The sequence below is a fragment of the Nematostella vectensis genome, chromosome 3 (assembly GCF_932526225.1).
Source record: "Nematostella vectensis chromosome 3, jaNemVect1.1, whole genome shotgun sequence".
In the NCBI taxonomy this organism is placed as follows: Eukaryota; Metazoa; Cnidaria; class Anthozoa; order Actiniaria; family Edwardsiidae; genus Nematostella; species Nematostella vectensis.
Window position 1 is genome coordinate 18,124,412 of NC_064036.1, and position 1,112,109 is coordinate 19,236,520.

Genomic DNA, 1,112,109 nt, shown 5'->3' on the forward strand with positions numbered 1-1,112,109 from the left:
TAAAATACATATGACCGTAGCTTGATTAATTATGCCGGATATTTAACTTCTGTTTCCGAAGAGAATATGGCGAAATTTGACATACTAGCAAAAGCAGTTCGAACGGTGAGATACCAATTAGGGTAAAAACTAATTTTACTCAGATGTTACTTCGGCAATGCCTCGGTGGTATAGTGGTTCTGTCGCTTGTCTAAGACGTCAGAGACCGGAGGCTCGATCCCTACTTATGACGTCTATTATTTTTTTCCTTTTTTACTTTTTATGATAATAATAAATAATCAAACTGTTCTTGGTGTTTCATCACATCGAGAAGAAAGGACATTGTTATATACTCCCAGCATCTTGGATGTGTTCATCCTTTGTTCAAAATCCATCCTGTATATGATTTTTTTGCACACATGAAAATAACTAGAAAAACAAATTTGCATTCACGGGTTGGCTCACAGAGCCCTTTGATTTACTTTCTACGTCGGTTGATATTCCAAGCCGGACGTTTTACGGCAATTACTACCTATCACTCCTGTGGCGGGATAGATCCGCAACAGATCTGCAATTATAGTACTACTAGTAGTAATAGTAATAGAGAATAGTAAATTAATCTTTATTTCATCAGGGTAGCACGCGTGATACACTCTCAGTTCCTGAAAAGCCTAGCAAGGGCCACGAACTCGAGGTGCTTAGCTACGTTCGATATCTGCCTCGTATCCAGGCGTCTCAAGTCAGTAAAAGCAAGTGAAAAATATACTAGTGAGCGCAATGAGTCATGGAAAGGTTTAGCGCTGGCGCAAAGGAACATGGGAGGGTACGAGAGTCTGGTACCAGGGTACTTACAAACCGGTGGTGAATTGATTTATTGACAATAATTCTTATCAACAATTATAAAAGTGATGATAGTAATACACCGGGAGCCTAGGTGGCGCAGTTGGCAGAGCGTCGCTCTGTACTGCCTGTGCCTCTCACCACAGGTTTCCCGGTCGCTCTGTAGTGCCTGTGCCTCTCACCACAGGTTTTCCCGTCGCTTTGTAGTGCCTGCGCCTCTCACCACTGGGTTCCGGGTTCGATTCCCGGTTCCGACGTGAGTAGAGTTAGTTGGTCTCGCCTTTTCTCCGAAGGTTTTTCTCCGGTTTTTATCCCTCCACAAAACCAACAATTTCGATCTTAGCTGTGATCCGTGGTCAGACATGAGTTGTATGTCGGCTGCTAGAGGCGCCTTCCTATATGCCTTCAACTCGACCACGTCTGAATCTGCGCTCTCGTAATTCAGCTTCCCAGCTGTAATGAAAGTGATTAGCTACTCCAATTTATTTATTTATTTCTTTATTTACTTATCATAATAATAAAAAAACCTCCCGCCAGATTATTACGAGTAGATGGTATTGAACTAAGAAAGACTTGTTATAGAAAGCTCTTCACTGCACGAGACATGGTATTGAACTAAGGAAGACTTGTGATAGAAAGCTCTTCAGTGTATGGTATTGAACTAAGGAAGACTTGTTATAGAAAGCTCTTCAGGGTATGGTATTGAACTAAGGAAGACTTGTTATAGAAATCAATGTACGAGTAGATGGTATTGAACTAAGGAAGACTTGTGATAGAAAGCCCTTCACTGTACGAGTAGATGGTAATGAACTAAGGAAGACTTGTTATAGAAAGCTATTTACTGTACGAGTAGATGGTTTTGAACTAAGGAAGACTTGTTATAGAAATCACTGTACGAGTAGATGATTTTGAACTAAGGAAGACTTGTTATAGAAAGCTCTTTACTGCACGAGTAGATGATGGTATTGGCCTAAGAATGGAAGGAGGTTTATCAATCGCAAATTACAGACCATTTTTTGCAATTTCACATTCAGACAGTCGCACACTCCTCTCTCAAAAGGTCGCACAACACTAGCTTGTTACAACTCTCTGTCCGCACCGTCACATGGAATTTTGCTGAGAAGGCGTCCCCCTGTGAATAGCAGGAATTTGCTTTTTCTCACGTGGAGTGGTAACTTGTGGAAGTTCGTTCACACCACACAGCGTTAACACGGCAAAGAATTAGGCTCATGTTGTTCTGTTTAACGACCTTCACAAAACTGTCTCTTTTGTGTTTCCATGCGGTTGATTGTAATCAATTAGTACTTGCTCCAATTTCGGCGCAATCTCCTCGTTCGTTTGTACCTTCTTGCGGAAGCAAAGAGGTATCGGGATAAGTGCTGCAAACAGAACTATTCCTCCAGACATGTAGAAAGCTGGTATGTACGAATTTGCTTTGTCTGCAACAAGACCTTGGGATGAAGAAAGATAGTTTCACCTTGGCGTTTATTTCTTTCAGCTCCCCTCCCCCTTCCAAAAAAATCCTTCCCCCACCCTCCTTGACTCGACTCTCCCATGCCTCTTTCTCATACACATATCATTCCTTCACTTTCCCACTATTAAATTTTCCCTTTATCCATTCTCTCGTGTCTTTTTGTCTATTTGTTTCCACTATCTGCCTTTCAATTTCTTCTATCTTATTGTCTTCCCTTCTCATTCGTTTTGCATTCCAAATGTCTTGACACTTTCTCTCTAATTCCCTTCTTTCTCGTCCATCCGCACCTCCTTATTGATTATGACAATATTTTTTTACTCACCCACGAAGCCTGGACCAAGCATGCAACCAATAGAGTGAAGAAATTCCCCGATACCGAACGCGAGCGCTCGATGACACGGCTTTACTGTATTGAGCAACAGCAGAAACATAGTTGTCAAGCCAACGCCATTCCCGAAACCATACAGAACGGCGAACACAGAGAACGTGACGTAATCATGCGCTAGCCATATAAGCAGCATACAACCGCTGATCAAAAGACTGGATAGCTGGTGAAGCATCATGGGAGTTTTGTGAAGCGCGTCATTAAGTGGACCGCTGACCGATCGACCGACCAAGGAGCTAATCCCTATGTGAATAAAAAGAGAAGTAGCCGACTTTGACGTGAGGCCGACTTCTTCGCAGTGCTTTACCTGAGAGAAACAAACAAAGAAATAAATATTCGGAACACTGTCCACAGCACTATGGCTAATTACAGCGTTTTGACCAACACGACCTTTTTCTCATAAAAGTGCCTTAGAGCAACAATTGCCTTCCTTATACCCGCATCAAACTGACCAAACCCATAAGCGGCAATACGACGGAAATAGTTTAGGTATTTGTCATAACTCGTGCAATTAGGCACAATAAAAAGATACCCAAGGTTCCTTACGAACGCAGAGCTTAGGCAAAACTTACCAAATGGAAATATGGCGTATAAGCCCCGAATCCTTCCAGCGTGATACACAATATGACGATAGTGTATGACGGAACCGCCCAGAACGAGCAATCAACACGAATGCAACGTGCACACCATGCACTATCAGACACGCCCACACTGCGGTCAGCGGTTGTTTGAGGGCAGTTCCCATGCGCAAGCGATATAGTTTCCGCGACTTCATTTGTTAGTTCAAATTCCTCACCAGTAACGCCCTCACTGCGGTCAGCAGATGTCAGACACTTTTTGGCGACTGTGACGTCACTTCCGGTTCCTTCGTGTTTGTTGTGTACACTCGCATTATTGTAACTGAATGCAACTAAAAATAGCAAGATCACTGACGAAGCAGATAAAATCCGATACATGACGCGCCACCCAAGCTCTGACGTCACATACTCTGTCATCGGACCAGTCCCTTGAATGAACAGCGACGGCCCCGCAGCAACGAACCCAGTAGCCATTGCGCGCCGACGCTTGAAGGACGCGGTGACGAACATCATGTTCGATGAATGGATCAAGCTGGTGCCTGCGCCATAGCAGATCCCGTATGTGAAGTACAGCAGATTGAGGGAGCGCGCGAAAGACGAGGCGATCAAGGCTAGTGCGCATGTCAGGACCCCCACGGTGGCGATAGTACGACACCCAAAACGCGCGCACAGCGGGGCAGAGACTGGTAAGCCCGCGAAACTTAAAGCCCAGGCCGCTGACCCCATCCAAGCTAAAGTGAGAAGAAAAGACAGCCAACAGGCGACCTGCATTCAGAAATCACGTGACATTTTTTTTGTATGTAACTCGAGCGCGTTCCGGCTTTTGCTGGTAAAACAACAACAACAAAAAGCAACTTATTCAGCGCTTATGAATCTGTCAGAAAGTTTCTTTGGTAGAAAGGTCTTATTTCCACTGAAATTGATAGATAGTTTATTAGGAAAAAATTGCGTAGCAGCCCTTAGGCTGAATTAGGCATAAAATATAAAAATTTAAAAACGTGATAAAGTTCATCCTATATAAAATTCATCATTATCCATAAAAACCATATATACTCTCCATTTAAGATTTGTTGGCCATCGAGAATGTAAAAGAATTCATGGCTTTGTTTGTTTTGTTTTTTTATTCGTCGTTGCCTTTCGTGACGACCGCAGTCATTTCTTCGGCGCGAGTTTGACACTCAAAACGACACGTGATTTTTTATGCAAGTCGCCTTTTGTAATGTACCGTGACAAGGAAAGGATAGAGTTTGTTAGGCTACATTCTGACAGTCTGATAATAAACCACGCGCCGGGGACTGTTCGCGCGCCACGGGTTAGAAGCTCGATTAAGCAACTAAAATTGACCGAATTGGCTAATTCAACACGGAGAGCGCGTCGCAAAACAAGGCACATTTCAGCCAAATTAGAGGTTATTCCGTGGTTGTCGGAATTTAGCCAACAAACTCTGTCCCTTTTGCCCTTGCCCTCAATATAAAATTCAGGGACGAAATTTAGTGACTGAATAAAATTTATAAAGCAGAAAGTAAATTTGGACATTTTTAAACTTCTAAAACTCTGTTTATGGGAAAACGTCGCGTGATCTCCTTTAATTCCCCTCGGTCTTCCATTTATATTCCCTATTTTCATACCACAGATCTGATTGTTTTTATGCACCATCGCTGTGTCCTTTTTGTGTGCATTTTTTTTTTCGTGCACTTGAAACTTTTCCGTTTGATATTTATAGTTTCGAAGTTTCGCGAATGGATGTTTTAAAATAATGTCCAAAAACTAATACAAGATACCCAGAAAAGTACAGTAATTGTTTTTTTAAAAACCTAAACGATACCAATGCATCTGACACTGATTTGATAAATACACCCTTCGGCTGTCAAGTGCAATCAACCAACTATCTTTGCTAACTGAAGGCAGCTTCTAGCTCTACTTAAAGGTTTTCCACCTGAAGGACGTTTACAAGTACGCTCTATAACAAGGCACTAAAGGAAGAAGAACCGAATAACCCCAGTGAAAGGAATATATCTGCACTCATGCGCGAGGAGAATAATGAGTTTGAACCTTTAAATGTACCGACTCTAAACGGGATGAACTATGACTGTGATAGTATGACCGAGTATAAAAATGAAGTTCTTTTCACTTCAGCCAAGGGAACAAACGAGTTGAAGCATGCAAAAAGCACTTTAGTTTATAAGGTAAATAGCGAATGAAATACAGTTGAGTACTTGATGTTCTTACCGACTCTCTGCCGTGTCTCGTTATATTCCTGCATGAAGACGGGCAGCACAACAGCAAAAGAGTTCGTAAAACTTAAGAAGAATCCTTCAGTTATCACTGCAGCGAAGCAGACGAGCCAAGACCAACGGCTATCGACCTGGTGTCTTCTTGCGTGTCCTGTGGGTAACATTATTTTTAGTTTGCTTCCAACAGCTAGGGTCATAACTAAAATTGGAGGTATCAGTTTACTCATTATTATGCAAAATGGCGGCCATAGCCGCGGCGAGAGAACCACGCAGAAAACGTTCTTCTGTCGGCCGAATAATACTCCTACCTATGATTTATTGCGTTTACTGCATGCTAGAGAAACCCGGACGCCATGTTGTAAAAGAGAATCAGTGCGATCGTGGCGAGAAAATATTTATTTCAAGATTTACTGCCAACGTCACTCAAAATTTCGCCCTCATGTGTGCCCGATCGATCTGAGAAAGTTGGGATTTTCGTTAGGTCCGGACGGTGTCAGCAAAAAAGGAAATACAATGACATACTTTTTTATCATCTCGATGCTTTGAACAAGCGAATACCTCGTGGGTACCCCATGGGTTTTTGTTTACATTTTCGCAAGTTACATGCTGCAATAGTAAGTACAAGGACAATACATAAACTTGAAAATAGAGAAGTGACCATAAAAGCTCAACTAGAAATCGGGTCTACTCATTACTGATCTGTAGTGACAAATATTACAACGACAGCACTCGTACCGGATCGGTAGCGCTTCAGTGGTTTTTACCCATGCTTACATGCGGGCTTGTCGCGTAGTCGCAAAGCCGGTTGATGACAACCTTTTGTCAAACGACTGTATTGTACTCCCCTTTGCGCCGCCCTTTTGTTTCAAGTGATAGCTTTGCATACAAATACCAAGGGGGAGGGGGTGGGTACTCTGCTGTGATTGGATAATTTCTTTATTTACAAAATGCCTCCAATTTTAGTTATGATCCTAACTGTCCAAATAGACTACCATCCCTGTCCAACGAATTATTACTGAAGACTAGTGTCAGTTGAAGCATGACCTAGAAAGGGTGAAACGCAGTAGAGCACATCTATGACAAATAAAAACTTTGAAACGCTCCTTCGAAAATAAAAAATTCTGGTATAATATAAGTTAAAGAACTCCAATCAGTATTTTCGTTCAACATAGGAAGACAAACCTCTAAATAGCCCCCTAAAAACAAAGTTTAACATGTTACAAATTTTTAGCGGAGCCAGCGCGGCCGTAGGCCGCGCGCGGAGCTCCATAGGTATAGAAATATGGTATAACTATGCGACTTGGTTTTGTGGCCATTGTGCGGGTACCCTGTGGTGTCACTCGCCAGCCAGCCAGCCAGTACAGGGAGCTCACCTTTACGGTTTGAATAAAGTTAGAGTTGTTTTTTACCTTTGCATTGTTGTTGAGTTAGTGCGTTTGTATCTCTTGTCTACTTTTTCGGCGCTCGGTGCTTTCCGGCGCTCTCTTATTGGTTAGCTGTCTAACGGCCGTCTCGTCCGTGAAATGGCTTCAATGTCACGACATACCTTCGCACGCACACACGCACTAAATCAACAACATCGCAAAGCTATAAAAAAAACTCTAACTTTATTCAAACCGTAGAGTTGAGCTCCCTGTGCAGCCAGCCAGTCAGTCAGCCGCGCAACTCCCAGGCCCCACTCGGCCCCGAAATGGCGGCTAAATACAAGCACGGGGCAAGGGAATCATCACTTTTTGTTTATATAAAACTAAAAATAAACTTTTGCTTTTTAAATAATAAATCTGTAAAGAAAACAGTTTTCTATCAACCTAAAGATAATGGGAAAGGGGATATTTTAGGAAAGTACTGAATATAATTATCACATTATTGTTATTATATTTTCTTTTCAAACATTTAAAGAAGAGTCATATTTCTTCCTTTCCTTCTCCCTGTTGACTATTTTTATGCAATTGATGTTCTTTGCTATTTCCCCTCTACACCAAAAATAAATTAATGAACATATTTGATTTTTAAATTAGAAATTGTCATTTAGTACTTTCATTTATATCTTCTTTTTAGGATTTCTTTTCCAAGTCTCTTTCCCCTTACATTTATTTTAGAGGTTTAGATTTATTTCATTGGAATGGTTGGATCCAGGGTTTCTAAAAACACCAAAATATAATGCATTACTAGATGTATATTTGTAGATATTAATTTCAATTGTGTCTGACACTATATTCTATCTTTGAAATCCTGTTTCATCCATTACTTTTTCTTCGCAAGGACAAAGCTTACCAGAATGTAGCTTTACAAATGTACATTAATAGAACTTTTATAAAGGGGAAGCGTTTTTTTAGGGCAAGATACTTTAAACTATAAACTATAAACTTTATAACACTAGCAAAAACCTTGTTCTTTTTCAATAATAGAATTCTGTTCATATAGCTTGAATAGCATAGACATGGCCTTTTGAAAGGCATGTGGTGGTGAAAGGGTTAAGATAATGGGGGGGTGGGTGGGTGAATAGGGGTATGTAAATTCGCCGATCCGCTACATTTTCGGGGCAAATCCGTGGATCCGCAGATATTTTAGATCCGCATTGTTTGACAGATAAACAATAGCATCGATTGAAATTCATTTAAAATTCAAAATCCGACCGTCAAAGCAGTGAAAATCCGAAATCTGCGCCCAAATCGTTAACAGATCCGTCATCCGCCAGATTTTCAAAATCTGCCAATCAGCTGAAATAATAATCAAAATCCGTAATCCGCGAGCATTTCGGTGCGGAATCCGCCGATCCGCGAACCTATTCACCCCCATAATGGGAAAGGGGAAATGTCAAGAAATGCTCCATCAAATTATTTTCATACTGTTATATTTTTTTTCACCAAACCTTTCAAGTTGAGTCAATTTCCTTTATATCTCCTCTCCCTTCGACTATTTTTTTAGTCAATTGATATTCTTTGCTTCCTCTCTACCCCAAACATAGATCAATGAAAGGGTTTGTTTGACATTAGAAGTTAGCATTTTAGCACTGTCAGTGATCCCTTAGATGTTTTTTTTAGGATTTGCTTCCAAAATCAATCTGTTTTTTCTTCATTGCATTTATTTTGATGTAGGCCACTAACAACAAGGCCACTATATGGTAAAAGGTGGGTACACCAATATGTAATGCATTGAAAGGAGATATATTTTTGGATTTTAATTTCCAGAAATTTTTCTGAATATTTGGTCCAATGAAGGAGAGAATCGCCACTAAATCAATACAAAAAATACAGTATGGAATCTAAACAGTCTAAATATATTATTTCAAATCTTTGGAATGCTGTTACATCCATGACATATTCTGCACAAGGGCAAAGCTTGTCGGAGTATTGTTTTGATTAAAAAAAAAATCATAATGGAACTTCTATGATTGGACATAAGAATTAACCATTAGACAGCTTTGACAGCCATATTCACACCAGGAATTGTGTTTGTTAACATTGGTGTATTGTATAATTTAAAGTATTGAATAAGGCCTGGATCCATTTGGTTGGTACACTAAATAAATCTCAGTAAAGGAGCAGGATCCTAGATCCCCCAAAATACCTCAATCAGTCAACACCGAAGGTTCCGCCAAACACTAAAGGCTCCGCTTTTAGGCAGTGCCTAAATCTATATATTATATATCCCAAATTCAATCGAGATCAGCAGATGGAAATTGATTCTTTCTTACACTTGCTATTTTTCGAAAATGGCAAAATGATACCTGGATGGCAGAAACTTTCTTAGGAGAATACACTCTTTTTTTTATAAGAACCCTTTTTATAAGAACGTCCAGCCTGAGATTTCATTAAATTTCAAGAACATGATAAGAACATACCGAGGCTCAGATAGCAGGAAAAAAAATTCTTTTTTAGTCCTGATGCGTTCTAAAATGCAGAATCAAATTGTGCTAATAGTAACAACCTTATTATTGCTATTGATCATTAGTGTAATTCTCTTCCTAATAATTTATTGGGTATTATATTCTTATATACACTAAAATTTAAGAACATTAAATTGCTCCAAAAATAAGAACTGCCCAGCCTCAACTGAAAATTAGACGTTCTTATAAAAAAGAGTGTACTGCAAATCTGCTAACGGGCCTAAAAACTAAGAATTCGGCTCTCGATTAATCTCAAAATGTGAGGGCTACCCTAGCTATATGCTACTCATCCCGGCATACCGAATGGATATTTGATACTAATTAATACCAGTTAGTAAATTGATTATCAACTAGTATCAGTAAATAATATCTGCGAGTAATCAATCCATAATATTATTTTAAAATATTCTAGTTGTTGATTAGTTATCAGTGGTTATCAATATATGCTCCTCAGTCGCATTGCCCACAAACTAGTATTAAGTAAATCTATTTATCAGATGCTAAAACGTCTGACGTCGTCAATTTACTGTATGATTAGATGTTTTCAGCGCAAAATTAAAAAAAAGAAAAAGAAACACGCCTTGAAGAAGACTTAATAAAGACGAAAATATGGCAGAGCCCACTACCAGTTTTTGGCCGACTAAAGAAACAAGCCATTTTATTAATATACCTACCGGTATCCGTGAAGCATTAACGTTTAGCGTAAAGTCTTTTATCCTCTCACTAGTCTTTTATGAATTGGCAGAAGGGGGAAAATAGGGAGGGACTCATCTAGCCTTAGTAGGCCCTAAAGTAGGGAGGGACTCATCTAACCTTAATAGGCCCTAAAGTAGGGAGGGACTCATCTAACCTTAATAGGCCCTAAAATATGGAGGGACTCATCTGGCCTTAATAGGCCCTCAAGTAGGGAGGGACTCATCTAACCTTAATAGGCCCTAAAATAGTGAGTAACTCATCTAGCCTTAGTAGGCCCTAAAATATGGGGGTGGGGATCATCTATCCGAAGTAGGCCCTAAAATAGGGAGGGACTCATCTGGCCTTAGTAGGCACTAAATTATGGAGGGACTCATCTAGCCTTAGTAGGCACTAAAATATTGAGGGACTCATCTAGCCTTAGTAGGCCCTTAAATAGGGAGGGACTCATCTAGCCTTAGTAGGCCCTAAAATATGGAGGGACTCATCTAGCCTTAGTAGGCCATTAAATAGGGAGGGACTCATCTAGCCTAAGTAGGCCCTAAAATAGGGAGGGACTCATCTAGCCTTAGGTGGGGGTCAGTACGCAGCTCTTACAAGCTGCAATATCCGCACCTCGACACAAAGAACGAGAAGAATAGAGACAAAAGAACTCCTTTGTAGAGCAAATATAATAGGAGACAAAGCAGCTGCGTACTTACTCTTAGGAGGCCTTTAAATAGGGAGGGATTCATCTAGCCTTAGAAGGCCCTTAAATCAGAAGGACTCATCTATCCTAAGTAGGCCCTAAAATAGGGAGGGCTAGAAGACTATCTAATAGAACTGGAGAGTTCACAAGTATGTGTTCCTGAAAAAAAAAACCCAGGTAAACCATGCTGGGATGTTCAAAAATCTGTTAACATCCCTCCCTTTATCTAAGTATTTTCTCTGTGGTTTACATCACTACTATTTGGCAAACTTTGCCACCATGATGATTTATTGACTAATTCATTATGATGAAATAAAAAACTTTAATAAAAAATAATCAGACAATACTCTTGTCCAAAGAGTAAACCTCTATATCGTCAAACAAGGCTTGTGATAGGTCCTTGTGAGACGGGTAGCTTGACTGGACACCACCTGACGTAACTGCTGTAGTTGCGATGTCCACTGCCCTAGCAACCATCTCAGGGAACGACAAGTGTGGGTAGTTAGCCAAGTAGAATGCAAGGCAGCCAACTAGACAGTCACCAGCACCTGTGGTGTCAACAGCTTGCACTTGGCGGGTCTTGACATGGAACATAGGACATCCTAAGATAAATAAAGAACAGAATGGGTTTCACCAAGTGTGAAAATAATTTTTCTAGTGAATGGCCGCATACTCTTTAATGTGAAACATCTTTGCTACCCAACCTTATTCAAAAATTGTTTTCCGGCTTATTCTGGGTTCCTTGGACCTGGAAATGTTTTGTTTGGCTTTAGGGAAATGAGACTTATAAAAAAACTGTTATGACTATAGGAGAGGAGTTTGCCTGGCTCTCTGTGAAGGTCTTTCCAAGACTCCCATGATGCATGCAATATAGCCTAAAGATGGCGACTTGCTTCTAATGGAGGTCTTAGTATTGATTATTGTAGCTGATGGCTGTAAAACGGGACTTGACCAAGCGCAATAAGGGTAACTATTTGTAACTTGATCTGTGTTTGCTTGTCCTTATTTGAAGTTGGGAATTTTGTATCTTTTTTGGTAAGAAATGTTTCTGAGTTTAAACACGAACGCGCGCTATAAAAGGGATAGCTCCGCCCTCTTTTTCGCAAACTCTCGCGCAAGTCGTCGTCATTCACATCTAGACTTTATTGAGTGCGGACTTCTGAAACAGCCAGAAGAAAATATAGCAAAAAGTAAAGCCTTACGATAAACAACGCCAACTTGTTGTTAAAGAACCACAAGACATATTCAGGAAAGTGTTTGGAGTCAATTCTCTACAAAAACAAGAACAAAAATTGTTATTGAGAAATCAAACACTGCGCATGCTTGTTTGAATTGAAAAATAAAATTAATAAACAGAGCGCGCATGCTCATTTGAAATGGCGCCATTCAGGTGCGTGGGCACGTAAAACATAAAATTTGAAATAGTCATCACTTCAAACCTATCTTATCCTCACTATTTTTCAATATTTTCCAAGAAAATGTTTTTGAGTAGACTGTGTTTACTTCAACAGTGCGTTTTTGGCCAATTTTGAACTCTATGACAGCTTTCTGGCTTTTTTCTACGCAGCTCTGCCCTCAGTGGAGTGAAATGACGAATGACAGCTTGCCTTAGGCAAGTCCCTCTTTATAGTGCGCATTCATGTTTAAGCATTTGTATATACGAATTGGTCAGAAATAAAGGTTGATATTTTGACAATTGAGTCAATTATATTACATTGCTTGGATGCGCTTTTGAAGGTCATCTATGCCTTGGATGAATCCATAAGTATCCGGGTCTCGTGATGTTTAGCTTGCATTCTGATGTTTTTGAGTTGGGCCTATGTTTTACAGACGTCTGGGGACGTTATAGTAATGGAAGTGCTAATACAGAGCTAAGGATTTTACAAACCTTCTTGGGAGCATACTGCGCCATGTTTCCCTAAGGTAAGTACCACAGCTGCAGTCCCTCTTTTATGGATCTCCATTATCACAGTTTTAGCACTTGTGATGTCATTGACAGGTATTCCTGTAAGCCCCTCCCCTTCGTCACCATTCAAGACCATCAGGGAAATGCTACGGTACATCTCAGGCTCCATCTGCTCAATCCTTGGGGATGGGTTGAAGATTGTCTTTGCTCCTAATTGCTTGCCATGTTTGAGAACTTGAGCGGAAGTGTTTAAAGGAATGCCTTTGTCACAGACGAGTACATGAAAGCCTTGGAGTTTATTGAGTGCTGGTTGTACTTGGTCTATTGTCAAAAGCCTATTGCTGCCTGCCATACTGATAAATCCTGGTTTGCCTTCACTATCAACATCTAAAAGAAAAACCATGCTTTTTAGCCTTTAATATTTGCTTACCGATGTCAAGGTCTTATGCATTTTGCCCATGGGGACACGGTAGGGCAAGAAAGACTTAGCCGAGGTTGTTTTGGCTAAACAGCTTTTACTAAGTTCCCTATTTTAGACTCATTTTCTGCTTGATTTTCGTGAATTTTTCAGATTTTATTAATACATCTGTGCTTTGTCAGATCCCGCAAGATTCACACTTGTTTAAAATCAAATTAATTTTTTTCATGCAAGGTAAATGGAAGAAATTTTTTTATATTAAAATAAAAATCTCGAAATCTGCGCGATGAATTTTATGTTATACACTAACACCTAACAATACTGCAACTTGAAGCACATAAATTTTTGGCTTAAAACTGACCTGTCAAACTTTGCGATTGATGAATCTTTATTTTACGCCAAAATTGTCCTCGCAATCTTTGAAAAAATAAATGCATTCTTGCCTACAAAGATCCATCCCCGAATTTACGCCCCCTGCTAAGTCCACACCCTAAGGCAACTTGTGTGAGAGGGGCAAGAGGACCAGTGTTGCACAAGAATAAATTCCAGATGGTCAATTCGAGAGAATTTTTATTAAGATAATTTGAAAACTAAAGAATTTATTCCTTTTCAACATTTGAGCCCGAGCCGCGCCTCTTCTAAACTATTACCCGACGCTATGGCTAAAATAGGCCTTACCGAAAGTACTTACTTAATGCAGTTGCATGTCGAACCTGCGTTTATGAGAAACTAGAATCGAAAGTTGAGGATATGAACGTGCTTCAAACGAAGCCCACGCCAGTGTCACACATGGTAATCGACGAGCTGTCTTGTTTGTTTCACATGTGACAAATTTGCACGAGTGAAACTGAGATCCCGTGCAGCCCGGGTTGTGCATTTCATACAGATATCTCCTATTCTATTCCATTTGGTTATGCAACCGCCTTTGAACTAACCGTTTCAATTCATTCAAATAAAAAATACGTAAAGTACAAAACAAAAAACTGTCATGTTCTAAGTCGCATTTTACTCAGAGAGAGAGAGAGAGAGAGATGCTGGATAGCGGGGGTGGGTGTGGGGCTTGAAAACCCCAAGTCCAGTCAAAAATTTAAAAAACGTAGACAAAAAAATACCATGCGAAATAACTGTCAAAAAAACTTCGAAATTGCAAACTTTTTGATAAGAATGTTTTTTTTTTCAGTGAGAGGGGGTTATGTGTGTTTTATATGATTCTTATCTATAGTTTTTCATAGATTGACAAATTTCCTCTTCAAAATATACACCCGTAGCATTTTTTATATTCTTCCGTACTTTAGACTGTATAGAGTGTTTCTTTCAGCGTTCACATCTTCACAGTAAGCGTTCTCACAGAATAGAGATATCTGTACGAAATGCACAACCCGGGATCTCAGTTCCGCTCTTGCAACTTTGTCACATGTGAAACAAACATGGCAGCTATCGTCGATTACCATGTGTGACCCTAGCGTGGGCTTCGTTTGAAGCACGTTCAGATACTCAACTTTTGATTCTAATTTCTCATAAACGCAGGTTCGACATACAACTACATCAAGCAAGTACTTTCGGTAAGGCCTATTTTAACAATAGCGTCGGGTAATAGTTTGGAAGATGAGCGGGTTGCGCTAAAACGTTGAAAAGGAAAAATTCTTTAGTTTTCAAATTATCTTAACAAAAATACTCTCGCATTGACTATCTGAAATTTATTCTTGGGTAACACTGGTCCTCTTGCCCCTCTCACACAAGTTGCCTTAGGGTTTGGACTTAGCAGGGGGCGCAAATTCGGGGATGGATCTTTGTAGGCAAGAGTGCATTTATTTTTTCAAATATTGCGAGGACAATTTTGGCGTGAAATAAAGATTCATCAATCGCGAAGTTTGACAGGTCAGTTTTAAGCCAAAAATTCGTGTGCTTCAAGTTGGAGAATTGTTAGCTGTTAGTGTAGACTTAGAATAAAATTCATCGCGCAGATTTCGAGATTTTTATTTTAATATAAAAATATTGCTTCCTTTTAACTTGGATGACAAAAAATAATTTGATTTCCAAGAAGAGTGAATCTAGCGGAATCTGATAAAGCATAGATGTATTAATAAAATCTGAAAAATTTTCGAAAATCGCGCCGAAAATGAGTCTTCTGTAGGGAACATAGTATATAAGCTGTTTAGCCAAAACAACCTCGGCGCGCCACCTTAACTACAAATTGCAAGATGCTTTCATCAGGTAATTCCCTTACTTATACTGGTGACTCCCGTGGCTGCGTCGTCTGTTTGGAGTATATGATCGGTATTCACGCCCAGATCTTTGAAGTTTTGTATCGTATCATCGCCAAACTTATCTTTGCCGACCATAGCTACCATAGCGACCTTTGCACCCAGCTTTGAGGCCATGCAGCACTGGTTAGCCGCCTTCCCCCCGAAATCCATCTGGAATTTGGTCGCATGAATTGTCTCGCCTCTTTTTGGAAGTCTAGGGATGTACCACAACATGTCCACAAAACACGATCCCACCACAACTATTTCAAATTTCCCTCTCTCGCTGCACACGATGGCCTCTTCAGTGACACTCTGGACATCTCCAGACATGTTTTGAATGATTCCTTCTTCAATCTACACTTCACCAAAACAGAATCTGCACATAGAGAACGATGGCCTTAATTAAGGGAAGGTTGGTAATCTGTTTATAGCTCGCCAGAGTCTTAATTTGCTGCTTTTAACAGAAAGGCCGGAAAACCACTTCTTCTTCCGCCATTTTTAATTCCAATTGAACTTCTTGCGGGGGAGGGGTACTATTGCGTAAATGTGTACCCCTATCTTTTGAATTCAGTTTGTTCAACCAAACTAGAATAGAAACACAAGTCATTTTGAGTTATGATCTACCCCTGATATGTTGTTTTCGAGTCGAAGAAAGCTCTTAATTAATTAGAATGAAATCTATAATAAATCTTTGATCTACCTACCCCTCCTTGTTAGAATTTACGTACACAAAGGCCACCGCTGACCACGTATACAGACAAAACACGTTTCGTGTCTTTTTCAAAATGGAGTGAACTTCTGCCGCAAATTCAATAACAATTTACATCGAAAAAGCCTATTTTTAGGGCAAATTAGCCCATTAAGCGTCTGCGATCCGTCCATTGAACTTCTATCATGTAATTGAGGCCAGAAGGGAATGGAAATGGTCGCCGACGTGAATGTATTTCAAGACCAGCTTGGTCGGGGTAAAAAACCGAGCGTAACACCGAATCGCATTCTTACTCATGTAGTAGAGGGATTTGTCATCCAAGAAAGCAACTTCCCATTCACGGTGAGTTATAACAATTGTGTTGATTGCAATAACAGCGTTTATAACAGAGTGCGTGGAATGTGTGTAGTAAGTTTTGATTTGAATGACACTAAGTTGCCTACTTGTATGCACTTTTTTTACCCGGATGCAACTGAAAATTCCGTTCAACGAAAACAGCTGTTTTAACCTTGTCATGTTATATCCATGTAAGCATTTAAGCAGCAAGCAATATTTGCCATTATCATAGGTCAAAGTTCTACAGTGTACCGTAGGATATACTGTAGCCTGTTTAGATTGTGTGATCTTTTTTGTGTATTTTTAACCTTCGCCTGCTAATGTAGCTTGCTCTTATTAGGGTTTATTCTGAAAGATCTTGTTTTCAAACAAGTGTAAGCAATGGCTCACTGGGGCCAGCCATACACAGAAACAAGAGTCAGTTGCAAAACCCCCTGGCTGGGCTTTGACCTCAACCAGAGGTGTCCTGTCAAAATCTACAATAGGCAATATTGATCCATTGTAACAAGAGTTAGAAAAGTATTTGTGCTCACGGGGCTCCATAGGTTAAAGTATGGTATAGCTATGTGACTTGGTTTTTGTGGTCATTGTGCAGGTACCATATGTGTCACAAAGCTAACATCATATCATAATAAATTGAACACATGCAAGATTTCAATAAAGCATTTGGTATAAACGTGTTATTTTATTAAGCAAAAAAGCTTTTCAAGAACTTTCGCATATATTCACCACATCTAGTAGTTGTGTATATGAACTAGTGTGGGAGGAAGCGACCAGAGCCATGTGGCATACTTGGCGTGATTTTGCAGTAGTTCAGCATTAAGCCCTGGCCAAACAAAATGCAAGTTGTCACAAGTTTTGACTTGCGCTAACTTGCGATGAGGTGGCCAAACGAAAAGTTTTGCTGGCAGTTGGCTGTTTTGGGCTTCAGCACATGCTGATGACACAACCACTAGGGCGCACTGCTCACAAAAACTAGCGCACACAAACAAACTAATAAAAAAAGTAGAAAATTGGCATAAAATTAAATGAATCCTCTCAATAATACAAGAGTTAGAGGCAAATGGTCTAAGATATTTTTTTACTTAAAATGAAAAATGTTCAATTTACTTGCGGGGACTCGCATTCACTTGCGTTGGGTGGCCAAACAAAAGGCAAGTTGGCAAACTTGCGTTCAAAATTTGAACATGTTCAAATTCGACGCAAGTCAACGCAAGTGGACGTAAGTCAATGTAATTTGGTGGCCAAATGAAATGCAAGCTATCTTAAAACTTGTGACAACTTGCAAAACTTGTTCAACTTGGTTGTTGAACGTGATGAGGCACATCAATTTAAGTTCTTGCTTAATGAAATTTGCTTTCTGTTTTTTCTCCTTTGTGATCTATTACCCTTTAAATGCAATCACAGTTCGAAATACCACACAAATTCAAGCGAATACTCACATGACAAGAACTTTTGTCAATATATTTGTAATTTAAAGTATAAATGTTACAGAAGTACAGTAATTTTTAATTACTGTACTTTTAGACGATAATGTAATGGCAACATGCCATTTATGATGTTGTTATTCTGTCGTTTTGTTGTTGGTGATAATATAAGGTGAAAAATGACAGTCACCAGTTTCCCCTTATCAGCTTGATATATTTATGCCTCCCAAAACTAAGATACTATATCAACTTCAATGATGGTTACTGATTTGTAAAGATTTCATTTTATTTACTTCTTTTTTGCATTTCATGCCCCCAGGCAGATGATGATGATGACGACTACGATCCATTACGAAACAGGAGTCATGACCAGAATGGGGACATTGAAATGGATATGGAGGGAGAAGGTATGTCATGAGTAGAATGGGGGCATTGATATGGATATGGAGGGAGAAGGTATGTCATGAGTAGAATGGGGACATTGAAATGGATATGGAGGGAGAAGGTATGTCATGAGTAGAATGGGGACATTGATATGGATATGAAGAGAGAAGGTATGTCATGAGTAGAATGGGGACATTTATATGGATATGGAGGGAGAAGGTATGTCATGAGTAAAATGGGGACATTGATGTGGATATGGAGGGAGATGGTATGTCATAAGTAGAATGGGGACATTGATATGGATATGGAGGGAGAAGGTATGTCATAAGTAGAATGGGGACATTGATATGGATATGGAGGGAGAAGGTATGTCATGAGTAGAATAGGGACATTGATATGGATATGGAGGGAGAAGGTATGTCATAAGTAGAATGGGGACATTGAAATGGATATGAAGGGAGAAGGTATGTTATGAGTAGAATGGGGACATTGAAATGGATACATTTCAATAAGTAGAATAGGGACATTGATATCGATGCAGAGGGAGAAGGTATGTCATGGATAGAATGGGGGCATTGATATGGATATGGAGGGAGAATGTATGTCATGAGTAGAATGGGGACATTGATATGGATATGGGGGGAGAAGGTATGTCATGAGTAGAATGGGGACATTGATATGGATATGGTGGGAAAAGGTATGTCATGAATAGAATGGGGACATTGAAATGGATATGGAGGAAGAAAGTATGTCATAACCAGAATGGGGACATTGATATGGATATTGAGGGAGAAGGTATGTCATAAGTAGAATGGGGACATTGGTATGGATATGGAAGGAGAAGGTATGTCATGGATAGAATGGGGGCATTGATATGGATATGGAGGGATAATGTATGTCATGAGTAGAATGGGGACATTGATATGGATATGGAGGGAGAAGGTATGTCACGAGTAGAATAGGGACATTGATATGGATATGGAGGGAGAAGGTATGTCATGAATAGAATGGGGACATTGAAATGGATATGGAGGAAGAAAGTATGTCATGACCAGAATGGGGACATTGATATGGATATTGAGGGAGAAGGTATGTCATAAGTAGAATGGGAACATTGGTATGGATATGGAAGGAGAAGGTATGTCATGGGTAGAATGGGGACATTGATATGGATGGAGGGAGATGGTATATCATGAGTAGAATAGGGACATTGATATCGATACGGAGGGAGAAGGTATGTCATAAGTAGAATGGGGACATTGGTATGGATATGGAAGGAGAAGGTATGTCATGGATAGAATGGGGGCATTGATATGGATATGGAGGGATAATGTATGTCATGAGTAGAATGGGGACATTGATATGGATATGGAGGGAGATGGTATACCATGAGTAGAATGGGGACATTGATATGGATATGGAGGGAGAAGGTATGTCATGAGTAGAATGGGGACATTGATATGGATATGGAAGGAGAAGGTATGTCATGAGTAGAATGGGGACATTGATATGGATATGGAGGGAGATGGTATACCATGAGTAGAATGGGGACATTGATATGGATATGGAGGGAGAAGGTATGTCATGAGTAGAATGGGGACATTGGTATGGATATGGAAGGAGAAGGTATGTCATGGGTAGAATGGGGGCATTGATATGGATATGGATGGAGAAGGTATGTCATGAGTAGAATGGGGACATTGAAATGGATATGGTGGAAGAAAGTATGTCATGACCAGAATGGGGACATTGATATGGATATTGAGGGAGAAGGTATGTAATAAGTAGAATAGGGACATTGATATCGATGCGGAGGGAGAAGGTATGTCATGGATAGAATGGGGGCATTGATATGGATATGGAGGGAGAATGTATGTCATGAGTAGAATGGGGACATTGATATGGATATGGGGGGAGAAGGTATGTCATGAGTAGAATGGGGACATTGATATGGATATGGTGGGAAAAGGTATGTCATGAATAGAATGGGGACATTGAAATGGATATGGAGGAAGAAAGTATGGGGACATTGATATGGATATGAAGGCAGAAGGTATGTCATGAGTAGAATGGGGACATTGATATGGATATGGAGGGAGAAGGTATGTCATGAGTAGAATGGGGACATTGATATGGATATGGAGGGAGATGGTATGTCATGAGTAGAATGAGGGCATTGATATGGATATGGATGGAGAAGGTATGTCATGAGTAGAATGGGGACATTGATATGGATATGGAGGAAGAAGGTATGTCATGAGTAGAATGGGGACATTGATATGGATATGAAGAAAGAAGGTATGTCATGAGTAGAATAGGGACATTGATATGGATATGGAGGGAGATGGTATGTCATGACCAGAATGAGGACATTGGTATGGATATGGAGGAAGAAGGTATGTCATGAGTAGAATGGGGACATTGATATGGATATGAAGAGAGAAGGTATGTCATGAGTAGAATAGGAACATTGATATGGATATTGAGGGAGAAGGTATGTCATGACCAGAATGGGGACATTGAAATGGATATGGAGGGAGAAGGTATGTCATGAGTAGAATGGGGACATTGATATGGATACGGAGGGAGATGGTATGTCATGAGTAGAATGGGGACATTGATATGGATATGGAGGGAGAAGGTATGTCATGAGTAGAATAGGGACATTGGTATGGATGGAGGGAGATGGTATATCATGAGAAGAATAGGGACATTGATATCGATATGGAGGGAGAAGGTATGTCATGGATAGAATGGGGGCATTGATATGGATATGGAGGGAGAATGTATGTCATGAGTAGAATGGGGACATTGATATGGATATGGATGGAGAAGGTATGTCATGAGTAGAATAGGGACATTGATATGGATATTGAGGAAGAAGGTATGTCATGACCAGAATTCGGACATTGATATGGTATGTCATGAGTAGAATGGGGACATTGATATGGATATGGAGGGAGAAGGTATGTCATGAGTAGATTGGGACATTGATATGGATATGGAGGGAGAAGGTATGTCATGAGTAGAATGGGGACATTGATATGGATATGGAGGGAGAAGGTATGTCATGAATAGAATGGGGACATTGATATGGATATGGAGGGGAAAGGTATGTCATGAGTAGAATAGGGACATTGATATGGATATGAAGGAAGAAGGTATGTCATGACCAGAATTCGGACATTGATATGGTATGTCATGAGTAGAATGGGGACATTGATATGGATATGGAGGGAGAAGGTATGTCATGAGTAGAATGGGGACATTGATATGGATATGGAGGGGAAAGGTATGTCATGAGTAGAATGGGGACATCGATATGGATGGGAGGGAGATGGAGGGAGATGGTATGTGTTCGTGTTGGTTTGAACACGGGCTAAACTGAAGGATAATTTGACTCTGAAATGAAGTCTTATGTCTTGTTAGTGTTGAATAAGCATGTATTCCTCTTTTGATTGTATGTTTTTGCCGTGGTTTTGCTCCTGCAGCGAGCTCTGCCCCTATGCGCTTGTTACCTTTCAAACAACAGGCTGTGTAACCACTGTCACCTTGTAAATGAGTACCTCGACCATCTCGCCAGCGCATTTTTTCTCTTCCCCATTATAAAATAACAGGGCAAAAGAAGCCCTTTCCATTGTTCTCTCATCTGCTTGTTTTCTTACCCCTTACTTGACATGTTACTAGGGACAGTGATGATGGATACAACCTTATCTAAACAAATCTAACCACCATCATCCTCAGCTGGGATTGCTTTGGAGTCACATTATCCTATAGCCTGTGGTTTAAGGATGAAAATATACCTATATGAAGATAAATGAAAATAGTTTTACTCACTGAAGAGATTATATTGGTTTTCTCTCCCCATTTCTTTTCTAAAAAAATGTTATAAAGTAGAAAAGTAGAATACCTGTTTATTAAAAAATATTTTAGGTTTCGGTGTTGAAAACTTTCTTTGAAAAGATGCAAGAGGTACATAATTTTTTTTTTTTAATTTTAAATACTTTTTTAATAGTTTTTTTTTGTACCCAGTTTAATTATTGAATAACCTCCATCTAAATACCAAGAATGCGTTAAATTTTAGAAAGCCCTCTGAGTAATGATGAAAGCTTTGATAATGTCTTCCTGGAAACCTCCTCTGTACCTGGACATTGTGAGCAGTGTGGTTGTGCCACAGAGGTGCACCATCAGCGAGGACCAAGGCGGTTCTGCTCCACATCTTGCGCTCGTCGATACAGTGTAAGCTGCTCCCGCAAAATGTTGGCCTACCGTGCAAGGATGAAAAATGCAAGAAACAGGCACCACATAAGCAACCGGTCCGCTACTGGGACCTCATCACATCGCAAGAATGTGCAAACATCTCCACAACCACCAACTCAGGTGAGAGGGTATTTCTTACCCTTTATTTGTACCATTAAATTGCACTTAAGTCAGAGAGATTGGTATTTTAAATACTGCACATCACTGCTTACTTAGTACTTGTTACCACCCACTCAGGTGAGAGGGCATTTCTGACCCTATTATGTGTACCATTTAATTGCACTTAAGTCATAGAGATTGGTAGTATAAATACTGCAACTGCTTACTTAGTATTTGTTAACCTTTCTGTGTGTAAAATGATAAGCTCAGGTGAGGGAGAGATTGGAAGCAGAACTACTAAGTATTTCTCACCCTAACTGTGTGCCAAATGTTAAACTCAAGGAGGGGGGAGAGCTTTGTGGCAAAAAAATGAACATACCTTATTCAGGAAAAAGAACATATCAGACCTTTTTCACTAAACAATGTTTATCAAATGTGTGTCCCCGAAGTGTGTATAATACTGTAGGGATTATGTCCTTAGTATGTTCTTAGTTTATTTCCATCTGTTTCTGAGCAATATAATTATATTTAGTATATAAAACTCGAGGCCCTACAAAGAACAAGGGATTTGGTTAGTTGAAAAACTCGGGATAAAATGCAATATACACCTCCTAGGAAGTGGATATTTTCCTGCGCCCCGAAAGGCAAAATGGCGGGTGTAACAGCCGATTTGCAAGTGTTTCCGAAAAGTTCAAACATTGTATTACCCATGAGCAGTATTTTAACAAACTACTTCCTTCTATCTAAATGACTTGTGAAACCATTCGAGCGGGCACTCGCCGCATTCCACCGTGCACTGGTGGCTAAGCGAATGGGAACGCTATATCCGCTATAACAATTTCACACAAATTCGAAAGTCGTGAAGCCGGACTAATACAAAAACGTGAAGGATTTCATAATTGTGAAGGATTTAATAATCGTGAAGGATTTCATAATCGTGAAGGATTTCCAAATCGTGAAGGACTTTCAAAAATCGTGAACGATTTCGAAATTGTGAAGGATTTTAAAAATCGTGAACGATTTCGAAATCGTGAAGGATTTTCAAAATCGTGAACGATTTCGAAATCGTGAAGGATTTTCAAAATCGTTCACGATGGCCCAGGACGGTGAAATGATCCGCTCGTTTTATATACTAAAACAATTATACCATTTCCATTTCGGCCGATCGTGGCTTTAAAAATATCTACCTCGAGCCTTTCGCTCTTGGGAGATATTTCGCCACCATCCACCTCAATGGAAATGGTATAATTGTTAAATATTCTATATTTAATAACAATTAGTATGTTTGGTTACGTTCACAGGTATATGAGCCTTCATATGGTATTCCATCTGTCGCTAACGCTTGTGTACAGGTCAACGAATTTGGTAAGTTGTTATTACACTCCAGGGTACGGCCTCTAAGTGATATCACTAGTTTGAATCACAATAAGCCTAAATAATAATAATAATAATAATAATAATAATAATAATAATAATAATAATAATAATAATAATAATAATAATAATAATAATAATAATAATTTAATATAGCATTATAAAAATCTCAATGCTTTACAAACATCCTTCTCTATTCTACTCAATAATTTAGCTAAAACTCTATCTTACACATAACTGATATATATATATATATATATATATATATATATATATATATATATCTTAATACTAATACTTATGATAATATTTCTAATGGTTAAAAACTAATCAATTGTTGTAGTGCTTACAAAATAAGTACGTCTTTAAAGACGATTTAAATTTGCTGAGACAGTCGGTGTTTCTAATGTGTAGGGGGAGGGAGTTCCATAATTTAGCTGCAAAGTTTGAAAAAGATCTGTCCCCATAAGTTTTTGTTCGTGATTTAGGAATGACGAGAAGGTTCTTGTTAGCAGATCTAAGGGATCGAGATGGCGTATACGGTGTTAAGAGTTCAGTGATATATTCAGGAGCCTGGTTGTGGAGAGCTTTATGTGTGATTGTAAGAATTTTAAAGTCTATTCTAGAAGCAACAGGTAGCCAGTGAAGTTCCTTAAGAATGGGTGTAATGGCGTCCCTCTTCTTAGCACCAACGATTAGTCTTGCGGCACAGTTCTGAACACGCTGTAGTTTGGCTATTTCTTTTTCTTGGAGTCCAGACAGAAGACTATTACAGGCATCTAGTTTTGAAGTTATGAAAGCAAGTCGCGTTTTGAAGTTATGAAAGCAAATATGACTGCATCATTAGTTATAGTTATTTAATACTTCACTTCATAGCCTTGAGTGATGTGATATTGTGTGATACTGTGATCAGAGTCCAGTAGAAACTCCAAATAGAGCCCTGTTAACTTTAATATATCCCACACTAAGTAGACAAGCACTGAAAACACCACATTCGTTCATGGAGGTAGAAATACTTTATTACACGTAATTTTCGCGACGTCGAAATTTAAAGGTTTTGAAATGCCAATATTTTGCGACGCTTGATTTCCGTGATTTCTGTATTTTAGTAAAAACAGGCCGCATTGCTTTCGTGATTTCAGTATTTTAGTAAAAACAAGTCGCGTTATTTTCGTGATCTTGGGACAGTATAATCACGAAAAAACAGTGGGATTGAATAGTGCTATGATCATCAAAACCGAAGCAAAAAGAGTAATGCACTACTTATTTAATTAATTGACTTATTTATAAAGCTTCAAGTGTAACCCTTGACAATAAAAAAAAGGACATAACGTCAACAACAAATGAAAGAAAAAATGGAAAAAAATGGATGTAATTATTAATAGTACTTACTCTAAATGCCTAATAGCAACAGGATGGTTGCGCAAGAATACTCCTAGCGCGGCACCACTTAGGAGAAACAGATTTCCACGTAATTGCATTTTCAGCATTGAAGGTAGTTGTTTTGAGGGCCCAGCTATATCTGACTGCTAGTTTGTCATTTAAAGAGAGTAAGGATGACGTGGTGCGTATATCTACAGGGAGTGTATTTCAATGGAAAACGAATTTTAAAATAACTTAGTTTTACAGGATGGCTATACAAGGGTTGCTCCTGTGACGGGACGATCTTGATAAAGGAATATTATAGAGTCCATTCAGGCATTTATATATAAAAACAAGGTCCTTTATTTGGTGCCAGTAATATGTAAAATCCAACAATAACTCCGACATAAGTTTTGGCAAGGTAATAATATTTCAAAGTCACTGTGTACTCTCTTAGTTTTCGCTCATACCAATTTTTGGGACACTTTTTTTTCGTGCATCTTTATTTTCGCGAATTTTTAAAAACTGTGAAATTTAAGTGACGCGAAAATAAGGTATCCAAAAGTCCATCCTCAGTAATATACAGTAGGAACATACTATTTTCTGGGGTCACACCTTGTAAGAATCAAAGGCGGTTTTCAAAAAGCTTTAATTTACAAATAAGACTTTAGTGTCAACTGGGAGACTGTTCAAAAGCAGAAGAATGCGGTTGAATTATGAATCCCGAAAAAGTGATATCCCTGAATTTTTGGAGATATATATAGAAAATATAAGTATTTTTGAATACTTTAAAGAAGTTCGCTTCTATAGAGATATATTTGATTCTCCTGCAAAACAGCAAAACTTCCTAAAAGCCTAAATACACTATTTTCTTATCACAAAGACTGGTAGTTGGGTAAACACATCTCCTCCTGACTTGAAACAATCCATGGTTTCAGATAGGAAAAAAACGTGCCAAAAACGTGCCTTCAAAACAGTGCTGTCTTTTACGATTCCTCTTGAAAATATTTAACGTATTTTAAATGCATTTGCCAGTTTATTGTGTATATCGTGACCAAATTTGTGCAATAAGATTGCTAATAGGTTTGGGTAAGACTTAAAGTCTGTAGTCCTAGGTAACAGTATGCCTATCACCGGCATTTGCCATCAATATTCAAATTCTCCGTTTAGAAATGATATCATTTAATGACTCTCAAATGCACAGCACATCTCTTCCAAGCTACATCGTCTGTTTATCGTATCGAAGCAGTCATTTGTGATAAGTGAAGCCAAATTGCACCAAAGATGGGAAACGAACACGGGAAAAACGCTGTCCCAAAACCAAACCCTAGCCCTAACTCTCCTGTTCAAAATGGGACGTTGAAGCAATCTCTAGAGGACGGTAAAGGTTGGTACGTTGTTTTTAGATGTTTACCCAGCATAATTTCCGTAGAGGAATAAGCAAATCAGGTTGTTTTATCTTAAGTATTTAATCGTGATTCTTTTACTTAACATACGCAGAAATTGTGTTTTAAAATTGTTGTTAAATGAAAGAGAGAGAGGGAGAGAGAGATATTTTGAGTGTGCCCGGTGCTACTTTGGTACTACTGGGTCTGTCAATAGTTTTAACTTAAAAGTAAATAGCATCGAAGAACCTGTCTTTGGAAATAAAGTAATAGTATTTTGCACAAAATGTGTCAATTGCTCTTAGAAACTGGCTTGCCATGCTTTTCTGAGATGATTATAGACAACAACAATAGTCAACAATAGAAAGTCGACTTTTTCGTTTCTGTAGTTTTCTTGGTGCACTATTACCTCAATTTCTTTACCTGGAAATTTGATAATCGAGAAAATTCACGAATCGTGAATAAAGTCTTAGCTGTGTTAGTTGCATCTTTTTTAGTTTTTTAGTCAAACGTGATAAACCACGAAACATCGTGCAAGCTCGACCGCGTGTTTTCCACGTGCTTAACTATACACCTACACAAACGAGGCTCAAAATTATGCACCCCCCCAGTGGGATTGATTTAAATCGCATAGATCTAAAAGACCATCGCCGTGAAATTTATTTAGGTTTTTAATGATAATTCATCCGTTACCTTAGTGAGAAGGAAATCTACGTTGGAAGTCACGCAGCGACGGGGGCAGTCTCGTTTTTAGGTAAAATTCGGTTTGGGGGAGTTTTCTAAAGAATCTAAAACGATCAGTTTTATCTGTTTGAACTTACACGTACGCGATTCTTTACACTTTTTTATGGCTAAACTCATGTGTCTTTTTTATTAACTGTTGGCATGGCTGCTTTTATTTTGCTTGCGTGTAACTCTCACGTGACTCGTTTAACCTTCACGTGTAACGCTTGCATATATTATACCTGGTAGATGAAATGCCAGCGTGCTATGTATTTCGCGTGAAATTCTCGCGTGTGGTGTTGCTCAGGATCATATGTCCAAGTGCTCTTTATTTCTTGTGTAACTCGAGTGTGTGTTTTCTAGATCTCAAGTGGTATGTATTCCCCGTGTAACTCTCGCGTGTAACTCTCGCGTGTAACTCTCGCGTGCCTTGTACCCTCTAGATCACATGTCCACGTGCTATGACTGGAGTCGTAACGAGGTTGAGCCGCTGTGGTTATACGAACACGTGGAGGCCGCCAAGTGGAGTATCGACCAAGTTGCCGATTTCATACGGTGGGTAGTATACCACGTGACTTGAATTGAATACAAATTGCAGATATCAGGATTGCTCGGTGTCTTGTCAATCTCTCCTATCGTGTCATCTATTGCTACTCAGCTCACTGAAGGGTTGCTTTGAGTCTTGTCAATCTCTCCTATCGTGTCATCTATTGCTACTCAGCCCACTGAAGGGTTGCTCCGAGTCTTGTCAATCTCTCCTATCGTGTCATCTATTGGTACTCAGCTCACTGAAGGGTTGCTTTGAGTCTTGTCAATCTCTCCTATCGTGTCATCTATTGCTACTCAGCTCAGTGAAGGGTTGCTCGGTGTCTTGTCAATCTCTCCTATCGTGTCATCTATTGCTACTCATCCCACTGAAGGGTTGCTCGGTGTCTTGTTAATCTCTCCTATCGTGTCATCTATTGCTACTCAGCTCACTGAAGGGTTGCTTTGAGTCTTGTCAATCTCTCCTATCGTGTCATCTATTGCTACTAAGCTCAGTGAAGGGTTGCTCGGAGTCTTGTCAATCTCTCCTATCGTGTCATCTATTGCTATTCAGCTCACTGAAGGGTTGCTCCGTGTCTTGTCAATCTCTCCTATCGTGTTATCTATTGCTACTCAGCCCACGGAAGGGTTGCTCGGAGTCTTGTCAATCTCTCCTATCGTGTCATCTATTGCTATTCAGCTCAGTGAAGGGTTGCTCGGTGTCTTGTCAATCTCTCCTATCGTGTTATCTATTGCTACTCAGCCCACGGAAGGGTTGCTCGGAGTCTTGTCAATCTCTCCCATCGTGTCATCTATTGCTATTCAGCTCAGTGAAGGGTTGCTCGAAGTCTTGTCAATCTCTCCTATCGTGTCATCTATTGCTACTCAGCCTACTGAAGGGTTGCTTTGAGTCTTGTCAATCTCTCCTATCGTGTCATCTATTGCTACTCAGCTCAGTGAAGGGTTGCTCGGTGTCTTGTCAATCTCTCCTATCGTGTCATCTATTGCTACTCAGCTCAGTGAAGGGTTGCTCGGTGTCTTGTCAATCTCTCCTATCGTGTCATCTATTGCTACTCAGCCTACTGAAGGGTTGCTTTGAGTCTTGTCAATCTCTCCTATCGTGTCATCTATTGCTACTCAGCTCAGTGAAGGGTTGCTCCGAGTCTTGTCAATCTCTCCTATCGTGTTATCTATTGGTACTCAGCCCACTGAAGGGTTGCTCCGAGTCTTGTCAATCTCTCCTATCGTGTTATCTATTGCTATTCAGCTAACTGAAGGGTTGCTCCGAGTCTTGTCAATCTCTTCTATCGTGTCATCTATTGCTACTCAGCCCACTGAAGGGTTGCTCGGTGTCTTGTCAATCTCTCCTATCGTGTCATCTATTGCTACTCAGCTCAGTGAAGGGTTGCTCGGTGTCTTGTCAATCTCTCCTATCGTGTTATCTATTGCTATTCAGCTCACTGAAGGGTTGTTCAGAGTCTTGTCAATCTCTCCTATCGTGTCATCTATTGCTACTCAGGTCGCTGCAAGGTTGCTCGGAGCACGCGGATAGCTTCATCGCGGAGGAGATAGACGGTCAGGCGTTGATGCTGCTGCGAGAGGAACACATGGTAGTCGCCATGAAGATGAAGCTGGGCCCCGCCCTCAAGATTGTCGCCAAAGTCGACACAATGAAACGCGAGGCAATGCTACGCGAACACGGGACCGACTGAACCGGGATCAAGGACTCGGGATCAACACACATTAAGCACACCATGAACACGGGACCGACTGAACCGGGATCAAGGACTCGGGATCAACACAGATTAGGCACACCATGAACACGGGACCGACTGAACCGGAATCAAGGACTCGGGATCAACACAGAATAGGCACACCATGAACACGGGACCGACTGAACCGGGATCAAGGACTCGGGATCAACACAGAATAGCACACCATGAACACGGGACCGACTGAACCGGGATCAAGGACTCGGGATCAACACAGAATAGGCACACCATGAACACGGGACCGACTGAACCGGGATCAAGGACTCGGGATCAACACAGATTAAACACACCATGAACACGGGACCGACTGAACCGGGATCAAGGACTCGGGATCAACACAGATTAGGTTCACAGATATTGTATATACGTACCTTATAGGCCTCGACATCGATAGTACCAATGCAATGTACACTTAACTCGTTCTTTGTTGTATAGGACAAGTTAGTTGATTTTGCAACATGCGACGACACACAAACTAAAAAATGATATAACCCCGATCCCCAGGCTTTAGAAATATTTAACGCTGAGTTCAGCCAAAGTGTTAGCTCGATATTTCTAGCATTTACCAAATGAAAAGCAATTAAATTTAATATCCCAAAGTTACGTATTCAAAATAATTTTCAAATGTGATGTTTTGGTAGTGCAAAAAAGAAAAAAAAAGTGTTGTACAGTGCGCCTTTGTGACGATGTGTATACGACATATTTATAAGAAAGCATACTTTTCCTGAAGTCTAGGTATGAATAATAGGTCTTACCAAAAGGAATGCCCTTCTGGTTATTATAAACATGTTCATATATTACTAACTCGTATGGTCATTATTAACTTAACAATTTCCCATAGTTTTCCGTGGTATGTACTCTTATACACCACTATATTCGTCACCGTCATGATCAAAATGTTGTGGAGTCACGAGGCGCGTGGTGCATTCTTACTGAGGTTTTTAATTTTCTGCGTACGCTCGCCGATGATTCCCCACACGTAAATCGCCTTTTGGCGACCGTCATTCAAAGTCTTTGAATTTGCCAGCTCTGAAATGGCTTCCGCCCATCTCCCCGCAAGGCAGGGACCAATCAAAAAGCATTACAGTAAATGATTTCTGCTTGTTGACGGTGGTGACTGACATGCGAGAATACAACGAAGGCAAATTCTAGGTTGTGACAAAAAAACAAGAAATACGGAACACAACAGCTGGATTCAGATAGATTTTATTTATTTTCCCCAATTCTCCATACGTTCACAAGTTCGAGACGATTCCGTTTTCGAATTCAATAATTACTAAACTAGCTTTCATATCTAAATCCCATCACAATTCAATCCCCATTTGTATAATTACGATAATTATATATTAGCGCTCTAGCAAGAGGAAATACTGCGTGGATAGTATAGTTTTTCAAAATGAAAAAAAATTTACTTATTTGGCTGAACCAATTGTTCACCCATTATTATTTTATTTTAGGGTATTTATTTTATTGTATGCTTTTCCTTCTGTCTACTACAGATAAACTATCTGAACAACCCAAGAAGTAACAGAAAAAAAATGATCGTCAACTTGAGAAATAATCAAGGAATGGAGTCATACAAACCTAAAGTTGAACAATTTCACATTCTTGACATAGTTTTTTCCCTTTATCATGTTCAACATATAAGGTACTGGTAGATGAATCTGGTGTGACAATGTACAAACAATTCGAAAGCACAAGGCACCGTATAAGAAAAGCAACTTTTTCAGCGAATGAAAATGTCGCGTGCGTTTTTCCCGCCGTAAAACTTCTGAGTTCCCGGATGATCGAACGCGCTTCTATTTTTCGTATTTCCAAATATAGTCGCTCGCGAATTATCCACGCTAGTACATGGTGCCTTATTTCTATTGGATATGAATCCCCTCTACTCTTTGTCGCTATTATAGGTGAAACCCTTATGATAATGCGGCAGACTGGTTTCGGAATAGCTCCGTCAGCATCCCATCTCCTCTCTTGAGTAATTCATCAGGACTATCGAACTCCATGGCCTGACCCTTCTCCATCACAAGCACCTTATCATAGTCCAGTATCGTATTGAGACGATGTGCGATTGTGATGACGGTGCAGCCGCTAAACTTGCTACGTATCGTCTCCTGAATGCTCCGGTCTGTGTTGAAGTCCACGTTAGCTGTAGCCTCATCCATCACAATGATCTTATTTTTGTTGAGCAGCGCGCGCGCAAGGCAAAGCAGCTGACGTTCCCCCACGCCGAAGTTGTTGCCGGACTCCGAAAGCTCGAAGTATAGCTCGCCTGGCAACTCCTTGACTTTGTCTTTCATCTCCACTTGTTCAAGCACGTTCCACAGGGCGGCGTCGTCGTACCGGGAGAATGGGTCGAGGTTGATGCGGAGTGATCCGCTGAAGAGTGTCGGGTTCTGCGTGATGACGGAGATCACTCGTCGCGTGTTCTGGATGTTGAGCTGCCCGATCTCCTGATCGTCGATGATGATCTTACCCTCCGGGTCAGGCATCCTGAACAGGGCCGCGACCAGCGACGACTTGCCTGCCCCCGTCCGCCCGGCCACGCCCACTCGCTCGCCCCCCTTGATGTCGATGTTAAGGTTCTGCAATAGAGCGCAAAATGTCAAGTACGTTTGATGTAATCAATACTGATCGTGATACAGTGACTGTGCTTTTAAAGTATCTGTTCTCTTCGTTCCTACATGACTGAAACTGCAAGGATTGTAAGTATTGCCCTGATTGACACCGCAAGGATTGTACGTATTGCCCTGATTGACACAGCAAGGATTGTACTATACAATGTCAATAAACTATTCTTTGTCTAGAAGAGAAAAAATAATAATGTCTTCGGAAACCCATTTTTTTATTGCGAGGCTCACATTCGAATTTAAGGCGAAGAGCCAGAAAATATGTTTTGTTAAGTGTCAAGCAAGTGCCTTTCAAGATCAGAAACCGCTTAGACACTGCTGGACTCAGTAACTGTTTATTTTAAAAGATGTTGTTCCTTTGTTTTGTTCCGAGAATTTTTATATGAAGACACTAGTCCGAAGAAGGCCTTTTTTTCCCCAACCTCACCATCAATTTCCGTTCATAGGGCCTAGCATGATTTAGCCTCTTAGACTTTGAGAAGCCTTATTAGGCTTTGAAAGCAGATCGAACGACACACCTGATTGCAAACATGACGCACGGAATTAAAACTTACATGGAGTACTTGGGGGCCTCCCTCGTAGTATCTGAGCGAGACATTCTCGAACTTGACATTGCCATGCGCAGGCCATGACTCCGGTGCTTTTTTCTCGATGTAGTACCCAGGCTCCTCGTCCAGATGGGTGTACGACATTACCCTCTCCACGGACGTCATCATGTTCTCGACGTCAGCGGTCTGCCTCATGGCGAACTGCAGCTGACCAACTGTACTGATAGCGTAGACAAGAGAAAGACCAAGCGTGCCTGAAAAACACATTTGCATCAAAACCAAGATCTGATTAACAGCAGGCCCAGCGTGCCTGGGTAACACATTCTTATATGGGGCAAATAAACTGTGCTCGTTGGCGGACGTATAGAGGTAGTGGGAGGCTGGGAAAGTCGTCGTACCTGCATCTGACGTGGACGAGACTCCGGTGAATGTCGCTATAGCAACGAAGGCAGTGCACACGAAGTCCAGTCTAATACCCATCCATCGCGCGGTGTGGGGAACTAGGAACCAGATTTGACTTCGGTGGTCTTGCACTCTGAGCAAAAATGATCAAAATGATCATGACTTCTACAAAGATTATCACCCTAACTGATCTGTTTATTATTATGATCAATCATGACTTCTACAAAGATTATCACCCTAATTGATCGGTTTATAATTATGATCAATCATTACTTCTACAAAGATTATCACCCTAATTGATCTGTTTATAATTATGATCAATCATTACTTCTACAAAGATTATCACCCTAATTGATCTGTTTATAATTATGATCAATCATTACTTCTACAAAGATTATATACATTCGCTTACACCATTCGTTTCTAACAAATCGCTGAGCGTAATGTATGGGGCACGTGTAGTTTTATAAAGTGACTTGTTCGCGATCATCGTTTTTGATTACTCGTTTTGTAAAGTTTGGTCGTCTGCAGTGAGTTGTTTAAAATGATAGTAACGCATCGTTAATAACAAAATCGTTTGGAATGAGTTTGTCTGAGTTTTTACCGATTCGTTTGCAATGAGTTGTTTACCATGAATCATGTGTGACGATAATTGTTTTTCTTTTACTGACGATTCACATACTTGTCAAAGCTTTGAATCGTGTATAACGACTCTATGACTCGTTGTTAGCGACGAGTTACTCACTCGTTAAACCTTTGAATGAATCGATTCTCCATGTGGTACGTGCGAATCAGCACGATGCCCTCCAGCGTGTCCGCGAGGTGCGCGAGGACTGGGCTCTGGCTGATTGCTTCCATGCGCTTGATCTCGCGGGACGTCTTCAAGTAATATCTATAAAGAAGCGCAGGTGATCTCAGTCATCACAGCCAACCAGTCATTTTATTCTTTTCTGTGACTGTCGCTATTGGTCATACTGATAGACCGTATTCAAATATGGTGTTAGTCATCACAGCAGACGAGGCTTTTCATTCACTTCTGTAAATGTCGATATTGGTCATACTGATAGACCGTATTCAATTATGGTGTCAGCTCTCGCTTATCAATCAACAGATTAACTAGCGACCCCAGGGCAAAGCAGCAGTAGCTACGAAACATGGACTTGGAATACACACGACAGTAGTTTTTTGTCGAACAAAGAAGTACCACCTAGTACCACATTCGTAGTATCACATCGCTGCTCTTAAAAAACAGCAGGCGAATTTGAACAAATGCTACGCAATGCTTGAATTTATTTCTGGCATAGACAGTCTATCTAACACAATTGTCACACTAAAGTCAGCGCAGTTTCTCGTATAAGGCAGGCGCATTTGATCTCAATGCCAAGTGTTCTCTTACCTGTTGATACCGATGAAGCCTAGCAACATAGGGACGACGCCGAATATCGCCCAATAGTTAGTGCTGCATGTGACGCACACGGATGCCAGCGTCTGGAGAATGTACTGAAGGGCAAGTAGCGATGTCGGCGGAAGGAACTCATCCACGATACCGATATCCTTCGAGAACCGATTCAGTATTCGACCCGATGGGTTGGTGTCATAGAAATGAACCGGCGTCTGAAATAACAGATGTAATTTATGATTATTTCTGTAAAAATATCGCTTATTTTGTGGAGTAGCTAAAAGACATGCGCAAGTATATATGAAAAAGAATCAACCTCGTAGCCGATGAAGACATTCTGTCTAGAAAGGAGTTGGATAAGGCAAGGCTCAACGGCTCTGAGTCGTCTGATTCACTAGCTTTCAAAATTCATCCAATTTGTACTTATGGACAAGGAAAACTTCTAGATCAAATATAATTATCAAACTCAATCCTATGCAATTGTGCATTGATCAGGCACTCAACAAGTCATACATGTCCCCCAAATCAGCCAACCACCTAATCAACCAATAGGACCGCGTGTCTTATCGCCCCACTCAACCAATGAGAGCGTGCATTGTATCACACCTTGAGTATAGAGACGACCATCTTGTCGTGGAGGTTCTCTGAGCACCTCAGGGTGGTTATGTAGTAAAGCAGGCCGCGTATTATGGCCAGGAAGAGAGCCCCCCCCACCAGACACCCGTAGATGATAAGGTTCAGTTTGTGCTTCTGTTCAACCCACTTCATCCGGGACATGTGAACCAGCCACAGGTTAGGCGATATGATGGACGCTACAAGACAAATGTGAACCAGTCACAGGTTATTAGGGATATGATGGACGCTACAAGACAAATGTGAACCAGCCACAGGTTATTTGGGATACGATGGACGCTACAAGAAAATTCCCAATTAGTTTAAGTCGTTTTGTTGCTCCTTTTCGCAGGTTATACAAAAAAAACATAAATATCCCAAGATCTGTACATTCAACACTACATATGTAGATTAGGACACGACCCATCTTACGTTAGAGGGGAAAATCCCTGTGTTTCCGAGGATGGACACCACCTAATACAAGAACCGTGGAAGCTAGATATTCCAAGACCCCAAGGTCGTCAAAATACTCACCTTGCGCAATCAGAAACAGTAGCACGAGGAGGATGAGCAAACACGCGTGGAGACCCGACCTGAAGTACCTCCAGTACAGCTTGGCCGAGATCGTGCCCACGTGGCGTTCCTCGGCTTTCCGAGCCATGCCCTGGATGGGCTCGCTGTCCGAAGTGTCCTTCTTAGTGGCTTTCTTGACAGCCTGTTTTTCCTTGGACAGCGGTTGCTCCTTGTCGTGCAGCTGGTGATACTTTTCCCAGCCTTGTCGGAACTCCTCTTCCAAAGATTCAAGATCCAGCCCAGAATCCTGCGCGAATAAAATACACAAAGGGTTACCATGACTTCTGAGTAGACGCATGGTGAGCTATTAGAATAGACGATAGGAAGGCTCTCTCCCTTGGGTAACCACGCGACACTAAAGCAACTCCTTTTCCAATACTTGTTTCCCCTCTTGGTGTTGAATAATGTAATGCCCGTCATAAAACATACATTCTAGTCAAAGCTAATTCTTGCCTCGTTTATCTACCCCACAACACACTGCGAGGGGAATGCCATTTGTTCTATTATGCTCTACGCACTTCTTTATCTGTCCCACGTTCTTCACGCACACACACACACACACCCATACATTACCCATACATGGTAAACATCCATCCCACAATCCATTGCGCTCCTATACATCCAGTAACACCCCGTACCTGCACTTGCTGGTAGTCGCCCTCGTGTGAGATCGCCCTCCTATACCCCCCGTAACACCCCGTACCTGCACTTGTTGGTAGTCGCCCTCGTGTGAGATCGCGCTCCTATACATCCCGTAACACCCCGTACCTGCACTTGCTGGTAGTCGCCCTCGTGTGAGATCGCCCTCCTATACCTCCCGTAACACCCCGTACCTGCACTTGCTGGTAGTCGCCCTAGTGTGAGATCGCGCTCCTATACATCCCGTAACACCCCGTACCTGCACTTGCTGGTAGTCGCCCTCGTGTGAGACCGCGCCCCTATACATCCCGTACCTGCACTTGCTGGTAGTCGCCCTCGTGTGAGTCCGCGCCCCTATACATCCCGTAACACCCCGTACCTGCACTTGCTGGTAGTCGCCCTCGTGTGAGACCGCGCCCCTATACATCCCGTAACACCCCGTACCTGCACTTGCTGGTAGTCGCCCTCGTGTGAGACCGCGCCCCTATACATCCCGTAACACCCCGTACCTGCACTTGCTGGTAGTCGCGCTCCTATACATCCCGTAACACCCCGTACCTGCACTTGCTGGTAGCCGCCCTCCTATACACCCCGTAACATCCCGTACCTGCACTTGCTGGTAGTCGCCCTCCTATACATCCCGTAACACCCCGTACCTGCACTTGCTGGTAGTCGCGCTCCTATACATCCCGTAACACCTCGTACCTGCACTTGTTGGTAGTCGCGCCCCTATACACCCCGTAACACCCCGTACCTGCACTTGCTGGTAGTCGCCCTCGTGTGAGATCGCGCTTCTATACATCCCGTAACACCCCGTACCTGCACTTGCTTGTAGTCGCCCTCCTATACATCCCGTAACACACCGTACCTGCACTTGTTGGTAGTCGCCCTCGTGTGAGATCGCGCTCCTATACATCCCGTAACACCCCGTACCTGCACTTGCTGGTAGTCGCCCTCGTGTGAGATCGCGCTTCTATACATCCCGTAACACCCCGTACCTGCACTTGCTTGTAGTCGCCCTCCTATACATCCCGTAACACCCCGTACCTGCACTTGCTGGTAGTCGCGCTCCTATACATCCCGTAACACCCCGTACCTGCACTTGCTGGTAGTCGCGCTCCTATACATCCCTTAACACCCCGTACCTGCACTTGCTGGTAGTCGCCCTCGTGTGAGATCGCGTTCCTATACATCCCGTAACACCCCGTACCTGCACTTGCTGGTAGTCGCCCTCCTATACATCCCGTAAAACCCCGTACCTGCACTTGCTGGTAGTCGCCCTCGTGTGAGATCGCGCTCTTATACATCCCATAACACCCCGTACCTGCACTTGCTGGTAGTCGCGCCCCTATACATCCCGTAACACCCCGTACCTGCACTTGCTGGTAGTCGCCCTCATGTGACATCCCGCTCCTATACATCCCGTAACACCCCGTACCTGCACTTGCTGGTAGTCGCCCTCGTGTGAGATCGCGCTCCTATACATCCCGTAACACCCCGTACCTGCACTTGCTGGTTGTCGCGCTCGTGTGACATCGCGCTCCTATACATCCCGTAACACCCCGTACCTGCACTTGCTGGTAGTCGCCCTCGTGTGACATCGCGCTCCTATACATCCCGTAACACCCCGTACCTGCACTTGCTGGTAGTCGCCCTCGTGTGAGATCGCGCTCCTATACATCCCGTAACACCCCGTACCTGCACTTGCTGGTAGTCGCCCTCGTGTGAGATCGCGCCCCTGTCCATGATCATGATGTAGTCCGCGTTCTTCAGGTGTTGCAGCTGGTGGGTGACGAGTATGCGGATCTTGTTCTCTAGTACCCCCGTGATACAATTCTCAAATATGTGTTTCCCGACCTTCGCGTCCACCGCGCTCAAGGGGTCATCCAGCAGGTAGATATCACCGTCTGCGTACACGGCACGCGCGAGGTTCACGCGCGCTTTCTGCCCGCCACTCAGACTAGCCCCACGTTCGCCAAGTATCGTGGCATCGCCTTGCGGTAAACTCACGATGTCCTTGGCCAAGTCGCATGCTTCAAGCGTCCTCTGGTATCTCTCCTCGTCATAAGGCTTACTGAATAGAATATTCTCTCGAACGGTACCACTGAATACCCACGCGGTCTGCGGGACATACACGACTTCCCCGCGCGTCTTCACGCTCCCCTCGCTCGGTAGCAGCTCCCCTAGAAGAGTTAGCAGCAGCGAGGACTTGCCACTCCCTACGGGCCCCGTCACCAACACGAGCTTATTCTCGTTAAAGTCCATGTTGATATCGGAGAGAACTGGAGACACGTCCGTGCCATTCCAATGACAGGCGACGTTGTTTACCCTGATGTATGGTTCCCCCTCCTTCTCCTCCTCATTTTCCTCCTCCCGCTCCTCTTGGCAGCTCGCCTTCCGACTCGACCCACCAGTCTCACTCAGCTCTTCAATCAGAAGGAAGTGCTCGATGCGGTCCAGCGAGGCGAAGCAGTCGGCAATGAGCTGCATGCCATCCGTCAGACCGTACACCAGGGAGCGCCTGTTCTCGCTCAGTAACCCCACCATGGTGAAGATGTTGTAGGGTGTCAGGCGGGTGCCGGTGAACACCAGGGTGATAAACGCGATGAGGCAGATGACGCTATCGTACGTGTGCTGTAGTGACGCGAAGCTGGAGAGGATGCCGTAGATCTTACGCATGATCAACACCTCCGTTCTGCAATCACAGGAATAAGTTGCCGGTACAATCAACTCCTTTATCAAGACATTTATTCAAGATTTGAAGACGTGTCCGTTAGAAGAGCTGAGATAATTTCACAGATTTTAGAACACTGAGATAACCCCTGAGGGGGGAGGGGTAGACAGATTTTATGCAAAAGACATCAAACCCGAGGAGAACGCGCCATCTCGGTGCGTGACGGTTACGAGACAGACACATTTCATTGTCGGTTTCTGTCTGTCTGTAAAAGTCACCCTCTTATCCTAACCAAAGAGAAGTCATAGTGTATACTAATATCACTCTTCTATCATGCTCATAGCAACGTGTTTGCGTTTAAAATTAATTTCTTTGCGTAGTTACACATTCTTAAGACCACGCTCAGTTTCCGAGATAACAAAGAAACGAGTGACAGGTCCATACCTTCTTATTTGCCTGACTACATCCCTGTAAGGCCATTCCCACGCATACATCTTGACGGCCCTGATACCGGAAATAACCTCATTCATAACCTCGAGCCTACGGTCCGTCACACGCGCAGCCTGCATGCGCAGCTTAGCGACCCAGCCTGTCATCTCGGCCTCGTAGGGAATGAGGATAAGCGCGAAAGCGAGGCCAGTGACGGCTTGCCAGCCAATCAGCACCCAGAGCAGCACACCCAGCACCACGAGGTCGAAAGGTGAGCGCAGCGACGCGAACAGGTTCTGAGTCGCAAGGTCAAGGCGCTGAATGTCATTGGACACCAGGTTGATCACGTGACCGGAACTGATCTTGGCTAGCTTACTCTGGCTCATGCGCAGTACCTTGAAGATAAAAATAATCCCAAATAAGGTTAGACGCGTAAGGGATACTAGTCTATTCAGGAGATAATGTTTGATATTTTAGGCTAAGTTCAAACTTCGTATTATCCATGAGCCGTATTTAATGCAAATTCATGCAAATGAATCAAGTCCATTGTTTTATCTTCATTTGCATGCATTTGCATTGAATACGGCTCATGGATAATACGACGTTTTAACTTAGCCAAATTAGCCTTATATACCTATTTTCAGAAACGTTGCCAGTGCTAATGGCGAATAGAAAATGAATTGAAAATGGCTGTTCAGCAAAGTACATTGGGTCCCGTCTTGTTTCTAAATGAAAATCAACACAACACTTGCGCGTCATCTCGCTTTCTGTTTGATTGGTAAATCAGAGGCCATACCACGAGATTCGTATCCACACACTCTTTGCAAGTTTACATTATAACACTCAAACTCGTCCCAAAGTTCGCGAACATCCCTCTCATAATAAAATTGTCTATCCTAACAAAAGCACACTCAAGAAAGGGGATTGTAGGGTATTTAATGTAAAGTTTTCAATTTTCGCTTATGCGCGTCACGCCGTGTCACGTTTCGGGAATGATTTGAGAAGATGTAGAAAAATCCATCCTACATTCCTATTCTACTAGAAATAAAAAGAAACGAGGAAGTCACAAACTGATTGAATGGTTTAATGTCAAAATTTGCGCGAATCACCGGCCCAGCACAGCTCCGCCGACGCAATAAATCTCACACTCACTCACTGAGTCATCATCAATAAAAGGACGGACATTTTGTCATATCTATAAGAGCCTAATAAACTACTGCGCCATCCCCTACTTGCCGAAATTAATTGTGACGGTTCAAAAATGTATAATGTTATATCTTATAAAATGAGATTATTTTCCATAAACCTTATCTAAATGAGTGATTTACTCTGTTAATTTTATTTTTTCGCCCAAGTAGTAAGTTTAAAGGGGTTCTCGCTTGGTGGCCGACTTTACATTAATTAAACAGTTTATAAGTTTGTTATTTTTCGTCTTAGGACTGCAATTAGAGTCTGTTATTAACAGATACTTGTTACCCTATGATATCAGTGCAAACCGGAATGTTTGCATTCATCTCATGTGTAAAACCCAATCTATTTCAAAGAGAAAGTCTTGAAAAACATGTTTTCAAAATTTGCATGTTTTTTTCCAGTTGGCTTAACCGCGTTACTGGCTAGCCCATGCATAATCTTACATTCTTTGCTTCAGAAACAGATTAGAGCTGGAACATTTTGCTGAATATAAAGACTTATAGCTATTTATTGTTTAAACGTGCCATATTAAAACAATAAAACACCGTAAGTAAGAGAATTTAATAGAAGTTAGCTGTTATCAAATAAAGTCATTGTTCCGTGTCATAAAATCTTGTACTAAACACGAATGATTTTTGTTTTTAACTTTTCTTCTTTTTAATATTCGGAATCTTTTCTGTGCTTTCTCTCGATTAAACCTGTTGCTCTTTTATCAACTTTTTATTTCGAGATCTAAAGTACTCCGCACTAGTTTAAACCAAGCCCCAGTTCCCCCCGGGGGCTGGCACAATAAAGTCAATGTCCACGTATCTTGTATTTCCTTAATGTCGGACTCACCTTGTTATAAAGTATCCCTGTCGCTGCCGCGCGGAATCGCATCCCTAAGAGAGCTGACCTGTTCTGATAGTGGTGCTGGGCTAAGTTCCTACCGAGGGACGTCAGGCAGATTCCAGTCGGCAACACGTACCTGAAACTCGCACCAAGATCTCTGATTCCCATTAGATATGAAATCAGAAATCCCAGTAACACGGGCAGAGTCATTCTATTCGCCATGTCCGTCAGTACCAGAGCAATGATATAGAAATATTCCGATACTGGACACACGCGCATCAGCGCCTTCCAAAACCGCGGTTTCTTGCCCATTGGTATTTTTTCTAACTCTTTGCTCCATGCTTTTTCCAGTCTCTCCGTTAGATATTCGGCTTTATCGTCTTCTATGAGAGGGTATAGGTCCGATTCCTCCAGAGGTCTCTTGTTTCCAATATAAAAAATGTGGTTCATCCACCAGAAAGTGATTTTAGAAAGTATATTTGCGCGCAGCTTTGGGTTTATGTTTTCCTTTTCCTCTTCATTTTCAAGCTTCTTGTACTGTGAATTTCCCATGTCTTGTCCCAAATTGTATTCTGCTATTTAGCAAAGTCTAAGCTGTTCAACTAAGGGGTCAGCAGTAGCAGAATTCTGTGAAGAAAAAGCGACAACATGGTCAGACTTTACACTGTATGTTTTTTTACTTCTGGGTTGTGTTAGTCTCCTGTGGAACTGAACTGTGACCATTAAAATGCAATAATGTGTTCCTCTCTATGTGTGTCCATCCATGCATAATACTAAACCACTCTAACTCAAAGTATTGACTCTATTCAAACTCTACACAGGTTTATTCCTGTCAAATACTTAAAGACGACAAGCGTTCCTTCGGAGATGACTTTTTGAATGTCCCGAGGTTTTAATCTAGAAACGATGTAAAACTCTCGCAAATACAAATTTTCCGGTTTGAATTCTAAGAGGGTTTGTGCAGTGACTAGAGGTGAAAAAGATAATGTAAAAATTGTTTCAATAAAAAAAGTTTTCACTACGCAAATATGGGATAGTCCGGTTTCGATGGATAATGTTGAATAAATCATTGTGCAGCATCATAACTAAATCGGATTACTTGATCGGGTGAGCATACTGTGTGCGGACGGATAGGTTGCTACTTCTCGGTTTAGGTGATATCTTCTAGCGATAAGGATCGAATAAGCCATAAAATAAATTATACTTGAAATAATGATGTTGACCGAATATTTGTCAAACTTGCTAATTCAGTTATAAGTGTTCGCTAAATTTCTACATATTAATTAAAAGAATTTATTACCCTAGCTAGCAGCAGCCAAAAGGATGCGAGAGGGAAACATTTTCGATTGTGATGAGGGTGTGAACATTATTAAGACTTTGAAGACTGCCTAAGAATATCTTTTTGATGTTCGGAAATAAAAGGTTATAGATAGGTTATATAACCTAGCGTTTATAGCGCGTGTATCGAAAATCTCAAAGAAAAGATTTCTGACACACCCGCACAAGGTCTGCCGAGCGTATATGAATTTTGCAAACATCTCACATTTGTCCGATGGTTTCTTCAAAACTTCAAACTTGCAAATGTACTAATACGACATCTGATATACGAATGTATAGGCTCCTAAACAAGTGGAGTCCTGGCCTCACTGAGATTATCCCCTTTAACTGGAGAGCGCTTGTTTATTTGTCATACAACAGCGGTCGCTATGGAATGAGGGTAAATGAGTAAGGGCAACCGAGCATGGTCCCAAAGAAGGCTTCTCAAAGGCCGATTGGTTAGGCAAAAAAAGCAATAAATAATGACTGGATATGGTGGAATGGGTTGTCCAGGGGTAGTTTCCCAAAGTGCAACCGATCAGGAGAGGTAATAACTTGATGTTAATTCAAAGATGAAACATTCATGATGGTTAATTTTCCAGTTTTCTTTGAGTCAATAGATAGTCGAGAACGAGAACGAGTATAGTATAAATCCACTCACATACTACCTTCAAATACATGATGATTTTAATAATTCTCAGTAATAGATAACCTCTTTCGCGCCGCCTTTTCGCTACTCACTATCTATGGCTTTAGAAGTTATGAAATGCTGATGGGTGTTTTTCTCTTTATTATATTAGAAATAGAGCACAAATAATGGCTTTGATTGGCATGATGTATAATAGTCCTTTGAACTTGCAGTCGAACAAGACCGTATCACCTCCATTTCCTCAAAGTGTGCCCTACTTATCCCTCCAAAAGATAGAACTGCTCATTGATAATAAACAAGGGGAAAAAGACGCGATTTTGCGTGCGTCCTAGCCTTTCTAATTTTCTTTTTCTTTTTTGTTGTATTTTTATTTGGAAGACTTGTCTGCCGCGTAACTTGTAATGGTATCATTTGAAACCACCAGTTATTCTACCTGCCCGCTTGTTTTCAAAACTTTTTCAAGTGAACATTTATCGCTCTCATTCACGCGCTAAACTTTTCAACTTATTTAGCAAATTCTCCCACCGAAAACCGAGATAAGAGCTTTATGTCGTGAGTGCTCACAAAAAAACAAAAAACAAGCAAATCTCCTACTTGTTTTAAATTGTTTTCTTTACAACAAAAAAAGTCAAGAAAATATTTTCATAACTTTCCATGGTACCTAGATAAACATGAAATTTCAAACGTTTTATAACAATACATTTTTCAATTGAATTATAAAAGCATTTCAAGCATCGCTTTTAAAATATAAGATTCCGTAAACTGAATATTGAATTCAATTCAGTTAACAAAATTAGGCAAAAGTGAGTGAACACCCATTTCCCGCTAATTAACTAAAATGCGGGCGACCCTTGTCCGTACCTGTTCTCTCATTCATTTAATCTTGGTTTCCCTTATAGTTCAATCTCATATTGCAGCTCTACCACTCCAAGAGATGCCCTTTTTATCGCCTTCCCTCTCTTTTCATGTTTGTGTTTCGGATTGGACATAAGCGCGCATCTTGAGGGGTTTACTTTACGGATCGCTTTCTCTGGGATGTTTTTCTTCCCTTCAGTGATTACGTCAGGGGAGTGAAGGGGAGTGGGGTCTGGGGAAAGGAGAAGGCACCACTAGCCTCGTTTTCGTTTTATATTGTTTAAAAACAAGAATGAGAAGGCATCTTTTGTGGACTAAAACGGCTAAGAGACGGTCAAAACATATGCTAAGTGTTAATCCAAACACTATTTGCCATGAAATCATGCGAGCTTGACTATAAAAAGAACGACAAGGACGAAAACAACAACAACAGACACAACTCAATCAAAATCTCTTTATTCTCTTTATATAAGAACCAACAGCACATTAATTCTGTATTTGGTGGAAAGCGCCACAGTTGTTGGTATTTCGTTTTAACCCGTTAACGCAAAATATCATATGCCGTGCGCAAAGAAACGTGTTACATAAAAATATATATCTGCTCCTTAAACAATACAATATACACTTACAAAATATCCTACCCATTTATTGTGACTCCAAATATAAAAGACAATAAACTTTAAAGCTACGCTGCTTGCTGTTGAAAATAGAAAAACACAAATTTGTTTGGCTATAGCTGACTACGCATGATATACCCTGTTCATTTCCCCTCCTGACTGAACCAACGATTGAACCAAAGATTGGACCAAAAGGCTTACCTTTTTCGCCGAAACTCTGACAAGCTTCGTCATCGGACCTCCCAAACAGAGGTACTACGGGATACAATTCTTAGATATTTAAGATTTCTCGTACACTCTAGTCTAGTGAATTTAGCAAAGTCATTCCTCCCTGCAATTACCGCACCATCTGTTTTCTTGTCACGTGTGGTTTCTAATGTTAGGTCTGAATTTGTCGGAGTAACCACTTTTTGCACGCATATCACCACAAAACAACCACAAACTTATAAAACTACAATGTGAATTCTGTATACGTACTATAGTCTTTGTAATATGGTTTGGTTAAGTGAACAAAACAGCATTTACGTGAAAAAAATAAAGCATGAAATAATCTATAGGGGTAACAAACTGCTTCAATCTCTCGAGGTATCCAGAAAAAGGAAGAAAAAGAAGCCGTACACGTTTTTTTCTCAAGATTTGTTTCACTTTAAATACCGTAATAATGCCATGCTTTTATAAAGGGCTCGCTCATCCCAGAGTAAAGTTGAATGCTGATAACTCGAGCCCGGATGCTGGGAGTCTTTCCGTCTCCTCAATGCTCTGAAGATGAGAATCACGAAATTTCTAGTCTCCTTCGAAGCCGTCGTGGTCTCTGCAAGCGCTCGTAGCCCACTCGCGTCTCTTTCGTGACACTTGTTTTTCTTATTTCGCTTTGTCACAGTCTGTGATAGCACAATTTTGTCATAAACCAAGGGTGTGCAGGCAGGTAGGATGCGCTTTCACCGCCAAGGAGCAGTCTTTCCCTTGGAAGAATCGCCCACGCCCACCTGCAGTCCCCCCTCCACGCACACATCAGCAAATCCTAGTGATGGATCCTGCAATATTACCGACAGAAAGTCCCATATTCAGCCAGAAACACTGATGGAAAAAAAATAAAGCCTTAAAAAAAATTCGCCAAGGATCGAACTGATCTAATATCAGTTGAAATGACTGAAATATAGACTAAACTTGCAATCATGCACTGAAACACCGTATGGCAGCATAAAGCTTCACGGCTAGGCTGGAGATTTCGGCCCTAGCACCGTCATCTAGCGAACTGTACAAAACAAAGGAACCTAAGGTACCCGCGCATTAATATGTAGACAATAATCGCCCCATGTAAGGTAATCCAAGAGGCTTCCGGATTCTGGATTCCAGGCTCTGGATTCCGGATTCCGACCCTTGGATTCCGGATTCCAGGCACAACTTATATACCGGATTCCAACAAAATATTAATGACATTCTATTAAAATCACGCAAAACTCTCGACATAGCAATGAACAGAAAACATTAGCGTATCGAATCGTAATGCTAAAAAGGGACAACTATAGTGAAAAGAAACCATTTGTTTACCATTACATCACTAAGATATGCATTATAAAACTAAGATATGCATTATACTACCAAAATATGTATTATACCACCAAAATGCATTACACCACTAAGATGTGCATTACAACACTAAAATATGCATTATATCACTAAAATATGCATTATATCACTAAGATATGCATTATATCACTAAGATATGTATCCCACTAAAATGCATTATACATGCATTTATAACACTAAAATATGATTTATACCACTAAAATATGCGTCACTGGCGTCACTGTTTTCTTTACGTCTTGCAACGTTTTTCAAAGAGCAAAGGCATTTGGTTGACGTCCAAATTCGAAACCAAGATTCCACGAAGTTACACCCTGCTCAGCCACACGCGGTCGCCAGGAAAAAAAACTTTGCAAAACGGATTCATGGCTTCCGTGACGCGACACATAATATTTGGGCCGCTTGCATGGTATATTTGGTAGGAATTCAAGTTGACACATTGAAAATCCTTACATTCGTAATGCATACGTTCGCGTTAATGTATCGATAATAATCAGACATATATCATAAAAGGGTTGCTCAAACTCGGGTCTCGGAAATAAAACAATTGACATGGATTAACGTCTGAGTGCAAACTCACTCGCTCTTTTGACGAAAAGTTTCACAGGCACTGAAGGATTATTTTCACTTTAGTAATAGCCGATTCCAGCTATAACTGCATATTTTCAATCAGAAATGCCGAGGACGCTACCACAGCTACCAGAACCAGAATGCAACGCGCACGTTTTTACAGTTTGCTCGACGAATCTACCACAACTACCGTCATGCCGCGCGCGTGCGTTTTAGCTGGAATGGTCTATTCAAAGACGAACGAAACCGAGTTTTTGGTGACGTGTGCACGTGAGAATGGCTATACTCTGTGCAATACACCCCTTCTATCTCATAGATCGGATTTCGGATGAGTGTAAAAAGTTAAAGTAAGTCAGGCTTGCGTTCTGTTAGCGTTTCTATTGGTTTAGGGTATAGTGTTTTGAATTTTAGCCAATGAAATTGCAAACTAAATCAAAACGCCAGTACTTACGTCAAGGCTAAACGCAAATTTGACTTTTTTCGCCTCCTGATTTGTTTGTTGGGGAATAGCTTCCATTCCCGATTGGCTAAATTTTCGACATTAATATGAAATTCGCTCATTCTAACAAGAACGGGAGATCAGGCTAAAATGCGTATATCTCCCGCAAAATGCATAATGTTAGAAGGGAGTCCTATTTTATAAGCTTATGGCTTTTCTGGATATCCTTGCCTAACTTATATAAACAAGGACCCATTAGCGGTAATATTACACCCTGTGAGATGTCAAGCGCATAAAGCCAGGCCAGGCCAGGCCGCCCAAAGGTGTTGCGGATTAAAACACCATCTTGAGTGTAAGGGTGGTTTGAACTCACCCTTACGTCACTTTTTTTCCCTATCAAAGCTCCTCATAAATGTAAGAATTCTGCCAATTGAAGCTAATTAGACCGGAAAAAGTTGTACAATGATTGACAATGAGTTTTCAATCAATTATGCTAAACACTAACCAGGCACACCTCCTCATTAGAAATGCAAATAAAGGCAAGGGCTTGAGGAACATCGTGGCACTTTACTCGGCTACTCAATCTTCATCTTCGCTTGTGTGGTCATTGTGGGATTTTTTTAAGTCATTAATTTGAATGAAAAGTATGGATTCCGGATTTCGAAACTATTTGGATTCTGGATTCCAGACTGTGGATTCCGGATTCCAATCTCTGGATTCCGGATTCCAAGGGCCCTAAAAACCTGGATTCCGGATTCTGGATTACCTTACATGGGGCGACAATAACCAGGATCCCAGACCTGTTTTAGTCGGTTACACCACGCACAGCTCGCTGAGATGCAGAGTAATAACTATAGGGTCTATTTTCCACTCGTGTCTCTTGGAAGTTGGTGTGTTGCTATAGTAGCCTGGTGATGCCGTCACGTGACTAAGGTCTATATATGGCCGCATTTAGCCTTTGTTCTCCAGTAAAAATAAAAGTAAACTTTTACAGTTAAACTTTTAAAGTTTTACAGCTCAATTTATTAGTAAAAATCGAAATTATTCACGATCTCAATATAGTTTATTTACTCAAATTATACCAAGATAAAAGTAAATTCTACATCGCGTTCAAAATAAACCCAAACTCCATAATGGCACCGAAAAATAGCTATTGCGATATCATTATTGAATTTGGTAAATCTAGTTGTTTTCATATGGTTACTTTGAGCTACGGCTCTTCATATCAAAATCTTTTTTGGTAAATAAAAAATAAAAATCTCATGAACACCATATCCGTCTCAAATGAAAGCCTGCTTGCAGGTGGAACCCGGTGTTATCATCGCGGAAAACCCTCTCCGTTCTGTGATCGGGCGCCATCTTGTATTTTAAGCCGCGCCTAAGCAGGCTACTCAAATTACCGTTCGTAGCTAGAATGGGTAGCCTGTGTATTTGGGAATGAGGACTAGGGCGAATTGGACCCAGTCCTCTCTCCCGGTTTAATTTTTCTGATGAAATGTTGTGAAGAGATTGTGTTTTAGTGAAGAATTTATTGATTTCTCCCTCCAGATCTCCTTGTATTTTACTCAGAGGGGTTTTCGCCGCCATGCCGACCGTCGATGTTGAAAAGGAGCGACTATTCCATGCGCTTGGGCAAAGATACAGTAAGTTATACCTCGCTCATTTATCCGACTTCAGAGAATTGAAATTAAGATCAGCACGTGCTGTAAGAAAGATACAAATGTTTTATGCCTTCAGATTAGTCACATCAACCTTTATGAAATAACATATTTGATGATGTGGCATTTTGATTGCATTTGATTTTCGTCTAATACTTGTGTTATGGACCCCTAACCCCTAACCCCTCCCCCCACACCCCACATTTCCTGTTCAATACTCCCTCCCATTCTCCCTGAAATAGGGTTCCGTTTTATGTTTTATTTTGGAGGAACTGTCTGTTTGGGGCAATTTTTTTTATCAACATATAAACATCAACAGAAGAATTAATGTTTAGTAGAAAAATAAAAACATTTTATTTTTATAGCCAAGACTGTATCCCCCTACTCTCCCTGGAAGAGGGTTACGTTTGTTTTTTCTGATAATGAGTTACAAAAGTTTTGTTTTGTTTGATGTCTTGGTCATTTCCCTTTTCCCTTCTAACTGATGATGAGTTCAAAGATTTCTGTTTTGATTGATGTCTTTGTCATTTGCTAACAAACACTTTTCCCTTCTAGCTGATGATGAGTTCCAAGAGCTCTGTTTTGACTTTGGACTTGAGCTGGATGAAGTGGTAAGATTGTCCAACTCTTACATAATTCCAGGATTAGTGCACTCCCTGTGCCCGCCCCTAGCTATCCCCTGAATATGTATCAAGCACCGAGAGACTTTGTGATGAGCACTATGTTAACTCGCCCTCAGTAGGTGGGAGTCTCAAGATTTTGAGTCAAATCTCCTAACTTTTAACTCTAAATATCTAAACGATTTAAAAAATAAAACATGGCAAGCAGGATTAAAGGCAAACAATCTTCAAATTTTAAGGAAAAGCAGTTTTAGACAACCCCCTCAAAAAGACCAACGATAAGCAAAACTCTTCTGCGTTCCAAGAAGAGCACTGTGCAAGACAGACATTTTTTATTTGTATTCATGCCAGCATTTATCCAATTTTTTTCAGGTGACTGAGCCTGTGAATGAAGCTGACAAGGATGGGGAGCAAGCGGTTATTTATAAAATTGACATCCCTGCTAACAGGTATTAATAATAATAGTTTTTGTTGATACTGTATATTTTACATTCACATCACATGTAGAATAGGTAAACATTAGACACAATTTTAAACAATTAAATTCGAACAGAATTTAAAGAAAAATGAGTATGCTATGCTAAATAGGTGTGTTTGTGTCCCTATGCTGTTTAGATTACTCAAATTGTTCTTGATCCCGAATATTCCAAATAATGTTCAAGTATATATTACCTGAAATACCTTGTTATTGTTTAGTGTTATTTGTTACAGAGTTTGATAACTTTAATAAAAAATAGAATTCATGACAACAGAAAATTTAAAAAAAAAGTATTTGACAAGGCTTGAATAAATTTTATTGAGAACAACCCTAGATAAATTTTTCTGCTTTTATTACAACCATTCTATAACAAAGCACACTTATTTGCTTTGTCCAGATATGACCTGCTGTGCTTGGAAGGTCTTTCTAGAGCAATCCTGGTCTTTTTACAAAAGTAAGTATAGAAATCTTTATTTTACTTTTTCTGATTTTGTTCGAATCAGTGTTCTTTTTTTCTTCACAGAAAAGAGGCCCCACGATACACATCAGTCAAACCAGAAGAACGCATGGAAAGATTGGTTATTCACAAAAATGTAAGGCAATGGTACATGATAAAGATAATGTGATAATTATTTGTCTCACTTTCAAGATCTCTTTATAGCTAAGTTAGCATGCTTGAGTAATATGACACCAGTAGGTCAATTATTTCTATTTATTTCTATAGCCAGTAATATCGTCTGGTTTGGTCATTTTTTTCAATCCTGCACTTTTTGCTAGATAAACTGATACTGTAGGCTATAACTAATAGCCTATGAGTAGGTCAACCAATCAGAGTGCAGTGTTAATGATAGCCCACTAATGTGATTTGACTTCTTAAAGATCTTTTCTATCATGCCAAATCCTTTGAGATTCCTTCCAGCATTTGTTTGGAGCCCAGTGCCACACCCTTCCAGAGATCCAGACTCTAGTGCGGCCTTTGTTGCCTCCAACAGAGAGCTGCCACACACTTGTACGAATTGGATAATTAATTCATTTTATGGTGTTTAACTAGAAATGTGTATAAACTGTCAACCTTACTTATTTATTAATGTATTTATTTTATGTTCAGACTACTGCTGTCAGACCCCATTGTGTGGCTGCAATTCTAAGGAACATCACTTTCACTAAAAATAGTTACGACAGCTTCATTGAACTCCAAGATAAACTTCACCATAACTTATGCCGGCGTAGAACCTTAGTTGCCATAGGAACACATGATTATGACAACATTAAGGGTCCGTTCCTATATGACGCCAGGCCACCCACGGAAATCAAGTTCAAGCCACTAAGTCAGGTAACTGACCGGTAAATAATTGTGATGAACAAGTTAGAATTATGAAAAACTGTTGATGTGAGATATGTAGCCTGGTCTGGGGGGGGGGGGGGGGGGAGGGGGCGCAAAGTACTCCTCCCCTAAGCATATCCTGTTATTACGCCTGGGTGTACTTTGTATATCTATCATCAATGCTAATGTTTGGTTATTATTAATTGGAGTTCGTATAGGCTTATGTAAGTTGTAACAAAAAAACTTGGTCTTACAGACATGACGGAACAACATGACTTGACGTTTCCAATAAACTCATTTCACATCAAATAAGGCGGAAAATTCCTCTAATTACTTAGTGAGAAATATCAGACAAAATATCAAATGCGACCTTTTTTAAATTGATGCGACTTTTTGTAAAGTATCATTGAAATTTGAGGTTTTCGTCCCTGAGCCCATACATAGCGGAAGGATGATCAAGAAAAAAATTTTTTCTTAAAAAGTCAAAATCAGGGTATTTGCATTTCGGCGACTTTTTGTGTGTGTTTTGAAAAGGGAAAATCAGTCCGGAATGCAAGGAACTGATGGCCATTGTAAGAAATAGTATCTTCTTTCTCCATCTCTTCAAAGTGCGTATGTTCAGGGGTTTTCCGTCATGTCAGTCTTACACAGTAAACCTTGAATGCTTGCTTAGTATCTTCATGACATTTAAATTGTCACAATTTTTTCTATCCCCAGACAAAAGAATTTACTGCAGTTGAGCTGATGGAGTTGTATAAGGTAGGTGTCATAGCAGATGTGCAGGACTTTAAGGGGGATCATCACCCATAAGGGTGCGGACAAGGTGCATTTGCCAAAATCTCTTGAAAAGCATCACTAAATTGCTTTACTTTGAAGAATATAAATCTTAGGGGTGTAGCAAGACAAAGTATGCATATGGTAGGTTTCTAGACAAATCGTTTCCTGATTGTGTATCCTCCCTGGTTGTCCAGACTCTGCCCAGAAGAAGTCTTGATAAAGACAAAAAGACAAAAATTTGACTACCAGATTTTGGTGGACTATAGTAATTACTCTGATTACAGAGTGCAACTAATTGGGTATTTTGATTGATTCTCTCTGGTTGTATAATTTGATCTGAATTTCTGATGGCAGACTTTTTTTGTGCAAGCGTGATTTTGTTTCTGGGTTTATGAAGTATGCACATTAGGATTGGTGATGCTACACCCTTGAAGCTTGAGAACTTGGTCTGTCAACCCTAATGAAGTAAGTAATCTTGTAGAGATCATCTTGAATAAGACTTTGCATGTTTGATGCAGGGAGAGAGCCATCTAAAGCAGTACCTCCCCATTATCAGAGATAAGCCTGTCTACCCTGTGATCTACGACAGCAACAATGTTGTACTATCTATGCCACCAATCATAAATGGTATGACAGACGTCATCTTTGTTATTAGCACATGTATACTGGTGACTATATTGAGATTGTCCTAAATCTGTTAATTGTATTGTTATGATTTGCACCAATAGGAGAACACTCCAAAATCACCTTGAACACAAAAAATGTGTTTATTGAAAGCACAGCTACAGATCTACACAAAGTAAGTGTACTATCACTTTGCTGTTATAACACCTTTTGGCTGCTCCATGTTATATTTGTGTGTGATATCTTTTTTACAATTTATTGTTTTCAGGCTAAAATCGTCCTTGATACTCTGGTCACAATGTTCAGCGTTTATTGCAAAGAGCCTTTTGTGTGAGTAAAACCAAGAACAAATGATTACAAAAATATAAATAATATACAAAAATTTATAGTATTTAATAATAGTTTGATTAGGTAAAACATGGCTAGACATATAACATATTGCACGACAAATCTGTTTCAAAGGGACCCCCCCAAAATTTTTTGGGCTCTACCAGAATTATGTTGCTGTGAATGAGATCTTGTGACAACCTTAAGGTTGAGGCCTTTGTCTCGAAATTTTACATCAGCTGGCAATGAATAGTTAAGTAGAGGGTCTCTGGCTTAATTTGACCTATTTTGAGAGGCCCCATGCACTTCACACTGGGCCACCTGTGGACAGTACTTATAAATCTGTTTTCCTTTCATCTGTTTCCTAGTGTTGAATCAGTAGAAGTTGAACAGCCAGACGGGTCCATTCTTGTCTACCCTGTAAGTTCTCTAGTATAATTTGTTTTTTTCTTTTTATTCTAGTTAGTTACTAGGATTCACTTTGTATTGTCAACAGGAGCTGAAGTATCGACACGAGGTTGTCTCTGTTGATGAAATAAATAAAAAGATAGGTATCAGGTGAGTATGTTTGTTTTTCTTTGCCAAATCTCAGTCTAGCATTGCTTTATTAGGGCTGTAGCAGGCCTGAAATACTGTACTTGGCTCGGGTATGATAGATAGATTGGATAGACAGTAAGAAATTAGGGGGCGGGTGGTACAGCAATGCCTGGGCGTTTTCTTTTAATTCTAGAAAAAAATTGGGGTGGTTGGTACGGCCTTCTATGAGGACTACTACATTTTCTCCTAATGATTCCTTGATTTTTGAACCTTAATTTGTGCCCCAGCGAGAGCCCAGAGAGCATCGCTAAGCTCCTGACCAAGATGTGTCTACGGAGTGAAGTGTTGGATGGTGGCAAGTCAGTCAAAGTAGAAATCCCACCAACAAGGGCAGATATCCTTTGAATCCAAACTGTGTCAGTACAGTACAACGATTTATTACTGACATCATAGGACCAGGCCTAGACCTTTTTTCTATAGGATGAGGGAAGTATGTGTAGTTTTTTTTCATGCATTCATGTATTTTAGTTGTTGTAGTTGTGCAAGTGCAGGGACCTTTACTCTAAGTATGAGTAAACTAATTAAACTTGATTAAGTGAAGAAGAAAGATATGATAAAAACATACAAATGTGACATTGGAATGAATCCTTAACGACTCACAAATGTTCTTCATGGCTGTGATATTATTGAAGATGTGGCCATTGCTTATGGCTTCAACAACATTGTGGAAACCATTCCCTCAACGAACACTATAGCTAACCAGGTGATTTATCAATATTTTGCTTGTTTCTAGCTTGTTCGCCTGAAATTATATAAAATTCTTGCCGAAACCATTTCTTAATGAGTTTTATTTCAAGTCTTTCTAGATTAAATATAGATATATATACTGTATAATACGTCGTCTGTAGATCGTGAAACACACAGTCCTCTCCAAACCATTCTCAGGCGTGTGAAATTGAAAGTTCCCTAGTATTTCTCTGAGCCGCTTTTTGATATTGTTGTTATGACTGCTTCGCTAACAGCACGTTTGCTTATGGCATCATTGCTTGCAGTTCCAGCTGAACAAAGTCTGTGATCTCCTGGGGCAAGAGATCGCACAAGCCGGGTTTACTGAAGTCCTGACCTTCGCCTTGGTGAGTACAAAATCAGTACATGGATGGACTAAACACTCGTGCAGACAGCGGCTATATTGTCAAAAAAAAAACATCAGCAATATTGCTATTTGTATTTTGTTTTGTTTCGTTGTTCGATGATGATGCTGGGGCAAATGTTGTTTACACATTTTAAGTTAAACACTGTTTTAGTAGGAGTTTTCCTGAAAACGCAGAAAAAATTGAGAGGGGTCTGCCAAGCTTACAACAGACACATTTCTTTTTAGACTTTACTTTCCTCCACAACATAAACACGTTTAAAAATGAACGTTTCTTTTCTAAGTTAACTCTTTCGATGCCACTAAAATGACACACTATTGTTGTATTTAACTCCGTCTAAGCCATGATGGTGGCAGTGCGGCTTCTGGACCTGACATGTTTTTTTTTTAGTGTTCGCGAGACGATGTGTCCGAAAAGTTGAAGAAGCCGCTGAGTGAATCAAGAGCTGTACACATCGGCAACCCCAAGACACTGGAGTTCCAGGTAACCAGGTTACCATTGGCAACGACCGACAGTTTTCATTAGTTGCTTTTGCTCACGGTGCACTCAAGCTCAACAACGCGATAATATTTCTTCAATTAGTGGCGCACCTTCGATACTTCGATACTTCGATTTATTACTCCTATAAGTAGCTTTCGCTAATACTAGGAGGCCCTCGGCTAGTAAGCACTGTCACTGGGGGTGGTCACTGCCAGAGGGTTTATTGCGTCCCCAGTGGTTCTTTTACGTCCCTTCGGTTCAGGTTAATGTAGTGCAGCTTAAAGAGACGGGACCTCCGGTTTAGTGTCCTTATCCGAGAAGACTGGAAACACGGGAGAATAACTTCAACTCACTTGTGACAAATTCGATTCAAGGCAGGAACCCGGAAAAATCCCCAGTTTGAGCCAGGATTCGAACCTGTGCCACAGCGGTGAGAGGCCGACGCGCTACCACACTAGGCCACCCGTGCTTCCACCATAACTTAATGCAAACCCTGCGTCTTCACAAACAGAAGCGGGATTTATAGACAGACTGCTTGTGGCTGTGGGTGAAGCTTTTTGTTGTAGTGATTCATGGGATTCATTGCGCAGGTTGCCAGGACGACCCTGTTGCCAGGGATACTGAAGACCCTGTGTTGCAACAAAAAGATGCCATTACCCATCAAGCTGTTCGAGATGTCTGACGTAGTGCGCAAAGATGACAACAAAGGTAAACTTCGCGCATCACGTGACCAACCTCGCGCATCATGTGATAAACCTCCCGTTGTATACCTCTGAATTAAAAGACAAATCCGCATCATGTGATAAACCTCACCTATCACGTATTCCGCAAGTGTAAACCCTTGTACATCGTTGTATACATTATGGATAAAATGAACAACTCCAATCCTTCCACTGCAGATGTCGGTGCACGGAATAATAGACGTTTTTGTGCCGTCAACTACAACAAGACCCCCGGATTTGAGGTGAGACTAACGCATCCGAGAATATGACCGCTGAATTTAAATTGGTCCTTGGTGACCCAGGGGGATGCGGAGACCGGAAGCGGGAGTACACTTCCCCCATTTCTTCCGTCCCCGCGTTACGTACTACGGACGCGAAAGGACCCACCGGCTCGCAGGCTGTCTTTGCGCGGACTCCCGCTTCCGGTCTCCCCCCTGGGTCCCCGAGAATGATGCAAGCTTTAACTTTCAACCAATTTTAACTTAATTGATCCGTGGTCAGTGAATTACATCTCTGAACCCCTCCATGCGTTTGACTCTAGACGCGCATCTGATCCAGTCAGTGAATTACATCTCTGAACCCCTCCCTGCGTTTGACTCTAGACGCGCATCTGATCCGGTCAGTGAATTACATCTCTGAACCCCTCCCTGCGTTTGACTCTAGACGCGCATCTGATCCAGTCAGTGAATTACATCTCTGAACCCCTCCATGCGTTTGACTCTAGACGCGCATCTGATCCAGTCAGTGAATTACATCTCTGAACCCCTCCATGCGTTTGACTCTAGACGCGCATCTGATCCAGTCAGTGAATTACATCTCTGAACCCCTCCCTGCGTTTGACTCTAGACGCGCATCTGATCCGGTCAGTGAATTACATCTCTGAACCCCTCCCTGCGTTTGACTCTAGACGCGCATCTGATCCGGTCAGTGAATTACATCTCTGAACCCCTCCATGCGTTTGACTCTAGACGCGCATCTGATCCGGTCAGTGAATTACATCTCTGAACCCCTCCCTGCGTTTGACTCTAGACGCGCATCTGATCCAGTCAGTGAATTACATCTCTGAACCCCTCCATGCGTTTGACTCTAGACGCGCATCTGATCCAGTCAGTGAATTACATCTCTGAACCCCTCCATGCGTTTGACTCTAGACGCGCATCTGATCCAGTCAGTGAATTACATCTCTGAACCCCTCCATGCGTTTGACTCTAGACGCGCATCTGATCCGGTCAGTGAATTACATCTCTGAACCCCTCCCTGCGTTTGACTCTAGACGCGCATCTGATCCAGTCAGTGAATTACATCTCTGAACCCCTCCCTGCGTTTGATTCTAGACGCGCATCTGATCCGGTCAGTGAATTACATCTCTGAACCCCTCCCTGCGTTTGACTCTAGACGCGCATCTGATCCGGTCAGTGAATTACATCTCTGAACCCCTCCCTACGTTTGACTCTAGACGCGCATCTGATCCGTGGTCAGTGAATTACATCTCTGAACCCCTCCATGCGTTTGACTCTAGACGCGCATCTGATCCGGTCAGTGAATTACATCTCTGAACCCCTCCCTGCGTTTGACTCTAGACGCGCATCTGATCCAGTCAGTGAATTACATCTCTGAACCCCTCCCTGCGTTTGATTCTAGACGCGCATCTGATCCAGTCAGTGAATTACATCTCTGAACCCCTCCATGCGTTTGACTCTAGACGCGCATCTGATCCGGTCAGTGAATTACATCTCTGAACCCCTCCCTGCGTTTGACTCTAGACGCGCATCTGATCCGGTCAGTGAATTACATCTCTGAACCCCTCCATGCGTTTGACTCTAGACGCGCATCTGATCCGGTCAGTGAATTACATCTCTGAACCCCTCCCTGCGTTTGACTCTAGACGTGCATCTGATCCAGTCAGTGAATTACATCTCTGAACCCCTCCCTGCGTTTGACTCTAGACGTGCTCCTGCTTGTGCTTGCGTCCTTGCAGCCCTCACTCGGGTCCTTTGTTAGTCTAGATCTCTGTGTTGCAGGTCATCCACGGGCTGTTGGACCGCACCATGCAACTACTAGAAATCAAACCCACAGAAGACAAACACACCAACCCAAACCAAGGCTATCATCTTCGCCAGCACGACGGTAAGTAGCAAATCAGCCAGCCAGCCAGACGGACGGACGGACTGTTTTTACCAGTAAATGGACGGACGGACGGACGGACAGACAGTTTTTATCAGTAAATGTATCGCTTGGCGAGCAGGTCAGCGGCTGCTAGTACTCATGTGCGCATGCCCCTTTTTCCAGACGCTACATTCTTCCCCGGTCGGTGTGGTGAGGTGGTCGTCAATGGTCGCCCGGTGGGAATCGTCGGCGTCCTACATCCAGATGTGGTCAGCAGATTTGACCTTAACTTGCCATGCGCGGCACTGGAAATTGATCTAGAGGCTATTCTGTGATACATGAAATAGTACAAATCATCCTTGTAATGGGCAGAAGAATCACAATAAAATAATTACTGTCGTTTGAATCGAGCTTTCATTCCATACACGTCAGTAAAGGTTTCATTGGCCATTTTTGCGTTGTGAGGGGGATTGGGTCGAGTTGATAAGCGAAGAGCCTGATGGGACGATGTTAGCATCCCACATGGCATCCAAAGATGCCATGAATGAATGATGCCATGTGAATCTAACAAACGAATATATTCCGTGAGCAGAATTGAAACATTAGTTTAATGCCCCCACGCGAGGGTTGCGTACCCACGCCAATGGATTATGAAAATATTTATATATATATACCAAGTTTAAATATTTTTAGAGGCTTTCTCATAGTAATAGGTCAACCATTTATATTCCAGCTCAACCATTTACATCAGCTTTGCTGAAGGGATTTAACTGGGAATATATTAGTAAATAGATAAATAAATAATGAGCTATAAATCAGCACAAGGTTGAAATTGTGGTATGTTGGTACACCTCTGAAAAACAGAACACAGGCTTCCCACCCGCGTCAGTGAAGGATTTTAATGACCTACGAACCATGCAAATAAACATCTATGAGTTTCATGCTATTATGAAATAAACTTAGTTGGTATGTAAATACATCCGTTTCTGATGTTTTTTTTTCTTCCCTAGATGCTCAATTCTATGAGTTTTGAGCAATATAAGTTCGTCTCTTATTTTTGTGTCTAACTAACGCGAGCCTTATACGCGAATTTATAATGTTGACCTCTTGACCTTTTTATACAAGCTGCCAAATTGTTTTCGCATGCTTCATTTCATATCTGATCTCCTGTCTAACCAAGCGCTCGGCCTCGACGTGAAACAGTCCCTTCTGTTTAAAAAATGGACTTGTTAACATACTCTGTGCTTTTGCTAAGCTTTACGGGTTTGGCTTTAGCGGATTTAAGTAAGCAATACGACAACATGGAATCGCTAAGCCCTGAGTACAAACTGTACTGGAAGGTTGATGTCGCGAGGAAGCGGATTTATCTTGGAGTTGAAGCACAGACGACTGGTTGGGTTGCGCTTGGCTTCGCCAACAAGATCGGCCAGATGGATGGCTACGATGTTGGAATGGGATATGTCCTGAATGATGCGACTGCAGAATTGCAGGTTTGATTTGATTTCTGCAATCAACATTTACTGTGGTTTTGTCAACAACCATGATCAGAAATCTTGTAAACAAAATTTATGAATAGGTTCTTATACGCGGCGCTGTTTACTGTACTTGTAGATGAGAAAAGATATGCAAAGCCGACAAGGAGTGCTCAAAGAAGTTGTGTTACCCGGCTGTGTGATAAATAGACAACTTTTTAGTTTATCTTTTTTAAGTTGTTTTGATAACTAGGCTCCATTTCCAGCCGTCACCAGGCCTCAAACGAGCTGGAAATCAAGCCTACGCTCTTAGCAGCCGCTTTAAGTGTCACGCAAGCCTACACTAGATGCTGCTATGCAGACAATGTTCTATTTTGGCCATGAAACAAAGGTGTAAAAGATTTAAAGGTGTACAGATGTGAAAGGTTTTCTCCGCTTGTTCTGGCATGATGCTCTTTGATCCTCAGGACTGTCATACCACGGGGTACCGCACGCCACCGGTCGACACCACACAGAGTCTAGTCTTGGGCAACTTCTCCGAGGTTAATGGTACTACTACCCTACAGTATTTCAGGCCTTTAGATACCAACGACCAACAGGACATCGCAATCAAGGTAAATAGTCAAGGTGTTATACTCTATTTGTTATAGATGAATACAAATCTTATACTCCTTAAAGCCGCATTGTCACCAGTTTACTTCCGGTCGATTACGTAACAATATCCGATGATTTTGACGGAAAACGCGAAAAATATTTCAAAATATTGAACAGTGTGTCTATTGGAAGTTTCTTTGAGGATGTGATTGATAATTTAGAGCGGATGGCCTGTTAAATATCTCGGATTTTAATAGATTCTTTTGTCTTTCAACGGTTGAGGTTTCCGTCGGACCTCCGGAAGTAAACTGGCGACAAAGCGGCTTTAATTTTTAGGCAAATATAAATGTTATACTCAGTTAGAAATAGGTTATTGGGCGCATCCTCGGGGACCCAGGGCGTCGCGGAGATCGGGCACACAGAGAGCACGCGATAAAGAAAAAGCACTAAAAGTGCTCTTTCTTTCTCTCGCGCTCCCTGTGTGCCCGATCTCCGTGACGCCCTGGGTTCCCGAGGATGTAGTGGGGGATGCGGAGGCTCACCGGAAGCAGGAGCTCGCGCGTACTTGGTACTTCCGCTTCCAGTCTCCTCGTCGCCTTGGGTCCCATATAGCATCAAAACAGAGTGCGAATCGTGCGAATCATGCGTGATCTTCGTGCTCACCAGGAGGGTCCCATGCACGTGGTGTGGGCGTACAGCGACGCGGACAACGTGAACCAGAAGCACACGCGCAAGGGGTACAAAACCATCACCCTCATGGGTGGGGTGGGGACGATTGGTGGCCTTGGTGGAACACTGCTGCTGTTTGCTTGTTTGAGTGTTTGGCTCTCACAGTGACCCACGCCAACAGAGTCTAGTGAATATGATTCCGAAAATAAGACGGAATATTTGAATTTCTTTTTTGGATGTTTGTTATTAGTATACTATCGACTCTTTTATAAGCAGACACCTGTGGTTTCCTTAAGGTTTTCGTTTCTAAAATTATCCGCTTATGTCAAGAAGAAGACCCGGCAGTAGTCTCGATATTTTGAAAAAGCATATCATTGTAACTGCATGTTTTTAAAACATCGATTCTGTTGTCTCTTTCATAAGAAATGTCTTAGAGGACTGTTGTATGAATTTAAATAATAATTAAATGGAAGACTGGTCACGTGTCAAATCGGTGGTCCAACGCAACATAATGCAGTTACAAATACTAATCCAACACAGGGACAAATACTTTGTGATTTCGTATATGTTAGACAGAAGGCGCATTATCGGTTCCGTATACAGCTATTTCAATAAACGTTGTCCAAAAGCGCTCTGCCGCACGCGCCCATACCGCGAGGTAGTATGGGTAATTTATGTTGTAACAGGTTTTCAGTAAATATGCCGCAGTCTTATAGTGAAGACCTTCTCTGGCGAGTTATCTGGATGGTACAGTATCTTGCATTATCTATCGAAGACACTGCGGATTTCTTTCCATGTGCCGCGTACAAGTGTAAAAGGTATCTGCAAAAATAGGGACACAAATAGAGACGACAACGGCTACGCTAAAGACGGCGGCAGAAAACAATTGAGAATTCAAAGAGCCAGACGTGAAATGTACTCTGAAATGGACTCTGTCTGATGCATTTCATCCGTTTTTCTTCAAACGACAACGTGAAAACTCCAAGTTTCATGGTGTAGCGAAAACTAGATTATCCTTGTTCGCTATGCTAGAAATTAGATTCTAGGTGTTACTATAGTTTTTTGGGGAATAAAAACTAGACTAGTTTTAAATTGAGCGCAAAGTATGCAAGCTTTTTGGGGTTCTCCCTGTAGTCGGTCGCCGTCGTCGTTGCTATTTCGGTCAGGCACTTTGCCAAAGGTTTTCTTTTAGTGTAACTACGGAGTCTCCGTTTGACACCTCTTACGGGATAGGTACCAAACCTGTTCTTGTTTCCTTGTTTAAAGACGCGCAGATATATATTTAGAAAATTATCAGACTGTACTGCCATTCGACACGAACTTCAACGAAGTTCGTGTCGGCGGTGAAGGATGGCAGATCTTGAAACAACATATATTACCCATACTACCTCGCGGTATGGGCGCGTGCGGCAAAGCGCTCTTTGACAACGTTTATTGAAATAGCTGTATGTTAGACAGAAGGCTTATTATCGGTTCCGTATATGTTAGACAGAAGGCGCATTATCGGTTCCGTGTATGTTAGACAGAAGGCGCATTATCGGTTCCGTGTATATGATAATATTTCTGCTTAAACACGTCTTTCACACAAAGTTGCCCTCCAGAATCTCTTTGTCGCATCCCGAGGGAGAGGGGATCAAATTACCAACCCATTTTTAAAATCTTGTAACATTATCGTTTATGTGGCTCTAAACACTTATTTCTATACCAGAAATTGTGCAATTTGTTAGTGATATTAGGGCTTTGATGTTAACAATAGAGAGCTTAAGGTAATTCCCTTAAAATAGTTCTACAACCCAGATTTTTTTTTAAACTTGGCATATACAATATTGAAGTTAAGGGCTTTCAAAAAATGTAATAAAAAAAATGGGGGTACCGACCTCGTTTTCACAACAGAGAGGCGTAGAGATGACGCGTTTTTACTGATCGCGCCAGGAAAAATCCCAACTCTTAGTTTTCAAAAAGATTGCCTATAGTCTTTGGAAAATCAAGTTCTGTTTGTCGAGCTGCCAAAATCAGATCTCCTAAACAATACCCCGTAGTAGCTAACGTTCAAAACAAATCACATTTCAAGAGATCGCACTAAAAGACACTGTTTTCGCCACTATTTTTACGGTAAAAAGCGCCATTTTAAAGTATTTTTTCGGCTTTTAAGACAAAAATAAACAAACTTCTACAACCCAACTTTTCCTCTTCTCTCAGTATATCATTTTTCCGTATAAATTTAACTATTTAAGTAAATAAAAGATGGCGGTAACCGACTTCGTTTTTCTGTCAAAGCAATTTTAAGTAAAAACGCGCGCCTTTTGCTTTGTTTTCCTGTACAACTGTGGCGCGCACGCGCACCTAATACCGGAAAATTCGAACAAACATCGCGCGCCACTATGCGCAGAAGGAGTGCGCAGTGAACGTAAAAATAGGGAAAATGCCGTTTTTAATGCCGTTCGTGTAGACTTGCTTAAGCTCTTTAATAATGCACCACGGGTTACGCGACATGAAATCAGGATGTAAACTTATGTTTAGATGGAATGCATACGGTACATGTGCACGACTGCTCACTCTCGGGCCAAATAAGGTAGGGTTTCGTAGGCGTCCACATAAAAAACAGCTTAACAAATCATTCTGGCGCCCCTTGCAGTTCTGTGACAGTGGTTTCAAAGGGTATTAGTCATTTTTGTCAGTGATTCTGGAGCGCAAGTTGTCTCCGCCTTAGCATGCGTGCGCAACTTTTCCCCGCCTTAGAATGCGTGCGCAACTTTTCCTCGCCTTAGCTTGCGCAATTGATCTATTATGACGTCACGATGTAAATATCTGACAAGCTGGGATGAGTTCGCCTCCCAAGCACAAGATCGTGTTCCTCGGGGACCAGGGCGTGGGCAAGTCGTCCTTGGCCGGACGGTTCATCTATGACATATTTGAAGAGAAATACCAACCGACTATTGGGATAGATTTCATGACCAAGACAGTGTTGCTAGGTATGTTATAAGCAGACGAGCGCGCGCGATTATCTGCACGTTGTTATTGCTGACAAAAGTCAGTAGGAAGAAGAAGGAGTAAGGAAGTGTAGAATCACCATTGAACGTTGAAGACGAATTCGTGTCAATTTTATGGTTGGGACAAAAGAGACGGTAAAACGATTATAAAAAAATTGGGCAAAAAAGCGGGCGCTTCCACAGGAGCATATCGCGTTATTGAGCAAAATTAGTTCTCTTTCGGGTACCCTGTGTCTTCATCAGAATACACCACTTTTTTTCCCGAATATCAGTGGGTGGTCGAGTTACGTATTTAGTTCAGTGGCACATTATCCGGACATACTCGGGACGAACACATGTGTGTTACCTAGAGGTGTTCGCTTCAGTCTTATTGATAAAGTTTGACTGGGGAATATCAGGGGCTCATAAGTAGGGGCAATAAACTTCCCCACATTCTGGTATTATATAGGTGTCACGGCGTTTCCTAGGATATCAGGTTTTTTAAGAGGCACGGATGAGCCAATCAGATTCGACCTTTGTGTTAATGTTTTGGCTTAGCTCAACTGCACGCGCACTCTCAGACAAAATTTATATGTTCTCTCTTCGGTACTTTGACTTTCGTTGCTGTCTTCTTTAATATGAATCCAACCCTACCTACACTTTGAATTCTAGTTTGCAATTCAAAACTAAAACCAACGTATGACGGATAAAAAATATTTTTCCTAACTGCAATTTGCGCCTGAATTCTCACGTCACTCGCGTCTAAAAATAGCCCGATCCTAGGAAACGCCTACTTATGAGCCCCTGAGAATATATAATATCGGGAATCTCGGGAAGTGTCTGCTAGGTTGAGGTTGTCCTCTTGATGGAGGTACGTTAAAAAGAAATTCCACTATATCTGCGTTCTTAGATGATTTTGAGGTGCGCCTGCAGATATGGGATACCGCTGGTCAAGAGCGGTTCCGCTGTCTCATCCACAGCTACATCCGGGACTCCGAGGCGGCGCTGATCGTGTTTGACATCACTAACTACACGTCATTCGAGAGCGTGGGGGACTGGGTCAAGATGGTGCGCGACGAGAGGGGTGAAAAAGCGGTCATTATCATAGTTGGGAATAAAATGGACGAGAGCGACAGGAGAAAAGTGAGTTACATGCAGGAGTCGGTACATCGAACCACAAGCCACAGTTGTCACACATGGGAAATACTATACTCCTAATGGACATTGAAATCTCCACCCTTTCTCTCCTTTTCAGGAGAGTTGCAGCAAGTCAATTTGAGACCTTGTGTGAGTGTGAGGTGTGTTGGATGGTATTTATAATGGTGTGTTGGGTGGTGTTTGTGGTGGTGTGTGAGGTGTGTTGGGCGGTATGGTGCTTGGGGTGTGGGTTGCTGTAAGGTGTGGTATTTGTGGTGGGGTGTGAGGTTGTGGCGTTTGATGCTGTAAGGTGTGGTGTTTGTGGTGGGGTGTGAGGTTGTGGCGTTTGATGCTGTAAGACGTGGTATTTGTGGTGGGGTGTGAGGTTGTGGCGTTTGATGCTGTAAGGTGTGGTGTTTGTGGTGGTGTGAGGTGGTGGCGTTTGATGCTGTAAGGTGGTGGTGTGTGTGAGGTGGTGTACAAGAGGTGGTTATGTGCAAGTTGTTGTGTAACGAAGAAGTAATGTGGTTGAGGTCGTGTGTATTGGCTGGTGTTTAGCCTGTGTTGTGTTGGTTTTTGGGGTGATATATATGGTGGTGTTTATTGAGATGTAGGGGGGGGGGGGGGGGCTTAGGGGATGTCAACGTACAACATAAATTCACTCGTTAATTTGCAAATATCGTTATAGGTAAATAAGTGATTTATTGTCAAACGAAAATACTCCCCAAGGAAGTGTCGCCAATCCTCATCATCTTTCTGCCTCGCCTCAGGTTAGCTATGACGTAGCGGAGAAGTCAGCGGAGCGCCTGGGTCTGAGTTACGTGGAGACGAGCGCTAAGTCAGGCTACAACGTCAAACTGCTGTTCACCAAACTCTCCAAGGACTTGTACTTATATCACTTCACGCGTTATCTCAAGATGAAAGAGGAGAGGCGACACGAGGGAGAGCAAATCATATTCTACCGCAAAGACCTCGGGAAAAGAACACCCGAACGCGCGAGATGCACTTGCTAGTCACGTGATAGACATGCAAGCCCAGCAGACCACAATAATAACAAATAATGAGCAAAAAAGCATAATTAATTATAAAATGAGAATCCATTTAAAATTTTGTTGTAGAACAGTTGCCTTATGGGTGTATCGCTGCGCGTTACATATAGCTTATGCGCGTTACGCATAGCCTATGTGCGTTACATATAGCCTATGTGCGTTACGCATAGCTCAAGTGCGTTACGCATAGCTTATGTGCGTTACATATAGCCATGTGCGTTACAAATAGCCTATGTGCGTTACGCATAGCTTATGTGCGTTACGTATAGCTTATAAACGTTACATATAGCTTACGTGCGTTACGCATAGCTTATGTGCGTAACATATAGCTTACATATGTGTTACGTATAGTCTATGTGCGTTACATAAAGCTTTTTTGCGTTACTTATGGCTGAAGCAAATCAGAACAATTTCAGTCAGAGATGAAAGAGGGTCGACTCAAAAATATCCAAAACCCATTTATAAAACAAAAATACATGAACACACCGCACAGCTCTCTTTAAATTTACCATTTCCCTCTACTTGCCTGCTTTAGAGATGTGTCCTCATAGCGGAGTGCTCCATGTGGGAGAAACAGTAATAAAGTAGATCGGCTATTGATACCCGCTATACTACTACTGATAAAAAAGACAAAATATCCCCCGGAATTCATCGCTTTTCTCGTATTTGGGCTATAAAACCCCGAGCCTGCGTCACATAACTTGCTCAACAAAAATACAATCAACCCTTAACAAATAAAAACCTCCGTATCCGCTAACGAACAAGAGTTAAATGATGATGTTTGAGTATCGAGTTCATAGAAATAATGTTGAAAACCGCTGACTTAGCTCTACTTGAAATACATTGACATATTTGCGTTCCCCGTGAAGCACTAGTAAGTTTTTATTTCCCGCATGGAGTTGGCCCCAGTCCCTAAACGGTCTGCTGCACATGCATCGTGCCTTTCTCCGCCGCCATTTGCTCTGCCTCTTGCCGCTTTGCACGCTGGTACAGAAACACGCCACACGTGACGATCATGGTCCCGAGAGCACTTAGGGCAGACACCTCATTCCCAAACATCAGCACGGAGATCCAGATGAGCACGGCACGCTTCACGGTGTTGGACACGCTACAAGAGAGTACAACAATCAGCACTTCACGCTACACGGTGTACAACAATCAGCACTACACGCTACACGGAGTACAACAATCAGCACTACACGCTACACGGTGTACAACAATCAGCACTACACGCTACACGGTGTACAACAATCAGCACTACACACTACACGGAGTACAACAATCAGCACTACACGCTACACGGTGTACAACAATCAGCACTACACGCTACACGGTGTACAACAATCAGCACTACAGGCTACACGGGGTACAACAATCAGCACTACACGCTACACGGGGTACAACAATCAGCACTACACGCTACACGGTGTACAACAATCAGCACTACACGCTACACGGTGTACAACAATCAGCACTACACGCTACACGGGGTACAACAATCAGCACTACACGCTACACGGTGTACAACAATCAGCACTACACGCTACACGGGGTACAACAATCAGCACTACACGCTACACGGTGTACAACAATCAGCACTACACGCTACAGGGTGTACAACAATCAGCACTACACGCTACACGGGGTACAACAATCAGCACTACACGCTACACGGAGTACAACAATCAGCACTACACGCTACACGGTGTACAACAATCAGCACTACACGCTACACGGTGTACAACAATCAGCACTACACGCTACACGGTGTACAACAATCAGCACTACACGCTACACGGAGTACAACAATCAGCACTACACGCTACACGGAGTACAACAATCAGCACTACACGCTACACGGAGTACAACAATCAGCACTACACGCTACACGGTACAACAATCAGCACTACACGCTACACGGTGTACAACAATCAGCACTACACGCTACACGGTGTACAACAATCAGCACTACACGCTACACGGGGTACAACAATCAGCACTACACGCTACACGGTGTACAACAATCAGCACTACACGCTACACGGGGTACAACAATCAGCACTACACGCTACACGGTGTACAACAATCAGCACTACACGCTACACGGGGTACAACAATCAGCACTACACGCTACACGGTGTACAACAATCAGCACTACACGGTGTACAACAATCAGCACTACACGCTACACGGTGTACAACAATCAGCACTACACGCTACACGGAGTACAACAATCAGCAATACACGCTACACGGAGTACAACAATCAGCACTACACGCTACACGGTACAACAATCAGCACTACACGCTACACGGTGTACAACAATCAGCACTACACGCTACAGGGTGTACAACAATCAGCACTACACGCTACACGGGGTACAACAATCAGCACTACACGCTACACGGTGTACAACAATCAGCACTACACGCTACACGGGGTACAACAATCAGCACTACACGCTACACGGTGTACAACAATCAGCACTACACGCTACACGGGGTACAACAATCAGCACTACACGCTACACGGTGTACAACAATCAGCACTACACGCTACACGGTGTACAACAATTAGCACTACACGCTACACGGGGTACAACAATCAGCACTACACGCTACACGGTGTACAACAATCAGCACTACACGCTACACGGGGTACAACAATCAGCACTACACGCTACACGGGGTACAACAATCAGCACTACACGCTACACGGTGTACAACAATCAGCACTACACGCTACACGGTGTACAACAATCAGCACTACACGCTACACGGTGTACAACAATCAGCACTACACGCTACACGGAGTACAACAATCAGCACTACACGCTACACGGTGTACAACAATCAGCACTACACGCTACACGGTGTACAACAATCAGCGCTACACGCTACACGGTGTACAACAATCAGCACTACACGCTACACGGTGTACAACAATCAGCACTACACGCTACACGGTGTACAACAATCAGCACTACACGCTACACGGTGTACAACAATCAGCACTACACGCTACACGGTGTACAACAATCAGCACTACACGCTACACGGAGTACAACAATCAGCACTACACGCTACACGGTGTACAACAATCAGCACTACACGCTACACGGAGTACAACAATCAGCACTACACGCTACACGGAGTACAACAATCAGCACTACACGCTACACGGTGTACAACAATCAGCACTACACGCTACACGGGGTACAACAATCAGCACTACACGCTACACGGTGTACAACAATCAGCGCTACACGCTACACGGGGTACAACAATCAGCACTACACGCTACACGGGGTACAACAATCAGCACTACACGCTACACGGGGTACAACAATCAGCACTACACGCTACACGGGGTACAACAATCAGCACTACACGCTACACGGGGTACAACAATCAGCACTACACGCTACACGGTGTACAACAATCAGCAATACACGCTACACGGTGTACAACAATCAGCAATACACGCTACACGGTTTACAACAATCAGCACTACACGCTACACGGTGTACAACAATCAGCGCTACACGGTGTACAACAATCAGCGCTACACGCTACACGGTGTACAACAATCAGCACTACACGCTACACGGTGTACAACAATCAGCGCTACACGGTGTACAACAATCAGCGCTACACGGTGTACAACAATCAGCACTACACGCTACACGTGGACAACAATCAGCGCTACACGGGATACAACAATCAGCACTACACGCTACACGGTGTACAACAATCAGCACTACACGCTACACGGAGTACAACAATCAGCACTACACGCTACACGGAGTACAACAATCAGCACTACACGCTACACGGTGTACAACAATCAGCACTACACGCTACACGGGGTACAACAATCAGCACTACACGCTACACGGAGTACAACAATCAGCACTACACGCTACAAGGATCACAACAATCAGCACTACACGCTACACGGTGTACAACAATCAGCACTACACGCTACACGGTGTACAACAATCAGCACTACACGCTACACGGAGTACAACAATCAGCACTACACGCTACACGGGGTACAACAATCAGCACTACACGCTACACGGATCACAACAATCAGCACTTCACGCTACACGGTGTAAAACAATCAGCACTACACGCTACACGGTGTACAACAATCAGCACTACACGCTACACGGTGTACAACAATCAGCACTACACGCTACACGGTGTACAACAATCAGCACTACAGGCTACACGGTGTACAACAATCAGCACTACACGCTACACGGTGTACAACAATCAGCACTACACGCTACACGAAGTACAACAATCAGTACTACACGCTACACGGGGTACAACAATCAGCACTACACGCTACACGGATCACAACAATCAGCACTTCACGCTACACGGTGTACAACAATCAGCACTACACGCTACACGGTGTACAACAATCAGCACTACACGCTACACGGTGTACAACAATCAGCACTACACGCTACACGGTGTACAACAATCAGCACTACACGCTTCACGGGGTACAACAATCAGCACTACACGCTACACGGGGTACAATCATCACTACACGCTACACGGTGTACAACAATCAGCACTACACGCTACATGGTGTACAACAATCAGCACTACACGCTACACGGTGTACAACAATCAGCACTACACGCTACACGGTGTACAACAATCAGTACTACACGCTACAGGGGGTACAATCATCACTACACGCTACACGGCGCTAGGGTTGAGGTAGGTGTTGATGAACGGTTGATAGACTGTTCTAGTGTAACGATGCTGATTCAGTTAGCGTACCTGTAAGAACTGAAAAACTGCAAAGTGCAAGGTGTTGTAGGTGTGCATGTGTGCCAGGGTGATGTAAGAAGGTAGGTGTGTTTTTATCTACCTGAATGTTACGGGAGATATAAGAGACATGAGTGCGTAGGCCGTCAGACTCTGCATGTAGAACAGGAAGCCATTGAAGACTAGCATAAACATCATCAGGTAATCCATGGACTGAAGCTTGACTTGGATGTCCTGCAAAGGGATAACACCCACATGGCTAAGACAGGGATAACACCCACATGGCTAAGACAGGGATAACACCCACATGGCTAAGACAGGGAAAACACCCACATGGATAAGACAGGGATAACACCCACATGGATAAGACAGGGAGAACACCCACATGGCTAAGACAGGGATAACACCCACATGGATAAGACTGGGAAAACAACCACATGGATAAGACAGGGATAACACCCATATGGCTAAGAAAGGGATAACACCCACATGGCTAAGAAAGGGATAACACACACATGGCTAAAACAGGGATAACACCCACATGGCTAAGACAGGGATAACACTCACATGGCTGAGAAAGGGATAACACCCACATGGCTAAAACAGGGATAACACCCACATGGCTAAGACAGGGATAACACCCACATGGCTAAGACAGGGATAACACCCACATGGCTAAGACAGGGATAACACCCACATGGCTAAGAAAGGGATAACACCCACATGGCTAAAACAGGGATAACACCCACATGGATAAGACGGGGATAACACCCACATGGCTAAGAAAGGGATAACACCCACATGGCTAAAACAGGGATAACACCCACATGGCTAAGACAGGGATAACACCCACATGGCTAAGAAAGGGATAACACCCACATGGCTAAGACGGGGATAACACCCACATGGCTAAGACAGGGATAACACCAACATGGCTAAGACAGGGATAACACCCATATGGCTAAGACGGGGATAACACCCACATGGCTAAGAAAGGGATAACACCCACATGGCTAAGACAGGGATAGCACCCACATGGCTAAAACAGGGATAACACCCACATGGATAAGGCAGGGATAACACCCACATGGCTAAGAAAGGGATAACACACACATGGCTAAAACAGGGATAACACCCACATGGCTAAGACAGGGATAACACCCACATGGATAAGACAGGGATAACACCCACATGGCTAGGACAGGGATAACACCCACATGGCTAAGACAGGGAAAACAACCACATGGATAAGACAGGGATAACACCCATATGGCTAAGAAAGGGATAAAGGGATAACACCCACATGGCTAAAACAGGGATAACACCCACATGGATAAGACGGGGATAACACCCACATGGCTAAGACAGGGATAACACCCACATGGCTAAGAAAGGGATAACTCCCATATGGCTAAGAAAGGGATAACACCCACATGGCTAAGACAGGGATAACACTCACATGGCTAAGACAGGAATAACACGCACACGGATAAGACAGGGATAACACCCACATGGATAAGACAGGGATAACACCCACATGGCTAAAACAGTGATAACACCAAAATGGCTAAAACAGTGATAACACCCACATGGCTAAGAAAGGGATAGCACCCACATGGCTAAGACAGGGATAACACCCACATGGCTAAGACAGGGATAACACCAATATGGCTAAGACGGGGATAACACCCACATGGCTAAGAAAGGGATAACACCCACATGGTTAAAACAGGGATAAGACCAACATGGCTAAGACGAGGATAACACCCACATGGATAAGACAGGGATAACACCCACATGGCTAAGACAGGGATAACACCCACATGGATAAAACAGGGATAACACCCACATGGCTAAGACAGGGATAACACCCACATGGCTAAGACAGGGATAACACCCACATGGCTAAAACAGGGATAACACCCACATGGCTAAGACAGGGATAACACCCACATGGCTAAGAAAGGGATAACACCCATATGGCTAAGAAAGGGATAACACCCACATGGCTAAGAAAGGGATAACACCCACATGGCTAAGACAGGGATAACACCCATATTGCTATGAAAGGGATAACACCCACATGGCTAAGACGGGGATAACAACCACATGGATAAGACAGGGATAACACCCACATGGCTAGGACAGGGATAACACCCACATCGATAAGACTGGGAAAACAACCACATGGATAAGACAGGGATAACACCCATATGTCTAAGAAAGGGATAACACCCACATGGCTAAAACAGGGATAACACCCACATGGCTAAGACGAGGATAACACCCACATGGATAAGACAGGGATAACACCCACATGGCTAAGACGAGGATAACACCCACATGGATAAGACAGGGATAACACCCACATGGCTAAGACAGTGATAACACCAACATGGCTAAAACAGGGATAACACCCACATGGATAAGACGGGGATAACACCCACATGGCTAAGACAGGGATAACACCCACATGGCTAAGAAAGGGATAACACCCATATGGCTAAGAAAGGGATAACACCCACATGGCTAAAACAGGGATAACAACCACATGGCTAAGACAGGGAAAACACCCACATGGATAAGACAGGGATAACACCCACATGGATAAGACAGGGAGAACACCCACATGGCTAAGACAGGGATAACACCCATATGGATAAGACTGGGAAAACAACCACATGGATAAGACAGGGATAACACCCATATGGCTAAGAAAGGGATAACACCCACATGGCTAAGACAGGGATAACACCCACATGGCTAAGACAGGGATAACACCCACATGGCTAAGACAGGGATAACACCCACATGGCTAAGACAGGGATAACACCCACATGGCTAAGAGAGGGATAATACCCACATGGCTAAGACAGGGATAACACCCACATGGATAAGACAGGGATAACACCCACATGGCTAAAACAGTGATAACACCCACATGGATAAGACAGGGATAAGACCAACATGGCTAAGACGAGGATAACACCCACATGGATAAGACAGGGATAACACCCACATGGCTAAGACAGGGATAACACCCACATGGCTAAGACAGGGATAACACCCATATGGCTAAGACAGGGATAACACCCACATGGCTAAGACAGGGATAACACCCACATGGCTAAGACAGGGATAACACCCACATGGCTAAGACGGGGATAACACCCACATGGCTAAGACAGGGATAACACCCACATGGCTAAGAGAGGGATAATACCCACATGGCTAAGACAGGGATAACACCCACATGGATAAGACAGGGATAACACCCACATGGCTAAAACAGTGATAACACCCACATGGATAAGACAGGGATAAGACCAACATGGCTAAGACGAGGATAACACCCACATGGATAAGACAGGGATAACACCCACATGGCTAAGACAGGGATAACACCCACATGGCTAAGACAGGGATAACACCCATATGGCTAAGACAGGGATAACACCCACATGGCTAAGACAGGGATAACACCCACATGGCTAAGACAGGGATAACACCCACATGGCTAAGACGGGGATAACACCCACATGGCTAAGACAGGGATAACACCCACATGGCTAAGAGAGGGATAATACCCACATGGCTAAGACAGGGATAACACCCACATGGATAAGACAGGGATAACACCCACATGGCTAAAACAGTGATAACACCCACATGGATAAGACAGGGATAAGACCAACATGGCTAAGACGAGGATAACACCCACATGGATAAGACAGGGATAACACCCACATGGCTAAGACAGGGATAACACCCACATGGCTAAGACAGGGATAACACCCATATGGCTAAGACAGGGATAACACCCACATGGCTAAGACAGGGATAACACCCACATGGCTAAGACAGGGATAACACCCACATGGCTAAGACGGGGATAACACCCACATGGCTAAGACAGGGATAACACACATAAAAACAGGCTAAAATCATAAACAAAAATGCAAGAATACTTTCAGGAAGACCTATCAAATAGTTCATATGTAAAAGGTCTTACCATGAAAAAGAACCAAAAGGGAAACTGAACGACTAGAGACGCAGCACTCGTGTAGAATTGGAGTTCCGGAGCACTGCGGAAAAGAGCAATTAATTGCAAAAATGGGAAAGAGCATGGAGAAACGATGTTTTCGTTCAGAATAACTTCTTTCGTGCAAACAATGCTACATAATCTAATATTGTTGGTGTAACAATACGAAAAGAACACAACGAGTCGAGATGGTTCTCGCTAGACATACCTGTAGGAAGACTGCTCATTGCTGAGGAGTTTCTTGGAAAACACGTTTTGAACGCTGCGAATATCAGAAACATAGTAAGTGTGGCATTTAAGTATTAACCTGAGAAAATAAGGAATTATGTTTTGATTACTTCGTGGAATTTTCCAAGACATCAGCAGGCGACAATTAGCAATATGATGCTTGAAACAGTCAAAACAGTGCCCTCTTACTACTTCGTAAAAGTAATCCCGTTAACATGAGCAACATGGCACATTCTTCAGGGATTGAAAAACTGATAAAGTGAAATTCTGTTTGGTACAACGAATTCAAAGATATATAAATCAGCAGGGCCGAGTGTGAGCTGGAGGCCGGCAAGAAAATTACCAGTAGGTACGTTGCTGTGCCCCCGCAAGATCTTCTTAATATTTCAATATCGTGCCACCTCCCAATATGCCCTATTTCTTTCTCTAAAGGTGCAGCTTTCTTCAATATCGAAGTACAGGTTGTAGGAAAAGTTAGTGCATTTTTAATTGGGTAAAAATAAACAAGTTTTATGTAACAGTATGATAAGTATTATATATGATAAAAATACTATCTTGTAGTTTTGGCACAGAGTGGAAGAAGGCAGGTGATGTGAAAATGCTCCAAACATTTTCTATCTGGTTCAGGTCAGGTGATATGGTCTTTCGTCATGTTGGCACAATTTTCAAAAAAGAGCGAGAGACAAAAGACAACCGCTGTAAACTACCAGGACGAATCCCTGAGTAAAAAAAACGTTAAAGGGAGAATATCCTTGAATATACAATTTGAATTTAAAGGAAAAGGAGGATAGAAAATTGCATATAAAATATTTGAGTCCATATTAAGTTAAGATTTTTATATAGGCACTTTTTTCATGATCGACTCTATCAGCAAGTGACTCTCTGATACTGTAACAGTGTCATATGAATTAATACGAGAAACGCTCTAAACGCACACAATATTACCTGTCATTAGAATAAATCAAATTTGAATAAATGCAGCAACTCGCAAGTCGTTATTGAGTGATTTCATGATGGATTTCCTCTCCAAATGAAAGGCGTTCTTGTCAACAACAGGTGCCGACTTCGGTACGTGATGGCTGCTCTTCCTACCAGACCCTCTTATGATGGATGGCTGGCCATGGGGACGAAAACACGAAAGCTCTACACGCTAAAAGACGTAATTAGCTTGCTCCTCTCCCTAATTTCTTAATAAGAAATATTTGAATATTTTTGTCTACATGGTAACAAGATTAATTAGCTATAAATTCCACAAAGCGTTGTCATGCATGGTTAATCGCGGTTTAGTCATTAGTATCAGACACAAAACATGGCGTGCATGCTTTCCAGTGTTAATAAAAAATTCAACGCTTTTTGTTGTCGTTGGCAATGTCTTCGTCCTCTTTGCTAAAGGCTCCTTTTTAACCCTAGAAGACCGCTTCCGTTTTCGGAAGAACTTCAGGGTAAAAGGGAGAAGTGTGAAGCTTTAATGCGATCACAAATCACAACAAATTCTAAGAGAAAAGAAATGACACTTTAATCCATTAGCCCCTAGTCTTATATTGTGAAATTTATTGGTTTAAAGGCTTCCAGCGTATAAAAACGATATTCTCTCTTAATGGGGAAAGGGGTTTCATGATGGCACGGGGAAACAGTGGTCAGATAGCGAGGCACCTAACGTGGGGTGGTCAAGCGTGCGACCCCATCTAGCTAGCGAAGCACGGATTGAAAGCTCGGCCATACAAGACTACCAAGAGAGAATTACACGTGCCTTTAGCAGTGCTTGTAGTAGCTAACAAGGGAGTCTAAAGGGGAGGCGTCACAGGTGGTCGAAATAGGAAAGCAGGGAAAAGGGATGACAAACTCCAGCGAGCTTTGCAATGGCTACATTCTAGCAGAATCCCAGGACTCTAGCTCATGGAACCGAACTAATGATATGCTACTGTGTGTCTTGAATGGAATCCTGATATCACCGACTTTAGCACTAAACGCCTCCATTCTCCTCGCTATTCTGAGGAGCCAAGCTCTTCGCAAGCCCTCGTACGTGTTAATGGCGTTTCTAGCATCCACCAATCTGGGCGTGGCGATCCTCGTGGAGCCGGTCTTTATAGCGCGGAAAGTGGCTGTGATGATAGGGACGCATCACGTTGTCTGCGGGCTAGTTCAGGCGGGAAATATCCTCTCCCACGTGATCTGTGCGCCCGGGTTCTTTATCATGTGCGCTACAAGCGTCGACCGCTGGCTTGCAGTGACTACGGGCGTGCACTATCGCAAACTAGTGACCACCTCACGTGTAGGGCTACTCGGTCTCGCATCGGTCTTGTTCGCCGCGACATCGTTATCCACACGAATTGTGACGAATGGCAAAAAGTATATGACTATTTCAGCCAGTCTCATGTGCGTGGTTCTAGCGCTCATCACTATTTCGTTCGTCCACTCACACTTTGTTTTGAAGAAGCGCCAAAAGGTGGTCCTCTGCCTCCGTATGCCGATGCAGCAGTTAAGTCACGCAACAGCTAGAGTCATGGAGCTCCTCAAATACCGCAAGGTTTTGGTCACGCTAGCGCTTGTCACGCTAGGGATGTTCGTTTGTTACACACCATTTGTAGTGGTAGTACTGAGCATTGGGATCCACGGGCAAAGCATCTCACGCAACGCAGCCCGTGACATAGCCGTGACATTGCTGTACTCGAATGCTTGCGTGACGCCGCTTTTGCTTATTTTTCGATCAATAGAGCTCAGGTTAGCCGTGAAATATTTGTATTTCTGCTAGAGATATCTAACTCCCAGCGAGACTTCCTAATTAAATGATAACTTAAATAGTTTTAAGTATATTTATTAAATACCTTGACGCCACCCCTCGCCTTAAGGGAATATCCATTTAAGAATTTAAGTAAATACACTGCCAATCTGCTTTTAGTTTATTAAGAAATACCGTGTTCCCAAAGCTTACTTTGGTCTTTTTTTACGTTTGTCTTTACGCTGTCTTTTTTTTTACCAAACGTAAACAACCTGCGGGAGTAAAGGGGAAATTCGCGTCTAACACGGTAAGGAAAAGAATCGCAAATTCATCTATGAAGCGCTCAAAAAGGTTTGATAAAGAAAACTAATAATTGTATAAGACCAAATAAAAGATGCAAGAGTCTTATTTCAATAATTTCATAAGACCAAATGAAAGATAATAGGGTCTTATTCTAATACTTGTATAAGACCTAATGAAAGATAAAAGGGTCTTATTCTTGGCGGATGTTTTAAACGCGCAAACGCAACGCCTAAAGCAATTTGTGTACAGTCTTTGGAACAATAGGGATGAAAAATAGGAAATCAGGCTTTTGAAGTGTGTGCTTAATTACAACCAAGAAATCAATTGAGCAATACTCCTTCAATTGCATCTAACAAGAGAATATGCATGAGAAAACAATTCAGCCCCACAGATCACAGATATTTGTTACCATCTCATGAGCAGTTCCTACAACGAAGTGATAAAAGCAAATATTGCTTACAATTTCGACTGTGTTTCCTTTGCTCGTCTATGCACCACTTGTCTTTTAAACATTACTAAAATATAGCCATTACTCGGCTATTTCGACTTTTTGCAAAGTTTCCTAATAAGAATAAATAAACGTGTGCGAATTTGCGTCATTGAAAAATAGGAATTTCATAAACATAAAAATATACGCATGATAATAAATGACAAACCGGTAATTTCAATTGAATGGGGAACCATGTCTAATCTCCACGATATTCCAAGGTGCTAATAAGCTAGCACGGATAAAACGGCCTTTGTGTCAAAGCGAGCCCGCTCAAAAACAACCAAAGGGACTGTGAGCCATCCTGAGTCTTATCTCGAAAAAAAAATGAACTTTACTCTAGCAATTTCTAATTTAGAAATACTAAAGACGCAGTTACACGAAAACCCAAATATAATATGGCATGCACCAATAAGAACGATTAGAAAGAGTTTAAATTTTAATTGTGTTTGCAGAGCTGCTTATCGAAGTTTTAATGAAAAAACAGGTTGCTTTTCCTACAGAGCTCATTAAAATTTCAGATCTTTTACCACGGGTAAGGGGTGCTAATTACATCAATGTATAAAAAAGCATTTAAAAAAATATAGAACGTCTTCTTAAAGTGAGATTCATTTAGCTAGCTAAGCAAAGTTATCAGATGAAAGTCGTTTATCGCAAAGGCTGCGCTCTCGGTAAAGGTAATTCCACTCTTTCACGACAACGGCTAACTCATTTTCTTCACTTGTATCTTGTTTGGGGCCTATGGTGCCGTGAACGTCTCTCTGACTCGTATACAGACCTTTTAGTACAATTAAGAGCCAGACCCGACAGAACCTCGTCTAAAGCAAGGTTCACAAGGTATTCCGACTATTCTTGGATGTAGTCCAAGATCTCAACGATAACGGCCGTAATCGTTACTGACTAGCCCTGGAAATGAACTAGAGGTTATTGTAGCTCCCTATAATAACTTCACTTTTCTTTATAGGTGCCAGTAGGGGAGTAGCGAGCTTAGCATTCGCGCTTAACTCATGCGTGACGACAGGTGGTGAGGCAGTCAGATTATCCCAGGACTAAGTACTTGCGCGCGCGGACTAAAAGGCCATTGCCACTTAAATTTTTTTTATATCCTTGTGCGTTGCGAGAACATAAAAACACACCTTACATTCTAATTATAAATAGCTTTTACGGCGTGCACCTTATGAATATCTTTCTTGAGACAATAATCTGAATAAATCTGATAAGAAGGCTCGTTGCTATCGCAGGTTTTTCCCATCAACGCTCCTTTACGATTTGGATAAAACGTTTGAATCTCCCGCAGGTCTTTGCAGTTTGTGGCGGCCGTCTTCACCGTCACCATATCGACGGGCGAGCCTTTCGGGGTATTCACTAACTTGCTCTAGAGGCAAAGCGGTAAGCCGGGCTTGAAAGATCTTCAAGCCTACAGTAAATAACAATCAGCAAACAGAAAATCATCTAACTTGATAACGTGTCAAGAGCTGCACTTATACAGCGAATGGAATCCGTCTGGAGAACAAGAGCTGCTAAATTGCTTGGCAGGTGAATGAGTGGTATATCTACTTGATGCTGACAGTTTCGCGATTGTGCTAACAGAGCGTTTAAGAGTTTTAGGTGACGGTGAAGCAAGTAGATGCCGATCGCCGCCGCGAAGACAACGCTAACACGGCTACAATAGGATTATCAAAGTGAGCGACTTCGCGCTAGACTCTCGGATAAGGAAGACAAGATAACATAGTACATGTACAGCCGTGCAGTGTATCGGCTGAATAAAGCGGTATTGAAAGGGTAGTCGCAGATCCGACGAGATCGAGCCGCGGGAACGAGTATCGCAATTTTCAGTTTTGCGGGATCTATCCATGAGGAATTCTTGGAGCCTTTGCTAAATTATAGCCCATATGTAGACGGAAGCTTTGTTTCATACGGAAGATAAGAGATAGACGTTAGGATCTAAAGACATGAAAAGTCTGAGTCTCATTTAAGAGCAGCGGTTGCGTCGGCAGGTCAGAGTATAAGTGCATTCTCCATTCAAGTTTGTAAAGGGGAAAAGATCAGGCTTTCAATCTGTCAACACGTTAATAGCGGGATATACAACAGCAGCAGACATCACGCGGCGAGTGTTCGTACCGATAGCCCTGCACACAGGAGCTGGACGAAAGGGCGGAAGACATTTTAGTGTTGTGTAATAAAGACATGGTTTGATCAGGCGCTAACTATTTAACCAAACAGATGAATTCGTCTTCTACACGTCTTTGTGTGCAGTATTTACTGTCGCAGTCGCAGAACACAGATCCGTCGCAATGGGACCGGACCAGCGATCTCCTCGTGTGCATCATCAACGCCGTGCTAATAATCCCAACTGTGGCACTCAACTTGTTCGTTATACTGTCCATCACGCGTACCCCCAGCCTCCGCAAGCCTTCGCATGCCCTTATCTGCCTCCTTGCATTCACGGATTTCGGCGTGGGGGTGCTGGTCCAGCCACTTTATATCGCGCGCAAGGTGCTCGCAATGCGCGGGGACTACGAGCAGTTCTGCGTGATTTTGCAGACGGGAGATGTGGTCTCCCACGTGGTTTGCGTACCGTCCTTCTTCATCATTACCGCCACAAGTGTGGATCGATACCTCGCCGTCACCTCAGGCCGACGCTATCGAAGCCTTGTCACGAACACCCGAGTGCTCCTCGTCGGGTTGGCGTCGTTGCTATTCGCCGGGATCGTTCTCGGAATCCGAGTGTTAGCGAACAGGGAGAAGTACATGGTGATCGCGGCTGTTCTGATGTTCTTCTGCTTAAGCATTATCATATTCTGTTACGTCAGGGCCGTGACAGCGCTCAAGACAGCTCAGTTCGGCCGGAAGTTCAACGTCACGCACTACAAGCGTGCGCTTGTCACACTAGCTATCGTGACAGGGGTGTTGTTTTTCTGCTATGTCCCGTTCGTGGGGTCAGTGCTTGCGATAGCCGTCCACGGGCGTACAAGGAGGCTGAACGCCGCGCGCGAGTTGACGACCACGCTGCTCTTCATGAACTCCTTCCTAACGCCCGCGTTGTATGGCTGGCGCAGCAGAGAGCTTAGAAGCGCATGCGCAGGAATCTTAGGTGTGAAAATGTCGCCATCACAAGCCAACTTACAGACGGAACTTTCCACGGTAGCGGAAAACAACGCGAAATGACACGACAAGTTATAGAGAGCTAGGACTAGAATCAAGGAAGACAGCTGAGCGAAAATTGATACACTGGGCTTCCGTTTGCAGGATCTACATTCTTCAAACGGAAGTGACACAATTATCAGATAGTTTGTGGTGCAGTGAAAACAAAATCTGTCCTAACAAAAAGTTAAAAAAGATCCCCCCGCATGGCCTATCCTACAGAGAGAGTCTTAGTTTACTATCTAACTTTTACCCGTTTGGACATTTGGGCCCTTAATTACACATATATAAATTAATAAATATTATATACACACATATAGATTAACGTTTACAGTTGGTCTTTAAAAACAAGAAAACATTTCAGTTTGTACAGCTGTAACAAGCCTTGTAATATTTGGTAGGGGCATAAAGCGGCCGTGCCCCTACTGGTAAGTTCGTTCGGGGGGCAAACGCCTGGGGCAGGGCAAAAGCGGCCATAGGGGCCGCAATACAGAGACATGACGCAGCGCATAGTCCAAACCTGCTAGTAATTCCCTTCTAATTTCAGGGAGTGGGAGGGGCGCTACGGGTGCTTGCAACTCACCAGTCCATCAGGTTATTCATCAGAGCAGAAGTGAATCCAATGACGTTAAAGCTGAGCTCATTTGCTGTGCAAAGTGCTAGCCCCCCCATCACAGGGATCAAAGATAGGTAGACAGGCAGGCTTGAGCGCTCACCTGAAAATTCAAACATCTCAGTTCTATCGAGGCAATCTGAAGTTTCCTTTATACCCCAACCCCAGTGACATCTAGTATAAAAGCATTTCAAAATGTCTTGTGGCAGTGTTTTCTAACACATTAGCGAGATTTTTGTTAATTCATGTTCTAAATCCCATGGAACACTCATGTCCTTTTTTTACCCCTTTCTTAGAAGTTACCAGGCTCTTCCTAAAAACATTATTTCATCAATTGTTAAAAAAATTGTTTGGATCTTCAATTTGCCTTTGTTTGACTTTACTCATAAGTTGATCAACATAACCTATTAGAATGTATGTGAGTTCAGGATCTTGGTCTATCATGGAATATACCATCTTGTTATTACCATGTCACATAACCTGACCTAATATCATCATGACCTAATGATGGTCTCTTGATGATACTAAAGCTAACCTATCATAATCCATGAGAACAGGGCCGTGAAGATGGGTGCTGATGACTTCACCGTCTCTGTGAATGATACCGCAACATACTTGAGGCTGATCAGAGAGCAAACTACGGTAGCAAACCTGTAAAGAACATGAAATATATGTGTGAAAGGTGTGTGCAAAGGACAAGGCATGTATATATTATGTGTAATAGGTGTGTTCAAGGGACATGAAATATAGGCGTAAAAGGTCTTTGCAAAGGATATGACATGTGTAATAGGTGTGTACAAAGGACATGTCATATATATGTGTAAAAGGTGTGTGCAAAGGACATGAAATATATGAGTAATAGGTGTGTGCAAAGGACATGACATATATATGTGTAATAGGTACATGTGTAAAGGACATGACATGTGTAATAGGTGTGTGCAAAGGACATGACATATGTGTAAAAGGTGTGTGCAAAGGACATGACATATGTGTAAAAGGTGTGTGCAAAGGACATGACATATATGAGTAATAGGTGTGTGCAAAGGACATGACATATATATGTGTAATAGGTACATGTGTAAAAGACATGACATATATATGTGTAATAGGTACATGTGTAAAAGACATGACATATATGTGTAAAAGATGTGTGCAAAGGACATTACATATATATGTGTAAAAGGTGTGTGCAAAGGACATAGAATATATATGTGTAAAAGGAGTGTGCAAAGCACATGACATATATGTAAAAAAGGTGTGTTCAAAGGACATGACATTTATATGTGTAATAGGTGTGTGCAAAGGACATGACATATGTGTAATAGGTATGCAAAGGACATAAAATATATGAGCAATAGGTGTGTGCAAAGGACATGACATATATGTGTAATAGGTGTATGCAAAGGACATGAAATATATGAGTAATAGGTGTGCGCAAAGGACATGATATATATATGTGAAATAGGCACATGTGTAAAGGACATGACATATATATGTGTAAAAGGTGTGTGCAAAAGACATTACATATATGTGTGTAAAAGGTGTGTGCAAAGGACATGACAGATACATGTGTAAAAGGTGTGTGCAAAGGAATGACAAATATATGTGTAATGGGTGTGTTGAAGGACATGACATATATGCGTAGAAGGTGTGTGCAAAGGACATGACATATATTATGTGTAAAAGGTGTGTGCAAAGGACATAACATATACATGTGTAAAAGGTGTGTGCAAAGGACATGACATATATAATGTGTAATAGGTGTGTACAAAGGACATGACATATATATGTGTAATAGGTGTGTACAAAGGACATGACATATATATGTGTAATAGGTGTGTGCAAAGGACATGACATATGTGTAATGGGTGTGTGCAAAGGACATGACATATGTGTAATGGGTGTGTTGAAGGACATGACATATGCGTAAAAGGTGTGTGCAAAGGACATGACATATATATGTGTAAAAGGTGTGTGCAAAGAACATGACATATACATGTGAAATAGGTATGAATCAAATGCCAAATTGACTTCCAATTGATTTGAAAAAATTATCTGACATTTATATTTTCCTTTGTATTATCACTTGTAAACCCAGTTGGGATTGGGTGGGAGGGTGCATGCAAACTACTGGTAGTCTGTTAATCTAAGATACAAAACTGGGGGCATAGGAGGACTTACAAAACTGGGGACATAGGAGGTCTTACAAAACTGGGGGCATAGGAGGTCTTACAAAACTGGGGGCATAGGAGGTCTTACAAAACTGGGGGCATAGGAGGTCTTACAAAACTGGTGACATAGGAGGACTTACAAGACTAGGGGCATAGGAGGTCTTACAAAACTGGGGGGCATAGGAGGTCTTACAAAACTGGGGACATAGGAGGTCTTACAAAACTGGGGGCATAGGAGGTCTTACAAAACTGGGGGCATAGGAGGTCTTACAAAACTGGGGGCATAGGAGGTCTCACAAAACTGGGGACATTAGAGGTCTTACAAAACTGGGGGCATAGGAGGTCTTACAAAACTGGGGACATAGGAGGTCTTACAAAACTGGGGACATTGGAGGTCTTACAAAACTGGGGACATAGGAGGTCTTACAAAACTGGGGACATAGGAGGTCTTACAAAACTGGGGACATAGGAGGTCTTACAAAACTGGGGGCATAGGAGGTCTTACAAAACTGGGGGGCATAGGAGGTCTTACAAAACTGGGGACATAGGAGGTCTTACAAAACTGGTGACATAGGAGGACTTACAAGACTAGGGGCATAGGAGGTCTTACAAAACTGGGGGGCATAGGAGGACTTACAAAACTGGGGACATAGGAGGTCTTACAAAACTGGGGGGCATAGGAGGTCTTACAAAACTGGGGACATAGGAGGTCTTACAAAACTGGGGGCATAGGAGGTCTTACAAAACTGGGGGCATAGGAGGTCTTACAAAACTGGGGGGCATAGGAGGTCTTACAAAACTGGGGACATAGGAGGTCTTACAAAACTGGGGACATAGGAGGTCTTACAAAACTGGGGGGCATAGGAGGTCTTACAAAACTGGGGGGCATAGGAGGTCTTACAAAACTGGGGACATTGGAGGTCTGACAAAACTGGGGGCATAGGAGGTCTTACAAAACTGGTGACATAGGAGGTCTTACAAAACTGGTGACATAGGAGGACTTACAAGACTAGGGGCATAGGAGGTCTTACAAAACTGGGGGGCATAGGAGGTCTTACAAAACTGGGGACATAGGAGGTCTTACAAAACTGGGGGCATAGGAGGTCTTACAAAACTGGGGGCATAGGAGCTCTTACAAGACTGGGGGCATAGGAGGTCTTACAAGACTAGGGGCATAGGAGGTCTTACAAAACTGGGGACATGGGAGGTCTTACAAAACTGGGGGCATAGGAGGTCTTACAAAACTGGGGGCATAGGAGGTCTTACAAAACTGGGGGCATAGGAGGTCTTACAAAACTGGGGGCATAGCACGTCTTACAAAACTGGGGACATTGGAGGTCTTACAAAACTGGTGACATAGGAGGTCTTACAAGACTGGGGGCATAGGAGGACTTACAAGACTGGGGGCATAGAAGGTCTTACAAAACTGGGGACATAGGAGGTCTTACAAAACTGGGGACATAGGAGGTCTTACAAAACTGGGGACATAGGAGGTCTTACAAGACTGGGGACATAGGAGGTCTTACAAAACTGGGGACATAGGAGGTCTTACAAGACTGGGGGCATAGGAGGTCTTACAAAACTGGGGACATAGGAGGTCTTACAAAACTGGGGACATAGGAGGTCTTACAAAACTGGGGACATAGGAGGTCTTACAAGACTGGGGACATAGGAGGTCTTACAAGACTGGGGACATAGGAGGTCTTACAAAACTGGGGACATAGGAGGTCTTACAAGACTGGGGACATAGGAGGTCTTACAAAACTGGGGACATAGGAGGTCTTACAAAACTGGGGACATAGGAGGTCTTACAAAACTGGGGACATAGGAGGTCTTACAAGACTGGGGACATAGGAGGTCTTACAAGACTGGGGACATAGGAGGTCTTACAAAACTGGGGACATAGGAGGTCTTACAAGACTGGGGACATAGGAGGTCTTACAAAACTGGGGACATAGGAGGTCTTACAAAACTGGGGACATTGGAGGTCTTACAAGACTGGGGACATAGGAGGTCTCACAAAACTGGGGACATAGGAGGTCTTACAAGACTGGGGGCATAGGAGGTCTTACAAAACTGGGGACATAGGAGGTCTTACAAGACTGGGGACATAGGAGGTCTTACAAAACTGGGGACATAGGAGGTCTTACAAAACTGGGGACATAGGAGGTCTTACAAGACTGGGGACATAGGAGGTCTCACAAAACTGGGGACATAGGAGGTCTTACAAGACTGGGGGCATAGGAGGTCTTACAAAACTGGGGACATAGGAGGTCTTACAAAACTGGGGACATAGGAGGTCTTACAAGACTGGGGGCATAGGAGGTCTTACAAAACTGGGGACATAGGAGGTCTTACAAGACTGGGGGCATAGGAGGTCTTACAAAACTGGGGACATAGGAGGTCTTACAAAACTGGGGACATAGGAGGTCTTACAAAACTGGGGACATAGGAGGTCTTACAAGACTGGGGACATAGGAGGTCTTACAAGACTGGGGACATAGGAGGTCTTACAAAACTGGGGACATAGGAGGTCTTACAAGACTGGGGACATAGGAGGTCTTACAAAACTGGGGACATAGGAGGTCTTACAAAACTGGGGACATAGGAGGTCTTACAAGACTGGGGACATAGGAGGTCTCACAAAACTGGGGACATAGGAGGTCTTACAAGACTGGGGGCATAGGAGGTCTTACAAAACTGGGGGCATAGGAGGTCTTACAAAACTGGGGGCATAGCACGTCTTACAAAACTGGGGACATTGGAGGTCTTACAAGACTGGGGGCATAGGAGGACTTACAAGACTGGGGGCATAGGAGGACTTACAAAACTGGAGGCATAGCACGTCTTACAAAACTGGGGGGCATAGGAGGTCTTACAAAACTGGGGACATAGGAGGTCTCACAAAACTGGGGACATAGGAGGTCTGACAAAACTGGGGGCATAGGAGGACTTACAAAACTGGGGGCATTGGAGGACTTACAAAACTGGGGGCATAGGAGGACTTACAAAACTGGGGGCATAGGAGGTCTCACAAAACTGGGGGCATAGGAGGACTTACAAAACTGGGGACATAGGAGGTCTCACAAAACTGGGGACATTGGAGGTCTCACAAAACTGGGGACATTGGAGGTCTTACAAGACTGGGGGCATAGGAGGTCTTACAAGACTAGGGGCATAGAAGGTCTTACAAAACTGGGGACATAGGAGGTCTGACAAAACTGGGGGCATAGGAGGACTTACAAAACTGGGGGCATAGGAGGTCTTACAAAACTGGGGGCATAGGAGGTCTTACAAAACTGGGGGCATAGGAGGTCTTACAAGACTGGGGGCACAGGAGGTCTCACAAAACTGGGGACATTGGAGGTCTTACAAGACTGGGGGCATAGGAGGTCTTACAAGACTAGGGGCATAGGAGGTCTTACAAAACTGGGGGCATAGGAGGTCTTACAAAACTGGGGGCATAGGAGGTCTTACAAGACTGGGGGCATAGGAGGTCTCACAAAACTGGGGACATTGGAGGTCTTACAAGACTGGGGGCATAGGAGGACTTACAAAACTGGGGGCATAGGAGGACTTACAAAACTGGGGGCATAGGAGGTCTCACAAAACTGGGGACATAGGAGGACTTACAAAACTGGGGGCATAGGAGGTCTTACAAAACTGGGGACATAGGAGGTCTCACAAAACTGGGGGCATAGGAGGTCTTACAAAACTGGGGGCATAGGAGCTCTTACAAGACTGGGGGCATAGGAGGACTTACAAAACTGGGGACATAGGAGGTCTCACAAAACTGGGGATATAGGAGGTCTTACAAAATTGGGGGCATAGGAGGTCTTACAAAACTGGGGGCATAGGAGGACTTACAAAACTGGGGACATAGGAGGACTTACAAAACTAGGGGCATAGGAGGTCTTACAAGACTGGGGGCATAGAAGGTCTCACAAAACTGGGGGCATAGGAGGTCTTACAAGACTGGGGGCATAGAAGGTCTCACAAAACTGGGGGCATACTGTGTAGCAGGTCTAACAAGACTTGGCAGGGAGTATAGCATATCTAACATAACTGGGGGAGCATGGAAGATCTGTAACCCATGCATTTACATAACTTACAGCTGACACATCCATCAGAACACCTACCTCATCCACCCTAGAATTGCCATATTCCTGAAGAAGTGCAACCTAGGTGCGTCAGGATGATGGTGATGTTTAAACAGGCAGCACGGCAAGTACAACTTGAAAGCACCAAACACAGCTGACGCCATCATCTGGGCTTCTCCAAGCACTCCCGCGTCACCATTCAGATTTGACAATATATACTTATTTGACATAAGCGTCCCAAAGCTGAATAAGTACCATAGTGCGATGACTGCAGTCTTGCGTATGTAAGTGTCTGTTTTCTCAATGTCAAAGTTCCGGTGATGATGCGGCACTTCAATGTCCACATTCTTGAGTGTCCCCGGAGGGTGTATGGGTGCCATCTTCATTGGATTATCGCACAATTATTTGGAAATTCTAAAAGAACTTGAATTCTAATGAGATCCTATTATAAAAAAAATTGTTTGTAAATTTTTATAACTGTAATAAATCGTAATCTTGCAGTCCAATTTCCCAATCATGTTTTTATGAAACCCAAAGAGAAGAGATAAGAACAGTGCAGACTTTTTTTCCTCAGTAAATTACCAAGATAATGATCTGCAAAATAAAAAGCATAAATGACCCCGATTAATAACATGCGCGCACGACATATCAGCACGTTGTTTACAAAAATCGTATTTACGTTTATAGCATCACATCAATAATATTTGAGATCAACTCTCTTTTCGCAAAATGCAGAAACAATCAAACTTACTGTACACGCCACGTAAACTCATTGAATGAAAAAACTCAATCTGTTCTCAGGTCGCGTAGAACAATTCCTGTACCGGTGCCACCGGCTAGACGTAAAGAACTCAAACGATTATTTAAAGTGTAACATTTCTGTAAAAGGATCTTACATCGGGGGTTAATAAATAGTCCCCTGACAGACCAAAGTCTTAAACCACTTATAACTGAATAAAAGCGTTGTAAACATGAATGATTGCCGTATGTAGCTTTGAAGTTTGGAATCAATGGTCGATAACTCTTCGTAATTGTTCGAAAGTCCTTCGAAGCGTCGAAGTTGGTAAGAGGTCTGTGTCGATACAACTTCGGAAACCCTTTGAAAAAGTACTAAAATGGTCGTTACGTCATTACTTCAAGTCTATTTATAAGCCTTGCTTCCCAGCCAATCAAAACCTTTGCTAGTTTCGGGAGAAGTTGCACCACAGAGGAAAACAACATGGCGGACAAGCCGTATAAAATAAAAGGTTTTTCAATCAAGGATAATGCAGTTGTGAAGTACCAGCTTTGGAGCAGAAGAAGACCAAGAGACGACGGATAAGACAAAGATGGTGCTCCGTGAAGGCAAGTACGGTCATTCTACGGGGAAAACTCTGCGCTCGAAATTTGCTAGAGGTAGCAAGTATCATGGTGGCATAGAACTACTTCGCGTAAAACCCCTTAGAAAAATCCAGAATTCCTCCAATAATGTTGTATTTTCACTGAACAAGAAGAAGAGATGGCTCATCCCCGAAGATATCAAGCAATCGGGAGCCCTTCGTGACGATTATGGGGTAGAATGCTTGCAAAACATGAGTAACGTTATCCTCGTGGAGAGACAAGCTCATGACTCTGTGTCAGAGACAAGTTCTAAGAAACTCAAGACCAAGCAAGGTTATTGCACCTTAGTGTTTGAAGGCGAAGTTATCCGAGAAAAAACGCCAAAGCTTAGATATGCACAAGCAAAAATACTCTTACAAGACATGGAAGTCATCATCGAAGTCGACGAAAATGCTAAATCCGTTGAGATTCTACGTCCCTTTAACAAAGGTTCTTGGCCTCATAATTTGAAATACAACGCAAAGGAAAAACCTATTCCAAAGAAAAGTTTGCACAGAGGCAAGAATAAAAGGATCTCATATTTAGACACAGCCGATTACTATGACTATGAGGATTACCAAGAAGAGGCCAATGAGGAAGAGAATGGCGATAAGGAATTCTCTAGTAGATATCCAAGCTTGCAGCTTAGTGATTTTCTTATCACATCAGAACCTATAAAAGGACACGTCAAGAGAGAAAGCCCCTTAAAATCCCATGGTCAGAATGAAATCTCTACAGATACTCATGACAGAAAACAGCATTGTGTCAATTTATGTCAAGAAAATGAGATAAAGAAACATAAGGAGCTAAGAAGAATGGGAAGTGAAATGATTGAGTTTCTTTCAAAATCTAACCCACGCAAAGCTTCAGTTTTATACAAACATGAACCTCACAGAATCCAAAGGTTTGCTGAGCATGGAGAAAGAGGAAAGAAAGTTCATCGCCAATTCACAGATGATAAAGTTCAAGAAGAGCATTTTAAAGTATGTGTCAGCTTTAAAGAAAGTGAGCTACATGCCAAACAGCTTTTAAAAAACTGGGGTAATATGTATCATGAGAGTGGTTCTCTTCCCAGAAAGTTTACCATTGATATCTCAAGCCTGGTGGCTGGCTGTTCATATGATGATGTTGCCCCTTTTGTTTGGTTGCTTTTTGAAGAAGCTGACACATGCGAAGGGAAGCAGACAGTGTTAATACGCTCTTTGGTGGTGTGTGATGGTCTAGAGAGGTTTTCCATAGCTCTCTGTCAGTCAATAAAAAAAGAACTCATTCTCAAGCTTCACAAGTTATCAAACTCTCAAGATAACATAACTGTGACAGACATCATCTTCACAGCTGTAAATTTCTGGCAGATTAGTTTTGAAAAATATGGTACTCAGATCACTACTTATTATAAAAATCCATCAAATCTGATGATTGAACAAGTGTTTGGATGGAAGTGCATTAGCTTTTCTCATCGCCTGGCAAAACTAGAAGTGAGAAAAGCAATGACAAAATGTGGATCTCAGCTGCCTTCAAGCAAACCAAATGGCATGCTGAGGGATGAGGTCAAATTTTGTGGGATTTGCTGTCTGAAATTTGAACATGAAGGTAAATAATCAGTTGTTTAATGCACCATGTTTTCCAGTATCATATCCTGTAAGTCACTATATACAATATAAAAGACCACCTAAGAATTTTTACCCATGGAGCATATTTTACTTCTAAGAGACATTTCGAGTTTGAAGGTGAAGGTATTTCATACTTTACTATATATTGAAAAAAATTGACTAGCACATACTAGAATGTCTGGTCACTTAAACTCTGCATTGATTTGCGAGAGAGGCCTTGTCCATTTTTTCTAGGGCAAGGGACAGGTCCTCTTGCTTTGTAGTGTGAGCTTTTCGCATATATACCATGTTACCTAGCTGCATAGTGCTATACAGCTTATTTTATTGGGTACAAAAAAACGCACCGAACAAGTTGTATTTTACCACACACACAAAAAAACATTTGTCAAAAAGTATATTATTGACACATCCATGAGAAGTTATGTAAAACTATCGACTGTTATTTTAATGATCCCTTAGCACCTCCTCTAAAGGCCTTAATAAAACAAGAATTTGACATTGAATGTATGTACATTCTATTCAGATTTCTCAACCGGTCTGCTCCTGTGCAGTCATAAGTTCTGTAACTCCTGCTGGCATCAGTACCTCACTGTCCAGATCAGAAGTGGCCACTCACCTTTAAAGTGCCCTGGACATATGTGCGACGCCATCATTGATGACACCACTGTGATGTCTCTGGTTCCTGAGCTTCTTGAGCAATTCATCAGGAACAAGGTCAACATGAAGCTTTGCTCAGGCCAACAGTGGCAGCAGTGTGAAAAATGTGCTTTTTATGTAAAGCTTGTTCTTCCTACTTGCATTGCCAATTCAACAGAAGTTCCTGTGCATGTTGTTTGCCGATGTGGAAACACCTGGTGTTCACGCTGTAAGGATGAGCCACACTGGCCCGCGTCTTGCAGTCAGGCTGAAAGGTTTTGGCTGAAATACGCTGACCAATTGTCTGAATATCAGAGGAAGGACTTGTTTTACTCTGTCTATATTAAGCGCTGCCCACACTGTCGCTATCCCATTGAGAAAAATGGGGGTTGTCCACACATGTATTGTATATTATGTAAGGCTACCTTCTGCTGGCACTGCCTCACATTGTTTAGTAAGCATAGTGCGAATGGGTGTAGTATAAAAAAGGAGGAAAAAATCCTACTACAAAGCACTGGGCTGTATAAATCAGCAAAGGACGTAGCCATTTCTAGTAGAACTGCTAGGGCTCCTGGATTTATGAAAAAGTTTCTAAGGAAAGGTGTGCACTTTTCCAAGGACCACTTTTCACCACTTTTGATGAGTTATTTGATTGGTCAAACTCCCAGTGCTGGTTTTAGGAAGGATCTTGACATACCTGAAGTCAAGCAAGCGATTTTCGCAACCCACCATTTTGTTTTCCAGGCTCATATTGTTTTGGAAGGTGCTGCTATAAAGCTTGCCAGTGAACCCTGTGGTAGGAGGATTCACAGTTACTTTTCTAGATTGCTAAGAGCTGTTGATGCGATTGAAAATACAGGGTTTGATCATTCCCAAACTCCAACCCAACTCCAAAATCAGGTCAGGAAGAATATATTTTTGATTAAAAAATGTCTTGGATGCATCTCTAGCTTTTTCTAAATATTTTATTTGTCAAATCAGTCCAATTATTGAGTAGTTTAACATGCATCGATTTCCTCAGCTTTCCAACAAACCTTCATTTGTTTTTACAAGTATTGCAAATTTTAGAATTTAAAAAAAGCTGCTACTGTTGTAATTATTGTATATGTTATTTTTTTGTGTCGAAATAAAACTGGTCTATTCATATTATACCTTTGAAATGTTGTCTATCTCCCCTTAATCTTGACTACATTAAAGTAAAAGTGCTCCCTTTTCCATTTAGTTAAGTTACCTTTGGTTTTTTTCGATTTTCTTTTCCTCAAATACTCACTTTCCACGGCCCTCCCCTGTCAATTTTTTCACTAGGATGCCCACAGGTAGCCCAGGCTCACAGCGAGTGTAGAAGTTCTATTACACTGAGGTTGTTGAAAAAATGTATATTATTATATTCTGATTTCAAAATAAATTTTCCAAAATTCCCCCACCCTACCCCTCCAAAGTAAATTCTTGATTGTCGTTATATAGCACAGGTTATATAACTGGAAAAATTCTTAAAATATAGACCATAAGCTTTAATTTAATACCAGTTTACGATGTATTTTCTTGATCTCAGCTCGTGCTCATGGACTAAAGTTTGACGAATGTAACCTCGTGCTGCTCAATCCCGCGGGCTTCCTGTGCGAGGCCTGGCTTTCTAACAAAAAATTCGCCGGTAAATTAAAGAGATTTTCCCTTCCCTTCCTTTTCCTACAAAATCATGGCCCTTTCAAGACCTGTGTACATCGTAGCAGCCAAGAGAACGGCGTTTGGAGCATTCGGAGGCCGCTTGAAGGATTTTACTGCTACTGTTTTGGGCGAGCACGCGTCAGTTGCCGCGATGGAGTCGGGTAAAGTCGACCCTGCTACCGTTGATTCAGTCATATTTGGCAATGTTTTACAGGTAACGATGGAGACCTTACTTGATCGATCAGATATGACTTATATTGGTTAATCAAACTGTTCTATACAGCTAAAAAAATCCTTGAGATAACGAAATGATTAATGTATGTAAAAGCCAACTAAACTCTTATTTTTTTAACGCCAAATAAACAAAATAAGTATGTACGATCACAGTATTGTACTTAAGTTTGAATATATATATTTTTTATTAGATATGGCACTATCGTATACTAGAGGCCGTTTGGCTTTAGTTGTTGAATTATCATTATAAAAACACATTAAAATTTATAGCCTTTGAACGGGTCATATTGATTGACATAAGTTGATCTGTAGTTCTTGTGCATAATTTAAAAGCATTTTACCTAAAAAGTCCATAATGATGTTTGTTTTTACTCTCCCCCAGTGTGCAAATGATGCAGCTTATGTTGCTCGTCATATTGGGATCAAGTCCAAAGTCCCTGTGACCACGCCCGCCCTCACAGTCAACAGGCTATGTGGGTCAGGTTTCCAATCTATAATCTCTGGAGCTCAGGTATGCAGTCAGCTTTAGTATTTATTGTTTAAGCCATGGCTAAATGAAATGTAAGGCAGCACAACTTTTGCTTCTTGTGGCCAATTAAGTACTCTTCCATGCAGCCATTCTTTGTGTAGGTCACTCAACCCTCACAAGCATTTCATACGGCCACCAAGCTGTGTGGACTAGACTCTTTTTTTTTTTACTTGTATTGACGTGCTGCAATTTGCAACTCATTTGTTAACTGGTTTTTTGGAGTTTGCAGCAAGATTTTATATGTGAGTTTGCTCAGGGGCGTAGCCAGGGGGGGTGGTGGCCTAGGGGGCCCGGCCCCCCCACTTTTAGCAGCCAAAAATACACTAAATGTATGAGACATTATCTAAAAAAAAAAACAGGAGAAAATGCCTTGAAAGTCGCTTTTGGGCCCCCTCCTGTTAAAAATTCTGGCTACGCCGCTGCCGCTTGAAAGTACTAGTGTCCACTTTGAAAACAAACATTCACCACCTTTTTACACTCCAGGTTCTGTTATCTCAGTACAAAAAAAAAAAACAGCAAACCCATCACAGCTAATGTTTTAAAACAGTCAATTTTCATCCAAACTTTCATTTGGGTTTTGGTAAGGTTAAAAGCAACAGCACCATTCCACTCTTGAACTTGCAACAACATGGATTTTGTTTCAGGGCTTCAGTTCCTCTGATTTTCCATCCTGTGCACAGGGTGAACTGTGAGAGGTAGATAGAAAAATTTGTAGAGGATAAGATAAGAAAAAAGAAAAACAGCCAGAACTTGAGAATTAGAAATGCTTTTCTCCAAACCAATAAGAACTATAGTTAGCTTATAATAACAGTTCCCCCTCCCACCCTATACTTTTGAATTTTCCCAGAAGTTGACAGGTATCTACAGTAGTAACAAACAATTACTGTTTCTAAATTGGAATTATTGCATATAAAGTTATAATTGTTCCATTGTAGGAAATTATTCTTGGTGAAAGTGATATATGCTTGGTTGGTGGCACAGAGAATATGAGCCAGGCCCCTTATGCAGTGAGAAATGCCAGGTTTGGGACAAAATTAGGTCTAGATTTAAAGGTGAGACAAAAAAAAATTAAAAGTGTGTACCACGGCCAGTTCACCCACTTCTGATGAGAATACCTACATCCGATTGTGAAAATAAAAGTCTCACTAAAAGCATTTGAAAAAAAAAAACAAATCACTTAATTTTCTATTCATTTTTTATTTACTTATTTTGTGTGTAGAGAATAAGGAAAAACAGGTTTACTTAACAAATTTCTCATAGTTTTCTGTGGTATGTACTCTTATACACCACAATATTCCTCACCTCATGATCAAAATGTTGTAGAGTCACGAGGCGCATAGCGCCACAGAAAACTACGGAAAATTTGTTTTCTACAACACAAACAACAGTAAAAAACAGTATTATACAAAATCAAAACAGCGCACGCTCGTTAAAAATGGCATGTTTTCTAGTGCATGCGCATGCAACTGGTGTTTGCAACGTGCACAGATAAACGAAAATTGAAAACTTCAGCTTCAAAACCCTGCAGTCTTCATTATTTTTAGTGTCCTTTTGTTAGGATGGAAAATACAGTTACTGCAAAAGATTGAGAACCAAATTTCTCTTGAATTTGAATCAAGGTTTTTCGTCTCTTTCACTTAGTGATAACCTGCAAGGATTGTGTGAAGGACGAATCCCGTGGAATGTCCTCTGATTTACCTTAGCTAACAACCAATCAGAAAGCGAGATTACGCGCAAGTGTTGTAGAAATAAAAGTATGTGCCTAACTTATTCTTGATTTAAAATGTTTCATCTTTAATTATATTGACCCACAGATGGAAGACACGCTATGGCAAGGGCTGACAGATATGCTGCCAGGTTTGCCTATGGGAATAACGGCAGAGAACCTTGCAGAGAAGTACAACATCACCAGGGAGGAGTGTGACCAGTTTGCTTTACTGTCACAGCAGCGCTGGGCCGCAGGTAATCAGCAGAATACCTATTACTCAAACTAAGCTAAAATTCCTTCTCAGATAGCTTGAGCCCCATCTTCTAAAGGGTTTCTGCCTAGGGCCAAAGGATTAAACATTAATTTTTATTATTCATAACTCATGCCTTATTAAATAGCAGTCAAGATAGCATTATGCTCCACAAACATTACAAGCTGTCTAGATTCTGGAAAAAGTTGGCCAACATTCCTTTCACTTTCATGAATAGTTGTTGGCCCTTCTAACTTTGGACTGGAGTTTTAGCAGGAATGTTTGGGAGCTAAAATTCACAAATTTACTTTCCTCCCCCCCCTTTTCTTTGTGTAGGTCCCAACCTTCTGGAAATACTGGATCTGCTCTGTTTATAAGGCTAATAAGGTAGCAAAAACATATTATGTGGAGTTATTTACCGCCATCCAAATAGTTCTCTTGACCCCTTTTTAGAACATTTCTATAAAACCATGGACAAAATCAGTAAGGAGGGAAAGCTCTGCCTTTTTTCAGGTGACATAAATTTGAATTTATTAAATTCAGACTCCCACCAACAAACAGGGGAATTTCTTAATACTTTATTTTCATATTCTTTTCAGCCACATATCTTGCAACCTACTAGAATAACTGATCATTCGGCCACGCTCATAGACAATATATTTTTTAACTCGCTCGAACATAAAACTTGTAGTGGCAATATTGTTTATCCCTTAACAGATCATCTTCCCAATTTTCTGACAATAGATTCAATTAATATCAATGTCTCAAAAAATGACTTCTACCAAAGTACATTAATGATTTTAATAACTGCTCCAACTTATTTGACTTTCATTTATTTGCTGATGATGCCAATTTATTTTGTGCCGATTCTTCATTGACATCCTTAGAGACCAAAGTAAACACAGATCTGTATAATATAAATCGTTGGCTTTGTGCAAATAAATTGGCTTTGAACATCAGTAAAACTAATTTTGTCATTTTTCGACCAGCACAAAAGAGGCTGGCTAGTTCTATTTCTTTATCAATCAATAATAATACCATTAAACAAAAAAATAATATCAAATATCTTGGTGTAGTTATTGACTCCTTTCTTAACTGGAAGGAGCACATTAACCAGTTAAGTAAGAAAATCTCCAGAGGTGTCGGAATAATAGCAAAGCTGCGTTACTATGTATCACCAACAATTCTCACTCAGCTATATTATTCTCTAATTTATCCATTTCTTACTTATGGTGCTATTATTTGGGGCAACACATATGAATCAACAATCAAGCCTCTTTTTATTTTACAGAAGAAAGCTGTTAGAATCATAACTTTCTCATCTTACATTGAACATACTTCTCCTATCTTTAGAAAACTAAATATCTTGAAAGCTCCTGATCTAATCTATTACTTAAATACAATATTTATGTACAAATTTAATTTGAATCTACTTCCAACTCCTTTTGATTCTTTTTTTACTACGGTTGCTTCAAGGCACAAATATAATACAAGACTGGCTTCTAAATCATCGTACTGCCTCCCTTTACCTCGAACTAATTATGGAAAGTTTAATATTCGTTTTAAAGGTGCCTCAATTTGGAATAACATCAAAGAACCTACCAAAACCATGCGTTTGCCTAGCTTCAAGGCTGCAATAAAGACCTCAATCCTTGAAAATTATTAGCCTCTATCTAGTTTTTTTGTTTTATTGCATTTTATTTTGCTGCTGCTTTCATGTATTTTGTATTCGTGCCTTGTACGTCCTTGCTATACGCTCCATTTAATTGAACTTTTTTGTGCTGCCTAGCCAGATTAGCTTTTTAGTTACTTCTAGGCAGCCAATACCCAAAATCTGTAATTATTATTTATTTTCTTACTGTAATTTCTGTGTGTGGTATAAATAAAGTTATATTATATTGTTGTTGCTCTCTTATGAATAGGATATTTTTGTGTATAGATCTATTTTTCCTTTTCCCTACAGCTCATGAAAGTGGAGCATTCACTGCAGAGATAGTCCCTGTTCCTGTCAAAGGCAAAAAAGGCCCTGAGCAGTTTGCTGTCGATGAACATCCTAGACCCGAAACAACTATTGAACAGCTTGCAAAGCTACCAGCCGTGTTCAAGAAGAATGGCACAGTTTCTGCTGGCAATGCCTCGGTGAGTAATTAGAAGAAATTGGAGAGGATATAAAGAAAAAGGGAATTTGGGAAAAGAAGAGAGAAAGGGGGGGGGGGGGGTACCTGGATGTAAGTAAGATTGGGAGAAGAGGGGGAATTCATCAATGAAGATTAGAGTGTATACACCATATTTTTAACCTTTTCACTACTGAAGCCCAATGTGTGTCACATCCTGCTGTTCCTGGAGCCTAATTAGCATTCCCCACTAATTTACACACCAAAACGAAACATGCATGCTCAGTAGGTTTTGGAGGCAGATTGTAAAGAATAAAGCACAGAAACAAGCAGTGCAGATAATGACGTTTTTAATGAACCGAAATATTGGCGTTTTTGCCACTATTGCTTAGAGCTATAATGATTTGAATTTACAATTTCATACAAAAATTCAAATTTCGCGCCATCTTCTCTACCAATGATCTCAAATTTTGCATCAAGATTATTGTTTATCTTAGACACAAAATATAAATAGAACATATAATAAAGGTAGTTGTAAGCATATAGTCATAAGAAATAGTGTAAAAATAAAGTCTGTACTATGATAGTTTATGCCATGCCATGGTCCATTTCATGGAATGCCTGGTGGCAACCTTTACGGCAGAGACCGACTTTGCAGACCGCGCACTCATAGTACGTCTCGATCTTGTAGCCTTTAGGGGTCGTTTTTCCCTTCTTGCTGCATAGAACACATGCCCTCTTCCTTCCTTCTACATGAGTGGCGACATGAGCTGAGGCTGGGATGTTCTGGGGAGTTGGGGGAGCAGGGACTCGTGGGCGCTTTCTCGAGTTGAACTTAGCAATAAGCGATTACGCTAGTTCTGTCTTGAAAACGATAACAGTCCTCTTCCCCTTTCCTTGTAATTGGCGCTTAAATCCTTCAATGACGAATGCGTTGGTCACTGCCAGATTGAACAAAAACCAAAACACGTATTTATACCATTTACGCGATTGCCAGCCCGAGGAATAAAACGATCGGAGCTGGTCCGCGCGGTCAACTCCTCCCATGTGCGCCGTGTAAACATCCGTCACCTTCGGCTTTTCGATGTCTATTTCTTCGCGGCCGCGATACTTTCTTCTCACTGTGCGACCCGGCTCAAGAGGAGAAACATTCGTCGAAAGAAGACTGACATCCCTCTTGTCGTGCCATTTTGTGAAGAGGAGCTGGCCTCGCTGACGCTGAAGCATTCCACCGGGATTCAACTTCTCTTTGGCACATGACGGCAATTCCCTGCGATTCACGCGCACGCGCACAGTCCCGCATGCATAGGTTTTTTGATCTAGCAAGTGGTCAAAAAGCCAAACAGTTGTAAAAAAGTTATCACAGAAGATGTGTCTGTAACTGTTAAGGAAAGGCTTAGCCAGCGTGTCCATGGTCACGCTGTCTGTTTTCTTGCCCAAGGTAAACTTTGTAGTTGCACACGTAGCCGTTGTTCGCGTCGGCCGCCATCCACACTTTTATGCCGTATTTCGTCGGCTTTGCAGGCATATATTGGCGAAAGCCATGTCTTCCCTTGAAGGCAATCATTCCCTCATCGACTGATATGAGCTAGGACAAGCTACCTACGAGAAAATGGTCAGCTAAAATGTGTAAATGAACCTCCCCCCCCCCCCCCCCCCCTGTTCATAATACTGGCTATGGGCCTGACAATGCATATTGAGCATAAAGCAGCAGTGAAAGGTCTGGTATTATATTTTATTATTATCTATGATTGAAGGGTATCTGCGATGGAGCTGCAGCCCTGGTTCTCGCCAGTGAGAAGGCAGTCAAAGACCATGGCCTTACACCACTAGCGCGGCTCGTGTCTTACTCCATTAATGGTGTTGATCCCGCCATCATGGGTATCGGCCCAGTGCCGTCCATCAAGTGTGCCCTGGAGAGGGCAGGAAAAACCCTAGATGATATGGACATTATAGAGGTATGTTAGGTTAAAAGTTATCTGCTGTTAGGAATATGGTTTCCAAAATGTGGTTTGGACTCTGCTTAATTTTTGTCTTTAATAAGACTTTCTCAGGGCAGACAGTTTATTAAAGACAAAAATTTGGCAGAGTTAAGAACCAGTTTTTGGTGAACCATTATTTATTGCTCTGGTTAATGGACACAGCAACTTGAGTATTTTAATTTGTTTGTGCTGATATATATATTGTTCAGAGTTTGAGTGGGTATAGGGGCAGGGAGTACAAATATCATTTTTCTACTACTGTTGTTCTGTCATTCATTAACGAATGTCATGTAGTTTTTTTTATTAGTATGAACCAGGGTTGTTTCTTTATCCCTTAATGCTTGGAATGTCTCCATAGTGTGTTGATTCTCATTTCAGGTTAATGAGGCATTTGCACCCCAGTTCTTAGCTGTACAAAAGGACCTAGGCTTGGACATGAGCAAGACTAATGTAAATGGCGGCGCCATTGCACTGGGTCACCCAGTTGGCACATCAGGAGCACGACTGACAGTTCACCTCACCCATGAGATGATGCGCAAAGGTCTCAAGTATTCCATTGGATCTGCATGTATTGGTGGTGGACAAGGTGTCGCTCTTGTCCTTGAGAATGTGGCTTGAAGAACTGGATTTGGGTCAATGGCAGATTACCACATGTACAGGGGGCTCTTTGGACCTATTCACAGCTAGCGTCTTAGTGGTGATTGTATATTTTTATTAATTAAACCGAAAAACAGAGTTCTGTGTGTTGGTTTATCATTATTTACACAATATATTTACATAGGTGTTGACAAAATACATTTTGTGTGGTGTTCAGTTCAGCATTGGTCTTCAACGCTCTGACTTTGACAAGTCTAGGCATGTGTGATAATTCTTCCCCCATCTAGTTCACCATCTAGACTTTCTTTAGCCTGAAATGATAATATAGGCATTGCAAGATTAAAAAACACAAAATATGTAAACTTCAGTTGGCAAGTTCTTATGGCCACATGGGAAGGATAATGGTCTAGCACTTTGACCAGTATGGCCTGCTTTGCAACAAGAGTCCTTGCCAAAATAATCAACCCAAGCTGACTGTTTGATGTAGGATTATATATAAAAATCCATTGCAACATTTTAAAAATCCCCTGCAACATAAGCCTAGCTAAATGCGATTATATCATTTAAAGATTAAATATTCTAGTAAAATAGTCATAATAATAATTTCATAGGGCATTGCTGTGCATTTTATGGGCTAAAATGAAGAAATCACCATCAGACTAACAAACAGTAATTTGCTGATATCTGAGCCTCGGCATGCTCTTAAAATCTAGTGAATTCTAAGGCTGGACGTTCTTATAACCCAGCATAATTAATCAATGAACATCGATTATCAGTTTGCCAATCGATATCAATCGATAAAATCAGCCGATTACTATTGATTGATATTGGTAATCGATGATTAGTCGATAGCCACACAAAGATATTTCTTAATTTCATCGGCTGTCATCGATTGACTACCCTGGCTTTGATATAATTTCATAACATTATCTGGGTGCAATAAATGTTCATAATGTGAGTTCGTGTATTGAAAAATACGCTTACTGAATGACTGTCGTTGCGATTGTTGATAGTCATTAGTTGAGCTATGATTTGTTGAAATGCTCCTAAATGTTTTGCTAGTTTTGTCGACAGAGATCATAGCAGGCCGCTTGCTTCACTCATCTTGCCATGCAAGCTCGGCTTGAATTACGTTTTTACTCCAACGCTTGTGTGCAGGGAGATACAATATAAATGGCATTCGTTCTTTTATTCAAGGGTCCGTCAAAAGGAAAGGGGGTGGGCCAGCAAAGCCTAGAAAAGGACCAGCGACATGTTTGAAATGTTATAGTAATTATGTGTTTTTAATGAGCTATTTTGAAAAGGATTATAACTCTGTTGCTGCCCGTTTCAAAAAGGTATCATTAAGGGCCTTTAACAATGATCGTATCTAATGATCATATCTAATGAAAATCGATATTAATCAATCATGGTACCATCATCGATTACTAATTGATGAAAGGTCACAAATTTGCACATCATCGATTAACCATCGATTTCCAATATTAATAGATTGATATTGATTTTTGTCGATTATCGGTTTCATTGATTAATTACGCCGGGTTATAAACAAGGATCTAATAAAAAGATTGTAAATGGAAAACCCGATATTATTGTTACTTAGAAGCACTGGGGGTTAGAATACATGGATTTTCTCGCGCAACCTAGCTTGAAATATAAGTAGGTCTACTTTATAAATTCCTAAGAGAGGTACTCCAGGGACTTCTCAGTGAGCGAGGCCGTTACCGTTCGTTGTGTCTTGCATTGCAGCTGCTTCCCGCCTCAATTCCTTTATTACGGACGCTAGGGACTCAGGGTTCACTCCAGCTTCGCATAACTTCACGCATATCGCCAATGTCTCGGTATCTAAACCTGTATTCAGCAGCTTGGAAATCTCTGTCAACGCTGGAGAAAGTCAACGAAAAAAAACAAATATAAGGGATCACTGTACAATAAAAAAGGCGATGTAATTGGTTTTATTTTATGTCTTATTTCAGAAGGGTAGCCAAATGATGATTAAACGCAGGGAAATAGCGTAAAAACCCTTACTTTCCATTGCTTCTCTTGCCGCTGAGACCTTCGTCTTGTCCGCCATCTTGAATTTGGTGTTAGGGTCAGCGGTTTAACTATTCTGGCTAGGTAGAGAGAGCTTTTGAATTTATATAAGAGGAAAAAAAAATTTCACTATTATACGCCAATAAACATAAGACAGACAATCAAAAATGAATGCTTCTCAGAGAACATGGAAGTTGCCAAGGCTAAACAATGCATGAAATAAAGAAAGCAGCATATTTCAATTATCTTTGGAACTAAATTCTCCCAACATTGTAAGCGATCATATTTCCCGACAACCCTCGATTGAGCGGCAAATTCAAAATTTTCAAATTGTGTCCAGTTCAAAAGTTATCATTTAGACTTAACACGAAAGTATTTATCTCTCTTTATCGCCTTTTTATGGGTTACTAATATAACCCATCTCCGTACTTATGCAGAGTCGTTCAGTATGACTGACAGCATGAGTTACTCTGTTTCCTCGCTCGAGGTGACACGAAATCCGTTCGAGAGCGACCATGAAGATAGACTCCACTTCCCTGGCTTCAGTCCGTCTATGTTTACAACGCCAAGGACCCCGATCAGTGAGAAGGTATTAATTTATAACATATTTTTTTGGGGTGGGGGGCACTTCTTTTACCTTTTGTGCGACGGTTGTGGTACATTTTATTTGCTTGGAGATCAAAATTTCGATTTTGCTCGCGCTAATCGCGAAGCCAAAAATGAGAGGAAATCATTTTTCTTGTACTTGGCACAGCGAGCAAGAAGTCCAAGGTTGACCTTTCTATCTAATTTCATTTAATTCCAGCGAAAACCTAAAGAGTTTCGTTGGTCTATCGATCAAATATCTGTTCTTGTAAGTATCAACGTCCCGATGTTTTGTTGTTGATTTGAAAGTTATTTTGTCTTTTCTTTGCTTTCCTTGACATGACCTTTCTCTACTTAGCGCCCGGCTGATATTGATGAATTCCCAAACCAAGAAACAAGCAGCACCCTGGAAAGGTTAAACATGTTTATCAAACACAACCCTTTCCAACATAGGGGTATCCATGGGTGGGTGGGGGGGGGGGGGGGGCTTTACACCATAAAGACAATGTTAGAACCACTCCTCGATTTTTTATTGCAATAGGAACTATATAAAGTGAGTATCAAGAATTCTATAGAAAGGAAGAATTAGGGACCTGCAATGAAAAGTATTGGATATGGTGGACCTGCCCTAGACTACATAAATGCCAGTGCATTTGGGTCAAGTTTTTGGCTGTAATACTAAACTCACCCATCTTTTTTGTGTGTGCAATGCAGAGAACATGAGGTCCAACTTGCAGTTGATGAGGTACTGTGTACAAATAACATGTTCAACATATTGCTATATAAAGGAATTTTGTGAGAAAATTTGAGTGTTTAGAGGATACAAATTATGAGAAGCTATAAGTCAACACAAGGTTGAAAAGGTATGTTGAATGCATCTGTGAAACAGAGAAGTTGTGCCAATGTTTCAAGCGTTAATCCTTCGTTGGAGCAAAAGACGAAGGCAAAGGGCTAACACTAGAAACGTTAGCGCAACAACAGAGGCGTTCAGCATACAGTCCCTTTCAACATTTTGCTGATTTATAGATTGTCTACACAACACCTACGCAGGCCATCTAGTTATTCTACAGCTTGTCTGTAGTCTTTCTAGTTACACCACATGGTCAGGGATGGTTATGTTGCTGATTGCAATGACAGTGTTTACATCCGCTGATTGATAATGGTAATAACAGTGCTTGAATATGCTGATTGCTATGGTAACAATGACTAAGGTTTTAATGATATTGTAGTAAGGGTAAAAATAAGGAGCCCTGGAGGGAAGTGTTCCATTGCAAGTGTTGACTGAAAGAGCAGGCTGTGTGTTTCATTGGAGTTTGTCTACTGGTTGGCTAAAGAATCAAGCTGGTTAGATATGGCACAAAGTTAAGCACAATACATTAAATAATGATATTGTATATCTTTTCACAGTATTTCTCTCAAGATGCAATTGTTCCATCACCTTGGACACCAAATAGATCAGTAAAGCATGTCACCTTTTCACCCCTACCACCCCATACAAAATGTAAGCTAGAAATGTTCCTATATTAAGAAATTAATATCTTAGTATGTAAAGTATGTTGTTAGACAAGTAAACTTTTTACACAAAAATTTGTAATTGACAAGACATTTTGTCTGCAGATATTCCAAATGATAGCTCAATGAATTCATCTAGCAACTCGCAGATTGATAGTCTGAGGACGGCACCACCTAAACTTTGTGCTGATGGTATGTTGAAATGCACTAATGCAATGTAAACCAAAACTGTGTACTGTATGTGCATTTAAACACATGCAGTTCAAACAAACAATAAAACTTAATTCAACTTGACTTGGTTGCAGTTCCAAAAAAAAAAGATTAACATTTTCAACTTGGCTTAGTTTCAGTTCAAACAGACCTTTGTTTGCCCATTGACTTTGACCTGGAAGAAGTGCTAGGTAAGCGAGTTTAAACTACTGTATTCAATCAAAAGAAAATAAGTAAGGGGCAATTATTCAATTACACCGCCCTACCTCTATAACCTACCCCCTAGCACCAGAGCCTAGGACATCTGTACAGTACATAGCTTGAAAACAGCATGCTGAGCCTCCAACCACAGGCTATCACTATTAGAAATTTAAACAAATTGACATGGTTAAGAATTACTAAGAATTGAATTGTCAAAATTGATCTTATATATTTTGGTAGTCCCTTCCCTAAATTTCTTTATACTTTCTAAAGTGTTATCCTCAGTATTTGTCTGATTTTAATTACATGTTTACAGGGCAAGTGTTTTACAATGGCAATGAGGCTGGGGAAAGGGAACTATCCATATCTTCCCTCCGTCGCAAATTGTTCCCCCAAGGGGATGGTATGACCAACCAAGACCACAACAATAATACCCCACACACAGATGAAGTGCAGAAAATCAGATCCATTCTGAAGCATCCGAAGAGCCCTCTGGTAAAAATGATATTTAGTGCTTCTACCATAGCACCCCAACACTCAGATTAACTAACGATTATGGTACTCTCTGTAAAACTTGCACAATTACATCTCAGCCAAATTTTGTATTTGTGTAATCAGCTCTTTACTAAATAGCTATTTTAGCAAAATGAGCACAAAAAATAAAATGCAAATGAGTGTAGGGTAAAAATGTCCACAGTATGTGAAATAACAGACAATTTTTGGTATTTCCAGCAAAGGAAAGTGTGGTATTGAAATAAAATTGAATTCATATGACTTTAAGTTGGAAATATAATATCTTTTTTGAAATATATTAATGGTATAAGAAAAGAAATCAACAAAATTACCCATTTTCCAGGTTACATCCAGTCCTATGGGATGCAAGGACCGCCAACAACCCCATGACTCCACCCACTGTAGATCATCAAGCCCCGATGTCTCCCCCATCAAGACCTCACGCTACTCCCTAGCACTCTATACCAGCCCCATGTGTCTGACCCAAGTGCTGGAGTCATCAGGGGTGGATATAGCCAATGAACTGGACATGTTTCCTGATATCTCCCCCATCAAGGATTATGATAATAACCCACACAATCAGTCAAAGACAGGGCAACACAGGAATGGTGAGTTTTGTCACAGAGTTTAATCTTGTGATGTGAAAAATAAGGCTTTCTTGAAAAATGAAATTTAATGGAATTAATTCAACAAAACTAGCAGACATCAGAGATTATGAATTATGTAAAAGGAGAGGGAAACTAGCAGGTGGAATCTCATTGAAAAGTGGCGGTCAAACTAGAAAATAAACATAGGAATTGGTGGATAATTGGTGTACCAGATGTTCATGGAAGGAGGAGAAGGAGGATTTTTATTCTAACCCTCTGTGGATGTGCTTTGGGGTGTACAGTGAGAAATGAGGGATACTGAATAGTTTTCATTGGCCAAAAGACCTTGAATTCTATATACGCAGGGCCCTAAAACTTGATGGCTCTGTAAACAGGGCTGTAACAGGCCTAGAAATATTAGGAGGGCACAATACAGAAACATTAAGAAAATATTGAGGGGGGGGGGCACATACCACAGTGGCCAACCCCCTGCTACGGCCCTGTTAAATTTATTTCAGTTTTTTTTTTACTTTTGGTAATTGCTTTTAGTAATAAGATGCTAATAGTGCAATGCAAGTGGACGGTGTCTCCATGTTATTTGCATGGAATTATCCATCTGCGTTTTCTAGAACAAAATTACAACACAATCAGGACTATAGATAAAGTTTATTGTACTGTGCATTATAAAATGTGCCGATTTTCATACTTTTACATGCCGCCTCTAACCCTCTTTAAATATTAACCATACCTTGGAGTAAAAAATAATTTTTTTTGTATTTCTAGCGGTAAAATTGATTGATATTTGAGGATTTTGATTCAGTAATAATCACCAATCAATCTTCTTTGCTTTGATTTAACTCACATTTGACATTTGACTTACGGAGCATTTTTGGAGTTTTGTTGTCACAAATAAACGTTATCCTTCAAACTTTAATTTGGGCGCCCTGTGGTCGTCTAACATTGCGGGAATTGGGAACTATAAACAAAGAGAGCAGTCGGGCGTCTCGACAAGTTTTGTTCGTTTGTTGTTCTTTTACTGTTCATGGAAACAGGCTGTTGTAACTAGATGCTCGTTAATTGGACATTTTCAACTGAACTACTTGAAGTGTTTTAGTTAAAAAAAATTGATAACATTGTTATTTTCTAGTCTCTATGGATGGGGGTCCATTAGAGCTGTCCGCTCTGACCGTGTCTGATGAAGAGAGCGAATCGGACCCGCCGGCCAAAGTGACCATGGAAGACCTAGCAAACACAGAGAGTGAAGACGAGATACCAGCGAAGGTAACGATGGAAGATCTTACAGTTGATGTTGAAGAAGACGACGACGGCGAGAAAAAACCTGCTCTCGTAACGATGGAGGATTTAGCGATGGATGATACATCGCAGATAGATAATTCAAGACAGGAAGATATCGAGGATATGGAAACATCATCGATACAGCAGTCTGTTAATCTTCCTCAGGAAGAGGGAGTGTTGAATGGGGGAAAGAAAGCGGAAAAAGAACAACAGCTTAAAATTGGAAAGAATGAAGCGATTAGTTTATTTAAACCACCATCGACATACATTGCAGGTTCACATATAACAGCATTTGCGACACAAAATCATGGAAATGCCAAACATAAGACTTTTGAAGCTGATGATGAAGTTTTGATAGTCAGAGCCAATGCAGCTTTGCGTCGTGCTAACCGTTTCTCTCCACTTAGCTCTCTAGATAGCGATTATGCTACATTTAATGCAGACATAAACAAATTAAAAACTCAGTCAGGATTGGACAATGACATCTCATGGCGTCCTGTCAGTATGTCAACCCCTCTTTGTCCACCCGTGAGAAGACCTAGAGTGTTTGGGAGCTCCACTTTGGAGTGTGACTATTGCCCTGAAGGGAGTACTGATCGGTTAATGTCATTCAAGCGGCTAGCTGAATTGCCACACACAAATGAACTAGGGTACACACCAAGCACTACTGATCACCATGGTAACCGGAGACAGCCTGCGATTGAGGACATTATAAGAAGAAACGAACTGCTCAAAGAGGGGCTCCGAGAAGGTACATTTGACATGGCCCATTTGAACCATTCGAAAAAAGTCAGCAAAGTCTGTTATTTGTTCTAGTTATGGTTAAAATATATAACTTATTAAAGAGCTCAAATGAAAGCTTGTGATATGTTCACCACCCTCATATCTATCAGATGGAGCTGGCTGGAATATTGAATTTGGAATGTCAATAGGTCAACAGCATATCAAATTTTGAAAATACATTGAAAGACTGAATGTTTGCCACTTTTGCTTATTGTAATTTTTTCGGCATCTTTAAGTTGTAAAACTGCTGACGCTATTAGATTCATATGTATCTTATTTTCTAGCCTCGACTCCAACCTATTCATCTGTGCAGTTTGGTAAATGGAGGGTTCCCCGTACTTACCCCTTGTCGTACATGGAGAGAAAGGCCTTGTATGGCAAACCAGTAAGCAAAGCTGTTGAGAGCATTGAGTCACTTGCACCCCGCCTTTATTCCGACTCTAAAAGGTAGGTACACTGAAGCATTTCAGTTATTATTATTGGGAGAATAGAAATCCTTGTAACAGCCTTCAGTCTATGGACTTAAATTTGTCTACTATAACATATGCTCTAGTTCAGGGCCATACTAGTAATAATTGTGAAAGCCACATGATTTCATTGACACCTGTGTATACAGGTATTAAGAACCTTCAGGCTGAATTTTGGCATTTTAAGCACTCTTTTTATGAGAAACTAATCAACCTGGAGAATAAGAATAGGTTCTTATTTGAAAGATCACTCAAATGTTGATTTCAAAATTGTGGATATAACTTATGACATGAAACGTATAAAATATAACAAGTGGGGATAACATGACTGGTTGATGGCAGGTAAGGAAAGATAATTTTCATTAATATTTGGTCCATTGCATACAACATGAGTTTCTGTGTTGTGTTCAGGGCATTTATTGTTATTATTAAAGTCAGCAAGCATTCTGACAAGTGACTGTTATTGTCCAGTGTATAAAAAATAAGTTCCAATTTCGAACCTAAACAGCCTGGTTTTTCAAAAGGTACCCAATTTAACCTTTTCATTCTCTGGAAAATTCTATGTTCTTATTGCAGGCGTAGATCATACGTGACACTGTAATCCAATATCACTTGTTTAATCAACAGAGTATCATGGCCCCCATCTAGACCCTTTTCAACCAGGACCAGCTACCACAACAACAGACCAGTGTCCCCGCCCTCTTCATGGCTGAGCCATGATCATGTTTACAAGGTGTACCCAGATGGCATTGTATCAAAAATGCCAATCCCAGCATTGTACAGGTCAAGGGAGATTGATAGTGGCTTTGAGGACTGGAAGAAAAGTATAAGTCGATGGGAACTATCTATAAAAACACAAACAAGTAGACTGAAATATTCATAGAGTTTAATGTGTTTCTTCATAAAATACACATGTAAATTGCTGTACTGTATGTACTCTTCTAATGAGAGTGGGAAATCTTACCATGATCTGTTGAACTTATATTCCATAGAAATTTGAGTGCAGGCTTGTTTTTGCCAGCTGTAATAAAGCAGTATTATTCAGCATGCCCTTGTAAACAGTAAGTATTATTCAGCATGCCCTTGTACACAGTAAGTATTATTCAGCATGCCCTTGTACACAGTAAGTATAATTCAGCATGCCCTTGTACACAGTAAGTTTTATTTAGTCTTCATTTCAGCCCTTGTAACATTTTATTGTGCTTGAGATCCAATAGTGCTGCATAAGCTATAGGTTTTATAACTTGTGAGAAGACTTTGTTTTAATCAAGATTTAAGAACCAGATGCCATATTGTAGGAATAAGAGGTATAAGCAGACTGCATGTTATCCATTTGTTGTTTGGATATATTCAGGTATCTTATCATTTGATCACATTAAAGTACCACCTGTTTGTCTATGTTTATCATGTTTACATCTTTGATTTTCGGGGGTCCTAATTTGGAGGATAAAACTAATAATCTTTATAATGTAATTTCGAAGTTCCAACTCAGAGAAGTGAGTTAAAGTGAGACATGCTAATGCAGATATCTGTATCTGGCCTTTTGTTTGTTTGTATTCACACACAATTTATTTCAAAGCTACTTATAACATCAAACTGAAAAAGTGCAGATAATTTGGGTTTTATCAACAGCTTTGTTTTTTGGGTTGAAATTTATGCAAATATCATGCTGAGGTCTGGAAGTGTTTCCTTTCCTTAGATATGTTATTTACCAGCTGGGAGGTCCGTTAGGTCTATAAAATACTGACCGAGGCCAAACAATACGGTAATAAACAAAAACAATAACATTATTTTTTTCTTTAATAGAATTTCCAACTTTGTTTAAAATAAGAACGGCCCAGCCTCAACTGAAAATTATTGTCCAGTCAATCTGTTTAACATACAAAAGTAAAAATATGTGCAACACAAATTATTTCGATCTTAAATGGAAGAGAGGCATGTCCTTAACCCATTGACTCCTGGCTTTTTTGGAGCTGAATTTACAAAAAAACAGACTGAAAACAGATACCTCCCCCCCTATTCTGAGTTTTATACAGCCCGTCAAAGTCAAACACAGCTGCACCTAGTCAGCGGTATCCAAGCTTTCCAACAGTGCTTTGCGGTCCTCACTTTTAATCCCTCGTCGATGTGCTGAAGGAAGCACAAGTTGATGGTTGCTTGTATTTTTCATCAAAAATACAGCTATGAGCATATTAGGAGAGTGTCTCAGGACATCATGAAGTCTTTTGGGGCACAATTGAGTGCTTTGCTTATGGATATTTGCAAGCAAAGGTGGATTCATGATGATTTTTTCTTGTTTGGCTTTGCCCGGATGAGAAAATAATTTTCTAATGAATCACCACAGCTCTCCTAAATGCTGTCTTTTCTGAAACCAAATTGATTCCAAAATTGTTTACACTGCTATTCTGGGTCTGTATGGCCTGGAATTGATTCGTTTGGCTTCGGGGTGAAAAGACTTATAAAAAACCATCTGACTTAGACTGATGCCTGAGTATCTTCATCTTGTTGTGTTTATTTTGAATTTATGAATTTTTTGGGTTGTGGGTACTTCCCAAAGCTGGTACAGGCCGGTTGAGGGGTCAATGTGTTAATAACTTCCCAGAAGTTATCTTATGGGAACATCTCGAAATTCAACAATAAACAATTTCTTCAGCAGTCTTGTATTCTATTATTATTCATGGCCACTAACCCTCCGCTAACACACTCTCAACATGATCGCTGTCTCATGAATAACAATAGAATCTAAAAAAAATTGTTTATTGACAAATTTCAAGGTGTTCCCGCAAGAGAACTTTGGTAAACTTTTGGGAAGTTGTTTGCATTGCATTTACCTTTAGGTTCGGCTATAAATTTTCCTAGATTGAAAGGACTATTAGCCTGAGTTCAAACAGTGTATTATCCATGGCCGTATTCAATGTAAATGAATCAAGTCGATTGTTTCATCTTCATTTCCATGCATTTGCATCGAATACGGCTCATGGATAATACGACGCTTGAATTTAGCCTTAGACGTTCTCTTTTGTTTGAAACGCTGATTTGTATATGTGTAGGTATTTCAAACAAACTCCTGACACGTGTGGACGTGGTTTGAGGCTAGTTTCAGAGACACCAGGCTGTTATCAGTGAGAGCAGGATGCTGCTTACTCAGATTTGCGCAGTGTTTATCATCATCAACTAGAAGTCATTTTCACGTCGCCTAAAAACACAAACAGAACAACAAACAGAAAACAGGACAAAAACAAAAGCACCTACACAGCACTTAAAGAACATGAAGCAGACAGAAAAAGAAACGTTAAATTAGCTAATTAGCCAGCAAAGAAAACGAACTTACATCATTGACAACACAAGGTGAGTTTGGCATCGTGAGCTCACGTCTTGAAATCATCTCGACATTGTCGATCATATAAGGAAAAATCGTCAGTCATTTGCCATTATGAAAGACATACAATCAGCTAGAACATATCATCACAGACCTGACAAGTCTCAGACTTAAACTAATGAGAAATAAGGCTAGGAGATGCTCCTAGTATCCATCATTATTATAGAATGGTGATTTAGGCGACGCTAGAATGAACAAAGAAACATGGTACAACAACCACAGGAACCCCACAAAAACGAAGACGAAAAAAAAAAACAACGTACTCCAAAAATGTCAAAAACGCAATAAATGTCAAGTCGCTTGACCAAAAATTTATTAGAATAAACGTAATTCGTTGTTTTTTCTGGGCATAGCAGAAAAATATCTCGTTGTTGGTCTACAGGTCTACCTTTTTTCCCGCTCGTCCTCGCGCTTGAGAAAACAATAGGGCGCGAAGAGATTACGTGACCTCTCTGGGTGGCAAATAAAACAAAATAATCAAACATAAAAAAATAAGAATTGACTGCGCCCGTCACACCAGAGAATAGGACGGCGAAAAATAAAATCTTTAAAAAAGAATTCTGGCCTTTTTCCTAAGCGCTGAATAAGTTACTTTTTGTTGCTGATATTTTGCATCGTGTATGGTACTCGTAGGGCACTCGTGCAGTGTGTATGGTACTCGTAGGGCACTCGTGCATCGTGTATTGTACTCGTGCATTGTGTATGGTACCCGTAGGGCACTCGTGCATCGTGTATGGTACTCGTAGCACACTCGTGCATCGTGTATGGTACTCGTAGCACACTCGAGCATCGTGTATGGTACTCGTAGCACACTCGTGCATCGTGTATGGTACTCGTAGCACACTCGTGCATCGTGTATGGTACTCGTAGCACACTCGTGCATCGTGTATGGTACTCGTAGCACACTCGTGCATCGTGTATGGTACTCGTAGCACACTCGTGCATCGTGTATGGTACTCATAGGGTACTCGTGCATCGTGTATTGTACTCGTAGAGCACTCGGGCATTGGTATGGTACTCGTAGAGCACTCGTGCATCGTGTATGGTACTCATAGGGTACTCGTGCATCGTGTATTGTACTTGTAGCACACTCGTGCATCGTGTATGGTACTCATAGGGTACTCGTGCATCGTGTATGGCACTCGTAGGCCACTCGTGCATCGTGTATGGTACTCATAGGGTACTCGTGCATCGTGTATGGTGCTCGTAGAGCACTCGGGCACTGGTATGGTACTCGTAGAGCACTCCTGCATCGTGTATGGTACTCGTAGGGCACTCGTGCATCGTGTATGGTAAATTTGTATGTGGACGCTTTCGAGTTGTAGCACAATAATATTGACCCAAAATCTATTTTTTTTAGAGATAAGGGTAAAACACAGGCAGGAGCCTGTCTATAGGAGCGTATCAATGTGTTGAATGTGCCTTCGTTACTCACGGCGAGTGGAGAGAATCTATGAACAGTTTGCATGAGCGAACACTGACGTTAATCTGAATATCACTCTAGGAAAAAACATATTTTGTTGCTGTCAGAGCCAGGGCATTTTCTTAACATGTTCTTACAAATTTGTAAAATCTCAGGCTGGACGTTTTTATTAAGGTTCTTATAAAACAATTGGTGTGGTGAGGTTTGGCTCTTCGTGTTTTGTCCTTAGGGAGTGGGTGTCTCTACTTTTTTCGAAGGGGGAGAGATGACATATTGGAGAAAGGGGGGCCTATTTCAAAACGTTTTTTATTTGTTAATTTTAGTGGGAGAGTGTTTAATATAGAGAGGGCTAATCTAGATAGTAGGGGGTAGGCTTATTAGAAAATTTTGGCTTGGGAGGGCTTATTGGATTAGGAGCTCCAAAAGACAGGGACCGAGCTTTTAGGGTATGCTTACAGGTATCTGGACCGAAGCTCTACTCATCCATTTAGCACATCTTTTTATTGAAGCGATTTTTTAACAGTTTCTGGAAGCCTCAAGATTTAACGTATGCGTGTGGTTTTGGTGTACTGGGCTCACTCAATCTACCGAGCAAGCCTTTACTCTACTAGTGGGAACCCTGAGTAAAAATAAAATTTCCCCATTCTGAACGCACATGTCGCTTAGGTATACCCTTGTCGTTATTTCACTTGGCGTTGTTGAATATTTAGAATACAAATTTCAGGTTTTAATGGATACTACATAATATCATTAATTCAATCGAAGTTCACGATGTTTGGATTCCCCCCACCGTGGAACCGTGTCCCTTAATCCCAACCCAGACAAGGCAGAGAAATGCGTATTGTAGTTATTTTGTTGATAGCAAGCCTCAAGCTAGAAAATACGAAATTAAATTCCAGCATGTTTAATCGTCATAGTTGGTATGTTGAGGATCGCCCTTGTTATTCAAATCCGCCGTGAATTTCTAAACACAAGAAACCACCTGGCCGAAGCGAACATTGCGACTCATTGCGCATGTGCGGACGAATCACTCGAGGTTGACAGTCAAGAAAAATGGCGGGTTTACGGATTTGATGGGAATAACCGGCGACGAAGCGGTATCGCCGGCTGAGCCACTTTCTACAACGGAAAAATAATGGCATACGAGAAGATGCCCGACGAAAGGTGAGCAAGAGGTCACGATTTGAGCCGCCATGACGCGATATTCTTTCGAACCATCATCATATTGATAGGTGTGCATAGTAATTTTCAGCTGAAATCCACGGAAGATATGTCGATATTTCCGGCGCATTTGCCACCGAACTCCGCACTACCTCCTTTAATATACATAAGAATAAAGACTTTTTTTTTCACGAAGGCCCTTCGCAGTTTTAATTGAAATTTTGTCGGTTAAGTACCAGGCTATGGCTTCGGAAAAAAAAATCTAATTGATTCTCTGTTGTGATTGTTTATTGGCCTAAAGTTGTGACGTCACAGACCAGCGGCATTCAAACTCGATATTTCAGTAATGGTGATTTCTATGGGCTAATTTTGTGGGAGTTCTGCTGGAGATTCTAATATTAATCACGCCATGGGGTCGCGAAATAACTTATTTTTTTTTCTCCTGAATGGGGAGTATAGTTTGATTTGTATTGATTTATCAATACAGATTAATTATCAATATATCTGTCAGGGATATAAATCCAGGATAACCACTGATATAAAAAATATAAATCACAAGTATTCCAGGCACACAAACAAGAATAAATATTGAAAGCTTTAGACACAGATCAGATATGTTGACAGAGAACCCAAATGTGAATCAAGTTAAAAACACATAAATAATTTACTGAACAATAACTTTAGTGTATGCGTTATGTTTATGTAGCTATAATTATACTAGTTGTGGCTTAAATTCTAGATTTGAAAATGAAGTTTGGATGTGCGATAAAAAATTTTCTTGGGCAACTGAAAGTAAGCTTTAATTACAAGTATTATTTTTAGAAACTACTGAAAGTGAGCTTTAACTAAAAGTTTTAATATTAGAAGAACCATGGAGGTGGAAGAAATATTATTATTATTATTATTATTATTATTATTATTATTGTTATTGTTATTGTTATTGTTATTGTTATTGTTATTATTATTATTATTATTATTATTATTATTATTATTATTATTATTAGTAGTAGTAGTAGTAGTAGGCAGTCTTCGGACAGTCAGTGTCCATGACATCAGCGCGATGAAAGTTGACATTTCTTTCCGTGACTAAAAAGCCCAATGCGCGAAGCACATGTGCGACCACATGAACGACAAACGAGGACAGACGTCGGAGATGGGTTTGACCCAGTTCGAGTTTCGGATGCCTTTCTCCTCTGCCTTCTTTCTTCGGTCTCTCTTTTCAGCTCTAACTCCCCTGAGTTGAGTGCCGCAGCACATTCAGACCTCCATCTGCTGCGATCCTCGGCAAGCTTCTCCCAGTTGTCCACGTCGAGGCCGATTGCGAGCATATCACGCTTGCATGAGTCCTTGAAGCGGAGCTTCGGGCGTCCTACAGGTCTTGATCCGTATTATATTATTATTAGTATTATTATTATTATTATTATTATTATTAGAGTTTCCGATGTCAAACATGTAAAATAAATCATAACTATTATTTCTATTCACTTATTTTTTTCTGCCTTACTTTATTTTGGAAGTGAATTGCCAGTTTTTCTTCCCTTGCACCGAAGAAATTGGTAAATAAGGCATAACTATTTTTTCATGTCTATCCTTTTTTCTACACCTCATATATAGTTTGTAACCATGATGTAGGTACTAGTCATATTAAAACGAAGGCAGTGAGAATTTTCTCCAGCAAACCCAAAAGGATGAAGTTACGGAAATTGAGACCCATAAACTTGTTGTTTAGATATCACGGGCTTTCCAAGTCCTATGGAGATATTAATACAATTCATAGGAAAGAGGATAAAAAAAATACATTTTAATGTGCATATTATGTGAAAAGCAGAATCGCTTATTTTACTTCCGTATCAGTCGTGTGTTTTCTAAGAATACCAGATTTTTCGAAGTAAAGGAATTCTTTTTCGCTCTCGCTTTTAATTTCCTACTGATTTTCTCCTACCCCCCCCCCCCCCCCCCCCCCCCCCCCCATGTGCCTTTGACGAGATACGGCCACAAAGTGACGTCACAGATAAGTCTGTGTGGAGAGAGTTCCATGCATAGAGGCTTTGATGGCGGAGAGAAGTTGGAGCTATTTTGTAAATGATTCCCTTTAGGAATGGCCCCTTACACCGACGGAGGGGGGAAGGAGAATGGAACACATCAACAACCTTCTGAAACGTGAGAAAGATTGCGATTAAGTTCGATATTTGCTTGCGAAGCTCTGGTGGACGAGGGAGGGATTCAGCTCTATTCGAATATTTTGGACATTCGGATATTTTGAGGGAAGTAGGTAGCTGTTTAGCGTCGAATAACCCACTGATTTTCGATTATGTATAAATGATACCATAGGAAAAGTTTATGTGCATAAATGTTGTGTTTTGACGTCGAAAATTCGTACCTCGACTCTCGTGTGCTTGTTTATCTGAGCGAGCTCCGTTATCTAGTCCAGAACAGCAGTCAAACTCCCGTCTCATTTATATGTAAACATTGCTTTTATGCATCGTTCAAATGATTTTGAGGTCGAAAGAATGCTCAGTATAGATGGGGTAATAGAATTGTCTGTAATTCTTTGAGATTTAGTGCGCCTTCGCCCTGATTTTCTAATCTTCGAGGTGTGACGAGTTGGATCGATGATTATGAATCACATTATAATTTTAGATTTGGAACTAGCAAAAATATCAGCCCGAAAACTAATTTTGAAAAGGTCCCGAATTAGCGTGGAATTAGACTATCTGGTTTGGAATCTTAATCTATTAGTGATCATTGTTTGATTGGATAAAAACTGTGATTTCATCTAGAGCTTTCCACCATTTTGGTGAAGTAATGGTCAAATCGATCTTGGTTTAGACTATGATGTTCTTGGGTTATTATTATTATGTCAAGCCTGATACAAAACAGATATAACAACACCTTGAACGGAACAAACCTCTGTGTTTTAGTTTGTGTTTATACCTAAGTTTAGTCCTATTCATGGTCAAAGTTTTGGTATACAAAGTCGTGTGTGACTCAAAACAAACTATAGCCGGAATCCAGTTTTTTAAAGGCTGACAACTAGGCTAGATTCTTACGGATTTTCTGGCTCTTATAGTCTATCTAGGATCGCCTGTAGAAGATTTCAAAGTTTTTTGTCTGTCTTTGTTTTCTTTGTGATGTTATTCCACAGCTGGTTGTTGTTGATTTCATAACATGTTTATTATTCTTAATTGTGTGAAACCTCGATTAGCTAACTTGTTTTCGCACCTTTAAAAACCCAAGTATCTAATATTAAAGTATCTTTTTGACAGACTATATTTCCATAGAGTATTTCAATTTGTTTTGTTTTTTTTTTTTACCATGGTAGACTTGATCTTTAGTTTATACTTACATTAGCAGTTAAATGATAATTGTAGCCTCAGGTGACATCAAGTGCTTTTGTATGCACCTCTCTGACTTATCAGATAAACGCTGGCATTTTAGAATCCACATAATCATTATGTTCAGATTGCAGTGTATCTATCCTGTTTATCAAGATTTATTTGTGCTTTTCCAATGTAGATCTGGATGTGTATTTTGATACACAAATGATATTTTGGCACTTCTTTCTTACAATCCAGTAAAAAGGATGTTTCCTGGTTTCATCAAATAACCTCTGTTGTATGTATTTAGGTCTGACTGTAATCTTAGTATTTATCGTTGCAGGCATGCTCTAACCAATGCCTAACCTAAGCTTGCTGTTTAGTCCATTTTTCACAAAATATGTACTTTGTACTTGTACACTTTTACACACAATTCTGGTAAATTTTGGACTTTTTTAAACATGGTGACAAAGTCAGTAGCTGTGCAATGAAACAAGACAGATTATTTAGAATCAAATTAGTGTAAATCATTTGATGTAGTTTTTTGTCCTTAGTGAGAGGGCCAGGAATGGACAGAGGGGGAGGGTGGGCCAGGAATGGTCAAAGGGGTAGGGAGGGCCAGGAATGGATGGAGGTTGAGGGAGAGGGAGGGCCTAGAATGGAGGATGAGGGAGGGCCAGGAATGGATGGAGGGTGAGGGAGGCCAGGAATGGAAGGAGGGTTAAGGAGGGCCAGGGATGGATGTAAGGTGAGGGAGGGCCAGAAATGAATGGAGGGTGAGGGAGGGCCAGGAATAGACAGAGGGGGAGGGATGGCCAGGAATGGACAGAGGGGGAGGGACGGCCAGGAATAGACAGAGGGGGAGGGATGGACAGAGGGGGAGGGATGGCCAGGAATAGACAGAGGGGGAGGGATGGCCAGGAATGGACAGAGGGGAAGAGAATGCCAGGAATGGAGTAGGAGGGAGGGCCAGGAATGGATGTAGGATGAGGGTGGGCCAGGAATGGTCAAAGGGTGAGGGAGGGCCAGGAATGGATGGAGGGTGAGGGAGGGCCAAGAATGGACAAAGGTGGAGGGAGGGCCAGGAATGGATGGAGGGGGAGGGAGGGCCAGGAATGAAGGGGGAGGGAGGGCTAGGGATGGAGGGTGAGGGGGGGAGGGGCTAGGAATGGATGGAGGGAGAGGGAGGGCCAGGGATGGAGGGTGAGGGAGGGCCAGGAATGGATGGAGGGTGAGGGAGGGCCAGGGATGGATGGAGGGTGAGGGAGGGCCAGGAATGGACAAAGGTGGAGGGAGGGCCAGGAATGGATGGAGGGGGAGGGAGGGCCAGGAATGAAGGGGGAGGGAGGGCTAGGGATGGAGGGTGAGGGGGGGGGGGGGCTAGGAATGGATGGAGGGAGAGGGAGGGCCAGGGATGGAGGGTGAGGGAGGGCCAGGAATGGATGTAGGGGGAGGGAGGGCCAGGGATGGATGTAGGGTGAGGGAGGGCCAGGAATGGATGGAGGGTGAGGAAGTGCTAGGAATAGACAGAGGGGGAGGGACGGCCAGGAATGAGCAGAGGGGGAGGGAAGGCCAGGAATGGACAGAGGGGGAGGGAGGTCCAGGAATGGACAGAGGGGGAGGGACGGCCAGGAATGGACAGAGGGGGAGGGATGGCCAGGAATGGACAGAGGTGGAAGGACGGCCAGGAATGGACAAAGAGCGGGGGTGTACATGGCACCCAATAGTTTGCTGAATAACAAAAGAAATCAGTGATATGTTGACCCATGTTTTAAATCAGTGATATATCAACCCTTATTTTGGATCAGCTATATATTGACCCATGTCTTGGGTCAGTGAGACCACTTAGATAGATCCCTTGTTGCATTAGATCACCAAAAATGATCTCTCGTTGTATTAGATCACTAAGAATGATTCCTTGTTGTCTGAGATCACTAAGGTGGGCTCATTGCATGAGATCACTGAAGGGCAGGGCCTTGTTATATGAGATCACTTAAATGAGTACTGTTTTGCAGGAAGGATGGGGCCTCGTTGTACGAAATTCTTGGAGTTGAGCATGATGCTACTCCAGAAGAGATTAAAAAGGCTTATAGGAAGGTAAGGCACATCTGACTTTGATATGAACAATATTTATCATACGCCAAGTGTCAAAGTTCTTTTTTTGTGTATGTTTCATGAAGGGCGCAAAATTTGACTTTTCATGGTGAATTGTCTGCAAGGGATATAGCATGTTGTTAACCCGAAAATAAAAAAAATGTGCATTTGTATGTTCCCAAGCAATTGTTTTCATTCATTGACAGTCCAGCAGCCCACAAATCAATGGCTCACTTTTCCAACTTTGTGGAGATGGAAATTAATCAATAGAAAATGACTCTGCATCGATAAGAAATAGCCAAATAGCCAATAATGATTATCATTAACAATTATTATTTGTGCCAGAATGAGCCCTGAGTGGGAATGCCAAAAATTGATAAATCTAGTGCTTCATAATTAAGGCAGGTGCTGTTTTTATTTCTTTTATTCAAACTTTCTATTTCTATGATTCCAGATGGCCTTGAAACACCATCCAGATAAGAATAGGGATAACCCTGAAGCTACTGAAAAAGTGAGTACCACTTTCTGCCTGGGAGCGGAAGAAAGACTTTTTTGAAAGAGGGGGGGGGTATTATTTGTGCACCAAACAGGCCCTAGTTATTTTGATGGATAAATGTTAAATTTAATATTGAATCTACAATCCAGTGTAAAATTTCTACCACATGAATTACTCAATGGAGTAATTGTGATTTGTGATTCTGTAAACAGTGGTTATGGAGACAGCACCAATGAGCAAGAGTTTCTTTTTATAGCATCTAGAGCCCAGTTCTCTTTTAGTCCAGACCCGGGACTCTCTTTGCGCTCGACATTCTGGCTCGTGTGAAAGAGATCCTGATAATGTTTTTGTCATAAGCTCTTAGACATGAGATATTTTCAAACTTGGTGTGTTTTTATAGTGACCAAACAAAAATATATCTATATATATAATTATATAAAGTTCCACCGACTGATGGCATGTCCATTTCTGACTGATGACCTGTCATGAATAGGAACATTGTCTTTCATTTCTTTTCCAATATTTTTTGTTGTATTCAAAGATTTTGCGTTTCATGTTTTTTTTTACAGAGCCCCCCATTTGATATAATGTTTACTGATAACATTATTTTTTTCCAGTTTAAAGAAATCAACCATGCGCATAGTATACTCTCCGATCCCAGCAAACGGGAAATATATGATAAATATGGCAATATGGGATTATATATCGCAGAACAGTTTGGAGAAGAGGTGAGTTTTACACCATTGTTTTCTCAAATCAAAATTTACTTGTTGTTATTGTTGCTATTGTTTGCTTTTTTTAGCACTAAAAACATGACACGAAAGCTGGCCATAAGAACATTAGTTGTGAAAGAAAACTATTTATATTTTTTTTAGTATAATCAACCTTAAAATGCGGTGAAACATTACTAAATGATTCAGCAACAAAAGAAAAGAATGATTTCTCTACAATCTTCATCAGTATCTCTCGGAATTATTGTCCCTGGAAAATTAATTTGAGAAACTATAGAGTTCAAATTTCTTGTTTGTCGAACATAAGTCGTAGGTGTAAAGTGTTAGTTTCCCAACCGGAATACCTTGTAAAATATCATTTTCGAAAAAGTCTTCCTTGAACTGATATCTATGCAGAAAACTTCTCAAAATCAGGAGCAATGTACACAAATCTTTACGAAGTGACAAGTATTATGAGTGCCATGTTAATCTAGGTTTAAATCTAGATAATATTTGTTTGTGGTTTTCCTCAGCTTTCCGTGCAAGCCTCCCTATTGGTGTCTTTTAAAAGAGTACCGCATTTCTCGAGCCAGTAGAAATGCTGCGGGGATCATGATTTATTCAATCTTTTGAAGAAAACTGTTTGAAAACAAGACCTACAAATCACGGAATTCAACATTTGCGTGATATGGCAGAGATCGCGTTTCTGCGAGTAGTAATTTAGAAAAAGTCCTATCCGTACGATAAGACAGTAACTGATCGGCACGCGATCCTCGTGATAAATGTTTTCAATTATTCATTATAATTAAGGTCTGGCATAAATACTTAAACGCATAAGGATGACCACAGCAATTGTAGTGTCGTGGTAAGCACAGTCGTAATGGAGGAAACTCTTGAGTATTTGTGCTGATTTATGGTTACTCTAGTGTTTAGAGCACCGGGGCCGCCGCTTCTAATTGTGAGCTGACCACCTGTATTCCCAAACAGTGTTTGTATTCCCAAAGAGTGTTTTTATTTTGGTCTCAAAGAGATGGTGCGCTCTAAAGCAGGCAATGTACCACAAGAGGCGACCTCGCCGACAAGTACTAGCAAATACGAGAGTACAGAAGAAACGCAAACGAACATGGATTCAAGGCTTCGTGCCAAACAGCTCACCGAGAACAACCCCAAAATCACCAACGCCTTTCGTCTAATGGCGGGCTCCAAGAAGAAAGTCCGCCAAGCCGAGGAGGAGGAAAAGGAGAAGTTAAAACAGTTGCGACTGCATCGCCCGCGAAGTAGAGAACTTCTCGATTCCGATGAAGAAGACTACGATTATGATTCCGATCAAGAACCAGCAATTCCATCTAAAGACCCAGTGACCTACTTCAAGCAAAACCGTAAATCCGAGGCCTTGGATCTAACGGGGTGCCCAGTCGGTCCTGTCAACATTTCAGCTATCGTTAGGAAGTTATTCCCCTCCATGTTTGTCACGCGGCTGGTGTTATCAAACACGTGTCTTGGAAACGAGGGAGCTCGGCTCGTTGCTAAGGGCCTTGTTAAAAACACCTGCGTAAAGGAGTTGGACTTATCGCGAAATAATCTCCAAAAAGCCTGCATGTCGGCTGTTGGCGAGCTAATAGAGTTGAACGATTCCTTGGAGATTCTAAATCTATCTGGAAATAGCCTGACAGATGAAGCTATAGAGCCCCTCATGTCTTCCATCCTTCTCAAGTGCAGGCTCGCCGAGCTGAACCTCTCGCATAATATTCTTTGTGACGAGTTCGCGTCGAGCATGGGACAAGTCCTTTTAACCAATCGAAACCTCACCAGACTTTTGTTGAACTCCAACCACCTGGAGGTATCAGGTCTCATCGCCATGGCGAACGGACTCCAGAAGACGAGAACCCTCAAGTTCCTAGACGTTTCTTGGAATTATATACACGATGTAGGTGCGAAGGCGTTGTCGGACATCGTCTCGGCCAATAAGGCGCTGGAAGAGCTGGTGATTTGTGGAAACTTCATTTCCAAGGAAGGCGCAGCACAAATCGGCCAGTCCCTGCGTAAAAATAAAACCCTCCGAGTCTTGCGCATTGGCAAGAACTTGCTGCGGAATGAAGGCGCGTACAGTATACTGCACGGGCTGATGCGGAGTAGCCATAGCGGCCTGGAGGTAGTAGACCTGGATGGCACGCTCGTGGATCCGCACTTTACTACCGAGTGGAATAAAGAATTGCATGATCGCTTCCCCGATCTGAAGCCTGTAAATTTCGTAGTTGAGTTCTGTGAGGAGAATGCGGGTAGCAATACCCAACATCTGGCCACTGCCATAAAGGCATAACTGAGGGACTGGCTATAGTTGGACATAGGGCTGAGCGAATCCTGTTTTCTAGGTTTCACCCAGGTTTCCTTGACTTGGCAAGCTCATGTGAAGATAACCAAGCGAAGGCAGCGAAATGGGAAAAAATAGTAGATGCATGCATTGGAGATCTCTGTTATCAACTACAACTTTTAACTTGGCTGAGGACATCTGCTTGAAGCGAAAGAACTGGGTACTGAGGACAGTTGCTTGAAGGGACTGCCACTTTGTTAGCCAGGAACATGTCCGCCATGAGCAAGAGTGCCTAGAACCACCGCCTCCTTATCGATTGCTCTCCTTATCGATTGCTCTCCTTATCTATCGCTTCTAAGGAAACTAAGGTTCCAACTTGTTGCTCGTTACACTACAGAGCTGTAGCCTCGAAATATTGGGAGGCACAATACTGAAACACTTAGAGAATATCGGGGGCACAGCCACGACCCTACTGGTCATTCTTTTTTTAATTTTTGAAAATATAGGAGGGGTGGCTGTCCCCAGTGCCCCACCCTCTGCTACGGCCCTGTACCATCGACTCTAAAGGATGGACTATAATTTGTTTTGACTGTTCTCTATGGGAAAACGCTCAGACACGTACAAATAACAATAATAAATAAAAATACCGTCGCGGTTCTTTTGGTCTGCCAATTTCTTGACGTCAATAACAGCGTTCTCTTCTTTGTATAGCAAACACATATTTATCTACAGACCCGCCGTTCCCCCATCAAAGTCTTGGACTATCGGACCTTGTACAAAGCAGTGCTTAATTATTGTTACACATATCATGGGTATTTAGAATGACAGTACGTTACATAGACACTTGGTGCCGAACGTGGGTAGGAACAAAATATTGTCTTTATATGAACCTTAGACTTTCATGTCTCGAGTTTTATTTTCCACTTATTTAGTGGTGCTAGTTTATGATCACCACTGAATGCATGATAGTTTAATTGTGTTTACACTTTTTCACCTTCATCCAAATCAATAAACATACTTTTATGTTCCTGATACAACTGTGCAAGGACGGAGCACTATACGACTGGTATCTCACGGTACCTTTGTCTTCATTACGATGTCGGTTCTTTCTTGCAGAATGTCAAGTTATATTTCCGACTCAACAGTGGTTGGTGTAAGGTGAGTAGGGCTGTTCCCTTTGATACTCAATGGTGCTTTATTTTCGGATACTCAATGGTGCTTTATTTTCGGATACTGAATGGTGCTTTCAAACCATGCATAGTGATGTGAGAGGTGTGATCATATAGCGCTCTCCCACCGGCGAAAACAAATTGATAAATTGAGCCCTCAATCGCATAGTCCATCCCAATTTTATGGTTATGTTGTATAAGCCCTCTCTATCTATAGGAAGGTTGGCGAATCCAATAACCGTGACACTCTACTGAAGCTTCAACCACCGCCCCCCCCCCCCCCCCACCCACCTCTTTAACTCTCCCACCCCTCCTCCCCTAGGTATTATAACCCATGCTGTCTTTTTCCGTATCACTAATCCCTCCCCCTCCCCCTCCAGGCATTATTTTTCTGCTGCGGTGTCATCACGGGTTGTTACTTCTGCTGTTGCTGTTGCTTCTTCTGCTTCAACTTCTGCTGCGGCAAGTGCAAGCCCAACCCAGAGGAGGACTGGCCCGAGGACATGGCTGCTTACGAAGATGCCATGCGCGAAGAGAGCGGGAATGACGATTCGTCCCCAGTCACCACGCAACCAGGCCTGTCCTCTGAGAAGCCTGAGGCGAGTGAACCCGAGCCTGCGCCAGAACCCAAGTCGCCTGCAGAGAATAGTACCGCAAGCAACGATACCTCCACGACAGCCATCCCTCTGCCGCCCCCGCCTTCCTAGATAAACCTTTAGAGATAAACACTATGATATAGCAGGAACACATATGGAAGCTAAAACACGTGACAGACAGCCTTGGGAACACTGAACACCATATTAGGTAAACAATACTCGTGTAAAAGGTTTTTTCCGCCAAAACCTACGAATGACCAAATAAGGTGTTTCGTGTGTTAGAGTTTGTTCAAGGTTGTCTTACCGGTTTTAACGGCCACGTTTCTGATTATTGTTAATACAATTATTGTAATTATTATTACTACAAGCGGGTCATGTTCGGCTTTGCTTGTCTTGCACCGAGGAAGGGTTGTGTCGTCATTGTTTCTAGGGTTGTTTTGAATATCATCTCGATTGACTTTATGGTTCGTGTTATTAATTTCTAATCTGACTTTGTAAGTTAGTACATACAGCTGTCATTGTGCTCTCACTTGTGTATTTACAACAAATCTAACGAAGTGAACTAGGTCAAATTTCCACATTTTTTTAACCCAGTTTTTTACTGGTTCTTGTGGTCTCAATTCGAAATGTTAGGGTATTAAAATAAATAAATGCATTATATAAACAATAAAGCATACTGGTTTGTGCCCTTGATAAATACGATAATGGTAATTGTTTTTATTATGTGATATTCTACAAAGGCTGGATTTTCTCAATTGTATCAATATCCGTTGTATTCCGTTAAAAATATCCATGTCAACTGACAAGGCTCAAAACGAAAATAAATTTTGACCCTACTCTAGGGGATTACAAACTATGACTGTATATCGTGGCACCCCCACCACTGCTAATGCCGCTACTCTAGGGGATTACAAACTATGACTGTATATCGTGGCACCCCCACCACTTCTAATGACCCTACTCTAGGGGATTACAAACTATGACTGTATACCGTGGCACCCCCACCATGCTAATGACCCTACTCTAGGGGATTACAAACTATGACTGTATATCGTGGCACCCCCACCACTTCTAATGACCCTACTCTAGGGGATTACAAACTATGACTGTATATCGTGGCACCCCCACCATGCTAATGACCCTACTCTAGGGGATTACAAACTATGACTGTATATCGTGGCACCCCCACCACTTCTAATGACCCTACTCTAGGGGATTACAAACTATGACTGTATATCGTGGCACCCCCACCACTTCTAATGACCCTACTCTAGGGGATTACAAACTATGACTGTATATCGTGGCACCCCCACCATGCTAATGACCCTACTCTAGGGGATTACAAACTATGACTGTATATCGTGGCACCCCCACCATGCTAATGACCCTACTCTAGGGGATTACAAACTATGACTGTATATCGTGGCACCCCCACCATTCTAATGACCCTACTCTAGGGGATTACAAACTATGACTGTATATCGTGGCACCCCCACCATGCTAATGACCCTACTCTAGGGGATTACAAACTATGACTGTATATCGTGGCACCCCCACCATGCTAATGACCCTACTCTAGGGGATTACAAACTATGACTGTACATCGTGGCACCCCCACCACTTCTAATGACCCTACTCTAGGGGATTACAAACTATGACTGTATATCGTGGCACCCCCACCACTGCTAATGACCCTACTCCAGGGGATTACAAACTATGACTGTATATCGTGGCACCCCCACCACTGCTAATGCCGCATTTCGCACATTTGATTGTTGCAACTTTGCCAAGTAACCACTCAAAAGTATGTACTAGTGCAGCCACAGGTAACCCAAGAAATTAGAAAGTTTATTTTCTTTAATTTTCAATTTTTTTCAATATATAAATTCTCTGGAGTACTAGAATACAAACCGAGTGCTTGGGTTACCTGTGGTGCAGCTCGGTCAGTATCAGATCGACTCAAAGTCAAAAACGAGCTAGTCATAAATGGCATCCTTTGAATAGAACCTGCACTGGATGGGATGATGCAAAACGCTGACTGCATCTTCCAGTCGCCGTGATCCCGCCACGAACAATGTATACTGTACTACTTATGAATCTTGTTAAGTTATAAAAAAATTCCGAGAAACGTATAGAGGTGATGCCACCCACCCACCCACCCCCCTATCCATTGTTTTCATGACCATAAATAGGACTCGACACCATACGACATTCGCAGCTTTGATTTTTATAATCTTGACACGCTAATGAAAACGCTTTAAGGGTTTTGAGTGACATAGGCCAGAAGAAGATTTAGGGATTTTGTTTTAAAAACTTCCAAAAGTACGAGAAAGCTTTCAAGGGGAGGGGGTTCAATGGCCAGCTCCGAAAAAAAAAAACTAACGATATATCATGTTTCGTGTATTACCTTTCTCGGGGGCGCTGGCCAAACTGCGCCAAATGCAATCCCGTTTTTAATTGACGTTAGCAGCTGGGGCTTGTTTCTCGAAACCCGAGAATTCTCGGGACCGAAAACGTTTTATTCCTTAAATTTGAAAAGCCGGCTAATTCCTATAAAATGTATGGTATCTAAATGTGTTGAAATATCGACAAACATCGTATTTTACGACAAAGATTCATGTGAAGGATGATTATCTTTATAGATTTTGATCTTTCCCGAACATCTCGGGGTCACATACCCTGAGCCTAGAGCCTCGAGCGTCTCTCTATTCAGTGGCCAGCGAGGTTAACCTCGCTGGCCACTAAATAGAAAGACGCACGAGGCTCCCTCGCTGGCCACTGAATAGAGGCGTTCGAGGCTCTGGAACCAGGGTAGGGGTCACATGGCTTAAATATTTTAAAGAAAGTTCTCTGGACCTCGCACTTTTCGGGTAACTTTTTGGCTTCAGCAAAACTTCGAAAATAGCCCTCTATTGAGCGTAATCATTTGGAATACGAACCAAGAGGAAGTTTAAACTGTTCTAAAACATGAAAGCGGTTCTCCATAAGGAAAACATGCGAAAGTTTTAGCAAAAATGCAAAATAAAGTTTTGAGAGAGAGAGAGAGAGAGAGAGAGAGAGAGAGAGAGAGAGAGAGAGAGAGAGAGAGAGAGAGAGAGAGAGAGAGAGAGAGAGAGAGAGAGAGAGAGAGAGAGAGAAGAGAGAGAGAGAGAGTTTCTTTATTCTAAATTCTCAGCGATAATGACTTGATTAACCAAATTATCTTTTTATTTCGTAAATTACGGAAAGCGAGAACGTGAAAACTACCAACTTGACAACGGCTTAGCGGTAATGATTTCTAAATGAGTATCTAATGCCCGTTTCTTTTGATGTTTGGTTAAAAAAATGTTTTTATTTAACTTCGAGGTTTTATGGACTTCTGGATGCCTCTCGCGTTGAATCGTCCCCTTAGAGATACAGTATGCTAATTCAAGCTGAAGTCTTAACAAATTCTTAAAAGCATCCATGGCGTTCATAATTGAAATTTCGAAATTAGTTATTTTTTCCCTGACATGAAAAAAATAACCTTTTAGAAGTATATTAACAGGCATTGCCTCTCGTTTTTGTGAAAAATTTGCGTAGATTTCTTGTGGGTGTTAAGAGTTTTGAACGGATTTAACAGCTAACAAAATAATTCGACAACATTTTAATATTCAAAAGCCCTCTTGTTAGCTCAGCGAGTACAAAGCCAATAAACCTGGGTAGATACGTCTTAACGAGGTGGCAGGCTGGATGGAATTTTAAAGTATTATTTAAAATTCAACGTTAGAAAGTGTAGGCAGATGGTGAATTAACCCATTTCACGGGCGTTCACTATACACTAGGAAAGGAAAAGTTCTTTAGTTTTAAGCTTTACATTATGACCTCAAAATAGCAAGAGAGTAATAAGAAATTTCCGTTGCCATCACACAGGAAATGATAATTTTCAAATAATGATTAGTATTGATTGGTAAGAAGTTAGAGGCAAAGATGCAATCTAAACCAGTTTCTGGGCTGAATGATTCCGCCATGGAACCGACAGGAAAACAAACTGCGGAGAAATCTGACGAGAAAAAAAGTGGAGCTGAAGTTACGGAGGAAGAGAAATCATCTCTGTTGAATAAGGTAAACAAGGAGTTGTTGGTTCCTAAGTTATCGTTTTTCTTCTTCTTTATGGCGACTGGTGCGTTTCTGCCGTATCTGGGTGTCTACTATAAACAGCTCTGGCTGAACGCTCGCGAGTCGGGCATTCTTCTTGGAATTCGACCGTTCATTAAGATGCTTTGCTCACCGCTTTGGGGAGTCATCACAGACGTTTGCCAAAAGCCCAAAGTTATTCTGCTCCTGTCAATATTCGGCTCTATAATCGCTCACTGGTCGCAAAGTATCGTTTCTCCGTTTAATTTGCCGTGTTACCCCGAGAACATGACGACACCTAACTATCCGCAAGGTTCAAACACTTCGAGCGTTGCTCTCTCTGCTTTTAAAATGAACAGTATAGAAAAAGGCGCTGAAACCACAATAGGCGTCATAGGTCCAGATCTGAAGAAAAGCCGGGATCGGACTTATGTTGTGTCTCCACCATCCAACGACGAATACTTTGAAACGAGTGAAAGAACAAGTGCACGAGCTAGAGAAGGCACAGCGGGACGATTGCAGAATACGAACCCATTTTCACGGCTTGAGATATTTCAGAGGGATTTTGCAGGCACCGCTGAGGAATACGGATCAGTTTTTCGCCGGGACACGCGGGGCTTGAGCAGAAATGAGGAAGAGGAGAGTCGAGCTGCACAAGAAATCTTAGCCCAACCAAGAGGACTCATCATCAAGAACAAACGTAAGAAGTCGCCGAAGCCGCCCGATGATTTCCGCGTGCGGGACAATGCCAAGATTTTCGTCACACTGCTAGTGATAGTCATTATGGGTGAAACAGTCGCTGCACCGGCACCGATGCTAACAGACAGCGGCACGTTATCGCTACTCACAGGCAAAGAACATGAGTACGGCAAGCAGAGGCTGTTCGGATCGCTAGGGTGGGGTGCGGGGGCTTTGGTCGCGGGGTTCGTGGTTACCGCGTTCCACTCATGCCAATACTCAGACAATATCAACTACGTCCCCGTCTTCTACGTGTTCGCATTGGCAATGTTCCTAAACTTTGTCGTGACCTTGTTCTTCCGGTTCAAATCAGGCGGGGAGAAGAGCGCATGGGATAAGTCGTACACAGAGGGCCTCAAAGTGTTCTGTAATGTGAAGAACGCGAGCTTCATCTTCGTACTGCTTTTCCTCGGCTTCTCACACAGTCTGCAGCTGTCGTTCTTGTTCTGGTTTCTGCAGGATATCGGTGGCACCCCGATGCTCTTTACCATGGTTATGCTGGTGAACTCGCTCTCGGAGGTCTTTATGTTCTTATGGTCCACGTATGCCGTGCAGCGCATAGGCAATGACGGCATGCTGTACGTAGGCCTGGGATGTTACGGAGTTAGATTCCTGTTCTACTCGTATATTGAGCAACCCTGGTATGTGCTACCGCTAGAGATTCTACAAGGAGCCACTTATGGCGGCGTGTGGACTGCGAGCGTGTCCTACGTACCGCCTAACCCAGGTAAAAACTAGCTATCGTGTCGTACGAATCACTTAAGACAGGTAAGGCCTAGCTGTCGTGTCGTGTCGTACAAACCGCCCAATCCAGGTAAGAACTAGCTGTCGTGTCGTACGAACCGCTTTACCAAGAAAACCAGCTGTCGTGTCGTGTCGTGTGGTGTTGTACATACCGCACAACCCAGCTAAGAACTAGCTGTCATATCGTGTCGTGTCGAACAAACCAATAACCCAGGTAAGAACTAGCTGTCGTGTCGTGTTGTATGAACCGCTTAACCCAGGTAAGAACTAGCTGTTGTGTCGTGTCGTGCCGTACGAACCGCTTAACCCAGGTAAGAACTAGCTGTCGTGTCGTGTCGTACGAACCGCTTAACCCAGGTAAGAACTTGCTGTCACACCCGGTAAAGTCTTACGTCTCAGCTCCTATCCCTAGTGAAAACCCGGCTTTAATGTTCTAAGAAAGCCTATTTCATCTATGCATTATTTAAAGAATTTAAAAAAAATGTCAACTACAAGGAAGAAAACAGGAGTATTCCACCGATAAGCGTTCTAACTTGGTGAGGGGTTATTCAACCGGTGAGCGTTCTAACTTGGTGAGGGGTTATTCAACCGGTGAGCGTTCTCTAACTTGATGGTGTTTGTTTGCAGCGTACAGTGCTACGGTGCAGGGTATTATTCACGGCGTGTACTGGGGCTTAGGCATGGCTATCGGAGGAGTCCTGGGCGGAGTACTTGTTCACACCTATGGCGCGCGCATAACCTTCAGGATGGAAGCCGCTTGCGCCTTTGCCATCCTTGTCTCGTTTTTCGTGTTGAATAGGGTCTACTATCGCCGGATGGACAATCGCTACCAACAGGTACCAACACGGGAGACAGAGGAGAACGGAGCGGCAACAAAGGCGACGAACTGAAGCTAGACAAAGGGCAGGGAGGAATACTTGACCAAGGGTGTAAGGCGTGGCAGATAGAAAAGGCTAGGTAAACGTAACTAGTGTAGCGGCAAATCCAGGCAAAAAGGTGGTCGAGGAAGACAATGTATCCCCTCGTTTCGGGATGGTAACCCCCCCCCTCCCACACACACACACCCTCGTAAACTCTTGGATCCGGCAAGTTAGCACAATGACAATTTGTGACACAGAGCAACAGAAACTTGATGTTAAGAAGGCTTGCTCTCGAACTCATCAAGGCTCTTTGTATTGTGTAGTTCCAGAGAATATCCATCCCCCCATGAAGGTGGTCGGAGGTATGACATGGGGGGGGGAGGATGTTTTCTGGAACTACACATTATAAATCATTCTCTATAAAGCTGCGAGATACTTCGGGGTACAGGTCCGTTCCCAGGATATTTTCTGACACTACTTGGACTTTCCTCTGTTGTGGGGGGAGGGGGGTGCGAACGCACCACTTGCACTCCCCTGGGTACGGGGGCCAGGGGTTATTGGAGATGTTTAAGTGCATCACTCTGACTACAAGACACGCATCCCTTGTGGAGTGTTTTCATTTGATTATAGGGGAAATATAGTTACAATCAATCTATTTCTAGCGGTTTTGTCATGTTTTACGGTTTGAATTGGTGAAATGTGCTGAATATGTTCTATTTTTCTCTCTATCATTTCGACTTACATAATTAAACAAGAATTGCATTATATCAGACACGAATCAGCATGAATGTTGATGAATTCCTAACAAACAACATTTTAAAAGTACCCTTCCTCGGCGAAACTAATCGCGCTCGCCACTAAATATTAAGCTAGTTTTATTTCAGTTTTTAGTATTCGGCGAACTCTCGTCGACGAGTTCCAACAGCTAAATCACTTCCGTCATTCAAATTCCTTGAAGAGTTGCCATTGGCCAACACCAAAATGGTTTCCAATCACACCACCTCTATGCATGGTGTGCTGACCAATGAAAACGCCGCAAATGTTATTCCGTATATTTAAATGACAGAAGCTAGAAGTCGATTTATCAGTTGGAAATTATTGGCAAGATTTTGCAGAAATATTGAAAATTGCGGTAAAAGTAATCTACAAAGTCGGGATAATGTTGGTGAGTAAATAAATAACACCCCTTCGTGGGCGTGACGCAGACTTATTTAAAAACATTGAGTTCCTCTATGAGCCACAAGGCGCGTGCTCGAGGTCTTATCATCGCGTATAAGCTCAGTTTTCTATGCAAAACTACCCAACACATAAATGATAAACTTGGTTTTAAAATGGGCCCCTCGTCTACAATTTGCTATTTTCTCAAGGACTGCTACACCATTTTTCTATTTGGTTTCCATGTGGGAGGCAGCCCTCCCTGGGGAACACCGCTGTTCCGTTAGATGGACCTTGGTATCGATCAGCAAAGCCTTGCTTGACCCAGGACGGGCGTGGCTCCCCCTTGTAGCCAATCAGGAACCAGGAGGCCCTATGACCATTGGGCCATACAGGCGGCACAGCACCAAGAGCTATGAGGGATTGTATAGCAGCAGGAGACTTGCGAACAAATGCTGAGTCCTGCACTGCTACGAGTACGAGCGTGTTTGATGGGAGGGAATCGATCAAGTAGCTCATATTATTTGGGGCGGCCTCATCCCGATGAGTATCAAACGCGGCGTTTGCGATCAGAGTTCCGTTCATGTAAAACGCGGCAATATTATGACCCCTCATCTAAAGAAAAATGGGAAAAATCCGTTACGTCGCAAGCAGAACTTATACACCTATTTTGAATAAGGTTGGACCTGGATAATCCAGCTTTGGAAGTGTCAAATAAAAAATCAAATAAGCATAAAAAAAAGAAAAAACTAGCTTTGGTAAAGCTGCACCTTTTATATGCAACTGTAAGCATTACAATTATTTAACCAGGATTCAGCCAGAATAATCAGTATAATGTGATGTTATGTAATGTTATGCTAATACATAACACTAGATACTTTGTCTATGCAAAAAGCTTCAGTTACAATTCACCAACAAGAGTTAGAAAAAAAATTTGGAGCTTCCGTTAGTTTCATATCAGGGCAAAAGGTGGGGCACTGGCATGCTCGAGGATCCAGCGTGCTTTGCGGGCGCTCCCAAAGGTCACTTACCCCCCAGAAGATCCACTGAAATAGTTTATAACAATAAAGTCATAAGTTATATAAATTGAGTTCCAAAACGTTGGGGGATGCTGTGCTGTGATTGGGCCTTTTTTTAAAGGTGTGAGTTGAGTTTAAGTAAAGTTACGAGTGAAAATTCGCCTGCTGTAGTTAAGTTTTTCACATTTTGTCTACGACAGCGTTTTTTCCCCCAAAAAGATCAAACTAATCGAAAATAAGACAACGATTTAGCTTGTACCGACCAAAAAGGACCATGTTTCTGACGTTCCATTTTGGTATCTCGAAGAAAGAAACTGTATTTAATTCCGTCAGACAAATTTTGATTTCATCCGCTGTCAGTTTAAAATTGGCTGCTGCCGCCGTGTCACGCCCCCAGAGCTTACTAGGAGCGGAGCGGCTCTTCTGCGGTAGTGATATTTAGGAGCGCCCGCAAAGTACGCTGGATCCTCGAGCATGGGCACTGGGAGCACGTGTAGGGGCGCGGCTGTGCGTGTGCCCCCCCCCCCCCCCCCCAAATGTCTTCTTAATGTTTCTGTATCGTGTCCCCCCCCCCCCTCCCAAATGATTCGGTCCTGCTACGGATATGCATATTCTTATTACACCAAGTAGTAAAATTAGAGGTGGTGTCTTCTTAAAAGTATTAACGTTGCTTTTGCAATGAAAATGCCGCGAGATTATGGTCTGGCTATGAAGAAAAAAACACATTTTGTTCCAAAGTCAAAGATAAGGTTGTTATCATAAATTTACAAATTTACGTAAAAACGAGCAAAACTTTGGTTTAAAACACACTTACTAACTCACATTTCCTCGTACCTTCAGGCAGTATTCAGTTCCATCGACCTTTAGATTACAATAATCCGATCCCACATCGTCATCTAACCCTGCAGATAACACATCAACCTTCACGTTCTTTGCTGTGAAACAAAGAAATACATTTTCAAATTAAAGAACTGAAAAAGGAAAGGACATTAAGTTTGTGTACTCACGAAGCTCGCAGCTCAGTCCAGTATAGTTCATTTGGCACGTGCATCTGAAAGGATCTTCATAACCAATACGACAAGCTCGGTGAGACGAACATGGAACACTTGTCAAACAGGCGTTCTGTGGATCGAAAGCCGGAATATCAAGCTCGCAATACTCACCACGAGTTTGGTCATTCGTCCACTTACCTCGTATCCTTGGTACGTAAAGCCCGGTCTGGGCACGAGGTCGTCTGGATGCTGGGCGGCGTCGCTGTCACTCAACTCGCACGTGAACTCCAGCTCATCAGGCCCAGGCCCCACGTTGTACGAGAAGCACTCGGGCGTGTCGAAGCAGAAGAAGCTACAGGAGCTAGCAGAGGGCACGGTGATGTTAGTCAGCAGATGCCCCCTTAGCGCATGTTCAGATGACGGCTCCAAAAGTAAAACCTTTCGGCAAAGTGATTTTGGTGTTGCACCTGAAAGATACGATACAATACGATGCGATACGATACGAACACAGGCTTCCCACCCGCGTCAGTAAAGGATTTCGAAGGACATACGAATCACAAGTCTCCTGCGCAGCCGTCCTTAGTGGGGAGGGATTCGAGACTGACTCTAAGGACGGCTGCTCAGGAGACTAACGATTCACGCAAATAAACATCTATGAGTTATACCTTCATGCTCTAATTCTTTAAAGAAACTTATGGGATGTAAATGTATGCGTCTGTGGTGTTTTTTTCCTTCCCAAAAAGCTCAAATTTTCGAGTTTAAAGCGATAAAAGTTTGTCTCGGATTTTGAGTAGATACTAAGTATGTTAATGAGACATGGCTGGCAACCTTATTCTGACTACCTCAGCTTAAGCGCGATTTTCTGACGGATTTTAATCAGTACAAAAACACTGACACTGGTACAGGATGGGAGAGGGATGGAAATATCCCCGAATCGCTTTTTAAAGCAAACCCCTTAAAACCTGCGATAAATGATTTTTTGAACGTCAATTTTAGCTTTTCGTCGATGATTGGGACATAAGCAGTTGGTCGAATGGCATCCTTGGAATGTAATTTGTATAGACAGCGTAGCCCCACACTACCATAGACCTCTTTTGTCCTTCTTTATTCCTCTTCCATATCGACAGTTCACAAACGTCGACAGTCCGCAAGTACTTACCTTAGTTCTGGAAGTTACGTTTCACACAACAGCTCACCATTTAGAAGGTAGTGCGGAAACTGTGAGAAAGACAAAGACTAGGGTGCTGCGGGGCTAAAATAACATTCCAAGGATGCCATTTGACCAGCTGCTATGTCCCTGGGAAGCCTGTGATACGATACCATACAATACGATACGATTTCATCACGAAATAGAGTGATGATTCGCACTTTTGAGTAGTAGTACAATAGTGTTCATTTCTCGGTTTCTGAGTTGCGCCCCCTCATAAATTACGCTTGTGATTCAGAAGTCTGCCTACTATTACCAAGTCTCATTCTCCCACGTTTATCATTAGATTATCATTAGACAATTCAAGATCAGAAACTTTTAAAGTTAAACTTATTCAAGTTTCTTAAACTTATTTTAAGATATAACACCTCATTTAATTCTAATAAACTGAATGGAATTGTGAAATATCAAACGAAATGGCCGATGTCTCATTACATTCACGTTTCTTAAAAATGGAGGAATTTTACTCAATAAAGAGAATAAGCCTCCAAGGTCCCCCCCCCCCACCTCCAATAAAATAATCAATTATCTAAGACCGAAAGTGGGCTAAAAACCCATCTGCGTTTAGTATGGTGTTCGGTGCCTACTAGATTACTGCCCAAACTTGAAACCCCCTAGAAAATAAAGTCAACTGTTCTAGGTAATGAAATCGTTTCTACCTTATCTATGATATATCAATGTGACAATTTTCATCAATACAAAATTCACAAATAATGAAAAATAACAACCGAACAAAACCCGCAACGACTTTTTACAACACTCTTTATTTCACCTTACCTCCAAGACGGCAGGTCAAGTAGAAGATCCCGACAAGCGAGGCGAGGAAGCGATGAACATCCCTCATGGCGTGCATACGTGGACGGGGTACATGGCGATTTTTCTTCCTTAACTCTCAGGGAGTTGTTTTGTGACTGCCAAAAGCCGGTGATTCTTAAGCTCCAGATAATCAATAATTAATTGCCTCATAATTAGGTTTGAAATTATAAGGCAATGAATTTTTTGAGTTTAGGTTCAACTTTGAAATTTGTTTTAGGGAGACTTGGAGGAAGCTTGTCGATGTCATTTATTAGGAAAAAGGGCCTGTGAATGCATAAGATTTTAGGGGTCTTTTAATATTATTGTGAGTTATTATTTTTATTATTATATTATAATAAAAATAATAACTAATATTTGTTTGATTTTATTAAATTTTCTTAGACTTTAAATATTTTGATGACATAACCTAAAGAAATAAAGATATAGCATTTATATAGCGCTTTTGTTATACAGACCATGTTCCAAGGGCTTCACATAAAATCCTTTTACATGGATAAAGGCATTGACTAAAAGCGGAACTCCAAACGACCAAATCTTTGCATATTTTCACTTAAGAATTTAAGAAATATGAAATATTATTTCTGCTTTTGACGACGTCAACGATTTCACAGACGAAGATATCTACATGACACACAACAAGTTTAGTTGTCATACGATGTTTTGGCGTCTGGATAGGTTTACGTCACCCACCACGTGACCATATTGTTGCATCATCCCCCTCGTCACCTTCATGACACATACCGGGTTTGGTTGCAATACGATGTTTCCTTCGGTTATTTAAAATATTTTCTTGTGATAAAGTCAGTATATTTTTGCTTCTAGTAACGTCATCGATGACTTCACAAATCACGTGACCACAGTTTTGCACCTCCATTGACACATACATGACACCTGCCAAGTTTGGTTGTCATACGATGCTTTTTGGAGACGGACGGACGGACTAGAGTCCAATATTTGCTACTATATTATACCACTTTTTCTTAGGTATGGGGTGCCGCGTGAAAGCTCCGCTATTACGTTTTAAGAATGTACCATCGTTGAATTAAGGAACACAAGCTACTAGTAAGCTTACGTACTTTCAACAAGTCAAATTCAGGGCCGTGAAACAGAAAGATACTATCCATGTCTCTACCGGGAATCGGACTCGTTTCGGCAGAGGTGAAGGGCCCAATGAACTGAAGCGCTATCACTGGTCTACCCGAGTGCATAGAAATGGACCATATTATAATATCATTACAATAAAATGATTAAACAGTGTGTTAAATTGGCAGTAAAAATTAAGGGGAATTTGACCTAAATTCACCGATGTCCCAAATATGATATCTGTTCCCCAGTACTGCTCCCATTTATTGTAGTCGACTGGGGAATGTACATATTGCTGGGGGATCGAGTCCCCCTTTTCTTGAGCATTCCAGCTTTGGTGATTTAGGGAGTGTTCATTATTTATGTTTTTTTTTTTTTTTTTTTTTTTTGGGGGGGGGGGGGGGGGTTGATAACTCCCCCTTTTTCAACATCAAAACTGTTGACCCCCCGGGAGAAACCCAAAAACTTGTTTGATGCCCCCCCCTTCATTCTCTTTAAAAATCCACAAAACTACATTTAAAATACGAAATATAGATACATATCAACAAATCATGCCATGAAAAGCAACCAAGAAATAATATTTCTTATAGAACACTTTGTTGTAAATAAGGCAAATGTGGCCATGTATATGAAATTTTTTTTACCCCAATTCAACCACATTGAATCTTTTATGACCCCCCCGTCGAAGTACCCAAAACCTTTTTAGCCCCCCCCCCCATGTGGGAACCGACCCCATCTTGGCCATAAATAATAAACACTCCCTTATTTCCAAGATTGACAGTAGTATTTTCTATACACTAGCTATTATGCCAATTTTAGTATTTTACACAACTCACTTCTAGTATTGCTGCAAACCAAGGTTCTATTTAACTAAAATACATGTTATTCTACAAAAAAAAATCAGTTTTGAAAGTTAACCACAGTACCAGTTTTATATGAGTGCTCACAGGCGGATGCAATCTTACATGCTAACATGACATTTTCTTTCTTCACTTCCATCTCTGCTTGACCTTTTACCACATCAATAAAATGGTTGAGCTGATTGAAATATGATTCTGCATAGCGCTGCGGAAAGGAGAACAAGTTACGCTCCTGGAGGGTGCCGTCACCTGAGGAAAGCTGTACTGCAGTTGGTCTCATGTTCTCACACCTCAGCATTCCCTTGTCACCGAAAACTTCTAGTCTCTGGTCATACCCATACACGGCTAAACGGTCCAAGTCTATCTGGGCCATCATGCCGCAGGGGAATTTCAAGGTAATTGCGACTGCATCAACGTCTCCCATTGCTTTGATACCAGGAACGAATGAGTGTGCTTGTGCATAGATGGTGGAGGGTGCCTCTCCAGCTATTGTGGATACAACATCAATGTCATGGACAGCACAATCATGGAAAATTCCATTGGATATTTTCAAGTATTCCATGGATGGAAGGGGTGAATCTCGGCTTGTTTGCTTGATCATGTGTATTTGACCGACTTTTCCTTTCTTTGCAGACTCTATGATGCTACGGAATCCTGGGTCAAAGCGACGATTTAAAGCACAGAAGAGGGGAAGCCCTTGTTTTTCTGCCTCATCATAACATGCCTCTGAAATAACAATGTAGACAAGGTGTAGAAAAGGCAGAAGTCTATTTCTAATAAAGTACATAGAGACAGGTCAAGAGTATTTATTAATGATATTTCTTAAAGATATTTCTAAGCATTCACTTCGAAAAGCTAGATACACCTAGTTATTCCAGAGGGCTTCTACCCAAAATACTGTGTATAAGAGAATATCAGAATATCTAAATCTGTCCCCTTAACAAGATTATAACAAAGCCCAGATATTCCATTATGATGGTACTCCAATAGTTGCTTGTTTTTCTCTCAGGTATTTGTCCTGCGCTTTTTAGCCAAGGTTTGCTTTTGCGTCTTGCTTGATTTGTTTTTGGTGTAAGGAGTAACTTCAGAATACCCTGCCACAATTCTACAATCAAAATTTCTTAAGAATGAGGCATTAATACAATAGAATAACATTATGTGGCAAGGTATTTCAAAGTTTTATGGGATGATGAATGTATGCATTTCTACCCCCCCCCCCCCCCCTCCATGGGATTACAGGTGAGTCTGCCCCATATAATGACCGCCCCAAGATACATCTGCCCCACCATATAATCGAATTTTATGTGGGGAGGAGTTACTGGGCTATTAGGGATATTGAGTGGGGTGGTTGTCATGTGGGTGGAGTCACTGGATGCCCTCCGAGGCCAGGCAGATCTTGACAGAGAGCATTGTGTTTTTGGGATCACATAAGCAAACATACCTTGCACACCAGCTATCAGTCATCAGTCTTTACAAATCAGCATGTATTATTTCAAACTACAAGGGCATTTTCCCTCCTTGTTTATAATATTTATGCAATTAGTTGATTTTATCGATTGGAATGGATTAATATCGATTATTGCAGAATACCAGTCCACTTGCATTTGCATTTTCCTTGTATTTACTGCCTCGTTCTATAGAAATCGAGGTGTGAAGTCTCATTGTTCACTCTTTGTGGATGGGCATTCTGCAGTTGCTCCGGTTATTGTTTCTATCGACTGAACCAGAGAAGGATTTGAATCTTAGTTCTACCGACTCACTTACCTGTAGAAGCAAGAGTATCAGCGATTGGTTTCTCACAAAACACTGCTTTTCCGGCTCTTAGCGCCATTAGAACACACTGCTCGTGTACAGGAGTTGGCGTACAAATTACCGCCGCCTTCACGGAGGGATCAGCAAGAGCGACTTGCACCGCCGATACAGCCAGAACCGTAGCATAGCAGCAAAGCTCTTGCCGTAGAAATTCCACTGCGTTTTCGACTGCCTCTTCGATGACATATTTCAGCTCGATTCTTGGGTTATTTAGGATATTTTTTACGTGAATCTTTCCAGCCCTTCCAAGACCAAATATTACGACACCAACACGATCAGCAGACATTTCGCTAGGGTTTTTCTACTGCGTATAACACACTTACGATTAACGTAGTAAAACATGGGACATAACTAACCTGTTTGGCTGAGCCGCCAGACAGGAAACTCAGCATAATACTTCAAGTATATCGAATAAGCTGTCACCACAGGATGCCCAAATAGCAGAGTCGGTGTGTTTTGTGACCTTGCCAAGCGTTTGTGGTAAGGTAGCAAAAATAGATAGCCAGTGGAGTTTATTTCACCAAAGCGCTTGCTGCGCAGGCTAGAGCGTGACATATGGCGGCCTGGGAATGAACCGAGTTGGGGTTCGAATCTTGAGGAAGGTGAAAAAACGCAGTACTACCTGCACTCTTCCATGCTGAATATCAAAACCCAACCATATGGCATTTAACCTTACAGTTCTCCAAAATCTATTGGACCATAAGCATGACAAACTTCAAATATCATTTTTTTTTTTACATCTGCAGGTCTTTTTAGGGGTTTATTGCCACTTTCGAAATCGCTTTTTATGACTTTATCAACATTACGAACATCATCTCTCAATCTTCATCAACCCTACAATCGAACACCTTTGATACTATTGAAACTTATGAAACTATCCGATCCTGCCACAGCTCTGGTTCTAATTCCTCTCTTCTGCCCACTCTTGCCTAGTACGAGCAGCCCACACCGTGTTCGTTTTCGTGTTCTCCGGAATCCTCTCGTCCTTTCACTACTAGGTGACCATCACCTAGTAGTTGCAGAAATAAAGATCAAGTTACTTTCTTTTAAGAAGGCACAATCTACAAGGACCAGGTATAACATCAAGAAACTTCGAGAGGGAGAGTCCAAAGAAAATTTGTGCTGAACCTATCCAACAAGTACGAAGCCCTGCAATGCGAGGAATTTCTGGATCAGAAAGAGATATGTACACAAGTACCTGTGAGAGCATTCTTGTTAAGGTGAACCACAGTACGAAGGAATGGATGAGTGAGAGATCTTGGAAACTGGTGGTGCAGAGACGGGAACTAAACAGCAAGTTAGACAACGCAAAAACGAGGAACCAGAAGCTAGCTGCAGGACAGGAGTACAACTTGAAAAATAAAGAACTTAAAAGGAGCTGTAGAAAAGACAAGAGAGGGCGGATCGACAACAAAGCTCAAGAGGCCGAGAGAGCAGCAGAGATGAATGACGTAAAAAAAGTATCCGATTTCGAAAAGGCTTTCGATTCCATTGACAGGGAAATGCTTTGGAAGATCTTAAAGCACTATGGTATTCCATCAAAGATTTTGAAAATGATCCAGGTCATCTATGACGGCTTTCAGGCAAGAGTACTGTTCGAAGGGAAGATGTCTGAAGCATTCGAAATGCAAACAGGAGTAAGAAAAGGATGCCTACTCAGTCCACTCTTATTTCTTATAGTACTAGACTGGATGACAACTCAGGCATATGAAGAGAACAAGACTGGAATCCAATTTTCTCTGATGACTAAGCCCGAAGACCTGGAATTTGCAGATGATATTGTATTACTTAGCCAGAAGATCGCCCATGCACGGAACAAGTTTGAGGCATTGCAAAAAGAAGCTGCTAAAGGTTTGAAAGTCAAAAACATCAAAACCAAGAAAATGAGAATATCAACAACGAAGAATGCCGGAGCCATCATGTGTAAAGATCAGCCATTAGAGCGAGTAGAAAGTTTCACTTATCTTGGTAGCATCGTCAACACTACTGGAGGCTCTGGTGAAGACGTAGAGGCAAGATGCAGAAAAGAACAGGTTTTTTCTACTTGTTAAGACCGATTTGAGAAGTATATATCCCTACTGACGAAACTAAGAATCTTCAACTCAAATGTAAAATCTGTCATTCTTTAAAACGGATCGGAAACGTGGCGGCTAACCTCTATTATCATAAAAAAGTTACAGTCCTTTGTTAATCGAAGACTCCGCTATATATCCTTGGAATATTCTGACCGAACAAAATCTCAAATGAAGTTCTGTGGCGTTGCACTGAGCAAGAAAGGAAGTTGTCATCCGGAAAAGAAGGTGGCGTTGGATTGGACACACCTTTGGAAACCGTCGTCTAACATTTTACGACAGTCCTTGGATGGGAACCCGCAAGGGAAAAGGAAAAGAGGTCGACCGAGGGAATGATGGAGATGAACTATAACAGAAGAACATCTTAGAATCGGGGCAACGTGGGAAGATCTCAAGAGAACTGCCAAGAACAGAGTTCGATGGAGGAAGTTAGTGGAGGCCCTATGCTCCGGTAGGAGTGAAGAGGATTAAGTAAGTAAGTACTTTGGTTTTGTCTAGGTTAACGAAAAGCTCAATCTTGTCGCAAAAGTCATCTAGGACATCAAGATAGCTTTGTAACCCTTTTGCTGATCTTGAGCACATTACCAGATCATCCGGCGTATAGCATGAATGTTAAGGTCTTATTGTGTATCTCACAGCGATCACGATTCCTAGCGTTGAATTTTTCTGGCAGGCTACTTAGGTAGAAGTTGAATAGAGTTGGTAAAATCATGCACCCCTGTTTCACTCCTGCGTAACATCTGAATACCTGATCTGAGATTTTCTTTTCCATTTCTGCATTCTCCGTCAAACCAGTTTATTTTTGTCCTTTCTGTCTGTTTTGTTTGCTTGGTACGGCAAGCCAGCGCGTTCGCATGTGTCTACCACTGCTTCTGTGAACAATTCCGTCATTTTATCCACGCACGGGTTCTCTAAAGCCGCACCTAACCTATTTTGCACTCCATCAGATTGAAGAGCTAATTTTAAATCTTCTTGAGTCTTTCCGTCCCAGCGCATTTTTCTAAATTCATTGAGTCCGTCATCACTCTCCTCTTTTCCTTTTCTGTACTCCGTATGTTTGAGTCTTAGTGCGTAGGACAAGGAACAATGGTCCGTTAAGTGAGGCTCGAGGGTATTGACAATGAAATAATTGAACGTGTTGACAATCTGATTGGAACAATGAAAAAAGCAACAATTAAAAAAGCAATTTTTACTGCCATGTAATTACGAATTGTATTGGCCCCTCCAAATGGATCAAGCAAGCACTCATTCGATAATATTAAATATGCAGTATGAAAGTACTAAACCTGGTGTAAAAAAGGCTGTCAAAGTTCAAGGTGCCTTAGTTGATGACAATGTTTTTCAAGAGTCTAATGGTCAATTCTTATTTGTTCCACTATGCATATTTTTTTTATCAAAACAGCATAATAACAATCTTTGACCTTGTAAAGAATATATTAAGGATGTAACAGCATTTCAAAGATTTAGATGCCATTCTGTAGTTTCCATGTACTGCAACTGATTATTCAGAAGAATGTGTTGAAATTAATACATATTATTGCACCCACCCTTTGGCCAGTTGTTTTTAGAAACCCTGGATCCACCCATACCAGCTCCTCAAAAATGAATGCAATGGAGGAAAATACTAAATTACTGAAAGTTCTTTAATTTCAAACCAAACCATGTTCATTGACTTATATTTGGGGTAGAGAGGAATAAATAAACAAATAAACAGAAGGTCAATGGGGAGTTGAAAGGGAGAAATGTGACTCTATTTGAAAAAATGTGAATCTACTTAAAAAAATATAAATGCAAAATGCAATAATAGCTTGACTGAGCACTTTCCTAACATTTTCCCCTTTCCCTATTACCTTTAGGTTTGATATAAAACTGTTTTCTTTATAGATTTATTATTGAAAAAGCACAAGTTTGTTATCTTTATTTAATTTATTAAGTAAGTACCTTGCCCTAATAAAAAACCCTTTTATAGAAGTTCCATTCATGTACACTACTACACTAGCACTAGGTAAATTCTGACCGGCTTTGCCCTTGCAAAGAAACAAATAATGGCTGAAACAGCATTCCAAAGATAAAATGATATAGTTAGATACACTTCAGGTGCCACTTACTAGTGATACTCCATCACAAAGGAAATTAAAATCCACAAATATACCTCAGTCATGCATTACATATTGGTGAACCACCCTTTAGCATGGTGGCCTGCTGTTTTTATTTTATTTTATAGAAACCCTGCAACTGGATCCACACATGCTAATGCTACAACAAAATTAAATGCAATCAAATGGAGGAGAACAAATTGACTTGGGAAGCAAATTAAAAACCAATCCTTGATATTCCTGATTAGTGCTAAATATAAATGTCTAATTTCAAACCTAACCTATTTTTATTTATTCAGGGTGCAGAGGGGAAAACAGCAAATAATTATCAATTGCATATAAAAATAGTCAATAGAGAGAGAAAAAAGAAACTGGGACTATATTTTTGATAAAAACTTTAACACTATTGCAACAACTTGATTGACCACTCTCCCATCATTTCCCCTTCCCTCATTATCTTCTGGTTGATAAAAAATGTTTGACAGATTTACAGTATCATTGACACAAAGTATCTTGCTCTAAAAACCCTATTACACTTATACTGCTGTATCAAAGTAAGAAAGCCCGGCTACATTTGCCTATTCTTATGTCTTCCAGCCTTTAGCATCAAGCATGACCGTCAGGTAGTCCTTGGCTGGTTTAACCTAAATAAAAGTGAAACCAATTAACTTGGGTATTTGTTTTTCTTTCAAATTAATATTTTTATCATCCCATATAACCTTACTAATTTTCCATAACTATTTGAATAAAAACAAATAAACACATTAGATAGTATGCAAGATGCAGACAATATAAGCTTGAGCAAAAAAAATATAGGTTGCATTTTTGGTTTTTATTTTCGATGAAAAAATTCACTTGTAACTGTAAAGTATTTATGATAATGTTGAAAAAGTTGCTGTATCTTCAAAAAGACTAAATACACAGGATATAAAGACAAGAAAGGTCTTCTTTAGCAATATGTGACAGGATTATATTTGTCAACGCTGTCAATAAAGTAAAGAGAGAACGAAGAATATCAAAGGATGTTGTTATGCTCAAATTGCTTGTTAGAACACGGATTCTTATTTTTAATGCTCGGTTACTGTAAGCTGAGTTGCATTATACCAAGGTAAATTAATATACATAAATAAATAAGACTAAAACAGTACATTATAATAATTTATACAGCTCTATTTCGAAACTAAGGTCTTAAATGAAAGTAATGAACTGGCACTAGCGGTGTGTGCTGGAAGGCTGTTCCAATCTGGAATAGTGTTGGGGAAAAATGAAAACTTGTAAACATCTGTACTCTAAAAACATATGTATAAATCGAACAAGCGAAGTGTCATTGATACAGTAGCTAGACTACTACGTATTTCTGTCGTTAATTTTTTTCTTACCGTGAGGAATATACGCCTGAATTTATAGAACTTGTAAGTAAGTATTTACGAAGTTAACATTTTCATGGCGATTGTCAGTTGAATAAAAGCCATTCAAGTGCCAAGATTAATATATAGATTTAGGCACTGCCTAAAAGCGGAGACAGCATAAACACCTTTTGTGTTGACTGATCAAAGGTATTATTGGGGGATCTAGGATCCTGCTCTCTACTGAGATTTATTTATTGTACCAACCAAATGGATCCAGGCCTTATTCAATAATTCAAATTATGCAGTACATCAAAGTTAACAAACACAATTCCTGGTGTGGATATGGCTGTCAAAATTGTCAAGAGTCTAATGGTAAATTCTTATGTCCCATCATAGAAGTTCCATTATGAATATCTTTTTTTTTTAATCAAAACAATACTCCCACAAGTTTTGCCCTTGTGCAGAAAATGTCATGGACGTAACAGCATTCCAAAGATTCAAAATAATATATTTAGACTTTTAGATGCCATACTGTGATTTTTATGTATTGATTTAGTGGCGTTTCTCTCCTTCATTGGACCGAATATTCAGAAAAATGTCTGGAAATTAAAATCCAAAAAATATATCTACTTTCATGCATTACATATTGGTGCAACCCACTTTACCATATAGTGGCCTTGTTGTTGGTGGCCTACTCCCAAATGAATGCAATGAAGAAAAAACAGATTGAAAATGCTAACTTCTAATTTCAAACCAAACCCTTTCATTGATCTATGTTTGGGGTAGAGAGGAATCAAAGAATATCAAATGACTAAAAAATAATCGATGGGAGAGGAGAGAAAAAGTGAATTGACTCAAATTGAAAGGTTTGGTGAAAAAAATATAACAGTAATGAAAATAAATTGATTGAGCATTTCTTGACATTTCACCTTTCCCATTATCTTAACCCTTTCACCACCACAGGCCTCTAAAGAGGCCATGTCTTTGCTATTCAAGCTATGTGAACAGAATTCTATTATTGAAAAAGAACAAGGTTGTTGCTAGTGTTATAAAGTTTAAGTATCTTGCCCTAAAAAACCCTTCCCCTTAATAAAAGTTCCATTAATGTACATTTGTAAAGCTACATTCTGACAAGCTTTGTTCTTGCGAAGAACAATGGATAAAACAGGATTTCAAAGATTTTAGATAAGATGCAATGCTGAAGATTTAATGTACCATTTTAAGTGATGATTTTCCATCCCCATGGGAATTAATATCTACAAATATACATCCAGTAATGCATTATATTTTGGTGTTTTGAGAAACCCTGGATCTAACTAAAATCAATGAAATAAATCTAAACATTTAAAATAAATGTAATGGGCAAGAGACTTGGAAAGAAAATCCTAAAAAGAACATATAAGTGAAATTAATAAATGAAAATTTCTAATTTAAAAATCAAATCTGTTCATTAATTTATTTTTGGTGTAGAGAAAAATAGCAAAGAGCATTAATTGCAATATCCCCTTTCACATTATCTTTATGTTGATAGAAAACTGTTTTCTTTACAGATTTATTATTTTAAAAAGCAAAATTTTGTTTTTAGTTTTATATTATATAAGTATCTTGTTCTAAAAAAACCCTATGAGTGTGTACTGCTGAAGCACATAGTAATGAACTAGTCATTTGCGCCCCCTCCCTTATGGTCCCGCAGAAGTCAGGGGTTAATGTGGGGTTTTAGACCACTTTTTAACCAGAATATGTCAAGAGGGGTGGTGGTATTGACTGTTTTTGACTCTTAACTTGGAAACAGGCTTTTATTAAAGTTTAATCCCCCACCCTTCCCTGGGACCATGGGTGTGGGGGTATCAAATGACTAGTGAATAAGAACATCCTACTGTTCTCCTCAAGACATGATTTTTAATTCTCATGTCTTCCAGTCTTTAGCATTCATCTTGGCCCTCAGGTAGTTCCTGGTTCATAAAAGAGTGAAAACAATTATTTATTATTTCTTTCAAAACATTCTTTTTATCAAGCCATTTATAATCTAACTAATTTTCCACAACTATTTGAAAAAAAATAAACACATGAGATGCAAGATGCAGACAATAACAACAATACATATTGAAAATAGGTTTTTTTTTAATCCTCGGTAAGGAAAATTTCTCTTGTAAGTTGAAAAAGCTGCTGTATCTTCTAAGGATATGTATCTTCTTAGCACAGGATATAAAGACAAGAACGGTCTTCTTTAGCAGTATTTGACAAATGCAACACGATATTGGTTAGCCTTTATGAAATATCTCAACACAATCAATCTGCCCTGAAGAAGTCTTATTAAAGACGAATTCCAGTTTTTGTTGTATTGTATTTTATTCAACACAATCAAGAATATAGATAAAACGAAGAATGTCAAAACAAAACCTGTTATGCTCAAATAATTTGATTATATACTCGCTAGTTATATACTCGCATTCTCAAAGCATACAAAAAGGACAACAAAAAGCCTAATAACTGTCATATTCTCAATAGACAATACAAATCGTCGTCCGAAACTCACCTTGCATTGTTTTTTTTTATCGTTTTCTTGTGGTTCTTTTCGCTTTTTAATCTCAACACAATCAATCTTCCCTGAAGAAGTCTTATTAAAGACGAAAATTTGGCAGAGTCGAATTCCAGTTTTTGTTGTATTGTATTTTATTCAACACAATCAAGAATATAGATAAAACGAAGAATGTCAAAACAAAAGCTGTTTTGCTCAAATAACTTGGTTACTAAGTTAAGTACTCGCATTCTCAAAGCATACAAAAAAGGACAACAAAAAGCCTAATAATGTCATATCCTCAACAGACAATACAAATCGTCGCCCGAAACTCACCTTGCATTGTTTTTTTTTGGTCGCTTTCTAGTGGTTGTGTTTGCTTTTTAATGTGAACTGTTACTTGCTTAAATTTACTAGCTAAAACCGGATAAATCTTGGCGTGAATGAATGTTAGTAGATCTCCTCTAGTTGACTTTATCCTTAAGTCACAAAATTTGAGGCAAAATAAATAATCATCGCATAATCGACAAGAACTTTTTCCCTTGCTCCGTGCTTGTATTTAGTCGCCATTTCGGGGCCGAGTGGGGCCTGGGAGTCGCGCGGCTGACTGACTGACTGGCTGGCTGACCGACTGGCTGGCTGGCTGGCTGACTGGCTGGCTGGCTGGCTGACTGGCTGGCTGGCTGGCAGGCTGGCGAGTGACACCACAGGGTACCCGCGCGATTACCACAAAAACCAAGTCGCATACCTATACCATATTTCTATGCCTATGGGGCTACGCGCGCGGCCTGCGGCCGCGCTTAGCTCCGCTATAAACCAATCGGAATTCAAGTAGATGGTATTTTAGCCAATCAAAACAAGGATAGATGACATTGATATGTCATCTTGACGTTATACTAAAGCTGGTACGGTGTTTTTGTTTGAGCGATTGGTTTTGGGAAAAAAGCGAACAAACGAGCATTATAAAAGCACAACAATAAATAAAAAAAAATGTCATATTCAAAATGCAAATCATCGTCAAAAACTCACCTTGGCAGTGTTTTTTTTGTCGCTTTATGTTTGTCGCCTGGTGGTTTGTTGTAAACCGTGATACCGTGATCTTTCTGCTAGCAAGGAACTCGTTAACACAAGTGAATTATTTTTATAGCTGAAAACAGATGATGGATGGATGGATTGTGACACACAGGGTACCCGCGCGATGACCACCAAAACCAAGTCGCATAGCTATACCATATTTCTATACCTCGCTGGCTCCGCTATTGACATTTTACTTAAAACTTTGTTTTTAAAAGCATCTTTAACAACCTCTCATCTCAAAGAAAAGATAAGAAGGCGAAACTCTTATCCTTGAATTCCCTCACAAGGAGCGTCACCTAATCCCTCAGATTTGTATTTCTGTTACTCACAATGAAGTGACAAGTCTTACAAGATATATCTCTGTAGTTCTGGAAATTCTGAAATTTCACCACTCGCAATGAAGTTACAAACAATATATTTTTAGTTCTCTCAGTTCTGGAATGTCATTACTCGCCCGGTGACAAGTGATTCCTGGCACGCCGTCGCCACTTCACTCGCTAGCAACACACTCTTCCTGGTCACCTCGCAAACCGCCTTGCCAAGTACGACATCGAGAAAGTGTTCCAACTCCCGTTCGTACGACTCTGCATATCGCTCAGCAAACGAGCCAAGAATGGGACTCTGGGTGTTACCAGCGCTAGTGAATACAGTTACCTCATTAGCGCGTTTGTTGCCGTTCTGTAGCATCCCACTTTCCCCAAGGACTTCCAAGCGCTGGTCGTAACCGCACGGGGAGCTGCGATCGAGATCAATCTGAGCTAGCGCTCCACTAGGAAACTTCAGAGTGATCACAACAGAGTCAACATCGCCTGCTTTCTTGATGTGTGGAACGAATGAGCTGCCAACTGCGTGGATTGTTAATGGCGCTTCTCCAGCGATGGTTAGAGTGACATCTAAGTCATGTACTGCACTATCGTGGAAAATTCCGCCAGACGACTTGACGTACTCGTATGAGGGTGGTGAAGCATCACGGCTTGTTTGCTTAATCATGTGAACCCTTCCTATCTTCCCGCCAAGGACAGATTTGATAATGCTCCTGATACCGGGATCGAAGCGTCGGTTGAAGGCGCAAAATAGCGGCAGGCCGGCCTTTTCCGCCTCATTGTAGCACAGTGCTGAGAGGAACAATACGTTGAATGTTAGCATCTCGAAAAAAGTATCAAAATAAGCATATCAAAAACTCCCGAAACCCTAGCTCACGGTGCGTGACGGGCAAGCAGTTTTGCATCACGGCTGTACTTGATGTCTGCTCTTGAGTGGTTTACCACGTAAAAGTACTTCCACATGTCACGCAACTAACCACGAATAAGAGTTTTCTTTTTTAAATTACAATTAATACACAAATAATAATGGATGATCTCTTGTTAAACATGTATTCCTAGAATCCTAGGGAGCAATACTGATAATTGGTTTCACTGTTATAACTGATGAAAGCTCAATTTGAGTAGCGCAATCTCTTATGTATACAAAAACAATGTGAGTGCACTTGAATAAAAGAAAAATGAGGCAATTTTGTAACAATCGTCGATTCTATCTTTATGCAACTCTCCAACACTAACTCAAAGAGTCGCCTGCCTAGCTATTGCATCGATTCTTACCGGTCCCATCGATACTTCTAGACAAAGGTTTCTCGCAAAACACTGCTTTTCCGGCTCTTAGCGCCATTAGAACACACTGCTCGTGAAGCGGAGTTGGCGTACAAACCAACACCGCCTTCACGGAGGGATCAGACAGAGCTACAGACGCCTCACAGAATTGAAGAACTTTTGCGTGTGTTTTTCTTTCTTGCAAATACTTTTCAGCTCTCAGAGTGTCTTCCTCAATGATGTATTTAAGTTCGGCACGGGAGTTTGCTATCAAATTCCCGGCATGTATCATCCCGGCCCGGCCGAGAGCGAACAGGGCAATTCCGACTCGCTCTGTGCTAGTCGCCATGATATTATAACGCTAGTCTATGCGTTATTTAGTAATATTTCATCCATGAATTAATCTGGAACACAAAGGAGCGCGTTTTAAGTATTCTTTCTTTCTAAACGTGAGCCCGCAATGTCAGCAGATGCAGATGCGTGGGAGATACTAAGAGCCAAACAGAATACGGCACGAAAGGTAATAAAACAGAAAGCTAAGGCGAATATTTGCAACGTGTCAAAGGCTATATGGACGGCGCATGCTAAAAGTCTAAATATTTAGAAAAGAATAGAACGCTCTCGTCTGGGGTTAAACTGTTAAAGACTCTGGAATCGCTGTGAAGTCCATCCTACAATAGACGATGATGACATAGTAGCTACTCGCACACTATTACCGTAGCTTCCGAAAAGAGACTTTTGTCTCGTGGTGTGAGAATTTGGTTCTGGTAAGCAGGAGCCCGGGCTTCTATTTGTAATATATTTTGTTGTTTTATTTTAGCACTAAGAGGCTTGCTAGAATGGTCTTGTGTGTTTATACGCGTTTGTGTTACTTTCACGATCGCCCTCGAGTGGAGGGTTATACACTGGTTTTTTTTTTTATAATAACGTCTAATTTTCAGTTGAGGCTGGGCCGTTCTTGTTTAATAAATACTTTGGAAATCTCTGGGACCTGTTATATTTACATTCTCTCCTGCTTGCTAAAATATTCTGGGGCAGTGACTCAGCATTTTCCGATGATATAATAATAAAATAAAAAAACCGTAGTGTTTTTATTTTAAGTAGTTACAACTATGATTTAATTAGATGTCTAAAAAGCTATGGATATGTAAAGAGATCCCTCCAGGCCCGTAGCCAGGATTTTGAGCGGGCTGGTTCGTTTTCTCATTTTAGCAGAAAAAATTTTCGGTATAGCCCTCTCCTCGCCTTATTACATTAGGCAATCAATACTTCAAATACATTCAATCCTATATTAACCCTATTCAGACCGGGCTTCCCCTGACCTGGGGGGGGGGGGGGGGGGCTCTTTCGGCCCCCCATCCGTAACTTTTGAACCATTGGAGCTATTATATTACCAAATTTTCAAAGAATCATTATCTGACAAAGAGGAACACAATGATATATTGTGTTGCCATAGCAACACAATACGACGTCATTATGACGTTATTTAAGGACATATGGTTATAAGTAGTCTATCTTTCGAAACCTTTGCATAGAACATCCAAAATCCGGGTATTCCTTGGTGTTACGGGAGCTTTGTTTTTGGTGCTCAAGGCCGTTGTACTCTATTTCATTGTCTCGTTCTAAGGTCTTTGTTTTTGGCTTTTGTTCTACTGTGTTTTTGGTGCTGGTGCTCCGTAACACCAAGAAACTACCCAAAATCCAAATAAGTTATCATAACCAGTTTGTATTTATAAAGCGACCGATATTCTTCAAATAAATTGTCTTTGTGACGTCAAGATAACGTCGCTTAAGTGAGCAGAATCATTCAATATTTCTGTGTATTCTGTTTATTTTTAGATGTGTATTTCTGTATGTCTTTTTTCGATACTCTTATTATCTGGCAGTAGACATATATTTTTAGTGACACTGTTTCTATGACAACAATATATGACACCTGTGACGTCATTGATTGCCATGGTACCTTTAATATAGCATAAGTTTGCAACTGGATTCTTAATTAAAGTAATAATTTAAGTATCTTTTCCAAAATTTTTTTTTTACTTTTTATTTAAAATAGAGGAATATAAAAAGCATTTTGCCAAATTTAGATGCTAGTTTAAAAAAAACAGCGATTTTTAGCTAATTATGTGACATCAGTATCCGCCATCTTGGATCCGCCATCTTGGATTTAATAAAAGTTATTTATTTTAATCAATAAAAACTGGGTGCCAAAATCTGAAGCTTTTTGACAATGTTTAATCTTCGTTTCAAGTTTTATTAATTTCTGGTGGATATAAATGTTGTTTTTATATTTCTACAAGCACTATTTCGAGGTCAAAAATTGACAAAAAAACACACCACCCTTCCCCCTGAAATAGAGTTGTAAATTTGTATTGTGTTTTCTTCAAAACTTGGTATAAAACGTTTAAATGACATGGATTTACGTTGAGCATGTCGTATTAATAGTTGATCTTAACGACTAAACGCGTTTCGCTTAATTTTCATTAAACCTATGTCTCAAAACTTGGTTGCTATGGTTACCAGGGTACACATATCAAACTTTTGTTGATACCAAACTGATCCCAGATAAATTTTAGGAAAATTCATCAAATTTCAATGCTCTAGCCCAACTAGTTAAAAAAATATTACAGATCAAAGGTGCTGGAGGCCTCAAAAGCCACCCCCCCCGGTCTGAATTTATAGTCATTTTAAAGACATATTGATGTGCATGATATATACAGCCAAACGTTATATATTTTTTTTAACTCTGAGCGGACCTTCAAGCCGGTTGGGGGGGGGGGGGGGTGCTCGTCCAAACCCCCAAACACCCCTGGCTACGGGCCTGCTCTTGCAAGTTAATTAACTAAGCACGATTAGACATCCAGCCACCGGTCAAGACTAGAACGAGTCCGCATGATGCTTTAGATCTGGACTCATTCTAGTCCCCAACAATTATGTTGTTATAGCATTAGATATGAAGGCGATAGTGTGAGGAGGGGGATCGTATACAGAAAAAACCCCTGTTGCCCCCCTCCCCTCCAGATATTTTCGGTAGACAGGGGAAAGGTTAGTCGCTTGCGCCGCCTAGCGTGACGAGTCCAGAACGGCTGCGAGGGAGACTAGGGAAAGGTGAGATGATAATAATAAGACATATTTTTACATTCTAAGATTACCATCACAAAATCAACAATGACCAAAAGCTTTGCTACACCTACAACACTTGATAGACGTAACTAAGACTTTACAAACTTCGCGATAAAGAAGCCTATTGTATCGACGTCACAACAGGGCTCAACACTAGATCGAGTCGGGTCAAACCTCTGTACCAGGCCACGATCATGGTCAGACAAACCGCAATCTGGGAACCCTGGACCGCCAAGGTGAGGAACCTAGACGAAGAGAGAAACCCTTGAACACCACAAGGTAAAAATCAAATACTAGACGAAGAGATCAACCCTTAAACACCACAAGGTAAAAATCAAATAACAAAGGTGTGTCGGTAGATCGTATTCATCTTCTTCATCAGGTACAGTACACTGTGAATGTAATGTAACCAGAGGGCGAAGGGCGGTTACGGAAGAAACAAAGGAAGGAGAAACACCTCAAGGTTCTGTAGCTAGGTTATTTCCATATTCAAGTGAACCAATAAGGTCTGTGTATGCTTTACAGTCTACCAAAAAACTTCTGGTGCTCTTTTTGCAAACAATCCAGAGACCCAAAAATCAGGAACGCATAGTATTGTATATGGTATACCTGTGGGACAAGCCTGAGGCCTGGGAATGAGCGTAGTGCCCAGGCTACCTGCTTCTCATTCTCCTCGGGTGTTATGGTACAAGTGGAGTACACTAGGGTGCCACCTGGCCTCAGTAATCCGACCGCCTGGGAAAACATGTAGATAGAAACATGGTCATGGCAACTGTATAATAATATGACCTCCCCTGGAAACACACATAAATAGAAAGATGGTCATGGCAACTGTATAATATGACCACCTGGGAAAACATGTAAATAGAAACATGGTCATGCCAACTGTATAATATGACCACCTGGGGACACATGTAAATAGAAACATGGTCATGCCAACTGTATAATCCGACACCTTGGAATACATGTAAATAGAAACATGGTCATGGCAACTGTATAATATGACCACCTGGGAACACACATAAATAGAAACATGGTCATGGCAACTGTATAATATGACCACCTGGGAACACACATAAATAGAAACATGGTCATGCCAACTGTATAAGATGATGCCTGGGAACACACATGAGTAGAACTATGGTCCTATTTTTTTTCCAAAGCCACAAATAACAGCAAGACAAACAAAGTTAATATACTCACAGATGAGAAAATCTTTCGTTGCAACTTTGGGAAAGATTGAAGTTCCTTTAGTTTCATATGCACTACTGACTGAGGTCGCTGACCAAGGGCACTGCAAGGGGCGTCCAGTAAAATTCGGTCAAATGCCTCAGGGGGGTATGGTGGGGAGGTAGTTGAGACATCTACATAAGTCAGGGATAGCTTACTTTTAGTCATCAAGTAGCTATAACCCCCAAGTGACCAAGAAGTATGATTATTATATTTATTTTATATATTGATTTAATATATTAATTATAGCATTATTGAATGCTCTCTTGATATTTTCAACATTCTTTGGCATTCTTGAATGTGAATTCAGGATACTAGTGTTAAATTAGCATTCCAGATTCCACAAGCATGGTGTCCAAGTCTTAATTCTTATGGATCACTTGTCACGAATTTTTGAATTATTACAGTAGTGCCTTCCGACTTCGGGAAGACGGTTTAGCCTTGAACCGACTGTTTTATTTGCATTCCAGATTCTACAAGTATGGTGTCCAAGTCTTAATTCTTATGGATTATGGATCACTTGTCATGAATTATTGAATTATCACAGTAGTGCCTACTGACCTCGGGAAGACGGTGCAGCCTTGGTGTCAAGTGCCTTCGATGCGTCAATCACATGAGTCTTTACAATGGACACTTTCTGCATTTCACAGTTCGCTATGATCTTCTGTATTTTAGGTTGACTCTTGTCAAATGCTACAATCAAACCCTACAGAAAGATGACTATGTATGTGCTGTTGGATGATGCACAGTTCCTTAAGTCATAAAGTACAGAGACATAACAAGGATACCATACATGTAAAGGGCGATTTAGACGCTACGACTCTCGCCTACAACCATTGCATTCGACACGCTCGCATCAGCATACAACTCAAGTCGCAAAGTCTAAATCAGCTCTACAACTCCGCTACCACATGAGCGTACAACACGAAAAAGTTGTAAGAGTCTTGCAACAAAAACTTCACAACTTTCTGTCCATATTTGGTAAAATTAAGAAAACATTGAGGCGAATTGTCCTTTTAGGGCGAGAGACGGGGGGCAATGACTGTTTTGGTTTGCAAATATGGTGAAAATCCATACTAAGATATTGTCTGCAATCACATGGATCTTTGGCCAAACGTACCTCCTCCAAGATTAAACAATACTACCCATTCTGTCAGCCATTCCTTCTCCCGCCCCTTCGTCTTTTTCCATTTGTTTAAGGCATAAAATTGCAGCAGCAAGTGCCGCAGATTTAACAGGGTGTCTGTCCGCCATGTTTTTTGTTGTTGGTCCCAGTTCTCGACGAGTAAAAAAGCGCAAAAGTCTTACGCGATTTTCTCGAGACGTAAGCGAAAAGTCCTTTTTCAAATGGTATCTATGATTCTGTACCCCCCTTAGCCAATCAGGGGATGTGCCTGTCTAAGGCAAGGTGTTAGAAAACAAAGCTAACATCACATTTTTGACCATTCATGATGTGAGCTGACCTTGTTCTTCATTAGGGCAGCAATATGGCATGTCTTTCCTCCTAAAAATTAAATATTGATATGTTTATTTATTGAGATTCATTTATAAAAAAAATAATTTATCTATTTTAAAATTTGTAAAAAAAATTAACAATAAATGTCAGTGGAAAAGAGTTGCATTTTTTGTAGTGTTTATGTTCTATAGATTAACCTTAAATAAGTTGAAGCCCTAAAAATAAGAACTTTGTGAGTCAAAAAAGCCTAAAAATAAGAACTTTGTGAGTCATAGTTTAAAACCGGGGAAAAAATAATCAGTGCTGTTCAACAGAAGTTGTGTTTTCATTGTAAATTGAGCCTTCCTCCCCCCCTTAAAGTCAAAGCTACACTTATTGTAGTTTTTTAAAAGCAATTTATGAAAAAATAATAGGCTAGATATATAGCAGCTCACAGCTGCCTGGGAACAAAAATACAAAGTTTTCTATAGCCATGTTCCTGACATGAACAAAGGGCTACCACCCTTACACTCCTTTTATTCCCAATAGCTCTTTCCTCCAGGCAATCGGCTCTTACCTGGCGCGGCACACATGTCAAGTACACTCTCCCCTGACTGAGGACCCAGAATGTGCCCAACTACAGCTGACGGCAGGTTTTGCAGGAAAAGAACATCAGTCAAGACACCACTCAGCGATGGACAGTCGTACAAGGGCTGGCACATCCTTACAGCAATGCCACTTAAAAAAAAAGTTTTTATCTACTCAGCCAAGTACCTTACAATAGCCTCAAACACCTGATATTAATAAACAACCAATATTAGCTATACCTGAGTTTGCCATTTGTACAGAATATGTCGCTTCTAGACATCACAGCCTTGCCATTCCCTACGAACAGTGTGCTGCCATTGTATGGCTTAGAGCAACCTCTTCTGCACTGCTTGTCTAAATCAGCAAAAACTGAAACATCATCCTCACTTTGAATGCCTAGGGATATGACAAAAAATTTCGTCTTGGGTTGCTTAATGACATAGCCGAACCCCCACAGCAATTTTAAAAATTAATTTTTTGTTCTGCTTATTTTCCCAAACCAAGGGTAGTCAGAGGGGGCAAGCAGTAGCAGGGGGGGGTAACTTTTGGCACATTTGCAATTATCCACATTATTATTTCTCCGTTCTTTAGTAGGTCCCCAGTATAACTGCATGAATACTTTTCAGAAGGTTCAGAATACCGGAGGGGATGTTAGGGATTGCGGTATTGGCTTTTTTGGTATGATATTGCGGGAAAGAGCCAAAAACATGCATGATGTGGTATGTCAAAACACTGCATGTTGTGAGATTTTGTTTTTAACAGCGGTATTGCGGTAAAACATTAAATATTGCAGTGTTATGGTGTTAATTAGTCCTGCGGTTTGGTATGATGGGAAATGTTGGGGTGTCGTGCATGATCTTCAAAATCTCGCCCTTCTGTGTGGTATGCAATATTTCAAAAATATTTTTGTTGTATTTTTGAAAATTTTTGTGTGGTATTGCGGTAATTAAACCCCCAACATCCCCCCCCTAATACCAACTAGCCAAATTTTTCTTTTATCAAAAAGTATGGCATTTTTATCTGGCCTATGACTCAACACAATACCTTGTTCTGTCAATGGCCATAAACAAAATAATATTCCTATTCTATTTGTAGATAACATTTTTTTCTAAATAACTATGTATTTCATGTTATTTCTTATAACAAAATATATATTTCTATTGTAAATCAAAAGTTCCTCACCAGGATGGGCCCCTATGACACCTGGTGCAAATACATCTGCACCCCGCAACACTGCAGTGCCGCAATGGGTGTCCACAATTATTTGCTTGGTGTGCTTGGGGAGGTCAAGGTGTGGTCCAGATCCCTTGATAACCAGGACATCAGGTAAGCTGTGATGGACGGTCACCTCTAAACATGGCCTTTCCCTCTCAGAGTATTGCTAAGAAAGCAATTCAACAAACAAAAACTGTAAGATCACAATTAACTAACATTTTGGTGTCTACAAGGTAATAAGTCACTACAAAAGATGAATAGCATTGATTGTACATGCTGTAAAATAAAAAAGAAATAAAACATAGCATTGTTTTGCTTTCCCATTTATGTGAGGGAATATTTAGGGTCAGACTGCAAGGAGTAGAGTATACAGAATTTTATAAAGGGGGGTGGATAAGAGGCATCTGTTTGGGCATACAGTGTGTGGCATTTGTCTGACAAGTTTACTATTTTTACAAAACAAAGAGACATTACTTTTACATTTTAAACTCAAAATGGGTGGGTGGATGGGGATGGGGAGTGGATCTAGCCTCCAAGCAGCTGGATTACAGGCCCAATCCACCAGTAGTAGCCACAGCTGTTAACCCAGCTTGGACAGAAATCGGGTGAAATCAGGTGAAATACAGTAGATATGTGAAAAAATAGAGCCAATGGGGTTGAATACAGAGAATGTATGAATATTCTCACAAAAATTAAGCTTGTTATGAGGTCCAAAATCTTGTGACACCTGTCTAATGCTGGTGAGTTGACAGCTATGAATACCCCACCATGGAATTCTCTGCCCTTACTATACTTTACACTCTTCCCAATATGTCTAAACACTTACTTTATACTGTAAGCTTCATTAAGTTGAATACAAACCTTAAGCAATGCTTGCTCGAGCTGTTCCTTGGCTTCAGATATGGTCACCAATAGCGTATTTACACGCACTGTTGTAAAAAGTGGTGGCTGACCAAGACATGATAGCAACCTATCAAATCCCTGGACTTCACTCTCACCAGGCGTCTATGGAAGAGAAAGAGGTTTACGCCAGTTCTGATAGGCCCATACGGTGATGTTACATGCGTCGTTTTTTCCACACAACGGCGTATTGTGGAAATAGAAAGCAAAAAGACGATGTGTGTAACATCACCCTCAGGCATGGGGGTGAGTGGAGTGTGCCAAGGAGTTTGAGAATATCATGTGGTGGATGCTAAAACTTGACGCAAGGATAGTGGGTATGTTGGACACAGTTACCTAAAAAAATTTTTTTTGCACAACTAGTGATCCTTAACAACTTTTAACAATTTTATATAACTGTTCAGCTGAATAAATGTAGATTATGAACTTTAGAACTGTAGATTTTTTCATACTTTTTGGTTATTGAGATTTCAGGCAAGCAATATAATACAGGGGCTTGTGGGTAAATTTGTCCTTAGCTTAAAAAAGTACAGTCTTTGATAAGTTGGTTTTGTTCTCTTAAAAAATGGCAATGCAGTTGTGGGCTTGTAGAGGAAAATAGTTAGAAACAAGTGTGTTTGAAACGAATGTGTACGTCACGTGTACAGCTTTTTAATTAACGTGAGCGTGTATCGGTGGAAAATGAATACGAATACAGACAATTGTAAAAATCTTACCTCTATCGAGCTGAGAGATTTTCTCAAATAGTCTTCTACTTCAGAAGGGAGGCGCAATTTAGGAAGACAATTCATAGAATAACCATTTTAAAACCACCGCGACAAAGACTACAAGATATGTTTTTATAACCCTCAAGGGACTGGTAACTACCACAGGTATCCCACAAACAGTTACAATCGACCGAAACGCGATCGCGATCGAACACAACCCCCATCACCTCCCACCACCACCCCCCTACCCCGTTTGAAAAGGTAAAAATCTCACTAAAAAAGCGTCAATCGCGCCTTAGTACTAGTGATATAGAGAGGAAGGACCAGAGAAAGGTTTCATTTCGTTCAATTTGTTTATTAGCAAAATATCTTATATACTACATATTTTCTAAGCCTATTGTTACATATTATTAAACGCGAACTTGATCATCTCCGTCATGTGATAGAAGATATTTCAAGGCCTCCTTGATTGCAAGATGACGGTTTTGTATCTGAAAACAAAGAGTACAAAAGCATGATTTCTAGGATTCCGCAATATTTCAGATAATAGTTATTTATTCCGCGCTGCTATTGTCCTTGGTCCTGATTGGCTTATGTAAGGACTTAACCGTTCTTCTGAGAAACTAAAAAATCATTACCAGTGCAAATGGCGAATGGTCAATAAAAAATGACATTTCTTTAAAATTTATGAAAACCATGCGGTTAGTTCATTTATTATCGTTCAGTCTTATAACTGTCATTTACCAACCGACTTTTTGGTTTGTTTAAATAGGTGTATGTAAAAAAATGCCAACAGCTAAGTTAGATTAGTACCTTAGAAACATCTTATGGTAGATTATTGGTAGAAGTACAGGTTTGAAGTACCTGGGGGGGGGGGGGGTGGGTGCAGGGGGTGAGAACGCACTCCTCCCCCCACACGACCGAAGGTCCACTTTCGGTTCTCAAATAGACGTGCTATTTGTAGACAAAACTATAAAGCATAAGCTAGATCACTCTGGTATGTAGCCAAATCCGACAATAAATGTCCCGTGGATATTCTCAAATAAAAGTCATAAAAAAATCCCTCTTTGTTCTTTAGGGAGTGGTCGGATTTTTATCAGAGAACTCCCCCCCGTAAAAAATAAAACTTTTTCGTATTCCGCGCCACCCCCCCCCCCCCCCCCCCCTAGAAAAATCCTGGGTATGGGCCTTAAGTAGAAGTTTAATGCAAACAAATAGATCATTTAGTCGAATTATTTTCCATCTTCAGTAAATGGAGATGGGATGAATCAATCCAGCACATTGTTACTGACCGTCTTGGCTCGTTTCTCGGCAAATTGCACCACACAGCCTTTTCTTCTGCTCCACCTGACACAACCTGAAGTAGCCATAAACCTATTGTGCAACATGTCACCCAGCCTGCTGTCACCTTCGCTTACACCTTGAGCGCGCGCTACCATGGCGAGAATCAACAGAGCGATGGTCACTTGAAACCTCATCCTGACTTTGAATGTCTATGCACAATGTGATCCGCTTATATCCTGCGATGCTAATGGGTCTATCTTTCAGCCTTTTGTCTTTTTGATATAAACGGTCGTCACTTAGATTGAAGTAAAACACTGCCCTTAATATACCAAGGACGCGAGATGGTGTTTTGTGGTTCTGGTCGTTTCCTGATGATGAAGTCGCGACGTTTATTATCATCACGTTAATGAGCTCTCATATCCAGAATTATTGGGGAAGTATAGACGCAAGCATAAAGGATAAGAAATGGGCTTTTGGCGACGCTTTGGAGACAGGCTTCTCGATCGAAATAGCTCATCGAACGGCCTGACACATTATGCTTGGATGCAACACCGTGCGTTTCAGGAGAAGACTCTTGTTGACAATTTTCGATAGTGTCAGCTACCTCGGGAAGTAGCTGCTATTATTTTAGAACAAGAGAGTATGGTGTCATCCGGGGGAGTCAAACGCCCAGGAATTTCCAGGGGGTGGGGGGAGGTAATCGTCCGGAGCGAAAAATCCGGAGGGTCTGGTTCGTGAGAAACGCGGGTCTTCAGAACCGAATACTCAAAAGTCCCCCCTTCTGTACATAATGAAGGCCGAATTATCCTTTGTAAGTCTATTAGACAATAAAATCTGCAAAAAACGGATAGATATTCGACGTCTTCTCGGAAAGGACGTTAAACCGTAGGTCCTGTCTCTCCAATACTACACTACACTAATCTGAACCAGTGAACCGGAGGGACGCTGAGGAATCAAATAGAAACCCTGGCAGTGACAAAACCTGACACCTGACAGTGACAAAACTTACATTACTAGAACGATTTCACGTAACCGCTTTTTACATGCTAATGAGTAAACTAACATGTTAATGAGGCACACGCGCGGCACATGCGAAACATCTTAAAACAAGCATTGGTAGCTCCACAGCCATCAACATCTACCTCAAAGCCCATTTATGTCGGCGCACAGTCGGAGATAGTAAGGCAACAAATGCGTTATGCGAACAAGCAGACGCCTGCACAAAAAAAGTCGAGTACAAATTAACGACCGCATTCGCAGGATTCTCCTCTGAGAACGAAAATAAATCGGAACCAAAATCCAAGAAAAAAAAGACGGGCAAGGGAAGCACAAGAAGCTCACACAGCTATGTGTTTAAAGGCCATGGAAACTGGTAAAGTTAACGATCTCGTAAATAAGGTTGAAAAGCAGTTTGACAAGTAGTTCACACAAGTTAGGAACTCTGACTCTCTCAATTGTTTTGTTTGCGTAAATTTCTATGGACGGGAAAATAAAATTGCCTAGAATGGACTACAACCACTTTTTTACGGTTGATCCAATTTGATGTATCACCGCTTCAACATTTTCACCGGGTTGTGAAATGTTTGAGAATAAAAGAGAACTGAAATGAAATATTTGTTTTTTGTCAATACTCTCCCAAGGGTGAACCTACCGCGCACGTGCCTCATTAACATGTTAGTTTTCTCATTAGCATGTTAAAAGCGGTTATGTGAAATCGTTCTACTAACACACAATTATGATTGTCTGTTAATAAGGATGAGATATCCTAGCATGTAAAGCGCTTAGAGCTGTACGGAATAAGCGCTTTTATATCAAATAAAATACTGACTTAAACTATCTTTTAGGGGCTTTTCACAGACGGGTTGATTATTCGTATAAGGCTTTTCTGATCAAGTCTGTCATGGATTTGCATATCATTTTTGTGAAATCAAAATTTCCAGAGGGTGTGGGGGTAACGAGTACTATATCCGGAGGGGTCGGGGGTCAAAATAGGCACCCAATGGAAACTCCAGGGCGGTGGGGGATCATACCTCCTACCCCCTCAATGGGGGGGGGGGGGGTATGGATTTTTTCCATTTTTTCTATTTGCAAACAGCCCCATTTCCATACACAATGTATCACAATAGATTATTATGGAACAAGTCCAAAGAAAGGAATTATTTCTTGCTCTGCATATACACAGTGCTCAAACACCAAGGGCGGATCCAGAATTTCTTCAAAATGGCTGGGAGGGGGGAGGGGAGGATAATGGCCGGATAGACGGTGGTCCTTCACATGGTAGGTCACAAGGATCTAACAATACTTCATGCTAAATTGGATTTGTCGCGTCAGCAAAGTCAAGCAGGCGAAGGAACATGGACAGTACCTCCTGTTCATCAGACATTTATTTTCTTCAAACAAAGTGATTTTTAATTTTTTTTTCTACTCAAAATAGGGGGGGGGGGGGGTGGATATCCACCCAATCCACCCCCCCTGTATCCGCCCCTGAACAGTGATTTACCTCCAGCTCCCCGCCCCTGAAAAAGCTAATGACGAGTTACAGTTCAAGAGCCACCCAAGTTCTAGCCTGCTTGCAGGCGGTACTTGGTGTTATTTTTGCGGAAAACCCTCTCCGTTCCGTGATCGGGTGCCATCTTGTTTTTTAAGTCGCGTGGTTCCTGGGGGCGAGCGCAAAAACGGACGCAGGGCAATACAAGATCGCGCCCGATCACCGAAGTGATCGTGTTTTCCGTGATAATAACACCGAGTACCGCCTGCAAGCAGGCTACTCAGGTTCTACCAGTGGTGGGGCGAAGGCCCCTTTAGTTTGAATACTGGAATTCACAAGTGTGTGCGTGTTGATGGGGGGAGGGGAGAGTCGGTCATTGTTCTAAATAAGGAGACAAACGGAGTGGTGACATCATAAAAAAAACTACTGAGAGAAGAAGACTAGGGACGAGAAGTATCGCGAATGCTGAGAGCTTTCCGCCATATTTGGTCGAGCTCTAAAATACATCTGTGCGTATGTCATCTTTCCAATAAAAGATGATCAGTATAAAATGAGGTTGTCCGGATTGTGTAGTTCCAGAAAATATCCATACCCTCCCCCCAACATTGAATGGATAATGGATGATAATCGATAATATGGATAAACACATTGTTTATTCCACAAAAATATAACATATATTGAGAACATCTACCCCCGTATACCCTTAGTTCTGTAAAAGCATAATCTAAAGTTATTTAACGGATGTCTGATTCTTGGAATCTTGGTCTTCGTTCTCGTAAGGGCTAGGGTATTTAAAGGCCTCGTCGATAGCAAGTTGACGATCTCGTATCTGAAAAAAAGAAATCATTATATGTATTTGCTTGATAAGGATGTTTTTTTTTTTTATAGTTATCGTCTATTTAGTATGGCGCTGCTTGTCCTTACAAAACCTGAGGGTTATGTCAGACGAAAAGAAGCAAAACATTGAAAGAGCGGTGTTTTCATTGAAATATAAGACACAGTGTTTGGTAATTTTCGGGGTATTTTCACCTATCAGTATTTGATAGAGTTATTTCTAATCTTTTTTGGAATTTCCGATGGGCATTCCTTTCTTAATGGGATGAGGATTCTATCTCTTTCGGGGATAACACAGACACCATAACATCGTATTGAATAATAAAGGATAATGCAACATAAGTACTGAGATCACACAGCTACGAGATCACAAGAGACAAGGAATACAATAGATAAAAACTTGTATAACTTCATGTGACAGATTATACAATGCAAGCGATAAGAACTCGTATAACTACACAAGTGACGAAAACTACCGACCTCCTGCGCATGCCGCTGTCGCCCACCAAGTTGTCTTTTGCACCATTCAGGTTTTCGTCTTTGCCATTGGATACATATATTTTTTGCCTCTTGAGCCTCTGCACTTGCATTCACATTCCTGGCGACAGAAGAACACACTAACAAGGAGAGCACCAGCACAGCTATTGAGGAGACTTTAAGCTTCATGCTGACTCAGTGTATTTGCTAGCGTGTTGTGCGCTGTTTTATATCTGCAGTGATAATGAGAGCACTCGCCCTGTTGCCATGACCCCACCCATAGAGATAAAAAAGAAATAAACGAGGAGACCCAACGCTCACTTGTGGTTACTTAACATTTCCCGGACGTTTCTCCGATTGAAGTGTAATTTGCCTGATGCACGCTGAGCAGGCAGACGGGCGTTAAGTCTTATCAGAGTTACTTGTTTATCGCCGTCTATGGCAGCCGTTATACAATAGAACATTTCCGTAATCTTGCATCTGAAAGTGAAAAGTAGCAACTAATAGGTATAAACAGTAAACGAGTAAATGCGACCGGATCTGACTTGTGTTGCTGGGCTGCTATTATGCCCTCACGAGACACTATTTTAATCAGTGGTAGATTCCGGTAATTCTATTTTACAACAAAACCAAACATGCTGAAAGGCCCATTTGCTAGTTCCTTGATTACTTCACCGTACTCAATGCTTTCTTGTGTTTTGAAAATGGAACATCTTTTTTAAATATGTTGAGATTATTTTGTTCAATCAAAAATTCCGGAAAACAGAAATCTCTTCCCTTTTTTAAACTAATATACGACTACAAAAGAAGGACGGAAATGTACCCTTTTTGCATTTTGCAATGAAAACGAGAACGCACGAAAATTAGTTATACTTTTTATACCTTAGGCATGATTCAGTGAAAGGACAAACGAGGTATAAACGTTTGTCTAGCGGACAAAGGGGCTCAACCCCATGCTGGTCACGGGATGCAGCCACCACAGGGATCCCGATATTTATGATGTCATATTTTGTTTATAGTGTCGACAGACTAGAGTATGTAGAGATGGTAACTGTGCTGTTGAAGTAAGGCTAGGAGAAGTGATCAATGGGGAAAGGCCCAAACCCCGGTAGGAAAAATATCGATCTGATTTGAAAGAGGAAATAAATAATTTCTGCCTATTCTACACAATTGCTTGGAGCAGTTTTCAATTTCTGAAGTTTTTGGAGCTCTAAATAAGATAAGAAAAAATTATAGATAAAACATGAACATCTGGGATCCTTATGGGGTTGCACCCCCCCCCCCCCCCCTGGCCACCATCTTGAACCCCATTTGTGTCATAGGCAACTTTGCCCAAGTTTGGCTGATCAGTGATGTAACGTTGTTACGTCAACGACAATTAATACCAACATCAACTCGGGCATCATGTGGTATAGCCCCCTTCGTCCCATAGAAAAAAGTTTATCTTTTTTTGTCCTCCCTAAATCACGCGTACGCTCGAAAAAGGTACGAAATTTCTGTTCTATTGATTTTTTGTTGAGATTAAGTAACAACTTTTTTTCCTCAGAACGGTTTATTTTCATCAAATGTAATAACTCCATGCTAGTAGAATCAATATCGCGAAATGTTTTATGACAATCCTGTATCTTAGACATCTTTTATTCCTGATGCTGCACCTTTAAAAGTCGTTAAAATAACCATCAGTTTTTTTGTGAATGCAAAGGTGATAATACAGGCGCGTAAGGGCGCGCATCCCCCCCCCCCCCCCCCTACCACTTGGTGGCGAAAAAGTGGGCAATTTTTTATTAAAGAATCTTTAAATACTATGCTTTTTCTCTAGAAGTCCTATGACTGCGCACCCCCCCCCCCCCCCTCCCCTCAGCCAATCCTGGGTATGCGCCTGATAATATCCACAACATTTAGAACAAAATATATTGATTTCGATCGGAGGACGACTTCTTCTTTGTACAAACTATCAAATAACAATATTCAAACACCGCTTTTGTCACTTCCAAGACCATAAGTGGCCGCCGTATATAGCTTGATCTAAGGTCAATATACGACGGTTATCACTACAGTATAGTATGAAAACAGTACACTGAAGTTCATTATGAATACAGACTTCATTCGCCGTTCGCCACAAGAGCACAATGGGAAGTTCTAGGGGACTACGGCGACAGCTTGGAGATTCGACCGTAAAAAAAGGTACCTTCACGCTAAGCGCTTTAGATAACAAGAGTTAATACCTTCATAGAGACAAATAAAGCTTTCGCGAACACAGATTGTAGCGCACACGTCCCCGCCCCCTGCCGTTGCCCTTGCTGATAAAACTCTCTAATAGGTTTAAGTAAACAGTAAAAAAATCCCATTTGTTATCGCTCATTAAGTCGTTACGTTAATGGTTTGATAAATGCTATGCTCCCTTCAGTAGGACTCATTCGTTGGCGCTGGCGCCAGCATGAGACGCCAGGACTGCGCCGCTGGTTCCCGGGTTTTTCTTAGCTACGTGTGTTTACTTTACACTGCCTTAGCTATCCCATCTCGCAACTTTCTTTTCTACTTTATCCCAACCTCTGGTTTTCCGTGTAATCGTTGTTCCTGTCTTTATGTTAAAAAGCTGTCAATGTAACTGTTATATGTCGTACCCACTTTTGTTGTTGTTGCTGTTGGCTGCAGAAGCAGCATTAGCGGCAGCAGTAGTAGTATTAGTAGTAGTAGTAGTAGTAGTAGTAGTAGTAGTAGTAGTAGTGGTGAGAGTAGTAGTAGTAGTAGTAGTAGTGGTAGCAGCAGTAGTAGTAGCAGTAGTAGTAAAATCATAATTTTACACTTTCAACTCCCCATGGCTTCGGCCTCTAAGTGAAATCCCACTAAATATTGTGAGAGCATGGTCTTAGAGGGCGTATAGGCACATTAATACACAAGCAGAAGTAACGATAGATGTGTGTTAGGAGAGCGGGACAATCGGGGATAAATACATACACATAACCTGGAGGGTAACATAAATCAAGCCATGTTGTGGGGAGTTGGACACCTTACAAACACGCGTCCTATGCATCAGGGACACGCGTCACGAACACGCTTCACGAACACGCGTCACGAACACGCGTCACAAACATACATAAGGAATACGCGTCACGAACACGGGTCACGCACACGAGTTCCGAACACGCGTTCCGAACACGCTTCACGAATTTGCATCAGGGACACGCGTCACAAACACACTTCACGAACAGGCATCTTGAGCATCATACGATAATTTCGTTATCTTTGAGAATCTTTCTAAAGCCACAGGGATGGATCCAGGCCTAACGTTGACTGATTCCAAATGGTCACGGACCAATCAAAGGGGGGGGGGGGGGGGGGGGGTATAGGGGCATGCCCAACAGAAAATTTATGAAATTATGTGTTTGAAGCATGCAATCTGCAGAATGCATTTGGCATTTTAGGGATTTATATAGTCAGATAATAAATTCAAGTTTCAGCGGTGCTTTATTAAACTTATGGTCATTTAAAACTGAGTGACTTCATTCATCGATTAGTCAGTTAATAAATACACTATTCTTACCTAATTCAACCAAATTCGTGTTCTTGAAAGTGTGGCGAGGCAAGTACCAGTTATTCTCTTCGAATACCCTTGGCAATATCCAAATGGTGTGATTGTAATATATAAAAAACAACCTCCCCTTGCATTATAACTTAGCTTGTGCCACACAGACAGCAACTCGTACCAATAATTGACTCCATGACCTCTCAATTCTAAGCAATTTTACGGTGCATTATCCCATCTAGTTGCTGATCTATTGGCACTTCTCCTCTTTGCATGTTTCTTCTAGATTCATCCATTCGAGGCACCGAAAATTCGTGTACTGGTCAATTTTGCTCGTGCGGTATCTTACGCTAATGTCGAAAGTACAAGAGGTGATTTAACTAGCCTATTTACCTTACTAAAATAACAGCCGAAAATCTTCCCAAATAAAACACAGGGCAAACAGAAATGCCATTAACATACTAAAAATACACTGTCCGGGGGTTTTGCTAAAAACATTATGTATTTCACTTACGAAGGCGACCACTTTCCATTGCCATTACTCATAGAGAATTCGGAAGAGCTATCGTCCGGTCGCCACACTTTCATCATTAATTCCAACTTCTAGGGATCTGAATTCGATGAAATTCTACACCATAATCAAAAGGATAACACTCCTTCTTTCGGCAGACAGGCTCTTTACGAGAAACGTCTGCATTTTGTGAAGCCATGCTTTGCTTTTTATTTCAAGATTTCGGTTCGAGAGATGTGTACAAGAGATCACACGCTAAAGCAAGCAAAGGCCTCGAATCAGTCTAAAGTCCAAAGAATCAGTTGAATCAGTCTAGATCCAGCCCTGAGCCATTTATTTAAACAATTTTAAATTATAACGTTTCTTTCGTGAATCAAATGTTGTGATTTGGGTGAAAAACATGCGCAACATACTCTAAATTCGTCTAAATTCGCTGTTGATTCTTTGGGTCTTGATAAAACTGCTCTAGAAGTTATTTCTCCTCGGGACATGCATTACTTGAAGACGTTTGGCACAATGGAATTAGCAACCACAAATAAATCTTTAGAGACTCACCGTTATCTTGATCCTGACACAACCCGCCCAGCACTTAGACGACAAAGAGATGGCGAACTTGCTGCGATTACTGCGTTTCTCCATGTTCTAGGAGCTCTCGCCAGCGAATTCCAACAGCTTATTTGTCTTCTGGCTTACGTCATTCAAAATGCTTTAAGCTTTTTTTATTGGAGAATACTTAAATAATTTCCAACTCCCCGTAAGTGCTGACCAATCAAAATTCCGCCTTTGAGTGACGGAAGCCAGAAATCAGTTTAGCAGCTGGAAATTATTATCAAGAGCTGGAAGAGTATTAAAATTCGCAGTAAAAAAATAAAATTTAGCAGATCTCACCCTTTTAGACATATCATGATAGCACACCTTTGTAAAAGCATGTTATGGTTTGAAGTAATTGTTTGCATTGAGTTGTATTACAGAAAACTAAAATAAAAAAAACACTCTCAATACTTTGCGTACATAAGAAATTCGCTGTCGGTTCACTAAGATAAAGGAAGAAGCAGTTTACATCTTATCAGGTCTTCCTATCTCCATACAACAGTGGGGATGATTTATTAAGATGCACTATACGACAAATTTAACTGGCATTTTACATTTTTTTTTCTTATTCACATTAGCAATGACTGAGAATCTATTTTACCAAAACACAATTATTGGACGCAGCGACCACTTTTTTGCGTCACGATAAATCTCTATTCATTTCACATGCCAAAAGGCGGTCGACTGTAGGCAAAATCACCCCCAATAAGTAAGGACTTTAGATGAGATAAATACCTTTACCACGCCATCCGAGAAAGCAAATGTAAGATAAGATTCTACGCAGCACGTTTAACCTTACAACATCTTAAGCTTAATGCGACTTAGAAACAGCTGATGTTAGTAACAACATGAACCGGTCGCTGGTTCTTTTTGCCTTTCTGAGCTCTTTTGTTTTGGTAGTTCATATGCAGAATGCAGAAAAAGCATTGCGCGCAAGGGGAGAGGCAATTTCTGAAGAAGAGAGCCGTTCTGTGTTTGCCAGGAACTACTGCATGATTTGGGCCCGACACAAGCGCTGCTTTAAACCCAGATCGAGACAGGTATTTCACGTACGCTAAACTTTATAAGAAAGTGTTTTCAATTCTACATTTTGCATTTTTGTAAGTTGTTATGACTGTAGTGGCTAGAACTTTTCCTACGAAGCTGTCAGCACTACGATCACACGCACTCTACAGACCTTTTTTTCGTTTCTGTAGCTCCTTGCTATAGTCTTAATTAAATTAGTATATAAAACTCGGGATCCTCGCAAAAACAAGCGATTTGATTGATTTGATTTGATTGGTTGAGAAACTCGGGATAAAATGCAATATATACCCCCTAGGGGGTGTATCTGCGCCCCGAAATCAAGCAAAATGGCAGGTGTAACAGCCGATTTGCAAGTGTTTCCGAAATGAAAAATGCTCTAAAGCTCGTTTTATATACTAAAACAATTATACCATTTCCATTTCGGCGAATAGATATTTCGCCACTATCCACCTCAATGGAAATGGGATAATTGTTAAATATCTATTAGACACGGTCCAGTGGTTTTCTTTTTGCCCAACGCTCATATCGTTATTACCACCACCGTCTTTTACACTAGTTTATTTAGGCGATTTCTCCTTTACCAATTTCAGAAACAAAGCGTTCGAGACTTTGACAAAAAGAAAGAAGATAAGATTCGCCAAGAACAGGAAGTATTGACTGACGAAAACGCTGTGATCGATGGCTTTCCCAAATATAGAAGAAAACGATCATAGTGACGAATGCTAGCATAATAGAAAAATTAGCAAACAAAGATATCCACATTAGCCTATAAATGGCAGGTGTTTTATGACGATAGAGATTGTGAGGGTTTAGTAAACTCCACCTGGTTGAGTAAAGTAAAATGAGCAAAGAACATGGCAGACTTTTTTGGGAAGTGGAGCATTTTATGATTTGCTATAAAAAACAGCGGCTTCTAATGGCGGCCTTCTTGGAGGACTCAGCGAAAAGCGAAACGCACCCATATCCAAACAAAACATCTCATTAGTGCTAGAAATAAAAAAAAAGATTAAATCCATTAAAGAATGCGTGGATTTTAATTTATAGAATCTTTATTTTAGTATGAATGATTACTCCAAGCCGAGCCTATTATCGTTATTATCTCGAGATAAATGATTACTTCAAGGTAAGCCTATTATCATTATTATCTCGAGATAACCGTCGAGCCAGCGTTTAAATGACAAGGTAGCAGGTTCTTCCCCTCGAAAAATTCAAAGTGGCGTCACTTTCAAGATAAGAAAGACCCTGAGGGAAACTGAACCACGTGACCAGCTAGCAAGGGATGAGATGTACAGCATTGTTGTTGACATTGCTATTTAGCTTGTCTACACCACGCATGCGTGGACCACCCAGCTGCCCAGTTCGTCTGTATTCTTTCTGGTAATACCACTGACAAAAAAGTGCCAGTTCGTCTGTAGTCTTTCTAGTTCAATACCACTGAGAAATAAAGTGCCAGTTCGTCTGTAGTCTTTCTAGTTCAATGCCACTGAGAAATAAAGTGCCAGTTCGTCTGTAGTCTTTCAAGTTCAATACCACTGAGAAATAAAGTGCCAGTTCGTCTGTAGTCTTTCTAGCTCAATACCACTGAGAAATAAAGTGCCAGTTCGTCTGTAGTCTTTCTGGTTCAATACCACTGAGAAATAAAGTGCCAGGTCGTCTGTAGTCTTTCTGGTAATACCACTGAGAAATAAAGTGCCAGTTCGTCTGTAGTCTTTCTGGTAATACCACTGAGAAATAAAGTGCCAGTTCGTCTGTAGTCTTTCTAGTTCAATACCACTGAGAAAAAAGGGCCGTTCGTCTGTAGTCTTTCTAGTTCAATACCACTAAAAAATAAAGTGCAAGTTCGTCTGTAGTCTTTCTAGTAATACCACTGAGAAATAAAGTGCCAGTTCGTCTGTAGTCTTTCTAGTTCCATACCACTGAGAAATATAGTGCCAGTTCGTCTGTAGTCTTTCTATCAATACCACTGAGAAATAAAGTGTCAGTTCGTCTGTAATCTTTCAAGTAATACCACTGAGAAATAAAGTGCCAGTTCGTCTGTAGTCTTTCTACGTCTGAAGTCTTTCTAGTTCAATACCACTGAGAAATAAAGTGCCAGTTCGTCTGTAGTCTTTCTAGTAATACCACTGAGAAATAAAGTGCCAGTTCTTCTGTAGTCTTTCTAGTTCAATACCACTAAGAAAAAAAGTGCCAGTTCGTCTGTAGTCTTTCTAGTTCAATACCACTGAGAAATAAAGTGCCAGTTCGTCTGTAGTCTTTCTAGTTCAATGCCACTGAGAAATAAAGTGCCAGTTCGTCTGTAGTCTTTCTAGTTCAATGCCACTGAGAAATAAAGTGCCAGTTCGTCTGTAGTCTTTCTAGTTCAATACCACTGAGAAATAAAGTGCCAGTTCGTCTGTAGTCTTTCTAGTAATACCACTGAGAAATAAAGTGCCAGTTCTTCTGTAGTCTTTCTAGTTCAATACCACTGAGAAATAAAGTGCCAGTTCGTCTGTAGTCTTTCTAGTTTAATACCACTGAGAAATAAAGTGCCAGTTCGTCTGTAGTCTTTCTACGTCTGTAGTCTTTCTATTAATACCACTGAAAAATAAAGTGCCAGTTCGTCTGTAGTCTTTCTAGTTAAATACCACTGAGAAATAAAGTGCCAGTTCGTCTGTAGTCTTTCTACGTCTGTAGTCTTTCTATTAATACCACTGAGAAATAAAGTGCCAGGTCGTCTGTAGTCTTTCTGGTAATACCACTGAGAAATAAAGTGCCAGTTCGTCTGTAGTCTTTCTAGTAATACCACTGAGAAATAAAGTGCCAGTTCGTCTGTAGTCTTTCTGTAATACCACTGAAAAATAAAGTGCCAGTTCGTCTGTAGTCTTTCTAGTAATACCACTGAGAAATAAAGTGCCAGTTCGTCTGTAGTCTTTCTAGTAATACCACTGAAAAATAAAGTGCCAGTTCGTCTGTAGTCGTTCTAGTAATACCACTGAGAAATAAAGTGCCAGTTCGTCTGTAGTCTTTCTAGTAATACCACTGAGAAATAAAGTGCCAGTTCGTCTGTAGTCTTTCTGTAATACCACTGAAAAATAAAGTGCCAGTTCGTCTGTAGTCTTTTTAGTAATACCACTGAGAAATATAGTGCTAGTTCGTCTGTAGTCTTTCTGGTAATACCACTGAAAAATAAAGTGCCAGTTCGTCTGTAGTCTTTCTAGTAATACCACTGAGAAATAAAGTGCCAGTTCGTCTGTAGTCTTTCTAGTAATACCACTGAGAAATAAAGTGCCAGTTCGTCTGTAGTCTTTCTAGTAATACCACTGAAAAATAAAGTGCCAGTTCGTCTGTAGTCGTTCTAGTAATACCACTGAGAAATAAAGTGCCAGTTCGTCTGTAGTCTTTCTAGTAATACCACTGAGAAATAAAGTGCCAGTTCGTCTGTAGTCTTTCTGTAATACCACTGAAAAATAAAGTGCCAGTTCGTCTGTAGTCTTTTTAGTAATACCACTGAGAAATATAGTGCTAGTTCGTCTGTAGTCTTTCTGGTAATACCACTGAAAAATAAAGTGCCAGTTCGTCTGTAGTCTTTCTAGTAATACAACTGAGAAATAAAGTGCCAGTTCTTCTGTAGTCTTTCTGGTAATACCACTGAAAAATAAAGTGCCAGTTCGTCTGTAGTCTTTCTAGTAATACCACTGAGAAACAAAGTGCCAGTTTGTCTGTATTCTTTCTGGTAATACCACTGGGAAATAAAGTGCCAGTTCGTCTGTAGTCTTTCTAGTAATACCACTGAAAAATAAAGTGCCAGTTCGTCTGTAGTCTTTCTAGTTCAATACCACTGAAAAATAAAGTGCTAGTTAGTTCTGTAGTCTTTCTAGTTCAATACCACTGAGAAAAAAGGGCCAGTTCGTCTGTAGTCTTTCTAGTTCAATACCACTGAGAAATAAAGTGCCAGTTCGTCTGTAGTCTTTCTAGCTCAATACCACTGAGAAATAAAGTGCCAGTTCGTCTGTAGTCTTTCTAGTTCCATACCACTGAGAAATATAGTGCCAGTTCGTCTGTAGTCTTTCTATTAATACCACTGAGAAATAAAGTGTCAGTTCGTCTTTAATCTTTCAAGTAATACCACTGAGAAATAAAGTGCCAGTTCGTCTGTAGTCTTTCTGGTTCAATACCACTGAGAAATAAAGTGCCAGTTCGTCTGTAGTCTTTCTGGTAATACCACTGAGAAATAAAGTGCCAGTTCGTCTGTAGTCTTTCTAGTTCAATACCACTGAGAAAAAAGGGCCAGTTCGTCTGTAGTCTTTCTAGTTCAATACCACTAAAAAATAAAGAGCCAGTTCGTCTGTAGTCTTTCTAGTAATACCACTGAGAAATAAAGTGCCAGTTCGTCTGTAGTCTTTCTAGTAATACCACTGAGAAATAAAGTGCCAGTTCGTCTGTAGTCTTTCTAGTTCCATACCACTGAGAAATATAGTGCCAGTTCGTCTGTAGTCTTTCTATTAATACCACTGAGAAATAAAGTGCCAGTTCGTCTGTAGTCTTTCAAGTAATACCACTGAGAAATAAAGTGCCAGTTCGTCTGTAGTCTTTCTACGTCTGTAGTCTTTCTAGTTCAATACCACTGAGAAATAAAGTGCCAGTTCTTCTGTAGTCTTTCTAGTTCAATACCACTGAGAAATAAAGTGCCAGTTCGTCTGTAGTCTTTCTAGTTCAATACCACTGAGAAATAAAGTGCCAGTTCGTCTGTAGTCTTTCTAGTAATACCACTGAGAAATAAAGTGCCAGTTCGTCTGTAGTCTTTCTACGTCTGTAGTCTTTCTATTAATACCACTGAAAAATAAAGTGCCAGTTCGTCTGTAGTCTTTCTAGTTAAATACCACTGAGAAATAAAGTGCCAGTTCGTCTGTAGTCTTTCTACGTCTGTAGTCTTTCTATTAATACCACTGAAAAATAAAGTGCCAGTTCGTCTGTAGTCTTTCTAGTTAAATACCACTGAGAAATAAAGTGCCAGTTCGTCTGTAGTCTTTCTAGTAATACCACTGAGAAATAAAGTGCCAGTTCGTCTGTAGTCTTTCTATTAATACCACTGAGAAATAAAGTGCCAGGTCGTCTGTAGTCTTTCTGGTAATACCACTGAGAAATAAAGTGCCAGTTCGTCTGTAGTCTTTCTGGTAATACCACTGAGAAATAAAGTGCCAGTTCGTCTGTAGTCTTTCTATTAATACCACTGAGAAATAAAGTGCCAGGTCGTCTGTAGTCTTTCTGGTAATACCACTGAGAAATAAAGTGCCAGTTCGTCTGTAGTCTTTCTGGTAATACCACTGAGAAATAAAGTGCCAGTTCGTCTGTAGTCTTTCTGGTAATACCACTGAGAAATAAAGTGCCAGTTCTTCTGTAGTCTTTCTAGCGGAGCCAGCGCGGCCGCAGGCCGCGCGCGGAGCTCCATAGGTATAGAAATATGGTATAGCTATGCGACTTGGTTTTGTGGTCATCGCGCGGGTATCCTGTGGTGTCACAATCCATCCATCCAGTCAATTCCGCAACTCCCAGGCCCCCTCGGTCTTACGTTTTTACGTATTTTATTTTTTTACCGCCATCAGAGTTCGTATGTTCATAGCAAAAAAGGCAGATTGAAAATAGTATTTAATGAGAAAATATGCGAACTCAAATGGGCTGAAATCTTTGAGGAACCGTTTGGTCTGAAGTACGAGCCGATAGTAAAATTTACCCGAGTGTTCGTGAATCCCGTCCGTTGCAGCAGCAAAAAGAGGACTACTTAGAGGCTCTACACTACCATTCTAATAATATTCCTTCACGTCTATATCTATGGAGATCTGTACAGGACCCGAAATGATCCCAGGACCCGAAACGATCCCAGGACCCGAAATGATCCCCAAAAGTACCCCAACTGATCCTCGGACCTGGAACGATACCGAGGAGTCCCCTAAATCAACCCCAAGGAATTGCGGTAATGGACAAAGGGATAGCAGAAGAAATACTTGCAATTCTTGAAGAATAATTAAGGGTTATCAGCGACTCGATTTCTAATAATAATAATAATAATAATAATAATAATAATAATCTTTATTGCCTTAGATAAATCAACATGTCTAAGTTTACAAAATGTAGGAGAAACCGATTATAAGTAAATGCGCTACATCAATTATATGTCACTATATTTAAAGACAAGCCTATTGACAAAAGTATTTTTGAATCGCTCTGAGTGAACCCTAGGATAAATCACATTTCTTTTTCTGAGGTTGTATTTTTGGTCTTTTTTCTTAGGCAGGATTTTGCTCAGTGGATATTCAGGTTGATCTAAGCGAGTACGATAAATCTTCTTATCTGCCTCCTCTAGAAGTTTACGGATGTTTACAAACAACGTGACTTAAAAATATTAAATTCCTATACAATACTTCTATTTATTACATTGCCCAGCGTTAAACCCATAAACAGAGTCTAAAACAAATACACAACTTTTAATTGCTACTGAAAGAAATACAGCATATATAAACATAGCACAGCTTTGCTCAGATCAACCAAACTTTTGACCCTCCATCACACTCTAAACAGTTTGCGGTTCCGACACATGACTCTGACACTATAAATCTCATTTCCGGTAAACATCACCCCTAAAAATTAATATTCATTCGACAACCAAACATGTATATCACCACGAAATACTTGTTCACACTAGCGAATATTTACCGACAAATTTTAGGCAGCCGGTTTGGCCGAGAAGATGGAATGACAAAAGCACACTGAGTAATACACTCGAACAACCCTTCTACTACCGATGCAAAATATTAAGAGGATGTGGCTTTTGTTGAAAGCAATATTAGTTTTGAATTTCCTCATGTAGTCGTGCGTACACCCCGGCATGATCTCATGATATGATAGGTCTTTCATTCACCGAAAACAAACATGCCAAAAAAAAAACTTTAAAACATTTCGCTTCCTATGAAAAGCAGCATGTCCTATCTGTAAAGACTTGCTTTTATGGCTTGTTATGTAAAAAATTATTTATCAACGCCGGGTTCTTCAAATTACTATCACAAAGAATTGTAAGTTGACCCCAATTTCTGACTCAAACACTTTATTCCCCCCCCCCCCCCCCCCCCGAAGTCGTATATTAAAATCTTAATACTATAGTTTTAGTTAATGTAAATTTCCTTTTAATAACACAAACAAAGCTAAATGTTTCATATGTTTTTAAAACTGAAAGCCAATCCTTACACATTCCTTTAGTTGTCCATTTGTAATTCCTTGGGTTTCATTTCGGGGACTCTTGGGGATCGTTTCGGGTCCCGGGATCAGTTGGGGAACTTTAGGGGATCATTTCGGGTCCTGCGATCGTTTCGGGTCCTGGGATCATTTCGGGTCCTGTACAGATCTATAAGGAGATCCTGAGAAAAGGGGCCTTGGATTGATGTATGTTTTCAGCTATAAAAGTAATTCACTTGTGTCGACGAGCAGAAAGTCGACAACTTCACAGTTTACAACAAAAAGCGGACACAACCACGCAAGCGACAAACAGAAAGCGACAAAAAACACTGCCAAGGTGAGTTTTGAACGACGGTTTGTATTGAGAATATCACAGTTATTTTTCTTTTATTGTTGTGCTTTTATAATGCTGAAGGCTGGGAGGCATGAGAATAGGCAAATGTCTTAAAGATAATAAAGTAGGGGATTTCTTACTTTGATACAGCAGTAAAACATTTTTTCTATCAACCTAAAGATAATGAGAAAAGGGGAAATGTTAGGAGGGCGCTCAACCAAGTTGTTGCATTACTGATGAGTTTTTTTTATCAAAGCTATAGTCCAATTTCTTCCTTTTCTCTCTCTCTCTCTCTCTCTCTCTCTCTCTCTCTCTCTCTCTCTCTCTCTCTCTCTCTCTCTCTCTTGACTATTGATATTATTTGCTGTTTCCTCTCTGCACCCTAAATAAATTAAAATAGGTAATAGGTTTGAAATTAATTTAATTTTGGAGTAGCATTAGCATATGTGGATCCATGGTTTCTATAAAAAAAGCAGGCCATCATATCCTACAGGGTTGGTTCACCAATGTCTAATGCATGACTAGAGGTATGTTTGTGAATTTTAATTTCCTTAGTGATGGAGTATCACCAGTAATAAGTGATATATTAATCTTCCATATGGCACCTGAAGTGTATCTAACTGTATCATTCTATCTTTGGAATGCTGTTGCATCCATCATTTGTTTCTTTGAAAGGGCAAAGCTGGTCAGAATGTAGCACATTAATGAAACTTCTATCAAGGGAAGGGTTTTTTATTAAAGCAAGGTCCGGGGGGGGGACTCTCCAGAAAGATAGACGGGGGTGCTTGACCTATCTTTTATGGTATAATATTCTTACCAACTTCTATCTCTTAGGGTGTGTTTTAGGATTTTTCCGATTCTGCTATCTTTTAGGGGTTTTCATGCCCGTGGAGGAGTATTTTTCCGATTCTGCTATCTTTTAGGGTGTCTCACGCTAAGTGGTGGCCCAATCGCTTGAAATGTATTTTACAATAAACCACAATAAACCAGTCAACTGATCAGTTAATACTTTCGACTTTATTGTCGGTAACATAACAATATAGGATCCGTCAGCAAATTAATGCTTCCTTTTTTATTGTTTTCAGTGTATCTTTTCACCCCAAAATCGTTACGAAGGTAAAATAATAACGAACATTTTTGGGCCGAATCCCCCCCTTGGCAAAAAGCTAGATCCGCCCCTGGACTACAGTATGGCATCTAAATCTTTGGAATGCTGTTTCATCCTTGATATATTCTTCACAAGGTCAAAGCTTGTTAGAATGGTGTTTTGATAAAACCAGCATTGTTTTTTATATGAATCTCTCAGGGTTAAAAATTCCTCGGACCACACCCAATGTGCTATCTCTTAAGCACTTTCAGTAATAATTTAGGATTTGCCTCCATTGTATTCATTTTTGAGTAGCCAGTATGGGTGGATCCAGGGTTTCTAAAACCAACAGGCCAAAGGGTGGGTGCACCAATATGTAATGCATGACAGGAGATGTATTTGTGGAGTTTAGTTTCATAACATTTTTCTGAATAATCAGTTGTGGTACATGAAAACTTTAGTAGTGGGTCTATGGGGGTGGGGGGTTCAAACCTCCCCTTAGGCTTTCTTTTTTTATTGTTTTCAGTGTATCTTTTCACCCCAAAATCGTTACGAAGGTAAAATAATGACGAACAGGAATATGCTCATTTAAGCTATTATTGCATTATTGTTATATATTTGTTAAAGTAGAGTCACATTTTTTTCAAATAGAGTCATTCATTTCTCCCCCTTGGCAAAAAGCTAGATCCGGCCCTGAACTACAGTATGGCATCTAAATCTTTGGAATGCTGTTAAATCCTTGATATATTCTTCACAAGGTCAATGCTTGTTAGAATTGTGTTTTGATAAAAATATACATAGTGGAACTTCTATAAAGGGAAATAAGAATTGACCATTAGACTCTTGAAAAAACATTCTCGTTAATGTGACACCTTGGAATTTGACAGCCTTTTTCACACCAAGTTTTAGTATTTTGTTAACTTTTATACTACATATTTAATATTATTGAATGAGTGGTTGCTAGATCCATTTTGAGGGGCCAATACAATTCATAATTACATGGCAGTAAAATTTGACATATTTTTAACCTCATTAAATAAAACATTCTAGAGACACCAAGATCCCCTCTAAAACTTCCCCTATCAGTCAACACATAAAGGTGTTAAATGCTGGCTCCGCTTTTAGGCAGTGCCAAAATCTATATATTAGTAATACCTGAAAAATAAAGTGCCAGTTCTTCTGTAGTCTTTCTAGTATACCAGTTCGTGTGTAGCCTTTCTTGTTATACCACTTTGAAATTAAGTGTCAGTTCGAGTTGTCTCGCGTGTTTTGTAAGGTATGTTCGTGAGATGTGCTCGTGAGGTATGTTCATGAGATGTGCTCGTGAGGTGCGTCCGTGAGATGTGCTCGTGACGTTTGTTCGTGAGGTGTGTCCGTGATGTATGTTCATAAGATGTGTTCGTAAGATGCGTTCGTGAGATGTTCCGTTTAGAAAATAAAAAAGTATTTTACAGGTTAAAAAACAAAACGAAAGTTAACAAAGGAAATATCACAAATCTAAAAGACATTTCCTTTGTTCATACACTCAAGAGTGGCGCCAGAATGAGGTGATTCCGGAACTTACGAGGGTGTATATAAATGCCGGTGTATAATATTAAATGCTTCTAGCTCTCTCCGATAGCCGCGCAAAACAAATCGCTCCTCGTTTGTATCGCAGTTCTTCCTTGATTCTTTTCACACGCTGTGATGGAAACCACGAGGCGCCTAGAAAATCAGAAATGTTTAGCAATTTTCCGCCAAATAGCAATCAATAAGTGGTTTCTACAGGACGCTTCACGCCTCCGCAGGCTCCTTCTTGGTGGCAAGCAGTTCAAATAGACTTTTTTGCGCTCTATAAGCAGGCAGAATGTTGCAAATATATATATATTTTTTGCAAAATAAATATACAATCAATGACATATATTTAACGTATTCTTCGAAATCTACTTTCTTTTTAATTTTCTGTATGTTTATCAAATTTTACTATGTGGGAAAGCTCATAAAAGTCTTAGCAGTCTGACAGAGGAACTTTGCGTTTTGTTTCTATTTCGATCCAGGATCTTGAATCGATATTTGATGACGACAGACAAATCGTCAAAACTAAAATCAATCTTGGATCAACATTTTTGTATCTTTTACCAACAAAATCTTGGATCAAAACAAATGTCGAATAATCAAAATTATGTTCTATGTCGTCGATAAAACGAACTTGAGTAGGTAGTAATAAACCCTGGTTTGACCAGTTTCATAACTCCAGCTGTTCGCCTTTTTCGCTGTTATGAAAACGTTACCGGAGAAAAGCAGCAATTATTCGTAAGCCATGGGTTGTCTAAGAATTGCTGATTTTTTCCGTTTTATTGGAAACCTTTTTTGGAGACTTTCAAGGAATTCATCTAACATTCAAGCTGGTTTCCGTCTTGCTTATAAATTCCACGCGACTTTGCTTAAAACTTTCTGTTATGTTCGGAGCAGCTATGAAACGTGTTCCGTAAAAGGGAAAATCAATTATACGCAGATGACAAAAAGTTATCAGTTTTTTCTAAATTGCGCTCTGTATTTAGAGCGTAATTGCTGTGCGTCACAAGATAGTTCAAACTAGAACTTTCCAAAGTGGCCAACGAAGTGTAGCTCGGATAGATTTAATCACTGTACGTCACGGATAATTGGACCATCTGGTCCTTTTGCGGGCATAAAGGAGGACAAGTTAGACCACTCTTTACTAGATCATCATGCTCAACTTGAAAGTAATAGGTTTGCTGTTAGCGATCTCCGTCGTTATAGCACAAGAAAACAAAGAAGAAATCGTCCTTCAAGAGTTTCCTGAGGGCAGGTTGGCTGAAGATGAGAAGAGCAAAGGAAAAGATGATTACGCCGGGACGGCCCAGCAGGCGTTCGACCCGACTTGCTTGATCTGGACCCGCAGACAAACTTGCAATAACCGAAAGAAAAAGCGACAATTAAAAAAAACAGAAAAGGTAAGATCTTTGAAAAAAAAGGAACACCAACATTAGAAACTAGGGGATCGCGTGTAAAAAGTTCCGTACCACTTCCATAACCGAACAAGGAAGTTTGTTTTTTTAAATTATCTGTCGAATTCATCGCCTTATTTCAACGCCGTCAGCGAGGATCTCCAAAATGCCTGAAAAAAGATAACGTTGTTTACGTGAAATAGATAAAGAATAAATAATTAATAATGATTAATATCTTAAAATTATTTCCAGGATTATCAACAGATCTTTCGCGATGATACAACATCGTCTAGTTACACACTCGAGAAACGACGAGCGCGACCCGACAAGCGCATGCGCACTATACAACACCAGAACGAGGTAAACAACACGCGATCTCAATTCTCTAGTAATAACCTCACCATATTACGGGCTTTGGTACCCTTGAGTGAAGGAAAGGTCTTATTTCAACTTATACCATTCGTCGAGTCATATTCTATTAAACCTTTTTTTAAAAATTTATTTTTTTCAGGTATTTTTATTCGCAAGTTGAATACATCTACCAAGTCGGTCAACTTGCGAAAAAAACCCTGAAAAAAAAAACTAAAAACGGTTAAGTATGTAGAAAACAATTTGAATATTGCAGCTAATACTTCACAATGAGTGAAAGTGTAAGCGTAAAAGAAAAAGAACAAGGAAAATAGTTTGGTTTTTGCGTGGGACTTAATATCTTCCTCCTTGGCCCAATTTCATTTCCAGTGCCCACGCGTACCGTTGTACCATAAGCCCACGAACCATTGTACCATAAGCGGCTTCCACCTGCTCCTCAACACTTGTGCGCATGCGTTATAACATTCATGATATTGTGTGCTTTGTTTCAGAGAATCGACAGAAGTCAGGAAGCACAAGTGCTCACGTAGATGTCCCACATGGAATACTCAAGCTGATGTTACAGACCTCGGACAGTATCACTCTTCATGGACTCTAGCTACCTACACTACAACAAATGCTGCAATATATCTAACGCGATTTTACGCAAAATCATCTCGCTTTACAATAACACTAATAGATTTATGGTATTATGAAATAATTTATATAAATTAAAGATTTTAGATTTGATGTTTAGTTAAGATAATATCATATGGGCTTGCACAATAAAGAAACCATAATGAGAAATAGTCAGTCCATTGTTATTTTACTTTTGTCAAGAGAGAAGAAAGTTTCGCTCTTGTCTGTCAGAACGTAACAATCCTCGGGGAAATATATGGTGAGCCCACAGTACCAAAGGCCCACAGTACCAAAGCGCATGCGTAGGCAGGGCATTTTTTAATTACCAAATGTGGGTGGGGCTAAAAGCTCAATTTTGTTGTAATTTCCTCTGACGCGTGACAGATGAGCGGCTGTTCAAATAATAGTTTATGCTATAAACCGTTTTGAATCTTCTTTCTAAAATACCGCACTAGCAACACAACTCAAGACATAAATAATTATGTCCTTAAATATTCGGGGGTGAGCCCATTTGAAGTTTTAAACATAAGTTAACATTTCAGACGCCACACTCGCTTATTAAATGACTCTATTCCCAGAGTAGCAAAAAGTTCCCCTGATGGGTGGTCCCATTTTACATCCATTATTATTCGGGCAGCTCTCGTCTGTAAAAGGATCATGGCGTCGGTTTGCTTTTTGAAACTGTCGCCCCAAATTACAGCCCCATAATCCATAATAGGCTGGATGAGAGCGTTATAGAACGATATTCTGGCACTTACAGTTAAGAACTTTTTTGTTTGCTTCAGCTGATTTTCTTTAATATGGATTCAACATGTAAATCCCAAGACAGAGTGCTGTCAAGTTGGAGACCCAAGCTTGGCTGATGATACTCTCTCCAGACTGTTGTTGACAATGAAGACATTTAGAGTTTCACCTGAAGATGTTATCTCACGTAGCTTAGGCTCACTACAAACAATCATTGACTTGGCCTTGTCACAGTTTAGTGCCATTCAATTTTCTATAGCCCAGGTATTGAAAGAGGACAACTCAGCACACAGAGATGTCGCTACTTCGTCTATCTCACCGGATGCTAGTTGTGTAATGTCGTCAGCATACATTTTGGTCATGGTGCGCGAGTTGAGAAGGGGTAGATTATTCTCGAATATAATAAATAGTAATGGACCCAGGATGGAGCCTGAGGTACATCTGATAATACTTGAAGATCATTGGAGAGTTTCTGTTGACGATGACAGGGGCAAAAAATGGCAAAATTAAAATTACAAGGTTGTGTTATTTTTGGTTGATATTTTGCCTAGAGGTTACTTGCATTATATAAAACAAAATAAGCATTAGTATTTTTTGGTGGATGACCCATTCTTGAGATGTGATTGGGCAAAGTTGCCATAAATGATAAGAAAGAAGCAATTTCGCCCAAATTGGGCAATTTCAGACAAATTAGTCTTACAATTTGCAATATCTCTAGAACGGATTATCTACCCAAAAATACTAAAGCTTATTTTGGTTAATATTACACAAGGAACATCTATGCAAAAAATAAAGCGAATATAAGTTAACACTTGCTTACAATTTAAACTTTGCCATTTTTTGCTCCTGTCGTTGACGATCCATTAGGTAGGAGTTCAACCATGATATTGTTGACACAGAGAGATTCATACCTGCCAACCCCCAGACTTGAAAAACCGGGAGATTATTTTAGGGGGGGGTGGGGTGAGGGGATTAGCAAATCACAAGAGTTTTGCTCAACGGTGTGTGTGTTCTTTTGTTCTCTTATTGTTGTTGGGTACCCTGTAGTTAGGCGAAAGAAAAAAAAAATGATGAGTAAAATAAGTCTGTTTTTACAGATATTCATTCAACTTTGTAACCAATATTCTGAATAATATATTCAATCGATATTATGCTTGTACAATCTCAGTTTATATCTATTTGATAAAATATGATAAAATGGCGAAAACTTTGACCGAAATTTACTTGTGTTGCAATTACTTTTTGGTAAAACACTATTGACTGGACTAATGGTTCGATGTCAAGACCATCAATTTCAACTACTTTTTGAGAGGCCAGCATTTTTATTCCATCGTATCCTGACCACAGAGCGCCTAAAAATTCTATTTGATGAGCCTTGAAGTTTGTATTGTGGCCGGCATGATTTACAACTACAAACTCGCGCGAAAAGGGCTCCAAAGTATGAGCCAATTTCTCAACAATTCGCACGAAAATGTTCAAACTTGATTGGTCGATATATGCAAGCATTTTGGTATTGCGGTAGTCCTGTGGTCTACAAGAAACGCCTAAGAAGGCTCTTTGATTATTTAGATCTTAAAGCTGCATTGTCACCAGTTTACTTCCGGAGGTCCGACGGAAACCTCAAAACAAAAGAATCTATTAAAATCCGAGATATTTAACAGGCCATCCGCTCTAAATTATCAATCACATCCTCGAAGAAACTTCCAATAGACACACTGCTTTCAATATTTTGAAATATTTTTCGCGTTTTTCGTTTAAAATCACCGGATATTGTTAGGAAATCGACCGGAAGTAAACTGGTGACAATGCGGCTTTAACATGCGTTGCATGTTGACGCGTAAACTCACTAATGTTCAACTGATTTATATCACCAGCTATGATGATCTTAGCATTAGGGTTCTCCAGTAAAATCTGGTCACACGTATCAGACATGAAGTCAAGTAATTCAGCTGCATCATAGACTGGGTTTGGAGGGTGGTATATACTAGCCGCATAAGATTCTGAGTTTGGTGTTGTTATTATGCACCAAACAGTCTCAGATTCGAAACTAGCAGCTACATTGAGCACTTTGATCTTCCAATCATTTCGGCAGATGATTGCAACCCCTCCACCAGCTCTGAGATCCGCTCGGTCCTTCCTTACCATCACATAACCATCAGGGCAGATCAAGTGCGATAGAATCTATTTATTCAACCATGACTCAGAGACGAAGCATATGTCGATCTTATTTGAGCTCAGCTCAGCATAAAGAGCCGGGGCTGCGTCGGGCTTGGCAAGAGATCTGGCATTAAGAACCATGCGCTTTGGGACTATTCTAGGAGCAGTGGGTCCTGAGAAAGGTTTACTCAACGAGAGAGTTTGCGTTCGTGTCGTTTTCCTTTCGTGACAGCCATTGCGTGACCAATTTGAAATAACAACAGGAATCTTGTAAACTTTGCTGTTTAGTCTTTCCTTGACCTTTTTCCCGGCCCTGCATCGTCTATATAGTTCCGGCGAACTGGACAGTGATCTAAGTTGTCTGGTCCCGGGTTCCATCCGACGTCCATTGAAGTTGTCAAATCTGGCGGGAACGGATGAAGAAGAGAAATATGTCCACGCTTGTGCCATATGCTAATCGGCCTGAACGAAAACTTGGCCAATCTTAGCCTCCAAGGCAGCAAATTCCTCACGGTTACTCTCGAATACGCTGAGTAGCCTCTTATATTATAGTAATGAGGGGCATTGAGGTTCCCCATCCAAGACCCAGCGATAAAAGCGATGAAAAACATCGCGAGTTTCAAATTGGCTGCCATGTCCGGCGCTAGTACATTCACCGATCATCAGGTGCACCGAGGTGCATCAGATGCACCGAGCATCAGGTGGACATGTCTCTCTCTCGAGACAATGGGCAGAAAGCTAATTGGTCTGTAGTTGTTCACACTGAGACGGTTACCAGCTTTGAAAACAGGAGTAACTTTCGCCAGAGTTTCCATGCGGTGGGAAGGTTGATTTAGACATGTAAGGCTGACTAGTACCTGGTTTTACCTCCTGATGGTAAACCTTGCAATAGATCACACGTAAGGCCGACTACTACCTGGTCTTACCCCCTGATGGTAAACCTTGTACTAGAACACACGTAAGGCTGACTAGTACCTGGTCTTTCCTCCTGATGGTAAACCTTGTAATAGATCACACGTAAGGCCGACTACTACCTGGTCTTACCCCCTGATGGTAAACCTTGTACTAGAACACACGTAAGGCCGACTCCTACCTGGTCTTACCTCCTTATGGTAAACCTTGTACTAGAACACACGTAAGACCGACTAGTACCTGGTCTTACCTCCTTATGGTAAACCTTGTACTAGAACACACGTAAGGATAACTAGTACCTGGTCTTACCTCCTGATGGTAAACCTTGTAATAGATCACACGTAAGGCCGACTAGTACCTGGTCTGACCCACTGATGGTAAACCTTGTACTAGAACACATGTAAGGCTGACTAGTACCTGGTCTTACCTCCTGATGGTAAACCTTGTAATAGATCACACGTAAGGCCGACTAGTACCTGGTCTGACCCACTGATGGTAAACCTTGTACTAGAACACACGTAAGACCGACTAGTACCTGGTCTTACCTCCTGATGGTAAACCTTGTACTAGAACACACGTAAGGATAACTAGTACCTGGTCTTACCTCCTGATGGTAAACCTTGTACTAGAACACACGTTAAGGCTGACTAGTACCTGGTCTTACCTCATAGAGATAAACCTAGTACTAGAACACACACACGACTGCATTTCAAAGGGGTCATATCCTATACATATTTTATGCATGAAATTTTACCAATTGGTTTACTTAAAACTTTTTTGTTTCTTCTGTCCCCCCCTCCCCTGTTGGTGCATTGCTACTCTACCTACCCAAACACCTACCGATTATAGGCCACTCTTGTCTTTTGCCACATTCACTCCTTACTTACAACCCCCCCCCCCCCCCCCCTCCAACCCCAGTTGACATGGTACGGATACATGCCTTTGACCAACAGCCTCAAGTTTGCGTGTATACGCCTATAAATACAACTCCTTGAGTCTGAATTCGACGTTTATTTTTCAATAGGATAATTGTATATATAATATTGTTTTCAAACTATGGTGTTTTAAATCATGTATATTTCTATAATTTTCTTTTGACATTTGGACATTTAAACATTCATCATAATGAAGAAAGAAGTATTTGATTGTATGGAATAAACATTCTTGTTTACTTTCCTTTTTTACAATATCAGCCTAAATCATGTTTAGTCAGTAATACAAGGTATAACTTCTTATAAGGAACACCAGCCCAATATAAGGTATTACACTTTCAAAAAGGTAAACACCATTCAATAAAAGCTGATGGGAGCTTAGTGGCCGTGTCTACACAGGAAATTCACCTTGACTTTGGTTTGGTTTTAGCACATTAAACGATAGAGACTGGGCTGAGACCATGATTAATCTTGTATGGGGTAGTACTCCATGTAAGACCCCATGAACTGGTACTCCCTACATCAAGTAGGTGTTGAATCGCATAGCCTCGTGCGTTCTCTTGCGTCGTATTTTAAACAAGGATGTTTGTGCATGACGTCATAACGTTCCTTGACGTACAAGAGTACAAATCGTGACGTCATATTCTTGTGCGACGATGCGGTGGCGCAATATCTTTGTTAAGGAGTGCGTGACGTCACGGGACTTTGAGTGACGTCATAGTCGTGTGTGTCGATATTTTGTTCCTGTGACGTCTTCGGGTCGTACGTTTTCGCTGGGCAGTAGTGACCGCAGGCGTGCAATCTCACAGCGCGCCTCGTACAAGTCAGCGGTGTATTGATGGTTGCGGTCATTTGAAGCCTTATTTTCACGCTGGAGAAGCTAAGACACAACAAAACCGGAAAAATCAGAGCTCTCACTTTTTCACACAAATGTAAAATAATAATAATAATAATAATAATAATAATAATAATAATAATAATAATAATAATAATAATAATAATAATAATAATAATAATAATAATAATAATAACAATAATAACAACAACAACAATAATAATAATAATAATAATAATAACAATAATAATAATAATAATAATTCTAATAATAGTAATAATAATAATAATAATAATAATAATAATAATAATAATAATAATAATAATAATAATAATAATAATAACTTTATTCCAATAAATACCAATACAGGTATATTAGGATAATATTCAAAGTAGGTTGGCTTATATGCCTTTCCTCTATTCATAATGTTTAATTACATCATCACAACATTTCAGGACTAGGCTCGTAATGGTGTCATCTGTTAAGCTCATAATATACAAAAAAAGGTCTTTTGGCCTTAACAGTTTGAAAGACGGGAGAGACACCTGCCCTGGCAAGTTCGCACAGATAGATTGCTCGGTGTTTAGGTGCAGATAAAGTTTAAAACTTTGTCTTTAGATGGTCGACATTGAAAAAAAATCGATTATATGCAAATTTGTGTATGGTTTAGGTAACTACAGGAGAAGCTAGATTGCTATATCAGAAAAGCCGAGAGAAATAGTGTCCGTGGTAAACTTTGTTCCCAGGGTTCTCTGGGGTAGTGTTGATGGCCGAAACACCATTTATTAGTACCCACAATACACTTTGAGCCTTACCACAATCTGCCGTTCCAGCTCCAGTTTCTCGCATTTGAGCTTGACGTTGTCACTCGTTAGTGTCTGGATCTGCTTAATTAAGGAATCTACCAACGACAGAAAAAACAATCGGTTATCACATTCGTGAGATTGAAAAAACTGTACCGAACATAAATAAATATCTTGGATTATATAAGTTGAGTTGCGGTTATACCTGTGGTTTCGGGATCATTGATGGACTGGGTACTACCGCTATGTTCAGAATTCTCGTTACAGACGGATGAAGAATTTCGTTCCAACACCTGGCACGAAGACATAACGTTATCAAGACTCAAAAATTAATATACGATATCAACGGTTACGAGGATAACACGTGATCAACCACGAGGGCATAAGAAGAACACGCGATAATGCAGGAGCAAAATGTAAGGAAGCACGGGGAGAACACGTGATCCAAACACTACCCGTAGTCAAGCTTAAGGACAACATGTTATCAAGCAGAAGGGCAACAAGTGATCACGCACTAGGACAACCCGTAGTCAAGCGGTGTCAAAGGTCACGCACCTGTGAGAGCCCCTCAGATTCGGGATCCGTCGGATCAAACAGAAGCATCCCAGGCGGGACAGAGCGGGGCCTGGGCCGATTGCCTTCAACCACTTCGAGCAGTGGCGACACGACAGCGGTCTTCTTCAATCTGCGCATGAGCACTGGCGAAGTGTCGGGTGATGGGCGCTGCGCCTCTGGGGATGTGCGGGTGCGATACATCGCCCCACTAGGGGTGGGGTGCGTCCTGTGAGCGGCGGTAGTGTTACCCTCGGAAGACGAGCGACTTGCGGTCGAGTCGGAACTTCTAAGTAGGTGTGACGCGCTGTATCCGTCACGCTCGTTGTCACGCTTGTGTCGTTGCGTGTAGAGTTGCTGTAGCTCCTGCTGCTGGTGTTGTACTTGCTGCGAGAGCTGGTGCATCTGTCGGGGCCCGTACATGTCCCCATTCGGGAAAAGGTTGATCAGCTGCGCGCGTTGGGGCTGTGGTCGGATGATCTCATGAGGTTCGGAACTCCGTCGGACCAGTCCCGGAGACTTGTCGTAGTTGACGATCCTCACCGGACTACCGATGTTGATCAGAGACGCTCGGTCACTCATCGGCTTTGAGTAACCACCGATATATGTGACGCCATACTCCGGTAATTCTTCCCGAGATTCGCGGGATTCCCGCGCCCTTGGCAACGAGTTTGGTAACCGCTGACCACCAGATGCGCCTCGCAACTCGTTCCTATTATCCGATGTGTTAAGAACCGATGTTGACTGGGAGCGTGCGAAGAGTGTCCGCTCTGAATGTTCTTCTTTAGTTAGGGTAGAAGTGTTTGTGAAGGGCCTTTGGCTTGGTAACCCTGTGGAGACCCTATCCCTTGGGGGGCTCCCAGAGATAAAGAATGTCGAGGAACGTTTATCTTCAGGTGTCGGGTCGAGTTTGGAGTTTAGTGCCTCCATGCTTTTGCTGAGACTTCTTTCCCTTTGAAAAACAATTACATCCCTTTGAAAAACAATTACATCCCTTTGAAAAACAATTACATCCCTTTGAAAAAAAACACACAATACACGAGAACTATACTCAAACGCAATACACAATACATATAACAGTCAGCAAAACATAAAACAATACAGAATACATATGTTACAATAATTATATCAATAGTCAAAACACACAGATAACAGTCATGTCTACACTACATACAGAACTCAATACACATATGTATGCATTATGCATATATATATATCGGGTTTTACCTCTTTGTAAGCTTTGGACTTTTCTTTTTAGAAAGGAATGACTGCGATGATTTTCTGCGTTCTTTGCCCTGGAGAAAAAAAAAAGGGATTCAACAGGGTGGTCTTGGAAACTTTTAAGGTTCTAAATACTGCAGTCAATACAAGCCGCGTTTCCACAAGTCGCGAAGCATATTCTGATGTTGCAACCATCTTGGCTTGAGAAATCAAGAACTTATCTTAACTATTCCTCTAAAAACACCACGGCACCCCCTTCCCCATATATTATAGTCTCCTTTTAACCACCAGATTGCTCTAAGCTAATTTTGTCTGCTCAGTTGGCATAACTCTTTTGAACCCACATCGTATCTATCTTTATGATAACACGGTGGCCGAGTGTATTTTAGTGAAACCCGAGCAAAACAAATCCGAATCTAGCCTGGTGAACCTCGATCGTCTCCGAATCTACCTTGGTGAAAACTACGATAGTCGAGCGTTTCCGAGTAGTACCTTTTTCCCGGTCTTGCTGTTGTTCTCGTCCGACGAGTTTCCATTCTCTTCCGATGTGCGTGATTCCCTCATGGACGAGGTCCGGTTGATAGGGCTGCGCCCGCGAATAGCCTTACGAAGAGAGGTCAGCAGCTTACCCTTTGGCACGGCCTCGTCGTTGTTTGTGGCGCCGCCGAAAATGAGCGAGTTTTTCTCGAGAAGCTCCTCGTAAAGATTCCTCAGTAGCGACGTCCGCGTGCGATCCTGTGGTATAAGAACAAGATCAGACCAAAGACGCAAACGACTGAGGGATCCACAGGAGTATTTCTCACTGACGCGAAAATACCGCTTAACGGTTGCAAATCAAACTGCGCCTTCTAAATCCGAAATCCCTATTGCGCGACCTTCAAGAATCCCAAATCAGCTAAATTTGCTTTCCATTTATTGTTTGGTTTGATTGACTTAGCGCTATTTCCAAACGAGTCAATGGTTTTGGATTCTTGGACGTTGCGCAACATTGGAGTGCAATATGACCCGGTTATGAGCCAGCGTTCTCTTTGCTATAAGTCATTTGACACTCATTTTTATTTTGGCGTAGTACGTAAGAGGTACTAATAGGTGTAGAGCTTGTTTCTTGTTTTTCTTTTTTAAACGAGAGGAAAGCTCCTTGGAGAATTATCTTGTGTATCACATGCAAGCTTAGACACGTTATGTCAGCGTAGGGAAATGGCCTGCAATAACCTAAGTAGTTAAGGCAAAGGATGGTGGCCCCCTTTAGCCTCTTACCCCAGTCCCGGTGGCTAACACCCATGGCTATGGCCTGCGGTCTGGCTCAGCGACCGTTGCCCCGGTTACTGGGCGCCCTGACAGGCTGAATAGTTTTTGTACATATCACTATCAGTAGTATTTATATATCTGTATATAGCTTTTGTACATATCGCTATCAGTAGTATTTATATACTATCTATTTTGTACATATCGCTATCAGTAGTATTTATATACTATCTATTTTGTACATATCGCTATCAGTAGTATTTATATATCTGTCTATTTTGTACATATCGCTATCAGTAGTATTTATATACTATCTATTTTGTACATATCGCTATCAGTAGTATTTATATACTATCTATTTTGTACATATCGCTATCAGTAGTATTTATATACTATTTATTTTGTACATATCGCTATCAGTAGTATTTATATACTATCTATTTTGTACATATCGCTATCAGTAGTATTTATATATCTGTCTATTTTGTACATATCGCTATTAGTAGTATTTATATACTATCTATTTTGTACATATCGCTATCAGTAGTATTTATATACTATCTATTTTGGACATATCGCTATCAGTAGTATTTATATGCTATCTATTTTGTACATATCGCTATCAGTAGTATTTATATACTATCTATTTTGTACATATCGCTATCAGTAGTATTTATATATCTGTCTATTTTGTACATATCGCTATAAGTAGTATTTATATATCTATCTATTTTGACTGTATGCCGACTGCCTTGTAATTCAGATCTAACCTGCGATGTGGGTTAATAAACGTAAAATTCATTCATTTATTTATTCATTCTTTCATTCATTCATTCATTCATTCATTCATTCATTCATTCACAGATTCATCGTGGTTCCCTTTCGTAACATTTTTTCAACTTCACCCCTTTTCAATCAGGAACATCATTAAATCATAGCGAATATATCTATAGGAAGATTTTTAAGCAGATATTGGATGGTGAAAACTAAATAAACCCAACTTAAAAATTGGCGATGATATTTAAAGTTAAAGAGCAAAATGTTACAAAAAGGAACACCCTTTAGGTTTCAGCCAACAAAAATACAGAAAAACCGAAATCACGCTGTATCATCGGGATATATCATCTATCTGGACTTTAGCATACCCCTCCTAGCTTCCTAACCTGCTTTGATTTGCGTAGAATTTTCGAGGCTTCAAGACCGTGCTCAGATCAATGGACTTTATGGGGACCCGTGCCAATCATAAGATTCAAATTTAACGCACTTAAAGTCACCTCACAAAAAAGCGTAAAATCGATCGAGTTCTTCCGCTTGAGGCCCCTCAACTCGTTGTACGCATAGAAGGATAGTTAAGGAAGATTCTCTCAAAACTTGGTTACATTTCACCTAAATATAAATGATTTATAAAGAAAACTCGAGCGAAATTGGCCTCAGAGGCGAATCCAAAAATACTCAAATTTTGGCACTTTCTATCCGGCCCGAGAGATTTGAAATAAATACCCAATGAAGCGGTGGATCTTTTTGCTTATGCATGTATAAAAGAGATCAAATATTGGTGGGGAACATATCCAAGAAGTAAAGCAAGAACGTAGAAGAAATTGCTTTTTTGATTTTTTTCCTTGACCCGCTGAAAATGCTTAAATGTTACAAAAAGGAACATTTTGGGGTGCTATAACTAGTGCAGGATAAAAAAGTATTTTATTTAAAAAGATTTTTATTTCTATGCAATTCTAGGTTTGATAATGTTTTATAGGTCTGTTTATAGCAAAGAAATATATATGTGAGATCACAATAATATTTTATTGAAATATATGTCAGGTTACGAAAAGGAACGACCGCGAAAATCATGTCTCTTTTAGTGTAACAATTATCAGAAAAATTAGGTTTATTTATGTTTAAAATCATGGTGAAACAACTAAAAACTGAAGCAGGGATAGACAACCATTCGATTCAGAGAGTACTTGTTAGTATTTTCATTTTCTGTGTTTCAGTTTTTTGGTCAAATCTCCAAGGATAATAGGCACATTTTGAATTCCCCGCTATATTGTTTCGATATTTGCAGCTTCTTTGCAGCCTCTTGAAAGACGTATAACACAAGCAAGCCTAACAAGAATCATCAGATGCTATTCGTATTTGCTTTTCCTGAGTTTAATAGCTCTTTGAATTAAAATGACTGAGATATGACGATTCTTGGAGACTGGGTAAAATGCATCATTCGTGTGCTGTATCAGAATAAGGTTTTCGCTATTTCCTTGACTTTTGCAATTTTTAGCAGCCTCTAGGAAAGCGGATAACTCAAACTGGCCTTAAATCATAATCTACTATTCGTCTTTCCTCAAACTACACATGGATTGAGAGTGCTCAGAGATGGGTGTACTCATAGAAACATACTACAGCTTTACAGGGCAGCTTTATTAATAATGTCGCTTGCTGTTGCTGCTCATAACGTCTCTGTGTATACATTTAAGTATAATAACGTCTCTGTGTATACATTTAAGTATAATAACGTCTCTGTGTATACATTTAAGTATAATAACGTCTCTGTGTATACATTCAAGTATAACAACGCCTCTTTATATACATTTAAGTATAATAATGTCTCTGTGTTCCGTATGAACAAACAAGTCATTAACAACAATTTTAGTGAATCCTTCGAATCCTCTTGCGCAAACATTTTTAACAACTGAACTTACTACAAACGCGAAAATGGCTGAAAACGGCTGAAAATGCCTGGAGTGGTCATTAGATTGTTTCTACTACTTTGACTTCTTAGCTTTGTTGCGCTCTGCACGCACCTTGTCAGCAAGTTGTTGTGGAGTAAACGCAGACAACTCTTTCTTGGCCTCGTCATCTCTCATGACTCGTTCCATCAAGGCTTTTCTCTCGATCCTGTCATTGTTGTGTAGGAGATCATGAAACAGTCGCAGACAGAGATTAGACTGCGAATCTGTAAATACTTGAGACCCCTTACTCTTGAGGCATGATTCTTCAGCATCTTCCCGACCCAACATTCTTTCCATCTTCTCTTGTTGGGTCATTTTCTCTGTGGGGAGGCAAGGGCTCGCTTGTGTATTTTCTTTCTTCATCAATCTCCTTACTTTATCGTAAACCTTCAAGGCGTCGATATGCGCCAGAAGGGGGGTGCTTGGGTATTTCTTGCTTCACGGCATCTAACCGAAGCTTGCATTCTTCAATGGCACCCTTAAATACCATTTGGATAGCCTCCTCTTCTTTCTCTGTCCAGTGGTGACGACCAGACTTTTCTGCTTCCCCATTCTTCACAGACAGGGCTTCACTTGCTTCTACATGTGATGCCCCTTCCGCATACATGATATTTCTGAGAAAAGAAGGGTTTTGCAGCCGACTTAGACTTTTGCTTAACGAGAATTTTTCGGCGGTCTTTTGATTGTGTCCCATGAGGTCGGCTAGGTCCTTCCTCAGATGTTGGTGCTCTTCGTGGACCACGGAAACAGCTGCTTTACGGAATGAAGCTGCATTTACTCTAATATTCTCGACAGCCTTTTGCCACAAGGAATTAAGTTGAGCAGATATCATAAATGATGTCATCTCACTCGCTGTGAAGCTGATGAAAACCTTCTCATCGGGATCTGTTCCTGCTCCGCTGACCTTGTTTCTCATGTATTTTACATACGCCTTTAGCCAGGTGAAGACTGTGGGACTTAGCACTACATGGGCTGGGCCTGCCGAGGCAGATGTCTTGCGCTTCAAAATGGTGACAATCATTTCATCGCCGTCTTTCGTGGCTCTATCTAGATCCCGCAAAGTCATATTTGCGATCGGGCCAGCTCTACATGCATTCTCGATGCATAGGCGAGTGATGAGATGGTCTCTGATAGTACAAAAGTCTGTCTGACCCGGGGACCCTTCCTTTTCCATGTATCTTCCCAGTGTCGAGATTGCCGCTCTTACTGAAGCCGACTTTGAAAACTTCTGGACGTCCTCCGGGGTTATGAGTTTCTCTAGGTCTTCTTGATGCTTCTCCCATCTTCTTTCTTTGAACGGCTTCTTAAAAGAAGCTGACCACTCTTGGACTTGCACTCTGACCTTCGTCACATGCTCTTCTGTTAGCTTTAGGTCTTCTAACTTTTCCACAACAAGGAAACGGATAAATCTTGATAATGAACCTAAATATGCCTTGCAGGTCCCTGGCTTCCTATTACGTTCCAATTTCTGTAACCATTTGTCTCGAAGATGCTTCTTATTCAGGATGCTGTCGATGAGCAGCTCATCTGGATCTACATCCTTGATGATTGCGTGAACCTGAGCAACATATTGCTTAGCGGTACGCAACTCTCTTCTACCTCCATCGATACCTTGAAGCCATTGTAAAAATGCGTCCAATATCTTATCTGTGTCATCGTTTCTGCCTTCATCATCTTTCATCAGCGTTTCTGCCTTCATCATCAATTCATCTTCTTCATCCGTAACATCGATATCATTATCCTCATCATCATTACCACAACCTTCATTATCTTCGTCTTCATCCTCATCTTCTCCATCTGGCTCGTAGTCTTTGTCTTCTATCTCCTCTGCTGGGCTCGACGTTGATAAGTCATCCTTTTCCTTGCTATTGTCTACTGCAGTTGCTTTCCATAGTGTCGGTGAAGATTATTCTCCTGCCAATCCCCCAGTTGTTCTCTTCTTGATAACCTTTGGAGTGTCGTTGTGAATATCGGCTAGCGCGCGCTTAGGAAAGATGCTCCTCTTCTTTCCAATCGGCGACGAAGGGATAACTTCATCACTATCGTCATCACTTGAGCTGTATTTGTGTTGATCTACTTGACCTCCTCTCATTATAGCTTTGGCTTTTTCGGATTTTCTATGGATTTCCTGGAGGCACATTTCTTCTTCATTAGATGACATTGTACTGGATTGACTGCTCTTGCTCTGGCTTTGGCTCTGGCTCTGGCTCTGGCTCTGGCTCTGGCTCTGGCTCTGGCTCTGGCTCTGGCTCTGGCTCTGGCTCTGGCTCTGGCTCTGGCTCTGGCTCTGGCCTTGGACCTTGCCCTTGCCCTTGCCCTTGCCCTTGCCCTTGCCCTTGCCCTTGCCCTTGCCCTTGCCCTTGCTTTGGCTCTGGCTCTGGGGATCGGGCTCTTGCTCGGGCTCGGACTCGGTGTCAGAGGAGATCTCTACTACACACTCTTCCTGGAAATCTTCGCCTATCTCTTCCCATCGCGATTCTTTCAATAGCTGTTTGTATCTCTCGTCGTGTCGACTTAACTTATGTTTTGCATTCAGGTGGTTGTGCAACCTTCGCACGATCAGGTTGAACCCTGGGAACGAACAAACCCGACGTTTGTAGGTCCGCTTGGCTCTTTGCTCTGGGACAGCCTCTGACTTCGTTTTTTTTTGCCCTAAGGTCGAACACAGACAGTGCCTCTAATGCCTTTTCGCGGCTCCATTTGTGCACTGTTATCAAATGGCGAGGGAGGTGAATCACCTCTTTCTGACAGGCAGGCACTGGACAGCGATGTTTCTGTCTTTTATATGATTTCTCCATTTTGACTGGGTCACAGCTAGCCATCTTATGATAGAAACAGAGCATAGTAATCATAACCTGCGCAACACGCGTCCCTTTTTAGGGCCTAAATCGCCCTATTGCCCCTCACAAGTGTTAATGGATATTCAAGGGAGCTAAGGGGGGCTCCCATACAAATATCCAGAGCATTTCATCCGCATGGTGTTGGGGCACCATAAAGAAAGCAAACGCGGAAATTACCTCTAAACGTCGTGTGGACTTCAAAATGAGGGGAAGACGTTATCGATTGAGCCTTGCATACTCCTCTCAATGTGGGATGTAAACCTTAATATTTTAGTGTTTAAAACGCTCATGAATCGACAAAAATGTGTATCGATGTATATCATTAAATAAAAACAAATTCAGGGAATGAAATAGAAGCAAGGATGTCACTGGCTGCGTATTATTGATGATATAAATGATGGAGCACCGACATTATCAATCTTATTCTACAACTTATTGTTACACTAAAATGTACTCATACAATGTAGGAGATAAGAATAAAACGTTTTATTTGTCGTTTAAATAGGGTTTGGATATTTACTGTAGAATTCAGTTTCTGAATTAAGCCCTATTTTCTAAGGTTACCAAAAGGAACACCCAAAGTTACGAAAGGGAACATGTGCTCCTTTTTGTAACTTGGCTTAGGTTACAAAAAGGATCACAAATGTTACAAAAGGGAGCACATGGTTACAAAAAGGAACATATGCTCCTTTTTGTAACTTGGCCTATGTTACAAAAAGGAGCACTGTTCCCTTTCGTAACCAAACCTTGGTTACAAAAAGGAACAAAGTTACAAAAAGGAACACGACTCGGTTACAAAAAGGCCCATGAATCTATTCATTCATTCATTCATTCATTCATTCATTCATTCATTCATTCATTCATTCATTCATTCACTCATTTAGTATCGGCTAGGTAGCACAAACTGTCTACAACAGCCTTCGATACTCATTATGTGTTCTTGTACTTACAGCAAGCTTGGCAAACTCGGCACTCTTTAGTGCCGCCATTTCCGCATTCATCAGCTTTGCTAAGAGAAACTCGCGGAACTCCGGACCCTAGACAAACAAACAAGTCATCTGTCAGATTGTATCAAAACCCGTCACCTAGCCTGCGTAACAAGCGCAAAGGGACAAAGGGGTCCACAAGAATAGCAGGAGGGGTAAGGGTTAGGGAAGGAACTCTTTCTTTTGTGCATCAATGTCCATCTTATTTACACCTCCCGCTCGCCCTTACTAGGGTTTAATGTGGATAAACTTTATGTAAACTTGGTTGACGTTGGAGGCGGGGGTGATGGTTAATGTCGAGAAGTCGTTTCGCTTGTTGTGAATGAGAAGGGGAGAGGTACATAGTCGAATGTACACGACAAGCCCACGTGTGGGTAAAAATCACTAAATCAAAATGTAAAAGGTGTCGTAGGAAAAATGAAAATTATTTCTTATTTACAAAGTCGTAAATAACTGCTAGATGAATGGGGGCTATTTAAAACCGTTTCTGACAAAACTTTGGGGATGGCAGGAACGAAACCGTTTGGATAGCTTCAAATTCAGCGAATAGATAATACTTGCCCTTGGACACTTGGACAGACAGAAACATAAAATTTGTCTGTTTCGTTAGTTTCCAAATCAACTGGAAACCAGTGATTTTTTCCTAAACTAGGCGACATGTCGAGCGCGACATGTATCGTGCGAAATGTCTCTTAAATGTTTTCTAGTTTTGCCACTACCAAAAAAATGTAATGAGCGTCAAATTTCGTAAAGTGCGACACAAAAATGTCTCTCAACCATCCGAGAAACATTCCTTTGTAGCTGCTACAACATTTGTCGCGCGCTACAATGTCTGCTTGGGTGGCTAAATTGGAGACATGTAGGCGACATGTAGCGCGCGACATGTCGCCTAGTTTATCCATGTCTTTAATCACATGCTAATGCGGGCTTTCCGCGTAGCCGGTTGACAATAAAATTTCGAAAGGGAGAGAGGTGTACCTTTCTAAAGATTGCAGGGTTCGGCATCTTCGGGCCGAATTTAGGAACATCTTCCTTTGCAGTTACTGAAACCTACAGAGTAAGCACATTGTCAATAGCACAACATCCCTTAGCTTGGAAAGAAAACTAAATAACTCGGATAGTGTTGTTTTTAGAGCGTGTTGCGTTACCTTGTATCTAGTGTCTGGGTGTTGCGTTACCTTGTATCTAGTGTCTGGGTGTTACGTTACCTTTAATCAAGTGTCTGGATGTTGCGTTACCGTGTATCAATTGTCTTGGTGTTGCGTTACCTTGTATCTAGTGTTTGGGTGTTGCGTTACCGTGTATCTAGTGTTTGCGTGTTGCGTTACCTTGTATCTAGTGTCTAGGTGTTGCGTTACCTTGTATCTAGTGTCTGGGTGTGGCGTTACCTTGTATCTAGTGTCTGGGTGTTGCGTTACCTTGTATCTAGTGTCTGGGTGTTGCGTTAGCTTGTACCTAGTGTCTGGGTGTGGCGTTAGCTTGTATCAAGTGTTTGGGTGTTGCGTTACCTTGTATCTAGTGTCTGGGTGTTGCGTTAACTTGTATCTAGTGTCTGGGTGTTGCGTTAACTTGTATCTAGTGTTTGGGTGTTGCAATACCTTGTATCTAGTGTCTGGGTGTTGCGTTACCTTGTATCTAGTGTTTGGGTGTTGCGTTAACTTGTATCTAGTGTTTGCGTGTGGCGTTAGCTTGTATCAAGTGTTTGGGTGTTGCGTTACCTTGTATCTAGTGTCTGGGTGTGGCGTTACCTTGCATCTAGTGTCTGGGTGTTAAATTACCTTGTATCTAGTGTCTGGATGTTGCGTTACCTTGTATCTAGTGTCTGGATGTTACGTTACCTTGTATCTAGTGTATGGGTGTTACGTTACCTTATATCTAGTGTTTGACGTGTTTGGTTCTTCCACTTGAACCACTATGAACACATGTAAAAAGTGCGAGCGGATGGAAGTCGGCGAGAAGGGGGTGTTATCGTCCTGTTAAGGAGAAACGAAAAGCACAGTTTAAACAAAACCATGGATTGATATGATGATTCATATGAACAGGGATGTTAACCATGGCCTCATAAATACAATCTGAAATCCCGCACCTGGAACACAATGCAAACAATGTCGTTGCCTATGTGGCGCTTTCTTTGAACCTGTATAATAAAGAAGAGCATAAATCAAGGAGAAGGAAGCATTCTTCGTATCAAAGAGGCCTTGGATTACTGGCTGAGATGGCACGCACCATGTCCCTTCAACTCACACATTTGTGGTGCGTGCCATCTCGGACCAGGCTGCAGTATGACGATGATGATGATAATGACGTCATGTCCGTAGCTAGCAAAGGCCTCCCACATGGAATTGATTGGTGGAGAACCTGGGTATGAGCATAGGGAGAATTCTTTTTGTTTAACCTCGCTCCTCTACCTTCCCATCCACTCTCACTTCTCAGTGGTTTGTTCATGTGTAGCAAATTTGTGAAATTCTGTACCTGACTTTGTGACAAAATTGTGATGAAATACTGCAAGAAATGAGAAATACAGGACACCCTGGAGATCCCTGCGGATACTTACCTGTTGTGTGTCACCATTGCTGAATGGTAGAAGTGTGGACACGTGGAACATCACCTCCCTGTACGCGAGAACCGACATGGATAAGCATATCACGTATGTCTGTTGGCTCAATTTGAGTGACAATGTTGTTATGATAGAGCCATTTTTATTTCAAGATGTTATGCATTTCACAGCGACTGTGAGCAGATTCATCTCAGAACAGAATTGAACACCTTATTTGTAAACATACGAGTCGGATCCACGGTTGAAAATCGTATCCATTTATTAATATTTTTCAGAAACGTGAGAATCCGCCCACACACAAAAAAAAAAACATTTTTAAATGCAATAGAGTTATGATTTTGAGCAAAAAGCGATTTGTGATATGTGCTTTTGGTAGGTAGTGTGCATAGAGCATGTCTTCTCGTACTTGTTGTTATGCTCAGTGTGGACTGAAGACTCCCCGGTTTGCCCATACTTCACGTCTAGACCGCCATTATACCTGCAATAAAGAGAGCAATGTCTATTTTCTACTCTTAGAAGAGAACATAGCAACTCCAACCGCAACTCTAACAATATTTTTATAATTAAGCGCTATAGAAACTATGATATTATTTTAACCGCAGGGAGGGGCACTGGCCCATCAGTCTTTGACATAGTATGAAAACCAAAGGGGGGATGGAGTGGGGACCCAAGGTGTAGAGTGTTGGGAAGGGGCACCAAGGGATGGTGGGGTGGGGGACCCAAGGAAGGGAGAGGAGGGAATTACCCGTTGAAGTCTTGGAGTCGCACCCTGTGCCCAAGCATTTGCAGAAACTCATCCATAGCGGGACTGTGGTGCTTGTTACAAAAATACTCCTCCTCTGAGATCTAAAAGATCATGCATATGTGAGATAAGCCATAAAAATACTCCTCCTCTGAGATCTAAAAGATTATGAATATGTAAGATAAGCCATAAAAATACTCCTCTGAGATCTAAAAGATCATGCATATGTGAGATAAGCCATAAAAATACTCCTCCTCTGAGATCTAAAAGATTATGAATATGTAAGATAAGCCATAAAAATACTCCTCTGAGATCTATAAGATCATGCATATGTGAGATAAACCATAAAAATACTCCTCTAAGATCTAAAAGATCATGCACATGTGAGATAAACCATAAAAATACTCCGCTAAGATTTAAAAGATCATGCATGTGTGAGATAAGCCACGAAAATACTCCTCCTCTGAGATCTAAAAGATCATGCATATGTGAGATAAACCATAAAAATACTCCTCCTCTAAGATCTAAAAGATCAGGCATATGTGAGATAAGCCACAAAAATACTCCTCTGAGATCTAAAAGATCATGCGTATGTGAGATAAACCATAAAAATACTCCTCCTCTAAGATCTAAAAGATCATGCATATGTGAGATAAGCCACAAAAATACTCCTCCTCTGAGATCTAAAAGATCATGCATATGTGAGATAAACCATAAAAATACTCCTCTGAGATCTAAAAGATCATGCATGTGTGAGATAAACCATATAAATACTCCTCCTCTCAGATCTAAAAGATCATAAATATGTGAGATAAACCATAAAAATACTCCTCTGAGATCTAAAAGATCATGCATATGTGAGATAAACCATATAAATACTCCTCCTCTAAGATCTAAAAGATCATGCATATATGAGATAAACCATAAAAAATACTCCTCTGAGATCTAAAAGATCATGCATATGTGAGATAAACCATATAAATACTCCTCCTCTGAGATCTAAAAGATCATGCATATGTGAGATAAACCACAAAAATACTCCTCTGAGATCTAAAAGATCATGCATATGTGAGATAAACCATATAAATACTCCTCTAAGATCTAAAAGATCATGCACATGTGAGATAAACCATAAAAATACTCCTCCTCTAAGATCTAAAAGATCATGCATATGTGAGATAAACCATAAAAATACTCCTCTGAGATCTAAAAGATCATGCATATGTGAGATAAACCATATAAATACTCCTCCTCTCAGATCTAAAAGATCATAAATATGTGAGATAAACCATAAAAATCCTCCTCTGAGATCTAAAAGATCATGCATATGTGAGATAAGCCATAAAAATACTCCTCCTCTGAGATCTGAGGGCAGTACTGGTAAGCCGGTGTTATCATAGTACTGTAATTTTTATATCATGAATAATCCATACCATAATCATCTAGTAAATGTTGTGTCACCCTTCGTTTTCATGCCCTGTTCGAGTTGGATGTTAGCAAACCACTAAAAACACTAAACTGCTAAACCATCTTCATTGACTTTACTAGAAGGCAAATCTAATTCAGATTCTAGTGAGACAGTCCATTTTGAATCAAAGTGAAGACGAATATCAAAGCAGTGTTTTACCTGGCCAAATTTCTGATAAATAATACCAAACTTGAAGGCCCGAGAAGCACTGTGTTCATCATATTTGACAATCATATCAGAAGCCTGCAAACAGCCAAAATAAGACACAATTGTGAACCAAAAGCAAGCAAAGAAGACTTTATTTTAGAGCTTATAGGAAAGCTTGCCATCCTCATTAATGGAGGTGATTGCCTTACAGCAGCTACCACACTGTTTGAAGAAGAAGAAAGAAAAGTGTCAACCTACTTGAGGATGGGCTATCACTTGAATTTGATCCAACGTTTCCACTTCATCTCCAAGGATGTACTAAGACAACAACAATGACAGCTTAATTAAATGGTTAAACAAATATGCTAAACACCACAGCCAAATAGTCAACAATCATGACATGACATTTTAAATGTAAAAAAAGCCAACTTTTGCAGGCTCACCTTGATAATATCCTTCGGACTGGGCTGTTCTGAGAGGTTTTCAATTGGGAGAAGATCCACTGTTGTTTTTTCACATGTTCTAAAAAGATTAAACACCTTGCTTGAAAATTCTGTAAACATGGTCATTCACCTGGTCATCACTTAAACATTAAAATCATGTTAAAATTAAAAAAAGTGTTTTCTAACTGCAAATGAAAGAAATATCACAGAGGCTTCTGAAGCAGAGTGTGAATACCAACAACTTTGGGGACATAACTCTGTGATATTATCTTAATATTTTGGAAGCAGAAATTCATGAATACTATTGATTAAAAAAAAACCCTTGTCAGCAACACCTTTGCTATTGTTTTCATTTAAAATTAATATTTTGGAAGGCACATAATGTGATAAAACCTTGAAATGACCATCTAAAAAAGTTTAATACTTTATTTACCCATTTCGATCAAAAATATCACTTTGGTTTCCCCAAATTTAGGCTCTATTTCCAGTGCTCAGAGAAACGAGCTGGAAATCAAGCCTACCCCATATCAGCCGATGAAAATGGATGCTTTATCACACGTATTTTTACTAGATGAAAAAATAGCTGCTGCAGAGACTTATTCAGTTTATTCAGTAATAAAATCTGCCAGCAGTTTAACAGGCCTGTGTTAACTGGTGGCTGTTTTTGATTTTGACTTTTTTTAACTGAGATCTAACCTGATGATAACACGGATAAACCCCTGAGTATCTGATTCACTTGTCCGCTCAACTTCTTGCTTGATAGAGATTATAATTGGTCCAAGTTTCTCATCGTCGCACAAGAAATTCAAGTGTTCCTATGGTTAAATAATAAAAAAAAATCAATAAACTTTCAACTTAAACGCTGCTGGTGTTTTATAGGCGTTTTGCTGCACACAAAATGGGGATCATATTGAGAGAATTACAATATTGTTAATATCACTAATATGAGTATGAAAATGTTGATGATTGGTGCTTGCAGTGATAATTTTGGATTATGATGATGATGATGATTGTGATGATGTTGATAAAGAAGATGACTATGATGATGACAGCAATGACAATGTTAACAGGTACTCACTTTGCCCTGAAAGTGTTTCCTGTAGCCTTCCACTGTCTCATCACTGTTAACACAGCTAAGGTGTGTATCATAGTAAGGTGTCAGTGTCCTTGGCATGCCATTCTCCTGCACGGCATACTGATGGTTACTACCCTCAAGCCAGTACTCCCCGCCCACTGGTAACACCACCAGAGGGTATGGCCCCCCACTAGCTAACACCTGCCATCGGAGACATAACACATTAGCACTGTAGTGCCACACCCATCATTAACACTAGAGTACGCCCCCCAAACTAGCTCACACCTGCCATCAATGATAAAATAGATTTGACCCCGCCTATCGTTAACATCAACACATGTGGTCAGCGACAGGATACTCTAGATTCAGCCAGTGGTTAACTCCAGAGAAAAGCTCCCTTAACACCAAAAGAGAGAACGCCCCCCACTTACTAACATCTGCCTTAAGAGACAAGAAACATTAGACCCAGCCCATTGCTAACACCAGCAGAGAGTAAGCCCCTCCCACCCACCCACACACACACACCACCACCACTATCTAATACCTCCTGTCAGAGCCATCACAATAAGCAATGTAGCCCATCTGTACTGTTATGAGTACTCAACCGGGTAACCATCAGAAGAAATAACATGCTTAGCCAGAAAAAGAAGCCTTGAAACACATTAAAAAAAGATATTTAAAAGTTCAAAGTGAAATTAATTTTTGAGCTTCATTCTCTCTTGTTGTTTCATGATCTCTGATAGGATCAAACATGAACAAACAATTGTTAGATCCAGTCTACATATAAATGTTATCACAGTAGTGTGTAGAGTTACAAATAAGTACTGCACCTCTCTGATAGGATCAAGCTCAATGCTGCCTCTTGACCTCCTTAAATTGTAGTTCTGAAATCAGAAAAAAAAAATTCACTTATAATAAGCTTATTTAATGATTTGATATATTATCTTTTATAACTTGACATTGTTGTTGTAGCTGAGAATGGACATTACCAGGCAATCAAGTCTTTTCAATTGTCCAAATGCCACAGGAAGCCATAGCTCTATCAAATGCCCAATATAATAAGTCTCTCCTTAGCTTCCCTTGTTAGACACTGAGGGTTATTGGAGCCATACAGATGTTACATATTACCAAGGTCATGGTTGTACATGGTGTACATGGTTGTATTTAAATAATTACCACTGGCATTGTCAAGTATCATAAAGTCATAGCACTGTAGCAGCTTACCAAATTTAAATACTTCTGATTTAGCAGATTTACTACTCCTGCACCCTACCTCCGGCATGTTGTAATTGTTGCCTTGTCTCTTTTCACTGTCTTCTTCCCACCTTGTTATCTTGAGCGCAGGGGCCTCACACCTCTGTTCATCCAAGCGGTCAGACTACAAAATGGCAACATAGCAATGTCCTCATCCAAGCGGTCAGACTACAAAATGGCAACATAGCAATGTCCTCATCCAAGTGTTCAGACTACAAAATGGCAACACAGCAATGTCCTCATCCAAGCGGTCAGACTACAAAATGGCAACACAGCAATGTCCTCGTCCAAGTGGTCAGACTACAAAATGGCAACATAGCAATGAACTCATCCAAGCGGTCAGACTACAAAATGGCAACACAGCAATGTCCTCATCCAAGCGGTCAGACTACAAAATGGCAACGCAGCAATATCCTCATCCAAGTGTTCAGACTACAGCATGGCAATGTATCAATATCTTCATCAAAGCGATCTGACTACAACTTGGCAACATATCAATATCCTCATTCAAGTGTTCAGACTACAATATGGCAAGATATCAATATCCTCATCCAGGCGATCAGACTACAACATGTCAAGATATCAAAATCCTCATCCAAGCAATCAGACTACAAAATGGCAACATATCAATATTTTCACCCAAGCGATTAGGCTACAAAATGGCAGCATATCAATATCTCCATCAAAGCGATCTGACTACAGCATGGCAACATGGCGTGTTGCGTTTTCTGCATGCCAATTTAGCATGAACAACATTTAAATAAACTAAGCTTGATAATTTCCCCATTGAGAGCACCCCTGTGGAGATACAGTATATCATTTTTCCATGAGTATTAACAATACCTGAAATTTTCCAAGTAAATCAAAGAGCTCATCTTCATACTAGAAAAAAAAATATAAAAAGTTCTTTTAAAATTTATTGAAAACATTTTGTAAACCAAGACATGGTGGTGTGGCTAAGTGGGGTACATGCACGGCCCTTGGTGGAGTCATTTCTTATTAAGGAATCTTCAAATACTGTGCTTTTTCCATATAATACCTATGACTGCTCGCTCCCCTCTGCCAACCCTAGGTACGGGCCAGAGCTGAATGGCACCAAATTGTTGTTTAAATGCTCAAATACTTGAGGCCAGCACTGTGGGCTTATCCAGAATAATGAAACACTCAAGCAGCTGACCAAGTTACAGGAAAAAGTGCTTTTCTCGATCAAGGTAATCTCATATAATAATCATATGTGTCAATTGAATGAAAATTCAAGCTTAGGGAGTGTTCAATAAATACCCTTAGGGCATGGGGAAGGAAGATTTTGACCCCTTCAGGGTACATTTTTTGGGGCACCCACCTTCCACAAACTCCAGGATTCCAGTTGGACTCATAAGATATCAGAACAACCCTTAGAGTGCCTATTTTGTTCATAGCCCCCCTTTGGATGGTTAAATTTTTTTGGAGCCTCTTTGACCTCTAAGGGTATTAAATGAACACTCCCTTATGCCTTGTTTTGGGGTTGAAAGCTATTGAAGAATTGAGTTGGTAACTAATAATAAGACTACAATAATTGAATCATAGAGTTGTGAATAATAAATAAGTTCCATGGTCAAAAAAAGTGGAACTCACATCTTGATCCATGGAGGCCATTGATATAGAGCCCCTGGCCAAGAGCTGGACACTGGGAAGGGACTAGCAGCGTGGGGAGCACCCCAAGGAACACCATCTTTGGTTCCTGAAATAAACAATCATAAAAATCAAGTACAAACAAAATAGTCAACATAAAAAGCAAAATGAATCAGAAATATTTTAAAATGTCGGTATCATTACACAACCAACATCAACAGAATAAGCATAGCAGCTACAATAATCATAGAAAAGTTATGAAGCTGAGAATTATTCTAGAGGTACTGTCTTCCAATAAAACAGATTTTATGGATATGTTTTGTAAACAACAACACTATGTCTCATACCCAATTTCATGCATATTTGCTTCCAAACAAAACCAGATAATGAAATGAATTCGAACAAGATTGTGGTGGCTACAGAATTGCTAGATTTTCCACTAAAATTCCATAGCCAGTCTCCAGCCTCTAACAATAAAAGACATGAGACGTGTTTGACATGACTTGTGGTATGGTTTGTTCGAAGTGTCTAGAATTTCACAGGTAGAACAATAAAAGTATCAGGAATGGTTAATGAGTGATCACCACCAACAACGGTCCTATACAATAGCCAACAAGTCCAGACTCTAATAAATAAAATGTTAATTATCATGTAATCAGATCATCGGAAATTTAGCAGAAAGACTCAGGATAATTTTCAAAAGAATGGAAGCGCAGGGATAATACAGGAACCCGAGGCAAAGATTAACAAGAGTGCCAAAAATGTTGAAATAAGGCCTCAAGGCCTTGTTGCCAAAGTGCTTTTGTACGCTTGCACGATAAGCTTTGAATAAATACCGTAGGTAAACTACTGTCATATCGGATTTAAAATCAGAGAAAGCAGGAAGAAGTAACTAAAGAAAAATTAAATCCACGTCATGTATTTTGGTTCTGAATAAAAAACACAAGGCTATCGGAAATTGGGCGGGCATTCCTTGGCTTCTATAGTGATAAAGAAGGTTTTCAATTATTCTGAACACCAAAGGTGACGTTTATGACCACAAGCAATGAATTCGAAGAGTCGATCAAAATTTTAGCTCGATGTTATAAAGGTCAAATAAAAACCCCTCAAGCGGTTGTGAATTGCTTTGTCCTGAATTAAAGAGAGTGCAAAATAGTTAATAAATACCGATGAATATCTGACAACAGGGCATGGAGTTTATAAATACGCGATAACAACAGGCTTCTGCAGCTAAAAGCACCGCACAACTCACCACGCGCGGGCGAACGACGATATGACCACCGGTATAGATGCCATGGAGAAATCGCTCGCACAAACCAGTGGGGAGGGATAAAGCGAGGCCCTTAATCTACCTTTCACGGCAGTTCTCAACTTGTTTCATTTCAAAACTTTTGCAGAATAAATATTGATTGATGCAAAATCTGCATAATAATAATTCCATCAGCCATTATCACACTAGATCGCTGGTTTCGGTCAACTGACAGCTATGAGTGACGTTCTCGTTGACTATGTGGTCAATTGTGAGCGATGTACACGAATAGATCGCTTGGCTCTGAGCTTCTGGGATATACCATGCTAAAGTGAAAATCGCTCGAGCATTCCATCGTTTCGTCCAACAGGAATATTATTGGGGGATTAAAGAACAATATCAATATACACACGCTAGAATCCTAGATCCAGTCAGGCCACTCACGTCACAAGCTAAACACCACACTAAGTACAGTAATCGCAAACAAACTCCACAAGGATTACTTACCTTTCGTATATCAAATGCAGGGAAATCGAAGTTAAATTCACAGAGGAAAATCAACGGTTTGCATTTAGTTTCCCGACTTGACTCAAGAAAAGAAGCCGCTGACCTAATACTAATAACAACGCGGGCTATATATGCATGGAATGCAGTTGATTTTTGGCCCGTGACAAACTGAAAGGGACACAGTCTTTCATGCTTTCGAAAGAAAAGAGCATTACTGTTGTTATAGATGCATCGCGCCTCCCAAAACTCGGCATTAAGAAAATGTGGTTTGTATCAAGAAATACTTGAGTTCAGAAGGACGCGTATCACTGCGGTGAATTTTTTTTTATTATTACTCATTGATTAAACAAGTGATTCACCGATATATAAAGAACATTACTTCTGCAAAGGATTTACTCAGTTATTTAAGTACCATGGGAATAAAAAGAGAATAAGATTAGTTATCAAAAAAAGATTCTATCAGTTTTCGCCAATCATCACCTCCTAATTCTTGTTACGTACGATAATCAGATACGTATCATTCATATTAAAATCGCTCTATCTTTTTTTGCGGATGACCCAAGACGACTACAAATTTGCTTATGCATATAATACCACAGAAAAGACAACACATTTAAAAATTTTATCGATTTATGTTTTTCTCTGTTTGCACTAGTAGCTCCGTAGCAGCGGTTATAGTTCCGTAAAAAATATGCTCAAAATTAATGTATAAAAATGGTTTTAACTTCGCAATGCAGCAGGTTAACAAACCAACAATCGTCAATGGGCTTTTTTTCGTGTGTCGCTAACAAATTCATATTGTAAGACAGGCCCGTAGCTGGATATGATTTGGGTATGTATAAAAATGTCACTCAAACAGTTTCAGGCTCTTGAAATATTGTGGATCACTTGGGGAAATGGACTCCTGGTGCTTGGACCCCTTATCAAATATCATAAGATTTCTTCTCAGACTGACGTGACCTTTTTTATTGTGTATATAGACATGGTATCTTTTATGAATTGTGATCCTTGGTTTCCTTTAGTTTGCTGTTAATGGTTCTTTATCATTGTGCTAATTGTGTGATGATTATGATGATTATTTCATCAGTCCATTCATTTCGTGTCAGTGGTAGCACTCCGGAGTCCATTTTTAGTGCACATGCCTGAAAATAATAGCTGTTCTAACATTCCATTTTGGTTTGAATGGGTCAAATAACATTTGACCAAGAGTTCTGCAAAGCCCTCCCATAACAACATTAGGTGAACATATTCACCCTATATAGCTACCAACTCCCTTGCCTTAGCTTCAAAATACCCAGTTTGTGGCTATTATTTCCTGGTTTGATAAGATGTTGAGAATCAAGGCAAATAAGTCAATAGCTTGGACATATTTCATACTATGACTTTGATAACCAGGATTTACAAGCTTTGATTTGTTGGTGCCCTGCTTCAGTCTGTGAAGAGAAAAATCTGGCCTTGCACCAAAAAATGTCAGATTCTTAATGAACGTAAACTAAATGGGCCAGCCCAGAAAGAAAACCACTTGAAAACTTCTATCCTGCTGGATCTTGTGGACTGTGTCAACAGTTAGAGACAAATACAGACTTTAAAAGAAATAGGTTGACACCCTTTAGAGGTCTTTTTTAATATACTATATTTTGGCAGGCCAATGCCTGCAGTTAATATTTAATAGTAAGAGTAGCATGTTTGCAGCTAATATAAACAACTTCAAAAAATAATTAACTAAAAAATGATAATTATAATAAGGAGTTGTGTCAACTAAGTTATTTTACAGTAAACAAAAGTCATCAATAAAGCTTTTTGAGTAGTAAAACACATTCATGAATGTAGCAGATATTATCATTTAAAGAAAAACTTAAGGATGTTTTCCTTTTCATTACATATAATTATCTATTACAGCGAAATGACAGACTGTTATTATTACAGGGAAATAGCAGACTGTTTGAGTGGCAGCATAATCTTCCCCACAAGAGCTTTTCTGAGAGATTTAACAAGGACTAAAAGTGCATTACTATAATGGTGGCAAGTCTTACATTATATGCATGCTTTTATACCTTCCTTGCCTTTTTTGTAATGATTATAAAAAGTATTATATTTTCTGGTCAGCCAAGAGGTCACATTAGAAACGACTTCAGTGGATAGTCACTAAAATACAAATCCTCTCTATTCTCTCTTTTTTTGGAAAGTCAAATTTGAACAAAATATTCATAACAGATCATAAATAACAAGTAATTTTTTTTAATTAAATGGAAATAGAATTTACAAAAAGACAAAAATATCCATATTGAGGTTGCCTTTTATGTTAGTATACTTTTACATGGATATTTCTTACAATTTCTTACCAGATCAGGACAGAGAGTACAGGACAGGTCATGGGTGTTGATACAAACACAGTTTTAGCTTTGAAGAGCTTGTTTAAACAAAAACAAGACATAAACTTTCGTATGTTACTTCTTACACTATTGCTAGTTAGTTAGTTAGTTAGCAGTATTTTAAACTTAATGAATGATAATATCGAATTTTTGAGAATTTTAAGATCGATACAAATGATCACTTATTTTTTGGAAGAGCAAGAAAAAATGTCCTCGTAACAAAGTTTGAGTCCACTTATGGAAAAATAAATAGTCCAAGGCTAGCAAGAAAAAGTTTCTTTCTCTGTGGCTAAAAGGTTTCAGAAATTAGTAGGCATATGACGATGTAGGAAGACTTTGAAAAGCAAGCGTCGTTTTCCCCATTCTCGCCCCCCATGTTGTGTGGATTCCTTGAGACAAAGTCGATTTTTCCGCCCTGTTATCTGATTGGCTTATCCGTGCGTCTAAAAATAGCCTGATCCTAGGAAACGCCGTGACACCAGGGGCTCATAATACTTATGAGCCCCTGGTGACACCTAGAATTGTGTGATTTATTTTGTTAATTTTCGTGCACGGGAGCTCAACTAAAAAGCCGTTTTTATTTACAAGAACAAAATGTGAATGCTACGGCCGCCAATGCGTTGTCGTGTCTTTTAGGAGTTCTGCAATAAAAATCCTAGCCTGCTTGCAGGCGGTACTCGGTGTTATAATCGCGGAAAACCCTCTCCGTTCGATGATCGGGCGCCATATTGTATTCTAAGCCGCACGGTTCCTGGGGGCGAGCGCAAAAACGGACGCAGGGCAGGGGGGAAAGGAGAGGGCCCTGCGTCTGTTTTTGTGCTCGACCCTTTGTAAGTTAGCCAGCTAATGATTTAACTATGGTTAATCTTGGCCGTTTTATTATCCTAGCATATTGATATATCAATCACAATTTCAGTAATTACTTTAATACAGAATTATATTTTATTGAGCGCTAAATAATATCCAGGAGGTTGTCTTTAAAATGAAGTTATTTATTCAGCCGGATGACTGAAATCAGCGGCCCACATAATAAAAATTAACCGTTACGATTTGACATTATTTGGAATGAAAGGATTAATTGAGAACAGGATAAACAAATCAATCCTTTTCGCGGCTTTTTTTTTTTGCAGTCAAACCAAAAACAAACTATCGACGCAGGTACATGCTCGAGGATCCAGCGTACTTTGCGGGCGCTCCCAAAGGTCCCGCAAAGCGCCCGCAAAGTACGCTGGATCCTCGAGCATGTACCTGCGCCGATAGTTTGTTTTTGTTGTTCAAATCTACAATATTCGAGGCAAAAAGATAAAAACAAATGCTGAGTGATACGGAACTAGGACTGCTACGGAACTGGTTATCGTACTGTACTGCCTTGATATAATGCCGCGATACGGACCGAGTTGTGTGAGAAAAGATAAGCCATCGGCGGTAGGAAGGCGTACATTTTCGTACCCGCAAAAGCGTTGACACATTTTTCCTGTTCTTGTCTTTTAGTGATGACATGACCTTATAAACATTTTACGATCCAAGTCTGACACGAAGCTCCACAAATCTCAGTCAGTAGGATAAGCGATAGAGCCTTTGCTTGGTGGAGGTCTCTTATCTTATCTCATCCACTCGTCTCGTTGGCTGGAATGTCATCAAGCTAGTACTGCATAGGAGACAGCCAGGTTAAGCGGTAAAAGAAACGCTTTCTTGTCCCACTCGGGTTCCCGCCACAAGACTTATCAATATATTCTTCAGCTTGAGTTCCGAAAAATAATAAATATGAAAAATAAACGGATACCATTCCTTCATTAATACTAAAAAGGTAACAAACTATCTTGACACATAGGAACTTCTCTTAAAATTACCCTCGGGATGTTTCTAAGAAGTTAAATTTGTGAACTGGATTTTGATGGGGACCGGGACTCGGCGAGGCAAACGAGAATGATGCTTCCTTTCAGGACCACGTTAACACTACGCCTTTTTCTGAAAAAAGCGGAGAGGATTATTGGTAATAGCCTACGTTCAACTGTCATTTCTGGGGGTAGTCCAGACCTGTAATATCCGGGCCCGTCAGGGTACCGGGAGAGTTTTCGGGATACTTTTCCGGGCGATAAGCAAATTATATAATTTTCAGAGTTAATGAATAAATTGGCTAAATAATAATAATAATAATAATAATAATAATAATAATAATAATAATAATAATAATAATAATAATAACAACAACAACAACAACAACAACAACAACAACAACAACAACAACAACAACAACAACAACAACAACAACAACAACAACAACAACAACAACAACAACAACAACAACAACAACGACAACAACAACAACAACAATAATAATAATAATAATAAATAACTTTATTCCAATAAATACCAATACAGGTATATTAGGATAATTTTCAAAGTAGGTTGGCTTATATGCCTATCCTCTATTCATAATATTTAATTACATCATCACAAAATTTCAGGACTAGGCTCGTAATGGAGTCATCTGTTAAGCTCATAATATACAAAAAAGGTCTTTTGGCCTTAACAGTTATAGAAAGAGTTATTGATCATTAAAAATACTTGACGTATATTATTGACATAGTCGCATTCCATTAAGGTATGGTACTCATCCCCAACCTTACTTTTTTCACATTTTTCACAAATCCTTAATTCATAAGCTAAATTTTTATAGCGGCCTGTTTCAATTGCTAGTTTGTGTGCCGAGACACGCAATCTAGTCATAGATTGTCGGCGTCTAACACTAGCTTCTGATAAATATTTTTCTAGTTTAAAATTTGTCTTGATCTTGCAATGAGCAGTGGGATCTGATTGTCTTAACTAGATTCCAGAATTCTTTCGGATTGCTGTCCGCCGCTAATTTAATTTTCTCTAATAGGTCTTTTACGCCTTTTAAGCTTCTTGGTTTATTGTTCGATGGTGTTAAAACGGCGAAATGGTGAACTTGTGGGTAGATTGTTTGCGAAACGAGAGTGTAATCTACTACACTCGCATAATTGTATATCAAAAAAATCGTACATTTGTCGATGTCTGTAGACGATTGGTACCCCAAACACTGCTATGGCATCGGCACTTTTCGAAAAAAAGACAAAAAACAAGTAGATACATTCTCATTTTGTAGCAAAACTTCCAATACCTTCGCAAATTTGTTAACATTTTTTAGGCGCACGATGACAGCTAACTGTCAAATCATTTGACAGAAAAGAAACCTGATTGGCTGGTAGGGAATCCCATAAAATGATGTTAGCCGTGATTGGCCCACTTCTTTCCGGGGAGTGGAATGGTTTCCTCAAGTGATGAAAACTCACTACAACTCGACACAACTTGAAAATGGCGAGATTTAATCGAAAAAAAAAAAGCACCAAATTGGATATTTCAACTTGGCCAATTCAAGATGAATAGTTGATCTATAAATTCAGCTGAAAATATTAAGGGAAAAAATACGTTTTGGGTATGTCATATTACAGCTCGGCTTTCCAAGTGAGTCGAAACCCTACTCCGCCAATGTTATTTTAATTATCGCCACCTTGAAAAAACTTCGCTCATGTCAACAAGCAGGGCAATGAGCAAATAACAACAATTAAGCATAATTTTATTTCATTTGTTAAGCTACTATATAATTATATTCACAGAGCGATGACTGGGTCACTCTTAAGATCGGGTCATATATTAAAACGGGACTTAATATTAGTCACATATATGATGTAAACATCATTTCCGGATTATCAATAGAAAACAAAAACTTTATTATTATCAACACCACCATCATCATCTTTGCCATGATATGGTTTCAAAAAAGTCAGGTTGTTATACATCGGGTCATATATTAAAACGGGACTTAATATAAGTCACATATATGATGTAAACATCATCAGCAGCACTTACACCATAGTCACCATAATCATCATCAACGCCACTTCCACCATTGTCATCCACACCATCTCCATAATCATCACTATCATTAAAATCAATGCCAAGAATTTATCGATGCATTGCCAACACCAAAATCCAGCGAGAGCTGAGCTCAACATCCATCAAACGGTGCTAAATACGAGCAATTCTTTATGCACAAACTATGCTAAATTTTATCAGTTCATCTTATCAACACCGACTATTAATACCGAGATAATACACCCAAGAACATTGTGAAGCAGACATATAATTAGAAACAGCCTGAACTCTACAAAGGGTGGTAGCAGCCTGGCTGTGCAAAGGGTGGTAACAGCTTGGACTCTACAAAGGGTAGTAACAGCCTGGACTCTACAAAGGGTGGTAACAGCCTGGACTACAAAGGGTGGTAACAGCCTGGACTCTACAGTGTTGTAACAGCCTGGACTGTACATAGGGTGGTAACAGCCTGGACTGTACAAATGGTGGTAACAGCCTGGACTGTACAAAGGGTGGTAACAGCCTGGACTACAAAGGGTGGTAACAGCCTGGACTGTACAAAGGGTGGTAACAGCCTGGACTCTACAAAGGGTGGTAACAGCCTGGACTCTACTAAGGGTGGTAACAGCCTGGACTGTACAAAGGGTGGTAACAGCCTGGACTCTACTAAGGGTGGTAACAGCCTGGACTGTACAAAGGGTGGTAACAGCCTGGACTGTACATAGGGTGGTAACAGCCTGGACTCTACTAAGGGTGGTAACAGCCTGGACTGTACAAAGGGTGGTAACAGCCTGGACTCTACAAAGGGTGGTAACAGCCTGGACGGTACGAAGGGTGGTAACAGCCTGGACTCTACAAAGGGTGGTAACAGCCTGGACTCTACTAAGGGTGGTAACAGCCTCGACTGTTCAAAGGGTGGTAACAGCCTGGACTCTACAAAGGGTGGTAACAGCCTGGACTGTACAAAGGGTGGTAACAGCCTGGACTCTACTATGGGTGGTAACAGCCTGGACTGTACAAAGGGTGGTAACAGCCTGGACTGTTCAAAGGGTGGTAACAGCCTGGGCCGGGTTCCTAGAAAGCAGGTTAACCCTAACCAGGGATAAAAGCCCTTTTTATCGAATCAAAAGTCAAGATTTATCACTGAGTTAGTGTTAACCTGCTTTATAGAAACCGGCCCCTGGACTCTACAAAGGTGGTGGTCACCTCATCTAAATGGCAAAGCTGTTGTTACCATCAGAAAACTAGAACAAAGTTCAGTCCCTGTTTTCCTTTTTTTGTTATCGTTCCTCTAGCTATTTTGCTGTCACCTATTTTTACATCATGCTATTTGCGTTTCCCGGGTGGTAAAGGCTGACTTGCTTTGGTTCATTGGATGGATCCCTTGTATGGATTCCTTGTAAGGATTCCTTGTACGGATTTCTTGTACGGATTCCTTGTACGCCGCATGGTTCTAAGCGAGTCCTGCTCGGAATTACACCATCGTCGTCTTTGTGGGGGGCAATTTTCCACAGGTAACCCACCAATCCCATTCTGTAAACACGGAGGAGATTAGAGGGCAGCCCAAATCGACTGGAAGCTTGAAGGACTTTTTGTCTTCTCGCACCTTGTAGAGCACTTCCAGCTCCCCCTTAAGCGTGTCCTGTGGGCGCAAGAGGGTGAGTAAGAACGTGTGATAATGGGCAGGATGTGTAAACTTGTGATGTTATGATGATTATAATGATCATAAAAAACCGACAGTGACGGCTGTTGTTGTGGTGTTGGTGAAAAAGAGGAAAATTCTTAATAGTGTCCCTCGCAGCCGTTCTAAGAATTTTACCAGATTATCTCCCACACAGAAAAATATATTTAGGAATGAAATTGAAAAATGAGTTCTCAAATTTGCGAGAGATGCCACGCTACCTGCAACTTCTGTAGATTCCAAACCCTGACGATCTGATGAAGTGTGTTTCTTGGAAAGACGTCAACTCCGGATAACGAGATTTCCTCAACTACTGCCGGCTACATTCAAAGAAAAAAGTCAGTTACTAACTAACAAAAAGGGTAAGGCGGCCTTACGGTTGACATGATGAGCTTAAGGTGGCGCGCCGAGGTTGTTTTGGCTAAACAGCTTTTACTAAGTTCCCTATATTAGACTCATTTTCGGCTTGGTTTTCGTGAATTTTTCAGATTTTATTAATACATCTATGCTTTGTCAGATCCCGCAAGATTCACACTTGTTTGAAATCAAATTATTTTTTTTCATGAGGTAAATGGAAGCAATATTTTTATATTAAAATAAAAATATCGAAATCTCCGCGATGAATTTTTTTCAGTAACACCTGACAATACTCCAGCTTGAAGCACACGAATTTTTGGCTTAAAACTGACCTGTCAAACTTCGCGATTGATGAATCTTGATTTTACGCCAAAATTGTCCTCGCTATCTTTGAAAAAATAAATGCACTCTTGCCTACAAAGATCCATCCCCGAATTTACGCCCCCTGCTAAGTCCACACCCTTAGACAACTTGTGTGAGAGGGGCAAGAGGACCAGTGTTGCACAAGAATAAATTGCAGATGGCCAATTCGAGAGTATTTTTATTAAGATCATTTGAAAACTAAAGAATTTATTTTTAGAGAGAGAGATGCTGGATAGCGGGGGTAGGTGTGGGGCTTGAAAACCCCAATCTTTAATCTTTAAATAACTTAATTGCCACTAGCGAGCTAATCCGGCAATTGGCGGTCAGCGGAGGCTGGCGCGTGAGAACGATAACGGACGACAACAAGTACAAAAACAATGATAATACAATGAAAATACTTGCGATGCGAATAACTTGCGATGCAAACAAACGAAAAACACGATGAAAGCCCATCATCGGATTAGCTCACTAGATAAGGCCTCTACAAAGTTGGCTGCAGATGGTAGACAGGGAAAAACTGCCTGCCTGTGGTAAAGAATTCCAGACGGGGATAGTGCGTGAGTAGAAGGAGAACTGGAAAGCGTTAATTTTAGCTGGGAGGAGTGAAAATTGGTAGCTATTACAGGCAATAGTTCTTGTGAAGTAGACGGCAGGCTTAGGTGAAACATCAGGCGGAAAATCAATTTTGACAAGGCCGGAGTTTATCTTATAAAAAAGTGCGAGGTCACTAACTGTTGGGGAAGAAGCCTGGTACCCTGGGGGATCCCCCCGTTAAGTAGTTGCGAGGAGGATTTTTTTTTTTTTGTTTTGTTTGGATTTGTTTTACCATCGAGGCAAACAGACTGCGAACGCCCTTGTAGAAAGGCTGCAACCCAGCGCAAAAGTGCCGTTTCAACATCAAGTGATCTTAACTTATCTAGTAAGATGTGATGGTCAATTAAATCGAATGCTTTTCTGAAATCCGCGAAAAAGAGTCTAACCGAGCAATTGCCGAGATCAAGGGCCTCAAGCATAAGGTGTAGAATATAGACAATAGCCTGTTCGGTAGACTTAGACGCAACTGCAAACTGCTTACTATCTATTTTATCTAAGACAGCGGGGAGCATTCTCGAAAGTGTTAGTCCTTCCATGATCTTGGCGACTTGTGGCGTTAGGTAGATAAGTCTCACATCGTTTTCCACGGTCTTGGCATGCTTGGACTTAGGGAGAGGACGTGCGATAGCAGACTTTAGAGGAGATGGGAAGAAGCCATCAGTTAGCGAGCTGTTGTAAAGTTCGCATATGACCGGAGCAAGTTCGAAGGAGAAGGTCTTCAGGATGGTATTGGGAATTCCATCGGGACCGGGTTCTTTTTTGATCTTGTTGGCAGATAGGGCTCGCTCAACCTCCGGGATGGTGGCAAGTAACCTAGCAGGGACTTCATCGACTTGAAAGGATGCCACATCGCGAGTAGTTAGAGGGGGGAGGTCATAGGTCAGCCCGACAAAGAAGGAATTCATCCTGTTACACAGAGACTCGAGAGGGTCGGAATCACTTGTGACAAGGAGCTGATCGTACCACTTTCCGTTACGACAGGAGCCACCAGATAAAGCTTTAACCTCCTTCCACCAACGACTGATGTTAGACTCTTTGAGGGCCTCAACCTTTCTCTCATAGAAGGTGCGCTTACAAGATTTAATTAGCCGCTGAACCTTATTACGCCACAAGTGGAAGGCTGGTGAGCCCTTGCCACCCCTGGAGAAGGCTCGTTGCCTTTTAGAAATAGCGTGTGTAATCCAGGGTTTATCCGAGGGAGATGCGTGGATAATATTGATAGGAAAGTACTTATTGAATGCTTCCGTCAGAGTACTGTGGAAGAGCTCGAATTTCTCCTTACACGAGGTCATGAGGAAGAATTCATCCCACGAGTGAGCAGTTAGCCATCTCCCAAACTCCCTTATTCGGCTATCACGCATATCGAGGCGCTCGATGGTTTTCTTAGGTGGCTTTCTGCGAGGTCCTTGTCGTATTAATATACAATAGTGGTCACTGTTCCCCAATTTCGGGAGAACTGTTCCCCAATTTCGGGAGACTGTTCTTGAGGTGGTACCTAGGAACTCAACATCCCTCCTAGGACACATTGTTAACGACATTCAAGCATATGCCCTAAAGAATAACATGCGCCTTAATCCATCAAAGTGCAAAGAAATGTCCGTTAGCTTCTTAAACTATGATAGTTGCAGTTGGCAGCCCATGGCCGTAGGCGGCAATACCATCGATCGGGTGCAGTCGTTCAAGCTGCTTGGCGTTCTCATATCATGTGACTTGACATGGGTTGCCCACTGCGACTTCATAATTAAGAAGGCTAACAAAAGGCTTTATGCTCTAAGAGTACTTAAGAAATGCGGCCTGGATGTCATAGAGCTGATAACAGTCTACCGGTCACTTATCAGATCGGTCATTGAATATGCGTCTGAAGCCTTTGCGAACCTTCCAAATTATTTGTCTGACGCCCTAGAGAAAGTTCAGAGGCGTGCGCTCAAGATCGCTTTCCCAGGTAGTAGTTATGAGGGCTCACTCACGCTTGCAAAGCTTCCAACGTTGCACGAGCGAAGAAATATCGCATGCCAGCGATTCGTTTCCAGAATCAAACCAGAGAATTCTCTTTTTGCTATCATTAAAGGGCGTCGCATTACGCATGATCCAGGTTATAATCTCAGATCTAAATCTAAATCTTATCAGAGGCCTACTAATACGAGTCGTTTCAACGAGTTCGTTACTGTTAAATATGCTAATTACATTTGATTAATTGTACTTTATTGTATTGCTTACTTGTATCTCTGACTAACCTGTAATCCAGTCTATACTGCGAAAGGTTGAATTAATCTCATTATTATTATTATTATTATTATTATTATAACTATTCTTCGATGTGACTGCCAGCCTAACACATTAATCATTTGGGTAACGCTACTTGTTCTTTGGTAATCCCCTGTGGTAAAGCGTGCGGCTCTACGCTGGACAGATAGAGATAGAGATATCTGTACGAAATGCACAACCCGGGATCTCAGTTCCGCTCGTGCAACTTTGTCACATGTGAAACAAACAAGGCAGCTATCGTAGATTACCATGTGTGACACTAGCGTGGGCTTCGTTTGAAGCGCGTTCAGACACTCAACTTTTGATTCTAATTTCTCATAAACGCAGGTTCGACATACAACTACATCAAGCAAGTACTTTCGGTAAGGCCTATTTCACCAATAGAGTCGGGTAATAGTTTGGAAGATGAGCGGGTTGCGCTAAAATGTTGAAAAGGAAAAATTCTTTAGTTTTTAAATTATCTTAACAAAAATACCCTCGAATTGACTATCTGAAATTTATTCTTGTGCAAAACTGGTCCTCTTACCCCTCTCACACAAGTTGCCTTAGGGTTTGGACTTAGCAGGGGGCGTAAATTCGGGGATTGATCCTTGTAGGCAAGAGTGCATTTATTTTTTCAAATATTGCGAGGACAATTTTGGCGTGAAATAAAGATTCATCAATCGCGAAGTTTGACAGGTCAGTTTTAAACCAAAAATTCGTGTGCTTCAAGTTGGTGTATTGTTAGGTGTTACTATAGATTTAGAAAATATATTAATATATTAATATATTAATATAAAAATATTGCTTTCATTTAACTTGCATGACAAAAAAATAATTTGATTTCCAAGAAGAGTGAATCTTGCGGAATCTGATAAAGCATAGATGCATTAATAAAATCTGAAAAATTTACGAAAATCGCGCCGAAAACGTGTCTTCTGTAGGGAACTTAGTATATAAGCTGTTTAGCCAAAACAACCTCGGCGCGCCACCTTAATGGGGTGACTCTAGCGAGGTCTCGTCAGGGGAAGGCCAATTGTACTTACGGTTGACATGATGAGCTTAATGGGGTGACTCTAGCGAGGTCTCGTCAGGGGAAGGCCTATTGTACTTACGGTTGACATGATGAGCTTAATGGGGTGACTCTAGCGAGGTCTCGTCAGGGGAAGGCCTATTGTACTTACGGTTGACATGATGAGCTTAATGGGGTGACTCTAGCGAGGTCTCGTCAGGGGAAGGCCAATTGTACTTACGGTTGACATGATGAGCTTAATGGGGTGACTCTAGTGAGGTTCTCGTCAGGGGAAGGCCAATTGTACTTACGGTTGACATGATGAGCTTAATGGGGTGACTCTAGCGAGGTCTCGTCAGGGGAAGGCCTATTGTACTTACGGTTGACATGATGAGCTTAATGGGGTGACTCTAGCGAGGTCTCGTCAGGGGAAGGCCTATTGTACTTACGGTTGACATGATGAGCTTAATGGGGTGACTCTAGCGAGGTCTCGTCAGGGGAAGGCCTATTGTACTTACGGTTGACATGATGAGCTTAATGGGGTGACTCTAGCGAGGTTCTCGTCAGGGGAAGGCCTATTGTACTTACGGTTGGCACGGTGAACTCCATAAAGAACTCTTGAAATGTTTCATCAGTCTGGTTGTGTGCGCACATCCTGATGTCCATGACATTTGCAAAGATCTCTTCGAGATGCAGGTCGATGACGAGGTCTGGTCTATAGAGTATTCGCAGGGGCTTGGGAAGGTCTGTAACCAACAAAAGGAATGACAGTCTTTTCCTTCCTAATCTCGTAATGGAGAACAGATTAACACCTTTTTCAATCACCATTTTGCCACCCAGTTGGACTCTAAGTTCACTCTTTCTCATCGTGTGTAGACGCGAACACCTTTAGAGCTCAAATGTTTGAAATAACTGTCAACCCGTTTACCGAGCGAAATCTCCAGTTTCTATTATTTTCACTTGTGGAAACTATTTATCCAGGGAAACAGTTCTATCAACGGAAACCTTTTATTTCCAAAATACGTTCATAACAATTCAGAACAAGTACTAGTTTCATCTGCTAATAGGCAACTTTAAGAAATCACATGACTTTTAGTAAGCAGAAAACGCGAAAATTATCAAACGCTTACCAAACAGCCAGAAAGTTTCTGTCGAAAATGGCTTGTTTTCATAGAAAGAAAGTTATTATTTTTTGGCAGCTAATTATTTGTTTATTTTGACACGTGTTTGCTACTGAAAAGGTCTTATGATTTCTAAGCGCAACTCGCCATCGCTAGGGTAGACTTACTGTGTGCCTTGACCCACAAGTCTACGCGCTCCCTGTACTCGTCAGGTTGTGTGTTTGGTTGGATGCGATCCGTCAGGCGACAGTCGATAACCGCGTCACTCTCGTGGCATGGCCGCTGAATTATGAAGCGATTATTTGCACGAAAGACAACATCTACAGCGGAAGATAAGTCACATGATTGGCACTACAATAAGTAGATCCACCCCTCCCCCCACCTCAACGGGGGGATTTTGTCAGGGTACCCCTAAACCTTCACCACTAGAATTTCTATCCGGATAAAGTAACCCATAACCCCTTATGCAATTTTTTAGTTAGCTTAAAGCCGCATTGTCACCAGTTTACTTCCGGTCGATTACCTAACAATCTCCGATGATCTTTAACGGAAAACGCGAAAAATATTTCAAAATATTTAAAGCAGTGTGTCTATACAATCCTTAATCTACGTATTCCAGGGATTAACTCGGTGCTAGTTACGTAGGGGTTTGTAATGGTTCGTTTTAATGCAATGTTTTATGTCGAATTGGTGTCCCGAATAAATGTGCATATGAAGTTAAAAAAAAAAAACTCTCTTTTTCACAGTTAGACGTTTTTATATGAAACACTTATGTTATGAGGCTTCATTTTTGTGAAAACTATGTGTGGACGAGTTGACTCTACTTGTGGACGAGTTGACTCTACTTGTGGACGAGTTGACTCAATTTGTGGACGAAATGGTTGTGGTATGACTGTAAACCGCTTTAAACACAATATTTTGTCTCGAAAAGGTATGAATAAGCTATTTCTATCTGATGCATTGTCAATGGCGCGGCGATGTCTCTGTAATAACGGAATGTTAAAGAAGGCCAGTCATACCACTATTTAATGCTCCCGTTCAATGCCGAGCCACACAAAGAATTAAATTCCATCGGCTTATTCAAGCAGGTTACCAAGATATTTTCAATGAAATATCAGACTTCATTTGTAGATTGTTATTTTGAAGTTTCTTTGCGAATAAACCGTTGTAGTTTCAGCGATAAACAATAACAAAGGGAGTGGGTGATCGACAATCTGTTTGTGATATCATCTAATTCTTTAATATAGAGGTCGGTTTAGGAAACATATAAAAATTTTTTGACAAGGATGATCTCTGCTACTATGCGCCTCTTTTTACGCCTCGCTCTCGTGCCTGTAGCGGGTCTAGGGAAGGGTTAAATGGGTTTAACCCCAACCCCCGTTTGGCCTTCCAAGAAGGAATATGTAACGAAAAATAATTACCCCCCTCCCCCCTTTGTCACTGAGCCAAACCCCCCTTCAGCGAAAAGATCCGCCTCTGCGTGCTACAAGCCTGGCACCGTGTTCACCATGGCGAGTGGGCTACCTTTGGCGACATCCATCAATAGATGTTCGATGCGCACGTCGCGTTTGATGTGTCGCAGGAGATGGTACGCGTATAGGCCGTTGCTCTGGTTCGGCTCCTCGTACGCTCCTTGCTGTGTGCAGCTATGGTTTGAAAACAATAGATAGATAGATAAGTTAATGTTTTATTTGAAAGCCCTATACTGTTAGTACATCGTTATTTTTTTAAAATGAATAAAAATTAATTAATACCGTTTTTGATCATATCAAAGAAGGCGAAGTTGAGAGAGCGAAAGGAGGTAAGTTAAAGGGGATGTCGACAGTAATTAAAGTCATCCAGTCTTACTAAATAGTATACTATTATACAAATATACTAATAATAATCCCATACTATATCATGATAATAGATTTTACTGTGATTTTGTGTAATCTGTCAATTCACGCTCAAGAATTCCAGAATACATTTATGGCTTCCGTCAATCAAAAGCCTTGAACTGTTTTAATTGGCCTAGACTTGATGGGCTCCAATCACGCCTTCTCACAACAATGGAGAGAGCAAAATATGTTCTAAAATTTTGAAAATCCTGGCGGGAGTACTCAGAATACTCAAAATCTCTGCAGTTACTCATTTGAATTTACCGAGGGAAAAAATGGTGGTGTGATTTGCCGTCCATAGATTGGGGTTCTCCACCTCTTTTCGGCCCTTCTGGGTTCGTGGTGTATACACATTCAATTATTTCTTCATCTGATTTCCAACTATTATTGGTCATATTGTAGAAGACTTAGGTGGATACCTCCAGGTAATAGATCTGGTGGCGGGTCTCACAACTAATTCACTTACCATGAATATGCGAAGATGTTATTACCAAGAGGCAACCTGTTAACGTACAATGGCCGGTTATCTGTTTCAGGCAACCTGCAAAAACACAATTTATTCATTATTAATATAGTAAATGAAACTTAGTTACTCCAACCATTTGCACTTAGATAGTCATTTCTGCTGTGTAATTACTACACCATAATTCTATAAACATCAAAGATATACTAGCTTGCTTTACTTGATATTGCAATATACTAGCTTAAGGTACTCAAAATACTAGCTTACGGTACTCAAAATACTAGCTTACGGTACTCAAAATACTAGCTTACGGTACTCAAAATACTAGCTTACGGTACTCAATATACCTGCTTACGGTACTCAATATACCTGCTTACGGTACTCAATATACCTGCTTACGGTACTCAATATACCTGCTTACGGTACTCAATATACCTGCTTGCGGTACTCAATATACCTGCTTGCGGTACTCAATATACCTGCTTACGGTACTCAATATACCTGCTTACGGTACTCAATATACCTGCTTACGGTACTCAATATACCTGCTTACGGTACTCAATATACCTGCTTACGGTTCTCAATATACTAGCTTACGGTTCTCAATATACTAGCTTACGGTTCTCAATATACTAGCTTACGGTACTCAATATACTAGCTTACGGTACTCAATATACTAGCTTAGGGTACTCAATATACTAGCTTAGGGTACTCAATATACTAGCTTACGGTACTCAATATACTAGCTTACGGTACTCAATATACTAGCTTACGGTACTCAATATACTAGCTTACGGTACTCAATATACTAGCTTAGGGTACTCAATATACTAGCTTAGGGTACTCAATATACTAGCTTAGGGTACTCAATATACCAGCTTAGGGTTCTCAATATACCAGCTTAGGGTTCTCAATATACCAGCTTAGGGTTCTCGATATACCAGCTTAGGGTACTCGATATACCAGCTTAGGGTACTCGATATACCAGCTTAGGGTTCTCAATATACCAGCTTAGGGTTCTCGATATACCAGCTTAGGGTACTCGATATACCAGCTTAGGGTACTCGATATACCAGCTTAGGGTACTCGATATACCAGCTTAGGGTTCTCAATATACCAGCTTAGGGTTCTCGATATACCAGCTTAGGGTACCCTAAGCTAGTATACCGAGCACCCTAAGCTAGTATACCGAGCACCCTAAGCTAGTATACCGAGCACCCTAAGCTAGTATACCGAGCACCCTAAGCTAGTATACCGAGCACCCTAAGCTAGTATACCGAGCACCCTAAGCTAGTATACCGAGCACCCTAAGCTAGTATACCGAGCACCCTAAGCTAGTATACCGAGCACCCTAAGCTAGTATACCGAGCACCCTAAGCTAGTATACCGAGCACCCTAAGCTAGTATACCGAGCACCCTAAGCTAGTATACCGAGCACCCTAAGCTAGTATACCGAGCACCCTAAGCTAGTATACCGAGCACCCTAAGCTAGTATACCGAGCACCCTAAGCTAGTATACCGAGCACCCTAAGCTAGTATACCGAGCACCCTAAGCTAGTATACCGAGCACCCTAAGCTAGTATACCGAGCACCCTAAGCTAGTATACCGAGCACCCTAAGCTAGTATACCGAGCACCCTAAGCTAGTATACCGAGCACCCTAAGCTAGTATACCGAGCACCCTAAGCTAGTATACCGAGCACCCTAAGCTAGTATATCGAGCACCCTAAGCTAGTATATCGAGCACCCTAAGCTAGTATATCGAGCACCCTAAGCTAGTATATCGAGCACCCTAAGCTAGTATATCGAGCACCCTAAGCTAGTATATCGAGCACCCTAAGCTAGTATATCGAGCACCCTAAGCTAGTATATCGAGCACCCTAAGCTAGTATATCGAGCACCCTAAGCTAGTATATCGAGCACCCTAAGCTAGTATATCGAGCACCCTAAGCTAGTATATCGAGTGCGGCATACTAGCTTAGGGTGCTCGGTATACTAGCTTAGGGTGCTCGGTATACTAGCTTAGGGTACCCTAAGCTGGTATATCGAGAACCCTAAGCTGGTATATCGAGTACCCTAAGCTGGTATATCGAGTACCCTAAGCTGGTATATCGAGTGCGGCATGCTAGTATATCGAGTGCGGCATGCTAGTATATCGAGTGCGGCATGCTAGTATATCGAGTGCGGCAAGCTAGTATATCGAGTGCGGCAAGCTAGTATATCGAGTGCGGCAAGCTAGTATATCGAGTGCGGCAAGCTAGTATATCGGGTGCGGCAAGCTAGTATATCGGGTGCGGCAAGCTAGTATATCGGGTGCGGCAAGCTAGTATATCGGGTGCGGCAAGCTAGTATATCGGGTGCGGCAAGCTAGTATATCGGGTGCGGCAAGCTAGTATATCGGGTGCGGCAAGCTAGTATATCGGGTGCGGCAAGCTAGTATATCGGGTGCGGCAAGCTAGTATATCGGGTGCGGCAAGCTAGTATATCGGGTGCGGCAAGCTAGTATATCGGGTGCGGCAAGCTAGTATATCGGGTGCGGCAAGCTAGTATATCGGGTGCGGCAAGCTAGTATATCGAGTGCGGCAAGCTAGTATATCGAGTGCGGCAAGCTAGTATATCGAGTGCGGCAAGCTAGTATATCGAGTGCGGCAAGCTAGTATATCGAGTGCGGCAAGCTAGTATATCGAGTGCGGCAAGCTAGTATATCGAGTGCGGTAAGCTAGTATACCGAGTGCGCTAAGCTAGTATATCGAGTACGGTAAGCAAGTATATCGAGTACCGTAAGCCAGTATATTGAGTACTGTAAGCTAGTATATTGAGGGTACTCAATATACTAGCTTACGGCACTCAATATACTAGTTAAAAGTACTCAATATGTAGCTATAATCTGTGACAAAAATGCTGAGACCCCCTATTAATATCCCCACCCCTTTTTAAAAAAGGAACTCTTAGATCAACAGACAATACCATCTCTTCAAAATATCCCCCCCCCCCCACCAAAGCACTTGCATCCCAGCCAACATTGATTAGGGGGGAGGGGGGGTTGCCTTTTTCAAAGGCAAATAGTCTCAGCTATTATTGTCATGGATTGTTGCTTGCATACCGTATTCGACAGGAGTCAATGATCAACAAGTTTAACAACGTCTTGCAGGTCTGCATTGTCTCGAGGATCTCCTGGGCACAGTAGCTGTCTTCTCTGTTATATTCAAGGTTAGCATCAACAGGGAGGAGGAAGTTTTCGCCTCCATCCTCATAACCATGTCCAGCATAGTACAGAACAGCATACACACCATTACCTTAGAAACAAAGAAGTTTATTTAAGTTTATACCCTAATACACGACACACCCTTACTATAGAGACACGGGACACTTCATTAAATACTAGTCAATTACGTGTGTTATTAAATGGCGCTGTGGGACAAGGGTAAGTTCATTTAATACTAGTGTATTAGGTGTGTAACTAAATGGTGCCCTAGTAGATTTACGGGAGGGAAGTATGGGTTGCAACTCATGAGCTTATGAAAAAAAAAAGAAATGCTCTGAAAAGAGAATAAGCTTTTTCTGTGAGTGTGTAACGTGCCTCCCCCCAATCCTTTTGTATGGATCTGCCCAGAGGTAGCCTTCTCTGCAGGCGACTGCTTTGCCCATAAAGCACCAGAAAAGGCTACTAGGGGCTCATGTAGCAATGTATTCCTTCCCCATTAACAAAGGACTTTGCTACCACAGTAAAATTAACCCCCAAAGCTATTCCAATCCATTCCCGTTTTCTAAAATTAAGAGAGGCCTACCAAAGATGCTACCCCTGAGGGTTGAAAGGGTGCTTATGTGTCCACTTACCCAGAAGTTTACAAAATGACAACACAGCAATTCTCATCTCACTCAGCGTCAGGTTTACTAATGAAACCACCTGTTAACATTGACATTATTACTATTTTGGCATTGAAGTTCCTCAAGTTCATATATTTAAAAAAATGTATGTAGGTAAATATTAATAGCAGTTATATAAAGACCACAAGTAAACACCAGCAATGATCCAGTTCTACAGTTATATAAAGACCATAAGAAAACTCAGCATTGATCCAGTTCTACAGTAATATAAAGACTATAAGAAAGCTCAGCATTGATCCATCTCTCCAGTTATATAAAGACCAAAAGGAAGCTCAGCAATGATCCATCTCTCCAGTTATATAAAGACCATAATAAAGCTCAGCAATGATCCATCTCTCCAGTTATATAAAGACCATAAAAAAACTCAGCATTGATCCAGTTCTACAGCAATATAAAGACCATAAGAAAGCTCAGCATTGATCCATCTCTCCAGTTATATAAAGACCATAAGAAAGCTCAGCATTGATCCATCTCTCCAGAAATATAAAGACCATAAGAAAGCTCAGCATTGATCCATCTCTCCAGAAATATAAAGACCATAAGAAAGCTCAGCATTGATCCATCTCTCCAGAAATATAAAGACCATAAGAAAGCTCAGCATTGATCCATCTCTCCAGTTATATAAAGACCATAAGAAAGCTCAGCATTGATCCATCTCTCCAGTTATATAAAGACCATAAGAAAGCTCAGCATTGATCCATCTCTCCAGTTATATAAAGACCATAAGAAAGCTCAGCATTGATCCATCTCTCCAGTTATATAAAGACCATAAGAAAGCTCAGCATTGATCCAGTTCTACAGCTTTGAATGCTCACACTTGGGTGGAATGCTTGCAGGTCAAAATAGCGCTCATGAAAACAAGAAATGGAATGCTTGTGCCCAGATAAACATTCATGACTGTTTCATGGGTTACCTCCCAAAACGGAAAAGTCTTCGCATTAGTCCTCACAGTTCATAGCTTTTTTTAATTAAGTGTATCATGTAAATAACTGGTGTAAAGGACACGTTACCTTGAAGCCTAGGTCCCATAAAGCCTTGGCGACTGCTGCAGCATCATCAAGTGGGTGGAGTAGACCTTGTAACTTTTTGCACTCATAATTCTGGTTGCCAATTACCAAAGCTACTTTATCTGAGACAGCTGGTGAACAAGTACACAGGGAAAAGTATTACACATTACTGTATACCAAGCTTCATTTAAACTAAGGTACTATAAGTCATGTTTTAAATGCTAACTGTACAGTGATCCTCTTCTCATCACTATTATTATCACTGCCATTGTCATTGTCATTTTTATAATATACATTGTTATTATTTTTTGTATTATGACTATTATCATTTTATTATATATTGTACAACATGCTACATGTACGACTGTTTACCTGGTTGATCTGATCTTGGACTATCTAAAATTAAAAAAAAATAAGCATTGCAATGAGACACTTTGTAAATCTAGCTTTAGTCCTCTATTTATTTGTTAATGGAAAAACAAATTGAAAAATAAAAATACATAATAGATAATGTAAAATTGACAGCCACCACACATGTCTATTGCAGGGCTTCTGGAATTGCGCGAAAAAAAAATTACACGGAATAACAACTGTTACGCCCAAACTACATTTTGTACCGAAGGAAAGCATGAAATAACTTGAAAAGGTTATTTTTTTTTTGCGTGAAAATATCTTGGGCAAGTTTTCATTGGCTCCTAGCCACCAGCCTATTAAAAAAAGGTATTTTATTATTAGTTCTAGGCCTTCGCGGTTTAGCAAAGAACGCCTAGTCATTTTATTTGTTTTCGAAATTCAGTTCGAAATATCGCACTCTTACGAAGAATATATCTCTTTTTTTACGAGAAATAGAGGTAAGAACCCTAAAAGAACAAATTAGCTATGCAATTAAATGTTTTTTCTTTCAAAATTTAGCCAAATTACGTGGGATTACGCGGAAAGTTGTGGATTACGCGGATTATGCGGAAAAAGCCAAATTAATTAATAGAATTATGCGCTTGTGCGGAAGCGCATAATTCCAGAAGCCCTGTCTAAGGTGTAGCCCTAAGTTGTAGCCCTAAGTTGTAGCACTAAGAAGTAGCCCTAAGTTGTAGCCCTAAGTTGTAGCACTTGGGCAAATGTTGCACCCTAGGGGATAGGACCAGCTTGTGTGACTATTTCTATGAATTTGAAAAGTTCAGATCTTAGCAAGCTACATGGCCACACCTGATATGCAATGTCACAGTATCCATCTAGGCTTTCTCCCTACCCTCCTTGAGGGGGCTGAATGGGTAGCTTACCCTCTTGAGAAGTCCGACTCCTTGTCATCCCACCACTCTGGCTGTATGAAGCAGGATGGCGGCCAACAGCTGTAATGTAAAATTATTTCACAAGTATAACAGGTTACATGGCTAAGGAAGGATGTTTATGTTTTAACCATTCATGCACTTCCCCTATAGTTCACACAACTTAGCTCAGTTGCTAAGACCATGATAACTTCCTCTGTGGGGCAGATAGGGGGATCCGGGTGGATAAGTTAGATAAAAAAGTGTGGGATTAAAACCTAAAACTTCTTGGAAGTATGTTGCTTCTTCTAGAAATCCTAAATACACCTCTTTACACACAGTACAGTACATACCCTGCCTTGTTTCAGTGGTGTAGCCATTTGGACTCATGGAGGACGCAATGGTGTTTTGGACATTTGACACTAAAGCAACTAAAGCAAAGAAATGTGTAAGGAAAGATGTCATAGAAATGCTTAGAAAAGATCTTAAACATTTTACCTTCAGGCGGGGCATCGTAGGGGATGTTGCTGTTGGTTTCAAAGTCCATTTCAACAGCTGCTTTAGTTTCCACTATTTCTATAAATAATGCAAAAAAATGTGTTACAAACAATTGGTAAAAGAGTTGAAATTATTCAGCCACGATAAACTGCACAACATTGAAAGCAAAGTCACTAAGATTTATGTAATACATGAGAAATATATATTTAAAGCTAAAAAAAATACCTTGCAATTGGTGCTAATTTGGTTACAATGCTCTTATTGAAATGAACTTCATAAACAGGAGGATTTTGCCATGCTCTGATGTGACCTAACAGGAGGATTTTGCCATGCTCTGATGTGACAATTAGTGAAGATTTCAATCAGTAGAATGTTTCTCACTTTATCATTGGTTTTAACTGGATTCAATCTTTAACTGTCAACGTACATTGTACATAATCATTATTTTGTTAGAATCAATGCCTTTGTTAGGAATAAACTTAGGAATAAACTTGTAAGTGTACAGCACTTCGGCACACCTTGCTTACAAGGTTGGTAGACACACCTTCACTGCTTGAGCTTGAAGTAATTTTTTTTGAAGTGGAAGGTGTCTCTGAGGACAAAAGGAAATCAGTGAGATACAGGTGCAAACCCAGGATTGGCTGAGGGGGGGGGGGGGTGCGCAGTCATATGATTATAGTATTTGCAAATTCTATTAAAAGAAATGACCCAATTTTTGGCCGCCAAGGGGGGTGCATCCACACCCTGCGCACTCCTCCCCTGTGTTCAGTAGAATACAGAAGGAAACATTTGGAATATATATGTGTTTATTTTGACAAAGAATATCGAGATACCTTACTATAGACAATTAAAGCTGGTTACATATTGTTATGCAGTTACATGCATAAAAAGATATATTGTTGTTTTGAACATGCCTTTTGATGATACAATAAGGCAATTATTACGGTTTATTGTATATAACAACAAATAACAAGTTTAGAAAGTTATTGAGTTGGTTTACTTGGAGTCACTCGATAATATAACGTCGTTTCGGAGCACAAATAGCTGTCTCAGGAGACGTTTTGTTCTTGAGGATAAATGCCACACTGCAGTTATTGAAAGTGTTCATCATAAGTTCTGTGCTTGGTTCATTGAAAATGCACCTGAATTGGCTGAAGAAGAAGGCAGCTGTAGTGGTATTTCACAATGGGGTGGACTTTGAAGGTGTAGCTGAAACTGCTTCTTTGTGACCAGCTGTAATCTCTCTTGGAAATAGCCATAGAAAGCTCACACTGTTCTTGCTCATTTGCTTCCTCGTAATCATCTAGCGACTGGATATTTCTATGACCTGTGACCTTCACAATTGCCGCCTGCTCGATGTTTACATTTTTCAGTTGACTCACGACAGTTTTGCGAGCACTGTGGTTTCTTGAACTTCTTACCTCCTGTCTCAAGGCTGGTTCCTTGAATAATCTTCCTCATCATGGAGTTTATTTAGTTCTCCCCCATTGACTGTGCCTTGAAACAAATTCTGTCATCTGGTGTAATGTTGTGTTTTACTGTAAAATGCCCCTTCTTGGTGGAGACCAACCCGTCTTCGCTCGACATATGCTTTGAGAATGGACATCTACTTCCTCCAACTGCATCCAATTGCATTCTTGGCTTGAAATCTCTGGTCTTCTGGTTAAGTCCCCCTTGTCTTGTTTTCGTCGGACCTTCTGCAAACTCTATACTCAATGCCATTGTCCGCTCTAGAAAAAGAGAAATCAACCATTTTCATGGCTAATGCTCTTGGAGACCCCTCAACCCTAAGTGCTGGGTAAGTAGCCACCAAACTGTACTAGTGATTCAGGGTCTTTTCTTCCTTGTTTTCCCTCCTCCCATAACTCTTCCTCTTCCTCCGTTGTTACAGGTTTTGCTTTGTTGGGGTGCTCGCCACAGCCGTCCTATCTTAGCCTTCAAGGAGGCAAACTCCCTGTCTTTAATGATGGAGTGGAGATACCTCTTGTCTTTAAGGTTTCTGTCCAAGGTCCCCAGCTAACTTTCAGGCTTTCCGGTTCGTAATCCTTGCCATTTTTTTTTGTCTACTTCCACGTAAAACCGCTAGAGAAGACTGTTCAATTCTTTCGGTGGGATAGTATCCATTCTTCTTTCAAAACAATTAACTGTGGTCCACTGTTGATAGACTGAGAGCCAAAACACAGTACTTTTCATTGAATTTTTGTTTTTGGACCCATCTTTTAGCTCTTGGATAGTGTTTTCTGACACTTTTTGAAATCTTGCAGCCATTTTGGTTTTGCTGTCAGAAAACATCAAAAAGCAACATCTACTTTCCTATGAATTGATTGGTTCATATTTTTTTCAATTGCTTGTAAGCAAATCAGCGTCCAGTAATACTGCAGAGAAATACCTTTTTTTTTTGCACTAAATTACCTTTTTTCTCCACCAAATTACCTGAAAAATGCACTGCTCTCATCCAATCAGAATCGAGTAATTTTGCCATGTATATTATATAATAAGTATGCATGATTTAACATTGAATAGTACTTTTTTTATTACTATCAGAAATTAGCACAATTAAAGATTAAGCTTTTGAAGTGAAAGGGCCCATGTAAACACACATTCATAAGAATAGTAAATCTCATTAACTTGTGACTATCGGATTTGATAACTTTCCTCTTGTCAAGTAATACGGCTACCATCTCGTACGTACGTTTTACACATTTCTTTCGATTTATCATGAAATGATTTGTCCCGTCTGAACAACGATCAAACGGTCACCCTCACACAAAATGCTCGCTATACGGTATACTACTGTAAGTTACTTGCTTAATTTATTAAGTTAAGCTTACTTTTATTTTGATTTTGATCATCTCTGTTGAAGGTCTGAGATCTTACCAGTATAAATATAAGGCTTTAACAGGGCTACTGCATCATCTCTCCTCATCTCGGCCAACATTTGTACCAAGATGGACACAGTTCGTGCCCTACCTTCCTTGTCACTTTCAGTCATCCAATCTTGAAGAAGCGCCCCGGTAGGGCATAGTCTTCTTTCAAAATTCAAGACTTTTGTGTATGAATAACCCATTTTTCCAGCTAACGTTCGGACATCCTTGCAGGGTAGATGGGGATTCAGTAACATGCCTAGTTCTGCAATTATTTCAGGCGGTAAGGCCTGGATTGGCGTCTCGAAAACAGACTTGTCGTCCAAGGACGCCATCTTGTTTTGGTTTGGAACAGGAGCGGACATGCACCCCTTACCCACAGGGTACCCAAAAGAACTGTCAATGCACAAACAGGTATCCCGAAAATGAGCCTGATTATAAGCAATTTATTGTTTCGTCTTGTAAAACTGGACAGGTATTAACTTCATGGTGAAAGAAAAACGGCTTGGGACTCAAGCTACCTGAGAAACAGATTCAGAAACTTTTATTTATTTATCGTTTTTTTTTATTTTTCGAATTTCCGTCAGGAGATTTGGGCATCCTGTGCCCCCCTCCCCCCCACGAACCTCACTTTACCGCTGTTACTGTATCGCGGCTCAGTTCAAAGATGGCGCCGGTTCGCAAAAGTGAGGAAGAAGTCGGCCAAATCTGGGACAGATGTTTCATTGACACGAGTATTAAGGCCGGTATGTGGTAACTATGTAGCGTTGCTATCGCTCTATAGTGAGGTGAAAAAAGGTGTGCTTGGAAATCAGGGGCTTCGTGAACGTGCCTCGCGTCATGAACCAACATGCGGACATAAGCTCAAATCAAACACCGACGAGTTTTCTGTGTTTCTTTTGCAGCGGGAGGGACGATCATTGGTTCCATTTTCTCGGTGATATTTTTGAAGCGTAAGTATCCTCCCATTCGCTTTTTCAAATTGCATAGTTGTTTTTTTCCCGTGTTTGTCACCCTCGCGTCATCTACCTACGTACTCCTACTGTATGGTGCACGATCCACCTATCCGCTGTCAAAAAAAGCTGCTCCTTTCTGAGGATGATTTGAATTGCAGGAGCTGCATGGCCAATCACTCTGGGTCTCGGTGCAGGCATAGGAGCTGGCTACACCAACTGCCGCCATCACTTATGGTGGAATAGGTTCCACCATCACAGCAACCATGGCCACTTTGGCCACAAACCTGGACACTCATTTGGACACGCCCATCCGCCGTTTTGGGGTCCCCCTGGGTTCAGGCGTGAAGGGGAGGTCAGTGTACATCAAAGATCTCTTTAAAAATTTGACGGCACTAGTGGTTCGCCTCTTTATAGTGAATAATTTTGTATTCCTGGAAAAATTATTTGTTAACAATGTCTGCCATTTGCTTGATCCCACATTAATGTCATGTTCAGGTCTGTAGGCTGGATTTGGTGTGATTGGAGTAGGCTTATGCATTTTTAAGGCTTCCCACTAAAAAGTCCAAATATACAGCTATTTCAAATGAGGTTGCACCTAGGGAATCCATGTGCCTTAGACCGCAATGCTTCATGGGTATCGTATTAATGTCTAAATCCTAGTCTACTATAGCCATAATCCTAGTCTACTATAGCCATAATCCTAGTTTACTATAGCCATAATCCTAGTCTACTATAGCCATAATCCTAGTCTACTATAGCCATGTGAATGTTTACAGGCATATAAACAAGAATGTTACATCTTCGTTAACCTGGTTTTGTGTTTATTTCTGCTTATTTATTTTATACCTGAAGCAATGTAGTTTCCGAAACATGAATTCTCTAAGTGCAACCTTGTTTGGGCCTGATGGTTGTTGTTATTACAGTTCAGTGTGCATTTTGAAGTTTCCAAATCTCTCTCATTGTTCACATTGTATTAAAAGACTTTGCCTTTTTTTTTGCAGGAGAAGAGATATGAGAAGAAAACATACAAGGAAATGTCTCCTGTGAATGATTTCAAAGATAAAGACCCTCCTACTCAACCCGACAAACCGGTTGATGCCGGAAATCACTGATGAATTATCTCACAATGCCCCTCCCACTACATACTGTGCTGTAGGTGGAAAAGCCTTTTTTTGTGAGGGAGAATCACAAAAGAATTGTAGCTAGGTATTAATAATTAATTTATAAAAGTGTATGCAAAGTCAAAAACGAAAAAAAGGCAAAAATTACATGGTTTTCTTCAAAGCAAATGTGATCATGTTCTTTTTTGACAATATAAGCTCAAAGTTCTAATAAAGTTGTGAAAAAAATTGTGGATCTTTGATCAATAGCTGGAAGAAAATACACAGACATTTTTTGTGTGATTATAACAGCTTTAGCATTCTTCTGGAGATACAGAAGAAATAGGGAGAAGTGAGAATGAGGGAATAGAGTGAGGAGTATAACCATTGCCAGATCCATCCTCAATTTACTGATACTCTCCAGAAAAGCTTGCATGCTAATAATAAGCTGATTCTTCACTCTTACTCTTGTCTGTACATGTAAATTTTCATACTAATTGAAATAATTCTATTCATAATATCTAATTTGTGTATGTTCAATACAGATACATCATAAGAGACATTAATAAAGATAAATATTGTTGTGAATTGAAAGAATCTTTTGGACTTTACACATTAGTAAAACTATATACTATATTGAGGCTTAGTACTTGTACTTTCCTCTAGACTATTTCAATAGTATAACAATTTGATAATAATTCCCAACCGCCTGATTCCCAAGAAAATTTGCAACCTTAGTCTAGATGATGATTTGCCAAACCATGTCATGGATTATCGAAAGCTTTTTTAGCTGATTTTGTGACAATTTTGTGACTTCCAGCTTTGACCAATGACTGTTTACAAATCAAGACATGGATCTTCGGCGCTTCAGTCCCGAAAAATGTGTAGTACAAAAAATTACATAATAAAATAATGATTCTGTGAAGAAAGTACAATAATTTAGCTTTAAAATTGTTTGCAATTTTTCACAATAGCCACATTGCACTTAACTACCTCAGCAAATTCTGTATTCCTTTTTTAAGACTGTTTTGACATTTAGAGAGCTAATTTTGTTTTCTTTTTAGATAAGGGTCTCCGTATAAAGAGGTGTGTAAGGGTTGGGCTGGACTTTTTTAGTTTTCTTCTTACCCCACTCACCAAGAGAGCCTCAAGCCCCAGGCAATTGATGGTTTAAAAAATCTTTACACCAAGGCCTGCTAAATGTTCTATTCCTTTGCACTAAATGTCTGTCTGTCTATCTGGATTTTCTGATGTTTGCTTGGCTCCTCCAAAATCTCTCTTTAGACGATCAGGGTTCATAGATGCCATGTTTGAGAAGTCTCTAAAAACATCTGTGAATGTTACATCACCTGAAATAATTGCCAAAAAAAACGTTACAAATGGGATCTGGAACCCTTCCCCTAGTTTAGCCAGCGCCTATGTATGACAGTTCCCCAATCCCATAGTTGAAGTTGACTGATACAGTAAGGTTAAATGTGCTTACAGTCAGGTTAAATGTGCATACAGTCAGTTTAAGTGTGCCATACAGTCAGGTTAAATGTGCATACAAAATGTTGCCTTCTTAAAATGTGGGCAAGTGTTCCTGTATGGATTTCATTGAAAAACTACTACTGACCAGAAGTATGTGACAAGAATAAATCCAGGAACCCTTCCTGGTTGACTTGGCATTCGTTCATACTATAACAACTATTGTCATGAAGTATAGGGACTTCTTCAATCTTCTGGTCAAAAGAACCCCTGGTGATGTGTATGTCCTCAGCCAAAAATCACAAGTAGTCACTAACTTGGGCTTCCATAGGAAAACTCCTCACTCTCCCTCATCTCATCATTGAGTCGTGCGATGCGTAACCTGGACAGAAAAAAATATAACCGTGGTGACTGTCTGGACAGAATTAAATATAACCATGGTGGCTGTCTGGACAAATAAATATAAACATAGTGACTGTCTGGACAGAAATAAATATAACCATGGTGACTGTCTGGACAGAATTAAACATAACCATGGTGACTGTCTGGACAGAAATAAATATAACCATGGTGACTGTCTGGACAGAAATAAATATAACCATTGTGGCTGTCTGGACAGTATTGAATATTACCATGGTGGCTGTCTGGAATGAATAACATATAACCATGGTGACTGTCTGGACAAATAAATAATATATAGATTTAGGCACTGCCTAAAAGTGGAGCCTGCGTGGATGCACTTTTTTAGCAATACTTGTAGCAAATTTAAGGATATAGGGGATGCAAACTAGCTTTGGAGTAGTTTTTATATTTTATATTTATTTCCAAGTAGATCCTGGTGTCTTGGGTACATTACTAATTTCTGACATGACCCCCACCCCCTGAGGTTTGACTCTCTAAAAAAGTAGATGGGGTGTAGATAATCATTTTATCTTTTAGTGTATAAACTTCACCCAACTACTATTCCTCAGGGGATGTTTAATGGTTATTCTGATACTGCTATCCTTTAGGGGTATCAAATTATTGAATTTTTGTATTCAATAACAACTGATATATTTACCTCCCTCCACTCCCCCAGGAAGACTACCCAGGATTATGATGGATGAATGAATTGAATTGAGCACCAGAATGACAATAAATACTTTTATTAACAAATGGATGCCTTTTATAGAATGCTTGTTTTTATTATGATTGTGCAAATGCACCATTATTTGACATGTCAAAGCTGAGATCCAGCAGTATGGGATTGCTTTTAGTAGGAAAATGGTGTATACACGTAAGTAGGAAAAATGCATGATGTTAAAAAAGGTGTTATTCTGAATTATTAAGAAATCATGGCTTTTAATTTAAAAGCATTTATTTAGGCTGGTGTCTTATCACATATAATTTTGGTTGTGAAAAATTGTGCAAGCCATAATAGAAATAATATTGTATTGACACAGGTCAAAATTATTCATTTTTAAAGTTAGGCTTGTGTCCTATCCTTTATAATTTGGCTATGAAAAATTGTGCACACCACAATATAAATATTGCATTGACATGAAAAAATAAAATGGTTCATTCAAAAAGTATTCATGTATAAAATTATGTTCGTGTTTTATCATTGATAATTTGGCTATGAAAAATCATGCACAACCTAATAAAATATTGTATTGTCATGAGAACCTATTGGTTATTTAGATCAAGAATAATAAAATATAACGGGTTAGGATATTTTTGAAATATATATTATACACCTATTTCAAACAAGGTATTGCATTGGAGGATCAATGTGTGGTAACACTGATTGGTTCATTCATAAGACACACAAAAAGAAACATGGGTAGGCTTTGATCTATGCTTATTTGTTGGCTCATTTGATATCTTTGAAGCACTGCAGTCTGTGACATTGGTATTGTAACCTCATTTGAAATATGTGTATTATATAAAATAATATATGTTAAAACATGTATTAATAAAGAGACAACAAGTTTGTCTACCATGTAACAGTTAATTTCCATATTTAGAGGAGGCATCAAAAGCACTCCCCTAAATATGGAAATCAATATATGTGGAAGACAAACTGCTTGGCCCCACCACTGCTGTCGCCTACAGCTGCATCACCTCTTTTTATCTTGTTGTTGTTCTTCTCTATAAAAAAGGATGAAAGAAGTATCAAATTATATATTTTTCCAAATGTAAGGGCTCACCTAAAATACACCAATAACACCATCTAGAATCTATGTATCATACCAGCATAGGTTCATGGGTAACGTATCAATTAATTAATGGGTCATGTAAATATGCATTTTTTTTTATTTTATGCTGTAACTGACACACAACAACCTTGAAAAACATCTTTGAGAGCTGAGGGAAAAAAAGCATAAATGTGTCAGATAAATAAGACCTGACTGAAATCATTTAGCCATATTTCTTTCATAGATCAAAGTAAATAGGGTTCATTTACACCAAAATATTGATATACAGCTTACTTTTTAAATAATTTATCAGTGTTTTTTTTACACTTACCTTCATTATTTTGAAATATTTGAGTTGACAAAAACAAACACGTCTATAATATTTCTCTTTCGGATAGGCCTTTTGATTACTGTACACGAAGTTTTCACACAATTACAATGCAGAAAGAGAATTTAACTCAACAGAATTGGGCTTAACAGTTTCAGCTTATTATGCATTTTACACAACCAAGCTAAGTATGCCACATCTGGCATACTTAGCTTGATAAATAAACTAAATGACAAATAAACTAATTCTGCATTACTGATTCTAGTTTGCTTTATTTGAGGTATTTGCTCTTACTCTCAATAGAAAATGATAGCCTTAGTCTAAGAAGAAGAAAGAAAACAAATAAGAATATCGATACAATTACAAAAGAATATTGATACAATATAGACATTATTTTACTCAAAGAAAACTCACCAACAAAAGCGGTAGTAGTGGAGGGCTGCCTCTGTTGTTTTCTCCTGAGTCTAGATGCCCTCTGTCGCTCACGAGCCCTTTCTCTTTGCCTTTGAACAAACAAGCTGTCTTCTGCCATCATTGCACGCTGGGCGTTGAGTGTTTCTAAGTTTCTCTGCCTCTTTACGCTGTCTTTGCCGAGCTTCTATCAACAATCGTGTCCTGCGTGACCTCTCCTTCTCATTATTTTGCTCCTCCCCTCTTCTTGGTTCTTCTTCAACTAAAATAGATCGAAACGATATGACATGATCTGAAAATTAGCCCAATGGTATAAAATATACCTAAAAAGTAAACACAAGCGCGTGTAAGACTACCGCCATCTTGTTTTTGGGCGCGAGTTTTAACAAAACAATTGAACACACATTATTTTCTGTACAATAGAAGTATTTTATTCTTAAAAATAAAATGCTAGTAAGTTTTATTTTAGCATTTTTCATAATCGTCTGATAATAAATCCGTGAAAAACCTTTCTAACATATACTTAACTTAAAAAGGCACTCAGTTCAAAACCGTTTGTTTTTTAACATAATACCTACTGGATGTAAACATAAAACCATAATAGATGTGCACGTACCTCTTTTATCACCACGTGAAAGGTCGTCCATGGTCACAGTGGCAATAATAAACTTCTCAATATTCAATTTTCTTGTTTCGCTTTGCAGGTTTGCGTTGTTCATAAAAGAACTTTGAAGCATAAGTGAGGAAGTTTGGGGGCGGTGGTAAAAAATGTGTAAAAACACGTAAGCTTTATTTCCAGTTAGACTGATTATAAACCGGTTATGTCCAGTTTGGTGATTGAGTTAACATCATCATGACGTCATTGTGATTGACGTGTCACTTGACGATGACTCCTTTCTAGTTGAGGCCGAGTGGGGCCTGGGAGTTGCACGATTTACTGGATTGTGACACACAGGGTACCCGAGCGATGACCACAAAAAACGAATCGCATAGTTATACCATATTTCTATACCTATGGAGCTCCGCGCACGGCCTGCGGCCGCGCTGGCTCCGCTATAAACATGGTGGCTGTCCCGACAAATAAATATAACCATGGTGACTGCCTGGACAGAATTAAATATATATAACAATGGTGACTGTCTGGACAGAAATAAATGTGACCATGATGACTGTCTGGACAGAATTAAATATAACAATGGTGACTGTATGGACAGAATTGAGTATAACCATAGTGACTGTATGGACAGAATTGAGTATAACCATGGTGACTGTATGGACAGAATTGAGTATAACCATGGTGACTGTCTGGACAGAATTAAATATAACCATGGTGACTGTCTGGACAGAATTAAATATAACCATGGTGACTGTATGGACAGAATTGAGTATAACCATGGTGACTGTATGGACAGAATTAAATATAAACATGGTGACTGTCTGAAAAGAAATAAATATAACCATGGTGAATGTCTGGACAGAAATAAATATTACCATGGTGACTGTATGGACAGAAATAAATATTACCATGGTGACTGTCTGGACAGAAATCCATGGGGATTAGAAGCATCAAATTAATAGACAGACCTAAGTTGCAAAAGTCAAGATGATTTGATTGAGTGTCCCAACAAACATACAGTAACAAAGTTCAACTGTTCTACTCACAGGGTCACAATGTCCGCATTTGTCTGCTTCAAGGCAATTGTGAGAGGATCCTGCAAGAAATTAATTGTTTACTTCTCTTGCTGACCAATAGCAACAAAGAAAGGGAAGGATGCAGCTCTCACCTCCCCATTTTCATCGACAGCATGCTGATTAGCCCCACGTTTAAGAAATAAACAGGTCTGCCTGAAGGGTTAAAAAAATACCAGTTGTGAGTTGGACAGAGTGCTATTGTACATGTTCATAAGAAACTGGGAAGACACTGTCATACCCTGTTTGTCCCAGTAGCGCAGCGTGATGCAGAGCGCTGCGGCCTCGGCAGTCGCGTAGGTTGATCTTGGCACCATTTTGCAGCAGGTACTCACTGGCGGTGAGAGATCCACCCAACACTGACTGGTGAAGGACTGTCTTGGAGTCATCATCTTCATTCACCCAGTTTGCCTTAGCACCTGCACAAAGAGATCAATTCTGAATGAGAGGGGGTGGAAACAAGCAACTTTGCTTTGTATGGGTCTTTAAATGATGCTTTTACAGACCCCAATGGGTCATACCTTCAGCAAACGCCGCAACCATAAGTGGGATACTGTTCCATTCTGCAGCCTTGTAAAGTAGCTACAGGGAAAAAATAAATGCAGTTATATTTATACATAAAGGGTCGATTTGAGGAACCGACAGGTTGTAATGTATTATCACCCATTGCAGATCATATTTCAGAACCCAAGGTGGCTGACACTTATCAACAATTTTTTTCAGTAATATAGGCTAATTAAGAATCTCATAAAGGAGGCCAAACAGCTGATCGTAAATTTCAGGTGTACAAGACTTATTTTTGGCACGATTACTATAAAACCCTTGCTTTATCAGTAAATAGAGTTTGATTGAATCCTTTTGAAATAGAAATATTGAAATTGGGATGAGTACATCCTGTAACTATCTTAAAAGGAAAATAAAAACTGAACTTGAACTTGAATTACACACACACAAAGTGTCAGTCAAAATTGACCTCAGAAACTTTTCAATTCATATTTATTACAATTCATATTTATTATATACAATCCTAACAAAGTTTAAAGAATATGATTATCTTTGAACGTAACTTCTAGACTTACTGACTTCATTTTTTGTTTGGTTTTGTCAATTGTTCCAAAAAAATGCATAATTTACTAAAAAGTATAATACGCTGGACAAGATAGATAGATAGTTTATTAGGAAAAAATTGCGTAGCAGCCCATAGGCTGAATTAGGCATTTACAAAACAAAAGATACTATATTACAACTATAATAAATTTAACTATATACAATAAAAAATATAAAATATAAAATTTTAAAAACGTGATAAAGTTCATCCTATATAAAATTAATCATAATCCATAAAAACCATATATACTCTCCATTTAAGATTTGTTGGCCATTGAGAAAGTAAAAGAATTCATGGCTCTGTTTGTTTTGAGGCGGGGCAAGGCAAAGGGCCGTTTTTTCTAAGGTTATGGCTTGAAACGTTAGACGGAGGCAGCAAGCTCTTTAGTTTATGATTCGGATCAGAAACTATTTCGTCAAAGAGCTTGCTGCAAATTAAGCCGTGGTGCACTTCTAATGGTGTTATGCCCAACAAATCACAAGCACCATCGTAGCTCGTACGGGGCAAAATTATAGATAGCGCCCTTTTCTCAATACGTACGAGCTCATTTTTTAGGTACTGCGGCAGGGCATTATGAAAAACCGGCACCGCATAGTCGACGGCCGAACGAATGCAAGCTTTGTAAAATAAAGTCTGAGGGAGGTAGCCGAGCCCTTTTTAGTTGGATTAAAAAGTATAGCTTTTTGCTCGATTTCTTGACTACCTCGTTCACATGAGCGTTCCACGACAAGTTACCGCTTATTGTGAGCCCTAATAATTTCGTGCTTTAAACGACCTCAAGTTCCTTTCCCTCGATGGTAATGGCATCGAAAGGTCGAGGCGAGCGCGCAAACGAAATTCTCATCTCTTTGCATTTATCGGGATTAAGGACTACTCTATTGTCATGGGACCACTCAATGATGTCGTTGACCAACCCCTGAGCGCTGCTTAATTCCCCTTTCAATACCACTTCGGAGACCGTGGTGTCGTCTACGTACTTCCATAAGTGTGGGGAATTACATTCTAGATCATTGATAAATAAAACAAATTACCACGGGCCTAGCTTGGTACCCTGTGGTACCCTGGAGGGGACTGGACCCCACTCTGAGTAGCAGCCGTTGGCTAGCTTAATTCGTTGGAATCTATTGGAAAGAAAATCAATGATCCAGTTAACAACGCTACGGGGGATGGCCACACCCCTGACACATAATAATAACAAGTAATCTATGACATATAGATGTCCACACACTAGGCTCTACCTAAAGCCAAAACTTACATAGCAGCAAAGGTCACAATAAACCTTATGTGTTGGATGTGCCAGCATTCTTACCCTATTTGGATGAAGGACTTTCAAGACGCACTTACCAGCATTCTTACCCTATTGGGATGGAGGACTTTCAAGACGCACTTACCAGCATTCTTACCCTATTTGGATGGAGGACTTTCAAGACGCACTTACCAGCATTCTTACCCTATTTGGATGGAGAACTTTCAAGACAGACTTACCAGCATTCTTACCCTATTTGGATGGAGAACTTTCAAGACGGACTTACCAGCATTCGTACCCTATTTGGATGGAGGACTTTCAAGACGGACTCACCAGCATTCTTACCCTATTTGGATGGAGAACTTTCAAGATGGACTTAAAAGCATTCTTACCCTATTTGGATGAAGGACTTTCAAGACGCACTTACCAGCATCCTTACCCTATTTGGATGAAGGACTTTCAAAACGGACTTACCAGCATTCTTACCCTATTTGGATGGAGGACTTTCAAGACGCACTTACCAGCATTCGTACCCTATTTGGATGGAGGACTTTCAAGACGCACTTACCAGCATTCTTACCCTATTTGGATGGAGGACTTTCAAGACGCACTTACCAGCATTCTTACCCTATTTGGATGGAGGACTTTCAAGACGGACTCACCAGCATTCTTACCCTATTTGGATGGAGAACTTTCAAGATGGACTTAAAAGCATTCTTACCCTATTTGGATGGAGGACTTTCAAGACAGACTTACCAGTATTCTTACCCTATTTGGATGAAAGTTTATCAGCATTCTTACCCTATTTGGATGGACGACTTTCAAGACGGACTTACCAGCATTCTTACCCTATTTGGATGAAGTACTTTCAAGACGGATTTACCAGCATTCTTACCCGATTTGGATGGAGGACTTTCAAGACAGACTTACCAGCATTCTTACCCTATTTGGATGGGAGACTTTCAAGACGGACTTACCAGCATTCTTACCCTATTTGGATGAAGGACTTTCAAGACGGACTTACCAGCATTCGTACCTATTTGGATGGAGGACTTTCAAGACGGGCTTACCAGCATTCTTACCCTATTTGGATGGAGGACTTTCAAGACGGGCTTACCAGCATTCTTACCCTATTTGGATGGAGGACTTTCAAGACAGACTTACCAGTATTCTTACCCTATTTGGATGAAAGTTTATCAGCATTCTTACCCTATTTGGATGGACGACTTTCAAGACGGACTTACCAGCATTCTTACCCTATTTGGATGAAGTACTTTCAAGACGGATTTACCAGCATTCTTACCCGATTTGGATGGAGGACTTTCAAGACAGACTTACCAGCATCCTTACACTATTTGGATGAAGGACTTACCAGCATTCTTACACTATTTGGATGGAGGACTTTTAAGACAGACTTACCAGCATTCTTACCCTATTTGAATGAAAGTTTATCAGCATTCTTACCCTATTTGGATGAAGGACTTTCAAGACAGACTTACCAGCATTCTTACCCTATTTGGATGGAGGACTTTCAAGACGGACTTACCAGCATTCTTACCCCATTTGGATGGAGGACTTTCAAGACGGACTTACCAGCATTCTTACCCTATTTGGATGGGAGACTTTCAAGACGGACTTACCAGCATTCTTACCCTATTTGGATGAAGGACTTTCAAGACGGACTTACCAGCATTCGTACCTATTTGGATGGAGGACTTTCAAGACGGGCTTACCAGCATTCTTACCCTATTTGGATGGAGGACTTTCAAGACGGGCTTACCAGCATTCTTACCCTATTTGGATGGAGGACTTTTAAGACAGACTTACCAGCATTCTTACCCTATTTGGATGAAGGACTTACCAGCATTCTTACCCTATTTGGATGAAGGACTTTCAAGACGGACTTGCCAGCATTCTTACCCTATTTGGATGGAGAACTTTCAAGACGGACTTACCAGCATTCTTACCCTATTTGGATGGAGGACTTTCAAGACGGACTTACCAGCATTCTTACCCTATTTGGATGGAGGACTTTCAAGACGGACTTACCAGCATCCTTCCCCTATTTGGATAAAAGACTTTTAAAGACGGTCTTACCAGCATTCTTACCCTATTTGGATGAAGGACTTACCAGCATTCTTACCCTATTTGGATGAAGGACTTTCAAGACGGTCTTACCAGCATTCTTACCCTATTTGGATGAAGGACTTACCAGCATTCTTACCCTATTTGGATGAAGGACTTTCAAGACGGACTTGCCAGCATTCTTACCCTATTTGGATGGAGAACTTTCAAGACGGACTTACCAGCATTCTTACCCTATTTGGATGGAGGACTTTCAAGACGGACTTACCAGCATTCTTACCCTATTTGGATGGAGGACTTTCAAGACGGACTTACCAGCATCCTTCCCCTATTTGGATAAAAGACTTTTAAAGACGGTCTTACCAGCATTCTTACCCTATTTGGATGAAGGACTTACCAGCATTCTTACCCTATTTGGATGAAGGACTTTCAAGACGGACTTACCAGCATTCTTACCCTATTTGGATGAAGGTCTTTCAAGACGGACTTGCCAGCATTCTCATCATATTTGGATGAAGGACTTTCAAGACGGACTTACCAGCATTCTTACCCTATTTGAATGAAGGACTTTCAAGACGGACTTTCCAGCATCCTTACCCTATTTGGATTAAAGACTTTCAAGACGGACTTACCAGCATCCTTACCCTATTTGGATGAAGGGCTTTCAAGACGGACTTACCAGCATTCTTACCCTATTTGGATGAAGGACTTTCAAGAAGGCCTTACCAGCATTCTTACCCTATTTGGATGGAGGACTTTCAAGACGGACTTACCAGCATCCTTCCCCTATTTGGATAAAAGACTTTTAAAGACGGTCTTACCAGCATTCTTACCCTATTTGGATGAAGGACTTACCAGCATTCTTACCCTATTTGGATGAAGGACTTTCAAGACGGACTTACCAGCATTTTTACACTATTTGGATGGAGAACTTTCAAGACGGACTTACCAGCATTCTTACCCTATTTGGATGGAGGACTTACCAGCATTCTTACCCTATTTGGATGGAGGACTTTCAAGACCGACTTACCAGCATCCTTACCCTATTTGGATTAAAGACTTTTAAGACGGACTTACCAGCATTCTTACCCTATTTGGATGAAGGACTTTCAAGACGGACCTACCAGCATTCTTACCCTATTTGGATGAAGGTCTTTAAAGACGGACTTACCAGCATTCTTACCCTATTTGGATGAAGGTCTTTCAAGACGGACTTGCCAGCATTCTCACCATATTTGGATGAAGGACTTTCAAGACGGACTTACCAGCATTCTTACCCTATTTGAATGAAGGACTTTCAAGACGGACTTTCCAGCATCCTTACCCTATTTGGATTAAAGACTTTTAAGACGGACTTACCAGCATTCTTACCCTATTTGGATGAAGGACTTTCAAGACGGACTTACCAGCATCCTTACCCTATTTGGATGAAGGGCTTTCAAGACGGACTTACCAGCATTCTTACCCTATTTGGATGAAGGACTTTCAAGAAGGCCTTACCAGCATTCTTACCCTATTTGGATGAAGGACTTTCAAGACGGAAATCGCCTTTTCCAGATCATCCTTGAAGGTCTGCTCATTGCCGCCATTACTAGGGAGGTACCCAGATGGCGCAACCTCTTCATCACTCAGCACAGAGTCTGTGGATTCTGACCTGCTTCTCACTGTAAGGCCTGCTTGTTCGTGGTCACTGTCAAGTGAATGCTGGGGTATGTCCTTAGTTGGCCATGTCCGTGATTCTTCCTCATCATCCGCCTCTTCAGACCCCTCATATGTTACCTTGTTCTCTGGGTCTGACTCCTGAGGACTTGGCTCCTCGCTACTGTGCGCCAAGTGTTCATCAGTGGGTCCCGCTGGGCCTTGCCCAGAGTCTTCTCTACCTCCCACATTCTCAGATGATGATCGCGAATCCTCGTACGACTCATGAGCATCAGCTCCTTCAGATACCTTATGGCCCTTTTTAAAGTGTCTTTTCGCTTTTAAAATATCATCTTTACGTCCTTTAGAGAATTTTCGTAGTCTGGACTTCTGCTTCTTGTCAAAAGTTGAGATATTAGATTTGGATTTCGGTTCATGCGAGTCACTACTTAGGCTGTTGTGTGGGCCCGAGGACATTTCTAGCGCAGAGGAATACCTCTTCTTGTCCCCTTTAAATGGCTTTTTTAGTCCATAAGTCATTTGAAGTATTCTCGATACTTTAGAGTCTGATCTTTCAAGGGACGCTTGAGCTGATTCATTCATTGATTGGCTATATTTCTGTTCGTGATAAACTGTCATACGAGCTAAGTTTCTAATGATCCCCGTATTCAGTCGGTCTGATGTGCGTAGAAATGAATCGAGCGAGACGAACCGATGATAGATGTACTTGGACTTTATCCAAGCCTCCCTGTCACTCCTGGACAAATAGAATATGCAATGTTATAGTGATATAGCACAGCACCTACAATACATAATGAACCAGCAATGGACAGCAATAGACCCTGGGGTTTGATTCCCTTTAAGGGAAAATTTCCCACTGCATGCGTAACTCACATCAGAACATAGAATAAATAGTTTTTATGCTGGAGACTCCATGTTGTGGTACAGTAGGTATGTAGTTTCAATACAAACAGATGTTACCTGTTGCTTAGATGATTTATCTTTTTATGGTCGCCTGCTATCTTTGCTTCATATATGGAGTTAATAAGGCTGTTCCCTAGCTCAGACATCAGCTATGTACAAACCCACATGCATTAGTGGCATTGTACTGTACAGTAAGCTATCTAATAGAAAAATAGTCACTGTTCATAGTAAAAAAAGGCCGAAATTGGCAAAAAGACACTCTAGAGGGGTTGTGTGGGGTGCAGTAGGTAAGGATAGTAAACAAGGGGCAGCAAGTAGGAATCACAAGTAACAGAAACAGAGAGTCTGCGTAAGAGAGCACTTACCTTAAGATGCTCGGGTTCCCAAGCATCTAGTGTCAAGGACCGCACTTTAGATACGTGTACACCTAGGCTCCTGTAAAACGTGAAGGAAGAATAAGTGGAGAAGAAACCTCCAATAGACAATTTCCTTACAGTTTTGAAATATTTTTCCCGTTTTTCGTAAAAAAATTATCGGAGATTGTTCCGTAATTGACCGGGAGCAAATTACCTCGACACCCTGGGCACCCAAGGATATTCGCTAGCCCTAATCAATACTTCAACTAACCCAAATACAGCGAACATACAGTATATGGAAGGTAAAAACGACAACGCAGAGTTGCACTTCAAGTGGGCAACCATACACCCAGTGCCTCACTTGGTTTATGGGCTAAATAACAGCATATGTACCTCATATACCTTACCTGTGAATCCCTGAGCACTCTATACACAGTACAACTCCAAGATTGATGCTTGCCCATTTGGGATCTGAAATTTATCATGTATACAACATCATGCTCTGATTGGTCAAGGTTATAATAAGAGGACACGTCCACGCTTGTAGAGTGCACATGCTCCCCCGAACAAGTTAGTAAGGTGAGAAAACATTTTCTTTGTTATATAAAACAAATAGATCATTTTTTGTGCATTTATCCTTTAACAGATATACGTGTCATGAACAACAGTCTGCGACTCGACTGTGTCTTGTTGAGTACTTTTTGAGTTCATGATGCACTGTGACATCATCTGTGCATCTATTAAAGGGAAAAATAGGATCTATTTATTAGATGTTGATCTCCTGCATGCTATCCACATACAGTAAGATCTAGTGAATGTGGCAATACCATTATGGTTACAATCTGCGCAGACTTCATTCCCAGGTACCGATCGCACTGCCTCAAGAATGCTGAAAACAACCAATAAGACAAGATTAAACAGAACAAGGCACCTCAAGAATGCTATAAACAACCAATAAGACAAGATTAGACAGAACAAGGCACCTTAAAAAGGCTAAAAACAACCAATTTGACAAGATTAAACAGAACAAGCCACCTCAAGAATGCTAAAATTAACCAATAAGACAAGATTAAACATAACAAGGCACCTCAAGAATGCTAAAAACAAGCAATAAGACAAGATTAAACAGATCAAGGCACATCAAGAATGCTGGAAACAACCAATAAGACAAGATTAAACAGAACAAGGCACCTCAAGAATACTAACAACAACCAATATGACACGATTAGAAGAATACTGATACAATCAATATGACAAATGTCTGATACATACAGCTTACAACAAAAACCACAAGGACAGAAAAACACAACTAGATGGAAACACAAGAGCACCGTTGTAGTCTGTGTTACATTATTTCATATTATTTTTACCTTTTAGGCGGTGGTATCTTCTCCACTGAATCCATGCTTTTGCTTCTTTTTGAAGAGCTCAACGATTCATCCTGTTTTGACAAAGCATTGTAAACTTATACTCCCGAGGAAGAAAAAAAATCAACCGAATTCAACTTAGAAGACAATCTTTACTTCACTCTCTTGCTCTTCCTTGTGCACAGAAAAGGCCTTGTTGATACTGGCCTAAAAAGAAAATACACATAATAATAATAATAATAATAATAATAATAATAATAATAATAATAATAATAATAATAATAATAATAATAATAATAATAATAATAATAATAATAATAATAATAATAATAATAATAATAATAATAATAATAATAATAAAATTTTAGTCACTGAATCAATTAATCAAGAACATTAAACTGAATTAAAGAAGGGATGATATTGTTGCTTATTTACTAAGCATTCCAATAATGTATAACAATGTTGTGTCCCACACTGCCAAGTGGGCTCAAGAAGGTTGCATCCTTCAGGGCTTCTGGAATTACGCGGAAAAAAACTCAAAATTATGCGGGATTCTTTGCTAAATTATGCGATAAATTACGCGGAAAACCAATCATTACGAGCTAAATTACGCGTGATTTTGAAATACATTTTCTTTAAAAATCAAAATTTTGCGTGATTCTTTACTAAATTACGTGCTAAATTACACGGAATATCAACTGTTACGCCCAAACTACATTTTGTACCGAAGGAAAGCACGAAATAACTTGAAAAGGTTAATTTTTTGCGTGAAAATATCTTAGGCAAGTTTTCATTGGCTCCTAGCCACCAGCCAATTAAAAAAGGTATTTTGTTATTAGTCCTAGGCCTTCGCGGTTTAGCAAAGAATGCCTAGTCATTTTATTTGTTTTTGAAATTCAGTTTGAAATATCGCACTCTTACGAAGAACATCTCTCTTTTTTTAAGAGAAATAGAGGTAAGAACCCTAAAAGAACACATCAGCTGTGCAATTAAATGTTTTGTCTTTCAGAATATAGCCAAATTACGCTGGATTACGCGGAAATTTGTGGATTACGCGGATTACGTGGAAAAAGCCAAATAACGCGCTTCTGCACAAGCGCGTAATTCCAGAAGCCCTGATCCTTTATCTGTTGAGGCTATGATGAATAAGATACCTGCATAGTCTGCATCCACTCATCACGTATAACATCTGAATCGGCCTGTAACGTCCACGACCTAATATGGGATAAATATATCATCATACAGAGTAGTAAGATCAGTGTTAAGGTGTACTTATAAAGTCAATAATGTGGTGGAAAGGATGCTAGAGAAGGGCTCATATGACATACTTGGTTGGTGAGACGACATCAAAGCAATTCCTCCGCTCAACCTCATCATTTGTTTTCACTATGCACAACCTGAGATCCTCAGCAAGTACAGTCTGCTCATCCTGAAAATATGAGTCACATTACTAGATTACAAAATTAACTAATAGAAATCTGCCAACAGTATTTTATATTTCAGGCCCATAGCTAGAATTTTTCTTGGGGGGGGGGGGGGGGGGCTGCGAAATCCGAAAAAGTGGACTTAATTTTTCTGGAGGAGGGGGGATAGAGAAGTGAGTTTTCTGATTAAAATCTGACCACCCCCGAAAAAACAAAAAGGGATTTTTATGCCTTTGCAGTATCTCAAGGGGCAATTATTGTTGGATTTGGCTACAAATAAAGTCTGACTTATGGATTGCCGGAGTGATCTAGCTTATGCTTTATAATTTGGTCTACAAATACCGTAGCAAGTCTTGAGAACCGAAAGTGGACCTTCGGTCGTTGTGGGTAAAGAAAATTGTAGAAAAGAAATTGGACAGTAGGAGACAACATTTCTGGTTACAGAATGGCTTTTATTAAAGTCCCAGGGTTAGGGCAAAACATGCAAGTACAGTAGAGTACAGGAACAGTGTATATATATATTTGACAGAATTAGCACCTTACTGAACATTTCTCACCTTCTGCCTTTTTTGATAGAAGAGCTGGTTGTTTTGAACAGTGAAATATCGTCTTTGCCAAGTTTTGAATGCATTGCTACTTCTTTTGTATAGGTATCCCTCAATGACAACTCCTGCAGGACTGTAAAGATATGAACAGTAATAATGACAATAGATTAAGACACAAAGACATAAGACATAAAGACAATACATTAAGACAAAGAGACATAAGACAGAGACAAAACATTAAGACATAAAGACAATACATTTAGACGAAGAGACATATAAGACGGAGACAATCGTTAAGACATAAAGACAATACATTTAGACGAAGAGACATATAAGACGGAGACAATACATTAAGACATAAAGACAATACATTTAGACGAAGAGACATATAAGACGGAGACAATACATTAAGACATAAAGACAATACATTTAGACGAAGAGACATATAGACGGAGACAATACATTAAGACATAAAGACAATACATTTAGACGAAGAGACATATAAGACGGAGACAATACATTAAGACATAAAGACAATACATTTAGACGAAGAGACATATAGACGGAGACAATACATTAAGACATAAAGACAATACATTTAGACGAAGAGACATATAGACGGAGACAATACATTAAGACATAAAGACAATACATTTAGACGAAGAGACATATAAGACGGAGACAATACATTAAGACATAAAGACAATACATTTAGACGAAGAGACATATAAGACGGAGACAATCGTTAAGACATAAAGACAATACATTTAGACGAAGAGACATATAAGACGGAGACAATACATTAAGACATAAAGACAATACATTTAGACGAAGAGACATATAAGAAGGAGACAATCGTTAAGACATAAAGACAATACATTTAGACGAAGAGACATATAAGACGGAGACAATCGTTAAGACATAATAATTAAGGAGTATGCAGTATGCAGCTGCTTTGTCTCCTATTATATTTGTTCCACAAAGGAGTTCTTTTGTCTCTATTCTTCTCATTCTTTGTGTTAAGGTGCGGATATTGTTCATTTGCCCAATCAAATTGCAGCTTGTAAGAGCTGCGTACTGACCCTAATTAAGTAGACAAAACGACGATTCATCAAGACATAAGGACAAGAAAGCAATACATTTGTTTGCCTAATTGTCTTGGGAAATTGTGATTCTAAATTAACCTTTCTTGATTTTCCAGATTACCACATCTCTTCTCAAAGGAATCCTGAAAAAAAATTAAAAAAAGAAGGTTTGAGATACTGACTGAATCTGGGGGATTACACCTAGATTCACCTGGCAGTCCACTCTCCAAAATTGTCGTCTTCTCTAAAAAAAGGGCAGGGTCTGCCGTGAAGAAGCAGGTCCGTAACAGAGGGTGGGGCACTGGGGGCATGTGTCCTCCATGTATCTTCAAAATTATAAGGAAATGACCAGTATGGGCACGGATATACCCCAATATTTTCTTAATGTTTCTATATCAAGCCCCCCCCCCCAGTATTATTTTACGTAACTGAGAAGTCTTATTAAGATGAAAAGTCAAATAGCCAACCATCAGTTTTTGGTGGAATATTATTTAGTATTTTGAATCCAGATCCCGACTACTTTGGGTGTTTGCATGATTGCATCATTACCTTACGTTGTACTAACGTGTGTCTTTCCTCCATCCCTTTTTTGTCACAGCTGAACTGAGTGGACAGGTCGTTTAGCTAAACAGAATTAAACGCCAAAGTTAAGAAGATTGGAAAAGAACCATTGTAAAACTGATCACTCATGGAAAAAAATCAATTCAAAGTTGAAATGGTATTTTTTATGCCTTTGTGAAAACAGAGTAGTTTGGTAACGTTTTGAGCAGCAGCCCTTTATCGGGGTGACACTTCTGTTTTGAGTGTTAGCCATTCGTTGGAGCTTAAAAACGCTTAAAGCTATGCTGTTTTAAACATTCTATTACAACCTTATCTTTTTCCCTTGATTTCACCAAGCCTACACAGACCACCTAGTTATTCTACGGCTTGTTTCTGGGTTTTATCTGTCATACCTGATGACTCATGTCCTTCATGTAACGCTCCAGGTCATTCATTAAGTCATAGCCTTGGTGGTAGTACGTAAAGTGGGAATGCATGAATTTTGACAGCTGTAAAAATCAATTTGTACAGTAATAAGAACAGATACATTGAAATACAATAAAGTATTGAAAACACCATCCACAACTACAGTAAATCCTTGCCGCTTGGGACAATGGGAGAGTACAGTACTGTACATCAAAACCACTAAAACCAATGGTTATAGAGTGACAACCAAACTCACTGCATCAAGCACTTCAATTCTTTTTCTTGATTGCAATAAATTGATCTGTAAAAAGGAAAGCAAATCTTTCATCAGACACAAACTATTATTGTACCCTCTCAGGCTTCTGCAAAACAATTTTTCAAAGAAAAACATTTTTTCACTGAATATTGAAAAAATCTTTTTTAGAACTGACCTGAAAGGCATAGTCTAATGAGATATGATCAAAACAGGACTGCATCGCAGTCAGAATGTTTCTGTCTTCTTCAAGTTCATGCTGCTTGCAGGTCTTGGGTAGTTGAGCATGCTTATTCAATGCACTACAAATTGTAAACAAAAAATGAGCAAAGGCAGTAAAAAAAAAAAAGTATGGGAATAATGGTGAGTAAAAACAGATGATACACTATTTGCTTCTTACTTATCTAGCTCATCACTAATCTTGTCAAAGAGCTTTTTTGTCTCCTTCACTCTTTTAACATCACTGCAAAAGAGATCATGGTTTTAATAGTGTTAATAACCATACATTCTACTTCAAACCCATGAATTACTCCTCTTATTTCTAAATTTTAAAGTTATTCATTCATGCTTTCTATATCTCTAGTAGAAAACCCATGTAATATACTGTAAGGGGCTTACTTTTTAACAAACTGTTGCAGGGTCGTGGAGATTGACATTTGTGTCTGGTCCAACAACGTCTAAACATCAACAAAGAACCAAATTTTGACCAAGAATGAATTTTGAGTTCAACTGTACAGAGAACAAGAAGCCACACATCCATGAGATCAGAATCTTGTGTAATTAATCAACAGCAGCTATTGTAGGGTTTAACCAAGGCAACTCAACCCAAAGTGTCTTGCATGAGTCATTGATAGATCTGTTCATTTTCCTTTGCAGCCATTGTACAGTCTTCAATTTACATTTGTATTGAGGTTTGGAGGTTCATTTCTACTAAGTGAAGTGAAACAGTTCAATATCATCATCGTAATGCATTATGCATCTACTGTATAACAAATAACAACAACTTGTCCCTTTATTGTCCTCCACACTTACAATACCACTGTGCACCCCTTATGACAACATTTATTTATCAAGTGATTTACGAACCTTGAAAAAATTGTTCAGTTCTTCAAAGGTCTGGCTGAACTTCTTGAGGGGTCCCTGGACAAGCTCATCTTCATTAAAGTACTTTGTAAGGACATGGATACTGCTGAGTAATAAGCTAAAAGAAAAATGCACTAAATGGTCAGACAACAGGGATACCCTATTCAATTGTACTTACAGCACTACTATTTCTTTAAAAGCATACTCTATACTGGGAAATCTTTCAGATAGGGAAACTCTTGGAGCTATGGTAGAGACTCTAGTGTTGCGTGATTACAGTAGAGAGTAGACACTGCTTGACTCCCATAAGGAAGGACTCCCATAAGAACAGCTTTTGCATGCTCAGAAATTGAATGCTGAATTGAGCATCAAGTCCTGTCAGAACTTGACAATATAAACCTCAGAAAATCATACTGTATGATCAAACTGGAAAGATTCTGAAAGCTTTTGTCACGTGAATGTGGCCTCCCATCTAATACAATATCACGACTCGACAAAAGACATGCTCTTTGGCTTAAAGCAATAATGTATGTACATGGAGTTTGAGTGAGTCAGAGTTGGAAAATTAATCTTTTCACACCTTGTGGATGAAATGAATGCTTTCCCTGAATCCACCATTGCATTGCACTGTTTGATGACCTGAAAACAGGACATGTTACTGGACTTTGACAACCAAAGAGGGCTGCAGCTTACTAGGTAGACCAAGGCTAAGAGCACAAGAAAAGCATGAATGCCAGCAAATAATATGGGAGGGGGGCACTGCCAAATGTTTAGCAAAAATTATATTGTTTTGATTGTGATATGTGTATCCACTTTGAAGGGCAAATCAGAGAACTGTATAATACTCTGAAACTAATAGTAAATCGTACCTTTTAAAATAAATAAATCTGATATATCTGTTCTTGACCACCAACCAGCCTTTTCACTGTCCAATCATGTTCGATGAATTTTTGCTTCTTCGTTTTTTTTTTTTTTTTGGGGGGGGGAAGGTGGAAATAACATAACTGGCCCTAGCCATCAGCTAATTGTGCGTTGATTGTATTGTGTATTCTCATTTATTACATCCCTTCACATTAAAATGTCTTGCATGGATTTGCATATAGGCTGCTAATAAAGTATAGTTTCACAGCATGATCTTGTCCACCTAAACAAGTTTCTACACTTAAATCTCTGAGTAAGCCTACAGTACAAACAGGAAAATAAATTTATCATTCGTAGACTGACCTTTTCCAAGCCAGCTTCTAAAGTCGTCACATCATGTTCACCACGCTCGATTTGCAATCTACAAATAGAAATTCACAGAAGGTTGCCATTCATTCATTCTTTAACAACATCAACAAAGTAATCATATTCCATTAATGCATTATGGGACTCACTCAAAATATAAGCATCATAGGTCGAAACTATATTCTTTTGAGGAGAACACAAAGTATAGGACAAAATCTCATCAGTCAAGCTTATACATCAGGCATGCCCCTCAGCATGAATAGTACTGCCTGGTGCACACTAGTGACATAACAACATGGGCGCGTGCACTCTTATCTTTGTATGTACAAGTGTGAATGGTTTTGACATTTTCAAGCCCGACATAACATACATAACGAAATAAGAGAAAAAAACATGTTTTTTTCTCTTACATGCACATGCTCATGTCATGCTGTCACTAATGTTTACCAGGCATAAGAACAAACTATATAGTCATTTATATCATAAGTCGCAGTAGAATAATAACGAGTGCTGTCAAGGAGACAGGCAGGGAAAACCCAAACAACAACATGAAGATAAGGCTCCCAAAGAGTTACTTGCTGTTTAAATTTACCATTTTTTAAATAAAAACAATGCTGGTGTTACTGCTAGGGAATAGGGTATAATACAAATAGGGTAAGAATGCTAGGGAAAATATCTACCTAAATAGCAGCACCCCTTTTTTTCCTTTTTATGGGGGTGGAGGGATGGGGGCTGATTCTGGAGCCAGTCATTTTAGGTACACTGTGTCAATTCCCTTGAGAGCTGAGTGAAATGGTGCTTCATGGATCCAGATTCACCTTCATGAATTTAATAAATTGTAGAATGAATTTGCAGGAGAATGGGCGAATGTTTATTTTTGTCACCTAGTACCAATCAAACCGACTTGGGTGACAAGGAACACCCCCCTGATAACTGTCACTGCTATCAAAGTGTTCTTGCAAAACAGGTATTCAATGAACCAAAAGCCCTTGTGGGCTGAACAGATTAAAAAAGACTTACAAGATATTTATCGACGAACGAAGTGTATCAACAACTGCTATCAGATGTTATTTTTATCACTGCGAGAGGTCAAAATACTACCCTTGCCGGCTAATGCTCGCAAATCTCTTTTCATAACGCTACGTAGCTGCCGATCTCAGGGATTTCGCGTTCTTCGCTTGTTATTTGAACAGAAATAAGCCAAAGCAACGCAGCTGCCATAAACACGATTATAAACACGGGACATCGCTCAGGAAGGTTGGGTATCACTCAAAGGGAGTATGGCATGAAAACCTAAAGCTTGCTGCATCAAAACAACTAACCTGAATTTCGGCGAGTCCTTCAAACACTCATCAAAATCAACAGCTTGCTTGATCTTTTTGCCCGTCATGTCCATGCTTAGCGAAGGAGTGTTGTCCTGGCTAGGTCTTCATGTTGTATCTGTCACGTTCCATTACACAGCCGTCATGGTGGGGGAAGGAAACCAACAATTCGTAGTGCTACAATGAGTCCACGAGCTCTCCGCGGTCACCCTCAAAGGGGGGTACCTTATGTAAGCTGCCTTGGTTCATATTATGAACCAAGGGTAAGAGGATCGTTTCTAGACTACCTGCATATGCGCCGGGAAAAAGAAAATGTATCGTAAATCGAGGTATCGTTAAAAGAAGGTCCTTGATTTGCAGATATAAAGGAAAATCCATTGAAAATATCGTTGTAGCGAGGTCGGGTTAACCATCATTTTTTTTTTTACAAGATAATAATATTGTAACTGTACTCTGTGTAAGACTGTACAGTTTCATTCGATAAAAATGTAACTGGTATCTGTATTTAACAACATCTGTCAAATGAAAAAATCGATTAACTGTACTATACATGAGTGGTGTCTAGAGTTTTGTCTCTTTGTTGATAGACAGAAACAGTAATATCGCATGCTTGAAGATCCAGCGTACTTTGCGGGCGCTCCCAAAGGTCACCACGGGCTGGTACGCTGGGTCTCCGAGCATGGTAATATCGTCGTATGATGATAAAATTACGCTTGGGAATGCAGATTTGCATCGTAAAATCGAGGATATCGTTTTATCCGATCGTAAGATCGAGGTAGCGAGAAAGAAACGCCATCGTAAAATCTAGGTTAACTAGACCAAATCCAGGTTTGGACGTCCTACCCTTATCTTCGGAATAAACACACATACACACAAATGTGACATGGATAACATTGTATTTCGGCCGTGCAAGCGACAAAAATACATCCTTATAACTTACATAATTAAGAAATAAATAATTATCTTCGTACACGCCAAAACAAGAGCCCTGAACGCAGGACTTAAAAGTAATTATTCAACTAAACGAATACAAAAAAAATCAGAGAAGTGCCAGGGAGGCCAGGAAAAAATACCCACATGGGAGGAAACCTGGACTGGGACCAAGACACAAACTCTACTTTTCCAGTGAAGACAAAATATTAAATTCCTAACGAATCCGTAACTCGTAACAATTCTGATTCTGAAGCGTCGTGATCTAAACTTAGCTGCCGCGCTTCGCCATCCGGCGTGTTTAACCATTAATTCCATTTTTAGAAGGATTCGAACTATGCAGCCGAAACACATTGACATCAAAAACGAGAGGGCTTAGGAATTTTAAAAATTCAACTGTAAAGGAGACAAATTTTCTTTCTGAGGCAGAGCACATAGAAGCCTCTCCGTGATGGCTACCGGACAAGTGATTTTGTTAGATCTACTTATCAATATAAAATGGCCCTTCTCAACATTGGTCTTTTTTTTTTCTTTTATAGACTTGGATTAACATATGACCATTCTTGATAGTGATATCTGATATTTTTATCTTAAGTAACTTGTCTACACGAAGGAAACACGCATAGCCGACAAGAAAAACAGAAAATAGGAAACGTAATACCGCTAGACTATCATAAGCTTGATAAAAAATAACATAATGTCTCCAACAATATTTTAAAAAAATAGGTTCCTTTGACTTAACCGGCCTAGCTAATTTACGCTTTGCAGCCTCCAGCGCAGTTTTAACAAGAGGGTGATCTGTCGTCAGCGTCCGTAATCCCGCCAACTTGTGCATCCATGTAATAACGTAGGCAACGCCCTCCATGTAATAACGTAGGCAACGCCCTCCACATTCGAGATGCCGACGCCTTTCTCTTCAGCAGACCTGGTCAACTCCGTAAGGAACAAAGCTACGTGAAGTGGTTTGGCTGGTATTGGTTTAACGTCAAACTTGGAGAGAGCCCATACCCGCAATCTCATCCAACCCGTGTGGTACTTGCGCACTGCTGACACAGCCTTGGCACCAAGAAGTAGATCAAAGAGGCCGGGCAGACTGCTGAAGACCAATGTCCTTTGGCATATTTATTAACGAGTACCTTTCCATAATATCTGAAAGAAACTGAAAGATCACAACATATGTAGCGACGCATTAATATAAAGCGTCCGTCCTTACACCAAAACGATGATACATCAGAACCCGAAATTGATACAGACACCCAAATGGTGATAAAGACACCCAAATGGTGATACGCGTAATCAGTGTCCCACGCAACAAATGACATACCAAACTAAAAAGGTCCCTTCGCATTCACTGCATTGTAAACGTAAGTGGTTATAATACATTTTCATATTGCACACCTAAATGGCTCATGCACATCCCCGCATTATGTACACCTAAATGGTTCTTTCGCATCCCCGCATTATGTACACCTAAATGGTGAAGAGATCTTCTATTCTAGGTAATACAAATACTTCCGTTACGTAAGACTTGAACCTTAAGGCTGATGAATGCAGAAGGCCAAAAAAAGGCTAGAGGGCCACTCAGGAATTATAAGCGTTCCCTGACCCTTACAACTCTGAAGCTTTCTGATAGTCGGGACAATGAGGCTGACAGAGGGGCAGAGCCAGTTATTATTGCAAGTACAATCTTGTGCGAATGCATCGACGCCAGCACTCCCGGGTGAAGCAAACCTGGAATTAAAACATGTTAGCTTGGTATTATAGGCCGATGCGAATCGATCAATTGTATGCGGACCCCCTTTCGCATCGAGAAGCCTGAAAACGGATTGATTTACGGACCAGTCATCTTTGTCAACGAATCGACTTAATACATCAGCAAGCTCGTTGTTCTTGCAAGGGATCCATTCAACCTCTAACGAAATACCAATCTAGAGAGAAATGTAAAAAATGTTCAATGCAATCTGTTGAAGCTCTGGAGAAGGTTCTGTCCGCGCCTTGATTGTCGGTGAATACTTTAGCTTTCTTATTGCGCAGTTGCTCAATGTAAGAAAGACACACGTAGTGGACCGCCTTAAGCTCTTTGTAGGCTGAGCTCCTGCCGACATCTTCTTCCGTAAATAGACCACTGACCGGTGAACCATCAAGAGTAACTACCTATCAACCATAACCTGTTTCGCTGGCCTGTAAACAAAAGCATGCAATGCAAGCCGTAGGAGGGAAAGTAATACGATAACCATTGAAAGAGTCTATGTTAGTATACCAAAACCTAAGCTCTCCCTTGAGGCTTGGCGTTAGACGAACAGTAGAATCCCACGATGATCTTGAATCAATAGTTATACATCTGACGAGTTAACAATAGCGAGATAGGACCGACAGCTAATGCGCATGCTGAGCTATCGAAGGTTGGATGTACAAGAAAAGGACATTACATGTAACCTTGCCCAACATCATACGCAGCGCACGTATAACAAATCCTTTGAGTCGGATTCGAACCAGCGACCTAGGGATCACAGTTATAAATCTAAATTCTCAAAGAAAGGACATTTCATGTAACCTTGCCCAAAATAAACAGCAGTGCACGTAAAAAAATCCTTGGAGCCGGATTCGAACCAGCGACCTAGGGATCACAGTTATAAATCTACAGTCCCCCGCTCTACCAATCTATCGCCCCATGTAAGGTAGGTAATCCAAGAGGCTTCCGGATTCTGGATTCCAGGCTCTGGTTTCCGGATTCCGACCCTTGGATTCCGGATTCCAGGCACAACTTATATTCCGGATTCCAACAAAATATTAATGACATTCTATTAAAATCACGCAAAACTCTCGACATAGCAATGAACAGAAAACATTAGCGTATCGGATCGTAATGCTAAAAAGGGACAACTATAGTGAAAAGAAACCATTTGTTTACCATTACATCACTAAGATATGCATTATACAACTAAGATATGCATTATACTACTAAAATATGTATTATACCACCAAAATGCATTACACCACTAAGATGTGCATTACAACACTAAAATATGCATTATTCACTAAGATATGCATTATATCACTAAGATATGTATCCCACTAAAATGCATTATACATGCATTTATAACACTAAAATATGATTTATACCACTAAAATATGCGTCACTGGCGTCACTGTTTTCTTTACGTCTTGCAACGTTTTTCAAAGAGCAAAGGCATTTGGTTGACGTCCAAATTCGAAACCAAGATTCCACGAGGTTACACCCTGCTCAGCCACACGCGGTCGTCAGGAAAAAAAACTTTGCAAAACGGATTCATGGCTTCCGTGACGCGAACGTTTTTACAGTTTGCTCGAAGAATCTACCACAACTACCTTCATGCCGCGCGCGTGCGTTTTAGCTGGAATGGTCTATTCAAAGACGAACAAAACCGAGTTTTTGGTGACGTGTGCACGTGAGAATGGCTATACTCTGTGCAATACACCCCTTCTATCTCATAGAGCGGATTTCGGATGAGTGTAAAAAGTTAAAGTAAGTCAGGCTCGCGTTCTGTTAGCGTTTGTATTGGTTTAGGGTATAGTGTTTTGAATTTTAGCCAATTAAGTTGCAAACTAAATCAAAACGCGCCAGTACTTACGTCAAGGCTAAACGCAAATTTGACTTTCTTCGCCTCCTGATTTGTTTGTTGGGGAATAGCTTCCATTCCCGATTGGCTAAATTTTCGACATTAATTTGAAATTCGCTCATTCTAACAAGAACGGGAGATCAGGCTAAAATGCGTATATCTCCCGCAAAATGCATAATGTTAGAAGGGAGTCCTATTTTATAAGCTTATGGCTTTTCTGGATATCCTTGCCTCCTCAATTTTATGAATTGTAACTCTAATAAGAAAAATACTGGCAAAATAAAACTGTGAACTGTGAGTCTTAACTGGAGAACTTGTTTTGTACTCTTACTAGTGTTCTTAAGAATGTAAGAATTCTGCCAATTGAAGCTAATTAGACCGGAAAAAGTTGTACAATGATTGACATTGAGTTTTTAATCAATTATGCTAAACACTAACCAGGCACACCTCCTCATTAGAAATGCAAATAAAGGCAAGGGCTTGAGGAACATCGTGGCACTTTACTCGGCTACTCAATCTTCATCTTCGCTTGTGTGGTAATTGTGGGATTTTTTTAAGTCATTAATTTGAATGAAAAGTATGGATTCCGGATTTCGAAACTATTTGGATTCTGGATTCCAGACTGTGGATTCCGGATTCCAATCTCTGGATTCCGGATTTCAAGGGCCCTAAAAACCTGGATTCCGGATTCTGGATTACCTTACATGGGGCGAAATCTACAGTCTCCAAGGAAAGGACATTCCATGTTACCTTGCCCAAAATAAATAGCAGTGCATGTAAAATAATCCTTCGAGCCGCATTCAAAACAGCGACCTAGGGATCTCAGATATAAATCTACAGTCCCCCGCTCTACCAACTCAGCTATCGAAGGATGGATGTTAGCACAATCAACATAACCTTGCCCAAAATAAAAAAGCAGTGCATTTAAAAAAAGCCCTTCGAGCCGGATTCGAACCAGCGACCAAGTGATCACAATTATAAATCTACAGTCCCCCGTTCTACCAACTGAGCTATCGAAGGATGGATGTACATGGAAAGGACAATCAACGTAACCTTGCCCAAAATAAACAGCAGTGAACGTAAAAAATGCCTTCGAGAAGGATTCGAACCAGCGACCTAGGGATCACAATTATAAAACTACAGTCTCCCGCTCTACCAACTGAGCTATGGAAGGATGGATGTACATTGAAAGGACAATCAACGTAACCTTGCCCAAAATAAAAAAGCAGTGCACTTAAAAAAATTCTTCGAGCCGGATTCGAACCAGCAAACTAGGGATCACAAAAATAAATCTACAGTCCCCCGCTCTACCAACGGAGCTATCGAAGGATGGATGTACATGGAAAGGACAATCAACGTAACCTTGCCCAAAATAAACAGCAGTGAACGTAAAAAAATCCTTCGAGCCGGATTCGAAACAGCGACCTAGGGATCACAATTATAAATCTACAGTCGGGGGGGGACTAGGGTGTTTCAGTGAAACTAGTAGGGGGCGCGAATCGCCCCTCCGGGCCTCCCAGCCCCGCTTTCAATGAAACGAGTGGGAGGCGCGAATCGCCCCTCCGGGCCTCCCAGCCCCACTCCAGGCTGGGGACTTTCGGTGTCGCGTAGATTAATAATTTAATCTACGTCGGGACCACTTCGAGTAGATGGGTAAATCACTCCGCGTAGATGGGTAATTAGCGATGGTGTCGGGGACGTGTGCTAGGGCCGTGAAAACGAGGAGGGCCGGCAACCTACGGAGCCGTTTTTCGGCCGCGCTGGAGTGGCGTTTAAACCTGAGTTTTACTCGAACACCTCGCTCCCGAACTCCTCGCGAATTTCTCGCAGCCTCTTTTCATTATTTCGCGTGTCTCCAGGGAGGGCCCTTTCCTGCTTTTTTTTATGCTGCGCATACGCGGTGCGAGGCCGTGTCGAGCTCTGATAGCGGCCTTGAGCGCGTAGTATCTCTCTTGTTCCTGAAGTATTAGCCGAAACTCTTCGTCTGAGATATGCCCGTCCTGCAGAGCCTTAGAGACCAGCTCGCTGATCGAGTTTTTCTTACTCTCCGCTGAAACCATCGTGTCCTCGTGTTTAGCCACCTTGCTCGTAAGACCCCTAGAGACTACCCCCGCGCCCGCGCCCACGACACCGACCAGCCCAGCGACCCCTGCCAGCGGACCGCCGATCAGAACCCCTATCCTACTCAGAGAGACCCCCACCCCGGCGCTGGAAAGCGCCCCTGCGGCGATGCCGGATGCCACAGACACAGCATGGGTAACGGCAAAGGCGCGCTTATACTTCTTCCGCACCTGTCGATGATGCGTCATCTCGTTGTCTAGGACCGCCTGAGTGTCACATATTTTCTGGAGTAGGAAGCTTTGCACGTCGACGCCGATGCTTGCCGGAGCAGTAGGCGTCATGTGCGTTTGCGGGGGGCAGACACTGGGAAGCGAGGGGTATATGGCACCGCTGCTAACGTCGCTGTTTGCCATGCTTGTTATGTCGGACCTAGGTTAGCTCTAATACGAGACGAACAGGCATGCCCTTAAAGTCCACCCATCTACCGCGGTCATCCCTGATCCATATTTGGATACTCGAGACAAACTCAGAGAAAGATTTTACGGCACAAACGGGGATGTCGGGTCCATAGACGGCTTTCTCGTGCGGCCTCCCGCGGGTTTCTAGGCAAGCGAGAACGTTTGAAGGCTCGCCTAAGGCGAGGCATTGCATGCGGTCTACGATATCGCAGAAGATGTAGAGGGCCTCTATTTTCGGCAAAGCCACCTTAAGTGCCCCCCCCCCCCCCCAAGGGCAGTGCGAGGCCCCGCCCACCCAACTGATCGTCTTTAGCCTCTAGGCCAAATAGTGCGCAAAGCTCGGCATTCAGGAACGCAACGCAATTGGACATGAGCGCGATCTTCCCGGTGAGGGGATCCAGCTTCGCGGTCAGAATTTTGCTTTCAGCGCGGTTGATCGTTTCCACGATGGACTCGGCCGTGTGGTGCCCGGCTGGCAGAGTAGCGATGGGCGGGAGGGAGGCTAGGGTCGTTATCTGATGCTCCAGCTCGAGATTATACCAGCTGTTAAACAGCGAGCACTGCCGGAGCGCCACGAAGCGTGGGCGCCTTATCGGCTGCTCGAAGAAGAGCGTCAGTTCGCCTTCGGTGAACACAGCATGTAGGACCACCATTGTGTTGAACATAGCCCGCCTTCGTGTTTAATAGGGCTGAGCATGGATTGGGAAGGCTGGCGGATGCTGAACGAGGAGGCGATTCCCCGAAGGGAGGAGGAGGAGACGAAGAAGGCGGCAATTGCGGCGGGAGCCTCTATAGCCGAACATATCAAACACGCTATAGCCGAACAAGTCAAACGCGCAAAAACCGGTTTCCCTAGGTCTCTGACCCTCGCGCAAAAGCTGCTCTACGCCGTGCCCGCGACTCCCGTGGAGAGCACGGCCTCAGACATCACCCCACTACTCACGCAGCTAGAGATACACGTGGCTGAGGACAAATCATTAACGACTAGGGTCCGAGACATATTCAAAGAGACAGTAGTCCGCCAAGGAGTCTCGCCGGTGGCTATCGGAGCCTTCCTATGGGTACTGGCCACAGCAACTTAACTTTGCGGTCTGGTGCGCAACCGCCGGATGCTGGGTGTCCCTAACCGATCCCGCTTTCGCCACGCTCCCCTCTGTCGTCAGGGGATTTCTAAGGTTTCACGTCTACTTTACCACCCGGAGGATACTCTACGAGCTCGGCGCCCCCCTGGCTGGCGACAGCCCGTTCACGCAAAAAGGTAACCCCTACAAGAAGGCCGCTTTCGAGCGTCTATGTATAGAGTTCGGTTTGCCGCGTAAGCCGGACTTCCGATGGAAAGGCGGGCGGAACCACGGGCTAGGCGATGTGTTTGTGTTCTACCCGTGGGCGGGGTATCGCAAAGGCACGTGATCCGTGGCTACGACACGGCGGCGGACGAGTACCCGAGCCACCTCAATCTGTTTAGCGACGAAGGTGGGACGTACAATAGTGGGAAGCAGGTGGGTTACATACGCAACGACGACCACGGGGGCGTGCAATATAGCTGGTTTGCGCCTCCCAAAGGTGAGGGGCTGACAAAAGTAGGGCTAAGAAGACTCGATCGCTCGGTCGAGGCGTTCGTGTACACAGTGCTTGGCGCGCAGGTAAACGTCCGTTCCCCTATCGCGGGGGCCGGTGGGCCGGCCATGGAGGCGCAGGCGGAGTTCACGAAGCTGCTTGAAGACGCGATCATAGAAAACGACATCGCTCAAAGCGTGCAAAGGTACCAGTTAGCCGTGCAGGAGGCCAAGGTGAGACTGAGTCTTGCGGTCGCACCAGGAGTGTGGCTGATGCCGAGCGATCTGGTGATAAACACACAAAGCGTCGTGGGCTACAACAATAAGCTGCAGAAAGCCACAGATACCATGACGCTCGGCGCAAACGCGATCAACACCGAGACGAAGCCAGTCGGTGCCCATAACATGGCCGGTGGGCATCCTAGGGTGCAACACGTGACCGATCCGGGGATCGACCGCGTGCCGTCCGGGCGGCAAAGCGAGGCTTCCGCCCCTGCGAAAGTGCACGCAGAGGGCGCGGCGCCTGCCCCCTCTCCACGTATGCATGCTGCGCATAGCATGCCTACCGCCGGAGAGGCAAGCGCACCCGGGCCGGGCGAAAAAGGTGACCACACCGCCCTCAAGGCGGGGTTGTCGGCACTCGCGGTGGCCGCGGCGTATTACTTGTTCCGATGATTGCTTAGCATTCGACGAACCAAGAACGCGGCTACGGCTAGAATGAGCAGCCACGCATTTTCGCCAAGGAATTTCACCGCTTCCCCTGCAGCCTTAAACACAAAGTTCGCGATGCTGCCTACTAGCCCAGGGAGAAGCTCGCCTAGCTTTTTCCCGATAGCCTTAAGCCCGTTACCGACCCCCCTGGCCACGGAGGGGAGCGACCTGCCGAGCGATCTCACAATGGCCGCGATCGTCGTCGCTACGGCCAACCCGATAGCGGTGACGGTAAAGCCGTGCTTTTTGAAGATGGCTTTGATGCGCTCCCTTAGCGGCTTTTGGTTCTCGAGCTCTCGATTTTCGCGTTCTAGTTCGTCAATCTCGGATAGCCTCTCCTCGTTGCGCTCACGGGCCTCTTGGCGGCGACTCTCTGACGTGTTAGGGTCGTCGATGGTCTCCCCGTCTGTGGCTACCACCCATTGCAGCTCTTGGACTCGTTCCGTGTTCTCCTGGATGACCGCGTCTATCTCTGCCACGGACCCCATCGCCAGCTTGAAGCCTTTCAGCCTTGCAACGTCCTGTCGAACGCTCTCGTCCTCATTGTACAGCTGTCTTCGTTTAGACCAACCTTCTTTGCCGAGGTTGCGAAGCTGTATTAGCGTCTTTCCCTTCTGGTCTGACTGGAACCGTATCAGATTCTCGTTAAGGTCTGGGTATTTCTCCCTGAGGGACTGGAGACCGAGTCTCGTCGCTGCACCCTCTGTGATGAACGAGGTTTCAGCGGTCGTTTGCGTTGCGCATCGCGTAGCCATGCTATGCGCAGCATGCATACGCGATGACGTGCTCGTCATTGGGATTGACTCCCCATCTTCGGGGCCAAACGGGATAAGGGGCGTCGTCTCGTCTTCCCCCGCTCCGCGATAGGCGGACGTACCCGGCAAGGTATCGTCAATGTCGACGTCAACATCACCCATGATGCGTGCGCACAACTCGTGCTATGCTATATTAGACATGTCTAACAGTCCGCACCATAGCCACGCGGCTTCGTACTTTATTTATACATACGTATACGATATATGATATACGTAATGTCAGTCAGCGATAAACTTGACCCCCAACGAACACCCAGAACTCCTCTGGGGTTGAAAGCCGAGAGAACTGTTCACCGGGTCACTCTCAACCCGCCGACGGCCTCCCCAGGCGAGACGCTATATGTGGCGGTCCCAAAGCTATCGGAAGGCGTCACGCTCGTGCCTGGCTCCTTGAGGGTCGGCCTCGATCTCTCCATCTCAGGCCATGCAAATAATACCGTCGTGAACAACGTCGGCCGAAATCTCGTGAGCCGCCTGAAAATCACGTTTGCCGGAGAAACGCTCCAGGACACCAACCGCTACGACGTCTTCAAGACGTATGAGGAGTTTTGCCTGTCCAAGGTCGAGAGAGAGGACCGCCTGGAACAGGGCATACAGTCAGAAAACATGCGCAAGCTTCGCTCCAAGGCTGGCGATAAAGCGACTAGTAACGCCAAGGAGAACGCTCTAAACGCCGCCCACGGGGCGAGGTACACCATCCCGCTAGACCATTCTCTGCTGACGGACCACGGCGTACTGTACCCAAGGGCGCTCTCAGAGGCGCTGCTCTCCGAGATCACGTTCGCAACGGTTGACCAGGTAGTAGTCGGAACTGATGCTACCAAATTATCCTATGGCATCAAAAATCTAGAGCTGGAATACGAAAGCCTGAGGGACGACAACCTCGCCCGGTCTGCAGCCGCCGCCTACCAAAACGGCACAACGTTCTTCTACGAGCAAGTGAACCTTCACAAGACCTTCGTGATTAGCAAAGGGACGGGCAGCATAATCAAGGAGAGTGTCAACCTGCCGCGAAGGTCTATGAGTGGTCTGTTGCTCCTCTTTGTGGAGCCATACACGGCAGGGGCTCGCGACTCTGAGAAGTTCGTGTACCCCGACATCAAGAGCGTTCGCGTTACAATCGACAGCATGCCAAACAAGGTCTTCAGCCAGGGGCTGCGCCCCACGGATTTCTGGAGGGAGGCGAAAAGGCGGTTCGTCCGCCCCTCCCCGGGGGGGCACAGCGGAGCGCCTGCCGCCCCGGCGGTCGGCCCCGAGTCGTTCTATGGCGATAACAAGTTTGCTCTGTGGATCGACCTTCGAACGACGGACGACAGTGCTATCCATGGGGGTGGTCTCCGATTGGTCAACACCCGCGACGGTGTGCACCTCGAGATAAAACGCACGGCAAGCGGCACGGGTACCGTAAACTGTCACGTGTTTGTGGTGGCCGACGCCCAAATGAACCTTATGAACGGACAGCTAGAGTCCATACAATACTGAGCACAGACACCGAAACGTGTTTCTGCGCGAAGCGCTGCGGCAGCGCGGTATGGACCCGAAAAACATCCCATTTAACGCTCTCATCGTTGGCCCGACGTCATGCGGGAAGACCCGATTCATAGGGGACCGGCTGCGAGGCCCTTTCCGGGGCAAGTTTGACTACATCGTACTCATGTTCCATACCTTTGTCTACAACAAAACATACGACGGCTTCGGCGAGGGCCACAATCGTCTGTTTGTCATCGCACCTGAGGCGGGTCAGATTGACATACTGCTGAGGTTTGTCTCCGCTCTCTTCGAAGGCACTAATACGCTAATCATACTCGACGACTGTGCGGCCTCGAAAGACGTAAAGAGGCGCTCTGACCAGCTCGTCAACTTGGCGTTCAGCGCGCGCCACGTGGGTATTAGCGTGTGGGTGATCACGCAGCAGCTCACCAGCATCACGAAGCCGTTCCGCGAGAACATCGCGGCCTTGGTGGTCTTCTATACCCCGAGCAAGGCGGGCATGAAAGCTATCCTGCATGACTACGGCGCGGAGCTCTCAGAAGAGAAGACGAAAGAGTACATGGAGGCCTTCAAGACGAAAAAGTTCTCGAAGTTAGAGTTTTGCTTGCGTCACCCTTATACCATCGCCCTAGTTGAATGGTAAGCGCAGTAAACCACCGCCCTAGGGCATAACGTATGTGTGCACACATATACATACGTACGTATATATACATATATAATCACACGTGTTGCACATTAGCCACGGCATGATGAGCGACGAATGCTTTGAGAGTCTTCTTGAGGGGGGCGCCGCCGGCCTCCCGGCCGTTGAGTCGTTGGGCTGCTCTGCGCAGCCTGCCGGAACGGCAACTGGAGTTGAGCAAACTGAGATAGCAGACGCGAGGGAGAAACTCGCGATTCTCGTTGCCTCGGGGAAGTCGAAGGAAATGGTAGGCAAGGCCCTGACTCACGACGACGTCAAACGCATGAGCGCCGAGGAGGTGAGGAAGTACGAGAGGCGATACGAGACCGCTCTAGCCAGCCGGACTACAGACCCCCTGGCAGACAGCTTTCTGAAGCTTACGACCAAGCTAGTAGGTATGGCGCTGCCGATAGACAGTGTGGTCGATCTTCACAATGACCTAGTGTCCGACTACATCATCAACAACGAGCTCCGCACATTGTGCGGAAGCCTGTCTCTACGCTGCGGTCGTTTGATGGCTTTAGCCGTCGGGGCGTTACACATAGCACGTCATGTGAACACCGCCGGAACGGCAAGCGCTGACACGCGGTGTCAACACGAAGTAGCAGCCGCGGACTCACCAGTGGTTTGCCTGCCGGAACGGCAAACGCACAGTGGCGAGTCTGCCATCCCAGAGCAGACGTTCATCTGAAAGTTTGCCACTTCTTTAGCAACCAAGTAGTTGACACCGCGTGTCAACACAAATGGAGGAACCTCAAGGAAGTACTAGTGCCCAGCCTGCCGGGACGTTAGCGGAACCTGACAAACAAGCTGCTCATGAACCTGCACGTACGCCTTCGGCGTTGGCGGAGAGAATCACGAGCCCCGAACCACCCGCGACCCGACCTAAACACCCTGGACGAGTCGAAGCCGGAAGGCGCTTGGCAAAGTGGAACCGACTTAACAGAGCGAAAAAAGAGACACTTCGTGTCGTGCAACACGTTGGGCCGCCGGTCGCTAGCGAGCCGCAGGGACGCGAGAGCTTGCGCGCCGAAGGCATACACACACCAGTCCCGGAAAGCAACTCTGCTTGGTCGGCTAACACGGTTATCGGAGTCGCTGGTCTTCTAGTGTCATTGATCGGCCTGTACACACGTAGGCGGGAGCTAGCTGCCGCGTTCACTCGTACACCAGCTGTTAACCAGCGAGCTACCGATCCACTTGCTACAGATCCGCATGTAGCGGCCGACGGCGTGACTCCGCCCGCAAGGCCGCCGCTGGCGGCCGCACAGCAGACCGAGGATCGACCGCTTGCCGTTCCGGCGACAGCGCTTCGCGCTCCCGGACAATGCAAATCTCGGCTGTTATCCATGGAGTAAGCAGACATTTAGACACGAGGGCCCCACCCATATCCGCACGTCCGTGCACCGCAATGTCGGCGACGCGGCAGAGCAAGATTACAAAGACCATCACCGACGCCGCAGTCATAACCGGCCTCGTCGCCGGTATCGGCTGGGTTAGGCGCAAGGTCTTACGCGAGGACTTCACCAAAGACCCCTCCGCGAACGCTATAAACTACGCAAAAATGACTGCCGCCGTTGCAGGTGCTATCGCTTTGAAGGGTTACCTTGAAGACCAGAAGATCCTGCCCATGTAGTAGTGTACTGCAGTGTGCTACACTACATGTGTATGCCATGTATTAGACTCGTGCACGTTTCATGCGCATGCGCATACATAAACACAGCACGTGAAGTGTGCGCACGCAAAGTGTGCGTACGTGAAACGTACTCGATGGCCTCTATCGCGATTTTGGTTGGCGGCGCCGTTCTGAACGCGACTGCATTCGTTGGTGGCAACTACCTCGAAAAGTTCCTGTCGAACGATGAGAGCCCTGCCTTAGGCAGACAAAAAATCCTCGATTGGCAAGCTCAAAGTCGCGAGAGAGGGTCCCTCGCAAAGCAAAACTTCACCGACACAGACTACGCGCTCAAACTTTACAACCAACCCGGCCAAAACAATCCCTGGAGTCGATGCGGGCTCCTGAGCTGTCCGACTACTACATCCCCAGCAAAACGCAGAAAAACGCCGAGTTGGCGTACATTGGCGCCGGCGCACGCGCCATCGGCTACGCAGCCAGCCGCTTGCTGTGATGTAGCTGCCGTTCCGGCGCTGCATCTAGGCGGCCTTTTTCCATGCTGCGCGTATACGTATACGTATGCGTATAACATGGTTGCAGACCGGCCTCAGAAAGACCGAGCGCTTCGCGCAGCACTGCCCGAGCAGGTGGCAACCGCCTGTAGGAGACTGATACACCTGTTGCGATACATTATTGCCGACACGTAATGGCGGCGAAGCGCATGTCCGACGAAGAACTCGATGCGTTCCTACGTACCATATACTACGCCAGAGGTGGCTTCCAGGGAGTGACCGCTCTGCATGCCAAATTTCCCAAGGGCTCAGCCTCCATAGATCGAGTGCGCAGGTGGGTAAGCTCGCAGCCCTACGGGGGCTACACACAGACACCCCCTCCTCCGACTACCTACGCCCACTTCTCGGAGCAGATACCACCATTATCCACCAGTATCCACCAGTCGGACCTGCTATTCTTGCCAACCGACCGCGGGTACAAGTATGCCCTGACTGTCGTTGACGTTGCTTCACGATATAAAGCCGCCCGCCCACTGAGGACTAAGAGCGCGGCCGTCGTCTCCCGCGAACTCGCTGACATCTATGCAGAGGGACCTCTCACATGGCCTAAATTCCTCATGGTTGATGACGGCACGGAGTTCAAGGGTGCTACCACAAAGCTCCTAGCAGACCACGGGGTGGAGGTCTGACGGGCTGAACCAGGGCACTACAGGAGCCAAGCTTTCGCCGAGTCTTTCCATCGCTGGCTGGCACAGCGCCTATTTTGTGCGCAGTACTCGAAGGAGCTTGCATCCGGCAAGACAAACCGCGAGTGGGTTACCGCTTTGCCAATCGTCATCTCGGACATAAACGCAACGAAGACGCGCATGACTGGCTTTGCGCCTAAGGACGCCATAAAGCTGAGGCGCGTGCCTCTCAAAGCCGAAAAGCCTCCCTGTACGAGGAAGACCTTCAGGACAAGGGCCGACGGCGAGCGACGGACCCGTGGTGGACAAGCAAGGCATACCCAATACTAAAGAGGGTCATGGAGCCCGGACAACCAGTGTTGTATTACACGGCGTACTCTAAGCACGGCTTTACGCGTTCGCAGTTGCGTAGCGCGACGCTAGCGTGACAAAACAGATAAAAAAATCTGCTGATCGCTCTAGCGTCACCCTAGCGTGGTCAGCGCTTGTGCCTCCTATTGCAGCTAAGGCACGTGAGTCTGAAGTTACCCTGACTGTCGTCCAGCCGGTCGATACTGAAGCATTGGGGATGAATCTTGGTGTACCCCTGAAGCAGAAGCTGAGTGCCACAGACCGTGTACTTTTTTTCCGCGTCGGCAATCATGCCGAGTACGTGGTCTACCGTCAGAACGTGGTGCGGCCCTGTGTACTTTGTGCGACCCTTTTGCCTGTCGTCTATAGCGTATCGCTTGATTCGCGCTACGAGCCAGATTCGAACCAGCGACCTAGGGATCACAATTATAAATCTACAGCCCCCCGCTCTACAAAACTGAGCTATCGAAGGATGGATGTACATGGAAAGGACATTAAACGTAACCTTGCCCAAAATAAACAGCAAGGCACCTAAAAACATTTTTCGAGCCGGATTCAAACCAGCAAACTTCGGATCACAATTATAAATCTACAGCCCCTCGCTCTACTAACTGGGCTATCGAAGGATGGATATGCATTGAAAGGACAATCAACGTAACCTTGCCAAAAATAAATCTAAAGTCTCCAAGGAAAGGACATTCCATGTAACCTTCCCTAAAATAAACAGCAGTGCACGTAACAAAATCCTTGGAGACGGATTCGAACCAGCGACCAAGGGATCACAATTATAAATCTACAGTCCCCCGTTCTACCAACTGAGCTATCGAAGGATGGATGTCCATGGAAAGGACAATCAACGTAACCTTGACCAAAATAAACAGCAGTGCACATAAAAAATCCTTCAAGCCGGATTTTAACCAGCGACCTAGAGATCACAGTCATAAATCTACAGTCTCCAAGGAAAGGACATTTCATGTAACCTTGCCCAAAATAAACAGCAGTGCACGTAAAACAATCCTTCGAGCCGGATTCGAACCAGCGACCTAGGGATCACAGTTATAAATCTACAGTCCCCCGCTCTACCAACTGAGCTATCGAAGGATGGATGTACATTGAAAGGACAATCAACGTAACCTTGCCCAAAATAAACAGCAGTGAACGTAAAAAAATCCTTCGAGCCGGATTCGAACCAGCGACCTAGGGATCACAATTATAAATCTACAGTCCCCCGATCTACCAACTGAGCTATCGAAGGATGGATGTACATTGAAAGGACAATCAACGTGACCTTGCCCAAAATAAAAAAGCAGTGCATTTAAAAAAAGTCTTCGAGCCGGATTCGAACCAGCGACCAAGGGATCACAATTATAAATCTACAGTCACCCGTTCTACCAACTGAGCTATCGAAGGATGGATGTCCATGGAAAGGACAATCAACGTAACCTTGACCAAAATAAACAGCAGTGCACATAAAAAATCCTTCAAGCCGGATTTTAACCAGCAACCTAGAGATCACAGTCATAAATCTAGAGTCTCCAAGGAAAGGACATTTCATGTAACCTTGCCCATAATAAACAGCAGTGCACGTAAAAAAATACTTCGAGCCGGATTCGAACCAGCGACCTAGGGATCACAATTATAAATCTACAATCCCCCGCTCTACCAATTGAGCTATCGAAGGATGGATGTATATTGAAAGGACAATCAACGTAAACTTGGCCAAAATAAAAAAGCAGTGCACCTAAAAAATAATTTCGAGCCGGATTCGAACCAGCGATTTAGGGATCACAATTATAAATCTACAGTCCCCCGCTCTACCAACTGATCGATCGCATGATGGATGTACACGGAAGGAACAATCAACGTAACCTTGCCCAAAATAAACAGCAGTGAACATAAAAATAAATCCTTCGAGCCGGATTCGAACCAGCGACCTGGGGATCACAATTATAAATCTACAGTCCCCCGCTCTACCAACTGAGCTATCGAAGGATGGATGAGCATTGAAAGGGCAATCAACGTAACCTTGACCAAAATAAACAGCAGTGAACGTAAAAAATTCTTCGAGCCGGATTCGAACCAGCAACCTAGGATCAGTCTCCAAAAAAATGAAATTCCATGTAACATTGCCCAACGTAAAGCGCATGTATAAAACATCCTTTGAGCCGGATTCGAACCAGCGAATGAGGGATCACAATTGTAAATCTACAGCCCCCCGTTCTACCAACTGTGCTATCGAAGGATGGATGTACATTGAAAGGACAATCAACGTAACCTTGCCCAAAATAAACAGCAGTGAACGTAAAAAAATTATTCGAGCCGGATTCGAACCAGCGACCTAGGGATCACAATTATAAATCTACAGTCCCCCGCTCTACCAACTGAGCTATCGAAGGATGGATGAGCATTGAAAGGGCAATCAACGTAACCTTGACCAAAATAAACAGCAGTGAACGTAAAAAATTCTTCGAGCCGGATTCGAACCAGCAACCTAGGATCAGTCTCCAAAAAAATGAAATTCCATGTAACATTGCCCAACGTAAAGCGCATGTATAAAACATCCTTTGAGCCGGATTCGAACCAGCGAATGAGGGATCACAATTGTAAATCTACAGCCCCCCGTTCTACCAACTGAGCTATCGAAGGATGGATGTACATTGAAAGGACAATCAACGTGACCTTGCCCAAAATAAAAAAGCAGTGCATTTAAAAAAAGTCTTCGAGCCGGATTCGAACCAGCGACCAAGGGATCATAATTATAAATCTACAGTCCCCCGTTCTACCAATTGAGCTATCGAAGGATGGATGTATATTGAAAGGACAATCAACGTAAACTTGGCCAAAATAAAAAAGCAGTGCACCTAAAAAAAAATTTCGAGCCGGATTCGAACCAGCGATTTAGGGATCACAATTATAAATCTACAGTCCCCCGCTCTACCAACTGAGCGATCGCATGATGGATGTACATGGAAGGAACAATCAACGTAACCTTGCCCAAAATAAACAGCAGTGAACATAAAAATAAATCCTTCGAGCCGGATTCGAACCAGCGACCTGGGGATCACAATTATAAATCTACAGTCCCCCGCTTTACCAACTGTGCTATCGAAGGATGGATGTACATTGAAAGGACAATCAACGTAACCTTGCCCAAAATAAACAGCAGTGAACGTAAAAAAAATTATTCGAGCCGGATTCGAACCAGCGACCTAGGGATCACAATTGTAAATCTACAGCCCCCCGCTCTACAACTGAGCTATCGAAGGATGGATGTACATTGAAAGGACAACCAACGTGACCTTGCCCAAAATAAAAAAGCAGTGCATTTAAAAAAAGTCTTCGAGCCGGATTCGAACCAGCGACCAAGGGATCACAATTATAAATCTACAGTCCCCCGTTCTACCAACTGAGCTATCGAAGGATGGATGTCCATGGAAAGGACAATTAACGTAACCTTGACCAAAATAAACAGCAGTGCACATAAAAAATCCTTCAAGCCGGATTTTAACCAGCGACCTAGGGATCACAGTCATAAATCTACAGTCTCCAAGGAAAGGACATTTCATGTAACCTTGCCCAAAATAAACAGCAGTGCACGTAAAACAATCCTTCGAGCCGGATTCGAACCAGCGACCTAGGGATCACAATTATAAATCTACAGTCCCCCGCTCTACCAACTGAGCTATCGAAGGATGGATGAGCATTGAAAGGGCAATCAACGTAACCTTGACCAAAATAAACAGCAGTGAACGTAAAACATTCTTCGAGCCGGATTCGAACCAGCAACCTAGGATCAGTCTCCAAGAAAATGAAATTCCATGTAACATTGCCCAACGTAAAGCGCATGTATAAAACATCCTTTGAGCCGGATTCGAACCAGCGAATGAGGGATCACAATTGTAAATCTACAGCCCCCCGCTCTACCAACTGAGCTATCGAAGGATGAATGTACATTGAAAGGACAATCAACGTGACCTTGCCCAAAATAAAAAAGCAGTGCATTTAAAAAAAGTCTTCGAGCCGGATTCGAACCAGCGACCAAGGGATCACAATTATAAATCTACAGTCCCCCGTTCTACCAACTGAGCTATCGAAGGATGGATGTCCATGGAAAGGACAATCAACGTAACCTTGACCAAAATAAACAGCAGTGCACATAAAAAATCCTTCAAGCCGGATTTTAACCAGCGACCTAGAGATCACAGTCATAAATCTACAGTCTCCAAGGAAAGGACATTTCATGTAACCTTGCCCAAAATAAACAGCAGTGCACGTAAAACAATCCTTCGAGCCGGATTCGAACCAGCGACCTGGGGATCACAGTTATAAATCTACAGTCCCCCGGTCTACCAACTGAGCTATCGAAGGATGGATGTACATTGAAAGGACAATCAACGTAACCTTGCCCAAAATAAACAGCGGTGAACGTAAAAAAATCCTTCGAGCAGAATCCGAACCAGCGACCTAGGGATCACAATTATAAATCTACAGTCCCCCGCTCTACCAACTGAGCTATCGAAGGATGGATGAGCATTGAAAGGGCAATCAACGTAACCTTGACCAAAATAAACAGCAGTGAACGTAAAAAATTCTTCGAGCCGGATTCGAACCAGCAACCTAGGATCAGTCTCCAAGAAAATGAAATTCCATGTAACATTGCCCAACGTAAAGCGCATGTATAAAACATCCTTTGAGCCGGATTCGAACCAGCGAATGAGGGATCACAATTGTAAATCTACAGCCCCCCGCTCTACCAACTGAGCTATCGAAGGATGGATGTACATTGAAAGGACAATCAACGTTACCTTGCCCAAAATAAAAAAGCAGTGCATTTAAAAAACGTCTTCGAGCCGGATTCGAACCAGCGACCAAGGGATCACAATTATAAATCTACAGTCCCCCGTTCTACCAATTGAGCTATCGAAGGATGGATGTATATTGAAAGGACAATCAACGTAAACTTGGCCAAAATAAAAAAGCAGTGCACCTAAAAAAAAATTTCGAGCCGGATTCGAACCAGCGATTTAGGGATCACAATTATAAATCTACAGTCCCCCGCTCTACCAACTGAGCGATCGCATGATGGATGTACATGGAAGGAACAATCAACGTAACCTTGCCCAAAATAAACAGCAGTGAACATAAAAATAAATCCTTCGAGCCGGATTCGAACCAGCGACCTGGGGATCACAATTATAAATCTACAGTCCCCCGCTTTACCAACTGTGCTATCGAAGGATGGATGTACATTGAAAGGACAATCAACGTAACCTTGCCCAAAATAAACAGCAGTGAACGTAAAAAAAATTATTCGAGCCGGATTCGAACCAGCGACCTAGGGATCACAATTATAAATCTACAGTCCCCCGCTCTACCAACTGAGCTATCGAAGGATGGATGAGCATTGAAAGGGCAATCAACGTAACCTTGACCAAAATAAACAGCAGTGAACGTAAAAAATTCTTCGAGCCGGATTCGAACCAGCAACCTAGGATCAGTCTCCAAAAAAATGAAATTCCATGTAACATTGCCCAACGTAAAGCGCATGTATAAAACATCCTTTGAGCCGGATTCGAACCAGCGAATGAGGGATCACAATTGTAAATCTACAGCCCCCCGCTCTACAACTGAGCTATCGAAGGATGGATGTACATTAAAGAACAATCAACGTGACCTTGCCCAAAATAAAAAAGCAGTGCATTTAAAAAAAGTCTTCGAGCCGGATTCGAACCAGCGACCAAGGGATCACAATTATAAATCTACAGTCCCCCGTTCTACCAACTGAGCTATCGAAGGATGGATGTCCATGGAAAGGACAATCAACGTAACCTTGACCAAAATAAACAGCAGTGCACATAAAAAATCCTTCAAGCCGGATTTTAACCAGCGACCTAGGGATCACAGTCATAAATCTACAGTCTCCAAGGAAAGGACATTTCATGTAACCTTGCCCAAAATAAACAGCAGTGCACGTAAAACAATCCTTCGAGCCGGATTCGAACCAGCGACCTAGGGATCACAGTTATAAACCTACAGTCCCCCGCTCTACCATCTGAGCTATCGAAGGATGGATGTACATTGAAAGGACAATCAACGTAACCTTGCCCAAAATAAACTACAGTGAACGTAAAAAAATCCTTCGAGCCGGATTCGAACCAGCGACCTAGGGATCACAATTATAAATCTACAGTCCCCCGCTCTACCAACTGAGCTATCGAAGGATGGATGAGCATTGAAAGGGCAATCAACGTAACCTTGACCAAAATAAACAGCAGTGAACGTAAAAAATTCTTCGAGCCGGATTCGAACCAGCAACCTAGGATCAGTCTCCAAGAAAATGAAATTCCATGTAACATTGCCCAACGTAAAGCGCATGTATAAAACATCCTTTGCGCCGGATTCGAACCAGCGAATGAGGGATCACAATTGTAAATCTACAGCCCCCCGCTCTACCAACTGAGCTATCGAAGGATGGATGTACATTGAAAGGACAATCAACGTGACCTTGCCCAAAATAAAAAAGCAGTGCATTTAAAAAAAGTCTTCGAGCCGGATTCGAACCAGCGACCAAGGGATCACAATTATAAATCTACAGCCCCCCGATCTACCAACTGAGCTATCGAAGGATGGATGTACATTGAAAGGACAATCAACGTGACCTTGCCCAAAATAAAAAAGCAGTGCATTTAAAAAAAGTCTTCGAGCCGGATTCGAACCAGCGACCAAGGGATCACAATTATAAATCTACAGTCACCCGTTCTACCAACTGAGCTATCGAAGGATGGATGTCCATGGAAAGGACAATCAACGTAACCTTGACCAAAATAAACAGCAGTGCACATAAAAAAACCCTTCAAGCCGGATTTTAACCAGCGACCTAGAGATCACAGTCATAAATCTAGAGTCTCCAAGGAAAGGACATTTCATGTAACCTTGCCCATAATAAACAGCAGTGCACGTAAAAAAATACTTCGAGCCGGATTCGAACCAGCGACCTAGGGATCACAATTATAAATCTACAATCCCCTGCTCTACCAATTGAGCTATCGAAGGATGGATGTATATTTAAAGGACAATCAACGTAAACTTGGCCAAAATAAAAAAGCAGTGCACCTAAAAAATAATTTCGAGCCGGATTCGAACCAGCGATTTAGGGATCACAATTATAAATCTACAGTCCCCCGCTCTACCAACTGATCGATCGCATGATGGATGTACACGGAAGGAACAATCAACGTAACCTTGCCCAAAATAAACAGCAGTGAACATAAAAATAAATCCTTCGAGCCGGATTCGAACCAGCGACCTGGGGATCACAATTATAAATCTACAGTCCTCCGCTCTACCAACTGAGCTATCGAAGGATGGATGAGCATTGAAAGGGCAATCAACGTAACCTTGACCAAAATAAACAGCAGTGAACGTAAAAAATTCTTCGAGCCGGATTCGAACCAGCAACTTAGGATCAGTCTCCAAAAAAATGAAATTCCATGTAACATTGCCCAACGTAAAGCGCATGTATAAAACATCCTTTGAGCCGGATTCGAACCAGCGAATGAGGGATCACAATTGTAAATCTACAGCCCCCCGTTCTACCAACTGTGCTATCGAAGGATGGATGTACATTGAAAGGACAATCAACGTAACCTTGCCCAAAATAAACAGCAGTGAACGTAAAAAAATTATTCGAGCCGGATTCGAACCAGCGACCTAGGGATCACAATTATAAATCTACAGTCCCCCGCTCTACCAACTGAGCTATCGAAGGATGGATGAGCATTGAAAGGGCAATCAACGTAACCTTGACCAAAATAAACAGCAGTGAACGTAAAAAATTCTTCGAGCCGGATTCGAACCAGCAACCTAGGATCAGTCTCCAAAAAAATGAAATTCCATGTAACATTGCCCAACGTAAAGCGCATGTATAAAACATCCTTTGAGCCGGATTCGAACCAGCGAATGAGGGATCACAATTGTAAATCTACAGCCCCCCGTTCTACCAACTGAGCTATCGAAGGATGGATGTACATTGAAAGGACAATCAACGTGACCTTGCCCAAAATAAAAAAGCAGTGCATTTAAAAAAAGTCTTCGAGCCGGATTCGAACCAGCGACCAAGGGATCACAATTATAAATCTACAGTCCCCCGTTCTACCAATTGAGCTATCGAAGGATGGATGTATATTGAAAGGACAATCAACGTAAACTTGGCCAAAATAAAAAAGCAGTGCACCTAAAAAAAAATTTCGAGCCGGATTCGAACCAGCGATTTAGGGATCACAATTATAAATCTACAGTCCCCCGCTCTACCAACTGAGCGATTGCATGATGGATGTACATGGAAGGAACAATCAACGTAACCTTGCCCAAAATAAACAGCAGTGAACATAAAAATAAATCCTTCGAGCCGGATTCGAACCAGCGACCTGGGGATCACAATTATAAATCTACAGTCCCCCGCTTTACCAACTGTGCTATCGAAGGATGGATGTACATTGAAAGGACAATCAACGTAACCTTGCCCAAAATAAACAGCAGTGAACGTAAAAAAAATTATTCGAGCCGGATTCGAACCAGCGACCTAGGGATCACAATTGTAAATCTACAGCCCCCCGCTCTACAACTGAGCTATCGAAGGATGGATGTACATTGAAAGGACAACCAACGTGACCTTGCCCAAAATAAAAAAGCAGTGCATTTAAAAAAAGTCTTCGAGCCGGATTCGAACCAGCGACCAAGGGATCACAATTATAAATCTACAGTCCCCCGTTCTACCAACTGAGCTATCGAAGGATGGATGTCCATGGAAAGGACAATTAACGTAACCTTGACCAAAATAAACAGCAGTGCACATAAAAAATCCTTCAAGCCGGATTTTAACCAGCTACCTAGGGATCACAGTCATAAATCTACAGTCTCCAAGGAAAGGACATTTCATGTAACCTTGCCCAAAATAAACAGCAGTGCACGTAAAACAATCCTTCGAGCCGGATTCGAACCAGCGACCTAGGGATCACAGTTATAAACCTACAGTCCCCCGCTCTACCATCTGAGCTATCGAAGGATGGATGTACATTGAAAGGACAATCAACGTAACCTTGCCCAAAATAAACTACAGTGAACGTAAAAAAATCCTTCGAGCCGGATTCGAACCAGCGACCTAGGGATCACAATTATAAATCTACAGTCCCCCGCTCTACCAACTGAGCTATCGAAGGATGGATGACCATTGAAAGGGCAATCAACGTAACCTTGACCAAAATAAACAGCAGTGAACGTAAAAAATTCTTCGAGCCGGATTCCAACCAGCAACCTAGGATCAGTCTCCAAGAAAATGAAATTCCATGTAACATTGCCCAACGTAAAGCGCATGTATAAAACATTCTTTGCGCCGGATTCGAACCAGCGAATGAGGGATCACAATTGTAAATCTACAGCCCCCCGCTCTACCAACTGAGCTATCGAAGGATGGATGTACATTGAAAGGACAATCAACGTGACCTTGCCCAAAATAAAAAAGCAGTGCATTTTAAAAAAGTCTTCGAGCCGGATTCGAACCAGCGGCCAAGGGATCACAATTATAAATCTACAGCCCCCCGCTCTACCAACTGAGCTATCGAAGGATGGATGTACATTGAAAGGACAATCAACGTGACCTTGCCTAAAATAAAAAAGCAGTGCATTTAAAAAAAGTCTTCGAGCCGGATTCGAACCAGCGACCAAGGGATTACAATTATAAATCTACAGTCACCCGTTCTACCAACTGAGCTATCGAAGGATGGATGTCCATGGAAAGGACAATCAACGTAACCTTGACCAAAATAAACAGCAGTGCACATAAAAAATCCTTCAAGCCGGATTTTAACCAGCGACCTAGAGATCACAGTCATAAATCTACAGTCTCCAAGGAAAGGACATTTCATGTAACCTTGCCCATAATAAACAGCAGTGCACGTAAAAAAATACTTCGAGCCGGATTCGAACCAGCGACCTAGGGATCACAATTATAAATCTACAATCCCCCGCTCTACCAATTGAGCTATCGAAGGATGGATGTATATTGAAAGGACAATCAACGTAAACTTGGCCAAAATAAAAAAGCAGTGCACCTAAAAAATAATTTCGAGCCGGATTCGAACCAGCGATTTAGGGATCACAATTATAAATCTACAGTCCCCCGCTCTACCAACTGATCGATCGCATGATGGATGTACACGGAAGGAACAATCAACGTAACCTTGCCCAAAATAAACAGCAGTGAACATAAAAATAAATCCTTCGAGCCGGATTCGAACCAGCGACCTGGGGATCACAATTATAAATCTACAGTCCCCCGCTCTACCAACTGAGCTATCGAAGGATGGATGAGCATTGAAAGGGCAATCAACGTAACCTTGACCAAAATAAACAGCAGTGAACGTAAAAAAAATTATTCGAGCCGGATTCGAACCAGCGACCTAGGGATCACAATTGTAAATCTACAGCCCCCCGCTCTACAACTGAGCTATCGAAGGATGGATGTACATTGAAAGGACAATCAACGTAACCTTGACCAAAATAAACAGCAGTGCACATAAAAAATCCTTCAAGCCGGATTTTAACCAGCGACCTAGAGATCACAGTCATAAATCTACAGTCTCCAAGGAAAGGACATTTCATGTAACCTTGCCCAAAATAAACAGCAGTGCACGTAAAACAATCCTTCGAGCCGGATTCGAACCAGCGACCTGGGGATCACAGTTATAAATCTACAGTCCCCCGGTCTACCAACTGAGCTATCGAAGGATGGATGTACATTGAAAGGACAATCAACGTAACCTTGCCCAAAATAAACAGCGGTGAACGTAAAAAAATCCTTCGAGCAGAACCCGAACCAGCGACCTAGGGATCACAATTATAAATCTACAGTCCCCCGCTCTACCAACTGAGCTATCGAAGGATGGATGAGCATTGAAAGGGCAATCAACGTAACCTTGACCAAAATAAACAGCAGTGAACGTAAAAAATTCTTCGAGCCGGATTCGAACCAGCAACCTAGGATCAGTCTCCAAGAAAATGAAATTCCATGTAACATTGCCCAACGTAAAGCGCATGTATAAAACATCCTTTGAGCCGGATTCGAACCAGCGAATGAGGGATCACAATTGTAAATCTACAGCCCCCCGCTCTACCAACTGAGCTATCGAAGGATGGATGTACATTGAAAGGACAATCAACGTTACCTTGCCCAAAATAAAAAAGCAGTGCATTTAAAAAACGTCTTCGAGCCGGATTCGAACCAGCGACCAAGGGATCACAATTATAAATCTACAGTCCCCCGTTCTACCAATTGAGCTATCGAAGGATGGATGTATATTGAAAGGACAATCAACGTAAACTTGGCCAAAATAAAAAAGCAGTGCACCTAAAAAAAAATTTCGAGCCGGATTCGAACCAGCGATTTAGGGATCACAATTATAAATCTACAGTCCCCCGCTCTACCAACTGAGCGATCGCATGATGGATGTACATGGAAGGAACAATCAACGTAACCTTGCCCAAAATAAACAGCAGTGAACATAAAAATAAATCCTTCGAGCCGGATTCGAACCAGCGACCTGGGGATCACAATTATAAATCTACAGTCCCCCGCTTTACCAACTGTGCTATCGAAGGATGGATGTACATTGAAAGGACAATCAACGTAACCTTGCCCAAAATAAACAGCAGTGAACGTAAAAAAAATTATTCGAGCCGGATTCGAACCAGCGACCTAGGGATCACAATTATAAATCTACAGTCCCCCGCTCTACCAACTGAGCTATCGAAGGATGGATGAGCATTGAAAGGGCAATCAACGTAACCTTGACCAAAATAAACAGCAGTGAACGTAAAAAATTCTTCGAGCCGGATTCGAACCAGCAACCTAGGATCAGTCTCCAAAAAAATGAAATTCCATGTAACATTGCCCAACGTAAAGCGCATGTATAAAACATCCTTTGAGCCGGATTCGAACCAGCGAATGAGGGATCACAATTGTAAATCTACAGCCCCCCGCTCTACAACTGAGCTATCGAAGGATGGATGTACATTAAAGAACAATCAACGTGACCTTGCCCAAAATAAAAAAGCAGTGCATTTAAAAAAAGTCTTCGAGCCGGATTCGAACCAGCGACCAAGGGATCACAATTATAAATCTACAGTCCCCCGTTCTACCAACTGAGCTATCGAAGGATGGATGTCCATGGAAAGGACAATCAACGTAACCTTGACCAAAATAAACAGCAGTGCACATAAAAAATCCTTCAAGCCGGATTTTAACCAGCGACCTAGGGATCACAGTCATAAATCTACAGTCTCCAAGGAAAGGACATTTCATGTAACCTTGCCCAAAATAAACAGCAGTGCACGTAAAACAATCCTTCGAGCCGGATTCGAACCAGCGACCTAGGGATCACAGTTATAAACCTACAGTCCCCCGCTCTACCATCTGAGCTATCGAAGGATGGATGTACATTGAAAGGACAATCAACGTAACCTTGCCCAAAATAAACTACAGTGAACGTAAAAAAATCCTTCGAGCCGGATTCGAACCAGCGACCTAGGGATCACAATTATAAATCTACAGTCCCCCGCTCTACCAACTGAGCTATCGAAGGATGGATGAGCATTGAAAGGGCAATCAACGTAACCTTGACCAAAATAAACAGCAGTGAACGTAAAAAATTCTTCGAGCCGGATTCGAACCAGCAACCTAGGATCAGTCTCCAAGAAAATGAAATTCCATGTAACATTGCCCAACGTAAAGCGCATGTATAAAACATCCTTTGCGCCGGATTCGAACCAGCGAATGAGGGATCACAATTGTAAATCTACAGCCCCCCGCTCTACCAACTGAGCTATCGAAGGATGGATGTACATTGAAAGGACAATCAACGTGACCTTGCCCAAAATAAAAAAGCAGTGCATTTAAAAAAAGTCTTCGAGCCGGATTCGAACCAGCGACCAAGGGATCACAATTATAAATCTACAGCCCCCCGATCTACCAACTGAGCTATCGAAGGATGGATGTACATTGAAAGGACAATCAACGTGACCTTGCCCAAAATAAAAAAGCAGTGCATTTAAAAAAAGTCTTCGAGCCGGATTCGAACCAGCGACCAAGGGATCACAATTATAAATCTACAGTCACCCGTTCTACCAACTGAGCTATCGAAGGATGGATGTCCATGGAAAGGACAATCAACGTAACCTTGACCAAAATAAACAGCAGTGCACATAAAAAAACCCTTCAAGCCGGATTTTAACCAGCGACCTAGAGATCACAGTCATAAATCTAGAGTCTCCAAGGAAAGGACATTTCATGTAACCTTGCCCATAATAAACAGCAGTGCACGTAAAAAAATACTTCGAGCCGGATTCGAACCAGCGACCTAGGGATCACAATTATAAATCTACAATCCCCTGCTCTACCAATTGAGCTATCGAAGGATGGATGTATATTGAAAGGACAATCAACGTAAACTTGGCCAAAATAAAAAAGCAGTGCACCTAAAAAATAATTTCGAGCCGGATTCGAACCAGCGATTTAGGGATCACAATTATAAATCTACAGTCCCCCGCTCTACCAACTGATCGATCGCATGATGGATGTACACGGAAGGAACAATCAACGTAACCTTGCCCAAAATAAACAGCAGTGAACATAAAAATAAATCCTTCGAGCCGGATTCGAACCAGCGACCTGGGGATCACAATTATAAATCTACAGTCCCCCGCTCTACCAACTGAGCTATCGAAGGATGGATGAGCATTGAAAGGGCAATCAACGTAACCTTGACCAAAATAAACAGCAGTGAACGTAAAAAATTCTTCGAGCCGGATTCGAACCAGCAACTTAGGATCAGTCTCCAAAAAAATGAAATTCCATGTAACATTGCCCAACGTAAAGCGCATGTATAAAACATCCTTTGAGCCGGATTCGAACCAGCGAATGAGGGATCACAATTGTAAATCTACAGCCCCCCGTTCTACCAACTGTGCTATCGAAGGATGGATGTACATTGAAAGGACAATCAACGTAACCTTGCCCAAAATAAACAGCAGTGAACGTAAAAAAATTATTCGAGCCGGATTCGAACCAGCGACCTAGGGATCACAATTATAAATCTACAGTCCCCCGCTCTACCAACTGAGCTATCGAAGGATGGATGAGCATTGAAAGGGCAATCAACGTAACCTTGACCAAAATAAACAGCAGTGAACGTAAAAAATTCTTCGAGCCGGATTCGAACCAGCAACCTAGGATCAGTCTCCAAAAAAATGAAATTCCATGTAACATTGCCCAACGTAAAGCGCATGTATAAAACATCCTTTGAGCCGGATTCGAACCAGCGAATGAGGGATCACAATTGTAAATCTACAGCCCCCCGTTCTACCAACTGAGCTATCGAAGGATGGATGTACATTGAAAGGACAATCAACGTGACCTTGCCCAAAATAAAAAAGCAGTGCATTTAAAAAAAGTCTTCGAGCCGGATTCGAACCAGCGACCAAGGGATCACAATTATAAATCTACAGTCCCCCGTTCTACCAATTGAGCTATCGAAGGATGGATGTATATTGAAAGGACAATCAACGTAAACTTGGCCAAAATAAAAAAGCAGTGCACCTAAAAAAAAATTTCGAGCCGGATTCGAACCAGCGATTTAGGGATCACAATTATAAATCTACAGTCCCCCGCTCTACCAACTGAGCGATTGCATGATGGATGTACATGGAAGGAACAATCAACGTAACCTTGCCCAAAATAAACAGCAGTGAACATAAAAATAAATCCTTCGAGCCGGATTCGAACCAGCGACCTGGGGATCACAATTATAAATCTACAGTCCCCCGCTTTACCAACTGTGCTATCGAAGGATGGATGTACATTGAAAGGACAATCAACGTAACCTTGCCCAAAATAAACAGCAGTGAACGTAAAAAAAATTATTCGAGCCGGATTCGAACCAGCGACCTAGGGATCACAATTGTAAATCTACAGCCCCCCGCTCTACAACTGAGCTATCGAAGGATGGATGTACATTGAAAGGACAACCAACGTGACCTTGCCCAAAATAAAAAAGCAGTGCATTTAAAAAAAGTCTTCGAGCCGGATTCGAACCAGCGACCAAGGGATCACAATTATAAATCTACAGTCCCCCGTTCTACCAACTGAGCTATCGAAGGATGGATGTCCATGGAAAGGACAATTAACGTAACCTTGACCAAAATAAACAGCAGTGCACATAAAAAATCCTTCAAGCCGGATTTTAACCAGCTACCTAGGGATCACAGTCATAAATCTACAGTCTCCAAGGAAAGGACATTTCATGTAACCTTGCCCAAAATAAACAGCAGTGCACGTAAAACAATCCTTCGAGCCGGATTCGAACCAGCGACCTAGGGATCACAGTTATAAACCTACAGTCCCCCGCTCTACCATCTGAGCTATCGAAGGATGGATGTACATTGAAAGGACAATCAACGTAACCTTGCCCAAAATAAACTACAGTGAACGTAAAAAAATCCTTCGAGCCGGATTCGAACCAGCGACCTAGGGATCACAATTATAAATCTACAGTCCCCCGCTCTACCAACTGAGCTATCGAAGGATGGATGACCATTGAAAGGGCAATCAACGTAACCTTGACCAAAATAAACAGCAGTGAACGTAAAAAATTCTTCGAGCCGGATTCGAACCAGCAACCTAGGATCAGTCTCCAAGAAAATGAAATTCCATGTAACATTGCCCAACGTAAAGCGCATGTATAAAACATTCTTTGCGCCGGATTCGAACCAGCGAATGAGGGATCACAATTGTAAATCTACAGCCCCCCGCTCTACCAACTGAGCTATCGAAGGATGGATGTACATTGAAAGGACAATCAACGTGACCTTGCCCAAAATAAAAAAGCAGTGCATTTTAAAAAAGTCTTCGAGCCGGATTCGAACCAGCGGCCAAGGGATCACAATTATAAATCTACAGCCCCCCGCTCTACCAACTGAGCTATCGAAGGATGGATGTACATTGAAAGGACAATCAACGTGACCTTGCCCAAAATAAAAAAGCAGTGCATTTAAAAAAAGTCTTCGAGCCGGATTCGAACCAGCGACCAAGGGATTACAATTATAAATCTACAGTCACCCGTTCTACCAACTGAGCTATCGAAGGATGGATGTCCATGGAAAGGACAATCAACGTAACCTTGACCAAAATAAACAGCAGTGCACATAAAAAATCCTTCAAGCCGGATTTTAACCAGCGACCTAGAGATCACAGTCATAAATCTACAGTCTCCAAGGAAAGGACATTTCATGTAACCTTGCCCATAATAAACAGCAGTGCACGTAAAAAAATACTTCGAGCCGGATTCGAACCAGCGACCTAGGGATCACAATTATAAATCTACAATCCCCCGCTCTACCAATTGAGCTATCGAAGGATGGATGTATATTGAAAGGACAATCAACGTAAACTTGGCCAAAATAAAAAAGCAGTGCACCTAAAAAATAATTTCGAGCCGGATTCGAACCAGCGATTTAGGGATCACAATTATAAATCTACAGTCCCCCGCTCTACCAACTGAGCGATCGCATGATGGATGTACACGGAAGGAACAATCAACGTAACCTTGCCCAAAATAAACAGCAGTGAACATAAAAATAAATCCTTCGAGCCGGATTCGAACCAGCGACCTGGGGATCACAATTATAAATCTACAGTCCCCCGCTTTACCAACTGTGCTATCGAAGGATGGATGTACATTGAAAGGACAATCAACGTAACCTTGCCCAAAATAAACAGCAGTGAACGTAAAAAAATTATTCGAGCCGGATTCGAACCAGCGACCTAGGGATCACAATTATAAATCTACAGTCCCCCGCTCTACCAACTGAGCTATCGAAGGATGGATGAGCATTGAAAGGGCAATCAACGTAACCTTGACCAAAATAAACAGCAGTGAACGTAAAAAATTCTTAGAGCCGGATTCGAACCAGCAACCTAGGATCAGTCTCAAAAAAAATGAAATTCCATGTAACATTGCCCAACGTAAAGCGCATGTATAAAACATCCTTTGAGCCGGATTCGAACCAGCGAATGAGGGATCACAATTGTAAATCTACAGCCCCCCGTTCTACCAACTGAGCTATCGAAGGATGGATGTACATTGAAAGGACAATCAACGTGACCTTGCCCAAAATAAAAAAGCAGTGCATTTAAAAAACGTCTTCGAGCCGTATTCGAACCAGCGACCAAGGGATCACAATTATAAATCTACAGTCCCCCGTTCTACCAATTGAGCTATCGAAGGATGGATGTATATTGAAAGGACAATCAACGTAAACTTGGCCAAAATAAAAAAGCAGTGCACCTAAAAAAAAATTTCGAGCCGGATTCGAACCAGCGATTTAGGGATCACAATTATAAATCTACAGTCCCCCGCTCTACCAACTGAGCGATCGCATGATGGATGTACATGGAAGGAACAATCAACGTAACCTTGCCCAAGATAAACAGCAGTGAACATAAAAATAAATCCTTCGAGCCGGATTCGAACCAGCGACCTGGGGATCACAATTATAAATCTACAGTCCCCCGCTTTACCAACTGTGCTATCGAAGGATGGATGTACATTGAAAGGACAATCAACGTAACCTTGCCCAAAATAAACAGCAGTGAACGTAAAAAAAATTATTCGAGCCGGATTCGAACCAGCGACCTAGGGATCACAATTATAAATCTACAGTCCCCCGCTCTACCAACTGAGCTATCGAAGGATGGATGAGCATTGAAAGGGCAATCAACGTAACCTTGACCAAAATAAACAGCAGTGAACGTAAAAAATTCTTCGAGCCGGATTCGAACCAGCAACCTAGGATCAGTCTCCAAAAAAATGAAATTCCATGTAACATTGCCCAACGTAAAGCGCATGTATAAAACATCCTTTGAGCCGGATTTGAACCAGCGAATGAGGGATCACAATTGTAAATCTACAGCCCCCCGCTCTACAACTGAGCTATCGAAGGATGGATGTACATTGAAAGGACAATCAACGTGACCTTGCCTAAAATAAAAAAGCAGTGCATTTAAAAAAAGTCTTCGAGCCGGATTCGAACCAGCGACCAAGGGATCACAATTATAAATCTACAGTCCCCCGTTCTACCAACTGAGCTATCGAAGGATGGATGTCCATGGAAAGGACAATCAACGTAACCTTGACCAAAATAAACAGCAGTGCACATAAAAAATCCTTCAAGCCGGATTTTAACCAGCGACCTAGGGATCACAGTCATAAATCTACAGTCTCCAAGGAAAGGACATTTCATGTAACCTTGCCCAAAATAAACAGCAGTGCACGTAAAACAATCCTTCGAGCCGGATTCGAACCAGCGACCTAGGGATCACAGTTATAAACCTACAGTCCCCCGCTCTACCATCTGAGCTATCGAAGGATGGATGTACATTGAAAGGACAATCAACGTAACCTTGCCCAAAATAAACTACAGTGAACGTAAAAAAATCCTTCGAGCCGGATTCGAACCAGCGACCTAGGGATCACAATTATAAATCTACAGTCCCCCGCTCTACCAACTGAGCTATCGAAGGATGGATGAGCATTGAAAGGGCAATCAACGTAACCTTGACCAAAATAAACAGCAGTGAACGTAAAAAATTCTTCGAGCCGGATTCGAACCAGCAACCTAGGATCAGTCTCCAAGAAAATGAAATTCCATGTAACATTGCCCAACGTAAAGCGCATGTATAAAACATCCTTTGCGCCGGATTCGAACCAGCGAATGAGGGATCACAATTGTAAATCTACAGCCCCCCGCTCTACCAACTGAGCTATCGAAGGATGGATGTACATTGAAAGGACAATCAACGTGACCTTGCCCAAAATAAAAAAGCAGTGCATTTAAAAAAAGTCTTCGAGCCGGATTCGAACCAGCGACCAAGGGATCACAATTATAAATCTACAGCCCCCCGATCTACCAACTGAGCTATCGAAGGATGGATGTACATTGAAAGGACAATCAACGTGACCTTGCCCAAAATAAAAAAGCAGTGCATTTAAAAAAAGTCTTCGAGCCGGATTCGAACCAGCGACCAAGGGATCACAATTATAAATCTACAGTCACCCGTTCTACCAACTGAGCTATCGAAGGATGGATGTCCATGGAAAGGACAATCAACGTAACCTTGACCAAAATAAACAGCAGTGCACATAAAAAAACCCTTCAAGCCGGATTTTAACCAGCGACCTAGAGATCACAGTCATAAATCTAGAGTCTCCAAGGAAAGGACATTTCATGTAACCTTGCCCATAATAAACAGCAGTGCACGTAAAAAAATACTTCGAGCCGGATTCGAACCAGCGACCTAGGGATCACAATTATAAATCTACAATCCCCTGCTCTACCAATTGAGCTATCGAAGGATGGATGTATATTGAAAGGACAATCAACGTAAACTTGGCCAAAATAAAAAAGCAGTGCACCTAAAAAATAATTTCGAGCCGGATTCGAACCAGCGATTTAGGGATCACAATTATAAATCTACAGTCCCCCGCTCTACCAACTGATCGATCGCATGATGGATGTACACGGAAGGAACAATCAACGTAACCTTGCCCAAAATAAACAGCAGTGAACATAAAAATAAATCCTTCGAGCCGGATTCGAACCAGCGACCTGGGGATCACAATTATAAATCTACAGTCCCCCGCTCTACCAACTGAGCTATCGAAGGATGGATGAGCATTGAAAGGGCAATCAACGTAACCTTGACCAAAATAAACAGCAGTGAACGTAAAAAATTCTTCGAGCCGGATTCGAACCAGCAACTTAGGATCAGTCTCCAAAAAAATGAAATTCCATGTAACATTGCCCAACGTAAAGCGCATGTATAAAACATCCTTTGAGCCGGATTCGAACCAGCGAATGAGGGATCACAATTGTAAATCTACAGCCCCCCGTTCTACCAACTGTGCTATCGAAGGATGGATGTACATTGAAAGGACAATCAACGTAACCTTGCCCAAAATAAACAGCAGTGAACGTAAAAAAATTATTCGAGCCGGATTCGAACCAGCGACCTAGGGATCACAATTATAAATCTACAGTCCCCCGCTCTACCAACTGAGCTATCGAAGGATGGATGAGCATTGAAAGGGCAATCAACGTAACCTTGACCAAAATAAACAGCAGTGAACGTAAAAAATTCTTCGAGCCGGATTCGAACCAGCAACCTAGGATCAGTCTCCAAAAAAATGAAATTCCATGTAACATTGCCCAACGTAAAGCGCATGTATAAAACATCCTTTGAGCCGGATTCGAACCAGCGAATGAGGGATCACAATTGTAAATCTACAGCCCCCCGTTCTACCAACTGAGCTATCGAAGGATGGATGTACATTGAAAGGACAATCAACGTGACCTTGCCCAAAATAAAAAAGCAGTGCATTTAAAAAAAGTCTTCGAGCCGGATTCGAACCAGCGACCAAGGGATCACAATTATAAATCTACAGTCCCCCGTTCTACCAATTGAGCTATCGAAGGATGGATGTATATTGAAAGGACAATCAACGTAAACTTGGCCAAAATAAAAAAGCAGTGCACCTAAAAAAAAATTTCGAGCCGGATTCGAACCAGCGATTTAGGGATCACAATTATAAATCTACAGTCCCCCGCTCTACCAACTGAGCGATTGCATGATGGATGTACATGGAAGGAACAATCAACGTAACCTTGCCCAAAATAAACAGCAGTGAACATAAAAATAAATCCTTCGAGCCGGATTCGAACCAGCGACCTGGGGATCACAATTATAAATCTACAGTCCCCCGCTTTACCAACTGTGCTATCGAAGGATGGATGTACATTGAAAGGACAATCAACGTAACCTTGCCCAAAATAAACAGCAGTGAACGTAAAAAAAATTATTCGAGCCGGATTCGAACCAGCGACCTAGGGATCACAATTGTAAATCTACAGCCCCCCGCTCTACAACTGAGCTATCGAAGGATGGATGTACATTGAAAGGACAACCAACGTGACCTTGCCCAAAATAAAAAAGCAGTGCATTTAAAAAAAGTCTTCGAGCCGGATTCGAACCAGCGACCAAGGGATCACAATTATAAATCTACAGTCCCCCGTTCTACCAACTGAGCTATCGAAGGATGGATGTCCATGGAAAGGACAATTAACGTAACCTTGACCAAAATAAACAGCAGTGCACATAAAAAATCCTTCAAGCCGGATTTTAACCAGCTACCTAGGGATCACAGTCATAAATCTACAGTCTCCAAGGAAAGGACATTTCATGTAACCTTGCCCAAAATAAACAGCAGTGCACGTAAAACAATCCTTCGAGCCGGATTCGAACCAGCGACCTAGGGATCACAGTTATAAACCTACAGTCCCCCGCTCTACCATCTGAGCTATCGAAGGATGGATGTACATTGAAAGGACAATCAACGTAACCTTGCCCAAAATAAACTACAGTGAACGTAAAAAAATCCTTCGAGCCGGATTCGAACCAGCGACCTAGGGATCACAATTATAAATCTACAGTCCCCCGCTCTACCAACTGAGCTATCGAAGGATGGATGACCATTGAAAGGGCAATCAACGTAACCTTGACCAAAATAAACAGCAGTGAACGTAAAAAATTCTTCGAGCCGGATTCGAACCAGCAACCTAGGATCAGTCTCCAAGAAAATGAAATTCCATGTAACATTGCCCAACGTAAAGCGCATGTATAAAACATTCTTTGCGCCGGATTCGAACCAGCGAATGAGGGATCACAATTGTAAATCTACAGCCCCCCGCTCTACCAACTGAGCTATCGAAGGATGGATGTACATTGAAAGGACAATCAACGTGACCTTGCCCAAAATAAAAAAGCAGTGCATTTTAAAAAAGTCTTCGAGCCGGATTCGAACCAGCGGCCAAGGGATCACAATTATAAATCTACAGCCCCCCGCTCTACCAACTGAGCTATCGAAGGATGGATGTACATTGAAAGGACAATCAACGTGACCTTGCCCAAAATAAAAAAGCAGTGCATTTAAAAAAAGTCTTCGAGCCGGATTCGAACCAGCGACCAAGGGATTACAATTATAAATCTACAGTCACCCGTTCTACCAACTGAGCTATCGAAGGATGGATGTCCATGGAAAGGACAATCAACGTAACCTTGACCAAAATAAACAGCAGTGCACATAAAAAATCCTTCAAGCCGGATTTTAACCAGCGACCTAGAGATCACAGTCATAAATCTACAGTCTCCAAGGAAAGGACATTTCATGTAACCTTGCCCATAATAAACAGCAGTGCACGTAAAAAAATACTTCGAGCCGGATTCGAACCAGCGACCTAGGGATCACAATTATAAATCTACAATCCCCCGCTCTACCAATTGAGCTATCGAAGGATGGATGTATATTGAAAGGACAATCAACGTAAACTTGGCCAAAATAAAAAAGCAGTGCACCTAAAAAATAATTTCGAGCCGGATTCGAACCAGCGATTTAGGGATCACAATTATAAATCTACAGTCCCCCGCTCTACCAACTGAGCGATCGCATGATGGATGTACACGGAAGGAACAATCAACGTAACCTTGCCCAAAATAAACAGCAGTGAACATAAAAATAAATCCTTCGAGCCGGATTCGAACCAGCGACCTGGGGATCACAATTATAAATCTACAGTCCCCCGCTTTACCAACTGTGCTATCGAAGGATGGATGTACATTGAAAGGACAATCAACGTAACCTTGCCCAAAATAAACAGCAGTGAACGTAAAAAAATTATTCGAGCCGGATTCGAACCAGCGACCTAGGGATCACAATTATAAATCTACAGTCCCCCGCTCTACCAACTGAGCTATCGAAGGATGGATGAGCATTGAAAGGGCAATCAACGTAACCTTGACCAAAATAAACAGCAGTGAACGTAAAAAATTCTTAGAGCCGGATTCGAACCAGCAACCTAGGATCAGTCTCAAAAAAAATGAAATTCCATGTAACATTGCCCAACGTAAAGCGCATGTATAAAACATCCTTTGAGCCGGATTCGAACCAGCGAATGAGGGATCACAATTGTAAATCTACAGCCCCCCGTTCTACCAACTGAGCTATCGAAGGATGGATGTACATTGAAAGGACAATCAACGTGACCTTGCCCAAAATAAAAAAGCAGTGCATTTAAAAAACGTCTTCGAGCCGTATTCGAACCAGCGACCAAGGGATCACAATTATAAATCTACAGTCCCCCGTTCTACCAATTGAGCTATCGAAGGATGGATGTATATTGAAAGGACAATCAACGTAAACTTGGCCAAAATAAAAAAGCAGTGCACCTAAAAAAAAATTTCGAGCCGGATTCGAACCAGCGATTTAGGGATCACAATTATAAATCTACAGTCCCCCGCTCTACCAACTGAGCGATCGCATGATGGATGTACATGGAAGGAACAATCAACGTAACCTTGCCCAAGATAAACAGCAGTGAACATAAAAATAAATCCTTCGAGCCGGATTCGAACCAGCGACCTGGGGATCACAATTATAAATCTACAGTCCCCCGCTTTACCAACTGTGCTATCGAAGGATGGATGTACATTGAAAGGACAATCAACGTAACCTTGCCCAAAATAAACAGCAGTGAACGTAAAAAAAATTATTCGAGCCGGATTCGAACCAGCGACCTAGGGATCACAATTATAAATCTACAGTCCCCCGCTCTACCAACTGAGCTATCGAAGGATGGATGAGCATTGAAAGGGCAATCAACGTAACCTTGACCAAAATAAACAGCAGTGAACGTAAAAAATTCTTCGAGCCGGATTCGAACCAGCAACCTAGGATCAGTCTCCAAAAAAATGAAATTCCATGTAACATTGCCCAACGTAAAGCGCATGTATAAAACATCCTTTGAGCCGGATTTGAACCAGCGAATGAGGGATCACAATTGTAAATCTACAGCCCCCCGCTCTACAACTGAGCTATCGAAGGATGGATGTACATTGAAAGGACAATCAACGTGACCTTGCCTAAAATAAAAAAGCAGTGCATTTAAAAAAAGTCTTCGAGCCGGATTCGAACCAGCGACCAAGGGATTACAATTATAAATCTACAGTCCCCCGTTCTACCAACTGAGCTATCGAAGGATGGATGTCCATGGAAAGGACAATCAACGTAACCTTGACCAAAATAAACAGCAGTGCACATAAAAAATCCTTCAAGCCGGATTTTAACCAGCGACCTAGAGATCACAGTCATAAATCTACAGTCTCCAAGGAAAGGACATTTCATGTAACCTTGCCCAAAATAAACAGCAGTGCACGTAAAACAATCCTTCGAGCCGGATTCGAACCAGCGACCTAGGGATCACAGTTATAAATCTACAGTCTCCCGCTCTACCAACTAAGCTATCGAAGGATGGATGTATATTGAAAGGACAATCAACGTAAACTTGGCCAAAATAAAAAAGCAGTGCACCTAAAAAACAATTTCGAGCCGGATTCGAACCAGCGATTTAGGGATCACAATTATAAATCTACAGTCCCCCGCTCTACCAACTGAGCTATCGCATGATGGATGTACATGGAAGGAACAATCAACGTAACCTTGCCCAAAATAAACAGCAGTGAACATAAAAAAAATCCTTCGAGCCGGATTCGAACCAGCGACCTGGGGATCACAATTATAAATCTACAGTCCCCCGCTTTACCAACTGTGCTATAGAAGGATTGATGTACGTGGAAAGGACAATTAATGTAAACTTGCCCAAAATAAACAGTATTGCACGTAAAAAAATCCTTCGAGCAGGATTCGAACCATCGACCTAGAGATCCCAATTATAAATCTACAGTCCTCCGCTCTACCAACTGAGCTATCGAAGGATGGATGTACATTAAAAGGACAATCAACGTGACCTTGCCCAAAATAAAAAAGCAGTGAATTTAAAAACATTCTTCGAGCCGCATTCGAACCAGCGACCTAGAGATCACAATTATAAATCTACAGTCCCCCGCTCTACCAATTGAGCTATCGAGGGATGGATGTACATGGAAAGGACAATCAACGTAACCTTGCCCAAAATAAACAGCAGTGAACGTAAAAAATCCTTCGAGCCGGATTCGAACCAGCGACCTAGGGATCACAATTATAAATCTACAGCCCCCCGCTCTACAAAACTGAGCTATCGAAGGATGGATGTACATGGAAAGGACAATCAACGTAACCTTGCCCAAAATAAACAGCAAGGCACCTAAAAACATTTTTCGAGCCGGATTCAAACCAGCAACCTTCGGATCACAAATATAAATCCACAGCACCCCGCTCTACCAACTGGGCTATCGAAGGATGGATATACATTGAAAGGACAATCAACGTAACCTTGCCCAAAATAAATCTAAAGTCTCCAAGGAAAGGACATTCCATGTAACCTTCCCTAAAATAAACAGCAGTGCACGTAACAAAATCCTTGGAGACGGATTCGAACCAGCGACCAAGGGATCACAATTATAAATCTACAGTCCCCCGTTCTACCAACTGAGCTATCGAAGGATGGATGTCTATGGAAAGGACAATCAACGTAACCTTGACCAAGATAAACAGCAGTGCACATAAAAAAATCCTTCAAGCCGGATTTTAACCAGCGACCTAGAGATCCCAGTCATAAATCTACAGTCTCCAAGGAAAGGACATTTCATGTAACCTTGCCCAAAATAAACAGCAGTGCACGTAAAACAATCCTTCGAGCCGGATTCGAACCAGCGACCTAGGGATCACAGTTATAAATCTACAGTCCCCCGCTCTACCAACTGAGCTATCGAAGGATGGATGTACATTAAAAGGACAATCAACGTAACCTTGCCCAAAATAAACTACAGTGAACGTAAAAAAATCCTTCGAGCCGGATTCGAACTAGCGACATAGGGATCACAATTATAAATCTGCAGTCCCCCGCTCTACCAACTGAGCTATCGAAGGATGGATGAGCAATGAAAGGGCAATCAACGTAACCTTGACCAAAATAAACAGCAGTGAACGTAAAAAATTCTTCGAGCCGGATTCGAACCAGCAACCTAGGATCAGTCTCCAAAAAAATGAAATTCCATGTAACATTGCCCAACGTAAAGCGCATGTATAAAACATCCTTTGAGCCGGATTTGAACCAGCGAATGAGGGATCACAATTGTAAATCTACAGCCCCCCGCTCTACAACTGAGCTATCGAAGGATGGATGTACATTGAAAGGACAATCAACGTGACCTTGCCCAAAATAAAAAAGCAGTGCATTTAAAAAAAGTCTTCGAGCCGGATTCGAACCAGCGACCAAGGGATCACAATTATAAATCTACAGTCCCCCGTTCTACCAACTGAGCTATCGAAGGATGGATGTCCATGGAAAGGACAATCAACGTAACCTTGACCAAAATAAACAGCAGTGCACATAAAAAATCCTTCAAGCCGGATTTTAACCAGCGACCTAGAGATCACAGTCATAAATCTACAGTCTCCAAGGAAAGGACATTTCATGTAACCTTGCCCAAAATAAACAGCAGTGCACGTAAAACAATCCTTCGAGCCGGATTCGAACCAGCGACCTAGGGATCACAGTTATAAATCTACAGTCTCCCGCTCTACCAACTAAGCTATCGAAGGATGGATGTATATTGAAAGGACAATCAACGTAAACTTGGCCAAAATAAAAAAGCAGTGCACCTAAAAAACAATTTCGAGCCGGATTCGAACCAGCGATTTAGGGATCACAATTATAAATCTACAGTCCCCCGCTCTACCAACTGAGCTATCGCATGATGGATGTACATGGAAGGAACAATCAACGTAACCTTGCCCAAAATAAACAGCAGTGAACATAAAAAAAATCCTTCGAGCCGGATTCGAACCAGCGACCTGGGGATCACAATTATAAATCTACAGTCCCCCGCTTTACCAACTGTGCTATAGAAGGATTGATGTACGTGGAAAGGACAATTAATGTAAACTTGCCCAAAATAAACAGTATTGCACGTAAAAAAATCCTTCGAGCAGGATTCGAACCATCGACCTAGAGATCCCAATTATAAATCTACAGTCCTCCGCTCTACCAACTGAGCTATCGAAGGATGGATGTACATTAAAAGGACAATCAACGTGACCTTGCCCAAAATAAAAAAGCAGTGAATTTAAAAACATTCTTCGAGCCGCATTCGAACCAGCGACCTAGAGATCACAATTATAAATCTACAGTCCCCCGCTCTACCAATTGAGCTATCGAGGGATGGATGTACATGGAAAGGACAATCAACGTAACCTTGCCCAAAATAAACAGCAGTGAACGTAAAAAATCCTTCGAGCCGGATTCGAACCAGCGACCTAGGGATCACAATTATAAATCTACAGCCCCCCGCTCTACAAAACTGAGCTATCGAAGGATGGATGTACATGGAAAGGACAATCAACGTAACCTTGCCCAAAATAAAAAGCAAGGCACCTAAAAACATTTTTCGAGCCGGATTCAAACCAGCAACCTTCGGATCACAAATATAAATCCACAGCACCCCGCTCTACCAACTGGGCTATCGAAGGATGGATATACATTGAAAGGACAATCAACGTAACCTTGCCCAAAATAAATCTAAAGTCTCCAAGGAAAGGACATTCCATGTAACCTTCCCTAAAATAAACAGCAGTGCACGTAACAAAATCCTTGGAGACGGATTCGAACCAGCGACCAAGGGATCACAATTATAAATCTACAGTCCCCCGTTCTACCAACTGAGCTATCGAAGGATGGATGTCTATGGAAAGGACAATCAACGTAACCTTGACCAAGATAAACAGCAGTGCACATAAAAAAATCCTTCAAGCCGGATTTTAACCAGCGACCTAGAGATCCCAGTCATAAATCTACAGTCTCCAAGGAAAGGACATTTCATGTAACCTTGCCCAAAATAAACAGCAGTGCACGTAAAACAATCCTTCGAGCCGGATTCGAACCAGCGACCTAGGGATCACAGTTATAAATCTACAGTCCCCCGCTCTACCAACTGAGCTATCGAAGGATGGATGTACATTAAAAGGACAATCAACGTAACCTTGCCCAAAATAAACAACAGTGAACGTAAAAAAATCCTTCGAGCCGGATTCGAACTAGCGACCTAGGGATCACAATTATAAATCTGCAGTCCCCCGCTCTACCAACTGAGCTATCGAAGGATGGATGAGCAATGAAAGGGCAATCAACGTAACCTTGACCAAAATAAACAGCAGTGAACGTAAAAAATTCTTCGAGCCGGATCCGAACCAGCAACCTAGGATCAGTCTCCAAGAAAATGAAATTCCATGTAACATTGAACAACGTAAAGCGCACGTATAAAACATCCATTGATCCGTATTCGAACCAGCGAATTAGGGATCACAATTGTAAATCTACAGCCCCCCGCTCTACCAACTGAGCTATCGAAAGATGGATGTACATTGAAAGGACAATCAACGTGACATTGACCAAAATAAAAAAGCAGTGCATTTAAAAAAATTCTTCGAGCCGGATTCGAAACAGCGACCTAGGGATCACAATTATAAATCTACAGTCCCCCGCTCTACCAACTGAGCTATCGAAGGATGGATGTCTATGGAAAGGACAATCAACGTAACCTTGACCAAGATAAACAGCAGTGCACATAAAAAATCCTTCAAGCCTGATTTTAACCAGCGACCTAGAGATCCCAGTCATAAATCTACAGTCTCCAAGGAAAGGACATTTCATGTAACCTTGCCCAAAATAAACAGCAGTGCACGTAAAACAATCCTTCGAGCCGGATTCGAACCAGCGACCTAGGGATCACAGTTATAAATCTACAGTCCCCCGCTCTACCAACTGAGCTATCGAAGGATGGATGTACATTAAAAGGACAATCAACGTAACCTTGCCCAAAATAAACAACAGTGAACGTAAAAAAATCCTTCGAGCCGGATTGGAACCAGCGACCTAGGGATCACAATTATAAATCTACAGTCCCCCGTTCTACCAACTGAGCTATCGAAGGATGGATGTCTATGGAAAGGACAATCAACGTAACCTTGACCAAGATAAACAGCAGTGCACATAAAAAAATCCTTCAAGCCGGATTTTAACCAGCGACCTAGAGATCCCAGTCATAAATCTACAGTCTCCAAGGAAAGGACATTTCATGTAACCTTGCCCAAAATAAACAGCAGTGCACGTAAAACAATCCTTCGAGCCGGATTCGAACCAGCGACCTAGGGATCACAGTTATAAATCTACAGTCCCCCGCTCTACCAACTGAGCTATCGAAGGATGGATGTACATTAAAAGGACAATCAACGTAACCTTGCCCAAAATAAACAACAGTGAACGTAAAAAAATCCTTCGAGCCGGATTCGAACCAGCGACCTAGGGATCACAATTATAAATCTACAGTCCCCCGCTCTACCAACTGAGCTATCGAAGGATGGATGAGCATTGAAAGGGCAATCAACGTAACCTTGACCAAAATAAACAGCAGTGAACGTAAAAAATTCTTCGAGCCGGATCCGAACCAGCAACCTAGGATCAGTCTCCAAGAAAATGAAATTCCATGTAACATTGAACAACGTAAAGCGCACGTATAAAACATCCATTGATCCGGATTCGAACCAGCGAATTAGGGATCACAATTGTAAATCTACAGCCCCCCGCTCTACCAACTGAGCTATCGAAAGATGGATGTACATTGAAAGGACAATCAACGTGACATTGACCAAAATAAAAAAGCAGTGCATTTAAAAAAATTCTTCGAGCCGGATTCGAAACAGCGACCTAGGGATCACAATTATAAATCTACAGTCCCCCGCTCTACCAACTGAGCTATCGAAGGATGGATGTCTATGGAAAGGACAATCAACGTAACCTTGACCAAGATAAACAGCAGTGCACATAAAAAATCCTTCAAGCCTGATTTTAACCAGCGACCTAGAGATCCCAGTCATAAATCTACAGTCTCCAAGGAAAGGACATTTCATGTAACCTTGCCCAAAATAAACAGCAGTGCACGTAAAACAATCCTTCGAGCCGGATTCGAACCAGCGACCTAGGGATCACAGTTATAAATCTACAGTCCCCCGCTCTACCAACTGAGCTATCGAAGGATGGATGTACATTAAAAGGACAATCAACGTAACCTTGCCCAAAATAAACAACAGTGAACGTAAAAAAATCCTTCGAGCCGGATTCGAACCAGCGACCTAGGGATCACAATTATAAATCTACAGTCCCCCGCTCTACCAACTGAGCTATCGAAGGATGGATGAGCATTGAAAGGGCAATCAACGTAACCTTGACCAAAATAAACAGCAGTGAACGTAAAAAATTCTTTGAGCCGGATCCGAACCAGCAACCTAGGATCAGTCTCCAAGAAAATGAAATTCCATGTAACATTGAACAACGTAAAGTGCACGTATAAAACATCCTTTGATCCGGATTCGAACCAGCGAATTAGGGATCACAATTGTAAATCTACAGCCCCCCGCTCTACCAACTGAGCTATCGAAGGATGGATGTACATTGAAAGGACAATCAACGTGACATTGACCAAAATAAAAAAGCAGTGCATTTAAAAAAATTCTTCGAGCCGGATTCGAAACAGCGACCTAGGGATCACAATTATAAATCTACAGTCCCCCGCTCTACCAATTGAGCTATCGAAGGATGGATGTACATGGAAAGGACAATCAACGTAACCTTGCCCAAAATAAACAGCAGTGAACGTAAAAAAATCCTTCGAGCCTGATTCGAACCAGCGACCTAGGGATCACAATTATAAATCTACAGCCCCCCGCCCTACAAAACTGAGCTATCGAAGGATGGATGTACATGGAAAGGACAATCAACGTAACCTTGCCCAAAATAAACAGCAAGGCACCTAAAAACATTTTGCGAGCCGGATTCAAACGAGCAACCTTCGGATCACAATTATAAATCTACAGCCCCCCGCACTACCAACTGGGCTATCGAAGGATGGATGTACATTGAAAAGACAATAAACGTAACCTTGCCCAAAATAAATCTACAATCTCCAAGGAAAGGACATTCCATGTAACCAACCCTAAAATAAACAGCAGTGCACGTAAAAAAATCCTTGGAGACGGATTCGAACCAGCGACCAAGGGATCACAATTATAAATCTACAGTCCCCCGTTCTACCAACTGAGCTATCGAAGGATGGATGTCCATGGAAATGACAATCAACGTAACCTTGACCAAAATAAACAGCAGTGCACATAAAAAATCCTTCAAGCCGGATTTTAACCAGCGACCTAGAGTTCACAGTCATAAATCTATAGTCTCCAAGGAAAGGACATTTCATGTAACCTTGCCCAAAATAAACAGCAGTGCACGTAAAACAATCCTTCGAGCCGGATTCGAACCAGCGACCTAGGGATCACAGTAATAAATCTACAGTCCCCCGATCTACCAACTGAGCTATCGAAGGATGGATGTACATTGAAAGGACAATCAACGTAACCTTGACCAAAATAAACAGCAGTGAAAGTAAAAAAATTCTTCGAGCCGGATTCGAACCAGCGACCTAGGGATCACAATTATAAATCTACAGTCCCCCGCTCTACCAACTGAGCTATCGAAGGTTGGATGTACATGGAAAGGACAATCAACGTAACCTTGCCCAAAATAAACAGCAAGGCACCTAAAAACATTTTTCGAGCCGGATTCAAACCAGCAACCTTCGGATCACAATTATATATCTACAGTCTCCAAGGAAAGGACATTCCATGTAACCTTGCCCATAATAAACAGCAGTGCACGTAAAAAAATACTTCGAGCCGGATTCGAACCAGCGACCTAGGGATCACAATTATAAATCTACAGTCCCCCGCTCTACCAATTGAGCTATCGAAGGATGGATGTACATGGAAAGGACAATCAACGTAACCTTGCTCAAAATAAACAGCAATGAACGTAAAACATCCTTCGAGCCGGATTCGAACCAGCGACCTAGGGATCACAATTATAAATCTACAGCCCCCCGCTCTACAAAACTGAGCTATCGAAGGATGGATGTACATGGAAAGGACATTAAACGTAACCTTGCCCAAAATAAACAGCAAGGCACCTAAAAACATTTTTCGAGCCGGATTCAAACCAGCAAACTTCGGATCACAATTATAAATCTACAGCCCCCCGCTCTACCAACTGGGCTATCGAAGGATGGATATGCATTGAAAGGACAATCAACGTAACCTTGCCCAAAATAAATCTAAAGTGTCCAAGGAAAGGACATTCCATGTAACCTTTCCTAAAATAAACTGCAGTGCACGTAACAAAATCCTTGGAGAAGGATTCGAACCAGCGACCAAGGGATCACAATTATAAATCTACAGTCCCCCGTTCTACCAACTGAGCTATCGAAGGATGGATGTCCATGGAAAGGACAATCAACGTAACCTTGACCAAAATAAACAGCAGTGCACATAAAAGATCCTTCAAGCCGGATTTTAACCAGCGACCTAGGGATCACAGTCATAAATCTACAGTCTCCAAGGAAAGGACATTTCATGTAACCTTGCCCAAAATAAACAGCAGTGCACGTAAAACAATCCTTCGAGCCGGATTCGAACCAGCGACCTAGGGATCACAGTTATAAATCTACAGTCCCCCGCTCTACCAACTGAGCTATCGAAGGATGGATGTATTGAAAGGACAATCAACGTAACCTTGCCCAAAATAAACAGCAGTGAACGTAAAAAAATCCTTCGAGCTGGATTCGAACCAGCGACCTAGGGATCACAATTATAAATCTTCAGTCCCCCGCTCTACCAACTGAGCCATCGAAGGATGGATGAGCATTGAAAGGGCAATCAACGTAACCTTGACCAAAATAAACAGCAGTGAACGTAAAAAATTCTTTGAGCCGGATTCGAACCAGCAACCTACGATCAGTCTCCAAGAAAATGAAATTCCATGTAACATTGCCCAACGTAAAGCGCATGTATAAAACATCCTTTGAGCCGGATTCGAACCAGCGAATGAGGGATCACAATTGTAAATCTACAGCCCCCCGCTCTACCAACTGAGCTATCGAAGGATGGATGTACATTAAAAGGACAATCAACGTGACCTTGCCCAAAATAAAAAAGCAGTGCATTTAAAAAAAGTCTTCGAGCCGGATTCGAACCAGCGACCAAGGGATCACAATTATAAATCTACAGTCCCCCGTTCTACCAACTGAGCTATCGAAGGATGGATGTACATGGAAAGGACAATCAACGTAACCTTGCCCAAAATAAACAGCAGTGCACATAAAAAATCCTTCAAGCCGGATTTTAACCAGCGACCTAGAAATCACAGTCATAAATCTACAGTCTCCATAGAAAGGACATTTCATGTAACCTTGCCCAAAATAAACAGCAGTGCACGTAAAACAATCCTTCGAGCCGGATTCGAACCAGCGACCTAGGGATCACAGTTATAAATCTACAGTCCCCCGCACTACCAACTGAGCTATCGAAGGATGGATGTACATTGAAAGGACAATCAACGTAACCTTGCCCAAAATAAACAGCAGTGAACGTAAAAAAATCCTTCGAGCCGGATTCGAACCAGCGACCTAGGGATCACAATTATAAATCTACAGTCCCCCGCTCTACCAACTGAGCTATCGAAGGATGGATGAGCATTGAAAGGGCAATCAACGTAACCTTGACCAAAATAAACAGCAGTGAACGTAAAAAATTCTTTGAGCCGGATCCGAACCAGCAACCTAGGATCAGTCTCCAAGAAAATGAAATTCCATGTAACATTGAACAACGTAAAGTGCACGTATAAAACATCCTTTGATCCGGATTCGAACCAGCGAATTAGGGATCACAATTGTAAATCTACAGCCCCCCGCTCTACCAACTGAGCTATCGAAGGATGGATGTACATTGAAAGGACAATCAACGTGACATTGACCAAAATAAAAAAGCAGTGCATTTAAAAAAATTCTTCGAGCCGGATTCGAAACAGCGACCTAGGGATCACAATTATAAATCTACAGTCCCTCGCTCTACCAATTGAGCTATCGAAGGATGGATGTACATGGAAAGGACAATCAACGTAACCTTGCCCAAAATAAACAGCAGTGAACGTAAAAAAATCCTTCGAGCCTGATTCGAACCAGCAACCTAGGGATCACAATTATAAATCTACAGCCCCCCGCCCTACAAAACTGAGCTATCGAAGGATGGATGTACATGGAAAGGACAATCAACGTAACCTTGCCCAAAATAAACAGCAAGGCACCTAAAAACATTTTGCGAGCCGGATTCAAACGAGCAACCTTCGGATCACAATTATAAATCTACAGCCCCCCGCACTACCAACTGGGCTATCGAAGGATGGATGTACATTGAAAAGACAATAAACGTAACCTTGCCCAAAATAAATCTACAATCTCCAAGGAAAGGACATTCCATGTAACCAACCCTAAAATAAACAGCAGTGCACGTAAAAAAATCCTTGGAGACGGATTCGAACCAGCGACCAAGGGATCACAATTATAAATCTACAGTCCCCCGTTCTACCAACTGAGCTATCGAAGGATGGATGTCCATGGAAATGACAATCAACGTAACCTTGACCAAAATAAACAGCAGTGCACATAAAAAATCCTTCAAGCCGGATTTTAACCAGCGACCTAGAGTTCACAGTCATAAATCTATAGTCTCCAAGGAAAGGACATTTCATGTAACCTTGCCCAAAATAAACAGCAGTGCACGTAAAACAATCCTTCGAGCCGGATTCGAACCAGCGACCTAGGGATCACAGTAATAAATCTACAGTCCCCCGATCTACCAACTGAGCTATCGAAGGATGGATGTACATTGAAAGGACAATCAACGTAACCTTGACCAAAATAAACAGCAGTGAAAGTAAAAAAATTCTTCGAGCCGGATTCGAACCAGCGACCTAGGGATCACAATTATAAATCTACAGTCCCCCGCTCTACCAACTGAGCTATCGAAGGTTGGATGTACATGGAAAGGACAATCAACGTAACCTTGCCCAAAATAAACAGCAAGGCACCTAAAAACATTTTTCGAGCCGGATTCAAACCAGCAACCTTCGGATCACAATTATATATCTACAGTCTCCAAGGAAAGGACATTCCATGTAACCTTGCCCATAATAAACAGCAGTGCACGTAAAAAAATACTTCGAGCCGGATTCGAACCAGCGACCTAGGGATCACAATTATAAATCTACAGTCCCCCGCTCTACCAATTGAGCTATCGAAGGATGGATGTACATGGAAAGGACAATCAACGTAACCTTGCCCAAAATAAACAGCAATGAACGTAAAACATCCTTCGAGCCGGATTCGAACCAGCGACCTAGGGATCACAATTATAAATCTACAGCCCCCCGCTCTACAAAACTGAGCTATCGAAGGATGGATGTACATGGAAAGGACATTAAACGTAACCTTGCCCAAAATAAACAGCAAGGCACCTAAAAACATTTTTCGAGCCGGATTCAAACCAGCAAACTTCGGATCACAATTATAAATCTACAGCCCCCCGCTCTACCAACTGGGCTATCGAAGGATGGATATGCATTGAAAGGACAATCAACGTAACCTTGCCCAAAATAAATCTAAAGTGTCCAAGGAAAGGACATTCCATGTAACCTTTCCTAAAATAAACTGCAGTGCACGTAACAAAATCCTTGGAGACGGATTCGAACCAGCGACCAAGGGATCACAATTATAAATCTACAGTCCCCCGTTCTACCAACTGAGCTATCGAAGGATGGATGTCCATGGAAAGGACAATCAACGTAACCTTGACCAAAATAAACAGCAGTGCACATAAAAGATCCTTCAAGCCGGATTTTAACCAGCGACCTAGGGATCACAGTCATAAATCTACAGTCTCCAAGGAAAGGACATTTCATGTAACCTTGCCCAAAATAAACAGCAGTGCACGTAAAACAATCCTTCGAGCCGGATTCGAACCAGCGACCTAGGGATCACAGTTATAAATCTACAGTCCCCCGCTCTACCAACTGAGCTATCGAAGGATGGATGTATTGAAAGGACAATCAACGTAACCTTGCCCAAAATAAACAGCAGTGAACGTAAAAAAATCCTTCGAGCCGGATTCGAACCAGCGACCTAGGGATCACAATTATAAATCTTCAGTCCCCCGCTCTACCAACTGAGCCATCGAAGGATGGATGAGCATTGAAAGGGCAATCAACGTAACCTTGACCAAAATAAACAGCAGTGAACGTAAAAAATTCTTTGAGCCGGATTCGAACCAGCAACCTAGGATCAGTCTCCAAGAAAATGAAATTCCATGTAACATTGCCCAACGTAAAGCGCATGTATAAAACATCCTTTGAGCCGGATTCGAACCAGCGAATGAGGGATCACAATTGTAAATCTACAGCCCCCCGCTCTACCAACTGAGCTATCGAAGGATGGATGTACATTAAAAGGACAATCAACGTGACCTTGCCCAAAATAAAAAAGCAGTGCATTTAAAAAAAGTCTTCGAGCCGGATTCGAACCAGCGACCAAGGGATCACAATTATAAATCTACAGTCCCCCGTTCTACCAACTGAGCTATCGAAGGATGGATGTACATGGAAAGGACAATCAACGTAACCTTGCCCAAAATAAACAGCAGTGCACATAAAAAATCCTTCAAGCCGGATTTTAACCAGCGACCTAGAGATCACAGTCATAAATCTACAGTCTCCATGGAAAGGACATTTCATGAAACCTTGCCCATAATAAACAGCAGTGCACCTAAAAAAATACTTCGAGCCGGATTCGAACCAGCGACCTAGGGATCACAATTATAAATCTACAGTCCCCCGCTCTACCAACTGAGCTATCGAAGGTTGGATGAGCATTGAAAGGACAATCAACGTAAACTTGGCCAAAATAAAAAAGCAGTGCACCTAAAAAAAAATTTCAAGCCGGATTCGAACCAGCGATTTAGGGATCACGATTATAAATCTACAGTCCCCCGCTCTACCAACTGAGCTATCGCATGATGGATGTACACGGAAGGAACAATCAACGTAACCTTGCCCAAAATAAACAGCAGTGAACATAAAAATAAATCCTTCGAGCCGGATTCGAACCAGCGACCTGGGGATCACAATTATAAATCTACAGTCCCCCGCTTTACCAACTGTGCTATCGAATGATGGATGTACGTGGAAAGGACAATTAATGTAAACTTGCCCAAAATAAACAGTATTGCACGTAAAAAAATCCTTCGAGCAGGATTCGAACCAGCGACCTAGAGATCCCAATTATAAATCTACAGTCCTCCGCTCTAGCAACTGAGCTATAGAAGGATGGATGTACATTAAAAGGACAATCAACGTAATCTTACCCAAAATAAAAAAAGCAGTGCACCTAAAAAAATTTCTTCGAGCAGGATTCGAAACAACGATTTAGTGATCACAGTTATACATCTACAGTCTCCAAGAAAAGGACATTCCATGTAATCTGTCCAAAATAAACAGCAACTCACGTAAAAAAATTCTTCGAGCCGGATTCGAACCAGCGACCTAGGGATCACAATTATAAATCTACAGTCCCCCGCTCTACAAAACTGAGCTATCGAAGGATGGATGTACATGGAAAGGACAATCAACGTAACCTTGCCCAAAATAAACAGCAAGGCACCTAAAAACATTGTTCGAGCCGGATTCAAACCAGCAACCTTCGGATCACAATTATATATCTACAGTCTCCAAGGAAAGGACATTCCATGTAACCTTGCCCAAAATAAACAGCAGTGCACGTAAAACAATCCTTCGAGCTGGATTCGAACCAGCGACCTAGGGATCACAGTTATAAATCTACAATCCCCCGCTCTACCAACTGAGCTATCGAAGGATGGATGTACATTGAAAGGACAATCAACGTAACCTTGCCCAAAATAAACAGCAGTGAACTTAAAAAAATCCTTCGAGCCGGATTCGAACCAGCGACCTAGGGATCACAATTATAAATCTACAGTCCCCCGCTCTACCAACTGAGCTATCGAAGGATGGATGAGCATTGAAAGGGCAATCAACGTAACCTTGACCAAAATAAACAGCAGTGAACGTAAAAAAATCTTCGAGCCGGATTCGAACCAGCAACCTAGGATCAATCTCCAAGAAAATGAAATTCCATGTAACATTGCCCAACGTAAAGCGCATGTATAAAACATCCTTTGAGCCGGATTCGAACCAGCGAATGAGGGATCACAATTGTAAATCTACAGCCCCCCGCTCTACCAACTGAGCTATCGAAGGATGGATGTCCATTGAAAGGACAATCAACGTGACCTTGCCCAAAATAAAAAAGCAGTGCATTTAAAAAAATTCTTCTAGCCGGATTCGAACCAGCGACCTAGGGATCACAATTATAAATCTACAGTCCCCCGCTCTACCAATTGAGCTATCGAAGGATGGATGTACATGGAAAGGACAATCAACGTAACCTTGCCCAAAATAAACAGAAGTGAACGTAAAAAATCCTTCGAGCCGGATTCGAAACAGCGACCTAGGGATCACAATTATAAATCTACAGTCCCCCGCTCTACAAAACTGAGCTATCGAAGGATGGATGTACATGGAAAGGACAATCAACGTAACCTTGCCCAAAATAAACAGCAAGGCACCTAAAAACATTGTTCGAGCCGGATTCAAACCAGCGACCTAGAGATCACAGTCATAAATCTACAGTCTCCAAGGAAAGGACATTTCATGTAACCTTGCCCAAAATAAACAGCAGTGCACGTAAAACAATCCTCCGAGCCGGATTCGAACCAGCGATTTAGGGATCACAATTATAAATCTACAGTCCCCCGCTCTACCAACTGAGCTATCGCATGATGGATGTGCACGGAAGGAACAATCAACGTAACCTTGCCCAAAATAAACAGCAGTGAACGTAAAAATAAATCCTTCGAGCCGGATTCGAACCAGCGACCTTGGGATCACAATTATAAATCTACAGTCCCCCGCTTTACCAACTGTGCTATCGAAGGATGGATGTACGTGGTAAGGACAATTAATGTAAACTTGCCCAAAATAAACAGTATTGCACGTAAAAAAATCCTTCGAGCAGGATTCGAACCAGCGACCTAGAGATCCCAATTATAAATCTACAGTCCTCCGCTCTACCAACTGAGCTATCGAAGGATGGATGTACATTAAAAGGACAATCAACGTAATCTTACCCAAAATAAAAAAAGCAGTGCACCTAAAAAAATTGCTTCGAGCAGGATTCGAAACAACGATTTAGGGATCACAGTTATACATCTACAGTCTCCAAGAAAAGGACATTCCATGTAATCTGTCCAAAATAAACAGCAACTCACGTAAAAACATTCTTCGAGCCGGATTCGAACCAGCGACCTAGGGATCACAATTATAAATCTACAGTCCCCCGCTCTACAAAACTGAGCTATCGAAGGATGGATGTACATGGAAAGGACAATCAACGTAACCTTGCCCAAAATAAACAGCAAGGCACCTAAAAACATTGTTCGAGCCGGATTCAAACCAGCAACCTTCGGATCACAATTATATATCTACTGTCTCCAAGGAAAGGACATTCCATGTAACCTTGCCTAAAATAAACAGCAGTGCACGTAAAACAATCCTTCGAGCCTTATTCGAACCAGCGACCTAGGGATCACAGTTATAAATCTACAGTCCCCCGCTCTACCAACTGAGCTATCGAAGGATGGATGTACATTGAAAGGACAATCAACGTAACCTTGCCCAAAATAAACAGCAGTGAACTTAAAAAAATCCTTCGAGCAGGATTCGAACCAGCGACCTAGGGATCACAATTATAAATCTACATTTCCCCGCTCTACCAACTGAGCTATCGAAGGATGGATGAGCATTGAAAGGGCAATCAACGTAACCTTGACCAAAATAAACAGCAGTGAACGTAAAAAAATCTTCGAGCCGGATTCGAACCAGCAACCTAGGATCAGTCTCCAAGAAAATGAAATTCCATGTAACATTGCCCAACGTAAAGCGCATGTATAAAACATCCTTTGAGCCGGATTCGAACCAGCGAATGAGGGATCACAATTGTAAATCTACAGCCCCCCGCTCTACCAACTGAGCTATCGAAGGATGGATGTCCATTGAAAGGACAATCAACGTGACCTTGCCCAAAATAAAAAAGCAGTGCATTTAAAAAAATTCTTCTAGCCGGATTCGAACCAGCGACCTAGGGATCACAATTATAAATCTACAGTCCCCCGCTCTACCAATTGAGCTATCGAAGGATGGATGTACATGGAAAGGACAATCAACGTAACCTTGCCCAAAAAAAAAAAACAGCAGTGAACGTAAAAAATCCTTCGAGCCGGATTCGAAACAGCGACCTAGGGATCACAATTTTAAATCTACAGTCCCCCGCTCTACAAAACTGAGCTATCGAAGGATGGATGTACATGGAAAGGACAATTAACGTAACCTTGCCCAAAATAAACAGCAAGGCACCTAAAAACATTGTTCGAGCCGGATTCAAACCAGCGACCTAGAGACCACAGTCATAAATCTACAGTCTCCAAGGAAAGGACATTTCATGTAACCTTGCCCAAAATAAACAGCAGTGCACGTAAAACAATCCTCCGAGCCGGATTCGAACCAGCGATTTAGGGATCACAATTATAAATCTACAGTCCCCCGCTCTACCAACTGAGCTATCGCATGATGGATGTGCACGGAAGGAACAATCAACGTAACCTTGCCCAAAATAAACAGCAGTGAACGTAAAAATAAATCCTTCGAGCCGGATTCGAACCAGCGACCTTGGGGTCACAATTATAAATCTACAGTCCCCCGCTTTACCAACTGTGCTATCGAAGGATGGATGTACGTGGAAAGGACAATTAATGTAAACTTGCCCAAAATAAACAGTATTGCACGTAAAAAAATCCTTCGAGCAGGATTCGAACCAGCGACCTAGAGATCCCAATTATAAATCTACAGTCCTCCGCTCTACCAACTGAGCTATCGAAGGATGGATGTACATTAAAAGGACAATCAACGTAATCTTACCCAAAATAAAAAAAGCAGTGCACCTAAAAAAATTGCTTCGAGCAGGATTCGAAACAACGATTTAGGGATCACAGTTATACATCTACAGTCTCCAAGAAAAGGACATTCCATGTAATCTGTCCAAAATAAACAGCAACTCACGTAAAAACATTCTTCGAGCCGGATTCGAACCAGCGACCTAGGGATCACAATTATAAATCTACAGTCCCCCGCTCTACAAAACTGAGCTATCGAAGGATGGATGTACATGGAAAGGACAATCAACGTAACCTTGCCCAAAATAAACAGCAAGGCACCTAAAAACATTGTTCGAGCCGGATTCAAACCAGCAACCTTCGGATCACAATTATATATCTACAGTCTCCAAGGAAAGGACATTCCATGTAACCTTGCCCAAAATAAACAGCAGTGCACGTAAAACAATCCTTCGAGCCTTATTCGAACCAGCGACCTAGGGATCACAGTTATAAATCTACAGTCCCCCGCTCTACCAACTGAGCTATCGAAGGATGGATGTACATTAAAAGGACAATCAGCGTAACCTTGCCCAAAATAAACAGCAGTGAACTTAAAAAAAACCTTCGAGCCGGATTCGAACCAGCGACCTAGGTATCACAATTATAAATCTACAGTCCCCCGCTCTACCAATTGAGCTATCGAAGGATGGATGTACATGGAAAGGACAATCAACGTAACCTTGCCCAAAATAAACAGCAGTGAACGTAAAAAATCCTTCGAGCCGGATTCGAACCAGCGACCTAGGGATCACAATTATAAATCTACAGTCCCCCGCTCTACAAAACTGAGCTATCGAAGGATGGATGTATATGGAAAGGACAATTAATGTAAACTTGCCCAAAATAAACAGTATTGCACGTAAAAAAATCCTTCGAGCAGGATTCGAACCAGCGACCTAGAGATCCCAATTATAAATCTACAGTCCTCCGCTCTACCAACTGAGCTATCGAAGGATGGATGTACATTAAAAGGACAATCAACGTAATCTTACCCAAAATAAAAAAAGCAGTGCACCTAAAAAAATTGCTTCGAGCAGGATTCGAAACAACGATTTAGGGATCACAGTTATACATCTACAGTCTCCAAGAAAAGGACATTCCATGTAATCTGTCCAAAATAAACAGCAACTCACGTAAAAACATTCTTCGAGCCGGATTCGAACCAGCGACCTAGGGATCACAATTATAAATCTACAGTCCCCCGCTCTACAAAACTGAGCTATCGAAGGATGGATGTACATGGAAAGGACAATCAACGTAACCTTGCCCAAAATAAACAGCAAGGCACCTAAAAACATTGTTCGAGCCGGATTCAAACCAGCAACCTTCGGATCACAATTATATATCTACAGTCTCCAAGGAAAGGACATTCCATGTAACCTTGCCCAAAATAAACAGCAGTGCACGTAAAACAATCCTTCGAGCCTTATTCGAACCAGCGACCTAGGGATCACAGTTATAAATCTACAGTCCCCCGCTCTACCAACTGAGCTATCGAAGGATGGATGTACATTAAAAGGACAATCAGCGTAACCTTGCCCAAAATAAACAGCAGTGAACTTAAAAAAAACCTTCGAGCCGGATTCGAACCAGCGACCTAGGTATCACAATTATAAATCTACAGTCCCCCGCTCTACCAATTGAGCTATCGAAGGATGGATGTACATGGAAAGGACAATCAACGTAACCTTGCCCAAAATAAACAGCAGTGAACGTAAAAAATCCTTCGAGCCGGATTCGAACCAGCGACCTAGGGATCACAATTATAAATCTACAGTCCCCCGCTCTACAAAACTGAGCTATCGAAGGATGGATGTACATGGAAAGGACAATCAACGTAACCTTGCCCAAAATAAACAGCAAGGCACCTAAAAACATTGTTCGAGCCGGATTCAAACCAGCGACCTAGAGATCACAGTCATAAATCTACAGTCTCCAAGGAAAGGACATTTCATGTAACCTTGCCCAAAATAAACAGCAGTGCACGTAATACAATCCTTCGAGCCGGATTCGAACCAGCGACCTAGGGATCACAGTTATAAATCTACAGTCCCCCGCTCTACCAACTGAGCTATCGAAGGATGGATGTACATTGAAAGGACAATCAACGTAACCTTGCCCAAAATAAACAGCAGTGAACGTAAAAAAATCCTTCGAGCCGGATTCGAACCAGCGACCTAGGGATCACAATTATAAATCTACAGTCCCGCGCTCTACCAACTGAGCTATCGAAGGATGGATGAGCATTGAAAGGGCAATCAACGTAACCTTGACCAAAATAAACAGCAGTGAACGTAAAAAATTCTTCGAGCCGGATTCGAACCAGCAACCTAGGATCAGTCTCAAATAAAATGAAATTCCATGTAACATTGCCCAACGTAAAGCGCATGTATAAAACATCCATTGAGCCGGATTCGAACCAGCGAATGAGGGAACACAATTGTAAATCCACAGCCCCCCGCTCTATCAACTGAGCTATCGAAGGATGGATGTACATTGAAAGGACAATCAACGTGACCTTGCCCAAAAAAAAAGCAGTGCATTTAAAAAAATTCTTCGAGCCGGATTCGAACCAGCGACCAAGGGATCACAATTATAAATCTACAGTCCCCCGTTCTACCAACTGAGCTATCGAAGGATGGATGTCCATGGAAAGGACAATCAACGTAACCTTGACCAAAATAAACAGCAGTGCACATAAAAAATCCTTCAAGCCGGATTTTAACCAGCGACCTAGAGATCACAGTCATAAATCTACAGTCTCCAAGGAAAGGACATTTCATGTAACCTTGCCCAAAATAAACAGCAGTGCACGTAAAACAATCCTTCGAGCCGGATTCGAACCAGCGACCTAGGGATCACAGTTATAAATCTACAGTCCCCCGCTCTACCAACTAAGCTATCGAAGGATGGATGTATATTGAAAGGACAATCAACGTAAACTTGGCCAAAATAAAAAAGCAGTGCACCTAAAAAACAATTTCGAGCCGGATTCGAACCAGCGATTTAGGGATCACAATTATAAATCTACAGTCCCCCGCTCTACCAACTGAGCTATCGCATGATGGATGTACATGGAAGGAACAATCAACGTAACCTTGCCCAAAATAAACAGCAGTGAACATAAAAAAATCCTTCGAGCCGGATTCGAACCAGCGACCTGGGGATCACAATTATAAATCTACAGTCCCCCGCTTTACCAACTGTGCTTTAGAAGGATTGATGTACGTGGAAAGGACAATTAATGTAAACTTGCCCAAAATAAACAGTATTGCACGTAAAAAAATCCTTCGAGCAGGATTCGAACCAGCGACCTAGAGATCCCAATTATAAATCTACAGTCCTCCGCTCTACCAACTGAGCTATCGAAGGATGGATGTACATTAAAAGGACAATCAACGTTATCTTACCCAAAATAAAAAAAGCAGTGCACTTAAAAAAATTCCTTCGAGCAGGATTCGAACCAACGATTTAGGGATCACAGTTATACATCTACAGTCTCCAAGAAAAGGACATTCCATGTAATCTGTCCAAAATAAACAGCAAATCACGTAAAAAAATTCTTCGAGCCGGATTCGACCCAGCATCTAGGGATCACAATTATAAATCTACAGTCCCCCGCTCTACCAACTGAGCTATCGCATGATGGAGGACAATCGACAAAACCTTGACTAAAATAAACAGCAGTGAACGTAAAAAAATGCTTCGAGCCGTATTCGAACCAGTGACCTAGGGATCACAGTTATAAATCTACAGTCTCCAAGGAAAGGACATTCCATGTAACCTTGCCCAAAATAAGCAGCAGTGCACGTAAAAGAATCCTTCGAGCCGTATTCGAACCAGCGACCTAGGGATCACAGTTATAAATCTACAGTCCCCCGCTCCACCAACTGAGCTATCGAAGGATGGATGTACATGGAAAGGACAATCAACGTAACCTTGCCCAAAATAAACAGCAGTGAACGTAAAAAAATACTTCGAGCCGGATTCGAACCAGCCACCTAGGGATAACAATTATAAATCTACAGTCCCCCGCTCTACAAAACTGAGCTATCGAAGGATGGATGTACATGGAAAGGACAATCAACGTAACCTTGCCCAAAATAAACAGCAAGGCACTTAAAAACATTATTCGAGCCGGATTCAAACCAGCAACCTTCGGATCACAAATATAAATCTACAGCCTCCCGCTCTACCAACTGGGCTATCGAAGGATGGATATACATTGAAAGGACAATCAACGTAACCTTGCCCAAAATAAATCTAAAGTCTCCAAGGAAAGGACATTCCATGTAACCTACCCTAAAATAAACAGCAGTGCACGTAACAAAATCCTTGGAGACGGATTCGAACCAGCGACCAAGGGATCACAATTATAAATCTACAGTCCCCCGTTCTACCAACTGAGCTATCGAAGGATGGATGTCCATGGAAAGGACAATCAACGTAACCTTGACCAAAATAAACAGCATTGAACATAAAAAATCCTTCAAGCCGGATTTTAACCAGCGACCTAGAGATCCCAGTCATAAATCTACAGTCTCCAAGGAAAGGACATTTCATGTAACCTTGCCCAAATTAAACAGCAGTGCACGTAAAACAATCCTTCGAGCCGGATTCGAACCAGCGACCTAGGGATCACAGTTATAAATCTACAGTCCCCCGCTCTACCAACTGAGCTATCAAAGGATGGATGTACATTAAAAGGACAATCAACGTAACCTTGCCCAAAATAAACAGCAGTGAACGTAAAAAATTCTTCGAGCCGGATTCGAACCAGCGACCTAGGGATCACAATTATAAATCTACAGACACCGCTCTACCAACTGAGCTATCAAAGGATGGATGTACATTAAAAGGACAATCAACGTAACCTTGGCCAAAATAAACAGCAGTGAACGTAAAAAAATACTTCGAGCCAGATTCGAACCAGCGACCTAGGGATCACAATCATAAATCTACAGTCCCCCGCTCTACAAAACTGAGCTATCGAAGGTTGGATGAGCATTGAAAGGGCAATCAAAGTAACCTTGACCAAAATAAACAGCAGTGAACGTAAAAAAATACTTCGAGCCAGATTCGAACCAGCGACCTAGGGATCACAATTATAAATCTACAGTACCCCGCTCTACAAAACTGAGCTATCGAAGGATGGATGTACATGGAAAAGACAATCAACGTAACCTTGCCAAAAATAAACAGCAAGGCACCTAAAAACATTGTTCGAGCCGGATTCAAACCAGCAACCTTCGGATCACAATTATATATCTACAGTCTCCAAGGAAAGGACATTCCATGTAACCTTGCCCATAATAAACAGCAGTGAACGTAAAAAAAATACTTCGAGCCGGATTCGAACCAGCGACCTAGGGATCACAATTATAAATCTACAGTCCCCCGCTCTACAAAACTGAGCTATCGAAGGATGGATGTACATGGAAAGGACAATCAACGTAACCTTGCCCAAAATAAACAGCAGTGAACTTAAAAAAATCCTTCGAGCCGGATTCGAACCAGCGACCTAGGGATCACAATTATAAATCTACAGTCCCCCGCTCTACCAACTGAGCTATCGAAGGATGGATGAGCATTGAAAGGGCAATCAACGTAACCTTGACCAAAATAAACAGCAGTGAACGTAAAAAAATCTTCGAGCCGGATTCGAACCAGCAACCTAGGATCAGTCTCCAAGAAAATGAAATTCCATGTAACATTGCCCAAAGTAAAGCGCATGTATAAAACATCCTTTGAGCCGGATTCGAACCAGCGAACGAGGGATCACAATTGTAAATCTACAGCCCCCCGCTCTACCAACTGAGCTATCGAAGGATGGATGTCCATTGAAAGGACAATCAACGTGACCTTGCCCAAAATAAAAAAGCAGTGCATTTAAAAAAATTCTTCTAGCCGGATTCGAACCAGCGACCTAGGGATCACAATTATAAATCTACAGTCCCCCGCTCTACCAATTGAGCTATCGAAGGATGGATGTACATGGAAAGGACAATCAACGTAACCTTGCCCAAAATAAACAGCAGTGAACGTAAAAAATCCTTCGAGCCGGATTCGAAACAGCGACCTAGGGATCACAATTATAAATCTACAGTCCCCCGCTCTACAAAACTGAGCTATCGAAGGATGGATGTACATGGAAAGGACAATCAACGTAACCTTGCCCAAAATAAACAGCAAGGCACCTAAAAACATTGTTCGAGCCGGATTCAAACCAGCGACCTAGAGATCACAGTCATAAATCTACAGTCTCCAAGGAGAGGACATTTCATGTAACCTTGCCCAAAATAAACAGCAGTGCACGTAAAACAATCCTTCGAGCCGGATTCGAACCAGCGATTTGGGGATCACAATTATAAATCTACAGTCCCCCGCTCTACCAACTGAGCTATCGCATGATGGATGTACACGGAAGGAACAATCAACGTAACCTTGCCCAAAATAAACAGCAGTGAACGTAAAAATAAATCCTTCGAGCCGGATTCGAACCAGCGACCTTGGGATCACAATTATAAATCTACAGTCCCCCGCTTTACCAACTGTGCTATCGAAGGATGGATGTACGTGGAAAGGACAATTAATGTAAACTTGCCCAAAATAAACAGTATTGCACGTAAAAAAATCCTTCGAGCAGGATTCGAACCAGCGACCTAGAGATCCCAATTATAAATCTACAGTCCTCCGCTCTACCAACTGAGCTATCGAAGGATGGATGTACATTAAAAGGACAATCAACTTAATCTTACCCAAAATAAAAAAAGCAGTGCACCTAAAAAAATTTCTTCGAGCAGGATTCGAAACAACGATTTAGGGATCACAGTTATACATCTACAGTCTCCAAGAAAAGGACATTCCATGTAATCTGTCCAAAATAAACAGCAACTCACGTAAAAACATTCTTCGAGCCGGATTCGAACCAGCGACCTAGGGATCACAATTATAAATCTACAGTCCCCCGCTCTACAAAACTGAGCTATCGAAGGATAAATGTACATGGAAAGGACAATCAACGTAACCTTGCCCAAAATAAACAGCAAGGCACCTAAAAACATTGTTCGAGCCGGATTCAAACCAGCAACCTTCGGATCACAATTATATATCTACAGTCTCCAAGGAAAGGACATTCCATGTAACCTTGCCCAAAATAAACAGCAGTGCACGTAAAACAATCCTTCGAGCCTTATTCGAACCAGCGACCTAGGGATCACAGTTATAAATCTACAGTCCCCCGCTCTACCAACTGAGCTATCGAAGGATGGATGTACATTAAAAGGACAATCAGCGTAACCTTGCCCAAAATAAACAGCAGTGAACTTAAAAAAAACCTTCGAGCCGGATTCGAACTAGCGACCTAGGTATCACAATTATAAATCTACAGTCCCCCGCTCTACCAATTGAGCTATCGAAGGATGGATGTACATGGAAAGGACAATCAACGTAACCTTGCCCAAAATAAACAGCAGTGAACGTAAAAAATCCTTCGAGCCGGATTCGAACCAGCGACCTAGGGATCACAATTATAAATCTACAGTCCCCCGCTCTACAAAACTGAGCTATCGAAGGATGGATGTACATGGAAAGGACAATCAACGTAACCTTGCCCAAAATAAACAGCAAGGCACCTAAAAACATTGTTCGAGCCGGATTCAAACCAGCGACCTAGAGATCACAGTCATAAATCTACAGTCTCCAAGGAAAGGACATTTCATGTAACCTTGCCCAAAATAAACAGCAGTGCACGTAAAACAATCCTTCGAGCCGGATTCGAACCAGCGACCAAGGGATCACAGTTATAAATCTACAGTCCCCAGCTCTACCAACTGAGCTATCGAAGGATGGATGTACATTGAAAGGACAATCAACGTAACCTTGCCCAAAATAAACAGCAGTGAACGTAAAAAAATCCTTCGAGCCGGATTCGAACCAGCGACCTAGGGATCACAATTATAAATCTACAGTCCCCCGCTCTACCAACTGAGCTATCGAAGGATGGATGTACATTAAAAGGACAATCAACGTAACCTTGGCCAAAATAAACAGCAGTGAACGTAAAAAAATACTTCGAGCCAGATTCGAACCAGCGACCTAGGGATCACAATTATAAATCTACAGTCCCCCGCTCTACAAAACTGAGCTATCGAAGGTTGGATGAGCATTGAAAGGGCAATCAACGTAACCTTGACCAAAATAAACAGCAGTGAACGTAAAAAAATACTTCGAGCCAGATTCGAACCAGCGACCTAGGGATCACAATTATAAATCTACAGTCCCCCGCTCTACAAAACTGAGCTATCGAAGGATGGATGTACATGGAAAGGACAATCAACGTAACCTTGCCAAAAATAAACAGCAAGGCACCTAAAAACATTGTTCGAGCCGGATTCAAACCAGCAACCTTCGGATCACAATTATATATCTACAGTCTCCAAGGAAAGGACATTCCATGTAACCTTGCCCATAATAAACAGCAGTGAACGTAAAAAAAATACTTCGAGCCGGATTCGAACCAGCGACCTAGGGATCACAATTATAAATCTACAGTCCCCCGCTCTACCAATTGAGCTATCGAAGGATGGATGTACATGGAAAGGACAATCAACGTAACCTTGCCCAAAATAAACAGCAGTGAACGTAAAACATCCTTCGAGCCGGATTCGAACCAGCGACCTAGGGATCACAATTATAAATCTACAGCCCCCCGCTTTACAAAACTGAGCTATCGAAGGATGGATGTACATGGAAAGGACATTAAACGTAACCTTGACAAAAATAAACAGCAAGGCACCTAAAAACATTTTTCGAGCCGGATTCAAACCAGCAAACTTCGGATCACAATTATAAATCTACAGCCCCCCGCTCTACCAACTGGGCTATCGAAGGATGGATATGCATTGAAAGGACAATCAACGTAACCTTGCCCAAAATAAATCTATAGTCTCCAAGGAAAGGACATTCCATGTAACCTTCCCTAAAATAAACAGCAGTGCACGTAACAAAATCCTTCGAGCCGGATTCGAACCAGCGACCAAGGGATCACAATTATAAATCTACAGTTCCCCGTTCTACCAACTGAGCTATCGAAGGATGGATGTCCATGGAAAGGACAATCAACGTAACCTTGACCAAAATAAACAGCAGTGCACATAAAAAATCCTTCAAGCCGGATTTTAAACAGCGACCTAGAGATCACAGTCATAAATCTACAGTCTCCAAGGAAAGGACATTTCATGTAACCTTGCCCAAAATAAACAGCAGTGCACGTAAAACAATCCTTCGAGCCGGATTCGAACCAGCGACCTAGGGATCACAGTTATAAATCTACAGTCCCCCGCTCTACCAACTGAGCTATCGAAGGATGGATGTACATTGAAAGGACAATCAACGTAACCTTGCCCAAAATAAACAACAGTGAACGTAAAAAAATCCTTCGAGCCGGATTCGAACCAGCGACCTAGGGATCACAATTATAAATCTACAGTCCCCCGCTCTACCAACTGAGCTATCGAAGGATGGATGAGCATTGAAAGGGCAATCAACGTAACCTTGACCAAAATAAACAGCAGTGAACGTAAAAAATTCTTCGAGCCGGATTCGAACCAGCAACCTAGGATCAGTCTCAAAGAAAATGAAATTCCATGTAACATTGCCCAACGTAAAGCGCATGTATAAAACATCCATTGAGCCGGATTCGAACCAGCGAATGAGGGAACACAATTGTAAATCCACAGCCCCCCGCTCTATCAACTGAGCTATCGAAGGATGGATGTACATTGAAAGGACAATCAACGTGACCTTGCCCAAAAAAAAAAGCAGTGCATTTAAAAAAATTCTTCGAGCCGGATTCGAACCAGCGACCAAGGGATCACAATTATAAATCTACAGTCCCCCGTTCTACCAACTGAGCTATCGAAGGATGGATGTCCATGGAAAGGACAATCAACGTAACCTTGACCAAAATAAACAGCAGTGCACATAAAAAATCCTTCAAGCCGGATTTTAACCAGCGACCTAGAGATCACAGTCATAAATCTACAGTCTCCAAGGAAAGGACATTTCATGTAACCTTGCCCAAAATAAACAGCAGTGCACGTAAAACAATCCTTCGAGCCGGATTCGAACCAGCGACCTAGGGATCACAGTTATAAATCTACAGTCCCCCGCTCTACCAACTGAGCTATCGAAGGATGGATGTACATTGAAAGGACAATCAACGTAACCTTGCCCAAAATAAAAAAAGCAGTGCACCTAAAAATATTTCTTCGAGCAGGATTCGAACCAACGATTTAGGGATCACAGTTATACATCTACAGTCTCCAAGAAAAGGACATTCCATGTAATCTGTCCAAAATAAACAGCAAATCACGTAAAAAAATTCTTCGAGCCGGATTCGACCCAGCATCTAGGGATCACAATTATAAATCTACAGTCCCCCGCTCTACCAACTGAGCTATCCGCCATAAGTTTAAAGTGACAAAAAGTCAGGTTTAATCACCACAGCAATAATCCCACTATGGCGGCCATGAGGCCCCAGGTCGGGAACGACCTAAACTCTTACACAAGCCCGCTGACCGAACATCGCGGGCCAACAGCCATACTGGCGCAACCTCTTTTCCTTTCTGTTTACATGCGTTACGAATCAGATGGAAGATACAGGTATGGCGCGTAACAATATCCTACGCTACAGTGAGTGCAGATTAACATAAAATGTAACACACTCTGCACAAGTCAAGACCAATGCGGACTGGTAACAAAAATATCAAATGCATGAATGTATAGCAAGGCACAATGAGGTGGGGCACACACACATGGCTATGGTAACGGGTGATACAAGTGTGCATATACATGGATACATACACACATGAGTGATGGCATACAGGGTCATATGGTGTGGCTACCAGTGTACATACACAGGGGTTACATACACACAGTGTGATGACATACATTGTTACTTAGTGTGACTACAGGTGTACATACACAGGGGGTTACATACGCACGGTGTGATGACATGCATGGCTACGCACTGTGGATACAGATGTATATACATGACTACATAGTAACACTAGTATACATGGCTACCGGCAGTACCATGTATGGGGTTGGGGGTGACCACTTTTTTTTTCTCCTCCTCTACCTTCCCCGCTAGTTACAAAAAAAAGGAGGCAAGTACATGCACAAATGAGTACACAAACAAAATGAGGCGCATGAGCGTGGCTATGATAATGTGATGTGAAATGCGTGGTATGTACTGGTTTACAATTATCTGGTATGCCAGTGGAACGAAATAACAATGTGGTACAGTGTAAAAACAGGGGCACAGAACCAAATATGGAGTGTAAGTATATGTGATAACAACACAGACTGTGTGCATAGGGATAGATGGGACATGATATGATGCACACATGTGTGGGGACATATATGCCACAGAGCACAAGGTGTGAATATAAACACAGCATGAGGCAGGACGTGTAAACAATTGTGTTACTACTAACTCTAGATATAATGAATACACATCTGGGCTGGATAAACACATGTGCTGACAAACAGAATGTTGTGAGACAAACTTACTGTAGTACAGATGTGAAGTGGAATGTAGGGACAAAAATATCCACAATGATATGAAACTAACCGAAACAGTGGGGTTGATGCTACAAAACATGACAAATACAGTGTGAGGGATACATAACAAATGTGAAAATAATATGGAGGGACACACAATGTCAGAGACACTATTACACAATAAAAGGGGGTGTGATCCACAAATAGGCAAAATAGGGTACAAAAACAGGCATAGAAACAGATGTGGGCTGATAATATGCGCACATGCACCAAGGATATGGAAATACATCAGGAGGTGAGCTGGGTGAAACAGGTGAACTACACATGATAACAAAATATGGAATGTGGATAGGCTTAAACTATAAATAAGAAATCCTGAAATAAAACGAATATTGAATTAAGGAGTAGTCAATTAAAGTCAGTGCTATAGAGTCAAAGTTCGCCCGCAGAGGGCAAATAAACCCAAATAAGATAAGTGTCCAAAATAAATAAAGTTCGAAGAGTACATAAGTAGTGGCTTAGACCCACTTCACCGCAGTTCTTGATGACTTGACTTCGTCCAATGTCAGGCGGTGTTCCTCCTCGCAAAGAAAACAGATAAAATCCTCAGTAATGTCTCGGTAATGTTGTCAGCACGTCGAAGACTTGCGGAGTTGGTTTGAGAGGCCTTGTTTTGCTCTCATGGTTCACAAGTCTTTGTCTTGTTTTCCCGAAGGGATATAGTCGCGCTCGCAACTAAACACAAACGAACGTAAATAAATGGGTCTTGTCGGCGCTTCAGACGACTTGCAGGGTTAGTTCGAGAAGCCTTGTTTTGCTCTCATGGTTCGCAAGTTTTGTCTTGCTATCCCGAAGGAATGTCAATGTCCAAGTCGCGTTCGCAAATAAACACTAATGTCGAACGTAAATGCATTGGTATTGTCAGTGCTTCAGACGTCCAAGATCAGTCTAACACGAGCCCTGACTCTTGACTTTTCTTCGCGGAATGACCAAACTGTCAAATCAAATAAATTAAGGAAATAAACTTGGAACACGGCACGTACCGTACCCCCCCCAACCCCATACATGGTACTGCCGGTAGCCATGTATACTTGTGTTACTATGTAGTCATGTATATACATCTGTATCCACAGTGCGTAGCCATGCATGTCATCACACCGTGCGTATGTAACCCCCTGTGTATGTACACCTGTAGTCACACTAAGTAACCATGTATGTCATCACACTGTGTGTATGTAACCCCTGTGTATGTACACTGGTAGCCACACCATATGACCCTGTATGCCATCACTATGTAGAGCCATACTCCTTCTCCGTTGGAAGGCATGATGGCATGATGGAGGACAATCGACAAAACCTTGACTAAAATAAACAGCAGTGAACGTAAAAAAATGCTTCGAGCCGTATTCGAACCAGTGACCTAGGGATCACAGTTATAAATCTACAGTCTCCAAGGAAAGGACATTCCATGTAACCTTGCCCAAAATAAGCAGCAGTGCACGTAAAAGAATCCTTCGAGCCGTATTCGAACCAGCGACCTAGGGATCACAGTTATAAATCTACAGTCCCCCGCTCCACCAACTGAGCTATCGAAGGATGGATGTACATGGAAAGGACAATCAACGTAACCTTGCCCAAAATAAACAGCAGTGAACGTAAAAAAATAATTCGAGCCGGATTCGAACCAGCCACCTAGGGATAACAATTATAAATCTACAGTCCCCCGCTCTACAAAACTGAGCTATCGAAGGATGGATGTACATGGAAAGGACAATCAACGTAACCTTGCCCAAAATAAACAGCAAGGCACTTAAAAACATTATTCGAGCCGGATTCAAACCAGCAACCTTCGGATCACAAATATAAATCTACAGCCTCCCGCTCTACCAACTGGGCTAACGAAGGATGGATATACATTGAAAGGACAATCAACGTAACCTTGCCCAAAATAAATCTAAAGTCTCCAAGGAAAGGACATTCCATGTAACCTACCCTAAAACAAACAGCAGTGCACGTAACAAAATCCTTGGAGACGGATTCGAACCAGCGACCAAGGGATCACAATTATAAATCTACAGTCCCCCGTTCTACCAACTGAGCTATCGAAGGATGGATGTCCATGGAAAGGACAATCAACGTAACCTTGACCAAAATAAACAGCATTGAACATAAAAAATCCTTCAAGCCGGATTTTAACCAGCGACCTAGAGATCCCAGTCATAAATCTACAGTCTCCAAGGAAAGGACATTTCATGTAACCTTGCCCAAAATAAACAGCAGTGCACGTAAAACAAACCTTCGAGCCGGATTCGAACCAGCGACCTAGGGATCACAGTTATAAATCTACAGTCCCCCGCTCTACCAACTGAGCTATCAAAGGATGGATGTACATTAAAAGGACAATCAACGTAACCTTGCCCAAAATAAACAGCAGTGAACGTAAAAAAATTCTTCGAGCCGGATTCGAACCAGCGACCTAGGGATCACAATTATAAATCTACAGACACCGCTCTACCAACTGAGCTATCAAAGGATGGATGTACATTAAAAGGACAATCAACGTAACCTTGGCCAAAATAAACAGCAGTGAACGTAAAAAAATACTTCGAGCCAGATTCGAACCAGCGACCTAGGGATCACAATTATAAATCTACAGTCCCCCGCTCTACAAAACTGAGCTATCGAAGGTTGGATGAGCATTGAAAGGGCAATCAACGTAACCTTGACCAAAATAAACAGCAGTGAACGTAAAAAAATACTTCGAGCCAGATTCGAACCAGCGACCTAGGGATCACAATTATAAATCTACAGTCCCCCGCTCTACAAAACTGAGCTATCGAAGGATGGATGTACATGGAAAGGACAATCAACGTAACCTTGCCCAAAATAAACAGCAAGGCACCTAAAAACATTGTTCGAGCCGGATTCAAACCAGCAACCTTCGGATCACAATTATATATCTACAGTCTCCAAGGAAAGGACATTCCATGTAACCTTGCCCAAAATAAACAGCAGTGAACGTAAAAAAATCCTTCGAGCCGGATTCGAACCAGCGACCTAGGGATCACAATTATAAATCTACAGTCCCCCGCTCTACCAACTGAGCTATCGAAGGATGGATGAGCATTGAAAGGACAATCAACGTAACCTTGACCAAAATAAACAGCAGTAAACGTAAAAAATTCTTCGAGCCGGATTCGAACCAGCAACCTAGGATCAGTCTCAAAGAAAATGAAATTCCATGTAACATTGCCCAACGTAAAGCGCATGTATAAAACATCCTTTGAGCCGGATTCGAACCAGCGAATGAGGGATCACAATTGTAAATCTACAGCCCCCCGCTCTACCAACGGAGCTATCGAAGGATGGATGTACATTGAAAGGACAATGAACGTGACCTTGCCCAAAATAAAACAAGCAGTGCATTTAAAAAAAGTCTTCGAGCCGTATTCGAACCAGCGACCAAGGGATCACAATTATAAATCTACAGTCCCCCGCTCTACCAATTGAGCTATCGAAGGATGGATGTACATGGAAAGGACAATCAACGTAACCTTGCCCAAAATAAACAGCAGTGAACGTAAAACATCCTTCGAGCCGGATTCGAACCAGCGACCTAGGGATCACAATTATAAATCTACAGCCCCCCCGCTCTACAAAACTGAGCTATCGAAGGATGGATGTACATGGAAAGGACATTAAACGTAACCTTGCCCAAAATAAAAAAGCAGTGCACCTAAAAAAAAATTTCGAGCCCGATTCGAACCAGCGATTTAGGGATCACAATTATAAATCTACAGTCCCCCGCTCTACCAACTGAGCTATCGCATGATGGATGTACATGGAAGGAACAATCAACGTAACTTTGCCCAAAATAAACAGCAGTGAACATAAAAAAATCCTTCGAGCCGGATTCGAACCAGCGACCTGGGGATCACAATTATAAATCTACAGTCCCCCGCTTTACCAACTGTGCTATAGAGGGATTGATGTACGTGGAAAGGACAATTAATGTAAACTTGCCCAAAATAAACAGTATTGCACGTAAAAAAATCCTTCGAGCAGGATTCGAACCAGCGACCTAGAGATCCCAATTATAAATCTACAGTCCTCCGCTCTACCAACTGAGCTATCGAAGGATGGATGTACATTAAAAGGACAATCAACGTAATCTTACCCAAAATAAAAAAAGCAGTGCACCTAAAAAAATTTCTTCGAGCAGGATTCGAACCAACGATTTAGGGATCACAGTTATACATCTACAGTCTCCAAGAAAAGGACATTCCATGTAATCTGTCCAAAATAAACAGCAAATCACGTAAAAAAATTCTTCGAGCCGGATTCGACCCAGCATCTAGGGATCACAATTATAAATCTACAGTCCCCCGCTCTACCAACTGAGCTATCGCATGATGGAGGACAATCGACAAAACCTTGACTAAAATAAACAGCAGTGAACGTAAAAAAATGCTTCGAGCCGTATTCGAACCAGTGACCTAGGGATCACAGTTATAAATCTACAGTCTCCAAGGAAAGGACATTCCATGTAACCTTGCCCAAAATAAGCAGCAGTGCACGTAAAAGAATCCTTCGAGCCGTATTCGAACCAGCGACCTAGGGATCACAGTTATAAATCTACAGTCCCCCGCTCCACCAACTAAGCTATCGAAGGATGGATGAACATGGAAAGGACAATCAACGTAACCTTGCCCAAAATAAACAGCAGTGAACGTAAAAAAATAATTCGAGCCGGATTCGAACCAGCCACCTAGGGATAACAATTATAAATCTACAGTCCCCCGCTCTACAAAACTGAGCTATCGAAGGATGGATGTACATGGAAAGGACAATCAACGTAACCTTGCCCAAAATAAACAGCAAGGCACTTAAAAACATTATTCGAGCCGGATTCAAACCAGCAACCTTCGGATCACAAATATAAATCTACAGCCTCCCGCTCTACCAACAGGGCTAACGAAGGATGGATATACATTGAAAGGACAATCAACGTAACCTTGCCCAAAATAAATCTAAAGTCTCCAAGGAAAGGACATTCCATGTAACCTACCCTAAAATAAACAGCAGTGCACGTAACAAAATCCTTGGAGACGGATTCGAACCAGCGACCAAGGGATCACAATTATAAATCTACAGTCCCCCGTTCTACCAACTGAGCTATCGAAGGATGGATGTCCATGGAAAGGACAATCAACGTAACCTTGACCAAAATAAACAGCATTGAACATAAAAAATCCTTCAAGCCGGATTTTAACCAGCGACCCAGAGATCCCAGTCATAAATCTACAGTCTCCAAGGAAAGGACATTTCATGTAACCTTGCCCAAAATAAACAGCAGTGCACGTAAAACAATCCTTCGAGCCGGATTCGAACCAGCGACCTAGGGATCACAGTTATAAATCTACAGTCCCCCGCTCTACCAACTGAGCTATCAAAGGATGGATGTACATTAAAAGGACAATCAACGTAACCTTGCCCAAAATAAACAGCAGTGAACGTAAAAAACATTCTTCGAGCCGGATTCGAACCAGCGACCTAGGGATCACAATTATAAATCTACAGACACCGCTCTACCAACTGAGCTATCAAAGGATGGATGTACATTAAAAGGACAATCAACGTAACCTTGGCCAAAATAAACAGCAGTGAACGTAAAAAAATTCTTCGAGCCAGATTCGAACCAGCGACCTAGGGATCACAATTATAAATCTACAGTCCCCCGCTCTACAAAACTGAGCTATCGAAGGTTGGATGAGCATTGAAAGGGCAATCAACGTAACCTTGACCAAAATAAACAGCAGTGAACGTAAAAAAATACTTCGAGCCAGATTCGAACCAGCGACCTAGGGATCACAATTATAAATCTACAGTCCCCCGCTCTACAAAACTGAGCTATCGAAGGATGGATGTACATGGAAAGGACAATCAACGTAACCTTGCCCAAAATAAACAGCAAGGCACCTAAAAACATTGTTCGAGCCGGATTCAAACCAGCAACCTTCGGATCACAATTATATATCTACAGTCTCCAAGGAAAGGACATTCCATGTAACCTTGCCCAAAATAAACAGCAGTGAACGTAAAAAAATCCTTCGAGCCGGATTCGAACCAGCGACCTAGGGATCACAATTATAAATCTACAGTCCCCCGCTCTACCAACGGAGCTATCGAAGGATGGATGAGCATTGAAAGGGCAATCAACGTAACCTTGACCAAAATAAACAGCAGTAAACGTAAAAAATTCTTCGAGCCGGATTCGAACCAGCAACCTAGGATCAGTCTCAAAGAAAATGAAATTCCATGTAACATTGCCCAACGTAAAGCGCATGTATAAAACATCCTTTGAGCCGGATTCGAACCAGCGAATGAGGGATCACAATTGTAAATCTACAGCCCCCCGCTCTACCAACGGAGCTATCGAAGGATGGATGTACATTGAAAGGACAATGAACGTGACCTTGCCCAAAATAAAACAAGCAGTGCATTTAAAAAAAGTCTTCGAGCCGTATTCGAACCAGCGACCAAGGGATCACAATTATAAATCTACAGTCCCCCGCTCTACCAATTGAGCTATCGACGGATGGATGTACATTGAAAGGACAATCAACGTAACCTTGCCCAAAATAAACAGCAGTGAACGTAAAACATCCTTCGAGCCGGATTCGAACCAGCGACCTAGGGATCACAATTATAAATCTACAGCCCCCCGCTCTACAAAACTGAGCTATCGAAGGATGGATGTACATGGAAAGGACATTAAACGTAACCTTGCCCAAAATAAACAGCAAGGCACCTAAAAACATTTTTCGAGCCGGATTCAAACCAGCAAACTTCGGATCACAATTATAAATCTACAGCCCCCCGCTCTACCAACTGGGCTATCGAAGGATGGATATGCATTGAAAGGACAATCAACGTAACCTTGCCCAAAATAAATCTATAGTCTCCAAGGAAAGGACATTCCATGTAACCTTCCCTAAAATAAACAGCAGTGCACGTAACAAAATCCTTCGAGCCGGATTCGAACCAGCGACCAAGGGATCACAATTATAAATCTACAGTCCCCCGTTCTACCAACTGAGCTATCGAAGGATGGATGTCCATGGAAAGGACAATCAACGTAACCTTGACCAAAATAAACAGCAGTGCACATAAAAAATCCTTCAAGCCGGATTTTAAACAGCGACCTAGAGATCACAGTCATAAATCTACAGTCTCCAAGGAAAGGACATTTCATGTAACCTTGCCCAAAATAAACAGCAGTGCACGTAAAACAATCCTTCGAGCCGGATTCGAACCAGCGACCTGGGGATCACAATTAAAAATCTACAGTCCCCAGCTTTACCAACTGTGCTATCGAAGGATGGATGTACATTGAAAGGACAATCAACGTAACCTTGCCCAAAATAAACAGCAGTGAACGTAAAAAAATCCTTCGAGCCGGATTCGAACCAGCGACCTAGGGATCACAATTATAAATCTACAGTCCCCCGCTCTACCAACTGAGCTATCGAAGGATGGATGAGCATTGAAAGGGCAATCAACGTAACCTTGACCAAAATAAACAGCAGTAAACGTAAAAAATTCTTCGAGCCGGATTCGAACCAGCAACCTAGGATCAGTCTCAAAGAAAATGAAATTCCATGTAACATTGCCCAACGTAAAGCGCATGTATAAAACATCCTTTGAGCCGCATTCGAACCAGCGAATGAGGGATCACAATTGTAAATCTACAGCCCCCCGCTCTACCAACGGAGCTATCGAAGGATGGATGTACATTGAAAGGACAATGAACGTGACCTTGCCCAAAATAAAAAAAGCAGTGCATTTAAAAAAAGTCTTCGAGCCGTATTCGAACCAGCGACCAAGGGATCACAATTATAAATCTACAGTCCCCCGTTCTACCAACTGAGCTATCGAAGGATGGATGTCCATGGAAAGGACAATCAACGTAACCTTGACCAAAATAAACAGCAGTGCACATAAAAAATCCTTCAAGCCGGATTTTAACCAGCGACCTAGAGATCACAGTCATAAATCTACAGTCTCCAAGGAAAGGACATTTCATGTAACCTTGCCCATAATAAACAGCAGTGCACGTAAAAAAATACTTCGAGCCGGATTCGAACCAGCGACCTAGGGATCACAATTATAACTCTGCAGTCCCCCGTTCTACCAACTGAGCTATCGAAGGATGGATGTCCATGGAAAGGACAATCAAAGTAACCTTGACCAAAATAAACAGCAGTGCACATAAAAAATCCTTTAAGCCGGATTTTAACCAGCGACCTAGAGATCACAGTCATAAATCTACAGTCTCCAAGGAAAGGACATTTCATGTAACCTTGCCCATAATAAACAGCAGTGCACGTAAAAAAATACTTCGAGCCGGATTCGAACCAGCGACCTAGGGATCACAATTATAAATCTACAGTCCCCCGCTCTACCAATTGAGCTATCGAAGGATGGATGTATATTGAAAGGACAATCAACGTAAACTTGGCCAAAATAAAAAAGCAGTGCACCTAAAAAAAAATTTCGAGCCGGATTCGAACCAGCGATTTAGGGATCACAATTATAAATCTACAGTCCCCCGCTCTACCAACTGAGCTATCGCATGATGGTTGTACATGGAAGGAACAATCAACGTAACCTTGCCCAAAATAAACAGCAGTGAACATAAAACAATCCTTCGAGCCGGATTAGAACCAGCGACCTGGGGATCACAGTTATAAATCTACAGTCCCCCGCTCTACCAACTGAGCTATCGAAGGATGGATGTACATTGAAAGGACAATCAACGTAACCTTGCCCAAAATAAACAGCAGTGAACGTAAAAAAATCCTTCGAGCCGGATTCGAACCAGCGACCTAGGGATCACAATTATAAATCTACAGTCCCCCGCTCTACCAACTGAGCTATCGAAGGATGGATGAGCATTGAAAGGGCAATCAACGTAACCTTGACCAAAATAAACAGCAGTGAACGTAAAAAAATCTTCGAGCCGGATTCGAACCAGCAACCTAGGATCAGTCTCCAAGAAAATGAAATTCCATGTAACATTGCCCAACGTAAAGCGCATGTATAAAACATCCTTTGAGCCGGATTCGAACCAGCGAATGAGGGATCACAATTGTAAATCTACAGCCCCCCGCTCTACCAACTGAGCTATCGAAGGATGGATGTCCATTGAAAGGACAATCAACGTGACCTTGCCCAAAATAAAAAAGCAGTGCATTTAAAACAATTCTTCTAGCCGGATTCGAACCAGCGACCTAGGGATCACAATTATAAATCTACAGTCCCCCGCTCTACCAATTGAGCTATCGAAGGATGGATGTACATGGAAAGGACAATCAACGTAACCTTGCCCAAAATAAACAGCAGTGAACGTAAAAAATCCTTCGAGCCGGATTCGAAACAGCGACCTAGGGATCACAATTATAAATCTACAGTCCCCCGCTCTACAAAACTGAGCTATCGAAGGATGGATGTACATGGAAAGGACAATCAACGTAACCTTGCCCAAAATAAACAGCAAGGCACCTAAAAACATTGTTCGAGCCGGATTCAAACCAGCGACCTAGAGATCACAGTCATAAATCTACAGTCTCCAAGGAAAGGACATTTCATGTAACCTTGCCCAAAATAAACAGCAGTGCACGTAAAACAATCCTTCGAGCCGGATTCGAACCAGCGATTTAGGGATCACAATTATAAATCTACAGTCCCCCGCTCTACCAACTGAGCTATCGCATGATGGATGTACACGGAAGGAACAATCAACGTAACCTTGCCCAAAATAAACAGCAGTGAACGTAAAAATAAATCCTTCGAGCCGGATTCGAACCAGCGACCTTGGAATCACAATTATAAATCTACAGTCCCCCGCTTTACCAACTGTGCTATCGAAGGATGGATGTACGTGGAAAGGACAATTAATGTAAACTTGCCCAAAATAAACAGTATTGCACGTAAAAAATCCTTCGAGCAGGATTCGAACCAGCGACCTAGAGATCCCAATTATAAATCTACAGTCCTCCGCTCTACCAACTGAGCTATCGAAGGATGGATGTACATTAAAAGGACAATCAACGTAATCTTACCCAAAATAAAAAAAGCAGTGCACCTAAAAAAATTTCTTCGAGCAGGATTCGAAACAACGATTTAGGGATCACAGTTATACATCTACAGTCTCCAAGAAAAGGACATTCCATGTAATCTGTCCAAAATAAACAGCAACTCACGTAAAAACATTCTTCGAGCCGGATTCGAACCAGCGACCTAGGGATCACAATTATAAATCTACAGTCCCCCGCTCTACAAAACTGAGCTATCGAAGGATAAATGTACATGGAAAGGACAATCAACGTAACCTTGCCCAAAATAAACAGCAAGGCACCTAAAAACATTGTTCGAGCCGGATTCAAACCAGCAACCTTCGGATCACAATTATATATCTACAGTCTCCAAGGAAAGGACATTCCATGTAACCTTGCCCAAAATAAACAGCAGTGCACGTAAAACAATCCTTCGAGCCTTATTCGAACCAGCGACCTAGGGATCACAATTATAAATCTACAGTCCCCCGCTCTACCAATTGAGCTATCGAAGGATGGATGTACCTGGAAAGGACAATCAACGTAACCTTGCCCAAAATAAACAGAAGTGAACGTAAAAAATCCTTCAAGCCGGATTCGAACCAGCGACCTAGGGATCACAATTATAAATCTACAGCCCCCCGCTCTACAAAACTGAGCTATCGAAGGATGGATGTACATGGAAAGGACAATCAACGTAACCTTGCCCAAAATAAACAGCAAGGCACCTAAAAACAATTTTCGAGCCGGATTCAAACCAGCAACCTTCGGATCACAATTATAAATCTACAGCCCCCCGCTCTACCAACTGAGCTATCGAAGGATGGATATACATTGAAAGGACAATCAACGTAACCTTGCCCAAAATAAATCTAAAATCTCCAAGGAAAGGACATTCCATGTAACCTTCCCTAAAATAAACAGCAGTGCACGTAACAAAATCCTTGGAGACGGATTCGAACCAGCGACCAAGGGATCACAATTATAAATCTACAGTCCCCCGTTCTACCAACTGAGCTATCGAAGGATGGATGTCCATGGAAAGGACAATCAACGTAACCTTGACCAAAATAAACAGCACTGCACATAAAAAATCCTTCAAGCCGGATTTTAACCAGCGACCTAGAGATCACAGTCATAAATCTACAGTCTCCAAGGAAAGGACATTTCATATAACCTTGCCCAAAACAAAAAGCAGTGCACGTAAAACAATCCTTCGAGCCGGATTCGAACCAGCGACCTAGGGATCACAGTTATAAATCTACAGTCCCCCGCTCTACCAACTGAGCTATCGAAGGATGGATGTACATTGAAAGGACAATCAACGTAACCTTGCCCAAAATAAACAGCAGTGAACGTAAAAAAATCCTTCGAGCCGGATTCGAACCAGCGACCTAGGGATCACAATTATAAATCTAAAGACCCCCGCTCTACCAACTGAGCTATCGAAGGATGGATGAGCATTGAAAGGGCAATCAACGTAACCTTGACCAAAATAAACAGCAGTGAACGTAAAAAATTCTTCGAGCCGGATTCGAACCAGCAACCTAGGATCAGTCTCCAAGAAAATGAAATTCCATGTAACATTGCCCAACGTAAAGCGCATGTATAAAACATCCATTGAGCCGGATTCGAACCAGCAAATGAGGGATCACAATTGTAAATCTACAGCCCCCCGCTCTATCAACTGAGCTGTCGAAGGATGGATGTACATTGAAAGGACAATCAACGTGACCTTGCCAAAAAAAAAGCAGTGCATTTAAAAAAATTCTTCGAGCCGGATTCGAACCAGCGACCAAGGGATCACAATTATAAATCTACAGTCCCTCGTTCTACCAACTGAGCTATCGAAGGATGGATGTCCATGGAAAGGACAATCAACGTAACCTTGACCAAAATAAACAGCAGTGCACATAAAAAATCCTTCAAGCCTGATTTTAACCAGCGACCTAGAGATCACAGTCATAAATCTACAGTCTCCAAGGAAAGGACATTTCATGTAACCTTGCCCAAAATAAACAGCAGTGCACGTAAAACAATCCTTCGAGCCGGATTCGAACCAGCGACCTAGGGATCACAGTTATAAATCTACAGTCCCCCGCTCTACCAACTAAGCTATCGAAGGATGGATGTATATTGAAAGGACAATCAACGTAAACTTGGCCAAAATAAAAAAGCAGTGCACCTAAAAAAAAATTTCGAGCCGGATTCGAACCAGCGACCTAGGGATCACAATTATAAATCTACAGTCCCCCGCTCTACCAACTGAGCTATCGAAGGATGGATGAGCATTGAAAGGGCAATCAACGTAACCTTGACCAAAATAAACAGCAGTGAACGTAAAAAAATCTTCGAGCCGGATTCGAACCAGCAACCTAGGATCAGTCTCCAAGAAAATGAAATTCCATGTAACATTGCCCAACGTAAAGCGCATGTATAAAACATCCTTTGAGCCGGATTCAAACCAGCGAATGAGGGATCACAATTGTAAATCTACAGCCCCCCGCTCTACCAACTGAGCTATCGAAGGATGGATGTCCATTGAAAGGACAATCAACGTGACCTTGCCCAAAATAAAAAAGCAGTGCATTTAAAACAATTCTTCTAGCCGGATTCGAACCAGCGACCTAGGGATCACAATTATAAATCTACAGTCCCCCGCTCTACCAATTGAGCTATCGAAGGATGGATGTACATGGAAAGGACAATCAACGTAACCTTGCCCAAAATAAACAGCAGTGAACGTAAAAAATCCTTCGAGCCGGATTCGAAACAGCGACCTAGGGATCACAATTATAAATCTACAGTCCCCCGCTCTACAAAACTGAGCTATCGAAGGATGGATGTACATGGAAAGGACAATCAACGTAACCTTGCCCAAAATAAACAGCAAGGCACCTAAAAACATTGTTCGAGCCGGATTCAAACCAGCGACCTAGAGATCACAGTCATAAATCTACAGTCTCCAAGGAAAGGACATTTCATGTAACCTTGCCCAAAATAAACAGCAGTGCACGTAAAACAATCCTTCGAGCCGGATTCGAACCAGCGATTTAGGGATCACAATTATAAATCTACAGTCCCCCGCTCTACCAACTGAGCTATCGCATGATGGATGTACACGGAAGGAACAATCAACGTAACCTTGCCCAAAATAAACAGCAGTGAACGTAAAAATAAATCCTTCGAGCCGGATTCGAACCAGCGACCTTGGGATCACAATTATAAATCTACAGTCCCCCGCTTTACCAACTGTGCTATCGAAGGATGGATGTACGTGGAAAGGACAATTAATGTAAACTTGCCCAAAATAAACAGTATTGCACGTAAAAAATCCTTCTAGCAGGATTCGAACCAGCGACCTAGAGATCCCAATTATAAATCTACAGTCCTCCGCTCTACCAACTGAGCTATCGAAGGATGGATGTACATTTAAAGGACAATCAACGTAATCTTACCCAAAATAAAAAAAGCAGTGCACCTAAAAAAATTTCTTCGAGCAGGATTCGAAACAACGATTTAGGGATCACAGTTATACATCTACAGTCTCCAAGAAAAGGACATTCCATGTAATCTGTCCAAAATAAACAGCAACTCACGTAAAAACATTCTTCGAGCCGGATTCGAACCAGCGACCTAGGGATCACAATTATAAATCTACAGTCCCCCGCTCTACAAAACTGAGCTATCGAAGGATAAATGTACATGGAAAGGACAATCAACGTAACCTTGCCCAAAATAAACAGCAAGGCACCTAAAAACATTGTTCGAGCCGGATTCAAACCAGCAACCTTCGGATCACAATTATATATCTACAGTCTCCAAGGAAAGGACATTCCATGTAACCTTGCCCAAAATAAACAGCAGTGCACGTAAAACAATCCTTCGAGCCTTATTCGAACCAGCGACCTAGGGATCACAGTTATAAATCTACAGTCCCCCGCTCTACCAACTGAGCTATCGAAGGATGGATGTACATTAAAAGGACAATCAGCGTAACCTTGCCCAAAATAAACAGCAGTGAACTTAAAAAAAACCTTCAAGCCGGATTCGAACCAGCGACCTAGGTATCACAATTATAAATCTACAGTCCCCCGCTCTACCAATTGAGCTATCGAAGGATGGATGTACATGGAAAGGACAATCAACGTAACCTTGCCCAAAATAAACAGCAGTGAACGTAAAAAATCCTTCGAGCCGGATTCGAACCAGCGACCTAGGGATCACAATTATAAATCTACAGTCCCCCGCTCTACAAAACTGAGCTATCGAAGGATGGATGTACATGGAAAGGACAATCAACGTAACCTTGCCCAAAATAAACAGCAAGGCACCTAAAAACATTGTTCGAGCCGGATTCAAACCAGCGACCTAGAGATCACAGTCATAAATCTACAGTCTCCAAGGAAAGGACATTTCATGTAACCTTGCCCAAAATAAACAGCAGTGCACGTAAAACAATCCTTCGAGCCGGATTCGAACCAGCGACCTAGGGATCACAATTATAAATCTACAGTCCCCCGCTCTACCAACTGAGCTATCGAGTGATGGATGAGCATTGAAAGGGCAATCAACGTAACCTTGACCAAAATAAACAGCAGTGAACGTAAAAAATTCTTCGAGCCGGATTCGAACCAGCAACCTAGGATCAGTCTCAAAGAAAATGAAATTCCATGTAACATTGCCCAACGTAAAGCGCATGTATAAAACATCCATTGAGCCGGATTCGAACCAGCGAATGAGGGAACACAATTGTAAATCCACAGCCCCCCGCTCTATCAACTGAGCTATCGAAGGATGGATGTACATTGAAAGGACAATCAACGTGACCTTGCCCAAAAAAAAAAGCAGTGCATTTAAAAAAATTCTTCGAGCCGGATTCGAACCAGCGACCAAGGGATCACAATTATAAATCTACAGTCCCCCGTTCTACCAACTGAGCTATCGAAGGATGGATGTCCATGGAAAGGACAATCAACGTAACCTTGACCAAAATAAACAGCAGTGCACATAAAAAATCCTTCAAGCCGGATTTTAACCAGCGACCTAGAGATCACAGTCATAAATCTACAGTCTCCAAGGAAAGGACATTTCATGTAACCTTGCCCAAAATAAACAGCAGTGCACGTAAAACAATCCTTCGAGCCGGATTCGAACCAGCGACCTAGGGATCACAGTTATAAATCTACAGTCCCCCGCTCTACCAACTAAGCTATCGAAGGATGGATGTATATTGAAAGGACAATCAACGTAAACTTGGCCAAAATAAAAAAGCAGTGCACCTAAAAAACAATTTCGAGCCGGATTCGAACCAGCGATTTAGGAATCACAATTATAAATCTACAGTCCCCCGCTCTACCAACTGAGCTATCGCATGATGGATGTACATGGAAGGAACAATCAACGTAACCTTGCCCAAAATAAACAGCAGTGAACACAAAAAAATCCTTCGAGCCGGATTCGAACCAGCGACCTGGGGATCACAATTATAAATCTACAGTCCCCCGCTTTACCAACTGTGCTATAGAAGGATTGATGTACGTGGAAAGGACTATTAATGTAAACTTGCCCAAAATAAACAGTATTGCACGTAAAAAAATCCTTCGAGCAGGATTCGAACCAGCGACCTAGAGATACCAATTATAAATCTACAGTCCTCCGCTCTACCAACTGAGCTATCGAAGGATGGATGTACATTAAAAGGACAATCAACGTTATCTTACCCAAAATAAAAAAAGCAGTGCACTTAAAAAAATTTCTTCGAGCAGGATTCGAACCAAGGATTTAGGGATCACAGTTATACATCTACAGTCTCCAAGAAAAGGACATTCCATGTAATCTGTCCAAAATAAACAGCAAATCACGTAAAAAAATTCTTCGAGCCGGATTCGACCCAGCATCTAGGGATCACAATTATAAATCTACAGTCCCCCGCTCTACCAACTGAGCTATCGCATGATGGAGGACAATCGACAAAACCTTGACTAAAATAAACAGCAGTGAACGTAAAAAAATGCTTCGAGCCGTATTCGAACCAGTGACCTAGGGATCACAGTTATAAATCTACAGTCTCCAAGGAAAGGACATTCCATGTAACCTTGCCCAAAATAAGCAGCAGTGCACGTAAAAGAATCCTTCGAGCCGTATTCGAACCAGCGACCTAGGGATCACAGTTATAAATCTACAGTCCCCCGCTCCACCAACTGAGCTATCGAAGGATGGATGTACATGGAAAGGACAATCAACGTAACCTTGCCCAAAATAAACAGCAGTGAACGTAAAAAAATACTTCGAGCCGGATTCGAACCAGCCACCTAGGGATAACAATTATAAATCTACAGTCCCCCGCTCTACAAAACTGAGCTATCGAAGGATGGATGTACATGGAAAGGACAATCAACGTAACCTTGCCCAAAATAAACAGCAAGGCACTTAAAAACATTATTCGAGCCGGATTCAAACCAGCAACCTTCGGATCACAAATATAAATCTACAGCCTCCCGCTCTACCAACTGGGCTATCGAAGGATGGATATACATTGAAAGGACAATCAACGTAACCTTGCCCAAAATAAATCTAAAGTATCCAAGGAAAGGACATTCCATGTAACCTACCCTAAAATAAACAGCAGTGCACGTAACAAAATCCTTGGAGACGGATTCGAACCAGCGACCAAGGGATCACAATTATAAATCTACAGTCCCCCGTTCTACCAACTGAGCTATCGAAGGATGGATGTCCATGGAAAGGACAATCAACGTAACCTTGACCAAAATAAACAGCATTGAACATAAAAAATCCTTCAAGCCGGATTTTAACCAGCGACTTAGAGATCCCAGTCATAAATCTACAGTCTCCAAGGAAAGGACATTTCATGTAACCTTGCCCAAAATAAACAGCAGTGCACGTAAAACAATCCTTCGAGCCGGATTCGAACCAGCGACCTAGGGATCACAGTTATAAATCTACAGTCCCCCGCTCTACCAACTGAGCTATAAAAGGATGGATGTACATTAAAAGGACAATCAACGTAACCTTGCCCAAAATAAACAGCAGTGAAGGTAAAAAAATTCTTCGAGCCGGATTCGAACCAGCGACCTAGGGATCACAATTATAAATCTAAAGACCCCCGCTCTACCAACTGAGCTATCGAAGGATGGATGAGCATTAAAAGGGCAATCAACGTAACCTTGACCAAAATAAACAGCAGTAAACGTAAAAAATTCTTCGAGCCGGATTCGAACCAGCAACCTAGGATCAGTCTCAAAGAAAATGAAATTCCATGTAACATTGCCCAACGTAAAGCGCATGTATAAAACATCCTTTGAGCCGCATTCGAACCAGCGAATGAGGGATCACAATTGTAAATCTACAGCCCCCCGCTCTACCAACGGAGCTATCGAAGGATGGATGTACATTGAAAGGACAATGAACGTGACCTTGCCCAAAATAAAAAAAGCAGTGCATTTAAAAAAAGTCTTCGAGCCGTATTCGAACCAGCGACCAAGGGATCACAATTATAAATCTACAGTCCCCCGTTCTACCAACTGAGCTATCGAAGGATGGATGTCCATGGAAAGGACAATCAACGTAACCTTGACCAAAATAAACAGCAGTGCACATAAAAAATCCTTCAAGCCGGATTTTAACCAGCGACCTAGAGATCACAGTCATAAATCTACAGTCTCCAAGGAAAGGACATTTCATGTAACCTTGCCCATAATAAACAGCAGTGCACGTAAAAAAATACTTCGAGCCGGATTCGAACCAGCGACCTAGGGATCACAATTATAAATCTGCAGTCCCCCGTTCTACCAACTGAGCTATCGAAGGATGGATGTCCATGGAAAGGACAATCAAAGTAACCTTGACCAAAATAAACAGCAGTGCACATAAAAAATCCTTTAAGCCGGATTTTAACCAGCGACCTAGAGATCACAGTCATAAATCTACAGTCTCCAAGGAAAGGACATTTCATGTAACCTTGCCCATAATAAACAGCAGTGCACGTAAAAAAATACTTCGAGCCGGATTCGAACCAGCGACCTAGGGATCACAATTATAAATCTACAGTCCCCCGCTCTACCAATTGAGCTATCGAAGGATGGATGTATATTGAAAGGACAATCAACGTAAACTTGGCCAAAATAAAAAAGCAGTGCACCTAAAAAAAAATTTCGAGCCGGATTCGAACCAGCGATTTAGGGATCACAATTATAAATCTACAGTCCCCCGCTCTACCAACTGAGCTATCGCATGATGGTTGTACATGGAAGGAACAATCAACGTAACCTTGCCCAAAATAAACAGCAGTGAACATAAAACAATCCTTCGAGCCGGATTAGAACCAGCGACCTGGGGATCACAGTTATAAATCTACAGTCCCCCGCTCTACCAACTGAGCTATCGAAGGATGGATGTACATTGAAAGGACAATCAACGTAACCTTGCCCAAAATAAACAGCAGTGAACGTAAAAAAATCCTTCGAGCCGGATTCGAACCAGCGACCTAGGGATCACAATTATAAATCTACAGTCCCCCGCTCTACCAACTGAGCTATCGAAGGATGGATGAGCATTGAAAGGGCAATCAACGTAACCTTGACCAAAATAGACAGCAGTGAACGTAAAAAATTCTTCGAGCCGGATTCGAACCAGCAACCTAGGATCAGTCTCCAAGAAAATGAAATTGTATGTAACATTGCCCAACGTAAAGCGCATGTATAAAACATCCTTTGAGCCGGATTCGAACCAGCGAATGAGGGATCACAATTGTAAATCTACAGCCCCCCGCTCTACCAACTGAGCTATCGAAGGATGGATGTACATTGAAAGGACAATCAACGTGACCTTGCCTAAAATAAAAAAGCAGTGCATTTAAAAAAAGTCTTCGAGCCGGATTCGAACCAGCGACCAAGGGATCACAATTATAAATCTACATTCCCCCGTTCTACCAACTGAGCTATCGAAGGATGGATGTCCATGGAAAGTACAATCAACGTAACCTTGACCAAAATAAACAGCAGTGCACATAAAAAATCCTTCAAGCCGGATTTTAACCAGCGACCTAGAGATCACAGTCATAAATCTACAGTCTCCAAGGAAAGGACATTTCATGTAACCTTGCCCATAATAAACAGCAGTGCACGTAAAAAAATACTTCGAGCCGGATTCGAACCAGCGTCCTAGGGATCACAATTATAAATCTACAGTCCCCCGCTCTACCAATTGAGCTATCGAAGGATGGATGTATATTGAAAGTACAATCAACGTAAACTTGGCCAAAATAAAAATGAAGTGCACCTAAAGAAAAATTTCGAGCCGGATTCGAACCAGCAATTTAGGGATCACAATTATAAATCTACAGTCCCCCGCTCTACCAACTGAGCTATCGCATGATGGATGTACATGGAAGGAACAATCAACGTAACCTTGCCCAAAATAAACAGCAGTGAACATAAAAATAAATCCTTCGAGCCGGATTCGAACCAGCGACCTAGAGATCCCAATTATAAATCTACAGTCCTCCGCTCTACCAACTGAGCTATCGAAGGATGGATGTACATTAAAAGGACAATCAACGTAATCTTACACAAAATAAAAAAAGGAGTGCAACTAAAAAAATTTCTTCGAGCAGGATTCGAAACAACGATTTAGGGATCACAGTTATACAACTACAGTCTCCAAGAAAAGGACATTCCATGTAATATGTCCAAAATAAACAGCATCTCACGTAAAAAAATTCTTCGAGCCGGATTCGAACCAGCGACCTAGGGATCACAATTATAAATCTACAGTCCCCCGCTCTACAAAACTGAGCTATCGAAGGATGGATGTACATGGAAAGTACAATCAACGTAACCTTGCCCAAAATAAACAGCAAGGCACCTAAAAACATTGTTCGAGCCGGATTCAAACCAGCAACCTTCGGATCACAATTATATATCTACAGTCTCCAAGGAAAGGACATTCCATGTAACCTTGCCCAAAATAAACAGCAGTGCACGTAAAACAATCCTTCGAGCCGGATTCGAACCAGCGACCTAGGGATCACAGTTATAAATCTACAGTCCCCCGCTCTACCAACTGAGCTATCGAAGGATGGATGTACATTGAAAGGACAATCAACGTGACCTTGCCTAAAATAAAAAAGCAGTGCATTTAAAAAAAGTCTTCGAGCCGGATTCGAACCAGCGACCAAGGGATCACAATTAAAAATCTACATTCCCCCGTTCTACCAACTGAGCTATCGAAGGATGGATGTCCATGGAAAGGACAATCAACGTAACCTTGACCAAAATAAACAGCAGTGCACATAAAAAATCCTTCAAGCCGGATTTTAACCAGCGACCTAGAGATCACAGTCATAAATCTACAGTCTCCAAGGAAAGGACATTTCATGTAACCTTGCCCATAATAAACAGCAGTGCACGTAAAAAAATACTTCGAGCCGGATTCGAACCAGCGTCCTAGGGATCACAATTATAAATCTACAGTCCCCCGCTCTACCAATTGAGCTATCGAAGGATGGATGTATATTGAAAGGACAATCAACGTAAACTTGGCCAAAATAAAAAAGAAGTGCACCTAAAAAAAAATTTCGAGCCGGATTCGAACCAGCAATTTAGGGATCACAATTATAAATCTACACTCCCCCGCTCTACCAACTGAGCTATCGCATGATGGATGTACATGGAAGGAACAATCAACGTAACCTTGCCCAAAATAAACAGCAGTGAACATAAAAATAAATCCTTCGAGCCCGATTCGAACCAGCGACCTAGAGATCCCAATTATAAATCTACAGTCCTCCGCTCTACCAACTGAGCTATCGAAGGATGGATGTACATTAAAAGGACAATCAACGTAATCTTACACAAAATAAAAAAAGGAGTGCACCTAAAAAAATTTCTTCGAGCAGGATTCGAAACAACGATTTAGGGATCACAGTTATACAACTACAGTCTCCAAGAAAAGGACATTCCATGTAATATGTCCAAAATAAACAGCATCTCACGTAAAAAAATTCTTCGAGCCGGATTCGAACCAGCGACCTAGGGATCACAATTATAAATCTACAGTCCCCCGCTCTACAAAACTGAGCTATCGAAGGATGGATGTACATGGAAAGTACAATCAACGTAACCTTGCCCAAAATAAACAGCAAGGCACCTAAAAACATTGTTCGAGCCGGATTCAAACCAGCAACCTTCGGATCACAATTATATATCTACAGTCTCCAAGGAAAGGACATTCCATGTAACCTTGCCCAAAATAAACAGCAGTGCACGTAAAACAATCCTTCGAGCCGGATTCGAACCAGCGACCTAGGGATCACAGTTATAAATCTACAGTCCCCCGCTCTACCAAGTGAGCTATCGAAGGATGGATGTACATTGAAAGGACAATCAACGTAACCTTGCCCCAAAAAAACAGCAGTGAACTTAAAAAAATCCTTCAAGCCGGATTCGAACCAGCGACCTAGGGATCACAATTATAAATCTACAGTCCCCCGCTCTACCAACTGAGCTATCGAAGGATAGATGAGCATTGAAAGGGCAATCAACGTAACCTTGACCAAAATAAACAGCATTGAACGTAAAAAATTATTCGAGCCGGATTCGAACCAGCAACCTAGGATCAGTCTCCAAGAAAATGAAATTGTATGTAACATTGCCCAACGTAAAGCGCATGTATAAAACATCCTTTGAGCCGGATTCGAACCAGCGAATGAGGGATCACAATTGTAAATCTACAGCCCCCCGCTCTACCAACTGAGCTATCGAAGGATGGATGTACATTGAAAGGACAATCAACGTGACCTTGCCTAAAATAAAAAAGCAGTGCATTTAAAAAAAGTCTTCGAGCCGGATTCGAACCAGCGACCAAGGGATCACAATTATAAATCTACATTCCCCCGTTCTACCAACTGAGCTATCGAAGGATGGATGTCCATGGAAAGTACAATCAACGTAACCTTGACCAAAATAAACAGCAGTGCACATAAAAAATCCTTCAAGCCGGATTTTAACCAGCGACCTAGAGATCACAGTCATAAATCTACAGTCTCCAAGGAAAGGACATTTCATGTAACCTTGCCCATAATAAACAGCAGTGCACGTAAAAAAATACTTCGAGCCGGATTCGAACCAGCGTCCTAGGGATCACAATTATAAATCTACAGTCCCCCGCTCTACCAATTGAGCTATCGAAGGATGGATGTATATTGAAAGGACAATCAACGTAAACTTGGCCAAAATAAAAAAGAAGTGCACCTAAAAAAAAATTTCGAGCCGGATTCGAACCAGCAATTTAGGGATCACAATTATAAATCTACAGTCCCCCGCTCTACCAACTGAGCTATCGCATGATGGATGTACATGGAAGGAACAATCAACGTAACCTTGCCCAAAATAAACAGCAGTGAACATAAAAATAAATCCTTCGAGCCGGATTCGAACCAGCGACCTAGAGATCCCAATTATAAATCTACAGTCCTCCGCTCTACCAACTGAGCTATCGAAGGATGGATGTACATTAAAAGGACAATCAACGTAATCTTACACAAAATAAAAAAAGGAGTGCAACTAAAAAAATTTCTTCGAGCAGGATTCGAAACAACGATTTAGGGATCACAGTTATACAACTACAGTCTCCAAGAAAAGGACATTCCATGTAATATGTCCAAAATAAACAGCATCTCACGTAAAAAAATTCTTCGAGCCGGATTCGAACCAGCGACCTAGGGATCACAATTATAAATCTACAGTCCCCCGCTCTACAAAACTGAGCTATCGAAGGATGGATGTACATGGAAAGTACAATCAACGTAACCTTGCCCAAAATAAACAGCAAGGCACCTAAAAACATTGTTCGAGCCGGATTCAAACCAGCAACCTTCGGATCACAATTATATATCTACAGTCTCCAAGAAAAGGACATTCCATGTAACCTTGCCCAAAATAAACAGCAGTGCACGTAAAACAATCCTTCGAGCCGGATTCGAACCAGCGACCTAGGGATCACAGTTATAAATCTACAGTCCCCCGCTCTACCAACTGAGCTATCGAAGGATGGATGTACATTGAAAGGACAATCAACGTGACCTTGCCTAAAATAAAAAAGCAGTGCATTTAAAAAAAGTCTTCGAGCCGGATTCGAACCAGCGACCAAGGGATCACAATTAAAAATCTACATTCCCCCGTTCTACCAACTGAGCTATCGAAGGATGGATGTCCATGGAAAGGACAATCAACGTAACCTTGACCAAAATAAACAGCAGTGCACATAAAAAATCCTTCAAGCCGGATTTTAACCAGCGACCTAGAGATCACAGTCATAAATCTACAGTCTCCAAGGAAAGGACATTTCATGTAACCTTGCCCATAATAAACAGCAGTGCACGTAAAAAAATACTTCGAGCCGGATTCGAACCAGCGTCCTAGGGATCACAATTATAAATCTACAGTCCCCCGCTCTACCAATTGAGCTATCGAAGGATGGATGTATATTGAAAGTACAATCAACGTAAACTTGGCCAAAATAAAAATGAAGTGCACCTAAAGAAAAATTTCGAGCCGGATTCGAACCAGCAATTTAGGGATCACAATTATAAATCTACAGTCCCCCGCTCTACCAACTGAGCTATCGCATGATGGATGTACATGGAAGGAACAATCAACGTAACCTTGCCCAAAATAAACAGCAGTGAACATAAAAATAAATCCTTCGAGCCGGATTCGAACCAGCGACCTAGAGATCCCAATTATAAATCTACAGTCCTCCGCTCTACCAACTGAGCTATCGAAGGATGGATGTACATTAAAAGGACAATCAACGTAAACTTGGCCAAAATAAAAAAGAAGTGCACCTAAAAAAAAATTTCGAGCCGGATTCGAACCAGCAATTTAGGGATCACAATTATAAATCTACACTCCCCCGCTCTACCAACTGAGCTATCGCATGATGGATGTACATGGAAGGAACAATCAACGTAACCTTGCCCAAAATAAACAGCAGTGAACATAAAAATAAATCCTTCGAGCCGGATTCGAACCAGCGACCTAGAGATCCCAATTATAAATCTACAGTCCTCCGCTCTACCAATTGAGCTATCGAAGGATGGATGTATATTGAAAGGACAATCAACGTAAACTTGGCCAAAATAAAAAAGAAGTGCACCTAAAAAAAAATTTCGAGCCGGATTCGAACCAGCAATTTAGGGATCACAATTATAAATCTACACTCCCCCGCTCTACCAACTGAGCTATCGCATGATGGATGTACATGGAAGGAACAATCAACGTAACCTTGCCCAAAATAAACAGCAGTGAACATAAAAATAAATCCTTCGAGCCCGATTCGAACCAGCGACCTAGAGATCCCAATTATAAATCTACAGTCCTCCGCTCTACCAACTGAGCTATCGAAGGATGGATGTACATTAAAAGGACAATCAACGTAATCTTACACAAAATAAAAAAAGGAGTGCACCTAAAAAAATTTCTTCGAGCAGGATTCGAAACAACGATTTAGGGATCACAGTTATACAACTACAGTCTCCAAGAAAAGGACATTCCATGTAATATGTCCAAAATAAACAGCATCTCACGTAAAAAAATTCTTCGAGCCGGATTCGAACCAGCGACCTAGGGATCACAATTATAAATCTACAGTCCCCCGCTCTACAAAACTGAGCTATCGAAGGATGGATGTACATGGAAAGTACAATCAACGTAACCTTGCCCAAAATAAACAGCAAGGCACCTAAAAACATTGTTCGAGCCGGATTCAAACCAGCAACCTTCGGATCACAATTATATATCTACAGTCTCCAAGGAAAGGACATTCCATGTAACCTTGCCCAAAATAAACAGCAGTGCACGTAAAACAATCCTTCGAGCCGGATTCGAACCAGCGACCTAGGGATCACAGTTATAAATCTACAGTCCCCCGCTCTACCAAGTGAGCTATCGAAGGATGGATGTACATTGAAAGGACAATCAACGTAACCTTGCCCCAAAAAAACAGCAGTGAACTTAAAAAAATCCTTCAAGCCGGATTCGAACCAGCGACCTAGGGATCACAATTATAAATCTACAGTCCCCCGCTCTACCAACTGAGCTATCGAAGGATAGATGAGCATTGAAAGGGCAATCAACGTAACCTTGACCAAAATAAACAGCATTGAACGTAAAAAATTATTCGAGCCGGATTCGAACCAGCAACCTAGGATCAGTCTCCAAGAAAATGAAATTCCATGTAACATTGCCCAACGTAAAGCGCATGTATAAAACATCCTTTGAGCCGGATTCGAACCAGCGAATGAGGGATCACAATTGTATATCTACAGCCCCCCGCTCTACCAACTGAGCTATCGAAGGATGGATGTACATTGAAAGGACAATCAACGTGACCTTGCCCAAAATAAAAAAGCAGTGCATTTAAAAAAATTCTTCGAGCCGGATTCGAACCAGCGACCTAGGGATCACAATTATAAATCTACAGTCCCCCGCTCTACCAATTGAGCTATCGAAGGATGGATGTACATGGAAAGGACAATCAACGTAACCTTGCCCAAAATAAACAGCAAGGCACCTAAAAACATTTTTCGAGCCGGATTCAAACCAGCAACCTTCGGATCACAATTATAAATCTACAGCCCCCCGCTCTACCAACTGAGCTATCGAAGGATGGATATACATTGAAAGGACAATCAACGTAACCTTGCCCAAAATAAATCTAAAATCTCCAAGGAAAGGACATTCCATGTAACCTTCCCTAAAATAAACAGCAGTGCACGTAACAAAATCCTTGGAGACGGATTCGAACCAGCGACCAAGGGATCACAATTATAAATCTACAGTCCCCCGTTCTACCAACTGAGCTATCGAAGGATGGATGTCCATGGAAAGGACAATCAACGTAACCTTGACCAAAATAAACAGCACTGCACATAAAAAATCCTTCAAGCCGGATTTTAACCAGCGACCTAGAGATCACAGTCATAAATCTACAGTCTCCAAGGAAAGGACATTTCATATAACCTTGCCCAAAACAAACAGCAGTGCACGTAAAACAATCCTTCGAGCCGGATTCGAACCAGCGACCTAGGGATCACAGTTATAAATCTACAGTCCCCCGCTCTACCAACTGAGCTATCGAAGGATGGATGTACATTGAAAGGACAATCAACGTGACCTTGCCAAAAAAAAAGCAGTGCAATTAAAAAAAATTCTTCGAGCCGGATTCGAACCAGCGACCAAGGGATCACAATTATAAATCTACAGTCCCTCGTTCTACCAACTGAGCTATCGAAGGATGGATGTCCATGGAAAGGACAATCAACGTAACCTTGACCAAAATAAACAGCAGTGCACATAAAAAATCCTTCAAGCCTGATTTTAACCAGCGACCTAGAGATCACAGTCATAAATCTACAGTCTCCAAGGAAAGGACATTTCATGTAACCTTGCCCAAAATAAACAGCAGTGCACGTAAAACAATCCTTCGAGCCGGATTCGAACCAGCGACCTAGGGATCACAGTTATAAATCTACAGTCCCCCGCTCTACCAACTAAGCTATCGAAGGATGGATGTATATTGAAAGGACAATCAACGTAAACTTGGCCAAAATAAAAAAGCAGTGCACCTAAAAAAAAATTTCGAGCCGGATTCGAACCAGCGACCTAGGGATCACAATTATAAATCTACAGTCCCCCGCTCTACCAACTGAGCTATCGAAGGATGGATGAGCATTGAAAGGGCAATCAACGTAACCTTGACCAAAATAAACAGCAGTGAACGTAAAAAAATCTTCGAGCCGGATTCGAACCAGCAACCTAGGATCAGTCTCCAAGAAAATGAAATTCCATGTAACATTGCCCAACGTAAAGCGCATGTATAAAACATCCTTTGAGCCGGATTCGAACCAGCGAATGAGGGATCACAATTGTAAATCTACAGCCCCCCGCTCTACCAACTGAGCTATCGAAGGATGGATGTCCATTGAAAGGACAATCAACGTGACCTTGCCCAAAATAAAAAAGCAGTGCATTTAAAACAATTCTTCTAGCCGGATTCGAACCAGCGACCTAGGGATCACAATTATAAATCTACAGTCCCCCGCTCTACCAATTGAGCTATCGAAGGATGGATGTACATGGAAAGGACAATCAACGTAACCTTGCCCAAAATAAACAGCAGTGAACGTAAAAAATCCTTCGAGCCGGATTCGAAACAGCGACCTAGGGATCACAATTATAAATCTACAGTCCCCCGCTCTACAAAACTGAGCTATCGAAGGATGGATGTACATGGAAAGGACAATCAACGTAACCTTGCCCAAAATAAACAGCAAGGCACCTAAAAACATTGTTCGAGCCGGATTCAAACCAGCGACCTAGAGATCACAGTCATAAATCTACAGTCTCCAAGGAAAGGACATTTCATGTAACCTTGCCCAAAATAAACAGCAGTGCACGTAAAACAATCCTTCGAGCCGGATTCGAACCAGCGATTTAGGGATCACAATTATAAATCTACAGTCCCCCGCTCTACCAACTGAGCTATCGCATGATGGATGTACACGGAAGGAACAATCAACGTAACCTTGCCCAAAATAAACAGCAGTGAACGTAAAAATAAATCCTTCGAGCCGGATTCGAACCAGCGACCTTGGGATCACAATTATAAATCTACAGTCCCCCGCTTTACCAACTGTGCTATCGAAGGATGGATGTACGTGGAAAGGACAATTAATGTAAACTTGCCCAAAATAAACAGTATTGCACGTAAAAAATCCTTCGAGCAGGATTCGAACCAGCGACCTAGAGATCCCAATTATAAATCTACAGTCCTCCGCTCTACCAACTGAGCTATCGAAGGATGGATGTACATTAAAAGGACAATCAACGTAATCTTACCCAAAATAAAAAAAGCAGTGCACCTAAAAAAATTTCTTCGAGCAGGATTCGAAACAACGATTTAGGGATCACAGTTATACATCTACAGTCTCCAAGAAAAGGACATTCCATGTAATCTGTCCAAAATAAACAGCAACTCACGTAAAAACATTCTTCGAGCCGGATTCGAACCAGCGACCTAGGGATCACAATTATAAATCTACAGTCCCCCGCTCTACAAAACTGAGCTATCGAAGGATAAATGTACATGGAAAGGACAATCAACGTAACCTTGCCCAAAATAAACAGCAAGGCACCTAAAAACATTGTTCGAGCCGGATTCAAACCAGCAACCTTCGGATCACAATTATATATCTACAGTCTCCAAGGAAAGGACATTCCATGTAACCTTGCCCAAAATAAACAGCAGTGCACGTAAAACAATCCTTCGAGCCTTATTCGAACCAGCGACCTAGGGATCACAATTATAAATCTACAGTCCCCCGCTCTACCAATTGAGCTATCGAAGGATGGATGTACATGGAAAGGACAATCAACGTAACCTTGCCCAAAATAAACAGAAGTGAACGTAAAAAATCCTTCAAGCCGGATTCGAACCAGCGACCTAGGGATCACAATTATAAATCTACAGCCCCCCGCTCTACAAAACTGAGCTATCGAAGGATGGATGTACATGGAAAGGACAATCAACGTAACCTTGCCCAAAATAAACAGCAAGGCACCTAAAAACAATTTTCGAGCCGGATTCAAACCAGCAACCTTCGGATCACAATTATAAATCTACAGCCCCCCGCTCTACCAACTGAGCTATCGAAGGATGGATATACATTGAAAGGACAATCAACGTAACCTTGCCCAAAATAAATCTAAAATCTCCAAGGAAAGGACATTCCATGTAACCTTCCCTAAAATAAACAGCAGTGCACGTAACAAAATCCTTGGAGACGGATTCGAACCAGCGACCAAGGGATCACAATTATAAATCTACAGTCCCCCGTTCTACCAACTGAGCTATCGAAGGATGGATGTCCATGGAAAGGACAATCAACGTAACCTTGACCAAAATAAACAGCACTGCACATAAAAAATCCTTCAAGCCGGATTTTAACCAGCGACCTAGAGACCACAGTCATAAATCTACAGTCTCCAAGGAAAGGACATTTCATATAACCTTGCCCAAAACAAAAAGCAGTGCACGTAAAACAATCCTTCGAGCCGGATTCGAACCAGCGACCTAGGGATCACAGTTATAAATCTACAGTCCCCCGCTCTACCAACTGAGCTATCGAAGGATGGATGTACATTGAAAGGACAATCAACGTAACCTTGCCCAAAATAAACAGCAGTGAACGTAAAAAAATCCTTCGAGCCGGATTCGAACCAGCGACCTAGGGATCACAATTATAAATCTAAAGACCCCCGCTCTACCAACTGAGCTATCGAAGGATGGATGAGCATTGAAAGGGCAATCAACGTAACCTTGACCAAAATAAACAGCAGTGAACGTAAAAAATTCTTCGAGCCGGATTCGAACCAGCAACCTAGGATCAGTCTCCAAGAAAATGAAATTCCATGTAACATTGCCCAACGTAAAGCGCATGTATAAAACATCCATTGAGCCGGATTCGAACCAGCAAATGAGGGATCACAATTGTAAATCTACAGCCCCCCGCTCTATCAACTGAGCTGTCGAAGGATGGATGTACATTGAAAGGACAATCAACGTGACCTTGCCAAAAAAAAAGCAGTGCATTTAAAAAAATTCTTCGAGCCGGATTCGAACCAGCGACCAAGGGATCACAATTATAAATCTACAGTCCCTCGTTCTACCAACTGAGCTATCGAAGGATGGATGTCCATGGAAAGGACAATCAACGTAACCTTGACCAAAATAAACAGCAGTGCACATAAAAAATCCTTCAAGCCTGATTTTAACCAGCGACCTAGAGATCACAGTCATAAATCTACAGTCTCCAAGGAAAGGACATTTCATGTAACCTTGCCCAAAATAAACAGCAGTGCACGTAAAACAATCCTTCGAGCCGGATTCGAACCAGCGACCTAGGGATCACAGTTATAAATCTACAGTCCCCCGCTCTACCAACTAAGCTATCGAAGGATGGATGTATATTGAAAGGACAATCAACGTAAACTTGGCCAAAATAAAAAAGCAGTGCACCTAAAAAAAAATTTCGAGCCGGATTCGAACCAGCGACCTAGGGATCACAATTATAAATCTACAGTCCCCCGCTCTACCAACTGAGCTATCGAAGGATGGATGAGCATTGAAAGGGCAATCAACGTAACCTTGACCAAAATAAACAGCAGTGAACGTAAAAAAATCTTCGAGCCGGATTCGAACCAGCAACCTAGGATCAGTCTCCAAGAAAATGAAATTCCATGTAACATTGCTCAACGTAAAGCGCATGTATAAAACATCCTTTGAGCCGGATTCAAACCAGCGAATGAGGGATCACAATTGTAAATCTACAGCCCCCCGCTCTACCAACTGAGCTATCGAAGGATGGATGTCCATTGAAAGGACAATCAACGTGACCTTGCCCAAAATAAAAAAGCAGTGCATTTAAAACAATTCTTCTAGCCGGATTCGAACCAGCGACCTAGGGATCACAATTATAAATCTACAGTCCCCCGCTCTACCAATTGAGCTATCGAAGGATGGATGTACATGGAAAGGACAATCAACGTAACCTTGCCCAAAATAAACAGCAGTGAACGTAAAAAATCCTTCGAGCCGGATTCGAAACAGCGACCTAGGGATCACAATTATAAATCTACAGTCCCCCGCTCTACAAAACTGAGCTATCGAAGGATGGATGTACATGGAAAGGACAATCAACGTAACCTTGCCCAAAATAAACAGCAAGGCACCTAAAAACATTGTTCGAGCCGGATTCAAACCAGCGACCTAGAGATCACAGTCATAAATCTACAGTCTCCAAGGAAAGGACATTTCATGTAACCTTGCCCAAAATAAACAGCAGTGCACGTAAAACAATCCTTCGAGCCGGATTCGAACCAGCGATTTAGGGATCACAATTATAAATCTACAGTCCCCCGCTCTACCAACTGAGCTATCGCATGATGGATGTACACGGAAGGAACAATCAACGTAACCTTGCCCAAAATAAACAGCAGTGAACGTAAAAATAAATCCTTCGAGCCGGATTCGAACCAGCGACCTTGGGATCACAATTATAAATCTACAGTCCCCCGCTTTACCAACTGTGCTATCGAAGGATGGATGTACGTGGAAAGGACAATTAATGTAAACTTGCCCAAAATAAACAGTATTGCACGTAAAAAATCCTTCGAGCAGGATTCGAACCAGCGACCTAGAGATCCCAATTATAAATCTACAGTCCTCCGCTCTACCAACTGAGCTATCGAAGGATGGATGTACATTTAAAGGACAATCAACGTAATCTTACCCAAAATAAAAAAAGCAGTGCACCTAAAAAAATTTCTTCGAGCAGGATTCGAAACAACGATTTAGGGATCACAGTTATACATCTACAGTCTCCAAGAAAAGGACATTCCATGTAATCTGTCCAAAATAAACAGCAACTCACGTAAAAACATTCTTCGAGCCGGATTCGAACCAGCGACCTAGGGATCACAATTATAAATCTACAGTCCCCCGCTCTACAAAACTGAGCTATCGAAGGATAAATGTACATGGAAAGGACAATCAACGTAACCTTGCCCAAAATAAACAGCAAGGCACCTAAAAACATTGTTCGAGCCGGATTCAAACCAGCAACCTTCGGATCACAATTATATATCTACAGTCTCCAAGGAAAGGACATTCCATGTAACCTTGCCCAAAATAAACAGCAGTGCACGTAAAACAATCCTTCGAGCCTTATTCGAACCAGCGACCTAGGGATCACAGTTATAAATCTACAGTCCCCCGCTCTACCAACTGAGCTATCGAAGGATGGATGTACATTAAAAGGACAATCAGCGTAACCTTGCCCAAAATAAACAGCAGTGAACTTAAAAAAAACCTTCAAGCCGGATTCGAACCAGCGACCTAGGTATCACAATTATAAATCTACAGTCCCCCGCTCTACCAATTGAGCTATCGAAGGATGGATGTACATGGAAAGGACAATCAACGTAACCTTGCCCAAAATAAACAGCAGTGAACGTAAAAAATCCTTCGAGCCGGATTCGAACCAGCGACCTAGGGATCACAATTATAAATCTACAGTCCCCCGCTCTACAAAACTGAGCTATCGAAGGATGGATGTACATGGAAAGGACAATCAACGTAACCTTGCCCAAAATAAACAGCAAGGCACCTAAAAACATTGTTCGAGCCGGATTCAAACCAGCGACCTAGAGATCACAGTCATAAATCTACAGTCTCCAAGGAAAGGACATTTCATGTAACCTTGCCCAAAATAAACAGCAGTGCACGTAAAACAATCCTTCGAGCCGGATTCGAACCAGCGACCTAGGGATCACAATTATAAATCTACAGTCCCCCGCTCTACCAACTGAGCTATCGAAGGATGGATGAGCATTGAAAGGGCAATCAACGTAACCTTGACCAAAATAAACAGCAGTGAACGTAAAAAATTCTTCGAGCCGGATTCGAACCAGCAACCTAGGATCAGTCTCAAAGAAAATGAAATTCCATGTAACATTGCCCAACGTAAAGCGCATGTATAAAACATCCATTGAGCCGGATTCGAACCAGCGAATGAGGGAACACAATTGTAAATCCACAGCCCCCCGCTCTATCAACTGAGCTATCGAAGGATGGATGTACATTGAAAGGACAATCAACGTGACCTTGCCCAAAAAAAAAAGCAGTGCATTTAAAAAAATTCTTCGAGCCGGATTCGAACCAGCGACCAAGGGATCACAATTATAAATCTACAGTCCCCCGTTCTACCAACTGAGCTATCGAAGGATGGATGTCCATGGAAAGGACAATCAACGTAACCTTGACCAAAATAAACAGCAGTGCACATAAAAAATCCTTCAAGCCGGATTTTAACCAGCGACCTAGAGATCACAGTCATAAATCTACAGTCTCCAAGGAAAGGACATTTCATGTAACCTTGCCCAAAATAAACAGCAGTGCACGTAAAACAATCCTTCGAGCCGGATTCGAACCAGCGACCTAGGGATCACAGTTATAAATCTACAGTCCCCCGCTCTACCAACTAAGCTATCGAAGGATGGATGTATATTGAAAGGACAATCAACGTAAACTTGGCCAAAATAAAAAAGCAGTGCACCTAAAAAACAATTTCGAGCCGGATTCGAACCAGCGATTTAGGAATCACAATTATAAATCTACAGTCCCCCGCTCTACCAACTGAGCTATCGCATGATGGATGTACATGGAAGGAACAATCAACGTAACCTTGCCCAAAATAAACAGCAGTGAACATAAAAAAATCCTTCGAGCCGGATTCGAACCAGCGACCTGGGGATCACAATTATAAATCTACAGTCCCCCGCTTTACCAACTGTGCTATAGAAGGATTGATGTACGTGGAAAGGACTATTAATGTAAACTTGCCCAAAATAAACAGTATTGCACGTAAAAAAATCCTTCGAGCAGGATTCGAACCAGCGACCTAGAGATACCAATTATAAATCTACAGTCCTCCGCTCTACCAACTGAGCTATCGAAGGATGGATGTACATTAAAAGGACAATCAACGTTATCTTACCCAAAATAAAAAAAGCAGTGCACTTAAAAAAATTTCTTCGAGCAGGATTCGAACCAAGGATTTAGGGATCACAGTTATACATCTACAGTCTCCAAGAAAAGGACATTCCATGTAATCTGTCCAAAATAAACAGCAAATCACGTAAAAAAATTCTTCGAGCCGGATTCGACCCAGCATCTAGGGATCACAATTATAAATCTACAGTCCCCCGCTCTACCAACTGAGCTATCGCATGATGGAGGACAATCGACAAAACCTTGACTAAAATAAACAGCAGTGAACGTAAAAAAATGCTTCGAGCCGTATTCGAACCAGTGACCTAGGGATCACAGTTATAAATCTACAGTCTCCAAGGAAAGGACATTCCATGTAACCTTGCCCAAAATAAGCAGCAGTGCACGTAAAAGAATCCTTCGAGCCGTATTCGAACCAGCGACCTAGGGATCACAGTTATAAATCTACAGTCCCCCGCTCCACCAACTGAGCTATCGAAGGATGGATGTACATGGAAAGGACAATCAACGTAACCTTGCCCAAAATAAACAGCAGTGAACGTAAAAAAATACTTCGAGCCGGATTCGAACCAGCCACCTAGGGATAACAATTATAAATCTACAGTCCCCCGCTCTACAAAACTGAGCTATCGAAGGATGGATGTACATGGAAAGGACAATCAACGTAACCTTGCCCAAAATAAACAGCAAGGCACTTAAAAACATTATTCGAGCCGGATTCAAACCAGCAACCTTCGGATCACAAATATAAATCTACAGCCTCCCGCTCTACCAACTGGGCTATCGAAGGATGGATATACATTGAAAGGACAATCAACGTAACCTTGCCCAAAATAAATCTAAAGTCTCCAAGGAAAGGACATTCCATGTAACCTACCCTAAAATAAACAGCAGTGCACGTAACAAAATCCTTGGAGACGGATTCGAACCAGCGACCAAGGGATCACAATTATAAATCTACAGTCCCCCGTTCTACCAACTGAGCTATCGAAGGATGGATGTCCATGGAAAGGACAATCAACGTAACCTTGACCAAAATAAACAGCATTGAACATAAAAAATCCTTCAAGCCGGATTTTAACCAGCGACTTAGAGATCCCAGTCATAAATCTACAGTCTCCAAGGAAAGGACATTTCATGTAACCTTGCCCAAAATAAACAGCAGTGCACGTAAAACAATCCTTCGAGCCGGATTCGAACCAGCGACCTAGGGATCACAGTTATAAATCTACAGTCCCCCGCTCTACCAACTGAGCTATAAAAGGATGGATGTACATTAAAAGGACAATCAACGTAACCTTGCCCAAAATAAACAGCAGTGAAGGTAAAAAAATTCTTCGAGCCGGATTCGAACCAGCGACCTAGGGATCACAATTATAAATCTACAGACACCGCTCTACCAACTGAGCTATCAAAGGATGGATGTACATTAAAAGGACAATCAACGTAACCTTGCCAAAAATAAACAGCAAGGCACCTAAAAACATTGTTCGAGCCGGATTCAAACCAGCAACCTTCGGATCACAATTATATATCTACAGTCTCCAAGGAAAGGACATTCCATGTAACCTTGCCCATAATAAACAGCAGTGAACGTAAAAAAAATACTTCGAGCCGGATTCGAACCAGCGACCTAGGGATCACAATTATAAATCTACAGTCCCCCGCTCTACCAATTGAGCTATCGAGGATGGATGTACATGGAAAGGACAATCAACGTAACCTTGCCCAAAATAAACAGCAGTGAACGTAAAACATCCTTCGAGCCGGATTCGAACCAGCGACCTAGGGATCACAATTATAAATCTACAGCCCCCCGCTCTACAAAACTGAGCTATCGAAGGATGGATGTACATGGAAAGGACATTAAACGTAACCTTGCCAAAAATAAACAGCAAGGCACCTAAAAACATTTTTCGAGCCGGATTCAAACCAGCAAACTTCGGATCACAATTATAAATCTACAGCCCCCCGCTCTACCAACTGGGCTATCGAAGGATGGATATGCATTGAAAGGACAATCAACGTAACCTTGCCCAAAATAAATCTATAGTCTCCAAGGAAAGGACATTCCATGTAACCTTCCCTAAAATAAACAGCAGTGCACGTAACAAAATCCTTCGAGCCGGATTCGAACCAGCGACCAAGGGATCACAATTATAAATCTACAGTCCCCCGTTCTACCAACTGAGCTATCGAAGGATGGATGTCCATGGAAAGGACAATCAACGTAACCTTGACCAAAATAAACAGCAGTTCACATAAAAAATCCTTCAAGCCGGATTTTAAACAGCGACCTAGAGATCACAGTCATAAATCTACAGTCTCCAAGGAAAGGACATTTCATGTAACCTTGCCCAAAATAAACAGCAGTGCACGTAAAACAATCCTTCGAGCCGGATTCGAACCAGCGACCTAGGGATCACAGTTATAAATCTACAGTCCCCCGCTCTACCAAGTGAGCTATCGAAGGATGGATGTACATTGAAAGGACAATCAACGTAACCTTGCCCAAAATAAACAGCAGTGAACGTAAAAAAATCCTTCGAGCCGGATTCGAACCAGCGACCTAGGGATCACAATTATAAATCTACAGTCCCCCGCTCTACCAACTGAGCTATCGAAGGATGGATGAGCATTGAAAGGGCAATCAACGTAACCTTGACCAAAATAAACAGCAGTGAACGTAAAAAATTCTTCGAGCCGGATTCGAACCAGCAACCTAGGATCAGTCTCAAAGAAAATGAAATTCCATGTAACATTGCCCAACGTAAAGCGCATGTATAAAACATCCATTGAGCCGGATTCGAACCAGCGAATGAGGGAACACAATTGTAAATCCACAGCCCCCCGCTCTATCAACTGAGCTATCGAAGGATGGATGTACATTGAAAGGACAATCAACGTGACCTTGCCCAAAAAAAAAAGCAGTGCATTTAAAAAAATTCTTCGAGCCGGATTCGAACCAGCGACCAAGGGATCACAATTGTAAATCTACAGTCCCCCGTTCTACCAACTGAGCTATCGAAGGATGGATGTCCATGGAAAGGACAATCAACGTAACCTTGACCAAAATAAACAGCAGTGCACATAAAAAATCCTTCAAGCCGGATTTTAACCAGCGACCTAGAGATCACAGTCATAAATCTACAGTCTCCAAGGAAAGGACATTTCATGTAACCTTGCCCAAAATAAACAGCAGTGCACGTAAAACAATCCTTCGAGCCGGATTCGAACCAGCGACCTAGGGATCACAGTTATAAATCTACAGTCCCCCGCTCTACCAACTAAGCTATCGAAGGATGGATGTACATGGAAAGGACAATCAACGTAACCTTGCCCAAAATAAACAGCAGTGAACGTAAAAAAATAATTCGAGCCGGATTCGAACCAGCCACCTAGGGATAACAATTATAAATCTACAGTTCCCCGCTCTACAAAACTGAGCTATCGAAGGATGGATGTACATGGAAAGGACAATCAACGTAACCTTGCCCAAAATAAACAGCAAGGCACTTAAAAACATTATTCGAGCCGGATTCAAACCAGCAACCTTCGGATCACAAATATAAATCTACAGCCTCCCGCTCTACCAACTGGGCTAACGAAGGATGGATATACATTGAAAGGACAATCAACGTAACCTTGCCCAAAATAAATCTAAAGTCTCCAAGGAAAGGACATTCCATGTAACCTACCCTAAAACAAACAGCAGTGCACGTAACAAAATCCTTGGAGACGGATTCGAACCAGCGACCAAGGGATCACAATTATAAATCTACAGTCCCCCGTTCTACCAACTGAGCTATCGAAGGATGGATGTCCATGGAAAGGACAATCAACGTAACCTTGACCAAAATAAACAGCATTGAACATAAAAAATCCTTCAAGCCGGATTTTAACCAGCGACCTAGAGATCCCAGTCATAAATCTACAGTCTCCAAGGAAAGGACATTTCATGTAACCTTGCCCAAAATAAACAGCAGTGCACGTAAAACAATCCTTCGAGCCGGATTCGAACCAGCGACCTAGGGATCACAGTTATAAATCTACAGTCCCCCGCTCTACCAACTGAGCTATCAAAGGATGGATGTACATTAAAAGGACAATCAACGTAACCTTGCCCAAAATAAACAGCAGTGAACGTAAAAAAATTCTTCGAGCCGGATTCGAACCAGCGACCTAGGGATCACAATTATAAATCTACAGACACCGCTCTACCAACTGAGCTATCAAAGGATGGATGTACATTAAAAGGACAATCAACGTAACCTTGGCCAAAATAAACAGCAGTGAACGTAAAAAAATACTTCGAGCCAGATTCGAACCAGCGACATAGGGATCACAATTATAAATCTACAGTCCCCCGCTCTAAAAAACTGAGCTATCGAAGGTTGGATGAGCATTGAAAGGGCAATCAACGTAACCTTGACCAAAATAAACAGCAGTGAACGTAAAAAAATACTTCGAGCCAGATTCGAACCAGCGACCTAGGGATCACAATTATAAATCTACAGTCCCCCGCTCTACAAAACTGAGCTATCGAAGGATGGATGTACATGGAAAGGACAATCAACGTAACCTTGCCCAAAATAAACAGCAAGGCACCTAAAAACATTGTTCGAGCCGGATTCAAACCAGCAACCTTCGGATCACAATTATATATCTACAGTCTCCAAGGAAAGGACATTCCATGTAACCTTGCCTAAAATAAACAGCAGTGAACGTAAAAAAATCCTTCGAGCCGGATTCGAACCAGCGACCTAGGGATCACAATTATAAATCTACAGTCCCCCGCTCTACCAACTGAGCTATCGAAGGATGGATGAGCATTGAAAGGGCAATCAACGTAACCTTGAACAAAATAAACAGCAGTAAACGTAAAAAATTCTTCGAGCCGGATTCGAACCAGCAACCTAGGATCAGTCTCAAAGAAAATGAAATTCCATGTAACATTGCCCAACGTAAAGCGCATGTATAAAACATCCTTTGAGCCGGATTCGAACCAGCGAATGAGGGATCACAATTGTAAATCTACAGCCCCCCGCTCTACCAACGGAGCTATCGAAGGATGGATGTACATTGAAAGGACAATGAACGTGACCTTGCCCAAAATAAAAAAAGCAGTGCATTTAAAAAAAGTCTTCGATCCGTATTCGAACCAGCGACCAAGGGATCACAATTATAAATCTACAGTCCCCCGCTCTACCAATTGAGCTATCGAAGGATGGATGTACATGGAAAGGACAATCAACGTAACCTTGACCAAAATAAACAGCAGTGAACGTAAAACATCCTTCGAGCCGGATTCGAACCAGCGACCTAGGGATCACAATTATAAATCTACAGCCCCCCGCTCTACAAAACTGAGCTATCGAAGGATGGATGTACATGGAAAGGACATTAAACGTAACCTTGCCCAAAATAAAAAAGCAGTGCACCTAAAAAAAAATTTCGAGCCCGATTCGAACCAGCGATTTAGGGATCACCATTATAAATCTACAGTCCCCCGCTCTACCAACTGAGCTATCGCATGATGGATGTACATGGAAGGAACAATCAACGTAACCTTGCCCAAAATAAACAGCAGTGAACATAACAAAATCCTTCGAGCCGGATTCGAACCAGCGACCTGGGGATCACAATTATAAATCTACAGTCCCCCGCTTTACCAACTGTGCTATAGAAGGATTGATGTACGTGGAAAGGACAATTAATGTAAACTTGCCCAAAATAAACAGTATTGCACGTAAAAAAATCCTTCGAGCAGGATTCGAACCAGCGACCTAGAGATCCCAATTATAAATCTACAGTCCTCCGCTCTACCAACTGAGCTATCGAAGGATGGATGTACATTAAAAGGACAATCAACGTAATCTTACCCAAAATAAAAAAAGCAGTGCACCTAAAAAAATTTCTTCGAGCAGGATTCGAACCAACGATTTAGGGATCACAGTTATACATCTACAGTCTCCAAGAAAAGGACATTCCATGTAATCTGTCCAAAATAAACAGCAAATCACGTAAAAAAATTCTTCGAGCCGGATTCGACCCAGCATCTAGGGATCACAGTTATAAATCTACAGTCCCCCGCTCTACCAACTGCGCTATCGAAGGATGGATGTACATTGAAAGGACAATCAACGTAACCTTGCCCAAAATAAACATCAGTGAACGTAAAAAAATCCTTCGAGCCGGATTCGAACCAGCGACCTAGGGATCACAATTATAAATCTACAGTCCCCCGCTCTACCAACTGAGCTATCGAAGGATGGATGAGCATTGAAAGGGCAATCAACGTAACCTTGACCAAAATAAACAGCAGTAAACGTAAAAAATTCTTCGAGCCGGATTCGAACCAGAAACCTAGGATCAGTCTCAAAGAAAATGAAATTCCATGTAACATTGCCCAACGTAAAGCGCATGTATAAAACATCCTTTGAGCCGGATTCGAACCAGCGAATGAGGGATCACAATTGTAAATCTACAGCCCCCCGCTCTACCAACGGAGCTATCGAAGGATGGATGTACATTGAAAGGACAATGAACGTGACCTTGCCCAAAATAAAAAAAGCAGTGCATTTAAAAAAAGTCTTCGAGCCGTATTCGAACCAGCGGCCAAGGGATCACAATTATAAATCTACAGTCCCCCGTTCTACCAACTGAGCTATCGAAGGATGGATGTCCATGGAAAGGACAATCAACGTAACCTTGACCAAAATAAACAGCAGTGCACATAAAAAATCCTTCAAGCCGGATTTTAACCAGCGACCTAGAGATCACAGTCATAAATCTACAGTCTCCAAGGAAAGGACATTTCATGTAACCTTGCCCATAATAAACAGCAGTGCACGTAAAAAAATACTTCGAGCCGGATTTGAACCAGCGACCTAGGGATCACAATTATAAATCTGCAGTCCCCCGTTCTACCAACTGAGCTATCGAAGGATGGATGTCCATGGAAAGGACAATCAACGTAACCTTGACCAAAATAAACAGCAGTGCACATAAAAAATCCTTCAAGCCGGATTTTAACCAGCGACCTAGAGATCACAGTCATAAATCTACAGTCTCCAAGGAAAGGACATTTCATGTAACTTTGCCCATAATAAACAGCAGTGCACGTAAAAAATACTTCGAGCCGGATTCGAACCAGCGACCTAGGGATCACAATTATAAATCTACAGTCCCCCGCTCTACCAATTGAGCTATCGAAGGATGGATGTATATTGAAAGGACAATCAACGTAAACTTGGCCAAAATAAAAAAGCAGTGCACCTAAAAAAAAATTTCAAGCCGGATTCGAACCAGCGATTTAGGGATCTCAATTATAAATCTACAGTCCACCGCTCTACCAACTGAGCTATCGCATGATGGTTGTACATGGAAGGAACAATCAACGTAACCTTGCCCAAAATAAACAGCAGTGAACATAAAACAATCCTTCGAGCCGGATTAGAACCAGCGACCTGGGGATCACAGTTATAAATCTACAGTCCCCCGCTCTACCAACTGAGCTATCGAAGGATGGATGTACATTGAAAGGACAATCAACGTAACCTTGCCCAAAATAAACAGCAGTGAACGTAAAAAAATCCTTCGAGCCGGATTCGAACCAGCGACCTAGGGATCACAATTATAAATCTACAGTCCCCCGCTCTACCAACTGAGCTATCGAAGGATGGATGAGCATTGAAAGGGCAATCAACGTAACCTTGACCAAAATAGACAGCAGTGAACGTAAAAAATTCTTCGAGCCGGATTCGAACCAGCAACCTAGGATCAGTCTACAAGAAAATGAAATTCCATGTAACATTGCCCAACGTAAAGCGCATGTATAAAACATCCTTTGAGCCGGATTCGAACCAGCGAATGAGGGATCACAATTGTAAATCTACAGCCCCCCGCTCTACCAACTGAGCTATCGAAGGATGGATGTACATTGAAAGGACAATCAACGTGACCTTGCCTAAAATAAAAAAGCAGTGCATTTAAAAAAAGTCTTCGAGCCGGATTCGAACCAGCGACCAAGGGATCACAATTATAAATCTACATTCCCCCGTTCTACCAACTGAGCTATCGAAGGATGGATGTCCATGGAAAGGACAATCAACGTAACCTTGACCAAAATAAACAGCAGTGCACATAAAAAATCCTTCAAGCCGGATTTTAACCAGCGACCTAGAGATCACAGTCATAAATCTACAGTCTCCAAGGAAAGGACATTTCATGTAACCTTGCCCATAATAAACAGCAGTGCACGTAAAAAAATACTTCGAGCCGGATTCGAACCAGCGACCTAGGGATCACAATTATAAATCTACAGTCCCCCGCTCTACCAATTGAGCTATCGAAGGATGGATGTATATTGAAAGGACAATCAACGTAAACTTGGCCAAAATAAAAAAGAAGTGCACCTAAAAAAAAATTTCGAGCCGGATTCGAACCAGCAATTTAGGGATCACAATTATAAATCTACAGTCCCCCGCTCTACCAACTGAGCTATCGCATGATGGATGTACATGGAAGGAACAATCAACGTAACCTTGCCCAAAATAAACAGCAGTGAACATAAAAATAAATCCTTCGAGCCGGATTCGAACCAGCGACCTAGAGATCCCAATTATAAATCTACAGTCCTCCGCTCTACCAACTGAAATATCGAAGGATGGATGTACATTAAAAGGACAATCAACGTAATCTTACACAAAATAAAAAAAGGAGTGCACCTAAAAAAATTTCTTCGAGCAGGATTCGAAACAACGATTTAGGGATCACAGTTATACAACTACAGTCTCCAAGAAAAGGACATTCCATGTAATCTGTCCAAAATAAACAGCATCTCACGTAAAAAAAATTCTTCGAGCCGGATTCGAACCAGCGACCTAGGGATCACTATTATAAATCTACAGTCCCCCGCTCTACAAAACTGAGCTATCGAAGGATGGATGTACATGGAAAGTACAATCAACGTAACCTTGCCCAAAATAAACAGCAAGGCACCTAAAAACATTGTTCGAGCCGGATTCAAACCAGCAACCTTCGGATCACAATTATATATCTACAGTCTCCAAGGAAAGGACATTCCATGTAACCTTGCCCAAAATAAACAGCAGTGCACGTAAAACAATCCTTCGAGCCGGATTCGAACCAGCGACCTAGGGATCACAAATATAAATCTACAGTCCCCCGCTCTACCAAGTGAGCTATCGAAGGATGGATGTACACTGAAAGGACAATCAACGTAACCTTGCCCAAAAAAAACAGCAGTGAACTTAAAAAAATCCTTCAAGCCGGATTCGAACCAGCGACCTAGGGATCACAATTATAAATCTACAGTCCCCCGCTCTACCAACTGAGCTATCGAAGGATAGATGAGCATTGAAAGGGCAATCAACGTAACCTTGACCAAAATAAACAGCATTGAACGTAAAAAATTATTCGAGCCGGATTCGAACCAGCAACCTAGGATCAGTCTCCAAGAAAATGAAATTCCATGTAACATTGCCCAACGTAAAGCGCATGTATAAAACATCCTTTGAGCCGGATTCGAACCAGCGAATGAGGGATCACAATTGTAAATCTACAGCCCCCCGCTCTACCAACTGAGCTATCGAAGGATGGATGTACATTGAAATGACAATCAACGTGACCTTGCCCAAAATAAACAGAAGTGAACGTAAAAAATCCTTCAAGCCGGATTCGAACCAGCGACCTAGGGATCACAATTATAAATCTACAGTCCCCCGCTCTACCAATTGAGCTATCGAAGGATGGATGTACATGGAAAGGACAATCAACGTAACCTTGCCCAAAATAAACAGAAGTGAACGTAAAAAATCCTTCAAGCCGGATTCGAACCAGCGACCTAGGGATCACAATTATAAATCTACAGCCCCCCGCTCTACAAAACTGAGCTATCGAAGGATGGATGTACATGGAAAGGACAATCAACGTAACCTTGCCCAAAATAAACAGCAAGGCACCTAAAAACATTTTTCGAGCCGGATTCAAACCAGCAACCTTCGGATCACAATTATAAATCTACAGCCCCCCGCTCTACCAACTGAGCTATCGAAGGATGGATATACATTGAAAGGACAATCAACGTAACCTTGCCCAAAATAAATCTAAAATCTCCAAGGAAAGGACATTCCATGTAACCTTCCCTAAAATAAACAGCAGTGCACGTAACAAAATCCTTGGAGACGGATTCGAACCAGCGACCAAGGGATCACAATTATAAATCTACAGTCCCCCGTTCTACCAACTGAGCTATCGAAGGATGGATGTCCATGGAAAGGACAATCAACGTAACCTTGACCAAAATAAACAGCACTGCACATAAAAAATCCTTCAAGCCGGATTTTAACCAGCGACCTAGAGATCACAGTCATAAATCTACAGTCTCCAAGGAAAGGACATTTCATATAACCTTGCCCAAAACAAACAGCAGTGCACGTAAAACAATCCTTCGAGCCGGATTCGAACCAGCGACCTAGGGATCACAGTTATAAATCTACAGTCCCCCGCTCTACCAACTGAGCTATCGAAGGATGGATGTACATTGAAAGGACAATCAACGTAACCTTGCCCAAAATAAACAGCAGTGAACGTAAAAAAATCCTTCGAGCCGGATTCGAACCAGCGACCTAGGGATCACAATTATAAATCTAAAGACCCCCGCTCTACCAACTGAGCTATCGAAGGATGGATGAGCATTGAAAGGGCAATCAACGTAACCTTGACCAAAATAAACAGCAGTGAACGTAAAAAATTCTTCGAGCCGGATTCGAACCAGCAACCTAGGATCAGTCTCCAAGAAAATGAAATTCCATGTAACATTGCCCAACGTAAAGCGCATGTATAAAACATCCATTGAGCCGGATTCGAACCAGCAAATGAGGGATCACAATTGTAAATCTACAGCCCCCCGCTCTATCAACTGAGCTATCGAAGGATGGATGTACATTGAAAGGACAATCAACGTGACCTTGCCAAAAAAAAAGCAGTGCATTTAAAAAAATTCTTCGAGCCGGATTCGAACCAGCGACCAAGGGATCACAATTATAAATCTACAGTCCCTCGATCTACCAACTGAGCTATCGAAGGATGGATGTCCATGGAAAGGACAATCAACGTAACCTTGACCAAAATAAACAGCAGTGCACATAAAAAATCCTTTAAGCCTGATTTTAACCAGCGACCTAGAGATCACAGTCATAAATCTACAGTCTCCAAGAAAAGGACATTTCATGTAACCTTGCCCAAAATAAACAGCAGTGCACGTAAAACAATCCTTCGAGCCGGATTCGAACCAGCGACCTAGGGATCACAGTTATAAATCTACAGTACCCCGCTCTACCAACTAAGCTATCGAAGGATGGATGTATATTGAAAGGACAATCAACGTAAACTTGGCCAAAATAAAAAAGCAGTGCACCTAAAAAAAAATTTCGAGCCGGATCCAAACCAGCGACCTAGGGATCACAATTATAAATCTACAGTCCCCCGCTCTACCAACTGAACTATCGCATAATGGATGTACATGGAAGGAACAATCAACGTAACCTTGCCCAAAATAAACATCAATTAACATAAAAAAATCCTTCGAGCCGGATTCGAACCAGCGACCTGGGGATCATAATTATAAATCTACAGTCCCCCGCTTTACCAACTGTGCTATCGAAAGATTGATGTACGTGGAAAGGACAATTAATGTAAACTTGCCCAAAATAAACAGTATTGCACGTAAAAAAATCCTTCGAGCAGGATTCGAACCAGCGACCTAGAGATCCCAATTATAAATCTACAGTCCTCCGCTCTACCAACTGAGCTATCGAAGGTTGGATGTACATTAAAAGGACAATCAACGTAATCTTACCCAAAATAAAAAAAGCAGTGCACCTAAAAACATTTCTTCGGGCAGGATTCGAACCAACGATTTAGGGATCACAGTTATACATCTACAGTCTCCAAGAAAAGGACATTCCATGTAATCTGTCCAATATAAACAGCAACTCACGTAAAAAATTCTTCGAGCCGGATTCGAACCAGCAACCTAGGATCAGTCTCAAAGAAAATGAAATTCCATGTAACATTGCCCAACGTAAAGCGCATGTATAAAACATCCTTTGAGCCGGATTCGAACCAGCGAATGAGGGATCACAATTGTAAATCTACAGCCCCCTGCTCTACCAACGGAGCTATCGAAGGATGGATGTACATTGAAAGGACAATGAACGTGACCTTGCCCAAAATAAAAAAAGCAGTGCATTTAAAAAAAGTCTTCGAGCCGTATTCGAACCAGCGACCAAGGGATCACAATTATAAATCTACAGTCCCCCGTTCTACCAACTGAGCTATCGAAGGATGGATGTCCATGGAAAGGACAATCAACGTAACCTTGACCAAAATAAACAGCAGTGCACATAAAAAATCCTTCAAGCCGGATTTTAACCAGCGACCTAGAGATCACAGTCATAAATCTACAGTCTCCAAGGAAAGGACATTTCATGTAACCTTGCCCATAATAAACAGCAGTGCACGTAAAAAAATACTTCGAGCCGGATTCGAACCAGCGACCTAGGGATCACAATTATAAATCTGCAGTCCCCCGTTCTACCAACTGAGCTATCGAAGGATGGATGTCCATGGAAAGGACAATCAACGTAACCTTGACCAAAATAAACAGCAGTGCACATAAAAAATCCTTCAAGCCGGATTTTAACCAGCGACCTAGAGATCACAGTCATAAATCTACAGTCTCCAAGGAAAGGACATTTCATGTAACTTTGCCCATAATAAACAGCAGTGCACGTAAAAAATACTTCGAGCCGGATTCGAACCAGCGACCTAGGGATCACAATTATAAATCTACAGTCCCCCGCTCTACCAATTGAGCTATCGAAGGATGGATGTATATTGAAAGGACAATCAACGTAAACTTGGCCAAAATAAAAAAGCAGTGCACCTAAAAAAAAATTTCGAGCCGGATTCGAACCAGCGATTTAGGGATCTCAATTATAAATCTACAGTCCACCGCTCTACCAACTGAGCTATCGCATGATGGTTGTACATGGAAGGAACAATCAACGTAACCTTGCCCAAAATAAACAGCAGTGAACATAAAACAATCCTTCGAGCCGGATTAGAACCAGCGACCTGGGGATCACAGTTATAAATCTACAGTCCCCCGCTCTACCAACTGAGCTATCGAAGGATGGATGTACATTGAAAGGACAATCAACGTAACCTTGCCCAAAATAAACAGCAGTGAACGTAAAAAAATCCTTCGAGCCGGATTCGAACCAGCGACCTAGGGATCACAATTATAAATCTACAGTCCCCCGCTCTACCAACTGAGCTATCGAAGGATGGATGAGCATTGAAAGGGCAATCAACGTAACCTTGACCAAAATAAACAGCATTGAACGTAAAAAATTATTCGAGCCGGATTCGAACCAGCAACCTAGGATCAGTCTCCAAGAAAATGAAATTCCATGTAACATTGCCCAACGTAAAGCGCATGTATAAAACATCCTTTGAGCCGGATTCGAACCAGCGAATGAGGGATCACAATTGTAAATCTACAGCCCCCCGCTCTACCAACTGAGCTATCGAAGGATGGATGTACATTGAAATGACAATCAACGTGACCTTGCCCAAAATAAAAAAGCAGTGCATTTAAAAAAATTCTTCGAGCCGGATTCGAACCAGCGACCTAGGGATCACAATTATAAATCTACAGTCCCCCGCTCTACCAATTGAGCTATCGAAGGATGGATGTACATGGAAAGGACAATCAACGTAACCTTGCCCAAAATAAACAGAAGTGAACGTAAAAAATCCTTCAAGCCGGATTCGAACCAGCGACCTAGGGATCACAATTATAAATCTACAGCCCCCCGCTCTACAAAACTGAGCTATCGAAGGATGGATGTACATGGAAAGGACAATCAACGTAACCTTGCCCAAAATAAACAGCAAGGCACCTAAAAACATTTTTCGAGCCGGATTCAAACCAGCAACCTTCGGATCACAATTATAAATCTACAGCCCCCCGCTCTACCAACTGAGCTATCGAAGGATGGATATACATTGAAAGGACAATCAACGTAACCTTGCCCAAAATAAATCTAAAATCTCCAAGGAAAGGACATTCCATGTAACCTTCCCTAAAATAAACAGCAGTGCACGTAACAAAATCCTTGGAGACGGATTCGAACCAGCGACCAAGGGATCACAATTATAAATCTACAGTCCCCCGTTCTACCAACTGAGCTATCGAAGGATGGATGTCCATGGAAAGGACAATCAACGTAACCTTGACCAAAATAAACAGCACTGCACATAAAAAATCCTTCAAGCCGGATTTTAACCAGCGACCTAGAGATCACAGTCATAAATCTACAGTCTCCAAGGAAAGGACATTTCATATAACCTTGCCCAAAACAAACAGCAGTGCACGTAAAACAATCCTTCGAGCCGGATTCGAACCAGCGACCTAGGGATCACAGTTATAAATCTACAGTCCCCCGTTCTACCAACTGAGCTATCGAAGGATGGATGTACATTGAAAGGACAATCAACGTAACCTTGCCCAAAATAAACAGCAGTGAACGTAAAAAAATCCTTCGAGCCGGATTCGAACCAGCGACCTAGGGATCACAATTATAAATCTAAAGACCCCCGCTCTACCAACTGAGCTATCGAAGGATGGATGAGCATTGAAAGGGCAATCAACGTAACCTTGACCAAAATAAACAGCAGTGAACGTAAAAAATTCTTCGAGCCGGATTCGAACCAGCAACCTAGGATCAGTCTCCAAGAAAATGAAATTCCATGTAACATTGCCCAACGTAAAGCGCATGTATAAAACATCCATTGAGCCGGATTCGAACCAGCAAATGAGGGATCACAATTGTAAATCTACAGCCCCCCGCTCTATCAACTGAGCTATCGAAGGATGGATGTACATTGAAAGGACAATCAACGTGACCTTGCCAAAAAAAAAGCAGTGCATTTAAAAAAATTCTTCGAGCCGGATTCGAACCAGCGACCAAGGGATCACAATTATAAATCTACAGTCCCTCGTTCTACCAACTGAGCTATCGAAGGATGGATGTCCATGGAAAGGACAATCAACGTAACCTTGACCAAAATAAACATCAGTGCACATAAAAAATCCTTCAAGCCTGATTTTAACCAGCGACCTAGAGATCACAGTCATAAATCTACAGTCTCCAAGGAAAGGACATTTCATGTAACCTTGCCCAAAATAAACAGCAGTGCACGTAAAACAATCCTTCGAGCCGGATTCGAACCAGCGACCTAGGGATCACAGTTATAAATCTACAGTACCCCGCTCTACCAACTAAGCTATCGAAGGATGGATGTATATTGAAAGGACAATCAACGTAAACTTGGCCAAAATAAAAAAGCAGTGCACCTAAAAAAAAATTTCGAGCCGGATCCAAACCAGCGACCTAGGGATCACAATTATAAATCTACAGTCCCCCGCTCTACCAACTGAACTATCGCATAATGGATGTACATGGAAGGAACAATCAACGTAACCTTGCCCAAAATAAACATCAATTAACATAAAAAAATCCTTCGAGCCGGATTCGAACCAGCGACCTGGGGATCATAATTATAAATCTACAGTCCCCCGCTTTACCAACTGTGCTATCGAAAGATTGATGTACGTGGAAAGGACAATTAATGTAAACTTGCCCAAAATAAACAGTATTGCACGTAAAAAAATCCTTCGAGCAGGATTCGAACCAGCGACCTAGAGATCCCAATTATAAATCTACAGTCCTCCGCTCTACCAACTGAGCTATCGAAGGTTGGATGTACATTAAAAGGACAATCAACGTAATCTTACCCAAAATAAAAAAAGCAGTGCACCTAAAAACATTTCTTCGGGCAGGATTCGAACCAACGATTTAGGGATCACAGTTATACATCTACAGTCTCCAAGAAAAGGACATTCCATGTAATCTGTCCAATATAAACAGCAACTCACGTAAAAAATTCTTCGAGCCGGATTCGAACCAGCAACCTAGGATCAGTCTCAAAGAAAATGAAATTCCATGTAACATTGCCCAACGTAAAGCGCATGTATAAAACATCCTTTGAGCCGGATTCGAACCAGCGAATGAGGGATCACAATTGTAAATCTACAGCCCCCTGCTCTACCAACGGAGCTATCGAAGGATGGATGTACATTGAAAGGACAATGAACGTGACCTTGCCCAAAATAAAAAAAGCAGTGCATTTAAAAAAAGTCTTCGAGCCGTATTCGAACCAGCGACCAAGGGATCACAATTATAAATCTACAGTCCCCCGTTCTACCAACTGAGCTATCGAAGGATGGATGTCCATGGAAAGGACAATCAACGTAACCTTGACCAAAATAAACAGCAGTGCACATACAAAATCCTTCAAGCCGGATTTTAACCAGCGACCTAGAGATCACAGTCATAAATCTACAGTCTCCAAGGAAAGGACATTTCATGTAACCTTGCCCATAATAAACAGCAGTGCACGTAAAAAAATACTTCGAGCCGGATTCGAACCAGCGACCTAGGGATCACAATTATAAATCTGCAGTCCCCCGTTCTACCAACTGAGCTATCGAAGGATGGATGTCCATGGAAAGGACAATCAACGTAACCTTGACCAAAATAAACAGCAGTGCACATAAAAAATCCTTCAAGCCGGATTTTAACCAGCGACCTAGAGATCACAGTCATAAATCTACAGTCTCCAAGGAAAGGACATTTCATGTAACTTTGCCCATAATAAACAGCAGTGCACGTAAAAAATACTTCGAGCCGGATTCGAACCAGCGACCTAGGGATCACAATTATAAATCTACAGTCCCCCGCTCTACCAATTGAGCTATCGAAGGATGGATGTATATTGAAAGGACAATCAACGTAAACTTGGCCAAAATAAAAAAGCAGTGCACCTAAAAAAAAATTTCGAGCCGGATTCGAACCAGCGATTTAGGGATCTCAATTATAAATCTACAGTCCACCGCTCTACCAACTGAGCTATCGCATGATGGTTGTACATGGAAGGAACAATCAACGTAACCTTGCCCAAAATAAACAGCAGTGAACATAAAACAATCCTTCGAGCCGGATTAGAACCAGCGACCTGTGGATCACAGTTATAAATCTACAGTCCCCCGCTCTACCAACTGAGCTATCGAAGGATGGATGTACATTGAAAGGACAATCAACGTAACCTTGCCCAAAATAAACAGCAGTGAACGTAAAAAAATCCTTCGAGCCGGATTCGAACCAGCGACCTAGGGATCACAATTATAAATCTACAGTCCCCCGCTCTACCAACTGAGCTATCGAAGGATGGATGAGCATTGAAAGGGCAATCAACGTAACCTTGACCAAAATAGACAGCAGTGAACGTAAAAAATTCTTCGAGCCGGATTCGAACCAGCAACCTAGGATCAGTCTCCAAGAAAATGAAATTCCATGTAACATTGCCCAACGTAAAGCGCATGTATAAAACATCCTTTGAGCCGGATTCGAACCAGCGAATGAGGGATCACAATTGTAAATCTACAGCCCCCCGCTCTACCAACTGAGCTATCGAAGGATGGATGTACATTGAAAGGACAATCAACGTGACCTTGCCTAAAATAAAAAAGCAGTGCATTTAAAAAAAGTCTTCGAGCCGGATTCGAACCAGCGACCAAGGGATCACAATTATAAATCTACATTCCCCCGTTCTACCAACTGAGCTATCGAAGGATGGATGTCCATGGAAAGGAAAATCAACGTAACCTTGACCAAAATAAACAGCAGTGCACATAAAAAATCCTTCAAGCCGGATTTTAACCAGCGACCTAGAGATCACAGTCATAAATCTACAGTCTCCAAGGAAAGGACATTTCATGTAACCTTGCCCATAATAAACAGCAGTGCACGTAAAAAAATACTTCGAGCCGGATTCGAACCAGCGACCTAGGGATCACAATTATAAATCTACAGTCCCCCGCTCTACCAATTGAGCTATCGAAGGATGGATGTATATTTAAAGGACAATCAACGTAAACTTGGCCAAAATAAAAAAGCAGTGCACCTAAAAAAAAATTTCGAGCCGGATTCGAACCAGCGATTTAGGGATCTCAATTATAAATCTACAGTCCACCGCTCTACCAACTGAGCTATCGCATGATGGTTGTACATGGAAGGAACAATCAACGTAACCTTGCCCAAAATAAACAGCAGTGAACATAAAACAATCCTTCGAGCCGGATTAGAACCAGCGACCTGGGGATCACAGTTATAAATCTACAGTCCCCCGCTCTACCAACTGAGCTATCGAAGGATGGATGTACATTGAAAGGACAATCAACGTAACCTTGCCCAAAATAAACAGCAGTGAACGTAAAAAAATCCTTCGAGCCGGATTCGAACCAGCGACCTAGGGATCACAATTATAAATCTACAGTCCCCCGCTCTACCAACTGAGCTATCGAAGGATGGATGAGCATTGAAAGGGCAATCAACGTAACCTTGACCAAAATAGACAGCAGTGAACGTAAAAAATTCTTCGAGCCGGATTCGAACCAGCAACCTAGGATCAGTCTCCAAGAAAATGAAATTCCATGTAACATTGCCCAACGTAAAGCGCATGTATAAAACATCCTTTGAGCCGGATTCGAACCAGCGAATGAGGGATCACAATTGTAAATCTACAGCCCCCCGCTCTACCAACTGAGCTATCGAAGGATGGATGTACATTGAAAGGACAATCAACGTGACCTTGCCTAAAATAAAAAAGCAGTGCATTTAAAAAAAGTCTTCGAGCCGGATTCGAACCAGCGACCAAGGGATCACAATTATAAATCTACATTCCCCCGTTCTACCAACTGAGCTATCGAAGGATGGATGTCCATGGAAAGGACAATCAACGTAACCTTGACCAAAATAAACAGCAGTGCACATAAAAAATCCTTCAAGCCGGATTTTAACCAGCGACCTAGAGATCACAGTCATAAATCTACAGTCTCCAAGGAAAGGACATTTCATGTAACCTTGCCCATAATAAACAGCAGTGCACGTAAAAAAATACTTCGAGCCGGATTCGAACCAGCGACCTAGGGATCACAATTATAAATCTACAGTCCCCCGCTCTACCAATTGAGCTATCGAAGGATGGATGTATATTGAAAGGACAATCAACGTAAACTTGGCCAAAATAAAAAAGAAGTGCACCTAAAAAAAAATTTCGAGCCGGATTCGAACCAGCAATTTAGGGATCACAATTATAAATCTACAGTCCCCCGCTCTACCAACTGAGCTATCGCATGATGGATGTACATGGAAGGAACAATCAACGTAACCTTGCCCAAAATAAACAGCAGTGAACATAAAAATAAATCCTTCGAGCCGGATTCGAACCAGCGACCTAGAGATCCCAATTATAAATCTACAGTCCTCCGCTCTACCAACTGAGCTATCGAAGGATGGATGTACATTAAAAGGACAATCAACGTAATCTTACACAAAATAAAAAAAGGAGTGCACCTAAAAAAATTTCTTCGAGCAGGATTCGAAACAACGATTTAGGGATCACAGTTATACAACTACAGTCTCCAAGAAAAGGACATTCCATGTAATCTGTCCAAAATAAACAGCATCTCACGTAAAAAAATTCTTCGAGCCGGATTCGAACCAGCGACCTAGGGATCACTATTATAAATCTACAGTCCCCCGCTCTACAAAACTGAGCTATCGAAGGATGGATGTACATGGAAAGTACAATCAACGTAACCTTGCCCAAAATAAACAGCAAGGCACCTAAAAACATTGTTCGAGCCGGATTCAAACCAGCAACCTTCGGATCACAATTATATATCTACAGTCTCCAAGGAAAGGACATTCCATGTAACCTTGCCCAAAATAAACAGCAGTGCACGTAAAACAATCCTTCGAGCCGGATTCGAACCAGCGACCTAGGGATCACAGTTATAAATCTACAGTCCCCCGCTCTACCAAGTGAGCTATCGAAGGATGGATGTACATTGAAAGGACAATCAACGTAACCTTGCCCAAAAAAAACAGCAGTGAACTTAAAAAAATCCTTCAAGCCGGATTCGAACCAGCGACCTAGGGATCACAATTATAAATCTACAGTCCCCCGCTCTACCAACTGAGCTATCGAAGGATAGATGAGCATTGAAAGGGCAATCAACGTAACCTTGACCAAAATAAACAGCATTGAACGTAAAAAATTATTCGAGCCGGATTCGAACCAGCAACCTAGGATCAGTCTCCAAGAAAATAAAATTCCATGTAACATTGCACAACGTAAAGCGCATGTATAAAACATCCTTTGAGCCGGATTCGAACCAGCGAATGAGGGATCACAATTGTAAATCTACAGCCCCCCGCTCTACCAACTGAGCTATCGAAGGATGGATGTACATTGAAATGACAATCAACGTGACCTTGCCCAAAATAAAAAAGCAGTGCATTTAAAAAAATTCTTCGAGCCGGATTCGAACCAGCGACCTAGGGATCACAATTATAAATCTACAGTCCCCCGCTCTACCAATTGAGCTATCGAAGGATGGATGTACATGGAAAGGACAATCAACGTAACCTTGCCCAAAATAAACAGAAGTGAACGTAAAAAATCCTTCAAGCCGGATTCGAACCAGCGACCTAGGGATCACAATTATAAATCTACAGCCCCCCGCTCTACAAAACTGAGCTATCGAAGGATGGATGTACATGGAAAGGACAATCAACGTAACCTTGCCCAAAATAAACAGCAAGGCACCTAAAAACATTTTTCGAGCCGGATTCAAACCAGCAACCTTCGGATCACAATTATAAATCTACAGCCCCCCGCTCTACCAACTGAGCTATCGAAGGATGGATATACATTGAAAGGACAATCAACGTAACCTTGCCCAAAATAAATCTAAAATCTCCAAGGAAAGGACATTCCATGTAACCTTCCCTAAAATAAACAGCAGTGCACGTAACAAAATCCTTGGAGACGGATTCGAACCAGCGACCAAGGGATCACAATTATAAATCTACAGTCCCCCGTTCTACCAACTGAGCTATCGAAGGATGGATGTCCATGGAAAGGACAATCAACGTAACCTTGACCAAAATAAACAGCACTGCACATAAAAAATCCTTCAAGCCGGATTTTAACCAGCGACCTAGAGATCACAGTCATAAATCTACAGTCTCCAAGGAAAGGACATTTCATATAACCTTGCCCAAAACAAACAGCAGTGCACGTAAAACAATCCTTCGAGCCGGATTCGAACCAGCGACCTAGGGATCACAGTTATAAATCTACAGTCCCCCGCTCTACCAACTGAGCTATCGAAGGATGGATGTACATTGAAAGGACAATCAACGTAACCTTGCCCAAAATAAACAGCAGTGAACGTAAAAAAATCCTTCGAGCCGGATTCGAACCAGCGACCTAGGGATCACAATTATAAATCTAAAGACCCCCGCTCTACCAACTGAGCTATCGAAGGATGGATGAGCATTGAAAGGGCAATCAACGTAACCTTGACCAAAATAAACAGCAGTGAACGTAAAAAATTCTTCGAGCCGGATTCGAACCAGCAACCTAGGATCAGTCTCCAAGAAAATGAAATTCCATGTAACATTGCCCAACGTAAAGCGCATGTATAAAACATCCATTGAGCCGGATTCGAACCAGCAAATGAGGGATCACAATTGTAAATCTACAGCCCCCCGCTCTATCAACTGAGCTATCGAAGGATGGATGCACATTGAAAGGACAATCAACGTGACCTTGCCAAAAAAAAAGCAGTGCATTTAAAAAAATTCTTCGAGCCGGATTCGAACCAGCGACCAAGGGATCACAATTATAAATCTACAGTCCCTCGTTCTACCAACTGAGCTATCGAAGGATGGATGTCCATGGAAAGGACAATCAACGTAACCTTGACCAAAATAAACAGCAGTGCACATAAAAAATCCTTCAAGCCTGATTTTAACCAGCGACCTAGAGATCACAGTCATAAATCTACAGTCTCCAAGGAAAGGACATTTCATGTAACCTTGCCCAAAATAAACAGCAGTGCACGTAAAACAATCCTTCGAGCCGGATTCGAACCAGCGACCTAGGGATCACAGTTATAAATCTACAGTACCCCGCTCTACCAACTAAGCTATCGAAGGATGGATGTATATTGAAAGGACAATCAACGTAAACTTGGCCAAAATAAAAAAGCAGTGCACCTAAAAAAAAATTTCGAGCCGGATTCGAACCAGCGACCTAGGGATCACAATTATAAATCTACAGTCCCCCGCTCTACCAACTGAGCTATCGCATAATGGATGTACATGGAAGGAACAATCAACGTAACCTTGCCCAAAATAAACATCAATTAACATAAAAAAATCCTTCGAGCCGGATTCGAACCAGCGACCTGGGGATCATAATTATAAATCTACAGTCCCCCGCTTTACCAACTGTGCTATCGAAAGATTGATGTACGTGGAAAGGACAATTAATGTAAACTTGCCCAAAATAAACAGTATTGCACGTAAAAAAATCCTTCGAGCAGGATTCGAACCAGCGACCTAGAGATCCCAATTATAAATCTACAGTCCTCCGCTCTACCAACTGAGCTATCGAAGGTTGGATGTACATTAAAAGGACAATCAACGTAATCTTACCCAAAATAAAAAAAGCAGTGCACCTAAAAACATTTCTTCGGGCAGGATTCGAACCAACGATTTAGGGATCACAGTTATACATCTACAGTCTCCAAGAAAAGGACATTCCATGTAATCTGTCCAATATAAACAGCAACTCACGTAAAAAAATTCTTCGAGCCGGATTCGACCCAGCATCTAGGGATCACAATTATAAATCTACAGTCCCCCGCTCTACCAACTGAGCTATCGCATGATGGATGTAAATGGAAAGGACAATCGACAAAACCTTGACTAAAATAAACAGCAGTGAACGTAATAAAAATGCTTCGAGCCGTATTCGAACCAGTGACCTAGGGATCACAGTTATAAATCTACAGTCTCCAAGGAAAGGACATTCCATGTAACCTTGCCCAAAATAAGCAGCAGTGCACGTAAAAAATACTTGGAGCCGGATTCGAACCAGCGACCTAGGGATCACAGTTATAAATCTACAGTCCCCCGCTCTACCAACTGCGCTACCGAAGGATGGATGTACATTGAAAGGACAATCAACGTAACCTTGCCCAAAATAAACAGCAGTGAACGTATAAAAATCCTTCGAGCCGGATTCGAACCAGAGACCTAGGGATCACAATTATAAATCTACAGTCCCCCGCTCTACCAACTGAGCTATCGAAGGATGGATGAGCATTGAAAGGGCAATCAACGTAACCTTGACCAAAATAAACAGCAGTGAACGTAAAAAAATTCTTCGAGCCGGATTCGAACCAGCAACCTAGGATCAGTCTCCAAGAAAATGAAATTCCATGTAACATTGCCCAACGTAAAGCGCATGTATAAAACATCCATTGAGCCGGATTCGAACCAGCGAATGAGGGATCACAATTGTAAATCTACAGCCCCCCGCTCTATCAACTGAGCTATCGAAGGATGGATGTACATTGAAAGGACAATCAACGTGACCTTGCCCAAAAAAAAAAAGCAGTGCATTTAAAAAAATTATTCGAGCCGGATTCGAACCAGCGACCAAGGGATCACAATTATAAATCTACAGTCCCTCGTTCTACCAACTGAGCTATCGAAGGATGGATGTCCATGGAAAGGACAATCAACGTAACCTTGACCAAAATAAACAGCAGTGAACGTAAATATATACTTCGAGCCGGATTCGAACCAGCCACCTAGGGATCACAATTATAAATCTACAGTCCCCCGCTCTACAAATCTGAGCTGTCGAAGGATGGATGTACATGGAAAGGACAATCACCGTAACCTTGCCCAAAATAAACAACAGTGCACATAAAAAATCCTTCAAGCCGGATTTTAACCAGCGACCTAGGGATCACAGTTATAAATCTACAGTCCCCCGCTCTACCAACTGAGCTATCGAAGGATGGATGAGCATTGAAAGGGCAATCAACGTAACCTTGACCAAAATAAACAGCATTGAACGTAAAAAATTATTCGAGCCGGATTCGAACCAGCAACCTAGGATCAGTCTCCAAGAAAATGAAATTCCATGTAACATTGCCCAACGTAAAGCGCATGTATAAAACATCATTTGAGCCGGATTCGAACCAGCGAATGAGGGATCACAATTGTAAATCTACAGCCACCCGCTCTACCAACTGAGCTATCGAAGGATAGAAGTACATTGAAAGGACAATCATCGTGACCTTGCCCAAAATAAAAAAGCAGTGCATTTAAAAAAATTCTTCGAACCGGATTCGAACCAGCGACCTAGGGATCACAATTATAAATCTACAGTCCCCCGCTCTACCAATTGAGCTATCGAAGGATGGACGTACATGGAAAGGACAATCAACGTAACCTTGCCCAAAATAAACAGCAGTGAACGTAAAAAATCCTTCGAGCCGGATTCGACCAAGCGACCTAGGGATCACAATTATTAATCTACAGCACCCCGCTCTACAAAACTGAGCTATCGAAGGATGGATGTACATTGAAAGGACAATCAACGTAACCTTGACCAAAATAAACAGCAGTGCACATAAAAAATCCTTCAAGCCGGATTTTAACCAGCGACCTAGAGATCACAGTCATAAATCTACAGTCTCCAAGGAAAGGACATTTCATGTAACTTTGCCCATAATAAACAGCAGTGCACGTAAAAAATACTTCGAGCCGGATTCGAACCAGCGACCTAGGGATCACAATTATAAATCTACAGTCCCCCGCTCTACCAATTGAGCTATCGAAGGATGGATGTATATTGAAAGGACAATCAACGTAAACTTGGCCAAAATAAAAAAGCAGTGCACCTAAAAAAAAATTTCGAGCCGGATTCGAACCAGCGATTTAGGGATCTCAATTATAAATCTACAGTCCACCGCTCTACCAACTGAGCTATCGCATGATGGTTGTACATGGAAGGAACAATCAACGTAACCTTGCCCAAAATAAACAGCAGTGAACATAAAACAATCCTTCGAGCCGGATTAGAACCAGCGACCTGGGGATCACAGTTATAAATCTACAGTCCCCCGCTCTACCAACTGAGCTATCGAAGGATGGATGTACATTGAAAGGACAATCAACGTAACCTTGCCCAAAATAAACAGCAGTGAACGTAAAAAAATCCTTCGAGCCGGATTCGAACCAGCGACCTAGGGATCACAATTATAAATCTACAGTCCCCCGCTCTACCAACTGAGCTATCGAAGGATGGATGAGCATTGAAAGGGCAATCAACGTAACCTTGACCAAAATAGACAGCAGTGAACGTAAAAAATTCTTCGAGCCGGATTCGAACCAGCAACCTAGGATCAGTCTCCAAGAAAATGAAATTCCATGTAACATTGCCCAACGTAAAGCGCATGTATAAAACATCCTTTGAGCCGGATTCGAACCAGCGAATGAGGGATCACAATTGTAAATCTACAGCCCCCCGCTCTACCAACTGAGCTATCGAAGGATGGATGTACATTGAAAGGACAATCAACGTGACCTTGCCTAAAATAAAAAAGCAGTGCATTTAAAAAAAGTCTTCGAGCCGGATTCGAACTAGCGACCAAGGGATCACAATTATAAATCTACATTCCCCCGTTCTACCAACTGAGCTATCGAAGGATGGATGTCCATGGAAAGGACAATCAACGTAACCTTGACCAAAATAAACAGCAGTGCACATAAAAAATCCTTCGAGCCGGATTCGAACCAGCGACCTGGGGATCACAATTATAAATCTACAGTCCCCCGCTTTACCAACTGTGCTATCGAAGGATTGATGTACGTGGAAAGGACAATTAATGTAAACTTGCCCAAAATAAACAGTATTGCACGTAAAAAAATCCTTCGAGCAGGATTCGAACCAGCAACCTAGAGATCCCAATTATAAATCTACAGTCCTCCGCTCTACCAACTGAGCTATCGAAGGATGGATGTACAATAAAAGGACAATCAACGTAATCTTACCCAAAATAAAAAAAGCAGTGCACCTAAAAAAATTTCTTCGGGCAGGATTCGAACCAACGATTTAGGGATCACAGTTATACATCTACAGTCTCCAAGAAAAGAACATTCCATGTAATCTGTCCAAAATAAACAGCAACTCACGTAAAAAAATTCTTCGAGCCGGATTCGACCCAGCATCTAGGGATCACAATTATAAATCTACAGTCCCCCGCTCTACCAACTGAGCTATCGCATGATGGATGTAAATGGAAAGGACAATCGACAAAACCTTGACTAAAATAAACAGCAGTGAACGTAATAAAAATGCTTCGAGCCGTATTCGAACCAGTGACCTAGGGATCACAGTTATAAATCTACAGTCTCCAAGGAAAGGACATTCCATGTAACCTTGCCCAATATAAGCAGCAGTGCACGTAAAAGAATCCTTCGAGCCGTATTCGAACCAGCGACCTAGGGATCACAGTTATAAATCTACAGTCCCCCGCTCCACCAACTGAGCTATCGAAGGATGGATGTACATGGAAAGGACAATCAACGTAACCTTGCCCAAAATAAACAGCAGTGAACGTAAAAAAATACTTCGAGCCGGATTCGAACCAGCCACCTAGGGATCACAATTATAAATCTACAGTCCCCCGCTCTACAAAACTGAGCTATCGAAGGATGGATGTACATGGAAAGGACAATCAACGTAACCTTGCCCAAAATAAACAGCAGTGCACATAAAAAAAATCCTTCAAGCCGGATTTTAACCAGCGACCTAGAGATCCCAGTCATAAATCTACAGTCTCCAAGGAAAGGACATTTCATGTAACCTTGCCCAAAATAAACAGCAGTGCACGTAAAACAATCCTTCGAGCCGGATTCAAACCAGCTAACTTCGGATCACAATTATAAATCTACAGCCCCCCGCTCTACCAACTGGGCTATCGAAGGATGGATATGCATTGAAAGGACAATCAACGTAACCTTGCCCAAAATAAACAGCAAGGCACCTAAAAACATTGTTCGAGCCGGATTCAAACCAGCAACCTTCGGATCACAATTATATATCTACAGTCTCCAAGGAAAGGACATTCCATGTAACCTTGCCCATAATAAACAGCAGTGCACGTAAAAAAATACTTCGAGCCGGATTCGAACCAGCGACCTAGGGATCACAATTATAAATCTACAGTCCCCCGCTCTACCAATTGAGCTATCGAAGGATGGATGTACATGGAAAGGACAATCAACGTAACCTTGCCCAAAATAAACATCAGTGAACGTAAAACATCCTTCGAGCCGGATTCGAACCAGCGACCTAGGGATCACAATTATAAATCTACAGCCCCCCGCTCTACAAAACTGAGCTATCGAAGGATGGATGTACATGGAAAGGACAGTAAACGTAACCTTGCCCAAAATAAACAGCAAGGCACTTAAAAACATTTTTCGAGCCGGATTCAAACCAGCAAACTTCGGATCACAATTATAAATCTACAGCCCCCCGCTCTACCAACTGGGCTATCGAAGGATGGATATGCATTGAAAGGACAATCAACGTAACCTTGCCCAAAATAAATCTATAGTCTCCAAGGAAAGGACATTCCATGTAACCTTCCCTACAATAAACAGCAGTGCACGTAACAAAATCCTTGGAGACGGATTCGAACCAGCGACAAAGGGATCACAATTATAAATCTACAGTCCCCCGTTCTACCAACTGAGCTATCGAAGGATGGATGTCCATGGAAAGGACAATCAACGTAACCTTGACCAAAATAAACAGCAGTGCACATAAAAAATCCTTCAAGCCGGATTTTAACCAGCGACCTAGAGATCACAATTATAAATCTACAGTCCCCCGCTCTACCAACTGAGCTATCGCATGATGGATGTAAATGGAAAGGACAATCGACAAAACCTTGACTAAAATAAACAGCAGTGAACGTAATAAAAATGCTTCGAGCCGTATTCGAACCAGTGACCTAGGGATCACAGTTATAAATCTACAGTCTCCAAGGAAAGGACATTCCATGTAACCTTGCCCAAAATAAGCAGAAGTGCACGTAAAAGAATCCTTCGAGCCGTATTCGAACCAGCGACCTAGGGATCACAGTTATAAATCTACAGTCCCCCGCTCCACCAACTGAGCTATCGAAGGATGGATGTACATGGAAAGGACAATCAACGTAACCTTGCCCAAAATAAACAGCAGTGAACGTAAAAAAATACTTCGAGCCGGATTTGAACCAGACACCTAGGGATCACAATTATAAATCTACAGTCCCCCGCTCTACAAAACTGAGCTATCGAAGGATGGATGTACATGGAAAGGACAATCAACGTAACCTTAAGAGCTGTTTTTAAAGACTGGAATTGCACTTACCACGAACTATTAATAAAGGCTAATTTATCTACTCTACGTAATCGTAGACTGCAAGACATTTGCATCTTAATGTACAAAGTTAAAAATGGCCTTTGTCCATCTGGGATTAGTGATTTGTTTTCTAAAAAAAACACGAACTATAATTTAAGATTGTCCGATTTTGTTATTCCAAGATTTAACACAGTCACTTACGGGAAACATTCCCTAAGATATATGGGGGCTAAACTATGGAATAGCCTACCTAGGGCAGAAAGATCAATTGACAGTTTAAAAAGTTTTAAAGTGACTATGAGAAAAAAGGATTTCGAATTTATAGAAAATTGCAAGGGCTGTGCCCTATGTTCCGCATGATAATTTTTAAATCTAGTCAATTTTTTTTTCATAATTTCATATAGATTACAATCAATTTACATGTATATATATATATATATATATTTATTTATTTAGCTTTATCAGTAAGAATCTACAATTTTAAATTTTTAATAATCAGTATAATTTTTATAATTTTATCTTTTTTTTGTGTCCCCCAATTAGTAGGGGTCTTATCCCCGGCTAGAGGTTGTTTATGACACTTTAATAAAGTTTCTATCTATCTATCTATCTATCTATCTATCTATCTATCTATCTATCTATCTATCTATCTATCTATCTATCTATCTATCTATCTATCTATCTATCTATCTATCTATCTATCTATCTATCTATCTATCTATCTATCTATCTATCTATCTATCTATCTATCTATCTATCTATCTATCTATCTATCTATCTATCTATCTATCTATCTATCTATCTATCTATCTATCTATCTATCTATCTATCTATCTATCTATCTATCTATCTATCTATCTATCTATCTATCTATCTATCTATCTATCTATCTATCTATCTATCTATCTATCTATCTATCTATCTATCTATCTATCTATCTATCTATCTATCTATCTATCTATCTATCTATCTATCTATCTATCTATCTATCTATCTATCTATCTATCTATCTATCTATCTATCTATCTATCTATCTATCTATCTATCTATCTATCTATCTATCTATCTATCTATCTATCTATCTATCTATCTATCTATCTATCTATCTATCTATCTATCTATCTATCTATCTATCTATCTATCTATCTATCTATCTATCTATCTATCTATCTATCTATCTATCTATCTATCTATCTATCTATCTATCTATCTATCTATCTATCTATCTATCTATCTATCTATCTATCTATCTATCTATCTATCTATCTATCTATCTATCTATCTATCTATCTATCTATCTATCTATCTATCTATCTATCTATCTATCTATCTATCTATCTATCTATCTATCTATCTATCTATCTATCTATCTATCTATCTATCTATCTATCTATCTATCTATCTATCTATCTATCTATCTATCTATCTATCTATCTATCTATCTATCTATCTATCTATCTATCTATCTATCTATCTATCTATCTATCTATCTATCTATCTATCTATCTATCTATCTATCTATCTATCTATCTATCTATCTATCTATCTATCTATCTATCTATCTATCTATCTATCTATCTATCTATCTATCTATCTATCTATCTATCTACCTTGCCCAAAATAAACAGCAAGGCACCTAAAAACATTGCTCGAGCCGGATTCAAACCAGCAACCTTCGGATCACAATTATATATCTACAGTCTCCAAGGAAAGGACATTCCATGTAACCTTGCCCATAATAAACAGCAGTGCACGTAAAAAAATACTTCGAGCCGGATTCGAACCAGCGACCTAGGGATCACAATTATAAATCTACAGTCCCCCGCTCTACCAATTGAGCTATCGAAGGATGGATGTACATGGAAAGGACAATCAACGTAACCTTGCCCAAAATAAACATCAGTGAACGCAAAAAAATCCTTCGAGCCGGATTCGAACCAGCGACCTAGGGATCACAATTATAAATCTACAGCCACCCGCTCTACCAACTGGTCTATCGAAGGATGGATATACATTGAAAGGACAATCAACGTAACTTTGCCCAAAATAAATCTAAAATCTCCAAGGAAAGGACATTCCATGTAACCTTCCCTAAAATAAACAGCAGTGCACGTAACAAAATCCTTGGAGACGGATTCGAACCAGCGACCAAGGGATCACAATTATAAATCTACAGTCCCCCGTTCTACCAACTGAGCTATCGAAGGATGGATGTCCATGGAAAGGACAATCAACGTAACCTTGACCAAAATAAACAGCAGTGCACATAAAAAATCCTTCAAGCCGGATTTTAACCAGCGACCTAGAGATCACAGTCATAAATCTACAGTCTCCACGGAAAGGAAATTTCATGTAACCTTGCCCAAAATAAACAGCAATGCACGTAAAACAATCCTTCGAGCCGGATTCGAACCAGCGACCTAGGGATCACAGTTATAAATCTACAGTCCCCCGCTCTACAAACTGAGCTATCGAAGGATGGATGTATATTGAAAGGACAATCAACGTAAACTTGGCCAAAATAAAAAAGCAGTGCACCTAAAAAAAAATTTCGAGCCGGATTCGAACCAGCGATTTAGGGATCACAATTATAAATCTACAGTCCCCCGCTCTACCAACTGAGCTATCGCATGATGGATGTACACGGAAGGAACAATCAATGTAACCTTGCCCAAAATAAACAGCAGTGAACATAAAAAAATCCTTCGAGCCGGATTCGAACCAGCGACCTGGGGATCACAATTATAAATCTACAGTCCCCCGCTTTACCAACTGTGCTATCGAAGGATTGATGTACGTGGAAAGGACAATTAACGTAAACTTGCCCAAAATAAACAGTATTGCACGTAAAAAAATCCTTCGAGCAGGATTCGAACCAGCAACCTAGAGATCCCAATTATAAATCTACAGTCCTCCGCTCTACCAACTGAGCTATCGAAGGATGGATGTACAATAAAAGGACAATCAACGTAATCTTACCCAAAATAAAAAAAGCAGTGCACCTAAAAAAATTTCTTCGGGCAGGATTCGAACCAACGATTTAGGGATCACAGTTATACATCTACAGTCTCCAAGAAAAGAACATTCCATGTAATCTGTCCAAAATAAACAGCAACTCACGTAAAAAAATTCTTCAAGCCGGATTCGACCCAGCATCTAGGGATCACAATTATAAATCTACAGTCCCCCGCTCTACCAACTGAGCTATCGAAGGATGGATGTACATGGAAAGGACATTAAACGTAACCTTGCCCAAAATAAACAGCAAGGCACTTAAAAACATTTTTCGAGCCGGATTCAAACCAGCAAACTTCGGATCACAATTATAAATCTACAGCCCCCCGCTCTACCAACTGGGCTATCGAAGGATGGATATGCATTGAAAGGACAATCAACGTAACCTTGCCCAAAATAAATCTATAGTCTCCAAGGAAAGGACATTCCATGTAACCTTCCCTACAATAAACAGCAGTGCACGTAACAAAATCCTTGGAGACGGATTCGAACCAGCGACAAAGGGATCACAATTATAAATCTACAGTCCCCCGTTCTACCAACTGAGCTATCGAAGGATGGATGTCCATGGAAAGGACAATCAACGTAACCTTGCCCAAAATAAATCTATAGTCTCCAAGGAAAGGACATTCCATGTAACCTTCCCTACAATAAACAGCAGTGCACGTAACAAAATCCTTGGAGACGGATTCGAACCAGCGACAAAGGGATCACAATTATAAATCTACAGTCCCCCGTTCTACCAACTGAGCTATCGAAGGATGGATGTCCATGGAAAGAACATTCAACGTAACCTTGACCAAAATAAACAGCAGTGCACAAACAAAAACCTTCAAGCCGGATTTTAACCAGCGACCTAGAGATCACAGTCATAAATCTACAGTCTCCAAGGAAAGGACATTTCATGTAACCTTGCCCAAAATAAACAGCAGTGCACGTAAAACAATACTTCGAGCCGGATTCGAACCAGCGACCTAGGGATCACAGTTATAAATCTACAGTCCCCCGCTCTACCAACTGAGCTATCGAAGGATGGATGTACATTGAAAGGACAATCAACGTAACCTTGCCCAAAATAAACAGCAAGGCACCTAAAAACATCGTTCGAGCCGGATTCAAACCAGCAACCTTCGGATCACAATTATATATCTACAGTCTCCAAGGAAAGGACATTCCATGTAACCTTGCTAATAATAAACAGCAGTGCACGTAAAAAATACTTCGAGCCGGATTCGAACCAGCGACCTAGGGATCACAATTATAAATCTACAGTCCCCCGCTCTACCAATTGAGCTATCGAAGGATGGATGTACATGGAAAGGACAATCAACGTAACCTTGCCCAAAATAAACATCAGTGAACGTAAAACATCCTTCGAGCCGGATTCGAACCAGCGACCTAGGGATCACAATTATAAATCTACAGCCCCCCGCTCTACAAAACTGAGCTATCGAAGGATGGATGTACATGGAAAGGACAGTAAACGTAACCTTGCCCAAAATAAACAGCAAGGCACTTAAAAACATTTTTCGAGCCGGATTCAAACCAGCAAACTTCGGATCACAATTATAAATCTACAGCCCCCCGCTCTACCAACTGGGCTATCGAAGGATGGATATGCATTGAAAGGACAATCAACGTAACCTTGCCCAAAATAAATCTATAGTCTCCAAGGAAAGGACATTCCATGTAACCTTCCCTACAATAAACAGCAGTGCACGTAACAAAATCCTTGGAGACGGATTCGAACCAGCGACAAAGGGATCACAATTATAAATCTACAGTCCCCCGTTCTACCAACTGAGCTATCGAAGGATGGATGTCCATGGAAAGGACAATCAACGTAACCTTGACCAAAATAAACAGCAGTGCACATAAAAAATCCTTCAAGCCGGATTTTAACCAGCGACCTAGAGATCACAATTATAAATCTACAGTCCCCCGCTCTACCAACTGAGCTATCGCATGATGGATGTAAATGGAAAGGACAATCGACAAAACCTTGACTAAAATAAACAGCAGTGAACGTAATAAAAATGCTTCGAGCCGTATTCGAACCAGTGACCTAGGGATCACAGTTATAAATCTACAGTCTCCAAGGAAAGGACATTCCATGTAACCTTGCCCAAAATAAGCAGAAGTGCACGTAAAAGAATCCTTCGAGCCGTATTCGAACCAGCGACCTAGGGATCACAGTTATAAATCTACAGTCCCCCGCTCCACCAACTGAGCTATCGAAGGATGGATGTACATGGAAAGGACAATCAACGTAACCTTGCCCAAAATAAACAGCAGTGAACGTAAAAAAATACTTCGAGCCGGATTCGAACCAGACACCTAGGGATCACAATTATAAATCTACAGTCCCCCGCTCTACAAAACTGAGCTATCGAAGGATGGATGTACATGGAAAGGACAATCAACGTAACCTTAAGAGCTGTTTTTAAAGACTGGAATTGCACTTACCACGAACTATTAATAAAGGCTAATTTATCTACTCTACGTAATCGTAGTTTGCAAGACATTTGCATCTTAATGTACAAAGTTAAAAATGGCCTTTGTCCATCTGGGATTAGTGATTTGTTTTCTAAAAAAAACACGAACTATAATTTAAGATTGTCCGATTTTGTTATTCCAAGATTTAACACAGTCACTTACGGGAAACATTCCCTAAGATATATGGGGGCTAAACTATGGAATAGCCTACCTAGGGCAGAAAGATCAATTGACAGTTTAAAAAGTTTTAAAGTGACTATGAGAAAAAAGGATTTCGAATTTATAGAAAATTGCAAGGGCTGTGCCCTATGTTCCGCATGATAATTTTTAAATCTAGTCAATTTTTTTTTCATAATTTCATATAGATTACAATCAATTTACATGTATATATATATATATATATATATATATATATATATATTTATTTAGCTTTATCAGTAAGAATCTACAATTTTAAATTTTTAATAATCAGTATAATTTTTATAATTTTATCTTTTTTTTGTGTCCCCCAATTAGTAGGGGTCTTATCCCCGGCTAGAGGTTGTTTTTGACACTTTAATAAAGTTTCTATCTATCTATCTATCTATCTATCTATCTATCTATCTATCTATCTATCTATCTATCTATCTATCTATCTATCTATCTATCTATCTATCTATCTATCTATCTATCTATCTATCTATCTATCTATCTATCTATCTATCTATCTATCTATCTATCTATCTATCTATCTATCTATCTATCTATCTATCTATCTATCTATCTATCTATCTATCTATCTATCTATCTATCTATCTATCTATCTATCTATCTATCTATCTATCTATCTATCTATCTATCTATCTATCTATCTATCTATCTATCTATCTATCTATCTATCTATCTATCTATCTATCTATCTATCTATCTATCTATCTATCTATCTATCTATCTATCTATCTATCTATCTATCTATCTATCTATCTATCTATCTATCTATCTATCTATCTATCTATCTATCTATCTATCTATCTATCTATCTATCTATCTATCTATCTATCTATCTATCTATCTATCTATCTATCTATCTATCTATCTATCTATCTATCTATCTATCTATCTATCTATCTATCTATCTATCTATCTATCTATCTATCTATCTATCTATCTATCTATCTATCTATCTATCTATCTATCTATCTATCTATCTATCTATCTATCTATCTATCTATCTATCTATCTATCTATCTATCTATCTATCTATCTATCTATCTATCTATCTATCTATCTATCTATCTATCTATCTATCTATCTATCTATCTATCTATCTATCTATCTATCTATCTATCTATCTATCTATCTATCTATCTATCTATCTATCTATCTATCTATCTATCTATCTATCTATCTATCTATCTATCTATCTATCTATCTATCTATCTATCTATCTATCTATCTATCTATCTATCTATCTATCTATCTATCTATCTATCTATCTATCTATCTATCTATCTATCTATCTATCTATCTATCTATCTATCTATCTATCTATCTATCTATCTATCTATCTATCTATCTATCTATCTATCTATCTATCTATCTATCTATCTATCTATCTATCTATCTATCTATCTATCTATCTATCTATCTATCTATCTATCTATCTATCTATCTATCTATCTATCTATCTATCTATCTATCTATCTATCTATCTATCTATCTATCTATCTATCTATCTATCTATCTATCTATCTATCTATCTATCTATCTATCTATCTATCTATCTATCTATCTATCTATCTATCTATCTATCTATCTATCTATCTATCTATCTATCTATCTATCTATCTATCTATCTATCTATCTATCTATCTATCTATCTATCTATCTATCTATCTATCTATCTATCTATCTATCTATCTATCTATCTATCTATCTATCTATCTATCTATCTATCTATCTATCTATCTATCTATCTATCTATCTATCTATCTATCTATCTATCTATCTATCTATCTACCTTGCCCAAAATAAACAGCAAGGCACCTCAAAACATTGCTCGAGCCGGATTCAAACCAGCGAATGAGGGAACACAATTGTAAATCTACAGCCCCCCGCTCTATCAACTGAGCTATCGAAGGATGGATGTACATTGAAAGGACAATCAACGTGACCTTGCCCAAAAAAAAAAGCAGTGCATTTAAAAAAATTATTCGAGCCGGATTCGAACCAGCGACCAAGGGATCACAATTATAAATCTACAGTCCCTCGTTCTACCAACTGAGCTATCGAAGGATGGATGTCCATGGAAAGGACAATCAACGTAACCTTGACCAAAATAAACAGCAGTGAACGTAAATATATACTTCGAGCCGGATTCGAACCAGCCACCTAGGGATCACAATTATAAATCTACAGTCCCCCGCTCTACAAATCTGAGCTGTCGAAGGATGGATGTACATGGAAAGGACAATCACCGTAACCTTGCCCAAAATAAACAACAGTGCACATAAAAAATCCTTCAAGCCGGATTTTAACCAGCGACCTAGGGATCACAGTTATAAATCTACAGTCCCCCGCTCTACCAACTGAGCTATCGAAGGATGGATGAGCATTGAAAGGGCAATCAACGTAACCTTGACCAAAATAAACAGCATTGAACGTAAAAAATTATTCGAGCCGGATTCGAACCAGCAACCTAGGATCAGTCTCCAAGAAAATGAAATTCCATGTAACATTGCCCAACGTAAAGCGCATGTATAAAACATCATTTGAGCCGGATTCGAACCAGCGAATGAGGGATCACAATTGTAAATCTACAGCCACCCGCTCTACCAACTGAGCTATCGAAGGATAGAAGTACATTGAAAGGACAATCATCGTGACCTTGCCCAAAATAAAAAAGCAGTGCATTTAAAAAAAATTCTTCGAACCGGATTCGAACCAGCGACCTAGGGATCACAATTATAAATCTACAGTCCCCCGCTCTACCAATTGAGCTATCGAAGGATGGACGTACATGGAAAGGACAATCAACGTAACCTTGCCCAAAATAAACAGCAGTGAACGTAAAAAATCCTTCGAGCCGGATTCGAACCAGCGACCTAGGGATCACAATTATAAATCTACAGCACCCCGCTCTACAAAACTGAGCTATCGAAGGATGGATGTACATGGAAAGGACAATCAACGTAACCTTGCCCAAAATAAACAGCAGTGAACGTAAAAAATCCTTCGAGCCGGATTCGAACCAGCGACCTAGGGATCACAATTATAAATCTACAGCCACCCGCTCTACCAACTGGTCTATCGAAGGATGGATATACATTGAAAGGACAATCAACGTAACTTTGCCCAAAATAAATCTAAAATCTCCAAGGAAAGGACATTCCATGTAACCTTCCCTAAAATAAACAGCAGTGCACGTAACAAAATCCTTGGAGACGGATTCGAACCAGCGACCAAGGGATCACAATTATAAATCTACAGTCCCCCGTTCTACCAACTGAGCTATCGAAGGATGGATGTCCATGGAAAGGACAATCAACGTAACCTTGACCAAAATAAACAGCAGTGCACATAAAAAATCCTTCAAGCCGGATTTTAACCAGCGACCTAGAGATCACAGTCATAAATCTACAGTCTCCACGGAAAGGAAATTTCATGTAACCTTGCCCAAAATAAACAGCAATGCACGTAAAACAATCCTTCGAGCCGGATTCGAACCAGCGACCTAGGGATCACAGTTATAAATCTACAGTCCCCCGCTCTACCAACTGAGCTATCGAAGGATGGATGTATATTGAAAGGACAATCAACGTAAACTTGGCCAAAATAAAAAAGCAGTGCACCTAAAAAAAAATTTCGAGCCGGATTCGAACCAGCGATTTAGGGATCACAATTATAAATCTACAGTCCCCCGCTCTACCAACTGAGCTATCGCATGATGGATGTACACGGAAGGAACAATCAATGTAACCTTGCCCAAAATAAACAGCAGTGAACATAAAAAAATCCTTCGAGCCGGATTCGAACCAGCGACCTGGGGATCACAATTATAAATCTACAGTCCCCCGCTTTACCAACTGTGCTATCGAAGGATTGATGTACGTGGAAAGGACAATTAATGTAAACTTGCCCAAAATAAACAGTATTGCACGTAAAAAAATCCTTCGAGCAGGATTCGAACCAGCAACCTAGAGATCCCAATTATAAATCTACAGTCCTCCGCTCTACCAACTGAGCTATCGAAGGATGGATGTACAATAAAAGGACAATCAACGTAATCTTACGCAAAATAAAAAAAGCAGTGCACCTAAAAAAATTTCTTCGGGCAGGATTCGAACCAACGATTTAGGGATCACAGTTATACATCTACAGTCTCCAAGAAAAGAACATTCCATGTAATCTGTCCAAAATAAACAGCAACTCACGTAAAAAAATTCTTCGAGCCGGATTCGACCCAGCATCTAGGGATCACAATTATAAATCTACAGTCCCCCGCTCTACCAACTGAGCTATCGCATGATGGATGTAAATGGAAAGGACAATCGACAAAACCTTGACTAAAATAAACAGCAGTGAACGTAATAAAAATGCTTCGAGCCGTATTCGAACCAGTGACCTAGGGATCACAGTTATAAATCTACAGTCTCCAAGGAAAGGACATTCCATGTAACCTTGCCCAATATAAGCAGCAGTGCACGTAAAAGAATCCTTCGAGCCGTATTCGAACCAGCGACCTAGGGATCACAGTTATAAATCTACAGTCCCCCGCTCCACCAACTGAGCTATCGAAGGATGGATGTACATGGAAAGGACAATCAACGTAACCTTGCCCAAAATAAACAGCAGTGAACGTAAAAAAATACTTCGAGCCGGATTCGAACCAGCCACCTAGGGATCACAATTATAAATCTACAGTCCCCCGCTCTACAAAACTGAGCTATCGAAGGATGGATGTACATGGAAAGGACAATCAACGTAACCTTGCCCAAAATAAACAGCAGTGCACATAAAAAAAATCCTTCAAGCCGGATTTTAACCAGCGACCTAGAGATCCCAGTCATAAATCTACAGTCTCCAAGGAAAGGACATTTCATGTAACCTTGCCCAAAATAAACAGCAGTGCACGTAAAACAATCCTTCGAGCCGGATTCAAACCAGCAAACTTCGGATCACAATTATAAATCTACAGCCCCCCGCTCTACCAACTGGGCTATCGAAGGATGGATATGCATTGAAAGGACAATCAACGTAACCTTGCCCAAAATAAACAGCAAGGCACCTAAAAACATTGTTCGAGCCGGATTCAAACCAGCAACCTTCGGATCACAATTATATATCTACAGTCTCCAAGGAAAGGACATTCCATGTAACCTTGCCCATAATAAACAGCAGTGCACGTAAAAAAATACTTCGAGCCGGATTCGAACCAGCGACCTAGGGATCACAATTATAAATCTACAGTCCCCCGCTCTACCAATTGAGCTATCGAAGGATGGATGTACATGGAAAGGACAATCAACGTAACCTTGCCCAAAATAAACATCAGTGAACGTAAAACATCCTTCGAGCCGGATTCGAACCAGCGACCTAGGGATCACAATTATAAATCTACAGCCCCCCGCTCTACAAAACTGAGCTATCGAAGGATGGATGTACATGGAAAGGACAGTAAACGTAACCTTGCCCAAAATAAACAGCAAGGCACTTAAAAACATTTTTCGAGCCGGATTCAAACCAGCAAACTTCGGATCACAATTATAAATCTACAGCCCCCCGCTCTACCAACTGGGCTATCGAAGGATGGATATGCATTGAAAGGACAATCAACGTAACCTTGCCCAAAATAAATCTATAGTCTCCAAGGAAAGGACATTCCATGTAACCTTCCCTACAATAAACAGCAGTGCACGTAACAAAATCCTTGGAGACGGATTCGAACCAGCGACAAAGGGATCACAATTATAAATCTACAGTCCCCCGTTCTACCAACTGAGCTATCGAAGGATGGATGTCCATGGAAAGGACAATCAACGTAACCTTGACCAAAATAAACAGCAGTGCACATAAAAAATCCTTCAAGCCGGATTTTAACCAGCGACCTAGAGATCACAATTATAAATCTACAGTCCCCCGCTCTACCAACTGAGCTATCGCATGATGGATGTAAATGGAAAGGACAATCGACAAAACCTTGACTAAAATAAACAGCAGTGAACGTAATAAAAATGCTTCGAGCCGTATTCGAACCAGTGACCTAGGGATCACAGTTATAAATCTACAGTCTCCAAGGAAAGGACATTCCATGTAACCTTGCCCAAAATAAGCAGAAGTGCACGTAAAAGAATCCTTCGAGCCGTATTCGAACCAGCGACCTAGGGATCACAGTTATAAATCTACAGTCCCCCGCTCCACCAACTGAGCTATCGAAGGATGGATGTACATGGAAAGGACAATCAACGTAACCTTGCCCAAAATAAACAGCAGTGAACGTAAAAAAATACTTCGAGCCGGATTCGAACCAGACACCTAGGGATCACAATTATAAATCTACAGTCCCCCGCTCTACAAAACTGAGCTATCGAAGGATGGATGTACATGGAAAGGACAATCAACGTAACCTTAAGAGCTGTTTTTAAAGACTGGAATTGCACTTACCACGAACTATTAATAAAGGCTAATTTATCTACTCTACGTAATCGTAGACTGCAAGACATTTGCATCTTAATGTACAAAGTTAAAAATGGCCTTTGTCCATCTGGGATTAGTGATTTGTTTTCTAAAAAAAACACGAACTATAATTTAAGATTGTCCGATTTTGTTATTCCAAGATTTAACACAGTCACTTACGGGAAACATTCCCTAAGATATATGGGGGCTAAACTATGGAATAGCCTACCTACGGCAGAAAGATCAATTGACAGTTTAAAAAGTTTTAAAGTGACTATGAGAAAAAAGGATTTCGAATTTATAGAAAATTGCAAGGGCTGTGCCCTATGTTCCGCATGATAATTTTTAAATCTAGTCAATTTTTTTTTCATAATTTCATATAGATTACAATCAATTTACATGTATATATATATATATATATATATATATATATTTATTTAGCTTTATCAGTGAGAATCTACAATTTTAAATTTTTAATAATCAGTATAATTTTTATAATTTTATCTTTTTTTTGTGTCCCCCAATTAGTAGGGGTCTTATCCCCGGCTAGAGGTTGTTTATGACACTTTAATAAAGTTTCTATCTATCTACCTTGCCCAAAATAAACAGCAAGGCACCTAAAAACATTGCTCGAGCCGGATTCAAACCAGCAACCTTCGGATCACAATTATATATCTACAGTCTCCAAGGAAAGGACATTCCATGTAACCTTGCCCATAATAAACAGCAGTGCACGTAAAAAAATATTTCGAGCCGGATTCGAACCAGCGACCTAGGGATCACAATTATAAATCTACAGTCCCCCGCTCTACCAATTGAGCTATCGAAGGATGGATGTACATGGAAAGGACAATCAACGTAACCTTGCCCAAAATAAACATCAGTGAACGTAAAACATCCTTCGAGCCGGATTCGAACCAGCGCCCTAGGGATCACAATTATAAATCTACAGCCCCCCGCTCTACAAAACTGAGCTATCGAAGGATGGATGTACATGGAAAGGACATTAAACGTAACCTTGCCCAAAATAAACAGCAAGGCACTTAAAAACATTTTTCGAGCCGGATTCAAACCAGCAAACTTCGGATCACAATTATAAATCTACAGCCCCCCGCTCTACCAACTGGGCTATCGAAGGATGGATATGCATTGAAAGGACAATCAACGTAACCTTGCCCAAAATAAATCTATAGTCTCCAAGGAAAGGACATTCCATGTAACCTTCCCTACAATAAACAGCAGTGCACGTAACAAAATCCTTGGAGACGGATTCGAACCAGCGACAAAGGGATCACAATTATAAATCTACAGTCCCCCGTTCTACCAACTGAGCTATCGAAGGATGGATGTCCATGGAAAGGACAATCAACGTAACCTTGACCAAAATAAACAGCAGTGCACAAACAAAAACCTTCAAGCCGGATTTTAACCAGCGACCTAGAGATCACAGTCATAAATCTACAGTCTCCAAGGAAAGGACATTTCATGTAACCTTGCCCAAAATAAACAGCAGTGCACGTAAAACAATACTTCGAGCCGGATTCGAACCAGCGACCTAGGGATCACAGTTATAAATCTACAGTCCCCCGCTCTACAAAACTGAGCTATCGAAGGATGGATGTACATGGAAAGGACATTAAACGTAACCTTGCCCAAAATAAACAGCAAGGCACTTAAAAACATTTTTCGAGCCGGATTCAAACCAGCAAACTTCGGATCACAATTATAAATCTACAGCCCCCCGCTCTACCAACTGGGCTATCGAAGGATGGATATGCATTGAAAGGACAATCAACGTAACCTTGCCCAAAATAAATCTATAGTCTCCAAGGAAAGGACATTCCATGTAACCTTCCCTACAATAAACAGCAGTGCACGTAACAAAATCCTTGGAGACGGATTCGAACCAGCGACAAAGGGATCACAATTATAAATCTACAGTCCCCCGTTCTACCAACTGAGCTATCGAAGGATGGATGTCCATGGAAAGGACAATCAACGTAACCTTGACCAAAATAAACAGCAGTGCACAAACAAAAACCTTCAAGCCGGATTTTAACCAGCGACCTAGAGATCACAGTCATAAATCTACAGTCTCCAAGGAAAGGACATTTCATGTAACCTTGCCCAAAATAAACAGCAGTGCACGTAAAACAATACTTCGAGCCGGATTCGAACCAGCGACCTAGGGATCACAGTTATAAATCTACAGTCCCCCGCTCTACCAACTGAGCTATCGAAGGATGGATGTACATTGAAAGGACAATCAACGTAACCTTGCCCAAAATAAACAGCAAGGCACCTAAAAACATTGTTCGAGCCGGATTCAAACCAGCAACCTTCGGATCACAATTATATATCTACAGTCTCCAAGGAAAGGACATTCCATGTAACCTTGCTAATAATAAACAGCAGTGCACGTAAAAAATACTTAGAGCCGGATTCGAACCAGTGACCTAGGGATCACAATTATAAATCTACAGTCCCCCGCTCTACCAATTGAGCTATCGAAGGATGGATGTACATGGAAAGGACAATCAACGTAACCTTGCCCAAAATAAACATCAGTGAACGTAAAACATCCTTCGAGCCGGATTCGAACCAGCGACCTAGGGATCACAATTATAAATCTACAGCCCCCCGCTCTACAAAACTGAGCTATCGAAGGATGGATGTACATGGAAAGGACAGTAAACGTAACCTTGCCCAAAATAAACAGCAAGGCACTTAAAAACATTTTTCGAGCCGGATTCAAACCAGCAAACTTCGGATCACAATTATAAATCTACAGCCCCCCGCTCTACCAACTGGGCTATCGAAGGATGGATATGCATTGAAAGGACAATCAACGTAACCTTGCCCAAAATAAATCTATAGTCTCCAAGGAAAGGACATTCCATGTAACCTTCCCTACAATAAACAGCAGTGCACGTAACAAAATCCTTGGAGACGGATTCGAACCAGCGACAAAGGGATCACAATTATAAATCTACAGTCCCCCGTTCTACCAACTGAGCTATCGAAGGATGGATGTCCATGGAAAGGACAATCAACGTAACCTTGACCAAAATAAACAGCAGTGCACATAAAAAATCCTTCAAGCCGGATTTTAACCAGCGACCTAGAGATCACAATTATAAATCTACAGTCCCCCGCTCTACCAACTGAGCTATCGCATGATGGATGTAAATGGAAAGGACAATCGACAAAACCTTGACTAAAATAAACAGCAGTGAACGTAATAAAAATGCTTCGAGCCGTATTCGAACCAGTGACCTAGGGATCACAGTTATAAATCTACAGTCTCCAAGGAAAGGACATTCCATGTAACCTTGCCCAAAATAAGCAGAAGTGCACGTAAAAGAATCCTTCGAGCCGTATTCGAACCAGCGACCTAGGGATCACAGTTATAAATCTACAGTCCCCCGCTCCACCAACTGAGCTATCGAAGGATGGATGTACATGGAAAGGACAATCAACGTAACCTTGCCCAAAATAAACAGCAGTGAACGTAAAAAAATACTTCGAGCCGGATTCGAACCAGACACCTAGGGATCACAATTATAAATCTACAGTCCCCCGCTCTACAAAACTGAGCTATCGAAGGATGGATGTACATGGAAAGGACAATCAACGTAACCTTAAGAGCTGTTTTTAAAGACTGGAATTGCACTTACCACGAACTATTAATAAAGGCTAATTTATCTACTCTACGTAATCGTAGACTGCAAGACATTTGCATCTTAATGTACAAAGTTAAAAATGGCCTTTGTCCATCTGGGATTAGTGATTTGTTTTCTAAAAAAAACACGAACTATAATTTAAGATTGTCCGATTTTGTTATTCCAAGATTTAACACAGTCACTTACGGGAAACATTCCCTAAGATATATGGGGGCTAAACTATGGAATAGCCTACCTAGGGCAGAAAGATCAATTGACAGTTTAAAAAGTTTTAAAGTGACTATGAGAAAAAAGGATTTCGAATTTATAGAAAATTGCAAGGGCTGTGCCCTATGTTCCGCATGATAATTTTTAAATCTAGTCAATTTTTTTTTCATAATTTCATATAGATTACAATCAATTTACATGTATATATATATATATATATATATATATATATATATATTTATTTATTTATTTATTTAGCTTTATCAGTAAGAATCTACAATTTTAAATTTTTAATAATCAGTATAATTTTTATAATTTTATCTTTTTTTTGTGTCCCCCAATTAGTAGGGGTCTTATCCCCGGCTAGAGGTTGTTTATGACACTTTAATAAAGTTTCTATCTATCTATCTATCTATCTATCTATCTATCTATCTATCTATCTATCTATCTATCTATCTATCTATCTATCTATCTATCTATCTATCTATCTATCTATCTATCTATCTATCTATCTATCTATCTATCTATCTATCTGTCTATCTGTCTATCTGTCTATCTGTCTATCTGTCTGTCTGTCTGTCTGTCTGTCTGTCTGTCTGTCTGTCTGTCTGTCTGTCTGTCTGTCTGTCTGTCTGTCTGTCTGTCTGTCTGTCTGTCTGTCTGTCTGTCTGTCTGTCTGTCTGTCTGTCTGTCTGTCTGTCTGTCTGTCTGTCTGTCTGTCTGTCTGTCTGTCTGTCTGTCTGTCTGTCTGTCTGTCTGTCTGTCTGTCTGTCTGTCTGTCTGTCTGTCTGTCTGTCTGTCTGTCTGTCTGTCTGTCTGTCTGTCTGTCTGTCTGTCTGTCTGTCTGTCTGTCTGTCTGTCTGTCTGTCTGTCTGTCTGTCTGTCTGTCTGTCTGTCTGTCTGTCTGTCTGTCTGTCTGTCTGTCTGTCTGTCTGTCTGTCTGTCTGTCTGTCTGTCTGTCTGTCTGTCTGTCTGTCTGTCTGTCTGTCTGTCTGTCTGTCTGTCTGTCTGTCTGTCTGTCTGTCTGTCTGTCTGTCTGTCTGTCTGTCTGTCTGTCTGTCTGTCTGTCTGTCTGTCTGTCTGTCTGTCTGTCTGTCTGTCTGTCTGTCTGTCTGTCTGTCTGTCTGTCTGTCTGTCTGTCTGTCTGTCTGTCTGTCTGTCTGTCTGTCTGTCTGTCTGTCTGTCTGTCTGTCTGTCTGTCTGTCTGTCTGTCTGTCTGTCTGTCTGTCTGTCTGTCTGTCTGTCTGTCTGTCTGTCTGTCTGTCTGTCTGTCTGTCTGTCTGTCTGTCTGTCTGTCTGTCTGTCTGTCTGTCTGTCTGTCTGTCTGTCTGTCTGTCTGTCTGTCTGTCTGTCTGTCTGTCTGTCTGTCTGTCTGTCTGTCTGTCTGTCTGTCTGTCTGTCTGTCTGTCTGTCTGTCTGTCTGTCTGTCTGTCTGTCTGTCTGTCTGTCTGTCTGTCTGTCTTTCTGTCTGTCTGTCTGTCTGTCTGTCTGTCTGTCTGTCTGTCTGTCTGTCTGTCTGTCTGTCTGTCTGTCTGTCTGTCTGTCTGTCTGTCTGTCTGTCTGTCTGTCTGTCTGTCTGTCTGTCTGTCTGTCTGTCTGTCTGTCTGTCTGTCTATCTATCTATCTACCTTGCCCAAAATAAACAGCAAGGCACCTAAAAACATTGCTCGAGCCGGATTCAAACCAGCAACCTTCGGATCACAATTATATATCTACAGTCTCCAAGGAAAGGACATTCCATGTAACCTTGCCCATAATAAACAGCAGTGCACGTAAAAAAATACTTCGAGCCGGATTCGAACCAGCGACCTAGGGATCACAATTATAAATCTACAGTCCCCCGCTCTACCAATTGAGCTATCGAAGGATGGATGTACATGGAAAGGACAATCAACGTAACCTTGCCCAAAATAAACATCAGTGAACGTAAAACATCCTTCGAGCCGGATTCGAACCAGCGACCTAGGGATCACAATTATAAATCTACAGCCCCCCGCTCTACAAAACTGAGCTATCGAAGGATGGATGTACATGGAAAGGACATTAAACGTAACCTTGCCCAAAATAAACAGCAAGGCACTTAAAAACATTTTTCGAGCCGGATTCAAACCAGCAAACTTCGGATCACAATTATAAATCTACAGCCCCCCGCTCTACCAACTGGGCTATCGAAGGATGGATATGCATTGAAAGGACAATCAACGTAACCTTGCCCAAAATAAATCTATAGTCTCCAAGGAAAGGACATTCCATGTAACCTTCCCTACAATAAACAGCAGTGCACGTAACAAAATCCTTGGAGACGGATTCGAACCAGCGACAAAGGGATCACAATTATAAATCTACAGTCCCCCGTTCTACCAACTGAGCTATCGAAGGATGGATGTCCATGGAAAGGACAATCAACGTAACCTTGACCAAAATAAACAGCAGTGCACAAACAAAAACCTTCAAGGCGGATTTTAACCAGCGACCTAGAGATCACAGTCATAAATCTACAGTCTCCAAGGAAAGGACATTTCATGTAACCTTGCCCAAAATAAACAGCAGTGCACGTAAAACAATACTTCGAGCCGGATTCGAACTAGCGACCTAGGGATCACAGTTATAAATCTACAGTCCCCCGCTCTACCAACTGAGCTATCGAAGGATGGATGTACATTGAAAGGACAATCAACGTAACCTTGCCCAAAATAAACAGCAAGGCACCTAAAAACATTGTTCGAGCCGGATTCAAACCAGCAACCTTCGGATCACAATTATATATCTACAGTCTCCAAGGAAAGGACATTCCATGTAACCTTGCCCATAATAAACAGCAGTGCACGTAAAAAATACTTCGAGCCGGATTCGAACCAGCGACCTAGGGATCACAATTATAAATCTACAGTCCCCCGCTCTACCAATTGAGCTATCGAAGGATGGATGTACATGGAAAGGACAATCAACGTAACCTTGCCCAAAATAAACATCAGTGAACGTAAAACATCCTTCGAGCCGGATTCGAACCAGCGACCTAGGGATCACAATTATAAATCTACAGCCCCCCGCTCTACAAAACTGAGCTATCGAAGGATGGATGTACATAGAAAGGACATTAAACGTAACCTTGCCCAAAATAAACAGCAAGGCACTTAAAAACATTTTTCGAGCCGGATTCAAACCAGCAAACTTCGGATCACAATTATAAATCTACAGCCCCCCGCTCTACCAACTGGGCTATCGAAGGATGGATATGCATTGAAAGGACAATCAACGTAACCTTGCCCAAAATAAATCTATAGTCTCCAAGGAAAGGACATTCCATGTAACCTTCCCTACTATAAACAGCAGTGCACGTAACAAAATCCTTGGAGACGGATTCGAACCAGCGACAAAGGGATCACAATTATAAATCTACAGTCCCCCGTTCTACCAACTGAGCTATCGAAGGATGGATGTCCATGGAAAGGACAATCAACGTAACCTTGACCAAAATAAACAGCAGTGCACATAAAAAATCCTTCAAGCCGGATTTTAACCAGCGACCTAGAGATCACAATTATAAATCTACAGTCCCCCGCTCTACCAACTGAGCTATCGCATGATGGATGTAAATGGAAAGGACAATCGACAAAACCTTGACTAAAATAAACAGCAGTGAACGTAATAAAAATGCTTCGAGCCGTATTCTAACCAGTGACCTAGGGATCACAGTTATAAATCTACAGTCTCCAAGGAAAGGACATTCCATGTAACCTTGCCCAAAATAAGCAGAAGTGCACGTAAAAGAATCCTTCGAGCCGTATTCGAACCAGCGACCTAGGGATCACAGTTATAAATCTACAGTCCCCCGCTCCACCAACTGAGCTATCGAAGGATGGATGTACATGGAAAGGACAATCAACGTAACCTTGCCCAAAATAAACAGCAGTGAACGTAAAAAAATACTTCGAGCCGGATTCGAACCAGCCACCTAGGGATCACAATTATAAATCTACAGTCCCCCGCTCTACAAAACTGAGCTATCGAAGGATGGATGTAAATGGAAAGGACAATCAACGTAACCTTGCCCCACCTAAAAACATTGTTCGAGCCGGATTCAAACCAGCAACCTTCGGATCACAATTATATATCTACAGTCTCCAAGGAAAGGACATTCCATGTAACCTTGCCCATAATAAACAGCAGTGCACGTAAAAAAATACTTCGAGCCGGATTCGAACCAGCGACCTAGGGATCACAATTATAAATCTACAGTCCCCCGCTCTACCAATTGAGCTATCGAAGGATGGATGTACATGGAAAGGACAATCAACGTAACCTTGCCCAAAATAAACATCAGTGAACGTAAAACATCCTTCGAGCCGGATTCGAACCAGCGACCTAGGGATCACAATTATAAATCTACAGCCCCCCGCTCTACAAAACTGAGCTATCGAAGGATGGATGTACATGGAAAGGACATTAAACGTAACCTTGCCCAAAATAAACAGCAAGGCACTTAAAAACATTTTTCGAGCCGGATTCAAACCAGCAAACTTCGGATCACAATTATAAATCTACAGCCCCCCGCTCTACCAACTGGGCTATCGAAGGATGGATATGCATTGAAAGGACAATCAACGTAACCTTTCCCAAAATAAATCTATAGTCTCCAAGGAAAGGACATTTCATGTAACCTTGCCCAAAATAAACAGCAGTGCACGTAAAACAATCCTTCGAGCAGGATCCGAACCAGCGACCTAGGGATCACAGTTATAAATCTACAGTCCCCCGCTCTACCAACTGAGCTATCGAAGGATGGATGTACATTGAAAGGACAATCAACGTAACCTTGCCCAAAATAAACAGCAGTGAACGTAAAAAATCCTTCGAGCCGGATTCGAACCAGCGACCTAGGGATCACAATTATAAATCTACAGTCCCCCGCTATACAAAACTGAGCTATCGAAGGATGGATGTACATGGAAAGGACAATCAACGTAACCTTGCCCAAAATAAACAGCAAGGCACCTAAAAACATTGTTCGAGCCGGATTCAAACCAGCAACCTTCGGATCACAATTATATATCTACAGTCTCCAAGGAAAGGACATTTCATGTAACCTTGCCCAAAATAAACAGCAGTGCACGTAAAACATTCCTTCGAGCCGGATTCGAACCAGCGACCTAGGGATCACAGTTATAAATCTACAGTCCCCCGCTCTACCAACTGAGCTATAGAAGGATGGATGAGCATTGAAAGGGCAATCAACGTAACCTTGACCAAAATAAACAGCAGTGAACGTAAAAAATTATTCGAGCCGGATTCGAACCAGCAACCTAGGATCAGTCTCCAAGAAAATGAAATTCCATGTAACATTGCCCAACGTAAAGCGCATGTATAAAACATCCTTTGAGCCGGATTCGAACCAGCGAATGAGGGATTACAATTGTAAATCTACAGCCCCCCGCTCTACCAACTGAGATATCGAAGGATGGATGTACATTGAAAGGACAATCAACGTGCCCTTGCCCAAAATAAAAAAGCAGTGCATTTAAAAAAATTCTTCGAGCCGGATTCGAACCAGCGACCTAGGGATCACAATTATAAATCTACAGTCCCCCGCTCTACCAATTGAGCTATCGAAGGATGGATGTACATAGAAAGGACAATCAACGTAACCTTGCCCAAAATAAACAGCAGTGAACGTAAAAAATCCTTCGAGCCGTATTCGAACCAGCGACCTAGGGATCACAATTATAAATCTACAGCCCACCGCTCTACAAAACTGAGCTATCGAAGGTTGGATGTACATGGAAAGGACAATCAACGTAACCTTGCCCAAAATAAACAGCAAGGCACGTAAAAACATTTTTCGAGCCGGATTCAAACCAGCAACCTTCGGATCACAAACATAAATCTACAGCCCCCCGCTCTACCAACTGGGCTATCGAAGGATGGATATACATTGAAAGGACAATCAACGTAACCTTGCCCAAAATAAATCTAAAGTCTCCAAGTAAAGGACATTCCATGTAACCTTCCCTAAAATAAACATCAGTGCACGTAACAAAATCCTTGGAGAGGGATTCGAACCAGCGACCAAGGGATCACAATTATAAATCTACAGTCCCCCGTTCTACCAACTGAGCTATCGAAGGATGTATGTCCATGGAAAGGACAATCAACGTAACCTTGACCAAAATAAACAGCAGTGCACATAAATATTCCTTCAAGCCGGATTTTAATCAGCGACCTAGAGATCCCAGTCATAAATCTACAGTCTCCAAGGAAAGGACATTTCATGTAACCTTGCCCAAAATAAACAGCAGTGCACGTAAAACAATCCTTCGAGCCGGATTCGAACCAGCGACCTAGGGATCACAGTTATAAATCTACAGTACCCCGCTCTACCAACTGAGCTATCGAAGGATGGATGTACATTAAAAGGACAATCAACGTAACCTTGCCCAAAATAAACAGCAGTGAACGTAAAATATTCTTCGAGCCGGATTCGAACCAGCGACCTAGGGATCACAATTATAAATCTACAGTCCCCCGCTCTACCAACTGAGCTATCGAAGGTTGGATGAGCATTGAAAGGGCAATCAACGTAACCTTGACCAAAAAAAAAAGCAGTGAACGTAAAAAAATACTTCGAGCCAGATCCGAACCAGCGACCTAGGGATCACAATTATAAATCTACAGTCCCCCGCTCTACAAAACTGAGCTATCGAAGGTTGGATGAGCATTGAAAGGGCAATCAACGTAACCTTGACCAAAATAAACAGCAGTGAACGTAAAAAATCCTTCGAGCCGGATTCGAACCAGCGACCTAGGGATCACAATTATAAATCTACAGTCCCCCGCTCTACCAACTGAGCTATCGAAGGTTGGATGAGCATTGAAAGGGCAATCAACGTAACCTTGACCAAAATAAACAGCAGTGAACGTAAAAAAATACTTCGAGCCAGATTCGAACCAGCGACCTAGGGATCACAATTATAAATCTACAGTCCCCCGCTCTACAAAACTGAGCTATCGAAGGTTGGATGAGCATTGAAAGGGCAATCAACGTAACCTTGACCAAAATAAACAGCAGTGCACGTAAAAAATCCTTCGAGCCGGATTCGAACCTGCGACCTAGGGATCACAATTATAAATCTACAGTCCCCCGCTATACAAAACTGAGCTATCGAAGGATGGATGTACATGGAAAGGACAATCAACGTAACAAAGCCCAAAATAAACAGCAAGGCACCTAAAAACATTGTTCGAGCCGGATTCAAACCAGCAACCTTCGGATCACAATTATATATCTACAGTCTCCAAGGAAAGGACATTCCATGTAACCTTGCCCATAATAAACAGCAGTGAACGTAAAACATCCTTCAAGCCGGATTTTAACCAGCGACCTAGAGATCCCAGTCATAAATCTACAGTCTCCAAGGAAAGGACATTTCATGTAACCTTGCCCAAAATAAACAGCAGTGCACGTAAAAAAATCCTTCGAGCCGGATTCGAACCAGCGACCTAGGGATCACAGTTAAAAATCTACAGTCCCCCGCTCTACCAACTGAGCTATCGAAGGATGGATGTACATTAAAAGGACAATCAACGTAACCTTGCCCAAAATAAACAGCAGTGAACGTAAAAAATTCTTCGAGCCGGATTCGAACCAGCGACCTAGGGATCACAATTATAAATCTACAGTCCCCCGCTCTATCAACTGAGCTATCGAAGGTTGGATGAGCATTGAAAGGGCAGTCAACGTAACCTTGACCAAAATAAACAGCAGTGAACGTAAAAAAATACTTCGAGCCAGATTCGAACCAGCGACCTAGGGATCACAATTATAAATCTACAGTCCCCCGCTCTACAAAACTGAGCTATCGAAGGTTGGATGAGCATTGAAAGGGCAATCAACGTAACCTTGACCAAAATAAACAGCAGTGAACGTAAAAAAATACTTCGAGCCAGATTCGAACCAGCGACCTAGGGATCACAATTATAAATCTACAGTCCCCCGTTCTACCAACTGAGCTATCGAAGGATGGATGTCCATGGAAAGGACAATCAACTTAACCTTGCCCAAAATAAACAGCAGTGCACATAAAAAATCCTTCAAGCCGGATTTTAACCAGCGACCTAGAGATCACAGTCATAAATCTACAGTCTCCAAGGAAAGGACATTTCATGTAACCTTGCCCAAAATAAACAGCAGTGCACGTAAAACAATCCTTCGAGCCGGATTCGAACCAGCGACCTAGGGATCACAGTTATAAATCTACAGTCCCCCGCTCTACCAACTGAGCTATCGAAGGATGGATGTACATTGAAAGGACAATCAACGTAACCTTGCCCAAAATAAACAGCAGTGAACGTAAAAAAATCCTTCGAGCCGGATTCGAACCAGCGACCTAGGGATCACAATTATAAATCTTCAGACCCCCGCTCTACCAACTGAGCTATCGAAGGATGGATGAGCATTGAAAGGGCAATCAACGTAACCTTGACCAAAATAAACAGCAGTAAACGTAAAAAATTCTTCGAGCCGGATTCGAACCAGCAACCTAGGATCAATCTCCAAGAAAATGAAATTCCATGTAACATTGCCCAACGTAAAGCGCATGTATAAAGCATCCTTTGAGCCGGATTCGAACCAGTGAATGACGGATCACAATTGTAAATCTACAGCCCCCCGCTCTACCAATTGAGCTATCGAAGGATGGATGTATATTGAAAGGACAATCAACGTAAACTTGGCCAAAATAAAAAAGCAGTGCACCTAAAAAAAAATTTCGAGCCGGATTCGAACCAGCGATTTAGGGATCACATTTATAAATCTACAGTCCCCCGCTCTACCAACTGAGCTATCGCATGATGGATGTCCATGGAAGGAACAATCAACGTAACCTTGCTTAAAATAAACAGCAGTGAACATAAAAAAATCCTTCGAGCCGGATTCGAACCAGCGACCTAGGGATCACAATTATAAATCTACAGTCCCCCGCTTTACCAACTGTGCTATCGAAGGATGGATGTACGTGGAAAGGACAATTAATGTAAACTTGCCCAAAATAAACAGTATTGCACGTAAAAAAATCCTTCGAGCAGGATTCGAACCAGCGACCTAGAGATCCCAATTATAAATCTACAGTCCTCCGCTCTACCAACTGAGCTATCGAAGGATGGATGTACATTAAAAGGACAATCAACGTAATCTTACCCAAAATAAAAAAAGCAGTGCACCTAAAAAAATTTCTTCGGGCAGGATTTGAACCAACGATTTAGGGATCACAGTTATACATCTACAGTCTCCAAGAAAAGGACATTCCATGTAATCTGTCCAAAATAAACAGCAACTCACGTAAATAAATTCTTCGAGCCGTATTCGACCCAGCATCTAGGGATCACAATTATAAATCTACAGTCCCCCGCTCTACCAACTGAGCTATCGCATGATGGATGTAAATGGAAAGGACAATCGACAAAACCTTGACTAAAATAAACAGCAGTGAACGTAATAAAAATGCTTCGAGCCGTATTCGAACCAGTGACCTTGGGATCACAGTTATAAATCTACAGTCTTCAAGGAAAGCACATTCCATGTAACCTTGCCCAAAATAAGCAGAAGTGCACGTAAAAGAATCCTTCGAGCCGTATTCGAACCAGCGACCTAGGGATCACAGTTATAAATCTACAGTCCCCCGCTCCACCAACTGAGCTATCGAAGGATGGATGTACATGGAAAGGACAATCAACGTAACCTTGCCCAAAAAAAACAGCAGTGAACGTAAAAAAATACTTCGAGCCGGATTCGAACCAGCCACCTAGGGATCACAATTATAAATCTACAGTCCCCCGCTCTACAAAACTGAGCTATCGAAGGATGGATGTACATGGAAAGGACAATCAACGTAACCTTGCCCAAAATAAACAGCAAGGCACCTAAAAACATTGTTCGAGCCGGATTCAAACCAGCAACCTTCGGATCACAATTATATATCTACAGTCTCCAAGGAAAGGACATTCCATGTAACCTTGCCCATCTTAAACAGCAGTGCACGTGAAAAAATACTTCGAGCCGGATTCGAACCAGCGACCTAGGGATCACAATTATAAATCTACAGTCCCCCGCTCTACCAATTGAGCTATCGAAGGATGGATGTACATGGAAAGGACAATCAACGTAACCTTGCCCAAAATAAACATCAGTGAACGTAAAACATCCTTCGAGCCGGATTCGAACCTGCGACCTAGGGATCACAATTATAAATCTACAGCCCCCCTCTCTACAAAACTGAGCTATCGAAGGATGGATGTACATGGAAAGGACATTAAACGTAACCTTGCCCAAAATAAACAGCAAGGCACTTAAAAACATTTTTCGAGCCGGATTCAAACCAGCAAACTTCGGATCACAATTATAAATCTACAGCCCCCCGCTCTACCAACTGGGCTATCTAAGGATGGATATGCATTGAAAGGACAATCAACGTAACCTTGCCCAAAATAAATCTATAGTCTGTAAGGAAAGGACATTCCATGTAACCTTCCCTACAATAAACAGCAGTGCACGTAACAAAATCCTTGGAGACGGATTCGAACCAGCGACAAAGGGATCACAATTATAAATCTACAGTCCCCCGTTCTACCAACTGAGCTATCGAAGGATGGATGTCCATGGAAAGGACAATCAACGTAACCTTGACCAAAATAAACAGCAGTGCACATAAAAAATCCTTCAAGCCGGATTTTAACCAGCGACCTAGAGATCACAATTATAAAGCTACAGTCCCCCGCTCTACCAACTGAGCTATCGCATGATGGATGTAAATGGAAAGGACAATCGACAAAACCTTGACTAAAATAAACAGCAGTGAACGTAATAAAAATGCTTCGAGCCGTATTCGAACCAGTGACCTAGGGATCACAGTTATAAATCTACAGTCTCCAAGGAAAGTACATTCCATGTAACCTTGCCCAAAATAAGCAGAAGTGCACGTAAAAGAATCCTTCGAGCCGTATTCGAACCAGCGACCTAGGGATCACAGTTATAAATCTACAGTCCCCCGCTCCACCAACTGAGCTATCGAAGGATGGATGTACATGGAAAGGACAATCAACGTAACCTTGCCCAAAATAAACAGCAGTGAACGTAAAAAAATACTTCGAGCCGGATTCGAACCAGCCACCTAGGGATCACAATTATAAATCTACAGTCCCCCGCTCTACAAAACTGAGCTATCGAAGGATGGATGTACATGGAAAGGACAATCAACGTAACCTTGCCCAAAATAAACAGCAAGGCACCTAAAAACATTGTTCGAGCCGGATTCAAACCAGCAACCTTCGGATCACAATTATATATCTACAGTCTCCAAGGAAAGGACATTCCATGTAACCTTGCCCATAATAAACAGCAGTGCACGTAAAAAAATACTTCGAGCCGCATTCGAACCAGCGACCTAGGGATCACAATTATAAATCTACAGTCCCCCGCTCTACCAATTGAGCTATCGAAGGATGGATGTACATGGAAAGGACAATCAACGTAACCTTGCCCAAAATAAACATCAGTAAACGTAAAACATCCTTCGAGCAGGATTCGAACCAGCGACCTAGGGATCACAATTATAAATCTACAGCCCCCCGCTCTACAAAACTGAGCTATCGAAGGATGGATGTACATGGAAAGGACATTAAACGTAACCTTGCCCAAAATAAACAGCAAGGCACTTAAAACATTTTTCGAGCCGGATTCAAACCAGCAAACTTCGGATCACAATTATAAATCTACAGCCCCCCGCTCTACCAACTGGGCTATCGAAGGATGTATATGCATTGAAAGGACAATCAACGTAACCTTGCCCAAAATAAATCTATAGTCTCCAAGGAAAGGACATTCCATGTAACCTTCCCTACAATAAACAGCAGTGCACGTAACAAAATCCTTGGAGACGGATTCGAACCAGCGACAAAGGGATCACAATTATAAATCTACAGTCCCCCGTTCTACCAACTGAGCTATCGAAGGATGGATGTCCATGGAAAGGACAATCAACGTAACCTTGACCAAAATAAACAGCAGTGCACAAAAAAAATCCTTCAAGCCGGATTTTAACCAGCGACCTAGAGATCACAGTCATAAATCTACAGTCTCCAAGGAAAGGACATTTCATGTAACCTTGCCCAAAATAAACAGCAGTGCACGTAAAACAATCCTTCGAGCCGGATTCGAACCAGCGACCTAGGGATCACAGTTATAAATCTACAGTCCCCCGCTCTACCAACTGAGCTATCGAAGGATGGATGTACATTGAAAGGACAATCAACGTAACCTTGCCCAAAATAAACAGCAAGGCACCTAAAAACATTGTTCGAGCCGGATTCAAACCAGCAACCTTCGGATCACAATTATATATCTACAGTCTCCAAGGAAAGGACATTCCATGTAACCTTGCCCATAATAAACAGCAGTGCACGTAAAAAAATACTTCGAGCCGCATTCGAACCAGCGACCTAGGGATCACAATTATAAATCTACAGTCCCCCGCTCTACCAATTGAGCTATCGAAGGATGGATGTACATGGAAAGGACAATCAACGTAACCTTGCCCAAAATAAACATCAGTGAACGTAAAACATCCTTCGAGCCGGATTCGAACCAGCGACCTAGGGATCACAATTATAAATCTACAGCCCCCCGCTCTACAAAACTGAGCTATCGAAGGATGGATGTACATGGAAAGGACATTAAACGTAACCTTGCCCAAAATAAACAGCAAGGCACTTAAAAACATTTTTCGAGCCGGATTCAAACCAGCAAACTTCGGATCACAATTATAAATCTACAGCCCCCCGCTCTACCAACTGGGCTATCGAAGGATGGATATGCATTGAAAGGACAATCAACGTAACCTTGCCCAAAATAAATCTATAGTCTCCAAGGAAAGGACATTCCATGTAACCTTCCCTTAAATAAACAGCAGTGCACGTAACAAAATCCTTGGAGACGGATTCGAACCAGCGACAAAGGGATCACAATTATAAATCTACAGTCCCCCGTTCTACCAACTGAGCTATCGAAGGATGGATGTCCATGGAAAGGACAATCAACGTAACCTTGACCAAAATAAACAGCAGTGCACATAAAAAATCCTTCAAGCCGGATTTTAACCAGCGAATTAGAGATCACAATTATAAATCTACTGTCCCCTGCTCTACCAACTGAGCTATCGCATGATGGATGTAAATGGAAAGGACAATCGACAAAACCTTGACTAAAATAAACAGCAGTGAACGTAATAAAAATGCTTCGAGCCGTATTCTAACAAGTGACCTAGGGATCACAGTTATAAATCTACAGTCTCCAAGGAAAGGACATTACATGTAACCTTGCCCAAAATAAGCAGAAGTGCACGTAAAAGAATCCTTCGAGCCGTATTCGAACCAGCGACCTAGGGATCACAGTTATAAATCTACAGTCCCCCGCTCCACCAACTGAGCTATCGAAGGATGGATGTACATGGAAAGGACAATCAACGTAACCTTGCCCAAAATAAACAGCAGTGAACGTAAAAAAATACTTCGAGCCGGATTCGAACCAGCCACCTAGGGATCACAATTATAAATCTACAGTCCCCCGCTCTACAAAACTGAGCTATTGAAGGATGGATATACATGGAAAGGACAATCAACGTAACCTTGCCCAAAATAAACAGCAAGGCACCTAAAAACATTGTTCGAGCCGGATTCAAACCAGCAACCTTCGGATCACAATTATATATCTACAGTCTCCAAGGAAAGGACATTCCATGTAACCTTGCCCATAATAAACAGCAGTGCACGTAAAAAAATTCTTCGAGCCGGATTCGAACCAGCGACCTAGGGATCACAATTATAAATCTACAGTCCCCCGCTCTACCAACTGAGCTATCGAAGGTTGGATGAGCATTGAAAGGGCAGTCAACGTAACCTTGACCAAAATAAACTGCAGTGAACGTAAAAAAATACTTCGAGCCAGATTCGAACCAGCGACCTAGGGATCACAATTATAAATCTACAGCCCCCCGCTCTACAAAACTGAGCTTTTGAAGGATGGATGTACATGGAAAGGACATTAAACGTAACCTTGCCCAAAATAAACAGCAAGGCACATAAAAACATTTTTCGAGCCGGATTCAAACCAGCAAACTTCGGATCACAATTATAAATCTACAGCCCCCCGCTCTACCAACTGGGCTATCGAAGGATGGATATGCTTTGAAAGGACAATCAACGTAACCTTGCCCAAAATAAATCTATAGTCTCCAAGGAAAGGACATTTCATGTAACCTTGCCCAAAATAAACAGCAGTGCACGTAAAACAATCCTTCGAGCCGGATTCGAACCAGCGACCTAGGGATCACAGTTATAAATCTACAGTCCCCCGCTCTACCAACTGAGCTATCGAAGGATGGATGTACATTGAAAGGACAATCAACGTAACCTTGCCCAAAATAAACAGCAGTGAACGTAAAAAAATCCTTCGAGCCGGATTCGAACCAGCGACCTAGGGATCACAATTATAAATCTACAGTCCCCCGCTCTACCAACTGAGCTATCGAAGGATGGATGAGCATTGAAAGGGCAATCAACGTAACCTTGACCAAAATAAACAGCAGTGAACGTAAAAAATTATTCGGGCCGGATTCGAACCAGCAACCTAGGATCAGTCTCCAAGAAAATGAAATTCCATGTAACATTGCCCAACGTAAAGCGCATGTATAAAACATCCTTTGAGCCGGATTCGAACCAGCGAATGAGGGATCACAATTGTAAATCTACAGCCCCCCGCTCTACCAACTGAGCTATCGAAGGATGGATGTACATTGAAAGGACAATCAACGTGACCTTGCCCAAAATAAAAAAGCAGTGCATTTAAAAAAATTCTTCGAGCCGGATTCGAACCAGCGACCTAGGGATCACAATTATAAATCTACAGTCCCCCGCTCTACCAATTGAGCTATCGAAGGATGGATGTACATGGAAAGGACAATCAACGTAACCTTGCCCAAAATAAACAGCAGTGAACGTAAAAAAATACTTCGAGCCGGATTCGAACCAGCCACCTAGGGATCACAATTATAAATCTACAGTCCCCCGCTCTACAAAACTGAGCTATCGAAGGATGGATGTACATGGAAAGGACAATCAACGTAACCTTGCCCAAAATAAACAGCAAGGCACCTAAAAACATTGTTCGAGCCGGATTCAAACCAGCAACCTTCGGATCACAATTATATATCTACAGTCTCCAAGGAAAGGACATTCCATGTAACCTTGCCCATAATAAACAGAAGTGCACGCAAAAAAATACTTCGAGCCGGATTCGAACCAGCGACCTAGGGATCACAATTATAAATCTACAATCCCCCGCTCTACCAATTGAGCTATCGAAGGATGGATGTACATGGAAAGGACAATCAACGTAACCTTGCCCAAAATAAACATCAGTGAACGTAAAACATCCTTCGAGCCGGATTCGAACCAGCGACCTAGGGATCACAATTATAAATCTACAGCCCCCCGCTCTACAAAACTGAGCTATCGAAGGATGGATGTACATGGAAAGGACATTAAACGTAACCTTGCCCAAAATAAACAGCAAGGCACTTAAAAACATTTTTCGAGCCGGATTCAAACCAGCAAACTTCGGATCACAATTATAAATCTACAGCCCCCCGCTCTACCAACTGGGCTATCGAAGGATGGATATGCATTGAAAGGACAATCAACGTAACCTTGCCCAAAATAAATCTATAGTCTCCAAGGAAAGGACATTTCATGTAACCTTGCCCAAAATAAACAGCAGTGCACGTAAAACAATCCTTCGAGCCGGATTCGAACCAGCGACCTAGGGATCACAGTTATAAATCTACAGTCCCCCGCTCTACCAACTGAGCTATCGAAGGATGGATGTACATTGAAAGGACAATCAACGTAACCTTGCCCAAAATAAACAGCAGTGAACGTAAAAAAATCCTTCGAGCCGGATTCGAACCAGCGACCTAGGGATCACAATTATAAATCTACAGACCCCCGCTCTACCAACTGAGCTATCGAAGGATGGATGAGCATTGAAAGGGCAATCAACGTAACCTTGACCAAAATAAACAGCAGTGAACGTAAAAAATTATTCGAGCCGGATTCGAACCAGCAACCTAGGATCAGTCTCCAAGAAAATGAAATTCCATGTAACATTGCCCAACGTAAAGCGCATGTATAAAACATCCTTTGAGCCGGATTCGAACCAGCGAATGAGGGATCACAATTGTAAATCTACAGCCCCCCGCTCTACCAACTGAGCTATCGAAGGATGGATGTACATTGAAAGGACAATCAACGTGACCTTGCCCAAAATAAAAAAGCAGTGCATTTAAAAAAATTCTTCGAGCCGGATTCGAACCAGCGACCTAGGGATCACAATTATAAATCTACAGTCCCCCGCTCTACCAATTGAGCTATCGAAGGATGGATGTACATGGAAAGGACAATCAACGTAACCTTGCCCAAAATAAACAGCAGTGAACGTAAAAAATCCTTCGAGCCGGATTCGAACCAGCGACCTAGGGATCACAATTATAAATCTACAGCACACAGCTCTACAAAACTGAGCTATCGAAGGATGGATGTACATGGAAAGGACAATCAACGTAACCTTGCCCAAAATAAACAGCAAGGCACCTAAAAACATTTTTCGAGCCGGATTCAAACCAGCAACCTTCGGATCACAAACATAAATCTACAGCCCCCCGCTCTACCAACTGCGCTATCGAAGGATGGATATACATTGAAAGGACAATCAACGTAACCTTGCCCAAAATAAATCTAAAGTCTCCAAGGAAAGGACATTCCATGTAACCTTCCCTAAAATAAACAGCAGTGCACGTAACAAAATCCTTGGAGAGGGATTCGAACCAGCGACCAAGGGATCACAATTATAAATCTACAGTCCCCCGTTCTACCAACTGAGCTTTCGAAGGATGGATGTCCATGGAAAGGACAATCAACGTAACCTTGACCAAAATAAACAGCAGTGCACATAAAAAATCCTTCAAGCCGGATTTTAATCAGCGACCTAGAGATCCCAGTCATAAATCTACAGTCTCCAAGGAAAGGACATTTCATGTAACCTTGCCCAAAATAAACAGCAGTGCACGTAAAACAATCCTACGAGCCGGATTCGAACCAGCGACCTAGGGATCACAGTTATAAATCTACAGTCCCCCGCTCTACCAACTGAGCTATCGAAGGATGGATGTACATTAAAAGGACAATCAACGTAACCTTGCCCAAAATAAACAGCAGTGAACGTAAAAAATTCTTCGAGCCGGATTCGAACCAGCGACCTAGGGATCACAATTATAAATCTACAGTCCCCCGCTCTACCAACTGAGCTATCGAAGGTTGGATGAGCATTGAAAGGGCAATCAACGTAACCTTGACCAAAATAAACAGCAGTGAACGTAAAAAAATACTTCGAGCCAGATTGGAACCAGCGACCTAGGGATCACAATTATAAATCTACAGTCCCCCGCTCTACAAAACTGAGCTATCGAAGGTTGGATGAGCATTGAAAGGGCAATCAACGTAACCTTGACCAAAATAAACAGCAGTGAACGTAAAAAATCCTTCGAGCCGGATTCGAACCAGCGACCTAGGGATCACAATTATAAATCTACAGTCCCCCGCTATACAAAACTGAGCTATCGAAGGATGGATGTACATGGAAAGGACAATCAACGTAACCTTGCCCAAAATAAACAGCAAGGCACCTAAAAACATTGTTCGAGCCGGATTCAAACCAGCAACCTTCGGATCACAATTATATATCTACAGTCTCCAAGGAAAGGACATTCCATGTAACCTTGCCAAAAATAAACAGCAGTGCACGTAAAACAATCCTTCTAGCCGGATTCGAACCAGCGACCTAGGGATCACAATTATAAATCTACAGTCCCCCGCTCTACCAATTGAGCTATCGAAGGATGGATGTACATTAAAAGGACAATCAACGTAACCTTGCCCAAAATAAACAGCAGTGAACGTAAAAAATTCTTCGAGCCGGATTCGAACCAGCGACCTAGGGATCACAATTATAAATCTACAGTCCCCCGCTCTACCAACTGAGCTATCGAAGGATGGATGTACATTAAAAGGACAATCAACGTAACCTTGCCCAAAATAAACAGCAGTCAACGTAAAAAATTCTTCGAGCCGGATTCGAACCAGCGACCTTGGGATCACCATTATAAATCTACAGTCCCCCGCTCTACCAACTGAGCTATCGAAGGTTGGATGAGCATTGAAAGGGCAATCAACGTAACCTTGACCAAAATAAACAGCAGTGAACGTAAAAAATCCTTCGAGCCGGATTCGAACCTGCGACCTAGGGATCACAATTATAAATCTACAGTCCCCCGCTATACAAAACTGAGCTATCGAAGGATGGATGTACATGGTAAGGACAATCAACGTAACCTTGCCCAAAATATACAGCAAGGCACCTAAAAACATTGTTCGAGCCGGATTCAAACAAGCAACCTTCGGATCACAATTATATATCTACAGTCTCCAAGGAAAGGACATTCCATGTAACCTTGCCCATAATAAACAGCAGTGAACGTAAAACATCCTTCAAGCCGGATTTTAACCAGCGACCTAGAGATCCCAGTCATAAATCTACAGTCTACAAGGAAAGGACATTTCATGTAACCTTGCCCAAAATAAACAGCAGTGGACGTAAAAAAATCCTTCGAGCCGGATTCGAACCAGCGACCTAGGGATCACAGTTATAAATCTACAGTCCCCCGCTCTACCAACTGAGCTATCGAAGGATGGATGTACATTAAAAGGACAATCAACGTAACCTTGCCCAAAATAAACAGCAGAGAACGTAAAAAATTCTTCGAGCCGGATTCGAACCAGCGACCTAGGGATCACAATTATAAATCTACAGTCCCCCGCTCTACCAACTGAGCTATCGAAGGTTGGATGAGCATTGAAAGGGCAGTCAACGTAACCTTGACCAAAATAAACAGCAGTGAACGTAAAAAAATACTTCGAGCCAGATTCGAACCAGCGACCTAGGGATCACAATTATAAATCTACAGTTCCCCGCTCTACAAAACTGAGCTATCGAAGGTTGGATGAGCATTGAAAGGGCAATCAACGTAACCTTGACCAAAATAAACAGCAGTGAACGTAAAAAAATACTTCGAGCCAGATTCGAACCAGCGACCTAGGGATCACAATTATAAATCTACAGTCCCCCGTTCTACCAACTGAGCTATCGAAGGATGGATGTCCATGGAAAGGACAATCAACGTAACCTTGCCCAAAATAAACAGCAGTGCACATAAAAAATCCTTCAAGCCGGATTTTAACCAGCGACCTAGAGATCACAGTCATAAATCTACAGTCTCCAAGGAAAGGACATTTCATGTAACCTTGCCCAAAATAAACAGCAGTGCACGTAAAACAATCCTTCGAGCCGGATTCGAACCAGCGACCTAGGGATCACAGTTATAAATCTACAGTCCCCCGCTCTACCAACTGAGCTATCGAAGGATTTATGTACATTGAAAGGACAATCAACGTAACCTTGCCCAAAATAAACAGCAGTGAACGTAAAAAAATCCTTCGAGCCGGATTCGAACCAGCGACCTAGGGATCACAATTATAAATCTACAGTCCCCCGCTCTACCAACTGAGCTATCGAAGGCTGGATGAGCATTGAAAGGGCAATCAACGTAACCTTGACCAAAAAAAACAGCAGTAAACGTAAAAAATTCTTCGAGCCGGATTCGAACCAGCAACCTAGGATCAATCTCCAAGAAAATGAAATTCCATGTAACATTGCCCAACGTAAAGCGCATGTATAAAGCATCCTTTGAGCCGGATTCTAACCAGCGAATGAGGGATCACAATTGTAAATCTACAGCCCCCCGCTCTACCAACTGAGCTATCGAAGGATGGATGTACATTGAAAGGACAATCAACGTGACCTTGCCCAAAATAAAAAAGCAGTGCATTTAAAAAAAGTCTTCGAGCCGGATTCGAACCTGCGACCAAGGGATCACAATTATAAATCTACAGTCCCCCGTTCTACCAACTGAGCTATCGAAGGATGGATGTCCATGGAAAGGACAATCAACGTAACCTTGAGCAAAATAAACAGCAGTGCACATAAAAAATCCTTCAAGCCTTATTTTAACCAGCGACCTAGAGATCACAGTCATAAATCTACAGTCTCCAAGGAAAGGACATTTCATGTAACCTTGCCCATAATAAACAGCAGTGCACGTAAAAAAATACTTCGAGCCGGATTCGAACCAGCGACCTAGGGATCACAATTATAAATCTACAGTCCCCCGTTCTACCAACTGAGCTATCGAAGGATGGATGTCCATGGAAAGGACAATCAACGTAACCTTGACCAAAATAAACAGCAGTGCACATAAAAAATCCTTCAAGCCGGATTTTAACCAGCGACCTAGAGATCACAGTCATAAATCTACAGTCTCCAAGGAAAGGACATTTCATGTAACCTTGCCCAAAATAAACAGCAGTGCACGTAAAACAATCCTTCGAGCCGGATTCGAACCAGCGACCTAGGGATCACAGTTATAAATCTACAGTCCCCCGCTCTACCAACTGAGCTATCGAAGGATGGATGTACATTGAAAGGACAATCAACGTAACCTTGCCCAAAATAAACAGCAGTGAACGTAAAAAAATCCTTCGAGCCGGATTCGAACCAGCGACCTAGGGATCACAATTATAAATCTACAGACCCCCGCTCTACCAACTGAGCTATCGAAGGATGGATGAGCATTGAAAGGGCAATCAACGTAACCTTGACCAAAATAAACAGCAGTGAACGTAAAAAATTATTCGAGCCGGATTCGAACCAGCAACCTAGGATCAGTCTCCAAGAAAATGAAATTCCATGTAACATTGCCCAACGTAAAGCGCATGTATAAAACATCCTTTGAGCCGGATTCGAACCAGCGAATGAGGGATCACAATTGTAAATCTACAGCCCCCCGCTCTACCAACTGAGCTATCGAAGGATGGATGTACATTGAAAGGACAATCAACGTGACCTTGCCCAAAATAAAAAAGCAGTGCATTTAAAAAAATTCTTCGAGCCGGATTCGAACCAGCGACCTAGGGATCACAATTATAAATCTACAGTCCCCCGCTCTACCAATTGAGCTATCGAAGGATGGATGTACATGGAAAGGACAATCAACGTAACCTTGCCCAAAATAAACAGCAGTGAACGTAAAAAATCCTTCGAGCCGGATTCGAACCAGCGACCTAGGGATCACAATTATAAATCTACAGCCCACCGCTCTACAAAACTGAGCTATCGAAGGATGGATGTACATGGAAAGGACAATCAACGTAACCTTGCCCAAAATAAACAGCAAGGCACCTAAAAACATTTTTCGAGCCGGATTCAAACCAGCAACCTTCGGATCACAAACATAAATCTACAGCCCCCCGCTCTACCAACTGGGCTATCGAAGGATGGATATACATTGAAAGGACAATCAACGTAACCTTGCCCAAAATAAATCTAAAGTCTCCAAGGAAAGGACATTCCATGTAACCTTCCCTAAAATAAACAGCAGTGCACGTAACAAAATCATTGGAGAGGGATTCGAACCAGCGACCAAGGGATCACAATTATAAATCTACAGTCCCCCGTTCTACCAACTGAGCTTTCGAAGGATGGATGTCCATGGAAAGGACAATCAACGTAACCTTGACCAAAATAAACAGCAGTGCACATAAAAAATCCTTCAAGCCGGATTTTAATCAGCGACCTAGAGATCCCAGTCATAAATCTACAGTCTCCAAGGAAAGGACATTTCATGTAACCTTGCCCAAAATAAACAGCAGTGCACGTAAAACAATCCTTCGAGCCGGATTCGAACCAGCGACCTTGGGATCACAGTTATAAATCTACAGTCCCCCGCTCTACCAACTGAGCTATCGAAGGATGGATGTACATTAAAAGGACAATCAACGTAACCTTGCCCAAAATAAACAGCAGTGAACGTAAAAAATTCTTCGAGCCGGATTCGAACCAGCGACCTATGGATCACAATTATAAATCTACAGTCCCCCGCTCTACCAACTGAGCTATCGAAGGTTGGATGAGCATTGAAAGGGCAATCAACGTAACCTTGACCAAAATAAACAGCAGTGAACGTAAAAAAATACTTCGAGCCAGATTCGAACCAGCGACCTAGGGATCACAATTATAAATCTACAGTCCCCCGCTCTACAAAACTGAGCTATCGAAGGTTGGATGAGCATTGAAAGGGCAATCAACGTAACCTTGACCAAAATAAACAGCAGTGAACGTAAAAAATCCTTCGAGCCGGATTCGAACCAGCGACCTAGGGATCACAATTATAAATCTACAGTCCCCCGCTATACAAAACTGAGCTATCGAAGGATGCATGTACATGGAAAGGACAATCAACGTAACCTTGCCCAAAATAAACAGCAAGGCACCTAAAAACATTGTTCGAGCCGGATTCAAACCAGCAACCTTCGGATCACAATTATATATCTACAGTCTCCAAGGAAAGGACATTCCATGTAACCTTGCCAAAAATAAACAGCAGTGCACGTAAAACAATCCTTCGAGCCGGATTCGAACCAGCGACCTAGGGATCACAATTATAAATCTACAGTCCCCCGCTCTACCAACTGAGCTATCGAAGGATGGATGTACATTAAAAGGACAATCAACGTAACCTTGCCCAAAATAAACAGCAGTGAACGTAAAAAATTCTTCGAGCCGGATTCGAACCAGCGACCAAGGGATCACAATTATAAATCTACAGTCCCCCGCTCTACCAACTGAGCTATCGAAGGTTGGATGAGCATTGAAAGGGCAATCAACGTAACCTTGCCCAAAATAAACAGCAGTGCACATAAAAAATCCTTCAAGCCGGATTTTAACAAGCGACCTAGAGATCACAGTCATAAATCTACAGTCTCCAAGGAAAGGACATTTCATGTAACCTTGCCCAAAATAAACAGCAGTGCACGTAAAACAATCCTTCGAGCCGGATTCGAACCAGCGACCTAGGGATCACAGTTATAAATCTACAGTCCCCCGCTCTACCAACTGAGCTATCGAAGGATTTATGTACATTGAAAGGACAATCAACGTAACCTTGCCCAAAATAAACAGCAGTGAACGTAAAAAAATCCTTCGAGCCGGATTCGAACCAGCGACCTAGGGATCACAATTATAAATCTACAGTCCCCCGCTCTACCAACTGAGCTATCGAAGGCTGGATGAGCATTGAAAGGGCAATCAACGTAACCTTGACCAAAAAAAACAGCAGTAAACGTAAAAAATTCTTCGAGCCGGATTCGAACCAGCAACCTAGGATCAATCTCCAAGAAAATGAAATTCCATGTAACATTGCCCAACGTAAAGCGCATGTATAAAGCATCCTTTGAGCCGGATTCTAACCAGCGAATGAGGGATCACAATTGTAAATCTACAGCCCCCCGCTCTACCAACTGAGCTATCGAAGGATGGATGTACATTGAAAGGACAATCAACGTGACCTTGCCCAAAATAAAAAAGCAGTGCATTTAAAAAAAGTCTTCGAGCCGGATTCGAACCAGCGACCAAGGGATCACAATTATAAATCTACAGTCCCCCGTTCTACCAACTGAGCTATCGAAGGATGGATGTCCATGGAAAGGACAATCAACGTAACCTTGAGCAAAATAAACAGCAGTGCACATAAAAAATCCTTCAAGCCTTATTTTAACCAGCGACCTAGAGATCACAGTCATAAATCTACAGTCTCCAAGGAAAGGACATTTCATGTAACCTTGCCCATAATAAACAGCAGTGCACGTAAAAAAATACTTCGAGCCGGATTCGAACCAGCGACCTAGGGATCACAATTATAAATCTACAGTCCCCCGTTCTACCAACTGAGCTATCGAAGGATGGATGTCCATGGAAAGGACAATCAACGTAACCTTGACCAAAATAAACAGCAGTGCACATAAAAAATCCTTCAAGCCGGATTTTAACCAGCGACCTAGAGATCACAGTCATAAATCTACAGTATCCAAGGAAAGGACATTTCATGTAACCTTGCCCAAAATAAACAGCAGTGCACGTAAAACAATCCTTCGAGCCGGATTCGAACCAGCGACCTAGGGATCACAGTTATAAATCTACAGTCCCCCGCTCTACCAACTGAGCTATCGAAGGATGGATGTACATTGAAAGGACAATCAACGTAACCTTGCCCAAAATAAACAGCAGTGAACGTAAAAAAATCCTTCGAGCCGGATTCGAACCAGCGACCTAGGGATCACAATTATAAATCTACAGACCCCCGCTCTACCAACTGAGCTATCGAAGGATGGATGAGCATTGAAAGGGCAATCAACGTAACCTTGACCAAAATAAACAGCAGTGAACGTAAAAAATTATTCGAGCCGGATTCGAACCAGCAACCTAGGATCAGTCTCCAAGAAAATGAAATTCCATGTAACATTGCCCAACGTAAAGCGCATGTATAAAACATCCTTTGAGCCGGATTCGAACCAGCGAATGAGGGATCACAATTGTAAATCTACAGCCCCCGGCTCTACCAACTGAGCTATCGAAGGATGGATGTACATTGAAAGGACAATCAACGTGACCTTGCCCAAAATAAAAAAGCAGTGCATTTAAAAAAATTCTTCGAGCCGGATTCGAACCAGCGACCTAGGGATCACAATTATAAATCTACAGTCCCCCGCTCTACCAATTGAGCTATCGAAGGATGGATGTACATGGAAAGGACAATCAACGTAACCTTGCCCAAAATAAACAGCAGTGAACGTAAAAAATCCTTCGAGCCGGATTCGAACCAGCGACCTAGGGATCACAATTATAAATCTACAGCCCACCGCTCTACAAAACTGAGCTATCGAAGGATGGATGTACATGGAAAGGACAATCAACGTAACCTTGCCCAAAATAAACAGCAAGGCACCTAAAAACATTTTTCGAGCCGGATTCAAACCAGCAACCTTCGGATCACAAACATAAATCTACAGCCCCCCGCTCTACCAACTGGGCTATCGAAGGATGGATATACATTGAAAGGACAATCAACGTAACCTTGCCCAAAATAAATCTAAAGTCTCCAAGGAAAGGACATTCCATGTAACCTTCCCTAAAATAAACAGCAGTGCACGTAACAAAATCATTGGAGAGGGATTCGAACCAGCGACCAAGGGATCACAATTATAAATCTACAGTCCCCCCGTTCTACCAACTGAGCTTTCGAAGGATGGATGTCCATGGAAAGGACAATCAACGTAACCTTGACCAAAATAAACAGCAGTGCACATAAAAAATCCTTCAAGCCGGATTTTAATCAGCGACCTAGAGATCCCAGTCATAAATCTACAGTCTCCAAGGAAAGGACATTTCATGTAACCTTGCCCAAAATAAACAGCAGTGCACGTAAAACAATCCTTCGAGCCGGATTCGAACCAGCGACCTAGGGATCACAGTTATAAATCTACAGTCCCCCGCTCTACCAACTGAGCTATCGAAGGATGGATGTACATTAAAAGGACAATCAACGTAACCTTGCCCAAAATAAACAGCAGTGAACGTAAAAAATTCTTCGAGCCGGATTCGAACCAGCGACCTATGGATCACAATTATAAATCTACAGTCCCCCGCTCTACCAACTGAGCTATCGAAGGTTGGATGAGCATTGAAAGGGCAATCAACGTAACCTTGACCAAAATAAACAGCAGTGAACGTAAAAAAATACTTCGAGCCAGATTCGAACCAGCGACCTAGGGATCACAATTATAAATCTACAGTCCCCCGCTCTACAAAACTGAGCTATCGAAGGTTGGATGAGCATTGAAAGGGCAATCAACGTAACCTTGACCAAAATAAACAGCAGTGAACGTAAAAAATCCTTCGAGCCGGATTCGAACCAGCGACCTAGGGATCACAATTATAAATCTACAGTCCCCCGCTATACAAAACTGAGCTATCGAAGGATGCATGTACATGGAAAGGACAATCAACGTAACCTTGCCCAAAATAAACAGCAAGGCACCTAAAAACATTGTTTGAGCCGGATTCAAACCAGCAACCTTCGGATCACAATTATATATCTACAGTCTCCAAGGAAAGGACATTCCATGTAACCTTGCCAAAAATAAACAGCAGTGCACGTAAAACAATCCTTCGAGCCGGATTCGAACCAGCGACCTAGGGATCACAATTATAAATCTACAGTCCCCCGCTCTACCAACTGAGCTATCGAAGGATGGATGTACATTAAAAGGACAATCAACGTAACCTTGCCCAAAATAAACAGCAGTGAACGTAAAAAATTCTTCGAGCCGGATTCGAACCAGCGACCAAGGGATCACAATTATAAATCTACAGTCCCCCGCTCTACCAACTGAGCTATCGAAGGTTGGATGAGCATTGAAAGGGCAATCAACGTAACCTTGACCAAAATAAACAGCAGTGAACGTAAAAAAATACTTCGAGCCAGATTCGAACCAGCGACCTAGGGATCACAATTATAAATCTACAGTCCCCCGCTCTACAAAACTGAGCTATCGAAGGTTGGATGAGCATTGAAAGGGCAATCAACGTAACCTTGACCAAAATAAACAGCAGTGAACGTAAAAAATCCTTCGAGCCGGATTCGAACCTGCAACCTAGGGATCTTAATTATAAATCTACAGTCTCCCGCTATACAAAACTGAGCTATCGAAGGATGGATGTACATGGAAAGGACAATCAACGTAACCTTGCCCAAAATAAACAGCAAGGCACCTAAAAACATTGTTCGAGCCGGATTCAAACCAGCAACCTTCGGATCACAATTATATATCTACAGTCTCCAAGGAAAGGACATTCCATGTAACCTTGCCCATAATAAACAGCAGTGAACGTAAAACATCCTTCAAGCCGGATTTTAACCAGCGACCTAGAGATCCCAGTCATAAATATACAGTCTCCAAGGAAAGGACATTTCATGTAACCTTGCCCAAAATAAACAGCAGTGCACGTAAAAATATCCTTCGAGCCGGATTCGAACCAGCGACCTAGGGATCACAGTTATAAATCTACAGTCCCCCGCTCTACCAACTGAGCTATCGAAGGATGGATGTACATTAAAAGGACAATCAACGTAACCTTGCCCAAAATAAACAGCAGTGAACGTAAAAAATTCTTCGAGCCGGATTCGAACCAGCGACCTAGGGATCACAATTATATATCTACAGTCCCCCGCTCTACCAACTGAGCTATCGAAGGTTGGATGAGCATTGAAAGGGCAGTCAACGTAACCTTGACCAAAATAAACTGCAGTGAACGTAAAAAAATACTTCGAGCCAGATTCGAACCAGCGACCTAGGGATCACAATTATAAATCTACAGTCCCCCGCTCTACAAAACTTAGCTATCGAAGGTTGGATGAGCATTGAAAGGGCAATCAACGTAACCTTGACCAAAATAAACAGCAGTGAACGTAAAAAATACTTCGAGCCAGATTCGAACCAGCGACCTAGGGATCACAATTATAAATCTACAGTCCCCCGTTCTACCAACTGAGCTATCGAAGGATGGATGTCCATGGAAAGGACAATCAACGTAACCTTGCCCAAAATAAACAACAGTGCACATAAAAAATACTTCAAGCCGGATTTTAACCAGCGACCTAGAGATCACAGTCATAAATCTACAGTCTCCAAGGAAAGGACATTTCATGTAACCTTGCCCAAAATAAACAGCAGTGCACGTAAAACAATCCTTCGAGCCGGATTCGAACCAGCGACCTAGGGATCACAGTTATAAATCTACAGTCCCCCGCTCTACCAACTGAGCTATCGAAGGATGGATGTACATTGAAAGGACAATCAACGTAACCTTGCCCAAAATAAACAGCAGTGAACGTAAAAAAATCCTTCGAGCCGGATTCGAACCAGCGACCTAGGGATCACAATTATAAATCTACAGTCCCCCGCTCTACCAACTGAGCTATCGAAGGATGGATGAGCATTGAAAGGGCAATCAACGTAACCTTGACCAAAATAAACAGCAGTAAACGTAAAAAATTCTTCGAGCCGGATTCGAACCAGCAACCTAGGATCAATCTCCAAGAAAATGAAATTCCATGTAACATTGCCCAACGTAAAGCGCATGTATAAAGCATCCTTTGAGCCGGATTCGAACCAGCGAATGAGGGATCACAATTGTAAATCTACAGCCCCCCGCTCTACCAACTGAGCTATCGAAGTATGGATGTACATTGAAAGGACAATCAACGTGACCTTGCCCAAAATAAAAAAGCAGTGCATTTAAAAAAAGTCTTCGAGCCGGATTCGAACCAGCGACCAAGGGATCACAATTATAAATCTACAGTCCCCCGTTCTACCAACTGAGCTATCGAAGGATGGATGTCCATGGAAAGGACAATCAACGTAACCTTGACCAAAATAAACAGCAGTGCACATAAAAAATCCTTCAAGCCGGATTTTAACCAGCGACCTAGAGATCACAGTCATAAATCTACAGTCTCCAAGGAAAGGACATTTCATGTAACCTTGCCCATAATAAACAGCAGTGCACGTAAAAAAATACTTCGAGCCGGATTCGAACCAGCGACCTAGGGATCACAATTATAAATCTACAGTCCCCCGCTCTACCAATTGAGCTATCGAAGGATGGATGTATATTGAAAGGACAATCAACGTAAACTTGGCCAAAATAAAAAAGCAGTGCACCTAAAAAAAAATTTCGAGCCGGATTCGAACCAGCGATTTAGGGATCACAATTATAAATCTACAGTCCCCCGCTCTACCAACTGAGCTATCGCATGATGGATGTACATGGAAGGAACAATCAACGTAACCTTGCCCAAAATAAACAGCAGTGAACATAAAAAAATCCTTCGAGCCGGATTCGAACCAGCGACCTAGGGATCACAATTATAAATCTACAGTCCCCCGCTATACAAAACTGAGCTATCGAAGGATGGATGTACATGGAAAGGACAATCAACGTAACCTTGCCCAAAATAAACAGCAAGGCACCTAAAAACATTGTTCGAGCCGGATTCAAACCAGCAACCTTCGGATCACAATTATATATCTACAGTCTCCAAGGAAAGGACATTCCATGTAACCTTGCCAAAAATAAACAGCAGTGCACGTAAAACAATCCTTCGAGCCGGATTCGAACCAGCGACCTAGGGATCACAATTTTAAATCTACAGTCCCCCGCTCTACCAACTGAGCTATCGAAGGATGGATGTACATTAAAAGGACAATCAACGTAACCTTGCCCAAAATAAACAGCAGTGAACGTAAAAAATTCTTCGAGCCGGATTCGAACCAGCGACCTAGGGATCACAATTATAAATCTACAGTCCCCCGCTCTACCAACTGAGCTATCGAAGGTTGGATGAGCATTGAAATGGCAATCAACGTAACCTTGACCAAAATAAACAGCAGTGAACGTAAAAAAATACTTCGAGCCAGATTCGAACCAGCGACCTAGGGATCACAATTATAAATCTACAGTCCCCCGCTCTACAAAACTGAGCTATCGAAGGTTGGATGAGCATTGAAAGGGCAATCAACGTAACCTTGACCAAAATAAACAGCAGTGAACGTAAAAAATCCTTCGAGCCGGATTCGAACCTGCGACCTAGGGATCTTAATTATAAATCTACAGTCCCCCGCTATACAAAACTGAGCTATCGAAGGATGGATGTACATGGAAAGGACAATCAACGTAACCTTGCCCAAAATAAACAGCAAGCCACCTAAAAACATTGTTCGAGCCGGATTCAAATCAGCAACCTTCGGATCACAATTATATATCTACAGTCTCCAAGGAAAGGACATTCCATGTAACCTTGCCCATAATAAACAGCAGTGAACGTAAAACATCCTTCAAGCCGGATTTTAACCAGCGACCTAGAGATCCCAGTCATAAATATACAGTCTCCAAGGAAAGGACATTTCATGTAACCTTGCCCAAAATAAACAGCAGTGCACGTAAAACAATCCTTCGAGCCGGATTCGAACCAGCGACCTAGGGATCACAGTTATAAATCTACAGTTCCCCGCTCTACCAAATGAGCTATCGAAGGATGGATGTACATTGAAAGGACAATAAACGTAACCTTGCCCAAAATAAACAGCAGTGAACGTAAAAAAATCCTTCGAGCCGGATTCGAACCAGCGACCTAGGGATCACAATTATAAATCTACAGTCCCCCGCTCTACCAACTGAGCTATCGAAGGATGGATGAGCATTGACAGGGCAATCAACGTAACCTTGACCAAAATAAACAGCAGTAAACGTAAAAAATTCTTCGAGCCGGATTCGAACCAGCAACCTAGGATCAATCTCCAAGAAAATGAAATTCCATGTAACATTGCCCAACGTAAAGCGTATGTATAAAGCATCCTTTGAGCCGGATTCGAACCAGCGAATGAGGGATCACAATTGTAAATCTACAGCCCCCCGCTCTACCAACTGAGCTATCGAAGGATGGATGTACATTGAAAGGACAATCAACGTGACCTTGCCCAAAATAAAAAAGCAGTGCATTTAAAAAATCCTTCAAGCCGGATTTTAACCAGCGACCTAGAGATCACAGTCATAAATCTACAGTCTCCAAGGAAAGGACATTTCATGTAACCTTGCCCATAATAAACAGCAGTGCACGTAAAAAAATACTTCGAGCCGGATTCGAACCAGCGACCTAGGGATCACATATATAAATCTACAGTCTCCCGCTCTATCAATTGAGCTATCGAAGGATGGATGTATATTGAAAGGACAATCAACGTAAACTTGGCCAAAATAAAAAAGCAGTGCACCTAAAAAAAAATTTCGAGCCGGATTCGAACCAGCGATTTAGGGATCACAATTATAAATCTACAGTCCCCCGCTCTACCAACTGAGCTATCGCATGATGGATGTACATGGAAGGAACAATCAACGTAACCTTGCCCAAAATAAACAGCAGTGAACATAAAAAAATCCTTCGAGCCGGATTCGAACCAGCGACCTAGGGATCACAATTATAAATCTACAGTCCCCCGCTTTACCAACTGTGCTATCGAAGGATGGATGTACATGGAAAGGACAATTAATGTAAACTTGCCCAAAATAAACAGTATTGCACTTAAAAAAATCCTTCGAGCAGGATTCGAACCAGCGACCTAGAGATCCCAATTATAAATCTACAGTCCTCCGCTCTACCAACTGAGCTATCGAAGGATGGATGTACATTAAAAGGACAATCAACGTAATCTTACCAAAAATAAAAAAAGCAGTGCACCTAAAAAAATTTCTTCAAGCAGGATTCGAACCAACGATTTAGGGATCACAGTTATACATCTACAGTCTCCAAGAAAAGGACATTCCATGTAATCTGTCCAAAATAAACAGCAACTCACGTAAATAAATTCTTCGAGCCGTATTCGACCCAGCATCTAGGGATCACAATTATAAATCTACAGTCCCCCGCTCTACCAACTGAGCTATCGCATGATGGATGTAAATGGAAAGGACAATCGACAAAACCTTGACTAAAATAAACAGCAGTGAACGTAATAAAAATGCTTCGAGCCGTATTCGAACAAGTGACCTAGGGATCACAGTTATAAATCTACAGTCTTCAAGGAAAGCATATTCCATGTAACCTTGCCCAAAATAAGCAGAAGTGCACGTAAAAGAATCCTTCGAGCCGTATTCGAACCAGCGACCTAGGGATCACAGTTATAAATCTACAGTCCCCCGCTCTACCAACTGAGCTATCGAAGGATGGATGTACATTAAAAGGACAATCAACGTAACCTTGCCCAAAATAAACAGCAGTGAACGTAATAAAAATGCTTCGAGCCGTATTCGAACAAGTGACCTAGGGATCACAGTTATAAATTTACAGTCTTCAAGGAAAGCATATTCCATGTAACCTTGCCCAAAATAAGCAGAAGTGCACGTAAAAGAATCCTTCGAGCCGTATTCGAACCAGCGACCTAGGGATCACAGTTATAAATCTACAGTCCCCCGCTCTACCAACTGAGCTATCGAAGGATGGATGTACATTAAAAGGGCAATCAACGTAACCTTGACCAAAATAAACAGCAGTGAACGTAAAAAAATACTTCGAGCCAGATTCGAACCAGCGACCTAGGGATCACAATTATAAATCTACAGTCCCCCGCTCTACAAAACTGAGCTATCGAAGGTTGGATGAGCATTGAAAGGGCAATCAACGTAACCTTGACCAAAATAAACAGCAGTGAACGTAAAAAATCCTTCGAGCCGGATTCGAACCTGCGACCTAGGGATCTTAATTATAAATCTACAGTCCCCCGCTATACAAAACTGAGCTATCGAAGGATGGATGTACATGGAAAGGACAATCAACGTAACCTTGCCCAAAATAAACAGCAAGCCACCTAAAAACATTGTTCGAGCCGGATTCAAACCAGCAACCTTCGGATCACAATTATATATCTACAGTCTCCAAGGAAAGGACATTCCATGTAACCTTGCCCATAATAAACAGCAGTGAACGTAAAACATCCTTCAAGCCGGATTTTAACCAGCGACCTAGAGATCCCAGTCATAAATATACAGTCTCCAAGGAAAGGACATTTCATGTAACCTTGCCCAAAATAAACAGCAGTGCACGTAAAACAATCCTTCGAGCCGGATTCGAACCAGCGACCTAGGGATCACAGTTATAAATCTACAGTCCCCCGCTCTACCAAATGAGCTATCGAAGGATGGATGTACATTGAAAGGACAATCAACGTAACCTTGCCCAAAATAAACAGCAGTGAACGTAAAAAAATCCTTCGAGCCGGATTCGAACCAGCGACCTAGGGATCACAATTATAAATCTACAGTCCCCCGCTCTACCAACTGAGCTATCGAAGGATGGATGAGCATTGACAGGGCAATCAACGTAACCTTGACCAAAATAAACAGCAGTAAACGTAAAAAATTCTTCGAGCCGGATTCGAACCAGCAACCTAGGATCAATCTCCAAGAAAATGAAATTCCATGTAACATTGCCCAACGTAAAGCGTATGTATAAAGCATCCTTTGAGCCGGATTCGAACCAGCGAATGAGGGATCACAATTGTAAATCTACAGCCCCCCGCTCTACCAACTGAGCTATCGAAGGATGGATGTACATTGAAAGGACAATCAACGTGACCTTGCCCAAAATAAAAAAGCAGTGCATTTAAAAAAATTCTTCGAGCCGGATTCGAACCAGCGACCAAGGGATCACAATTATAAATCTACAGTCCCCCGTTCTACCAACTGAGCTATCGAAGGATGGATGTCCATGGAAAGGACAATCAACGTAACCTTGACCAAAATAAACAGCAGTGCACATAAAAAATCCTTCAAGCCGGATTTTAACCAGCGACCTAGAGATCACAGTCATAAATCTACAGTCTCCAAGGAAAGGACATTTCATGTAACCTTGCCCATAATAAACAGCAGTGCACGTAAAAAAATACTTCGAGCCGGATTCGAACCAGCGACCTAGGGATCACATATATAAATCTACAGTCCCCCGCTCTATCAATTGAGCTATCGAAGGATGGATGTATATTGAAAGGACAATCAACGTAAACTTGGCCAAAATAAAAAAGCAGTGCACCTAAAAAAAAATTTCGAGCCGGATTCGAACCAGCGATTTAGGGATCACAATTATAAATCTACAGTCCCCCGCTCTACCAACTGAGCTATCGCATGATGGATGTACATGGAAGGAACAATCAACGTAACCTTGCCCAAAATAAACAGCAGTGAACATAAAAAAATCCTTCGAGCCGGATTCGAACCAGCGACCTAGGGATCACAATTATAAATCTACAGTCCCCCGCTTTACCAACTGTGCTATCGAAGGATGGATGTACATGGAAAGGACAATTAATGTAAACTTGCCCAAAATAAACAGTATTGCACGTAAAAAAATCCTTCGAGCAGGATTCGAACCAGGGACCTAGAGATCCCAATTTTAAATCTACAGTCCTCCGCTCTACCAACTGAGCTATCGAAGGATGGATGTACATTAAAAGGACAATCAACGTAATCTTACCAAAAATAAAAAAAGCAGTGCACCTAAAAAAATTTCTTCGAGCAGGATTCGAACCAACGATTTAGGGATCACAGTTATACATCTACAGTCTCCAAGAAAAGGACATTCCATGTAATCTGTCCAAAATAAACAGCAACTCACGTAAATAAATTCTTCGAGCCGTATTCGACCCAGCATCTAGGGATCACAATTATATATCTACAGTCCCCCGCTCTACCAACTGAGCTATCGCATGATGGATGTAAATGGAAAGGACAATCGACAAAACCTTGACTAAAATAAACAGCAGTGAACGTAATAAAAATGCTTCGAGCCGTATTCGAACAAGTGACCTAGGGATCACAGTTATAAATCTACAGTCTTCAAGGAAAGCATATTCCATGTAACCTTGCCCAAAATAAGCAGAAGTGCACGTAAAAGAATCCTTCGAGCCGTATTCGAACCAGCGACCTAGGGATCACAGTTATAAATCTACAGTCCCCCGCTCTACCAACTGAGCTATCGAAGGATGGATGTACATTAAAAGGACAATCAACGTAACCTTGCCCAAAATAAACAGCAGTGAACGTAATAAAAATGCTTCGAGCCGTATTCGAACAAGTGACCTAGGGATCACAGTTATAAATCTACAGTCTTCAAGGAAAGCATATTCCATGTAACCTTGCCCAAAATAAGCAGAAGTGCACGTAAAAGAATCCTTCGAGCCGTATTCGAACCAGCGACCTAGGGATCACAGTTATAAATCTACAGTCCCCCGCTCTACCAACTGAGCTATCGAAGGATGGATGTACATTAAAAGGGCAATCAACGTAACCTTGACCAAAATAAACAGCAGTGAACGTAAAAAAATACTTCGAGCCGTATTCGAACCAGCGACCTAGGGATCACAGTTATAAATCTACAGTCCCCCGCTCTACCAACTGAGCTATCGAAGGATGGATGTATATTGAAAGGACAATCAACGTAAACTTGGCCAAAATAAAAAAGCAGTGCACCTAAAAAAAAATTTCGAGCCGGATTCGAACCAGCGATTTAGGGATCACAATTATAAATCTACAGTCCCCCGTTCTACAAACTGAGCTATCGAAGGATGGATGTCCATGGAAAGGACAATCAACGTAACCTTGAGCAAAATAAACAGCAGTGCACATAAAAAATCCTTCAAGCCTTATTTTAACCAGCGACCTAGAGATCACAGTCATAAATCTACAGTCTCCAAGGAAAGGACATTTCATGTAACCTTGCCCATAATAAACAGCAGTGCACGTAAAAAAATACTTCGAGCCGGATTCGAACCAGCGACCTAGGGATCACAATTATAAATCTACAGTCCCCCGTTCTACCAACTGAGCTATCGAAGGATGGATGTCCATGGAAAGGACAATCAACGTAACCTTGACCAAAATAAACAGCAGTGCACATAAAAAATCCTTCAAGCCGGATTTTAACCAGCGACCTAGAGATCACAGTCATAAATCTACAGTCTCCAAGGAAAGGACATTTCATGTAACCTTGCCCAAAATAAACAGCAGTGCACGTAAAACAATCCTTCGAGCCGGATTCGAACCAGCGACCTAGGGATCACAGTTATAAATCTACAGTCCCCCGCTCTACCAACTGAGCTATCGAAGGATGGATGTACATTGAAAGGACAATCAACGTAACCTTGCCCAAAATAAACAGCAGTGAACGTAAAAAAATCCTTCGAGCCGGATTCGAACCAGCGACCTAGGGATCACAATTATAAATCTACAGACCCCCGCTCTACCAACTGAGCTATCGAAGGATGGATGAGCATTGAAAGGGCAATCAACGTAACCTTGACCAAAAAAAACAGCAGTGAACGTAAAAAATTTTTCGAGCCGGATTCGAACCAGCAACCTAGGATCAGTCTCCAAGAAAATGAAATTCCATGTAACATTGCCCAACGTAAAGCGCATGTATAAAACATCCTTTGAGCCGGATTCGAACCAGCGAATGAGGGATCACAATTGTAAATCTACAGCCCCCCGCTCTACCAACTGAGCTATCGAAGGATGGATGTACATTGAAAGGACAATCAACGTGACCTTGCCCAAAATAAAAAAGCAGTGCATTTAAAAAAATTCTTCGAGCCGGATTCGAACCAGCGACCTAGGGATCACAATTATAAATCTACAGTCCCCCGCTCTACCAATTGAGCTATCGAAGGATGGATGTACATGGAAAGGACAATCAACGTAACCTTGCCCAAAATAAACAGCAGTGAACGTAAAAAATCCTTCGAGCCGGATTCGAACCAGCGAGCTAGGGATCACAATTATAAATCTACAGCCCACCGCTCTACAAAACTGAGCTATCGAAGGATGGATGTACATGGAAAGGACAATCAACGTAACCTTGCCCAAAATAAACAGCAAGGCACCTAAAAACATTTTTCGAGCCGGATTCAAACCAGCAACCTTCGGATCACAATCATAAATCTACAGCCCCCCGCTCTACCAACTGGGCTATCGAAGGATGGATATACATTGAAAGGACAATCAACGTAACCTTGCCCAAAATAAATCTAAAGTCTCCAAGGAAAGGACATTCCATGTAACCTTCCCTAAAATAAACAGCAGTGCACGTAACAAAATCATTGGAGAGGGATTCGAACCAGCGACCAAGGGATCACAATTATAAATCTACAGTCCCCCGTTCTACCAACTGAGCTTTCGAAGGATGGATGTCCATGGAAAGGACAATCAACGTAACCTTGACCAAAATAAACAGCAGTGCACATAAAAAATCCTTCAAGCCGGATTTTAATCAGCGACCTAGAGATCCCAGTCATAAATCTACAGTCTCCAAGGAAAGGACATTTCATGTAACCTTGCCCAAAATAAACAGCAGTGCACGTAAAACAATCCTTCGAGCCGGATTCGAACCAGCGACCTAGGGATCACAGTTATAAATCTACAGTCCCCCGCTCTACCAACTGAGCTATCGAAGGATGGATGTACATTAAAAGGACAATCAACGTAACCTTGCCCAAAATAAACAGCAGTGAACGTAAAAAATTCTTCGAGCCGGATTCGAACCAGCGACCTATGGATCACAATTATAAATCTACAGTCCCCCGCTCTACCAACTGAGCTATCGAAGGTTGGATGAGCATTGAAAGGGCAATCAACGTAACCTTGACCAAAATAAACAGCAGTGAACGTAAAAAAATACTTCGAGCCAGATTCGAACCAGCGACCTAGGGATCACAATTATAAATCTACAGTCCCCCGCTCTACAAAACTGAGCTATCGAAGGTTGGATGAGCATTGAAAGGGCAATCAACGTAACCTTGACCAAAATAAACAGCAGTGAACGTAAAAAATCCTTCGAGCCGGATTCGAACCAGCGACCTAGGGATCACAATTATAAATCTACAGTCCCCCGCTATACAAAACTGAGCTATCGAAGGATGCATGTACATGGAAAGGACAATCAACGTAACCTTGCCCAAAATAAACAGCAAGGCACCTAAAAACATTGTTCGAGCCGGATTCAAACCAGCAACCTTCGGATCACAATTATATATCTACAGTCTCCAAGGAAAGGACATTCCATGTAACCTTGCCAAAAATAAACAGCAGTGCACGTAAAACAATCCTTCGAGCCGGATTCGAACCAGCGACCTAGGGATCACAATTATAAATCTACAGTCCCCCGCTCTACCAACTGAGCTATCGAAGGATGGATGTACATTAAAAGGACAATCAACGTAACCTTGCCCAAAATAAACAGCAGTGAACGTAAAAAATTCTTCGAGCCGGATTCGAACCAGCGACCAAGGGATCACAATTATAAATCTACAGTCCCCCGCTCTACCAACTGAGCTATCGAAGGTTGGATGAGCATTGAAAGGGCAATCAACGTAACCTTGACCAAAATAAACAGCAGTGAACGTAAAAAAATACTTCGAGCCAGATTCGAACCAGCGACCTAGGGATCACAATTATAAATCTACAGTCCCCCGCTCTACAAAACTGAGCTATCGAAGGTTGGATGAGCATTGAAAGGGCAATCAACGTAACCTTGACCAAAATAAACAGCAGTGAACGTAAAAAATCCTTCGAGCCGGATTCGAACCTGCAACCTAGGGATCTTAATTATAAATCTACAGTCTCCCGCTATACAAAACTGAGCTATCGAAGGATGGATGTACATGGAAAGGACAATCAACGTAACCTTGCCCAAAATAAACAGAAAGGCACCTAAAAACATTGTTCGAGCCGGATTCAAACCAGCAACCTTCGGATCACAATTATATATTTACAGTCTCCAAGGAAAGGACATTCCATGTAACCTTGCCCATAATAAACAGCAGTGAACGTAAAACATCCTTCAAGCCGGATTTTAACCAGCGACCTAGAGATCCCAGTCATAAATATACAGTCTCCAAGGAAAGGACATTTCATGTAACCTTGCCCAAAATAAACAGCAGTGCACGTAAAAATATCCTTCGAGACGGATTCGAACCAGCGACCTAGGGATCACAGTTATAAATCTACAGTCCCCCGCTCTACCAACTGAGCTATCGAAGGATGGATGTACATTGAAAGGACAATCAACGTAACCTTGCCCAAAATAAACAGCAGTGAACGTAAAAAATTCTTCGAGCCGGATTCGAACCAGCGACCTAGGGATCACAATTATAAATCTACAGTCCCCCGCTCTACCAACTGAGCTATCGAAGGTTGGATGAGCATTGAAAGGGCAGTCAACGTAACCTTGACCAAAATAAACTGCAGTGAACGTAAAAAAATACTTCGAGCCAGATTCGAACCAGCGACCTAGGGATCACAATTATAAATCTACAGTCCCCCGCTCTACAAAACTTAGCTATCGAAGGTTGGATGAGCATTGAAAGGGCAATCAACGTAACCTTGACCAAAATAAACAGCAGTGAACGTAAAAAATACTTCGAGCCAGATTCGAACCAGCGACCTAGGGATCACAATTATAAATCTACAGTCCCCCGTTCTACCAACTGAGCTATCGAAGGATGGATGTCCATGGAAAGGACAATCAACGTAACCTTGCCCAAAATAAACAACAGTGCACATAAAAAATACTTCAAGCCGGATTTTAACCAGCGACCTAGAGATCACAGTCATAAATCTACAGTCTCCAAGGAAAGGACATTTCATGTAACCTTGCCCAAAATAAACAGCAGTGCACGTAAAACAATCCTTCGAGCCGGATTCGAACCAGCGACCTAGGGATCACAGTTATAAATCTACAGTCCCCCGCTCTACCAACTGAGCTATCGAAGGATGGATGTACATTGAAAGGACAATCAACGTAACCTTGCCCAAAATAAACAGCAGTGAACGTAAAAAAATCCTTCGAGCCGGATTCGAACCAGCGACCTAGGGATCACAATTATAAATCTACAGTCCCCCGCTCTACCAACTGAGCTATCGAAGGATGGATGAGCATTGAAAGGGCAATCAACGTAACCTTGACCAAAATAAACAGCAGTAAACGTAAAAAATTCTTCGAGCCGGATTCGAACCAGCAACCTAGGATCAATCTCCAAGAAAATGAAATTCCATGTAACATTGCCCAACGTAAAGCGCATGTATAAAGCATCCTTTGAGCCGGATTCGAACCAGCGAATGAGGGATCACAATTGTAAATCTACAGCCCCCCGCTCTACCAACTGAGCTATCGAAGTATGGATGTACATTGAAAGGACAATCAACGTGACCTTGCCCAAAATAAAAAAGCAGTGCATTTAAAAAAAGTCTTCGAGCCGGATTCGAACCAGCGACCAAGGGATCACAATTATAAATCTACAGTCCCCCGTTCTACCAACTGAGCTATCGAAGGATGGATGTCCATGGAAAGGACAATCAACGTAACCTTGACCAAAATAAACAGCAGTGCACATAAAAAATCCTTCAAGCCGGATTTTAACCAGCGACCTAGAGATCACAGTCATAAATCTACAGTCTCCAAGGAAAGGACATTTCATGTAACCTTGCCCATAATAAACAGCAGTGCACGTAAAAAAATACTTCGAGCCGGATTCGAACCAGCGACCTAGGGATCACAATTATAAATCTACAGTCCCCCGCTCTACCAATTGAGCTATCGAAGGATGGATGTATATTGAAAGGACAATCAACGTAAACTTGGCCAAAATAAAAAAGCAGTGCACCTAAAAAAAAATTTCAAGCCGGATTCGAACCAGCGATTTAGGGATCACAATTATAAATCTACAGTCCCCCGCTCTACCAACTGAGCTATCGCATGATGGATGTACATGGAAGGAACAATCAACGTAACCTTGCCCAAAATAAACAGCAGTGAACATAAAAAAATCCTTCGAGCCGGATTCAAACCAGCGACCTAGGGATCACAATTATAAATCTACAGTCCCCCGCTATACAAAACTGAGCTATCGAAGGATGGATGTACATGGAAAGGACAATCAACGTAACCTTGCCCAAAATAAACAGCAAGGCACCTAAAAACATTGTTCGAGCCGGATTCAAACCAGCAACCTTCGGATCACAATTATATATCTACAGTCTCCAAGGAAAGGACATTCCATGTAACCTTGCCAAAAATAAACAGCAGTGCACGTAAAACAATCCTTCGAGCCGGATTCGAACCAGCGACCTAGGGATCACAATTATAAATCTACAGTCCCCCGCTCTACCAACTGAGCTATCGAAGGATGGATGTACATTAAAAGGACAATCAACGTAACCTTGCCCAAAAAAAAAAGCAGTGAACGTAAAAAATTCTTCGAGCCGGATTCGAACCAGCGACCTAGGGATCACAGTTATAAATCTACAGTCCCCCGCTCTACCAACTGAGCTATCGAAGGATGGATGTACATTAAAAGGACAATCAACGTAACCTTGCCCAAAATAAACAGCAGTGAACGTAATAAAAATGCTTCGAGCCGTATTCGAACAAGTGACCTAGGGATCACAGTTATAAATTTACAGTCTTCAAGGAAAGCATATTCCATGTAACCTTGCCCAAAATAAGCAGAAGTGCACGTAAAAGAATCCTTCGAGCCGTATTCGAACCAGCGACCTAGGGATCACAGTTATAAATCTACAGTCCCCCGCTCTACCAACTGAGCTATCGAAGGATGGATGTACATTAAAAGGGCAATCAACGTAACCTTGACCAAAATAAACAGCAGTGAACGTAAAAAAATACTTCGAGCCAGATTCGAACCAGCGACCTAGGGATCACAATTATAAATCTACAGTCCCCCGCTCTACAAAACTGAGCTATCGAAGGTTGGATGAGCATTGAAAGGGCAATCAACGTAACCTTGACCAAAATAAACAGCAGTGAACGTAAAAAATCCTTCGAGCCGGATTCGAACCTGCGACCTAGGGATCTTAATTATAAATCTACAGTCCCCCGCTATACAAAACTGAGCTATCGAAGGATGGATGTACATGGAAAGGACAATCAACGTAACCTTGCCCAAAATAAACAGCAAGCCACCTAAAAACATTGTTCGAGCCGGATTCAAACCAGCAACCTTCGGATCACAATTATATATCTACAGTCTCCAAGGAAAGGACATTCCATGTAACCTTGCCCATAATAAACAGCAGTGAACGTAAAACATCCTTCAAGCCGGATTTTAACCAGCGACCTAGAGATCCCAGTCATAAATATACAGTCTCCAAGGAAAGGACATTTCATGTAACCTTGCCCAAAATAAACAGCAGTGCACGTAAAACAATCCTTCGAGCCGGATTCGAACCAGCGACCTAGGGATCACAGTTATAAATCTACAGTCCCCCGCTCTACCAAATGAGCTATCGAAGGATGGATGTACATTGAAAGGACAATCAACGTAACCTTGCCCAAAATAAACAGCAGTGAACGTAAAAAAATCCTTCGAGCCGGATTCGAACCAGCGACCTAGGGATCACAATTATAAATCTACAGTCCCCCGCTCTACCAACTGAGCTATCGAAGGATGGATGAGCATTGACAGGGCAATCAACGTAACCTTGACCAAAATAAACAGCAGTAAACGTAAAAAATTCTTCGAGCCGGATTCGAACCAGCAACCTAGGATCAATCTCCAAGAAAATGAAATTCCATGTAACATTGCCCAACGTAAAGCGTATGTATAAAGCATCCTTTGAGCCGGATTCGAACCAGCGAATGAGGGATCACAATTGTAAATCTACAGCCCCCCGCTCTACCAACTGAGCTATCGAAGGATGGATGTACATTGAAAGGACAATCAACGTGACCTTGCCCAAAATAAAAAAGCAGTGCATTTAAAAAAAGTCTTCGAGCCGGATTCGAACCAGCGACCAAGGGATCACAATTATAAATCTACAGTCCCCCGTTCTACCAACTGAGCTATCGAAGGATGGATGTCCATGGAAAGGACAATCAACGTAACCTTGACCAAAATAAACAGCAGTGCACATAAAAAATCCTTCAAGCCGGATTTTAACCAGCGACCTAGAGATCACAGTCATAAATCTACAGTCTCCAAGGAAAGGACATTTCATGTAACCTTGCCCATAATAAACAGCAGTGCACGTAAAAAAATACTTCGAGCCGGATTCGAACCAGCGACCTAGGGATCACATATATAAATCTACAGTCCCCCGCTCTATCAATTGAGCTATCGAAGGATGGATGTATATTGAAAGGACAATCAACGTAAACTTGGCCAAAATAAAAAAGCAGTGCACCTAAAAAAAAATTTCGAGCCGGATTCGAACCAGCGATTTAGGGATCACAATTATAAATCTACAGTCCCCCGCTCTACCAACTGAGCTATCGCATGATGGATGTACATGGAAGGAACAATCAACGTAACCTTGCCCAAAATAAACAGCAGTGAACATAAAAAAATCCTTCGAGCCAGATTCGAACCAGCGACCTAGGGATCACAATTATAAATCTACAGTCCCCCGCTTTACCAACTGTGCTATCGAAGGATGGATGTACATGGAAAGGACAATTAATGTAAACTTGCCCAAAATAAACAGTATTGCACGTAAAAAAATCCTTCGAGCAGGATTCGAACCAGCGACCTAGAGATCCCAATTATAAATCTACAGTCCTCCGCTCTACCAACTGAGCTATCGAAGGATGGATGTACATTAAAAGGACAATCAACGTAATCTTACCAAAAATAAAAAAAGCAGTGCACCTAAAAAAATTTCTTCGAGCAGGATTCGAACCAACGATTTAGGGATCACAGTTATACATCTACAGTCTCCAAGAAAAGGACATTCCATGTAATCTGTCCAAAATAAACAGCAACTCACGTAAATAAATTCTTCGAGCCGTATTCGACCCAGCATCTAGGGATCACAATTATAAATTTACAGTCCCCCGCTCTACCAACTGAGCTATCGCATGATGGATGTAAATGGAAAGGACAATCGACAAAACCTTGACTAAAATAAACAGCAGTGAACGTAATAAAAATGCTTCGAGCCGTATTCGAACAAGTGACCTAGGGATCACAGTTATAAATCTACAGTCTTCAAGGAAAGCATATTCCATGTAACCTTGCCCAAAATAAGCAGAAGTGCACGTAAAAGAATCCTTCGAGCCGTATTCGAACCAGCGACCTAGGGATCACAGTTATAAATCTACAGTCCCCCGCTCTACCAACTGAGCTATCGAAGGATGGATGTACATTAAAAGGACAATCAACGTAACCTTGCCCAAAATAAACAGCAGTGAACGTAATAAAAATGCTTCGAGCCGTATTCGAACAAGTGACCTAGGGATCACAGTTATAAATCTACAGTCTTCAAGGAAAGCATATTTTATGTAACCTTGCCCAAAATAAGCAGAAGTGCACGTAAAAGAATCCTTCGAGCCGTATTCGAACCAGCGACCTAGGGATCACAGTTATAAATCTACAGTCCCCCGCTCTACCAACTGAGCTATCGAAGGATGGATGTACATTAAAAGGGCAATCAACGTAACCTTGACCAAAATAAACAGCAGTGAACGTAAAAAAATACTTCGAGCCAGATTCGAACCAGCGACCTAGGGATCACAATTATAAATCTACAGTCCCCCGCTCTACAAAACTGAGCTATCGAAGGTTGGATGAGCATTGAAAGGGCAATCAACGTAACCTTGACCAAAATAAACAGCAGTGAACGTAAAAAATCCTTCGAGCCGGATTCGAACCTGCGACCTAGGGATCTTAATTATAAATCTACAGTCCCCCGCTATACAAAACTGAGCTATCGAAGGATGGATGTACATGGAAAGGACAATCAACGTAACCTTGCCCAAAATAAACAGCAAGCCACCTAAAAACATTGTTCGAGCCGGATTCAAACCAGCAACCTTCGGATCACAATTATATATCTACAGTCTCCAAGGAAAGGACATTCCATGTAACCTTGCCCATAATAAACAGCAGTGAACGTAAAACATCCTTCAAGCCGGATTTTAACCAGCGACCTAGAGATCCCAGTCATAAATATACAGTCTCCAAGGAAAGGACATTTCATGTAACCTTGCCCAAAATAAACAGCAGTGCACGTAAAACAATCCTTCGAGCCGGATTCGAACCAGCGACCTAGGGATCACAGTTATAAATCTACAGTCCCCCGCTCTACCAAATGAGCTATCGAAGGATGGATGTACATTGAAAGGACAATCAACGTAACCTTGCCCAAAATAAACAGCAGTGAACGTAAAAAAATCCTTCGAGCCGGATTCGAACCAGCGACCTAGGGATCACAATTATAAATCTACAGTCCCCCGCTCTACCAACTGAGCTATCGAAGGATGGATGAGCATTGACAGGGCAATCAACGTAACCTTGACCAAAATAAACAGCAGTAAACGTAAAAAATTCTTCGAGCCGGATTCGAACCAGCAACCTAGGATCAATCTCCAAGAAAATGAAATTCCATGTAACATTGCCCAACGTAAAGCGTATGTATAAAGCATCCTTTGAGCCGGATTCGAACCAGCGAATGAGAGATCACAATTGTAAATCTACAGCCCCCCGCTCTACCAACTGAGCTATCGAAGGATGGATGTACATTGAAAGGACAATCAACGTGACCTTGCCCAAAATAAAAAAGCAGTGCATTTAAAAAAAGTCTTCGAGCCGGATTCGAACCAGCGACCAAGGGATCACAATTATAAATCTACAGTCCCCCGTTCTACCAACTGAGCTATCGAAGGATGGATGTCCATGGAAAGGACAATCAACGTAACCTTGACCAAAATAAACAGCAGTGCACATAAAAAATCCTTCAAGCCGGATTTTAACCAGCGACCTAGAGATCACAGTCATAAATCTACAGTCTCCAAGGAAAGGACATTTCATGTAACCTTGCCCATAATAAACAGCAGTGCACGTAAAAAAATACTTCGAGCCGGATTCGAACCAGCGACCTAGGGATCACAATTATAAATCTACAGTCCCCCGCTCTACCAATTGAGCTATCGAAGGATGGATGTATATTGAAAGGACAATCAACGTAAACTTGGCCAAAATAAAAAAGCAGTGCACCTAAAAAAAAATTTCGAGCCGGATTCGAACCAGCGATTTAGGGATCACAATTATAAATCTACAGTCCCCCGCTCTACCAACTGAGCTATCGCATGATGGATGTACATGGAAGGAACAATCAACGTAACCTTGCCCAAAATAAACAGCAGTGAACATAAAAAAATCCTTCGAGCCGGATTCGAACCAGCGACCTAGGGATCACAATTATAAATCTACAGTCCCCCGCTATACAAAACTGAGCTATCGAAGGATGGATGTACATGGAAAGGACAATCAACGTAACCTTGCCCAAAATAAACAGCAAGGCACCTAAAAACATTGTTCGAGCCGGATTCAAACCAGCAACCTTCGGATCACAATTATATATCTACAGTCTCCAAGGAAAGGACATTCCATGTAACCTTGCCAAAAATAAACAGCAGTGCACGTAAAACAATCCTTCGAGCCGGATTCGAACCAGCGACCTAGGGATCACAATTATAAATCTACAGTCCCCCGCTCTACCAAATGAGCTATCGAAGGATGGATGTACATTGAAAGGACAATCAACGTAACCTTGCCCAAAATAAACAGCAGTGAACGTAAAAAAATCCTTCGAGCCGGATTCGAACCAGCGACCTAGGGATCACAATTATAAATCTACAGTCCCCCGCTCTACCAACTGAGCTATCGAAGGATGGATGAGCATTGACAGGGCAATCAACGTAACCTTGACCAAAATAAACAGCAGTAAACGTAAAAAATTCTTCGAGCCGGATTCGAACCAGAAACCTAGGATCAATCTCCAAGAAAATGAAATTCCATGTAACATTGCCCAACGTAAAGCGTATGTATAAAGCATCCTTTGAGCCGGATTCGAACCAGCGAATGAGGGATCACAATTGTAAATCTACAGCCCCCCGCTCTACCAACTGAGCTATCGAAGGATGGATGTACATTGAAAGGACAATCAACGTGACCTTGCCCAAAATAAAAAAGCAGTGCATTTAAAAAAAGTCTTCGAGCCGGATTCGAACCAGCGACCAAGGGATCACAATTATAAATCTACAGTCCCCCGTTCTACCAACTGAGCTATCGAAGGATGGATGTCCATGGAAAGGACAATCAACGTAACCTTGACCAAAAAAAAAAACAGCAGTGCACATAAAAAATCCTTCAAGCCGGATTTTAACCAGCGACCTAGAGATCACAGTCATAAATCTACAGTCTCCAAGGAAAGGACATTTCATGTAACCTTGCCCATAATAAACAGCAGTGCACGTAAAAAAATACTTCGAGCCGGATTCGAACCAGCGACCTAGGGATCACAATTATAAATCTACAGTCCCCCGCTCTATCAATTGAGCTATCGAAGGATGGATGTATATTGAAAGGACAATCAACGTAAACTTGGCCAAAATAAAAAAGCAGTGCACCTAAAAAAAAATTTCGAGCCGGATTCGAACCAGCGATTTAGGGATCACAATTATAAATCTACAGTCCCCCGCTCTACCAACTGAGCTATCGCATGATGGATGTACATGGAAAGGACAATCAACGTAACCTTGACCAAAATAAACAGCAGTGCACATAAAAAATCCTTCAAGCCTTATTTTAACCAGCGACCTAGAGATCACAGTCATAAATCTACAGTCTCCAAGGAAAGGACATTTCATGTAACCTTGCCCATAATAAACAGCAGTGCACGTAAAAAAATACTTCGAGCCGGATTCGAACCAGCGACCTAGGGATCACAATTATAAATCTACAGTCCCCCGCTCTACCAATTGAGCTATCGAAGGATGGATGTATATTGAAAGGACAATCAACGTAAACTTGGCCAAAATAAAAAAGCAGTGCACCTAAAAAAAAATTTCGAGCCGGATTCGAACCAGCGATTTAGGGATCACAATTATAAATCTACAGTCCCCCGCTCTACCAACTGAGCTATCGCATGATGGATGTACATGGAAGGAACAATCAACGTAACCTTGCCCAAAATAAACAGCAGTGAACATAAAAAAATCCTTCGAGCCGGATTCGAACCAGCGACCTAGGGATCACAATTATAAATCTACAGTCCCCCGCTATACAAAACTGAGCTATCGAAGGATGGATGTACATGGAAAGGACAATCAACGTAACCTTGCCCAAAATAAACAGCAAGGCACCTAAAAACATTGTTCGAGCCGGATTCAAACCAGCAACCTTCGGATCACAATTATATATCTACAGTCTCCAAGGAAAGGACATTCCATGTAACCTTGCCAAAAATAAACAGCAGTGCACGTAAAACAATCCTTCGAGCCGGATTCGAACCAGCGACCTAGGGATCACAATTATAAATCTACAGTCCCCCGCTCTACCAAATGAGCTATCGAAGGATGGATGTACATTGAAAGGACAATCAACGTAACCTTGCCCAAAATAAACAGCAGTGAACGTAAAAAAATCCTTCGAGCCGGATTCGAACCAGCGACCTAGGGATCACAATTATAAATCTACAGTCCCCCGCTCTACCAACTGAGCTATCGAAGGATGGATGAGCATTGACAGGGCAATCAACGTAACCTTGACCAAAATAAACAGCAGTAAACGTAAAAAATTCTTCGAGCCGGATTCGAACCAGAAACCTAGGATCAATCTCCAAGAAAATGAAATTCCATGTAACATTGCCCAACGTAAAGCGTATGTATAAAGCATCCTTTGAGCCGGATTCGAACCAGCGAATGAGGGATCACAATTGTAAATCTACAGCCCCCCGCTCTACCAACTGAGCTATCGAAGGATGGATGTACATTGAAAGGACAATCAACGTGACCTTGCCCAAAATAAAAAAGCAGTGCATTTAAAAAAAGTCTTCGAGCCGGATTCGAACCAGCGACCAAGGGATCACAATTATAAATCTACAGTCCCCCGTTCTACCAACTGAGCTATCGAAGGATGGATGTCCATGGAAAGGACAATCAACGTAACCTTGACCAAAAAAAAAAACAGCAGTGCACATAAAAAATCCTTCAAGCCGGATTTTAACCAGCGACCTAGAGATCACAGTCATAAATCTACAGTCTCCAAGGAAAGGACATTTCATGTAACCTTGCCCATAATAAACAGCAGTGCACGTAAAAAAATACTTCGAGCCGGATTCGAACCAGCGACCTAGGGATCACAATTATAAATCTACAGTCCCCCGCTCTATCAATTGAGCTATCGAAGGATGGATGTATATTGAAAGGACAATCAACGTAAACTTGGCCAAAATAAAAAAGCAGTGCACCTAAAAAAAAATTTCGAGCCGGATTCGAACCAGCGATTTAGGGATCACAATTATAAATCTACAGTCCCCCGCTCTACCAACTGAGCTATCGCATGATGGATGTACATGGAAAGGACAATCAACGTAACCTTGACCAAAATAAACAGCAGTGCACATAAAAAATCCTTCAAGCCGGATTTTAACCAGCGACCTAGAGATCACAGTCATAAATCTACAGTCTCCAAGGAAAGGACATTTCATGTAACCTTGCCCATAATAAACAGCAGTGCACGTAAAAAAATACTTCGAGCCGGATTCGAACCAGCGACCTAGGGATCACAATTATAAATCTACAGTCCCCCGCTCTACCAATTGAGCTATCGAAGGATGGATGTATATTGAAAGGACAATCAACGTAAACTTGGCCAAAATAAAAAAGCAGTGCACCTAAAAAAAAATTTCGAGCCGGATTCGAACCAGCGATTTAGGGATCACAATTATAAATCTACAGTCCCCCGCTCTACCAACTGAGCTATCGCATGATGGATGTACATGGAAGGAACAATCAACGTAACCTTGCCCAAAATAAACAGCAGTGAACATAAAAAAATCCTTCGAGCCGGATTCGAACCAGCGACCTAGGGATCACAATTATAAATCTACAGTCCCCCGCTATACAAAACTGAGCTATCGAAGGATGGATGTACATGGAAAGGACAATCAACGTAACCTTGCCCAAAATAAACAGCAAGGCACCTAAAAACATTGTTCGAGCCGGATTCAAACCAGCAACCTTCGGATCACAATTATATATCTACAGTCTCCAAGGAAAGGACATTCCATGTAACCTTGCCAAAAATAAACAGCAGTGCACGTAAAACAATCCTTCGAGCCGGATTCGAACCAGCGACCTAGGGATCACAATTATAAATCTACAGTCCCCCGCTCTACCAAATGAGCTATCGAAGGATGGATGTACATTGAAAGGACAATCAACGTAACCTTGCCCAAAATAAACAGCAGTGAACGTAAAAAAATCCTTCGAGCCGGATTCGAACCAGCGACCTAGGGATCACAATTATAAATCTACAGTCCCCCGCTCTACCAACTGAGCTATCGAAGGATGGATGAGCATTGACAGGGCAATCAACGTAACCTTGACCAAAATAAACAGCAGTAAACGTAAAAAATTCTTCGAGCCGGATTCGAACCAGAAACCTAGGATCAATCTCCAAGAAAATGAAATTCCATGTAACATTGCCCAACGTAAAGCGTATGTATAAAGCATCCTTTGAGCCGGATTCGAACCAGCGAATGAGGGATCACAATTGTAAATCTACAGCCCCCCGCTCTACCAACTGAGCTATCGAAGGATGGATGTACATTGAAAGGACAATCAACGTGACCTTGCCCAAAATAAAAAAGCAGTGCATTTAAAAAAAGTCTTCGAGCCGGATTCGAACCAGCGACCAAGGGATCACAATTATAAATCTACAGTCCCCCGTTCTACCAACTGAGCTATCGAAGGATGGATGTCCATGGAAAGGACAATCAACGTAACCTTGACCAAAAAAAAAAACAGCAGTGCACATAAAAAATCCTTCAAGCCGGATTTTAACCAGCGACCTAGAGATCACAGTCATAAATCTACAGTCTCCAAGGAAAGGACATTTCATGTAACCTTGCCCATAATAAACAGCAGTGCACGTAAAAAAATACTTCGAGCCGGATTCGAACCAGCGACCTAGGGATCACAATTATAAATCTACAGTCCCCCGCTCTATCAATTGAGCTATCGAAGGATGGATGTATATTGAAAGGACAATCAACGTAAACTTGGCCAAAATAAAAAAGCAGTGCACCTAAAAAAAAATTTCGAGCCGGATTCGAACCAGCGATTTAGGGATCACAATTATAAATCTACAGTCCCCCGCTCTACCAACTGAGCTATCGCATGATGGATGTACATGGAAGGAACAATCAACGTAACCTTGCCCAAAATAAACAGCAGTGAACATAAAAAAATCCTTCGAGCCGGATTCGAACCAGCGACCTAGGGATCACAATTATAAATCTACAGTCCCCCGCTTTACCAACTGTGCTATCGAAGGATGGATGTACATGGAATGGACAATTAATGTAAACTTGCCCAAAATAAACAGTATTGCACGTAAAAAAATCCTTCGAGCAGGATTCGAACCAGCGACCTAGAGATCCCAATTATAAATCTACAGTCCTCCGCTCTACCAACTGAGCTATCGAAGGATGGATGTACATTAAAAGGACAATCAACGTAATCTTACCCAAAATAAAAAAAGCAGTGCACCTAAAAAAATTTCTTCGAGCAGGATTCGAACCAACGATTTAGGGATCACAGTTATACATCTACAGTCTCCAAGAAAAGGACATTCCATGTAATCTGTCCAAAATAAACAGCAACTCACGTAAATAAATTCTTCGAGCCGTATTCGACCCAGCATCTAGGGATCACAATTATAAATCTACAGTCCCCCGCTCTACCAACTGAGCTATCGCATGATGGATGTAAATGGAAAGGACAATCGACAAAACCTTGACTAAAATAAACAGCAGTGAACGTAATAAAAATGCTTCGAGCCGTATTCGAACAAGTGACCTAGGGATCACAGTTATAAATCTACAGTCTTCAAGGAAAGCATATTCCATGTAACCTTGCCCAAAATAAGCAGAAGTGCACGTAAAAGAATCCTTCGAGCCGTATTCGAACCAGCGACCTAGGGATCACAGTTATAAATCTACAGTCCCCCGCTCTACCAACTGAGCTATCGAAGGATGGATGTACATTAAAAGGACAATCAACGTAACCTTGCCCAAAATAAACAGCAGTGAACGTAATAAAAATGCTTCGAGCCGTATTCGAACAAGTGACCTAGGGATCACAGTTATAAATCTACAGTCTTCAAGGAAAGCATATTCCATGTAACCTTGCCCAAAATAAGCAGAAGTGCACGTAAAAGAATCCTTCGAGCCGTATTCGAACCAGCGACCTAGGGATCACAGTTATAAATCTACAGTCCCCCGCTCTACCAACTGAGCTATCGAAGGATGGATGTACATTAAAAGGGCAATCAACGTAACCTTGACCAAAATAAACAGCAGTGAACGTAAAAAAATACTTCGAGCCAGATTCGAACCAGCGACCTAGGGATCACAATTATAAATCTACAGTCCCCCGCTCTACAAAACTGAGCTATCGAAGGTTGGATGAGCATTGAAAGGGCAATCAACGTAACCTTGACCAAAATAAACAGCAGTGAACGTAAAAAATCCTTCGAGCCGGATTCGAACCTGCGACCTAGGGATCTTAATTATAAATCTACAGTCCCCCGCTATACAAAACTGAGCTATCGAAGGATGGATGTACATGGAAAGGACAATCAACGTAACCTTGCCCAAAATAAACAGCAAGCCACCTAAAAACATTGTTCGAGCCGGATTCAAACCAGCAACCTTCGGATCACAATTATATATCTACAGTCTCCAAGGAAAGGACATTCCATGTAACCTTGCCCATAATAAACAGCAGTGAACGTAAAACATCCTTCAAGCCGGATTTTAACCAGCGACCTAGAGATCCCAGTCATAAATATACAGTCTCCAAGGAAAGGACATTTCATGTAACCTTGCCCAAAATAAACAGCAGTGCACGTAAAACAATCCTTCGAGCCGGATTCGAACCAGCGACCTAGGGATCACAGTTATAAATCTACAGTCCTCCGCTCTACCAAATGAGCTATCGAAGGATGGATGTACATTGAAAGGACAATCAACGTAACCTTGCCCAAAATAAACAGCAGTGAACGTAAAAAAATCCTTCGAGCCGGATTCGAACCAGCGACCTAGGGATCACAATTATAAATCTACAGTCCCCCGCTCTACCAACTGAGCTATCGAAGGATGGATGAGCATTGACAGGGCAATCAACGTAACCTTGACCAAAATAAACAGCAGTAAACGTAAAAAATTCTTCGAGCCGGATTCGAACCAGCAACCTAGGATCAATCTCCAAGAAAATGAAATTCCATGTAACATTGCCCAACGTAAAGCGTATGTATAAAGCATCCTTTGAGCCGGATTCGAACCAGCGAATGAGGGATCACAATTGTAAATCTACAGCCCCCCGCTCTACCAACTGAGCTATCGAAGGATGGATGTACATTGAAAGGACAATCAACGTGACCTTGCCCAAAATAAAAAAGCAGTGCATTTAAAAAAAGTCTTCGAGCCGGATTCGAACCAGCGACCAAGGGATCACAATTATAAATCTACAGTCCCCCGTTCTACCAACTGAGCTATCGAAGGATGGATGTCCATGGAAAGGACAATCAACGTAACCTTGACCAAAATAAACAGCAGTGCACATAAAAAATCCTTCAAGCCGGATTTTAACCAGCGACCTAGAGATCACAGTCATAAATCTACAGTCTCCAAGGAAAGGACATTTCATGTAACCTTGCCCATAATAAACAGCAGTGCACGTAAAAAAATACTTCGAGCCGGATTCGAACCAGCGACCTAGGGATCACAATTATAAATCTACAGTCCCCCGCTCTACCAATTGAGCTATCGAAGGATGGATGTATATTGAAAGGACAATCAACGTAAACTTGGCCAAAATAAAAAAGCAGTGCACCTAAAAAAAAATTTCGAGCCGGATTCGAACCAGCGATTTAGGGATCACAATTATAAATCTACAGTCCCCCGCTCTACCAACTGAGCTATCGCATGATGGATGTACATGGAAGGAACAATCAACGTAACCTTGCCCAAAATAAACAGCAGTGAACATAAAAAAATCCTTCGAGCCGGATTCGAACCAGCGACCTAGGGATCACAATTATAAATCTACAGTCCCCCGCTATACAAAACTGAGCTATCGAAGGATGGATGTACATGGAAAGGACAATCAACGTAACCTTGCCCAAAATAAACAGCAAGGCACCTAAAAACATTGTTCGAGCCGGATTCAAACCAGCAACCTTCGGATCACAATTATATATCTACAGTCTCCAAGGAAAGGACATTCCATGTAACCTTGCCAAAAATAAACAGCAGTGCACGTAAAACAATCCTTCGAGCCGGATTCGAACCAGCGACCTAGGGATCACAATTATAAATCTACAGTCCCCCGCTCTACCAAATGAGCTATCGAAGGATGGATGTACATTGAAAGGACAATCAACGTAACCTTGCCCAAAATAAACAGCAGTGAACGTAAAAAAATCCTTCGAGCCGGATTCGAACCAGCGACCTAGGGATCACAATTATAAATCTACAGTCCCCCGCTCTACCAACTGAGCTATCGAAGGATGGATGAGCATTGACAGGGCAATCAACGTAACCTTGACCAAAATAAACAGCAGTAAACGTAAAAAATTCTTCGAGCCGGATTCGAACCAGCAACCTAGGATCAATCTCCAAGAAAATGAAATTCCATGTAACATTGCCCAACGTAAAGCGTATGTATAAAGCATCCTTTGAGCCGGATTTGAACCAGCGAATGAGGGATCACAATTGTAAATTTACAGCCCCCCGCTCTACCAACTGAGCTATCGAAGGATGGATGTACATTGAAAGGACAATCAACGTGACCTTGCCCAAAATAAAAAAGCAGTGCATTTAAAAAAAGTCTTCGAGCCGGATTCGAACCAGCGACCAAGGGATCACAATTATAAATCTACAGTCCCCCGTTCTACCAACTGAGCTATCGAAGGATGGATGTCCATGGAAAGGACAATCAACGTAACCTTGACCAAAATAAACAGCAGTGCACATAAAAAATCCTTCAAGCCGGATTTTAACCAGCGACCTAGAGATCACAGTCATAAATCTACAGTCTCCAAGGAAAGGACATTTCATGTAACCTTGCCCATAATAAACAGCAGTGCACGTAAAAAAATACTTCGAGCCGGATTCGAACCAGCGACCTAGGGATCACAATTATAAATCTACAGTCCCCCGCTCTATCAATTGAGCTATCGAAGGATGGATGTATATTGAAAGGACAATCAACGTAAACTTGGCCAAAATAAAAAAGCAGTGCACCTAAAAAAAAATTTCGAGCCGGATTCGAACCAGCGATTTAGGGATCACAATTATAAATCTACAGTTCCCCGCTCTACCAACTGAGCTATCGCATGATGGATGTACATGGAAGGAACAATCAACGTAACCTTGCCCAAAATAAACAGCAGTGAACATAAAAAAATCCTTCGAGCCGGATTCGAACCAGCGACCTAGGGATCACAATTATAAATCTACAGTCCCCCGCTTTACCAACTGTGCTATCGAAGGATGGATGTACATGGAAAGGACAATTAATGTAAACTTGCCCAAAATAAACAGTATTGCACGTAAAAAAATCCTTCGAGCAGGATTCGAACCAGCGACCTAGAGATCCCAATTATAAATCTACAGTCCTCCGCTCTACCAACTGAGCTATCGAAGGATGGATGTACATTAAAAGGACAATCAACGTAATCTTACCCAAAATAAAAAAAGCAGTGCACCTAAAAAAATTTCTTCGAGCAGGATTCGAACCAACGATTTAGGGATCACAGTTATACATCTACAGTCTCCAAGAAAAGGACATTCCATGTAATCTGTCCAAAATAAACAGCAACTCACGTAAATAAATTCTTCGAGCCGTATTCGACCCAGCATCTAGGGATCACAATTATAAATCTACAGTCCCCCGCTCTACCAACTGAGCTATCGCATGATGGATGTAAATGGAAAGGACAATCGACAAAACCTTGACTAAAATAAACAGCAGTGAACGTAATAAAAATGCTTCGAGCCGTATTCGAACAAGTGACCTAGGGATCACAGTTATAAATCTACAGTCTTCAAGGAAAGCATATTCCATGTAACCTTGCCCAAAATAAGCAGAAGTGCACGTAAAAGAATCCTTCGAGCCGTATTCGAACCAGCGACCTAGGGATCACAGTTATAAATCTACAGTCCCCCGCTCTACCAACTGAGCTATCGAAGGATGGATGTACATTAAAAGGACAATCAACGTAACCTTGCCCAAAATAAACAGCAGTGAACGTAATAAAAATGCTTCGAGCCGTATTCGAACAAGTGACCTAGGGATCACAGTTATAAATCTACAGTCTTCACGGAAAGCATATTCCATGTAACCTTGCCCAAAATAAGCAGAAGTGCACGTAAAAGAATCCTTCGAGCCGTATTCGAACCAGCGACCTAGGGATCACAGTTATAAATCTACAGTCCCCCGCTCTACCAACTGAGCTATCGAAGGATGGATGTACATTAAAAGGGCAATCAACGTAACCTTGACCAAAATAAACAGCAGTGAACGTAAAAAAATACTTCGAGCCAGATTCGAACCAGCGACCTAGGGATCACAATTATAAATCTACAGTCCCCCGCTCTACAAAACTGAGCTATCGAAGGTTGGATGAGCATTGAAAGGGCAATCAACGTAACCTTGCCCAAAATAAACAGCAGTGCACATAAAAAATCCTTCAAGCCGGATTTTAACCAGCGACCTAGAGATCACAGTCATAAATCTACAGTCTCCAAGGAAAGGACATTTCATGTAACCTTGCCCAAAATAAACAGCAGTGCACGTAAAACAATCCTTCGAGCCGGATTCGAACCAGCGACCTAGGGATCACAGTTATAAATCTACAGTCCCGCGCTCTACCAACTGAGCTATCGAAGGATGGATGTACATTGAAAGGACAATCAACGTAACCTTGCCCAAAATAAACAGCAGTGAACGTAAAAAATTCCTTCGAGCCGGATTCGAACCAGCGACCTAGGGATCACAATTATAAATCTACAGTCCCCCGCTCTACCAACTGAGCTATCGAAGGATGGATGAGCATTGAAAGGGCAATCAACGTAACCTTGACCAAAATAAGCAGCAGTGAACGTAATAAAAATGCTTCGAGCCGGATTCGAACCAGCCACCTAGGGATCACAATTATAAATCTACAGTCCCCCGCTCTACAAAACTGAGCTATCGAAGGATGGATGTACATTAAAAGGACAATCAACGTAACCTTGCCCAAAATAAAAAGCAAGGCACCTAAAAACATTGTTCGAGCCGGATTCAAACCAGCAACCTTCGGATCACAATTATATATCTACAGTCTCCAAGGAAAGGACATTCCATGTAACCTTGCCCATAATAAACAGCAGTGCACGTAAAAAAATACTTCGAGCCGGATTCGAACCAGCGACCTAGGGATCACAATTATAAATCTACAGTCCCCCGCTCTACCAATTGAGCTATCGAAGGATGGATGTATATGGAAAGGACAATCAACGTAACCTTGCCCAAAATAAACATCAGTGAACGTAAAACATCCTTCGAGCCGGATTCGAACCAGCGACCTAGGGATCACAATTATAAATCTACAGCCCCCCGCTCTACAAAACTGAGCTATCGAAGGATGGATGTACGTGGAAAGGACATTAAACGTAACCTTGCCCAAAATAAACAGCAAGGCACTTAAAAACATTTTTCGAGCCGGATTCAAACCAGCAAACTTCGGATCACAATTATAAATCTACAGCCCCCCGCTCTACCAACTGGGCTATCGAAGGATGGATATGCATTGAAAGGACAATCAACGTAACCTTGCCCAAAATAAATCTATAGTCTCCAAGGAAAGGACTTTCCATGTAACCTTCCCTACAATAAACAGCAGTGCACGTAACAAAATCCTTGGAGACGGATTCGAACCAGCGACAAAGGGATCACAATTATAAATCTACAGTCCCCCGTTCTACCAACTGAGCTATCGAAGGATGGATGTCCATGGAAAGGACAATCAACGTAACCTTGACCAAAATAAACAGCAGTGCACAAAAAAAATCCTTTAAGCCGGATTTTAACCAGCGACCTAGAGATCACAGTCATAAATCTACTGTCTCCAAGGAAAGGACATTTCATGTAACCTTGCCCAAATTAAACAGCAGTGCACGTAAAACAATCCTTCGAGCCGGATTCGAACCAGCGACCTAGGGATCACAGTTATAAATCTACAGTCCCCCGCTCTACCAACTGAGCTATCGAAGGATGGATGTCCATGGAAAGGACAATCAACGTAACCTTGACCAAAATAAACAGCAGTGTACAAAAAAAATCCTTCAAGCCGGATTTTAACCAGCGACCTAGAGATCACAGTCATAAATCTACTGTCTCCAAGGAAAGGACATTTCATGTAACCTTTTCCAAATTTAACAGCAGTGCACGTAAAACAATCCTTCGAGCCGGATTCGAACCAGCGACCTAGGGATCACAGTTATAAATCTACAGTCCCCCGCTCTACCAACTGAGCTATCGAAGGATGGATGTACATTGAAAGGACAATCAACGTAACCTTGCCCAAAATAAACAGCAAGGCACCTAAAAACATTGTTCGAGACGGATTAAAACCAGCAACCTTCGGATCACAATTATATATCTACAGTCTCCAAGGAACGGACATTCCATGTAACCTTGCCCATAATAAACAGCAGTGCACGTAAAAAAATACTTCGAGCCGGATTCGAACCAGCGACCTAGGGATCACAATTATAAATCTACAGTCCCCCGCTCTACCAATTGAGCTATCGAAGGATGGATGTACATGGAAAGGACAATCAACGTAACCTTGCCCAAAATAAACATCAGTGAACGTAAAACATCCTTCGAGCCGGATTCGAACCAGCGACCTAGGGATCACAATTATAAATCTACAGCCCCCCGCTCTACAAAACTGAGCTATCGAAGGATGGATGTACATGGAAAGGACATTAAACGTAACCTTGCCCAAAATAAACAGCAAGGCACTTAAAAACATTTTACGAGCCGGATTCAAACCAGCAAACTTCGGATCACAATTATAAATCTACAGCCCCCCGCTCTACCAACTGGGCTATCGAAGGATGGATATGCATTGAAAGGACAATCAACGTAACCTTGCCCAAAATAAATCTATAGTCTCCAAGGAAAGGACTTTCCATGTAACCTTCCCTACAATAAACAGCAGTGCACGTAACAAAATCCTTGGAGACGGATTCGAACCAGCGACAAAGGGATCACAATTATAAATCTACAGTCCCCCGTTCTACCAACTGAGCTATCGAAGGATGGATGTCCATGGAAAGGACAATCAACGTAACCTTGACCAAAATAAACAGCAGTGCACAAAAAAAATCCTTTAAGCCGGATTTTAACCAGCGACCTAGAGATCACAGTCATAAATCTACTGTCTCCAAGGAAAGGACATTTCATGTAACCTTGCCCAAATTAAACAGCAGTGCACGTAAAACAATCCTTCGAGCCGGATTCGAACCAGCGACCTAGGGATCACAGTTATAAATCTACAGTCCCCCGCTCTACCAACTGAGCTATCGAAGGATGGATGTCCATGGAAAGGACAATCAACGTAACCTTGACCAAAATAAACAGCAGTGTACAAAAAAAATCCTTCAAGCCGGATTTTAACCAGCGACCTAGAGATCACAGTCATAAATCTACTGTCTCCAAGGAAAGGACATTTCATGTAACCTTTTCCAAATTTAACAGCAGTGCACGTAAAACAATCCTTCGAGCCGGATTCGAACCAGCGACCTAGGGATCACAGTTATAAATCTACAGTCCCCCGCTCTACCAACTGAGCTATCGAAGGATGGATGTACATTGAAAGGACAATCAACGTAACCTTGCCCAAAATAAACAGCAAGGCACCTAAAAACATTGTTCGAGACGGATTAAAACCAGCAACCTTCGGATCACAATTATATATCTACAGTCTCCAAGGAACGGACATTCCATGTAACCTTGCCCATAATAAACAGCAGTGCACGTAAAAAAATACTTCGAGCCGGATTCGAACCAGCGACCTAGGGATCACAATTATAAATCTACAGTCCCCCGCTCTACCAATTGAGCTATCGAAGGATGGATGTACATGGAAAGGACAATCAACGTAACCTTGCCCAAAATAAACATCAGTGAACGTAAAACATCCTTCGAGCCGGATTCGAACCAGCGACCTAGGGATCACAATTATAAATCTACAGCCCCCCGCTCTACAAAACTGAGCTATCGAAGGATGGATGTACATGGAAAGGACATTAAACGTAACCTTGCCCAAAATAAACAGCAAGGCACTTAAAAACATTTTACGAGCCGGATTCAAACCAGCAAACTTCGGATCACAATTATAAATCTACAGCCCCCCGCTCTACCAACTGGGCTATCGAAGGATGGATATGCATTGAAAGGACAATCAACGTAACCTTGCCCAAAATAAATCTATAGTCTCCAAGGAAAGGACATTCCATGTAACCTTCCCTTCAATAAACAGCAGTGCACGTAACAAAATCCTTGGAGACGGATTCGAACCAGCGACAAAGGGATCACAATTATAAATCTACAGTCCCCCGTTCTACCAACTGAGCTATCGAAGGATGGATGTCCATGGAAAGGACAATCAACGTAACCTTGACCAAAATAAACAGCAGTGCACATAAAAAATCCTTCGAGCCGGATTCGAACCAGCGACCTAGGGATCACAATTATAAATCTACAGTCCCCCGCTCTACCAACTGAGCTATCGAAGGATGGATGAGCATTGAAAGGGCAATCAACGTAACCTTGACCAAAATAAACAGCAGTAAACGTAAAATATTCTTCGAGCCGGATTCGAACCAGCATCCTAGGATCAATCTCCAAGAAAATGAAATTCCATGTAACATTGCCCAACGTAAAGCGCATGTATAAAACATCCTTTGAGCCGGATTCGAACCAGCGAATGAGGGATCACAATTGTAAATCTACAGCCCCCCGCTCTACCAACTGAGCTATCGAAGGATGGATGTACATTGAAAGGACAATCAACGTGACCTTGCCCAAAATAAAAAAGCAGTGCATTTAAAAAAAGTCTTCGAGCCGGATTCGAACCAGCGACCAAGGGATCACAATTATAAATCTACAGTCCCCCGTTCTACCAACTGGGCTATCGAAGGATGGATGTCCATGGAAAGGACAATCAACGTAACCTTGACCAAAATAAACAGCAGTGCACATAAAAAAATCCTTCAAGCCGGATTTTAACCAGCGACCTAGACATCACAGTCATAAATCTACAGTCTCCAAGGAAAGGACATTTCATGTAACCTTGCCCATAATAAACAGCAGTGCACGTAAAAAAATACTTCGAGCCGGATTCGAACCAGCGACCTAGGGATCACAATTATAAATCTACAGTCCCCCGCTCTACCAATTGAGCTATCGAAGGATGGATGTATATTGAAAGGACAATCAACGTAAACTTGGCCAAAATAAAAAAGCAGTGCACCTAAAAAAAAATTTCGAGCCGGAGTCGAACCAGCAATTTAGGGATCACAATTATAAATCTACAGTCCCCCGCTCTACCAACTGAGCTATCGCATGATGGATGTACATGGAAGGAACAATCAACGTAACCTTGCCCAAAATAAACAGCAGTGAACATAAAAAAATCCTTCGAGCCGGATTCGAACCAGCGACCTGGGGATCACAATTATAAATCTACAGTCCCCCGCTTTACCAACTGTGCTATCGAGGGATGGATGTACGTGGAAAGGACAATTAATGTAAACTTGCCCAAAATAAACAGTATTGCACGTAAAAAAATCCTTCGAGCAGGATTCGAACCAGCGACCTAGAGATCCCAATTATAAATCTACAGTCCTCCGCTCTACCAACTGAGCTATCGAAGGATGGATGTACGTTAAAAGGACAATCAACGTAATCTTACCCAAAATAAAAAAAGCAGTGCACCTAAAAAAATTTCTTCGAGCAGGATTCGAACCAACGATTTAGGGATCACAGTTATACATCTACAGTCTCCAAGAAAAGGACATTCCATGTAATCTGTCCAAAATAAACAGCAACTCACGTAAATAAATTCTTCTAGCCGGATTCGACCCAGCATCTAGGGATCACAATTATAAATCTACAGTCCCCCGCTCTACCAACTGAGCTATCGCATGATGGATGTAAATGGAAAGGACAATCGACAAAACCTTGACTAAAATAAACAGCAGTGAACGTAATAAAAATGCTTCGAGCCGTATTCGAACCAGTGACCTAGGGATCACAGTTATAAATCTACAGTCTCCAAGGAAAGGACATTCCATGTAACCTTGCCCAAAATAAGCAGAAGTGCACGTAAAAGAATCCTTCGAGCCGTATTCGAACCAGCGACCTAGGGATCACAGTTATAAATCTACAGTCCCCCGCTTCACCAACTGAGCTATCGAAGGATGGATGTACATGGAAAGGACAATCAACGTAACCTTGCCCAAAATAAACAGCAGTGAACGTAAAAAAATACTTCGAGCCGGATTCGAACCAGCGACCTAGGGATCACAATTATAAATCTACAGTCCCCCGCTCTACAAAACTGAGCTATCGAAGGATGGATGTACATGGAAAGGACAATCAACGTAACCTTGACCAAAATAAACTGCAGTGAACGTAAAAAAATACTTCGAGCCAGATTCGAACCAGCGACCTAGGGATCACAGTTATAAATCTACAGTCCCCCGCTCTACCAACTGAGCTATCGAAGGATGGATGTACATTAAAAGGACAATCAACGTAACCTTGCCCAAAATAAACAGCAGTGAACGTAAAAAATTCTTCGAGCCGGATTCGAACCAGCGACCTAGGGATCACAGTTATAAATCTACAGTCCCCCGCTCCACCAACTGAGCTATCGAAGGATGGATGTACATGGAAAGGACAATCAACGTAACCTTGCCCAAAATAAACAGCAGTGAACGTAAAAAAATACTTCGAGCCGGATTCGAACCAGCCACCTAGGGATCACAATTATAAATCTACAGTCCCCCGCTCTACAAAACTGAGCTATCGAAGGATGGATGTACATGGAAAGGACAATCAACGTAACCTTGCCCAAAATAAACAGCAAGGCACCTAAAAACTTTGTTCGAGCCGGATTCAAACCAGCAACCTTCGGATCACAATTATATATCTACAGTCTCCAAGGAAAGGACATTCCATGTAACCTTGCCCATAATAAACAGCAGTGCACGTAAAAAAATACTTCGAGCCGGATTCGAACCAGCGACCTAGGGATCACAATTATAAATCTACAGTCCCCCGCTCTACCAATTGAGCTATCGAAGGATGGATGTACATGGAAAGGACAATCAACGTAACCTTGCCCAAAATAAACATCAGTGAACGTAAAACATCCTTCGAGCCGGATTCGAACCAGCGACCTAGGGATCACAATTATAAATCTACAGCCCCCCGCTCTACAAAACTGAGCTATCGAAGGATGGATGTACGTGGAAAGGACATTAAACGTAACCTTGCCCAAAATAAACAGCAAGGCACTTAAAAACATTTTTCGAGCCGGATTCAAACCAGCAAACTTCGGATCACAATTATAAATCTACAGCCCCCCGCTCTACCAACTGGGCTATCGAAGGATGGATATGCATTGAAAGGACAATCAACGTAACCTTGCCCAAAATAAATCTATAGTCTCCAAGGAAAGGACATTCCATGTAACCTTCCCTACAATAAACAGCAGTGCACGTAACAAAATCCTTGGAGACGGATTCGAACCAGCGACAAAGGGATCACAATTATAAATCTACAGTCCCCCGTTCTACCAACTGAGCTATCGAAGGATGGATGTCCATGGAAAGGACAATCAACGTAACCTTGACCAAAATAAACAGCAGTGCACAAAAAAAATCCTTCAAGCCGGATTTTAACCAGCGACCTAGAGATCACAGTCATAAATCTACAGTCTCCAAGGAAAGGACATTTCATGTAACCTTGCCCAAATTAAACAGCAGTGCACGTAAAACAATCCTTCGAGCCGGATTCGAACCAGCGACCTAGGGATCACAGTTATAAATCTACAGTCCCCCGCTCTACCAACTGAGCTATCGAAGGATGGATGTACATTGAAAGGACAATCAAAGTAACCTTGCCCAAAATAAACAGCAAGGCACCTAAAAACATTGTTCGAGCCGGATTAAAACCAGCAACCTTCGGATCACAATTATATATCTACAGTCTTCAAGGAAAGGACATTCCATGTAACCTTGCCCATAATAAACAGCAGTGCACGGAAAAAAATACTTCGAGCCGGATTCGAACCATCGACCTAGGGATCACAAATATAAATCTACAGTCCCCCGCTCTACCAATTGAGCTATCGAAGGATGGATGTACATGGAAAGGACAATCAACGTAACCTTGCCCAAAATAAATCTAAAGTCTCCAAGGAAAGGACATTCCATGTAACCTTCCCTAAAATAAACAGCAGTGCAAGTAACAAAATCCTTGGAGACGGATTCGAACCAGCGACCAAGGGATCACAATTATAAATCTACAGTCCCACGTTCTACCAACTGAGCTATCGAAGGATGGATGTCCATGGAAAGGACAATCAACGTAACCTTGCCCAAAAAAAACAGCAGTGAACGTAAAAAAATACTTCGAGCCGGATTCGAACCAGCCACCTAGGGATCACAATTATAAATCTACAGTCCCCCGCTCTACAAAACTGAGGTATCGAAGGATGGATGTACATGGAAAGGACAATCAACGTAACCTTGCGCAAAATAAACAGCAAGGCACCTAAGAACATTGTTCGAGCCGGATTCAAACCAGCAACCTTCGGATCACAATTATATATCTACAGTCTCCAAGGAAAGGACATTCCATGTAACCTTGCCCATAATAAACAGAAGTGCACGTAAAAAATACTTCGAGCCGGATTCGAACCAGCGACCTAGGGATCACAATTATAAATCTACAGTCCCCCGCTCTACCAATTGAGCTATCGAAGGATGGATGTACATGGAAAGGACAATCAACGTAACCTTGCCCAAAATAAACATCAGTGAACGTAAAACATCCTTCGAGCCGGATTCGAACCAGCGATCTAGGGATAACAATTATAAATCTACAGCCCCCCGCTCTACAAAACTGAGCTATCGAAGGATGGATGTACATGGAAAGGACATTAAACGTAACCTTGCCCAAAATAAACAGCAAGGCACTTAAAAACATTTTTCGAGCCGGATTCAAACCAGCAAACTTCGGATCACAATTATAAATCTACAGCCCCCCGCTCTACCAACTGGGCTATCGAAGGATGGATATGCATTGAAAGGACAATCAACGTAACCTTGCCCAAAATAAATCTATAGTCTCCAAGGAAAGGACATTCCATGTAACCTTCCCTACAATAAACAGCAGTGCACGTAACAAAATCCTTGGAGACGGATTCGAACCAGCGACAAAGGGATCACAATTATAAATCTACAGTCCCCCGTTCTACCAACTGAGCTATCGAAGGATGGATGTCCATGGAAAGGACAATCAACGTAACCTTGACCAAAATAAACAGCAGTGCACATAAAAAATCCTTCAAGCCGGATTTTAACCAGCGACCTAGAGATCACAATTATAAATCTACAGTCCCCCGCTCTACCAACTGAGCTATCGCATGATGGATGTAAATGGAAAGGACAATCGACAAAACCTTGACTAAAATAAACAGCAGTGAACGTAATAAAAATGCTTCGAGCCGTATTCGAACCAGTGACCTAGGGATCACAGTTATAAATCTACAGTCCCCCGCTCTACCAACTGAGCTATCGAAGGATGGATGTACATTAAAAGGACAATCAACGTAACCTTGCCCAAAATAAACAGCAGTGAACGTAAAAAATTCTTCGAGCCGGATTCGAACCAGCGACCTAGGGATCACAGTTATAAATCTACAGTCCCCCGCTCCACCAACTGAGCTATCGAAGAATGGATGTACATGGAAAGGACAATCAACGTAACCTTGCCCAAAATAAACAGCAGTGAACGTAAAAAAATACTTCGAGCCGGATTCGAACCAGCCACCTAGGGATCACAATTATAAATCTACAGTCCCCCGCTCTACAAAACTGAGCTATCAAAGGATGGATGTACATGGAAAGGACAATCAACGTAACCTTGCCCAAAATAAACAGCAAGGCACCTAAAAACTTTGTTCGAGCCGGATTCAAACCAGCAACCTTCGGATCACAATTATATATCTACAGTCTCCAAGGAAAGGACATTCCATGTAACCTTGCCCATAATAAACAGCAGTGCACGGAAAAAAATACTTCGAGCCGGATTCGAACCAGCGACCTAGGGATCACAATTATAAATCTACAGTCCCCCGCTCTACCAATTGAGCTATCGAAGGATGGATGTACATGGAAAGGACAATCAACGTAACCTTGCCCAAAATAAACATCAGTGAACGTAAAACATCCTTCGAGCCGGATTCGAACCAGCGACCTAGGGATCACAATTATAAATCTACAGCCCCCCGCTCTACAAAACTGAGCTATCGAAGGATGGATGTACGTGGAAAGGACATTAAACGTAACCTTGCCCAAAATAAACAGCAAGGCACTTAAAAACATTTTTCGAGCCGGATTCAAACCAGCAAACTTCGGATCACAATTATAAATCTACAGCCCCCCGCTCTACCAACTGGGCTATCGAAGGATGGATATGCATTGAAAGGACAATCAACGTAACCTTGCCCAAAATAAATCTATAGTCTCCAAGGAAAGGACATTCCATGTAACCTTCCCTACAATAAACAGCAGTGCACGTAACAAAATCCTTGGAGACGGATTCGAACCAGCGACAAAGGGATCACAATTATAAATCTACAGTCCCCCGTTCTACCAACTGAGCTATCGAAGGATGGATGTCCATGGAAAGGACAATCAACGTAACCTTGACCAAAATAAACAGCAGTGCACAAAAAAAATCCTTCAAGCCGGATTTTAACCAGCGACCTAGAGATCACAGTCATAAATCTACAGTCTCCAAGGAAAGGACATTTCATGTAACCTTGCCCAAATTAAACAGCAGTGCACGTAAAACAATCCTTCGAGCCGGATTCGAACCAGCGACCTAGGGATCACAGTTATAAATCTACAGTCCCCCGCTCTACCAACTGAGCTATCGAAGGATGGATGTACATTGAAAGGACAATCAACGTAACCTTGCCCAAAATAAACAGCAAGGCACCTAAAAACATTGTTCGAGCCGGATTAAAACCAGCAACCTTCGGATCACAATTTTATATCTACAGTCTCCAAGGAAAGGACATTCCATGTAACCTTGCCCATAATAAACAGCAGTGCACGTAAAAAAATACTTCGAGCCGGATTCGAACCAGCGACCCAGGGATCACAATTAAAAATCTACAGTCCCCCGCTCTACCAATTGAGCTATCGAAGGATGGATGTACATGGAAAGGACAATCAACGTAACCTTGCCCAAAAAAAACATCAGTGAACGTAAAACATCCTTCGAGCCGGATTCGAACCAGCGACCTAGGGATCACAATTATAAATCTACAGCCCCCCGCTCTACAAAACTGAGCTATCGAAGGATGGATGTACATGGAAAGGACATTAAACGTAACCTTGCCCAAAATAAACAGCAAGGCACTTAAAAACATTTTTCGAGCCGGATTCAAACCAGCAAACTTCGGATCACAATTATAAATCTACAGCCCCCCGCTCTACCAACTGGGCTATCGAAGGATGGATATGCATTGAAAGGACAATCAACGTAACCTTGCCCAAAATAAATCTATAGTCTCCAAGGAAAGGACATTCAATGTAACCTTCCCTTCAATAAACAGCAGTGCACGTAACAAAATCCTCGGAGACGGATTCGAACCAGCGACAAAGGGATCACAATTATAAATCTACAGTCCCCCGTTCTACCAACTGAGCTATCGAAGGATGGATGTCCATGGAAAGGACAATCAACGTAACCTTGACCAAAATAAACAGCAGTGCACATAAAAAATCCTTCAAGCCGGATTCGAACCAGCGACCTAGGGATCCCAATTATAAATCTACAGTCCCCCGCTTTACCAACTGTGCTATCGAGGGATGGATGAGCATTGAAAGGACAATTAATGTAAACTTGCCCAAAATAAACAGTATTGCACGTAAAAAATCCTTCGAGCAGGATTCGAACCAGCGACCTAGAGATCCCAATTATAAATCTACAGTCCTCCGCTCTACCAACTGAGCTATCGAAGGATGAATGTACGTTAAAAGGACAATCAACGTAATCTTACCCAAAATAAAAAAAGCAGTGCACCTAAAAAAATTTCTTCGAGCAGGATTCGAACCAACGATTTAGGGATCACAGTTATACATCTACAGTCTCCAAGAAAAGGACATTCCATGTAATCTGTCCAAAATAAACAGCAACTCACGTAAATAAATTCTTCTAGCCGGATTCGACCCAGCATCTAGGGATCACAATTATAAATCTACAGTCCCCCGCTCTACCAACTGAGCTATCGCATGATGGATGTAAATGGAAAGGACAATCGACAAAACCTTGACTAAAATAAACAGCAGTGAACGTAATAAAAATGCTTCGAGCCGTATTCGAACCAGTGACCTAGGGATCACAGTTATAAATCTACAGTCTCCAAGGAAAGGACATTCCATGTAACCTTGCCCAAAATAAGCAGAAGTGCACGTAAAAGAATCCTTCGAGCCGTATTCGAACCAGCGACCTAGGGATCACAGTTATAAATCTACAGTCCTTCGCTCCACCAACTGAGCTATCGAAGGATGGACGTACATGGAAAGGACAATCAACGTAACCTTGCCCAAAATAAACAGCAGTGAACGTAAAAAAATACTTCGAGCCGGATTCGAACCAGCGACCTAGGGATCACAATTATAAATCTACAGTCCCCCGCTCTACAAAACTGAGCTATCGAAGGATGGATGTACATGGAAAGGACAATCAACGTAACCTTGCCCAAAATAAACAGCAGTGCACATAAAAAATCCTTAAAGCCGGATTTTAACCAGCGACCTAGAGATCCCAGTTATAAATCTACAGTCTCCAAGGAAAGGACATTTCATGTAACCTTGCCCAAAATAAACAGCAGTGCACTTAAAACAATCCTTCGAGCCGGATTCGAACCAGCGACCTAGGGATCACAGTTATAAATCTACAGTCCCCCGCTCTACCAACTGAGCTATCGAAGGATGGATGTACATTAAAAGGACAATCAACGTAACCTTGCCCAAAATAAACAGCAGTGAACGTAAAAAAATCTTTCGAGCCGGATTCGAACCAGCCACCTAGTGGTCACAATTATAAATCTACAGTCCCCCGCTCTACAAAACTGAGCTATCGAAGGATGGATGTACATGGAAAGGACAATCAACGTAACCTTGCCGAAAATAAACAGCAAGGCACCTAAAAACACTGTTCGAGCCGGATTCAAACCAGCAACCTAGGGATCACAATTATAAATCTACAGTCCCCCGCTCTACCAATTGAGCTATCGAAGGATGGATGTATATTGAAAGGACAATCAACGTAAACTTGGCAAAAATAAAAAAGCAGTGCACCTAAAAAAAAATTTCGAGCCGGATTCGAACCAGCGATTTAGGGATCACAATTATAAATCTACAGTCCCCCGCTCTACCAACTGAGCTATCGCATGATGGATGTACATGGAAGGAACAATCAACGTAACCTTGCCCAAAATAAACAGCAGTGAACATAAAAAAATCCTTCGAGCCGGATTCGAACCAGCGACCTAGGGATCACAATTATAAATCTACAGTCCCCCGCTTTACCAACTGTGCTATCGAAGGATGGATGTACGTGGAAAGGACAATTAATGTAAACTTGCCCAAAATAAACAGTATTGCACGTAAAAAAATCCTTCGAGCAGGATTCGAACCAGCGACCTAGAGATCCCAATTATAAATCTACAGTCCTCCGCTCTACCAACTGAGCTATCGAAGGATGGATGTACATTAAAAGGACAATCAACGTAATCTTACCCAAAATAAAAAAAGCAGTGCACCTAAAAAAATTTCTTCGAGCAGTATTCGAACCAACGATTTAGGGATCACAGTTATACATCTACAGTCTCAAAGAAAAGGACATTAAATGTAATCTGTCCAAAATAAACAGCAACTCACGTAAATAAATTCTTCGAGCCGGATTCGACCCAGCATCTAGGGATCACAATTATAAATCTACAGTCCCCCGCTCTACCAACTGAGCTATCGCATGATGGATGTAAATGGAAAGGACAATCGACAAAACCTTGACTAAAATAAACAGCAGTGAACCTAATAAAAATGCTTCGAGCCGTATTCGAACCAGTGACCTAGGGATCACAGTTATAAATCTACAGTCTCCAAGGAAAGGACATTCCATGTAACCTTGCCCAAAATAAGCAGAAGTGCACGTAAAAGAATCCTTCGAGCCCAAAATAAACAGCAAATCACCTAAAAACATTGTTCGAGCCGGATTCAAACCAGCAACCTTCGGATCGCAATTATATATCTACAGTCTCCAAGGAAAGGACATTCCATGTAACCTTGCCCATAATAAACAGCAGTGCACGTAAAAAAATACTTCGAGCCGGATTCGAACCATCGACCTAGGGATCACAATTATAAATCTACAGTCCCCTGCTCTACCAATTGAGCTATCGAAGGATGGATGTACATGGAAAGGACAATCAACGTAACCTTGCCCAAAATAAATCTAAAGTCTCCAAGGAAAGAACATTCCATGTAACCTTCCCTAAAATAAACAGCAGTGCAAGTAACAAAATCCTTGGAGACGGATTCGAACCAGCGACCAAGGGATCACAATTATAAATCTACAGTCCCCCGTTCTACCAACTGAGCTATCGAAGGATGGATGTCCATGGAAAGGACAATCAACGTAACCTTGACCAAAATAAACAGCAGTGCACATAAAAAATCCTTCAAGCCGGATTTTAACTAGCGACCTAGAGATCCCAGTCATAAATCTACAGTCTCCAAGGAAAGGACATTTCATGTAACCTTGCCCAAAATAAACAGCAGTGCACGTAAAACAATCCGACGAGCCGGATTCGAACCAGCGACTTAGGGATCACAGTTATAAATCTACAGTCCCCCGCTCTACCAACTGAGCTATCGAAGGATGGATGTACATTAAAAGGACAATCAACGTAACCTTGCCCAAAATAAACAGAAGTGAACGTAAAAAAATTTTTCGAGCCGGATTCGAACCAGCGACCTAGGGATCACAATTATAAATCTACAGTCCCCCGCTCTACCAACTGAGCTATCGAAGGTTGGATGTACATGGAAAGGACAATCAACGGAACTATGCCCAAAATAAACAGCAAGGCACCTAAAAACATTGTTCGAGCCGGATTCAAACCAGCAACCTTCGGATCACAATTATATATCTACAGTCTCCAAGGAAAGGACATTCCATGTAACCTTGCCCATAATAAACAGCAGTGCACGTAAAAAAATACTTCGAGCCGGATTCGAACCAGCGACCTAGGGATCACAATTATAAATCTACAGTCCCCCGCTCTACCAATTGAGCTTTCGAAGGATGGATGAACATGGAAAGGACAATCAACGTAACCTTGCCCAAAATAAACAGCAGTGAACGTAAAACATCCTTCGAGCCGGATTCGAACCACCGACCTAGGGATCACAATTATAAATCTACAGCCCCCCGCTCTACAAAACTGAGCTATCGAAGGATGGATGTACATGGAAAGGACATTAAACGTAACCTTGCCCAAAATAAACAGCAAGGCACCTAAAAACATTTTTCGAGCCGGATTCAAACCAGCAAACTTCGGATCACAATTATAAATCTACAGCCCCCCGCTCTACCAACTCTTCTATCGAAGGATGGATATGCATTGAAAGGACAATCAACGTAACCTTGCCCAAAATAAATCTATAGTCTCCAAGGAAAGGACATTCCATGTAACCTTCCCTAAAATAAACAGCAGTGCACGTAACGAAATCCTTGGAGACGGATTCGAACCAGCGACCAAGGGATCACAATTATAAATCTACAGTCCCCCGTTCTACCAACTGAGCTATCGAAGGATGGATGTCCATGGAAAGGACAATCAACGTAAACTTGACCAAAATAAACAGCAGTGCACATAAAAAATCCTTCAAGCCGGATTTTAACCAGCGACCTAGAGATCACAGTCATAAATCTACAGTCTCCAAGGAAAGGACATTTCATGTAACCTTGCCCATAATAAACAGCAGTGCACGCAAAAAAATACTTCGAGCCGGATTCGAACGAGCGACCTAGGGATCACAATTATAAATCTACAGTCCCCCGCTCTACCAATTGAGCTATCGAAGGATGGATGTATATTGAAAGGACAATCAACGTAAACTTGGCCAAAATAAAAAAGCAGTGCACCTAAAAAAAAATTTCGAGCCGGATTCGAACCAGCGATTTAGGGATCACAATTATAAATCTACAGTCCCCCGCTCTACCAACTGAGCTATCGCATGATGGATGTACATGGAAGGAACAATCAACGTAACCTTGCCCAAAATAAACAGCAGTGAACATAAAAAAATCCTTCGAGCCGGATTCGAACCAGCGACCTGGGGATCACAATTATAAATCTACAGTCCTCCGCTCTACCAACTGTGCTATCGAAGGATGGATGTACGTGGAAAGGACAATCAACGTAACCTTGCCCAAAATAAATCTATAGTCTCCAAGGAAAGGACATTCCATGTAACCTTCCCTACAATAAACAGCAGTGCACGTAACAAAATCCTTGGAGACGGATTCGAACCAGCGACCAAGGGATCACAATTATAAATCTACAGTCCCCCGTTCTACCAACTGAGCTATCGAAGGATGGATGTCCATGGAAAGGACAATCAACGTAACCTTGACCAAAATAAACAGCAGTGCACATAAAAAATCCTTCAAGCCTTATTTTAACCAGCGACCTAGAGATCCCAGTCATAAATCTACAGTCTCCAAGGAAAGGATATTTCATGTAACCTTGCCCAAAATAAACAGCAGTGCACGTAAAACAATCCTTCGAGCCGGATTCGAACCAGCGACCTAGGGATCACAGTTATAAATCTACAGTCCCCCGCTCTACCAACTGAGCTATCGAAGGATGGATGAGCATTGAAAGGGCAATCAACGTAACCTTGACCAAAATAAACAGCAGTGAACGTAAAAAAATTATTCGAGCCGGATTCGAACCAGCAACCTAGGATCAGTCTCCAAGAAAATGAAATTCCATGTAACATTGCCCAACGTAAAGCGCATGTATAAAACATCCTTTGAGCCGGATTCGAACCAGCGAATGAGGGATCACAATTGTAAATCTACAGCACCCCGCTCTACCAACTGAGCTATCGCATGATGGATGTACATGGAAGGAACAATCAACGTAACCTTGCCCAAAATAAACAGCAGTGAATATAAAAAAATCCTTCGAGCCGGATTCGAACCAGCGACCTAGGGATCACAATTATAAATCTACAGTCACCCGCTCTACCAACTGTGCTATCGAAGGATGGATGTACGTGGAAAGGACAATTAATGTGAACTTGCCCAAAATAAACAGTATTGCACGTAAAAAAATCCTTCGAGCAGGATTCGAACCAGCGACCTAGAGATCCTAATTATAAATCTACAGTCCTCCGCTCTACCAACTGAGCTATCGAAGGATGGATGTACATTAAAAGGACAATCAACGTAACCTTGACCAAAATAAACAGCAGTGCACATAAAAAATCCTTCAAGCCGGATTTTAACCAGCGACCTAGAGATCCCAGTCATAAATCTACAGTCTCCAAGGAAAGGACATTTCATGTAACCTTGCCCAAAATAAACAGCAGTGCACGTAAAACAATCCTTCGAGCCGGATTCGAACCAGCGACCTAGGGATCACAGTTATAAATCTACAGTCCCCCGCTCTACCAACTGAGCTATCGCATGATGGATGTAAATGGAAAGGACAATCGACAAAACCTTGACTAAAATAAACAGCAGTGAACGTAATAAAAATGCTTCGAGCCGTATTCGAACCAGTGACCTAGAGATCACAGTTATAAGTCTACAGTCTCCAAGGTAAGGACATTCCATGTAACCTTGCCCAAAATAAGCAGAAGTGCACGTAAAAGAATCCTTCGAGCCGTATTCGAACCAGCGACCTAGGGATCACAGTTATAAATCTACAGTCCCCCGCTCCACCAACTGAGCTATCGAAGGATGGATGTACATGGAAAGGACAATCAACGTAACCTTGCCCAAAATAAACAGCAGTGAACGTAAAAAAATACTTCGAGCCGGATTCGAACCAGCGACCTAGGGATCACAATTATAAATCTACAGTCCCCCGCTCTACAAAACTGAGCTATCGAAGGATGGATGTACATGGAAAGGACAATCAACGTAACCTTGCCCAAAATAAACAGCAAGGAACCTAAAAACATTGTTCGAGCCGGATTCAAACCAGCAACCTTCGGATCACAATTATATATCTACAGTCTCCAAGGAAAGGACATTCCATGTAACCTTGCCCATAATAAACAGCAGTGCACGTAAAAAAATACTTCGAGCCGGATTCGAACCAGCGACCTAGGGATCACAATTATAAATCTACAGTCCCCCGCTCTACTAATTGAGCTATCGAAGGATGGATGTACATGGAAAGGACAATCAACGTAACCTTGACCAAAATAAACAGCAGTGAACGTAAAACATCCTTCAAGCCGGATTTTAACCAGCGACCTAGAGATCCCAGTCATAAATCTACAGTCTCCAAGGAAAGGACATTTCATGTAACCTTGCCCAAAATAAACAGCAGTGCACGTAAAACAATCCTTCGAGCCGGATTCGAACCAGCGACCTAGGGATCACAGTTATAAATCTACAGTCCCCCGCTCTACCAACTGAGCTATCGAAGGATGGATGTACATTAAAAGGACAATCAACGTAACCTTGCCCAAAATAAACAGCAGTGAACGTAAAAAAATTTTTCGAGCCGGTTTCGAACCAGCGACCTAGGGATCACAATTATAAATCTACAGTCCCCCGCTCTACCAACTGAGCTATCGAAGGTTGGATGAGCATTGAAAGGGCAATCAACGTAACCTTGACCAAAATAAACAGCAGTGAACGTAAAAAAATCCTTCGAGCCGGATTCGAACCAGCGACCTAGGGATCACAATTATAAATCTACAGTCCCCCGCTCTACCAACTGAGCTATCGAAGGATGGATGAGCATTGAAAGGGCAATCAACGTAACCTTGAGCAAAATAAACAGCAGTAAACGTAAAAAATTCTTCGAGCCGGATTCGAACCAGCAACCTAGAATCAGTCTCCAAGAAAATGAAATTCCATGTAACATTGCCCAACGTAAAGCGCATGTATAAAACATCCTTTGAGCCGGATTTGAACCAGCGAATAAGGGATCACAATTGTAAATCTACAGCCCCCCGCGCTACCAACTGAGCTATCGAAGGATGGATGTACATTGAAAGGACAATCAACGTGACCTTGCCCAAAATAAAAAAGCAGTGCATTTAAAAAAATTCTTCGAGCCGGATTCCAACCAGCGACCAAGGGATCACAATTATAAATCTACAGTCCCCCGTTCTACCAACTGAGCTATCGAAGGATGGATGACCATGGAAAGGACAATCAACGTAACCTTGACCAAAATAAACAGCAGTGCAAATAAAAAATCCTTCAAGCCGGATTTTAACCAGCGACCTAGAGATCACAGTCATAAATCTACAGTCTCCAAGGAAAGGACATTTCATGTAACCTTGCCCATAATAAACAGCAGTGCACGTAAAAAAATACTTCGAGCCGGATTCGAACCAGCGACCTAGGGATCACAATTATAAATCTACAGTCCCTTGCTCTACTAATTGAGCTATCGAAGGATGGATGTATATTGAAAGGACAATCAACGTAAACTTGGCCAAAATAAAAAAGCAGTGCACCTAAAAAAAAATTTCGAGCCGGATTCGAACCAGCGATTTAGGGATCACAATTATAAATCTACAGTCCCCCGCTCTACCAACTGAGCTATCGAAGGATGGATGTACATTAAAAGGACAATCAACGTAACCTTGCCCAAAATAAACAGCAGTGAACGTAAAAAAATTTTTCGAGCCGGTTTCGAACCAGCGACCTAGGGATCACAATTATAAATCTACAGTCCCCCGCTCTACCAACTGAGCTATCGAAGGTTGGATGAGCATTGAAAGGGCAATCAACGTAACCTTGACCAAAATAAACAGCAGTGAACGTAAAAAAATACTTCGAGCCAGATTCGAACCAGCGACCTAGGGATCACAATTATAAATCTACAGTCCCCCGCTCTACAAAACTGAACTATCGAAGGTTGGATGAGCATTGAAAGGGCAATCAACGTAACCTTGACCAAAATAAACAGCAGTGAACGTAAAAAAATACTTCGAGCCGGATTCGAACCAGCGACCTAGGGATCACAATTATAAATCTACAGTCCCCCGCTCTACAAAACTGAGCTATCGAAGGATGGATGTACATGGAAAGGACAATCAACGTAACCTTGCCCAAAATAAACAGCAAGGCACCTAAAAACATTGTTCGAGCAGGATTCAAACCAGCAACCTTCGGATCACAATTATATATCTACAGTATCCAAGGAAAGGACATTCCATGTAACCTTGCCCATAATAAACAGCAGTGCACGTAAAAAAATACTTCGAGCCGGATTCGAACCAGCGACCTAGGGATCACAATTATAAATCTACAGTCCCCCGCTCTACCAATTGAGCTATCGAAGGATGGATGTACATGGAAAGGACAATCAACGTAACCTTGCCCAAAATAAACAGCAGTGAACGTAAAACATCCTTCGAGCCGGATTCGAACCACCGACCTAGGGATCACAATTATAAATCTACAGCCCCCCGCTATACAAAACTGAGCTATCGAAGGATGGATGTACATGGAAAGGACATTAAACGTAACCTTGCCCAAAATAAACAGCAAGGCACTTAAAAACATTTTTCGAGCCGGATTCAAACCAGCAAACTTCGGATCACAATTATAAATCTACAGCCCCCCGCTCTACCAACTGGGCTATCGAAGGATGGATATGCATTAAAAGGACAATCAACGTAACCTTGCCCAAAATAAATCTATAGTCTCCAAGGAAAGGACATTCCATGTAACCTTCCCTAAAATAAACAGCAGTGCACGTAACAAAATCCTTGGAGACGGATTCGAACCAGCGACCAAGGGATCACAATTATAAATCTACAGTCCCCCGTTCTACCAACTGAGCTATCGAAGGATGGATGTCCATGGAAAGGACAATCAACGTAACCTTGACCAAAATAAACAGCAGTGCACATAAAAAATCCTTCAAGCCGGATTTTAACCAGCGAGATAGAGATCACAGTCATAAATCTACAGTCTCCAAGAAAAGGACATTTCATGTAACCTTGCCCAAAATAAACAGCAGTGCACGTAAAAAAATCCTTCGAGCCGGATTCGAACCAGCGACCTAGGGATCACAATTATAAATCTACAGTCCCCCGCTCTACCAACTGAGCTATCGAAGGATGGATGAGCATTGAAAGGGCAATCAACGTAACCTTGAGCAAAATAAACAGCAGTAAACGTAAAAAATTCTTCGAGCCGGATTCGAACCAGCAACCTAGAATCAGTCTCCAAGAAAATGAAATTCCATGTAACATTGCCCAACGTAAAGCGCATGTATAAAACATCCTTTGAGCCGGATTTGAACCAGCAAATGAGGGATCACAATTGTAAATCTACAGCCCCCCGCTCTACCAACTGAGCTATCGAAGGATGGATGTACATTGAAAGGACAATCAACGTGACCTTGCCCAAAATAAAAAAGCAGTGCATTTAAAAAAAGTCTTCGAGCCGGATTCCAACCAGCGACCAAGGGATCACAATTATAAATCTACAGTCCCCCGTTCTACCAACTGAGCTATCGAAGGATGGATGACCATGGAAAGGACAATCAACGTAACCTTGACCAAAATAAACAGCAGTGCAAATAAAAAATCCTTCAAGCCGGATTTTAACCAGCGACCTAGAGATCACAGTCATAAATCTACAGTCTCCAAGGAAAGGACATTTCATGTAACCTTGCCCATAATAAACAGCAGTGCACGTAAAAAAATACTTCGAGCCGGATTCGAACCAGCGACCTAGGGATCACAATTATAAATCTACAGTCCCTTGCTCTACTAATTGAGCTATCGAAGGATGGATGTATATTGAAAGGACAATCAACGTAAACTTGGCCAAAATAAAAAAGCAGTGCACCTAAAAAAAAATTTCGAGCCGGATTCGAACCAGCGATTTAGGGATCACAATTATAAATCTACAGTCCCCCGCTCTACCAACTGAGCTATAGCATGATGGATGTACATGGAAAGAACAATCAACGTAACCTTGCCCAAAATAAACAGCAGTGAGCATAAAAAAATCCTTCGAGCCGGATTCGAACCAGCGACCTTGAGATCACAATTATAAATCTACAGTCCCCCGCTTTACCAACTGTGCTATCTAAGGATGGATGTACGTGGAAAGGACAATTAATGTAAACTTGCCCAAAATAAACAGTATTGCACGTAAAAAAATCCTTCGAGCAGGATTCGAACAAGCGACCTAGAGATCCCAATTATAAATCTACAGTCCTCCGCTCTACCAACTGAGCTATCGCAGGATGGATGTACATTAAAAGGACAATCAACGTAATCTTACCCAAATTAAAAAAAGCAGTGCACCTAAAAAAATTTCTTCGAGCAGGATTCGAACCAACGATTTAGGGATCAGAGTTATACATCTACAGTCTCCAAGAAAAGGACATTCCATGTAATCTGTCCAAAATAAACAGCAACTCACGTAAAAAAATTCTTCGAGCCGGATTCGACCCAGCATCTAGGGATCACAATTATAAATCTACAGTCCCCCGCTCTACCAACTGAGCTATCGCATGATGGATGTAAATGGAAAGGACAATCGACAAAACCTTCACTAAAATAAACAGCAGTGAACGTAATAAAAATGCTTCGAGCCGTATTCGAACCAGTGACCTAGGGATCACAGTTATAAATCTACAGTCTCCAAGGAAAGGACATTCCATGTAACCTTGCCCAAAATAAGCAGCAGTGCACGTAAAAGAATCCTTCGAGCCGTATTCGAACAAGCGACATAGGGATCACAGTTATAAATCTACAGTCCTTCGCTCCACCAACTGAGCTATCGAAGGATGGATGTACATGAAAAGGACAATCAACGTAACCTTGCCCAAAATAAACAGCAGTGAACGTAAAAAAATACTTCGAGCCGGATTCGAACCAGCCACCTAGGGATCACAATTATAAATCTACAGTCCCCCGCTCTACAAAACTGAGCTATCGAAGGGTGGATGTACCTGGAAAGGACAATCAACGTAACCTTGCCCAAAATAAACAGCAGTGCACATAAAAAATCCTTCAAGCCGGATTTTAACCATCGACCTAGAGATCCCAGTCATAAATCTACAGTCTCCAAGGAAAGGACATTTCATGTAACCTTGCCCAAAATAAACAGCAGTGCACGTAAAAAAATCCTTCGAGCCGGATTCGAACCAGCGACCTAGGGATCACAATTATAAATCTACAGTCCCCCGCTCTACCAACTGAGCTATCGAAGGATGGATGAGCATTGAAAGGGCAATCAACGTAACCTTGAGCAAAATAAACAGCAGTAAACGTAAAAAATTCTTCGAGCCGGATTCGAACCAGCAACCTAGAATCAGTCTCCAAGAAAATGAAATTCCATGTAACATTGCCCAACGTAAAGCGCATGTATAAAACATCCTTTGAGCCGGATTTGAACCAGCGAATGAGGGATCACAATTGTAAATCTACAGCCCCCCGCTCTACCAACTGAGCTATCGAAGGATGGATGTACATTGAAAGGACAATCAACGTGACCTTGCCCAAAAAAAAAAAGCAGTGCATTTAAAAAAAGTCTTCGAGCCGGATTCCAACCAGCGACCAAGGGATCACAATTATAAATCTACAGTCCCCCGTTCTACCAACTGAGCTATCGAAGGATGGATGACCATGGAAAGGACAATCAACGTAACCTTGACCAAAATAAACAGCAGTGCAAATAAAAAATCCTTCAAGCCGGATTTTAACCAGCGACCTAGAGATCACAGTCATAAATCTACAGTCTCCAAGGAAAGGACATTTCATGTAACCTTGCCCATAATAAACAGCAGTGCACGTAAAAAAATACTTCGAGCCGGATTCGAACCAGCGACCTAGGGATCACAATTATAAATCTACAGTCCCTTGCTCTACTAATTGAGCTATCGAAGGATGGATGTATATTGAAAGGACAATCAACGTAAACTTGGCCAAAATAAAAAAGCAGTGCACCTAAAAAAAAATTTCGAGCCGGATTCGAACCAGCGATTTAGGGATCACAATTATAAATCTACAGTCCCCCGCTCTACCAACTGAGCTATAGCATGATGGATGTACATGGAAAGAACAATCAACGTAACCTTGCCCAAAATAAACAGCAGTGAGCATAAAAAAATCCTTCGAGCCGGATTCGAACCAGCGACCTTGAGATCACAATTATAAATCTACAGTCCCCCGCTTTACCAACTGTGCTATCTAAGGATGGATGTACGTGGAAAGGACAATTAATGTAAACTTGCCCAAAATAAACAGTATTGCACGTAAAAAAATCCTTCGAGCAGGATTCGAACCAGCGACCTAGAGATCCCAATGATAAATCTACAGTCCTCCGCTCTACCAACTGAGCTATCGCAGGATGGATGTACATTAAAAGGACAATCAACGTAATCTTACCCAAACTAAAAAAAGCAGTGCACCTAAAAAAATTTCTTCGAGCAGGATTCGAACCAACGATTTAGGGATCACAGTTATACATCTACAGTCTCCAAGAAAAGGACATTCCATGTAATCTGTCCAAAATAAACAGCAACTCACGTAAAAAAATTCTTCGAGCCGGATTCGACCCAGCCTCTAGGGATCACAATTATAAATCTACAGTCCCCCGCTCTACCAACTGAGCTATCGCATGATGGATGTAAATGGAAAGGACAATCGACAAAACCTTCACTAAAATAAACAGCAGTGAACGTAATAAAAATGCTTCGAGCCGTATTCGAACCAGTGACCTAGGGATCACAGTTATAAATCTACAGTCTCCAAGGAAAGGACATTCCATGTAACCTTGCCCAAAATAAGCAGCAGTGCACGTAAAAGAATCCTTCGAGCCGTATTCGAACCAGCGACATAGGGATCACAGTTATAAATCTACAGTCCTTCGGTCCACCAACTGAGCTATCGAAGGATGGATGTACATGAAAAGGACAATCAACGTAACCTTGCCCAAAATAAACAGCAGTGAACGTAAAAAAATACTTCGAGCCGGATTCGAACCAGCCACCTAGGGATCACAATTATAAATCTACAGTCCCCCGCTCTACAAAACTGAGCTATCGAAGGGTGGATGTACCTGGAAAGGACAATCAACGTAACCTTGCCCAAAATAAACAGCAGTGCACATAAAAAATCCTTCAAGCCGGATTTTAACCATCGACCTAGAGATCCCAGTCATAAATCTACAGTCTCCAAGGAAAGGACATTTCATGTAACCTTGCCCAAAATAAACAGCAGTGCACGTAAAACAATCCTTCGAGCCGGATTCGAACCAGCGACCTAGGGATCACAGTTATAAATCTACAGTCCCCCGCTCTACCAACTGAGCTATCGAAGGATGGATGAGCATTGAAAGGGCAATCAACGTAACCTTGACCAAAATAAACAGCAGTGAACGTAAAAAATTATTCGAGCCGGATTCGAACCAGCAACCTAGGATCAGTCTCCAAGAAAATGAAATTCCATGTAACATTGCCCGACGTAAAGCGCATGTATAAAACATCCTTCGAGCCGGATTCGAACCAGCGACCTAGGGATCACAGTTATAAATCTACAGTCCCCCGCTCTACCAACTGAGCTATCGAAGGATGGATGTACATTAAAAGGACAATCAACGTAACCTTGCCCAAAATAAACAGCAATGAACGTAAAAAAATTCTTCGAGCCGGATTCGAACCAGCGACCTAGGGATCACAATTATAAATCTACAGTCCCCCGCTCTACCAATTGAGCTATCGAAGGATGGATGTACATGGAAAGGACAATCAACGTAGCCTTGCCCAAAATAAACAGCAGTGAACGTAAAAAATCCTTCGAGCCGGATTCGAACCAGCGACCTAGGGATCACAATTATAAATCTACAGCCCCCCGCTCTACAAAACTGAGCTATCGAAGGATGGATGTACATGGAAAGGACAATCAACGTAACCTTGCCCAAAATATACAGCAAGACACCTAAAAACATTTTTCGAGCCGGATTCAAACCAGCAACCTTCGGATCACAAATATAAATCTACAGCCCCCCGCTCTACCAACTGGGCTATCGAAGGATGGATATACATTGAAAGGACAATCAACGTAACCTTGCCCGAAATAAATCTAAAGTCTCCAAGGAAAGGATATTCCATGTAACCTTCCCTAAAATAAACAGCAGTGCACGTAACAAAATCCTTGGAGACGGATTCGAACCAGCGACCAAGGGATCACAATTATAAATCTACAGTCCCCCGTTCTACCAACTGAGCTATCGAAGGATGGATGTCCATGGAAAGGACAATCAACGTAACCTTGACCAAAATAAACAGCAGTGCACATAAAAAATCCTTCAAGCCGGATTTTAACCAGCGACCTAGAGATCCCAGTCATAAATCTACAGTCTCCAAGGAAAGGACATTTCATGTAACGTTGCCCAAAATAAACAGCATTGCAAGTAAAACAATCCTTCGAGTCGGATTCGAACCAGCGACCTAGGGATCACAGTTATAAATCTACAGTCCCTTGCTCTACCAACTGAGCTATCGAAGGATGGATGTACATTAAAAGGACAATCAACGTAACCTTGCCCAAAATAAACAGCAGTGAACGTAAAAAAATTCTTCGAGCCGGATTCGAACCAGCGACCTAGGGATCACAATTATAAATCTACAGTCCCCCGCTCTACCAACTGAGCTATCGAAGGTTGGATGAGCATTGAAAGGGCAATCAACGTAACCTTGACCAAAATAAACAGCAGTGAACGTAAAAAAATACTTCGAGCCAGATTCGAACCAGCGACCTAGGGATCACAATTATAAATCTACAGTCCCCCGCTCTACAAAACTGAGCTATCGAAGGTTGGATGAGCATTGAAAGGGCAATCAACGTAACCTTGACCAAAATAAACAGCAGTGAACGTAAAAAAATACTTCGAGCCAGATTCGAACCAGCGACCTAGGGATCACAATTATAAATCTACAGTCCCCCGCTCTACAAAACTGAGCTATCGAAGGATGGATGTACATGGAAAGGACAATCAACGTAACCTTGCCCAAAATAAACAGCAAGGCACCTAAAAACGTTGTTCGAGCCGGATTCGAACTAGCGACCAAGGGATCACAATTATAAATCTACAGTCCCCCGTTCTACCAACTGAGCTATCGAAGGATGGATGTCCATGGAAAGGACAATCAACGTAACCTTGACCAAAATAAACAGCAGTGCAAATAAAAAATTCTTTAAGCCGGATTTTAACCAGCGACCTAGAGATCACAGTCATAAATCTACAGTCTCCAAGAAAAGGACATTTCATGTAACCTAGCCAATAATAAACAGCAGTGCACGTAAAAAAATACTTCGAGCCGGATTCGAACCAGCGACCTAGGGATCACAATTATAAATCTACAGTCCCCCGCTCTACCAATTGAGCTATCGAAGGATGGATGTATATTGAAAGGACAATCAACGTAAACTTGGCCAAAATAAAAAAGCAGTGCACCTAAAAAAAATTTCGAGCCGGATTCAAACCAGCGATTTAGGGATCACAATTATAAATCTACAGTCCCCCGCTCTACAAACTGAGCTATCGCATGATGGATGTACATGGAAGGAACAATCAACGTAACCTTGCCCAAAATAAACAGCAGTGAGCATAAAAAAATCCTTCGAGCCGGATTCGAACCAGCGACCTTGGGATCACAATTATAAATCTACAGTCCCCCGCTTTACCAACTGTGCTATCGAAGGATGGATGTACGTGGAAAGGACAATTAATGTAAACTTGCCCAAAATAAACAGTATTGCACGTAAAAAAATCCTTCGAGCAGGATTCGAACCAGCGACCTAGAGATCCCAATTATAAATCTACAGTCCTCCGCTCTACCAACTGAGCTATCGAAGGATGGATGTACATTAAAAGGACAATCAACGTAATCTTACCCAAAATAAAAAAAGCAGTGCACCTAAAAAAATTTCTTCGAGCAGGATTCGAACCAACGATTTAGGGATCACAGTTATACATCTACAGTCTCCAAGAAAAGGACATTCCATGTAATCTGTCCAAAATAAACAGCAACTCACGTAAAAAAATTCTTCGAGCCGGATTCGACCCAGCATCTAGGGATCACAATTATAAATCTACAGTCCCCCGCTCTACCAACTGAGCTATCGCATGATGGATGTAAATGGAAAGGACAATCGACAAAACCTTGACTAAAATAAACAGCAGTGAACCTAATAAAAATGCTTCGAGCCGTATTCGAACCAGTGACCTAGGGATCACAGTTATAAATCTACAGTCTCCAAGGAAAGGACATTCCATGTAACCTTGCCCAAAATAAGCAGCAGTGCACGTAAAAGAATCCTTCGAGCCGTATTCGAACCAGCGACATAGGGATCACAGTTATAAATCTACAGTCCCCCGCTCCACCAACTGAGCTATCGAAGGATGGATGTACATGGAAAGGACAATCAACGTAACCTTGCCCAAAATAAACAGCAGTGAACGTAAAAAAATACTTCGAGCCGGATTCGAACCAGCCACCTAGGGATCACAATTATAAATCTACAGTCCCCCGCTCTACAAAACTGAGCTATCGAAGGATGGATGTACATGGAAAGGACAATCAACGTAACCTTGCCCAAAATAAACAGCAGTGCACATAAAAAATCCTTCAAGCCGGATTTTAACCAGCGACCTAGAGATCCCAGTCATAAATCTACAGTCTCCAAGGAAAGGACATTTCATGTATCCTTGCCCAAAATAAACAGCAGTGCACGTAAAACAATACTTTGAGCCGGATTCGAACCAGCGACCTAGGGATCACAGTTATAAATCTACAGTCCCCCGCTCTACCAACTGAGCTATCGAAGGATGGATGAGCATTGAAAGGGCAATCAACGTAACCTTGACCAAAATAAACAGCAGTGCACATAAAAAATCATTCAAGCCGGATTTTAACCATCGACCTAGAGATCCCAGTCATAAATCTACAGTCTCCAAGGAAAGGACATTTCATGTAACCTTGCCCAAAATAAACAGAAGTGCACGTAAAACAATCCTTCGAGCCGGATTCGAACCAGCGACCTAGGGATCACAGTTATAAATCTACAGTCCCCCGCTCTACCAACTGAGCTATCGAAGGATGGATGAGCATTGAAAGGGCAATCAACGTAACCTTGACCAAAATAAACAGCAGTGAACGTAAAAAATTATTCGAGCCGGATTTGAACCAGCAACCTAGGATCAGTCTCCAAGAAAATGAAATTCCATGTAACATTGCCCGACGTAAAGCGCATGTATAAAACATCCTTTGAGCCGGATTCGAACCAGCGAATGAGGGATCACAATTGTAAATCTACAGCCCCCCGCTCTACCAACTGAGCTATCGAAGGATGGATGTACATTGAAAAGACAATCAACGTGACCTTGCCCAAAATAAAAAAGCAGTGCATTTAAAAAAATTCTTCGAGCCGGATTCGAACCAGCGACCTAGGGATCACAATTATAAATCTACAGTCCCCCGCTCTACCAATTGAGCTATCGAAGGATGGATGTACATGGAAAGGACAATCAACGTAACCTTGCCCAAAATAAACAGCAGTGCACATAAAAAATCCTTCAAGCCGGATTTTAACCAGCGACCTAGAGATCCCAGTCATAAATCTACAGTCTCCAAGGAAAGGACATTTCATGTAACCTTGCCCAAAATAAACAGCAGTGCACGTAAAACAATACTTTGAGCCGGATTCGAACCAGCGACCTAGGGATCACAGTTATAAATCTACAGTCCCCCGCTCTACCAACTGAGCTATCGAAGGATGGATGAGCATTGAAAGGGCAATCAACGTAACCTTGACCAAAGTAAACAGCAGTGAACGTAAAAAATTATTCGAGCCGGATTCGAACCAGCAACCTAGGATCAGTCTCCAAGAAAATGAAATTCCATGTAACATTGCCCGACGTAAAGCGCATGTATAAAACATCCTTTGAGCCGGATTCGAACCAGCGAATGAGGGATCACAATTGTAAATCTACAGCCCCCCGCTCTACCAACTGAGCTATCGAAGGATGGATGTACATTGAAAGGACAATCGACAAAACCTTGACTAAAATAAATAGCAGTGAACGTAATAAAAATGCTTCGAGCCGTATTCAAACCAGCAACCTTCGGATCACAATTATATATCTACAGTCTCCAATGAAAGGACATTCCATGTAACCTTGCCCATAATAAACAGAAGTGCACGTAAAAAAATACTTCGAGCCGGATTCGAACCAGCGACCTAGGGATCACAATTATAAATCTACAGTCCCCCGCTCTACCAATTGAGCTATCGAAGGATGGATGTACATGGAAAGGACAATCAACGTAACCTTGCCCAAAATAAACAGTAGTGAACGTAAAACATCCTTCGAGCCGGATTCGAACCAGCGACCTAGGGATCACAATTATAAATCTACAGCCCCCCGCTCTACAAAACTGAGCTATCGAAGGATGGATGTACATGGAAAGGACATTAAACGTAACCTTGCCCAAAATAAACAGCAAGGCACCTAAAAACATTTTTCGAGCCGGATTCAAACGAGCAAACTTCGGATCACAATTATAAATCTACAGCCCCCCGCTCTACCAACTGGGCTATCGAAGGATGGATATGCATTGAAAGGACAATCAACGTAACCTTGCCCAAAATAAATCTATAGTCTCCAAGGAAAAGACATTCCATGTTACCTTCCCTAAAATAAACAGCAGTGCACGTAACAAAATCCTTGGAGACGGATTCGAACCAGCGACCAAGGGATCACAACTATAAATCTACAGTCCCCCGTTCTACCAACTGAGCTATCGAAGGATGGATGTCCATGGAAAGGACAATCAACGTAACCTTGACCAAAATAAACAGCAGTGCACATAAAATCTCCTTCAAGCCGGATTTTAACCAGCGACCTAGAGATCACAGTCATAAATCTACAGTCTCCAAGGAAAGGACATTTCATGTAACCTTGCCCAAAATAAACAGCAGTGCACGTAAAACAATCCTTCGAGCCGGATTCGAACCAGCGACCTAGGGATCACAGTTATAAATCTACAGTCCCCCGCTCTACCAACTGAGCTATCGAAGGATGGATGTACATTGAAAGGACAATCAACGTAACCTTGCCCAAAATAAACAGCAGTGCACGTAAAACAATCCTTCGAGCCGGATTCGAACCAGCGACCTAGGGATCACAATTATAAATCTACAGTCCCCCGCTCTACCAACTGAGCTATCGAAGGATGGATGAGCATTGAAAGGGCAATCAACGTAACCTTGACCAAAATAAACAGCAGTAAACGTAAAAAATTCTTCGAGCCGGATTCGAACCAGCAACCTAGGATCAGTCTCCAAGAAAATGAAATTCCATGTAACATTGCCCAACGTAAAGCGCATGTATAAAACATCCTTTGAGCCGGATTCGAACCAGCGAATGAGGGATCACAATTGTAAATCTACAGCCCCCCGCTCTACCAACTGAGCTATCGAAGGATGGATGTACATTAAAAGGACAACCAACGTGACCTTGCCCAAAATAAAAAAGCAGTGCATTTAAAAAAAGTCTTCGAGCCGGATTCGAACCAGCGACCAAGGGATCACAATTATAAATCTACAGTCCCCCGTTCTACCAACTGAGCTATCGAAGGATGGATGTCCATGGAAAGGACAATCAACGTAACCTTGACCAAAATAAACAGAAGTGCACATAAAAAATCCTTCAAGCCGGATTTTAAATAGCGACCTAGAGATCACAATTATAAATCTACAGCCCCCCGCTCTACCAACTGGGCTATCAAAGGATGGATATGCATTGAAAGGACAATCAACGTAACCTTGCCCAAAATAAATCTATAGTCTCCAAGGAAAGGACATTCCATGTAACCTTCCCTAAAATAAACAGCAGTGCACGTAACAAAATCCTTGGAGACGGATTCGAACCAGCGACCAAGGGATCACAATTATAAATCTAGAGTCCCCCGTTCTACCAACTGAGCTATCGAAGGATGGATGTCCATGGAAAGGACAATCAACGTAACCTTGACCAAAATAAACAGCAGTGCACATAAAAACTCCTTCAAGCCGGATTTTAACCAGCGACCTAGAGATCACAGTCATAAATCTACAGTCTCCAAGGAAAGGACATTTCATGTAACCTTGCCCAAAATAAACAGCAGTGCACGTAAAACAATCCTTCGAGCCGGATTCAAACCAGCGACCTAGGGATCACAGTTATAAATCTACAGTCCCCCGCTCTACCAACTGAGCTATCGAAGGATGGATGTACATTGAAAGGACAATCAACGTAACCTTGCCCAAAATAAACAGCAGTGAACGTAAAAAAATCCTTCGAGCCGGATTCGAACCAGCGACCTAGGGATCACAATTATAAATCTACAGTCCCCCGCTCTACCAACTGAGCTATCGAAGGATGGATGAGCATTGAAAGGGCAATCAACGTAACCTTGACCAAAATAAACAGCAGTAAACGTAAAAAATTCTTCGAGCCGGATTCGAACCAGCAACCTAGGATCAGTCTCCAAGAAAATGAAATTCCATGTAACATTGTTCAACGTAAAGCGCATGTATAAAACATCCTTTGAGCCGGATTCGAACCAGCGAATGAGGGATCACAATTGTAAATCTACAGCCTCCCGCTCTACCAACTGAGCTTTCGAAGGATGGATGTACATTGAAAGGACAATCAACGTGACCTTGCCCAAAATAAAAAAGCAGTGCATTTAAAAAAAGTCTTCGAGCCGGATTCGAACCAGCGACCAAGGGATCACAATTATAAATCTACAGTCCCCCGTTCTACCAACTGAGCTATCGAAGGATGGATGTCCATGGAAAGGACAATCAACGTAACCTTGACCAAAATAAACATCAGTGCACATAAAAAATCCTTCAAGCCGGATTTTAACCAGCGACCTAGAGATCACAGTCATAAATCTACAGACTCCAAGGAAAGGACATTTCATGTAACCTTGCCCATAATAAACAGCAGTGCACGTAAAAAAATACTTCGAGCCGGATTCGAACCAGCGACCTAGGGAACACAATTATAAATCTACAGTCCCCCGCTCTACCAATTGAGCTATCGAAGGATGGATGTATATTGAAAGGACGATCAACGTAAACTTGGCCAAAATAAAAAAGCAGTGCACCTAAAAAAAAATTTCGAGCCGGATTCGGACCAGCGATTTAGGGATCACAATTATAAATCTACAGTCCCCCGCTATACCAACTGAGCTATCGCATGATGGATGTACATTGAAGGAACAATCAACGTAACCTTGCCCAAAATAAACAGCAGTGAACATAAAAAAATCCTTCGAGCCGTATTCGAACCAGCGGCCTGGGGATCACAATTATAAATCTACAGTCTCCAAGGAAAGGACATTTCATGTAACCTTGCCCAAAATAAACAGCAGTGCACGTAAAACAATCCTTCGAGCCGGATTCGAACCAGCGACCTAGGGATTACAGTTATAAATCTACAGTCCCCCGCTCTACCAACTGAGCTATCGAAGGATGGATGAGCATTGAAAGGGCAATCAACGTAACCTTGACCAAAATAAACAGCAGTGCACATAAAAACTCCTTCAAGCCGGATTTTAACCAGCGACCTAGAGATCACAGTCATAAATCTACAGTCTCCAAGGAAAGGACATTTCATGTAACCTTGCCCAAAATAAACAGCAGTGCACGTAAAACAATCCTTCGAGCCGGATTCAAACCAGCGACCTAGGGATCACAGTTATAAATCTACAGTCCCCCGCTCTACCAACTGAGCTATCGAAGGATGGATGTACATTGAAAGGACAATCAACGTAACCTTGCCCAAAATAAACAGCAGTGAACGTAAAAAAATCCTTCGAGCCGGATTCGAACCAGCGACCTAGGGATCACAATTATAAATCTACAGTCCCCCGCTCTACCAACTGAGCTATCGAAGGATGGATGAGCATTGAAAGGGCAATCAACGTAACCTTGACCAAAATAAACAGCAGTAAACGTAAAAAATTCTTCGAGCCGGATTCGAACCAGCAACCTAGGATCAGTCTCCAAGAAAATGAAATTCCATGTAACATTGTCCAACGTAAAGCGCATGTATAAAACATCCTTTGAGCCGGATTCGAACCAGCGAATGAGGGATCACAATTGTAAATCTACAGCCCCCCGCTCTACCAACTGAGCTTTCGAAGGATGGATGTACATTGAAAGGACAATCAACGTGACCTTGCCCAAAATAAAAAAGCAGTGCATTTAAAAAAAGTCCTCGAGCCGGATTCGAACCAGCGACCAAGGGATCACAATTATAAATCTACAGTCCCCCGTTCTACCAACTGAGCTATCGAAGGATGGATGTCCATGGAAAGGACAATCAACGTAACCTTGACCAAAATAAACATCAGTGCACATAAAAAATCCTTCAAGCCGGATTTTAACCAGCGACCTAGAGATCACAGTCATAAATCTACAGACTCCAAGGAAAGGACATTTCATGTAACCTTGCCCATAATAAACAGCAGTGCACGTAAAAAAATACTTCGAGCCGGATTCGAACCAGCGACCTAGGGAACACAATTATAAATCTACAGTCCCCCGCTCTACCAATTGAGCTATCGAAGGATGGATGTATATTGAAAGGACGATCAACGTAAACTTGGCCAAAATAAAAAAGCAGTGCACCTAAAAAAAAATTTCGAGCCGGATTCGGACCAGCGATTTAGGGATCACAATTATAAATCTACAGTCCCCCGCTATACCAACTGAGCTATCGCATGATGGATGTACATTGAAGGAACAATCAACGTAACCTTGCCCAAAATAAACAGCAGTGAACATAAAAAAATCCTTCGAGCCGTATTCGAACCAGCGGCCTGGGGATCACAATTATAAATCTACAGTCTCCAAGGAAAGGACATTTCATGTAACCTTGCCCAAAATAAACAGCAGTGCACGTAAAACAATCCTTCGAGCCGGATTCGAACCAGCGACCTAGGGATTACAGTTATAAATCTACAGTTCCCCGCTCTACCAACTGAGCTATCGAAGGATGGATGAGCATTGAAAGGGCAATCAACGTAACCTTGACCAAAGTAAACAGCAGTGAACGTAAAAAATTATTCGAGCCGGATTCGAACCAGCAACCTAGGATCAGTCTCCAAGAAAATGAAATTCCATGTAACATTGCCCAACGTAAAGCGCATGTATAAAACATCCTTTGAGCCGGATTCGAACCAGCGAACGAGGGATCACAATTGTAAATCTACAGCCCCCCGCTCTACCAACTGAGCTATCGAAGGTTGGATGAGCATTGAAAGGGCAATCAACGTAACCTTGACCAAAATAAACAGCAGTGAACGTAAAAAAATACTTCGAGCCAGATTCGAACCAGCGACCTAGGGATAACAATTATAAATCTACAGTCCCCCGCTCTACAAAACTGAGCTATCGAAGGTTGGATGAGCATTGAAAGGGCAATCAACGTAACCTTGACCAAAATAAACAGCAGTGAACGTAAAAAAATACTTCGAGCCGGATTCGAACCAGCGACCTAGGGATCACAATTATAAATCTACAGTCCCCCGCTCTACAAAACTGAGCTATCGAAGGATGGATGTACATGGAAAGGACAATCAACGTAACCTTGCCCAAAATAAACAGCAAGGCACCTAAAAACATTGTTCGAGCAGGATTCAAACCAGCAACCTTCGGATCACAATTATATATCTACAGTATCCAAGGAAAGGACATTCCATGTAACCTTGCCCATAATAAACAGCAGTGCACGTAAAAAAATACTTCGAGCCGGATTCGAACCAGCGACCTAGGGATCACAATTATAAATCTACAGTCCCCCGCTCTACCAATTGAGCTATCGAAGGATGGATGTACATGGAAAGGACAATCAACGTAACCTTGCCCAAAATAAACAGCAGTGAACGTAAAACATCCTTCGAGCCGGATTCAAACCAGCAAACTTCGGATCACAATTATAAATCTACAGCCCCCCGCTCTACCAACTGGGCTATCGAAGGATGGATATGCATTGAAAGGACAATCAACGTAACCTTGCCCAAAATAAATCTATAGTCTCCAAGGAAAGGACATTCCATGTAACCTTCCCTAAAATAAACAGCAGTGCACGTAACAAAATCCTTGGAGACGGATTCGAACCAGCGACCAAGAGATCACAATTATAAATCTACAGTCCCCCGTTCTACCAACTGAGCTATCGAAGGATGGATGTCCATGGAAAGGACAATCAACGTAACCTTGACCAAAATAAACAGCAGTGCACATAAAAAATCCTTCAAGCCGGATTTTAACCAGCGAGATAGAGATCACAGTCATAAATCTACAGTCTCCAAGTAAAGGACATTTCATGTAACCTTGCCCAAAATAAACAGCAGTGCACGTAAAACAATACTTTGAGCCGGATTCGAACCAGCGACCTAGGGATCACAATTATAAATCTACAGTCCCCCGCTCTACCAATTGAGCTATCGAAGGATGGATGTATATTGAAAGGACGATCAACGTAAACTTGGCCAAAATAAAAAAGCAGTGCACCTAAAAAAAAATTTCGAGCCGGATTCGGACCAGCGATTTAGGGATCACAATTATAAATCTACAGTCCCCCGCTATACCAACTGAGCTATCGCATGATGGATGTACATTGAAGGAACAATCAACGTAATCTTGCCCAAAATAAACAGCAGTGAACATAAAAAAATCCTTCGAGCCGTATTCGAACTAGCGGCCTGGGGATCAGAATTATAAATCTACAGTCTCCAAGGAAAGGACATTTCATGTAACCTTGCCCAAAATAAGCAGCAGTGCACGTAAAAGAATCCTTCGAGCCGTATTCGAACCAGCGACATAGGGATCACAGTTATAAATCTACAGTCCCCCGCTCCACCAACTGAGCTATCGAAGGATGGATGTACATGGAAAGGACAATCAACGTAACCTTGCCCAAAATAAACAGCAGTGAACGTAAAAAAATACTTCGAGCCGGATTCGAACCAGCCACCTAGGGATCACAATTATAAATCAACAGTCCCCCGCTCTACAAAACTGAGCTATCGAAGGATGGATGTACATGGAAAGGACAATCAACGTAACCTTGCCCAAAATAAACAGCAGTGCACATAAAAAATCCTTCAAGCCGGATTTTAACCAGCGACCTAGAGATCCCAGTCATAAATCTACAGTCTCCAAGGAAAGGACATTTCATGTAACCTTGCCCAAAATAAACAGCAGTGCACGTAAAACAATACTTTGAGCCGGATTCGAACCAGCGACCTAGGGATCACAGTTATAAATCTACAGTCCCCCGCTCTACCAACTGAGCTATCGAAGGATGGATGAGCATTGAAAGGGCAATCAACGTAACCTTGACCAAAGTAAACAGCAGTGAACGTAAAAAATTATTCGAGCCGGATTCGAACCAGCAACCTAGGATCAGTCTCCAAGAAAATGAAATTCCATGTAACATTGCCCGACGTAAAGCGCATGTATAAAACATCCTTTGAGCCGGATTCGAACCAGCGAATGAGGGATCACAATTGTAAATCTACAGCCCCCCGCTCTACCAACTGAGCTATCGAAGGATGGATGTACATTGAAAGGACAATCGACAAAACCTTGACTAAAATAAATAGCAGTGAACGTAATAAAAATGCTTCGAGCCGTATTCAAACCAGCAACCTTCGGATCACAATTATATATCTACAGTCTCCAATGAAAGGACATTCCATGTAACCTTGCCCATAATAAACAGAAGTGCACGTAAAAAAATACTTCGAGCCGGATTCGAACCAGCGACCTAGGGATCACAATTATAAATCTACAGTCCCCCTCTCTACCAATTGAGCTATCGAAGGATGGATGTACATGGAAAGGACAATCAACGTAACCTTGCCCAAAATAAACAGTAGTGAACGTAAAACATCCTTCGAGCCGGATTCGAACCAGCGACCTAGGGATCACAATTATAAATCTACAGCCCCCCGCTCTACAAAACTGAGCTATCGAAGGATGGATGTACATGGAAAGGACATTAAACGTAACCTTGCCCAAAATAAACAGCAAGGCACCTAAAAACATTTTTCGAGCCGGATTCAAACGAGCAAACTTCGGATCACAATTATAAATCTACAGCCCCCCGCTCTACCAACTGGGCTATCGAAGGATGGATATGCATTGAAAGGACAATCAACGTAACCTTGCCCAAAATAAATCTATAGTCTCCAAGGAAAAGACATTCCATGTTACCTTCCCTAAAATAAACAGCAGTGCACGTAACAAAATCCTTGGAGACGGATTCGAACCAGCGACCAAGGGATCACAACTATAAATCTACAGTCCCCCGTTCTACCAACTGAGCTATCGAAGGATGGATGTCCATGGAAAGGACAATCAACGTAACCTTGACCAAAATAAACAGCAGTGCACATAAAATCTCCTTCAAGCCGGATTTTAACCAGCGACCTAGAGATCACAGTCATAAATCTACAGTCTCCAAGGAAAGGACATTTCATGTAACCTTGCCCAAAATAAACAGCAGTGCACGTAAAACAATCCTTCGAGCCGGATTCGAACCAGCGACCTAGGGATCACAGTTATAAATCTACAGTCCCCCGCTCTACCAACTGAGCTATCGAAGGATGGATGTACATTGAAAGGACAATCAACGTAACCTTGCCCAAAATAAACAGCAGTGCACGTAAAACAATCCTTCGAGCCAAATTCGAACCAGCGACCTAGGGATCACAATTATAAATCTACAGTCCCCCGCTCTACCAACTGAGCTATCGAAGGATGGATGAGCATTGAAAGGGCAATCAACGTAACCTTGACCAAAATAAACAGCAGTAAACGTAAAAAATTCTTCGAGCCGGATTCGAACCAGCAACCTAGGATCAGTCTCCAAGAAAATGAAATTCCATGTAACATTGCCCAACGTAAAGCGCATGTATAAAACATCCTTTGAGCCGGATTCGAACCAGCGAATGAGGGATCACAATTGTAAATCTACAGCCCCCCGCTCTACCAACTGAGCTATCGAAGGATGGATGTACATTAAAAGGACAACCAACGTGACCTTGCCCAAAATAAAAAAGCAGTGCATTTAAAAAAAGTCTTCGAGCCGGATTCGAACCAGCGACCAAGGGATCACAATTATAAATCTACAGTCCCCCGTTCTACCAACTGAGCTATCGAAGGATGGATGTCCATGGAAAGGACAATCAACGTAACCTTGACCAAAATAAACAGAAGTGCACATAAAAAATCCTTCAAGCCGGATTTTAAATAGCGACCTAGAGATCACAATTATAAATCTACAGCCCCCCGCTCTACCAACTGGGCTATCGAAGGATGGATATGCATTGAAAGGACAATCAACGTAACCTTGCCCAAAATAAATCTATAGTCTCCAAGGAAAGGACATTCCATGTAACCTTCCCTAAAATAAACAGCAGTGCACGTAACAAAATCCTTGGAGACGGATTCGAACCAGCGACCAAGGGATCACAATTATAAATCTAGAGTCCCCCGTTCTACCAACTGAGCTATCGAAGGATGGATGTCCATGGAAAGGACAATCAACGTAACCTTGACCAAAATAAACAGCAGTGCACATAAAAACTCCTTCAAGCCGGATTTTAACCAGCGACCTAGAGATCACAGTCATAAATCTACAGTCTCCAAGGAAAGGACATTTCATGTAACCTTGCCCAAAATAAACAGCAGTGCACGTAAAACAATCCTTCGAGCCGGATTCAAACCAGCGACCTAGGGATCACAGTTATAAATCTACAGTCCCCCGCTCTACCAACTGAGCTATCGAAGGATGGATGTACATTGAAAGGACAATCAACGTAACCTTGCCCAAAATAAACAGCAGTGAACGTAAAAAAATCCTTCGAGCCGGATTCGAACCAGCGACCTAGGGATCACAATTATAAATCTACAGTCCCCCGCTCTACCAACTGAGCTATCGAAGGATGGATGAGCATTGAAAGGGCAATCAACGTAACCTTGACCAAAATAAACAGCAGTAAACGTAAAAAATTCTTCGAGCCGGATTCGAACCAGCAACCTAGGATCAGTCTCCAAGAAAATGAAATTCCATGTAACATTGTCCAACGTAAAGCGCATGTATAAAACATCCTTTGAGCCGGATTCGAACCAGCGAATGAGGGATCACAATTGTAAATCTACAGCCTCCCGCTCTACCAACTGAGCTTTCGAAGGATGGATGTACATTGAAAGGACAATCAACGTGACCTTGCCCAAAATAAAAAAGCAGTGCATTTAAAAAAAGTCTTCGAGCCGGATTCGAACCAGCGACCAAGGGATCACAATTATAAATCTACAGTCCCCCGTTCTACCAACTGAGCTATCGAAGGATGGATGTCCATGGAAAGGACAATCAACGTAACCTTGACCAAAATAAACATCAGTGCACATAAAAAATCCTTCAAGCCGGATTTTAACCAGCGACCTAGAGATCACAGTCATAAATCTACAGACTCCAAGGAAAGGACATTTCATGTAACCTTGCCCATAATAAACAGCAGTGCACGTAAAAAAATACTTCGAGCCGGATTCGAACCAGCGACCTAGGGAACACAATTATAAATCTACAGTCCCCCGCTCTACCAATTGAGCTATCGAAGGATGGATGTATATTGAAAGGACGATCAACGTAAACTTGGCCAAAATAAAAAAGCAGTGCACCTAAAAAAAAATTTCGAGCCGGATTCGGACCAGCGATTTAGGGATCACAATTATAAATCTACAGTCCCCCGCTATACCAACTGAGCTATCGCATGATGGATGTACATTGAAGGAACAATCAACGTAACCTTGCCCAAAATAAACAGCAGTGAACATAAAAAAATCCCTCGAGCCGTATTCGAACCAGCGGCCTGGGGATCACAATTATAAATCTACAGTCTCCAAGGAAAGGACATTTCATGTAACCTTGCCCAAAATAAACAGCAGTGCACGTAAAACAATCCTTCGAGCCGGATTCGAACCAGCGACCTAGGGATTACAGTTATAAATCTACAGTCCCCCGCTCTACCAACTGAGCTATCGAAGGATGGATGAGCATTGAAAGGGCAATCAACGTAACCTTGACCAAAATAAACAGCAGTGCACATAAAAACTCCTTCAAGCCGGATTTTAACCAGCGACCTAGAGATCACAGTCATAAATCTACAGTCTCCAAGGAAAGGACATTTCATGTAACCTTGCCCAAAATAAACAGCAGTGCACGTAAAACAATCCTTCGAGCCGGATTCAAACCAGCGACCTAGGGATCACAGTTATAAATCTACAGTCCCCCGCTCTACCAACTGAGCTATCGAAGGATGGATGTACATTGAAAGGACAATCAACGTAACCTTGCCCAAAATAAACAGCAGTGAACGTAAAAAAATCCTTCGAGCCGGATTCGAACCAGCGACCTAGGGATCACAATTATAAATCTACAGTCCCCCGCTCTACCAACTGAGCTATCGAAGGATGGATGAGCATTGAAAGGGCAATCAACGTAACCTTGACCAAAATAAACAGCAGTAAACGTAAAAAATTCTTCGAGCCGGATTCGAACCAGCAACCTAGGATCAGTCTCCAAGAAAATGAAATTCCATGTAACATTGTCCAACGTAAAGCGCATGTATAAAACATCCTTTGAGCCGGATTCGAACCAGCGAATGAGGGATCACAATTGTAAATCTACAGCCCCCGCTCTACCAACTGAGCTTTCGAAGGATGGATGTACATTGAAAGGACAATCAACGTGACCTTGCCCAAAATAAAAAAGCAGTGCATTTAAAAAAAGTCTTCGAGCCGGATTCGAACCAGCGACCAAGGGATCACAATTATAAATCTACAGTCAACCGCTCTATCAACTGAGCTATCGCATGATGGATGTAAATGGAAAGGACAATCGACAAAACCTTGACCAAAATAAACAGCAGTGCACGTAAAAAAATACTTCGAGCCGGATTCGAACCAGCGACCTAGGGATCACAATTATAAATCTACAGTCCCCCGCTCTACCAATTGAGCTATCGAAGGATGGATGTACATGGAAAGGACAATCAACGTAACCTTGCCCAAAAAAAACAGCAGTGAACGTAAAACATCCTTCGAGCCGGATTCAAACCAGCAAACTTCGGATCACAATTATAAATCTACAGCCCCCCGCTCTACCAACTGGGCTATCGAAGGATGGATATGCATTGAAAGGACAATCAACGTAACCTTGCCCAAAATAAATCTATAGTCTCCAAGGAAAGGACATTCCATGTAACCTTCCCTAAAATAAACAGCAGTGCACGTAACAAAATCCTTGGAGACGGATTCGAACCAGCGACCAAGAGATCACAATTATAAATCTACAGTCCCCCGTTCTACCAACTGAGCTATCGAAGGATGGATGTCCATGGAAAGGACAATCAACGTAACCTTGACCAAAATAAACAGCAGTGCACATAAAAAATCCTTCAAGCCGGATTTTAACCAGCGAGATAGAGATCACAGTCATAAATCTACAGTCTCCAAGTAAAGGACATTTCATGTAACCTTGCCCAAAATAAACAGCAGTGCACTTAAAAAAATCCTTCGAGCCGGATTCGAACCAGCGACCTAGGGATCACAATTATAAATCTACAGTCCCCCGCTCTACCAATTGAGCTATCGAAGGATGGATGTATTTTGAAAGGACGATCAACGTAAACTTGGCCAAAATAAAAAAGCAGTGCACCTAAAAAAAAATTTCGAGCCGGATTCGGACCAGCGATTTAGGGATCACAATTATAAATCTACAGTCCCCCGCTATACCAACTGAGCTATCGCATGATGGATGTACATTGAAGGAACAATCAACGTAATCTTGCCCAAAATAAACAGCAGTGAACATAAAAAAATCCTTCGAGCCGTATTCGAACTAGCGGCCTGGGGATCAGAATTATAAATCTACAGTCTCCAAGGAAAGGACATTTCATGTAACCTTGCCCAAAATAAACAGCAGTGCACGTAAAACAATCCTTCGAGCCGGATTCGAACCAGCGACCTAGAGATTACAGTTATAAATCTACAGTCCCCCGCTCTACCAACTGAGCTATCGAAGGATGGATGAGCATTGAAAGGGCAATCAACGTAACCTTGACCAAAGTAAACAGCAGTGAACGTAAAAAATTATTCGAGCCGGATTCGAACCAGCAACCTAGGATCAGTCTCCAAGAAAATGAAATTCCATGTAACATTGCCCAACGTAAAGCGCATGTATAAAACATCCTTTGAGCCGGATTCGAACCAGCGAACGAGGGATCACAATTGTAAATCTACAGCCCCCCGCTCTACCAACTGAGCTATCGAAGGTTGGATGAGCATTGAAAGGGCAATCAACGTAACCTTGACCAAAATAAACAGCAGTGAACGTAAAAAAATACTTCGAGCCAGATTCGAACCAGCGACCTAGGGATCACAATTATAAATCTACAGTCCCCCGCTCTACAAAACTGAGCTATCGAAGGTTGGATGAGCATTGAAAGGGCAATCTACGTAACCTTGACCAAAATAAACAGCAGTGAACGTAAAAAAATACTTCGAGCCGGATTCGAACCAGCGACCTAGGGATCACAATTATAAATCTACAGTCCCCCGCTCTACAAAACTGAGCTATCGAAGGATGGATGTACATGGAAAGGACAATCAACGTAACCTTGCCCAAAATAAACAGCAAGGCACCTAAAAACATTGTTCGAGCAGGATTCAAACCAGCAACCTTCGGATCACAATTATATATCTACAGTATCCAAGGAAAGGACATTCCATGTAACCTTGCCCATAATAAACAGCAGTGCACGTAAAAAAATACTTCGAGCCGGATTCGAACCAGCGACCTAGGGATCACAATTATAAATCTACAGTCCCCCGCTCTACCAATTGAGCTATCGAAGGATGGATGTACATGGAAAGGACAATCAACGTAACCTTGCCCAAAATAAACAGCAGTGAACGTAAAACATCCTTCGAGCCGGATTCAAACCAGCAAACTTCGGATCACAATTATAAATCTACAGCCCCCCGCTCTACCAACTGGGCTATCGAAGGATGGATATGCATTGAAAGGACAATCAACGTAACCTTGCCCAAAATAAATCTATAGTCTCCAAGGAAAGGACATTCCATGTAACCTTCCCTAAAATAAACAGCAGTGCATGTAACAAAATCCTTGGAGACGGATTCGAACCAGCGACCAAGGGATCACAATTATAAATCTACAGTCCCCCGTTCTACCAACTGAGCTATCGAAGGATGGATGTCCATGGAAAGGACAATCAACGTAACCTTGACCAAAATAAACAGCAGTGCACATAAAAAATCCTTCAAGCCGGATTTTAACCAGCGAGATAGAGATCCCAGTCATAAATCTACAGTCTCCAAGTAAAGGACATTTCATGTAACCTTGCCCAAAATAAACAGCAGTGCACGTAAAAAAATCCTTCGAGCCGGATTCGAACCAGCGACCTAGGGATCACAATTATAAATCTACAGTCCACCGCTCTACCAACTGAGCTATCGAAGGATGGATGAGCATTGAAAGGGCAATCAACGTAACCTTGAGCAAAATAAACAGCAGTAAACGTAAAAAATTCTTCGAGCCGGATTCGAACCAGCAACCTAGAATCAGTCTCCAAGAAAATGAAATTCCATGTAACATTGCCCAACGTAAAGCGCATGTATAAAACATCCTTTGAGCCTGATTTGAACCAGCGAATGAGGGATCACAATTGTAAATCTACAGCCCCCCGCTCTACCAACTGAGCTATCGAAGGATGGATGTACATTGAAAGGACAATCAACGTGACCTTGCCCAAAATAAAAAAGCAGTGCATTTAAAAAAAGTCTTCGAGCCGGATTCCAACCAGAGACCAAGGGATCACAATTATAAATCTACAGTCCCCCGTTCTACCAACTGAGCTATCGAAGGATGGATGTCCATGGAAAGGACAATCAACGTAACCTTGACCAAAATAAACAGCAGTGCACATAAAAAATCCTTCAAGCCGGATTTTAACCAGCGACCTAGAGATCCCAGTCATAAATCTACAGTCTCCAAGGAAAGGACATTTCATGTAACGTTGCCCAAAATAAACAGCAGTGCACGTAAAACAATCCTTCGAGTCGGATTCGAACCAGCGACCTAGGGATCACAGTTATAAATCTACAGTCCCCCGCTCTACCAACTGAGCTATCGAAGGATGGATGTACATTAAAAGGACAATCAACGTAACCTTGCCAAAAATAAACAGCAGTGAACGTAAAAAATTCTTCGAGGCGGATTCGAACCAGCGACCTAGGGATCACAATTATAAATCTACAGTCCTCCGCTCTACCAACTGAGCTATCGAAGGATGGATGTACATTAAAAGGACAATCAACGTAATCTTACCCAAATTAAAAAAAGCAGTGCACCTAAAAAAATTTCTTCGAGCAGGATTCGAACAAACGATTTAGGGATCACAGTTATACATCTACAGTCTCCAAGAAAAGGACATTCTATGTAATCTGTCCAAAATAAACAGCAACTCACGTAAAAAAATTCTTCGAGCCGGATTCGACCCAGCATCTAGGGATCACAATTATAAATCTACAGTCCCCAGCTCTACAAAACTGAGCTATCGAAGGTTGGATGAGCATTGAAAGGGCAATCAACGTAACCTTGACCAAAATAAACAGCAGTGAACGTAAAAAAATACTTCGAGCCAGATTCGAACCAGCGACCTAGGGATCACAATTATAAATCTACAGTCCCCCGCTCTACAAAACTGAGCTATCGAAGAATGGATGTACATGGAAAGGACAATCAACGTAACCTTGCCCAAAATAAACAGCAAGGCACCTAAAAACGTTTTTCGAGCCGGATTCGAACCAGCGACCAAGGGATCACAATTATAAATCTACAGTCCCCCGTTCTACCAACTGAGCTATCGAAGGATGGATGTCCATGGAAAGGACAATCAACGTAACCTTGACCAAAATAAACAGCAGTGCAAATAAAAAATTCTTCAAGCCGGATTTTAACCAGCGACCTAGAGATCACAGTCATAAATCTACAGTCTCCAAGGAAAGGACATTTCATGTAACCTTGCCCATAATAAACAGCAGTGCACGGAAAAAAATACTTCGAGCCGGATTCGAACCAGCGACCTAGGGATCACAATTATAAATCTACAGTCCCCCGCTCTACGGATTGAGCTATCGAAGGATGGATGTATATTGAAAGGACAATCAACGTAAACTTGGCCAAAATAAAAAAGCAGTGCACCTAAAAAAAAATTTCGAGCCGGATTCGAACCAGCGATTTAGGGATCACAATTATAAATCTACAGTCCCCCGCTCTACCAACTGAGCTATCGCATGATGGATGTACATGGAATGAACAATCAACGTAACCTTGCCCAAAATAAACAGCAGTGAGCATAAAAAAAATCCTTCGAGCCGGATTCGAACCAGCGACCTGGGGATCACAATTATAAATCTACAGTCCTCCGCTCTACCAACTGTGCTATCGAAGGATGGATGTACATGGAAAGGACAATCAACGTAACCTTGCCCAAAAAAAAACAGCAATGAACGTAAAAAAATACTTCGAGCCGGATTCGAACCAGCGACCTAGGGATCACAATTATAAATCTACAGTCCCCCGCTCTACAAAACTGAGATATCGAAGGATGGATGTACATGGAAAGGACAATCAACGTAACCTTGCCCAAAATAAACAGCAGTGCACATAAAAAATCCTTCAAGCCGGATTTTAACCAGCGACCTAGAGATCCCAGTTATAAATCTACAGTCTCCAAGGAAAGGACATATCATGTAAACTTGCCCAAAATAAACAGTATTGCACGTAAAAAAATCCTTCGAGCAGGATTCGAACCAGCGACCTAGAGATCCCAATTATAAATCTACAGTCCTCCGCTCTACCAACTGAGCTATCGAAGGATGTATGTACATTAAAAGGACAATCAACGTAATCTTACCCAAAATAAAAAAAGCAGTGCACCTAAAAAAATTTCTTCGAGCAGGATTCGAACCAGCCACCTAGTGGTCACAATTATAAATCTACAGTCCCCCGCTCTACAAAACTGAGCTATCGAAGGATGGATGTACATGGAAAGGACAATCAACGTAACCTTGCCCAAAATAAACAGCAAGGCACCTAAAAACATTGTTCGAGCCGGATTCAAACCAGCAACCTTCGGATCGCAATTATATATCTACAGTCTTCAAGGAAAGGACATTCCATGTAACCTTGCCCATAATAAACAGCAGTGCACGGAAAAAAATACTTCGAGCCGGATTCGAACCATCGACCTAGGGATCACAAATATAAATCTACAGTCCCCCGCTCTACCAATTGAGCTATCGAAGGATGGATGTACATGAAAAGGACAATCAACGTAACCTTGCCCAAAATAAATCTAAAGTCTCCAAGGAAAGGACATTCCATGTAACCTTCCCTAAAATAAACAGCAGTGCAAGTAACAAAATCCTTGGAGACGGATTCGAACCAGCGACCAAGGGATCACAATTATAAATCTACAGTCCCCCGTTCTACCAACTGAGCTATCGAAGGATGGATGTCCATGGAAAGGACAATCAACGTAACCTTGCCCAAAAAAAACAGCAGTGAACGTAAAAAAATACTTCGAGCCGGATTCGAACCAGCCACCTAGGGATCACAATTATAAATCTACAGTCCCCCGCTCTACAAAACTGAGCTATCGAAGGATGGATGTACATGGAAAGGACAATCAACGTAACCTTGCGCAAAAAAAAAAGCAAGGCACCTAAGAACATTGTTCGAGCCGGATTCAAACCAGCAACCTTCGGATCACAATTATATATCTACAGTCTCCAAGGAAAGGACATTCCATGTAACCTTGCCCATAATAAACAGAAGAGCACGTAAAAAATACTTCGAGCCGGATTCGAACCAGCGACCTAGGGATCACAATTATAAATCTACAGTCCCCCGCTCTACCAATTGAGCTATCGAAGGATGGATGTACATGGAAAGGACAATCAACGTAACCTTGCCCAAAATAAACATCAGTGAACGTAAAACATCCTTCGAGCCGGATTCGAACCAGCGATCTAGGGATCACAATTATAAATCTACAGCCCCCCGCTCTACAAAACTGATCTATCGAAGGATGGATGTACATGGAAAGGACATTAAACGTAATCTTGCCCAAAATAAACAGCAAGGCACTTAAAAACATTTTTCGAGCCGGATTCAAACCAGCAAACTTCGGATCACAATTATAAATCTACAGCCCCCCGCTCTACCAACTGGGCTATCGAAGGATGGATATGCATTGAAAGGACAATCAACGTAACCTTGCCCAAAATAAATCTATAGTCTCCAAGGAAAGGACATTCCATGTAACCTTCCCTACAATAAACAGCAGTGCACGTAACAAAATCCTTGGAGACGGATTCGAACCAGCGACAAAGGGATCACAATTATAAATCTACAGTCCCCCGTTCTACCAACTGAGCTATCGAAGGATGGATGTCCATGGAAAGGACAATCAACGTAACCTTGCCCAAAAAAAACAGCAGTGAACGTAAAAAAATACTTCGAGCCGGATTCGAACCAGCGACCTAGGGATCACAATTATAAATCTACAGTCCCCCGCTCTACCAATTGAGCTATCGAAGGATGGATGTATATTGAAAGGACGATCAACGTAAACTTGGCCAAAATAAAAAAGCAGTGCACCTAAAAAAAAATTTCGAGCCGGATTCGGACCAGCGATTTAGGGATCACAATTATAAATCTACAGTCCCCCGCTATACCAACTGAGCTATCGCATGATGGATGTACATTGAAGGAACAATCAACGTAATCTTGCCCAAAATAAACAGCAGTGAACATAAAAAAATCCTTCGAGCCGTATTCGAACTAGCGGCCTGGGGATCAGAATTATAAATCTACAGTCTCCAAGGAAAGGACATTTCATGTAACCTTGCCCAAAATAAACAGCAGTGCACGTAAAACAATCCTTCGAGCCGGATTCGAACCAGCGACCTAGGGATTACAGTTATAAATCTACAGTCCCCCGCTCTACCAACTGAGCTATCGAAGGATGGATGAGCATTGAAAGGGCAATCAACGTAACCTTGACCAAAGTAAACAGCAGTGAACGTAAAAAATTATTCGAGCCGGATTCGAACCAGCAACCTAGGATCAGTCTCCAAGAAAATGAAATTCCATGTAACATTGCCCAACGTAAAGCGCATGTATAAAACATCCTTTGAGCCGGATTCGAACCAGCGAACGAGGGATCACAATTGTAAATCTACAGCCCCCCGCTCTACCAACTGAGCTATCGAAGGTTGGATGAGCATTGAAAGGGCAATCAACGTAACCTTGACCAAAATAAACAGCAGTGAACGTAAAAAAATACTTCGAGCCAGATTCGAACCAGCGACCTAGGGATCACAATTATAAATCTACAGTCCCCCGCTCTACAAAACTGAGCTATCGAAGGTTGGATGAGCATTGAAAGGGCAATCAACGTAACCTTGACCAAAATAAACAGCAGTGAACGTAAAAAAATACTTCGAGCCGGATTCGAACCAGCGACCTAGGGATCACAATTATAAATCTACAGTCCCCCGCTCTACAAAACTGAGCTATCGAAGGATGGATGTACATGGAAAGGACAATCAACGTAACCTTGCCCAAAATAAACAGCAAGGCACCTAAAAACATTGTTCGAGCAGGATTCAAACCAGCAACCTTCGGATCACAATTATATATCTACAGTATCCAAGGAAAGGACATTCCATGTAACCTTGCCCATAATAAACAGCAGTGCACGTAAAAAAATACTTCGAGCCGGATTCGAACCAGCGACCTAGGGATCACAATTATAAATCTACAGTCCCCCGCTCTACCAATTGAGCTATCGAAGGATGGATGTACGTGGAAAGGACAATCAACGTAACCTTGCCCAAAATAAACAGCAGTGAACGTAAAACATCCTTCGAGCCGGATTCAAACCAGCAAACTTCGGATCACAATTATAAATCTACAGCCCCCCGCTCTACCAACTGGGCTATCGAAGGATGGATATGCATTGAAAGGACAATCAACGTAACCTTGCCCAAAATAAATCTATAGTCTCCAAGGAAAGGACATTCCATGTAACCTTCCCTAAAATAAACAGCAGTGCATGTAACAAAATCCTTGGAGACGGATTCGAACCAGCGACCAAGGGATCACAATTATAAATCTACAGTCCCCCGTTCTACCAACTGAGCTATCGAAGGATGGATGTCCATGGAAAGGACAATCAACGTAACCTTGACCAAAATAAACAGCAGTGCACATAAAAAATCCTTCAAGCCGGATTTTAACCAGCGAGATAGAGATCCCAGTCATAAATCTACAGTCTCCAAGTAAAGGACATTTCATGTAACCTTGCCCAAAATAAACAGCAGTGCACGTAAAAAAATCCTTCGAGCCGGATTCGAACCAGCGACCTAGGGATCACAATTATAAATCTACAGTCCACCGCTCTACCAACTGAGCTATCGAAGGATGGATGAGCATTGAAAGGGCAATCAACGTAACCTTGAGCAAAATAAACAGCAGTAAACGTAAAAAATTCTTCGAGCCGGATTCGAACCAGCAACCTAGAATCAGTCTCCAAGAAAATGAAATTCCATGTAACATTGCCCAACGTAAAGCGCATGTATAAAACATCCTTTGAGCCTGATTTGAACCAGCGAATGAGGGATCACAATTGTAAATCTACAGCCCCCCGCTCTACCAACTGAGCTATCGAAGGATGGATGTACATTGAAAGGACAATCAACGTGACCTTGCCCAAAATAAAAAAGCAGTGCATTTAAAAAAAGTCTTCGAGCCGGATTCCAACCAGAGACCAAGGGATCACAATTATAAATCTACAGTCCCCCGTTCTACCAACTGAGCTATCGAAGGATGGATGTCCATGGAAAGGACAATCAACGTAACCTTGACCAAAATAAACAGCAGTGCACATAAAAAATCCTTCAAGCCGGATTTTAACCAGCGACCTAGAGATCCCAGTCATAAATCTACAGTCTCCAAGGAAAGGACATTTCATGTAACGTTGCCCAAAATAAACAGCAGTGCACGTAAAACAATCCTTCGAGTCGGATTCGAACCAGCGACCTAGGGATCACAGTTATAAATCTACAGTCCCCCGCTCTACCAACTGAGCTATCGAAGGATGGATGTACATTAAAAGGACAATCAACGTAACCTTGCCCAAAATAAACAGCAGTGAACGTAAAAAATTCTTCGAGGCGGATTCGAACCAGCGACCTAGGGATCACAATTATAAATCTACAGTCCTCCGCTCTACCAACTGAGCTATCGAAGGATGGATGTACATTAAAAGGACAATCAACGTAATCTTACCCAAATTAAAAAAAGCAGTGCACCTAAAAAAATTTCTTCGAGCAGGATTCGAACAAACGATTTAGGGATCACAGTTATACATCTACAGTCTCCAAGAAAAGGACATTCTATGTAATCTGTCCAAAATAAACAGCAACTCACGTAAAAAAATTCTTCGAGCCGGATTCGACCCAGCATCTAGGGATCACAATTATAAATCTACAGTCCCCAGCTCTACAAAACTGAGCTATCGAAGGTTGGATGAGCATTGAAAGGGCAATCAACGTAACCTTGACCAAAATAAACAGCAGTGAACGTAAAAAAATACTTCGAGCCAGATTCGAACCAGCGACCTAGGGATCACAATTATAAATCTACAGTCCCCCGCTCTACAAAACTGAGCTATCGAAGAATGGATGTACATGGAAAGGACAATCAACGTAACCTTGCCCAAAATAAACAGCAAGGCACCTAAAAACGTTGTTCGAGCCGGATTCGAACCAGCGACCAAGGGATCACAATTATAAATCTACAGTCCCCCGTTCTACCAACTGAGCTATCTAAGGATGGATGTCCATGGAAAGGACAATCAACGTAACCTTGACCAAAATAAACAGCAGTGCAAATAAAAAATTCTTCAAGCCGGATTTTAACCAGCGACCTAGAGATCACAGTCATAAATCTACAGTCTCCAAGGAAAGGACATTTCATGTAACCTTGCCCATAATAAACAGCAGTGCACGGAAAAAAATACTTCGAGCCGGATTCGAACCAGCGACCTAGGGATCACAATTATAAATCTACAGTCCCCCGCTCTACGGATTGAGCTATCGAAGGATGGATGTATATTGAAAGGACAATCAACGTAAACTTGGCCAAAATAAAAAAGCAGTGCACCTAAAAAAAAATTTCGAGCCGGATTCGAACCAGCGATTTAGGGATCACAATTATAAATCTACAGTCCCCCGCTCTACCAACTGAGCTATCGCATGATGGATGTACATGGAATGAACAATCAACGTAACCTTGCCCAAAATAAACAGCAGTGAGCATAAAAAAAATCCTTCGAGCCGGATTCGAACCAGCGACCTGGGGATCACAATTATAAATCTACAGTCCTCCGCTCTACCAACTGTGCTATCGAAGGATGGATGTACATGGAAAGGACAATCAACGTAACCTTGCCCAAAAAAAAACAGCAATGAACGTAAAAAAATACTTCGAGCCGGATTCGAACCAGCGACCTAGGGATCACAATTATAAATCTACAGTCCCCCGCTCTACAAAACTGAGATATCGAAGGATGGATGTACATGGAAAGGACAATCAACGTAACCTTGCCCAAAATAAACAGCAGTGCACATAAAAAATCCTTCAAGCCGGATTTTAACCAGCGACCTAGAGATCCCAGTTATAAATCTACAGTCTCCAAGGAAAGGACATATCATGTAAACTTGCCCAAAATAAACAGTATTGCACGTAAAAAAATCCTTCGAGCAGGATTCGAACCAGCGACCTAGAGATCCCAATTATAAATCTACAGTCCTCCGCTCTATCAACTGAGCTATCGAAGGATGTATGTACATTAAAAGGACAATCAACGTAATCTTACCCAAAATAAAAAAAGCAGTGCACCTAAAAAAATTTCTTCGAGCAGGATTCGAACCAGCCACCTAGTGGTCACAATTATAAATCTACAGTCCCCCGCTCTACAAAACTGAGCTATCGAAGGATGGATGTACATGGAAAGGACAATCAACGTAACCTTGCCCAAAATAAACAGCAAGGCACCTAAAAACATTGTTCGAGCCGGATTCAAACCAGCAACCTTCGGATCGCAATTATATATCTACAGTCTTCAAGGAAAGGACATTCCATGTAACCTTGCCCATAATAAACAGCAGTGCACGGAAAAAAATACTTCGAGCCGGATTCGAACCATCGACCTAGGGATCACAAATATAAATCTACAGTCCCCCGCTCTACCAATTGAGCTATCGAAGGATGGATGTACATGGAAAGGACAATCAACGTAACCTTGCCCAAAATAAATCTAAAGTCTCCAAGGAAAGGACATTTTATGTAACCTTCCCTAAAATAAACAGCAGTGCAAGTAACAAAATCCTTGGAGACGGATTCGAACAAGCGACCAAGGGATCACAATTATAAATCTACAGTCCCCCGTTCTACCAACTGAGCTATCGAAGGATGGATGTACATGGAAAGGACAATCAACGTAACCTTGCCCAAAATAAACAGCAGTGCACATAAAAAATCCTTCAAGCCGGATTTTAACCAGCGACCTAGAGATCACAATTATAAATCTACAGTCCCCCGCTCTACCAACTGTGCTATCGCATGATGGATGTAAATGGAAAGGACAATCGACAAAACCTTGACTAAAATAAACAGCAGTGAACGTAATAAAAATGCTTCGAGCCGTATTCGAACCAGTGACCTAGGGATCACAGTTATAAATCTACAGTCCCCCGCTCTACCAACTGAGCTATCGAAGGATGGATGTACATTAAAAGGACAATCAACGTAACCTTGCCCAAAATAAACAGCAGTGAACGTAAAAAATTCTTCGAGCCGGATTCGAACCAGCGACCTAGGGATCACAGTTATAAATCTACAGTCCCCCGCTCCACCAACTGAGCTATCGAAGGATGGATGTACATGGAAAGGACAATCAACGTAACCTTGCCCAAAATAAACAGCAGTGAACGTAAAAAAATACTTCGAGCCGGATTCGAACCAGCCACCTAGGGATCACAATTATAAATCTACAGTCCCCCGCTCTACAAAACTGAGCTATCGAAGGATGGATGTACATGGAAAGGACAATCAACGTAACCTTGCCCAAAATAAACAGCAAGGCACCTAAAAACTTTGTTCGAGCCGGATTCAAACCAGCAACCTTCGGATCGCAATTATATATCTACAGTCTTCAAGGAAAGGACATTCCATGTAACCTTGCCCATAATAAACAGCAGTGCACGGAAAAAAATACTTCGAGCCGGATTCGAACCATCGACCTAGGGATCACAAATATAAATCTACAGTCCCCCGCTCTACCAATTGAGCTATCGAAGGATGGATGTACATGAAAAGGACAATCAACGTAACCTTGCCCAAAATAAATCTAAAGTCTCCAAGGAAAGGACATTCCATGTAACCTTCCCTAAAATAAACAGCAGTGCAAGTAACAAAATCCTTGGAGACGGATTCGAACCAGCGACCAAGGGATCACAATTATAAATCTACAGTCCCCCGTTCTACCAACTGAGCTATCGAAGGATGGATGTCCATGGAAAGGACAATCAACGTAACCTTGCCCAAAAAAAACAGCAGTGAACGTAAAAAAATACTTCGAGCCGGATTCGAACCAGCCACCTAGGGATCACAATTATAAATCTACAGTCCCCCGCTCTACAAAACTGAGCTATCGAAGGATGGATGTACATGGAAAGGACAATCAACGTAACCTTGCGCAAAATAAACAGCAAGGCACCTAAGAACATTGTTCGAGCCGGATTCAAACCAGCAACCTTCGGATCACAATTATATATCTACAGTCTCCAAGGAAAGGACATTCCATGTAACCTTGCCCATAATAAACAGAAGAGCACGTAAAAAATACTTCGAGCCGGATTCGAACCAGCGACCTAGGGATCACAATTATAAATCTACAGTCCCCCGCTCTACCAATTGAGCTATCGAAGGATGGATGTACATGGAAAGGACAATCAACGTAACCTTGCCCAAAATAAACATCAGTGAACGTAAAACATCCTTCGAGCCGGATTCGAACCAGCGATCTAGGGATCACAATTATAAATCTACAGCCCCCCGCTCTACAAAACTGATCTATCGAAGGATGGATGTACATGGAAAGGACATTAAACGTAATCTTGCCCAAAATAAACAGCAAGGCACTTAAAAACATTTTTCGAGCCGGATTCAAACCAGCAAACTTCGGATCACAATTATAAATCTACAGCCCCCCGCTCTACCAACTGGGCTATCGAAGGATGGATATGCATTGAAAGGACAATCAACGTAACCTTGCCCAAAATAAATCTATAGTCTCCAAGGAAAGGACATTCCATGTAACCTTCCCTACAATAAACAGCAGTGCACGTAACAAAATCCTTGGAGACGGATTCGAACCAGCGACAAAGGGATCACAATTATAAATCTACAGTCCCCCGTTCTACCAACTGAGCTATCGAAGGATGGATGTCCATGGAAAGGACAATCAACGTAACCTTGCCCAAAAAAAACAGCAGTGAACGTAAAAAAATACTTCGAGCCGGATTCGAACCAGCGACCTAGGGATCACAATTATAAATCTACAGTCCCCCGCTCTACCAATTGAGCTATCGAAGGATGGATGTATATTGAAAGGACGATCAACGTAAACTTGGCCAAAATAAAAAAGCAGTGCACCTAAAAAAAAATTTCGAGCCGGATTCGGACCAGCGATTTAGGGATCACAATTATAAATCTACAGTCCCCCGCTATACCAACTGAGCTATCGCATGATGGATGTACATTGAAGGAACAATCAACGTAATCTTGCCCAAAATAAACAGCAGTGAACATAAAAAAATCCTTCGAGCCGTATTCGAACTAGCGGCCTGGGGATCAGAATTATAAATCTACAGTCTCCAAGGAAAGGACATTTCATGTAACCTTGCCCAAAATAAACAGCAGTGCACGTAAAACAATCCTTCGAGCCGGATTCGAACCAGCGACCTAGGGATTACAGTTATAAATCTACAGTCCCCCGCTCTACCAACTGAGCTATCGAAGGATGGATGAGCATTGAAAGGGCAATCAACGTAACCTTGACCAAAGTAAACAGCAGTGAACGTAAAAAATTATTCGAGCCGGATTCGAACCAGCAACCTAGGATCAGTCTCCAAGAAAATGAAATTCCATGTAACATTGCCCAACGTAAAGCGCATGTATAAAACATCCTTTGAGCCGGATTCGAACCAGCGAACGAGGGATCACAATTGTAAATCTACAGCCCCCCGCTCTACCAACTGAGCTATCGAAGGTTGGATGAGCATTGAAAGGGCAATCAACGTAACCTTGACCAAAATAAACAGCAGTGAACGTAAAAAAATACTTCGAGCCAGATTCGAACCAGCGACCTAGGGATCACAATTATAAATCTACAGTCCCCCGCTCTACAAAACTGAGCTATCGAAGGTTGGATGAGCATTGAAAGGGCAATCAACGTAACCTTGACCAAAATAAACAGCAGTGAACGTAAAAAAATACTTCGAGCCGGATTCGAACCAGCGACCTAGGGATCACAATTATAAATCTACAGTCCCCCGCTCTACAAAACTGAGCTATCGAAGGATGGATGTACATGGAAAGGACAATCAACGTAACCTTGCCCAAAATAAACAGCAAGGCACCTAAAAACATTGTTCGAGCAGGATTCAAACCAGCAACCTTCGGATCACAATTATATATCTACAGTATCCAAGGAAAGGACATTCCATGTAACCTTGCCCATAATAAACAGCAGTGCACGTAAAAAAATACTTCGAGCCGGATTCGAACCAGCGACCTAGGGATCACAATTATAAATCTACAGTCCCCCGCTCTACCAATTGAGCTATCGAAGGATGGATGTACGTGGAAAGGACAATCAACGTAACCTTGCCCAAAATAAACAGCAGTGAACGTAAAACATCCTTCGAGCCGGATTCAAACCAGCAAACTTCGGATCACAATTATAAATCTACAGCCCCCCGCTCTACCAACTGGGCTATCGAAGGATGGATATGCATTGAAAGGACAATCAACGTAACCTTGCCCAAAATAAATCTATAGTCTCCAAGGAAAGGACATTCCATGTAACCTTCCCTAAAATAAACAGCAGTGCATGTAACAAAATCCTTGGAGACGGATTCGAACCAGCGACCAAGGGATCACAATTATAAATCTACAGTCCCCCGTTCTACCAACTGAGCTATCGAAGGATGGATGTCCATGGAAAGGACAATCAACGTAACCTTGACCAAAATAAACAGCAGTGCACATAAAAAATCCTTCAAGCCGGATTTTAACCAGCGAGATAGAGATCCCAGTCATAAATCTACAGTCTCCAAGTAAAGGACATTTCATGTAACCTTGCCCAAAATAAACAGCAGTGCACGTAAAAAAATCCTTCGAGCCGGATTCGAACCAGCGACCTAGGGATCACAATTATAAATCTACAGTCCACCGCTCTACCAACTGAGCTATCGAAGGATGGATGAGCATTGAAAGGGCAATCAACGTAACCTTGAGCAAAATAAACAGCAGTAAACGTAAAAAATTCTTCGAGCCGGATTCGAACCAGCAACCTAGAATCAGTCTCCAAGAAAATGAAATTCCATGTAACATTGCCCAACGTAAAGCGCATGTATAAAACATCCTTTGAGCCTGATTTGAACCAGCGAATGAGGGATCACAATTGTAAATCTACAGCCCCCCGCTCTACCAACTGAGCTATCGAAGGATGGATGTACATTGAAAGGACAATCAACGTGACCTTGCCCAAAATAAAAAAGCAGTGCATTTAAAAAAAGTCTTCGAGCCGGATTCCAACCAGAGACCAAGGGATCACAATTATAAATCTACAGTCCCCCGTTCTACCAACTGAGCTATCGAAGGATGGATGTCCATGGAAAGGACAATCAACGTAACCTTGACCAAAATAAACAGCAGTGCACATAAAAAATCCTTCAAGCCGGATTTTAACCAGCGACCTAGAGATCCCAGTCATAAATCTACAGTCTCCAAGGAAAGGACATTTCATGTAACGTTGCCCAAAATAAACAGCAGTGCACGTAAAACAATCCTTCGAGTCGGATTCGAACCAGCGACCTAGGGATCACAGTTATAAATCTACAGTCCCCCGCTCTACCAACTGAGCTATCGAAGGATGGATGTACATTAAAAGGACAATCAACGTAACCTTGCCCAAAATAAACAGCAGTGAACGTAAAAAATTCTTCGAGGCGGATTCGAACCAGCGACCTAGGGATCACAATTATAAATCTACAGTCCTCCGCTCTACCAACTGAGCTATCGAAGGATGGATGTACATTAAAAGGACAATCAACGTAATCTTACCCAAATTAAAAAAAGCAGTGCACCTAAAAAAATTTCTTCGAGCAGGATTCGAACAAACGATTTAGGGATCACAGTTATACATCTACAGTCTCCAAGAAAAGGACATTCTATGTAATCTGTCCAAAATAAACAGCAACTCACGTAAAAAAATTCTTCGAGCCGGATTCGACCCAGCATCTAGGGATCACAATTATAAATCTACAGTCCCCAGCTCTACAAAACTGAGCTATCGAAGGTTGGATGAGCATTGAAAGGGCAATCAACGTAACCTTGACCAAAATAAACAGCAGTGAACGTAAAAAAATACTTCGAGCCAGATTCGAACCAGCGACCTAGGGATCACAATTATAAATCTACAGTCCCCCGCTCTACAAAACTGAGCTATCGAAGAATGGATGTACATGGAAAGGACAATCAACGTAACCTTGCCCAAAATAAACAGCAAGGCACCTAAAAACGTTGTTCGAGCCGGATTCGAACCAGCGACCAAGGGATCACAATTATAAATCTACAGTCCCCCGTTCTACCAACTGAGCTATCTAAGGATGGATGTCCATGGAAAGGACAATCAACGTAACCTTGACCAAAATAAACAGCAGTGCAAATAAAAAATTCTTCAAGCCGGATTTTAACCAGCGACCTAGAGATCACAGTCATAAATCTACAGTCTCCAAGGAAAGGACATTTCATGTAACCTTGCCCATAATAAACAGCAGTGCACGGAAAAAAATACTTCGAGCCGGATTCGAACCAGCGACCTAGGGATCACAATTATAAATCTACAGTCCCCCGCTCTACGGATTGAGCTATCGAAGGATGGATGTATATTGAAAGGACAATCAACGTAAACTTGGCCAAAATAAAAAAGCAGTGCACCTAAAAAAAAATTTCGAGCCGGATTCGAACCAGCGATTTAGGGATCACAATTATAAATCTACAGTCCCCCGCTCTACCAACTGAGCTATCGCATGATGGATGTACATGGAATGAACAATCAACGTAACCTTGCCCAAAATAAACAGCAGTGAGCATAAAAAAAATCCTTCGAGCCGGATTCGAACCAGCGACCTGGGGATCACAATTATAAATCTACAGTCCTCCGCTCTACCAACTGTGCTATCGAAGGATGGATGTACATGGAAAGGACAATCAACGTAACCTTGCCCAAAAAAAAACAGCAATGAACGTAAAAAAATACTTCGAGCCGGATTCGAACCAGCGACCTAGGGATCACAATTATAAATCTACAGTCCCCCGCTCTACAAAACTGAGATATCGAAGGATGGATGTACATGGAAAGGACAATCAACGTAACCTTGCCCAAAATAAACAGCAGTGCACATAAAAAATCCTTCAAGCCGGATTTTAACCAGCGACCTAGAGATCCCAGTTATAAATCTACAGTCTCCAAGGAAAGGACATATCATGTAAACTTGCCCAAAATAAACAGTATTGCACGTAAAAAAATCCTTCGAGCAGGATTCGAACCAGCGACCTAGAGATCCCAATTATAAATCTACAGTCCTCCGCTCTACCAACTGAGCTATCGAAGGATGTATGTACATTAAAAGGACAATCAACGTAATCTTACCCAAAATAAAAAAAGCAGTGCACCTAAAAAAATTTCTTCGAGCAGGATTCGAACCAGCCACCTAGTGGTCACAATTATAAATCTACAGTCCCCCGCTCTACAAAACTGAGCTATCGAAGGATGGATGTACATGGAAAGGACAATCAACGTAACCTTGCCCAAAATAAACAGCAGGGCACCTAAAAACATTGTTCGAGCCGGATTCAAACCAGCAACCTTCGGATCGCAATTATATATCTACAGTCTTCAAGGAAAGGACATTCCATGTAACCTTGCCCATAATAAACAGCAGTGCACGGAAAAAAATACTTCGAGCCGGATTCGAACCATCGACCTAGGGATCACAAATATAAATCTACAGTCCCCCGCTCTACCAATTGAGCTATCGAAGGATGGATGTACATGGAAAGGACAATCAACGTAACCTTGCCCAAAATAAATCTAAAGTCTCCAAGGAAAGGACATTTTATGTAACCTTCCCTAAAATAAACAGCAGTGCAAGTAACAAAATCCTTGGAGACGGATTCGAACAAGCGACCAAGGGATCACAATTATAAATCTACAGTCCCCCGTTCTACCAACTGAGCTATCGAAGGATGGATGTACATGGAAAGGACAATCAACGTAACCTTGCCCAAAATAAACAGCAGTGCACATAAAAAATCCTTCAAGCCGGATTTTAACCAGCGACCTAGAGATCACAATTATAAATCTACAGTCCCCCGCTCTACCAACTGTGCTATCGCATGATGGATGTAAATGGAAAGGACAATCGACAAAACCTTGACTAAAATAAACAGCAGTGAACGTAATAAAAATGCTTCGAGCCGTATTCGAACCAGTGACCTAGGGATCACAGTTATAAATCTACAGTCCCCCGCTCTACCAACTGAGCTATCGAAGGATGGATGTACATTAAAAGGACAATCAACGTAACCTTGCCCAAAATAAACAGCAGTGAACGTAAAAAATTCTTCGAGCCGGTTTCGAACCAGCGACCTAGGGATCACAGTTATAAATCTACAGTCCCCCGCTCCACCAACTGAGCTATCGAAGGATGGATGTACATGGAAAGGACAATCAACGTAACCTTGCCCAAAATAAACAGCAGTGAACGTAAAAAAATACTTCGAGCCGGATTCGAACCAGCCACCTAGGGATCACAATTATAAATCTACAGTCCCCCGCTCTACAAAACTGAGCTATCGAAGGATGGATGTACATGGAAAGGACAATCAACGTAACCTTGCCCAAAATAAACAGCAAGGCACCTAAAAACTTTGTTCGAGCCGGATTCAAACCAGCAACCTTCGGATCACAATTATATATCTACAGTCTCCAAGGAAAGGACATTCCATGTAACCTTGCCCATAATAAACAGCAGTGCACGTAAAAAAATACTTCGAGCCGGATTCGAACCAGCGACCTAGGGATCACAATTATAAATCTACAGTCCCCCGCTCTACCAATTGAGCTATCGAAGGATGGATGTACATGGAAAGGACAATCAACGTAACCTTGCCCAAAATAAACATCAGTGAACGTAAAACATCTTTCGAGCCGGATTCGAACCAGCGACCTAGGGATCACAATTATAAATCTACAGCCCCCCGCTCTACAAAACTGAGCTATCGAAGGATGGATGTACGTGGAAAGGACATTAAACGTAACCTTGCCCAAAATAAACAGCAAGGCACTTAAAAACATTTTTCGAGCCGGATTCAAACCAGCAAACTTCGGATCACAATTATAAATCTACAGCCCCCCGCTCTACCAACTGGGCTATCGAAGGATGGATATGCATTGAAAGGACAATCAACGTAACCTTGCCCAAAATAAATCTATAGTCTCCAAGGAAAGGACATTCCATGTAACCTTCCCTACAATAAACAGCAGTGCACGTAACAAAATCCTTGGAGACGGATTCGAACCAGCGACAAAGGGATCACAATTATAAATCTACAGTCCCCCGTTCTACCAACTGAGCTATCGAAGGATGGATGTCCATGGAAAGGACAATCAACGTAACCTTGACCAAAATAAACAGCAGTGCACAAAAAAAATCCTTCAAGCCGGATTTTAACCAGCGACCTAGAGATCACAGTCATAAATCTACAGTCTCCAAGGAAAGGACATTTCATGTAACCTTGCCCAAATTAAACAGCAGTGCACGTAAAACAATCCTTCGAGCCGGATTCGAACCAGCGACCTAGGGATCACAGTTATAAATCTAAAGTCCCCCGCTCTACCAACTGAGCTATCGAAGGATGGATGTACATTGAAAGGACAATCAACGTAACCTTGCCCAAAATAAACAGCAAGGCACCTAAAAACATTGTTCGAGCCGGATTAAAACCAGCAACCTTCGGATCACAATTATATATCTACAGTCTTCAAGGAAAGGACATTCCATGTAACCTTGCCCATAATAAACAGCAGTGCACGGAAAAAAATACTTCGAGCCGGATTCGAACCATCGACCTAGGGATCACAAATATAAATCTACAGTCCCCCGCTCTACCAATTGAGCTATCGAAGGATGGATGTACATGGAAAGGACAATCAACGTAACCTTGCCCAAAATAAATCTAAAGTCTCCAAGGAAAGGACATTCCATGTAACCTTCCCTAAAATAAACAGCAGTGCAAGTAACAAAATCCTTGGAGACGGATTCGAACCAGCGACCAAGGGATCACAATTATAAATCTACAGTCCCCCGTTCTACCAACTGAGCTATCGAAGGATGGATGTCCATGGAAAGGACAATCAACGTAAACTTGCCCAAAAAAAACAGCAGTGAACGTAAAAAAATACTTCGAGCCGGATTCGAACCAGCCACCTAGGGATCACAATTATAAATCTACAGTCCCCCGCTCTACAAAACTGAGCTATCGAAGGATGGATGTACATGGAAAGGACAATCAACGTAACCTTGCGCAAAATAAACAGCAAGGCACCTAAGAACATTGTTCGAGCCGGATTCAAACCAGCAACCTTCGGATCACAATTATATATCTACAGTCTCCAAGGAAAGGACATTCCATGTAACCTTGCCCATAATAAACAGAAGTGCACGTAAAAAATACTTCGAGCCGGATTCGAACCAGCGACCTAGGGATCACAATTATAAATCTACAGTCCCCCGCTCTACCAATTGAGCTATCGAAGGATGGATGTACATGGAAAGGACAATCAACGTAACCTTGCCCAAAATAAACATCAGTGAACGTAAAACATCCTTCGAGCCGGATTCGAACCAGCGATCTAGGGATAACAATTATAAATCTACAGCCCCCCGCTCTACAAAACTGAGCTATCGAAGGATGGATGTACATGGAAAGGACATTAAACGTAACCTTGCCCAAAATAAACAGCAAGGCACTTAAAAACATTTTTCGAGCCGGATTCAAACCAGCAAACTTCGGATCACAATTATAAATCTACAGCCCCCCGCTCTACCAACTGGGCTATCGAAGGATGGATATGCATTGAAAGGACAATCAACGTAACCTTGCCCAAAATAAATCTATAGTCTCCAAGGAAAGGACATTCCATGTAACCTTCCCTACAATAAACAGCAGTGCACGTAACAAAATCCTTGGAGACGGATTCGAACCAGCGACAAAGGGATCACAATTATAAATCTACAGTCCCCCGTTCTACCAACTGAGCTATCGAAGGATGGATGTCCATGGAAAGGACAATCAACGTAACCTTGACCAAAATAAACAGCAGTGCACATAAAAAATCCTTCAAGCCGGATTTTAACCAGCGACCTAGAGATCACAATTATAAATCTACAGTCCCCCGCTCTACCAACTGAGCTATCGCATGATGGATGTAAATGGAAAGGACAATCGACAAAACCTTGACTAAAATAAACAGCAGTGAACGTAATAAAAATGCTTCGAGCCGTATTCGAACCAGTGACCTAGGGATCACAGTTATAAATCTACAGTCCCCCGCTCTACCAACTGAGCTATCGAAGGATGGATGTACATTAAAAGGACAATCAACGTAACCTTGCCCAAAATAAACAGCAGTGAACGTAAAAAATTCTTCGAGCCGGATTCGAACCAGCGACCTAGGGATCACAGTTATAAATCTACAGTCCCCCGCTCCACCAACTGAGCTATCGAAGGATGGATGTACATGGAAAGGACAATCAACGTAACCTTGCCCAATATAAACAGCAGTGAACGTAAAAAAATACTTCGAGCCGGATTCGAACCAGCCACCTAGGGATCACAATTATAAATCTACAGTCCCCCGCTCTACAAAACTGAGCTATCGAAGGATGGATGTACATGGAAAGGACAATCAACGTAACCTTGCCCAAAATAAACAGCAAGGCACCTAAAAACTTTGTTCGAGCCGGATTCAAACCAGCAACCTTCGGATCACAATTATATATCTACAGTCTCCAAGGAAAGGACATTCCATGTAACCTTGCCCATAATAAACAGCAGTGCACGTAAAAAAATACTTCGAGCCGGATTCGAACCAGCGACCTAGGGATCACAATTATAAATCTACAGTCCCCCGCTCTACCAATTGAGCTATCGAAGGATGGATGTACATGGAAAGGACAATCAACGTAACCTTGCCCAAAATAAACATCAGTGAACGTAAAACATCCTTCGAGCCGGATTCGAACCAGCGACCTAGGGATCACAATTATAAATCTACAGCCCCCGCTCTACAAAACTGAGCTATCGAAGGATGGATGTACGTGGAAAGGACATTAAACGTAACCTTGCCCAAAATAAACAGCAAGGCACTTAAAAACATTTTTCGAGCCGGATTCAAACCAGCAAACTTCGGATCACAATTATAAATCTACAGCCCCCCGCTCTACCAACTAGGCTATCGAAGGATGGATATGCATTGAAAGGACAATCAACGTAACCTTGCCCAAAATAAATCTATAGTCTCCAAGGAAAGGACATTCCATGTAACCTTCCCTACAATAAACAGCAGTGCACGTAACAAAATCCTTGGAGACGGATTCGAACCAGCGACAAAGGGATCACAATTATAAATCTACAGTCCCCCGTTCTACCAACTGAGCTATCGAAGGATGGATGTCCATGGAAAGGACAATCAACGTAACCTTGACCAAAATAAACAGCAGTGCACAAAAAAAATCCTTCAAGCCGGATTTTAACCAGCGACCTAGAGATCACAGTCATAAATCTACAGTCTCCAAGGAAAGGACATTTCATGTAACCTTGCCCAAATTAAACAGCAGTGCACGTAAAACAATCCTTCGAGCCGGATTCGAACCAGCGACCTAGGGATCACAGTTATAAATCTACAGTCCCCCGCTCTACCAACTGAGCTATCGAAGGATGGATGTACATTGAAAGGACAATCAACGTAACCTTGCCCAAAATAAACAGCAAGGCACCTAAAAACATTGTTCGAGCCGGATTAAAACCAGCAACCTTCGGATCACAATTATATATCTACAGTCTCCAAGGAAAGGACATTCCATGTAACCTTGCCCATAATAAACAGCAGTGCACGTAAAAAAATACTTCGAGCCGGATTCGAACCAGCGACCTAGGGATCACAATTATAAATCTACAGTCCCCCGCTTTACCAACTGTGCTATCGAGGGATGGATGAGCATTGAAAGGACAATTAATGTAAACTTGCCCAAAATAAACAGTATTGCACGTAAAAAATCCTTCGAGCAGGATTCGAACCAGCGACCTAGAGATCCCAATTATAAATCTACAGTCCTCCGCTCTACCAACTGAGCTATCGAAGGATGAATGTACGTTAAAAGGACAATCAACGTAATCTTACCCAAAATAAAAAAAGCAGTGCACCTAAAAAAATTTCTTCGAGCAGGATTCGAACCAACGATTTAGGGATCACAGTTATACATCTACAGTCTCCAAGAAAAGGACATTCCATGTAATCTGTCCAAAATAAACAGCAACTCACGTAAATAAATTCTTCTAGCCGGATTCGACCCAGCATCTAGGGATCACAATTATAAATCTACAGTCCCCCGCTCTACCAACTGAGCTATCGCATGATGGATGTAAATGGAAAGGACAATCGACAAAACCTTGACTAAAATAAACAGCAGTGAACGTAATAAAAATGCTTCGAGCCGTATTCGAACCAGTGACCTAGGGATCACAGTTATAAATCTACAGTCTCCAAGGAAAGGACATTCCATGTAACCTTGCCCAAAATAAGCAGAAGTGCACGTAAAAGAATCCTTCGTGCCGTATTCGAACCAGCGACCTAGGGATCACAGTTATAAATCTACAGTCCCCCGCTCCACCAACTGAGCTATCGAAGGATGGACGTACATGGAAAGGACAATCAACGTAACCTTGCCCAAAATAAACAGCAGTGAACGTAAAAAAATACTTCGAGCCGGATTCGAACCAGCGACCTAGGGATCACAATTATAAATCTACAGTCCCCCGCTCTACAAAACTGAGCTATCGAAGGATGGATGTACATGGAAAGGACAATCAACGTAACCTTGCCCAAAATAAACAGCAGTGCACATAAAAAATCCTTAAAGCCGGATTTTAACCAGCGACCTAGAGATCCCAGTTATAAATCTACAGTCTCCAAGGAAAGGACATTTCATGTAACCTTGCCCAAAATAAACAGCAGTGCACGTAAAACAATCCTTCGAGCCGGATTCGAACCAGCGACCTAGGGATCACAGTTATAAATCTACAGTCCCCCGCTCTACCAACTGAGCTATCGAAGGATGGATGTACATTAAAAGGACAATCAACGTAACCTTGCCCAAAATAAACAGCAGTGAACGTAAAAAAATCTTTCGAGCCGGATTCGAACCAGCCACCTAGTGGTCACAATTATAAATATACAGTCCCCCGCTCTACAAAACTGAGCTATCGAAGGTTGGATGTACATGGAAAGGACAATCAACGTAACCTTGCCCAAAATAAACAGCAATGCACCTAAAAACATTGTTCGAGCCGGATACAAACCAGCAACCTTCGGATCACAATTATATATCTACAGTCTCCAAGGAAAGGACATTCCATGTAACCTTGCCCATAATAAACAGCATTGCACGTAAAAAAATACTTCGAGCCGGATTCGAACCAGCGACCTAGGGATCACAATTATAAATCTACAGTCCCCCGCTCTACCAATTGAGCTATCGAAGGATGGATGAACATGGAAAGGACAATCAACGTAACCTTGCCCAAAATAAACAGCAGTGAACGTAAAACATCCTTCGAGCCGGATTCGAACCACCGACCTAGGGATCACAATTATAAATCTACAGCCCCCCGCTCTACAAAACTGAGCTATCGAAGGATGGATGTACATGGAAAGGACATTAAACGTAACCTTGCCCAAAATAAACAGCAAGGCACCTAAAAACATTGTTCGAGCCGGATTCAAACCAGCAAACTTCGGATCACAATTATAAATCTACAGCCCCCCGCTCTACCAACTCTTCTATCGAAGGATGGATATGCATTGAAAGGACAATCAACGTAACCTTGCCCAAAATAAATCTATAGTCTCCAAGGAAAGGACATTCCATGTAACCTTCCCTAAAATAAACAGCAGTGCACGTAACGAAATCCTTGGAGACGGATTCGAACCAGCGACCAAGGGATCACAATTATAAATCTACAGTCCCCCGTTCTACCAACTGAGCTATCGAAGGATGGATGTCCATGGAAAGGACAATCAACGTAAACTTGACCAAAATAAACAGCAGTGCACATAAAAAATCCTTCAAGCCGGATTTTAACCAGCGACCTAGAGATCACAGTCATAAATCTACAGTCTCCAAGGAAAGGACATTTCATGTAACCTTGCCCATAATAAACAGCAGTGCACGCAAAAAAATACTTCGAGCCGGATTCGAACGAGCGACCTAGGGATCACAATTATAAATCTACAGTCCCCCGCTCTACCAATTGAGCTATCGAAGGATGGATGTATATTGAAAGGACAATCAACGTAAACTTGGCCAAAATAAAAAAGCAGTGCACCTAAAAAAAAATTTCGAGCCGGATTCGAACCAGCGATTTAGGGATCACAATTATAAATCTACAGTCCCCCGCTCTACCAACTGAGCTATCGCATGATGGATGTACATGGAAGGAACAATCAACGTAACCTTGCCCAAAATAAACAGCAGTGAACATAAAAAAATCCTTCGAGCCGGATTCGAACCAGCGACCTGGGGATCACAATTATAAATCTACAGTCCTCCGCTCTACCAACTGTGCTATCGAAGGATGGATGTACGTGGAAAGGACAATCAACGTAACCTTGCCCAAAATAAATCTATAGTCTCCAAGGAAAGGACCTTCCATGTAACCTTCCCTAAAATAAACAGCAGTGCACGTAACAAAATCCTTGGAGACGGATTCGAACCAGCGACCAAGGGATCACAATTATAAATCTACAGTCCCCCGTTCTACCAACTGAGCTATCGAAGGATGGATGTCCATGGAAAGGACAATCAACGTAACCTTGACCAAAATAAACAGCAGTGCACATAAAAAATTCTTCAAGCCGGATTTTAACCAGCGACCTAGAGATCCCAGTCATAAATCTACAGTCTCCAAGGAAAAGACATTTCATGTAACCTTGCCCAAAATAAACAGCAGTGCACGTAAAACAATCCTTCGAGCCGGATTCGAACCAGCGACCTAGGGATCACAGTTATAAATCTACAGTCCCCCGCTCTACCAACTGAGCTATCGAAGGATGGATGAGCATTGAAAGGGCAATCAACGTAACCTTGACCAAAATAAACAGCAGTGAACGTAAAAAAATTATTCGAGCCGGATTCGAACCAGCAACCTAGGATCAGTCTCCAAGAAAATGAAATTCCATGTAACATTGCCCAACGTAAAGCGCATGTATAAAACATCCTTTGAGCCGGATTCGAACCAGCGAATGAGGGATCACAATTGTAAATCTACAGCACCCCGCTCTACCAACTGAGCTATCGCATGATGGATGTACATGGAAGGAACAATCAACGTAACCTTGCCCAAAATAAACAGCAGTGAATATAAAAAAATCCTTCGAGCCGGATTCGAACCAGCGACCTAGGGATCACAATTATAAATCTACAGTCACCCGCTCTACCAACTGTGCTATCGAAGGATGGATGTACGTGGAAAGGACAATTAATGTAAACTTGCCCAAAATAAACAGTATTGCACGTAAAAAAATCCTTCGAGCAGGATTCGAACCAGCGACCTAGAGATCCCAATTATAAATGTACAGTCCTCCGCTCTACCAACTGAGCTATCGAAGGATGGATGTACATTAAAAGGACAATCAACGTAACCTTGACCAAAATAAACAGCAGTGCACATAAAAAATCCTTCAAGCCGGATTTTAACCAGCGACCTAGAGATCCCAGTCATAAATCTACAGTCTCCAAGGAAAGGACATTTCATGTAACCTTGCCCAAAATAAACAGCAGTGCACGTAAAACAATCCTTCGAGCCGGATTCGAACCAGCGACCTAGGGATCACAGTTATAAATCTACAGTCCCCCGCTCTACCAACTGAGCTATCGAAGGATGGATGAGCATTGAAAGGGCAATCAACGTAACCTTGACCAAAATAAACAGCAGTGAACGTAAAAAAATTATTCGAGCCGGATTCGAACCAGCAACCTAGGATCAGTCTCCAAGAAAATGAAATTCCATGTAACATTGCCCAACGTAAAGCGCATGTATAAAACATCCTTTGAGCCGGATTCGAACCAGCGAATGAGGGATCACAATTGTAAATCTACAGCACCCCGCTCTACCAACTGAGCTATCGCATGATGGATGTACATGGAAGGAACAATCAACGTAACCTTGCCCAAAATAAACAGCAGTGAATATAAAAAAATCCTTCGAGCCGGATTCGAACCAGCGACCTAGGGATCACAATTATAAATCTACAGTCACCCGCTCTACCAACTGTGCTATCGAAGGATGGATGTACGTGGAAAGGACAATTAATGTAAACTTGCCCAAAATAAACAGTATTGCACGTAAAAAAATCCTTCGAGCAGGATTCGAACCAGCGACCTAGAGATCCCAATTATAAATCTACAGTCCTCCGCTCTACCAACTGAGCTATCGAAGGATGGATGTACATTAAAAGGACAATCAACGTAATCTTACCCAAAATAAAAAAAGCAGTGCACCTAAAAAAATTTCTTCGAGCAGGATTCGAACCAACGATTTAGGGATCACAGTTATACATCTACAGTCTCCAAGAAAAGGACATTCCATGTAATCTGTCCAAAATAAACAGCAACTCACGTAAATAAATTCTTCGAGCCGGATTCGACCCAGCATCTAGGGATCACAATTATAAATCTACAGTCAACCGCTCTATCAACTGAGCTATCGCATGATGGATGTAAATGGAAAGGACAATCGACAAAACCTTGACTAAAATAAACAGCAGTGAACGTAATAAAAATGCTTCGAGCCGTATTCGAACCAGTGACCTAGGGATCACAGTTATAAATCTACAGTCTCCATTCCATGTAACCTTGCCCAAAATAAGCAGAAGTGCACGTAAAAGAATCCTTCGAGCCGGATTCGAACCAGCGACCTAGGGATCACAGTTATAAATCTACAGTCCCCCGCTCTACCAACTGAGCTATCGAAGGATGGATGTACATTAAAAGGACAATCAACGTAACCTTGCCCAAAATAAACAGCAATGAACGTAAAAAAATTTTTCGAGCCGGATTCGAACCAGCCACCTAGGGATCACAATTATAAATCTACAGTCCCCCGCTCTACAAAACTGAGCTATCGAAGGATGGATGTACATGGAAAGGACAATCAACGTAACCTTGCCCAAAATAAACAGCAAGGCACCTAAAAACTTTGTTCGAGCCAGATTCAAACCAGCAACCTTCGGATCACAATTATATATTTACAGTCTCCAAGGAAAGGACATTCCGTGTAACCTTGCCCATAATAAACAGCAGTGCACGTAAAAAAATACTTCGAGCCGGATTCGAACCATCGACCTAGGGATCACAATTATAAATCTACAGTCCCCCGCTCTACCAATTGAGCTATCGAAGGATGGATGTACATGGAAAGGACAATCAACGTAACATTGCCCAAAATAAATCTAAAGTCTCCAAGCAAAGGACATTCCATGTAACCTTCCCTAAAATAAACAGCAGTGCACGTAACAAAATCCTTGGAGACGGATTCGAACCAGCGACCAAGGGATCACAATTATAAATCTACAGTCCCCCGTTCTACCAACTGAGCTATCGAAGGATGGATGTCCATGGAAAGGACAATCAACGTAACCTTGACCAAAATAAACAGCAGTGCAGATAAAAAATCCTTCAAGCCGGATTTTAACCAGCGACCTAGAGATCCCAGTCATAAATCTACAGTCTCCAAGGAAAGGACATTTCATGTAACCTTGCACAAAATAAACAGCAGTGCACGTAAAACAATCCTTCGAGCCGGATTCGAACCAGCGACCTAGGGATCACAGTTAAAAATCTACAGTCCCCCGCTCTACCAACTGAGCTATCGAAGGATGGATGTACATTAAAAGGACAATCAACGTAACCTTGCCCAAAATAAACAGCAGTGAACGTAAAAAATTCTTCGAGCCGGATTCGAACCAGCGACCTAGGGATCACAATTATAAATCTACAGTCCCCCGCTCTACCAACTGAGCTATCGAAGGTTGGATGAGCATTGAAAGGGCAATCAACGTAACCTTGACCAAAATAAACAGCAGTGAACGTAAAAAAATACTTCGAGCCAGATTCGAACCAGCAACCTAGGGATCACAATTATCAATCTACAGTCCCCCGCTCTACAAAACTGAGCTATCGAAGGTTGGATGAGCATTGAAAGGGCAATCAAAGTAACCTTGACCAAAATAAACAGCAGTGAACGTAAAAAAATACTTCGAGCCGGATTCGAACCAGCGACCTAGGGATCACAATTATAAATCTACAGTCCCCCGCTCTACAAAACTGAGCTATCGAAGGATGGATGTACATGGAAAGGACAATCAACGTAACCTTGCCCAAAATAAACAGCAAGGAACCTAAAAACATTGTTCGAGCCGGATTCAAACCAGCAACCTTCGGATCACAATTATATATCTACAGTCTCCAAGGAAAGGACATTCCATGTAACCTTGCCCATAATAAACAGCAGTGCACGTAAAAAAATACTTCGAGCCGGATTAGAACCAGCGACCTAGGGATCACAATTATAAATCTACAGTCCCCCGCTCTACCAATTGAGCTATCGAAGGATGGATGTACATGGAAAGGACAATCAACGTAACCTTGACCAAAATAAACAGCAGTGAACGTAAAACATCCTTCAAGCCGGATTTTAACCAGCCACCTAGAGATCCCAGTCATAAATCTACAGTCTCCAAGGAAAGGACATTTCATGTAACCTTGCCCAAAATAAACAGCAGTGAACGTAAAAAAATTTTTCGAGCCGGATTCGAACCAGCGACCTAGGGATCACAATTATAAATCTACAGTCCCCCGCTCTACCAACTGAGCTATCGAAGGTTGGATGAGCATTGAAAGGGCAATCAACGTAACCTTGACCAAAATAAACAGCAGTGAACGTAAAAAAATACTTCGAGCCAGATTCTAACCAGCGACCTAGGGATCACAGTTATAAATCTACAGTCCCCCGCTCTACAAAACTGAGCTATCGAAGGATGGATGTACATGGAAAGGACAATCAACGTAACCTTGCCCAAAATAAACAGCAAGGAACCTAAAAACATTGTTCGAGCCGGATTCAAACCAGCAACCTTCGGATCACAATTATATATCTACAGTCTCCAAGGAAAGGACATTCCATGTAACCTTGCCCATAATAAACAGCAGTGCACGTAAAAAAATACTTCGAGCCGGATTAGAACCAGCGACCTAGGGATCACAATTATAAATCTACAGTCCCCCGCTCTACAAAACTGAGCTATCGAAGGATGGATGTACATGGAAAGGACAATCAACGTAACCTTGCCCAAAATAAACAGCAAGGCACCTAAAAACATTGTTCGAGCCGGATTAAAACCAGCAACCTTCGGATCACAATTATATATCTACAGTCTCCAAGGAAAGGACATTCCATGTAACCTTGCCCATAATAAACAGCAGTGCACGTAAAAAAATACTTCGAGCCGGATTCGAACCAGCGACCTAGGGATCACAATTATAAATCTACAGTCCCCCGCTCTACCAATTGAGCTATCGAAGGCTGGATGTACATGGAAAGGACAATCAACGTAACCTTGCCCAAAATAAACATCAGTGAACGTAAAACATCCTTCGAGCCGGATTCGAACCAGCGACCTAGGGATCACAATTATAAATCTACAGCCCCCCGCTCTACAAAACTGAGCTATCGAAGGATGGATGTACATGGAAAGGACATTAAACGTAACCTTGCCCAAAATAAACAGCAAGGCACTTAAAAACATTTTTCGAGCCGGATTCAAACCAGCAAACTTCGGATCACAATTATAAATCTACAGCCCCCTGCTCTACCAACTGGGCTATCGAAGGATGGATATGCATTGAAAGGACAATCAACGTAACCTTGCCCAAAATAAATCTATAGTCTCCAAGGAAAGGACATTCCATTTAACCTTCCCTACAATAAACAGCAGTGCACGTAACAAAATCCTTGGAGACGGATTCGAACCAGCGACAAAGGGATCACAATTATAAATCTACAGTCCCCCGTTCTACCAACTGAGCTATCGAAGGATGGATGTCCATGGAAAGGACAATCAACGTAACCTTGACCAAAATAAACAGCAGTGCACATAAAAAATCCTTCAAGCCGGATTTTAACCAGCGACCTAGAGATCACAATTATAAATCTACAGTCCCCCGCTCTACCAACTGAGCTATCGCATGATGGATGTAAATGGAAAGGACAATCGACAAAACCTTGACTAAAATAAACAGCAGTGAACGTAATAAAAATGCTTCGAGCCGTATTCGAACCAGTGACCTAGAGATCACAGTTATAAATCTACAGTCTCCAAGGAAAGGACATTCCATGTAACCTTGCCCAAAATAAGCAGAAGTGCACGTAAAAGAATCCTTCGAGCCGTATTCGAACCAGCGACCTAGGGATCACAGTTATAAATCTACAGTCCCCCGCTCCACCAACTGAGCTATCGAAGGATGGATGTACATGGAAAGGACAATCAACGTAACCTTGCCCAAAATAAACAGCAGTGAACGTAAAAAAATACTTCGAGCCGGATTCGAACCAGCGACCTAGGGATCACAATTATAAATCTACAGTCCCCCGCTCTACAAAACTGAGCTATCGAAGGATGGATGTACATGGAAAGGACAATCAACGTAACCTTGCCCAAAATAAACAGCAAGGAACCTAAAAACATTGTTCGAGCCGGATTCAAACCAGCAACCTTCGGATCACAATTATATATCTACAGTCTCCAAGGAAAGGACATTCCATGTAACCTTGCCCATAATAAACAGCAGTGCACGTAAAAAAATACTTCGAGCCGGATTCGAACCAGCGACCTAGGGATCACAATTATAAATCTACAGTCCCCCGCTCTACTAATTGAGCTATCGAAGGATGGATGTACATGGAAAGGACAATCAACGTAACCTTGACCAAAATAAACAGCAGTGAACGTGAAACATCCTTCAAGCCGGATTTTAACCAGCGACCTAGAGATCCCAGTCATAAATCTACAGTCTCCAAGGAAAGGACATTTCATGTAACCTTGCCCAAAATAAACAGCAGTGCACGTAAAACAATCCTTCGAGCCGGATTCGAACCAGCGACCTAATGATCACAGTTATAAATCTACAGTCCCCCGCTCTACCAACTGAGCTATCGAAGGATGGATGTACATTAAAAGGACAATCAACGTAACCTTGCCCAAAATAAACAGCAGTGAACGTAAAAAAATTTTTCGAGCCGGTTTCGAACCAGCGACCTAGGGATCACAATTATAAATCTACAGTCCCCCGCTCTACCAACTGAGCTATCGAAGGTTGGATGAGCATTGAAAGGGCAATCAACGTAACCTTGACCAAAATAAACAGCAGTGAACGTAAAAAAATACTTCGAGCCAGATTCGAACCAGCGACCTAGGGATCACAATTATAAATCTACAGTCCCCCGCTCTACAAAACTGAGCTATCGAAGGTTGGATGAGCATTGAAAGGGCAATCAACGTAACCTTGACCAAAATAAACAGCAGTGAACGTAAAAAAATACTTCGAGCCGGATTCGAACCAGCGACCTAGGGATCACAATTATAAATCTACAGTCCCCCGCTCTACAAAACTGAGCTATCGAAGGATGGATGTACATGGAAAGGACAATCAACGTAACCTTGCCCAAAATAAACAGCAAGGCACCTAAAAACATTGTTCGAGCAGGATTCAAACCAGCAACCTTCGGATCACAATTATATATCTACAGTATCCAAGGAAAGGACATTCCATGTAACCTTGCCCATAATAAACAGCAGTGCACGTAAAAAAATACTTCGAGCCGGATTCGAACCAGCGACCTAGGGATCACAATTATAAATCTACAGTCCCCCGCTCTACCAATTGAGCTATCGAAGGATGGATGTACATGGAAAGGACAATCAACGTAACCTTGCCCAAAATAAACAGCAGTGAACGTAAAACATCCTTCGAGCCGGATTCGAACCACCGACCTAGGGATCACAATTATAAATCTACAGCCCCCCGCTATACAAAACTGAGCTATCGAAGGATGGATGTACATGGAAAGGACATTAAACGTAACCTTGCCCAAAATAAACAGCAAGGCACTTAAAAACATTTTTCGAGCCGGATTCAAACCAGCAAACTTCGGATCACAATTATAAATCTACAGCCCCCCGCTCTACCAACTGGGCTATCGAAGGATGGATATGCATTGAAAGGACAATCAACGTAACCTTGCCCAAAATAAATCTATAGTCTCCAAGGAAAGGACATTCCATGTAACCTTCCCTAAAATAAACAGCAGTGCACGTAACAAAATCCTTGGAGACGGATTCGAACCAGCGACCAAGGGATCACAATTATAAATCTACAGTCCCCCGTTCTACCAACTGAGCTATCGAAGGATGGATGTCCATGGAAAGGACAATCAACGTAACCTTGACCAAAATAAACAGCAGTGCACATAAAAAATCCTTCAAGCCGGATTTTAACCAGCGAGATAGAGATCACAGTCATAAATCTACAGTCTCCAAGGAAAGGACATTTCATGTAACCTTGCCCAAAATAAACAGCAGTGCACGTAAAAAAATCCTTCGAGCCGGATTCGAACCAGCGACCTAGGGATCACAATTATAAATCTACAGTCCCCCGCTCTACCAACTGAGCTATCGAAGGATGGATGAGCATTGAAAGGGCAATCAACGTAACCTTGAGCAAAATAAACATCAGTAAACGTAACAAATTCTTCGAGCCGGATTCGAACCAGCAACCTAGAATCAGTCTCCAAGAAAATGAAATTCCATGTAACATTGCCCAACGTAAAGCGCATGTATAAAACATCCTTTGAGCCGGATTTGAACCAGCGAATGAGGGATCACAATTGTAAATCTACAGCCCCCCGCTCTACCAACTGAGCTATCGAAGGATGGATGTACATTGAAAGGACAATCAACGTGACTTTGCCCAAAATAAAAAAGCAGTGCATTTAAAAAAAGTCTTCGAGCCGGATTCCAACCAGCGACCAAGGGATGACAATTATAAATCTACAGTCCCCCGTTCTACCAACTGAGCTATCGAAGGATGGATGACCATGGAAAGGACAATCAACGTAACCTTGACCAAAATAAACAGCAGTGCAAATAAAAAATCCTTCAAGCCGGATTTTAACCAGCGACCTAGAGATCACAGTCATAAATCTACAGTCTCCAAGGAAAGGACATTTCATGTAACCTTGCCCATAATAAACAGCAGTGCACGTAAAAAAATACTTCGAGCCGGATTCGAACCAGCGACCTAGGGATCACAATTATAAATCTACAGTCCCTTGCTCTACTAATTGAGCTATCGAAGGATGGATGTATATTGAAAGGACAATCAACGTAAACTTGGCCAAAATAAAAAAGCAGTGCACCTAAAAAAAAATTTCGAGCCGGATTCGAACCAGCGATTTAGGGATCACAATTATAAATCTACAGTCCCCCGCTCTACCAACTGAGCTATAGCATGATGGATGTACATGGAAAGAACAATCAACGTAACCTTGCCCAAAATAAACAGCAGTGAGCATAAAAAAATCCTTCGAGCCGGATTCGAACCAGCGACCTTGAGATCACAATTATAAATCTACAGTCCCCCGCTTTACCAACTGTGCTATCTAAGGATGGATGTACGTGGAAAGGACAATTAATGTAAACTTGCCCAAAATAAACAGTATTGCACGTAAAAAAATCCTTCGAGCAGGATTCGAACCAGCGACCTAGAGATCCCAATTATAAATCTACAGTCCTCCGCTCTACCAACTGAGCTATCGCAGGATGGATGTACATTAAAAGGACAATCAACGTAATCTTACCCAAATTAAAAAAAGCAGTGCACCTAAAAAAATTTCTTCGAGCAGGATTCGAACCAACGATTTAGGGATCACAGTTATACATCTACAGTCTCCAAGAAAAGGACATTCCATGTAATCTGTCCAAAATAAACAGCAACTCACGTAAAAAAATTCTTCGAGCCGGATTCGACCCAGCATCTAGGGATCACAATTATAAATCTACAGTCCCCCGCTCTACCAACTGAGCTATCGCATGATGGATGTAAATGGAAAGGACAATCGACAAAACCTTCACTAAAATAAACAGCAGTGAACGTAATAAAAATGCTTCGAGCCGTATTCGAACCAGTGACCTAGGGATCACAGTTATAAATCTACAGTCTCCAAGGAAAGGACATTCCATGTAACCTTGCCCAAAATAAGCAGCAGTGCACGTAAAAGAATCCTTCGAGCCGTATTCGAACCAGCGACATAGGGATCACAGTTATAAATCTACAGTCCTTCGCTCCACCAACTGAGCTATCGAAGGATGGATGTACATGAAAAGGACAATCAACGTAACCTTGCCCAAAATAAACAGCAGTGAACGTAAAAAAATACTTCGAGCCGGATTCGAACCAGCCACCTAGGGATCACAATTATAAATCTACAGTCCCCCGCTCTACAAAACTGAGCTATCGAAGGGTGGATGTACCTGGAAAGGACAATCAACGTAACCTTGCCCAAAATAAACAGCAGTGCACATAAAAAATCCTTCAAGCCGGATTTTAACCATCGACCTAGAGATCCCAGTCATAAATCTACAGTCTCCAAGGAAAGGACATTTCATGTAACCTTGCCCAAAATAAACAGCAGTGCACGTAAAACAATCCTTCGAGCCGGATTCGAACCAGCGACCTAGGGATCACAGTTATAAATCTACAGTCCCCCGCTCTACCAACTGAGCTATCGAAGGATGGATGAGCATTGAAAGGGCAATCAACGTAACCTTGACCAAAATAAACAGCAGTGAACGTAAAAAATTATTCGAGCCGGATTCGAACCAGCAACCTAGGATCAGTCTCCAAGAAAATGAAATTCCATGTAACATTGCCCGACGTAAAGCGCATGTATAAAACATCCTTTGAGCCGGATTCGAACCAGCGAATGAGGGATCACAATTGTAAATCTACAGCCCCCCGCTCTACCAACTGAGCTATCGAAGGATGGATGTACATTGAAAGGACAATCAACGTGACCTTGCCCAAAATAAAAAAGCAGTGCATTTAAAAAAATTCTTCGAGCCGGATTCGAACCAGCGACCTAGGGATCACAATTATAAATCTACAGTCCCCCGCTCTACCAATTGAGCTATCGAAGGATGGATGTACATGGAAAGGACAATTAACGTAACCTTGCCCAAAATAAACAGCAGTGAACGTAAAAAATCCTTCGAGCCGGATTCGAACCAGCGACCTAGGGATCACAATTATAAATCTACAGCCCCCCGCTCTACAAAACTGAGCTATCGAAGGATGGATGTAAATGGAAAGGACAATCAACGTAACCTTGACCAAAATATACAGCAAGACACCTAAAAACATTTTTCGAGCCGGATTCAAACCAGCAACCTTCGGATCACAAATATAAATCTACAGCCCCCCGCTCTACCAACTGGGCTATCGAAGGATGGATATACATTGAAAGGACAATCAACGTAACCTTGCCCGAAATAAATCTAAAGTCTCCAAGGAAAGGATATTCCATGTAACCTTCCCTAAAATAAACAGCAGTGCACGTAACAAAATCCTTGGAGACGGATTCGAACCAGCGACCAAGGGATCACAATTATAAATCTACAGTCCCCCGTTCTACCAACTGAGCTATCGAAGGATGGATGTCCATGGAAAGGACAATCAACGTAACCTTGACCAAAATAAACAGCAGTGCACATAAAAAATCCTTCAAGCCGGATTTTAACCAGCGACCTAGAGATCCCAGTCATAAATCTACAGTCTCCAAGGAAAGGACATTTCATGTAACGTTGCCCAAAATAAACAGCAGTGCAAGTAAAACAATCCTTCGAGTCGGATTCGAACCAGCGACCTAGGGATCACAGTTATAAATCTACAGTCCCCCGCTCTACCAACTGAGCTATCGAAGGATGGATGTACATTAAAAGGACAATCAACGTAACCTTGCCCAAAATAAACAGCAGTGAACGTAAAAAAATTCTTCGAGCCGGATTCGAACCAGCGACCTAGGGATCACAATTATAAATCTACAGTCCCCCGCTCTACCAACTGAGCTATCGAAGGTTGGATGAGCATTGAAAGGGCAATCAACGTAACCTTGACCAAAATAAACAGCAGTGAACGTAAAAAAATACTTCGAGCCAGATTCGAACCAGCGACCTAGGGATCACAATTATAAATCTACAGTCCCCCGCTCAACAAAACTGAGCTATCGAAGGTTGGATGAGCATTGAAAGGGCAATCAACGTAACCTTGACCAAAATAAACAGCAGTGAACGTAAAAAAATACTTCGAGCCAGATTCGAACCAGCGACCTAGGGATCACAATTATAAATCTACAGTCCCCCGCTCTACAAAACTGAGCTATCGAAGGATGGATGTACATGGAAAGGACAATCAACGTAACCTTGCCCAAAATAAACAGCAAGGCACCTAAAAACGTTGTTCGAGCCGGATTCGAACTAGCGACCAAGGGATCACAATTATAAATCTACAGTCCCCCGTTCTACCAACTGAGCTATCGAAGGATGGATGTCCATGGAAAGGACAGTCAACGTAACCTTGACCAAAATAAACAGCAGTGCAAATAAAAAATTCTTCAAGTAGGATTTTAACCAGCGACCTAGAGATCACAGTCATAAATCTACAGTCTCCAAGGAAAGGACATTTCATGTAACCTTGCCCATAATAAACAGCAGTGCACGTAAAAAAATACTTCGAGCCGGATTCGAACCAGCGACCTAGGGATCACAATTATAAATCTACAGTCCCCCGCTCTACCAATTGAGCTATCGAAGGATGGATGTATATTAAAAGGACAATCAACGTAAACTTGGCCAAAATAAAAAAGCAGTGCACCTAAAAAAAATTTCGAGCCGGATTCAAACCAGCGATTTAGGGATCACAATTATAAATCTACAGTCCCCCGCTCTACAAACTGAGCTATCGCATGATGGATGTACATAAAAGGAACAATCAACGTAACCTTGCCCAAAATAAACAGCAGTGAGCATAAAAAAATCCTTCGAGCCGGATTCGAACCAGCGACCTTGGGATCACAATTATAAATCTACAGTCCCCCGCTTTACCAACTGTGCTATCGAAGGATGGATGTACGTGGAAAGGACAATTAATGTAAACTTGCCCAAAATAAACAGTATTGCACGTAAAAAAATCCTTCGAGCAGGATTCGAACCAGCGACCTAGAGATCCCAATTATAAATCTACAGTCCTCCGCTCTACCAACTGAGCTATCGAAGGATGGATGTACATTAAAAGGACAATCAACGTAATCTTACCCAAAATAAAAAAAGCAGTGCACCTAAAAAAATTTCTTCGAGCAGGATTCGAACCAACGATTTAGGGATCACAGTTATACATCTACAGTCTCCAAGAAAAGGACATTCCATGTAATCTGTCCAAAATAAACAGCAACTCACGTAAAAAAATTCTTCGAGCCGGATTCGACCCAGCATCTAGGGATCACAATTATAAATCTACAGTCCCCCGCTCTACCAACTGAGCTATCGCATGATGGATGTAAATGGAAAGGACAATCGACAAAACCTTGACTAAAATAAACAGCAGTGAAACCTAATAAAAATGCTTCGAGCCGTATTCGAACCAGTGACCTAGGGATCACAGTTATAAATCTACAGTCTCCAAGGAAAGGACATTCCATGTAACCTTGCCCAAAATAAGCAGCAGTGCACGTAAAAGAATCCTTCGAGCCGTATTCGAACCAGCGACATAGGGATCACAGTTATAAATCTACAGTCTCCCGCTCCACCAACTGAGCTATCGAAGGATGGATGTACATGGAAAGGACAATCAACGTAACCTTGCCCAAAATAAACAGCAGTGAACGTAAAAAAATACTTCGAGCCGGATTCGAACCAGCCACCTAGGGATCACAATTATAAATCTACAGTCCCCCGCTCTACAAAACTGAGCTATCGAAGGATGGATGTACATGGAAAGGACAATCAACGTAACCTTGCCCAAAATAAACAGCAGTGCACATAAAAAATCCTTCAAGCCGGATTTTAACCAGCGACCTAGAGATCCCAGTCATAAATCTACAGTCTCAAAGGAAAGGACATTTCATGTAACCTTGCCCAAAATAAACAGCAGTGCACGTAAAACAATACTTTGAGCCGGATTCGAACCAGCGACCTAGGGATCACAGTTATAAATCTACAGTCCCCCGCTCTACCAACTGAGCTATCGAAGGATGGATGAGCATTGAAAGGGCAATCAACGTAACCTTGACCAAAATAAACAGCAGTGCACATAAAAAATCCTTCAAGCCGGATTTTAACCATCGACCTAGAGATCCCAGTCATAAATCTACAGTCTCCAAGGAAAGGACATTTCATGTAACCTTGCCCAAAATAAACAGAAGTGCACGTAAAACAATCCTTCGAGCCGGATTCGAACCAGCGACCTAGGGATCACAGTTATAAATCTACAGTCCCCCGCTCTACCAACTGAGCTATCGAAGGATGGATGAGCATTGAAAGGGCAATCAACGTAACCTTGACCAAAATAAACAGCAGTGAACGTAAAAAATTATTCGAGCCGGATTCGAACCAGCAACCTAGGATCAGTCTCCAAGAAAATAAAATTCCATGTAACATTGCCCGACGTAAAGCGCATGTATAAAACATCCTTTGAGCCGGATTCGAACCAGCGAATGAGGGATCACAATTGTAAATCTACAGCACCCCGCTCTACCAACTGAGCTATCGCATGATGGATGTACATGGAAGGAACAATCAACGTAACCTTGCCCAAAATAAACAGCAGTGAATATAAAAAAATCCTTCGAGCCGGATTCGAACCAGCGACCTAGGGATCACAATTATAAATCTACAGTCACCCGCTCTACCAACTGTGCTATCGAAGGATGGATGTACGTGGAAAGGACAATTAATGTAAACTTGCCCAAAATAAACAGTATTGCACGTAAAAAAATCCTTCGAGCAGGATTCGAACCAGCGACCTAGAGATCCCAATTATAAATCTACAGTCCTCCGCTCTACCAACTGAGCTATCGAAGGATGGATGTACATTAAAAGGACAATCAACGTAATCTTACCCAAAATAAAAAAAGCAGTGCACCTAAAAAAATTTCTTCGAGCAGGATTCGAACCAACGATTTAGGGATCACAGTTATACATCTACAGTCTCCAAGAAAAGGACATTCCATGTAATCTGTCCAAAATAAACAGCAACTCACGTAAATAAATTCTTCGAGCCGGATTCGACCCAGCATCTAGGGATCACAATTATAAATCTACAGTCAACCGCTCTATCAACTGAGCTATCGCATGATGGATGTAAATGGAAAGGACAATCGACAAAACCTTGACTAAAATAAACAGCAGTGAACGTAATAAAAATGCTTCGAGCCGTATTCGAACCAGTGACCTAGGGATCACAGTTATAAATCTACAGTCTCCATTCCATGTAACCTTGCCCAAAATAAGCAGAAGTGCACGTAAAAGAATCCTTCGAGCCGGATTCGAACCAGCGACCTAGGGATCACAGTTATAAATCTACAGTCCCCCGCTCTACCAACTGAGCTATCGAAGGATGGATGTACATTAAAAGGACAATCAACGTAACCTTGCCCAAAATAAACAGCAATGAACGTAAAAAAATTTTTCGAGCCGGATTCGAACCAGCCACCTAGGGATCACAATTATAAATCTACAGTCCCCCGCTCTACAAAACTGAGCTATCGAAGGATGGATGTACATGGAAAGGACAATCAACGTAACCTTGCCCAAAATAAACAGCAAGGCACCTAAAAACTTTGTTCGAGCCAGATTCAAACCAGCAACCTTCGGATCACAATTATATATTTACAGTCTCCAAGGAAAGGACATTCCGTGTAACCTTGCCCATAATAAACAGCAGTGCACGTAAAAAAATACTTCGAGCCGGATTCGAACCATCGACCTAGGGATCACAATTATAAATCTACAGTCCCCCGCTCTACCAACTGAGCTTTCGAAGGATGGATGTACATTGAAAGGACAATCAACGTGACCTTGCCCAAAATAAAAAAGCAGTGCATTTAAAAAAATTCTTCGAGCCGGATTCGAACCAGCGACCTAGGGATCACAATTATAAATCTACAGTCCCCCGCTCTACCAATTGAGCTATCAAAGGATAGATGTACATGGAAAGGACAATCAACGTAACCTTGCCCAAAATAAACAGCAGTGAACGTAAAAAATCCTTCGAGCCGGATTCGAACCAGCGACCTAGGGATCACAATTATAAATCTACAGCCCCCCGCTCTACAAAACTGAGCTATCGAAGGATGGATGTACATGGAAAGGACAATCAACGTAACCTTGCCCAAAATATACAGCAAGACACCTAAAAACATTTTTCGAGCCGGATTCAAACCAGCAACCTTCGGATCACAAATATAAATCTACAGCCCCCCGCTCTACCAACTGGGCTATCGAAGGATGGATATACATTGAAAGGACAATCAACGTAACCTTGCCCGAAATAAATCTAAAGTCTCCAAGGAAAGGACATTCCATGTAACCTTCCCTAAAATAAACAGCAGTGCACGTAACAAAATCCTTGGAGACGGATTCGAACCAGCGACCAAGGGATCACAATTATAAATCTACAGTCCCCCGTTCTACCAACTGAGCTATCGAAGGATGGATGTCCATGGAAAGGACAATCAACGTAACCTTGACCAAAATAAACAGCAGTGCACATAAAAAATCCTTCAAGCCGGATTTTAACCAGCGACCTAGAGATCCCAGTCATAAATCTACAGTCTCCAAGGAAAGGACATTTCATGTAACGTTGCCCAAAATAAACAGCAGTGCAAGTAAAACAATCCTTCGAGTCGGATTCGAACCAGCGACCTAGGGATCACAGTTATAAATCTACAGTCCCCCGCTCTACCAACTGAGCTATCGAAGGATGGATGTACATTAAAAGGACAATCAACATAACCTTGCCCAAAATAAACAGCAGTGAACGTAAAAAAATTCTTCGAGCCGGATTCGAACCAGCGACCTAGGGATCACAATTATAAATCTACAGTCCCCCGCTCTACCAACTGAGCTATCGAAGGTTGGATGAGCATTGAAAGGGCAATCAACGTAACCTTGACCAAAATAAACAGCAGTGAACGTAAAAAAATACTTCGAGCCAGATTCGAACCAGCGACCTAGGGATCACAATTATAAATCTACAGTCCCCCGCTCTACAAAACTGAGCTATCGAAGGTTGGATGAGCATTGAAAGGGCAATCAACGTAACCTTGACCAAAAAAAACAGCAGTGAACGTAAAAAAATACTTCGAGCCAGATTCGAACCAGCGACCTAGGGATCACAATTATAAATCTACAGTCCCCCGCTCTACAAAACTGAGCTATCGAAGGATGGATGTACATGGAAAGGACAATCAACGTAACCTTGCCCAAAATAAACAGCAAGGCACCTAAAAACGTTGTTCGAGCCGGATTCGAACTAGCGACCAAGGGATCACAATTATAAATCTACAGTCCCCCGTTCTACCAACTGAGCTATCGAAGGATGGATGTCCATGGAAAGGACAATCAACGTAACCTTGACCAAAATAAACAGCAGTGCAAATAAAAAATTCTTCAAGCCGGATTTTAACCAGCGACCTAGAGATCCCAGTCATAAATCTACAGTCTCCAAGGAAAGGACATTTCATGTAACCTTGCCCATAATAAACAGCAGTGCACGTAAAAAAATACTTCGAGCCGGATTCGAACCAGCGACCTAGGGATCACAATTATAAATCTACAGTCCCCCGCTCTACCAATTGAGCTATCGAAGGATGGATGTATATTGAAAGGACAATCAACGTAAACTTGGCCAAAATAAAAAAGCAGTGCACCTAAAACAAATTTCGAGCCGGATTCAAACCAGCGATTTAGGGATCACAATTATAAATCTACAGTCCCCCGCTCTACAAACTGAGCTATCGCATGATGGATGTACATGGAAGGAACAATCAACGTAACCTTGCCCAAAATAAACAGCAGTGAGCATAAAAAAATCCTTCGAGCCGGATTCGAACCAGCGACCTTGGGATCACAATTATAAATCTACAGTCCCCCGCTTTACCAACTGTGCTATCGAAGGATGGATGTACGTGGAAAGGACAATTAATGTAAACTTGCCCAAAATAAACAGTATTGCACGTAAAAAAATCCTTCGAGCAGGATTCGAACCAGCGACCTAGAGATCCCAATTATAAATCTACAGTCCTCCGCTCTACCAACTGAGCTATCGAAGGATGGATGTACATTAAAAGGACAATCAACGTAATCTTACCCAAAATAAAAAAAGCAGTTCACCTAAAAAAATTTCTTCGAGCAGGATTCGAACCAACGATTTAGGGATCACAGTTATACATCTACAGTCTCCAAGAAAAGGACATTCCATGTAATCTGTCCAAAATAAACAGCAACTCACGTAAAAAAATTCTTCGAGCCGGATTCGACCCAGCATCTAGGGATCACAATTATAAATCTACAGTCCCCCGCTCTACCAACTGAGCTATCGCATGATGGATGTAAATGGAAAGGACAATCGACAAAACCTTGACTAAAATAAACAGCAGTGAACCTAATAAAAATGCTTCGAGCCGTATTCGAACCAGTGACCTAGGGATCACAGTTATAAATCTACAGTCTCCAAGGAAAGGACATTCCATGTAACCTTGCCCAAAATAAGCAGCAGTGCACGTAAAAGAATCCTTCGAGCCGTATTCGAACCAGCGACATAGGGATCACAGTTATAAATCTACAGTCCCCCGCTCCACCAACTGAGCTATCGAAGGATGGATGTACATGGAAAGGACAATCAACGTAACCTTGCCCAAAATAAACAGCAGTGAACGTAAAAAAATACTTCGAGCCGGATTCGAACCAGCCACCTAGGGATCACAATTATAAATCTACAGTCCCCCGCTCTACAAAACTGAGCTATCGAAGGATGGATGTACATGGAAAGGACAATCAACGTAACCTTGCCCAAAATAAACAGCAGTGCACATAAAAAATCCTTCAAGCCGGATTTTAACCAGCGACCTAGAGATCCCAGTCATAAATCTACAGTCTCCAAGGAAAGGACATTTCATGTAACCTTGCCCAAAATAAACAGCAGTGCACGTAAAACAATACTTTGAGCCGGATTCGAACCAGCGACCTAGGGATCACAGTTATAAATCTACAGTCCCCCGCTCTACCAACTGAGCTATCGAAGGATGGATGAGCATTGAAAGGGCAATCAACGTAACCTTGACCAAAGTAAACAGCAGTGAACGTAAAAAATTATTCGAGCCGGATTCGAACCAGCAACCTAGGATCAGTCTCCAAGAAAATGAAATTCCATGTAACATTGCCCGACGTAAAGCGCATGTATAAAACATCCTTTGAGCCGGATTCGAACCAGCGAATGAGGGATCACAATTGTAAATCTACAGCCCCCCGCTCTACCAACTGAGCTATCGAAGGATGGATGTACATTGAAAGGACAATCGACAAAACCTTGACTAAAATAAATAGCAGTGAACGTAATAAAAATGCTTCGAGCCGTATTCAAACCAGCAACCTTCGGATCACAATTATATATCTACAGTCTCCAATGAAAGGACATTCCATGTAATCTTGCCCATAATAAACAGAAGTGCACGTAAAAAAATACTTCGAGCCGGATTCGAACCAGCGACCTAGGGATCACAATTATAAATCTACAGTCCCCCGCTCTACCAATTGAGCTATCGAAGGATGGATGAGCATTGATAGGGCAATAAACGTAACCTTGACCAAAATAAACAGCAGTGAACGTAAAAAAATACTTCGAGCCAGATTCGAACCAGCGACCTAGGGATCACAATTATAAATCTACAGCCCCCCGCTCTACAAAACTGAGCTATCGAAGGATGGATGTACATGGAAAGGACAATCAACGTAACCTTGCCCAAAATATACAGCAAGACACCTAAAAACATTTTTCGAGCCGGATTCAAACGAGCAAACTTCGGATCACAATTATAAATCTACAGCCCCCCGCTCTACCAACTGGGCTATCGAAGGATGGATATGCATTGAAAGGACAATCAACGTAACCTTGCCCAAAATAAATCTATAGTCTCCAAGGAAAAGACATTCCATGTAACCTTCCCTAAAATAAACAGCAGTGCACGTAACAAAATCCTTGGAGACGGATTCGAACCAGCGACCAAGGGATCACAACTATAAATCTACAGTCCCCCGTTCTACCAACTGAGCTATCGAAGGATGGATGTCCATGGAAAGGACAATCAACGTAACCTTGACCAAAATAAACAGCAGTGCACATAAAATCTCCTTCAAGCCGGATTTTAACCAGCGACCTAGAGATCACAGTCATAAATCTACAGTCTCCAAGGAAAGGACATTTCATGTAACCTTGCCCAAAATAAACAGCAGTGCACGTAAAACAATCCTTCGAGCCGGATTCGAACCAGCGACCTAGGGATCACAGTTATAAATCTACAGTCCCCCGCTCTACCAACTGAGCTATCGAAGGATGGATGTACATTGAAAGGACAATCAACGTAACCTTGCCCAAAATAAACAGCAGTGAACGTAAAAAAATCCTTCGAGCCGGATTCGAACCAGCGACCTAGGGATCACAATTATAAATCTACAGTCCCCCGCTCTACCAACTGAGCTATCGAAGGATGGATGAGCATTGAAAGGGCAATCAACGTAACCTTGACCAAAATAAACAGCAGTAAACGTAAAAAATTCTTCGAGCCGGATTCGAACCAGCAACCTAGGATCAGTCTCCAAGAAAATGAAATTCCATGTAACATTGCCCAACGTAAAGCGCATGTATAAAACATCCTTTGAGCCGGATTCGAACCAGCGAATGAGGGATCACAATTGTAAATCTACAGCCCCCCGCTCTACCAACTGAGCTATCGAAGGATGGATGTACATTAAAAGGACAACCAACGTGACCTTGCCCAAAATAAAAAAGCAGTGCATTTAAAAAAAGTCTTCGAGCCGGATTCGAACCAGCGACCTAGAGATCCCAATTATAAATCTACAGTCCTCCGCTCTACCAACTGAGCTATCGAAGGATGGATGTACATTAAAAGGACAATCAACGTAATCTTACCCAAAATAAAAAAAGCAGTGCACCTAAAAAAATTTCTTCGAGCAGGATTCGAACCAACGATTTAGGGATCACAGTTATACATCTACAGTCTCCAAGAAAAGGACATTCCATGTAATCTGTCCAAAATAAACAGCAACTCACGTAAAAAAATTCTTCGAGCCGGATTCGACCCAGCATCTAGGGATCACAATTATAAATCTACAGTCCCCCGCTCTACCAACTGAGCTATCGCATGATGGATGTAAATGGAAAGGACAATCGACAAAACCTTGACTAAAATAAACAGCAGTGAACCTAATAAAAATGCTTCGAGCCGTATTCGAACCAGTGACCTAGGGATCACAGTTATAAATCTACAGTCTCCAAGGAAAGGACATTCCATGTAACCTTGCCCAAAATAAGCAGCAGTGCACGTAAAAGAATCCTTCGAGCCGTATTCGAACCAGCGACATAGGGATCACAGTTATAAATCTACAGTCCCCCGCTCCACCAACTGAGCTATCGAAGGATGGATGTACATGGAAAGGACAATCAACGTAACCTTGCCCAAAATAAACAGCAGTGAACGTAAAAAAATACTTCGAGCCGGATTCGAACCAGCCACCTAGGGATCACAATTATAAATCTACAGTCCCCCGCTCTACAAAACTGAGCTATCGAAGGATGGATGTACATGGAAAGGACAATCAACGTAACCTTGACCAAAATAAACAGAAGTGCACATAAAAAATCCTTCAAGCCGGATTTTAAATAGCAACCTAGAGATCACAATTATAAATCTACAGCCCCCCGCTCTACCAACTGGGCTATCGAAGGATGGATATGCATTGAAAGGACAATCAACGTAACCTTGCCCAAAATAAATCTATAGTCTCCAAGGAAAGGACATTCCATGTAACCTTCCCTAAAATAAACAGCAGTGCACGTAACAAAATCCTTGGAGACGGATTCGAACCAGCGACCAAGGGATCACAATTATAAATCTAGAGTCCCCCGTTCTACCAACTGAGCTATCGAAGGATGGATGTCCATGGAAAGGACAATCAACGTAACCTTGACCAAAATAAACAGCAGTGCACATAAAAACTCCTTCAAGCCGGATTTTAACCAGCGACCTAGAGATCACAGTCATAAATCTACAGTCTCCAAGGAAAGGACATTTCATGTAACCTTGCCCAAAATAAACAGCAGTGCACGTAAAACAATCCTTCGAGCCGGATTCGAACCAGCGACCTAGGGATCACAGTTATAAATCTACAGTCCCCCGCTCTACCAACTGAGCTATCGAAGGATGGATGTACATTGAAAGGACAATCAACGTAACCTTGCCCAAAATAAACAGCAGTGAACGTAAAAAAATCCTTCGAGCCGGATTCGAACCAGCGACCTAGGGATCACAATTATAAATCTACAGTCCCCCGCTCTACCAACTGAGCTATCGAAAGATGGATGAGCATTGAAAAGGCAATCAACGTAACCTTGACCAAAATAAACAGCAGTAAACGTAAAAAATTCTTCGAGCCGGATTCGAACCAGCAACCTAGGATCAGTCTCCAAGAAAATGAAATTCCATGTAACATTGTCCAACGTAAAGCGCATGTATAAAACATCCTTTGAGCCGGATTCGAACCAGCGAATGAGGGATCACAATTGTAAATCTACAGCCCCCCGCTCTACCAACTGAGCTTTCGAAGGATGGATGTACATTGAAAGGACAATCAACGTGACCTTGCCCAAAATAAAAAAGCAGTGCATTTAAAAAAAGTCTTCGAGCCGGATTCGAACCAGCAAACTTCGGATCACAATTATAAATCTACAGCCCCCGCTCTACCAACTGGGCTATCGAAGGATGGATATGCATTGAAAGGACAATCAACGTAACCTTGCCCAAAATAAATCTATAGTCTCCAAGGAAAGGACATTCCATGTAACCTTCCCTAAAATAAACAGCAGTGCACGTAACAAAATCCTTGGAGACGGATTCGAACCAGCGACCAAGGGATCACAATTATAAATCTACAGTCCCCCGTTCTACCAACTGAGCTATCGAAGGATGGATGTCCATGGAAAGGACAATCAACGTAACCTTGACCAAAATAAACAGCAGTGCACATAAAAAATCCTTCAAGCCGGATTTTAACCAGCGAGATAGAGATCACAGTTATAAATCTACAGTCTCCAAGTAAAGGACATTTCATGTAACCTTGCCCAAAATAAACAGCAGTGCACGTAAAAAAATCCTTCGAGCCGGATTCGAACCAGCGACCTAGGGATCACAATTATAAATCTACAGTCCCCCGCTCTACCAATTGAGCTATCGAAGGATGGATGTATATTGAAAGGACGATCAACGTAAACTTGGCCAAAATAAAAAAGCAGTGCACCTAAAAAAAAATTTCGAGCCGGATTCGGACCAGCGATTTAGGGATCACAATTATAAATCTACAGTCCCCCGCTATACCAACTGAGCTATCGCATGATGGATGTACATTGAAGGAACAATCAACGTAATCTTGCCCAAAATAAACAGCAGTGAACATAAAAAAATCCTTCGAGCCGTATTCGAACTAGCGGCCTGGGGATCAGAATTATAAATCTACAGTCTCCAAGGAAAGGACATTTCATGTAACCTTGCCCAAAATAAACAGCAGTGCACGTAAAACAATCCTTCGAGCCGGATTCGAACCAGCGACCTAGGGATTACAGTTATAAATCTACAGTCCCCCGCTCTACCAACTGAGCTATCGAAGGATGGATGAGCATTGAAAGGGCAATCAACGTAACCTTGACCAAAGTAAACAGCAGTGAACGTAAAAAATTATTCGAGCCGGATTCGAACCAGCAACCTAGGATCAGTCTCCAAGAAAATGAAATTCCATGTAACATTGCCCAACGTAAAGCGCATGTATAAAACATCCTTTGAGCCGGATTCGAACCAGCGAACGAGGGATCACAATTGTAAATCTACAGCCCCCCGCTCTACCAACTGAGCTATCGAAGGTTGGATGAGCATTGAAAGGGCAATCAACGTAACCTTGACCAAAATAAACAGCAGTGAACGTAAAAAAATACTTCGAGCCAGATTCGAACCAGCGACCTAGGGATCACAATTATAAATCTACAGTCCCCCGCTCTACAAAACTGAGCTATCGAAGGTTGGATGAGCATTGAAAGGGCAATCAACGTAACCTTGACCAAAATAAACAGCAGTGAACGTAAAAAAATACTTCGAGCCGGATTCGAACCAGCGACCTAGGGATCACAATTATAAATCTACAGTCCCCCGCTCTACAAAACTGAGCTATCGAAGGATGGATGTACATGGAAAGGACAATCAACGTAACCTTGCCCAAAATAAACAGCAAGGCACCTAAAAACATTGTTCGAGCAGGATTCAAACCAGCAACCTTCGGATCACAATTATATATCTACAGTATCCAAGGAAAGGACATTCCATGTAACCTTGCCCATAATAAACAGCAGTGCACGTAAAAAAATACTTCGAGCCGGATTCGAACCAGCGACCTAGGGATCACAATTATAAATCTACAGTCCCCCGCTCTACCAATTGAGCTATCGAAGGATGGATGTACATGGAAAGGACAATCAACGTAACCTTGCCCAAAATAAACAGCAGTGAACGTAAAACATCCTTCGAGCCGGATTCAAACCAGCAAACTTCGGATCACAATTATAAATCTACAGCCCCCCGCTCTACCAACCGGGCTATCGAAGGATGGATATGCATTGAAAGGACAATCAACGTAACCTTGCCCAAAATAAATCTATAGTCTCCAAGGAAAGGACATTCCATGTAACCTTCCCTAAAATAAACAGCAGTGCACGTAACAAAATAATTGGAGACGGATTCGAACCAGCGACCAAGGGATCACAATTATAAATCTACAGTCCCCCGTTCTACCAACTGAGCTATCGAAGGATGGATGTACATTGAAAGGACAATCAACGTAACCTTGCCCAAAATAAACAGCAGTGAACGTAAAAAAATCCTTCGAGCCGGATTCGAACCAGCGACCTAGGGATCACAATTATAAATCTACAGTCCCCCGCTCTACCAACTGAGCTATCGAAGGATGGATGAGCATTGAAAGGGCAATCAACGTAACCTTGACCAAAATAAACAGCAGTAAACGTAAAAAATTCTTCGAGCCGGATTCGAACCAGCAACCTAGGATCAGTCTCCAAGAAAATGAAATTCCATGTAACATTGCCCAACGTAAAGCGCATGTATAAAACATCCTTTGAGCCGGATTCGAACCAGCGAATGAGGGATCACAATTGTAAATCTACAGCCCCCCGCTCTACCAACTGAGCTATCGAAGGATGGATGTACATTAAAAGGACAACCAACGTGACCTTGCCCAAAATAAAAAAGCAGTGCATTTAAAAAAAGTCTTCGAGCCGGATTGGAACCAGCGACCTAGAGATCCCAATTATAAATCTACAGTCCTCCGCTCTACCAACTGAGCTATCGAAGGATGGATGTACATTAAAAGGACAATCAACGTAATCTTACCCAAAATAAAAAAAGCAGTGCACCTAAAAAAATTTCTTCGAGCAGGATTCGAACCAACGATTTAGGGATCACAGTTATACATCTACAGTCTCCAAGAAAAGGACATTCCATGTAATCTGTCCAAAATAAACAGCAACTCACGTAAAAAAATTCTTCGAGCCGGATTCGACCCAGCATCTAGGGATCACAATTATAAATCTACAGTCCCCCGCTCTACCAACTGAGCTATCGCATGATGGATGTAAATGGAAAGGACAATCGACAAAACCTTGACTAAAATAAACAGCAGTGAACCTAATAAAAATGCTTCGAGCCGTATTCGAACCAGTGACCTAGGGATCACAGTTATAAATCTACAGTCTCCAAGGAAAGGACATTCCATGTAACCTTGCCCAAAATAAGCAGCAGTGCACGTAAAAGAATCCTTCGAGCCGTATTCGAACCAGCGACATAGGGATCACAGTTATAAATCTACAGTCCCCCGCTCCACCAACTGAGCTATCGAAGGATGGATGTACATGGAAAGGACAATCAACGTAACCTTGCCCAAAATAAACAGCAGTGAACGTAAAAAAATACTTCGAGCCGGATTCGAACCAGCCACCTAGGGATCACAATTATAAATCTACAGTCCCCCGCTCTACAAAACTGAGCTATCGAAGGATGGATGTACATGGAAAGGACAATCAACGTAACCTTGACCAAAATAAACAGAAGTGCACATAAAAAATCCTTCAAGCCGGATTTTAAATAGCAACCTAGAGATCACAATTATAAATCTACAGCCCCCCGCTCTACCAACTGGGCTATCGAAGGATGGATATGCATTGAAAGGACAATCAACGTAACCTTGCCCAAAATAAATCTATAGTCTCCAAGGAAAGGACATTCCATGTAACCTTCCCTAAAATAAACAGCAGTGCACGTAACAAAATCCTTGGAGACGGATTCGAACCAGCGACCAAGGGATCACAATTATAAATCTAGAGTCCCCCGTTCTACCAACTGAGCTATCGAAGGATGGATGTCCATGGAAAGGACAATCAACGTAACCTTGACCAAAATAAACAGCAGTGCACATAAAAACTCCTTCAAGCCGGATTTTAACCAGCGACCTAGAGATCACAGTCATAAATCTACAGTCTCCAAGGAAAGGACATTTCATGTAACCTTGCCCAAAATAAACAGCAGTGCACGTAAAACAATCCTTCGAGCCGGATTCGAACCAGCGACCTAGGGATCACAGTTATAAATCTACAGTCCCCCGCTCTACCAACTGAGCTATCGAAGGATGGATGTACATTGAAAGGACAATCAACGTAACCTTGCCCAAAATAAACAGCAGTGAACGTAAAAAAATCCTTCGAGCCGGATTCGAACCAGCGACCTAGGGATCACAATTATAAATCTACAGTCCCCCGCTCTACCAACTGAGCTATCGAAAGATGGATGAGCATTGAAAAGGCAATCAACGTAACCTTGACCAAAATAAACAGCAGTAAACGTAAAAAATTCTTCGAGCCGGATTCGAACCAGCAACCTAGGATCAGTCTCCAAGAAAATGAAATTCCATGTAACATTGTCCAACGTAAAGCGCATGTATAAAACATCCTTTGAGCCGGATTCGAACCAGCGAATGAGGGATCACAATTGTAAATCTACAGCCCCCCGCTCTACCAACTGAGCTTTCGAAGGATGGATGTACATTGAAAGGACAATCAACGTGACCTTGCCCAAAATAAAAAAGCAGTGCATTTAAAAAAAGTCTTCGAGCCGGATTCGAACCAGCAAACTTCGGATCACAATTATAAATCTACAGCCCCCGCTCTACCAACTGGGCTATCGAAGGATGGATATGCATTGAAAGGACAATCAACGTAACCTTGCCCAAAATAAATCTATAGTCTCCAAGGAAAGGACATTCCATGTAACCTTCCCTAAAATAAACAGCAGTGCACGTAACAAAATCCTTGGAGACGGATTCGAACCAGCGACCAAGGGATCACAATTATAAATCTACAGTCCCCCGTTCTACCAACTGAGCTATCGAAGGATGGATGTCCATGGAAAGGACAATCAACGTAACCTTGACCAAAATAAACAGCAGTGCACATAAAAAATCCTTCAAGCCGGATTTTAACCAGCGAGATAGAGATCACAGTTATAAATCTACAGTCTCCAAGTAAAGGACATTTCATGTAACCTTGCCCAAAATAAACAGCAGTGCACGTAAAAAAATCCTTCGAGCCGGATTCGAACCAGCGACCTAGGGATCACAATTATAAATCTACAGTCCCCCGCTCTACCAATTGAGCTATCGAAGGATGGATGTATATTGAAAGGACGATCAACGTAAACTTGGCCAAAATAAAAAAGCAGTGCACCTAAAAAAAAATTTCGAGCCGGATTCGGACCAGCGATTTAGGGATCACAATTATAAATCTACAGTCCCCCGCTATACCAACTGAGCTATCGCATGATGGATGTACATTGAAGGAACAATCAACGTAATCTTGCCCAAAATAAACAGCAGTGAACATAAAAAAATCCTTCGAGCCGTATTCGAACTAGCGGCCTGGGGATCAGAATTATAAATCTACAGTCTCCAAGGAAAGGACATTTCATGTAACCTTGCCCAAAATAAACAGCAGTGCACGTAAAACAATCCTTCGAGCCGGATTCGAACCAGCGACCTAGGGATTACAGTTATAAATCTACAGTCCCCCGCTCTACCAACTGAGCTATCGAAGGATGGATGAGCATTGAAAGGGCAATCAACGTAACCTTGACCAAAGTAAACAGCAGTGAACGTAAAAAATTATTCGAGCCGGATTCGAACCAGCAACCTAGGATCAGTCTCCAAGAAAATGAAATTCCATGTAACATTGCCCAACGTAAAGCGCATGTATAAAACATCCTTTGAGCCGGATTCGAACCAGCGAACGAGGGATCACAATTGTAAATCTACAGCCCCGCGCTCTACCAACTGAGCTATCGAAGGTTGGATGAGCATTGAAAGGGCAATCAACGTAACCTTGACCAAAATAAACAGCAGTGAACGTAAAAAAATACTTCGAGCCAGATTCGAACCAGCGACCTAGGGATCACAATTATAAATCTACAGTCCCCCGCTCTACAAAACTGAGCTATCGAAGGTTGGATGAGCATTGAAAGGGCAATCAACGTAACCTTGACCAAAATAAACAGCAGTGAACGTAAAAAAATACTTCGAGCCGGATTCGAACCAGCGACCTAGGGATCACAATTATAAATCTACAGTCCCCCGCTCTACAAAACTGAGCTATCGAAGGATGGATGTACATGGAAAGGACAATCAACGTAACCTTGCCCAAAATAAACAGCAAGGCACCTAAAAACATTGTTCGAGCAGGATTCAAACCAGCAACCTTCGGATCACAATTATATATCTACAGTATCCAAGGAAAGGACATTCCATGTAACCTTGCCCATAATAAACAGCAGTGCACGTAAAAAAATACTTCGAGCCGGATTCGAACCAGCGACCTAGGGATCACAATTATAAATCTACAGTCCCCCGCTCTACCAATTGAGCTATCGAAGGATGGATGTACATGGAAAGGACAATCAACGTAACCTTGCCCAAAATAAACAGCAGTGAACGTAAAACATCCTTCGAGCCGGATTCAAACCAGCAAACTTCGGATCACAATTATAAATCTACAGCCCCCCGCTCTACCAACCGGGCTATCGAAGGATGGATATGCATTGAAAGGACAATCAACGTAACCTTGCCCAAAATAAATCTATAGTCTCCAAGGAAAGGACATTCCATGTAACCTTCCCTAAAATAAACAGCAGTGCACGTAACAAAATAATTGGAGACGGATTCGAACCAGCGACCAAGGGATCACAATTATAAATCTACAGTCCCCCGTTCTACCAACTGAGCTATCGAAGGATGGATGTCCATGGAAAGGACAATCAACGTAACCTTGACCAAAATAAACAGCAGTGCACATAAAAAATCCTTCAAGCCGGATTTTAACCAGCGAGATAGAGATCCCAGTCATAAATCTACAGTCTCCAAGTAAAGGACATTTCATGTAACCTTGCCCAAAATAAACAGCAGTGCACGTAAAAAAATCCTTCGAGCCGGATTCGAACCAGCGACCTAGGGATCACAATTATAAATCTACAGTCCACCGCTCTACCAACTGAGCTATCGAAGGATGGATGAGCATTGAAAGGGCAATCAACGTAACCTTGAGCAAAATAAACAGCAGTAAACGTAAAAAATTCTTCGAGCCGGATTCGAACCAGCAACCTAGAATCAGTCTCCAAGAAAATGAAATTCCATGTAACATTGCCCAACGTAAAGCGCATGTATAAAACATCCTTTGAGCCTGATTTGAACCAGCGAATGAGGGATCACAATTGTAAATCTACAGCCCCCCGCTCTACCAACTGAGCTATCGAAGGATGGATGTACATTAAAAGGACAATCAAAGTAATCTTACCCAAATTAAAAAAAGCAGTGCACCTAAAAAAATTTCTTCGAGCAGGATTCGAACCAACGATTTAGGGATCACAGTTATACATCTACAGTCTCCAAGAAAAGGACATTCTATGTAATCTGTCCAAAATAAACAGCAACTCACGTAAAAAAATTCTTCGAGCCGGATTCGACCCAGCATCTAGGGATCACAATTATAAATCTACAGTCCCCAGCTCTACAAAACTGAGCTATCGAAGGTTGGATGAGCATTGAAAGGGCAATCAACGTAACCTTGACCAAAATAAACAGCAGTGAACGTAAAAAAATACTTCGAGCCAGATTCGAACCAGCGACCTAGGGATCACAATTATAAATATACAGTCCCCCGCTCTACAAAACTGAGCTATCGAAGAATGGATGTACATGGAAAGGACAATCAACGTAACCTTGCCCAAAATAAACAGCAAGGCACCTAAAAACGTTGTTCGAGCCGGATTCGAACCAGCGACCAAGGGATCACAATTATAAATCTACAGTCCCCCGTTCTACCAACTGAGCTATCGAAGGATGGATGTCCATGGAAAGGACAATCAACGTAACCTTGACCAAAATAAACAGCAGTGCAAATAAAAAATTCTTCAAGCCGGATTTTAACCAGCGACCTAGAGATCACAGTCATAAATCTACAGTCTCCAAGGAAAGGACATTTCATGTAACCTTGCCCATAATAAACAGCAGTGCACGTAAAAAAATACTTCGAGCCGGATTCGAACCAGCGACCTAGGGATCACAATTATAAATCTACAGTCCCCCGCTCTACCGATTGAGCTATCGAAGGATGGATGTATATTGAAAGGACAATCAACGTAAACTTGGCCAAAATAAAAAAGCAGTGCACCTAAAAAAAATTTGAGCCGGATTCAAACCAGCGATTTAGGGATCACAATTATAAATCTACAGTCCCCCGCTCTACCAACTGAGCTATCGCATGATGGATGTACATGGAATGAACAATCAACGTAACCTTGCCCAAAATAAACAGCAGTGAGCATAAAAAAAATCCTTCGAGCCGGATTCGAACCAGCGACCTGGGGATCACAATTATAAATCTAAAGTCCCCCGCTTTACCAACTGTGCTATCGAAGGATGGATGTACGTGGAAAGGACAATTAATGTAAACTTGCCCAAAATAAACAGCAGTGAACGTAAAAAAATACTTCGAGCCGGATTCGAACCAGCCACCTAGGGATCACAATTATAAATCTACATTCCCATGCTCTACAAAACTGAGCTATCGAAGGATGTATGTACATTAAAAGGACAATCAACGTAATCTTACCCAAAATAAAAAAAGCAGTGCACCTAAAAAAATTTCTTCGAGCAGGATTCGAACCAACGATTTAGGGATCACAGTTATACATATACAGTCTCCAAGAAAAGGACATTCCATGTAATCTGTCCAAAATAAACAGCAACTCACGTAAAAAAATTCTTCGAGCTAATAAAACCTAATAAAAATGCTTCGAGCCGTATTCGAACCAGTGACCTAGGGATCACAGTTATAAATCTACAGTCTCCAAGGAAAGGACATTCCATGTAACCTTGCCCAAAATAAGCAGCAGTGCACGTAAAAGAATCCTTCGAGCCGTATTCGAACCAACGACATAGGGATCACAGTTATAAATCTACAGTCCCCCGCTCCACCAACTGAGCTATCGAAGGATGGATGTACATGGAAAGGACAATCAACGTAACCTTGCCCAAAATAAACAGCAGTGAACGTAAAAAAATACTTCGAGCCGGATTCGAACCAGCCACCTAGGGATCACAATTATAAATCTACAGTCCCCCGCTCTACAAAACTGAGCTTTTGAAGGATGGATGTACATGGAAAGGACAATCAACGTAACCTTGCCCAAAATAAACAGCAGTGCACATAAAAAATCATTCAAGCCGGATTTTAACCAGCGACCTAGAGATCCCAGTCATAAATCTACAGTCTCCAAGGAAAGGACATTTCATGTAACCTTGCCCAAAATAAACAGCAGTGCACGTAAAACAATCCTTTGAGCCGGATTCGAACCAGCGACCTAGGGATCACAGTTATAAATCTACAGTCCCCCGTTCTACCAACTGAGCTATCGAAGGATGGATGAGCATTGAAAGGGCAATCAACGTAAACTTGACCAAAGTAAACAGCAGTGAACGTAAAAAATTATTCGAGCCGGATTCGAACCAGCAACCTTCGGATCACAATTATATATCTACAGTCTCCAAGGAAAGGACATTTCATGTAACCTTGCCCAAAATAAACAGCAGTGCACGTAAAACAATCCTTCGAGCCGGATTCGAACCAGCGACCTAGGGATTACAGTTATAAATCTACAGTCCCCCGCTCTACCAACTGAGCTATCGAAGGATGGATGTACATTGAAAGGACAGTCAACGTAACCTTGCCCAAAATAAACAGCAGTGAACGTAAAAAAATTCTTCGAGCCGGATTCGAACCAGCGACCTAGGGATCACAATTATAAATCTACAGTCCCCCGCTCTACCAACTGAGCTATCGAAGGATGGATGAGCATTGAAAGGGCAATCAACGTAACCTTGACCAAAATAAACAGCAGTAAACGTAAAAAATTCTTCGAGCCGGATTCGAACCAGCAACCTAGGATCAGTCTCCAAGAAAATGAAATTCCATGTAACATTGCCCAACGTAAAGCGCATGTATAAAACATCCTTTGAGCCGGATTCGAACCAGCGAATGAGGGATCACAATTGTAAATCTACAGCCCCCCGCTCTACCAACTGAGCTATCGAAGGATGGATGTACATTGAAAGGACAATCAACGTGACCTTGCCCAAAATAAAAAAGCAGTGCATTTAAAAAAAGTCTTCGAGCCGGATTCGAACCAGCGACCAAGGGATCACAATTATAAATCTACAGTCCCCCGCTTTACAAAACTGAGCTATCGAAGGATGGATGTACATGGAAAGGACAATCAACGTAACCTTGCCCAAAATAAACAGCAGTGCACATAAAAAATCCTTCAAGCCGGATTTTAACCAGCGACCTAGAGATCCCAGTCATAAATCTACAGTCTCCAAGGAAAGGACATTTCATGTAACTTTGCCCAAAATAAACAGCAGTGCACGTAAAACAATCCTTTGAGCCGGATTCGAACCAGCGACCTAGGGATCACAGTTATAAATCTACAGTCCCCCGCTCTACCAACTGAGCTATCGAAGGATGGATGAGCATTGAAAGGGCAATCAACGTAAACTTGACCAAAGTAAACAGCAGTGAACGTAAAAAATTATTCGAGCCGGATTCGAACCAGCAACCTTCGGATCACAATTATATATCTTCAGTCTCCAAGGAAAGGACATTCCATGTAACCTTGCCCATAATAAACAGAAGTGCACGTAAAAAAATACTTCGAGCCGGATTCGAACCAGCGACCTAGGGATCACAATTATAAATCTACAGTCCCCCGCTCTACCAATTGAGCTATCGAAGGATGGATGTACATGGAAAGGACAATCAACGTAACCTTGCCCAAAATAAACAGTAGTGAACGTAAAACATCCTTCGAGCCGGATTCGAACCAGCGACCTAGGGATCACAATTATAAATCTACAGCCCCCCGCTCTACAAAACTGAGCTATCGAAGGATGGATGTACATGGAAAGGACATTAAACGTAACCTTGCCCAAAATAAACAGCAAGGCACCTAAAAACATTTTTCGAGCCGGATTCAAACGAGCAAACTTCGGATCACAATTATAAATCTACAGCCCCCCGCTCTACCAACTGGGCTATCGAAGGATGGATATGCATTGAAAGGACAATCAACGTAACCTTGCCCAAAATAAATCTATAGTCTCCAAGGAAAGGACATTACATGTAACCTTCCCTAAAATAAACAGCAGTGCACGTAACAAAATCCTTGGAGACGGATTCGAACCAGCGACCAAGGGATCACAATTATAAATCTACAGTCCCCCGTTCTACCAACTGAGCTATCGAAGGATGGATGTCCATGGAAAGGACAATCAACGTAACCTTGACCAAAATAAACAGCAGTGCACATAAAAACTCCTTCAAGCCGGATTTTAACCAGCGACCTAGAGATCACAGTCATAAATCTACAGTCTCCAAGGAAAGGACATTTCATGTAACCTTGCCCAAAATAAACAGCAGTGCACGTAAAACAATCCTTCGAGCCGGATTCGAACCAGCGACCTAGGGATCACAGTTATAAATCTACAGTCCCCCGCTCTACCAACTGAGCTATCGAAGGATGGATGTACATTGAAAGAACAATCAACGTAACCTTGCCCAAAATAAACAGCAGTGAACGTAAAAAAATCCTTCAAGCCGGATTCGAACCAGCGACCTAGGGATCACAATTATAAATCTACAGTCCCCCGCTCTACCAACTGAGCTATCGAAGGATGGATGAGCATTGAAAGGGCAATCAACGTAACCTTGACCAAAATAAACAGCAGTAAACGTAAAAAATTCTTCGAGCCGGATTCGAACCAGCAACCTAGGATCAGTCTCCAAGAAAATGAAATTCTATGTATTATTGCCCAACGTAAAGCGCATGTATAAAACATCCTTTGAGCCGGATTCGAACCAGCGAATGAGGGATCACAATTGTAAATGTACAGCCCCCCGCTCTACCAACTGAGCTATCGAAGGATGGATGTACATTGAAAGGACAATCAACGTGACCTTGCCCAAAATAAAAAAGCAGTGCATTTAAAAAAAGTCTTCGAGCCGGATTCGAACCAGCGACCAAGGGATCACAATTATAAATCTACAGTCCCCCGTTCTACCAACTGAGCTATCGAAGGATGGATGTCCATGGAAAGGACAATCAACGTAACCTTGACCAAAATAAACAGCAGTGCACATAAAAAATCCTTCGAGCCGGATTTTAACCAGCGACCTAGAGATCACAATTATAAATCTACAGCCCCCCGCTCTACCAACTGGGCTATCGAAGGATGGATATGCATTGAAAGGACAATCAACGTAACCTTGCCCAAAATAAATCTATAGTCTCCAAGGAAAGGACATTCCATGTAACCTTCCCTAAAATAAACAGCAGTGCACGTAACAAAATCCTTGGAGACGGATTCGAACCAGCGACCAAGGGATCACAATTATAAATCTACAGTCCCCCGTTCTACCAACTGAGCTATCGAAGGATGGATGTCCATGGAAAGGACAATCAACGTAACCTTGACCAAAATAAACAGCAGTGCACATAAAAACTCCTTCAAGCCGGATTTTAACCAGCGACCTAGAGATCACAGTCATAAATCTACAGTCTCCAAGGAAAGGACATTTCATGTAACCTTGCCCAAAATAAACAGCAGTGCACGTAAAACAATCCTTCGAGCCGGATTCGAACCAGCGACCTAGGGATCACAGTTATAAATCTACAGTCCCCCGCTCTACCAACTGAGCTATCGAAGGATGGATGTACATTGAAAGGACAATCAACGTAACCTTGCCCAAAATAAACAGCAGTGAACGTAAAAAAATCCTTCGAGCCGGATTCGAACCAGCGACCTAGGGATCACAATTATAAATCTACAGTCCCCCGCTCTACCAACTGAGCTATCGAAGGATGGATGAGCATTGAAAGGGCAATCAACGTAACCTTGACCAAAATAAACAGCAGTAAACGTAAAAAATTCTTCGAGCCGGATTCGAACCAGCAACCTAGGATCAGTCTCCAAGAAAATGAAATTCCATGTAACATTGCCCAACGTAAAGCGCATGTATAAAACATCCTTTGAGCCGGATTCGAACCAGCGAATGAGGGATCACAATTGTAAATCTACAGCCCCCCGCTCTACCAACTGAGCTATCGAAGGATGGATGTACATTGAAAGGACAATCAACGTGACCTTGCCCAAAATAAAAAAGCAGTGCATTTAAAAAAAGTCTTCGAGCCGGATTCGAACCAGCGACCAAGGGATCACAATTATAAATCTACAGTCCCCCGTTCTACCAACTGAGCTATCGAAGGATGGATGTCCATGGAAAGGACAATCAACGTAACCTTGACCAAAATAAACAGAAGTGCACATAAAAAATCCTTCAAGCCGGATTTTAACCAGCGACCTAGAGATCACAATTATAAATCTACAGCCCCCCGCTCTACCAACTGGGCTATCGAAGGATGGATATGCATTGAAAGGACAATCAACGTAACCTTGCCCAAAATAAATCTATAGTCTCCAAGGAAAGGACATTCCATGTAACCTTCCCTAAAATAAACAGCAGTGCACGTAACAAAATCCTTGGAGACGGATTCGAACCAGCGACCAAGGGATCACAATTATAAATCTACAGTCCCCCGTTCTACCAACTGAGCTATCGAAGGATGGATGTCCATGGAAAGGACAATCAACGTAACCTTGACCAAAATAAACAGCAGTGCACATAAAAACTCCTTCAAGCCGGATTTTAACCAGCGACCTAGAGATCACAGTCATAAATCTACAGTCTCCAAGGAAAGGACATTTCATGTAACCTTGCCCAAAATAAACAGCAGTGCACGTAAAACAATCCTTCGAGCCGGATTCGAACCAGCGACCTAGGGATCACAGTTATATATCTACAGTCCCCCGCTCTACCAACTGAGCTATCGAAGGATGGATGTACATTGAAAGGACAATCAACGTAACCTTGCCCAAAATAAACAGCAGTGAACGTAAAAAAATCCTTCGAGCCGGATTCGAACCAGCGACCTAGGGATCACAATTATAAATCTACAGTCCCCCGCTCTACCAACTGAGCTATCGAAGGATGGATGAGCATTGAAAGGGCAATCAACGTAACCTTGACCAAAATAAACAGCAGTAAACGTAAAAAATTCTTCGAGCCGGATTCGAACCAGCAACCTAGGATCAGTCTCCAAGAAAATGAAATTCCATGTAACATTGCCCAACGTAAAGCGCATGTATAAAACATCCTTTGAGCCGGATTCGAACCTGCGAATGAGGGATCACAATTGTAAATCTACAGCCCCCCGCTCTACCAACTGAGCTATCGAAGGATGGATGTACATTGAAAGGACAATCAACGTGACCTTGCCCAAAATAAAAAAGCAGTGCATTTAAAAAAAGTCTTCGAGCCGGATTCGAACCAGCGACCAAGGGATCACAATTATAAATCTACAGTCCCCCGTTCTACCAACTGAGCTATCGAAGGATGGATGTCCATGGAAGGAACAATCAACGTAACCTTGCCCAAAATAAACAGCAGTGAACATAAAAAAATCCTTCGAGCCGTATTCGAACCAGCGGCCTGGGGATCACAATTATAAATCTACAGTCTCCAAGGAAAGGACATTCCATGTAACCTTGCCCAAAATAAGCAGCAGTGCACGTAAAAGAATCCTTCGAGCCGTATTCGAACCAGCGACCTAGGGATCACAGTTATAAATCTACAGTCCCCCGCTCCACCAACTAAGCTATCGAAGGATTGATGTACATGGAAAGGACAATCAACGTAACCTTGCCCAAAATAAACAGCAGTGAACGTAAAAAAATACTTCGAGCCGGATTCGAACCAGCCACCTAGGGATCACAATTATAAATCTACAGTCCCCCGCTCTACAAAACTGAGCTATCGAAGGATGGATGTACATGGAAAGGACAATCAACGTAACCTTGCCCAAAATAAACAGCAGTGCACATTAAAAATCCTTCAAGCCGGATTTTAACCAGCGACCTAGAGATCCCAGTCATAAATCTACAGTCTCCAAGGAAAGGACATTTCATGTAACCTTGCCCAAAATAAACAGCAGTGCACGTAAAACAATCCTTCGAGCCGGATTCGAACCAGCGACCTAGGGATCACAGTTATAAATCTACAGTCCCCCGCTCTACCAACTGAGCTATCGAAGGATGGATGAGCATTGAAAGGGCAATCAACGTAACCTTGACCAAAGTAAACAGCAGTGAACGTAAAAAATTATTCGAGCCGGATTCGAACCAGCAACCTAGGATCAGTCTCCAAGAAAATGAAATTCCATGTAACATTGCCCAACGTAAAGCGCATGTATAAAACATCCTTTGAGCCGGATTCGAACCTGCGAATGAGGGATCACAATTGTAAATCTACAGCCCCCCGCTCTACCAACTGAGCTATCGAAGGATGGATGTACATTGAAAGAACAATCAACGTGACCTTGCCCAAAATAAAAAAGCAGTGCATTTAAAAAAAGTCTTCGAGCCGGATTCGAACCAGCGACCAAGGGATCACAATTATAAATCTACAGTCTCCAAGGAAAGGACATTCCATGTAACCTTGCCCAAAATAAGCAGCAGTGCACGTAAAAGAATCCTTTGAGCCGTATTCGAACCAGCGACCTAGGGATCACAGTAATAAATCTACAGTCCCCCGCTCCACCAACTAAGCTATCGAAGGATGGATGTACATGGAAAGGACAATCAACGTAACCTTGCCCAAAATAAACAGCAGTGAACGTAAAAAAATACTTCGAGCCGGATTCGAACCAGCCACCTAGGGATCACAATTATAAATCTACAGTCCCCCGCTCTACAAAACTGAGCTATCAAAGGATGGATGTACATGGAAAGGAGAATAAACGTAACCTTGACCAAAATAAACAGCAGTGCACATAAAAACTCCTTCAAGCCGGATTTTAACCAGCGACCTAGAGATCACAGTCATAAATTTACAGTCTCCAAGGAAAGGACATTTCATGTAACCTTGCCCAAAATAAACAGCAGTGCACGTAAAACAATCCTTCGAGCCGTATTCGAACCAGCGACCTAGGGATCACAGTTATAAATCTACAGTCCCCCGCTCTACCAACTGAGCTATCGAAGGATGGATGTACATTGAAAGGACAATCAACGTAACCTTGCCCAAAATAAACAGCAGTGAACGTAAAAAAATCCTTCGAGCCGGATTCGAACCAGCGACCTAGGGATCACAATTATAAATCTACAGTCCCCCGCTCTACCAACTGAGCTATCGAAGGATGGATGAGCATTGAAAGGGCAATCAACGTAACCTTGACCAAAATAAACAGCAGTAAACGTAAAAAATTCTTCGAGCCGGATTCGAACCAGCAACCTAGGTTCAGTCTCCAAGAAAATGAAATTCCATGTAACATTGCCCAACGTAAAGCGCATGTATAAAACATCCTTTGAGCCGGATTCGAACCAGCGAATGAGGGATCACAATTGTAAATCTACAGCCCCCCGCTCTACCAACTGAGCTATCGAAGGATGGATGTACATTGAAAGGACAATTAACGTGACCTTGCCCAAAATAAAAAAGCAGTGCATTTAAAAAAAGTCTTCGAGCCGGATTCGAACCAGCGACCAAGGGATCACAATTATAAATCTACAGTCCCCCGTTCTACCAACTGAGCTATCGAAGGATGGATGTCCATGGAAAGGACAATCAACGTAACCTTGACCAAAATAAACAGCAGTGCACATAAAAAATCCTTCAAGCCGGATTTTAACCAGCGACCTAGAGATCACAGTCATAAATCTACAGACTCCAAGGGAAGGACATTTCATGTAACCTTGCCCATAATAAACAGCAGTGCACGTAAAAAAATACTTCGAGCCGGATTCGAACCAGCGACCTAGGGATCACCAATATAAATCTACAGTCCCCCGCTCTACCAATTGAGCTATCGAAGGATGGATGTATATTGAAAGGACAATCAACGTAAACTTGGCCAAAACAAAAAAGCAGTGCACCTAAAAAAAAAATTTCCAGCCGGATTCGAACCAGCGATTTAGGGATCACAATTATAAATCTACAGTCCCCCGCTATACCAACTGAGCTATCGCATGATGGATGTACATTGAAGGAACAATCAACGTAACCTTGCCCAAAATAAACAGCAGTGAACATAAAAAAATCCTTCGAGCCGTATTCGAACCAGCGGCCTGGGGATCACAATTATAAATCTACAGTCTCCAAGGAAAGGACATTCCATGTAACCTTGCCCAAAATAAGCAGCAGTGCACGTAAAAGAATCCTTCGAGCCGTATTCGAACCAGCGACCTAGGGATCACAGTTATAAATCTACAGTCCCCCGCTCCACCAACTAAGCTATCGAAGGATGGATGTACATGGAAAGGACATTCAACGTAACCTTGCCCAAAAGAAAAAGCAGTGAACGTAAAAAAATACTTCGAGCCGGATTCGAACCAGCCACCTAGGGATCACAATTATAAATCTACATTCCCATGCTCTACAAAACTGAGCTATCGAAGGATGGATGTACATGGAAAGGACAATCAACGTAACCTTGCCCAAAATAAACAGCAGTGCACATTAAGAATCCTTCAAGCCGGATTTTAACAAGCGACCTAGAGATCCCAGTCATAAATCTACAGTCTCCAAGGAAAGGACATTTCATGTAACCTTGCCCAAAATAAACAGCAGTGCACGTAAAACAATCCTTCGAGCCGGATTCGAACCAGCGACCTAGGGATCACAGTTATAAATCTACAGTCCCCCGCTCTACCAACTGAGCTATCGAAGGATGGATGAGCATTGAAAGGGCAATCAACGTAACCTTGACCAAAATAAACAGCAGTGAACGTAAAAAATTATTCGAGCCGGATTCGAACCAGCAACCTAGGATCAGTCTCCAAGAAAATGAAATTCCATGTAACATTGCCCAACGTAAAGCGCATGTATAAAACATCCTTTGAGCCGGATTCGAACCAGCGAATGAGGGATCACAATTGTAAATCTACAGCCCCCCGCTCTACCAACTGAGCTATCGAAGGATGGATGTACATTGAAAGGACAATCAACGTGACCTTGCCCAAAATAAAAAAGCAGTGCATTTAAAAATATTCTTCGAGCCGGATTCGGACCAGGGACCAAGGGATCACAATTATAAATCTACAGTCCCCCGTTCTACCAACTGAGCTATCGAAGGATGGATGTCCATGGAAAGGACAATCAACGTAACCTTGCCCAAAATAAACAGCAGTTAACGTAAAAAAATCCTTCGAGCCGGATTCGAACCAGCGACCTAGGGATCACAGTCATAAATCTACAGACTCCAAGGGAAGGACATTTCATGTAACCTTGCCCATAATAAACAGCAGTGCACGTAAAAAAATACTTCGAGCCGGATTCGAAAAAGCGACCTAGGGATCACAATTATAAATCTACAGTCCCCCGCTCTACCAATTGAGCTATCGAAGGATGGATGTATATTGAAAGGACAATCAACGTAAACTTGGCCAAAACAAAAAAGCAGTGCACCTAAAAAAAATTTCGAGCCGGATTCGAACCAGCGATTTAGGGATCACAATTATAAATCTACAGTCCCCCGCTATACCAACTGAGCTATCGCATGATGGATGTACATTGAAGGAACAATCAACGTAACCTTGCCCAAAATAAACAGCAGTGAACATAAAAAAATCCTTCGAGCCGTATTCGAACCAGCGGCCTGGGGATCACAATTATAAATCTACAGTCTCCAAGGAAAGGACATTCCATGTAACCTTGCCCAAAATAAGCAGCAGTGCACGTAAAAGAATCCTTCGAGCCGTATTCGAACCAGCGACCTAGGGATCACAGTTATAAATCTACAGTCCCCCGTCCCACCAACTAAGCTATCGAAGGATGGATGTACATGGAAAGGACATTCAACGTAACCTTTCCCAAAATAAACAGCAGTGAACGTAAAAAAATACTTCGAGCCGGATTCGAACCAGCCACCTAGGGATCACAATTATAAATCTACATTCCCATGCTCTACAAAACTGAGCTATCGAAGGATGGATGTACATGGAAAGGACAATCAACGTAACCTTGCCCAAAATAAACAGCAGTGCACATTAAAAATCCTTCAAGCCGGATTTTAACCAGCGACCTAGAGATCCCAGTCATAAATCTACAGTCTCCAAGGAAAGGACATTTCATGTAACCTTGCCCAAAATAAACAGCAGTGCACGTAAAACAATCCTTCGAGCCGGATTCGAACCAGCGACCTAGGGATCACAGTTATAAATCTACAGTCCCCCGCTCTACCAACTGAGCTATCGAAGGATGGATGAGCATTGAAAGGGCAATCAATGTAACCTTGACCAAAGTAAACAGCAGTGAACGTAAAAAATTATTCGAGCCGGATTCGAACCAGCAACCTAGGATCAGTCTCCAAGAAAATGAAATTCCATGTAACATTGCCCAACGTAAAGCGCATGTATAAAACATCCTTTGAGCCGGATTCGAACCAGCGAATGAGGGATCACAATTGTAAATCTACAGCCCCCCGCTCTACCAACTGAGCTATCGAAGGATGGATGTACATTGAAAGGACAATCAACGTGACCTTGCCCACAATAAAAAAGCAGTGCATTTAAAAATATTCTTCGAGCCAGATTCGAACCAGCGACCAAGGGATCACAATTATAAATCTACAGTCCCCCGCTCTACCAACTGAGCTATCGCATTATGGATGTACATGGAAGGAACAATCAACGTAACCTTGCCCAAAATAAACAGCAGTGAACATAAAAAAATCCTTCGAGCCGGATTCGAACCGGCGACCTAGGGATCACAGTCATAAATCTACAGACTCCATGGGAAGGACATTTCATGTAACCTTGCCCATAATAAACAGCAGTGCACGTAAAAAAATACTTCGAGCCGGATTCGAACCAGCGACCTAGGGATCACAATTATAAATCTACAGTCCCCCGCTCTACCAATTGAGCTATCGAAGGATGGATGTATATTGAAAGGACAATCAACGTAACCTTGCCCAAAATAAATCTAAAGTCTCCAAGGAAAGGACATTCCATGTAACCTTCCCTAAAATAAACTGCAGTGCACGTAACAAAATCCTTGGAGACGGATTCGAACCAGGGACCAAGGGATCACAATTATAAATCTACAGTCCCCCGCTCTACCAACTGAGCTATCGAAGGATGGATGTCCATGGAAAGGACAATCAACGTAACCTTGCCCAAAATAAACAGCAGTGAACGTAAAAAAATCCTTCGAGCCGGATTCGAACCAGCGACCTAGGGATCACAGTCATAAATCTACAGACTCCAAGGGAAGGACATTTCATGTAACCTTGCCCATAATAAACAGCAGTGCACGTAAAAAAATACTTCGAGCCGGATTCGAACCAGCGACCTAGGGATCACAATTATAAATCTACAGTCCCCCGCTCTACCAATTGAGCTATCAAAGGATGGATGTATATTGAAAGGACAATCAACGTAAACTTGGCCAAAACAAAAAAGCAGTGCACCTAAAAAAAAATTTCGAGCCGGATTCGAACCAGCGATTTAGGGATCACAATTATAAATCTACAGTCCCCCGCTATACCAACTGAGCTATCGCATGATTGATGTACATTGAAGGAACAATCAACGTAACCTTGCCCAAAATAAACAGCAGTGAACATAAAAAAAATCCTTCGAGCCGTATTCGAACCAGCGGCCTGGGGATCACAATTATAAATCTACATCCCCATGCTCTACAAAACTGAGCTATCGAAGGATGGATGTACATGGAAAGGACAATCAACGTAACCTTGCCCAAAATAAACAGGAAGGCACCTAAAAACATTTTTCGAGCCGGATTCAAACCAGCAACCTTCGGATCACAAATATAAATCTAAAGCCCCCCGCTCTACCAACTGGGCTATCGAAGGATGGATATACATTGAAAGGACAATCAACGTAACCTTGCCCAAAATAAATCTAAAGTCTCAAAGGAAAGGACATTCCATGTAACCTTTCCTAAAATAAACAGCAGTGCACGTATCAAAATCCTTGGAGACGGATTCGAACCAGCGACGAAGGGATCACAATTATAAATCTACAGTCCCCCGTTCTACCAACTGAGCTATCGAAGGATGGATGTCCATGGAAAGGACAATCAACGTAACCTTGACCAAAATAAACAGCAGTGCACATAAAAAATCCTTCAAGCCGGATTTTAACCAGCGACCTAGAGATCACAGTCATAAATCTACAGTCTCCAAAGAAAGGACATTTCATGTAACCTTGCCCAAAATAAACAGCAGTGCACGTAAAACAATCCTTCGAGCCGGATTCGAACCAGCGACCTAGGGATCACAATTATAAATCTACAGTCCCCCGCTCTACCAATTGAGCTATCGAAGGATGGATGTACATGGAAAGGACAATCAACGTAACCTTGCCCAAAATAAACAGCAGTGCACATTAAAAATCCTTCAAGCCGGATTTTAACCAGCGACCTAGAGATCCCAGTCATAAATCTACAGTCTCCAAGGAAAGGACATTTCATGTATCCTTGCCCAAAATAAACAGCAGTGCACGTAAAACAATCCTTCGAGCCAGATTCGAACCAGCGACCTATGGATCACAATTATAAATCTACAGTCCCCCGCTCTACCAACTGAGCTATCGAAGGATGGATGAGCATTGAAAGGGCAATCAACGTAACCTTGACCAAATTAAACAGCAGTGAACGTAAAAAATTATTCGAGCCGGATTCGAACCAGCAACCTAGTATCAGTCTCCAAGAAAATGAAATTCCATGTAACATTGCCCAACGTAAAGCGCATGTATAAAACATCCTTTGAGCCGGATTCGAACCAGCGAATGAGGGATCACAATTGTAAATCTACAGCCCCCCGCTCTACCAACTGAGCTATCGAAGGATGGATGTACATTGAAAGGACAATCAACGTGACCTTGCCCAAAATAAAAAAGCAGTGCATTTAAAAATATTCTTCGAGCCGGATTCGAACCAGCGACCTAGGGATCACAATTATAAATCTACAGTCCCCAGCTCTACCAATTGAGCTATCGAAGGATGGATGTACATGGAAAGGACAATCAACGTAACCTTGCCCAAAATAAACAGCAGTGAACGCAAAAAAATCCTTCGAGCCGGATTCGAACCAGCGACCTAGGGATCACAATTATAAATCTACATCCCCCCGCTCTACAAAACTGAGCTATCGAAGGATGGATGTACATGGAAAGGACAATCAACGTAACCTTGCCCAAAATAAACAGCAAGGCACCTAAAAACATTTTTCGAGCCGGATTCAAACCAGCAACCTTCGGATCACAAATATAAATCTAAAGCCCCCCGCTCTACCAACTGGGCTATCGAAGGATGGATATACATTGAAAGGACAATCAACGTAACCTTGCCCAAAATAAATCTAAAGTCTCAAAGGAAAGGACATTCCATGTAACCTTCCCTAAAATAAACAGCAGTGCACGTAACAAAATCCTTGGAGACGGATTCGAACCAGCGACGAAGGGATCACAATTATAAATCTACAGTCCCCCGTTCTACCAACTGAGCTATCGAAGGATGGATGTCCATGGAAAGGACAATCAACGTAACCTTGACCAAAATAAACAGCAGTGCACATAAAAAATCCTTCAAGCCGGATTTTAACCAGCGACCTAGAGATCACAGTCATAAATCTACAGTCTCCAAAGAAAGGACATTTCATGTAACCTTGCCCAAAATAAACAGCAGTGCACGTAAAACAATCCTTCGAGCCGGATTCGAACCAGCGACCTAGGGATCACAATTATAAATCTACAGTCCCCCGCTCTACCATATGAGCTATCGAAGGATGGATGAGCATTGAAAGGGCAATCAACGTAACCTTGACCAAAATAAACAGCAGTAAACGTAAAAAATTCTTCGAGCCGGATTCGAACCAGCAACCTAGGATCAGTCTCCAAGAAAATGAAATTCCATGTAACATCGCCCAACGTAAAGCGCATGTATAAAACATCCTTTGAGCCGGATTCGAACCAGCGAATGAGGGATCACAATTGTAAATCTACAGCCCCCCGCTCTACCAACTGAGCTATCGAAGGATGGATGTACATTGAAAGGACAATCAACGTGACCTTGCCCAAAATAAAAAAGCAGTGCATTTAAAAACAGTCTTCGAGCCGGATTCGAACCAGCGACCAAGGGATCACAATTATAAATCTACAGTCCCCCGTTCTACCAACTGAGCTATCGAAGGATGGATGTCTATGGAAAGGACAATCAACGTAACCTTGACCAAAATAAACAGCAGTGCACATAAAAAATCCTTCAAGCCGGATTTTAACCAGCGACCTAGAGATCACAGTCATAAATCTACAGACTCCAAGGAAAGGACATTTCATGTAACCTTGCCCATAATAAACAGCAGTGCACGTAAAAAAATACTTCGAGCCGGATTCGAACCAGCGACCTAGGGATCACAATTATAAATCTACAGTCCCCCGTTCTACCAATTGAGCTATCGAAGGATGGATGTATATTGAAAGGACGATCAACGTAAACTTGGCCAAAATAAAAAAGCAGTGCACCTAAAAAAAAATGTCGAGCCGGATTCGAACCAGCGATTTAGGGATCACAATTATAAATCTACAGTCCCCCGCTATACCAACTGAGCTATCGCATGATGGATGTACATTGAAGGAACAATCAACGTAACCTTGCCCAAAATAAACAGCAGTGAACATAAAAAAATCCTTCGAGCCGTATTCGAACCAGCGGCCTGGGGATCACAATTATAAATCTACAGTCTCCAAGGAAAGGACATTCCATGTAACCTTGCATAAAATAACCAGCAGTGCACGTAAAAGAATCCTTCGAGCCGTATTCGAACCAGCTACCTAGGGATCACAGTTATAAATCTACAGTCCCCCGCTCCACCAACTAAGCTATCGAAGGATGGATGTACATGGAAAGGACAATCAACGTAACCTTGCCCAAAATAAACAGCAGTGAACGTAAAAAAATACTTCGAGCCGGATTCGAACCAACCACCTAGGGATCACAATTATAAATCTACGGTCCCCCGCTCTACAAAACTGAGCTATCGAAGGATGGATGTACATGGAAAGGACAATCAACGTAACCTTGCCCAAAATAAACAGCAGTGCACATTAAAAATCCTTCAAGCCGGATTTTAACCAGCGACCTAGAGATCCCAGTCATAAATCTACAGTCTCCAAAGAAAGGACATTGCATGTAACCTTGCCCAAAATAAACAGCAGTGCACGTAAAACAATCCTTCGAGCCGGATTCGAACCAGCGACCTAGGGATCACAGTTATAAATCTACAGTCCCCCGCTCTACCAACTGAGCTATCGAAGTATGGATGAGCATTGAAAGGGCAATCAACGTAACCTTGACCAAAGTAAACAGCAGTGAACGTGAAAAATTATTCGAGCCGGATTCGAACCAGCAACCTAGGATCAGTCTCCAAGAAAATGAAATTCCATGTAACATTGCCCAACGTAAAGCGCATGTATAAAACATCCTTTGAGCCGGATTCGAACCAGCGAATGAGGGATCACAATTGTAAATCTACAGCCCCCCGTTCTACCAACTGAGCTATCGAAGGATGGATGTACATTGAAAGGACAATCAACGTGACCTTGCCCAAAATAAAAAAGCAGTGCATTTAAAAAATTTTTCGAGCCGGATTCGAACCAGCAACCTAGGATCAGTCTCCAAGAAAATGAAATTCCATGTAACATTGCCCAACGTAAAGCGCATGTATAAAACATCCTTTGAGCCGGATTCGAACCAGCGAATGAGGGATCACAATTGTAAATCTACAGTCCCCCGCTCTACAAAACTGAGCTATCGAACGATGGATGTACATGGAAAGGACAATCAACGTAACCTTGCCCAAAATAAACAGCAAGGCACCTAAAAACATTGTTCGAGCCGGATTCAAACCAGCAACCTTCGGATCACAATTATATATCTACAGTCTCCAAGGAAAGGACATTCCATGTAACCTTGCCCATAATAAACAGCAGTGCACGTAAAAAAATACTTCGAGCCGGATTCGAACCAGCAACCTAGGGATCACAATTATAAATCTACAGTCCCCCGCTCTACCAATTGAGCTATCGAAGGATGGATGTACATGGAAAGGACAATCAACGTAACCTTGCCCAAAATAAACAGTAGTGAACGTAAAACATCCTTCGAGCCGGATTCGAACCAGCGACCTAGGGATCACAATTATAAATCTACAGCCCCCCGCTCTACAAAACTGAGCTATCGAAGGATGGATGTACATGGAAAGGACATTAAACGTAACCTTGCCCAAAATAAACAGCAAGGCACCTAAAAACATTTTTCGAGCCGGATTCAAACGAGCAAACTTCGGATCACAATTATACATCTACAGCCCCCCGCTCTACCAACTGGGCTATCGAAGGATGGATATGCATTGAAAGGACAATCAACGTAACCTTGCCCAAAATAAATCTATAGTCTCCAAGGAAAGGACATTCCATGTAACCTTCCCTAAAATAAACAGCAGTGCACGTAACAAAATCCTTGGAGACGGATTCGAACCAGTGACCAAGGGATCACAATTATAAATCTACAGTCCCCCGTTCTACCAACTGAGCTATCGAAGGATGGATGTCAATGGAAAGGACAATCAACGTAACCTTGACCAAAATAAACAGCAGTGCACATAAAAACTCCTTCAAGCCGGATTTTAACCAGCGACCTAGAGATCACAGTCATAAATCTACAGTCTCCAAGGAAAGGACATTTCATGTAACCTTGCCCAAAATAAACAGCAGTGCACGTAAAACAATCCTTCGAGCCTGATTCGAACCAGCGACCTAGGGATCACAGTTATAAATCTACAGTCCCCCGCTCTACCAACTGAGCTATCGAGGGATGGATGTACATTGAAAGGACAATCAACGTAACCTTGCCCAAAATAAACAGCAGTGAACGTAAAAAAATCATTCGAGCCGGATTCGAACCAGCGACCTAGGGATCACAATTATAAATCTACAGTCCCCCGCTCTACCAACTGAGCTATCGAAGGATGGATGAGCATTGAAAGGGCAATCAACGTAACCTTGACCAAAATAAACAGCAGTAAACGTAAAAAATTCTTCGAGCAGTATTCGAACCAGCAACCTAGGATCAGTCTCCAAGAAAATGAAATTCCATGTAACATTGCCCAACGTAAAGCGCATGTATAAAACATCCTTTGAGCCGGATTCGAACCAGCGAATGAGGGATCACAATTGTAAATCTACAGCCCCCCGCTCTACCAACTGAGCTATCGAAGGATGGATGTCCATGGAAAGGACAATCAACGTGACCTTGCCCAAAATAAAAAAGCAGTGCATTTAAAAAAAGTCTTCGAGCCGGATTCGAACCAGCGACCAAGGGATTACAATTATAAATCTACAGTCACCCGTTCTACCAACTGAGCTATCGAAGGATGGATGTCCATGGAAAGGACAATCAACGTAACCTTGACCAAAATAAACAGCAGTGCACATAAAAAATCCTTCAAGCCGGATTTTAACCAGCGACCTAGAGATCACAGTCATAAATCTACAGTCTCCAAGGAAAGGACATTTCATGTAACCTTGCCCATAATAAACAGCAGTGCACGTAAAAAAATACTTCGAGCCGGATTCGAACCAGCGACCTAGGGATCACAATTATAAATCTACAATCCCCCGCTCTACCAATTGAGCTATCGAAGGATGGATGTACATTGAAAGGACAATCAACGTGACCTTGCCCAAAATAAAAAAGCAGTGCATTTAAAAAATTTTTCGAGCCGGATTCGAACCAGCAACCTAGGATCAGTCTCCAAGAAAATGAAATTCCATGTAACATTGCCCAACGTAAAGCGCATGTATAAAACATCCTTTGAGCCGGATTCGAACCAGCGAATGAGGGATCACAATTGTAAATCTACAGTCCCCCGCTCTACAAAACTGAGCTATCGAACGATGGATGTACATGGAAAGGACAATCAACGTAACCTTGCCCAAAATAAACAGCAAGGCACCTAAAAACATTGTTCGAGCCGGATTCAAACCAGCAACCTTCGGATCACAATTATATATCTACAGTCTCCAAGGAAAGGACATTCCATGTAACCTTGCCCATAATAAACAGCAGTGCACGTAAAAAAATACTTCGAGCCGGATTCGAACCAGCAACCTAGGGATCACAATTATAAATCTACAGTCCCCCGCTCTACCAATTGAGCTATCGAAGGATGGATGTACATGGAAAGGACAATCAACGTAACCTTGCCCAAAATAAACAGTAGTGAACGTAAAACATCCTTCGAGCCGGATTCGAACCAGCGACCTAGGGATCACAATTATAAATCTACAGCCCCCCGCTCTACAAAACTGAGCTATCGAAGGATGGATGTACATGGAAAGGACATTAAACGTAACCTTGCCCAAAATAAACAGCAAGGCACCTAAAAACATTTTTCGAGCCGGATTCAAACGAGCAAACTTCGGATCACAATTATACATCTACAGCCCCCCGCTCTACCAACTGGGCTATCGAAGGATGGATATGCATTGAAAGGACAATCAACGTAACCTTGCCCAAAATAAATCTATAGTCTCCAAGGAAAGGACATTCCATGTAACCTTCCCTAAAATAAACAGCAGTGCACGTAACAAAATCCTTGGAGACGGATTCGAACCAGTGACCAAGGGATCACAATTATAAATCTACAGTCCCCCGTTCTACCAACTGAGCTATCGAAGGATGGATGTCAATGGAAAGGACAATCAACGTAACCTTGACCAAAATAAACAGCAGTGCACATAAAAACTCCTTCAAGCCGGATTTTAACCAGCGACCTAGAGATCACAGTCATAAATCTACAGTCTCCAAGGAAAGGACATTTCATGTAACCTTGCCCAAAATAAACAGCAGTGCACGTAAAACAATCCTTCGAGCCTGATTCGAACCAGCGACCTAGGGATCACAGTTATAAATCTACAGTCCCCCGCTCTACCAACTGAGCTATCGAGGGATGGATGTACATTGAAAGGACAATCAACGTAACCTTGCCCAAAATAAACAGCAGTGAACGTAAAAAAATCATTCGAGCCGGATTCGAACCAGCGACCTAGGGATCACAATTATAAATCTACAGTCCCCCGCTCTACCAACTGAGCTATCGAAGGATGGATGAGCATTGAAAGGGCAATCAACGTAACCTTGACCAAAATAAACAGCAGTAAACGTAAAAAATTCTTCGAGCAGTATTCGAACCAGCAACCTAGGATCAGTCTCCAAGAAAATGAAATTCCATGTAACATTGCCCAACGTAAAGCGCATGTATAAAACATCCTTTGAGCCGGATTCGAACCAGCGAATGAGGGATCACAATTGTAAATCTACAGCCCCCCGCTCTACCAACTGAGCTATCGAAGGATGGATGTCCATGGAAAGGACAATCAACGTGACCTTGCCCAAAATAAAAAAGCAGTGCATTTAAAAAAAGTCTTCGAGCCGGATTCGAACCAGCGACCAAGGGATTACAATTATAAATCTACAGTCACCCGTTCTACCAACTGAGCTATCGAAGGATGGATGTCCATGGAAAGGACAATCAACGTAACCTTGACCAAAATAAACAGCAGTGCACATAAAAAATCCTTCAAGCCGGATTTTAACCAGCGACCTAGAGATCACAGTCATAAATCTACAGTCTCCAAGGAAAGGACATTTCATGTAACCTTGCCCATAATAAACAGCAGTGCACGTAAAAAAATACTTCGAGCCGGATTCGAACCAGCGACCTAGGGATCACAATTATAAATCTACAATCCCCCGCTCTACCAATTGAGCTATCGAAGGATGGATGTATATTGAAAGGACAATCAACGTAAACTTGGCCAAAATAAAAAAGCAGTGCACCTAAAAAATAATTTCGAGCCGGATTCGAACCAGCGATTTAGGGATCACAATTATAAATCTACAGTCCCCCGCTCTACCAACTGGGCGATCGCATGATGGATGTACACGGAAGGAACAATCAACGTAACCTTGCCCAAAATAAACAGCAGTGAACATAAAAATAAATCCTTCGAGCCGGATTCGAACCAGCGACCTGGGGATCACAATTATAAATCTACAGTCCCCCGCTTTACCAACTGTGCTATCGAAGGATGGATGTACATTGAAAGGACAATCAACGTAACCTTGCCCAAAATAAACAGCAGTGAACGTGAAAAAAATTATTCGAGCCGGATTCGAACCAGCGACCTAGGGATCACAATTATAAATCTACAGTCCCCCGCTCTACCAACTGAGCTATCGAAGGATGGATGAGCATTGAAAGGGCAATCAACGTAACCTTGACCAAAATAAACAGCAGTGAACGTAAAAAATCCTTCGAGCCGGATTCGAACCAGCAACCTAGGATCAGTCTCCAAAAAAATGAAATTCCATGTAACATTGCCCAACGTAAAGCGCATGTATAAAACATCCTTTGAGCCGGATTCGAACCAGCGAATGAGGGATCACAATTGTAAATCTACAGCCCCCCGTTCTACCAACTGAGCTATCGAAGGATGGATGTACATTGAAAGGACAATCAACGTGACCTTGCCCAAAATAAAAAAGCAGTGCATTTAAAAAACGTCTTCGAGCCGGATTCGAACCAGCGACCAAGGGATCACAATTATAAATCTACAGTCTCCCGTTCTACCAATTGAGCTATCGAAGGATGGATGTATATTGAAAGGACAATCAACGTAAACTTGGCCAAATTAAAAAAGCAGTGCACCTAAAAAAAAATTTCGAGCCGGATTCGAACCAGCGATTTAGGGATCACAATTATAAATCTACAGTCCCCCGCTCTACCAACTGAGCGATCGCATGATGGATGTACATGGAAGGAACAATCAACGTAACCTTGCCCAAAATAAACAGCAGTGAACATAAAAATAAATCCTTCGAGCCGGATTCGAACCAGCGACCTGGGGATCACAATTATAAATCTACAGTCCCCCGCTTTACCAACTGTGCTATCGAAGGATGGATGTACATTGAAAGGACAATCAACGTAACCTTGCCCAAAATAAACAGCAGTGAACGTAAAAAAAATTATTCGATCCGGATTCGAACCAGCGACCTAGGGATCACAATTATAAATCTACAGTCCCCCGCTCTACAAAACTGAGCTATCGAAGGATGGATGTACATGGAAAGTACAATCAACGTAACCTTGCCCAAAATAAACAGCAAGGCACCTAAAAACATTTTTCGAGCCGGATTCAAACCAGCAACCTTCGGATCACAAATATAAATCAACAGCCCCACGCTCTACCAACTGGGCTATCGAAGGATAGATATGCATTGAAAAGACAATCAACGTAACCTTGCCCAAAATAAATCTAAAGTCTCCAAGGAAAGGACATTCCATGTAACCTTCCCTAAAATAAACAGCAGTGCACGTAACAAAATCCTTGGAGACGGATTCGAACCAGCGACCAAGGGATCACAATTATAAATCTACAGTCCCCCGTTCTACCAACTGAGCTATCGAAGGATGGATGTACATGGAAAGTACAATCAACGTAACCTTGCCCAAAATAAACAGCAAGGCACCTAAAAACATTGTTCGAGCCGGATTCAAACCAGCAAACTTCGGATCACAATTATAAATCTACAGACCCCGCTCTACCAACTGGGCTATCGAAGGATGGATATGCATTGAAAGGACAATCAACGTAACCTTGCTCAAAATAAATCTATAGTCTCCAAGGAAAGGACATTCCATGTAACCTTCCCTAAAATAAACAGCAGTGCACGTAACAAAATCCTTGGAGACGGATTCGAACCAGCGACCAAGGGATCACAATTATAAATCTACAGTCCCCCGTTCTACCAACTGAGCTATCGAAGGATGGATGTCCATGGAAAGGACAATCAACGTAACCTTGACCAAAATAAACAGCAGTGCACATAAAAAATCCTTCAAGCCGGATTTTAACCAGCGACCTAGAGATCCCAGTCATAAATCTACAATCTCCAAGGAAAGGACATTTCATGTAACCTTGCCAAAAATAAACAGCAGTGCACGTAAAACAATCCTTCGAGCCGGATTCGAACCAGCGACCTAGGGATCACAGTTATAAATCTACAGTCCCCCGCTCTACCAACTGAGCTATCGAAGGATGGATGTACATTAAAAGGACAATCAACGTAACCTTGCCCAAAATAAACAGCAGTGAACGTAAAAAATTTTTCGAGCCGGATTCGAACCAGCGACCTAGGGATCACAATTATAAATCTACAGTCCCCCGCTCTACCAACTGAGCTATCGAAGGTTGGATGAGCATTGACAGGGCAATCAACGTAACCTTGACCAAAATAAACAGCAGTGAACGTAACAAAATACTTCGAGCCAGATTTGAACCAGCGACCTAGGGATCACAATTATAAATCTACAGTCCCCCGCTCTACCAACTGAGCTATCGAAGGATGGATGATCATTGAAAGGGCAATCAACGTAACCTTGACCAAAATAAACAGCAGTGAACGTAAAAAACTATTCGAGCCGGATTCGAACCAGCAACCTAGGATCAGTCTCCAAGAAAATGAAATTCCATGTAACATTGCTCAACGTAAAGCGCATGTATAAAACATCCTTTGAGCCGGATTCGAACCAGCGAATGAGGGATCACAATTGTAAATCTACAGCCCACCACTCTACCAACTGAGCTATCGAAGGATGGATGTACATTGAAAGGACAATCAACGTGACCTTGCCCAAAATAAAAAAGCAGTGCATTTAAAAAAATTCTTCGAGCCAGATTCGAACCAGCGACCTAGGGATCACAATTATAAATCTACAGTCCCCCGCTCTACCAACTGAGCTATCGCATTATGGATGTACATGGAAGGAACAATCAACGTAACCTTGCCCAAAATAAACAGCAGTGAACATAAAAAAATCCTTCGAGCCGGATTCGAACCGGCGACCTAGGGATCACAGTCATAAATCTACAGACTCCATGGGAAGGACATTTCATGTAACCTTGCCCATAATAAACAGCAGTGCACGTAAAAAAATACTTCGAGCCGGATTCGAACCAGCGACCTAGGGATCACAATTATAAATCTACAGTCCCCCGCTCTACCAATTGAGCTATCGAAGGATGGATGTATATTGAAAGGACAATCAACGTAACCTTGCCCAAAATAAATCTAAAGTCTCCAAGGAAAGGACATTCCATGTAACCTTCCCTAAAATAAACTGCAGTGCACGTAACAAAATCCTTGGAGACGGATTCGAACCAGGGACCAAGGGATCACAATTATAAATCTACAGTCCCCCGCTCTACCAACTGAGCTATCGAAGGATGGATGTCCATGGAAAGGACAATCAACGTAACCTTGCCCAAAATAAACAGCAGTGAACGTAAAAAAATCCTTCGAGCCGGATTCGAACCAGCGACCTAGGGATCACAGTCATAAATCTACAGACTCCAAGGGAAGGACATTTCATGTAACCTTGCCCATAATAAACAGCAGTGCACGTAAAAAAATACTTCGAGCCGGATTCGAACCAGCGACCTAGGGATCACAATTATAAATCTACAGTCCCCCGCTCTACCAATTGAGCTATCAAAGGATGGATGTATATTGAAAGGACAATCAACGTAAACTTGGCCAAAACAAAAAAGCAGTGCACCTAAAAAAAAATTTCGAGCCGGATTCGAACCAGCGATTTAGGGATCACAATTATAAATCTACAGTCCCCCGCTATACCAACTGAGCTATCGCATGATTGATGTACATTGAAGGAACAATCAACGTAACCTTGCCCAAAATAAACAGCAGTGAACATAAAAAAAATCCTTCGAGCCGTATTCGAACCAGCGGCCTGGGGATCACAATTATAAATCTACATCCCCATGCTCTACAAAACTGAGCTATCGAAGGATGGATGTACATGGAAAGGACAATCAACGTAACCTTGCCCAAAATAAACAGGAAGGCACCTAAAAACATTTTTCGAGCCGGATTCAAACCAGCAACCTTCGGATCACAAATATAAATCTAAAGCCCCCCGCTCTACCAACTGGGCTATCGAAGGATGGATATACATTGAAAGGACAATCAACGTAACCTTGCCCAAAATAAATCTAAAGTCTCAAAGGAAAGGACATTCCATGTAACCTTTCCTAAAATAAACAGCAGTGCACGTATCAAAATCCTTGGAGACGGATTCGAACCAGCGACGAAGGGATCACAATTATAAATCTACAGTCCCCCGTTCTACCAACTGAGCTATCGAAGGATGGATGTCCATGGAAAGGACAATCAACGTAACCTTGACCAAAATAAACAGCAGTGCACATAAAAAATCCTTCAAGCCGGATTTTAACCAGCGACCTAGAGATCACAGTCATAAATCTACAGTCTCCAAAGAAAGGACATTTCATGTAACCTTGCCCAAAATAAACAGCAGTGCACGTAAAACAATCCTTCGAGCCGGATTCGAACCAGCGACCTAGGGATCACAATTATAAATCTACAGTCCCCCGCTCTACCAATTGAGCTATCGAAGGATGGATGTACATGGAAAGGACAATCAACGTAACCTTGCCCAAAATAAACAGCAGTGCACATTAAAAATCCTTCAAGCCGGATTTTAACCAGCGACCTAGAGATCCCAGTCATAAATCTACAGTCTCCAAGGAAAGGACATTTCATGTATCCTTGCCCAAAATAAACAGCAGTGCACGTAAAACAATCCTTCGAGCCAGATTCGAACCAGCGACCTATGGATCACAATTATAAATCTACAGTCCCCCGCTCTACCAACTGAGCTATCGAAGGATGGATGAGCATTGAAAGGGCAATCAACGTAACCTTGACCAAATTAAACAGCAGTGAACGTAAAAAATTATTCGAGCCGGATTCGAACCAGCAACCTAGTATCAGTCTCCAAGAAAATGAAATTCCATGTAACATTGCCCAACGTAAAGCGCATGTATAAAACATCCTTTGAGCCGGATTCGAACCAGCGAATGAGGGATCACAATTGTAAATCTACAGCCCCCCGCTCTACCAACTGAGCTATCGAAGGATGGATGTACATTGAAAGGACAATCAACGTGACCTTGCCCAAAATAAAAAAGCAGTGCATTTAAAAATATTCTTCGAGCCGGATTCGAACCAGCGACCTAGGGATCACAATTATAAATCTACAGTCCCCAGCTCTACCAATTGAGCTATCGAAGGATGGATGTACATGGAAAGGACAATCAACGTAACCTTGCCCAAAATAAACAGCAGTGAACGCAAAAAAATCCTTCGAGCCGGATTCGAACCAGCGACCTAGGGATCACAATTATAAATCTACATCCCCCCGCTCTACAAAACTGAGCTATCGAAGGATGGATGTACATGGAAAGGACAATCAACGTAACCTTGCCCAAAATAAACAGCAAGGCACCTAAAAACATTTTTCGAGCCGGATTCAAACCAGCAACCTTCGGATCACAAATATAAATCTAAAGCCCCCCGCTCTACCAACTGGGCTATCGAAGGATGGATATACATTGAAAGGACAATCAACGTAACCTTGCCCAAAATAAATCTAAAGTCTCAAAGGAAAGGACATTCCATGTAACCTTCCCTAAAATAAACAGCAGTGCACGTAACAAAATCCTTGGAGACGGATTCGAACCAGCGACGAAGGGATCACAATTATAAATCTACAGTCCCCCGTTCTACCAACTGAGCTATCGAAGGATGGATGTCCATGGAAAGGACAATCAACGTAACCTTGACCAAAATAAACAGCAGTGCACATAAAAAATCCTTCAAGCCGGATTTTAACCAGCGACCTAGAGATCACAGTCATAAATCTACAGTCTCCAAAGAAAGGACATTTCATGTAACCTTGCCCAAAATAAACAGCAGTGCACGTAAAACAATCCTTCGAGCCGGATTCGAACCAGCGACCTAGGGATCACAATTATAAATCTACAGTCCCCCGCTCTACCATATGAGCTATCGAAGGATGGATGAGCATTGAAAGGGCAATCAACGTAACCTTGACCAAAATAAACAGCAGTAAACGTAAAAAATTCTTCGAGCCGGATTCGAACCAGCAACCTAGGATCAGTCTCCAAGAAAATGAAATTCCATGTAACATCGCCCAACGTAAAGCGCATGTATAAAACATCCTTTGAGCCGGATTCGAACCAGCGAATGAGGGATCACAATTGTAAATCTACAGCCCCCCGCTCTACCAACTGAGCTATCGAAGGATGGATGTACATTGAAAGGACAATCAACGTGACCTTGCCCAAAATAAAAAAGCAGTGCATTTAAAAACAGTCTTCGAGCCGGATTCGAACCAGCGACCAAGGGATCACAATTATAAATCTACAGTCCCCCGTTCTACCAACTGAGCTATCGAAGGATGGATGTCTATGGAAAGGACAATCAACGTAACCTTGACCAAAATAAACAGCAGTGCACATAAAAAATCCTTCAAGCCGGATTTTAACCAGCGACCTAGAGATCACAGTCATAAATCTACAGACTCCAAGGAAAGGACATTTCATGTAACCTTGCCCATAATAAACAGCAGTGCACGTAAAAAAATACTTCGAGCCGGATTCGAACCAGCGACCTAGGGATCACAATTATAAATCTACAGTCCCCCGTTCTACCAATTGAGCTATCGAAGGATGGATGTATATTGAAAGGACGATCAACGTAAACTTGGCCAAAATAAAAAAGCAGTGCACCTAAAAAAAAATGTCGAGCCGGATTCGAACCAGCGATTTAGGGATCACAATTATAAATCTACAGTCCCCCGCTATACCAACTGAGCTATCGCATGATGGATGTACATTGAAGGAACAATCAACGTAACCTTGCCCAAAATAAACAGCAGTGAACATAAAAAAATCCTTCGAGCCGTATTCGAACCAGCGGCCTGGGGATCACAATTATAAATCTACAGTCTCCAAGGAAAGGACATTCCATGTAACCTTGCATAAAATAACCAGCAGTGCACGTAAAAGAATCCTTCGAGCCGTATTCGAACCAGCTACCTAGGGATCACAGTTATAAATCTACAGTCCCCCGCTCCACCAACTAAGCTATCGAAGGATGGATGTACATGGAAAGGACAATCAACGTAACCTTGCCCAAAATAAACAGCAGTGAACGTAAAAAAATACTTCGAGCCGGATTCGAACCAACCACCTAGGGATCACAATTATAAATCTACGGTCCCCCGCTCTACAAAACTGAGCTATCGAAGGATGGATGTACATGGAAAGGACAATCAACGTAACCTTGCCCAAAATAAACAGCAGTGCACATTAAAAACCCTTCAAGCCGGATTTTAACCAGCGACCTAGAGATCCCAGTCATAAATCTACAGTCTCCAAAGAAAGGACATTGCATGTAACCTTGCCCAAAATAAACAGCAGTGCACGTAAAACAATCCTTCGAGCCGGATTCGAACCAGCGACCTAGGGATCACAGTTATAAATCTACAGTCCCCCGCTCTACCAACTGAGCTATCGAAGTATGGATGAGCATTGAAAGGGCAATCAACGTAACCTTGACCAAAGTAAACAGCAGTGAACGTGAAAAATTATTCGAGCCGGATTCGAACCAGCAACCTAGGATCAGTCTCCAAGAAAATGAAATTCCATGTAACATTGCCCAACGTAAAGCGCATGTATAAAACATCCTTTGAGCCGGATTCGAACCAGCGAATGAGGGATCACAATTGTAAATCTACAGCCCCCCGTTCTACCAACTGAGCTATCGAAGGATGGATGTACATTGAAAGGACAATCAACGTGACCTTGCCCAAAATAAAAAAGCAGTGCATTTAAAAAATTTTTCGAGCCGGATTCGAACCAGCAACCTAGGATCAGTCTCCAAGAAAATGAAATTCCATGTAACATTGCCCAACGTAAAGCGCATGTATAAAACATCCTTTGAGCCGGATTCGAACCAGCGAATGAGGGATCACAATTGTAAATCTACAGTCCCCCGCTCTACAAAACTGAGCTATCGAACGATGGATGTACATGGAAAGGACAATCAACGTAACCTTGCCCAAAATAAACAGCAAGGCACCTAAAAACATTGTTCGAGCCGGATTCAAACCAGCAACCTTCGGATCACAATTATATATCTACAGTCTCCAAGGAAAGGACATTCCATGTAACCTTGCCCATAATAAACAGCAGTGCACGTAAAAAAATACTTCGAGCCGGATTCGAACCAGCAACCTAGGGATCACAATTATAAATCTACAGTCCCCCGCTCTACCAATTGAGCTATCGAAGGATGGATGTACATGGAAAGGACAATCAACGTAACCTTGCCCAAAATAAACAGTAGTGAACGTAAAACATCCTTCGAGCCGGATTCGAACCAGCGACCTAGGGATCACAATTATAAATCTACAGCCCCCCGCTCTACAAAACTGAGCTATCGAAGGATGGATGTACATGGAAAGGACATTAAACGTAACCTTGCCCAAAATAAACAGCAAGGCACCTAAAAACATTTTTCGAGCCGGATTCAAACGAGCAAACTTCGGATCACAATTATACATCTACAGCCCCCCGCTCTACCAACTGGGCTATCGAAGGATGGATATGCATTGAAAGGACAATCAACGTAACCTTGCCCAAAATAAATCTATAGTCTCCAAGGAAAGGACATTCCATGTAACCTTCCCTAAAATAAACAGCAGTGCACGTAACAAAATCCTTGGAGACGGATTCGAACCAGTGACCAAGGGATCACAATTATAAATCTACAGTCCCCCGTTCTACCAACTGAGCTATCGAAGGATGGATGTCAATGGAAAGGACAATCAACGTAACCTTGACCAAAATAAACAGCAGTGCACATAAAAACTCCTTCAAGCCGGATTTTAACCAGCGACCTAGAGATCACAGTCATAAATCTACAGTCTCCAAGGAAAGGACATTTCATGTAACCTTGCCCAAAATAAACAGCAGTGCACGTAAAACAATCCTTCGAGCCTGATTCGAACCAGCGACCTAGGGATCACAGTTATAAATCTACAGTCCCCCGCTCTACCAACTGAGCTATCGAGGGATGGATGTACATTGAAAGGACAATCAACGTAACCTTGCCCAAAATAAACAGCAGTGAACGTAAAAAAATCATTCGAGCCGGATTCGAACCAGCGACCTAGGGATCACAATTATAAATCTACAGTCCCCCGCTCTACCAACTGAGCTATCGAAGGATGGATGAGCATTGAAAGGGCAATCAACGTAACCTTGACCAAAATAAACAGCAGTAAACGTAAAAAATTCTTCGAGCAGTATTCGAACCAGCAACCTAGGATCAGTCTCCAAGAAAATGAAATTCCATGTAACATTGCCCAACGTAAAGCGCATGTATAAAACATCCTTTGAGCCGGATTCGAACCAGCGAATGAGGGATCACAATTGTAAATCTACAGCCCCCCGCTCTACCAACTGAGCTATCGAAGGATGGATGTCCATGGAAAGGACAATCAACGTGACCTTGCCCAAAATAAAAAAGCAGTGCATTTAAAAAAAGTCTTCGAGCCGGATTCGAACCAGCGACCAAGGGATTACAATTATAAATCTACAGTCACCCGTTCTACCAACTGAGCTATCGAAGGATGGATGTCCATGGAAAGGACAATCAACGTAACCTTGACCAAAATAAACAGCAGTGCACATAAAAAATCCTTCAAGCCGGATTTTAACCAGCGACCTAGAGATCACAGTCATAAATCTACAGTCTCCAAGGAAAGGACATTTCATGTAACCTTGCCCATAATAAACAGCAGTGCACGTAAAAAAATACTTCGAGCCGGATTCGAACCAGCGACCTAGGGATCACAATTATAAATCTACAATCCCCCGCTCTACCAATTGAGCTATCGAAGGATGGATGTATATTGAAAGGACAATCAACGTAAACTTGGCCAAAATAAAAAAGCAGTGCACCTAAAAAATAATTTCGAGCCGGATTCGAACCAGCGATTTAGGGATCACAATTATAAATCTACAGTCCCCCGCTCTACCAACTGGGCGATCGCATGATGGATGTACACGGAAGGAACAATCAACGTAACCTTGCCCAAAATAAACAGCAGTGAACATAAAAATAAATCCTTCGAGCCGGATTCGAACCAGCGACCTGGGGATCACAATTATAAATCTACAGTCCCCCGCTTTACCAACTGTGCTATCGAAGGATGGATGTACATTGAAAGGACAATCAACGTAACCTTGCCCAAAATAAACAGCAGTGAACGTGAAAAAAATTATTCGAGCCGGATTCGAACCAGCGACCTAGGGATCACAATTATAAATCTACAGTCCCCCGCTCTACCAACTGAGCTATCGAAGGATGGATGAGCATTGAAAGGGCAATCAACGTAACCTTGACCAAAATAAACAGCAGTGAACGTAAAAAATCCTTCGAGCCGGATTCGAACCAGCAACCTAGGATCAGTCTCCAAAAAAATGAAATTCCATGTAACATTGCCCAACGTAAAGCGCATGTATAAAACATCCTTTGAGCCGGATTCGAACCAGCGAATGAGGGATCACAATTGTAAATCTACAGCCCCCCGTTCTACCAACTGAGCTATCGAAGGATGGATGTACATTGAAAGGACAATCAACGTGACCTTGCCCAAAATAAAAAAGCAGTGCATTTAAAAAACGTCTTCGAGCCGGATTCGAACCAGCGACCAAGGGATCACAATTATAAATCTACAGTCTCCCGTTCTACCAATTGAGCTATCGAAGGATGGATGTATATTGAAAGGACAATCAACGTAAACTTGGCCAAATTAAAAAAGCAGTGCACCTAAAAAAAAATTTCGAGCCGGATTCGAACCAGCGATTTAGGGATCACAATTATAAATCTACAGTCCCCCGCTCTACCAACTGAGCGATCGCATGATGGATGTACATGGAAGGAACAATCAACGTAACCTTGCCCAAAATAAACAGCAGTGAACATAAAAATAAATCCTTCGAGCCGGATTCGAACCAGCGACCTGGGGATCACAATTATAAATCTACAGTCCCCCGCTTTACCAACTGTGCTATCGAAGGATGGATGTACATTGAAAGGACAATCAACGTAACCTTGCCCAAAATAAACAGCAGTGAACGTAAAAAAAATTATTCGATCCGGATTCGAACCAGCGACCTAGGGATCACAATTATAAATCTACAGTCCCCCGCTCTACAAAACTGAGCTATCGAAGGATGGATGTACATGGAAAGTACAATCAACGTAACCTTGCCCAAAATAAACAGCAAGGCACCTAAAAACATTTTTCGAGCCGGATTCAAACCAGCAACCTTCGGATCACAAATATAAATCAACAGCCCCACGCTCTACCAACTGGGCTATCGAAGGATAGATATGCATTGAAAAGACAATCAACGTAACCTTGCCCAAAATAAATCTAAAGTCTCCAAGGAAAGGACATTCCATGTAACCTTCCCTAAAATAAACAGCAGTGCACGTAACAAAATCCTTGGAGACGGATTCGAACCAGCGACCAAGGGATCACAATTATAAATCTACAGTCCCCCGTTCTACCAACTGAGCTATCGAAGGATGGATGTACATGGAAAGTACAATCAACGTAACCTTGCCCAAAATAAACAGCAAGGCACCTAAAAACATTGTTCGAGCCGGATTCAAACCAGCAAACTTCGGATCACAATTATAAATCTACAGACCCCGCTCTACCAACTGGGCTATCGAAGGATGGATATGCATTGAAAGGACAATCAACGTAACCTTGCTCAAAATAAATCTATAGTCTCCAAGGAAAGGACATTCCATGTAACCTTCCCTAAAATAAACAGCAGTGCACGTAACAAAATCCTTGGAGACGGATTCGAACCAGCGACCAAGGGATCACAATTATAAATCTACAGTCCCCCGTTCTACCAACTGAGCTATCGAAGGATGGATGTCCATGGAAAGGACAATCAACGTAACCTTGACCAAAATAAACAGCAGTGCACATAAAAAATCCTTCAAGCCGGATTTTAACCAGCGACCTAGAGATCCCAGTCATAAATCTACAATCTCCAAGGAAAGGACATTTCATGTAACCTTGCCAAAAATAAACAGCAGTGCACGTAAAACAATCCTTCGAGCCGGATTCGAACCAGCGACCTAGGGATCACAGTTATAAATCTACAGTCCCCCGCTCTACCAACTGAGCTATCGAAGGATGGATGTACATTAAAAGGACAATCAACGTAACCTTGCCCAAAATAAACAGCAGTGAACGTAAAAAATTTTTCGAGCCGGATTCGAACCAGCGACCTAGGGATCACAATTATAAATCTACAGTCCCCCGCTCTACCAACTGAGCTATCGAAGGTTGGATGAGCATTGACAGGGCAATCAACGTAACCTTGACCAAAATAAACAGCAGTGAACGTAACAAAATACTTCGAGCCAGATTTGAACCAGCGACCTAGGGATCACAATTATAAATCTACAGTCCCCCGCTCTACCAACTGAGCTATCGAAGGATGGATGATCATTGAAAGGGCAATCAACGTAACCTTGACCAAAATAAACAGCAGTGAACGTAAAAAACTATTCGAGCCGGATTCGAACCAGCAACCTAGGATCAGTCTCCAAGAAAATGAAATTCCATGTAACATTGCTCAACGTAAAGCGCATGTATAAAACATCCTTTGAGCCGGATTCGAACCAGCGAATGAGGGATCACAATTGTAAATCTACAGCCCACCACTCTACCAACTGAGCTATCGAAGGATGGATGTACATTGAAAGGACAATCAACGTGACCTTGCCCAAAATAAAAAAGCAGTGCATTTAAAAAAATTCTTCGAGCCAGATTCGAACCAGCGACCTAGGGATCACAATTATAAATCTACAGTCCCCCGCTCTACAAAACTGAGCTATCGAAGGTTGGATGAGCATTGAAATGGCAATCAACGTAACCTTGACTAAAATAAACAGCAGTGAACGTAAAAAAATACTTCGAGCCAGATTCGGACCAGCGACCTAGGGATCACAATTATAAATCTACAGTCCCCCGCTCTACAAAACTGAGCTATCGAAGGATGGATGTACATGGAAAGGACATTAAACGTAACCTTGCCCAAAATAAACAGCAAGGCACCTAAAAACATTTTTCGAGCCGGATTCAAACAAGCAACCTTCGGATCACAATTATTTATCTACAGTCTCCAAGGAAAGGACATTCCATGTAACCTTGCCCATAATAAACAGCAGTGCACGTAAAAAAATACTTCGAGCCGGATTCGAACCAGCGACCTAGGGATCACAATTATAAATCTACAGTCCCCAGCTCTACCAATTGAGCTATCGAAGGATGGATGTACATGGAAAGGACAATCAACGTAACCTTGCCCAAAATAAACAGCAGTGCACATAAAAAATCCTTCAAGCCGGATTTTAACCAGCGACCTAGAGATCCCAGTCATAAATCTACAGTCTCCAAGGAAAGGACATTTCATGTAACCTTGCCCAAAATAAACAGCAGTGCACGTAAAACAATCCTTCGAGGCGGATTCGAACCAGCGACCTAGGGATCACAGTTATAAATCTACAGTCCCCCGCTCTACCAACTGAGCTATCGAAGGATGGATGAGCATTGAAAGGGCAATCAACGTAACCTTGACCAAAATAAACAGCAGTGAACGTAAAAAATTATTCGAGCCGGATTCGAACCAGCGACCTAGGGATCACAATTATAAATCTACAGTCCCCCGCTCTACCAATTGAGCTATCGAAGGATGGATGTACATGGAAAGGACAATCAACGTAACCTTGACCAAAATAAACAGCAGTGAACGTAAAAAATTATTCGAGCCGGATTCGTACCAGCAACCTTCGGATCACAATTATAAATCTACAGCCCCCCGCTCTACCAACTGGGCTATCGAAGGATGGATGTACATTGAAAGGACAATCAACGTAACCTTGCCCAAAATAAATCTACACTCTCCAAGGAAAGGACATTCCATGTAACCTTTTCCTAAAATAAACAGCAGTGCACGTACCAAAATCCTTGGAGAAGGATTCGAACCACCGACCAAGGGATCACAATTATAAATCTACAGTCCCCCGTTCTACCAACTGAGCTATCGAAGGATGGATTTCCATGGAAAGGACAATCAACGTAACCTTGACCAAAATAAACAGCAGTGCACATAAAAAATCCTTCAAGCCGGATTTTAACCAGCGACCTAGAGATCACAGTCATAAATCTACAGTCTCCAAGGAAAGGACATTTCATGTAACCTTGCCCAAAATAAACAGCAGTGCACGTAAAACAATCCTTCGAGCCGGATTCGAACCAGCGACCTAGGGATCACACTTATAAATCTAAAGTCCCCCGCTCTACCAACTGAGCTATCGAAGGATGGATGTACATTGAAAGGACAATCAACGTAACCTTGCCCAAAATAAACAGCAGTGAACGTAAAAAAATTCTTCGAGCTGGATTCGAACCAGCGACCTAGGGATCACAATTATAAAACTACAGTCCCCCGCTCTACCAACTGAGCTATCGAAGGTTGGATGTACATGGAAAGGACAATCAACGTAACCTTGCCCAAAATAAACAGCAAGGCACCTAAAAACATTGTTCGAGCCGGATTCAAACCAGCAACCTTCGGATCACAATTATATATCTACAGTCTCCAAGGAAAGAACATTCCATGTAACCTTGCCCATAATAAACAGCAGTGCACGTAAAAAAATACTTCGAGCCGGATTCGAACCAGCGACCTAGGGATCACAATTATAAATCTACAGTCCCCCGCTCTACCAATTGAGCTATCGAAGGATGGATGTACATGGAAAGGACAATCAACGTAACCTTGCCCAAAATAAACAGCTGTGAACGTAAAACATCCTTCGTGCCGGATTCGAACCAGCGACCTAGGGATCACAATTATAAATCTACAGCCCCCCGCCCTACAAAACTGAGCTATCGAAGGATGGATGTACATGGAAAGGACATTAAACGTAACCTTGCCCAAAATAAACAGCAAGGCACCTAAAAACATTTTTCGAGCCGGATTCAAACCAGCAAACTTCGGATCACAATTATAAATCTACAGCCCCCCGCTCTACCAACTGGGCTATCAAAGGATGGATATGCATTGAAAGGACAATCAACGTAACCTTGCCCAAAATAAATCTATAGTCTCCAAGGAAAGGACATTCCATGTAACCTTCCCTAAAATAAACAGCAGTGCACGTAACAAAATCCTTGGAGACGGATTCGAACCAGCGACCAAGGGATCACAATTATAAATCTACAGTCCCCCGCTCTACAAAACTAAGCTATCGAAGGATGGATGTACATGGAAAGGACAATCAACGTAACCTTGCCCAAAATAAACAGCAGTGCACATAAAAAATCCTTCAAGCCGGATTTTAACCAGCGACCTAGAGATCCCAGTCATAAATCTACAGTCTCCAAGGAAAGGACATTTCATGTAACCTTGCCCAAAATAAACAGCAGTGCACGTAAAACAATCCTTCGAGCCGGATTCGAACCAGCGACCTAGGGATCACAGTTATAAATCTACAGTCCCAAGCTCTACCAACTGAGCTATCGAAGGATGGATGAGCATTGAAAGGGCAATCAACATAACCTTGACCAAAATAAACAGCAGTGAACGTAAAAAATTATTCGAGCCGTATTCGAACCAGTGACCTAGGGATCACAGTTATAAATCTACAGTCTCCAAGGAAAGGACATTCCATGTAACCTTGCCCAAAATAAGCAGCAGTGCACGTAAAAGAATCCTTCGAGCCGTATTCGAACCAGCGACCTAGGGATCACAGTTATAAATCTACAGTCCCCCGCTCCACCAACTGAGCTATCGAAGGATGGATGTACATGGAAAGGACAATCAACGTAACCTTGCCCAAAATAAACAGCAGTGAACGTAAAAAAATACTTCGAGCCGGATTCGAACCAGCCACCTAGGGATCACAATTATAAATCTACAGTCCCCCGCTCTACAAAACTGAGCTATCGAAGGATGGATGTACATGGAAAGGACAATCAACGTAACCTTGCCCAAAATAAACAGCAGTGCACATAAAAAATCCTTCAAGCCGGATTTTAAACAGCGACCTAGAGATCCCAGTCATAAATCTACAGTCTCCAAGGAAAGGACATTTCATGTAACCTTGCCCAAAATAAACAGCAGTGCACGTAAAACAATCCTTCGAGCCGGATTCGAACCAGCAACCTAGGGATCACAGTTATAAATCTACAGTCCCCCGCTCTACCAACTGAGCTATCGAAGGATGGATGAGCATTGAAAGGGCAATCAACGTAACCTTGACCAAAATAAACAGCAGTGAACGTAAAAAAATATTCGAGCCGGATTCGAACCAGCAACCTAGGATCAGTCTCCAAGAAAATGAAATTCCATGTAACATTGCCCAACGTAAAGCGCATGTATAAAACATCCTTTATAAAACATCCTTTGGGCCTTATTCGAACCAACGAATGAGGGATCACAATTGTAAATCTACAGCCCCCCGCTCTACCAACTGAGCTATCGAAGGATGGATGTACATTGAAAGGACAATCAACGTGACCTTGCCCAAAATAAAAAAGCAGTGCATTTAAACAAATTCTTCGAGCCGGATTCGAACCAGCGACCTAGGGATCACAATTATAAATCTACAGTCCCCCGCTCTACCAATTGAGCTATCGAAGGATGGATGTACATGGAAAGGACAATCAACGTAACCTTGCCCAAAATAAACAGCAGTGAACGTAAAAAATCCTTCGAGCCCGATTCGAACCAGCGACCTAGGGATCACAATTATAAATCTACAGCCCCCCGCTCTACAAAACTGAGCTATCGAAGGATGGATGTACATGGAAAGTACAATCAACGTAACCTTGCCCAAAATAAACAGCAGTGCACGTAACAAAATCCTTGGAGACGGATTCGAACCAGCGACCTAGGGATCACAGTTATAAATCTACAGTCCCCCGCTCTACAAAACTGAGCTATCGAAGGATGGATGTACATGGAAAGGACAATTAACGTAACCTTGCCCAAAATAAACAGCAGTGCACATAAAAAATCCTTCAAGCCGGATTTTAACCAGCGACCTAGAGATCCCAGTCATAAATCTACTGTCTCCAAGGAAAGGACATTTCATGTAACCTTGCCCAAAATAAGCAGCAGTGCACGTAAAAGAATCCTTCGAGCCGTATTCGAACCAGCGACCTAGGGATCACAGTTATAAATCTACAGTCCCCCGCTCCACCAACTGAGCTATCGAAGGATGGATGTACATGGAAAGGACAATCAACGTAACCTTGTACAAAATAAACAGCAGTGAACGTAAAAAATTATTCGAGCCGGATTCGAACCAGCAACCTAGGATCAGTCTCCAAGAAAATGAAATTCCATGTAACATTGCCCAACGTAAAGCGCATGTATAAAACATCCTTTGAGCCGGATTCGAACCAGCGAATGAGGGATCACAATTGTAAATCTACAGCCCCCCGCTCTACCAACTGAGCTATCGAAGGATGGATGTACATTGAAAGGACAATCAACGTGACCTTGCCCAAAATAAAAAAGCAGTGCATTTAAAAAAATTCTTCGAGCCAGATTCGAACCAGCGACCTAGGGATCACAATTATAAATCTACAGTCCCCCGCTCTACCAATTGAGCTATCGAAGGATGGATGTACATGGAAAGGACAATCAACGTAACCTTGCCCAAAATAAACAGCAGTGAACGTAAAAGAATCCTTCGAGCCGTATTCGAACCAGCGACCTAGGGATCACAATTATAAATCTACAGCCCCCCGCTCTACAAAACTGAGCTATCGAAGGATGGATGTACATGGAAAGTACAATCAACGTAACCTTGCCCAAAATAAACAGCAAGGCACCTAAAAACATTTTTCGAGCCGGATTCAAACCAGCAACCTTCGGATCACAAATATAAATCAACAGCCCCACGCTCTACCAACTGGGCTATCGAAGGATAGATATACATTGAAAGGACAATCAACGTAACCTTGCCCAAAATAAATCTAAAGTCTCCAAGGAAAGGACATTCCATGTAACCTTCCCTAAAATAAACAGCAGTGCACGTAACAAAATCCTTGGAGACGGATTCGAACCAGCGACCAAGGGATCACAGTTATAAATCTACAGTCCCCCGTTCTACCAACTGAGCTATCGAAGGATGGATGTCCATGGAAAGGACAATCAACGTAACCTTGACCAAAATAAACAGCAGTGCACATAAAAAATCCTCCAAGCCGGATTTTAACCAGCGACCTAGAGATCACAGTCATAAATCTACAGTCTCCAAGGAAAGGACATTTCATGTAACCTTGCCCAAAATAAACAGCAGTGCACGTAAAACAATCCTTCGAGCCGGATTCGAACCAGCGACCTAGGGATCACAGTTATAAATCTACAGTCCCCCGCTCTACCAACTGAGCTATCGAAGGATGGATGTACATTGAAAGGACAATCAACGTAACCTTGCCCAAAATAAACAGCAGTGAACTTAAAAAAATCCTTCGAGCCGGATTCGAACCAGCGACCTAGGGATCACAATTACAAATCTACAGTCCCCCGCTCTACCAACTGAGCTATCGAAGGATGGATGAGCATTGAAAGGGCAATCAACGTAACCTTGACCAAAATAAACAGCAGTGAACGTAAAAAATTATTCGAGCCGGATTCGAACCAGCAACCTTGGATCAGTCTCCAAGAAAATGAAATTCCATGTAACATTGCCCAACGTAAAGCGCATGTATAAAACATCCTTTGAGCCGGATTCGAACCAGCGAATGAGGGATCACAATTGTAAATCTACAGCCCCCCGCTCTACCAACTGAGCTATCGAAGGATGGATGTACATTGAAAAGACAATCAACGTGACCTTGCCCAAAATAAAAAAAGCAGTGCATTTAAAAACATTCTTCGAGCCGGATTCGAACCAGCGACCTAGGGATCACAATTATAAATCTACAGTCCCCCGCTCCACCAACTGAGCTATCGAAGGATGGATGTACATGGAAAGGACAATCAACGTAACCTTGCCCAAAATAAACAGCAGTGAACGTAAAAAATCCTTCGAGCCGGATTCGAACCAGCGACCTAGGGATCACAATTATAAATCTACAGTCCCCCGCTCTACAAAACTGAGCTATCGAAAAATGGATGTACATGGAAAGGACAATCAACGTAACCTTGCCCAAACTAAACAGCAAAGCACCTAAAAATATTTTTCGAGCCGGATTCAAACCAGCAACCTTCGGATCACAAATATAAATCTACAGCCCCCCGCTCTACCAACTGGGCTATCGAAGGATGGATATACATTGAAAGGACAATCAACGTAACCTTGCCCAAAATAAATCTAAAGTCTCCAAGGAAAGGAGATTCCATGTAACCTTCCCTAAAATAAACAGCAGTGCACGTAACAAAATCCTTGGAGACGGATTCGAACCAGCGACCAAGGGATCACAATTATAAATCTACAGTCCCCCGTTCTACCAACTGAGCTATCGAAGGATGGATGTCCATGAAAGGACAATCAACGTAACCTTGACCAAAATAAACAGAAGTGCACATAAAAAATCCTTCAAGCCGGATTTTAACCAGCGACCTAGAGATCCCAGTCATAAATCTACAGTCTCCAAGGAAAGGACATTTCATGTAACCTTGCCCAAAATAAACAGCAGTGCACGTAAAACAATCCTTCGAGACGGATTCGAACCAGCGACCTAGGGATCACAGTTATAAATCTACAGTCCCCCGCTCTACCAACTGAGCTATCGAAGGATGGATGTACATTAAAAGGACAATCAACGTAACCTTGCCCAAAATAAACAGCAGTAAACGTAAAAAAATTTTTCGAGCCGGATTCGAACCAGCGACCTAGGGATCACAATTATAAATCTACAGTCCCCCGCTCTACCAACTGAGCTATCGAAGGTTGGATGAGCATTGAAAGGGCAATCAACGTAACCTTGACCAAAATAAACAGCAGTGAACGTAACAAAATACTTCGAGCCAGATTCGAACCAGCGACCTAGGGATCACAATTATAAATCTACAGTCCCCCGCTCTACAAAACTGAGCTATCGAAGGTTGGATGAGCATTGAAAGGGCAATCAACGTAACCTTGACCAAAATAAACAGCAGTGAACGTAAAAAAATACTTCGAGCCAGATTCGAACCAGCGACCTAGGGATCACAATTATAAATCTACAGTCCCCCGCTCTACAAAACTGAGCTATCGAATTATGGATGTACATGGAAAGTACAATCAACGTAACCTTGCCCAAAATAAACAGCAAGGCACCTAAAAACATTGTTCGAGCCGGATTCAAACCAGCAAACTTCGGATCACAATTATAAATCTACAGACCCCGCTCTACCAACTGGGCTATCGAAGGATGGATATGCATTGAAAGGACAATCAACGTAACCTTGCCCAAAATAAATCTAAAGTCTCCAAGGAAAGGACATTCCATGTAACCTTCCCTAAAATAAACAGCAGTGCACGTAACAAAATCCTTGGAGACGGATTCGAACCAGCGACCAAGGGATCACAATCATAAATCTACAGTCCCCCGTTCTACCAACTGAGCTATCGAAGGATGGATGTCCATGGAAAGGACAATCAACGTAACCTTGACCAAAATAAACAGCAGTGCACATAAAAAATCCTCCAAGCCGGATTTTAACCAGCGACCTAGAGATCACAGTCATAAATCTACAGTCTCCAAGGAAAGGACATTTCATGTAACCTTGCCCAAAATAAACAGCAGTGCACGTAAAACAATCCTTCGAGCCGGATTCGAACCAGCGACCTAGGGATCACAGTTATAAATCTACAGTCCCCCGCTCTACCAACTGAGCTATCGAAGGATGGATGTACATTGAAAGGACAATCAACGTAACCTTGCCCAAAATAAACAGCAGTGAACTTAAAAAAATCCTTCGAGCCGGATTCGCACCAGCGACCTAGGGATCACAATTACAAATCTACAGTCCCCCGTTCTACCAACTGAGCTATCGAAGGATGGATGTACATTGAAAGGACAATCAACGTAACCTTGACCAAAATAAACAGCAGTGAACGTAAAAAACTATTCGAGCCGGATTCGAACCAGCAACCTAGGATCAGTCTCCAAGAAAATGAATTTCCATGTAACATTGCTCAACGTAAAGCGCATGTATAAAACATCCTTTGAGCCGGATTCGAACCAGCGAATGAGGGATCACAATTGTAAATCTACCGCCCACCGCTCTACCAACTGAGCTATCGAAGGATGGATGTACATTGAAAGGACAATCAACGTGACCTTGCCCAAAATAAAAAAGCAGTGCATTTAAAAACATTCTTCGAGCCAGATTCGAACCAGCGACCTAGGGATCACAATTATAAATCTACAGTCCCCCGCTCTACAAAACTGAGCTATCGAAGGTTGGATGAGCATTGAAAGGGCAATCAACGTAACCTTGACTAAAATAAACAGCAGTGAACGTAAAAAAATACTTCGAGCCAGATTCGAACCAGCGACCTAGGGATCACAATTATAAATCTACAGTCCCCCGCTCTACAAAACTGAGCTATCGAAGGATGGATGTACATGGAAAGGACATTAAACGTAACCTTGCCCAAAATAAACAGCAAGGCACCTAAAAACATTTTTCGAGCCGGATTCAAACAAGCAACCTTCGGATCACAATTATTTATCTACAGTCTCCAAGGAAAGGACATTCCATGTAACCTTGCCCATAATAAACAGCCGTGCACGTAAAAAAATACTTAGAGCCGGATTCGAACCAGCGACCTAGGGATCACAATTATAAATCTACAGTCCCCCGCTCTACCAATTGAGCTATCGAAGGATGGATGTACATGGAAAGGACAATCAACGTAACCTTGCCCAAAATAAACAGCTGTGAAAGTAAAACATCCTTCGAGCCGGATTCGAACCAGCGACCTAGGGATCACAATTATAAATCTACAGCCCCCCGCTCTACAAAACTGAGCTATCGAAGGATGGATGTACATGGAAAGGACATTAAACGTAACCTTGCCCAAAATAAACAGCAAGGCACCTAAAAACATTGTTCGAGCCGGATTCAAACCAGCAAACTTCGGATCACAATTATAAATCTACAGCCCCCCGCTCTACCAACTGGGCTATCGAAGGATGGATATGCATTGAAAGGACAATCAACGTAACCTTGCCCAAAATAAATCTATAGTCTCCAAGGAAAGGACATTCCATGTAACCTTCCCTAAAATAAACAGCAGTGCACGTAACAAAATTCTTCGAGCCAGATTCGAACCAGCGACCTAGGGATCACAATTATAAATCTACAGTCCCCCGCTCTACAAAACTGAGCTATCAAAAGTTGGATGAGCATTGAAAGGGCAATCAACGTAACCTTGACCAAAATAAACAGCAGTGAACGTAAAAAAATACTTCGAGCCAGATTCGAACCAGCGACCTAGGGATCACAATTATAAATCTACAGTCCCCCGCTCTACAAAACTGAGCTATCGAAGGATGGATGTACATGGAAAGGACATTAAACGTAACCTTGCCCAAAATAAACAGCAAGGCACCTAAAAACATTTTTCGAGCCGGATTCAAACAAGCAACCTTCGGATCACAATTATATATCTACAGTCTACAAGGAAAGGACATTCCATGTAACCTTGCCCATAATAAACAGCAGTGCACGTAAAAAAATACTTCGAGCCGGATTCGAACCAGCGACCTAGGGATCACAATTATAAATCTACAGTCCCCCGCTCTACCAATTGAGCTATCGAAGGATGGATGTACATGGAAAGGACAATCAACGTAACCTTGCCCAAAATAAACAGCTGTGAACGTAAAACATCCTTCCAGCCGGATTCGAACCAGCGATATAGGGATCACAATTATAAATCTACAACCCCCCGCTCTACAAAACTGAGCTATCGAAGGATGGATGTACATGGAAAGGACATTAAACGTAACCTTGCCCAAAATAAGCAGCAAGGCACCTAAAAACATTTTTCGAGCCGGATTCAAACCAGCAAACTTCGGATCACAATTATAAATCTACAGCCCCCCGCTCTACCAACTGGGCTATCGAAGGATGGATATGCATTGAAAGGACAATCAACGTAACCTTGCCCAAAATAAATCTATAGTCTCCAAGGAAAGGACATTCCATGTAACCTTCACTAAAATAAACAGCAGTGCACGTAACAAAATCCTTGGAGACGGATTCGAACCAGCGACCAAGGGATCACAATTATAAATCTACAGTCCCCCGTTCTACCAACTGAGCTATCGAAGGATGGATGTCCATGGAAAGGACAATCAACGTAACCTTGACCAAAATAAATCTATAGTCTCCAAGGAAAGGACATTCCATGTAACCTTCCCTAAAATAAACAGCAGTGCACGTAACAAAATTCTTCGAGCCAGATTCGAACCAGCGACCTAGGGATCACAATTATAAATCTACAGTCCCCCGCTCTACAAAACTGAGCTATCAAAAGTTGGATGAGCATTGAAAGGGCAATCAACGTAACCTTGACCAAAATAAACAGCAGTGAACGTAAAAAAATACTTCGAGCCAGATTCGAACCAGCGACCTAGGGATCACAATTATAAATCTACAGTCCCCCGCTCTACAAAACTGAGCTATCGAAGGATGGATGTACATGGAAAGGACATTAAACGTAACCTTGCCCAAAATAAACAGCAAGGCACCTAAAAACATTTTTCGAGCCGGATTCAAACAAGCAACCTTCGGATCACAATTATATATCTACAGTCTACAAGGAAAGGACATTCCATGTAACCTTGCCCATAATAAACAGCAGTGCACGTAAAAAAATACTTCGAGCCGGATTCGAACCAGCGACCTAGGGATCACAATTATAAATCTACAGTCCCCCGCTCTACCAATTGAGCTATCGAAGGATGGATGTACATGGAAAGGACAATCAACGTAACCTTGCCCAAAATAAACAGCTGTGAACGTAAAACATACTTCCAGCCGGATTCGAACCAGCGATATAGGGATCACAATTATAAATCTACAACCCCCCGCTCTACAAAACTGAGCTATCGAAGGATGGATGTACATGGAAAGGACATTAAACGTAACCTTGCCCAAAATAAACAGCAAGGCACCTAAAAACATTTTTCGAGCCGGATTCAAACCAGCAAACTTCGGATCACAATTATAAATCTACAGCCCCCCGCTCTACCAACTGGGCTATCGAAGGATGGATATGCATTGAAAGGACAATCAACGTAACCTTGCCCAAAATAAATCTATAGTCTTCAAGGAAAGGACATTCCATGTAACCTTCCCTAAAATAAACAGCAGTGCACGTAACAAAATCCTTGGAGACGGATTCGAACCAGCGACCAAGGGATCACAATTATAAATCTACAGTCCCCCGTTCTACCAACTGAGCTATCGAAGGATGGATGTCCATGGAAAGGACAATCAACGTAACCTTGACCAAAATAAACAGCAGTGCACATAAAAAATCCTTCAAGCCGGATTTTAACCAGCGACCTAGAGAGCACAGTCATAAATCTACAGTTTCCAAGGAAAGGACATTTCATGTAACCTTGCCCAAAATAAACAGCAGTGCACGTAAAACAATCCTTCGAGCCGGATTCGAACCAGCGACCTAGGTATCACAGTTATAAATCTACAGTCCCCCGCTCTACCAACTGAGCTATCGAAGGATGGATGTACATTGAAAGGACAATCAACGTAACCTTGCCCAAAATAAACAGCAGTGAACGTAAAAAAATCTTTCGAGCTGGATTCGAACCAGCGACCTAGGGATCACAATTATAAATCTACAGTCCCCCGCTCTACCAACTGAGCTATCGAAGGATGGATGAGCATTGAAAGGGCAATCAACGTAACCTTGCCCAAAATAAACAGCAGTGAACGTAAAACATCCTTTGAGCCGGATTCGAACCAGCGACCTAGGGATCACAATTATAAATCTACAGCCCCCCGCTCTACCAACTGAGCTATCGAAGGATGGATGAGCATTGAAAGGACAATCAACGTAATCTTACCCAAAATAAAAAAAAGCAGTGCACCTAAAAAAATTTCTTCGAGCAGGATTCGAACCAACGATTTAGGGATCACAGTTATACATCTACAGTCTCCAAGAAAAGGACATTCCATTTAATCTGTCCAAAATAAACAGCAACTCACGTAAAAAAATTCTTCGAGCCGGATTCGACCCAGCATCTAGGGATCACAATTATAAATCTACAGTCCCCCGCTCTACCAACTGAGCTATCGCATGATGGATGTAAATGGAAAGGACAATCGACAAAACCTTGACTAAAATAAACAGCAGTGAACGTAATAAAAATGCTTCGAGCCGTATTCGAACCAGTGACCTAGGGATCACAGTTATAAATCTACAGTCTCCAAGGAAAGGACATTCCATGTAACCTTGCCCAAAATAAGCAGCAGTGCACGTAAAAAAATCCTTCGAGCCGTATTCGAACCAGCGACCTAGGGATCACAGTTATAAATCTACAGTCCCCCGCTCTACAAAACTGAGCTATCGAAGGATGGATGTACATGGAAAGGACAATCAACGTAACCTTGCCCAAAATAAACAGCAGTGAACGTAAAAAAATACTTTGAGCCGGATTCGAACCAGCCACCTAGGGATCACAATTATAAATCTACAGTCACCCGCTCTACAAAACTGAGCTATCGAATGATGGATGTACATGGAAAGGACAATCAACGTAACCTTGCCCAAAATAAACAGCAGTGCACATAAAAAATCCTTCAAGCCGGATTTTAACCAGCGACCTAGAGATCCCAGTCATAAATCTACAGTCTCCAAGGAAAGGACATTTCATGTAACCTTGCCCAAAATAAACAGCAGTGCACGTAAAACAATCCTTCGAGGCGGATTCGAACCAGCGACCTAGGGATCACAGTTATAAATCTACAGTCGCCCGCTCTACCAACTGAGCTATCGAAGGATGGATGAGCATTGAAAGGGCAATCAACGTAACCTTGACCAAAATAAACAGCAGTGAACGTAAAAAATTATTCGAGCCGGATTCGAACCAGCAACCTAGGATCAGTCTCCAAGAAAATGAAATTCCATGTAACTTTGCCCAACGTGAAGCGCATGTATAAAACATCCTTTGAGCCGGATTCGAACCAGCGAATGAGGGATCACAATTGTAAATCTACAGCCCCCCGCTCTACTAACTGAGCTATCGAAGGATGGATGTACATTGAAAGGACAATCAACGTGACCTTGCCCAAAATAAAAAAGCAGTGCATTTAAAAAAATTCTTCGAGCCGGATTCGAACCAGCGACCTAGGGATCACAATTATAAATCTACAGTCCCCCGCTCTACCAATTGAGCTATCGAAGGATGGATGTACATGGAAAGGACAATCAACGTAACCATGACCAAAATAAACAGCAGTGAACGTAAAAAATTATTCGAGCCGGATTCGAACCAGCAACCTTCGGATCACAATTATAAATCTATAGCCCCCCGCTCTACCAACTGGGCTATCGAAGGATGGATGTACATTGAAAGGACAATCAACGTAACCTTGCCCAAAATAAATCTACACTCTCCAAGGAAAGGACATTCCATGTAACCTTCCCTAAAATAAACAGCAGTGCACGTACCAAAATCCTTGGAGAAGGATTCGAACCACCGACCAAGGGGTCACAATTATAAATCTACAGTCCCCCGTTCTACCAACTGAGCTATCGAAGGATGGATGTCCATGGAAAGGACAATCAACGTAACCTTGACCAAAATAAACAGCAGTGCACATAAAAAATCCTTCAAGCCGGATTTTAACCAGCGACCTAGAGATCACAGTCATAAATCTACAGTCTCCAAGGAAAGGACATTTCATGTAACCTTGCCCAAAATAAACAGCAGTGCACGTAAAACAATCCTTCGAGCTGGATTAGAACCAGCGACCTAGGGATCACAGTTATAAATCTACAGTCCCCCGCTCTACCAACTGAGCTATCGAAGGATGGATGTACATTGAAAGGACAATCAACGTAACCTTGCCCAAAATAAACAGCAGTGAACGTAAAAAAATTCTTCGAGCTGGATTCGAACCAGCGACCTAGGGATCACAATTATAAATCTACAGTCCCCCGCTCTACCAACTGAGCTATCGAAGGTTGGATGTACATGGAAAGGACAATCAACGTAACCTTGCCCAAAATAAACAGCAAGGCACCTAAAAACATTGTTCGAGCCGGATTCAAACCAGCAACCTTCGGATCACAATTATATATCTACAGTCTCCAAGGAAAGAACATTCCATGTAACCTTGCCCATAATAAACAGCAGTGCACGTAAAAAATACTTCGAGCCGGATTCGAACCAGCGACCTAGGGATCACACTTATAAATCTACAGTCCCCCGCTCTACCAATTGAGCTATCGAAGGATGGATGTACATGGAAAGGACAATCAACGTAACCTTGCCCAAAATAAACAGCAAGGCACCTAAAAACATTTTTCGAGCCGGATTCAAACCAGCAAACTTCGGATCACAATTATAAATCTACAGCCCCCCGCTCTACCAACTGGGCTATCGAAGGATGGATGTACATGGAAAGGACAATCAACGTAACCTTGCCCAAAATAAATCTATAGTCTCCAAGGAAAGGACATTCCATGTAACCTTGCCCAAAATAAACAGCAGTGCACGTAAAAAATCCTTCAAGCCGGATTTTAAACAGCGACCTAGAGATCCCAGTCATAAATCTACAGTCTCCAAGGAAAGGACATTTCATGTAACCTTGCCCAAAATAAACAGCAGTGCACGTAAAACAATCCTTCGAGCCGGATTCGAAGCAGCGACCTAGGGATCACAGTTATAAATCTACAGTCCCCCGCTCAACCAACTGAGCTATCGAAGGATGGATGAGCATTGAAAGGGCAATCAACGTAACCTTGACCAAAATAAACAGCTGTGAACGTAAAAAAATATTCGAGCCGGATTCGAACCAGCAACCTAGGATCAGTCTCCAAGAAAATGAAATTCCATGTAACATTGCCCAACGTAAAGCGCATGTATAAAACATCCTTTGGGCCGGATTCGAACCAGCGAATGAGGGATCACAATTGTAAATCTACAGCCCCCCGCTCTACCAACTGAGCTATCGAAGGATGGATGTACATTGAAAGGACAATCAACGTGACCTTGCCCAAAATAAAAAAGCAGTGCATTTAAACAAATTCTTCGAACCGGATTCGAACCAGCGACCTAGGGATCACAATTATAAATCTACAGTCCCCCGCTCTACCAATTGAGCTATCGAAGGATGGATGTACATGGAAAGGACAATCAACGTAACCTTGCCCAAAATAAACAGCAGTGAACGTAAAAAATCCTTCGAGCCCGATTCGAACCAGCGACCTAGGGATCACAATTATAAATCTACAGCCCCCCGCTCTACAAAACTGAGCTATCGAAGGATGGATGTACATGGAAAGTACAATCAACGTAACCTTGCCCAAAATAAACAGCAGTGAACGTAAAAAAAATACTTCGAGCCGTATTCGAACCAGTGACCTAGGGATCACAGTTATAAATCTACAGTCCCCCGCTCTACAAAACTGAGCTATCGAAGGATGGATGTACATGGAAAGGACAATTAACGTAACCTTGCCCAAAATAAACAGCAGTGCACATAAAAAATCCTTCAAGCCGGATTTTAACCAGCGACCTAGAGATCCCAGTCATAAATCTACTGTCTCCAAGGAAAGGACATTTCATGTAACCTTGCCCAAAATAAACAGCAGTGCACGTAAAACAATCCTTCGAGCCGGATTCGAACCAGCGACCTAGGGATCACAGTTAAAAATCTTCAGTCCCCCGCTCTACCAACTGAGCTATCGAAGGATGGATGAGCATTGAAAGGGCAATCAACGTAACCTTGACCAAAATAAACAGCAGTGAACGTAAAAAATTATTCGAGCCGGATTTGAACCAGCAACCTAGGATCAGTCTCCAAGAAAATGAAATTCCATGTAACATTGCCCAACGTAAAGCGCATGTATAAAACATCCTTTGAGCCGGATTCGAACCAGCGAATGAGGGATCACAATTGTAAATCTACAGCCCCCCGCTCTACCAACTGAGCTATCGAAGGATGGATGTACATTGAAAGGACAATCAACGTGACCTTGCCCAAAATAAAAAAGCAGTGCATTTAAAAAAATTCTTCGAGCCGGATTCGAACCAGCGACCTAGGGATCACAGTTATAAATCTACAGTCCCTCGCTCTACCAATTGAGCTATCGAAGGATGGATGTACATGGAAAGGACAATCAACGTAACCTTGCCCAAAATAAACAGCAGTGAACGTAAAAAATCCTTCGAGCCCGATTCGAACCAGCGACCTAGGGATCACAATTATAAATCTACAGCCCCCCGCTCTACAAAACTGAGCTATCGAAGTATGGATGTACATGGAAAGTACAATCAACGTAACCTTGCCCAAAATAAACAGCAAAGCACCTAAAAATATTTTTCGAGCCGGATTCAAACCAGCAACCTTCGGATCACAAATATAAATCTACAGCCCCCCGCTCTACCAACAGGGCTATCGAAGGATGGATATACATTGAAAGGACAATCAACGGAACCTTGCCCAAAATAAATCTAAAGTCTCCAAGGAAAGGACATTCCATGTAACCTTCCCTAAAATAAACAGCAGTGCACGTAACAAAATCCTTGGAGACGGATTCGAACCAGCGACCAAGGGATCACAATTATAAATCTACAGTCCCCCGTTCTACCAACTGAGCTATCGAAGGATGGATGTCCATGGAAAGGACAATCAACGTAACCTTGACCAAAATAAACAGCAGTGCACATAAAAAATCCTTCAAGCCGGATTTTAACCAGCGACCTAGAGATCCCAGTCATAAATCTACAGTCTCCAAGGAAAGGACATTTCATGTAACCTTGCCCAAAATAAACAGCAGTGCACGTAAAACAATCCTTCGAGCCGGATTCGAACCAGCGACCTAGGGATCACAGTTATAAATCTACAGTCCCCCGCTCTACCAACTGAGCTATCGAAGGATGGATGTACATTAAAAGGACAATCAACGTAACCTTGCCCAAAATAAACAGCAGTGAACGTAAAAAAATTTTTCGAGCCGGATTCGAACCAGCGACCTAGGGATCACAATTATAAATCTACAGTCCCCCGCTCTACCAACTGAGCTATCGAAGGTTGGATGAGCATTGAAAGGGCAATCAACGTAACCTTGACCAAAATAAACAGCAGTGAACGTAACAAAATACTTCGAGCCAGATTCGAACCAGCGACCTAGGGATCACAATTATAAATCTACAGTCCCCCGCTCTACAAAACTGAGCTATCGAAGGTTGGATGAGCATTGAAAGGGCAATCAACGTAACCTTGACCAAAATAAACAGCAGTGAACGTAAAAAAATACTTCGAGCCAGATTCGAACCAGCGACCTAGGGATCACAATTATAAATCTACAGTCCCCCGCTCTACAAAACTGAGCTATCGAATTATGGATGTACATGGAAAGGACAATCAACGTAACCTTGCCCAAAATAAACAGCAAGGCACCTAAAAACATTGTTCGAACCGGATTCAAACCAGCAAACTTCGGATCACAATTATAAATCTACAGACCCCGCTCTACCAACTGGGCTATCGAAGGATGGATATGCATTGAAAGGACAATCAACGTAACCTTGCCCAAAATAAATCTATAGTCTCCAAGGAAAGGACATTCCATGTAACCTTCCCTAAAATAAACAGCAGTGCACGTAACAAAATCCTTGGAGACGGATTCGAACCAGCGACCAAGGGATCACAATTATAAATCTACAGTCCCCCGTTCTACCAACTGAGCTATCGAAGGATGGATGTCCATGGAAAGGACAATCAACGTAACCTTGACCAAAATAAACAGCAGTGCACATAAAAAATCCTCCAAGCCGGATTTTAACCAGCGACCTAGAGATCACAGTCATAAATCTACAGTCTCCAAGGAAAGGACATTTCATGTAACCTTGCCCAAAATAAACAGCAGTGCACGTAAAACAATCCTTCGAGCCGGATTCGAACCAGCGACCTAGGGATCACAGTTATAAATCTACAGTCCCCCGCTCTACCAACTGAGCTATCGAAGGATGGATGTACATTGAAAGGACAATCAACGTAACCTTGCCCAAAATAAACAGCAGTGAACTTAAAAAAATCCTTCGAGCCGGATTCGCACCAGCGACCTAGGGATCACAATTATAAATCCACAGTCCCCCGCTCTACCAACTGAGCTATCGAAGGATGGATGATCATTTAAAGGGCAATCAACGTAACCTTGACCAAAATAAACAGCAGTGAACGTAAAAAATTATTCGAGCCGGATTCGAACCAGCAACCTAGGATCAGTCTCCAAGAAAATGAAATTCCATGTAACATTGCTCAACGTAAAGCGCATGTATAAAACATCCTTTGAGCCGGATTCGAACCAGCGAATGAGGGATCACAATTGTAAATCTACAGCCCACCGCTCTACCAACTGAGCTATCGAAGGATGGATGTACATTGAAAGGACAATCAACGTGACCTTGCCCAAAATAAAAAAAGCAGTGCATTTAAAAAAATTCTTCGAGCCGGATTCGAACCAGCGACCTAGAGATCACAATTATAAATATACAGTCCCCCGCTCCACCAACTGAGCTATCGAAGGATGGATGTACATGGAAAGGACAATCAACGTAACCTTGCCCAAAATAAACAGCAGTGCACATAAAAAATCCTTCAAGCCGGATTTTAACCAGCGACCTAGAGATCCCAGTCATAAATCTACAGTCTCGAAGGAAAGGACATTTCATGTAACCTTGCCCAAAATAAACAGCAGTGCACGTAAAACAATTCTTCGAGCCGGATTCGAACCAGCGACCTAGGGATCACAGTTATAAATCTACAGTACCCCGCTCTACCAATTGAGCTATCGAAGGATGGATGTACATGGAAAGGACAATCAACGTAACCTTGCCCAAAATAAACAGCAGTGAACGTAAAAAATCCTTCGAGCCCGATTCGAACCAGCGACCTAGGGATCACAATTATAAATCTACAGCCCCCCGCTCTACAAAACTGAGCTATCGAAGTATGGATGTACATGGAAAGTACAATCAACGTAACCTTGCCCAAAATAAACAGCAAGGCACCTAAAAACATTTTTCGAGCCGGATTCAAACCAGCAACCTTCGGATCACAAATATAAATCTACAGCCCCCCGCTCTACCAACTGGGCTATCGAAGGATGGATATACATTGAAAGGACAATCAACGTAACCTTGCCCAAAATAAATCTAAAGTCTCCGAGGAAAGGACATTCCATGTAACCTTCCCTAAAATAAACAGCAGTGCACGTAACAAAATCCTTGGAGACGGATTCGAACCAGCGACCAAGGGATCACAATTATAAATCTACAGTCCCCCGTTCTACCAACTGAGCTATCGAAGGATGGATGTCCATGGAAAGGACAATCAACGTAACCTTGACCAAAATAAACAGCAGTGCACATAAAAAATCCTTCAAGCCGGATTTTAACCAGCGACCTAGAGATCCCAGTCATAAATCTACAGTCTCCAAGGAAATCTACTGAAGTCTCCAACGAATCTACTGAAGAAGCCGGCCATGTCGGTCACGTTTTAAATGTGCTCCGTCTACTTGACCTTTAAACCTCCCATTTCTACTCATGGCCATTCGAATCTCGCTCACCATCTTTGTGCTGTGTCTGGCCTTGTTCAGAGCCATCAATGGAACAAAGTTATGTTCAACAACGCCGAATTTTAAAGGATTTCCATCCAAGTTCAAGCATGGCTTTGAGGTCACTCAAGCAAACACGGTCGAGGTTGCATTTGCATCTATTAAGTCTATGTCACGCTACCGTCACACACCACCATCAAGATTAAATCTGAATAATTCGTCACGCGTCATGCAATTACTGTTGATAATTGCCTCCGACTGTTCGATGATGAACCCTGGCCCCGTCAAACACCCTTGCGGCGCTTGCGGAAAGCCTACGAAGTCAAACCAAAAGGCAATATGCTGCGATGAGTGCGGACATTGGATGCATGCTAAATGTATTTACATGTCTTGTGAATCGTACCAGAGATACGTTGATGAGTCGAAGCTAACATGGATCTGTAATATATGCGCTTTTCCAAATTTTTCCTAGGGACATTTCGCAGAAGACACAAGATTGATCGAAGAAAACAGCTTTGCTCCTCTTGCAGATTCATCTTTAGAGGGCACATCGATGAATGGAGCAAATGATTCTGACCTGCTCGAGCCGCCACGCTGTATATCTTCGAGTACACCCGTGCGGCCTACTCGCCGTGGACCTCGCAATCCTGCAAAGCTAACGTGCATGGAGATCAATTGCAATAGTATCCAAAGCAGTGAAAGAGCAGCTATCTTTGCTAGCCATGTCTCAACACACAAACCCGACATCATATTTGGTTGTGAGTCAAAGCTGTCACCCGAAGATCCTACAGCGGCGAGTTTCCCATCAGATTATAACGTTTTTAGAAAGGAACGTTCTGGTAGCGGAGGAGGTGGAATTTTCATCGCTGTGAAACATGATATTCCGTCGTACGAGCTACCAGACATAACCACAAACCCAGAGGATGAGTCTCTGTGGGCAGCAATCCGTTGCGCCAACAAGAAGACTGTCTATATATGCTCGTTTTACAAGCCCCCTGATGCTCCTGCTACCCGTCTGGATTTCCTACAAGAGTCTATTTTTAAGGTCTTTTCGCAAAACAAGAAATCCCACCCAAACATCGTAATAAGTGGCGATTTTAACTGTGGCGACATAGACTGGCGTAATGATCCACCATCTATTACAAATCACTCAACAGCATCTATGATGCAGAAACTGTTAGACCTGATTTCGAATAACGCCCTCATTCAGCATGTCACTAAACCGACACGCCCAGTTTCTCTAAAGACATTGGACCTTGTGATATCATCCACACCAGCTCTTGTATCTGATATTACAATCCATCCAGGGATGAGCGACCATGACATCGTAAAGTTTAACATCAACACTAAAACCAGGCGGATAAAGACCCCCCCACATAAAGTGTACCTCTATAACAAGATGGACCTTGCGGCCCTTAAGCGCGATGTGGCTAAATTGTCAGAAGATTTCACTCTTTGTTGCGAGGAAAGATCTTTGGAGGAAAATTGGTCCTTCTTTGAAGACCGGTTGAAATCTGCAGTGGAATCGCATATCCCATACAGGTTCACAAAATCTAAAACATCTCTGCCTTGGATAACACAGTCAGTCAAACGTCAAATACGAAAGCGTGACCGCCTTCTATCTAAAGCATTGAAAAGTAACAACAAAAACTCCCAAGCTTGGCGCAATTATCGTCACCAGAGAAACCATGTAGTGAAATTACTCAAGGCAGCCCATAACCACTACTTGAATACAGTGATTGGTGGAAGCCTGGGGTCAAATCCTAAAAAGTTTTGGAGCCATGTCAAGCACTCTAGGACAGAGAGTCGTGGTATTCCCACCTTGCGCCAAGGGAACTCAATGTTTATTTCAGATAAGGACAAGGCAGAGGCATTGAACAAGTATTTTGAGAGTGTTTTCACTATAGACGATGGTGTCGTTCCCGACCTTGACCCTCCAACATGTCCCAAAATTAGTGATATTACCATTACTCAGGCTGGCGTATTTAAACAGCTAGCTGGTTTGAATGTAAACAAAAGTAATGGTCCTGATGGCATCTCGCCTCGCGTGTTACGAGATCTGGCAAAGGAACTATCCGGTGTACTGTGCTTCATTTTTAATCAAAGCTATCAAGAGATAACTTTGCCAAAAATCTGGCTAAACGCAATGGTCGTACCGGTGCACAAGAAGTCAGCCAAAGACCAACCACAAAATTACCGCCCAATTTCTCTTACATGCATCTGCTGTAAGATTATGGAGCACATTGTTCTTAGCCACCTGAACAAGCATCTAGCAGCCAACAACATACTGTCTATCTTCCAGCATGGTTTTCGGCAAGCACTATCTTGTGAGACTCAGCTAGTCCTCACATTCCACGACTGGGCAACTACATTAAACCATCATGGCCAAGTGGATGCTTTACTATTAGATTACAGTAAAGCCTTCGATAAAGTGTCGCACTCAAAGCTCCTCAAGAAGCTTTCTCATTATGGCATCGAGGGGAAGACACTAGCATGGATATCTGGCTTTTTGAGAAACAGGTCCCAGTACGTGGTAGTCAATGGATCCCACTCTAGCAAAGTGCATGTAACATCAGGCGTTCCACAGGGCTCCGTTCTGGGACCAACTCTGTTCCTACTGTATATAAATGACATCTGTGAAGCATCGAAGTCCCAGGTCAGACTCTTCGCAGATGATACGATCATTTATCGCCCAATCTCTACAACGGATGACCATACAGCACTCCAAGAAGATCTGGACGGTGTTTATAAATGGTCATCGGCATGGCAAATGGAATTTAATGTGACAAAATGTTACTTACTATCAGTAACGAAGAAGAGAAAACCATCAACATACGTGTATACTGCAGACGCGAAGCCCTTTACTCAAGTGGCAGAACAAGACTATCTTGGAGTAAGATGCAATAAACAACTACGCTGGGGCCCCCACTGTTCCAAAATAGCGACGAAGGCTAACAAAACCCTCGGCGCGATTAGAAGAACTTTGAAACCCTGCGAGCCTGCAGTAAAAGAACGTGCTTATTTATCGCTCGTACGACCATCACTGGAATATGCCTCAGCGGCATGGAGCCCTTATACAGACACAGACGTAAATAGAATAGAACAAGTACAAAAGAACGCAGCCAGATTTGTAACAAACAACTATAGTTTCCAAGCTAGCTCCACAGAGCTTGTGAACCAACTAAAATGGGATACGCTTGAAACTAGAAGACTATTCCACCAGTCAGTTCTAATGTTTAAATTCTATAACAACCTTGTGGCCTGCCCTCTCCCTACTTCTGTTTCTCAACCGTCATATAGAGTCACTAGGAGGCATAACCATAGTTTTTTGCAACTACAGTCTAATATTCTATCCTATAATTATTCCTTTTTTCCAAGAGCTATAAGAATCTGGAACTTACTTCCAAGTAACGTTGTCAATCAAGTAACCCTAGAGGCATTTAAAACAGCCGCTCTGCCGGCCATCAGGCAGCTAAAGGTGCCTTCGCACCTACGCCGGCTTTAAAGCTGACCAACCCTCCCATTACTAGCGTAAGCTATATATATATACATGTGTATAGGGAGTATTTATTTATTTAAGTATTTAAGGACATTTCATGTAACCTTGCCCAAAATAAACAGCAGTGCACGTAAAACAATCCTTCGAGCCGGATTCGAACCAGCGACCTAGGGATCACAGTTATAAATCTACAGTCCCCCGCTCTACCAACTGAGCTATCGAAGGATGGATGTACATTAAAAGGACAATCAACGTAACCTTGACCAAAATAAACAGCAGTGAACGTAAAAAAATTTTTCGAGCCGGATTCGAACCAGCGACCTAGGGATCACAATTATAAATCTACAGTCCCCCGCTCTACCAACTGAGCTATCGAAGGTTGGATGAGCATTGAAAGGGCAATCAACGTAACCTTGACCAAAATAAACAGCAGTGAACGTAAAACATCCTTCGAGCCGGATTCGAACCAGCGACCTAGGGATCACAATTATAAATCTACAGCCCCCCGCTCTACAAAACTGAGCTATCGAAGGATGGATGTACATGGAAAGTACAATCAACGTAACCTTGCCCAAAATAAACAGCACGGCACCTAAAAACATTTTTCGAGCCGGATTCAAACCAGCAACCTTCGGATCACAAATATAAATCAACAGCCCCACGCTCTACCAACTGGGCTATCGAAGGATGGATATACATTGAAAGGACAATCAACGTAACCTTGCCCAAAATAAATCTAAAGTCTCCAAGGAAAGGACATTCCATGTAACCTTCCCTAAAATAAACAGCAGTGCACGTAACAAAATCCTTGGAGACGGATTCGAACCAGCGACCAAGGGATCACAATTATAAATCTACAGTCCCCCGTTCTACCAACTGAGCTATCGAAGGATGGATGTCCATGGAAAGGACAATCAACGTAACCTTGATCAAAAAAAACAGCAGTGCACATAAAAAATCCTTCAAGCCGGATTTTAACCAGCGACCTAGAGATCCCAGTCATAAATCTACAGTCTCCAAGGAAAGGACATCTCATGTAACCTTGCCCAAAATAAACAGCAGTGCACGTAAAACAATCCTTCGAGCCGGATTCGAACCAGCGACCTAGGGATCACAGTTATAAATCTACAGTCCCCCGCTCTACCAACTGAGCTATCGAAGGATGGATGTACATTAAAAGGACAATCAACGTAACCTTGCCCAAAATAAACAGCAGTGAACGTAAAAAAATTTTTCGAGCCGGATTCGAACCAGCGACCTAGGGATCACAATTATAAATCTACAGTCCCCCGCTCTACCAACTGAGCTATCGAAGGTTGGATGAGCATTGAAAGCGCAATCAACGTAACCTTGACCAAAATAAACAGCAGTGAACGTAAAAAAATACTTCGAGCCAGATTCGAACCAGCGACCTAGGGATCACAATTATAAATCTACAGTCCCCCGCTCTACAAAACTGAGCTATCGAAGGATGGATGTACATGGAAAGGACAATCAACGTAACCTTGCCCAAAATAAACAGCAAGGCACCTAAAAACATTGTTCGAGCCGGATTCAAACCAGCAACCTTCGGATCACAATTATATATCTACAGTCTCCAAGGAAAGGACATTCCATGTAACCTTGCCCATAATAAACAGCAGTGCACGTAAAAAAATACTTCGAGCCGGATTCGAACCAGGGACCTAGGGATCACAATTATAAATCTACAGTCCCCCGCTCTACCAATTGAGCTATCGAAGGATGGATGTACATGGAAAGGACAATCAACGTAACCTTGCCCAAAATAAACAGCAGTGAACGTAAAACATCCTTCGAGCCGGATTCGAACCAGCGACCTAGGGATCACAATTATAAATCTACAGCCCCCCGCTCTACAAACTGAGCTATCGAAGGATGGATGTACATGGAAAGTACAATCAACGTAACCTTGCCCAAAATAAACAGCAAGGCACCTAAAAACATTTTTCGAGCCGGATTCAAACCAGCAACCTTCGGATCACAAATATAAATCAACAGCCCCACGCTCTACCAACTGGGCTATCGAAGGATGGATATACATTGAAAGGACAATCAACGTAACCTTGCCCAAAATAAATCTAAAGTCTCCAAGGAAAGGACAATCAACGTAACCTTGCCCAAAATAAACAGCAGTGAACGTAAAACATCCTTCGAGCCGGATTCGAACCAGCGACCTAGGGATCACAATTATAAATCTACAGCCCCCCGCTCTACAAACTGAGCTATCGAAGGATGGATGTACATGGAAAGTACAATCAACGTAACCTTGCCCAAAATAAACAGCAAGGCACCTAAAAACATTTTTCGAGCCGGATTCAAACCAGCAACCTTCGGATCACAAATATAAATCAACAGCCCCACGCTCTACCAACTGGGCTATCGAAGGATGGATATACATTGAAAGGACAATCAACGTAACCTTGCCCAAAATAAATCTAAAGTCTCCAAGGAAAGGACATTCCATGTAACCTTCCCTAAAATAAACAGCAGTGCACGTAACAAAATCCTTGGAGACGGATTCGAACCAGCGACCAAGGGATCACAATTATAAATCTACAGTCCCCCGTTCTACCAACTGAGCTATCGAAGGATGGATGTCCATGGAAAGGACAATCAACGTAACCTTGATCAAAAAAAACAGCAGTGCACATAAAAAATCCTTCAAGCCGGATTTTAACCAGCGACCTAGAGATCCCAGTCATAAATCTACAGTCTCCAAGGAAAGGACATCTCATGTAACCTTGCCCAAAATAAACAGCAGTGCACGTAAAACAATCCTTTGAGCCGGATTCGAACCAGCGACCTAGGGATCACAGTTATAAATCTACAGTCCCCCGCTCTACCAACTGAGCTATCGAAGGATGGATGTACATTAAAAGGACAATCAACGTAACCTTGCCCAAAATAAACAGCAGTGAACGTAAATAAATTCTTCGAGCCGGATCCGAACCAGCGACATAGGGATCACAGTTATAAATCTACAGTCCCCCGCTCTACCAACTGAGCTATCGAAGGATGGATGTACATTAAAAGGACAATCAACGTAACCTTGCCCAAAATAAACAGCAGTGAACGTAAAAAAATTTTTCAAGCCGGATTCGAACCAGCGACCTAGGGATCACAATTATAAATCTACAGTCCCCCGCTCTACCAACTGAGCTATCGAAGGTTGGATGAGCATTGAAAGGGCAATCAACGTAACCTTGACCAAAATAAACAGCAGTGAACGTAACAAAATACTTCGAGCCAGATTCGAACCAGCGACCTAGGGATCACAATTATAAATCTACAGTCCCCCGCTCTACAAAACTGAGCTATCGAAGGTTGGATGAGCATTGAAAGGGCAATCAACGTAACCTTGACCAAAATAAACAGCAGTGAACGTAAAAAAATACTTCGAGCCAGATTCGAACGAGCGACCTAGGGATCACAATTATAAATCTACAGTCCCCCGCTCTACAAAACTGAGCTATCGAAGGATGGATGTACATGGAAAGGACAATCAACGTAGCCTTGCCCAAAATAAACAGCAAGGCACCTAAAAACATTGTTCGAGCCGGATTCAAACCAGCAACCTTAGGATCACAATTATATATCTACAGTCTCCAAGGAAAGGACATTCCATGTAACCTTGCCCATAATAAACAGCAGTGCACGTAAAAAAATACTTCGAGCCGGATTCGAACCAGCGACCTAGGGATCACAATTATAAATCTACAGTCCCCCGCTCTACCAATTGAGCTATCGAAGGATGGATGTACATGGAAAGGACAATCAACGTAACCTTGCCTAAAATAAACAGCAGTGAACGTAAAACATCCTTTGAGCCGGATTCGAACCAGCGACCTAGGGATCACAATTATAAATCTACAGCCCCCCGCTCTACAAAACTGAGCTATCGAAGGATGGATGTACATGGAAAGTACAATCAACGTAACCTTGCCCAAAATAAATCTATAGTCTCCAAGGAAAGGACATTCCATGTAACCTTCCCTAAAATAAACAGCAGTGCACGTAACAAAATCCTTGGAGACGGATTCGAACCAGCGACCTAGGGATCACAGTTATAAATCTACAGTCCCCCGTTCTAACAACTGAGCTATCGAAGGATGGATGTCCATGGAAAGGACAATCAACGTAACCTTGACCAAAATAAACAGCAGTGCACATAAAAAATCCTCCAAGCCGGATTTTAACCAGCGACCTAGAGATCACAGTCATAAATCTACAGTCTCCAAGGAAAGGACATTTCATGTAACCTTGCCCAAAATAAACAGCAGTGCACGTAAAACAATCCTTCGAGCCGGATTCGAACCAGCGACCTAGGGATCACAGTTATAAATCTACAGTCCCCCGCTCTACCAACTGAGCTATCGAAGGATGGATGTACATTGAAAGGACAATCAACGTAACCTTGCCCAAAATAAACAGCAGTGAACTTAAAAAAATCCTTCGAGCCGGATTCGAACCAGCGACCTAGGGATCACAATTACAAATCTACAGTCCCCCGCTCTACCAACTGAGCTATCGAAGGATGGATGAGCATTGAAAGGGCAATCAACGTAAACCTGACCAAAATAAACAGCAGTGAACGTAAAAAATTATTCGAGCCGGATTCGAACCAGCAACCTAGGATCAGTCTCCAAGAAAATGAAATTCCATGTAACATTGCCCAACGTAAAGCGCATGTATAAAACATCCTTTGAGCCGGATTCGAACCAGCGAATGAGGGATCACAATTGTAAATCTACAGCCCCCCGCTCTACCAACTGAGCTATCGAAGGATGGATGTACATTGAAAAGACAATCAACGTGACCTTGCCCAAAATAAAAAAAGCAGTGCATTTAAAAAAATTCTTCGAGCCGGATTCGAACCAGCGACCTAGGGATCACAATTATAAATCTACAGTCCCCCGCTCCACCAACTGAGCTATCGAAGGATGGATGTACATGGAAAGGACAATCAACGTAACCTTGCCCAAAATAAACAGCAGTGCACATAAAAAATCCTTCAAGCCGGATTTTAACCAGCGACCTAGAGTTCCCAGTCATAAATCTACAGTCTCGAAGGAAACGACATTTCATGTAACATTGCCCAAAATAAACAGCAGTGCACGTAAAACAATTCTTCGAGCCGGATTCGAACCAGCGACCTAGGGATCACAGTTATAAATCTACAGTCCCCCGCTCTACCAATTGAGCTATCGAAGGATGGATGTACATGGAAAGGACAATCAACGTAACCTTGCCCAAAATAAACAGCAGTGAACGTAAAAAATCCTTCGAGCCCGATTCGAACCAGCGACCTAGGGATCACAATTATAAATCTACAGCCCCCCGCTCTACAAAACTGAGCTATCGAAGTATGGATGTACATGGAAAGTACAATCAACGTAACCTTGCCCAAAATAAAAAGCAAAGCACCTAAAAAATATTTTTCGAGCCGGATTCAAACCAGCAACCTTCGGATCACAAATATAAATCTACAGGCCCCCGCTCTACCAACTGGGCTATCGAAGGATGGATATACATTGAAAGGACAATCAACGTAACCTTGCCCAAAATAAATCTAAAGTCTCCAAGGAAAGGACATTCCATGTAACCTTCCCTAAAATAAACAGCAGTGCACGTAACAAAATCCTTGGAGACGGATTCGAACCAGCGACCAAGGGATCACAATTATAAATCTACAGTCCCCCGTTCTACCAACTGAGCTATCGAAGGATGGATGTCCATGGAAAGGACAATCAAAGTAACCTTGACCAAAATAAACAGCAGTGCACATAAAAAATCCTTCAAGCCGGATTTTAACCAGCGACCTAGAGATCCCAGTCATAAATCTACAGTCTCCAAGGAAAGGACATTTCATGTAACCTTGCCCAAAATAAACAGCAGTGCACGTAAAACAATCATTCGAGCCGGATTCGAACCAGCGACCTAGGGATCACAGTTATAAATCTACAGTCCCCCGCTCTACCAACTGAGCTATCGAAGGATGGATGTACATTAAAAGGACAATCAACGTAACCTTGCCCAAAATAAACAGCAGTGAACGTAAAAAAAATTTTCGAGCCGGATTCGAACCAGCGACCTAGGGATCACAATTATAAATCTACAGTCCCCCGCTCTACCAACTGAGCTATCGAAGGTTGGATGAGCATTGAAAGGGCAATCAACGTAACCTTGACCAAAATAAACAGCAGTGAACGTAACAAAATACTTCGAGCCAGATTCGAACCAGCGACCTAGGGATCACAATTATAAATCTACAGTCCCCCGCTCTACAAAACTGAGCTATCGAAGGTTGGATGAGCATTGAAAGGGCAATCAACGTAACCTTGACCAAAATAAACAGCAGTGAACGTAAAAAAATACTTCGAGCCAGATTCGAACCAGCGACCTAGGGATCACAATTATAAATCTACAGTCCCCAGCTCTACAAAACTGAGCTATCGAATTATGGATGTACATGGAAAGGACAATCAACGTAACCTTGCCCAAAATAAACAGCAAGGCACCTAAAAACATTGTTCGAGCCGAATTCAAACCAGCAAACTTCGGATCACAATTATAAATCTACAGCCCCCGCTCTACCAACTGGGCTATCGAAGGATGGATATGCATTGAAAGGACAATCAACGTAACCTTGCCCAAAATAAATCTATAGTCTCCAAGGAAAGGACATTCCATGTAACCTTCCCTAAAATAAACAGCAGTGCACGTAACAAAATCCTTGGAGACGGATTCGAACCAGCGACCAAGGGATCACAATTATAAATCTACAGTCCCCCGTTCTACCAACTGATCTATCGAAGGATGGATGTCCATGGAAAGGACAATCAACGTAACCTTGACCAAAATAAACAGCAGTGCACATAAAAAATCCTCCAAGCCGGATTTTAACCAGCGACCTAGAGATCACAGTCATAAATGTACAGTCTCCAAGGAAAGGACATTTCATGTAACCTTGCCCAAAATAAACAGCAGTGCACGTAAAACAATCCTTCGAGCCGGATTCGAACCAGCGACCTAGGGATCACAGTTATAAATCTACAGTCCCCCGCTCTACCAACTGAGCTATCGAAGGATGGATGTACATTGAAAGGACAATCAACGTAACCTTGCCCAAAATAAACAGCAGTGAACTTAAAAAAATCCTTCGAGCCGGATTCGAACCAGCGACCTAGGGATCACAATTACAAATCTACAGTCCCTAGCTCTACCAACTGAGCTATCGAAGGATGGATGAGCATTGAAAGGGCAATCAACGTAACCTTGACCAAAATAAACAGCAGTGAACGTAAAAAATTATTCGAGCCGGATTCGAACCAGCAACCTAGGATCAGTCTCCAAGAAAATGAAATTCCATGTAACATTGCTCAACGTAAAGCGCATGTATAAAACATCCTTTGAGCCGGATTCGAACCAGCGAATGAGAGATCACAATTGTAAATCTACAGCCCACCGCTCTACCAACTGAGCTATCGAAGGATGGATGTACATTGAAAGGACAATCAACGTGACCTTGCCCAAAATAAAAAAAGCAGTGCATTTAAAAAAATTCTTCGAGCCGGATTCGAACCAGCGACCTAGGGATCACAATTATAAATATACAGTCACCCGCTCCACCAACTGAGCTATCGAAGGATGGATGTACATGGAAAGGACAATCAACGTAACCTTGCCCAAAATAAACAGCAGTGCACATAAAAAATCCTTCAAGCCGGATTTTAACCAGCGACCTAGAGATCCCAGTCATAAATCTACAGTCTCGAAGAAAAGGACATTTCATGTAACCTTGCCCAAAATAAACAGCAGTACACGTAAAACAATTCTTCGAGCCGGATTTGAACAAGCGACCTAGGGATCACAGTTATAAATCTACAGTCCCCCGCTCTACCAATTGAGCTATCGAAGGATGGATGTACATGGAAAGGACAATCAACGTAACCTTGCCCAAAATAAACAGCAGTGCACATAAAAAATCCTTCAAGCCGGATTTTAACCAGCGACCTAGAGATCCCAGTCATAAATCTACAGTCTCGAAGGAAAGGACATTTCATGTAACCTTGCCCAAAATAAACAGCAGTACACGTAAAACAATTCTTCGAGCTGGATTTGAACCAGCGACCTAGGGATCACAGTTATAAATCTACAGTCCCCCGCTCTACCAATTGAGCTATCGAAGGATGGATGTACATGGAAAGGACAATCAACGTAACCTTGCCCAAAATAAACAGCAGTGAACGTAAAAAATCCTTCGAGCCCGATTCGAACCAGCGACCTAGGGATCACAATTATAAATCTACAGCCCCCCGCTCTACAAAACTGAGCTATCGAAGTATGGATGAGCATTGAAAGGGCAATCAACGTAACCTTGACCAAAATAAACAGCAGTGAACGTAACAAAATACTTCGAGCCTTATTCAAACCAGCAACCTTCGGATCACAAATATAAATCTACAGCCCCCCGCTCTACCAACTGGGCTATCGAAGGATGGATATACATTGAAAGGACAATCAACGTAACCTTGCCCAAAATAAATCTAAAGTCTCCGAGGAAAGGACATTCCATGTAACCTTCCCTAAAATAAACAGCAGTGCACGTAACAAAATCCTTGGAGACGGATTCGAACCAGCGACCAAGGGATCACAATTATAAATCTACAGTCCCCCGTTCTACCAACTGAGCTATCGAAGGATGGATGTCCATGGAAAGGACAATCAACGTAACCTTGACCAAAATAAACAGCAGTGCACATAAAAAATCCTTCAAGCCGGATTTTAACCAGCGACCTAGAGATCCCAGTCATAAATCTACAGTGTCCAAGGAAAGGACATTTCATGTAACCTTGCCCAAAATAAACAGCAGTGCACGTAAAACAATCCTTCGAGCCGGATTCGAACCAGCGACCTAGGGATCACAGTTATAAATCTACAGTCCCCCGCTCTACCAACTGAGCTATCGAAGGATGGATGTACATTGAAAGGACAATCAACGTAACCTTGCCCAAAATAAACAGCAGTGAACGTAAAAAAATCATTCGAGCCGGATTCGAACCAGCGACCTAGGGATCACAATTATAAATCTACAGTCCCCCGCTCTACCAACTGAGCTATCGAAGGATGGATGAGCATTGAAAGGGCAATCAACGTAATCTTGACCAAAATAAACAGCAGTAAACGTAAAAAATTCTTCGAGCAGTATTCGAACCAGCAACCTAGGATCAGTCTCCAAGAAAATGAAATTCCATGTAACATTGCCCAACGTAAAGCGCATGTATAAAACATCCTTTGAGCCGGATTCGAACCTGCGAATGAGGGATCACAATTGTAAATCTACAGCCCCCCGCTCTACCAACTGAGCTATCGAAGGATGGATGTACATTGAAAGGACAATCAACGTGACCTTGCCCAAAATAAAAAACTAGTGCATTTAAAAAAAGTCTTCGAGCCGGATTCGAACCAGCGACCAAGGGATCACAATTATAAATCTACAGTCCCCCGTTCTACCAACTGAGCTATCGAAGGATGGATGTACATTGAAAGGACAATCAACGTAACTTTGCCCAAAATAAACAGCAGTGAACGTAAAAAAATCCTTCGAGCCGGATTCGAACCAGCGACCTAGGGATCACAGTTATAAATCTACAGTCCCCCGCTCTACCAACTGAGCTATCGAAGGATGGATGTACATTGAAAGGACAATCAACGTAACCTTGACCAAAATAAACAGCAGTGAACGTAAAAAAATACTTCGAGCCAGATTCGAACCAGCGACCTAGGGATCACAATTATAAATCTACAGTCCCCCGCTCTACCAACTGAGCTATCGAAGGTTGGATGAGCATTGAAAGGGCAATCAACGTAACCTTGACCAAAATAAACAGCAGTGAACGTAACAAAATACGTCGAGCCAGATTCGAACGAGCGATCTAGGGATCACAATTATAAATCTACAGTCCCCCCCTCTACAAAACTGAGCTATCGAAGGTTGGATGAGCATTGAAAGGGCAATCAACGTAACCTTGACCAAAATAAACAGCAGTGAACGTAAAAAAATACTTCGAGCCAGATTCGAACCAGCGACCTAGGGATCACAATTATAAATCTACAGTCCCCCGCTCTACAAAACTGAGCTATCGAAGGATGGATGTACATGGAAAGGACAATCAACGTAACCTTGCCCAAAATAAACAGCAAGGCACCTAAAAACATTGTTCGAGCCGGATTCAAACCAGCAACCTTCGGATCACAATTATATATCTACAGTCTCCAAGGAAAAGACATTCCATGTAACCTTGCCCATAATAAACAGCAGTGCACGTAAAAAAATACTTCGAGCCGGATTCGAACCAGCGACCTAGGGATCACAATTATAAATCTACAGTCCCCCGCTCTACCAATTGAGCTATCGAAGGATGGATGTACATGGAAATGACAATCAACGTAACCTTGCCCAAAATAAACAGCAGTGAACGTAAAACATCCTTCGAGCCGGATTCGAACCAGCGACCTAGGGATCACAATTATAAATCTACAGCCCCGCGCTCTACAAAACTGAGCTATCGAAGTATGGATGTACATGGAAAGTACAATCAACGTAACCTTGCCCAAAATAAACAGCAAGGCACTTAAAAACATTTTTCGAGCCGGATTCAAACCAGCAACCTTCGGATCACAAATATAAATCTACAGCCCCCCGCTCTACCAACTGGGCTATCGAAGGATGGATATACATTGAAAGGACAATCAACGTAACCTTGCCCAAAATAAATCTAAAGTCTCCGAGGAAAGGACATTCCATGTAACCTTCCCTAAAATAAACAGCAGTGCACGTAACAAAATCCTTGGAGACGGATTCGAACCAGCGACCAAGGGATCACAATTATAAATCTACAGTCCCCCGTTCTACCAACTGAGCTATCGAAGGATGGATGTCCATGGAAAGGACAATCAACGTAACCTTGACCAAAATAAACAGCAGTGCACATAAAAAATCCTTCAAGTCGGATTTTAACCAGCGACCTAGAGATCCCAGTCATAAATCTACAGTCTCCAAGGAAAGGACATTTCATGTAACCTTGCCCAAAATAAACAGCAGTGCACGTAAAACAATCCTTCGAGCCGGATTCGAACCAGCGACCTAGGGATCACAGTTATAAATCTACAGTCCCCCGCTCTACCAACTGAGCTATCGAAGGATGGATGTACATTGAAAGGACAATCAACGTAACCTTGCCCAAAATAAACAGCAGTGAACGTAAAAAAATCCTTCGAGCCGGATTCGAACCAGCGACCTAGGGATCACGATTATAAATCTACAGTCCCCCGCTCTACAAAACTGAGCTATCGAAGGTTGGATGAGCATTGAAAGGGCAATCAACGTAACCTTGACCAAAATTAACAGCAGTGAACGTAAAAAAATACTTCGAGCCAGATTCGAACCAGCGACCTAGGGATCACAATTATAAATCTACAGTCCCCCGCTCTACCAACTGAGCTATCGAAGGTTGGATGAGCATTGAAAGGGCAATCAACGTAACCTTGACCAAAATAAACAGCAGTGAACGTAACAAAATACGTCGAGCCAGATTCGAACGAGCGACCTAGGGATCACAATTATAAATCTACAGTCCCCCGCTCTACAAAACTGAGCTATCGAAGGTTGGATGAGCATTGAAAGGGCAATTAACGTAACCTTGACCAAAATAAACAGCAGTGAACGTAAAAAAATACTTCGAGCCAGATTCGAACCAGCGACCTAGGGATCACAATTATAAATCTACAGTCCCCCGCTCTACAAAACTGAGCTATCGACGGATGGATGTACATGGAAAGGACAATCAACGTAACCTTGCCCAAAATAAACAGCAAGGCACCTAAAAACATTGTTCGAGCCGGATTCAAACCAGCAACCTTCGGATCACAATTATATATCTACAGTCTCCAAGGAAAGGACATTCCATGTAACGTTGCCCATAATAAACAGCAGTGCACGTAAAAAAATACTTCGAGCCGGATTCGAACCAGCGACCTAGGGATCACAATTATAAATCTACAGTCCCCCGCTCTACCAATTGAGCTATCGAAGGATGGATGTACATGGAAATGACAATCAACGTAACCTTGCCCAAAATAAACAGCAGTGAACGTAAAACATCCTTCGAGCCGGATTCGAACCAGCGACCTAGGGATCACAATTATAAATCTACAGCCCCCCGCTCTACAAAACTGAGCTATCGAAGGATGGATGTACATGGAAAGGACATTAAACGTAACCTTGCCCAAAATAAACAGCAAGGCACCTAAAAACATTTTTCGAGCCGGATTCAAACCAACAAACTTCGGATCACAATTATAAATCTACAGCCCCCCGCTCTACCAACTGGGCTATCGAAGGATGGATATGCATTGAAAGGACAATCAACGTAACCTTGCCCAAAATAAATCTATAGTCTCCAAGGAAAGGACATTCCATGTAACCTTCCCTAAAATAAACAGCAGTGCACGTAACAAAATCCTTGGAGACGGATTCGAACCAGCGACCAAGGGATCACAATTATAAATCTACAGTCCCCCGTTCTACCAATTGAGCTATCGAAGGATGGATGTACATGGAAAGGACAATCAACGTAACCTTGCCCAAAATAAACAGCAGTGAACGTAAAAAAATCCTTCGAGCCGGATTCGAACCAGCGACCTAGGGATCACAATTATAAATCTACAGCCCCCCGCTCTACAAAACTGAGCTATCGAAGGATGGATGTACATGGAAAGGACAATCAACGTAACCTTGCCCAAAATAAACATCAAGGCACCTAAAAACATTTTTCGAGCCGGATTCAAACGAGCAACCTTCGGATCACAATTATAAATCTACAGCCCCCCGCTCTACCAACTGGGCTATCGAAGGATGGATGTACATTGAAAGGACAATCAACGTAACCTTGCCCAAAATAAATCTACACTCTCCAAGTAAAGGACATTTCATGTAACCTTGCCCAAAATAAACAGCAGTGCACGTAAAACAATCCTTCGAGCCGGATTCGAACCAGCGACCTAGGGATCACAGTTATAAATCTACAGTCCCCCGCTCTACCAACTGAGCTATCGAAGGATGGATGTACATTGAAAGGACAATCAACGTAACCTTGCCCAAAATAAACAGCAGTGAACGTAAAAAAATTCTTCGAGCCGGATTCGAACCAGCGACCTAGGTATCACAATTATAAATCTACAGTCCCCCGCTCTAGCAACTGAGCTATCGAAGGTTGGATGAGCATTGAAAGGGCAATCAACGTAACCTTGACCAAAATAAACAGCAGTGAACGTAAAAAAATACTTCGAGCCAGATTCGAACCAGCGACCTAGGGATCACAATTATAAATCTACAGTCCCCCGCTCTACAAAACTGAGCTATCGAAGGTTGGATGTACATGGAAAGGACAATCAACGTAACCTTGCCCAAAATAAACAGCAGTGAACGTAAAAAAATACTTCGAGCCAGATTCGAACCAGCGACCTAGGGATCACAATTATAAATCTACAGTCCCCCGCTCTACAAAACTGAGCTATCGAAGGATGGATGTACATGGAAAGGACAATGAACGTAACCTTGCCCAAAATAAACAGCAAGGCACCTAAAAACATTGTTCGAGCCGGATTCAAACCAGCAACCTTCGGATCACAATTATATATCTACAGTCTCCAAGGAAAGGACATTCCATGTAACCTTGCCCATAATAAACAGCAGTGCACGTAAAAAAATACTTCGAGCCGGATTCGAACCAGCGACCTAGGGATCACAATTAAAAAACTACAGTCCCCCGCTCTACCAATTGAGCTATCGAAGGATGGATGTACATGGAAAGGACAATCAACGTAACCTTGCCCAAAATAAACAGCAGTGAACGTAAAACATCCTTCGAGCCGGATTCGAACCAGCGACCTAGGGATCACAATTATAAATCTACAGCCCCCCGCTCTACAAAACTGAGCTATCGAAGGATGGATGTACATGGAAAGGACATTAAACGTAACCTTGCCCAAAATAAACAGCAAGGCACCTAAAAACATTTTTCGAGCCGGATTCAAACCAGCAAACTTCGGATCACAATTATAAATCTACAGCCCCCCGCTCTACCAACTGGGCTATCGAAGGATAGATATGCATTGAAAGGACAATCAACGTAACCTTGCCCAAAATAAATCTATAGTCTCCAAGGAAAGGACATTCCATGTAACCTTCCCTAAAATAAACAGCAGTGCACGTAACAAAATCCTTGGAGACGGATTCGAACCAGCGACCAAGGGATCACAACTATAAATCTACAGTCCCCCGTTCTACCAACTGAGCTATCGAAGGATGGATGTCCATGGAAAGGACAATCAACGTAACCTTGACCAAAATAAACAGCAGTGCACATAAAAAATCCTCCAAGCCGGATTTTAACCAGCGACCTAGAGATCACAGTCATAAATCTACAGTCTCCAAGGAAAGGACATTTCATGTAACCTTGCCCAAAATAAACAGCAGTGCACGTAAAACAATTCTTCGAGCCGGATTCGAACCAGCGACCTAGGGATCACAGTTATAAATCTACAGTCCCCCGCTCTACCAACTGAGCTATCGAAGGATGGATGTACATTGAAAGGACAATCAACGTAACCTTGCCCAAAATAAACAGCAGTGAACGTAAAAAAATCCTTCAAGCCGGATTCGAACCAGCGACCTAGGGATCACAATTATAAATCTACAGTCCCCCGCTCTACCAACTGAGCTATCGAAGGATGGATGAGCATTGAAAGGGCAATCAACGTAACCTTGCCCAAAATAAACAGCAGTGAACGTAAAACATCCTTCGAGCCGGATTCGAACCAGCGACCTAGGGATCACAATTAAAAATCTACAGCCCCCCGCTCTACAAAACTGAGCTATCGAAGGATGGATGTACATGGAAAGAACATTAAACGTAACCTTGCCCAAAATAAACAGCCAGGCACCTAAAAACATTTTTCGAGCCGGATTCAAACCATCAAACTTCGGATCACAATTATAAATCTACAGCCCCCCGCTCTACCAACTGGGCTATCGAAGGATGTATATGCATTGAAAGGACAATCAACGTAACCTTGCCCAAAATAAATCTATAGTCTCCAAGGAAAGGACATTCCATGTAACCTTCCCTAAAATAAACAGCAGTGCACGTAACAAAATCCTTGGAGACGGATTCGAACCAGCGACCTAGGGATCACAGTTATAAATCTACAGTCCCCCGTTCTACCAACTGAGCTATCGAAGGATGGATGTCCATGGAAAGGACAATCAACGTAACCTTGACCAAAATAAACAGCAGTGCACATAAAAAATCCTCCAAGCCGGATTTTAACCAGCGACCTAGAGATCACAGTCATAAATCTACAGTCTCCAAGGAAAGGACATTTCATGTAACCTTGCCCAAAATAAACAGCAGTGCACGTAAAACAATCCTTCGAGCCGGATTCGAACCAGCGACCTAGGGATCACAGTTATAAATCTACAGTCCCCCGCTCTACCAACTGAGCTATCGAAGGATGGATGTACATTGAAAGGACAATCAACGTAACCTTGCCCAAAATAAACAGCAGTGAACTTAAAAAAATCCTTCGAGCCGGATTCGAACCAGCGACCTAGGGATCACAATTACAAATCTACAGTCCCCCGCTCTACCAACTGAGCTATCGAAGGATGGATGAGCATTGAAAGGGCAATCAACGTAACCTTGACCAAAATAAACAGCAGTGAACGTAAAAAATTATTCGAGCCGGATTCGAACCAGCAACCTAGGATCAGTCTCCAAGAAAATGAAATTCCATGTAACATTGCCCAACGTAAAGCGCATGTATAAAACATCCTTTGAGCCGGATTCGAACCAGCGAATGAGGGATCACAATTGTAAATCTACAGCCCCCCGCTCTACCAACTGAGCTATCGAAGGATGGATGTACATTGAAAAGACAATCAACGTGACCTTGCCCAAAATAAAAAAAGCAGTGCATTTAAAAACATTCTTCTAGCCGGATTCGAACCAGCGACCTAGGGATCACAATTATAAATCTACAGTCCCCCGCTCCACCAACTGCGCTATCGAAGGATGGATGTACATGGAAAGGACAATCAACGTAACCTTGCCCAAAATAAACAGCAGTGCACATAAAAAATCCTTCAAGCCGGATTTTAACCAGCGACCTAGAGTTCCCAGTCATAAATCTACAGTCTCGAAGGAAAGGACATTTCATGTAACCTTGCCCAAAATAAACAGCAGTGCACGTAAAACAATTCTTCGAGCCGGATTCGAACCAGCGACCTAGGGATCACAGTTATAAATCTACAGTCCCCCGCTCTACCAATTGAGCTATCGAAGGATGGATGTACATGGAAAGGACAATCAACGTAACCTTGCCCAAAATAAACAGCAGTGAACGTAAAAAATCCTTCGAGCCCGATTCGAACCAGCAACCTAGGATCAGTCTCCAAGAAAATGAAATTCCATGTATTATTGCCCAACGTAAAGCGCATGTATAAAACATCCTTTGAGCCGGATTCGAACCAGCGAATGAGGGATCACAATTGTAAATCTACAGCCCCCCGCTCTACCAACTGAGCTATCGAAGGATGGATGTACATTGAAAAGACAATCAACGTGACCTTGCCCAAAATAAAAAAAGCAGTGCATTTAAAAAAATTCTTCGAGCCGGATTCGAACCAGCGACCTAGGGATCACAATTATAAATCTACAGTCCCCCGCTCCACCAACTGCGCTATCGAAGGATGGATGTACATGGAAAGGACAATCAACGTAACCTTGCCCAAAATAAACAGCAGTGCACATAAAAAATCCTTCAAGCCGGATTTTAACCAGCGACCTAGAGTTCCCAGTCATAAATCTACAGTCTCGAAGGAAAGGACATTTCATGTAACCTTGCCCAAAATAAACAGCAGTGCACGTAAAACAATTCTTCGAGCCGGATTCGAACCAGCGACCTAGGGATCACAGTTATAAATCTACAGTCACCCCGCTCTACCAATTGAGCTATCGAAGGATGGATGTACATGGAAAGGACAATCAACGTAACCTTGCCCAAAATAAACAGCAGTGAACGTAAAAAATCCTTCGAGCCCGATTCGAACTAGCGACCTAGGGATCACAATTATAAATCTACAGCCCCCCGCTCTACAAAACTGAGCTATCGAAGTATGGATGTACATGGAAAGTACAATCAACGTAACCTTGCCCAAAATAAACAGCAAAGCACCTAAAAATATTTTTCGAGCCGGATTCAAACCAGCAACCTTCGGATCACAAATATAAATCTACAGCCCCCCGCTCTACCAACTGGGCTATCGAAGGATGGATATACATTGAAAGGACAATCAACGTAACCTTGCCCAAAATAAATCTAAAGTCTCCGAGGAAAGGACATTCCATGTAACCTTCCCTAAAATAAACAGCAGTGCACGTAACAAAATCCTTGGAGACGGATTCGAACCAGCGACCAAGGGATCACAATTATAAATCTACAGTCCCCCGTTCTACCAACTGAGCTATCGAAGGATGAATGTCCATGGAAAGGACAATCAAAGTAACCTTGACCAAAATAAACAGCAGTGCACATAAAAAATCCTTCAAGCCGGATTTTAACCAGCGACCTAGAGATCCCAGTCATAAATCTACAGTCTCCAAGGAAAGGACATTTCATGTAACCTTGCCCAAAATAAACAGCAGTGCACGTAAAACAATCCTTCGAGCCGGATTCGAACCAGCGACCTAGGGATCACAGTTATAAATCTACAGTCCCCCGCTCTACCAACTGAGCTATCGAAGGATGGATGTACATTAAAAGGACAATCAACGTAACCTTGCCCAAAATAAACAGCAGTGAACGTAAAAAAATTTTTCGAGCCGGATTCGAACCAGCGACCTAGGGATCACAATTATAAATCTACAGTCCCCCGCTCTACCAACTGAGCTATCGAAGGTTGGATGAGCATTGAAAGGGCAATCAACGTAACCTTGACCAAAATAAACAGCAGTGAACGTAACAAAATACTTCGAGCCAGATTCGAACCAGCGACCTAGGGATCACAATTATAAATCTACAGTCCCCAGCTCTACAAAACTGAGCTATCGAATTATGGATGTACATGGAAAGGACAATCAACGTAACCTTGCCCAAAATAAACAGCAAGGCACCTAAAAACATTGTTCGAGCCGGATTCAAACCAGCAAACTTCGGATCTCAATTATAAATCTACAGCCCCCCGCTCTACCAACTGGGCTATCGAAGGATGGATATGCATTGAGAGGACAATCAACGTAACCTTGCCCAAAATAAATCTATAGTCTCCAAGGAAAGGACATTCCATGTAACCTTCCCTAAAATAAACAGCAGTGCACGTAACAAAATCCTTGGAGACGGATTCGAACCAGCGACCAAGGGATCACAATTATAAATCTACAGTCCCCCGTTCTACCAACTGAGCTATCGAAGGATGGATGTCCATGGAAAGGACAATCAACGTAACCTTGACCAAAATAAACAGCAGTGCACATAAAAAATCCTCAAAGACGGATTTTAACCAGCGACCTAGAGATCACAGTCATAAATCTACAGTCTCCAAGGAAAGGACATTTCATGTAACCTTGCCCAAAATAAACAGCAGTGCACGTAAAACAATCCTTCGAGCCGGATTCGAACCAGCGACCTAGGGATCACAGTTATAAATCTACAGTCCCCCGCTCTACCAACTGAGCTATCGAAGGATGGATGTACATTGAAAGGACAATCAACGTAACCTTGCCCAAAATAAACAGCAGTGAACTTAAAAAAATCCTTCGAGCCGGATTCGAACCAGCGACCTAGGGATCACAATTACAAATCTACAGTCCCCCGCTCTACCAACTGAGCTATCGAAGGATGGATGAGCATTGAAAGGGCAATCAACGTAACCTTGACCAAAATAAACAGCAGTGAACGTAAAAAATTATTCGAGCCGGATTCGAACCAGCAACCTAGGATCAGTCTCCAAGAAAATGAAATTCCATGTAACATTGCTCAACGTAAAGCGCATGTATAAAACATCCTTTGAGCCGGATTCGAACCAGCGAATGAGGGATCACAATTGTAAATCTACAGCCCACCGCTCTACCAACTGAGCTATCGAAGGATGGATGTACATTGAAAGGACAATCAACGTTACCTTGCCCAAAATAAAAAAAGCAGTGCATTTAAAAAAATTCTTCGAGCCGGATTCGAACCAGCGACCTAGGGATCACAATTATAAATATACAGTCCCCCGCTCCACCAACTGAGCTATCGAAGGATGGATGTACATGGAAAGGACAATCAACGTAACCTTGCCCAAAATAAACAGCAGTGCACATAAAAAATCCTTCAAGCCGGATTTTAACCAGCGACCTAGAGATCCCAGTCATAAATCTACAGTCTCCAAGGAAAGGACATTTCATGTAACCTTGCCCAAAATAAACAGCAGTGCACGTAAAACAATTCTTCGAGCCGGATTCGAACCAGCGACCTAGGGATCACAGTTATAAATCTACAGTCCCCCGCTCTACCAATTGAGCTATCGAAGGATGGATGTACATGGAAAGGACAATCAACGTAACCTTGCCCAAAATAAACACCAGTGAACGTAAAAAATCCTTCGAGCCCGATTCGAACCAGCGACCTAGGGATCACAATTATAAATCTACAGCCCCTCGCTCTACAAAACTGAGCTATCGAAGTATGGATGTACATGGAAAGTACAATCAACGTAACCTTGCCCAAAATAAACAGCAAGGCACCTAAAAACATTTTTCGAGCCGGATTCAAACCAGCAACCTTCGGATCACAAATATAAATCTACAGCCCCCCGCTCTACCAACTGGGCTATCGAAGGATGGATATACATTGAAAGGACAATCAACGTAACCTTGCCCAAAATAAATCTAAAGTCTCCGAGGAAAGGACATTCCATGTAACCTTCCCTAAAATAAACAGCGAGGATTCCCTCCTCAAACCCAATAACCTAACTCACCATGGCGAACAAGTAACAGAAGAAGAGGAACTTTCCCCAACACTAGAAAACCTCATAGTGTTGACTTGGCTGAGGCTTATTCACCCATCACTACCTCGCCTTGTTAAGCAACGGTACGGGACAGAGCTACGTTCTAGGACTCTCGCATCGATCAAACCAGAAATCTCTCAGGCATTGAGCTCCCTGCTAGAGGAAATTCGCACGTCCGATGATGCAAAGATCCTTCGCTCAGCCGTCAGCAACACTTATCAGTGGAAACCTGCCACAAGCCACAACAATCAGTGGAAACCGGCACCAAATAGCAAGACCACATCAAGAAAGCCCCGCTCCTCGAAGGTATGCCCACTCTGCAGTCAGGCTAATCGGTCGGATACTCATCACTTCCTAAGCGAATGCAAATTTCTCCCAGATAGCGATCGGCGCTATATGATTAAAGCAAGACAAATCGCTGACATCTTCGACGACAATGACTCTGAGTTAGAGACACACGCCCAAATGCCCTCGACTGAGTCCATCGACCCCCCTGCACACACTGCCCATGACGCGGTCGTCCTCAGAATACAGACCCGCCAGTCACCATATCTAGACGTCTTCTACAATCACCATACCGTACGAATGACCGTCGACAGCGGTGCCACAGGCAACATGATAAGACTCTCCACCGCGACACGCCTCGGTTGCAATATTACAACCAGCTCTCAGTCCGTAAGCCAGGCCGACGGCTCATCCCAGTTACGTGTTGTTGGTGAAACGCGCCTTTCTTTCACCCGGGCAGATAAGTCTTTCTCATTTGAAGGTCTCGTTGTGGAAAACCTAGACGTAGAAGTGTTAGCCGGCACGCCCTTTATGGAGAAAAATGACATTGCGGTCCGACCTGCAAAAGGGCAGATTATCCTTGGAGACAACACCATCTACACTTATGGAGCCCACCACTCCACCCTCACCTCGACCACGGCACGCCTTGTAACCGTCCTCCGTGCACCACCACGCAACGCAACAGTCTGGCCAGGCGAGTTTCTTGAAATCACACTACCGGACGACACACCCACTGATGCCGAGTATGCACTTGAACCTCGTACCGACGCGCCGAGCGCTCGTAGAGTAAAACCATCTGCTGTCTGGCCTCACCCTGGCATCGTTACCAGCATAGCCGGAAGAATACGTATTCCCAACCTTACATCGGAGCCACGCTCACTCAAACGTAACGAGCACTTCTGTCAAGTCCGCCAACTTTTCGAACCATCGAACGTCACAACGACCAGCCCAGCCCGTACGTTCCCTTCTACAGACACCCTTCATTCAGCAAACGTTTCTCTAGATCCTGACAGTTTGCTACCATCAGATATCAAAGCCAAGTTCAAAGCCCTCCACCATGAATACGACCAGGTGTTTGACGCTAATATCGAAGGCTACAACGGCCACGTAGGCCCCTTCGAAGCCAGAGTCAACATGGGGCCTGTTGAACCCCCCCAACGGAAAGGGCGCCTTCCCCAATATGCACGTGAAAAACTTCTCGAGTTACAAGATAAATTTGATGAACTGGAGAATCAGGGGGTCTTTAAACGCCCATAAGACGTAGGCATCTCCGTGGAATATCTAAATCCATCATTTCTAGTCCGCAAGCCGAATGGAGGTTCACGCCTTGTAACAGCCTTTGCTGATGTTGGAAGATACAGCAAACCTCAACCGTCGTTAATGCCAAACGTCGATTCAACATTACGCCAAATCGCCCAATGGAATCACCTCATTGCGACTGACCTAACCAGTGCATTTTATCAGATCCCTCTGTCAAGAGACTCTCTGAAATACTGCGGAGTCGCAACTCCCTTTCGCGGCGTCAGAGTTTACACCCGTTGTGCAATGGGTATGCCTGGTTCTGAAACTGCGTTAGAAGAACTAATGTGCCGCGTCCTTGGAGATCTTCTTGCTGAAGGCGTTGTTGTCAAGCTTGCCGATGATCTCTACTGTGGAGGAAACACCCCACATGAACTCTTCAGCAACTGGAAAAGAACCCTCCAGGCTCTTCACGAATGCAATCTTCGCTTGTCTGCCTCCAAAACAATCATCAACCCCAAGACCACTACTATTCTTGGATGGATCTGGAGTGCAGGCACCTTGAAGGCTAGCCCCCACCGAGTTGCTACGCTAGCCCAATGTCCAACCCCAACTACCGTTGGTCTCATGCGTTCTTTTATTGGCGCATACAAGGTACTTTCACGAGTTGTACCACAGTGCTCCACATTTCTATCACCCCTCGACGAAATTGTCGCTGGCCGGGAGTCACGAGATACTATTGAGTGGACTGACAATCTACATACGGCTTTCTATAATGCCCAGAAGGCCCTCTCTTCCACCCGCGTCATCACCCTGCCAAGACCTGAGGATTTCCTATGGATTGTCACGGATGGCGCCCTGCGTGACCCAGGAATCGGCGCCACACTTTACATCACACGTAACGGCAACCTACACCTCGCTGGGTTCTACAGCGCCAAGCTAAAAGGTTCACAGTCGTCTTGGTTGCCCTGCGAAGTTGAGGCACTGTCTATAGCCTCTGCTACCAGACATTTCAGCCCCTACTTAATACAATCTCATCACCGAGCGTCCATCTTGACTGACAGCAAACCCTGCGTACAGGCGTACGAGAAATTATGCCGCGGCGAGTTTTCCGCAAGCCCACGAATTTCGACCTTCCTCTCTGCAGTCAGTCAGTACCAAGCCACAGTCAGACACGTATCAGGGTCCTCCATTCTCCCCTCAGATTTCGTAAGTCGAAACGCTCCACCGTGCGAAGATGAAGCCTGTCAGATCTGTTCCTTTGTCAAACAGCTCGGGGACTCTGTTGTCAGGCGCTCATCAATTCAGGACGTCATTGATGGCAACGAGCGGCTCCCTTTCACTAGCCGATCAGCTTGGCTCGCGATTCAGTCCGAGTGTCCTGACTTACGTCGAACTCACTCCCACCTCAAACAGGGCACCCGACCTTCGAAAAAGGTAACAAACATCAAAGACGTCAAACGATATCTTGGTGTCGCCACCATCGCCAAGGATGGCTTACTCGTCGTAAAACGTGAAACACCCTTATCGCCCAGCCGTGAGTGCATCATTGTTCCACGTCGCGTTCTTGACGGCGTACTCACAGCTCTACATATTCAGCTATGTCACCCGTCAACTCACCAACTCAAGATGGCCACCAAGCGCTATCTGTTCGCCCTTGATCTTGAGAAGGCCATCGTTCGCGTGTCTCAAGCTTGCCACCATTGCGCTTCTCTCCGTACAAGCAGCAAAGCACGTATAGAACAGTCGTCTTGCGACCCGCCCGACGCCATTGGAGTTTCTTTCGCAGCAGACGTCATACGTCGGTCACGCCAGTTTATCCTGATTGTACGAGAGTGCGTGACTTCGTACACCACCAGCTTACTGTTAACCAATGAGCAACACTCTACCCTTCGCGATGCTCTCATTCGTCTTTGCGTGCAGATGCGTCCCCTCGACGGTCCCGTCGCCATCATTCGCACTGACCCAGCCCCAGGATTTCAAGCGCTAAAGGAAGACAAGCTCCTGCAACACCATCGATTAGTCCTCGAAATTGGACGCGCAAAGAACGTCAATAAGAACCCGGTAGCTGAAAAGGCAGTACAAGAGTTAGAACGTGAGATCCTACAGCTTGACCCACTAGGGGGCCCTGTCTCTGAAGTAGCACTTGCAGTCGCTACAGCTAATTTTAACGCCCGCATCCGATTACGTGGTCTGTCTGCGAGGGAAATGTGGACTCAGCGTGACCAGTTTTCCAACAGTCAACTCCCCTTCCAAGACCAAACCCTCATAGAGAAACAGCACGACCAGCGGAATTCTAACCACGCGTACAGCGAGAAATCTAAAGCGCCCACCGCAGACTTTCGCCCATCCACAGCAATCACTGTTGGCGACCTCATTTACCTGCATCCCGACAGGAACAAGACCCGAGGGCGAGATAGATATCTCGTCGTAGACACTGAAGGAGGCTTCTGTAATATCAGAAAGTTTATTGGCTCGCAGTTACGTTCTACGTCATACAGAGTAAAAAAAACAGATTGCTACAAGGTTCCATCTGAAGTACCGGACAAGACACCGACTGCAGCCTATGACTGTGACTCTTCCGCAGATGAAGATGACACTCCGGCCACCAACAGGCTTCCGCCCCCAGCCCCACCAGATATACCGACAGCGATAACTGATCCACCTTCCCGGGATGTACCACCCCAAAGTGATGCCGACGCCTCTGAGACGAGAGCTATGGACTCCAGTCACTGTCCCTCCAATCTTCAAGATGATGACACATCCCCACCTAGGAGGTCTACCCGCGAGCGTCACCTTCCCTTACGTTATAGAGATAACGACTTTATCACTGACTTTAAATAGGGCTTAATGTATAAACTATGCTAGCAATTAGGCTTACTGTTATAGTCCTATCCTTTAATCAGTCCATCGTATTTACATTGTACGCCGTGAAAGACATTAGTTGTGTGATTTCTCTACAGTAGATAGTATAAGAGAGAAAGAAAGGAAGTCACGCCAGTACCGGTCAGCGGTACTTAGTTATGTTACGTTCACCAAATCCTGCCACGTCTCCTCCATCTTGTTTTTGCTGTGTTACGATACTGGCTTTGGTTCTCTGTTAATTAAAGCGTTTCCAAGTTGTGTCCTAGTTTGTGGTCTTATTCAACTGGCGCAGCAGTGCACGTAACAAAATCCTTGGAGACGGATTCGAACCAGCGACCAAGGGATCACAATTATAAATCTACAGTCCCCCGTTCTACCAACTGAGCTATCGAAGGATGGATGTCCATGGAAAGGACAATCAACGTAACCTTGACCAAAATAAACAGCAGTGCACATAAAAAATCCTTCAAGCCGGATTTTAACCAGCGACCTAGAGATCCCAGTCATAAATCTACAGTCTCCAAGGAAAGGACATTTCATGTAACCTTGCCCAAAATAAACAGCAGTGCACGTAAAACAATCCTTCGAGCCGGATTCGAACCAGCGACCTAGGGATCACAGTTATAAATCTACAGTCCCCCGCTCTACCAACTGAGCTATCGAAGGATGGATGTACATTGAAAGGACAATCAACGTAACCTTGCCCAAAATAAACAGCAGTGAACGTAAAAAAATCCTTCGAGCCGGATTCGAACCAGCGACCTAGGGATCACAATTATAAATCTACAGTCCCCCGCTCTACAAAACTGAGCTATCGAAGGTTGGATGAGCATTGAAAGGGCAATCAACGTAACCTTGACCAAAATAAACAGCAGTGAACGTAAAAAAATACTTCGAGCCGGATTCGAACCAGCGACCTAGGGATCACAATTATAAATCTACAGTCCCCCGCTCTACCAACTGAGCTATCGAAGGTTGGATGAGCATTGAAAGGGCAATCAACGTAACCTTGACCAAAATAAACAGCAGTGAACGTAACAAAATACGTCGAGCCAGATTCGAACGAGCGACCTAGGGATCACAATTATAAATCTACAGTCCCCCGCTCTACAAAACTGAGCTATCGAAGGTTGGATGAGCATTGAAAGGGCAATCAACGTAACCTTGACCAAAATAAACAGCAGTGAACGTAAAAAAATACTTCGAGCCAGATTCGAACCAGCGACCTAGGGATCACAATTATAAATCTACAGTCCCCCGCTCTACACAACTGCGCTATCGAAGGATGGATGTACATGGAAAGGACAGTCAACGTAACCTTGCCCAAAATAAACAGCAAGGCACCTAAAAACATTGTTCGAGCCGGATTCAAACCAGCAACCTTCGGATCACAATTATATATATACAGTCTCCAAGGAAAAGACATTCCATGTAACCTTGCCCATAATAAACAGCAGTGCACGTAAAAAAATACTTCGAGCCGGATTCGAACCAGCGACCTAGGGATCACAATTATAAATCTACAGTCCCCCGCTCTACCAACTGAGCTATCGAAGGATGGATGTACATGGAAATGACAATCAACGTAACCTTGCCCAAAATAAACAGCAGTGAACGTAAAACATCCTTCGAGCCGGATTCGAACCAGCGACCTAGGGATCACAATTATAAATCTACAGCCCCCCGCTCTACAAAACTGAGCTATCGAATGATGGATGTACATGGAAAGGACATTAAACGTAACCTTGCCCAAAATAAACAGCAAGGCACCTAAAAACATTTTTCGAGCCGGATTCAAACCAACAAACTTCGGATCACAATTATAAATCTACAGCCCCCCGCTCTACCAACTGGGCTATCGAAGGATGGATATGCATTGAAAGGACAATCAACGTAACCTTGCCCAAAATAAATCTATAGTCTCCAAGCAAAGGACATTCCATGTAACCTTCCCTAAAATAAACAGCAGTGCACGTAACAAAATCCTTGGAGACGGATTCGAACCAGCGACCAAGGGATCACAATTATAAATCTACAGTCCCCCGTTCTACCAACTGAGCTATCGAAGGATGGATGTCCATGGAAAGGACAATCAACGTAACCTTGACCAAAATAAACAGCAGTGCACATAAAAAATCCTTCAAGCCGGATTTTAACCAGCGACCTAGAGATCACAGTCATAAATCTACTGTCTCCAAGGAAAGGACATTTCATGTAACCTTGCCCAAAATAAACAGCAGTGCACGTAAAACAATCCTTCGAGCCGGATTCGAACCAGCGACCTAGGGATCACAGTTATAAATCTACAGTCCCCCGCTCTACCAACTGAGCTATCGAAGGATGGATGTACATTGAAAGGACAATCAACGTAACCTTGCCCAAAATAAACAGCAGTGAACGTAAAAAAATCCTTCGAGCCGGATTCGAACCAGCGACCTAGGGATCACAATTATAAATCTACAGTCCCCCGCTCTACCAACTGAGCTATCGAAGGATGGATGAGAATTGAAAGGGCAATCAACGTAACCTTGCCCAAAATAAACAGCAGTGAACGTAAAACATCCTTCGAGCCGGATTCGAACCAGCGACCTAGGGATCACAATTATAAATCTACAGCCCCCCGCTCTACAAAACTGAGCTATCGAAGGATGGATGTACATGGAAAGAACATTAAACGTAACCTTGCATAAAATAAACAGCAAGGCACCTAAAAACATTGTTCGAGCCGGATTCAAACCAGCAAACTTCGGATCACAATTATAAATCTACAGCCCCCCGCTCTACCAACTGGGCTATCGAAGGATAGATATGCATTGAAAGGACAATCAACGTAACCTTGCCCAAAATAAATCTATAGTCTCCAAGGAAAGGAAATTCCATGTAACCTTCCCTAAAATAAACAGCAGTGCACGTAACAAAATCCTTGGAGACGGATTCGAACCAGCGACCAAGGGATCACAACTATAAATCTACAGTCCCCCGTTCTACCAACTGAGCTATCGAAGGATGGATGTCCATGGAAAGGACAATCAACGTAACCTTGACCAAAATAAACAGCAGTGCACATAAAAAAATCCTTCAAGCCGGATTTTAACCAGCGACCTAGAGATCACAGTTATAAATCTACTGTCTCCAAGGAAAGGACATTTCATGTAACCTTGCCCAAAATAAACAGCAGTGCACGTAAAAAAATCCTTCGAGCCGGATTCGAACCAGCGGCCTAGGGATCACAGTTATAAATCTACAGTCCCCCGCTCTACCAACTGAGCTATCGAAGGATGGATGTACATTGAAAGGACAATCAACGTAACCTTGCCCAAAATAAACAGCGGTGAACGTAAAAAAATCCTTCGAGCCGGATTCGAACCAGCGACCTAGGGATCACAATTATAAATCTACAGTCCCCCACTCTACCAACTGAGCTATCGAAGGATGGATGAGCATTGAAAGGGCAATCAACGTAACCTTGCCCAAAATAAACTGCAGTGAACGTAAAACATCCTTCGAGCCGGATTCGAACCAGTGACCTAGGGATCACAATTATAAATCTACAGCCCCCCGCTCTACAAAACTGAGCTATCGAAGGATGGATGTACATGGAAAGAACATTAAACGTAACCTTGCCCAAAATAAACAGCCAGGCACCTAAAAACATTTTTCGAGCCGGATTCAAACCATCAAACTTCGGATCACAATTATAAATCTACAGCCCCCCGCTCTACCAACTGGGCTATCGAAGGATGGATATGCATTAAAAGGACAATCAACGTAACCTTGCCCAAAATACATCTATAGTCTCCAAGAAAAGGACATTCCATGTAACCTTCCCTAAAATAAACAGCAGTGCACGTAACAAAATCCTTGGAGACGGATTCGAACCAGCGACCTAGGGATCACAGTTATAAATCTACAGTCCCCCGTTCTACCAACTGAGCTATCAAAGGATGGATGTCCATGGAAAGGACAATCAACGTAACCTTGACCAAAATAAACAGCAGTGCACATAAAAAATCCTCCAAGCCGGATTTTAACCAGCGACCTAGAGACCACAGTCATAAATCTACAGTCTCCAAGGAAAGGACATTTCATGTAACCTTGCCCAAAATAAACAGCAGTGCACGTAAAACAATCCTTCGAGCCGGATTCGAACCAGCGACCTAGGGATCACAGTTATAAATCTACAGTCCCCCGCTCTACCAACTGAGCTATCGAAGGATGGATGTACATTGAAAGGACAATCAACGTAACCTTGCCCAAAATAAACAGCAGTGAACTTAAAAAAATCCTTCGAGCCGGATTCGAACCAGCGACCTAGGGATCACAATTACAAATCTACAGTCCCCCGCTCTACCAACTGAGCTATCGAAGGATGGATGAGCATTGAAAGGGCAATCAACGTAACCTTGACCAAAATAAACAGCAGTGAACGTAAAAAATTATTCGAGCCGGATTCGAACCAGCAACCTAGGATCAGTCTCCAAGAAAATGAAATTCCATGTAACATTGCCCAACGTAAAGCGCATGTATAAAACATCCTTTGAGCCGTATTCGAACCAGCGAATGAGGGATCACAATTGTAAATCTACAGCCCACCGCTCTACCAACTGAGCTATCGAAGGATGGATGTACATTGAAAGGACAATCAACGTGACCTTGCCCAAAATAAAAAAAGCAGTGCATTTAAAAAAATTCTTCGAGCCGGATTCGAACCAGCGACCTAGGGATCACAATTATAAATATACAGTCCCCCGCTCCACCAACTGAGCTATCGAAGGATGGATGTACATGGAAAGGACAATCAACGTAACCTTGCCCAAAATAAACAGCAGTGCACATAAAAAATCCTCCAAGCCGGATTTTAACCAGCGACCTAGAGATCCCAGTCATAAATCTACAGTCTCGAAGGAAAGGACATTTCATGTAACCTTGCCCAAAATAAACAGCAGTGCACGTAAAACAATTCATCGAGCCGGATTCGAACCAGCGACCTAGGGATCACAGTTATAAATCTACAGTCCCCCGCTCTACCAATTGAGCTATCGAAGGATGGATGTACATGGAAAGGACAATCAACGTAACCTTGCCCAAAATAAACAGCAGTGAACGTAAAAAATCCTTTGAGCCCGATTCGAACCAGCGACCTAGGGATTACAATTATAAATCTACAGCCCCCCGCTCTACAAAACTGAGCTATCGAAGTATGGATGTACATGGAAAGTACAATCAACGTAACCTTACCCAAAATAAACAGCAAGGCACCTAAAAACATTTTTCAAGCCGGATTCAAACCAGCAACCTTCGGATCACAAATATAAATCTACAGCCCCCCGCTCTACCAACTGGGCTATCGAAGGATGGATATACATTGAAAGGACAATCAACGTAACCTTGCCCAAAATAAATCTAAAGTCTCCGAGGAAAGGACATTCCATGTAACCTTCCCTAAAATAAACAGCAGTGCACGTAACAAAATCCTTGGAGACGGATTCGAACCAGCGACCAAGGGATCCCAATTATAAATCTACAGTCCCCCGTTCTACCAACTGAGCTATCGAAGGATGGATGTCCATGGAAAGGACAATCAACGTAACCTTGACCAAAATAAACAGCAGTGCACATAAAAAATCCTTCAAGCCGGATTTTAACCAGCGACCTAGAGATCCCAGTCATAAATCTACAGTCTCCAAGGAAAGGACGTTTCATGTAACCTTGCCCAAAATAAACAGCAGTGCACGTAAAACAATCCTTCGAGCCGGATTCGAACCAGCGACCTAGGGATCACAGTTATAAATCTACAGTCCCCCGCTCTACCAACTGAGCTATCGAAGGATGGATGTACATTGAAAGGACAATCAACGTAACCTTGCCCAAAATAAACAGCAGTGAACGTAAAAAAATCCTTCGAGCCGGATTCGAACCAGCGACCTAGGGATCACAATTATAAATCTACAGTCCCCCGCTCTACAAAACTGAGCTATCGAAGGTTGGATGAGCATTGAAAGGGCAATCAACGTAACCTTGACCAAAATAAACAGCAGTGAACGTAAAAAAATACTTCGAGCCAGATTCGAACCAGCGACCTAGGGATCACAATTATAAATCTACAGTCCCCCGCTCTACCAACTGAGCTATCGAAGGTTGGATGAGCATTGAAAGGGCAATCAACGTAACCTTGACCAAAATAAACAGCAGTGAACGTAACAAAATACGTCGAGCAAGATTCGAACGAGCGACCTAGGGATCACAATTATAAATCTACAGTCCCCCGCTCTACAAAACTGAGCTATCGAAGGTTGGATGAGCATTGAAAGGGTAATCAACGTAACCTTGACCAAAATAAACAGCAGTGAACGTAAAAAAATACTTCGAGCCAGATTCGAACCAGCGACCTAGGGATCACAATTATAAATCTACAGTCCCCCGCTCTACAAAACTGAGCTATCGAAGGATGGATGTACATGGAAAGGACAATCAACGTAACCTTGACCAAAATAAACAGCAGTGCACATAAAAAATCCTTCAAGCCGGATTTTAACCAGCGACCTAGAGATCCCAGTCATAAATCTATAGTCTCCAAGGAAAGGACATTCCATGTAACCTTCCCTAAAATAAACAGCAGTGCACGTAACAAAATCCTTGGAGACGGATTCGAACCAGCGACCAAGGGATCACAATTATAAATCTACAGTCCCCCGTTCTACCAACTGAGCTATCGAAGGATGGATGTCCATGGAAAGGACAATCAACGTAACCTTGACCAAAATAAACAGCAGTGCACATAAAAAATCCTTCAAGCCGGATTTTAACCAGCGACCTAGAGATCACAGTCATAAATCTACTGTCTCCAAGGAAAGGACATTTCATGTAACCTTGCCCAAAATAAACAGCAGTGCACGTAAAACAATCCTTCGAGCCGGATTCGAACCAGCGACCTAGGGATCACAGTTATAAATCTACAGTCCCCCGCTCTACCAACTGAGCTATCGAAGGATGGATGTACATTGAAAGGACAATCAACGTAACCTTGCCCAAAATAAACAGCAGTGAACGTAAAAAAATCCTTCGAGCCGGATTCGAACCAGCGACCTAGGGATCACAATTATAAATCTACAGTCCCCCGCTCTACAAACTGAGCTATCGAAGGATGGATGAGCATTGAAAGGGCAATCAACGTAACCTTGCCCAAAATAAACAGCAGTGAACGTAAAACATCCTTCGAGCCGGATTCGAACCAGCGACCTAGGGATCACAATTATAAATCTACAGCCCCCCGCTCTACAAAACTGAGCTATCGAAGGATGGATGTACATGGAAAGAACATTAAACGTAACCTTGCCCAAAATAAACAGCAAGGCACCTAAAAACATTTTTCGAGCCGGATTCAAACCAGTAAACTTCGGATCACAATTATAAATCTACAGCCCCCCGCTCTACCAACTGGGCTATCGAAGGATGGATATGCATTGAAAGGACAATCAACGTAACCTTGCCCAAAATAAATCTATAGTCTCCAAGGAAAGGACTTTCCATGTAACCTTCCCTAAAATAAACAGCAGTGCACGTAACAAAATCCTTGGAGACGGATTCGAACCAGCGACTAAGGGATCACAATTATAAATCTACAGTCCCTCGTTCTACTAACTGAGCTATCGAAGGATGGATGTCCATGGAAAGGACAATCAACGTAACCTTGACCAAAATAAACAGCAGTGCACATAAAAAATCCTTCAAGCCGGATTTTAACCAGCGACCTAGAGATCACAGTCATAAATCTACAGTCTCCAAGGAAAGGACATTTCATGTAACCTTGCCCAAAATAAACAGCAGTGCACGTAAAACAATCCTTCGAGCCGGATTCGAACCAGCGACCTAGGGATCACAGTTATAAATCTACAGTCCCCCGCTCTACCAACTGAGCTATCGAAGGATGGATGTACATTAAAAGGACAATCAACGTAACCTTGCCAAAATAAACAACAGTGAACGTAAAAAAATCCTTCGAGCCGGATTCGAACCAGCGACCTAGGGATCACAATTATAAATCTACAGTCCCCCGCTCTACAAACTGAGCTATCGAAGGATGGATGAGCATTGAAAGGGTAATCAACGTAACCTTGACCAAAATAAACAGCAGTGAACGTAAAAAAAATCTTCGAGCCGGATCCGAACCAGCAACCTAGGATCAGTCTCCAAGAAAAAGGAAATTCCATGTAACATTGCCCAACGTAAAGCGCACGTATAAAACATCCTTTGATCCGGATTCGAACCAGCGAATTAGGGATCACAATTGTAAATCTACAGCCCCCCGCTCTACCAACTGAGCTATCGAAGGATGGATGTACATTGAAAGGACAATCAACGTGACCTTGACCAAAATAAAAAAGCAGTGCATTTAAAAAAATTCTTCGAGCCGGATTCGAAACAGCGACCTAGGGATCACAATTATAAATCTACAGTCCCCCGCTCTACCAAATGAGCTATCGAAGGATGGATGTACATGGAAAGGACAATCAACGTAACCTTGCCCAAAATAAACAGCAGTGAACGTAAAAAAATCCTTCGAGCCGGATTCGAACCAGCGACCTAGGGATCACAATTTTAAATCTACAGCCCTCCGCTCTACAAAACTGAGCTATCGAAGGATGGATGTACATGGAAAGGACAATCAACGTAACCTTGCCCAAAATAAACAGCAAGGCAGCTAAAAACATTTTTCGAGCCGGATTCAAACGAGCAACCTTCGGATCACAATTATAAATCTACAGCCCCCCGCTCTACCAACTGGGCTATCGAAGGATGGATGTACATTGAAAGGACAATCAACGTAACCTTGCCCAAAATAAATCTACACTCTCCAAGTAAAGGACATTTCATGTAACCTTGCCCAAAATAAACAGCAGTGCACGTAAAACAATCCTTCGAGCCGGATTCGAACCAGCGACCTAGGGATCACAGTTATAAATCTACAGTCCCCCGCTCTACCAACTGAGCTATCGAAGGATGGATGTACATTGAAAGGACAATCAACGTAACCTTGCCCAAAATAAACAGCAGTGAACGTAAAAAAATTCTTCGAGCCGGATTCGAACCAGCGACCTAGGTATCACAATTATAAATCTACAGTCCCCCGCTCTAGCAACTGAGCTATCGAAGGTTGGATGAGCATTGAAAGGGCAATCAACGTAACCTTGACCAAAATAAACAGCAGTGAACGTAAAACATCCTTCGAGCCGGATTCGAACCAGCGACCTAGGGATCACAATTATAAATCTACAGCCCCCCGCTCTACAAAACTGAGCTATCGAAGGATGGATGTACATGGAAAGAACATTAAACGTAACCTTGCCCAAAATAAACAGCAAGGCACCTAAAAACATTTTTCGAGCCGGATTCAAACCAGTAAACTTCGGATCACAATTATAAATCTACAGCCCCCCGCTCTACCAACTGGGCTATCGAAGGATGGATATGCATTGAAAGGACAATCAACGTAACCTTGCCCAAAATAAATCTATAGTCTCCAAGGAAAGGACTTTCCATGTAACCTTCCCTAAAATAAACAGCAGTGCACGTAACAAAATCCTTGGAGACGGATTCGAACCAGCGACTAAGGGATCACAATTATAAATCTACAGTCCCTCGTTCTACTAACTGAGCTATCGAAGGATGGATGTCCATGGAAAGGACAATCAACGTAACCTTGACCAAAATAAACAGCAGTGCACATAAAAAATCCTTCAAGCCGGATTTTAACCAGCGACCTAGAGATCACAGTCATAAATCTACAGTCTCCAAGGAAAGGACATTTCATGTAACCTTGCCCAAAATAAACAGCAGTGCACGTAAAACAATCCTTCGAGCCGGATTCGAACCAGCGACCTAGGGATCACAGTTATAAATCTACAGTCCCCCGCTCTACCAACTGAGCTATCGAAGGATGGATGTACATTAAAAGGACAATCAACGTAACCTTGCCAAAATAAACAACAGTGAACGTAAAAAAATCCTTCGAGCCGGATTCGAACCAGCGACCTAGGGATCACAATTATAAATCTACAGTCCCCCGCTCTACAAACTGAGCTATCGAAGGATGGATGAGCATTGAAAGGGTAATCAACGTAACCTTGACCAAAATAAACAGCAGTGAACGTAAAAAAAATCTTCGAGCCGGATCCGAACCAGCAACCTAGGATCAGTCTCCAAGAAAAAGGAAATTCCATGTAACATTGCCCAACGTAAAGCGCACGTATAAAACATCCTTTGATCCGGATTCGAACCAGCGAATTAGGGATCACAATTGTAAATCTACAGCCCCCCGCTCTACCAACTGAGCTATCGAAGGATGGATGTACATTGAAAGGACAATCAACGTGACCTTGACCAAAATAAAAAAGCAGTGCATTTAAAAAAATTCTTCGAGCCGGATTCGAAACAGCGACCTAGGGATCACAATTATAAATCTACAGTCCCCCGCTCTACCAAATGAGCTATCGAAGGATGGATGTACATGGAAAGGACAATCAACGTAACCTTGCCCAAAATAAACAGCAGTGAACGTAAAAAAATCCTTCGAGCCGGATTCGAACCAGCGACCTAGGGATCACAATTTTAAATCTACAGCCCTCCGCTCTACAAAACTGAGCTATCGAAGGATGGATGTACATGGAAAGGACAATCAACGTAACCTTGCCCAAAATAAACAGCAAGGCAGCTAAAAACATTTTTCGAGCCGGATTCAAACGAGCAACCTTCGGATCACAATTATAAATCTACAGCCCCCCGCTCTACCAACTGGGCTATCGAAGGATGGATGTACATTGAAAGGACAATCAACGTAACCTTGCCCAAAATAAATCTACACTCTCCAAGTAAAGGACATTTCATGTAACCTTGCCCAAAATAAACAGCAGTGCACGTAAAACAATCCTTCGAGCCGGATTCGAACCAGCGACCTAGGGATCACAGTTATAAATCTACAGTCCCCCGCTCTACCAACTGAGCTATCGAAGGATGGATGTACATTGAAAGGACAATCAACGTAACCTTGCCCAAAATAAACAGCAGTGAACGTAAAAAAATTCTTCGAGCCGGATTCGAACCAGCGACCTAGGTATCACAATTATAAATCTACAGTCCCCCGCTCTAGCAACTGAGCTATCGAAGGTTGGATGAGCATTGAAAGGGCAATCAACGTAACCTTGACCAAAATAAACATCAGTGAACGTAAAAAAATACTTCGAGCCAGATTCGAACCAGCGACCTAGGGATCACAATTATAAATCTACAGTCCCCCGCTCTACAAAACTGAGCTAACGAAGGATGGATGTACATGGAAAGGACAATCAACGTAACCTTGCCCAAAAAAAAAGCAAGTCACCTAAAAACATTATTCGAGCCGGATTCAAACCAGCAACCTTCGGATCACAATTATATATCTACAGTCTCAAAGGAAAGGACATTCCATGTAACCTTGCCCATAATTACCAGCAGTGCACGTAAAAAAATACTTCGAGAAGGATTCGAACCAGCGACCTAGGGATCACAATTATAAATCTAGTCCCCCGCTCTACCAATTGAGCTATCGAAGGATGGATGTACATGGAAAGGACAATCAACGTAACCTTGCCCAAAATAAACAGCAATGAACGTAAAACATCCTTCGAGCCGGATTCGAACCAGCGACCTAGGGATCACAATTATAAATCTACAGCCCCCCGCTCTACAAAACTGAGCTATCGAAGGATGGATGTACATGGAAAGGACATTAAACGTAACCTTGACCAAAATAAACAGCAAGGCACCTAAAAACATTTTTCGAGCCGGATTCAAACCAGCAAACTTCGGATCACAATTATAAATCTACAGCCCCCCGCTCTACCAACTGGGCTATCGAAGGATGGATATGCATTGAAAGGACAATCAACGTAACCTTGCCCAAAATAAATCTAAAGTCTCCAAGAAAGGACATTCCATGTAACCTTCCCTAAAATAAACAGCAGTGCACGTAACAAAATCCTTGGAGACGTATTTGAACCAGCGACCAAGGGATCACAATTATAAATCTACAGTCCCCCGTTCTACCAACTGAGCTATCGAAGGATGGATGTCCATGGAAAGGACAATCAACGTAACCTTGACCAAAATAAACAGCAGTGCACATAAAACATCCTTCAAGCCGGATTTTAACCAGCGACCTAGAGATCACAGTCATAAATCTACAGTCTCCAAGGAAAGGACATTTCATGTAACCTTGCCCAAAATAAACAGCAGTGCACGTAAAACAATCCTTCGAGCCGGATTCGAACCAGCGACCTAGGGATCACAGTTATAAATCTACAGTCCCCCGCTCTACCAACTGAGCTATCGAAGGATGCATGTATTGAAAGGACAATCAACGTAACCTTGCCCAAAATAAACAGCAGTGAACGTAAAAAAATCCTTCGAGCCGGATTCGAACCAGCGACCTAGGGATCACAATTATAAATCTACAGTCCCCCGCTCTACCAACTGAGCCATCGAAGGATGGATGAGCATTGAAAGGGCAATCAACGTAACCTTGACCAAAATAAACAGCAGTGAACGTAAAAAATTCTTCGAGCCGGATTCGAACCAGCAACCTAGGATCAGTCTCCAAGAAAATGAAATTCCATGTAACATTGCCCAACGTAAAACGCATGTATAAAACATCCTTTGAGCCGGATTCGAACCAGCGAATGAGGGATCACAATTGTAAATCTACAGCCCCCCGCTCTACCAACTGAGCTATCGAAGGATGGATGTAAATTGAAAGGACAATCAACGTGACCTTGCACAAAATAAAAAAGCAGTGCATTTAAAAATAGTCTTCGAGCTGGATTCGAACCAGCGACCAAGGGATCACAATTATAAATCTACAGTCCCCCGTTCTACCAACTGAGCTATCGAAGGATGGATGTCCATGGAAAGGACAATCAACGTAACCTTGACCAAAATAAACAGCAGTGCACATAAAAAATCCTTCACGCCGGATTTTAACCAGCGACCTAGAGATCACAGTCATAAATCTACAGTCTCCAAGGAAAGGACATTTCATGTAACCTTGCCCAAAATAAACAGCAGTGCACGTAAAACAATCCTTCGAGCCGGATTCGAACCAGCGACCTAGGGATCACAGTTATAAATCTACAGTCCCCCGCTCTACCAACTGAGCTATCGAAGGAAGGATGTACATTGAAAGGACAATCAACGTATCCTTGCCCAAAATAAACAGCAGTGAACGTAAAAAAATCCTTCGAGCCGGATTCGAACCAGTGACCTAGGGATCACAATTATAAATCTACAGTCCCCCGCTCTACCAACTGAGCTATCGAAGGATGGATGAGCATTGAAAGGGCAATCAACGTAACCTTGACCAAAATAAACAGCAGTGAACGTAAAAAATTCTTCGAGCCGGATTCGAACCAGGAATCTATAATCAGTCTCCAAGAAAATGAAATTCCATGTAACATTGCCCAACGTAAAGCGCATGTATAAAACATCCTTTGAGCCGGATTCGAACCAGCGAATGAGGGATCACAATTGTAAATCTACAGCCCCCCGCTCTACCAACTGAGCCATCGAAGGATGGATGTACATTGAAAGGACAATCAACGTGACCTTGCCCAAAAAAAAAAGAAGTGCATTTAAAAAAAGTCTTCGAGCCGAATTCGAACCAGCGACCAAGGGATCACAATTATAAATCTACAGTCCCCCGTTCTACCAACTGAGCTATGGAAGGATGGATGTCCATGGAAAGGACAATCAACGTAACCTTGATCAAAATAAACAGCAGTGCACATAAAAAATCCTTCAAGCCGGATTTTAACCAGCGACCTAGAGATCACAGTCATAAATCTACAGTCTCCAAGGAAAGGACATTTCATGTAACCTTGTCCATAATAAACAGCAGTGCACGTAAAAAAATACCTCGAGCCTGATTCGAACCAGCGACATAGGGATCAAAATTATAAATCTACAGTCCCCCGCTCTACCAATTGAGCTATCGAAGGATGGATGTATATTGAAAGGACAATCAACGTAAACTTGGCCAAAATAAAAAAGCAGTGCACCTAAAAAAAATTTCGAGCCGGATTAGAACCAGCGATTTAGGGATCACAATTATAAATCTACAGTCCCCCGCTCTACCAACTGAGCTATCGCATGATGGATGTACACGGAAGGAACAATCAACGTAACCTTGCCCAAAATAAACAGCAGTGAACATAAAATAAATCCTTCGAGCCGGATTAGAACCAGCGACCTTCGGATCACAATTATAAATCTACAGTCCCCCGCTTTACCAACTGTGCTATCGAAGGATGGATGTACGTGGAAAGGACAATTAATGTAAACTTGCCCAAAATAAACAGTATTGCACGTAAAAAAATCCTTCGAGCAGGATTCGAACCAGCGACCTAGAGATCCCAATTATAAATCTACAGTCCTCCGCTCTACCAACTGAGCTATCGAAGGATAGATGTACATTAAAAGGACAATCAACGTAATCTTACCCAAAATAAAAAAAGCAGTGCACCTAAAAAAATTTCTTCGAGCAGGATTCGAAACAACAATTTAGGGATCACAGTTATACATCTACAGTCTCCAAGAAAATGACATTCCATGTAATCTGTCCAAAATAAACAGCAACTCACGTAAAAAAATTCTTCGAGCCGGATTCGAACCAGCGACCTAGGGATCACAATTATAAATCTACAGTCCCCCGCTCTACAAAACTGTGCTTTCGAAGGATGGATGTCCATGGAAAGGACAATCAACGTAACCTTGACCAAAATAAACAGCAAGGCACCTAAAAACATTGTTCGAGCCGGATTCAAACCAGCAACCTTCGGATCACAATTATATATCTACAGTCTCCAAGGAAAGGACATTCCATGTAACCTTGCCCATAATAAACAGCAGTGAACGTAAAAAATTCTTAGAGCCGGATTCGAACCAGCAACCTAGGATCAGTCTCCAAGAAAATGAAATTCCATGTAACATTGCCCAACGTAAAGCGCATGTATAAAACATCCTTTGAGCCGGATTCGAACCAGCGAATGAGGGATCACAATTGTAAATCTACAGCCCCCCGCTCTACCAACTGAGCTATCGAAGGATGGATGTACATTGAAAGGACAATCAACGTGACCTTGCCCAAAATAAAAAAGCAGTGCATTTAAAAAAAGTCTTCGAGCCGGATTCGAACCAGCGACCAAGGGATCACAATTATAAATCTACAGTCCCCCGTTCTACCAACTGAGCTATCGAAGGATGGATGTCAATGGAAAGGACAATCAACGTAACCTTGATCAAAAAAAACAGCAGTGCACATAAAAAAATCCTTCAAGCCGGATTTTAACCAGCGACCTAGAGATCACAGTCATAAATCTACAGTCTCCAAGGAAAGGACATTTCATGTAACCTTGCCCATAATAAACAGCAGTGCACGTAAAAAAATACCTCCAGCCGGATTCGAACCAGCGACCTAGGGATCACAGTTATAAATCTACAGTCCCCCGCTTTACCAACTGAGCTATCGAAGGATGGATGTACATTGAAAGGACAATCAACGTAACTTTGCCCAAAATAAATCTACACTCTCCAAGTAAAGGACATTTCATGTAACCTTGCCCAAAATAAACAGCAGTGCACGTAAAACAATCCTTCGAGCCGGATTCGAACCAGCGACCTAGGGATCACAGTTATAAATCTACAGTCCCCCGCTCTACCAACTGAGCTATCGAAGGATGGATGTACATTGAAAGGACAATCAACGTAACCTTGCCCAAAATAAACAGCAGTGAACGTAAAAAAATTCTTCGAGCCGGACTCGAACCAGCGACCTAGGTATCACAATTATAAATCTACAGTCCCCCGCTCTAGCAACTGAGCTATCGAAGGTTGGATGAGCATTGAAAGGGCAATCAACGTAACCTTGACCAAAATAAACAGCAGTGAACGTAAAAAAATACTTCGAGCCAGATTCGAACCAGCGACCTAGGGATCACAATTATAAATCTACAGTCCCCCGCTCTACAAAACTGAGCTAACGAAGGATGGATGTACATGGAAAGGACAATCAACGTAACCTTGCCCAAAAAAAAAGCAAGTCACCTAAAAACATTATTCGAGCCGGATTCAAACCAGCAACATTCGGATCACAATTATATATCTACAGTCTCCAAGGAAAGGACATTCCATGTAACCTTGCCCATAATAAACAGCAGTGCACGTAAAAAAATACTTCGAGAAGGATTCGAACCAGCGACCTAGGGATCACAATTATAAATCTAGTCCCCCGCTCTACCAATTGAGCTATCAAAGGATGGATGTACATGGAAAGGACAATCAACGTAACCTTGCCCAAAATAAACAGCAATGAACGTAAAACATCCTTCGAGCCGGATTCGAACCAGCGACCTAGGGATCACAATTATAAATCTACAGCCCCCCGCTCTACAAAACTGAGCTATCGAAGGATGGATGTACATGGAAAGGACATTAAACGTAACCTTGCCCAAAATAAACAGCAAGGCACCTAAAAACATTTTTCGAGCCGGATTCAAACCAGCAAACTTCGGATCACAATTATAAATCTACAGCCCCCCGCTCTACCAACTGGGCTATCGAAGGATGGATATGCATTGAAAGGACAATCAACGTAACCTTGCCCAAAATAAATCTAAAGTCTCCAAGGAAAGGACATTCCATGTAACCTTCCCTAAAATAAACAGCAGTGCACGTAACAAAATCCTTGGAGACGTATTTGAACCAGCGACCAAGGGATCACAATTATAAATCTACAGTCCCCCGTTCTACCAACTGAGCTATCGAAGGATGGATGTCCATGGAAAGGACAATCAACGTAACCTTGACCAAAATAAACAGCAGTGCACATAAAACATCCTTCAAGCCGGATTTTAACCAGCGACCTAGAGATCACAGTCATAAATCTACAGTCTCCAAGGAAAGGACATTTCATGTAACCTTGCCCAAAATAAACAGCAGTGCACGTAAAACAATCCTTCGAGCCGGATTCGAACCAGCGACCTAGGGATCACAGTTATAAATCTACAGTCCCCCGCTCTACCAACTGAGCTATCGAAGGATGCATGTATTGAAAGGACAATCAACGTAACCTTGCCCAAAATAAACATCAGTGAACGTAAAAAAATCCTTCGAGCCGGATTCGAACCAGCGACCTAGGGATCACAATTATAAATCTACAGTCCCCCGCTCTACCAACTGAGCCATCGAAGGATGGATGAGCATTGAAAGGGCAATCAACGTAACCTTGACCAAAATAAACAGCAGTGAACGTAAAAAATTCTTCGAGCCGGATTCGAACCAGCAACCTAGGATCAGTCTCCAAGAAAATGAAATTCCATGTAACATTGCCCAACGTAAAACGCATGTATAAAACATCCTTTGAGCCGGATTCGAACCAGCGAATGAGGGATCACAATTGTAAATCTACAGCCCCCCGCTCTACCAACTGAGCTATCGAAGGATGGATGTAAATTGAAAGGACAATCAACGTGACCTTGCACAAATTAAAAAAGCAGTGCATTTAAAAATAGTCTTCGAGCTGGATTCGAACCAGCGACCAAGGGATCACAATTATAAATCTACAGTCCCCCGTTCTACCAACTGAGCTATCGAAGGATGGATGTCCATGGAAAGGACAATCAACGTAACCTTGACCAAAATAAACAGCAGTGCACATAAAAAATCCTTCACGCCGGATTTTAACCAGCGACCTAGAGATCACAGTCATAAATCTACAGTCTCCAAGGAAAGGACATTTCATGTAACCTTGCCCAAAATAAACAGCAGTGCACGTAAAACAATCCTTCGAGCCGGATTCGAACCAGCGACCTAGGGATCACAGTTATAAATCTACAGTCCCCCGCTCTACCAACTGAGCTATCGAAGGATGGATGTACATTGAAAGGACAATCAACGTAACCTTGCCCAAAATAAACAGCAGTGAACGTAAAAAAATCCTTCGAGCCGGATTCGAACCAGTGACCTAGGGATCACAATTATAAATCTACAGTCCCCCGCTCTACCAACTGAGCTATCGAAGGATGGATGAGCATTGAAAGGGCAATCAACGTAACCTTGACCAAAATAAACAGCAGTGAACGTAAAAAATTCTTCGAGCCGGATTCGAACCAGGAACCTATTATCAGTCTCCAAGAAAATGAAATTCCATGTAACATTGCCCAACGTAAAGCGCATGTATAAAACATCCTTTGAGCCGGATTCGAACCAGCGAATGAGGGATCACAATTGTAAATCTACAGCCCCCCGCTCTACCAACTGAGCTATCGAAGGATGGATGTACATTGAAAGGACAATCAACGTGACCTTGCCCAAAAAAAAAAAGCAGTGCATTTAAAAAAAGTCTTCGAGCCGAATTCGAACCAGCGACCAAGGGATCACAATTATAAATCTACAGTCCCCCGTTCTACCAACTGAGCTATCGAAGGATGGATGTCCATGGAAAGGACAATCAACGTAACCTTGATCAAAATAAACAGCAGTGCACATAAAAAATCCTTCAAGCCGGATTTTAACCAGCGACCTAGAGATCACAGTCATAAATCTACAGTCTCCAAGGAAAGGACATTTCATGTAACCTTGCCCATAATAAACAGCAGTGCACGTAAAAAAATACCTCGAGCCTGATTCGAACCAGCGACATAGGGATCAAAATTATAAATCTACAGTCCCCCGCTCTACCAATTGAGCTATCGAAGGATGGATGTATATTGAAAGGACAATCAACGTAAACTTGGCCAAAATAAAAAAGCAGTGCACCTAAAAAAAATTTCGAGCCGGATTAGAACCAGCGATTTAGGGATCACAATTATAAATCTACAGTCCCCCGCTCTACCAACTGAGCTATCGCATGATGGATGTACACGGAAGGAACAATCAGCGTAACCTTGCCCAAAATAAACAGCAGTGAACATAAAATAAATCCTTCGAGACGGATTCGAACCAGCGACCTTCGGATCACAATTATAAATCTACAGTCCCCCGCTTTACCAACTGTGCTATCGAAGGATGGATGTACGTGGAAAGGACAATTAATGTAAACTTGCCCAAAATAAACAGTATTGCACGTAAAAAAATCCTTCGAGCAGGATTCGAACCAGCGACCTAGAGATCCCAATTATAAATCTACAGTCCTCCGCTCTACCAACTGAGCTATCGAAGGATAGATGTACATTAAAAGGACAATCAACGTAATCTTACCCAAAATAAAAAAAGCAGTGCACCTAAAAAAATTTCTTCGAGCAGGATTCGAAACAACGATTTAGGGATCACAGTTATACATATACAGTCTCCAAGAAAAGGACATTCCATGTAATCTGTCCAAAATAAACAGCAACTCACGTAAAAAAATTCTTCGAGCCGGATTCAAACCAGCGACCTAGGGATCACAATTATAAATCTACAGTCCCCCGCTCTACAAAACTGAGCTTTCGAAGGATGGATGTCCATGGAAAGGACAATCAACGTAACCTTGACCAAAATAAACAGCAAGGCACCTAAAAACATTGTTCGAGCCGGATTCAAACAAGCAACCTTCGGATCACAATTATATATCTACAGTCTCCAAGGAAAGGACATTCCATGTAACCTTGCCCATAATAAACAGCAGTGAACGTAAAAAATTCTTCGAGCCGGATTCGAACCAGGAACCTATTATCAGTCTCCAAGAAAATGAAATTCCATGTAACATTGCCCAACGTAAAGCGCATGTATAAAACATCCTTTGAGCCGGATTCGAACCAGCGAATGAGGGATCACAATTGTAAATCTACAGCCCCCCGCTCTACCAACTGAGCTATCGAAGGATGGATGTACATTGAAAGGACAATCAACGTGACCTTGCCCAAAAAAAAAAAGCAGTGCATTTAAAAAAAGTCTTCGAGCCGAATTCGAACCAGCGACCAAGGGATCACAATTATAAATCTACAGTCCCCCGTTCTACCAACTGAGCTATCGAAGGATAGATGTCCATGGAAAGGACAATCAACGTAACCTTGACCAAAATAAACAGCAGTGCACATAAAAAATCCTTCATGCCGGATTTTAACCAGCGACCTAGAGATCACAGTCATAAATCTACAGTCTCCAAGGAAAGGACATTTCATGTAACCTTGCCCAAAATAAACAGCAGTGCACGTAAAACAATCCTTCGAGCCGGATTCGAACCAGCGAATGAGGGATCACAATTGTAAATCTACAGCCCCCCGCTCTACCAACTGAGCTATCGAAGGATGGATGTACATTGAAAGGACAATCAACGTGACCTTGCCCAAAATAAAAAAGCAGTGCATTTAAAAAAAGTCTTCGAGCCGGATTCGAACCAGCGACCAAGGGATCACAATTATAAATCTACAGTCCCCCGCTCTACCAACTGAGCTATCGCATGATGGATGTACACGGAAGGAACAATCAACGTAACCTTGCCCAAAATAAACAGCAGTGAACATAAAAATAAATCCTTCGAGCCGGATTCGAACCAGCGGCCTGGGGATCACAATTATAAATCTACAGTCCCCCGCTTTACCAACTGTGCTATCGAAGGATGGATGTACGTGGAAAGGACAATTAATGTAAACTTGCCCAAAATAAACAGTATTGCACGTAAAAAAATCCTTCGAGCAGGATTCGAAAAAGCGACCTGAAGATCCCAAATATAAATCTACAGTTTTCCGCTCTACCAACTGAGCTATCGAAGGATGGATGTACATTAAAAGGACAATCAACGTAATCTTACCCAAAATAAAAAAAGCAGTGCACCTAAAAAAATTTCTTCGAGCAGGATTCGAAACAACGATTTAGGGATCACAGTTATACATCTACAGTCTCCAAGAAAAGGACATTCCATGTAATCTGTCCAAAATAAACAGCAACTCACGTAAAAAAATTCTTCGAGCCGGATTCGAACCAGCGACCTAGGGATCACAATTATAAATCTACAGTCCCCCGCTCTACAAAACTGAGCTATCGAAGGATGGATGTACATGAAAAGGACAATCAACGTAACCTTGCCCAAAATAAACAGCAAGGCACCTAAAAACATTGTTCGAGCCGGATTCAAACCAGCAACCTTCGGATCACAATTATATATCTACAGTCTCCAAGGAAAGGACATTCTATGTAACCTTGCCCAAAATAAACAGCAGTGCACGTAAAACAATCCTTCGAGCCGGATTCGAACCAGCGAATGAGGGATCACAATTGTAAATCTACAGTCCCCCGCTTTACCAACTGTGCTATCGAAGGATGGATGTACGGGGAAAGGACAATTAATGTAAACTTGCCCAAAATAAACAGTATTGCACGTAAAAAAATCCTTCGAGCAGGATTCGAAAAAGCGACCTAGAGATCCCAAATATAAATCTACAGTCCTCCGCTCTACCAACTGAGCTATCGAAGGATGGATGTACATTAAAAGGACAATCAACGTAATCTTACCCAAAATAAAAAAAGCAGTGCACCTAAAAAAATTTCTTAGAGCAGGATTCGAAACAACGATTTAGGGATCACAGTTATACATCTATAGTCTCCAAGAAAAGGACATTCCATGTAATCTGTCCAAAATAAACAGCAACTCACGTAAAAAAATTATTCGAGCCGGATTCGAACCAGCGACCTAGGGATCACAATTATAAATCTACAGTCCCCCGCTCTACAAAACTGAGCTATCGAAGGATGGATGTACATGAAAAGGACAATCAACGTAACCTTGCCCAAAATAAACAGCAAGGCACCTAAAAACATTGTTCGAGCCGGATTCAAACCAGCAACCTTCGGATCACAATTATATATCTACAGTCTCCAAGGAAAGGACATTCTATGTAACCTTGCCCAAAATAAACAGCAGTGCACGTAAAACAATCCTTCGAGCCGGATTCGAACCAGCGACCTAGGGATCACAGTTATAAATCTACCGTCCCCCGCTCTACCAACTGAGCTATCGAAGGATGGATGTACATTGAAAGGACAATCAACGTAACCTTGCCCAAAATAAACAGCAGTGAACTTAAAAAAATCCTTCGAGCCGGATTCGAACCAGCGACCTAGGGATCACAGTTATTAATCTACAGTCCCCCGCTTTACCAACTAAGCTATCGAAGGATGGATGTATATTGAAAGGACTATCAACGTAAACTTGGCCAAAATAAAAAAGCAGTGCACCTAAAAAAAAATTTCGAGCCGGATTCGAACCAGCGATTTAGGGATCACAATTATAAATCTACAGTCCCCCGCTCTACCAACTGAGCTATCGCATTATGGATGTACATGGAAGGAACAATCAACGTAACTTTGCCCAAAATAAACAGGAGTGAACGTAAAAAAATACTTCGAGCCGGATTCGAACCAGCCACCTAGGGATCACAATTATAAATCTACAGTCCCCCGCTCTACAAAACTGAGCTATCGAAGGATGGATGTACATGGAAAGGACAATCAACGTAACCTTCCCAAAATAAACAGCAGTGCACATAAAACATTCTTCGAGCCGGATTCGAACCAGCAACCTAGGATCAGTCTCCAAGAAAATGAAATTCCATGTAACATTGCCCAACGTAAAGCGCATGTATAAAACATCCTTTGAGTCTACAGTCTCCAAGAAAAGGACATTCCATGTAATCTGTCCAAAATAAACAGCAACTCACGTAAAAAAATTCTTCGAGCCGGATTTGAACCAGCGATTTAGGGATCACAATTATAAATCTACAGTCCCCCGCTCTACCAACTGAGCTATCGCATGATGGATGTACACGGAAGGAACAATCAACGTAACCTTGCCCAAAATAAACAGCAGTGAACATAAAAATAAATCCTTCGAGCCGGATTCGAACCAGCGAATGAGGGATCACAATTGTAAATCTACAGTCCCCCGCTTTACCAACTGTGCTATCGAAGGATGGATGTACGTGGAAAGGACAATTAATGTAAACTTGCCCAAAATAAACAGTATTGCACGTAAAAAAATCCTTCGAGCAGGATTCGAAAAAGCGACCTAGAGATCCCAAATATAAATCTACAGTCCTCCGCTCTACCAACTGAGCTATCGAAGGATGGATGTACATTAAAAGGACAATCAACGTAATCTTACCCAAAATAAAAAAAGCAGTGCACCTAAAAAAATTTCTTCGAGCAGGATTCGAAACAACGATTTAGGGATCACAGTTATACATCTACAGTCTCCAAGAAAAGGACATTCCATGTAATCTGTCCAAAATAAACAGCAACTCACGTAAAAAAATTCTTCGAGCCGGATTCGAACCAGCGACCTAGGGATCACAATTATAAATCTACAGTCCCCCGCTCTACAAAACTGAGCTATCGAAGGATGGATGTACATGAAAAGGACAATCAACGTAACCTTGCCCAAAATAAACAGCAAGGCACCTAAAAACATTGTTCGAGCCGGATTCAAACCAGCAACCTTCGGATCACAATTATATATCTACAGTCTCCAAGGAAAGGACATTCTATGTAACCTTGCCCAAAATAAACAGCAGTGCACGTAAAACAATCCTTCGAGCCGGATTCGAACCAGCGAATGAGGGATCACAATTGTAAATCTACAGTCCCCCGCTTTACCAACTGTGCTATCGAAGGATGGATGTACGTGGAAAGGACAATTAATGTAAACTTGCCCAAAATAAACAGTATTGCACGTAAAAAAATCCTTCGAGCAGGATTCGAAAAAGCGACCTAGAGATCCCAAATATAAATCTACAGTCCTCCGCTCTACCAACTGAGCTATCGAAGGATGGATGTACATTAAAAGGACAATCAACGTAATCTTAACCAAAATAAAAAAAGCAGTGCACCTAAAAAAATTTCTTCGAGCAGGATTCGAAACAACGATTTAGGGATCACAGTTATTTATCTACAGTCCCCCGCTTTACCAACTAAGCTATCGAAGGATGGATGTATATTGAAAGGACTATCAACGTAAACTTGGTTAAAATAAAAAAGCAGTGCACCTAAAAAAAAATTTCGAGCCGGATTCGAACCAGCGATTTAGGGATCACAATTATAAATCTACAGTCCCCCGCTCTACCAACTGAGCTATCGCATTATGGATGTACATGGAAAGAACAATCAACGTAACCTTGCCCAAAATAAACAGCAGTGAACATAAAAAAATCCTTCGAGCCGGATTCGAACCAGCGACCTGGGGATCACAATTATAAATCTACAGTCCCCCGCTTTACCAACTGTGCTATCGAAGGATTGATGTAAGTGGAAAGGACAATTAATGTAAACTTGCCCAAAATAAACAGTATTGCACGTAAAAAATCCTTCGAGCAGGATTCGAACCAGCGACCTAGAGATCCCAATTATAAATCTACAGTCCTCCGCTCTACCAACTGAGCTATCGAAGGATGGATGTACATCAAAAGGACAATCAACGTAATCTTACCGAAAATAAAAAAAGCAGTGCACCTAAAAAAATTTCTTCGGGCAGGATTCGAACCAACCATTTAGGGATCACAGTTGTACATCTACAGTCTCCAAGAAAAGGACATTCCATGTAATCTGTCCAAAATAAACAGCAACTCACGTAAAAAAATTCTTCGAGCCGGATTCGACCCAGCATCTAGGGATCACAATTATAAATCTACAGTCCCCCGCTCTACCAACTGAGCTATCGCATGATGGATGTAAATGGAAAGGACAATCGACAAAACCTTGACTAAAATAAACAGCAGTGAACGTAATAAAAATGCTTCGAGCCGTATTCGAACCAGTGACCTAGGGATCACAGTTATAAATCTACAGTCTCCAAGGAAAGGACATTCCATGTAACCTTGCCCAAAATAAGCAGAAGTGCACGTAAAAGAATCCTTCGAGCCGTGTTCGAACCAGCGACCTAGTGATCACAATTATAAATCTACAGTCCCCCGCTCTATCAACTGAGCTATCGAAGGATGGATGTACATTGAAAGGACAATCAACGTGACCTTGCCCCCAAAAAAAGCAGTGCATTTAAAAAATTCTTTGAGCCGGATTCGAACCAGCGACCAAGGGATCACAATTATAAATCTACAGTCCCCCGTTCTACCAACTGAGCTATCGAAGGATGGATGTCCATGGAAAGGACAATCAACGCAACCTTGACCAAAATAAACAGCAGTGCACATAAAAAATCCTTCAAGCCGGATTTTAACCAGCGACCTAGAGATCACAGTCATAAATCTACAGTCTCCCAGGAAAGGACATTTCATGTAACCTTGCCCAAAATAAACAGCAGTGCACGTAAAACAATCCTCCTAGCCGGATTCGAACCAGCGACCTAGGGATCACAGTTATAAATCTACAGTCCCCCGCTCTACCAACTGAGCTATCGAAGGATGGATGTACATTGAAATGACAATCAACGTAACCTTGCCCAAAATAAACAGCAGTGCACCTAAAAAAAAATTTCGAGCTGGATTCGAACCAGCGATTTAGGGATCACAATTATAAATCTACAGTCCCCCGCTCTACCAACTGAGCTATCGCATGATGGATGTACATGGAAGGAACAATCAACGTAACCTTGCCCAAAATAAACAGCAGTGAACATAAAACAATCCTTCGAGCCGGATTCGAACCAGCGACCTGGGGATCACAGTTATAAATCTACAGTCCCCCGCTCTACAAACTGAGCTATCGAAGGATGGATAAGCATTGAAAGGGTAATCAACGTAACCTTGACCAAAATAAACAGCAGTGAACGTAAAAAAAATCTTCGAGCCGGATCCGAACCAGCAACCTAGGATCAGTCTCCAAGAAAATGAAATTCCATGTAACATCGCCCAACGTAAAGCGCATGTATAAAACATCCTTTGAGCCGGATTCGAACCAGCGAATGAGGGATCACAATTGTAAATCTACAGCCCCCCGCTCTACCAACTGAGCTATCAAAGGATGGATGTACATTGAAAGGACAATCAACGTAACCTTGCCCAAAATAAATCTAAAGTCTCCAAGGAAAGGACATTCCATGTAACCTTCCCTAAAATAAACAGCAGTGCACGTAACAAAATCCTTGGAGACGGATTCGACCCAGCGACCAAGGGATCACAATTATAAATCTACAGTCCCCCGTTCTACCAACTGAGCTATCGAAGGATGGATGTCCATGGAAAGGACAATCAACGTAACCTTGACCAAAATAAACAGCAGTGCACATAAAAAATCCTTCATGCCGGATTTTAACCAGCGACCTAGAGATCACAGTCATAAATCTACAGTCTCCAAGGAAAGGACATTTCATGTAACCTTGCCCAAAATAAACAGCAGTGCACGTAAAACAATCCTTCGAGCCGGATTCGAACCAGCGACCTAGGGATCACAGTTATAAATCTACAGTCCCCGCTCTACCAACTGAGCTATCGAAGGATGGATGTACATTCAAATGACAATCAACGTAACCTTGCCCAAAATAAACAGCAGTGAACGTAAAAAAATCCTTCGAGCCGGATTCGAACCAGCGACCTAGGGATCACAATTATAAATCTACAGTCCCCCGCTCTACCAACTGAGCTATCGAAGGATGGATGAGCATTGAAAGGGCAATCAACGTAACCTTGACCAAAATAAACTGCAGTTAACGTAAAAAATTCTTCGAGCCGGATTCGAACCAGCAACCTAGGATCAGTCTCCAAGAAAATGAAATTCCATGTAACATTGCCCAACGTAAAGCGCATGTATAAAACATCCATTGAGCCGGATTCGAACCAGCGAATGAGGGATCACAATTGTAAATCTACAGCCCCCCGCTCTATCAACTGAGCTATCGAAGGATGGATGTACATTGAAAGGACAATCAACGTAACCTTGCCCAAAATAAATCTAAAGTCTCCAAGGAAAGGACATTCCATGTAACCTTCCCTAAAATAAACAGCAGTGCACGTAACAAAATCCTTGGAGACGGATTCGAACCAGCGACCAAGGGATCACAATTATAAATCTACAGTCCCCCGTTCTACCAACTGAGCTATCGAAGGATAGATGTCCATGGAAAGGACAATCAACGTAACCTTGACCAAAATAAACAGCAGTGCACATAAAAAATCCTTCATGCCGGATTTTAACCAGCGACCTAGAGATCACAGTCATAAATCTACAGTCTCCAAGGAAAGGACATTTCATGTAACCTTGCCCAAAATAAACAGCAGTGCACGTAAAACAATCCTTCGAGCCGGATTCGAACCAGCGACCTAGGGATCACAGTTATAAATCTACAGTCCCCGCTCTACCAACTGAGCTATCGAAGGATGGATGTACATTGAAATGACAATCAACGTAACCTTGCCCAAAATAAACAGCAGTGAACGTAAAAAAATCCTTCGAGCCGGATTCGAACCAGCGACCTAGGGATCACAATTATAAATCTACAGTCCCCCGCTCTACCAATTGAGCTATCGAAGGATTGATGTATATTGAAAGGACAATCAACGTAAACTTGGCCAAAATAAAAAAGCAGTGCACCTAAAAAAAAATTTCGAGCCGGATTCGAACCTGCGATTTAGGGATCACAATTATAAATCTACAGTCCCCCGCTCTACCAACTGAGCTATCGCATGATGGATGTACACGGAAGGAACAATCAACGTAACCTTGCCCAAAATAAACAGCAGTGAACATAAAAATAAATCCTTCGAGCCGGATTCGAACCAGCGACCTGGGGATCACAATTATAAATCTACAGTCCCCCGCTTTACCAACTGTGCTATCGAAGGATGGATGTACGTGGAAAGGACAATTAATGTAAACTTGCCCAAAATAAACAGTATTGCACGTAAAAAAATCCTTCGAGCAGGATTCGAACCAGCGACCTAGGGATCACAATTATAAATCTACAGTCCCCCGCTCTACAAAACTGAGCTATCGCATGATGGATGTAAATGGAAAGGACAATCGACAAAACCTTGACTAAAATAAACAGCAGTGAACGTAATAAAAATGCTTCAAGCAGTATTCGAACCAGTGACCTAGGGATCACAGTTATAAATCTACAGTCTCCAAGGAAATGACATTCCATGTAACCTTGCCCAAAATAAGCAGCAGTGCACGTAAAAGAATCCTTCGAGCCGTATTCGAACCAGCGACCTAGGGATCACAATTATAAATCTGCAGTCCCCCGCTCTACAAACCTGAGCTATCGAAGGATGGATGTACATGGAAAGGACAATCAACGTAACCTTGCCCAAAATAAACAGCAAGGCACCTAAAAACATTGTTCGAGCCGGATTCAAACCAGCAACTTTCGGATCACAATTATATATCTACAGTCTCCAAGGAAAGGACATTCCATGTAACCTTGCCCAAAATAAACAGCAGTGCACGTGAAACAATCCTTCGAGCCGGATTCGAACCAGCGACCTAGGGATCACAGTTATAAATCTACAGTCCCCCGCTCTACCAACTGAGCTATCGAAGGATGGATGTACATTGAAAGGACAATCAACGTAACCTTGCCCAAAATAAACAGCAGTGAACTTAAAAAAATCCTTCGAGCCGGATTCGAACCAGCGACCTTGGGATCACAATTATAAATCTACATTCCCCCGATCTACCAACTGAGCTATCGAAGGATGGATGAGCATTGAAAGGGCAATCAACGTAACCTTGACCAAAATAAACAGCAGTGAACGTAAAAAATTATTCGAGCCGGATTCGAACCAGCAACCTAGGATCAGTCTCCAAGAAAATGAAATTCCATGTAACATCGCCCAACGTAAAGCGCATGTATAAAACATCCTTTGAGCCGGATTCGAACCAGCGAATGAGGGATCACAATTGTAAATCTACAGCCCCCCGCTCTACCAACTGAGCTATCGAAGGATGGATGTACATTGAAAGGACAATCAACGTAACCTTGCCCAAAATAAATCTAAAGTCTCCAAGGAAAGGACATTCCATGTAACCTTCCCTAAAATAAACAGCAGTGCACGTAACAAAATCCTTGGAGACGGATTCGAACCAGCGACCAAGGGATCACAATTATAAATCTACAGTCCCCCGTTCTACCAACTGAGCTATCGAAGGATGGATGTCCATGGAAAGGACAATCAACGTAACCTTGACCAAAATAAACAGCAGTGCACATAAAAAATCCTTCATGCCGGATTTTAACCAGCGACCTAGAGATCACAGTCATAAATCTACAGTCTCCAAGGAAAGGACATTTCATGTAACCTTGCCCAAAATAAACAGCAGTGCACGTAAAACAATCCTTCGAGCCGGATTCGAACCAGCGACCTAGGGATCACAGTTATAAATCTACAGTCCCCGCTCTACCAACTGAGCTATCGAAGGATGGATGTACATTCAAATGACAATCAACGTAACCTTGCCCAAAATAAACAGCAGTGAACGTAAAAAAATCCTTCGAGCCGGATTCGAACCAGCGACCTAGGGATCACAATTATAAATCTACAGTCCCCCGCTCTACCAACTGAGCTATCGAAGGATGGATGAGCATTGAAAGGGCAATCAACGTAACCTTGACCAAAATAAACAGCAGTGAACGTAAAAAATTCTTCGAGCCGGATTCGAACCAGCAACCTAGGATCAGTCTCCAAGAAAATGAAATTCCATGTAACATTGCCCAACGTAAAGCGCATGTATAAAACATCCATTGAGCCGGATTCGAACCAGCGAATGAGGGATCACAATTGTAAATCTACAGCCCCCCGCTCTACCAACTGAGCTATCGAAGGATGGATGTACATTGAAAGGACAATCAACGTAACCTTGCCCAAAATAAATCTAAAGTCTCCAAGGAAAGGACATTCCATGTAACCTTCCCTAAAATAAACAGCAGTGCACGTAACAAAATCCTTGGAGACGGATTCGAACCAGCGACCAAGGGATCACAATTATAAATCTACAGTCCCCCGTTCTACCAACTGAGCTATCGAAGGATGGATGTCCATGGAAAGGACAATCAACGTAACCTTGACCAAAATAAACAGCAGTGCACATAAAAAATCCTTCATGCCGGATTTTAACCAGCGACCTAGAGATCACAGTCATAAATCTACAGTCTCCAAGGAAAGGACATTTCATGTAACCTTGCCCAAAATAAACAGCAGTGCACGTAAAACAATCCTTCGAGCCGGATTCGAACCAGCGACCTAGGGATCACAGTTATAAATCTACAGTCCCCGCTCTACCAACTGAGCTATCGAAGGATGGATGTACATTCAAATGACAATCAACGTAACCTTGCCCAAAATAAACAGCAGTGAACGTAAAAAAATCCTTCGAGCCGGATTCGAACCAGCGACCTAGGGATCACAATAATAGATCTACAGTCCCCCGCTCTACCAACTGAGCTATCGAAGGATGGATGAGCATTGAAAGGGCAATCAACGTAACCTTGACCAAAATAAACAGCAGTGAACGTAAAAAATTCTTCGAGCCGGATTCGAACCAGCAACCTAGGATCAGTCTCCAAGAAAATGAAATTCCATGTAACATTGCCCAACGTAAAGCGCATGTATAAAACATCCATTGAGCCGGATTCGAACCAGCGAATGAGGGATCACAATTGTAAATCTACAGCCCCCCGCTCTATCAACTGAGCTATCGAAGGATGGATGTACATTGAAAGGACAATCAACGTAACCTTGCCCAAAATAAATCTAAAGTCTCCAAGGAAAGGACATTCCATGTAACCTTCCCTAAAATAAACAGCAGTGCACGTAACAAAATCCTTGGAGACGGATTCGAACCAGCGACCAAGGGATCACAATTATAAATCTACAGTCCCCCGTTCTACCAACTGAGCTATCGAAGGATAGATGTCCATGGAAAGGACAATCAACGTAACCTTGACCAAAATAAACAGCAGTGCACATAAAAAATCCTTCATGCCGGATTTTAACCAGCGACCTAGAGATCACAGTCATAAATCTACAGTCTCCAAGGAAAGGACATTTCATGTAACCTTGCCCAAAATAAACAGCAGTGCACGTAAAACAATCCTTCGAGCCGGATTCGAACCAGCGACCAAGGGATCACAGTTATAAATCTACAGTCCCCCGTTCTACCAACTGAGCTATCGAAGGATGGATGTACATTCAAATGACAATCAACGTAACCTTGCCCAAAATAAACAGCAGTGAACGTAAAAAAATCCTTCGAGCCGGATTCGAACCAGCGACCTAGGGATCACAATTATAAATCTACAGTCCCCCGCTCTACCAACTGAGCTATCGAAGGATGGATGAGCATTGAAAGGGCAATCAACGTAACCTTGACCAAAATAAACAGCAGTGAACGTAAAAAATTCTTCGAGCCGGATTCGAACCAGCAACCTAGGATCAGTCTCCAAGAAAATGAAATTCCATGTAACATTGCCCAACGTAAAGCGCATGTATAAAACATCCATTGAGCCGGATTCGAACCAGCGAATGAGGGATCACAATTGTAAATCTACAGCCCCCCGCTCTATCAACTAAGCTATCGAAGGATGGATGTACATTGAAAGGACAATCAACGTAACCTTGCCCAAAATAAATCTAAAGTCTCCAAGGAAAGGACATTCCATGTAACCTTCCCTAAAATAAACAGCAGTGCACGTAACAAAATCCTTGGAGACGGATTCGAACCAGCGACCAAGGGATCACAATTATAAATCTACAGTCCCCCGTTCTACCAACTGAGCTATCGAAGGATAGATGTCCATGGAAAGGACAATCAACGTAACCTTGACCAAAATAAACAGCAGTGCACATAAAAAATCCTTCATGCCGGATTTTAACCAGCGACCTAGAGATCACAGTCATAAATCTACAGTCTCCAAGGAAAGGACATTTCATGTAACCTTGCCCAAAATAAACAGCAGTGCACGTAAAACAATCCTTCGAGCCGGATTCGAACCAGCGACCAAGGGATCACAGTTATAAATCTACAGTCCCCCGTTCTACCAACTGAGCTATCGAAGGATGGATGTACATTCAAATGACAATCAACGTAACCTTGCCCAAAATAAACAGCAGTGAACGTAAAAAAATCCTTCGAGCCGGATTCGAACCAGCGACCTAGGGATCACAATTATAAATCTACAGTCCCCCGCTCTACCAACTGAGCTATCGAAGGATGGATGAGCATTGAAAGGGCAATCAACGTAACCTTGACCAAAATAAACAGCAGTGAACGTAAAAAATTCTTCGAGCCGGATTCGAACCAGCAACCTAGGATCAGTCTCCAAGAAAATGAAATTCCATGTAACATTGCCCAACGTAAAGCGCATGTATAAAACATCCATTGAGCCGGATTCGAACCAGCGAATGAGGGATCACAATTGTAAATCTACAGCCCCCCGCTCTATCAACTGAGCTATCGAAGGATGGATGTACATTGAAAGGACAATCAACGTGACCTTGCCCAAAAAAAAAGCAGTGCATTTAAACAAATTCTTCGAGCCGGATTCGAACCAGCGACCAAGGGATCACAATTATAAATCTACAGTCCCTCGTTCTACTAACTGAGCTATCGAAGGATGGATGTCCATGGAAAGGACAATCAACGTAACCTTGACCAAAATAAACAGCAGTGCACATAAAAAATCCTTCAAGCCGGATTTTAACCAGCGACCTAGAGATCACAGTCATAAATCTACAGTCTCCAAGGAAAGGACATTTCATGTAACCTTGCCCAAAATAAACAGCAGTGCACGTAAAACAATCCTTCGAGCCGGATTCGAACCAGCGACCTAGGGATCACAGTTATAAATCTACAGTCCCCCGCTCTACCAACTAAGCTATCGAAGAATGGATGTATATTGAAAGGACTATCAACGTAACCTTGCCCAAAATAAACAGCAGTGAACGTAAAAAAATCCTTCGAGCCGGATTCGAACCAGCGACCTAGGGATCACAATTATAAATCTACAGTCCCCCGCTCTACCAACTGAGCTATCGAAGGATGGATGAGCATTGAAAGGGCAATCAACGTAACCTTGACCAAAATAAACAGCAGTGAACGTAAAAAATTCTTCGAGCCGGATTCGAACCAGCAACCTAGGATCAGTCTCCAAGAAAATGAATATCCATGTAACATTGCCCAACGTAAAGCGCATGTATAAAACATCCATTGAGCCGGATTCGAACCAGCGAATGAGGGATCACAATTGTGAATCTACAGCCCCCCGCTCTATCAACTGAGCTATCGAAGGATGGATGTACATTGAAAGGACAATCAACGTGACCTTGCCCAAAAAAAAAGCAGTGCATTTAAACAAATTCTTCGAGCCGGATTCGAACCAGCGACCAAGGGATCACAATTATAAATCTACAGTCCCTCGTTCTACCAACTGAGCTATCGAAGGATGGATGTCCATGGAAAGGACAATCAACGTAACCTTGACCAAAATAAACAGCAGTGCACATAAAAAATCCTTCAAGCCGGATTTTAACCAGCGACCTAGAGATCACAGTCATAAATCTACAGTCTCCAAGGAAAGGACATTTCATGTAACCTTGCCCAAAATAAACAGCAGTGCACGTAAAACAATCCTTCGAGCCGGATTCGAACCAGCGACCTAGGGATCACAGTTATAAATCTACAGTCCCCCGCTCTACCAACTAAGCTATCGAAGAATGAATGTATATTGAAAGGACTATCAACGTAACCTTGCCCAAAATAAACAGCAGTGAACGTAAAAAAATCCTTCGAGCCGGATTCGAACCAGCGACCTAGGGATCACAATTATAAATCTACAGTCCCCCGCTCTACCAACTGAGCTATCGAAGGATGGATGTATATTGAAAGGACAATCAACGTAAACTTGGCCAAAATAAAAAAGCAGTGCACCTAAAAAAAAATTTCGAGCCGGATTCGAACCAGCGATTTAGGGATCACAATTATAAATCTACAGTCCCCCGCTCTACCAACTGAGCTATCGCATGATGGATGTACATGGAAGGAACAATCAACGTAACCTTGCCCAAAATAAACAGCAGTGAACATAAAACAATCCTTCGAGCCGGATTCGAACCAGCGACCTGGGGATCACAGTTATAAATCTACAGTCCCCCGCTCTACCAACTGAGCTATCGAAGGATGGATGTACATTGAAAGGACAATCAACGTAACCTTGCCCAAAATAAACAGCAGTGAACGTAAAAAAAATCCTTCGAGCCGGATTCGAACCAGCGACCTAGGGATCACAATTATAAATCTACAGTCCCCCGCTCTACCAACTGAGCTATCGAAGGATGGATGAGCATTGAAAGAGCAATCAACGTAACCTTGACCAAAATAAACAGCAGTCAACGTAAAAAATTCTTCGAGCCGGATTCGAACCAGCAACCTAGGATCAGTCTCCAAGAAAATAAAATTCCATGTAACATTGCCCAACGTAAAGCTCATGTATAAAACATCCTTTGAGCTGGATTCGAACCAGCGAATGAGGGATCACAATTGTAAATCTACAGCCCCCCGCTCTACCAACTGAGCTATCGAAGGATGGATGTACATTGAAAGGACAATCAACGTGACCTTGCCCAAAATAAAAAAGCAGTGCATTTAAAAAAAAGTCTTCGAGCCGGATTCGAACCAGCGACCAAGGGATCACAATTATAAATCTACAGTCCCCCGTTCTACCAACTGAGCTATCGAAGGATGGATGTCCATGGAAAGGACAATCAACGTAACCTTGACCAAAATAAACAGCAGTGCACATAAAAAATCCTTCAAGCCGGATTTTAACCAGCGACCTAGAGATCACAGTCATAAATCTACAGTCTCCAAGGAAAGGACATTTCATGTAACCTTGCCCATAATAAACAGCAGTGCACGTAAAACAATCCTTCGAGCCGGATTCGAACCAGCGACCTAGGGATCACAATTATAAATCTACAGTCCCCCGCTCTACCAACTGAGCTATCGAAGAATGGATGAGCATTGAAAGGGCAATCAACGTAACCTTGACCAAAATAAACAGCAGTGAACGTAAAAAATTCTTCGAGCCGGATTCGAACCAGCAACCTAGGATCAGTCTCCAAGAAAATGAAATTCCATGTAACATTGCCCAACGTAAAGCGCATGTATAAAACATCCATTGAGCCGGATTCGAACCAGCGAATGAGGGATCACAATTGTAAATCTACAGCCCCCCGCTCTATCAACTGAGCTATCGAAGGATGGATGTACATTGAAAGGACAATCAACGTAACCTTGCCCAAAATAAATCTAAAGTCTCCAAGGAAAGGACATTCCATGTAACCTTCCCTAAAATAAACAGCAGTGCACGTAACAAAATCCTTGGAGACGGATTCGAACCAGCGACCAAGGGATCACAATTATAAATCTACAGTCCCCCGTTCTACCAACTGAGCTATCGAAGGATAGATGTCCATGGAAAGGACAATCAACGTAACCTTGACCAAAATAAACAGCAGTGCACATAAAAAATCCTTCATGCCGGATTTTAACCAGCGACCTAGAGATCACAGTCATAAATCTACAGTCTCCAAGGAAAGGACATTTCATGTAACCTTGCCCAAAATAAACAGCAGTGCACGTAAAACAATCCTTCGAGCCGGATTCGAACCAGCGAATGAGGGATCACAATTGTAAATCTACAGCCCCCCGCTCTACCAACTGAGCTATCGAAGGATGGATGTACATTGAAAGGACAATCAACGTGACCTTGCCCAAAATAAAAAAGCAGTGCATTTAAAAAAAGTCTTCGAGCCGGATTCGAACCAGCGACCAAGGGATCACAATTATAAATCTACAGTCCCCCGCTCTACCAACTGAGCTATCGCATGATGGATGTACACGGAAGGAACAATCAACGTAACCTTGCCCAAAATAAACAGCAGTGAACATAAAAATAAATCCTTCGAGCCGGATTCGAACCAGCGGCCTGGGGATCACAATTATAAATCTACAGTCCCCCGCTTTACCAACTGTGCTATCGAAGGATGGATGTACGTGGAAAGGACAATTAATGTAAACTTGCCCAAAATAAACAGTATTGCACGTAAAAAAATCCTTCGAGCAGGATTCGAACCAGCGACCTAGGGATCACAATTATAAATCTACAGTCCCCCGCTCTACAAAACTGAGCTATCGCATGATGGATGTAAATGGAAAGGACAATCGACAAAACCTTGACTAAAATAAACAGCAGTGAACGTAATAAAAATGCTTCAAGCAGTATTCGAACCAGTGACCTAGGGATCACAGTTATAAATCTACAGTCTCCAAGGAAATGACATTCCATGTAACCTTGCCCAAAATAAGCAGCAGTGCACGTAAAAGAATCCTTCGAGCCGTATTCGAACCAGCGACCTAGGGATCACAATTATAAATCTGCAGTCCCCCGCTCTACAAACCTGAGCTATCGAAGGATGGATGTACATGGAAAGGACAATCAACGTAACCTTGCCCAAAATAAACAGCAAGGCACCTAAAAACATTGTTCGAGCCGGATTCAAACCAGCAACTTTCGGATCACAATTATATATCTACAGTCTCCAAGGAAAGGACATTCCATGTAACCTTGCCCAAAATAAACAGCAGTGCACGTAAAACAATCCTTCGAGCCGGATTCGAACCAGCGACCTAGGGATCACAGTTATAAATCTACAGTCCCCCGCTCTACCAACTGAGCTATCGAAGGATGGATGTACATTGAAAGGACAATCAACGTAACCTTGCCCAAAATAAACAGCAGTGAACTTAAAAAAATCCTTCGAGCCGGATTCGAACCAGCGACCTTGGGATCACAATTATAAATCTACATTCCCCCGATCTACCAACTGAGCTATCGAAGGATGGATGATCATTGAAAGGGCAATCAACGTAACCTTGACCAAAATAAACAGCAGTGAACGTAAAAAATTATTCGAGCCGGATTCGAACCAGCAACCTAGGATCAGTCTCCAAGAAAATGAAATTCCATGTAACATCGCCCAACGTAAAGCGCATGTATAAAACATCCTTTGAGCCGGATTCGAACCAGCGAATGAGGGATCACAATTGTAAATCTACAGCCCCCCGCTCTACCAACTGAGCTATCGAAGGATGGATGTACATTGAAAGGACAATCAACGTAACCTTGCCCAAAATAAATCTAAAGTCTCCAAGGAAAGGACATTCCATGTAACCTTCCCTAAAATAAACAGCAGTGCACGTAACAAAATCCTTGGAGACGGATTCGAACCAGCGACCAAGGGATCACAATTATAAATCTACAGTCCCCCGTTCTACCAACTGAGCTATCGAAGGATGGATGTCCATGGAAAGGACAATCAACGTAACCTTGACCAAAATAAACAGCAGTGCACATAAAAAATCCTTCATGCCGGATTTTAACCAGCGACCTAGAGATCACAGTCATAAATCTACAGTCTCCAAGGAAAGGACATTTCATGTAACCTTGCCCAAAATAAACAGCAGTGCACGTAAAACAATCCTTCGAGCCGGATTCGAACCAGCGACCTAGGGATCACAGTTATAAATCTACAGTCCCAAAAATGCCCAAAATAAACAGCAAGGCACCTAAAAACATTGTTCGAGCCGGATTCAAACCAGCAACTTTCGGATCACAATTATATATCTACAGTCTCAAAGGAAAGGACATTCCATGTAACCTTGCCCAAAATAAACAGCAGTGCACGTAAAACAATCCTTCGAGCCGGATTCGAACCAGCGACCTAGGGATCACAGTTATAAATCTACAGTCCCCCGCTCTACCAACTGAGCTATCGAAGGATGGATGTACATTGAAAGGACAATCAACGTAACCTTGCCCAAAATAAACAGCAGTGAACTTAAAAAAATCCTTCGAGCCGGATTCGAACCAGCGACCTTGGGATCACAATTATAAATCTACATTCCCCCGATCTACCAACTAAGCTATCGAAGGATGGATGAGCATTGAAAGGGCAATCAACGTAACCTTGACCAAAATAAACAGCAGTGAACGTAAAAAATTATTCGAGCCGGATTCGAACCAGCAACCTAGGATCAGTCTCCAAGAAAATGAAATTCCATGTAACATCGCCCAACGTAAAGCGCATGTATAAAACATCCTTTGAGCCGGATTCGAACCAGCGAATGAGGGATCACAATTGTAAATCTACAGCCCCCCGCTCTACCAACTGAGCTATCGAAGGATGGATGTACATTGAAAGGACAATCAACGTAACCTTGCCCAAAATAAATCTAAAGTCTCCAAGGAAAGGACATTCCATGTAACCTTCCCTAAAATAAACAGCAGTGCACGTAACAAAATCCTTGGAGACGGATTCGAACCAGCGACCAAGGGATCACAATTATAAATCTACAGTCCCCCGTTCTACCAACTGAGCTATCGAAGGATGGATGTCCATGGAAAGGACAATCAACGTAACCTTGACCAAAATAAACAGCAGTGCACATAAAAAATCCTTCATGCCGGATTTTAACCAGCGACCTAGAGATCACAGTCATAAATCTACAGTCTCCAAGGAAAGGACATTTCATGTAACCTTGCCCAAAATAAACAGCTGTGCACGTAAAACAATCCTTCGAGCCGGATTCGAACCAGCGACCTAGGGATCACAATTATAAATCTACAGTCCCCCGCTCTACCAACTGAGCTATCGAAGGATGGATGAGCATTGAAAGGGCAATCAACGTAACCTTGACCAAAATAAACAGCAGTGCACATAAAAAATCCTTCATGCCGGATTTTAACCAGCGACCTAGAGATCACAGTCATAAATCTACAGTCTCCAAGGAAAGGACATTTCATGTAACCTTGCCCAAAATAAACAGCAGTGAACGTAAAAAAATCCTTCGAGCCGGATTCGAACCAGCGACCTAGGGATCACAATTATAAATCTACAGTCCCCCGCTCTACCAACTGAGCTATCGAAGGATGGATGAGCATTGAAAGGGCAATCAACGTAACCTTGACCAAAATAAACAGCAGTGAACGTAAAAAATTCTTCGAGCCGGATTCGAACCAGCAACCTAGGATCAGTCTCCAAGAAAATGAAATTCCATGTAACATTGCCCAACGTAAAGCGCATGTATAAAACATCCATTGAGCCGGATTCGAACCAGCGAATGAGGGATCACAATTGTAAATCTACAGCCCCCCGCTCTATCAACTGAGCTATCGAAGGATGGATGTACATTGAAAGGACAATCAACGTAACCTTGCCCAAAATAAATCTAAAGTCTCCAAGGAAAGGACATTCCATGTAACCTTCCCTAAAATAAACAGCAGTGCACGTAACAAAATCCTTGGAGACGGATTCGAACCAGCGACCAAGGGATCACAATTATAAATCTACAGTCCCCCGTTCTACCAACTGAGCTATCGAAGGATAGATGTCCATGGAAAGGACAATCAACGTAACCTTGACCAAAATAAACAGCAGTGCACATAAAAAATCCTTCATGCCGGATTTTAACCAGCGACCTAGAGATCACAGTCATAAATCTACAGTCTCCAAGGAAAGGACATTTCATGTAACCTTGCCCAAAATAAACAGCAGTGCACGTAAAACAATCCTTCGAGCCGGATTCGAACCAGCGACCAAGGGATCACAGTTATAAATCTACAGTCCCCGCTCTACCAACTGAGCTATCGAAGGATGGATGTACATTCAAATGACAATCAACGTAACCTTGCCCAAAATAAACAGCAGTGAACGTAAAAAAATCCTTCGAGCCGGATTCGAAACAGCGACCTAGGGATCACAATTATAAATCTACAGTCCCCCGCTCTACCAACTGAGCTATCGAAGGATGGATGAGCATTGAAAGGGCAATCAACGTAACCTTTACCAAAATAAACAGCAGTGAACGTAAAAAATTCTTCGAGCCGGATTCGAACCAGCAACCTAGGATCAGTCTCCAAGAAAATGAAATTCCATGTAACATTGCCCAACGTAAAGCGCATGTATAAAACATCCATTGAGCCGGATTCGAACCAGCGAATGAGGGATCACAATTGTAAATCTACAGCCCCACGCTCTATCAACTGAGCTATCGAAGGATGGATGTACATTGAAAGGACAATCAACGTGACCTTGCCCAAAAAAAAAGCAGTGCATTTAAACAAATTCTTCGAGCCGGATTCGAACCAGCGACCAAGGGATCACAATTATAAATCTACAGTCCCTCGTTCTACCAACTGAGCTATCGAAGAATGGATGTCCATGGAAAGGACAATCAACGTAACCTTGACCAAAATAAACAGCAGTGCACATAAAAAATCCTTCAAGCCGGATTTTAACCAGCGACCTAGAGATCACAGTCATAAATCTACAGTCTCCAAGGAAAGGACATTTCATGTAACCTTGCCCAAAATAAACAGCAGTGCACGTAAAACAATCCTTCGAGCCGGATTCGAACCAGCGACCTAGGGATCACAGTTATAAATCTACAGTCCCCCGCTCTACCAACTAAGCTATCGAAGAATGGATGTATATTGAAAGGACTATCAACGTAACCTTGCCCAAAATAAACAGCAGTGAACGTAAAAAAATACTTCGAGACGGATTCGAACCAGCGACCTAGGGATCACAATTATAAATCTAGTCCCCCGCTCTACCTATTGAGCTATCGAAGGATGGATGTACATGGAAAGGACAATCAACGTAACCTTGCCCAAAATAAACAGCAATGAACGTAAAACATCCTTCGAGCCGGATTCGAACCAGCGACCTAGGGATCACAATTATAACTCTACAGCCCCCCGCTCTACAAAACTGAGCTATCGAAGGATGGATGTACATGGAAAGGACATTAAACGTAACCTTGCCCAAAATAAACAGCAAGGCACCTAAAAACATTTTTCGAGCCGGATTCAAACCAGCAAACTTCGGATCACAATTATAAATCTACAGCCCCCCGCTCTACCAACTGGGCTATCGAAGGATGGATATGCATTGAAAGGACAATCAACGTAACCTTGCCCAAAATAAATCTAAAGTCTCCAAGGAAAGGACATTCCATGTAACCTTCCCTAAAATAAACAGCAGTGCACGTAACAAAATCCTTGGAGACGGATTCGAACCAGCGACCAAGGGATCACAATTATAAATCTACAGTCCCCCGTTCTACCAACTGAGCTATCGAAGGATGGATGTCCATGAAAAGGACAATCAACGTAACCTTGACCAAAATAAACAGCAGTGCACATAAAACATCCTTCACGCCGGATTTTAACCAGCGACCTAGAGATCACAGTCATAAATCTACAGTCTCCAAGGAAAGGACATTTCATGTAACCTTGCCCAAAATAAACAGCAGTGCACGTAAAACAATCCTTCAAGCCGGATTCGAACCAGCGACCTAGGGATCACAGTTATAAATCTACAGTCCCCCGCTCTACCAACTGAGCTATCGAAGGATGGGTGTATTGAAAGGACAATCAACGTAACCTTGCCCAAAATAAACAGCAGTGAACGTAAAAAAATCCTTCGAGCCGGATTCGAACCAGCGACCTAGGGATCACAATTATAAATCTACAGTCCCCCGCTCTACCAACTGAGCCATCGAAGGATGGATGAGCATTGAAAGGGCAATCAACGTAACCTTGACCAAAATAAACAGCAGTGAACGTAAAAAATTCTTCGAGCCGGATTCGAACCAGCAACCTAGGATCAGTCTCCAAGAAAAAGAAATTCCATGTAACACTGCCCAACGTAAAGCGCATGTATAAAACATCCTTTGAGCCGGATTCGAACCAGCGAATGAGAGATCACAATTGTAAATCTACAGCCCCCCGCTCTACCAACTGAGCTATCGAAGGATGGATGTAAATTGAAAGGACAATCAACGTGACCTTGCACAAAATAAAAAAGCAGTGCATTTAAAAAAAGTCTTCGAGCCGGATTCGAACCAGCGACCAAGGGATCACAATTATAAATCTACAGTCCCCCGTTCTACCAACTGAGCTATCGAAGGATGGATGTCCATGGAAAGGACAATCAACGTAACCTTGACCAAAATAAACAGCAGTGCACATAAAAAATCCTTCAAGCCGGATTTTAACCAGCGACCTAGAGATCACAGTCATAAATCTACAGTCTCCAAGGAAAGGACATTTCATGTAACCTTGCCCAAAATAAACAGCAGTGCACGTAAAACAATCCTTCGAGCCGGATTCGAACCAGCGACCTAGGGATCACAGTTATAAATCTACAGTCCCCCGCTCTACCAACTGAGCTATCGAAGGATGGATGTACATTGAAAGGACAATCAACGTAACCTTGCCCAAAATAAACAGCAGTGAACGTAAAACATCCTTCAAGCCGGATTTTAACCAGCGACCTAGAGATCACAGTCATAAATCTACAGTCTCCAAGGAAAGGACATTTCATGTAACCTTGCCCAAAATAAACAGCAGTGCACGTAAAACAATCCTTCGAGCCGGATTCGAACCAGCGACCTAGGGATCACAGTTATAAATCTACAGTCCCCCGCTCTACCAACTGAGCTATCGAAGGATGGATGTATTGAAAGGACAATCAACGTAACCTTGCCCAAAATAAACAGCAGTGCACGTAAAACAATCCTTCGAGCCGGATTCGAACCAGCGACCTAGGGATCACAGTTATAAATCTACAGTCCCCCGCTCTACCAACTGAGCTATCGAAGGATGGATGTACATTGAAAGGACAATCAACGTAACCTTGCCCCAAATAAACAGCAGTGAACGTAAAACATCCTTCAAGCCGGATTTTAACCAGCGACCTAGAGATCACAGTCATAAATCTACAGTCTCCAAGGAAAGGACATTTCATGTAACCTTGCCCAAAATAAACAGCAGTGAACGTAAAAAAATCCTTCGAGCCGGATTCGAACCAGCGACCTAGGGATCACAATTATAAATCTACAGTCCCCCGCTCTACCAACTGAGCCATCGAAGGATGGATGAGCATTGAAAGGGCAATCAACGTAACCTTGACCAAAATAAACAGCAGTGAACGTAAAAAATTCTTCGAGCCGGATTCGAACCAGCAACCTAGGATCAGTCTCCAAGAAAATAAAATTCCATGTAACATTGCCCAACGTAAAGCGCATGTATAAAACATCCTTTGAGCCGGATTCGAACCAGCGAATGAGGGATCACAATTGTAAATCTACAGCCCCCCGCTCTACCAACTGAGCTATCGAAGGATGGATGTAAATTGAAAGGACAATCAACGTGACCTTGCACAAAATAAAAAAGCATTGCATTTAAAAAAAGTCTTCGAGCCGGATTCGAACCAGCGACCAAGGGATCACAATTATAAATCTACAGTCCCCCGCTCTACCAACTGAGCTATCGAAGGATGGATGTACATTGAAAGGACAATCAACGTAACCTTGCCCAAAATAAACAGCAGTGAACGTAAAAAAATCCTTCGAGCCGGATTCGAACCAGTGACCTAGGGATCACAATATTAAATCTACAGTCCCCCGCTCTAGCAACTGAGCTATCAAAGGATGGATGAGCATTGAAAGGGCAATCAACGTAACCTTGACCAAAATAAACAGCAGAGAACGTAAAAAATTCTTCGAGCCGGATTCGAACCAGGAACCTAGGATCAGTCTCCAAGAAAATGAAATTCCATGTAACATTGCCCAACGTAAAGCGCATGTATAAAACATCCTTTGAGCAGGATTCGAACCAGCGAATGAGGGATCACAATTGTAAATCTACAGCCCCCTGCTCTACCAACTGAGCTATCGAAGGATAGATGTACATTGAAAGGACAATCAACGTGACCTTGCCCAAAATAAAAAAGCAGTGCATTTAAAAAAAGTCTTCGAGCCGGATTCGGACCAGCGACCAAAGGATCACAATTATAAATCTACAGTCCCCCGTTCTACCAACTAAGCTATCGAAGGATGGATGTCCATGGAAAGGACAATCAACGTAACCTTGATCAAAATAAACATCAGTACACATAAAAAATCCTTCAAGCCGGATTTTAACCAGGGACCTAGAGATCACAGTCATAAATCTACAGTCTCCAAGGAAAGGACATTTCATGTAACCTTGCCCATAATAAACAGCAGGGCACGTAAAAAAATACCTCCAGCCGGATTCGAACCAGCGACCTAGGGATCACAATTATAAATCTACAGTCCCCCGCTTTACCAACTGTGCTATCGAAGGATTGATGTACGTGGAAAGGACAATAAATGTAAACTTGCCCAAAATAAACAGTATTGCACGTAAAAAAAATCCTTCGAGCAGGATTCGAACCAGCGACCTAGATATCCCAATTATAAATCTACAGTCCTCCGCTCTACCAACTGAGCTATCGAAGGATGGATGTACATTAAAAGGACAATCAACGTAATTTTACCCAAAATAAGAAAAGCAGTGCACCTAAAAACATTTCTTCGGGCAGGATTCGAACCAACGATTTAGGGATCACAGTTATACATCTACAGTCTACAAGAAAAGGACATTCCATGTAATCTGTCCAAAATAAACAGCAACTCACGTAAAAAAATTCTTCGAGCCGGATTCGACCCAGCATCAAGGGATCACAATTATAAATCTACAGTCCCCCGCTCTACCAACTAAGCTATCGCATGATGGATGTAAATGGAAAGGACAATCGACAAAACCTTGACTAAAATAATCAGCAGTGAACGTAATAAAAATGTTTCGAGCCGTATTCGAACCAGTGACCTAGGGATCACAGTTATAAATCTACAGTCTTCAAGGAAAGGACATTCCATGTAACCTTGCCCAAAATAAGCAGCAGTGCACGTAAAAGAATCCTTCGAGCCGTATTCGAACCAGCGACCTAGGGATCACAATTATAAATCTACAGTCCCCCGCTCTACAAAACTGAGCTATCGAAGGATGGATGTACATGGAAAGGACAATCAACGTAACCTTGCCCAAAACAAACAGCAAGGCACCTAAAAACATTGTTCGAGCCGGATTCAAACCAGCAACCTTCGGATCACAATTATATATCTACAGCCTCCAAGGAAAGGACATTCCATGTAACCTTGCCCAAAATAAACAACAGTGAACGTAAAAAAAATCCTTCGAGCCGGATTCGAACCAGCGACCTAGGGATCACAATTATAAATCTACAGTCCCCCGCTCTACCAACTGAGCTATCGAAGGATGGATGTATATTGAAAGGACAATCAACGTAAACTTGCCCAAAATAAACAGCAAGGCACCTAAAAACATTGTTAGAGCCGGATTTAAACCAGCAACCTTCGGATCACAATTATATATCTACAGTCTCCAAGGAAAGGACATTCCATGTAACCTTGCCCAAAATAAACAGCAGTGAACGTAAAAAAAATCCTTCGAGCCGGATTCGAACCAGCGACCTAGGGATCACAATTATAAATCTACAGTCCCCCGCTCTACCAACTGAGCTATCGAAGGATGGATGAGCATTGAAAGGGCAATCAACGTTACCTTGACCAAAATAAACAGCAGTGAACGTAAAAAATTCTTCGAGCCGGATTCGAACCAGCAACCTAGGATCAGTCTCCAAGAAAATGAAATTCCATGTAACATTGCCCAACGTAAAGCGCATGTATAAAACATCCTTTCAGCCGGATTCGAACCAGCGAATGAGGGATCACAATTGTAAATCTACAGCCCCCCGCTCTACCAACTGAGCTATCGAAGGATGGATGTACATTGAAAGGACAATCAACGTGACCTTGCCCAAAATAAAAAAGCAGTGCATTTAAAAAAAAGTCTTCGAGCCGGATTTGAACCAGCGACCAAAGGATCACAATTATAAATCTACAGTCCCCCGTTCTACCAACTGAGCTATCGAAGGATGGATGTCCATGGAAAGGACAATCAACGTAACCTTGACCAAAATAAACAGCAGTGTACATAAAAAATCCTTCAAGCCGGATTTTAACCAGCGACCTAGAGATCACAGTCATAAATCTACAGTCTCCAAGGAAAGGACATTTCATGTAACCTTGCCCATAATAAACAGCAGTGCACGTAAAAAAATACTTCGAGTCGGATTCGAACCAGCGACCTAGGGATCACAATTATAAATCTACAGTCCCCCGCTCTACCAATTGAGCTATCGAAGGATGGATGTATATTGAAAGGACAATCAACGTAAACTTGCCCAAAATAAAAAAGCAGTGCACCTAAAAAAAAATTTCGAGCCGGATTCGAACCTGCGATTTAGGGATCACAATTATAAATCTACAGTCCCCCGCTCTACCAACTGAGCTATCGCATGATGGATGTACACGGAAGGAACAATCAACGTAACCTTGCCCAAAATAAACAGCAGTGAACACAAAAATAAATCCTTCGAGCCGGATTCGAACCAGCGACATGGGGATCACAATTATAAATCTACAGTCCCCCGTTTTACCAACTGTGCTATCGAAGGATGGATGTACGTGGAAAGGACAATTAATGTAAACTTGCCCAAAATAAACAGTATTGCACGTAAAAAAATCCTTCGAGCAGGATTCGAACCAGCGACCTAGAGATCCCAATTATAAATCTACAGTCCTCCGCTCTACCAACTGAGCTATGGAAGGATGGATGTACATTAAAAGGACAATCAACGTAATCTTACCCAAAATAAAAAAAGCAGTGCACCTAAAAAAATTTCTTCGAGCAGGATTCGAAACAACGATTTAGGGATCACAGTTATACATCTACAGTCTCCAAGAAAAGGACATTCCATGTAATCTGTCCAAAATAAACAGCAACTCACGTAAAAAAATTCTTCGAGCCGGATTCGAACCAGCGACCTAGGGATCACAATTATAAATCTACAGTCCCCCGCTCTACAAAACTGAGCTATCGAAGGATGGATGTACAATGAAAGGACAATCAACGTGACCTTGCCCAAAATAAAAAAGCAGTGCATTGAAAAAAATTCTTCTAGCTGGATTCGAACCAGCAACCTAGGGATCACAATCATAAATCTACAGTCCCCCGCTCTACCAACTGAGCTATCGCATGATGGATGTACACGGAAGGAACAATCAACGTAACCTTGACGAAAATAAACAGCAGTGAACATAAAAATAAATCCTTCGAGCCGGATTCGAACCAGCGACCTGGGGATCACAATTATAAATCTACAGTCCCCCGTTTTACCAACTGTGCTATCGAAGGATGGATGTACGTGGAAAGGACAATTAATGTAAACTTGCCCAAAATAAACAGTATTGCACGTAAAAAAATCCTTCGAGCAGGATTCGAACCAGCGACCTAGAGATCCCAATTATAAATCTACAGTCCTCCGCTCTACCAACTGAGCTATGGAAGGATGGATGTACATTAAAAGGACAATCAACGTAATCTTACCCAAAATAAAAAAAGCAGTGCACCTAAAAAAATTTCTTCGAGCAGGATTCGAAACAACGATTTAGGGATCACAGTTATACATCTACAGTCTCCAAGAAAAGGACATTCCATGTAATCTGTCCAAAATAAACAGCAACTCACGTAAAAAAATTCTTCGAGCCGGATTCGACCCAGCATCAAGGGATCACAATTATAAATCTACAGTCCCCCGCTCTACCAACTAAGCTATCGCATGATGGATGTAAATGGAAAGGACAATCGACAAAACCTTGACTAAAATAATCAGCAGTGAACGTAATAAAAATGCTTCGAGCCGTATTCGAACCAGTGACCTAGGGATCACAGTTATAAATCTACAGTCTTCAAGGAAAGGACATTCCATGTAACCTTGCCCAAAATAAGCAGCAGTGCACGTAAAAGAATCCTTCGAGCCGTATTCGAACCAGCGACCTAGGGATCACAATTATAAATCTACAGTCCCCCGCTCTACAAAACTGAGCTATCGAAGGATGGATGTACATGGAAAGGACAATCAACGTAACCTTGCCCAAAATAAACAGCAAGGCACCTAAAAACATTGTTCGAGCCGGATTCAAACCAGCAACCTTCGGATCACAATTATATATCTACAGTCTCCAAGGAAAGGACATTCCATGTAACCTTGCCCAAAATAAACAACAGTGAACGTAAAAAAAATCCTTCGAGCCGGATTCGAACCAGCGACCTAGGGATCACAATTATAAATCTACAGTCCCCCGCTCTACCAACTGAGCTATCGAAGGATGGATGTATATTGAAAGGACAATCAACGTAAACTTGCCCAAAATAAACAGCAAGGCACCTAAAAACATTGTTCGAGCCGGATTTAAACCAGCAACCTTCGGATCACAATTATATATCTACAGTCTCCAAGGAAAGGACATTCCATGTAACCTTGCCCAAAATAAACAGCAGTGAACGTAAAAAAAATCCTTCGAGCCGGATTCGAACCAGCGACCTAGGGATCACAATTATAAATCTACAGTCCCCCGCTCTACCAACTGAGCTATCGAAGGATGGATGAGCATTGAAAGGGCAATCAACGTAACCTTGACCAAAATAAACAGCAGTGAACGTAAAAAATTCTTCGAGCCGGATTCGAACCAGCAACCTAGGATCAGTCTCCAAGAAAATGAAATTCCATGTAACATTGCCCAACGTAAAGCGCATGTATAAAACATCCTTTCAGCCGGATTCGAACCAGCGAATGAGGGATCACAATTGTAAATCTACAGCCCCCCGCTCTACCAACTGAGCTATCGAAGGATGGATGTACATTGAAAGGACAATCAACGTGACCTTGCCCAAAATAAAAAAGCAGTGCATTTAAAAAAACGTCTTCGAGCCGGATTTGAACCAGCGACCAAGGGATCACAATTATAAATCTACAGTCCCCCGTTCTACCAACTGAGCTATCGAAGGATGGATGTCCATGGAAAGGACAATCAACGTAACCTTGACCAAAATAAACAGCAGTGTACATAAAAAATCCTTCAAGCCGGATTTTAACCAGCGACCTAGAGATCACAGTCATAAATCTACAGTCTCCAAGGAAAGGACATTTCATGTAACCTTGCCCATAATAAACAGCAGTGCACGTAAAAAAATACTTCGAGTCGGATTCGAACCAGCGACCTAGGGATCACAATTATAAATCTACAGTCCCCCGCTCTACCAATTGAGCTATCGAAGGATGGATGTATATTGAAAGGACAATCAACGTAAACTTGCCCAAAATAAAAAAGCAGTGCACCTAAAAAAAAATTTCGAGCCGGATTCGAACCTGCGATTTAGGGATCACAATTATAAATCTACAGTCCCCCGCTCTACCAACTGAGCTATCGCATGATGGATGTACACGGAAGGAACAATCAACGTAACCTTGCCCAAAATAAACAGCAGTGAACATAAAAATAAATCCTTCGAGCCGGATTCGAACCAGCGACATGGGGATCACAATTATAAATCTACAGTCCCCCGTTTTACCAACTGTGCTATCGAAGGATGGATGTACGTGGAAAGGACAATTAATGTAAACTTGCCCAAAATAAACAGTATTGCACGTAAAAAAATCCTTCGAGCAGGATTCGAACCAGCGACCTAGAGATCCCAATTATAAATCTACAGTCCTCCGCTCTACCAACTGAGCTATGGAAGGATGGATGTACATTAAAAGGACAATCAACGTAACCTTGACCAAAATAAACAGCAGTGCACATAAAAAATCCTTCAAGCCGGATTTTAACCAGCGACCTAGAGATCACAGTCATAAATCTACAGTCTCCAAGGAAAGGACATTTCATGTAACCTTGCCCAAAATAAACAGCAGTGCACGTAAAACAATCCTTCGAGCCGGATTCGAACCAGCGACCTAGGGATCACAGTTATAAATCTACAGTCCCCCGCTCTACCAACTAAGCTATCGAAGAATGGATGTATATTGAAAGGACTATCAACGTAACCTTGCCCAAAATAAACAGCAGTGAACGTAAAAAAATCCTTCGAGCCGGATTCGAACCAGCGACCTAGGGATCACAATTATAAATCTACAGTCCCCCGCTCTACCAACTGAGCTATCGAAGGATGGATGAGCATTGAAAGGGCAATCAACGTAACCTTGACCAAAATAAACAGCAGTGAACGTAAAAAATTCTTCGAGCCGGATTCGAACCAGCAACCTAGGATCAGTCTCCAAGAAAATGAAATTCCATGTAACATTGCCCAACGTAAAGCGCATGTATAAAACATCCATTGAGCCGGATTCGAACCAGCGAATGAGGGATCACAATTGTAAATCTACAGCCCCCCGCTCTATCAACTGAGCTATCAAAGGATGGATGTACATTGAAAGGACAATCAACGTGACCTTGCCCAAAAAAAAAGCAGTGCATTTAAACAAATTCTTCGAGCCGGATTCGAACCAGCGACCAAGGGATCACAATTATAAATCTACAGTCCCTCGTTCTACCAACTGAGCTATCGAAGGATGGATGTCCATGGAAAGGACAATCAACGTAACCTTGACCAAAATAAACAGCAGTGCACATAAAAAATCCTTCAAGCCGGATTTTAACCAGCGACCTAGAGATCACAGTCATAAATCTACAGTCTCCAAGGAAAGGACATTTCATGTAACCTTGCCCAAAATAAACAGCAGTGCACGTAAAACAATCCTTCGAGCCGGATTCGAACCAGCGACCTAGGGATCACAGTTATAAATCTACAGTCCCCCGCTCTACCAACTAAGCTATCGAAGAATGGATGTATATTGAAAGGACTATCAACGTAACCTTGCCCAAAATAAACAGCAGTGAACGTAAAAAAATCCTTCTAGCCGGATTCGAACCAGCGACCTAGGGATCACAATTATAAATCTACAGTCCCCCGCTCTACCAACTGAGCTATCGAAGGATGGATGTATATTGAAAGGACAATCAACGTAAACTTGGCCAAAATAAAAAAGCAGTGCACCTAAAAAAAAATTTCGAGCCGGATTCGAACCAGCGATTTAGGGATCACAATTACAAATCTACAGTCCCCCGCTCTACCAACTGAGCTATCGCATGATGGATGTACATGGAAGGAACAATCAACGTAACCTTGCCCAAAATAAACAGCAGTGAACATAAAACAATCCTTCGAGCCGGATTCGAACCAGCGACCTGGGGATCACAGTTATAAATCTACAGTCCCCCGCTCTACCAACTGAGCTATCGAAGGATGGATGTACATTGAAAGGACAATCAACGTAACCTTGCCCAAAATAAACAGCAGTGAACGTAAAAAAAATCCTTCGAGCCGGATTCGAACCAGCGACCTAGGGATCACAATTATAAATCTACAGTCCCCCGCTCTACCAACTGAGCTATCGAAGGATGGATGAGCATTGAAAGGGCAATCAACGTAACCTTGACCAAAATAAACAGCAGTGAACGTAAAAAATTCTTCGAGCCGGATTCGAACCAGCAACCTAGGATCAGTCTCCAAGAAAATGAAATTCCATGTAACATTGCCCAACGTAAAGCGCATGTATAAAACATCCTTTGAGCTGGATTCGAACCAGCGAATGAGGGATCACAATTGTAAATCTACAGCCCCCCGCTCTACCAACTGAGCTATCGAAGGATGGATGTACATTGAAAGGACAATCAACGTGACCTTGCCCAAAATAAAAAAGCAGTGCATTTAAAAAAAAGTCTTCGAGCCGGATTCGAACCAGCGACCAAGGGATCACAATTATAAATCTACAGTCCCCCGTTCTACCAACTGAGCTATCGAAGGATGGATGTCCATGGAAAGGACAATCAACGTAACCTTGACCAAAATAAACAGCAGTGCACATAAAAAATCCTTCAAGCCGGATTTTAACCAGCGACCTAGAGATCACAGTCATAAATCTACAGTCTCCAAGGAAAGGACATTTCATGTAACCTTGCCCATAATAAACAGCAGTGAACGTAAAAAAATCCTTCGAGCCGGATTCGAACCAGCGACCTAGGGATCACAATTATAAATCTACAGTCCCCCGCTCTACCAACTGAGCTATCGAAGGATGGATGAGCATTGAAAGGGCAATCAACGTAACCTTGACCAAAATAAACAGCAGTGAACGTAAAAAATTCTTCGAGCCGGATTCGAACCAGCAACCTAGGATCAGTCTCCAAGAAAATGAAATTCCATGTAACATTGCCCAACGTAAAGCGCATGTATAAAACATCCATTGAGCCGGATTCGAACCAGCGAATGAGGGATCACAATTGTAAATCTACAGCCCCCCGCTCTATCAACTGAGCTATCGAAGGATGGATGTACATTGAAAGGACAATCAACGTAACCTTGCCCAAAATAAATCTAAAGTCTCCAAGGAAAGGACATTCCATGTAACCTTCCCTAAAATAAACAGCAGTGCACGTAACAAAATCCTTGGAGACGGATTCGAACCAGCGACCAAGGGATCACAATTATAAATCTACAGTCCCCCGTTCTACCAACTGAGCTATCGAAGGATAGATGTCCATGGAAAGGACAATCAACGTAACCTTGACCAAAATAAACAGCAGTGCACATAAAAAATCCTTCATGCCGGATTTTAACCAGCGACCTAGAGATCACAGTCATAAATCTACAGTCTCAAAGGAAAGGACATTTCATGTAACCTTGCCCAAAATAAACAGCAGTGCACGTAAAACAATCCTTCGAGCCGGATTCGAACCAGCGACCTAGGGATCACAGTTATAAATCTACAGTCCCCGCTCTACCAACTGAGCTATCGAAGGATGGATGTACATTGAAATGACAATCAACGTAACCTTGCCCAAAATAAACAGCAGTGAACGTAAAAAAATCCTTCGAGCCGGATTCGAACCAGCGACCTAGGGATCACAATTATAAATCTACAGTCCCCCGCTCTACCAATTGAGCTATCGAAGGATTGATGTATATTGAAAGAACAATCAACGTAAACTTGGCCAAAAAAAAAAGCAGTGCACCTAAAAAAAAATTTCGAGCCGGATTCGAACCTGCGATTTAGGGATCACAATTATAAATCTACAGTCCCCCGCTCTACCAACTGAGCTATCGCATGATGGATGTACACGGAAGGAACAATCAACGTAACCTTGCCCAAAATAAACAGCAGTGAACATAAAAATAAATCCTTCGAGCCGGATTCGAACCAGCGACCTGGGGATCACAATTATAAATCTACAGTCCCCCGCTTTACCAACTGTGCTATCGAAGGATGGATGTACGTGGAAAGGACAATTAATGTAAACTTGCCCAAAATAAACAGTATTGCACGTAAAAAAATCCTTCGAGCAGGATTCGAACCAGCGACCTAGGGATCACAATTAAAAATCTACAGTCCCCCGCTCTACAAAACTGAGCTATCGCATGATGGATGTAAATGGAAAGGACAATCGACAAAACCTTGACTAAAATAAACAGCAGTGAACGTAATAAAAATGCTTCAAGCAGTATTCGAACCAGTGACCTAGGGATCACAGTTATAAATCTACAGTCTCCAAGGAAATGACATTCCATGTAACCTTGCCCAAAATAAGCAGCAGTGCACGTAAAAGAATCCTTCGAGCCGTATTCGAACCAGCGACCTAGGGATCACAATTATAAATCTGCAGTCCCCCGCTCTACAAACCTGAGCTATCGAAGGATGGATGTACATGGAAAGGACAATCAACGTAACCTTGCCCAAAATAAACAGCAAGGCACCTAAAAACATTGTTCGAGCCGGATTCAAACCAGCAACTTTCGGATCACAATTATATATCTACAGTCTCCAAGGAAAGGACATTCCATGTAACCTTGCCCAAAATAAACAGCAGTGCACGTAAAACAATCCTTCGAGCCGGATTCGAACCAGCGACCTAGGGATCACAGTTATAAATCTACAGTCCCCCGCTCTACCAACTGAGCTATCGAAGGATGGATGTACATTGAAAGGACAATCAACGTCACCTTGCCCAAAATAAACAGCAGTGAACTTAAAAAAATCCTTCGAGCCGGATTCGAACCAGCGACCTTAAGATCACAATTATAAATCTACATTCCCCCGATCTACCAACTGAGCTATCGAAGGATGGATGAGCATTGAAAGGGCAATCAACGTAACCTTGACCAAAATAAACAGCAGTGAACGTAAAAAATTATTCGAGCCGGATTCGAACCAGCAACCTAGGATCAGTCTCCAAGAAAATGAAATTCCATGTAACATCGCCCAACGTAAAGCGCATGTATAAAACATCCTTTGAGCCGGATTCGAACCAGCGAATGAGGGATCACAATTGTAAATCTACAGCCCCCCGCTCTACCAACTGAGCTATCGAAGGATGGATGTACATTGAAAGGACAATCAACGTAACCTTGCCCAAAATAAATCTAAAGTCTCCAAGGAAAGGACATTCCATGTAACCTTCCCTAAAATAAACAGCAGTGCACGTAACAAAATCCTTGGAGACGGATTCGAACCAGCGACCATGGGATCACAATTATAAATCTACATTCCCCCGTTCTACCAACTGAGCTATCGAAGGATGGATGTCCATGGAAAGGACAATCAACGTAACCTTGACCAAAATAAACAGCAGTGCACATAAAAAATCCTTCATGCCGGATTTTAACCAGCGACCTAGAGATCACAGTCATAAATCTACAGTCTCCAAGGAAAGGACATTTCATGTAACCTTGCCCAAAATAAACAGCAGTGCACGTAAAACAATCCTTCGAGCCGGATTCGAACCAGCGACCTAGGGATCACAGTTATAAATCTACAGTCCCCGCTCTACCAACTGAGCTATCGAAGGATGGATGTACATTCAAATGACAATCAACGTAACCTTGCCCAAAATAAACAGCAGTGAACGTAAAAAAATCCTTCGAGCCGGATTCGAACCAGCGACCTAGGGATCACAATTATAAATCTCCAGTCCCCCGCTCTACCAACTGAGCTATCGAAGGATGGATGAGCATTGAAAGGGCAATCAACGTAACCTTGACCAAAATAAACAGCAGTGAACGTAAAAAATTCTTCGAGCCGGATTCGAACCAGCAACCTAGGATCAGTCTCCAAGAAAATGAAATTCCATGTAACATTGCCCAACGTAAAGCGCATGTATAAAACATCCATTGAGCCGGATTCGAACCAGCGAATGAGGGATCACAATTGTAAATCTACAGCCCCCCGCTCTATCAACTGAGCTATCGAAGGATGGATGTACAATGAAAGGACAATCAACGTAACCTTGCCCAAAATAAATCTAAAGTCTCCAAGGAAAGGACATTCCATGTAACCTTCCCTAAAATAAACAGCAGTGCACGTAACAAAATCCTTGGAGACGGATTCGAACCAGCGACCAAGGGATCACAATTATAAATCTACAGTCCCCCGTTCTACCAACTGAGCTATCGAAGGATAGATGTCCATGGAAAGGACAATCAACGTAACCTTGACCAAAATAAACAGCAGTGCACATAAAAAATCCTTCATGCCGGATTTTAACCAGCGACCTAGAGATCACAGTCATAAATCTACAGTCTCCAAGGAAAGGACATTTCATGTAACCTTGCCCAAAATAAACAGCAGTGCACGTAAAACAATCCTTCGAGCCGGATTCGAACCAGCGACCAAGGGATCACAGTTATAAATCTACAGTCCCCACTCTACCAACTGAGCTATCGAAGGATGGATGTACATTCAATTGACAATCAACGTAACCTTGCCCAAAATAAACAGCAGTGAACGTAAAAAAATCCTTCGAGCCGGATTCGAACCAGCGACCTAGGGATCACAATTATAAATCTACAGTCCCCCGCTCTACCAACTGAGCTATCGAAGGATGGATGAGCATTGAAAGGGCAATCAACGTAACCTTGACCAAAATAAAAAGCAGTGAACGTAAAAAATTCTTCGAGCCGGATTCGAACCAGCAACCTAGGATCAGTCTCCAAGAAAATGAAATTCCATGTAACATTGCCCAACGTAAAGCGCATGTATAAAACATCCATTGAGCCGGATTCGAACCAGCGAATGAGGGATCACAATTGTAAATCTACAGCCCCCCGCTCTATCAACTGAGCTATCGAAGGATGGATGTACATTGAAAGGACAATCAACGTGACCTTGCCCAAAAAAAAAGCAGTGCATTTAAACAAATTCTTCGAGCCGGATTCGAACCAGCGACCAAGGGATCACAATTATAAATCTACAGTCCCTCGTTCTACCAACTGAGCTATCGAAGGATGGATGTCCATGGAAAGGACAATCAACGTAACCTTGACCAAAATAAACAGCAGTGCACATAAAAAATCCTTCAAGCCGGATTTTAACCAGCGACCTAGAGATCACAGTCATAAATCTACAGTCTCCAAGGAAAGGACATTTCATGTAACCTTGCCCAAAATAAACAGCAGTGCACGTAAAACAATCCTTCGAGCCGGATTCGAACCAGCGACCTAGGGATCACAGTTATAAATCTACAGTCCCCCGCTCTACCAACTAAGCTATCGAAGAATGGATGTATATTGAAAGGACTATCAACGTAACCTTGCCCAAAATAAACAGCAGTGAACGTAAAAAAATAATACGAGACGGATTCGAACCAGCGACCTAGGGATCACAATTATAAATCTAGTCCCCCGCTCTACCTATTGAGCTATCGAAGGATGGATGTACATGGAAAGGACAATCAACGTAACCTTGCCCAAAATAAACAGCAATGAACGTAAAACATCCTTCGAGCCGGATTCGAACCAGCGACCTAGGGATCACAATTATAACTCTACAGCCCCCCGCTCTACAAAACTGAGCTATCGAAGGATGGATGTACATGGAAAGGACATTAAACGTAACCTTGCCCAAAATAAACAGCAAGGCACCTAAAAACATTTTTCGAGCCGGATTCAAACCAGCAAACTTCGGATCACAATTATAAATCTACAGCCCCCCGCTCTACCAACTGGGCTATCGAAGGATGGATATGCATTGAAAGGACAATCAACGTAACCTTGCCCAAAATAAATCTAAAGTCTCCAAGGAAAGGACATTCCATGTAACCTTCCCTAAAATAAACAGCAGTGCACGTAACAAAATCCTTGGAGACGGATTCGAACCAGCGACCAAGGGATCACAATTATAAATCTACAGTCCCCCGTTCTACCAACTGAGCTATCGAAGGATGGATGTCCATGGAAAGGACAATCAACGTAACCTTGACCAAAATAAACAGCAGTGCACATAAAACATCCTTCACGCCGGATTTTAACCAGCGACCTAGAGATCACAGTCATAAATCTACAGTCTCCAAGGAAAGGACATTTCATGTAACCTTGCCCAAAATAAACAGCAGTGCACGTAAAACAATCCTTCGAGCCGGATTCGAACCAGCGACCTAGGGATCACAGTTATAAATCTACAGTCCCCCGCTCTACCAACTGAGCTATCGAAGGATGGGTGTATTGAAAGGACAATCAACGTAACCTTGCCCAAAATAAACAGCAGTGAACGTAAAAAAATCCTTCGAGCCGGATTCGAACCAGCGACCTAGGGATCACAATTATAAATCTAAAGTCCCCCGCTCTACCAACTGAGCCATCCAAGGATGGATGAGCATTGAAAGGGCAATCAACGTAACCTTGACCAAAATAAACAGCAGTAAACGTAAAAAATTCTTCGAGCCGGATTCGAACCAGCAACCTAGGATCAGTCTCCAAGAAAATGAAATTCCATGTAACACTGCCCAACGTAAAGCGCATGTATAAAACATTCTTTGAGCCGGATTCGAACCAGCGAATGAGGGATCACAATTGTAAATCTACAGCCCCCCGCTCTACCAACTGAGCTATCGAAGGATGGATGTCCATGGAAAGGACAATCAACGTAACCTTGACCAAAATAAACAGCAGTGCACATAAAAAATCCTTCAAGCCGGATTTTAACCAGCGACCTAGAGATCACAGTCATAAATCTACAGTCTCCAAGGAAAGGACATTTCATGTAACCTTGCCCAAAATAAACAGCAGTGCATGTAAAACAATCCTTCGAGCCGGATTCGAACCAGCGACCTAGGGATCACAGTTATAAATCTACAGTCCCCCGCTCTACCAACTGAGCTATCGAAGGATGGATGTACATTGAAAGGACAATCAACGTAACCTTGCCCAAAATAAACAGCAGTGAACGTAAAACATTCTTCAAGCCGGATTTTAACCAGCGACCTAGAGATCACAGTCATAAATCTACAGTCTCCAAGGAAAGGACATTTCATGTAACCTTGCCCAAAATAAACAGCAGTGCACGTAAAACAATCCTTCGAGCCGGATTCGAACCAGCGACCTAGGGATCACAGTTATAAATCTACAGTCCCCCGCTCTACCAACTGAGCTATCGAAGGATGGATGTATTGAAAGGACAATCAACGTAACCTTGCCCAAAATAAACAGCAGTGCACGTAAAACAATCCTTCGAGCCGGATTTGAACCAGCGACTTAGGGATCACAGTTATAAATCTACAGTCCCCCGCTCTACCAACTGAGCTATCGAAGGATGGATGTACATTGAAAGGACAATCAACGTAACCTTGCCCAAAATAAACAGCAGTGAACGTAAAACATCCTTCAAGCCGGATTTTAACCAGCGACCTAGAGATCACAGTCATAAATCTACAGTCTCCAAGGAAAGGACATTTCATGTAACCTTGCCCAAAATAAACAGCAGTGAACGTAAAAAAATCCTTCGAGCCGGATTCGAACAAGCGACCTAGGGATCACAATTATAAATCTACAGTCCCCCGCTCTACCAACTGAGCCATCGAAGGATGGATGAGCATTGAAAGGGCAATCAACGTAACCTTGACCAAAATAAACAGCAGTGAACGTAAAAAATTCTTCGAGCCGGATTCGAACCAGCAACCTAGGATCAGTCTCCAAGAAAATGAAATTCCATGTAACATTGCCCAACGTAAAGCGCATGTATAAAACATCCTTTGAGCCGGATTCGAACCAGCGAATTAGGGATCACAATTGTAAATCTACAGCCCCCCGCTCTACCAACTGAGCTATCGAAGGATGGATGTAAATTGAAAGGACAATCAACGTGACCTTGCACAAAATAAAAAAGCATTGCATTTAAAAAAAGTCTTCGAGCCGGATTCGAACCAGCGACCAAGGGATCACAATTATAAATCTACAGTCCCCCGTTCTACCAACTGAGCTATCGAAGGATGGATGTCCATGGAAAGGACAATCAACGTAACCTTGACCAAAATAAACAGCAGTGAACGTAATAAAAATGCTTCGAGCCGTATTCGAACCAGTGACCTAGGGATCACAGTTATAAATCTACAGTCTTCAAGGAAAGGACATTCCATGTAACCTTGCCCAAAATAAGCAGCAGTGCACGTAAAAGAATCCTTCGAGCCGTATTCGAACCAGCGACCTAGGGATCACAATTATAAATCTACAGTCCCCCGCTCTACAAAACTGAGCTATCGAAGGATGGATGTACATGGAAAGGACAATCAACGTAACCTTGCCCAAAATAAACAGCAAGGCACCTAAAAACATTGTTCGAGCCAGATTCAAACCAGCAACCTTCGGATCACAATTATATATCTACAGTCTCCAAGGAAAGGACATTCCATGTAACCTTGCCCAAAATAAACAACAGTGAACGTAAAAAAAATCCTTGGAGCCGGATTCGAACCAGCGACCTAGGGATCACAATTATAAATCTACAGTCCCCCGCTCTACCAACTGAGCTATCGAAGGATGGATGTATATTGAAAGGACAATCAACGTAAACTTGCCCAAAATAAACAGCAAGGCACCTAAAAACATTGTTCGAGCCGGATTCAAACCAGCAACCTTCGGATCACAATTATATATCTACAGTCTCCAAGGAAAGGACATTCCATGTAACCTTGCCCAAAATAAACAGCAGTGAACGTAAAAAAAATCCTTCGAGCCGGATTCGAACCAGCGACCTAGGGATCACAATTATAAATCTACAGTCCCCCGCTCTACAAAACTGAGCTATCGAAGGATGGATGTACAATGAAAGGACAATCAACGTGACCTTGCCCAAAATAAAAAAGCAGTGCATTGAAAAAAATTCTTCTAGCTGGATTCGAACCAGCAACCTAGGGATCACAATCATAAATCTACAGTCCCCCGCTCTACCAACTGAGCTATCGCATGATGGATGTACACGGAAGGAACAATCAACGTAACCTTGCCGAAAATAAACAGCAGTGAACATAAAAATAAATCCTTCGAGCCGGATTCGAACCAGCGACCTGGGGATCACAATTATAAATCTACAGTCCCCCGTTTTACTAACTGTGCTATCAAAGGATGGATGTACGTGGAAAGGACAATTAATGTAAACTTGCCCAAAATAAACAGTATTGCACGTAAAAAAATCCTTCGAGCAGGATTCGAACCAGCGACCTAGAGATCCCAATTATAAATCTACAGTCCTCCGCTCTACCAACTGAGCTATGGAAGGATGGATGTACATTAAAAGGACAATCAACGTAATCTTACCCAAAATAAAAAAAGCAGTGCACCTAAAAAAATTTCTTCGAGCAGGATTCGAAACAACGATTTAGGGATCACAGTTATACATCTACAGTCTCCAAGAAAAGGACATTCCATGTAATCTGTCCAAAATAAACAGCAACTCACGTAAAAAAATTCTTCGAGACGGATTCGAACCAGCGACCTAGGGATCACAATTATAAATCTACAGTCCCCCGCTCTACAAAACTGAGCTATCGAAGGATGGATGTACATGGAAAGGACACTCAACGTAACCCTGCCCAAAATAAACAGCAAGGCACCTAAAAACATTGTTCGAGCCGGATTCAAACCAGCAACCTTCGGATCACAATTATATATCTACAGTATCCAAGGAAAGGACATTCCATGTAACCTTGCCCAAAATAAACAGCAGTGCACGTGAAACAATCCTTCGAGCCGGATTCGAACCAGCGACCTAGGGATCACAGTTATAAATCTACCGTCCCCCGCTCTACCAACTGAGCTATCGAAGGATGGATGTACATTGAAAGGACAATCAACGTAACCTTGCCCAAAATAAACAGCAGTGAACTTAAAAAATTCCTTCGAGCCGGATTCGAACCAGCGACCTTGGGATCACAATTATAAATCTACAGTCCCCCGCTCTACCAACTGAGCTATCGAAGGATGGATGAGCATTGAAAGGGCAATCAACGTAACCTTGACCAAAATAAACAGCAGTGAACGTAAAAAATTATTCGAGCCGGATTCGAACCAGCGACCTAGGGATCACAGTTATAAATCTACAGTCCCCCGCTCTACCAACTAAGCTATCGAAGGATGGATGTATATTGAAAGGACTATCAACGTAAACTTGGCCAAAATAAAAAATCAGTGCACCTAAAAAAAAATTTCGAGCCGGATTCGAACCAGCGATTTAGGGATCACAATTATAAATCTACAGTCCCCCGCTCTACCAACTGAGCTATCGCATGATGGATGTACATGGAAGGAACAATCAACGTAACCTTGCCCAAAATAAACAGCAGTGAACATAAAAAAATCCTTCGAGCCGGATTCGAACCAGCGACCTGGGGATCACAATTATAAATCTACAGTCCCCCGCTTTACCAACTGTGCTATCGAAGGATTGATGTACGTGGAAAGGACAATTAATGTAAACTTGCCCAAAATAAACAGTATTGCACGTAAATAAATCCTTAGAGCAGGATTCGAACCAGCGACCTAGAGATCCCAATTATAATTCTACAGTCCTCCGCTCTACCAACTGAGCTATCGAAGGATGGATGTACATTAAAAGGACAATCAACGTAATCTTACCCAAAATAAAAAAGCAGTGCACCTAAAAAAATTTCTTCGGGCAGGATTCGAACCAACGATTTAGGGATCACAGTTATACATCTACAGTCTCCAAGAAAAGGACGTAAAGCGCATGTATAAAACATCCTTTGAGCCGGATTCGAACCAGCGAATGAGGGATCACAATTGTAAATCTACAGCCCCCCGCTCTACCAACTGAGCTATCGAAGGATGGATGTACATTGAAAGGACAATCAACGTGACCTTGCCCAAAATAAAAAAGCAGTGCATTTAAAAAAAGTCTTCGAGCCGGATTCGAACCAGCGACCAAGGGATCACAATTATAAATCTACAGTCCCCCGCTCTACCAACTGAGCTATCGAAGGATGGATGAGCATTGAAAGGGCAATCAACGTAACCTTGATCAAAATAAACAGCAGTGCACATAAAAAATCATTCAAGCCGGATTTTAACCAGCGACCTAGAGATCACAGTCATAAATCTACAGTCTCCAAGGAAAGGACATTTCATGTAACCTTGCCCATAATAAACAGCAGTGCACGTAAAAAAATACTTCGAGTCGGATTCGAACCAGAGACCTAGGGATCACAATTATAAATCTACAGTCCCCCGCTCTACCAATTGAGCTATCGAAGGATGGATGTATATTGAAAGGACAATCAACGTAAACATGGCCAAAATAAAAAAGCAGTTCACCTAAAAAAAAATTTCGAGCCGGATTCGAACCTGCGATTTAGGGATCACAATTATAAATCTACAGTCCCCCGCTCTACCAACTGAGCTATCGCATGATGGATGTACACGGAAGGAACAATCAACGTAACCTTGCCCAAAATAAACAGCAGTGAACATAAAAATAAATCCTTCGAGCCGGATTCGAACCAGCGACCTGGGGATCACAATTATAAATCTACAGTCCCCCGCTTTACCAACTGTGCTATCGAAGGATGGATGAACGTGGAAAGGACAATTAATGTAAACTTGCCCAAAATAAACAGTATTGCACGTAAAAAAATCCTTCGAGCAGGATTCGAACCAGCGACCTAGAGTTCCCAATTATAAATCTACAGTCCTCCGCTCTACCAACTGAGCTATCGAAGGATGGATGTACATTAAAAGGACAATCAACGTAATCTTACCCAAAATAAAAAAATCAGTGCACCTAAAAAAATTTCTTCGAGCAGGATTCGAAACAACGATTTAGGGATCACAGTTATACATCTACAGCCTCCAAGAAAGGGACATTCCATGTAATCTGTCCAAAATAAAAAGCAACTCACGTAAAAAAATTCTTCGAGCCGGATTCGAACCAGCGACCTAGGGATCACAATTATAAATCTACAGTCCCCCGCTCTACAAAACTGAGCTATCGAAGGATGGATGTACATGGAAAGGACAATCAACGTAACCTTTCCCAAAATAAACAGCAAGGCACCTAAAAACATTGTTTGAGCCGGATTCAAACCAGCAACCTTCGGATCACAATTATATATCTACAGTCTCCAAGGAAAGGACATTCCATGTAACCTTGCCCAAAATAAACAGCAGTGCACTTAAAACAATCCTTCGAGCCGGATTCGAACCAGCTACCTAGGGATCACAGTTATAAATCTACAGTCCCCCGCTCTACCAACTGAGCTATCGAAGGATGGATGTACATTGAAAGGACAATCAACGTAACCTTACCCAAAATAAACAGCAGTGAACTTAAAAAAATCCTTCGAGCCGGATTCGAACCAGCGACCTTGGGATCACAATTATAAATCTACAGTCCCCCGCTCTACCAACTGAGCTATTGAAGGATGGATGAGCATTGAAAGGGCAATCAACGTAACCTTTACCAAAATAAACAGCAGTGAACGTAAAAAATTATTCGACCAAGATTCGAACCAGCAACCTAGGATCAGTCTCCAAGAAAATGAAATTCCATGTAACATTGCCCAACGTAAAGCGCATGTATAAAACATCCTTTGAGCCGGATTCGAACCAGCGAATGAGGGATCACAATTGTAAATCTACAGCCCCCCGCTCTATCAACTGAGCTATCGAAGGATGGATGTACATTGAAAGGACAATCAACGTGACCTTGCCCAAAATAAAAAAGCAGTGCATTTAAAAAATTTCTTCGAGCCGGATTCGAACCAGCGACCTGGGGATCACAATTATAAATCTACAGTCCCCCGCTCTACCAATTGAGCTATCGAAGGATGGATGTACATGGAAAGGACAATCAACGTAACCTTGCCCAAAATAAACAGCAGTGAACGTAAAAAATCCTTCGAGCCGGATTCGAACCAGCGACCTAGGGATCACAATTATAAATCTACAGCCCCCCGCTCTACCAACTGGGCTATCGAAGGATGGATATACATTGAAAGGACAATCAACGTAACCTTGCCCAAAATAAATCTAAAGTCTAAAAGGAAAGGACATTCCATGTAACCTTCCCTAAAATAAACAGGACTGCACGTAACAAAATCCTTGTAGACTGATTCGAACCAGCGACCAAGGGATCACAATTATAAATCTACAGTCCCCCGTTCTACCAACTGAGCTATCGAAGGATGGATTTCCATGGAAAGGACAATCAACGTAACCTTGACCAAAATAAACAGCAGTGCACATAAAAAATCTTTCAAGCCGGGTTTTAACCAGCGACCTAGAGATCACAGTCATAAATCTACAGTCTCCAAGGAAAGGACATTTCATGTAACCTTGCCCAAAATAAACAGCAGTGCACGTAAAACAATCCTTCGAGCCGGATTCGAACCAGCGACATAGGGATGACAGTTATAAATCTACAGTCCTCCGCTCTTCCAACTGAGCTATCGAAGGATGGATGTACATTGAAATGACAATCAAGGTAACCTTGCCCAAAATAAACAGCAGTGAACGTAAAAAAATCCTTCGAGCCGGATTCGAACCAGCGACCTACGGATCACAATTATAAATCTACAGTCCCCCGCATTACCAATTGAGCTATCGAAGGATGTATGTACATGGAAAGGACAATCAACGTAACCTTGCCCAAAATAAACAGCAGTGAACGTAAAAAAATCCTTCGAGCCGGATTCGAACCAGCGACCTAGGGATCACAATTATAAATCTAAAGTCCCCCGCATTACCAATTGAGCTATCGAAGGATGGATGTACATGGAAAGGACAATCAACGTAATCTTGCCCAAAATAAACAGCAGTGAACGTAAAAAAATCCTTCGAGCCGGATTCGAACCAGCGACCTAGGGATCACAATTATAAATCTAAAGTCCCCCGCTTCACCAACTGAGCTATCGAAGAATGGATGTATATTGAAAGGACAATCAACGTAAACTTGGCCAAAATAAAAAAGCAGTGCACATAAAAAAAATCCTTGGAGCCGGATTCGAACCAGCGATTTAGGGATCACAGTTATTCATCTACAGTCTCCAAGAAAAGGACATTCCATGTAATCTGTCCAAAATAAACAGCAACGCACGTAAAAACATTTTTCGAGCCGGGTTCGACCCAGCATCTAGGGATCACATTTATAAATCTACAGTCCCCCGCTCTACCAACTGAGCTATCGCATGATGGATGTACATGGAAAGGACAATCGACGAAACCTTGACTAAAATAAACAGCAGTGAACGTAATAAAAATGCTTCGGGCCGTATTCGAACCAGTGACCTAGGGATCACAGTTATAAATCTACAGTCTCCAAGGAAAGGACATTCCATGTAACCTTGCCCAAAATAAACAGCAGTGCACGTAAAAAAATCCTTCGAGCCGGATTCGAACCAACGACCTAGGGATCACATTTATAAATCTACAGTCCCCGCTCTACCAACTGAGCTATCGAAGGATGGATGTCCATGGAAAGGACAATCAACGAAACTTTGACCAAAATAAACAGCAGTGCACATAACAATCCTTCAAGCGGATTTTAACCAGCGACCTAGAGATCACAGTCATAAATCTACAGTTCCCCGCTCTACCAACAGAGCTATCGAAGGATGGATGTATAATGTAAGGACAATCAACGTAAACTTGGCCAAAATAAAAAAGCAGTGCACCTATAAAACATTTTCGAGCCGGATTCGAACCAGCGATTTAGGGATCACAATTATAAATCTACAGTCCAACGCTCTACCAACTAAGCTATCTCATGATGGATGTACATGGAAAGGACAATCAACGTAACCTTGCCCAAAATCAACAGCAATGAACGTAAAAAATCCTTAGAGCCGGATTCGAACCAGCGACCTAGGGATCACAGTTATAAATCTACAGCCCCCCGCTCTACAAAACTGAGCTATCGAAGGATGGATGTACATGGAAAGGACAATCAACGTAACCTTGCCCAAAATAAACAGCAAGGCACCTAAAAACATTTTTCGAGCCGGATTCAAACCCACAACCTTCGGATCACAATTATAAATCTACAGCCCCCCGCTCTACCAACTGGGCTATCGAAGGATGGATGTACATTGAAAGGACAATCAACGTAACCTTGCCCAAAATAAATCTACAGTCTCCAAGGAAAGGACATTCCATGTAACCTTCCCTAAAATAAACAGTAGTGCACGTAACAAAATCCTTCGAGACGGATTCGAAAACCAGCGACCAAGGGATCACAATTATAAATCTACAGCCCCCCGCTCTACCAACTGGGCTATCGAAGGATGGATGTACATTGAAAGGACAATCAACGTAACCTTGCCCAAAATAAATCTACAGTCTCCAAGTAAAGGACATTCCATGTAACCTTCCCTAAAATAAACAGCAGTGCACGTAACAAAATCCTTCGAGACGGATTCGAAAACCAGCGACCAAGGGATCACAATTATAAATCTGCAGTCCCCCGTTCTACCAACTGAGCTATCGAAGGATGGATGTCCATGGAAAGGACAATCGACGAAACCTTGACCAAAATAAACAGCAGTGCACATAAAAAATCATTCAAGCCGGATTTTAACCACCGACCTAGAGATCACAGTCATAAATCTACAGTCTCCAAGGAAAGGACATTTCATGTAACCTTGCCCAAAATAAACAGCAGTGCACGTAAAACAATCCTTCGAGCCGGATTGGAACCAGCGACCTAGGGATCACAGTTATAAATCTACATTCCCCCGCTCTACCAACTGAGCTATCGAAGGATGGATGTACATTGAAAGGACAATCAACGTAACCTTGCCCAAAATAAACAGCAGTTCACGTAAAAAAATCCTTCGAGCCGGATTCGAACCAGCGACCTAGGGATCACAGTTATAAATCTACAGTCCCCCGCTCTACCAACTGAGCTATCGAAGGATGGATGAGCATTGAAAGGGCAATCAACGTAACCTTGACCAAAATAAACAGCAGTGAACGTAAAAAATTCTTATAGCCGGATTCGAACCATCAACCTAGGATCAGTCTCCAAGGAAAGGAATTTCCATGTAACATTGCCCAACATAAAGCGCACGTATAAAACATCCTTTGAGCCGGATTCGAACCAGCGAATTAGGGATCACAATTGTAAATCTACAGCCCCCCGCTCTACCAACGGAGCTATCGAAGGATGGATGTACATTGAAAGGACAATCAACGTGACCTTGCCCAAAATAAAAAAGCAGTGCATTAAAAAAAATTCTTCTAGCCGGATTCGAACCAGAAACCTAGGGATCACAATCATAAATCTACAGTCCCCCGCACTACCAACTGAGCTATCGAAGGATAGATGTACATGGAAAGGACAATCAACGTAACCTTGCCCAAAATAAACAGCAGTGAACGTAAAAAAATCCTTCGAGCCGGATTCGAACCAGCGATCTAGGGATCACAATTATAAATCTACAGTCCCCCGCTCTACCAACTGAGCTATCGAAGGATGGATATATATTGAAAGGACAATAAACGTAAACTTGGCCAAAATAAAAAAGCAGTGCACCTAAAAAAAATTCTTCGAGCCGGATTTGAACCAGCGATTTATTGATCACAATTATAAATCTACAGTCCCCCGCTTTACCAACTCCGCTATCGAAGGATGGATGTACGTGGAAAGGACAATCAACGTAATCTTGCACAAAATAAAAAAATGCAGTACACCTAAAAAATGTTCTTCGAGCAGGATTCGAACCAGAGATTTAGCGATCACAGTTATACATCTACAGTCTCCAAGGAAAGGACATTCCATGTTACCTTGCCCAAAATAAACAGCAGTGAACGTAAAAAATCCTTCGAGCCGGATTCGAACTAGCGACCAAGGGATCACAATTATAAATCTACAGTCCCCCGCTCTACAAAACTGAGCTATCGAAGGATGGATGTACATGGAAAGGACAATCAACGTAACCTTGCCCAAAATAAACAGCAAGGAACCTAAAAACATTTTTCGAGCCCGATTCAAACCAGCAACCTTCGGATCACAATTATAAATCTACAGCCCCCCGCTCTACCAACTGGGCTATCGAATGATGGATGTACATTGAAAGGACAATCAACGTAACCTTGCCCAAAATAAATCTACAGTCTCCAAGGAAAGGACATTCCATGTAACCTTCCTTAAAACAAACCGCAGTGCCACGTAACAAAATCCTTCGAGCCGGATTCGAACCAGCGACCAAGGGATGACAATTATAAATCTACAGTACCCCGTTCTACAAACTGAGCTATCGAAGGATGGATGTCAATGAAAAGGACAATCAACGAAACCTTGACCAAAATAAACGGCAGTGCACATAAAAAAATCCTTCAAGCCGGATTTTAACCAGTAACATAGAGATCACAGTCATAAATATACAGTCTCCAAGGAAAGGACATTTCATGTAACCTTCCCTAAAATAAACAGCAGTGCACGTAACAAAATCCTTCGAGCCGGATTCGAACCAGCGAATTAGGGATCACAATTATAAATCTACAGCCCCCCGCTCTACCAAATGAGCTATTGAAGGATGGATGTACAATGAAAGGACAATCAACGTGACCTTGCCCAAAATAAAAAAGCAGTGCATTGAAAACAATTCTTCGAGCTGGATTCGAACCAGCAAACTAGGGATCACAATCATAAATCTACAGTCCCCTGCACTACCAACTGAGCTATCGAAGGATAGATGTACATGGAAAGGACAATCAACGAAACCTTGACCAAAATAAACGGCAGTGCACATAAAAAATCCTTCAAGCCGGATTTTAACCAGTAACATAGAGATCAAAGTCATAAATATACAGTCTCCAAGGAAAGGACATTTCATGTAACCAAAACTGTAAACAGCAGTGCACGTAACAAAATCCTTCGAGCCGGATTCGAACCAGCGAATTAGGGATCACAATTACAAATCTACAGCCCCCCGCTCTACCAAATGAGCTATTGAAGGATGGATGTACATTGAAAGGACAATCAACGTAACCTTGCCCAAAATAAACAGCAGTGAACGTAAAAAAATCCTTCGAGCCGGATTCGAACCAGCAACCTAGGGATCACAATTATAAATCTACAGTCCCCCGCTCTACCAACTGAGCTATCGAAGGATGGATGTCAATGGAAAGGACAATCAACGAAACCTTGACCAAAATAAACGGCAGTGCACATAAAAAATCCTTCAAGCCGGATTTTAACCAGTAACATAGAGATCACAGTCATAAATATACAGTCTCCAAGGAAAGGACATTTCATGTAACCTTCCCTAAAATAAACATCAGTGCACGTAACAAAATCCTTCGAGCCGGATTCGAACCAGCGAATTAGGGATCACAATTACAAATCTACAGCCCCCCGCTCTACCAAATGAGCTATTGAAGGATGGATGTACATTGAAAGGACAATCAACGTGACCTTGCCCAAAATAAAAAAGCAGTGCATTGAAAACAATTCTTCGAGCTGGATTCGAACCAGCAACCTAGGGATCACAATCATAAATCTACAGTCCCCTGCACTACCAACTGACTTATCGAAGGATAGATGTACATGGAAAGGACAATCGACGTAACCGTGCCCAAAATAAACAGTATTGCACGTAAAAAAATACTTCGAGCCGGATTCGAACCAGCGACCTAGAAATCCCAATTATAAATCTACAGTCCTCCGCTCTAACAACTGAGCTATCGAAGGATGGATGTACATTGAAAGGACAATCAACGTAATCTTACCCAAAATATAAAAAAGCAGTACACCTAAATAAATTTCTTCGAGCATGATTCGAACCAGCGACTTAGGGATCACAGTAATACATCTACAATCTCCAAGAAAAGGACATTCCATGTAATCTGTCCAAAATCAACAGCAACGCACGTAAACAAATTCTTCGAACCGGATTCGACCAAGCATCTAGGGATCACAATTATAAATCTACACTCCCCCGTTCTACCAACTGAGCTATCGCATGATGGATGTACATGGAAAGGACAATCAACGTAACCTTGCCCAAAATCAACAGCAATGAACGTAAAAAATCCTTAGAGCCGGATTCGAACCAGCGACCTAGGGATCACAGTTATAAATCTACAGCCCCCCGCTCTACAAAACTGAGCTATCGAAGGATTGATGTACATGGAAAGGACAATCAACGTAACCTTGCCCAAAATAAACAGCAAGGCACCTAAAAACATTTTTCGAGCCGGATTCAAACCCACAACCTTCGGATCACAATTATAAATCTACAGCCCCCCGCTCTACCAACTGGGCTATCGAAGGATGGATGTACATTGAAAGGACAATCAACGTAACCTTGCCCAAAATAAATCTACAGTCTCCAAGGAAAGGACATTCCATGTAACCTTCCCTAAAATAAACAGTAGTGCACGTAACAAAATCCTTCGAGACGGATTCGAAAACCAGCGACCAAGGGATCACAATTATAAATCTACAGCCCCCCGCTCTACCAACTGGGCTATCGAAGGATGGATGTACATTGAAAGGACAATCAACGTAACCTTGCCCAAAATAAATCTACAGTCTCCAAGTAAAGGACATTCCATGTAACCTTCCCTAAAATAAACAGCAGTGCACGTAACAAAATCCTTCGAGACGGATTCGAAAACCAGCGACCAAGGGATCACAATTATAAATCTGCAGTCCCCCGTTCTACCAACTGAGCTATCGAAGGATGGATGTCCATGGAAAGGACAATCGACGAAACCTTGACCAAAATAAACAGCAGTGCACATAAAAAATCATTCAAGCCGGATTTTAACCACCGACCTAGAGATCACAGTCATAAATCTACAGTCTCCAAGGAAAGGACATTTCATGTAACCTTGCCCAAAATAAACAGCAGTGCACGTAAAACAATCCTTCGAGCCGGATTCGAACCAGCGACCTAGGGATCACAGTTATAAATATACATTCCCCCGCTCTACCAACTGAGCTATCGAAGGATGGATGTACATTGAAAGGACAATCAACGTAACCTTGCCCAAAATAAACAGCAGTTCACGTAAAAAAATCCTTCGAGCCGGATTCGAACCAGCGACCTAGGGATCACAGTTATAAATCTACAGTCCCCCGCTCTACCAACTGAGCTATCGAAGGATGGATGAGCATTGAAAGGGCAATCAACGTAACCTTGACCAAAATAAACAGCAGTGAACGTAAAAAATTCTTATAGCCGGATTCGAACCATCAACCTAGGATCAGTCTCCAAGAAAAGGAATTTCCATGTAACATTGCCCAACATAAAGCGCACGTATAAAACATCCTTTGAGCCGGATTCGAACCAGCGAATTAGGGATCACAATTGTAAATCTACAGCCCCCCGCTCTACCAACGGAGCTATCGAAGGATGGATGTACATTGAAAGGACAATCAACGTGACCTTGCCCAAAATAAAAAAGCAGTGCATTAAAAAAAATTCTTCTAGCCGGATTCGAACCAGAAACCTAGGGATCACAATCATAAATCTACAGTCCCCCGCACTACCAACTGAGCTATCGAAGGATAGATGTACATGGAAAGGACAATCAACGTAACCTTGCCCAAAATAAACAGCAGTGAACGTAAAAAAATCCTTCGAGCCGGATTCGAACCAGCGATCTAGGGATCACAATTATAAATCTACAGTCCCCCGCTCTACCAACTGAGCTATCGAAGGATGGATATATATTGAAAGGACAATAAACGTAAACTTGGCCAAAATAAAAAAGCAGTGCACCTAAAAAAAATTCTTCGAGCCGGATTTGAACCAGCGATTTAGGGATCACAATTATAAATCTACAGTCCCCCGCTTTACCAACTCCGCTATCGAAGGATGGATGTACGTGGAAAGGACAATCAACGTAATCTTGCCCAAAATAAAAAAATGCAGTACACCTAAAAAATGTTCTTCGAGCAGGATTCGAACCAGAGATTTAGCGATCACAGTTATACATCTACAGTCTCCAAGGAAAGGACATTCCATGTTACCTTGCCCAAAATAAACAGCAGTGAACGTAAAAAATCCTTCGAGCTTGATTCGAACTAGCTACCAAGGGATCACAATTATAAATCTACAGTCCCCCGCTCTACAAAACTGAGCTATCGAAGGATGGATGTACATGGAAAGGACAATCAACGTAACCTTGCCCAAAATAAACAGCAAGGAACCTAAAAACATTTTTCGAGCCCGATTCAAACCAGCAACCTTCGGATCACAATTATAAATCTACAGCCCCCCGCTCTACCAACTGGGCTATCGAATGATGGATGTACATTGAAAGGACAATCAACGTAACCTTGCCCAAAATAAATCTACAGTCTCCAAGGAAAGGACATTCCATGTAACCTTCCTTAAAACAAACCGCAGTGCCACGTAACAAAATCCTTCGAGCCGGATTCGAACCAGCTACCTAGGGATCACAGTTATAAATCTACAGTCCCCCGCTCTACCAACTGAGCTATCGAAGGATGGATGTACATTGAAAGGACAATCAACGTAACCTTACCCAAAATAAACAGCAGTGAACTTAAAAAAATCCTTCGAGCCGGATTCGAACCAGCGACCTTGGGATCACAATTATAAATCTACAGTCCCCCGCTCTACCAACTGAGCTATTGAAGGATGGATGAGCATTGAAAGGGCAATCAACGTAACCTTTACCAAAATAAACAGCAGTGAACGTAAAAAATTATTCGACCCGTATTCGAACAAGCAACCTAGGATCAGTCTCCAAGAAAATGAAATTCCATGTAACATTGCCCAACGTAAAGCGCATGTATAAAACATCCTTTGAGCCGGATTCGAACCAGCGAATGAGGGATCACAATTGTAAATCTACAGCCCCCCGCTCTATCAACTGAGCTATCGAAGGATGGATGTACATTGAAAGGACAATCAACGTGACCTTGCCCAAAATAAAAAAGCAGTGCAATTAAAAAAATTTCTTCGAGCCGGATTCGAACCAGCGACCTGGGGATCACAATTATAAATCTACAGTCCCCCGCTCTACCAATTGAGCTATCGAAGGATGGATGTACATGGAAAGGACAATCAACGTAACCTTGCCCAAAATAAACAGCAGTGAACGTAAAAAATCCTTCGAGCCGGATTCGAACCAGCCACCTAGGGATCACAATTATAAATCTACAGCCCCCCGCTCTACCAACTGGGCTATCGAAGGATGGATATACATTGAAAGGACAATCAACGTAACCTTGCCCAAAATAAATCTAAAGTCTAAAAGGAAAGGACATTCCATGTAACCTTCCCTAAAATAAACAGGACTGCACGTAACAAAATCCTTGTAGACTGATTCGAACCAGCGACCAAGGGATCACAATTATAAATCTACAGTCCCCCGTTCTACCAACTGAGCTATCGAAGGATGGATTTCCATGGAAAGGACAATCAACGTAACCTTGACCAAAATAAACAGCAGTGCACATAAAAAATCCTTCAAGCCGGGTTTTAACCAGCGACCTAGAGATCACAGTCATAAATCTACAGTCTCCAAGGAAAGGACATTTCATGTAACCTTGCCCAAAATAAACAGCAGTGCACGTAAAACAATCCTTCGAGCCGGATTCGAACCAGCGACATAGGGATGACAGTTATAAATCTACAGTCCCCCGCTCTTCCAACTGAGCTATCGAAGGATGGATGTACATTGAAATGACAATCAACGTAACCTTGCCCAAAATAAACAGCAGTGAACGTAAAAAAATCCTTCGAGCCGGATTCGAACCAGCGACCTACGGATCACAATTATAAATCTACAGTCCCCCGCATTACCAATTGAGCTATCGAAGGATGTATGTACATGGAAAGGACAATCAACGTAACCTTGCCCAAAATAGACAGCAGTGAACGTAAAAAAATCCTTCGAGCCGGATTCGAACCAGCGACCTAGGGATCACAATTATAAATCTAAAGTCCCCCGCATTACCAATTGAGCTATCGAAGGATGGATGTACATGGAAAGGACAATCAACGTAATCTTGCCCAAAATAAACAGCAGTGAACGTAAAAAAATCCTTCGAGCCGGATTCGAACCAGCGACCTAGGGATCACAATTATAAATCTAAAGTCCCCCGCTTCACCAACTGAGCTATCGAAGAATGGATGTATATTGAAAGGACAATCAACGTAAACTTGGCCAAAATAAAAAAGCAGTGCACATAAAAAAAATCCTTGGAGCCGGATTCGAACCAGCGATTTAGGGATCACAGTTATTCATCTACAGTCTCCAAGAAAAGGACATTCCATGTAATCTGTCCAAAATAAACAGCAACGCACGTAAAAAAATTTTTCGAGCCGGGTTCGACCCAGCATCTAGGGATCACATTTATAAATCTACAGTCCCCCGCTCTACCAACTGAGCTATCGCATGATGGATGTACATGGAAAGGACAATCGACGAAACCTTGACTAAAATAAACAGCAGTGAACGTAATAAAAATGCTTCGGGCCGTATTCGAACCAGTGACCTAGGGATCACAGTTATAAATCTACAGTCTCCAAGGAAAGGACATTCCATGTAACCTTGCCCAAAATAAACAGCAGTGCACGTAAAAAAATCCTTCGAGCCGGATTCGAACCAACGACCTAGGGATCACATTTATAAATCTACAGTCCCCGCTCTACCAACTGAGCTATCGAAGGATGGATGTCCATGGAAAGGACAATCAACGAAACTTTGACCAAAATAAACAGCAGTGCACATAACAATCCTTCAAGCGGATTTTAACCAGCGACCTAGAGATCACAGTCATAAATCTACAGTTCCCCGCTCTACCAACAGAGCTATCGAAGGATGGATGTATAATGTAAGGACAATCAACGTAAACTTGGCCAAAATAAAAAAGCAGTGCACCTAAAAAACATTTTCGAGCCGGATTCGAACCAGCGATTTAGGGATCACAATTATAAATCTACAGTCCAACGCTCTACCAACTAAGCTATCTCATGATGGATGTACATGGAAAGGACAATCAACGTAACCTTGCCCAAAATCAACAGCAATGAACGTAAAAAATCCTTAGAGCCGGATTCGAACCAGCGACCTAGGGATCACAGTTATAAATCTACAGCCCCCCGCTCTACAAAACTGAGCTATCGAAGGATGGATGTACATGGAAAGGACAATCAACGTAACCTTGCCCAAAATAAACAGCAAGGCACCTAAAAACATTTTTCGAGCCGGATTCAAACCCACAACCTTCGGATCACAATTATAAATCTACAGCCCCCCGCTCTACCAACTGGGCTATCGAAGGATGGATGTACATTGAAAGGACAATCAACGTAACCTTGCCCAAAATAAATCTACAGTCTCCAAGGAAAGGACATTCCATGTAACCTTCCCTAAAATAAACAGTAGTGCACGTAACAAAATCCTTCGAGACGGATTCGAAAACCAGCGACCAAGGGATCACAATTATAAATCTACAGCCCCCCGCTCTACCAACTGGGCTATCGAAGGATGGATGTACATTGAAAGGACAATCAACGTAACCTTGCCCAAAATAAATCTACAGTCTCCAAGTAAAGGACATTCCATGTAACCTTCCCTAAAATAAACAGCAGTGCACGTAACAAAATCCTTCGAGACGGATTCGAAAACCAGCGACCAAGGGATCACAATTATAAATCTGCAGTCCCCCGTTCTACCAACTGAGCTATCGAAGGATGGATGTCCATGGAAAGGACAATCGACGAAACCTTGACCAAAATAAACAGCAGTGCACATAAAAAATCATTCAAGCCGGATTTTAACCACCGACCTAGAGATCACAGTCATAAATCTACAGTCTCCAAGGAAAGGACATTTCATGTAACCTTGCCCAAAATAAACAGCAGTGCACGTAAAACAATCCTTCGAGCCGGATTCGAACCAGCGACCTAGGGATCACAGTTATAAATCTACATTCCCCCGCTCTACCAACTGAGCTATCGAAGGATGGATGTACATTGAAAGGACAATCAACGTAACCTTGCCCAAAATAAACAGCAGTTCACGTAAAAAAATCGTTCGAGCCGGATTCGAACCAGCGACCTAGGGATCACAGTTATAAATCTACAGTCCCCCGCTCTACCAACTGAGCTATCGAAGGATGGATGAGCATTGAAAGGGCAATCAACGTAACCTTGACCAAAATAAACAGCAGTGAACGTAAAAAATTCTTATAGCCGGATTCGAACCATCAACCTAGGATCAGTCTCCAAGGAAAGGAATTTCCATGTAACATTGCCCAACATAAAGCGCACGTATAAAACATCCTTTGAGCCGGATTCGAACCAGCGAATTAGGGATCACAATTGTAAATCTACAGCCCCCCGCTCTACCAACGGAGCTATCGAAGGATGGATGTACATTGAAAGGACAATCAACGTGACCTTGCCCAAAATAAAAAAGCAGTGCATTAAAAAAAATTCTTCTAGCCGGATTCGAACCAGAAACCTAGGGATCACAATCATAAATCTACAGTCCCCCGCACTACCAACTGAGCTATCGAAGGATAGATGTACATGGAAAGGACAATCAACGTAACCTTGCCCAAAATAAACAGCAGTGAACGTAAAAAAATCCTTCGAGCCGGATTCGAACCAGCGATCTAGGGATCACAATTATAAATCTACAGTCCCCCGCTCTACCAACTGAGCTATCGAAGGATGGATATATATTGAAAGGACAATAAACGTAAACTTGGCCAAAATAAAAAAGCAGTGCACCTAAAAAAAATTCTTCGAGCCGGATTTGAACCAGCGATTTAGGGATCACAATTATAAATCTACAGTCCCCCGCTTTACCAACTCCGCTATCGAAGGATGGATGTACGTGGAAAGGACAATCAACGTAATCTTGCCCAAAATAAAAAAATGCAGTACACCTAAAAAATGTTCTTCGAGCAGGATTCGAACCAGAGATTTAGCGATCACAGTTATACATCTACAGTCTCCAAGGAAAGGACATTCCATGTTACCTTGCCCAAAATAAACAGCAGTGAACGTAAAAAATCCTTCGAGCCGGATTCGAACTAGCGACCAAGGGATCACAATTATAAATCTACAGTCCCCCGCTCTACAAAACTGAGCTATCGAAGGATGGATGTACATGGAAAGGACAATCAACGTAACCTTGCCCAAAATAAACAGCAAGGAACCTAAAAATATTTTTCGAGCCCGATTCAAACCAGCAACCTTCGGATCACAATTATAAATCTACAGCCCCCCGCTCTACCAACTGGGCTATCGAATGATGGATGTACATTGAAAGGACAATCAACGTAACCTTGCCCAAAATAAATCTACAGTCTCCAAGGAAAGGACATTCCATGTAACCTTCCTTAAAACAAACCGCAGTGCCACGTAACAAAATCCTTCGAGCCGGATTCGAACCAGCGACCAAGGGATGACAATTATAAATCTACAGTACCCCGTTCTACAAACTGAGCTATCGAAGGATGGATGTCAATGAAAAGGACAATCAACGAAACCTTGACCAAAATAAACGGCAGTGCACATAAAAAAATCCTTCAAGCCGGATTTTAACCAGTAACATAGAGATCACAGTCATAAATATACAGTCTCCAAGGAAAGGACATTTCATGTAACCTTCCCTAAAATAAACAGCAGTGCACGTAACAAAATCCTTCGAGCCGGATTCGAACCAGCGAATTAGGGATCACAATTATAAATCTACAGCCCCCCGCTCTACCAAATGAGCTATTGAAGGATGGATGTACAATGAAAGGACAATCAACGTGACCTTGCCCAAAATAAAAAAGCAGTGCATTGAAAACAATTCTTCGAGCTGGATTCGAACCAGCAAACTAGGGATCACAATCATAAATCTACAGTCCCCTGCACTACCAACTGAGCTATCGAAGGATAGATGTACATGGAAAGGACAATCAACGAAACCTTGACCAAAATAAACGGCAGTGCACATAAAAAATCCTTCAAGCCGGATTTTAACCAGTAACATAGAGATCAAAGTCATAAATATACAGTCTCCAAGGAAAGGACATTTCATGTAACCAAAACTGTAAACAGCAGTGCACGTAACAAAATCCTTCGAGCCGGATTCGAACCAGCGAATTAGGGATCACAATTACAAATCTACAGCCCCCCGCTCTACCAAATGAGCTATTGAAGGATGGATGTACATTGAAAGGACAATCAACGTAACCTTGCCCAAAATAAACAGCAGTGAACGTAAAAAAATCCTTCGAGCCGGATTCGAACCAGCAACCTAGGGATCACAATTATAAATCTACAGTCCCCCGCTCTACCAACTGAGCTATCGAAGGATGGATGTCAATGGAAAGGACAATCAACGAAACCTTGACCAAAATAAACGGCAGTGCACATAAAAAATCCTTCAAGCCGGATTTTAACCAGTAACATAGAGATCACAGTCATAAATATACAGTCTCCAAGGAAAGGACATTTCATGTAACCTTCCCTAAAATAAACATCAGTGCACGTAACAAAATCCTTCGAGCCGGATTCGAACCAGCGAATTAGGGATCACAATTACAAATCTACAGCCCCCCGCTCTACCAAATGAGCTATTGAAGGATGGATGTACATTGAAAGGACAATCAACGTGACCTTGCCCAAAATAAAAAAGCAGTGCATTGAAAACAATTCTTCGAGCTGGATTCGAACCAGCAACCTAGGGATCACAATCATAAATCTACAGTCCCCTGCACTACCAACTGACCTATCGAAGGATAGATGTACATGGAAAGGACAATCGACGTAACCGTGCCCAAAATAAACAGTATTGCACGTAAAAAAATACTTCGAGCCGGATTCGAACCAGCGACCTAGAAATCCCAATTATAAATCTACAGTCCTCCGCTCTAACAACTGAGCTATCGAAGGATGGATGTACATTGAAAGGACAATCAACGTAATCTTACCCAAAATATAAAAAAGCAGTACACCTAAATAAATTTCTTCGAGCATGATTCGAACCAGCGACTTAGGGATCACAGTAATACATCTACAATCTCCAAGAAAAGGACATTCCATGTAACCTTCCTTAAAACAAACCGCAGTGCCACGTAACAAAATCCTTCGAGCCGGATTCGAACCAGCGACCAAGGGATGACAATTATAAATCTACAGTACCCCGTTCTACAAACTGAGCTATCGAAGGATGGATGTCAATGAAAAGGACAATCAACGAAACCTTGACCAAAATAAACGGCAGTGCACATAAAAAAATCCTTCAAGCCGGATTTTAACCAGTAACATAGAGATCACAGTCATAAATATACAGTCTCCAAGGAAAGGACATTTCATGTAACCTTCCCTAAAATAAACAGCAGTGCACGTAACAAAATCCTTCGAGCCGGATTCGAACCAGCGAATTAGGGATCACAATTATAAATCTACAGCCCCCCGCTCTACCAAATGAGCTATTGAAGGATGGATGTACAATGAAAGGACAATCAACGTGACCTTGCCCAAAATAAAAAAGCAGTGCATTGAAAACAATTCTTCGAGCTGGATTCGAACCAGCAAACTAGGGATCACAATCATAAATCTACAGTCCCCTGCACTACCAACTGAGCTATCGAAGGATAGATGTACATGGAAAGGACAATCAACGAAACCTTGACCAAAATAAACGGCAGTGCACATAAAAAATCCTTCAAGCCGGATTTTAACCAGTAACATAGAGATCAAAGTCATAAATATACAGTCTCCAAGGAAAGGACATTTCATGTAACCAAAACTGTAAACAGCAGTGCACGTAACAAAATCCTTCGAGCCGGATTCGAACCAGCGAATTAGGGATCACAATTACAAATCTACAGCCCCCCGCTCTACCAAATGAGCTATTGAAGGATGGATGTACATTGAAAGGACAATCAACGTAACCTTGCCCAAAATAAACAGCAGTGAACGTAAAAAAATCCTTCGAGCCGGATTCGAACCAGCAACCTAGGGATCACAATTATAAATCTACAGTCCCCCGCTCTACCAACTGAGCTATCGAAGGATGGATGTCAATGGAAAGGACAATCAACGAAACCTTGACCAAAATAAACGGCAGTGCACATAAAAAATCCTTCAAGCCGGATTTTAACCAGTAACATAGAGATCACAGTCATAAATATACAGTCTCCAAGGAAAGGACATTTCATGTAACCTTCCCTAAAATAAACATCAGTGCACGTAACAAAATCCTTCGAGCCGGATTCGAACCAGCGAATTAGGGATCACAATTACAAATCTACAGCCCCCCGCTCTACCAAATGAGCTATTGAAGGATGGATGTACATTGAAAGGACAATCAACGTGACCTTGCCCAAAATAAAAAAGCAGTGCATTGAAAACAATTCTTCGAGCTGGATTCGAACCAGCAACCTAGGGATCACAATCATAAATCTACAGTCCCCTGCACTACCAACTGACCTATCGAAGGATAGATGTACATGGAAAGGACAATCGACGTAACCGTGCCCAAAATAAACAGTATTGCACGTAAAAAAATACTTCGAGCCGGATTCGAACCAGCGACCTAGAAATCCCAATTATAAATCTACAGTCCTCCGCTCTAACAACTGAGCTATCGAAGGATGGATGTACATTGAAAGGACAATCAACGTAATCTTACCCAAAATATAAAAAAGCAGTACACCTAAATAAATTTCTTCGAGCATGATTCGAACCAGCGACTTAGGGATCACAGTAATACATCTACAATCTCCAAGAAAAGGACATTCCATGTAATCTGTCCAAAATCAACAGCAACGCACGTAAACAAATTCTTCGAACCGGATTCGACCAAGCATCTAGGGATCACAATTATAAATCTACACTCCCCCGTTCTACCAACTGAGCTATCGCATGATGGATGTACATGAAAAGGACAATCAACGTAACCTTGCCCAAAATCAACAGCAATGAACGTAAAAAATCCTTAGAGCCGGATTCGAACCAGCGACCTAGGGATCACAGTTATAAATCTACAGCCCCCCGCTCTACAAAACTGAGCTATCGAAGGATGGATGTACATGGAAAGGACAATCAACGTAACCTTGCCCAAAATAAACAGCAAGGCACCTAAAAACATTTTTCGAGCCGGATTCAAACCCACAACCTTCGGATCACAATTATAAATCTACAGCCCCCCGCTCTACCAACTGGGCTATCGAAGGATGGATGTACATTGAAAGGACAATCAACGTAACCTTGCCCAAAATAAATCTACAGTCTCCAAGGAAAGGACATTCCATGTAACCTTCCCTAAAATAAACAGTAGTGCACGTAACAAAATCCTTCGAGACGGATTCGAAAACCAGCGACCAAGGGATCACAATTATAAATCTACAGCCCCCCGCTCTACCAACTGGGCTATCGAAGGATGGATGTACATTGAAAGGACAATCAACGTAACCTTGCCCAAAATAAATCTACAGTCTCCAAGTAAAGGACATTCCATGTAACCTTCCCTAAAATAAACAGCAGTGCACGTAACAAAATCCTTCGAGACGGATTCGAAAACCAGCGACCAAGGGATCACAATTATAAATCTGCAGTCCCCCGTTCTACCAACTGAGCTATCGAAGGATGGATGTCCATGGAAAGGACAATCGACGAAACCTTGACCAAAATAAACAGCAGTGCACATAAAAAATCATTCAAGCCGGATTTTAACCACCGACCTAGAGATCACAGTCATAAATCTACAGTCTCCAAGGAAAGGACATTTCATGTAACCTTGCCCAAAATAAACAGCAGTGCACGTAAAACAATCCTTCGAGCCGGATTCGAACCAGCGACCTAGGGATCACAGTTATAAATCTACATTCCCCCGCTCTACCAACTGAGCTATCGAAGGATGGATGTACATTGAAATGACAATCAACGTAACCTTGCCCAAAATAAACAGCAGTTCACGTAAAAAAATCCTTCGAGCCGGATTCGAACCAGCAACCTAGGGATCACAGTTATAAATCTACAGTCCCCCGCTCTACCAACTGAGCTATCGAAGAATGGATGAGCATTGAAAGGGCAATCAACGTAACCTTGACCAAAATAAACAGCAGTGAACGTAAAAAATTCTTATAGCCGGATTCGAACCATCAACCTAGGATCAGTCTCCAAGGAAAGGAATTTCCATGTAACATTGCCCAACATAAAGCGCACGTATAAAACATCCTTTGAGCCGGATTCGAACCAGCGAATTAGGGATCACAATTGTAAATCTACAGCCCCCCGCTCTACCAACGGAGCTATCGAAGGATGGATGTACATTGAAAGGACAATCAACGTGACCTTGCCCAAAATAAAAAAGCAGTGCATTAAAAAAAATTCTTCTAGCCGGATTCGAACCAGAAACCTAGGGATCACAATCATAAATCTACAGTCCCCCGCACTACCAACTGAGCTATCGAAGGATAGATGTACATGGAAAGGACAATCAACGTAACCTTGCCCAAAATAAACAGCAGTGAACGTAAAAAAATCCTTCGAGCCGGATTCGAACCAGCGATCTAGGGATCACAATTATAAATCTACAGTCCCCCGCTCTACCAACTGAGCTATCGAAGGATGGATATATATTGAAAGGACAATAAACGTAAACTTGGCCAAAATAAAAAAGCAGTGCACCTAAAAAAAATTCTTCGAGCCGGATTTGAACCAGCGATTTAGGGATCACAATTATAAATCTACAGTCCCCCGCTTTACCAACTCCGCTATCGAAGGATGGATGTACGTGGAAAGGACAATCAACGTAATCTTGCCCAAAATAAAAAAATGCAGTACACCTAAAAAATGTTCTTCGAGCAGGATTCGAACCAGAGATTTAGCGATCACAGTTATACATCTACAGTCTCCAAGGAAAGGACATTCCATGTTACCTTGCCCAAAATAAACAGCAGTGAACGTAAAAAATCCTTCGAGCCGGATTCGAACTAGCGACCAAGGGATCACAATTATAAATCTACAGTCCCCCGCTCTACAAAACTGAGCTATCGAAGGATGGATGTACATGGAAAGGACAATCAACGTAACCTTGCCCAAAATAAACAGCAAGGAACCTAAAAACATTTTTCGAGCCCGATTCAAACCAGCAACCTTCGGATCACAATTATAAATCTACAGCCCCCCGCTCTACCAACTGGGCTATCGAATGATGGATGTACATTGAAAGGACAATCAACGTAACCTTGCCCAAAATAAATCTACAGTCTCCAAGGAAAGGACATTCCATGTAACCTTCCTTAAAACAAACCGCAGTGCCACGTAACAAAATCCTTCGAGCCGGATTCGAACCAGCGACCAAGGGATGACAATTATAAATCTACAGTACCCCGTTCTACAAACTGAGCTATCGAAGGATGGATGTCAATGAAAAGGACAATCAACGAAACCTTGACCAAAATAAACGGCAGTGCACATAAAAAATCCTTCAAGCCGGATTTTAACCAGTAACATAGAGATCACAGTCATAAATATACAGTCTCCAAGGAAAGGACATTTCATGTAACCTTCCCTAAAATAAACAGCAGTGCACGTAACAAAATCATTCGAGCCGGATTCGAACCAGCGAATTAGGGATCACAATTATAAATCTACAGCCCCCCGCTCTACCAAATGAGCTATTGAAGGATGGATGTACAATGAAAGGACAATCAACGTGACCTTGCCCAAAATAAAAAAGCAGTGCATTGAAAACAATTCTTCGAGCTGGATTCGAACCAGCAAACTAGGGATCACAATCATAAATCTACAGTCCCCTGCACTACCAACTGAGCTATCGAAGGATAGATGTACATGGAAAGGACAATCAACGAAACCTTGACCAAAATAAACGGCAGTGCACATAAAAAATCCTTCAAGCCGGATTTTAACCAGTAACATAGAGATCAAAGTCATAAATATACAGTCTCCAAGGAAAGGACATTTCATGTAACCTTCCCTAAAATAAACATCAGTGCACGTAACAAAATCCTTCGAGCCGGATTCGAACCAGCGAATTAGGGATCACAATTACAAATCTACAGCCCCCCGCTCTACCAAATGAGCTATTGAAGGATGGATGTACATTGAAAGGACAATCAACGTAACCTTGCCCAAAATAAACAGCAGTGAACGTAAAAAAATCCTTCGAGCCGGATTCGAACCAGCAACCTAGGGATCACAATTATAAATCTACAGTCCCCCGCTCTACCAACTGAGCTATCGAAGGATGGATGTCAATGGAAAGGACAATCAACGAAACCTTGACCAAAATAAACGGCAGTGCACATAAAAAATCCTTCAAGCCGGATTTTAACCAGTAACATAGAGATCACAGTCATAAATATACAGTCTCCAAGGAAAGGACATTTCATGTAACCTTCCCTAAAATAAACATCAGTGCACGTAACAAAATCCTTCGAGCCGGATTCGAACCAGCGAATTAGGGATCACAATTACAAATCTACAGCCCCCCGCTCTACCAAATGAGCTATTGAAGGATGGATGTACATTGAAAGGACAATCAACGTGACCTTGCCCAAAATAAAAAAGCAGTGCATTGAAAACAATTCTTCGAGCTGGATTCGAACCAGCAACCTAGGGATCACAATCATAAATCTACAGTCCCCTGCACTACCAACTGACCTATCGAAGGATAGATGTACATGGAAAGGACAATCGACGTAACCGTGCCCAAATTAAACAGTATTGCACGTAAAAAAATACTTCGAGCCGGATTCGAACCAGCGACCTAGAAATCCCAATTATAAATCTACAGTCCTACGCTCTAACAACTGAGCTATCGAAGGATGGATGTACATTGAAAGGACAATCAACGTAATCTTACCCAAAATATAAAAAAGCAGTACACCTAAATAAATTTCTTCGAGCATGATTCGAACCAGCGACTTAGGGATCACAGTAATACATCTACAATCTCCAAGAAAAGGACATTCCATGTAATCTGTCCAAAATCAACAGCAACGCACGTAAACAAATTCTTCGAACCGGATTCGACCAAGCATCTAGGGATCACAATTATAAATCTACACTCCCCCGTTCTACCAACTGAGCTATCGCATGATGGATGTACATGGGAAGGACAATCAACGTAACCTTGCCCAAAATCAACAGCAATGAACGTAAAAAAATCCTTAGAGCCGGATTCGAACCAGCGACCTAGGGATCACAGTTATAAATCTACAGCCCCCCGCTCTACAAAACTGAGCTATCGAAGGATGGATGTACATGGAAAGGACAATCAACGTACCCTTGCCCAAAATAAACAGCAAGGCACCTAAAAACATTTTTCGAGCCGGATTCAAACCCACAACCTTCGGATCACAATTATAAATCTACAGCCCCCCGCTCTACCAACTGGGCTATCGAAGGATGGATGTACATTGAAAGGACAATCAACGTAACCTTGCCCAAAATAAATCTACAGTCTCCAAGGAAAGGACATTCCATGTAACCTTCCCTAAAATAAACAGTAGTGCACGTAACAAAATCCTTCGAGACGGATTCGAAAACCAGCGACCAAGGGATCACAATTATAAATCTACAGCCCCCCGCTCTACCAACTGGGCTATCGAAGGATGGATGTACATTGAAAGGACAATCAACGTAACCTTGCCCAAAATAAATCTACAGTCTCCAAGTAAAGGACATTCCATGTAACCTTCCCTAAAATAAACAGCAGTGCACGTAACAAAATCCTTCGAGACGGATTCGAAAACCAGCGACCAAGGGATCCCAATTATAAATCTACAGTCCTCCGCTCTAACAACTGAGCTATCGAAGGATGGATGTACATTGAAAGGACAATCAACGTAATCTTACCCAAAATATAAAAAAGCAGTACACCTAAATAAATTTCTTCGAGCATGATTCGAACCAGCGACTTAGGGATCACAGTAATACATCTACAATCTCCAAGAAAAGGACATTCCATGTAATCTGTCCAAAATCAACAGCAACGCACGTAAACAAATTCTTCGAACCGGATTCGACCAAGCATCTAGGGATCACAATTATAAATCTAAACTCCCCCGTTCTACCAACTGAGCTATCGCATGATGGATGTACATGGAAAGGACAATCGACGAAACCTTGACTAAAATAAACAGCAGTGAACGTAAAAAAATTCTTTGAACCGTATTCGAACCAGTGACCTAGGGATCACAGTTATAAATCTACAGTCTCCAAGAAAAGGACATTCCATTTTACCTTGCCCAAAATAAACAGCAGTGCACGTAAAATAATCCTCCGAGCCGGATTCGAACCAGCGACCTAGGGATCACAGTTATAAATCTACAGTCCCCCGCACTACCAACTGAGCTATCGAAGGATGGATGTACATGGAAAGGACAATCAACGTAACCTTGCCCAAAATAAACAGAAGTGAACGTAAAAAATCCTTTGAGCCGGATTAGAACCAGCGACCTAGGGATCACAATTATAAATCTACAGTCCCCCGCTCTACAAAACTGAGCTATCGAAGGATGGATGTACATGGAAAGGACAATCAACGTAACCTTGCCCAAAATAAACAGCAAGGCACCTAAAAAGAGTTTTCGAGCCGGATTCAAACCAACAACCTTCGGATCACAATTTAAAATCTACAGTCTCCCGCTCTACCAACTGAGCTATCGAAGGATGGATGAGCATTGAAAGGGCAATTCAACGTAATCTTGACCAAACTTAACAGCAGTGAACTTAAAAAAATTCTTCGAGCCGGATTCGAACCAGCAACTTAGGATCAGTCTCCAAGAATATGAAATTCCATGTAACATTGCCCAACGTAAAGCGCACGTATAAAAAATCCTGTAAGCCGAATTCGAACCAGCGAATTAGAGATCACAATTATAAATCTACATTCCCCCGCTCTACCAACTGAGCTATCGAAGGATGGATGTACATTGAAAGGACAATCAACGTAACCTTGCCCAAAATAAACAGCAGTGAACGTAAAAAATTCTTATAGCCGGATTCGAACCAGCAACCTAGGATCAGTCTCCAAGGAAAGGAATTTCCATGTAACATTGCCCAACGTAAAGCGCACGTATAAAACATCCTTTGAGCCGGATTCGAACCAGCGAATTAGGGATCACAATTGTAAATCTACAGCCCCCCGCTCTACCAACTGAGCTATCGAAGGATGGATGTACATTGAAAGGACAATCAACGTGACCTTGCCCAAAATAAAAAAAGCAGTGCATTAAAAAACATTCTTCGAGCCGTATTCGAACCAGCAACCTAGGGATCACAGTTATAAATCTACAGTCTCCAAGGAAAGGACATTCCATGTAACCTTGCCCAAAATAAACAGCAGTGCAAGTAAAAAAATCCTTCGAGCCGGATTCGCACCAGCGACCTAGGGATCACAGTTATAAATCTACAGTCTCCAATGAAAGGACATTCCATTTAACCTTGCCCAAAATAAACAGCAGTGCAAGTAAAAAAATCCTTCGACCCGGATTCGAACCAGAGACCTGGGGATCACAATTATAAATCTACAGTCCCCCGGTTTACCAACTGAGCTATCGAAGGATGGATGTACATTGAAAGGACAATCAACGTAACCTTGCCCAAAATAAACAGCAATGAACGTAAAACATCCTTCGAGCCGGATTCGAACCAGCAAACTTCGGATCACAATTACAAATCTACAGCCCCCCGCTCTACCAAATGAGCTATTGAAGGATGGATGTACAATGAAAGGACAATCAACGCAACCTTGACCAAAATAAACAGCAGTGAACGTAAAAAATTATTCGAGCCGGATTTGAACCAGCAACCTAGGATCAGTCTCCAAGAAAATGAAATTCCATGTAACATTGCCCAACGTAAAGCGCATGTATAAAACATCCTTTGAGCCGGATTCGAACCAGCGAATGAGGGATCACAATTGTAAATCTACAGCCCACCTCTCTACCAACTGAGCTATCGAAGGATGGATGTACATTGAAAGGACAATCAACGTAACCTTGCCCAAAATAAACAGCAATGAACGTAAAACATCCTTCGAGCCGGATTCGAACCAGCAAACTTCGGATCACAATTACAAATCTACAGCCCCCCACTCTACCAAATGAGCTATTGAAGGATGGATGTACAATGAAAGGACAATCAACGTGACCTTGCCCAAAATAAAAAAGCAGTGAACGTAAAAAATTCTTCTAGCTGGATTCGAACCAGCAACCTAGGGATCACAATCATAAATCTACAGTCCCCCGCTCTACCAACTGAGCTATCGCATGATGGATGTACATGGAAAGGACAATCGACGAAACCTTGACTAAAATAAACAGCAGTGAACGTAAAAAAATGCTTCCAGCCGTATTCGAACCAGTGACCTAGGGATCACAGTTATAAATCTACAGTCTCCAAGAAAAGGACATTCCATGTAACCTTGCCCAAAATAAACAGCAGTGCACGTAAAAAAATCCTTTGAGTTGGAGTCGAACCAACGACCTAGGGATCACATTTATAAATCTACAGTCCCCGCTCTACCAACTTAGCTATCGAAGGATGGATGTCCATGGAAAGGACAATCAACGAAACCTTGACCAAAATAAACGGCAGTGCACATAAAAAATCCTTCAAGCCGGATTTTAACCAGTAACATAGAGATCACAGTCATAAATATACAGTCTCCAAGGAAAGGACATTTCATGTAACCTTCCCTAAAATAAACAGCAGTGCACGTAACAAAATCCTTCGAGCCGGATTCGAACCAGCGAATCAGGGATCACAATTATAAATCTACAGCCCCCCGCTCTACCAAATGAGCTATTGAAGGATGGATGTACATTGAAAGGACAATCAACGTGACCTTGCCCAAAATAAAAAAGCAGTGCATTGAAAACAATTCTTCGAGCTGGATTCGAACCAGCAACCTAGGGATCACAATCATAAATCTACAGTCCCCTGCACTACCAACTGACCTATCTAAGGATAGATGTACATGGAAAGGACAATCGACGTAACCTTGCCCAAAATAAACAGTAGTGAACGTAAAAAAATCTTTCGAGCCGGATTCGAACCAGCAACCTAGGGATCACAATCATAAATCTACAGTCCCCCGCTCTACCAACTGAGCTATCGAAGGATGGATGTATATTGAAAGGACAATCAACGTAAACTTGGCCAAAATAAAAAAGCAGTGCACCTAAAAAAATGTTTCGAGCCGGATTCGAACCAGCGAATTAGGGATCACAATTATAAATCTACAGTCCCCCGCTTTACCAACTGTGCTATCGAAGGATGGATGTACGTGAAAAGGACAGTTAATGTAACGTTGCCCAAAATAAACAGTATTGCACGTAAAAAAATCCTTCGAGCCGGATTCGAAACAACGACCTAGGGATCACATTTATAAATCTACAGTCCCCGCTCTACCAACTGAGCTATCGAAGGATGGATGTCCATGGAAAGGACAATCAACGAAACCTTGACCAAAATAAACAGCAGTGCACATAACAATCCTTCAAGCGCATTTTAACCAGCGACCTAGAGATCACAGTCATAAATCTACAGTTCCCCGCTCTACCAACAGAGCTATCGAAGGATGGATGTATAATGTAAGGACAATCAACGTAAACTTGGCCAAAATAAAAAAGCAGTGCACCTAAAAAACATTTTCGAGCCGGATTCGAACCAGCGATTTAGGGATCACAATTATAAATCTACAGTCCCCCGCTCTACCAACTAAGCTATCTCATGATGGATGTACATGGAAAGGACAATCAACGTAACCTTGCACAAAATCAACAGCAATGAACGTAAAAAATCCTTAGAGCCGGATTCGAACCAGCGACCTAGGGATCACAATTATAAATCTACAGCCCCCCGCTCTACAAAACTGAGCTATAAAAGGATGGATGTACATGGAAAGGACAATCAACGTAACCTTGCCCAAAATAAACAGAAAGGCACCTAAAAACATTTTTCGAGCCGGATTCAAACCCGCAACCTACGGATCACAATTATAAATCTAAAGCCCCCCGCTCTACCAACTGGGATATCGAAGGATGGATGTACATTGAAAGGACAATCAACGTAACCTTGCCCAAAATAAATCTACAGTCTCCAAGGAAAGGACATTCCATGTAACCTTCTCTAAAATAAACAGCAATGCACGTAACAAAATCCTTCGAGACGGATTCGAATACCAGCGACCAAGGGATCACAATTATAAATCTACAGCCCCCCGCTCTACCAACTGGGCTATCGAAGGATGGATGTACATTGAAAGGACAATCAACGTAACCTTGCCCAAAATAAATCTACAGTCTCCAAGGAAAGGACATTCCATGTAACCTTCCCTAAAATAAACAGCAGTGCACGTAAGAAAATCCTTCGAGACGGATTCGAAAACCAGCGACCAAGGGATCACAATTATAAATCTGCAGTCCCCCGTTCTACCAACTGAGCTATCGAATGATGGATGTCCATGGAAAGGACAATCAACGAAACCTAGACCAAAATAAACAGCAGTGCACATAAAAAATCATTCAAGCCGGATTTTAACCACCGACCTAGAGATCACAGTCATAAATCTACAGTCTCCAAGGAAAGGACATTTCATGTAACCTTGCCCAAAATAAACAGCAGTGCACGTAAAACAATCCTTCGAGCCGGATTCGAACCAGCAACCTAGGGATCACAGTTATAATTCTACATTCCCCCGCTCTACCAACTGAGCTATCGAAGGATGGATGTACATTGAAAGGACAATCAACGTAACCTTGCCCAAAATAAACAGCAGTTCACGTAAAAAAATCCTTCGAGCCGGATTCGAACCAGCGACCTAGGGATCACAGTTATAAATCTACAGTCCCCCGCTCTACCAACTGAGCTATCGAAGGATGGATGAGCATTGAAAGGGCAATCAACGTAACTTTGACCAAAATAAACAGCAGTGAACGTAAAAAATTCTTATAGCCGGATTCGAACCAGCAACCTAGGATCAGTCTCCAAGGAAAGGAATTTCCATGTAACATTGCCCAACGTAAAGCACACGTATAAAACATCCTTTGAGCCGGATTCGAACCAGCGAATTAGGGATCACAATTGTAAATCTACAGCCCCCCGCTCTACCAACGGAGCTATCGAAGGATGGATGTACATTGAAAGGACAATCAACGTGACCTTGCCCAAAATAAAAAAGCAGTGCATTAAAAAAAATTCTTCGAGCCGGATTCGAACCAGCAACCTAGGGATCACAATCATGAATCTACAGTCCCCCGCACTACCAACTGAGCTATCGAAGGATAGATGTACATTGAAAGGACAATCAACGTGACCTTGCCCAAAATAAAAAAGCAGTGCATTAAAAAAAATTCTTCGAGCCGGATTCGAACCAGCGATCTAGGGATCACAATTATAAATCTACAGTCCCCCGCTCTACCAACTGAGCTATCGAAGGATGGATGTATATTGAAAGGACAATAAACGTAAACTTGGCCAAAATAAAAAGGCAGTGCACCTAAAAAAAATTCTTCGAGCCGGATTTGAACCTGCGATTTAGGGATCACAATTATAAATCTACAGTCCCCCGCTTTACCAACTCCGCTATCGAAGGATGGGTGTACGTGGAAAGGACAATCAACGTAATCTTGCCCAAAATAAAAAAAAGCTGTACACCTAAAAAATGTTCTTCGAGCAGGATTCGAACCAGCGATTTAGCGATCACAGTTATACATCTACAGTCTCCAAGGAAAGGACATTCCATGTTACCTTGCCCAAAATAAACAGCAGTGAACGTAAAAAATCCTTCGAGCCGGATTCGAACCAGCGACCTAGGGATCACAATTATAAATCTACAGTCCCCCGCTCAACAAAACTGAGCTATCGAAGGATGGATGTACATGGAAAGGACAATCAACGTAACCTTGCCCAAAATAAACAGCAAGGCACCTAAAAACATTTTTCGAGCCGGATTCAAACCAGCAACCTTCGGATCACAATTATAAATCTACAGCCCCCCGCTCTACCAACTGGGCTATCGTATGATGGATGTACATTGAAAGGACAATCAACGTAACCTTGCCCAAAATAAATCTACAGTCTCCAAGGAAAGGACATTCCATGTAACCTTCCTTAAAAAAAAACAGCAGTGCCACGTAACAAAATCCTTCGAGCCGGATTCGAACCAGCGACCAAGGGATGACAATTATAAATCTACAGTACCCCGTTCTACCAACTGAGCTATCGAAGGATGGATGTCAATGGAAAGGACAATCAACGAAACCTTGACCAAAATAAACGGCAGTGCACATAAAAAATCCTTCAAGCCGGATTTTAACCAATAACAGAGAGATCACAGTCATAAATATACATTCTCCAAGGAAAGGACATTTCATGTAACCTTCCCTAAAATAAACAGCAGTGCACGTAACAAAATCCTTCGAGCCGGATTCGAACCAGCGAATTAGGGATCACAATTATAAATCTACAGCCCCCCGCTCTACCAAATGAGCTATTGAAGGATGGATGTACAATGAAAGGACAATCAACGTGACCTTGCCCAAAATAAAAAAGCAGTGCATTGAAAACAATTCTTCGAGCTGGATTCGAACCAGCAACCTAGGGATCACAATCATAAATCTACAGTCCCCTGCACTACCAACTGACCTATCGAAGGATAGATGTACATGGAAAGGACAATCGACGTAACCTTGCCCAAAATAAACAGCAGTGAACGTAAACAAATCTTTCGAGCCGGATTCGAACCAGCAACCTAGGGATCACAATTATAAATCTACAGTCCCCTGCACTACCAACTGACCTATCGAGAGATAGATGTACATTGAAAGGACAATCAACGTAACCTTGCCCAAAACAAACAGCCGTTCACGTAAAAAAATCCTTCGAGCCGGATTCGAACCAGCGACCTAGGGATCACAGTTATAAATCTACAGTCCCCCGCTCTACCAACTGAGCTATCGAAGGATGGATGAGCATTGAAAGGGCAATCAACGTAACCTTGACCAAAATAAACAGCAGTGAACGTAAAAAATTCTTATAGCCGGATTCGAACCAGCAACCTAGGATCAGTCTCCAAGGAAAGGAATTTCCATGTAACATTGCCCAACGTAAAGCACACGTATAAAACATCCTTTGAGCCGGATTCGAACCAGCGAATTAGGGATCACAATTGTAAATCTACAGCCCCCCGCTCTACCAACGGAGCTATCGAAGGATGGATGTACATTGAAAGGACAATCAACGTGACCTTGCCCAAAATAAAAAAGCAGTGCATTAAAAAAAATTCTTCGAGCCGGATTCGAACCAGCAACCTAGGGATCACAATCATAAATCTACAGTCCCCCGCACTACCAACTGAGCTATCGAAGGATAGATGTACATTGAAAGGACAATCAACGTGACCTTGCCCAAAATAAAAAAGCAGTGCATTAAAAAAAATTCTTCGAGCCGGATTCGAACCAGCGATCTAGGGATCACAATTATAAATCTACAGTCCCCCGCTCTACCAACTGAGCTATCGAAGGATGGATGTATATTGAAAGGACAATAAACGTAAACTTGGCCAAAATAAAAAGGCAGTGCACCTAAAAAAAATTCTTCGAGCCGGATTTGAACCAGCGATTTAGGGATCACAATTATAAATCTACAGTCCCCCGCTTTACCAACTCCGCTATCGAAGGATGGGTGTACGTGGAAAGGACAATCAACGTAATCTTGCCCAAAATAAAAAAAAGCAGTACACCTAAAAAATGTTCTTCGAGCAGGATTCGAACCAGCGATTTAGCGATCACAGTTATACATCTACAGTCTCCAAGGAAAGGACATTCCATGTTACCTTGCCCAAAATAAACAGCAGTGAACGTAAAAAATCCTTCGAGCCGGATTCGAACCAGCGACCTAGGGATCACAATTATAAATCTACAGTCCCCCGCTCTACAAAACTGAGCTATCGAAGGATGGATGTACATGGAAAGGACAATCAACGTAACCTTGCCCAAAATAAACAGCAAGGCACCTAAAAACATTTTTCGAGCCGGATTCAAACCAGCAACCTTCGGATCACAATTATAAATCTACAGCCCCCCGCTCTACCAACTGGGCTATCGTATGATGGATGTACATTGAAAGGACAATCAACGTAACCTTGCCCAAAATAAATCTACAGTCTCCAAGGAAAGGACATTCCATGTAACCTTCCTTAAAATAAACAGCAGTGCCACGTAACAAAATCCTTCGAGCCGGATTCGAACCAGCGACCAAGGGATGACAATTATAAATCTACAGTACCCCGTTCTACCAACTGAGCTATCTAAGGATGGATGTCAATGGAAAGGACAATCAACGAAACCTTGACCAAAATAAACGGCAGTGCACATAAAAAATCCTTCAAGCCGGATTTTAACCAGTAACAGAGAGATCACAGTCATAAATATACATTCTCCAAGGAAAGGACATTTCATGTAACCTTCCCTAAAATAAACAGCAGTGCACGTAACAAAATCCTTCGAGCCGGATTCGAACCAGCGAATTAGGGATCACAATTATAAATCTACAGCCCCCCGCTCTACCAAATGAGCTATTGAAGGATGGATGTACAATGAAAGGACAATCAACGTGACCTTGCCCAAAATAAAAAAGCAGTGCATTGAAAACAATTCTTCGAGCTGGATTCGAACCAGCAACCTAGGGATCACAATCATAAATCTACAGTCCCCTGCACTACCAACTGACCTATCGAAGGATAGATGTACATGGAAAGGACAATCGACGTAACCTTGCCCAAAATAAACAGCAGTGAACGTAAAAAAATCTTTCGAGCCGGATTCGAACCAGCAACCTAGGGATCACAATTATAAATCTACAGTCCCCCGCTCTACCAACTGAGCTATCGAAGGATGGATGTATATTGAAAGGACAATCAACGTAAACTTGGCCAAAATAAAAAAGCAGTGCACCTAAAAAAATGTTTCGAGCCGGATTCGAACCAGCGAATTAGGGATCACAATTATAAATCTACAGTCCCCCGCTTTACCAACTGTGCTATCGAAGGATGGATGTACGTGAAAAGGACAGTTAATGTAACGTTGCTCAAAATAAACAGTATTGCACGTAAAAAAATCCTTCGAGCCGGATTCGAACCAACGACCTAGGGATCACATTTATAAATCTACAGTCCCCGCTCTACCAACTGAGCTATCGAAGGATGGATGTCCATGGAAAGGACAATCAACGAAACCTTGACCAAAATAAACAGCAGTGCACATAACAATCCTTCAAGCGCATTTTAACCAGCGACCTAGAGATCACAGTCATAAATCTACAGTTCCCCGCTCTACCAACAGAGCTATCGAAGGATGGATGTATAATGTAAGGACAATCAACGTAAACTTGGCCAAAATAAAAAAGCAGTGCACCTAAAAAACATTTTCGAGCCGGATTCGAACCAGCGATTTAGGGATCACAATTATAAATCTACAGTCCCCCGCTCTACCAACTAAGCTATCTCATTATGGATGTACATGGAAAGGACAATCAACGTAACCTTGCACAAAATCAACAGCAATGAACGTAAAAAATCCTTAGAGCCGGATTCGAACCAGCGACCTAGGGATCACAATTATAAATCTACAGCCCCCCGCTCTACAAAACTGAGCTATCGAAGGATGGATGTACATGGAAAGGACAATCAACGTAACCTTGCCCAAAATAAACAGAAAGGCACCTAAAAACATTTTTCGAGCCGGATTCAAACCCGCAACCTACGGATCACAATTATAAATCTACAGCCCCCCGCTCTACCAACTGGGCTATCGAAGGATGGATGTACATTGAAAGGACAATCAACGTAACCTTGCCCAAAATAAATCTACAGTCTCCAAGGAAAGGACATTCCATGTAACCTTCTCTAAAATAAACAGCAGTGCACGTAACAAAATCCTTCGAGACGGATTCGAAAACCAGCGACCAAGGGATCACAATTATAAATCTACAGCCCCCCGCTCTACCAACTGGGCTATCGAAGGATGGATGTACATTGAAAGGACAATCAACGTAACCTTGCCCAAAATAAATCTACAGTCTCCAAGGAAAGGACATTCCATGTAACCTTCCCTAAAATAAACAGCAGTGCACGTAAGAAAATCCTTCGAGACGGATTCGAAAACCAGCGACCAAGGGATCACAATTATAAATCTGCAGTCCCCCGTTCTACCAACTGAGCTATCGAATGATGGATGTCCATGGAAAGGACAATCAACGAAACCTAGACCAAAATAAACAGCAGTGCACATAAAAAATCATTCAAGCCGGATTTTAACCACCGACCTAGAGATCACAGTCATAAATCTACAGTCTCCAAGGAAAGGACATTTCATGTAACCTTGCCCAAAATAAACAGCAGTGCACGTAAAACAATCCTTCGAGCCGGATTCGAACCAGCAACCTAGGGATCACAGTTATAAATCTACATTCCCCCGCTCTACCAACTGAGCTATCGAAGGATGGATGTACATTGAAAGGACAATCAACGTAACCTTGCCCAAAATAAACAGCAGTTCACGTAAAAAAATCCTTCGAGCCGGATTCGAACCAGCGACCTAGGGATCACAGTTATAAATCTACAGTCCCCCGCTCTACCAACTGAGCTATCGAAGGATGGATGAGCATTGAAAGGGCAATCAACGTAACCTTGACCAAAATAAACAGCAGTGAACGTAAAAAATTCTTATAGCCGGATTCGAACCAGCAACCTAGGATCAGTCTCCAAGGAAAGGAATTTCCATGTAACATTGCCCAACGTAAAGCACACGTATAAAACATCCTTTGAGCCGGATTCGAACCAGCGAATTAGGGATCACAATTGTAAATCTACAGCCCCCCGCTCTACCAACGGAGCTATCGAAGGATGGATGTACATTGAAAGGACAATCAACGTGACCTTGCCCAAAATAAAAAAGCAGTGCATTAAAAAAAATTCTTCGAGGCGGATTCGAACCAGCAACCTAGGGATCACAATCATAAATCTACAGTCCCCCGCACTACCAACTGAGCTATCGAAGGATAGATGTACATTGAAAGGACAATCAACGTGACCTTGCCCAAAATAAAAAAGCAGTGCATTAAAAAAAATTCTTCGAGCCGGATTCGAACCAGCAACCTAGGGATCACAATCATAAATCTACAGTCCCCCGCACTACCAACTGAGCTATCGAAGGATAGATGTACATGGAAAGGACAATCAACGTAACCTTGCCCAAAATAAACAGCAGTGAACGTAAAAAAATCCTTCGAGCCGGATTCGAACCAGCGATCTAGGGATCACAATTATAAATCTACAGTCCCCCGCTCTACCAACTGAGCTATCGAAGGATGGATGTATATTGAAAGGACAATAAACGTAAACTTGGCCAAAATAAAAAGGCAGTGCACCTAAAAAAAACTCTTCGAGCCGGATTTGAACCAGCGATTTAGGGATCACAATTATAAATCTACAGTCCCCCGCTTTACCAACTCCGCTATCGAAGGATGGGTGTACGTGGGAAGGACAATCAACGTAATCTTGCCCAAAATAAAAAAAAGCAGTACACCTAAAAAATGTTCTTCGAGCAGGATTCGAACCAGCGATTTAGCGATCACAGTTATACATCTACAGTCTCCAAGGAAAGGACATTCCATGTTACCTTGCCCAAAATAAACAGCAGTGAACGTAAAAAATCCTTCGAGCCGGATTCGAACCAGCGACCTAGGAATCACAATTATAAATCTACAGTCCCCCGCTCTACAAAACTGAGCTATCGAAGGATGGATGTACATGGAAAGGACAATCAACGTAACCTTGCCCAAAATAAACAGCAAGGCACCTAAAAACATTTTTCGAGCCGGATTCAAACCAGCAACCTTCGGATCACAATTATAAATCTACAGCCCCCCGCTCTACCAACTGGGCTATCGTATGATGGATGTACATTGAAAGGACAATCAACGTAACCTTGCCCAAAATAAGTCTACAGTCTCCAAGGAAAGGACATTCCATGTAACCTTCCTTAAAATAAACAGCAGTGCCACGTAACAAAATCCTTCGAGCCGGATTCGAACCAGCGACCAAGGGATGACAATTATAAATCTACAGTACCCCGTTCTACCAACTGAGCTATCGAAGGATGGATGTCAATGGAAAGGACAATCAACGAAACCTTGACCAAAATAAACGGCAGTGCACATAAAAAATCCTTCAAGCCGGATTTTAACCAGTAACAGAGAGATCACAGTCATAAATATACAGTCTCCAAGGAAAGGACATTTCATGTAACCTTCCCTAAAATAAACAGCAGTGCACGTAACAAAATCCTTCGAGCCGGATTCGAACCAGCGAATTAGGGATCACAATTATAAATCTACAGCCCCCCGCTCTACCAAATGAGCTATTGAAGGATGGATGTACAATGAAAGGACAATCAACGTGACCTTGCCCAAAATAAAAAAGCAGTGCATTGAAAACAATTCTTCGAGCTGGATTCGAACCAGCAACCTAGGGATCACAGTTATAAATCTACAGTCCCCCGCTCTACCAACTGAGCTATCGAAGGATGGATGTACATGGAAAGGACAATCAACGTAACCTTGCCCAAAATAAACAGAAGTGAACGTAAAAAATCCTTCGAGCCGGATTCGAACCAGCGACCTAGGGATCACAATTATAATTCTACAGTCCCCCGCTCTACAAAACTGAGCTATCGAAAGATGGATATACATGGAAAGGACAATCAACGTAACCTTGCCCAAAATAAACAGCAAGGCACCTAAAAATATTTTTCGAGCCGGATTCAAACCAGCAACCTTCGGATCACAATTATAAATCTACAGCCCCCCGCTCTACCAACTGGGCTATCGTATGATGGATGTACATTGAAAGGACAATCAACGTAACCTTGCCCAAAATAAATCTACAGTCTCCAAGGAAAGGACATTCCATGTAACCTTCTTCAACATAAACAGCAGTGCCACGTAACAAAATCCTTCGAGCCGGATTCGAACCAGCGACCAAGGGATGACAATTATAAATCTACAGTACCCCGTTCTACCAACTGAGCTATCGAAGGATGGATGTCAATGGAAAGGACAATCAACAAAACCTTGACCAAAATAAACGGCAGTGCACATAAAAAATCCTTCAAGCCGGATTTTAACCAGTAACATAGAGATCACAGTCATAAATATACAGTCTCCAAGGAAAGGACATTTCATGTAACCTTTCCTAAAATAAACAGCAGTGCACGTAACAAAATCCTTCGAGCCGGATTCGAACCAGCGAATTAGGGATCACAATTATAAATCTACAGACCCCGCTCTACCAAATGAGCTATTAAAGGATGGATGTACAATGAAAGGACAATCAACGTGACCTTGCCCAAAATAAAAAAGCAGTGCATTGAAAATAATTCTTCGAGCTGGATTCGAACCAGCAACCTAGGGATCACAATCATAAATCTACAGTCCCATGCACTACCAACTGAGCTATCGAAGGATAGATGTACATGGAAAGGACAATTGACGTAACCTTGCCCAAAATAAACAGCAGTGAACGTAAAAAATCCTTCGAGCCGGATTCGAACCAGCGACCTAGGGATCACAATTATAAATCTACAGTCCCCCGCTCTACAAAACTGAGCTATCAAAGGATGGATGTACATGGAAAGGACAATCAACGTAACCTTGCCCAAAATAAACAGCAAGGCACCTAAAAACATTTTTCGAGCCGGATTCAAACCAGCAACCTTCGGATCACAATTATAAATCTACAGCCCCCCGCTCTACCAACTGGGCTATCGTATGATGGATGTACATTGAAAGGACAATCAACGTAACCTTGCCCAAAATAAATCTACAGTCTCCAAGGAAAGGACATTCTATGTAACCTTCCTTAAAATAAACAGCAGTGCCACGTAACAAAATCCTTCGAGCCGGATTCGAACCAGCGACCAAGGGATGACAATTATAAATCTACAGTACCCCGTTCTACCAACTGAGCTATCGAAGGATAGATGTCAATGGAAAGGACAATCAACGAAACCTTGACCAAAATAAACGGCAGTGCACATAAAAAATCCTTCAAGCCGGATTTTAACCAGTAACATAGAGATCACATTCATAAATATACAGTCTCCAAGGAAAGGACATTTCATGTAACCTTCCCTAAAATAAACAGCAGTGCACGTAACAAAATCCTTCGAGCCGGATTCGAACCAGCGAATTAGGGATCACAATTATAAATCTACAGCCCCCCGCTCTACCAAATGAGCTATTGAAGGATGGATGTACAATGAAAGGACAATCAACGTGACCTTGCCCAAAATAAAAAAGCAGTGCATTGAAAACAATTCTTCGAGCTGGATTCGAACCAGCAGCCTAGGGATCACAGTTATAAATCTACAGTCCCCCGTTTCTCCAACTGAGCTATCGAAGGATGGATGTACATGGAAAGGACAATCAACGTAACATTGCCCAAAATAAACAGAAGTGAACGTAAAAAATCCTTCGAGCCGGATTCGAACCAGCGACCTAGGGATCACAATTATAAATCTACAGTCCCCCGCTCTACAAAACTGAGCTATCGAAGGATGGATGTACATGAAAAGGACAATCAACGTAACCTTGCCCAAAATAAACAGCAAGGCACCTAAAAACATTTTTCGAGCCGGATTCAAACCAGCAACCTTCGGATCACAATTATAAATCTACAGCCCCCCGCTCTACCAACTGGGCTATCGTATGATGGATGTACATTGAAAGGACAATCAACGTAACCTTGCCCAAAATAAATCTACAGTCTCCAAGGAAAGGACATTCTATGTAACCTTCCTTAAAATAAACAGCAGTGCCACGTAACAAAATCCTTCGAGCAGGATTCGAACCAGCGACCAAGGGATGACAATTATAAATCTACAGTACCCCGTTCTACCAACTGAGCTATCGAAGGATGGATGTCAATGGAAAGGACAATCAACGAAACCTTGACCAAAATAAACTTCAGTGCACATAAAAAATCCTTCAAGCCGGATTTTAACCAGTAACATAGAGATCACAGTCATAAATATACAGTCTCCAAGGAAAGGACATTTCATGTAACCTTCCCTAAAATAAACAGCAGTGCACGTAACAAAATCCTTCGAGCCGGATTCGAACCAGCGAATTAGGGATCACAATTATAAATCTACAGCCCCCCGCTCTACCAAATGAGCTATTGAAGGATGGATGTACATTGAAAGGACAATCAACGTGACCTTGCCCAAAATAAAAAAGCAGTGCATTGAAAACAATTCTTCGAGCTGGATTCGAACCAGCAACCTAGGGATCACAATCATAAATCTACAGTCCCCTGCACTACCAACTGAGCTATCGAAGGATAGATGTACATGGAAAGGACAATCGACGTAACCTTGCCCAAAATAAACAGCAGTGAACGTAAAAAAATCCTTCGAGCCGGATTCGAACCAGCAACCTAGGGATCACAATTATAAATCTACAGTCCCCCGCTCTACCAACTGAGCTATCGAAGGATGGATGTCAATGGAAAGGACAATCAACGTAACCTTGCCCAAAATAAACAGAAGTGAACGTAAAAAATCCTTCGAGCCGGATTAGAACCAGCGACCTAGCGATCACAATTATAAATCTACAGTCCCCCGCTCTACAAAACTGAGCTATCGAAGGATGGATGTACATGGAAAGGACAATCAACGTAACCTTGCCCAAAATAAACAGCAAGGCACCTAAAAAGAGTTTTCGAGCCGGATTCAAACCAGCAACCTTCGGATCACAATTATAAATCTACAGTCTCCCGCTCTACCAACTGAGCTATCGAAGGATGGATGAGCATTGAAAGGGCAATCAACGTAACCTTGACCAAAATTAACAGCAGTGAACTTAAAAAAATTCTTCGAGCCGGATTCGAACCAGCAACCTAGGATCAGTCTCCAAGAAAATGAAATTCCATGTAACATTGCCCAACGTAAAGCGCACGTATAAAAAATCCTGTGAGCCGAATTCGAACCAGCGAATTAGCGATCACAATTATAAATCTACAGCCCCCGCTCTACCAACTGAGCTATCAAAGGATGGATGTACATTGAAAGGACAATCAACGTAACCTTGCCCAAAATAAACAGCAGTTCACGTAAAAAAATCCTTCGAGCCGGATTCGAACCAGCGACCTAGGGATCACAGTTATAAATCTACAGTCCCCCGCTCTACCAACTGAGCTATCGAAGGATGGATAAGCATTGAAAGGGCAATCAACGTAACCTTGACCAAAATAAACAGCAGTGAACGTAAAAAATTCTTCGAGCCGGATTCGAACCAGCAACCTAGGATCAGTCTCCAAGGAAAGGAATTTCCATGTAACATTGCCCAACGTAAAGCGCACGTATAAAACATCCTTTGAGCCGGATTCGAACCAGCGAATTAGGGATCACAATTGTAAATCTACAGCCCCCCGCTCTACCAACTGAGCTATCGAAGGATGGATATACATTGAAAGGACAATCAACGTGACCTTGCCCAAAATAAAAAAAGCAGTGCATTAAAAAACATTCTTCGAGCCGTATTCGAACCAGCAACCTAGGGATCACAGGTATAAATCTACAGTCTCCAAGGAAAGGACATTCCATGTAACCTTGCCCAAAATAAACAGCAGTGCAAGTAAAAAAATCCTTCGAGCCGGATTCGAACCAGCGACCTAGGGATCACAGTTATAAATCTACAGTCTCCAAGGAAAGGACATTCCATGTAACCTTGCCCAAAATAAACAGCAGTGCAAGTAAAAAAATCCTTCGACCCGGATTCGAACCAGAGACCTGGGGATCACAATTATAAATCTACAGCCCCCCGCTCTACCAACTGAGCTATCGAAGGATGGATGTACATTGAAAGGACAATCAACGTGACCTTGCCCAAAATAAAAAAGCAGTGCATTGAAAAAAATTCTTCGAGCTGGATTCGAACCAGCAACCTAGGGATCACAATCATAAATCTACAGTCCCCCGCACTACAAACTGAGCTATCGAAGGATAGATGTACATGGAAAGGACAATCGACGTAACCTTGCCCAAAATAAACAGCAGTGAACGTAAAAAAAAATCCTTCGAGCCGGATTCAAACCAGCAACCTTCGGATCACAATTATAAATCTACAGTCTCCCGCTCTACCAACTGAGCTATCGAAGGATGGATGAGCATTGAAAGGGCAATCAACGTAACCTTGACCAAAATTAACAGCAGTGAACTTAAAAAAATTCTTCGAGCCGGATTCGAACCAGCAACCTAGGATCAGTCTCCAAGAAAATGAAATTCCATGTAACATTGCCCAACGTAAAGCGCACGTATAAAAAATCGTGTGAGCCGAATTCGAACCAGCGAATTAGCGATCACAATTATAAATCTACAGCCCCCGCTCTACCAACTGAGCTATCAAAGGATGGATGTACATTGAAAGGACAATCAACGTAACCTTGCCCAAAATAAACAGCAGTTCACGTAAAAAAATCCTTCGAGCCGGATTCGAACCAGCGACCTAGGGATCACAGTTATAAATCTACAGTCCCCCGCTCTACCAACTGAGCTATCGAAGGATGGATAAGCATTGAAAGGGCAATCAACGTAACCTTGACCAAAATAAACAGCAGTGAACGTAAAAAATTCTTCGAGCCGGATTCGAACCAGCAACCTAGGATCAGTCTCCAAGGAAAGGAATTTCCATGTAACATTGCCCAACGTAAAGCGCACGTATAAAACATCCTTTGAGCCGGATTCGAACCAGCGAATTAGGGATCACAATTGTAAATCTACAGCCCCCCGCTCTACCAACTGAGCTATCGAAGGATGGATATACATTGAAAGGACAATCAACGTGACCTTGCCCAAAATAAAAAAAGCAGTGCATTAAAAAACATTCTTCGAGCCGTATTCGAACCAGCAACCTAGGGATCACAGGTATAAATCTACAGTCTCCAAGGAAAGGACATTCCATGTAACCTTGCCCAAAATAAACAGCAGTGCAAGTAAAAAAATCCTTCGAGCCGGATTCGAACCAGCGACCTAGGGATCACAGTTATAAATCTACAGTCTCCAAGGAAAGGACATTCCATGTAACCTTGCCCAAAATAAACAGCAGTGCAAGTAAAAAAATCCTTCGACCCGGATTCGAACCAGAGACCTGGGGATCACAATTATAAATCTACAGCCCCCCGCTCTACCAACTGAGCTATCGAAGGATGGATGTACATTGAAAGGACAATCAACGTGACCTTGCCCAAAATAAAAAAGCAGTGCATTGAAAAAAATTCTTCGAGCTGGATTCGAACCAGCAACCTAGGGATCACAATCATAAATCTACAGTCCCCCGCACTACAAACTGAGCTATCGAAGGATAGATGTACATGGAAAGGACAATCGACGTAACCTTGCCCAAAATAAACAGCAGTGAACGTAAAAAAAAATCCTTCGAGCCGGATTCGAACCAGCAACCTAGGGATCACAATTATAAATCTACAGTCCCCCGCTCTACCAACTGAGCTATCGAAGGATGGATGTATATTGAAAGGACAATCAACGTAAACTTGGCCAAAATTAACAGTATTGCACGTAAAAAAATCTTTCGAGCCGGATTCGAACCAGCGACCTAGAAATCCCAATTATAAATCTACAGTCCTCCGCTCTACCAACTGAGCTATCGAAGGATGGATGTACATTGAAAGGACAATCAACGTAATCTTACCCAAAATATAAAAAAGCAGTGCACCTAAATAAATTTCTTCGAGCATGATTCGAACCAGCGACTCAGGGATCTCAGTTATACATCTACAGTCTCCAAGAAAAGGACATTTCATGTAATCTGTCCAAAATCAACAGCAACGCACGTAAAAAAATTCTTCGAACCGGATTCGAACCAGCAACCTAGGGATCACAATCATAAATCTACAGTCCCCCGCTCTACCAACTGAGCTATCGCATGATGGATGTACATGGAAAGGACAATCGACGAAACCTTGACTAAAATAAACAGCAGTGAACGTAAAAAAATGCTTCGAGCCGTATTCGAACCAGTGACCTAGGGATCACAGTTATAAATCTACAGTCTTCAAGAAAAGGACATTCCTTTTTACCTTACCCAAAATAAACAGCAGGGCACGTAAAATAATCCTTCAAGCCGGATTCGAACCAGCGACCTAGGGATCACAGTTATAAATCTACAGTCCCCCGCTCTACCAACTGAGCTATCGAAGGATGGATGTACATGGAAAGGACAATCAACGTAACCTTGCCCAAAATAAACAGCAGTGAACGTAAAAAATCCTTCGAGCCGGATTCGAACCAGCGACCTAGGGGTCACAACTATAAATCTACAGTCCCCCGCTCTACAAAACTGAGCTATCGAAGGATGGATGTACATGGTAAGGACAATCAACGTAACCGTGCCCAAAATAAACAGCAAGGCACCTAAAAAGAGTTTCCGATCCGGATTCAAACCAGCAACCTTCGGATCACAATTAAAAATCTACAGTCTCCCGCTCTACCAACGGAGCTATCGAAGGATGGATGAGCATTGAAAGGACAATCAACGTAACCTTGACCAAAATAAACAGCAGTGAACGTAAAAAAATTCTTCGAGCCGGATTCGAACCAGCAACCTAGGATCAGTCTCCAAGAAAATGAAATTCCATGTAACATTGCCCAACGGAAAGCGCACGTATAAAAAATCCTGTGAGCCGAATTCGAACCAGCGAATGAGGGATCACAATTGTAAATCTACAGCCCCCCGCTCTACCAACTGAGCTATCGAACCATGGATGTCCATGGAAAGGACAATCAACGTGACCTTGCCCAAAATAAAAAAGCAGTGCATTAAAAAACATTCTTCGAGCCGTATTCGAACCAGCAACCTAGGGATCACAGTTATACATCTACAGTCTCCAAGGAAAGGACATTCCATGTAACCTTGCCCAAAATAAACAGCAGTGAACGTAAAAAATCCTTCGAGCCGGATTCGAACAAGAGACCTGGGGATCACAATTATAAATCTACATTCCCCCGCCTTACCAAATGAGCTATCGAAGGATGGATGTACATGGAATGGACAATCAACGTAACCTTGCCCAAAATAAACAGAAGTGAACGTAAAAAATCCTTCGAGCCGGATTCGAACCAGCGACCTAGGGATCACAATTATAATTCTACAGTCCCCCGCTCTACAAAACTGAGCTATCGAAGGATGGATGTACATGGAAAGGACAATCAACGTAACCTTGCCCAAAATAAACAGCAAGGCACCTAAAAATATTTTTCGAGCCGGATTCAAACCAGCAACCTTCGGATCACAATTATAAATCTACAGCCCCCCGCTCTACCAACTGGGCTATCGTATGATGGATGTACATTGAAAGGACAATCAACGTAACCTTGCCCAAAATAAATCTACAGTCTCCAAGGAAAGGACATTCCATGTAACCTTCCTTAAAATAAACAGCAGTGCCACGTAACAAAATCCTTCGAGCCGGATTCGAACCAGCGACCAAGGGATGACAATTATAAATCTACAGTACCCCGTTCTACCAACTGAGCTATCGAAGGATGGATGTCAATGGAAAGGACAATCAATGAAACCTTGACCAAAATAAACGGCAGTGCACATAAAAAATCCTTCAAGCCGGATTTTAACCAGTAACATAGAGATCACAGTCATAAATATACAGTCTCCAAGGAAAGGACATTTCATGTAACCTTCCCTAAAATAAACAGCAGTGCACGTAACAAAATCCTTCGAGCCGGATTCGAACCAGCGAATTAGGGATCACAATTATAAATCTACAGCCCCCCGCTCTACCAAATGAGCTATTGAAGGATGGATGTACATTGAAAGGACAATCAACGTGACCTTGCCCAAAATAAAAAAGCAGTGCATTGAAAACAATTCTTCGAGCTGGATTCGAACCAGCAACCTAGGGATCACAATCATAAATCTACAGTCCCCTGCACTACCAACTGACCTATCGAAGGATAGATGTACATGGAAAGGACAATCGACGTAACCTTGCCCAAAATAAACAGCAGTGAACGTAAAAAAATCTTTCGAGCCGGATTCGAACCAGCAACCTAGGGATCACATTTATAAATCTACAGTCCCCCGCTCTACCAACTGAGCTATCGAAAGATGGATGTATATTGAAAGGACAATCAACGTAAACTTGGCCAAAATAAAAAAGCAGTGCACCTAAAAAAATGTTTCGAGCCGGATTCGAACCAGCGAATTAGGGATCACAATTATAAATCTACAGTCCCCCGCTTTACCAACTGTGCTATCGAAGGATGGATGTACGTGAAAAGGACAGTTAATGTAACGTTGCTCAAAATAAACAGTATTGCACGTAAAAAAATCCTTCGAGCCGGATTCGAACCAACGACCTAGGGATCACATTTATAAATCTACAGTCCCCGCTCTACCAACTGAGCTATCGAAGGATGGATGTCCATGGAAAGGACAATCAACGAAACCTTGACCAAAATAAACAGCAGTGCACATAACAATCCTTCAAGCGCATTTTAACCAGCGACCTAGAGATCACAGTCATAAATCTACAGTTCCCCGCTCTACCAACAGAGCTATCGAAGGATGGATGTATAATGTAAGGACAATCAACGTAAACTTGGCCAAAATAAAAAAGCAGTGCACCTAAAAAACATTTTCGAGCCGGATTCGAACCAGCGATTTAGGGATCACAATTATAAATCTACAGTCCCCCGCTCTACCAACTAAGCTATCTCATGATGGATGTACATGGAAAGGACAATCAACGTAACCTTGCACAAAATCAACAGCAATGAACGTAAAAAATCCTTAGAGCCGGATTCGAACCAGCGACCTAGGGATCACAATTATAAATCTACAGCCCCCCGCTCTACAAAACTGAGCTATCGAAGGATGGATGTACATGGAAAGGACAATCAACGTAACCTTGCCCAAAATAAACAGAAAGGCACCTAAAAACATTTTTCGAGCCGGATTCAAACCCGCAACCTACGGATCACAATTATAAATCTACAGCCCCCCGCTCTACCAACTGGGCTATCGAAGGATGGATGTACATTGAAAGGACAATCAACGTAACCTTGCCCAAAATAAATCTACAGTCTCCAAGGAAAGGACATTCCATGTAACCTTCTCTAAAATAAACAGCAGTGCACGTAACAAAATCCTTCGAGACGGATTCGAAAACCAGCGACCAAGGGATCACAATTATAAATCTACAGCCCCCCGCTCTACCAACTGGGCTATCGAAGGATGGATGTACATTGAAAGGACAATCAACGTAACCTTGCCCAAAATAAATCTACAGTCTCCAAGGAAAGGACATTCCATGTAACCTTCCCTAAAATAAACAGCAGTGCACGTAAGAAAATCCTTCGAGACGGATTCGAAAACCAGCGACCAAGGGATCACAATTATAAATCTGCAGTCCCCCGTTCTACCAACTGAGCTATCGAATGATGGATGTGCATGGAAAGGACAATCAACGAAACCTAGACCAAAATAAACAGCAGTGCACATAAAAAATCATTCAAGCCGGATTTTAACCACCGACCTAGAGATCACAGTCATAAATCTACAGTCTCCAAGGAAAGGACATTTCATGTAACCTTGCCCAAAATAAACAGCAGTGCACGTAAAACAATCCTTCGAGCCGGATTCGAACCAGCAACCTAGGGATCACAGTTATAAATCTACATTCCCCCGCTCTACCAACTGAGCTATCGAAGGATGGATGTACATTGAAAGGACAATCAACGTAACCTTGCCCAAAATAAACAGCAGTTCACGTAAAAAAATCCTTCGAGCCGGATTCGAACCAGCGACCTAGGGATCACAGTTATAAATCTACAGTCCCCCGCTCTACCAACTGAGCTATCGAAGGATGGATGAGCATTGAAAGGGCAATCAACGTAACCTTGACCAAAATAAACAGCAGTGAACGTAAAAAATTCTTATAGCCGGATTCGAACCAGCAACCTAGGATCAGTCTCCAAGGAAAGGAATTTCCATGTAACATTGCCCAACGTAAAGCACACGTATAAAACATCCTTTGAGCCGGATTCGAACCAGCGAATTAGGGATCACAATTGTAAATCTACAGCCCCCCGCTCTACCAACGGAGCTATCGAAGGATGGATGTACATTGAAAGGACAATCAACGTGACCTTGCCCAAAATAAAAAAGCAGTGCATTAAAAAAAATTCTTCGAGCCGGATTCGAACCAGCAACCTAGGGATCACAATCATAAATCTACAGTCCCCCGCACTACCAACTGAGCTATCGAAGGATAGATGTACATTGAAAGGACAATCAACGTGACCTTGCCCAAAATAAAAAAGCAGTGCATTAAAAAAAATTCTTCGAGCCGGATTCGAACCAGCGATTTAGGGATCACAATTATAAATCTACAGTCCCCCGCTTTACCAACTGAGCTATCGAAGGATGGATGTATATTGAAAGGACAATAAACGTAAACTTGGCCAAAATAAAAAGGCAGTGCACCTAAAAAAAACTCTTCGAGCCGGATTTGAACCAGCGATTTAGGGATCACAATTATAAATCTACAGTCCCCCGCTTTACCAACTCCGCTATCGAAGGATGGGTGTACGTGGGAAGGACAATCAACGTAATCTTGCCCAAAATAAAAAAAAGCAGTACACCTAAAAAATGTTCTTCGAGCAGGATTCGAACCAGCGATTTAGCGATCACAGTTATACATCTACAGTCTCCAAGGAAAGGACATTCCATGTTACCTTGCCCAAAATAAACAGCAGTGAACGTAAAAAATCCTTCGAGCCGGATTCGAACCAGCGACCTAGGGATCACAATTATAAATCTACAGTCCCCCGCTCTACAAAACTGAGCTATCGAAGGATGGATGTACATGGAAAGGACAATCAACGTAACCTTGCCCAAAATAAACAGCAAGGCACCTAAAAACATTTTTCGAGCCGGATTCAAACCAGCAACCTTCGGATCACAATTATAAATCTACAGCCCCCCGCTCTACCAACTGGGCTATCGTATGATGGATGTACATTGAAAGGACAATCAACGTAACCTTGCCCAAAATAAATCTACAGTCTCCAAGGAAAGGACATTCCATGTAACCTTCCTTAAAATAAACAGCAGTGCCACGTAACAAAATCCTTCGAGCCGGATTCGAACCAGCGACCAAGGGATGACAATTATAAATCTACAGTACCCCGTTCTACCAACTGAGCTATCGAAGGATGGATGTCAATGGAAAGGACAATCAACGAAACCTTGACCAAAATAAACGGCAGTGCACATAAAAAATCCTTCAAGCCGGATTTTAACCAGTAACAGAGAGATCACAGTCATAAATATACAGTCTCCAAGGAAAGGACATTTCATGTAACCTTCCCTAAAATAAACAGCAGTGCACGTAACAAAATCCTTCGAGCCGGATTCGAACCAGCGAATTAGGGATCACAATTATAAATCTACAGCCCCCCGCTCTACCAAATGAGCTATTGAAGGATGGATGTACAATGAAAGGACAATCAACGTGACCTTGCCCAAAATAAAAAAGCAGTGCATTGAAAACAATTCTTCGAGCTGGATTCGAACCAGCAACCTAGGGATCACAGTTATAAATCTACAGTCCCCCGCTCTACCAACTGAGCTATCGAAGGATGGATGTACATGGAAAGGACAATCAACGTAACCTTGCCCAAAATAAACAGAAGTGAACGTAAAAAATCCTTCGAGCCGGATTCGAACCAGCGACCTAGGGATCACAATTATAATTCTACAGTCCCCCGCTCTACAAAACTAAGCTATCGAAAGATGGATATACATGGAAAGGACAATCAACGTAACCTTGCCCAAAATAAACAGCAAGGCACCTAAAAATATTTTTCGAGCCGGATTCAAACCAGCAACCTTCGGATCACAATTATAAATCTACAGCCCCCCGCTCTACCAACTGGGCTATCGTATGATGGATGTACATTGAAAGGACAATCAACGTAACCTTGCCTAAAATAAATCTACAGTCTCCAAGGAAAGGACATTCCATGTAACCTTCCTTAACATAAACAGCAGTGCCACGTAACAAAATCCTTCGAGCCGGATTCGAACCAGCGACCAAGGGATGACAATTATAAATCTACAGTACCCCGTTCTACCAACTGAGCTATCGAAGGATGGATGTCAATGGAAAGGACAATCAACAAAACCTTGACCAAAATAAACGGCAGTGCACATAAAAAATCCTTCAAGCCGGATTTTAACCAGTAACATAGAGATCACAGTCATAAATATACAGTCTCCAAGGAAAGGACATTTCATGTAACCTTTCCTAAAATAAACAGCAGTGCACGTAACAAAATCCTTCGAGCCGGATTCGAACCAGCGAATTAGGGATCACAATTATAAATCTACAGACCCCGCTCTACCAAATGAGCTATTGAAGGATGGATGTACAATGAAAGGACAATCAACGTGACCTTGCCCAAAATAAAAAAGCAGTGCATTGAAAATAATTCTTCGAGCTGGATTCGAACCAGCAACCTAGGGATCACAATCATAAATCTACAGTCCCATGCACTACCAACTGAGCTATCGAAGGATAGATGTACATGGAAAGGACAATTGACGTAACCTTGCCCAAAATAAACAGCAGTGAACGTAAAAAATCCTTCGAGCCGGATTCGAACCAGCGACCTAGGGATCACAATTATAAATCTACAGTCCCCCGCTCTACAAAACTGAGCTATCAAAGGATGGATGTACATGGAAAGGACAATCAACGTAACCTTGCCCAAAATAAACAGCAAGGCACCTAAAAACATTTTTCGAGCCGGATTCAAACCAGCAACCTTCGGATCACAATTATAAATCTACAGCCCCCCGCTCTACCAACTGGGCTATCGTATGATGGATGTACATTGAAAGGACAATCAACGTAACCTTGCCCAAAATAAATCTACAGTCTCCAAGGAAAGGACATTCTATGTAACCTTCCTTAAAATAAACAGCAGTGCCACGTAACAAAATCCTTCGAGCCGGATTCGAACCAGCGACCAAGGGATGACAATTATAAATCTACAGTACCCCGTTCTACCAACTGAGCTATCGAAGGATAGATGTCAATGGAAAGGACAATCAACGAAACCTTGACCAAAATAAACGGCAGTGCACATAAAAAATCCTTCAAGCCGGATTTTAACCAGTAACATAGAGATCACATTCATAAATATACAGTCTCCAAGGAAAGGACATTTCATGTAACCTTCCCTAAAATAAACAGCAGTGCACGTAACAAAATCCTTCGAGCCGGATTCGAACCAGCGAATTAGGGATCACAATTATAAATCTACAGCCCCCCGCTCTACCAAATGAGCTATTGAAGGATGGATGTACAATGAAAGGACAATCAACGTGACCTTGCCCAAAATAAAAAAGCAGTGCATTGAAAACAATTCTTCGAGCTGGATTCGAACCAGCAGCCTAGGGATCACAGTTATAAATCTACAGTCCCCCGTTTCTCCAACTGAGCTATCGAAGGATGGATGTACATGGAAAGGACAATCAACGTAACATTGCCCAAAATAAACAGAAGTGAACGTAAAAAATCCTTCGAGCCGGATTCGAACCAGCGACCTAGGGATCACAATTATAAATCTACAGTCCCCCGCTCTACAAAACTGAGCTATCGAAGGATGGATGTACATGAAAAGGACAATCAACGTAACCTTGCCCAAAATAAACAGCAAGGCACCTAAAAACATTTTTCGAGCCGGATTCAAACCAGCAACCTTCGGATCACAATTATAAATCTACAGCCCCCCGCTCTACCAACTGGGCTATCGTATGATGGATGTACATTGAAAGGACAATCAACGTAACCTTGCCCAAAATAAATCTACAGTCTCCAAGGAAAGGACATTCTATGTAACCTTCCTTAAAATAAACAGCAGTGCCACGTAACAAAATCCTTCAAGCCGGATTCGAACCAGCGACCAAGGGATGACAATTATAAATCTACAGTACCCCGTTCTACCAACTGAGCTATCGAAGGATGGATGTCAATGGAAAGGACAATCAACGAAACCTTGACCAAAATAAACTTCAGTGCACATAAAAAATCCTTCAAGCCGGATTTTAACCAGTAACATAGAGATCACAGTCATAAATATACAGTCTCCAAGGAAAGGACATTTCATGTAACCTTCCCTAAAATAAACAGCAGTGCACGTAACAAAATCCTTCGAGCCGGATTCGAACCAGCGAATTAGGGATCACAATTATAAATCTACAGCCCCCCGCTCTACCAAATGAGCTATTGAAGGATGGATGTACATTGAAAGGACAATCAACGTGACCTTGCCCAAAATAAAAAAGCAGTGCATTGAAAACAATTCTTCGAGCTGGATTCGAACCAGCAACCTAGGGATCACAATCATAAATCTACAGTCCCCTGCACTACCAACTGAGCTATCGAAGGATAGATGTACATGGAAAGGACAATCGACGTAACCTTGCCCAAAATAAACAGCAGTGAACGTAAAAAAATCCTTCGAGCCGGATTCGAACCAGCAACCTAGGGATCACAATTATAAATCTACAGTCCCCCGCTCTACCAACTGAGCTATCGAAGGATGGATGTCAATGGAAAGGACAATCAACGTAACCTTGCCCAAAATAAACAGAAGTGAACGTAAAAAATCCTTCGAGCCGGATTAGAACCAGCGACCTAGCGATCACAATTATAAATCTACAGTCCCCCGCTCTACAAAACTGAGCTATCGAAGGATGGATGTACATGGAAAGGACAATCAACGTAACCTTGCCCAAAATAAACAGCAAGGCACCTAAAAAGAGTTTTCGAGCCGGATTCAAACCAGCAACCTTCGGATCACAATTATAAATCTACAGTCTCCCGCTCTACCAACTGAGCTATCGAAGGATGGATGAGCATTGAAAGGGCAATCAACGTAACCTTGACCAAAATTAACAGCAGTGAACTTAAAAAAATTCTTCGAGCCGGATTCGAACCAGCAACCTAGGATCAGTCTCCAAGAAAATGAAATTCCATGTAACATTGCCCAACGTAAAGCGCACGTATAAAAAATCCTGTGAGCCGAATTCGAACCAGCGAATTAGCGATCACAATTATAAATCTACAGCCCCCGCTCTACCAACTGAGCTATCGAAGGATGGATGTACATGGAAAGGACAATCAACGTAACCTTGCCCAAAATAAACAGCAGTTCACGTAAAAAAATCCTTCGAGCCGGATTCGAACCAGCGACCTAGGGATCACAGTTATAAATCTACAGTCCCCCGCTCTACCAACTGAGCTATCGAAGGATGGATAAGCATTGAAAGGGCAATCAACGTAACCTTGACCAAAATAAACAGCAGTGAACGTAAACAATTCTTCGAGCCGGATTCGAACCAGCAACCTAGGATCAGTCTCCAAGGAAAGGAATTTCCATGTAACATTGCCCAACGTAAAGCGCACGTATAAAACATCCTTTGAGCCGGATTCGAACCAGCGAATTAGGGATCACAATTGTAAATCTACAGCCCCCCGCTCTACCAACTGAGCTATCGAAGGATGGATATACATTGAAAGGACAATCAACGTGACCTTGCCCAAAATAAAAAAAGCAGTGCATTAAAAAACATTCTTCGAGCCGTATTCGAACCAGCAACCTAGGGATCACAGGTATAAATCTACAGTCTCCAAGGAAAGGACATTCCATGTAACCTTGCCCAAAATAAACAGCAGTGCAAGTAAAAAAATCCTTCGAGCCGGATTCGAACCAGCGACCTAGGGATCACAGTTATAAATCTACAGTCTCCAAGGAAAGGACATTCCATGTAACCTTGCCTAAAATAAACAGCAGTGCAAGTAAAAAAATCCTTCGACCCGGATTCGAACCAGAGACCTGGGGATCACAATTATAAATCTACAGCCCCCTGCTCTACCAACTGAGCTATCGAAGGATGGATGTACATTGAAAGGACAATCAACGTGACCTTGCCCAAAATAAAAAAGCAGTGCATTGAAAAAAATTCTTCGAGCTGGATTCGAACCAGCAACCTAGGGATCACAATCATAAATCTACAGTCCCCCGCACTACAAACTGAGCTATCGAAGGATAGATGTACATGGAAAGGACAATCGACGTAACCTTGCCCAAAATAAACAGCAGTGAACGTAAAAAAAAATCCTTCGAGCCGGATTCGAACCAGCAACCTAGGGATCACAATTATAAATCTACAGTCCCCCGCTCTACCAACTGAGCTATCGAAGGATGGATGTATATTGAAAGGACAATCAACGTAAACTTGGCCAAAATAAAAAAGCAGTGCACCTAAAAAACTTTTTCGAGCCGGATTCGAACCAGCGAATTAGGGATCACAATCATAAATCTACAGTCCCCCGCTTTACCAACTGTGCTATCGAAGGATGGATGTATGTGGAAAGGACAATTAATGTAACGTTGCCCAAAATAAACAGTATTGCACGTAAAAAAATCTTTCGAGCCGGATTCGAACCAGCGACCTAGAAATCCCAATTATAAATCTACAGTCCTCCGCTCTACCAACTGAGCTATCGAAGGATGGATGTACATTGAAAGGACAATCAACGTAATCTTACCCAAAATATAAAAAAGCAGTGCACCTAAATAAATTTCTTCGAGCATGATTCGAACCAGCGACTTAGGGATCTCAGTTATACATCTACAGTCTCCAAGAAAAGGACATTTCATGTAATCTGTCCAAAATCAACAGCAACGCACGTAAAAAAATTCTTCGAACCGGATTCGAACCAGCAACCTAGGGATCACAATCATAAATCTACAGTCCCCCGCTCTACCAACTGAGCTATCGCATGATGGATGTACATGGAAAGGACAATCGACGAAACCTTGACTAAAATAAACAGCAGTGAACGTAAAAAAATGCTTCGAGCCGTATTCGAACCAGTGACCTAGGGATCACAGTTATAAATCTACAGTCTTCAAGAAAAGGACATTCCTTTTTACCTTACCCAAAATAAACAGCAGGGCACGTAAAATAATCCTTCAAGCCGGATTCGAACCAGCGACCTAGGGATCACAGTTATAAATCTACAGTCCCCCGCTCTACCAACTGAGCTATCGAAGGATGGATGTACATGGAAAGGACAATCAACGTAACCTTGCCCAAAATAAACAGCAGTGAACGTAAAAAATCCTTCGAGCCGGATTCGAACCAGCGACCTAGGGGTCACAACTATAAATCTACAGTCCCCCGCTCTACAAAACTGAGCTATCGAAGGATGGATGTACATGGTAAGGACAATCAACGTAACCGTGCCCAAAATAAACAGCAAGGCACCTAAAAAGAGTTTCCGATCCGGATTCAAACCAGCAACCTTCGGATCACAATTAAAAATCTACAGTCTCCCGCTCTACCAACGGAGCTATCGAAGGATGGATGAGCATTGAAAGGACAATCAACGTAACCTTGACCAAAATAAACAGCAGTGAACGTAAAAAAATTCTTCGAGCCGGATTCGAACCAGCAACCTAGGATCAGTCTCCAAGAAAATGAAATTCCATGTAACATTGCCCAACGGAAAGCGCACGTATAAAAAATCCTGTGAGCCGAATTCGAACCAGCGAATGAGGGATCACAATTGTAAATCTACAGCCCCCCGCTCTACCAACTGAGCTATCGAACCATGGATGTCCATGGAAAGGACAATCAACGTGACCTTGCCCAAAATAAAAAAGCAGTGCATTAAAAAACATTCTTCGAGCCGTATTCGAACCAGCAACCTAGGGATCACAGTTATACATCTACAGTCTCCAAGGAAAGGACATTCCATGTAACCTTGCCCAAAATAAACAGCAGTGAACGTAAAAAATCCTTCGAGCCGGATTCGAACAAGAGACCTGGGGATCACAATTATAAATCTACATTCCCCCGCCTTACCAAATGAGCTATCGCATGATGGATGTACATGGAAAGGACAATCAACGTCACCTTGCCCAAAATAAAAAAAAGCAGTACACCTAAAAAATTTTCTTCGAGCAGGATTCGAACCAGCGATTTAGGGATCACAGTTATACATCTACAGTCTCCAAGAAAAGGACATTCCATGTAATCTGTCCAAAATAAACAGCAGTGCACGTAAAAAAATCCTTCGAGCCGGATTCGAACCAGCAACCTAGGGATCACAGTTATAAATCTACAGTCTCCAAGGAAATGACATTCCTTGTAATCTTGCCCAAAATAAACAGCAGTGCACGTAAAAAAAATCCTTCAAGCCGGATTCAAACGAGCGACCTAGGGATCACAGTTATAAATCTAAAGTCTCCAAGGATAGGACATTCAATGTAAACTTGCCCAAAATAAACAGCAGTGCACGTAAAAAAATCCTTCGAGCAGGATTAGAACGAGCGACCTAGTGATCACAGTTATAAATCTACAGTTCCGCCGCTCTACCAACTGAGCTATCGACGGATGGATGTCCATGGAAAGGACAATCAAAGAAACCTTGACCAAAATAAACAACAGCGCACATAAAAAATCCTTCGGGCCGTATTCGAACCAGCGACCTATTGATCACAGTTATAAATCTAAAGTCTCCAAGGAAAGGACATTCCATGTAACCTTGCCCAAAATAAACAGCAGTGCACATAAAAAATCCTTCGAGCTTGATTCGAACCAGCGACCTAGGGATCACAGTTATAAATCTACAGTCCCTCGCTCTACCAACTGAGCTATCGAAGGTTGGATATACAAGGAAAGGACATTACATTTAACCTTGCCCAACATCAAGCACAATGCACGGATAAAAAATTCTTCGACCTGGATTCGAACCAGCGACCTAGGAATCAGAGTTATAAATCCCAAGTCCCCTGCTCCACCAACTGAGCTTTCGAAGGATGGATGTACACGGAAAGGACAATCAACGTTACCTTGCCCAAAATATTCAGCAGTGCACGTAAAAAAACATTCGAGCCCGATTCGGACCAGCGACCTACGGATCACAGTTATAAATAGGGGAAGGACAATTTACGTAACCTTGCCCAAAATAAGCGGCAGTGCAAATATAGAAAAATCATTCGATCCAGATACGAACCAGCGACCTAAGGATTACAATTATAAATCCCCAGTCACCCGCTATACCAACTGAGCTATCGAAGGATGGATGTACAGGGAAAGGACAATCAAAGTAACCTTCCCCAAAATATTTAGCAGTGCACCTAAAAAATCCTTCGAGCAGGATTCGAACAAGCGACCTAGGGATCACAGTTACAAATCTACAGTCCCCTGCTCTACCAACTGAGCTATCAAAGGATGGATGTACGACAGAAGGACATTGCATATAACATTGCCCAACATGAAGCGCAGTGCACGTATAAAAAAAATCATTCTAGCCGGAATCGAACAAGCGACCTAGGGATTACAGTTATAAATCTACAGTTCCCCGCTCTACCAACTGAGCTATGGAAGGATGGATGCACAGGAAAAGGACAATCAACGTAACCTTGCCTAAAACAAACAGCAGTCCACGTAATAAAAAACCTTCGAGCCGGATTCGAACCAGCGATCTAGGGATCACAGTTGTATATCCCAAGTCCCCCGCTCTACCAACAGAGCTATCGAAGGATGGATGTACAAGAAAAGGAAATTACATGTAACGTTGCCCAACATCAAGCTCAGTGCACGTATAAAAACTCTATCTAACTGGACTCGACCCAGCGACCTAGAGCTCACAGTTATTATTCTACAGTGCAGTGCAAATATAGAAAAATCATTCGATCCAGATACGAACCAGCGACCTAAGTATCAGAGATATACTTATATATAACTGAGATATACGAAGGTAGGATATTCAAGGAAATGACATTCCATGTAACATTGCCCAACATAAAGCGCAGTGCACGTATGGAAAATTCCTTCGAGCTGGGTCTAAACTGTCACAGTTATAAATCTACAGTCCCCCGCTGTACCAACTGAGCTATCGAGGGATGGGTGTACAAGGGAAGGATATTCCAGGTAAACACTTAAAGGGCAGTTCACGTATAAAAATCACAGTTATAAATCTATACAGGCTGAGCCATCGAAGGGTGTATGCAGTGTTGTGAGTAGTCTGGGGATGATCAACAATTTGTCAAAGTACGAATCCAGTATGGCTGGACTAGCCGCCCAGTAAGAACCCTGCTTAAAAAAGAAGCATGTTGTGTTTGGGAACCCTGAACATAATGCAGCATTAACCAAGTTAAAGTGAGTACTCACTAGCAAACCGGTGCTGCGGTTCTATGACATCAACTTACCCAACACCCTACAGAAGGACGCCTCGAAGAGTGGGCTAGGTGCCTGTCTCTTACAGAATGGTCAGCCTGTGTCTTATGCCTCAAGGACAATGACAAGTGCTGAACAAAATTATGCACAAATAAAGAAAGAGATGCTAACTATTGTTTTTGGGTGTGAACGGTTCAACATTTACACGTATGGGGCACACATTGACGTAATGTCATACCACAAGCCGCCTCTAGAATCAATTTTTAGAAAGTGTGCGCCACGCTTTACACTTTTTAGACGGTCTAGTGACCGGCCACAGACTGGTAATTCCAGTCTCTTGGAGATCTAAAATCCTAGATTAAGTTCAAAATGGCCATTTTGAAATTGAAAAGATTAAGGCTAGGGCGTGGGCAGTAGTTTACTGGCCTGGTCTGGTTACTGACATTTCGAATATGATCTCCAAGTGTGACAAGTTCTTGAGCTTGCAGACGAAACAGCAATAATAGCCCATGCAACCGAGAGAAATTCCACTGTTGCCATGGCAACATATTGCAGCTGACATTACTGAGTATGAAGGAAAGCCCTATCTAGTGGTAATTGATTACTACTCAAAATACATTAAGGTACTCAGAATGAGTGGCAAAAAAAGAATGGGATGTTACCAAGGGCCTAAAACACATCTTTTCCAGACATGTGTACCCTGAGACTATCACAGCAGATAATAATCGTAGTCGGCATAGATGCATCTCAAAGCTCTTTTTTGGATGCATTCTAGCGCGTCCTGCAGATAGATGGGAAGAGACGCCCAAGCAGGGGCCGCATATTCTAGGACCGATCATATCAGCGACGTATAAATCTGAGGTCATTTGAGTCGACCCCAGCTTTCCTCAATAACCTAAGCGCGTACAGGCGTTTATTCGCCTTTATTTATATTTCCAACATGGATATTCCATGTCAAACCGCTACTAATATGAACGCCTAGAATTTTATAATTCACGGACTGTCCAACTTGAGAACCGTTCAGAAACAGAGGGGCTAGCTCTGTTGTTTTGAATTGAAGAAATTCAATAGTTATCTCGCGACACTTTTTGGGGTTGAGGCGCATCCCCCTAGAAGAAGCAAATTCACTCAGCTCATCGTCAATAAACGGTAAATAACTAGGGCTACATCTAGGAATGATTTCAAAAATGGTGGTATTAACCCGACAGGGCCAATTTGCAACCAGCCGATTAACCAGGACCATGAAAAGCAAGTGTGCGAGCTTTGTTCCTTGCGGAATTCCGCCGCGAGGGAAAATAGGGGGAGATAAATGGTTGTCAATGCGCACTCGCTGGGATCTATGCGAAAGGAAATTGCCTTTTTATCTGACTAGGCAACTATGCGTATTTAGTATGCGCAGCTCATTCAGCAATGAGTCATGGTCAACCAGGTCAAACCCCTTACGGATATCAGCGAAAAAAATCGACATTATTCCCGCCTCTAGGATTGAATGCAACATATATATCATGACATGGGTAGTACATTTGCCACACACCGGTGACGTTATCGCGATCGGCCTCAGATCTTCTTCAATCTGCTTAGGCGGGGTTACCTTGGGAGCTGGCGAGACCAGAGACTGCTTTAGAAAATCCGGGATGTACCCCTAACTCGAAAGCAAAGTCTATTTCAGATTAGTCGACATGAACCGGATCAAAATGTGCTGTCAAATTCGCAAGAAACAGGTTGATCTTCTCGCACAAAACATCAGTTGTTTGAAAGTCCTCATTTAGGAGCTGATGCCAGCGCTCAGACCTGACACTCTTACCTTCCAGGAAACCCTGTAGTCCGGACATGCAGAACGAAATTGTCCACAAAAGGTATCCCAAAAAAATCGCAGCTGTCGGGTAAAACCAAAACTTTATTGGTTGTCTACATGCATCACTAAGATCAATAAATAATTTACTATAAATAGCATTAATCTACTCGTGTGTATTTACATAAGAATATTTCTATGGATAGATGATAGTCCATCACTGTAATATACATATCATACAAAAAAAGAGCACTTTATCCATGTAAGCGCATCTTTAATTCAACTGGAGGGAGAGTAACTTGGAACAAATATCTTCCATGAGGATGCCAGAAAAAAAGATTATGCCCGCAATAGAGGAACCCCCCCGCACTCCTAGTACCGCCTTCCTTATAAATATTGCCGCAGAAACTAGGCATCTGGCTTATTTCTATTTCAAATGGCGCCCATTAAGGCTAAACGCGCTTTCAAATGTATATCCTTATCTTTTCTAGGACTGTGTGGTGTTGCTTTAGCCATTGTTCTAGGGCACGTTAAACTGGTGTATACACGAGGATGAACATGTACGTAATGTATAATAACTATGCCCCATTTCAATCCTCTATAGATAGCCGAATACGAGGTAGAAAGTGTAAAAGGGAACCGGCCTTTGCAAACGAGATTATTAAGGTTTTGATGTTATTTTCAATTCACTTTTCTTTTCAATTTTCCTTAGTGCAATCTTACTTTGATTGGCAATGGACAAACAAAGTTTAGTTTGCGTTTGATTGCACTAGTGGCTACTAAGAATAAGTTCTTTAGATAATGCAATTACATAGAAGCTGTCAAAAATTAGTCTACATGACTCGCTCACTAAACAGATGTAAGGGAGACTACTGTACTATAATATTAAAATTAGCCGCATAACTGGGGCGAGGTGAATGCGTCGGCTGTACCATAGCGTCAATACGTCTGAAAAGGAGCAGTGCTTTTAGGAGGTCGACGTTAGCTGTTGTTGGACCTGCAAATAAGGATATCATGGCTAAAGAGCTTTACATACTTTGATATTATCCTTTAAATACTATGGTACTATCCTATACTTTCATACTCTCCTTCAATACAACCCTATACTTCGATACAATAATACACTTCGATCTATCCTATACTTGGATACTAATACTACTTCGCTACAATCAGATAATTTGATCTATCCTATACTTCGATAGAATCATATACTTTGATACTATTCAATACTTTTATACTATGCTTATCCATTATACATTGTACCCTTGTCAGGCCAGTCGTACCTGTTTGAAGCCTGTCTCATGAATCGTGCCTCCTGTTGTTTGCTCTTGTACTCGTCCCGGCGTTTCTGTGACTGCCGACGTTTTCGATAGATGCGGAAATGGTTCTGGATGATAGCAGCTGCACGTCTGCTCTTCTTAAACTGCTCGTGTTCGCGGTACGCGCGGTACTGGTTCTGAATGATCAGCGCGGCTTGTGTCATCTTTTTTAACACGGCATACTAGACGAGAGACAAACCAAGGAATAAGATAGTTAAAAGAACACTGAATCTGTCTGACAAACGCCCAGAAAATGATAGTTAAATGAACAAGATCTGTCTGACAAAGGCAAAGAATACGATAGTGAAAAGAACAATACCACTCTGTCAAACGCCAAGAATACGACAGTAAGAAGAACAAGATCTGTCTGTCAAACGCCAAGAATACGACAGTAAAAAGAACAAGATCACTCTGTCAAACGTCAAGAATACGAAAGTTAAAAGAACGCGGTCTGTCTGACAAACGTCAAGAATATGACAGTTAAAAGAACACGATCTGTCTGAAAAACGCAAAAAATACGATAGTTAAAAGAACACGGTCTGTCTGACAAACGCATTACATATGTACGTCAGTTTATTAGTAAGACAAACGTGTGAAAAATATAATTCAAGCGTAAAAAAATAGGTGGGTAAATGAAAACTGTTTCCCTTATGGACGTTATATGGGCGGTAGTGATTTTGGATAAGAATAGCGGCTTGCAAATGAGCTCCCTCACCTGTTTATATCGGCGGTAGTGATTCTGGATAAGAATAGCGGCTTGCAAATGAGCTCCCTCACCTGTTTATATCGGCGGTAGTGATTCTGGATAAGAATGGCGGCTTGCAACTCCTCCTCACGCTGCTGGCGACGAGTCTGTACAAAAACAGATCCATTTTTACTTGGTATATAGCCCTTACAAGAAAGGGCAATGCTCTTATATGAGCGGCATTATCTTTATCGTTACCTTAACTAAGCAGTATGCAATTATCTTATATGAGCGGTACGCTTTTATCTATATCGCTAAATTATATGAGCGGTACGCTTTTATCTATATCGCTACCTTATATGAGCGGTACGCTTTTATCTATATCGCTACCTTATATGAGCGGTCCGCTTTTATCTATATCGCTACCTTATATGAGCGGTCCGCTTTTATCTATATCGCTACCTTATATGAGCGGTATTATATATATCGTTACCTTATATGTGCAGTATTAGCTATGTCGTTACCTTATATGAGCGGTACGCTTCCTGGATAATGAGTGCTGCCTGATAGAGCTCACGCTGCTCCGTATCTATGAGAAAATAAGCAAAACATCAATCTTTTATTCAACAACAGCATCACGAGGAGTGATAACAGATGATTAAGAGTATCTCAGTTTACTGCTTTGGAAAGCCGATGGAAATGCTTTGCTTAGGACCGTAAAAATCAGGTTAGGTTAAACCTGACTGACCTTTAGAAATATTAAGTGAGCTTGAGAAATATTTGTCACTATAAAAAATACACCTATAAACAACACCTGTTAATGTCAGCTCAGAGAAGTTCTTCTCTAGAAGTTTCTTGGACGTGCAAAGGAATTCATGGAACTCCTTTGTATCAGGGGCGACAGTAGGAGATGGATGAGGTGAGTTGAGGAAGGTCCCGGGCGAGCCTGGCGATAGTGATGACTTGGAGGAGGGCGTGTGAGGGGAGCTCTGCGAGGATGCAGTACTGAAGGACCTGAACCTCCCACCGGGTGATACCCAGGAGCCTGCTGAGTAAAGAAGGTCCGCCTCCTCGTGAACTGGGTTCAGCTGTCCCTGTCCTGTGACGGTCTGAAGATATGAGGTCTCGAGGTCAGCCTCTAACTCTGCCTCATTGATCATGGCTTGTACCTTGACCAGGGCCTGGCTCAGCGGTACTCCTACCAGGGGTACACATGCGGACTGGGATTCCTCTTCGACAGCCATTGGAGAGCAGGCTCGGTCAGTAAAGGATGTCAGGCTACTATGATGGCTTCCGGCTGATACATTAGAACTACTTTGGTAACTGGTTATGGGCGTGGTAGTAGGGTTAACCAGGCTGGAGTGGTAGCTATTCAGAGGCGTAGCGGTCGCAGATTGACAACTTGGCACGTTATTATGGAATGTTTCGGGAGGAGTAGCTGTACTGCTATGGTAGTCTGGTTGTTCTTCAGCAATATCGTCCTCATCGTCACTCCTGAGGCCGTTAAATAGTGCAGTTTGACTAGATAAATGACAAAAAAGATTATTAAATAAGAGTAATTTTCAAATAAGGAAAATATTTTTTTTCAATACACATTGGAGCTGAGACGGAATGCGTACATTTAACCGTTATACATAACGTCAAAATGACAACGTTTTTGAAGTGAGAAAAAAACACAAACACAATATTTACCGGCTTGGAGACGAAGCGTAGTACTCTTCAATACAATCCACCACTTCATAGTAGCCTCGATCTCGTGCGATCTGTAGCGGCATTCGCCCACGTGCATCAGGAGTCGTCAGTGTGCAGATGTCCCCAGTCAGGAGCAGTTCCCACACGGCATCCTTGTGTCCGAGTCCACAGGCCCACATAAGTGCAGTACATGAGAACTCGTCCCTGCGTAAATGGTCGAGCTCTTGTCGCAGTGGGCACAACCCATCTGTAGGTACAAGTGATTTCAATTGTCGGATGAGCCTTGCAAAGCCCAGCGCTGCTGCGAGATGGAGCAGCGTCATTCCACGGTAAGGCTTCTGCACCTCTCCCACGCTACCCTGTGTGATTGAGGTGAATAACATTTGGCACGCACGGATGATGCGATCCTCAAAAGTCGCACAGTTAGTGTAATCAGTTCCCTGTATGGAGCCCTGATGCGGGAGTAGTCCAAGGCTGGACTCAAGGCGCTCCAAACGCTCAAGCATCGCTAGCTTGAACCGTGACTCATCCATCGTGAGCCACTCGTGACATGATGCGTTACTTCTTGGTGTGTCGCGTGCGCGGTACTCAAACACGCAGGCATTACTTACAATAAAACCATTACAGGCTACTTGAAGGGTGACCAGGCCAGGCTCATGAGGCGGACAGAAGCAACGCAGAACTCCAGTCTGGACGAGGGTGGCCTCCACACTACAACCATCAAATAGACACGTGTAAGACCTGTCAGTCAAACTCCATTCTCCTGTGACGAGAATCTTGACTCCGCCTTCAGGGTATGCCCATTCCGGGGAGTAGTCAGTTATGCGTGCTGACCCAGGCACTGTACTAAGGGTCGATGGCCCGGTTAGTGTGGTGGAAGAACTTGATCCAGGACAAGGTGCTTCACCATTCATTTCTACCCTTTCCCTAGGGCCTCTGTTACTTGGAATTGTGTCAGAAGCTGGTGACGTCCTAACTGTGCCGCAAGTACTCCCTGGATGCCTTGGAGAGATCTTTGATGAAGTGTTTTGTGCTGTGACCGAATCTGATGTCGCACTGACTATCTTGGCTTCATCAGATGAGATGGTCATGACAACATCAGCCTGACCCTGGCATGTGACAGATGTGCATGTGGAATTTGTTGACACATCCTTTGAGGAAGCACATGTATCCTGGCTGTTGAGTGTATCACTCTGCCCAGGGCTGGTGTTGATAGCCTGTTGCTGCGCCAAGGATGACACAGACGAAGGCATAATAGGATTGGAATGATCCGAACGGCTTAAAGTCTGCTCATGAGAGTCCTCTCCCGTCAGAGAGTCCAAAAAGTCCGGAAACACCGAATTCAAATCATAATTAGAAAGCATGCCATCTCCAAATGACTCAAACGGTGAGAGTTCACTGACATCAAAACCTAGGTCGGCAAGGTTATGAGGGCCTAGCGGGTCATCTTCTAGAGAGCCATTTGGGGCTTGAGAAAAAGGCCGTTTCTGTCCACTAGGATCTCGTGACGTCGTCGTAAGTACCTGTGTATTTTCCAGAGGCGAAGGGGGTATGCGGAAAGGGCCATCAAATATCCCTTCTCTACTTCCTCCCTGGTCTGACAGTGACTCAGACCTGGTGAGCCTGGGTCCAGCATCTGAGATGAAGCTGCCATAGTCACTTGACGGGCTTGTACTCGGTTCGACAGGGACTCCATGACTGGATATACTTCCTGTCGAAGGAGAGCGCAGGGTATGCTGACCATCTAGGCTTCCTTCTGTAGTTCCATTCCCAATTCTGGACACAACACTTTGAGCTGAGCAAATACCATTGTTCAAAATATAAACACCTTCATTCGTTAAACCAGAACTGGCAAAGCTTGAAGTTTGTGATGAAACTGTCGCGGTCGTGGAATTACATGAAAAAGCACCCTCCCTGTTCATCGAAGCTGAAGAGCCGTTGCCTCTGGAAAACCTCATGTTAGCATTCACCTGGCCCTGCATACTGCATTGCTGGGGCTCTGAGGGTTTGGGGGCGATATTCTTGGTGGCTTTCAGCCTGATGTGGCTGTCTTCTCTCACTGTCCTCTTTTGTGCATTGTGTGCAAGCGACGCAGACACCAAGAAGGTAGGGTTGTTGTTTGGTGACATCTGGTTCAACGGCTGGACATTGAAGTTTCTAAAATCTGTCTGTAAGTTTGTGGCGTCATTTGGCAAATGCTGATCGTGCGTTGCTATTGGTTGCTTAGGGATGAGTATACCTGCGCCAGGGGGGTACCCTATTGGCACATTAATGCTACTGGTTGTAGCGTAGATATTTGGTTGTGTTCCGGGTATTATCCAGGTATTAATAGCATTAGGAAAGGTCCCTATACATGGCATAGATCCTTTGTGAGGAATCAGAACCCATTGGGTAGCATTCCCTTGTGGCAAGGTGCTTTGATTGGTGGGTTTGACCTTGGATAGGCTTGCGGTGGGAGGAATCTTGGGGGTGATGCAAACTTTGAAGGTTTTCTCGTTGGATTTTAGTTGCCGTGCAATAGAGGGAGAAGGCGGAGCTGCCACTGGAGATGGTGGATCTGACACATCTTCTATAACCTGAATCATAAGATGACAAACAAATGACCATCATATTCATAATTGATAATTAAACGACAGAATAATTAAATGACAGAATAAACACCACATGCACTATTAGCAAAAACAAGAGTAAAAATAGTCCCCCCAAACCAAGAGTAAAAAGTGTAAGTTATTCAATACCTGAACTTCTGGAATACTTTGCTCATCTATGCCAGAGTCTGTGATGAGAATAGGAACAAAAGTAAGATTATTGTTGAAAATTGTTTCTGTGCCCTCAGCATCATCATTTTTTTTTTTGTATGATACATATACAATTACATGTGTCATAGAAGATATAATTAATACTGAAGAATTGATTTTTTTTACAAGGACAAAAGGTTAATGAGAGAGGGAAAGCATTCTATATTTTAGGACCCTGGAGAGAAAAACAAATTGTTTGATGTTGGTTTGACATTTAGACATTTCTTTGAGGACGAAAATTGGAGACAGACCAATTATCTAGTTATGAATTTCACTGCTACTCAATCAAGAAATGGTTAGAAGCAAACGGTTTTTATTTGTAAGCTGTACTTACAGATGGATGTGACTTCTGATAAGACATCCTCTTTCCTTGTGGATGTGACATAGTTGTACAAGGTGTCTGAGCCAGTGAGGTCATCCATGACGTTCACATAGTGAATCAAGATAATAGAAGGGTTCTGATAACATAAATAAAATATGTTACCAAACTGATAATTAATTAAATCAAAGGCTCTGTGAGCCAACTCGTGAATGCAAATGTATTTTCCTTGTTATTTTCTTGTGTGAAAGCATGAACACATCCAAGATGCTGAGTACATAAAAATGTCCTTATACCTTTTTTTATGTGATGAAACATCAAGAACAGTATAATTAATTCTAATATAAAGTAAAATAAAAAGTAAAAAAATAGCGCCCTGAGTGGGAATCGAACCCAGGACGCTGCGGAGCTGCGGTCATTGACAAGTGTTCGCACCGCTAGGCTAAGGTGGCATTACTGAGTTGACCTGTAACTAAAATTAGTTTTATTACTATTGTTATCGTAGCTTTATGCTAGCATTATGCTAGCATGTCAAATTTCAGCATATTCTTTCCGGAAACAAAATAAAATACCCGCAATAATTGATCACTCTAATGTCATACAATGTGTTTTATGCATGTTAAAATTCTAGAAAGGCGCAAAATCGTTATTCAATAAAGAAGCGGGGGCCATGTGTTTGTATGAGTTTTGTTGGGAAGAATTGTGAAAATCTTAATATCCTCTTCTATTTTGTCCTTCGAAGAGAGACTTTTTTTTATATTACTCTGAACCTTTACCTTATGTTTCTCGGACTTAAAAGTCGCAATTTTACTAGTCACTCTTTCAGCACAAATTAAAAAACAACAACGTGAAAAACCAGAGACGCGAATGGGCTACGTTTACGTTTAATAAATATACTTCACAAAGGCATATATGGCCATATCGTAAAGGTATAAAAAAAATAAAATAAAAAAAATAACTATAGACATAACTATTACAGACTCAATAAATAAACTAAATAGATGCCAGGAAAGTATCGATAGTGGGCTGAGTGATAGTACTAACTGGAAGGCCATTCCACATTCTTATTGCGTGTGGAAAAAAGCTTTATTTGAAAACGTTAGTTTTGCATCTGACTAGTGCAAATCTTTGTGGATGGTATTGTCTAGTTGTTGTGTACATTTGGGGAGTTGCATAAGGTGGCATGGAAATTTCACTCAGCCCCTTATTTATTCTATAAAATAAGGCCAATCGTGCCTTTTCCCTCCTTTGAGTTTTGGCCACCCAAGTTCTTCCATTAGACGTGTCATTGTTCCCGGTTCCCGATCCCAGCATTGCTTGCAAAAGCGTGCTGCTTTCTTCTGCACTGCTTCTATGGCCTCAATGAGGTATTCCTGGTGAGGGGACCAGACAGTACTAGCGTATTCAAGCTGAGGTCGAACAAGTGTCTTGTATCCCTGGGTCTTGACACTTTCTGGACATTTGCGAAGATTTCTTTTGATGAACCCTAATGATCTATTAGCTTTCCCTGTGATGTTTTGGATGTGTTTGCTCCAGTTCAGGTCTTTGCTCATTTCAACACCAAGATATGGGTGACTGACGACAGAATCAATTAGTTTTCCACCCATATGATAAGTAGAGATGATGGGATTTTCCTTCTTCGTGACAGTCAGGAGCTTACATTTGTCTGTGTTTAGCTCCATCTGCCATTTGTTCGACCACTAGTACTAAAACAAAGAGAATCAAAAGCTTTGCTAGCATTTTACTTGTTTTGTTTGCAAAAAAACAACTTGAATTGGACTGAACCGTAGAAGACCGCTTGATTTCGATGACGAAGGCGCATGTGCAGGCTCAACCCACATGGAAGACTTTTCTAAAAATACTAGCTTATATATATTTACGACTATACTAACAAATGACTGAGCGGTCGCAGGTCGATGCCAAATAAAATAAAAGCCTTTTTATAGTACTAAGCTTAACCGTAAGTTGAACACCGGAAGTTTACCGGATGACTGTGTTGTAAAAGCACAGAAAGACCCAGGGTTCAAAATAGCGGCTGTTTTGTCGTCTTTGCTGGCTCTTTTTTTCTGTATCCTCTTCTCATATTTTTAGTATGGAGGCTTTTTTCCACCAAAATCCACAAAGCCGGCAAAATCTAGCAAATTAAAATTGTTTTAACCCTGAAGACCATAAAAAGTTTCCGGATTAGTGATCCAATGATCCAATGATTGAGTGACATTTGGAGAGAAAGCTTCGCATTCCTGAGACCCTGTCCCCACGTAGCCGTTTTCGTTTGAAAACGCAACTTTTTTGTTCCGTTTTCAAAAAGAATCTGCGTCCACACGAAGCGTTTTCATTTTGATACGACCCGTCCCCACGAAAACGCAGAAACGATATGAAAATGACAACAAGCTAGCGTACTCGCGCGCCAAGTGGACTGGACCCGAGTTATCACACCATCGTTTTCGAAAGGTTCCGTTTTCGTCGGTCCTCACGGCACCGAAGGGGTATCGTTTTCAAATTGTTCCACTCTGGAGATCGTTTTTAAATCGTTCCGTTTTTGATCATCGTTTTCGCGTTCCCGTGTGGACGATTCCCGCATCCTCAACAAAGAGGTTGCGTTTCAAACGAAAACGGATACGTGGGGACGGGGTCTGAGTTAAAAAAGGAGAGCCGCAAATTGACTTTCATCATTTGAAAATAATGTTTCACATGCACAAGGCAATAACGGCGAGGTTCTTGGAATCTGCTTTTTATGCCAACAACAAAAACTGTGATTGAAAAACTGCGAAAAACAGTGCTTGCTTGCTTGAAATGACTCTATTCTAGAGCGAAACCTGAAATAACAAAACATAACGAAATATTAACGAAACCTGAAAATTTTTTGCTTCAAAAGCTTTCCAATCTCTATTAAGACTAAACATTTTGCACATTTTTTTATGTTTTCAGACAATACTTTTAAGTATTGCTTAAAAGCAATGAAACGCATACCCTGTGTCTGTCTAGGTTTTAACAGACACGCGGGGGTGTTGGGAGAATTGATAAGAAAATTGAAAGTCACGAGCAATAGGCGAGTCATATTGCTTTTATAAAATACCTAAGAAATAACAATCACAATCAAGAGATCAGTAAAATTCTTATCAAAATCTAATTCTCCTTAAAAAGTTAGACTCGTGACCTGAGCATTGAGTTTGTCACGTTTTATCAAAAACTTTTGGAAACCTAAAAACCAGATTAAACGGCAGCAGTCACTTCATCCTCGAAAGCAATGACAGGGACTGCGGCTCAGAGCTTTCTAGATTTGAAAAGAAAAGCAAGTGAAGCGACTTTAAATTGAAAACTTTTATTTAATGGATATCGTGGTCGCCTCGCTATGAAAACTTTGTAGTGCTTTGTTTTATTCTCCCTCCGACATTAAAGGTAAAATTTTCTGGAACCCTCTTTCAATTCTCCATTGTATAAATAATGCAATTAAAAGTGTAAAGTTATGATTTTGCGGCAACTTGCATGCGTGTGTTTTGAATAAACTGTTCGAGATTCTTTGTAAACGTTTGCGTGTTTTTATCTAATAACATACTCTTCGCTTTGTTTATGAGAGAAATGATTATTAAGAAATATATTTCGAATCATGTTTCTAAAAAAGGGGAACCATCCATTACATTGAGTATTTGGCGTGTTTACATTTTCGTATCATAACACCATCGATCTTACTTCTCAGCCGCAGCAAAACGCACATTGATTTGGATCTTTCGTCTTCTATTCTCCGTTCAAAATGTCCAAACGAAAATTAGGCAAAAAGTCCCTAGCAACAATAGCCTGTTTAAATTCTCGAGAGAAACAGTTTTGCGCGAAATAAAAGTATATTAAAGTGGGCCGAGTGAGTGTTGCGTTACTTACTGTCAAAAGCGTGTCTTTCCTTTTTTTTTTGCGGACACGCTCATTTAAACATAGGTAGCCCAAGCTCTTGATCTGTCCCTATTGATTTTACGGTAAATAAAAAAAAAACTGGTTGAAAAGACGTGTGTAGTCTGTGTGTGTATGTTAACTTTTTGCGTGCTCTTTGGTCGTATTAAAGCGCCTTTTTCAAGATTCAAGATTCAACTTCGTTTGAAATTTCAAATCGTGAATCTTGAAAAAGGCGCTTTAATACGGCCAAAGAACACGCAAAAAGTAAACATAAACACACCACTAGACTACACAAGTCTTTTCAACCAGTTGTTTTTTTATTTTTAACTAATTTTGTTTTTTGCTCTATGTTTACCGTAAAATCAATAGGGACAAATAAAGAGCTTGGGCTACCTGTGATTCGAAACTCTTGACCAATCAGCGCGCGAGATACACTGGTGTTATTTTATAAAGTTCTTTGAACTTGGTCCTATCTTTTTTGCTTATTGTGATGGAGCTCTGCACAAGATAAAGTCTAGCAGGCAAGGACCATGCACGTGCCTTTTATACTACAGGTCCTTGTTTAAGACTTGAAAAAGAGGATGCTGCGGCCAAGCACTAATGAAAATAAGAAATTGCCAACTGGCAGATGCATGACTGATTGTTATACAGTAGCAATCAATTACTTGTGACAATAAATGTAATAACTAAAACGAACAAAGATACTCAAGGGACCGGAAAGGCAGCATATGTGGCTTGTACCAGTTTTGAACGAAAAAAAGCATATTAAAAAGGGGGAACCAAATTTCGCAAACAAAATAGAAAAACAAAACAGGCTAACCTGAATCAGCCAGTAAAAGCGTTTGTGGAATGTAGGAATGACGTCCGAGTGGGTGTAAAGAACACTGATACACTGAAACGGAAACAAAGCACTACTGTGAATGCTACATCAATAGAAAGCCAATTGATCCCCTATCTGAGAGGGTAGAGCCTAAGAAAGGTACTGTACAAGGTTATCAATATGCACAAAAATACAGTTTGAGGCTACAAGCTTGCTTTAAGACCAGGCAAACTAGCAAAACTGACAGAGAACTCACATCAATGCCTTGCACTTTGAGTTTAAAATGGTCCTCCCTGGTTGTTGTTGATTTAGTCCTCTTTTTCCAGGTGTACCCATCCCGACGGTAATCCTGTAAACAGAAAAAAAAATATCACAAAGACCCATTCCTATAGTAATCCTGTTAACAGAAAAACGTTATCACAAAGATCAGGCATGAGCCAATCTTAAGGTGTTGGGACCTTGTTGCTAAGAAACGCTATAAATTTGCAAAATATTTGTGGATGGAATAGCCATACAAGACATACAGTATGTAATAAGAATGGAATTTCAGAGTACAGTTAAAGCTAAAGACAGCAGACAGCGGGGTTGACATCAGCTAGCAAATTACAAGCAAAACTTTTGCTGTTGTCAACAGTCATAAAGTCTTTTCTGAAAGCCAGAAAGCTATTTAGCAGCTTTTAATTATTGATGAGAATTAACAAAATATACAGATTACACCTCAATAAGAATATCTGCATTATCAGGTGCCGGTGGGGTGGGGGTGGGGGTGGAGGGGCAACCCATTTGAGCAACACTTACCCGGAATTCATGCCGATTGATAAGGAACATGGAGCCATTTGGAGGCCTGGGAATAAAAAAAAAAGTTTGAATCACATACTGCATATTGTATAGGAATTGGATAGATGGATATGTAAAAAAGAGAAAAATACCACAAGTACAGTATTGCGCGAGCGTAATAGATATAATATATTGAAGAGGAGTCTTATTTTAAGCCTTTGGCTTTTCTGGACTCCTTTGCAAAGTTATTTTGTAATGTTTATCTTAAGTGGTTGCAACATAAAAGTAAATATTTTTAGTTCACTCAATAAATACAGCTTTTTTGTCACATCTATCAATCTGTAGCAAAATTCAGAAAAGATATTACATGTGCTTTTATTTTTGCTACAGGTGCAGGGGAGGGAACAGTTCCACATGTTCCTTAAGATGCAGGGGAGGGGGGAGTTCCACATGTTCCTCAAGATGCAGGGGAGGGGGAGTTCCACATGTTCCCTAAGATGCAGGGGAGGGGGCAGTTCCACATGTTCCTTAAGATGCAGGGGAGGGGGAGTTCCACATGTTCCTTAAGATGCAGGGGAGGGGGCAGTTCCACGTGTTCCATAGATGCAGGGGAGGGGGCAATTCCACATGTTCCTTAAGATGCAGGGGAGGGGGCAGTTCCACGTGTTCCTTAAGATGCAGGGGAGGGGGCAGTTCCACATGTTCCTTAAGATGCAGGGGAGGGGGCAGTTCCACATGTTCCTTAAGATGCAGGGGAGGGGGCAGGTCCACATGTTCCTTAAGATGCAGGGGAGGGGGCAGTTCCACATGTTCCTTAAGATGCAGGGGAGGGGGCAGGTCCACATGTTCCTTAAGATGCAGGGGAGGGGGCAGTTCCACATGTTCCTTAAGATGCAGGGGAGGGGGCAGTTCCACATGTTCCTTAAGATGCAGGGGAGGGGGCAGGTCAACATGTTCCTTAAGATGCAGGGGAGGGGGGAGTTCCATATGTTCCTTAAGATGCAGGGGAGGGGGCAGTTCCACGTGTTCCTTAAGATGCAGGGGAGGGGGGAGTTCCATGTGTTCCTTAAGGCGCAGGGGAGGGGGCAGTTCCACATGTTCCTTAAGATGCAGGGGAGGGGGGAGTTCCACATGTTCCTCAAGATGCAGGGGAGGGGGCAGTTCCACATGTTCCTTAAGATGCAGGGGAGGGGGCAGTTCCACGTGTTCCATAGATGCAGGGGAGGGGGCAATTCCACATGTTCCTTAAGATGCAGGGGAGGGGGCAGTTCCACATGTTCCTTAAGATGCAGGGGAGGGGGCAGTTCCACATGTTCCTTAAGATGCAGGGGAGGGGGCAGTTCCACATGTTCCCTAAGATGCAGGGGAGGGGGCAGTTCCACATGTTCCTTAAGGTGCAGGGAAGGGGGCAGTTCCACATGTTCCTTAAGGTGCAGGGAAGGGGGCAGTTCCACATGTTCCTTAAGGTGCAGGGAAGGGGGCAGTTCCACATGTTCCTTAAGGTGCAGGGAAGGGGGCAGTTCCACATGTTCTTTAAGATGCAGGGGAGGGGGCAGTTCCACATGTTCCTTAAGGTGCAGGGAAGGGGGCAGTTCCACATGTTCCTTAAGGTGCAGGGAAGGGGGCAGTTCCACATGTTCCCTAAGATGCAGGGGAGGGGGCAGTTCCACATGTTCCTTAAGATGCAGGGAAGGGGGCAGTTCCATGTGTTCCTTAGATGCAGGGGAGGGGGCAGTTCCACATGTTCCTTAAGATGCAGGGGAGGGGCAGTTCCACATGTTCCTTAAGATGCAGGGGAGGGGGGAGTTCCACGTGTTCCTTAAGATGCAGGGGAGGGGGCAGTTCCACATGTTCCTTAAGATGCAGGGGAGGGGGCAGTTCCACATGTTCCTTAAGATGCAGAGGAAGGGGCAATTCCACATGTTCCTTATGATGCATGGGAGGGGAACCTACCTTGATGGGATCTTGTCAGTGAACCATTCTTTGTGTTTATCAAAGCTGATAAGGATTGACAACAACACCTGAGGACATATAAAATTGACATATCACTTGATGAGACTAAAAAAAAGAGATCTGAAATTTACCCTTTTAAAGCTGTCAGATTAATCCATATCAATTTCACATTTCTTTTATGTATAGGATACAGAAGTAGGAAGGCTACATCAAAAATAGAAGATAAATTATATAAACCTTTTTATGCCAGCCATTTTACTATTCTTCAAAACTTAAAAGTAATGTGAGTTTTTCACAATCGGATCAGTCCAGAGAGGGGAATTGTAAGTCATGTAGAAAATCAGTAAATTCTTCTTTTTTTACAGCAAATTACAGTAAATAAATGAAACACAATGAAATATGCATGGAAATTAAATATTGGTCAATACTGCCAGAAAGTATGAGGATAAGTCAACAGCAAGTTCAAGTATTGTTTTAAAGTTAATTTCTTAAGCACCTCAGTAACTTCATTATAGCTTCAGTTCTTTTATTATTCAGCTATTTTTAAGCACTCTTCTGAAACATGTTGTTTTAAAGAATGTTTTTTTATGGGTTTTAGTTTTTAGGCAAATAATGCAAATAAAGTATGCAGCATAAAAGTATTTAATAATTAATTTCATGGTAAAGCTTGCTCTGAAGATCGAACATTTGAAGAGAATTTAATTCTGAATGAGTAAATTTGAGTAAATTCAAAAGTCTCATTAGTTTAGCATCAATTTGAGGTACTGTAGGTATTCAAATTACATCAAAAAAGAAAATAAATTACAACAATAAAAAACATTGACTCCTAGCCGGCCAACTGTCAAAATCAGATACTTTCGAGACGGAGCTTGTATCACCGAGCTATTGCGCCACCAAGCCTTTTAGAACATCATTTTACAATTCCATTTTAAATCATTGGAAGTTAGAATGCTTACTAGTAGAGGGCCTATTCACACTAGGAAGCAGAGATGGAGAATGAAGCAGAGATGCCAGTTGTTTCTTGCATGAGTAAATACAGTAAATGTAAGTAGATGCAAGTGCTTAAAAAGCCAACGAGAAGAAAACAGAATGGTTTATCTTCTTCCTTCTCTTATTGTGCATCCTTCTCACAGATTTACACACATGCATAACCTCTTGCATCTCTGCTTCCTTTAACACTTCTGTTTCCTTTGCTAGGCAAAAGCTGAATTACTAGGGAACAGTGAAATTTATATGCCACACTATTAAGGGATTCAAGGATTGAAATGATGTTCTTTACTAACTTATCTCATTTCTGGAAATGTAGAGTTGTATGTACAAGTAATAGCACTATGTTGCTCAAGTAAAAATGAATTTTGCCTTTCATTTAGCTCCAGATGCAAAAAATTTTCTATGTAATTAAGAACTAACTCTCTAGTGGCTAAGTCATTTTTTGGCTGGCACATTTTCTGTTTTAGCAATTATAGTTGGGCTTTTACATAATTGATCATATTTAAAATTCCCCTGGCACTTTCTTTTCTACTTCCCATATTTGAAACAATCTTCGCTACATCTAATCAGAAGAAATATTTGACACACGGCAACATTTTAATATATACTTAGTATATACAGACAGTGAAAGGAAACGGGGGGAAAGCACAAACAAAAAAAACTTAGAGCCCTGTGAATTTTTTTCTATTTTGTTTAATAGATTGTTAAAAGTAAACAGAGGATTATTTTAATGTCAAAGCAGTTGATGGATGAGTGTTTTGTGGTTCGATGCCCTCAGAGACAGGTGGGACTGCTTATCGACATTAAAAGCCTCTCACTCACCACACACAACTAAACAGAATCGTAGCTAAACATGTCTATTTTTAGTGTAAGTAAATAACAGATACAGAGAAATACTCTTAGGCAAGGGTTACACACGCAAACGGCATCGTTTGTATTGGGATTATTGAGCGAACCCTGCATGTGTAAAAAGCGAACCACAATCACAACTACATCATTGAACGATATCAATAGAGACACTTCTCCCTCCCCAGAGCCACATTCAGATTACTGTTTGGTCCTATGAAAACATCGAAGTAAAAGACTGGAGGCTGTACGGAGATTACAAACGATGAACGACACGAATTGGCAATACAAATGCAATGATTGTCAGTCATGCCGAAAGGCTAAAGCAATGAATAACCGGCGTGCCGAAAGTTCCCGAATTTCTCTTGCTTACCTCGTTGGAGTTCCATCCTAGCTTCACCGAAGGTAGACAGCTCGCTTTCTTAATTCGGGACAACTTTTCCGGTAGCACAACGTGTGTAGATGTCTCGTTTGTAGACTGGAATTGTTCATCTACGGTGGCTGTCATGCCAGAATATCCAGGGTTACGGCGCAAACCGGACTACAATGTCGAGCATGAAGCACAACTGCTACAAAATCAAGAGCAACACAGGCGCTTGCCAGCCTCATTATACAACGTGGTTCATAAGTTGTTCTCGTTAGAGTTTGCTCGGGCCAGATAGTCCGCTACTTCAGCTTCGACTCAACTTTCGCGGTCTTCACCTGCCGCCATTTTGGAAGCAAATACAAGATGACGTCACGCCCGCGGTACTCCTACCCTGCGGCGACGCCCCTTGCAAAAATTTGGATTGGTGTAATGGTGGACTCTTTGGCCCAATGGAGGCGCCGGATTTTCTAAGAAGGCGACGTTGACGGAACCCCGTGGGCGCGAAAGCTGGACGGAAATAATGTTCACACGGAACCATACGAAATTTACACAGAAGAAGTTTTTGCGCGGTCGAACTGAATTGACTCAAAAGCGCGTTTTTTTTTCATGCCTCGAATGTAGCGTGTGCATGCATCAATTTCCACCATTTTTTTATATATAAAAGATCTTTAGTTGGTTTTGGCCAACCAAACATCGTAATTCGGTTCGACCCTGCGGTCTTGTGCCAGTTTTACCATATTATTAATGCATGAAAGTTGTACTTTCATCTTTGTTTTGTTTGTGTGTGTGTGTTTTTTTTTTTTTTTTTTTTTTTTTGCTCTTTGAGAATCCGTAGGCGATCTAGTTCAGACGTTGCCAGCTTTTCCTGCGGAACAAATCATGCTTTCTACGCGAAAGAACCTCTGTAAGCGACACTGAGTGAAATGATAGAAACAAGAGGAAAGCTATTTAGCAGGGAAAACATGCATGATGCAGAGAAACATTAACCATTAGATGACAGTAAGGGAGCAGTCATTGTTTATCGGGAGGGGGGGGATGGCTACTAAGTTAAATTTTCTTTAATGGTTCAAAAATTGTGACCCTCCCCTGATTTGAAGCACAAAAATTGTGATCCTTCCCCAAAAGGCGACCACAAATTGGGACCCTCCCAAAATTAGCCAAATCCACCAACTAAAGCGTAGAGCCATTGATTTTTGGGTCCCGGCTTAGTCGATAGAAATCGACGAATTGATAAATTAAAGTCAGTAGACTGGCATCGAGTATTGGTTAATCAATAATAGGTATCGAAAATGTTTGTCTAATCAATTTACCATGTTATCAGTAATTATCAATTGAATTATTGTTTTTGATTGTTCTGTTAACCTTGCTTTGCCACCCACGGCAAAAAAACGAGGTTCGAGATCTTAGTGAAAGATAGATAAACAGCTCTCAAGGGAAAAAAAACAAAGGTTATAGAGAGGTATAAAAAATATTAAAAATCCTAAACTCTTGAAATTAAGCTGCTGAACAAAAAAGAAAAGAAAAAAAGAGAATTGAATAACCTGGAAATAGTTTCAATCCAAAGCACCCTTCCACAACCTTAAACCCACTGAAGGAAACTCGTATCTTTACTCCCGGTGGATCTTGACATACTAAGATTTTGCCAACCTTCCACTCAACCTCCCAAGGCTCAATAAATTGGGATCATAGTAAAGGGATTGTTGAGGTGGCCAGGGGAGGAATCTATCTTTTCGCCCAGTTTGACTTGCTCGCACTTGAGTACCCTAAGTACCCTAAGCACCTAAGCCTCCAGACTTCTCTCGCCCAGTGACGCTCAGCCAAAATGCCGTGACGAGCGAAGCGGCTGAGCGTCACTGGACGAGAGAAGTCTGGAGGCTCTGGTACCCAGGTTACGCTTGAGGGTACGACCACGGTGCACAACAGTGAAAGCTTCTTACTCAATTAGTTTATTGTTCTTTACACAAAGTACATTCAAACGAATGTAACATGGAACAAATTAGTTTGACACATAAAACATCCAAGCTAGTGGAACTGCATTTCTCTTAGAAGGCTTCCCACAAAGCTCAACAAATAACAAAAATATTTATCTGTGTCCTTGACATAACACCGAGGGGTCTATTCTTCGATTTCATAATTAATGATTATGTCTTTTTAAAATTAGAGATAAGAAATTCCCCTATTTTCGCTCTGAAATTAACTTCAGTTATGTTAAAAAGTCGTCTGTTCCAGAATAATAGAAGTTGTTCCATCAAAAGTTGTCCAGATGTCAAACCATCGTGTTTTTGTTATCTAGTCCAAGGCACGGTCTCGGCATGGCACAGTAGGCGCGTTTAGGCGCGGGAGAGGGTCAACTGGCCTCCATCCTATGCGCTGTGAAACAAAGTCATAAATCAAAACAGATAACTCAGGAAGGATGGTTTAAAGAATAACAATTTATATGGAAACATTGGCATATCTGTCGAGGGCGAGGCAATACCTCGAAACGAATAGAAGCACACCACGACAAATATATGTGGAGGGGGGGGGGGGTATCTATAGCTGTGATGAATGTTCGGGGGCGTTCCAGATACAATCAACGCGTAACAATCGGCCATCTGAAATGTTACGAAATATAGAAGAAACGTGTCTTCTTGTGTAGACGCAGGTGGTTGTACATGATTGGATTGTTTCCATACACTTGGGTATTCTTATGGTCTCCAGTGAAACCACGCATTTTATTACCACAGCACAAAGCTTAGACTTCTTGGGTATTCTTATGGTCTCCAGTGAAACCACGCATTTTATTACCACAGCACAAAGCTTAGACTGCTTGGGTATTCTTATGGTCTCCAGTGAAACCACGCATTTTATTACCACAGCACAAAGCTTAGACTTCTTGGGTATTCTTATGGTCTCCAGTGAAACCACGCATTTTATTACCACAGCACAAAGCTTAGACTTCTTGGGTATTCTTATGGTCTCCAGTGAAACCACGCATTTTATTACCACAGCACAAAGCTTAGACTTCTTGGGTATTCTTATGGTCTCCAGTGAAACCACGCATTTTATTACCACAGCACAAAGCTTAGACTGCTTGGGTATTCTTATGGTCTCCAGTGAAACCACGCATTTTATTACCACAGCACAAAGCTTAGACTGCTTGGGTATTCTTATGGTCTCCAGTGAAACCACGCATTTTATTACCACAGCACAAAGATTAGACTGCTTGGGTATTCTTATGGTCTCCAGTGAAACCACGCATTTCATTACCACAGCACAAAGCTTAGACTGCTTGGGTATTCTTATGGTCTCCAGTGAAACCACGCATTCTATTACCACAATACAAAACTTACACTGCTTGGGTATTCTTATGGTCTCAAGTGAAACTACGCATTCTATTACCACAATACAAAACTTACACTGCTTGGGTATTCTTATGGTCTCCAGTGAAACAACGCATTCTATTACCACAATACAAAACTTACACTGCTTGGGTATTCTTATGGTCTCCAGTGAAACCACGCATTCTATTACCACAATACAAAACTTACAATGCTTGGGTATTCTTATGGTCTCCAGTGAAACCACGCATTCTATTACCACAATACAAAACTTACACTGCTTGGGTATTCTTATGGTCTCCAGTGAAACCACGCATTCTATTACCACAATACAAAACTTACACTGCTTGGGTATTCTTATGGTCTCCAGTGAAACTACGCATTCTATTACCACAATACAAAACTTACACTGCTTGGGTATTCTTATGGTCTCCAGTGAAACTACGCATTCTATTACCACAATACAAAACTTACACTGCTTGGGTATTCTTATGGTCTCCAGTGAAACAACGCATTCTATTACCACAATACAAAACTTACACTGCTTGGGTATTCTTATGGTCTCCAGTGAAACCACGCATTCTATTACCACAATACAAAACTTACACTGCTTGGGTATTCTTATGGTCTCCAGTTCCCCAATAGTCACCTCGTGAAGCGCGTCCCTAAACTCGTATCGTATTCGCAGAAGTTTGTCTTGGTTTGGGCACGGATCATAGAACCCACTTAGATTGTGCTAAAGTCAAATAGGGAAAAATGTGGTAAATGACTGATACATAAGTCATCATGCCATGGAAAAACGCATCTGAGCCCATTAAAAACGGTGTCAGCAGTTTTGCAGGCCCATAACTGCCTGATTTGAGGATGAGTATCAATAGCCAACGTCGCTATGTTTATTTCCGTCTCTGATCCCAGCTCGCACAATACTGACAACTCGCGGGCTGTTTTTAAAGAAAACTTGAAAGGGCGATTTCTTTATTTTGAGAAACTTTAAGGCAGTGCCTAAATCCAGAAATTTAATATAGGAAAGCAGCTTGCGTAATTAAAGGAGACATTCCGTACCTTGGGCCCCTCGGCCAGGAAAAGACGAGATTCTCGCACTTGGCACTGGACCGGAACAGTGACGTCAATCACTTGAGCATGCGTAGAGTGGACAGTACGCTGGCCATCATGACTAAAATATTAGGGGAAAAGAAGAAGATTTAGCCTTCTTTTTACCAAAGATACTACCAAAACACTTTCTCAGATGCAACCATTCGATTTTTAAAGAAAGTACAAAGTGTAATAATAGCATAAATACATGTAAAATAAACCAAACAGGAAGACAGAGCCATTTAATCAATCCATAGCTCGGCTACTGCACATGCTGCAAATGTGTGTCAATCAACTGAATACCGACAAACATGGGTGACGTGTCCATACAGGGAATAGCATTTCACCTTTCATCCATAGAGACGAGGTTTCCGTACCAGGCATGCACAATCACAAGACCTGTTGACGTATTATAGCAGCACTTTTTAAGAATTCTGGAAAACTTAGAGAAAAAGATACCAAAGGACTATAAACACAGTATAAGAAATACAAGAAAAAAACACAAAAGAATCGTGAAATCAAATATATTATGCCGACACCAGTAAAACTGTAAACACCAAACAGTATGAACTATCTTAAGAGCCTTCTCGTCAATCAAAAGCCTGCATTTAGACACTGAAGCTTGATGAAAAGACTTGCTCTGTTTGAATATATCTTGTGGTAGGAAAAAAGAGTTATAGGGGTAGGGGTAAGAATTTCTGTTGACCACACACAAAGTGCTATCCCTTAGGGTTAAAATTGATTTGGTCGATGATCACTCCCTTCTGTTTTTATCGGATCCCCCCTCCCTCCCCCCCCCCCCCCCCCCCCCCCCCCCGGACTCTCAGCCCTTAGAATATACCAACTAAAAACATAAATACATGAACATGTAAATACCATGACGCTGACTCTCAAACTCCAGGTTGCGCTCATAGGATTCCCTCATTAGGTTAATCTTTAGGACAAAGAATCGAAAACATCACGAATTCTGCACCAAACAGACCTTGTCAACCACACGTTTGACACTGTTTTCAATATTGGAAGATAGATTGTGAGAGGAAATTTCGAAATAACAACCTAGAAACAACATCTGATGATTCAACTACCTAAATATAATATTGCAGCAGCTGATGGTAATGGGTGCTTTCTTACATTTGGTAACTGAGCTAGAGGCTTTTCAAAGAATTCCCTTGTTATTGTTTATCATTAAAGATACAGCGGTTAATTCGCAAGAAAACTTCAAAATAACTATCCACAAATAAATATTGGTTACTAGCTTGAATTAGCCGATGGAAATCGATTCTTTGTGTGACTAGACATTGAGCGGAAGCATAAAATGGCGGCGTGATTTGCCTTCTTTAAAGAACATGACAAGAACTCACTGTGTCTTCAGCTTCCTGTTTCTTCTTTGCCAGCTGTTGTGCATGCTTCTCTCTGTTCAATTCCTCTTCCCTGATTGAAAAAAGACAAGTTGTCATGCCCGTTAAGTTAAGCAGGGCTGGACACCTCAATCAAAACGACAAAACACGTTATAATAAAACAAATTATTTTTTCGACAAAATTCAATCTGTTGGGCTTACTTTTCTTGCTCTTGCTTCTTGAACGGACTAACCACCAGCACTTTGGCCACCAAGAAGACTACAACTGGAGCTATTGTTCCATAGAATATGGCGGCAGGGCTAATTTGCTCAGAGAGAGATACTGGGAAACTGTACACTTGAGTTGCTCTGGTGAGTCTACGGATGACATCAGAAAAAAAAACCCATATAGTATGTGACACAGACAGTACAGTTCTTATTTACCGACGTCAAACATGCAGCTTCTACACTGGTGGTCATTACTGACCACCTTGATTCAGCAAACAAGCTAAGCCAAACACCTTCTACTGTAATTATCCAAGGACAACTATAAGAAAAGTTTAAGTTCTGAGCTCTCAGCTAACCATCAGCAACAAAACACCATCACCATTCATCATCTTTGAAAACTGCTTACTTGATTTTTAAGGTGACTCCAGTAGGCACTCCAATACTGATGGACGCGCCCAGCTGACTGTGTTGCGATATTTTCTTCTCAATGCCATATTCAAATATCATTCCAAAGATGCCACCTCTACAACAGAAGAGTTGATGAGAGCAAATCAAATGCTGCTTAAAGATACAACAGAATAATGAGACCTTCTCACTTACTTGATAGCTAGCTTTAGTCTTGTTTCTTCTAATTTTTTTGTAACTGATGCTACACCAAATGTGTTAGGTACACCAAGCTTTAAAATGCAAAAGAGAATGGTTAGAATCATCATGTTCTTCCATCAGTACTAAAATTTGAAATAAAGAAATAAATCAGCACAACAAAAAAGCACAACAATGTTAAGTCTAAATAAGTAGATGAGTAAGGTTTTGTTAACAGAAGCCTTAGTTTTCTTAGCCAAAAACTTAAAAAAGCTAGCTAAAAACACTCTGTAAAATTAGCAGTTACATTTTAATTTTAAACAATTACTACCCATTTAGCTTTATCCCAATTCACCATTAAAAAAAATATTTTTTCTCCTAATGTGTGATCTAACTGATTGCATTATTTGTCTGACAATATTATATGGTATTAATAATATAAGAATAAATGGTATCTTATATAGCCCTATACAGTATCAACCATGTTCTGACTACTACCCATGTCTCTACTAGGACCCATTTCAGCAGAGATGAGAGGTGAAGGCAGACCTCAGTACCTGTAGGGTTAAAACAGCTCTGTAGTCTTCTGTTTCTCGGATGACTGTTGTATTCATGGATGACTGAGCACCAGCTTTCCACGTCAAATACCCAACCGTGTGCTTGTCAAGTTGCCTGGCAACCACTGATTAAAAAGAGAAAGTCACAATACTCAAGAATCCAGTAACATATATGTTTTTTAAAGTGTGACTAATGTAATTGGAATAAGTATGTAATATGTATGGTCTAAAACTACTTATTATGTATACATGCAAGAATAAATGGAAACATACTGTACATCTGGGAAGCCATTGGTTGACATGGATATATAAAAAGCTATTTGGAATTACTTTACATAAATAATTGTTGTTTGAATTATGTTAACCACTAACTTGTCTGCAGCCCTGCAGAGAGAGCAGTTCCATTGATGACTTGCATTGTTACCCCAGATGTAGCATAGCTTAAAAAGATAACAACAAAGCAAATTGAAATGGACAAAAATGGCAAACAGACTTTTACACTGTCTGAAGACAGACCTTCTTTTTGTCAAGTTTCTGAACCCCCTGAAGGTTAGGGTTGGACCATCCCCAGCACCTACTTCTACCTGAAAAATAAACACTATAATGAACAACAAATGACAATATCATATGATTCTGATGACTCAACTAATATGTGTCTAATTGTAGAACATATAATATACTCACCTCTCCCCAGGCCTTATAGGACAAGACTCGCCGCATAGATAAGGCAACACTACCACTACCATTTCCATTACGCACTCCAAGAGAGCCTGACAGTGTGGCGGTATCCATTCGAGTTAGGGGTGCCTAGAGAACAACCACAACAACTCTGAAGTGAGCCAGTGATGCTGTAGTACACTTGGTACTACAAAAAAATCTTTTATACGTTTTGTTTCTTAGACTTTATAAAACTAAAGAGTTTGCATTGTTGTTTGTACTGTACCTCTTTAACCACATGTTCAGTAAAGTGAAAACAAGTAGGGACTAAGAGATCATGCTTTAGGTGAGGGTTTGCTTATTAGACTTTATCAAACTAAAGACTTGTTGTTTATTCCTCTTTTACCACATGCTCAGTTCAGTGTAGGTAAGAGTAGGTAATAAAAGATCATGTTTTAGGTGGCTATTTACAACTCTTCTCTCACCTCTATGGACTGCATTATTGCCATGTTGCTAACTTCTATATTTGGCAACCCTCTGTAATTCAAAACACAGGTTTTCATTCCACACTGTTTAATAATTCATCTGACTTAACATTAAACGTCCGTTGACCGTCTATCCATTAATCATGAGATATGATTGGCCTGCCCTACTGTAAATAAAAAAAAAATGGCTCATCACTAGCCTTTTGGCACTAGCCCTCGGATTAATCAGCTTTCCACTGTTTAAAGCACCTTCCTTTTGCTTCCACTACAATATTCAAGTTCAAAACATCTTGCAATGAAGAAGAAGATGTGACAAACTGTATGGTGAGCAATACAGGACTTGCGCTAAGAGATCATGTGACTGTTTGTGTGGCAAATTAGTCATTATTTTTTTTATTTACATTAGACTGAATTTCCAAAGGACACTCATGCATATGTTCGTCAGGTATTCACTAGGCTACACTAGTTTGCATAAAGTACCACCATGGACTATTTCTGTCTTTTTAAGTATCCTTTTGTAATAAACCTACTATATGGGACTTGATTCTGGAACATACAGTATTCTACAACTAATTCTGTTGCCTCTGAACTGTGTCATCTTTTAAACCGGTACTGGTGTTTATTACAGGGCTTCTGGAATTACGCGCTTGTGCGGAAGCGCATAATTTGGCTTTCTACGCGTAATCCACAAATTTCTGTGTAATCCCGCGTAATTTGGCTAAATTTTGAAATAAAAAACATTTAAGTGCACAGCTGATGTGTTCTTTTAGGGTTCTTGCCTCTATTTCTCGTAATTCTTAAGAATGCGATATTTCAAACTGAAATTCTAAAACAAATAAAATGACTAGGCATTCTTTGCTAAACCGCGAAGGCCTAGGACTAATAATAAAATACTTTTTTAATTGGCTGGTGGCTAGGAGCCAATAAAAACTCGCCTAAGATATTTTCGCGCAAAAAATTAACCTTTTCAAGTTATTTTGTGCTTTCCTTCGGTACAAAATGTAGTTTGGGCATAACAGTTGATATTCTGTGTAATTTAGCGCGTAATTCAGTAAAGAATCCCTCAAAATTTTGATTTTTAAAGAAAAATGTATTGCAGAATCCCGCAAAATTTAGCGTGTAATGATTGATTTTTCACGTAATTAAGCAAAGAATCCCAAGTAATTTTGAGTTTTTTTCTGCGTAATTCCAGAAGCCCTGTTATTAGCAAATTTACACATCACAAACGTTTACTGCTTTTAGTAAATTTGTAACACAAGTACATAGCTGTGCTATAGCAGCCTGTGTAACCAAATGATGATATGGCAATTGTACTTTACCTTTCTTCTAGTCCTTCGTAATGGTCAAACAAGTCAGTTGCATCAACACCAACTATCACACTACCCTGTAAGACAATGGACAGGACTAGATAATAAAATTCAGAGAGCCCACTTCATCTCATTTTTTCTTGCTGGAGTTTAGGCTTGGTTTCTAGCTTGTTTCTCTGGGTCAACACTTTTTTTGTTGTGTGAACCTTCACAATTTTTATTTTAGTGTATTGTACAAACCTTAGGATTTGTTCTCTGTTGGAGGCGTCTTTCCTCTTTTTCTCTCTGCAGACGCTCATACTCTGCTTGAATCTGTACCAAGATTAATATGTACAAGAGTACAGCAAAAGAGTGACATAAATTCATTCTTTGTAATATCTAAATGTACAACATATGAAACAATCTTACAACAACCACATACTGTACTTAAACGAGACAAAAATACCTCAGCTGGAGTTCTTCTTCTTTCAATGACCTAAAAATAGGCATGAAGAGAGTAAACAACAACATATCTTTAATAGACTTGACTAAATCTTAGTAAGACACCCACCTCCAAGCCACGTATCATCAATACAGTAACTGAAGATGACTAAATCGTAGTAAGACACCCACCTCCAAGCCACGCATCATCAATACAGTAACTAAAGATGACTAAATCGTAGTAAGACACCCACCTCCAAGCCACACATCATCAATACAGTAACTAAAGATGACTAAATCGTAGTAAGACACCCACCTCCAAGCCACACATCATCAATACAGTAACTAAAGATGACTGAATCCAGTGAGACACCCACCTCCAATCCACACATCATCAATACAGTAACTAAATATGATTAAATCTTAGTAAGACACCCACCTCCAAGCCACGCATCATCAATACAGTAACTAAAGATGACTGAATCTTAGTGAGACACCCACCTCCAAGCCACACATCATCAATACAGTAACTAAAGATGACTGACTCCAGTGAGACACCCACCTCCAAGCCACACATCATCAATACAGTAACTAAAGATGACTGAATCTTAGTGAGACACCCACCTCCAAGCCACGCATCATCAATACAGTAACTAAAGATGACTGAATCTTAGTGAGACACCCACCTCCAAGCCACGCATCATCAATACAGTAACTAAAGACACCCACCTCCAAGCCACACATCATCAATACAGTAACTAAAGATGACTGAATCTTGGTGAGACACCCACCTCCAAGCCAACATCATCAATACAGTAACTAAAGATGACTGAATCTTAGTGAGACACCCACCTCCAAGCCACACATCATCAATACAGTAACTAAAGATGACTGAATCTTAGTGAGACACCCACCTCCAAGCCACACATCATCAATACAGTAACTAAAGATGACTGAATCTTAGTGAGACACCCACCTCCAAGCCACGCATCATCAATACAGTAACTAAAGATGACTAACTCCAGTGACACACCCACCTCCAAGCCACACATCATCAGTACAGTAATTAAAGATGACTGAATCTTAGTGAGACACCCACCTCCAAGCCACACATCATCAATACAGTAACTAAAGATGACTGAATCTTGGTGAGACACCCACCTCCAAGCCAACATCATCAATACAGTAACTAAAGATGACTGAATCTTAGTGAGACACCCACCTCCAAGCCACGCATCATCAATAGAGTAACTAAAGATGACTGAATCTTAGTGAGACAGCCACCTCCAAGTCACAAATCATCAATACAGTAACTAAAGATGACTGAATCCAGTGAGACACCCACCTCCAAGCCACACATCATCAATACAGTAATTAAAGATGACTGAATCTTAGTGAGACACCCACCTCCAAGCCACACATCATCAATAGAGTAACTAAAGATGACTGAATCTTAGTGAGACAGCCACCTCCAAGCCACACATCATCAATACAGTAACTAAAGATGACTGAATCTTAGTGAGACACCCACCTCCAACCCAGCATCATATCATCAATATATGTGCTAAGGTTGACTGACTACACCCACCTCCCAACCAGCATCCAAGCCTTTCTGGCCATAAACATCATAGATAGCTTTTGTCTCTGGGTCACTTAACACTGTAGAGATAGATAAAAAGTCAAACAATAAGAGACAGAGAGATAACTGTGGATGATAGATAGATTGATACTTCATTCAATAATAAATTGTTGAGAAATAATTATTCAATGCTATATTACAGAATAACTAAAACTTTGATACAACCTATATTATGTTAAGTTTTTTTCTAAACATTTTAAGGAAATGACCAGTAGAGCATTATTTGAAATTGGTACAAGGTGACATAGGGAATACAGCCAGTTTAGCTAGGAATATGTGCTTTATTCAACACTAAAAAGACATTAGACATCTTTTCAGAGTAAGATTAGGGAAACAATTTCCCACGGGCGTAGAGGGAAGTAGGCCTACAAAATATTTTTTTTTTCCACCAGGTCCTTTTAAAGACTAGCCGCCTATCATATTATGGGGATGTCCGGCGGAGAATATTTAAAAAAAAAAACATTATATTTCTCGCATTACTTTTATTTGGTTGTTGCATTAAATGTTGGGAGGCCTGTGGAGCCATCCCTAGCTACAAACCTTGCCATTAGTGGGCAAGTCTAATGTCAAGTCTAATGGTGCGGCCCTCTTATTGAGATATTGATGTTGCATCATTTCTACAGACAGAAACAACACTGACCTTCGTAAGCTTTCTGAACCTTGCTGAACAACTGCACAGCCACCTGCAAAATGCACTCACAAATATCAAACAATATAAATTCTTCTAACTCAGGCAAACACCACACCAATTTAGCACATACCCTCTTTTTCTCCGGGTCAGTGTGCTTGTCTGGGTGATACAGGACGCATAGTCGTCGGTACGCGGCCTTCAGCTCGTCTTCGTTGGCCTGAAAAATATAAGAAAAAGCGTTTGAACTCTTGCAGTATGCTATCATTCAATCATTAATGACTGACTTATATGAATACCTCCTTTCGGACGGCCAAAACAGCGTAGTAATCAACCTCATCTTCAGATTCGTCATGCGGGGCGTCCGCCATCTTGAAATATTGTACAGTTAGCTGCCCAGGAACACTCGGCCGGTCGGGGCGAGCGCGCGGGATACCTGTGAGGTTCTGAGACGTTAGGGTCTAGGCCGTTGTTTTCTTTTCCCTTCCTCGTCTGGACTTTACGTACAAGCACATCTTCTCTAGATTATCCTACGACGAGCTTTATAACCTTAAATGTCGAAGACAGGCCCGTCCCCAGGGGGGGGGGGGGGGGCTGCAGGGAGAACGCTGCCACTTTTAAGTACTCAATAGACGTGATAGCCAAATATGATGTCCAATAAACGTCCCGTGGAGATACTGCAAAGGTTTAAAAAAAACCCTCTTTGTTTGTTCTTTCGGGGGTGGTCAGAGAACAACCCCCCCCCCCCCCCCCCCGGAAAAATTAGGTCCACTTTCTCGGATTCCGCATCCCCCCCCCCCTCCCCCGAAAAAATAAAAAATTCCTGGGTATGGACCTGCGAAGAGTTAGCAAAAACATTCAAAATTTGGCTACATACCAGAGTGTTCTAGCTTATGCTTTATAGTTTTTCCTACGAATAGCACGTCCCTGGGTTACGGATCTGGACGTCCACTCAGATGACTTATTACACACCAACATTGATGATGATGGCCTTATCCATCTAGCTGTTAACTGTAATTAAACTTTTTGAGACTTAATCTTGCTGGATGTAGGTCATTTTCATCAAAAGGTCCGTTTGAGTTTTTCAAAATTGTTCAACATTAGTAAGATTTATAGCGAAGCGCCGCGTGAGCGGAGCCCCATACCTAAGAAAAAGTGGTATACAAAACAAATGTGGTAACAAATATTGGTAACCCATTGACTCGATTTGTGACGCGATGTCCGTCCGTCCGTCCCTTAAAAGCATCGTAATATAGATTTAGGAATTGCCTAAAAGCGGAGCTCCAAACCACCAAATCTTTGCTTACTTTCGCTTAATAATTTAAAAAATATTAAATATCATTATTATTTCTGTTTTTGACGACGTCAACAATTTCACAGATCACGCGACCAACTTGTTATATGAAGAAAACATTGTCGTTTTGAGGGACTGGTTTACAAAAAGTTTACAAAGCACCTGCGGTACGGTAACCTTAAAAATGTAAAGAATATCTCTTGAAAGACATTGTTTAACAACCAAACTCGGTAGGTGTCATGTTGGTGTCAAGGGGGTGCTCCAATATGGTCACGTAATTGTGACGTCATCAATGACGTCACTTTAAGCAAAATATGTTGACGTCATCAAAATGAAAAACAGTTTGGTTGCAATACGATGTTTCCTTCTTGAAATATAAATATTTGTTTTATTTTAATGACGTCAGCATATTTTTTGCTTTTAGTGACGTCATCAATGACGTCATACAACATGTGACCATATTGCTGCATCCCACTTGACACATACATGACAACTACCGAGTTTCGTTGCTATACGATGTTTTCTTTGTGAAACATAAATATTTTTTTTTATTTTGATGACGTCAGCATACTTTTTCCTTCTAGTGACGTCATCGATGACGTCACAAATCACGTGACCACAGTTTTGCACCTCTTTTGACACATATGACACCTGCCAAGTTTGGTTGTCATACGATGCTTTTAAGGGACGGACGGCGGACGGACATCGCGTCACGAAAACTCTAGTCGAGGGTTACTAATATTTGTTACCATATTTGTTTTATACACCTGTTTCAAATAACGTAGTCAGTGCAAACGGCGTTTGTCAAAAGGCAGTCCTCCTGTCAAAAAATACCAAGAAACTTGTCAAATTTCTACTGAAAGTAGGAAAATGTTGATAATTTCTATGATTATAATACCTATTATTTTTATTCTTACAAATAATTATACCCAAAAGCAGTGATTGGTCTTAGAACTGCCATTTGCTAATTGTCATTCGCCATTTGCACTGACAACGTTTATTGAAATAGGTGTATACCATTTTTCTTAGGAATAGAATCAAAAAGCCCAAACTGTCGCGATCCCGTACCAGAACAATGAATACAATACACCAAAAACTGGAAATCGACTCTGCCAAATTTTTGTCTTTAATAAGACTTCTTCAGGGCAGACTGAAAAAGGTGAATCGTTATAAGCTTATTTACATCAGAATAGTGGCGCGAGACGCAAAAACATTACAACTGACAAAAACGCGCGGTTTCTAGAATAGCGTGCTATGGATAAAAAGAATTTACACATCTCTACGTGGGTTCCTACTACAACAAAAGTCATCACTATTAAGACCCCGCGGGTAGAGAGACTTAAGCCGATAAGCCCACTGGCCTTCCCTTTCCCTAAGCTGAGCCTCAGAGTTACACTTATCTATAAGTTGTACCATAACATTATTAAGACCTAAATGATTCTCGCAATGAAAATGTTGATAGATAAGGTCATCCTTAACTCTTTCACTAACCGGTAAACTAGGGTGCTTATTTAACCTACTTTTATGATTATTAAAACACTTCCTAAAACTATTGATAGTAGACCCTACGTATTGCTTGCTACACAGAGCAAGTAATTAGATAAACAACAAAATCTGAGTTACAGACCAAGTCAAAATTAATGACACATTTCTTATTAGTAACTGTACTACGAAAATCCCGCCCTGTCTTAAAAAAGTTACACACCTAACACCTTTTACCGCCACATTTACCACAACCTCTAACCTGAGTACTATCCTCTTTAAGAGGAGTGCACCAACATATCCTTTAAACTCCTAGTTTTCCTATAAGCCACCATAGGTACCCTACCAATAGCACCCCTACATCTACTAGAAGATTCTAGAACTGGCTGTAAATTACGAAGAATACCAGGTAAATTAGGTAAAGCTGGATGAAAAGTGACTACAAAAGGTACACGATCATTCTTACCTTTACGCCTGTCTTTCAATGTGTCGTCCCTAGGAATACGTCTAACCCGGTTAACTTCCCTCCCCACAAACCTGCTGTCATAACCCCTATCAACTAAACAACCTTGTAACTCTAATACCCTCTTTTAGAAAGAAGAGTCTTCCGAACATATCCTACGAATACGTAGTGCCTGTCCAAAAGGAATGCCTTTCTTACAAGCAGACGGATGACAGGACGTATGAAAAAGATATTGATGCTTATCAGTAGGCTTACTATACAGATCTGTAGATATAAACCCATCCCTAAGAGTAAGTGAAACATCCAAAAAATTTACCTGACTAGTAGACCACTCAAACGTAAATTTTATAGTTCTATGTATAGAGTTCATGTGAGCCATAAACTGTCTCAGAGCGTCCTCACCTTCAGTCCAGATCATGAAAATGTCATCGATATACCTACGCCATAAATAAGGCTTAACTGGAGAAGAGTCTATGATTTCCTTTTCCACTTTAGCCATAAAAAGATTAGCATATGATGGTGCCATTCTAGTACCTATAGCCGTACCTAATACCTGTAAATAATGCTTCTTATTAAATACTAAGTTATTATTCTCCAGGACAATGCGAGCTAAGTCCACAAGGTCCTCAGTAGGAATAATTACCATTTTTCTTAGGTATGGGGCTCCGCTCACGTGTGGCGCTTCGCGCCGCGTGGGAGCTCCGCTAAAAAGAGCAGTCCGCTGGACCCCCTTCTGAAAGTAAGCTTCAGGAAAAAACAGACTATCCCTGTATCAAAGATCTAAGTATGAATGGTAATATTGTGGAAAAAGAATATCTTAGTATCCTTTTATAGATTTTTTTAAAAACAAGGCTTACGGATGAAAAACGCATTGTTTGATTATCTAAATTGTTCTTAACGTCCGAGTACTGGAAACAGCAAAGACGCGCTGATCACTTCGGAAGCGTTGAAGGTGATTATATAGCTCTCTGTTGACGTCTTTAGAGACGCACCGGCAGCGCGCACACGTACGGCTCAATGCTATTAGACACTTAGATCTATCTAGTAGGCGTGAGCGCTCTTTCTTGACCATCTTGAGTGCTTTTCGCCTTGTTTGATGCTTGAGAGAGATTCCTTGTCTTGTTTGACAGATACAAGAGTATGATTAAAGAAGTATGACAGAAGTTCATTTCTACCTTGACACGAAGAATTTGATTGCGCAAAAGCGAGATATATGCAGTCTTATTTGTTTAACTTTTCAAGAATCTTATGATATTCAGACATTGATAATGGCGTTTCGGGCTCCGAACGTCAGTGAAATATTAAAACATCTGTTTCAACTATGTCAATTTTCATGTATTTCACTGATCTCTTCAGTTCTCATAAGCCTTTCTCATTGACATGGTGGATATACTGATTTTTTTAATTAGTAAGGAATAAATCATTATAGAAATTGATTTAAAAGTTCACTGTTGTAAACGAAACCATCAAGTGGAAATGACGAAATTATCCCTCCCTCTTCCTCCTGTCACAAAACTTACCTTATTTACCGTTACTACCATCCTTCCTCCGAAACCGCCTCACCCCATCCCCCTCAAGTGTTGTGTTTCAATGTTGGAATGCGTACACAACTCTTTAGGGGTGGGGGAGGGAGGGGGACCATGATGAATTGCGTTACCTCTATTAGCTGTGCTTTGGTTTGTCATGGACGGTACGGGGGAAGGGGGGGATTGGCGATTGGAATTACGCCTCCTTCGGAATAAGGGAGCAGGAAACATGGACCGACTTATGCATTCCACAAGTACTTGTGCAACACATCAGAAACTGTAAGCTCGCTCCTCTCTCAATAGTTATAGTTTTATGTTATTATAAGTTTTATCAAGATACCAATTTCACAATAGTAATATGGTTGCTGCTTCTAGCAATCACCGTCACCTCTTTTCCCATCTGAAAATTTATCCGATTTTTTATCGCCGCCATTTTTCACTATGATATTTCTTCAAATAGTTGATAAAACTCATATTTTGTTTAATTCATATATAAGGGAGGCAACAAAGAAAGAAACGTATGTTTTCCTCAGTCAAGTTTTATTAGACCGATTTATCGGGTAGACTACGTATGAGTTTATTTATAGAGCCACTCTACTATACACAGGTTCTATCGTTGGGTTAGCCATATTATTTATCGATACTCTAAAAACTGTGAGCTTTAAAACAAATAAAACTAGCAGGTGTACTATTAATTGGATCCTTCTGACAAGAACTGACTGCAGTAAACATAGAACATGTCCGAAGTGTCTGCTGTCCGGGGTGGTCCGTGTCGTGATATATGCACTTATCAGTTATAGATCAACCTGCCAAGATAAAAATAAATAAAAATCAGAAACGAAGACTTGCCTTACAACATAAACAAACAAACAAAATGAAACAAACGACAGCAAAAAAGCAGCACTGATGTCAAAAGCGGGAGTCGCTGCATTCCTGGAAAGGTCAGCCGTGTCTACTCACATAATCCACAGGATAGCGCACACTCTTCGGCCTGTGCCGTGCTGCAGATATCCTCGTAGTTGCTCTGGAAGAAACAGCTCCAGTGTGAGTCCCTGCAGTCCCGTTTGCTACTAGCGCGATCCAGCCCTGGAAATAAATACAGAAGAGGTCACGTTTAACTACATTTTAAGGACATTTGATAAAATGAAAATGGCTTAGAATGCATAGAACCCGAACAACACCTGTAAGAAATTAATCAAGGTCTGTACGAACGTCCTTAAAAAAATTCATATGGAGGTTTCCGCTTAAAGAAAGGTTAAAAATTATAGAGCGCATCTAAAGTCATCTCAGGAGAGGTCTAACTTGATGAGGACCCCGTTAATCGAGGTGCACTGGTTATGCGGAGACTTCGCGGACTGTGGGATGAAAAAGTGATCTGTTTAGAAATAACTTTACGCAGCAATGTTCATAACAATAATTTTTTTGAAAGTCTTTAAAACCCTGCATGCATAATACCATCGGGATGGACCTTTGATTGTGGTCAATTTACCTTTAAGAGCCTATGGTATAATATATATTGTGTGTGGTCAACAGCAAATTTTCTCCTAAGAGATTACTATGCTCTTCCCCATGGTATAATATATTGTGTGTGGTCAACAGCAAATTTTCTCCTAAGAGATTACTATGCCCTCCCCCCATGGTATAATATATTGTGTGTGGTCAATAGCAAATGTACTCCTAAGAGATTACTATGCCCTCCCCCCATGGTATAATATATTGTGTGTGGTCAACAGCAAATTTTCTCCTAAGAGATTACTATGCCCTCCCCCATGGTATAATATATTGTGTGTGGTCAACAGCAAATTTTCTCCTAAGAGATTACTTTGCCTCCCCCCCCCCCCACCCCCCACCCCCCCGTGGTATAATATATTGTGTGTGATCAATAGCAAATTTACTCCTAAGAGATTACTATGCCCTCCCCCCATGGTATAATCTATTGTGTGTGGTCAATAGCAAATTTACTCCTAAGAGATTACTATGCCCTCCCCCCATGGTATAATATATTGTGTGTGGTCAATAGCAAATGTACTCCTAAGAGATTACTATGCCCTCCCCCCATGGTATAATATATTGTGTGTGGTCAATAGCAAATGTACTCCTAAGAGATTACTATGCCCTCCCCCCATGGTATAATATATTGTGTGTGGTCAATAGCAAATGTACTCCTAAGAGATTACTATGCCCTCCCCCCCATGGTATAATATATTGTGTGTGGTCAATAGCAAATGTACTCCTAAGAGATTACTATGCCCTCCCCCCATGGTATAATATATTGTGTGTGGTCAATAGCAAATGTACTCCTAAGAGATTACTATGCCCTCCCCCCCATGGTATAATATATATTATGTGTGGTCAATAGCAAATTTACTCCTAAGAGATTACTATGCCCTCCCCCCATGGTATAATATATTGTGTGTGGTCAACAGCAAATGTACTCCTAAGAGATTACTATGCCGCAGGATATAATTTGTGAGCATATACGCATGCTTGACTGGGTTCCCACGCGATTGCAAGCATGTTCACACCGTAGCTCACGCGATTGTGAGCGTGTTCACCCCGTGGCTCACGCGATTGCGAGCGTGTTAACTAAGCCCGATTGTTTACCCTTCAAGAAATCCGCATGGTTCATGTTCTTGTAGCTTCCCTTCTGTTTGGGTAGAGCATTTGTCGAGGACAGAACCATTATAGCCACGAACAATACAGCAATCACTCTTGTGTCCATCTTTTGAGCTTTGCGAAAACCTGCAAGAAAAAGATGGCTGGTAGTGAGGTACACTCATTTATTTAACACTGTATTTAATAAATGCTGAACCGACAAAGCGAATACTAAGCATGTGTCAGATGCACCTTAAACCCGGGTTACCAGCCGTGACAGTGGCCAGATAATTAATTGTTTTTGTTTTGTTTTTCAATTGTTTCTGAGATCTTCAATTCTAAATAATTGCTGGTTTGACTTAAACTTGCCTCAGGTATGAGGCGAGATTAGCCCATGCTTAAAATTTGTTAACATGTTAAGGTATCCTATTATTAATCGAGCGAATTATTGGCCTTTGCAAAGTTGAATGGAATCGGTTTCTTTCGTATATTATTTTTATGCCAAACGACGCCAAACATCGTCATTTTATTACCGCGAAATAATGCACTGCGAACGTGTAGGCAGTTAAAATAGTCGAATTATAATACGTAGGCAGTTAAAATAGTCCAATAATGGCTAAATCATGATTCTTTCAGCCGGTTTCTCATTCTATCGAGAGAAAGAACAAATTTTTGGACGGCTTTGATAGCCATTTCATTTTTTTATATGCTATAGATTTTTTTATAAAATCAATGCTCGATTAGGGCTATCATCTGCGAAAATATACAGTTTGAAAATTTTCGTCAGGTTTTTTTTGCACATTTTGGTCAAAATTTGAATGCTGTTTCTGAATCAGATCAAGTCGCGAATGTTATAACATAACATTAAAAAAATGAAATGAATAAGCAGAAAAGGCTCAATCACTTTCCAACATATATTACTGAGAAAATATAAAAAAATCGCATGACCGACAAAGTGTACCGACTGCAAAGTACACGCTTATCATTCAAGTGCTACTACTACGATAAAACTGATGACGCCGGCAAATCTACCCCTCGCCTTGAGGCTTGAAGACCGAACCACAGAAACAAGGCGTTGCAATCGAAGCACTCTAGAAAATCCGAATAAACACTTTCTTCTATTATTTTTCTTCTTAAAGTCATCTTGATTTGCTAAGCACGCGTATACTTTAAAGCGAGTTGACCGCAACCCAAGAAATAGTTGTCTCGTCTCGAAACACACAGCTGTCAACGGCGATAAAAGGCGTGGCGTGTGGTTAATACATCAAGGCACCCTAGAGAGACCGAATAACGATTGAACTTTTGAAATATTGATAACACCAATTATCATATCTAGAAAATGCTATAAGTGTAGAAGAATTCTTTTTTTTAACTTTCGTTGAGTAAAATATATAATATTGTTTTACAAGGTGTTTCATGAGTAAATACAGAGATTTCTTTAGGCCCTATTGCTATGGCATCTGATCTACCACCTGCTCATTAAAAATTTTCGATGGCCATTTTTCAAGTACATTTATTAAGGGTTTTTTTTAAGGCGTGAGCGGAAAGAAGTGTTAAACAGCCCGAGTAGCGGTCAGGACTCTAAATCACATAGAAAGAAAGGCAATGATGGCAAGAAATCTATACATAATTTAATGCTACACACATATCCCCCATACAAAGTTTATGGTGAGCTTAATATGACGCTATCTTTCTTTGAGCAATTTTGGCATCCAGCGACCCTGCTACTTTAAGCTGCCTTTTTAGTCAATTATTTGGTCAGTTTAATATAAAATTTGTAACATGTACACTGTTAAGTGTGATTTTGGCGCAGCTTACATATCTCAGCCATTCGCTGTCTATCTGTTAAGGATTTAACTCAGCCTCCGCGGTCTATCTGTTGGCGATTTGCCTCAGCCATTCGTGGTCTATCTGTTATCGACTAGGCTTTCAGACGAATTGAACAAAACGATGTTCTTGATAAGACTGGAGTTTAACCTAATAAGTCTGTTCTTCATAATCTCCATGATCACGAATACTCCAAATCTGACGAAATAGGAGGCTAATGGTATGAGGAAAATACTAACCTTTATGAGTTGCTAATAAATAAGTGATCACTGATGATCTCTTTTTAAAAATCCTCTGCAGAACTGTAGCAACACATTTTCGTGTGATGACTTTTTGGGGCGTTAAACACGAAAACGCATAAACGGTAAACCCGAGAAAAATTAGAAAAAAAAAACTGATCAAGCAAGATAGAGTACATAGATAACATACATTACCTACGTGAAAAAGTTCATTTTGCACTTACCTTCAGCAGTTTAACGGTTTCGTTCTCTTCGGGTGTAATTGAAGTTTGGCAAGGTGACTTGTTCCCGGTTTTTATATAGGAGCGCCCTCTGACTCTACAATGAATATTTCATGTCAGATCGGCTTATTGCTTTCATATATTGATAAGTATTTTAGGAGTACATCACAAGCAGGCGCCCCGGAGTAACACTCACTTGATTCAATAATTTCTAATAAAACAACTTGTCATTAAATATAAACGACACTGTGTTTTACATATGTATTCTTAAGTAAATTTCCCTTTCATATCTATAAACCTGCTTTTGGATTCAAGGGACGTCTTTTTACGTGCTATAATTATGTCAAAAGAGCTATTATATCAGAGATGAAAAGAGTGAATTACGCGTTGGGTTTCGTGATGAAAAAGGAAGAAATGAGTTGGTGAATAAGATTGTACGAGGGTGCGGCTCGCAAAAAATAACCAATATCTATAAAAAAGTGCGACTTAATGATTCTTTAATCAGGCTCCTTTAATCCTGTTGTTTCTTGACGCGATGGATGCCGATAAAGCAGCAAGAAAAGCTGGACTTGAGTGTGAAGATATTGAAAGTATTCATGTATATTAAGGGAATTGGGATAGCCGAGCAAATTACATTAACCAGTGAGCAGACCGCGTCCACCCAATATTTGGAACCATGGTCATTATTAATAATACTTAATAAAACTGTCTTATCTTTTTTTAGGAGGGCATCATTTAGTAAGTTATATCAGGTAAACAATAACATGTTCCCCTTTTTCAGTTATACAACTAGAAGTAAAAAAATCGGAAAAAGGCAGAAACAGACATGACTTTGAAATATTAATGTTGATCTTACTAATTGGCTTAATCTATAGTCTTTTTACGCGGGTAACTATAAGATAATTTTACAAATAACAAGTAATGATCAGCAATCAATAAATAAAATCTTGAAAAACCTAAAAAAGATAGATAATTTCTTAAAATAAAATCTTGAAAAACTTAAAAAAAGATAGAGATAAAGATGAGAGCTCCGACCATCATGAGTAACGCTTGAGTTTCTGTGTTGTGTTATTGAATACTTGATCGAAGTTAAGTGGAGGCCGTTCAAGATTTCAAATATTGTGTTCATCCTTACGACAATTTATGGCCAAAGAGAAAATGAGCGAATTTTTATGATCATTAATGCCTTTGAAGAATACGCCAGCGGAGCTGCTTGCGACAAATTTGTCTGTAATTAACTTCTGCATCGCTGTTCAAATTCCTTTCTCAAAACATATTCAATTTAGAAATTAATAAAAAGAAATGTATATCTAATACAATTAAGGAGTTTAAGCTTCACTAAATGTACTTCAAAACAGGCGTCGTAAAATGTCTTGCGTCCTGTCACTCAAATCTAGGCCACACCGATAATAAAACTAATAAAAAAAACGAGTCTTAGCGGAGGCTAAGCTTTTTTTTAGCTCGCTGAGCACATTTAGGCGTGAAGGCGTATCAAGAAAAAGGGGTAGGGGTGAATAGAAAAGTGTGTATTAACCTTTTCACGCTGGGAAGGCCTCTTAAACTCCCCTATCAATGAAAGAGGTAAATGCGTTCACCCCTACGAAAGGAGTAAAAACCTTAAAACAAATTGCAGCCACATTCCGACTTACTTTGGGAAACGGGAAACCAACTTTTTGATGCAGGAATCTTCTAGCGATTTACTCTAAATAAATAATCACCTTCAGGAATTGGTTTAGACGCTCATATGTGAAGTATCACAATAAATAATTTGCTCCATTGAATTTTGATTAGTTATACTGGTCTCAAGCGAATTCAGTCTGGTGTCCTGGCAATCTGTTACGCTCGACAGACGACAACTTATGTTAGGCTCGACAGACGACAACTTATGTTAGGCTCGACAAACGACAATTCATGTTAAACTCGACAGACAACACGTTATGTTAGGCTCGACAGACGACACGTTATGGTACGCTTGACAGACGACACGTTATGGTAGGCTCGACAGACGACACGTTATGGTAGGCTCGACAAACGACACTTTGTTAGGCTCGACATGACATGCTGGGCCCGACAGACGACACGTTATGGTAGGCTCGACAGACGACACGTTATGGTAGGCTCGACAAACGACACTTTGTTAGGCTCGACATGCCATGTTGGGCCCGACAGACGACACGTTATGGCTCGAAATGACATGCCATGTTGGGCTCGACAGACGACTTGCCGTGTTAGGGTCGACAGACGTTATGATATGTTAGGCTCGGAAGATGTTATGCCATGTTGGGCTCGACAGTGGACATGCCATGTTAGGCTCGACAGACGACATGCCATGTTGGGCTCGACAGACGACATGCCATGTTGGGCTCGACAGACGACACGTTATGGCTCGACATGACGTGCCATGTTGGGCTCGACAGACGACATGCCATGTTAGGCTAGACAGACGACATGCCATGTTAGGCTCGACAGACGACATGCCATGTTGGGCTCGACAGACGACACGTTATGGCTCGACATGACGTGCCATTTTGGGCTCGACAGACGACATGCCATGTTAGGCTCGACAGACGACATGCCATGTTAGGCTCGACAGGCGACATGCCATGTTGGGCTCGACAGACGACACGTTATGGCTCGACATGACGTGCCATGTTGGGCTCGACAGACGACATGCCATGTTAGGCTAGACAGACGACATGCCATGTTAGGCTCGACAGACGACATGCCATGTTGGGCTCGACAGACGACACGTTATGGCTCGACATGACGTGCCATGTTGGGCTCGACAGTGGACATGCCATGTTAGGCTCGACAGACGACATGCCATGTTGGGCTCGACAGACGACATGCCATGTTGGGCTCGACAGACGACACGTTATGGCTCGACATGACGTGCCATGTTGGGCTCGACAGACGACATGCCATGTTAGGCTAGACAGACGACATGCCATGTTAGGCTCGACAGACGACATGCCATGTTGGGCTCGACAGACGACACGTTATGGCTCGACATGACGTGCCATTTTGGGCTCGACAGACGACATGGCATGTTAGGCTCGACAGACGACATGGCATGTTAGGCTCGACAGGCGACATGCCATGTTGGGCTCGACAGACGACACGTTATGGCTCGACATGACGTGCCATGTTGGGCTCGACAGACGACATGCCATGTTAGGCTAGACAGACGACATGCCATGTTAGGCTCGACAGACGACATGCCATGTTGGGCTCGACAGACGACACGTTATGGCTCGACATGACGTGCCATTTTGGGCTCGACAGACGACATGGCATGTTAGGCTCGACAGACGACATGGCATGTTAGGCTCGACAGGCGACATGCCATGTTGGGCTCGACAGACGACACGTTATGGCTTGACATGACGTGGCATGTTGGGCTCGACAGACGACATGGCATGTTAGGCTCGACAGACGACATGGCATGATAGGCTCGACAGACGACATGCCATGTTGGGCTCGACAGACGACACGTTATGGCTTGACATGACGTGGCATGCTGGGCTCGACAGACGACATGCCATGTTAGGCTCGACAGATGACTTGCCATGTTAGGCTCGACAGACGTCATGCCATGTTAGGCTCGACAGACGAATAATGAATAGAACGACCATCTTAATAATAAATACTGCATAAAATAACAAGTGTTGTTTCCAGAAACATTCACGGGGCAGGCTTCTAGCTCACGGCACTTATAAAGATAGAAACATTCACGGACAGGCTACCGGAGCGTCGCACTTAAAAAGAAAAAGATAGAAACATTCACGGACAGGCTACTAGCGCACCGCACTTATAAAGATAGAAACATTCACGGACAATCTGTCCTGGAAGGTGTCACAGGGCAGGCTATCAATAAACTCATCAAAAAGTAATTATTCATTAAATCTCACTTATTTAGGTTCCTACATTTCTAACACCAAAGACTCTACGGTTAAATAACAGAATGGAGGCAATGCCTTTTAAAACTCTAATGACTACGCATTTTCTTGAGAAATGGCATATAAAATCAGGATTTCAAGGTCTGAGTGGGCAAATAGGTGGATGTCGCGATGTTGGCTCTTTAGCCTTTTGGTGCCGTTTTGTTCAAGTAAAAAGGGGACAAAGACGCTGAAGCAAAGAATGTGTTTAAGTACATATAAACATAATTGAGCTATAGACGAACATTTGGCAGAGTCAAATTCCAGTTTTTGGTGTCTTGAAAACCATAAATGATATCTTCGTATGGACACGGCAACAATTGAGGTATTCTAACACGCAAGTTGATTGGTGGATAAACTAGTTCTAGTTTTAATCGGAGAGAAACACGCCATTTTCGTAAGAATAGCCGTAGGATTTTTTATGCTTTGCTCATAACCCTACTACATGTCATATGAGTCGCGTGTGTCAACTGTCGTAGGGCCGTTTGTACAGCGCGACTTGAAGCACTTTTGAGTAGTATAAGTCGTAGGTCAAAATCGTGCCGTGGGCCTTTTTAAAAGACGCTATTAAAGTGCCAAATGAGTTGCATCGAGGTGATCATGCGACATAACACAAACACAAAAATCTAAATACTGAAACATCGATACATAATTGCATATAAGGCAAACCACATAATTGGACATACGAGGGGCAGTTAACGCTCGAAACGTCAGCGAAATTACTTCGTTTTCATAAATGCGTTAAAGCACCATTTCAGCCTTGTATTAATCTATTCCCCTGATTGCCCCACGCCTACGCACACAGATCACATAGTTATTCTACTGCTTGTCTGTAGTTTTTTTAGTCATCAAGTTGTATTTGGACATGCTTTGAGGTGTCCCTAAATCTAGATAGTATCTTATAGAAATGATGCATTAAAATGTTTTATAAACTTATAAAGAAACAAGCTGAAAGCTTAATAAAAGCAGGAGATTGAAATGGAAATGACTCACAACAAACACAATGAAGAACAGGGGGTTATATTAGGAACCTTGACATTAGCAAGGTGGGAAAATAAAAAGAACCAATAGATTTTAACTTTCCCAATCTCATCTTTTTCGTAAACACAGCAGGCAATAAGAAATAATTGCTGATTGTACTTATATTGTGTAATATTTTCTCAAATATTACTTTTGGACGTCGCAGGATGTGTTGTTCGATATCGCCTGACACATAGAATTAGGAAGATTTCATTTTCATAATCTGAACAAACAGTTATGTATTTTTGATTTACGGTAGTAGTTCTCGTATGTTCTCTGTGAAATACTGATATGAGCTCAAAAATTCTCATTGTTTCTGACATTATATTCAAACCTTTTTAAAACTTTTCAAATCCTCTTCCGTCCATTTTACGCAGATATATTTTCCAAGAAAAGGTACAAAAGTCTGGAAAATTCTTTAGTCTTTAGTAGATTGTTATCTACTAGAGTTGCATTTTAATTTTTAATCTCTAACAAATAGTTGCAAGAAAATTGCGTGTTGCACAGAAAGGACAAAACTAAACTGAAAAGTAGTAGACTTTCAATACATCCGTTTTGATTGCTCGAATTCTTAAGTGAATACTCGATTACTATGGAAACACATAGTACAAATACGAGAGTGTCCTACCGTGGGGCCATAACAGGGTGATCCAAGAAGTGCGCACTTTTCACCTCTACTCGGCCCTAAAGTAAGTTTTCTCCCTTTTGGATAGGCATATTTCTGGGGGAACTGTTAAGGAGACGATCTCGAGGGGCGATTGTAATTGGCAATTAAATCGAAGTGGTGATCCACATTTTGTGATAATTACGTAAAAATTATACTCAGTTTTCTGTCCCACATTCGCCTTCTACTAAAATAACGAACCATTTTGTGAAGATCTCGGATTCACACATATGTGCAAGTGCTACGTTTTTGTCTATGTGTTAAGTAACAGATAGGAAGTAGCAAGCAAATATAGCTAAATAACACAGTTAAGAACAGTGCAAATCACACCAAAGGCAAATAACCAGAGCTTATTATACTGATCACAACATGGGCAATATTTATGCTCCATGTTATAATTGCTCCCGAAGGTTAAAAGTATTTTTTATTTATTTTCAAATTTATTCTCTTTCGTCAAAACCTGGAAATATCGTCTGCTGCTTGTATACAACCTGTCTCTACGAAAATACACCACACGATGATTCGCACAAAACTTGCACTTCTTGGGAAACAATGAATAATAATCCATCCGCCCTCGGGGTCCGTTAGAAGGGTAATGGTGATAGGAGTAGAGGGAAGCCAGACAAAACAGATGTCGAGGGATGCCAACGTTTGATATTTTACTCGTCTCAATCCTTCAGGGCGGCTAAAAGGAGAGAATGATGATTTAACAGATGGATGAAGGGAGTAGAAATCACATACCTTTTTTTCCCGCACAATTAACGGGTCACGAATTGTTTAGCGGAGAAATAGTCACGGAGAAATTTGGGTCTAATCACACCCCCTTCTCCCACACATAATAGGAATAACCCAGCTTTCATTTTATGGGTATAGAATGTTAACAGGATTCTACTGTAGTATTCAGGAATAACCCAGCTTTCATTTTATGGGTATAGAATGTTAACAGGATTCTACTGTAGTAATACTCGTAAAACGATTCTACAGCTTTCTTTTATGGGTATAGAATGTTAACAGGATTCTACTGTAGCATTTAGGAATAACCCAGCTTTCGTTTTACGAGTATAGAATGCTTCTGACTCGCGCAAGCCGTGCGGTGACCCTGATGATAGGTCTCTGCGCATGCGTGACAAAGGCGCACAAAGAAGACCTTGACTGCCAACTCACGCTACTGAAAGACTGCAATGAGAACTTCAAAGCCGTCTTCGTTGCTGCTAAAGACATCAGCCTTGCAGATGCCTACTGCAGAGCATTCGAGGTACACGAAAAGCTCTGATTCCTTACAACCCTCGGAACCTAGCGCACTGTAAAAATACTGGTAAATAATTAATGACCCGGCGTACTTTGCGTATCTTGTTAATAACAACGCGGTGTACGTTCCGTTGTACGTTTGGTGAAGGGGATGTGCCGGGATGGCAACTCTGATTGGCAACTCTGATTGGCTGAGAGCACAGCAGTTCTCTTGTAATTTAGTGCAGTATTGCTGGACATTGATTGGCTTGAACAAAGAAAAAACACGTGAAACTTACTCTGAAATGGACTCTGTCTGGTATATTCCAAGACCATTTATGAAACACAAATGTGTCTATGTTTCTATAATTTTTTGCCATATATTTTAAAAATGTTTCAATTTGAAAATAATTTCAAGGCGTTTTACTAATACTAATAAAACATTATGATTATTTCTGCAGGGCTACGCCAAAAAGCTCACGGAGGATGACTGTGGTGGAAAGATAATCGATCTTGACCGTAACATGATTTACCAGCACATGGCTATGGACGGAAAGGCAGGCGTCTGTAACTACGGGTCGGACTTTGAGCTTCTCAAAGAAAGAGTGCGCGGTAAGGTCATTCAGGCCCGTACCCAGGATTTTTCTTGGGTGGGGTGCGAAATCCGAAAAAGTGGACCAACATTTTCCGGGGGGGGGGGGGGGGGGGGGGAGGGATGGAATGAGTTCTCTTATAAAAATCTGACCATCCCCGAAAGAACAAAAAGGGATTTTTTTATGCGTTGCAGTATGTCTATGGGACGTTTATTGTCGGATTTGGCTACATACCAGAGTGATCTAGCTTATGCTTTTTTCTAATAGCACGTACGGGCGTGTCATTATCAATAGCAACTTGCCACCGGTGTAGTTGTATACCTCTGTGTCGATGTCCTTTAGGCATCTTATACAGCATACAATTAAAATATAGTAATAATTTTTTTGCCCAGTATTTTCTCTAATGTTGTATTTTTATTTTAGCGATAAAGAAATACAAGAAAGAGGTCAAGTTATTCGGTAAGGATTTGTATTATTATAAATCTAAAAGCTCCTTAATTCTCCCAAATACTTGTGTGTGTGTGTGTGTGTGGGGGGGGGGGGGGGGGGGGGGGGTTAACAGGCAACTCGCCACCAACCAACTCGCCACCACTATTGGTTAACTTGCCACCCGTATGGTTATCTGGATGACTCTACGAAAATTATCATTTTTTTGTAGAAAACACTGAAATCGACAGCTGTTCAGTAGAGGCTCATCTCACATGTTCAAAGGAATTCAAGACGAGTTTCCATCGATCGGACGTGATGTTTTGTGACAGTATCAACAGATTTGTTGAGTGTTACGAAATAGAGCTGAAAAACGCCTGTGATAAGGTGCCAAAGATGGCGAAAGAGTTCCTGAAGACTCTTGAAAAAGTGGGAAAGGAGCTTCTGAAGATTTTCAAGAAAACTGGAACCATGCCTGGCGGATGCTCAAGCGGAGCAGAGGAGGCTTGATATATCATCTGAGGAGATTTGATTTATCATAGTACAAAGCATAAGACATTTAAGGTAATTAGGTTGATGGATAAAAGAAATAATTCTTTCAGAAAGAAATATAAAGTAAATAAAACTATTTCCTCATGTCTCTTTTTTCCCTTCGATTCCGTCACGGAGACTGGTGATACTGTGTTTACGCCTGCTAATGCACTTCTAACGTTGCCAGCAATTAGTACACGCCTGCTAATGTTCTTTTAACGTTGCCAAGGTGGTAATTTCGTGTGTTTCTATTCGGCAATGGTTGATACTTTTAGGGCGGGGTTGAAATACGGTGGGGTGGGGGAAGTTGGGGAGGGGGGGAGGGGTGGAGATAGGGCGTGGTCTGGGCTCGTTGGTATCTATGACACCAGATCCAATTATTGACAGTAGTATTGCACTCTTATTCGAATGCGAGGCACAAGTGATAACAAAAACAATACACAAATAACATTCACCTATATTCTTTCTAATTAGGCGCCTGCAGGAGTATGTGAGAAAATACAAGAGGTCTTGGTGGAACCTTTTTATTTGTATGAATGTTTTGATAGTTTGCATTTGAAAATATGTTCTTTTTTACGTCAAATATACATCTATATAAAAACTAGTGCTAAAATTACCATAAAAAGATGTGAAATAGAAATCATCAAGATAAATAACATCGATAAAGTCCAGATTGCAATTCAAGCAATATATATATATATATATATATATATATATATATATATATAATTCCATCTCGGGAATTATAACTTTATATCAATTTTTTCCATTATTAATTTCTATTAATATTTGATTTTGCTTGATTTTGGGTCTGCCCTGTAATACCCAATAAAAATGAATGTTTTTTTTTTTTTTGTGACTCAAGACTTCTGTTCATGAAAACGAAAGAATGAATGATCAAACGAGAATGTACAAAAGTGTCCTCTATATGTACAGGGTACATGTACACCATTATAAATGGGCCCCTAAGGCGTGGGCCTTAGACAAGACCGTTCACAGCATGCATACAAACAGGGAAATCTACTTTACATATCCAACAGGCGCGAATCCAGGAAAAAATCTGACCTCAATCAACAGAATAAAGACTTACATTTTGCGAATACGTCTGAATCCGCGCCTGTCCTACCTACAATCAGCGACAAAACATGTTGAAAATGACATCTAAAAAGTAGTCTTACTCGAACAATTTACAATTTGGGAACTTTTAATATCTCACATCCCCCTCCCCCCGACTCAAAGTTGCTGTGTAGGGTTGTCAGTAAAAGAATCCAACATTGATTTGGGGGAGGGGGGGGGGGGAATGGGAGGGGGAGGGGAGGATATCAAAGTCACTATGCTACGTAATTTAGATTTCCATCTGAAGCTGTATTTGAGCCGTAAAAATTTTGAACAGTTTTGTTGCATCGCTGATTGTAGCTTTATCCATCGATCTACTATACATGTCAAAGCCTGATCGATCTACTTTGCATGTCCAAGTCCTATCTACTTTACATATCCAAGGTCTATCGATCTTGTTGACATACCCAAGATCGATCTAGTTTATAAATCCAAACTTGCACTTGCACATCATATCATAGCATACTAATGAGCTTGCTGACTGAATATGAACTTCCAAAATTAATGTACCAAGGAAGTGCGCGCGAATGCAATACTTCCATTTTGTGTCTTTCTTGACGTATAATCACCCAGAAAAACTTCACTGTTTTGTGCTTGCAAGAAAGTCTTCAAAGTCCTAGAACACACACATTAAAAAAATCAGCCTAAATATTTCTGCGCAATGACGGAATAGGCCAGAAGCTATCTAAAACCTGAAGCTGGGGTGGGGAGAAGGGTGGTGGTGAGGAGAATGCACAAAATGATAAAAGAAGAAGAGGAGGGTGTGAGAGTGAATGGTTATGGAAGAGATGAATGGGAGAGGAAGTGAAGAGGTTTATTGCGGGTCGGAGAAAAAGGCTTTGGTTGATACAGTTTGAGCACCTGCCAAATTACTGTAGATGTCTTACCTTGATTTGAGATAAGGCGGTGATAAGGCTTGGCCGGTGGTCCGATCCCTTATACGAAGACCCATCCGCAAGACTGCTTGACGATGTCCTCCGACACGGGATATCAACAGCAACATTAAACACTTCGGTTTTCTTTGGCGACGGCGACGTCAGCTTTCTCCTCCTGCCTTCAGCCGCCTCGGACGAAAATGAGTTAAATCTCTCGTACCCTTGAAGCGATCCATCAGACGAACTCGAGTCTCTCTTATCAAGACCCCGCCTCGCACTTGGCGGAGACGCATCATCGACAGAGCCTTCCGACGAAAAAGAAATTCTCTTCCTTCCCGGGACTTTGCGTCCTCCCATGGGAGAAATCTTTTTCAGTTCTTCCTCCAGTGCTACGAGAGACGCTTGCTTCTTCGACCCTTTACGCTTTAGACCCGTGTCTAAGGAGGCCGTAGAGGATTTGAGATGGTCAGTGCTGTCGTCAAAAGACTCGTGAGATGATATGGAACCCTGTGGTGAGTGTTTGAACATTGCGCGACGCTCTTCCGGTGTTGCGCGGTGACACACTGATTCGCGCTTGACAGGGAAATCTCTTGCAGATTTTGTTTTTAGTTCATTTATACTGCCCATGATTTCAGCCTCTTTAGTTTTACTCTGTTTAATATCGTGTTCAACGTCGGCAAGTTTAACTGTCACCTCTTTAAGTCTCTTTTGCGTGCGAATAATTTCATCTTTGTCGGCGACGACTTGCTCTTTGCCAAGTAACTTCTTTACGGTGCCTTTCTTCTCGTTGATCTTTTCGATCTTTTTTTCGAGAACTTCTTTTTCTAAGTTTAATGAATTACGTCGTTTACGCAAGAGAGTTTCCGCCTTGAGAGCTTTCACCTTTTCTTCTTCTGCTAATCTCTCGTATCTGTCCAGTGCATCTTTACCAGTAAACCTTTCCTCAGAGATATCAGACGATAAAGACACTATCGAGGTTGCTCTCTTCTTCGCATGTGAATCACTTCCCGCTTCACTCAGCCTCTCCTCCTCGACACTAGACTCTTTTTTCCTATCAGAGGTATCTGAATTCGGATGAGACCCTTGTTCCTTGAGAATGGCCGCAGCAGACTTTTTCCAGTTTGTTCTCGCTTTCTTTACCTTAACGTAGCGCGTCTGCCCAAGGCTCTGAAGCATTTGCTGCTCCTGTAACAAGTTCAATACTTCCTCTAAGGAGGTTGCTTTTTGTTGATTTAGATTAGGAGAGCTTTCGTGACCGGTTCGCTTCGTCAAATTGCCCTGGTCGGGGGACATCGCTTCTCGGATTCTACGCAGCTCTAGAAGGGATGCCGACCTCACGTTGTTGTTGTTCTTAGTGTCGGCCAGCTTGCTACTAAGTGCAACGTCTGGTTTAGACTCATTGCGGTAGCTTTGTTGTTTGAGTTGAGGTACAATGCCGTTAAGAAGATCAAGCCCGCTCTGCTCCGTGGAGTCATATCTGTGAATGGCGCAAAAATATTGACATAAGAACATAGAGGACATGAATACGTCAAAACAGAATCATAAAGAAAACATAAACATTGACATAGGGACATAAGCCTGGTGAGCCATATCTACAGAAGAAACAAAAAACATTGATTAAAAAAACCGAACTCAATATCAAGAGACTAGTGAAGAGATTACAAAAACGTTCAGTGATTTCCCTAAACTTTAAAAAATTTGAACATATAAAATAGATCTTAGTGATTTAAAAAAAGGTGGACTGAAGGCTTGGAGTAATTGCAAACGTTTATACGCCAATAGGAGATGCTAAACGTGTGTATTACCTATTTCTGATTGAATGGTATGACTAAAGAAACTACAGACAAGCTTCAAAATAACTAGTTAGTATTACTATATAGACTGTAGATGAGCTAAAGAATAACTAGGTGGTCTTCGTAGGCGGGGTGGAATCAGGGAAATAATTCAACACTCCGACAAAGGACTTAAGCTCAAAAAGTCAGCGAAAAGCGTAAAGCATATCATGTCAACCTTGTGTTCATTTATTTCCCCTCATCTGACATATTGGGCTGAGTTTCCTAGCATCGTTTACTAACGTACCCGCAAGACTCCAGTTGCAGCAGCTCTATCCACTTAGTCACGTCTAGGTCGTTGTCGGTGGCTAAGCAGCATTCCATATTCTCCGAAGGGATCTTTAACTCAAACGCGAACGGCTTCCCTATCAACTGCACGCGCGCAACCTTACACTCTTTCAGCGGGATGGTAAGAGTCGGTGACACGTCGTCCACATTGTCAAAGAAGTGCAATTTCCCTTGTTGTAGTACTCCCCAGCGCTTCTTCCACATGCCCGTGCTGTTACGGAAGTGCAGACATGAAGTGTGCTTGATCCCGAATAAAAGTGAGGCGGCAATTCCGAGACCTGCGAAAGTCTTACTGCGGCGCTTCTTGGGTGAGAGGTCAAGCGCCGCCAGCGCGTTGGAGATCGTGCGGCGTAGTGGACTGCCTCTCCTGCGATCTCGGCCCTGTAGGTCCAAAACATAATTAGTATCGCTAATTCCAAAATCCAGTTTGGGTGCTTTGGGGAGTTTAGCATGCGTGTAAGTGTTTATAGACCTAAATAATTTATACCTTTTAAAACCAATAATACTGTTGTGAAGCAAAGTTTACCGAGAATCAATTAAATAGGACCACCAAGAAAGATACCCATTCGAAATAAAAAAAAAGCACAATTGTATTAGGGAATTATTAGGGAGATATTCGGGCGCTGTTCGTGTTACCGAGTGAATCGCGGATTGGGGGCGAAGCCTGTCAATGCCACCAGCGGACCGTGATCGGTGAATTGGGAATGTAGCCTTCGGCTTGAAATCATCTTCGCTCTCTACGCTTTCAACATCACCTGCGGTCGACGGCTAATGACAATAAAACAGCGTACGATTGGTGATAGAGCAAACGACACATAATATACAATGGGTACTAAAGGATTACAAGGCAGCAAATTAAAGTTGCATAACATTTTAACAAACATGAAAATATGACGATTAAGGGTGATGACAATAGTGATGGCGGTTATGTTGATGGCGGTGATGAGCTGATGAATATGGTGAGTAATGTCAAAATGATTAGCTTGATGTTGACGATTATGATGAGATGATTGGTATTGGTGATGATGACAAAGACAATGATGATGACAAAGACGATGATGACAAAAGGCGATTTTGATAACTATGTACTTACCAATGTTATTCATAAAGGCTATAATTGTGTTGATGATAATGGTAAGTGATGATCAAAAGTGTATTTTCCTTACCCGTGGCGAAGGGCAGGAGTCCATGACTATCGGCGACACTGGGGTCGATGGCAGACTCGCGGCGTTACTCGACCTGTCCGCTTCTCTACTGAACACACTGTCAAAAGAGTCGCCACCTATCTGGGCGCGCCAAGAAACCTTTGATTGAGGATCTTCATCGAAGGAGTTTTCTTCAGTCAGCGGGCGCTTGGTCGTTGATGGCGGCGTCAGAACTGCTGCTGATATTGTTTCTTTCCATTCCATGAAATCTGAAAAGCATAGCCATACAATGTCAAAGAAGACATAACTTCCATTAGAGGCGACTCGGGTCTCACGTACGCAGCTCAGAATGCGTGTTTCAACTCGAACAAACTTGTGTAAAAAGTTGAGCTCGTTGTTGGTATTCCACATAATTTAAATAAGAAATAATGGTTCATCAGCAACTTAACTGACATTCTCCCTTAACAGTGTCCACGCCGGATAATCGACCCAACCCACTGAACAAAACAAGAATACGCACCTGTCTCCGTGTTGGCTTTGAGATAGACGGGTTCACCAGCACTTCTCCTAACAACCATCATTAAGGGTTCGGTGTCAGAACAGTCCAGTACAATGCAGTTGGCGAGGCTACACTTGAACACTGTTGCTGATTCATCTCTCATGTACAGCGCGTGACGACTGAGCCGTACCTTGAGATGGAAAACAGCACGGTGAGCAAACACAGGCTTGCATGGAAATATTATCAAACTGTGTAAAATCCGTATGCATTATTCGCCGTTTCGGTATACTGCCTTAATTGGGGCTCCTCGTGGTTATTCGTTATTAAAAAATAAAGGCTCGGTGATCTGAAACGATTTTACATATTTTATAATCAAAAGGCTTACTATCCAGGAGTAATTACAGAACGGTAGCTGAAAGCTACCTCGCTAGGCCTCTAATTTGAATTTTCTATTTCCCTACAGAATGAGATCTAAAAAAGTTTCTTAGATATACTAACCGAGCAAGAAAGCCAATTTTGTTCCACTTGACGATAGAGGGTACCCTCCATTATTGGCCCTTCGCTCAACATGTCTTCCTCGTCTTCTGCAGCTAAACGATACATCATATTAGTCACTACTGGACAAATAACGGGTATTCACAGACGGAAAATAAAAACAAATGAAAATAGATTTGGGAAGCTCATCGCCCTCCTTGCAGCTGGATGCTGAAGATGCTGAACGAGAGCGCAGATGCAACGTGGTTGAGTTGAAGGCATAGAGGGCGCCTCAGGCAGCCGCCATGCGACTCATGTCTGACCACGGAACACAGCTTAGAACGAAATTGCTGTATTTTGTGGTGTGAGGAAAACCGGAGAGGGGAAAAACTGACCTCACGTCGAGTGGTAAAAAGCAACCCAGTGGTAAGAGGCAAAGAATTCACAGAGCGACGCTCTGCCAACTGCGCCACAATGCCGACAATCAATAGATACTAACCATCGCCTTGAGCCCTGGCCACGGCCACAACTCCGTCTTCAACACCGTGATGTGCATCATGTAATGCCTTGGCATCGGACGAATGTTTAGTCTTCCCTTTACCGAACTTGTGCGCAAGTGCGCCAAGCATGGAATTGCGCTTGGGGAGACCGTGGTGTTTGGAGTCTTTTCGAGGAGAGGACTCGCCAGATCGCTTGGGGTGTGTCTCTGTGCCCTCGTTTTTGCGAGTTTCTTCCGGAGTGTCTTGAGAAGAGAGTCTAGTAAGATGAGAGTCGTCTTCTTGCTGAAGAGCTGCTAGGGGATAAAGTAAAGGTGAGGCAGCTAATAATGCTTTCTTTTCTAAGGCTATCTTTATTTGATGGAGAATCCAACTGACAACAGGCTAGACATTCGCATGTAACGGTAACTATCCCGGACCTGGTGTATTTATGATAATCCTTAAATTACTTGATTAATTGAGGTATCCGGTTTTTCAGGAAATGTCATCATGGTAACTTTCATAAAAAAAGCAGACGTTTTAGTCACACAGTAGAAAAGATCGTTTAGTTAGAAAAAGAGTAAAAGTGTTGGATCTTCTCTCTAATGATGGAATAGTACCGGCGTACTAGGTGAGTTGGCCCTGCAACTTTTGGAAAATCGTTGCGACTCTTTGGGTGCTTTGAACAATACACAATCTTCATTTAAAAGCAGTATGGACACTCGTGTGGGTGACAGTTGTATTATAACCTACCTTGCGTCTGCTCCTCGATCCACTTAGCCTCGCTATCGAGCACCATAATCCACTCCTCAAGCTCGGCGTCATTTTCAGCGGCAAACTGCAGATCCTCTTTATCGGCAGTGAGTATAAACACAAATGGCCTCTCCCCCTCCCCCTCAGGGACCATTGTCACCTTGCACCCTGCTAACGTCAGCTCGAGTTCTGCCAGGCCGACACCAAAATCCTTGTAGCACTGCAAACTGTGATCCTTCACTACACACCATCTGTTTTTCCAGGAATGCCCTTTTTTCCTGGACAGGTACCCAGAAAATGTGGTGGTGCTGCCACCGGCCTCACGCTGCGCTCTGTCGTCTTTTTTGCCTTGGGATTCAACAGGATTCCATTAGTGTCCATCTGTTATTAATTTACGTGATTGAAATACCTAGTATGACGCACTGTTTCCGATCGACTCATTCGAACGAATAACTGGACCAGATTTTATCAAATATTGTATTTTAGAACCAAACGGCAAAGAAATATCTGAGTTTTTTTTTTTCATTAAACGACATTCGACGGTGGTTACTGTGATGGCGTACAGAATCAGTCATTTTATTTTTGCAGTATTTGAAAGAACTATTACAGTTTTACATAATGGCTTGGCAGATAAGAAAAGATTTATAAAAGAAAACTATTAGGAGTACGCAGGGTAGGGGGAAGCATTTCAGATTTTTTTTGCGAAGGAACTAACAAGCAAAGGCCATACCACTTTCTAGAGCCCAAGCTAGGCATACCTTAGTTATGTTTTCTTTTAATATGAAAGACACATTTGGGGAATCGCGAAATAATAATCTAAAACAAAGTTTTATAATTAATTTACTCGGCTCAAATTGAAAATATCCCAATACCTTTCTCAAATCAGCCGATTCAAATGGATGCTTTTTCACACTTGGTACACTTTGATAGGATGACAAAATATGGCGATAATAGAGACCCTTCAACATCTAGAGAGCAGGCGAACACATTCTCTTTTGACTAGAAACTTCCTTATGATAGCCTTAGGAGCTAACAAACAACTCTATCAGCTTACCCTTCTTGAAGAAAGAGCTCGAAATCTTGGACTTAACCTTGGCAGCCTTGGAGGAGAGCGAGTTCGCCAGGGAGCCATGTCTTTTGATGCGCGGATGAGCGGACAGGTCCGAGGTCGATCGCATTCGGAGATCAAGCTCATTATTGAACGAAAGGCTTTTGCTCTTAGTTCCCGCGCTTTGTCGTCTGTTTGCGGATGAGGTGTTTGGCCGCTGAAGAATGTCCGGGAGACACTGAAACAATTGATAACATAAGACTTATCGATAGCATAATGCCCCAAAACGCCCCAGGGCAAGCTTTGCTTAGATTATTTAGAGAGATGCCGAACTTCTTCAGGAAGGTAGACAACTTTCTAGACAAAGATTAGCGGCTTAGCGTCAAAACAAGATTAAGGTCCTTCTCGCTTTTGTATCTTACACTTTTATCTTTTATCCTTTAATCGGCGGAGACCAAATCGATGTCTGCAATCGCTTGAAAGGATTTGACTGCGGGTTTTAAAAAGGGAGCCAGTACATAGGAAAGTAACTAGTTACTGATTTCTCACAAATGCTACCTCTATGTTGTTTGCTTATCTCTCCGGTTTGCCGAATGAATCGGCGAATTTAACACCCTTCACGTGCGAAAATGTGGATTGCTGTTTTATGGTAATAACATCGCAGTGCATTCTGGACAAGCAGAACATGCCCCCTTACGTGATTTTACCTCTTGCAGTTCCTTAAACGATTCCTCTTCCGCCAAGCCTGGCGACAACGAAGAGTCCATTTCCGGTGACTCGTCACCTGTCACTCTCACCCTTAGCGGTGGATAAGTCTCGCCCATCTCATTTACCCCATGCCACGTCCGGCGCTTGTGCACGTCGGACGGTGCGTCCAACCGGACGGCATTCATATCGTCACATAATTTAACGTCCGAAGATTTATTTTGCTTCGATGTAGTTTCCGAATGATCACCGCTAGACCGTACTAACGTACTGAAGGAGATTTTTCGCTGTGCTTCCAGGCACTCTAAGGAGAGATCTCCATCATTGAGGTTTCTAATAACGTGGTTTATAACATAAATCCATTCCTGACGCGATTGCTCCTCCGTAGTGGCAACCGTTATGGCGTCCTTAAGTCTCGGTATCGAGAGTGTTATGGGAAACATTCTACTGCGCTTGCGGTCTGTAGGGATTATCTTAGCGTTTTGTAGCGGTATCTCGAATAACATCTTCTCGTCAGTTCTGTATTTGAAGCACTTAAGGCAACGATCGGTGATAGTCATCCAGCGCTTGTGCCAGCCTGGTTGCTCTCTAACATACAACACACCCATGTAAAGCTCCCCATTCTCATTCAGTTGCAAGTGAATGTTCTCCAAGTAGTTCTCGATATTATCCCCCGTACTATAACCGTCTTCGCCGATGTTTATGTCGTTCTCCCATTCGATGAACTCGCTCTCGGAGTCTGTAACATAAGTGTCGCGTGATGAGTTATCTCGAGTGTCGACCTGAAGTGCTAAGACGTCCTCTGATTGGGAGGTTTGAGTGCTGAGATATACGCCACTTTCCTCGGTACTGTCTGTACCTTTGCGCCGAGGTCTGGGCCTCTTCGCGGCCTACAAGAAAACAGTAACTACGTTAGCTATCGTATTATTGCACCTGTGTACCATGAACCGCACAAGGGACCTCCCCGGGCCCTGCTCTGTTCTCAGTGACACTTCGATTATAAGATTTTAACTTAAGAGGGTCAAATGTTGACATCCCTCTAAGGTACTACTTGTCACAGGTAGGTGAAATGAAAGTTCAAGCTTGGAGCTCGGCAACATCTGAGTATAACGTGGAGAGCGCTGGCTCTTAGTCGCATCAATTTGAAAGAGCACAAAATACCTTGTGTGTTTATAACATATGTAATACAGACATGATTAGAGATTATATTTTAGGGATACTGCTCGTAACGCACAAATTATAAGATTGAAAACCTCGAAAAATAAATTAATGATGCTTACTGGCGCATTTTTTTATATTAGTAATGGAAGCCACGTTTGTGTCGAGCCTGTGCCGAAAGTACAATAATAGAGGATGTGATGGCATACTAGTTGGAATAGAGGTCGCCCTCGTATTGACTATGAGGCAAAACCGGCCATACCATGCTGATGAGTCATAATAAGGACGAAACAGCTGTCAATGGTTGCCGACTGTGCTAGCGTCCCGTCTTGGCCCGACTGATGCCAATGTGTGTGCTAGTGTGCTTTTAAAGTTCACAGAGTATCACATTATACTCATGTACCAAAGGTACTATAATACATGGTAATATAAAAAGGGTAATGAAAAAGGTACTGGCCTACCGAAATATTTTTCTTCAAAAAAAAGAATCTGCTTAGTTGTCGACTATTTTCTTTCAAATTTCGTATTCATATTTAACTGTCGTCGCAGACAAAAGGGTCCGACCCACACAAGCAGATAGAGGCTGTCCGGTGGTTTTGTTCTTATTGATGGTAAAGTTAAACACAATAGACGGGACACATCCATAACGGAGCAATATTATACAAACGTGACATGTGCGACACCTAGAATATGCCCTACACGCGTGGAATGTCCTCGCGGCTATGAAAAGACCCTCCAGTGTCGACTGTACACGATGGCAATTTGTCGGTAATTATTTTCAAGTTACGTGTTGCGCTGCATAGGAAGTTCAACTATCTGATTAAACAACACTAATATTTGCCAAACAACACTGTCGGTCAGTTTCAGCGGAGATTTCGTCAAATGATCATGAGAGATGGCCATACGGGAAGCACCTGGGATCCCTCGATGCCATCAAAATCACTAAAATAATGCAGGTATACACTCTTTTATAAGAACATCGCCCATAGTAAGACCGATAATTTTCTTGCCGTTCTTTTATATCACTGTATATAAAAATATAATACCCAATGCAGTATTAGAAGATAATAACAATACTATTTAAGGTTGTTATTATGAACACAATTTGATTTTAGAACCCATCACATTAACAAAACAATAATTCGCTGCTATCTGAGCCTCGGCATGTTCTTAGAATTAGGAGATTTCATGAAATCTCAGACTGGACGTTCTGATAGAAAGTTTATATAAAGACTTTAAATTTGTTTAATCTAACAAAACTACTGCATTTACCAGGCACTTGAATGCGTTTTAAAACATTTCTCAGAAGTTTTAAAGAAAAAGTCTACTTCCACACACCTGGGTGAAAAGAGCAGTCATATTGATCCAGAGAATCAATCATTGGTCGCGTCCTTATCGCGACCATTGATAATGTCAATTGCTGTGTAACCGCGATATAGCCGTGATATTATGTTCATATCGAGTAGATATAAAAGATTATTTCTGAGCATGCGCACGGGAGAGGCAAAGATGTTGAAATTCCTAAGGCACAAATTCAAACGGTCAAACTTGAGATAAGTGTCAAGATGGAATATCGTGTAAATTAGCAGATACTGCACAGTTTACGTGGGTTGGACAGAAATGCATTTTTTTAGCCTGTTGGGCGGATGTTTAGTGCACTTTTTGGTATAACCATAGATTTGAAACCGCGTGGCTATTCTTAGGTGGATTTTCCCTTTTTTATGTTTACCGACCATAAAATATCTGTAAGTTCTATGGCTTTAAGTATTAAATACACCACTATTCACAAGTAAATGTTATAAACATTCTGCAATAATAGGTCTATATTCATATTCAATGCTCATTATGTAAACAAACTAGGACACGTGTACCATAAATGTGAATTCTGATCAAAGGTTTTTACGGTAAAACATAAAAAGCAAAACAATTGGAAGATTCTCCATATTCGTGATAACTACGTTTAAATTCCGGATGTATACTGCTGTGAATTTGCCGTTAAGCCGGCAGTGAATGTGGATGATAACATGGAAATACTCAAACCAAGTCAATAAAAGACCTCTCCCGCCCAGCCATTATACAGCGATTAAGTATTTATAGTAATATACTCTACCGAAACGAAGAAAATCACCTACGATTGCCCATCGCCTACCTTGAAACACACCGCAGCGACGAGATACATCGTATGTACCATGACAATACTCGAACATCCCGACTGAAGGCCTTATATACGAGTTACAGACCTTTAGCTCAACGTCTGTTATCGAAAGGGCACTGTCGGTGTCGCGCGCTTTTTATTGGCTCGCGTGCGTCGCTTAGTGGCATGCGTGCAGTTCAACCATACCTCACTCTGATTTTTTTCATATAAAAACACTGAAATTATTAGTCTAAACAGATTTGACCTTTTTTGAAGTCAGTAAATTAGCCTTCAAAATAAATGATTTCCTCTAAAAAGTTGTCTCATATGTTGTCATTAGTAATGACCTAGTGTGTTTATGATAACAACACTAAATCTAACGATACTCTTTAAGTTTCAATAAAAAGTTTTGATCGACTCACAGGTCTATTTACTTGGAATTGCTCCTTAATCTTCTCGGAAACCATCAGGAAAGACAGACTTCTCTTTCAAAGAACTATTTGACAATGTTGTTTATCAAACAGCACCTTAGGTGACACGGACCAACATAGATAGAGTGCGATATCTTGGGTGCCCCGCCAGGGTACCTCGCACCAGAACTCGTACTGATAGACTCCAAAAGCTTAATTAAATACCATGGCCCTTTGAGTAAGGGATCTCCCGATCTTCCGAGTGCGTCCCATACGTGAATTCGTCTGATGCCCTCACCAAAACAAACAGAACAACAAAGGGCGCCGCCCGATGTCTGCTAAATCCATTGAGTTTTACAAATCCCTACCTAATCACCTCGTTGAGTCTTTTCGGGTAACCGATACCACAGGCGGGGATAGGATGCCTCCTAGGCGTATCAATTGCTACAAATTCAAACTCTTATTAATACGAATTTTGACAGAGGAAAAGGCTTGAAAGGACTGTTAGGGGGTCAGCACTGGTCAGCGTATCCGCCGGAAGAAAAATACCCCAGGAAAGGACCAAGAGTGGCTAGAGTTGAGTGAAAGCTGTAAGAGTAATCACCAGAGATGCTGTTGAATTATCATGCTGCTTCTCAGGACCTTAGATGCCCTCATGATAGCATCCATAGCCCTTCAGGAGAAAGAAGGCCTCTCAACGGTTTTCTAACAGAAAGATTTGTACACAAATGTACAAACACAGAAAATCCCTCCCCACTCTATATCAAAAAGAAATCTAAACACAGTAGGGGGATTTAAACTTAATAACTTAACTCAACATTGATAAAAATTGATTAAAAATTGCAACTATAATATTCGTTCACTAACTTATCGCGTTGGACTTCAAATGTTTGGGTTGATACGGTTATCTGAAAAGCGTTTCATTTCATTGTTTGAAAAGCTCTGCGTGCGAATCACCTACAACTTCCATCAGCTTTTCTAGCTGTTACATCCTACATAATAATTAGTACGACATGTTTAATTGCAATCAAGCATTTGATGTGCCAGCGGCGTAGCCAGGATTTGTAACAGGAGGGGGGCACAAGGCCCTTTCAAGGCATTCTCTTCCGTATTTTAGATAATGTCTCGTACATTTATTGTCTTTCTGGCTGCTAGAAGGGAGGGGGGGGGCGGGCCCGCTTGGCCACTCCCTGGCTACGCCCCTGATGTGAAGATGTAAGTGTGGTAGCAAGATAAACAAGTAGTTTCTAAGTTTCCCCACTATCTTGCTTGGTAACACTTCTTTGTATACGAAGGCAGGAGTCAAGCGAAATAAGCATTCTCTAGATGGGCACAAAACACGAAATAGATGCTCTTATCAGACGACAATAAGATCCATCTTACAAGATAAGCTCTTATACTCGTGAACGTCTGAATGTCTCACAATCTTAGTAAACATTCATAGAAAATACCTATTCAAGACAGAGGAAACCGGGCTCCTCTGAATGTAATGTCATCTTATCTTAAGAGTTCAACCCGGAGAAGTTAATTACTAACCTCATTTCAAAAAGAAGTAAAAGCTGACAGGGTCAGCAGTGGTCAGCGGTTATGATCCTCGTGTACGCATGGCTCAGCGCACGCACACGTGTCTTGTCAAAATAATAAACAGGAAAACACGCCGGTACGCGCAAAAACTTATAACATAGAAAGAATAATAAACTTTATGAGGAGAAGGAACTCCAGTTGCCACACACGAACTCAAACATGTTTAAGTGTTATAATGTCAGTTAGACGCCATAAGCATCCTCGCGGCAATATTTATTTGGTTAAAATTAGCTATTTCCGATAGCAGAGATTTCAATAAAAAACCTGAAACGGCAAAGTTCCTTATTCGCGCGCAAGTGTTCAGCTATCGGCTGTGGCTGTTATAGTTGGATTCGAGTGTTAACTGAATGGAAACATGGAATAATATCGTTTTAAACTACATAGGCGCAGGGCAAGCTAATGAGACAAAATGGCGACGAAAAAAAGATTTGAAAATTATAAATGCTTGGGAAACATAAGAAGATTACATTAAACTGTTAACGGAAACACCTGAAATCCTGCCCCACAGAAGTGAACTTTAAAAGAAAAATTTGAAACAACGCAAGGTTGCTTTATATATTATATAATTTGGCAGTTCAATACGGGGACATACTTGCCTTCGTCAGGTTTGAATTAATATTAGAGTGGCATGTTCGCAACTTAAATGTTAAAACTCTAAAGAATAATTAACTAACGAAGCTTTTCTGTGGCCAGATTCAAACAGACGAGTGGATCATTTCCCCCTCGCTATTTTACGATAAAGGAATGCAGAGTGCTATGCGCAGGCGTTGAGCAGTCTCCGGCCACTTACGAGACTTGTATAACCCTGTCAATAAATAATCCAACAACTTGACAATCAATTCAAAGGTCACGACTGTAATGTAACAACATACAAAAGATATTTTTCACATGGGAAAGCCCATTGATGTAACGAAAACTTAATTACAAGTAGTAGGGGAAGTGAGAGATGATGGATGGTGAACGGACAGGAGAAAAGGTCAAAGGAGAAAGAGCGACAAGAGGGTGAATAGGGCAAGGGATTACTCACGCTAATGCTCTTCTATGTAAGATACTTTGAGAAGATTTTCTTGAAGGAGATAAGAATAATCCACACACAAATAGAAAACGTGGAGTGTGTGGGCTGGGGAGATTTCGACATAGGTCATGAGATTTTGAAAATAACTACTTAAAAAGCTTTTCATCAAACATCAGCGTCAGTTCTTAATGAATAGTTTATAGTTTCATTTTTTTTGATTATTCAATAGCCCTCTACTTGGAGTCCAGTCATAAAGGATGATAAGAATTTGGGAAAGATTTCAGCTGCAGCCATCATAGGGGGGGGGGGGGTCACTAGATCAGGGTCACCAATATCTTGCCGACTCTGCGAGTTAAGAGGATATACAAAAAGGGGAGATTACAAAGAAAACAACACTGGATAACCCAATGGCCTAGAAGATGTTTAGATCGTTTGAGTTTTGTTAACGCCACTCGATAGTATTGGATTTTAGGTGGCTCAAAAAAGACGTGACTGTTTCGGGGTAAAGACTTGAGAATTGTTTTTCGCGCGTTAAGATGACACGCCGCCTTTTGGAAGAGAGATTCTTGAAGTGCGAGTCTGCACGGGCCTACGGATAGTTAGGAAGATTGACGTGACGATCATACGCACGACATCACGTGCCACACTGCCTACATCATCAGCCAGCGTTCGCTTACATTGGGTACCAGACCCTTTAGCTTTTTTCATTCGCTTGTTTTTTTGTTTGTTTTTTTCGCGAACAAGCGAATGTACAAGCTACATGTTGGAATACTAGTCCAATTATTTGCATTTTCCTCTAGTACCTCAGTGCGCTAATCCGCCACTCTAGACAAAACCCACGATAAACTCTCAAACGCAGAAAAGCGGTTATAAGAACTAGGGAAAAGCGATAGAACTAGGGGAAAGATATAAGCAGCAGGGAAAAGCGATTATAAGAACTCAGGTAAAAGCGATAGAACTAGGGAAAAGAGATATAAGAAGCAGTGAAAAGCGATTATAAGAACTAGGGAAAAGCGATAGAACTAGAGAAAAGATATAAGAAGCAGGGAAAGCGATTATAAGAACTCAGATAAAAGCGATAATAAGAACCAGAATTAGGGAAAAGTGTTATAAGAACTAGAAAAAAGAGATATAAGAATTAGGGAATAGAGGTATAAGAACTAGGGCAAAGCGATTATAAGAACTAGGGAAAAGAGATATAAGAACTAGGGAAAAGAGATATAAGAACTAGGGAAAAGAATTATAAGAACTAGGGAAAAGAGATATAAGAACTAGGGAAAAGTGATATAAGAACTAGGGAAAAGAGTTATAAGAACTAGGGAAAAGAATTACAAGAACTAGGGAAAAGTGATATAAGAACTAGGGAAAAGAGATATAAGAACTAGGGAAAAGAGATATAAGAACTAGGGAAAAAAGTAATTAGAACTAGGGAAAAAAGTTATAAGAACTAGGGAAAAGAGAAATAAGAACAAGGAAAAAAGAACTAGGAAAAAGAGATAAGAACTAAGGGGTGTGAGGGAAGGCATGAAAGAGAAGGCACACGAAACACCTACGTATTAGGCCTGATAAATCGTCATTTTTAGAGCAAGTTTTTACAGTGAATAAGAGCAATGGTTAATAAGAAAATACAAAGAAATTGATAAAGCAAGGGATTCAAATCTCAACTAAAGCAAACGTTCGCATGGCTCTGCGCAGACGTGATTACGGTGGATTATAAACTTTTGCTTTTATCAAATCACTTATTAAGATTTAACTCGGTACGTTTTCTAAACATATCTCATACATTAAGTATTTCAGGAAACATTTTCTGATATGTTAATGTCGACCTACATTTAACTGTCACTAAAATTAGCGTGTTGGACAGCTCTCCCGTAGAGAAGGGACAAAATAAACCACATTAGCGGCATTCTTACTATTTTTGCTGCCAAAGATAAAGCAAATTACAAAGTCTTTATCATTTTTACTAATGGATAGCAAATTTTCATCGCTACTAAAAATAAGGCAACGTTTGCATTATTAACCTCTCACCGCAACGAGAAGCTTTTTGCGAAAGTATTTAACATTTCCATTTGGGTCATATATCTTTGGCATAAAAACATTCCTGAAACATTTAAAAAAGCAAACTTTACGGCCCATTGGTCTAATCACGATCTGAGAAAAGAAGGTTTCAACCCAATACTTTCTTTTAAAAAAAAGACAAACCCTCTTTACTATCAGATTCATTATAATGTTAGGGGAAAGAGGGGCTTTCTTTCTAAAACGTGAAAGAATAGACTATTTTCTTGCTGATGAAACACATAGTCAAAGAGTGGTCAAAAGCAAAACAAAAGTGAAAACCATTATATACCTCATAACAAAGGAGTAGTCCTTTTCTATTGTCTTTTATAATTAACCACAAGATTTTTACGATATTCGTATCAGCTTTGCCTTGAATAAACGTCAAGACTAACAATCAGCGCTCACACAGCGAAATACAATAGGGACGCGCCTCATATAATTCAGCGAGAAAGGTAAACATTCCTTCAATCACGTTGTCATAAACAGAATCTCCTGCCATTGATTTAGTGAAATGGGTTAAATTTAGAATCACTTAGCACTACTAAACCAGGCGAGAACAATATAGATAGATTCAAAAATAAAATAAAAATTCTTTAATAAATTGCCATCTGCTATGGCATACTAAATGGGCTTCTTTTCTATTTGATTTGTTTTTGCTCAAGGGTGGGATAATAAAAAGAGGCGAATCGCAGTTTATCGGAGGGACAGGATAACGGCGAAGAGAGATCTGTATTATATCATGATATTAAACCACATCATACTCAGTAATGACAGATGGCGAAGCACGCAGGGTTGCGTTATTCAAGCATGATACGAGTCGCGCCCGATCGCGTATCTATCCCACTGAATACAGCAATAAAAAGTAAGGGATCAACAACTTCAGTTCCACCGGAATTAGATTATAGTTGTCAACAATAGTTAAATTGATGTTTCGCTTTTCGCGCGCATTTTGGTTTGTGCTATGCAAACTGATATTGCTCTTTGTGACATTTGCGTAGTGTTTTAGTCATTGGGAGATTACTTTGTAATCATGTTGAAAGTTTGCAGTAGAGAAAGCACATGAGCGAGCTCATAGACACTGGTTACGGTAATTATATTATTGCTGAAGGCGACGAGCGAATGAAAATAAACAAAGGCATATCGAGGTGCTAACAGTTCATACAACACATATGCTGCCATTTCGGCGGTAGAAAACATGATAAAGTACTCACCATAGTAGCTTATAGAAGCGGGGAATCCTTTACAATGGCTTAACCTTTCCTTTAACCGCCTAGTACCGGCGATTTAAACGAGTCTTTGATACAAACGTGCGAAAGTAATCTTTAAAAATCGAGCTAAATCTGTTATCTGTATTGAATAAGACCATATCGAGCATGCAATGTATGAATTTTTCCCACGGTATCAAAATATAGTCAGTGTGATTGCATCTTCAAGCGCTTCTAGCATGCAAACCTTAGGAAATTATTTATTTTGCACACATGATCGATCATACTCGATGCGCACATTCAGACCAAAACATTGAGCATGTATTACCAAGAAACGTTTAACTTGATAATAATCGCAGTTATTTCTCATTAACGTAAACACTGTCACTTGATAAAGTCTGAAATAATCCCTACCTTCTCCCGGAGGCTTCTCTTGGAGGATTCTTTATTTTTCTCAACTTCGGAGTTTGAGTCAAAATCAAACCGGGTCACTTGAAATTGCGGTGTTTCCAAAGACTCGTCCGATACTTTAATATCAAGGAACTCTTCATTTTCCTGGGGGTCGTTACCAGTTTCTGAATTTTCTAGCAAGCTAACGTAGTGTAATCTCAAGTTTTCACCATTATCAGAGAGTTGTTCGTCTGATAGGACGTCTTTGAGGAAGCGTTCTATTCCGGGCAACGCAAGATTTACAACTGCAACACAAAATACAATCAATAGAAAATCAGTTTATCACATTAAGTGAACAACGACACAGAGTCGAGAACTTTTAATAACCTTGTCCTTCAATTAGTAGTTCCTCTCTGTGTTTAGGTTCAAACAAAGGCTCAACGAGTCACTAAAGTTATTCTACTGTGACAAAGTTAACCAGTAAATTTACACATAATATTTCTGTCTGATAACTCAGAAATAAGATGCTGGGGTACCTTTGAGTCGCTGTTGCGGAGTTAAAGTGTTAAAGAAGTGTTCAACGTTCATAGTCCCTTTCTTTTGGTCGATTCCCGTTCATTCTTCATTTGCTCTTCACACTAAACAGCTTCGATGCTGTTATCGTTAAAGGTCATAACACGAAACACAATACGCTTGGGGGAGGGCAATCATTTCAGAGATTTGAGCCACTGAAGGAATGTACACAGCAAACCGCACACTCCGAACACCCGGCTTTCACAAAAGAAGGCAAAGAACAGAAGAGTGTCTGGTCCTTCGCATTTCTTGAGGGGGTCGAAAAGGTCTAATGTTGGGCCCTAGACACGTTTGAATTAACAATTCTTAATCTAAACAAGTTTAAACTTTTATACGGCACTTATTACTTAAATTGCGGTCATTGCGCATGATCAGTAGGTTGAAAACAATGAAAGTGTCAAGGTTTTGTCTCTGATTGGTAGGCCACATAAGGCGCTGTATTAGTAATGTTTAAGCCCCTGGATAAACTCTATTCTTCTTTCACACTAGAAAGTAAATATATCACACCAACATGAAGACAATAACACAATGTAAAGGTAACATGGATTTTGGGTTTAGAGTCTGTAGTGGAACTTGCGAATTAGCATTGTCCAGAGTATTACTGCATATCCATAACTCATAACTCATTGCGATTGTCTATTCTCCAAACGTTTTTACCGCGACGGTAAGAGGGTTTTTACCGATGGTTAGAGGGAAAATATCATAAGCGTAGAATCAGAAAGATTCATCCACAATGCGCTGTCATAATGTCCCGTCGAAAGCCTTATGAACCAGTTTTATCCCAAACATGGAAACTCTACTAAGACTCTGGTTTAGCATTTCATCGTCCTGCTAGCCGGTTCTCTGGAGATTCGGGATCCCGGCTAAAACATTAGTTTCTCCCTCCGCACAATTGCTCAAATACTGACTCCGGACATTGATACCATTTTTCATTACATATGGCTCAGGGTGAATTTATAGAACTTCGCTTCCATTTTTATTAAAAAAAAGGCATTCGAAAAAAAAGAGAGGGGGCGAGGGTGCTGGAACCAATGAGCCCGCGGTAAAAAACGAAAACATTTTGGCAATTTGTTGTCATTCTCCTTGTTGCATAAACATTCTCCTGTTTATTTAAAAGCTCAATGAGCATTTTTAGGGGAGGGCTTCTCGCGCTCGCGCCGCTTTTCCTCGCCTACACAATCGCGCATATCAAGTGACGCCAAAACGCTGAGGCTCTTGGAATAGCATGGATAGCACTCAATGGAGAAAACGTCTTGTGAGATTTAAGTAAAAAAAATGATGATAGCACCGCACGAAACACAACACGGGGATAAGCAGGGAGAGGAATTGCTACGAACTCCACAACAGACAAAACGCTGAGACGGCGTTCAACGCTGCTAAACGGGTGTAGAAGAGCCAAACGCTCACGTGTATTTGCCAGTGTGTTTTGCCAAGTATGACCTCGTGAATGCGGTGATCGACCCTCAAGCTGTGTTCTTATCGAATCTAGACCCTGTCCAAGAGGGGTGCTTATGAGCGCTTAGCAGCACTGGCGCCCTACTCACTGTCGGCATTTTGCGCTGTGTTACCAGCAGCGCTAAGAGCTATTTGGAATGCTTTTGAGAATTACATCATTTGGGAGACTAAACTGAAACTTAAAAGTTGAAAGTCTATACAGGCCAGCAGGTATCAAAACTTTACCAATCTTTTTTTTAAAGGAAGGTCTTGGAGTGTTTTGTAGCTTTAAAATGTTCTTAAATTTAGTGTATAAAAAATATATTATAAAAATGGTTCTTACTTGCGAACATTTCCAAGATTTCAATATGGTGGATTCCTCCTTTACTAAACCGTAGAATACTGCAAAGATCTCTATAAGTTCGAACTTGAATAACCATCTTTCTCAAGTTGCTTTATAGACTCCTGCCATCACCTCTGTCAGCTCTACCTTATTGATCGAGGCCCTCTGCAGAACGTGACTAGTTGTTTTATTGCTCGTGACTTCGACCTCTGTCTGGTCTATCAGCTCATTGTATTGAGGCCCTCAGAATAACGACCGAGTAGTTATTGCTCGTGTCTATCGAAATGATTGCACCCACCCGTACCTTTTTTTTTTAAATCTCAGCATTTAAAAAGAACCTGGCAATACTTAGAAGAGAGTGGCTTTTACAGACTATTTTTTTTATCATACAACAAATGAGATCCCCCGCTCCTTACCACGTGACGCGTTATGAACGATATGCACTAACGAATGCGTGTTTTGCCGCAATGACCGGCAAAAGGTGAAATTGCTGGTCGATAACTACTCTTTGTTTTACTGTTATTGGCATCGTGACATTATTTACTGGACATTGGTCTTGCTCTTGGATCTATTAGGAAACACCAAATGCTACGCAAAGGACATGCAGAGGCAAGAGAACTCAAATGGTATCACAAATAGAACTCATATGATATCATAAAGAAAACTTGCTTGCAGACAATGGAGATTTTGACCTTTTGCGCTAATACAGGCAGCATAATCAAATTATTATCATGAATTACAGATCGTAACGGCGTCACCCCTCACGGCATAGAGACTCTCACTGCCTGAGGCGTACCCCCTTCACTCGTGAAATTGCATTATTATGCTTCTGGTGGTTATTATCAGGAATCTTTTGGCTCAAAAGCTACAAAAGTATGTCGCCTTTTCTTTTTTTAGCCAGATCAACCTGTCAAACTGCTCAATTTCCATTCTAGATCATTTTGTCCATGTCTTAGCGTAGATTGTAGAAGGCTGCTAGGAATATTTCCTAAAAGTAGCCTTTATTTACTTTGAAGCAAAGTGCTTTTCGGGCTCTCGAGTCGAATCAGCACCCGCATCAAATCAATAAACAGCCACTTACTAACGACTTCTTACTAACCTTTCTTTGGAGAAGTGTCGCTAACGGTTTCCTCATCGCCGCGTAACCCATATGGACCCATCTTGGGTGAACAAAAACAATCGTGGTCACCGTAATAACAAACACAACTTTTCAATCAATCTTGCATAAAATTCGCAAACTTCTCGCACCAGTGCTAAGCCAAGTAAGCTAATTGCGTGAAGTTAGGAGCCCGCTCTTTCGTCTCCTCACAGATAATATCGCTAGCCCACATGATTTATTGCTCGAGTTTCTAAAAGCGAATACTTTTTCACCGGTCACGGAAACTATTATAATGACGAAACAATGCTGTGTGCCCGATGAGCGAATTGGCGTCACGTTCCATTACATGACCTGTCACGTATCTGATGATAACGTCATCTTTGTTCCTGCCGACTCCTACAGGCTTTGTTTGGCAAATAAATTATAAATCACTCCTATCACCCAAGCTGGTTTACTAGCTATATCTTCATAAACAAGGATACCTTTTTTTATGTTTCAACTCGGATTTCCGTGACCTGATTGTATTTATGCGTGGATGATTTCATGACAGAGCTTCAATATGCGGGGCAAGGTTCTGTCACGCAGCGAGCCAAGGGCGAGACTTGGACGGTGAGTCATGTGTGGACACGGTCAGAGGAAGGAAGCAGAGCTTATTATAAGAAAGTAAACAGCACATCTTCGTCTTATCTGAAAATAAGCTTCACGAGCTGTAAATAAACACATCAACTATCAATCATCAATGGTTAGCGACAGTAAATGTTTGAGGGAGAAAGACTTTTTACAGCCGCTATTTGGAGTGACACTGACAAAGGTCTAGCATATCTAAAAAAAAAACGTTGATTTTGATGGAAGCCATAGAAACAGTGGAAAAAAAACCAAGATGCACAGAACCAACGCTCATACTTACACAGAGACGAGAACGCCATGAGAATACCCTGTGAACACGAAATACCCGTGCATAACAAAACATCCTGCGCACACACTAGCTTATATTAACACGACACACAAGAACACTGCGCACACTCAAGAACACCCTGCGCACACACTAGCTTATATCAAAACGGCACACAAGAACACCCTGCGCACACGAGAACGCACATCAGAATGGGCTCAGTAGTACACGGATAACTCACTAAGAAGGTCTGAGAGTTCAATCTTACGGGAGAAAATTGCAAGGTATTTGCAAGCGTGTCTTGAAGATGTGTTAGCAGCTAACGAAATTTTCGTTGCGATCCTGCAATATCATCAGGCCACCCCGAGCGGTATTCACGGCCGACAACCAGAATGCACTGCGCGGGTTATGGCCTGGGTACTGTGCTGGTCTAAGTAAGAAATATATGCTGTGTCCACACACGGGAGAACAACCGAAAGTTGTTTGAAGAGACATGTTGTATTACGACAGGATCTGATTTAAAATTTATTTATTTAAAATAAAATAATATGTTCGAAAAGCACTATTATATAAGTGAATGCCACTGTGCGACCGCGCTACGCGGTGAGCCGAGCATATCGGTCCAGTGCGAAAGGCCTGGGCTCGTGGAGTACATATACGGGCCGACCACAGCCCTCCCAACATGTATTTTGTTGCCGCCTCGCTTGGGAGTCGCGATGACGGAGATGACGAAGCTGACATTTTCCAGATAGGAAGGCGGCATGGAAAACACAAATGCCTGGTTAAACACTGGGTTGCAGGTCTTCTTCACGACGGGAGTTTTCCGTTTTTTGACCGCTTTGCCTCCCATGATCATGGACACTTTGACGTACGTATCTGGAAGGGAAGACAATAATTACTTTACTTAACCATAGACAAGTGAGAGCGGTTCACCGTAAACCCTCGACATTTAACGGACACCTCACCTATTTCTGTCGTTTCTTCGCCTTCTACTCTAAGGTCTTTGCCCTTGAGTATAGCGACCGTAAGTCGACACGCTGTTGGGAGGTACTGCAGCGAAAACAGCAGCTGGCCTTTCTCTAATTGGACCTGGAAGGGGTAAAAGTGAATTTATGATAGAATGACCATTTGACACATGGACTCAATAGCCCTCTCAACTGTCCTCTCGATCGAACTATTCACTCCAATCGGTTGTCAAACCAACATGAGGCCTTTTCAAGCGCACCTTCGTTATTGCTGCGGGTATTATAATGCGACGCCACTTTGATGACGCTAAGGTAAGCACCGTAACAATGCGACGTGCGCTACCGTGGCCACATTACAATGTTTTGAAATGTGCTCCGTAGTACACTCAAAGATCGCTGGTTAGCTCAAGAAGTCATGTCATATCCTCATTAGTTTGAAACCAATTGGATTTATTCACTTAACTGTCTGGCCACGCTAGCTCGTGTCGCATTGTAACAGCGTCTACCTTAACGTCATCAAAGTGGCCACGCTAGCTCGCGTCGCATTGTTAAGGTGTGTACCTTAGCGTCATCTAAGTGGCCACGCTAGCTCGCGTCGCATTGTATCAGCGTGTACCTTAACGTCATCAAAGTGGCCACGCTAGCGCGCGTCGCATTGTTACGGCGTGTACCTTAGCGTCATCAAAGTTGCCACGCTAGCTCGCGTCGCATTGTTACGGTGTGTATCTTAGCGTCATCAAAGTGGCCACGCTAGCGCGCGTCGCAGTGTAACAGCGTGTACCTTAACGTCATCAAAGTGGCCACGCTAGCGCGCGTCGCATTGTTACGGTATGTACCTTAGCGTCATTAAAGTGGCCACCGTAGCGCGCGTCGCATTGTAACAGCGTGTACTTTAGCGTCTTTAAAGTGGCCACGCTAGCTCGCGTCGCATTGTTACGGTGTGTACCTTAGCGTCATCAAAGTGGCCACTCTAGCTCGCGTCGCATTGTTACGGTGTGTACCTTAGCGTCATCAAAGTGGCCACGCTAGCTCGCGTCGCATTGTTACGGTGTGTACCTTAGCGTCATCAAAGTGGCCACGCTAGCTCGCGCCGCATTTTTACGGTGTTTACCTTAGCGTCGTCCTCGTTGATGTCCACCCATATTTCGCCTGTTCCATCTGGGCTTATCAGATTATCAATACAATCCAGCTGGAAGTGCACGTGACCTATAACTTGCTGGCGCGAGAACCGGTCAAAGTCACACACTGTAAACTTCAACGTGCGCATTCGTAGCTCCTCTGCTGGAACCGAGAATACGAAATCCTCGTTGAAAGCTGGGTTTGAGTTCCGGTGACGCCTTGTCGATTGTAACTTCCGTTTCCGGTCAGGTAGTAGGCACATCTTGACGTAAGGCGTCGCTACGACGTTGTTGCCTTTCGGTGTGAGTCTTGTCGCCCTAATGAGCTTGACTTGGAGTTTTTCATTGTAATGAGAGTAGTTTAGCGAGAAGCAAAGACGACTAGGACCCATGAACGGGGAGCCACCAACATGGTTGTCATTATCGTCCCTACACGAATGGACAAGCAGAAGTCATCGTCATCATCATCATCATCATCGTCGTCGTCGTCATCATCATATTATCATTATCATCGTCATAATCATCAGCAGCACCAGGAGCAACAAAATAGCTTTTAGTTCATCCGATAGTGACGGAATACCCTTGTGCATTTCTTCTGACAAAAATAGTAATATATTATTTATTTAAATGAAAAGAATTATGTCGGCTATAGTGATGACGATATTAATAAAGTTGATGATGTTGACGATGATGATGATGATGATGATATATTAATATGGTCACCAATAACAGATCAGATCAATTGCACCGCCAGACACTCTTATATTAGCTTAAGTGTAGCACTCCGCGTGAACATCACATTTTAGGAAACTAAGGATATAGCTTCTGTGTGAGCTTCAGCTCACTTTTAAAGATGGCGGACCATAGCAGGTCCCTGATATACACAGGGTTCCCAGACAAAACACAGAGTTATCAGAAAAGATTAAGCATATTACTCATAATAATCAGTATTGGCGATCTGATACCTTGTCTCGTACAGTCTTGGCTCCAGTTGGTCCGTATTTGGCTGAAGCAGCTCAGGAAACGTAGAAAGCGAGCCGCTCAGAGAACCCAACGATTTGTACAGCGGTGATGGCGATGAAGCCATGCGCGGTATGGGCTCGAAAAAATCAGTAATCTCTCGATATTTGGTCATTCGGCGGCGTCGCCATCTGCACAGTGCGCATGCCCCAAACGCCATGAGGACGCCGCAAAAGATGCCCGTAGCTATGACGACCACAAATACTACAAACGAGATGGTAGAGTGGGGACAGACAGACGTTTTTATTGGGGTCTTATACAAAAGAGTACATTGACTGTGAATCTCAATAAATTGTAACAATATAAGACCTCTACACAACACAATAGTTATTTAAGTCATGTAGAGATAATACTGTTCCTAAGGGAGAAGCGTCCATAGATGTGTTTTGCGATCGCTTTTTGTATTGAAATATTTTTGCCTGGATAGTTTATAAAGTAATGGAACGCATCTTGCGTCGTCATTCTACTGAATTTGATCTTTTCGTTTGTCTCTCTATATTTTTTTAATGTTTTTCTTTTTTTCTTTGAAAGCGGGACAAATGGTTAGGAAATGTTCTTCGTTTCCTACTCCAGATTTGCATAATTCGCAAATTCACTCTTCAGGGGCTTTATAAGGCCTTTGATTGCGCCCTGTTTCTATTTCTAGCTTATGATTGCTTAATCTTAATTTTGTTAAAGCTATTCTATGATTAGAGTTAGTGACCTGGAAAAGATAGTCCTCCAGGGAATAACCAGTCTTAAATAATCTGTAAGTTCTTAATTTGTATTTTTGCCTGGAATCGTTTCTAACGTCAGAGTTAACCTCTGACGGTGAGACGGAGGTTATGGTTGGAGGGTAGGGGGGGGGGGGGGGGGGTAGGGCGATTATTGTTTTGCCCATGGGCGGAGGGTAAATACAAGGGAAACGTAAATACATACCCCACCCTGTCACTGGCTGCGGACTGGTAGGGATAGGGGTGGAAATGTCTACACTCAACATGAGACTGCCCTGAAAATTAAAATCATATAAATCAGATCCATATGAATATATTTTGGTAGCGATAGCGCCATGTTACCATAACATTCCTTCTGGCTTGGCGCTATAGTATTCATTCAAAAGATACGATATTGATATGGTTAAATTTAACACTCATTGCGGCCAATATCATAGTGGTTAATTAAGCCTCCCTGTGTGAGCTCACAAATTCAAATGCGGGTGAGTTCAATTCTAAAGTATATCTCCTTACAAAGTTCTTATTCTACAGATATTAGCATCTTCTGTCATCCTGACTGAAATGAAAAGTTCGTCGGAAGGATATCTTAATGCGCTACCGAACTAGCGGTATGTAGCTATGTACGAGTTCATGCCTGATAGCACGAAAGTGTTTTGCATTTAAAGTATTTTATTTTTATTCCGCATTTTACGGATTATACAAGACTTGATACATGACAGCCAAGTGGGAAGGCTAGAAAGTTTACTAATGAGTTTAAAACTGGTGTTTAAGATCGGCTAACATCCTACAAATTTAAAGTCATTCACGCTGATATTGAAAGCTTCATAAACTTTTCTCCGCACCAATTTCTAATCCCTATAGTACATTTTTTCCGCATTTTAGGGAATTTGTATCAACCATAGTTATATGCAATTTGTCACAGAAGATGTGTTTAAACGAATAAAAGCAGGGACTTGCCTAGGGGTATGGATAGGGAAGGCGCTACTAAAATTAAAGACGAACTTGCGTAAATATTACTTTTTAATATCACTTATTGGGCAAAAGCCAATGTAACTTTGATTTTTACACTGCTCCAATAAACTTATGTCTGTGTCTAGTGTGGGGCGTGGGGGGGGGGGGGGGGGGGGGAGTGTTCACCCAGACCTCTAAAGAATACAGTATTTTAAGAGATATGATACCAAATCGATATTAAAATAACAAAGCCTATCATTGAGAGACATTCAACCGATATATAATCTTGTATTATTTAAAAGAAGATTTCAGACGAAATAATCGATAACACACAAATATATATAGAAACAGAGAGACTTACCAGTTTTATACGAAAACTAGTCAAGCCCTTGGTATGGAGTTAAGAAAATATATAATAATCACAACACTTTTCTCACTACCGGGAAATGGATGATATAAGCACAATGTTTTGAAATGTTTTTGTCGACGGAATAAGGGGAATTTGGTTATACAAAATTAAATCGTAGGCGGTTCGAGAATTTCGATATCATTGCACTGTAACGAACACGTACTAAGCGCTTGGATCGAAAGCAACGGTGGCTAAGTTTGTTATAGACGTAGAAATAACCCCACAAAGAACAAGGCGCCAAAAAGTAAAAACTCAATGTGAATCATCTGACTCAAAATAAATAGATGTATCACTAGAGCCGCAGTCAGAAACAAAATATGACTGAAAGGCAAAATCGCTATGACTTATTGGGCCGAGAATGGAAGGGCTTTGCAAATAATTACCGATTTCTGGTTAATAAGAGTAACTACGTGATTATTATTACGACTATCTGCATCATGACGAGGGTGGGTTCCTCATATTTATTATCATTAGAGGGACTTTAAAGGGACCTCATCACGAGTTTCACTTGGGTCACGGTTAGCTCAACCAACCAAGAGACCGAAGCAAGCAAAGAGAACCGAACACGGGTGTTTACTAACGGATCTTTTAATAAACACTCAAACCTTAGTACGATGAGTAACTTAATGCGCAAACAAGAGGCGCAAAGGATGATACAGCCCCTGTTGAATTACCCCTATCCTATTTTTAATTTTTGGTTCCATCTATAGCCAAATTGCTTATTAGAAACGTGACGTAGTAGCGACCTTCAAGCTTCCGTTATTGAATGATTATGGATTTGTTTTGTGTTTCTTTGTAAAAATAGGAACTAATTTTTACGCATCGATATAAACCTTTATTTCCATTACGACAAGTGTAATTTCAAATTTATGAATAGAAAACAGAGCACAACCAACAGGACGGACAAAATTTCTTTAAACCTTTGCCTTAAAAATTACTGGCCATCCCCTGTAGTTTCATACCTGTATAATTATTGTTTGTTTATACCGCTTTTGTCCCTTGAATTTTCGCACCAAAATACTCTGACCAAACTTTCCCAAAATTAGAAATGAAACGACACCGTGGCCTATTCGTGCCAAACGTTCAGGCTATATCCGGCATTGATGAATGACAAGTGGCTAAATGGTCCGGAGGTATTTGAGTGACTTATAAGCATTTGACAAAATTAAAACGGCTGAAATTATGCATCTATAAATAACCCCTGCTAGAATGCTAGAATTCGAATCACACACAGAGGCAATATTCCTGAGAAGGCCAAGTGAAAATCCAGTCAATCGGGAAATAGACGATGCGGAACTCGACTACAAACGTGTTTTAAATGTGGGGATGGGGGCTCACAAAATATCATCCCTCCATAAATTCATCGGTTCCCCTATGCTTGCATCTTGTCTCCGAGACCCCTAAGGAATTAGTCCTTACCCCTATACGGAAGGAAGGATAAGGGTGTGGGGGATTGTTAACGGCAGTATTGTTTATAATTCCCTATTTTTCGCGTAGAAGTTGTGATCCCGCAGAAATCCCGCAAGTATCCCGCGAGTGGTTTTATCATATGATATTCTTCTATGTGTACAAGAGACCATGATGGTCTCTTCATGTGTATTATTCACATTCCCCCGTTTCACACTGTGATCCCGCGAGTGGTTTTATGGTATTATAACTACTCTTTGACCAAACATCAATAAACCAAGGATTAAGATCAACGTACTACTATGGCCGAGAACTGGAAACCACTAAATTGGACTCATAAACACTCAATTACATATCGGACTTACTGGGCCCTTACGTCGATCTCGGGGTCCTATTTTCCGTGTATAGATTGATTGACTATTTTTTTCTATTTTTTTTCGGGGATGTTTATCCATAAATAGAATTCTGGTAAAACATATCAGACGCTTTTGACCTAGTAACAACTATTATTTTCCAGCACAGCTATCGGATAAACTAAAGAGCCCAAAATGACTTCATTCGGGATCATTCTAGCACGTGCATAGAATCTTTTTTTAGAATTTAAAAATGTTGTTATTTGGATTATTTAAAATATATTTATATATATTTATGTGAAATCGTGGTGTAATACATGGCGTGAAATATCTAGACAAGACTCATGAAAACAGCACTCACCTCACGTCCGTCCGGTATGCCATTGGGTTCAGTACAGTATTTTCCATTCCCATCGAGTTTTGTTTGTGACAAAAAGGATGTCTCATGCACAGTTGAGTGTTGTATTCGGGGTTATTCTGCCATGTTTTCTTGCGTGCGGCTGGATCGAATCTCAAGGTGTTTCAAGGCACGTGAAGCATGCGCGGCGAACCGCTCCAATCATCTCGGAATGCATCCGTTCCTGCACGCTTGACGAACCCTTACGTTGGTCTGTAGCGAAACCAGCACGAGTGTATCAAGTGAATTGTCTCATCATCCGAGTAAGACGATATGCGCAATAACCTTTTCTGTCTATGATACCATATATGCTATTTCTTGTTCTCTAGTTGGACAATATATTTTTTAACACAACAGCAGGGATTTCAGTAGCAGTAACTACTAAACAAAAAAACTCGCATCATTGCACACACAACCGAAGACGCAGATTCCGTCAAGAAAACACACCCTTTGTATTGCGTGTTCCTCGGAAAATCGAGTACTTCCCGAAGTGTAAAATCAAAAGGCGGAATTTGGCTCGCCGTGCTAGGGCGTTCTGGTGATGCAACCGGAAATTCAAACCTACGCGTCATACTAGGATCGGTAAAGAGGGGATGTCTGTCATATGTACCTAGGCGTCATACTAGGATCGGTAAAGAGGGGACGATAATCATATGTACCTAGGCGTCATACTAGGATCGGTAAAGAGGGGACGATAATCATATGTACCTAGGCGTCATACTAGGATCGGTAAAGAGGGGACGATAATCATATGTACCTATACGCGTTATACTAGGATCATCGGTAAAGAGGGGACGATAATCATATGTACCTATACGCGTCATACTAGGATCGGTAAAGAGGGGACGATAATCATATGTACCTACGCGTCATACTAGGGTTGGTAAAGAGGGGACGTTTATCATATGTACCTACGCGTCATACTAGGATCGGTAAAGAGGGGACGTCTGTCATATGTACCTAGGCGTCATACTAGGATCGGTAAAGAGGGGACGATAATCATATGTACCTATACGCGTCATACTAGGATCGGTAAAGAGGGGACGTCTGTCATATGTACCTAGGCGTCATACTAGGATCGGTAAAGAGGGGACGATAATCATATGTACCTATACGCGTTATACTAGGATCATCGGTAAAGAGGGGACGATAATCATATGTACCTATACGCGTCATACTAGGATCGGTAAAGAGGGGACGATAATCATATGTACCTACGCGTCATACTAGGGTTGGTAAAGAGGGGACGTTTATCATATGTACCTACGCGTCATACTAGGATCGGTAAAGAGGGGACGTCTGTCATATGTACCTAGGCGTCATACTAGGATCGGTAAAGAGGGGACGATAATCATATGTACCTACGCGTCATACTAGGATCGGTAAAGAGGGGACGTCTGTCATATGTACCTAGGCGTCATACTAGGATCGGTAAAGAGGGGACGATAATCATAAAGAGGGGACGATAATCATATGTACCTATACGCGTCATACTAGGATCGGAAAAGAGGGGACGATAATCATATGTACCTACGCGTCGTACTAGGATCGGTAAAGAGGGGACGTTTATCATATGTACCTACGCGTCGTACTAGGATCGGTAAAGAGGGGACGTTTATCATATGTACCTACGCATCATACTAGGATCATCGGTAAAGAGGGGACGTTTATCATATGTACCTACGCGTCAAGTGTGGCAAGAGTTGCGCTGTGACGCTGAATCAAGCCTAACTTACACACGCCTGCGAAAAGACAATGCCTTGATACGAATTTTAAAAGAGCGCAGTCGCTTTCATGATTTTATACCCTTAATCCGTAAACGCAATCGAGTTTCCTGTGTGCGTTTTAAAACACAGGATAACCAATTACCCTTTAGCGTGTAAGGCCTGCGGCATAACGTCATTACTAGTTATAGGGTTGACCTTTTTGAGAGCGATTAGAGTGCCTATCAATTTCGCAGTTATTGGGAATGCTTAGCGAGCCTCTCATGTTTTGCATATAAACACAAGGGAACGCGAAACAGCCTCAGGTAAACCCGCATAGCGCATATCACCATCAAGTAAACCCGCATAGCGGTTAACAACGCGCATCAAGTAGCGGTAGCGGGTACTGGATAACCGGAGACTTGCTTTCATCAAAACAGGTGTGTGAGAAATGAATTTCTTGTCGTGCTCTGAACCTCATGGTTTTTAGAGCTTTTTGTAGATAAAAAATCCCTTACATTTTTAAATCCATGAAAAATAAGCAAAATATAAGTAAAATTCAAACTGCGCTTTAAGCGCCGGCTGACAATTCTTGTTGACGTTATAGTGCATGTTGTTCGTCAGCACCAGGTTTAAAAATGCCGGATTAGGGTAACAATATACGATATTATGTGAGATGGAAAAAAAATCGGTGTACTAAAGGGCAATAATTTCCTCATCAACTATATATAAAAGCAAACAAAATGGGATAGGAAATGATCAATACAAAAAAATATATTCATAACATGAGCCAGCGTGTAGTAAAATGAGCCAATCACAGGCCAGTTCGAACAGAAGGGTGACTAGCGAATAGTCCATGCAAATAAACACAAGATCGACGAGTGAGCAACGGAAAATATCAAGGGGCTAAATAGAAAATAATGCACAACACAAGGTAAACATAAAAGCGTAACCCGTCGATATTTAGAAGCATGGGAAAATGTGTTAATTATAATCAATTTCTTGAAAGCTTTAACTGTGTCAGTTCTTTCGATTTTGTACGTTTTGATTTGCAAATGTTTGAAGGAGCAAAACAAAGAAAAATAAAAAGCTGTGTTTATCCTGCGCTTTTTTCGTAGAACTTTGTTTTCCTTTATAGCATCGATGGAGTAAACCTTCTAACGCAATAATTTTTTTAAACGCTAATTGCTGGTTAGATTTTTGACGATTTTGATAATAGTAGCACCGCTGGCACCACGCTTTTTAAAAATAGGTGATCTGTATTTATCAGTATACTTAGGAATCGTAAAGAGAAGTAGAAATTAATCATATTTCCCAACTTGTAAATTTCAATTCGAGGATTTTTTGCTGTTGCGCATTTGAATTCGGTTAAATTCGCTATAGCCGTCTAGATGGAGCGGGAAAAAACATTACTTTCTATCTGTCAGGTCTTTAAATTTCGAGATATTTGATATGCTTTGACGGAAGATATTAATGGCATGGTGTTGCCTTATAAACACTCGTGTTTAACTCTAGTAGGGTAGTATAGAATTAGAACTTTTGTTGCACAAATGAATTCGTGAGTTTCGTCGGGAAAATATTGATTTATTTTTAAGGGTTAGGCAAGGAGACCCAATAAATATATCACATCTTTTATTGATTTATTTTGTTTATAATAAAGCCAGAAATGCAAGTAAAGGAAAGAGAAACAGGGCGAACCAAAAATGATAATATTATTGCATTTTTATAACCTTTGCTATAGTTAATTAACGCGCAACCTGTCACATTGATTATCGTTTCCATACTACTCAATCCTTGTACACTTCTAGAAGTGATAACCTTTAAAATAACGATAACGTTTAAAATAAGCTTTCCGTATAATCGCACTGCTTTGGCACATTTTTACTCGCGCGAGAGGAAAATATATATCGACATTATTTTACCAAATTCAGGTTGCCGGGAAACCGGCACTTTCTAACAAAGAAACTTTCAGGCTTGTTCATAAGCGCTGAATAAGTTGCTTTTTTATTGGTTATCCTGCATCTAAAAGCCGGTGCGCGCGCTAGTTTGCCAACCAGAAAGTCATTATATTTCTTAAATGTACTCATTTTGGATAATTTTAGATTTTCTTTTTTTTTTTTTCAAAAAAAATATCGGAAATGCTGCTTAAAAAGTCTGTCTTATAGTATGAATGGAAGATAGAGGAAGTAGAGTACAACCTTGATATAACGGGACAAAAGACCGAAAGTTTTGCATGGAGACCAGAGACCGAAAGTTTCGCATCGAGAAAATCGTCACATGTTCACTCATCATGAATTTTACAATTTTATGTGATGATTAGGCGCATAGAAAGTCAGGATAAATGAAACAATAAAAACACAGTGTCATCTTTTTACAGAAGTTTATGAGAATTATCAGCCCTTCCTCACGAAGGGGGGTGACGTCACCAAGAAAAGTAGTGACGTCACGAAAGAAAGAGTGACGTCACGGTGAAGAGTGGATGAGTCACGGAGAGGAGAAACATCATAAGGGAAGAAAATGGGCGGAGCATTGGCAGGCGAGACCCAGGTGACGGAGGATGAGAAGGCGCAAGCAAAAGGTGCCACAATAACGAACAAAACAACAAACAAACAAAACAATAAACAAAACGTCGACGCCATGTTGAATTGCGCCCCCTAAAATCGTCCCAGTATGCAGTTCGCTTGTTAACTCGACCCAATACCCTTGCAACGTACAAATGGCGAATAGATATCATCGAAAAGATTGAGCCACTTTTCCCAATCTAGAGAGGGAGAAAGAGAGGGGGAGGGTGTGATCTTGTCCCATTCGGTCGCAAATCACTACCATACTAGGGTGTTCTGGACGGAGACGGGGGGTGGGGGGGTGGGAGGGAGGGAGGGAGGGAGAAAGGGTGAGAGGGACGGGGTGCTCTTGTCCTATTCGCAGATCACTACCATTCTACTAAATTTCCTCAGAATCACGCGAGTTCTCCATTCCCAAGAAATACGAGCCATCCGAGCAGAGGCGGTCCTCGTCAGTCGTCTCGTCAAACATCGGAGCCATCGACACAACCGCCTACACTCAGTGTAACGAGCTCGCCATCGCACTAGCACAGCCGCCCGAGCCTCCCCCTCTAGGGACGCTACTCTTCGAGGCGCGCTACCAAAAGTACGAAGAGCAACTGACAATTCACCTGATTGGTGCAAAGCGACTTCCGGTCAGACATCACGTGATCGATGTCGGCGACTGCCCGCATTATGACGTCATGCCATGTGACCCTAAAGTGCTGGTTTGTCTCTTGCCGGATGAGAAACCTGTGCTAGAGTCGTACGTAAAGCAATCCACGTGGGACCCCAACTTCGATGAGACGTTCGTTTTTAAACTGAATACGAATGAGGTGAAGGAGAAGACGCTGCGCTTTTCGGTGTACGACTGTACAAGGCTACATAAGCTATGCCCCATCGGCCACACCCTTTTCTCTCTCAAGGGGCAAGACCTGGACGGGACGATGGCCGTAGAGAGAGCGATCAAGCCCCAATGTCAGGTAAAGTAGAGAGATCAAGCCCCAATGTCAGGTAAAGTAGAGAGAGATCAAGCCCCAATGTCAGGTAAAGTAGAGAGATCAAGCCCCAATGTCAGGTAAAGTAGAGAGATCAAGCCCCAATGCCAGGTAAAGTAGAGAGATCAAGCCCCAATGCCAGGTAAAGTGGAGAGAGATCAAGCCCCAATGTCAGGTAAAGTAGAGAGAGATAAAGCCCCAATGTCAGGTAAAGTAGAGAGAGATGAAGCCCCAATGCCAGGTAAAGTAGAGAGAGATCAAGCCCCAATGTCAAGTAAAGTAGAGAGATAAAGCCCCAATGTCAGGTAAAGTAGAAAGAGATCAAGCCCCAATGTCAGGTAAAGTAGAGAGAGATAAAGCCCCAATGCCAGTTAAAGTAAAGAGATGAAGCCCCAATGCCAGGTAAAGTAGAGAGAGATCAAGCCCCAATGTCAGGTAAAGTAGAGAGATCAAGCACCAATGTCAGGTAAAGTAGAGAGATCAAGCCCCAATGCCAGGTAAAGTAGAGAGATCAAGCCCCAATGTCAGGTAAAGTTAAGAGATCAAGCCCCAATGTCAGGTAAAGTAAAGAGATGAAGCCCCAATGCCAGGTAAAGTAGAGAGTGATCAAGCCCCAATGTCAGGTAAAGTAGAGAGATCAAGCCCCAATGTCAGGTAAAGTAGAGAGATCAAGCCCCAATGCCAGGTAAAGTAGAGAGAGATCAAGCCCCAATGTCAGGTAAAGTAGAGAGATCAAGCCACAATGTCAGGTAAAGTAGAGAGATCAAGCCCCAATGCCAGGTAAAGTAGAGAGATCAAGCCCCAATGTCAGGTAAAGTAGAGAGATCAAGCCCCAATGTCAGGTAAAGTAGAGAGATCAAGCCCCAATGCCAGGTAAAGTAGAGAGATCAAGCCCCAATGCCAGGTAAAGTTGAGAGATCAAGCCCCAATGTCAGGTAAAGTAGAGAGATCAAGCCCCAATGTCAGGTAAAGTAGAGAGAGATCAAGCCCCAATGTCAGGTAAAGTAGATAGATCAAGCCCCAATGCCAGGTAAAGTAGAGAGATCAAGCGCCAATGCCAGGTAAAGTAAAGAGATCAAGCCCCAATGCAAGGTAAAGTAGAGAGATCAAGCGCCAATGCCATGTAAAGTAGAGCGATCAAGCCCCAATGTCAGGTAAAGTAGAGAGATCAAACCCCAATGTCAGGTAAAGTAGAGAGAGATCAAGCCCCAATGTCAGGTAAAGTAGAGAGAGATCAAGCCCCAATGCCAGGTAAAGTAGAGAGATCAAGCCCCAATGCCAGGTAAAGTAGAGAGATCAAGCCCCAATGTCAGGTAAAGTGGAGAGAGATCAAGCCCCAATACAGGTAAAGTAGAGAGATAAAGCCCCAATGCCAGGTAAAGTAGAGAGATCAAGCCCCAATGTCAGGTAAAGTAGAGAGATCAAGCCCCAATGTCAGGTAAAGTAGAGAGATCAAGCCCCAATGCCAGGTAAACTAGAGAGATCAAGCCCCAATGCCAGGTAAAGTAAAGAGATCAAGCCCCAATGTCAGGTAAAGTAGAAAGAGATCAAGCCCCAATGTCAGGTAAAGTGGAGAGATCAAGCCCCAATGCCAGGTAAAGTGGAGAGAGATCAAGCCCCAATGTCAGGTAAAGTAGAGAGAGATCAAGCCCCAATGCCAGGTAAAGTAGAGAGATCAAGCCCCAATGCCAGGTAAAGTAGAGAGAGATCAAGCCCCAATGTCAGTTAAAGTAAAGAGATCAAGCCCCAATGAACGGTCGTCAGCACGCGTCGTTGACTGGCAGTCTAAGGTCACACCAGGCTAGTACCTTAGTTTGTATGGCTCAAGACTTTGAACCGACATGTGTTAGTTATCCCTTACAAAGGCCAAACTAATGCGACAACTAGTACGAGGGCCAAAACCATCATCTCAGAGGCGAGTTTGCCGCAGTGCCACCCTTGGGCAGACTTGACTTTAGTCGATGGACGATAATGACCACACCCGTTTTACATCTTCAGACCTTGTATATGACCAGAACAGTTAAGCTACAATATATTAAGTATGGCCTTGGCCAAGTGAGTAAAGGAGTTTGGGATCTAGTATTATGTACAGAACCTAATATAATAAACAGCATCTGGTATGGCATATACGACAGGCCCGTACACAGGATTTTTCTTGGGGGTGGGGGTGCGAAATCCTTAAAAGTGGACCTAATTTTTCCTGGGGGAGGGGGAGGGCTTCAGTTAACTGATAAAAATCTGACCACCCTCAAAAGAACAAAACGGGATTTTTTATGGCTTTGCAGTATCTCCAAGGGACGTTTATTGTCGGATTTGGCTACAAATAAAGTCTTAATTACGGATTAATGACTTACCAAAGTGATCTAGCTTATGTTTTATAGTTTTGTCTACAAATAGCACGTCTATTGAGAGCCGAAAATGGACTTTCGCACCCCTCCCCCCCTGGGCACGGGCCTGTACACAATCTGATATAATATACGGGACCTGTATGGCATATACAAGATCTGATATAATATACGGGACCTGTATGGCATGTACTAGATCTGATATAATATACGGGACCTGTATGGCATATACGAGATCTGATATAATATACAGGACCTGTATGGCATATACGATATCTTATATAATATACGGCACCTGTATGGCATATATGAGATCTGATTTTCGCTTGTTTTGGCAGACGTACGGGCACAGTCGTGGTGAGATTTCCTTGTCTCTTACGTACAACCCCGGTACCTCAAGGCTGGTGGTGGGTGTGCGACAAGCACGCAACATACTACAATTTGAAGGCCACGCCCATAAAGGTACCAACCTATAGCCAAGATAGATAAGGTACCAGCCTATAGCCACACCTACCTTAAGATAAGGTACCAACCTATAGCCACACCTACCTTAAGATAAGGTACCAACCTATAGCTACACCTACCTTAAGATAAGGTACCGACCTACAGCCACATCTACCTCCCGATAAGGCACCAACCTATAGCCACATCTACCTCCCAATAAAGTACCAACGTATAGCCACATCTACCTCCCGATAAAGTACCAACATATAGCCACACCTACCTCCCGATAAGGTACCAACCTATAGCCACACCTACCTTAAGACAAGGTATCAACCTATAGCCACACCTACCTTAAGACAGGGTACCAACCTATAGCCACACCTACCTGAAGATAAGGTACCAGCCAAGAGCCACACCTACCTTAAGATAAGGTATCAACCTATAGCCACATCTACCTTAAGACAGGGTACCAGCCAAGAGCCACACCTACCTTAAGATAAGGTACCAACCTATAGCCACACCTACCTTAAGATAAGGTACCAACCTATAGCCACATCTACCTTAAGACAAGGTACCAAAATATAGCCACACCTACCTTAAGACAAGGTACCAACCTATAGCCACATCTACCTTAAGATAAGGTACCAACCTATAGCCACACCTACCTCCCGATAAGGTACCAACCTATAGCCACACCTACCTCCCGATAAGGTACCAACCTATAGCCACACCTACCTTAAGACAAGGTATCAACCTATAGCCACACCTACCTTAAGACAGGGTACCAACCTATAGCCACACCTACCTTAAGACAGGGTACCAGCCAAGAGCCACACCTACCTTAAGATAAGGTACCAACCTATAGCCACATCTACCTTAAGACAAGGTACCAAAATATAGCCACACCTACCTTAAGACAGGGTACCAACCTATAGCCACATCTACCTTAAGATAAGGTACCAACCTATAGCCACACCTACCTTAAGATAAGGTACCAACCTATAGCCACACCTACCTCCCGATAAGGTACCAACCTACAGCCACATCTACCTCCCGATAAGGTACCAACCTATAGCCACATCTACCTCCCGATAAGGTACCAACCTATAGCTACACCTACCTAAAGACAAGGTACCAACCTATAGCCACACCTACCTCCCGATAAGGTACCAACCTATAGCCAAGATAGATAAGGTACTAACCTATAGCCACACCTACCTTAAGATAAGGTACCAACCTATAGCCACATCTACCTTAAGATAAGGTACCAACCTAGAGCCACACCTACCTCAAGATAAGGTACCAACCTATAGCTACACCTACCTAAAGACAAGGTACCAACCTATAGCCACACCTACCTCCCGATAAGGTACCAACTTATAGCCAAGATAGATAAGGTACTAACCTATAGCCACACCTACCTTAAGATAAGGTACCAACCTATAGCCACAACTCCCTAAAGATAAGGCACCAACCTATAGCCACACCTACCTCCTGATAAGGTACCAACCTATAGCCACACCTACCTTAAGACAAGGTACCAACCTATAGCCACACCTACCTTAAGACAAGGTACCAACCTATAGCCACACCTACCTTAAGACAAGGTACCAACCTATAGCCACACCTACCTTAAGACAAGGCACCAACCTATAGCCACACCTACCTTAAGACAAGGTATCAACCTATAGCCACACCTACCTTAAGACAGGGTACCAACCTATAGCCACATCTACCTCAAGATAAGGTACCAACCTATAGCCACACCTACCTTAAGATAAGGTACCAACCTATAGCCACACCTACCTTATCATCATCATCATCATCATGCACACTTGCCCATCATGCATTACGTGGTCTATAGAGTTTGAGTAAAACATATTCTTTGTCTAGAGTACTTTGTCAAGATCAGTCGCATCCATCTAAACCGCAAAGTGAAGACCAAACGAACGCCATCAACCGACGGCGATGCAAGCCCCATCTTTAAACACGACATGTCATTCAACATTCCCACAGAACAGCTGAGTGACTCGTGCCTAGTCCTCTCGCTGATGAACCATGGGGTTGTGCGAGGCTCAACCACTATTGGCCGTGTGGTCCTGGGGCCATATGTGTTTGGCAGTGGGAATGAGAGGAGTCACTGGGGAAGAATGATCCGCTCGCCCTTAAACACTATTGAACAATGGCATTCATTGTATTTATAAAGCTGTGGACATGGCCAAAAAATGCTGGAAACCGATTTGCTGAGGACTATTGGGGTTTTGGCGGTAGCAGGGTTTTTTTTAGGGAGAAATGGAATTATTTTCTATTCTATATATAACTTTTCTTCATTGAGCCTGAGGCTAAATTATGAATCTATATTTTCAAGGATGTCAACAGTGCAGTTTTAATATGACACCTTTTTAGTACCAAACTGATACATACATCACGGGGAATAGACGAAAGAATATTATTAAACTCAGTTATCAAATGACTGTGCAATCACATCCCTCACCATTATTCTTACAGCCACCAAATACCTAATTCAAGAAAGGTTGTCAGTACAAATGGCGAATAGCAGTTCCAAGACCGCAGGTGCTTATGGGTTCTAATTATTTGCAAAAATAAATGTTTTAAATGGACTCCAGAGATGCCGGAGCCAGACATTGATGACATTCAATGGACTACCATATGATTGATCCATATTTTCCTGCATTTGGTTAATATAATAATACCCATGGTATTTTACGGTTGTTGAACTTACCAATCGACATCTGCCGTTACACTGACAACATTTTATTATATACTAACATTTGTCAGCATATGTTAAGGCCAGTAACAAGGGGGGGGGAGTAGTTCGGTAGGAGGTCCACTGTGATGAAGGAAAATTGGGCACCACTGCGAGCTAGCTACCTAAGTAAAAATGGCTAGATAAGTAATGAGCCCTTCGCTCAAAATCCTGGATTGCTTCTAGTCTGTCAGATGTCTTTGTTTCTTTTGCTCATTTGAAAGATAAAGAGATGAGTATGCGTTTACCAGGTGTTTCTATAGCGAAAAACCGGCCTCAAGCAATTATTAGCCACCATCTTGGATTTTGAGGAAAAATAAAAAAAGGGGGAGGGAGCGTTTTTCATTTTGCTCAAAATCCAAGATGGCGGTTATGAAAACACTGCATTGCAGGCTATACTTACAATATTATGTACAGTACTAGCAACACCATGCCCATCATACTTACAGTATATTTGTATCAACACTATTGGTGAAGTAGAGGGATGATACATGGAGATGAAGAGAATTTTACAAAACAATCAACGGCTTTCAGGGGTTGCATTAGGCCCCGGCGGCCGGCGGAAGCGCCGGCTATTTTCCACCGAGCGCCGGCTACTTTTTATTTGAACTTAAAAGATAAAATAACTTTCAGCCCCTACTTACAGTACAGCCTTCAGGGAATTTAACATTTTGTGCGCGAATTCTGCGCGAATTTTGCGCGTTTTTTGCGTGTAGTCTGAGTGTAATTAGATTCATACACTCGAACTACACCCACCCAGAGTGGACTACACGCACAAAACTACACGCACCTGTTTGCCTCATTAACTTCTATGGAATCCCTTGAGAGTATTTGTGGCTACAACTCAAAGTCATGCATTTGTATGCGGAAAGAAAACTTCGGCGTTTGGCGTTGGATGTGATAGGATTCCGCTATTCAAAAGCCTGATACAGCTTTAGCTCCTTTACTTTATATCGGCAATAAAACTGATCTCTACAAACTTCATGCCTAGTAGTTTTACCAATCGAAGTAGAAATATTTTTTTTTGTATTGATAAGAAGGAATAAATGCTAAGGTTGTGTGTTGGATTGGTGCTTTCTTGCTCAAACTACGAGAAGTTACCAAAGCCGTGTCGAACTAATATATTTCGCCGCGCTCCGTGCTACTAAAATCGCTACGAAATCTTTAGTCTTGATATTTTTCGGATGGTGTTAGTTTGTACTTTACCATGTATTGAAGGGAAAAAACGAATGTTATGTGTTGAACTCCGTTTCAAATATCACTGTTCTTAGCCGTTTTATGAAATCGCACCGAAATAAAGACGAAAGCCTTAGTCTATATACAGAGATCAATTTCTCAGGTTTCTCAGGATCAGGTTCTTGATGCACGAAAGGAATAAAAGTTGTGCGGCATCATTCTTGTCGAACAGTGAAATAGAATCCAAGGCGTGTGTCAAACAATCACTGCCGCCCTACCGAATCGTCCTACTGAAATATCCTTTGTATTTTTACATCCAGGAAATGATTGGTTTTACTCAAATTTTTTTTAGCTTCTGAGTCAAATAAAGTATGTTAGTCTAATTCGAGAGAAATGCGAATTATAAGATCACGACAATCAGACAATGTGTGAGTTTTAACAACAACAAACGAACGTACAAGTCTCACCGTTTCGTCACTGTATACAAAGTCTTGTCGGCTAGAAGATCCGTCTAGTCTAGTCATTGTATACAAAGTCTCGCCGGCTAGTCAAACACTACATGTAGTTGTTTGTCACTTGCATGACATGATGTTGTGTTTAGGAAGTGTCGTAAATTTCACTTGTGGAAAACGCTGTTGTAAAACATTGACGACGGCATCGGTATGTTAATGTCGGCGGCAACTAAACTATGATTGTTTTCTCTTGCTATTAAACTCGCGCATCAAATAGACCCCTCAAAAACGAATCCTCTATATCCCAGCTTTAATTTGCTATAAATAATGTCGCAATCGGTAAAGTAGTCGATTTAGTATGGGCCGTACGCAAGCCGAGAGAGCGAGGTGACAATTGATCATCGCTTGCCTTTGCAAAACAAAGACAGTGTAATGTCGGCGGCAACTAAACTATGACAGTTTTCTCTTGCTATTAAACTCGCGCATCAAACAGACCTCTTGAAAAAGAATCATGTATATCTTATCATATATATAACTCAATCTACACGAAAAAAAAAAAAAAAAACGCGCGCGATGCTGTTAAGTTTCTTCCAGGCTATACTTTTTCACATGTAGTGTACTGTGGCATTTCTTCCTTTTCCAAGAACTCCGATTTCATTTGGTTTTGAGATGTTAGCTTAGGAAGCCACCCTTCATCATTGTTGAGATGTTAGCTTTGCTAGCCATTCTTCATCATTTTTGACATCTTAGCTTTGCTAGCCATTCTTCATCATTTCCTTTACTCTGGCTTGTTTTTCCTTTAGCAGTTTTTTTTATATATTTTATATATTTCCTTCACTTGTTCCTTGGTTGCATACTCCTTCGCTTTTAGCAGGTACAAAAACACACCTCCGCTTGTCCGTCTATAGTAAAATGTAAAAAAAAAAAATAATACTCATCCTGTCACATTTCATGGGAAGTACCTAGTTTTATGTCACTGGAAAGCTGGTACAAATTGAACAGAAATGAATAAAAAAAAGCCTTTATCAAGCCTACGGTATCAACAAAATTAATTTTGTTTGGTTTCTTGTGTGGATTTGTATAAAAAGGAGTTTAAGAGGCAGTTAAATATTAAAACATTTTAGAGCCTTTGTAGCCTGTCTCAAATATGAAATGAAGTGCTTGAAAGATACCTAAAACAAGTCTATTTTATACTACTTATTAACCGAGCGCGAGGTCCGTCCAGAAAAATCTTAGCCAGCAGGCTTCTGTACAGACCGAGGCCCCAGGCCTAGGTCTGTGCAAAAGCCCTCCATTTTGCTTTCTCACGTATTTTGGAAAGAAAACGGTTGGATGTATTCATGTCACTTGTTGTTTTTTTCAGTGTTTTCCCTCTTTTGTTCTTTGACGTACTGCAACAATTCTTCTTGGCTACTTTTCTCTTGGCTACTTTTTTCCTCAATTATTCTTTTGTTTTCTTCCTCATGGTCAGGGTAATAAAACTCACTCTTTGAATGACTACTATCTTCGCTCATCGTTAAAGAAAAGCGGGAAAAAATTTCAGTTACAGCGTAGAAAAAAAATAGATTTTTTTTTTATTTTGATTTTCTTGAGTGAGTCGTCAGTCAGGAATTTTTTTTGCAATGACCTCGGTCGTTACAGGAGGATCTGGACCGCTCAACAGCCATTCAGCGTGCTCGATTCCACCGGAAGTGGTTGTTGCCATATATAATAAACTTAAATATTTTATAAATATATTATACTGTAGTACGGTAGTTTTTACCAAAGATTACATTTTAAGTTATCTTTTATTTTTGTCATGTACTGAGTCATGTTCACAACCAAAAAGTGGGGCAGCGCTGAGTAGTTATTCACAGGTCAACTACACCAAAAGGACAGCTGGGCAATCAGTGGAGTCTAAAGTTGCAAAAATCTCAAACATTTATAGCATCCTTACAGTATGTATTCTAATTACCTTCGATCTTTGTTTGCAGTGGGAATACCTCCTTGTTCTTGGATTTCAAGTGTCTCTTCAAAAAGTTGCAGAGCCTTTGTATGACCAATGCATTTTACAACACGATGAATCAAATCCGTCTTTGCCTACAAAGGGTAAAGAAGTGAAGGGGTAAAGGGAAGGGGCAAAGAAGGGAAGGGAAAGAAGTCAAGGAGTAAAGAAGTGAAGTGGTAAAGAAGTGAAGGGGTAGGGAAGTGGAGGGGTAAAGAAGTGAAGGGGTAAAGAAGTGAAGGGGTAAAGGGAAGGGGTAAAGAAGGGAAGGGAAAGAAGTGAAGGAGTAAAGAAGTGAAGTGGTAAAGAAGTGAAGGGGTAAAGAAGTGAAGGGGTAGAGAAGTGGAGGGGTAAAAAAGAAGGGGGTAAATAAGTGAAGGGGTAAAGAAGTGGAGGGGTGAAGAAGTGAAGGGATAAGGAAGTGAAGGGGTAGGGAAGTGGAGGGGTAAAGAAGTGAAGGGGTAGAGTAGTTGAGGGGTAAAGAAGGAAAGGGGTAAAGAAGTGAAAGGGTAAAGAAGTGAAGGGGTAAAGAAGTGAAGGGGTAAAGAAGTGAAGGGGTAAAGAAGTGAAGGGGTAAAGAAGTGGAGGGGTGAAGAAGTGAAGTGGTAAAGAAGTAAAGGTAGGGAAGTGGAGGGGTAAAGAAGTGAAGGGGTAGAGAAGTGGAGGGGTAAAGAAGCAAAGGGGTAAAGAAGTGAAGGGGTAAAGAAGTGGAGGGGTGAAGAAGTGAAGGGATAAGGAAGTGAAGGGGTAGGGAAGTGGAGGGGTAAAGAAGTGAAGGGGTAGAGTAATTGAGGGGTAAAGAAGGAAAGGGGTAAAGAAGTGAAAGGGTAAAGAAGTGAAGGGGTAAAGAAGTGAAGGGATAAGGAAGTGAAGAGGTGGAGGGGTAAAGAAGTGAAGGGGTAAAGAAGTGGAAGGGTAGGAAAGTGAGAGGTCAAAGAAGTGAAGGGATTAAGAAGTGAAGGGGTAAAGAAGGAAAGGGGTAAAGAAGTGGAGTGGTAAAATAGAGATGGGGATAAAAAGAGATGGGGGGCTTAGCTTGAAATGTCAGTGAGACCATTTTTTTGGGGGGAAGGACTGAATATTAAATAAGATTATAAGCTTTTTGTTGATAATGTGTCTATACTTGTATTGAAAATTTTCATTTAAAGCAGTTACTGTATTTTACTAGTTGATCCAAAAGGTATGCTACATGTACGTATCACTCACCTCTTCAAGTCTATCAGCAAGCTCTTTAGCTATGTCCTCAGTTGAGTCATTTTCTGTTATAGTCAGGGGGACAAAAAGGTGATCTGTACTTGGCCGGACATGCCGTTGCTGCTCTTCACGTAACAGCAGGTATTTAGACATCCGGGACCTCTTTTTGACTCCTCCACGTTTTTTCTTTTGTTCAGCTAGTTTCCCTAAATAAAATTTCACAGTTAACAACAGAAGAAAAAAACAATTGTTTTTCACACAAAAGAAAATATAAAAGAGAAGCTTTAGAAATGGTCAATTGTATGTTGTGGGGGCTAGCACCATGGCCAAGGGCACTGACATTCTTGTTTCTTATGTAACCTCATTAAATCAACAAAAGCTTTGTCCACCTCTTTCCACTCTTCTTGACAGATCTGGCGGTTTCATAGCTGTCAACTCTCCCGCATTAGGCAAGAGTCTCAAGATTTTGAACTTTTTTCAAGCCTAATTTACTTGAAAATATCCATAAATTTACTGTATTCTACAGCATTAGCCATCTTGGTACAGTACTTTTGATACATTCACTGTATTTTCTCAAGGTTTTTCCTAAAGCGAGGTTGACAGCTATGCAGTTTACACATTTAAATCTCTTACCTCCTACAGTGTGAAAGTCGCCGATTTTTAATCTTTTCACTTGATTTGGTTCATCAAGGTCCATCTTTTCATCGCTTGAGGCATCTAATCCTCGTTTATGGATCACCGTCCTATCGCTGCGTCGTGTCCTAATGCCTTTGTTTTTACCATAACTGTCATCTGCACCCTCGTGTCTTTTTGAGCTGTCATTTCTAACGTCAGTAGTTTGTAAATCAATGTCCATGTCTTCATTCGGACTAGATATTTCTCCATCTTCATTTACTAAAGTTTTATTATTAATTTTATCTTTACTCGGTTTCCTGCTTTCCCGCACATTTTGTAGTTCACAGTTTGAGGTTTTCTTGTCCTCTGATTTTGCTTCATTGCTTTTTCTTTGTACCTCGTCCTTTGAGCTAGCTGCAGTTTCTGATATTAGTTCGTCTTCGTTAAGCAGTTCATCGTCGAATTCATTGAAACCAACGTCGACTTCCAGCAAAACGTCTTCGTCCACAGAACGTCCCTCTGCCGCCATCTTGGACCCAAAGAATCACGGGCTCAGACCACAGGAAGACCACAACATAATGCATCTTCACCATCCAATATGGCGGCGAAAGCGTGTTTCAAAATTTGCTTCTTTAAGGATGTATGATTCTCGTTATTTTGAGTTGAAGTGATGACATGTTTTGGATTAGAATTACTTTTAACCAAGTAGGAAAAAGTCTATAACCTTATCTATTCGTGAGCTGTGCACGGTGCGTTTTATTGTGAGTTTTATCCTATTGTTTAGTAGGTTATCCTAGCCTTCCGGCTTATTTCAAATAGTCTGCTCGAACAAGCTATGCGGTCTGGAAATATGTCATGGTGTGATTAGCTTAAACATATTTAATGGAGATTAAGGTTTGAAAAACTGATGATATTTACTAATGTAACTTAATTGTATTGAAAAAGGTTCAATGGTTGTTTATGTCGCTATGTTTGATCAGGGACGTTATTTCATACTCCCCTTGAATAATGAGTGATGTGGAATTTGATGAAGAGAGCTACCAGGCTTATGAAGATGAGCTGTATGGTCAAACTTCTCCAAACAGGTAAATGACAGGCACCTAGCTGGGACTTACTGGGGAAGGGGGGGGGGGGGGTAATTTAGGAGCAACTTCAGAATTCCTGTCCACTGTGGAGCCACGTTACTGCCGTGGTCCGCAGTGAAGCTGTCTTTCTGATTCATCTAACGCAATTATTTAATTGACCTAAGTCACTGCTACCGTGATCCGCAGTCTGCAGTGAAGCTGTCTTTCTGATTCATCTAACGCAATTATTTAATTGACCTAAGTCACTGCTACTGTGGTCCACGGTCCGCTTTGAAGCCGTCTGTACATATTTATAGAACAAAGTATCAAATTATAAATCTAACTTATAAGTCATTGCTACCAAGGGCCGCAGTCCGCAGCCGTCTTTGCATATGGATGAATTAGTAGTCTTTGACTGCGGACCACGAACCAAGATAACATATCCGGTTATAATTTAATTGTGCAATGTTTGATATTTTATATTTTAATTGTGCAATGATGGATATTTTATATTGAGTGGTATTATAAATTGATTGTGCAATGATGGATACTTAATATTGAGAATTCTGGACTGTGTACTGCGGAGCGATGAAATTTAGAGGCCTTAAAATGTGGACAGGTATTCTGAAGTTTAGCCGTAATTTACCTCTTCTTGTTGACAATCTTCCGCAGCCATGTCCTATTGTAATTTATGCACAGAGGTTCTGTTAGAATTTTTCAATTTTAATGTTTGATTTGTAAATCATTTGATAGTTACGCTGAGTGAACATACGTGTACTCACTTTATAACAGCATAGTAATCCTCTTGTTCAATGGATATTGCTTTATACAGACTGTCTTCCTTTTGTTCAATTAACAGTGATGATAGTGATGTTGAGAGTGAAGTCGCAGAGATACTCTACGGACAAGTCCATTACTCTTTCTCATTGCCTGAATCCACAAATAAGGGAAAAGGTGGGTAAAACACATAAGATTCACAACTTCATATGCTTCATTATCAACCAAAATTTGATGGCTTTAATTATTGTAAAACGATTTTTGCTGTACACAAATGCCCCTTAATCTCCAGTATCCACTAATCTCAAGTATCCACTCATGGAATCAATGCATCATGCTCTTTTTGCTGTTCTTGTTTCAGAGGTTATTGAAGTCAGCTCACAGGCTGAATCTTCAGATGAGACACGAAAGGTTTGCTCCAGCTGCTGTGTATTTCTTCATTTTTATTTTAAAAAAAATTGATATAAAAAATTGTCTCTGAATCAGGAAGGGTGGCAAGATGATGTTATAGCGATAAGCTCAGATGAGAATGAAAATGAACCTTTGGAGATTACTGGTGAGCTATGTCATTCTGGTATCAGTATTAAGGTTACGGGGTGCCTTGAAGTCAAAATTTTATCAAAAAATTTTTTTGGCATCTTTAAATTCTAGCAAATAAAAATGTTTGGGTTTTTATTATCCTTTCGAAATAATAAGAAAAAAAACTAATTTTGCTAGAAGACTTTGTGTAAGCATTAAGGTGTAATCCAGTGTTTCGTACATCTGGGCCCTATGATATAGTTAATTAGCATACTGTTTTTACTCAGAAAGTGTGACTTCAAAAATCTCAAATTCATCTTCGTCTTGCGGAAAAAGATCCATTAGCGTTCCGAAATATTCAACCGATGGATAAAAGAAAAAAGGGAAGTCTGCATGGCGTAAAATAGGAGGGGGAAGACTTTTATATAAAAGATACTCTTCTTAATGGCTTCTCTTTTCTTAGTTTGTCCCTACAACCTGCTTCCAGGTTATCAGCGAAGATTCTTCATCGTTTTCAAAATCGCAGCTGCGCTTCCTGGTTTCGCATGAGCGCGGCTTTTCCTTGTCTCCCAATATCTGCAGGAATTCTTGCTTGTCACTTGTTTTTCTCATGGCGAAATTCAAAACTCCCCACAATTAATAGGATTTCACCGCTTATTGGTCGGTCTGTTTATCTAGAGCTGATGGTATGATCGCCTCGTTGACAGATAACTCAAACCGAGTTTTTCTCGGCTTTAAATTCACACATATTTCTAAACTTCAAAACCCTAATGTGCGTAAAGTACTATAAGAGCTATGACCGCACAATTTGGCACACTGCTAGGTTATTTATTCAAGAGTGATACCATGTGCGACTTTTGAGGGATTTTGAACGGATCGTATTTTATGTCTTTTGGTGTCGTGTTACCTGAAAATTATTCAATCCTGTAACTTTGACTCAAATTAGCATAGGAACAAAGAAAAATATCACAAAAGCCGCACACAGTCTGGTAGGCATGTATATGGTGATTGACATAAGCCATAAAAAGTAAAGATCTGCCGTATAGTTTAGACACGTTAGGGATTTGAAGGGATGTGATTGGCTGAAAACAAGCGCATGTTCAAAACCCGTTAAAAAATAAACTATTTCATAAAACAAATAGGATTATCCTATTTACCATTTATTAAGCTTTCCGATGACATATAACACAAGCATAGGCGAGTTTAATGGAGTTTGGAAAGTGGTACAGGATAAGGCATCGAGCAAGAACTTCTTTGAAATGTTATGTGCAGTGGATATATTGTGAATGAATGATATATGAATGATGCCTCCATCCCATATCCCATGTTAAAAAGGCACTCCATTACCTCTGTAGCTGTTTTTGGCACTTTATGAGTTAATACAAAATTATTTTGTATTATTATTATGTATGTATTATTACAAAGTTTTTTTCTTCTTTAGAAAACTGGGAGTTGATTGACAAGGATGTGAATGTGAGTATTTTACTATCACGTGATTTTTTTTTACACTTCTTGTTCCCCCATACCTTGCATCTGTAATTCCTGTGAAATTGTGTGGCGGTAGGTTTTTTTTTCTCTCTAAATGTGTCTCACTGTACTATGGAAACCGTTCTGTATTTAGGAATATATATATAAAAAATATAGGACAGTATTTCTGTGGTACCATATGCTGACACTCCAGCACACTGGGCCACCTGTGATTGATGATTCTATAGCACTTTTGCAGGCCCCATATGCTGACACTCCAGCACACTGGGCCACCTGTGATTGATGATTCTATAGCACTTTTGCAGGCCCCATATGCTGACACTCCAGCACACTGGGCCACCTGTGATTGATGATTCTATAGCATTTATTCAGGCCCCATATGCTGACACTCCAGCACACTGGGCCACCTGTGATTGATAATTCTATAGCATTTATTCAGGCCCCATATGCTGACACTCCAGCACACTGGGCCACCTGTGATTGATAATTCTATAGCATTTATTCAGGCCCCATATGCTGACACTCCAGCACACTGGGCCACCTGTGATTGATGATCAGTTTATAACTTATTATTTTCCAGGGAGGTAAAGAATTCTCTGGTAAAAGATCTGCTTCTCGCTATTACAAAGAAGAGAAGAGATCAATGTACATCAGATGCCATAATTGTAATGAGAGGGGCCACATGGCCGTGGACTGCCCAGATCCAAAGGTATACATAACATTTTATATTTACTTCTCTAAATCAGTGGCATAGCACCCATAGGGGCTGCGGGTGGGGAAATGACCAGTAAGGAAAGACCAGTATGGAAATGACCAGTAAGGAAAGACCAGTATGGAAATGACCAGTATGGAAATGACCAGTATGAAATAGCCAGTATGGAAATGACCAGTATGGAAATGAAAAGTATGGAAATGACCAGTAAGGAAACGACCAGTAAGGAAGTGACCAGTATGAAAATGACAAGTATGGAAATGACCAGGATGGAAATGACCAGGATGGAAATGACCAGTATGGAAATTACCAGGATGGAAATTACCAGGATGGAAATGAGCAGTATGGAAATTACCAGGATAGAAATGACCAGCTTGAATTTGCTGCTACTCAAACCCGCCATTATTTGCCATTTTAAGCTGTTTTAGCCACTGCGAATGTGTAGCAGCAACGTCAAGCTACTGTTTTGTTTTCAAATCAGCATATTTATTTCAACGAGATTTGTTCGCTCATACAAACTCTGTTTGCTCATACAAACTCTGTAATAAACCTACACTCGCCATGAGCCTGGGCTACCTGTGCCCCAGCACTGCCTTGTTTTTGCTTGATTTGAAATTTTTTGCTTCATTTGTTCATGTTAGCACAATTAACTTATATTATTGTTTTACAGAAAGTGATTAAGTGCTGTTTGTGTGGTGGGCAAGGCCATTACAAGAGATCCTGTCCAAATGAGTTGTGCTTCAATTGCGATCAGCCTGGTCATCAGTCAAGGGTATGTATTTGTTTATAATATCACCAAAGGTTAATTTGAACGCACAACTAACCTACATAATTTTTCCAGTCTTGCAGAAAGCCAAGACGCAGACACTATGACCAGTGTCATCGTTGCTTTCTTGAAGGCCACCTACAAAATGCAAGTGTCTACTTACCTTTTATGTTTGCTGAATTTGTGAACTTCTTGTTCTTACTGTACCTGTTACTGGCTTAATAGGATTGTCCAGATTTGTGGAGGCAGTATCATCGCACGGTAAGTCTTGTAGGTGCATAATAAGAATTGGCTGAGGGGGGGGAGGGGAAGGTGCAAACATAGGTATCATCTGTAAAAAAGTTTTGACGATTCTCTGATAAGAAATACCCTCTTTTTGTTGTCCGAGGGGGGATGCACATGGATCCTATATACCATATTTTTTCTTTTTTGTCAAATTTCCAACCATCATAAAAGAGGAGTAGGTTGCGGCAATTCAAGTTCTGTTTGTACCTTATTCTTGGAGATACTACCAACTACATTAGCCCACCAGCCTTTCATTTGTCTTGTTGTTAACGAGGCAAAATTGATGAAGTTAATTGGTCTAGAATTTCCGACAATTGTTACTTAGAACTTACTGTAGTCTAGACTGTTTTCAGGATGTTGCGCGCACATCCAAAGTGCCTAAGACAAATGGGAATTTGACTCTAGTGCCAAACTCTGCAAAAAAAGCACTCTGGCAGTTTTTTCTATAGCTTCGTTTGCAATCTCCACTCTGTACGCCATTCCAGATCAGCTGTTGCCCGCCACTCTGTAGCATTTTGGATGTGTGCGCAACATCGTGAAAACGGTCTATTGGAATTAAGTAGTTTACAGTGCATTTGGGTCTCTGAGTACTCACAATGTGTTAATATTATGTATAGACACAAGTTGGTCGCATAGTCCAACCGACAGAGGATGAAGACACTGATCGTCCAGTTTACTGCTACAACTGTGCAAAAGAAGGACATTATGGTTATGTGAGTAAGCCCTCTAAATACTCATAACAGTTTAAAATTATCAGAAGCATAGAATGTTCTGCCTCTTAGGTGAAAACTAGTCGCTCTGTGTTGTGGGTTATCATTTATCATTTATCTTTGTTTCAGGAATGCTCCCAGGATCGCATGGATCCACGGCAAGCCACCTCTTTTCCGTTCATAGTTCATTATGATGGCTGCCCAACCACCCCCAGTGACCGGGGGGGCCATCGACATTTCAGTAATAGGAATCAGTGGGGACACAGTTATCAGGGGGGACACGCCCTTGGGCAGATTGGGGACAAAAGAAGGCACTCATGTCCTAGCCAGCAGCAGCTGCACCAGAGAGATGACAGCGGTCACTCACATGGACATGCTCATACACCGCACTCCCACGAAGGTAATCTAAGGGATCCCTATTTAGGATTTTGTCCTTTTATTGATGAGAGATACAGTAGCCACCCCACTACCCAACGCCCATCAAAACTGGCAGTCAGCACTCTAAGAACACTGTTAACAGTATAGTAAATTTGTGAGCACTTGAAACCTTTTTACTATTGCTGCTTAACTTTGATCTCAATTCCCCTCTCTCCTTCCCCTTCCTCCCTATTTCTAACTTACCCAATTAGGAAACCTTTGGAGAAATAGGATGTGATAAAACCAGTCATTTTGTAGGCAATATCGACTAGAGACAGATTGAAATACACAGCACATTGATTTCTTGTATTTCGCTAGGTAAACGAGGGAGAAAAAGAGAACATGACCGGGACCCTGATCAAAACTACAAGAAGTCAATATCAAGCCGCAAAGGACGAATGCAAATACAAATACAAAACAGTCCACTGGAAGAGGGCCAGAGCAAGAAGAGGAGAAAGAAAAACAAGAAGCGTGTTAGTGATGAGAAAGAGGAGGATAACACTAGGATGGTGTACTACTCCCTGCCAGATGATCACCCAGGCCTGCAGCGAGACGATGGACCCAAGAAAAAGAAAAAGATGGGCAAGACTCAGAGACTGGAGGTAACGGCCACCCTCCACAAAAGAGACAGGGACCCCAGGGCTAGGGGTAGGGGGACAGAGACTGGAGGTAACGGCCACCCTCCACAAAAGAGACAGGGACCCCAGGGCTAGGGGTAGGGGGACAGAAAACTGGTGTTATCGGCGGTTTGGGGCAGCGTTCCTAGATGCAACTATATGCGGGTCCGGTATACACGTTTTTCGGGGGTTGGAGAGAATATGGGAGGATAGACGTTGGTTCTCATCGTCACCCTAAACTTATTAGGTCTTTTCTGGCGTTGGTTCACTATTAACGGAGTGCGAGGCTGGCTTAGCCGACACACGGTACTATAGAAACAAAACAGTAGTAATGTACTACCATAATGACGCAGACAGAAATAATCGATATTGGCTTATGTCGGGCTAGTAACGAGTCAATTTTCGTTACAGCGAAAAGCGCAGTTGATGGAGATTGCGTCCAAACACGAAGAAACCAGAGATATACCATATTGGATGTTTCGTCCCAAATATCAAAACGACCAAGTAAGCAAAACAACCTAGACTACCCAAGTACTATGAAGAGCTTGCGAAAATGTCCGTATTAAAATGTTAGTGGTTGAAGGATTTTCTCTATGTACCCAACCCTCTCATGAATATATATTTTTCATCTTCAAAAGAGAGCTTGAAGATGGACGATAAGAAAAACTGGCTTTCGTTGTCGCCAGTTTGCGGCTCTTTAGTAGTTAAACTTGGAGCCTCTGCTACCCAGGGTACGCTCTTGTCAAAGTTTTATTGCTTTTTGTTTTTTTGCCGTCGTTGTCAAAATTTTGTTTCCAAACTCAGTTCTTCGCGCCACTATTGCAGTCAATCGTAATATCTCAAGGCGCGGTTAAATGATTCCTTTTTTTTTCTTTTTCAAGCTTGTCTCAGCGAAAAAGAGACCACTGCTTCGGCTGGCCCAAGAGCTCGGACGGGCACATCCATACAAGTCAGACTCGACACCAGTCCTCCTCAAGCCCTCGTACAAAAGACCCTCACGGCCAGCCAAGCAGAAACCACGTGACCGCGGTTTTCGCAAGTCCAATACAGACTACCAGAATAGGAAGTTCAATACGATGTGAAGCCCCTGGTGTGGTGGGTTATACACGCAAAGGCAGGGCGGAGTTAGTGCGAGACAAGGGGTATCTTCAGCACAACGTGGGGAGGTAGAAGGAGATAGGAGCTCCGGCTTTTAGCGGTAAAGCTACAACAACAAAAGCAGCTTATTCAAAGCTTGTGAATCAGGCAGAAAGGTTCTTTGTCACAAAGGGTTTATTTTCATTGAATTGTTTTAATTTTTTTCGTCGCTCCCTGGCGTGACGGCCATAGCTGCGTTTATTTTGCCTTGAATTTGCCGTTTGTTCGGAATACCTGCTGGGACCAGGACCCTTGGAGGAAGAAAAGGATCTCTCTCTGAGCGAGATAGATTACATGTTTGCGTAGGCTCGAAAAAAAAGATGATTTCTCTCAGAATGTTATAATGCCATTGGGTGGGTGGTGCCGGGAGTGGCGTGAAAATGTGACAAGGGTCGGGGCTGTTCCATTACAGCTGTGTTAACCCGCCTGCCAATTAGCTTTGCAACTTCTGTGAAAAAGCTTTTTTTCTTCAAGCAAAAGCATGGTATTTGTATAATTATGGCAAAAATATTTGCCATGTTTTGCAGACTCTCGCATTACAAGATAAATTTAAAATGTTTGATATATACGCCTTGTGTCTTTATCATTAAGTAGTTTACCACGTTGTAAAATGATGTTAAAATGAAATCTCGAAGTGTTATACGCCTAGGAAAAATTGTTACACGTCATCATTCATTCAACACTTCGTCGTCATCGTTGTCATCCTCATCACAACCTTTTCGTCATTATTATAAACACATCAACACCGTCATAGTCACCATCATCATCACCATCATCGTCATTGTCGTTGTCATCATTATCATTGGCAAACATCACTGAAAAGCATTTAGACAATATCGGTTTTTGTTCAAGAACTTTTATTAATGCTGTATAAACTAGGAGTAGAGTAAAAATTGGATATCCCACCACCATCCCTACCCTCTTTCGCTAAATTATGGAAAAGGGATTACATGAAAAAATGCGCTGTACACCAAAGGGACCATCATCGTATTGGCTCAAGGCCGAAAAACATTTCAAGCTTAGGAAGAGTCGAGAAAAAGAGCCAAATTCATGAAAACACTGACACATAATTGGGGGAACCTCCGGCTGATTCCGTTGAGCGACTCTGATTTTGATTTTGTAGAGAGAAAGGACAGATTGATACGCCTATGATTGTATACTTTGGGTCTCTGTATGCTCTCATTCAGATATACTAGTTTACTAATGGCCCATGCTAGTTTTCTAATGTTCGATGTCCCATGCTTTACTAATGATCTATGCTAGTTTACTAACGGTCGATGTCCCATGCTTTACTAATGATCTATGCTAGTTTACTAATGATCTATGCTAGTTTACTAATGATCTATGCTAGTTTACTAATGATCTATGCTAGTTTTCTAATGTTCGATGTCCCATGCTTTACTAATGATCTATGCTAGTTTACTAATGGTCGATGCTAGTTTACTAATGATCTATGCTAGTTTACTAATGATCTATGCTAGTTTACTAACGGTCGATGTCCCATGCTTTACTAATGGTCGATGCTAATTTACTAATGAGCTATGCTAGTTTACTAATGGTCCATGCTAGTTTGCTATTGGTCTATGCTTCCTTGCTGATGGTCTATGCTAGCGTACTAATGGTCTATGCTTCTTTGCTAGTGGTCTATGCTAGTTCTACCCGTCTCCAGTCAATCCGGTGATAACAGCAGCATGAGTGACGCTAATTCCATGTGACTGCTTTGAAGTGCGGGAACGGATGGAATGGTGGTGGCGAATAGATGGGGTGATAGCGGGGTTCAATGGTGATGGCTCATTTAGATTTTTTTCCTGGGCGTGCTTTGGTTTGGAGTTCTTGTCTTGGGTTCGGTACTTCCTCTTATTGCCGATTGAACTTCTGTTACAAGTGACTTCACTCTTAACCACACCACCCCCCCCCCCCTCTCCCCCTTTTTAGCGTACGGTTCTGTTACAAGTGACTTCACTCTTAACCCCACCACCCCCCCCCCCCCCTCTCCCCCTTTTTAGTGTACGGTTCTGTTACAAGTGACTTCACTCTTAACCCCACCACCCCCCCCCCCCTCCTCTCTCCCCCTTTTTAGTGTACGGTTCTGTTACAAGTGACTTCACTCTAACCTAAAAATCCTACCTGTTCCTTTTGCCAGGCCGAAAGATGTTTCCTACATACTGATAAGACCTTGAAAAAAGAAAATTAAATAGAATTGAAGTATTTTTATATTAATATTATCTGGTTTATACATCGTATTATCGATTAACCGTATTCAAATGCATGAAAATGAAGATGAAACAATCGGCTTAATTAATTTGCAATCATTTGCATCGAATACGGCTCGTGGATAATAGCATAGCACAAGATATACAATAGTGGTGTTTGATACAATGATTAGACTTCCGCCTTCATAACAATTTGCTTGCAATAACAAATTTAAAACCAAAACCGTTTGCTTGCTTGCGTTTAATGCGAACATGATTACAAGATGTACTCACGAGCGCTTCCCATATCTCAAAAGGGGGGGAATTCGCGGGCCTATAGAGAGAAAACACGAATCAACACGAACAGCTGCATGCAGATCATGATATGTATCTGTCTGTCTCTCCTTCAAGACCTTCTGTCTGCCCGATTTTCTGTTGTCTAGTGTGTCTGTCAAATATGTTAAAGAATGACCCATTTACTTACCAGAAGAGAAGCTCCTGTTGGGAGAGACGAAAATTGTTTTTTTTTTTTTTACGGTGACCTTAGCACATGACAGTAAAATAAAACGCTGGATATGCCTAGTGCACACTAGCAACATAACGACATGGGCGCGCACTCTTATCTTCGACATAACGACATGGACATAATGACATAAGAGAAAAAACATGTTTTTTTTTTTTCTTTTATGTCATTATGCCCATTTCTCTTATGTCATTATGTCCATGTCGTTATGTCGAAGATAAGAGTGCGCGCGCCCATGTTGTATGTCGATATGTCGCTAGTGTGCACTAGGCAATACACACAAAGCGACATTAGCGGCCTTGCGTGAGCACACGAAGACTCAATTCAAGGGTGATGAATAGGAGTAAAATAAAGCACAGCCTACGACGTGACTTACTCCCTTTTGCTGTGTCTGACTGGAATGATGGCCATCGGTGGACCTAATAACGAAAACAAAGTACTCCCCGTGAAATCAGCGTCGATGACGTGTTGCTAGTGGTTAGTACAGCTTAATCGGTGTGAAGGGAGGTTCGGTGTGAAGGGAGGTTCGGTGTGAAGGGAGGTTCGGTGTGAAGGGAGGTTTGGTGTGAAGGGAGGTTCGGTGGGAAGGGAGGTTCGGTGTGAAGGGAGGTTCGGTGGGAAGGGAGGTTCGGTGTGAAGGGAGGTTCGGTGGGAAGGGAGGTTCGGTGTGAAGGGAGGTTCGGTGTGAAGGGAGGTTCGGTGTGAAGGGAGGTTCGGTGTGAAGGGAGGTTCGGTGTGAAGGGAGGTTCGGTGTGAAGGGAGGTTCGGTGTGAAGGGAGGTTTGGTGTGAAGGGAGGTTCGGTGGGAAGGGAGGTTCGGTGTGAAGGGAGGTTCGGTGGGAAGGGAGGTTCGGTGTGAAGGGAGGTTCGGTGGGAAGGGAGGTTCGGTGTGAAGGGAGGTTCGGTGTGAAGGGAGGTTCGGTGTGAAGGGAGGTTCGGTGTGAAGGGAGGTTCGGTGGGAAGGGAGGTTCGGTGTGAAGGGAGGTTCGGTGTGAAGGGAGGTTCGGTGTGAAGGGAGGTTCGGTGTGAAGGGAGGTTCGGTGTGAAGGGAGGTTTGGTGTGAAGGGAGGTTCGGTGTGAAGGGAGGTTCGGTGGGAAGGGAGGTTCGGTGGGAAGGGAGGTTCGGTGGGAAGGGAGGTTCGGTGTGAAGGGAGGTTCGGTGGGAAGGGAGGTTCGGTGGGAAGGGAGGTTCGGTGTGAAGGGAGGTTCGGTGGGAAGGGAGGTTCGGTGGGAAGGGAGGTTCGGTGGGAAGGGAGGTTCGGTGTGAAGGGAGGTTCGGTGTGAAGGGAGGTTCGGTGTGAAGGGAGGTTCGGTGTGAAGGGAGGTTCGGTGTGAAGGGAGGTTCGGTGTGAAGGGAGGTTCGGTGTGAAGGGAGGTTTAAAGAATGGGAAATAAAGGAGAGGGAGGGAACCGACTTTTCAGAAGGTATACATATAGACATCAAGAGGGTATATATACATATAGACATCAAGAGGGTATATATATATATATATATATATATATATATATATATATATATATATATATATATATATATATATATATATAGACATCAAGAGGGTATATATACATATCTTGGTTTGTAGGAAAAAAACACGCGAACTACCGCTTCATCTCTACAAGCCTATTTCGAGGATCTCCTGATGAGTGGGCAACCACGAAACAGGCTTGTAGAGATGAAACGGTAGTTCGCGTATTTTTTTCCTACAAACCAAGATATATCCCGCTCTACACCTATGTATTGAGCACTGTTATATGAACGCCTGCACTCACTTTATATATATATAAATTAGTTTAATACAGTTCTGTTTCGTGGACCAACCGTAAGGTTGTTTCACTCCTCAGTTAAACCTTTTTACAACTGTAACACTGACGTACGTCTACGAAATTATGTATGGTTCCGTGAGATGCAAAATTTAACATATAATATGGCCGTTACAAACTGCGCGCGTTATAAGATTGTCAAGCGCGCGCTACATTGCCTGTTCTAGAATCGTTAATCCTAAGAATATATTTGCGCCTGTGCCTACATGTCGAGCCAAGCTCGTTTCACCTACTCAGTGTTGCCATATTTGGTTTAGTTATGATAGGGTGCTTTTCCGTTGCGCACAAACTGCATCTTTTAGTTTTGTTTGAGTATGCCTTTGCTCTAGCTAGCACTTTCCAATCTATGAAATAATCCTCTCGCTTCTCTTTGAGTTCCCACACTCATTTGCTAAGCTCCGTATCGTTCTTTGTATTTACATTTCTAAATGACTGCTTATGGTTTCCCAACCTAGTTTTGAACGTGTTTGCAGTTAAGCCTATGGCCTCTTTTCTCTGTATTTCGCTTGGTTGGCGTTCGCGAGGAAAAGAGACCTCTGCCATGGGTCGCAAGTTCGTTTGATCAAACCGCCGTCCACGATCGTGGACGGGAGATCCAAAGCGCATGCTCCGTTCATTAATTACTGGCAACTATTTGAGCCCACAATGACTAGCGCATGCGTGAAGCGTATATCCGCTGCGGGATAATAAGCCCGCATTTTAAACGGCGTCCTCCGTAGAAATATCACGCGACGAATTATAAAAGAAGCCATTCAATGCCTTATCTTCATTCAGAATTTTCTCTCTTTTGACTAGCGAGTCAATCTTCCGTTTACAGCTTTTGCATATTTTTCTGAAATTAGCTGATCTAAGTTTACCAAAAAGTTTTGTAACATTTTCTTCGAGTCCAACTGTGCGATTATTACATTGAAGAAACTCGTCTGCTCAGATGTCTTGAAATTTATCCCATAAACAAGACAAAACTCGTCTTTGCTGCGTTTGCTGCTCAACCTTTTAGTGAAGTTTTAGGTGATTGAAATTGAACAGTTGTTTTCTTTTTTCGAAGAGGAGAACTAACCGGAGTTTGATTCATAATTTGCGACAAATGCATATTTAGCATATTGACAGCTTTCGCGCGATGGTACGTTTTGGCACGTCAAGCGGTCGCTTAGAAACGCTCACGCATGCGCAACGAAAACAGTTTCGACCTCTGGCAGAGGTCTCTTTTCCTCGCGAACGCCAGCCCAGCGAGAAACAGAGACAAGAGGCCTCTGCTAGCAGGGAAGCTGGGATGAACATTGGCCACAATTATTTAAGGCGTGTTTACGAAGTTCGTCAACCGCAACCGCATGCGCACACGGCACATCAGATTAGTCTCCATGTACCTACGCATCTCGCATAACAAGTTGACGTGACTTTAGATATTCTTGTTAGATCACATAAAATACCACTATCGCTTCGAGCGTTATAACAGGATATTGAGTTTTTCTTTTTACTATACTGTATATTATTCCAACTTGCATGTAGCTAGTAAAATAGACATACAGACATTCCTCATTTATGATTGTAGAAATGTTATACTTATGCGCATGTGACTTTTTTGGGCTAAAATCCATCGGTGGTAACAGCCTGTCGGCATACGGACGAAGAAAACATGCTCGGGTAATACGATTTTTTTTATTCTTTGTTTTTGATATTTCATATACATACATTATGATAACTTCTGCATAGTTTTTTTCTCCACCATGGCCTCGCATGCTCGTACATTAAAAGGAAAAGGTTGAAATTAAAAATAAATTTGTTGTTTAAGTTTTGTATACTGTTAACATGCTGTAGATCGCACCTATACACGGTGGGAGGGGATAACTTTCTATCTGTCCACCGCCATTAATGGTTCCTGAAGAGGAAGAAAGACAATAATCATTCACGTATAAGCAACATATAAAATGTACTGAGTTTTAAAATCGAATAAGAAGAAAACTCTATTATTTAGAGAAATATTGTGGCAAAGGTTATAAATTGCTTAATGAGCATTCCAAGGGATAGGTCATTTTTATCGGATCGGGGGGGGGGGGGGGGGGGGAGGGGGAGAAAGGCTGCTAAGTTGAATTTTTTTTCTGGTTAAAAAAACTTCGACCCTCCCTTCAATCTAAAGCACAAAAATGGTGACCCTACCCCAAAAAGGCGACCAAAATTTAGGCCCTCCCACAGAACAAAAAAAAGCGTATTGGATTATTTATTAAAATTAAACTCGTGTTGTGAGATGATCTACGACCGGCACGTTTGTCTAGGATCACCAGAAAATTATATAACCGTATGAGTGCAGAGCCTACAAATGTAATAAACACTCACAATTGCAATAATTCGTAATCTGTGCAGTACAAAAAAAAGAAAGGGGATTGGGCACTTTGCCAAAAGAAAAAAATATATATATAATTCTGTAACCGGAATATAGCCTGAATGTCACTGTGTCAAATTCACATTGTGGGTAGACAGATCCCCCCCCCTCCCCCGCCAAGCCAGGAGAAGTGTTGTTTGGAGCCCATTTTCCAGAGAAAAATGTTAATTATTGGTAAACCTTAAATGGAAAATAGCATCATTAGCTCCTTCCTAACTGAAAGTTATTTACATATCTTTTCAACAACAATCTGAAATGTGAGTAGGGGCGGGTGGGGGGGGGGGGGGGCTTTTGACGTAAATTGAAATTCGCATATTCAGTAGTAATGGAAGTGAATAAAAACGAAACTGCCAAAGATAACAACAATTAGAACCCATGCTTTAGGGGTTCTTCAACTTTATCTAAAAGCTAGACCAAGATTCAAGGAGTCCATATTTAAAGAGCTGAACAGATAAACTGCAAGTATGATCACGCGGCTCGTTTCCGTCCACGCCGCCAGTGCGACTGCCAGAGCGAGTAGCACCTGCCTGGTTTCTTACCTACTTCTCTTGCCGGGTCTAGGGTCGAGATACTGGCGAGTGTCTTACCTACTTCTCTTGCCGGGTTTAGGGTCGAGATACTGGCGAGTGTCTTACCTACTTCTCTTGCCGGGTTTAGGGTCGAGATACTGGCGAGTGTCTTACCTACTTCTCTTGCCGGGTCTAGGTTCGAGATACTGGCGAGTGTCTTACCTACTTCTCTTGCCGGGTTTAGGGTCGAGATACTGGCGAGTGTCTTACCTACTTCTCTTGCCGGGTCTAGGGTCGAGATACTGGCGAGTGTCTTACCTACTTCTCTTGCCGGGTCTAGGGTCGAGATACTGGCGAGTTTCTGAACAGAGACAAAAGAAAGATTCCGATTAGTCACTACTTCAGATCTAATTGGCCCTTATTCGTGACATCTTATTCAGAATGTTTCTTTATTTATCGGTTTACGAACGTTCGAGAACGCACATTCTGTCATTATTTTTTATATTTCTTATCGAATAATAGCAAGGGTACTTATAGATGGGCATTGTTAATTTGTCTGTGCATCTACAGTATAACAACCAAGGGATATTGGGCAATGCTTAAGAGTACTAGTTTTGCATTTCTTTGTTCAGTTGTTTCATTCATTTTGAGATTCTAAATGTCATCGCAATATAAAAGAAACAGTTTACTTTTAGTTTACCTACCTTGTATGTTATCTCTGTAATACCTATAAAAATCAGAATGTTAGTTATTTATCAACTCGCCTGTTTTCCTGAGAAGTCTAATACAACCATCTTATAATTCATTGTATACACAGAGCTTATTTAACTAGCTAATATCCTATTTAAGAATTCACTCTGCCTAACAACATTCTTCGTGGCTGTCAATACAGCAGCTGCGTGTAACCACCACGAGATCCGATAGCTGTTTTAACCGTAATGTGTATGGAAAGTGGATGGGTACCACTACCCACGTTTACATAAAGTAAATAATTGTATTGTATCTTAATGTTGAAAACAGGTAGGATGTTCGTAGTTACAAAGTGCCGCCCGCAACAGCTTGTCAAGACGAAGGAGAATAGGAAGTAGAGGTGACGTGTGGGGCAACGAATGATCTACGTTGACATGATAAATCAAATAGAATAAAACAGGGGCCGGTTCCTAGAAAACAGAGTAGCGCTAGCCCAGGGATAAAAACTGTTACCTTTATGAGTCAGGATACTGCTCAAATCAGAAGAGTGGTAGGTGTACGTAGCGCTCTCCAGGTATTCAATCAAAGCGTTAATATGCTTTCTAGGAACCCGGCCCAGATATTCGAAAAAAGTTACTCACCCGCGTTTTCCTGGCCTTACAGGAAGGTAGATTGGGGGAGGGCCTGAAACAACACAGCATGATTAAGTCACTTTTAGATTAGAGGCTCATAACAAGGCGTGTCCAGGGGGGGTCAAATGGGGTCCGGACCACACCCTGCCCATTTGCAGAGATGAGAAGCTACGAGGGTATCCACTGAATGAATTGACTAGCCGATTAGTAAGTGATTGAGTTATGACTTTTGTGCGTATTTAGACAGGAGAAACTTGGATCTGGATGGGTCAGTGATTTATTTGCCTGAACTTAGGGATGGTTTAGAGTGTAAGAAAAATCAATTTTCAAACCATACCGAAGCCTGTGAATAAGTGCCCCTGCATAAAGAGAAGGCCCATAATGAAAAAGTTATTATAATATTGCCATTCAAATAAATGGTGTAAAGATGAAAAGCAAGGAAATGGCGGTTGACAAAGGCTTTTTAACCCAGTACACTCTGAATGACTATCTCAACCCAGTACACTCTGAATGACTATCTCAACCCAGTACACTCTAAATGACTATTTTAACCCAGTACACTCTATATGACTATCTCAACCCAGTACACTCTGAATGACTATATCAACCCAGTACTCTAAGACGTCTCCAAGTGCTGCCAGTTGTAAACCAAGTGCACAGCTGCTATTTCTCTCGGTATGACGGCATTGCAGTAAGTAGATCACATGACCAACTCTTACCACCAGCGTTGAAAAGCCTGTTGAAAAATCGTTATTATTCGTCATTAGATATGCGCATCTTATCAAGACAGCAGCTGATGATTATTATAGTGGTAACATTCTAGTGGTTCAATAAGATAAAGTTGTGTGTTATAGCAGGCTTTCTGTATTAAAATAAGGTATAGTCGCGGAGTTTTTTAAGTGATCAACAAATTTGATAGACCTTTGGTATTGATGGTTTCTCTATACATTTGCAATATTTAAAGATATTCTTTAATTTGGCGTGTCTAGTGAAAATATATGGCAATATATATAAAAAGGTAATTACAACGGCCAGCATTGGCCATTTTCATTCATGAAAAACTTTACTTGAGATGGAAAGAAAAATCAATCAATCAGTACTTACTCCCTTTTGCGTGCGACCCTGAAGGGGTAATGAAGCAGTGTCGTATCTGGGAAAAGAGGATAGAACTCGTTAAAACAAGTATTGCGCCCTCATTAAGCCCGTAGAAGGCTGGTGCGCTAGTGGCCTGGGGACTAGCCACATGCATGAGAGCCAAGCTTACCTTCCAAATCGTCATTAAATCTACAAATAAAAGAAAAAGTAGTTAGTACTATGAAGAAACGGCCGATGTGATTTAGACCACGTCCCCACGTATCCGTTTTCGTTTGAAAACGCAACCTTTTTGTTACGGATACGGGTATCGTCCACACGTAAACGCGAAAACGATATGACCGAAAACGGAACGATTTGATAACAATATTCAGAGTGGAACAATTTAAAAACGATATCCTATCGGTGCCGTGGGAAGGGATGACAACGGAACAAAGGTACGTGGGCTTTGGGAACGAGACTGATTCGTGTCGTTTCTGCGTTTTCGTAGGTCTGGGTCTGCCGCGTGCAGGGGTAGCATGAAAAACGGGACGTTGACCCTTCCCTTGTTCCTTTGCGCCAGCGCTAAACCTTCCCATTGCTCATTGCGCTCACTAGTATATTTTTTACTTGTTTTTACTCACTTGAGAGGGGCCTGGGTACGAGTCAGGGCACGAGTCGTATCAAAATGAAAACGCTTCTTGTGGACGCGGATATTTTTGAAAACGGAACAAAAAGGTTGCGTTTTCAAACGAAAACGGATACGTGTAGACAGGTTCTTAGAAATCAATCAAACACTTACTCCCTCTTGCCGTGTCTGACGGGAATCTTTATCATAGGCGGTCCAGGCTCTAAACAAACAGAGGACGAGTATGACAAAGTATTCCATGGGATGTTTTTTCCATACTCTTGAAAAATCTGCTTCGTTCAAATCACTCTTTATTAGGATAGAGTGAGGCATGGGAAGCTTACGATTGATTGCTAATTCAGGCAATAGGAAATTCAGCTACTAAGAAATCACGTGACATCTTGAGAGGCAAACCGTCGAAATAAACGCACAACGACTGCGCCCTTCATGCCAGGGAGTGGCAGAAAATAAAGGATAACATCTTTGAATGAGAATAATCCCTTTTTTGACCAACAAATTTCTGGATAATTCGTAAGTGCTGAATAAGTTGCTTTTTGTTGTTATTTTGCCGCCGTAGGCCCGTGCGCGCGCGAGGTTTGCCATCCATAAAGTTATGTGATGCCTTAGCGCAAGTCGCCTATAAAGAGATAACCAAGTATCAAACGATGCATTATTTCAACCCTCTTCAAAAACTTTTTTGAAATATTTCTTTTTAAAATAAATTCAGGACTTTGACTACATTAGTCAAACATGGACTGCCTTGAAAGAGCCCATCCCAACCATCATGCATTGCTGTGGTTGTCATGTTGCCATGGAAACATAAATATTACCGTTTTGGCGGCTATATGTTATCTCTTGTACACTTCCGATTTTGTTGTAGTAGCGAAATTGCGGTTTTTGCAGATGAGAAGAGCAACATGCAATACATTATCTGCAGGAGTTGCATAATTATTCTGTGCATCTTATCTTACCGTCATTTTCTTGTGGTTTTTCGAGATCGCCTGTATGGTGAGAGAAAATGCAAAACTTTTTAAAGGATTAAAGTGCACAATACCCACCCTTCAATCCCTGCGCGATCGGGGCAGACTCCCTGTTGTCATGGTTACACTGTCTCTTTTCACCCCTCACCCCTGTGGTTTGTTGGACAATATACTGATATAAAAATGGACATTTTCTTTTCCATATTGACGCCAACCGTGCGCATTTCTGACAATTTAAGTTTTCCCTGTTTTTAATTTTTAGCTGTGGTTGTTTTGCTTGTTTGGATATTTTTTTTTTCAAAATAGAAATAGTAACTTTATGATTATATTTGACCTGTGATAAATTACCGAAAATAGTGATTTCGAATTTAACGCTCGACGAATGCTCGTTCGGTATATTTATTGTGCATGTTGTCTTACCAGGGATCAGTTATTCTGTAAATTTCCGCCATGACAAGCAAAGCAGATTTGACGATGTGCATGTTGTCTTACCGGGATCAGTTATTCTGTAGCATTCCGCCGTGACAAGCAAGGCAGAGGCCAAGACCAGGCAGGACATTACAGGGGTGATCTTCATTGTGAAACTTCTGCTTCTACCACTGTGGTAGAATATAAATGAATCAATAGCGCCTCCCGATATATAACTCTGAGCAGACAAGCACCAAGCACAGCCCCTACTTATAATTTACTGAGACAATACGAACCCAGCATGCCTTTATCCTCCCACGTCAATCCAATCGTGCGCGTCTTCGCACCTCATTTTCAAATGAAAATCACCCAATATTTGCCGGACTCCTTGATGAGCGAACAGCTGAATAAATGAGTTATAAAGCGACTCTGCGCTACTGATCATCGTTCTGATATAGCTACTGATATGCTGTTATTTCAGGGTAAAGACAAACGCTTATACACACAGGGCGTGTTTTGAAGTGTTTGGGATATAAAAATGCATGTATTCCTACCGTCGCCTCGAATTTGTTGCCAGGGCAATGTTTGTTTGGAAAGTTGTGAATGATTAAAAAAGTAGTTAAGTTCATGCAGTATTTAAAGCCACGCCTCCTACGTGACTATTTTCCATAGAAAAGGTTTAGCCCCAAGGCAGGGGTGAAAACTATAGAAAACATCAACAAGTGACTACGGTGAGAAGCAAAGTATCTTTATAGGGACACGGTTGTCACTAGGACTCAAGCGAATCGGTCAAAGACAAGCGCAACACAAGTGAGAATCGTTTAAACATAAGCGCAACACAAGTGAGAATCAGCCAAACGCAAGCGCAACACAAGTGAGAATCAGTCAAACACAAGCGCAACACAAGCGAGAATCATTCAAACGCAAGAGCAAGCAAATCGAGCTGTTACGTTCTTTTGCGCTTACTCTTGCGTTTGCTTTCCAGTGAGAATCGGAAATTTAAGAGCATTTCGCTTGAGTCCCAGTGAAAACCAAACTCGTGCGGTAAGTTGCGTCCCTGTTTTCAAACACAGAACGCCCGCGATCAATGTTTTTGATCACTTTATTATACGCATATTTGAGAACGTAGGTGGGGCTTGTTAATCACGAGAAATCGCTCGTCAGGTGTGAACATTTTAACGCACGAACGTCAGACTTTCTTTCAACACTACTGAGATACTGAATTCCTTTTCGCTATAACAATTAACGTGTTGCCGTAAATTCAGCGTTTCAAAAAACTGTTCTCCTTATGAATTCGTGGCTAAAGGCTGCACACATTTTTCATGCCGACGACGAAAGACCCCCATAGCGAATAAAAAAATATATATGAATACATCATTCCCGTCGATGAGCGTAGAATAAAAGGTGCGGCGTGCGGACATGTGAAAATAAAGGCTATCCCAAGATATAATGCCTTTTGCTTTGGAATGGAGGACGACGACAGCAGGTTTTGCAAAGGGGGAGGGGCTATATGTTTATTCGGGAGACCGTTTCGCGGTACATATCAGTTTAACAGGAGGTGATATCATTTAACATTGGTACCTTTCAGTGCCGCCCGCTCCCTTACCTTCATGGAGGCCCATGTGAATATTTTAATTATCCGTTGAATATATCCGTTTTGTTTCAGGATAAAAATTTCCAGGAAATGGTTCTCTGGGTATTAGATCTTTTGGCATTCGTATGCATGCCAAGAAATTTGATCATTTAGGTGCGAAGACCAATGTGGATTAAATAATTGAGGGGAAAGGTTGAGAATACGGAAGGATATTAAGGTCGGTGTCACGATAATCGTTTTCCAGTAAGTTCTCTGGCATGCCACTTCATTGTATCAGTTTTACTAAATGTCATTTTTTATGTTAAAATTATGCAATTATATGGTCAATCATTAGATTCATTATTAAATGCATTAGATTCATGAAAGAAGTACTAGCGGCAAAATATTTATAGAGCAAAATCAACAAAACATTTCAAACAAACAGAGCTTTTTCCTCACACAACTTGATTAACTTATTGATTAACTCTGACGGCCATCATCTCAAGAGGCTCTTAAACTTTTGCATTGTATTAAGTTTATGCAAACGCTCCCAAGTGCGTCAAAATGGGTGCGTAAATGCGACGAATGGGGAATTCTCGAGGAAATCAAGAGCATTACTTACCAAACGGCTAAAGACAGAGCGGCAATGTCGTAAAGAGGCTTCCTTGCGTCTGACGAGTGACAAGTTCCTGAAATCTCGAGTCTTTTATACCTCACAGGGTAATCTAATGAACATGCGTCCCGCCGAACGCAAGGAGCTCGCCATACCACCTGCGCATGCGCGCGGCTGGTTATACGCTAGCGCGCATGCGTAAGTCTGTTCAAATGGCGTTTGTTCTACTGACGTGTTTTGTTGAGGAGTGTGAGGCGATAATGAATGGTCATTTGCTAGGTTAAAACTCCCACTGCGAACGACTTCTAATATCATCGCTTTACTTCTCATTATCGTCGCACCAGCCGCTTGTTTCTCATCCAAGTTGATAACATCCCGTTGGTAGCGTTTCCTAGCTTCGTGTTCGCCGTCGACTCTCCATAGAGCACGCTACGAAATGATCAAGTCTTCCTAATGTATCTATTGTCGCTATATGATCTGCGTGTTGATGTAATAACGGAAATTCAAGCTTTGGATGAAAAATAATGTTAAATAGGCAAAGGCTGCATTTAATATCAAGTAGAGATCGAGAAATATTATCAGACATCAGAAGAAAACCCACTTCTCAAACTTTCTACGTAGTAACGAAATTTCACAAGCATTTCTTAGTCATTTGTTAGCCATGGTTGATATGAATCAAATTGTGTAATTAAAGTGTTAAGTGTTGTAAGTTTGTTCCCGCTTTCAAAATTAAATAAAAACTCATTAACTAATGTCTCTGTATTAATTGCGATAGCGGTTTGAGGTCATCGACCGAGAAGAATCTGTAAAACCCAATTAAATCGGTGCAATTACATTCAAGAAGAACTATACGAGCTCTCCCGGTCACTAATTAATAGTAAAATGTGGTATTGTTAAATGTCAATTAGCCGGCACCCACTAGCACCAGAGGATTAAACCTTAAAATGAATTTTCCTTAGAAAACCTTGTAAGTACTGTTTTATTGTTACTCTTTAAGATGCGAAAAAGCTAAGATATGAATTGTTCTAATAGTCGATTTATAGTTTGAATTAAAAGCTGATTTAATTGTAAACAATTTACATGATAAAGCATGTTATGTGCAGAACTTCAGCACTTATTAAAAAATACTTGTCGATTTGCGATTTGCAGTTAGGATCCATGCTTTAACTAAAAAAAACAGTTTAGACGATAACCCAAGTTATATGCACTTTAACAACACTAAAGAAACACAGGGGTATAGGCTATCATTACTTCTTAAACTGTGAAAAGATTTTACAAATAAAATTAAAAGAAATGCAAAGGAAAAGCGAGGATATGCGGAACTTATAAACGGAACTTTTTGTCTAAGTCTTATCCTAGTCCTGACCGCCTATATTTACACATTGCTATCGCGAATTTCCATTTAATCAGGCACGATAAAATTATTTGAACTTGCGGGCATAACATGTTATTTACGACAAAACAGCGGAAGAAAAGAACGTTTATTATAAACAAGACAAGCTTAGAAACAACAAGCCCTTAAACGAAAAGTGCCATTACAGGACTTTTGGTGTTCCCCGCCCCGAACGAGAGGCTGTCTCGCTAAGGTTTAAGGGTTAAACAGTGGGTAACTCCATCTAAGATAAGCCCACACGAGTTTGAGATAATCGCTATATCTTCCGTGGTTAACCTCCCCTGTTACGAAGGGAGAGACTATTGGTGACATAATCAGCAAAACAACGGGTATCCCCCGTCACCAAACCCGCGCACGATTTTAATTTCCTGATGCGACGGCAGGAGTAAGAAACGAGGGTAAGACGACTTCCAGTTGAATGAGATGACGAGAGCAATTTACAGATTTAAAAGGTAATTGAGAAAAAAACGTACCAGACTACCAGTACAACAACTTTTTCTTTATATGAAGAAAACAAATCAATTTAGTTGGCTTTCTACTTTTTAGAAATGTTATGTTATAACGTGTAATGACAAGGAGAAATAAAAGGAAAGAAGAAATTAAAATACTGTCTAAACGTGAGATGACAATTATAAAATCATTTTAGAAAGCCTAGTATGAAAAAAATCCAAAACAATCTGCGAAGTTTCAGATGCAAAGAAAACGTGCAAATGTTACTAATGACTGCGTGATAACTCCCGTGGTAAGGCAGCCTCCTTAACGCATGTTTTTAAACACGATGTTCCGTTATAAAACTGCTAACGCACATTTTGATAAAGCAAATCCCACTTTGTATGCAAATCTACCGTCCGTCTCCTTTTTATTAGAAAGGGCGTCCTGTCATCCCCAGTCCCCCATTACCAAGTCACACTCGAGAGCCCACTCCCATCGGTCTTTGCGAGCACTCGGGTGTGAGACAACATGATAAGAAGGCGATGAAATAGCGAAATTGCGTCTGAAATAGCAAAGTTCTGTTTTTACAAGAAGACTTCAAAATAATCTTTCATTGGTACCCAAAACAGCAATATTTCAGATATTTGATGTAGAAGTTTCTCGGTTGCTTTTGCGTAATGGAAGTGGATGGAGTGACTGGTGACATGTCGCCTAATCAAATGGTGACATGGTTTGCATTTTGTACGGGCGAATTTATCACGAAACTGCGTATGGAGAAGAGTTTTATTGGCCAACCTTAAAAACTATAAAATATAAATAAACCATGCCTTTGTAAAACCCGTCTCCGGACTAACATCTCCAATCCGATGAACGTCCTTGTAGGACACAGTGTCTTCTAGGCGCTTTTTCCGCCAAAATGCACGCATCAATCATCAACAGTAGACAAGAATCATCACCGGCCCGGGTTTCCTCTTGCTCAAAACCGGTCTGGATGAGAGTAGGATGACTAGGTCTGCATGAGAGTAGGATGACTAGGTCTGCATGAGAGTAGGATGACTAGGTCTGCATGAGAGTATGATGACTAGGTCTGCATGATTAGGATGACTAGGTCTGCATGAGAGTAGGATGACTAGGTCTGCATGAGAGTAGGATGACTAGGTCTGCATGAGAGTAGCATGACTAGGTCTGCATGAGAGTAGGATGACTAGGTCTGCATGATTAGGATGACTAGGTCTGCATGAGAGTATGATGACTAGATCTGCATGAGAGTAGGGTGACTAGGTCTGCACGAGAGTAAGATGACTAGGTCTGCATGAGAGTAGGATGACAGGTCTGCATGAGAGTAGGATGACTAGGTCTGCATGAGAGTAGGATGACTAGATCTGCATGAGAGTAGGGTGACTAGGTCTGCACGAGAGTAAGATGACTAGGTCTGCATGAGAGTAGGATGACAGGTCTGCATGAGAGTATGATGACTAGGTCTGCATGAGAGTAGGATGACTAGGTCTGCATAAGAGTAGGATGACTAGGTCTGCATGAGAGTAGGATGACTAGGTCTGCATGAGAGTAGGATGACTAGGTCTGCATGAGAGTAGGATGACAGGTCTGCATGAGAGTAGGATGACTAGGTCTGCATGAGAGTAGGATGACTAGGTCTGCATGAGCGTAGGATGACTAGGTCTGGATGAGAGTAGAATGACTAGGTCTGCACGAGAGTAAGATGACTAGGTCTGCATGAGAGTGGGATGACTAGGTCTGCATGAGAGTAGGATGACTAGGTCTGCATGAGAGTAAGATGACTAGGTCTGCATGAGAGTAGGATGACTCGGTCTGCATGAGAAAAAGCTGAATAGGTCTGCATGAGAGAAAGCTGACTAGGTCTGCATGATAATAATATGACTAGGTCTGCATGAGAGTAGGATGACTAGGTCTGCATGAGAGTATGATGACTAGGTCTGCATAAGAGAAGGATGACAGGTCTGCATGAGAGTAGGATGACTGGGTCTGCATGATTAGGATGACTAGGTCTGCATGAGAGTAAGATGACTAGGTCTGCATGAGTAGGATGACTAGGTCTGCATGAGAGTAGGATGACAGGTCTGCATGAGAGTAGGATGACTAGGTCTGCATGAAAGTAGGATGACTAGGTCTGCATGAGAGTAGGATGACTAGATCTGCATGAGAGTAAGGTGACTAGGTCTGCATGAGAGTAGGATGACTAGATCTGCATGAAAGTAGGATGACTAGGTCTGCATGAGAGTAAGATGACTAGGTCTGCATGAGAGAAAGCTGACTAGGTCTGCATGAGAGTAAGATGACTAGGTCTGCATGAGAGTAAGATGACTAGGTCTGCATGAGAGTAGGATGACTAGGTCTGCATGAGAGTAAGATGACTAGGTCTGAATGAGAGTATGATGACTAGGTCTGCATGAGAGTAAGATGATTAGGTCTGCATGAGAGTAGGATGACTCGGTCTGCATGAGAGTAAGATGACTAGGTCTGCATGAGAGTAAGATGACTAGGTCTGCATGAGAGTAAGATGACTAGGTCTGCATGAGAGTAAGATGACTAGGTCTGCATGAGTCGGATGACTAGGTCTGCATAAGAGTAGGATGACTAGGTCTGCATGAGAGTAGGATGACAGGTCTGCATGAGAGTAGGATGACTAGGTCTGCATGAGAGTAGGATGACTAGGTCTGCATGATTAGGATGACTAGGTCTGCATGAGTAGGATGACTAGGTCTGCATGAGAGTAAGATGACTAGGTCTGCATGAGAGTAAGATGACTAGGTCTGCATGAGAGTAGGATGCAGACCTAGTCATGTTACTCTCATGCAGACCTAGTCATCATACTCTCATGCAGACCTAGTCATCCTACTCTCATGCAGACCTAGTCATCCTACTCTCATGCAGACCTAGTCATCCTATTCTCATGCAGACCTAGTCATCCTACTCTCATCCAGACCTAGTCATCCTACTCTCATGCAGACCTAGTCATCCTACTCTCATGCAGACCTAGTCATCCTACTCTTATGCAGACCTAGTCATCCTACTCATGCAGACCTGGTCATCTTACTCTCATGCAGATCTTGTCATCCTACTCTCATGCAGACCTAGTCATCCTACTCTCATGCAGACCTAGTCATCATACTCTCATGCAGACCTAGTCATCCTACTCTCATGCAGACCTAGTCATCCTACTCTCATGCAGACCTAGTCATCCTACTCTCATGCAGACCTAGTCATCCTACTATCATGCAGACCTAGTCATCATACTCTCATGCAGACCTGGTCATCCTACTCTCATGCAGGCCTAGTCATCTTACTCTCATGCAGACCTAGTCATATTATTATCATGCAGACCTAGTCAGCTTTCTCTCATGCAGACCTATTCAGCTTTCTCTCATGCAAACCTAGTCACCCTACTCTCATGCAGACCTAGTCATCTAATCATGCAGACCTAGTCATCCTATTCATGCAGACCTAGTCATATTACTAGTCATCGTACTCTCATGCAGACCTAGTCATCCTACTCTCATGCAGATCTAGTCATCCTACTCTCATGCAGACCTAGTCATCCTACTCTCATGCAGACCGAGTCATCCTACTCATTCAGACCTAGTCATCCTAATCTCTTGCAGACCTAGTCATCCTACTCTCATGCAGACATAGTCATCTTACTCTCATTCAGACCTAGTCATCCTATTCTCATGCAGACCTAGTCATCCTACTCTCATGCAGACCTAGTCATCCTATTCTCATGCAGACCTAGTCATCCTACTCTCATGCAGACCTGTCATCCTACTCTCATGCAGACCTAGTCATATTACTCTCATGCAGACCTAGTCATCATACTCTCATGCAGACCTAGTCATCCTACTCTCATGCAGACCGAGTCATCCTACTCATTCAGACCTAGTCATCCTAATCTCTTGCAGACCTAGTCATCCTACTCTCATGCAGACATAGTCATCTTACTCTCATTCAGACCTAGTCATCCTATTCTCATGCAGACCTAGTCATCCTACTCTCATGCAGACCTAGTCATCCTACTCTCATGCAGACCTAGTCATCCTACTCTCATGCAGACCTGTCATCCTACTCTCATGCAGACCTAGTCATATTACTCTCATGCAGACCTAGTCATCATACTCTCATGCAGACCTTGTCATCCTACTCTCATGCAGACCTAGTCATCCTACTCTCATGCAGACCTAGTCATCTTACTCTCATGCAGACCTTGTCATCCTACTCTCATGCAGACCTAGTCATCCTACTCTCATGCAGACCTAGTCATCCTACTCTCATGCAGACCTAGTCATCCTACTCTCATGCAGACATAGTCATCTTACTCTCATTCAGACCTAGTCATCCTATTCTCATGCAGACCTAGTCATCCTACTCTCATGCAGACCTAGTCATCCTACTCTCATGCAGACCTAGTCATCCTACTCTCATGCAGACCTGTCATCCTACTCTCATGCAGACCTAGTCATATTACTCTCATGCAGACCTAGTCATCATACTCTCATGCAGACCTTGTCATCCTACTCTCATGCAGACCTGTCATCCTACTCTCATTCAGACCTAGTCATCATACTCTCATTCAGACCTAGTCATCATACTCTCATGCAGACCTAGTCATCCTAATCATGCAGACCTAGACATCATACTCTCATGCAGATCTAGTCATCCTACTCTCATGCAGACCTAGTCATCCTACTCTCATGCAGACCTAGTCATCCTACTCTCATGCAGACCTAGTCATCCTACTCTCATGCAGACCTGTCATCCTACTCTCATGCAGACCTAGTCATATTACTCTCATGCAGACCTAGTCATCATACTCTCATTCAGACCTAGTCATCCTACTCTCATGCAGACCTGTCATCCTTCTCTTATGCAGACCTAGTCATATTACTCTCATGCAGACCTAGTCACCCTACTCTCATTCAGACCTAGTCATCCTACTCTCATGCAGATCTTGTCATCCTACTCTCATGCAGACCTGTCATCCTACTCTCATGCAGACCTAGTCATATTACTCTCATGCAGACCTAGTCATCATACTCTCATGCAGACCTAGTCATCCTACTCTCATGCAGACCGAGTCATCCTACTCATTCAGACCTAGTCATCCTAATCTCTTGCAGACCTAGTCATCCTACTCTCATGCAGACATAGTCATCTTACTCTCATTCAGACCTAGTCATCCTATTCTCATGCAGACCTAGTCATCCTACTCTCATGCAGACCTAGTCATCCTACTCTCATGCAGACCTAGTCATCCTACTCTCATGCAGACCTGTCATCCTACTCTCATGCAGACCTAGTCATATTACTCTCATGCAGACCTAGTCATCATACTCTCATGCAGACCTTGTCATCCTACTCTCATGCAGACCTAGTCATCCTACTCTCATGCAGACCTAGTCATCTTACTCTCATGCAGACCTTGTCATCCTACTCTCATGCAGACCTAGTCATCCTACTCTCATGCAGACCTAGTCATCCTACTCTCATGCAGACCTAGTCATCCTACTCTCATGCAGACATAGTCATCTTACTCTCATTCAGACCTAGTCATCCTATTCTCATGCAGACCTAGTCATCCTACTCTCATGCAGACCTAGTCATCCTACTCTCATGCAGACCTAGTCATCCTACTCTCATGCAGACCTGTCATCCTACTCTCATGCAGACCTAGTCATATTACTCTCATGCAGACCTAGTCATCATACTCTCATGCAGACCTTGTCATCCTACTCTCATGCAGACCTGTCATCCTACTCTCATTCAGACCTAGTCATCATACTCTCATTCAGACCTAGTCATCATACTCTCATGCAGACCTAGTCATCCTAATCATGCAGACCTAGACATCATACTCTCATGCAGATCTAGTCATCCTACTCTCATGCAGACCTAGTCATCCTACTCTCATGCAGACCTAGTCATCCTACTCTCATGCAGACCTAGTCATCCTACTCTCATGCAGACCTGTCATCCTACTCTCATGCAGACCTAGTCATATTACTCTCATGCAGACCTAGTCATCATACTCTCATTCAGACCTAGTCATCCTACTCTCATGCAGACCTGTCATCCTTCTCTTATGCAGACCTAGTCATATTACTCTCATGCAGACCTAGTCACCCTACTCTCATTCAGACCTAGTCATCCTACTCTCATGCAGATCTTGTCATCCTACTCTCATGCAGACCTGTCATCCTACTCTCATTCAGACCTAGTCATCATACTCTCATTCAGACCTAGTCATCATACTCTCATGCAGACCTAGTCATCATACTCTCATTCAGACCTTGTCATCCTACTCTCATGCAGATCTTGTCATCCTACTCTCATGCAGACCTGTCATCCTACTCTCATTCAGACCTAGTCATCATACTCTCATTCAGACCTAGTCATCATACTCTCATGCAGACCTAGTCATCCTAATCATGCAGACCTAGACATCATACTCTCATGCAGATCTAGTCATCATACTCTCATGCAGACCTAGTCATCCTAATCATGCAGACCTAGTCATCATACTCTCATTCAGACCTAGTCATCATACTCTTATGCAGACCTAGTCATCTTATTCTCATGCAGATCTAGTAAAGAACCACGTCTAGATGAAAGGGCTACGTTTGGGGCAAAGGGCCACGTCAAGAAGAAGGGCTAAGTTTACGGCAAAGTGATACGTCTAGAAGAAAGGGCTAAGTTTGGGGTACAGGGCCACGTCAAGAGGAAGGGCTAAGTTTACGGCAAAGTGATACGTCTAGAAGAAAGTGCTAAGTTTGGGGTACAGGGCTACGTTTAGAAGAAAAGGGCTACGTATGGCCACACCTAGAAGAAAGGTCTAGGTTTGGGGCAAAGGGCCACGTCTAGAAGAAAGTTCCAAGTTTTGGCCAGAGCCACGTCTTAGAAGAAAGTGCTAAGTTTGGGGGCAAAGAACCACGTCTAGATGAAAGGGCTAAGTTCGCGGCAAAGTGCTACGTCTAAAAGAAAGGTCTAAGTTTGGGGTAAAGGGCCACCTTTAGAAGAAAGGGCTAATTTGGGGCAAAGGGCCACCTCTAGAAGAAAGGACTAAGTTTGGGGCAAAGGGCCACGTCTTGGAGAAAGGGAAAAGTTTGGGAAAAAGGACCACGCCTAGAAAAAAAGGGCTTATTTTGCGACAAAGAGCTTCGTCTAGAAGAAAGGGCAAAGTTTGGTGTAAAGGGTCACGTCTAGAAGAAAGGGCTAAGTTTTGGGCAAAGTGATACGCCTTGAAGAAGGGGCTAAGTTTGGGGCAAAGGGCCACGTCTAGAAGAAAGGGCTAAGTTTGGGGTAAAGAACCACGTCTAGATGAAAGGGCTACGTTTGGGGCAAAGGGCCACGTCAAGAAGAAGGGCTAAGTTTACGGCAAAGTGATACGTCTAGAAGAAAGGGCTAAGTTTGGGGTACAGGGCTACGTCTAGAAGAAAAGGGCTAAGTATTGCCACACATAGAAGAAAGGTCTAGGTTTGGGGCAAAGGGCCACGTCTAGAAGAAAGTTCTAAGTTTTGGCCAGAGCCACGTCCTAGAAGAAAGTGCTAAGTTTGGGGCAAAGAACCACGACTAGATGAAAGGGCTAAGATCGCGGCAAAGTGCTACGTCTAAAAAGAAAGGTCTAAGTTTGGGTTAAAGGGCCACCTTTAGAAGAAAGGGCTAATTTGGGGCAAAGGGCCACCTCTAGGAGAAAGGGCTAAGTTTGGGGCAAAGGGCCACGTCTTGGAGAAAGGGAAAAGTTTGGGAAGGTCTAAAAAGGTCTAAGTTTGGGTTAAAGGGCCACCTTTAGAAGAAAGGGCTAATTTGGGGCAAAGGGCCACCTCTAGGAGAAAGGGCTAAGTTTGGGGCAAAGGGCCACGTCTTGGAGAAAGGGAAAAGTTTGGGAAAAAGGACCACGTCTAGAAAAAATGGGCTTATTTTGAGACAGAGCTTCTTCTAGAAGAAAGGGCAAAGCTTGGTGTAAAGGGCCACGTCTAGAAGAAAGGGCTAAGTTTGGGGCAAAGAACCACGTCTAGAAGAAATGGCAAAGTTTGGGGCATAGGGCCACGTCTAGAAGAAAGGTCTAAGTTTGGGGCAAAGGGCCACGTCAAGAAGAAATGGCAAAGTTTGAGGTAAAGGGCTACCTCTAGAAGAAATGGCAAAGTTTGGGGTAAAGGGCCACGTCTAGAAGAAAGAGCTAAGTTTGGGGCAAAGGGCCACGTCAAAAAGAAATGGCAAAGTTTGGGGCAAAGGGCCACGTCTAGAAGAAATGGCAAAGTTTGAGGTAAAGGGCTACCTCTAGAAGAAATGGCAAAGTTTAGGGTAAAGGGCCACGTCTTGAAGAAAGGGCTAAGTTTGGGGCAAAGGGCTACGTCCTAAAGAGAGGGATAAGTTTGCGGCAAAGTGCCACGTCTAGAAGAAAGGGCTAAGTTTGGGGCAAAGAGCCACGTCTAGAAGAAAGGGCTAAGTTTGGGGCAAAGGGCTACGTCTTGAAGAATGGAATATGTTTGCGGCAAAAGGCCACGTCTACAAGAAAGGTCTAAGTGAGGGGCAAAGAGCTACGTCTCAGAAGAAAGGGCTAAGTTTGGGGCAAAGGGCTACGTCTAGAAGACAGGACTGAGTTTGGGACAACGGACTACCTCTTGAAGAAAGGGATATGTTTGGGTGAACGGTCTACGTCTGTCAGAAAGGGCTACGCCAAAGACAAATTGCTATGTCTGGGACTAGTTTACCTACAGCGGGGACTCGATCAACTACACATTTTACTAGAACTCATTTATATTATATTACACGGAGAACAAACCTAAATGGTATAATACAGTTAACCTAAAACAATGGCTGCCGCATGGGCAACGGTCAGCGGCAGATCGATGCGCCTGTCTTTTGGTGCTACGGCACTTAGTGGTGTCTGGTTTGACTTCTACTTTTCTTCCTTGAAGGACCTAAAAACAATAAATAAAACTTGGTGTAACGATCGAGTTCCTTGGCTCTTAGACGAGGTAGTTCTTGCCCATAAATCGTTTGTTAATAAATAGAACATGGTATAACTATCCCGTTCCTTGGCTCTTAGATAATTTACTTCTTAACCATAATTACAACATGGTATGACTATCGAGCTCCTCAATGTTTCTTGAGACATCGACAACATTCAGATATTGTATTTACCTTTTCTTTCCGGGTCTGTGAAAGCCTGGGGGAAATTCTGTAGAGAGAAAATCCTACGTCACAGAAAGTCACAGAAAACAGATAAGCATTAGCACAACATACCATAATTGGAAGAGTCCTGTTCTGTAAATATAAAAAAAGAAATCATGAGTCGATGTCTTTTAACAGTACGTGGAGCAAAAATACCTCAACTCAAAAAAACCTTATTGAAACACGCTTCGCTGTTTAAAAGTTTGGTAGGTCAAGTTTAGGTTTTAGTTTATTTTGTTTTAGATTTTTTGACTCACCTCTTCGGCCTGGTCGGGGTTTGGGCAGAAATGCGTCTTGTTCTACCATACCTAATAAAGCCGAATAGAAAACGAGGGAAAACTTAGCATTCAATATTCTGTATGTCTAGTTCAACATTATATCACGTTTGTTTGCTCGCAGTAACTTAAGGCCTAGACACTTCTCTAGATGCGGTTCAAATAGCTCCGTGTACATTTAAAAGCCATCTGTTACCCTATAGCTAAGGCGGGGTTACTTACTTAGCGCTCTTGCAAAATCACGTCTGTAATCTTGTAATTCTCGTTCATAGTCTGGTAAAAAAAAAAGAAAAGAAATCAGGAGCCCGTAAGTAAAGCATTTGACTCCTTAATTCTCTTCGACTCCTTCATTAAGAAAGAGGGGATGTGCGCGCGCCCAGTATGAACTTGGCCCGCGCTACGCGTCTGGTGAGTATGTAAACTGAATTTCACCGGTTGCATGGTTAAAAACGTTATACGCTGATGCCTCGGCGAAAGTGCACTATTCTTCCCTTTTGATCTTTCTACTGTTTCGAGTTGTAAAAACTGCAGCGTACGAGCTGAGGTAGAAATACGAGCAATTCTAAAGTGTGCCGACGGTACACGCCAGCTGGTCAGTACAGCTCAGCCAGCCAGTACACGCCAGGGTGAATTTTGGCAGGTCAAGTCCTTCATATTGGGAATCTGTAACGATTGAACTGTTATTCGTACCTTTGTGTCTCAGGTTTCGGCTCTGTACCGAGCACACAAGCGCCATCAGTACTAACGTCACGCAAAGAACCTTCATTTTAAACCTTGAAATAACTGGAAAGAGACGAAGAACAGGGCGTGAGGTGGAAAAGTTGAGGCGAAAAAAAATATTTCAGCGTAGAGAATAAAGGATTACTAAGCAGAATAGGATGCTAACTCGAAAGGCTGGAAAGCTGTTACCTTTGCAGAGATGAGCGATATCAAAATGGGGCTCAATTTAAACCCATAATTGAGCATTTAATTGTGGGAAATTTGCATTCTGTTGAGGATATAAGCAAGTGGGCGATAATTCCATTAAACCTTATTTTAACCATCTACGTTTGTGCCTCATACCACACATTAACTAATAATGACCAAAGCGCTGTTACGATTTTCAGGATAACCAAAATAATAAGCATAGGGAGCTTGTTTTGGCGGAAACTAGAGAAAAATCGGGCGAAATAGATTGGCGCCGACGCGAGAGTTGCCCTCGGGTTCTAAGTATGTCATCAAGATTTAATCTGAGTCACCCTTATCGTACACGCCCAATATATCGTGTGGCCTCACCCACAATTTTTTTTTAAATTGGGGTTTACTTGGAAATTGAAAGTAAGAGGTCTCCTATAGTCTACCTGATAATGTCCACCAATATTCATTCGCAATTTGAAAGTTTAATAATTATAAGTCAGCATTTTTCAGATTGACATTTAACACTTTATTTTTCGGTTGTAAGCCTAACCCTGCCTCAAAAGTATGTTATTTGTTCAGTATGAGCCACACGGCGCGATCCATATGTACTAGTCAGAGACTTATATTGTCCACCGAGGTACCATGTCGATCTCTGAGGTTCGACTGACAAGCAGGTTTGTCAGAGCTGTCAAAGACACTTCTCCACCTTTCGTGGCTTATCTCTGATTCTCTCGATCTCGTCGGGACACGCTACCTAAAACTACTTGGCCAGTAGTTAAGGCGACGGTCAGGCACTATGATAAATAATACAATGGCGTGTTTTTGACAGCATTTTTCCTGTCGTCAGCAGGCTACAGTAGTTAATCCCCCGCCCCACTAGTCTGCTAGTGTGAAATCAGTCCTAAATAGAAAGTGTTTATCGGAATTGTGTGGAGGGGGTGGGGGTGGGGGGTGGTTAGTACTAGCAACGTAGAAACCGTATGCGCTATTCAAACTATGCAAATTAAGAACGCTCTGCGAATTTGTTTCACGAACTACCCACGCCTAAAAAAACCGTGATAATCCATTATTTTACCTAATGTCCAGGGTTTCTGAGTAAGAAATCTGAGTAAGAAATCATCAACAGAGTATAAAAAAAATCATCAACAGAAACCCTATCGCAGGGTGCTCGTTACGTTCTCATGATAATACTATAATGATAGACATTCTTTATCAGTAAATAGGGTCATAAAAAATAACTACCAAAACGCCCATTTTAATAAAAACCTAGAGATAAAACAATCTGTTGATTATGATAGAACTAAAGAACAGTGCTAATCTAATTTCATTTTGAAACATAAGAGAAAATGCAGAGATGCTTGGTTAAGGTTTATTCTGCGGCGTACAATAAATAGCAGCAAAGATGAAAAAAGGATAAAAACTCAAAATGAATTGTGGAAAAAAATCTCGCAAGCACGTGATTGGCTATAAAAGGGAATGGCGCGTCGTAAAAATAGTTGCCGTGTGGGTACTCTTGTGCTCGCCCTTCGCGTAGAGGAGTTAGTCTAAAAGCTAGAACAATTCTTTTTTTGTATTATTCCACAAACTTTAAATTGAGCAAAACACTTACAGTGCAGTCCTAGTTAATTCCCTAGAGTTTTCAAGATTTGAGAGCTACTTACCTATCGAAAGGTCTCGAGACAAAAGCCGAGAACAGTCCACTTTCAAGGTCCTTCGAAAAGAGTGTGCGAATCTGTCACATTACAAGCGTTTATATAAGCTACATAGCGCTCAAATACTGTCTAGTATTATGACATTTTCACCTGGTGGTCAAATGAGATCCTGATTAAAGAACTTCCAAAGCAATAAACGCATTAGAAAGAACAAAAAGAGGATGAAGTCAGAACACCTATAATACTGCGTTAATGGTTTACAGATTTGTTTTTAATACAGTCCCTAATAACGCCTGATATTGGGGTGGAAGGACGCTAGATTATTTGGTGGCCAATAACACACATATGTGTAGTTTTCAATGACATCCAACAACGAGGAATTATAAGTATTGACAACTCGTGAAGGAAAATTAATCCCAAGAGATTTCTAGATGGTGAGAACACATATTTTTGTTTAATTATGTCCAAAATTGCATTAAAAATGTTTTAGTTATAACTCTGATTAAATGTTTAGTCAAGGAGAAAAGGCAATATGATTAAAAAGATAAAACAAGACATAACTTTTTTCAACAACTTTACTCATCGCTTGGTTAGCAGAGTCCGCTTTGACCATGTAATCAATAAGTAAAAATTAATCTCTATTTTTCTCATATTTCATCAAATTGTGTTCCTTATAAACGCCTGGCAAAGCAAACCTAAATACTTGAACTGGGAGAAAGACTCAAACAGTGTTTTGATTAAGGCTTGTTTTTGTAAAATGTTCTTGTATTGCTGACACATCGAATCACATATTTACAGTAAAAAGCCATTGCATATCTGTCAATATCACGATTCCGGGTCCAGCGTGTACAATAGTACGGTAAGCCTTGCGCAGTAAGCAAGCTTTATATACTCTGCGCGTGTACCGCTTGATCGCGGAGCAAAGCTACTTAAGCGGCTACACGTTGACTAGCTTTATAAGAATTTATTCATCTTTTTCTTATCTACGGAAAGCTGAAGAAGTGTTCTTCACTACGCTATTGAAGCTTTCAAGTCTTGTGTGTATGAACTCAAAATCTCATCCTCTCTTTAATTCGACAAATAAGGTGTCTTAAGAAAAACAAGTTGCTTAAAAATTACGTACAGACTTTGCTGTCCTTTTCGCCCCGAGGAAAGTTTATAAACTTGGCGTTAATATCCGTAGCTATAGAGCATCTGGGATTTTTTAATAATGACTTTCACGAGTAAAATAGTACCGAACGTCGCACCTAACCATTACATTACACCAACATAAACGCCGTCAATTCAATAGAATGCCTTAATATTACCAATAGGGTCCCCTAACTCCATTTTATCATATAATTATAAGACCAAATATGTCCAGAAGGGGCGTACATGTGCCTAGTCCCCCCCCCCCCCCCCAAGAAAAAAAATGAAAGGTGCTTTCCTCAGATATATCTGCTCGGTTCCATATATCACATTCGTGTCGGAGCTGCTTCAACTAAATATTGGTAGAAGTATTTTTTCAGCTTGTACATAATTCCATATCATTGAAGTCCACTTCAGCTATCTTTTCATGTTGTTTTGTGTCATTTTTTTTCTCAACCGCTGGAAAGATTCAATGGTGAAAACGAACAACATATAAATGCCATCCAAGCGTACAGTCAAACTAATGCCCAAACTGATGTGGTTTGCCGTTTGAATATCATGTCTTTTTTGATTCGAAGTGCTAAAAAACATGACGGGTGAAGCTCATCGATATCACAAACGCCGCCTTTCATTCAGTGCTCTTTCTGAAATATTCCGCGCCCATGATTTGCTGATCAAATCTTGGTCATATATCCGTCTGTTCACCTGCGTCCCACAGAAAGAGTAATTATTACTCCGCAATATTTCGCACATTACTCCATCATTCTAATGAATAAGAGTTGAGTCTGGTATTTAGAAATATTGTCGGAACCATGTTTTTATAGTCATTTTTAGCCTTCAAGTGTTTCATTAAGTGGCTATAACTTAAGGAATGGTTTTTCATTAAACAATGTCGCTAACTGGATTTGTGAGAGAAAAATGGGAATATCTAAATATACGCCAGAAGCAAACAAACAATATATTATTTAAAGGCAAATAAATACAAAAAGCAAATACAAAAATACAAAATAGTCGTGTTCGTGAACCAGAAAAATGACTACAATACACCAAAAACTGGAATTCGACTCTGCCAAATGTTCTTCTTTAATAAGACTTCTTCAGGGGCAGAGTCGAATCCCAGTTTTTAGTGTATTGTATTATCTAAAGACAAATATAGGAGAACATCTAGTTGAAGCTAATTTTTATTTGTCAATGAAATTATTGCTAAGAAAAGCTGGTTCAAATTGTGACAGGACTTTCACAAAATCGTTAACTCAGAGAAACAAATGGATTAACTACGCCACATTAACTACGATTTTTCTAATAGGAGAAGCATGAAAATTGCTACATTTAGACTCATGAATTAAGGGCAGCTTCTGCATTAGTATCGTTTGTAGTACTTGATAAATTACTTACCTTTTGAAACCGTTTTCGAGTTCCTCTCCTTACGAGCGAGACTTCGCCCAACTGTGGCTTGCTTTCAGGCGATTGGCCGTTATAAATCGTGTCAGGTGGTATTTATATCAAAATAAAAAGGCTTGTTGTAGTCGTTTCCGTTTCGCCTAGTTTATTTCTAATTACAAATAAAGTACACATCTAAAAATAAAAAGTTAAATAATTTTGTCAGATTCTCGATAACATCGTTCAAAATGATACACCCTTGTGATTGTTAATATTAAATTTTCGTTTGGATTCCGCAGAAATAAATTCTTTGTCCTTGGGGAAAAGCCATTCAAAGTGTGAGGATTAAACTATAAAAGACGCAAAGAGGAAGCGCTCATGGGGTGATTACCGACAATATTAGAATAACGCCGAGGTTGTTTGGCTGAATCTGAGGCTATTTTGTAATCACAATGGTTGTAATGAACTTTACACAAGAGCTGCAGGCAGTACAGCTTGATAAGCACAAGACAATAACTGTAGGAAATAAGAGGATCCAAAAACACTAACTATACTTTATTAGCGCTAATTAATGAAGGCTAGGTGGAATAACAGAAAACAGACAAGAGTTTCGTATGTTGTCACACACAGAGCCTAGTCAAAAGCATAATACATTATCGCGGCACAATCACACAGCCTGTCTTTATCACTAAACAGCACATAGCAGATTCCTATCACGACTCATCTCTTAATGTAACCATGTAGCCTTTGTGTTTTCAGATGCGTGCTAATATCGGAAAAGCTGCGGAGGCGTACCATACCAACGGATCGAAAAGACGACACGGAATTGGCGGGAATCTTGGAAAATTCCACGATTTCTACCGACCAAAGGTCGGTAGAAAGTTTAATTCTTTTAATCAAAGTTATTTATTTTATTGATCTTACCATGCCTAAACAAAGCTGGCCTTTGAAATTGTAGTGCTGATTAAATTTTTCGTTCTACATTGTTTTCTTATCTATCCACTAATTGCATTCAAATCGATTAAGATGAGATTGATTATTCGAATGAGCAAGACGAATACTTTGTTGAGTTTTTAACCATTAAAAAAGAGCAAACACAGCATTTTGAGTGGACCAACCATTTTGATTTGTTCAGCTATTTTATTTTTCGCAAAGCTTGCACGCTTGCCTTATCGAAGCTATGATTTGACGCCTTTCTTATCTGACAACTAAAGCCTGAAAAAATCACATTATTTTAAAAATGTATGATGAGGCGATTAACCCTAACAGTAAAGTAAGAAAGCACAAAATATCTTATAGGGTATTTTATATTTTTTCCAAACCATTCAAATGGTTAAATAGTTTATCCCAAGGTGTGCTTCAGACTAAGTACTTTATTCCAGTTCGGGTATTACAGCTGCACATTTAAAGACGAATTCCAAACCTACATTGTTATCATTGAGTGCAATTCTTGATTGAATAAAATAATGGCTAGAATAAAGAAATAAAATAGTGAATTGATTTTAGATCAACAGCAACTTCAGGAACTGGGTTAAAAACACCCTTAATTGATTTTATGACGCTTCCTAAATCGTTATAATGATTTTCCATTACTCACTTGAATTTAGATGGAGCTAACTTCAGTTCAAAAGACTTGGGAGGAAGATGATACCGGAAGAAATAAGCGAGTTTTAGAACAAAACAAAGATGTGTGCTTTGGGCGATGTTTTTAACAACAAAACGCGAGAGCAATGACACTGGTCCTGAATGAAAGCATCGCCTCGTAAACAGTGGGAAACGCCATCAGCGTAATGTGAGACAAAACAAAAATCAATGGATTGAAACAAATAACAAGGTATTCCTTCCGTTGACGACTCAGTTGTGCATTAGATAGTTTTTATGGAAGTGCTTCTTATTCTTCCTGACGAAATTTAATCTGCGCCCGCCTTTTTTAATAATAAATTTTGATGTTGGGAAAACAATTTCCCACGAATAAGATAATTGATAAGAAAAAGAAGAAGAAATAGTATAGAAAAGGAAAAAAAGCCGACTGACTTTTTGGGGTACCAGTTGTTACCCCAAAATATATCAGGCCTCGTAATAAAAGAAAATGACGAAAATTAATTTGCTGAAAACGTTAGTCAATTAGAAAGAAATAATGGGAAAACGAAGTAAAAAAAGTAGTAAAAATTCGACATTTGGAAATAGTATTATAAAATGCCTTCCACTAGTTACGTAAAGCTCTTAAGCGACTTCCGATAGGGGAACAATGGCAATCATAAACCATTTTCGGTTTAGAGTTTGATGAAAGTAAACATAAACTGATAGGGGAGACTTTTTACTCCGTAAACCGGATTTGCCCGAGAAAATCTACCGTCAAAATCACAATCTTCGACACAAACCAAAACCAATAATAACCGAAACAAAACCTTGAGTGGGGTCTGAAGTATCAGCACAGTAAACAAGAAACTAGTGAACGGAACTATTTATTGAGTAATTTCGCAAAACAAATAAGGTATTTAAGCAAATCGTGACGGGGTATTTGCTATCAGTTGGCTGTTTGGGCCCCGGAGGAGTACGGGGAAGGGGTGTTAGTTTGGTTTCACGCCTGTGTACCACCCTTTATAACATTCAAATTCATAAACATATTGCACAAATCAGTTCAATCAATTTAATTCTACTTCATAGAAAATATTTTCCATTTTTTGGTCAGTACTTGTAAAATCTAGCGTTTTTTTTTTACAAATTGGTTTCATTACATATTACGTTTATATTATTCTCTATGTTTATATTATTCTCTATGTTTTTTATCTAAGCTCACCCATACTACCCTTTTTATTTTAGCTCAAATCTGCGGATGCTATGTCTTTAAATCTCAACATGTTGAGATCGCGGCGCTAAAAAGGACGGATTTAGAGCGGATTTTTGATAAACAATTACCACATTAATTATCATATACAAATATCTAATTAAAATAGGAAATTCACGAATAGAAAAAAAACATTTATATTTGATATCAGGCACCTGATAAAGGTTTTAAAGCAAAATATTTAACGATCCTTCAATAAGGAATTGCCAACTTATTGGCGGTCAGGTCTTGAAATACTGGAAGGCGGTCTATAAACAATACAGCGACAGTAAGTAAACTGAAGCTAGCCGCTACGCCCTTTCCGGTCAACAATTTCTTATAATTTTACTTAAAATATGGGGGGGGGGGGGCTTGAGGCGTTATGTCCATGGTTCTCCCCGGTAACTGAACACTAAGCCACGTATACAGTAATTGGATCAGTATTCCAATCACAGATCACAAACATGCGCCACTCAACACAGGCTTGCCATCCTCCCGTTGCTATCATCACAATTATTTCCCGTAAATAATTACAAAATAAAGGTCGAATCGTAAAGATTTCAATTTTTTACGATTTATTGTCATCAAAGACAGCTTTGTGAGATTTCATTCGACCTTTATTTTGTAAGAGATCGTTTACGGGAAAATTCTAATGATAACAACGGGAGGATGGTAACCTGTGCATTCATCAATAAAGAGAGCGATTTAGCACATGATTGTAAGACTGCAGGAGTTTTAAAGACTCCCACACACGCCCCCCACTATGTGCCTATGTTTTCATCCGGGTCCCACTGGATTTGAATACCCACGTTGCTAAAGATATCCTAACTCCTTCGCAGGCAGCGCTTGCATCCGTTACGCCGCTCGTATTCTCTTGTGGCAACCCTCGACCCCCCTCCCCTCAGAAAAGAAAACAGTCTCATCCAACGCACGTTTACTTAACCACAGGACGCCCGCATTATGCGGTGTTTGATATAAATAGACCGTTTGCGCATCCAAACTGCCACAGACTGGCGGGCCTCAGTTGATCCAAAATGCAGATGAAGGGAAATTTGACTCCAAAACTCCGCGAAAGTAGCATTTTCTATAGCTTCGTCTGAACTTGCGCAAGCCCGGTTAGAGGTCTCCTTGGGCCCAGACTTGCGAAAGCCCGCTTAGAGGTCTCCTTGGGGCTAGACTTGCGAAAGCCAGGTTAGAGGTCTCCTTGGGGCTAGACTTGCGCAAGCCCGGTTAGAGGTCTCCTTGGGCCTAGACTTGCGAAAGCCCGGTTAGAGGTCTCCTTGGGCCTGGAATTGCGCAAGCGTTAATAAAAACAACGTGAATCATCCCAAAATCTTTAGATTTTCTTGTCTTTCCGCACAGAAAACGAGAGAAGTAAGAAAACGCAGGACTCTAGCAAATTGTGACTATCAATTTTCAGAATTGTTTCTCTTCCTCGGAGTGTCCTTATTTGCGGGAGTTAGTCGGGCGGTCTCGGGGTATTATCGTACCGTCGCTAATCTGTGGAAAAGATATGACGAGTATTTCGGGAAGCAGTCGGAATGGTCTCGGGGTGTTATCATCGGCCCGTCTGCTAACATGTGGTAAATAATATGTGACGAGTATGTCGGCAAGTCCGCGTTCCTCTGATATACATTGAACAGCAGATAAAAAAAACTGAAAAAACATCTCCTTTTTCGCTACACGGTGGCCTGTCAGAAAGTCCTTACCACGTGACAAAATAGTACCAGCTGCGGGTCGGCTGGTCAGCTGAACAATCAAGATTTGACGTCACATCCGGTTAACACAAAGGCTTTATGAGCGACAGATATTCGCGCTAGATAGCGATGATTCATAATTCAACTTCGAAAATTTAATGACAATCGTTCTATAATACTTTTCTCATGCATTTTCTCTAGCTTAGTAATTCATCATAATTCATAAGTCTATTTTTTTCTCTCTCTCGAGATGGCTCGAGTTGAAGAGACTTCTGGTCGGATAACCTTGTTGGTTCTCCTTTCCACTGTTCAGCTCACCATGGTCCGCTCTGCTGTCGATCCGACTGCGAATTCAGCCCAAGCCGAAGGATTCCTGTCTAACCAAGCCAAGGACACTCAGTAAGTTGTGATATTCCGTAGCTAATCGCTGTACGAGTACTATCTTCGCGCGGCTTGTTGTCGATTGAAAGCAGTTCTCGATAACAGGTGCCGAATTTTGGTCTTTGTCGACCAAAAGATCACCATATTATAGTGTAACAAACAAAATAGTGGATATAAGAGAGTAATTAGAATTTAGTATAAATTATAAGCATGTACAAAGAAAAATGTTCAAGTCACCAAATCGAATTTAACGTTAACTAAGCACGGCAAAATATTGGTCAAATAAAATAAATTTGTTAGTCAAATTAGGTGTACAAATAATGCATGTCGAGTTCCCAAATAGGACATTAGATTTGACACAACGTGTAGATTTGCTATTGGCCATATATGATAACAGAGGTGCATCTACCCCAATCGTAGTTATCAACACATGTGGGATGGTCAGGTCTTAGTAAGTAGTTTTGATGTTGAGGGAGTGGTCAACGTGTACTGTATGTACGCCGATATACATGGATCCTGCAGATGAGACCTTTTAAGACATATAATTTCAGAATTTAATACCAGTGTGAACTTGAACAAATACAACACTACGTCAGTAACAACCAAAATAAATCTATCATAGCATAATCTAGATTAGAGAAAAACAAGACTTTTTAAGACTATTATCACACTTTTCCCAAAAATCTAGGACCTTTAAAAAAACGTGAAATAACATATTAAAATTGCTCTATCCTTTTTTTGCGGAGGGCCCAATGCTCATGATTTTTGTCTAAGACGACCTCCGTAGCACCGTTTATAGTTCCTTATCACTCAAAAATTCTGTCGTCTGGTAGATTTTGTTTAATTTCATTTCATTTGAAAATCAATAAAATCATATTTACTGAATAACATACCACATCCCTTCCTTTATGATCAAAGTTTTAAATTTTAAATGTATAGATGGTTTTTAACTTCGCAATGTAGCAGGTTAACAAACAATCGTCTGAAACGGCAAAATAGACAAAATGCAAAAAATGTAGAGGATTAGGTGAGCCTAGAATTGGGTGATTTATTTTGTTAATTTTCGTGCACGAGAGCTCAACAAAAAGCCGTTTTTTTACAAGAACAAAATGTGAATGCAACGGCCGCCAATGCGTTGTTGTCGTTTTTTTTTAAGAGTTCTGCAATAACAATCCTATATCCCTAAGTTAGCCAGCTAATGATTCAACTATGGTTAATCTTGGGCGTTTTATTTTATCATCCTAGCATATTTATATTTCAATCACAGTTTCAGTAATTATTTGAATATAGAACAATATTTTATCGAGCGCTAAATAATATCAAGGAGGTTGTCAATAAAATGAAGTTCTTTATTCAGCCGAATGACTGAAATAAAAGGTCAACATAATAAAAGTTAACCGTTTAGAATTAACATTACTGGGAGTGAAATGATTAATTGAGAACGGGATAATCAAATCAATCCTTTTCGCGTCTTTATATCTGCAGTCAAACCAAAAACACACTATGGGCGCAGGGTGATACGGAACTATTCCCACGACCCCCGGGAAGCAGAAAAACTAAAAGCAATGTAAATCGAAAATATCGCATCAAGCCAGAAAAAAAACATACACATTAACAGACATTCTTTCTTCTAAGCAATGGTATAAAAATTAGGATTTTTTAGTAACAATTATGAAAATCGCTTCAAAATAACGATACTTTCTGAACAAACCATTGGATGAGATAAGCTGGATTTATATCTCAGGAAAGGTTAATAGTTTTGTATCATTTAGGTAGTCTTGGATTGTTCAAATCTACAATATTCCAGGCAAAAAGATGCAAATGAGTGATACGGAACTACAGTACGTACCATGGAACCGTGGGAACCATAATATAATGACAATATGCTTGAGGCAATGTTAGCAACGTTGTTAAAATGTTTTTTTTTACAAACTTGATATGAATAATACGCAGTATTTTGAATCGATACTACAATTAAAACTATACAGACTAATAATGTCATTTAAAAGGTGTCTGCGATATTTCAAGATCATTATGAACTTTTCTCGTTTCATCATTATATAGATAAAGACACGTTCCTGATTCATATAAAAACATATGAACAGCTATATATTAGCTATAGTTTTTTAATGTGTTCAATCCTCCCCGGCAACTTGAATTGATTTTGGTTTCCCTTTAGAGTTCGAGTTAGGGGATATCTAGTTCGGGAGTTCAAGCTTCATATTCCGTGGCAAAATCAAAACTTTATCTTATCACTGAAATTGGCTGTCAGCTTTTTTTTAACTATTATTCACCAATAATTTGTGTACTTTGAGCTCAGTTATTTTGTACACTCGTCCCGGAAAGGTATTAAGTTTTATGGCATGGAATGAATGGCATGGGGTAGCGGGCCATATAATATGGCTGATAGAAATACACAAAGTCATGTTGAGGTACTGTCGATAAGCGAAATCATGGATATCGAATAAGTTAATGCCGTCATACTACTGAAAAAATACTGACACAGATTAGTTGTCACAATCTTTGGAAAACAACTAAAGATCTATTAACTAAAGAAAAATGATATCTCGATGTTTTCCGCAATATTCAGGCATTTAAAAGAGCATTTACAACAAGAGTTTGGATTAGACGAGGACGCCGCAGCTCACTATCTTAAGGTAACTACAGCAAGGCGGACCCTTGCTTTAACGTGGTACTACGTGACGCTAGACCAACACGTGACGCTAGACCAACACGTGACGCTAGACCAGCACGTGACGCTAGATCAGCACGTGACGCTAGACAAGCACGTGACGCTAGACCAACATGTGACGCTAGACCAACACTTGACGCTAGACCAAAAAGTGACGCTAGACCAACACTTGACGCTCGACCAACACGTGACGCTAGACCAACACGTGACACCAGACCAACACTTGACGCTAGACCAGCACGTAACGCTAGACCAGCACGTGACACTAGACCAACACGTGACGCTAGACCAACACGTGACGCTAGACCAACACTTGACGCTAGACCAACACGTGACGCTAGGCCAACACTATTCGCTAGACCAACACGTGACGCTAGACCGACACGTGACGCTAGACCAACACATGACGGTAGACCAACACGTGACGCTAGACCAGCACGTGATGCTAGACCAGCACGTAATGCTAGACTAGCACGTGACGCTAGTCCAACACTTGACGCTAGTCCAACACTTGACGCTAGACCAACACGTGACGCTAGACCAACACGTGACGCTCGACCAACACGTGACGCTAGACCAGCACGTGACACTAGACCAACACGTGACGCTAGACCAACACGTGACGCTAGACCAACACGTGACGCTCGACCAACACGTGACGCTAGACCAGCACGTGACACTAGACCAACACGTGACGCTAGACCAACACGTGACGCTAGACCAACACGTGACGCTAGACCAACACGTGACGCTAGACCGACACGTGACGCTAGACCAACACATGACGGTAGACCAACACATGACGGTAGACCAGCACGTGATGCTAGAACAGCACGTGACGCTAGACCAACACTTGACGCTAGACCAACACGTGACGCTAGTCCAACACTTGACGCTAGTTTAACACCTGACGCTAGACCAACACGTGACGCAAGACCACCACGTGACGCTGGACCCACACGTGACGCTAGACCAGCACGTAACGCTAGACCAACACGAAACGCTAAACCAACAGATAACGCCAGAACATTACGTGACGCTAGACGGTCCACAAAACGTAACTCTAAATCACCACACCCCAGCGCGAGGTCGCATTTTAGGCATTCTAATTTGCGGATACTTTCTTTACCAGGAGAATGATGCAAATGCACAATTCTTCCTCATGCACGACTACGACAATAATAGCAGATTAGATGGTTTGGAGATCCTGAACTCGCTATCGCACAACCACCACGAACAAGGTAACGAGACATATCGTCACGACCTACAGTTTAATTACAGTTCAATGATGATGATGTTTACAAAGATATTAATATTGTGACAATGATGATGGTAATGATGATAATGAGAAAGATGGTTAACACTGTGATAATGATGATGGTAGTGATAATTATGATGATGATGATGATGATGGTCGTGGTGCCTTTAACAGGCCTTTCTGAATACTTCTTGGCTCACTGTGTTTTATATACACATTTATTTAGTTGATATATAATGGGGAACATCTTTTACCACACTTTTTATTGAGGTTACAATCATGAAAACAAAATTAAATTATTTGATAAAAAGCTGTTACTAAAACTTTCAAATCAAAATTCTCATGGATTCTTGTATTATTTTCATTTTGTATCCTATCATTTCCATGCATAGATGCAGAACATAACAAGGAACAAAGCCAAGAGCAGCTGATCAGCTTTGTTGATCTAATTCTAAATGACCAAGACCTTGATAAAGACGGGTACATCAGCTATGCTGAGTTCATTCGCTTTATGAACAAACAGCAGCAGGAGGTGCACAAACAAGAGGAGCAGAAATCACAGGGGCACAGTGAACAAGTGAAAGGACAAGGGTAGTAGATAGTAGTTATTATAATGTAGAATAGAAAGGACAAGCGTACAGTAGTAGATAGTGGTTAGTAAGTTAGTATAGTGTACATAATAGTACTTTAACATTTAATTATCAGTTCAAATTCCATAACCATTCAGAATTTTCACATTATTATTTTTTATTATACTCCTTGCCATATGAACTTCAAAGCGCATTATAATATGGAATTTTTTACTCAAATAGAACAGAAGGCCAGGATTACATTAATTTTAAATCTTAAAAGTGCTAAATTATAGGTTTTCTATGCACCCAATAAACAAAAAAATGTAGCTCAATGCAATTGATGGATAAATGTCAAGAAAACATGTATCCAGTTCCCAGATAGAAATTGGACTGCAGAGAACCTACTAAAATACACAATCACAAGAAATCTAAACAATTTATGTTATCAAATGTACAAAAAAGTAAAATTGTTTCGTTAATCCATTACTAAAGGTCTACTTTCCTTAGTCTTCCTTGTGTTATGTACCTGTGAAGTTATCTGACATTCTTCTGTAAACACTGACAAGCTTAATACCACTATTCCTGGTGACTTTCTGACCTTCCTCCGTACTGTCATACAATTTGTCGACAATAGGATCTGAAGCCTGCAATAAAAAAAACATTTTTTATCTAAAATGTGTGTTATTTTGTAGACCAGTCAATCTAATGCTCGAGGTCAAACTTATTGCAACAATGTTATATTATCTTAAAAATATACTTGAAGTTCTCAAAAATCAGTTTAGCAGAACCCCTAAAATTTATTTCTAACGTTATTCAGTGAGAGCACTTTTACCTCTGTTTTCCAATAAATGAAATTTACTTAAATTACTATAATGGCAGAAAATGCATTGCAGCAATGTATTTTGGTCATAATAAAACAATTTCCTTAATAAGCAATACTCACAACTTCTTCATCGCCAACTGGTTCAAACAGCGGGTGCTCATCAAAGTGGTTCTTCATCCAATCAAACAGCTGTGGCACATCAGTTATAAAGTATACTTTGCCCTGGTAATAACAGGAAGATACTGAACGTTATAGAACAGTAGGAACACAGTTGAGCAAAAGGAAGGGATGCCTGAAATCATTTATCAATCTAACCCAAATATTAATTAAATTACTACAGTGGAGCCTGGATTTTACGACATACCTCGGGAGAAAGAAAATGCATCGAAAAATCGAGGAATCGTCACAAAAAGGTTCTGGATTTTACAATATAAAGGACAATCCTTTAAAAATATTGTTGTAGCGAGGTCGGTTTAATTATCAACTATAACAAAATAATAATATAGTAACTGTACTCTGTGTAAGATTATACAGTTTCTCTCTGTAAGACTGTAATCTGTATTTAACAAGGTCTGTCACAGGTAATTTCCTATAGATTTCACTGTATTTCCACTGGGAGAAAGGAAAAAAGAAGTTATCATAAAATCCAGGTTCCACTGTACTTGGTAGGGTAGGCACAAGGAGCATGGTAAAATAATAGATACTTGTGAGCATTTCTTCCCCTTAATACCAGTTTATACAAAGATTAAATGCAGAAACTCAACAACTTACCCCAACAGCAAGGGTGTATGCATACTCAGCAAGCAGATTTTGACTGAAACAAAAGATATGGGGATGAAGCAACGTGTTAAGACAAGTTGCAGCTTGTTGCTGAAAATTTAATAAGCACGAATTATGGTACATGTGGTTCTTAAAAAATCTGATAAAAAAGCGATGATAGAAAGGTGATGATAAAAAGGTGATGATAAAAAGGCAATGATAAAATAATGATAATAAAAAAATAAATGATAAAATAGATTATAAAAAGGCAATGATAAATAGTGATGATAAAAAGGTATGAAAAAAAAGTGATGCTAAAAAGTAACAATTAAAAAGCAATAATAAAAAGCAAAAATAAAAAGCAATGATAAAAGAGCAATGATAATAAAAAGAGGTTAAAACTAGGCAACGATAAAAAAGCAATGATATAAAAATGATGATAAAAAAACAGACTTGGGCATCTTTGCCAACTGCAGATATTCTGCTTTTCAATAAGGGAGCCCATGATACCATATCAATAGTAATTGAACCTTGTTCTGTGTATTTGAAACTCTGTGAAAGTATGTGCGTGCGTGTGTGCATGCATGCATGCGTGCGTGTGTTGAAAACTGTACCTGATGATTCTCTTCCTCTATTTTAGTGTGTGTGTTGAAAACTGTACCTGATTCTCCACTTCTATTTTAGTGTGTGTGTTGAAAACTGTACCTGATTCTTCACTTCTAGTTTAGTGTGTGTGTTGAAAACTGTACCTGATTCTCCACTTCTATTTTAGTGTGTGTGTTAAAAACTGTACCTGATTCTCTACTTCTATTTTAGTGCATGTGTTGAAAACTGTACCTGATTCTCCACTTCTATTTTAGTGTGTGTGTTGAAAACTGTACCTGATTCTCCACTTCTATTTTAGTGCATGTGTTGAAAACTGTACCTGATTCTCCACTTCTATTTTAGTGCATGTGTTGAAAACTGTACCTCATTCTCCACTTCTATTTTAGTGTGTGTGTTGAAAACTGTACCTGATTCTTCACTTCTATTTTAGTGTGTGTGTTGAAAACTGTACCTGATTCTCCACTTCTATTTTAGTGCATGTGTTGAAAACTGTACATGATTCTCCACTTCTATTTTAGTGCGTGTGTTGAAAACTGTACCTGATTCTCCACTTCTATTTTAGTGTGTGTGTTGAAAACTGTACCTGATGATTCTCCACTTCTATTTTAGTGTGTGTGTTGAAAACTGTACCTGATTCTCTACTTCTATTTTAGTGTGTGTGTTGAAAATGTACCTGATTCTCTACTTCTATTTTAGTGTGTGTGTTGAAAACTGTACCTGATGATTCTCCACTTCTATTTTAGTGTGTGTGTTGAAAACTGTACCTGATTCTCTACTTCTATTTTAGTGTGTGTGTTGAAAATGTACCTGATTCTCTACTTCTATTTTAGTGTGTGTGTTGAAAACTGTACCTGATTCCCCACTTCTATTTTAGTGTGTGTGTGTTGAAAACTGTACCTGATTCTCCACTTCTATTTTAGTGTGTGTGTGTTGAAAACTGTACCTGATTCTCCACTTCTATTTTAGTGTGTGTGTTGAAAACTGAACCTGATGATTCTCCACTTCTATTTTAGTGCATGTGTTGAAAACTGTACCTGATTCTCTACTTCTATTTTAGTGTGTGTGTTGAAAACTGTACCTGATTCTCCACTTCTATTTTAGTGAATGTGTTGAAAACTGTACCTGATGATTCTCTTCTTCTATTTTAGTGCATGTGTTGAAAACTGTACCTGATGATTCTCCACTTGTGCTTTTTCTGTTTGAAATGGGGATCAGGGAAGAGGAAGAACATTTTTGTCAACTGAAAAAAATACATACATATATCTGTGAAAATGTTTTTTTGATTAAACTACTGTGACTAAATACTGTATGTACTGTACAGCACCTGGCCTTTAGAGAAGAAGTTAGGCAGATATTTCATGGCATTGGTTCGGAGCACACCAATGTTTTGATACTTTCCAGGATTTTTTTCGCGTAGAGCCAGGATCCTGTCATTTACATAGTCACTGACCTGGTCAATAAAATTAATAAAAATAAATAAATAAATATAACATGCATTATGAAATGTGGTTTCTTAACATGACAAAAATTTATTCTGGGGTCTAACCTACAAAAAATGAGTTTCATAACCATTAACTTTTCTCACTGGCAATTACTTTTCTTATTTCACGCAAAAAACAAATTTTTATGCATGAGTTATTTCATTGAAAGGGTGCCTACCTTAACTCTTATTTCCATTCCTAGCATCAACGTCGTAGGGTAGTCATTGGCAAGCTTTACTGCAAAAAAATAAGTGTTGATCCACATTACAATTGGATGAAAAGATCATTCATGTAAAGAATAAAAATAATGTGCAGTAGCACAACAAGATACAACAAGATACAACAAGATAGAAAATCGTGAGCCAAAAATTGTTCCACCAGATTATTAATATCATCAAAATCTTGGCTATGATGGTATGATGGCATCATGGCTATGATGTTTTAAGGAATTTTTTGTATTTAAACCAAGGAGGGGGGAGGAGAATTTAAGAGAGGAACCATTAGAAGTTTGAGCACCCTACACATTTTCAAGACATCAAAACTAGTGCTGCAGACTTTAAAATGTCCTGGCACAAGATTTTTAACACTCATTGATGGATATTACTGTACTTGATTATCTGTTGGAATTCAACTTTACAGAGTGGCGAGACCACCTTTTATTGTAAGGACAATTCTCAGAGGGCATCTTTGTATTCAGCTCTGTTTTCATCATGATTTACAGTATTTTACAAAATCAAAGAAGCTTTGTGACTCAACTGATGCCATACACAGGTTCTTACATCGGGTTAATATAATCTAGAAATTACCCAATAGGCCACCATAGCCACATCCTATATCTGCAAACTGCACCCTTGGGGTGTCCTCTTCTGCCATGGTGTCTTTCTGACAGCTGGCTGACGACTCTGTCTTAGGGCTGAAGAATTTCGGATAGATGGACGACCAGTCCATGTCAGGAGGGCAGACCGGGCTGATAGGTTAAATAGAGTATGATCAATTTACAAACAAAATATAACGAAGCAAAACAGATAAACTATATAACAATTTATAAAGAAATGCTGCTGTGCCTTTTCTTTCTAGCGATGGCACTGCTACAGCCTGTCACTTACAACAGTTTTGCTTGTAATTTGCTTAAAAATTACAGCTTTTTCACATCTGGAGAGTGCCTTAGGACATCATGAAGTCTTTTTGGGCATAATTAATGCTGTGCTTATGAATGTTTGCACGCTGAGGTTGATTCGATGGGATAATTCCTTGTCTGGGCTTCACCAAGTGAGAAAGGAATTTTCTAGTGGATGGCCTCATACTCTCCAATGTGGGCCATCTTTGTTACCCAACCTTATTCAAAAATTGTCTTAAGGCTTATTCTGGGATCCTTGGACCTGGACATGTTTTGTTTGGCTTCGGGGCAAAGAGACTTATAAAAAAAACTGTTATGATTATGGGGGAGGAGATTGCCCACCTGTCTGTCAAGGAGGTCAAGACTCCCATGATGCAGTGCAGGCATGCAAAATAGACTAAACATGGTGACTCGCTTCTAATGGAGGTTCTAGCATTGATTATTGTGACTGATTGCTGTAAAATGGGACCTGACGGAAAGCAATAAAGGTATCTATTTGTGACTTGATCTGTGTTTGCTTCTCTCTATTTGTATTTTGTGCCTTTTTTGGTAAGAAATGTTTCTGAGTTTAAGCATTTGTTTACGAATTGGTCAGAAATCAAGGTTGATATTTTGACAAAAGAGTCAATTCTATTACATTGCTTGGATGCGCTTTTGAAGGTATGCCTTGGAGGACTCCATGAGTATCCGGGTCTGATGATGTTTAGTTTGCATTTCTGACGTTTTGGAGTTGGGCCTATATTTTACAGGCGTCCAGGGCGTAATATAGTAATGAAAGACTTAAAACAGTTTCAAGAATAAGGATACACAGAAACAGATACAAACCATTCATTTGAATTATTCCCTGAATATCGCAAACTTACTAGTCAAATGTGTGGTCCGCCATCGGGTTAGAATGTGCTCTTTGGCGATAGTACTTCTTCTGCGGTAGAGCCGCCATGTTGGATTTTACCCTACATTCACAGCGCAGCTCGCCTTAGTCCCGCTCAGCAAACCTGAATATGGAAAGAGGAATGCCTATCGTTTTTTGCAATTTGTCATGTTATATGGTGAGATGCGCGAGGCAGGGATGATTCTAAAGGGCGCGCTGTTTCTACTTGCGATCTTGATTCAGTGTGAGGCCAAATGCAAAGGTACGTTTAATTAATTGATTGTGCTTGGTTCTCATAATGTCGTAGTTCATAGACTATGTCTAGTAGCGGCTAATAGGCCATGCTCGAATGGTACATTGTAAAATTAGAACAATTTTAATAAGGGTCCTGGCTTATGTTTCTCTTGAGTTTTGTGCAGCTGAAATAGGGTAGCTATTTATTTGTGCTATTCATTTATTGGAGCAACTTAGAATACACTCCACAATTATTTTACAAAAGAACTTTCTTTATGAACGAGACATTAGATACAAGGGAACCAAATAGAGCTTGCGTTGAAAATTCGCAAAAAAGCGCGCAAGTTGTGATGGCCAACGTAGTAAACGCATGTTTATAAAGGTCAAATCTTTGTTATTGCGAAGTTAATCATCAAAACATTTTATATCATATGCGAATTCGGGTTCTAGCCTTGCGCTTGATTACACATGCAAGATCTAAATACCAAGAAGTCTTTTTGTCATTGTCTGTTCATAGCATGGGAGCAGCTTAACAATACCCTTCGCGACATTTCTGAAACACGATACAATGCAACCAAATAGCAGGCGCGAAGTCAGATAAGGGGGGGTGAATAGGGGTATGTAAATCCGCCGATCCGCAACATTTTCGGGGCAAATCCGTGGATCCGCAGATATTTTTAGATCCGCATGGTTTGACAGATAAACAATAGCATCGATTGAAATTCATTTAAAATCCGAAATTCGACCGTCAAAGCAGTCGAAATCCGAAATCCGTGCCCAAATTGTCAACAGATCCGTGATCCGCTGTATTTCCAAAATCCGCCAATCCGCTGAAATAATCATCAAAATCCGTAATCCGTGAGCATTTCGGGGCTGAATCCGCCGATCCGCGAACCTATTCACCCCCTCAGATAACACCTAGTTATCTTATGGAACTTCGGATTTGGAAAATCTATGAAAGTTACTGCCACAGTGACCCCCAAAAAATGCATATTTACAGTTTTATATAGCCTTCTAGCCGGCCCTCGGGTTATTCGGAATTTTTTTTTTCGATTATTGGGAATCCAATTAAGTTTTATAGAGGTGGAATAAATTTTCCGGATCTCCCTAAATAAACCCTTACCTGTGTACGTAACTGAGGTAATATAAGAACTTTTAAAGAAAAAATTCGGCAATAACGCATATTTTTTTATAAAATATTTCTCCAGGCAAGTACCTGCCTTCTTCAGGTTACAAATGAGTTACAGAAGAAGGCAGGTACTGGCCTGCCAAAATATCGTTTTTAAATCTGCGTTGTTTTCGACTTTTTCTTACTGTCTACGCCACAAGGTCCGACGCACATCAGCAGATATAGGCTGTCTGATGGTTATCTTCCTACATTTTTTTAACAACGTGGCAGGGAAGTTTAGTTCCTTAGTTTGGATAGGTTTTTCAAATTGTATTCTACGCTTTTTCCAGAGCCGTTGTCGGATTCCTGGCCATCATCTTGCTGTCCGGCCGCATATTTACCATATTGTTGCCTCGACATAGTGCAGCCTTGTCAACAGTCCGCCCCGCCTCTCCTCCTATAGGCCGGGCAGTTCCCTGATGTGGTCCTAGACGGAAAGCCGTTTTGTATGCAGCCCTGGAATTCCTCTGCATGCCAAGCGGGATTTTTCTACAACAAGACCGAGGGGAAGGCGCAACCGTGCCCTGAAGGTAAATGGGACGCAAACGCGCCCTGATGGTAAATGGGACGCAAGCGTGCCCTGATGGTAAATGGGACTCAAACGCGCCTTGGTGGTTAATGGGACGCAAAAGCGCCATGATGGTAAATGGGACACAAACTTGCCCTGATGGTAAATGGGACGCAAACGTGCCCTGATGGTAAATGGGATGCAAACGTGCCCTAATGGTAAATGGGACGCAAACGTGCCCTAATGGTAAATGGGACACAAACGTGCCCTGATGGTAAATGGGATAGACGCAAACGTGCTCTAATGTTAACAATAATACCAAGGCCGTAGCATTGAGATATTGGGGGACATTGAAGAAGACTGGGGGAACACCTCTACGTCATTGCCCCTCCTGGAGCTAGCAGTTCGTGCTGCTTTCTTTGTCGTTTTTGTAAATCAGCTGTTGTTTGTTGGCTACTCCACAGGTTTCTACTGCCCAGTCGACAAGTTGTGCATCATCCCGTGCCCTAAAGGCGCATACTGCATACGAGATCGACTAGTCGAAGCCAAGGTTAGGAGGGGGTGCGTTGTGTTTGCTAGGGGGGGTTGTCTGAAAAGCTTCATGGATTAAACGAAACGTTAGCAAAATAAGCAGGAGAGTTGGCGAGAAGATTGGTTACAGGACATACGTTTTTATTTTATTTTCACTACTTGCCCTCTCATCTTCCCCCTTTTTGTCTTGTTACCATCGTGCATTTGTCCACACGCTCTGCGCTCTTGACCACCGGGTCTTCGTTCCATTGCATGCTTCTGATGTGCTTGACATGGCATACTTCCGGTGTGCTTGACATGGCATACTTCCGGTGTGCTTGACATGGCATACTTCCGGTGTGCTTGACATGGCATACTTCCGGTGTGCTTGACATGGCATACTTCCGGTGTGCTTGACATGGCATACTTCCGGTGTGCTTGACATGGCATACTTCCGGTGTGCTTGACATGGCATACTTCCGATGTGCTTGACATGACAAACTTCCGATGTGCTTGACATGACATACTTCCGGTGTGCTTGACATGGCATACTTCCTGTGTGCTTGACATGGCATACTTCCGGTGTGCTTGACATGGCATACTTCCGATGTGCTTGACATGACATAATTCCGATGTGCTTGACATGGCATACTTCCGATGTGCTGGACATGACATAATTCCGATGTGCTTGACATGACATACTTCCGGTGTGCTTGACATGGCATACTTCCTGTGTGCTTGACATGGCATACTTCCGGTGTGCTTGACATGGCATACTTCCGGTGTGCTTGACATGACATAATTCCGATGTGCTTGACATGGCATACTTCCGGTGTGCTTGACATGGTATACTTCCGATGTGCTTGACATGACATACTTCCGGTGTGCTTGACATGGCATACTTCCGATGTGCTTGACATGGCATAATTCCGATGTGCTAGACATGGCATACTTCCGATGTGCTTGACATGGCATACTTCCGATGTGCTTGACATGACATACTTCCGGAGTGCTTTGCGAGTGCATTGCTTAGTATAAATCTCCTGATGAAAACATGGCTAATAAAGTACAACTTAACATTTAAACGGATAATAAAACATTGTTTGATTTGGGTTTTTAGACCTCGTCGCCACCTATCTGTAGAGAAGCCAAGAAATGCTGCCATCCGTCAAACTCGCCCCCAGTCTTCGATCCAAGAATGTCGAGGCTCCAGTGTCCCGGACCAAAGTCTGCTGTCCCCTGCCCTGAGGGGAACTATTGCCCTAACGTCACCACCATGATCATGTGTCCAAAGGGGTCGTTCTGCCGGGCGGGCAGCCTCGAGCCACAGAAATGTCCGGTAACTCCAGCTGGTACTATTCATTTAAAAGGAAGTGTTACCGCTGGGTTAAACTCACATGAGTGGTTGGGCTGCTTAAAGGGGAAGTGTCACCGTTGTAACAATGAATGGTTGGTCCGCCTAGTAAAATGGTGGGCATGCGCATGCGCTGTAGATCTTGTTATTGTTTTCGTATCGTTTCTGCGTTTTCGTGGAACGGACCGTTATAAAAACGCTTCTTGTGGACACAAATCTTTTTTTAAAAAGGCTGCGTTTTCAAACGAGAAAAGATACTGAGGTCTAAGGACAACCCATTGTTCTGCTTAATTTTCGCGCGTACTTAAATTCGCAATTTTCGCGATTTCAAAAATTCGCGAACTTAAAGACTCGCGAGAAATAATGTCCGCGGACTTTAATCTCGCGAAATTTAATGGATATAAAAAAAAATGATGACAGTGATTCAAAGTTCTATTCGAGATCTCCTAGAGGACCTGTAACGAAACTATAGAAAATGGCTCAGGATCAAGAACACTTTTCCATTACTGAGACAGACTTTTAAAAGGGACAACGTGTTTTGTTTCAATATATTGGTTTCCTGTTTCAGTTGTCAATTTTTTAAAATCAAAAAAATAAAGTCACTTGAACATAAAAAAGCGATATTTAATCCCCCGCAAAAACAATTTTCTCTCAATTTTCTCGATAAATTAAAGACTCGCGAAATGTGCTGAGAAAATCTTCGCGAAATTTAAGATGCGCGAAACTAAAGAAGAATAAGGTAATAATTTAAACAGTTACAAAAAACTTAATTGACATCGATCTTCCAACGGTAGGAGAATGATTGGGAGCATATGAGACATGCATGGGGATACTCGGGGAGCTTTAAGAGATATTCAAGCGCTTTGTGTTTTGTTGCAGCTTATCTCTGTGTGCAAGCGAGGCGCCGCTGCCCCGGTGAGCGCAGGTGCAGGAGTTCTTTTCATTTTCATCCTCTTCCTGTTGTTCGTGGCAATACTGTACTACTTCCGGCGCAGACAACAGATCCACACGCTGGCCCTTCAGTTTGGCAGGCGCTTTGTCCCGTCCATCAGAGAAAGGTGAACGATATCGTGCCTATCGTGCATTCAGATTTCTGGTGCCGTAGCGACAATAGGGGGGCGGAAGAGGGGGGGGTGCCCCTTGTTTTATTTCTTGGATTATGAGCAATTGACTGGTAGGGGCGTGGCTGTCCCTACCCAGTTTTCTTAATGTGTCTGTATTGTGTGTATTCTCACAAGCTGTTAGCCAAGGTTCGAAAAGGCGCAATGTTTTTGTTAACAAAGGTTCGAGCAGATTCTGCTGTTCTCGCATGCAAAACTGCTGTGTAGGTACCATACATATACGGTGCGACTTAGATTGTTCTCACATGCAAAACTGCTGTGTAGGTACCGGAATACACATACGGTACAGGCCGGGCTCATGGACGTCGTTGAACAAGTTGCATCAGTAGATGTTGACGGGGACGAAAGGATCACACCCAAACTCTCCACCGTTGACTTATTGTTCCGGGACCTGAGCCTTACTCTAAAACAGGTGAGTAAAAGGGGGGAAGGTTCACAGTCATAGGCATCATGGAAAAAGGATAGTAATTGATGATCCTTCAAAAGAAATGACCCACTTATTGGCAGCCATGGAGGGTGCGCGCGAACCCTGCACACCCTTCCCTGTATATGAGCCTGGAGGTTTACTTTTAAATGAAATACAAGACAGGAAATTATTGTGCGTCTTATATTTTTGGTTTATTTTCAGACAGGAAAGCAGGTTTTGCAAAGCGTGACTGGGGAGATTCGTGCAGGTGAAGTTACCGCAATCATGGGTCCGTCAGGAGCTGGAAAGACTACTCTGCTTAACACGCTCAGTGGCAAGGCTTACTACGGTGTAAGTTTATACCTTAAGCATTAATTTTTACAAATTTAAGCTTCAAGAGGGGGTAGAAAGGTTTGATAGATAAATATATCATTGCTCAGTATTCGTTTAGCTGCCTTACTGTCTTTTTGATGCAGAAACGTCACGGCCAAATCATGGTGAATGGAGTGGAGGTAGACGGGCTGGAGTCATTCAGGACAATCACAGGATTTGTGCCTCAGGTATTATCAGGGGAGGAATGGGTAATATGTCGTGATGTTGTGGATACCGCTTCCCATGGGAGGGAGGAGTTAGGTGGATCATGTCAGGGGAGTAGCCGCGTCAGGTTTGTATTGACAAGGGAGGGATGCGAACATCACTCTATGACCGGTTAGTGTGCCTGGACGCATATTCCCTTATCTAAGACTTTGCCAAGGTTTGTTTGTTGGGGAGGGATTTTTAGAAAATAGCTCCTTCAGTTGTATTATTAAATTTTTCATATGATGTTTGTATCTAATATGGTATGGTAATATTTCCTTTTATTGTGTATGCTATGGCATTTTGTCTTTTCCCTCCCATTCGTTACTGCGTGCCTGGTTGTCATGGGTGTCTTGGTATGTTTTCACAGGAGGATATCATGCACCGTTCACTGACGGTACTCGAGGTGTTGCGTTACCAAGCGACCCTAAGACTTCCGTCTAACATGACTTCACACGAAAAACAACAGCGCGTGGATCAGGTTATTATTATTGTTATTATTTGCAGGGGTAATCAAGAAAGCAGTAACGTGAAAACGAGTTCAACTATAAATAAACGTCCTTGGTTTGCGAAAATGTTTCAATTCCATGCCGTGATATTTTACAATTTTAGGGGGAACGCAATTATGACTAATAAATGTATCAGTGTCAACCAAGATTACACTTCGCTTGAACTACCAATGCCAACTTTCTTCTTTTAGACATATGTGAATTTTTTTTCAGATGATTGAGCTCTTCGGCCTTGAAAAGATCAAGCACATACAGATAGGAGACGAGGTAAAACATAAACAAAATAGTTTGTTAGACTCGATCCGAAGTAGAGCACTCATGTAAACATATGGTGCGAGGGGAATTAGTGGATTTCACCTCCACTGCATTTCTTCTAAAATTTATGTCCGAATCTTCAGGGGGCGGGGGCTTTCAGTCTAGTTAAGTCTTGCCACATAGGTGACTGTGATTTCTCATACCTACAATAGTGTCTAACACTCCAAGCTTTTTTTACAGGAGTCACGTGGTATCTCAGGCGGACAGAGAAAGCGTGTTAATATCGGAATGGAACTGGTAGCTGACCCAACCCTGCTCTTCCTAGACGAGCCCACGAGGTATGGTCAGTGGTGAGACTAAATAAATCATGCGCAGACAGGAATTGTCAGTTCGTCTGTTCAAATAGCTTTAGTCAGGCTCCACCCCGACCCCCCTTTTGACTCTTCCATATAATATCTATGACTGCGCACCACCCCTTTTTTACTCTTCCATATCATATCTATGACTGCGCACCACCCCTTTTGACTCTTCCATATCATATCTTTGACTGCGCACCACCCCTTTTTGACTCTTCCATATCATATCTATGACTGCGCACCACCCCTTTTTGACTCTTCCATATCATATCTATGACTGCGCACCACCCCTTTTTGACTCTTCCATATCATATATATGACTGCGCACCACCCCTTTTGACTCTTCCATATCATATCTATGACTGCGCACCACCCCTTTTTGACTCTTCCATATCATATCTATGACTGCGCACCACCCCTTTTTGACTCTTCCATATCATATATATGACTGCGCACCACCCTTTTTGACTCTTCCATATCATATCTATGACTGCGCACCACCCCTTTTGACCCTTCCATATCATATCTATGACTGCGCACCACCCTTTTTGACCCTTCCATATCATATCTATGACTGCGCACCACCCTTTTTGACTCTTCCATATCATATCTATGACTGCGCACCACCCCTTTTGACCCTTCCATATGATATCATATCTATCACTGCGCACCACCCCTTTTGACTCTTCCATATCATATCTATGACTGCGCACCACCCCTTTTGACCCTTCCATATGATATCATATCTATCACTGCGCACCACCCCTTTTGACTCTTCCATATCTTATCTATGACTGCGCACCACCCCTTTTTGACTCTTCCATATCATATCTATGACTGCGCACCACCCCTTTTGACTCTTCCATATCATATCTATGACTGCGCACCACCCCTTTTGACTCTTCCATATCATATCTATGACTGCGCACCACCCCTTTTGACTCTTCCATATCATATCTATGACTGCGCACCACCCTTTTTGACTCTTCCATATCATATCTATGACTGCGCACCACCCCTTTTGACTCTTCCATATCATATCTATGACTGCGCACCACCCTTTTTAACTCTTCCATATCATATCTATGACTGCGCACCACCCCTTTTGACCTTCCATATCATATATATGACTGCGCACCACCCATTTTTGACTCTTCCATATCATATCTATGACTGCGCACCACCCCTTTTGACTCTTCCATATCATATCTATGACTGCGCACCACCCTTTTTTGACTCTTCCATATCATATCTTTGACTGCGCACCACCCTTTTTGACCCTTCCATATCATATCTATGAGTGCGCACCACCCCTTTTGACTCTTCCATATCATATCTATGACTGCGCACCACCCCTTTTTGACTCTTCCATATCATATCTTTGACTGCGCGCCACCCTTTTTGACCCTTCCATATCATATCTATGACTGCGCACCACCCCTTTTGACTCTTCCATATCATATCTATGACTGCGCACCACCCCTTTTTGACTCTTCCATATCATATCTACGACTGCGCACCACCCCTTTTTGACTCTTCCATATCATATCTATGACTGCACACCACCCCTTTTGACTCTTCCATATCATATCTATGACTGCGCACAACCCCTTTTGACTCTTCCATACCATATCTATGACTGCGCACCACCCCTTTTGACTCTTCCATATCATATCTATGACTGCGCACCACCCTTTTTGACTCTTCCATATCATATCTATGACTGCGCACCACCCCTTTTGACTCTTCCATATCATATCTATGACTGCGCACAACCCCTTTTGACTCTTCCATACCATATCTATGACTGCGCACCACCCCTTTTGACTCTTCCATATCATATCTATGACTGCGCACCACCCTTTTTGACTCTTCCATATCATATCTATGACTGCGCACCACCCCTTTTGACTCTTCCATATCATATCTATGACTGCGCACCACCCCTTTTGACTCTTCCATATCATATCTATGACTGCGCACCACCCCTTTTGACTCTTCCATATCATATCTATGACTGCGCACCACCCTTTTTGACTCTTCCATATCATATCTATGACTGCGCACCACCCCTTTTGACTCTTCCATATCATATCTATGACTGCGCACCACCCTTTTTGACTCTTCCATATCATATCTATGACTGCGCACCACCCCTTTTGACCCTTCCATATCATATATATGACTGCGCACCACCCATTTTTTACTCTTCCATATCATATATATGACTGCACACCACCCCTTTTGACTCTTCCATATCATATCTATGACTGCGCACCACCCTTTTTGACTCTTCCATATCATATCTAAGACTGCGCACCACCCCTTTTTGACCCTTCCATATCATATCTATGACTGCGCACCACCCCTTTTGACTCTTCCATATCATATCTATGACTGCGCACCACCCCTTTTGACCCTTCCATATCATATATATGACTGCGCACCACCCATTTTTGACTCTTCCATATCATATATATGACTGCACACCACCCCTTTTGACTCTTCCATATCATATCTATGACTGCGCACCACCCTTTTTGACTCTTCCATATCATATCTATGACTGCGCACCACCCCTTTTGACCCTTCCATATCATATCATATCTATGACTGCGCACCACCCCTTTTGACTCTTCCATATCATATCTATGACTGCGCACCACCCCTTTTTGACTCTTCCATATCATATCTATGACTGCGCACCACCCCTTTTGACTCTTCCATATCATATCTATGACTGCGCACCACCCCTTTTGACTCTCCCATATCATATCTATGACTGCGCACCACCCCTTTTGACTCTTCCATATCATATCTATGACTGCGCACCACCCCTTTTGACTCTTCCATATCATATCTATGACTGCGCACCACCCCTTTTTGACTCTTCCATATCATATCTATGACTGCGCACCACCCTTTTTGACCCTTCCATATCATATCTATGACTGCGCACCACCCCTTTTGACTCTTCCATATCATATCTTTGACTGCGCACCACCCTTTTTGACCCTTCCATATCATATCTATGACTGCGCACCACCCTTTTTGACCCTTCCATATCATATCTATGACTGCGCACCACCCTTTTTGACCCTTCCATATCATATCTATGATTGCGCACCACCCCTCATCGCGGTTGTTAACGAATGAAATAGATGGATAACCATGCGATCAAAATTTGAGTCATGAGCATGAAAAGTACCCCACCCCTCTTCGATGACTCTCTTCTTTTTCTGGGGTGTTTATTTTTTAGTGGTTTGGACAGCACGTCAAGTTTACTAGTGCTGGACGCCCTAAGAGCTGTCGCCGAGAAAGGCAAACTCACCGTAATATGCGTCATTCATCAGCCAAGGTTTGAGATATTTGGTAAGTAGAAAATGAGCAAAGGTTCCTGGTCGCAAATGCATGTAATTTCTTCCTACTGCTTATTATTGGCCAATCCGTCTGAATACCTTTCTCATATCCTTCCTATCTGTCTCTTGGTCTGAATACCTCTCTCACATCCTTCCTACCTGTCTCTTGGTCTGAATACCTCTCTCATATCCTTCCTATCTGTCTCTTGGTCTGAATACCTCTCTCACATCCTTCCTATCTGTCTCTTGGTCTGAATACCTCTCTCACATCCTTCCTTTATGTCTCTTGGTCTGAATACCTCTTTCACATCCTTCCTACCTGTCTCTTGGTCTGAATACCTCTCTCACATCCTTCCTACCTGTCTCTTGGTCTGAATACCTCTCTCACATCCTTCCTACCTGTCTCTTGGTCTGAATACCTCTCTCACATCCTTCCTACCTGTCTCTTGGTCTGAATACCTCTCTCACATCCTTCCTACCTGTCTCTTGGTCTGAATACCTCTCTCACATCCTTCCTATCTGTCTCTTGGTCTGAATACCTCTCTCACATCCTTCCTATCTGTCTCTTGGTCTGAATACCTCTCTCACATCCTTCCTCTCTGTCTCTTGGTCTGAATACCTCTCTCACATCCTTCCTACCTGTCTCTTGGTCTGAATACCTCTCTCACATCCTTCCTACCTGTCTCTTGGTCTGAATACCTCTCTCACATCCTTCCTACCTGTCTCTTGGTCTGAATACCTCTCTCACATCCTTCCTACCTGTCTCTTGGTCTGAATACCTCTCTCACATCCTTCCTACCTGTCTCTTGGTCTGAATACCTCTCTCACATCCTTCCTATCTGTCTCTTGGTCTGAATACCTCTCTCACATCCTTCCTATCTGTCTCTTGGTCTGAATACCTCTCTCACATCCTTCCTATCTGTCTCTTGGTCTGAATACCTCTCTCAAATCCTTCCTCTCTGTCTCTTGGTCTGAATACCTCTCTCACATCCTTCCTACCTGTTATTTAGTCTGAATACCTCTCTCACATCCTTCTCGTGTGTCTCCTGCAGATCGCATGCACAAGGTTTTGTTCTTAGGTCCAGGAGGAAGGACGGTATTTCAGGGAACTGTTGACGAGTCTATGGCCTACTTCTCATCGCTCAATCTACGCATGCCTGCTAACGTGAATCCAGCTGACTTCTTCATGGATGTGATCGGGGGCTTATATGATGGGAAGGACGCTGACAAGAACTTTACGTCTGCGAAGTTGTTTGACGAGTGGGAGAATCACGTGGGCGGAAAAACCGCTGGCTCAAGCGCATCACCCGATCATCGCGTCATGCCAGCAATAGTTACCGGTAAGGTGTTTGCAATCGATTATCAACTACAAGTATCTCCCAGACTGAACCGAGCTACTCTGGAGTAGTACCAAGGCACTCTCGAACAGTACCGACCCACTCCAAAATAGTATCGAGTCACTCCCGAATAGTACCGAGTCACTCCCGAATAGTATCGAGTCACTCCCGAACAGTATCGAGTCACTCCCGAATAGTACCGATTCAAACACTTCCAAATAGTATAGAGCCACTCACGAATGGAACCGAGTCACTCCCGGAAAGAACCGTGTCACCTCCGAATAATGTCGAGTCACTCCCGAATATTATCGCACTACTCTAGAATAGTACTATGCTTCCTGAATAGTATCGAGTCACTCCAGCTACTCCGAGCTATTCCAGAATAATATCGAGACACTCCCTGATATTATCGAGCCACACTCTAATAGTATCGAGTCACTTCCGAATAGTACCTAGTCAATCCCGGATAGTACCAAGTCAATACAAAATTGTCCCCAGCAGCGATCTGCTGAAAAAATATTTTTTTTGTTTTGTTTTACAGATCATCATCGCAAACTTCCCGGATTTTTCTCACAGTTCTTCTGTTTCCTCAGTCGTGAGATTCGCTTGCAATTCCGTTTGACGAAGACGCTGTTAATGGATCAGTTCCTTGTGCTACTGGCCGGTGGAACTCTTGGGGCACTTCGCCGGGAGGTAACCCCTCATATCTTACCCTTCCACTTTACCGAGAGGTAACCCCCATATCTTGCCCATCACTTCACCGAGAGGTAATCCCTATATCTTACCCTTCTACTTCGCTGGGGTTAACCCCCATATCTTGCCCTTCCAATTCGCCGAGGTAACCACCATACGTGACACACTGTGGCAGAAAGACTAGTCTATTCGCCTTTTCTTATAGTCGCTATGTATTGACATTTGCTTGATCTACCCATGATAAACGTGCGCCCATCAAATGCGACTTAATGATTAAAGCTTCTTCTGACGTAACAATGTATTTCTTCAGGCGCCATTGGATCAGTTCTTCGTGCTTCAAACTCTAAGCTCTCTCGCTATTGGCCTAACTGCAATGCTCTCTGCGCTTCGATGCTTTGGCAATACAAGGACAACCTTTTGGAGGTAACTATTATAGAAATTTTTTATATATTCTTGATTTTACTTACAAAAGAGTCTGAATACTCATACTTTGAAACAAGATCTATTTGTATTGGAGAGGAGATGTCATAAAGAGTGTACAAACAGGAGTGAAAATCCTGTACCTCAAAGCTACCATGTTTAGGTATCTAAAAAGGTAAAAAACGCAAGGTCTTCAAACTACAAAAAAAACGCCTCTCGCTCTGTGAGTGTGACATTGCTGTAAATTGCATTATTGTTATTCCAGAGAATCATCGACTGGTATCAACCGTCTTAGCTACTTTCTCGCCGTGAACGTGGTACAATTACCCATATTGGTCGTCACACCTATGATGTACTTGAGCCTACTGTACCCACTAGTCGCGCCCAGAGGTATCCCAAATATTACCCATAATTCTATTCATAACTATGATTAATTTAATTTAATTTTAATTTTTTTTTAATTTATTGACTTTGCCCACGGAGAAAAAAAAAAAATACACATACATAATACGTTATACATGAGAAACAGAACATGAATACATACAATAACGAAAGGGCAGGGTATCCGCCACAGCTAGGCCAATTACGGCGGACCCGAGTTTAAAATGTGTAAAAGTTACAAGGTCACAAAAACTAAATTAGAAACAACATGAAATTTGGTGCGTTAGCACCCTGGCCCGATCGCAGGTGAGGCAGACAGATTTCCATGAGCGCGGATCCTCTGGATCGTAAGTTATCGAAAGAGCATTTAAGTAGTAATTTAATAAAGCGCGCTTGAAAGAAGCATGGTCAGAGTAGCTAGAACTATTTAACAAATTAGTGAGAGTGTTCCATATTCTTGTACAACGGTTTAAATATGATTTTTGAAAAGCAGAAGTTTTGCATTTGCGAGCGAAGAATTGTGGTGCGCTTGAGTTTGTAGATGATCTAGTAGGACGGACTGAGCGAACTTTGGGAACAATTGATGGATTAATATTGACAAGCCCATTTATGATTTTATAAAAGTATGACATGTCCAAATATTCGTGCCAATACGATAGTGGCAATAATTTAAGTTGAATAAGTCTTTCTTTGTATGTTTGGCTGCATCTAAATGGGAGTCCTAACATGTACTTGCTAGCTCGTCTTTGGATTCTTTCAACTCGTCTAATCAGGTCCTTTGTCTGCGGTGCCCACAGTTGTGTTGCGTATCCTAGGTGAGGACGTACTAGGGCGAGATACATCGATCTTCTTATGTTGGTTTTCTTTATGGATCTTGAGTGTCTTCTAACGAACCCCAGCGTCCTGTTGGCCTTACTACATGCCTCGTCAACTTGCTTAGTCCAAGAGAGGTCGTCTGACATCCAGACGCCGAGATCCTTCTCCGTCTCAGTGCAGGCTAAAGGCAAACCGCCAAGCGAATATGTTTTGAGAACTGGTTTACGCTTTCGCGAAACCCGCATGACTTTGCTCTTTGTTTGATTAAATGTCATGCCTGTCGATGCCGCCCAGCCATTTAGACTGTTCAGGTCAGATTGTAACACATCCGTGTCGTCCGCCGAGTTGATAACATTAAAGACCTTAGTGTCGTCTGCAAATGTCGCAACATTGCATGAGCAATGATTTACTTGAGCCCGCAGTAAGCACCAGTCCCGTCCTGCAGAGTTGTCTTTAATGTATAAAAAAAATTACGCTTAATCCCCAAAACGTGCATCAAAAATCTCGGATGCCTGGGAGAGGAGAGTGAATGCGCGTTTTACCTTCCCTACCACCCCCTCCCTCTTCCTACACTTTTCCCAAGTCTGCGCGTTTACTGATGCATTTCACCGTTCGTTTAGGTTTTCTTATGTACCACTACATAGCAACACTGGCGGCTCAGTTTGCTTGTACAGGAATGGGCTACGCCATATCTACTCTTTTCAACCCTAAGAACTCGCAAATGGCCTCCGTCACCTTTGCTTTGATCAGCTCCCTTGTGTCCGGTGAGTACTCGCGAGTAGATGGTGACACTGCGTTTAAATGTGATTGGCTTGATATCGAATGACGGTGGCTCTACGATGACACTGCGTTTAATTAGATGCTTAGTAGTCTTCTTGTGGTTTACTTTGACGAACTTCAATACTTGTGTGAGTAGCGTTGCAAAGCTTGGAGGTACATGACTATGCACCTAGTAGAATTGTAATCCTAAATTACGACCACCTACGCACCTACATGACATCACAATAACAAACCGCTATGGATGTTGCCTGGCTTCATTGAAGGTCTCCCCCCTCTCTGCTCCTGCCCTTATTTCTTTGATGAGTGTTGCGTTTTTCTATCGCAGGTCTGTCCCCGTCCTTGTGCAAGATGCAGGACTATACCGTCATCGGCCCAATGATGTACACACTGTCCTACTGTCGTTGGTACGTGGAAGCCCTCTTCGAAAAGGAAGCCATCCGTTTCCCGGACGTTCTTGGCCAGTATGTGCACGAATTGGCCAATAAGAACGGATACTCTCTGGATAACTACGCCACGTGCATCATGGCAATGATGGTTATGGGTCTGGTGTACCGTGTTCTCGCCTTCCTCTTTCTTGTCTTCACGAACCGTGGAAAACAACAGTAACAGCTCGGGGTGGACAGGAGATCACAGGGAGAAGTAGCAAAAATAGATAGTTTTGGTTGTATTATAGTCCGAGCAAACAGTGCCCGGCGAGACGCTGGTGTTTGAACACTATGTTAGGAGATGCTCAGGTAGCGAAATTTCTTTTGTCTTGTGTACAAGCGACCGTAGCTTTACCATCAATGCTGTCGTCCAAGACAAGAGAAAAAATAGCCGACGATCGTCAATGACCCCCACACCCGGAATGTCTGGTGGTGTACAAAACTAGAGGCAACTACACACAGTATTGTTTTTATTATCAGTTATTATTTTCCTATAAGAAAACCTAATAAAACCACAAGTTGTGTTTGTAGTATTTTGAGTTCTTGTAAAGGAGCTTACTGTGTTTGTGTAGAATCTTAAAATCAGCAAACACAAGAGCGTGTATCAGAAAATTCGTTTATTCTTCAAGCAGGACAACTTTGCGTACGTCTCTTAAGACTATCAACGTGTGTATAAATAGCTTATCTATGTCGCCATGAGATGAAAACAACGCCCAGGGTCCACGGGGAAAGCTTTAGTTGAAGTCTCCCCGAACAGTTTGGTCGATGCAAACTGCTCTAGTATTACTTAGTAGTGCTCGTGATACCCATGTCTGCAGGGCTGCAAAGTGGTTCGCCAACGTTTTCTTGAAGTGAGCTGAGCGAGGCTATGGTCCGGTGTTTCCACTGGGCATTAACATTCTGAAACCCAAATATAATGCTTCAAGACAGGCAGTCAATTAGAAGAATAAACCTTCACTGCAGGACAAGAAATGTGTTGAACCTATGTACAATAGGGATGAATTAAGTTTTGTTTTGTCTATTTGGGCCTGGGCTCGCTAGCTTATAAAGACCTGCCGTCCTCCTCTAGGCGTAGTACACAAGATTCGCCTTCTTCTTAGCGTTGACTTCCATGATCCCATCCATGTAGTCTTCATGACAGACTTCAGTGGCCTCGCGCCTGAGAGCGATCATTCCCGCCTCTACGCACACCGCCTTTAGCATAGCGCCATTGAAGTCATCAGTACAACGGGACAGCTCGTCAAAGTTCACGTCACCACTATGGACATGAATAAATTAATCATTGGTTACTCGAGTAAATAAGTACGCAGCTGCCTTGTCTCTTATTATCTTTGTTCTTCTTCTCGTTCTTTGTGTCGAGGTGCGGATATTGTTCATTTGCTCAATCAAATTGCAGCTTGTAAGAGCTGCTTACTGACCCAATAGAGTCACCGCTATAGGCACGAATTAATTAATCAGTGGTTACGCGAGTCTCGCGTCACCACTATGGACATAAATATATAAATCAGTGGTTACACGAGTCTCACGTCACCACTACGGACATGAATAAATTAATCAGTGGTTACGCGAGTCTCACGTCACCACTACGGACATGAATAAATTAATCAGTGGTTACGCGAGTCTCACGTTACCACTACGGACATGAATGAATTAATCAGTGGTTACACGAGTCTCACGTCACCACTACGGACATGAATAAATTAATCAGTGGTTACGCGAGTCTCACGTCACCACTACGGACATGAATAAATTAATCAGTGGTTACGCGAGTCTCACGTTACCACTACGGACATGAATAAATTAATCAGTGGTTTCGCGAGTCTCACCTTACCACTAGCTTCAGTAGGGATAGTGCATAAACCTACCCCACCCCCCTCACTCTCTCCGAGCAAGTCCTGGCTACTAATGTATTTACCTGACATTCATTTTCCTGGAGTGGATCTGTAAGATGCGTGCTCGTGCCTCCTGGTCAGGGTTAGGGAACTCAATCTTTCTATCAAGACGACCTACAAGATAAAGATTCTTCACAACTGCATATATTCTGCAACCACTGAGCCTTGCAGCTATATCAAGGGTTTACCTGATCTGAGGAGGGCAGGGTCAAGGATATCCACCCTATTGGTGGCGGCTATGACCTTGATGTCATGATGTGAGCTAAAGCCATCCAGCTGGTTGAGTAGTTCAAGCATAGTCCGCTGGACCTGAAAGCAAACAACACTTTGATCAATTTACAAATATGATGTCACTCTACATACAAAATGGGTCAAAGAAAGGCTTTATGAAATGAGTAGGAATATCAATATGCTCTGATTGGTTAAAGAGTCTAATGAGCTGAGTGACTGAAGAGTCTAATGTGCTCTGATTGGTTAAAGAGTCTAATCAATGACGCCAGGCAGATAAAAATGGGTGATGTGTCACTTAAAAAAAACTGTTCTGTTCGACAGAAGCACCCTGGATAGAGGGTGTTAGATCCCTAGTTGGACAACCTGTATGAAAATGAGAAAGAAAACACTTCATGCAAGTTCAACGCAAGGGGGAGGGGGACTATGGCATTTACTTGCTCTTAGTATTTCATGTCATTTGCAAATTGGATTGTATTCAGCTTATGAATATTAGTAGATACCCACCTCACGGTCGCCAGCCTTCTCACTGTCAAACCTCTGTGGGAAAAGACAATCACATGAGTACATACTTCACATCTTTAAATATTTATCAATGGAGCAAATATGACAATCACATAAGTACAACTTCACGTCTTTAAATATTTATCAATGTCAGCAAAGGTCATTTTACTAATAACAGCAAGCATTGATTGGGGATCCAATTTTTCTAAATAAAAATTCTTAAAAGTATGCATTGCTCACAAATTCCACAAAAGTACATAAAAGAAATCTGTTTTTTTAATCATTCTTAAAGAAAAACTGTACAAACTATAACATTCTTGTGCTGAAGTAGGTATAATAAATAACATTGAAAGTGTATGATCACTTGCGGCAATGTAAAATGTAGCCTCACCTTAGTTCCAATAGCATCTAGTTCGTCTATGAAGATGATAGCAGGGGCCTTTTCTTTGGCCAGGGCAAAAGCATCACGTACCAGCTTAGCACCATCACCAATGAACATCTAGCAAGAGAAACAATGAATAACTAGGTTCATATGCAACTTTAGTGGATTGCATCAGAATTACACCTTAAATCATTGTTGGGAAACCCCAATAACCCAAAATGTTATTCAAGTTTGGGAATGTACTTGATCAAACCAAATAATCAAAACTGAACAAAGATTTGATTGACATGTGCTATTCTTTAACAAGACAAGGATTTTGGATATAAAGTAATTAGTAAAGATATCTTTATTTTACCTGTACAAGTTGTGGCCCAGCAAGCTTCAGAAATGTGGACTATAAAAATACAAAACTACAGTAAGTCTAAAGAGTACATGTGTAAATTGTCTTCTGCCTTCTGTTATTCATAACCTTAAAGCTGTTTCACTGGTCAGCACTGAAATGACCCTACTAAGGCTACCTCTCTGTAAGGTGCTAATCAATCAAATAGCATCGAATTCAATTCTATTTGTTTTAATGGGGGAAGCCAAACAGTGGTGTAGTTTGAATTGTTTGTCAAACACTCACAGAATGTTGAGATCCGAAGTAAGCATACCTTGGTCTGTGCAGCACAAGCACGAGCTAGAAGTGTCTTCCCTGTACCAGGCGGCCCATACAGCAAAACACCTGCAAATAATGATAAAGCAACTTAGCTGCATATAAAATATATTCAACTGGTGACTGGTAGAGCTTAGACAATGATGAAGAGGTAGTTCTGCGCATTTGATCATGACACTAAGTTGAATTTGTGCCATACAGTACTAATATTTGATTGATGGCCAGTATTCCAGCAAGGAAAGCTGAATTCCAAGCCAAGTAGTCTTCACAAAATCCTTGTATCTCTATCATAACTAACTTGTGCACCATGTACTGTACTATATATAGCAGGTGCTGTAACATGCTGTTGTTTGACATATAATTGTGAGAACAAAACGTTTACTGACCTTTTGGAGGGTGTATACCAAGGTTCTCAAACCGGTCTTTGTGAGTCATGGGGAGAACAATAGCCTCAACAAGCTGAAGTAAAATAAATTCTAGATTTACTACTTTTATAACATGAACAGCAAAGTTAGTTAAAGAAAAACACAAGGATGTTATCAAACTAATACAAGGATGTATAAAACAAATTAGTGTCAAGCCACAAATAACACAAACCTCCTGGATTTGTTGGTCAAGACCACCAATATCACTGTACTGCTCCGTTGGCCTTTCGTCAACCTCCATTGCTTTGACACGAGAGTCATACCTACAATGATCATACCATGTTAGCACACAGCCAACATGATATTCTAGTTTTGCTTAGTGTAAAAATACACTATATCTCATTTGGAATGAAAGAGGAATTTTATCTTGATTAGTACAATTCCACTTATTTTTATTTAAATTACTTACTCTGCTGGTAGTTTTTCCAATATCAAATATGAATCTTTATTGACACCCTGAAGGAAACAACAAAAAGTAAGTAAATTGTAACCACAACTTCTATACCTAATACATAGTGTTGTATCATTGGCTCATATAGGCTCAAGAGATTCATACACCTACCACCAGGTCACCAGGAGTAAGATTTTCAGGCTCCACTAGTCCAATAACAGGAAGAAAATATGTCTGTGGAGAAAAACACAAGATAAGCAAACAGCTTAAAGTGGCTAAAGGGTAGAATGGGGATACTTTGTGGATGCCCTATGTACTATAAGGTACAATAAGCAAACACTAAACGGTGGAGTGGAGATGTTTTGTGGAGGCCCTATGTACTATAAGGTACAATAAGCAAACACTAAACGGTGGAGTGGAGATGTTTTGTGGAGGCCCTATGTACTATAAGGTATGGTACGCGAACACTAAACAGTAGAGTTCAGGAAGGCCTGATGTACCATCAGATTTACCATGAGATGCAAGGAAGACGAGATACATATAAGCAAATCATCTTGACCTTAAGATAAAATCAGCTGAGTTTGAAGCCAACTTCAAATGGAACATCCTCAGTGTATGGAGTGTAGTTTACCTGTCTTGTGGAAGTCTTGATGACTGCACACTTGCCCTTGCGTTGAGAATCTAAATCAACATTAGCACCATCTTCTTCTGCCTGAGTAAAAAAAAAAAATTCAAACACAAATGTTAAAACCTATGATTAAGATAAAATAATATAAAAATGTAATGCAATTATAGTCTATTCCAGCTATTGCAGTTCAAACCTGAAAAACAGCCAGCATAATTCACTGTATAGAACTCTTGAAAAAGTATTGTCCTGTCCACTGCATTGTTTTGGCACAGGCTGCCGTTAGGGAAAACCTTTGGTCTATTGTGTTATTAAAATATTTTACAGCATTACTAAGTGGCTCTGTCAATAAAATCATGCTTTCTTTAAAATGACGAGAGGCGAGAGCATGATGTTGGATACCTTCCAGTATGCTCCCAAGATATGCATGAAGCGGCACTTAAATACTTACATAGTCTTGAGGATCAACATCCAATAGCTGAAAGAAAAATAGAAGTTAAATGCAGTTCAGTGAGAATAAAAAGAGCAATTGGGAAAGGCATGTTCTTACAAATTTTAATTGGAGAATGTGAACTTTATTTTATGTACTATATTCATTGCTTCTGAATACAAATTATAAAAAAAAATGGCATTTTGTCATGCTAGCAAAGTACCAAGTTTGAGAAAACATCCATCCCCATCGTTTGATTTGGGGGAGCTGTTGCAATATTTTAAAATAAATTTGCATAGACTACTCTCTTAGTCTGAAGCCTTAATATGAAGTTAAAAAAATAATTGAATAAATCAAGATTTCCATATATTCACATCTCTATTGATTTTCACAGTTTTCAAATATAGTTTTTGGAGATTTCAGGATTGGCAAATACTCACCTCAATCACATTCGACACAAGGTAAGGTAATGTCTTATTCACTTTGATTTTTTCAGAATTTTCCTGTGATACAGAAGACAAGCCAAGGGAAATTTAGATACCAACAATGACACACTTTGTTAAAGCCATTTATTAAACCAACGGTAAAGAAAATACATCTACTTCCTCGCTAAATGCTAGGTAACTTTATAAATAATGTTATTACATTGGTGGTTATTGACTAAGTATACTAAAACGCTACACGACAAAGTTAAGAATTTATTGTAAGAACAGCAATCATGACAACTTCGCTCACCTTAATTTTCTCTTTCATTGCTTGCTGTTCATGGCTTATCCTCATTATCTCACTTTTCATGATCTAAGATACGTAATCGAGTAAATACACAGAGAAATGTCATATGTTAAGCGGAAAGAAAAGTTAAGCTCACCTTTATTTCGTTGTCTAAAAGCCGGGCCCGACTTACGATTTCGTCGGTGGACATACGCAGCACTTCCTCTCCCATTTCCTTTACAAAAAAATCGCGAACGTTAGATAAGCGTATAACGTCTATATGTTAACACTTTGCATTCCACCGAAAGTATTCTTTAACTGAATGTACCTCGCCATCTCCCCATATCGCTTTGTCCTCTAATGTGGCCGCCATCTTGTCTTGCTGAGTAATGCCTCACTAGTGCCAATCTCAACCCTCCAATCATTTCCAGAGGAAACCCACAACTACAAAAAAAAATATTAAATAAAAAGAAAGAAAAGGAAACGTAAGAAAAAAAACGCCCCTTAGTTTTTATCTAACCGATAAATCGATTTTAAACTACCTAATTAAGTTGCCCTGACAAGGTCGGCGCTAGTAATATATCAATTGTAAAGGGGTTGGCATGCACGGGCCTGATTGGCTAAATGTTGCAGGGGCGGCGAAGGGGAGGAGTAGCTAGGTTTTTGCATAAAAACCTAGGCTATCCCGCGTCCTTATAAATAACGCTTAAAAGAATTTGAAACCACCACCCAGCCCTCCCCCCTGAAACCACCACACACCCCTCCCCCTGAAACCACTACCCACCCCTCCCCCAACTTTCGCCCCTCCCCCTCCCCAGATTATGGGACCACTCCGCCTCCCCTGAGTTGTCCCTACAAAGTCAAATTAATTGGGGTTTCGGGCACAATTTTCCTACTAAGCATTGAAACAATGAAATAAGGAATTTGGAACTTTTTAACAAAGGATGTGTTTAATGGAACTCAACTATGACATTAATTCAACATTAATTCAACATGCACTTCAAGGTGAAGTTAAACGTTTGTTTTTTCTAAGGGCCATGTAAAAGGCAATTTATTGCCTTTAACATTAAAGTCGCATTGTCACCAGTTTACTTCCGGAGGTCCGACGGAAACCTCAACCGTTAAAAGACAAAAGAATCTATTAAAATCCGGGATATTTAATGGGCCATCCGCTCTAAATTATCAATCAATCCTCAAAGAAACTTCCAATAGACACACTGCTTTCAATATTTTGAAATATTTTTCGCGTTCTCCGTTAAAAATCATCGGATATTGTAACGTATTCGACCGGAAGTAGACTGGTGACAATGCGGCTTTAACTAAAGTCCATAGTGCGACGTGCGTTGCCATGCGCGTTATTGCGCGGCCACCAACAGAAAGTTAAAAAAAAACAAATCATAGTTGTATGACACGAACTTCATAACTAGGAGGATTCTCTAATGCTGATGTGAACTGAAGCTTTTCTTTGCCTCGCTGGTCGCCTCGCTGGTTAATCGCTGCTTGATCGCTGGTCGACTCGCTGGTTGATTGTTGGTTGCCTCACTGGTTGATAGCTGGTTGACTAGTGAAGATCATGTCAGTACATTTCCATATTCTCATTGATTTTGATTTGTTAACTTTAAAAAAACTGCCAAAAGTGGCCACACACCGTGTCGCACTGCTGAGTAAAAAACATGGACATTCCTCAAATACTAGGCAAATTCAACCATCGGCTGCTCATTCACAAGAGTTTTCGCAGGCACATTTGTAATTGTAGAAGTGACCACGGTAGGCCCCCCATGCATCATGACCACGCCCGGGGAAGAGCTGCGACGGCGACAGCAACAGATGCAGCTTGCTATGAGAAGCACTGGACCGGCAGCGATCAATGATATCTTGGCGGCTAGGCTAAGTTTCTCAAACCAGCGGACAATACCTGGAGAAGGGAGAGTCTTGTCAAATTTGCAAGAACAACAAAAGAAAGAAAGTCACTCTCTCTTGGTTTAAAGTTCTTGATGTATTCTTCCATATCAGAGCGCATGATTTTTTTTCCTAGCATAGGTCCTGCAAATAAGATTCTACCTGAATAACCAAGTCGAGAGCAAACCCTAGCAGCTTTATAGAAGAACATAGCAGCAAAGCAATTATACATAAATCGTCCCAAAGTGTGCACTTGCATCTGTTACCATGACCAAAGAGGGTAAAACTATTTAAATACAGGACCATAAACTCATTTGCATTTAGCATGACCAATTACATACCACACTCCCAAGTGCTTGTTGGCAAATTACTGTCGATCAGCGTGGCCTTGAAGAAGTAGAGTGATGTGGCCTTTGAACCCACTAGCACTTGAATCTTAAAGAAACACAAGGAAATATGTATTTAACAGATAGACAGATACAGTGGAGCACAGACAGACAGACGGTGGAGCACAGACAGACAGACGGTGGAGCAGACAGACAGACAGACAGACAGACAGACAGACAGACAGACAGACAGACAGACAGACAGACAGACAGACAGACAGACAGACAGACAGACAGATCAGCTTGTAATGGCAACTTTACCTTCAGATGCAGGTTGCTTCCAGTGTCTAATATCTGGACCTTGATGTACACACCAATCATTGAACCCAAACTGAACCCTGGCACTTCTACCTTAGCATCAGCAGGGAAATTATGGGTCCAGTCAATACCAAGGTCATCAGTCTGGACAGATAATTGATAAAGGCATTTATAATAATTGTTGAAAAGAGACACCGCTAGCAGAGTTTTTTCCTGTTTGTTTTTATCAGTTCACACAGAACGATAAGTTTATCCTCGTCACGACCCTGTTCTTACACATTCTTATTTGTTTGTGCCACAAAAAAGGTGGGGGGGGAGGGGGGACATTTTGAGTGCACAGGATATTTTTTTTCAAAGCATTTTTCATGCAAGAAATTTTTTTTACTGATGCACAATATTTTTCCCATCAACCAATTGGTGCAGGATATTTTCTTGGTCAAAGCCTTAGGGTGATAATATGAACTTGTTATAGGGAATACAGTAGGATGATGGGGCTTAAAGGGTCATATTGTGGTTTGGGTGGGGGATAAAATTAGAGATCATAGAATGGGAGATGGTACAGCAGGGTGATACTTGTGGGTGAAGTTGGGTGATAAGGGGTATAGTACAGTGGGGTGATATTTGTGGGTGGAGTTAAGTGATAAGGGGTATAGTACAGTGAGGTGATACAGCAGGGTGATACTTGTGGGTGGAGTTGGGTGATAAGGGGTATAGAACAGCAGGGTGATACTTGTGGGTGGAGTTGGGTAATAAGGGGGTATAGTAAAGTGGGGTGATTCAGCAGGGTTATACTTGTGGGTGGAGTTGGATGATAAGGGGCATAGTACAGTGGTGTGATACGTGTGGGTGCAGTTGGGTGATAAGGGAGTATAGTAAAGTGGGGTGATACAGCAGGGTGATACTTGGGGGTGGAGTTGGTTGATAAGGGGTATATATAGTACAGTGAGGTGGTACATCAAATTCATACCTTCACAGAGACATCATATGTAACAGGCTCATCACACTTGTTGATCTTAATCGTGACTGTGGTTTTGTGAGTTTTTACAATACCATCAACAGCACAAGTTATTTTGGTACAATCACTGTTCACACTGCATCCTGAGCCAAGGTTGGATAATTGGCCACAGGAATCCTCTGAAAAGATCACCAACAAAACTTTAAAACTTTTGTGTCAAATTGAGAATGGTTTAGAAAAGACGCTTATTACAGAGATGCCAACCCTCAAAGTTCAAAATGCGGTTGTGTCGGCGTGTACCGCTAAACGAAACCAAGCCCCGAACTACGTCATGGGTCAAACAATGGCTAATCATGGTCAAATAATAGCTTATGCATACATTAACCGGTACACGACGACAAAGCCCAAAATGCGAGGAGAATTTTTAGAGTGAAGTTTTATAAAAAATCTGCAGAATAGTCCCTTTTGTATAGCTACTTTCCTTACGGAAACATGACAAAACCAGTTTACAGATCAACGTGGAACGGCATCTTTTATTATCTAAAAATGCATCAATAGCAGCGCATTGTAAAACAAACCCACCACGGAGAGGTATTCTGCGGTCTAGCCATTCTTGTTTACAAATACAAGTGAATACTATTCCGCAAAACATCAAAACAGTGAAAATACAGGACTTTCTCCATCAAATGCGTGACAGCAGGAGATCAGGCTATTCACAAAATGCGGAGAGTTAGCATCTCTGTATTGAGACATGTTTCTAGTTGAAAGACCACAGGTAGCCCAGGCAATGGTTGCTTGTTCGTAGCTCGGAATTCGGCTGTTCTGAGGGGGGACGAGTAAAGAGTTTTTTCTGTGGAATTTTGTCAATAAAATTGCCTTAAAACTTAGAACATGCCTTAATTTTATTGACAACATTTCACAAAAACGCTGTACTCGTCCCCTTTCAGAACAGCCGAATTCCGAGCTACGAACAAGCAAGCATTGCCTGAGCTACCTGTGCTCCTTCCCAGCGCGGTCAAGCGTAACTAATCGTCCAACGGCGTCGGTCAACGATGCTTGTGGCTACTTTCTCGTTTCAAAATACGGCTAGCGGCCAGGGAAAATAGTTTAGCTCGGATGTTTTGCCAGATATCGAATGTAAGTTTACCCTGGCATAGGTCTGCGAGATAAAAATTTTTTTTTTTTTTTTTCTCTCGAATTTCGACGGCATTTGAGTGCTACCGAAAATGGCGCCTCCAACCTTGTTTCTTTTCTTAGTAGGGGGAGAGAAGTCATAAATTCCGTTGAGAAAACCCCCCAAATCGTGTATTTCACGTAAATTTGACAACCACAAGGCATGTTTTAAGTTCTAAGGACATTGTAGGGAACAAACATTCCACACATAGTTTCGGTGTTAACGGTTTTACTGGTCACTCTGTAACCATGAATAGCCGTATATATATATAATTATAAGTTATTGTAAGAATAACTTTAGTTTTCTATTCAAAACCGGGAATAAATACCGCTTACAGCAAGAGTATCCCAAAAGACGTCACGCTACACGCGCAAAAACCAACCAAAATTTACATGTCTCACCCATAACTATAAAATATACTATGTAGGGAACAAACATTCCACACATAGTTTCGGTGTTAACGGTTTTACTGGTCACTCTGTAACCATGAATAGCCGTATATATATAATTATAAGTTATTGTAAGAATAACTTTAGTTTTCTATTCAAAACCGGGAATAAATACCGCTTAGAGCAAGAGTATTCCAAAAGACGTCACGCTACACGCGCAAAAACCAACCAAAATTTACATGTCTCACCCATAACTATAAAATAAACTATAGGATAATAGATTCACAGTAAAAACGTGAAGATTACAAATGCCGTAGAGCATCGGATAAAACAAGGCTGAGCCAAATAAACGCTTTTGCTCCTTTGATTAGAGGCGAAAGTGCCACTGTTTTATAAAAAAATGTGGTCTGCCAAGTTGCGTTTGGCTTCTTACTAAAGTTTTTAAAAAAACTTTATACTTTATACCTGAACCCTGCTCCCTCCAACCCTCGACATCGCCTTCCGAGTAGACAAAGCTTACGGACGAAAGTACAACGGCCAACGTGAGAAGGTATTTGGGTTGGAAAAACAGTTCCATCGCTAGTTCGGAATGTCTCCCCGTGTGAGATTAGTTAGCCTGAGTGCCTTCTTGTCGTAACAGAAATCCCAGAAGCCACTGCTCACCATTTCCCGGAAATTGATCGCATGACGCGGGGGGGGGACTGGGTAGTTTCAGTGAAACGGCCTGGGAGGCCCGGATCCCCCCTCCGGGCCTCCCAGCCCCGTCTCTATATGTCAGGCAGGTAATGTTTCGCGTACATAAACAATCGTCAAAAGCTAATGAAGGCCAAATCGATTTCACGTACATAAACAATCGGCAAAAGTTAATGTAGGCAAAATAGATTTCGCGTACACGAATAATCAATTAGGGCCGCAGGTGTTTCGCGTGCACGAATAATAATTAGGGCTGCAGGTGTTTCGCGTTCATGAATAATTAGGGTGTAGGCCGGGCGCGTGCAAGCCCAAGGACTTGCGCGTACACGACTTTTTGGGGCAAATAGTGGTGGGGCCGCGAAAACGAGGAGGGCCGCCAACCTACGGAGCGTGGAATAACCGTTTTTCGGCCGTGAGTTCGAAGCCGCCGGCGTGGCGTTTAAACCTGAGTTCTACTCGAACATCTCGCTCCCGAACTCCTCGCGAATTTTTCGCAGTCTCTTTTTCATCCTTTCGAGTGCCACCAGGGAGGGCCCTTTCCCGCTTTTTTTTTTTATCATGCGGTGCGAGGCCGTGTCGAGCTCTGATAGCGGCCTTGAGCGCGTTGTATCTTTCTTGTTCCTGAAGTATTAGCCGAAACTCTTCGTCTGAGATACGCCCGTCTTGCAGAGCCTTAGAGACCAGCTCGCTGATCGAGTTTTTCTTACTCCCCGCTAAAACCACCGTGTCTTCGTGTTTAGCCACCTTGCTCGTGAGACCCCTAGAGACCACCCCCGCGCCCGCACCCACGACACCGACCAGCCCAGCGACCCCTGCCAGCGGAGCGCCGATCAGAACCCCTATCCCACTCAAAGAGACTCCCAGCCCGGCGCTGGAAAGCGCCCCTGCAGCGATGCCGGATGCCAAAGACACAGCATGGGTAACGGCGAAGGCGCGCTTATACTTCTTCCGCACCTGTCGATAATGCGTTATCTCATTGTCTAGAACCGCCTGAGTGTCACGTATTACTTGGAGTCGAAAACTTTGCGCGTCGCCGCCGGTGCTTGCCGGAGCGGTAGGCGTTTGCGGGGGGTGGGCACTGGGGAGCGGGGGATATATGGATATGCCACCGCTGCTAACGTCGCTGTTCGCCATGCCTGCTATGTCGGGCCTAAGTTAGCTCTAATACGAGGCGAACGGGCCTGCCCTTAAAGTCGACCCGTCTACCGCGGTCATCCCTGACCCATATTCGGATATTCGAGACAAACTCAGAGGAAGACGCTGCGACACAAATGGGGGTGTCGGGCCCATAGACGACTTTCTCGTGCGGCCTCCCGCGGGTTTCTAGGCAAGCGAGAACGTTTGAAGGCTCGTCTAAGGCGAAGCATTTCGTGCGGTCTACGATATCGCAGAAGATGTAGATGGCCTCTATTTTCGACAAAGTCACCTCAAGTGGGGGATCCCCCACGGGCAGTACGAGCCCCCGCCCCCCCCCCCCCCCATCTGATCGTTCTTAGCCTCTAGGCCAAATAGTGCGCAAAGCTCGGCGTTCAGGAACACAATGCCTGTGGACACGAGCACGATCTTCCCGGTGAGGGGATCCAGCTTCGCGGTCAGAATCTGGCTTGTAGCGTGGTTGATCGTTTCCATGATGGACTCGGTCGTGTGGTGCCCGGCTGGCAGAGTAGCGATGGTCGGGAGGGAGTCTGTAGTCGTTATCTGCTGCTCCCGCTCGAGATTATACCAGCTGTTAAACAGCGAGCACTGCCGGAGCGCCACAAAGCGCGGGCGCCTTATCGGCTGCCCGAAGAAGAGCATCAGTTCACCTCCGGTGAGCACAGCGTGTAGGACCACCATTGCGTTGAACATAGCCCGCCTTCGTATTTAATAGGGCTGAGCATGGATTGGGAAGGCTGGCAGATGCTGAACGAGGTCCCCCGAAGAAAGGAGGAGGAGACGAAGAAGGCGGCAGTTGCGGCGGGAGCCTCTATAGCCGAACATATCGAACACGCTATAGCCGAACAAGCCAAAAAACCGGTTTCCCTAGGTTTCCCTAGGTCTCTGACCCTCGCGCAAAAGCTGCTCTACGCCGTGCCCGCGACCCCCGTGGAGAGCACGGCCTCAGACATCACCCCACTACTCACGCAGCTGGAGATACACGTGGCTGAGGACAAATCGTTCACGGCTAGGGTCCGAGACATATTCAAAGAGACAGTAGTCACGCACAAGTCCGCCAAGGAGTCGAGCAACGCTCGAGCAACGCTCCTATAGACGTGAAACATTAAAGAACGACAAATTCCACCACAAAGACATATAATATGTCACCTAAGGTTTTTGTCACCTCATAAACCAAGTCTAGCGTATATCGTCCTCCGTAGATCCATTTCTGCGGCATATAACGCTCAAGCAAAAGTGTAATCTCAAAGACACTACGCACTTTATTTACTTGATCAGAAGTCTATAAAAGGGCGAAAGATTCATTGATTTAAATATCTTTGATGTCCATAGCTTACTGAAACTTTTCAGTACACGGGGGGGACTGGGGGGTTTCAGAGGAACTGGTGGGAGGCCTGGATCGCCCCTCCGGGCCTCCCAGCATCGTCTCCCGTCTTAGGCTAGGGAGACGCGAATCGCCTCTCCGAGCCCCCCAGCTCCGTCTCTATATATCGAGCGTATAATGTTTCACGTACATGAACAATCGGCAAAAGCTAATGTGGGCCAAATCGATTTCACGTACATAGATGATTTTGGCCAAATCGATTTCAGATAATGTTTCGCGTACATAAACAATCGGCAAAAGCCAAATCGATTTCACGTACATAAACAATCGGCAAAAGTTAATGTAGGCAAAATAGATTTCGCGAACACGAATAATCAATTAGGGGCAGGTGTTTCGCGTGCATGAATAATTCATTAGGGCTGCAGTGTTTCGCGTTCATGAATAATTAATTAGGCGTTGGGTTTTCAATTAGACATTCGTATGTCCTGTGGTATACCGAGCGTTCGAAGGATGGGGCGAGGAAAAGATTACTGCGGGTGGCTAAGGATCAGCCGCGCAAACACGTGCGGCCGGAGGTGCTTGGACACCTACTGCAAGGTGCACCTCCAAAGGCTCCGTAAGGGCAGCCCCCTCCCCGTGCCGTGCAGGGTCTGCGGCATAGGGACTCAGTCGGAGACGCGGCTGTGTCGCCCCTGCGGAGCGAATCGTAAAGGGCAGAGGATGCGCGGCATCGAGAGGCGCGCTCGGAAGCGGTTCGCACTCGTCCTATCTGACATCGCAGCTCGCGGTGCGGTCAATTAGAGATTGGGTGGCGCAGGGTATACCCCAACTCTCAGTTAGAGACTGGGTGGCTCAAGGTGTGCCCGAGCATGGACGCCTACATAGAGGAGATTCTCGATAGCATGCGCGACAAAGAGGCGCCCGCCGTACTGGCAGGGCTGGTACAAAATATCCTGGACGAGGACATCCCCGACGATGTCAAACACAGGCTGCTTAAGCCGCTTGTACCGGAGAAGATGTGGACGGAGGAGGTCTGGCGCGAGTCCGACCCTCTGCTGCCGCCCAGGCAGCAGGAGGGCCCGGAGAGCTTAGACCCAGAGACGTACTACTCTCTCTTCGTCGGCGGCGTCCATATTCGGCTCCCAAGCGTGGATGCCACTCTACGGGGCCGAGACATAAGCGCCAGTGTTTACCAGGAGATGCGAGATCTTGGTGGGACAGGTGTGATTGCTCTAAAGCCGGTTGTGCGGGGGCCTGATATTAATGACGACGGCTCGGTGTGGTGGCTCTCGCACGAGCGAGAGTCTCTGCGGGCGAACGCAGTGCTTCCGCTGGTGCTCGAGATGGTAGACCCCGACCGGCGTTACAGACTCTTCACTGTCGTTGGTAAGGCCCCCGCAGAGCCATTGGCGCCAATCACAGAGGAGGAAGGGCGCTCGGAGCACAAGATCGGCGGGTTGTTAGTCAAAAGGGGGGGCCAAATCGCAGTCGGCGCCCTGGAAGGCATCGATGCGGGTATTTGGGAGAAGGGGCGAGAGTACCTCGTCTACGTGAGATACGAGCTTCGCCCTTTACCTGAGCAAAATGGTGAGCCTGGGCCAATGTTTGTGCAACAGGGGGGTGACGCATTCGTTAACTGTGTTGTGAGCCGTGTTGCCGACTCCCTGAGGAACCGCGGCACCTCGCGCTCCCTTGGTCTAACCAAGACACGAGGCAAGATCCTCGAGCGATTTGACAAGAAGCTGGCCACCACGGGGTGCACCAAAGAGGACCTTTTTGAGATGGAAAGTAAGCTCGAGGTAAAGCTAGTAGCCGTGGACGCCCTGGGTAACGTCCTGTGGGACTCGGGGAAGTACGGGACTAAGACGAGGATCACCATCCCTTGCCACAATAACCACGCCTGGGCGGAGCTTCCGACTGAACCACCTGCGATCGCGAGCGTCCACGGCCTAGACTTCGAGGCTGAGAGGGAGCTCCGTTCGCTATGTCAGGGAGAGGCAGCGCCTCGCGCTACCAGTGCCGCCGCAAAAACTCACGAGGCGAAGGTGCGAGAGGTGCTCATCCGCTTCATAAACAGGGCGATCCCCAGAAGCACGAGGGTCTGGCTGTGTGGGCGTGTTAGTCACGCACGAAGGCAAACTGTACCGATCGGGACAAGACGGATGGGCTATCGACAGGGCGTTTACAGACGAGACTGGACATGATCCTCAATGGCTCCCTGATGATCACCCAGCCTACCAAGAGTACATCGAAGCTACGCACTCGATGGGCGGCGCAATGGGGTATCGCTTCAAGAAGTGGACCCAAAGAGAAAACATCAGGCCAACGCCTCCTAAATACAGGGACGTCTGGCGAGCGGCGCAGGTTGAGTCCAAAGTGTGGAATAGCAGGGAAAACTTAGGGGCGCATCCTCATGCTCACATCGACATGCGTGCGGCGTACCTAGGATGCGAGGACAGTGTCTTCGGCGGCGCCTCGGACGCCATTGATCTGGTACGGAAATACTTCTTCCCTACGAACGTGTATCGTATCGCGGATGTTGCGGGACGGCCATTGAGCGAGGTTCTTCAACTGACCGGGGCCATTCAGTTGACCGAGTGGGGGTTCTTTGAGGCCTGCCACCCCTACACTTCCGGGAGGGTAGGGCAGCACTTGGAACAAAACGAGGGCTGGATCACCACGCCAGAGCTCAAGGACCTGCTAGACTCGGGTGACCTCGCCATGGCCGCGGCGAGGGAGGTGTTGTATAGCGTCGGAAAAAAGGACTCCATCAAGTTCCCCCACTCCGGCCCCGGAGGCGAAGACTCGTTTCGTAGGCAAGTGCACTCGCCATGGCGACGAGTCCTCGATCGTAGTCCGCGACCGTGAAGAAGCCGCGTATCTGACAAACCTCCTTGCGGGCACCGACCACTTACTTAACTTCGAGCATGCCGACGGGGCTCATCTGATCCAATACAAAGACGGAGTCCGGCGCTCACAATGGTACCAAATCAGGGCCTTCGTCTTGGCGTACACAAACATAGCGTTGCGACGCATGTTGAGGCGGTTCACTCGCGAAGACGTCCTCCGTGTGTGCACAGATGTCATATACGCAAAGGCGGTGCCCAGTGGTGTGAAGCTCGTGGAGCGAAACCCGAGGTATGGAGAGTGGCGCCACAAGAGGCCTGGGTACGAGTGGCGGCCCGAGGCGGCTTGGGGTCCGAAGAGGTCGGGGTGCTTGGCTAGGGAGCCAAGCACTGCGCCGAGTCTGCCGCGCGATCTGGTGGCCGCGACCTCTGCGAGGATGTATCTAGCCAGCCAGGGAGGATCGGGGAAGACCGAGTGGGCGGTGAGCATGTTCCGTGGCCGTAACGCTGTGGTGCTCACCCCCGAGAACGACCTCGCCCACGACCATCGCAACAACCCGCGCCTCGCGATGAAGGCTCAAACCTACCACCACTACCTCTGCATACCAGCGGAGAAGCCGATAGAGGAGTGGAGACCTTCCGAGCTGGGGCACAAACTCGACCGTCTTGCAGAAGTAATCATCATTGACGAGTCTTGTAAGGTGCAGACTAAAGTGCTACGTGCCGTCCTAGGGTATCTCGCCACGCGGCCGTGTCAGGTAGTGTGTTGTGGCGACTATGGGCAGGTCCCGCCCTGGGGAGATAAAGAGGGGCCTCACGATATGCTCAAGGAGTGGGCACAAGGGAACATCCGCTGGTTCGAGTCCGACTACCGCTGCCTGTGTGAAGACTGCGGAAATCCGTACAGTACATGCGACTGCGGCTCTGCCGCCCCCTCCTCCAGGCTCCACGACATAAAGGGCCGGATTTGGTGTCAGCCAGACTCCCAACAGCTTGAGGTGTTTCGGGAGGAGTGGGATGGGGTGGCGTTCGACGCGGCGATCGAACGGGCCCACTCAAGCGATATGTGGGTGTGCTCGACCAACAAGATGGGGGCCCTTGTCCAGCAGCGATTGGTAGAGCACCACAGGAAAAACTACCCCCGACTGCCAGCAGCCATCCGCTTTGACCCCGATCCTAGCGTCGCGCATCGTTATCGCAAACAAGGACGGCCGGTGCCCGTGCCAGGCAAAAGGGGCGAGAAGGTCGACGCGTACAAAGGCACGGTAGTCGAGATCCCTCTCGGCGTGGTCCTTAACGGGCTTCCCCTCGAGTGGAAATACGCGGGCTGGGGGACAGTCCACCGGGTGCAGGGCAAGACCATCCAGAACCCAAGACGTCTGTTTATCATAGACCACAGCTTAGAGGGCTGGATCACGAATGCTGTGTACACCGGCATCTCCCGCGTGCGGCTCGCCGACCAGATAGTCCGCGTGATCCCCCCCGATGACACCCCAGGTGCCTTGGTTCCCACAGGACTGCAGGCTACGCCCAGTGAAGAGCTCATTATAGCGCGAATCAAGCGATACGCTATAGACGACAGGCAAAAGGGTCGCACAAAGTACACTGGAGTACACGCGGAAAAGAAGTGCACGGTCTGTGGCACTCAGCTTCTGCTTCAGGGGTACACCAAGAGCCATCCCCAATGCTTCAGTATCGACCGGCTGGACGACAGTCAGGGTCACTACAAGTGGAATGTCAGAATCACGTGCCTTAGCTGCAATAGAAGGCACAAGCGCTGATCACGCAACGCGCAACTGCGATCGCGTGAAGCCGTGCTTAGAGTACGCCGTGTAATACAACACAGGCTGTCCGGGCTCCATGACCCTCTTTAGTATTGGGTACGCCTTGCTTGTCCACCACGGGTCCGTCGCTCGCCGTCGGCCCTTGTCCTGAAGGTCTTCCTCGTTTACGGCGATGTACACCTCCGTTCCGACCTCTAAGGGGACCTCTAGGGGAGGCTTTTCGGCTTTGAGAGGCACGCGCCTCAGCTTTATGGCGTCCTCAGGCGCAAGGCCAGTCATGCGAGTCTTTGTTGCGTTCATGTCCGAGATGACGATTGGCAAAGCAGTAACCCACTCGCGGTTTGTCTTGCCGGACGCAAGCTCCCTCGAGTACTGCGCACGAAATAGGCGCTGCGCCAGCCAGCGATGGAAAGACTCGGCAAAAACTTGGCTCCTGTGGTGCCCTGGCTCAGCCCGTCGGACCTCCACCCCGTGGTCTGTTAGGAGCTTCGTGGTAGCACCCTTGAACTCCGTGCCGTCATCAACCATGAGGACTTTAGGCCATGTGAGGGGTCCCTCTGCATAGATGCCAGCGAGTTCAGTGGGCGGGCGGCTTTATATCGTGAAGCAACGTCAACGACAGTCAGGGCATACTTGTACCCGCGGTCGGTTGGCAAGAATAGCAGGTCCGACTGGTGGATACGGTTTGGTATCTGCTCCGAGAAGTGGGCGTAGGTAGTCGGAGGAGGGGGCGTCTGTGTGTAACCCCCGACGGGCTGAGAGCGTACCCACTTGCGCACTCGATCTATGGAGGCTGAGCCCTTGGGAAGTTTGGTGTGCAGAGCGGTCACTCCCTGGAAGCCACCTCTGGCGTAGTATATAGGACGAAGGAACGCATCGAGTTCTTCGTCGGACATGCGCTTACCGTTCCGGCGGGCCATTACGTTCGTATCGCGACGGGGGAGTCAGTCTCCAACAGGCGGATGCCGTCTGCTACGCCTTCGGCGTACGTATACGTACACGTATACGTACACACGTATACGCGCAGCATGGAAAAAGGCCGCCTAGACGCATACGTGCGTATACGCGTTTCGACGACAGCTGCGTCACAGCAAGCGGCTGGCTGCGTAGCCGATAGCGAGAGCGCCGGCGCCTATGTACGCCAACTCGGCGTTCTTCTGCGTTTTGCTGGGTACGTAGTAGTCGGACAGCTCGGGGGCCCGCATCGACTCCAGGGAGGTCTGGTTGGAGAGTTTGAGCGCGTAGTCGGTGTCGGTGAAGTTCTGCTTTGCGAGGGACCCTCTCTCGCGACTTTGAGCTTGCCAATCGAGGATTTTTGTCGCCGCTGTTGGTAGCGTCCATAGTCTTGTTGGTATTTCTCTAGGGCCTTGTCGTGCCTCTCCTTCTCGGCTAAGGCGGGGCTCTCATCGTTCGACAGGAACTTTGCGAGGTAATTGCCACCAACGAATGCAGTCGCATTTAGGACGGCGCCGCCAATCAAAATCGCGACAGAGGCCATGTTTATGCGAAGCACACTCCACGTGCTGTGTGTATGCGCAAGGCGCGCACGAGTTTAATACACGGCCTACATGTACCGCGGTACACTACATGGGCAGGATCTTTTGGTCCTCAAGGTAACCCTTCAAAGCGACAGCACCAGCGACGGCGGCAGTCATTTTTGCGTAGTTCATGGCGTTCGCGGAGGGATCTTTGGTGAAGTCCTCGCGTAAGACCTTGCGCCCAACCCAGCCGATGCCTTCGACGAGGCCGGTTATGACTGCGGCGTCGGTGATGGTCTTTGTAATCTTGCTTTGCTGCGTCGTCGACATCGTGCGGATATGGGTGGGGCCCTCGTGTCTAAATGTCTGCTTACTCCATGGATAACAGCCGAGACCCGGGAGCGCGAAGCGCTGTCGCCGGAGCGCGCTCCTTGGTCTGCTGTGTGGCCGCCAGCGGCGGCCTTGTGGGCGGAGTCCCGCCGTCGGCCGCTGCGTGCGGATCGGTAGCTCGCTCGGCCCCGGGGCCACCAGCTGGTGTGCGCGTGAACGCGGCAGCTAGCTCCCGCCTTCGTGTGTAGAGGCCGATCAATGACACTAGAAGACCAACGAGCCCGATGATCGAGCTGGCCGACCAGGCAGAGTTGCTCTCCGGGGCAGGTGTGTGTGCCGAAGGCATGCCAGCGCTTGCCGTTCCGGAGGCGGCATCGTCGGCGCGCAAGCGCCCTCCCGGCTGCGGCTCGCTCGGCCCCGGGGTTACCGGCAGCTGCTGCGCAGCGGCGACACGAAGCGCCTCTTTCTTCGCTCTGTTGATTCGGTTCCACTTTGCCAAGCGCCTTCCGGCTTCGACTCGTCCAGGGTGAGGTCGGGTCGCGGGCGGTTCGGGGCTCGTGATTCGCGCGTCGTGCGCCGCTGCCGGGACGGCAGCTACAGGCGTACGTGCAGGTTCTTGATGCTGTTTGCCAGGTTCTTGGGCAAGTTCTTGAGCAAGTTGTTCGTCAGGCTGGGCACTGGTACTTCCTTGATGTTCCCCCATCTGCGTCGTCGTGCGAACACGCTGTGTCAACTACTTGGAACCAAGTACTTGGTACCAAGTGGTAGGAGACGTGGCAAGCTTTCAAATGAGCGTCTACTCTGGGATGGCGGGCTCGACACTGTCCGCGGCTGCTACCTCGCGTTGGCTCCGCGCGTCAGCGCTTGCCGTTCCGGTGTCGGCACGACAGTCCACATGACGCGCTATGTGTAACGCCCCGGCGGCTAAAGCCATCGAACGGCCACAGCGTAGAGCCAGGCTTCCGCACAAAGCACGGAGCTCGTTGATGATGATGTAGTCGGACCTAGGTCGTTGTGGAGATCGGCCACGCTGTCTATCGGCAGCGCCATGCCTACCAGCTTGGTCGTTAGCTTCAGAAAGCTGTCTGCCAGGGAGTCTGTAGTCCGGCTGGCTAGAGCGGTCTCGTATCGCCTCTCGTACTTTCTCACCTCCTCGGCGCTCATGCGTTTGACGTCGCCGTGGGTCAGGGCCTTGCCTACCATCTCTCTCGACTTCCCCGAGGCTACGAGAATCGCGAGTTTCTCCCTCGCGTCTGCTATCTCGGTTTGCTCACCGGCGGCCGGGACGGCTTGCGCCGGGCAGTCCAACGTCTCGACGGCCGGGAGGTCGGCGGCGACCCCCTCGAGAAGACTCTCAAAGCATTCTTCGCTCATCATCGTTCGACTAGGGCGATGGTATAAGGGTGACGCAAGCAAAACTCTAACTTCGAGAACTTTTTCGTCTTGAGGGCCTTCATGTACTCTTTCATCTTCTCCTCTGAAAGCTCCGCGCCGTAGTCATGCAGGACAGCTTTCATGTCCGCCTTGCTCGGGGTATAGAAGACCACCAGGGCCGCGATGTTCTCGCGGAACGGCTTCGTGATGCTGGTGAACTGCTGTGTGATCACCCACACGCTGATACCCACGTGGCGCGCGCTGAACGCCAAGTTGACGAGCTGGTCAGAGCGCCTCTTAACGTCTTTCGAGGCCGCACAGTCGTCGGGTATGATTAGCGTATTAGTGCCTTCGAAGAGAGTGGAGACGAACCTCAGCAGTATGTCGATCTGACCCGCCTCAGGTGCGATGACAAACAGACGATTGTCGCCCTCGCCGAAGCCGTCGTATGTTTTGTTGTAGACAAAGGTAGGGCACACGAGTACGATGTAGTCAAACAAAAAGGCCCACGATGAGAGCGTTAAATGGGACGTTTTTCGGGTCCATACCGCTCCGGCGTATGTGCTCAGTATTGTATGGACTCTAGCTGTCCGTTCATAAGGTTCATCTGGGCGTCGGCCACTACAAACACGTGACAGTTTACGCTACCCGAGCCGCCTGCCGTGCGTTTTATCTCGAGGTGCACACCGTCGCGGGTATTGACCAATCGAAGACCACCCCCATGGATGGCGCTTTCGTCCGTCGTTCGAAGGTCGATCCACAGAGCAAACTTGTTATCGCCATAGAACGACTCGGGGCCGATTGCCGGGGCGGCGGGCGCTCCGCTGTGCCCCCCCGGGGAGGGGCGGACGAACCGCCTTTTCGCCTCCCTCCAGAAATCCGTGGGGCGCAGGCCCTGGCTGAAGACTTTGTTTGGCGTGCCGTCGATTGTAACGCGAACGCTCTTGATGTCGGGGTACACGAACTTCTCAGAGTCGCGAGTCCCTGCCGTGTATGGCTCCACGAAGAGGAGCAGCAGACCACTCATAGACCTTCGCGGCAGGTTGACACTCTCGTTGATTATGCTGTCCGTCCCTTTGCTAATCACGAAGGTCTTGTGAAGGTTCACTTGCTCGTAGAAGAACGTTGTGCCGTTGTGGTAGGCGGCGGCTGCAGACCGGGCGAGGTTGTCGTCCCTCAGGCTTTCGTACTCCAGCTCTAGATTTTTGATGCCATAGGATAATTTGGTGGCATCAGTTCCGACTACTACCTGGTCAGCCGATGCGAACGTGATCTCGAAGAGCAGCGCCTCGGAGAGCGCCCTTGGGTATAGCACGCCGTGGTCCGTCAGCAGAGAATGGTCTAGCGAGATGGTGTACCTCGCCCCGTGGGTGGCGCTTAGAGCGTTCTCCTTGGCGTTACTGGTCGCCTTATCGCCAGCCTTGGAGCGAAGCTTGCGCATGTTTTCCGACTGTATGCCCTGCTCCAGGCGGTCCTCTCTCTCGACCTTGGACAGGTAAAGCTCCTCATACGTCTTGAAGACGTCGTAGCGGTTGGTGTCCTGGAGCGTTTCTCCTGCAAACGTGATTTTCAGGCGGCTCACGAGATTTCGGCCGACGTTGTTCACGACGGTATTATTCGCATGGCCCGAGACGGAGAGTTCGAGACCGACCCTCAAGGAGCCAGGCACGAGCGTGACGCCTTCCGACAGCTTTGGGACCGCCACATATAGCGTCTCCTCTGGGGAAGCCGTCGACGGGTTGAGAGTGACCCGGTGAACAGTTCTCTCGGCTTTCAACCCCAGAGGGATTCTTGGTGATCGCTGGGGGTCGAGTTTATCGCTGACTGACATCGTGTACGCGTATGCACATAAAGTACGAAGTCGCGTGGCTATGGTGCGGACTGTTAGACATGTCTAACATAGCATAGCACGAGTTATGCGCGCGCATCATGGGTGATGTTGACGTTGACATTGACGATACCTTGCCGGGCGCGTCCGCCGATCGCGGGGCGGGGGACGACGAGACGACGCCCCTCATCCCGTTTGACCCCGACGATGGGGAGTCGATCCCAATGACGAGCACGTCGTCACGTACGCATGCTGCGCATAGGACGGCTTCGCAAACCGCAGGAACGGCAAGCGCTGAAACCTCGTTCATCACAGAGGGTTCAGCGAGGAGACTAGGTCTCGAGTCCCTCAGGAAGGAATACCCAAACCTTGACGAGAATCTGTTACGGTTCCAGTTAAGCCGGAAGGGGAAGACGGAAATACGAGTTCACAACTACGGCAAAGGAGGAGGTTGGACCAAACCATATCCGCTGTTCAACAATGATGGGAGCATCCAACAGTACGTTAAAAATCTGAAAGGCTTCAAGCTGGCGATGGGGCCCGTGGCAGAGGTAGACGCGGTAATCCAGGAGAACACAGAACGAGTCCAAGAGCTGCAAGGGGCGGTAGCCACAGACAGGGAGACCATCGACGACCCTAACACGCCAGAGAGTCGCCGTCAAGAGGCCCGTGAGCGCAACGAGGAGAGGCTGTCCGAGATTGACGAACTAGAACGCGAAAACCGAGAGCTCGAGAACCAAAAGCCGCTAAGGAAGCGCATCAAAGCCATCTTCAAAAAGTACGGCTTCACCGCCACCGCTATCGGGTTGGCCGTAGCGACGACGATCGCGGCCATTGTGACGTCGCTCGGCAAGTCGCTCTCCTCCGTGGCCAGAGGGGTCGGTAACGGGCTTAAGGCCATCGGGAAAAAGCTGGGCGAGCTTCTCCCCGGGTTAGTAGGCAACATCGCGAACGTCGTGTTTAAGGCCGCAGGAGAAGCGGTGAAATTCCTTGGCGAAAACGCGTGGCTGCTCATTCTAGCCGTAGCCGCGTTCTTGGTTCGTCAAATGCAAAGCAGTCATCGGAACAAGTAATACGCCGCGGCCACCGCGAGTGCCGAAATCCCCGCCTTGAGGGCGGTGTGGTCACTCTTTTCGCCCAACGTGCTATGCCCAGCCTGTCGTGCCGACGCCGGAACGGCACCGGCGCCGCCCCGGTCCGGGGCAGCCGCGCCCTCCGCGTGCACTTTCGCAGGGGCGCTTTGCCGCCGGGGCGGCGCGTGGTCAGTCGCGTGTTGCACCCTAGGATGCCCACCGGCCATGTTATGAGCACCGACTGGCTTTGTCTCGGTGTTGATCGCGTTTGCGCCGAGCTTCATGGAGTCCGTGGCTTTCTGCAGCTTATTGTTGTAGCCCACGACGCTTTGCGTGTTTATCACCAGATCGCTCGGCATCAGCCACACACCTGGTGCAACCGCAAGACTCAGTCTCACCTTGGCCTCCTGCACGGCTAACTGGTACCTTTGCACGCTTTGAGCGATGTCGTTTTCTATGATCGCGTCTTCGAGCAGCTCCGTGAACTCCGCCTGCGCCTCCATGGCCGGCCCACCGGCCCCTACGATGGAGGAACGGACGTTTACCTGCGCGCCAAGCACTGTGTAGACGAACGCCTCGACCGAGTGGTCGAGTCTCCCTAGCCCTGCTTTTGTCAGCCCCTCGCCTTTGGGAGGCGCAAACCAGCTATATTGCACGCCCCCGTGGTCGTCGTTTCGTATGTAACCCACCTGCTTCCCACTATTGTACGTCCCACCTTCGTCGCTAAACAGATTGAGGTGGCTCGGGTACTCGTCCGCCGCCGTGTCGTAGCCACGGATCACGTGCACGTTGCGATACCCCTCCCCGGGGTAGAACACAAACACATCGCCTAGCCCGTGGTTCCGCCCGCCTTTCCATCGGAAGTCCGGCTTACGCGGCAAACCGAACTCTATACATAGACGCTCGAAAGCGGCCTTCTTGTAGGGGTTACCTTTTTGCGTGAACGGGTTGTCGCCAGGCAGGGGGACGCCGAGCTCGTAGAGTATCCTCCGGGTGGTGAAGTAGACGTGAAACCTTAGAAATCCCCTGATGACAGAGGGGAGCGTGGCGAAAGTGGGGTCAGTTAGGGACACCCCACATCCGGCGGTTGCGCACCAGACCGCGAAGTTGAGTTGCTGTGGCCAGTACCCATAGGAAGGCTCCGATAGCCACCGGCGAGACTCCTTGGCGGACTTGTGCGTGACTACTGTCTTTTTGAATATGTCTCGGACCCTAGTCGTGAATGATTTGTCCTCAGCCACGTGTATCTCCAGCTGCGTGAGTAGTGGGGTGATGTCTGAGGCCGTGCTCTCCACGGGGGTCGCGGGCACGGCATACAGCAGCTTTTGCGCGAGGTTCAGAGACCTAGGTGAAACCTAGGGAAACCGGTTTTTTGGCTTGTTCGGCTATAGCGTGTTTGACATGTTCGGCTATAGAGGCTCCCGCCGCAACTGCCGCCTTCTTCGTCTCCTCCTCCTTCCTCCTGGGGACCTCATTCAGCATCTGCCAGCCTTCCCAATCCATGCTCAGCCCTATTAAACACGGAGGCGGGCTATGTTCAACACAATGGTGGTCCTACACGCTGTGTTCAACGGAGGTGAACTGACGCTCTTCTTCGAGCAGCCGATAAGGCGCCCTCGCTTTGTGGCGCTCCGGCAGTACTCGCTGTTTAACAGCTGGTATAATCTCGAGCGGGAGCAGCAGATAACGACTACAGACTCCCTCCCGCCCATCGTCACTCTGCCAGCCGGGCACCACACGGCCGAGTCCATCGTGGAGACGATCAACCGCGCTAAAATCCAGATTCTGACCGCGAAGCTGGATCCCCTCACCGGGAAGATCGTGCTCGTGTCCACAGGCATTGTGTTCCTGAACGCCGAGCTTTGCGCACTATTTGGCCTAGAGGCTAACGACGATCAGATGGGGGGGGGGGGGGTCTTGCACTGCCCTTGGGGGATCCCCCACTTGAGGTGACTTTGTCGAAAATAGAGGCCATCTACATCTTCTGCGATATCGTAGACCGCACGAAATGCTTCGCCTTAGACGAGCCTTCAAACGTTCTCGCTTGCCTAGAAACCCGCGGGAGGCCGCACGAGAAAGTCGTCTATGGGCCCGACACCCCCATTTGTGTCGCAGCGTCTTCCTCTGAGTTTGTCTCGAATATCCGAATATGGGTCAGGGATGACCGCGGTAGACGGGTCGACTTTAAGGGCAGGCCCGTTCGCCTCGTATTAGAGCTAACCTAGGCCCGACATAGCAGGCATGGCGAACAGCGACGTTAGCAGCGGTGGCATATCCATATATCCCCCGCTCCCCAGTGCCCACCCCCCGCAAACGCCTACCGCTCCGGCAAGCACCGGCGGCGACGCGCAAAGTTTTCGACTCCAGGTAACACGTGACACTCAGGCGGTTCTAGACAGTGAGATAACGCATTATCGACAGGTGCGGAAGAAGTATAAGCGCGCCTTCGCCGTTACCCATGCTGTGTCTGTGGCATCCGGCATCGCTGCAGGGGCGCTTTCCAGCGCCGGGCTGGGAGTCTCTTTGAGTGGGATAGGGGTTCTGATCGGCGCTCCGCTGGCAGGGGTCGCTGGGCTGGTCGGTGTCGTGGGCGCGGGCGCGGGGGTGGTCTCTAGGGGTCTTACGAGCAAGGTGGTTAAACACGAAGACACGGTGGTTTAGCGGAGAGTAAGAAAAACTCGATCAGCGAGCTGGTCTCTAAGGCTCTGCAAGACGGGCGTATCTCAGACGAAGAGTTTCGGCTAATACTTCAGGAACAAGAGAGATACAACGCGCTCAAGGCCGCTATCAGAGCTCGACACGGCCTCGCGCCGCATGATTAAAAAAGCGGGAAAGGGCCCTCCCTGGTGGCACGCGAAAGGATGAAAAAGAGACTGCGAAAAATTCGCGAGGAGTTCAGGAGCGAGGTGTTCGAGTAGAACTCAGGTTTAAACGCAACGCAGGCGGCTTCGAACTCACGGCCGAAAAACGATTATTCCACGCTCCGTAGGTTGGCGACCCTCCTCGTTTTCGCGGCCCCACCACTTTTTGCCCCAAAAAGTCGTGTACGCGCAAGTCCTTGGGCTTGCACGCGCCCGGCCTACACCCTAATTATTCATGCACGCGAAGCGCCGGCCCTAATTGATTATTCATGCACGCGAAACACCTGCCCCTAATTGATTATTCGTGTTCGCGAAATCTATTTTGCCTACATTAACTTTTGCCGATTGTTTATGTACGTGAAATCGATTTGGCCTACATTAGCTTTTGCCGATTGTTTATGTACGTGAAACATTATCTGAAATCGATTTGGCCAAAATCATCTATGTACGTGAAATCGATTTGGCCCACATTAGCTTTTGCCGATTGTTCATGTACGTGAAACATTATACGCTCGATATATAGAGACGGAGCTGGGGGGCTCGGAGAGGCGATTCGCGTCTCCCAAGCCTAAGACGGGAGACGATGCTGGGAGGCCTGGAGGGGCGATCCAGGCCTCCCACCAGTTCCTCTGAAACCCCCCAGTCCCCCCCGTACACGCATTCTCTCCTCTTGCCACCCTCTTAGTTATAAGAAGGGTTTGTGTCTAGGGAGATGGCCTAGGTCCCTTGAGAACAAATTCCTCACTTGCCACCTTCTAAGCCGAAATCCGCAACTTATTCTAGATACGGTTACGCGATTTCACGACATACATAACGGCGAGTGTTGAATTCACGGACAGGCAAAATGCGTTTAGAGGCAAACATGACATCTAATAAACGAATCTAAACATTTTGTCATGAGGTTCCACCCGGCTAAACAGAATCTTCTGAAGGTTCCTTTAAAAAACTGGCAACTTATCACGGATCTCAGCCTCATACGGCTAGAATCTTTAATGAACCTATAGTCTCTTATAGAAAGGAGAAACCGCTTATAGACTTTTAAGTCAGAGCCACAATCTCCCATAAAGGACTAGGTATCAAAGCAGATTTATTTGCAATTGTGGCGGGTGTGGCTGTTGGCAATATTACACAACTGACTTGCTTAGACTACGGTCTTAAACTCCACGGCTCCCGTAACGCGAAAGCCTTTCGAGGATTCACCCACAATTGATCTAGGTAGACGGACTTTTTTGTACCAGTCCACATACCAATATAAATTTGCAGACAAGTCGAGGGAATGCAAAAATCTTCCTGATACAAATATCTGTCTATTTTTGCTTCCTATGGTATAACAATAGCGCTACCACGCGACCGTGTCACCGACAATAGGCCTTTTGTTTTCGAAAACATAGCCTACCTTAAAATGACGCGGATCGAAATAGTGTAAAACGCTAGATAGCCAATCACCGACTAGTCACTTCAATTAAAGATTCGTCCGACCTCTGATATATAAACGGGCCCGCGACTTCATGTCACAATCCGCTAATCGAGCATACTTTACGAAGTCCTCATTAGCAACCTAGCGAAAAACAACTGACGAAGGTCTCTTCATTATGAGTCCGAAACCGGTCTTGTAAACGCTATAACCGCCCGCCGATTTTTCATCAAACGATGACATCGGAAGGCACCTTAGACGAGATGAGCGAGCCTTCTCTCAGAAAAAGCCAGATTTAGCCAAAGTGCACTTTGAATTCTACGAGTTACAGTGGCGATTCTCGGCAGCCTCAAATCTTCCTGTTTGATTTTAAGAAATCTATTAAAACAGGAGTGAGCTGTACTGCAGATATGTCCTAAATAACTCTAAGAAACTTTACATGCACAAAGAAAGCGCTTATGTCAGGTCGAGCAACGCTCCTATAGACGTGAAACATTGAAGAACGACAAATTCCACCACAAAGACATATAATATGTCACCTAAGGTTTTTGTCACCTCATAAACCAAGTCTAGCGTATATCGTCCTCCGTAGATCCATTTCTGCGGCATATAACGTAATCTCAAAGACACTACGCACTTTATTTACTTCATCAGAAGTCTATAAAAGGGCGAAAGATTCATTGATTTAAATATCTTTGATGTCCATAGCTTACTGAAACTTTTCAGTACACGCATTCTCTCCTCTTGCCACCCTCTTAGTTATAAGAAGGGTTTGTGTCTAGGGAGATGGCCTAGGTCCGTTGAGAACAAATTCCTCACTTGCCACCTTCTAAGCCGAAATCCGCAACTTATTCTAGATACGGTTACGCGATTTCACGACATACATAACGGAGAGTGTTGAATTCACGGACAGGCAAAATGCGTTTAGAGGCAAACATGGCATCTAATAAACGAATCTAAACATTTTGTCATGAGGTTCCACCCGGCTAAACAGAATCTTCTGAAGATTCCTTTAAAAAACTGGCAACTTATCACGGATCTCAGCCTCATACGGCTAGAATCTTTAATGAACCTATAGTCTCTTATAGAAAGGAGAAACCGCTTATAGACTTTTAAGTCAGAGCCACAATCTCCCATAAAGGACTAGGTATCAAAGCAGATTTATTTACAATTGTGGCGGGTGTGGCGGTTGGCAATATTACACAACTCCTCCTCAAGCGCCATAACCTACCTTCACTTCCCAAACAATCAATCTGGTACATGAATCAGACAAAAAATATCACAATTACGGGATACACCATTATTTCAGGTACACTTGAAATAAAATAAAATTGGGGCAAATAAAAAGCAAATATTTTGGATATTTTTTTTTTGTAAATACCATTTGAGCGTTATCACTGACCTTGTGACCTCTCGTTTTGAGACGAAATGTCAACACAAAGTTGTCATAGCTGGGTTTTCCTCCTACGTTCAACGTACTTTATGAGCTATAGAGCTCGTGCAAGACCTGTAGAAAAGTCCCTTTTCGTTTGAAGCCAAGATTCGCGTTCATGGATCCAAAGAGAAGACGGTAAAATGGTATTTTGGCCATGAGCAAGCACATCATAGAGCATGAATCCCGTCTTCAAGTCTTCATGTAAAATCCCATGTTTTTCCATAGCAATGACAATTACTTCGAATAAGCAATATCCAACTAAAGCCCTATAAAAATACAACATTGTTTACAGAGAAAATTAATTTTGCAGTTCCTTAAACTCCAATTTAGACCGAGATGTGGATGAGCAGGCTAGCGGTGGGAAGATTGTTTAGGGTAATGATTAACTGACCGCAGGCGCCTCGCAAAACTGATTTTTTTTCTTCTAGCCTAAATTCTTGTTATGACTAATAGACTATAGGTAATTGAGCATCGTTCGGGGAGGAACACACTCAAATATATATTTACATTTAGAAAACAACTAGTTTTTAAAATGTCTTTTTTTTTCGTACTTCTAATAGTTTTAACCACACTAAAAGAGGCTGGTTCTGCTAGAGTACTTTAACATTGCTTGTTATTTACAATTTACAAACGGACGTGTATTATAAAAAAGCTAGACCTCCTTCTTAAGACTAAGAATATTTACGAACAATAACTGATAAATGAAGTAACGCCAACTAATACCACCAGCACAGTAGAAAGGGGTGGTGTCTACATACAGAGGGGGTATCCTTTTAGTATACGCCACATTCCATACGTTTAAATGTATTAGTGTCCATACCAAAAAAGTCGCAAACAGCATGTCACTATGCGGTTACTCAAAGATCTTTTAGTGTCCCTTTATGGCATATCTCACAAAGGTTTAAGGCTGTCGTTAACCACAGGTTGGGTGCAGATGCATCAATAATCTGTTGGCGAGTCTGCTGGAATTCTTGTTCTTGTTCTTCCAAATTATAAGGAAATGACCAGTATGGGTGTGGTTGTGCCCCCCCCCCCACTTTTCTTAATTTTTCTGTTCTGTTCCCCCCCCCCCCCCCCCCAAATCTTACTTGGTCTGCTACGGCCCTGTAATGGCGTGAGTATTTTAGTATTTTGGTACCATGGCGTGCCAAAAAATCATGCACCTGTCTCCTTTACTGTCTTCTTGTGTTCTCGTGCTGGTGACATTCGCTAGCTGCCAGCAAATACCGGACGAATCAAGATTTCAAATATTCCTATAGGATAAACAAAAAATATCAAAGTATAGAATTATGATCAAATCTCTCGTAAAGCCGACATAAAATTTTCGCGATAAAGCTATAAAAGAAATCTTTGGGTAGTCTAGAAATTTTTTCGTAGGGTTTTAAAATATTCTTTCATTAATCAAAGAAAACGCGTCTTTCTTGAACACATCGCAGTAAACAGGGGAACTGGGGTGGGGGGTTCGTGAACGAACGGGTTCTCCGTGATCCGTGAAACCGATGCAAGGTGCGCGCATTTCCGTGGCTCGTGATAACCGTTATAACCGTTATCTTTAACTACGAGATTTGTGACATTGAATTGCTGTATATAGCAAAAGTTGGTCCGTAATTTGTAAGTACTACCCCCCCACACACCCCCTTCATTCACCACCCTGTATTTTGCAGGCACATGCGCGCTTGTAAAATAAAGACACACTTCTTACCTGCCCGTCGAGTAGTATGTTTTGTTCATTCAAACGGGCATCTCATGTCTAACATCTTCTTCGACCTATAAAGCTGTTGTTCCATTCTCTAATTGTACATGTTCAATGCAATTCTAGGGTTGTTGATCACGGTACCGCAGGATTAGATAACAAATAAGTTAAACACCACTAATAAACACTTGAATAGCTACAATGTATTGCTCTTAGTCAACATTTCTACCAACGCATTCATTATGCTAAAAAAGACGTTCAGTAAACACTACAATTTTAGCCTTGGGTTCCGGGTCCAGAGGGGGGAAATACGGAAAAATTCATAAAAAAAAATACAAATCCGAATTAAATAAAGTTTAGAATTTTGATACAAGCTAACCAGGGCCTTCAATTTGTCAACTTTTCAGAAAATCGGATTTTTTTATCTTGCACTCCGTTAGTCGAATCCTGCAGAAAGCCACTCTTAAGTATCTAAAGGCAAATTTAAAAAATAGCATTAGATAGAATAAGCAAACAAACGTTTTGGTCAACCTCCATTCTCCATATTACATACCCTATCGATCGTGGGAGGGATCCAAGACAATTTGACTGTAACACTAGCCTTTCAAGACTTCTCAAATATTCTGAGATGGAAAAAAAATTTTCTTTAGAATTTTTAGGTGCAAATAATATCGTAAAAATTCTCAAATGTGTTCCACATGTGACTGGATTAACTCATCAGTGTGTAGATACGGACTGCACCACACAGTTTTCAATCACATGTGTGAGTTTGTGGGTAAGCATTGTCGGTGAAGATGGTACAAAAAAGTAAAAAAATAATTCAATCAATTCACATTATAAAATACCAAAAAATTTAATAGATAAATTTTATCATCTAGTGCACCTATTTTAGTAGAAATGGATTCCAACTTGTTCTCCTCGATATCTAAGACTCGCAGTTTCCTCAGTGCCCCTATTCCTCTCGGAAGTTTTTGCCAAAATGAGCCAATAAATAGAAGGTAAGGTAACCATACGTAGAAGGTAAGGTAAAGGAGGGTGAGCAAGGGGCGGGGTCAGTAAGGTTAAGGAGAGCAAGGGGTGGGGTAAGTAAGAAAAGGAGGGAGAGCAAGGGGCGGAGTCAGTACGGTAAAGGAGGGAGAGCAAGGGGTGGGGTCAGTACGGTCAAGGAGGGAGAGCAAGGGGTGGGGTCAGTACGGTAAAGGAGGGAGAGCAAGGGGTGGGATCAGTAAGGTAAAGGAGGGAGAGCAAGGGGCGGGGTCAGTACGGTAAAGGAGGGAGAGCAAGGGGTGGGGTCAGTAAGGTAAAGGAGAGCAAGGGGTGGGGTCAGTAAGGTAAAGGAGGGAGAGCGAGGGGTGTAGTCAGTAAGATAAAGGAGGAGAGCAAGGGGTGGGGTCAGTAAGGTAAAGGAGAACAAGGGGTGGGGTCAGTAAGGTAAAGGAGGGAGAGCAAGGGGTGTGGTCAGTACGGTAAAGGAGAGCAAGGGGTGGGGTCAGTACGGTAAAGGAGGGAGAGCGAGGGGTGTAGTCAGTAAGATAAAGGAGGGAGAGCAAGGGGTGGGGTCAGTAAGGTAAAGGAGAGCAAGGGGTGGGGTCAGTAAGGTAAAGGAGGGAGAGCAAGGGGTGGGGTCAGTACGGTAAAGGAGAGCAAGGGGTGGGGTCAGTACGGTAAAGGAGGGAGAGCAAGGGGTGGGGTCAGTACGGTAAAGGGGGAGAGCAAGGGGTGGGGTCAGTACGGTAAAGGAGGGAGAGCAAGGGGTGGGGTCAGTACGGTAAAGGGGGAGAGCAAGGGGTGGGGTCAGTAAGGTAAAGGAGGGAGAGCAAGGGGCGGGGTCAGTAAGGTAAAGGAGGGAGAGCAAGGGGCGGGGTCAGTACGGTAAAGGAGGGAGAGCAAAGAGTGGGGTCAGTAAGGTAAAGGAGAGCATGGGGTTGGGGTCAGTAAGGTAAAGGAGGGAGAGCAAGGGGTGAGGTCAGTACGGTAAGGGAGGGAGAGCAAGGGGTGGGGTCAGTAAGGTAAAGGAGGGAGAGCAAGGGGTGGGGTCAGTAAGGTAAAGGAGGGAGAGCAAGGGGTGGGGTCAGTAAGGTAAAGGAGGGAGAGCAAGGGGTGGGGTCAGTAAGGTAAAGGAGGGTGGGCAAGGAGTGGGGTCAGTAAGGTAAAGGAGGGTGAGCAAGGGGTGGGGTCAGTAAGGTAAATGAGGGAGAGCAAGGGGTGGGGTCAGTAAGGTAAAGGAGGGAGAGCAAGGGGTGGGGTCAGTACGGTAAAGGAGGGAGAGCAAGGGGTGGGGTCAGTAAGGTAAATGAGGGAGAGCAAGGGGTGGGGTCAGTAAGGTAAAGGAGGGAGAGCAAGGGGTGGGGTCAGTAAGGTAAAGGAGGGAGAGCAAGGGGCGGAGTCAGTAAGGTAAATGAGGGAGAGCAAGGGGTGGGGTCAGTAAGGTAAATGAGGGAGAGCAAGGGGTGGGGTCAGTAAGGTAAAGGAGGGAGAGCAAGGGGTGGGGTCAGTAAGGTAAAGGAGGGAGAGCAAGGGGTGGGGTCAGTAAGGTAAATGAGGGAGAGCAAGGGGTGGAGTCAGTAAGTTAAAGGAGGGAGAGCAAGGGGTGGGGTCAGTACGGTAAAGGAGGGAGAGCAAGGGGTGGGGTCAGTACGGTAAAGGAGGGAGAGCAAGGGGCGGAGTCACTAAGTTAAAGGAGGGAGAGCAAAGGGTGGGGTCAGTATGGTAAAGGAGGGAGAGCAAGGGGTGGGGTCAATAAGGTAAAGGAGGTTTAGCAAGGGGCGGAGTCAGTAAGGTAAAGGAGGGAGAGCAATGGGTGGGGTCAGGTCAAATTTTCAACAAATTTGTTGACAAGTTTAATATCCCATACATAAAAACTTAGGTTATCCCTGCGTCCTTATAAATAAAGCTTAAGAATTTGAACCCCCCACCCAGCCCTGCCACTGAAACCACCACCCACCCCTCCCCCTGAAACCACTACCAACACCTCCCCCCAACTTTCACCCCTCCCCCTCCCCGGCTTATGGGACCACTCCGCCTCCCCTATGTTGTCCCTACAATGTCAAATTAATTGAGGTCTCGGGCACAATTTTCCTACTAAGCATTGAAACAATGAAGTAAGGAATTTAACAAAGGGTGTGTTTAATGAAACTCAACTATGACATTAATTAAACATTAATTCAACATGCACTTTAAAGTGAAGTTCAAACGTTTGTTTTTTCTAAGGGCCATGTAAAAGGCAATTTATTGCCTTTAACATTAACTAAAGTCCATAGTGCGACGTGCGTTACCATGCGCGTTATTGCGTTACACCGACAGAAAGTTAAAAAAACCAAATCACAGTTGTATGACACGAACTTCATAACTAGGAGGATTCTCTCATGCTGATGTGAACTGAAGCTTTTCTTTGCCTCGCTGGTCGCCTCGCTGGTTAATTGCTGCTTGATCGCTGGTCGCCTTGCTGGTTGATTGTTGGTTGCCTCACTGGTTGATAGCTGGTTGACTAGTGAAGATCATGTCAGTACATTTCCCATATTCTCATTGATTTTGATTTGTTAACTTAAAAAAAACTGCTAAAAGTGGCCACTGGCCACACCGTGTTGCACTGCTGAGTAAAAAAACATGGACATTCCTCAAATACTAGGCAAATGCAACCATCGGCTGCTCATTCACAAGAGTTTTCGCGGGCACATTTGTAATTGTAGAAGTGACCACGGTAGGCCCCCCATGCATCATGACCACGCCCGGGGAAGAGCTGCGACGACGACAGCAACAACAACAGCAACAGATGCAGCTTGCTATGAGAAGCACTGGGCCGGCAGCGATCAATGATATCTTGGCGGCTAGGCTAAGTTTCTCAAACCAGCGGACAATACCTGGAGAAGGGAGAGTCTTGTCAAATTTGCAAGAACAACAAAAGAAAGAAAGTCACTCTCTCTTGGTATGAGTTTAAAGTTCTTGATGTATTCTTCCATATCAGAGCGCATGATTTTTTTCCTAGCATAGGTCCTGCAAATAAGATTCTACCTTAATAACCAAGTCGAGAGCAAACCCTAGCAGCTTTATAGAACAACATAGCAGCAAAGCAATTATACATAAATCGTCCCAAAGTGTGCACTTGCATCTGTTACCAGGACCAAAGAGGGTAATACTATTTAAATACAGGACCATAAACTCATTTGCATTTAGCATGACCAATTACATACCACACTCCCAAGTGCTTGTTGGCAAATCACTGTCGATCAGCGTGGCCTTGAAGAAGTAGAGTGATGTGGCCTTTGAACCCACTAGCACTTGAATCTTAAAGAAACACAAGGAAATATGTATTTAACAGACAGACAGATACAGTGGAGCACAGACAGACAGACGGTGGAGCACAGACATACAGACAGACAGACAGACGGACGGACGGACGGACGGACAGACGAACGGACGGACGGACGGACAGACAGACAGACAGACAGACAGACGGACAGACAGACAGATCAGCTGTAATGGCAACTTTACCTTCAGATGCAGGTTGCTTCCAGTGTCTAATATCTGGACCTTGATGTACACACCAATCATTGAACCCAAACTGAACCCTGGCACTTCTACCACAGCATCAGCAGGAAAATTATGGGTCCAGTCAATACCAAGGTCTTCAATCTGGACAGATAATTGATAAAGGCATTTATAATAATTGTTGAAAAGAGACACCGCTAGCAGAGTTTTTTCCTGTTTGTTTTTATCAGTTCACACGGAACGATAAGTTCATCCCCGTCACGACCCTGTTCTTACGCATTCTTATTTGTTTGTGCCACAAAAAAGGTGGGGGGAAGGGGGGACGTTTTTGAGTGCGCAGGGTATTTTTTTCAAAGCATTTTTCATGCAAGAAATTTTTTTTACTGATGCACAATATTTTTTCCATCAACCAATTGGCGCAGGATATTTTTTTGGTCAAAGCCTTAGGGTGATAATATGAACTTGTTATAGGGAATACAGTAGGATGATGGGGCTTAAAGGGTCATATTGTGGTTTGGGTGGGGGATAAAATTAGAGATCATAGAATGGGTGATGGTACAGCAGGGTGATATTTGTGGGTGGATTTGGGTGATAAGGGGTATAGTAAAGTGGGGGTGGTACAGCAGGGTGATACTTGTGGGTGGAGTTGGGTGATAAGGGGTATAGTACAGTAGGGTGATATTTGTGGGTGGAGTTGGGTGATAAGGGGTATAGTACAATGGGGTGATACAGCAGGGTGATACTTGTGGGTGGAGTTGGGTGATAAGGGGCATAGTACAGCAGGGTGATACTTGTGGGTGGAGTTGGGTGATAAGGGGTATAGTACAGTAGGGTGATATTGATTTAATGATTTATGATTTATTGACTTTGCCCACGGAGAAAAAAAAAATACACATACATAATACGTTATACATGAGAAACAGAACATGAATACATACAATAACGAAAGGGCAGGGTATCCGCCACAGCTAGGCCAATTACGGCGGACCGTGGGTGGAGTTGGGTGATAAGGGGTATAGTACAATGGGGTGATACAGCAGGGTGATACTTGTGGGTGGAGTTGGGTAATAAGGGGCATAGTACAGCAGGGTGATACTTGTAGGTGGAGTTGGGTGATAAGGGGTATAGTACAGTAGGGTGATATTTGTGGGTGGAGTTGGGTGATAAGGGGTATAGTACAATGGGGTGATACAGCAGGGAGATACTTGGGGGTGGAGTTGGATGGTAAGGGGTATATATAGTACAGTGAGGTGGTACATCAAATTTCTTTATACCTTCACAGAGACATCATATGTAACAGGCTCATCACACTTGTTGATCTTAATCGTGACTGTGGTTTTGTGAGTTTTTACAATACCATCAACAGCACAAGTTATTTTGGTACAATCACTATTCACACTGCATCCTGAGCCAAGGTTGGATAATTGGCCACAGGAATCCTCTGAAAAGATCACCAACAAAACTTTAAAACTTTTGTGTCAAATTGAGAATGGTTTAGAAAAGACGCTTATTACATAGATGCCAACCCTCGAAAATCAAAATGCGGTTGTGTCGGCGTGTACCGATAAACGAAACCAAGTCCCAAACTACCTCATGGGTCAAACAATGGCTAATCATGGTCAAATAATAGCTTATGCATACATTAACCGGTACACGACGACAAAGCCCAAAATGCGAGGAGAATTTTTAGAGTGAAGTTTTATAAAGAATCTGCAGAATAGTCCCTTTTGTATAGCTACTTTCCTTACGGAAACATGACAAAACCAGTTTACAGATCAACGTGGAACGGCATCTTTTATTGTCTAAAAATGCATCAATAGCAGCGCATTGTAAAACAAACCCACCACGGAGAGGTATTCTGCGGTCTAGCCATTCTTGTTTACAAATACAAGTGAATACTATTCCGCAAAACATCAAAACAGTGAAAATACGGGACTTTCTCCATCAAATGCGTGACAGCAGAAGATCAGGCTATTCACAAAATGCGGAGAGTTAGCATCTCTGTATTGAGACATGTTTCTAGTTGAAAGACCACAGGTAGCCCAGGCAATGGTTGCTTGTTCGTAGCTCGGAATTCGGCTGTTCTGAGGGGGGATGAATAAAGAGTTTTTTCTGTGGAATTTTGTCAATAAAATTGCCTTAAAACTTAGAACATGCCTTAATTTTATTGACAACATTCCACAAAAACGCTGTACTCGTCCCCTTTCAGAACAGCCGAATTCCGAGCTACGAACAAGCAAGCATTGCCTGGGCTACCTGTGCTCCTTCCCAGCGCGGTCAAGCGTAACTAATCGTCCAACGGCGTCCGGTCAAAGATGCTTGTGGCTACTTTCTCGTTTTAAAATACGGCTAGCGGCAAGGGAAAATAGTTTAGCTCGGATGTTTTGCCAGATATCGAATGTAAGTTTACCCTGGCATAGGTCTGCGAGATAAATTTTTTTTTCCTCTCGAATTTCGATGGTATTTGAGTGCTACCGAAAATGGCGCCTCCAACCTTGTTTCTTTCCTTAGTAGGGGGAGAGAAGTCATAAATTCCGTTGAGAAAACCCCCCAAATCGTGTATTTCACGTAAATTTGACAACCACAAGGCATGTTTTTTAAGTTCTAAGGACATTGTAGGGAACAAACATTCCACACATAGTTTCGGTGTTAACGGTTTTACTGGTCACTCTGTAACCATGAATAGCCGTATATATATAATTATAAGTTAATGTAAGAATAACTTTAGTTTTCTATTCAAAACCGGGAATAAATACCGCTTACAGCAAGAGTATTCCAAAAGACGTCACGCTACACGGCCAAAAAACAACCAAAATTTACATGTCTCACCCATAACTATAAAATAAACTATAGAATAATAGATTCACAGTAAAAACGTGAAGATTACAAATGCCGTAGAGCATCGGATAAAACAAGGCTGAGCCAAATAAACGCTTTTGCTCCTTTGATTAGAGGCGAAAGTGCCACTGTTTTATAAAATAATATGGTCTGCCAAGTTGCGTTTGGCTTCTTACTAATTATTAAAAACTTTATACTTTATACCTGAAACGTGCTCCTGAAACTTCCAACCCTCGACATCGCCTTCCGAGTAGACAAAGCTTACGGACGAAAGTACAACGGCCAACGTGAGAAGGTATTTGGGTTGGAAAAACAGTTCCATCGCTAGTTCTGAATGTCTCCCCGTGTGAGATTAGTTTGCCTGAGTGCCTTCTCGTCGTAACAGAATTCCCAGAAGCCACTGCTCACCATTTCCCGGAAATTGATCGCATGACGCGGTTCGCTGGAATACGGCAACCAGGAACACGAAACATGGAACACGAAGCCCTACAATACGGAGCGCAGAAATAAAGAGCCCAGGAAAATACGTAGCCCTGGAATATGGAGTGCTGAAATACGTAACGCTGGAATACGGAGCGCTGAAATACGGAGCCCTTGAATACGAAACGCTAAGAATACGGAGCTCTGGAATACGGAACGCTGGAATACGGAACGCTGGAATACGGAGCCCTTGAATACAAAACGCTAAGAATACGGAGCTCTGGAATACGGAACGCTGGAATACGGAGCCCTTGAATACGAAACGCTAAGAATACGGAGCTCTGGAATACGGAACGCTGGAATACGGAGCGATGGAATACGGAGCGCTGGAGCACGGAGCTTTGGAATACGAGCTTCTGGAAGGGCAGTGTGATCGTTCTCATTTTAATGGTGGATTGTGTTCATGTTTTTCCACGTGTCGTCTTTGTACGGATCAACTTTGCTCCACGACATCATCCAAAAATGAATGCTTGATAGCTAGCTTATATAATTGTGACAAGTCCGACATCATTTCAAGTCCCGAATAGAAGGTATTTGCCATTTCGAAACATAAAAAAAAAACAGGCGTTCCAGGAAAAATTTAGCATACGCGGAGGTGGAAGAAGTCAGATTGTCAACGAACTACGCTCTTGGTTCCCAGTTCGTCACAAGGCCATTCATCATAACGGTAAACAGCAGGGGACCCAGAGGAGTTCCTTGAGGAATGCCACCGTAAAGAAGCATACCTGGTGAACGAGTAGATGAGAATTTACGGGAAAATAACATTTGGCCCATAGAGAAATAGGCTCGATTTCCAGCTCGCTTGAACTGTGAGCCCGCAGGATGAGGTCAGTTTTGACAGAGAAGAAAACTTTACTTGTCATAAGTTTTATTGAGACATCAATATCTACTCTACGGTTTTTAACATAAGGAGTACATAATTATTTATACATTATTATAATCTAGTGCAGCTCTAAGCACGTGCCAACTAACTTATCTACTTATTTCAAAGCTTGATCTGGCTTCATACAACAGACCTTTGATAACTGATTTTTTATTTTTATAATTTAGTCTTAATACCTATTTCTAATTCTGCTTCTATGGGATTCATTCTAAAATATATCAAATACAACAAGGTTTAACCCCTTTCAATTTCTACAACAAAAATTCTTACATTTTTAATACAAATTTCACTATACACAAATGCGAGACGTTTCGCGCGTCTTACAGAAGTACAACTTCTATGGCGATACCATCGAAAATGCAAACAAAAATTTTGTTTTTGATATTAAAAAATCAATAGGCATTGTTGATATCAGATACATTTTACAACGGGAATACTAAGCTTGGTGAATTCTACTAAAAGTTAAAAGGAATGTTCATGGACTATATTTTTCTTTAAAAATTGGACTGAAGTTCCTATTCCTATTACTTATACTGTTCTCGAGGGTCTTTGAGTCCCCAAAGGGGGAAAGCAGGAATTTAAAAAGTATTTTAAGCGAGATATCGGAAAATAGGGGGATGGGGCCCACTTGGCTCTCCCCTAGAACTGCCCGTGCTAAACATTACTTTACATGAAACACACCTTGGAAGTTAAAAAAGACTTCAAACGATTTAGAAGAGGGAATAATACAGCCATGCCTGTTTGACTTATCATCTAAAAAAACAATAATGCATTCTATGAGAGATGTATATGGTAAATTGTCAGTTCTTTTGGGAGGCCACTCCCTAATTCTGGTTACACTTAGAGGGGACAGCAGGTAGTGCCATAGGGGTGTCTCAGACATCAGACGTCGGCACGCCTGTATCCACCATGCCATTGTAAGGGCCTTGTAATCGCAAGTACTGAAAACACAAGGTGCAAACACATCAGCAAGTAATATATGACTATGCTATGCTAAGTATTTTTTTTCTTCCAATTAATAACAAGCTCAAAGACATATTTGCTGCTGTTATTTCTTGATTTTTTCACTTTTATTGTTTGATACATTTGATTTAGTAACGTGAACAAATGACTTGTGAAAGGTTGGTCAAACAACAAATATTACATCAGAATCTTCGAAAGGGTGCGCGAAATAGAAACTGAACATGAAAAGTTGTGGACAAAACAAAAAATAAATTAGTGATTTATCGAAATGGGGGGTGGATAACAACCCAATCCTCCCTTTGGATCCGCCTTTGTCCTGTGGGGACCCCCTGTGGGGACCCCCTGTGGGGACTCCTGACAAAAAATGGCTTTCGCCCTTGTTGTTCTCGCAACCTGGGGCGTTTTCAAGACTACTCATTTACCTTTTTGTTGGACCTTTATTTTCCTGTATACGCCTATTTTACAATAAGTTGCACTCAGAGAGTCTGTATCTCGTAACCCGCAGTGCTTCATGGGTATCAAGTCAATAAGCAAATAAGCGCAAAAAAATACAAATCCAGGTTTCGAAAGCTATAAAATTCTTGTTTACATTCTTATGAACATTCACATAGCTTTCAGATACCAAGGATTAAGCCATTTATACGCTACCCATGGACCACTGCGGGTTATGACACATGGGTTCTTAAATGCAATCTTATTTGAAATAGGTGTATAAGCCACCCCCTTTAAGCATTACCCTATCTGCTATTTTCGGTTGTTGAGTTACCTGTATCACTAAGGATGGCCCACCGGCTACTATCTGGCTGGGTAAGGCGCTGAGTGGGCAGTTCTCAATACTCATGATTTGTAGTGAGCCACACAGCACAAGTTCATAGGGGAGAGACTGGAGGTTCTCGTTGTCATTTAGGTACAGCTGCTCCAGGGACTCCATGTTACCTTTAATGAACAAACTCAGCATCACCATCACTATCATTACCTTTACAACCACTCTTTACACAACATTGCTCCCCACCACTACCTTCAGGGGTTTCATTAAGTTTTAGAGTAGGTGGTGGAAATTGATAAGTAGGGGGTGGGAGCTATTTTATTTTATTAATTTAAATAAAACGTAAATCGACGTTTAAAAAAAAAGGAGTCAGTGCTCAGTGGAAACTAGCTGGCGGTTCTGCTGGCCACTGGGCCCTAATGAAACCCCTGACCTCGGTTACAAATACTAGAATCAACAACATCACTACTACCTTCACTGTCCGCATCATCAACAGAAATCTTGTTAAACCATCAGTTAGTATCACCAGCATCCAAATTACTGTAATAATTATCAAGTCCTCAAGCGCCATAACCTACTATCACCACCTTAACTAACACCACCTGATTATCAACCACTATCACCATGCCATCACTGTCATCACCATCACCATCACAAACACCAAATGGTCACCATCAAGACTAAATCAACAATACAATGTTGATATCAAAACATTGGCTTACCAATTTCCTGTGGAACAGAAACTAATTCGTTTTCTCCTACACTCAGGTATGTCACACTTGATAAGTATCTAAAGGCAAATTAAAAAAAACAGCATTAGATAGAATAAGCAAACAAACGTTTTGGTCAACCTCCATTCTCCATATTACATACCCTATTGATCGTGGGAGGGATCCAAGACAATTTGACTGTAACACTAGCCTTTCAAGACTTCTCAAATATTCTGAGATGGAAAAAAATTTTTGTTTAGAATTTTTAGGTGCAAATAATATCGGAAACATTCTCAAATGTGTTCCACATGTGACTGGATTAACTCATCATTGTGTAGATATGGACTGCACCACACAGTTTACAATCACAAGTGTGAGTTTGTGGGTAAGCATTGTCAGTGAAGATGGTACAAAAAAGTAAAAAAAATAATTCAATCAATTCACATTACAAAATACCAAAAAAAATTACTAGTTGGTTTTTATTATCTAGTGTACCTATTTCAGTAGGAATGGATTCCAACTTGTTCTCCTCGATATCTAAGACTCGCAGTTTCCTCAGTGCCCCTATTCCTCTGGGAAGTTTCTGCAAAAATGAGCCAATAAATAGAAGGTGAAGGGTGAGCAAGGGGTGGGGTCAGTAAGGTTAAGGAGAGCAAGGGGTGGGGTCAGTAAGAAAAGGAGGGAGAGCAAGGGGTGGGGTCAGTACGGTAAAGGGGGGAGAGCAAGGGGTGAAGTCAATAAGGTAAAGGAGGGAGAGCAAGGGGTGGAATCAATGAGGTAAAGGAGGGAGAGCAAGGGGTGGAGTCAATAAGGTGAAGGGGGGAGAGCAAGGGGTGGAGTCAATAAGGTAAAGGAGGGAGAGCAAGGGGTGGAGTCAGTACGGTAAAGGGGGGAGAGCAAGGGGTGGAGTCAATAAGGTAAAAGGGGGAGAGCAAGGGGCGGGGTCAGTAAGGTAAAGGAGGGAGAGCAAGGGGTGGGGTCAGTAAGGTAAAGGAGGGAGAGCAAGGGGTGGGGTCAGTAAGGTAAAGGAGGGAGAGCAAGGGGCGGGGTCAGTAAGATAAAGGAGAGCAAGGGGTGGGGTCAGTAAGGTAAAAGAGGGTGAGCAAGGGGTGGGGTCAGTAAGGTAAAGGAGGGAGAGCAAGGGGCGGGGTGGCGGGGTCAGTAAGGTAAAGGAGAGAGAGCAAGGGGTGGGGTCAGTGAGGTAAAGGAGGGAGAGCAAGGGGCGGGGTCAGTAAGGTAAAGGAGGGTGAGCAAGGGGTGGAGTCAGTAAGGTAAAGGAGAGAGAGCAAGGGGTGGGGTCAGTAAGGTAAAGAAGGGAGAGCAAGGGGCGGGGTCAGTAAGGTAAAGAAGGGAGAGCAAGGGGTGGGGTCAGTAAGGTAAAAGAGGGTGAGCAAGGGGTGGAGTCAGTAAGGTAAAGGAGGGAGAGCAAGGGGCGGGGTGGCGGGGTCAGTAAGGTAAAGGAGAGAGAGCAAGGGGTGGGGTCAGTAAGGTAAAAGAGTGTGAGCAATGGGCGGGGTCAGTTTTGGTTAGGCTTAGGCCTAGTTTAGACACTGTTCAAAACGCGAATGCCTGCACGTTTACTTTCATCTGCATGTATTTGCAATTAGTATGACACATGAAAAGGACAACATCTAAACTATGTTCTATAGTCGGAAAGTAAGGATAATTCCATCAATATCTGGATTTCTTACCTTTAATAGGTTGTTGCTTAATATCAAAACTTCAAGATTCACAAGCCATTGGATGTCCTCTGAAATTAAGCAAAAAAAATAAGTTTAAGAGAGTAAGTCACCCTATCAAATAATTTGGAGACTCACCTGGAAGCTTTGATATTTGGTTGGTGGCAACATTTAGCTCCACCAGGCTGATCCAGCTGCCAAAATCTAGTGGCAGTGAGGTCAGCTGGTTGTCTTTTACATTAAGTTTACTCTGTGGACAAAAGGAAAAAAATATTTAAGCAATAAAACACATATCCCGTGTCTGTCTAGGTTTTTACAAACACGCGGGGGATGTTGGGGGAATTGATAAAAAACTTGAGTGCTTTTTTATCTAATAATACATTCTTCATTTTGTTTAAGAGAGAAATGATTATTACGAAATATATTTCAAATCATTTTTCTACCTTCTGAAAGGGGAATCATTCATTTTATTGAGTATTTTGTGTGTTTTTTTTCGTATCACAACACCATTAATCTTCTCAGCCACAGCAAAATGCACATTTGGATCTTTCGACTACTATTCTTCATCCATTCAAAATGTCCAAACTAGAGGCAAATAGTCGCTAGCAACCATTGCCTGTTTAAATTCAAGAGAAAAAAGTTTTGTACAAAATAAAAGTATATAAAAGTCAGCCGAGTGAGTGTTGCGTTGAGTTACTTGCTGTTAAAAGCGTGTCTGTACTGTTTTTGCAGACACGCTCATTTGAAGCTTTCAACCAATCAGCGCGCAATATACACTCGTATATATATAATACACATCTACGTAGAATAACTAAGTTTTGATTAATTAAGGAGATCAGAAAATAATGTGGAGAGCCACTGAATCAATTTGACTCTGGTTGACACCTCTCTCAGTAGTTAAGAAGATCAATTTTTGGAGTGTATTCTGTTTCTGATAGATCTTGTGACCTATTATATAAAATCTGTAAAATCTAAGAATGTCATTTCCAACATCACTTTAAAAGTAAGTGAATTACTACCAGATACACCCTTCATCTTTCTCAGTGCATTAATACCCTGAACTGCATTCTGCATCTTTCTCGGTGTATTACTACCCTGGACTGCACCCTGCATCTTTCTCAGTGTATTACTACCCTGGACTGCATCCTGCATCTTTCTCAGTGCATTACTACCCTGGACTGCATCCTGCATCTTTCTCAGTGTATTACTACCCTGGACTGCACCCTGCATCTTTCTCAGTGTATTACTACCCTGGACTGCACCCTGCATCTTTCTCAGTGTATTACTACCCTGGACTGCATCCTGCATCTTTCTCAGTGTATTACTACCCTGGACTGCACCCTGCATCTTTCTCAGTGTATTACTACCCTGGACTGCACCCTGCATCTTTCTCAGTGCATTACTACCCTGGACTGCACCCTGCATCTTTCTCAGTGCATTACTACCCTGGACTGCATCCTGCATCTTTCTCAGTGTATTACTACCCTGGACTGCATCCTGCATCTTTCTCAGTGCATTACTACCCTGGACTGCATCCTGCATCTTTCTCAGTGCATTACTACCCTGGACTGCACCCTGCATCTTTCTCAGTGTATTACTACCCTGGACTGCACCCTGCATCTTTCTCAGTGTATTACTACCCTGGACTGCATCCTGCATCTTTCTCAGTGCATTACTACCCTGGACTGCATCCTGCATCTTTCTCAGTGTATTACTACCCTGGACTGCATCCTGCATCTTTCTCAGTGTATTACTACCCTGGACTGCACCCTGCATCTTTCTCAGTGTATTACTACCCTGGACTGCATCCCACATCTTTCTCAGTGTATTACTACCCTGGACTGCATCCTGCATCTTTCTCAGTGTATTACTACCCTGGACTGCAACCTGCATCTTTCTCAGTGCATTACTACCCTGGACTGCACCCTGCATCTTTCTCAGTGTATTACTACCCTGGACTGCATCCTGCATCTTTCTCAGTGTATTACTACCCTGGACTGCACCCTGCATCTTTCTCAGTGTATTACTACCCTGGACTGCATCCTGCATCTTTCTCAATGTATTACTACCCTGGACTGCATCCTGCATCTTTCTCAGTGCATTACTACCCTGGACTGCATCCTGCATCTTTCTCAGTGTATTACTACCCTGGACTGCATCCTGCATCTTTCTCAGTGTATTACTACCCTGGACTGCATCCTGCATCTTTCTCAGTGTATTACTACCCTGGACTGCACCCTGCATCTTTCTCAGTGTATTACTACCCTGGACTGCATCCTGCATCTTTCTCAGTGCATTACTACCCTGGACTGCATCCTGCATCTTTCTCAGTGTATTACTACCCTGGACTGCATCTTGCATCTTTCTCAGTGCATTACTACCCTGGACTGCATCCTGCATCTTTCTCAGTGTATTACTACCCTGGACTGCATCCTGCATCTTTCTCAGTGCATTACTACCCTGGACTGCACCCTGCATCTTTCTCAGTGTACTACTACCCTGGACTGCATTCTGCATCTTTCTCAGTGTATTACTACCCGGTACTGCATCCCGCATCTTTCTCAGTGTATTACTACCCTGGACTACATCCTGCATCTTTCTTAGTGCATTAATACACTGGACTGCATCCAGCATCTTCATTTAGACACTCCCTACTTCACTAGTAGTTTACCATGACTTACCAGGTATTTTGCTTTGTTGAAAACTCCAAAGGGAATTTTCTGCATGCGGTTGTGCTCCATGATAAATGTCTAGAAAAAAGAATGAGATCATCCACTCTTTAAGACAACAACAGTTGAAAGTTTGTACTTTCCTCAATCTAACACAATCATAACATATTTTACACATGATAAATGCCTAGAAAAAAAAAGATGATCTTTAGGACAAGAAAACCGTGGAAAATTTCACTTTCCTCATTACAACACCAACATAACTCTGTTTCATTCAATGGAACCTCCAAGTTTATCAGGGATGGTTTCCTTATTATTATTAAACAATTCTTGAAGGGACTTACATTCACTTGACAGAATTGCTTGGGAGGACCTGCAGGAAAAACTTCAAACTTGTTTCTAGAAAGTGTCAGTGATGTGAGGTTCTTGAGCGAGGACAGAAGCTTTTCCTTCAGAGCAGAAACAAGAGTCTTTATTTAGGTCAATGTAGAAATATTTGGTAATCAAATACACGGCTCCTTGACTCACAGGAAGTTCAGCGATGTTGTTCCCTTCAATGTTGAACTCATCAATTCCTGAGCAGTTTGCCAGAGAGTCAGGAAGGGAGCTCAGCTGGTTGTATCTGCACACACAAAAAAAAATAATAAATATATTAGTGCAGCCAGGGCACTTAAGTTCAAATGAAAACAACAAATTAAAAAGAACCCTTGAGTTACCTTAGGTAAATGGGTTGTCACAAAAATCAAACCCTTACAGAAACAAGCATATGAAAGATACCAAAGGGGCGGGGTCAGTTGAACGGCCAGTGGAATAAAGGGACACATAATACAATGTTTCCTTGAATGTTTTCTATCCTGAAAGAGAGATCACTTGCCATACACCTATGGAATGAGAGAAATCTAAATACCTGAGCCCAAGTCTTGTCATTGCTGTGAGCCTGCCAATGGAGTCTGGTAGGCTTGGGATGTCATTGTGTTGCAGATCCAATGATGTCATATGCACACAGTTACCAATTTCTGGAATTCATTGATCTGAGTTAGATACACAAAATGACCATTACCAGGCCTGGTTTTATCAGTTCCCCTTACCTGATTTTACCAGTTTCCTTAACCTGGTTTTACCAGTTTTCCTAACCTGTTTTACCAGTTTTCCTAACCTGTTTTACCAGTTTCCCTAACATGGTTTTATTAGTTCTCCTAACCTGGTTTTACCAGTTATTTTTACCATTTTACCATTTATAATACTTATTATGATTGAAACCTTTTCCATTGTTCTTGCAAATCCCTTATTTCACTAAAATACCTACCGTATGAATAATTTACAATCTTAAAGAATGGGAAGGGCTTTGATTCCCTACTAGCAGAGGCCTCTTTTCTCTGTATTTCGCTGGGCTGGAGCGAGGAAAAGATACCTCTGCCATGGGTGGAAACTGTTTCTGTTGCGCATGCGTGAGCGTTAATAAGCGACCGACGTGCCAAAACCCGTACCATCGCGCGAAAGCTGTCAATATGCTAATATGTTTGCATGGGTTTAGTCGGAAATCATGAATCAAACTCCGGTTAGTTCTCTTCTTCGAAAAAAGAAAACAACTGTTCAATTTCAATCACCTAAAACGTCACTAAAAAGATTGAACAACAAACGCAGCAAAGACGAGTTTTGTCTTGTTTGTGGGATTAATTTCAAGACATCTGGGCAGGCGAGTTTCTTCAATGAAAATATCGCACAGTTGGATTCGAAGAAAATGTTACAAAACTTTTTGGTAGATCAGCTATTCCCAGAAGAATATGCAAAACCTGTAAACTGAAGATTGACTCGTTAGTCAAAAGAGAGAAAATTCTGAATGAAGATAAGGCATTGAATGGCTTCTTTTATAATTCGTCGCGTGATATTTCTACGGCCGTTTAAAATGCGGGCTTATTATCCCGCAGCGGATATACGTATGGTTTAATATGAGCTTATTAAATGTGAATGAGGTTAATAACTAGAATACTAATGATGAGGAGAAGGTTAAAAACTAGATATTAACCGTGAATACTAATGGAAGGACCATCAAATTAAACCTTGAGTTAAAATGAGCAAAAAAAACAATTTTTTTCCTAAGATTGACAATGTGATAACAAGAACAAATATTAACAATACATCGATTTAATTGTCATGAAAGCAGAATTTGTATTTGTAACCCTCGAAATTAAGCAATAAGTTCAGCCTAAATTATATGTGCAATTTTGGAAAATTATTCCAAAGATAGGCTGTGAGGTGGGTATCTGAGGCATCTACTCACTCCCTCCGCTTGTTCATTTTCATAGACAATTACAGTTCTTGAAAATATATATTTGGCATAATAAAAATAAGTTGCTTATCTCCCTGTAAGGAAGCTTCATTCTTGCAGAGTGCTTACACTGAAACTCTGAGTTACGAAAATCTTGCAATTCTACTCCACCTTTGGGAATTGAGTCAGTGCATGGAGCAACCTCGCTCTGTCTAAATGTTAATTTTGATTGTGAACAGTATTGATCTAATGAGCTTTTCAAATTTGTGCAAACAACCACCAACTGTCCTGGGTTTTCTTGCAGGTCAATAATAACCTGAACCTTGTTTATTTTTTCCAAAAAAGTCAACTATAATTGAGTTTTGTCTCTTTTTTTTCTTTAAATAATAACTAGATCATGTAATAAGTCAGTTAAATACCTCGGACGTCGGCAATTCGCCGTATAACAGCCTTCTGGCTGTGCGCCCTCAGGCTGTTATACAGCGAACCGCCTTCGCCCTCGCTAATTAACCCTTACTTAGTGGTATAAAGTGCAGTTTGTAATGTGACTACCTTTCACAGTCCCAAAATTGGCTTAAATCCACTAAGTAGAATGTTTTCTGGAATCAGATACAGTACACTTGTAATTCTATAATGCTATTTCTATAATCAAGAATGTGTTGTTAAGTAAACATTAATGCTTACCAGCAGGAAGATTCTCTATGTGATTATGAGAAATGTCTAATGTTACAAGATGCACAAGTTGACCTGGAAAGGAAAAGGGTGATTAAAAAACAAAAAATAACAATCTCAACTTTGAGCTGTGGCACATTATAATTACACAAAATTTAAAGTAATGCATGATTTTGAGAGGTGCTTCACTCGAGACTATTTTTCTGTTTTGGCCAAAACCAATCTTGGGCGAACTTTAGCTAGAACTATAAACTTATCACAAGATTCCTCTTTTAAGATTCACTTTTCATCTGTGACACTTTTTTGTGTCCATTTGATATACAATATTTTGATAAGCACGAAACATGAAAATCATTACATGGACATTTCATGTAACAAGCAAGGCATGTTGGTTCAGGGAGCTGTACTCCCTGCTTGGTTAAAGTATATGCTCCATTTTCAAATGCTGATGTCAATAAAAAAAACTCACCAATTACACGTGGAAGAATTTTGATCTTGTTTTCCCTGAGGCTCAGGCGCTCTAGTAACTGGAATTCAGAAAAGCAACAGTCATTCACAATTGGATGATGTTTTATCCTGTGAACTGTATTGTTTGTGTTACAAAGCAAATGAACAAAACTAGACTAATTCAAACTCAGTGATACCTATCATGGGGCATTCAAGACACCTGTCATTAAATAGAAAATGAAACACTAAAACATTTGCTTTACCTTAAGGTTGCCAATACCTGATTCAACAACACTGATTCTGTTGAATCTCAGGTAGAGGGTTGTTAGGGTCGTCAGCTTATAGATCACATCAGGTATCTACAATTTATAGAAAAAGTTATCAACTGAATATTAGAAAAGTTGTAATAACAAAAGATAAAGTGTCATGTGAGGGCTACTATGCTTTGGGGGGTTGCAATTTTGGAGCTTTGATTTGGGGAAGGGCCTCAAATTTTAATACAGGGTTTAGGGGAGGGCTCTATTTTTCTAACAGGTATTCTAATAGATTCCCGAACCTCCTTAAAGTCTGGGATTTCTAAATTTATCTGGGGAGAACCCAGATCCCCTAGAAAATAAGAACATAAATGTAATTAGCCTTCTGCTTGCATTATCATGACTTCTGTTTGGCTGGTGCTGAAAATCATTAACCTGAAAGTGTGGCTTCTACTTTGTTGTTTATCTTTTGCAGCATTGGTTTAATTAATTTTCCATAATCACTGAATTTCCAAATTAATGTTCATATCAATACAACCGAAAGTTTACATGAACGAATTTGATGGATTTAGCTTCTTTGTTCAGGAGGGTTTTCATTTCTGGTCACTATAAGGGGGGGGGGGGGGGGGCAGAATCTCCTTTTTTGTTTTAGATTAGGGGAGGGTTGAAGCAGCCCTCCAACCCCCCCCCTCCCCACCCCTGGATAAACAATGACTGCTTCCTTACCTCTTTTATTTTATTGTGCCTCAGATCTAGCACTTTCAATTTAGTCAACTTCACAAGATTATCTACAAAGAAATAATATTTCTGACATGATAATACATTGTAGATCTACACAAGCAGCTCTTAAAGCCCCATTGGCAACGAAAGGGATTGTTGTTGTTTTGAAGTAGCACCATTTGATTGGAGGACTATAATACGCATAATTATTCACTAACGACACTCGTGGTGCGTGTTTCATCTTGTTTTCACCGGTGAAGAAAGCTTTTCAGCCACTGTTTCCACAGTATTTAGGAAGACAAGAACATAACGTAACGAAGAAACGACTAAGCAATGTGTGCTTCAGGATAAGGATCATTGACAAAAAAAGATTGATGTCATCTGAAAAGATGTTGGTTTATTCCTCGCAATCACTTAAACTTAAAACTATTCTTTGCTTTATCACTGATAAGTACTATAACCTGTAATTAAAAATCTAGGTTAATAACCATGAAGCGAGAAGCCAAGGAGAATATATGCCGAACACATACGAAGTATATACTTCATTGCTACGATTGATATTATTTGCACTACCATTTTGTTTTAAAAAGAAGATGAAAATCATTTTGCAGGTCATACATGAAGTAAAAAATCATTTTTGGTGATGAAAAGGAATGATTTAACAGGTGTTCTGAACCAAATGAACCATTCTGAGCCATCTTGTTAAATGTAAAGTATGTGAGCTCTGAATAGACGGAGCGTCAACCCCAAGAAAAGCAAATATTCATGACCTCTTATAGTGTAGATATCTCATCTGAGAAAAGACTCCATTGACACGTGTATACCTTTCTTAAAAGACATAAGCAGCGGACAAGAGGGAAACCAGGGAATAAGAAAATTAAAATTCTAATAATACCTGGCAAAGTAGTTAAATTGTTTTCACTCAATGCAAGAGTCTCCAAGTTTGGTAGAAGGCCAACTTCGGGGGGTAAGACTGCTATGCGATTACCATACAAGTAAAGTTCTCGGAGAGAAGTAAGCTGCAATAATAATAAATAATATTCAAATACTCACCAAAAAGTTTATATTGAATTCTAATTGCTGAGGTCTTATAGTCTTAAATTACTGGCATATGTGTTACTATTCTTCTGCAGTTATCAGTTTACAAAATTGTTAAATTTTACAAATACACCAACAGAAATGTTTGTTATATAATTGAAATCAATTTTAATCTGCAAGGTATACCTCTTTAAGCTCTTTAGGTAGAACTGTCACCTAAAAAGGAAAAAACAGAAGGTACAATGTTAAGTTTTAGTCTGTCCTCTGAAGATAGTACTTATAAATATATGAAGCATTAAATTGTGTGTGCTTTTGTTTATGATTACGCAAGTGGAAAAAAGGAAGCGAAGAAATCCTTTCATGTTGATGATAAGATCGGATAACTAGACATTGTTTTCATATGAAATCGCGATTGTCAGTTGATGATTGTAGACTCGCGACAGTTATTTCAATGGCTAAATGGACCACGCGCAGAAAACACACCAATTGGCATGATAGCCGTCGTATGGCTTAGTCTAACTGAATTAACACAATGTACGATGCAATGGAACGTAATATATGCCCGCACGGATCGTGGAGAATGCGTTTTTCTTATGCAAACCGTATAAAGCGATTAACCCACTAATATAAAAGAACAATAATTCATTTCGCATAATAAGTTTAGAAAAAGAAGTCCGCACTTCGATCTCCATTAAGTCTAATGACCAAGAAATACGTTTAAAAAAGAGGATATGAAGAACATTAGAAAACACTCTCTCACCGCAGCCTTGCTAAGGTCCAAGCGCGTAGCGCCTTCCTCACGGCATTTCTGGATTTCTTTGTGTATGTCCTACAAAAAGGCAAATTCCATGAATATGAAAACATAACTCTTCGTTTCAGGCAGATAATAACAACTCACAAGGTCTGCAGAGGGTGTTGATCGCTTTTTCACTGTGGGTTTGGGCTTGACTCCCGGCTGCACGGTAATTGTTACTTGTTTCTTCGCCTCTGGATCGTGTTTTTTGTCAGACTTGTGAGCTGTACTGTCATCCGCAGTCAAACTTGCTGCCTCGCCATAGTCAGCGTTAATATTGAGTGACTGTACATCTGGAGAATCCGTCCTCCCTTTCGTCCTCCTCATATTTTGACAGCTAGCTCGCAAAATTATTCGCAGATTCGTTCAACCAAAAGAACGTTCGGTCGAGCTCCCTATGCGACTCGTATAGTGATGCGGCCTGCGACTAGGCGCACACCTTAGGAAATCTGCACAAATCAACGCAGGCCTTCTACATGCTCGCCAGCACAGGCTTAGCTACTCAATGCTGGCTATACTTTGCAGGGAATTTGGGCTGTAGAGTTTCCGTAAGCTGCAGAATTCATGAGAGTAAACATCCAGCTTACACAAGATACCAGATGGCCGCTAGCAAAATATGGCGGACCGATCAACAACCGCGCGAGACTGGGCCACAGGAAGCCCGGCTTATAGCAAAAACACAAAACACAGTATATTTTTGCTATAATCAGCTATATAACTACATAACTACATCAATTCACAATATTACTATCAGTGGTATCAGAGGTCGAGGGCGACAAAATCTTAAACTCAGACAATCAAGAGTTTAGGATAGCAAGTTCTTTTAGAGTGGATCAAAATACTTGGACATTGACATTAATCTGACCGAGAAGATGAACAAGGGAATATATATTTTCAAAAACAAAATCAAACAATCAAGAAGATTCCCGCTGAAGGAAAATAATGTGTCCGTTCATAATTATTAACTGAGGGGACCGGAAATGCGTAGCGGGGCCAACTTAGATATTACCCGGCAGTCTGTGCGAGGTTGTTGATGACCTGAGTTCAACCAAATGATTTGTGCGTCAATGGCGGTGAAATAACCGCAAGTTCTCGCTTCACCGCGACTCAGCGATTCGAAAGACGATTTAATATTGTAGCTATATCAATGTGAAAGCTTTAGATTCGACGGAAGCAGCGATGTCGGGCAATATGTACTTGGATCACTATCTCGATGGTAGGCGCCATTTTCGTATGTCCCGCCATTTTTACGGTGACCCGCTATTGTTTGTTGCCATCAACACAGTTTACCATTGCACTTATTGAAAGTCCCGAATCGTAGAATCACATGTTTACCTTAGGTAAACCCAATTGATGGAATATTTTAACAGCTGAGAAGACCGGAGACTATAGAATCCCCTACCGATAGACACACGCGTCGTAATTAGCGTCGAACCTAGGGATTCTATTGCATCCAGTAAGGCGGGAAAAGTATAATACCAGCCGGCACCTGTTTGATTACACTCGGCAAATATCGACTCTACTCACATGCCTTCTTCTGTGAAAACAGAAAAAACATGTGAATTATTATCCCATTTTTTTACAATATCAGCAAAACTGGAAAATGTTTGTTCCTTTATCAACTCAAAGCTTCATTCACACAATTTTATTAACAAAGTCTAATTTTACTAAGTAAGTAATAACTTAATAAGTGTTTTAGCCAAATTTTCAGAATTTTTAAGTTACTTTTGAAAACGTTTAAACTGCCAAAGGCCATTAAAAAGGAAAGAACAGTGAAAATCTCCAGAAACAATATTTTTCTTTTTCCTGTATAGTATCATGACTTTCCATACAGATATAGGTCCTTACAAGAGCTTACAACTACTAAGTTTATATGACAATTGAAAGGGAAGTCAAAATCATGGTTTTTAGTGGAGCTGTTCACTTATGGTAGTTGTCATATTATTCCCTGCACAAACAGAACCCAAATGTGGTTGTGTTCATAATGTATTTTACAGCTAAAAGGAAACAAACTAAACCTCTTCAGTGTTTTGTAATATTTTATAAACTGTAATTGTCCCAAGCTTTTTCTAAGCAACCAATGTCTATTTGTTTAAGTCACTAGTCTCCTTAAAGAGGTCATTATCCTAGGTTAGGTCCCCAAGAGATCTTTGACTTTATTTAAAACATTTCTACTGATAAGTGTTTCCCTGTATAGTGTATTATGTCATATAGGCCTTGATTGAATCTAACTGTTAATACTGTACAAGGCCTGTAGTGTACACATGACTGTGTTTTGAATATGAAGTGACGTTAAGAAATACTTATTATCTGTTTTTTTTTTTACCAGGCATTGAGACTTTACCATTTGAACTCCAAAGAAACTTCACCCTCATGAAGGAACTGGACCAAAGAGCCCAAGGTAAGTGATATACTTTGATTTAAGTATTGCTACAGATTTGAAGACCAGATGGTCGTGATAGAGTGATCGTGAATGGTACTAAAAGCTGTTAAAGATGGAAAACTACTGCTTCCCTACCTAATGATCTGAATTAGAGAAAAAAGCAGGATATACAGTATTCTTTTCATAGACTGGCATCAATTCCACAGAAGAATAGAATACTCACAGCTGCAAAGTACTAATGCAAACTAATAAGCACTAGTCCCTAGTCTTTGATGAATTACAAGTAGAAAGGATACTTGTTGTGTTTGTGATATCTGTTGTATCTTATTTACATCTGTAAATTCTCTGATTTACTAATATAAAAGTTTTAGTTTGATTACTCAACATACATTGGCTGGTTGTTTTTTTTATGGCAGTTCTTATGCACTGTACATAGTGTAGTCTGTCTTTTTGCTTACTTAGATTTTATGGCACTGTTAGCAATAAAGTTAATATATGGGAGATCTTACATTTACAGTGGAACCTGGATATTATGCTACACTTGCTTTCTTAGAAATCCTAAATTCCAGCTTCCACTGTATAAGAAAAGTTCAAGAATTTTAAAAGGCTGCATACTTTGTGTTGATTTTGAGGGCATAAGTTAGGATACTGTAATTTTGTAAACCCTTGTTCAATAAACTGTATTGTATGTTCTGGTTTGTAATGACTTACTGCCAATGACTGGTTCTTGTGGCAGATCTTCTCAAGGAGATAGACAACATGTCTGATAAATACGTAGCTGAAGTACGTAAAATGGACGCTTTACAGAGGACTGACCATTTAAAGAAAATAGAAAATGCTTTCTCTAAAAGCAAGGAGTATGTGGATGACAAGGTTCAGCTAGCAATGCAGACATATGAGATGGTAAGCGCTGATGTGAGTCCCAGAGGAGGGGAGCCACCGATTTTGCATTAATCCATGAATGTTTAAATCAAATAATACAATCAAACATTATGATAGGACCATCAACGTTTTCCACTAAACTGTATATTCATAATTTTTTTCTTTGTGTGTTTACTGCAGGTTGATAAACACATTAGAAAACTTGATCATGACCTTGCAAGATTTGAAGCTGATCTAAAGGAAGAAAGAGCAAAGGAAGCAGGATTATCCTCAGATTATGAAAGTATGTTTGCCCACAAACTAATGCCTATTTGACTTTTTCTGAAACTCTGTTCCAATTCTTGTTATGTTTGGTTGTTTTGGCTAATCATGGATTATTTGTTTCCAGATGACCCAACTCCGCCTAAAAGTAAGTACCAGCCTAGAAGCACGCTAGTTGTGGTCTCCTGCCATTAAAAAAAACAGTAAATATACCATATCTTATCTTGATGTACAAGATCTTGGATGAACACATTCAGAACACCATGCATTGCAAGAAAACATAACATGCATGCCCATAGGCTGCATTTGGGGTGGGGGGGGAGGGGATGCCGGTGTGTTTTTCAAGGCATTCCATGAAAAGTCCAAATTAGTCAATAGAAGCTTTGCTTCCACTTAGGCGGGAAGGATATTCTCAGTGTGCACTCGCCTCACATGACACTTCATGTGATTCTAATTCCAACCTGGGCATACTGTATTATGCATGTAAAAACTTTCCATAATAACAAACAATACTACAATCATTATAGTCCAGCCTTTTTAAATCCTTGTCTATTTTCAGGGGGTAGAGGAAGAAGCAGTAAAAAAGGAGATGGAGAGTCTTCAAAGAAGAAGAGAAAGTAGGGCAACTTAACAATACCCCTAGATATAAGGGAAACTTAACTGTAATTCAAAATTCATATGCACCTTTAAACTTCTAACTTCAGAAGAAATAGATTCATAAAACAAACACATTACAAAACGAATCCACAGTTATTCACCTTGCCTACAAATCATATTTCTCAATATTTAATAGCTCACATAAAAGATAACATATTATTTTTACCAAGGGGTCTTGGATCTTATTGTCTAATAAATATGTGGCATGGTTGTTGTTGCTGCTGCAGACGTGAGTCAAGTCCCGTTAAGCTTGGTCTACCAGGACAAACCTTGTTTTCACCTGAGGTGGTGCAAGTTCTAGACATGCCCGTTGACCCCAATGAGCCGACATACTGCATCTGTCACCAGGTACAGTCAGCTTAGCCACAGGCCCATTGCTAGGGGAGCACAGAATGTGTGTGTACCCCCTCATCTGTCATCAGGTACACCCTCTAGTCAGTATAGCCACAGGCCCATTGCTAGGGGAGCACAGAATGTGTGTGTACCCCCTCATCTGTCATCAGGTACACCCTCTAGTCAGTATAGCCACAGGCACATTGCTAGGGGAGCACAGAATGTGTGTGTACCCCCTCATCTGTCATCAGGTACACCCTCTAGTCAGCATAGCCACAGGCCCGTTGCTAGGGGAGCACAGAATGTGTGTGCACCCCCTCATCTGTCATCAGGTACACCCTCTAGTCAGCATAGCCACTGGCACACAGCTGGGGGGTGCACAGGGTGAGTGTGTATCCCCTCATCTGTCATCAGGTACACCCTCTAGTCAGCATAGCCACAGGCACACAGCTGGGGGGGGTGCGCAGGGGGTGTGTGTACCCCCTCATCTGTCATCAGGTACACCCTCTAGTCAGCATAGCCACAGGCCCATTGCTAGGGGAGCACAGAATGTGTGTGTACTCTCTCATCTGTCATCAGGTACACCCTCTAGTCAGCATAGCCACAGGCACACAGCTGGGGGGAGCACAGAATGTGTGTGTACCCCCTCATCTGTCATCAGGTTCACCCTCTAGTCAGCATAGCCACAGGCACACAGCTGGGGGGGGGGTGCGCAGGGGGTGTGTGTACCCCCTCATCTGTCATCAGGTACACCCTCTAGCCAGTATAGCCACAGGCACATTGTTAGGCTGTTTGCAGGGTGTCGTGTACCCCCTCATCTACTCCTCTTAACCTACCTTCTAATTTTTCCCATCTGATGCATCTGCAAACACCCCAACTTTGTACAAGTTGTCATAAGCTAGCTGACACACCCAGCATTTTTTATTAATATTTCTTTAAACTCTTTGTCAAAGGTATCTTATGGGGAGATGATCGGCTGTGATAACATGGAGGTAAGATGAACATCACCATTGCACCCTTTCCACCTCCCCCAGACCCCCTACCCCTCCTGCCAGGTTCAGCGATGCCAAGAACCCCTCACCAATCTGCCAGGTTCAGCGATGCCGAGAGAAGTGCCATTTACTCTTGTCAAATATCCCATTAAATGTTTTCCCTGCCCTTTCTGCCAGGTACAGTAATGATGAAAAAAGTGCCACTTTTTCTTGTTTAGAGTCACATTGAATGGTTCCCACACCCCTTCTGTGGGCATACCCCTTCTGTGAGCAATGCTGATTAAAGTGCCATTTTCTCTTGTCTAGTGTCCCATTGAATGGTTTCATTTCCCTTGTGTTGGACTGGTGGCCAAGCCCAAAGGAAAGTGGTAAGTCAAACAATTGTGTTAAGGATAAGTAATATCAAGGAAGACATGCCTGCATACTGTTTACTCACAAGAAGACCTAGGGTGGGGTTAAAGCAAGGCTGAATCAGGGGCGAGAGGGGGATGTTTGCATTGGGTAGATATATGAATTTTTCCTTCTCATGTCCATTTTCTAGTTTATCCACCTCCTTTTATAGAGTTTGTACCCTCCCTTTCCTTTGGCTGGATTTTTTCATGGGGAAAACACACCCCAATTTAATACTGTATGTGTGATTGGTGCAAGACTTTTCTTGTACATTCTAAAAGGCCCATGCTGTAGGCCCTATGCCACTTCATAAATGTTCATTTATGAACTTGTATCATTTCTTTGTTTTTGTCTTTAAGGTACTGTCCAAAATGCTCTCAAGACAGAAAGAAGAAATAGCACCTCATTTTCCACATAGGCATTAGGTCAAAGGGTGGACCACTCCTGACAAGTGATGGTCTGCTTTGGATCACTTGGTAGAAATTAAGCACCTTTGTCCAAGTTCTCACACAGAAAATATTTGTAGAAATAATGATAGAAAACTGTACATTATTTCACCCTCTTAGACACCACAAGTTTTATTACATACGGCTAAGGCACCAGACATAAAGGACTGTAAATAATAATCAATCATTCTTCTTACGAATTTTACGGTGTTGGGTAAGGCTGTACAAAAGCAACCTGGATTCATACTTGTCTAAAGTATTTATAAGAATTATGTGCGTTTTTCTTAGAATTCTGAAATTAACTAGTTTTGCTACTTTTGCAGCAAACAAATTTGACCGTTCTCTCCTCCACAAAAGGTTTTTATCGAATTTTACCTTTACCCAAATCATCGTTATTATTACAATTATGTCTACATTTTTGTTTGTAAAAAAGAAAGTTCACTTTATTGTTAATTTTAAAGTAGTTATTATATTATAATAAAGCAAAGTTTAACATGCCAGCAATGTTTAAATGCGTTTTGATTCGTTAACTGGGTACAAAAGCTTTACAAAATCTCAATGGAAATTTGACTGCTTTCACAGTCCCTAGGTGGTACCCCTTCACGCCGTCCTTGTGCTACTGTGTGCCTCTGGCAGCCGCCATTTTGTCATCCTAGCAAAGTACCAAGTGTGAGAAAGCATCCATTTTCATCGTTTGATTTGGGGGGGCTGTTGCAACATTTTCGATAATAAGATATTAGATGGTTATTTTGAGATGTCCTCTCATATTTTGTCTTACAATAAATATAATAATATTGGTTTAAAGCAATAATTAAGGTGTGCCTGACAGGGGGCTTACACTTCACTTTAATAAATTGCGCAACCTATTGTACAATATGTCAATGCGCAGCGCAGTGCCGAGTCTAAAGGGGTTACAGTTTCTCATTTGCAAACTTTTTAATCTAGATAGAATGCGATGGTGCTGAAAGCTTGAAATTATGGATAAAACAAGTGATTCTCAGGTGATAATTTTCAAGATGGCGGCAATCAAAGCTTGTGAGATGCAATCAAAGCTTGTGAGATTAGGAAGTGCGCAAAGACTCTTGGGTACGATGTTGCGCAACTCGGGACGACGAAAAAAAGAACAGTTGCATTTTATAACTAATGATTCACGAAAATACATACAAATTAATGTCAACAACTGTAGCGAGCCTGGCTCAGGGCTGCCAGCGAAACGCGAAATTTAATGGGATTAAAAAAAGTGAAAACGCATATCACTTTACAAAAGTAGCAAAGAACTACAGTACTTTTAAACGTGTTTTTTTTTTCTGGTTTCATGCTCCCCAGTTCGAAGAACGCAAATGATTGTCATTACCTGCTAGCGGTGCTCGCAGGCTCACACAGGACGCATGCACGCATACAGGTACCAGGCATGTGGGATGTGACGTCACACTACCCCGCACAATGGCGCGGTAGTAACGTTCAACTTAAAAAAAAACTTTTTCTCAACATGTGAGAAACGATTGGACTATAAATAAGCTATTTGAAATTGGCCTACTCTAACAACTCTCTAGGATCATTCATGGCTCTTCACCGAGTGGAAAATGGGCATACTCCGGTGTTGTTTATGTAATTGAAAGCCGCTTGATGGTGAATGCTTGGCAGAGCGGCTTTGGGGTTTCCTGCTATGAGGAAGTACCGTGGCTGCAGGCTACAGAGAAAAATCGGACTGGCTATAGTTCTGGTCATTCTAGTGTGCTATATCGTGTGTTTAGTTACGCATTCAAATGGGTTTAGAGAAAACACGAAGCGGAGTGGGGACGCTGACCTCTTAGAAAAACCTTACAGGTAAACTATGTTGTTATTGTTGTTTATTGTCTGCTTAAAGTCTTGATCTAGACGACATAACGGGACAGGGTTGGCGAGGGCTCGCACCATTAATTTTGTTTCGACTTTGGGGTTAGGGGAAAAAGAAGATTAAAAACTGAAAGCTCATAAGAATCAGACCACATAAAAAGGTGCCCGACAAGTTTTTCGAAAATTGCTAGCCGCTACGTCTACAATACGCCAGGCTTCTTTGTTGGAATAAATTTGAAACAATGATATAATCGTTTGCGAAGCATTACAAAAAAGCAAGTGAAATGTATAGGACATAAGGAATAATGTGAAAATGTGCTCCTAGGTTTCCACTGTCTCACAGCTGGGCTTGGCACGATGACGTCATTCATATCAATGACCTGGCCCCAGATCACGCCGTGTCAGCCCGAGCTGTACAAGATCGTATCTCCCCGCTGCCTGGTAACGAGTCCAAGTCCCCCTCTGTCTCGCAATACGGCGCGGAGTATGGGACGGGACCGGGGGGTAACGTGTTTGCTCTGGAGGGCGTGGAGGACTATATACTGAGTCGTGACAATCGCGAGCCGCAGAAACTCCAAACGGCTCAGCTAATCAAAAGGTAAGGCAAAAAAAAAAAAAAAGAAGACACTCGCATACGCGCCCACTGAATCCCTGACTTACACAAACTGGCCTTCCCCTAGGACAACCCGTCATTTACATGCAGTGCTGTACACATAGCCAACGTGAGTGAAAGGTTTGTCTTTCGGTGTATCGGAGGGGTATTTTTTATGCTTCTTTTTGCATATTTGACTTGACCCTCTCCTGGTTTCCGTGTGTTCTGTGGACCATGGACTGCGTCAACTGAAGTATAACGAGGTGTGATGTAATGCTATAATGGCCCCAGTATGCACAAAGCACAACACATAAATTTTTACTATATTCGTAACGTCTGAATGATGAACCAATACAGTGAGCTTCGTATAAATCTAAGAAAACGTATTAGTTACTAACGCCAGACTGTCGGGGTTCCATTCTTTGAATATTACTCCAAAGCAACTGCAACAATTACCCTGCTAGCAAGCTGAGCTTTCTTCCTGTTTGGTCCAATCGGTTCACTTAGCCGTGTCGCGACTCTGTTCTTTCCTGTTCTCGTTAGAAACAAACAGGAAGAAAGCTTCTAGCAGGGTACAACAATTCGCACTAAGGCAAATGGATAATATAGTTATTTTCATTAAAACACTCTTATGACAGACGTGCGTGCCAATAACAGTAACTGTACTTTTTGTATTGAAGGATCGAACGCTGCACTTACCCGATACAAAACGTCTTACTACTGAAAACCCACTACACCGGAAGTGACGTTATCAGCAACATCCTCAATCGCTTTGCGGACCTTCGTGACCTAAAAGTCGCCATTCCAAATGGTGGCGTCTCGACGTTTTATTGGCCCGCTCGTTTCCATTGGCGACACCTTGATCTGGGGATCTTAGACGGAGCTTTGCCCAACGTACTCACGTGCTATGCGCGGTATAACGGCGAGATCATGGACCAGATCATGCATCCGGGGTCTGCATATATCTCCATCATCAGGGAACCTTTGAAGAATTTCGAATCCACATTTCGTAACCTGGATTACGCATCTGCACTGGATATGGAAGACCCAGACCCCATGGCCGCTTTTCTCGAAAATCCTAAGATGCACATTGAGCACGTGATCAAAATGAGGATGTTTAAGGTATATTTGTGGGGAAGTCGGTGGACCCTTGATTGATCTAAGGATGTTAAACACAATCAGTGCCAGTGATTTGTTTCACCAAATAATCGTGTTTTTCTTATTTTAAGGACCCTCTCAACTTGATAAAAAATGGGATGTTCTTTGATCTTGGATTGAGAACAGCAGACTATCACAAACCTGAAGTTGTAAAAGACGCCATACTAGACATCGATGCCAAATTCACCTTGATACTTATCTACGAGTATCTTGACGAGTCCCTGGTGATGTTAAAACGGAAGTTATGCTGGGAGCTAGATGATGTGGTGTACCTCAAGGCTCAGTACTTGAACCATGAACACCATGCGAGAAAATCTTTTAGTTCAAGCGAAAAAGCAGCTCTAAAAAATTGGAGCAAAGCAGATGTCGCATTATACGAATATTTCAATAAAACTCTTTGGCAAAGAATATCATACGAGGAGCCGGAATTCTCAAAGGATTTGGCCGTGTTTCGGGAGAGACAGAGAACAATAGAGGCAGACTGTAGCAATTACGAGCAGACTGCTGGATCTGCGCTCGGACTGAATGGCGACATGAATCAATATCTCTGTCAGAAAATGAAACTTTCTGACGTAAACTATTTGCAATATTTTCGAGCAAAACTTACGGCATTCAAGCTCAGCAACGTGTATACTTAATACTAACTATAAACTTTCTGTTTATAACAGAAATATGATAGGATGCGCTAAGCTGCAAGGGCATACAACGAGCCCCCCTTCTCGAAACACATTAAAATGGCATTTTTCGTCGTTTGAATATGTTCTGATGCCGAAAATATCCATTTTAAAAGTTGCTGGGGAAAAAAGTATCTGTTCCTTTTTCCCAGGAGGGACCATTCCTTTTTTTCCAAGCCAGCATTGGTTAGGATTTTTTTCCCAGCCAGTGGTTAGGCGGCATTTTAGCACATGAATATTTGCCCGTAAAATCAATCGGGACGATTTTTCCCAAGCATCCGCTCCAGCGCCCCTAAAAATATTCCCAGCACAACTAGTTTTTGCTATCAGAACCATTCGGGACGTTTTTTTTTTCAACAACCGAGGGGTTTAACATCTTTCCCACCAGCAATAAAAAACGGGATACGGAACAGATATTTTGCGGAACAGATCATCCGTTTTTTATGCTTTTCCCCTCATCGCGCTATCGAACTATTGTCACTACGGAGAATAAAATCCAATGGACTGCTGGGACCAACCTGAGTACCAGGCTTTTCTGCAGTGTCCCTAGAGGGCCTGAAACTCAGCAGGCTTTCGGAGACCCAGCGGTCTTTGCGGGCACCCCTAGACGACTCGCGACAAGAAGAAAACACTTGATAAGACTGAGGCTATAAACATAAAATGATAGGAAAGGCTGGTCTTATATTCTGCGAGGCAGTGACGGACAATGTAAATATTGAGAAGCAATGATTAATAAAACTCTGGTTCGGATGGTAGCCTGCACACAGGCGCTAAGGACTGAACGCAAGGGAAGCATTCTCATGTCATGGCACGCCATGACAAAAAAACAAAAACAAAGAAAAATAAGTGACTGGACGCGAGGATTGCTGCACAAATATTCACGTTTATACAGTGTTGGCGTCCGCGTGCGATTTTCCGCTTGAATATAATGGTGTAGACCGCCCGCTGATTACTGAATTATCACAGTACAAATATGGGTCAAAAAAATCCAACATATTGTTGTTAGACCAGGGCTGTCATGAATTGTTTTAGCCAAACTCAATAAGATTGCGTAAATCTGCGCCAGAGATTATGATATTAGAGCCTCTGCTTTTATATCACCGTAGCCGGGCGACTAAGTCCACAAATAGACCCTCTTTTCTTTATTTGTTGACCATATCGCCTAGCGACGCACTGTGCATGACGTCACGTGTACCCAGCCGTGTCATGTGTGTTCCATTGTATCACAGAGTGTACCAAAAGGAAATCTATTGAGACCACAATAACACATCGCTAAACGCTTTCCCTCCCAATATTCCCTGGCACGAGGCGAGTAATCATTAAGGAGTATTTCTTGAACTTATTATAGCAGCTGAAAAATCCCTCTGATCGCCATATTGGAACGCGAGGGTTGTTGGCTCGAATCTTGAACCATTCACAGCTTCACTTCCGAATGGGTCCAAATTAACAGTCATGACCATCCAAGATATGGGCAGGTATTTAACAAAATCGTCGTTTGCCAATGCTTCTATAGAGAGCTCTCTAAGTCTAGTTGCATTCCATAGTTATTCTTCCCCGCCATATGACGAAGAGGAGGCAGCTTCGGTCGCGGTGGGCACATCAGCGGCAGTTGTTCTTGTCACTTCTCAGGATCGAGCTAACGAATCTGGCCCACAATTTGAAGATGAAGATTTCCTACCAGTAAGTTTTAAGCCAAGTATTTTCATTGAGTAACTAATGGTGCCCGAAAAGCTTGAGATTCGATGAAATGATAAGAATCACTAAGCTCACTGCTGGCGATGTTGTTGTGATGCGGTGTTGGCGGCAAAAATCCATTGTCGCGCGAAATAATATTTCGTTTATTACTTATAAACGTAGTGCAGCTGAAAACGGCTGATGTGTTGTTAATAAAAATAAAATCCAAATGTTGTTTGAGCTAACCAGCGTTTCCTAGATGCTATAGTAATTGTCCTGTTTCTGTTCGGGCATACCTCGGTAGTCAACAAGGCTGTTGCTTTGTTTATTTACTGTACTTGACTGTTATTTTTGCATGTGTTTTGCAAGGACCCCTTTTAATATTGGTCGTATTATAGGATTGGTCTGCAAGAAATATATAGTTTTTTTAAAACAACTATAAAAAATTGTGTGTATACACCTATTGTTGCACTCGGAGAATTTGCGTATCGTAATCAGCAGTGCTTCATGGGTATAAAGTAAATACAAATCCAGGTTTCAAAAGCTGTAGAATTCTTGTTAATGTTCTTCTGATCATTCACATGGCCTTCAGGTACAAGGGTTCTGTCGTTTATACGCTACCCCCATGGGTTATTACACATGGATTCTCACGGGTGCAACCATTTTTGAAATAGGTGTACAACACACTATATACACCCGGCCCTACCAATCAATAAAAATCGATCATCGGAAACTTATCGAATTAATCATTATAAATCAATATTAATCAGTTGATTATTATTGATTGATACTGGAAATCGATAATAATCAATACTCACAGCCCAAGAGTACTCAATCATATTGATTATTATTGATTAATATGGGGTTTTATCCATTTCCTTTTTTTTAAACCTGACCACTGGAAATTTGAATCTGCAATCACCTTCACCGTATGAACTTGGAATGATACGTCATGCTTTTGCCGTGCTGAACCTAGTAATTGATCATTCAGGTAGACACAATGTTGATTCAGATGCTGCACCGATTGCGTCGTTCCAAGGGGTAAAAAGGTTACTGTTGCATTGCAAAAATGTCTCTATGTTTGAAACAGTTTCGATCTTTTGCAGTGGCGCACGCAATTGATTTACTGTAGACGTCAAGCTTCTCATGTGCCAATATAATTAAATACTTTAACAATTAGGTTTGACACGGCAGAAGCGTGATGCAAATATATCTTGTATATCTTGAATGTGGTTTGCAAACGGTAAAATTGAGTCCTTTTGAAGCAATTTAAGGACTTGCCTTGTTTATCTTACCTTGTCTATCTGGTTTTATTTTTTGAATAAACACAGTCAAACAATTGATCATGACGGTTAAGGGTTAAGGGATTATTATTCATTATTGGAATTATCAATTGGTAGGGCCGGGTATATACAGTGCACAAGTTATAATTGCATAACACAAATTTGCATGCATATTATTTATGTATATATATATTCGTTACATTAAATAAAATTCATAAAGTATTGTATTTTTGTGAATAAAGTATTTTTTAACCACTTTAGACTATTCATATAAAAATACCAAACTCTCTATCTCTTTCTTTTTAACTTTTAGCTGCTTTCATCAAAGTACCGCTACTGCAAATGGCATGAGCTGGATGATGTTGATGTTAGGGGGAATATGCTCAAATCACCAAGAGTACGAAGAGGTATATGTTCTATCAATGCTGCTGTGTTAACAGCATTATTGATCATTCTGTATTATCTGGGGACAATTTTGAATAAATCATTTTGCTGAGGGTTAGGTAAATGTCAATAGAAAGATAAGATAATCAACAGGGGCCAGTTGCACAAAGCCTGGATAAGCTATCTGCCGGATAGGCGCTAACCACCGGTTAAAATCCCTATTCATTTACCTCTTAATGGCTTCCCATTCCCATGGTAAATATGCAAAGCGCGCGCTGTTTTTTTTTTAAACAAAATGGCGACCGTAGAAGGAGCTACACAAGTGCCTGAAAACAAGCAGTTTATCGAGGAAAAGTGCATGTAAATCATGGAATGATCACAGGGGATATTTTTTGCTTCTTTCTGTCTTTGGGAGTTACATTTCTCGACAGAACGGGCAATATAGTTTGATTCCAATCCTGCCAGAGCTGCATGTAAGTTCGTAGTTTATTGTGAATTTACCAACTGGAAAATTCATTGTTTGCATGTGTTTCAGCTTTCACTGTGTCTATAATGAATCTAAATTCTGAAAATAAATTAGAAAGCAAGACGCCATCTTGTTTTTTCTTCACATTTATTCGGTGGATAAGATTTTATCCGACCTCTATCATCCAGTTGCCACTTGGCTAACTTTTATCCGCTGGATGAGGATTTAACCGGTTGATAAGACTTATCCAGGCTTTGTGCAACCGACCCCAGATCAGGCCGCCAAGCCATCAGGGGTCAAACAAAGGGAGATAAGCCAGAATCAGCCAGGGTTTGCTTAGGAAGGATGCTCTTTCATAGATATCATAAGTGAGGAGTTTAAGATTCTTAAAAAATAAATATTTTTGGCAGCTGGGGACTGGGGGGGGTACATGCCTACTGCGCCCACTCCCAGCTATTTGTCAGTGGGTGGGCCATATACTGTACATAAATGATTGCTTAAGAAATACTCTATTCATGCTCTTGCCTTTTTTTCCCAGCTCCCAAGGGTTATAAACTTGAGGCAGTCCGCAAGCTAGAGCTTGAAGAAGGGATGGAAAACTCAGATGAGGAAGATCACAGGCAGTTGCATGTTCCACTTAGAAGGAGAAAAGCCAAAAGAACTAACCATTTCAGAAATAAAATGGAGAACTGGGAGAATGCTGAGGTAAGAACTGTCACTTCTCTATGAAAGACTAAGGTTTCTTTAGACTATATTGTTTATTTTTAATGTATTTTAATGATTGTTGCATTGCTTTTTGGCCACCCCTAATAATTATAATGATTAGTCCTTACAGTAAGATCAGTAAGTGCATTGAGAAAAGCATCAAACGTTTGGTGATGTTTTTGAAGTTCTAATTTTTTGTTTCTCAACAGTCTGTAAACTTGTCATATCAAGACTTGGGTCACCCCTTCCAGAAGAAAGAATTCCTGAGAGTGCTAAGAAGACTTATTCGCTGTGAGAACATTCAGCTTATGGATAATGCCTTGAAAGATCTAAATTCAGTTGGACTACCAAGGTACACAATCGTTTTCTTTTTTTCTAAAAACTTTTTTTTTCTTTTACTCAGTAATTTGAAGCACAATATTTTGTTTTGTGAGGGAGGGAGGGTCGTCCCCCAATTGTTTTCAAGGACAGCTAACCCGTGCATACTAATTATCACAGTGTTTAATTTCACCGTCACTCTGCCTTTTTGTCTCCACATCAAATTACTTATCAGCTTTAATCCCATTTGTAGGTGTACACATCTTTACCTTCAAAGAAACTACATCAGTGATTTGCGAAAACTTCCAAAGGTCCCGATGCTTGAGCACCTGTCGTTACAGCAAAACAGTATCGAGTCTCTAGCTGGTCTAGAACTGCTGAGAAAAACAAACATCAAGTCATTGATCTTGAAGGGCAATCCAATCGAGCTGGACCCACATTACAGGCAAATGTAAGTAAAGAATTAAAAACTCCAGCTTTGGCAGAGCTTGTGTTTTTGTAAGTACAAATAAGAAGGGCTATGGAATCTTGATCACTTGCGATTTGGTGCAAGGCTTAGATCAACTTCCCAAATGGAATACAGGCTTACATTTCTAAATACAAACCTAATGCGGAAGCCCGTTTGGAAGTTTTGGTGATAAAGAACAGAAGTAAAAATAAGGTTGAGGGTAGCATGGTTTTGGAGACTTTCCAAGCAGACCGGGGTTGGGGGTGCTTCCCATCCCCTGTTTTTGTTGTTAAGAAAAAGCAAATGGGCTGACGAAAGGTCCCTAGGAATATTGATTCTCAAGATTCTCAGATTTTAGAGATTCAACTTCTTGTTCTTAGATCTTTCTTGAATTGACCATTGCTGCCCTCAAATAGCAATTCGCAACACATATTTTGTGTATTAATCACAAAAAGAAAGCTAAAAAACGGGTCATTCAAATACAAGAAATGTATAAGAAATTCTCGTTGAATTTTCCTGGGGGATTACAGGAAATGTATTAGGAACTTTTTATTTTTTGCTGGGAGATGAAGGCTAAAAACCGGGAGTATCCTGGGCAAAAACTGGGTTGGCAGGTGTGCATTTTTTTCACTTCCACCATACAGAATTTTAATTCAGACAAAAATAATATCATACCTACCCCTAGAATATATTGAATTAAAAAATGCAAATGCAAGTATTCCCACGTATTCTTTGATATGTTGGATAGGGTTGTGGCAGTACCTTAATTTTTATTTTTGTTGTTCTAGGGTGTTTAAGGTTCTACCAGACCTCTTACTTCTAGATGGCGTCCCTAAGCTTGAGAGTGACGTGGAAGACTCATTGCAAGCAACTATTGCTAGAACTTGCATAGTCTCCTAGCACAGGCCCCTTCTAAACAATATCAACGACATTTTATACATAACAGGAATAGAGGCAATGCAAAATATTTTGATAATTATTTAATTTGAGCTTTGTATATACTGTACATAAAAGACATTTTAATAATTTTATACAGATAGATGGTTTTCTAGAAATCAGTTCTGTCAAAGAATATACAAAATAAAGATATGAAAAACGCATCGGAGTGTTTGTCAGATTATAAGCAGCATTATATGCCTTATTCTATAATTTCGCGCGACTTTATTTTCGCGAAAATTTTCTCAGCATATTTCGCGAGTTTTAAATTTCGCGATTGTGGAGAAAAATTGTGTTTGCAGAGGATTTAAGTTTGAAAATTTGAAGCTAACCAACAACTTAAACAGGGCCAATATATTGAAACAAAACCAACACACTGTCCCTTAGCAATTGTACCCTGGGTAACAGAGCCTCCAAACTTCTCTCGCCCAGTGACGCTAAGCCAGACGGAAGAAGTCTTGAGTCGCGAGTCTTTAAGTTCGCGAATTTAATTAAGTACGCACGAAAATTAAGCAGCATGCAACCAAAGCAATGTTGCGCGTCTGCCCAAAAGTCTGATTGACAATACTCCGCGCTATTCCCCAACGAAACAGTGAACATTAATCCTAGGCGGTCGATTGTGTCAGATTTTTTGTAATGAAATGCCCAGAAATCAACGCAAATGTCGTTGTAAAGTGCTGATATATTGAGTGTTTCATTCCTTGCAAGGAGAGGGAGTTGCGCCGAAAAGCTGTGAGTCAGCCGCGTACACAGGATTGGCTGAGAGGCGAGCGAGAATTGTGCAATCATAAGGGAAAGTTAATATATTTTTTTTTTGGGGGGGGGGCTGCTTTGTTTGATTTATTTTCTCTGTTTCAAAAATTTCGACCCTCCCCAAATCTAAAGCGCAAAAACAGTGACCCTTCCCCAGAAAGGCAACCAAAAATTAAGGCCCTCCCCCAGAAAAAAAAAAGTTGAAAAGCGGTAACTTTATTGAAACTATACTCTAGTCTTGAGATAGCTCTACGTAAGGCACGTTCTTCCAGGAGCAAATCCTATAACACCGCATGAGTGTAAAGCCCCGAAATGTAATAAACACCCACAAATGTAATGAATCCACAATAAAAAGGCCCACAAATGTAGCTACCCACATTTTTTATGGTGCCGTGCTGTACAAACAAAGAAAGGGTATTGGGCACTTTGCCAAGAAAAAATATATGCTATATATTTTGTTAACCCAATATGTGGGGAGACAGACGACCCCTCCCCCTGCACGCCAAAGTATTGTGTGTGAGGAGGGGGGGACACTGACTTAGACATGCCCATAAAGGGGTGGCATTTTTCAGGGGTGTAAATGATATTGTATAGGGAGTCTAGGGGCATGCTCCCCCGTGAAAATTTTGCCATAATATATGTTATGCTAATTATTGCTAAAACCTAAATATAAAACAGTATCATTAGCTCCTTTCGCAACTGAAATCTTATTTAAATATATTTTAATACCACAAATCTGAAAAGTTAGTAGGGGGAACTTTGACATGAATCGAAATTCACAAATTCAATGATGGTAGTTAATAAAACCAAAACTGCAAACGATAAAAATATAGTTAAAGCCACATATTAGGGGATAATGATTTTCAACGCCAGCCAAACGAAAGTCATGAAGGGTTAAGCAAAAGGCGCATCACATTCATTTCGTATCTATTTTGTAGGGGGTCTGGGGTTTCCCCCCCCCTCCCACCCCCCAAAAAAAAAATGAAATTCCAGTCTGTTAGAAAATAAGGCCCTCCCCTATACCCTGTATCAAAATTTGAGGCCCTCCCCCAAATTGACGCTCAAAATATCGCAGTCTTAATCTTTTTTGATGTTGAGGAGGGATGAGCGCAGTCACTCCTTCCATGCTCGCGCAAGCTCCTCACTACTATTAGAACGTTCCATGGCATTGCTGTCTTGTTTTGTGTTGCTTAGCGACAATGCATTCTGCCGGGAAGACACTTCCATATATGGGCAATTACGTCACTGACACCTAGAAAATGGCGCCTCTATTGAGTTTATACCTAGAGTTTTCGAATCGATTTTTCACGGTAAATAATTCCTTTCCCTGTGAATACGAGAAATATTTGCTTAGCCTGTAAAATAATATAGTTTTTTTTTCACAATCCTGTCGTTTTGTTTGTATTTGGAGGGCGAATATTACCGAAAATAGCCCGTAACAACCACGAATGTAGGTTGGATGAAGAGCGAGCAACTGTCAACACAACTGAGAAAGCGGTCGAGATGTCCCATCTCCCGACAAAATACATTCTTATTCACGCAGATTAGAGGAGTCGATAATTGTGTATTATACCTTTGTGACAGACTACCCCAGTTTGTGCTAACGGTAAGTGTAAATACGGTTACGATACGATACGGTTAAAGGACGGCAAAGAAAATGACCATACATGACTACTTATTTGAAATTATTTTTTTTAACTGTAGCTAGCAACTGGCCTAATCTTGGTAAGACTGGTCGTTATACGTTGTCGTATTTATTTCGATTATGCTTATTTATCTTTGTTATTCAGAAGTCTATTTTGTTGATTTAGCCGCGCTGGGTGTTAAAGAACCAGTGTCAGCCAAATTAAGTTCAGAGTTGGATATAAAAGGGTTCTACTGTATATTTTCCTTGCTATTATCAAATGTTGCCACTTTATTACCACTGCACCAGAAAAGAGTACAAATGCAACAATGAATACTCATCCAAATCCTCTTATAAAAAATTGATTTTATTATGATTTTATTATGATTTACAGTGATAATGGCAGAGGCTGTGAGAGTTATTGTGCGCTGTCGTCCTTTAAACAAGAGAGAGAAGGACCTTAAATGTGAAACCGTGCTTGAGATGGACAGTGACACTGGCCAATGCCGCTTGCACAAGCCAGGGGATAAGACACAGCCCCCAAAAGCATTTACATTTGATGGGGCCTATTTTATCGACTCAACAACAGAGAATATCTACAATGACATCTGTTTCCCTCTTGTGGAGGGGGTCCTGGAAGGCTATAATGGCACTGTATTTGCCTACGGCCAAACTGGGTGTGGCAAGTCATTCAGCATGATGGGCATAACTGATCCACCAACTCAGCGTGGAATAATTCCTAGGGCTTTTGAACACATTTTTGAATCGATAAATGTTGCTGATGATAGCAAGTTCTTAGTCCATGCGTCCTATTTAGAGATTTACAATGAAGAAATCAGAGATTTATTAGGAAAAGATCATAAAGCAAAATTAGATTTAAAGGAACATCCTGATAAAGGGGTTTATGTTAAGGATCTTACCATGATTCCTGTTAACTGTGTTTCTGAGATAGAGCATGTTATGGACTTGGGAAGTAAGAATAGGTCTGTTGGTGCTACTCTGATGAATGCTGATTCATCCCGATCCCACTCAATCTTCAGCATCAACCTTGAGATTTTAGATGATGATTCGGAGGGTAACGAGCACATAAGAGCAGGAAAGCTCAATCTTGTAGATTTAGCAGGTAGTGAGAGGCAGTCCAAGACGGGGGCTACTGGCGGTCGTCTTAAGGAAGCCACTAAGATTAACCTGTCCTTGTCAGCTCTTGGAAATGTCATATCAGCCCTTGTGGATGGCAAGGCTAAGCACATTCCCTACCGTGACTCAAAACTCACACGACTTCTTCAGGTATGTTAGTGGTCTTAGATGAAAACAGGAAAGGAATGGGAGGAATACTAAAACTGTGGGCTTTTAGCAGAACTCAGTTTTTTCATAAAATCAATGGCCAATTTTCATAAACAATATGTATAATGTTATCTACCCAGGATTCACTAGGGGGTAACACCAAGACCCTCATGGTAGCATGTCTAAGTCCTGCTGATAACAACTACGACGAGACCCTGAGCACCCTGAGGTATGCCAACAGAGCCAAAAACATCAAGAACAAACCCAAGATTAATGAGGATCCCAAGGATGCGCTTCTAAGGCAGTACTCAGAAGAGATTGAACGTCTGAAGAAAATGCTTATGGGGCAGATGGAAATACCTACAGATCTTCTTGGTAAGTCTGTCTGAAGCAAAAAGTTACTCCTATCGGCATACTGTGTCCCTTCTCTCAATGTGATTGCAAAGTACTCAAAAACATGAGAGATCAAATTGTATTTCTGCTAGTTTCAGTAAAGACACATGAAGGGGGGGGGGGGGCATGCTGACAACTTTCAGAATGTTGACCAATCAAAGTCCTTTTGTGGATATCACATAACAATCCAGACAAGTTACCATATTTCCATGATTCAAGTGGCCCTTGAGGAATCTTGCTTTCTTACCAGTTCGCTCAATTGATTTATTTCAGTATGTCATTGTTTTAAAATCTGTGATTTGTCAAAGTTGTGCAGCATGCCCATTTCCTCTGCTCTCACTGTATTTTTTTTCAATATACGCCTATATTTACATGTTGATAGGAGGTGGTGGGGCTCCCGCCATAGCAGCTAACCCAGCAGCCCCAAGAAGATCCTCCATATCTGGTGACCACTCTGCCATATTGGCAGTGGAGACAGAGAAGGTCCGGCAAGATTACGAGTCCAGACTAGCAGACATGAAGAGTATGTATGAGGCTGAGCAGATCTCCAAACAGAAGCTACAGACTGAGATGGAGAAACTCCGAGCGGGTTACAACAAGAAGGTGCACGAGATAGAGGAACAATACAGGGCAGATGAGGAGGGCGTGGCTGCACAAGGGGTATCATCTGTGACACCTGAGGCCGGAAGTGCCCTCAGTGTTATTGCCTTAGAGGAGGTGAGATAATTTGAGAATGGTGCCTACTTATAGGTTGGCAGAGGGTTTTGCAGAATGGTTTAAGCAAAGCAAAGCAACAACAAAGAAGTTAACTTGGCTAAGAGGCGGAGCTTTTGTGCTACTATTACTAAATGAATATTTTGTGCTTCTATTACTGAAGAAAATAAACGTCGCTTGATTTCTTAAGTGTATGAACCCCAGTTATTTATGTGAACAGCATTTTTTTTTTCAGTCTCTACGGGGGTCTGAACCGAACAACAACGCGCTATCTTTGATCTCGGGGCCTCTGGCGAAAAGCAAAGAGAGCGCCTCTCAGGAGCCTGGGTCCATCATTCAAATGGTTCAAGACAAATCTAAGGCACTGGGAGCTAGCGCGGTCGCAGTAGCACAGGGAGCCCAAATGGAAGCCTTGAAGCGCCTGCAAGAGCTACAGGAGAAGATGGTGGGCGGCGAGAAGAAAGGCGACACTAAGCTGAAAGAGAAGCGGAAGCAGCGCAAGGCATACGCAATGTCGAGGAAGGAGAGACTGGTCCGGGCGGTAAATAAGATGGACGATGACGGCATCATGGTCAAGGTTTATGACTCTCTACAAGACGAGATCAAGTTTAAAACTAAAACTATTGATCGCCTGGAGAACCGTCTACAGTCGTACCAGGTAGAGATTGATGACCTCCAGGAAGAATTTGAGCGTGACCGGGAAGACTACCTAGACAGCATCCGTAAACAGGAGCAGACGATAAAACTACAACAGCAGATTATCGATAAGATCCAGCCCTGCATTCGACGCGACTGCAATTACTACAACATCGACAAGATCAAAGCAGAGTGCACGTGGGACGAGGAGGCCGGCAAATGGAACATGCCTGAACTTGTCATCACCAAGACGTCCCTCCCTACGCCCGGTGTGATGCCAGGGGGGCTAACACCGGGGGGTAACACTCCTGGGCGTGGTCGGAAGTCCCCCAACCCCTCCAACTGGGGTCGCAGTACATCACCAAGCAACAGGGCCCAAGTAAATAACCAAGGACAAGTAATGAATGGCTATGGAGGGTATGAGGAGCCTTCAGAAGACCGATTCCTACAACATCTCTCCAAAAATTCCAGCGACGATTTTGCGTCCAGTTACTTTAAGCCCAAGCGAGCGGACAAGCTACTGCAAAACCGTTACGAGACTATAGAAAGAAGGGAGACAGTTTCCCCCGTTACTGGTGGACGCCAGGGGGGTGCTTATCCCTCCAATATACCTCCCCCAAGGGCGTTTGGTGGAAGTCAACAGCCTCCTCCTGATGTGGTCCAACCAAGGCCGTTGAGACTTGAATCACTCCATGTCTCGAGCGAGAAAAAGAAAAAGAAGAAAAAGCAACAGAGGGATGGGGAACCCTGGTAATGGTGTTAAATAATTGCGAGTAGATAAGGAAATTTTAACCAAATTATACATACGAATTATTGAGATATTTGTTTTTACATAATTACTCACAATCCCCATGTTGGTGGAGAACACACGTGTCGATTATTCCTCTAGACGTGCCTTCACAAATGGCAAAGCCCTACACAGTTAGTTAGAAAGGGCTCGAACTCTGACCAATAGGGTAATGATCAGCCGAGTCCAAGGACTCTTGCCAGCCCGTTCGAGGGAGGTGGATAGTCTTTTGTGACGTCACAACTACTACCAACCACAGGAACCCCAATCAAAACACCCTGGAGTACTGTACGTTGCCCCAGGTAGCCATATTGTAATTTATGACCTCGTGAGAATATCCTAGTTTATTTCCACATCACAGAGTGTACAAGAACAATAATTGTCTTTTTAGGGCCTTCGGGGTGCTTAGTGAATCTATCGGCGACTTATTATGTGATATTAAAATGCGACCTGTACACATTGATCACTTTTCGTGATGGTTAATCAACTTATGCATGTAGTACGATTAAAGTCAAAGCGTTCTGTGATGTGACCTATTCAACTGAAATCTGCAGTACATACCACAGGGATATTTGCGAAATTATACTATTCAATTCGATACACTAATAGTGTGAGAAGTCACACTGGGGCAAAAGCAACTCGTTAATCGTGTTTTTCCATATCGACATAATGCGAGGCCCTTCCTAGACGAGGTCGTTATGCACAACATGTATGTCTGTAAGACACGTTATTTAATTAAGAACATTAGATGCCATTTTGAATGGCTTGGGGGTGGAACAGCTGGAGACTAAAAGATTGAGTGCAATCTATTTACTCGTAGAATAGGTTGAAACAAAACATAAGTTTATGAAAAGGTTCCGAAAACATCTCTTGTCATGTCCTTGTATTATATTGTATATTAAGCTTTGCCACTGTAAATAAATTGCACCACGAGTAAAGTGGCAATTGTGATAGCACCTGTTATTTTTGTTTTCCAACACCAAGCCATATAGCACAGCCTTGTCTCTCAGCTTGCTAGACGTTTCTGTTCAACAGACGCCAAACGGAAGGTCAACGTTACCAAGAAAGCCGATATAGTACCTTCATCACGCGGGCTTTCACAAATACAAAGAAACTTGCTAACAGAGGCTTTTCCCTAGGGTTTTTCGTTTTGGTTTTGGCTACTCTCGTTGTCTCTGCTGGCAGGGTAAAGCATCCCTGGATGGGATGGGGGACTCCCAGAACAGATTGAGGGGGAAACTTAGCCCCCTTGCAATAAAAAAGAGAAATTTTCTTGATGATAAAAAATCTCGATATACTAGGGCGATCTTTTTACCTGCGCTTGCCTACGTGCCTGTTTATTTTGTTTCTGTCGACAGAAAACATTGATTATTTTATTGAGGTTTGCCGTGTAGCATGAAATACATTGAATAACACCAAGTGGAAATTAAACCCAAGAAAGCTTAGCCTATGACTAATGCTTGCTTTGATCCTACCGATAAAAAAATAAATATTAATTTCCATAGCATTTGGCGTACACCCTGGCATAATGCACTATTTGTAATGCAGTCAAATTGAAGATTTTTGTGTCTTGGTAAGATTACGTTCCTTGACTAGGGAATTAAAGAGGCACTCTCGATTAAGCCTTCTGGCGAGGCCTCGTTTTCATCTGGTGAGGGCAGTAAAGAGTTAGGTACTTATAAATACGCCCAAATCTTTAAAATCACACCGACATCAGAGGATTGCAGTAGCCAAATAAATCATAAATCAGACCCGGTTATCCTTCCGACTTCGTGGCTTCAATTTTACTCTCTCCTTTCAATACATAATTTTTTATAACCTAAATCATAATCGGAATTTCGTGAACAGAAGGCTTCGATCTTTAATATTTAGGTTAGAAGGAGCAAATTTAGCCGATGTGCGTGATGTCATCTCGATTGTTGTGATCTCGTGACATTGTCTGGCACACGCACCCTCGCTCACGCGTGACATCTGATAGCCGCAGGGGGACTGGGCACTGAGTCGAGCGAACAACTTGGGAAATATGGCGAGTCCAGAAGGCAGCGACGATGATCACGTTAAAAGACGAGGAATTCTTAAAGACAGATCTCAAGACAAGCACCAGTAAGCCAGACTAATTAATTAGTTCCTGCTTTACACTTTGGAACACTTGGTTCCGGATATCCATCCCATATTTCTGCAAAATGCTCAATTGTCTTTGGCACGTCAAGTGTATTCATTTTTGTATAAACGTGAAGAAAGTCACAGAGTTCAAAATCATTTTCTCTTCGCATTTTTTAGCCTCCATCCAACCTTTTTTACTACGTGTCTATCGGATTAATATGGCTGCATTTTAGCTCCATTAAAGCAACGGAAGGCATTTTTTAAAGTTGTTGATTTTTAAAATATTGTGTTCAAAATCCGGTCGATAAAACTGTTTTGTTTTGAGTTAATATCTTGAACTGTATAAATCTTTTGATCGGCTAGATGTGACAACATCTTTTACATAATAATCACCTACAGTAAATTCATGTTGCCTATGTGCGTGTTCTTACTTGAATACGAAGTAGGGTAGGTAATTGAGTTTTTTAAGGCAGTCGAATGTGTGCTACATTGCGTATGCTATAAAGTCATTTCACATAACTTTACTTAAAATTATTGTGCAAAAAAAAGTGTCTTTCCCGCTCACGTAAAATTTTCAACACAAAACTCAATTGAAGTTACTGAATAACTCTATTACTCTTTATTTTGTTTGTTTGTTTAACGAAATAGGTTATTTTTGTTTTGTTTTAACTAGCCTACATTTTTTTTACAAGTGGCCTTGTAGAATTACTTCTTTAAGTATATACTTAAAACTTATTTTTCTTTGCCCCTTTTTATCTCGTTCGTGATCCTAAAGCATTTTCTCAAATTATTAGTTTGTTTTCCTTAAATGACGTGAGAAATTGATTTGTTATTTATTCAATCATCCTCTAGCTATAAATTCTTCTATTCAAAAAATTTACCAATTTTTTTTTATTAAAGAGTTGAATAATCTCACCAATAAAAGAAAATATTGTGCTTGCCTCATCGAGGTGTTAACCAATGTCTAACAATAATTCCAAACTTAATTGTACATAGTGAATTTTGATTGGCTGGTTACAGGATGATAGACTATCAGTGTCAGTAGTTAATGTTCTTCACATGTTATGTAAAGAGTGTTCTTCGAAGTACAAGACATTTAAGAAATGAACTATGATTACAATGTTTAAAATTGGGAATTACTTTAAAAATATGGTTTAAGAACAACAATTAATCTATTGGAATTCTCTAAAACATTAACAATTTCTGCAAATTTCCTTATCCACTATATTGATCCATAAGTACAAGAGTGTTAAAATTCTGTTTGTTTAGAAGAAGTAATAAATGGACCTATGAACAAACTCATGAATGCAAATGTTTTTCTCACTTTTTTTCAGGCACAAAACATAAACAGTCTGTCAGGTTATCGGAAAATTCAAACACATCTTAGAGATTCTCTGGATAAAACTCATTAAAGGCTTGTGTTGCTTTGTATTGTTTATAATACACCTGGTTTGCAAAACGTTTTGTTTTTATTTGTTGAAATGTAATTTATTTCACTTAAATTAATAGCATGGTCAAACAAATTGTTTTCTGCTTGATATAATTATGTTATTTTCCAGCTGGGATGAATGTATTATGAAATACTGTGACCCAGGTTCTAAAAATACTATGTGTTTTCTACTATAATTGATCAAAGAATTCTTCACAGGTGGTAATATATTTTGTTTTTTTAAATGTAGATATGTTATGCAGTTAAAGTTCTTAAAACCTTTCAGTTATATCAATCTAGCCAAAAGAAAACATAAACTTTTAATTCTGAAAAAGGAATTGAATTTGATTGGAATTGGAATTTTCTACAGATGTTTGAAAATTTTCCTGGCTGCGCGATTTGATTTTCCATGCAGCATGCGCACACAATGCAAAAACAATTCATAGACTACAGAATATCTGCTAAATTTTACAGATTTGTTTTCTGAAGTTAAAACTTGAGGTTTGTTGTTTTCCTTGGGGAAATTTGCTTATCCCAGTATATTTCAGCAAACTGTAAATCTTTGCACATGCTGCAAAATAATTAATGGCAGGAAATTGTGTGACAGCCTTCCCCTGTGATGTGCTTTGTGTGACTGACTTCCCCTGTGATGTGCTTTGTGTGACTGACTTCCCCTGTGATGTATTTTGTGTGACTGACTTCCCCTGTGATGTGCTTTGTGTGACTGACTTCTCCAATGATGTACTTTATGTGACTGATTTCCCCTTTGATGTGCTTTATGTACTGACTTCTCCTTTGATGTGTTTTGTGTGACTCACTTCCCCTGTGATGTACTTTGTGTGACTGACTTCCCCTGTGATGTGCTTTGTGTAACTATCTTCCCCTGTGATGTGCTTTGTGTGACTGACTTCCCCTGTGATGTGCTTTGTGTGACTGACTTCCCCTGTGATGTACTTTGTGTGACTGACTTCCCCTGTGATGTTCTTTGTGTAACTATCTTCCCCTGTGATGTGCTTTGTGTAACTATCTTCCCCTGTGATGTGCTTTGTGTGACTGACTTCCCCTGTGATGTGCTTTGTGTAACTATCTTCCCCTGTGATGTGCTTTGTGTGACTGAATTCCCCTTTGATGTGCTTTGTGTGACTGAATTCCCCTTTGATGTGATTTGGTGTAACTGTCTTCCCCTGTGATGTGCTTTGTGTGACTGACTTCCCCTGTGATGTTCCTTGTGTGATTGACTTCTCCTGTGATGTGCTTTTTTCGACTGACTTCCCAGCTCTGGAGTCCAATGGGATGAAATGAACATCATGATGACATATCACCCAGAAGACAAGGATTATGGCCACATGAAAATCAATGAGCCTCCTACTCCATACAACAAGTTAAAGGACCCAGATGGCGAGGAGGGAGGCGGTCCTTCGTGTGATCCTATTTCTGACGATGAGCCTGAGAGTTTAGATCCCAAGGCTCTCTCAGAAAAGTAAGACATTTCACTGATTATATTTCCTTTTCGGGGGGTAAATTAACAATATGGATTAAATATACGGTTGAAACCGGGCCTGCTCTCAAAATGTGGCTGCCATTCTTTCAAGTCCTGAATTCACTCTTTATTATCTGTGTGTACTTAACCCATTGACTCCTGGCTTTTTTGGAGCTGAATTTACAAAAAACAGACTGAAAACAGATACCTCCCCCCCTATTCTGAGTTTTATACAGCCCGTCAAAGTCAAACACAGCTGCACCTAGTCAGCGGTATCCAAGCTTTCCAACAGTGCTTTGCGGTCCCCACTTTTAATCCCTCGTCGTTGTGCTGAAGCCAGCACAAGTTGATGGTTGCTTGTATTTTTCATCAAAAATACAGCTATGAGCATATTAGGAGAGTGTCTCAGGACATCATGAATTCTTTTGGGGCATAATTGAGTGCTTTGCTTATGGATATTTGCAAACAAAGTTGGATTCATGATGATTTTTTCTTGTTTGGCTTTGCCCGGATGAGAAAATAATTTTCTAATGAATCACCACAGCTCTCCTAAATGCTGTCTTTTCTGATACCAAATTGATTCCAAAATTGTTTACTCTGCTATTCTGGGTCTGTATGACCTGGAATTGATTTGTTTGGCTTCGGGGTGAAAAGACCATCTGACTTTGGGGAGAGGAGTGTTGACTGGCCCTCCCCTCGTGAATTTTCCCCTGGATCTCCCAGAATGCTTTGCAATACGTAAAGATATTTTCGTGGTTGTACAATCCTTCAAGGAATGGACATTGTGTTTTGAGGCCAGAAATGTACCTGGAGGATCAGAATAAAGGTATCTATTTGTGTCTTGAGCTGTGTTTGCTGATCTCTCTCCCTTGTGTGGTATTTTGAGCGTTTTATTGAGAGAGGTGATTCTGCTTTTCTCTCCTTGTTCGATTTGAGATTTGTCAAAGAACCTGTGCTATTATTTGGCTTAAGAGTAGATGCCAACACCTTGGTTGGATGCATATCTGCAAGACCATTTATCCCCTAGACTGATGCCTGAGTATCTTCATCTTGTTGTGTTTATTTTGAATTTATGAATTTTTGGGGTTGTGGGTACTTCCCAAAGCCGGTACAGGCCGGTTGAGGGGTCAATGTGTTAATACCCTTTTTAGAATGGGTTGTAGATATCCATTTGACATTTTTCACCTTTTTTGTACAAGGTTTGTCATTTTGGGTGTGAGATTTCAACTCAGGGGCTTGATTAGGATTTATGATCACAGGATGCAAGATCAACCAAGGCGTAAAAGCTGGGAAGATACCCCAGAGGAAGACGAAGAGGAGGATGATGAAAATCTTACTGAAGAAGAAAGATGTAAGGCTCAGTATGACTGAAAGGATTGATATTTCTCTATGATGACAACAGCTCTCTTGAATATTTATTGCTGTTTTTCTACAGTAAAGAAAAAGGAATTTGAAGAACATAGGAAATACCATTATAATGAGTTTGCTCAAGTCAAGCTTGCTAGGAAACTAATTGAGCAGGAGCTCAAGGAATTAGAAGATGATGACGATGCATCTGGGACTTCACCTGATAAAGCAGTGAGTTTCTAAGGGCATTAAACTATGTAAGGACAAACAACAATGCCCATGATTTTATGTTGGTAAACATGCAGAGGGGCTAGCAAGTTTGCAAGAATGTGCTCAACAACATGCTGCCATAAAAATGTTTTCCAATCAAGTGCTAGTAGCAGGAATTACACACATGCTGCATTCACAAGAAAAATATTGTGAAGAGCTCGGAGACAGGCAGTCTATGCCGAGTTGGGTAACTGAATGCATGCATATAATCATGTGGTTGTGGGAGGAAGAGGACTAAACTCCTTGTTAATTAGAAATGACTTTGATTTTCCTTTCGACTTTGGGAATGTTTTTGTCTTTGAATAAAGAGTTCGGTTATTTCAAAGTGGTTGCTGTGTTGTTTTTGTTTTATTTTGAATTCGAAATACCTTTTTTTGGAAATATCATTAGCTGCAGATTGCAGGAAATTGTGTGCAAAATCCTGGGAATGTTTGGCATATATTAAAGCCAGTTTTGAATACTGTCTGTTAAATAAAGTTTGTTTTGTTTTCCAGATGGATCATTCCTGAAGGCTGCTGATGATGCACCACAACATGTATATTATCCACCAGCAAGAGAACTATATTGTTATAAAGCAGTTGTAATACACTGTTAAAGGCACCACAAGACTAGTCAACAAAACTTTTTAGAAGGTTTGAATATGGACCCCCTATGATGCATCCACAAATAATCTCACATTATTACCGAAATAAAGGTTTTTGAGGTGGGCATGCAGGCTAGAACCCCCCACAAGGACTTCATGCTAAAGGTGGTCCGAGATTCCATATTCTACAGTAAACAGCAAGCCATCTGAGTGCTTTATAATTTTTGCTTCATTGTCATTAAACCTATCTCTTGGGTAAAAAATGCTCCAAACCATGTCCAAGGTGCTATCCATTATGGGTAAGAATTTATAATGACACGCCCAATTTGCTATCATATAGGGTTAGAATTTATTCTGCTGACGAACACCTGTTTGTTTTATGGTCTGTTTTATGGTGTTAATACTAAGGTATGGTTCACTGGATATGTGATGGTGTAGATTGTGCAGTGACATGCTGTGGTTCGATTTGTGTCAAAGCATTGAGTAAATCTTTATTTTAATAGCTTTGTATATATTTGCTTCTTTTCTTTGTTAAGTAAAAATTGTCACCGGATAGCTAATCTGACAACACAAGATAAGATTTGATTTACTAAATTTCATTGGACTGGTGCTTATTTAGGGAAATCAAAAATAAACTAATTCATTATAGATTGTTCAATAAATCTAACCCTAACCAATTTAACTGGCAAGCTATGTTTTGCACTTTGATCACTAATATAGACTGCATGATAACCACAGAACAATTTTTTTTCCATACTTCAGCTTAGGACATGTTTGTGTATCTGATGGTGTGCTCTTTACTAAGGTTGGCTGGATAGAGTAGTATCAGCAGAGAAAGTACAGCTTTTAGACTGTTTTGAAAAAGCATTTATATAAATATAAAATGAGTATGTATTATGGTGAAAATATTTGTAGATTTGAATAAACTAGACAGTACTACATAAACCTGCGTCTGTTTTATTCTACATCTAAGTTCGGTACAGAAAGTGAATGCAGAATGCATAGCTTTTATTGGCCGAATAGGCAGACCATACATGCCTTATGAACTCAAGAACAATGTTGCATTGTAAATTGCTGTGTTCCTTACTGTGGATACCAGTCCCCAACTACTTCTCTCATTTAGTGATGCTCAGCTGCTTTGCGAAACGAGAATTAGTAGGAGACTGGTACCCAGATTATGTGTTTCTGAACAGGCAGTATTTTGATGTGCAGCATGCTAAACAAGCAATGAGACTGCACCTAGCACCCTCTGTATATACAATACTGAAGTGTGAACAGTTAACTTGTACAACATAAGTTTTTTTTTTTCTTATAAATGATTCAAATAAACAAAACTTATAGGCAATAAGTGAGAGTCAATTGGGAAAATTCCCTTCAGGCCACGAAAGGTCACTGGTTGATTGAGTCATTTTATGCTTCTGTATTCAATATGAAACTATCAATGACTAGTTATTTCAAATAATTGCATGGATGTTACTGTATGTTGTAGCTAGTACAGTAAAGCAAGTAGAGGTATCGGAATGGGCATATGCAAGAACACTTTAACAGTGTGTCATTGCTGGCCTTGTTGCTGATGGGGGAAACTGCTAAACACCATTGCTTCCATCTTGGATGTTGAAGTAAGGCATGCATTTCAAATCACCAATGAAGTAAAAGTGAAGATAATCATTGCTACCAATTTGTTGTGGTTTTGGGGCCTTTCCATTTCTAGTCAAATGCCTATAAAGAAAAACAATTAGAAGTTTATTCTCTCAGTATTTAAACAAAAATATCTCGCAAGATGCAGCCAAGTTGCATGACTTGTTCATGCCACGCTGTGATGTCTTCTGTGCATCTATTGGAGGACAGAAGCATTTTAAATTGAGATCCATTTGTTTTATACAACAGGTTAAATGTTCTCTTATGTTGCAATCTAGGCTTGGGGATTGCATGTGCATGGTGATGCAAAGTGTGCATGTGCCCTCTAATACTAACACATGCACCCTCGACCAATAAGAGCATGCGATTTACTTGTGTGGCTGTATCATATTATAATCCCTATGTTTGTTGGACAAAAAGTTTCTGATCAGCCGAGTGGTCCAAGATGGCAGAACAGGGTCACCAGTAAAGATGTTGTAGATGTCACCATAGTTGGTGCCGCCACAGGCCTTAGACGGTTCTAAAATGGAATTTCACACATCTTCCCAGACCTTCCTCCTAAAGCAATGAGTAACAATAACAAGAAACCTACAAGATGCTTTGATAATATGGGATTCTTTACCAGTCTGAAGTTGCGTTCTTGTTCCTTTCTTCTGATCTCACTAAGACTCGCCACCTCATCCACCTTTCTCTGTAGTAGAGCTTTAGCATTCAAAGACAATAGAACGTTAGCAGAGCTACCGTATACCATGCATCATTATCTCTCAGAGCTATACCATGCAAAGACAACAGAACATTAGCAGAGTTACAGTATTACATGCATTAACCTCCCAGAGCTATACCATGCAAAGACAACAGAACATTAGCAGAGTTACAGTATTACATGCATTAACCTCCCAGAGCTATACCATGCAAAGACAAAAGAACATTGGCAGAGTTACAGTATTACATGCATTAACCTCCCAGAGCTATACCATGCAAAAACAACAGAACATTAGCAGAGCTACAATATACCATGCATTATCATCTCTCAGAGCTATACCATGCAAAGACAACAGAACATTAGGAGAGCTACAGTATAACATGCATTAACCTCTCAGGTTGCCAATGGGTCCGCCATTTCTCCATAACATACCTGCATTTTGATCAATCCACTGCAACGAATTCATGTGTGCATTCAAAATCTTGCTGACTTGCACAATCTACGACAAACAAACATGACCCGAGTATATAAGTCACTCTAACATAGCTGCATGATCCTTAATTTTATCATTGCCAAAAACTGGTAGTAGACTACAATTTGCTGATGGACTATGTTAGTTGGCTATTTCGATTGATTTACTTCAGTGTTGAGATATAAATGAAAAATAATACTTGTTTTGTCATGGCACCAGAGTTCCATCCCACTTACTGGGTCCTCATTTTCCTGCTGTGTAGAGCTTGTCGTATTCAGGTGGTCAATAATGGACTTTAGGTCTGTAACCATCTGCTTCAGTTGCCCATCAATATCTTTTGCCAACCCATATCTAAAGCAACAAATAAAGCATACAAATTATATATGAAATGTAGCACAATATAGAAAATTAATGTGAAGGCTAACTGATGTAAGAGTTCATGTTGAAGTGGCAAATAATTTTTTTTTTGTTTCTCTCTTTCTCTGTTTGCATACAGTACTAGTGTATGTACTGTGGCTTACGTAAACTCTCTTTCTATGTCTGCATACTAGTGTATGTACTGTGGCTTACGTAAAATCTCTTTCTATGTCTGCATACTAGTGTATGTACTGTGGCTTACGTAAACTCTCTTTGTCTCTCTGCATACTAGTGTGTGTACTGTGGCTTACGTAAACTCTCTTTGTCTCTCTGCATACTAGTGTATGTACTGTGGCTTACGTAAAATCTCTTTCTATGTCTGCATACTAGTGTGTGTACTGTGGCTTACGTAAACTCTCTTTCTATGTCTGCATACTAGTGTATGTACTGTGGCTTACGTAAACTCTCTTTGTCTCTCTGCATACTAGTGTGTGTACTGTGGCTTACGTAAACTCTCTTTGTCTGTCTGCATACTAGTGTGTGTACTGTGGCTTACGTAAACTCTCTTTGTCTGTCTGCATACTAGTGTGTGTACTGTGGCTTACGTAAACTCTCTTTGTCTGTCTGCATACTAGTGTGTGTACTGTGGCTTACGTAAACACTCTTTGTCTGTCTGCATACTAGTGTATGTTCATTGGCTTACGTAAAATCTCTTTCTATGTCTGCATACTAGTGTGTGTACTGTGGCTTACGTAAACTCTCTTTGTCTGTCTGCATACTAGTGTGTGTACTGTGGCTTACGTAAACTCTCTTTGTCTGTCTGCATACTAGTGTGTGTACTGTGGCTTACGTAAACTCTCTTTGTCTGTCTGCATACTAGTGTGTGTACTGTGGCTTACGTAAACTCTCTTTCTCTGTCTGCATGCTGAAGCTGGCTGGTCCCCACAGAGTTTTTCTTCAGTTCATCTTCAAGAGGTTTTAACAGATCCTCAAGTTCTCTTTGTTGGGCAGATATGAAATTTAGTTCCTCATCCAATCTAAAAAACAAAACACAGATTATATTATATATATATATAATACATCATATATCAAATAGATAAATAGGCCTACAAACATCGACAAGCTTTCCCTTTTAGACACCTTCGATTGTCTGCACAATACACATATATGTTCTAAGTCAATAAGCTTTACATACCTTTTTTGTTCAGCTTTAACACTCTCAACTCCAGAGTTCAATTCAGTTATCTGTAAGAAAACAAGATCCATTTATCAATGAACAAAACACATCATTTCCCTGATCGCTTGATTGTTTCTTTGGCAACATCTAAAGACCAGATAAAGATACCATTATGACAAAATTGCTATAAGAACATATTCTATTAGAAATATTAGAGCAAATATTCTGTGCATAATGGCACGCATGAAATTTATAACCCTAAAAACTATCCCTCAAGGCTAATTTAGGTAGCCCATTTTGCTGGTATAACTCCTAAAAATATGACTCAACAGTTTTTTTTTTCAAATAAATGAGTGGAATCCCATACATTAAAAAAAGCTTGAGCCATTCACAGAGGGGGGTTTGAATGTCAATCATAAAAAGGGTGTCAAAGCGAGAGTTGACTTGTGATGCCTTACTTTTTCTCCATTTTCCATTAGCAGTCTGTCCCATGCATTGACCTGCGCTGCCTGGTCCAGAAAAGTGCGTTCATAGTCTTCCAATTCAAGAGCCCACTGCGTAAACAAAAAAGACAATAAACAGATAATTGAGCTGACATATACAAAGGGGATAGTATTAAATAATCAATGTGCAAGGCAAAGGCCATAAAAAAGAAGATAAGTCAACAATGAACACCTTATTTATGTGATCCTCTAACTGTTTATATGTTAACTGAGGCGCTGTACTTGTCAGCGCTGTTGGCACCGCTGAAGCAACAGTGCTGTTAAGAAAAATAATAACAATCAAATCCAATAAGAAAGTAAACATAATCAGCTTGGAAGCTCCCCATAGGATAGTAAAGATTGAAGTCAATAAATGACTTTTGGCTTTTTCTTCTTCCATATTTATTTAGAAATGCCAGGACTAGGCAAAATGCTATAATGTTATTTTACCTTGCAGTACTTTTGGCAGTCAGGCTCCCAAAACCAGTGGTAATACCTAGAATAAATCACATTTAGTACAGTTGCACATACCCTGTGATGCATATGTAAACAAAACAGCAGAAAAAGTTTGAAAATATGCGTGTGTGCATTGCAAAGCATGCACCATGGAAACTACAATCTGATGTAGGGTACTATGACTTGCTATGCTTGATGGGAGCATGTATATCTCACTGACAAAACCACAGCCCAATTAAATCTCCATTAACTTGCTTTTGGGTCAGTGCAATGATCAAGTCATTGTTATGCTGACATGTCGATATAGCATCTGTCCCTCTTAACTGTTAACAACATACCTGTTGATGCTGGTGCTGTAATGGTTGACCCAGGTGCAGTTGAGCCAAGCGCTGTCCCTCCCAATGAGAACCCAGAGGCAGAGCTTGCGGCTGTGGTAGAAGCAGGTGGTTTAAATCCACCCAGCCCTAAGCTAGGAGTACTTGTGGCTGTGCTGCTACCAAGAGTAAACCCTGTTGACTGTGTTGCAGAAGCACCAAGCTGAATTCCTGAAAATCCTGTAGATGTTGTCGCTGGGGTAGCGCCCAGGGTTAGACCGGGTGCAGAAGTACCTAGGGTCAAGCCAGTAGTGGGTGCAGCAGTGGAGGTGCCGAGGGATAGCCCCTGACTGGGCGTGGCTGATGTTGCTTGGGGTGTCAAACCCAGTGATAGGCTGGGAGTAGTAGTGTTGGTAGTAGTTCCTAACTTGAGACCTGATCCAAAGCCAGATGAAGCTGATAGTATAGACAGTTACAATTTATAAACTGTAAACTCGTAAGAAGTTTGAGCAAAATTATATAAAATCCATGGTTCTTGCAGCTGAGGAGCCAACAAATCTAAGACCTTGTTAAGACCGAGAATTTGAATTGGAGATGGAAATGCAGATGCATTATGAGACTGCGTCTTGAATGGGAGCATTAAATGGTGGCACAATCGGCTTTCTTAATTCTGAGCATAGTCCATTAATTATCAAATATTTCTTATCAAATATCTGTAAAGGAATTTTAAAATAAATTTTTAGACCGTCTTGTCTTTAAGTATTTTTTCATCAGCCATCACTTAAATTGGAGCCTAGCTCTGTGCTGGCCTCACCTCATATTTTATTGTCTATTTATTGCATTCAATTATTTTGATGATGATGATGGTGATAATAATGATGATGATGACGTATATTGTCACATATTTCTTTTGGTTTAAGTAATACAAATAATTAAATGAATAAATAAAGGATATCAGAAAAGCAAAACAACTTTGATATAACTGCCTTGTATCACATTCTCTTAATTTCAACACCCATTTACAGTACATTACCTGGTGTGGTTGATGACAGTCCTGAAATCGAAAGACCAGTGCTTGCTGAAGTTGAAGCTGCTACCGATCCAAATGATAGCCCAGATGCAGGAGCTGTACTCCCCCCAAATGAAAACCCAGTGGCTGGTGTTGTGGAAGGAGCAGATGCTGTTCCTAGTTTGAAGCTGACTCCTGCAGCTCCAGGGGCTGCCGTGCCAAACTGAAAGCCACTCCCTGTGGCAGCTGGTGTGGCGGTGAGGCCTGTAGGGGCAGCTGTCAAGAAGGGTGCAAGCTTATGTAGGGATTCCATTTGTGGAGAATTTCCATTTACTGATTTACCAACACAGTGTGATTTCTTATGTCACTTATGAGGTGAGAGGGAATAAAACTCAGCATGAAATCTGATAAAGCTCAGATTCTACAGCATAAAGTACAAGGCTCAACTTTATGTATGAAAGTTTTATTTTGAAGTCAGAATATTCATTTTAACGAGATTTGTTCGCTCATACAAACTCTGTAATAGACCTTCTACTGTACACTCGCCGTGAGCCTGGGCTACCTGTGCCCTCTTTGAAGCAGTTTTGTTATTTTGTAACTCTTTCCACACAGGCAAACATCTCTTTTTTACATATACCTGCTTACCACTCACTGTTGCCAACAAATTTAACAACTGTTACCGAACTGAAAATGATCTCTTAATCACAATAAAAGTATAAGTAAAAAAACGAGTACACATTATCTCACCGTTTTGTGCGGTGCTAGCGGCGGCCGGAGTCCCGAAAGAAAACCCTGTAGCGGGGGTAGTGGTTGCACCAGTTGTTCCAAAGCTAAATCCCGTACCTCCCGGAGGTTTAGCACCGCCTTGACCGAACATATTGAACTGGAGATTCGTTATTTAGTGGGAATACTTGGAGCACACTTTTGGTCTAGAAGTCCGCCATCTTGTCAAAACGATTCCCGCGCCTAGAGCCCAGTCTCTCACAGTAATGATGCCAAAGGAAGCCTGTACTAGCGCCAGAACACTGCCTCGTACCCAGGCGCTTACTGGCGTGACTTTTCGCGCAGGGGTGCTTGGGTTTCCGTTGGCCCTTCCTTTTGGTTGTTTGCATCAGCGCTAAACCTTCCCATGGTTCAATGTACTCACTAGTCTTGATTTGCTCTCATTGGCAGTGATATATTTTCGGTCACTTGTTTTTACTGACTTGAGACGCCTGGGCACAAGGCAGGCCAGGACACATGAATTTTTGGGGAAAAACAGATAGCGATGTCAAACTTAGCTATGCTGTGAATGTGCCAACACAATAACAATTTCCAAAACCACAAACACATACAAGGCCACATCACGGGCGGATCCAGAATTTCAAAATGGGGGGTGGATAATGGCCGTGAAGACGGCTTATAACTGATCCAGTAGTTCTTTACATGGTATGTCACAGAATCTAACAATACTTCATGCTTAATTGGATATGCCGCGTCAACATTTATTTTCTTCAAACAAAGTGATTTTTCAATTTTTCTACTCAAAAAGGAGGTGGATATCCACCCAATTCACCCCCCCCCCCCCCCCCCCCACTGTGTCTGCCCCTGCACATGCCTTCGGTTTGCTGTTGAGGGCTGACTTGAGAGGCCTTATTTAAAAGTCAGTTACAACACACCATTATAGATAAACAAAATACAAGTTTGGTATAGCTAGAAAGAGCACAGACAAGCCATAGAAAAACTAGATGGACTGCACAGGCATGGTGTAAACATACTGAAAAAGTGTAAAGCTCTAGAAACAGAGTAGATGTTTCAAGCAACAAATTGCTAAAGCTTGATATGTCAGTGCAACTACTCTGTATTTGAGTCATACAAAATAAAAACATGTTTGCATGCTAGTCCATGATCAACCAAGCATCACACTTTACAAAGCAGTTTCTACAGTAGCTATTAGCATTTTATTCAAAATTTACACAAGGAAATAATTTTACATATACTGGAAATCTTTGTTTTCCTTAAGAGTTTAGTGCAGGCTTAGTTATCTTAGGCCTTTGCTGCTTTGTTCCACGGCTCAGTGTGCTGGTAGGGAACTTTGGGGTCTGGTTGCTTCTGTCTAGCCCCAGTTGCATCAATGACCATCTCAATATCATAGAAGGAATCTTGATTGTATGAGAAATACTCTTCATTCATGTAGGTTTTATTGTCATCACCTGCAAAAGGAGATGGATCATTATCATTTATTTGCTTTTGTCAGATAGGCTGCATAATGCAAACGGTCCCTGGCAATGTCAACAAATTCATATCTTTATTTTGTTCCTAATAATCAAACATACATAAACAGCAAAAGAATTTCTGGTAATAATGCATAGTATAGATGGTAAGAATGCTGTAATATCACCGTGACCTAAATTACATTCCAAGTGAAAGTGAGTATTATCTGCAATGATTTCCACGTATGCTCCATTCCCTTCTTACCCTCCTTATGGTTATGCCTAACGTTGTGCTCCACATGAAGACAGCAACACATTTCTGCACCAAAATCGGGTACACTTTCTTTGTATTTCAAGGTGTTATTGCACTTCACAGGCACGTACCCAGGGGGTGCGTAATCAGAAAAAGGTGGACCTAATTTTTCCGGGGAGAGGGGGGGGGGAATTCTCCAATAAAAATCTGACCACCTCTGAAAGAACAAAAAGGGATTTTTTTTTATGCCTTTGTCGAATTTGGCTACATACCAGAGTGATCTTGCTTATGATTTTTAGTTTTGTCTACAAACTATAAATAGAACATCTATTGAGAACCAAAAGTGGACTTTTGGCCGTTGTGGGGGGTGCGTTTGCACCCCCTGCACCCCCCCCCCCCCCCTAGGTACGGGCCTGCTTCATAATGAAAGGAATTAGATACCCTTAACTTAACACAGTGTCTAGTTAACTCAAATGTTAACTTGTACGGTTTTTTTGCTAGGCCCATTTTGCTAGGCCCGTTTCAAACATCGTACCCCAACATCGTGTCAAACTCCATTCCCTTATGTCTGGTACGGTTGATTTAGTAAAACGTGCGGAGTTCGAAACCAAGTCGCGCTTATGTAGTGTAGCTCGACCGAAAGACCAAAAAGAAGAGCTGAAATAGATTTTGGTTTGAAACGTAGCACGTGTTCGAAACGACGCTGGCACAGCTTTTGAACCGGGCCTTAGAATCTTATTGCTATATGAGCGCCTCTCTTAACCTAACAGTAGTAACACAATGTTCTAGTTACAAAAAATCTGAAGACTACTAAAATAGTGTCACAGCACCCTCTGAGCCAATGGTTTACAAAATACTGAATTCGTCATGAAGGTGGGTCAGGTGCTCCCGTTTGAACAAAGCTCTGTCACCTGAGTTATCAACAAGTTTTGTTTGGGTCGGAAGTCATCGTTTCGGCTTAACAAGCAATTCAACTTCATGTGATAATGGGTTGGTCCGTGATGGACTTTAAGATTTCCCCGTTGCATAAAACTGCGATACTCATTTGTTGTAACTATTATGTCATGTTGTGGATCTAAAAATGTCACCTGGGATGTTAATTGCTGAATTGCATCCAATGCACTTATATACTTTGGTGTCTTTTAACTACTTTAGTTTATATTTCAAGCGTTTGCTCCCCTCAAAAAAGAGAAATTACACGCATTGCGCCAATCACAATGTAAAACCGGGAGTTTAGGCAGGAAAGGCTCTTCGACAGTTCCACAATCAGCCACCACAGACAAAAGGTGTAAGATCTACCGTTGTTTGGACCTCCATCGATCCCTTACCAGAAACATTGCGAAACTTTCTGTCATCTCCATATTCCGATCCGATCTGTTCTGATCCAATTTGTTCCGTTCCGATCCGGGTTTTGTCAACGCCGGTCTGTGCAGCCTTCTCAGCAAATCCTGGTTGATGATTGGTCTTTTAAGGCCAGGTCAGGAGTTATCTCCCCCACCCCCCCCCCCCCCCCCCCCCATCCACCTCCATGCAAGAGCTCAGCTTCCCTATCTCTTTTTACTTTTTCCATGTATTACTGTCTGGTTCTTAGTTAAGCTTATATATGTCTATCTCTCTACTCTATTTCCATGTATTACTGTCTGGCCCTTAGTTAAGCTTATATATCCCTATCTCTCTTTTCTATTTCCATGTATTACTGTCTGCCCCTTACTTAAGCTTATATTTGTTTTACCTGATGGGATTTTTGGCCGAGCAGTACCTAAAAAAGAAGGAATATTTGGTTGAATAACATTCTGGTTATTTTAAAATTAAATAATTGTAATAAAATCACAGGTAGCCCAAGCTCTCTATTTGTGCCTTTTGATCCATTCTCGTTCCCAGAGCTCCTCGGTCATGCTTCCTGCAGGAGGCTCTGGTAGCAGACGACAATCGAAAGTCCCGGATTGTTCTAGATTCTTGGAAAATCTAGGACTTTCAGTTTTTGTCGATATATCTTTCTTCCGGTTTATCGTTTGTAAGATGGCGAACAATCGTTTTGAGGAAGCGTTGGTTGTCAGACTTTCAAATATTGGCTTCAATTTTAATTTGAAAGCAAAGCAAAAACAGGCAGTCCGAGTTGTAGCTTTGGATCGAGAAGATTGTTTTTGTGTGCTGCCGACGTGCTACGGCAAAAGTATAATTTTCAATTATTGAGGTCTGAATATGATGCTACTTGAGGGTTTTCCCACGAAATGTTGATGGATCTTTGTGGGATCTTTTTTGGAAATCCATCTTCTGCGCTTAGGGTTTTTGCAACATAGAATTCAAGCTTTGACCGAAGCTCCCTGGTTAGCGGAATGGGATGAGTTTTTCCTGGCACTGTTGTATTGCAAACAATGCAAGTATTCGAGTCAAAAACTTTGCTCACTAGCTTCTTTGGTGTGTTAGCTGTTGCCATAATCCCGCCATAACGAAGAGACCAACAAGGACTTTGAAATACAATTCATGTTAACGGAATTTACGATGAAACATTTTCCAGTATTTTCCATTTTTACTTGCGTGAATTGCATTCCGTTGATCTTTCATTAATTCCTCGCTTAGTTTCACGCGAGCTATCATCTATACCCTGCTTAATTTGAAAGTTGATTTTCTTAGTATAATTCCCAGGTTTCGGTACAAGCATAGCTTCTTGTTTATATCGGAAGTGAATGCTATTTACCGGAAATAAACGCGTTGCGCAGGAGTGTGTGCAAATTTTAACCCATTACGCAGGCATTTTTCACAGCCAATCAAATTCGCCAATAACCGTCTGCTTACAGAGCCTCCGACACACAACAGCGGAGGAGCTCTGGTAACAAGAATGCCTATTGATCTTTTGTAGTAGTTTATATTGTATGAAAAAATGTCGAGTAAAAGTTAACAGCTGAAAAGGAAAATGCAGTTTAGTATTGCGATTATGTTTACATTTTGCGTGTTCTCTTATTGTTGAGAGATTATAATAATCTTCCATCCAAATTCAGCAAAAAAATAAGTTGCTTACCTGGCTGAATTTTGGGTGGTTCAGATGACATTGTTGAGCTTAATCTAGCTCCATGTGTAGAATACAACTGCGTACAGGGTAACAATTGATTGATCTCTTCATCGAGATAGAAAAATACACCTGAAAAAAGGAAATTACCTTGCAAACATGAAGAAGTCTTCCACGAACAAACGGTAAGCGAGTCGCCATCTTGGATGTGGAACTCTGGGAAATTTTAAATCTGCGCATGCGCGTTTGTTTGAACCAAGATGGCGGACGATGTGATGGTCTGTTGTTGTTAATTTTGAGACGTCTGTTTTGGAAATAGTTCAATATGGTGGATGCGTTTGGAGCTATAACGTGGTGGGGATTCAGCCCTGCTTTAGACCTACAGGAGATTTGTTTCAGTAAGTTCCGAGTTTATTCCGGCTTCTTTTATTGCCGAAGTAGCAGCATAGCAACAGCAGACGCCAAGTTCACGAGCCATTCAGAGCGTGAATTATATACTAACTTTGCTCCCCAAAAGTGAATTTTTTGTACATTTATCTTAAATGGAAGTTTTATGTAGTAGTATTATGACTTGTTTTAAGTTATAACAATGACCCTTATGATGAGACAGGGTTTGTTGTGAATCCTTGGTTTTGATAACAACAGAAAAACAGGGTTCTTCTAGAGATACCAGCCAGATGGATTGAAGATTTAATTTGGATGATTGCCTTACAGCAACCTAATAAATGGCAAATGAGCACTTACCAGCACAAACACAGCAACTGTACTGTAAAGCAGCCCATGATTGGAAAGAAATGTTAATGAAATGGTTGAAAAAAGAAGATAAAATTGAACAGGAGTTAGAGATTCTTAAGCCTCCCACAATTATGGAGTTGCTATATATCAGATTCCCATGTTCTTCTAACTTTGGAGACAACTGTTACCCTTGAAGACAACTGTTACCCTTGGAGACAACTATCAGATGTAATGTATGGGCTCTTTTAAACTCTCATTTTGTGGGTGCTTTATTATTTTTAGGTTTGTCATCCAAGTTTGAGAATTTGAAATTATCTGGTGAAGGTCAGGAGAAGCCATTAAATGTTTTGATGATTGGTGCAGGAGATTGCAGACATATCTTAAAGACCTTATCACATGCCAAAAGATGGCCAAAGAGGAAAATCAATGTATGGAATTTTCATGTATAGTTGACGTATGAGGAAAACAGTTAGTTGCAATGCAGTTATTTCTTTTTTCATTCTACTTTACCTTTGATTTCATTTCGACACAAATGTTTTCTTGGAATACTTACTGCAAAGTTTTTTGTCTCTGCTTCCAGCATAAGCCATGCCATGCATCAATGTCATGTTGATATAATAGCAGTATAACCTTTGATTTTTCCCTTATAGATTTATGTTGTAGAAAACAACCTGGAGGTACTTGCCCGTCATCTTCTGCTACTCTCAATTGCTCTGGAACCACAAGTGAGCCTTGGGCTGCAAGGTACATAATGCAGAAAGAAAACATGGATTGCTCTTTCCCCATTTTATTGAAGGTTCTTTCTTATTTTCATGCCCCTTTCTTTCACCCACTCTCTGAATGTAGTGGATCCCCAAAAACTTAAGCTTGGTTTACTCAATTGCCCCCTTAATTGAAACTGTTGTTCCTGTTCCTTGAGGATGTGAAGTTACTGGCATCCGTTGTATGTAAGCACCAGATAAAAAGCTGATAATGTACATATATTGATCACCTTGAAATAAATCTGACAATTAAATTTAATTGAACAATTAAATAAAAATAAATAAATGTAAAAAAAAAATATACAAATGTGACGTACAATAAAACCAATGTAGTGCCAACAGTCATGTTCCATCTCTGTGAAAATGATTAAAATGAAATGGAAAATTCTCAAAAGAGCCTCTAAATGCAGATGCCTCTAAAAGACTACAACATAGACCTTTTTTTAGTGTTGAAATGGCACAAGTTGAGCCTTGTAAGATAACACATTTGTTTCAAGTTCAATAAGCCTTTGAAACTCCTCTTATTTGGGACTTGTGCTGTAATGGTTGCTCTCTCTCGGTTTTGTTCTTGCAGAAAAGACCGAACTGTTTCTAGAGCTATTTGGCAACAGCCTGATTCGCCCCCAGGCTAGTGAGTACCTTCAGCGTACCAGCAATGACTTTATAAGGTATACAGGGGGGGAGGGTACTCAGGAATCAAAGGGTGGACTGGAGGGTGCAGGGGGTGGAGGTGCTTGACCAAGAAATCAGTTTGCTACATGATATGGTTTTGTCTTGCCAAGGTAGAAGTTGTGAATAATTTTGAAGAGTTGTTTGACTTATACTCAAAGTGTAATTCTGTTTATTGCTATCACCTAGCAAAAGTAGCTAATTCATTTGCTTTTGTTCTATAGGATGGTAACTGATTTTGACTACCTTGAGGACAAGCTACCTATATTTGACATCACCCAGCTAAAGGTACAATGACAAAAGCAGTTAACCCCATTTTCTCGACTTTTTGTGATTGTGAGACAATTTAGAAGAACTGCAGAGGCAGGATTACCCTTCAGTAGCTGCCTTTGGCTCATCCACGTAGTCTATATGGTAACTTAATATCCCAGTGATTTATTTTTATGCATGCTCATTGGTCGATACAGGTCACATGTGATATTTTCACAGGACAAATATCAGGCAATATCTCAAGCCAAAGTGATATCTGTCCTGCAAAAAATTTTTGCAGTCAAAACTCATTTTTCATACCAGAAAAATAATGAAAAATTTCCAACCGAGGTTTATGAACTAAAAATACCCCAAAAATACAAAAACCTGTAGCCTTAAGAAACACAAGAGAACATAAAAAGTCAATGTAATATGCCGTGAACATATTCAATGAATAGAAAAGGTACCTTTATTACACTTTATTTTCATGTCAATCGAATTTCACGATTTAAAAAAAATCGTGAAAATTGGTATACACGAAAATTGAGTAAAAAACCTTTGGGTAAAAAGGTTAGCTGTTCAATAAGCTTTATGTAAACACCCTATCTATTTATTCCTCTAGTGTAGATTTACAACCGTAAGGGGTTGAGTTGGATACATCAAACTTTATAGATTTTTGTGGAACTTAATTTAGCCATCACTTGTTTTGTTGCAGTTTTAATAACTATGGCACATTTTAATTCCACTTTTTTGCCTGATTTTATTGTCTCCAAATCGCAAATTGCGAAAATTAATTGACCCTTTTTTTCGAAAATAGTGAAATCGCGAAAATAAAGTGTTGAAAAATATCCCCTTCTCCAAATAAGGTAGTTGTTTTTGTGAATGGGTTTACGCTTGTTGTTGTTACATGAAAGAATTCATAAAAAGACGACATAGCAAATTAGAATGGAGTACATCTATAGATAGACTTTTCTTTCATTTTAACTTATCATTTTTTTTGTAATAGCTTGACAGCATGTTTTTTGTGCGCCGCAGTTGAATGATTTTCTCACTTTGTACATACAAGTCATCAGGCAAAATGTTTCCATTTTCGCATTTTCAGTAAAGTTATTGGGATATTAAATGAATAAATTAACAGTTGACTTTTTCTCACCATTTCTCATCCTTGGGCATCATCCCACGATATCCCAGCCACCACAAGGGGTTTATTTTCTAAATAGTGCACATTATACTTTATTCCGGATGAGACCTCTTGCAATTGTAAGCTAGAGTAATCTGCCCATTTATGTTTGCAATTCTGGATAAAGTTGGCCCCCATTGTATTCCTTTCCGTTTACCTAGCACAATTTGACTATCCAATCTCAATGGCTTTCATTTGTTTTGTTGATCAACTATATTGCTAGCATCACAAATTTTTGGTTATAGTTCAAGGAACGAGATTTACTAGAGGGGATTTTTAAATTCTGGAGAAACTCTGACCCCAAGTTCTTTGACATCTGTAAGTTCTGGTAAGTACAGTATTCAAGTATATTACAGTACTTTCTGTATCACAGAAGATGGGCTCTGATACTCTTTAAGGTACTTGAAAATAAAATGTACATGCAAGGAAGACAATGTCTATGTCATAATGTAATGTAGATGAAGTGTAATGCATTCATGGGTGATGGGTAGGAAACCCATGATTAACTACCTTGAAAAAAAGTCAATCATGTTTCTCAATCCTCGCAATATTGATAAATAAACTTTTCTTTCCAAACCAATGCGGAAAAGGCCATCGAGGCTTTCAAACATCTCAATAACCTCAAGCAATACCTTCTTGACACTGTGTTCTTGATCTGGAGATGTTTGATCTCCACTCTGTTTTGGGGATAACCGACCCTGTTCTGGAGAATGTGTTATCTAGATACTGTGTTCTTGGGTTAACTCACCCTGTTCTGGAGAATTAGGAATGTGTAATCTTGACACTGTGTTCTTGGGTTAACTGACCCTGTTCTGGAGAATGTGTTATCTTGACACTGTGTTCTTGGGTTAACTGACCCTGTTCTGGAGAATGTGTTATCTTGACACTGTGTTCTTGGGTTAACTGACCCTTTTCTGGAGAATGTGTAATCTTGACACTGTGTTCTTGAGTTAACTGACCCTTTTCTGGAGAAGGTGTCTTCTCCACTCTATTCTTGGCATCACTGACCCTTTTCTGGAGAATGTGTAATCTTGACACTGTGTTCTTGAGTTAACTGACCCTAACTGGCCTAACCATGCTGTACACACTCTATCTGTTTCTTAAGGGAATCAAGACAAAGGCAATACCTTGGGGTGCGCTATGATGCTCGTCAGAATGTCTATGACTGGGACATTACCATGAAATTACAAAAGAAGGTATGGACGGACCTCCATCAAGCAAAGAACCTTTCAGTCTCACAGTTCTGAGAGTGACCGCTTCCGTTCCACTTCATATTAAGAACCTTTGGGAGGATAATCATTTCTGAGATAGAACATCTCTGCTAGGATGATCATTTCTATGTTTCCAGCTCCATATTCTGTATTGATTATCTTAGATATTGCCGTGTACTCGCATATTTTACATGGTCTGTCTGTAGGCGTCCATCGTGCACCAACACGAGTACAAGGAATGGAGAGAGCATGGGGTTGCCTTCGAGATTCGCAAGGACTCGGCTTATGAGATATCCAATAGAACATTGGCTTCTGGACTTCTGCTGAAGAAGGTACCGTCTGTTATCGTTGTTAATAGGTATTTTAAGATGTGTCAACGGCAATAAATCCGAGAACGTTGTCACTGCAATTTGGAAAGTATTTAAGCAAGTTTGCATGTAAACGTCTGCGCCCTCACGTGGTGGTTTGAGGAGAACCTTTCAACATTTTTACATGGGCAAGAATTGCTTGTAATCTATGGATAAATTTTAATAAATTTGAAATAAATGCCAGTATTTTTAGCTATGCGAGAACAGCCAACGAAGGCCGAACAGAACACAAAGTTTGGAGTTGGGGCAAAATATCTTGTATTTTCCTTGTAAAACTGAAATGAAATGTTTACAGTTGAAATCAGACCATGTATTCGCATCTTGCTTTTAAGCCAATTATGAATTAATTACAAGGACGATGCAGCAAACAAGTGGACGGACATTCTGTGTAAGTTAAGCGGCATTCATGTTGTTTATTCCAAGGAGGGACAGCGTATCCCTTGCCGTGGTTACTGGGGTGACATCGTCAACAGCCCGTATGTGAGCTTTGGCATCGAGAGTGAGGAGACCTCCCTCTTCAAGATGAACAACGGACAGCATGTAAAAGTAAGCTAATGGCTGGTGCGGCAGAGAGATCTAAAGATATTGGTACTATAAGGCCTGGGATAAACGCCGTTCTTTTCATGTACCGTTCTAAATGGTGATGTGTGCAAGTGTGCATATAACAATCGGATTGGTTCATTTGCATGCATTTTATTAGCAACGGTACATGAAAACAACAGCGTATAAACTATACTTGACACTCAAGCGCAGGAAAAAAATGAGAAGGCATATCCCGTAAAGCAACAGCTAGTATCCGAGTCCTGCTTTGTTTGAGCAGCGCAGGTAGAATTTGTAGATTTTTAAATCTTGAAAGGTTTGAAATCTAAATCTAAAACATGATCTTTGTTCTCTGTTTAGATGGCAGGAGACGTGTCTGAGTTCAACATTACCGCCATGATGCATGAGCTGGTGTCAGGGGAGAAGTACAAGCTGCCTGACGACACGGCTAAACCTGACAAGCAGCAGAGGCAGAAGGCTACTATTCAAGATGTCATAGAGGAGGAGGAGGAGGAACAGGAGGGAAAGGAAGACAAGGACACGACGTCAACAGGGAAACCGCCACAGGAATCCTCCGGTAATTGATCAATTCTAGCAATCAGAAGGTACTTATTCAGGAAAAGGCTTTTAGTTTAGACCAATCGCTGGAGCTAGCCCAGAAGGAGATCTCATACCTTTTTAACTCTGTTGTTTTTGGAACATAAGTGTCTTGATAAAAAGAAAGTCTCTTATGTTGACCATACAAAAAAGCTTCTGGCTAAATAAAACTCTATGATCTATCACATGCTTGAATCCTATTCAGATTTTCAGACATCACGGTGTCCCGCCCTCGTAATACCAGGCTTACATCTCCTTTTCAGAGTACATGAAGCTCGATGGAGTAAAAATCTGCTTTCTTCCACTCAATTGCGTGCCGGACCTCTCAAGGAAAAGCAAGTACATTAAACTCTTCAATTGTGTCTACTTTTCAAATAGGTGAGATTGAGTTTGCATAAAAATACACTAGCTCAAATTCGTTTTCAGTCACACGTGCACCTTGTGTTTTTTTTATTATTACTGGTTTTTGGTGACAGAAGCCATTTTGCAGTTTCAGCGGCCGTTAGACCGCTAACCAATGAGTGACAAGAGATAGATAAGCACATTCGCACTAAATCAACAATTCGGACTTTATTCAGATGATGGCTTTGTGATTATCGTTATTTTCTCGGTGAAAGAACCTAAGAAGGCGATCCAGTTGATATTGTTTTGGTTGTTATCGATCTAAAGCTCTGACGTGCAGAATTTGAAGACTTCAAAAGTCATGATTGACGTCCACCAAAAAATAGGCGAGCGTGTGACTGAAAATGAGTGTAATTCTGTTGCCTGCATTCTTCTGTTACTGGACCGTTAATTTTGTTCAATATTCAATGCGTTTGGGTAAGATGGCAACTTCTTTTATCGACATCCCTCAATGATAGACAGTGTTGGGGTCATGGCAAACGCTTCTATTTAACGTTTGAAGTTATCGAATAGATGTGGAATGGACACTGCTAGAGGCTTGAAATTGTCATTTTGTTTCGTGTTGTGGATTTGGAAGCAACAGGGTATTTGCTAGTACTGTAAAACTAAAAATAAGCCAATGTCAAAGAGATCTGTTGAGTTAGTGTCCGAGAAAACTTGGAACAAAGAACAAAATCGAAAAAAAAGAAGCTCGAAGCATGAACTTTGCAAAAAGCTTTAGTTCACAGCCAGGGTTCGACCTTACCTACAGGCCCTTTTACAACTAGGGCATTGGTTTAGGGCCGGTTCACGAGAAGCAGAATAATGCTTTTTCGTTTTATCAGTGATTCACTATTGCAAACGCTTTTTTTTTAATCCAGCATGGTGCATCTGCTTAACCAAGACTTGAATGCTGTGTTCGCTGACGAGGCCGTCGTCGTCACAGAGACCACAAAGTGAGTTAAGACCAAACGCTTTGCTGTAGATATACATCTACATGTATATATTATATAGGGGCAGCGAAGTTGCTGTAGATCTAGGTAGTATATAGGGGCAGCGAAGTTGCTGTAGATCTAGGTAGTATATAGGGCGGTGGAGTTGCTGTAGATCTAGGTAGTGTATAGGGCGGTGGAGTTGCGGTAGATCTAGGTAGTGTATAGTGGCGGCGAAGTTTCTGAATATCTAGGTAGTATAAAGTTGCTGTAGATCTAGGTAGTATATAGTGGCGGCGAGTATATAGGGCGGCGAAGTTGCTGTAGATCTAGGTAGTATATAGGGCGGCGGAGTTGCTGTAGATCTAGGTAGTATATAGGGCGGCGGAGTTGCTGTAGATTTAGGTAGTTTATAGGGCGGCGGAGTTGCTGTAGATCTAGGTAGTATATAGGGCGGCGGAGTTGCTAGATTTAGGTAGTTTATAGGGCGGCGGAGTTGCTGTAGATCTATAAAGATCATAGGGGCGGCGTAGTTGTTGTGAAGATTGGGATTGGATGACACAAGCTAGGACGCAAAGGGGTGTAAGTTAAAGACGGTTGAATTTACTTGAATTGTTCTCTACTGTAGCTGTATACGTTTTTTGACGTATTTTTATATATAATGGACTATTTGGTACGTTTTTTTGTTATCAGTTAGATAATAGCATAAGTAAAAATCGAGAATCACATTAACATTTGAGTAATCTATTTAAACAATTACCTCCCAAGCCTGTTTTTGCTCGTACATATTAACAGCTTTTGTAACACCAAAAATTGAAAACAGCTTTTGTAACACCAAAAATTGAAAATGCAATTACCAGTGAAGGATAAATAAAGACTCAATACACGTCAGACAAACATTTTCCCAAGCAACGTTGTCGCTGTTTGAACGTGGTGAAAATACTGTCGATCAGTATACAACAACTGATGTTTAATATAGCAATAATTAATAACCAAAAAAATAATACAGCCTTTCACGATCATGCAAATCATGCAATCATGGACTCTTTCACTTGTTTCGATGAGTCGCCAAAGCGGTATTTGAAAGTTGGTCTGCCTCTACTGCCGCGGTGCCTGAGAATGTCAATACTAACGTTTACTAAAATGGTCTGGAATGTTTTGGGCCGTGAGTTTCATGGACCTCGTGGGCCCTGAGTTGCATGGACCTTGTGGGCCGTGTATTGCATGAGTTGCATGGACCTCGTGGGCCGTGTATTGCATGAGTTGCATGGACCTCGTGGGCCGTGTATTGCATGAGTTGCATGGACCTTGTGGGCCGTGTATTGCATGAGTTGCATGGACCTCGTGGGCCGTGTATTGCATGAGTTGCATGGACCTTGTGGGCCGTGTATTGCATGAATTGCATGGACCTTGTGGGCCGTGTATTGCATGAGTTGCATGGACCTCGTGGGCTGTGTATTGCATGAGTTGCATGGACCTCATGGGCCGTGTATTGCATGAGTAGCATGGACCTCCTGGGCCGTGTATTGCATGAGTTGCATGGACCTTGTGGGCCGTGTATTGCATGAGTTGCATGGACCTCGTGGGCCGTGTATTGCATGAGTTGCATGGACCTCGTGGGCCGTGTATTGTATGAGTTGCATGGACCTTGTGGGTCGTGTGTTGCATGGACCAGGGCATTGTAAAAGCCTGTGTAAAAAGTGCAAGCATTGCTTTGAAAAAGAACCGAGGAAACGTTTGGCCAGGTTAAGATGTGTTGTGAGTAGTTTTACAAGGGCATTGCAAAGGCCTGTGTAAAAAGTACAAGCATTGCTTTTAAAAAAACTGAGGTAACATTTGCCCAGGTTAAGATGTGTTGTGAGTAGTTTGCCAGCATATCTTTTGGTCAGCCGAGCGTGAAATGCAGTTTGCATGAGGATTAATATAAAGGCTATTTTGATATTAAGTATATAGAAAGTAAGCTATAACTTACAGGTAATGGTAATTGGTGGAAACCCCGTTGTATCCTCCTCCCCACCTCAGAAATCCGTCCAGCTCTGCGAAGAAGTATGCGATGATGGTGGCGGTGTACGGCATAGTAGTCCTTGTCCTGGTCAACATATAATGCGGTCCAGTGTCTTTTGAGACATCACTTTGTCGATGAACCACTGCGTGTTATTATGTTAGTATCGGCGTTCGTTGATGAGGACTCGTAGTTGAATTTATACGAGACCTTACCACCCACTCCACTGGTGGCTCCTGGGGGACTATAGCTGATTTCAATACCAAGCTCGTGCGCTGCCTTCCACGAGCTAGTGGTAGCGTGGTTGACAGTGCGTACGTCACGGGCGTAGGGTAATCGTTTCTCACGGTACCATAGTAGTACAGCTCGGGCTTCATTGACTGAATAACTGGATCGCCGTATGTGATTTTCTAATATATGACAAACATTAATAGGTTCACGATTTCTGATTATGCCACACGACTAAAGGGACTGTGGACCAACAATCCTCGTTAAAACCGTTAAGACATTTCTCAAATATTAGGCGATCGATAGCGTTGTTTACTTAACACTCCCCCTTTACCCCTATCAGCAATGTTGGAAACATCAGAGGGAACGAGGGATTCATAGTGCCCAATGTAAAGGGCCAGGTTTTTTGTCCACTTTGAATAATAAGTAACCTTGATTCCAAACTTGAAGTCCCATAGTGCATCTTGAGGCGGCGATTGTAGCCGTTACATGGGCCCTTCGTGCCCGCCTCCCAGCTGTCCCTGTTTATGTAGCCGTTACATGGGCCCTTCGTGTCCGCCTCCTAGCTGTACCGTTTCGTTACATGGGCCCTTCGTGCCCGCCTCCCAGCTGTCCCTGTTTATGTAGCCGTCACATGGGCACTTCGTGTCCGCCTCCCAGCTGTCCCCGTTTCGTCACATGGGCCCTTCGTGCCCGCCTCCCAGCTGTCCCTGTTTATGTAGCCGTCACATGGGCCCTTCGTGTCCGCTTCCCAGCTGTCCCTGTTTATGTAGCCGTTACATGGGCCCTCCGTGTCCTCCTCCTAGCTGTCCCTGTTCATGTAGCCGTTACATGGGCCCTTCGTGTCCGCCTCCCAGCTGTCCCTGTTTATGTAGCCGTTACATGGGCCCTTCGTGTCCGCCTCCTAGCTGTCCCTGTTCATGTAGCCGTTACATGGGCCCTTCGTGTCCGCCTCCCAGCTGTCCCTGTTTATGTAGCCGTTACATGGGCCCTTCGTGTCCGCCTCCTAGCTGTCCCTGTTCATGTAGCCGTTACATGGGCCCTTCGGGTCCGCCTCCCAGCTGTGCGTTCCGTCACGTGGGCCCTATGGTCTGCCTCCCAGCTGTCCCCGTTTCGTCGCATGGGCCCTTCGTGTCCGCCTCCCAGCTGTCACCGTTCCGTCACATGGGCCCTTCGTGTCCGCCTCCCAGCTGTCCCCGTTTCGTCACATGGGCACTTCGTGCCCGCCTCCCAGCTGTCCCCGTTCCGTCACATGGGCCCTTCGTGTCCGCCTCCCAGCTGTGCGTTCCGTCACATGGGCCCTTCGTGTCCGCCTCCCAGCTGTCCCCGTTCCGTCGGAAGTCCTCACCGACGTACTGGGCGCGGCAGCTGGAGCACGACCCATAGCCAAGGAAGGGAGCAAGTGGCTGCATCGTGGTATCCATTACTCGTGTCTTTACCCCTGATAGCTGCATCGTGGTATCCATTACTCGTGTCTTCACCACTGATAGCGATGTCAGGGCAGATGGGGCTGGCAATACAAAAATGAGAATATGAATGTTCGTGCAAGAGTTAGTGCGTGCTTCATGCGATTGACTACTTACCAAGACACACTGCAACCACGCGCTTTGTATCATAAATAAGACTTAGTCTTACCTTTTGACTTAGTGCTACCTTTTATTGTCTCGATATAATGTGTTAGAAGAGAGTGGACCTTCGACTTAACTTCCTAAGTGAATAAAGCATTTATAAAAAAGTTTTTTATGAATCTGAAAAAAAACCCAAGCTTCCCTGACCATGTGGTATATAACCACGTAGGCGTGGTGTAGACAAGCTATAAATCAACACATGGGTAAAAATTTATGTTGTTCGCTTTTGTTAAACAGAGCTGTTGCAGACTGACGCAGAAAAAAAAACGCTCGAAACGTCAGCGTAACTTCTCTATTTCACAAACGCGTACAACATAATTTTTCAACCTTGTGTTATAGCTTTTTGACCACGATTTCAACATGATCTGAACTGGCTTGAGAAGCGCAAAAAGACTAAATAGGTAGATCCTAGATCTTACTGTAAATAGGTACATCCGAGATCTTACTGTTAACTAATTAGTTAGATCGGAGGTGTTAACTATGTAGGTAGATCCTAGATCTTACTGTTACCTTATGAGGTACTGTAGATCCGAGATCTTACTGTTAACTTATTAGGTAGATCCGAGATCTTACTGTTAACTTATTGGGTAGATCCGAGACCTTACTGTTAACTTATTAGGTAGAACCGAGATCTTACTGTTAACTTATTGGGTAGATCCGAGATCTTACTGTTAACTTATTGGGTAGATCCGAGATCTTACTGTTAACTTATTAGGTAGAACCGAGACCTTACTGTTAACTTATTAGGTAGAACCGAGACCTTACTGTTAACTTATTGGGTAGATCCGAGATCTTACTGTTAACTTATTAGGTAGAACCGAGACCTTACTGTTAACTTATTGGGTAGATCCGAGATCTTACTGTTAACTTATTAGGTAGAACCGAGATCTTACAGGTAACTTATTGGGTAGGTCCGAGATCTTACTGTTAACTTATTAGGTAGATCCGAGATCTTACTGTTAACTTATTAGGTAGAACCGAGATCTTACTGTTAACTTATTGGGTAGATCCGAGATCTTACTGTTAACTTATTAGGTAGAACCGAGATCTTACAGGTAACTTATTGGGTAGGTCCGAGATCTTACTGTTAACTTATTAGGTAGAACCGAGATCTTACTGTTAACTTATTAGGTAGATCCGAGATCTTACTGTTAACTTATTGGGTAGATCCGAGATCTTACTGTTAACTTATTGGGTAGATCCGAGACCTTACTGTTAACTTATTAGGTAGAACCGAGATCTTACTGTTAACTTATTGGGTAGATCCGAGATCTTACTGTTAACTTATTGGGTAGATCCGAGATCTTACTGTTAACTTATTAGGTAGAACCGAGACCTTACTGTTAACTTATTAGGTAGAACCGAGACCTTACTGTTAACTTATTGGGTAGATCTGAGATCTTACTGTTAACTTATTAGGTAGAACCGAGACCTTACTGTTAACTTATTGGGTAGGTCCGAGATCTTACTGTTAACTTATTGGGTAGATCCGAGACCTTACTGTTAACTTATTAGGTAGAACCGAGATCTTACTGTTAACTTATTAGGTAGAACCGAGACCTTACTGTTAACTTATTGGGTAGATCCGAGACCTTACTGTTAACTTATTAGGTAGATCCGAGATCTTACTGTTAACTTATTAGGTAGAACCGAGATCTTACTGTTAACTTATTAGGTAGATCCGAGATCTTACTGTTAACTTATTGGGTAGATCCGAGATCTTACTGTTAACTTATTGGGTAGATCCGAGACCTTACTGTTAACTTATTAGGTAGAACCGAGATCTTACTGTTAACTTATTGGGTAGATCCGAGATCTTACTGTTAACTTATTGGGTAGATCCGAGATCTTACTGTTAACTTATTAGGTAGAACCGAGACCTTACTGTTAACTTATTAGGTAGAACCGAGACCTTACTGTTAACTTATTGGGTAGATCCGAGATCTTACTGTTAACTTATTAGGTAGAACCGAGACCTTACTGTTAACTTATTGGGTAGATCCGAGATCTTACTGTTAACTTATTGGGTAGATCCGAGACCTTACTGTTAACTTATTAGGTAGAACCGAGATCTTACTGTTAACTTATTGGGTAGATCCGAGATCTTACTGTTAACTTATTAGGTAGAACCGAGACCTTACTGTTAACTTATTGGGTAGAACCGAGACCTTACTGTTAACTTATTGGGTAGATCCGAGATCTTACTGTTAACTTATTAGGTAGATCCGAGACCTCACTGTTAACCATTTTGCAGCACTTGAAATACACAAGGCAGTCGAGTCTGTAGCAGCCGGTACACTCGAGCCATGAAGTAGCCATTGTTACACTTGCTCGTTCCCTTTTTGTCAAGGCTGCTTCCCACACCCTGGCTGTAGCAGTACCACCACCAGTGTGGATGGCTGGCGGGTTTGCAGCACTTGCCGTACTCGATCTTTTTCAGTCATTTATCGCCACTTCGGTATAGACCTTGCAAGATGTAACCGTCTGGACATGTGCTCCAGCCATTGTTTCTAGAAGCAACTTTCTGCATTCTTACCTACATTTGAATAAAATCTATAAGGATATCTTCCAGGATGCGCTCACACAATAACTGAATAACCTTGTTTCAAAAATAACTTTGGATAAACTCAACCCAAGCAACCATTTTGAAAACTAAATACACCTTGCATACTACATCCTAGGCGTAATCTAGCCATCCTTTAAATCTGTTTTCTTTTTGTCCCTTCGAACCGAAATTTTAAAAGAACAGTAAAATTCACAAATATACTTTCTCGTTCGCTATTATATATGTTGGTGCATTCAAAGACAAATTTCCTGTCAAGACTGATAACCCAGTCTGCAATGATACAAACAGTTGGCTGGGTCCAAAAAGGTCTTTTTCGATGACAACAACGCGCTTCTTCGATGCGATAGATACCATCATCACTTCCTCCGGTTACTTCGCCAAACACCATTGATGTATGTATTGCTCTTACCGCAAGTTGATTAGTCTTCCTTGTAAAAGCCTCCCCACCAGTTCAGCATGTTACAACCATGTGAAAGACATGGTTTAGGCCGCTAAGCGTACTGGAATCAGGATAAATCTGTTGGGTTATTTAGCTTATCCCGGGTCCCGCTTTCTGCAACTGGCCGAGACATTCAAAATTCAAGAAAAGTTATCAATGCAATATAAACATCGGCTTCACCGGATACTCCAGCTACGCAATCAGACCAAGTGTTTGATATCTCGCTCATCTTGAACTTCCCGCAAACATCGGAGCGTTTTCCTTGAAGGTTCAAATTAATGAGATGTGTCCTTGATAGGGCTGGGACCCTCTCAAGTTGAAGTATGTGATTAAGGACCTCCATACACAAATCCTCCCGCACAAGAGGACGCAAGTGAAGAAATCTAGGATTTAAATGAACATTTTATATCGCTTCAAAGTTTTACTTTTTGGCAGTTTAAATCCATTCCTTGAAAAGGCTGATGCAATTTGTCAAAATGATTAATTGTATAAGTAATCGGTAACGGCCCTGTGTAGAGGCGGCGCTCCCTGATACAAGTTATAACTAATCTCGCAGACATCACAGTGCGACGTCCGCTAAGAAAGTTTGTTATCAGGGGATTATCAAGATAGCCGCTTTCTGAATGACAAGGTTGCCTTTGGGAATCTACTCCATCGGTTGCTATTATCACATCCTTGTTATCTAACTTTCCGAAAACGTTTTGGCTCGCTACGAACGGTAGCAATCGTAACAATATTAAGAGCTTCACCGATCGCCCCATGTATTAAAACTATAACGAGCTAAGCATACCACTTGGAAATATAAGTAAATAAAAATGTGAACCGTTTTTTTTCAGGTTTATGTTGGACTTGAAGGCCGAGCAGATGCAAGATTACGTACAGAAAGTGATAGGCATGGCACGAAGCGCGGGCTGCAAGGTACTGAAAAGAAGACCCCCCCCCCCCCCCCCCCAACACACACATCTACACAATGTCGAGGCAATAGCTCTCAGAAAATGGAATGAAAAGAAACACAACTCACCAGCTAAGTTTCGAAAATAAAATGTTCTGAAATAGCATTGCAACGTTCTAGAAACTATAATTTCAAACAAGTTTCTTAGAATGGTTCCTGTAAAGTCTGGCAACGGCAAATAAAGTGTCCCACTCTAACGATTTTTGTATTAATTTCAGCCATCACGTTCTTGCGATGGTGAAAAGGACGCCCACGCTGTTTTTGTTTTCACGAGGGCCGAACCACAATGCGTATAGATGTCTCTATGGCGAGCTGAGCCACAAAGCGTATGGAAGTCTTTACAGCAAGCTGAACCACAAAGCGTATGGGTCTTTACAGCGAGCTGATCCACAATGCGTATAGATGTCTCTATGGCGAGCTGAGCCACAAAGCGTATGGAAGTCTTTACAGCAAGCTGAACCACAAAGCGTATGGAAGTCTTTACAGCGAGCTGAACCACAAAGCGTATGGATGTCTCTACAGCGAGCTGACCCACAAAGCGTATAGATGTCTCTATGGCGAGCTGATCCACAAAGCGTGTGGATGTCTCTACAGCGAGCTGATCCACAAAGCGTATGGATGTCTCTACAGCGAGCTGATCCACAAAGCGTGTGGATGTCTCTACAGCGAGCCGAGCCACAAAGCGTGTGGATGTCACTACAGCGAGCTGATCCACAAAGCGTGTGGATGTCTTTACAGCGAGCCGAGCCACAAAGCGCATAGATGTCTTTACAGCGAGTTGATCCACAAAGCGCATAGATATTCCTTCAGCGAGCTGATCCACAAAGCGTATGAATGTCTCTACAGCGAGCTGATCCACAAAGCGTGTGGATGTCACTACAGCGAGCTGATCCACAAAGTGCATAGATGTCTCTACAGCGAGCTGATCCACAAAGCGCATGGATGTCACTACAGCGAGCCGAGCCACAAAGTGCATAGATGTCTTTATGTCTCTACAGATGTACGTGTTACGCCTGGCAACTGCGCCACCTCGTTCTGCGCCGTGAGCGACAAGGGCCTCAACCTCCTCCCCAGGGTCTTCTGGGTAATTTTCAATATGGCGTCATATTGGAAGTTACCCAGAAGACCCTGGGGAGGTTGCAAGGACCTGTACCCGAGATTATGACGCAGTCTTCGATACCGTGTCCAGTCAACTCAGATTTGGTCATACGTTTATTATTGTAAAAATACTAACAACAGGATAAAAATTTGAGCTTTCTTTACTTGGATTAGCTAGGGTTTTGCTTAGACGTACCTTTTGTAGTAGAGGACAGAATTTAAATATCAGGGAAATTTTTCGGTGTTGGTGCAAATAAGTCTATCCTGGGAACCAGACGCTCGCGCTTCCCTCCTTTACCCTAGTAACCAGGGTAATATATTTTTAACGATTTTTTTATTTACAAAAAATCAGACCATTTTATAATTGCTCCCCTATTATATAAGGATTGCCTATGGAAAACTTTAGCATTATGAAACATTCCTGTCAACCAAAGCGGACACTGTTAAAACAGAAAGTGTTTCAAACATTTTAATTAAAATTACAAATATTCGCATGGGGTATAATTCGGGAGAATCATAGCAGTCATCACGTTGATACTAAGTTATGTATGTAACGTATTTGGAAATAGAAATTAAAAACAACAAAAACATGACACTATATCGTAATTTCATTTTTATTTGTTTCTCTTATAAAATTTGTCAATTTAACAGATTAACAATGAGCGGATATGTAGTTTAAAACATCCCTTCACCATTACCTGAAGGATCCATGCTGGGGCCCCTTGCTACCTTGATCATAGTTCAGTATATCGTCTAATATTTTTGTATCACGATGACAATGCCGCTATAATTATTTTTCTTTGATTTACCGTCGCACGTCGCACTGTGGAACCCAACCACATGCTACCTTCTACCGAACCAACACAAAGCCATTTTCACCATGCATCGATACACTCTCCGAACACTATGTGCGCTAGATGTTCTAAATCATCTCAATATTCTAGTTTTCCCTTCCTTCTCTTCCACTTGAGCTTGCAAACATCCATGGGCCCATGTCTAGTAGATCACTTTGAGAGGAAGTACCTGGGAAGACCCATAACCTATACCAAACAGTAAATAATACGGGGTGGCATCACATTATTTCAAGATAAAATTTTAATATTTAAGGGCCTCTGTCATCGTCATAATTTCCCTTCCAATGTTAGTTGAATACAATAACAAAGGTGTGGCTGACAAGCGCTTTTTAAGTATTTGTAATGGACCCAAAAACACTAGGGTTCACTTTTATTGTTTATTTAGTAATACCTCCTTTCAGCAGGGTTACGCCTACGCCCCGATAAATTACCTTCGACATGATTGCCCCCACCCATGCCTCTGATACATAACCTTCGACATGAGTGCCCCTCCCTCACCACGCCGCCTCTGATACATCAGCTCGAGTATGATTGCGCCCCCACCCCCACCCCCACCCCCTCCCCCCGTTCTCCGCCTCTAATACATTACCTTGAGCATGATTTGGCCCCTATCCCCCCCCCCTCCTTCCCCGCCTCTAATACACAGCCTTGAATATGATTGCACCCCCCGCGCCTCATATATTACCTTTAGCATGATTGCGCACACCACGCCTAGGAGCATGAGTGGGATGTAGACCACGCCTTCGCGCTTTTCTGATCGCCCAGCAAGGAAGGTGATCCAGCTGAGGTTTTTCTCCTTGTAGGGCGGGTAGCGGATGCTGGAAAAGGACACGAGAAACACATTGGAGGTTAAGTATGTGATGTGCGCAGAGGGATCAAACACCTTCCGTGTTTTGTATACTTTTTGCTCGATGAGTACGTCTACGCACCATACCAACTCGCTCCCTTCAATCAACAGAATGGTCATCTAGCAAGACAGTACTTGAAACTACCACTGCTTGGCATGAATGAAAAGATTCGACTTCAAGGTCTTGTTCAAGCCACGCAAAACACACGAGGTAGCGAATTTTGAATATTTGACACCATGCTATAAGTAGCGCTCATGGTCGGCCACTAACCTGTTCATCGCCTCCATGGAGAGTTTCTTGGAAACCATGCTATAAGTAGCGCTCAAGTTCAGCCACTAACCTGTTCATCGCCTCCATGGAGAGTTTCTTGGAAACCATGCTATAAGTAGCGCTCATGGTCAGCCACTAACCTGTTCATCGCCTCCATGGAGAGTTTCTTGACCATACAGCCTTTCTTGTGCGTGAAGGCTTCGAGAGCTTCTTGGAAACCATGCTATAAGTAGCGCTCAAGGTCAGCCACTAACCTGTTCATCGCCTCCATGGAGAGTTTCTTGGAAACCATGCTATAAGTAGCGCTCAAGGTCGGCCACTAACCTGTTCATCGCCTCCATGGAGAGTTTCTTGACCATACAGCCTTTCTTGTGCGTGAAGGCTTCGAAAGAATGCTTGCCGTGATAAGCCCCCATGCCGCTCCCGCCGACACCACCGAACGGTAACGTCTCCACTATGTTAGTAAATCAATTATATCAGTCAAAAAGCTCCGTAAGCGGCACTTCTTACATTAATATCCTCACCCCTAGGCAGGCGATACCACCAAACGGTAACGTATCCACTTATCAGGGGTGTCACGTTACAACGTACTTGGAATTGTTTAGAACTTCAAGCAGCCCACGACCAGACACCGAATTATCTCCATTTTACAAATAGTTTTTAGGGTATAGCTTTGGTTATATGTTTAGATTAAATTGACATCATTTGAGTTTGCATTTTGCCAAACCTTGAAATAGCTTTTTGTTTGGAATTCACATGCAAATATCGTCATATACTCAAAATAGTGGCAGAAGGCTTTCCCCTCCCCGTCCGCCACCCCTGATGGAAAGTCCATTTAGAAAAAGCAGTATCTTGCAGTGTCTTTCGGAGAATTCAAATCATGTTAACAGCTTTCAAAAAAGCTATTTTAATGAAAACACCACATATTATTAATGAAACGACATCAAACTATTGATGTCGACTTTAATATTTTCTTTGACGTCCATTATCTTCATTTATCTTTGTGAATACTCACGTGCCGCGTGGATTACGACATCGTTGGCACAGAAGCCTCCTGAAGACGTGTTCTCCTGTATTCTCTTGATGCTCTCTTGTTTATTGGAAAAGATGTACAGAGCAAGTGGCTTATCCCTGCGACAGAAGAATCAAAGGAGTAGCTAAATACTTGCTCAAACAAGACTGCACTGGTAATTCCTTTCCAAAAAACTTGGTCGGCCCTTACAGTTGTAATCTTCTACACAGTAGTTTTAACCACTGACGTAGAGTGCAAGCGTATAGCGTGACAAAGGTCAGAACAACTGGCCAAGAAGACTATGGTTTAAGGGATGTATATTAAAGGCGTACCTGTCATTGATAAAGTCAATGGCATCATCAAGACTGTCGACACTCACTATAGGAAGTATGGGCCCAAAGATCTATTGGGAAAAGACCATTGTCTAGTACATTAAGTTGGTTTGGTAGAAAAAGAAAAAGAGATGCGATTATAAAAGCCCGGCGTATGAAATGAATTGTGAAGAATCATACAAAGACTTTGAAATAGACGCAAAAGAAAAAAAGCAAGGCGAAACAATATGAATTAAAAAAGAAAAATACCCAGAAAAGTAAAAGAAGATGTTTGCAAGAATGGTAAACAAATGAAGAAAATAGGCAAGAAATAAAGAGAAACGAATAACTCATTTTCCATGTAAAAAGAGGCAAGAACTAAAGGAAAGGTGACATGAATACCTCATTTTCCATGACTGGGTCTGAAGGCTTGACACCAGTGAGAATTGTAGGGCTGATGTACCGCTCCTTGTCGTCTGTATCTCCACCAAGAACAATGGTGCCACTAGTCAACAGGGCTTTGAGACGGCTAGGAGAATAGAACAATGTGCCATACAGGTAGCCTAGCAACTAACTATATGATCTATACTGCCATGGAGTCGAGCTTTGATGCAACTAGTAGAATAAAACAATCTAAATGCATATAGATCATGTCAGTCCAACAAACACTAATTGTTCCATTGACAGGAACAGTATAATCGACCTATCAAACTTTTTTAGAAGTGGAGTGGTTAAGGATAGGTATAAAACAGTTGGCTACCAAATTGCAAAGTGGTTCCCCTCATGGGTAGCTCTTCTAAGTTGCATTTTAAAGCTAACCACATATGAAACAGTCTGTATTTAATTTTAATAGATGTAGATAACTTAGTATTATGGCTTAAGTGACTAGACGGTTTCCATAGGTTGAAAATGAGCTTTTAACCAAACAAAACTTTGGCTCAATTACAAAGATCTTCCTTCAGAAACAGGCATATAACTTACTTATAATGCTTGTCATTCACAATACGACCATAGTCAGCAGAGTCATGGGGATCCTGACGGTTAAAGGGGGAAAACAGTACAAATTGTAAGAAAGCAAAAGGACATTATATAATACCATATTATATCTCTACTAACCTCTCCATAAAACTCATACAGAGTTTCCTTCATGCTTTTGATAAATTTACTTTGGATTCCTGGCTTGCACAACACATAGTCCGGAGCAACACAAGTCTGACAAAGGGCAGAACATTGCAAATAAAGCAATCACACAAACGAAAGGGATTTAAAATAAGTGCTTCCACTAAAGGAAACTAATATTACTCTATTGATTACTCATACCTGACCAGAGTTTGTAAACTTTCCCCAGCAGATTCGTCTTGCTACTGTCTTCATGTCACAGTCCTCATCAATGTAACAAGGACTGTACAAAATGATGTGATTTTAGTGAAAGTATGTTGAAAGATAAACATGTGAATAAGGTTTGAAAAGACACATGCAATAAATGGCCACATCAAGACACCTTCCTCTAATACTTTCCAACCAATCCGTTGTTATTGTTTACCACTGAAAATACAGCGGTTCATTCGCAAGAAAGCTTCAAAATAACCATCCAATATTGAGGTCTGATACATTATTGATGAAATTTGATTGAAAGTATCTCAGTTACTTGCTGATTGTAATGGATTCTTTGAGTTACTTTCTATTGTGCAGGGTGAAATGATGATGTCAGACTAAAATTAAATTATGCTTTGTTTGCACACTGTTTGTTAGGGTATTGTTGCCATTTTTGCAGAAATAAACACCACAACATGCTTCCTGACATATCACTTTAAGCTTTCCAGTGGCCAATGACAGTTTTTTTTACAACGAAACGCCTACCAAAAACTTCCAAATTCTGTCAGTACGTTAATACGTTTTGCCCTTAAAAGTGCTAACCAAGCAAAGTATTCCTCTTTGAATAATATTGTAGATACTAGACCCACTGACCTCTTCACTCCCGGTTCAAGGGTCAAATAATGTTTTGTACAGTATATATGACGTACTGACCTTTTCCCTCCCAGTTCAAGGGTTAAATATTGTTGTGTACAGTATATAGGGACCACTGACGTCTTCCCTCCCAGTTCAAGGGTCAAATAATGTTATAATATAACTGGGTGAACTGACCTTTTCCCTCCCAGTTCAAGGGTTACTCTGGTAAGATTTTTAGCTGCTGCAGCCATAACAAGTTTGCCTACAGCACTTCCACCAGTGTAGAATATCTTGTCAAACTTTTGATTGAGAAGTTGCTGGGTCTCAGGGACGCCACCATTGACAACAGGATAACAATCCTATAAAAAGAATACAATGCCATTAAAATATTAAGTACAGTGAAAATAGTGGGGTTTTAGTACATGGGAAATAAACCTGAAACTTGAAACGATTAGTGCAACATGTGTATAAAAGACAGCAATTCTTGTATTCCAAAACCAACTGGTTGTAGTTGCCTTGGTTTTGCTTCTCGCTCCTCTAGTGAGCACTGTTCCTACATGCTTACGTCCTTTCAAACGACACACTATGTAACCACCACTGCCTGGTAAATGACCTGCTAACTGCTTTAACTCTTTTATAAAAAATTTTACAGTGGATCCTTGATATGCAGTATACTGGATGTAATGATGACCTTCATATAAGAATATTTTCCAATCAGTTCTATTTCCACTGATAGTAATTAAAAAAGTAAACAAAACATATATCATATGATTGATATTTAGTCCAGTGAGGGAATAATTACCGGATCCAAGTATTTTGGGACAAGATCTGCAACAAGTTGGGCAGTAGCAGAAGCCACTTCTGATGGTTTCAGTACAGCACAATTTCCTAAGAGAAATTTAGGAGAGTTTAGATCACAACATAAGACTAAGCAGGGTTCAAAATAGCAGCAGGCTACCGGCGATAGCTGGCAGTTTCCTGGTCTTTGCAAGCTCATTTTCCTATATCCCCTTCTCATATTTCTAGTAAGCAGGCTTGTTTTTCACCCTAAATCCACAAGGCCAGCAAAATATAGCAGATTTGAAAATAATAATTTTTAACCCTGCTGAAGCAACATTTGAGTATGCCACAGAAATTTGTCTAGACACACCTCCAGCTATTGCCCCCACAAGAGGTAGAAAGATCAGCTGGACAGGGTAATTCCATGCGCTTATTATAAGTGCAACGCCCAAAGGCTCATTCTTGATATAGCATGTGTCCATCTTGTTGACAATACCAGTCTCTACTGGCTGTGGCTTCATCCACTCTGACAACTTTTCTAAGGCTGCAACAGAAAAAACATTCAGAATCAAGTCTGGTGCACATATTTGATATGCCAAAGGGAGAGCTTCTCAAAAGTCTGGTGCACATATTTGATAAGCCTAAGGGACAGCTTCTCAAAATGTTTGGCCCATGGTGGGAGATGAAGGTTCACTTAAACACAGTGAACCTGGGGGTGGGAGGAGCTTTTCCTTTTTTAGCAGAACCTCGTGTTTAAACACAACTCATTGGAGAGACCTTAATTACAGAAAGAGTAGAGCTGTATCACAATTTTGATTGTTCTATTAATAGTTTACTGTTTTCTTTTTTCTTTTTTCTCTTACAAATGAGACTATAACATAGAATAGTCTATATAGTCAGGCCATTGCTAACCCTTAGCTGATTTTCAAGAAAAAAATTTTTGTATTGAGGGGGAGGGCATTCTTTGTCTCCCTAATTTAGCTGACCATGAAGAGCATTCTAGGTACTTTGTCCTATAGCACACAATGGTACTCAATTTATGTAGTTTAACAGACCTTCAAGTCAATTGGTTGGCTTATCTGCACTTGAATTACTCTGGCTAAAGGGCCTAGCTACTAAAACCTGGTTGACCTGAGTTATACTAGGTGCTTTGATTTACAGTGTACTGTAACAATCACAAACAAGCTTTTCCTACCTAAGATGGCATCATTCTTAGCTAGCAGAATTTCAGCAATGACTGTTTCTTGTCTGGGCTATGAATAAGGATAAAACAAAATACAATATGAAACAAAATAGGAAAGAAGAATATCCGACATTCAAGATAACTTATAGTAATATATTAATACTATAATAAGTCCTATTCTATCAGCAAAGCTTATGCAGAGTACACATCAAGATATCGAAAGTAGGTCAGTCTGCATGTGCATACATTGCCATTACCTTACACAGATCTTTTTTTAATGCAGCGACAATCTCATCTTCGTGCTTTTCCAGGAGTTGGACCATGTTCTTGAGCTGCTGTCTTCTGAATTCATACTCTCTGGTCTTACCACTTCTAAACTCATCCCTTGCTCGTTTGACTATAGCCTGAGAATTAAAGTACAGATATAGGTTTCTTAGTTATTAATCCTCCTCAGATTATTTGACTGCTCCGTTAACTGAAGTTACAAAAGCCTGGGACAGAGGTGACATAATGCAAAATTATATAATTATAAACACCTATTGTAAGTATAAGCTAAAAATACATAGTCAAATGGATATTAATCATTTTTCAGAGCTACAAAACCAAAAAAAAAAGATTATGACTCAACTACCATTGAAGTCTAAAAAGTATATTTTTCATATTGTATCAAAAGGGATTACAATATTCAGCATTACAGTATAAGTTACATGTAAACTGAAAATATGGTAAAAACATTTCCCTTCAAAGAATGTTAGAAATAATTTATTTCGGTCAAATAATTATCTTCTGTTCTTCCCTTTCTCGAGTAACAATATTTCTATATCTGACCTTTTCATGATTTCACGATATCATTTTCAAATCTTCAATTTGTACACACAGCAAATAAGAAGTTACTATTAAGTTTAGTATACTTAAATATAAGTAAAACGTATATCGACTGCAAGTGAACTGTACCAAAGATTTTAGGACAAGCTCTTGCCAAATCATTATTAGGGATTCCTTTTTTTACAATATCTTTATGCTTAACCGGTTTGGAATAATCTACGTTTTAAAGACGAACTTGCATAATATTCTATTGGGGCACAATATTTTTGTGGGATGCTTCGTTCGAAATGCGATCCAATAATACTAAATATTTTACTAGGCTTGAGGCTCAAAACATGATATAAAGAAATTTACTTACAGCTATTTGCTCAGATGTTCCAGCCATAATCCTTAAATATGGTTATTCGAGGGATATTAGTCGATTTTCCAGGATGAGATTGCACAACTGTGTATTATTTACGAACGAAGAAAAGATGTCAACTTTAATCGAAGCCCGCAGGGACTTGTACAGCGGAACGTGCAAAGTCCGTTTACCCACAATCCATTGGATCCATTACGCTAATAAGCGGTTTCTCGCGGTGCGCATGCTCAGTAAACTCAACCAAGATGGCGGCAATGGGCTGAGAGCATTCTCCTGTTTCGTTTAGACGTTCGTTTGTAGTAAAAACAGATGGCTTCGTTGCTTTCCTTGGCCGATTATGGTCTGGGAGATAGCGACATTGAGGACTCTGACGAGGAAGCGAGCAAAGGAGAGCCTGCAGTTATCACAACTCTGCCGAAAGTACACGTTAGCCAACCCAGAGTTGTAACAAACAGTGAGTTTCGTGTCGAAATGGGACAGGCTAAAACAAGCTTTTATAAACCGTTTGCTATATTACAGCCTGAATTGTATCCCTTGAATTACTTTTTGATTGATTGATTAACTAAACATTAATGTCACATTTAATCGACTTACTAGCTCAAAGCGAGTAGATTCCGGAAGTAATTTAGTTCTTGGTCACTTCTCCCAGGCTCTCGCCTAGTTTCATATGGGGACGAGGATGAGGAAGATGGAAAACTCAATGAAAGCATGGTATGGACATCAACGATAGCCTTCAGCCATAGACTGATTGTTACTTTAGCCAAATTTATATATGAGGTTTCATTAAATAGTAGGGACATGTTGAATATTCTTTAAAAAAAATTTCTTGAGGTCAATCAAGGTATTCTATATTGTGTGGGCAGACAAAAGCATTTCAAGTCCCACTCATCATAACAATACAGTAACCTTGACTGAAAGGCAGTATATGATATGAGATGATTTTAAACATGATATTATGCATGTCATTTGAACTGATACATTCTTTTGTATTTTAGGAAGTAGAGGAGCTGTCCGCTGAGCTTCAGTCACTAGTTCAAGGTTAGAGAAGGTTTTCTCATTCTTATGATAGTTCCATATTGCACGTAGCTTAAGTAATATATATTTTTTGTTTTCCTTCTTTCAGATGCCAGTCAAGCAATACCAGAAAACCAGGCAGTTGCACAGCGAGACAAGAATGAAAATGAAGGTAAGATTCTTGTTCTTCTTACAATTTCTATTCATGCCACCATTTTACTCTCCCACTTGATAAAGCATCTATTTCCATTAGCTTATTAAAGTATGTGAATGAGATATTTTTAATCATGTATTGTTACCCAAATGTCTGTCTTCAATTTTGGTCATTTCTAAGTTATCTTTCAAATGATACTATTCTGATTTTGAAATAGAACATTCTTTTATAGCCAAACTCATTGTTGTGCAACACTCACTTCTCGTCTGGAAATAGCTTGTAGTCAATCATACCATTGTGGCCAATCAGTTTCTTTGTTGTGTGTACTTTTATGCTTTATGACTTGACAGTGAAAACATAGAGGCCATTGATTGGTTTAGATGGTTGATTGACTATGCGTTATTCCCAAATGAGACTAGGATTTTGGATGCACAAAGGTCATACAACAATTCATTTAGCTATAACACCTTTTTTTATTGTTCCTTGGAGCACAATTTACTTTCACGTAGGCTTTTTGATATGTTTGGTGATTTTTGTCCAACCTACATAATACTCACTCTGCACAAAATGTTTGAACACACAAAAGCTTGTAACACACCAAGCCTTGTAATGTCTAACCTTATGTTTGTACTCAGAGCCTGCCAAGGACTCAGCTTATGCTGAAGTTCACCTCCCACCTGAACCAGTAGGCCGCTGCTCTAATAGTTTACAGGTAAAAAAATAATGTTAGGTATACACATGATATTAGGGATATTAGGTTAGGTATACACATGATATTAGGGATATTAGGTTAGGTATACACATGATATTAGGTTAGGTATACACTTTTAAACGAAATCAAACTAGAACCAGTAGGCCGCTGCTCTAATATGTAGGTAAAAAAGAATTACATAATGTTTAGTACACACAAGGAAATCATACATCAGGGGATGGTAGTGTTTTTTTGTGGGTAGTGTTTTAATAGCAAAAAACAGGCCATTGTAGCCACGATCTTGGAATTTGGGCAAAAAATAAAAACAAAGGAAAGCAGGATAAATCAGTGAAAAGTGGAACTTCTGGTGTGTATAAACAAACAATGTTGCCCCTCTCAATTCTTATAGTTCAATAACGAGAATTTTGAAAAACGTGAGAGAAAAAACATTGACAGGGAAAATTACTTGTATTACTCATATGCCAACTTTTAACATATCTTGTCTGCAGGATAAGATTAGCAATCTACTTGAAAAGAAATATAGAACAAATAAAGACTGGAATGCTGCTGTGCAAAAGAGGAAAGATTTTAGAAATCCAAGGTGAGATATTCTTATTTACTACTAGAAATCCGTTAAATTGCATTTTCTGATTGTTTCTGTATTGCTGGAGGAGACTATAACTTTAAAAGTGATTTTGAATTGTTGTAACCATGATTAAATTTTCACAAACATTTCTTGTCTACTGCTGTTAGGCTATCCAGACCTCTACAGAGCTATACAAGAATGGGGAATTTGCATGAAGTGTAAATCACTGTGGGCATATGGGCTACAAACTGATTTGCTATCTCTCTCACTAAAAAAAATGCCGATCATTCCTCACCCCCATGACAAAACATTTCTAGGCATGGACATCTAAGCCCCCCCCCCCCCCCCCCCTACCCCTTGGTCTCAGAAATTCTGCTATCAAATATGAATAAAAGGAAATCTATGAAATCCAAGCCAAAACAATGGATCTGGACCTTTGATGAAACCCCTCCCTTATCGTATGTGCTTGGTCCATCCCTGGGAAGCTCTGTTGTAACACCACAATGACAACGTCCCATTGAAATTAGATAAAATTAATGAAATTCAACTTTTTCTTGTCTTTTCAGCATCTATGAGAAACTCATATCATATTGCAATATCCAAGAAAATGGGACAAATTATCCCAAGGTATGTTGGGTTCTAAAGAGTGACAAATTTCTTTTTGTATAATGTGAAATGGGGTTAATTCCTCAGACTTTGGACGTTGTGCTTTAGGCCTTATCCCTCATGTTATGTCTTGGTTTGTAGGAGCTGTTTAACCCTGAAGCATGGTTGAAAGAACCAACATATGAAGTCTTGGGTTAGTTGTTGATTTATTCCAAATACTGTGAGCCTGCATTGTACCATAAATAGCATAAAAATGGCACAACTCAATGTCTGGAAGCTGTACAAATGGTGTTAGGCACAAAACCAAAAATACTACAGCTTTTCAAATCTGGCCCTTTTACTAATTACCTTTTGTTTGCTTGTTTGTTTGCTGGGTTTTTTTTTCTTTGCTTTTTTTAATCCATGAATCACTGCAGGTTACACACATTCTAGACTGTAATCTCATTTGAAATAGATACTGATAAAGATGTTTTATTTTACATCTGTTACATAGCGAGTCTTGTGCTATTTTGCTTACTGTTCTCTGTTCTATTTTGTTTACTGTTTTTTTTTCCTCAGCTAAACAACAGAAAGAAGCATATGAAAAGCGTGAAAAAGCAAAAAGAACTCATGTATGTACAATCATGGTTTATGTCTTATAATATAATATTATTTAATTATATTATAATATAAATTTTGTTACAAATTTGTAGAGGATATGCATGTTCTATAGGAGATTTCAGGCACTGATTTGATGCCCTACAGAATATAAGTGTATTTATAGCTGTATAAAACAGCAAATCCTTGAAATATGTGAAAATAATGCTAGTTGCATTTTTGGAATTCCTGTGAATACATTCATACCAGTAGATAAGCAGACAACAGTTTTAATTTTTTTAAAGGCTTTAGGCAGGTGTGCCACTAGAAAAGATAGAATTGTCAATTAAAATAGCTAGTTCTCCTTGTTCTTCAGATTGAGTTTATTAAAATAGCTAGTTCTCCTTGTTCTTCAGATTGAGTTTATTAAAATAGCTAGTTTTCCTTGTTATTCAGATTGAGTTTATTAAAATAGCTAGTTCTCCTTGTTCTTCAGATTGAGTTTATTAAAATAGCTAGTTTTCCTTGTTATTCAGATTGAGTTTATTAAAATAGCTAGTTCTCCTTGTTCTTCAGATTGAGTTTATTAAAATAGCTAGTTTTCCTTGTTCTTCAGATTGAGTTTATTAAAATAGCTAGTTCTCCTTGTTCTTCAGATTGAGTTTATTAAAATAGCTAGTTTTCCTTGTTCTTCAGATTGAGTTTATTAAAATAGCTAGTTCTCCTTGTTCTTCAGATTGAGTTTATTAAAATAGCTAGTTTTCCTTGTTCTTCAGATTGAGTTTATTAAAATAGCTAGTTTTCCTTGTTCTTCAGATTGAGTTTATTAAAATAGCTAGTTTTCCTTGTTCTTCAGATTGAGTTTATTGAAATAGCTAGTTTTCCTTGTTCTTCAGATTGAGTTTATTAAAATAGCTAGTTTTCCTTGTTATTCAGATTGAGTTTATTAAAATAGCTAGTTCTCCTTGTTCTTCAGATTGAGTTTATTAAAATAGCTAGTTTTCCTTGTTATTCAGATTGAGTTTATTAAAATAGCTAGTTCTCCTTGTTCTTCAGATTGAGTTTATTAAAATAGCTAGTTTTCCTTGTTCTTCAGATTGAGTTTATTAAAATAGCTAGTTCTCCTTGTTCTTCAGATTGAGTTTATTAAAATAGCTAGTTCTCCTTGTTCTTCAGATTGAGTTTATTAAAATAGCTAGTTCTCCTTGTTCTTCAGATTGAGTTTATTAAAATAGCTAGTTTTCCTTGTTCTTCAGATTGAGTTTATTAAAATAGCTAGTTTTCCTTGTTCTTCAGATTGAGTTTATTGAAATAGCTAGTTCTCCTTGTTCTTAAGATTGAGTTTATTAAAATAGCTAGTTTTCCTTGTTCTTCAGATTGAGTTTATTAAAATAGCTAGTTTTCGTTGTTCTTCAGATTGAGTTTATTAAAATAGCTAGTTTTCCTTGTTCTTCAGATTGAGTTTATTAAAATAGCTAGTTTTCCTTGTTCTTCAGATTGAGTTTATTAAAATAGCTAGTTCTCCTTGTTCTTCAGATTGAGTTTATTAAAATAGCTAGTTTTCCTTGTTCTTAAGATTGAGTTTATTAAAATAGCTAGTTTTCCTTGTTCTTCAGATTGAGTTTATTAAAATAGCTAGTTCTCCTTGTTCTTCAGATTGAGTTTATTAAAATAGCTAGTTCTCCTTGTTCTTCAGATTGAGTTTATTAAAATAGCTAGTTTTCCTTGTTCTTCAGATTGAGTTTATTAAAATAGCTAGTTCTCCTTGTTCTTCAGATTGAGTTTATTAAAATAGCTAGTTCTCCTTGTTCTTCAGATTGAGTTTATTAAAATAGCTAGTTCTCCTTGTTCTTCAGATTGAGTTTATTAAAATAGCTAGTTTTCCTTGTTCTTCAGATTGAGTTTATTAAAATAGCTAGTTCTCCTTGTTCTTCAGATTGAGTTTATTAAAATAGCTAGTTTTCCTTGTTCTTCAGATTGAGTTTATTAAAATAGCTATTTTTCCTTGTTATTCAGAATGAGTTTATTAAAATAGCTAGTTTTCCTTGCTCTTCAGATTGAGTTTATTAAAATAGCTAGTTTTCCTTGTTCTTCAGATTGAGTTTATTAAAATAGCTAGTTTTCCTTGTTATTCAGATTGAGTTTATTAAAATAGCTAGTTCTCCTTGTTCTTCAGATTGAGTTTATTAAAATAGCTAGTTCTCCTTGTTCTTCAGATTGAGTTTATTAAAATAGCTAGTTTTCCTTGTTCTTAAGATTGAGTTTATTAAAATAGCTAGTTTTCCTTGTTCTTCAGATTGAGTTTATGAGCGGCACAAAGAAAACAGGACCTGCATCTGGTACGTCATAGCTAGCTTTTTTCGGATAAGACAGCCTCTCCTTTATCCCACACTCCACATCTTTCATGTCTTTTATTGCCATTTTTATTGCTTGTTACACATGAGGAGGGGGTTATCCTCTTTAAGTGGACCCATCCTCCCCTCACACTATTTTGAGACATATACTAAGTGACTTGCCATGTGAATTTCAAAGTTTATGCTTTTTAGGGCTGTGGGTGTGGCCGTGAGGTGTGTTTGTTTATGTCCTCGACTTTGTCATACGGTACCTGCGATCAGGTTAAAATAAAATATTCGAAAAGGATTTAAAATATGAGATATAAACTGAGAAACCAAAATTAAATCAGGCATACTGTAATATGAGAACTGTATTGTGTGTTGTTTGTGTTTCTTTGTGCCGGACTGACTTCAAAACGGGAATGTAGACTCGCATTATGTGAATTCATTTCATGTCACTCCCTGAATATTGTCATTCATTGCTTTGTAATATAATAAGCTGAGACGCATACCCCCCACCCTCCCTCCCCACCCATGCTGGAACGCGTGTGGAGGATTATTAGAAGTTTCTACTCCTTCTTAACCAAAATAAAAAATGTTTTATTTCCGTTTGTTTGTTTGTTTCCGTGTTCGCCTTTTTGCGTGTTGTCAGTCCTTGTGAAATCGGTATCGACCCATAACCATGTTGTTTTCTTCCTTTCTCAGATGATGCCAAGAAACGCAAAAGCAAGTGGGACGTTAGTTCAACAGGCGTGACAAAAACGGTCACTCCTCCCGTCCCCCCTGGGGTAGGAATTGTACCAGGACTCGCCAAGGTCATAAGTGAAGCAGCGGCAACAGCAGCCAAAAAGGCGAAAGTGGACAATTAAAGATGAACGCTATTGGATATCTTGTTGCTAGGGCGCACTGGTGAACTGGTCTAGTTACATGCGCACTCGATGACATGCATGCCTTCGATAACATGCGGCACATACATACCTGGAGGAAGTATTTCTTTCGAACCGAGTAATATCCTAAAGATAACTAGACGAGAGAGAGGGACCCAGTGCTCCTTTCTTGTTGCTTCACTCATCCTCGCATTAAACGCGCATACGAAACGAACTTGTAAATAAAAATGTACAAAAGAGGTTATTGGTGCTGTGTTGTTTTTATCCGACTATAGCAAGCGCAACAATTGAGAATCAGTCAAACACGAGCGCAACACATGTGAGAGTCAGTCAAACACAAGCGCAACACAAGTTATAATCAGTCAAACGCAACACAAGAGAGAATCAGTCAAGCACAAGAAAATCGAGCAGTTGCGTTCTCTTGCGCTTGGGTTCAAGTGAGAATCGAAATAGGTATGTTGCGTCCTAGCAAGGCGATGAAGGTCCTCGGTGTAGAATTCTCACGCAGCTGAATGTAGTGCCGTGTTGCGTTGATGTACACTACCGATAGGCACCTCAGCAGTATCGATCTAGCTAGAGGGACAATACAACGGGAAAAACCCCTCCTGCTGTCTTGAGATCACTTGGGCGATAAGACTAATGGCAGGTAGTCGCCCCAGGCTCCTCTCATCACTGGCAAGTACCGAGGACTTGCGGAGAAGATGGAGGGTTGCGAAGTCATCATTATATGGGTCATGTCATATACAGTGTGTTCGTTCCCATTTTTCTTCGTAATTATTTCAGTAAATAGCAAATACAAGTTTCTGCAAACATCACCATGTTTTTACAGAAAAGAGTTTGAAATACGTCAAAATATTTATTTTACAGCGATTTTCCCGCTACTATTTCAGTCATTACTAGCGTGAAAAATTCAAAAGGGGACCCTACACACATAATTTAATACAACTGGATAAAAATTAACAACATTCATTATGGCGCCAAAAAGTACAAAAGTAAACGTTTGCTGCTTAAAAATTTAGCAATAACTTAGCGCTGAATCGGTATAGAAACCTTTCAGAAATGTATATTATAGCTATTTCCTTGTGTATTGCATAGAAATTTGCAAGCGCCTAAACAAGAAACCAGACAAGATATTCTAATCAAACATTAGTCTAGGATCCACACAAATTACAGAAGTTGCTGTGAATAATTTAATAAACCATAATTATAATGCCTTTCCGTCGATTCTAGCTGATTTTACTCGGGAAATAGCTATTTTTATTTTTTTATATGAAGTACCCCCCCTGACCGTTTTTAGTATCTGTATAGTATTTGAGGAATTAGTATTTAGGATCACCGCGGTACACTACTCCAAGCTAACCGAAGGCGTCTTCTTAGCTCTTCCATGTTCTTAGGTGAAGGGTTCTTGTAGGTGATTTTATTGAGGATGCTCCAAATGTTCTCTCTCGATGGGATTGAGGTCTGGCAAATTCGCCGGACAGTCTCCCTTTTTGATAAATGTTGGAAATTCCAGTTGACACCTTTCCTGGGGCCGCTTTTTGGAGTATGAGCTGGCGCGCCGTCCTGAACAAATGTCATAGATTCGTATGCTAAACAACTTCCTCTGTGACCATATCGGTGACTTGCCGTCTCGAACTTAGTGGTTTCACTTCTTTTTCCAAAATTTCGCTAATATAGTAATCAGATGTCAAGGTTTAATTTGTTCATTTAAACAACACACAATTAAAAATTAATGCAATTATAAATTGGAACGAACTTTTGCAACACCCTGTAGGTTCCATATAGAAAGAGGATCATTTTTGACAGTACTCCAATAACAAATGACCCACTCAAAGGGACGTGGGGCGCATTCTCTGTAAGCGCCTGCTCTATACGAGCGAGTGCATTCGAACAACAGCGAACGCAGTGGCGGATCCAGGATTTCAAAATAGGGGGTGTATAATGGCCAGATAGACGGAATATAACTGATTAAGTGGTTCTTGGTAGGTCACTACATAGATCTAACAATACTTCACGCTGAATTGGATTTGTCGCGTCAGCAAAGTCAAGCAGGCGAAGGCACATGGACAGTACCTCCCGTCCCTAAGACATTTATTTTCTTCAAACAAAGAGACTATTCAATTTTTTTTTACTCAAAAAAGGGGGGGAATCCACCCAATCCACCCCCCCCTGTATCCGCCCCTGGGACGATTGTATTCGTACACTAACAAGTTCATTATTTCGACAGTGAGCAAATGAATCATGCGCCAGCAAGCGAGTGAATCCGTACCACATCGAGTAAGTGGATATATTACCAACAGTGAGTTTTGTAAATATATGCACCAAGGAGCGAGTGAATCCGTACACAAAAGAGCGAGTGAATTCGTACACTAACGAACGAGTGAATCCGTACACCAAGGATCGGGTGAATCCGTGCACCAACGAGTAAGTGAATTCGTACACCAACGAGCGAGTAAATCCGTACATCAACGATAGAGTGAATCCGTACACCAACAAGAGAGTGAATCCGTACACCAACGAGCGAGTGAATTCTTACACAAACGAGCAGTGAATCCGTACACCAACAAGCGAGTGAATTCGTACAGGTGTACCAACAAGCGAGTGAATTCGAACACCAACAAGCGAGTGAACTTGTACACCAACGAGCGAGTGAATTCGTACACCAACGAGCGAGTGAATTCGTACACCAACAAGCGAGTGAATTTTTACACCAACGAGCCAGTGAATTTGTACACCAACGAGCGAGTGAATTCGTACACCAACGAGCGAGTGAATTCGTACACCAACAAGCGAGTGAATTTTTACACCAACGAGCCAGTGAATCCGTGCACCAGCGAGTGAGTGAATCCGTACAAAGCGAGTGGAGTGAGTGATTTCGTACACCAACAAGCGAGCGACCTCTCAGATCATCGAGTGATTGGGGGAGGGAATTAGGTAACATCATCATGTTTTTGCACAAGCGAAACCGAACATCAGCGAGCGAGTATATGTGTCTGTATATCTTTACGAAAATAGTTCCGTATATGAGGTAAGAGGTCTTCGCTCTTATCTGTCCTTGGTTTCTTTATTTCTTGAATTTCTCTTTGCAAAGAAAGCCAGCCGATAAGATCTTTATGACGGTTTTGCGGCGTGATAAACTGACCTTGTCAATAAGAGTTGAGAGATTGTTCTTTAGAGTTGGTAAGATTTTATTAGATTACTTTGTGTGGGGCCGCATGTCATGTTGATGCAGTTGTTATTATACTAGTAGAATAAAATATAAAGTCACTGAATACATATGGTGTAAATAACAGATAGGTTTTATAAGAAAAGGCTACGTCTTGCTTGTCAGGGAAAGTCATAACAATATCGGTTCCTTAAATACTGCGTGCGAGGCAATTTAGCACTCAAATTCTAGTTATACCTAGCAATATCATTGGTCCTTGGGCAGATACAAATTACAGGCTAAAATAAGTGAGAGATGGTGAGAAAGATACGAAAAGAGCGAAAAACTCTGACAAAGGAAATACGACCGTTTGATATTAATCTTTTGACGTAGAAATCCATTTTATATTCTAGAAAATCTTTAGCAGACATTGCCAGAGGGAAATAAAGATTTTGCTGTTTATTAAAATAATGTTTTCGACTTTTATTTTTCCAGAGATGCTCCGAAGAGTTATACTCCTTCGGGATTAAACAAGTATGTGCATGGTTTAAAAGATTTATTTTCTAGAATTATTTTTTTTTACAACAAACTGGGAAATTGCGCGTTGCCCACTTGCCAAATTATGTGAAGAATCAGCTGCTCTAGTCATTTTTATCGATTTTCCACATCCCATTATCTCAGTCATGTCAAAATGTCCATAATCAAAGCTTCAAATATTTTGGAATACATTTCCGATGGGCTATTCCAACAGACGTAGGTTATACATCTCGAATTTGATTGGTTGAAATTAAAATAGCTGAGCACAAATGGGGAATTTCCAAACTTATTTGAATAAATTCACTATAATTGAATGATTTATGAACTTTTATAATTGGCTGGTTTAGAAGAAAACGGATGCAAACGCGAACAATTGCTTTCCCTCTCCAACTGTTCAGCAGTAATTTGTGCGAACAGCGAGATTTCACCAAACTATGAACGGACTAAAAACAAGCGAAGTTCAAATTTCATCATCATGCCGTCACGGATGATCTAACGTCGTAAAACGCCGCACTATCCGGTGCTAGTGGTAAAAACGCTCGGCCACGAACTCGCGTTAGGCCGCGCTAAAATTCGATTACACCATCTCCCGATAATAGCCCGTGTTTTTATTGCTGTTTGATATGACAGGACTTGTGAATCGACACACTAGTTACCCGCTACAACTGAAAGCATCGAGTATATTTGCCGAAGTGAATGGATTTGCTGCTAGGGTACTAGCTACCTTGACATACTACAACCAGTGCGAGTACGATGTGGAAGGTCTGTTTGTTTTCCCGCAAGACGAGCGTACAACAGTGGTCGAGCTCGAGGCAACGGTTGAGGAGCGACATGTTTACACCGACATCAGGGCCCAAACTGGGCAGAAATCTACAGAGAAGAGTGTTTATTCCGTCGAGGAAAGAGAGGACGACTTATTTAGTCTAAGTATTGGGAGAATTCCTGCACATTGTTCAGTGTTTGCACAAGTGACTTTGTTGACTGAGTTGATCTCCGATCGCAAAACGCGCGGGTCTTTATTTATTCTTCCTTCGGTGTTCACACCGAGATTGTCTACCGATGAAGACGAGCAATTGGATTCCCATGACCTTTATGGATCTCAAATGTTAATCTCTGATATCCCCAGGAAAACATTAGAGCCGTATAGTTTCGAGTTACAGCTCGAAGTAGCTGCACCTTGTTTACTCGCGGGTTGTTCGTCGCCTACCCATGCAATACAAGTGGATGCAGACTCGAAAGCGACGAACGCTTCGAGGATTCACATCACAATCGCTGAGCCACATACGTACGACTGCGAGCTAGTGGTTTTATTACACCTTTCACATCCTAACGACCCTTATGTGTTGATAGAGGAAGGCAAAAAAGAAAGAGTAGATAGCGATGAACAAGATGTCGAAAAATCCCCCGTACCAACAAACTTAGTTGAAGAATTCACTAAAAAACCCTCCATAATGATAAACTATACTCCGTCTCTAACTTCCTCAAGCCAAATTGCGGAGTTTATTTTTCTAGTTGATCGCAGTGGTAGTATGAGCGGAAAACACATATTCCAAGTCAAAGAAATGCTAATTCTATTCCTAAAGAGTCTCCCGGCAAATTGTTATTTCAATTTGATCGGTTTTGGTTCATACTATCGAAGTGTTTATCAAGAAACTCAAATCTATGACGAAGAGACGGCTGAACACGCCTGTAACTATGTACAAAAAATGCGCGCAGATCTGGGAGGTACTAATCTCATACTACCTTTGGAATTTATATTCAATCAGCCCCCGAAAAAGGGAATTCCTCGCTTCGTATTCATGCTTACTGATGGAGGTGTGTCGAACACGACCGAGGTTATTGATTTTGTACGAAGAAATGCTTACTCCACAAGGTAAGAATAAAACAAACAAGCAGAAACACTCAATTATTGTAACAACCCTCGGAAAAAATTCCCCTATAGCACGGTTGTGAGAAAAACTCTTCGGGTGCATAAATCTAAATAATGTTTTCAATTATAGACCAATCAATCCACTCTGCGTTTCCTCTCTAATAAAAAATATAAACTATTTAGTAATCTTTTGGACCGCAAAACCGCAATTTTTGGATATACAAATGCGGGTAGCAAAGGAATGCAGAAAGATTTGTCTTCCGTATAGTAAGCTTGCTTTTATTATTTGGGGAAAATGTATGTTGATGAATTTGAATAGATGGCTTTGATCGCTTTGCCGATAATGGAGTGCGCGCGACGCAGGTGCAGTCAGAGAATTTCGATTATTCACACCTCTGTAGTTACACAGACAAAGAAAAGACTGTCCGCTTAACCCACTTTCCACCAGCAATAATTTCCTCCAGTGACCCTTTACCACTATTTAGACAAAGACTGTTCATTAGCACTTCAATTGAACAAGCGAAAAGGGATAACTTCTTATTTTATTTTCGCGAATTTGATTTTTTTTTTGTTGTTTGGCGCCATACCCCCCACTATCATTGGCGTTGAAGTATTCCTCGGAAAAGATCTTTAAGTGCTTTTCACTTGGACCCTTAAAATCTTGGTCGATGAAAAGTTCAACATTCTAGTAGAGTAAAACTTAAATACCTTTTTATAGAAAATATTCAGTTTTGCGCAACTACGCCGTAAGTAGATTTGGTACTGACGCAAGTACCTAGATGACTCTGAGCGCATCCATCGTAATTGAACTTTCTAAATCTACTTTATTTTTCTTGCTAAATGCTTGGAATCGTACAGCTTTAACCGGCAGTGGGCGGATGAATTAGTTTTAAATCCATTTTAATTTTAGGGTGTTGATTTTTTTCATATGATCTACTTTTAAAATAAAGATATTAAAATGCGTTTAGTGTTTTCCTGTTTTTGGTCATTCGACATAAGTCATTGCGCCACAATTATGTTTATGCAAATCGAAATATAATCAACTGATTAAATGATGTAAAGTAATTTCATTTAGAACAAGTGCATCATTTTTACTGCTGTTGAAAAGTTTTACTGCTATTAAAAAATCAAAGAGGATTTGCAAGCAAGACTTGGGGGCTCCTTTAGCGGCAAAAAAGATTATAAGTTATTGAGCCCCTCAGTAATCTTAGTAAATTTTTTGTCGGCTTGAAGATTTTTTTCATCAAAAATTTGTAAAGCTCGTTGCGACGTAACATCATTTACACATCATCTACTAATATCCTGAGCCTTGTAATTTGACGTGACAAAATAATTTTTAAATCGATGGTTTACTTTGCTCTAAATCAATTTGGTCTTTTTTAGTTTTAAAATGATTAATATCCTGTAGCCTGCTCTCCAAAATCCGCCCACCTTCACGACTATATTATAGAGTTATGCTGTTATGTCTGTTATAATACCGTAATACGTAAACAGACCGCTAGCGCTTACGCGTTTAGGGGATACGCGTCGCCGATGAGTCATTCCCTCTCGTGAAATATTGCGTCAAACCCGAGGCCGTGTGTGAGTACGCTAGGGTCCATAGCTGGCAATTTTGCATGTGGATCAAGTATTTAGCCAGTTTTACACAGTCATCATAATATAAATACATAGTATACCTTAAATGGGCTTGAAAATGCAGTGTCAACGCTGTTCTAAGCGCTTCACATTTAAAATCCTAATACGCATTGAGAATGGCCCACCCTAGAACTGAGGAACACAAGCTTCTAGTAAGCTCACATGCGTTCAACAGTCATTCAAGAGCTTTCAGGGCCGAAAAAATTCTAGAGCTATCCATGTATCGACCGGGAATCGAACCCGTTTTAGCCGAGTTGAGAGGCCCCTTACGCTAACACTGGGCCACCTGTGGTGAGAGGCCCTGTACGCCCCATGATGTATGCGGGGTAGTTATCGGTGCAAAAATACCAAAGTTACGATAAAAAATCATTTTCTCGCTGCCAGCTTGTGTATTCCAAAGAATGACATCAAGCAAACTTTCACGAAAACAGCTACAATAACAGCAACTTTTCCAGAAGGCTCTCTCTGATCCTCCCGTCTACTTTAATTAGTATTTCTTTCCTGCAGCCATTTCAATTTATGTGAAATATAAAAACACAACAGGAAGACAAAGGCTGTCAACCAATGATAGTCGTTGACTTCGAACGGAACGAGCTCGGGTATCATTTAGATAGCTGAAAACAAAAAATCTGAATAACCGAGCGTTTCCAACAAATTAGGAAAAAACTTAGAGAGCTTACTAATAGTTCGTATCTATGCGATGTTTTTTTCAAACCTTTACCCTTGCGTTTTTATTGAAATCTATACACTCATTACCTGCAATCGCTGTCATGGATCCGATGTTTATTTAGTCTTATCCTGAATGATATCGCACTTTTTCATTCGATGTTTCTGACACGATGTCAAAAACTGTCAAAAATACCGGCCCTCGATATTGAGCTCGCACGATGTTAAAAGTAGAGCGCTAATTAAGATCACCGCTTTATTAACACGCTCTCCTGTATGCAATTAAGTGGATGATAAAAGAGAACGCAAAAGGACTGTAAATGTCGCAATGTCAGGACCTGTTTGGTGGCTAAAGCACCTGCTCACAGCTAGCGGAAGTGCCTGAGTGGAGGGTTTGCTAGCTCATTAGACCAGTGCTTATAGCCATTAAACCTGCTTCTCTTGAACTGCTTTTTTTATCTTATACTACCCAGATTAAGTAACAGGCCTCAAATTTACGAAAATGGTTATTAGTATTTTTAGGTCGGCTTTCTAAATAGTGGGTTTGGACTAATAACATTATCGAACAAGAAGGTGTGATTTTGTGATTTTGGTAGTCTTGTGTGTGAGCATTATGTAAGCAGTAAGTAACTTGTGTGAAGTAAGCAGTAAGTAACTTGTGTGTAAGCATTAAGTAAGCATTAAGTAACTTGTGTGTAAGCATTAAGTAAGCAGTAAGTAACTTGTGTGTAAGCATTAAGTAAGCAGTAAGTAACTTGTGTGTAAGCATGGCCTTACTTCAGCTTACCCTAGTGTGGGGGTGAGTTCCCAAGCTTCACACTGTGACAGAGTTCCCCTCATTGTTTGGGAGAGTAAACAAGTGAAGTGGTACCAATATTTGTTTAAGTTAAACCATCTTTTCTCACTCGTTTTTACTGCCTCAGGTTCTACACGTTTGGCATCGGACCGGAGGCGTGTCCACATCTGGTACAGGGTGTAGCAGGGGCGGGGAGGGGCAAGGCGTGGTTTGTCTGCGACGAGGACAGGGTGTCACCAAAGGTATATGCATTTTTATCAGAAATTAACCCTTTCATTCCTATACAGCCCTCAAACGCCCAGGTATACATAACGCCATTCAGCTAAAAATCACCAGATCAGGAATACTTAAGTCTTAATCTTAAAAGTTATAATCCCAGCGATGATACATAAATGACTTACGTCAAAATATTCGTAAGCAATGTTTCAACCCAGAATAATTTCTCACTAAGAAAGACACAAAATACCAAAATGCAAATAAAGTCAATCAAACACAGATCAATTCGCAAATAGATACAGGGGTCACGAGGACAGTGTGGGGATGCTCTAGTCCCACCGCCATTTGGGCCATTTTCAAGTTTGGGAGCTTATCTTGAGTTTGTGAAAGCTTATTCACCCGCCTTTTGGTCTTCTCCGCGAGATTCCTTTATTGCATTCCATCAGGTCCCATTTTACAACCATAAACGGGTATTATTACCGATTTTTCGTCCATTCTTCACAGATATTCGATGCCTGCAGTTCATCATGGGGCCAAAGAGATATATTGATATTCATTTTTGACAAAAAAATAACATAGTTTGTTGGCAAGAAGACGAGACGAGAAGATATTGAAGTCATCCATAAGAAAATTCAATACGATAATTGTGGCTGCAAAAAGTCTCAATTGTGCTTTCAATAAGGCCAAGCATTTCCCAGGCGCTTTCGCAAAACTTGTGAGCACGCTCAGCCCATAATTAGATTATATTTTCTTACGAATCTTCTTTACTTTTTTATTTCCCTTCAAGGTTATGCTGGCTTTGAGGGACGCTATGGCGCCAGCAATGACAGATATCGAAGTCAACTGGCACCTCCCTGAAGGCTATGACCTCATCCAGACCCCAAGCAGACTACCATTTGTACTAGATGGAGAAAGACTGGTGATCTACGGGATCCTGTCCCGTCCCCCCTGGGACGAGAGAGAGCCCCCCCGGACCCCGGCAAGGCGACGCATGGACTGCAGCATGCGGTCATTCTCGAATAACTCCGTCAAGGTGTTCTGGTTCGACGACGATTTGGAGTACTTACCGGATGACGAACTCCTCTTGGAGATGGAGGAACATGACCACTTGCACGACGAGGAGAGAACGCGCGCAGACAGTGACGTCATTGGGTTTGTAGTGACGTCAAATGGGAACTTCGGTGAGACGACAATAAGGGACGTGCGAGGCTGCGCCGTGGAGTCGTGCAGAGAAATCGAAACAGTTAGCGAGGTCGCCTCTGGAGACTTTAACAATCTCGGTTATGATAACAGCGATGATGTTTTCCCGTCAACTGAAGACAGCAGCGAGGACCAGTCGCGGGTGAGTAGTGATGGGGGTTCTATTGGACGCAAAGGCAGCCCTGAGCCTGCAAATGGTGAACCCGACACACACAACGTGACCGTGATTAAAGCCACCAGGCGTAAGCCCTACCAGCAACGAGGAAGACTCCCTTGCCAGAAACGACAGGTCGAGGGCAGCCCGGAGAAAAGCCCTGCAGGCGCCGACGAGGAAACTGCTGACCAAGAGCAGGCGCACCAGCGTGACAGCGGCGTCGGCTTTTCGATGGACGAAGGGGAGAAGAGTGCCAGTGGTGACGTCACACCCACAGATGACCCCCTGAGGGTTGGGACGCGGATAGGCGTGCAGGGCGAGAGGCCCCCTCTTGAGGGCCAGGGGCAGGCTTCGCTAGAGGACGAGGAGGAGGTTTTGGAGGACCTGGAGGAAAGCAAGGTGTCTGTGTTCAAGGGAAGTCCACTCCTGGCTCACCTTGGAATGCCTAAGACTTTTGGTGCTGTGGTCATTAGAGGGTTCGTTGGCGACGAGCAAATAAATCGGGTAGGTACTTGCATATCAGGAACTTGAATTAGCCGGCGTAACAAGTGCCAGAGCACAGAAGGGGTTTAGATCGCGAAAAGAGGAACCGTCCCTATCCACAGCCGCGCTTTCTTTCTTCTCCTCCTTCCCTTGAATTTGCTATGCAGGCTACTGTCCAGTCCTTTTTGAGCTGTCAGTCTTGCGCCCAGATGCTGGTTATCTATTACAGCGCGCGATGATGACGTTTTTTGCATTTTAATATTCTAGGGAAAGAATTCTCGCTGATCGATTTAATTCAAAATCAGGACAATTTGATATGGGGCTATTAGAAACTGTACATGAAACTGCTCTGTGATAAAACAATAATTTGATATCATTCCAGACGATTCCATTCCCAGTCAATCACAGCGGGGGATCTCCCAAGTGTCCTACGATTCACCAACTAATGGCGCGCTCGTTCATCCGGGAACAACAAATCTCAAGCGACGAAAAGCGCCTGCGCGAGGTGACGCGCATCAGCAAGCAAGCCAAAATGTACTGCAGGCTCACGTCCTTAGTCTCCATCGACCAGTACTGTTACGACGAGGAGATTCTCTGCGCGCTGCAATTCTACAAGAAGGGTGGTACTCCTGTGCCCGGGTAGGTGAATATGTCTGTTATACCACGGTAATATATATACTTTATTTACCGGCTGGGAGGTCAGTTTCTTGAAATACCGTGACCTCGGCCTTGAAAATACTGACCTAGGTCTTCGGCCTTGAAAATACTGACCTAGGTCTTCGGCCTTGAAAATACTGACCTAGGTCTTCGGCTTCGGTCAGTAGTTTTAAGACCTCGGTCACGGTATTTCACGATACGGACCGACCCTTAGCTGGGAAATAACTTATTTATTTTTTTCCTCAATAGAATTTCCAAATTTGTTTACCTTACGGGCTTATGCTTGCACGAGGCGAAGTTTCGCTTCTGGCTTCTGGCTTGTTCGTTCATGATCATTCAAAAAAATTCCATTTTGTATTTCTACATAAAGCTTTAAATCCTCCAGAAATACAGAACCTCCAAAGAAGATATTCTCTGGGTTTTGACCAACAATTTTTAGTCCAAATTGATACGTCGTTCTCAACTCGAATTGATCGTATAGGAATGTTTTCTTTCGCTTTAAATCCTCCACAGACGATAAGATATATTCACTAAAGAACTTCTCTTAAATGTGGATACGTTAAGCTGGTTATGCAGGTAAATTCCTAGAGTGATTTGTCGTTTTTCTTCGTATGAAGAGACGACTTTTTTTTATCCCAAATAAACTTTCAGCAACTTGAAATTGTCGCGCGCGTAGCAAAATCATTATGGCCGGAAATTCTTAAAACACAGGAATGATTCTAGATAAAATGACAAACAAAATGCCGTTTTAGTGTGAAGATCTATAACTTCGGGAGTAAAAATCCAGTTTTCGATGGTCAACTCACTATTTCGAACTTTGGAGGTGAGCGGTTCGGTATCGCGGGGTCCGGATCGTAGGATGACGGACCTCACTAGAGCCAATCAGAGCGCGCGATTTGATGGATACCAGACCCCGAAAAAAAATGAATAAGCTTATCAGAATCTAAGAAATGCTGTGTAACCATACCTCCCTCAAAAAATGAAAGATGAGTTGAGAGATGTAAAAGGAAGAAATTGGGGTAAAAACAAACCCTACTCACCTCTTATATTTTTAAATGCTGCGCACAGTTAAAAGGTTTTACCGCCCAAAATTTTTCGTTAAGCGTTGTTTTTTCTTGATATCCATAGCCGTTGGTAGCCAAACATGGCATTGCTTTGATCAGTCGCCCCTCTGTTTCTGGTGGTATAATCAGTAGCGTCATGAATATTGGGGTGGCGGGAACACAGTGGAATACTAGGTTTCCAAGTGATGATGACATCTGATCATTTTTCCTGTGCAGACGGCGAGGCATGTCGCTACTCCGTAACGAAGGTTACGCTACGGGCCTCGGGAGGCGTCTATCGATGCCCGAGGGGAGCGATCAGGACGAACAGTGGCTGACGTTCTCGCCTGGTGTCGACGAGGAACCGTTCGATTTCTATCGACTCGACCGAACGACGACTGGCGACAGTAGTGACGACTCACCCCAGAAGACCCCCGTGAGCAACCCACCACACCACTATCAGCCAGGTAAAGACTGGGCTCGGGGAAGGGGGGGGGGGGGTTGGGGTTGGCTACTCATGCCGTATATGGGAGGATCACTTAACTTAGAGGGGTGTCACCATACCGGATATGAACCCTTCCTTTTTTGCTGTTACATTAAGATAGACCAGAAACCAGAGAGTATATGGATAAATAAAATGAAATATGGTTAGCATTAACATTTGGGAATAATAATAATAATAATAATAATAATAATAATAATAATAATAATAATAATAATAATAATAATAATAATAATAATAATAATAATAATAATAATAATAATAATAATAATAATAATAGAAAACCTAGTTAATATTAAAATCGTTCAAAAACCGAGCCAGAAAGATCAATTCAAATCGTCTAATTCATGCGAGCAACCAGGGACCGTGGAGCATGTTGAAAAGTGGGTGGGAGGGGAGGGCTGACAATTGAAAAATGATCATATTTAAAAAGGAAAAAGGAATAAATCTTAGTATTTGACTTGTTTCTGTCGCAAAAAGTGGTGGGACCGCGGCCCAACGGGTCCCGCCCCCTCCGCGGTGCCTGAGCAGCGAAGATATTTCGAATATCGTTAACTAGCAATCTTCAATCGTGGATGGCTATTTCTTTTTCAAATAGACTGTCGTTGAAGAAAAAATAAACAAAGGAGTTACTGATCGTCTTTAAAGTATACAGTACCCAATGCAAAACACGTAGGTCTATTGGGGCAGGCCTAGGACTTCTTGCATGAAAAGAAAAAATGTTAATACTATCTATACTCTTTATAGCTGGTCGCAGTATCCCACCCTTGTCAAGCCGATATGTGGTCGGAGAGAAGCAATCGGCCGCTGGCACGAGTACAAAGACTCTGGGCGGACGGATTTCCCCGATTCATATGAAATGTCTGAAGGAGTACAAGCCCTTCGTCATGCTAGCCAACCTGCAGTCGTCGAGTGGGAACTGGGAACTAGACGAATCGTTCGCTGACTGCCTCGGTCTGACGGTGGACGCCATTAAAAGGGCATCGCCGCTGGCCGATGCAGACGTGGACGTGGGTGAGGAACTCCAGGGGCTCTTGGACAAGTGTGATTGCAGGTAACCTTGGGCTCTCATTGGCCGGTTAACCATGCACGTGTACAGGTAACCTTGGGCTCTCATTGGCCGGTTAACCATGCACGTGTACAGGTAACCTTGGGCTCTCATTGGCCGGTTAACCATGCACGTGTACAGGTAACCTTGGTCTCTCATTGGCCGGTTAACGATGCACGTGTTCAGGTAACCTTGGGCTCTCATCGGCCGGTTAACCATGCACGTGTTCAGGTAACCTTGGGCTCTCATTGGCCGGTTAACCATGCACGTGTTCAGGTAACCTTGGGCTCTCATTGGCTGGTTAACCATGCACGTGTTCAGGTAACCTTGGGCTCTCATTGGCCGGTCAACCATGCACGTGTTCAGGTAACCTTGGGCTCTCATTGGCCGGTTAACCATGCACGTGTTCAGGTAACCTTGGGCTCTCATTGGCCGGTTAACCATGCACGTGTTCAGGTAACCTTGGGCTCTCATTGGCCGGTTAACCATGCACGTGTTCAGATAACCTTGGGCTCTCATTGGCCGGTTAACCATGCACGTGTTCAGATAACCTTGGGCTCTCATTGGCCGGTTAACCATGCACGTGTTCAGATAACCTTGGGCTCTCATTGGCCGGTTAACCATGCACGTGTTCAGATAACCTTGGGCTCTCATTGGCCGGTTAACCATGCACGTGTTCAGGTAACCTTGGGCTCTCATTGGCCGGTTAACTATGCACGTGTTCAGATAACCTTGGGCTCTCATTGGCCGGTTAACCATGCACGTGTTCAGATAACCTTGGGCTCTCATTGGCCGGTTAACCATGCACGTGTTCAGGTAACCTTGCACCAAGCAAAGCACCCATTTCCATCGGTTCAATCAAGCAAGCAAGTATAGCTGAAAAATTATTTCAAGCAAGTATTGCTATTCGAGCATTAGATTACTGTGGCTTATCTTCAAATTAGCTCTACACATGTACGGCTAGCAGGCTATTGGCTCTTTCTAATACAACAACCGACAGTTAGACTTTGACGTTTTTTTAGTAAAAAAAAAATTCCCCCTGTTAATTTATTGAAAAGTTAAGGCTTGTCATTTCGATCTCTCGATAGCCTTCAGTTGTGGGCGACCGCCATGGCCCTCGCCTGGTTATGCCGCAGCGCCGCGCAGTTCCAGGAAGAATGGTGCCTTCTGGCCAGGAAGGCTGATGACTGGATGAATGGACGCATGTGCCCACGAGCCTTTACGCCAGCCGACCTCAAGCGACTCGCATTCCAGGCCTTACTCCTCTTAACGCGGAAGAGCGAGACTGGGTCAAGCAAGCCTTGGGACAAAGTAGGTGACTCTGAAGAGTTTGAGAAACAGTTGCAATCGTGCCTAGGACGAGCACGAGCATTATGATCTGTTTCAAAATGTGAGCGAGAGGTTTGCTAAGCTAGCGTATACAAAAGAAACAATAAGCGTATCACAAATTGATGGAATTTTATTGCTTGTCGTCCATCCTGACCGTATTTGCATGTAGAGTACAATCAAATTTGATAGCACTGTTTCCTTTTTTGCCTGAGAATGTGAGATAAATAGTATAACTATAAGATTTGCTTAACTAGCAATTACAAAATTGAGGGAAATCAATTGCTCAACGTTCAAAGATGTTACACGGCATCTTTAAGTAGGCTAGAAGGTATAGAAGATGACCTTATATTTGCATGAAAATCTAAACCATGTGCATGAAAGTCTCACCCATAATGAATGTACTTAGAGACTGAAGTAACGTGTTGTCTGTATTGTTAACTTTCAGGTCGAAACGACCGTCCAGACTAAGAGATTTAGCTGGTGCACTCTACTGTAGTGCCATAACAAACCTTATTTCATTTGACACGATGATCCATCACACTTTATTCAATGTACCAATATTTCATTTGACAAGATAATATTTTTCACACTCTTGGACCAATATTTCATTTGACACGAAAATTTATCAAAACTCACACGATACCACGGCAATTTCTATAGTCATAACAAATTAAATTATAAATGTTGAATGATCCGGGATTGACGATATACACGGTGCGCAATTCATCACTGGCAAATGCAACAAATTATTACCCAGAAGTCTTGCTGGGCTGTTATTGGCACCACCATCCTGCCCGGATAAGGCCCCAGGTCCCCAGATGAACTGGGCCAATAAGAATATATGGATGGATGCATTTTCCCGTGATGCAATGTTTAACCAATCATTCTCTCAAAGAGTATAAATGATCACAGGAAATGGTTTCACTGCCATTGCTTTTGATTGCTTTATTTTATGACTGATATGTTGTGTGGTGATAACATTTTTAGGGTATTTTTGCAGGATAAAAAAAAACAAAGACGCTGGGCGTTCTGTTTTATTTTATTCATAGCTATTGTATATAACTGCCTCTATGCATGCTGACTGTAGATATAACGCATAACAAACGCACGACGCATAATCGTCCTACTGTAAAGCATGTCTTTTATTGCCTTATAATTTAAATATAAATGGTGGAATGACTGGGGATATGTAAAACAGAGCTGTGGCGGTATGTTTTGGTTTATTTTATGTTTATTTTGCTCACCATTTTGTTCACAGACTGTTGCTCTGCTACCATGGAAAAGGCCAAGACTATTTAATTTTTTCCTCTGACAAACTCACCATGCGAGACGCACAACAAATGTAGATAGCCAACCACCGCGCAAGCCTAAAGCACCAAAAATAACACCAGGCTCGCACTAGAGCCATTCATCACATTGTATAAAGCATGGCCTTTTTTATTGAATAAAGCCTGAATCGAACAGTATTTATGATTCAAGCATGATTCAAGCCATGTGGGTTTCAAAGATAATAAGAAAGTCTTTTTGGGGACGGACCAATTGACACTAAAGACAGCGGCGTAGCCAGGATTTTCAACAGGAGGTGGCCCAAAAGGCCCGGTGAAGGCATTTTCTCCTGTATTTCAAATAATGCCTCATACATTTACTGTAATTTTGGCTGCTAGAAGTGGGGGCCCGGGCCCCCTGGGCCACCCCCCTGGCTACTCCCCTGGAAGAACCCATATAAGACCCTATAGAAGACCCCATATAAGACCCTATAGAAGACCCCATATAAGACCCTATAGAAGACCCCATATAAGACCCTATAGAAGACCCCATATAAGACCCTATAGAAGACCCCATATAAGACCCTATAGAAGACCCCATATAAGACCCTATAGAAGACCCCATATAAGACCCTATAGAAGACCCCATATAAGACCCTATAGAAGACCCCATATAAGACCCTATAGAAGACCCCATATAAGACCCTATAGAAGACCCCATATAAGACCCTATAGAAGACCCCATAGAAGACCCTATAGAAGACCCCATATAAGACCCTATAGAAGACCCCATAGAAGACCCTATAGAAGACCCCATATAAGACCCTATAGAAGACTCGATATAAGACCCTATAGAAGACCCCATTTAAGACCCCATATAAGACCCTATACCCATTGCCGGACCAATCCCCAATTGCTCGGGGGATTGGGTCGAGTTGATAAGCGACGCAATTCAAAAAAGGCGTCGAGCGATGCCAATGTTGATGTGTTAATCTAATTTAACGATCAAAGATATTCCTGGTGCAGAATTGCTAAAACCTCCTAAATATTGTCCTGCATATTCAATGTTTGCGACGCCATGTTTAATTACGTCCCCAAAAATATAAGGTCTTCTTATAGGATCTTATATGGTGTGTGTTATATAGGTTCTTCTATAGGTTCTATGTATTATTACATTATCATACACCCATCAATAGCCAATATCGAGTTACAAAACGCCCATTTCCAGGGAGAAAGATTAGAATTCAAGCGAGTAAATTTCAAATCAAATACCTATTGTTAAGTTGTTAGACTTCAACTGATGGTTATTTAAAAGTTTCCTTGTAAATAGACTGTTGTATTTTAGAATGTAAGCAGTGACAAAAGATTTGACATTCTATTAGGGATGGCACAAAGATATAATTGTCATGAATAGATGACTTAGCGCGGTGATAGCATGTAATATAGGGTTCGAAGGTATTAAATAGATGGGCCAAGCTTATTTATTTAGGTCTTTATTTTTATTGTTCTGAGATGTTTATGTTGTATGAAATAAAAGGAACATAATAAAACGTATCTCATTCTATTGCTATCATCCCGACATAACGCATTGCGAGTTTAGCTTATAACCCCTATCCACCCCCCCTCCCTATCCCATCCACAGGCTGCCCACGAGCTAGAATTGAATACCCGAGTAATAAAACGCTTTGAAAGCTTCGTTCTTGGAAAGAAGGGTCCGTGGATAGCGAATACAATATTGAGAGTCAAATGAATTGAGAACTAGCACCTTTATTAGTAATCTTGTCTTGATCTAAAATGCCGGGAAAGAAAACGACGCACGACAAGTCGTAGTGGGTTACCTGTGGTACCATTCCAAGTTGGAGTCTCCAACAGGGACTTACTTCAACTGCTCTATGACGTCATCTCCCCATGCTCCTGGGTCAGGCGCGCAGCTTAGGGGGGGGGGGGGGTACTCGGCTCGCCGATCGGTACTGCCTATCGCTACAGCAGAAGGCATCTGTTCAGTTCGGTTCGAACAGGATCTTGTACCTTCCACATAGCACAGTGTCCTGATCGGCTTACTTGAGGTTGAGCACATTTCCAGTGATGTTAATGTCACCGGTTTTACAAACCACTGGAAGCCCATCTAGAAACTCCGAACGTACCGAAGGCGTTCTTTTACACGATCTGGATAAAAATCAACGTTATCTGATATAGCTCATCTATTTTGGGCAAAATCCACAGTCTAGCTATCCTTACGGGTCTTTAGATGGAGAATCAAGCACATCACATATTATTACCATTAGTTTGAGTTTGTTTGCTTTTAATGGCGTCGATCTCAAGTTTACTGTTATCTTTCTGCAACCTTGCTTTCAATCTTAACTATTGAGTGTGATTTTAAATGCAGGACCCCAGTAATATCAAACACAGTCTGAAGGGGCTTGTCCTGTCAACAAGTATAAATTTTGTTACCATCACGATGCTTGTAGACATTCAACCCTTTTAGACATTTCTGAAAGTTCTTGCGAAAAGATCTCCATTTTTGCAAGACTCTACACTGAAAAAACACCTGCACGGGTGTCTAAGCCGACAGCGCAGTTAATGTTGATACCGCTAAAGTGACCGAGAAGTGAACAAGATCTTGTAAGCAGATAGCACAACCTCGCAATCGGCAGTGCGCACTGACAATGACGTGGTACATGTTACAGCTGTTTTTTTAAGCGCTCAATTCTAGCTCATCCCAATCAGACCTTCAACAACATTTCTCCTTTGAGCTCTGAAGTTTTCCTCGAGCATTGTTAGATTCTATGATGAAAGTGGTGCAGAAGCCTGTTTCGGCCAAGATCATTTGGTCTACATTGGATGTATTCCAAAACACTATCTACCGGGCTACAGTGCGTGCATCAGGCGCCTTCCCAGGATTGGCCGAGGGGGGGTGCGCAGTCATGGAAAAAGCTTAATATTCCTTCTAGGAAATGATCCACTTTTTGGCCGCCAAAGGGGGGGGGGGGGGGGGTGCGCGCGCACCCTGCGCACCCCCCGGTGTACGCGCCTGGTATTGGATGGTGATGCTCTTCTACACTGAATACCCTGGCCCAAGGAAGCCGACATATTTCACGAAGATTGAAACTCCTGCTGTAACTGTATCGTGGTGTTTTGCTCGGATTGCAGCCTCCGTCATGTTCGTTATGTTCGGTCCCTATAAAGAAGAGGTTTTTTTGGCAAAAAAGCGGTTGTGGCACAATGGACACGGAAGCTGATGTCGAATCGAGTATATGATTGCTTCTGTGGAAAGCTGCGGTAAAATCGTCCACACGATTAGCATCACCGTTCATGTTGGTGACGATACTTCCGTATAGAATCTACCAGAGCCGAAACCCAAATCTACTCGAAGATGTGGGGGATGACAGCCATGAATAAGCAGCTAGGGTAATATAACATGTCATTACAATTTTTAATGTTATTTCTATTTCTCATTTTATTTTTTGCTTTTTTGTCCATGCGCTTCTTGGTTGTGATACCACGTTCCATGAATACGGGTAGGAAAGGGGGGATCCTTCAAGAAGCTTGTCTCCTCGCCCTTCATCCGCGCACAGCTGTTAACAGAACAGAGCTAAGAGAGCCACAAGACCCATCCCCAACTTCAGCAGCAGCCATGTTCCACAGTTCCAAGTTCCAGTATTCTATCAAGTCAACCAATGGAAAGATCTTAACAGATCTTGAGAGACCTTCAGGACTGCACCACGTTTAGTGCTTCTGGCGCAAAAACAAGCTAGAGTGTTCGTCCTACGGCAAATGCAAAGAGTCATAGTGTACTTATTCTCCTAATCGAAGACACGGATTCCATAGATTTAATATGCACCCACGAGTAAGAACCTAGAGTTAAAGAACCTGTAATAGCTAAAAAATCCGTTTGCATTTTACCCAAAATAACTGAACTACTTTAAATAACGTAAATTTATATTTTGTAGAAATATATATAGTAATCTATTGTTGTATAAATTCCTTTTCTCTAAAGTACGTATTTTTTTCATGATTTTCATGATTTGGGAACCCTGTGGTTTTCCATACAAGCTTTGTATTGGAAAATTCGATCCCATTCGGGGTATCGTGTATTTGCCTGCTCCGATTTTTAAGACCTTTAGAGGGATACTTTATGTGCAAGAAACCGTTAAAAAAATAAATCCGATGTTAACCCCTTTTTTGCCGTAGATTGATTGGACTATGATATGTATCGACGATGACCCCCGTCATCATCTCTGCAAACATTGATAGTAAAAGATTATAACAATACCCCATCACCTTTTCTGTATATACCTATTTCAATTAAGGTTGACTATTAGAAAATGGAAAATGATGAATGCCAAACACCACTGGGTACGGAAAACAAGTCTTGTATCTTGATAACATTCAGTGAGACTAAATCAAGTTTGTAGCGAGGACCTTGTATGAATTGACGTATTTTAAATACAAGAGAACATTATTATTGGCCAAACTTTGTTCCATTTTCTTATAGTCAAACTTAATTGAAATAGGTGTACATTGACGGTCAAAGCAGGCCCATAGACGTTACGACACTGAAAAGGTTCATAGCCCGCCTATACACCGTGTCCGCATCATTTACCTACAGCAAGTGAAGTAAATCGAATGCTCTAAAAAGTCACGGAATGTCTTGGTCGAGAAATGCTTAACGTTTATGTATGAAAGCTCTTTAATAGCATTATAAAGGGACGTTTTAGTTTTCTCCCGTGTTTATCTTTTGTCATTGCAAAATAGTAAGATGCTGAGTTATTTATTATGTAAACTGATTATATAAGCAGTAGGAACTTTAAGCTCTTTATAACTACTTGTGTGTATTAAACAAAGACGCGTGCGCGACGACTTTTGAAATGATTTGTATTTGAAGAATTAAAAGCTCGCTCGCAATGATTAGATGACATGATTCGTAGACACAGGCTTACTTGTATTTCACTGTGAGAGGCTACGCACTGTACTTAGCGTTATTTTGAAAAATTGATTATCCAAGTAAAAATCACTCCGTTCTTTTTGCACTTAGCCTGCGATGTATGTCGGTAATAGAACTTTAATTGCAAAAGCCTAAAAACATATGAATTTTCAACGACCTAAATGACAGGCAGAAACCTCTCCAGACAGACCTTTTCTTTATTATACATGAATTTCAACACAAGAGTTATTACTAGCTAATATTTGGTTTCGTATTACACACTGTCACGAACAAATTTACTTGGACAAAATCACGCACAGGAGATTGTTCTAAATTGTTCTGTTGGCCGTTGTTAGATTTGCGTATATTGTCACACTTCGGTACTACCCTGTTATGTGTTATCTTCACGCAAGAAAGGGCTAATTATTTATTCAAAACGCTTAGGTTAATTCGGTTAACCCTCAGTCCGTGAAAGACACCAATACACTGCGTTTCGACTGTGCTTCAGGACCTTTGCCAAACACAGAATCGCCAGTATCGGAATCACAGGGAGAGGAATTTGAAGAAGTACGAAGGGACACTTGACTGGAAAACTTTAGGGTTTCTCTTAATTGAAGCACATGTTATAATCAGACCACGATCATATGTGTTTGTGAAGAGTCATGCCATCTTTGGAAGCTGTTAGTAATCACAGAGAATTGAGTGTGAATTGTTTCCTACAGTGTATGAAGAGCATAATATGATGATACAACCGCTGGAAATTCTGTCGCCAAAATTCATGAGGAAATCGAAGTGTATAAGAATGTAATTGCCCTTTCACCATGGCAGAGAAAGAGCACCCGAATAATGCAAATAAACGCAGCAATAATCGCAAGAACAATTCTCTTGGAAAGCGTATCACTATCAACATCTCTGGGCTTCGCTACGAAACATTTGATAAAACACTGGAAAGATTTCCCGAATCTCTGTTGGGATGTAAAAGCCGACGCGATGACTTCTACGATTCAGTTAACGATGAGTATTTTTTTGACCGGAACAGATTGTGTTTTGAATCTATTTTAGCTTATTATCAAACTTGTGGAGTACTGATTCGTCCTCCAAACATCCCGAGGAAAGTGTTTGTAAGTGATATTAAGTACTTTGATTTGGGAGAACAAGCTCTAAGGCAAGCCGGAGATGACCTGGAAATAACAGACCGTGAGATTCGTCCAATGCCAAAGAACAAATTCCAGCGTACCGTCTGGTCCTTATTCGAGCACCCTGATACGTCCAACGGTGCAAGAGCAATTGCTATTTTCTCGGTGGCTGTTATTGTTTTATCTATTGTTCTGTTTTGCGTGGAAACTTTACCTCAATTTCAACGCAGGCCGAAAGAAGTCTCGCGAAATAACATAACAGAAACCATTATGATAGACAACCCGAAAAAGAGTGTTTTCTTTGCCATTGAGAGTTTCTGCATCGCCTGGTTTACGCTTGAATATTTTATCAGATTCCTATGCAGCCCGGACAAATGCAAATTCGTAGTGTCTGTGTTGAATCTAATCGACTTGGTTGCCATTCTGCCCTTCTTTATAACACTACCGATGACGGAACCTACAAGTGTGTCATCATTGGCGATTCTGCGTTGCGTGCGTCTTGTGCGCGTTTTTCGGATCTTTAAACTGTCCCGTTACTCAAGAGGCTTGCAAATTTTGGGTCACACTTTGAAAGCAAGTCTTCGCGAGCTTGGGTTGTTATTCTTTTTCTTATGTGTGGGAGTGATATTATTTTCCAGCGCGGTTTATTATGCAGAGTACAATTACAACCGTGACACAGAATTCCTGAGTATTCCTCACTCGTTCTGGTGGTCCATCATAACAATGACAACTGTTGGTTACGGGGATATGGCGCCCAAGACCCTTGGTAAGTTTATTTTCTTGTGACATTCTCATTAAATCTCTTTTCTATTTTTCCATAACATTATAAAAAGTGGTGGTCAATTAATAATGGATAGGGAAAAAAAGCCAACCTAAAACAGATTCTATGTTATAAATCTGCTTTATTTCAAACTGATACAGAAGTACGCTATCAGTGTAAAGCAAGGCAAACAGTCAAACAAAGTCAGACAGAAATCTCTTGGAAAATTTTTATCGGGCCTTTGCAATTACATAGTTGAAAACGAGAACTGACGTCACTTATCGTCACTTATAGAAAGATTTGTAATTCCTCAAAGATTGACACGAACAATCGTTTTTCCTTTGAAACTTATAATTTGTATTTTTTTCGAAGCATATTTTAAACTTGAGCCAATCTTAGCTATATCGGGAAAAGGTCACAGAAAATCCCAGAATTCTTGACAGGTTGTCAATTTTTATCAATAACACTTTTTTTGAAAAAAAAAAAGTGCGTTACAATCTTCGCATAAAAATCGTTTGTTTTTAAGAAGCAACATTCTTATGGCGGGATGAACGAAAAATGATCGAATCTATCCCTTTCTGCAATCCACTCTAAAGGTTTTTATTTCATCTTCATAATCTACTTAGTGGCATATTATAATTTTTTTCTCCGAGAATCAGTTATAATTTATTAACGCCGCCCTATTAGTACGCCGGACAACCAAAACAAACCTGAAACCATCTGGAAAAACATCTTTCTTTTCTTTTTTTACCACTTTACCCATCTATGACATAGGCTAATACATAAATTATACTCATAGGATTTTATCAGGGGGAAATCATTAGACATTATGTATCGCGATGTGGTGATCGCATTACTTTGTGGTACTGGCCGTAACCAATGAATGGACTAACGGAATCTAGTCTAATCCTGAAAGAGGGTTTGTTAGCCTTATCACTAAGTGATGCTGTTTCTGAAATCAATGTTTCCTTTACACGGTGTGTTGACTCCAGGTTTTTTACACCTGACGTTGCCGTGATAAATGATTCGGTTATCATGTCACTAACGATAATAAGATGAGGAGGAATAAAAAGATAGGCGATTAAGTTTGTATAGGCTTATAATTTCTCGCCCCCTGCTTCTTCGCCCCGCCACTCGTAAGTAGACCCTGATTATATAGGATTGTTCCACAGGGCGCCGCTACTGCGGTATTGCACCTGGCCACGGTGATATAGTAGTAGTACGAGTGGATCATATATAAAATATTTTTAGTCGACGGTTTGGAATTAGCATAAGCAATATTATAACATCTTAATAATATTGAAGAATCGAGAAACAATGATCCTGAGTACACTTAATTTTCCATATGGTTTTACCCCCTTAAAAAGGAAAATAATTAATACGAAAATATAAATATGGAAGGTCTGGGGGAGGGGGTGTGCATTTGTTGCAAATGTGTTGTCAAACCGTTTCGCTTTAACAAAGTTGGGTGAACTCGTGGTTTAAAAAAGATGACAGTACGCAAGTCCACTCCCATTGTGATATTAAGCATTTCCTTGATGTGACTGCTGTGACGAACGTCCCTGGCGAATGCAACAATAAAAGTAAACAAATAAATAAATAATTCTGTAAATATTCATATTGAAAGGGTCGCCTCTTCGCCCCCTGTGATTAACCTTCACCGGCACGCGTTGTCTCACCAAACACTTTAAGTCAAGCTGAGCCTTTAATTAATTTTTGGCTTCAAATTGCCGGTGATACGAGTGCGCAAGCTGTTATCCATTCGATTATAAAAAGAAGACTTGAACCGGATTAGTGTGTCTCGATTATACCGTAGGCTCTTGTTTTCGTGGTTCAAAAAACACTTTTGAAAATGCGCCAATAGTCTTACTGGTTTAGTTGGTTGGTCTTTCGAATATTGTTAAAACGCGGGGAGTTCTTTTTGAAGTTTGATAAACAGGAAACTTGGGTAAAAGCAGAACCTTTTTATGGTCATTACCGCCTCAGGTCTGCGGATATTACCTTTTTAACATCCATGCTGTATTGTTTCTCATAGCTGGGAAACAACTTCTAAAGCTCTCGCTCTCTTTTACAGGCGGGAAACTGGTTGGATGCTTCTGTGCGATCAGTGGAGTTTTGGCAATCGCTCTACCCGTTCCCGTTATCGTCTCTAATTTTGCGTACTATTACTCAAGGGAACATAACAAGATGAACAACAATGGTGACGAGGATGAGGACGGGGAAGAAGCAGACAAAGAAGAGGACGAGCAAGCACCACGTGACCAGATTCCTGTGGTGGCGCCCGCGCGCAAGACGAGACTATGCTGCGGTCGAACTAAGATGATTTTCAAGAAACGAAAGAAAAAAGACAAACTCAAAGAAATTGCGGATATTCGACTACAGGAAATGAAAGCTCAGTCCCTTTCCCAAGAACAAGTTTTAGCTGACTGTCAAAACGGCAATCTTCAGAGTAAACAAAAGGACAGTTCGAATGGTAAGAAAAAAGTTAAATCAAGCACTGGAGATAAAGCTATTACTATTACACTAAATGCTTCTTCTAGCGCATCTGATGGGGACAATGATTCAGAGACTGAGCCGTTTATCAGCCAACCGTCAAGGAGCTCCGTTGATCAGAGATTACCTCCAGCAGGTGAAAAAGCAGACACGGTTTTAGAGATAAAATCCTTGGATCAAGAAGCTGAAGTGAAAGTTGAGCCAAAGGGTCGTAGCAAAGACGATGGGTTCGTCTGACGCTGTAATAAAGTGACACATTTTCCATCTATCTTTTTTAATATAACTGGCTGGCTTCAGTTACATACAGAAAAATAGCTGTGGAGCACAGTAAGGGATAGGAACCCGGCTTAGATGAAAAAGGCTCGTAGTTAGGAATAGTACAAGAACGCGTCCCCCTGTAGCCGCGATCTTTTCTCATCAAAGCGCCACATCCAAGACATTTTTTGCATGATATTTATGACTGCTCACGGATCACTGCGCAACCCCCCCCCCCCCCCCCCTTCCGTCGCCCCTGATACATTGCATGTGAATTGAAAATGGGAAATCGAGAAGGCTGCTGGGATATATTCTTTTTGAACAGCAGCAGTACACTGTGGAGTGGACGAGTTTCGAGCATTGTAGACTCTGAACTTCGATAGAATAAGGGGGGGGGGGGGGGTGAATAGGGGTATGTAAATCCGCCGATCCGCTACATTTTCGGGGCAAATCCGTAGATCCGCAGATATTTTTTAGATCCGCATGGTCTGACAGATAAACAATAGCATCGATTGAAATTCTTTTAAAATCCGAAAGTCGACAGTCAAAGCAGTCAAAATTCGAAATCCGAGCCCAAATTGTTAACAGATCCGTGATCCGCCGTATTTTTTAAAATCCGCCAATCCGCTGAAATAATCATCAAAATCCGTAATCCGTGAGCATTTCGGGGCCGAATCCGCCGATCCGCGAACCTATTTACCCCCCCCACCCAATAAAGAGATCATGTGATAGGCTTCCACCCAGGTACTTAAACTTTATTTCACTTTAGTTGAGGACGTCTTTGGAGCCGATGTGTAGTTAATTTTCTAAAGAACTTAACGGGAATTTTCTAAAGAACTTAACGGATGGATTACTACTTGATTCAAAGTTGTTATGAAGGAGATCGGATTAGTAGTTGCCTTTTAAAAAATCTGACTCATTCTGGCGCGATTCACTCAGTGCAATTACTGCTAGCTTTTCTGCGCACTAACCGGCTGCCTTGCGGGTCTTGGGGCGGCCTGGTAGCGAGTGCGAGTTGCGCTGCCACCGGTCACACGATAAATTGTAGCTGAAAAGAGCATGAAGTTCATTTATTAGGTTTTTGATGTGCAGGTTTCACTTCAAAGTTACCATGGAAATAAGGAACAATTTTGTAGTTATTGTACTATTATACCTATTTAAGGATGCGTTTTTCCATCAATAACTTTCTGTAATTAAATTAGATAAATAAAAAGAATGCATTTGTTTGTTTAACAGAATCTTTTGGGGAGTGAAAAGTGGCTTTTCTATAGCTTTCTATTTCTAGCACTAAAGGTATACTGCCACAATTTTCATGAATTTTCGAAGGTCCGGAAGCGCTTTGGGATCGCCATTCGATGCGGCCTTTCTTTGTACAGTATTTGTTTGAAGACTTCTTTTAGGCTCTAAAATACCTACCTCAAGAACTAGTCTCTATGATAAGGCACAACTGTTCTAACAAATGGGTTATTTGTATATTTTCTTTACTCCTCTGCCATTTTATTCAGCCTTTTTGAAAATGACCAGTGAAAGAAGGAAATCCAAAAGAGATCACCTAAAAACTGAAAAAAAAAATGTTTTTTTGAGTGAGTTGAGACAGTGCCGCATGACTAAAATTAATTACCCAATTTCCGTTCTGTTACAACCGCAAAACAAACAAGGCATTAATTACACTGGTAATAAAAACTGAGAAGAATAAAAGCAAAGCTCGGCTTATTTTCATTCTGAGCGAAGGAGAAGTAAGCGTCGTGGGTATGAATAGCTCGTCAGATTCTGGAAAGCATCTGTACAACGTTTCCACAACATCGCATGTCGCGCTGGAAGTGAAGATGGCGCACGAATTGCTGGAGAGACCGGTTGGGGTGATTGTGATGGAGGCTGGGACTTTCCTTCTAGTCGCGGTAATCGCCTTCCTGGGTAATGCACTTATCTGCCTTGCCATGTATCGTAACCGCAGCCTTAGGCGGGTGACGAATATCTTCGTGCTGAGCTTAGCGATCTCTGACATGTGTATGGCATGCTTCTGTATGCCTGTCTCTATTGGCATTCTCATGCGCGGAAAATGGGTCTACTCTCAGTCTTCAGTGTGCGAGTTCCAAGCTTTCTTCATATACGTTCTCGCGGGAGTTTCCTTGTATACAATGGCAGTAACCGCGGCAAATCGCTAATACAAAGTCGTCAAGCCTCGAATATACCCCCAGTTGTTCACGATGAAGCTAACCGTTGCTATCATAGTGACTGTTTGGATTCTGATTGGATCCCTCATCGGTGTTCTTATGGGCATCAAGTGGCTTCGTGTTAAATACGAATCCGCCAAAGCATCCTGCGTCATGTTTGCCGACCTTGGAACTAAACCGTTGACATACGCATATCAAGTCTTCGCCTTCCTTGTCTTTTTCATCATCCCCTCAACATTCATCACTCGCTGTTATCGTCAAGTCTTTAAAGCAGTTCGTCGACATGAAGAGAACATTGCGAAAACGTTAAAGAATAGATCGTTTGTTGGGAGCGCAGACGAAGTCAAGATGACCAAGACGTTGTTTCTCGTCGTACTGGCGTTCGCATCGTGCTGGTCTCCCGTGATTGCATACGAGATGATCTTAATTTCAAGCAACATGTTTGGGTTTCTTGATCGCCTCCCGAGGCAAATCCACCTTGTTTGGCTGTACTTTGGCACGCTTAGTAGTGCGGTCAATGCGTTTATTTACGGTGCTATGAATAGGGCGTTTAGGAGAGAGTTTATCGCCATTTTCACGTGCAATAAGAGAACGCAAATTACACCTTTCTCTGGTACTGTTACGACGCTTACCAACATGGTGCGCTGACGCTGTAGAAAAATAAGTTTTCAATGTATAATTTGTAAGTCTGATACATAAGTTAAAAAACTAAGTATTCAATGGATAATTTGTAAGTCTAATACATAAGTTAAAAAACTAAGTATTCAATGGATAATTTGTAAGTCTAATACATAAGTTAAAAAACTAAGTATTCAATGGATGATTTGTAAGTCTAATACTTAAATAAAAAAAACTAAGTGAATTCTTACGTGAATTCTTGGTTTTATGCGAACTTTCATAAACTTAAGCCTGGCTGAAAAATGCTTGGTCTTATGTCAAGCCTGGCTAAGGATATCGAGGGCAAAGACTAGATTTTTGGCTTTGACAGTGCCTTTACTCTTGGTTTCGTTAATTACTGTCAAACGTTGTTTTAAAAGCTAGAAGTTCGATGCTTTGATTGAAGATTGTTATGTAATTTGCTGTTATTTCCTTTTGCCTTTTATCATTAAAAAATGCACCAAATTTGTATGGTCTCTCGCCTCAAAATTTTCTACTGCTCTACGAGTAAGCTTATTTCAGCCCTATTGGTTCTTAATCCTTATATTCTATTAATGTTATATGTTCTATTGATAAAAAAAGGTCGCCAGACCGCTTATTGTTATAACTAATAATTAGAAATCTGATGCAGTCGGAAGAGACTCGAGATGTCTTCAAGGCCACGATGCAAGCCGATGTTTTTACCCTCCACTTGGCTGTTCCTCGTATACGTCGTTCTCTCACTGATTGGTGGCTACTGTTTTCTGTCATACCTCGCCTGAGATATTATCATAGTCAGACCCAGCGACTCCCAACAATCCAAGTAAGCATGTGGGCGTAGACGGGTGTGAGAAGTTAGTCACTGGAATATAGTTAAGGAAAGATTGTCGCGCCAGAGCCTTTGCACCCAGACCGCAAAGGAGCATGGGAGGTCAAAATAATGGGTAATTTGGCAGCTCTGTGACACTCTCTAACATTCTTTTGGATTCCCAACAAATGGATTAGCCAGAGTAATGTCTATTCGAAAGTATGGTTTCTAGAATATTTTTCGCGTGTTCTTCTTTGGACCCTAGGCTACGTGGCACGTAGGCTTGAGTGACATTTTTTTAAAATATCTATGTACAATCACAACGCATTTGCAAAGAATAGGACTCCGTATCCCCAAATAAGCTTATGATTGGATTTGCACATAATACAATATAATTGCCACTGTCTTTATCTTATCTAATTAATTTCACATGTAAAATTATATTATCATTTTAATATTCTAGATCCTTTTAGTTTCGATTGCATTTGTTTCCATCTAGATCTTGCTTGAGCGGGCACGATGCCACATATTGATCAAGGGCGCAGAAAACGTCAGCGGCGCTAGCAACGTCGATCCAGCAGCGCGGGATGCCTTTGTCAGACAAATAAACTGATTTCGCTAACTGCTCATTGTTCACCCACTCAGCCCCCACGGTGGAAGAGCACATTTTTCCTATTGCATACGGCATATTCGTCTATAATAAGATATCACTGTTTGAGCAGCTTCTGCGAGCGATTTACATGACACAGAATGTTTACTGCATTCACATTGACAACAAGACTGATATTAGGTTTCACCGCGCTGTTCGCAATATGATTAAATGCCTCTCCCTAATGTTGTTATACCGAAAAGACTGGTGAATGTGCTGTGGGCAGAGATGTCTATTGTGGATACGGAGATGACATGCCTTAGAGAACTCGAGGCAACCGATTCATTGGCGGTACTACAGCTACCTCGATGGACAGGATTACCCCCTTTGCAGCAATCAGGAGATCGTCCGCGCACTGAAAACGCTTCGCGGCCACAATAACATTGAGAGCGACCCAATGCCCTTACATAACAAGTTTCGTACGGTCTATGTCTTTAGAAATGGGGTAAAAACGCATATCAAAAAATCTGCTCCTCCGTTTCATATTTAAATCAGGAAGGGTACCATTAACCACATTTTGACGGGATAAAACACACAAACACAAATTTCGCAGTTAACTTCTTCTATAGAGGATCATAGCATTTGCAATTATGTTTCTCAGGAATAAAAAAAATGCAAAATATAGAGAACACTTATATACCGAGGTTGGTTTTTGCAATTATGTTTTTGACATAACTGCAAAATGGAAGGTTTACCTATATACCGAGGTTGAGTTTTGCAATTATGTTTTTGACATAACTGCAAAATGGAAGGTTTACCTATATGCCGAGGTTGGGTTTTGCAATTATGTTTTTGACATAACTGCAAAATGGAAGGTTTACCCTTATGCAGAGTTTGGGTTTTGCAATTATGTTTTCGACATAACTGCAAAACGGAAGGTTAACCCTTATACCGAGGTTGGTTTTTGCAATTATGTTTTTGACATAACTGCGAAATAGAGAGTTTACCTATATATGAGGTTGGGTTTTGCAATTATTTTTTTTTACATAATTGCAAAATGGAAGGTTTACCTATATACCGAGGTTGGGTTTTGCAATTATGTTTTTGACATAACTGCAAAATTGAAGGTTTACCCTTATGCAGAGTTTGGGTTTTGCAATTATGTTTTTGACATAACTGCAAAATGGAAGGATGGAAGGCTTACCTATATGCCGAGGTTGGGTTTTGTAATTATGTTTTTGACATAACTGCGAAATAGAGAGTTTACCTATATACCGAGGTTGGTTTTTGCACTTATGTTTTTGACATAACTGCGAAATATAGAACTCACCATAAAACCGAGGTTGGTTTTTGCAATTATGTTTTTGACATAATTGCAAAATTGGAGGTTTACTCTTATACCAAGGTTGGGTTTTGCAATTATGTTTTGACATAACTGCGTAATCGAAGGTTTACCCTTATACCGAGGTTGGGTTTTGCAATTATGTTTTTGACATAACTGCGAAATAGAGAGTTTACCTATATACCGAGGTTGGTTTTTGCAATTATGTTTTTGACATAACTGCGAAATATATAACTCACCATAAAACCGAGATTGGTTTTTGCAATTATGTTTTTGACATAACTGCGAAATAGCAGTTTACCTATATATGAGGTTGGGTTTTGCAATTATGTTTTTTACATAATTGCAAAATGGAAGGTTTACCCTTATACCGAGGTTGGTTTTTACAATTATATTTTTGACATAATTGCAAAATGGAAGGTTTACTTATGTACCGAGGTTGGGTTTTGCAATTACGTTTTTGACATAACTGCGAAATCGAAGGTTTACCCTTATACCGAGGTTGGGTTTTGCAATTATGTTTTTGACATAACTGCGAAATAGAGAGTTTACCTATATACCGAGGTTGGTTTTTGCAATTATGTTTTTGACATAACTGCGAAACATAGAACTCACCCTAAAACCTGGGTTGATTTTTGCAATTATGTTTTTGACATAACTGCGAAATATAGAGTTTACCTATATACGAGGTTGGGTTTTGCAATTATGTTTTTGACATAACTTCGAAACATAGAACTCACCCTAAAACCGAGGTTGGTTTTTGCAATTATGTTTTTGACATATAACTGCGAAATAGAGAGTTTACATATATACCGAGGTTGGGTTTTGCAATAATGTTTTTGACTTGATTGCTAAATGGAAGGTTCACCTATATACCGAGGTTGGGTTCTGCAATTATGTTTTTGACATAACTGCGAAATTGAGAGTCCACCATGAGCAAAGGGGTTTTTACTTTGCAATTATTTTTTTGACATAAATGCGAAATGGAAAGTTTTATTTTGCAATTATGTTTTCGTGCGAACTACGCGCGACAATTTGAAGTTTGCTAAAATTTCATTTATTTAGAAAAAATTGTTTCTTTCTACGAAGCGAAACGAAAAATTACTCAAGAAATTAGATATCCTAGCACCTAATTATTGGGCATATTTGGTTATCTAGGGACGCTAGGTTGTTTATCAAAGCAAAGAAAGGGATTATTGGTGGTGGTGGGGGTCAGATTCCTGGTGGTGTCGATCGAGTTCGTGTATATTTTTTTCAAAGTGTTTTTAAAGTGTATAAAATTCTTACCAACTGCTATCCCTTAGGAGCTGTTTAAGGATTTCCCAATTCTGCTATCTTTTAGAGGAATCACGTCAAGGGTGGCCCTCTAATCTCCCGAAACGCATTTTACAGAGTCTAAACCACAAGTCAACTGATCGGTTAATACTTCCGGTTTTATTGTCGGTAACAATACTAGTCTCCTTTGCAGCCGCACGAGGTCGGAGTCACGCAAAGGAGACTATAACAATACAGCATCCATCAGTCAATTTAAACGGGCATTGTTCAAGCGATGCTAAATAGAAATGTCAACCAAATGGCTTGACAGTTAACAGAAGAAACCACATCTATCTAATCGTGCGCAAATTATATCCAACCTCCTAAAATCGGTAAACTCTCAATAAGTTAAGTCTCTATTTCGCAGTTATGTCAAAAACATAATTGCAAAAACCAACCCCGGTTAAAGGGTGAGTTCTATATTTCTCAGTTATGTCAAAAACATAATAGCAAAAACCAACCTCGGTATATAGGTAAACTCTCTATTTCGCAGTTATGTCAAAAACATAATTGCAAAACCCAACCTCGGCATAAGGGTAAACCTTCGATTTCGCAGTTATGTCAAAAACATAATTGCAAAACCCAACCTTGGTATAAGAGTAAACCTCCAATTTTGCAATTATGTCAAAAACATAATTGCAAAAATCGACCTTGGTATATGTTATACATTGGATTTAGCAATTAAGTCAAAAACATAATTGCAAAATAAACCCCGGTATATAGCACAATTCTATATTTTGCAATAATATTTTTTATTCCGAGAAACATAATCGCAAAAATGTACCATTCTCTATAGAAGAAGTTAACTGCAAAATTGGCATATATGTATACACCCCAGGGGGATGGTAGGGCAGCCCATTTACATGCCCAGAGCCCTCCGCTGGGGAAAGGGCTGTGCAGGCGAATGGATCAGGGCTGTGTGTTGGCTTGGAATTGAGGATCTGGAATAGGTTTTAGGGCCTGGTCACTCACATAACCTCTTTGCTTTTAAAATTCCTTTTAACCACGACACTGAAATGCTTTCATGTCTTCAAATAGCAGCTAAAATGAGGAAATATCCACAATTGAATTTAAATTCCAACACAGTTTCCAAACAGGATCAATGAGAGTCAGTTTCTGTACAACCCGTCATCTCAAGAAGGCCTATCAGAACATGGACTCAAATATATCACATATTGATTTTAATCAATGCTCAGGCATTTAACTAAAATATTTGCCTCATGCAAATTCTTATAAAAAGTCACATTGTCACACAGTGTTTCCTTGCTGTGTCTCAATCATCACTCAATGGTTTGCTTATTCCAGACCCAGCCTCCATTGCTGCAGATAGCTAATTTTGAGGGAATTCAAAAAAAAAATAAATAATAATAGTAATAGGTTGTGAATCTGCTCACATGTTCTTACAGCACATCAAATATGGAATTTCCATGTGTGTATAAATTAATTACATATGGGGACCTAGTTGGCTGAAGGTTGCAATGGCAAAATCCACAGAAGCACAATAAGCCCAACCCCTCCCCCCTTTTTCAAAATCCTTGCTTTGCCTGCCTCCCTTATCACAACTCTTGGACCATCAGATAAAATTCAAATGCTATCCCCATTATTGAAAAAAAAAAGGTTTTGCAAAATTTTGTCAGGAATTTAATCAATTTCAGGTCCTTATAATACAATGCAAAAATTATTATGACCATCGCCTTTTCTAATAATTTTTCTTGGGAATGGCTTGGGACTCAATTTCCCTCTTTTCTGAAACATTTCAAAGTACAGTCGCTTACTGGTGTGCTGGCTGACATCAACAAATCCTAAACTCTCCATCATCAAATGCAACACTTCTGCAGAGAAAAAGCGTGAGTTTGTCACACAGGGAAGAGGCAAGACTATAACCACATGGCCACCTGGATGGAGAAGTTTACAGCACTTCTTCAGCATCTGTCCTCTCTTGTTCACATCACCTTCAAAATTGATAACAAGACTCAAAACAATAACATGAAACAGCTCTTTCGTCTTGAGCTGAAGAAAGTCCATTTTCTTAATCGAGCTGTTTTGAGGATTGAGGTCGATAGGAGTACAGTCTATCCAGCCATGTTTCTTGTAATTGTGATCTAAAGCACCGACATCCAGAAGCCTCAGTTTTTCAGAATTCCCAGTTGAGGTTGAACACTCCTCCCCTGCCTGCAATTCAGATCGAATATTGTGTGCTTTGAGTTCCCCTACAACCCATTTAGCAGCGTTAAATCCACCATGACGACTTTCTCCTAGCTTTGAAGCTTTCTGGTATGCATCTAGCCCTCCAAGCTGTTCCATTTTAGCAGTAATCTCGCTGGATAGCTGAGCTTTTTCATGGTCTGACAGGCGTTTATCAATGCTTACCGATTCAAGCCGTTTCTTCAGCGCATGGTAAGTGTTTATGACTTTACTATCCTTTCTAGTTGATGGACTAGTCTCCGTTACAGGGCGGTGCGTTTTCTGCTTTTTCTTTTTGCGTTTTTTCGCTTGATTTTGAGAACTCTTTTCAGACGGCAGAGAACGTGTAACGTCCGCCATCTTTGTTTGCAAGGCCAGGCTACAGCTGTCCACAGCTAGACCGGTAAGTTTTGTCACAACTAAGTCTTCACAATAATTGTCCACTATTTTCATTTAAGAAAGCCTGAAGTGAAAGTGTGGATAAAATTAATTTCTTTCGTTCATCTACTTTTTGTAAATTTCCTAATGGAATGGCAAATTTAATCCTTTGTTCCATCTACGTCATTTCTGCTCCTTTGGGTAGCCTGTGTATTTCAGCTTACATCTGCCTCGCTTTCGTCCTCTTGAATGTCTGCTGAGCCAAAATGGTGGGTTGGTTTGCTTTATATCCATAAAAATCGTTCTAAATCTCAAGCATCCTTGAGTATTACTAGGTATTTACCAAACAATATCGAAAATAAGTCATTATATTATTGTGCTGTATGACTATTTTCAAATTATTCCCAATAGAAATCCGAATTTTAGACATGTATAACTCGGCATGTAGATCGACCCAGTCTATGTGCCATGTTTTGGAGCATAAAATACTTTACTCAGAATTTAATCCCTCGAATAAGTGTTCCTATAGATATCGTCTCTTATGTCAGTCCGTGTATTTTATATTCTACTGCTCTACAGAGCGACGGGACAGCTACCATCAGAACGAGAAAGTTCTTGACGAACCGACTGCTTGCTCGCAAGCAAATGGTAGGATATTTATTCTTTTTTGCTTGGCTTACAAATATAAACCGGGAGTCTTGGCCTTCCTAAGAATGTTAAATAGGGTAGATAATAATGATTAATTTTTCTAGATGACAAGAAGGATTGGGTGCCACCCTTTATCAAAGTATTTTCCTTTTTTACAGAACTAATACTGACTTCTTTTATGGAATAATGCGTTTTGATTCATCAAGATGCCAGTTGGTGCCAAGATGTCAAAGTTGAACATCTATAATGTTGCAAAACTGAACCCATAGGCTGTAGTTTAGGGTCTCGCTACATTTATTACCTGAGGTATAGCAGTACCAGAGCAATTCAAGTACTAGGGCAACACCATGAAAAGAACATGGCCTGATAACAGTTATTTTTATGGGTATGCTAATGAGTTATGGCTGAAGCTACATATCCTTGGAGCAATTCTAGTACATCGGCCCATGTCATGAATAGAACATAATAATGTATTTTGTATTGTCATGCTAACTAATGAGTGGCCTGCTATGTTTGAATCAAGCCCTTTACATCCCAAGTGTGTCCACTTACGGATTAGATGAAAATTGTTTCTATAGATATACACTGTCTTCCCTGTAAGATAAATCTAGCCTTACCTTAACATTTTTTTTGTATAATCCTAGGTGGTAGACATACTCCACCCTGGCCGTGCCAGCGTGCCAAAGACAGAGATCCGTGAAAAGCTGGCCAAAATGTATAAGTCAACAGCAGATGTGATTGTCTGTTTTGGCTTCAAAACTGCATTTGGTGGTGGCCGCAGCACTGGTTTTGCCCTGATCTACGACAACTTGGATGCTGCCAAGAAGTTTGAACCAAAGTACAGACTTGCAAGGGTGAGTCACTATCTTATCTCAGTTATTCTTGTGCATAGCCTTTTATTCACACTTCACTCACTCACACTTTCTCAAGTTTGAAACATAATTTTCTGTACTTTTTAGTTAATTAAGTGGTAGTAATGCAGATTAATAAGTTGTCTGAGTTCTTCAAGGATAGGTGGTAATGGGGGATTTTTGTTAACAGCATGGACTTTATGAGAAGCCCAAGACCTCCAGGAAACAGCGCAAGGAGAGGAAGAACAGAATGAAGAAGGTTAGAGGTACCAAGAAAGCCAAGGTTGGCCAGGCGGGCAAGAAGGTAAGCATGATAATGTCATTATATTCTCTGTAAGATTATAAGAAGCCATTGAGTTGATGCTTCATAAGCATGATAAAGTCATATCCATATATCCTTAATAGGAAGGCAAGGAGCAATCAACTTAGGTTCATACTTCAAACAAAATATTGAAATCGTTAGTGTACAGGGTTCTACTTAAGTTCTTTACTGAAGTTACTCAAATGCTGCTTGGCTGGCATAGAACTCTTGTGCACCTAATTACTATAGATTTGATATTATATTGAATAGAAATTAACAGCTGGACCAGTAAAACTGTGAAGAACAGAAATATATATATGTAAGGCTTGTTCCAAGCAATATTGTGCACTATTTGAACAGTCAGCTTGGAACATGTCTCTACAAATCTCATTGTCTGAATTCTAAAACATGTTCTTATGGATTGTAAGCAAGCGAGGGGTTTTACAATGTCCTCCCTCCTTAGAGATCGATACATTGATACAAAGAATGAATATTGTGAGTTCCGAAGTTGATTCATCTTTCTCTTTCTCTCCACAGTGATCTGTCCTGCTTCCTTATTGGTCTCTTGTATGTGAAGATGTAATTAAAATGCACAATCTCCAACATGTGTCTACTGTTTATTACTAAAAAAAAGATGATACATAAGTATTTCTTTCGTTTGATAAAATTTTCAATTTACAAAATTCGTGAAACAATCTATGGACTGATTGCTCTATAATCACATTTCCCTAATACATCATACATCATATATAAGGAAATCTACAGTTTCAATCAGCTACTGGTCCCTATTCTGGTTTTCTTGCCATAATTGAGCTCGGCACCCCCTGTGAGCAACAAGTCTGTGCCTGTTGTAAATGTTGCGTCAGCAGCAAGATACAGGCAGGCTTGACCACTCTCGTGTAGAGTTCCCATGCGGCCCAGCAACTATAATGGAATAAGTAACGTAAGTCTGGCCAGGAAGGGCTAACAGTCTGAAAACTAGTGGCAAAGCAAGTAGTGGCACAACCATACTACTGGGTGTGGCAGCTATCTGGCCATTTGGTTCAGGAAATGTATAGAACTAAGGAAAAAAAAAACCCTTACAGAGGCAGATCCAGAAGTTAAATAAAGAGAGACAGAATAAAGAATTATAAGAAATGGATGCCCGGATTATAACAAGGGTTACCCATTCCATTCTACCTTCCTTTAGATCCCCCCATGCCTTTCTAAAAAAAATATGCCTTGACAGGCATGTTCATTCTTCTGCTTGGTCTGTGAATCCAGAAAGGCATTTTTTTCCAGTAAAAGTTTCTGATACTGATAGAAACACTGCAGACATTTAGTGGCCTTGCAGGAACACGTGATTCAATAGCAAAGTATCACCTGAGCATCCATTCCATCTTGTATGGCCTTTTTGTAATCTGGAGTTGCACTAGCATTTGATTCCCACAAGGGGGTAAGAACATTTCCAATCGATAAGCTGTAAAAAAAGAAAGAAATGATAACCAACAACATGACTACAGATAAGCTTATGCCAGGTTACTATTACCTGCTTACTCTTCCGCCATAGCTTAAGCCAGGTTACTATTACCTGTTCACTTTTACACCATAGCTTATGCCAGGTTACTATTACCTGTTCACTCTTACGCCATATCTTATGCCAGGTTACTATAACCTGTTCACTCTTACACCATAGCTTATGCCAGGTTACTATTATCTGTACACAATTATGCCAGGTTAATATTACCTGTTCACTCTTACGCCATAAGCAGCCTCGTCAATGGCTAGAGCACGTGTCATCGAGGTGATGGCACCCTAAGCACAAGACAAATGTTGGTAGGCGGTATAACATACAAAGACATTAAGAAAACCGGCAATTGAGGGGCACAGCAACGCTCCTACTTGTCATACTGCTAATTTTAGAAAAAAAAAGTAGGTAGCTCTAGCCTCTAGACATTAAGGCACTGAATAAGATGTACGTATCTCTGTATCAGAGCTTTATATTAGCTAGGTGGTTCAACATGGTTTTTACCTTAGTGGCTACATATGAAACTGCATGTTGTTGTCCAATAAGTGCGACCAAGCTTGACATGTTGATGATGTTACCCTTTGTCTTACGAAGGTGTGGGAGGGATCTCTATGAAACAACAAAAAACTACTGTAAATTATATAATAATGCCCCCTGTCTGAAGAACACCTACCTAATGAACGCCCCCTCTCCCCAAGCTAACAAGTTTGTATTGAGCACGCACCTCTGGGCACTTCTCAATGATTTATTTTGATTTATTTATTTATGAGTTTATAATCAGTTGACTGGTGGATCTCTACTATGCAAAAGCCTTGAATTTTCTCATTTGTAAAGAAAATAAGATTAAGAAAATGCAATAAGAAACTGCTGTCGTAAATGTGTTGTCTGATCGTTTAGTAATTCCAAAAGTTTGAATTAAAAGAGAATGTGATATTCTGGCATAAAAAATCGTGGGCAGTGGGTTAGATTTCTTACGGCTCATGTTTCCTGGTTAGCATTCACTCGGTATACAATAATACCTGACATGTTATTAGCTAATTACTTGTGTCGGGGTTGAAAGAACTGTGCCGAAGTGCTAGGTTTCTATTGCATTAAAAATCAATCAATACTTTATCAGTCTATAAAAATCGTTAACTTTTTTTAAAGTGCGGTCAATTTTTACTGATTTTTAAATTCAAACGATAAAAATTAATCAGCTAACATTGATTTTTATCAATTGTCAAATTGGGATAGATTTTTAACGATTGACTAGACCGTTACATATGTACATAAACTAGTGTAGATAGGTAAATAGATCATGTTACATACATAAGGATTTATTTTTATAGATAGAACACTCTCTTTGTTTTTCATACAAATGAAAACTATCATTATTATTAGTTGTTGTATTATAAGTATTATTATTATTATATAGTGGCAGCAAGTCCATCCTTAAGTTCTACCCAGTTTCTTCCCATTAAACTTTCTCTTTTTTAAAATAGATCCTGAGGTTCAAATAATGAATAAAAATTGCTGTTTGAAAAGTTCCCGAGTTTCCAAAAATGAATAAAAGTTGTATGGTGACTTACATGATTGAATCCCCCCATCCCAGGGATCACTTGGCACATACTATAAAGTACTTACCTTGCACATGATGAAGTAGCTCACAACATTGAGTTTGAAAAGGTTTTCGAAATCTTGAAAAGAGGTGTCATCTATAGAGGTTGCATCTGGGTCTACAAAAAAAAAGGTGACTATTCAAGAATAAAAAAAACAACATATCAAAAGTCAAATGGCATCTGGATAACCAGGGTCATGGGCAAATGACTCAGCCTCATAAGGAACCCAAGGGGTGTACTTTGGGGCAGGGGGATCCCCTTCAACTCACTTGAGTGGCCATACAAAAACTAGCAAAACAAACAAGAACAATTTTGCACATAAAAAAACCTGCTCTGCCAAGATTTGCAGGCTAGGTGTTCCTGTGGGAGTAATCTGTCTTGACATGCAGAGAATACAACTCACGAGTTCCAGCATTGTTGATGAGGCAATCCAGTTGGCCATACTTCTCTATAGCTTTATCAACAACATTCTATAAAGAAATTTCAGGATCAATCAATACATATAATATTCATAAACATAAACAGATATACTCAGCATGTGCACATACAGACTTAGGCACCTCCTACAAACTGATAAACAGTTTAATTGCCTATCAGACTATCAAATTTTACACATTTCTTATCTCATCTTATACAAGTATGTAGCACCTTAATAGCCCGAGTGTCAAGGGCCTTTTTATCGTTTCCTATGAAGTATATACCCGGAAGCGATAAAAAGAGGGCCTGGTTCAAATACTGTAAAATTTTCATGTTCGGGTCCCAAATATTGGGACCACTGGTATTGGCTAGAAAACAATGCTTATAAAAAGAGAGCTCTGATTGGCCCTTATCAGCATGTTCAAATGTCTTGCCCAGGCCGGTCATTACATGTGTTTGTTTAGTTAGAAATATGGATGCCGTAGAAGCTGGTTAGGAGAAGTTATCAAATTCTTAGATAGACAAGGAACCAGGTGCTGAATATTCAAGAAATTTGTCTGTGAGAGCGAAGAATTCTTGGGATTTATTGTGGTACTTCCCACGAGTTGACCGAGTGAGCTTATCAATTAAATTTGTGTTCAGGCAGAGGTTTGTCCATGTAAAAGAAAAACCCTGTTTGTAAATTGGTGATGTGAATATCCCGTAGTAATTTTGTGATCTGATGTGTGGATCTGCAGTCATATAAGTTACGTAAACTGTAATCTCATGCGCCGTAAAGTTGCTTTGTCAACAGTTCATGAGTTCCCTGTGTAAGGAAAACCCTTTACATTGCCTAGCCACTAGTAGGTCGATCAAGGGAGTCAACCAGTGCAATCTAAGAAGATCTGCTCCCATGAAACCGAAAATATGCAACACTAATCGCTTGTCAAATTTTGTAACTGTAAAGTATTTAGTTAATGTAATGTCGTAATGTTGTAATCGCTTAGCTTGTGTGTGCTAATTACCTGTAATTCAGTTTCTAACTGTGAGGGGTATTTAATAAACAAGTCTATCTATCTATCTAAACTATCTTTGCGTTTTCCTATCAGTTTTTTGAAAGCATTCAAATTATTTTACATCGTAACACCAAGTTACATACCTCACTGGGGTTTGTTGGTCGTTACTGAAATTACTACCCTTGGATATAACACCACTGTAATTTTGCTTAATACATAAATACTGTTTATAATTTGATTTGGGCATTTGATTGTTTTATTGTGCTACCACGCAAGTCATTTATGTGGGACAATTTGACAGCCGATGTATTTTGACAGCAGCCTGAAAAGGGGCGGCAGGCGTCGCGTCTAGTATTTGTGTCAGGCGTAGTTTTATTTTTCTTCTTCGACTTTAAAAAAATAAAATCGCCTGATACTCGGGCTAGTACCTTGAGGTCCTCCTCTTTGGTGACATCACACTGTATAAAAAATGACTCGCCTGGGCCAGTAGAGTTCACTTCTTGCTCAAGTTTCTTGCCTGCTTCAACTGTGCTCACAAATGAGGAATAGGTTAGAATGAATATGTTTATAGGTCAAAGTATATCAATTTAACTACAGGAAAAACTTGTGTGTAAGAACCCAGATTTTTTTCAAGTCTAAAAGAACAGGTTCTTATATGTTGGGGTGCTTACTAACAATTAAGGCAGAATGACTTTTTATTAGGTTCTTAATTTTTTTTCCAAGTTGCTTAATCAACAGTAGGATTCATAATTGCATAAGTGTGACTGAATACATAGCTACTTTGCTATAGAGACACATATTGTATTAATGTTATATCTGTAATCTTAAAGAGCATAATGTTCAGCAAATGTACATTTCAAAGCCCAACAATTTTTTCATGGAGTAACCCATCATATAAGAACCTTTTGAATTTTTTGGCTAAGTAGGTTCTTATATTTTGGGTTATCAAAATCCTAAATTTCTGCCTATAGCTTCTTAAATCACTAGGTTTTACACGCGGGTTTTTACTGTATTTAATCTTAATTGTAATCGATTTCAACCAACATCCCCTGACCTCCTCTTGCACAGAACACAACTTTAGATCCAGCTTTCACTGAAATAAAACAATAACATGATCATATTAGATTTTTTAGCTGTTTACGTCAATCAATTCTCGAATACGTTCAGCTTATGCCTACAGACGTCGAACAATATTTTTAGTTAGTTAGTTAGAATTTTAGCTGTATAGATCCAAGATATAACAGTTTCTTTATTAGTTACGTTATGATAAAAAGCGCACAAAAATAAAAGGACCTCACCGAATTCACGTACGACTCCTTCACCGATTCCCTTACTACCTCCAGTGACTATCGTCACTTTCCCCGCGTATCGGCCTGACGATGCGGTAGCAGCCATGCCCCTGTACTACCAATATAATCTGTAGCAGGGGTCCTCGTTGTTATAAAGAATAGATTTGATCGCTCAGAAGACACAAACAGTAAAATGGACAATGTAAAATGATCAGATTATACTCGCACGTGAAAAGCCTGTGATCAATAGCGCTTACACAGAGACCGCTGATCCTGTCTGTGCCACCCATCCCCTCAACCTATTATTCCACAGGCAGCTCAAAAAAGGTTGGAAACCGAGCCAACCAAGTGCTGACTCGTCCCCAGCCGTCGTCGTACATGGTTTTCGGAGACGTCGCAGAGCCTCAAGGGAAGGGTTGAAGACTGGGCAGGTATGGCCGTCTAAAAGACGTCTTACAAATATGGGAAAAACAACCACATTCATGTGTTGCACACTAATTGTTTTACCTTTCGATTGCGTTTTGTTATGAATACGGCCCGATAAAAGTTTTTACGGATATATTTACTTCGCTCAGTGAGCTAATTTGGTCGACTTCCTCTCGCAAAACACAAATGAAAACACGTAACAACTTTGGTACCTCAGCTAAAAAAATGATTTTCGTCCACGGAATTCTAGTAATATTTTTGCTAAACATCTAAGAACAATATCGATTTGAATTTTACGGCATGAAAATTGAAACGTCACTTCTACCGATCCATTTTATACTCTGATTCGGAGTTCGCAGATAAACTTTTACAGTATTCGAGTGAAGGAATGACTCAGGGTACTCAGAAAATCGCTCTGTACCGGCTCTGTAGAAATACCTTCTGCGCCTAGTTCATCCCAAATTGCCCCCTATACGAAGTGCAATAAATTACTCACGTGTGGCAATGAATGAATTTAAAATTTCTTCAAAAGCTGTTTTGTAGAAAGGATTTTTCTCCAAGACCGCAATACAAACCACAGGCCTCCCAGGCTCTGAGCGAGTACGGGTGAAAGGCTGGATGATTTCATATGTACATCTGTGAAGCGATTATTTTCGAGTTCGCTAAACCGGTTTCCGTTTTCATGTCTTCTTAGTTATTGCAGAAGAACGTTGTGTGGTTACAACTTTTACCGTCATCTTTATATCTCAAACTGGTAGTCAAATGATTATTTAACTTCAGGAAAAATAATCTGCAAAATTTAGCAAATATTTTTTAGTCTTTGTTGAATTGTTTTTGCATCGTGCGCGCGCTGCATCCGCAATAAAAAATGGCGACATTCTCACGAGCGCGCGCTGTTTTTGAAATCTACAACAAAACGATATTTTCTTTTTTCGCATAAAATTCTCGACTATTAAATTATTCTTCGTTTCATTGTGGGTAGAATTGCAATAGAAAACAACTCGCCAATATTTTGTGGCATTGCCGTCTCTGAAGTTTAACGGATTTAAGGAAAATATGTTGTTTCAGATTTTCCCGCCAAAACTTGGAATTATTCACTCGATTCAATCTCCCTTCGCGCGGCCAGGAAAATTTTCAAAGATCTGTAGAAAATTCAAATGTCAATCAAATTCAATTCCCTTTTCAGAATTTGAAAGTTTATCTATGCTTTGTTTTGGCTAGATTGATATAAGTGAAAGGTTATAAGAACTTTAAATAAATATGCTGATTTGAAAATAAAACAGTAGCTTGACGTTGCTGCTACTCAAACCCGCCATTATTTTTACTGTTTTATTTTCAAATCATATATTTCAACGAGATTTGTTCGCTCATACAAACTCTGTAATAAACCTACACTCGTCTGGGCTACCAGTGAACTGGCTCATAGAAACCTATGTTGAAAAAAAAAACATTTTATCATAAAAAAATAAACAACAGAGTTTTTGAAACTGTGTTTGAATCTTCATTCATTTCATTCCGGATAGAAAGCTAATGTAGAGAGTTTGAACGAGGCTACAGACGAGTTGTGTTCTGCTTCGGGCTGCCTGTGGTCGTTCAAGCATCATTTCTGGGAATTTTACTAAATCAATACCGAGATTATTATAGGATGTGAAAAAGGCTATCCACCATTTCACAGTTGAAAGTTATCATAAGTGAAGTTTAGTTTAAATAGAATCGCCTTAGCCTTGGATTGCAGTTCAATCGGTGCATTGGTGAGTACATATAAGCACAATCCACTACTGAATTTATTACACAACGCAATAAAAGTAAGTATGGTATAGTAAATTGGTGCTTTAGTCTAACGGCTGAAATCATTTATGCGCAAGTGGCTAGCGATTTTCTATATACAGCTATAAACTGTTTTCTACATACATAGAATTCTATATACATAGAATTATATAGACTGTTTTCTATATACATAGAAAACAGTTGTAAATGGTTTAACGAGGAGTGGAACAACATTGCGGTTGATCCACGAAACAGACCTGTAGTAAACAATTTACCTGGGTGAAATATACATAGAAACAATTATAGATTTCTTATCAAAATAAACAAATGAAATATTCAAACATGGAACTGCGGCATTAAAGGCGTGCTCCTGCCGTGCCGAATCTAATTTTCTATTTGTTTCGGACACAAATAGATTGAGCGTTCAACGATGATTCAGACGTCGCACTAAATAAGTCTCGTTCTAGTCGCGTTCAATAGGCTGTAAGTAGTATAAAAGTTAACTTGATGTGGAGTTTCTGTTGCACAAAATAAAAAAGAATATGTTATTTGCTTCGGCACATCAGAGGCTCGACATTTGGTGTCGTGCTTTTCCGTGCAGCTCGACTGACACGAAGTTTATTGTGGGAATGACGACATAGGGCAGAGCTCCGTAACAATAAGCAATATTACAATAAGGATTATAAAGCTCGAGATAATAACGCAGTTGCTACGTTAGTAAGTTAGTGGTAGCCGCTTGAATGAGCTGTTTTATAGTAAAATTGAACAAAAAGATAAACAAAATATATTTAGTTGTTGTGTCTTTTTTATAAGAACATCTAATTTTAAGTTGAGGCTGGGCCGTTCTGATTTTTGGATAATTTGGCTGATAATTAGGCTGAATGTTCTTAACTTTTAGTGTTTATAAAAATATGATACCCAATAAATTATTAGGAAGGGAATTACACAAATTATCAATAGAAAAATAAGTTGTTATTATGAGCAAATTTTGATTCTTCATTTTAGAACGCACCAGGACTAAAAAAAGCAATATTTTTCTGCTATCTTAGCCTCGGCACATTCTTACCTATACACCATACCAATTTTTTCCCCCACCAACACAGCCATTAGCCATCTCCATACCACACCATATTATTACTAATTTTTTCTTTTTCACCTACCCACCACACACTACCACAACCTATTCTATAGTCCCACTTTATCTTTCCACCACCCTCCACCACCTACTAGCCTAACCTATCCACCTCCCCACCGTAATTACATTACTACCATCTCCACTCCACATTACCTTACTAGCCATCCCTCACCATCACCCTCCAACATCACCATACCATACGATTACACCCACCTCACTACCACACCACTTTAGGCCCCTACGTCTTGGTACGAATACCCGATCCAAACCAAAAAGTTATGTACCATACGGGGAAAGTGCTGTATCACAATCTGTGATCCCAAGACGTACCCCCTCCCACACCTCCACGCCCCGACCCCCCCCACCACACCGCCACACTCCCCACCTACTCCCACACCAACACACCTCACCCCCCAAACCCTCCACTACCCACACCCTCCCACACCCACCTCACACCACTAGCACACTCCTCCCCTATACCCCACACCCCTTACCCCACCTACACACCTCAACTACACCCCAACATGCCACTACCACCACCCCTAGGCATACAGACCCCCACACTACCCCACTACCCCAACACCACACGCCCAAAAAACACACAACCACCCCGCCTACAACCACCTTCCCTCCTACACATAGTACAAACACATACATACCCACATCCCTCTCACAAATTGAATCTTACTCTATCCTTACCACACAACATACCTACCCACTACTACCACCCAGCTCTATACATGTCACAACCCCCTTTCTCTCCCCTCTCAAACCTAGCTTATCACCCAAGCACCCCCCTACCCACATCACCCGCACCCAACCACCCACCTACCCCACAACAAGCACCCCCTCATCCCCCACCCCACAAACAGCCCCATACCCACTTCACCCATACCACGTCATCATACAACCCACCACGATTATTCAAAACCCCAACACAACACCAACACCCACCTAAGCCCCACACACCTACACATACACTTCCTCCCCCCCCCTCACACTTCCCTACACTCTCACCTAAAATATACACACCTAACACACCCTACACAAGCCAGACCCCTGCCAACACAAAAACCACACACCCCTTCCCCCCCCCGATGGCAACAACACTACTCACCCTACAACACACCAAACCAACCACACCCTACAGCAGCCACTAGTCCTACAACCAACGCCCCCCCAACACCACAACCTACATACAGTCCAACCCCCCTCCCACCACAAACACATCTACCCCTCCACACATAGCCTACCACATACACACCATAGCATCCTACGACTATACCAACCAACCCACAACACACCAAGCAGCCACACCCTACACCAGACACTACCCCACAACCAATTTTCCCCCCCTTACAAACACCTACATACAGCCCCCTCCCCAACCATACAAACATTTACCCCACAGCACAAAACCCAACTACAAACGACCACACCCTATAACCCACCCTACCTACCCACAAACCAACACCTTACGATCACCTAACATCATAACAATACATCATCACCCACATTTGCACCGTGACCTCGCAGATTTTAGATCGTCCTCCGCACCACCGCCATTTTAAAACACATAGACCCATCACGCTGAGTTGTGGGCCTTATCTGCTCCACATCCCCCTCGCCGCCGCTCTCGCCTATACACCGTGCCGGTTTTTTCCCACCAACACAGCCATTAGCCATCTCCACACCACACCATATTATTATTATTTTTTTCTTTTTCGCCTGCCCACCACACGCTACCACAACCTATTCTATAGTCCCACTTTATCTTTCTACCACCACCTACTAGTCGAACCAATCCACCTTTTCACCGTAATTACATTACTACCATCTCCACTCTACACTATCTTACTAGCCATCCTTCACCATCACCCTCCAACATCACCATACCATATGATCCCACCAACCTCACTACCACACCACTTTAGGCCCCTACGTCTTGGTACGAATACCCGATCCAAACCAAAAAGTTATGTACCATACGGGGAAAGTGCTGTATCACCATCTGTGATCCCAAGACGTACCCCATCCCACACCCCCACGCCCCAAACCCCCCCCCACCACACCGCCACACTAACACACCCCACCCCCCTAAAAAAACCCCACCCCCACCGCACACACCCCTACCACACCCCACGGCCCAGCCCTCCCCCCACACCTACCACTAAACGCGCCCTACTACCCACACCCCCCATACCCACCTCACACCACTAGCACACTCCTCCCCTTTACCCCACACCCCTTACCCCACCTACACAACTCTACTACACCCCAACATGCCACTACCACCACCCCTAGACATACAGACCCCCACACTACCCCACTACCCCAACACCACACGGCCAAAAAACACACAACCACCAAACCCACAACCACCCTCCCTCCTACACATAGTACAACACACACACACCCACATCCCTCTCACAAATTATATCTTACTCTATCCTCACCACACAACATACCTACCCACTACTACCACCCAGCTCTATACATGTCACAACCCCCTTTCTCTCCCCCCTCATAACTGGCTAACCACCCAAGTACCCCCCTACTCGCATCACCCGCACCCTACCACCCACCTACCCCACAACAAGCACCTCCTCATCCCTCACCCCACAAACAGCCCCATACCCACTCCACCCATACCACGCCATCATACAACCCACCACAATTATTCCATACCCCAGCACAACACCAACACCCACCTAAGCCCCACACAGCTACACATACACTTCCTCCCCCCCTCACACTTTCCTACACTCTCACCTAAAACATACACACCTAACACACCCTATACAAGCCAGACCCCTGCCAACACAAAAACCACACACCCCTTTTCCCCCCCCACGGCCACAACATGACTCACGCTACAACACACCAAACCAACCACACCCTACAGCAGCCACCTTAGGCCCCTACGTCTTGGTACGAATACCCGATCCAAACCAAAAAGTTATGTACCATACGGGGAAAGTGCTGTATCACAATCTGTGATCCCAAGACGTACCCAATCCCACACCCCCACGCCCCAAACCCCCCCCCCCCACCACCACACCGCCACACTAACCACCTACTCCCACACTAACACACCCCACCCCCCTATAAAACCCCCACTACCCACACCTCCACCGCACACACCCCTACCACACCCCACAGCCCAGCCCTCCTCCCCACACCTACCACTAAACGCGCCCTACTACCCACACCCCCCATACCCACCTCACACCACCTTTTCTACTCCACATCCCCCTCACAACCACTCTCACCTATACACCATACCAATTTTTTCACCCACCAACACAGCCATTAGCCATCTCCACACCACACCACATTATTATTATCTTTTCTTTTTCACCTACCCACCACACACTACAACAACCTATTCTATAGTCCCACTTTACCTTTTCACCACCCTCCACCACCTACTAGTCTAACCTATCCACCTCTTCACCGTAATTACATTACTACCATCTCCGCTCTGCATTGCCTTACTAGCCATCCTTCACCATCACCCCCCAACATTACCATACCATATGATCACACCCACCTCACTACCAAACCACTTCAGGCCCCTACGTCTTGGTACGAATACCCGACCCATACCAAAAAGTTTTATTCATCCGCCATATTTTGCCGGTTCTGTTAACCAAACCACAACCAATTTAATAAATACCCGGATGTACAATGGCCAAAACCGGAAACAGCGACATCTATTTTCATCTAATACTCGTATAACCACGAGCGCAGTCCCCTCAGTTTCTAGCACAGAACACTTCCATGATATTCCCGCACAATAACATAATCATTCGTTGTATTCATCCGCCGTATCTAGCCCATTTTGTAAACCAACCGCAACCAATTCAATAAATACCCGGATGTACAATAACCGGAAACGGAAACAGTGATATCTATTTTTTTTTTTTTCATCTAATACCCGTTTAACCACGAGCGCAATCCCCTCATAACCCCTCACTTCGCTACATACGGAATACCTGCAAGACAGACAATCCAAGAACCGCGAATACACATCTCGGACCAAGCCATGTACTCAGGCGGAGCCAGGCGATACACAGGTTTGGCAATTGCATGCACCACGCTTCACTAGAGGCATTACTAACGAGCGTGTAGGGGCGGGTGATGAGGGCCTTATCATTCGAAACACGCTTCATATACGAATCATCTCCCTAGTTTATTCCCCTTTTACTCCCACCATCATCGCCGGTTTTCCCCTAGCTTTCCCCTAAGTCCCCCCGCTTTCATCTCCAGGTTCGTATATGACCAACCAACAGACCTCGCCCCCTGAAGAGAAGTCTTGGTTGGCGTTACATGCCTTTAGTTCTACATTTCGCAGAGCTCTTTGAAATGACCTACACACTTTTGTCTTATTGGTTTATTTTGTTATGTCCATTTTGCGTATACATGCCGGTTGTTTTCTTCGTGCCTTTGCCTTTTCCCCTTATCTCTTACCACCGATAATCGCTTCATCTGGGGAAAACTATCCTTCCTGTCTTGTTAACGTTTCAGCGTCATCTCCACTCTCACCGCGCTCTCTTTGCCGCCTCCCGCGCCCCTACTTCATCTTCTTCTCGCCGTTTTACTAGCATCAATTTCCATTGTCCGCAATACACCCTTTCACCGCTACAGAATTTTTTATCTTTTCTCGGCGTTTTCGCAACACTCATTCGGTCTCTGTTGTTGTTTAATTTCGCCTGTCAGTCATACCATTTACACACTTCATTAGATACATACCTCCACACATACCTCACCCTCCCCATTACCGCTCACCATTTCCTCCCTACAATCCAAACACTTTTCTTTCCCTTATCCTACACATTACTTTCCCACCCTACACACAACACACTTTCCCATAAACACTACACAGTCTTTTCACAATATCCCTGCTTATCATTCTGTTCACACTCACATTATCCCCCTTTATCAGATTTTATTAAGCCGCCATCACCCCTTCACATCCGCTACACAACACTAGCAACAAGCTTCCGATTTTAACTGTTTTAATCTCCACATAATACCATATTCACTAACCACCCTCTCTACTAAACAAAAAAAACCCTTCATTCATAACTCTCATGTCGTTTTATTATCAACCCCATCTCTCATAACAACCTTAACCCGTAGTCTCATAACCCATAATCTTAACCACCCGAACATAACCTTACACAATAACTTCTCCGTTTATTACAATCATTTAAGTTTTTATTTACATTCTTTCCTGTAGAATGATTTTGTTCCGACACACATTTTTAAGCTGGTTTCCGCTTTGTTAATTGCTTCACTTACAATTTATTCATCGTATCAGGCACGATGCCACTCGAGTTTTAGCAAACAATTATCTCCGTTCCTATAACACATACGACCTTATTATGAATGGGGGGGATCTGTTAGATCTGTTTTACATTCTTTTCTGGAGAATTATTTTGTTCTTATACACAACTCCAAGCTAGTTTCTGCTTTGTGAATTGCTTTACTAACAGTTCACTCATCGGGTCAGGCACGAGGTCACTCGAGTTTAAACAAGCAATTATCTCCGTTCCTATTACACGTGCGGCATCATTCTACACTCTAACCTTTTGCCATCGCTGTTAGAACCCTTTGTCTTTCATGTAACTCCATCAATACACATATTTTCCGTGCAAATTCGCATCATTCACGTGTACTTATCTATTTCATGGTAACGCATCGGCTTGTGTCAAAGCGTTAGTTCGTTCTAAATTTGTTCGCATAATTAACTTACCGTATATGCATTATTGCTACGTCACTTCCGTTCTATTCTTAACCCATTAAAGTTAGTTTTCTTTGTTTTCTTTAGTCTCATTATATTATTTCTTATAATATTTCTGCGCTACAATTTATTTTACAATTACTTCCGCTGTAACGTAAACTATTCTATTATTTTTGGTGGATTTTTCGACACCTTTTGGACATATTTCCTGTCCATTTTTTACATCATTTAGGCATTATATTCATACTCCATATTGTCATAGTAACGATCATGATATACTATTTCATACCTAATAGTTCCCACAACTACACCTACTCCACATCTCCCTCACCACCACTCTTACCTATACACCATACCAATTTTTTCCCCCACCAACACAGCCATTAGCCATCTCCATACCACACCATATTATTACTAATTTTTTCTTTTTCACCTACCCACCACACACTACCACAACCTATTCTATAGTCCCACTTTATCTTTCCACCACCCTCCACCACCTACTAGCCTAACCTATCCACCTCCCCACCGTAATTACATTACTACCATCTCCACTCCACATTACCTTACTAGCCATCCCTCACCATCACCCTCCAACATCACCATACCATACGATTACACCCACCTCACTACCACACCACTTTAGGCCCCTACGTCTTGGTACGAATACCCGATCCAAACCAAAAAGACACAAATAGATTGAGCGTTCAACGATGATTCAGACGTCGCACTAAATAAGTCTCGTTCTAGTCGCGTTCAATAGGCTGTAAGTAGTATAAAAGTTAACTTGATGTGGAGTTTCTGTTGCACAAAATAAAAAGAATATGTTATTTGCTTCGGCACATCAGAGGCTCGACATTTGGTGTCGTGCTTTTCCGTGCAGCTCGACTGACACGAAGTTTATTGTGGGAATGACGACATAGGGCAGAGCTCCGTAACAATAAGCAATATTACAATAAGGATTATAAAGCTCGAGATAATAACGCAGTTGCTACGTTAGTAAGTTAGTGGTAGCCGCTTGAATGAGCTGTTTTATAGTAAAATT

The 1,112,109-nt window shown here is 41.9% G+C and overlaps 62 protein-coding genes, 10 long non-coding RNA genes and 329 other non-coding genes across 445 annotated transcripts in view; 37 read left to right on the forward strand and 364 right to left on the reverse strand.

The window, feature by feature from the left end:
* Positions 1 to 836: 836 nt before the first annotated feature.
* Positions 837 to 5,997, reverse strand: LOC5509386 (monocarboxylate transporter 2). 2 transcript variants are annotated; one of them, XM_032378329.2, is made up of 4 exons: positions 5,486 to 5,997; positions 3,251 to 3,795; positions 2,616 to 2,985; positions 837 to 2,270 (listed from the first exon to the last, which is right to left on the reverse strand). In XM_032378329.2, exons 1-4 carry the CDS (start codon positions 5,715 to 5,717, stop codon positions 2,071 to 2,073), a joined length of 1,347 nt encoding a protein of 448 aa, XP_032234220.2. In that variant the 5' UTR covers positions 5,718 to 5,997; the 3' UTR covers positions 837 to 2,070. The 2 variants fall into 2 exon arrangements, with proteins under 2 accessions (XP_032234220.2, XP_032234219.2); XM_032378328.2 differs by having other exon boundaries at positions 3,251 to 3,987.
* A 5,033-nt stretch (positions 5,998 to 11,030) lies between these two features.
* Positions 11,031 to 15,851, reverse strand: LOC5509369 (ribokinase). Its single transcript, XM_001629832.3, has 3 exons — positions 15,312 to 15,851; positions 12,649 to 13,053; positions 11,031 to 11,362 (listed from the first exon to the last, which is right to left on the reverse strand). The coding sequence occupies exons 1-3, from the start codon at positions 15,658 to 15,660 to the stop codon at positions 11,097 to 11,099; spliced, it is 1,020 nt and encodes a 339-aa protein (XP_001629882.1). The 5' UTR covers positions 15,661 to 15,851; the 3' UTR covers positions 11,031 to 11,096.
* Positions 15,852 to 16,068: 217 nt separating this feature from the next.
* On the forward strand, positions 16,069 to 30,486 carry LOC5509368 (polyhomeotic-like protein 1). Of its 2 annotated transcripts, XM_001629860.3 has the most exons (6): positions 16,069 to 16,381; positions 18,122 to 18,209; positions 22,271 to 22,566; positions 23,847 to 23,910; positions 27,833 to 27,944; positions 29,434 to 30,486. In XM_001629860.3, the coding sequence occupies exons 1-6, from the start codon at positions 16,247 to 16,249 to the stop codon at positions 29,624 to 29,626; spliced, it is 888 nt and encodes a 295-aa protein (XP_001629910.2). In that variant the 5' UTR covers positions 16,069 to 16,246; the 3' UTR covers positions 29,627 to 30,486. The 2 variants fall into 2 exon arrangements, with proteins under 2 accessions (XP_001629910.2, XP_048580723.1); XM_048724766.1 differs by lacking the exons at positions 16,069 to 16,381; positions 18,122 to 18,209 and adding an exon at positions 18,223 to 20,729.
* A 390-nt stretch (positions 30,487 to 30,876) lies between these two features.
* LOC5509367 (ATP-binding cassette sub-family C member 4) lies at positions 30,877 to 45,379 on the reverse strand. Of its 3 annotated transcripts, none has more exons than XM_032378279.2 (11): positions 45,254 to 45,379; positions 41,621 to 42,241; positions 39,608 to 39,987; positions 38,188 to 39,184; positions 35,812 to 36,097; positions 35,272 to 35,477; positions 34,663 to 34,880; positions 34,012 to 34,158; positions 33,263 to 33,399; positions 32,871 to 33,118; positions 30,877 to 32,271 (listed from the first exon to the last, which is right to left on the reverse strand). In XM_032378279.2, the coding sequence occupies exons 2-11, from the start codon at positions 42,164 to 42,166 to the stop codon at positions 31,603 to 31,605; spliced, it is 3,834 nt and encodes a 1,277-aa protein (XP_032234170.1). In that variant the 5' UTR covers positions 42,167 to 42,241; positions 45,254 to 45,379; the 3' UTR covers positions 30,877 to 31,602. The 3 variants fall into 3 exon arrangements, with proteins under 3 accessions (XP_032234170.1, XP_032234169.1, XP_048580721.1); XM_032378278.1 differs by lacking the exon at positions 45,254 to 45,379 and adding an exon at positions 44,442 to 44,649; XM_048724764.1 differs by lacking the exon at positions 45,254 to 45,379 and having other exon boundaries at positions 41,621 to 42,424.
* A 3,725-nt stretch (positions 45,380 to 49,104) lies between these two features.
* Positions 49,105 to 58,858, forward strand: LOC5509385 (phenylalanine--tRNA ligase beta subunit). Its single transcript, XM_032378306.2, has 20 exons — positions 49,105 to 49,291; positions 49,862 to 49,917; positions 50,299 to 50,375; positions 50,802 to 50,858; positions 50,928 to 50,997; positions 51,513 to 51,737; positions 52,446 to 52,487; positions 53,024 to 53,132; positions 53,234 to 53,304; positions 53,398 to 53,459; positions 53,825 to 53,876; positions 53,953 to 54,014; positions 54,281 to 54,387; positions 54,656 to 54,756; positions 55,046 to 55,126; positions 55,535 to 55,627; positions 56,215 to 56,332; positions 56,524 to 56,588; positions 58,368 to 58,473; positions 58,636 to 58,858. Exons 1-20 carry the CDS (start codon positions 49,234 to 49,236, stop codon positions 58,785 to 58,787), a joined length of 1,764 nt encoding a protein of 587 aa, XP_032234197.1. The 5' UTR covers positions 49,105 to 49,233; the 3' UTR covers positions 58,788 to 58,858.
* A 723-nt stretch (positions 58,859 to 59,581) lies between these two features.
* LOC5509384 lies at positions 59,582 to 61,666 on the forward strand. Its single transcript, XM_001629858.3, has 3 exons — positions 59,582 to 59,942; positions 60,392 to 60,538; positions 61,185 to 61,666. The coding sequence occupies exons 1-3, from the start codon at positions 59,673 to 59,675 to the stop codon at positions 61,353 to 61,355; spliced, it is 588 nt and encodes a 195-aa protein (XP_001629908.2). The 5' UTR covers positions 59,582 to 59,672; the 3' UTR covers positions 61,356 to 61,666.
* Positions 61,667 to 63,948: 2,282 nt separating this feature from the next.
* On the forward strand, positions 63,949 to 66,413 carry LOC116616254 (GTP-binding protein ryh1). Its single transcript, XM_032378311.2, has 3 exons — positions 63,949 to 64,159; positions 65,067 to 65,299; positions 66,064 to 66,413. The coding sequence occupies exons 1-3, from the start codon at positions 64,009 to 64,011 to the stop codon at positions 66,304 to 66,306; spliced, it is 627 nt and encodes a 208-aa protein (XP_032234202.1). The 5' UTR covers positions 63,949 to 64,008; the 3' UTR covers positions 66,307 to 66,413.
* Positions 66,414 to 66,787: 374 nt separating this feature from the next.
* On the reverse strand, positions 66,788 to 89,977 carry LOC5509383 (solute carrier family 35 member E2A). Its single transcript, XM_032378309.2, has 8 exons — positions 89,694 to 89,977; positions 88,982 to 89,536; positions 83,207 to 83,322; positions 82,642 to 82,774; positions 75,386 to 75,439; positions 75,148 to 75,220; positions 71,239 to 71,369; positions 66,788 to 67,450 (listed from the first exon to the last, which is right to left on the reverse strand). The coding sequence occupies exons 2-8, from the start codon at positions 89,326 to 89,328 to the stop codon at positions 67,255 to 67,257; spliced, it is 1,050 nt and encodes a 349-aa protein (XP_032234200.1). The 5' UTR covers positions 89,329 to 89,536; positions 89,694 to 89,977; the 3' UTR covers positions 66,788 to 67,254.
* LOC116616253 (histamine H2 receptor-like) lies at positions 79,470 to 82,137 on the forward strand. The gene is made up of 2 exons (XM_032378310.2): positions 79,470 to 79,591; positions 80,212 to 82,137. The coding sequence occupies exon 2, from the start codon at positions 81,138 to 81,140 to the stop codon at positions 82,080 to 82,082; it is 945 nt and encodes a 314-aa protein (XP_032234201.1). The 5' UTR covers positions 79,470 to 79,591; positions 80,212 to 81,137; the 3' UTR covers positions 82,083 to 82,137.
* Positions 89,978 to 90,109: 132 nt separating the features above from the next.
* Positions 90,110 to 93,696, forward strand: LOC5509366. The gene is made up of 2 exons (XM_001629857.3): positions 90,110 to 91,891; positions 92,435 to 93,696. The coding sequence occupies exons 1-2, from the start codon at positions 90,271 to 90,273 to the stop codon at positions 93,505 to 93,507; spliced, it is 2,694 nt and encodes an 897-aa protein (XP_001629907.1). The 5' UTR covers positions 90,110 to 90,270; the 3' UTR covers positions 93,508 to 93,696.
* A 471-nt stretch (positions 93,697 to 94,167) lies between these two features.
* Positions 94,168 to 101,764, forward strand: LOC5509382 (3-ketoacyl-CoA thiolase, mitochondrial). The gene is made up of 7 exons (XM_032378308.2): positions 94,168 to 94,426; positions 94,829 to 94,957; positions 95,911 to 96,027; positions 96,790 to 96,937; positions 98,897 to 99,072; positions 100,805 to 101,005; positions 101,408 to 101,764. The coding sequence occupies exons 1-7, from the start codon at positions 94,244 to 94,246 to the stop codon at positions 101,645 to 101,647; spliced, it is 1,194 nt and encodes a 397-aa protein (XP_032234199.1). The 5' UTR covers positions 94,168 to 94,243; the 3' UTR covers positions 101,648 to 101,764.
* Positions 101,765 to 103,966: 2,202 nt separating this feature from the next.
* On the forward strand, positions 103,967 to 111,218 carry LOC5509365 (protein aurora borealis). The gene is made up of 12 exons (XM_032378305.2): positions 103,967 to 104,249; positions 104,466 to 104,513; positions 104,604 to 104,659; positions 104,960 to 104,990; positions 105,653 to 105,746; positions 105,863 to 105,949; positions 106,102 to 106,158; positions 106,485 to 106,663; positions 107,025 to 107,289; positions 108,416 to 109,315; positions 109,632 to 109,794; positions 110,442 to 111,218. The coding sequence occupies exons 1-12, from the start codon at positions 104,109 to 104,111 to the stop codon at positions 110,695 to 110,697; spliced, it is 2,277 nt and encodes a 758-aa protein (XP_032234196.2). The 5' UTR covers positions 103,967 to 104,108; the 3' UTR covers positions 110,698 to 111,218.
* A 4,399-nt stretch (positions 111,219 to 115,617) lies between these two features.
* LOC5509364 (dnaJ homolog subfamily C member 5) lies at positions 115,618 to 127,170 on the forward strand. Of its 2 annotated transcripts, none has more exons than XM_032378285.2 (6): positions 115,618 to 115,780; positions 121,110 to 121,191; positions 121,643 to 121,699; positions 122,302 to 122,412; positions 125,822 to 125,863; positions 126,255 to 127,170. In XM_032378285.2, the coding sequence occupies exons 1-6, from the start codon at positions 115,752 to 115,754 to the stop codon at positions 126,579 to 126,581; spliced, it is 648 nt and encodes a 215-aa protein (XP_032234176.1). In that variant the 5' UTR covers positions 115,618 to 115,751; the 3' UTR covers positions 126,582 to 127,170. The 2 variants fall into 2 exon arrangements, with proteins under 2 accessions (XP_032234176.1, XP_001629904.2); XM_001629854.3 differs by lacking the exon at positions 115,618 to 115,780 and adding an exon at positions 117,769 to 117,937.
* On the forward strand, positions 122,419 to 125,737 carry LOC5509359 (leucine-rich repeat-containing protein 74B). Its single transcript, XM_032378284.2, has one exon. It carries the CDS (start codon positions 123,425 to 123,427, stop codon positions 124,712 to 124,714), a length of 1,290 nt encoding a protein of 429 aa, XP_032234175.1. The 5' UTR covers positions 122,419 to 123,424; the 3' UTR covers positions 124,715 to 125,737.
* Positions 127,171 to 129,697: 2,527 nt separating the features above from the next.
* Positions 129,698 to 133,562, forward strand: LOC5509346 (major facilitator superfamily domain-containing protein 6). The gene is made up of 2 exons (XM_001629852.3): positions 129,698 to 132,030; positions 132,675 to 133,562. The coding sequence occupies exons 1-2, from the start codon at positions 130,419 to 130,421 to the stop codon at positions 132,935 to 132,937; spliced, it is 1,875 nt and encodes a 624-aa protein (XP_001629902.2). The 5' UTR covers positions 129,698 to 130,418; the 3' UTR covers positions 132,938 to 133,562.
* Positions 133,509 to 138,835, reverse strand: LOC5509360. 2 transcript variants are annotated; one of them, XM_001629829.3, is made up of 5 exons: positions 138,058 to 138,835; positions 136,272 to 136,540; positions 136,089 to 136,203; positions 135,916 to 136,016; positions 133,509 to 134,677 (listed from the first exon to the last, which is right to left on the reverse strand). In XM_001629829.3, the coding sequence occupies exons 1-5, from the start codon at positions 138,131 to 138,133 to the stop codon at positions 134,270 to 134,272; spliced, it is 969 nt and encodes a 322-aa protein (XP_001629879.2). In that variant the 5' UTR covers positions 138,134 to 138,835; the 3' UTR covers positions 133,509 to 134,269. The 2 variants fall into 2 exon arrangements, with proteins under 2 accessions (XP_001629879.2, XP_032234168.1); XM_032378277.2 differs by having other exon boundaries at positions 135,904 to 136,016.
* Positions 138,836 to 139,422: 587 nt separating this feature from the next.
* LOC5509343 (uncharacterized oxidoreductase YrbE) lies at positions 139,423 to 142,137 on the reverse strand. The gene is made up of 2 exons (XM_001629828.3): positions 141,804 to 142,137; positions 139,423 to 140,765 (listed from the first exon to the last, which is right to left on the reverse strand). The coding sequence occupies exons 1-2, from the start codon at positions 142,135 to 142,137 to the stop codon at positions 140,080 to 140,082; spliced, it is 1,020 nt and encodes a 339-aa protein (XP_001629878.1). The 3' UTR covers positions 139,423 to 140,079.
* Positions 142,138 to 145,795: 3,658 nt separating this feature from the next.
* On the reverse strand, positions 145,796 to 150,389 carry LOC125561190. Its single transcript, XR_007307213.1, has 3 exons — positions 150,223 to 150,389; positions 149,246 to 149,320; positions 145,796 to 146,663 (listed from the first exon to the last, which is right to left on the reverse strand). It is a non-coding gene; the product is annotated as an uncharacterized LOC125561190 (long non-coding RNA).
* A 749-nt stretch (positions 150,390 to 151,138) lies between these two features.
* On the reverse strand, positions 151,139 to 152,898 carry LOC5509357 (uncharacterized oxidoreductase YrbE). Its single transcript, XM_001629827.3, has 2 exons — positions 152,562 to 152,898; positions 151,139 to 152,078 (listed from the first exon to the last, which is right to left on the reverse strand). Exons 1-2 carry the CDS (start codon positions 152,896 to 152,898, stop codon positions 151,393 to 151,395), a joined length of 1,023 nt encoding a protein of 340 aa, XP_001629877.1. The 3' UTR covers positions 151,139 to 151,392.
* Positions 152,899 to 153,182: 284 nt separating this feature from the next.
* Positions 153,183 to 158,677, forward strand: LOC116616244. Its single transcript, XR_007307214.1, has 2 exons — positions 153,183 to 153,316; positions 157,376 to 158,677. It is a non-coding gene; the product is annotated as an uncharacterized LOC116616244 (long non-coding RNA).
* LOC5509356 (tRNA (cytosine(72)-C(5))-methyltransferase NSUN6) lies at positions 155,717 to 161,896 on the reverse strand. 2 transcript variants are annotated; one of them, XM_032378275.2, is made up of 10 exons: positions 161,760 to 161,896; positions 161,005 to 161,148; positions 160,111 to 160,309; positions 159,168 to 159,282; positions 158,918 to 159,078; positions 158,369 to 158,409; positions 157,467 to 157,611; positions 156,879 to 157,039; positions 156,285 to 156,410; positions 155,717 to 155,920 (listed from the first exon to the last, which is right to left on the reverse strand). In XM_032378275.2, the coding sequence occupies exons 1-10, from the start codon at positions 161,832 to 161,834 to the stop codon at positions 155,765 to 155,767; spliced, it is 1,323 nt and encodes a 440-aa protein (XP_032234166.1). In that variant the 5' UTR covers positions 161,835 to 161,896; the 3' UTR covers positions 155,717 to 155,764. The 2 variants fall into 2 exon arrangements, with proteins under 2 accessions (XP_032234166.1, XP_032234165.1); XM_032378274.2 differs by having other exon boundaries at positions 159,168 to 159,324.
* A 192-nt stretch (positions 161,897 to 162,088) lies between these two features.
* LOC125561267 lies at positions 162,089 to 163,770 on the reverse strand. Its single transcript, XR_007307300.1, has 2 exons — positions 163,043 to 163,770; positions 162,089 to 162,241 (listed from the first exon to the last, which is right to left on the reverse strand). It is a non-coding gene; the product is annotated as an uncharacterized LOC125561267 (long non-coding RNA).
* Positions 163,771 to 166,156: 2,386 nt separating this feature from the next.
* Positions 166,157 to 171,562, reverse strand: LOC116616264. 3 transcript variants are annotated; one of them, XM_048725560.1, is made up of 4 exons: positions 170,874 to 171,412; positions 167,170 to 167,313; positions 166,837 to 166,954; positions 166,157 to 166,351 (listed from the first exon to the last, which is right to left on the reverse strand). In XM_048725560.1, exons 1-4 carry the CDS (start codon positions 170,948 to 170,950, stop codon positions 166,253 to 166,255), a joined length of 438 nt encoding a protein of 145 aa, XP_048581517.1. In that variant the 5' UTR covers positions 170,951 to 171,412; the 3' UTR covers positions 166,157 to 166,252. The 3 variants fall into 3 exon arrangements, 2 of the variants coding, with proteins under 2 accessions (XP_048581517.1, XP_048581516.1); XM_048725559.1 differs by having other exon boundaries at positions 167,155 to 167,313; positions 170,874 to 171,411; XR_004295277.2 differs by lacking the exons at positions 167,170 to 167,313; positions 170,874 to 171,412 and adding an exon at positions 171,426 to 171,562.
* Positions 171,563 to 172,061: 499 nt separating this feature from the next.
* Positions 172,062 to 173,502, forward strand: LOC5509348. The gene is made up of 2 exons (XR_004295268.2): positions 172,062 to 172,501; positions 173,078 to 173,502. It is a non-coding gene; the product is annotated as an uncharacterized LOC5509348 (long non-coding RNA).
* Positions 173,503 to 183,649: 10,147 nt separating this feature from the next.
* LOC116616269 lies at positions 183,650 to 185,217 on the forward strand. Its single transcript, XM_032378333.2, has 3 exons — positions 183,650 to 184,068; positions 184,315 to 184,422; positions 184,923 to 185,217. Exons 1-3 carry the CDS (start codon positions 183,823 to 183,825, stop codon positions 184,959 to 184,961), a joined length of 393 nt encoding a protein of 130 aa, XP_032234224.1. The 5' UTR covers positions 183,650 to 183,822; the 3' UTR covers positions 184,962 to 185,217.
* Positions 185,218 to 189,853: 4,636 nt separating this feature from the next.
* Positions 189,854 to 212,180, reverse strand: LOC5509351 (rap1 GTPase-activating protein 1). Of its 4 annotated transcripts, none has more exons than XM_048725074.1 (23): positions 212,053 to 212,180; positions 210,300 to 210,405; positions 209,529 to 209,567; positions 208,705 to 208,809; positions 208,262 to 208,315; positions 207,435 to 207,632; positions 207,053 to 207,171; positions 206,357 to 206,435; positions 206,172 to 206,231; positions 205,926 to 206,009; positions 204,302 to 204,402; positions 203,963 to 204,034; positions 203,554 to 203,611; positions 203,086 to 203,136; positions 202,868 to 202,972; positions 201,978 to 202,049; positions 200,964 to 201,050; positions 193,698 to 193,940; positions 193,212 to 193,279; positions 191,988 to 192,936; positions 191,638 to 191,725; positions 191,445 to 191,530; positions 189,854 to 190,674 (listed from the first exon to the last, which is right to left on the reverse strand). In XM_048725074.1, exons 2-23 carry the CDS (start codon positions 210,318 to 210,320, stop codon positions 190,510 to 190,512), a joined length of 2,904 nt encoding a protein of 967 aa, XP_048581031.1. In that variant the 5' UTR covers positions 210,321 to 210,405; positions 212,053 to 212,180; the 3' UTR covers positions 189,854 to 190,509. The 4 variants fall into 4 exon arrangements, with proteins under 4 accessions (XP_048581031.1, XP_048581032.1, XP_048581033.1 ...); XM_048725075.1 differs by lacking the exon at positions 212,053 to 212,180 and adding an exon at positions 211,549 to 211,883; XM_048725076.1 differs by lacking the exon at positions 212,053 to 212,180 and adding an exon at positions 210,644 to 210,867.
* Positions 212,181 to 218,005: 5,825 nt separating this feature from the next.
* Positions 218,006 to 237,936, reverse strand: LOC116616245 (mucosa-associated lymphoid tissue lymphoma translocation protein 1). Its single transcript, XM_048724687.1, has 15 exons — positions 237,562 to 237,936; positions 235,229 to 235,276; positions 234,685 to 234,762; positions 234,540 to 234,617; positions 234,202 to 234,270; positions 233,297 to 233,320; positions 232,928 to 233,055; positions 231,867 to 231,936; positions 231,133 to 231,325; positions 228,034 to 228,108; positions 227,215 to 227,336; positions 225,858 to 226,010; positions 225,158 to 225,315; positions 220,221 to 220,319; positions 218,006 to 219,960 (listed from the first exon to the last, which is right to left on the reverse strand). Exons 1-15 carry the CDS (start codon positions 237,911 to 237,913, stop codon positions 219,793 to 219,795), a joined length of 1,815 nt encoding a protein of 604 aa, XP_048580644.1. The 5' UTR covers positions 237,914 to 237,936; the 3' UTR covers positions 218,006 to 219,792.
* Positions 237,937 to 238,164: 228 nt separating this feature from the next.
* LOC5509345 lies at positions 238,165 to 240,192 on the forward strand. The gene is made up of 4 exons (XM_001629850.3): positions 238,165 to 238,294; positions 238,454 to 238,501; positions 238,663 to 238,856; positions 239,506 to 240,192. The coding sequence occupies exons 1-4, from the start codon at positions 238,216 to 238,218 to the stop codon at positions 239,614 to 239,616; spliced, it is 432 nt and encodes a 143-aa protein (XP_001629900.1). The 5' UTR covers positions 238,165 to 238,215; the 3' UTR covers positions 239,617 to 240,192.
* On the reverse strand, positions 239,992 to 262,498 carry LOC5509352 (arf-GAP with coiled-coil, ANK repeat and PH domain-containing protein 2). Of its 4 annotated transcripts, XM_048724684.1 has the most exons (28): positions 262,306 to 262,442; positions 261,664 to 261,801; positions 260,981 to 261,038; positions 260,337 to 260,395; positions 259,760 to 259,874; positions 259,292 to 259,350; positions 259,074 to 259,136; positions 258,852 to 258,975; positions 258,677 to 258,721; positions 258,408 to 258,503; positions 258,004 to 258,078; positions 257,554 to 257,597; positions 256,382 to 256,502; positions 255,729 to 255,829; positions 255,555 to 255,615; positions 254,557 to 254,607; positions 254,404 to 254,474; positions 253,861 to 253,922; positions 253,441 to 253,504; positions 253,043 to 253,112; positions 252,735 to 252,826; positions 251,628 to 252,510; positions 246,198 to 246,258; positions 245,918 to 246,095; positions 245,772 to 245,832; positions 245,650 to 245,699; positions 241,389 to 241,453; positions 239,992 to 240,953 (listed from the first exon to the last, which is right to left on the reverse strand). In XM_048724684.1, exons 4-28 carry the CDS (start codon positions 260,372 to 260,374, stop codon positions 240,823 to 240,825), a joined length of 2,781 nt encoding a protein of 926 aa, XP_048580641.1. In that variant the 5' UTR covers positions 260,375 to 260,395; positions 260,981 to 261,038; positions 261,664 to 261,801; positions 262,306 to 262,442; the 3' UTR covers positions 239,992 to 240,822. The 4 variants fall into 4 exon arrangements, with proteins under 4 accessions (XP_048580641.1, XP_032234171.1, XP_032234173.1 ...); XM_032378280.2 differs by lacking the exon at positions 261,664 to 261,801 and having other exon boundaries at positions 262,306 to 262,497; XM_032378282.2 differs by lacking the exons at positions 260,337 to 260,395; positions 260,981 to 261,038; positions 261,664 to 261,801; positions 262,306 to 262,442 and having other exon boundaries at positions 259,292 to 259,402.
* On the reverse strand, positions 243,369 to 245,642 carry LOC125561171. Its single transcript, XR_007307185.1, has 2 exons — positions 244,604 to 245,642; positions 243,369 to 244,249 (listed from the first exon to the last, which is right to left on the reverse strand). It is a non-coding gene; the product is annotated as an uncharacterized LOC125561171 (long non-coding RNA).
* On the forward strand, positions 255,300 to 258,572 carry LOC125561172. The gene is made up of 3 exons (XR_007307186.1): positions 255,300 to 255,355; positions 257,571 to 257,733; positions 258,053 to 258,572. It is a non-coding gene; the product is annotated as an uncharacterized LOC125561172 (long non-coding RNA).
* Positions 262,499 to 278,787: 16,289 nt separating the features above from the next.
* On the reverse strand, positions 278,788 to 278,873 carry Trnay-gua. Its single transcript is given in 2 exon segments — positions 278,788 to 278,823; positions 278,837 to 278,873. It is a non-coding gene; the product is annotated as a tRNA-Tyr (tRNA).
* Positions 278,874 to 279,678: 805 nt separating this feature from the next.
* Trnay-gua lies at positions 279,679 to 279,764 on the reverse strand. Its single transcript is given in 2 exon segments — positions 279,679 to 279,714; positions 279,728 to 279,764. It is a non-coding gene; the product is annotated as a tRNA-Tyr (tRNA).
* A 1,614-nt stretch (positions 279,765 to 281,378) lies between these two features.
* On the reverse strand, positions 281,379 to 281,464 carry Trnay-gua. The gene is given in 2 exon segments: positions 281,379 to 281,414; positions 281,428 to 281,464. It is a non-coding gene; the product is annotated as a tRNA-Tyr (tRNA).
* A 2,289-nt stretch (positions 281,465 to 283,753) lies between these two features.
* Positions 283,754 to 283,839, reverse strand: Trnay-gua. Its single transcript is given in 2 exon segments — positions 283,754 to 283,789; positions 283,803 to 283,839. It is a non-coding gene; the product is annotated as a tRNA-Tyr (tRNA).
* Positions 283,840 to 283,907: 68 nt separating this feature from the next.
* Trnay-gua lies at positions 283,908 to 283,993 on the reverse strand. The gene is given in 2 exon segments: positions 283,908 to 283,943; positions 283,957 to 283,993. It is a non-coding gene; the product is annotated as a tRNA-Tyr (tRNA).
* Positions 283,994 to 286,750: 2,757 nt separating this feature from the next.
* Positions 286,751 to 286,836, reverse strand: Trnay-gua. The gene is given in 2 exon segments: positions 286,751 to 286,786; positions 286,800 to 286,836. It is a non-coding gene; the product is annotated as a tRNA-Tyr (tRNA).
* A 68-nt stretch (positions 286,837 to 286,904) lies between these two features.
* On the reverse strand, positions 286,905 to 286,990 carry Trnay-gua. Its single transcript is given in 2 exon segments — positions 286,905 to 286,940; positions 286,954 to 286,990. It is a non-coding gene; the product is annotated as a tRNA-Tyr (tRNA).
* A 1,056-nt stretch (positions 286,991 to 288,046) lies between these two features.
* Positions 288,047 to 288,132, reverse strand: Trnay-gua. Its single transcript is given in 2 exon segments — positions 288,047 to 288,082; positions 288,096 to 288,132. It is a non-coding gene; the product is annotated as a tRNA-Tyr (tRNA).
* A 2,038-nt stretch (positions 288,133 to 290,170) lies between these two features.
* Trnay-gua lies at positions 290,171 to 290,256 on the reverse strand. The gene is given in 2 exon segments: positions 290,171 to 290,206; positions 290,220 to 290,256. It is a non-coding gene; the product is annotated as a tRNA-Tyr (tRNA).
* A 68-nt stretch (positions 290,257 to 290,324) lies between these two features.
* Positions 290,325 to 290,410, reverse strand: Trnay-gua. The gene is given in 2 exon segments: positions 290,325 to 290,360; positions 290,374 to 290,410. It is a non-coding gene; the product is annotated as a tRNA-Tyr (tRNA).
* A 1,057-nt stretch (positions 290,411 to 291,467) lies between these two features.
* On the reverse strand, positions 291,468 to 291,553 carry Trnay-gua. The gene is given in 2 exon segments: positions 291,468 to 291,503; positions 291,517 to 291,553. It is a non-coding gene; the product is annotated as a tRNA-Tyr (tRNA).
* A 1,614-nt stretch (positions 291,554 to 293,167) lies between these two features.
* On the reverse strand, positions 293,168 to 293,253 carry Trnay-gua. Its single transcript is given in 2 exon segments — positions 293,168 to 293,203; positions 293,217 to 293,253. It is a non-coding gene; the product is annotated as a tRNA-Tyr (tRNA).
* Positions 293,254 to 293,321: 68 nt separating this feature from the next.
* Positions 293,322 to 293,407, reverse strand: Trnay-gua. The gene is given in 2 exon segments: positions 293,322 to 293,357; positions 293,371 to 293,407. It is a non-coding gene; the product is annotated as a tRNA-Tyr (tRNA).
* A 2,756-nt stretch (positions 293,408 to 296,163) lies between these two features.
* Positions 296,164 to 296,249, reverse strand: Trnay-gua. Its single transcript is given in 2 exon segments — positions 296,164 to 296,199; positions 296,213 to 296,249. It is a non-coding gene; the product is annotated as a tRNA-Tyr (tRNA).
* Positions 296,250 to 296,317: 68 nt separating this feature from the next.
* Trnay-gua lies at positions 296,318 to 296,403 on the reverse strand. Its single transcript is given in 2 exon segments — positions 296,318 to 296,353; positions 296,367 to 296,403. It is a non-coding gene; the product is annotated as a tRNA-Tyr (tRNA).
* Positions 296,404 to 297,460: 1,057 nt separating this feature from the next.
* On the reverse strand, positions 297,461 to 297,546 carry Trnay-gua. Its single transcript is given in 2 exon segments — positions 297,461 to 297,496; positions 297,510 to 297,546. It is a non-coding gene; the product is annotated as a tRNA-Tyr (tRNA).
* A 1,614-nt stretch (positions 297,547 to 299,160) lies between these two features.
* Trnay-gua lies at positions 299,161 to 299,246 on the reverse strand. The gene is given in 2 exon segments: positions 299,161 to 299,196; positions 299,210 to 299,246. It is a non-coding gene; the product is annotated as a tRNA-Tyr (tRNA).
* A 68-nt stretch (positions 299,247 to 299,314) lies between these two features.
* Trnay-gua lies at positions 299,315 to 299,400 on the reverse strand. The gene is given in 2 exon segments: positions 299,315 to 299,350; positions 299,364 to 299,400. It is a non-coding gene; the product is annotated as a tRNA-Tyr (tRNA).
* Positions 299,401 to 303,559: 4,159 nt separating this feature from the next.
* On the reverse strand, positions 303,560 to 303,645 carry Trnay-gua. Its single transcript is given in 2 exon segments — positions 303,560 to 303,595; positions 303,609 to 303,645. It is a non-coding gene; the product is annotated as a tRNA-Tyr (tRNA).
* Positions 303,646 to 303,713: 68 nt separating this feature from the next.
* On the reverse strand, positions 303,714 to 303,799 carry Trnac-gca. Its single transcript is given in 2 exon segments — positions 303,714 to 303,749; positions 303,763 to 303,799. It is a non-coding gene; the product is annotated as a tRNA-Cys (tRNA).
* A 1,992-nt stretch (positions 303,800 to 305,791) lies between these two features.
* Positions 305,792 to 305,877, reverse strand: Trnay-gua. Its single transcript is given in 2 exon segments — positions 305,792 to 305,827; positions 305,841 to 305,877. It is a non-coding gene; the product is annotated as a tRNA-Tyr (tRNA).
* Positions 305,878 to 305,945: 68 nt separating this feature from the next.
* On the reverse strand, positions 305,946 to 306,031 carry Trnac-gca. The gene is given in 2 exon segments: positions 305,946 to 305,981; positions 305,995 to 306,031. It is a non-coding gene; the product is annotated as a tRNA-Cys (tRNA).
* Positions 306,032 to 306,621: 590 nt separating this feature from the next.
* Trnay-gua lies at positions 306,622 to 306,707 on the reverse strand. Its single transcript is given in 2 exon segments — positions 306,622 to 306,657; positions 306,671 to 306,707. It is a non-coding gene; the product is annotated as a tRNA-Tyr (tRNA).
* Positions 306,708 to 307,047: 340 nt separating this feature from the next.
* Trnay-gua lies at positions 307,048 to 307,133 on the reverse strand. Its single transcript is given in 2 exon segments — positions 307,048 to 307,083; positions 307,097 to 307,133. It is a non-coding gene; the product is annotated as a tRNA-Tyr (tRNA).
* Positions 307,134 to 307,201: 68 nt separating this feature from the next.
* Trnay-gua lies at positions 307,202 to 307,287 on the reverse strand. Its single transcript is given in 2 exon segments — positions 307,202 to 307,237; positions 307,251 to 307,287. It is a non-coding gene; the product is annotated as a tRNA-Tyr (tRNA).
* A 590-nt stretch (positions 307,288 to 307,877) lies between these two features.
* Positions 307,878 to 307,963, reverse strand: Trnay-gua. The gene is given in 2 exon segments: positions 307,878 to 307,913; positions 307,927 to 307,963. It is a non-coding gene; the product is annotated as a tRNA-Tyr (tRNA).
* A 68-nt stretch (positions 307,964 to 308,031) lies between these two features.
* Trnay-gua lies at positions 308,032 to 308,117 on the reverse strand. The gene is given in 2 exon segments: positions 308,032 to 308,067; positions 308,081 to 308,117. It is a non-coding gene; the product is annotated as a tRNA-Tyr (tRNA).
* Positions 308,118 to 309,374: 1,257 nt separating this feature from the next.
* Positions 309,375 to 309,460, reverse strand: Trnay-gua. Its single transcript is given in 2 exon segments — positions 309,375 to 309,410; positions 309,424 to 309,460. It is a non-coding gene; the product is annotated as a tRNA-Tyr (tRNA).
* A 969-nt stretch (positions 309,461 to 310,429) lies between these two features.
* On the reverse strand, positions 310,430 to 310,515 carry Trnay-gua. The gene is given in 2 exon segments: positions 310,430 to 310,465; positions 310,479 to 310,515. It is a non-coding gene; the product is annotated as a tRNA-Tyr (tRNA).
* Positions 310,516 to 310,581: 66 nt separating this feature from the next.
* On the reverse strand, positions 310,582 to 310,667 carry Trnaf-gaa. Its single transcript is given in 2 exon segments — positions 310,582 to 310,617; positions 310,631 to 310,667. It is a non-coding gene; the product is annotated as a tRNA-Phe (tRNA).
* Positions 310,668 to 311,411: 744 nt separating this feature from the next.
* Trnay-gua lies at positions 311,412 to 311,497 on the reverse strand. Its single transcript is given in 2 exon segments — positions 311,412 to 311,447; positions 311,461 to 311,497. It is a non-coding gene; the product is annotated as a tRNA-Tyr (tRNA).
* A 1,257-nt stretch (positions 311,498 to 312,754) lies between these two features.
* On the reverse strand, positions 312,755 to 312,840 carry Trnay-gua. The gene is given in 2 exon segments: positions 312,755 to 312,790; positions 312,804 to 312,840. It is a non-coding gene; the product is annotated as a tRNA-Tyr (tRNA).
* Positions 312,841 to 313,809: 969 nt separating this feature from the next.
* Positions 313,810 to 313,895, reverse strand: Trnay-gua. The gene is given in 2 exon segments: positions 313,810 to 313,845; positions 313,859 to 313,895. It is a non-coding gene; the product is annotated as a tRNA-Tyr (tRNA).
* A 66-nt stretch (positions 313,896 to 313,961) lies between these two features.
* Positions 313,962 to 314,047, reverse strand: Trnaf-gaa. The gene is given in 2 exon segments: positions 313,962 to 313,997; positions 314,011 to 314,047. It is a non-coding gene; the product is annotated as a tRNA-Phe (tRNA).
* Positions 314,048 to 315,649: 1,602 nt separating this feature from the next.
* Trnay-gua lies at positions 315,650 to 315,735 on the reverse strand. Its single transcript is given in 2 exon segments — positions 315,650 to 315,685; positions 315,699 to 315,735. It is a non-coding gene; the product is annotated as a tRNA-Tyr (tRNA).
* A 68-nt stretch (positions 315,736 to 315,803) lies between these two features.
* Trnay-gua lies at positions 315,804 to 315,889 on the reverse strand. The gene is given in 2 exon segments: positions 315,804 to 315,839; positions 315,853 to 315,889. It is a non-coding gene; the product is annotated as a tRNA-Tyr (tRNA).
* A 5,037-nt stretch (positions 315,890 to 320,926) lies between these two features.
* Positions 320,927 to 321,012, reverse strand: Trnay-gua. The gene is given in 2 exon segments: positions 320,927 to 320,962; positions 320,976 to 321,012. It is a non-coding gene; the product is annotated as a tRNA-Tyr (tRNA).
* A 742-nt stretch (positions 321,013 to 321,754) lies between these two features.
* On the reverse strand, positions 321,755 to 321,840 carry Trnay-gua. Its single transcript is given in 2 exon segments — positions 321,755 to 321,790; positions 321,804 to 321,840. It is a non-coding gene; the product is annotated as a tRNA-Tyr (tRNA).
* Positions 321,841 to 323,534: 1,694 nt separating this feature from the next.
* Trnay-gua lies at positions 323,535 to 323,620 on the reverse strand. The gene is given in 2 exon segments: positions 323,535 to 323,570; positions 323,584 to 323,620. It is a non-coding gene; the product is annotated as a tRNA-Tyr (tRNA).
* An 804-nt stretch (positions 323,621 to 324,424) lies between these two features.
* On the reverse strand, positions 324,425 to 324,510 carry Trnay-gua. Its single transcript is given in 2 exon segments — positions 324,425 to 324,460; positions 324,474 to 324,510. It is a non-coding gene; the product is annotated as a tRNA-Tyr (tRNA).
* A 2,182-nt stretch (positions 324,511 to 326,692) lies between these two features.
* Positions 326,693 to 326,778, reverse strand: Trnay-gua. The gene is given in 2 exon segments: positions 326,693 to 326,728; positions 326,742 to 326,778. It is a non-coding gene; the product is annotated as a tRNA-Tyr (tRNA).
* A 68-nt stretch (positions 326,779 to 326,846) lies between these two features.
* Positions 326,847 to 326,932, reverse strand: Trnay-gua. The gene is given in 2 exon segments: positions 326,847 to 326,882; positions 326,896 to 326,932. It is a non-coding gene; the product is annotated as a tRNA-Tyr (tRNA).
* A 1,280-nt stretch (positions 326,933 to 328,212) lies between these two features.
* Positions 328,213 to 328,298, reverse strand: Trnay-gua. The gene is given in 2 exon segments: positions 328,213 to 328,248; positions 328,262 to 328,298. It is a non-coding gene; the product is annotated as a tRNA-Tyr (tRNA).
* Positions 328,299 to 328,366: 68 nt separating this feature from the next.
* Trnay-gua lies at positions 328,367 to 328,452 on the reverse strand. Its single transcript is given in 2 exon segments — positions 328,367 to 328,402; positions 328,416 to 328,452. It is a non-coding gene; the product is annotated as a tRNA-Tyr (tRNA).
* Positions 328,453 to 329,041: 589 nt separating this feature from the next.
* Trnay-gua lies at positions 329,042 to 329,127 on the reverse strand. The gene is given in 2 exon segments: positions 329,042 to 329,077; positions 329,091 to 329,127. It is a non-coding gene; the product is annotated as a tRNA-Tyr (tRNA).
* A 3,666-nt stretch (positions 329,128 to 332,793) lies between these two features.
* On the reverse strand, positions 332,794 to 332,879 carry Trnay-gua. The gene is given in 2 exon segments: positions 332,794 to 332,829; positions 332,843 to 332,879. It is a non-coding gene; the product is annotated as a tRNA-Tyr (tRNA).
* A 649-nt stretch (positions 332,880 to 333,528) lies between these two features.
* Positions 333,529 to 333,614, reverse strand: Trnay-gua. Its single transcript is given in 2 exon segments — positions 333,529 to 333,564; positions 333,578 to 333,614. It is a non-coding gene; the product is annotated as a tRNA-Tyr (tRNA).
* A 2,255-nt stretch (positions 333,615 to 335,869) lies between these two features.
* Trnay-gua lies at positions 335,870 to 335,955 on the reverse strand. Its single transcript is given in 2 exon segments — positions 335,870 to 335,905; positions 335,919 to 335,955. It is a non-coding gene; the product is annotated as a tRNA-Tyr (tRNA).
* A 1,993-nt stretch (positions 335,956 to 337,948) lies between these two features.
* Trnay-gua lies at positions 337,949 to 338,034 on the reverse strand. The gene is given in 2 exon segments: positions 337,949 to 337,984; positions 337,998 to 338,034. It is a non-coding gene; the product is annotated as a tRNA-Tyr (tRNA).
* Positions 338,035 to 338,625: 591 nt separating this feature from the next.
* Positions 338,626 to 338,711, reverse strand: Trnac-gca. The gene is given in 2 exon segments: positions 338,626 to 338,661; positions 338,675 to 338,711. It is a non-coding gene; the product is annotated as a tRNA-Cys (tRNA).
* Positions 338,712 to 339,359: 648 nt separating this feature from the next.
* Positions 339,360 to 339,445, reverse strand: Trnay-gua. The gene is given in 2 exon segments: positions 339,360 to 339,395; positions 339,409 to 339,445. It is a non-coding gene; the product is annotated as a tRNA-Tyr (tRNA).
* A 2,384-nt stretch (positions 339,446 to 341,829) lies between these two features.
* Positions 341,830 to 341,915, reverse strand: Trnay-gua. The gene is given in 2 exon segments: positions 341,830 to 341,865; positions 341,879 to 341,915. It is a non-coding gene; the product is annotated as a tRNA-Tyr (tRNA).
* Positions 341,916 to 342,656: 741 nt separating this feature from the next.
* Positions 342,657 to 342,742, reverse strand: Trnay-gua. Its single transcript is given in 2 exon segments — positions 342,657 to 342,692; positions 342,706 to 342,742. It is a non-coding gene; the product is annotated as a tRNA-Tyr (tRNA).
* A 3,011-nt stretch (positions 342,743 to 345,753) lies between these two features.
* On the reverse strand, positions 345,754 to 345,839 carry Trnay-gua. The gene is given in 2 exon segments: positions 345,754 to 345,789; positions 345,803 to 345,839. It is a non-coding gene; the product is annotated as a tRNA-Tyr (tRNA).
* A 2,525-nt stretch (positions 345,840 to 348,364) lies between these two features.
* Trnac-gca lies at positions 348,365 to 348,450 on the reverse strand. The gene is given in 2 exon segments: positions 348,365 to 348,400; positions 348,414 to 348,450. It is a non-coding gene; the product is annotated as a tRNA-Cys (tRNA).
* A 648-nt stretch (positions 348,451 to 349,098) lies between these two features.
* Trnay-gua lies at positions 349,099 to 349,184 on the reverse strand. Its single transcript is given in 2 exon segments — positions 349,099 to 349,134; positions 349,148 to 349,184. It is a non-coding gene; the product is annotated as a tRNA-Tyr (tRNA).
* A 1,448-nt stretch (positions 349,185 to 350,632) lies between these two features.
* Trnay-gua lies at positions 350,633 to 350,718 on the reverse strand. Its single transcript is given in 2 exon segments — positions 350,633 to 350,668; positions 350,682 to 350,718. It is a non-coding gene; the product is annotated as a tRNA-Tyr (tRNA).
* A 1,352-nt stretch (positions 350,719 to 352,070) lies between these two features.
* On the reverse strand, positions 352,071 to 352,156 carry Trnay-gua. Its single transcript is given in 2 exon segments — positions 352,071 to 352,106; positions 352,120 to 352,156. It is a non-coding gene; the product is annotated as a tRNA-Tyr (tRNA).
* A 1,448-nt stretch (positions 352,157 to 353,604) lies between these two features.
* On the reverse strand, positions 353,605 to 353,690 carry Trnay-gua. Its single transcript is given in 2 exon segments — positions 353,605 to 353,640; positions 353,654 to 353,690. It is a non-coding gene; the product is annotated as a tRNA-Tyr (tRNA).
* A 1,974-nt stretch (positions 353,691 to 355,664) lies between these two features.
* On the reverse strand, positions 355,665 to 355,750 carry Trnay-gua. Its single transcript is given in 2 exon segments — positions 355,665 to 355,700; positions 355,714 to 355,750. It is a non-coding gene; the product is annotated as a tRNA-Tyr (tRNA).
* Positions 355,751 to 356,698: 948 nt separating this feature from the next.
* Trnay-gua lies at positions 356,699 to 356,784 on the reverse strand. Its single transcript is given in 2 exon segments — positions 356,699 to 356,734; positions 356,748 to 356,784. It is a non-coding gene; the product is annotated as a tRNA-Tyr (tRNA).
* Positions 356,785 to 357,122: 338 nt separating this feature from the next.
* On the reverse strand, positions 357,123 to 357,208 carry Trnay-gua. Its single transcript is given in 2 exon segments — positions 357,123 to 357,158; positions 357,172 to 357,208. It is a non-coding gene; the product is annotated as a tRNA-Tyr (tRNA).
* Positions 357,209 to 359,747: 2,539 nt separating this feature from the next.
* Positions 359,748 to 359,833, reverse strand: Trnay-gua. The gene is given in 2 exon segments: positions 359,748 to 359,783; positions 359,797 to 359,833. It is a non-coding gene; the product is annotated as a tRNA-Tyr (tRNA).
* Positions 359,834 to 360,574: 741 nt separating this feature from the next.
* Trnay-gua lies at positions 360,575 to 360,660 on the reverse strand. The gene is given in 2 exon segments: positions 360,575 to 360,610; positions 360,624 to 360,660. It is a non-coding gene; the product is annotated as a tRNA-Tyr (tRNA).
* A 2,336-nt stretch (positions 360,661 to 362,996) lies between these two features.
* Positions 362,997 to 363,082, reverse strand: Trnay-gua. The gene is given in 2 exon segments: positions 362,997 to 363,032; positions 363,046 to 363,082. It is a non-coding gene; the product is annotated as a tRNA-Tyr (tRNA).
* A 589-nt stretch (positions 363,083 to 363,671) lies between these two features.
* On the reverse strand, positions 363,672 to 363,757 carry Trnay-gua. The gene is given in 2 exon segments: positions 363,672 to 363,707; positions 363,721 to 363,757. It is a non-coding gene; the product is annotated as a tRNA-Tyr (tRNA).
* Positions 363,758 to 366,813: 3,056 nt separating this feature from the next.
* Trnay-gua lies at positions 366,814 to 366,899 on the reverse strand. Its single transcript is given in 2 exon segments — positions 366,814 to 366,849; positions 366,863 to 366,899. It is a non-coding gene; the product is annotated as a tRNA-Tyr (tRNA).
* A 589-nt stretch (positions 366,900 to 367,488) lies between these two features.
* Positions 367,489 to 367,574, reverse strand: Trnay-gua. The gene is given in 2 exon segments: positions 367,489 to 367,524; positions 367,538 to 367,574. It is a non-coding gene; the product is annotated as a tRNA-Tyr (tRNA).
* A 698-nt stretch (positions 367,575 to 368,272) lies between these two features.
* Positions 368,273 to 368,358, reverse strand: Trnay-gua. Its single transcript is given in 2 exon segments — positions 368,273 to 368,308; positions 368,322 to 368,358. It is a non-coding gene; the product is annotated as a tRNA-Tyr (tRNA).
* A 649-nt stretch (positions 368,359 to 369,007) lies between these two features.
* On the reverse strand, positions 369,008 to 369,093 carry Trnay-gua. Its single transcript is given in 2 exon segments — positions 369,008 to 369,043; positions 369,057 to 369,093. It is a non-coding gene; the product is annotated as a tRNA-Tyr (tRNA).
* Positions 369,094 to 370,457: 1,364 nt separating this feature from the next.
* On the reverse strand, positions 370,458 to 370,543 carry Trnay-gua. The gene is given in 2 exon segments: positions 370,458 to 370,493; positions 370,507 to 370,543. It is a non-coding gene; the product is annotated as a tRNA-Tyr (tRNA).
* Positions 370,544 to 371,134: 591 nt separating this feature from the next.
* Trnac-gca lies at positions 371,135 to 371,220 on the reverse strand. Its single transcript is given in 2 exon segments — positions 371,135 to 371,170; positions 371,184 to 371,220. It is a non-coding gene; the product is annotated as a tRNA-Cys (tRNA).
* Positions 371,221 to 371,867: 647 nt separating this feature from the next.
* Positions 371,868 to 371,953, reverse strand: Trnay-gua. Its single transcript is given in 2 exon segments — positions 371,868 to 371,903; positions 371,917 to 371,953. It is a non-coding gene; the product is annotated as a tRNA-Tyr (tRNA).
* Positions 371,954 to 373,556: 1,603 nt separating this feature from the next.
* Trnay-gua lies at positions 373,557 to 373,642 on the reverse strand. Its single transcript is given in 2 exon segments — positions 373,557 to 373,592; positions 373,606 to 373,642. It is a non-coding gene; the product is annotated as a tRNA-Tyr (tRNA).
* Positions 373,643 to 373,959: 317 nt separating this feature from the next.
* On the reverse strand, positions 373,960 to 374,045 carry Trnay-gua. The gene is given in 2 exon segments: positions 373,960 to 373,995; positions 374,009 to 374,045. It is a non-coding gene; the product is annotated as a tRNA-Tyr (tRNA).
* Positions 374,046 to 374,742: 697 nt separating this feature from the next.
* Positions 374,743 to 374,828, reverse strand: Trnay-gua. Its single transcript is given in 2 exon segments — positions 374,743 to 374,778; positions 374,792 to 374,828. It is a non-coding gene; the product is annotated as a tRNA-Tyr (tRNA).
* Positions 374,829 to 376,829: 2,001 nt separating this feature from the next.
* Trnac-gca lies at positions 376,830 to 376,915 on the reverse strand. The gene is given in 2 exon segments: positions 376,830 to 376,865; positions 376,879 to 376,915. It is a non-coding gene; the product is annotated as a tRNA-Cys (tRNA).
* A 647-nt stretch (positions 376,916 to 377,562) lies between these two features.
* Trnay-gua lies at positions 377,563 to 377,648 on the reverse strand. Its single transcript is given in 2 exon segments — positions 377,563 to 377,598; positions 377,612 to 377,648. It is a non-coding gene; the product is annotated as a tRNA-Tyr (tRNA).
* A 3,189-nt stretch (positions 377,649 to 380,837) lies between these two features.
* Positions 380,838 to 380,923, reverse strand: Trnac-gca. Its single transcript is given in 2 exon segments — positions 380,838 to 380,873; positions 380,887 to 380,923. It is a non-coding gene; the product is annotated as a tRNA-Cys (tRNA).
* Positions 380,924 to 381,570: 647 nt separating this feature from the next.
* Positions 381,571 to 381,656, reverse strand: Trnay-gua. The gene is given in 2 exon segments: positions 381,571 to 381,606; positions 381,620 to 381,656. It is a non-coding gene; the product is annotated as a tRNA-Tyr (tRNA).
* A 1,053-nt stretch (positions 381,657 to 382,709) lies between these two features.
* Positions 382,710 to 382,795, reverse strand: Trnay-gua. The gene is given in 2 exon segments: positions 382,710 to 382,745; positions 382,759 to 382,795. It is a non-coding gene; the product is annotated as a tRNA-Tyr (tRNA).
* A 1,602-nt stretch (positions 382,796 to 384,397) lies between these two features.
* On the reverse strand, positions 384,398 to 384,483 carry Trnay-gua. The gene is given in 2 exon segments: positions 384,398 to 384,433; positions 384,447 to 384,483. It is a non-coding gene; the product is annotated as a tRNA-Tyr (tRNA).
* Positions 384,484 to 385,585: 1,102 nt separating this feature from the next.
* Positions 385,586 to 385,671, reverse strand: Trnay-gua. The gene is given in 2 exon segments: positions 385,586 to 385,621; positions 385,635 to 385,671. It is a non-coding gene; the product is annotated as a tRNA-Tyr (tRNA).
* A 3,909-nt stretch (positions 385,672 to 389,580) lies between these two features.
* Positions 389,581 to 389,666, reverse strand: Trnay-gua. The gene is given in 2 exon segments: positions 389,581 to 389,616; positions 389,630 to 389,666. It is a non-coding gene; the product is annotated as a tRNA-Tyr (tRNA).
* Positions 389,667 to 401,973: 12,307 nt separating this feature from the next.
* On the reverse strand, positions 401,974 to 402,059 carry Trnay-gua. Its single transcript is given in 2 exon segments — positions 401,974 to 402,009; positions 402,023 to 402,059. It is a non-coding gene; the product is annotated as a tRNA-Tyr (tRNA).
* A 13,237-nt stretch (positions 402,060 to 415,296) lies between these two features.
* Positions 415,297 to 415,382, reverse strand: Trnay-gua. Its single transcript is given in 2 exon segments — positions 415,297 to 415,332; positions 415,346 to 415,382. It is a non-coding gene; the product is annotated as a tRNA-Tyr (tRNA).
* A 222-nt stretch (positions 415,383 to 415,604) lies between these two features.
* Trnay-gua lies at positions 415,605 to 415,690 on the reverse strand. Its single transcript is given in 2 exon segments — positions 415,605 to 415,640; positions 415,654 to 415,690. It is a non-coding gene; the product is annotated as a tRNA-Tyr (tRNA).
* A 612-nt stretch (positions 415,691 to 416,302) lies between these two features.
* Trnay-gua lies at positions 416,303 to 416,388 on the reverse strand. Its single transcript is given in 2 exon segments — positions 416,303 to 416,338; positions 416,352 to 416,388. It is a non-coding gene; the product is annotated as a tRNA-Tyr (tRNA).
* Positions 416,389 to 417,035: 647 nt separating this feature from the next.
* Trnay-gua lies at positions 417,036 to 417,121 on the reverse strand. The gene is given in 2 exon segments: positions 417,036 to 417,071; positions 417,085 to 417,121. It is a non-coding gene; the product is annotated as a tRNA-Tyr (tRNA).
* A 68-nt stretch (positions 417,122 to 417,189) lies between these two features.
* Positions 417,190 to 417,275, reverse strand: Trnaf-gaa. The gene is given in 2 exon segments: positions 417,190 to 417,225; positions 417,239 to 417,275. It is a non-coding gene; the product is annotated as a tRNA-Phe (tRNA).
* Positions 417,276 to 421,022: 3,747 nt separating this feature from the next.
* On the reverse strand, positions 421,023 to 421,108 carry Trnay-gua. The gene is given in 2 exon segments: positions 421,023 to 421,058; positions 421,072 to 421,108. It is a non-coding gene; the product is annotated as a tRNA-Tyr (tRNA).
* A 1,551-nt stretch (positions 421,109 to 422,659) lies between these two features.
* Positions 422,660 to 422,745, reverse strand: Trnay-gua. Its single transcript is given in 2 exon segments — positions 422,660 to 422,695; positions 422,709 to 422,745. It is a non-coding gene; the product is annotated as a tRNA-Tyr (tRNA).
* A 427-nt stretch (positions 422,746 to 423,172) lies between these two features.
* Trnay-gua lies at positions 423,173 to 423,258 on the reverse strand. Its single transcript is given in 2 exon segments — positions 423,173 to 423,208; positions 423,222 to 423,258. It is a non-coding gene; the product is annotated as a tRNA-Tyr (tRNA).
* Positions 423,259 to 423,326: 68 nt separating this feature from the next.
* Trnay-gua lies at positions 423,327 to 423,412 on the reverse strand. Its single transcript is given in 2 exon segments — positions 423,327 to 423,362; positions 423,376 to 423,412. It is a non-coding gene; the product is annotated as a tRNA-Tyr (tRNA).
* Positions 423,413 to 424,670: 1,258 nt separating this feature from the next.
* Trnay-gua lies at positions 424,671 to 424,756 on the reverse strand. The gene is given in 2 exon segments: positions 424,671 to 424,706; positions 424,720 to 424,756. It is a non-coding gene; the product is annotated as a tRNA-Tyr (tRNA).
* Positions 424,757 to 424,824: 68 nt separating this feature from the next.
* Trnay-gua lies at positions 424,825 to 424,910 on the reverse strand. Its single transcript is given in 2 exon segments — positions 424,825 to 424,860; positions 424,874 to 424,910. It is a non-coding gene; the product is annotated as a tRNA-Tyr (tRNA).
* A 1,255-nt stretch (positions 424,911 to 426,165) lies between these two features.
* Trnay-gua lies at positions 426,166 to 426,251 on the reverse strand. Its single transcript is given in 2 exon segments — positions 426,166 to 426,201; positions 426,215 to 426,251. It is a non-coding gene; the product is annotated as a tRNA-Tyr (tRNA).
* A 648-nt stretch (positions 426,252 to 426,899) lies between these two features.
* On the reverse strand, positions 426,900 to 426,985 carry Trnay-gua. The gene is given in 2 exon segments: positions 426,900 to 426,935; positions 426,949 to 426,985. It is a non-coding gene; the product is annotated as a tRNA-Tyr (tRNA).
* Positions 426,986 to 427,595: 610 nt separating this feature from the next.
* Positions 427,596 to 427,681, reverse strand: Trnay-gua. Its single transcript is given in 2 exon segments — positions 427,596 to 427,631; positions 427,645 to 427,681. It is a non-coding gene; the product is annotated as a tRNA-Tyr (tRNA).
* Positions 427,682 to 427,748: 67 nt separating this feature from the next.
* On the reverse strand, positions 427,749 to 427,834 carry Trnay-gua. The gene is given in 2 exon segments: positions 427,749 to 427,784; positions 427,798 to 427,834. It is a non-coding gene; the product is annotated as a tRNA-Tyr (tRNA).
* A 494-nt stretch (positions 427,835 to 428,328) lies between these two features.
* On the reverse strand, positions 428,329 to 428,414 carry Trnay-gua. Its single transcript is given in 2 exon segments — positions 428,329 to 428,364; positions 428,378 to 428,414. It is a non-coding gene; the product is annotated as a tRNA-Tyr (tRNA).
* Positions 428,415 to 428,482: 68 nt separating this feature from the next.
* Positions 428,483 to 428,568, reverse strand: Trnay-gua. The gene is given in 2 exon segments: positions 428,483 to 428,518; positions 428,532 to 428,568. It is a non-coding gene; the product is annotated as a tRNA-Tyr (tRNA).
* Positions 428,569 to 429,429: 861 nt separating this feature from the next.
* Positions 429,430 to 429,515, reverse strand: Trnay-gua. Its single transcript is given in 2 exon segments — positions 429,430 to 429,465; positions 429,479 to 429,515. It is a non-coding gene; the product is annotated as a tRNA-Tyr (tRNA).
* Positions 429,516 to 429,583: 68 nt separating this feature from the next.
* Positions 429,584 to 429,669, reverse strand: Trnay-gua. Its single transcript is given in 2 exon segments — positions 429,584 to 429,619; positions 429,633 to 429,669. It is a non-coding gene; the product is annotated as a tRNA-Tyr (tRNA).
* Positions 429,670 to 431,505: 1,836 nt separating this feature from the next.
* Trnay-gua lies at positions 431,506 to 431,591 on the reverse strand. The gene is given in 2 exon segments: positions 431,506 to 431,541; positions 431,555 to 431,591. It is a non-coding gene; the product is annotated as a tRNA-Tyr (tRNA).
* A 338-nt stretch (positions 431,592 to 431,929) lies between these two features.
* Trnay-gua lies at positions 431,930 to 432,015 on the reverse strand. Its single transcript is given in 2 exon segments — positions 431,930 to 431,965; positions 431,979 to 432,015. It is a non-coding gene; the product is annotated as a tRNA-Tyr (tRNA).
* Positions 432,016 to 432,083: 68 nt separating this feature from the next.
* Positions 432,084 to 432,169, reverse strand: Trnay-gua. Its single transcript is given in 2 exon segments — positions 432,084 to 432,119; positions 432,133 to 432,169. It is a non-coding gene; the product is annotated as a tRNA-Tyr (tRNA).
* An 861-nt stretch (positions 432,170 to 433,030) lies between these two features.
* Trnay-gua lies at positions 433,031 to 433,116 on the reverse strand. Its single transcript is given in 2 exon segments — positions 433,031 to 433,066; positions 433,080 to 433,116. It is a non-coding gene; the product is annotated as a tRNA-Tyr (tRNA).
* Positions 433,117 to 433,184: 68 nt separating this feature from the next.
* Positions 433,185 to 433,270, reverse strand: Trnay-gua. The gene is given in 2 exon segments: positions 433,185 to 433,220; positions 433,234 to 433,270. It is a non-coding gene; the product is annotated as a tRNA-Tyr (tRNA).
* Positions 433,271 to 434,373: 1,103 nt separating this feature from the next.
* On the reverse strand, positions 434,374 to 434,459 carry Trnay-gua. Its single transcript is given in 2 exon segments — positions 434,374 to 434,409; positions 434,423 to 434,459. It is a non-coding gene; the product is annotated as a tRNA-Tyr (tRNA).
* A 648-nt stretch (positions 434,460 to 435,107) lies between these two features.
* On the reverse strand, positions 435,108 to 435,193 carry Trnay-gua. The gene is given in 2 exon segments: positions 435,108 to 435,143; positions 435,157 to 435,193. It is a non-coding gene; the product is annotated as a tRNA-Tyr (tRNA).
* A 765-nt stretch (positions 435,194 to 435,958) lies between these two features.
* Trnay-gua lies at positions 435,959 to 436,044 on the reverse strand. The gene is given in 2 exon segments: positions 435,959 to 435,994; positions 436,008 to 436,044. It is a non-coding gene; the product is annotated as a tRNA-Tyr (tRNA).
* Positions 436,045 to 436,111: 67 nt separating this feature from the next.
* Positions 436,112 to 436,197, reverse strand: Trnay-gua. The gene is given in 2 exon segments: positions 436,112 to 436,147; positions 436,161 to 436,197. It is a non-coding gene; the product is annotated as a tRNA-Tyr (tRNA).
* A 493-nt stretch (positions 436,198 to 436,690) lies between these two features.
* Positions 436,691 to 436,776, reverse strand: Trnay-gua. The gene is given in 2 exon segments: positions 436,691 to 436,726; positions 436,740 to 436,776. It is a non-coding gene; the product is annotated as a tRNA-Tyr (tRNA).
* A 68-nt stretch (positions 436,777 to 436,844) lies between these two features.
* Positions 436,845 to 436,930, reverse strand: Trnay-gua. Its single transcript is given in 2 exon segments — positions 436,845 to 436,880; positions 436,894 to 436,930. It is a non-coding gene; the product is annotated as a tRNA-Tyr (tRNA).
* Positions 436,931 to 438,102: 1,172 nt separating this feature from the next.
* Trnay-gua lies at positions 438,103 to 438,188 on the reverse strand. Its single transcript is given in 2 exon segments — positions 438,103 to 438,138; positions 438,152 to 438,188. It is a non-coding gene; the product is annotated as a tRNA-Tyr (tRNA).
* Positions 438,189 to 438,255: 67 nt separating this feature from the next.
* On the reverse strand, positions 438,256 to 438,341 carry Trnay-gua. Its single transcript is given in 2 exon segments — positions 438,256 to 438,291; positions 438,305 to 438,341. It is a non-coding gene; the product is annotated as a tRNA-Tyr (tRNA).
* Positions 438,342 to 439,107: 766 nt separating this feature from the next.
* Trnay-gua lies at positions 439,108 to 439,193 on the reverse strand. The gene is given in 2 exon segments: positions 439,108 to 439,143; positions 439,157 to 439,193. It is a non-coding gene; the product is annotated as a tRNA-Tyr (tRNA).
* Positions 439,194 to 441,763: 2,570 nt separating this feature from the next.
* On the reverse strand, positions 441,764 to 441,849 carry Trnay-gua. Its single transcript is given in 2 exon segments — positions 441,764 to 441,799; positions 441,813 to 441,849. It is a non-coding gene; the product is annotated as a tRNA-Tyr (tRNA).
* Positions 441,850 to 444,572: 2,723 nt separating this feature from the next.
* Trnay-gua lies at positions 444,573 to 444,658 on the reverse strand. Its single transcript is given in 2 exon segments — positions 444,573 to 444,608; positions 444,622 to 444,658. It is a non-coding gene; the product is annotated as a tRNA-Tyr (tRNA).
* Positions 444,659 to 444,726: 68 nt separating this feature from the next.
* Trnay-gua lies at positions 444,727 to 444,812 on the reverse strand. The gene is given in 2 exon segments: positions 444,727 to 444,762; positions 444,776 to 444,812. It is a non-coding gene; the product is annotated as a tRNA-Tyr (tRNA).
* Positions 444,813 to 445,914: 1,102 nt separating this feature from the next.
* On the reverse strand, positions 445,915 to 446,000 carry Trnay-gua. The gene is given in 2 exon segments: positions 445,915 to 445,950; positions 445,964 to 446,000. It is a non-coding gene; the product is annotated as a tRNA-Tyr (tRNA).
* A 648-nt stretch (positions 446,001 to 446,648) lies between these two features.
* On the reverse strand, positions 446,649 to 446,734 carry Trnay-gua. The gene is given in 2 exon segments: positions 446,649 to 446,684; positions 446,698 to 446,734. It is a non-coding gene; the product is annotated as a tRNA-Tyr (tRNA).
* Positions 446,735 to 447,652: 918 nt separating this feature from the next.
* Trnay-gua lies at positions 447,653 to 447,738 on the reverse strand. The gene is given in 2 exon segments: positions 447,653 to 447,688; positions 447,702 to 447,738. It is a non-coding gene; the product is annotated as a tRNA-Tyr (tRNA).
* A 493-nt stretch (positions 447,739 to 448,231) lies between these two features.
* Positions 448,232 to 448,317, reverse strand: Trnay-gua. The gene is given in 2 exon segments: positions 448,232 to 448,267; positions 448,281 to 448,317. It is a non-coding gene; the product is annotated as a tRNA-Tyr (tRNA).
* A 68-nt stretch (positions 448,318 to 448,385) lies between these two features.
* Trnay-gua lies at positions 448,386 to 448,471 on the reverse strand. Its single transcript is given in 2 exon segments — positions 448,386 to 448,421; positions 448,435 to 448,471. It is a non-coding gene; the product is annotated as a tRNA-Tyr (tRNA).
* Positions 448,472 to 449,643: 1,172 nt separating this feature from the next.
* Positions 449,644 to 449,729, reverse strand: Trnay-gua. The gene is given in 2 exon segments: positions 449,644 to 449,679; positions 449,693 to 449,729. It is a non-coding gene; the product is annotated as a tRNA-Tyr (tRNA).
* Positions 449,730 to 449,796: 67 nt separating this feature from the next.
* Trnay-gua lies at positions 449,797 to 449,882 on the reverse strand. Its single transcript is given in 2 exon segments — positions 449,797 to 449,832; positions 449,846 to 449,882. It is a non-coding gene; the product is annotated as a tRNA-Tyr (tRNA).
* A 1,039-nt stretch (positions 449,883 to 450,921) lies between these two features.
* On the reverse strand, positions 450,922 to 451,007 carry Trnay-gua. Its single transcript is given in 2 exon segments — positions 450,922 to 450,957; positions 450,971 to 451,007. It is a non-coding gene; the product is annotated as a tRNA-Tyr (tRNA).
* A 2,724-nt stretch (positions 451,008 to 453,731) lies between these two features.
* Trnay-gua lies at positions 453,732 to 453,817 on the reverse strand. Its single transcript is given in 2 exon segments — positions 453,732 to 453,767; positions 453,781 to 453,817. It is a non-coding gene; the product is annotated as a tRNA-Tyr (tRNA).
* A 1,326-nt stretch (positions 453,818 to 455,143) lies between these two features.
* Positions 455,144 to 455,229, reverse strand: Trnay-gua. Its single transcript is given in 2 exon segments — positions 455,144 to 455,179; positions 455,193 to 455,229. It is a non-coding gene; the product is annotated as a tRNA-Tyr (tRNA).
* A 1,755-nt stretch (positions 455,230 to 456,984) lies between these two features.
* Positions 456,985 to 457,070, reverse strand: Trnay-gua. Its single transcript is given in 2 exon segments — positions 456,985 to 457,020; positions 457,034 to 457,070. It is a non-coding gene; the product is annotated as a tRNA-Tyr (tRNA).
* Positions 457,071 to 458,825: 1,755 nt separating this feature from the next.
* Positions 458,826 to 458,911, reverse strand: Trnay-gua. Its single transcript is given in 2 exon segments — positions 458,826 to 458,861; positions 458,875 to 458,911. It is a non-coding gene; the product is annotated as a tRNA-Tyr (tRNA).
* Positions 458,912 to 461,638: 2,727 nt separating this feature from the next.
* On the reverse strand, positions 461,639 to 461,724 carry Trnay-gua. Its single transcript is given in 2 exon segments — positions 461,639 to 461,674; positions 461,688 to 461,724. It is a non-coding gene; the product is annotated as a tRNA-Tyr (tRNA).
* A 1,326-nt stretch (positions 461,725 to 463,050) lies between these two features.
* Positions 463,051 to 463,136, reverse strand: Trnay-gua. Its single transcript is given in 2 exon segments — positions 463,051 to 463,086; positions 463,100 to 463,136. It is a non-coding gene; the product is annotated as a tRNA-Tyr (tRNA).
* A 2,452-nt stretch (positions 463,137 to 465,588) lies between these two features.
* Trnay-gua lies at positions 465,589 to 465,674 on the reverse strand. Its single transcript is given in 2 exon segments — positions 465,589 to 465,624; positions 465,638 to 465,674. It is a non-coding gene; the product is annotated as a tRNA-Tyr (tRNA).
* A 1,125-nt stretch (positions 465,675 to 466,799) lies between these two features.
* Trnay-gua lies at positions 466,800 to 466,885 on the reverse strand. The gene is given in 2 exon segments: positions 466,800 to 466,835; positions 466,849 to 466,885. It is a non-coding gene; the product is annotated as a tRNA-Tyr (tRNA).
* Positions 466,886 to 467,070: 185 nt separating this feature from the next.
* Positions 467,071 to 467,156, reverse strand: Trnay-gua. The gene is given in 2 exon segments: positions 467,071 to 467,106; positions 467,120 to 467,156. It is a non-coding gene; the product is annotated as a tRNA-Tyr (tRNA).
* A 969-nt stretch (positions 467,157 to 468,125) lies between these two features.
* Positions 468,126 to 468,211, reverse strand: Trnay-gua. The gene is given in 2 exon segments: positions 468,126 to 468,161; positions 468,175 to 468,211. It is a non-coding gene; the product is annotated as a tRNA-Tyr (tRNA).
* A 185-nt stretch (positions 468,212 to 468,396) lies between these two features.
* Positions 468,397 to 468,482, reverse strand: Trnay-gua. Its single transcript is given in 2 exon segments — positions 468,397 to 468,432; positions 468,446 to 468,482. It is a non-coding gene; the product is annotated as a tRNA-Tyr (tRNA).
* Positions 468,483 to 469,333: 851 nt separating this feature from the next.
* Trnay-gua lies at positions 469,334 to 469,419 on the reverse strand. Its single transcript is given in 2 exon segments — positions 469,334 to 469,369; positions 469,383 to 469,419. It is a non-coding gene; the product is annotated as a tRNA-Tyr (tRNA).
* A 3,272-nt stretch (positions 469,420 to 472,691) lies between these two features.
* On the reverse strand, positions 472,692 to 472,777 carry Trnay-gua. The gene is given in 2 exon segments: positions 472,692 to 472,727; positions 472,741 to 472,777. It is a non-coding gene; the product is annotated as a tRNA-Tyr (tRNA).
* A 2,999-nt stretch (positions 472,778 to 475,776) lies between these two features.
* Trnay-gua lies at positions 475,777 to 475,862 on the reverse strand. Its single transcript is given in 2 exon segments — positions 475,777 to 475,812; positions 475,826 to 475,862. It is a non-coding gene; the product is annotated as a tRNA-Tyr (tRNA).
* A 1,976-nt stretch (positions 475,863 to 477,838) lies between these two features.
* Positions 477,839 to 477,924, reverse strand: Trnay-gua. Its single transcript is given in 2 exon segments — positions 477,839 to 477,874; positions 477,888 to 477,924. It is a non-coding gene; the product is annotated as a tRNA-Tyr (tRNA).
* Positions 477,925 to 481,782: 3,858 nt separating this feature from the next.
* Trnay-gua lies at positions 481,783 to 481,868 on the reverse strand. The gene is given in 2 exon segments: positions 481,783 to 481,818; positions 481,832 to 481,868. It is a non-coding gene; the product is annotated as a tRNA-Tyr (tRNA).
* A 1,715-nt stretch (positions 481,869 to 483,583) lies between these two features.
* Trnay-gua lies at positions 483,584 to 483,669 on the reverse strand. The gene is given in 2 exon segments: positions 483,584 to 483,619; positions 483,633 to 483,669. It is a non-coding gene; the product is annotated as a tRNA-Tyr (tRNA).
* Positions 483,670 to 483,891: 222 nt separating this feature from the next.
* Trnay-gua lies at positions 483,892 to 483,977 on the reverse strand. Its single transcript is given in 2 exon segments — positions 483,892 to 483,927; positions 483,941 to 483,977. It is a non-coding gene; the product is annotated as a tRNA-Tyr (tRNA).
* Positions 483,978 to 486,241: 2,264 nt separating this feature from the next.
* Positions 486,242 to 486,327, reverse strand: Trnay-gua. The gene is given in 2 exon segments: positions 486,242 to 486,277; positions 486,291 to 486,327. It is a non-coding gene; the product is annotated as a tRNA-Tyr (tRNA).
* A 2,025-nt stretch (positions 486,328 to 488,352) lies between these two features.
* Trnay-gua lies at positions 488,353 to 488,438 on the reverse strand. Its single transcript is given in 2 exon segments — positions 488,353 to 488,388; positions 488,402 to 488,438. It is a non-coding gene; the product is annotated as a tRNA-Tyr (tRNA).
* A 2,025-nt stretch (positions 488,439 to 490,463) lies between these two features.
* Trnay-gua lies at positions 490,464 to 490,549 on the reverse strand. Its single transcript is given in 2 exon segments — positions 490,464 to 490,499; positions 490,513 to 490,549. It is a non-coding gene; the product is annotated as a tRNA-Tyr (tRNA).
* A 164-nt stretch (positions 490,550 to 490,713) lies between these two features.
* Positions 490,714 to 490,799, reverse strand: Trnay-gua. The gene is given in 2 exon segments: positions 490,714 to 490,749; positions 490,763 to 490,799. It is a non-coding gene; the product is annotated as a tRNA-Tyr (tRNA).
* Positions 490,800 to 491,804: 1,005 nt separating this feature from the next.
* On the reverse strand, positions 491,805 to 491,890 carry Trnay-gua. The gene is given in 2 exon segments: positions 491,805 to 491,840; positions 491,854 to 491,890. It is a non-coding gene; the product is annotated as a tRNA-Tyr (tRNA).
* Positions 491,891 to 494,244: 2,354 nt separating this feature from the next.
* Trnay-gua lies at positions 494,245 to 494,330 on the reverse strand. Its single transcript is given in 2 exon segments — positions 494,245 to 494,280; positions 494,294 to 494,330. It is a non-coding gene; the product is annotated as a tRNA-Tyr (tRNA).
* A 1,896-nt stretch (positions 494,331 to 496,226) lies between these two features.
* Positions 496,227 to 496,312, reverse strand: Trnay-gua. Its single transcript is given in 2 exon segments — positions 496,227 to 496,262; positions 496,276 to 496,312. It is a non-coding gene; the product is annotated as a tRNA-Tyr (tRNA).
* A 68-nt stretch (positions 496,313 to 496,380) lies between these two features.
* Positions 496,381 to 496,466, reverse strand: Trnay-gua. The gene is given in 2 exon segments: positions 496,381 to 496,416; positions 496,430 to 496,466. It is a non-coding gene; the product is annotated as a tRNA-Tyr (tRNA).
* A 947-nt stretch (positions 496,467 to 497,413) lies between these two features.
* Trnay-gua lies at positions 497,414 to 497,499 on the reverse strand. The gene is given in 2 exon segments: positions 497,414 to 497,449; positions 497,463 to 497,499. It is a non-coding gene; the product is annotated as a tRNA-Tyr (tRNA).
* A 68-nt stretch (positions 497,500 to 497,567) lies between these two features.
* Positions 497,568 to 497,653, reverse strand: Trnay-gua. Its single transcript is given in 2 exon segments — positions 497,568 to 497,603; positions 497,617 to 497,653. It is a non-coding gene; the product is annotated as a tRNA-Tyr (tRNA).
* A 1,017-nt stretch (positions 497,654 to 498,670) lies between these two features.
* On the reverse strand, positions 498,671 to 498,756 carry Trnay-gua. The gene is given in 2 exon segments: positions 498,671 to 498,706; positions 498,720 to 498,756. It is a non-coding gene; the product is annotated as a tRNA-Tyr (tRNA).
* A 185-nt stretch (positions 498,757 to 498,941) lies between these two features.
* On the reverse strand, positions 498,942 to 499,027 carry Trnay-gua. The gene is given in 2 exon segments: positions 498,942 to 498,977; positions 498,991 to 499,027. It is a non-coding gene; the product is annotated as a tRNA-Tyr (tRNA).
* A 68-nt stretch (positions 499,028 to 499,095) lies between these two features.
* On the reverse strand, positions 499,096 to 499,181 carry Trnay-gua. The gene is given in 2 exon segments: positions 499,096 to 499,131; positions 499,145 to 499,181. It is a non-coding gene; the product is annotated as a tRNA-Tyr (tRNA).
* Positions 499,182 to 503,817: 4,636 nt separating this feature from the next.
* Trnay-gua lies at positions 503,818 to 503,903 on the reverse strand. Its single transcript is given in 2 exon segments — positions 503,818 to 503,853; positions 503,867 to 503,903. It is a non-coding gene; the product is annotated as a tRNA-Tyr (tRNA).
* Positions 503,904 to 505,004: 1,101 nt separating this feature from the next.
* Trnay-gua lies at positions 505,005 to 505,090 on the reverse strand. The gene is given in 2 exon segments: positions 505,005 to 505,040; positions 505,054 to 505,090. It is a non-coding gene; the product is annotated as a tRNA-Tyr (tRNA).
* A 68-nt stretch (positions 505,091 to 505,158) lies between these two features.
* On the reverse strand, positions 505,159 to 505,244 carry Trnay-gua. Its single transcript is given in 2 exon segments — positions 505,159 to 505,194; positions 505,208 to 505,244. It is a non-coding gene; the product is annotated as a tRNA-Tyr (tRNA).
* Positions 505,245 to 506,261: 1,017 nt separating this feature from the next.
* Positions 506,262 to 506,347, reverse strand: Trnay-gua. Its single transcript is given in 2 exon segments — positions 506,262 to 506,297; positions 506,311 to 506,347. It is a non-coding gene; the product is annotated as a tRNA-Tyr (tRNA).
* Positions 506,348 to 506,532: 185 nt separating this feature from the next.
* On the reverse strand, positions 506,533 to 506,618 carry Trnay-gua. The gene is given in 2 exon segments: positions 506,533 to 506,568; positions 506,582 to 506,618. It is a non-coding gene; the product is annotated as a tRNA-Tyr (tRNA).
* A 68-nt stretch (positions 506,619 to 506,686) lies between these two features.
* Trnay-gua lies at positions 506,687 to 506,772 on the reverse strand. Its single transcript is given in 2 exon segments — positions 506,687 to 506,722; positions 506,736 to 506,772. It is a non-coding gene; the product is annotated as a tRNA-Tyr (tRNA).
* Positions 506,773 to 507,872: 1,100 nt separating this feature from the next.
* Trnay-gua lies at positions 507,873 to 507,958 on the reverse strand. Its single transcript is given in 2 exon segments — positions 507,873 to 507,908; positions 507,922 to 507,958. It is a non-coding gene; the product is annotated as a tRNA-Tyr (tRNA).
* A 341-nt stretch (positions 507,959 to 508,299) lies between these two features.
* Trnay-gua lies at positions 508,300 to 508,385 on the reverse strand. Its single transcript is given in 2 exon segments — positions 508,300 to 508,335; positions 508,349 to 508,385. It is a non-coding gene; the product is annotated as a tRNA-Tyr (tRNA).
* A 1,374-nt stretch (positions 508,386 to 509,759) lies between these two features.
* Positions 509,760 to 509,845, reverse strand: Trnay-gua. The gene is given in 2 exon segments: positions 509,760 to 509,795; positions 509,809 to 509,845. It is a non-coding gene; the product is annotated as a tRNA-Tyr (tRNA).
* Positions 509,846 to 514,332: 4,487 nt separating this feature from the next.
* Trnay-gua lies at positions 514,333 to 514,418 on the reverse strand. The gene is given in 2 exon segments: positions 514,333 to 514,368; positions 514,382 to 514,418. It is a non-coding gene; the product is annotated as a tRNA-Tyr (tRNA).
* A 1,374-nt stretch (positions 514,419 to 515,792) lies between these two features.
* Trnay-gua lies at positions 515,793 to 515,878 on the reverse strand. Its single transcript is given in 2 exon segments — positions 515,793 to 515,828; positions 515,842 to 515,878. It is a non-coding gene; the product is annotated as a tRNA-Tyr (tRNA).
* A 5,579-nt stretch (positions 515,879 to 521,457) lies between these two features.
* Trnay-gua lies at positions 521,458 to 521,543 on the reverse strand. Its single transcript is given in 2 exon segments — positions 521,458 to 521,493; positions 521,507 to 521,543. It is a non-coding gene; the product is annotated as a tRNA-Tyr (tRNA).
* Positions 521,544 to 522,917: 1,374 nt separating this feature from the next.
* Positions 522,918 to 523,003, reverse strand: Trnay-gua. The gene is given in 2 exon segments: positions 522,918 to 522,953; positions 522,967 to 523,003. It is a non-coding gene; the product is annotated as a tRNA-Tyr (tRNA).
* Positions 523,004 to 530,726: 7,723 nt separating this feature from the next.
* Positions 530,727 to 530,812, reverse strand: Trnay-gua. The gene is given in 2 exon segments: positions 530,727 to 530,762; positions 530,776 to 530,812. It is a non-coding gene; the product is annotated as a tRNA-Tyr (tRNA).
* A 1,311-nt stretch (positions 530,813 to 532,123) lies between these two features.
* On the reverse strand, positions 532,124 to 532,209 carry Trnay-gua. Its single transcript is given in 2 exon segments — positions 532,124 to 532,159; positions 532,173 to 532,209. It is a non-coding gene; the product is annotated as a tRNA-Tyr (tRNA).
* A 1,908-nt stretch (positions 532,210 to 534,117) lies between these two features.
* Trnay-gua lies at positions 534,118 to 534,203 on the reverse strand. Its single transcript is given in 2 exon segments — positions 534,118 to 534,153; positions 534,167 to 534,203. It is a non-coding gene; the product is annotated as a tRNA-Tyr (tRNA).
* A 744-nt stretch (positions 534,204 to 534,947) lies between these two features.
* Trnay-gua lies at positions 534,948 to 535,033 on the reverse strand. Its single transcript is given in 2 exon segments — positions 534,948 to 534,983; positions 534,997 to 535,033. It is a non-coding gene; the product is annotated as a tRNA-Tyr (tRNA).
* A 1,008-nt stretch (positions 535,034 to 536,041) lies between these two features.
* Trnay-gua lies at positions 536,042 to 536,127 on the reverse strand. Its single transcript is given in 2 exon segments — positions 536,042 to 536,077; positions 536,091 to 536,127. It is a non-coding gene; the product is annotated as a tRNA-Tyr (tRNA).
* An 816-nt stretch (positions 536,128 to 536,943) lies between these two features.
* Positions 536,944 to 537,029, reverse strand: Trnay-gua. Its single transcript is given in 2 exon segments — positions 536,944 to 536,979; positions 536,993 to 537,029. It is a non-coding gene; the product is annotated as a tRNA-Tyr (tRNA).
* A 67-nt stretch (positions 537,030 to 537,096) lies between these two features.
* On the reverse strand, positions 537,097 to 537,182 carry Trnay-gua. The gene is given in 2 exon segments: positions 537,097 to 537,132; positions 537,146 to 537,182. It is a non-coding gene; the product is annotated as a tRNA-Tyr (tRNA).
* A 4,622-nt stretch (positions 537,183 to 541,804) lies between these two features.
* Trnay-gua lies at positions 541,805 to 541,890 on the reverse strand. The gene is given in 2 exon segments: positions 541,805 to 541,840; positions 541,854 to 541,890. It is a non-coding gene; the product is annotated as a tRNA-Tyr (tRNA).
* A 2,025-nt stretch (positions 541,891 to 543,915) lies between these two features.
* Trnay-gua lies at positions 543,916 to 544,001 on the reverse strand. The gene is given in 2 exon segments: positions 543,916 to 543,951; positions 543,965 to 544,001. It is a non-coding gene; the product is annotated as a tRNA-Tyr (tRNA).
* A 1,256-nt stretch (positions 544,002 to 545,257) lies between these two features.
* Positions 545,258 to 545,343, reverse strand: Trnay-gua. Its single transcript is given in 2 exon segments — positions 545,258 to 545,293; positions 545,307 to 545,343. It is a non-coding gene; the product is annotated as a tRNA-Tyr (tRNA).
* Positions 545,344 to 547,698: 2,355 nt separating this feature from the next.
* Positions 547,699 to 547,784, reverse strand: Trnay-gua. Its single transcript is given in 2 exon segments — positions 547,699 to 547,734; positions 547,748 to 547,784. It is a non-coding gene; the product is annotated as a tRNA-Tyr (tRNA).
* Positions 547,785 to 548,791: 1,007 nt separating this feature from the next.
* On the reverse strand, positions 548,792 to 548,877 carry Trnay-gua. Its single transcript is given in 2 exon segments — positions 548,792 to 548,827; positions 548,841 to 548,877. It is a non-coding gene; the product is annotated as a tRNA-Tyr (tRNA).
* Positions 548,878 to 550,310: 1,433 nt separating this feature from the next.
* Positions 550,311 to 550,396, reverse strand: Trnay-gua. Its single transcript is given in 2 exon segments — positions 550,311 to 550,346; positions 550,360 to 550,396. It is a non-coding gene; the product is annotated as a tRNA-Tyr (tRNA).
* A 3,390-nt stretch (positions 550,397 to 553,786) lies between these two features.
* Trnay-gua lies at positions 553,787 to 553,872 on the reverse strand. The gene is given in 2 exon segments: positions 553,787 to 553,822; positions 553,836 to 553,872. It is a non-coding gene; the product is annotated as a tRNA-Tyr (tRNA).
* Positions 553,873 to 553,940: 68 nt separating this feature from the next.
* Positions 553,941 to 554,026, reverse strand: Trnay-gua. The gene is given in 2 exon segments: positions 553,941 to 553,976; positions 553,990 to 554,026. It is a non-coding gene; the product is annotated as a tRNA-Tyr (tRNA).
* A 1,648-nt stretch (positions 554,027 to 555,674) lies between these two features.
* On the reverse strand, positions 555,675 to 555,760 carry Trnay-gua. The gene is given in 2 exon segments: positions 555,675 to 555,710; positions 555,724 to 555,760. It is a non-coding gene; the product is annotated as a tRNA-Tyr (tRNA).
* A 68-nt stretch (positions 555,761 to 555,828) lies between these two features.
* On the reverse strand, positions 555,829 to 555,914 carry Trnay-gua. Its single transcript is given in 2 exon segments — positions 555,829 to 555,864; positions 555,878 to 555,914. It is a non-coding gene; the product is annotated as a tRNA-Tyr (tRNA).
* Positions 555,915 to 556,707: 793 nt separating this feature from the next.
* Trnay-gua lies at positions 556,708 to 556,793 on the reverse strand. The gene is given in 2 exon segments: positions 556,708 to 556,743; positions 556,757 to 556,793. It is a non-coding gene; the product is annotated as a tRNA-Tyr (tRNA).
* A 341-nt stretch (positions 556,794 to 557,134) lies between these two features.
* Trnay-gua lies at positions 557,135 to 557,220 on the reverse strand. Its single transcript is given in 2 exon segments — positions 557,135 to 557,170; positions 557,184 to 557,220. It is a non-coding gene; the product is annotated as a tRNA-Tyr (tRNA).
* A 1,257-nt stretch (positions 557,221 to 558,477) lies between these two features.
* Positions 558,478 to 558,563, reverse strand: Trnay-gua. Its single transcript is given in 2 exon segments — positions 558,478 to 558,513; positions 558,527 to 558,563. It is a non-coding gene; the product is annotated as a tRNA-Tyr (tRNA).
* Positions 558,564 to 560,211: 1,648 nt separating this feature from the next.
* Trnay-gua lies at positions 560,212 to 560,297 on the reverse strand. The gene is given in 2 exon segments: positions 560,212 to 560,247; positions 560,261 to 560,297. It is a non-coding gene; the product is annotated as a tRNA-Tyr (tRNA).
* Positions 560,298 to 560,365: 68 nt separating this feature from the next.
* On the reverse strand, positions 560,366 to 560,451 carry Trnay-gua. Its single transcript is given in 2 exon segments — positions 560,366 to 560,401; positions 560,415 to 560,451. It is a non-coding gene; the product is annotated as a tRNA-Tyr (tRNA).
* Positions 560,452 to 561,244: 793 nt separating this feature from the next.
* On the reverse strand, positions 561,245 to 561,330 carry Trnay-gua. The gene is given in 2 exon segments: positions 561,245 to 561,280; positions 561,294 to 561,330. It is a non-coding gene; the product is annotated as a tRNA-Tyr (tRNA).
* Positions 561,331 to 561,671: 341 nt separating this feature from the next.
* Trnay-gua lies at positions 561,672 to 561,757 on the reverse strand. Its single transcript is given in 2 exon segments — positions 561,672 to 561,707; positions 561,721 to 561,757. It is a non-coding gene; the product is annotated as a tRNA-Tyr (tRNA).
* A 1,374-nt stretch (positions 561,758 to 563,131) lies between these two features.
* Trnay-gua lies at positions 563,132 to 563,217 on the reverse strand. Its single transcript is given in 2 exon segments — positions 563,132 to 563,167; positions 563,181 to 563,217. It is a non-coding gene; the product is annotated as a tRNA-Tyr (tRNA).
* A 2,599-nt stretch (positions 563,218 to 565,816) lies between these two features.
* Trnay-gua lies at positions 565,817 to 565,902 on the reverse strand. The gene is given in 2 exon segments: positions 565,817 to 565,852; positions 565,866 to 565,902. It is a non-coding gene; the product is annotated as a tRNA-Tyr (tRNA).
* Positions 565,903 to 565,970: 68 nt separating this feature from the next.
* On the reverse strand, positions 565,971 to 566,056 carry Trnay-gua. Its single transcript is given in 2 exon segments — positions 565,971 to 566,006; positions 566,020 to 566,056. It is a non-coding gene; the product is annotated as a tRNA-Tyr (tRNA).
* A 1,645-nt stretch (positions 566,057 to 567,701) lies between these two features.
* On the reverse strand, positions 567,702 to 567,787 carry Trnay-gua. Its single transcript is given in 2 exon segments — positions 567,702 to 567,737; positions 567,751 to 567,787. It is a non-coding gene; the product is annotated as a tRNA-Tyr (tRNA).
* A 68-nt stretch (positions 567,788 to 567,855) lies between these two features.
* Positions 567,856 to 567,941, reverse strand: Trnay-gua. The gene is given in 2 exon segments: positions 567,856 to 567,891; positions 567,905 to 567,941. It is a non-coding gene; the product is annotated as a tRNA-Tyr (tRNA).
* A 947-nt stretch (positions 567,942 to 568,888) lies between these two features.
* On the reverse strand, positions 568,889 to 568,974 carry Trnay-gua. The gene is given in 2 exon segments: positions 568,889 to 568,924; positions 568,938 to 568,974. It is a non-coding gene; the product is annotated as a tRNA-Tyr (tRNA).
* Positions 568,975 to 569,042: 68 nt separating this feature from the next.
* Positions 569,043 to 569,128, reverse strand: Trnay-gua. The gene is given in 2 exon segments: positions 569,043 to 569,078; positions 569,092 to 569,128. It is a non-coding gene; the product is annotated as a tRNA-Tyr (tRNA).
* Positions 569,129 to 570,075: 947 nt separating this feature from the next.
* Positions 570,076 to 570,161, reverse strand: Trnay-gua. Its single transcript is given in 2 exon segments — positions 570,076 to 570,111; positions 570,125 to 570,161. It is a non-coding gene; the product is annotated as a tRNA-Tyr (tRNA).
* A 68-nt stretch (positions 570,162 to 570,229) lies between these two features.
* Positions 570,230 to 570,315, reverse strand: Trnay-gua. The gene is given in 2 exon segments: positions 570,230 to 570,265; positions 570,279 to 570,315. It is a non-coding gene; the product is annotated as a tRNA-Tyr (tRNA).
* Positions 570,316 to 571,332: 1,017 nt separating this feature from the next.
* Positions 571,333 to 571,418, reverse strand: Trnay-gua. The gene is given in 2 exon segments: positions 571,333 to 571,368; positions 571,382 to 571,418. It is a non-coding gene; the product is annotated as a tRNA-Tyr (tRNA).
* A 1,017-nt stretch (positions 571,419 to 572,435) lies between these two features.
* Positions 572,436 to 572,521, reverse strand: Trnay-gua. The gene is given in 2 exon segments: positions 572,436 to 572,471; positions 572,485 to 572,521. It is a non-coding gene; the product is annotated as a tRNA-Tyr (tRNA).
* Positions 572,522 to 573,965: 1,444 nt separating this feature from the next.
* Trnay-gua lies at positions 573,966 to 574,051 on the reverse strand. The gene is given in 2 exon segments: positions 573,966 to 574,001; positions 574,015 to 574,051. It is a non-coding gene; the product is annotated as a tRNA-Tyr (tRNA).
* A 1,443-nt stretch (positions 574,052 to 575,494) lies between these two features.
* On the reverse strand, positions 575,495 to 575,580 carry Trnay-gua. The gene is given in 2 exon segments: positions 575,495 to 575,530; positions 575,544 to 575,580. It is a non-coding gene; the product is annotated as a tRNA-Tyr (tRNA).
* A 2,007-nt stretch (positions 575,581 to 577,587) lies between these two features.
* Trnay-gua lies at positions 577,588 to 577,673 on the reverse strand. The gene is given in 2 exon segments: positions 577,588 to 577,623; positions 577,637 to 577,673. It is a non-coding gene; the product is annotated as a tRNA-Tyr (tRNA).
* A 2,903-nt stretch (positions 577,674 to 580,576) lies between these two features.
* Positions 580,577 to 580,662, reverse strand: Trnay-gua. Its single transcript is given in 2 exon segments — positions 580,577 to 580,612; positions 580,626 to 580,662. It is a non-coding gene; the product is annotated as a tRNA-Tyr (tRNA).
* Positions 580,663 to 587,424: 6,762 nt separating this feature from the next.
* Positions 587,425 to 587,510, reverse strand: Trnay-gua. The gene is given in 2 exon segments: positions 587,425 to 587,460; positions 587,474 to 587,510. It is a non-coding gene; the product is annotated as a tRNA-Tyr (tRNA).
* A 2,314-nt stretch (positions 587,511 to 589,824) lies between these two features.
* Positions 589,825 to 589,910, reverse strand: Trnay-gua. Its single transcript is given in 2 exon segments — positions 589,825 to 589,860; positions 589,874 to 589,910. It is a non-coding gene; the product is annotated as a tRNA-Tyr (tRNA).
* A 2,903-nt stretch (positions 589,911 to 592,813) lies between these two features.
* On the reverse strand, positions 592,814 to 592,899 carry Trnay-gua. Its single transcript is given in 2 exon segments — positions 592,814 to 592,849; positions 592,863 to 592,899. It is a non-coding gene; the product is annotated as a tRNA-Tyr (tRNA).
* A 4,625-nt stretch (positions 592,900 to 597,524) lies between these two features.
* Trnay-gua lies at positions 597,525 to 597,610 on the reverse strand. The gene is given in 2 exon segments: positions 597,525 to 597,560; positions 597,574 to 597,610. It is a non-coding gene; the product is annotated as a tRNA-Tyr (tRNA).
* A 2,261-nt stretch (positions 597,611 to 599,871) lies between these two features.
* Trnay-gua lies at positions 599,872 to 599,957 on the reverse strand. The gene is given in 2 exon segments: positions 599,872 to 599,907; positions 599,921 to 599,957. It is a non-coding gene; the product is annotated as a tRNA-Tyr (tRNA).
* A 1,667-nt stretch (positions 599,958 to 601,624) lies between these two features.
* Trnay-gua lies at positions 601,625 to 601,710 on the reverse strand. The gene is given in 2 exon segments: positions 601,625 to 601,660; positions 601,674 to 601,710. It is a non-coding gene; the product is annotated as a tRNA-Tyr (tRNA).
* A 2,102-nt stretch (positions 601,711 to 603,812) lies between these two features.
* Positions 603,813 to 603,898, reverse strand: Trnay-gua. The gene is given in 2 exon segments: positions 603,813 to 603,848; positions 603,862 to 603,898. It is a non-coding gene; the product is annotated as a tRNA-Tyr (tRNA).
* Positions 603,899 to 603,966: 68 nt separating this feature from the next.
* On the reverse strand, positions 603,967 to 604,052 carry Trnay-gua. Its single transcript is given in 2 exon segments — positions 603,967 to 604,002; positions 604,016 to 604,052. It is a non-coding gene; the product is annotated as a tRNA-Tyr (tRNA).
* Positions 604,053 to 606,246: 2,194 nt separating this feature from the next.
* Positions 606,247 to 606,332, reverse strand: Trnay-gua. Its single transcript is given in 2 exon segments — positions 606,247 to 606,282; positions 606,296 to 606,332. It is a non-coding gene; the product is annotated as a tRNA-Tyr (tRNA).
* A 3,922-nt stretch (positions 606,333 to 610,254) lies between these two features.
* On the reverse strand, positions 610,255 to 610,340 carry Trnay-gua. Its single transcript is given in 2 exon segments — positions 610,255 to 610,290; positions 610,304 to 610,340. It is a non-coding gene; the product is annotated as a tRNA-Tyr (tRNA).
* Positions 610,341 to 612,568: 2,228 nt separating this feature from the next.
* Trnay-gua lies at positions 612,569 to 612,654 on the reverse strand. Its single transcript is given in 2 exon segments — positions 612,569 to 612,604; positions 612,618 to 612,654. It is a non-coding gene; the product is annotated as a tRNA-Tyr (tRNA).
* A 1,646-nt stretch (positions 612,655 to 614,300) lies between these two features.
* Positions 614,301 to 614,386, reverse strand: Trnaf-gaa. The gene is given in 2 exon segments: positions 614,301 to 614,336; positions 614,350 to 614,386. It is a non-coding gene; the product is annotated as a tRNA-Phe (tRNA).
* Positions 614,387 to 615,488: 1,102 nt separating this feature from the next.
* Positions 615,489 to 615,574, reverse strand: Trnay-gua. Its single transcript is given in 2 exon segments — positions 615,489 to 615,524; positions 615,538 to 615,574. It is a non-coding gene; the product is annotated as a tRNA-Tyr (tRNA).
* A 1,006-nt stretch (positions 615,575 to 616,580) lies between these two features.
* On the reverse strand, positions 616,581 to 616,666 carry Trnay-gua. Its single transcript is given in 2 exon segments — positions 616,581 to 616,616; positions 616,630 to 616,666. It is a non-coding gene; the product is annotated as a tRNA-Tyr (tRNA).
* A 68-nt stretch (positions 616,667 to 616,734) lies between these two features.
* On the reverse strand, positions 616,735 to 616,820 carry Trnah-gug. The gene is given in 2 exon segments: positions 616,735 to 616,770; positions 616,784 to 616,820. It is a non-coding gene; the product is annotated as a tRNA-His (tRNA).
* Positions 616,821 to 621,893: 5,073 nt separating this feature from the next.
* Trnay-gua lies at positions 621,894 to 621,979 on the reverse strand. Its single transcript is given in 2 exon segments — positions 621,894 to 621,929; positions 621,943 to 621,979. It is a non-coding gene; the product is annotated as a tRNA-Tyr (tRNA).
* Positions 621,980 to 622,830: 851 nt separating this feature from the next.
* Trnay-gua lies at positions 622,831 to 622,916 on the reverse strand. Its single transcript is given in 2 exon segments — positions 622,831 to 622,866; positions 622,880 to 622,916. It is a non-coding gene; the product is annotated as a tRNA-Tyr (tRNA).
* Positions 622,917 to 626,069: 3,153 nt separating this feature from the next.
* On the reverse strand, positions 626,070 to 626,155 carry Trnay-gua. The gene is given in 2 exon segments: positions 626,070 to 626,105; positions 626,119 to 626,155. It is a non-coding gene; the product is annotated as a tRNA-Tyr (tRNA).
* A 68-nt stretch (positions 626,156 to 626,223) lies between these two features.
* Trnay-gua lies at positions 626,224 to 626,309 on the reverse strand. The gene is given in 2 exon segments: positions 626,224 to 626,259; positions 626,273 to 626,309. It is a non-coding gene; the product is annotated as a tRNA-Tyr (tRNA).
* A 2,467-nt stretch (positions 626,310 to 628,776) lies between these two features.
* Positions 628,777 to 628,862, reverse strand: Trnay-gua. Its single transcript is given in 2 exon segments — positions 628,777 to 628,812; positions 628,826 to 628,862. It is a non-coding gene; the product is annotated as a tRNA-Tyr (tRNA).
* A 68-nt stretch (positions 628,863 to 628,930) lies between these two features.
* On the reverse strand, positions 628,931 to 629,016 carry Trnay-gua. The gene is given in 2 exon segments: positions 628,931 to 628,966; positions 628,980 to 629,016. It is a non-coding gene; the product is annotated as a tRNA-Tyr (tRNA).
* Positions 629,017 to 630,661: 1,645 nt separating this feature from the next.
* Positions 630,662 to 630,747, reverse strand: Trnay-gua. The gene is given in 2 exon segments: positions 630,662 to 630,697; positions 630,711 to 630,747. It is a non-coding gene; the product is annotated as a tRNA-Tyr (tRNA).
* Positions 630,748 to 631,374: 627 nt separating this feature from the next.
* Positions 631,375 to 631,460, reverse strand: Trnay-gua. Its single transcript is given in 2 exon segments — positions 631,375 to 631,410; positions 631,424 to 631,460. It is a non-coding gene; the product is annotated as a tRNA-Tyr (tRNA).
* Positions 631,461 to 632,893: 1,433 nt separating this feature from the next.
* Trnay-gua lies at positions 632,894 to 632,979 on the reverse strand. The gene is given in 2 exon segments: positions 632,894 to 632,929; positions 632,943 to 632,979. It is a non-coding gene; the product is annotated as a tRNA-Tyr (tRNA).
* Positions 632,980 to 634,809: 1,830 nt separating this feature from the next.
* On the reverse strand, positions 634,810 to 634,895 carry Trnay-gua. The gene is given in 2 exon segments: positions 634,810 to 634,845; positions 634,859 to 634,895. It is a non-coding gene; the product is annotated as a tRNA-Tyr (tRNA).
* A 1,433-nt stretch (positions 634,896 to 636,328) lies between these two features.
* On the reverse strand, positions 636,329 to 636,414 carry Trnay-gua. The gene is given in 2 exon segments: positions 636,329 to 636,364; positions 636,378 to 636,414. It is a non-coding gene; the product is annotated as a tRNA-Tyr (tRNA).
* Positions 636,415 to 636,482: 68 nt separating this feature from the next.
* On the reverse strand, positions 636,483 to 636,568 carry Trnay-gua. The gene is given in 2 exon segments: positions 636,483 to 636,518; positions 636,532 to 636,568. It is a non-coding gene; the product is annotated as a tRNA-Tyr (tRNA).
* Positions 636,569 to 637,265: 697 nt separating this feature from the next.
* Positions 637,266 to 637,351, reverse strand: Trnay-gua. The gene is given in 2 exon segments: positions 637,266 to 637,301; positions 637,315 to 637,351. It is a non-coding gene; the product is annotated as a tRNA-Tyr (tRNA).
* Positions 637,352 to 637,419: 68 nt separating this feature from the next.
* Trnay-gua lies at positions 637,420 to 637,505 on the reverse strand. The gene is given in 2 exon segments: positions 637,420 to 637,455; positions 637,469 to 637,505. It is a non-coding gene; the product is annotated as a tRNA-Tyr (tRNA).
* A 2,052-nt stretch (positions 637,506 to 639,557) lies between these two features.
* Positions 639,558 to 639,643, reverse strand: Trnay-gua. The gene is given in 2 exon segments: positions 639,558 to 639,593; positions 639,607 to 639,643. It is a non-coding gene; the product is annotated as a tRNA-Tyr (tRNA).
* An 852-nt stretch (positions 639,644 to 640,495) lies between these two features.
* Trnay-gua lies at positions 640,496 to 640,581 on the reverse strand. The gene is given in 2 exon segments: positions 640,496 to 640,531; positions 640,545 to 640,581. It is a non-coding gene; the product is annotated as a tRNA-Tyr (tRNA).
* Positions 640,582 to 640,649: 68 nt separating this feature from the next.
* On the reverse strand, positions 640,650 to 640,735 carry Trnay-gua. Its single transcript is given in 2 exon segments — positions 640,650 to 640,685; positions 640,699 to 640,735. It is a non-coding gene; the product is annotated as a tRNA-Tyr (tRNA).
* Positions 640,736 to 643,718: 2,983 nt separating this feature from the next.
* LOC125561133 lies at positions 643,719 to 646,256 on the forward strand. The gene has a single exon (XM_048724479.1). The coding sequence runs from the start codon at positions 643,719 to 643,721 to the stop codon at positions 646,254 to 646,256; it is 2,538 nt and encodes an 845-aa protein (XP_048580436.1).
* A 601-nt stretch (positions 646,257 to 646,857) lies between these two features.
* On the reverse strand, positions 646,858 to 646,943 carry Trnay-gua. Its single transcript is given in 2 exon segments — positions 646,858 to 646,893; positions 646,907 to 646,943. It is a non-coding gene; the product is annotated as a tRNA-Tyr (tRNA).
* A 1,588-nt stretch (positions 646,944 to 648,531) lies between these two features.
* On the reverse strand, positions 648,532 to 648,617 carry Trnay-gua. Its single transcript is given in 2 exon segments — positions 648,532 to 648,567; positions 648,581 to 648,617. It is a non-coding gene; the product is annotated as a tRNA-Tyr (tRNA).
* A 68-nt stretch (positions 648,618 to 648,685) lies between these two features.
* On the reverse strand, positions 648,686 to 648,771 carry Trnay-gua. The gene is given in 2 exon segments: positions 648,686 to 648,721; positions 648,735 to 648,771. It is a non-coding gene; the product is annotated as a tRNA-Tyr (tRNA).
* Positions 648,772 to 649,469: 698 nt separating this feature from the next.
* On the reverse strand, positions 649,470 to 649,555 carry Trnay-gua. Its single transcript is given in 2 exon segments — positions 649,470 to 649,505; positions 649,519 to 649,555. It is a non-coding gene; the product is annotated as a tRNA-Tyr (tRNA).
* A 68-nt stretch (positions 649,556 to 649,623) lies between these two features.
* Trnay-gua lies at positions 649,624 to 649,709 on the reverse strand. Its single transcript is given in 2 exon segments — positions 649,624 to 649,659; positions 649,673 to 649,709. It is a non-coding gene; the product is annotated as a tRNA-Tyr (tRNA).
* A 697-nt stretch (positions 649,710 to 650,406) lies between these two features.
* Positions 650,407 to 650,492, reverse strand: Trnay-gua. Its single transcript is given in 2 exon segments — positions 650,407 to 650,442; positions 650,456 to 650,492. It is a non-coding gene; the product is annotated as a tRNA-Tyr (tRNA).
* Positions 650,493 to 650,560: 68 nt separating this feature from the next.
* Trnay-gua lies at positions 650,561 to 650,646 on the reverse strand. Its single transcript is given in 2 exon segments — positions 650,561 to 650,596; positions 650,610 to 650,646. It is a non-coding gene; the product is annotated as a tRNA-Tyr (tRNA).
* Positions 650,647 to 652,020: 1,374 nt separating this feature from the next.
* Trnay-gua lies at positions 652,021 to 652,106 on the reverse strand. Its single transcript is given in 2 exon segments — positions 652,021 to 652,056; positions 652,070 to 652,106. It is a non-coding gene; the product is annotated as a tRNA-Tyr (tRNA).
* Positions 652,107 to 653,181: 1,075 nt separating this feature from the next.
* Trnay-gua lies at positions 653,182 to 653,267 on the reverse strand. The gene is given in 2 exon segments: positions 653,182 to 653,217; positions 653,231 to 653,267. It is a non-coding gene; the product is annotated as a tRNA-Tyr (tRNA).
* An 851-nt stretch (positions 653,268 to 654,118) lies between these two features.
* On the reverse strand, positions 654,119 to 654,204 carry Trnay-gua. The gene is given in 2 exon segments: positions 654,119 to 654,154; positions 654,168 to 654,204. It is a non-coding gene; the product is annotated as a tRNA-Tyr (tRNA).
* A 987-nt stretch (positions 654,205 to 655,191) lies between these two features.
* On the reverse strand, positions 655,192 to 655,277 carry Trnay-gua. Its single transcript is given in 2 exon segments — positions 655,192 to 655,227; positions 655,241 to 655,277. It is a non-coding gene; the product is annotated as a tRNA-Tyr (tRNA).
* An 851-nt stretch (positions 655,278 to 656,128) lies between these two features.
* Positions 656,129 to 656,214, reverse strand: Trnay-gua. Its single transcript is given in 2 exon segments — positions 656,129 to 656,164; positions 656,178 to 656,214. It is a non-coding gene; the product is annotated as a tRNA-Tyr (tRNA).
* A 987-nt stretch (positions 656,215 to 657,201) lies between these two features.
* Positions 657,202 to 657,287, reverse strand: Trnay-gua. Its single transcript is given in 2 exon segments — positions 657,202 to 657,237; positions 657,251 to 657,287. It is a non-coding gene; the product is annotated as a tRNA-Tyr (tRNA).
* A 1,274-nt stretch (positions 657,288 to 658,561) lies between these two features.
* Trnay-gua lies at positions 658,562 to 658,647 on the reverse strand. Its single transcript is given in 2 exon segments — positions 658,562 to 658,597; positions 658,611 to 658,647. It is a non-coding gene; the product is annotated as a tRNA-Tyr (tRNA).
* Positions 658,648 to 658,713: 66 nt separating this feature from the next.
* Positions 658,714 to 658,799, reverse strand: Trnay-gua. The gene is given in 2 exon segments: positions 658,714 to 658,749; positions 658,763 to 658,799. It is a non-coding gene; the product is annotated as a tRNA-Tyr (tRNA).
* Positions 658,800 to 659,389: 590 nt separating this feature from the next.
* Trnay-gua lies at positions 659,390 to 659,475 on the reverse strand. The gene is given in 2 exon segments: positions 659,390 to 659,425; positions 659,439 to 659,475. It is a non-coding gene; the product is annotated as a tRNA-Tyr (tRNA).
* Positions 659,476 to 659,543: 68 nt separating this feature from the next.
* Positions 659,544 to 659,629, reverse strand: Trnay-gua. Its single transcript is given in 2 exon segments — positions 659,544 to 659,579; positions 659,593 to 659,629. It is a non-coding gene; the product is annotated as a tRNA-Tyr (tRNA).
* A 2,326-nt stretch (positions 659,630 to 661,955) lies between these two features.
* On the reverse strand, positions 661,956 to 662,041 carry Trnay-gua. The gene is given in 2 exon segments: positions 661,956 to 661,991; positions 662,005 to 662,041. It is a non-coding gene; the product is annotated as a tRNA-Tyr (tRNA).
* Positions 662,042 to 663,316: 1,275 nt separating this feature from the next.
* Trnay-gua lies at positions 663,317 to 663,402 on the reverse strand. Its single transcript is given in 2 exon segments — positions 663,317 to 663,352; positions 663,366 to 663,402. It is a non-coding gene; the product is annotated as a tRNA-Tyr (tRNA).
* Positions 663,403 to 663,468: 66 nt separating this feature from the next.
* Positions 663,469 to 663,554, reverse strand: Trnay-gua. Its single transcript is given in 2 exon segments — positions 663,469 to 663,504; positions 663,518 to 663,554. It is a non-coding gene; the product is annotated as a tRNA-Tyr (tRNA).
* A 590-nt stretch (positions 663,555 to 664,144) lies between these two features.
* Positions 664,145 to 664,230, reverse strand: Trnay-gua. Its single transcript is given in 2 exon segments — positions 664,145 to 664,180; positions 664,194 to 664,230. It is a non-coding gene; the product is annotated as a tRNA-Tyr (tRNA).
* Positions 664,231 to 664,298: 68 nt separating this feature from the next.
* Trnay-gua lies at positions 664,299 to 664,384 on the reverse strand. Its single transcript is given in 2 exon segments — positions 664,299 to 664,334; positions 664,348 to 664,384. It is a non-coding gene; the product is annotated as a tRNA-Tyr (tRNA).
* A 3,989-nt stretch (positions 664,385 to 668,373) lies between these two features.
* On the reverse strand, positions 668,374 to 668,459 carry Trnay-gua. Its single transcript is given in 2 exon segments — positions 668,374 to 668,409; positions 668,423 to 668,459. It is a non-coding gene; the product is annotated as a tRNA-Tyr (tRNA).
* Positions 668,460 to 672,796: 4,337 nt separating this feature from the next.
* On the reverse strand, positions 672,797 to 672,882 carry Trnay-gua. The gene is given in 2 exon segments: positions 672,797 to 672,832; positions 672,846 to 672,882. It is a non-coding gene; the product is annotated as a tRNA-Tyr (tRNA).
* A 792-nt stretch (positions 672,883 to 673,674) lies between these two features.
* Trnay-gua lies at positions 673,675 to 673,760 on the reverse strand. The gene is given in 2 exon segments: positions 673,675 to 673,710; positions 673,724 to 673,760. It is a non-coding gene; the product is annotated as a tRNA-Tyr (tRNA).
* A 926-nt stretch (positions 673,761 to 674,686) lies between these two features.
* On the reverse strand, positions 674,687 to 674,772 carry Trnay-gua. Its single transcript is given in 2 exon segments — positions 674,687 to 674,722; positions 674,736 to 674,772. It is a non-coding gene; the product is annotated as a tRNA-Tyr (tRNA).
* Positions 674,773 to 675,718: 946 nt separating this feature from the next.
* Positions 675,719 to 675,804, reverse strand: Trnay-gua. The gene is given in 2 exon segments: positions 675,719 to 675,754; positions 675,768 to 675,804. It is a non-coding gene; the product is annotated as a tRNA-Tyr (tRNA).
* Positions 675,805 to 676,596: 792 nt separating this feature from the next.
* On the reverse strand, positions 676,597 to 676,682 carry Trnay-gua. The gene is given in 2 exon segments: positions 676,597 to 676,632; positions 676,646 to 676,682. It is a non-coding gene; the product is annotated as a tRNA-Tyr (tRNA).
* A 793-nt stretch (positions 676,683 to 677,475) lies between these two features.
* On the reverse strand, positions 677,476 to 677,561 carry Trnay-gua. Its single transcript is given in 2 exon segments — positions 677,476 to 677,511; positions 677,525 to 677,561. It is a non-coding gene; the product is annotated as a tRNA-Tyr (tRNA).
* A 793-nt stretch (positions 677,562 to 678,354) lies between these two features.
* On the reverse strand, positions 678,355 to 678,440 carry Trnay-gua. Its single transcript is given in 2 exon segments — positions 678,355 to 678,390; positions 678,404 to 678,440. It is a non-coding gene; the product is annotated as a tRNA-Tyr (tRNA).
* A 742-nt stretch (positions 678,441 to 679,182) lies between these two features.
* Positions 679,183 to 679,268, reverse strand: Trnay-gua. Its single transcript is given in 2 exon segments — positions 679,183 to 679,218; positions 679,232 to 679,268. It is a non-coding gene; the product is annotated as a tRNA-Tyr (tRNA).
* A 742-nt stretch (positions 679,269 to 680,010) lies between these two features.
* Trnay-gua lies at positions 680,011 to 680,096 on the reverse strand. The gene is given in 2 exon segments: positions 680,011 to 680,046; positions 680,060 to 680,096. It is a non-coding gene; the product is annotated as a tRNA-Tyr (tRNA).
* Positions 680,097 to 680,319: 223 nt separating this feature from the next.
* On the reverse strand, positions 680,320 to 680,405 carry Trnay-gua. Its single transcript is given in 2 exon segments — positions 680,320 to 680,355; positions 680,369 to 680,405. It is a non-coding gene; the product is annotated as a tRNA-Tyr (tRNA).
* Positions 680,406 to 680,474: 69 nt separating this feature from the next.
* Positions 680,475 to 680,560, reverse strand: Trnay-gua. Its single transcript is given in 2 exon segments — positions 680,475 to 680,510; positions 680,524 to 680,560. It is a non-coding gene; the product is annotated as a tRNA-Tyr (tRNA).
* Positions 680,561 to 682,888: 2,328 nt separating this feature from the next.
* On the reverse strand, positions 682,889 to 682,974 carry Trnay-gua. The gene is given in 2 exon segments: positions 682,889 to 682,924; positions 682,938 to 682,974. It is a non-coding gene; the product is annotated as a tRNA-Tyr (tRNA).
* A 1,008-nt stretch (positions 682,975 to 683,982) lies between these two features.
* Positions 683,983 to 684,068, reverse strand: Trnay-gua. The gene is given in 2 exon segments: positions 683,983 to 684,018; positions 684,032 to 684,068. It is a non-coding gene; the product is annotated as a tRNA-Tyr (tRNA).
* Positions 684,069 to 684,861: 793 nt separating this feature from the next.
* Trnay-gua lies at positions 684,862 to 684,947 on the reverse strand. Its single transcript is given in 2 exon segments — positions 684,862 to 684,897; positions 684,911 to 684,947. It is a non-coding gene; the product is annotated as a tRNA-Tyr (tRNA).
* Positions 684,948 to 685,132: 185 nt separating this feature from the next.
* On the reverse strand, positions 685,133 to 685,218 carry Trnay-gua. Its single transcript is given in 2 exon segments — positions 685,133 to 685,168; positions 685,182 to 685,218. It is a non-coding gene; the product is annotated as a tRNA-Tyr (tRNA).
* Positions 685,219 to 687,619: 2,401 nt separating this feature from the next.
* Positions 687,620 to 687,705, reverse strand: Trnay-gua. The gene is given in 2 exon segments: positions 687,620 to 687,655; positions 687,669 to 687,705. It is a non-coding gene; the product is annotated as a tRNA-Tyr (tRNA).
* Positions 687,706 to 687,771: 66 nt separating this feature from the next.
* Trnay-gua lies at positions 687,772 to 687,857 on the reverse strand. The gene is given in 2 exon segments: positions 687,772 to 687,807; positions 687,821 to 687,857. It is a non-coding gene; the product is annotated as a tRNA-Tyr (tRNA).
* Positions 687,858 to 688,447: 590 nt separating this feature from the next.
* Trnay-gua lies at positions 688,448 to 688,533 on the reverse strand. Its single transcript is given in 2 exon segments — positions 688,448 to 688,483; positions 688,497 to 688,533. It is a non-coding gene; the product is annotated as a tRNA-Tyr (tRNA).
* Positions 688,534 to 688,718: 185 nt separating this feature from the next.
* Positions 688,719 to 688,804, reverse strand: Trnay-gua. The gene is given in 2 exon segments: positions 688,719 to 688,754; positions 688,768 to 688,804. It is a non-coding gene; the product is annotated as a tRNA-Tyr (tRNA).
* A 66-nt stretch (positions 688,805 to 688,870) lies between these two features.
* Trnay-gua lies at positions 688,871 to 688,956 on the reverse strand. Its single transcript is given in 2 exon segments — positions 688,871 to 688,906; positions 688,920 to 688,956. It is a non-coding gene; the product is annotated as a tRNA-Tyr (tRNA).
* A 185-nt stretch (positions 688,957 to 689,141) lies between these two features.
* Trnay-gua lies at positions 689,142 to 689,227 on the reverse strand. The gene is given in 2 exon segments: positions 689,142 to 689,177; positions 689,191 to 689,227. It is a non-coding gene; the product is annotated as a tRNA-Tyr (tRNA).
* A 2,124-nt stretch (positions 689,228 to 691,351) lies between these two features.
* Trnay-gua lies at positions 691,352 to 691,437 on the reverse strand. Its single transcript is given in 2 exon segments — positions 691,352 to 691,387; positions 691,401 to 691,437. It is a non-coding gene; the product is annotated as a tRNA-Tyr (tRNA).
* Positions 691,438 to 691,624: 187 nt separating this feature from the next.
* Positions 691,625 to 691,710, reverse strand: Trnay-gua. Its single transcript is given in 2 exon segments — positions 691,625 to 691,660; positions 691,674 to 691,710. It is a non-coding gene; the product is annotated as a tRNA-Tyr (tRNA).
* A 2,616-nt stretch (positions 691,711 to 694,326) lies between these two features.
* Trnay-gua lies at positions 694,327 to 694,412 on the reverse strand. Its single transcript is given in 2 exon segments — positions 694,327 to 694,362; positions 694,376 to 694,412. It is a non-coding gene; the product is annotated as a tRNA-Tyr (tRNA).
* Positions 694,413 to 694,599: 187 nt separating this feature from the next.
* On the reverse strand, positions 694,600 to 694,685 carry Trnay-gua. The gene is given in 2 exon segments: positions 694,600 to 694,635; positions 694,649 to 694,685. It is a non-coding gene; the product is annotated as a tRNA-Tyr (tRNA).
* Positions 694,686 to 696,166: 1,481 nt separating this feature from the next.
* On the reverse strand, positions 696,167 to 696,252 carry Trnay-gua. The gene is given in 2 exon segments: positions 696,167 to 696,202; positions 696,216 to 696,252. It is a non-coding gene; the product is annotated as a tRNA-Tyr (tRNA).
* A 1,051-nt stretch (positions 696,253 to 697,303) lies between these two features.
* Trnay-gua lies at positions 697,304 to 697,389 on the reverse strand. The gene is given in 2 exon segments: positions 697,304 to 697,339; positions 697,353 to 697,389. It is a non-coding gene; the product is annotated as a tRNA-Tyr (tRNA).
* A 69-nt stretch (positions 697,390 to 697,458) lies between these two features.
* On the reverse strand, positions 697,459 to 697,544 carry Trnay-gua. The gene is given in 2 exon segments: positions 697,459 to 697,494; positions 697,508 to 697,544. It is a non-coding gene; the product is annotated as a tRNA-Tyr (tRNA).
* A 591-nt stretch (positions 697,545 to 698,135) lies between these two features.
* On the reverse strand, positions 698,136 to 698,221 carry Trnay-gua. Its single transcript is given in 2 exon segments — positions 698,136 to 698,171; positions 698,185 to 698,221. It is a non-coding gene; the product is annotated as a tRNA-Tyr (tRNA).
* A 792-nt stretch (positions 698,222 to 699,013) lies between these two features.
* On the reverse strand, positions 699,014 to 699,099 carry Trnay-gua. Its single transcript is given in 2 exon segments — positions 699,014 to 699,049; positions 699,063 to 699,099. It is a non-coding gene; the product is annotated as a tRNA-Tyr (tRNA).
* A 925-nt stretch (positions 699,100 to 700,024) lies between these two features.
* Trnay-gua lies at positions 700,025 to 700,110 on the reverse strand. Its single transcript is given in 2 exon segments — positions 700,025 to 700,060; positions 700,074 to 700,110. It is a non-coding gene; the product is annotated as a tRNA-Tyr (tRNA).
* Positions 700,111 to 701,056: 946 nt separating this feature from the next.
* Positions 701,057 to 701,142, reverse strand: Trnas-gga. Its single transcript is given in 2 exon segments — positions 701,057 to 701,092; positions 701,106 to 701,142. It is a non-coding gene; the product is annotated as a tRNA-Ser (tRNA).
* Positions 701,143 to 701,934: 792 nt separating this feature from the next.
* Trnay-gua lies at positions 701,935 to 702,020 on the reverse strand. The gene is given in 2 exon segments: positions 701,935 to 701,970; positions 701,984 to 702,020. It is a non-coding gene; the product is annotated as a tRNA-Tyr (tRNA).
* A 1,523-nt stretch (positions 702,021 to 703,543) lies between these two features.
* Trnay-gua lies at positions 703,544 to 703,629 on the reverse strand. The gene is given in 2 exon segments: positions 703,544 to 703,579; positions 703,593 to 703,629. It is a non-coding gene; the product is annotated as a tRNA-Tyr (tRNA).
* Positions 703,630 to 704,216: 587 nt separating this feature from the next.
* Trnay-gua lies at positions 704,217 to 704,302 on the reverse strand. The gene is given in 2 exon segments: positions 704,217 to 704,252; positions 704,266 to 704,302. It is a non-coding gene; the product is annotated as a tRNA-Tyr (tRNA).
* A 185-nt stretch (positions 704,303 to 704,487) lies between these two features.
* Positions 704,488 to 704,573, reverse strand: Trnay-gua. The gene is given in 2 exon segments: positions 704,488 to 704,523; positions 704,537 to 704,573. It is a non-coding gene; the product is annotated as a tRNA-Tyr (tRNA).
* An 8,675-nt stretch (positions 704,574 to 713,248) lies between these two features.
* Trnay-gua lies at positions 713,249 to 713,334 on the reverse strand. Its single transcript is given in 2 exon segments — positions 713,249 to 713,284; positions 713,298 to 713,334. It is a non-coding gene; the product is annotated as a tRNA-Tyr (tRNA).
* A 473-nt stretch (positions 713,335 to 713,807) lies between these two features.
* On the reverse strand, positions 713,808 to 713,893 carry Trnay-gua. The gene is given in 2 exon segments: positions 713,808 to 713,843; positions 713,857 to 713,893. It is a non-coding gene; the product is annotated as a tRNA-Tyr (tRNA).
* A 1,554-nt stretch (positions 713,894 to 715,447) lies between these two features.
* On the reverse strand, positions 715,448 to 715,533 carry Trnay-gua. Its single transcript is given in 2 exon segments — positions 715,448 to 715,483; positions 715,497 to 715,533. It is a non-coding gene; the product is annotated as a tRNA-Tyr (tRNA).
* Positions 715,534 to 717,446: 1,913 nt separating this feature from the next.
* Positions 717,447 to 717,532, reverse strand: Trnay-gua. Its single transcript is given in 2 exon segments — positions 717,447 to 717,482; positions 717,496 to 717,532. It is a non-coding gene; the product is annotated as a tRNA-Tyr (tRNA).
* A 473-nt stretch (positions 717,533 to 718,005) lies between these two features.
* On the reverse strand, positions 718,006 to 718,091 carry Trnay-gua. Its single transcript is given in 2 exon segments — positions 718,006 to 718,041; positions 718,055 to 718,091. It is a non-coding gene; the product is annotated as a tRNA-Tyr (tRNA).
* Positions 718,092 to 723,000: 4,909 nt separating this feature from the next.
* Positions 723,001 to 723,086, reverse strand: Trnay-gua. Its single transcript is given in 2 exon segments — positions 723,001 to 723,036; positions 723,050 to 723,086. It is a non-coding gene; the product is annotated as a tRNA-Tyr (tRNA).
* Positions 723,087 to 724,640: 1,554 nt separating this feature from the next.
* On the reverse strand, positions 724,641 to 724,726 carry Trnay-gua. The gene is given in 2 exon segments: positions 724,641 to 724,676; positions 724,690 to 724,726. It is a non-coding gene; the product is annotated as a tRNA-Tyr (tRNA).
* Positions 724,727 to 726,346: 1,620 nt separating this feature from the next.
* On the reverse strand, positions 726,347 to 726,432 carry Trnay-gua. The gene is given in 2 exon segments: positions 726,347 to 726,382; positions 726,396 to 726,432. It is a non-coding gene; the product is annotated as a tRNA-Tyr (tRNA).
* Positions 726,433 to 728,904: 2,472 nt separating this feature from the next.
* On the reverse strand, positions 728,905 to 728,990 carry Trnay-gua. The gene is given in 2 exon segments: positions 728,905 to 728,940; positions 728,954 to 728,990. It is a non-coding gene; the product is annotated as a tRNA-Tyr (tRNA).
* A 1,556-nt stretch (positions 728,991 to 730,546) lies between these two features.
* Trnay-gua lies at positions 730,547 to 730,632 on the reverse strand. Its single transcript is given in 2 exon segments — positions 730,547 to 730,582; positions 730,596 to 730,632. It is a non-coding gene; the product is annotated as a tRNA-Tyr (tRNA).
* Positions 730,633 to 737,189: 6,557 nt separating this feature from the next.
* Positions 737,190 to 737,275, reverse strand: Trnay-gua. Its single transcript is given in 2 exon segments — positions 737,190 to 737,225; positions 737,239 to 737,275. It is a non-coding gene; the product is annotated as a tRNA-Tyr (tRNA).
* Positions 737,276 to 739,275: 2,000 nt separating this feature from the next.
* Trnay-gua lies at positions 739,276 to 739,361 on the reverse strand. Its single transcript is given in 2 exon segments — positions 739,276 to 739,311; positions 739,325 to 739,361. It is a non-coding gene; the product is annotated as a tRNA-Tyr (tRNA).
* Positions 739,362 to 742,965: 3,604 nt separating this feature from the next.
* Trnay-gua lies at positions 742,966 to 743,051 on the reverse strand. Its single transcript is given in 2 exon segments — positions 742,966 to 743,001; positions 743,015 to 743,051. It is a non-coding gene; the product is annotated as a tRNA-Tyr (tRNA).
* A 628-nt stretch (positions 743,052 to 743,679) lies between these two features.
* Trnay-gua lies at positions 743,680 to 743,765 on the reverse strand. The gene is given in 2 exon segments: positions 743,680 to 743,715; positions 743,729 to 743,765. It is a non-coding gene; the product is annotated as a tRNA-Tyr (tRNA).
* Positions 743,766 to 747,866: 4,101 nt separating this feature from the next.
* On the reverse strand, positions 747,867 to 747,952 carry Trnay-gua. Its single transcript is given in 2 exon segments — positions 747,867 to 747,902; positions 747,916 to 747,952. It is a non-coding gene; the product is annotated as a tRNA-Tyr (tRNA).
* Positions 747,953 to 748,578: 626 nt separating this feature from the next.
* Positions 748,579 to 748,664, reverse strand: Trnay-gua. The gene is given in 2 exon segments: positions 748,579 to 748,614; positions 748,628 to 748,664. It is a non-coding gene; the product is annotated as a tRNA-Tyr (tRNA).
* Positions 748,665 to 749,935: 1,271 nt separating this feature from the next.
* Trnay-gua lies at positions 749,936 to 750,021 on the reverse strand. The gene is given in 2 exon segments: positions 749,936 to 749,971; positions 749,985 to 750,021. It is a non-coding gene; the product is annotated as a tRNA-Tyr (tRNA).
* An 867-nt stretch (positions 750,022 to 750,888) lies between these two features.
* On the reverse strand, positions 750,889 to 750,974 carry Trnay-gua. The gene is given in 2 exon segments: positions 750,889 to 750,924; positions 750,938 to 750,974. It is a non-coding gene; the product is annotated as a tRNA-Tyr (tRNA).
* A 615-nt stretch (positions 750,975 to 751,589) lies between these two features.
* On the reverse strand, positions 751,590 to 751,675 carry Trnay-gua. Its single transcript is given in 2 exon segments — positions 751,590 to 751,625; positions 751,639 to 751,675. It is a non-coding gene; the product is annotated as a tRNA-Tyr (tRNA).
* Positions 751,676 to 753,513: 1,838 nt separating this feature from the next.
* Trnay-gua lies at positions 753,514 to 753,599 on the reverse strand. The gene is given in 2 exon segments: positions 753,514 to 753,549; positions 753,563 to 753,599. It is a non-coding gene; the product is annotated as a tRNA-Tyr (tRNA).
* A 1,673-nt stretch (positions 753,600 to 755,272) lies between these two features.
* Trnay-gua lies at positions 755,273 to 755,358 on the reverse strand. The gene is given in 2 exon segments: positions 755,273 to 755,308; positions 755,322 to 755,358. It is a non-coding gene; the product is annotated as a tRNA-Tyr (tRNA).
* A 4,661-nt stretch (positions 755,359 to 760,019) lies between these two features.
* On the reverse strand, positions 760,020 to 760,105 carry Trnay-gua. Its single transcript is given in 2 exon segments — positions 760,020 to 760,055; positions 760,069 to 760,105. It is a non-coding gene; the product is annotated as a tRNA-Tyr (tRNA).
* A 626-nt stretch (positions 760,106 to 760,731) lies between these two features.
* Positions 760,732 to 760,817, reverse strand: Trnay-gua. The gene is given in 2 exon segments: positions 760,732 to 760,767; positions 760,781 to 760,817. It is a non-coding gene; the product is annotated as a tRNA-Tyr (tRNA).
* Positions 760,818 to 761,684: 867 nt separating this feature from the next.
* Trnay-gua lies at positions 761,685 to 761,770 on the reverse strand. The gene is given in 2 exon segments: positions 761,685 to 761,720; positions 761,734 to 761,770. It is a non-coding gene; the product is annotated as a tRNA-Tyr (tRNA).
* A 770-nt stretch (positions 761,771 to 762,540) lies between these two features.
* On the reverse strand, positions 762,541 to 762,626 carry Trnay-gua. The gene is given in 2 exon segments: positions 762,541 to 762,576; positions 762,590 to 762,626. It is a non-coding gene; the product is annotated as a tRNA-Tyr (tRNA).
* Positions 762,627 to 765,036: 2,410 nt separating this feature from the next.
* Trnap-ugg lies at positions 765,037 to 765,122 on the reverse strand. The gene is given in 2 exon segments: positions 765,037 to 765,072; positions 765,086 to 765,122. It is a non-coding gene; the product is annotated as a tRNA-Pro (tRNA).
* Positions 765,123 to 767,637: 2,515 nt separating this feature from the next.
* On the reverse strand, positions 767,638 to 784,426 carry LOC5504259 (calmodulin-binding transcription activator 2). 3 transcript variants are annotated; one of them, XM_032372559.2, is made up of 13 exons: positions 784,008 to 784,390; positions 781,799 to 781,866; positions 779,867 to 779,912; positions 779,325 to 779,417; positions 779,069 to 779,140; positions 774,379 to 774,502; positions 773,985 to 774,022; positions 771,247 to 773,822; positions 770,369 to 771,075; positions 770,079 to 770,143; positions 769,647 to 769,721; positions 768,834 to 769,051; positions 767,638 to 768,547 (listed from the first exon to the last, which is right to left on the reverse strand). In XM_032372559.2, exons 1-13 carry the CDS (start codon positions 784,140 to 784,142, stop codon positions 768,532 to 768,534), a joined length of 4,233 nt encoding a protein of 1,410 aa, XP_032228450.1. In that variant the 5' UTR covers positions 784,143 to 784,390; the 3' UTR covers positions 767,638 to 768,531. The 3 variants fall into 3 exon arrangements, with proteins under 3 accessions (XP_032228450.1, XP_048581144.1, XP_001625187.2); XM_001625137.3 differs by lacking the exon at positions 767,638 to 768,547 and having other exon boundaries at positions 768,894 to 769,051; positions 769,585 to 769,721; positions 784,008 to 784,426; XM_048725187.1 differs by lacking the exons at positions 779,069 to 779,140; positions 779,325 to 779,417; positions 779,867 to 779,912; positions 781,799 to 781,866; positions 784,008 to 784,390 and adding an exon at positions 775,600 to 776,068.
* Positions 784,427 to 785,931: 1,505 nt separating this feature from the next.
* LOC5504258 (dnaJ homolog subfamily C member 11) lies at positions 785,932 to 800,098 on the reverse strand. Of its 2 annotated transcripts, none has more exons than XM_032372560.2 (22): positions 799,895 to 800,098; positions 796,553 to 796,689; positions 796,387 to 796,473; positions 796,266 to 796,308; positions 795,575 to 795,645; positions 794,012 to 794,041; positions 793,807 to 793,878; positions 793,579 to 793,643; positions 792,260 to 792,311; positions 791,802 to 791,924; positions 791,634 to 791,701; positions 791,490 to 791,557; positions 791,118 to 791,242; positions 790,579 to 790,655; positions 790,385 to 790,501; positions 789,973 to 790,128; positions 789,775 to 789,844; positions 789,290 to 789,347; positions 788,761 to 788,812; positions 788,384 to 788,495; positions 787,971 to 788,057; positions 785,932 to 786,371 (listed from the first exon to the last, which is right to left on the reverse strand). In XM_032372560.2, the coding sequence occupies exons 1-22, from the start codon at positions 800,016 to 800,018 to the stop codon at positions 786,291 to 786,293; spliced, it is 1,875 nt and encodes a 624-aa protein (XP_032228451.2). In that variant the 5' UTR covers positions 800,019 to 800,098; the 3' UTR covers positions 785,932 to 786,290. The 2 variants fall into 2 exon arrangements, with proteins under 2 accessions (XP_032228451.2, XP_001625184.2); XM_001625134.3 differs by having other exon boundaries at positions 787,928 to 788,057; positions 799,895 to 800,096.
* A 1,443-nt stretch (positions 800,099 to 801,541) lies between these two features.
* Positions 801,542 to 806,016, reverse strand: LOC125561122 (protein ShK-like4). Its single transcript, XM_048724443.1, has 4 exons — positions 805,904 to 806,016; positions 803,623 to 803,760; positions 801,979 to 802,104; positions 801,542 to 801,824 (listed from the first exon to the last, which is right to left on the reverse strand). Exons 2-4 carry the CDS (start codon positions 803,738 to 803,740, stop codon positions 801,820 to 801,822), a joined length of 249 nt encoding a protein of 82 aa, XP_048580400.1. The 5' UTR covers positions 803,741 to 803,760; positions 805,904 to 806,016; the 3' UTR covers positions 801,542 to 801,819.
* Positions 806,017 to 811,395: 5,379 nt separating this feature from the next.
* Positions 811,396 to 814,406, forward strand: LOC116611902. Its single transcript, XM_048724442.1, has 5 exons — positions 811,396 to 811,547; positions 812,588 to 812,777; positions 813,211 to 813,361; positions 813,766 to 813,801; positions 814,001 to 814,406. The coding sequence occupies exons 2-5, from the start codon at positions 812,589 to 812,591 to the stop codon at positions 814,276 to 814,278; spliced, it is 654 nt and encodes a 217-aa protein (XP_048580399.1). The 5' UTR covers positions 811,396 to 811,547; position 812,588; the 3' UTR covers positions 814,279 to 814,406.
* Positions 814,407 to 814,809: 403 nt separating this feature from the next.
* LOC5504265 lies at positions 814,810 to 838,078 on the reverse strand. 6 transcript variants are annotated; one of them, XM_048724435.1, is made up of 15 exons: positions 837,821 to 838,078; positions 837,396 to 837,620; positions 836,914 to 836,974; positions 833,489 to 833,769; positions 823,513 to 824,400; positions 822,812 to 823,043; positions 821,758 to 822,105; positions 821,028 to 821,321; positions 820,553 to 820,644; positions 820,076 to 820,244; positions 819,577 to 819,824; positions 819,047 to 819,178; positions 818,370 to 818,791; positions 816,303 to 817,767; positions 814,810 to 816,031 (listed from the first exon to the last, which is right to left on the reverse strand). In XM_048724435.1, the coding sequence occupies exons 3-15, from the start codon at positions 836,972 to 836,974 to the stop codon at positions 815,996 to 815,998; spliced, it is 4,668 nt and encodes a 1,555-aa protein (XP_048580392.1). In that variant the 5' UTR covers positions 837,396 to 837,620; positions 837,821 to 838,078; the 3' UTR covers positions 814,810 to 815,995. The 6 variants fall into 6 exon arrangements, with proteins under 6 accessions (XP_048580392.1, XP_048580393.1, XP_032228435.1 ...); XM_048724436.1 differs by lacking the exons at positions 837,396 to 837,620; positions 837,821 to 838,078 and adding an exon at positions 837,063 to 837,251; XM_032372544.2 differs by lacking the exons at positions 837,396 to 837,620; positions 837,821 to 838,078 and having other exon boundaries at positions 836,914 to 837,250.
* Positions 824,407 to 825,509, forward strand: LOC116611903. Its single transcript, XR_004293714.2, has 2 exons — positions 824,407 to 824,570; positions 824,812 to 825,509. It is a non-coding gene; the product is annotated as an uncharacterized LOC116611903 (long non-coding RNA).
* A 239-nt stretch (positions 838,079 to 838,317) lies between the features above and the next one.
* LOC5504261 (synaptotagmin-C) lies at positions 838,318 to 845,673 on the reverse strand. Its single transcript, XM_032372550.2, has 6 exons — positions 845,103 to 845,673; positions 841,827 to 841,896; positions 840,854 to 841,112; positions 839,882 to 840,317; positions 838,771 to 838,894; positions 838,318 to 838,681 (listed from the first exon to the last, which is right to left on the reverse strand). Exons 2-6 carry the CDS (start codon positions 841,885 to 841,887, stop codon positions 838,371 to 838,373), a joined length of 1,191 nt encoding a protein of 396 aa, XP_032228441.1. The 5' UTR covers positions 841,888 to 841,896; positions 845,103 to 845,673; the 3' UTR covers positions 838,318 to 838,370.
* On the forward strand, positions 842,147 to 855,641 carry LOC5504267 (synaptotagmin-15). Of its 3 annotated transcripts, none has more exons than XM_048724441.1 (5): positions 842,147 to 842,229; positions 849,219 to 849,419; positions 849,796 to 850,364; positions 853,063 to 853,186; positions 855,062 to 855,641. In XM_048724441.1, exons 2-5 carry the CDS (start codon positions 849,359 to 849,361, stop codon positions 855,370 to 855,372), a joined length of 1,065 nt encoding a protein of 354 aa, XP_048580398.1. In that variant the 5' UTR covers positions 842,147 to 842,229; positions 849,219 to 849,358; the 3' UTR covers positions 855,373 to 855,641. The 3 variants fall into 3 exon arrangements, with proteins under 3 accessions (XP_048580398.1, XP_032228449.1, XP_032228448.1); XM_032372558.2 differs by lacking the exon at positions 842,147 to 842,229 and adding an exon at positions 847,055 to 847,281; XM_032372557.2 differs by lacking the exon at positions 842,147 to 842,229 and adding an exon at positions 847,480 to 847,775.
* On the reverse strand, positions 855,529 to 861,885 carry LOC5504269 (phosphorylated adapter RNA export protein). Its single transcript, XM_001625130.3, has 4 exons — positions 861,375 to 861,885; positions 860,754 to 860,947; positions 859,518 to 859,642; positions 855,529 to 858,465 (listed from the first exon to the last, which is right to left on the reverse strand). Exons 1-4 carry the CDS (start codon positions 861,883 to 861,885, stop codon positions 858,363 to 858,365), a joined length of 933 nt encoding a protein of 310 aa, XP_001625180.1. The 3' UTR covers positions 855,529 to 858,362.
* Positions 861,886 to 861,893: 8 nt separating this feature from the next.
* On the forward strand, positions 861,894 to 870,412 carry LOC116611904 (zinc finger CCHC domain-containing protein 7). 6 transcript variants are annotated; one of them, XM_048724437.1, is made up of 15 exons: positions 861,894 to 861,996; positions 862,337 to 862,441; positions 863,280 to 863,374; positions 863,559 to 863,608; positions 863,684 to 863,753; positions 865,158 to 865,189; positions 865,785 to 865,913; positions 866,587 to 866,688; positions 866,758 to 866,829; positions 866,908 to 866,943; positions 867,585 to 867,680; positions 867,807 to 868,077; positions 868,413 to 868,763; positions 869,123 to 869,215; positions 869,593 to 870,412. In XM_048724437.1, the coding sequence occupies exons 2-15, from the start codon at positions 862,365 to 862,367 to the stop codon at positions 869,733 to 869,735; spliced, it is 1,617 nt and encodes a 538-aa protein (XP_048580394.1). In that variant the 5' UTR covers positions 861,894 to 861,996; positions 862,337 to 862,364; the 3' UTR covers positions 869,736 to 870,412. The 6 variants fall into 6 exon arrangements, with proteins under 6 accessions (XP_048580394.1, XP_048580395.1, XP_032228443.1 ...); XM_048724438.1 differs by having other exon boundaries at positions 861,964 to 862,105; XM_032372552.2 differs by having other exon boundaries at positions 861,964 to 862,105; positions 868,413 to 868,696.
* Positions 870,413 to 876,023: 5,611 nt separating this feature from the next.
* LOC116620200 lies at positions 876,024 to 884,027 on the reverse strand. Its single transcript, XM_048725434.1, has 11 exons — positions 883,877 to 884,027; positions 881,766 to 881,872; positions 881,265 to 881,294; positions 880,468 to 880,516; positions 879,859 to 879,878; positions 879,699 to 879,744; positions 879,314 to 879,330; positions 878,604 to 878,646; positions 877,977 to 877,999; positions 877,591 to 877,633; positions 876,024 to 876,262 (listed from the first exon to the last, which is right to left on the reverse strand). The coding sequence occupies exons 2-11, from the start codon at positions 881,848 to 881,850 to the stop codon at positions 876,253 to 876,255; spliced, it is 366 nt and encodes a 121-aa protein (XP_048581391.1). The 5' UTR covers positions 881,851 to 881,872; positions 883,877 to 884,027; the 3' UTR covers positions 876,024 to 876,252.
* A 10,437-nt stretch (positions 884,028 to 894,464) lies between these two features.
* Positions 894,465 to 900,404, reverse strand: LOC125561168. Of its 3 annotated transcripts, XM_048724673.1 has the most exons (8): positions 900,247 to 900,404; positions 897,733 to 897,803; positions 895,865 to 895,957; positions 895,397 to 895,447; positions 895,157 to 895,207; positions 894,972 to 894,992; positions 894,870 to 894,906; positions 894,465 to 894,646 (listed from the first exon to the last, which is right to left on the reverse strand). In XM_048724673.1, exons 3-8 carry the CDS (start codon positions 895,938 to 895,940, stop codon positions 894,625 to 894,627), a joined length of 258 nt encoding a protein of 85 aa, XP_048580630.1. In that variant the 5' UTR covers positions 895,941 to 895,957; positions 897,733 to 897,803; positions 900,247 to 900,404; the 3' UTR covers positions 894,465 to 894,624. The 3 variants fall into 3 exon arrangements, with proteins under 3 accessions (XP_048580630.1, XP_048580631.1, XP_048580632.1); XM_048724674.1 differs by lacking the exon at positions 897,733 to 897,803 and having other exon boundaries at positions 900,247 to 900,403; XM_048724675.1 differs by lacking the exons at positions 897,733 to 897,803; positions 900,247 to 900,404 and adding an exon at positions 896,061 to 896,083.
* Positions 900,405 to 904,820: 4,416 nt separating this feature from the next.
* On the forward strand, positions 904,821 to 910,333 carry LOC5509049 (multiple coagulation factor deficiency protein 2 homolog). Its single transcript, XM_001629547.3, has 4 exons — positions 904,821 to 905,154; positions 907,727 to 907,793; positions 908,961 to 909,069; positions 909,479 to 910,333. The coding sequence occupies exons 1-4, from the start codon at positions 905,006 to 905,008 to the stop codon at positions 909,679 to 909,681; spliced, it is 528 nt and encodes a 175-aa protein (XP_001629597.2). The 5' UTR covers positions 904,821 to 905,005; the 3' UTR covers positions 909,682 to 910,333.
* Positions 909,816 to 915,439, reverse strand: LOC116616060 (tRNA (guanine-N(7)-)-methyltransferase-like). Of its 2 annotated transcripts, XM_048724671.1 has the most exons (8): positions 915,308 to 915,439; positions 914,134 to 914,294; positions 913,506 to 913,564; positions 913,171 to 913,296; positions 913,016 to 913,086; positions 911,253 to 911,295; positions 910,602 to 910,703; positions 909,816 to 910,302 (listed from the first exon to the last, which is right to left on the reverse strand). In XM_048724671.1, exons 1-8 carry the CDS (start codon positions 915,382 to 915,384, stop codon positions 910,177 to 910,179), a joined length of 765 nt encoding a protein of 254 aa, XP_048580628.1. In that variant the 5' UTR covers positions 915,385 to 915,439; the 3' UTR covers positions 909,816 to 910,176. The 2 variants fall into 2 exon arrangements, with proteins under 2 accessions (XP_048580628.1, XP_048580629.1); XM_048724672.1 differs by lacking the exon at positions 913,171 to 913,296 and having other exon boundaries at positions 910,076 to 910,302.
* Positions 915,440 to 916,785: 1,346 nt separating this feature from the next.
* Positions 916,786 to 931,053, forward strand: LOC5509048 (putative white-brown complex homolog protein 30). Its single transcript, XM_048724481.1, has 18 exons — positions 916,786 to 916,806; positions 917,121 to 917,247; positions 917,690 to 917,775; positions 918,856 to 919,074; positions 919,969 to 920,147; positions 920,475 to 920,622; positions 920,839 to 920,967; positions 921,093 to 921,176; positions 921,563 to 921,673; positions 921,915 to 921,968; positions 922,197 to 922,294; positions 925,572 to 925,684; positions 926,724 to 927,011; positions 927,550 to 927,701; positions 928,012 to 928,124; positions 928,387 to 928,511; positions 929,939 to 930,082; positions 930,424 to 931,053. Exons 1-18 carry the CDS (start codon positions 916,786 to 916,788, stop codon positions 930,702 to 930,704), a joined length of 2,472 nt encoding a protein of 823 aa, XP_048580438.1. The 3' UTR covers positions 930,705 to 931,053.
* Positions 931,054 to 931,125: 72 nt separating this feature from the next.
* LOC5509028 (26S proteasome regulatory subunit 6A-B) lies at positions 931,126 to 937,228 on the reverse strand. Of its 2 annotated transcripts, XM_001629515.3 has the most exons (18): positions 937,095 to 937,228; positions 936,924 to 937,001; positions 936,791 to 936,853; positions 936,496 to 936,558; positions 936,077 to 936,103; positions 935,632 to 935,712; positions 935,172 to 935,234; positions 935,019 to 935,065; positions 934,782 to 934,872; positions 934,571 to 934,643; positions 934,183 to 934,253; positions 933,885 to 933,923; positions 933,539 to 933,646; positions 933,151 to 933,183; positions 932,604 to 932,724; positions 932,439 to 932,529; positions 931,576 to 931,781; positions 931,126 to 931,423 (listed from the first exon to the last, which is right to left on the reverse strand). In XM_001629515.3, the coding sequence occupies exons 1-17, from the start codon at positions 937,137 to 937,139 to the stop codon at positions 931,589 to 931,591; spliced, it is 1,287 nt and encodes a 428-aa protein (XP_001629565.1). In that variant the 5' UTR covers positions 937,140 to 937,228; the 3' UTR covers positions 931,126 to 931,423; positions 931,576 to 931,588. The 2 variants fall into 2 exon arrangements, with proteins under 2 accessions (XP_001629565.1, XP_032233724.1); XM_032377833.2 differs by lacking the exon at positions 931,126 to 931,423 and having other exon boundaries at positions 931,729 to 932,256.
* Positions 937,229 to 937,697: 469 nt separating this feature from the next.
* On the reverse strand, positions 937,698 to 942,483 carry LOC5509027. Its single transcript, XM_001629514.3, has 5 exons — positions 942,293 to 942,483; positions 940,277 to 940,443; positions 939,313 to 939,453; positions 939,007 to 939,100; positions 937,698 to 938,681 (listed from the first exon to the last, which is right to left on the reverse strand). The coding sequence occupies exons 1-5, from the start codon at positions 942,402 to 942,404 to the stop codon at positions 938,458 to 938,460; spliced, it is 738 nt and encodes a 245-aa protein (XP_001629564.2). The 5' UTR covers positions 942,405 to 942,483; the 3' UTR covers positions 937,698 to 938,457.
* A 23,741-nt stretch (positions 942,484 to 966,224) lies between these two features.
* Positions 966,225 to 970,840, reverse strand: LOC5509047. The gene is made up of 5 exons (XM_001629513.3): positions 970,646 to 970,840; positions 968,878 to 969,044; positions 967,607 to 967,747; positions 967,306 to 967,399; positions 966,225 to 966,975 (listed from the first exon to the last, which is right to left on the reverse strand). The coding sequence occupies exons 1-5, from the start codon at positions 970,761 to 970,763 to the stop codon at positions 966,740 to 966,742; spliced, it is 756 nt and encodes a 251-aa protein (XP_001629563.1). The 5' UTR covers positions 970,764 to 970,840; the 3' UTR covers positions 966,225 to 966,739.
* A 932-nt stretch (positions 970,841 to 971,772) lies between these two features.
* On the reverse strand, positions 971,773 to 985,425 carry LOC5509046 (leucine-rich repeat protein soc-2 homolog). Its single transcript, XM_001629512.3, has 19 exons — positions 984,890 to 985,425; positions 984,752 to 984,820; positions 984,178 to 984,207; positions 983,849 to 983,972; positions 982,960 to 983,021; positions 982,243 to 982,338; positions 982,002 to 982,059; positions 981,545 to 981,607; positions 979,499 to 979,607; positions 979,120 to 979,213; positions 978,936 to 979,040; positions 978,604 to 978,672; positions 976,061 to 976,172; positions 975,935 to 975,993; positions 974,739 to 974,826; positions 974,407 to 974,476; positions 974,256 to 974,323; positions 973,534 to 973,703; positions 971,773 to 972,745 (listed from the first exon to the last, which is right to left on the reverse strand). Exons 1-19 carry the CDS (start codon positions 985,109 to 985,111, stop codon positions 972,680 to 972,682), a joined length of 1,734 nt encoding a protein of 577 aa, XP_001629562.1. The 5' UTR covers positions 985,112 to 985,425; the 3' UTR covers positions 971,773 to 972,679.
* Positions 985,426 to 985,789: 364 nt separating this feature from the next.
* On the forward strand, positions 985,790 to 991,628 carry LOC5509026 (inhibitor of growth protein 4). The gene is made up of 10 exons (XM_048724568.1): positions 985,790 to 986,000; positions 987,114 to 987,185; positions 987,904 to 988,070; positions 988,230 to 988,332; positions 988,438 to 988,458; positions 988,870 to 988,927; positions 989,195 to 989,315; positions 990,254 to 990,292; positions 990,599 to 990,660; positions 991,042 to 991,628. Exons 1-10 carry the CDS (start codon positions 985,964 to 985,966, stop codon positions 991,079 to 991,081), a joined length of 720 nt encoding a protein of 239 aa, XP_048580525.1. The 5' UTR covers positions 985,790 to 985,963; the 3' UTR covers positions 991,082 to 991,628.
* Positions 991,629 to 992,544: 916 nt separating this feature from the next.
* On the forward strand, positions 992,545 to 996,180 carry LOC5509045 (galactosylceramide sulfotransferase). Its single transcript, XM_001629544.3, has 4 exons — positions 992,545 to 992,955; positions 993,290 to 993,562; positions 994,237 to 994,678; positions 994,786 to 996,180. The coding sequence occupies exons 1-4, from the start codon at positions 992,762 to 992,764 to the stop codon at positions 995,350 to 995,352; spliced, it is 1,476 nt and encodes a 491-aa protein (XP_001629594.3). The 5' UTR covers positions 992,545 to 992,761; the 3' UTR covers positions 995,353 to 996,180.
* Positions 996,181 to 996,543: 363 nt separating this feature from the next.
* Positions 996,544 to 1,001,766, forward strand: LOC5509025 (acidic leucine-rich nuclear phosphoprotein 32 family member A). Its single transcript, XM_032377882.2, has 7 exons — positions 996,544 to 996,863; positions 996,933 to 997,068; positions 998,659 to 998,752; positions 999,734 to 999,900; positions 1,000,110 to 1,000,252; positions 1,000,472 to 1,000,669; positions 1,001,455 to 1,001,766. The coding sequence occupies exons 1-7, from the start codon at positions 996,841 to 996,843 to the stop codon at positions 1,001,564 to 1,001,566; spliced, it is 873 nt and encodes a 290-aa protein (XP_032233773.1). The 5' UTR covers positions 996,544 to 996,840; the 3' UTR covers positions 1,001,567 to 1,001,766.
* A 1,835-nt stretch (positions 1,001,767 to 1,003,601) lies between these two features.
* Positions 1,003,602 to 1,008,744, forward strand: LOC5509044 (kinesin-like protein KIF17). 2 transcript variants are annotated; one of them, XM_048725739.1, is made up of 5 exons: positions 1,003,602 to 1,003,961; positions 1,004,374 to 1,005,266; positions 1,005,404 to 1,005,638; positions 1,006,039 to 1,006,373; positions 1,006,591 to 1,008,744. In XM_048725739.1, the coding sequence occupies exons 2-5, from the start codon at positions 1,004,379 to 1,004,381 to the stop codon at positions 1,007,758 to 1,007,760; spliced, it is 2,628 nt and encodes an 875-aa protein (XP_048581696.1). In that variant the 5' UTR covers positions 1,003,602 to 1,003,961; positions 1,004,374 to 1,004,378; the 3' UTR covers positions 1,007,761 to 1,008,744. The 2 variants fall into 2 exon arrangements, with proteins under 2 accessions (XP_048581696.1, XP_001629592.2); XM_001629542.3 differs by having other exon boundaries at positions 1,006,606 to 1,008,744.
* A 1,021-nt stretch (positions 1,008,745 to 1,009,765) lies between these two features.
* On the forward strand, positions 1,009,766 to 1,015,950 carry LOC5509023 (protein phosphatase inhibitor 2). The gene is made up of 5 exons (XM_032377856.2): positions 1,009,766 to 1,009,896; positions 1,012,602 to 1,012,805; positions 1,014,065 to 1,014,156; positions 1,014,241 to 1,014,383; positions 1,014,917 to 1,015,950. Exons 1-5 carry the CDS (start codon positions 1,009,817 to 1,009,819, stop codon positions 1,014,929 to 1,014,931), a joined length of 534 nt encoding a protein of 177 aa, XP_032233747.1. The 5' UTR covers positions 1,009,766 to 1,009,816; the 3' UTR covers positions 1,014,932 to 1,015,950.
* Positions 1,015,943 to 1,022,604, reverse strand: LOC5509042 (nuclear pore glycoprotein p62). 2 transcript variants are annotated; one of them, XM_001629510.3, is made up of 12 exons: positions 1,022,361 to 1,022,604; positions 1,021,638 to 1,021,889; positions 1,020,629 to 1,021,039; positions 1,020,285 to 1,020,330; positions 1,020,028 to 1,020,112; positions 1,019,811 to 1,019,906; positions 1,019,371 to 1,019,420; positions 1,019,075 to 1,019,212; positions 1,018,055 to 1,018,169; positions 1,017,779 to 1,017,845; positions 1,017,266 to 1,017,345; positions 1,015,943 to 1,016,724 (listed from the first exon to the last, which is right to left on the reverse strand). In XM_001629510.3, exons 1-12 carry the CDS (start codon positions 1,022,488 to 1,022,490, stop codon positions 1,016,713 to 1,016,715), a joined length of 1,482 nt encoding a protein of 493 aa, XP_001629560.1. In that variant the 5' UTR covers positions 1,022,491 to 1,022,604; the 3' UTR covers positions 1,015,943 to 1,016,712. The 2 variants fall into 2 exon arrangements, with proteins under 2 accessions (XP_001629560.1, XP_032233742.1); XM_032377851.2 differs by having other exon boundaries at positions 1,020,629 to 1,021,060.
* Positions 1,022,605 to 1,023,534: 930 nt separating this feature from the next.
* On the reverse strand, positions 1,023,535 to 1,027,362 carry LOC5509022. Its single transcript, XM_001629509.3, has 5 exons — positions 1,027,216 to 1,027,362; positions 1,027,078 to 1,027,144; positions 1,025,791 to 1,025,817; positions 1,025,387 to 1,025,506; positions 1,023,535 to 1,023,805 (listed from the first exon to the last, which is right to left on the reverse strand). The coding sequence occupies exons 1-5, from the start codon at positions 1,027,303 to 1,027,305 to the stop codon at positions 1,023,639 to 1,023,641; spliced, it is 471 nt and encodes a 156-aa protein (XP_001629559.2). The 5' UTR covers positions 1,027,306 to 1,027,362; the 3' UTR covers positions 1,023,535 to 1,023,638.
* Positions 1,027,295 to 1,043,750, forward strand: LOC5509021 (dynein axonemal assembly factor 3). Of its 2 annotated transcripts, XM_048725742.1 has the most exons (15): positions 1,027,295 to 1,027,463; positions 1,028,083 to 1,028,228; positions 1,028,451 to 1,028,544; positions 1,029,136 to 1,029,229; positions 1,029,455 to 1,029,518; positions 1,030,905 to 1,030,987; positions 1,031,765 to 1,031,855; positions 1,032,077 to 1,032,202; positions 1,032,662 to 1,032,784; positions 1,033,139 to 1,033,355; positions 1,033,639 to 1,033,753; positions 1,034,638 to 1,034,712; positions 1,042,388 to 1,042,469; positions 1,042,722 to 1,042,799; positions 1,042,906 to 1,043,750. In XM_048725742.1, exons 1-14 carry the CDS (start codon positions 1,027,391 to 1,027,393, stop codon positions 1,042,797 to 1,042,799), a joined length of 1,461 nt encoding a protein of 486 aa, XP_048581699.1. In that variant the 5' UTR covers positions 1,027,295 to 1,027,390; the 3' UTR covers positions 1,042,906 to 1,043,750. The 2 variants fall into 2 exon arrangements, with proteins under 2 accessions (XP_048581699.1, XP_032233744.2); XM_032377853.2 differs by having other exon boundaries at positions 1,042,722 to 1,043,750.
* Positions 1,043,751 to 1,044,201: 451 nt separating this feature from the next.
* Positions 1,044,202 to 1,052,140, reverse strand: LOC5509040 (aldehyde dehydrogenase, dimeric NADP-preferring). Of its 2 annotated transcripts, none has more exons than XM_048725741.1 (15): positions 1,051,993 to 1,052,140; positions 1,051,067 to 1,051,213; positions 1,050,822 to 1,050,879; positions 1,049,997 to 1,050,170; positions 1,049,649 to 1,049,734; positions 1,049,042 to 1,049,205; positions 1,048,217 to 1,048,298; positions 1,048,013 to 1,048,108; positions 1,047,878 to 1,047,930; positions 1,047,299 to 1,047,401; positions 1,046,918 to 1,046,988; positions 1,046,589 to 1,046,704; positions 1,045,898 to 1,046,027; positions 1,045,141 to 1,045,273; positions 1,044,202 to 1,044,641 (listed from the first exon to the last, which is right to left on the reverse strand). In XM_048725741.1, exons 1-15 carry the CDS (start codon positions 1,052,017 to 1,052,019, stop codon positions 1,044,606 to 1,044,608), a joined length of 1,476 nt encoding a protein of 491 aa, XP_048581698.1. In that variant the 5' UTR covers positions 1,052,020 to 1,052,140; the 3' UTR covers positions 1,044,202 to 1,044,605. The 2 variants fall into 2 exon arrangements, with proteins under 2 accessions (XP_048581698.1, XP_048581697.1); XM_048725740.1 differs by having other exon boundaries at positions 1,047,299 to 1,047,425.
* Positions 1,052,141 to 1,052,210: 70 nt separating this feature from the next.
* On the forward strand, positions 1,052,211 to 1,059,082 carry LOC5509019 (SAP30-binding protein). 2 transcript variants are annotated; one of them, XM_048725447.1, is made up of 11 exons: positions 1,052,211 to 1,052,449; positions 1,052,645 to 1,052,706; positions 1,052,991 to 1,053,033; positions 1,053,119 to 1,053,181; positions 1,053,799 to 1,053,875; positions 1,054,364 to 1,054,455; positions 1,055,007 to 1,055,067; positions 1,055,188 to 1,055,239; positions 1,055,605 to 1,055,657; positions 1,057,919 to 1,057,961; positions 1,058,661 to 1,059,082. In XM_048725447.1, the coding sequence occupies exons 1-11, from the start codon at positions 1,052,305 to 1,052,307 to the stop codon at positions 1,058,822 to 1,058,824; spliced, it is 855 nt and encodes a 284-aa protein (XP_048581404.1). In that variant the 5' UTR covers positions 1,052,211 to 1,052,304; the 3' UTR covers positions 1,058,825 to 1,059,082. The 2 variants fall into 2 exon arrangements, with proteins under 2 accessions (XP_048581404.1, XP_032233745.2); XM_032377854.2 differs by lacking the exon at positions 1,057,919 to 1,057,961.
* Positions 1,059,083 to 1,061,083: 2,001 nt separating this feature from the next.
* On the forward strand, positions 1,061,084 to 1,061,683 carry LOC116616069 (circumsporozoite protein-like). Its single transcript, XM_048724482.1, has 3 exons — positions 1,061,084 to 1,061,119; positions 1,061,169 to 1,061,266; positions 1,061,428 to 1,061,683. The coding sequence occupies exons 1-3, from the start codon at positions 1,061,084 to 1,061,086 to the stop codon at positions 1,061,681 to 1,061,683; spliced, it is 390 nt and encodes a 129-aa protein (XP_048580439.1).
* A 1,175-nt stretch (positions 1,061,684 to 1,062,858) lies between these two features.
* On the forward strand, positions 1,062,859 to 1,076,938 carry LOC5509017 (von Willebrand factor A domain-containing protein 5B1). 3 transcript variants are annotated; one of them, XM_032377850.2, is made up of 8 exons: positions 1,062,859 to 1,064,397; positions 1,067,619 to 1,067,733; positions 1,068,495 to 1,069,565; positions 1,069,927 to 1,070,183; positions 1,071,482 to 1,071,711; positions 1,072,494 to 1,072,800; positions 1,073,883 to 1,074,105; positions 1,074,569 to 1,076,938. In XM_032377850.2, exons 1-8 carry the CDS (start codon positions 1,063,148 to 1,063,150, stop codon positions 1,074,617 to 1,074,619), a joined length of 3,504 nt encoding a protein of 1,167 aa, XP_032233741.2. In that variant the 5' UTR covers positions 1,062,859 to 1,063,147; the 3' UTR covers positions 1,074,620 to 1,076,938. The 3 variants fall into 3 exon arrangements, with proteins under 3 accessions (XP_032233741.2, XP_032233740.2, XP_001629587.3); XM_032377849.2 differs by having other exon boundaries at positions 1,075,382 to 1,076,938; XM_001629537.3 differs by having other exon boundaries at positions 1,073,883 to 1,076,938.
* LOC125561287 lies at positions 1,072,807 to 1,073,816 on the forward strand. Its single transcript, XR_007307319.1, has 2 exons — positions 1,072,807 to 1,073,475; positions 1,073,611 to 1,073,816. It is a non-coding gene; the product is annotated as an uncharacterized LOC125561287 (long non-coding RNA).
* Positions 1,076,939 to 1,080,486: 3,548 nt separating the features above from the next.
* LOC5509039 (potassium voltage-gated channel subfamily A member 7) lies at positions 1,080,487 to 1,086,189 on the forward strand. The gene is made up of 2 exons (XM_001629536.3): positions 1,080,487 to 1,082,214; positions 1,084,283 to 1,086,189. Exons 1-2 carry the CDS (start codon positions 1,081,134 to 1,081,136, stop codon positions 1,084,936 to 1,084,938), a joined length of 1,737 nt encoding a protein of 578 aa, XP_001629586.3. The 5' UTR covers positions 1,080,487 to 1,081,133; the 3' UTR covers positions 1,084,939 to 1,086,189.
* Positions 1,082,930 to 1,084,347, reverse strand: LOC125561170. Its single transcript, XR_007307184.1, has 2 exons — positions 1,084,210 to 1,084,347; positions 1,082,930 to 1,083,770 (listed from the first exon to the last, which is right to left on the reverse strand). It is a non-coding gene; the product is annotated as an uncharacterized LOC125561170 (long non-coding RNA).
* Positions 1,086,190 to 1,086,317: 128 nt separating the features above from the next.
* Positions 1,086,318 to 1,087,778, forward strand: LOC5509016 (melatonin receptor type 1B-B). The gene is given in 1 exon segment (XM_001629535.3): positions 1,086,318 to 1,087,778. A coding segment is annotated over 1 exon segment (996 nt). The 5' UTR covers positions 1,086,318 to 1,086,782.
* A 4,937-nt stretch (positions 1,087,779 to 1,092,715) lies between these two features.
* Positions 1,092,716 to 1,094,563, reverse strand: LOC5509038 (25S rRNA adenine-N(1) methyltransferase). 2 transcript variants are annotated; one of them, XM_048724682.1, is made up of 2 exons: positions 1,093,595 to 1,094,562; positions 1,092,716 to 1,092,860 (listed from the first exon to the last, which is right to left on the reverse strand). In XM_048724682.1, the coding sequence occupies exons 1-2, from the start codon at positions 1,094,454 to 1,094,456 to the stop codon at positions 1,092,850 to 1,092,852; spliced, it is 873 nt and encodes a 290-aa protein (XP_048580639.1). In that variant the 5' UTR covers positions 1,094,457 to 1,094,562; the 3' UTR covers positions 1,092,716 to 1,092,849. The 2 variants fall into 2 exon arrangements, with proteins under 2 accessions (XP_048580639.1, XP_001629554.3); XM_001629504.3 differs by lacking the exon at positions 1,092,716 to 1,092,860 and adding an exon at positions 1,092,986 to 1,093,149 and having other exon boundaries at positions 1,093,595 to 1,094,563.
* A 3-nt stretch (positions 1,094,564 to 1,094,566) lies between these two features.
* LOC5509015 (40S ribosomal protein S24) lies at positions 1,094,567 to 1,096,784 on the forward strand. The gene is made up of 5 exons (XM_001629534.3): positions 1,094,567 to 1,094,650; positions 1,094,961 to 1,095,029; positions 1,095,674 to 1,095,883; positions 1,096,071 to 1,096,184; positions 1,096,719 to 1,096,784. The coding sequence occupies exons 1-5, from the start codon at positions 1,094,648 to 1,094,650 to the stop codon at positions 1,096,719 to 1,096,721; spliced, it is 399 nt and encodes a 132-aa protein (XP_001629584.1). The 5' UTR covers positions 1,094,567 to 1,094,647; the 3' UTR covers positions 1,096,722 to 1,096,784.
* On the reverse strand, positions 1,096,783 to 1,102,250 carry LOC5509014 (17-beta-hydroxysteroid dehydrogenase 14). Of its 2 annotated transcripts, XM_001629503.3 has the most exons (9): positions 1,101,997 to 1,102,247; positions 1,101,753 to 1,101,791; positions 1,101,127 to 1,101,224; positions 1,099,690 to 1,099,756; positions 1,099,312 to 1,099,403; positions 1,098,193 to 1,098,297; positions 1,097,908 to 1,097,975; positions 1,097,544 to 1,097,640; positions 1,096,783 to 1,097,105 (listed from the first exon to the last, which is right to left on the reverse strand). In XM_001629503.3, the coding sequence occupies exons 1-9, from the start codon at positions 1,102,091 to 1,102,093 to the stop codon at positions 1,096,953 to 1,096,955; spliced, it is 816 nt and encodes a 271-aa protein (XP_001629553.2). In that variant the 5' UTR covers positions 1,102,094 to 1,102,247; the 3' UTR covers positions 1,096,783 to 1,096,952. The 2 variants fall into 2 exon arrangements, with proteins under 2 accessions (XP_001629553.2, XP_032233739.2); XM_032377848.2 differs by lacking the exon at positions 1,097,544 to 1,097,640 and having other exon boundaries at positions 1,101,997 to 1,102,250.
* Positions 1,102,251 to 1,104,007: 1,757 nt separating this feature from the next.
* The window catches only part of LOC5509013, a 15,043-nt gene continuing 6,941 nt past the window's right edge, over positions 1,104,008 to 1,112,109 (forward strand). Inside the window, exon 1 of one of the 2 annotated variants that reach the window (XM_001629533.3) lies at positions 1,104,008 to 1,104,164. The gene's annotated coding sequence lies outside the window, so the exon portion shown is untranslated. Of the gene's footprint in view, positions 1,104,165 to 1,109,242; positions 1,109,395 to 1,112,109 lie in introns of those variants that run through there. The other variant, XM_048724942.1, reaches the window with a different exon arrangement.
* LOC125561211 lies at positions 1,105,499 to 1,108,361 on the reverse strand. The gene is made up of 3 exons (XR_007307243.1): positions 1,108,241 to 1,108,361; positions 1,107,780 to 1,107,783; positions 1,105,499 to 1,105,553 (listed from the first exon to the last, which is right to left on the reverse strand). It is a non-coding gene; the product is annotated as an uncharacterized LOC125561211 (long non-coding RNA).

Bases quoted from the DNA above. Each gene is read 5' to 3' on its own strand.
- LOC5509356 (XM_032378274.2), bottom strand. From the start codon at position 161,834: ATGAATTGTCTTCCTAAATTGCGCCTCCCTTCTGAAGTAGAAGACTAT. The intron at 160,310-161,004 runs GTTTGTATTCAA...TTGCTTTCTTAG, and splicing joins TCGAGCAAGCATTGCTTAAG to CAATACTCTGAGAGGGAAAG. The intron at 159,079-159,167 runs GTATAGCTAATA...TTTTTTTTTAAG, and splicing joins TGTACAAATGGCAAACTCAG to TGGCATTGCTGTAAGGATGT.
- LOC5504259 (XM_032372559.2), bottom strand. From the start codon at position 784,142: ATGACAGCCACCGTAGATGAACAATTCCAGTCTACAAACGAGACATCT. The intron at 781,867-784,007 runs GTAAGCAAGAGA...ATATGTCCTCAG, and splicing joins TAGGATGGAACTCCAACGAG to GTGTTGTTGTCAATCCTTAT. The intron at 771,076-771,246 runs GTAAATATTGTG...TCATTTATCTAG, and splicing joins TACGCTTCGTCTCCAAGCCG to TCAAACTGCACTATTTAACG.
- LOC5509040 (XM_048725740.1), bottom strand. From the start codon at position 1,052,019: ATGGCTGGAACATCTGAGCAAATAGCT. The intron at 1,049,206-1,049,648 runs GTAATTATTCCC...TTCTTTTTATAG, and splicing joins TCCCAAAATACTTGGATCCG to GATTGTTATCCTGTTGTCAA. The intron at 1,047,426-1,047,877 runs GTAAGTTATATG...CTATTCTCCTAG, and splicing joins GTGAATGACAAGCATTATAA to CCGTCTCAAAGCCCTGTTGA.
- LOC5509039 (XM_001629536.3), top strand. From the start codon at position 1,081,134: ATGGCAGAGAAAGAGCACCCGAATAATGCAAATAAACGCAGCAATAAT. The intron at 1,082,215-1,084,282 runs GTAAGTTTATTT...TCTCTTTTACAG, and splicing joins TATGGCGCCCAAGACCCTTG to GCGGGAAACTGGTTGGATGC.
- LOC5509369 (XM_001629832.3), bottom strand. From the start codon at position 15,660: ATGTCTGGAGATGTCCAGAGTGTCACTGAAGAGGCCATCGTGTGCAGC. The intron at 13,054-15,311 runs GTAAGGGAATTA...TTTTTCTTTTAG, and splicing joins CACGGGAGTCACCAGTATAA to ATGTTGATAGTGAAGGCAAA. The intron at 11,363-12,648 runs GTTTGTAAAATC...TATTTATCTTAG, and splicing joins CGCAGTATGCTCCCAAGAAG to GATGTCCTATGTTCCATGTC.
- LOC5509046 (XM_001629512.3), bottom strand. From the start codon at position 985,111: ATGAGGAGGACGAAAGGGAGGACGGATTCTCCAGATGTACAGTCACTC. The intron at 979,214-979,498 runs GTATTTAGATTT...TTGTGTGTGCAG, and splicing joins ATGACAAGACTTGGGCTCAG to ATACAACCAGCTGAGCTCCC. The intron at 974,477-974,738 runs GTACACTAGATA...TTTCCATCTCAG, and splicing joins ATCCATTCCTACTGAAATAG to AATATTTGAGAAGTCTTGAA.
- LOC5509384 (XM_001629858.3), top strand. From the start codon at position 59,673: ATGGACTTGTTAACATACTCTGTGCTTTTGCTAAGCTTTACGGGTTTG. The intron at 59,943-60,391 runs GTTTGATTTGAT...TTTGATCCTCAG, and splicing joins ATGCGACTGCAGAATTGCAG to GACTGTCATACCACGGGGTA. The intron at 60,539-61,184 runs GTAAATAGTCAA...CGTGCTCACCAG, and splicing joins AACAGGACATCGCAATCAAG to GAGGGTCCCATGCACGTGGT.
- LOC116616269 (XM_032378333.2), top strand. From the start codon at position 183,823: ATGCTCAACTTGAAAGTAATAGGTTTGCTGTTAGCGATCTCCGTCGTT. The intron at 184,069-184,314 runs GTAAGATCTTTG...AATTATTTCCAG, and splicing joins AATTAAAAAAAACAGAAAAG to GATTATCAACAGATCTTTCG. The intron at 184,423-184,922 runs GTAAACAACACG...GCTTTGTTTCAG, and splicing joins CTATACAACACCAGAACGAG to AGAATCGACAGAAGTCAGGA.
- LOC5504267 (XM_048724441.1), top strand. From the start codon at position 849,359: ATGGGCGGAGCATTGGCAGGCGAGACCCAGGTGACGGAGGATGAGAAG. The intron at 849,420-849,795 runs GTGCCACAATAA...AAATTTCCTCAG, and splicing joins TGAGAAGGCGCAAGCAAAAG to AATCACGCGAGTTCTCCATT. The intron at 850,365-853,062 runs GTAAAGTAGAGA...TTGTTTTGGCAG, and splicing joins CGATCAAGCCCCAATGTCAG to ACGTACGGGCACAGTCGTGG.
- LOC5509047 (XM_001629513.3), bottom strand. From the start codon at position 970,763: ATGGAACTGTTTTTCCAACCCAAATACCTTCTCACGTTGGCCGTTGTA. The intron at 967,400-967,606 runs GTAAAGTTGCCA...TGTTTCTTTAAG, and splicing joins GAAGCAACCTGCATCTGAAG to ATTCAAGTGCTAGTGGGTTC. The intron at 966,976-967,305 runs GTATGTAATTGG...TCCCTTCTCCAG, and splicing joins AACAAGCACTTGGGAGTGTG to GTATTGTCCGCTGGTTTGAG.
- LOC125561122 (XM_048724443.1), bottom strand. From the start codon at position 803,740: ATGGACACAAGAGTGATTGCTGTATTGTTCGTGGCTATAATGGTTCTG. The intron at 802,105-803,622 runs GTAAACAATCGG...ATTTATTTCCAG, and splicing joins CCATGCGGATTTCTTGAAGG to GGCTGGATCGCGCTAGTAGC.
- LOC5509048 (XM_048724481.1), top strand. From the start codon at position 916,786: ATGAGTTACAGAAGAAGGCAG. The intron at 920,623-920,838 runs GTGAGTAAAAGG...GTTTATTTTCAG, and splicing joins TGAGCCTTACTCTAAAACAG to ACAGGAAAGCAGGTTTTGCA. The intron at 921,674-921,914 runs GTTATTATTATT...ATTTTTTTTCAG, and splicing joins AACAACAGCGCGTGGATCAG to ATGATTGAGCTCTTCGGCCT.
- LOC5509345 (XM_001629850.3), top strand. From the start codon at position 238,216: ATGGCGCCGGTTCGCAAAAGTGAGGAAGAAGTCGGCCAAATCTGGGAC. The intron at 238,295-238,453 runs GTATGTGGTAAC...TTTCTTTTGCAG, and splicing joins TGACACGAGTATTAAGGCCG to CGGGAGGGACGATCATTGGT. The intron at 238,857-239,505 runs GTCAGTGTACAT...TTTTTTTTGCAG, and splicing joins GGTTCAGGCGTGAAGGGGAG to GAGAAGAGATATGAGAAGAA.
- LOC5509014 (XM_001629503.3), bottom strand. From the start codon at position 1,102,093: ATGGCTGCTACCGCATCGTCAGGCCGATACGCGGGGAAAGTGACGATA. The intron at 1,098,298-1,099,311 runs GTAAGTACTTTA...GTTGTTTCATAG, and splicing joins GCTACTTCATCATGTGCAAG to AGATCCCTCCCACACCTTCG. The intron at 1,097,976-1,098,192 runs GTAAAAACCATG...TCTTGTGCTTAG, and splicing joins TTTCATATGTAGCCACTAAG to GGTGCCATCACCTCGATGAC.
- LOC116616069 (XM_048724482.1), top strand. From the start codon at position 1,061,084: ATGCGCCAGCAAGCGAGTGAATCCGTACCACATCGA. The intron at 1,061,120-1,061,168 runs GTAAGTGGATAT...ATATGCACCAAG, and splicing joins GTGAATCCGTACCACATCGA to GAGCGAGTGAATCCGTACAC. The intron at 1,061,267-1,061,427 runs GTAAGTGAATTC...GAATTCGTACAG, and splicing joins GTGAATCCGTGCACCAACGA to GTGTACCAACAAGCGAGTGA.
- LOC5509022 (XM_001629509.3), bottom strand. From the start codon at position 1,027,305: ATGCGCAGATTTAAAATTTCCCAGAGTTCCACATCCAAGATGGCGACT. The intron at 1,027,145-1,027,215 runs GTAATTTCCTTT...CCCTGTACGCAG, and splicing joins GACTTCTTCATGTTTGCAAG to TTGTATTCTACACATGGAGC. The intron at 1,025,818-1,027,077 runs GTAAGCAACTTA...CTTCTTTTTTAG, and splicing joins ACCACCCAAAATTCAGCCAG to GTACTGCTCGGCCAAAAATC.
- LOC5509042 (XM_032377851.2), bottom strand. From the start codon at position 1,022,490: ATGTTCGGTCAAGGCGGTGCTAAACCTCCGGGAGGTACGGGATTTAGC. The intron at 1,020,331-1,020,628 runs GTATGTTGTTAA...GATTTATTCTAG, and splicing joins TACAGCACCAGCATCAACAG to GTATTACCACTGGTTTTGGG. The intron at 1,019,421-1,019,810 runs GTAAGGCATCAC...GTTTTCTTACAG, and splicing joins TAATGGAAAATGGAGAAAAA to ATAACTGAATTGAACTCTGG.
- LOC5509044 (XM_048725739.1), top strand. From the start codon at position 1,004,379: ATGGCAGAGGCTGTGAGAGTTATTGTGCGCTGTCGTCCTTTAAACAAG. The intron at 1,005,267-1,005,403 runs GTATGTTAGTGG...TTATCTACCCAG, and splicing joins AACTCACACGACTTCTTCAG to GATTCACTAGGGGGTAACAC. The intron at 1,006,374-1,006,590 runs GTGAGATAATTT...TTATGTGAACAG, and splicing joins GTGTTATTGCCTTAGAGGAG to CATTTTTTTTTTCAGTCTCT.
- LOC5509360 (XM_032378277.2), bottom strand. From the start codon at position 138,133: ATGCACGCCATGAGGGATGTTCATCGCTTCCTCGCCTCGCTTGTCGGG. The intron at 136,204-136,271 runs GTAAGTGGACGA...TTCGATCCACAG, and splicing joins TTACGTACCAAGGATACGAG to AACGCCTGTTTGACAAGTGT. The intron at 134,678-135,903 runs GTGAGTTAGTAA...ATTTTTCTTTAG, and splicing joins GCCTGAAGGTACGAGGAAAT to ATGAGGGGTCATAATATTGC.
- LOC5509025 (XM_032377882.2), top strand. From the start codon at position 996,841: ATGACCATCCAAGATATGGGCAG. The intron at 996,864-996,932 runs GTATTTAACAAA...TGCATTCCATAG, and splicing joins ACCATCCAAGATATGGGCAG to TTATTCTTCCCCGCCATATG. The intron at 999,901-1,000,109 runs GTAAGAACTGTC...GTTTCTCAACAG, and splicing joins AGAACTGGGAGAATGCTGAG to TCTGTAAACTTGTCATATCA.
- LOC5509352 (XM_032378280.2), bottom strand. From the start codon at position 262,379: ATGGACATGACGGGCAAAAAGATCAAGCAAGCTGTTGATTTTGATGAG. The intron at 260,396-260,980 runs GTCAGTCTACGA...TCCTGTTTTCAG, and splicing joins TAGAAGCTGGCTTGGAAAAG to GTCATCAAACAGTGCAATGC. The intron at 259,351-259,759 runs GTTCGTAAATCA...GTTGATGTTTAG, and splicing joins AACTGAACAATTTTTTCAAG to ACGTTGTTGGACCAGACACA.
- LOC5509038 (XM_001629504.3), bottom strand. From the start codon at position 1,094,456: ATGAAAATAGTGGACAATTATTGTGAAGACTTAGTTGTGACAAAACTT. The intron at 1,093,150-1,093,594 runs GTAAGCGACTGT...CCTCAAAATTAG, and splicing joins TGATGTCAGCCAGCACACCA to CTATCTGCAGCAATGGAGGC.
- LOC116620200 (XM_048725434.1), bottom strand. From the start codon at position 881,850: ATGAAGATCACCCCTGTAATGTCCTGCCTGGTCTTGGCCTCTGCCTTG. The intron at 879,745-879,858 runs GTAAGCTTGGCT...CTCTTTTCCCAG, and splicing joins ATTTAATGACGATTTGGAAG to ATACGACACTGCTTCATTAC. The intron at 878,000-878,603 runs GTGAGTAACTTT...TGATTTTTATAG, and splicing joins GTAAGGCCAGGAAAACGCGG to GTATTACAGAGATAACATAC.
- LOC5509366 (XM_001629857.3), top strand. From the start codon at position 90,271: ATGGTGCTCCGTGAAGGCAAGTACGGTCATTCTACGGGGAAAACTCTG. The intron at 91,892-92,434 runs GTAAATAATCAG...CATTCTATTCAG, and splicing joins TCTGAAATTTGAACATGAAG to ATTTCTCAACCGGTCTGCTC.
- LOC5504265 (XM_048724435.1), bottom strand. From the start codon at position 836,974: ATGGGTCCATATGGGTTACGCGGCGATGAGGAAACCGTTAGCGACACT. The intron at 833,770-836,913 runs GTTAGTAAGAAG...TTTGTGTTGCAG, and splicing joins CGACACTTCTCCAAAGAAAG to TTGTAAATCTTGCGTTGCCC. The intron at 818,792-819,046 runs GTAACACGAACA...TTGGACCTACAG, and splicing joins CCCAATCCGCGATTCACTCG to GGCCGAGATCGCAGGAGAGG.
- LOC5509343 (XM_001629828.3), bottom strand. From the start codon at position 142,137: ATGTCTGCTGATCGTGTTGGTGTCGTAATATTTGGTCTTGGAAGGGCT. The intron at 140,766-141,803 runs GTAAGTGAGTCG...TTGTTATTTCAG, and splicing joins TGATACTCTTGCTTCTACAG to AGGCATGTTATGATGAGGCA.
- LOC5509386 (XM_032378328.2), bottom strand. From the start codon at position 5,717: ATGAGTAAACTGATACCTCCAATTTTAGTTATGACCCTAGCTGTTGGA. The intron at 3,988-5,485 runs GTAAGAACATCA...TTCTCACTTTAG, and splicing joins CGAGACACGGCAGAGAGTCG to CTTGGATGGGGTCAGCGGCC. The intron at 2,986-3,250 runs GTAAGTTTTGCC...TGTTTCTCTCAG, and splicing joins ATACGCCATATTTCCATTTG to GTAAAGCACTGCGAAGAAGT.
- LOC125561133 (XM_048724479.1), top strand. From the start codon at position 643,719: ATGGGTATGCCTGGTTCTGAAACTGCGTTAGAAGAACTAATGTGCCGC.
- LOC125561168 (XM_048724673.1), bottom strand. From the start codon at position 895,940: ATGAAGGTTCTTTGCGTGACGTTAGTACTGATGGCGCTTGTGTGCTCG. The intron at 894,993-895,156 runs GTGAGTCAAAAA...TTATATTTACAG, and splicing joins ACCCCGACCAGGCCGAAGAG to AACAGGACTCTTCCAATTAT. The intron at 894,907-894,971 runs GTATGTTGTGCT...TTCTCTCTACAG, and splicing joins ACAGGACTCTTCCAATTATG to AATTTCCCCCAGGCTTTCAC.
- LOC5509383 (XM_032378309.2), bottom strand. From the start codon at position 89,328: ATGAAGATGGCACCCATACACCCTCCGGGGACACTCAAGAATGTGGAC. The intron at 82,775-83,206 runs GTTAGCTTTAGT...TTGAATTTTCAG, and splicing joins GTTCTCATGGATTATGATAG to GTGAGCGCTCAAGCCTGCCT. The intron at 75,440-82,641 runs GTGAGTTGCAAG...TGATATTCGCAG, and splicing joins ATGAATAACCTGATGGACTG to CGTTCAAAACGTGTTTTCCA.
- LOC5509049 (XM_001629547.3), top strand. From the start codon at position 905,006: ATGGCTCGAGTTGAAGAGACTTCTGGTCGGATAACCTTGTTGGTTCTC. The intron at 907,794-908,960 runs GTAACTACAGCA...TTTCTTTACCAG, and splicing joins CCGCAGCTCACTATCTTAAG to GAGAATGATGCAAATGCACA. The intron at 909,070-909,478 runs GTAACGAGACAT...TTCCATGCATAG, and splicing joins GCACAACCACCACGAACAAG to ATGCAGAACATAACAAGGAA.
- LOC116616245 (XM_048724687.1), bottom strand. From the start codon at position 237,913: ATGTCCGCTCCTGTTCCAAACCAAAACAAGATGGCGTCCTTGGACGAC. The intron at 234,618-234,684 runs GTAAAATGTTTA...TCTTTGCTTTAG, and splicing joins CTACGATGCCCCGCCTGAAG to TTGCTTTAGTGTCAAATGTC. The intron at 226,011-227,214 runs GTAGCCCACTCG...CTTCCGCTGTAG, and splicing joins ATTGATGGATGTCGCCAAAG to ATGTTGTCTTTCGTGCAAAT.
- LOC5509357 (XM_001629827.3), bottom strand. From the start codon at position 152,898: ATGGCGACTAGCACAGAGCGAGTCGGAATTGCCCTGTTCGCTCTCGGC. The intron at 152,079-152,561 runs GTAAGAATCGAT...TGTTCCTCTCAG, and splicing joins TAGAAGTATCGATGGGACCG to CACTGTGCTACAATGAGGCG.
- LOC116616254 (XM_032378311.2), top strand. From the start codon at position 64,009: ATGAGTTCGCCTCCCAAGCACAAGATCGTGTTCCTCGGGGACCAGGGC. The intron at 64,160-65,066 runs GTATGTTATAAG...CTGCGTTCTTAG, and splicing joins GACCAAGACAGTGTTGCTAG to ATGATTTTGAGGTGCGCCTG. The intron at 65,300-66,063 runs GTGAGTTACATG...GCCTCGCCTCAG, and splicing joins ACGAGAGCGACAGGAGAAAA to GTTAGCTATGACGTAGCGGA.
- LOC5509045 (XM_001629544.3), top strand. From the start codon at position 992,762: ATGCTTGGCAGAGCGGCTTTGGGGTTTCCTGCTATGAGGAAGTACCGT. The intron at 992,956-993,289 runs GTAAACTATGTT...ATGTGCTCCTAG, and splicing joins CTCTTAGAAAAACCTTACAG to GTTTCCACTGTCTCACAGCT. The intron at 994,679-994,785 runs GTATATTTGTGG...TCTTATTTTAAG, and splicing joins TCAAAATGAGGATGTTTAAG to GACCCTCTCAACTTGATAAA.
- LOC116616264 (XM_048725559.1), bottom strand. From the start codon at position 170,950: ATGATGAAAGTGTGGCGACCGGACGATAGCTCTTCCGAATTCTCTATG. The intron at 167,314-170,873 runs GTAAGTGAAATA...TTTCACTTTCAG, and splicing joins AATGGAAAGTGGTCGCCTTC to ATGCAAGATTACGGAAATGT. The intron at 166,955-167,154 runs GTGAGCGTTGGG...TTCTGTCGCCAG, and splicing joins GAAATGTTAAGTAACCACAA to GAATGTGAATGCAAGTGCAG.
- LOC5509346 (XM_001629852.3), top strand. From the start codon at position 130,419: ATGCAATCTAAACCAGTTTCTGGGCTGAATGATTCCGCCATGGAACCG. The intron at 132,031-132,674 runs GTAAAAACTAGC...GTTTGTTTGCAG, and splicing joins CTACGTACCGCCTAACCCAG to CGTACAGTGCTACGGTGCAG.
- LOC5504261 (XM_032372550.2), bottom strand. From the start codon at position 841,887: ATGTTGAGTGTAGACATTTCCACCCCTATCCCTACCAGTCCGCAGCCA. The intron at 840,318-840,853 runs GTATCAGATCGC...CCATTCGTGTAG, and splicing joins CCAAGACTGTACGAGACAAG to GGACGATAATGACAACCATG. The intron at 838,895-839,881 runs GTAAACACCGTA...TACCCCTTCCAG, and splicing joins TCAACGAGGACGACGCTAAG to GTCCAATTAGAGAAAGGCCA.
- LOC5504269 (XM_001625130.3), bottom strand. From the start codon at position 861,885: ATGGCGGCAGAGGGACGTTCTGTGGACGAAGACGTTTTGCTGGAAGTC. The intron at 859,643-860,753 runs GTGAGTGATACG...TACCCTTTGTAG, and splicing joins TTGCTGATAGACTTGAAGAG to GCAAAGACGGATTTGATTCA. The intron at 858,466-859,517 runs GTAATTAGAATA...ATTTTACTATAG, and splicing joins ACTGCAAACAAAGATCGAAG to ACGGACAAGCGGAGGTGTGT.
- LOC5509368 (XM_001629860.3), top strand. From the start codon at position 16,247: ATGGAAATGGTCGCCGACGTGAATGTATTTCAAGACCAGCTTGGTCGG. The intron at 18,210-22,270 runs GTATGTCATGAG...GTTAAATTTTAG, and splicing joins AATGGATATGGAGGGAGAAG to AAAGCCCTCTGAGTAATGAT. The intron at 23,911-27,832 runs GTAAGTTGTTAT...TGTACCCTCTAG, and splicing joins TGTACAGGTCAACGAATTTG to ATCACATGTCCACGTGCTAT.
- LOC5509021 (XM_032377853.2), top strand. From the start codon at position 1,027,391: ATGGTGGATGCGTTTGGAGCTATAACGTGGTGGGGATTCAGCCCTGCT. The intron at 1,033,356-1,033,638 runs GTAATTGATCAA...TCTCCTTTTCAG, and splicing joins ACCGCCACAGGAATCCTCCG to AGTACATGAAGCTCGATGGA. The intron at 1,033,754-1,034,637 runs GTGAGATTGAGT...TTTTTAATCCAG, and splicing joins TGTGTCTACTTTTCAAATAG to CATGGTGCATCTGCTTAACC.
- LOC116611902 (XM_048724442.1), top strand. From the start codon at position 812,589: ATGCTTCTGACTCGCGCAAGCCGTGCGGTGACCCTGATGATAGGTCTC. The intron at 813,362-813,765 runs GTAAGGTCATTC...TTTTTATTTTAG, and splicing joins TCTCAAAGAAAGAGTGCGCG to CGATAAAGAAATACAAGAAA. The intron at 813,802-814,000 runs GTAAGGATTTGT...ATTTTTTTGTAG, and splicing joins GAAAGAGGTCAAGTTATTCG to AAAACACTGAAATCGACAGC.
- LOC116611904 (XM_048724437.1), top strand. From the start codon at position 862,365: ATGAGTGATGTGGAATTTGATGAAGAGAGCTACCAGGCTTATGAAGAT. The intron at 865,914-866,586 runs GTATACATAACA...ATTGTTTTACAG, and splicing joins TGGACTGCCCAGATCCAAAG to AAAGTGATTAAGTGCTGTTT. The intron at 868,078-868,412 runs GTAATCTAAGGG...GTATTTCGCTAG, and splicing joins TACACCGCACTCCCACGAAG to GTAAACGAGGGAGAAAAAGA.
- LOC5509017 (XM_001629537.3), top strand. From the start codon at position 1,063,148: ATGACAGGACTTGTGAATCGACACACTAGTTACCCGCTACAACTGAAA. The intron at 1,067,734-1,068,494 runs GTATATGCATTT...TTTCCCTTCAAG, and splicing joins AGGACAGGGTGTCACCAAAG to GTTATGCTGGCTTTGAGGGA. The intron at 1,069,566-1,069,926 runs GTAGGTACTTGC...ATATCATTCCAG, and splicing joins GCGACGAGCAAATAAATCGG to ACGATTCCATTCCCAGTCAA.
- LOC5509382 (XM_032378308.2), top strand. From the start codon at position 94,244: ATGGCCCTTTCAAGACCTGTGTACATCGTAGCAGCCAAGAGAACGGCG. The intron at 94,427-94,828 runs GTAACGATGGAG...ACTCTCCCCCAG, and splicing joins TATTTGGCAATGTTTTACAG to TGTGCAAATGATGCAGCTTA. The intron at 96,938-98,896 runs GTAATCAGCAGA...TTTTCCCTACAG, and splicing joins ACAGCAGCGCTGGGCCGCAG to CTCATGAAAGTGGAGCATTC.
- LOC5509359 (XM_032378284.2), top strand. From the start codon at position 123,425: ATGGTGCGCTCTAAAGCAGGCAATGTACCACAAGAGGCGACCTCGCCG.
- LOC5509351 (XM_048725074.1), bottom strand. From the start codon at position 210,320: ATGGCCTCCATGGATCAAGAT. The intron at 209,568-210,299 runs GTGAGTTCCACT...TTTTTTTTCTAG, and splicing joins TGGCCTCCATGGATCAAGAT to TATGAAGATGAGCTCTTTGA. The intron at 208,810-209,528 runs GTATTGTTAATA...GCCATTTTGTAG, and splicing joins ATTTACTTGGAAAATTTCAG to TCTGACCGCTTGGATGAACA.
- LOC5509019 (XM_048725447.1), top strand. From the start codon at position 1,052,305: ATGGCTTCGTTGCTTTCCTTGGCCGATTATGGTCTGGGAGATAGCGAC. The intron at 1,053,182-1,053,798 runs GTAAGATTCTTG...GTTTGTACTCAG, and splicing joins AGACAAGAATGAAAATGAAG to AGCCTGCCAAGGACTCAGCT. The intron at 1,055,658-1,057,918 runs GTATGTACAATC...CTTGTTCTTCAG, and splicing joins AAAAAGCAAAAAGAACTCAT to ATTGAGTTTATGAGCGGCAC.
- LOC5509385 (XM_032378306.2), top strand. From the start codon at position 49,234: ATGCCGACCGTCGATGTTGAAAAGGAGCGACTATTCCATGCGCTTGGG. The intron at 53,305-53,397 runs GTAAGTGTACTA...TATTGTTTTCAG, and splicing joins CAGCTACAGATCTACACAAA to GCTAAAATCGTCCTTGATAC. The intron at 58,474-58,635 runs GTAAGTAGCAAA...CCCTTTTTCCAG, and splicing joins TCATCTTCGCCAGCACGACG to ACGCTACATTCTTCCCCGGT.
- LOC5509364 (XM_001629854.3), top strand. From the start codon at position 117,876: ATGGCCCCTTACACCGACGGAGGGGGGAAGGAGAATGGAACACATCAA. The intron at 117,938-121,109 runs GTGAGAAAGATT...ACTGTTTTGCAG, and splicing joins CATCAACAACCTTCTGAAAC to GAAGGATGGGGCCTCGTTGT. The intron at 125,864-126,254 runs GTGAGTAGGGCT...CTCCCCCTCCAG, and splicing joins TCAACAGTGGTTGGTGTAAG to GCATTATTTTTCTGCTGCGG.
- LOC5509028 (XM_001629515.3), bottom strand. From the start codon at position 937,139: ATGGCGGCCACATTAGAGGACAAAGCGATATGGGGAGATGGCGAG. The intron at 935,066-935,171 runs GTAGGTGTATGA...TGTTTCCTTCAG, and splicing joins TTACTCCTGGTGACCTGGTG to GGTGTCAATAAAGATTCATA. The intron at 934,254-934,570 runs GTCAGTAAACGT...CATTATTTGCAG, and splicing joins TGGTATACACCCTCCAAAAG to GTGTTTTGCTGTATGGGCCG.
- LOC5509367 (XM_032378279.2), bottom strand. From the start codon at position 42,166: ATGGGAAATTCACAGTACAAGAAGCTTGAAAATGAAGAGGAAAAGGAA. The intron at 36,098-38,187 runs GTACGGGGTGTT...TTATTCGCGCAG, and splicing joins GCGACTACCAGCAAGTGCAG to GATTCTGGGCTGGATCTTGA. The intron at 34,159-34,662 runs GTAAGAGAACAC...GCTTCTTTATAG, and splicing joins GGCTTCATCGGTATCAACAG to ATATTACTTGAAGACGTCCC.
- LOC5509015 (XM_001629534.3), top strand. The intron at 1,095,030-1,095,673 runs GTAGGATATTTA...GTATAATCCTAG, and splicing joins TGCTTGCTCGCAAGCAAATG to GTGGTAGACATACTCCACCC. The intron at 1,095,884-1,096,070 runs GTGAGTCACTAT...TTTTGTTAACAG, and splicing joins CAAAGTACAGACTTGCAAGG to CATGGACTTTATGAGAAGCC.
- LOC5509027 (XM_001629514.3), bottom strand. From the start codon at position 942,404: ATGGAACTGTTTTTCCAACCCAAATACCTTCTCACGTTGGCCGTTGTA. The intron at 939,454-940,276 runs GTATGAATTTGA...TTATCTGTCCAG, and splicing joins CATATGATGTCTCTGTGAAG to ACTGATGACCTTGGTATTGA. The intron at 939,101-939,312 runs GTAAAGTTGCCA...TGTTTCTTTAAG, and splicing joins GAAGCAACCTGCATCTGAAG to ATTCAAGTGCTAGTGGGTTC.
- LOC5504258 (XM_032372560.2), bottom strand. From the start codon at position 800,018: ATGGCACCATCATATGCTAATCTTTTTATGGCTAAAGTGGAAAAGGAA. The intron at 790,129-790,384 runs GTAAGCAGTTTT...TGTCATCCGTAG, and splicing joins GGAGTCACCTTAAAAATCAA to ACTCACCAGAGCAACTCAAG. The intron at 789,348-789,774 runs GTGAGTTCTTGT...TTTGTCCTAAAG, and splicing joins AACAGGAAGCTGAAGACACA to ATTAACCTAATGAGGGAATC.
- LOC116616253 (XM_032378310.2), top strand. From the start codon at position 81,138: ATGAATTCGTCTTCTACACGTCTTTGTGTGCAGTATTTACTGTCGCAG.
- LOC5509023 (XM_032377856.2), top strand. From the start codon at position 1,009,817: ATGGCGAGTCCAGAAGGCAGCGACGATGATCACGTTAAAAGACGAGGA. The intron at 1,009,897-1,012,601 runs GTAAGCCAGACT...CTGACTTCCCAG, and splicing joins AGATCTCAAGACAAGCACCA to CTCTGGAGTCCAATGGGATG. The intron at 1,014,157-1,014,240 runs GTAAGGCTCAGT...GTTTTTCTACAG, and splicing joins TCTTACTGAAGAAGAAAGAT to TAAAGAAAAAGGAATTTGAA.
- LOC116616060 (XM_048724671.1), bottom strand. From the start codon at position 915,384: ATGGCGGCTCTACCGCAGAAGAAGTACTATCGCCAAAGAGCACATTCT. The intron at 911,296-913,015 runs GTACAGTTTTCA...CTTTTGTTTCAG, and splicing joins CACAAGTGGAGAATCATCAG to TCAAAATCTGCTTGCTGAGT. The intron at 910,303-910,601 runs GTGAGTATTGCT...TTTTTATTGCAG, and splicing joins CAGTTGGCGATGAAGAAGTT to GCTTCAGATCCTATTGTCGA.
- LOC5509365 (XM_032378305.2), top strand. From the start codon at position 104,109: ATGACTGACAGCATGAGTTACTCTGTTTCCTCGCTCGAGGTGACACGA. The intron at 104,660-104,959 runs GTTAAACATGTT...TGTGCAATGCAG, and splicing joins ACAAGCAGCACCCTGGAAAG to AGAACATGAGGTCCAACTTG. The intron at 105,950-106,101 runs GTATGTTGAAAT...AACTTGGCTTAG, and splicing joins ACCTAAACTTTGTGCTGATG to TTTCAGTTCAAACAGACCTT.
- LOC5509026 (XM_048724568.1), top strand. From the start codon at position 985,964: ATGTCGGGCAATATGTACTTGGATCACTATCTCGATG. The intron at 987,186-987,903 runs GTAAGTGATATA...TTCTTGTGGCAG, and splicing joins ACTGGACCAAAGAGCCCAAG to ATCTTCTCAAGGAGATAGAC. The intron at 988,928-989,194 runs GTAGGGCAACTT...TTGCTGCTGCAG, and splicing joins TCTTCAAAGAAGAAGAGAAA to ACGTGAGTCAAGTCCCGTTA.